The sequence below is a fragment of the Antechinus flavipes genome, chromosome 1 (genome assembly GCF_016432865.1).
Source record: "Antechinus flavipes isolate AdamAnt ecotype Samford, QLD, Australia chromosome 1, AdamAnt_v2, whole genome shotgun sequence".
Lineage (NCBI taxonomy): Eukaryota > Metazoa > Chordata > Mammalia > Dasyuromorphia > Dasyuridae > Antechinus > Antechinus flavipes.
The window spans coordinates 522,945,255-523,876,920 of NC_067398.1; the positions used below are offsets into that span (position 1 = coordinate 522,945,255).

The window sequence follows — 931,666 nt, forward strand, 5'->3', positions numbered from 1 at the left end:
TGCAGGGAATAGAAAATCATAGTAATCTGCACTCAAACCCAGGCATAGGCACTTACTAGGTAGATGATCCTGGGCAAGTCACTTAACCATGTTTGCCTCAGTTTCCTCATCTGTAAAATAAGCTGGAGAAAAATTTAGTAAGACTTTCCAGTATCTTTGTCAAGAAAACCCCAAATGAGGCTGCAAAGAATCAGGCACAACTAAACAACAACAAGAACAAATGCTAATAATAATAGCACCAACCTCCCAGAGTTGTTCTGAGGATCAAATGAGATACTATTATTTAAAATGCTTGACATAGAAGCTGACATATAATAGAAACTTTTAAAAAGGCTATTTTTATTAATCAAAATTGGAATAACACAATCTCTAAGGACAACTGTCATTCCACAACTCCATAATTCCAAAGCAAGGTATAAGGCTGCTGTTTCAAAATAGTTATTTCTATATAATCCTGTGAATATTATCTTCAACATAGAAGCTAATTCCATTTCTTTCAATGCAAAAACCCTAAGCCAGCCACAGTCAAGTTCAAGAACTCCTTTCATGTGGTCTAAGTAGTTTAATAGTAAGGCACTTATAACTGGATTACCATCAAACCATTAATAGCACCCTGAGTCTCAAGATTTATGCAAATAGCTTCAACAATTTTTAGACATGTTCTCAGAGATAATTTTTTTGGTGAATTGATCCTATCCTAACAACCAAAACTATCTCAAATAATAATATTTTCAAATTCTTCATTTCCTCATATTTTCTGAATCAATTCTTAACTTTATTTTAATTCAATAGGCAATTGCATAACTCTAGATTATATTTCAGAAGACCTTAGTTGTTAGTGTTCAGGATTTTTTTTGTTTGTTTGTTTAGCATCCTTTATTTATTGGTATTAAGACTGTTCAATGTAAAGAGAAAAAAATTGGCCAAAGTTCCACAGTGCCAATGATGACTCATGAATGATATTATGATTCCTGAGTTATATGGTTAGAAATGTCATATTTTCATTTAAATGGTAAAATGATTACTAAGGAGAGGGAAAAGGGAAGGAAAATTAGACAATAAAATTCAAAAATATATTTGTGATTAACCAATACCTCAAAATGAAAAAAAAAAAAAATTCAAGCAGTATAACCTTGATTTCAACTCATATTTTTAGCAAAGTTACAGGATACAAAACCCACATAAGTCATCAGCATTCTTACAAAATCCAACAGTTAGAGTTACAAAGAGAAATTCCATTTAAAGTAAGTACCGATAGTATAAAATATTTAGGAATCTATTTGCCAAGGGAAAATCAGAAACTATATGAACAAAACTACAAAACACTTTCCACACAAATAAAATCAGATCTAGCCAATTGGAAAAATATTAAATGCTCTTGGATAGGACGAGCAAATATAATAAAGATGACAATACTACCTAAACTAATCTATTTGTTTAGCACTATACCAATCAGACTCCCAAAAAACTATTTTAATGACCTAGAAAAAATAACAACAAAATTCATATGGAAAAGCAAAAGGTCAAGAATTTCAAGGGGATTAATGAAAAAAAAAATCAAGTAAAGGTGGCCTAGCTGTACCAGATCTTAAATTAAATTATGAAGCAGAGGTTACCAAAACCATTTGGTATTGGCTAAGAAATAGACTAGTTGATCAGTGGAATAGGTTAGGTTCAAAGGACAAAACAGCTAGTAACTTTAATTATCTAGTGTTTGACAAACCTGAAGACCCCAGCTTTTGGGATAAGAACTCACTGTTTGACAAAAATTGCTGGGAAAATTGGAAACCAGTATGGCAGAAACTAGGTATTGATCCACATTTAACATCATACACCAAGATAAGGTTAAAATGGGTTCATGACCTAGGAATAAAGAATGAGATTATAAATAAATTAGAAGAACATAGGATACTTTACTCTCAGACCTGTGGAAGAGGAAGGAATTTATGATCAAAGAAGAACTATAGATCATTATTGACTACAAAATAGAAAATTTTGATTATATCAAATTGAAAAGTTTTTGTACAAACAAAACAAATGCAGACAAGATTAGAAGGGAAACAATAAACTGGGAAAACTTTTTTACAATCAAAGGTTCTGATAAAGGCCTCATTTCCAAAATATATAGAGAATTGACTCTAATCTATAAGAAATCAAACCATTCTCCAATAGATAAATGGTGAAAGGATATGAACAGACAATTCTCAGATGAATAAATTGAAACTATTTATAGACATATGAAAATATGCTCCAAATCATTATTAATCAGAGAAATGCAAATTAAGACAACTCTGAGATACCACTACATACCTGTCAGATTGGCTAGAATGATAGGAAAAGATAATGCTGAGTGTTGGAGGGGATGTGGGAAAACTGGGACACTGATGCATTGTTGGTGGAGTTGTGAACAAATCCAACCATTCTGGAGAGCAATCTGGAATTATGCCCAAAAAGTTATCAAATTGTGCATACCCTTTGATCCAGCAGTGTTTCTATTGGGCTTATATCCCAAAGAAATACTAAAGAAGGGAAAGGGACCTGTATGTGCCAAAATGTTTGTGGCAGCCCTGTTTGTAGTGGCTAGAAGCTGGAAAATGAATGGATGCCTATCAATTGGAGAATGGCTGGGTAAATTGTGGTATATGAATGTTATGGAATATTATTGTTCTATAAGAAATGACCAGCAGGATGAATACAGAGAGGACTGGGGAGACTTACATGAACTGATGCTAAGTGAAATGAGAAGAATCAGGAGATCATTATACACCTCAACAACGATACTGTATGATGATGTATTCTGTTGGAAGTGGATTTCTTTGACAAAGAGAAGATCTAACTCAGTTTTATTTGATCGAAGATGGACAGAAGAAGATACACTCAAAGAAAGAATGCTTGTAAATGATTGTAAATTGTTGGCATTTTTGTTTTTCTTCCCAGGTTATTTTTACCTTCTGAATCCAATTCTCCCTGTGCAACAAGAGAACTGTTCGGTTCTGCACACATATATTGTGTCTAAGATACACTGCAAAATATTTAACTTGTATAGGACTGCTTGCCATCTGGGGGAGGGGGTGAAGGGGGGGAGGGGAAAAGTCGGAATAGAAGTGAGTGCAAGGGATAATGTAAAAAAATTACCCAGGCATGGTCTCTGTCAATAAAAAAGTTATAAAAAAATAAAAATGAAAATGAAAAGCTCTGAAGGTTTTAAAGGGAAGGAATCTGAGATATGGAAAGGTTAACTAATTTTCCTAAGGTCACGTAGCTAATAAATTTTGGATCACCAATTTGAAACAACAACAACAACAACAACAGCAACAACAACAACAAAAAAAAAAAACACATGGAAGATAGACACAGGATTGGGCACTGGAGACAGAATCCATCTAGGAAGGCACTATTCAGAACTTCCTAATTCTGGGACTTATTCTCCAGTTTTAAGATTCCATGTCATATAGCCACACTACTAATCCAAGAATAATGAAAAATGCGAATATAAAAAGGTAAAATAAAACTAATAAAGGAGTGTGTTATAGTTTGGAAATGGGTCTAAATGTGCTATCTGTAAACAAATATTTATTCTATAGTAGTAGTTTAAACATGAAGAATCATAATCATTATATTCTAGAATACTCTATGATAAAAATAAATTTTAATTTTCACTCAACATAATTGAGGACTTACCTCGATATTTTTAGCTAAATTATTTTCACACAAAGTGTGATCATAAGCTCAAAAATATGATGTACAAATATTTGTAAGGCTATATTGTAGGATATTCAATGGGTAAGTGCCAAACTATTTGTATTGTCAATATTATGAAAATTTACTCCTATAAAGTATTTCTATTTAGCCTAAATAGATTTTTAAAAATCTCTATAAAAATTAAATATTGCTCATTTTAAAAACAATAAAAAAGAAAAAAAATTTCAAATGAAATAAGTGTCATCAAGTATGAAACAATTACATTCAATCAAAGAAATAATGTAGTACTCAGCATATGCTATTCACTTTATTAAACATTTTATACTCATTATAATTTGATCTCACAACAATCCTGCCCTGGGATTATTACTTTTCTCTTTACATATCAGGAAAGTGGGGGAAACAGATGTAAGAAAACTTTTCTAAAATTATACCACTACTAATTTTTTTTTAACTGGAACATAATTCATCTTTCCCTACACTCTTCCTCATTTTTTTTCTTTGAACACTTGTATTTGGGAATCTGCTTTCAGACAAGAAGAGTTAACAGGGAGAAATAGAAAGTCTCTGAACTGGGGAAGTCACAGGGGATTTCTGGTTTTCAGGGAGCCCTAAAAAGTTGCTGTAAGATGCAAGTCATTTACCTACTTTTTTCATTCTTTCTTCACTACAGAGTTACTTTTAAACTAGCTGCTGTGTATCATTGTCCTAGAACAACGAGGCTATTAATATTGCCAATTATTTTGTAAAGTTTTTAAGATTTTTTTTAGTATTTTATTTTTCCCCAGTTAAATGTAAAAACATTTTTAATAATCATTTTTTGAAACTTTGGGTTCCAAATTCTCTCCCTTCCTCCCTCTCCATACCCTCTTATCCAGAAGGCAATCAATTCAATCTGTTATAAATGTGGAGTCATACAAAAATTCTCCATAAATTATATTATGGAAGAAAACAAGGACAAAAAACTCTTAAGAAAAATAAAAATTTAAAAAGTATGTTTCAATCTGTATTCAGATACTATCAGTTTGTTTTTTTTTTTTTCTCTGTGAACACAGAACACTTTTTCATCATAAGTCTTTCCAATTTGTTTTGGATGAATGAATTGCTGAGAACAGCTAAATCATTCTTAGCTGATCAACAGACAATGTTGCTCTTACTTTGTACACACTATTTCATTTTGCATCGACAGATGAAAATCTTTTCAAGGTTTTTTTGAGAGTATTCTACTCGTAATTTGTTATAGCAGAAATAATATTCCATCAAAATTACATACCACAACTTGTTCAACAATTCCCTAATTTATTGGTATCCCCTCAATTTCCAATTATTTACCACAAAAAAAAGCTGCTATAAATATTTTTATACTATAGGCCCTTTTCTTTTTGTTTTTGTTTTTATCTCTTTGAGATATAGATCTAACAGCCCTTTGGCCATAGTTCCAAATTGCTTTGCTGAATAGTTGAGTCAGTTCCCACCTCTGCCAAAATTAATGTCTTATTTTTACACATCCCCTTCCCTATTTGTCATTTACCTTTTCTGTCCTATTTGCCAACATAATAGATATCAATTAATACATTAGAATTGTTTGAGTTTGTAAGTCTCCAATTAATAGTGTTACAGAATTTTTGGTATGACAAAATATCTTTAATATACTTTTTGAAAACTTCATTTTTTTTCATTTATTAATTGGAGCATGACTTATTTTTAGATATAGAGATATAGATGTAGATATAGATATATAAACAGAAGTATAGTTATGAGTTCAATGTGAAGAAATGATATCTAGAAAATAAAATTTTCATCTATTTATATGTTTGAGAAATGAAGTCTTTAACAGATAAATTTTCTTCAAAATTTTTCACAATTATAGTTGTTAACTTTATTTCCCTCCAACCTATTCTTCCTATATATTCTTTTCTCTCTCTGCTTTCATCTTTCCCTTCTCAATAATGTTTTGCTTCTGTCTAGCTCTTCCCCCAATCTTCCCTCTTTCCAATTACAACCTCCTCTCTTATTCCCTTCACTTTAACATTTGAGTAAGATAGATTTCTATACCCAATTAAGTGTGTATACTATTTATTTTCGAATCAGTTCTGATGAGTTCATTAACCTCTCCTTACTTTCTCTTTCTTGCCTCTTTTACATGTGAAAATTTATTCCATTGTACTTTTCCCTTTCCTTTTGTCCAAGTACATCCCTCTCTCACCCCTTAATTTTATTTTCTAGATATCATTTCTTCACATTGAACTCACAACTATACTTCTGTTTATATATCTATATCTACATCTATATCTATATGTGTGTATGTGTATACTCTGTCTTAATAATTAGGAAGTTCTCATTAATTTCAAGCATCATCTTCCCATGTAGTTATATAAACAATGTAATCTTATTGGGCTTTATGATTTTCCTTTTTATACTTCTTGGGAGTCTTGTATTTGAAAATGAAATTTTCTATTCAACTCTGGTCTTTTTATCAAGAACACCTGAAACGCCTTTGTTTTATTGAAAATCCACTTTCCCCCTGGAGGATTATACTCAGTTTTGCTAGGCAGATGATTCTTAGTTGTAAGCCTGATTTCTTTTCCCTTCAGATTATCCCAGTCCCTCTGACCCTTAAAATAGGAATTAATAAAACTTGTGTTATCTTGAATATGGCTTCACGATACTTGATTTTTTTCTTTCTGACTTCTTGCAATATTTTCTCCTAGACCTAAAAGATCTGGAATTTAGCTATAATATTTCTGGATTTTTTTTTCCTTTTGGGACTGCTTTCAAGAGGTGATTAATGGATTCTTTGTGTTTATATATTACCCTCTGTTTCTAGAATATTAGAAAATGTTTCCTTGATAATTTCTTGAAAGATGATCTCTAGGCTCTTTTTTTTTTTTTTTTTTTTTTTTGATCATGCCTTTCAGATAATCCAGAAAGTTTTAAATTATCGTTCCTGGATCTATTTTCCTAGTTAGTTATATTTTCAATGAGATTTCACATTGTCTTTTTTTTTTTTCATTCTTTAGCTTTGTTTTATTTTTTCTTTATTTCTCATAAAGTCATTAACTTTTGTTTCTTCAATTCTAATTTTTCAGGAATTATTTCTTCAGTAAGCTAATGTACGTCCTTTTCTATTGGGCCAATTCTACTTGTTAAAAAGGTTTTTTTTTTTTTCCTTTGGTGAATTTTGGTCCCTCTTTTTCTGTTTGACCAATCCTGCATTTTAATTTTCTTTATTTTTTTTTGTGCTTCCTTTACCATTTTAAGTTGTTATTATCTCTTGTATTTTTGTATAATATACTTTATTATACTGTTGAGAAAATTGTCATCATTTTCCTGGATCAACCTCATTTTTCTTCCCACTGTTTCCTTCTCAGGCTTGTTTTTCTTGGCAACACTATTGTTGTTGGATAAATTATTCTCCCAATTCAGTTCATTTTATGCTTCATCAAATTGTACAGGTGTTCCCAGATTTCTCTGAAACTATGCCCCTTGTCATTTTTGTTAATATAGCATTATTTCTTCAGTCATTTCCCAATTAGTGCCATCACTTTAGTTTATAATTATTTTCTTCCACAGAAAAGCTGCTCTCTCTCTCTGTCTCTGTCTCTCTCTCTCTGGCTATGTGTATTTATGTGTGTGTGTGTGTGTATGTTTGTGTGTGTGTATGTGTGTATCTGTGTTTCTGTCTCTCTATCTTTCTCTTTCTTTCTCTCTCTCTGTCTATATATATATATTTTTTCTTTGATCTTTTTGATTTATAAGTTCAGCAGTTGAATTATTGTGTTTAATAATTTTGTGGCATGGTTTCAAATATTTTTACAATGAATGACTTCCAGGGGTGGAGCCAAGATGGCAGAGAAGGCACACATGACTCTCTAAGCGCCTCTCATTCCCCTCATAACCAACTATTTAATTCAGCCTCAAAAATAGTTCTTCACTGCTTAAATTCATGAAGATTAGAAGCACTACAACTTACCAGCTGAAGTCAATCTGGAAGATCACCAGGAAAGGTTTGTCCTGAGGGGCTAGGAACAGACTAGCACAGGCAGCAAGAGACTAGCATCCTGAGCAGACCAGGGATGGGGATGACCTCTGTGGCTAGAGAAGTTATAGAGACGACTCTGCTATAGGCTAACTGCTCTGCCTTGACTACAAAGCAGTAAACTGGCAGAGAAATTAAAGCCTAAAACAGAGGGTACTCTAAAAAATGCCAGAACCTAATGATATCTGGCTGTAATCACTCAAACCCGGAAGTGACTCAGGCAGACTTTAACACAGCCCTGCAGCCACATCCTGTAGTTCAGGGTTCTTGCAGGGGCAGTTACAAATCTGTACAGCAGGGGGCACAGCCTGGGCAGCCGCTAATCGACACAGTGGGTGGGCTTGGCCTGGGGCAATAGAACTTCCTCAGCAGACTGTGTTTCCCGAGCAGACACTTGGGGTCCCTGCAAATCCATTCACTGCTCAACTGCTAATACCCACAGCCTCAGGGCAGGCTTTGGCTTGGGGTAGTGAAACTCTCACTGCTCAGCATCTAGCCCCAGGGCAGTTATTATCTCACACAGCAGGGATTCTTTATAGGGCACTTTCCCAGCCAGGCCCTGCAGGCCTGAGTTACTCTCCAGTGGGGAACTCTTTCCCAGAGCACTCCAGTACCTCATTGTTTTTTGTAGCTGGCTGGCAGCACAGCTACCCATCCATACACCTTTCACTGCTCTGCAGAGGAAGCTGGTAACCTCCTGGCTCTGAAAGCAGATCCTATAGGCTTTAACAAAATGAGTTAAAAAATCAAAAGAACGATTGAGAGTTTCTATACAGAAAGAGAACAGCTTTTCAACCCTCAAGAAACTAATAGCAGGCAGTCTTCAGGCAACTGTTGGACCCCAATACAAAAGGTTCTCCTAGAAGAGACTATTAAAAATCTTAAAAGAGAGCTAGAAGAGAAATGGGGAAAGGAAAGAGAAGCTATGCAAGAGAGTACAGAAAAGGCATATAACTCACTAAAAGAAAAATTTGATAAAGTGGAAAAAGAACTGAAATGTTAGTTGGAAACGGTAAAAAAAAAAACTCCCAAGAAGTGCAGGGAAACAGAATTTGTGAATTGGAAAAAGAAAATAACTCAGTGAAAAAAAAAAATTAGTGAAATGGAAAAAAAAATTCCATAGAGCAAAACAACTCAATTGGACATATACAAAAAGGAGTAAAAAAAGCTAATGAAGAAAATAACTCACTAAAAATCAGAACTGAACAAATAGAAATGACTGATTCATTGAGACATCAAGAATCAGTCAAGCAAAACCAAAAAAAAATGAAAGATTGGAAAAAAAATGTCAAAATTTACTTGGAAAAACAACAGACCTGGAAAATAGATCTAGGAGAGATAACCTGAGGATCATTTCACTACCTGAAAATTATGATGAAAAAAAAAAAAAGCCTAGATACTATTTTACAGGAAATCATCAAAGAGAAATGCCCAGAAGTAATAGAACCAAAAGGTAAAATAGGCATTGAAAGAAGTCATTGAACACCTTCTGAAAAAGATCCTAAAATAAAGACTCTGAGGAATATTGTGGCAAAATTTCAGAATTTTCAGACTAAAGAAAAAATTTTACAAGCAGCCAGGAAAAAACAATTCAAATACTAAGATGCCACAATAAGGATCACACAAGATCTGGCTGCCTCAACATTAAAGGATCAATGGACCTGGAATCAAATATTCCAAAAGGCAAAAGAGCTTGAGATGCAGCCAAGAATAAACTACCCAGCTAAGCTGAATATTTTTTTTCCCATGGAAGAAGATGGACATTTAATGAAACAGAGGAATTCCATTTGTTTCTAAGGAAAAAAATCAGACTTAAACAAAAAAAAAAAAAAAATTGATCTCCTACAATAGGACTCAAGAGAAGTAGAAAAAGGTAAAAGGAACTCCTGGGAACTGTATTTCTATTGTGGATATACATAAAAACCACATATATAATTTGATTTTACAGATATAACGTTTTAAAAAGGGAAGTAGAAATGGAAAGGGTGTTGGAATCTTTACAAACTGTTAACTAATTAGAGTTGATCTGATCTTACAAGAAGATGTTTTGGGCCAGAACCTGAAACAAGGTACTAAGTAGAACTAATTAGTACAATGCTTGTGTTTACACCTTTACTCATCAGAGTTCACAAGTATGCCGGATTCACAAAGTAAACTTTGTAACTTTGTGAATTCACACCTCCCTTAAAGCTCTTAGGGCCAGAGAGCACTATGGGAGAAAACCCATAATCCCATTCTCTCAGAAAAGTCTTATATAAGGCCAGTGAAGAGAGATCTATTCCAGAATATTTTCCACTTGTCTGGCTGGTGGCGGAAGAGAGTTCAGCTGGATTGGATAGGAGCACTCTGGTGCAGACACAGAGCACTTTGGGAGATTGAGAGCCAGAAGCCCTCTCTCGGAGGCAAGGCAGATTCAACTTGGAGCTGGATTGAAGGCTGAAGAAAGCAGAGGCAGAAGCAAAGGACAAAACTGCAAGAGCTCTTGGAACCAAAAAGAGAGATAGACCTCTAAGCTAACCGGGTTATATTGGAGATAATAAAAGATCTGAACTTTTATCACCTGGCTGCATTTGGGGTAATTATTGATCTGAACTGATACTAAGGCTGCCTCCAAGAAAACCTCCCCCGAGAAACCTTCCTTGAGAAACCTGCACCCTCTCCCCCAAAGAGAACTATTCTACTTATATTTAAAAAAAGAAAAAGAACACAACAAAAGGGGATAGTGTCATAAAAAGGGAAAGAGGAGATAAAAAGAGGGAAACAGCATGAGACGATGAGGCAAAGGAAACCTATCATATCTGAGGGAACTTAGAGAGGGGAAGGAACATTGTGTGAATCCTACTCTCATCAGAGTTGGCTCAAAGAGGAAATAATTGACATAATTGTTTTACAGAGAATGTTCTCTCACTTCATTAAAAAGTGGGAAAGGAAAAGGGGAAAGGAAAAAGAGTAATAAGGGAAGGGTTCAAGAAAGGGGAAGGGATTCAAAGGGAGTAGAGAGGGGTCCTAAAGAGGGAGAGCTGTGTGGCGCAAGTGGGATCAATAATAGGAATCAATAGAGAAGAAGGGAAGGAGAAGAAGAAAAAGAAAAGTATAATCTGGGGATATTAGGATGGCAGGAAATACAGAATTAGTAATTTTACCTGTAAATGTGAATGGGATGAACTCTCCCATAAAGTGGAGGAGATTAGAAGACTGGATCAAAAGTCAGAACCCTACAATATGTTGTTTACAGGAAACACATTTAAAACAGGGAGATACATAAAGAGTAAAGGTAAAAGGCTAGAGCAGAATCTATTATGCTTCAGGTGAAGTCAAAAAAGCAGGGGTAGCCATCCTTATCTCAGATCAAGCAAAAGCAAAAATTGATCTAATTAAAAGAGATAAGGAAGGAAACTATATCTTGCTAAAGGATACTATAGACAATGAAGCAATATCAGTATTAAACATATATGCACCAAGTGGTATAGCATCTAACTTCCTAAAGGAGAAGTTAAGAGAATTGCAAGAAGAAATAGACAGCAAAACAATAATAGTGGGAGATCTCAATCTTGCACTCTCAGATTTAGATAAATCAAATCACAAAACAAATAAGAAAGAAATTAAAGAGGTAAATAGAATATTAGAAAAATTAGGTATGATTGATTTCTGGAGAAAACTGAATGGTGAAAGAAAGGAGTATACTTTCTTCTCAGCAGTTCATGGAACCTACACAAAAATTGACTATATATTAGGACATAAAGACCTCAAAATTAAATGCAGGAAGGCAAAAATAGTAAATGCTTTCTTTTCAGATCACAATGCAATAAAAACTACATTCAACAAAAAGTTAGGTGTAAATAGACCAAAAAGTAATTGGAAACTAAATAATCTCATTTTAAAGAATGATTGGGTGAAACAGCAAATTATAGACACAATTAATAATTTCACTCAAGATAATGACAATGGTGAAACATCATACCAAAATTTATGGGATGCAGCCAAAGAGGTAATAAGGGGAAATTTTATATCCTTAGAGGCTTACTTGAATAAAATAGAGAAAGAGAAGACCAATGAATTGGGCCAGCAACGTAAAAGGTTAGAAAAAGACCAAATTAAAAACCCCCAATGAATTACTAATCTTGAAATTCTAAAATTAAAAGAGAAATTAACAATATAGAAAGTAAAAAAAAAAAAACTATTGAATTAATAAATAAAACTAAGAGTTGGTTTTGTGAAAAATCCAATAAAATTGATAAACCTTTGGTAAATCTGATTAGAAAAAGGAGAGAGGGAAATCAAATTAGTAGTTTTAAAAGTGAAAAGGGAGAACTTTCCATCAATGAAGAGAAAATTTAAGAAATAATAAGGGGTTACTTTGCCCACCTTTATGCCAATAAATTTGCTAACCTAAGTGATATGGATGACTACCTCCAAAAATATAGGCTTCTCAGGTTAACAGAGGAGGAAGTAAATTGGTTAAATAGTCCCATTTCAGAAAAAGAAATAGAACAAGCTATTAATCAACTCCCTAAAAAAAAAAAAAATCCCCGGGACCAGATGGATTTACATGTCAATTCTACCAAACATTCAAAGAACAATTAGCCCTAATGCTTTATAAACTATTAGAAAAAAATAGGGAATGAAGGAGTCCTACCAAATTCCTTTTATGACACAGATATGGTACTGGTACCTAAACCAGGTAGGATGAAAACAGAGAATGAAAATTATAGACCAATCTCCCTAATGAATATTGATGCTAAAATCTTAAATAAGATGTTAGTAAAAAGACTACAGAAAATCATCCCCAGGATAATACACCACGATCAAGTAGAATTTATACCAGGAATGCAGGGCTGGTTCAATATTAGGAAAACTATCAGTATAATTGGCCATATTAATAATCAAATTAATAAAAACCATATGATCATCTCAATAGATGAAGAAAAAGCATTTGATAAAATCCTACATCCATTCCTCTTAAAAACTCTTGAGAATATAGGAATAAATGGACTTTTCCTTAAAATAATCAGTATCATCTATTTAAAACCATCAGTAAGCATCATATATAACGGGGACAAACTGCAACCATTCCCAATAAGATCAGGAGTGAAACAAGGTTACCCACTATCACTGTTACTATTTAATATTGTATTAGAAATGCTAGCTTTGGCAATAAGAGTTGAGAAAAAGATTAAAGGAATAAGAATAGGAAATGAGGAAACCAAATTATCACTCTGTCAGATTGGTGGAATGACAGGGAAAGATAATGTGGAATGTTGGAGGGGATGTGGGAGAACAGGGACACTGATCCTTTGTTGGTGGAATTGTGAAAACATCCAGCCATTCTGGAGAGCAATTTGGAACTATGCTCAAAAAGTAATTAAACTGTGCATATCCTTTGATCCAGCAGTGTTTCTACTGGACTTATACCCCAAAGAGATACTAAAGAAGGGAAAGGGACCTGTATGTGCACAATGTTTGTGGCACCTGTGTTTGTAGTGGCTAGAAGCTGGAAAATGAATGGATGCCTTTCAACTGGAGAATGGTTGAGTAAATTATGCTATGTGAATGTTATGGAATATTATTGTTCTATAAGGAATGATCAGCAGGATCAATACAGAGAGGCCTGTTGAGACTTACATGAACTGATGCTAAGTGAAATGAGCAGAATCAGGAGATCATTATATACCTCAACAATAATACTGTTTGAGGATGTATTCTGATGGAGTGGATCTCTTTGATAAAGAGAGCTAATTCAGTTTCAATTGATCAAGAATGGACAGAAACAGCTACACCCAAAGAAAGAACACTGGGGAATGAATATAAACTGCTTGCATCTTTGTTTTTCTTCCCTGGTTATTTATACCTCCTGAATCCAATTCTTCCTGTGCAACAATAGAACTGTTTGGTTCTGCACACATATATTGTAACTAGGATATTTTGTAACTTATTTAACATGTAAAGGACTGCTTGCCATCTGGGGGAGGAAGTGGAGGGAGGGAGGGCAAAAATCGGAACAGAAGTGATTGCAAGGGATAATGCTGTAAAAAATTACCCTGGCGTGGGTTAAAAAAAAAAAACAAAACAAAACAAAACAAAAACAAAACAAAACAAAAAACAAACAAACAAACATACAAAAATGTTTTTACAATGACTGAACTAATCCATAACTGTTCCTGTTTCTCCACAGACCTTCCAACATTTGTCCTTTTTTTCATTGTTAATCAACTTTGCTACTTGGTAGGAAGCAACAGTATTCCTGTTCTCTTACAGTGTCAGATAATTTTTTATTATGGTGCAACTTAGCATATTCCCTTGGCTGGAATTATTTTGCTGACTAAATCCCATTTTCAGTGTCTAAAGAAGTCTGTTATTTTCTCTATGTGACTCCTAGGTGAAGAAATTGGTAAATGAGATTTTTTCTTATAAATTTTCTAATCTAGTCTTGGACACGCATTTTGTAGATATTTGAAGTAGCTGTGAGAGAGAACTCAGCTATTTTACTTTCTACTTATTGAACTTCTGTCTCTGCCCAGCTGTCTGATTTCCTATGAAATCAGTGGAGCATATAAGGTTTTGCTACAGAATATGTTGGTAAATGGGAAAGTTTTTATTTATCTCCAACACCAACTATAACCACAGTATGTTCTTGTTTATATTCTTACCTGTCAAACGGTAGAACACCATTTTTCTTTTCATCACATTTTTTCTCTCAACCAATGAAGTTAAATACAGTCATAATTTACTGCTCTCTTAAGGGAAACAGGACTAACCTTTTGGAGATAAGTTTCAGAGCCCACAAATATTTAGCAACATTAAAATCGACTGGTTTTATGTACCATAATTTAATGTCTATAATATAGTCATTATATACAAAAATTCACAGTTGTTGAGAAGCTGTGTGTTATATAATAAACAGTTACTGAAACTTTACTTCAGTAATTTCTAAGACAAGCATCCTGCATATAGGCATAAATAATCACAAAGGAATATTGGGCAAAATTGTGAACTATTATATTTTTTTAAAAGCCCTGGAAATGAAATTAAAGACCTGAATTTCAATTCCAGCTTTACTATCAATTAGCTATTTGACCTTTGGTAAGTTATTTTATACCTCACATATTTGGTAAGTCATTTTATACCTCACATTTGTGTTTTTATAAAAATAAGAGTATTAGACAAAATGATTTCTAATGATATATCTATCTCCTAACTTCTCTCTTCCTGCAACAATGACCTTTAGGTCCTCTTTTATTCATTCATTATTGTTTTTTTCTTTTCAGTATTCCATTTTGTGCCTTATCCTAGCATTCTATTTTGTGACACTAACCTCGGCAAGTCCTCTATGAACATTTATGTTCATTTGGGCATATTGAAACATATAAACAGTCATTACTTTTTGGGAGACTGATAATATCATAACTTTTGAACTTGAGATTTATGAATGTGCAGTAGGCTAAATCAATCAGGGGTTCATATTAAGTCCATCACCAAAATAGTGAACCTCCACGATCAGAGAGGTTGCATAGCAAGGTTCAATATATTCCAGATCAGAAGGAGTTTGGGAAAACCCATAAGTGACAACTATTACATTGGTGACATTAAACATTTATATAATTAACATATTGTTTTAACTCTATGTGGAAATTCAATCATAAAGCTCTATATTTTCTTATTTTATAATGAAATGCTTCTGTAATTCTGATGAGAATCCAAAGAAGCACCTTATTAAGTCATCAAGAAGAATCCAATATTATTCGGATACATGTACAATTGTTTGCTAATCCATACTGGTTAAGAAAAGCTTCTATTAAATGAAACTTACTATGAATTTAATAATTCTCTTTCATAAACAATAGGCTTCTGGGAACTATTTACAAGCAAGCAATTTCAAGAGAAGAAACAAATATTCTTCATTCCCCAAAGTGTCAGTGATTTGACTTTTTTCTTTTAAAACTAGCCAGTCATATTAAAGCAGGGATTTAGATGAATTGCAACCAATTGCTAGAAGGACCAAAGTGAAGGACTCACATTTCAATATATGGTCATATAGTATAAAAAAGTAATCTTCATACATCATTTAAAAAAAATTGTTCACTATGATTTGATTATCTAATATTTTTCACCTGATAGAGTGGGTATTAGGTATTGCTTTGAAGAGCTATTTTGAATAATCTGACTGAATCATAAGGTTTAATGTACTTATGCTGCCTTGGACATAGTATCCATTTAAATAATTATATATTAAAATGAAGATAATAAACACATTCATTAGAAATTACCCTAATGGGCTATTATAGTGATTAGGTGTTCAAGGTTCAGGAGGAGAAATATCTCATATTCTTTATGTTTACATTGTTGAGTGTTCATAATAATGCCATTAAAATTCAGCCAAACAAATAGCAAGGCAATACATTTTTCAATGTATTTAAAAATCTTTGAAGGAATGAAATACTTTGGAAGACATACTCTTCTGGACAAATTATTATGTTGATAAAATTAAATTTCAAACATACCTCCTATTGTAATGAAATAGACATTTGAATTACTGACCTATCAATATATCCACTAATACTCATTATTCAGGAACCTAACATTTGGCATGTATAGTGAAAGGGAAATAAGTACCATTATTTTCTTCACAATATTATGACTTCTTAAGAGTCTATTAAAATAATATTTAGAATCCTTTTTTAGATCTTTACTATGTGTTAAGTCCAAAAAAGTTGTGTCTATATTCTGCATTAGTTTTTTCAGTGAGTGCTTGGAAAAGCACGTTGAAGCATTTGAATAGTGAAGGATAATAAATAAAAATCTACTTTTCTCCTCTTCAAAATTTTTTCTAGCTTTTGATCTTTCATAATTGTAGAGATAATGTGCTAAAATGGAATACTAATTCCAATCAAAATGTGTTTATACATAAGTGAATATGTTTGTGATCTAATTTTTTGAGATATTCCTTGATATTCATGGTAAAAGATAATATACCTCTTTATCTTATAAAATCATTTTCAGTCTAATTTCAGAGATTTTTGCCAAAGGATTTAATCAATATTCTGAAAGCATTCCTTTAAATCAAAAATCCATGGATAAATATTAGAAGGTCCATGAAATCTAACTTTTAAAGTTTTAATGTAACACTGACTATCCTGGCCTCACTGTCCGAAAGACACGTTACATTTCTTCACTCCTTCAGAGTTCTTATGGTACCCTTAAAGGGAATGGAAGATTGTTAAGGTTCTTTGTCAATGTACCAGTTCCCAACAGTAATATTCCTTCAACTGTACTTTCATTTATCCACTAACAGTCAAGTCAAATTAGCTTGTACAAATATATACACATGTACAAATACAACATATATATAATGATATAAGTACAAATGCATATAAATGAATACATATAAACACACACACGTATGAGCATAATCCATAACAAGTAGGAAGTGTAATTCCTAGCCCCTTACAATTTCATTCTTTGATAGTGGGAAGGGGATGAGGTACATACGTCAGCTAAATTCCCATATATCATAGTCCTAGTTTCAAGTCCAAAAATTCACCTTTGACTTAAGGCCAAGCATCCTGACTTCTCAGAGAAAACTTTCCAGGTGGACTTAACTCCTGGAATGCTGGCTGCAAGATTGCTTTGGCATAAACATTTCATCTTAATGGGAAGCTTGTACCTAAGAATACACAGAACTCAAGTAGAAATACTCCAATCCATGGGGCCTAAAATGAAAAAATCAATGTAACCCTCACTGTGGATGATCTATATATGATCTTTCTCCTCCTCTCAAGGAAGAGAGAGAGAGAGAGACTGTCTTAGTCTGTACATTTCAAAAACAAAGTATATTCCAAGCGCATGAAACAAGAAGGCTGATTTCAGCCATGAAGTAGGAGAACTCAGTACATCTCCCTGAAGCAAGGTGTTTCCAATTTAGAGGATATGGACATATTCCAAATCCCTTTTGGTTTGATAGCTATATTAAATACAATTTGTTCCTTTTATGATTCCATATATTTTGATTTTCACATTTAAAATTTGTTTTTGTGCTGTTGATTTTTTTCAACATTTTTCCCTATGTGAATGTCACTCAGATTGTACTCCATGTATTCCCCACTTTTGTCATATGAGTGTTTCAATGCCTTTCATAAACACTTATTTCCTTAAGGTCATTCCCTTATCTCACTTCTTGAACTTGGGTCATTGTTGTAAATGTGCTAAAGCTACTTTTTGCCTCATGTATGTATATATGTTATTATATAAACTAATCCTTCTTGAGGCTAATATTTAGAATGAAAATTGGAGTAAGAATGAAAATAATATTGGTATGTCTATTGTGCCTTATATTAAAAAGCCTATATCTGCATAGACCCATTTTTGAAAAATGTGTTTTGAAGCAATTGAATAATTCAAATATCAGTTCCTTCAGTATAAAAAAAAAAAAGATTCATTCAAACTTCTTGTTTGGATGATTAAAATTCTTGGCCTAGTAGTGGATATATGGGTCCATTTAAAAACAATGACTTTATATACACATATGTAAACACATACAATTATATTAGAAAACAAACTATAGACCATTTTGATGAAGAAACACCAAGAAACTTTTTCAGAGATGACAGTCATTGGACAACAAAGATGTCTTTATAAAACAGTGGAAGTAATATGAAACTGAAAATAATTTTGTTTAAGAAAAACTAAGCATCAAATAAAAGTGAACATTTTCAATGCTTGTGTTTTTAGCCTTTAAGACTGAACAGAATGGTTACGGACAATTTTAGTTAGTAAAAATCTTCTGATGAAATATTGGTCTCAGAATTCATTTTAAGCTTGTATCAAAGTTTATTTTTTTTTTGTTTTATTGATATTGTTATTATTCTTGTGGTTTTCTAGTTCACAATCCTCTCTGATTTAGTGGAAATTTTCTTCTACTTTATCATCACATATTTCTATCCTTAAATAATATGACACTATATTTAGTAATTTTTTTTGGTAATTTTTGTGATTTTGTGGTTTTTGTGATTTTGTTATTTGACATTACTTCAAGCATCAAAGACTGAAAAAATCTCTGCATCTCCATATTTAGTATTGATGTATGTTTTCATATTGTAGAAAAATATGAAGTTTAATAACTTTTGAATAGCTGTGAGTCAATGTCTACTCTGATTTGGAATGACCCTTGGGTTAAAAAAATAAGGAGAAACTTTCATTTCAATTTATTTTAGTATGTTGATCTTTTTCATTATTACTCAATTCTTTTGATTTGCAAATACACAGCATTAACATGCTGTCAATGACTATTAACATAAATAACAACTGATTTACCGATGCGTTATATTGTCTTCTAGAGTTTTATATTTTATCCAGTCATTGAAGTCCCATATTCTTTTTCCAAAACTACTTACTTTTGTAGCAGCAATTAGGAATAGGGCTAGAAATATAACCAATTTTGGTTTAAAAAGAAGTAAGTCTTTTTTTTCCCTCTTTGTTACCTAAATAATTATATAATTATTTAGTTAGTTCTTTGCTTTCTAAAATCAAAAGTGATAAAAACAAATCTGCTTAGAATCTTTTCTGATAATTATCCAATAGCAACAATAAATTTTAAAGAGAGTTTCATAGTTTTATTTTAAAGCACCAAAGTGATAGATATCAATGATTTTGTGTTTAGCAAGCTAAGTATGAAACTACTCCATGATTTGTAGTTTATTACATGACTTTTTTTATACTATTAAAACAAATACAATTTTTTATTAAAAAAATAAAAAGCAAGAAAGAAAAGAAAAAGGTTATAATACAGTGAATTTAAAAATGAGTTCAATTCTCCCCCCAGGTTGATTATATAAATTTTAAAAGACCTATTCTTATAATTATTATCTCAAAATAATTTACTAAGGGGATATACAAATTCTTTTTATGTCTTTATCAATCTCATGTTACCTCTGAAGATAAAAATTTGTGACATTCAATTCACTTCTGAATTTTATTTTCTCATTTCTTCTTTAAAAATGTTTCTTTGAGCAAATCACCACTTCCCAGTTCACTTTCTCCTGAAAGATCAACCTTATACATCAAAACCAATTTTAATTCTGTTTGATTCCATTCCACAAACACCTACTTCCCAGATTATAATGAATCATTTCTCTCTCCCCTAACTATTTCTAATATATTCTTTACAACACTTCCAACACTCACTAAAGAGTACTTTGTGTTATCATTGATTTTTACATGTACCAAACATCTGTTATCTGTCCAGTTAAGCTATAAGCTCTTTGAGGACAGAAACTCTGCTACTTCCAGCTCATAATATATCTTCCATAATAGTTAAATGTTCAGTAAATGTTTGGCTGCTACTATTGTGCGTCATCATAGAATTTTGAGCTAGTTAATATCCAAAACAAAAACAAAGCCAAACAATAACAATAATAAAAATTAAAGTAATGTAAGCATTGATGATTTGATTTCTAGGCATCATCTTTCTACTACTGAAAAGAGCAAATTACCCCATCTATTAATTAACTGAACACCTTTCTGAGTTACTGTCACTGAAACAACAATCAGTTGTACTATGGAGGCATATATTCTAATAAGAAGCTTAAGAAGGTGGATCTTTAGAAGAGATAAAGTATGTTATAGACATACTTTGTCTTAACTGCTTCCCTACCTAGCCCAATTCACATTATGTATTACCATCTTGGTAGGAATTACCAGAATTCTGCAGTCCACTTCTTTAGATTTCAAACACAAAGGCCCCCTATATGTTGAGACAGTACAATATAGTAAGAGAATTATAAAATGGCTGGATATAGGGAGGATAGATAGATAATAGATAGATAGATTATTAGATAGTCATTTAGTGTTATTTTACAGTCTCTGACTAAGAGTTCTTTAGGAGAATTGGGAGAAAAACATTCTTTACAGAAAGAAGAGAAACCTTTCTGAAGTTTGAGCTGTCATTTACTTCCAGTAACTCTAACTAAATTGAAAGGGTAACAATTGATGAGCATTGTTTCCTAAAGCATTATTTTACTTTTAGTACCTTTATATGATTTTCAGTTTGATATTTTCTTGCTTATAGAAAAAAAAAAGAAAGTAACTATTTCATCCAAAAATTTCCTTTTTATGTAGATGCAAATAAAACTTTTTTAGAAAGAAAAAAAAAAAAAACCTAACTTTTATGTTGCCATTTTAAGAGGAAGAAGTTCAAGGTTTCCCCTCCTCCTCCATTAGATATAACAAGCTCTTAGAAAAGTGTTATATATACTCTTTGTAAGCTTATTTTCTAATTCCAGATAAGATTTTAAAACCTGAGGTCCTTGTAATCGTAGTTAACAGGACAATAAATAAAATTCAATCGTTACTTCTTCAAAGTCTTGATATTCCGTATGGGATCGTTTGCCATTTTGGATCATTCTCTTAAGGAACATTATAATTAGACACATGCGCATGATTTCTTTCTTTGTGTGGATCGTGAAAAATTCCTTGGTGTTTTTTTTTTTTTTTTGGGGGGGGGTTGTTTTATGTTATTGTTTTCTTTTTTGGTGCTTCTTGTTTTGGGGGTTTATTTCTTTTGTTTATGGTTTTTAATATGTTTGCATTTGGTTTGCGGTAAAAATCAAATCTGAATGGAACAATTGTTGTTTAAATAAATTATCTCTTGTGTTCGCCTCTTTTGGTAGAAATATTGATCTTATCTTTTCCCTGGCTCTAAATATACGAATTGTGATTAAAATCCTCTGGAAGAGTTACAGTGTCTCTTACGAAGCCCGAGGCAGAGAAAGCAGTAGAAACAAGAGGGTGATGATTGGCAGACAGAGATTTATACTTAGCGAAAATTGTGGGGCGAGGAGCAAGATAAGAGTTAGGAGTCGGGTGATGTTAGTAGTAGGAGGCAGTGTCTTCGGAGCATCTTCAAGCCAGAAAGCAGAAGAATAAGAAGACAGCAAGAAAGAGAAGGCTAGGAAGAGAGCTTGTTCTTCCCCACCCTCCCCTTTCTTTGCTCCCCTCACAGGGGAGTCGGGATGGTGCGGTCCAGCCAGCTGTGGAGCTGCTGAGTGATGCTGAGAGCCCGTGGGTGCCCGGGGCGGCGACAGCAGAGGGGGGAGCAAACAGCTGGCGGAAGAGCAGGCAGAAGCGCTCTCCCTCTTGGCAGCGGCGGTGGCGGCAGCAGCGGCGGCGGCGGCGGTGGTAGTGGCGATTAATTGGAGACGTGGAGTAGGTGAAGAAGGGAAGAAGGGGAGGAAGGCTTTCCCTCCACTCTATCTCCCCCATTCTTTCACTGCCTTGGTCAAAGCTGGGGTACAGAAACCCAGACGCTTGGCTGTCGCCACCGCCTCCTCTTTCAGCTGCTGCTGGCTGAACTGCTGGGGCTACTGGACTAAGGAGTAGCAACAGCACTGGTGGCAGCGGCAGCAGCGCCCTGCGGGAAGGGAGAGATCAGTGGAGCCACTGGCTGCATTGACTACACACACTCAGCAGGAGCAGGACAGCAGCAGCGTGTTGGCTGCTGTTCCTTTGCTGCCTGGATGCTAGAGCTTCCCAATCAGCCTGCCACGGGCACCCTAAAGGAGGGGGAAGAGGAAGAAGAAGGATCTGGACATTGGGAATAGGAAGAGGAAGAAGAAAAGCGACAAAGCGCTGACCATGGCCTCCAACTTTAATGATATCGTCAAGCAGGGCTATGTGAAAATCCGCAGCAGGAAGCTTGGGGTGAGTTATTTTCCTTCATCCTCTCTTTTCTACCTGCTTTTCTCTTTGCCATCTGCCGTTTGATACGTGTGCGATTGCAGGCGAGGTTTGACCAACGCGGGCGAAGAAATTGGAGGAGCTGAGAGACTAAGAGGGGGCGAAGTGGCCAGGGGAGGGGGAAAGCAGTTGCCAAGAGTCGTCTCAGGCTGTCCGCTTGTTGCTTGGCTGGGGTGGAAGCTTAGTGATAGTCTCTACTCTGCAGAAGGGAAGCTCATCAGATCGGGGTGTGGGTGGCAAGCTAGAGCAGGAACCTGCTGTCGTTACTTCCTCTTCTTAGAGAAGAGGGACTTTGCTAGTTTGGACCGCCCAGTCTGGAATTAGATGTAGAGGGAGAAGGTATGCTTAGAGCTTGCTATAGCATGTTCAGTGCCATTAATATATATGATCTATATGCAATAGATGGATATCTATAAAACATGCAGATGTTTTATGTATTTAGCATCAGCGTCTTGTCTTCTTTTCAGATGAATCCTAAAATGTCTTTTTAGTACACTTCCTTTCTTAGCCCCACTGAGCATTTCAAGTGGAAATGCAATCTACGTGTGTAAACACGGATGCAACATATATACAATTTATGAACATACGCATATGGCTCATATACACACGTATGCATACATGTGTGTATGTTTAGGGAGACATGGCAGCAACAACAAACTTTGTTCTGAAATTCCCTTGGTTCTTTTTGAGGGTAGATGTCCTTTGACCTAGAGAAGCACTAAAAATGTCGATCATTTTGAACTAATAAAGTGATCATATGGAAAGATGGAGGGAAAGCAATAAAGGTACCTATCTGAGGTGGGGGGTAGCAAAGTGGATGGAGTTAAGTGGAAGACATAAGCTAAGGCTAAAATCAAGAGAGGGAAAGAAAATGCAGTACATGGAAAGAAATGATGAAGGTGGAAACATATCTAATAACAGAGGGAATATATAGAAAAAATAACACAAGGATGAGAACAATGAGGCAAAGAGGAGAAAAACTAGGCTCGGGGAGACAAGGAGCAATGCCAATAGAGACAGCAACAGAAGCAGACTGGAGTCGGCAGGGAAAAACAACACCAAGTGTTGAGAAGGGAGAACAGTTTCAAGATTTCAGCAGTTGGTCTGTGCCTAGTAGTTTTGAAACTTCCTACTACTGAATGAATATCTCCATAATGTTAGTCCAAAATGAATGAAAGTGTTTATTTCTTTGCTACATGAATAAACGGGCTACAGGGAGTGGGGAGTGGTGGTGGATTATTCTGATAATTTTATTATACAAAAAAAAATATATATATATATATATATAGTTGCCATGGAAGGAAAACATATTAAGATGGTCCACTGTTTCTAGTTATTTTAGAAAGACTGAAAATTAAACAACACCAAGTATTGATTTTCCCCCACACCCTCACCCACTCTATCAGGAACAGTTTCTGTGAATGTGGCAGGAAAACAGGTGTATAGAGATAGGAGGAAGGAAATGCCTGGCGTAGCTTTTAGCGTTCCCGCTGCTACATTTGCCAACCACGGGTTAGGAGCAGTGACTATGCCCCCTTCTGATGTTGATGGTACTGACAACGTTCTGAAGGACATGAGGGGCTGAGCCTTGAACTCCTGAAATATACAGAGAGCTATGTAGGAGAACGATTGAGAAAAGTATTTTTAATGACTTTAGAAATGCAAAGGAAGGAATTAGGTGCTCTTGCTTGAGACAAAAGTGAGAGGAGAAAAAAGTAGAAGAGAAGGTTGGGGGAAGAAGAAGAAGCAGGGAAAGGGTGGGGGGCCGCTGGAAAAAAGAAAGGGGGAAGAGAGATCTTTTACTGTAGTTTCTCCTGCCCTCCTCCATCATTTAGGGTCTTTTCTAGAGTCAAAGAATGTGCCCTATTCTTCTCCTGACAGATAAGGAAAAAAAAATCTGAAAAGCTACTTTCAAACAAGACCTTCTGGAGCTTATCTGCTTTAGATGTAGAGCTAATATTTATCATTTGCAAAAGATGTCAGCCTAGTAAAAAAACACAGGCATCTAAAGAAAGGAAAATCATCATCATAAATTGACCTTTGAAGCCCTTTGTTATTTTGACAAGTATGTTCATACTTTCTCCCTTTGGAATCCCAATTATATCTGTCTTTGTAGATGGCAAATGCTAATGGGTGATTTAAGATCCCAAAGGAAACCCCCATTTTTTGTTGTGTTGCTGGGTCAGGGTGCCTGATAATAAGTGTACGGAATATTGTCTGAAGAATTGATTTCTAGCATGAAATGAATCTGTGATATCTCTGAAAGGAAAGGGGACATTGAACCCCTGAACCACTGTCAAAGCATTGTTCCCCAAGCAATTTCCCCAAACTGCTTCCCAGGTATTCAAATAGAAAGATGAGTGCTTTCATATAAATATATATATATATATACTTCCCTGAATAATAAGGTCAAAACAAAAAAATCAATAGTTGCTGGGTTTCAGGTTACAGTATCACTAGTATTCTGTTGATTTTAATTTTAAATATAAATTTTAATTATATATTACATATTACATGTGTATATTGTTACATTTATACATATATATGTATATACATATATATTGCTATGGAGATTAAATTGTAAAGTATCTATTCTCCACTTATTCTGCATTTAGCAAAATTTTTCAAAGGATAATATCTAAAACTGTTATTAAAGCAATGAGAGTTTATATAGGTATATGATATACATACATGTATATATATATATGCATATACATGTGTGTATGTATATACATGAGTATATCTACATATATGTATGTCTGTATATGTGTGCATGTGTGTATATATAATTTAGGTGACATCATTTTTCTTTTTCTGTCTTGGGATTCTACTCTAAGAAATATAAACTTGGACAATTGAGAGTTTAGCCTGCAAAAAAGAATTTGTCTTGTTTCTTTTTAAAAAAAACATATCTGCATAAATCTACCTTGATTACTTCGAAGGAAAAGAATCATTTATGAATTATCTTTGGATAAATTTTCTACTACTTATAAAATGTAGTTGGAAAAGTTCAACCAATAGAATTTCAGGGAGATTATACTATAACTTTAAAATATAAAACAAATGTCAGGAGGTAAATCTGGGAGCAAATATATAAATCTTTTTCATAAATATGCATATATAAATAGTATAGACTTCTTTGAGAATCTACTTATAAAATGCATTACATAATATAAATGTTTAATATGTATAACACATACCTATTCCTCTCTCTACGTACTAAAATTTATTTTTTCACAAATGTTCATTTCAATTAAAAAGATAAATGTTAATAATTTTCCTTTGGCCTTAAGTTTAAATGTTATATTGCAAATGATATAGACATTTTTAAATGAACTATTCAAGTGTGTTGTAGTGATTTATGTGACTGAATTGTATTAGAGGTGTTTATGATGTCCAAATAAGAATTTTAAAAATCTCCAAGAAAATAGCTTGTAACTCTTGATCCTTAAAACAAATTGCACCATACATAATTCTCAGAAGACAATATAGTTTTTTTACAGTGATCCTAAAGTATTTCTTCTCATAAATTGTGTGTTCTTTTTCAATTAAAAAAAAAAGTGCACTTCTAGAAAATAAGTTTTTCTGTGCCCTTCACAGCAGGTCAAGACTGTCAAAGTCCAGGTGGTTTAATGCATGTTTTAATGTTGTACCAAGGTGATAAAACTTCTCCTGTGCTCTAGGCATCAATCCAGTCCATTACAGAAATTCTTTCATTGCCTTTCTCTTTCTTTCTCTCTTTTATGGATGAAAAAACACTGACTAAGAATCAAACTAAAGATACTCTGATATTCTGCAACTTGTAGAATGGCTATCCCTTAGCTAACTCCAGCTGATGGAAGGACTAAGAAAAATGTCTAACATTGCATGAAATGTACAGGTCAGATGTACCTTAAGTCCTTGAGATAAGATCTTATTTTTATGACCTTGACCTTCATGAGGGTGTGGGTGGGAAACAACAAAGAAAAGCATTGTATTTTGTTTCATGAATAAATTCCCTTACATTTATAAAAACTGATTTTTAAGGTTTTTTTGTTTGTTTGTTTGTTTGTTTGTTTGTTTTTGGTGACATCATTTAATGAATTTATAGTTAAGGAACAATGATGTGAATATGTTAAAGATGTCATTTCCATTTTTTAAAAGCCATAGCCTCATTACATATGTAATAGACCAATACTGTAAAGAAGATGTGTCCTATTTATTTTAGCATTTAAAAGCTTTCTTATATTCTAATTCTACCATGGATCCTGAGTTTTTAGATGAGGATATTATAATTCATAAATCATCATAATTTCTATTCTTCTAGTTTTTTTCCACATGAAAAAGAACACAATTTAAAGAAACACTGACTGCTAGCATTATGAACTTTCTAGCTTTTTACTTGCTTGAATTTACTTATGTATAATCAAAATATATGAGAAGAGAAAGGGTTTTTTTTAAGTTCTTATTTTTGAGTACTGAATAGTAAGGTTAATATGTTATGGATATTTCTCAAAACTTTTGCTGATGACATCATTCATTCATTTCTTGTCTTTATGATATACGTATCCATTATTAACAATTCAGTGACTTGCAGATTCAGATGCTTTGTACAGGGTCCAATTTTTTTGTTGTTGTTGTTAAAGTTTTTTCCTGATCTTTGGATTCTGGAGTGACTTTATAATAATCAGTATTATTAAGCATTGTAGCCAATTAAAAAGTATACTTAATTAGGAAATTCATTTTAAATTTAAAAAGATTTTAAGTTCATTGAAGGAAAGTTCTGTCCTTTATTTTATCACTATTTTCAAAATGCCTACCAAAGGCTTTGCACATACTTAATAAATGTCTTTTTTATTTGAATTTTTGGATAAAATACAAGTTCTTGTTTTAAGAGAGCTTCCATTTTAATTTATAAATATATGGAACGTCAAAATGTCCACAAATATATGAAAATCATTCTTTTATCTTTTTTTATCTGTTTCATGGAAAGCAGTGAGACATAGTGGAAAGAATGTTGGGTATAAAATTATATGTGGAATCAGAGTTGCTTGGTTCATATCTTGATTTTATTATGTACTAAATGTATGAGCTGCAGCAAATAATTTTAGCTTTTTCTGGATGGCAGTTTGTCATTTTTAAAATGAGAGGGTTGATCTCAAGGATTTCTATGGCCTCATAAAATTTTAAATTTGTACTTAAATTATGACAATCCATTCAATAAAAATTAAATAAGTCTTTGAAATAGCTGAGTATTACTGTGTGCATTCTAAATCATTTCAATTTTATATACACACACAAACATATACACATACAAACATATATATGATATAGAAAGACTCCTGAATCCATGAAGGATTTTTTATAAATTTTAACTACAAATTCCATGTGTTTATTAAGTTAACTCTATCAGTATATTCAGAATAATTAGCTATTTATAGCAATGTTTTTAGAATATGGATTATTATTTTAGTGTTGTAGAAGTTAAGCATTTGTTTAACTTTTCATATATTCACTCAATGAACTGTGGTGAAGGTTGTTTTTAAAAAAAAATACTAGATTTCAACATTTTATTTATCATTAGGTACCTGTTATGAATTTGAATCCAGAATGTATCTCCTCAACTATATAATTAAATAGAAATGAAATGGAAGTAATGAATGTTTTATGTTTTTTTGAATTGCAGAAAAGGAAAAATACCAGAAGTATTTGCTACATATTGTATAGATGATGTCCTGTAAATCTGTTTTATTTTCTGTTTTAATACATGTATGTTAATACTATAGTAAATAAATGGGTATATGTAAATGCACACATGTATGTATATGTCTATTAAATAATTATCTATGCCAAGTAGTGGCATAGATAATCTAGCTATTTTGTTTCTGATTCTGATTTATATTTTCATTTGAAGGTGGTATGTGCAATAATTTTGGAATTCAAAAATCTTACCATAAAGTAATAAGCCTACTCAGTGACATTTTGACTGGAAAAACTAGAAAGCCTTTGAGATTTTCAAACCTCCTCCATCTTTCTTACTTTATTAAAAGCATCAGCTCAGAATGTCTTATTCATTACTTTTTTTTTTCTCTTCTGTTCCAAAGCTTCCCTGGGTTACATTGATGATTTGTTTCAAAAAATAAAAACTAAAACCAAAAAAAAAAAAAAAAAAAACAAAAAGATTCTGAGTGATAGGAGCTTAGGGCATAATGAAAAAATAACAACATATTGAAGTGTATCATAATTGACTTCTATCACAAACTATTCTGAAATTATGTTAAACATGACAAGGGGAAGCCTTGTTACAAATGCAGATAATCCCAACAGAATGGTAGTTTCAAAAGACTCCAGATGGTGGGGGTGAGGAGTGAGAAGAAAGGGAGTATATATAATAGACACATACGATCCTTATAAAATCTAAAGATGGAATACAAAGATTATATTTTCATTTTACATGATAGGAAGGAAATTGATAACAATTTCAAATCTCATTCAACTTTAATCCATTCTTCACACAACTACAAAAATTATTTTGCTTAAGCACAGGTCTGGTCAAATGAATCAATTTAACTGGTTCCTTCTTAATTATATGATAAAATATAAAATTCTGTTTTTGGCTCATAAAATTCTTCAGGCTATCCCCAGCTCATCTTTTCAGTTTTCTTCTATGTTATTCTCCCTTACATATTCTATAGTTTAAGCAAAATAGTCTTCTTGCCCTTTCACATTTGGCTCTCCTTATGCCACTCAATGTTTTTGTATTAATTGTTCTGCAACATTTACAATTCATTCCTCCTCTTCCATAATAGTATCCCTTCTTTCATACTGACCTCAAGGTCTACTTTTTTAATGAAATTTTTCACCCTTGACTATTAGTATCCATCTTTTCCAGACTGCTTTGTATTGATTTTTCTTTATTTTGCATATTTGCATGTAAATATTGCATATAACTGTATTATATCCCCTAGTAGAATATAAACTTCCTAAGGACAGGCACAATTTCATTATTGCTCTTGTATCTCCAGTTAACAGAACCATGTCTGTCACCTAACAGGTACTTAATAAATGATTGATGATTGATTAATGGGTTTATCCAATTATTTGGTGAAATGAAAATAGGTCTCAATCTTTTCATCCCACTATCACTTTGGCTCTTCTAAACAAAAACACATATTCCATATGACCTGATTTAATTTGTATCAATTCAGGTATTTTTTTAGCAGTCAGCATGTGCCTATGCTCTATATGTACAAGTAGTCCAGAGAAGTAACATATTAACAGAACTCTATTAGAGGAAGATTTTAGAAAATAACAGAACTAGGCAAAAGAAGTGGGTTTGATTCCTGCCTCACACAGTTATGAACTGACCATAAAGTCTGGTAACTTCTGAAAGCCTTTCCTTCCTCACTCCTAAAATAGCAGAAATAATACTTGAACAAGTTAACTCCTTAGCTACAGTATCATGAGGAATGTGTTTTATAAACACTTAATTAAAGGACTATAAATATACATATGTATACAACATATGTATGCATTATGTATACATATATCTAGTATATGTTTCTAAATAGACACACACAGGAAAACACTATTTTGTCATTCTGTTAATGTAGGAATCTTCCATCCCCTCCAAATCCATTGTTAGGATTCAATATTAAAAGAAACTAATTTCTCACGTTCTCTTTGTTGGCACAAGTGTTGGCTCCTCTAAAAATAAAAGAAAGGAATAAGAGTAATCTCTTAGTCTTTCCCCTTGTAATGTAGTCATATAATGGTACTTTTGAAATGTATTGTTTTCAAAATGATGTCAGTCGTCTCTGTATAGAATTTATGTTCAATTGTTGAAGAAGCTTGATTAAAAAAAAAAAACAAACAAACAAACAACCTGTATAACTGACACTTGTTAACCTGTTAACTTAATCTTAAATGATTAATAATAAAACTATGAAGAAGCTAAAGTCTAGCATATGACATCCTCTCCCTTGAGTGACTGAAGTTTATTCCAAGTACTTATTGATGGGATAATCAAAATAAAATGTTTGTAAAATTTGTTGTATCTAAACCATGTCAATTTTCTCAAGTCTAATATTATGGCCATAAAGGAAATATTTAATTCTTGCTTGTACATCTGAACCATATGGCTTGCTTTTGAAATAAATTTGATTGTAATAGAATGGACTGCTCATATCAGAATAGCTGCTTGAATGCTTTGGAATAAAACTATGGAATCTTTGTTCTCTTTGAATCATTCATGTTTGTGTCAAATTAAAATTCTAATGACATGGAGTTTTATGCCATACTGTGCACACATGATCAAATTCAGAAGATAATGGTTGTCCTTCTTTCTTTTCTTTTATTACACTTAGCTGACTGGAGTACTTGTGTTTAAAAAAAAATTCTCAGAATAAGTTTTAATATTTCTTATATGAAAAAAAATAAAATTAAGAGTGAAATTGAAGTAATTCTTTGGTTAGGTAAGACATTTTAATTCATTTCAAATGAAGTCTCATATTTATCTCATACTTTTCTCATTTATTAAACTACCTTTGGCAAATTTGACTGAAGAATATTATAACTGTCATTTAAAACAGGTTTGATTAAGGAATAATAAGTACTTATTAACATAAAAACAGTAACTTTTTTCATCATAAAAATGATTTTTAAAATATGGTAATAAAATGACCTTTCCAATAGTTGCAAGTGTTCTTGCAAGGTACACTTGGTACTTTTTCATATTGTTTTTAGTACTAGTTGTTTGAAAATGCCATTATTTCCCCCCCTCCCTCCTGCCGTTCTAACAAAAATGAAGGAGGACAAACAAACATAGTTTTGTTTATACATAGTATAGTTTAGTTCAGTTTGACACCCAGAAAAAATTGTGTTGCTGGGAATATTGAAAATAATTTTAATGTCTGGGCTTCTTTTCTACATATTTGTGCTATGTGCATAATTCATAAATCTAATATATATATATATATACATACACATACACACAAACAATTTCAATACAACTTTAAGTTATACAACTTTAATCCACAGAGATTATGATGACTTAAGTAAAGCACATAATTGTCATGAGAAAATTTAGCATCTGATGGCCTTTTCTAATTTAAAGCTATGATCCTATGAGCTTATGAATTAGTGTTGCTGACTCACCCTGCATCCTTCAGATACTGTCATATTGTTCTTGGCATTTTATGAAATAGGATTATAAATTCATTTTCTGATTGTAGTGGTAGTGGTTGTGTGTGTATGAGAGAGAGAGAGAGAGAGAGAGAGAGAGAGAGAGAGAGAGAGAGGAGAAGGAGGAGGAGGAAGAGGAAGAGGAGGAAGAAGAGGAGGAGGAAAAAGGGGAGGAGAAAGAAGAAGAGGAGAAGGAGGAGGACGAGGAGGAGGAGGAGGAGAGAAAGAGACAGAGACAGAGACAGAGAGACAGAGAGATAAAGGCAGAGACAGAGCTAGATTCAAAGACAGAGTTAGACAGGCAAAAAAAGAAACAAATACAGAGACATGGACAGAGAGATACACAGAGAAAAACAGTGAACAGTCAAAGACACAGTCAACATTGCATGATATTTTAGGATACATTTTAACACTGTGAGAATATTTTGATTAGACTTTAAGGAAAAAAAAATCTGGTAATTGATTTGCAATTTTCCTGAAGCAAAGGGCAAATATTTAGATCCTCATGGCTTCCTTATATGAAATTGCTGCCATTTAAATTATTATGTTTGTCATTGTGGCTGAAAGGTTTCTATAATGGTTTGATCAGTCAATAAATACTCTTACTTCAAAATGATAATTTGAGATTATCAGACTATGAAAAGTGAATTTGAAGTATTTCTTTGAACTTTATTCATTATAATATAAAAATGAGACCATTGAATCATTTTTCATAAATGAGCACATTATATAAAATCTTCCATTGAGAGACCAAATAATGAGTGAGTAGGAAGAGTAGTAGTCATGGATTCAGAATACCTATGAATTCTAGCTATGACACCTAATAGTTATCATGGGTAAATTGCATCAATTTTGTGAATCATAATTTCCTCATTTGTAACATAGGAATCATAATTCTTTCTATGTCTACTTCACAGTCATTCTAAGAAAGGTACTTTGTAGAGATTAAAGGCACTACAGAAATGTGAGCTATTACAGCCATACATGAATAGGTATGTTTTGGTTGTATCCTGAAACTGGTTGGGTGAATAAGTAAATGGATTTGGGGGAAAATGTGGTTCCTTTATATGTTGAGGCTTTAGGGATTTGTCATACTTAACCCTTATTGAAAATTTTGGGCTTCTTAGACTTTTGCAAATCACTCCTCCTATTATTTATATCTGCTTTCTGCATCACAAATAATTTTGCAATGAGAATGCTACACCATCTTCAGAGCAAAACTGAAAGAGTGCTTACCTGTCTTCTTCTTCTTCTTCTTAAGTATTCATAGTAAAATTGGCAATTTCATTTAAACAATCATCCTGCTAAAGCCAGTGTTTTATTGCAAGGTTGTATAAATCAAATAGACTTTTTTTTTTTGAAAAGGGCTTTCTGATCAAATTGCCTGACATATCTGTTATAAATCAGAAGACAATTGCTTGTTCATATTAATAAAGATAAGGAGAAACAAAACCTCATAATATTCAAATAAAACTTTTCTCTGACACAAATTATATATTCTATTTTGTTGCAAATGTCCATTAAATCGAGAGGAAATGAATTTAAATTCATTTTCCCTATCTATTACAAAAACTAATTTTCATGATGGTAGACTTAAAATTCCTTAAAAATGTTGTTTCATATTCTATGACTAGCAACTATCCCAGATCATAGAGGATCAGACTCAAAAAGATCTTAGATGCTTATCAGTCAAACTTTTAACAGATACAGGGATTCCATCTATAGCATCAACAGTTAAGCAGCCTCTGCTTGAGAGTATTTCTGGAAAAGTGTACTATACTTCCTTATCTAGTATTGAGTTCTATTTTTAGATAGACCTAATTATTTAATTTCCCCCTCTCTTTTTATTGAGCTGAAATCTGCATTTCTTACTCATTAATCTTATACTAGCCTTTACCTCAGATCAAGAAAAAAAAAAAAACTTCCCTTTATCATGAAAATCAAATGAATCTTATCATCTATCATGATTTCATCTTTCATGTAATTTATCAATATAGAATATAACCCAAAGGTATTTTTCATATTAATCATGCTATGAATCCTTACTATTGCATTTATTAAAATTATTTTAACTTTTTTGTTTTCTCCAATGCAGTGACACTATATTTTTCTTCAATAAGTCTATTTAGATTATTTAAAACTTCCTTTCATGTCATCACCGTGTAATTAGAGTTTTGAGTTAGCAGATATCAAACAACACAAAAAATCATTTTCCTGATCATTTGTAAGAGTTAATTTTAGCAAATCATATTTTTAGAATTATAGCATATTTTCTATATACTATAATGTGAAGGTGAAGATATGCTTAAAAGTTTATATCAGCCTCTTGTTTCATGAAGAAAAGCAGCACATAGTATTCCATTATAACAAAATCACTGAGAGTAGTGGTATGTGCTTCAGATTCAGATCATGGCTCTAATATTTGCTGCATAATCTTAGAAATGACCTCTCCAAATCTGTTTCTTTTTTTCATAAAATATGAATAATAACACTTGCACTTTCTTTCTCATGGAGTTATTGTGAAGATCAGAAGAAATAATTTAGGTTAGAGTAGTTTTTGTAATAACAAAATTCTTCATAATTATTGCTATATGTCTCAAGAGAAATTATCAAATGTTTAACCAAAAAAATCTTAAGAAAAGACTTTTTGGGATTCTACTGCATTTTGGCAAATTCTTTGATGATTTTAATAACCAGAAAATCCCCCATAATTTAAGAAAAAGAGTTCTTTTCATATATGTCATTTGTGGAAAGTACACTTTGTGTAGTTGGGTAATAAGTAATTGAACTTTTTTTTTTTCTCTGAAGTATAATAATCTATGTATCTTCACTGTTTTATGTTTCATTTTACCCTTCAAAATGGAAACATATCATGGATTTCTATGCAAATATTTACATTTATCTTTGAGATAAAAAGTATTTTTTATTTTGTTTTGTTTTGCTGAGGCAATTGGAATCACACGGCTAGGTAGTGTTAAGTGTCTGAAATCAAATTTGAACTCAAGTCCTCCTGACGTTAGGGCTGGTGCTATATCCACTGTATCACCTAGCTGCCCCTAAAAAGTATTTTTTTATAAATATATGCACACATTTTCTTTAGGGTTCTAATTTTCATTTGGTTTTTCTCTATATCAAAGAAAATTTCTGAATATTTGTTGCACTAAAAATTTCAATAAACATTTATATGTGTATTTTTCCCAAAGATCACACATGATATTCATAAACAATGATTTGTTATACCCATTAGCAATATAGCATTTTTCCTCAGATGAAGAAATGTCACATTAAGATAAAACAGTATTTGATACATAATTTGAAATTCCATTTCTTTCAGTGTTTAGAAAACAACATATATTGTATATAAATTTATATTTTCCCTCAGTACTAATGGTAAAATCAGGCTTGAAGAAATTCTAGCCTCGGCTTTAGTCACCTGACTTAGAGTAATGTTTGTTACATATATTTCAAGGAGAAAAATAGTAATTTCTACACATATGAACTTGTCTGGGGCAAAAAAATGCCTACTTGAGTTAATTTATCAGAAAATGAGGCTGCCTTTACATAATGTTTTCAAAATTCTTAAACAGGATTTAGTAATATTGGAGGGTAAGATGCAGAAAGTATTCATGAGATTGTCTCCTCTCCTCTTTTTTCTTTTCTTTTTTTTTTTTTTTTTTGGTGACTGTATTCCATTCTGGAATATTAGTGTAATCTCTGAAAGTTCCCCAAAATGATAAGTACTTTTATCTAAATGAAAAAGGGAAAGTGACAAAATGACAAAAATGAGAAACTGCTTCTTTAAACTACTAGTTTTCAAATCTATGGATTAGCTTGAAATTATACTCTGTGGAACTGTGACCAATGAGACCTACTGGAGATATAAAATAAATATTAAATATTTATTTTATTTATATGTTTTATTATTTTATTTATTTTAAATACAATATTTAAATCTTAGACCCGTTTAAATAGTGAGTATGTTATATTCAATGGCATATTTTCTCATTTCAAAGGATTCCTTAGGTTATGCTGTGTTATAAAATTTGTCTTTACAATGAAAAAAAAACAATTTTGAGACGTTAGATTACAAAGCTCAGTAGTCCAGGCTTTTCAAAGGAGTGGATAAATGGTGGTATGTGTCATGACTCTTTATGTCTAATCAACTAATCCTATATTAAATAAACCTCATTTAATATTCACTAACTACAGTGCTTGGGATTTCTATTAGATGCTATGAAAATGAATTGAATTTAGGGAATATAGAGGTAAGATAAAAGAATTATGGTTGATCAAGAATACAGAAAAGTAGAAATCAGAAAGATAGAAGTAAGAGAAACCAGTCGCCAAATGGCATCGCAAATATTAATACTGACATGTGGAATCCTACTAAGATGTAATTTTTTCTGTATAGACTTTCAAGACCACACTGTCCTGAAGTGATCTCTCCTGTCTCCAACATCCTATAATATTTATATGTGTCACTCATTATTTGTACATTGTAATCACATTATTTCTTTTTAAAGATTTGCATTTTTCCATTTGGGCCTTCAAGTAGATTGCATGCTCCTCAAGGAAAAGGGCATATCTTAGTAGGGCTAAAATAATTAGTTTTATCCTTAAAACAATAGAAGTCTTATAAATAAATGTGTGTTTCTCTATTTCATATTTCAGAAGTTTATATTTCTTTTTGAGATTTATTTTTCAGTCCATAGGAAATGGATATATACATATTTTCATGGTTTCTCTTCATTCAAATTTGTCTGAAGAATGATCAGAATGCTGCCTGGTGAGAACTCAGAAATTAGATTCTAAATCAGCAGAATAGATAGAATCATTATGACTTTTGCTAAAAATACTTTGAAATTATGCTGTGATAGGGATCTTTAAATTCCTAACCCTGGCCAAGAAAAAGCTACCTCTTAAATTGACTCATTTTGGTAATGTTAAGCTTCATCATAACTCTATGCCAAGTATCATCACTCTGAGTGGTACATGCCATACAGATCACAAACTTTTTATTAATTTGAGGACAGACTATATAAATTTGATATTTTTTCTGTGTTTCCAAGCTAATTTTGTCTACGAAATGTGGCTTATTTGCACTAGCCCGCATGAGAATTTTATAATTAGGTAATTCTTTTTGAACCATCCATTGATTCCAAAGGCAAACTGCAATGAACAAACTTCTCTAGTTTAGACCTCAATCTCTAAATGAACTGTCATTGGCTAAATTTTACAGAATTTCCAATACTCATTTCCAGATTAATTGCAACCTCATTTTAATGAAATGTCTTCTTGCAACTTCAGACAAAAACGTATCATTTGTTTCAGCTTCCTTCTTAAAAGAATTTTACACACACACACACACCACACACACACACACACATATGTGGATAGACAATATGTGTTTTTTTGGCAGTTTCTCTTTAAAAGATAATGAAACTATCATCAGTAAAAAGTAAAGTTTCCAAGAAAGGAGTATTAGGACTTTTCACTTACGTATTTACAGTGACAGGTCTATTTATATTTTTAAATAAAAGATAAAAAAGCATAACTTTAAGAAGATTATTTAGAAATGATTACAACAGAGAATCAAAAGTTCCAATGAGCAGTTCTTCCTTCAGAAGGCTAAATTTTGAGGCAGAAACAAAATTGTCTTTTTTTTTTTTCATCTCTAAGGCTTTGTTATAAAATAGCACACTAGTGATGGGAAGAACAGAGTGGTCTCTAGCTTTTGGCTGGAATCTGTCATAGCATAGGTAATAGAGCAGTCAGACCTGCATGACCTCTGGAAGTTAAAGTCATATTCATCAAATTCATGAGCTCCTTTGTTCAACAATTCTGAAGTGTTGCACCATTTTGACTTTTACATATGCAGCACAGATATCAGATTCATCAGGGACTTTTTGAAGTTTTCCAAAAACAGCATAATTCTAAGGAATTTCTTTGGCAAGAAATCAGCAAAAATATAGGGAATGCACCTAACATAATATCTTAAATCCAATTGTACTAGAATTACATTTTCAGTTCCACAAAATGCAGTTTAGAACTTCAAATAGTTAATGATTACTTAAAAATTTTTTGAGTAAGCCTTAAAATGTCAAATACTGAGACAAAAAATGTAGTCCTTTAGTGAGTAGGGGGATATTTAAACATTAAAGGTTTTTCCGTATTGTATGAATTTTTAAAAAAATTTAAATGTCTTTAGAATTTTATTATAATTATGTATATGAGTATAATTACATATAATTGATGAATGAATGGTATGTTACTGATTTTTAAAATATTATCTTCCTTTTTTTAATCATCAAACTTTCATTTTTTTCTCCCTCCCAAATCTTCCAGTCTACCCCCAAAAAATAGAGGAAAAAAAGAAAGGAAGGAAGGATAAAAGAAAGGAAAGAAGGAAGGATACAAGGAAATAAGGAAAGAAGAAAGGAAGGAAGGAAGAGGGAGGGAAGCAGGAGACAAAGGAAGAAAGGAAGGAAAGAGGAGGCACAAAGGAGGAGAAAAGGGAAGAAAGAGGCAAGAGCAGGAAAGAAGAAATGAAGGAAAGCGAATAGAACTAGAGAATTATGGGGCACGGAAGGAAGGAAAGTAGAAATGCTTGAATCACATAAGCACAAAGTAAATTTTCAAATCAAATTGCATTTCTTATTCTTCATATTAATCCATTATCATTCTTTTGTGAGCTGGCCATTATTCTTTTATTAATTGCCTGAAACAATAACTGATCATTCATTTAACTAGTGTTATTAAGTATTTCAAAGGTGCTATTTTTCTAACATAGAAACTATAGTATATATTATTATATCATGTACTATACTATTTTATATCAAAATATATATACTCTTTTTCTGTTTCTGCTCATTTTGCTTTGAACCAATTTATATATTTTCTATGTCTCATTGAAACCATTTTATTATCCATTTTTATAGCTTATTAGTTTTCCATCATATTAATATACTATTATTTGTTCAACCATTCTGCTGCTAATGAGCACTACTTTTGTTTCCAGGTTTTTCCTATTACAAAAAGTACTATACACATTTTGTAAGTACAGAATGTCCCAAAACACTTAGTTCTCTTGTAATAGCTAATTAATTATTGACTCTTTACTGAGGCTTTCCATTTTAATTTCCATTTAATATGCATATTTGTATAATGTCTAGGCTAGCTCTCCAAGGACTTAGGGCTCAGCAGAGTCCTTGGTCTTTAGGTGGAGAAGTGAAGGAGGCAAGAGAGTACCAGGTATCTAATAAACCTGATGCTAAAGTATTTGCATAAGAACCCTTACCTGTTAGTTGATCAAAGATAACTGTTATATTAACTCCAAATTGCCTATTTCATTGGGCTTGTAGCCTACAGAGTTCACTATATTCAGAAAACCACAACAAGTTTTGTCTAGATTCTAAACATGTCCTTGCTATAGATTTCCAATCATTAGGGGCTAAAATTTAAAAGCCAAATTCTCTAATAACATGTTAATAGAAGATGATGTAGGCCCATAAAGAATGCAAGACTTTTTCAGATCTTTGATAATTTCCAGATTAAAAGGAGTGTATCTTCTTTTTTCTGGACCAGAAGAGTTAAACTCTTCAATCATAGGATATGTTTCTATTCTCAAATTCTCTATCCTTCCCTTCCTCTTTAGCTTTAATTAGTGCCCTTTGTAATTGTGTCATAGGGGGTGGACAAAGCTGCTACATGGATGGTGCTGTTGGTGTCACTGCCCCTCCCATTCCTCCTCCTCCCTCTACCCAAAAAGGTGAAATTGAGAAAGGAGGGTCAGGAGATGGGGAATGCCTTAAGGGCATATGCTCTGGTTTAACTGAACTGTGAAAGTGAGAAGCACCACACTCTTTAAGCTTATTGGTTGGTATGGTAGTTAAGATCCAACTCTCCATGCCTTTCAGCTGCTTTGTCAGTATCATTCCCCTCCTCCTCTTTCTCCTCACAGTTCCTTGTCTGGTTGTTCTCCTTTAAACTTTTCCTTTTTTTTTTTTTTAGAACTTGTAGTATTCTTTAAAGCCAAATGTATTATATTGTACATAAGGAACTGAATCAGGACCCATAGCTTCATATATTCAATTAGTTGCTCTCCCACTAGTTCCCACATATCTAGTACTAATTTTTCTTCAATAGAGCCTTCTTCTCAATATCCATAACCCCTTTAATCCTATTAGTTTTTTTCAGCTTGTGAGGCAGGAATTGGCATCGCACTACTAGTCAAAATCTCCGCCACTCATGGTAATGACTACGTCCCAAATCTTAACTTGCTACAATGCTAAAAATCCTCACATCAACTTTCATGCTCATCCTGCTAACATGATACTCCAAAAAGTCCTGAGTATGAGTCAACACCACTACACACAGTTTTCTAATTAGCATCTGAAGCCTAACCCTTCTTTATCACAACTCTGACCTAGGCTACAACTATAGCCAAGGAGACATGCATTGTAATATATTTAAGAGCCCAGTGACCCTCTCTGACTTACCAACAAACCTTGCTTCTATATTAACCTAACTGCATTCTACATACTTCCCTTCAGGTGGAGGAGGCTGTGATTTTTTTGTTTGTTTGTTTGTTTGTTTAGTATTTGCCTCATTTCAGCTAAAAAACAAAAGTGACTAGTTTAGCACTTACCAAAGTTTCCTGCTTATCTATTTTTATGCCCACCCTATTTCTGGGTCACAGGGACTTTTCCATTGAGCTTATGATCGTGTCAGTCAAACCACTCTGTGTCCTGCTTTGCAAAGTCTTGCATTTCTAAGGCCCCACTTTTGGCCACCAAAATACAATATGTGGGCTAGCTCTCTGGAGGACCTTAGGATCAGTCCGAGTCCATGGTCTTTAGGTGGAGAAGTGAAGGAGGCAGTAAAACTACCACATGGTTGGTCAAAGATGGAGTTGGGAATCTGAAGTCTGGAGCCTGAAGTCTTCTCTGTGTATGTGGCTGAGAGCTGTGGCTGAGAGAGCCTTCTGTGTCTGAGACTCCCTTAAATACCTCAGTATAATTACATCACTAAGCAGATTGAGCACATGCAAATATTACATCACCATAAGCATCATGCTGTCCTTGCTTCAAGTATATCTTTTCAAAGTTCCAGCCCTCTACATATTTGTATCATTATTTTTAACTTTCAATTGGAATCTATGAATTGGAAGTAAGAAAAAGGATGCCTTCCCTAGTTATCTTGAATGATGACCATTCATCATATAAAATACTGTTTAAGAAAATATATATATTTTTTTAATTCAGAAATTTTTTTATGATTATTGTCATCAACAATTTTTGGTTTACATACAAGAGCATTCATTAGTATTATATTAAAAGAATCTGTGTAACCTATTTGTTAGGGCAGGCATATGTAGAATAAATTATAATATATACTCCTTTAAGTAGCATTACTTTTAAGTATGTTTTGATATTTTCTACACATTTTCCATTTTCTCTTGCCATGAACCTGACTACTCCAACCCCTTCTCCATGATACTACTGTTTGTTTTTCTCCCATCTTTTATAACATTCTTTTAGTTGTGGGAACATTTATCAGTTATTATATTTACAGAAAGAATAGATGCCTTAAAATGTATTCTTCTGAAAACTCCTCTTAATTAAAAAAAAAAAATGTAATGATGTATTTTCCCAGAAATACATGCTCAGTGAAAATTTGAATTCTGATGAATTTCCTTTCCTTAAAGATCTTCAAATACAGGTTAAAGGACAATTTTCCTGGCATTTTATAGTTGGCTTCCATTTTGTGAGCTTAAGTTGAACCAGATGAGATGGACTAGATGGTTGAGATCCCTTCCCACTATCAAATACAGGATTCTTTGAAGGCTTCAAGTACTTGGTGTGAGAACATTTTTTAATGGCTTGGTGTTATTTCAGCTTTTATCTCTTGTCTATTATATTATCTTCAATATCTTGGAAACAAACTCTTCACACCTTTCTAAATCATCTCATTCCACTAAGTCTGTAACACTAATTTCATTTGTAACATATCAGTTTATTAGAATAATGGTATTGCTTGAAAGCACATTTCTTTTTCTATAACTGCTGTACTATAAAAAAAAAATGATTAGGCTTTTCAACAACTACAGTGAAGGACAGGACTTCTCTAAAGTGTTGAAGGGCTCATTTAGCAACAAAAATGCATGTTGTTTTATCCTCATTGCCACTACTATGCAATGGTTATGCCAAAGAAGTGTTTAATCCAACTAAGCCATTGGTAGAATAGAGTTTAACAGAAATAGGCCTTGAGAATAAGACTCTAAGGTACTGTTGTTAATTTAAATGTGTAATGAAAAGAAGCACAAGAAGATAGACACCCTATTATCAGCAGCCAGTGGAAACTTAAACCAAAAAAAAATTATATCACATTAATACTCACAACAAAATGGCAAATAGAAGCTGAAGCTAGTTTCACAAACTATGTGGAATCAATCTGTATGAATTTGAAATCCATAAAAATTGTGTTAATTAGATAATTTTAAATGAATATTATTTTAATTATTTTAAGAGGGATTCATGATAGAAATATTTTTGAATGGCAAGATACTGATTCTATTTTTTCACTTGGAAGGCTTTAGACTTTCTGTATCTCATTATTAAATAGCACTAAGATGTCTCCAATTTTAGGAGAGCTAGTCCTTACATTTAAGGGATGTTTAACTATTTTACAATTTTAAAAGGTAATTGTTATTGTTTGGTTCATTATTTGTTTTAGCAAATCCTTAGCATAGAACTGAATGCATAAATAGTTCTCTGTAATATTAGATATGTGTAATGACCGTGTATTTAAAATCAGCCGGAGTCAGGAATTGAGGTTAAGGGGAAAATCTTCAATCTTTATTGAAGTGAAGAGGTGAAAAAAGATTGTGATAGCAATATGTGCAAGAAGGATTGTGATAGCAATATGGGCAGCTGCGACAGGAAGCCAGCCAGCAGAGAGAGACCTAAGCTGAAGGGCCATCGCAATGGGAATGCAAGCAGTTGTGTCAAGACGCCAGCCAGCAGTCTCTCCTTCCCCTTCCTTTTCTACTCCCCTGCCTCCACCCACCAAAATCGTCATTTCCTATACAACACATGAGGACTTGCACAAAGAGTGGGCAGGGGCCATTCTTTCTCCAAGCTTACATATTAATAGAGTATGGTCCAATTACTATTTAGCCTCATGTGCTTGGGACCTCAATGCATCAACTCAAACCTCAGCCCATTACAGATATGGGCCTCCTTAGCTTGATTGCTTTGCAGTACATATTAAAGAGGAGACCTGAATTCTAAACCTCATTCCACTATTTACTAGGGTATGGACTTTAAAAATTATTCAGATTCTCTAGGCTTTTATTTTCTCGTGCATAAAATAATGGTGATTATTATTGCTGTTGTTAACATGCATATGACAGTTTTCATTTTCTAAAAGACTTTACATATATATTGTCATTTGATGAGGCTGGTTGGTCTGATGATTTATAAAGACCCTTCAAGTCCTAACAGCTCTAGTTAGGATGTGTGAATGAATGATGGGAATGATACAGTGTAATGAAAGCTGGATTTGGAGTCAGAGCACCTAATTTCAAATCCTCATTCTGCCTCTTGTTTTTTTCTTTGGAAAAATCACATCATTTACTCATATCTGAAAATTGAAGGACTTATAGAAAGTGTTTTCTGAGTCAGTGCCTAACACATAGCAAGAACTCAATGTCTAATTCTGCATGTGTAACTATTAGCAATTTCTGACTTGGGGAGGAAGGGGAGGTAGGTGCTAAAAGACTTATTGGGAACTTGATATCTAAGCTGAGCCTTAAAAAAATAGGTAGCCTTTAAATAAGCAGGAATAAAGAGGTAAGACATTCCAGACCAAAACCCTAAAATAAAATTTTTAAAAATGGGAATTTTTATATGGGAAAGAATAGTAGATACATGCAAAAAGAATAGAGGTGAAAGGTTGAAAAGCTAGTCACAAATAAAGAGAAACAGTAGAAAAGAATTATATTGTTGAGGAACTTGAAAGTCATTTCAAGGAGCAGATACTTGATAAAGTAGTCAATGAGTGATTAATATGATTTTCAACTATTCATTCAACAGATGTCAAACACCATCTAGACAACAATGTATTTGGTATTTGGGGGTATCTATTAAGGATATTCTCTCTTAGCAGTGGGAGAAGGTAGGCTACAAAATAAACAGCACTTCAGTAACACTTTACACAACTTAACTTCCAATTTGTTATGTATTATTTTTCCTCGGTGTACTCTATATTCAAGACAAACTGGCACACTTATCTTTCTCTGCACCTACTACTTCAAGTCTCAATTGAATGCCTCTGTACAGGCTGTCTCTATAACATTTCTTCCTCACCTGCTGCTCTTGTAATTCTTAGCTCTTTTAGAGCTCAGGTCAGGTTTCTTTAAGAAGCCTCTCCTGATATTTCTAGTTATTAATTCTCATTCTCTCTTCCTCATAGTATCTCCTATATTCTTATATATTTACATCTAGTATCCACTGTCCCAATTCACAATAAGCTATTTAAGGGAAGATGTTGTTTTGTTGCCACCTTTTTCTTTGTATTATTAGTGTTTAACATGGTTCTCTGTTTAATGAATATCTGTAATAATACATAAAAAATATATTCTTCTACATCTACATGTATAAAAAGTGTCTTGGTCCTATAGGGCTGGCAAGTCCGGTAGTTTCTCAAATAGGGATAGGCAAGGAATTAACATATTTTTAAGGATTATTATTTTAGCAGCATTATACAGAGTAAATGGAAGTTGGAGAGTATAGCAGTTGTAAAATCAATTTTAAAGTTTGTTTTAAAACTCAATATATAGCGAAAATACTTTGACTAGGGTGATAGTACTATTACTGAAAGGAGAATTTCTTTCAGAGTTCACTACGTAAGACTTCTGATACCCTTTTCAGATTATAAAAATAAATATACTGAATACTAGAACATTTGTGTGTAAAACCTTTCCAGTGGCATAAGACAGAGTAGAGCAGTACTGAGCAGAGGAGTTCTAACAGGTCATAATAGTGAAGGAAAAAAAAAATAGAAAAGCCCTCTTTATAAAAATTCCCTTTTAGAGATTTCTGAAAAGTGACCAAAAAAATCAAACTCATCATACAACTTTCTTGATATATCTTTACTAATAAAGATTAAAAGCATCCATCTACCATTATGAGCCTCTCATTTCATGATTGTAAGGACCAATGGACAAAATACTAGATTTGTGGTTAGAGAGCCTATGTTAAAAACCAAAATTTACCACTGCTGCCAAATCATTTGGCAAGCTGATCTCTCTATGCCTCTCTTCTCTTATCTGAAAAATGAGGGAGAATATTATATGCTTATTAATATAATTTCAAAATATAAATCCTTTAAAGTTTACAAATTGGAATATATCACTGTTTTAAGAACTAGAAGACCAGGGTTCAAATATTAGACCTGCACTTAATCTCTGTTGCCAGGTGAGGCATCTGTCCTTCCAAGTCCTGAGTGGTTAGACTAGATGAAATATGAAATTGAGGCCAACTCTACTTCTTATGAATGCTTTCCAATAATCGTTTCCTTAGCTCTAGAGGGCTATTATTCAAGGTTATTGGTAGTTTTGTTTTGTTTTGTTTTTTATTGTACACTCAGGCACCAAGATGTGAAATAGAAAATGAAATCTGTGAAATCCAGGTTGAGCTAAATCCATTACCACCTCCAAAATTGCTTACCTTCCATTGCTATTCTTAAACGTAAGGGATAATAGAAAATGCTTAATACCCTCTTGGGCATTGACCCTTACTGAAATTTAAGAAGTTAGATTAGTATATTTCTTATTCAAAAAAACTACAGGAGAAATAATTGGTTGAAATACCTTAGAATCTGATCTCTTGTTGTAGAAAAGTTTTCATTGATTTTTTTTTTCCTTTCTTTATTACAGCAGTCTTGCTGGAAGATGCAAGTGCCATTCATTTGTGGTTGCCTACAATTTAAATAGAAAATCACAAACTGAATTATATTCTGAAAACAGTATCAACATTTTCCTCTTAATTTCAAGTTTATATGGAAATTCCCCTTTTTAATTCTTGGAAATAGATTTTATCAAAAGTAAAGGAATTTCTGCAATATTAAATACTAAAGTAATTTATCATTATCCCTGATACAAAAAATGACTTAAATTAGTTTTACATAATTTGTTACAAATGCATGTCACACTTCTAATACATATACAAATATTAAAACCATTTTTTACATTTCTGTTTTCACTAGAAACAGTGAATTTAAGTATTACTGTTTAAATATAGTTCCAGGAACATTATTTGCTCAAGAAAAGTGATGTCTTACCTTTGAAATACCAATATGATTGTAAAGTCTGGACTAGTTCCCTGGAGGCCTAAGGATCAACCAGAGTCAGGATAAACAAGTCCTTGGTCTTCATGGGAAGAAGTGAAGGAGATGGACAAAACTGCCAGGAGTTTTGCCAAGGATCCCTCCTTGATTCTAGAGTTCAGAATCTCCACACTTTTCTCCTCCTCTTCCTTCAGCCAAGTGAAGTTTTCTTGCCTCTCTCACTTACTCCCTTATCCTTACCTACAATTCTCTTAACCCCAAACATTGAGCCGGCATTAACTGAGAGAAAAGAAATTCCAAACATATGCTAATAGAGTTATTGTCCAACAGGTAATTAGCCTTAAGTGCTCAGTTATCTGATTCAAGCACACCTTTTAAGAATTTCAGCCCTTTACATATGATAATGGGCAACTGTATCTAATTTATATTAGACAAGAGAGAAAATTAATTATCACATTGTCAAAAGATGAATCATGAAATAGTGACTTGCCTTTGCTATAGCTCTTGGTACATAAGTATTTTAATTGGCTTGTACAAACTAGTCTTAACTGCTCATTTTTTGCAGAACTCTAACATTTACAGATAAGCTTTATTGTAAACTGAAACTCAAGTAGTTAGTATCATTTATCTTGGATTTATGATGATATGTGGCAGCCATCTCTGTTATATACAAACTGATAGTGGTTTAAAATATGCATTTTTTAAAATGTCTTAGATTAATGGATTAAACCCACACATACATATACACACATATCTGTTCAACTATAATGAGTTATACAATTACTTCTGAAATCTAATAATTGGATGCTTCACCTTTTTTCCCCAAGGTGCTTAATGATCTTAGCCTCTGGAGATACAAATGCAATCATTCACTTATTAGCTATACACATTGTGTTGAAAGCTTTAGGAATCACTTAAGCATAAAAGAAAAAAAAAGTATTATTTTATTCAAAAGTCTTAGATTTTATACATCAAACACACATTCTAACATTTAATTAGAGATTATTCATTAAACCTTTATCTTCATTTCAAGTATTCAGAACATGAAAGAATCCAAAGCTATATGAAGTTGGGTATTTTTAAATCATTCAGTCCTTAAGGGAAACAAGTCTTTCTATTTTTTTTCTCACTTGGAATTTTGGTTTCATGATATGGTATCAAAATAGAATCACTTAAATTAAAGCTAAATTTACCAAAAATAAAAATACATTCAATTATTAAAGCACTGATTTAGTGTCAAAAGAGCTGGATTTGAATGTTGGCCCTGTTACTGCCTTCTTTTTCTGATCTGGGCCTTAGTTTCCTCATAAATATTCATAATCATATCTTTAAAAATCCTTCAAATTCTGAAATAATCATTCTTCTTGACTATTAAAATTTTACTAAAACATTACTGAATTCTACGTGAATTTAAAAGTGGATTTGCGTTCCGGCCAAGATGGCGGAGAGGAAATACACTTCTGTGTAATCTCCGTGTTTTTCTCTCACTATTCATTTCATTTCATGCCTCTGAATTAATGCTCGACTGAAAAAAAACCATACAATTACTTACCAAGAGAAACCATCCTCGAGACTCGTCAAGAAAGGTCTGTTTTTGCGCGAGGGCGGGGACGGTATTTGGAAGCAGTCTGCGGGCAGCAGCGGCAACCAAAGCACAGATAGCAGCTCAGAACCGGGTGGAGCGGAGAGGTGGTAGGACGCGATCGCAGCCGTCTCTGCGGTGAGAGCTTTGCTATAGGAGCAAGTCAGCAGCCCAGCAGAGAAGCTAAAAACACCGGGGGTGAAGAATACAATCCCGGACAGCTGGAGTTTCTCGGGTCCTGGCCACCCCTCCCCCACAGTGTCTTAACCCGCTCGGATCTCAGAGCGCTCGGATCTCAGTGCGCAGGCGCCATAGCACAGTAGGACCTGTGCCTCACAAATACCCTGCCCCTCCCCCAAAGAAAGCAGCCTCCATTCAAGGGGTTTTTTTTTCCTTCTGTTTCTTTGATAGTTTGTCTTTGATAAATAGACAGAATGAGCAAGAAACTGAAAAAGAATTTAACCCTGGACAGCTTTTATACAGATAAAGAGCAGACTCCAAACCCTGAGGAGACTAAAAACAAACAGTCCCCAGGTGAATCCCCGAAGGAAGAGACCTTATGTCCCTCAGCACAGATGAATCTCATGGAGGAAATTAAAAAGGCTCTCACAAGGGAGCTAGAAGAAAAATGGGAAAAGGAGAGGGAGGCTCTGAAAAAGGAGAGGGAGGCTTGGCAAAAGAGCCTGGAGAAGTCAGTTAAAGAGAGAGTGGATAAAGAAACCAAATCCTTGAAAAATAGGATTAGTGAACTGGAAACAGAAAACAGCTCTCTAAAAAACAAAATTGGCGAAATGGAAAAAAATTCCACAGAACAAAAGAACTCAATTGGACAATTAGAAAAAGATCTTAAAAAAGTGAGTGAAGAAAATACCTCACTGAAAATCAGGGTCGAACAATTGGAATTGAATGACTCGAGGAGACAAGAAGAATCAGTCAAGCAAATCCAAAAAAATCAAACAATGGAAAAGGATGTGAAATACCTTCTGGGGAAGACAACAGACCTGGAAAACAGATCCAGGAGAGACAACCTGAGAATCATCGGACTTCCAGAAAAGTATGATGAAAAAAAAAGCCTGAACACTATCTTCCAGGAAATTATCAAAGAGAACTGCCCAGAAGTCATAGAAACAGAAGGTAAAATAGACATTGAAAGAATTCATCGATCCCCTACTGAAAGGGATCCTAAAATCAAAACACCAAGGAATATAGTGGCCAAATGCCAGAACCCTCAGGCAAAGGAAAAAATACTGCAAGCGGCTAGAAAAACCCAATTCAAGTATCAAGGAGCCACAATAAGGATCACCCAGGATCTGGCAGCATCCACATTAAAGGATCGAAGGGCCTGGAATATGATATTCCGAAAGGCTAAGGAACTTGGTATGCAACCAAAAATAACTTACCCAGCGAGATTGAGCATCTTTTTCCAGGGAAGAAGATGGACATTCAACGAAATAAGCGAATTTCATCTATTTCTGATGAAAAAGCCAGAACTTAACAAAAAATTGATCTACAAGCACAGAACTCAAGAGAAATCTAAAAAGGTAAAGATTAATCTTGGGAACTATATTTCGGCTGTAAAGATGTATAAAGAATACATGTATACCTTGTTCTAGAAACTAGTTGTGGAAAGGACATTGTACTAGAAAAAAGGGAAAGTGGGGGTACTACATTTCATGAAGAGGCAAAGAAAACCTAGTAAATCTGAGAGAAAGAATGGAGAGGAATGAAAATAGTGAGTATTTTACTGCTTTCAGAATTGGCAGTAAGAGAAGAATTTTAGACATATTCATTCTATGGTGAAACTTCTCCCACCTCATTGAAAAGTGAGAAGGGAGAAGTGAAAAAGGAAGGAATAAGCTAAGTGGAAGGGAATACGGTAACTGGGAGGGAAAGGGGTAAGTTGGGGGGGGGAACTCTAAGGGGGGGGAGGGATACTGAAAAAGGGAGGGCTGTGAGAAGCAAGGGGAGCTCACAAGCTTAATACTGGGAAGGGGGGTAAGGGAGGGGGTAAGGGAGTAAGAAGGGAGAAAAGCATAAACCGGGGTTAACAAGATGGCAAGTAATACAGAATTGGTCATTTTAACCATAAATGTGAACGGGGTAAACTCCTCTATAAAGAGGAAGCGGTTAGCAGAATGGATTAAAAGCCAGAATCCTACAATATGTTGTATACAGGAAACACACCTGAAGCGGGGTGATACATGCAGGTTAAAGGTAAAAGGTTGGAGCAAAATCTACTATGCTTCAGGTGAAGCCAAAAAAGCAGGGGTAGCCATCCTGATCTCAGATCAAGCTAAAGCAAAAATTGATCTAATCAAAAGAGATAAGGAAGGGCACTATATCTTGCTAAAGGGTAGAATGAATAATGAAGAAGTATCTATATTAAATATATATGCACCAAGTAGTGTAGCATCTAAATTCCTAAAAGAGAAATTAAGAGAGCTGCAAGAAGAAATAGACAGTAAAACTTTAATAGTGGGAGATCTCAACCTTGCACTCTCAGAATTAGATAAATCAAACCACAAAATAAATAAGAAAGAAGTCAAAGAGATAAATAGAATACTAGAAAAATTAGATATGATAGATCTCTGGAGAAAATGTAATGGGGACAGAAAGGAGTACACCTTCTTTTCAGCAGTTCATGGAACTTATACAAAAATTGATCATATATTAGGACATAAAAACCTCAAACTCAAATGCAGTAAGGCAGAAATAGTGAATGCATCCTTTTCAGACCATGATGCATTGAAAATTACATTCAATAAAAAGCCACAGGAAAGTAGACCAAAAAATAATTGGAAACTAAATAATCTCATACTAAAGAATGATTGGGTGAAACAGCAAATTATAGACATAATTAATAACTTCATCCAAGAAAATGATAATAATGAGACATCATACCAAAATGTATGGGATGCAGCCAAAGCGGTAATAAGGGGAAATCTCATATCTCTAGAGGCCTATTTGTATAAAATAGAGAAAGAGAAGGTCAATGAATTGGGCTTGCAACTAAAAATGCTAGAAAAGGAACAAATTAAAAACCCCCAATCAAACACTAAACTTGAAATTCAAAAAATAAAAGGAGAGATCAATAAAATTGAAAGTAAAAAAACTATTGAATTGATTAATAAAACTAAGAGTTGGTTCTATGAAAAAACCAACAAAATAGACAAACCCTTAGTAAATCTGATTAAAAAAAGGAAAGAGGAAAATCAAATTGTTAGTCTTAAAAATGAAAAGGGAGAACTCACCACTAACGAAGAGGAAATTAGAGCAATAATTAGGAGTTACTTTGCCCAACTTTACGCCAATAAATTCGACAACTTAAATGAAATAGAAGAATACCTCCAAAAATATAGCTTACCTAAACTAACAGAGGAAGAAGTAAATATCCTAAACACTCCTATCTCAGAAAAAGAAATAGAACAAACTATCAATCAACTCCCTAAGAAAAAAACCCCAGGACCAGATGGATTTACATCTGAATTCTATCAAACATTTAAAGATCAATTAACTCCAATGCTAAATAAACTATTTGAAGAAGTAGGGATTGAAGGAGTCCTACCAAACTCCTTTTATGACACAGATATGGTACTGATACCTAAACCAGGTAGGCTGAAAACAGAGAAAGAAAATTATAGACCAATCTCCCTAATGAATATTGATGCTAAAATCTTAAATAAAATATTAGCAAAAAGATTACAGAAAATCATCCCCAGGATAATACACTATGACCAAGTAGGATTTATACCAGGAATGCAGGGCTGGTTCAATATTAGGAAAACGATTAACATAATTGACTATATCAACAACCAACCAAACAAAAACCATATGATCATTTCAATAGATGCAGAAAAAGCATTTGATAAAATCCAACAGCCATTCCTAATAAAAACACTTGAGAGCATAGGAATAAAAGGACTTTTCCTTAAAATAGTTAGGAGCATATATTTTAAACCTTCAGTAAGCATCATATGCAATGGGGAAAAACTGGAACCTTTCCCGTAAGATCTGGAGTGAAGCAAGGTTGCCCACTATCACCATTATTATTCAATATTGTATTAGAAACACTGGCCTCTGCAATAAGAGTCGAGAAAGAGATTAAAGGAATTAGAGTAGGCAACGAGGAAACCAAACTATCACTCTTTGCAGATGATATGATGGTATACCTAGAAAACCCCAGAGATTCTACTAAAAAGCTATTAGAAATAATTCATAATTTTAGCAAAGTAGCAGGATACAAAATAAATCCCCATAAATCCTCAGCATTCTTATACACCACCAACAAAATCCAAGAGCAAGAGATACAAAGAGAAATTCCATTCAAAATAACTGTTGATAGCATAAAATATTTGGGAATCTACCTACCAAAGGAAAGTCAGGAATTATATGAGCAAAATTACAAAAAAGTTTTCACACAAATAAAGTCAGACTTAAATAATTGGAAAAATATTAAGTGCTCTTGGATAGGCCGAGCAAATATAATAAAGATGACAATACTCCCTAAACTAATCTATTTATTTAGTGCTATACCAATCAGACTTCCAAGAAAATATTTTAATGATTTAGAAAAAATAACAACAAAATTCATATGGAACAATAAAAAGTCGAGAATCTCAAGGGAATTAATGAAAAAAAAATCAAATGAAGGTGGTCTAGCTGTACCTGATCTAAAATTATATTATAAAGCAGCAGTCACCAAAACCATCTGGTATTGGCTTAGAAATAGATTAGTTGATCAGTGGAAAAGGTTAGGTTCACAAGACAGAATAGTCAACTATAGCAATCTAGTGTTTGACAAACCCAAAGATTCTAAATTTTGGGATAAGATTTCATTATTTGATAAAAACTGCTGGGATAACTGGAAATTAGTATGGCAGAAATTAGGCAAGGACCCACACTTAACACCACATACCAAGATAAGATCAAAATGGGTCCATGACCTAGGCATAAAGAACGAGACTATAAATAAATTAGAGGAACATAGGATAGTTTATCTCTCAGACTTGTGGAGGAGAAAGAAATTTGTGACCAAAGATGAACTAGAGACCATTACCAATCACAAAATAGAAAATTTTGATTATATCAAATTAAAAAGCCTTTGTACAAACAGAACGAATGCAAACAAGATTAGTAGGGAAGTAACTAACTGGGAAAACATCTTTACAATTAAAGGTTCTGATAAAGGCCTCATTTCCAAAATATATAGAGAACTGACTCAAATTTATAAAAAATCAAGCCATTCTCCAATTGATAAATGGTCAAAGGATATGAACAGACAATTTTCAGATGAAGAAATTGAAACTATTACCACTCACATGAAAGAGTGTTCCAAATCACTATTGATCAGAGAAATGCAAATTAAGACAACTCTGAGATATCACTACACTCCTGTCAGATTGGCTAAGATGACAGGAAAAAACAATGATGAATGTTGGAGGGGATGTGGGAAAACGGGGACATTGATGCATTGTTGGTGGAGTTGTGAACGAATCCAGCCATTCTGGAGAGCGATCTGGAATTATGCCCAAAAAGTTATCAAACTGTGCATACCCTTTGATCCAACAGTGTTTCTATTGGGCTTATACCCCAAAGAGATACTAAAAAAGGGAAGGGGACCTGTATGTGCCAAAATGTTTGTAGCAGCCCTGTTTGTAGTGGCTAGAAACTGGAAAATGAATGGATGCCCATCAATTGGAGAATGGCTGGGTAAATTGTGGTATATGAATGTTATGGAATATTATTGCTCTGTAAGGAATGACCAGCAGGATGAATACAGAGAGGCTTGGAGAGACCTACATGGACTGATGCTAAGTGAGATGAGCAGAACAAGGAGATCATTATACACTTCGACAACGATATTGTATGAAGATGTATTCTGATGGAAGTGGATTTCTCTGACAAAGAGACTTAACTGAGTTTCATTGGAGAAATGATGGACAGAAACAGCTACACCCAAAGAAGGAATACTGGGAAATGAATGTGAACTATTTGCATTTTTGATTTTCTTCCCGAGTTATTTTTACCTTCTGAATCCAATTCTCCCTGTGCAACAAGAGAACTGTTTGGTTCTGCAAATATGTATTGTATCTAGGATATACTGCAACATGTTTAGCATATATAGGACTGCTTGCCATCCTGGGGGGGGGGGAGGAGGGAGGGAGGGGGAAAAAACGAAACATAAGTGATTGCAAGGGATAATGTCGTGTAGAAATTATCCTGGCATGGATTCTGTCAATGCGAAGTTATTATTAAATAAAATAAAATTTATTATAAAAAAAAAAAAAAAAAAAAAAAAAAAAGTGGATTTGCAATTTTAAAAAGACCCAAGATGTTTTAGCCATCTCATAGCATTATTTTTTACTTAAGAATTTCAGAAGATTAATTATTTCATTATTTTGGTTTCCCTCTCCAGATTGCAACTGCTCCAAAGATTTGCAAAGCTCAGAAGATAGAAAATCTTCATAGGTTGCTATGGCCAAATCAATTTACAACTTTATTCAGCAGTCTTCTGATAGATGACTTTTCTTAGACATAGCCTGTATCATAACGTGTATGCTGGCCATGATATCACTGTTTTGCTTTTGTTTTCATTTTGATAAGATCAGGCAGAGCTTATGTTCCCCTGGAGTAGTCACTAAAGATCTATCTATGCTGAGATATTAGATTAGGACTTCTGAGGAGTATTTAATACTTAATAAAATTTGGCAACAGTATTCTTGTGTAGATATTCATGTCAGTGCTAAATGGTTTAATTTTCATCTCTGTGAGTAAGGACTACAAAGAGAATGAATGCATATAATAATAATCCTTCCTTAAAGTCTATTTAGCACTTATTTACTTTTCTTGATGTTTCTAGGAAGTATAACATAACAATAGTTATTTTTCAAAAAATAAATTTTTAGTGTCAATGATTATTTTCCCACTTAAGAGTATCTAATTTAAAAATAGTATTTAATTTTTTCCAATTATATGTAAAGACATGTTTTCAACATTCATTTTTATAAATTTTGAAGTTCCAATTTTTTCTCCTTCATTCATTCATGTACCCCCCCAAAAAAACTTTAAGCAATCTGATGTAGATTATATAAGCATAATTATGCTTAACACATTTCCATGTTAATCATCTTAGAAGAGAAGATTCATGACAAAAGGGAAAAAGCAAAAGAAAGAAAAAAACAAAAAAAGTGAAAATGGTAGGTATGCTTTGATCTGCACTCAGACTCTCTAGAGTTCTATTTCTGGATTTGGATGGCATTTTCAGTCATAAGCCTTGAAAGTCTCTTGCATCATACATGAGATCATGCAATAAATACTTGGTAGACAATGAATCAAGAAAAAAAAATGATTTGGTTAATTTGTTCTAAGACATTTATTGGCCTGCTTTATAGATGACAATTCTAGGAGCAAAACTACTTTCCATGAGAGATTGAGTGTAATATTCAATTCAGTCAATACTAAAGTTTTCTGAAAATGAATTGCAGTGTGTGAGAACACTCCTAAGCTTTTTATTTTTGTGACTATTTTTTTTGTAAATAGTATTTTTCCAATTATTTGCAAAAGCAATTTTCAGCATTCATTTTTAGTAAGACTTTGGATTCAATTTTTTTTCTCCCTTCATCCTTTTCTTCCCCTACTAAGACAAAAAGAAATTTGATAGAAGTTATGCATCTGCAGTCATATTAGACACATTTTTACATTAGTCATGCGGTAAAAAAAGAAACACAACAAAAGGTAGAAACAATAATAAAAGCAAAACAACAAAAACATGGAAATACTATATTTTGATTTACATCAGTCTACATAGCTCTTTTTTTTGGATATGCATACCATTTTCCATCATGAATCTTGTGGGATTGTCTTGGGTTATTGAATTTCTGAGAAGAACCACATCTTGGTTGACCATTAAGCAATGTTGCTGTTACTGTGTACATTGTTTGTTGTTGTTGTTGTGTTGTTGTTCCACTCACTTCACTCAGTATCAGTATATGTAAGTCTTTCCAGGTATTTTTCCTGAAATTTGCCTGTTTCTAAATTTTTATAGCACAATATTATTCCATTACGTTCATATACTACAACTAATTTTGCCATTCTCGAATTGATGGCATCCTTCATTTTCTAATTCTTTGCCATCACAAAAAGTATATTATAAATATTTTCTAGACGTAGGTTCTTTTCTCTTTTTTATGATCTCTTTGTGATACAGATTTAGTATCAATATTGTTGAATCAAAGTGTATGGCACCATTTTGTGTTCCTTTGGGTATGGTTCAAAATGGCTCTCCAGAATTGTTATATCCATTCACAACTCCACCAACAATGTATTAGTGTTTTCGTTTTTCCACATCTCCAACATTTATCATTTTCTTTTTATGTCATATTAGCCATTCTGAAAAGTGTGGAGCAGTACCTCAGAGCTGTTTTGATTTCTCTATACTAGTAATTTAGAGCAGTTTTTTTTTTTTCATAAGATTGTAGATATCATTTAAAAACTTCATCTAAAACTACCTATTCAAGTAATTTGATCCTTTCTCAATTGGGGAATGACATATTCTTTTAAATTTTACTTAGTTCTATATATATTTGAGAAATAAGGCCATTATCAGAGATAATTGTTGAAAAAACCTTTCTTACCTTTCTGCTTCCCTTTTCATCTTGATTGCATTGGTTTTGTTTCTGAGAACTTTTTTTTTTAATTTCCATATACTTAACATTAACCATTTTGCATTTTATAATATGCTCCATCTATTTTTTGGTGAAAAATTCTCCCCTTCTTCATAAATCTGACAAGTAAACTATTCCTTATTCTCCTAATTTGCTTAGGGTGTCACTTGTTATGTCTAAATCATTTTAAGTTTATGTTGTTATATGGTGTGATACTTGGGTGTATGTCTGGTTTCTGCCATAATATATTTCAAATTTTCCAGCAATTTTTGTGACGTAGTAAGTTCTTATCCTATAAGCTGGAGTTTTTTCTTTCTTTTTTTCTTTTTTTTCTTTTTTAAATTTATTTTTATTTTCATTTTTTTGAAGCTGGAATCTTTGGAGTTTATCAATAATATCAATCTGTGCATTAATATGGTCATTTACTACTGTCTTGTGTATTTAAATTATTCCACTTATTTACCACTCTATTTCTTAACAAGTATCAAATAGTTTTGATGATTGCCACTTTATAATATAGCTTTAGATATGGTATATCTAGGATATTTTCCATTGCATTTTTTAACTGTTTTCCTTTATATATTTTACCTTTTGTTCTTCCAGATAAATATTGCTATTACTGTTTCTAGCTCTAAAAATAATGTTTTGTAGCTTGGTATAAACCCATTTAGGTGGAATTGCCATTTTTCTTATATTAGCTCAGCCTACCCACAAACAATTGCAAATTTTTCAATTATTTAGATATGACTTTATTTATGTAAAAACTGTGTTATTATTGTTTTTATATAGTTCCTGAGTTTTTCTTGGCAGGTAGGCTACCAATTTTTTTATATTGTCTAGTTATTTTAAATAGAAATTTTATCTCTTGGTACTGAACTTTGTTGGTAATATCTAGATAATTTATTTGGGTTTATTTTATATCCTGTAACTTTGCTAAACTTGTTTATTATTTCAAGTAGTTTTTAATTGATTCTAGGTTTCTCTAAGTATACCATCATATCATCTGCAAAGAGTAAAAGCTTTATTTACTCATTGAAGATTATAATTCACCCAATTCCTTTTTTTCTTTTCTTATTGCTAAAGTTAACATTTTTAATAATATATTGAATAATAGTAATGCAAATGGTCATCCTTGCTTTATCCCTGATCTATTTGGGAAAGTTTCTATCTTATTGCCATTATAAAATGTTTGCTGATGGTTTTAGATAGATGCTACTTATCATTTTAAGGAAAGCTCCCTTCATCCATATGCTCTCTAATGATTTTTAAAAATAGAAATGGGTGCTATATTTTGTCCAAAGCTTTTTCTGAATCTGGTGAGATAATCATATGATTTATCTTCATTTTGTTATTGATATGGCTAATTATGCTGATAGTTTTCCTAATTTTCAACCAAACTTGCATTCCTGGTATAAATCTCACCTATTTATAATGAATTATTCTCATGATAAATTGTTCTAATCACTTTGCATTTTATCTAAAATTTTTGAGTCAATATTCATTAGGGAAATTGGTCTACAATTTTCTTTTCCTGTTTTGGCTCTTCCTGGTTTAGGTATCAGAATCAGGTGTCATAAAAGGAGTTTGGTAGGATTCCTGTGTATAGTGTGTGTGTGTGTGTGTGTGTGTGTGTGTGTGTGTGTGTGTGTGTCAAATTTATTGTCATACAGTTGGGAAAAATGTCTACTAATTATTATTTTAATTTGCTCTTCACTGGTGGTGAATTTACCCTTTTTCTTTTTTGATAATGGCAATTTGGTTTTCTTCTTTCTTTTTTTAAAAATTTAAATTAATCAAAAGTTTATCTCTTTTATTATAGGTTTAAAAAAACAGCTCCTAGTTTTATTATCAATTCAATATTTTTCTTACTTTCAATTTTTTTAATCTGTTCCTATTTTCAATTTTATTTATCTGTTTTTGGATATCCAGAATTTCTAATTTGGCACTTTATTAGAGATTATTGTTTTATTTTCATTTTCTACCTTTTGAGTGGCTGCCCAATTCATTATACTGCTCTCCCTCTATTTTGTTCATGTAAGTATCGAGAGAAAATTTCCCCCAGAAATATTTTGCCTACATCCCTTAAATTTTGGTATGTTGTCTCACTATTCTTGTTTTCTTTGATGAAATTATTGGTTGTTTCTATGATTTGTCATTTTATTTTCTCATTCTTTATGATTAATTATTCAATTTCCAATTCATTGTAATCTATCTTTCTATGGATTTTTATTGAATGTAATTTTTCTTGAATCATCATTTGAAAAGGGTACATTTAAACTTTTTGTCTTTCTGGTATGGATTGTGAGGTTTTTAATGTCCTAATAATTTAGGTTAATTTTTCTTTGTGTCATTTATCACTGAGAAAAAAATTATATTTCTTTCTGTCACCATTCAACTTTCTCCAGAGGTGTATAATGTAAATTTTCTAAAATTCTATTCAACTTCTTTCTTTTTTTTTTAAGGTTATAATTTTGAGAGGGGGAGATTGAGGTTCCACTAGTATAATCTCATTGGCTATTGCTTCCTATAACTCACTTGACTTCTAGGAATTTGGATGCTATACTACTTGGTGCTTATACATTTAGTATTGATATTACTTCTTTATCTATGGTACTATGATGTAGTTTCTTTCCTTGTCTCTTTTAATTAGATCCATTTTTGCTTTTGCTTTGAATCAGGATTGCTACTACTGCTTTTCTTTTCTTTTCTTTTCTTTTTTTTTTTTACTTCAACTGAAGCATAATATATTCTGCTTTAGCAGAATATATTTTGTTTATTTCATGTATAGCTCTGTTTCTATTATGATTCTTTTAAAGAACATTTAGTAGAATTCTGGTTTTTAATCCATTCTGCTATCTGATTCCATTTCCATTGACATTCCTTGTTATGATTATTAATTGTGAATTCCCTTTAGAAGTTTCGTCGCTGACTTTCTATACCAGGGTCTTAAGTACTGCTAAATTGCTCAATGCACTTGGGGTGACCTGATCTAATCATACTTATAGTGCTGGTAGTTATTTTCCTTCTATGTTGGGGCTGGTAGTCTCATAGCTGAAGTAGGACTGAGCATCCTTATTTGCTGATCTGTTCTGTGACTTAGTTCCTCCCATTGGGTAGCTGAATACTTTCTGAGCTAGGCCTGGACTCCCCAGTAACTGAAGTAAGACCTTTCCTGAAGCCCTTCTAAATAAATCTAAACAGTAAAATTGTTTCACTTCGGATTTTTATAGGTTCTGTTCCTCCAAAATCTATTTGGAAGTTTGATTTAATGTTGTTTCTGAGCGGGTTTGTGGTGTTCTCTTCTTTTCTAAAAATATAATGGTTCTCTGGGAGCAGACTTCTTGGGGGCTTCTGGAGGCAGCCTTGGTTTCAGTTCAGATCAATAATCACCTCAGTGCAGCCAGGAGTTAAAGTCTAGGCCTTTATTGTCTCTTCCAAAATAACCAGGTTAGTTTTCTTAGAGGCCTATCTCCCTCCTTAGTTCCAAGAGCTCTTGCAGCCTGTCCTTTGTCTCTTCCAGCTTCAGCTTCAGTCTCCAGCTCCCTCTGAATCTCCAGTTCTACTGAATTCTGGCTGTCAATCTCTTCAACTCCTGCCTGAGCTCAGCTCATCTTTTTATATGCTTTTTTAGAGGTGTGAACTCAAAGGTTGACTCCTCCTCCAAGAGTGGGATTGTGGGTTCCTGACTTGTAAATCTCCCAAACTTGCAAACTCTAATGTGAGAGCTAATGTGTGAACTCTGAAAGGTGTAAACTTAAGTACGTAAGCATTGTTTCTATCAATTCCAGTGAGTTAACATTTTGTAAGGATTCTAACAGGAGGTTATGGAGAGTTCAGACAACTTACTGGCTTTTCTACAAAATCTGGGTCTACAAAATCTTTAGCTAATGACATAGATATTGCTGGCATAACTATCAAATTGACCATTAGAGTAGATAAAAAAGCTGTGTTGAAAACTTTAAAATCTCCAAAAATCTAGATGCTCTCAACAAATATAGGGTGAAATAGTTTTGTAAATTTGGAATTACTAAAAATAGCATTAAAATAGTTTTAGCTTTAAAAGAAGTTATTATTAAGCATTGTTATTATTATTAAGCATCTAAGAGAGAAGTGAACTGTGCAAAATACTTTTAAAAGTAGACACAGGTCTAATTATTGTGCTATAGGAAACTACAGTGGACACTAAAATGTCAAATGTTCACAGAATATTGCACTAATGTCTTACTTATGCCATACATACTACATACTACATTTATTGGCTAAGCCAATAAAATTTAAATCCTGGTAGATTCAGGACTGGAAAAGTCTTTTGGTATGGACCTGGTGATTAATTATGGACAACTATCAGTTGATGATTTTTTGGGAATGAAGACCAGCTTGTAAAAGATAAGAATTATGTGTATTTGTAGTGAAAGAAATACTATTCATGAAAGTGAAAAGTGCAATTTAATTATGGTTTGTTAGGCAGTGACATTACATAAGAAAACAATGTACATTAAGCTTGAAATTTAAATTATTTCTTTTTATGATTCTGACCACATTAATAGCCACTACCATTTAATGCAATTGTAGATAAATTTTTGACATACATAAATACAAAAAGTTTGCACTGCTTGTATACCAAAATTGATTTGATTAAGATTAAAATCTGCATCACTGGTGATTCCCAATGACGTCTACTCTACTTGAGGAAATTGGAGAACAAATGAATCTTTCTAGAAAGTCTACAAAGAACATTAAATTTCCAAAGAATCTATTGACATTGAGGCTAAAGATTGCCTAGTGAAGTCAATGCTATAACAATATATTTTATGGAGAAACTTGTCTTGGTATACTATACTATTACAACCAATTCTGCGAATATTTATTAGATTATGATTTCTGTAGATAATATCACAACAGGCTCTGAGATATAAAAATGCACAAAAACAATCCTTGTCCTCAAGAAACTAGTGGGGAGATGCAAAATGTAACTATATATACATCAAAACAATGAATATTCAAAATTATTTCTTTGGTATTATTGTTTTTTTTTAATTAATATGTTAACTACCATATAAAATACCATTTTAAGTAATAAGATAAAACATCAAAAAAGATTTTATACACTTCTTTTATGAAACTTATGAATTCTGTATCTCATTTTTAATGTTGTTTCAATTGTTTTTGCTTCCTTCTGGCTTTCTTTTTTTTTCCTTAAAACTAATACTGCAATTACTTCTTTCTTTATTTTCTACAGAAAAAAAAATAAACTAAAGAAGTTCTATTATGAGATGCTCCATCCTAATAGTATACCTTTTTAAAAAAAATTAATAGCTTTTTATTTACAAGTTATATGCATGGGTAATTTTACAGCATTGACAATTGCCAAATCTCTTGTTCCAATTTTTCCCTTCCTTCCCTCCACCCCCTCCCCTAGATGGCAGGATAACAATACATGTTAAATAGGTTAAAGTATAAATTAAATACAAAATAAGTATACATTTCCAAACTGTTATTTTGCTGTACAAAAAGAATCGGATTCTGAAATATTGTACAATTAGCCTGTGAAGGAAATAAAAAATGCAGGCAGGCAAAAATGTAGGGATTGGGAATTCTATGTAATGGTTCTTAGTCATCTCCCAGAGTTCTTTCGCTGGGTGTAGCTGGTCCAGTTCATTACTGCTCCATTGGAACTGAGTTGCTTCATCTCATGCTGAAGATCTCCAGGTCCATCAGAATTGATCATCATATAGAATTGTTGTTAAAGTATATAATGATCTCCTGGTCTTTCTCATTTCACTCAGCATCAGTTCATGTAAGTCACTCCAGGCCTTTCTGAAATCATCCTGTTGGTCATTTCTTACCAAACAATAATATTCCATAATATTCATATACCACAATTTATTCAGCCATTCTCCAATTGATGGGCATCTACTCATTTTCCAGTTTCTGGCCACTACAAAGAGGGCTGCCACAAACATTCTTGCACATACAGGTCCCTTTCCCTTCTTTAAGATCTCTTTGGGATATAAGCCCAGTAGTAACCCTGCTGGATCAAAGTGTATGCACAGTTTGATAACCTTTTGAGCATAGTTCCAAATTAGTATAACCTTTTTTGAAGAAGAAAAAAAGATAAACTTTTGTAACAAATATATCTATTTTTATGTACAAATTTATGTATGCAAAATATCATCATATTGCCCATATGGGAAAATATGTTCCTCATTCATCACCTTGAAATAATCATCTATGTTTCTGCACTTGGTTAGCCTTATTTATTAGTCATCCTCTGCAATAAATTTATCATTATATTTAGCAGATTTCTTAGGATTTCAAAATATAATGTAATCTCAATAAGGAAATGGTTTTGGCATTTGGAAAGCCCTCATACTGGAAGTGATAGCTAATATATGTCAAAGTTTTCTACTCAAGTACTTACATTTTAGGAGAAATGATAAGAAAATAACAATAAAGGAATCTTTTCTAGAGAGAGATTAAAAGTAATAATTTTTCACTTAAATAGTTCTTGCCAATTCTGAACAAGATAGTTCTAGAGCAAAATACAGAGGGAATGAATTGGACACCATTAAAGATGGTTGCACACTTGAGTAAAGATATCGATAAACCTGAGTCTATGTATTACTGGACACAGAAGAATATTCCATTGCTAATTCCAACTGACAAATGGCTCTCACAGGGAAATGATCTTCCACTCATATCATAAAAGAACTCAAGAGTTGGTGATGGACATTGTAGAGGATTGACAATTCATCAATACTTAGAACATCTTTATCAAATGCCACATAGATGATGCTATAAAGAATGGAGCCAATTATATTACCTCTTTCAACTTGGCCCAAGAATGCAATGCCTCAGACTCAGAGGCACCTTCAGATAATGCTCTGTTACAGAAAAAAGATTCAAATGGATTGCAGACCAGTCAAGCTCTATGCTGATGATTCTCTCTTTTTTTTCCCTTCCGCTTGTGGCAAAGATAATTGCCGAAAACATAACTTCACTCTTCAAAATGAGTATCTAGTTCAAACAGGGATCTGGAAGTTGGAAGTCCTAGATTTTGACACTTCCTCTTTATTGCTTCAAAGTTAAACTTAGATAATTGGTTTGAATTTTTGAATAAAAAAAGAGTCATAAAACAATGTAATATCATGAGAGGGAATTGGTTTAACTTAACCTCACTTGAGATCTTCAAACAAAGAATAGATAACTATTTTTGGTGTCAAGGTAATTCTAGTTCAAATATAGTTTGAACTGGATGGTCTCTGAATGTTCTTTTGTTCTTAGATTCTGAAAGCCTATCATTTGAGGTGGGTGTGATGAGGTCTAGATTTGAGGTACCCAAATGAAATTAGGGCAGGTCTGGGGTACAGAGAGTCAAACAGCACTCCCCTGCAACCCCCTTGTATTCAGCCCAAAGATACTGCGGTAAATGAAGTTTAGTAGCGGCACGAGTCAGGCATTTATCACCCAAAATCTAGATTGATAAAAGAAAGAGGTTTATTATTGGGTTTTGGAAGCAAGATTATATAGTTAAGGAAATAGGCAAAGGTTGAGATAAGGAGAGCACCAGAAAGAGGGTCCAATGGACAGAAAGTCCTTACATGGCTAGCATGCTTGGGACCTCTGCAAAGAGGGGGTCCCAGCATGTCCCTTTTATAATGGGAGATTTAGCTAGAGGGGCCTGTGGGTGTAGCCTCAAAGTTGGTTCAGCTCCCTGATGGGGGTTGGGACAGGTCCGGATATTCTATTGGAATACAAAGGGACCAGGATTTGTGAGTCAAAGGGTAATTACAATAACTAGGTGGGGTTGGGAGTCACAAAGAAAGGAATCTTTCCCGCATCAGATGTATACTAAAACAATGTCTGATTATAATCAATATTTGGAAGATAGAGTAACGCAATTTTTTTTTTAATTGGTGGCTATCCTTCAAGGAATAAGCCTCTTCTCAATATATATATATTTTTTTTAATCTAGGCTAGTCTTCAGTGTAGGCATACCCTAGCAGTAAATATATTCAAATAATACAAAGTCACACAGAATACATGTATACATGCCAAAAATGAATGTGTGTGTGTGTGTGTGTGTGTGTGTGTGTGTGTGTGTGTGATTCTCCCTTACTTTTTTCTCAGGATGTGAATAACATGCTCCACCCTAGATCCCCTGGATATATTGTTTGTCATTGTTTAGATGAAAGTTCTCAAATCTTGCTGTTTTCCTTTAAAACACTGTTACTGAATAAATTCTTCACTAGTTCCTCCTCATTTTGTCTTATACCAGTTCCCACTTCTCTGAATTCTTTAAAATGATTTCTTTTGTCATTTTTTACTGCATGAGACCATACCATTACATCCATATACAGTGTTTCCCAGATAATAAGACACTGTGTTATTATATATATTTTTTGGGACAGAAAAACACCAGAGGGCTTATTTTCAGGGGAGGGCTTATTTTAATGAACATTAACAGCAATTTTAATAAACAGGTAAATGTGAACAAAAAAAAAGTACCTTTATTCAATAATGATCATGTCATCTTCTTCAACAACATCATCATAAGTGTCCAAACCCTGAATTCCGTCCTGGATGTCTTGCGCCTCTATTTCCTTCAGAAGAAGTGGACCCAATCTGTCATGTCCAGCAATATAGCTCTCTTTAAATGAACATGTCTTGTCCAGGTAACCTGCTCATAGTGCCTTGGCGACACAGCTGTCAGTAATTTTATCCCATGACTTCTTCACCCAAGTCACGACTTCTTGCAGACAGGGCTTCACAAAGTTTCCATGCTGATTTCTTTCTATTCTGTTTTCAATGTAGTCATTGACTTCCATGCACAAATGGTCTTTGAATGGCTTGTTTATTGCAATATCAAGGGTGTGGAAATAGGCAGTCATTCCTGTAGGAATCATTACTTGATCTATTCTTCTCTCTGCAAGGAAGTTCTTCATGTCTTTAGCGCGGTGAGTGCTGGCTGAATCCCAGATTATCAGACCTCTTTGGTTACCTCACATAACAAGTGGCAGCATTAAATCAACCCACTTTCTTATAATGGCTTGTGTACACCAGGCTTTTTCAGTTTCAAAAACATAAATGCCTGATACACGTTCAATCTTATCTTTCTTGCCCTTACTGATGATTAGAGGTGTGGCTTTCTTTCCATCCAAACAAATTGCCAAAACACAGGTGACCTGTGCACTTTCATAGCCAGTGGTGGGAATGTAGATTGACTTTGCACCCCTGTGATGAATTGTTGTTTGAGATCCTTGTCCCATAAACACTGCAATTTCATCCATAGCAATCATATTGCAGGTTTGGTACTTGGAAATGTCGATCCTATCAATAAAGGACTTGAATGCAAGTGCACGTTTAATAACTTCAGCATCTTCCAGCTTAAACACTGTTGTTGATCTTCTTAGGGACAGTTCATAGCGTTGAAGGAAACTGTCCAACCAGTGTTGTGATGCTTTGAATCCTTCTGAGACCATTTCAAACTCTGGTGCCATTGAAAGGGCAAATGCTTAAATATCAGCCCTGCACACAACCAAAGCCTTTGCTCTCCAGTCAGCAATCCATTCACCAATGAGGATCTCCAAGTCAGGATATAAGGGTTGCCGACCTGATCCAGACCTGCGCTTTTTCCCTTTTCCCTCATCCACCTGTTGATTGAGGTTATTATAATCTGCTCTCCATTTTCTGACCATTCGAAGAGCCAAAAGTTTTTCTTTACAGAAAACTGCAAGATTCTTGCCATGTGACTCCTCTACAATTGCTTTCTTGTACTCAACAGTATAGCTCTTATTTTTTGTACTCATGTCTGGGGGTCAAAACAGACAGAATAATGAAATTATGACCATCAGTCTTTCTTTTCACAGTCTTTTCATGCCCCTCAATAATGTTTTAACCCCATCATGCTCCCTGAGTGCTCCTTCTATCCTCCATGATGTCCCCTGAGTTCTTCTTTTATCCTCCATCATGCCTCTTCACTCCCACTTACATACTGTGTTTTTATGTTGTCCTGCCTCAGCTCTCCTCCGCGGCACTGCTCTCAATGGCACCAGCAAGCAAATCACTGGGGAAGAACAGGATGACACGTTCACTGCTGCAGCTCTGATTGGATGCAGCTCAGAGTGGGCATGTGTTTCACCCAGGAAAGGGGGGGGGGGCGGTGCATACAGAGGGTACTGTAATGTAGCGTGTAGCGCAAGGGATCACCTTCACTACAGTAGCAATCTCAATAGGGCTTATTTTCGGGGGGAGGGCTTATTTTAGAGGAATCTTACACAGTAAAGGGAGGGCTTTATTTTCAGGATAGGTCTTATTATTGGGGAAACACGGTATCACATTTTGTTCTGTTATTGCACAATTGATTGATATCCCCATTCCTTCCCATTTTCTTTTTCTTTTAGCAGCCTATTAGAATGAGGAAGTTTTCGTTTTTCTTTCTTTTTAACTTCATTAGAATGAGGAAGTTTGTTTCATTCATATATATTATTCTCCTTTCAATAGTCACCTCTTGATTCCTGCTGGTTTTCCTATTAAATTTAAGACAATGTTACTCTAAACTTTTGTGTGTGTGTGTGTGTGCGTGTGTGTGTGTTTGTATTTTCAACCTTCTGTTTCTTCTGATGCATATTCCTCCCACTGCTTTTTTTCTGTTTTTAAATCTATCTTCTCATTCATCCTAATTATGGCAAAAACTAAGTTCTATACTATTTTTCTCTTTTCTATATAAATGTATGCCTTTAACACTTCCTTTTGTTTTCCCCTCTGAAAAGCTTCATAATAATTGATCCATCTCCAAATCTTTTGTTGTTTTCAATTTCTTCAATACGCTATAAAGTTATTAATGTTTTAAAAAAAATTGTTTTTCCCCCATTCTACAATAATAGTGTTATGAGTTCAAATGTTGGAGTTCTTGTTCTTCTCAAAACACAGCCGGTTTAGCTTAGGGCCCTCCGAATATCTCCAAATCCAAAGGTTCTGTCCGTTAGCCTCTGCATCTGCTTTCTTCTGCCTCCAACCAGCACAGAGATGGAATGAATCTCTTGTTTCCTTCTCTTGGGGCTCGGCTAGCTTTCTCGTGAGTCTTTCAGACTAGCTTGGTCTCAGTGGGGGGTGTGCAGGAACCCAGCCACCTACCACAGTGGTGTGAGATGAAGATGAATCTGGTTGTCCACTGAACTCTCACTTGCAGCTTTATCCTCTGAAAGCTCTTCGTCTGCCACCAGCCAGCCAAGTGGAAAAAATGTATTCTGGAATGGCTGTCTCGCCTTATATGTGAATCTTCTGAGAGAATGGGATTATGGGTTTTCTCCCATAGTGCTCTCTAGCCCAAAGAGCTTTAAGAGAGGTGTGAACTCCCTTGAAGTTAGAAAGTTTACTTTGTGAAGCTGGCATACTTGTGAACTCCAATGAGTAATGGTGTGAACACAAGCCTTGTATTAATTAGTTCTACTTAGTACCTTGTTTCAGGTTCTGGCCAAAATCTTCTTGTAAGATTAGATCAACTCTAATTAGTTAGCAGTTAGTAAGGATTCCAACATCTCCCCCTTTCTTTTGTTAGATGAAAACACCAAAGGAAATAGGAAATCTAATCAGATTAGTGGGTTTCTGAAGGGGTACACATAAATCCATCAATATGTGCCAGAACTTTGTAACAGATATACATGGTATACATAAATCCATCAATATGGGAGGCATTATACACAATTTACATAAGCACATAGCAATATAACACAGGCTAGTAGTAATGTAACAACATGAATCAACCTGAAAATTTACACATGTCCATAAGTCCTAGAAATAGTCCATAAGGAATCCATTGTCCATTAGTTCATGTGCCAGGAATTCAATAGTTCCTGTAAGCCCTGAAGTACTGCAAAAGTCTCATCAACAATTTTTCATCTTAAGGAATCCAATGATTCTCGCTGGTTTTTCAAGAACTAAAACAGTTTCATCTTGTGTTAGGAAATCCAATGATTCCTGAAGATTTTAAAAGTCTTTTTAACAGTCTCCTTGTCAGCTATGCTCTTTCAATGGTGAGCACAATCAGCAACAGAACCACCCGATATTTCTTGGGTCTTCTCCTTTGTTTCAAGGGTCTGCTCCATCTCTCTGCGATGGACAAGGCGAATGCGGCTCGTCGGCACCCATCTGATTCCTACTCCACATGTAGAGAAGCAAGCAAATCCTCTCCCCCAAGCAGTTAGCCTATCTGGTCCCTTCCATTCACCACTTTCTGGATCTCTCCACGTCACCTGGCGATTATCTAAAGATAGTGGAGCTGCTCGCACTGGACACTGCTCTTCTGGTGGGTTATAAAACCTGTCTGCTGGAGCCAGTGTATCTTTATCAAAGATTAAAAAATTAATGGTATAGAGAACTAAATTTAGAAGTTCTCTAGGGTTACCCGTGGCTCCCCCTTTCTTTTGTTTTTGGAGGAATGTCTTAATGTCTCTGTTTCTTCTTTCTACTATTGCTTGACCTTGAGGATTAAAGGGTATGCCAGTAGTGTGTAAAATCTTATACTGTGCACAAAAGTGTTCAAAATGTTTGGAGGTATATGCCGGTCCATTATCTGTTTTTATTTCTTGTGGCACACCCATAATTGCGAATGCTTGAATGAGGAACTCAGTGACCACTCGGGCTGTCTCTTTTGCTGCTGGTATGGCAAAAGTGAATCCTGAAAAGGTGTCTACCACAACATGGATAAAAGACAGATGACCAAAAGATTTATAATGGGTCACATCCATTTGCCAGATTTCATTGGGTCTCAAACCACGAGGGTTCTTCCCTGGAGGCAGTGTAGGAGCGTGGAAGGGAAGGCAAGCTGTACAGCTTTTCACTATGCTCCTAGCTTCTTCTTTTGTAATCCCAAACTGCAAACGCAAAGCTCGAGCAGCCTGATGGTATTTAGAATGGGATTCCTGGGCCTCCTGAAATAAAGGCGTACTGGCCAACATAGTTAAAAGGCTATCTGCCTTTGAATTTCCATCAAAAATAGGACCTGGAAGTCCACTATGTGAGTGGACATGCAGGATATAAATCTTTCCTGGATGCTTTCTCACTTGCTCTTGAAGTTCCTTAAAGAGCTGATATATATTAGAAGCTGCAAATTTTATTTGGGCTGTGGCAATTCTTTGTACCACACCTACTGAATAGGCTGAATCAGATATTATATTTATGTCGCCTGGGTAATAAGTGAGAGCTAGCATGATCGCATATAATTCGTTCTGCTGAGTGGACTGAAAAGGAGTTCTGACTACTCTTTTTACGGTTAGATCATGAGAGTATACAGCACAAATATTTTTTTTGGCTGCGTCTGTAAAATGGTTGGTCCTTCAAGAGGAACCTTAGAAACCTTCTCCTCAAAAATCCATTGCCAATTATGCAGTAGTCTGGTTATCTTTAATGGAGATCCATGTGCAAAATTTGGAGCCATGGCTAATAAAATTTGCCACTCTGGGATGGTTTCACAGCATACATTAATTTGTGCATTTGTATAAAAGGTGTATATCTTGTCAGGTCTTGTCCCAGATAATTGTAACTGCTCGCTTAATGGCCTTTAATAGAATTCTAGCCACAAGAAGTGGGTAAGGCGTAAGGCTTTGTTCTGGTTGTGCTGGGAGGTTCACCCACTCTATCACACTGTCTCCTTGATGAAGGACTGCTGTGGGTGCTTCTTTCGTAGCAAAAACTGATATTTCCAAGGGTTTTTGAGTTACTCTTTCAACTACATTGGATAAAGCCAGTTCAACTTCTCTCAAGGCCTCTTGAGCTTCTTTTGTAAGCCGGCGTGGTGATTTTAAAGCAGTGTCTCCCCTTAAAATGTCATATAGGGGTTGCAATTGATTGGTAGTTAAACCTAATACTGGACGCATCCATTGGATATCTCTATTAATTTTTGGAAATCATTTAAGGTGTTCAACCTCTCTGTTAATTAGTCCCTTTTGCAATCTACTCATAGGAGCAGCTGGATGCTGGGGGGGAGGTGCTGGATGCTGGGGGGGAGGTGCTGGATGTTGGGGGGGAGGTGCTGGTGCTGTCACTGCCCCTTCCACTACCCCTTCTCCCTCCATCCCGGAGGGTGGAGTTGATGGAGGAGAGTCAATTACCTGCACCTCAGGTGGGGCTGAAGCTTCCTCAGATTCACCCCGCCCTTGAGCCTCACTTAAGTCTCCCTGCCCTGTGGGGATATGGCCATTAATCAGTTCTTTGTATTCCTCCTTTATCTCAGGCTTCCCCCTTTGGCTATTCCTAGAGTTTTTTCCTTTTCTCCTAGAACTAGTACGGTATTTTAAGGCCAACTGTATGGTATTGTATAAAAAGAATACTTCAATGGAAACTGAACAAGGACCATTTTCATTGTTATATGCAGAGATCTGTTGACCAACCAATGCCCAGTTTTTTAGAGAGATTTGCTCTTCCTCTAAGAACCAAGGGGAGGTGCGTTTTAATGTAGCCAGAAGTCTAGCTGCCTGTCCCCAAGTTACAAGTAGCCCTTGATCTTCTATCAGCTTAAGCAGGCTTTCTATAGCACCATTCCTGGCTGGGGCTGGGGTTTGTGGGGTTAGGGTGGGGAATGGAGAATCTTTACCTAGGATCTGTCCCATTTCAGCCAAAAAAGGTTGTACTCACTCAGTTCCTGGTCACTGGAGACTTCTTCAGTGAAAGTAGGGTCCTTGGGCCCCACGTTGGGCGCCAAATGTTATGAGTTCAAATGTTATGAGTTCAAATGTTGGAGTTCTTGTTCTTCTCAAAACACAGCCAGTTTAGCTTAGGACCCTCCGAATATCTCCAAATCCAAAGGTTCTGTCCTTCAGCCTCTGCCTCTGCTTTCTTCAGCCACAGTGGTGTGAGATGAAGATGAATCTGGTTGTCCACTGAACTCTCACTCATAGCTTTATCCTCTGAAACTCTTCGTCTGCCACCAGCCAGCCAAGTGGAAAAAATGTATTCTTGAATAGCTCTCTCTCCTTATATGCAAATCTTCTGAGAGAATGGGATTATGGGTTTTCTCCCATAGTGCTCTTTGGCCCAATGAGCTTTAAGGGAGGTGTGAATTCCCTTGAAGTTAGAAAGTTTACTTTGTGAAGCTGGCATACTTGTGAACTCCAATGAATAAAGGTGTGAACACAAGCCTTGTATTAATTAGTTCTACTTAGTACCTTGTTTCAGGTTCTGGCCAAAATCTTCTTGTAAGATTAGATCAAGTCTAATTAGTTAGCAGTTAGTAAGGATTCCAACACATTAGCTCTGGCCTACCCATGAGCAATTGATGCTTTTTCCATTTTTTTTAAGATTTGACTTTTTATATATGAGAAGAATTTTATAATTATATTCATATAGTTCTTAGATTTGTCTTGGAAGGTAGACCCCCAACTATTTTATTTTATCTACAGTAATTTAAAATGGAATTTATCTTTCTATCTCTTGCTGAGGGGCTTTGTCAATAATATATCAAAATGTTGAGGATTTGTGTGTTTATTTTATATTCTGCAACTTTGCTAAAGCTATGAATTATTTCCAATAGGTTTGCGGATGATTTTCTAGGATTTTCTAAGCATATCATTATATCATCTGCAAAGAGTAATAGCTTTGTTTTCTCATTGCCTTTTCTAATTCCTTTTATTTCTTTTTCTTTTCTTATTGTTAAAGCCAATGTTTCTAGTACAGTGTTAAATAATAGTGATGACAATGAGCATCCTTGTCTTACCCCTGATCTCATTGGGAATGCATTTAGCTTCTCTCCATTACATATAACTCTTGCTGTACATTTTAGATAGATTTTGCTTATTATTATAAGGAAAGCTCCCTTTATCCCTATGTTCTCTAAGTGTTTTAATAGGAATGGGTGCTCCATTTTGTCAAACTTTTTTTCCTGCATCCATTGAAATGGTTATATGATTTCTGTTGTTTTTGAGATTGATATGGTCCATTATGATAATAGTTGCCCTGATTTTGAATCAGCCCTGAATTCCTGGTATAAATCCCACTTGGTCATATTGTATTGTCCTGCTGATAAATTGCTGTAATCTCTTTGCTAATACTTATATTATGTACTTACTTATTTTTTATAATTTATATTTATAAATTATATTTATATATATAATTATATATTATATTAAATATTTTATATTTATAATTAAATATTATATAAAATATTTATAAAAAATAAGTAATACTTATAAATACTTAAATAATGTATTTAAAAATTTTACATCAATATTCATTAGGGAGATTGGCTTGTAATTTTCTTTCTCTGAGTTGGATCTTCCCGGTTTATGTATCAGTACTATATTTGTGTCGAAGAAGAAATTTGGGTCATAATACTCCTTCTTTACCGATTTTTCCAAATACTTTACATATATTGGAATTAATTGTTCTTAAAATGTTTGGTTGAATTCACTTGTGATCTACTGGCACTGGAGATTTGTTCTTAGGGAGCTCATTAATGGTTTAAATTTGTCTTCTATAATGGTTTATTTCTGCTTCTGTTAAGCTGAACAAATTTTATTTTTGTAAATATTCATCCTTAGACTTGTTATCCGAGTTGTTGTGATACAGTTGGGGGAAAATATCTTGTAATTATTGATTTAATTTCTTTTTCATTGGTGGTACGTTCACCTTTTTTCATTTTTCATGCTGGTGCTGAGGGTTTTTTTTTTTTCTTTTTCTAATCAAATTAATCAAAAGTTTATCTGTTTTGTTGTTTTTATTCAAAAAACAAATTCTTAGTTTTATTTATTTGTTTAATAGTTTTAGTTTCAATTTTGTTAATCTTATTTGACTTTCAGAATTTTTAATTTGGTATTTAATTGGGGGGGTTAATTTGTTCATTTTCTAGCATTTTTAGTGGCATGCTTAATTGATTGATCTCTTCTTTCTCTATTTTATTCATGTAGCTATTTAGAGATGTAAAATTTCTTCTAAGAATTGCTTTGGTTGCATTCCATAGGTTTTGGTATGTTATCTCATTACTGTCATTCTTATAAATGAATTTATGGATTGTTTCTGTGATTTGTTGTTTGACCCACTCTTTTTTTTAAATAGACTATTTAATTTCCAATTAGTTTTTACTATATCTTTTTTGAATATAATTTTCATTGCATTGTAGTCTGAAAAGGAAGAATTTACCATGTCTTCTTTTGTGCACTGGATTTTGAGTTTTTATATCCTTATACATGGTCAATTTTTGTGAAGGTTTCATGTACTATTGGGGAAAAAAAGTGTATTACTTTCTTTTCCTATTCAATTTTTTCCCAAAGGTCTACTGTATCTAAGTTTTCTAGGATCCTATTAACCTCCTTAGTTTGTTTCTTGTTTAATTTGGTGTTAGATTTATTTGATTCTGAGAGGAGAAGTTTGTAGTCCCCTACTAATACAATTTTACTACATATTTCTTCCTATTACTGGCTTAAAATCTTCTCTAGGAATTTGCTTGCTCTATTACTTGATGCATATAAATTTAGTATTGTTACTATTTCATTGTTTAAGGTATCTTTGATGAAGATATACTTTCCTTCCTTATCTATTTTTAATAAGATATCTTTTTACTTTTGCTTTATCTGAGATTAGAATTGCTACTTCTGCTTTTTTTTTTTTTTAACTTCAGCTGAAGGATAATAAATCATGTTCCAGCCTTTTACCTTTACTCTGTATGTGTCTCTTTGGATGAAAAATTTTTCATGCAACTGACATATTATAGGATCATGTTTTTTAATGAGAGAACTTATCTCATTCATATTCATTGCTATGATTACCAGTTCTGTATTTCCTTCTCTCCTATTTTCTCCTCTATATATACTTTTTTTTCTCTTTCCAACCTGTCCTTAGGGGTATGTTGTTTGTTTTTTGTTTTTTTGTTTTTTATCTACCCCACCCACTTCCTTAGCTGTTATCACCTCTCCCCTTTCTCTTAGTATGGTTTTTAACCCATTCCACCCATTAGCTTATCTTCTATTATCCCTTACCCCCTTCTGTTATCTTTTCCAATACTGTTTCTGTCTTTACTTCTATCCTGCCCCTCACTTTTCTTTTCTCTTTTTGCTTCTACTTTATAGGGTTGGATAAATTTCTGTACCCAACTGAATGATTAAGTCATTGCCTCTTAGAAATAAAACTGATGAGATCAAGCTTCAAACAATCCTCATTCCTCCCCCCCTTTCCCTTCAATTGCTATAGCTCTTTTGGGTTTCTCCATGGGAACTAATTGTTCCATTATACCTCTCTTTCCTCTTTTTTCCAGTACAAACCTTTTACCATGCCTTAATCTATTCTTTGATGTCATTACACCAAAGTCCATTCAAATGCCCCCCTCTGTCTGCCCCAGTGACAGATACAGTTCTCAAGAATTGCAGATATTGTTTTCCCATCTAGGGATGTAAACAATTTAGTCTTTAAATAACATATATTTCCCTCTCTTTACCTTTCTATGCTTCTCTTGAATACTATGCTTATAGATTAAATTTTTTGTTCAATTATTTTTTCAATAGAAATGATTGAAAATCTTTTACTTCATTGAAACTTCATTGCCTTCTCTGAGAGAATATGCTGAGTCTCACTGGATAGTTGCTTGACGGTTGTATTTCGAGGTCCGTTGTCTTTTGGAATATGGTATTCTAGGCTTTTATTATTGTAGACGCTGTCAGATTCTGAGCAATCTTGACTTGCTCCTTGATATTTGCATTGTTTTTGTCTGGCAGATTGCAGAATTTTTTCTTTTGAGTTTGTAGTTTTGGAATTTTTCAATAATATTTTTTGGGATTTTCCTTGTGGGATTTGTTTCTGAAGACAATCAATGGATTCTTTCAATGAATATTAGCCTCTCTGTTTCTAGACTATCAGGACAATTTTCTTTAATAATCTCCTGAAGAATGCTATCCAGGCTCTTTTTGTGATCATGGCCTGCAGGTAGGCCAATAACTTTTAAATTGTCTCTTTTTAATTGGCTATTTGTCCAATGAGTTATTTCACATTTTATTCCATTTTTTCCATTATTTGATTCTTGTTGTCTCAGAGAGTCATTAGCTTCCATTTGCCCTGTTCTAGTTTTTAATGTGTGATTTTTCTTTAATTAATTTTTGTATCTCTTTTTCCATTTTGTTAATTCTACTTTTGAAGGTATTGTTTCTTCAGACAATTCTTTTCCTTCTGTTTCCAAAATTTTGATTCTCTCATGCTTACCATTTCCTTTCTTATTTTTTTTTCCTTCTACCTCTCATATTTGCCTTTTAAAGTATTTTATGAGTATTTCCAAGAAGCCTCTTTGGGCCTGAGACCACCTTGAGATTTTGATTGAGTTTGTGTTTCGGTCTGCCCTGTCACTATAGTAGCTTTCTATGGTCAAGTTTCTTTTCTATTTCTTACTCTTTTTATTTCCTTTTCTTTTGGCATTTCCTCTTTATTACTTTTATGATTGAGCTCTGTTTTTGGGATAAATGGAGCACTGTCCTCAGCTTCCTGTGCAGCTCTGAGTGTTGGATTTGAGCCCAGAGGTTCTTTGTGTTTGCAGGGGGTAACTTGGGCTGCTCTTTTCAGGAAACAATATAGTTTCCCAGAATTTGCCTTCTGAGCTGACTGGAAACTGCCCCACTGATTTGCTCCTCTATTTAGCCAGAATTGAAGCTCGCTCTTGTTGTTTTGTTGTGGTTGACCATCTTACTGTCTTTCCCAATGTCTATCTGAGCTGGCCAGAACTCCCTTTTCACTCCAGTAAGAAGGATCTTTCCTGACATTTTTTCAGTCTTTTTGGGGCTGGAGAATGGTTTCTTTCTATCAGACTCTGTTCAGAGGTTGGTTTCATGTAGTTTTTGAGGGAAACTGGGAGAGCTTGAGCAGCTTCCTGGTTTTACTCTGTCATCTTGGCTCCATTCTTGGAAAGCATTTAATATCTTGATGCCTGTTTCCTCACATGAAAATGAGAGTGTCTAGATGATCTTAAGGTCTCTTGTAATTCTAAAATATTCCTTTATATTATCTTCTGGATATATTTTTTCCTTTTCTACCTTTTTGTTTTTTACATCTCCCTCATGCCTCAAATACTTTTCTTCAATTACTATAGCAACTTAAATTTTACTCAGCATTTAAAGCCCCCTTTAATTTCAATTTTCTCCATGAAACTTACCTTGATCACTTTATCTAGAAGTAACTTTCCCTCTTCTGAATTTGTACAGTGAATTTTCTTCTCTATGTCTCTCATCAGACATTTATTATACAGATTAAACAAAAATTTGGGGCGGAGCCAAGATGGCAGAGAAGGCACACATGATTTTCTGAACCTCTCTCATGCCCTCACTAACATTTATTAAATTCAGCCTCAAAAATAGCACTTGACTGGTAAAATTCATCAATATTAGAAGTGCAACAACTTACCGGTTCAAGATAATCTGGAAGATCACCAGAAAAGGTTTGTCCTGAGCAGAGGGAGTAGACCAGCACAAGCAGGGATAGAACCAGAGACTAGCATTCAGAGTGAATAATGCATTTACAGAGAAGACTCTACCATAGGTGACTGTTATGAGTTCAAATGTTGGAGTTCTTGTTCTTCTCAAGGCAAAGCCGGTTTAGAGGCTTGGAGCCCTTCGGATGTCTCCAAATCCAAAGGTTCTGTCCTTCAGCCTCTGCCTCTGCTTTCTTCTGCCTCCAACCAAGACAGAGATGGAAGGTCTCTCTTATCTCCTTCTGGGGAGCCCAGCCACCAACTTGCCGCGGAGAGAGGGCTTCTGGCGTAGCTCCACTGAAATCCGTCAAAGTGTTCTCTGCACCAGAGTCACTCCTCGCGAGTCCAGCGCGATCAACCAGCCAAGAGGAAAAAATGTATTCTGCCATAGATCCCTCATTGCTGGCCTTTTATCTGTCTCTTCTGAGAGAATGGGATTATGGGTTTTCTCCCATAGTGCTCTCTGGCCCAATGAGCTTTAAGGGAGGTGTGGACTCCCTTGAAGTTAGAAAGTGTACTTTGTGAAGCTAGCATACTTGTGGACTCCAATGAGTAAAGGTGTGAACACAAGCCTTGTCTTAATTAGTTCTACTTAGTACCTTGTTTCAGGTTCTGGCCAAAACATCTTCTTGTAAGATTAGATCAACTCTAATTAGTTAGCAGTTAGTAAGGATTCCAACAGGTGACTGCTCTGCTTTGGTTGCAAAGCAGTAGACTAGCAGAGAAATTAAAGCCAAATGTAGAGGGTACTCTAAAAAACACCAGAATTTTACAGGATCTGTCTGTACCCACCCAAAACTGGAAGTGAGTGAACCAACACAGGCCACACACAGCAGCTGCATTCTGTGGCATGGGCTTTCCCTTAGGGCAGTCACAAATCTTTGGGGGGAGAAGGGGCAGTTCGGGGTAGAACTTGTACAGTGGGGTGCTTGGCCTGGAGCAATAGAACTTCCAGTGCTCCCTAGAGCAGAGACTTCTGGTGCCAAGCGGGGCAGGGCAACTGCTTTTGGCTTTTGGCTAGAGTAGTGACACTTTATCTGCTCAGCCTCTAGTCCCAGGGCAGTTGCTAATCCACACAGCAGGACTCTTAGTACAGTACTTCTGTAACTTGCTCATGATTCTCAGGCCTGAGTCACTTTTGATGTGAAGCTTTTCCCAAAACAGCCCATTGGCAGGATAGTCACTGTCCATATACCTATCCCTGCTCTGCAGAGGAAGCTGGTGACCTCCTTGACCTGAAGGCAGACCCTAAAGGCTTTAAAAAAATGAGTAAAAAATTCAAAGGGACTATCAATAGCTTCTATACAGAAAGAGAGCAAGTTTTCAACCCCAAGGAGACTAATAGCAGACAGTCTTCAGACAAAACCACAAAAGGGGATGTAACCTGGTCTCCATTACACAAGGCTCTACTAGAAGAAACTATTAAAAAATCTTAAAAGAGAGCTAGAAGAAAAATGGGGAAAGGAAAGAGAAGCTATGCAAGAGAGTAACAACTTCCTGAAATGTGAATTGGAAAAGGTAAAGAACTCCCAGGAAAGCAGGATTTGTGCATTGGCAAAGATTAAAAAAAAAAAAAAAAAAAAAAAAAACTCCCAAGAAAGTAGGATTTGTGAATTGGAAAAAGAAAATAAGTCAGTAAATATATATATATATATACATATATATATATATATATATATATATATATATATATATATATATATATATATATATATATATATATATATATATATGTATATATATATATATATATATAGTGAAATGGAAAATAATTCCATAGAGCAAAACAACTCATTTTAAAACTCAATTGGAAATATACAAAAAGAAGTTTAAAAAAGCTAATGAACAAAATAATTCATTAAAAATCAGAACTGAACAAATAGAAATGAATGCTTCATTGAGATATCAAGAATCAGTCAAGCAAACACCCCCCCAAAAAAAAAATGAAAAAAAAAAAAAAAAAAACTAGAAAAAATGTCAAATATCTACTTGGAAAAACAACAGACCTGGAAAATAGGTCTAGGAGAGATAATCTGAGGATTATTAGATTTCCTGAAAATTATGATGAAAAAAAGAGCCTAGATACTATTTTATGGGATATCGTCAAAGGGAACTGCCCAGATGTAATAGAATCAGAAGGTAAAATAGTCATTGAAAGAATTCATCAAACACCTTCTGAAAAAGACCCTGAAAGAAAAATTCCAAGGAATATTGTGGCTAAATTTCAGAACTGTCAGACTAAGGAAAAAAATATTACAAGCAGCCAGAAAAATACAGTTCAAATATTGAGGGGCCACAATAAAGATCACTCAAGATCTAGCTGTTTCCACATTAAAAGATCAAAGGGCCTGCAATCTGATATTCTGAAAGGCAAAAGAATTTGGAATGCAGCCAAGAATAAACTGTCTAGCTAAGCTGAGCATTTTCTTCCATGGAAGAAAATGGACATTTGATGAAACAGATGAATTCCATTTGTTTCTAAAGAAAAAACCAGAACAAAAAATTTGATCTCCAACCATAGGACTCAAGAGAAGTAGAAAAAGGTAAAAACAAACAAACAAAACAAAACAAAACAAAACAAAATAAAAACTCTTGAGAACAAAGGGTTTTGCAATTAGCAATGCTAAAAAATTACCCATGCATATATATTGTAAATAAAAAGCTATTAAAAAATAAGGAAAAAAATAATAATAGTTGTCTCTTTTCCTTTGTCTGCTTCCTGAAGGCAACCATAGCATCCATCAAAATGACTATTCATAAAAAGCATTCCATTAACATCTCTTAAGAACTGCTTTTTAATTTAAAAAAAAATCATTTTAACATTTTCGTGTAATTTGGAGTTTTCAGTTTTCTTCTTCTTTAATCAGTCCCCCAATCCATTAAGAAGGCAAACAATATATCAATTATACATGCAAAGTCATGCAACACATATTTCCATGCATTTCCCCCTTTTGTCTATATTTTACAATGTTTAACTGCTTCTTTTAATCATGTACTTGCTTTACCACAAAATATTGGCATTGATGAATGTATTTGTGTGTGTGTGTGTGTGTGTGTGTGTGTGTGTGAAAGAGAGAGATAGAGAGAGAGACAGAGAAACAGAGAGACAGAAAGAGAAAGAGAAAGAGACAGAGAGACAGAGAGAAAGGAGAGAATTTGTTTTAATCACGTATCACTTTATTTCAGCTACTGGATTATTTTTCTTATATCATGTTTTCCCTGCCATTTCCTACAAAATCCTCTTGGTGTATAACTGTTAGGAATATTTACACATTCTTGTCTCAGCACTCTGGCTTTTTAAGAATATTTTGATTAAATTATTGCTTCTTTCAGTACTTTTAGTATTAGCAATTGAAAATGCCATGGGTATTTAAAGTTACATTTATTCAGCAAATTTGATACATGATAGAAAGCCCCTGCTCTTGCAAGTTTTTCACTCTTTATTTTGATTAAAAAGCTTCAGTGAATTACCATGGCTTGGTTCTTATATTTTATAGAGCATTTTATTTTGGGTATTAACTGATTAATCCCTCTGCTTGAAGATTATGAAACCTTCACATTTGTGCAGAATTCAACAAATCCAGATTAAAAGCTTTTAAGCATTGGGAATACTAACTCTCTTGGGGGGTTAAGCAATTATTTTAACTCCTTGCCAAAGAAACTCAAGTCATTAAGAACTGTCCTGCCTTTTAAATTCTTTGAACCAGGAGGGATGACTGGCAGTATGGCTTGTTTCTCATTTCCTTCACCAGTAGTTTCCGTTAGCCTATTAAATTCGAAATTATTTCTCAATATTGCTATGGGCATGTACATTTACAACTCTCCTTTTTCTTTCTCAATTCCCCTTGGACTCAACCCTATTTACACATACCCATATATATATTCCTACATGACTGATTCATGAAAGTTAACAGAACATAGAAAATCAAAATTGGATAACAGGAAACATTCTTCTTGCTTTCAATTGCCTGTCTGGTTTTTAGAAATATTAGTTCTTGATCTCAAAATTGATGAATGGAGCTAGTATTTTAAGAATGTAAATCTTGATGGAGTCCTCCAAGTATATGTCAACTATATTTGCTACAAGCAATTAGTCTTCCTAAGATTTGATGTTTTGGTTGTTTATTTTCATCTTAATTTTCTTAATGTTATTTGTATTTAAAGACCAATGTATCTTTCTTTCAATATGTAAAATGCTTAACCAAGCATACACATGCAATAAATGTTAAAGAATAATAATTACTATTTGTGATAAAAAATGATATTTCCTATGAGAATTTATTAACATTGTACAGTTTGGGCAGCGAATAATGAAGCATCTTACATTCTTTATAGCATTTGAAAAATATTAAAAAATGTAAAAGTTGAAGTGCAGATTATGATCTGAACTTTAGACATCATATGGTTATCAATTTCATAAAAATGCATTTTAATGGTGGTCTTTTGTTTAATAAAAGAAATCAAGAAGTTAACGTATTCTAAGCAGACTTGGAAATTTTACCAATAAAAAGTTCTGGTCTGTTATTACATAAAACAGAAATCATATCACAAAGCATCTTATTATACCACATCTTCTATTTTATTAATTATTTATTTTGAACTGCCTCTGTAGATTGGGGTTCAAAAATAATTTTTATCACTATATTTTAGCTTCCCTTCATTTCTTCTAGTGTCATTTCAAATTTTACCTTGTTCAGAAGGTCTGTTCTCATCACTCAGTTTGTAACTGTCTTCTCCTAATTCAAAGGCTACCTTCCATCTGGTATGCACATATTCTATTCATAGCTAAACTTTAAATATTTCATTTCCCATTAGAATATGAGCTTCTAAAGAACAGAGGCTGTTTTGTTTTTATTTTTTTAGTATTCCTGGCACTTACCACACTATTTGCTATATAGCAAACACTTAATAAATGGTATTTGATCAATTAATTGATTGATTGATAGTTAGTGTTAATTTTTGTTATACAAATGGAAATACTAATTGTGAAAGTTAGACATTATCTGAGACATATAATTACTGAATCATAAAGCCTCTCAATTGGTAGAAAACTGTGTCCATTTAACAAATCAATCCATCACTGAATAAGATGCCTTTTGGCATGATTATACCTGACATTGTGTCATCCACCCTTTCCTCTATTTGATGGGAACCCCACTATCTCCTGAGGTAACTCACTCCTTTTTGAGGTGTTGCTAATTGAAAATTTCTCCTTTAAAAAAAGACTATTTTTAAACTGTCATTACTACTTCTGTCCTCTAAATCCAAGAGGGGGAAAAGATTTATTCTTCTTCTATGTGATGATTTTCCAAATACTTGAAACTTTAACTTCCTTAAGGCATGTCACTCAAAACTATCTCAGCTTTTGCTTGCTTTTTTATTAAATGGAAATCTTAATTATATTCCCTATATCATTGAGACTTTAAATACTAAAATACAATATTGAAAATTAAAATGGGGCAGATAGGTGGTACAGTGGATAGAGCACCAGCCCTGAAGTCAGGAGGATCTGAGTTCAAATCTAGCCTCAGACACTTAATACTTCTTAGGTGTGACCATGGGCAAACCACTTGACCCCATTTGCCTCAATAACAAAAAAAGAAAGAAAAAAATAATAAAATGGTTTAGTGTACTACAATTATAATTTATAAAATAAGATGACATGATTATTTGTTGCTGTTTTTAATTCAAGGTATATTAGACATTATGTTTCCTATTATGGAACAAAAATATAGTTTGCAAAAAATGTTAAATAATATGAAAATTTAAATAAATTGAGCCTTAATTTGAAGTTAAAGCAGAAGAAATTACTCTCCCTCCATAATATTTTGGTAATAAGATGCGTAACAGTACCATGAAGCCCTCCTGTCCTTCATCTAATCTTGTATGTTATAATTTCAAGTGTAATCCCTATTCTAGCTACAGGCTTGTAGATATGTTCCAGTTTTCTAATGTTCCTCCTAAAATATGTCCTGAACACTAATCATTCTATTTTTTTTCTCAGTTTTATTATTTGAATAAGGTTTTTTTCTTAATGTATAAAGTTCTTAGACAAGTCCTTCTTATGTACTTTAGGAGTTTGTATTCAATTTTTTGTCAATTTTGAAATTATTCTCTTTTTTACCATTGTGATGACCCTGTATTTATTATCAGCCAGAGTCAGGAATTCAAGTTAAGGGGAAAATCTTCAATCTTTATTCTTAGTACAGGTGAAGAAGGATTGTGATAGCAATATGGGCAGTGAAAAAGGATTGCGATAGCAATATGGGCAGCTGTGACAGGAAGCCAGCTAGCAGAGGGGGATTGGAGATGACGGTTGGTCATGATAGAAATGCGAATAGCTGTGACTTAAAATGCCAGCCAGCAGTCTCTCTTTCTGCTTCCCTTTCCACTCCCCTGACTCCACCCACCAAAATCATCATTTCCTATACAACACATCAGGACGTGCACAAAGAGTGGGCGGGGGCCATTCTTTCTCCAAGCTTATATATTAATAGAGTATGGTCCGATTACTATTTAGCCTCACGTGCTTGGGACCTCAGTGCATCGACTCGAGCCTCAGTCCATTACAGACCATCCTTTCAAAATTTTTGTATATATTTTTTAACATTTTCTCCCAGTTATATTCAAAAAACAACAACAATATTGTTTTTAAATTTTTTGAGTTCTAGTTTCTCTCCTTTTTCACCTCCCCCAAATAAGAAATTACATGTGAAGCTAATAAAAACATTTTTATAAAAATCAAGTTGTGAAAGGAAACATCATCCACCCTAATGAAAATAAAAACCCTCAATAAAACTCAGGTTTTAAAAAAGAGGGAGAATGCTTCAATCAGTATTCAGATCTAGATATGGATAAGGGTTTTCATTATAAATCTTTCAGAGTAGTCTTGGATGATTGTACTAAGAATATCAAAGTCATTTACAATTGGTCTTCCTGTTTTATACAGTACATTTCATTTTGCCTGAGTTCATTGAGGACTTTCCAGGCTTGTTTGTTGTTGTTGTTTTTCTGAGAACATCCTGATCATTCCCATACAACAATAACATTCCATCACAAACATATACCACAATTTATTGAGCCATTCCCCAATTGATGATTTCCATTTCTTTTTGCCCTGAGAAGAGAACTGTTGTGATCTTTTTATATATGCATCCTTTCTAATTTTAAAACAGCCTTTTTAAATTGTCTTTAGTAAATTTGTTTGAAAGTTTGCTCAAGAAAATATTTTGAACTATCTGTAGTTTGTCTTTGGTAATTCTAACCTCTAATCTGTGCTTATCCTTTTCCCCCTAACTTTATTGGCATATCTTCTCTTTCCTCCATAAGAAGCTAATGGTTTTATTAGCTTTTCCCTACAACTTTCCTATCACCATGTGGTCTTAAGAAAGTATTTGAAACTCTTCTTTGCATCAAAACTTTAATAATAGTTTTTCTTATTACTATTTCAAGATGCATTCACTTTTTAAAAATCAAAATTTTAAGGTTATGATTCTAGCTACAATAACAAGCAAAATGGGGAGATGGTTGTTATTTGAAATTTTGTTTTTGAGGAAGGGATCATTTCCATCTCTTTGAATTTATACTAAGTAAACTATTTCATGTATATATTAAGTTTTGTTCCTTTGTTTAACAAGCACATTTTTTTTTTTTGAAAAGCTGAAATCAAACAACACAAGAAAACAATTCGAAGTTATTCATGTTTTTGTTTCTGTGCATTTGTATTATTACATGGATTATGTCCTTGGATTCCTCTAGGAAAGACTTTATACATAATTAATATGGATTATTAATCAGCATAGATAGTAAGTAAATATATAATCATCTGAAGAAAGTTATTACCTGATATATCATATAATTACAAAGGGAACATAGCACAGAATCTGAAATAGGTTCTAAGTTCAAAGCTGACCTCAGCTTTTGATAACTGTTTTTATTGCAAAGCATTTGGTGTTAAGTGACTTGCTCAGGGCCATATAGCTAGTGAATGTTCAATATCTGAGGCCAAATTTGAACTCAGCTCTTTCTGACTTTAGGGCCACTTAGCTGCCCACAGACACTATTTCTGTGACCACTGAAAATTCATTTAGCCTCTGCTTGCCCCACTTTCCTCATTGGGAAAATTAGCTAATCATAGCACCTACCTCTAAGGGCTGTTTTGACAATTAAATGAGATAACAATTTTAAAACATTTAGCATAGTGCCTAAAAAAATACTAAGTACTATTTAAATGTCAGTTGTCATCATCACCATCATTCTTTATTACATTATCATGGCTAATAATCAAAATCCTGACTTCTGCATTTTTTTCTCTTCTAAATTTTACCTGACAAGCATAACAAAGAAAAAAAAAAACATTTTGTAGAGGATAGAAAAAGAAAGATTAACACAGATAAAAAAAAATTCAGTAATGTAATTCAAAAAAGGTATGTTAGTTTGGGATGTATATTACTTGTAGAATGAATAACAATAGAGATTTTTTATTGTGTTTTACAATATGATATGGTTTGATTTTAAAAGTATATACCATTGTTTCCAATGCAATAAAATTTTCCATTTTTCTATTTTAATTTTTTTATTATAGCTTTTTATTTATAAGATATATGCATAGGTAATTTTTCAGCATTGACAATTGCAAAACCTTTTATTCCAATTTTTTCCCTCTTTCCCCTCACTCCCTCTCCCAAATGGCAGGTTGACCAATACATGTTAAATATGTTAAAGTATAAGTTAAATACAATATATGTATATATGTTCATACAGTTATTTTGCTGTACAAAAAGAATTGGACTTTGAAATAGTATACAATTAACCTGTGAAGGAAATCAAAAATGCAGGTGGACTAAAATAGAGGGATTGGGAATTCTATGTAGTGGTTCATAGTCATCTCTGAGAGTTCTTTTGCTGGGTATAGCTGGTTCAATTCATTACTGCTCTATTGGAACTGATTTGGTTCATCTCATTGTTGAAGAGGACCACGTCCATCAGAATGGATCATCATATAGTATTGTTGTTGAAGTATATAATGATCTCCTTGTCCTGCTTTACTTAGCATCAGTTCATGTAAGTCTCACCAGGCCTTTCTGAGATCATCCTGCTGGTCATTTCTTACTGAACAATAATATTCCATAACATTCATATACCACAGTTTATTCAGCCATTCTCCAATTAATGGGCATCCACTCAGTTTCCAGTTTCTGGCCACTACAAAGAGACCTGCCACAGATTTGTGACTGCCCCCGTGAAAGCCCCTTGCTGCAGAATGCCACTGCATAGCTGTGTTATGGTCTGCCTGAGTCACTTCTGGTCCTAGGTGGGCACAGCCAGCTCCTGTTAGGCTCTGGGGTCCTTCAGAGTACCCTCTACCCTAGGCTCTAATTTCTCTGTTGGTATATTACTCCACAACCAAAGCAGAGCAGTCAGCCTATGGCAGAGTCCTCTGTAAACCTTCCAACCCCAGAGACTGCCCTCTCCCCCGACCCTAGGCACTCCTTGTTCACTCCAAGTGCTAGCCTTTGGTTTTATCCTTGCCTGCACTGGTCTGTTCCCATTGTTCAGGACAAACCTTTCCTGGGAATCTTCCAGATTATCTTCGGTTGGTAAGTTGTTGCACGTCCAATCTTGATGAATTTTACCAGTAAAGTGCTACTTTTGAGGCTGCAGAAAGGCGCATGTGCCTTCTCCGCCATCTTGGCTCCAGAGATATATTTTTCTAATCTACTCATCTAGCAACCCACTTTAAAAAAAAAAAAAAAAGATTGCTGACATTATTTGATGAATTCTTGCTGGTTCTTTATTTCTTTTCCTACTCAAAATATTCAACCTCTAAAAATATATTCTAGATTATTTCCAAAAATCAAAGTCAAGCTCATTGACCTGTGATTGATGAAAACTTATGACGTACACCTTTTTTTTTCAATTTATTGATGAAAAACAGGAATAAATGACTGATTACACAGCTAGTGGTAGAGCTGGGATTGGAAGTCAATTCTATAACTTCAAATGTTTTTTTCTCTTTTGCATCAAACTCATCTGAACCTCAAGTTTTCACTTGTTTTTCTCTTCAGGACTTGAACTTGCCCCAATTAAGCAAGGGAGTTTAATTTGAGTCAAAAAGGCTCTCTTATTATCCCAAGAATTTGGTTATGATCTCTGCTTCTGCTTGCCTTGATTTCTTGTCTCTTCTACTTAATTCATAAGTGCAGAACTTATCCTTCCCTATCTTCTACAATTCTGATTTATCTGACTGCCTAGTCCCTTTGTGTTTTACATTCTGACTAAGATTTTTCTTATTCCCGTTGTATATGTGGATCCTGACTGAACCAATGCTATCTGCTACTTTCTTCTGGCCTTGCTGACTCTAAACACCTGTCTACCACTCTGCTATTTACTTCACTAGTTTTGATCACCCACTCTGAAGTTGCAGAAATTTGTTGTATATAACCTAGGCTAAAAATATATATATTTTAATATGTGCAGACTTAAAAATTGAATCAATGGTTCATCTTGAAAACACAGAGGTCATATATTCTTAACTAATCAAAATATTTGACAGAATTTCATTAATAATGTATCAGTAAAGTTAAATCTGAAAAGTGCCTGAACCATTTTGCAAGTTGAGCCAAATATTATTATAGCAATCTTCTTTCATTTATTGGATATCTCATAATCTTTGAAAAGTATCCAAGGGCAATTGAGGCTATTTGCCTCATTTATTGTGTAGCAAAGTTACTTGACATGTAAATCAAAGTGATGAATATATTTTGCTTTTAAATTTATCTTTGATTTTTGCATACATCCACTGTTATTTGTTAAAAAGCTTAAAGCATTTTGGACAGTCTACAATATCAGCACATATAAAACCATATCTTGGTATAGTCTGTATTCCACATTTTGAGTCAGTACAGAAATTTAATGCCAAAATCACCTTTTCATTGGTGAAGAAAACAATTGAAGAATCTGACTTCTAATTGTTAACTTGAATTAGTAATTTTCTTCTCTGTAACATGGCTATGATAAGTCATATCGAGATTTATTTAAATATTGTGAATTTATTGTTTCCAATAAAATTTGAACTTTCTAATGTAAAAATAAAGAGTTTTACCATTGGGAAAATTTTACATGATTATGAAAAATTAACAAAAAACATTCAATACCTCTTAAAAGTATATTCCATGAATTTTTAGAGAAAGAATTACGTATTTTATACACTACATATATTATATGAATATATCTTATACTATATAAAGTATATATTTTATGGAATGTATATATTGCTTTCTACAAAATATACATTGAAAAAATACATAATATATTTATGTGAACATATATATATGTACACGTGTATCCACAGATTTCTAAAATAAAAAGTAACTTCAGAAGTAATTTATTGTATCTTTCTCATTTTATAGATGAAAAACCTGAGTTTCAAAGTGATTTAGTAACTTCCAAAAGCCAAGTTAAAAATGCCAACTCAGGTTATTTGGCTCTTTCTAACTGATCATGCTAAAAGGAATAGTGGAAGAGTAATATGCTGAGAGATAGGAAGGCTTCGGTACTGATCAACAATATCATATTTATTACATTTGTGATTGATCAGGGGAAGTAGACATTACTAGCTAAGATTAAGAAATTAAGGAAGGAAAGAAACAAGCATTTGTTGAATTAACTACTATATGGTAGACACTTTGCTATGCACTTTAAAATTTTATCTCATTATATTCATGCAACAAGCCTGGGAAATAGGTACTAAGGAAACTGAATGAAATAAGCAGAGGTTAGATTATGTTCCTAAGGTCATAGTTATTTAAGTGTCTGGGGTTGAATTTGAATTCTGGTCTTAAAACTTTAAGCTCCTTGTTATGTACCTCATTTAGGTGCATCACTAAAATTTTCATTACCTATCAGTGAACTCACAGATCTTAATTTATGCATGTAAGGCATTGAGATAAAACAGCAATTTCCTCATAATCTGGTCATGGTTATTTGGGGGCAAGTAATAGGGATGAAAGGGAAAGGAACCAAAAAAAAAAATGTAGGTTATCAGAAGATCAAAACATTCCAAACAATTGGCTAATTCAGGTATTTGCCATTGTCATGGTCATCCTTTGAGAGTTTCTTTGAGGAGAGTACTGAGGCTGCATGTTTTATGAAATGGAAATGCACGGAACATTATCTTAAACTATCTACATACATTTGTGTAAACAAGATATAATCTATTGAAAATATCATAAGCAAAATTCTTCCTTTTCTTTATTTTTTTCTTTTTCTTTTTTTTTAATTGAAACTTTTTATTGACAGAGCATATGCCTGGGTAATTTTTTTAACAACATTATCCCTTGCATTCACTTCTGTTCTGACTTTTCCCTTCCCTCCCTCCACCCCCTCACTTAGATGGCAAGCAGTCTTATACATGTTAAATATGTTATAGTATATCCTAGATACAATATACGTGTGTGCAGAACTGAACAGTTCTCTTGTTGCACAGGAAGAATTGGCTTCAGAAGGTAACAATAACCTGGGAAGAAAAATGAGAATGTAAATAGTTTATACTCATTTCCCATTGTTCTTTCTTTGGATGTAGCTGCTTCTGTCCATCATTGATCAACTGGAATTGAATTAGATCTTTTATATGTTGAAGAAATCCACTTCCATCAGAATATGTCTTCATACAGTGTTGTTGTTGAAGTATATAATGATCTCCTGGTTCTGCTCATTTCACTTAGCACTTTTTTTTTATATTTTCATCATTAAGGGCTTTGATTTTATGAATATAAGAAGACATAATGATGAATCAGCTATGTCAATCCACAAAGGCTAAAGTGGGTAAATCAAATGACTCCTAATAGTGAGCAGTTCCCTTTTTTTAACTATACATAAACCAGAGACTGAACCCAAACTTACTGCTAACCCTAGCCCTAATGGTTTTTGCTTGAATTATTAAAATAAAAATAAAAGTGAAAAGTGAAAAATCTAGTTAGCCAATTCAAATTGGAAATAAAGTGATTTATTTTCTAACACAGTTGAATTGGAACTAAACATTAAGGATATCTCCTGACCAAATATGAAGCCAATAGATGTATTATGTACTTTGAATTATTTTTAAAGATAGCCAAATCCTGGAACAATAAGTTATCCTAATTTTTTTTTCTGATGCTGAGATAACATTAATTAAATTTCTGTTTCAGCAAGCTAAACTACATAGATGTCAGTGATCAAAAAGAGTTATTAGAATTAATTTAAAAATAGAATTATTTGTCCTCAGTTTTATCATTTAGTAAATTTTTATAATTGGTATAGTAGATATAAAAAGAGGGCACATCCTCACTTTGAAGTGAGGAAGACCTTAATTCAAGTTGTTTTTCTGACACAATGTGACTGTGAGATGATGTCTATATTATATAAACTCTCAGTATCCTGATTTGTAAATGAGATTGTAGATTTGTAATTACATTAATAAATTTAAAAGAAGTAGAATTAAACTAGAAGTCAGAAGATTTGCATTCTGTTAATGTTTTCATTGATGATCACACCATTTCTATGACATGTTTTCTTATAATAAATATAGGTATAATTTTAAATGACAGATGGATTTCCTAAGCTAAGAGATCTTCATCTAGAAGAAATCACAAGTCCAGATCAAATATTGTATTTGATAAAACCTCATAGGAAGCTTATTAAGAAAAAATTGTGTAATATGTTCAACAAATTTGAAAGACTTTTTTAAAAGGTGTAGTAAAGAACAAGATGTTGGAAAAACAAAAGGTCAAGAATTTCAAGGGAATTAATGAAAAAAAAAATCAAATGAAGGTGGCCTAGCTGTACCAGATCTAAAATTATATTATAAAGCAGCAGTTACTAAAACCATCTGGCACTGGCTAAGAAATAGACTAGTTGATCAAGGAATAGGTTAGATTCAAAGGACAAAACAGCCAATAACTTTAATAATTTAGTGTTTGACAAACCCAAAGACACCAGTTTCTGGGATAAGAATGCATTATTTGACAAAAATTGCTGGGAAAATTGGAAATCAGTATGGCAGAAACTAGGCATTGACCCACACTTAACACCATACACCAAGATAAGGTCAAAATGGGTTCATGACCTAGGCATAAAGAATGAGATTATAAATAAATTGGAAGAGCATAGGATAGTTTACCTCGCAGACCTGTGGAAGAGGGAGGAATTTATGACCAAAGAAGAACTAGAGATCACTATTGACCACAAAATAGAAAATTTATATCAAATTGAAAAGTTTTTGTACAAACAAAACAAATGCAGACAAGATTAGAAGGGAAACAATAAACTGGGAAAACATTTTTACAATCAAAGGTTCTGATAAAGGCCTCATTTCCAAAATATATAGAGAATTGACTCTAATCTATAAGAAATCAATCCATTCTCCAATTGATAAATGGTCAAAGGATATGAACAGACAATTCTCAGATGAAGAAATTGAAACTATTTATAGACATATGAAAATATGCTCCAAATCATTATTAATCAGAGAAATGCAAATTAAGACAACTCTGAGATACCACTACACACCTGTCAGATTGGCTAGAATGATAGGGAAAGATAATGTGGAATGTTGGAGGGGATGTGGGAAAACAGGGACACTGATACATTGTTGGTGGAATTGTGAACACATCCAGCCATTCTGGAGAGCAATTTGGAACTATGCTCAAAAAGTTATCAAACTGTGCATACCCTTTGACCCAGCAGTGTTTCTACTGGGCATATATCCCAAAGAGACACTAAAGAAAGGAAAGGGACCTGTATGTGCCAAAATGTTTGTGGCAGCCCTGTTTGTAGTGCCTAGAAGCTGGAAAATGAAAGGATGCCCATCAATTGGAGAATGGTTGAGTAAACTATGGTATATGACTGTTATGGAATATTATTGTTCTGTAAGGAATGACCAGCAGGATGAATACAGAGAGGACTGGTGAGACTTACATGAACTGATGCTGAGTGAAACGAACAGAACCTCAACAACGATACTGTTTGAGGATGTATTCTGATGGAAGTGGATCTCTTCAATAAAGAGAGCTTTAATTGATCAAAGATGGACAGAAGCAGCTACACCCAAAGAAAGAACACTGGGAAATGAATATAAACTGCTTGCATTTTTGTTTTTCTTCCCGGGTTATTTATACCTTCTGAATTCAATTCTCCCTGTGCAACAAGAAAACTGTTTGGTTCTGTACACATATATTGTATCTAGGATATACTGTAACCTATTCAACATGTAAAGGACTGCTTGCCATCTGGGGGAGGGAGTGGAGGGAAGGAGGGGAAAAATCGGAACAGAAGTGAATGCAAGGGATAATGCTGTAAAAAATTACTCTGGCATGGGTTCTATCAATAAAAAGTTATAAAAAAAATAATAAATAAATTAATTAATTTTTAAAAAGAACAAGATGTTATTGATATCCTGCTTCATGGCGAAAGTAAGAGAAACAAAAGAATACTGATTTCACTAAATGTTCATAGTCTAAAGGAATATAAAGTAAACCTATTCATTAGAATTAGATCTTGTGGGAAGTTCCCAGTTAAATTGGTCATGAATGTCTGGTGATTGTTTCTTAATTTTCTCACATTAAAGAAGTAAGAAGTAACAAACTTTAAAATTAAAAGGATTTTTCTCTTCATAATCTATTCTTGCCCAAACAACTCAAGAACATAGAAAATAATTGTGTATTTCTCAAATAATTTGTTTTTTTTGAAGTCAGAATTTTTATTGCACTTGAATTGCTGAACATTATGTAGGATTATATTGTATGCTGAGTGCTTATTTAGATTCCCACAATGCTATTAGAAACCATGCTCCCACAAAATATTTATGATTTTTTTTTAGTAATGTGCTGGATTGAGATATATACCGATTTTAAGTTGGAAAAAGAACTTATGAGATTAAAAAAAAGCTAAAAAAACTAGTAATTTAGTTTTAAATTAGATATATGACAGTACCTGAAATTGAGAATAAAAGTTAGTTATACCAATCTTGTTTTTCATTCATGAAATTTGATTTAACTAAATTATGGGGAAGGGTGTTAATCTTGCTTTTCTGATATAAATATCAAGATAACATAACCCATATGTCAATGCTGTCTATTACTTGAGCATTTGCAACATAGCTTCTGAGAGCTTCATTTGGAGGAAAAGATGATGTTATTCATTCTTTTTGGAGGAAATACAATAAAGATCAAATTTTATGTTCATGAAAACTTTGCTCTAATCATTTTTTTTTAAATGACAACAGTATGATTTTTAAAGGGCATTCCTTTAGAAAATAGAAGCATTTGACTTGTTTACAGATTGCTAAAGTTACGTTAATACACATTTAAAAATCAGACATCTTCGACCAATTTGTAAACTTCTTTTCTTTTTCTCATCTTCTGAATAATTCTTCACTAGGATCAGAAAAACTAATATGAATGTCTGAAGACTCTAATTTCCTTGTCAAAAAGACTATGCCCCAATGCTAGTGACTGCGTTTTCTATTATTTTAATTGTTTAATTGCTAATGCAAGCTAATATAAATGACATAGTATTGAACTCAAAGTCAGAAGATTTGGATTCTTTGAATGCCCTCACACTATTTAGCTAATATTAACTAATCACCTTACTACTTTGTGAGTTGGATTTCTTCTGCTAAACACAGGCATATCTTTTTATAATGACATATTCAATTTCTGAAATCTGTAAAATATGTTGAATTCCTTTTAAATGGTTGAGAAAGTACTAACATAATATTGTTATACTATTTTCTGCCTTATTTCTAGAGCAGAGAATACTGAACAATTTTCTGCCACTAATGTAGAGATAAATATTATCCACTTAGATCTTCCCTGTTTCAGATTTTTCAGAGACTTGCTATAGAACAATTCTGGAGACCACGGCACAGGCAAGTAGTAATTATTATTGGTGAAATACAGGAAGCTATGTGGTCTGCCAAGCATGATAATCACTATCCTGTAAAAAATGTCCAAAAATCATTTAGATCATTAGATACTCCTTTGCACAATCCATATTGATCAGCTTAAATTAGGCTCAAACAACATTGCTGTGTGTTTAATTTATATGTAAATAGTTACTACCCATTTCATTTCTGCATTTTTTCTTATACTGTAGGTATAACTGTCAGAAAGACAATAATCTCTTTATTGTTGAGGGATATATGAGTTTATTCACTATAGGTTAATTCTGTCACAAAGTTTATTGTCTGGGAACATCATTGTCTTTGGGGAATAATAAAGCTAAGCTTTTATTTCTTTTAAGAAAAGAATCAATAATGATGCCTGCCTCACCTAAAGATTTCAAATGAGCATGCTTTTGATTCAAGACTCTTTTTGATTGTGATTCTCAGCTCATATATCTTCAGTGAGTTCATATTTTCATATTTTGGGGAAAAGGTGCTATGGAGCCAATGCTCTAAATTTCTCTCTTCCTCTGAGGAACACTCCCATGAAATGGGAGTCACTTGTACCTTGGACAGTCTGGTGTATAATGCTCCATTTTCTTCTGTGAATTTTCAAGGTGATTTATTTATTCAGTCTTATTAAAAAGAATGAGAAGAAATTTTTAAAAATTTCAAGTTTCTAAAAATATAACTTTATGTGATATTTCACTCCTCTTCCACAAATAATTCCATTTTCATAGAAACAATTTAATGACTATGAATAATTCCATAAATACCACTGAAACCATTAATCAAATACTGAAATTATACTACTTCAAATAAAGTTTCTGTTTATTTTCTTGTACTTTTCAATAACAAAATGAGGGAAGCTATAACTTTGTGCTGAGCTACATTTAATCTCTAAGAAAAAAGCACTTTTGGATTCTGACTCTGACTTATTTTCAAATTAATCTAAATAAATCAAGAACTTGATATTTAGAGCTTTTGTATATTTTTTATTTAAATCTGCACTTTTTGCAGGTTAATGTACTCTTGCAATCCACCCAACAGAAATGGAAATAACAACTCCTAGTTATTTAGCACTTTGAGGCCTATAAAGTGATTTTTAACAACTCGGATAAAGTACAAATAGTGATGGTACTGTTTTCTGGAAGAGAAAAATGAGATTCAGAAGATAACACAAGTATTATTGGATTCACTACATAGATGAAAAATTTTGAGTGCTATGCCCAAAGTCAAAGTCCATAGTATTCCAAATAAGAGCTTCCAGTGCACAATATCACTGTCATTCTCCAACTACACATTGCTTCACCAAATTCAGAAGCTTTTAAATTTTCTATTCAGTATTGTAAATGTTGTTAGAGGGAAGGTTTGTCCTCCCAGTTCCCCAGTGGTGATGAACATTGGACTCCATATAGCAAAACTGCATCTTTTTAGCACTAATTAGACTATAATGTAGTATAAGTCCAGTGGACCAACTCTACCATAATAAAGTAACATCTATGTGTTACTGATCAGCATGTAGATTGTAAATAAATGTTTAATGATATTTGAAACTGCCAAATAGTGCTAAATCTATCTCCACAGTATCCTTTAGATCTCTATCCATTTTCCACTTAAAAATCTACCACCAAGTTAAGACTATCATTACTTCTTCCTTTGCAAATTATAATGGCCTTCTAAATTGTTCTCTGACTTCTGTTTCTTTCCTTTCCAATTCATCTAGCATAAAGTCTGCTGCTTAATTAATATTCCCCTATATACAAATCTGGTATTGTGGAGACATGTTTGCTAAACAACAACAACAACAAAAAATTCCTATGGGTTTACTTTGACTATAAAATAAATTTCAAAATCCTTGGTCTGCCGTCTGGACCTTGTTGAGTTTCATTCCACTCTGACTTTCCAGCCTTGATACATTCTATTCATTTCAAAATATTCTATATCTAGTCAAACTGGACTATGGGTTGCTTTCTTCATCTTGATGAGGTCAGGTTATCTTCCAGGTCCAGAATATACACTGTATAAATCATTGTCTTTGTCTTACTTTAACACTCTTACCCAGCAAAAAAGCATTTATTGCCCCTTCTTTTTTTTTTCTCAATAGAATGTTATTTTTCTAAATACATATAAAGATAGTTATCAGGATTCATCTTTGTAAGACCTTATGGTCCAAATTTTTATCCTTATCTCCTCAAGACATCTAGCAATATAATATGAGGTAAATATGTGCAATCTTATAAAACATATTTTTTTTATTTGTCATGTTGAACAAAAAAAAAATTAAAGCAAAAGGGAAAAAAACTAAAAGAAAGAAAAAAACAAACAAAAAAGTAAAAATACATGCTTTGAACCGCATTCATTCTCCTTAGTTCTCTTTCTGGATGCTGATGGCATTGTCCATCTCAAGTTTATTGGAATTTTTTTTTTTGTTTTTTGTACTGAGTTTATTTATTTTCAATACAAACTGCTCTATGAATCATGTTGGGAGAGAAAATCAGAGGAAAAAAAAAACATGAGAGGGAAGTGAACATAGCATGGGTTGATTTACAATTAATCTCTTTAATTATTTTTCTGAATACAGATACCATTTTCTGTTCAAAGTCTTTTGGAATTGTTTCAGATCAATGAACTACTGAGAAGAACCAAGTCTTTAATAGTTGATCGTTGCAGATTCTTGCTGTTATTATGTACACTGTATTCCTGATTCCACTTGTTTCACTCAGTATCAGGTCATGTAAATCTTTCCAGGTCTTTCTATAATCAGCTTGTTTATCATGTTATAAAGAATAATAATATGCCATTTACCTTCATGTACTACAATTTGTTCAGTGATTCCACAACTGATGGGCATCCACTCCTTTGCCAGTTCTTTGCTACCACAAAAAGATCTGCTACAAAAATTTTTGAACATGTAGGTCTTTTTCCATCCTTTATGATTTCCTTGGGATACATACCCAGTAATGGTACCACAGAGTCAAAGGATATGCACAGTTTTATAAGCCTTTGGACATAGTTCCTGATTGCTCTCCAGAATGGATGGATCATTTTACAACTCCAACAACAATGGATTAATGTTCCAGTATTCCTGCATCCCCTCCAACATTTGTCATTATCTTTTTCCTGTTTTCTTATACCATCTGAGAGGTATGAAGTAGTACTTCAGAGTTGTTTTAATTTGCATTTCTCTAATCAATTGTATCATATTATCATTTAATATTCGTATCTTATCATATAATTATAATTTCATCATTTGAAAATTATCTGTTAATACCCTTTCACCATTTATCAATTGGGGAAAAACTTGTATTCTTATAAATTTGATACCATGTTTTATATATTTTAGAAATACCTTTATGAAAAATATTGGCTGTAAAGATTTTCCCCAAGAGTTGTACTTCCCTTTTAATCTTGTTTCTGTTAGGGCTTTTGTTACAAAAGCTTTTAAATTTTAATGTAATCAGAGTTGTATATTTTCCCTTTCATAATGTTCTCTAGTTCTTCTTTCATCATAAATCCCTTACTTCTCCAAAGATCTGATAGGCATTTTATCCCTTGTTCTCCTAATTTCTTAATGGAATTCTCCTTCATGCCCAAATCTCCTACCCATTTTGATATTATGTTTTGTGGGATATGAGATGTAGCTCTATGCCAATGTTCTGGCATATTTTTTGTCAGTTTTCTCTTTTTTTAATTAATATTTTATTTTATTTTATAATAACTTTATATTGACAGAATCTATGCCAGGGTAATTTTTTTTTTTTACAGCATTATCCCTTGCACTCACTTCTGTTCCAATTTTTCCCCTCCCTCCCTCCACCCTCTCCCCTAGATGGCAGTTTTCTCACCAATTTTTGTCAAATACTGAGTTCATATTCCTAAAACTGGAGTTTGGGATTTTATCTAATCTTAGATTGGTATAGGCCTTGTTTATTGGATCATGTATATTTAATCCATTCCTCTAATCAAAAACCACGACTCTTTTTCTTAGGCAATACCAAAAGGTTTGATCACTGCTGCTTTAAAATATAGTTTTATATTTAGTCCTGATAAGCTACCATACTTTGTATTTTTTTTCATTAATTCCCTTGAAATTTTTGACTTTTTGTTCTTCCAGATAAATTTTGTTATTATTTCTGGTTCTCTAAAATAATGTTTTGGCAGTTTGATTAGTATGGAACTGAACAAGTAGATAAATTTAGGAAAAATTGTCATTTTTATTATATTAGCTCAGCCTAGACATGAACAATTGATACTTTTCCAATTGTTTAGATTTGTTTTTATTTGTTTGAGAAGTGTTTTGTAAATGTGTTCATATATTTCTTGGGTTTCTCTTGGCAGGTATACCCTCAACTACTTTATTTTGTAATTTTAAATGGAAACTCTTTTTCTATCTCTTGCTAATGGGGATTGTTGGTAATATATGGAAATACTGATGATTATTGTGGAATTATTTTATGTACTTTGCTAAAACTGTGAATGGTTTCCAGTATATTTTTGGATGATTTTCTAGGATTCTCTAGGTAAATCATCTTATCATCTGCAAAGAGTAATAGTTTTGTTATCTCATAATCTATTCTAATTCTTTTAATTTTCTTTTCTTTTCTTATTGCTAAAACCAACATTTCTAGTACAATGTTATATAATAATGGTAATAATGGCCATCCTTTTTTCATGTCTGATCTTATTGGGAATGCGTCCAGCTTCTCTCCATTACAAATAATGCTTACTGTTGGTTTTAGATAGACACTCATTATTTTAAGAAAAGCTTGTTTTATGCCTATGTTCTCTAGTGTTTTTAAAAGGAATGGGTGCTCTCTTTTGTCAAAACTTTTTTTCTGCATCTATTGAGATTGTCATATGGTTTCTGTTGATTTTGATTGACATGGTCGATTATGGTAATAGTTTTCCTGATATTGAATCAGCCCTGCATTCCTGGTGTAAATCCTACTTGATGATGATGTGTTATCCTGCTGATAAATTGCTGTAATCTTTTTGCTAATATTTTATTTAAAAGTTTTGCATCAATATTCATTTGGGAGATTGGTCTGTAATTTTCTTTCTCTATTTTTAGGCCCTCCCTGGTTTAGGTATTAGTATAATATTTGTGTCCGAGAACAAATTTGGCAGTACTCCTTCTTTACCTATTTTTGTAAATAGATTACATAGTATTGGAATTAATTGTACTTTAAATGTTTGGAAGAATTCCCTTGTGAATCCATCTGACCCTGGAGATTTTTTCTTAGGGAGTTTATTAATGATTTGTTCAATTTCTTTTTTTTTTTTTAATGAGCATATTTAAGTATTTTATCTCCTCTTTTGTTAACCTAGCCATTTAGATTTTTGTAAATATACATAAATTTCAGTTAGATTGCCAGACTTATTATCACAGACTTGGGCAAAATAGCTGCTAATTGTTACTTTAATTTCTTTTTCACTGATGATGAGTTCATTTTTGATGCTATTTTTTTCCCTTTTTAGATCAAATTAACCATAAGTTTATCTATTATGTTAGTTTTTCATAAAAATTTACTTTTAATTTTGTCTCTTCGATAATTTTCTTAGTGTCTATTTTATTAATCTCTTCTTCTAGTTTCAAAATTTCTAATTTGATATTAAATTGGGGTTTAAAAATTTGTTCTTTTTCTAGTTTTTTTTTTAGTTGCATATTTAATTCATTGATCTCTTTCTTTATTTTATTTATGTAGCTATTTAGAGATTTAAAATATCCCTAAGAAATTGTTTTGGCTGCACCCCATAGTTTTCTGTATGTTGTCTCTTTACTGTCATTTCCTTGAATGAAATTATGTTTCTGTGATTTGTTGTCAAACCACTCATGCTTTAGGATCAAAATATTTAATTTCCAGTTGCTTCTTAGTCTACCTTTCCCTAGCCCTTTATTGAATATAATCTTATTGTGTTGTGTCCTGAAAAGGAAGCATTTACTATTTATGCCTTTTTGCATTTGATTGCAAATTTTTAATGTCCTCATACATGGTCAATTTTTGTGAAGGTGCAATATACAAGCAAGAAAGGGGTGTATTCCTTTCTGTCGCTATTCAATTTTCTCCAGAGAGCTATCATACCCAGGTTTTCTAGAATCCTGTTAACCTTCCAAATTTCTTTCTTTCTTGTTTATTTTATGATTAGATTTGTCTGATTTTGAGAGGGGAAGTTTGAGGTTCCCCACTAATATAGTTTTGTTGTCTATTTCTTCCTGTAACCAACTTAAAATGTTCTCTAGAAATTTGCTTGCTTTAGCTCATGGTATATATATTTACTGTAGTTACTATTTCTTTGTTTTCTGTACCCTTTATTATGATGTACTTTCCCTCCTTGTATCTTTTACTAAACTCTCTTTTTACTTTTGCTTGAGATCAGAATTGCTCCCCCTGCTTTTTTTTTTTTTTTTACTTCACGTGAAGTAAACAAATTTTGTTCCAGCTTTTACCTTTATTCTGTATGTGTCTATGCCAAATGTGCTTCTTGTAAACAACATATTGTAGAATTCTTCTTTTTCTAATGTACTCTTCTATTTGCTTCTGTTTTAAGGGAGAGCTAATCTTAGTCATATCGACAGTTATGATTACCAGTTCTGTTTTTCCCTCCCTCCTATTTTCTCCCCATATATACTTTTGTCCCCTCTTTCCACCTTGTCCTTAGTGGTTTATTATTTTTTTTTAACCAACCCCATCCACTACTTTATGTCTTATCACCCCTCCCCTTTCTCTCAGTAGTGTTTTTTTAATCCACTCCATACACTCTCATTTCTTCTATCACTCCTTCCCCTCTTTTCTTATCTTTTTCCCTAGTGTTTCTGCCCTCCTTTTTATCTTTTCCCTCCATTTTCTTTTTCTCTTTCTCTTTCTACTTCTTTAGAGGGTTAGATAAATTTCTATACCCTAAATGAATTATTAAATTACTCCTTCTTAAAACCAAAACTGATGAGATGAAGCTTCAGACAATATTCATTCCCCTTCCCTTATTTCCCTGGATTGTATTAGATCTTCTGGGCCTCTCCATGTGAACTGATTGTCCCATTTTACCACCACTTTTCTCATTTTCTAGCAGAGACCTTTTTTCACACCTTAATGTCTTTTTCTTTGGTTTCATCACCTCAGAGATCATTTACAACCATAACTTCAGTCCCTATGATGCCCACCTGTCTGTCTCAGTGACAGATATTCTCAAGTGTTAACAGATATGGTTTTCCTATCTAGGGATGTAAACAGTTTAACCTTAAAATATACTTCCCCCCTATTTACCTTTCTATGCTTCTTTTGAATCTTGTGTTTGTGGATTAAATTTTCTGTTTAGTTCTGTTTTTTTTTTTTCAATAGAAATGATTGAAAGTCTCTTACTTCATTGAAGCTACATTGCCTCCCCTGAAAGATGATGGTGAGTCTTCCTAGGTAGTTAATTCATGGTTTCAACCACAGGTCCTTTGCCTTCTGGAATATGGTATTCCATGCCCTCTGATCCTTTGTTGTAGAAGTTGCCAGATCCTATATAATCTTGACTGTTGCTTCTTTATATATGAATTGTTTTGTCTGGCAAGTTGCAATATATTTTCCTTGAGGTTACAGTTTTGGAGTTTTGCCATAATGTTTCATGGCATTTTCTTTTTGGGATCTCTTTCTAGAAGTAAACAATACATTCTTTCAATGAGTATTTCCTCTAGAATAATGGGGCAGGTTTTTCTTAAGGACTGTTGTAGAATGCTACCCATGCTTTTTTTTTTTTGGTAGGCCAATAATTTTTTAGTTGTCTCTTCTGGATCAATTTTCCTGGTTAACTATTTTGCCAATAAGATATTTCACATTTTCTTCCAAGTTTTTATTCTTTTTATTCTGTTGGACTGATTCTTGCTGTCTCACAAAGTAATTAGGTTCCATTTGTCCTGTTCTAGTTTTTAATATATCATTTTCTTCCCTTATCTTCTGTATCTTTTTACATTTGGTTTATTTTATTGTCTAAGTAATTATTGGCTAGACAATTTTTCCTTTCTTTTCCATACTTTTGAATTTTTCATGCATACCACTCATTTCTTTTCTCATTTTTCTTTTATTTCTCTTACTTACCTTTTGAAGGCAAATGCCTTCTATGTGCAGTTGAATAAGCTCTTTGTATTTGAAAGTAATTTATCTCCCTCTTTGAGATTCTGTCTATAGACATTTTGTCCTCCTCTGAGTTTGTGTTTTGGTCTGCTCTGTCACTATGATAGCTTTCTATGGTCAAGGTTCTTTTCTGTTTCTTGCTCATTGTCTTTCCTTTTCTTTTAGTGTTTCTTTTTTTTTTTTTTAACTTTTAATATGGTGCTCTGCTACTGGGGTAAAGATAGTGTTGTCCCAAACTTTCTATGCAGCTCTGATCCTTGACCTTGAGCACAAAGGTCCCTTGTGTTTGTAGGGGGTTGCTTAGCTTCTCTTTTCCAGGAAATAGCCTGGTTTATTAGAGTTTTTCTTCTGAGTTAGTACTAGAGGCTGTCCCATTCATTTGCTTTTCTATTGAGCGAGGATGAGGTTCTTAGGTGCTGATTTGCTATGATTAAGACCTTCTACAGGCTTTCCCAGAGTCTATCTGCCTATGCTAAATACCCTTTTCACACCAATGAGACTGAGCTTGCTTGATGTTTTTTTTTTTTTTTCAGTCCATCTTAAGCTGAAGAGTGATTTCATTCCATCAGACTCTGTTCAAAGTCTGGTTTCATGTGATGTTTTGAAGGAAACTGAAAGATCTCAAGCAGTTGCTTGAATTTACTCTGCGGTCTTCTATTGGAACTGTCTTGAATCAGCATGTTGTTGAGAAAGCCAAGTCCATTGCAGTTTATCATCACATAATCTTGTTGTTACTGTGTACAATGTTCTCTTGGTTCTGCTCACTTCATTCAGCACCAGCCCACTTAAACCCTTCTAGGATTTTCTGAAATCGTCCCACTCACCAATTCTTATAGAATAATAATATTTTGTTACATTAAAATAGCATAATTTATTCAGCCATTTCCCAGCTGATGGACATTCAATCAATTTCTAGTTCTTTGACACTAAAAACAAACCTGCTATGAACATTTTTGTACACATGGGTCCTTTTCCCTTTTTTATGATCTCTTTGGCATATTGACCTAGCAGTGACAGTGCTGAATTAAATGGTATATACAGTTTTATATTTCTCTAGGCAAAGTTCCAGATTGCTCTTAAAAATAGTTGAGTCATTTCAAAACTCCATCAACAATTCAATAGAATCCCAGTTTTTTCAAATCCCCTCCAATATTTATTATTATCTTTTCTTATTATCTTAGCCAATCTGATAGGCATGCGATGGTTTTCAGAATTTCCTTGATTTGAATTTCTCTAGTCAATAGTGATTTAAAGCATTTTTTCATATCTCTATAAATGTCTTTAATTGCTTCATATGAAAATTGTCTGTTCATAACTTTTGACCATTTATCAATTGGGAAATGGCATATATAAAGTTGAATGTGTTCTCTATATATTTTAGAAATGAGGCTTTTAGTATTAACACTGATTGTAAATCTCCCTTTACTTCTATATAGAATTTTGTGTAAACCATATCTTTTGTCTTTTCACATTGTACCTTGTGTCATAATTATTTATGTAGGTAATTATACCACTACTCCTCATTTAGTTCTTCTATACACAAAGATACAAATATGCCTAATTAAATTATTAATTCCTTACAGACACTTTTTTTTGTTTTCCCCCAATACTATCATGCAGAGAAGTATAATGAGGTAGATACCATAAGTGCTTAATCAATGTTTATTGATCTATTTTGAATTTAGTAATCACAGATTCAGTGGAGAGAATATCGAATTAGAATGTAGAATTAATGTTAACATATTTTGCTCTTAAGGAAAAAATTGTTTGAATTTTAAAATGGCTTAAAATAGCCTATTAAAGAGTTCAGACTTTGGAAATAGTTAAAAATCATCTAAGCTGCAATTAAAACACTAGAATGTTGATGAGAGACTTTTTAATATGTTGTAATCAATAGAAGAATTTCTGTACAAATTTGTTATTTGTACAAATATTGTTATTTGGGGGAATCTGGATGCAAATCCTCATTCTTCTATATGAAGTTTTGTTACCCTAGGCAAGTCACTTAACTTCTCCATACCTCCAGGAAATTCTTTAAATCTACAAATTAGTCTGAGAAAGAAAAACAAAGATGTGGTGGGCTACATATTGAGAAAAAGAAAAAAACTTCTAACATTTAGCTGCTCAAAAAGGAAACAAGTTGCTCTGAAAAATACTGGGTTCCTTTTATGAGTCTTTAAAAAAAGACTGAGTGATCATTTGTGTATGCTATAATGGGAATTCCTATCATTCAATCAACAAGCATTTATTAAGTACCAGCTATGTGTCAGGCATTGTTAGACACTGGGGTTCAAATATAAAAAATTAGAAAAAATACATGTTTATACACACACACACACACACACACACACATTTATAGCTATGTGAGCACATACATATACATATATGCAGGTAGATGGTGCAGGTGATAGAGAATTGAGTCCAGAGTCAGGAAGAAATGAATTCAAATCCATCTGGTCAAGTCATTTAAGCTCTATCTAATTCAGTTTGTTCTACTGTAAAATAGGGATAATAACAACACTTATCTTGAAGAGTTGTTTTGAAGATCAAATGTGATAATATACGTTAAACATTTAGTACTGTGCCTGGCACTATATTAAATGCTTATTTCCTTCTCTTCTAATACATATAAAATAAAAAAATATAAATATATGCTTAATGAATTACAAAGTAGTTTGGTAAGAAGTACACAAATAGTTCAAGGGAGGGAGTGGATAATTAAAATGTCATGCTATAGTCAATCCCTAAACTGGATTTTAAAGGAAGAGCAGGAAGGAAAGAGGTGAATGCATTCCAAGCATGGAAGACCACCAGAATAAAATCATGGAAGAAGAAGATTAATTGTTTTGTATTAGGAACATAATGAAGGCCAGTTGGTTGAATCACATGTTGAAAGGAAGGAAGTCATATCCAAAGAGTCTGGAAAGATAATTTGGGGAGCAAGTTATGTAGAACTTTAAAAACAATGTGGATTTTTATTCTAGAGGTTATAAGAAGCCTCCAAATCTGATAGAGAAATTTCATGATCTATTAGAGCTTGAAGGAGATTATTTGGCAGAGGATAGACTAGCCAGGGAGGACAATTAGAAATATGTTGCAATAATCTGTGCAAGAAGTATGAGACTCTAGACTAAGATGGTAGTTTTATGAGGAAAGAAAAAGGATATGCAAGAGATGTTGTGGATGTAAAAATGTCAACTTATGACAAATGAATGAATATACAGGCTGTGGGAGAGTGTTACATCCAGGATAATCCTATGGTTAGGTTACGTTGAGGGCTAGAAGGATGTTGTTGCCTTTGGAAGGTATAAGGAAAGTTTGGAATGGAAAAATCTGGGGAGAAAGCTAAGGAGTGAAGTTTTCAATACATTGAGTTTGAATAAGAAATACAATTTGAAATATAGATAATGACACCTTTATATTTATATATATATATATATATATATATATGTATGTATTATAGATCTATAGATATAAATAATAGATAAGTTTAGAGGAAAAAAACTGAGATATATATGTATATATCTCATCTTTTTTCATATATATATATAATTAGAGCTAAGACTTAAGAGATCATATTTGTAACTGGAGAGAACAGCTTTAATTGAATTATGAGATCTGAGGGCAGTTTGCAAAGAAATAAAGAGGAAGCAAGACAACTTTTTCAAGGAGTTTGAATTGCATTGCTTTGGATATATGAAAATGATTTTTTAGAAACCTCTCTTGACAGGCAATATGGTTAAGTTAGAAGGATTACTGGTTTTGAACAAAGAGAAGCTAGTTCAACTCTAGCTTTTGTAATTTGTTTCCTATATGCTCTCAAATAAGTGTCTTTACTTTAATGGACTTCAGTTTCTCTTCTAACTCTTACATTAAGGGACCTTGAAGCATAAATAATGACAAGTGGAGAAATGCAACTGATCTGAGAGATCTCTATTGCTTTTTTCCTCTTTCACCTTCATTTTTTAAAAATTTCTTTATACTATGAAATGAAAATTAACATATAACAAAGGCAGTTTTTTAAAAGAGATATAAAATAATAACTAAAAATGTGAATATTCTTTGGTAGTTACTGAGAGAAATCTACAAATTAGTCTGAGAAAGAAAAACAAAGATGTGGTGGGCTACGTATTGAGAAAAAGAAAAAAACTTCTAACATTTAGCTGCTCAAAAAGGTAATAAGTTGCTCTGAAAAATACTGGGTTCCTTTTATGAGTCTTTAAAAAAAGATTGAATGATCATTTGTGTATGCTATAATGGGAATTCCTTTCATTCAATCAACAAGCATACAATTGAAGTAGGATAAATGGAATTGATGGGAGAAAGGAAGTTGAGGATTTCAGAATAGGTAAGATAGATAGAGTGGAAGTACATCATGATCATTAAAAAAAAAAAAAAGCTAACCAATATTCTTTGAACCCAAGAGGTAGTTTAAGTGAGTCTTAGAGATCTTCAAGAAAATTTTTCTATCTATTCTAATTTATATCTTAGGAGTATTTTTTAGAAAATACAATATAGTATATTTTAAAGCATTTGTGTTTCACAAAGTTTGATGGTATTGTTGCTGTTATTTGTAACTGAGAAATTATTGAAATGGTGTTCTTTTGAAGCTATTATAAACAATAATTTCAAAATTGTCTCAATCATTATGTTGTCTGATTACACTGAATTTTAGAGTATATTCACACTTTAAGCACCTTATATTAAAGAATATCTGGGACATTTTTCTACTTGACCATATGTGATTCTGTGCTTTTAAGTAAAAATTTAAAAATATGTATTTTACAATTTTCACTTTTTTCATTAAATTACATTTGAATTTAAAATTGCTAATGTACAGAACATCTAGTATTAAAATCACTGTAATAATTGCAAACTGTATACTTGAATCTAGAACCAAATGATCATTATAAAAATGTGCAATTTTATGTAGTAGAGTAATAAAGAATAAAAATCAATTGATCTGACATCATGCAAGGACAGAACTAATACAAATATATAGGTGCAAAGTATTGCCTCAAAAATGATTAAAATAGGAGTTCCGGCCAAGATGGCGGAGAGGAGGCACACTGCTGTGTAACCTCCACGTTTTTCTCTCACTATCCATTTCATTTCATGCCTCTGAATTAATGCTCGACTGAAAAAAAAAAACATACAATTACTTACCAAGAGAAACCATCCTTGAGACTCGTCAAGAAAGGTCTGTTTTTGCACGAGGGCGGGGACGGTTATTAGATCAGAAGCAGTCTGCAGGTAGCAGCTGCAGCGAGAGCACAGAAAGCAGCTCAGAGCCGAGCAGAGCGGAGAGGGGGTGGGGCGTGATTGCAGCAGTCTCTGAGGGGAGAGCTTTGCTACAGGATTAGATACTTTGCTCCTGCAGCAAGTCAGCAGCCCAGCAGAGAAGCTAAAAAAACCAAGGGTGAAGAATACAACCCCAAACAGCTGGAGTCTCTTGGGACCTGGCCACCCCTCCCCCACAGTGTCTCAGCATGCTCTCGGATCTCAGAGCCCAGACGCAGCACAGCCATCGCTGTCCTGTTAGGGCCTCACTACTGCCCCCCGCAGTCTGTAGAAAAAGATCAGTAACACCACCCAGCCCCTCCCCTAATGAAAGCAGCCTCCATTCAAGGGTTTTTTTCTTCTGTTTCTTTGATAGTTTGTCTTTGATTATTAGACAGAATGAGCAAGAAACTGAAAAAGACTTTAACCCTTGACAGCTTCCATACAGATAAAGAGCAGACTCCAAATCCTGAGGAAACTAAAAACAAACAGTCCCCAGGTGAATCCCCAAAGGAGGAGATCATCTGTTCCTCAGCACAGATGAATCTCATGGAGGAAATTAAAAAGGCTCTCACAAGGGAGCTAGAAGAAAAATGGGAAAAGGAGAAGGAGGCTTTGCAAAAGGAGAGGGAGACTTGGCAAAAGCAGAGTGAGGCTTTGCAAAAGGAGAGGGAGACTTGGCAAAAGGAGAGGGAGACTTGGCAAAAGGAAAGGGAGGCTTGGCAAAAGAGCCTGGAGAAGTCATCCCACTCAGTTAAAGAGAGAGTGGATAAAGAAATCAAATCCTTGAAAAATAGGATTGGTGAACTGGAAACAGAAAATAGCTCTCTAAAAAACAAAATTGGCGAAATGGAAAAAAATTCCACAGAACAAAAGAACTCAATTGGACAATTAGAAAAAGATCTTTAAAAAGTGAGTGAAGAAAATACTTCACTGAAAATCAGGGTCGAACAAATGGAATTGAATGACTCGAGGAGACAAGAAGAATCAGTCAAGCAAATCCAAAAAAAAAAAAAATCAAACAATGGAAAAGAATGTGAAATACCTTCTGGGGAAGACAACAGACCTGGAAAACAGATCCAGGAGAGACAATCTGAGAATCATCGGACTCCCAGAAAAGAATGATGAAAAAAAGAGCCTGGACACTATTTTCCAGGAAATTATCAAAGAGAACTGCCCAGAAGTCATAGAAACAGAGGGTAAAATAGACATTGAAAGAATTCATCGATCCCCTATTGAAAGGGATCCTAAAATCAAAACACCAAGGAATATAGTGGCCAAATGCCAGAATCCTCAGGCGAAGGAAAAAATACTGCAAGTGGCTAGAAAAACCCAATTCAAATATCAAGGAGCCACAATAAGGATCACCCAGGATCTGGCAGCATCCACATTAAAGGATCGAAGGGCCTGGAATATGATATTCCAAAAGGCTAAGGAACTTGGTATGCAACGAAAATAACTTACCCAGTGAGAATGAGCATCTTTTTCCAGGGAAGAAGATGGACATTCAACGAAGTAAGCGAATTTCACCTATTTTTGATGAAAAAGCCAGAACATAACAAAAAATTTGATCTACAAGTACAGAACTCAAGAGAAATCTAAAAAGGTAAAGATTAATCTTGGGAACTATATTTCGGCTATAAAGATGTATAAAGAATACATGTATACCTTGTTCTAGAAACTAGATGTGGAAAGGACATTGTACCAGAAAAAGGGGAAAGTGGGGGTACTACATTTCATGAAGAGGCAAAGAAAACCTAGTATATCTGAGAGAAAGAATGGAGAGGGATGAATATAGTGAGTATTTTACTGCTTTCAAAATTGGCATTAAGAGAAAAATTTTAGACATATTCAATATATGGTGAAACTTCTCCCACCTCATTGAAAAGTGAGAAAGGAAAAGTGAAAAGGGAAGGAATAAGCTAAGTGGAAGGGAATACGGTAACTGGGAGGGAAAGGGGTAAGTTAGGGGGAGGAATTCTAAGGAGGGGGGAATACTAAAAAGGGAGGGCTGTGAGAAGCAAGTGGTGCTCACAAGCTTAATACTGGGAAGGGGGGTAAGGGAGTAAGAAGGGAGAAAAGCATAAACCGGGGTTAACAAGATGGCAAGTAATACAGAATTGGTCATTTTAACCATAAATGTGAAAGGGGTAAACTCCTCTATAAAGAGGAAGCGGTTAGCAGAATGGATTAAAAGCCAGAATCCTACAATATGTTGTTTACAGGAAACACAACTGAAGTGGGGTGATACATGCAGGTTAAAGGTAAAAGGTTGGAGCAAAATCTACTATGCTTCAGGTGAAGTCAAAAAAGCAGGGGTAGCCATCCTGATCTCAGATCAAGCTAAAGCAATAATTGATCTAATCAAAAGAGATAATGCTAGAAAAGGAACAAATTAAAAACCCCCAGTCAAACACTAAACTTGAAATTCTAAAAATAAAAGGAGAGATCAATAAAATTGAAAGTAAAAAAACTATTGAATTAATTAATAAAACTAAGAGTTGGTTCTATGAAAAAACCAACAAAATAGACAAACCCTTAGTAAGTCTGATTAAAAAAAGGAAAGAGGAAAATCAAATTGTTAGTCTTAAAAATGAAAAGGGAGACCTCACCACTAACGAAGAGGAAATTAGAGCAATAATTAGGAGTTACTTTGCCCAACTTTACGCCAATAAATTCGACAACTTAAATGAAATAGAAGAATACCTCCAAAAATATAACTTGCCTAAACTAACAGAGGAAGAAGTAAACATCCTAAACACTCCTATCTCAGAAAAAGAAATAGAACAAACTATCAATCAACTCCCTAAGAAAAAATCCCCAGGACCAGATGGATTTACATCTGAATTCTATCAAACATTTAAAGATCAATTAACTCCAATGCTAAATAAACTATTTGAAAAAGTAGGGATTGAAGGAGTCCTACCAAACTCCTTTTATGACACAGATATGGTACTGATACCTAAACCAGGTAGGCTGAAAACAGAGAAAGAAAATTATAGACCAATCTCCCTAATGAATATTGATGCTAAAATCTTAAATAAAATATTAGCAAAAAGATTACAGAAAATCATCCCCAGGATAATACACTATGACCAAGTAGGATTTATACCAGGAATGCAGGGCTGGTTCAATATTAGGAAAACTATTAACATAATTGACTATATCAACAACCAACCAAACAAAAACCATATGATCATCTCAATAGATGCAGAAAAAGCATTTGATAAAATCCAGCAGCCATTCCTAATAAAAACACTTGAGAGCATAGGAATAAAAGGACTTTTCCTTAAAATAGTCAGGAGCATATATTTAAAACTTTCAGTAAGCATCATATGCCATGGGGAAAAACTGGAACCTTTCCCAGTAAGATCTGGAGTGAAGCAAGGTTGCCCACTATCACCATTATTATTCAATATTGTATTAGAAACAATAGCCTCTGCAATAAGAGTCGAGAAAGAGATTAAAGGAATTAGAGTAGGCAATGAGGAAACCAAACTATCACTCTTTGCAGATGATATGATGGTATACCTAGAAAACCCCAGAGATTCTACTAAAAAGCTATTAGAAATAATTCATAATTTTAGCAAAGTAGCAGGATACAAAATAAACCCCCATAAATCTTCAGCATTATTATACACTACCAACAAAATCCAAGAGCAAGAGATACAAAGAGAAATTCCATTCAAAATAACTGTTGATAGCATAAAATATTTGGGAATCTACCTACCAAAGGAAAGTCAGGAATTATTTGAGCAAAATTACAAAAAAAGTTTTCACACAAATAAAGTCAGACTTAAATAATTGGAAAAATATTAAGTGCTCTTGGATCGGCCGAGCAAACATAATAAAGATGACAATACTCCCTAAACTAATCTATTTATTTAGTGCTATACCAATCAGACTTCCAAGAAAATATTTTAATGATTTAGAAAAAATAACAACAAAATTCATATGGAACAATAAAAAGTTGAGAATCTCAAGGGAATTAATGAAAAAAAAAATCAAATGAATGTGGTCTAGCTGTACCTGATCTAAAATTATATTATAAAGCAGCAGTCACCAAAACCATTTTGATATTGGCTAAGAAATAGATTAGTTGATCAGTGGAAAAGGTTAGGTTCACAAGACAGAATAGTCAACTATAGCAATCTAGTGTTTGACAAACCCAAAGATTCTAAATTTGGGGATAAGATTTCATTATTTGATAAAAACTGCTGGGATAACTGGAAATTAGTATGGCAGAAATTAGGCATGGACCCACACTTAACACCACATTCCAAGATAAGATCAAAATGGGTCCATGATCTAGGCATAAAGAATGAGATTATAAATAAATTAGAGGAACATAGGATAGTTTATCTCTCAGACTTGTGGAGGAGAAAGAAATTTGTGACCAAAGATGAACTAGAGACCATTACCGATCACAAAATAGAAAATTTTGATTATATCAAATTAAAAAGCCTTTGTACAAACAGAATAAATGCAAACAAGATTAGTAGGGAAGCAACAAACTGGGAAAACATCTTTATAATTAAAGGTTCTGATAAAGGCCTCATTTCCAAAATATATAGAGAACTGACTCAAATTTATAAAAAATCAAGCCATTCTCCAATTGATAAATGGTCAAAGGATATGAACAGACAATTTTCAGATGAAGAAATTGAAACTATTACCACTCACATGAAAGAGTATTCCAAATCACTATTGATCAGAGAAATGCAAATTAAGACAACTCTGAGATATCACTACACACCTGTCAGATTGGCTAAGATGACAGGAAAAAATAATGATGAATGTTGGAGGGGATGTGGGAAAACGGGGACACTGATGCATTGTTGGTGGAGTTGTGAACGAATCCAGCCATTCTGGAGAGCAATCTGGAATTATGCCCAAAAAGTTATCAAACTGTGCATACCCTTTGATCCAGCAGTGTTTCTATTGGGCTTATACCCCAAAGAGATACTAAAAAAGGGAAAGGGACCTGTATGTGCCAAAATGTTTGTAGCAGCCCTATTTGTAGTGGCTAGAAACTGGAAAATGAATGGATGCCCATCTATTGGAGAATGGCTGGGTAAATTGTGGTATATGAATGTTATGGAATATTATTGCTCTGTAAGGAATGACCAGCAGGATGAATACAGAGAGGCTTGGAGAGACCTACATGGACTGATGCTAAGTGAGATAAGCAGAACCAGGAGATCATTATACACTTCGACAACGATATTGTATGAGGATGTATTCTGATGGAAGTGTATTTCTATGACAAAGAGACTTAACTGAGTTTCAATGGATAAATGATGGACAGAAACAGCTACACCCAAAGAAGGAACACTGGGAAATGAATGTGAACTATTTGCATTTTTGATTTTCTTCCTGAGTTATTTTTACCTTCTGAATCCAATTCTCCCTGTGCAGCGGGAGAACTGTTTGGTTCTGCAAATATGTATTGTATCTAGGATATACTGCTACATATTTAACATATATGGGACTGCTTGCTATCTTGGGGGGGGGGAGGAGGGAGGGAGGGGAAAAAACGAAACATAAGCGAGTGCAAGGGATAATGTAGTAAAAAAATTATCCTGGCATGGATTCTGTCAATACAAAGTTATTATTAAATAAAATAAAATTTAAATTTAAAAAAAATGATTAAAATATATGAAAAAAACATTCAAAAGAATAATGTCAAACTATTAATAACTATAATAAGGAGTAGTCTAATTTATTAACTATAAGAAAAATTCAAATAAAACCAATTTTATAGCTAGTTGTGAGGACAAAGAAAGATGTCTGAAGACACAGTAAGCAAAGTGAAAAGGACATTTATAAATTCCTGAACAATGTCTTTAGTCTGCATTTCTGCTCAAGGTGACTGGTCAAGGCTAGATATGTTGTTTCTCTAAGGTGCAGGTATCTATAAATTCAACTAGAGATCCCTTGTAAAAGATCACTAATATATCAAGCAGCTGTGAGCCTCATAAATCCTTTCAGTTGGCTGCTTATTGTATGAACTATTATGCTGTTTCCTTTTAAAGAAGGGGAAAACCAACTTATCTAACAGTTTAGGGTCGTCATTATAGAACTCATGTTCACAAAATCCATTATCATGTTATGACTATAAAGACTCCAAGAAGAATAGCAAAATGTATGCAAATTATATGTAAAAGTATACAAGTGATACAAAATGAACTAAACAGAATTAAATACTTGTGCTATATGTTGTAATGACCGCGTATTTAAAATCAGCTGGAGTCAGGAATTCAGGTTAAGGGAAAAATCTTCAATATTTATTGAAGTGAAGAGATGAATAAGGATTGCAATAGCAAATTAGGCAAGAAAGATTACCATAGCAATATGGGCAGTTGCGACAGGAAGCCAGCTAACAGAGAGAAATCTGAGCTGAGCAAACCGTGGCAATGGCAATGCAAAAAGTCTCTCTTTCCCCTTCCTTTTCCACTACCCTGCCTCCACCCACCAAAATCGTCATTTCCTATACAACACATCAGGACTTGCACAAAGAGTGGGCAGGGGCCATTCTTTCTCCAAGCCTATATATTAATAGAGTATGGTCCAATTACAATTTAGTCTCATGTGCTTGGGACCTCAGTGCATCAACTCAAGCCTCAGCCCATTACATCTCTCGCTTTCTTTTGTTTTAGAACACAGGTGATCATGCCATCCCTGACTCCTCAGGGAGGTCAGAGCCCCCAAGGGGAGGTGATCACACCCTCCCTGACTTCTCAGGAAAGGAGGTGAAAGCACAAAAAGGAGATGATCACACCCTCCCCTGACATCTCAGGAAGGGAGATGAAAAGCACCAAAGGAAAGTGGGGGTTGCTAGCAAGTTTCTGGGTTGAAGGGTCTTATGATGCACAAACCCATCAGCATGGGAAATATTACACAAGCACATAGCAACAACGCAAAGGCTATTAGTGATGACTCTCCCCACAGTCAGTGCAGGCTTGATGTGGTGTAACAAACATGAATTATACACCCAAGTAACAGTATAACAATATAAATCAAAATTGTGTTGTAAAAGATTGCCAGAAGGCCTAGAAGGAGAGTATGTAAATAGCAGTCAACATATACACCTTCTTCAGCAGCCAAGAGATAGTCCAAAACCAATCTATTGTCCATTGCTTCACATATCAGGGAATCCAATGATTCCCCCAAGTTTTTGAAGTCCTGAAAACGTCTTTTTATGTGTTAGGGAATCCAATGATTGCAGCAGATTTTGAAGTCCTGTAACAGTCTTATCATTTCTCAGAAAATTCAATGATTCCTAAGGGCTTTCAAGTCTTATGTCTCAAAGAATCCGATGATTCCTGAGGGATTTAAAGTCCTACAACAATCTAATGTCTCAGAGAATCCAATGATTTCTGAGGGTTTTGAAGTCCAATGATTTTCTGTGTCCATGAGTCAAACGCCATAACTGCCACACTCTTTCAATGGTGAGCACAATCAGCAACAGAACCACCCGATGTTTCTTGGGTCTTCTCCTTCGTTTCAAGGGTCTGCTCCGTCTCTCTGTGATGGACAAGGTGAATATGGCTCATTGGAACCCATCTGATTCCTTCTCCACCTGTAGAGATACAAGCAAACCCTCTCCCCCAAGCAGTTAGCCTATCTGCTCCCTTCCATTCACCACTTTCTGGGTCTCTCCACATCACCTGGCGATTATCTAAAGATAGTGGAGCTGCTCGCACTGGACACTGCCCTTCCGGTGGGTTATAAAACCTGTCTGCTGGAGCCAGTGTATCTTTATCAAAGATTAAAAAATTAATGGTATAGAGAACTAAATTTAGAAGTTCTCTAGGGTTACCCGTGGCTCCCCCTTTCTTTTGTTTTTGGAGGAATGTCTTAATGTCTGTTTCTCCTCTTTACTATTGCCTGTCCTTGAGGATTAAAGGGTATACCAGTGGTGTGTAAAATCTTATACTGTGCACAAAAGTGTGCAAAATGTTTGGAGGTGTATGCAGGACCATTGTCTGTTTTTATTGCTTGTGGCACACCCATAATGGCAAATGCTTGCATGAGGAATTCAGTGACCATTCGGGCTGTCTCTTTTGCTGCTGGTATGGCAAAAGTGAATCCTGAAAAGGTGTCTACCACAACATGGATAAAAGACAGACGACCGAAAGATTTATAATGGGCCACATCCATTTGCCAGATTTCATTGGGTCTCAAACCACGAGGGTTCTTCCCTGGAGGCAGTGTAGGAGCATGGAAAGGAAGGCAAGCTGTACAACTTTTTACTATGCTCCTAGCTTCCTCTTTTGTAATCCCAAATTGTAAACCCAAAGCTCAAGCAGCCTGATTGTATTTAGAATGGGATTCCTGGGCTTCCTGAAATAAAGGCGTACTGGCTAACATAGTTAAAAGGCTATCTGCCTTTGAATTCCCATCAAAAATAGGGCCTGGGAGTCCACTATGTGAGTGGACATGCAAGATATAAATCTTACCTGGATGTTTTCTCACTTGCTCCTGAAGTTCCTTAAAGAACTGAATTATTATTAGTATTAGTATTAGAAGCTGTAAATTTTATTTGGGCTATGCCAATTCTTTGTACCACACCTACTGAATAGGCTGAATTAGATATTATATTTATGTCTCCTGGGTAATAAGTGAGAGCTAACATGATTGCATATAATTCGTTCTACTGAGTGGACTGAAAGGGGGTTCTGACTACTCTCTTTATCATTAAGTCATGAGAGTACACAGCACAAATATTGTGTTTGGACGCATCTGTAAAGATAGTTGGTCCTTTAAGAGGAACTTTATAAACTTTTTCTTCAAGAATCCATCACCAATTATGTAAAAGTCTGGTTATCTTTAATGGAGACCCATGTGTAAAATTTGGAGCCATGGCTAATAAAATTTGCCACTCTGGGATGGTCTCACAACACACATTAATTTGTGTATTGGTGTAAAAGGTGTATATCTTATCAGGTCTTGCCCTAGATAACTGTACTGCTGGCTTAATGGCCTTTAACAAAATTCTAGCCACAAGCACTGGGTAAGGAGTAAGGCTTTGTTCTGGTTGTGCCGGGAGGTTCACCCACTCTATCACACTGTCTCCTTGATGAAGGACTGCTGTGGGTGCCTCTTGTGTGGCAAAAAACTGATTATTTCAAAGGGTTTTTGAGTGACTCTTTCAACCACATTAGATAAAGCCAGTTCAACTTCTCTCAAAGCCTCTTGAGCATCTTTTGTAAGCTGGCATGGTGAATTTAAAGCACTGTCTCCCCTTAAAATATCATATAATGGTTGTAACTGATAGGTAGTCAAGCCTAACACTGGTCGCATCCATTGGATATCTCCTATCAATTTCTGAAAATCATTTAAGGTGTTTAGCTGCTCTGTTCTTAAGGACAGTTTTTGTACTGTAAGCACCTTAGGGTATACTTCATATCCTAAACATTGAAAAGGAGCATGTCTTTGAATTTTCTCTTCAGCTACGTATAATTTGTAGTATCTTAGTGTTTCTATGGTCTTTTGTAGACATGCTTCTAACATTTGTTCCTCAGGTGCACATCCCAATATATCATCCATATAATGTAATAGTATAACTTTTGGAAATGCTTTTCTTATTGGAGCAAGAGCAGCAGCAACATACATTTGACACATAGTGGGGCTGTTTTTCATTCCCTGTGGCAAAACTGTCCATTCATATCTTTTATAAGGCTCAGCTAAGTTAACGCTGGGCACTGAAAAGGCAAATCTTTTCATATCCTCCTTATTCAGAGGGGTAGAATAGAAACAATCCTTAATATCTATGACCCAAAGAGGCCACTCTCTAGGTAATTGAGTAGGAGATGGAAGTCCAGGCTGAAGAGTTCCCATAGTTTCCATCTGTTCATTCACTTTTCTTAAATCAGTGAGCATCCTCCATTTTCCCGATTTCTTTTTTACAACAAACACTGGGGAATTCCAAGGACTTAGAGAAGGTTGTAAGTGCCCTTGTTCAAGCTGCTCCTGTATATCTAATAAGGCCTGAATTTTATCACTACCTAAGGGCCACTGTTCTATCCACACTGGTGTATCAGTTTTCCATTGGATAGGAACAGGTGAAAGTGTTGGCAGGCCTTCAACAGCAGCCCTGCTTATAAAACCGAAGTACTCATTTTTAACCCTAATTGTTGTAAAACGTCTCTTCTCCACAGATTGATGGGGAGTTTTTCAACTATAAAAGGAGTAAAAACTCCTGTTTTGCCTTCAAAAGTCCATCTCATAGGGGCAGCACTAACTTCAGCTGCTATTGATCCTCCTACTCCAGACATATAGGCGTCTGCTTTAATCTTTGTCCAGTGACTGGGCCAATTGGCACCTCTAATAACTGTACGATCTGCACCTGTGTCTACCAATCCTTCCAATGGTAGGCCATTTATATAGATCATGAGCATCGGTCGGTCAGCTGTTACAGCTGCTGTCCAGTATACTCCTGGATTTTGTGGTCTGGAGTCAGAACCTGGGTGACTATCACCAGGTTGCTTATTAGGATTCTGTATAAGTAAACCTGATGCTACTACTTCTCCTGGGTGATAAGTCACACATTGTCTACCTGTATTAGTGACTGGGATATTATCTACACATTTCCCAGTTTCCCACATCAGTGTGTGGATGGACACTGTTTTGTACGTACAAAAAGGAGGTGAAATGGTCAAGCCTACTGTACCTGGTGGTAAGGGATCTATAGGCTGGAGAGGAGCAGATTTCACCTCTCCAGGGGGTATCTCAGTTGTCCCAGCTGCATACAGCTCTATTCTCCCCAATTGTAATTCCCTTCTACCATCAGGTTGCTTCCTGGCTGGTTGACTGTGTAATCCCCTTCTCCCATCATATGGCTTTCTGGCTGATTGGTCATGTCTGGGTACTGGACTTCTAGGCACTCTCTGGGTGCACCATTGGCTGCCATCATGCCCCAAGTGTTTTTTGCCTTGGGCCCTGGGGTTGGGTCCCTCATCCCGTTTCCCTGAATCTGTCTACATTCTGAGGCCCAATGGAAGCCTCTGTTGCATTTTGGACATGGGGTATTGGGTCTTGTTCTCCCACCTTGTTTTCCCATTCTATCTCTATACCAACATTGAGCTTTCAGATGCCCTACTTTTCCACACTGAAAGCATCTACGAGTCTCTCTGGAAGTCTCTTGCCAAGAGGGACTCTGTCTTCCCATGTTTGGATTTTGGGAAGTCTGCATCATAGCCTGGCTATAAAAGGCATCTGTGCCCACTGTGGCACAGCATCTTATGATCTCCTCTAAAGGAGCATCCTTGCGCAGTCCTAGTATAATTCTTCTGCAAACCTCATTAGCATTTTCCTTAGCAAGTTGCCTTATCAAAATGTCTGTTATTGGATTTTCTCCATTTGTTCTTGTGATAGCTGTCTGCAAAGTCCCACAAAGTCACCAAAGGGTTCATTTGGCCCTTGTGTTATTTTTGTGAAGGCCCCACCCTTGTCATCTTTATTGTGGTGAGCAGCCCACGCTTTGATAGCATTAGCAGCAATTTGCTCATATGCTACTATAGAATAATTGATCTGTACTGCGACATCTGCATAAGGACCTACACCTGTTAATAGGTCATAGGTGATTGCAGCATGAACTCCACTTTGACTATTTTGTTGGGCTTGTATCCTACAGAGCTCACTATATTCAGCAAGCCACAAGTAGTTTTGTCCAGATTCTAGGCATATCTTTGCTATAGATTTCCAGTCATTAGGGGTCAAGATTTCAAAAGCCAAATTTTGTAATAGCATCTTAACATAAGCTGATGTAGCCCCATAAAGAGTGCAAGCTTTTTTCAGGTCTTTGAGGATATCTATATCAAAAGGAGAGTATCTTCTACTTTCTTGACCTGAAGAATTAAACTGTTGAATAATGGGAAAAATATGGTGTTGAAATTCCAATACCTTTTTCCCTTCTTCTTTGGCCTTAATTAGTACCTTTTGCAATCTACTCAAAGGAGCAGCTGGATGCTGGGGGGGAGGTGCTGGTGCTGTCACTGCCCCACCCCCTTCTCCCTCCATCCCGGAGGGTGGAGTTGATGGAGGAGAATCAATTACCTGCTCCTCAGGTGGGGCTGAAGCTGCCTCAGATTCACCCCACCCTTGAGCCTCACTTAAGTCTCCATGCCCTGTGGAGATATGGCCATTAATCTGTTCTTTGTCTTCCTCCTTTATCTCAGGCTTCCCCATTTGGCTATTCCTAGAGTTTTTTTTCCTTTTCTCCTAGAACTTATAAGGTATCTTAAGGCCAACTGTATTATATTGTATAAATTGAATGCCTCGATGGAAATTGAATGAGGACCATTTTCATTGTTATATGCGGAGAGCTGTTGACCAACCAATGCCCAGTTATCTAGAGAGATTTGCTCTTCCTCTAAGAACCAAGAGGAGGTGCATTTTAATGTACTCAGAAGTGTAGCTGCCTGTTCCCGAGGTATAAGTAGCCCTTGATCTCCTATCAGCTTAAGCAGGCTTTCTATAGCACCACTCCTGGGTGGGGCTGGGGGTGGGGGAGTTGGGGTGGGGGATGGAAAATCTTTACCTAGGAACTGTCCCATTTCAGCCAAAAAGTTACTAGTTTAGTCTTTAAGAAAATAAGTTCCCTGTTTGTCTTATACTCACCTAAGTTCCTGGTCACTGGAAACTTCTTCAGTGAAAGTAGGGTCCTTGGTTCCCATGCTTGGGTGCCAAATGTAATGACCACGTATTTAAAATCAGCTGGAGTCAGGAATTCAGGTTAAGGGAAAAATCTTCAATATTTATTGAAGTGAAGAGATGAATAAGGATTGCGATAGCAAATATAGGCAAGAAAAATTGCGATAGCAATATGAGCAGTTGCGACAGGAAGCCAGCTAACAGAGAGAGATCTGAGCTGAGCAAACAGTGGCAATGGCAATGCAAAAAGTCTCTCTTTCCCCTTCCTTTTCCACTCCCCTGCCTCCACCCACCAAAATCATCATTTCCTATACAACACATCAGGACTTGCACAAAGAGTGGCCGGGGGCCATTCTTTCTCCAAGCTTATATATTAATAGAGTATGGTCCAATTACTATTTAGCCTCATGTGCTTGGGACCTCAGTGCATCAACTCAAGCCTCAGCCCATTACAATATGTTATATAGCAAATATGCCATGTAGCACTTTAGCCCAGTGACTATGTTTGATAGAACAACAAGAGAGATTAAATTCTAATAGGGGAAGATAATATATATGGGTAATTGATAATGAATAATGGTTGTTGGAAAAGAGTGTTCTTGACTGAGTATCCACAGGGAATTTCCTTAAGGGAGTTAATTGACATGCTTTCTAGAAACAAGTAGTATTGATTTGATTATAGTTTTCAGAGATGTAAAGAGAAGAGGACAGAAAAGTATGTTTGTTTTGGTAGGAAAATGGTTTAACTGCTGCATTATAAGAGTGGGGAAAGTTGTATAAAGTGCACCATGTAAATATTAACCAATAAAATAACATGGTCTAGAAAATGATGTGGTACCTGCAGCAGCAGTCTCAAAGTGACACAGTAAGAAAATGATAGGAACATATAAAAGAAAGAGTGTTAAAGAAATATTATTGTGGCAGATGTGCTATGGATGGATTAAAGAGAGACAAGAAATAGAGAGACCACTTGCAGATTATTGTAATAGTCCTGGTGAAAGCAAAAGAAAAACTATAAGTTTATAATTATAAGGGTCATGGGAATAGAGAGAAAGACAGATGCATAAATGTGGAAATATTTGAATGATGGAAGGGAAATACTGCAATAGCCCAGAAACCAATGATATAAAAGTGTATGAGTTTTTAATTTTTTTTTTGCTTGGATGAGAGAAATGATAATGATTTTGAGAGAGAATGAGGACTTTTTATCTTTTCTGACTTGAAAATATACCCTATTTTTAAAATGGGTTCAGTGAATCTTTCAATTAATATTTACAATCTCCAACTAGGAAGCTAAGTGTGAAGTCTGGGTTAGCATCCGGATGCCTTAGAATCAGCCAGAGTCAAGATAAGCAAAAGTCCTTGGTCTTTATTCTTGGTCTTTAGTGGGAGAAGTGAAGGGAATGGACACAAACTCTCCACAACCTCTCTTCTCTCTGTCCACCGCCAAAGTGACTCTGACTTGTTTTACTCCACCCCCTAATCCCTCCCACAATTATCTGTATACACCAAAAGATCGAGCCAGCACAGAATAATGAGAAAGGCCATTTCCCAAGCATATGCTAATATTGTCCAATAGGTAATTAGCCCTAAGTGCTCAGTTGTCTGATTCCAGTGCACTTATTCAGAATTTCAGTTCTTTACAGTTAAGTAGAAAAATGGATCGAGTACAGGGCCTGGAGTCAAAAAGACCTGAGTTCAAATACTGTCTCAGACACTTATTAATTTTGTGAACCTGGGCAGTCACTTAATTCTGTTTGCCTCAGTTTCCTCAATTTTTAAAACGAGTTGAGGAAGTTAATGGCAAACCATTTCAGTATTTCTGTCAAGAAAAAGATGGTGAAATGATGAAGAATAAGACATAACTAAAACTGCATCATAAAACAGTAAAGTACCTATTATATGTCAGGCAGTGCATTAAGTCTTGAGGATACAAAAAAGAGTCCAAAGTGTACATCATCAACAAGTTCACAATGTAATAGGGGAGATAACAAACATATATAGATTTCAATATATTGATATGCACTCACACACAAAAGTATAAAAAAAAAAGACAGAAATACACAAACCTGCTATATACAGGAAAAATCAGAATTACTTAAAAGATGGAAGACACTAGAATTAAGAAACATTGGAAAAGGCTTCCTGTAAAAATTGGTATTGCAGGTCATGTTCAAAGAAGTGATTAAAGATTCAGGGAACTAGAGTAGTCAAAGGACAAGAGGACATAGCAAAAATTTTGTTCCTAAGTCAATTCAGATGGAAGTTATGAGAACTTTATGCATGCTAGCTTAATTCATTTTTGCCAAGATATAACAGAGGGCAAGACAGAAAGAAAGCAGATGAATAGAGCATGGAAGGTGAAATCAGAAAGAAATCTTTCTGAATTCAAATCAGGCATCACATACTTACTAGATATGCAACAGTGATTAAGTAACTTAATCCTCTTTGCCTCAGTTCCTCCTTAGTAAAATGTGCTGGAGAAGGAAAGATAAGAAACAACTAGCAGAATGGTTTCATAAAACCTGGAAGACACATGAATTCATGCAAAATTAAGTGAGCAGAACCAGAAAAACATTGTATACAGTAGCAGCAATATTGTGAGGAAGATCCATTATAAAAGATTTAGCTATTCTTCAAGACCAAAACAATTCCAGAGGATCCATCATGAAAAATACTATCCATTTCCAGAGAGAGAGAGAGAACTGATGAATTTGAACTCTGAATAAAAATTGAAGCATACTTTTTATTTTTTTTATTTTTTTTTTATAATATAGCTAATACCAAAATGTTTATATTCAATATCAAACTTTTTTGCATTCTCAAAGAAATGAAAGGAATGAGAAGGGAAAAAAAATTGAAACTCAAAAAAAAAAAAATTAAATGAATATTGAAATAATTTAAATATAATTGAGAAATCTTTAATGATATATTTTTTTTTTCAACAAAAGATTAAAGGAGATCAACTTATTCAGAAAAAAATGGAAAATTAAAATTCCTGAATTATCAGGTGTTGGAAGGAAAAAGAAGATATGACATTGTTTTTGATCCTCATAACTTCTGAAAGGTCTCCATAATTGTATTCTCCCATCCTATGCAACATTTATCACTTTCCTTTTGTCATATTAGTTGATCTGATAGGTGATATCTCAGAGTTATTTTAATTTTCATTTGTCTAATCAAAAGTGATAAAGATTATTTCTTCATGTGTTTATACATAACTTTGATTTCTTTATCCAAAAACAGCACATTCCTGTAATTTGATCATTTGTCAATTGAAAAATGACTTATATTCTTACAAATTTGGCTCAGTTCTCTATACATTTGAGAAATGAAGCCTTTATCAGAGACACTTGTTTTAAAGATTTTTTCCCATTCTTCTGCTTCCCTTGTAAATTGTTACATTGGTTTTGTTTGTACAAAAGGTTTTTCATTTAATATAAACAAATTTAATTTTTTTTTTATTTCTTAAAGCTTGTAACTCACTTCCCCTTTAATAATTTGGATGTTAGGGTAGTTAGGTGGCACAGTGGACAGAGCACTGTCATGAAGTTAGAAGGATCTGAGTTCAAATGTGGTTTCATACACTTGTTGTTTCTTAGAGAACAATAATATCGCATAACATTTATATACCACAATTTATTCAGCCATTCTCCAATTGATGGGCATTCATTCTATTTCCAGTTTCTAGCCATTACAAAAAGGGCTGCCACAAACATTTTTGTACATAAAGGTTCTTTTCCCTTCTTTAATATTTCTGATATTAATATTTAATTTATTAATTTATTTTTTAATATATAAATATTTATATTTGGGATATAAGGCCAGGAATAATACTGCTGGATCAAAGGGTAAGCACAGTTTGACAACTTTTTGAGTATAGTTCCAAATTGCTCTCCAGAATGGTTGGATCTGTTCACAACACCACCAACAATGCATCAGTGTCCCAGTTTCCCACATCCCCTCCAACATTCATCATTATATTTTCCTGTCATCTTAGCCAATATGAAAGGTGTGTAGTGGTATCTCAAAGTTGTCTTAATTTGCATTTCTCTGATTAATAATGATTTGGAACACCTTTTCATGTGAGTAGAAATAGTTTCAATTTCATCATCTGAAAATTGTCTGTTCATATCCTTTGACCATTAATCAATTGGAGAATGGCTTGATTTCTTATAAATTTGAGTCAATTTTCTATATATATTTTGTAAATAAGGCCTTTATCAGAACCTTAAAATGTAAAGATGTTTTCCCAGTTTATTGTTTCCTTTTTAATCTTATCTGCATGAGTTTTGTTTGTATAAAAGCTTTTTAATTTGATATAATCAAAATTTTCTACTTTATGATCAATAATAATCTTTACTTCTTCTTTGGTCACAAATTCCTTCCTCTTCCACAGGTCTGAGAGGTAAACTATCCTATGTTATTCCAATTTATTTATAATCTAATTCTTTATGCCTAAATTATGAACCCATTTTTATCTTATCAAATTGTGTTAAGTGTGGGTCAATGCCTAGTTTCTGCCCTACTAATTTCCAAATTTCCCAGCAGTTTTTGTCAAATAGTGCATTCTTATCCCAAAAGTTGGAGTTTTTGGGTTTGTCAAACACTAAATTGCTGTGCTTATTGACTGTTTTGTCCTGTGAACTAACCTATTCTGCTGATCAACTAGTCTATTTTTAGCCAATACCAAATGGTTTTGGTTTTAGATCTGGTACAGTTAGGCCACCTTCATTTGATTTTTTTTTTCATTAGTTCTCTTGAAAGTCTTGACCTTTGATTCTTCCAGATGAATTTTGTTGTTATTTTTTTTTCTAGGGCATTAAAATAGTTTGTTAGGAGTCTGATTGGTATAGCACTCAATAGATAGATTAGTTTAGGTAGTATTGTCATTTTTATGCTTAACCTACTCAAGAGCACTTAATATTTTCCCAAATGTTTACATCTGATTTTATTTTTGTATATAGTTTTATAGTTTTGCTCATATAGTTCCTGACTTTCCCTTGGAAATAGATTCCCAAATATTTTATATCATTGACAATTATTTTAAAAGGAATTTTTCTTTGTATCTCTTGCTGTTGGATTTTGTTAGTGATGTATAAAAATATTGATAATTTATGTGGATTTATTTTGTATCCTGCACCTTTGCTAATGTTGTAGAATATTTCTAATAGTTTTTAGTAGAATCTCTGGGGTTTTCTAAGTATACCATCATATCATCTGCAAAGAGTATAATTTGATTTCCTCATTACCTACTCTAATTTCTTTAATCTCTTTTTTCATCTCTTATTGCTGAAGCTAGAATTTCTAAAACAATATTAAATAGTAATAGCAATAATGGGCAACCTTGTTTTACTCCTGATTTTATTGGGAATGGTTAGTTTATCACCATTACATATGTTGCTTATTAATGGTTTTAAATAGATACTACTGATTATTTTAAGAAAAAGTCCATTTATTCCTATACTCTCTAGTGTTTTTAATAGGAATGGATGTTGGATTTTAGCAAACGTTTTTTCTGCATCTATTGAGATGATCACATGGCTTATTGATATAGTCAATTATGTTATTAGTTTTTCTAATATTGAACCCTGCATCCCTGGTCTTGATCATGTAATCAAATTTACTTGATTATCCTGGAGATGATTTTCTGTAATCTTTTTGCTTATAATTTATTTAACATTTTTGCATCAGTGTTCAATAGGGAGATGGGTATATAATTTTCTTTTTCTGATTTCATCCTACCTGGTTCAGGTCTGTGTCATAAAAGGAATTTGGTAGGATTCCATCATTCCCTATTTTTTCATATAGTTTATACAGCATTGGAGTTAATTGTTCTTTAAATGTTTGGTAGAATCTACTTGTAAATCCATGTGGTCCTGGGGATTTTTTTCTTAGGGAGTTGATTAATAGCTTGTTCTATTTCTTTTTCTAAAATGGGATTATTTAAGCAATTTATTCCCTTCTCTGTTAATCTGGACAACATATATTTTTGAAAGTAGTCATCCATTTCCTTTAAGTTATCAAATTTAGTGGCATAAAGTTGGGCAAAGTAACCCCTAATTATTGCTCTAATTTTCTCTTCATTAGGGGAATGTTCTCCCTTTTCATTTTTAAGACTAACAATTTGATCAATTTGATTTTCCTCTTCCCTTTTTCTAATCAAATTTGCCAAAGGGTTATCTATTTTGTTGTTTTTTTTTTCATAGAACCAACTCTTAGGTTTATTTGTTAATTCACTAGTCCTTTTTTTTAACTTTTAACTTTATTAATCTCTCATTTTATTTTTAGAATTTCAAGTTTTGTTTGATTGGGGATTTTTAATTTGCTCTTTTTCTAGCTTTTTTAGTTGCAAGCCTAATTCATTGATTTTTCTCTTTCTCTATTTTATGCAAATAGGCCTCTAGAGAAATACATTTCCCCTTATTACTGCTTGGGCTGCATCTCACACGTTTTGGTATATTGTCTCATTATTGTCATTCTCTTGGATGAAATTATTAATTGTGTCTAGGATTTGCTGTTTCACCCATTCATTCGTTAGGATGACATTATTTAGTATCCAGTTGGTTTTTAGTCTATTTTTCCTTGGCTTTTTATTGATGTAATTTTTATTGTGTCATGATCTGAAAAGAGTGCATTTACTATTTCTGCCTTTCTGCATTTGAATTTGATGTCTTTATGTACTAATATATGGTCAGTTTTTATATAGGTTCCATGAACTGCCGAGAAGAAAGTGTACTCTTTTCTGTCTCCATTTAGTTTTCTTCAAAGTTCTGTCATACCTAACTTTTCTAGTGTTCTATTTACCTCTTTAATTTCTTTCTTATTTGTTTTGTGGTTTGATTACTTAGTTCTGAGAGTGCAAGGTTGAGATCTCCCACTATTATAGTTTTGCTGTCTATTTCTTCTTGCAGCTCTCAATTTCTTTAGGAATTTAGATGCTATACTATTTAGTGCATATATGTTTAGTATTGATATTGGTTCATTATCTGTGCTTCCCTTTATCTCTTTTAATTAGATCAATTTTTGCTTTTGCTTGATCTGATATTAGGATGGCTACCTCTGCTTTTTTGACTTCACCTGAAGCATAGTAGATTCTGCTCCAGCCTTTTATCTTTACTCTGTATGTATTGCCCTGCTTCAAGTGCATTTTTTGTAAACAACATATTGTAGGCTTCTGGATTTTAATCCAGTCTGCTATCTGTCCCTGCTTTATGGAAGAGTTTACCCCATTCACATTTATGGTTAAAATTACTAATTCTGTATTTCCTGACATCTTGTTACCCCCAGATTATGCTTTTCTCTTTTCTTTTTTTCCTTACTCCCCTCCCCAGTGTTAAATTTGTGAGCACCACTTGCCTCACTCATCCATCCCTATTTATGATCCTTCCCTCCCCCTTAGAGTCTCTCCCCTTTTTTTCAAACCTTTCCCTTTCAATTTCTGTATTCCTTTCTATTTATCCTATCCCTTCCCTTTTCACTTTTCCCCTCCCACTTTTCAATGAGGTGAGAGAAGTTTCTCTGAAACCGAATATGTCCATTATTTTCTCTTTGAGCCAATTCTGATGAGAGTAAGATTTACAATATGATCATCCCCCTCCCTTTTTTCTCTCAGATATAATAGGTTTCCTTTGCCTCTTTATGAAATGTAGTACCTCCACTTTTTCCTTTGTCCCATACAATTTCCTTTCCACTTCTAGATCCTTTGTTATATTACAATAGCACACCAAATTATACATATATTCTTTATGTATGCCCATAACAGAAATACAGTTCAAAGAGTTCTTTTTACCTTTTTATGCTTCTCTTGAGCCCTATATTTGGAGGCTCTGGTTTTTTCATCAGAAATAAATGGAATTCACCTATTTCATCCAATGTCCATCTTCTTCTTGAAAGAAAACTCTGTTTGGCTGGATAAGTTATTCTCGGTTGCATACCAAGTTCCTTTGCCTTTCAGAATATCACTTTTCTGGTCCTTCAATCCTTTAATGTGGAAACTGCTAAATCCTGAGTGATCCTTCTTGTGGCTCTTTGGTTTGATTTTTTTTTTTCTGGCTGCTTGTAGTATTTTTATGTTAGTCTGATAGTTCTGTAAATTAGTCACAATATTTCTTGGAGTTTTACTTTTGGGATTTCTTTCTGTAGGTGATCAGTGAATTCTTTCAATGTCTATTTTACCATCTGTTTCTATGACTTCTGGGCAGTTCTCTTTGATAATTTCCTGAAAAATAGTGTCTAGCCTCTTTTTTTTTTCATCATGATATTTAGGAAGCCCAGTAATACTTAGATTATGTCCCCTAGATCTATTTTCCAAGTCTATTGTTTTTCCAAGTAGATATTTAACATTTTTTCCTATTTTTTTGGTTTTGCTTGACTGGTTCTTGAAGTCTCATAAATCATTCATTTCCATTTGTTCAGTTCTGATTTTTAATGAGTTATTTTTCTCATTTACTTTTTTTTAACTTCTTTTTGTATTTGTCCAATTGAATTTTTGAATGAGTTGTTTTGTTCTATGGAATTTTTTCCATTTCACAATTTCTGTTTTTTAAGGAGTTATTTTCTTTTTCTGTTTCACATATTCTGTTTTTCTTGGAGTGATTTCTTTTTCCAGTTTTTTAAATCTATCTTTTAAACTCTCTTGAAAGGCTTTCATTTCCTTTCCCCATTTTTCTTTTAGCTATCTTTTAAGATCCTTTATAAGTTCTTCTAGGAGAGCCTTGTGGGATGAGGACCAGTTTATTTTACCTTTTGGAGCTTCATCTGGAAAGAATCTGCCTATAGTCTCCTCAGGATTTGAAATCTGTTCTTCTCTTTTGCCATAAAATCTGTCAATTGTTAGAGTCCTCTTCTTTTTTTTTAAATGATTTTTTAAATTTAAAGTAAGGTCTGCCTTTAAGGCAGGAGAGGTTTTCCAAGCTGTGCTGGTTCACTGCTGATTCACTCCTAGTGCTGGCTCTACCACGTGTGTCATCAATAATGCCCTTGGTCTCTGTGCTGTCTGCCCTGGTGTTTGTGATCAGGGTCTGCTCAGCCACCCTGAGACTACACTGCTCCAGGGTTCTGAGCTGTCTGTATTAGCATTTGTGGTCAGCTTTTTGTGCTTCACTGCCTCTCTCCCATTTCTGATTGAAACAGATCTTTTCTGGTCTGTTTCCTCCCATAAATTCTCGGCCCGGGACTCTGAGGTTTCTGTGGTGGCTTTTGTACTGGTTGCCTTGGCTGCCTCCCTCCCATTTCCAATTGAAACATCTTTTTTGGTGATCTTTGAAATTATCTTCTGCTGATAATTTGTTGTACTCCCGATATTTGTGGGTTCTGCTAGTCCAGAGCTAATTCAGAGGCTGGATTTCATAATTATTGTGAGGGTCATAAAGAATGTCAGAGAGAAATATGTGTCATCTTTGCCATCTTGGCTCCACCCCACTTTGTTTTTGAATATAAATTTTTTAAACTTTAGTTCGGATATTCTCCTTAGGAGAATTCTTCTGGTTCTAGGACATCAGGATATTTTGCCTTTTGGGCATCTCCTTAATTTACTACAAAGAAAAACAATGCTTTAAACATTTTTATAAATTTTAATCTCTTTCTTTTTTTCTTTGATTCCTTTATGGTATAGGTCTAATATTGTCATTACAAAGGAAGTGTACAGCTTAGTAACTTTGTATGCTCTAAACATTTTTATAAATTTTAATCTCTTTCTTTTTTTCTTTGATTCCTTTATGGTATAGGTCTAATATTGTCATTACAAAGGAAGTGTACAGCTTAGTAACTTTGAGTTATAGTGCCAAATTGCTTTCCAAAACTAATTATACTAATTTGCATCTCTGCTAGTGCATTAGAGTAATTGTTTCCCTTTTATAACCTCTAGTATTTTTCTTTTTTCCTTTTTGTCATCTTTGCCAGTTTTATAGGTATGAAATGAAAATCAAATCTGCCATAATTTATATTTCCTTTCATATTAGTGATATGGAGGAATTTTTCATATTGTTGTAGATAGTTTGCTAATGAGTTAATTTCAAAGACCTTTCCTTGGAATCTGAGGTTTTCTATAATCTCTTCCTAGCCCACCTTTATAGCCTTGTTTCATAATAATCCTTTTCAGCAGTTTATTCTAAAGCCAAACCAGTCTTTGGTCTACCTTTGCATATGCTTCTTGGAATATCTTTTTTCATGGCTTATCATCTTTTTTCATTGTTTGTATTAATTAATTTATTTTTAATATACTTTGTTTTATGAAACATGTTGGGACAGAAAAATCAGACCAAAAGAGAAAAACCATAGGAAAGATTTTTAAAAACAGGTGGAAAAAAGAAGTTAAATAGCATGTGTTGATTTGTAATCAGTCTTTTTAGTTCCTTTTTCTGGATGCAATGACATTTTCTATCTAAAATCTATTGAGATTGCTTTGGGTTGCTGAATCACTGAGCAAAACCAAGTCATTTATAGTTGATCATGACAAATTCTTGCTTTTGTGTATAATGTATTTCTGGTTTCTGCTTGTTTTGCTCAGTGACAATTCAGGTAAATCTTTTCAAACCTTTCTAAAATCAGCTTGTTCATCATTTTTTTACAGATCAATAATATTTCATTATCTTCATATATTATCTTCTTCTACTTCTTCAGCCATTCCCAAATTAATGGTCATTTACTCATTTTCCAGTTCTTTGTTACCACAGAAAGAGCTACCACAAATATTTTTGGACATGTGGGTCCTTTTCCCATATTTATGATTTCTTTGGGATACAGACCCAATAATGGCACTGCTGGGTTAAAGAATATGAACAGTTTTATAGTGCTTTGGGCATAGTTCCAGATTGCTCTCCAGAATGGTTGGATCATTTCACAACTCCACAAACAAATCATCAGTTTCCCAGTTTTCCCATATCCCTTCTAATATTTGTCGTTATCTTTTTCTGTCATTTCAGCCAATCTAGAGGTGTGAGATGGTAACTCAGAGTTGTTTTAATTTGCATTTCTCTAATCAATAGTAATTTAGAGCATTTTTTCATATGACTATAGATGGTTTTAATTTCATCACCTGAAAATTGTTTGTTCATATCCATTAATTATTTACCAATTGGGAAATGACTTGTATTCTTGTAAATTTTATAGAGTTCTTTATATATTTTAAAAATGAGACCTTTATCAGAAACATTGGCAAAACCTTTTTAATTTAATATAATCAAAGTTGTACATTTTGCCTTTCATAATGTTCTCTAGTTTTTCTTTTGTCTATTTTTAAGAACCAAAAGCCAATATTTCCCACAAAACTCACCCTAATTCCTTTGGAGGTAAACATATGTTCCTCTTGGTATGAACATAGTACTTTCTTTTGAACCAGATTAATGAAACCATATTTTGTCATTTTGTTTATTTCTATAGATGTCATATTCTTTTTCTATTATATACAACCCACAAGGAAAAGAATCATGTGTTAACTTTGTAATTAAGTTGGGATTAAATATAATGCTCTAAAGACAAACAGGGATTGTTGAATTGGGTTGAATGCTATAGGTCCTGATGTGGATCACAAGGTTCTATGCTCTTTTTACTTCTTCCCCCTCTGTGTTTATTACAAGAAGAATTTAGCCTCTAAAACTAGCACCTGCACTTGTGCTTACAATGTCAGTCACACCATGCATGCTAGAAGGGCTTACTTATTCAGGGGAAATATGTAAGTCTTGAGGTCAAAATATATGGTTCTCATTGGGACACCTATCATCATTCATAATATAAATAGTGATTTGAGAATGCCCAGCATATTTTAACTCCTTTGGTTAGAATTTGAAAATGCTAGCTAGTTTGAGTTACATAAAACCCAGTAGGTAGGTACCTTTCTTCATGGTACACCACAATCTCAAGTAATCATATGCCCAATGACAATTCAAATAAAATCATTTATAAAAAGAGAATCAGGTTAACAAAATATTCCTACCAATAGTAGATAGAAAATGTAACATAGTTTTGCTTGCTTCATCTCTGCTTCCAGAAAGCAGAAATGAAAAACAAAAAATAAATAAATAAAGAGAAAAGAAAAAGGAGCTTAATACAATTAACATATTTTCTGGGTATGACAATATATTCAGTGTTCCATAATAATTATGTCCACAAGGGAAAAAAATGAATGTTCTTATCTCTTCTTCAGGACCAAGCTTGATTATAATTACATATAGATGGTTTTGCTTTCTTATTTTCCAGGAGATATTGTGTGTTTTGATTTTCTAATTCTAATTTCTCATTTCACTTTGCATTAATTCATTTGAAATATTCCATGATTCTTTAAATTAATATTCATATCAGTAATACTCTGAGTCAATCAATTAGCATTTCTCAATTGCTTCCTAATTTTTAGGCAATGGGGGAAAGGCAAATTCCAGTCTCTACTTTCAAGGGAATAGTCTAAGTGGACAAACACATGCAAAAAAGATCTAAACAAGATAAAATAGAGATAATCAAGAGAGTAAATATATTAGCATAAAAGATAATCAAGAAAGACTTCTCATGGTATATGAGAATTTAGCTAGGATTTGAAAAAGCTGAAATCAAAATATGAAGATAAGGAAAGAGAATTTCAAGCATAAGGAATGGCTATTGAAAATATTTTGAGTTTGGATATGAAGAATTGTGTGCACAGAAAAGCAAAGAGACCAATGCCTATAGAGTATTTGGTAGTGGAGAGGGACAAGAGAATAAGGTTTCAGAAGACTGAGAAAATTAGGGAAAAGAGCAAGTTGTGAAAATTTTTCCATGTTAACAGAGGATTTATATGTGATCATGGAGGTGATGGGGAGCCACTAGAGTATATTAAAAGGGAAAGGAAAGGCTAAGATTTTTGTTACCTGAATTATCTTGGAAAAGTCTTTGAATGCTTTCAAAAATGTTTTGCCTTCTGCAAAAATTGGTATCCACATTGTACAGATGACAAGTTAGGTCACAGGCACATGTATCAGGGATAAATTCTGCAGAAGAAAAATGTTCCCCAAACTCAAGAGTAAGCATTACTTAAATAGTAGAATATCGTGCAAATAATTGACTTAGGAGTTAGAGAGTCTGAAACTGGCTCTATGTAAACTCTGATTAGTTATTTAACTTCTCTTTTTGTCACTTTTTTCTTTAGAACAATAAAAGAGCTGGATGACATGGTAACCCAAAGGAAGGGAAAATTTACAGATAATGAAAGTGTATGGAAAGGATATCAATGACTATTCAAATATAAGTCAACTTTATAAAATCATTTCCTTCACCTTCATCTTTATGTAAATTAATTATTTTAATGATTAATTATATATTAAAGATATCCATGATTGAAATATGAGAAGTAAATATTTAGACTTTCACAAATCTTTATTAAAACAGACATTTTTATGGTCCCATTGTTTATTAAAAGTTGAATAAAATGCATGGTTTCACTAATCTTACTATTTGCTTATAAAAAGAACATGAGTAGGTATGTGAGTAGATATAGCAAAATGATGGATTAATAGATTTTCATCAATAAGAAGACTCATGCATATTTTAAGAACATATTTGATTTCTTGATAGATGCAACCATATAGATTAGTTTTCTTAATGAATTACAAAATGAGGAATAAAACAGAAAGACAAATGGAAGTAATTGAAACTCTTCAAGGCTCCTGTTTATTTATAATATGGATTACATATATCAAACTTCCAATAATTGACATGCTCCTAAGTGATACATGATGGAAAACTATATTAGGGTTCCTCTTCCTCAACAATAGAATGAGTGATTTGAACTGGATAATTTACAAATTCCCTTTCATTTTTGAATCTATAATCCTAAATTTGAATTGATATCCAAAAAAAGAGGGGTTAGGATCTTTCTAGAGAAAATTTGGGATCTACTTTTTGTTAGCATTATTGGAGGTGCTTCACACAGTTTACTTTTAAAAAGTATATTTCACTTGAATAATGAAGATAGAGAAAATCAATCAATCAGTACATTTATTAATTACCCATTATGCTTCAAGGACTGTGCATGGTACTAGAGAGAGAAAATGAAATAGTTTTGGTTTAAGGAGTCTATGGAAGAAGGAAATTTGTTGTTTGCCATTTTAATCATGTCCAACTCTTCATGACCCCATTTAGAGCTTTTTTGAGAAAAATGCTGCAATGTTTTTAATTTCTTTCTCTATTTCATTTTATAGATTAGAAAAAAATGAGACAATAATGGGTTTAGTGAATTGCTTAGGGTCTCACAGTTAATAAAGGTTTCAAACCTTTGAAGATTTGAATTCAGGTCTTCTTGACTTCAGGCCTGACACTCTATTCACTGTACCATCTAGTTGCCCAGAGAAAGATTATATAACATACACATACATAAATACATACACCTATGCATATATATATCTAAACAAATATATGTGTGTGTTTGTATGTATGCATCCATATATAAACATATAAAGACTTATATATGTTTACAAACACATATTCATATACATGTACATATATAATAATACAAACTAAACAAAAACAAGGGGAGTAGAAGTTGAAGGCAAACAGAAAAGGCATGTAAGCTGAACTTTGACAGAAAGTAAGTATTTTTAGAAGTTGTATTTAAGAAGGGAGTACATGGCAGTATGGCAGGATAGCCTGTGAAAAAAGCCAAAGAGTAATATAATGATAAGGGAGAGAAGGCGAAGAAGAAGCTTGTGGGATCTGGAGAAAGGTTTTTGAAAAGCACAGGGATTCTCGACCAAAATGATCCATTTCATTTGTCTTTTCTTCTTTATTTTTCCTCCCCTCCCCAATTTTGGTCTTTACCTTCCATTTGTAGTGGTTCACAGGTACCATGCCAGAAGATCAGCATGGAAGAGGTGCATGCCCTCTAGTAAACTTATATTTCTTAACTTAGGAGCACTACTTGGAATTGGATTTGTAAACAAACTGTAATGTTCTTGTCAAAAACAATTCTTTCCATTATTAATGTATGAGTAAAAATTCTATTTCATTGTCATTACTTAAAGACAGCATCCAGGTTTTGTTCAAAAGTTTATAATTCCATAATATTAACCTTATAGGAAAACCTCATATATTTATTCTTGAATAGAACTAATGCTATTCAAAGTTCTTGCTCTTTAAACATTATTTCAGAAGTTTGAAATCTAATATTTTAAAGTGAAATATTCTTTAAAAATGAAAAGGGTTGAGTGCAATATTAGAATTAGTAGAAATGTAGGAGAAAATATTCATTTAACCCAATAGATTTACATGAAATGAATTGAGTCAATGTGATTTGTGTCAATGGCATTTTTACTAGAGCTCCTAGTCTGAATTTAAACTTGTTTATTCAGCGGTGATTTCCTTCTCAGATGCAATTTCTACAATGCAATCACTTAAACTCAAAAAACCAAAAAAAAACAGAAAAATAAGAACATTAATCTAGAAAAGGCATATAATTTTTTAAAATTAAGTATCTTAATTATGTTACTGAATGGAGCATTGTAATATTTTCCAAAATTCATAATTAAAATAAAATTGCAGAACACAAGATGGTGTCTGTGTGTACATTTCCTTATGTATTCATGGTATACTTAATGGATTTAAGAGATGTCCTATCTCTATAATTCAAGGATTCATAAACTTCTGGTGTGGGCTTCACTTCTAACAATGCAGATTAAGACCCTTCTATAATTTAGTATATAGTCATCAATAGTTGCTGTTGGTTGAAAAATTTGTCATCTATGGTCAGCTTAGTGATGATCCAGTGTAACATACTGCCTGTCCACCTTGGAATGAAAATGTTAGAAAGATTAATAATGTAATTTGCATATACTTGAACTGGAATTCAAAATGAGGTTTTCATTTTATAGTAAATCTTCGAGATAAATAATTTATGATAACTCTATTAAAGTACAAATGGAACTTACAGAAGAATGAAAAAATCTAATTTCTTCACAATAGTAACCATAGCTATCTAACAAATATTTAATAATCAATGCACTCATTCCACTGTTATAATTTAAATGAAATTTAACTATCACTATGATTGCTTTCTATGAGTTAAAAATTAAGCAATTTAAACCTATTCATAAAATAAAGTACTCAATTAACAGATCCTATGAGAGCAAATTTCCTTTCTGTAAGAGAGTAAAAGGAGTTTCATTCTCTCCTGTGCTGAGTTGATGATGGTATTAGCTAAGATGGAAGGGGGCAAATAGAGAAAGCCTTTAAACAATGTAGCTACTAGAAGGAAAACAGAAAACTAGGGGAAGAGACATTTTATATCAAGTTTCTCTGAGAAAGGCCTCACTTATCAAATATATAGAGAAGTGAGTCATATTTATAAGAATGTGTCATTCCAGAATTGATAAATGGTCAAATGATAAGAATAATTATTTTTCATTTTCTATTGTGGTTGTCATTCATTTATGTCTGATTCTTTGTAAACAAACTATACATGAAGTTTTATTGGCAAAGACATTTAGATAGCTAGCCACCCTCTTCTCTAGTGAATTAAAGTAAACAGAGGTTAAATGACTTGTGCAATGTCACATAGCTAATAAATGTCAAAGGACAGATTTGAATTTGATTCTTCCTACATCTAGGCCGCATAGTGTTTTATCCATTGAACACACACACACACACACACACACACACACACACACACACACAAAAACAAACAAAAAGAAAAGAAAAAAAGCTAGCTGTAATAATATGAAAATGCTCTAAATTACTATTGATTAAAGAAATGAAAATGAAAAGCACTCTGAGAGTACTTCTTCACATGCCAAATTTCTATCATGAAAGAAAAGGAAAATGACTAATGTTGGAGAGAATGTGAAAAGTTGGTAAAGTTGTGAACTGACAACCATAGTGGAGAACAAGTTAGAATTATTCCCAAAGGGCCTTAAGACTGTACAAACCCCTGAATCCAGCAATACCACGACTAAGTCTATATCTCAAAGAGATAAAAGGGAGGATGATGGAAGGAAGATCCATGTATTTGAAAATATTTATAACAATCTTTTTGTTGTAGCAAAGAATTGAATATTGAGGAGGTGACTATCAACTAACTATTGGCTGAATTAATTTTGATATATGATTATGATGCAATGCTATTGTACTATAATGAGCAGGATGCTATCAGAGAAACCTGAAAAGAATTATATGAATAATTATGAATAAAAGTTAAGTAGGCAGAACTAGGAGAATATTGTGCAGAGTAACATTAATATTGTGTGATGATCAACTGTGAAGGATGTATGATGTTATCCATCTCCAGAAAAAGAACTGAAACAGTCAGAATGCTGATCCAATAATAGTTTTTAACTTTATTTTTCTTGTCTTTTTTATTTGAATTTTTTCATAATGTTTTGTTTGCACAAAAATATTCTACATCAAATTATTTGCTCTCTTATGAATTTTAAAATTAAAAAAATAAGGAAAATATACATCTTTAAATAAAAAAGTTTGTTTTGTTTAAATCAATAAACTATATTAAATGTACTCCTTTTGTTAATAAGGCCATTTTTATGTTATGACTTATTTTCGAACAACTCTATCATTTTGATAGTTTTACAATAATTATGCATAGAGACATATATGCTAACAGAATTACGAGTATTATTTCAATTCTCCATTATCTAAACTAAGTGTTCCAACAATCTCAGATTATATCCACCTGTTGCTATAAATGGAGATAAAGACTTGAAAATGCAAGTATTCTTTCCAATCATAGGTATAAACAAAATATTCCTCATTTGTTCATTTATATAAGACATTAGTACAATGTAAACCAATTGCTATAATAAATGCAAAGTGGTAGACAATTCACACCTGAAAAATATAATTGTGGAAGGGTTAAATAATTTCCTTCCTTTTGTCAAACAATCCATCAATACTATTCATGCATTTACCAGGAGCTAGGCACTGAGTGCCATACAAAGAAAGGTGAAAGATAATCCCTGTGCCTCAAAGACTTTACAATCAAATTAAGGAAACAGTATATAAAAAATATATACAAAAGAGTGAGAGTGAACTGAGGAATTATTTAAATATATGTTATTTATTTTGTTAAATATTTCCCAATTAAATGTAAAACAGTTTAACATTTTTAAATTGTGGTTTTCAAGTTTTTCCCTCTCTCCTTCCCTTACCCACTTCTTGTAATTTTTTTTGTATTATTTATATTGCAAATGAAAATAGACAAAACAAAGTTTAAAATGCAACAACTGAACATTTAACATAATTATAATTATATTTGTCACTTACTAATTGCCAAAATATTTTTGAATGTGAACTAAATATCAGAGTTCCTCCTCCATGTGTCCACGGTTCTAGTGAAATAGCCTTTAATTGTTTACTGGACATTATGGCACTTTTACAATCAAAAATTTTATCTTAACAGCAATTTGAAACAAAATTTTTGTACAACACTTTGGTGTTTTATTGATAGAATTAACAAAAAACCATGATCCCAGTCATAAAAAGGTATTGAATTTATTACATTGTAATTTCTTTAGTAATTTATTAAAGTATTATAAATACAAATATGAAATGATGAGCTCTTAGTTAATCTGAATAAAAACAGAAGTTTTTTTTAGTAGAAATGTTAATAAAAACTTATAGATACATGGATCAGACCAGCTGAAAAAACAATAATTTACTTAAAACATCTGTAACAATTTTTGAACAAGCTCTTAAAAATTATTTCCCTTTGGATAAATGTCATCCCATCCATACCAATGGCATAGTTTTTGCTTTCATTCAAGTCATGCTATGTAAATATTTAACAGTGATGTCTAAATCACTGACAGAAATTACTCCACTCTTATTTGAGCCTTTGACATTTATTTCCCATATGAAACATATTCATATTGTTTAATATTTTAGATATGCTATGGATTAAGAGCTTAAATCTAGATAGAAACCACTTAATTAATAAGCAAAACTGCCTTTAGCATTTGTACACATATCTTCCAATAAAAAAATTTACTGAATTTATTTTCTTACAAATATTCAAACATGGAGTTGATAAATACTGCTACAAGAATATATTTGGATAAATCAAATATCTTCTCTCAGATGTATGAATTTTGTATGTATGTAGTAATGCTAAATTATTCTTATCCTAGTTTCTTTCTTGATTTACTAATATGAACTGGAATATTATTGATTTTTTAATTTCTAGATTCTTCATTATGAAATCTTGCAGCCTAACCCTAATTTCTTTGCTACTTAGAAAGCTATATAGCAAATTGAATATATTTAATCATTTGAGATATTATATGTAATCTTTTCTAAATCAGCCAATGTCTTTCCTAAAAGAGAAGTAAATTTCATTTTTTCCCCTTCTCAATGAAGAACAAAAGGAAATAGTAAAATGTAACTGGTCATCAGGTAATAGAGAAAATTAGGAATAGTTCCTGACTTTATATCAAACAGCATGTTCAGTAACATACAAAGATGTTTTTATTCATTTTATTAAAGCTTTTTATTTTACAAACATAGGAATAAATAATTTTCAACATTCACCCTTGCAAAACCTTGTGTTCTAAATTCTTCCCCTCCCTTTCCCTCACCCCCTCTCCTAGATAGCATACAATGGAATATGTGTTAAACAGGTACAGTTCCAAAATTGCGTTGCAAAAGAAAAATCAGAACAAAAAGGACAAAAATGAGAAAATAAAATAAAATGCAAGCAGACAATAACAAAAAGTGAAAATTCTATGTTGTGATCCCCACTCAGTCCCCATAGTTCTCTCTCTGGGTGCAGATGGCTCTCTCTATCACAAGTTCATTGGAACCGGCCTGAATCACCTCACTGTTAAAAAGAAACACATACATCAGAATAGATCATTGTATGATCTGGCTGTTTCTATGTATAATGTTCTTTTTCTAGGCGCTTCCCTTAGAATCAGTTCATGTAGGTCTTTCCAGACCTCTCTGAAATCATCCTGCTGATCATTTTTTATAGAACAATAATATTCCATAATATCCATATACTATAACTTATTCACCATCTTCCAACTGAAGGGCATTCACACAGTTTCCAGCTTTTTGACATTACAGAAAAACTGCTACAACATTTTTGTATATGTGGACCCTTTCTCTTTTTTTATGATCTCTTTGGGATACAGATCTGGTAGAGACCCTGCTAGGATCAAAGGGTATGCACAGTTTGATAAGATTGGGCATAGTTCCAGATTGCTCCCCAGAATGATTGGATCAGTTCACAACTTCACTGACAATGTATTAGAGTCCCAGTTTTTCTACATCTCCTCCAACATTCATCATGATCTCTTCCTGTCATGTTAGCCAAACTGAGGTGTGTAGAGGTAACATTACACCTCAGAGTTGTCTTGATTTGCATTTCTCTGATCAGTAGTGATTCAGAGCATTTTTTCATATGACTATAAATAGTTTTAATTTCTTCATCTGAAAATTGTCTGTTCATATTTTTGAGCATTTATTAATTGAAGAATGGCTTGAATTCTAACAAATTTGAGTTGATTCTCTATATGTTTTAGGAATGAGGCCTTTATTAGAACACTTAGATGTAATTTTTTCACCTTTATATCTTCCCTTCTAATCTTGTCTGCATTGGTTTTTGTCTGTACAAAAATTCTTAATTATTCTCAATATAATCAAAATTATCCATTTTGCATTCCATAAGGTACTCTAGTTCTTCTTTGGGCACAGATTCCTTCTGCTCCACAGATCTGAGAGGTAGATTATCCTTTGTTATTCTAATTTGTTTATAGTATCACTCTTTATGTCTACATAATTAATCCATTTTGACCTTATCTTGGTATATGGTGTTAGGTGTGGATGAATGCCTAATTTCTGCCATATTAATTTCGAGTTTTCCCAGCAATGTTTGCCAAATACTTGTTACCCCAGAAACTGGGATCTTTGGGTTTATCAAACACTAAATTATGATAGTCATTGACATGAACATAACCTATTCCACTCTTTGACTATTCTATTTCTTGTCCAGTACCAAATGGTTTTGATGACCACTGCTTTATAATATAGTTTTAGGTCTAGTGTACCTAGGTCATCTTCATTGCATTTTTTTCATTAATTCTCTTGAACTACTTGAATGTTTTGTTTTTCCAGAAAAACTTTGTTATTATTAAGTAGATTCATTTATGTAAAAATATGTTTTTTTTTTTATTATATTTACTCAGCCTATCCATGAGCACTTGATATTTTCCCAGTTGGTAAGATGACTTTATTTAACACAATTAACTTTAAAGGAAAAAAATGTAATGTTTTTATCATGTTATAATTTAAATAGTGTAAACAATCAGAAATAAGTATGCAAATTATCATGTGCCTGAGATTTAACATTGACCTTATAAAAATCAGTAGTTGTATCCAAAAGCAATTCAATAACCTCTTCCTCTTTCTTTTTTGTTGGTTTATTATTTTTTACAGTGTTTTGTAACTTTAATTCATCTGATGTAGAGAGTTTTCTAAGTTATCAGTTTTCTAAAAAAAAATGAGATGTAAGAATTAGGAGAAATAGCATCAGCAAGTGTTTGGCAGTACATTGCAAATGCAAATTGGTGAAAATGCTATTTGAATTTTCTGCAAACATGATCTTTAATTTGATAATACAACAGCTATTTTACATTTAAAAAGGCTATTAGAGAGGTCGAGATATTTCCTCAACTTCCTAAGGGTCTCACTGGGTGAAAATTAAATCCATTTCCATTCAATGAACATCAAATATATATTATATGCTTGAGTATTGATTGCTATTTCCTAGAAACATTTAATGAATACAAAGCATTCTATTTTAGAAGGATGTCATCAACTGCCTTTTGGTCATGGTTTGCCTCCAATATATGCCATCCAAATTTATATTTTCGGTGCATTCTCTCTTGAAAACAATGTCCATTGGATATATCCTAAAAGAAATCTCATAGGCACCTCAAGCTTCACATATCCCAAAATTAAATTCATTATCTTCCCTCCTCCTGCCCAAAAGACTTCCTTCTCCAAATGCACTTATTTTTGCATGTACATGACCATTTTACCAATAACCCAAGCTTTTAGTTTTCAAATAATCTTTAACTTCTTTTTTTTCCTAAAATTCCATAGTAAATCAATTTCTGTCCTATTAATTCTACCTCTACTATGCTTCTCATTTATGCCCTCTTCTTTTTATTCACATGGACATCACATTTCTGAACATTCTTATCTCTCACCAGGTGACATTGATATTAGAATTCTCAGTTTCCTTTAAAACTGAATTCAGGTGCTAACTTCTCCATCCGGTTTGTCACTTTTACTTTGTCCCTATAAATATTATTGTTCTCTTTCTTTACCCTCAAATTACCTTGTTTTTGTTATCTGCAGATATATTATGTCTTCCTCTTTCCCTTTCCCTCTGATAAAATGTAAACTCTTTGAAGATGGTGACTGTTTTTTCTCTCTGCATCACCAATACCTAAAATAACGCCTTGCATATAGTAGGTATTTAATGAATATATTTTGACAAATTGAAACCTGGATCTAAGCTAGGCAACAATATGCAGTCATCCCCCCCGTGTTACAAATTAGTGGCAATATAACTTTGAGTCAGAGCATCATGATCTCTGAAAAATCAAAACTGCCCATGATTGAGGCTACCACAGAGACACTTATTGACTACTAGTAACATATAGCATATTACTAACAATGACGTACTTTAAGAAATGTCACAAAATGATATTATCCAGGAAGTTTATGTTGGATGTTGTAAGTAAGGATACATGGTTGAGGTAAGCATTTGTACCAATGTATTTTTAAAAACTTAAAGCTTTTCTACCTTATGGATGGACCTTCAATTGAGGATCTATTAAAGGACATACAAAAGAAATTCTTGAAATAGAATGCTATCATTTGAATGGTTGGTGAAAGTAGAATATTGATTAGATCATGCATCAATTACTATTGTCCCATTTTCAGGTCACTTTCTTAGGCATTGATAAAAAATATAATTTCTGCCTTCATAAATACTTACAATCTACTATAAAGGGAAATATATATATATACATACACATGTATATACATATATATATACACACTTTATTATATATCATGTTATGCTCTGCTATATGAATAGCACATATAAAGTGAAAGATGAAAAAAAGGTGTAACCAAATCAAATTTTCTATTATAGTCATTTTGAGCCATTTAATTATTGTATAAGTATCTGTTACAATTTTATTATCATTCACTTCTCACTGAAGAAAACAGGAAAGGTTCTTGAAGAGAACAGAGCCCCATTTAGGTTTTGAAAGAAGGAAAACATTTCAATAGATGAAGACACAATAGGAGTGCATTCCAAGAATGAAGATTTGTATGTGAAAATAGCACAGAACACAGAGGGAGTTAAAAGATGTGATGGAAAAAATGTGAAATGTGATTGGAATAAATCTAGAAGATTTCCTTGAACTTTATCTTTGAATCATATTCCTCCATGGATTTCCCCCCAGAATTATGAGAATATGGCTTATTTCCCCTCCCTCACAAAACGTATCCCATGATAACATAAAAATACAATTTGTTTCTAAATTTCCACAGATGTGGATACAAATGTCATCATCTTCATGTTAGCAACATTAATAAGGGAAACAGAACAAACTATTCCTCAGAAAATATGAAACACAAGGAGCCCATAAATAATCAAGACAATTTTCCTTCCCTCTGCAGTGAGCCTAACCTTATCCTAGGCTTTTAGTACAACACTTAGTTTGAAGATCTCTGTGAAATGGAACTTAACTTGTGGCAATAGAGAAATTATATCTCAATATCCAAGGAGCATCACATCCATCCCGGGCATTATATACTCCTCTAGAATTATAGTCCTACCTTAAGGTGCAGTTTTAATCCCTTTCATCCATTTTTTTAAACTTTTATTTACAAGACAGTCAATGCTATTTTCCTTAGAACTGCACCATTCTTAAATTACTTGTGCTAGAAGAGGAGAAGACCTGGATTTGCTATTTCATCTTCTTGCTGTCCCCTTTGCTGCTCTTCCATCTGTAACTACATTTGTGCTTGACTTAATTGTAAAATAGAAGCATTACACTAGATGCCTGTGAAGATTTCTCTAGGCTACAAATCTAGGAAGATTTTTTTTTTTAATGGGAAAATGAAAACAGCAATCCATTAAATATATTTTCCTGCTTTGCAATGATAACTACTAGTGTGTTTAATAAGACTTGGGATGCATGATGCCAGGCTTCTAGATAGAAATAGGAAAAGAAAAAGCAGGGTGGTAATTGTGTAATTGCAATACAGTTATCACTGTGTAAAATAACTGACTGCCCACTTCTGTTCTCACCAAATGTTTAAAGAATAGAAAAAGCAAAGTGTCCACATACCATACTTGAACTTTATGTTTAAGGTGTAGATATTAAAAATAGGTCACTTACACACTATTTTTGACAGTTGAATATTTTATTTTCAAGTTTCTCTAGATTCGTGAGACTTGGTTTAGACCTATGGCATAAAGGCATGAAGAAAATAAATGAGTGGAAGTTACTTGATGCCACTTCACACTTATATGAGCTACTGTCAACATCAGGGGAAAGATAACTAGCCAATTAATTATCCTTCTATTTATAGTTCAATAGTTAAATTCAACTGGTGATTATGTCTCAATCAGAGATATTTTGTTGTTGCTTTGAATTAATTGTATTTGGAGCATAAAAGATGTGATCTTCAACTTTTATTTATTAATAATGGAAATTACCTAGAATCAATTACACTTCAACATAACCTAAAAATAATGCTGAATTTACCAGTATTCTAATGATATTTTACCTTGCTCCCCAAATGGCAGCTTTAAATTTCTATCCTATCGAGGTGAATATGCATGTTAATATAACAATGTGCATCACATTTCTTTGGGTAATACAGTTATAGCATCATGAAAATATATTTTCAGTACTGTCTTATATAAAGCATATATTTAATTTTATTTAACATTTTATTGACTGAATATTGTGAACACCCACCCAGTTTAAAATGAAATTCTTCTTTCCTCAGCACTCTACAAAATATCTTAATAGATATTTACTTCATTCTATTTGTAATGACACATTAAATCCTGAGTTCCCTAAACAGCAGTGTCTGGAAATGCTCATCACTCAGCATTTTTAAGCACCCACTATGGACAGAGTACTCAACTGTATCCTGTAAAAAGAGTGATTTCGAATCACTCTCTGGTGACCTTTACCGAGCTGTGTAGAAGAAATGGTAGTAAATGAAACCAAAGGAAATTACTTTGAACTTCATTTAGAAAGAAACATCAAATCTCATGAAATTACAAAACAAGCGATTCAAAATCTTGCCTGATTTTGTCATTTGTCAATAATGTCTAATTTTGTTTTAATTGATTACGTATGTATGTATACATTTTTCACCATGTAATAAGTGGTTTTAATTTATTTCTGCTTGGCGCACGCGCACGCACACACACACACACACATATGTATGTATATGCATCTGTATTTGGTCTGGAACACAGTAGGCACTTGATAAATGTTTATTTAAGGCATATTTCAAACAAAAAATATTCAAACTGATCACTATCTCTTGTTAAGGACAGAAAGAAAGAAAAGGAGCAATATCTAAGGAGACTAGAATTCCTCTGACTGGATGACTTCAATAAATATATGGTTACAATTCTAACCTACCCTAATTATGGTTGCAATCTGGATCTGACTATCATTATCTTATTCCTGCAACTGTTCCACTAACCCCACCCAAATCTTTTCCCCACTCCTATACTTAATTTAACATCAAACTTTTACTTGGTAGTTTGTATGGAGGAAAAATAAAAGTGTTAGAAAAATCCAGAGGTTTTTCTCCTGCAGTGACTTCTTTAATTCTGATGAGGATATTTAAAAATTATTTCAAGTTGATACTTTGGGAATGAGAATAAATTTTGACATATAATTTAAGATCTTTGACTTCTAAATTTAGGAATGGATAAATAATCTGGTCTAGGCTAAACTGGTCAAGGTCACTCTTGAGAAACAACTCCTATTCTAAACCAATAGAATGGGAAAGAAATAGGTTGAGGAAAGTGAAAGAGAAACAAAGCAAGTGATTTTTAACCTCCTTAGTATCTTCCTGAAGTTCAAACATAGTGCAACAAGTATACAATATTGATTATTAATTGATTGAATTTTACTTTATGTCAAAGTACTCCATCTGGTCTTTTTGATTCCAATACTACCAGTACAGCATTCTTCTAATGTTATAGACACACATATAAGTATATGTATATACATATATACCTACATACACACACACATATGTATATGTACACACAGAGGTATAATTCATTTGCCTAGAAACATATGATGGCTGCTTAAATCAACAAAACCATACTTCTCAGTATGCCTTCCAAACCCATAATTTTATTTATTAATTTCTTAAATGCTTCTTCAAACTTAACTAAAAAGTTCTTAACTTTGTGACTTTTCAAATAACATAACATAAATTGGTTCTATTATTCCACCTTGCCAAAATGTCAGGCCATGTAGCACTATTTTAAAAGCAGCATGTGTATTTCAATACTATTTTACTTTATTCAGAATGAATGAAAATGTGAAATCTTATCAATTTAAATGATAACATAGTTCATGCTAAAATGAGATTTTAGGACACTTTCTGACTTAAAATATATTCAACATATCCTATAATAAAAATTATAAATAGTTCATTGAATGACTACCATAAAAAAGGGACATCTCAATATTCAAATATTATTTATTGTAGTTTACTCTTAATATTCACTTTTTCTTCTTATATTTATTCATTATAATGTCACTTTCAAGGATAATTTAGTGTAAAGTGAAAACTTACAAATTTTTAAAATATTCTCTATTTCCCCGAATATTTCCATTTCTTTACTGCTCTTTAGAAAAAAAAAATATTAGAAAAGATCTTTGTGTGAAACATTGGTTTCTTATTAATGAAAATGGAATGACAAAGAAATTATTTTAACATCTTGATAAATTAAATTTTCCAAATTCTTTATGGGGTATTGTTGGTTTTTACTGTAGATAGATCAATTGTCAATCTTGAAAAATTTGCTTACAAAGCAATGCTATTTAAAAAAAAAATGTTTTCTGATGTATTTTCTTCTGCCAGACAAATAAGACACTTCTCAAATATAGAAAAATCATTTTTTTTCTCCTAAGATCTTGATGGGTATTCATGTTGTACTAACCAATAGACTATTACTAAAATATCTACTTCCCTTCTTCCTGTCTATATCATTCTCACATACAAAGGTACTGAACTGGAGCTTTACAAATCTCAAAAGTCTTTATCTTTGTAAAATAATAGAATTAAAGAATTTTTGTGTGTGTGTTTTAGGATTGGAAGGAATTTTAGAGATTATCTACCTAAAGTCCTTCATTTTACAGATGAGAAAACTGTAAACTGAAGATAGCACAGGTAATAAATATAGGAAGAGGATTACAACTGAGTTTTCTGGCACCCACTTTATAGGAGAAACCCTGTAAAATGATAGCTAGTAGCTTTGTTATAAGACTTCCTAAATACCCTAGGTTTTATTTAATTCTCTGTCTATTGGTTTACATGTAATGGATTCTATGCCCATTTTATTACTCTCAAAGCTGCTTTTATATTCCATGAACATAATATGGCATAATGTTTCTACTGGGCTTATAACCCAAAGAGATCTCAAATGAGGTAAAGTGACCCACGTGTGCAAAAATGTTTATGGCAGTCCTTTTTGTAGCGGCAAGAAACTGGAAAGTGAATGGATGTCCATCAATTGGAGAATGGCTGAATAAATTATGGTATATGAATGTTATGGAATATTATTGTTCTGTAAGAAACAATCAGCAGGATGATTTCAGAGAGACCTGGAGAAACTTATATGAACTGATGCTAAGAGAAATGAGCAGAATCAGGAGATCATTATACACGGCAATAACAAGACTATATAGTGATCAATTCTGATGGAAGTGGTTTTCTTCAACAATGAGATAATTCAAACCAATTCCAACTATTCAGTAATGAAGAGATCCATCTGCACCCAGAAAAAGGACTGTGGGAACTAACTATGGACTACAACATAGCATTCTCACATTTTCTATTCTTTGCTTGCATTTTTTTCCTCAGTTTTTTTTTTTCCTTCTTGATCCGATTTTTCTTGTGCAGCAAGATAACACTATAAATATGTCTACATATATTGGATTTAATATATATTCTAACTTATTTAACATGTATCTACCTGCCATCTAGAGGAAAGAGTGGAGAAAAGGAAAAGATAATTTGGAGCAAAAGGCTTTGCAAAGGTCAGTACTGAAAAATTATCCATGCATATGATTTGTAAATAAAAATCTTTAACAAAAAAACATAACATGGCATGGAAATTATGTGTTTTATCCTGGGCTATTAAGATTTGTTATGAAGTAAAATGTTCACAGTTAGCCCAAGGAATTAATTATTTCTGATACAATTGTCTGAATCTATACCATTTATATCTTTTCACCTATTGTACTTTTTGTCTTGTTAGCAATGTTATTGCCTTAGTTAAATTTCTTTTTTTAAAAAGCCTATCATCTAGTTCTTTAATATTTCTGATATCTTTCCATAACCCACTTCATTCCAAATTTCTATTGTCATTTTGTGGCCTCAAATCTATTTACAATATACACATATAAATTTTGAAATTCATTGCTCTGTTTTTATGACATCAAACAACCATCATCAACATTTCTATATGTTACTGACAAAGCCCAGCAAGAAGAGATAGAAATAGAATTCTATTTAAAATAACTGTAGACAAAATAAAATATTTGAGGATCTACTTTCCAAGACAAACCAGAAAACTATATGAACACAATTACAAAACACTTTTCAAACAAATAAAGTCAGATTTGAACAACTGGAAAAATATCAATTGCTCAAGGTTAGGCCAAACTAATATAATAAAAATGACAATTCTGACTAAATTAATCTATTGTTAAGAGTCATACCAATCAAACTGCCAAAAAGTCATTTTATAGAACTAGAAAAAAATAACAAAACTCATTTGGAAAAACAAAGGTCAAGAATATCAAGGGAACTGATGAAAAAAAAAAAAATATATATATATACACACACACAAAGGATGTTGGTTAGCAGAACCAAACCTAAAATTATTTTAAAAAGCAGCAGTCATCAAAACCATTTGGTACTGGCTAAGGAATAGAGTGGCAAATCAATGGAATTAGATGCACATAACACAATGTATTGTTTGTGTGCAATTGTGTTTTTTCAAGGCCTACAGTAATCTAGTATTTGATAAGCCCCCAAACTCAAAGTTTTGGAATAAACTCACTATTTGACAAAAATTGGAAAACTGGAAAATAATGTGTCACAAAGACAGCATAGACCTATATCTCACCCCCTCCCCCCATACCAAAATAAAGTCAAAATGAGTGCCTAATTTGGGCATAAAGGATAATATCATAAACAAATTAGGAAAACAAGACAATTTTTCTATCAGATCTTTTGATAAGGGAGGAATTTATGATCAAAGAACAATTAGACAACATAAAATATTATGAAAGACAAAATGGACAACTTTGATGACATTGAATTAAAAAACTTTTGCACAAAGAAAACCAACAATCTAGATTAAAAGGGAAATACAAACTGGAGGAAAATTCTTATTGTTGGCATTTCTGATAAAAGTCTCATTTCTAAAATATATAAAGAATTGTGCCTAATTTATAAGATTGCAAGTCATTCCCCAATTGATAAATGGTCAAAGCATATGAACAGACAATTTTCAGATGATGAAAATTAAAGCCATCTAAGTCATATGATAAGATCCTCTATGTCACTGTTAATTATAGAAATACAAATTAAACAGTTCTGTGCTATTACCTCACTTGTCTCAGATTGTCTCACCTGTTTCAGATATACCATCAGGGGATGTGGGAAAACTTGGACACTTACGACATTATTGTTGGAGTTCTGAAAAGATCCAATCATTCTTGAGAGCAATTTGGAACTATGCTGAAAGGGCTATAAATGTGCATACACTTTGGCTCAGCAGTGCCATTACTGTGTCTGTATCCCAAGGAAACCATAAAGAAAGGAAAAGGATGCAACCACATGTGCAAAAAAAAAAAAAAAATAGCAATTCTTTTTTAGTAGCAAAGAATTGGAAAATGAATTGATGTCATCAATTTGGGAATGGCTGAACAAGTTGTGGTGTATGAAGATAATGGAATAATATGGCTCTATAAAAATTGATGAACAAGCTGATTTTAGAAAGGCTTGGAAAGATTTACCTGAACTGATATTAAGCGAAACAAGCAGAACCAGGAATACATTGTACACAATAACAGCAAGAATATGCAATGATTAACTATGGAAGACTTGTTTCTTCTCAGTGCTTCAGTAATCCAAAGTAATCCTAATAGATTTTGGACAGAAAATACCATCTGCATCCAGGAAACAACAAAACAATGGAGACTGAATGTAAATCAATACATGCTGTGTTTACTTCTTTTTTTCTGTTTTTTCTTTCTCTCTCCAATGATTTTTTCCCCTTTTGCTCTATTTTTTCTTAAAATGGAAGTAGGGGAGGAATCAATAATTCACAAAGAGAATTTTTAGGACAGAAGATAATTTCCATATGTGAAGTCTAGGTGCAGTTTGAGATATCTGGGTAAAGTGGTTTCCATGACATGTTAGCTGTCCAGAGTCAAGTGCAGACTGGGAAAGAATGAACAAAATTACTTGTGAATATGTGATAGTAGGGAAAAAATGTATAAATTTAATGACTCCATTTCTGAGATGGGAATGAAAGAGATCAGTTTCCATACTTTCTCACCACCATTTTCTCAGAATATTCCCCAGTGAAACGGTTAAAAACTTACTGCCATCTAGTGGAATTAGAGATTACTGCTCACACCAATAATTAAAGTATGTCTCTTTTTTTCAAAATATGGAAAAATATGTTTTTGGGGTCTTAGGTTAGCAAGTGTATAGCAGAAATCCGATATTCTTATTGCCAAAACAATGATAGTGGAATAATTTAAATATTTTTTGTTCATAATTCCATGTTCTTTTAATTATCCCTCAATGATCCTCCCTTTCTATATAATAACTGTCATTTATAAAGTATTTTAAGATTTGTAAAGGATTTTACATATATTATGTCATTTGATGTCTATGTCAACCTGGTATTGACATTACTACAGTTATACACATCCATTTTACAAATCAGAAAATGATAATATGAGAAAATATTTTTAAAATTCTCTCATTCTAGGGACTGGATTTTCAGCCTGCTGAATTTGGCTAGTGCTCTGTGATATGATTTGCTCCTCATATATCCTATTTTAAAATTTAGAGGGAAATAAAACATTTTGATAAATTCAAATTTACTTTCCCCATGATAGAAAGGCATGAGGGAAGATTAAAGATAGATAGATAGATAGATAGATGTAGTGTTCTAGTTGGTTTTCTGGAGGTCTCTGTGGCAGCCTTCTTTTCAGTGGAGTAATCACCACAAGAATAGCCAGGTGTTAAAGTTCAAATTCTTTATTTTCTCCTTCAAAGTCTTGTCTCCTTGCCTGGGGCTTCGGCTAGCTTTCTGGAGGTCCTTCAGACCAGCCTGGGTCTCAGTAGAGAAATGCAGGAGGCTGGCTACCATGGTAGTGTGAATGGAGTGAATGTCTCTTCTTGGCTCCAAGAGCTTTAGCTCTCGCCTTCAGTCCCCTGTCTTCTCCAAGTCTTTCTACAAGCCTCTCAGTCCCCCAGGAGAGCCACCAGGAATCTAACCAAAGATGGAATGAATCCCTCTTTTTGGCTCTGAGAGCTTGAGCTCCTGCCTCCAGTCCTCTGTCTTCTCTGAGTCTGATCCTGGCTGAGTTTGTCACAGCTTATATGCTCTATTCTAAATATATTAACATCGGTCTGAATCTTGTGGGGCATGTACTAAATACATGTACTGAACTAGAGAACCATTAAACACCATGCTAAAATAGATAACCATTGCATTATCAATTCCACTTAGTTAGCATCTTGTAACAATTCTTGTTATAAGTACAGAGTTCTGGCCCATAACAGATAGATACATACATAGACAGACAGAAAGACAGATACATAACAAAACCAGAGACAGGCTACATGAGTTGTGGGTAGCCATAATGTAGAATGTTTGTTTTAGCAGAAAAATAATATGATTAAAAATTGCAAAGGAAGAGAAAGTTTAAAAAGCCATAATTTGAATTCAGTTCAATTCAATGTACATTTATATAAATCTCTAAAGTACACAAGTCATTATACTAGATCTTGTAGATAAAAGACAAAACAAAGTTCTTGTCATTAAAAACTTATATTAAATCTATACAAAAGGAAGCCTTAACAAGTAGATAACATTAACAAATTATTATATTAGATGCTTAAAAGTTAAATTATCTGAAAGGAAATGAATTCCTCACTTCTGAAGATATCCAAATACACCTGGAATAATTATTTCTCAGGGATATTGGATAAAAATGCTTCTTCAAGTATAGGTAGGATCAGATCACTTCAATTTACTTTCACACCTGATATTCCATGATTCTGAATTCTAACAGGAAGACGTTGTTTTGAAATGCAAAACTATTTCCAAGGAGATTTAACTGCTTGTAAACACAATTTGCATTGTTAGTTTGCTTCTTTTAGTAATGTTACTAATATATTTTTTTCATGAGGCAATTAGGGTTATGTTACTTACTCAGGATCACACAGTTATAAAGTGTTAAGTGTCTGAGACCAAATTTGAATTCAGGTTGTCCTGACAACAGGGCTCTTGCTCTATCCACTGTGCCACCTAGCTGCCCTTAATATTTCTTTATTACAAGACAATATTTAGCTCATTGAATACTTGTTCATTGAAATTTCTCCATTGAGAAATAGGTCAGATTTGATGTATCTGACCCCAGGTGACAAAATTAGGATGGTTAGAATTTGCACATACATAGAATGAGTTGCAAGAATGAATTACATATTTGTGAATGGCTAGCTTATTACATGGATATATCTAATTTGGAAATTCATAAGCAGTTAAATATGATGATAATTTGGATTATTAAATGCTTTTTAGAAATATTGTGCTATCTTGAAGTAAGCATTTGTTGCAGTTCATTTTCTTAGTTCAAAAAAAGTAAAATAATATATTCTTTAGAGGAAAAGAGGACAATTTCCCCACCAGGTGACTTAAGTTGCTATCAGTTTTTTTTTCTTTTTTTTTTGCTTCATTACTTTTTTCCTTCTTTATTTCCTTCCTAATATTGTTCTCTTCTTCCTTTCTTCCTTTTTTTTATTTGCTTCTTTGTTTCTTTGTTTCTTTCTTCCTTCCTTCCTCCTTTCCTTCCATTACATTAATATACTTTAATAAAAATCAATTTAACTACTTGTACTTCAAATAAATATATCTCATGATTTCTCCTGAAATGTACCTGAAAACATAATTTTTACCATCTCTACTGATTGCAGTTCTATTCATTTTAACAGCCTTACTCAAAGGGAAATTTCTTCTATTTAGTGTACTCTGATTCTTTCAGGTAGGGATTTTAAAATCTACATTCAGTTCAGTTAACTCATGTTCCTATCCTAATCTCATTTGAATTATAGATATCTGTGTGTCTATCCCATTACCCCTAATAAAATATAAGCTCCTAAATATAAGGGACACTTGACTATTCACTTTTTCAGAGCCTTAATGGAGGCAGCTAGATGATTCAATTAATAGAACATTGGGCTTGGAATCAGGAAACCTGAGTTCAAATCTGGCCTCAAACATCAAGCTGTGTGATCCTGAGGAATTCACTTAACCTGTTCTCCTTAAATCACTGGAGAAAAAAAATAGAAAATTATTCCAATATCTTTGGCAAGAAAATCCCATGGACAGCACTGATCACATGAAGGGTCATTGTGGTGTTCTTCTTCTTTAATAATAATGGTTCTCTGTGGGAACAGGTTTCTTGGGGAGGTTTTCTGGAAACAGCCTTAGTTTTAGTTAAAAGTAATAATCACTCCAAATGCAGCAAGGTGTTAAAAGTTCAGATCTTTTATTGCTTCCTTCAAAATAGTTCGGTTAGTTTTCTTGAAGGCCTATCTCTCTGCTTGGTTCCAAGAGCTCCCTCCAAATGTCTCCAAATCCAAAGGTTTATCCTTCAGCCTCCAGCCAGCACAAAGGTGGAAAATGGAATGAATCTTTTGTCTCCTTGCCTAGGGCTGGGCAGCTTTCTGGAGAGCCTTTCAAACCAGCCTTGGTCTCAGTCGGGGAAATGCAGGAGCCCAGCCACCATAGTGGTGTGAGATGAAATGTATGAATCTGGCTGTACCTCCGAGAGTGGGCTTCTGAACTGATGGAAGCTCCCCTCTCAATCTTTTCAACTGAACTCTGCTGACTGAGCTCAGTTGTTTTTATGCTGTCTCAAAGGTTGACTCCTCTTCCAAGAGTGGGATTGTGGGATCCGAGAGTGGGATTATGGATTTCTTCCCAGAGTTCTCTCTGGCCCTAAGAGCTTCTTGCTTATATGAGCTCTCTAAAGGTGTGAACACAAGCATTGTTTCTATCAGTTCCACTTAGTACCTTGTTTCATCTGTCCCATAACATCTCCTTGTAAGATCAGATCAATCATACTGAACCATGCTAAATTAGATAATTATTGTCTCTATTAGCTCTAATGAGTAAACACTTTGTAAGGATTCCAACAGGTCCTGAAGAGTTAAATATAACTGAATAATACCAATAATAGCCTGAATGCCTAATGCATTTTTTAAAATATGATAGGCATAAGTAACTACTCTTTTCTCAAATTGAGATAACTTTCAGTCTCATCTTTACCCTTTTCTCATTATATATTTAAGCCTGTATTATACTTGCTTTCCTTAAAAGGAGAAACTTGTTTGTTTTTTTTTTTTTTTTCCATTTTATGATCTCTTGCACACAACAGGGAGTTAACTAATGATGAAATGAATGCAGTGAAAAATAATTAGTCAATAAGCATTTGTTAAATATCTACAATGTTTTAGGCATTGTGTTAAGCACTAGACATACTCAAAAAAGGGAAGTAAAAGGGCTTTTGCTTTGAAATTTGGGGCATTTTGTTAGGTGGTTGTAATGGTAAGGAAAGCAAAAGATAGGGAGAAACTTGAAATTTTTTATCTTCTTTCCTTGCTTTATTCCAGGTTTAATCTATTGACATTTGTTTTAAGTATGATTTTTGAAAACAGTCTGGTAAATATTGTATTTGGCTAATTTAATAGTATTTCTCTTAAAGATATTTGACAAACTCTGTACCTTGCATTTCATTGGGTACTTTTGAGTCAGCTCCTTCTTAACAAATCTCAGTTTTATCCAACTTAATCCAGAGAACATTCTTCACAAGAAAAGAAACTGAAATAAGATAATTATTGAGTAGTTCTTCCTTCTTGCAGGTGTTACCATCAACTCATCAACTCCAAGATAATTACTATCTCTTCTTCTGATCTTTCATATGTCACAAAAATCAAGAAAAAAATTGTTTTAAAATTAAGCTGTCACCACCTCTTAAGGTGTTAAAGGACTCGTGAAACTATTTTTAAAGATTCTTGCCTCACTTGATCATTAAACTCACTCATTTTAAAAGGTCATATATATTTTTAAATATAATGTGTGTATGTGTGTAGGTGGTACAGTGGATAGCATGCTGGGCCTAGAGGGGAAAAAAAAAAAGGATTCTTGAGTTAAAATCTGACCTCAAACATTTACTAGCTGTGTGACCCTGGGCAAGTCACTAAACCTTGTTTGCTACAGTTGCCTCATTTGTAAAATGAGCTAGAGAAAAAAAATGGCAAATCAATCTAGCATCTCTGTTAAGAAACATCCAAAATGAGGTCATAAGAGCAAACATGACTGATAAAAAATGACTAAAGAACAACTATATATACGTTTATGTGTATGTTTATGTATTCAGTAGGTTAATTGTACCTCTATATTTACTTTTTAGAGACTTACTTCTTTTCTTTCTCATTTTATTTGTGACATTGGTATTACTTTCTTAATAACATCCTGTGTTTCTTGGATGAGAATAGTCTTATTATAAGAATATTAGTGATAGTGATGATAATGATGAGGATTATAGTGATAATAATAACAAAAAGAAAGTGAATTGAAGGTCATCTAGTCCAATATTCTCATTTTGCAAATGAGAAGACCAAGCTAAAAATATATTAAATGACTTTCTATGCTGTCAGAGTAAATGGCAGAACCAGCATTTGAATTCCTGTGTTATAATGTCAAATCTTGTGCTATTTCCACTAGATAACTTTGTCTTGACTATTTCTATCTAAATTCCACTGAAAATGTGAAAAAAATAAAATTGATAATGATGATATTTATTCTTTAAAACTTAAAACATACTACTTATATTATATCAAAAGACACATTTGTCACTTCTTTCAGAGAGCTGGTGATGGAAAGATATAAAATGAGAAATGCATTATCCAAAATGGATAATGTGTCCATTTCTTTCTTTCTTTTTTTTTTTTTTTGAAAATTTAATTTTATTTAATAATAACTTTGTATTGACAGAATCCATGCCAGGATAATTTTTACACAGCATTATCCCTTGCAATCACCTATGTTTCGTTTTTTCCCCTCCCTCCCTCCCCCCCCCAAGATGGCAAGCAGTCCTATATATGTTAAATATGTTGCAGTATATCCTAGACACAATACATATTTGCAGAACTGAACAGTTCTCCCGCTGCACAGGGAGAATTGGATTCAGAAGGTAAAAATAACTCAGGAAGAAAATCAAAAATCAAATAGTTCACATTCATTTCCCAGTGTTCCTTCTTTGGGTGTAGCTGTTTCTGTCCATCATTTATCCAATGAAACTCAGTTAAGTCTCTTTGTCATAAAAATCCACTTCCATCAGAATACATCCTCATACAATATCGTTGTCGAAGTGTATAATGATCTCCTGGTTCTGCTCATCTCACTTAGCATCAGTCCATGTAGGTCTCTCCAAGCCTCTCTGTATTCATCCTGCTGGTCATTCCTTACAGAGCAATAATATTCCATAATATTCATATACCACAATTTACCCAGCCATTCTCCTATCAATGGGCATCCATTCATTTTCCAGTTTCTAGCCACTACAAACAGGGCTGCTACAAACATTTTGGCACATACAGGTCCCTTTCCCTTTTTTAGTATCTCTTTGGGGTATAAGCCCAATAGAAACACTGCTGGATCAAAGGGTATGCACAGTTTGATAACTTTTTGGGCATAATTCCAGATTGCTCTCCAGAATGGCTGGATTCGTTCACAACTCCACCAACAATGCATCAGTGTCCCAGTTTTCCCACATCCCCTCCAACATTCATCATTATTTTTTCCTGTCATCTTAGCCAATCTGACAGGTGTGTAGTGATATCTCAGAGTTGTCTTAATTTGCATTTCTCTGATCAATAGTGATTTGGAACACTCTTTCATGTGAGTGGTAATAGTTTCAATTTCTTCATCTGAAAATTGTCTGTTCATATCCTTTGACCATTTATCAATTGGAGAATGGCTTGATTTCTTATAAATTTGAGTCAGTTCTCTATATATTTTGGAAATGAGGCCTTTATCAGAACCTTTAATTATAAAGATGTTTTCCCAGTTTGTTGCTTCCCTACTAATCTTGTTTGCATTTATTCTGTTTGTACAAAGGCTTTTTAATTTGATATAATCAAAATTTTCTATTTTGTGATCGGTAATGGTCTCTAGTTCATCTTTGGTCACAAATTTCTTTCTCCTCCACAAGTCTGAGAGATAAACTATCCTATGTTCCTCTAATTTATTTATAATCTTATTCTTTATGCCTAGGTCATGGACCCATTTTGATCTTATCTTGGTATGTGGTGTTAAGTGTGGGTCCTTGCCCAATTTCTGCAATACTAATTTCCAGTTATCCCAGCAGTTTTTATCAAATAATGAAATCTTATCCCAAAATTTAGAATCTTTGGGTTTGTCAAACACTAGATTGCTATAGTTGACTATTCTGTCTTGTGAACCTAACCTTTTCCACTGATCAACTAATCTATTTCTAAGCCAATACCAAATGGTTTTGGTGACTGCTGCTTTATAATATAATTTTAGATCAGGTACAGCTAGGCCACCTTCATTTGATTTTTTTTTCATTAATTCCCTTGAGATTCTCGACTTTTTATTGTTCCATATGAATTTTGTTGTTATTTTTTCTAAATCATTAAAATATTTTCTTGGAAGTCTGATTGGTATAGCACTAAATAAATAGATTAGTTTAGGGAGTATTGTCATCTTTATTATATTCGCTCGGCCTATCCAAGAGCACTTAATATTTTTCCAATTATTTAAGTCTGGCTTTATTTGTGTGAAAACTTTTTTGTAATTCTGCTCATATAATGTTATGGAATATTATTGCTCTGTAAGGAATGACCAGCAGGATGAATACAGAGAGGCTTGGAGAGACCTACATGGACTGATGCTATGTGAGATGAGCAGAACCAGGAGATCATTATACACTTCGACAACGATATTGTATGAGGATGTATTCTGATGGAAGTGGATTTCTCTGACAAAGAGACTTAACTGAGTTTCATTGGAGAAATGATGGACAGAAACAGCTACACCCAAAGAAGGAATACTGGGAAATGAATGTGAAATATTTGCATTTTTGATTTTCTTCCCGAGTTATTTTTACCTTCTGAATCCAATTCTCCCTGTGCAACAAGAGAACTGTTTGGTTCTGCAAATATGTATTGTATCTAGGATATACTGCAACATGTTTAGCATATATAGGACTGCTTGCCATCCTGGGGGGGGGGAGGAGGGAGGGAGGGGGAAAAAACGAAACATAAGTGATTGCAAGGATAATGTCGTGTAGAAATTATCCTGGCATGGATTCTGTCAATGCGAAGTTATTATTAAATAAAATAAAATTTATTATAAAAAAAAAAAAAATTCTGCTCATATAATTCCTGACTTTCCTTTGGTAGGTAGATTCCAAAATATTTTATGCTATCAACAGTTATTCTGAATGGAATTTCTCTTTGTATCTCTTGCTCTTGGATTTTGTTGGTGGTGTATAAGAATGCTGAGGATTTATGGGGATTTATTTTGTATCCTGCTACTTTGCTAAAATTATGAATTATTTCCAATAGCTTTTTAGTAGAATCTCTGGGGTTTTCTAGGTATACCATCATATCATCTGCAAAGAGTGATAGTTTGGTTTCCTCATTGCCTACTCTAATTCCTTTAATCTCTTTCTCGACTCTTATTGCAGAGGCTATTGTTTCTAATACAATATTGAATAATAATGGTGATAGAGGGCAGCCTTGTTTCACTCCAGATCTTACTGGGAAAGGTTCTAGTTTTTCCCTATTGCATATGATGCTTACTGAAGGTTTAAAATATATGCCCCTAACTATTTTAAGGAAAAGTCCTTTTATTCCTATGCTCTCAAGTGTTTTTATTAGGAATGGATGTTGGATTTTATCAAATGCTTTTTCTGCATCTATTGAGATGATCATATGGTTTTTGTTTGGTTGGTTGTTGATATAGTCAATTATGTTAATAGTTTTCCTAATATTGAACCAGCCCTGCATTCCTGGTATAAATCCTACTTGGTCATAGTGTATTATCCTGGGGATGATTTTCTGTAATCTTTTTGCTAATATTTTATTTAAGATTTTAGCATCAATATTCATTAGGGAGATTGGTCTATAATTTTCTTTCTCTGTTTTCAGCCTACCTGGTTTAGGTATCAGTACCATATCTGTGTCATAAAAGGAGTTTGGTAGGACTCCTTCAATCCCTACTTTTTCAAATAGTTTATTTAGCATTGGAGTTAATTGATCTTTAAATGTTTGATAGAATTCAGATGTAAATCCATCTGGTCCTGGGGTTTTTTTCTTAGGGAGTTGATTAATAGTTTGTTTTATTTCTTTTTCTGAGATAGGAGTGTTTAGGATATTTACTTCTTCCTCTGTTAGTTTAGGCAAGTTATATTTTTGGAGGTATTCTTCTATTTCATTTAAGTTGTCGAATTTATTGGCATAAAGTTGGGCAAAGTAACTCCTAATTATTGCTCTAATTTCCTCTTCGTTAGTGGTGAGTTCTCCCTTTTCATTTTTAAGACTAACAATTTGATTTTCCTCTTTCCTTTTTTTAATCAGATTTACTAAGGGTTTGTCTATTTTGTTGGTTTTTTCATAGAACCAACTCTTAGTTTTATTAATTAATTCAATAGTTTTTTTACTTTCAATTTTATTGATCTCTCCTTTTATTTTTTGAATTTCAAGTTTAGTGTTTGATTGGGAGTTTTTAATTTGTTCCTTTTCTAGCATTTTTAGTTGCAAGCCCAATTCATTGACCTTCTCTTTCTCTATTTTATACAAATAGGCCTCTAGAGATATGAGATTTCCCCTTATTACCGCTTTGGCTGCATCCCATACACTTTGGTATGATGTCTCATTATTATCGTTTTCTTGGATGAAGTTATTAATTATGTCTATAATTTGCTGTTTCACCCAATCATTCTTTAGTATGAGATTATTTAGTTTCCAATTATTTTTTGGTCTACTTTCCTGTGGCTTTTTATTGAATGTAATTTTCAATGCATCATGGTCTGAAAAGGATGCATTCACTATTTCTGCCTTACTGCATTTGAGTTTGAGGTTTTTATGTCCTAATATATGGTCAATTTTTGTATAAGTTCCATGAACTGCTGAAAAGAAGGTGTACTCCTTTCTGTCCCCATTACATTTTCTCCAGAGATCTATCATATCTAATTTTTCTAGTATTCTATTTATCTCTTTGACTTCTTTCTTATTTATTTTGTGGTTTGATTTATCTAATTCTGAGAGTGCAAGGTTGAGATCTCCCACTATTATAGTTTTACTGTCTATTTCTTCTTGCAGCTCTCTTAATTTCTCTTTTAAGAATTTAGATGCTACACTACTTGGTGCATATATGTTTAATATAGATACTTCTTCTTTATTCATTCTACCCTTTAGCAAGATATAGTGCTTTAGCTTGATCTGAGATCAGGATGGCTACCCCTGCTTTTTTGGCTTCACCTGAAGCATAGTAGGTTTTGCTCCAACCTTTTACCTTTAACCTGCATGTATCACCCCGCTTCAGGTGTGTTTCCTGTATACAACATATTGTAGGATTCTGGCTTTTAATCCATTCTGCTAACCGCCTCCTCTTTATAGAGGAGTTTACCCCGTTCACATTTATGGTTAAAATGACCAATTCTGTATTACTTGCCATCTTGTTAACCCCAGTTTATGCTTTTCTCCCTTCTTACTCCCTTACCACCCTTCCCAGTATTAAGCTTGTGAGCACCCCCTTGCTTCTCACAGCCCTCCCTTTTTTAGTATCCCTCTCCCCTCCTTAGAGTTCCCCCCCAACTTGCCCCTTTCCCTCCCAGTTACCGTATTCCCTTCCACTTAGCTTATTCCTTCCTTTTTCACTTTTCCCTTCTCACTTTTCAATGAGGTGGGAGAAGTTTCACCATAGATTGAATATGTCTAAAATTCTTCTCTTAATGCCAATTCTGAAAGCAGTAAAATACTCACTATATTCATCCCTCTCCATTCTTTCTCTCAGATATACTAGGTTTTCTTTGCCTCTTCATGAAATGTAGTACCCCCACTTTCCCTTTTTTCTGGTACAATGTCCTTTCCACATCTAGTTTCTAGAACAAAGATGTATTCTTTATACATCTTTATAGCCGAAATATAGTTCCCAAGATTAATCTTTACCTTTTTAGATTTCTCTTGAGTTCTGTGCTTGTAGATCAAATTTTTTGTTAAGTTCTGGCTTTTTCATCAGAAATAGATGAAATTCGCTTACTTCGTTGAATGTCCATCTTCTTCCCTGGAAAAAGATGCTCATTCTAGCTGGGTAAGTTATTTTTGGTTGCATACCAAGTTCCTTAGCCTTTTGGAATATCATATTCCAGGACCTTCGATCCTTTAATGTGGATGCTGCCAGATCCTGGGTGATCCTTATTGTGGCTCCTTGATACTTGAATTGGGTTTTTCTAGCCGCTTGCAGTATTTGTTCCTTTGCCTGAGGGTTCTGGCATTTGGCCACTATATTCCTTGGTGTTTTGATTTTAGGATCCCTTTCAGTAGGGGATCGATGAATTCTTTCAATGTCTATTTTACCTTCTGTTTCTATGACTTCTGGGCAGTTCTCTTTGATAATTTCCTGGAAAATAGTGTCCAGGCTCTTTTTTTCATCATACTTTTCTGGAAGTCCGATGATTCTCAGGTTGTCTCTCCTGGATCTGTTTTCCAGGTCTGTTGTCTTCCCCAGAAGGTATTTCACATTCTTTTCCATTGTTTGATTTTTTGGGATTTGCTTGACTGATTCTTCTTGTCTCCTCGAGTCATTCAATTCCAATTGTTTGACCCTGATTTTCAGTGAGGTATTTTCTTCACTCACTTTTTTAAGATCTTTTTCTAATTGTCCAATTGAGTTCTTTTGTTCTGTGGAATTTTTTTCCATTTCGCCAATTTTGTTTTCCAGTTCACCAATCCTATTTTTCAAGGATTTGATTTCTTTATCCACTCTCTCTTTAACTGACTTCTCCAGGCTCTTTTGCCAAGCCTCCCTCTCCTTTTGCAGAGCCTCCCTCTCCTTTTGCCAAGCCTCCCTCTCCTTTTCCCATTTTTCTTCTAGCTCCCTTGTGAGAGCCTTTTTAATTTCCTCCATGAGATTCATCTGTGCTGAGGAACATATGATCTCCTCCTTTGGGGATTCACCTGGGGACTGTTTGTTTTTAGTCTCCTCAGGATTTGGAGTCTGCTCTTTATCTGTATAAAAGCTGTCCAGGGTTAAATTCTTTTTCAGTTTCTTGCTCATTCTGTCTAATTATCAAAGACAAACTATCAAAGAAACAGAAGGAAAAAAACCCCTTGAATGGAGGCTGCTTTCTTTGGGGGAGGGGCAGGGTATTCGTGAGGCACGGGTCCTACTGTGCTATGGCGCCTGCGCGCTGAGATCCGAGCGCTCTGCGATCTGAGCGGGCTGAGACACTGTGGGGAGGGGTGGCCAGGTCCCGAGAGACTCCAGCTGTTTGGGGCTGTATTCTTCACCCCTGGTGTTTTTAGCTTCTCTGCTGGGCTGCTGACTCGCTGCCGGAGCAAAGTATCTAATCCTGTAGCAAAGCTCTCCCCGCAGAGACGGCTGCGATCACGCCCCACCCCCTCTCTGCTCTACTCGGTTCTGAGCTGCTATCTGTGCTCTCGCTGCAGCTGCTACCCGCAGACTGCTTCCGATTTAAATACCGTCCTTGCCCTCGCGCCAAAACAGACCTTTCTTGACGAGTCTCAAGGATGGTTTCTCTTGGTAAGTAATTGTATGTTTTTTTTCAGTCGAGCATTAATTCAGAGGCATGAAATGAAATGAATAGTGAGAGAAAAACACGGAGGTTACACAGCAGTGTATTTCCTCTCTGCCATCTTGGTCGGAAGTCCCCTGTGTCCATTTATTTCAATTAACTTTGCATATTTATTAAAATCAAGATACCTTATTTGTGTGAAGCATTGTGATAACTTAGTTGATAGTAATATATATGGCAGGAAACAATCTTTACTTAACAAACCAAAACAAAACAAAACAACAACAACAAGAGCAGATGAATCATTTTAGCTACTTATTAAATTATATTTTATCTTTAAAAATATATAACAGAAGCTTATATTTCATTGCAAAATCTTCTTATATATTGTATATTGGTATTTTGGCACCTACATGAACACACACACACACACACAAAGTATAGTGAATAAACCTGAAAAAGCTACATTAAGGCTAGCCACCAATACTGGCACACCTACACACAGACTTTATCTTCCTTTTGGTTACCTATGCATTTTATTTTGTAGCTATTATAGTGCTAGTGACATTTCTCAACTTGATTACTATTTGAAAAACAAAATTTCAGAGAAAGTTTAGACAAATTTATATTTATATAAATATATAGGTATAAGAATGGTTAATTGTTGCCCCATGTTCTAGAAGAGGATCTAAAATAACAAGTTATTGTGTCCAACTATAGCTAATCAGACCATTGTGAGCTTGGAATACTCTGCCACAGGTCAGACACAAATAGTCCCGAGTTAAACACAGATAGATTATATAAACATTTGGAATGATTTCTCTAACTTTGCACATATTGTGTTTATCATGAGCTAATTCAATTCTGTTTTATTCATAGAGCACAGCATCTTCTCTGATGAGAGCATAACATGCTGGATGGCCCAGTACCTCACATGACATACAACATTTCTAAAATTTCTTAAGGGAGATCTTGAGGGTGTACTTGTATTGCTTTTTCTGACCAGCAGGTATGAGAATACTTTCTAACTGTGGAGAGGCAAGTAGCAATTATAGGATAGCCATCTGAACTTTGAGGGAGATAGTTTTACCTCCAAAATACTAACCACTAGAGATACACCCAATTATTACAAAATGTCAGCATTACATTTTTCTACCTTCCAGTGTCCAATGGAACAATCCTCTTGCCTCTTTCTTTTTCTGCCTCTCTTTCCTTTTTACAGTATCTTAAAATCAATCTCTGTAGGCTTTTCAAATTGTGTCAGCCCTAACATGGATTTAGTTTGTTTGCATTTAACCAAGGCCTGCTCCTTTTCTCAAATTTATTTTATATTATTTGTATTATTTTAATAAATTCTTATTATTTACACATAAAAATATGAAGTAGTAGAGTGAAAATATGTTAGTTTTGCACTCTCATCAATGAGGAGACTAAATTGATATAGATAAGGTGGCAAGTGTTCTATTTAATATCTTTTAGTTGTCTTTCTAGTTTTATTTATAAACTCTGCTTTAGTCATGTCATTTTCTGATTCACAACTTTTTGCTATTTTGTGATCTTAATGCAATATTCTTTTGATGTCATTTGCAATTTTAAATGAGATTATCCTCTGAACCTGTGTTACAGTCCTTAGTGACCATAGCTCACTGCTTGACAAGAAGAATATTTTTTGAGCTTTTTAAAATTCTCCATTTTAGTGACATTTTTATTAGTTAAGTTTTATTTAAAGATTATAATATGAATCAATATTTTTACAATGTTAACACTCTCCCCCCAGGTCCCTAATTTTTACAGATTTTCCCTTTGATCTCAGGTCCTCCTGACTTCAAGGCTGGTGCTCTATCCACTGCACTACCTCGGTGCCCTATTTATGCCATTTTTAAGTACAAACAGCTCATTTAGTTTTGCTAGAGCTCTTCCAATTATAAAAAAGCATAAAATAATGAAGTTATAGAATGATATAATTACCTCTTTTTTAGAAGAAAAATTCACAAGAAGGGAAGAATTAAAATATATATGTGTTTACATATATACATATACATAAATTCATTCACATATATTGCATAATACATAAAATGATCTTAGTAAAGTTGCTTAACCTATGAAATTATAAGTTACAGTTCTATGCATATTTTATATCTGTAAATATGAAAATCACATATACATTTAAAATTTTAGCTATTAGTAAAAACATAGATTTCTCTATGGAATTCTATAAATAAGGCCAGAAGAAGCAAGTTTGAACCCTAAATCTTCAAAACTGGTTTATTTTATTCTGTCCTCAGTCTTTTGAAGACAGAAGTAAATTAGTTTCAATAATACATGTATGTTATCCTACTGGCAATTTACTTTATCCCTGTCATTTGAGGCCTATTATATGCAGAATACCATAAGATAAAGAAGGTGTGGAGTCCTTCCTTTTCTGGTGAAAAATGATAATGCTCCCTGAAGAATGAAATGTAAGTTTCTCAGTCATTTAATTTTCTGATTACTTATTTTGAACATAGAGTATACTGATGCTATAGGTCATTTTCACACACAAAAGCCATTCATATTATGTGTATAGGGTGGAAGTAATTTTGTCTAGTAGGCAAGAGAGTTTAAATATTTTATTCATTACTCTTGAAAAATCCTTTTTATAAAAATCAAATAGAAAAATAATGAATATATTTCAAAATGGTGGTAGTTGTGGTAGAATGAGAGAGGGTAGATACTGATTAATTTCATACTTTTTTCTGGACTTTTGTTTTATGGACCCTGATATTTTGCTTGCTTTCCAATAAAAAAAAAAATCAGGCAGGGAAAAAAAGGCTGTTTGAATACTAAGATTAATTGAGGGTAAGGCTAATTGAAGATTTATTATATTGCAAATTAAAGTAGACTTTAGTTTATATTATTCCCATTAATTTATGTTAGGGTATAAAGTTATATTTTCCAGCTTTTAATCCCCTAGACAATTTTAAAAGGAAGAAACAAAAGAAAATATTTTAAAAGCATCAAACTTTAGGAACTATAATAGTGACTTTTCTTTATCAACTTGGCTTTCTTTCCAGCTCTGCTACTAACTATCTTTGCACTGTGATTATTCCTCACTAGGTCTTGGTATTGTCAACTATATAACAGGAGTTTGGATTTGATGATCTCAGAAGTACTTTTCAGCTTTATGAATCAATAAACTGTTTATCTGTATAACCTACTTTAAGCATCTATCATAGTATATCAAATATTTGCTAAGATATGCAGGCTAAAATAAATAGTATCATACAATATCGAACTATATCATTAGAAGGAGCCTCTAAAGTCACCCAATTCGATGCTTACATATGCAAAAAAAAAAAAATCCCATCTATATCATCCCTGACAACTGTCTTTCCAAATACAGTCCATTCTGAGATACCACACTCAGGAAGTTTTACTTCATCAAATCATGAGTAATATTTTCCAGTTTACATTTTTGCAAATGGGGAAAGGGTATTTTGAATGTTTTATAGATGAGTCTCAGTGAGGTTAAATAATATGCCTATGTTTATATTACTTGACAATATCAAATGAAGGATCTGAACTATGATATTCCTGATTCCCAAGATCAGCAATCAACCCACTATATCATACTGCTTCTTATATTGAGAATTAGAAAGAGAGGACATAGTAGAAATAGGGATTTGATAGTTTCTAATGCAAACTTCAATTCAACTAGCATTTATTAAATACCTACTGTTTTTATGGTTCTATACTAGACAATGAGAAATATAGAGCTACTGCTAAATGGCACAGTGAATAGAGGATGAGACCTCATCAGGAACATCTGATTTCAAATTTGTCCTCAAACATTTACTAGCTTTTCAGCTTTCAGCAGATGACTTAAGATCTTTTTCAGTTTTCTCATCTGTAAAATAAAAATAACAATAGCACCTATTTCACAGAGTTGTTGTGATGAACAAGTGAGATAATGTTTGCAAAGTGCCTATCAGAGTGCCTAGCACATAGTTGTATAAATTTTAGTTATCATCATCATCCATATATATCCTGTTATCAAAAAGCTAATAATCCAATGTCTGGAGATGAAGAATGTATAACCAAATCTAATAGTAAGTAAGTCAAATGCATTCAGTAAGGCAAAAAAAAAATGTGAGGATCAGATATTTGACCAGTTTCATACCTTATTCTTCCCTCCATAGAAGGTTCATAAATATTCTCTTCAGGCCAAATGAATATCAAAATATCAGATTTCAAAAACATCAGTACCTTGTTTTCCATTTAGAACTTTAAAACTTATTAGCTCTATATATTCCTTCATTATTTAAGTTTTGCCTTTAAGTTAAGCATCCCTTCTCTCCCAACACATATCCCATACCAAACTATTTCCCATCATGCCAACTGCTAAGTCCTAAGCTTTTATTATAATTGCTTTGGATGCAACACTATGCCTATACCTTTGGCCAAAACGTCATCACCATTCTAATTAACCAGATTCTTCAATCTCACCCTCCTACATTTGGAAGGCCATCTCTATTCACAACTTACTTCCTTATAGCCTTGAAATTTTTAATCAATATTCTGATTTCATAAATTTAATTAATCTTGACTTTTGCTTAAATTATAGCACATCCTTTACTACTTTTCCACTGTAAACCTTTGTTTTCCTTTTCTCTCATTTACTTCATTTCTCTTTTTGTTTACCAATTGCCTATTATTCTTCTACCCCTGTCCTAATTTTGTTCTCTTTGAAATCCACAAATATCTTAATATTGTATACTAATAGAACCATGATGTCATTGGTACGAGTAGACATTTAATCACATACACACACATACACACACACACACACACACACACACGCGCGCGCGTGCGCGCAATATTTATATCTATATATCAGTTCATTCACAACCTCTTATCTAGCATAGCTTTTATTTTAATCCATTTGTTTACATAAATACTCAGTAATAAATGATTCAAACAATGGGCTGGATTCTTTCCTTTAGATAATTTAAAAGATTAGAGTAAACCTATTATTTTATTGAAAAAGGGACCAGTCAACTAACAGGAGTGGAGCCAAGATACTGGAGATGAAACACATTTCTCTCTGACCTTCTCTAAAACCCTGAAACTAATTAGCAAATCTAGCATCTGAATTAGCTCTGGACCAGCAGAACCCATAGATATTGAGAATGCAACAAATTACCAGCAGAAGATAATTTAGAAGATCACCAGAAAATGTCTGTTTCAACTGGAAATGGGAGGAAGGAAGCCAGCACAAGTAGCTGAGCACAAAAGCCAGCACAGACAGCATGGAGTCCCGGCATAGATTTCAAAGGGGCAGTGCAGACTCCATGTGGTGAAGAATCTATGTGGAGGAATCTATACTAGCACTGTTGGCTACTCTGCCCTGGCTATCAGCCAATAGATAAGCAGAGAAGTTAGAAAACATCCAACAACAAAAAAAGTAAATTGTGAACCCCAAAACACCAGAGTCTTACAGGATCTGGCCAAGCCCACTCAGCACTGGGAGTAAGAATTAATCCAGTGCATTCATGGCCACTGCTTGTAGAGGAAGCTTGCAAAACCTCCCCTGCCCTAAAAGCAGACCTTAACTTTAAAAAAAAATGAGTAAAAAAGTCAAGAGAACTCTGACAATAGACAACTTCTATGGTGAAAGAGAACAACAAATATCAAACCCTAATGAGACTAAAGGTAAATTGTCTCCAGACGAAGCCCAAAAAAGTGATATAATCTGGTATCAATGACACAAGGCTTTCCTAGAATAAATTTAAAAGGATCTTAAAGAGAGCTAGAAGAAAAACGAGGAAAATAAATGAAAACTTTGCAAGAGGGTTTGGAAAAGAGATGTAACTCATTAAAAAGATAGATTTGATAAAACTGAAAAAGAACACAACTCCCAGAAAACCAGAATGTGTGAAACAGAAAAAGAAAATAACTCCTTAAAAAACAAAATTTGTGAAATGGAAAAAAATTCCATAGAACAAAACAACTCATTTAAAAATTCAATTGGATAATTACAAAAAGAAGTAAAAAAACTAAAAGAAAATAAATGGAAATGAATGACTCAATGAGACAACAAGAATCAGTCAAGCAAAACCAAGAAGACAAAAAAAAAAAAAAAAGAAAGAAAAGAAAAGAAAAGAAAAAATAGAAAAAATGTAAAATACCTAATTGGAAAAACAACTTACATGGAAAATAGATCTAGGAGAGACAATATAAGGATTATTGAACTCCCTGAAATCCATGATGAAAAAAAAAAAAAAGAGCCTATACACTATTTTTCAGAAATCATCAAAGAGAACTGCCTGAATGTCATAGAATCAGAAAGTAAAATGACCATTGAAAAAATTCATCAAACACCTCCTGAAAGAGACCCCAAAATAAAGCCCCAAGGAATATAGTGGCTAAATTTTAGAACTATTGGATCAATGAAAAAAATATTACAACCACCCAGAAAGAAATAATTCGAATACCAAGGATCCAAAATAAGGATTATTCAGAACCTACCAGCTTACACTTTAAAGGATCAAAGGGCCTGGAATCTGATATTAGAAAGGCAAAGGAACTTAGAATGCAGCCAAGAATAAATTACCCTGTTAAACTGAACATTTTCTTTCAGGGAATAAGATGTACATTCAATGAAACTGGTGAGTTCCATTTATTTTTGATAAAAAGACCAAAGCTAAACAAAAAATTTGATCTCCAAATATAGAACTCAAGAAAAGCATAAAAACATAAAAAGAAAAAAAAACTCTTGAGAAGTATTTCTGTATGGGTATATATAGAAAATGCATATGTAATCTGATTTTACTGTTATAATATAAAAAAGAAACTAGAGGTGGAAAGGGGATTGTAACAGAAAAAAGCAAAAGGGAACTCTCATGTAACAAAACTCCCTCTGCCAAAGCAGATTAGATAAGTTTGATGTAAAGATTTAGAGTTGCTTATTACACTTAGGGTTAGCAACATACTTAGGGTCACATAGCCAGTTTGTGTCAACATTTGACTCATTTCTTCCTGACACTTAGGCCAACATTGTATGCTATTCCATGCTTCTCCTTAGTTATTTTAATAATATCCTTAGGTTCTGTGTTTCTAAATAGTTGTATTCATATTCTGCTTGTGTCACCCCTCCCTCCCCACCTACTATATAAACTTCAAGAAGACAGGGACTTTGTCCTATAAATTCCTTGTACCTTCTCCAATAGTTAGCAAAGTATTCTTCAAATATTAGGAATTTGATAGACTTCCGGTTAAGATGGCGGAGAGGAGGCTCACAGTTGCATAAGCTCCGCGCTTTCTCTCACTATCCACTTCATTACAAGCCTCTGAATCAATGCTTGACTGAAAAAAAACCCACAAATAGTTACCAAGAGAAGCCATCCTTGAGATCCGCCAAGAAAGGTCTGTCTTTACTGGAGGGCTGGGGCGGTTTTAGATCGGGCGCAGGCGGCGGGCAGCAGCAGTGAGAGCACGGGAGCAGACTGGAGAGGGGGTGGGGAGTGATCGTAGCCGTCTCTGCGGGTAGAGCTTCGCTACAGGTTTGGATACTTTCCTCCGGCAGCAAGTCAACTGCCCAGCAGAGAAGCTAAAAACACCGGGGCTGAAGAATACAACCCCAAACAGCTGGAGTCTCTCAGGACCTGGCCGCCCCCCCCTTCCCCCCCCTCAGTGACTCAGCACGCTCTGGGATCTCAGAGCGCAGGCGCAGCACAGTCCTGCTAGTGCCTCACTGCTGCCCCCTGCAGTCTGTAGAGGAAGCTCGATAACACACCCAGCCCCCCCCCCCAAAGAAAGACTCCAGTTTTTTCTGTTTTTCTTTGGTAGTTTGTCTCTGATTAATAGACAGAATGAGCAAGAAGCTGAAGAGGACTTTAACCCTTGACAGCTTCTACACAGATAGAGAGCAGACTCTAAATCCTGAGGAGACTAAAAACAGGCAGTCCCCAGGTGATTCCCCAAAGGAGGAGATTGTCTGTTCCTCAGCACAGATGAACCTCATAGAAGTGATTAAAAAGGCTCTCACAAGGGAGCTAGAAGAAAAATGGGGAAAGCAGAGTGAGGCTTGGGAAAAGGAGAGGGAGGCTTGACAAAAGAGCCTGGAGAAGTCAGTTAAAGAGAGAGTGGATAAAGAAGTAAAATCCTTGAAAAATAGGATTAGTGAACTGGAAACAGAAAACAGCTCTCTAAAAAACAAAATTGGCGAAATGGAAAAAAATTCCACAGAACAAAAGAACTCAATGGGACAATTAGAAAAAGATTTTAAAAAAGTGAGTGAAGAGAATACTTCACTGAAAATCAGAATTGAACAAGTGGAATTGAATGACTCGAGGAGACAAGAAGAATCAGTCAAGCAAATCCAAAAAAATCAAACAATGGAGAAAAATGTGAAATACCTTCTGGGGAAGACAACAGACCTGGAAAACAGATCCAGGAGAGACAATCTGAGAATCATTGGACTCCCAGAAAAACATGATGAAAAAAAGAGCCTGGACACTGTCTTCCAGGAAATTATCAAAGAGAACTGCCCAGAAGTCATAGGAACAGAGGAAAAAATAAACATTGAAAGGATTCATCGATCACCCACTGAAAGGGATCCTAAAATCAAAACACCAAGGAATATAGTGGCCAAATGCCAGAACCCTCAGATGAAAGAAAAAATATTGCAAGCAGCTAGAAAAACCCAATTCAAGTATCAAGGAGCCACAATAAGGATCACCCAGGATCTGGCAGCATCCACATTAAAAGATCGAAGGGCCTGGAATATGATATTCCGAAAGGCTAAGGAACTTGGTATGCAACCAAAAATAACTTACCCAGCGAGAATGAGCATCTTTTTCCAGGGAAGAAGATGGACATTCAACGAAGTAAGCGAATTTCATCTATTTCTGATGAAAAAACCAGAACTTAACAAAAAGTTTGATCTACAAATATAGAACTCAAGAGAAATCTAAAAAGGTAAAGATTAATCTTGGGAACTATATTTTGACTATATAGATGTATAAAGAATACATGTATACCTTGTTCTAGAAATTGATGTGGAAAGGACATTGTACCAGAAAAAGGGTAAAGTGGGGGTAGTACATCTCATGAAGAGGCATAGGAAACCTATTATATCTGAGAGAAAGAATGGAGGGGGATGAATATAGTGGGTATCTTACTGCCTTCAGAATTGGCTTTAAGTGAAAAATCTTAAGACATATTCAATCTATGGTGAAACTTCTCCCATCTCATTGAAAAGTGAGAAGGGAAAAGTGGAAAGGGAAGGAATAAGCTAAGTGGAAGGGAATACGGGAACTGGGAGGGAAAGGGGTAAGATAGGGGGAGGAACTCTAAGGCGAGGGGAGGGACACTAAAAAGGGAGGGCTGTGAGAAGCAAGGGGTGCTCACAAGCTTAATACTTGGAAGGGGGGGAAAGGGGAAAGAAGGGAAGAAAGCATAAACTGGGGTTAACAAGATGGCAAGTAATACAGAATTGGTCATTCTAACCATAAACGTGAATGGGGTAAACTCCCCCATAAAGAGGAAGCGGTTAGCAGAATGGATTAAAAGCCAGAATCCTACAATATGTTGTTTACAGGAAACACACCTGAAGCGGGGAGATACATGCAGGTTAAAGGTAAAAGGTTGGAGCAAAATCTATTATGCTTCAGGTGAAGTCAAAAAAGCAGGGGTAGCCATCCTGATCTCAGATCAAGCTAAAGCAAAAATTGACCTAATTAAAAGAGATAAGGAAGGACACTATATCTTGCTAAAGGGTAGCATGGATAATGAAGCACTATCTATATTAAACATATATGCACCAAGTGGGGTAGCATCTAAATTCTTAAAAGAGAAACTAAGAGAGCTGCAAGAAGAAATAGACAGTAAAACTATAATAGTGGGAGATCTTAACCTTGCACTCTCAGAATTAGATAAATCAAACCACAAAATAAATAAGAAAGAAGTCAAAGAGGTAAATAGAATACTAGAAAAGTTAGATATGATAGATCTCTGGAGAAAATGTAATGGAGACAGAAAGGAATACACTTTCTTTTCAGCATTTCATGGAACCTATACAAAAATTGACCATATATTAGGACATAAAAACCTCAAACTCAAATGTAGTAAGGCAGAAATAGTAAATGCATCCTTTTCAGACCACGATGCAATGAAAATTACATTCAACAAAAAAGCAGGGGGAAGTAGACCAAAAAATAATTGGAAACTAAATAATCTCATACTAAAGAATGATTGGGTGAAACAGCAAATCATAGACATAATTAATAACTTCACCCAAGAAAACGATAATAATGAGACATCATACCAAAATGTATGGGATGCAGCCAAAGCGGTAATAAGGGGAAATTTCATATCTCTAGAGGCCTATTTGTATAAAATAGAGAAAGAGAAGGTCAATGAATTGGGTTTGCAATTAAAAATGCTAGAAAAGGAACAAATTAAAAACCCCCAGTCAAACATTAAACTTGAAATTCTAAAAGTAAAAGGTGAGATCAATAAAATTGAAAGTAAAAAAACTATTGAATTGATTAATAAAACTAAGAGTTGGTTCTATGAAAAAACCAACAAAATAGACAAACCCTTAGTAAATCTGATTAAAAAAAGGAAAGAGGAAAATCAAATTGTTAGTCTTAAAAATGAAAAGGGAGAACTCACCACTAACGAAGAGGAAATTAGAGCAATAATTAGGAGTTACTTTGCCCAACTTTATGCCAATAAATTCGACAACTTATATGAAATAGAAAAATACCTCCAAAAATACAGCTTGCCCAAACTAACAGAGGAAGAAGTAAATATCCTAAACAGTCCCATCTCAGAAAAAGAAATAGAACAAACTATCAATCAACTCCCTAAGAAAAAATCCCCAGGACCAGATGGATTTACATGTGAATTCTACCAAACATTTAAAGAACAATTAACTCCAATGTTATATAAACTATTTGAAAAAATAGGGATTGAAGGAGTCCTACCAAACTCCTTTTATGACACAGATATGGTACTGATACCTAAACCAGGTAGGCTGAAAACAGAGAAAGAAAATTATAGACCAATCTCCCTAATGAATATTGATGCTAAAATCTTAAATAAAATATTAGCAAAAAGATTACAGAAAATTGTCACCAGGATAATACACTATGACCAAGTAGGATTTATACCAGGAATGCAGGGCTGGTTCAATATTAGGAAAACTATTAGCATAATTGACTATGTCAATAACCAAACAAACAAAAACCACATGATCATCTCAATAGATGCAGAAAAAGCATTTGATAAAATCCAACATCCATTCCTAATAAAAACACTTGAGAGCATAGGAATAAATGGACTTTTCCTTAAAATAGTCAGGAGCATATATTTAAAACCATCAGTAAGCATCATATGCAATGGGGAAAAACTGGAACCTTTCCCAGTAAGATCTGGAGTGAAGCAAGGCTGCCCACTATCACCATTATTATTTAATATCGTATTAGAAACACTAGCCTCGGCAATAAGAGTCGAGAAAGATATAAAAGGAATTAGAGTAGGCAATGAGGAAACCAAACTATCACTCTTTGCAGATGATATGATGGTATACCTAGAGAACCCCAGAGATTCTACCAAAAAGCTATTGGAAATAATTCATAATTTTAGCAAAGTAGCTGGCTACAAAATAAATCCCCATAAATCCTCAGCATTTTTATACATCACCAACAAAACCCAACAGCAAGAGATACAAAGAGAAATTCCATTCAGAATAACTGTTGATACCATAAAATATTTGGGAATCTATCTACCAAAGGAAAGTCAGGAATTATATGAGCAAAATTATAAAAAAGTCTCCACACAAATAAAGTCAGACTTAAATAATTGGAAAAATATTAAGTGCTCCTGGATCGGCCGAGCGAACATAATAAAGATGACAATACTCCCTAAACTAATCTATTTATTTAGTGCTATACCAATCAGACTTCCAAGAAAATATTTTATTGATCTAGAAAAAATAACAACAAAATTCATATGGAACAATAAAAAGTCGAGAATCTCAAGGGAATTAATGAAAAAAAAATCAAATGAAGGTGGCCTAGCTGTACCTGATCTAAAATTATATTATAAAGCAGCAGTCACCAAAACCATTTGGTATTGGCTAAGAAATAGATTAGTGGATCAGTGGAAAAGGCTAGGCTCACAAGACAGAATAGTCAATTATAGCAATCTAGTGTTTGACAAACCCAAAGCCCCTAACTTCTGGGAAAAGAATTCATTATTTGATAAAAACTGCTGGGATAATTGGAAATTAGTATGGCAGAAATTAGGCATGGACCCACACTTAACACCATATACCAAGATAAGATCAAAATGGGTCTATGACCTAGGCATAAAGAACGAGACTATAAAAAAATTAGAGGAACATAGAATAGTTTATCTCTCAGACTTGTGGAGGAGAAAGAAATTTGTGACCAAAGATGAACTAGAGACCATTACTAATCACAGAATAGAAAATTTCGATTACATCAAATTAAAAAGCTTTTGTACAAATAAAACTAATGCAAACAAGATTAGAAGGGAAGCAACAAACTGGGAAAACATTTTCACAGTTAAAGGTTCTGATAAAGGCCTCATTTCCAAAATATATAGAGAACTGACTCAAATTTATAAGAAATCAAGCCATTCTCCAATTGATAAATGGTCAAAGGATATGAACAGACAATTTTCAGAGGATGAGATTGAAACTATTACCACTCATATGAAAGAGTGTTCCAAATCATTATTGATCAGAGAAATGCAAATTAAGACAACTCTGAGATACCACTACACACCTGTCAGATTGGCTAAGATGACAGGAAAAAATAATGATGAATGTTGGAGGGGATGCGGGAAAACTGGGACACTAATGCATTGTTGGTGGAGTTGTGAACGAATCCAACCATTCTGGAGAGCAATCTGGAATTATGCCCAAAAAATTATCAAATTGTGCATACCCTTTGATCCAGCAGTGTTTCTATTGGGCTTATATCCCAAAGAAATACTAAAGAAGGGAAAGGGACCTGTATGTGCCAAAATGTTTGTAGCAGCCCTGTTTGTAGTGGCTAGAAACTGGAAAATGAATGGATGCCCATCAATTGGAGAATGGCTGGGTAAATTGTGGTATATGAATGTTATGGAATATTATTGTTCTGTAAGAAATGACCAGCAGGATGAATACAGAGAGGACTGGCGAGACTTACATGAACTGATGCTAAGTGAAATGAGCAGAACCAGGAGATCATTATACACTTCGACAACGATATTGTATGAGGACATATTTTGATGGAAGTGGATTTCTTTGACAAAGAGACCTGAGTTTCAATTGATAAATGACGGACAAAAGCAGCTACACCCAAAGAAAGAACACTGGGAAACGAATGTAAACTATCTGCATTTTTGTTTTTCTTCCCGGATTATTTATACCTTCTGAATCCAATTCTCCCTGTGCAACAAGAGAACTGTTCGGTTCTGCAAACATATATTGTATCTAGGATATACTGCAACATATCCAACATATAAAGGACTGCTTGCCATCTAGGGGAGGGGGTGGAGGGAGGGAGGGGGAAAAAAATCGGAACAGAAACGAGTGTCAATATAATGTAATTATTAAATAAAAAATTAAAAAAAAAAAAAAAAAAAAGGAATTTGATAAATGTCCACAGGAAAAAAAAGGGGGCTGGGGAGGAATGGAAGCAAAATGAGGGAAATCAATCTCAGGAAAAGGAAAAGAAAACCTATTACAATTGAAATAAAGAAGGGAGAATGACAAATAGTGTGTGAATCTTACTCTCATCAGATTCGACTCAAAAAAAGAATATTAGGTATATTGAATTGAGAGGCAGGGAAAATAATGTTGTTGTTGTTGTTGTTTTTTTATATTAAATCATAATTACAATTTGAGGAAAACTACATAGAACACTGATAAGCTGGGGTTTTTAATAATTTTAACACTCTGTATAAGGTCATTTTAATTTGGATAAACATAAATAATTAGCAAAAGTCAGATTAAAGATAATAATTACAAATAATTTCAATTTGCAAATGAATCAAATAGAATCACACAAACTATATATGTATATATATATGTATATATATATATGTATATATATATATATAAAATGCAAGTTTGTATACAGATGTATATATTAATTGAAATATTTGTGCATTAATAGGTATTAGTAATGATAAAATTATGATGAAATTAACATGCACACAGTTTTCAGGCAGGAAATTTGCAAAAAAATTAATAGAAGCTATTATTGAAATAACTTAGTCCATCTTTTGAGCACAGTTTGAATAAATCTTATAGCACATAAACTGAAAAAAAAAAACAACAAAACAGCTTCAATTACCATTGCTTAGCTCATTCCTCTATTTGATATATAAATTTAAAAAATCATTAATATAATGTTAAGTATTCAGTATTGTAATTTTACAGTTGTAATTGTCTTACTAGAATAATTAATGTAGGTAACTCCCATTTGAGGAAATGTATATTGGTGCTTTCTCTGCAAATTATAATGCTACACTTTCTTTTAAGGAGAGTGAGATTTTAAATGGCTGGCCAAGGATTACACAAATAGTATATGTCCAAGGCAAGATTTGAATACAGGTCTTTCTGCTTTGAAGGCCACTCTATATTTATTATTTCACACTGCTCTCATATTTCATATATATATATATATATATATATATATATATAATATATATATATATACATATATATGTATATATATATATATAAATATATTTTATATATAAACATATATATAATTTATATATTTTAATATAATAAAGAGAAGACATGAAAAAAATAATGAATGTTTTCAGTTATGTGTGTATATCATCATTAACTTTCTAATAATGAATACCTTCCATTGTAGTTCATTTTTACATCCATCCAAACAGAAGATGGTCTTAAAAAAAAAATGTTGGGGGCAGCTCAGTGGCACAGTGGATAGAAGCACCAGCCCTGAAGACAGGATGATATGAGTTCAAATCTGGTCTCAGACATTTAACATTTCCTAGCTGTGTGACTCTGGGCAAGTCACTTAATCCTAATTGCCTCAGGAAAAAAAAAAAAAAAAAAGGTAAATTTATCAAAAGCATAGTTAAAAAAAAAGAAAACTTCACAGATATACCATTTATATTTCAGTACTCCTGGGATGGAAAGAATAAATTTGAAATCCTGTGGAAAATATAAGAATAGAGGTGTTCTATTTTATGAATAAAAAAATCATCCTATGTTTAAAATCATATTATGAGAGAAAGAGAAAGAATATTATTTGAAAAGTCAAGGAGCTATAATTAATTTTTCAAAATTATAACTTTAAAGCTCCCTATATGTACAGATACATAATAGAAAATGACAGCACTAATAGATTTCTATGTTAATGAACAGACTAGGTGATCATTCCATGTCTAATTTGGGTGTTTGTGTAGTAATTAAAGTGGCTAAGATTCTCACTTATTCAAAGTTTCCAGATGAAGGGATATGTCAGAGGCCATTTTTAAAATGTGTTAATTCAGAAGTAAATATATATTCAAATAATTTTTCTGTCTTAGATGGCATTTTCCTAGTAACTTCCAATGCATATAAAATCTTCAGTCTAGTAAAGTACTGCTTGAGGCTATTAACGCAATTGATTAGGTGACAGATACAGATATAAAATGCAGATTAGCAGTCTTTTAGTTCAAGTTAAAATTGCAGAAAAAAAGAGGAATTCATAAGTAATTGAACATTTGACAGAAAGAAAGTTGACATTGCTTTCAAACAGCTAAGATATGTCTGATGGAAGTGGATCTCTTTGATAAAGAGAGCTAATTCAGTTTCAATTGATCAAAGATGGGCAGAAGCAGCTACACCCAAAGAAAGAACACTGGGAAATGAATATAAACTGCTTGCATTTTTGTTTTTCTTCCTAGATTATTTATACCTTCTGAATTCAATTCTCCCTGTGCAACAAGAAAACTGTTTGGTTCTGCACATGTATATTGTATCCAGGATATACTGTAACCTATTCAATATGTAAAGGATTGCTTGCTATCTGGGGGAAGGGGTGGAGGGAGGAAGGGGAAAAATTGGAACAGAAGTGAATGCAAGGGATAATGTTGTAAAAAATTACCCTGGCATGAGTTCTATCAATAAAAAGTTAATTTAAAAAAAAAAAAACAGCAAAGATACAAAAAAGATTGTGTAGAATTTCTTATTTTCAACTTTAACTTATGAAACTTATTTGGTCAACACTTCATTGGGGTATCTGGAGCAAGAAGTTTCAGGCACCTACCGAGTCTAAGATGCTTACATTCCCTATGTCTGTGATATTTTTTAATGACCTTAGGGGATCAGGAAATCCCAAAAGGGAAAATGGGGCTAATCAGATCCTAGGAACAGCTTTGTCTCCCTTTAATGAAATTTAATTATTGTTGGAGGAGGAAATAGAAAGGATCTTGGGACTCCTACTTGTTGGAGTAGAATTCAATCCTATTACAACTGGTTTCTTTGGAACTGTAATCAAGAAGTAATAAAAAGAAGCTGAGTATATTAAAAGTATTTAAGAATTACTGATTTATTTTTATTTTCTAATTCCAACTGCTGTTAAGTCCTGAAATTGGTCCTTGGCTGCTATTATAATTTCAAACTTTAGTTGAGACTAACTACAATTTCTAACTTATGGGAGCAAATTATTCACTCATGTCTAATGAATATAAAGTAAGGTGAAGAGGTGGCTATCACTAACCAATGGCATAGTCAGTTTTTAATGGACTAGCATAGAAATTTCACATAGGATACAAGAAATATGAGTACATAATTTCTAAAAGAAAATTGTTTTTTTTTTTTTTCAAAATTTTCCATTTGGCTACTATACTAAATATTGTGAAGAGCAAGTTAGCACCCTGGATACTTTAGAATCAGCACCCTGGATACTTTAAAATCAGCTGGACTCAGGATAAGCAAAAGCCATTGGTCTTTATTCTTTGTCGAAATCAGAGGAATGGACTTAGAGGACACATCTCTCTTCTTTCTCTCTGGGCCAGGAGTCACCTGGTTTGTCTTACTCCACCCTCTAATCCCTCTTCCAAATCTCTCTATACACCAACAGATCGATCCAGCACAGAGTGGTGGGGAGGACTATTTTCCAAGCAAATGCTAATAGAGTATTGTCCAATTGGTAATTAGCCTTAAGTGCTGGGACCTCAGGGCATCAACTCAATTTCAGCCCATTACAAAATATCACTTTAAATTTGTCTATAAATAGTATCATCTTCACATATCTACTAAAATGTTATTTTAAAGATTCAGAAGCAACCCCAAACTCCAGCTTTTGGAATAAGAATTCAACATTTGATGGGAAAATTGGAAAATGAAATGTTAGAAAATCAGTATAGACTGATATCTCACACCCCATACCAAAATAAAGTCAAAATGGGTACATAATTTGGGCATAAAGCATGATACCATAAACAAATTAGGACAGCAAGGGATGATTTATCTGTTATATCTATGGAGAAGGGAGGAATTTATGACCAAAGAAGAACTAGAGAACATTATAAAATGCAAAATGGACAACTTTGGTCATATTAAATTAAAAAGGTTTTGCACAACCAAAACCAATAGCAACAAGATTAAAAGGGAAGTACAAAGCTGGGGAAAAAATCTTTATAGCCAGTGTTAATGATATAGGTCTCATTTTTTTTAATATATCTAATTCTTTGTGGGGGGTTTTTGGCTGAGGCAATTGGGGTAAAGTGACTTGCCCAGGGTCACACAGCTAAGAAGTATCTGAGATCACATTTGAACTCAGGTCCTCCTGACTTCAGGGCTGGTGCTCTCTCTACTGCGACACCTGGCTGCCCTCTCATTTCAAAAATATATAAAGAACTGTGTCAAATTTATAAGAATGTAAATCCTTCCCCAATTGATAAATAGTTAAAGGATATGAACAATTTTCAGATGATGAAATTAAAACTATTTAGAGTCATATGAAAAAATGTTCTAAATCACTCTTGATTAGAGAAATGCAAATTACAACAACTCTGAGGTATCACTTCACATCTCTCAGATTGACTAAGATGACAGGAAAAGATAATGATAAATGCTGGAAGGGCTGTGGAAAAACTGGGACACTAATGCATTGTTGGTAGAGTTCTGAAATGATCCAAACATAGTGGAAAACAATTTGGAACTATGGCCAAAGGGCTATCAAACTGTGCATACTATTTGATCCAGCAGTGCCAGTACTGGGTCTGTATGCCACCAAAAAAAAAAAAAAAAAATCACAAAGGAGGGGAAATGATCCACATGTGTAAAAAGGTTTGTAAGAGTTCTTTTTATGGTAGCAAAGAACTAGAACTAGGAAAAGAATAAATACCCATCAATCAGGGAATGGCTAAATAAGTTGTGATATATAAAGGTAATGGAATATTATTTTTCTATAAAAATTTTTGAACAAGCTGATTTTATAAAGGCTAGAAAAATTTACTTGAACTGATACTGAGTGAAACAAGCAGAACCAGGAATACATTATAAACAGTAAAAGCAAGAATGTGTGATGATCACCTATGAGAGATTTGGTTGTTCTCAGTGGTTCAGTGATCGAAAGTAATCCTAATAGACTTTGGACAGAAAATGCCATCTGCATCCAGAAAAGGAACGATGGAGATTGAATGTCAGTCAACACATGCAACGTTCACTTTTTTTTTCTGTTTTTTTTTCTTTTTACTCTGATTTTCTCTCCCAACATGATTCATAAAGCCATGTGTATTAAAAGCAAATACATTAAAAATGTTGTATTATTATAAAAAATAAGGATTCAAAACTTTTTTTGAAATATTTTAAATTTTAAATTCTGGCTTTGAATCAGTTAGAGCTTTATTCCACAAGTGGTTTTCAAATTTGGTTTGATATTTCCTCTATTTTCTATATGTATTTCAATTTTATGGAATCCTAAAGTAGTAAAAGATGAGCTATCTATAAGTATTGTCTACCTTTGAGAGGTTTTTAATTTATTCTGTGTCTTCACTGGCAGTCTGGTGAAGTCAGTGAAACTCTCTAAGAATAATGATGTTAAATGCATGAAATAAAATATATAGAATTATGCAATAAAACAATTATACAGAAATATAGTAATCAAATAATATCATAAGTTCATGAATATCAGATTCAAAATCTCTGCTCTATATCTATTAATCACAAGTGGGCAGTCATAGTCACAGCATAAAAACTTAGGAATCTGTGATTTGATAGTTTAAACTATCAATTTTTCCAACTAATTTGGCAACTTTTTTGGAAAATTAAACTTCGTATTTTATTGTTTAGCTGTAATCACTATTTTTCCTATCCTCTTTGGTTCATATTAGTAATATTTTCAAAAAGAATTAGATTCCTTATAAATATTATAATACATATGATAAATATATAATATATAAATATAAAATATACTCCTTATAAACCATTTTCTGTATCTTCATGAGGAATGAGGTTCAGTAAACTTTTCCCCGTTTTTTTAAGTTTACTTATTTTAAATTTACATTGTTTTATGAATCATGTTAGGAGAAAAAAATCAGAGCAAAAGGGAAAATTGATGAAAGAGAAAAAAATAAAAAAAGATAGAAAAAAGAAGTGAACATAGTATGTATTGATTTAATCTCCTTTGATCTTTTTCTGGATGCAGATGGCATTTTCTGTCTAAAATCTATTGCTACTGCTTCAAATCACGGAACCACTTAGAAGAACCAAGTATTTTATAGTTGATCACACATTCTTGCTGTTACTGTGTACACTGTATTCCTGGTTCTGTTTGTTTTGCTCAGCAACAGTTCATGTAAATATCTCCAGGTCTTTCTATAATCAGCTTGTTCATCATTTTTTATAGAACAATAACATTCTTACTTCCAGCCATCCCTTATTGATGGGCATCTACCCATTTTTCAATTAATTGCTACTACAAAAAGAGCTGCTGCAAATATTTTTGTACATGCAGGTCTTTTCTCTCCTTTATGATTTCCTTGAGATTGCCTTCTAAACATCTCAGTATTTGATAAAATTCCCTTGTGAATCCATCTGGCCATGGAGATTTTTTTAGAGAGTTCATTAATGACTTAGGCAATTGCTTTTTCTACAATGGGACCTTTTAAGTAATTTCCTCTTCTGTTAATCTGTGCAGTTTATGTTTTTATAAATATTTATCCATTTCAGTTAGATTGTTAGAAAATGCCATAGAGTTGGGCAAAACAGCTCCTAATGATTTCTTTAATTTCTTTTTCATTGCTTGTGAGTTCACGCCTGTCATTTTTGATGATGATTTGTTTTTCTTTTCTGTTTCTGATCAAATTTACCAAAAGTTTATCTTTTTGTAAGTTTTCCCCATAAAACCAACTATTTGTTGTGTTTATTAGTTCAATAGTTTTCATAGTCTCTATTTTATTGATCTCTTTGAGTTTCAAAATTTCTAATTTGGTATTTAATTGAGGGTTTTTAATTTGTCTTTTTTCTAGCTTTTTAGTTGCATTCCTGTTTCATTGATCTCCTCTTTCTCTATTTTATTTATGTAGCTATTTAGAAATATAAAATTTCCCTTAATGAGTACTTTGGGTGCATCCCTTAACTTTTTGTATGTTGTCTCATTATTGTCATTGCCTTGGATGAAATTATAGATTGTTTCTGGAATTTGTTGTTTGACCAACTCATTCTTTACAATTAAATTATTAATTTCCAATTGGTTTTTAGTATATATTTCCCTGGTCCTTCATTGAACATAATTTTTGTTGCATTGTGATTTGAAAAGGAAGCATTTACTATTTCTACTTTTTTATATTTGATTGTGAGGTTTTTATGTCCTAATACATGGTCCATTTTTGCATAGCTGCCATGTACTGGAAAGGAAAAAGGTGTATCACTTTCTGTCCCTATTCAGTTTTCTCCAGAGGTCTATCATATCTTGGCTTTCTAGGATTCTATTAATCTCCCTATTCATTTATTTTGTGGTTAGATTTTTGTCTGATTCTGAGAGGGGAAGGCTGAGATTCCCCACTAGAATAATTTTACTGTCTATCTCTTCCTCTAATTGGCTTAAAATCTTCTCTAGGAATTTGCCTGCTCAGTTAGTATTGTTACTACCTTGTTTATTTACTGTACTCTTTATCAAGTGTACTTTCCCTCCTTATTTCTTTTAATAAGATCTAGTTTTACTTTTGCTGAGATCAGAATTGCTACCCTTGCTTTTTTAAATTTCAGCTGAAGCATAATAAATTCTGTTCCAGACATTTGCCTTTATTCTGTATGTCTCTCTGTGTCAAATGTGTTTTTTTTCATAAACAACATATGGTAGGATTCTGTTTTTTAATCCACTCTGCTATTTGTTTTAGGAGAGTTCCTCCCATTCACATTAACAATTATGATTACCAGCTCTGTATTTTCCTCCATACTATTTTCTCTCCTGTATATACTTTTGTTCTTTCTACCCTAGCCTTATTCTTGTGCTTTTTTACCCACCCCACCTAATACTTTATCTCCTATCACCCTTATCCCCTTCTCTTAATAGTATTTTTTTAATACACTTCACCTACTACCTTTAAATAAAATATATTTTCCCTGTTTACCTTCCTATGCTTCTTTTGAGCCCTGTATTTGTAGATTAAATTTTCTGTTTAGATCTTTTTTTTTTCCAATAGAAATGACTTTAAGTTTCTTACTTCATTGAAATTCCATCTCCTCCCCTGAAAGATGATGTTCACTCTTACCACAATGTAGTTAATTCTTGGTTGTAACCCCAGGTCCTTTGCTTTCCAGAATATGATCTTTTGTTGTAGAACCTGCCAGATCCTGAGGAATCATGATTGTTGCTCCTTGATATTCGAATTGCTTTTGTCTGTTTGCATGCAGTATTTTTTCCTTGAAATTATACTTCAGGAGTTTTGCAAGATTGTTCCTTGAAATTTGCCTTGTGGGATCTCTTTCCAGAGAAGAACAATAGATTTTTTCAGTGAGTATTTTTCCTTCTGTTTCTGGAATATTGAGGCAGTTTTGCTGTCCAGGATCTTTTTTTGGTCACAGCCTTCAGATAGGCCAATAATTTAAAATTTTTCTCTTCTGAATCTATTTTCCTCCCTCTCTGTCCAACCCCTGGCATCCTCCTGGTGGACTGTGATGGAATGAAAAAGGTTTCTGTAAGCACTTAAACAATGTTTCAGGTACAAATCTGGAGACAGAAAGAGAAAATTAAGACAGTCTCCAATTACCAAAAGCTCGTGTACTAATTAAGGGAGGAAGCATACTATACTCAACAATTTTTTGTCAAGTCAACCAGGCTCTAATCCTTGGAATCGTAACTCTTCACTATCTCTAGGTCTCTGCAGATTCTGTCCAGTCATGCCAGTCCTTAACATGGTCAGTGAGACAAACAAAGCTGCAATTATTTATAGTTATATTAAATTAAAAATAGAGGGAAGTCCCGAACTCTCCCCTAAATCTCTCTAAATACTTTTAAATAATGATTCAAAACAGATTTTAGAGTATTAGAACAATTTTCCAGTGGAAGAAGGCTTGGAAGTTCAGCAGGAAGGATCTGTTGCATGAGGATGAATTTGGAGAACAATCATGATGCAGGCTGTGCCAGAATATCCAAACCCTCAACAAACCAGAAGAAGGTCCTGGGGCCTCTGAATATGTCACAGTACGGTGATTTCCACATCTCTCAATCCACAAATGCCAAAGATAACTTGAAAGATTGGCAGGAAAGGTTTGTTGCATTAGGGTGTGAGGGATTGCTCAACAAAGCAGTAGAAAGGTCTGAAAACTCTGAGCAAATGCATTTGGACAACCCAGCACTTAAGACTAATTACTTATTAGGCAATACTCTATTAGCATATGCTTGGAAAATGGCCCGCCCCACTATTCAGTGCTGGCTTAATCTGTTGGTATAGACAGAGAATTGTAAGAGGGGATTAGAAGGTAGAGTAAGACAAGGAAGAGTTACTTTTTGGCGGTAGGGAGAGAGAAAGAAGGTATGAAGATTCCTGTGTCTATTCCCCTGAATGCTACCCCAAAAGACCAAGAATAAAGATCAAGGACTTTTGCTTATCCGGACTCTGGCTGATTCTAAGGTATCCAAGGTGCTGACTCGGATGTCACAAAGCCAGAACAGGCTTTGGGGAGCCTTGAATCAACAGCAGTGGCAAGAGCAACATCAGCTTCAAAAGATTTCAGTCCATAGGTGGTAGAATCATCTACCTGCTCAGAGAAAGATTATAGGGATTTCTTTTCTGGGATTGAGTCAGGACCTTCTTGTTTGCTCATACTGTGCTGGTTCACAGTAAGGGTTCCTAGAAGGAGCTCTAAAAAAAGCCACACAAAGCTCCTGAAACTTGCAACACTGAACTCTCCACCATGGAAATAAAGACCTACACCAACAAAATAGGCTGGGGAAATAAGCAATCAATAGAAAAAGTTTCTGAACATAAAAAGTGAGTATAGTGACAAGGACAATCAAAATTTATACTTATAGGAACATAACAAAATCAATGTTCCTACATCCAAAGCCTCCAAGAAAAATAAGAATTGGTCTCAGGCCATGGAAGAGCTCAAAAGGAATTTGAATATCAAGTGAAAAAGGGAAGGGAAATGAGAGTGATACAAAAGGAAATACTTCTCAGTGCAGCAGAGGAAGGAAGAGAATTTGAAATTCAAAATTTTAAAAAGAAATGTAAAAAAAAATGGTTTTATCTATAACTGAGAAATATAAAATTATTAGAAGAAAAAGGAAAATAAGTTCAAAATAATGAACCTTTGCAATACTAATCCATTCTCTGCCACCACCCTTCAAAATTCTCAGGGCTCTTTTAACCCATATGCTTTCATTTTTGATCTTTCAGTTCCTTTTCCTAAGAGAAAAATAATCCTACTCTTTCTATCAGCACCCCTACAGAGAAAGCACTATAAACATTAATATTCTTGTCTCTCTGTGTCTTTGCTCATTTGAATTGCCCTCTCATTTCATATTTTCAGAATATTTCCTTACTTTTGGGTTGAGCTGAAAAGTCACTCCCCTCCATGAGATTTGCCTTATTACCTCGTTCTCCCTTCTCAAAATCTCATAAGGTACATTGCCTACATCTGTCTCTTTCTCCTATCAGCCCTTCCTTGTATTGTATTTATTGGTGTACCTGCTGGAACTTTTCCCTCCATAATCTTCTGAAGAGTATATAAATAATTTTATTTTCATTTTATATTCAAATGCCTAAAATTTTATATAAATAGCAGATGATTAATAAATGCTTCTTGAGCTGCTATTCCTTTCTTGTAGCAACACAGAATCAGTTATTTATTAAAACATTTATTTATGTTTTACCAATATAAACAATATGAATATGAAAAGTGTTGTTGTAGGTGCTGGATACAAACAAAAGTGACAAAATATATGTATTACTTTGCAAACAATGGGTGCCAAAATCAACAACAACTTTTAACAGTCTAGTTATGTTAACAGTTTCCTAGACAGGATGCAATAATTCTTTTTAATTTATCTTCTCACAAATGGGAATGGTGATGGGTTGCTTCTTTCTCCTGAGATAGTAAATCCCATTATTAATACATTATATTAAATGACTCACATTTACATTTTGGATTTGTATATATATTTTCCAGACAGGGCTTACTATCACTTTTGTGAAATACAAATAGTTCTAATATAGAACATGTTCCTCTTAGTGACCCTATTGTGCAAATATTTAACAATAATCATTCCTTCTCTGCTATTCCCCAGATCCTCTTTTCCCACAAAGGACTATCTTAATTTTAATCTTCTTCCCCTATTTTTTTCTTCTAGATACTCAATCATGCAAGAAATACAACCCATTTACAATTTAACAACTATCTTTGCAAAAGTGGATTGTAAATATTCATAAATTTTATCTAAAACATAATTAGAATAAGTAAAACTCCATTTTGGCCCCTCCCCCATGGCCTACAGGACCTAAAGACACACATGGACAGAGATAGGAATTTTTTACTCCATCTACAGATAATATAGTAGTTATTTAAGCAAAAGTGCCGCCAAAGAATTGTATTCTAGATGAAAATGCTATTCAGTAATTGTTCTGCTATGGAGATAGTGAAGGTGCTATTATTTGCTCGATAGCAAAATAAATGGAAAATGTCTTCATTACTTCTAGTCTTCATCATGGAAATAGCAGTGGCAGCAGCATTTTCTAGCTAGTAATGCTCTAAGTGATTGAACTGCCTTGTCTAGATAGTGGTTTTATTAAATCAATGTTGTAGCACATAGGTCTAATGGAAGATGGAGCCATAAGGCTGATTAGATGTAAATTTCATCCAACTATTACTCTCCTAGGAGATTAATATTCTAGTTTGTGTTGGAAGAACTTATTATTATTTTAGACTCATTTTGGCTAAAATTTGGAAACTAAAATAAATAAATCCCAATATCGGTATTAAACACAGGGAGCAATAAAATGAGAATTTATTTCACTGAAGTGAAGATGCCAGATATTGCCTATTAAATTCTTCATTACTTATATTTTTCTTGTTGGTATTGATGGAAAGCCACAAAATTGCTTTTACTTAATATCAACCATTAAATAATAAAAACATCTTCAATCACTTGACAGGACAGTCTGCTGCTAGTGTCATTGATTTTGCATTAGTAAATGTGTATGATTCTTCTTATCTGAAGTCCTATGCTAATTGATTTTAAACTTTCCATGCAGAATATTTTTGAAACTGTGAATAAAACCAAACCAATGCATCTTTCTGACCACTACCACAGAAAACTTCAGAAATGAATCTATAACTTTGAAAATTGACTTTATTAACTAATTGACTTAATGCTTTTAAAAAAAATCTTCAAAGATACTTTAATCAGTGAGATCCTTTTCTCAACTAACATAGACTAGTGCTACTCTACTATTAATTGATGATCTTTAATATTTTCAATGGAGAAAAATTGCACAATCCTGAATATAATCTAATTAGATACATGCATTAATGAAGCTTGGCTTATCATTGAAAAGCAGACATATATTCTGTTCCCTGACAACTATTTCATTTAACATTTATATATGCAGCAAATGTTATTTCTGAGTGTGTCTACTATATATTAGGCACTGAAGAAACTTGAGGAATATAAAGACAAAAAATAAAACATTCCCTACCCTCAAAGGGATTACATTTTATCCAGGTCCTGTCTTACAGAATTATTAGGAAGAAAAAGCAAAAGAAATTACAGTTGTCTTAATAATAAACAAGCAAATTTAATATTCTAGATTAGCCTGTATTATAAGGGAAATAAACAAGTTAGCATTAAATTTAGTCAAACAGCTAGTTATTTTGAAAACAAAAGATTTGAAAAAAGGTGAGAGCATTGTTAAAATGCAAATGGGTAATTTTGATTATTTTAATTTATTTTTTGGTATAAATAAAACATTTTTAGCCAAGAGTAGAAGAAATGCAATAAATTAGAAGAATATAAAATAAGTTAGGTGATTTGGATAAATTAAAGAAAGAATTGGACTTGTGAAGAAATATGTTATCCATCTTCAGAGAAAGAGATGACAAGTGTAAATAAATTTAGATTGATCTTACAATTGTGGGTATGAATGTATATGTGTATACATGTCTATATTTATAGACAGCTATATATATGTATGTATGTATATGTACATATATCCACAGATATGTGTGTATTGTGTTTGTGCATATATCCCTTCTTAATTGTAGCCTGGGGGAGGAGGGAGGGCAAAAAATAAACAAAAATTGTATATCAGGGAACAAAAGAAAACTTATAAGGCAACAGAGAAAATTTTGAAAATTATGTATAGTATTCATTATATAGATTTTCTTGAAATGTAGAATCATTCTTTTATATTGAATCTTCTCAAGCTCTACTGTGTACATGGAAATGATTAATAAATGAATAAGTTTTCTTATTTTGTATTTAAGTTTAAAATAGTTTTTAAAAGTTTAAATATTATTTGGGCACATCTTAGAATCTCTAATAGTAAGATAAAAAAGGAAGGGGGAGGGAAAGAAGAAGAAAAGAAGAGAGGAAAGGAGGGAGAAAGGAAGGAAGGGAGGGAGGGAGGAAAGAAGGAAGGAAAGAAGAAAGGAAGGAAAGAAGTAAGGAAGGATAGAGGGAAGGAAGGAAAGTAAAAGAAGGCATTAAAAGCAATTAATACCCATTTGTTCAAATTCAACTGCTTGTTTTCAAAATATAAATTATGAGAATTAATTCTATTCTTAAGTAAAAAACAGAACTACACAAATGCCCATTTGACAAGGAAAAAAAAATCAGACAAGGAGGCCAGTTTCAAAAGGTACAAGTTGAACTTATGTAACTTTAAAATAAAAACAAATATTACTTAAGAGATGGTGACCAGCAGCTCTCTGTGTACAGTTATCTCTTCTATATCATAACTTTCTCCATTATAATTTCAATATAAATGAGATTTTTTGGGGGGAATCACACAGAAGCCGTAAATGACCTATGAAGGCCCATAGATTACACAGAGCCTATAACCAAATATATAATCCATATTTTACAATAAGGTATTATAAAAACCCCATAAAAGAAAAAAGAAAAAAAAATCAGTCTCAGTCTGTGGAACAAAGGAAGGGCCAAAAAACTTTACACATTTTCTAGATTATAGGGAAAGTGAACCTCTTATCCTCAAAATGTGGAAAAGAGAACTATAATCTATTTTTTCCTATTCTGCTATGCATATAAAAATCCTCATTTTATTTGGTTTACATTCAGAATGAAAATAAATTTAGAAAGATATACACCAAAAGATTAAACAAGGGACATGGAGAATCAAAGTTGGTAATACAAACCAGATCATTTTTACAGTTTTTCCTATAAAAGAGAAAACCTAAAGTCAAGGAGATTTTTCATTAAGAGTCAAATAATCCTTTGCTTGTTATTCAATTGTTTTTTAGTCCTTTCTGATACTTCATGACCCCATTCGGGATTTTCTTGGCAAAGATGCTAGAATGGGTCAACATTTCCTTCTTTGGCTCACTTTACAGAGAAAAAAATTGTCAAACAGGATTAAGTGACTTGTTAAAGATCACATAATCTGTGTTTAAGACTATATTTGAACTAAGGAAGACTCATCCTCCTGACTCCAGATCTGGCACTCTATTTAGGTGACCAATGATCACCTTTTACATTTATGATACAGAATCTACTTGAAATAATATCCATTCCTAGAAAAACTACTGCTTTGGATTCATCTCTAAGTACCCATCCACAGGGCTGAGGGTTTGGATGTATTTGTATCCTGTATGAGTTCACCTGTAACTCTATATTAGTTTGAACATAATCTTCATCAGATTCCCTTTTCTCTTCCCATTTCTTCTTCCTATCAAGTTTCAAGGTACAAAAATAATGAATAACATATTGTAGTAGGATTCTTACCTTCCCAAAGTTTACCTCAAGAATAAAAGCCAAATCAATAGCAGAAACAAAATCAGACTTTTATTCAAGAACAGTGTCTTTGTTCTGACAAAAGTATACAGGGTATCTATTGTTAGTAAGGCCTGGGGTATGTTTTAGAGGTGGAATTGCATAAGACTATTATATTTGATTTCAATTGCCCCACAAAAGTCCAATTATCTGCTAAGCTATGAGATCTACTATCCTGTATTTGTTCTTCATGCTGTCCCTACAGTGCCTCTTGACTGGGTCTTTTCTTGAATGGTGATTTTTCTTGAATGTTTATGTTTTATTAACATCAGTAATATAAACTTAGCTTTTATAAAACATTTTCATATTTTATAGTTTTTCCCTCACAATATCACTGTGAAGTAATCATTTCTTTCCTGTTTAACAAATGAAGGAATTAAAATTCAGAGAAATAAAGGTATTATCAAATAGTAAGTAGGAGACAGAATTCAAATTCTATCTTGATTTTAAGTCCAGAATTCTTTTCACTCTACCATGTTGCTTTTTAGTTTTACTTCAGGTACTGTAGATATTGATACTAAAAGACTAAGATTCTCTCTCTTCATCTGGCTAGTAATAATAGCTCTTTTCCATAAAATGCTTTTTTTCTAATAATCTAGAATCTTCCCTCAGTCTAGGTATAAGTACATTCATAATAAACTCAAAAGATTAAATAAAAAATAACACTGAAAAATTTAAATGAAAAATAAGATGTATGTAGAATATCCATACAATTGTTCTTATTTAAACTTTATACGACCACACACATCAAAAAATACTGAGATAGATATACAAATAGGCACTTTGTTATTAGATCAGTATCACTTTAGTCATTTTTACAATACAGTAAATAGTAGAGACAGGTGAGAGTGAAGCTTGCAGAATTATTTTTGCTATTATATTTGTGGCATATGTTAATGGCCTGCATACTAATCTGAGCAATATATTTAAAATGAGTATCAAAAGTAATTCAACAGTAACTTGTCATAGCTTAAATAAATTGTGTTGTGATGAGGTACTTGGCAGCTATATTAAACTATTGAGAATATCATTAGCACTAGAGGAAGAATTTATTTCAAAATTAAGTATTTAGAGACACAATTTAGTGCAATTATTGTAAGAAATCATTTGAACAGCAAAGTATGGTGATAAACTGGCTATAATCCTCCTCTATCACTGAATCTTATAGATTTCTTGAAAGTAGGAATTTTAAGATTCAATAGATTTAAGCCAATGAGGTAGCTTTACTACATTTGGCATTAATGTGGTAGGAGCAATTGGAATATCCATCAATTGAGAAATGACTGAATAAATTGTGATATATGGAAGTAATATTCCTAAAAAAATCATGGACAAGCTGATTTTAGAAATGCGAGGAAAGGTTTACATGAACTAATGCTGAGTGAAGCAAACTGAAACCGGGAAAATGTACAAATAAACTGTGATGTTTATCACAATAAACTGTGATGATCAAGTATGATAGACTGACCTCTTCTCAGCAAATCAATTATCCAAGATAATTCTAACAAACTTGAGATGGAAAATACCATTCTCTGTAGAAAGACAACTTTGAAGACAGAATTCAGATTGAAGTATATTATTCTCACCTCTTTTCCCCTTCATTTTTCTTTCTCATGGTTTTTCAATATGATTCATATGAAAATATGTAAAAAAGTAAATATACATGTAAAACCAAAAAAATAGAAAATAATTTTAAAAAGAAAATAAATATGATGGAACAGGATGGAGAGAAAGATATCACATTGACTAAGGAGGGGCACACCAGCTTAGATCAGAAATGGGGCAGGTCAAAGTGGCTTGGTCCATGCTCTTGTTCCATAGTCCCTTGCATGTATAATCTTGACAAGTGAGGGAGATTCAGTCCTTTAAAAATGAGATGCTGCAGGGAATAGGTTTTTGAGGTTTATCAGTTGTGTTCAAAGGACTACTTCTTAGAATTTATCTAGTTTAGGTCCTTGATTTTACAGAAGAGAGAACTAACTTCTAGAAAAGTTGTTATGGTAAAAGTATATGAACAGAAAATTTTCACATGATGAAATTAAAATATGAAAAAAAATTATCTAAATCATTATTGATTAGAAAAATGTAAATTAATTCATCTCTGAGGTACACCTCTCAGATTGACTAAGATGACAGGAAAAGATAATGATGAATGTTGGAAGAGATGTGGGAAAACTGGGATATTAATACATTGTTGGTGGAGTTCAGAAATGATCCAACTATTATGGAGAGCAATTTGGAACTATACCCAAAGGACTATAAAACTCTACATACCCTTTAACCCAGCAATGCCATTACTGAATCTGTACCCTAATGAACTCATAAAGAAGAGAATAGGACCCACATATACAAAAATGTTTGTAGCAGCTCTTTTTGTGATAGCAAAGAATTGAAAAATAAGTAGAGCCCATCAGCTGGGATATGGCTGAACAAGTTGTGGTCTATGAAGATAATGGAATATTATTGTTGTATAAAGAATGATGAATAAGCTCATTTTATAAAGGCCTAAAAAAATTTACATGAACTGATGCTGAGTGAAACAAGTAGAAACAGGAATACATTATACACAATAACAACAAGAATGTGCAATGATCAACTGTGAAAGACTTGGTTCTTCTCAGTTGTTCAGTGATTCAAATCAATCCCAATCACTTTGGACAGAAAATGCCTTCTGCATCCAGAAAAAGAACTATGTAGGCTAAATGTAAATCAACACAGGCTGTGTTCATGTCTTTTTACTGATTTTTAAATAATTCTCACATAGTTTTTTCCCTTTTGTTCTGATTTTTTCTTTGCCAATATGATTCATAAAGCAATTTGTATTAAAAAAATAAAAGTTATTACTTGTTCATTAGTGGCAGATTCAGTACTGGAACACCAATTGATTCTCAGACCAGTGTCCTTTAAATTATATAATATTATTTCTAAGGATCTCAGCCCAGTAATTATGGTATCTAGTAAGGTAGAAGAAAATCTTTCAGACTTAACTGAAGAAAACCCTACTTATAGAATTATATTAGTTCATTTTTATTCCTAATGAAATGTGATTGTGCAGGTACTTATCTTGATATTTTGGATTCACAATATTATCAATTTAGGTGATCCTTTTATTGATACAGATCAAAACTCCTCCATATCTTCTCCAGCCTACATAATAATTTTTCATAAATCATGAATAGTGAATTCACCCAACTATTGGAGGCTTTTGTTTATTTCTTCTAACATCTCAGAAGTTCCATGGTGTCATTCAGGTTGTGAATTTGATATCTCTCATTATCTTATCATGACAATATCTCCTGATTTTTATGGAGGCAAAATGTTCTCAACATTATATTTTACATAACCTCTAACATATCCTTTGTAACATGCTGCAGATTCTCCAATTGAGATATGGTCAAAAGAGATAATTAGGAAATTTACAAAGAAAACAATTAAGTTATCTATAGTGATATTTAAAATAAAATCTCAAAGCACTAATTAGATAACTTCAAATTAAAGCAAATTTCAGGTTCCATCTCACAACAAAGAGATTAGCAATGATTATGAAAAAAAATGAAAGAAAATAATAAATTTAGAGGGGTTTCCAGGAAAATGGAATCACTATTGAATTGAATTAATGCAACTATGGATTTGTGAATTAATCCCATCATTCTGAAAAGCAATTTGGAACTGTCTTTCAAAAGTCATTAAAATGTGCATACTCTTTAACCCAATCATACCACTATTAGTTCTATATCCTCAAATAGATTAATAAGTACAAAGGAAAATAATCACACATTTTGAGATGTGGGAAGTGTAGACTTTTTTCTTGATAATATATATCTTAATATTAAAAAAATGTTTTTCTTTTGCCCCCAATTTAGGGGAAGTGGGAATGTGAGAAAAAAAAAATATTTGAAAAAACATTAAAATTCAATTTAAAAAATAAGGTATTTTGAAGACATTTTAAAAACATGGCTCTATCTACCTTGTCTCTTTTTTTCTTTATAATTTTGATTCTTCTGAATTTATGGTCATCATTGATTCATTGATATATAGTTCCACTATGATATTACTGATATTAAAGTGATGGACTTCTGTATCACTGATCAGTCATTTGGTGAGTCAGCACATAATTATTTATTAAATCTTTTAAATTATCAAGAATTCATTTTTCCCTCTCACATACCTCAATACACATATTGAGGGAAGAGGAAGAGAAACAGAGACAGAAACAGAAATAGAGGAGAAAGATAAAAGAGAAAAAAGGCAAGAAAGAAAGAGTATATAACATAAACATGATAATATTGATCATATTGAAATATGTATTCCTTAGAGGAGAAAAGTATGAGATTGGTACAAGCACACTTTCCTACCTAGATTCTAAACACCAATTTTTACTTACTATTTTTTTTAAAAGAGAATTTAAATTCCATTTTATCCTGTAATTCCATGCAGAAATGTTACTTCCAGCAAACCAGAGCTAATGATAGCATTTCACTAGATCAAAATAATTTAGGGATTGTACTTTATCATTTAGTGAAATATTCACCCATATTATATCTAGGATAATATTTTGGACAGTTATATGCAGTATTAAAGTTAGTATGCAAATAGATAAGATGGAAAACCTATGGAAATCTATCTAGTTCTTAGTAGTAAATAGTTCTTATCAGTAAATAAATATTAGTAAATAAACACTGATGTCAAGGTTATCTGCAAATTATTTTAGGTTGCTTAATATTTAAAATATACTGATATATTTTATTATCAAGTTAAAATGAATAAAATACAATTGACTTTTTACTGTATAATTACTTATAATTAATGACTAGCTCTACATAGCTCAATAATTTTGAATCTAAGCATAATTAAATATAAGCATAATAAAAATAAAGTTAATAATTAAATTTCAAAGAATAGTTTTGAAAATTCAGCTTTTTATATTTTAAATAAAAAATCATTCAAATACTTTAACAATTTTTATAATGTAATGAGTAGTTGCAGTGAGCAATGACATCACACAATAAAAATTCAGAATTCAATATTTACAACATATCAGGCAAGAAGGTATTTCTTGGCCCTACTCTGATTTCTACCTCATATGAACAAAAAAATCACTATGCTTTAAAAAGAGTTCTAAATATATATGCACATTATGTCACAATAAATTTATATGTATTACCTTTTTACCCACCACTATGTGACCATGCTTTAAATTCAGAAACAATTTGCAAGAATTTTGCAAAAAATAAGAAAAATGGGCACTAAGGAAAGACAACTAATTCATTCCATTAGCATCTGCTGTTTCAAATGAATGTTTCATATGAACTCCTTGACTTACATGTCCATATTGTCTCATATGGTTATCTAAAATATTATTGCTTAATATTTGAGTACTTAAAATACATATTTAAAAATTTTTCCATTTCCACCAGGAACTTATTTCTAAAGACTCATATTAAATGCTTCTTAGTTATTGGATGACTCATCACAGAATAATCATTTATTACAAATTGATTTGTTTTATAAAATGAACATCATCATCCCTTTCAAAGATTTTAAATTAATATATAGAAAGACAATATAGTTCCTAAAATGATGTCTATGTTGACAAAGGTAAGATTTGAGTAATTTATCTGAGCATCAGGATGGATTGCCTCTTAAATATTATTCTGAGGAATAACCTAGCTAATTATTATAAGATTTGAACCAGACTGACTAAAAAAAAAAAATTACAGAGGACTTATGTACTGTATTTGTGGAGAGAATACCCAAGCCAATGAAATCTCACTTCAGTGAAATATTCAACAATAATCTTTTTTTCCACAGGGCTTGAAATCCCTTCTAGGTAAGCATATACCTCATTTGTTACCAGAGCAATGAGAACTTTAGGATAATATGTATATGAATTTTTTGCTTTCCTTTATGTGCTTCTCTATCTCTCTGCCACTTTCATTCCACAAAGAATGGTATAGACTTTGGCTTCTGTGCCAAATACTTGAATAATTAGAATCTCTAATCTATAGCTAACAAGTTAGTCTGGTCAATATTTTGTGTGAATGATGCCATAGCACAGCCAAATTTTATTATTTGTAAAATAGTACTTAAGGTGAAGATAATGTTAGGCTTTCATTTGTTAAATATTGGCTACCTTTTATGTCATTTGAAACAAAGGAAATGAGACACAAAATTCAATTATCAAAAAATATTATTTTTTTTCCATTCCATTTTTTCCATTAGCACATTCCATTGTGCTAATCACAATGAATTTCTTAAGCTGGTATTCCCTAATTCCTGCTTATAACAATCCACAAAAGTAAGGAATGAAACATTTTGTGTAAATGTGTAAGCAGAGAGAAACAGACCATATGTTTGTAAAGAGACAAACTTTCTGCTTCAGAGAAGGAATATAAAACATTGTAGGTTTTTTTCCTAATTCTGAAGTAAATCTGATTCTTCAAAACAGTAACCTGTGAGTTTCAATGGTCCTTGCAAGTAATTGAATAACCTCTTCCCCCCCCCTCTGCTATTGTTCTGTCAGCCATTTGCGTGTCCTCTTTTATTTCTGGAATATTTGAAAATGTCAGTTGAATAATAGGAAGGGTCAAACCAGTAAAAAAATATATATTTTTAATACTTTCAATTAAAAGGAAGTGTGAAATGGTGAATGGAAAGAATGATTTGAAGCCAAGGAGACTTGAACTTTAACCCTGGGCAAGTTACTTAACTGCTCAGAAATCTAAGCAACTCAACATTATAAACTGAAGAAGAGGTAACTAACTGCATTAATAAAGGGAGTTTTCTCACTGAGGGATTCTTTTTCCCAGTAAAAGTTTAGATTCAGACCCTGTCCCTGTCCCTGTCATTTAGCTAAAGCTTAAGAAAAAAATAGGTTGGACAAATAAATTAATTGAACTATGAATTAATTCTCAAGTTAAGAAAGACATCAAATCTAAAGCAAAAAAAAAAAAAACTGTCAGAAGGAAGTTAGTGCTATACTCTAGATTTTTTTCAGGTTGGACTAAGTATGCTATCTAAACCTGCAAGTGTTTTAGATTTATTAACTCTAAAATGTAGACTCATGTTTGTATTCTTTGGGTGTTTGAAGTGTTATTGTCTTACATGGTTTTAGCAAGTTCTGGAATAACAAAATATTAGTATAAGGATACTTGGAGGTTAGGAAATAGAAAAGTAAGTCAGAAGTCCCATAAAATGAAGGGTGGTCAGGGAAAATGATAGAAAACAGTGCATTGGATCCTCCAAGTATAATTTGTCATCCTCTTGCTTTGAGGTATCTTCTCCCAAATCACTAAAGTCTAGTGGGTTTTTATCTGACTAACAGATTGATTCCTTAGGAATAGGGAGTCAGGAATCTGGACAAACATGGACATAGTGTTGATTCATACTAGAGGATGGAGGTAGGATTTCTGGAAAATTGAAGACTAGCTAATATTCAAACTTCATTCAGTGGGAAAAGGTACTTTGGATGATTCTGCTAGTCCTGTTTTTATTGGTTTCTCTTTCTGATTTTTAGAGACTGCTAAATAATTAATAGGAAAAAGAGAGAAAAGAAGGAAAAGTTCAATTGTAGCTGTCTTTCATGTATCTTTGCAACCCTGTGATATTTTAATTCTCTGAATTATCAATAGTTTCCTCATCATGGACTTTCTTTTTATTGAATCAGACTATTAACCATCATAATTTCTCTTGGGTTAGCGGGAGTCAAAGATGGAACATTTGCTAGTCTTAGATAGTTTATAAGAAGGGTTAAAATTAGTTGCTTTCCCTAGCCCACTTATCCCTGAATGCTACTAATCTGTCTTGGCAATGACAGGAGTCACCTTTAGAGGTTATTGGTGTGAAATGATATAATGTTGACATTTAAAATGAAATGCACAATGAAAGTGTTCAAGAAGAAAGTTAAAGGAAAGCCTTATAGATTCCAATGTACCTTCTGTCCTCAAAATCTGTATTTTCTGTGGTCCTTTCTGAATTACAATGGATAAACATGTTTTAATCCTTTATACTAATAAGCAGCAAGATACACTTTACCTCAGTTTATTATTTTATTCTCACAGAACGTGGGCTTTTATGCTTGGGCATGGTAAAAGTCATCACAGTCTGTGGTTCTGTTTTATATTACCTGGAATGTTTCAGGTTTTTGACAGATGACTAATGGACATTAAATATTTTCTAAATATTTTGCATCAGCAATTTACTTTGCCCACTAGTTCAAATAAAGAAAGCCAGACAATCTTTCTGTTAGCAGTAATTCTTCATACATTTTTGGGTTACTGAACTTCCATAAACATATGAATTTTTTATACATATTATAAGAGTCTTCAAAGCTCAGAATTTTTTGATTCAGGCAATAGTTTTGATAAATTGCATGTAGAAATTCCTTTATTCTTCTTTGAAAGAAAATATTTGAAATAAAATTTTATTTATATTAAGCCGAGAAAACATGATGCAGTAGATAGAGTGCTAGACTTTGAGTCAGGAAGGCTTATTTTCCTGAATTCAAATTTGACCTCAGATACTGTGTGATTCTGAGCAAGTCAGATAATTTTTTTACCTCAGTTTACTCATTCTGTAAAATGAGCTGGGGAAGGAAATGGCAAACAATTCTAGTATCTTTACTAAGAAAACTACAAATGGTTCACATGAGAGACATGACTGAAAAACAACTCATCACCAACAACAGAACCAAACAAGAATGTTTAGGTCAAAAGAAACTATTTTTTTCATCAAAAAAGGGAATTAATTCAAATAAATAAGTAGAATCTTTAAGAATGTTATCTTTAAACACTCTTAATAGTGATTCATAAATCACAGTCCAATTGAAAAAGTAGGTGAGTGAGATTAAAGTTCCTAAGAAAGAGATACATCCATATATATATGATATATAATTTCTCATTATATATATATATATATATATATATATAGAGAGAGAGAGAGAGAGAGAGAGAGAGAGAGAGAAATTCAGAAGTAAAAGTGGAGTTTGTAACATGAAGAGGACATACCTGTTACAAGAAGGAACAAAGAAGGAGAGTTACCTATCTCGTTGAATTTTTTCTCCTAAATTTTTTTCAAATTTTCAGATAATAGAAGTCTGTGCAGTGATTTAACAAAGTGGGCAGGAAACAAGATTTTTTACTCATGGAATAATAAATGTCTGAGGCCAAATTTAAACTTTGGTCTTATTGACTTCAGTCTTAGAGCTCTGTCCACCTAGATGCTTCTAGGATATGAGGAAAGTCTATTCTCAGGATCTGTCCTCAAAGACCTCATGTTCATGTAAGAGCATGCTAATTTCTAACTTGCTTCACCAGAAAGTAAATGTCCACAATGAATAGAGAAGGGGAAAAACAATCCTCAATAACACCAGTTTTTCAACTTACTCAGAAAAGGAAACAAAGTCAAAAGATATGAAGAATTTGAGTACTATAAACATAAGATAATCTAGGCAAGAACATTGAGCTTTCTGCGTTCTTCTTCTACTAGTTGAAATTAATTGTTCAAGAGATAAGAGCATTGGAGAAATTTCTCCATTCTTCTACTTCTTCCCATCCCCATTAGCATGAAGTCTACTATTATGTGCTCTAATCTAGAAATCCAAGGAGGAAAGAAGGGGCTTTTTGTTTGTTTTGGTCTGAGTTTTGGTTTCTTGTTGTTTTAGCCTGACTGGCTTATTTTTAATAGATAATGAGAAAAGTCTTTTGATTAAGTTTGTTATTCCTTAATTTCACTATCCAGGGCAGACAGCAATTGTTATGGTTGAACTAGAGAAGATCCCTTGGCAAGGTGCCAGTGAGCCTTCCTATTTCCTTCCATATACCTTTAGACGAAGATACATGTACTATAATTTAATAGTTGACATTTATGTCATCCAATAAAGTCCCTTTGCACTTTCTTCTTAGTTAAACATTTGTTGTTCCAGCACAACAAATTGGGATGCATTGAAGAAGCTAATATTTTTATTTTAAAGGAAAAGAGATCTTGAGCAGGGGAGTTTTGTGAGCATAGTAAACATAAAAGTACAGGCTTCTGAAATATTAACAAGCCATGTGCTATGGCAGGCCATGAGATATTAATTTGGCAGGCCAATAGTATGATGAATATAATGAAGTAAGGACAATAATGTGGAGCTTTTGAAATAGTATAGGTAAAAAGTGACAAGGGCCAGATTCATATAATGTGCATCAAGAAGAGATATGAAGATAAATCAAGAATACCTGGCAATTTATTAGGTGGATGACAGTACAAAGTAGGAAATGAATGAAAGTTGTAATCTTCAGTGACTGAAATAATAATCACAATCTCAAAAGAAACATGGAAATTAAATTAAAGGATAGATTTTGGCAGAAATATGATTTCTGCTTTGGTCTTCTTGAGTTTGAGATAGTATTTACTTTTTGATGTGAAGCTAGAGGCCATGAGAGAGAAGAGTTTTGGATATATTATAGATCTTGGGGCATTTTTCTCCAGATGATAATCAAACCCCTGATAAATAATGAGATCATGAAAAGAAATGGTATAGGATGAGAAAAAAAAAAAAGCTGAAGTCAGAGCACAAAGTTACTCCCATATATTGGATCTGAGCATGAATGATGAGCCTACAAAGGAGACTAAAAGGATGACTCAGACAGGTGGGACTACCAATAGATAACATGTTCTTGAAATCCAATTAAGGAAAAGGGAGTTGATAACTTCCTATTGAAACTCAATAACATTGAAAAATGAGCATGATGGGGATTGGGGGAAAAGTCACTAGATTTAGCAAGAAATCCTCAATGACCTTATGTAAACTGTTTCAATTGAGTGTTAGGGTTGAAAGCTACATTGCAAGTACCAAAAAAAAAAAAAAAAATTACCTAAACAATACTTTTCAGAGACAGCTATACTGGTAATTCAAGGAAATATTGCTCAGTCAGCACTATTAAATTATTGCATTCCTATTTTACTATAAAAATTAAGGTGACATTAGAAATAAAATAATCAACACAAAATGCATGCATTTCATTTTAAAAAACCATCAGGTGAACAACTAAAAGCTTGATATTGATTTAGAAATTGATCTGAAGCTTTTGCCATTTTATACAGATACATTCCATGTTTTTTCTTCTTTCACAGTCAGCACTTGGAAAGTAGAGAGGACTTTTCTAAAATTTGAGTATTGGCACAAAAGAGTAATACAATTACAAAGCTCTAACTCTTTATTCTTTAAATTTTGAGTTTCATATCATTAAATCTACATCTTCTCATGCATTTATTTTGAGTTGGCAAAACCTTCTAATAAATTTACATCTCTTGTCCCTTTGCTTACCAATTAGATCAATTTTTCAGGAAGCTGGGTTAAGGAATGCATATAACATGAAGAATTTGTACATTGCATTAATATGGAGATATAGCATCCTGAGATTAAAGAGACATATTTTCCCATTGTATTAACTTTTGTAATTGTCTTCTATAGTTCCTTGACAAAAAAAAAAAAAAAAAAAAAACATTTTATTGAATATGATACTTCTTTCATGTAATCTTTTTAGCTAGCTAGCATCTATTTTTAATAAAAGTGATATTGAGACTAGGTCAGAATTGAAGCATCTCACTCATAAAGTTGTGACTTTTTTAAAATTTGGGTATATTAGGTTTAAAAATATTTTAATAGTGACAAAGGCATACCGTTAAGTAAAAGGAACTTTTTCAAGGTGATAAGCAATTTCCTTTGAAATGTTTGCTTCAAGGGAATAATTATAACATTCATCACACTATTAATGTTTTGTAACTGCATATCTTGAACAGCTTAGGACAGCTAAATGGTACAGTGTATAAAGTGCCAGGCTGAAGTCAGGAAGGCTCATCTTTCTGAGTTCAAATCTGACCTCATACAATTAGTGATTCAGTTTCTCTGGGCAGTCATTTAACTTGTTTGTCTCAGTTCCTAATTTGTAAAATGAGCTTAAAAAAAAAAGGAAATGACAAACCACTTGGAAATCTTTGCTAAGAAAACCCTAAAGGGAGTCAAAGAAAGTCAAACACAACTGAAAAAGAATTTAACTTCTCTCCTATTATGAGATTATAAACTCAAGGTTGTTCCTTTTTTTTTTTTTTTTTTAGTGTTTTATCTCATTTTTACAACACATTGAGAGTTCATTTGTTTCTCTACTTACCAAGCTTATGATTTTATTGGCTATGGGAGTACTTCATAGAAAATTTCCTATATGAGTAAAGATCACCATCTCTTCTGCAATTTATAATCTTAGAGAGTTGTCTGGGACACTGACTTGAAGCCATTACTCCCACTTCATATATAGTTCATAAAGTACTATATCAAGTGGTCTGGGGAATATTTTATATAACTCATTGTAGAGGAAAGATGTTATGTGAAATAACTCACTAAAAAACAAAGAGATGTTACATAATTAAATATTTACTGCTTAGATAACTAGAGGGTTACAATTAAGTTAATTGTGTTATATTTAATATATATGTTCATGTATACATATATGCTTATTAAAGCATAAAACATGCACATCTATATCTAGATGGATAGATATACAGCTAGGTATGTGTGAATGTGTATCTCTATACATAAATAGGTGTGTGTAAGTATATGTGAGTGTGTTTAAAAAAAAAAAAACCTGAAGAATCAATTCCTATGAATCCCTTTTTTTCTTGACACTGTTATCACCAGCTACAAATTCCCACCACTTCATTCCTAGATTACAGAAATAGCCTTCTGGTTGGTCTGCTTGCCTTAAATCTCTTATCCCAGACCATTCTCCACTCAGATATCAAACTGATCCTGCTAAATTGTAGGTCTGACTATGGTACTGTTTTCATAGGTTAAAAAAAAAGTTCACTAGCTCTTTATTATCTCTAGGCACAAGCATTTTTCTTCCTGAGGCTTTTGGAATTAAGTGACTTCCCCAGGGTCACACAGCTAGGAAGTATTAGGTGTCTAAGGTCAGATTTGAACTCAAATCCTCCTGACTTCAGGACTGGGGCTCTATCCACTGCACAACCTAGCTGCCCAGGCACAGGCCCCTTTCAAAACTTAGAAGTTTTACTTGTACCTTTCTAGTTTTCTTAAACATCCCTTTTTGGAATGTTTATGTACTCTGTGTTTGGTAATCCAGTGACTTTTTAAACTCTCTGATGTTCCTTACATGCAACATTCCATCTTCCAATTCAGGAGGTTTTCACTGGCTGTCTCCCATGATCTAATTTCTCTTGCTCCTCATCTCTACCTCCAGACTCCTTGGCTTGCTTCCTATCAAATAAAATCACACTTTTTTTTAAAAAAGGCTCTTCCAATTTAACCAATGCTAAGGTTTTCCCTTTAAGATTGCCTTCAATTTATCATTTATCTTCCTTCTTATTACATAGTTGTTTGCACCTTGTCTTCCTATTAAATTGTAAGCTGCTTGAAAACAGAGACTGAAATTTGACATTTTCTGTGTCTTTAGCTCTTAGCTCAGTGTTTGGCACAAGGTACATTCTAACTTATTATTGCCCTAGGTACACTTAAAGATTTTTTAAAAATTATTTATATGCAATATTTGTAATATTGATTTCACACTAACTGAATATCTGACTTGACTTTAAGAATCAGGACTGTTGGTTGTGAAAATATTTTAGATTTTTTTGGAATCATCATGTTATAATAAAGGATTTTAATTGGAGTCAGAAGACTAAACTTGGACATTTACTAGTTATGTGACCCTTTGCAAGTAATTTAATATAATTAAGAAGGAAAACCCTGTTTTCCTCTATTGCCTCATCTGTAAAATGAGCTAGACAAAATAACAAACCATTCCAATACTTTTGCCAAGAAAACCTTAAATGGGGTCATGTGGTTTTAAATACAACAGCAAAAGATGGAATAACAAGAGAAGACTGCAGCACTGCTGATTTTTAGTTGTTAAATCAATTATTTATCTAGTGTCAGTTTCCTCATCTCTAAAGTGCCGATGGTAAGAACTTCTCTGCCTATGCTTGTTATTAGTACATAGTGTGAAAATATATTTAATTTCCTTTGGGTTAAGGTAGTAGTACAAGAAGGAATACAGAAATTTCTTTGTAATTCAGATTATTGGATTATACAAACAGTATGGGACTTAAAAAAAAAACAACTTCATTTTTCTAGAACTTAGTTTTTTTCTTTTCATCTGTAAAATGGGAGAACTACAATTCATTATTTTTAAGGTTCTTCTGAACTTTAATAACCTGGACTTCTATGCTTGCCAGTGTTTTTGTACATCATTCACTTTTCTAACTTCATTTGCCTCTTTAAGGTTTTTCTCACAAATCCCATCTTCTGCAAAAATAAACAAACAAAACAAAACTTTTCCCATTCCTATTCTCCTTACTCAAGTGCCTTGCCTCTGAGATCACTTTCCAACAATTAGAAAAGATAGTCAAGATACCCTTACAGCATAGTGTATATGAAGTTGAATGATGTTTAGGCAGTCTGGAAATATATGCTGGGGTGAGATTGTGAAGGACTTTAAATAACAACAACAGCAACAAAAAAACAGAAGTTTTTATTTTAGCCTAGAAACAAAAGAGAAACATAGATTTTCTTAAGCAAGAAGAAGATATAGTCAGATGCAGTTTTATGAATATAAATTTTTGTGTTGTAAATCAATATTGATTATAGAAGTGCAAATTAAGACAACTGTGAGGTACCAGTTTATACCTCTCAGATTGGCTAACATAACAAGAAAAGATAATGATCAATGTTGGATGTAGAAAAACTAGGATACTGATGCATTGTGAGTGGAGTTGTGAAATGATCCAACCATTCTGGTGAACAATTTGGAACTATGCCCAAATGGCTATATAAGGTTATAAAACTGTCAGTACTCATTTATTCAGTCCAAAGAGATCATAAAAGGGGGGGAGGGAGAGGTTCACATGTGCAAAAATGTTTGTAGCAGCCCTTTTTATAGTGTCAAGAAATTGGAACTTGAATTCCCCATAGTTGGGGAATGGCTGAATAAGTTATAATATATGAAGGTAATTGATTATTATTGTTCTCTAAGAAATGATGAGCAGGATGATTTTAGAAAGACTTGGAAAAACTTGCATGAACTGATGATGAGTAAAGTGAGCAGAGCCAAGAGAGCATTGTACACAGTAACTGTAAGATTATGTGATGATAAACTGTGGTAAACTTGCCTCTTCAACAATAAAGTGATTCAAGATAGTTCCAATAGACTTGTGATGGAAAGTGCCATCTACATCCAGAGAGAGAACTATGGAGACTGAATGTAGATCAAAGCACAGGATTTTCACCATTGTTTGATCAAAGCAAATAAATAACTTTTTTTTCTCTTTTTGGTGTATTTTTACCATTTTTATCCGATTTTTTGTTTACTTAACATGACAAATATGGAAATATGTTTAGAAGAATTGCATATGTTTAACTTTTATAGGATCGTCTGCTGTCTTGAGGAAGGGGAAAATTCATAACACAAGGTTTTGCAAAGGTGAATGTTGAAAACTATCGTTGCATGTATTTTGAAAAATAAAATACTATTAAAATATGAATTTTGCAGTGATGTTCAGATTAAATTAAAAAGAACAGAGATTTGAAGCTAGAGAACAATGAAAATAATTTATGTGATACTTAAACCAGGATGCTGACTAAATAAGTTAAAAGAAGAGCATAGGTCTAAGAGATGTTACTAACTTAAAATCAACAAGCTCAGGAGAGAGTATAGGGTTGGATTTATAGATCAAGTCAGTTGCATGGGGATGATCAAGGAACATATTTTTATAGATAGAGAAGAAAAGAAGTTCCAGGACATAAAACCCAAAATGAATGAGAATGCCAGTAACAACAGTTGACATCTGTGGAAAGTTGTTCCCCATGTACATGAAAGCTTGCTTTCATCTAGTACTTCTTGCTACCTGCCTACATAACAATGATCAGAACTAGACCTTTCTTATGCTGTTTGACATAAGGTTTCATATTGTTCTCAGTTGCATATGGATTCCACCTTCAAACTATTTCAAGTCCATTGAAAATCAGAACAAGGAAGAAAATGACTTTGACTTAAACAGACATTCATATCCTACAAAAATGAAATGATTAAACAAATTTAGTAAATCTTTTTTGATGATGTTCAATTGTTTCCAGCTCTTCATATTTCCATATTCCATTTGGAGTTTTCTTGGCAAAGATACTGAAGTGCTTTGACATTTCCTTCTCTGATTCATTTTACAGATGAAAAAACTGAGTCACACAGCATTAAGCAATTTGCTCAGTGTAACACAGCCGGCTACTAAGTGCCTAAGGCTGGTTTTTAATTCATGAAGATGAGTTTTCCTGATTCCATGTCCTGCACTTTCTCCAATGTTCAACCCAGCAGTCCTAGTGAATCCTTAATTTAAATAAGCAGCTTTTATCCAAAAGATTCCCTAAAGTAAAGAGCTCCCAATGCATGGTAAAGATAACCATTATTCTGTTGCTTATTTGTATTTTTCAACAAAGTCTAAAGGGAACACACACACATACATACACACACACACACACACACACTGCCTCCACCACAATAACCCCACTTGCTGTAGCATTAGAGACACAGATTTTATTGCCAAAATTATATTTAGTAATCTTAGGTCACATAAGGCTTATTCATGTTTTCACTCCTTCAATTCCTGTTTGCTGAACTTCCACACCAAATGTGAAGGATTTGACATTCTTCTACAATATCTTAGGAACTCTTAATTAATTGTGACATACCAGGCTTACATTAACTATATAAGCATTGTTACAACACAAAAGAAGCTATTATATCAAAACCATCCTGCAAAGTTGATATGTACCTATTACAGCCCCTATTCGCCTTCAAAAAAGAAAACAAAATCTAATCATTCTGGTTTTGACAGGTGCAAACACAAGAATGTGATCTTTATTTTTGACAGAAATACCTAAGAAAAATATTACAGGAACAACATTTTTTTGAGGGATAAAATGTTGAAAACCAAGTGAAAGGTACTTTCACAGCTGTTCATGTTTTTATTTTTATTATTTTTTTATATCCCAGATGTCTCTATGACTTATTGTTCACAAGGTTAATTTGTTTCCTTTTCAGAATGATTAGAAAAGATTCATAACAAACTGATTTCTCTGAACATTGCACAATATTAAGTTAGGCAGTTTTCTAAGTTATATTAATGTCTCTTAAGATGTTAGGTTACTGAAGGTGTCATGTTCTTTCCTATAGGAATAAAACAGGTGAATGACAGTGCAAAGTATTATATATGCTAGCAGATAGGATCATTGAATTTTGTTTTGTTTCAATTTTTTGCTTAATTTTATATATACATATATGTGTGTGTGTATTTGTGTGTGTGTGTGTGTGTGTGTGTATGTGTATAAGTTCATTGGAGTGAGACAGTGGGAAATGTCAGTTATAAGCAACAACAAAAAATAACCAAAAACAAATTTGAGATGAAGACCATTAGGACATTATTTTAGTCATCTCTTATTTTTCTTTCCCTTAGCACCTCATTGATATTCTCTGTAATATATAATTGATGACCAAGCCGTCTTTCTTTGTGAGGTCTTTTGCATCTGTCCTTGCCATTCCAACTCTACTTTTCCCCACAAAATTTTGGCACTGTGCCATCAGAGGAGGCTTATAACCATAACTCTCCCTGTCAAAATCTTCTAATCCAATCTGAGTACTGTTGCAGATTTTCTTAAAATATCCTTTTCATTATGTCTCTCTAATATTAAGAAACTTTCAAAGACTTTTCAGAGTTTAGAATTATAGAAATATTGTCATATTTGAACTTTCCTCTCCAACTAGAAATCTCTATTCTTTGTTCTGCTAATGTTTTCTTTGCCTATATGTTTCTTCTTATCTAGAGTTTATTCTCTATCAGGGATTTACCTATATGAATCCTCTTCATATTTCAACACAGATATAACTAGGAATTCTTGCGACTATGACAATTAACGTTGCAAGAATGAAGCTAGAGAAAAGTAAATATTTCAAGGCTATTTTGTATTCCCATTGCTATTGACCCTCAGTGTGTTAGATGATGTGGATACATCAGACAACTCACATATAAATGGTCCTCCCCTTTGGGATGCGATTTTTCTAGTGCAATAATGAGGAAAAGTGGACCCCAATCAAAAGGCCTGATGTAAAAAGAAAATTTGATTCTATTAACTAATGAAAGTATATTCTTTCTGCCCTTCCCATCCTAAATCTGAGATTTAGGAAAACCAAATTTCTCCATAAAGCATAATTCCTCACCACCTAGTATTTAAACAACTTTGCACTTCCTATAAGAAAGCATTCTACCTACCTACCCCCATTTACTGCCTCCACTAAATCCCATTGGTTCTGTGTTATAAAACCTATATTGCCTTGTGCTATTTATGGCTCTAAAACACATGTTCCAACTCTATAAAACTTTCACTGAATACATTAGCCTCTTCTCATATTGAATTCAATATAATGTCCATTGTATTACAGTATTACAGCAATGTAATTTACCTATAATAGGTATTATTTTTTGTTAATTACAACTGAATTGTTGACACATTTGTATATTATCTTTCCTCCTTCATCTACATAACTCAAGGTTCTCCTACTAGACTCTCTCTGCTTCCTAAAGGCAGTGACTTCTTGATTTTTGCCACATTGTTTATCATAATAGCTTGTATACCCTTATGTAAGCCACAAAGTTTCTAAATAGGGTAAATGAAGAGCAGCGGTGGTGTAGTGGATAGAACATTTGCCATGGAATCAGAAAAACCTAAGGCCAAAACTGGTCTCAGAAGCTTACTAGCTGTGTCATCATGGCCATGTCACTTAATCCAAGTGCCTCAAAAGTATATATGTATGTATGTGTATGTGTGTGTGTGTGTATGCATATGTATGTGTATATGTGTGTATGTACATGTATATTTTTTTATAAACAAACAAATGGGATGAATGATTAACTTTTATCAAAGCATTAGTTGCCAAGGAGAATTAATGTATGCTTAGAAAATATTTCATTTAATCTCAGGGCCCACATATTAGATACTCACTGGCTGATTGGAAACATTTTCTTTTCAATGAATTTGTATAAAAATGCTCAGAGACAAAAACATCCGATTTTATTAAGATTACAGTCTTATATCTCTAATATTCTACTATATAGACTAATTCATAATGAACATTATATATCTCCTCAAATTGTCAACTTTGGAGCTGTGTTGCTTTTCATTACAGAAAGTACAACAATTCCATAGATTTGATGAATCTGTGGCCACACCAATGTGGAAATTTCCTCAGCATTAAACAGTAGAAAGAGTGCTGACTGTGGACACAGAGAACCTGGTTCAAATCCTTTCTATGCTACTACCTGTGGGACATTTGGCTAATCACCTAAGCTCCTTGTGTTCAATTCTCTGTTTTGTAACATGGAATTGAACCAGATAGTCTCTGATATCCTTTGCAGGTCTCCATTTATTATTCCACATAACTTCTGATCCCTATAAATACACTAGGAAGTTTCCTCTAGATGCCTTGATATTGTGAAGGTAAATAAGTTGGCATAAAGGATATTCACTGGTTATCTCTCATTCTCACTACATGACTGACCCATCTCCTTTTTAACTTTGCACTCAGTAGATGCTTAACAAATGCTTATTAAAATAACTTGGATTGAATATTTATAAAGTTAACTCAGCTATATAACTGAATATCAAAGTCAGACACTTTAGAATGCTCATTGCTATAATATAGAATAAAAATGTAAATTGATTTCATTGATTTTATTTTGTGAACATTTTCATGTCTGGCCTAGAGTATGAGAAAATTTAAACAAGCTAAAATGTAACCCTTTCATTTGAAACTCTCAGTGTCTTTTGAAGGGAAAAAAATAATCAATTATTACATTATTTCTTACAATGTAGCTACATGCATAAGTATTGCTACAACATGGTGTAAAACTCTCCCTGAGTCAGGTTGATTCATTATATTATACAAGAAGTCAATGTTAGAACCATCAAGGGAACTCAAGGAGCTGTTCTTTCTTTCTCTCATTCTAAAAAGCAAATTTTATAGGGAATTACAAAACTAATGACCTTTCTAACTTTTATCTCCCACTATTTCCTTACAAAATCTTTCTGCTTCATCCAGATGGATATCACAAGACTTGCAATTAATATCTTACTCTAATTTATATTATAGTTTTGTATATGCCTCTTACACAAATATATTTTATTATAAACTCATTGAGGGAAGGGATTATTTAATAAATGTTTGTTGAATCTCATTTACACTTTCCATTCTTCTCTTTGCTCTTACTAATTCCTCCAGTCTCCTCCTCATATCTGCTCATTGAAATTCTATCCATCCTTCTAAACTCGCTTCAATATTTCATATTGCCCCTGTAGAAATGATTTCTTACTACTCATATCTCCAACATTCACTCAGATACACTTATCATATACAGCATTCAGGAGAGTGATGTTAAATGTTTAATGACAGACTCTTTAAAAAAAAAAAAAAAGGAACAATAAACTGTTAAGATTAGACTACATTTTCAATGATTTCTTAAGATAGACCTGATTCGTACTCTTTGCCTGTTTTCAAAAAGTAAATGCTAGCAATGAATATTGAGCAGTTGACTTGAGTTTCCAACTGATTTCAATACACCTTTGTTAAGCATCTTTGTTATTCATAACCCTCTGAGTATATCTCACTTCCCAGACTAAATATTCTGAAGGGCTAGGTCTGGTTATGACTTGTGCATCTTGATATACTAAACAACTTTTGTTTTTGACATCTAATTATTTAGCAAGCTATATTTGACAAATGAATGATATTTAATAGCAAAACCACTTTCTTCTCTTCTTTTGAATTTTTTTGCCATATGATAGGGAGTAGAAATATTCATATACAACTGAGACAGTTTTAAAGGGAAGATGTTGTGGTGCAATGTAGACATTGTGTTTATTCTTAGAGATCTCCAACTATCTGGATATAAAATATGTTGAATCATATCAGCTGGTGCAATAAAAAAGAATAGATTTTATCACAGCTATAAGCAGTTTAATAGTTTCCTTTATTTGTTGGTGATAGAATAAGACTTACTCCCCTCTTATTCCTTAGAATAAGACTTGTACTCCCCTACAATACTTTCTAGTAGGAGAATATGTGTGTAAGTGTGTGTGTGTGTGTGTGTGTATAAAACATACATATGTTTGATATACTTACAAATGCATGTTGCATATACATGTGCACACATTGTATATCATGTGTGTAATACATTTACATATGTGTATTTATTTCCTAAAGGTTGAATGTTTGGTAAATAAAAATGCTGTCAAAACTAAAAGCTATCAAAAAGACTTTTTTTAAAAAATCAGGCTATCTAGTGTCTACATAGAAAGATAATGAATTATCTTTTTTTTTAAACTCCTATCCACAGGAAGACAGTCAGGGATATAAGTGAGTTGTGTGTGTAGCTCTGGTTCCTGGGAATTTGTCTGTAGTCAAGGAATTTCCCCAAACTAGAGGGTCAGTTCTGAGTGTTGAGTTCAAGAGGGAAGGTCCACCATGGAAACCCTTCCACTTTCTTTTATCATCCTGAAGAGCTTAAAAAATAGATTTTTCACATGATCAGTCAAGAGTACTGTCATAGAAAATCTAGCCAATGAATATTGTAATGGCTACACTTTTAATGTTATTAATTTTTTCCCCAGTAAATTTATTTATTTTTACTACACATTGTTTTAAGAATCATGTTTGGTGAGAAAAATCAGAGCAATAAGGGAAATCCATGGGAGAGAAAAAAAAAAAAAAAAAAAACAGAAAAAAGAAGTGAACATAGCATGGGTTGATTTATATTCGGTCTCCTTAATTCTGTTTCTAGATGCAAATGGCACTTTCTGTCCAAAGTCTGTTGGGATTACTTTGAATCACTGAACCAAGAGAACCAAGTCTTTCATAGTTGATCATCATACATTCTTGCTATTATTGCATACAATATACTCCTAATTCTGCTTATTTCACTCAGCATCTGTTTGTATAAATCTTTCCAGGCCTTTGGAAAATCAGCTTGTTCATCATTTTTTAAGACAACAATAATATTCAATTATCTCTATCAGCCACTTCCAAGTTGATGGGCATGTACTCATTTTCCAATTCTTTGCTACCACAGAAAGAGCTGTTACAAACATTTTTTGCATATGTGGGTCCTTTTCCCTTCCTTATTATTTCCTTGGAATACAGACCCAATAATACATTGCTGGGTCAAAGACTATATACACAGTTTTATAGCCCTTTGGACATAGCAAAACATTGCTCTCCAGAGTAGTTGAATCATTTCACAATTCAACCAACAATACATAAGTGTATCAGTTTTCTCATATTCACTCCTTCATTTATTATTATCTTTTCCTGTTATATTAGCGAATATGAGAAATGTAAGGTGGTACCTCAGAGTTGTTTTAATTTGCATTTCTGTAATCAATAGTGATTTAGAGCATTTTTTATGATTAGAGATTGCTTTAATTTCATCATCTGAAAATTGTCTATTCATGTACTGTGACCATTTCTCAATTGGGAAATGACTTGTAATCGTATACATTTGATAGAATTCTTTGTGTATTTTAGAAATGAGACCTTTAACAGAAATATTGGCTATAGAGATTCTTCCCAACTTTATATCTCCCATTTTAATCCTGTTTCTGTTGGTTTTCCTTGCACAAAACTTTTTAATTTACTGTAATCGAAGTTGTCTATTTTGCCTTTCAGAATGTTCTCTAGTTCTTTGATCATAAATTCCTCCCTTCACCAAAGATCTGATTGGTAAATTATCCCTTACTCTCCTAATTTGTTCATAGTATCATCCTTTATGGCCAAATCATGTACCCATTATGGCCTTATTTTAGTATGGGCTATGAGATGTAGATCTATGCCAAGTTTCTGACATATTATTTTTTTTACTTTTCCAGAAATATCTGTGAAATGGGAGTACTTATTCCAGAAGGTGGAGTTTTGGAGTCTATTAAATACTATAAATTACTATAGGCCTTTATTATTATGTTGTGTATATCTAATCTATTCGACTGATCTACCACTCTATTTCTTAGCCAATAACAAATGATTTTGATGACTGCTGCTTTATAATATAGTTTTAGGTTTGGTACTTCCGAGGCACCATCCTTTGTATTTTTTTTTCATTAATTCCCTTGGTATTCTTTATCTTTTATTCTTCCAGATGAATTTTGTTATTATTTTTTCTAGTTCTATAAAATCATTTTTGGCTGTTTGATTGGTGTGGCACTGAAAAAGTAGATCAATTTAGATAGAATTGTCATTTTTTATTATATTACTTGGCCTACCCAAGAACAATTGATATTTTCTAGTTGCTTAGATCTAACTTTATTTATGTGAGAAATATTTTGTAATTCTTTTCATATAATTTTTGGGTTTGTCTTGACAGATAATCCCATAAGTATTTCATTCTGTCTACAGGAATTTTAAATAGAAATTCTCTTTATATCTTTTCTGATGGATTTTGTAAGTAAAATATAAAAATACTGATAATTTCTATGTGTTTATATTGTATCTATCAACTTTGCTAAAACTGTGAATTGTTTCCAGTAGGTTTGTGGATAATTTTCTACTATTCTTAAAGTATGACATCATATTATCTGCAAAGAGTGATAGTTTTTATTTCATCATTACCTATTCTAATGCCTTTAATTTATTTTTCTTTTCTTATTGCTAAAGCCAACATTTCTAAAACAATGTTGAACAATAGTATTAATAATGGGCATCCTTTTTTCAGCTCTAATCTTACTGGGAATGTGTCCAGCTTTTCTCCATTAAAAATAATGCTTGCTTTTTGTCGTAGATAGAAACTTCTTATAATTTTGAGGAAAGCTCCCTTTATCTCTATGTTCTCTAGTGCTTTTAATGGGAATGAGTGCTGTATTTTTTGAAAAGTCTTTTCTGCTTCTATTGAGATTATCATATGATTCCTGTCGGTTTTCTTATTGATATGGTTGGTTATTGCAATACTTTTCCTCATAATTTACCAGGCCTGCATTCTTAGTATAAATCCTACTTGGTCATAGTGTATTATTCTGTTGAAAAGTTGCTGTAGGGCCAAGATGGCAGAGAAGAGGCACACAGCTGTGTAGCTCCACGTTTTCTTTCACTATCCATTTCATTCCAAGCCTCTGAATTAATGCTTGACTGAAAAAAAAAAAAAAACAACAAATAGTTACCAAGAGAAGCCATCCTTGAGATTCGCCAAGAAAGGTCTGTTTTTACTGGAAGGCTGGGATGGTTTTAGATCGGGCTCAGGTGGCGGGCAGCAGCAGTGAGAGCACAGGAGCAGAGCGGAGAGGGGGTGGGGAGGTGATCGCAGCCGTCTCTGCGGGGAGAGCTTCGCTACAGGACTGCATACTTTGCCCTGGCAGCAAGTCAGCAGCCCAGCAGAGAAGCTAAAAACACCGGGGGTGAAGAATACAACCCCAAACAGCTAGAGTCTCTCGGGACCAGGCCAGGCCACCCCACCCCCCCCACAGTGACTCAGCACGCTCTAGGATCTCAGAGCGCAGGCGCAGCACAGTAGGGCTAGTGCCTCACTGCTGCCCCTCGCAACACCACCCAGCCCCTCCCCCAAAGAAAGAATCCAGTTTTTTTTCTTTTTTTCTTTGCTAGTTTGTTTTTGATTATTAGACAGAATGAGCAAGAAACTGAAGAGGATTTTAACCCTTGACAGCTTCTATACAGATAGAGAGCAGACTCTAAATCCTGAGGAGACTAAAAACAGACAGTCTCCAGGTGAATCCCCAAAGGAGGAGATCATCTGTTCCTCAGCACAGATGAATCTCATGGAGGAAATTAAAAAGGCTCTCACAAGAGAGCTAGAAGAAAAATGGGAAAAGGAGAGGGAGGCTTGGCAAAAGGAGAGGGAGGCTTGGCAAAAGAGCCTGGAGAAGTCATCTCACTCAGTTAAAGAGAGACTGGATAAAGAAATCAAATCTTTGAAAAATAGGATTGGTGAACTGGAAACAGAAAATAGCTCTCTAAAAAACAAAATTCGCGAAATGGAAAAAAAATTCCACAGAACCAAAGAACTCAATGGGACAATTAGAAAAAGATTTGAAAAAAATGAGTGAAGAAAATACTTCACTGAAAATCAGAATTGAACAATTGGAATTGAATGACTCGAGGAGACAAGAAGAATCAGTCAAGGAAATCCAAAAAAATCAAACAATGGAAAAGAATGTGAAATACCTTCTGGGGAAGACAACAGACCTGGAAAACAGATCCAGGAGAGACAATCTGAGAATCATTGGACTCCCAGAAAAGCATGATGAAAAAAAGAGCCTGGACACTATTTTCCAGGAAATTAATAAAGAAAACTGCCCAGAAGTCATAGGAACAGAGGAAAAGATAAACATTGAAAGAATTCATCGATCACCCACTGAAAGGGATCCTAAAATCAAAACACCAAGGAATATAGTGGCCAAATGCCAGAACCCTCAGATGAAGGAAAAAATATTGCAAGTGGCTAGAAAACCCAATTCAAGTATCAAGGAGCCACAATAAGGATCACCCAGGATCTGGCAGCATCCACATTAAAAGATCGAAGGGCCTGGAATATGATATTCCGAAAGGCTAAGGAACTTGGTATGCAACCAAAAATAACTTACCCAGCTAGAATGAGCATCTTTTTCCAGGGAAGAAGATGGACATTCAATGAAGTAAGCGAATTTCACCTATTTTTGATGAAAAAGCCAGAACATAACAAAAAGTTTGATCTACAAATATAGAACTCAAAGAAATCTAAAAAGGTAAAGATTAATCTTGGGAACTATATTTCAGCTATATAGATGTATAAAGAATACATGTATACCTTGTTCTAGAAATTGATGTGGAAAGGACATTGTACCAGAAAAAGGGTAAAGTGGGGGTAGTACATCTCATGAAGAGGCATAGGAAACCTATTATATCTGAGAGAAAGAATGGAGGGGGATGAATATAGTGGGTATCTTACTGCCTTCAGAATTGGCTTTAAGTGAAAAATCTTAGACATATTCAATCTATGGTGAAACTTCTCCCACCTCATTGAAAAGTGAGAAGGGAAAAGTGAAAAGGGAAGGAATAAGCTAAGCGGAAGGGAATACGGAAACTGGGAGGGAAAGGGGTAAGACAGGGGGAGGAACTCTAAAGTGGGGGAAGGGATACTAAAAAGGGAGGGCTGTGAGAAGCAAGTGGTGCTCACAAGCTTAATACTGGGAAGGGGGATAAAGGGGAAAGAAGGGAGAAAAGCATAAACCGGGGTTAACAAGATGGCAAGTAATACAGAATTGGTCATTCTAACCATAAATTTGAACAGGGTAAACTCCCCCATAAAGAGGAAGCAGTTACAGAATGGATTAAAAGCCAGAATCCTACAATATGTTGTTTACAGGAAACACACCTGAAGCGGGGAGATACATGCAGGTTAAAGGTAAAAGGTTGGAGCAAAATCTACTATGCTTCAGGTGAAGTCAAAAAAGCAGGGGTAGCCATCCTGATCTCAGATCAAGCTAAAGCAAAAATTGATCTAATTAAAAGAGATAAGGAAGGGCACTATATCTTACTAAAGGGTACCATGGATAATGAAGCACTATCTATATTAAACATATATGCACCAAGTGGTGTAGCATCTAATTTCTTAAAAGAGAAATTAAGAGAGCTGCAAGAAGAAATAGACAGTAAAACTATAATAGTGGGAGATCTTAACCTTGTACTCTCAGAATTAGATAAATCAAACCACAAAATAAATAAGAAAGAAGTCAAAGAGGTAAATAGAATACTAGAAAAGTTAGATATGATAGATCTCTGGAGAAAATGTAATGGAGACAGAAAGGAATACACTTTCTTTTCAGCAGTTCATGGAACCTATACAAAAATTGACCATATATTAGGACATAAAAACCTCAAACTCAAATGCAGTAAGGCAGAAATAGTAAATGCATCCTTTTCAGACCACGATGCAATGAAAATTACATTCAACAAAAAAGCAGGGGGAAGTAGACCAAAAAATAATTGGAAACTAAATAATCTCATACTAAAGAATGATTGGGTGAAACAGCAAATCATAGACATAATTAATAACTTCACCCAAGAAAACGATAATAATGAGACATCATACCAAAATGTATGAGATGCAGCCAAAGCGGTAATAAGGGGAAATTTCATATTTCTAGAGGCCTTTTTGTATAAAATAGAGAAAGAGAAGGTCAATGAATTGGGCTTGCAACTAAAAATGCTAGAAAAGGAACAAATTAAAAACCCCCAGTCAAACACTAAACTTGAAATTCTAAAAATAAAAGGAGAGATCAATAAAATTGAAAGTAAAAAAAACTATTGAATTAATTAATAAAACTAAGAGTTGGTTCTATGAAAAAACCAACAAAATAGACAAACCCTTAGTAAATCTGATTTAAAAAAGGAAAGAGGAAAATCAAATTGTTAGTCTTAAAAATGAAAAGGGAGAACTCGCCACTAATGAAGAGGAAATTAGAGCAATAATTAGGAGCTACTTTGCTCAACTTTATGCCAATAAATTCGACAACTTAAATGAAATAGAAAAATACCTCCAAAAATATAGCTTGCCCAAACTAACAGAGGAAGAAGTAAATATCCTAAACAGTCCCATCTCAGAAAAAGAAATAGAACAAACTATCAATCAACTCCCTAAGAAAAAATCCCCAGGACCAGATGGATTTACATGTGAATTCTACCAAACATTTAAAGAACAATTAACTCCAATGCTAAATAAATTATTTAAAAAAATAGGGATTGAAGGAGTCCTACCAAACTCCTTTTATGACACAGACATGGTACTGATACCTAAACCAGGTAGGCTGAAAACAGAGAAAGAAAATTATAGACCAATCTCCCTAATGAATATTGATGCTAAAATCTTAAATAAAATATTAGCAAAAAGATTACAGAAAATCATCCCCAGGATAATACACTATGACCAAGTAGGATTTATACCAGGAATGCAGGGCTGGTTCAATATTAGGAAAACTATTAGCATAATTGACTATATCAATAACCAAACAAACAAAAACCATATGATCATCTCAATAGATGCAGAAAAAGCATTTGATAAAATCCAACATCCATTCCTAATAAAAACACTTGAGAGCATAGGAATAAATGGACTTTTCCTTAAAATAGTCAGGAGCATATATTTAAAACCATCAGTAAGCATCATATGCAACAGGGAAAAACTGGAACCTTTCCCAGTAAGATCTGGAGTGAAGCAAGGTTGCCCACTATCACCATTATTATTTAATATCGTATTAGAAACACTAGCCTCGGCAATAAGAGTTGAGAAAGATATTAAAGGAATTAGAGTAGGCAATGAAGAAACCAAACTATCACTCTTTGCAGATGATATGATGGTATACCTAGAGAACCCCAGAGATTCTACTAAAAAGCTATTAGAAATAATTCATAATTTTAGCAAAGTAGCTGGCTACAAAATAAATCCCCATAAATCCTCAGCATTTTTATACATCACCAACAAAACCCAACAGCAAGAGATACAAAGAGAAATTCCATTCAGAATAACTGTTGATACCATAAAATATTTGGGAATCTATCTACCAAAGGAAAGTCAGGAATTATATGAGCAAAATTATAAAAAAGTCTCCATACAAATAAAGTCAGACTTAAATAATTGGAAAAATATTAAGTGCTCTTGGATCGGCCGAGCGAACATAATAAAGATGACAATACTCCCTAAACTAATCTATTTATTTAGTGCTATACCAATCAGACTTCCAAGAAAAAATTTTAATGATCTAGAAAAAATAACAGCAAAATTCATATGGAACAATAAAAAGTCGAGAATCTCAAGGGAATTAATGAAAAAAAAATCAAATGGAGGTGGCCTAGCTGTACCTGATCTAAAATTATATTATAAAGCAGCAGTCACCAAAACCATTTGGTATTGGCTAAGAAATAGATTAGTAGATCAGTGGAAAAGGTTAGGTTCACAAGACAGAATAGTCAACTATAGCAATCTATTGTTTGACAAACCCAAAGACCCTAACTTCTGGGATAAGAATTCATTATTTGATAAAAAACTGCTGGGATAATTGGAAATTAGTATGGCAGAAATTAGGCATGGACCCGCAATTAACACCATATACCAAGATAAGATCAAAATCGGTCCATGACCTAGGCATAAAGAACGAGATTATAAATAAATTAGAGGAACACAGGATAGTTTATCTCTCAGACTTGTGGAGGAGAAAGAAATTTGTGACCAAAGATGAACTAGAGACCATTACTGAGCACAAAATAGAAAATTTTGATTACATCAAATTAAAAAGCCTTTGTACAAATAAAACTAATGCAAACAAGATTAGAAGGGAAGCAACAAACTGGGAAAACATCTTCACAGTTAAAGGTTCTGATAAAGGCCTCATTTCCAAAATATATAGAGAACTGACTCAAATTTATAAGAAATCAAGCCATTCTCCAATTGATAAATGGTCAAAGGATATGAACAGACAATTTTCAGAGGATGAAATTGAAACTATTACCACTCATATGAAAGAGTGTTCCAAATCATTATTGATCAGAGAAATGCGAATTAAGGCAACTCTGAGATACCACTACACACCTGTCAGATTGGCTAAGATGACAGGAAAAAATAATGATAAATGTTGGAGGGGATGCGGGAAAACTGGGACACTGATGCATTGTTGGTGGAGTTGTGAACGAATCCAACCATTCTGGAGAGCAATCTGGAATTATGCCCAAAAAGTTATCAAATTGTGCATACCCTTTGATCCAGCAGTGTTTCTATTGGGCTTATATCCCAAAGAAATACTAAAGAAGGGAAAGGGACCTGTATGTGCCAAAATGTTTGTAGCAGCCCTGTTTTTAGTGGCTAGAAACTGGAAAATGAATGGATGCCCATCAATTGGAGAATGGCTGGGTAAATTGTGGTATATGAATGTTATGGAATATTATTGTTCTGTAAGAAATGACCAGCAGGATGAATACAGAGAGGACTGGCGAGACTTACATGAACTGATGCTAAGTGAAATGAGCAGAACCAGGAGATCATTATACACTTCGACAACGATATTGTATGAGGACATAGTTTGATGGAAGTGGATTGCTTTGACAAAAAGACCTAACTGAGTTTCAATTGATAAATGATGGACAGAAGCAGCTACACCCAAAGAAAGAACACTGGGAAACGAATGTGAACTATCTGCATTTTTGTTTTTCTTCCCGGGTTATTTTTACCTTCTGAATCCAATTCTCCCTGTGCAACAAGAGAACTGTTCAGTTCTGCAAACATATATTGTTTCTAGGATATACTGCAACATATCTAACATATATAAAACTGCTTGCCATCTAGGTGAGGGGGTGGAGGGAGGGAGGGGAAAATCGGAACAGAAACGAGTGCAAGGGATAATGTTGTAAAAAAAAATTACCCTGGCATGGATTCTGTCAATACAAAGTAATTATTAAATAAAAATTTTTAAAAAAAGTTGCTGTAATGCCTTTGCTAATATTTAACTTAAACTTTTTGCATCAATATTTACTAGAAAGATCAGTCTGTAATTTTCTCCCTCTGTTTTGGCTCTTCCTGATTTAGGTATCACTACCATATTTGTATCATATAAGGTATTTGGCAGTTCTCTTTCTTTATCTATTTTTTGAAATAGTTTATATAACAGTGGAATTAATTGTTTGACAGAATTCACCTGTAAATCCATATGGTCCTGGAGATTTTTTCTTAGCATTTTTTAAATGGTTTATTCTATTTCTTTTTTTTCCTAAAATGGTACTATTTAACTAATTTAGTTGCTCCTCTGTTAATTCTGCAGAATATGGTATTCCAAAATTTATAATTTTGTAAATATTCATCCATTTCTGTTAGATTGTCTGACATGCCACCATACAGTTGGGCAAAATAGCTCTTAATTATTGGTTCTTTTTTTTTTTTTCATTGATGGTAAGTTCACCCTATTCATTTTTGATACTGGTGATTTGGTTTATTCTTTCCTTTTTCTAATCAAATGAACCTAAGGTTTACCCATTTTGTTGGTATTTCCATAAAACCTACTCTTAGTTTTATTTATTAGTTCATTGATTTTCTTAGTTTCAGTTTCATTAATTTCTTCTTTGAGTTTCAGAATTTCTAATTTGATATTTAATTGAAGTTTTTAATTTTTTTTTGTTTTTTCTAGCTTTTTTAGTTGCATGCTCAATTTAATGATCTCCTCTTTCTCTATTTTATTCATGTAGCTATTTAGAGATATAAAATTTCCCCTAAGAACTACTTTAGCTGCATCTTAGAAGGTTTGGTATGTTGTCTCATTATTGTCATTCTCTTGGATAAAACTATGGATTGTTTCTGTGATTTGTTTTTTGATCCACTTATTCTTTAGAATTAGATTACTTAATTTCCAGTTGATTTTATTCATCTTTCCCTGGATTTTTATTGAATATAATTTTTGTTGCATTGTGGTCTGAAAAGAAAGCATTTACTATTTCTACATTTCTGCAATTGATTGTGAGATTTTTAATGCTCTGCGGTCAATTCTTGCATAGCTGCCAAGTACTGCTGAGAAAAAGGTGTATATTCTTTTCTGTGCCCATTCAATTTTCTCCAAAGGTCTAACATATCTAGGTTTTCTAGGGTTCCATTAACCTCCCTAGTTTCTATCTTGTTTATTTTGTGGCCAGATTTGTCTGATTCTGAGAGGGAAAGTTTGAGGTCCCCCATTAGAGTAGTTTTCTTGCCTATTTCTTCCTATAACTGGCTTGAAATATTCTCTAGTAATATGGATGTTTTACCATTTGGTGCATATACATTTAGTATCATTACTACTTCATTATTTATGGTACCCTTTAACAATTTGTACTTTCCTTCCTTTTCTATTTAAATAATATTTGTTTTTACTTTTGTTTTATCTGAGGTTATAATTTCTATCCCTGCTTTTTTTTTTTTACTTTAGCTGTTTCTTGTAAACAGAATATTGTAAGATTATGTTTTTAATCCACTGTTATTTCCTTCCATTTTGTGAGAGTTCATCCCATTCACATTCACAATTGTGATTACCAGCTCTATGTTTCCCTCCATCGTATTTTCTCTCTTTTTTATACTTTTTCTCTCTTTGCACCCTTGTCCTTATTTGTGTTTTTTTTTTACCTGCCCCACACACTACCTTAAATCCTTATCTCTACCCTCCCCCCTTCTCTTAGTAGTGTTTTTTTTAACCCACTCTACCCATTACCTTATCTTCTATCATTTCTTTCCACTGTCGATTAAAATTTTCCCTAATGTTTCTGCTCTCCCTTCTAATCTAGCCCTCCATTTTCTTTCCTCTTTTTCTTCCTCCTTCTTTATAGGCTTAGATATATTTCTATACCTAAATGAATCATTGAATTATTCCCTCTTAAGGCCCAAACTGATGAGATTAGGCTTGAGACAATGCACAATTCTGTCCCTTCTTCCCACCATTGTAATAGATCTTTTGTACCTCTTCATATGATTTAATTATCCCATTATATCTTTCCTTTCCTCTTTTCCTAGAACAGATCTTTAGCCACTCTTTAATGTGTTTTTCTTTGATGTCATAGCTTCAGAGTTCTTTCACAAGCACACTCGATGTAATTTTCCCTTCTGTCTGCCCCATTGACAGATATAGTTCTCAAGAGTTATAGATATCATTTTGCCATCTAGGGATGTGAACAGTTTAACCTTTAAACTCTCTGCTTCTCTTGAGTCCTGCATTTGTAGATTAAATTTTCAGTTTAGTTCTGTTTTTTTTTTTTAATAGAAATGATTGAAAGTTTCTTACATCATTACAGCCCCATCACCATCCCTGAAAAAAATGATGCTGAGTCTCTCTGGGTAGTTAATTCTTGGTTGTAATCCCAGATGCTTTGACTTGCAGAATATGGTATTCCAGGCTCTCTGATCCTTTGTTTTAGAAGCTGCCAGATTCTCAGTAATCCTAACTGTTGCTCCTTGATATTGGAATTGTTTTTATCTGGCAGCTTGCAATATTTATTCTTGAGATTGTAGTTTGGGAGTTTTGCAACAATATTTCCTTGTGGGATCTCTTTCTGAAGGTGATCAATGGATTCTTTCAATGTATTCATTTCTCCTCTGTTTCTAGAATATTGGAGCAGTTTTCCTTAATTATCTGTTGAAGAATGTTATTCAGGCTCTTTTTTTTGATCATGCCTTCAAGTAGGCCAATAATTTTTAAGTTGTCTCTGCTGGATCTATTTTTCAGGTTACCAGTGAGATATTTTACATTTTCTTCCATTTTTTCATTCTTTGTTTGTCTGACTGAGTCTTGTTGTCTCACAGTCATTTGCTTCTGTTTGTCCTTTTCTAGTTTTTAATGTGTGACTTTTTTCAGTTAACTTTTACATATCTTTTTTCATTTGGTTAATTGTACTTTTTAAGGAGTTGCTTTCTGCAGATAATTTTTTCCCTTTCTTTTCAAAGCTATTGACCTTCTCATGCATACCTCTCATTTCCTATCTTATTTTTTTCTACCTCTCTCATTTCCTTTTCATACTACTCTTTGAAATTTCTTCTCTGGAGATTTTGTCCTTGTCTGAGTAGGTGTTTCAGTCTGCCCTCTCACCATAATAGCTTTCTATGGTCAAGGTTCTTTTCTGTTTCTTGCTCATTTTCTTTCCTTTTCTTTTATTTTTTCTTACTTTTTTTTTATTTCTCTGGTTGAGTTCTATTCCTGGGGTAAAGGGAGCAATGACCCAAGCTTCCTGTGCAACTCTGAACCTTGACTTTGAACACAGGTACCCTTTGTGTTTGCAGGAAGGCATTTTGCCTGCTCTTAACCAGGAAACAATTTAGTTTCCCAGAGTTTGCCCTCTGAGCTAGGACTGGAAGCTGTTCCACTAATTTGCTCCTCTACTGAGCCAGGACTAAAGGACTTAGTTGATGATTTGCCGTGATTAAGACCCTTTCACCAGCTTACCCAGAATAGATCTGAGCTGGGCTGTAAACCCTTTTCACATCAGTGAGACTGATCTTTCTTGAAGTTTTTTTCACTCTATATTGAACCGGAGGTTTATTCTGTGGTTTCATTCCATCAGACTCTGTGTAGAGGCTGGATTTCATGTGGCTTTTGAGGGAAACTGAAGCTCAAGGAAGCTGAGGTGTACTTTACTCCTTGCTTTACTCCTCCATCTTGCCTCCACCTCCAGAAATCCTGATGCTATCAACTTTAATGCCACCATACTTCTTTTCTATGAACTTGTAAGAATACCCAATATAGCAGCAAAAAAGATAAGCAAGAGGGCCAAGTAAGAATTCATTGTATCAGAATGGTGAGCCTATGGGGAATCTGGTTATCTATATTATCATTTTATGTATCTAACTCCTTTTTCCACATTGTTTGTGCCCCTGGGAAAAATTGTGTTACTGTATTCTTCTGAGGCTGCTTAAGTTATTAGGTACAGAATATATGAAAAGTTTAGGTAATGATCATTTCTGGTCACAAAGTCAATTAGATGTCTAATCCCTGATATTGCAGCATTTTCTGAAACCTCCTTTCTTCTTTCAGGCACAACTCATAAGAACCAAAGGAACACTAAAAACATCTTTGTTTGTTTCACTTTTCTTCCTTTCTAGACATTATTTATCTGTGGCTCTAAAAATAATTTTAATTTCCCCTTATGCATCAAAAAGAGAAAAAAACTTTTGTCACATGATTTTCCCTTCTTTTTTGAGACAACTGAGAAGGAAGGGAGGAGAAAATAAGGTTTCTGATGACAGTGTTATTGGCCAACCCAATATGTAAAGACATAAATACTGTGCAGTTTTCAGCTCTTCTTAGCAGTACATTTTGTCTAGGGACAAAATTAGCGTGCAGGTACCAGAGCATCTTATTAAGGGAATATTAACAGATGAACCTTATGGTTAGCTACTACTTTAATTATTTGTTTCTGTTTATCTACTTTTTAAAGATTAAAATATGTCTTTGTCCTCAAAATTGTTTCTAGAGATTCAGAATGGTTTGGGGGGATTGGGACGCTTAGAAGATCATTATCATATGTGCCTCTAAACTTTAGTCAGTTAATTAATTAATAATTTTTTCAGTATCTACTATATCTTGTGCTAAATACTGGTGATACAAAGAACAAGTACGTGCTCTCAAAGAGTCATATTCATACCTCAATACTCTCATCATACTTATAAAGGTGAAATAATATTTGATACTCATTAGGAGCAGCCCATAAAGGGGAAGCTCGCTACTTGAAAGTTGATATGAAGGAAGTTTGTGGGGGAAAATAATTTCAATAACCTCTTTTTCTTGAGATTTGGGCAAACTGATTGATGTTATACATGGATATGAGTTTGGGTCCTCTCCTAGTACCATCTGGTTAAGTCATTTACTTTTGGACCCTTCCTGTGGCTGCTTTCCTTGGTTATAGTAAAAAATAATCATCACAGTAAGGGACTCCAAAATCAAGACCCTAGGTAATTGAGCTAATTTACCTGTGCAAAAAGAAATTAATTCTCTTATATTACACTATACTCTCTCCAGATCATCTTCTTTATAAATTCTAATATTAGCTGCAGAGCAAGTAGTATCCACTGCCTTTGCTTTACTAGGTCTATTTCCTGAAGTTTGAGAACTGGATCTCTCAACTAGGTGTTATGGGGTGCAGAAAATGAAGACAAAGAAGAGAAAAGGGGAGAGGGGAGGAAGATGAACAAAATCCTACTAAATCATTGGGCCTAGGAACATTACTGGTTCGGAAACTTGTCAAATCCTCTTTCTACTTTCTATATATCAGTCTATATATTATTATATTATATTATTGTTATCTATATGTTAATATATCTTTTATGAAAGTACACCTCAGCTTCTTTGAGCTAGTGACTTTTCTCCAAAAGAGGAGTATACTTTTAAAAAACAATCGTCCCCTAAAATAAATAACCAAAGTCGTCAGGCTCCAGAAAACAATGCTTGCTAAGTTATAGTTTCTTGTTTATGGTGCTTATAATATTGGTAAACAACCTCAGTAAACACAATTGACAATTTTCATACAAATTCTGCAACAAATTAAACTGAGGACAAAATCAATTTATATGCCACTCCATAGAGCGAGATACATCCAAATATCTGATTTTGTTACTATACTAGACACAATCTTAACCCTTCTATAACTTAGTACTTAACTTTCAGAGATGACTAAGGTTCAGAGAATTTAAGTGACTAATGTATCTGTAAATGGAAAGCATATAAACTTTAAAAGAACCACCTCAAATTGTCCTGATCTACTTCTACTCATTAGCAACAATGTTTGAATTATGATAGCTGTAATGTCTGGGCTAGCTTTCTGGAGGTCCTTTGGATGGGCATTGGTCTCAGCAGGAAAGACACCACAAGAATGGTCAGGAATAGAGTTTAGAGTCTTTATTCTGGCCCAGTCTTAATCTTAGTGGAGGAGTGCAGGAGGCAGGAGAGCCACCAAAAGGAGGGTCAAAAATAGAATGTCACATTTCCAGTCCTTCTCAGCCCTTAAATATCCTATTATAATTACATCATTACATTGTATTGATTATGTGTGAACTAGAGAACCAATCACCATCCTAAGGATTAAGTAAATGTATACTAGAGAACCATCATCTCATCAATTCCACTGAGTTAACACCTTGTTGTAAGCATCCTTGTTCTTCTCACTTCTGGCCCTCTACAATAGCATTCATGGATATGTCATAGGGAAAGAGGATTAATGTAGCCAAGATTTTTCTGTATCTAATGTAGATGGGAAATGGTATGGTTGGTTCAAAGTTCAATAAGATACAAGTTAAGGGTTTTTGTGGGACTTATAGAAAGAATATGTTATTTTGCTATGTTAACTATAGTTAGAAGTAAAGTACTTTACCTTCAGTCATAAAAGAATCATATGAAAGTCTAGGGCTTTCCCCGGGAAAAGAAAAAAAAAAAGAAGAAGAAAACTATACATTTCTTAATAGATCAAACAAAACTCTACTATGTACAGACTATGTGCTTCAAAAACTTTGTTTCATGAAAGAATGATTACATTTAATTTAAATGTATATTATGTTGCTCTATATGACTTTAAATATGAAGGACAAGAATTATTGGTTAATATTAATAAATAGTGGCTTTAAAAGCTTATATGCATGAAAACACTATTGTTATGTACAAAGAATATTAATAAATTTGTGTAAAAGAATATTATATTTTCATTGGCTTATCAACAATCAGATTAATACTACATGGCAAATAACTACAATTCAAACATAATGCCTCTCATAAATAACAATAACTCTATTTGTCAGTGTTAAACAATAATGTTGCAGAAAATATCACAGCAGATGATGAAAAGAGAGTACACAGAATACATGTATATGGAGATAGATATATAGGAAAAGAATTTATATGTGTTTGTGTGTATACATATACATAGACATATATAATATTAAGAAGACCAAAAATAAGTCATGAAGGAAAAGAATCAATTAAAAATTATTTTAACTCATGTAATGTTAGCTAATATATAAACTATGATAAATATCATGACCATTCTGATTCACAAGGACTGATGACTAAACATAATGTTAATTACAAGGAAAAGATGGATTTAGTGTGTTAAGTGAGTCATTATGTGTGTGTGTGTGTGTGTGTGTGTGTGTGTATACAGGTATTGGGGAAATGTATTTTGCTTGACTATGCATATTTGTTACAAAAATCTACTTTTTAAAAAAACTCCCCCCCCCCAAATAGGTCAAGTAGTAAAAGAAAGAGAAAATTAATTGCTATTAGTTAAAAAAAGAGAGAGAAGTGAGCGAAGGATATGCATATGTGGAAGGTTTTATTCACTTTCAGATGAGACCACTGTATTATTAATTTTACTTAACTGTTTCACTTTGTTACAAGACCTCTCACAAAGTAGAAGAAGCCTGTAATTGTTTGCAATGTAAGAGTAAAATATCAATAAAGGTAAAGGTATTTTGGGGGTTTTTTTAGGTTGACTAATTAGACTAAATTGCAAGAAAATAGGCAATTTGTGCTGAAAACCATTATGATTTTTATTAAAGTGATCTGTCTTTTTATGAAAATAATTTTTACCTTATCTACTTTCACATCTCCCTGATTTCTTTAATCTTATGATTTGGATATCATTTTCTTAATTTATTGTTATCAAAATATTAGGAGACATCCCATTTTTCCAGAATTAAGACCAAGCAAGCAGGCTGTGACCTGAGCATGTAATAACAACAATCCTTTGCACTCACATACTGAATGAAATCACCATCTGGCAAAATATTGCTTTGATCAGTACCAGTTGTTCTCTGAAGAAGTTATGATTTTCATATTAATTAATAATGATGTAGATTTGTTGGAGCTTTCCTATTCCCCAGGGAACTAGGAATCAGAAGTATCTAATGTGCTGAAGCAGAAATTAATTTATCATATCTCCTCAAAATCTGAACAACTGCATGTTCACTACTGCTAAGTGAACTGAACCAGGTACTGCGCTCCTGTTCCTGCCACACTAACTGTGGCTCAATATCCTGCTAAATGATTGCAAAGCTCAATGACCTTAACTACTTGAGACAATCACAAAGTTAAACAATTCTAATAACTTAAACTGTTTTTACATGATTGAAAAATGCTTGTATTATCCTCATGATTGCTAACTGTGGAAATGGTTTATTTAAGACCTAAGAATGACTGTATTATAGTCCTGCTTTTTTGTGGTTTTCATGCTAAAAAAAGAGTCCCATTTTTGCCATAAGATATAAACCTTTCTTCCTAGGAGGACTTCTTTTTGAAATCCTGTACTCCTCACTTAGAAATTAAACTTCTATTTAATTCCTCACTCTCCTGTCTCTGGCCTGCTTTGTGTAGTTCTAGCCACACAACTTAGCCACCTAAGTTCTAGCCACTTAGAAACCAGTTCTGGTATGATTGACATTATAGTTACTTGAGTTCTCCACTTAGAAAACAGTTCATTTCATGTCAGCAAGAATAATCAATCCAGTTCTAAATGTTCCAGGGAGTTCAGAGTAAAATGATAATAACTGACATTTTTATCACACTTTGAAATTTGACTAAGTCCTTGACTTATATTAGTCATTTGAGCATCACAACAATTCTGTGAAAAAGTATGCTGGATGTGTTTTCCCTATCTTAAGATCTCAAAAGTGAGTAAAGTAACATAGGGCCAGCAATCCCTGACAACAATTACTCCTCAGAAATGCTTCTTTAAGTATTAACTAGTCTCTTAGCCTGAAGAGACACATAAAGAATAATGAAATAACAAAAGATTCAGAGAAATGAGTTACTTTATATGAACTGAAGAATACCGCATTTCTATAAACAAAATGTATCACTAGACATCAATTATTTTGTCTCACTCAACTGATGTTTCCATTAAAATCAAACATCTAGTACATACCAATTATTGTGCTAGGAACTGGGGATTAAAAGATAGAAACAAAGTAGTTCTTCACCTTAACAAACACATTCTACTGGGGGCAGGAATAGAAAACAATATCTGTGTAGAAAATGTATCCAGAGTACTTTCAGTAGGATGAGCACAGAAAAAGAATTGTTTATTAATAATAAAAGAATCAAGAATAATCAGTATAAGAAAGAAAAAACCATCCAATGATCATAAAATATAAATATATGTTAAGCATTAAGATTAAGAAGTTTATTCTGATTGTATTAAAACACCAAGGCAATTGGATTATGTTCTACTTTATGCATAAATGGGAAGTTTTTCATCTAAGATTTAGATCTTTATGTCAATTCTACTGACAGAATAGAGGAAAGATAAGGGAAGCTTCAGCTTATAGAAATGTTTCATTTCATAACAAGCTACCATCCTTATCATTGACTATAATGTATAATTGTTGGAATCCTTACTAACTGCTAAGTAATTAGAGTTGATCTAATCTTACAAGAAGATGTTTTGGGCAGAACCTGAAACAAGGTACTAAGTAGAACTACCCATAATCCCTCTCTCTGGAAGGAGCATAAATAGGCCAATGGGCCAGTCGGAGAGTGCTAGAGAGAGTGAAGATGCTACAAGTCGAGATTTCTCCGGAATGAGATGAAGACTGGAGCTGGCTGGAGGCTGAAGAAAGAAGAGGCAGAGGCTGAAGGACCAGACCTTTGCATTTAAAGACATTCGGAGGGAGCTCTTGGAACCAAGCAGAGAGATAGGTCTCTAAGTTAACCGGGCTATATTGGAGAAAATAAAGATCTGAACTTTTATCACCTGGCTGCGTTTTAAGAAGAAAAAGCTCACAACATTTTGGAGAAGGTCAGTATGCAGAGAGTTCAGAACAAATTTATTATCCCATAACAGTGTATGAGCAAATTTCTAAGGCTGCAATAAAAGCTTGGAATTCTCTCCCTGGACAGAAAGATGGACATAATGTTTTCACAAAAATAGAGCAAGGTCCCAACGAACCTTTTGCAGATTTTGTGGGACGTTTACAAACAGCTGTAATAAGAACCATTGGAGACAATGCAGCAACAGAAATAATGACTAGACATTTGGCTAAGGAAAATGCCAATGAGATTTGCAAGAGAATTATATGGGGGCTAGACAAAAATGCTTCTTTAGAGGAAATCATAAGACGCTGTGCCACAGTGGGCACAAATGCTTCAGGATTACAGTTGGGAAGAATACAGGCCTTTTAAGACAACAAGACAATATCCAATGCAAACAGCTCCAATGTAATTACCAGATGATGAGGAGAAATCCCAAAAGTGGTAAACAGAAGAGAATTAGATAGGTTAACTGCTTGGGGAAGAGGATCTGCTTATATTTCCACAGGTGGAAAAGGAATCAGATGGCTAACAATGAGACTGTCAAAAGAACTTTAAAATCTTCAGCTTTCAGTTCCTGAAAAACCATCAAGAATCACTGGATTCCCTGAGATGAAAAATTGTTGATGAGACTTTTTGCAGTACTTCAGAGCTTACAGGAATTATTAGATTCCTGGCGCATGACTTATGGACATTTGTAAATTTTCAGGTCGATTTATGTTGTTACATTACTACTAGCCTGTGTTATATTACTATGTGCTTATGTATTTTAAGCAATTGCAAGAATCATTGGATTTCTTGAGATGAAAGATTGTTGATGAGACTTTTGCAGTAGTTAAATTTTCATGTTGATTCATGTTATTTGTTACATTACCACTAGCCTGTGTTATATTGCTATGTGCTCATGTAAATTATGTATAATGCCTCCCATATTGATGGATTTATGTATACCATGTATATCTGTTACAAAGTTCTGGCCCATATTGATGGATTTATGTGTACCCCCTCAGAAACCCCCTATGTTTTAAAACAAAAGAAAGGGGGAGATGTTGGAATCCTTACTAACTGCTAAGTAATTAGAGTTGATCTAATCTTACAAGAAGATGTTTTGGGCAAAACCTGAAACAAGGTACTAAGTAGAACTACCCATAATCCCTCTCTCTGGAAGGAGCATAAATAGGCCAATGGGCCAGTCGGAGAGTGCTAGAGAGAGTGAAGATGCTACAAGTCGAGATTTCTCCGGAATGAGATGAAGACTGGAGCTGGCTGGAGGCTGAAGAAAGAAGAGGCAGAGGCTGAAGGACCAGACCTTTGGATTTAAAGACATTCGGAGGGAGCTCTTGGAACCAAGCAGAGAGATAGGTCTCTAAGTTAACCGGGCTATATTGGAGAAAATAAAGATCTGAACTTTTATCACCTGGCTGCGTTTTAAGAAGAAAAAGCTCACAACATATAATAAAATAACATATCCACTTTTGAGTTGTCAGTTTCAGTTCCTTTATTTATAAAATAGCAATCTTCTGATTCACAACAGGTACCACACTTATGATAAGCCATCTCCACATTTCATCATTAAGAAATTCATCAATGGAAACAGCAGGAAGTAAGAAACACTCTCTTTGGGGCATTCAGATTAAAGGATACTATAGACTCATTCAAGGATTTTAGGCTTTTTTTTAAGATTAAAAAAATGATGAATTTCTCAGTTTGGGGATGAAAGAGAAAGAAGTAGCAAGGAAAAAGTTCTCATTTAATCCTTTGCCATTAGGTATAATTTCATAAAGGAGAACACAAATTAGATCAGTCACATATTCCTTTTTCTGTGGCATTGTGCAGTCATAAGTGCATTTGTGTTCCCTGATCTTAGATGAATACTTCTCAATTGTACAAGAAGTAGAGCATATTTTGATTGATTTGATTTAGCTTTAATACAAGCACAATAAATGTCTTGATTTTGATACTTAAAGTAAATGGATTTGTATAATGAACTTTCTAACTAACTTTGTGGAGTGACTGGCCAATTTTTGCAATTTGCTATTTAGATTGTAGGTGGAGAAAAAGGGGAAGTCCCTGGAAATGCCCCAGTGCCCCAGAACAATGCTAATTATGCTCATGGGTATGTTCCAGATTATGTCAGGTCTTGCATACCCAAGGAGATATTCAACTCTTGGCTTTGGCTTTGTGACTGTTGATTTTCTTTGTACAACAATAACAGTAACATGCCAATTTGGGGCATGTTGTGATATGGGAGCCATGTGGAGGCTGCTGGAGATCTAACTCAGATCTGTAGAATGGATCTCTTCATGTGAGAGGATGATGATGATACAAGAAGACTGAGAAGCAGTTGTTATTCTCTGATCTCTCCACTTACAGGCAGTTGCAATTTCTGACCTCTCTACTCTGTTCTCTTGCTTCCAATTTATTTCAATCCCAATCCACATGGAACATCTGTGCTACTAAAAGCTGCTTTGCAATGCCTTAAAGTGTCATGATTCACAGCTGTGGAGGCTCTTGGAGAATTGATCTACCCCCTTCACTTAGGCCTGGTCTTTAATATGGGCATATGGAGAAAAAAAAATAGTTCATAATAATAGTTCACCAACAGGCAGTTGGTGATGTAAGACTGAAGTTATGGGAGAGTCTGGGGCCAGATATGTATATTTTCAAGTAATCTGAATGGAAATGATAATTCAAGCAATGGGAGATGATAAGGTTACTTAGAAAGAACATAGAGCAAATAAGAAAAGAGGGCTCAAGACAGATCCATGGAGGAAAGCCATGGTTAGAAAGCATGATATAACATCCAGCTATTCTAGAGAGCAATTTGGAACTATGCTCAAAAAATTATCAAACTGTGCATACCTTTTTGACACAGCAGTGTTACTACTGGGCTTATATCTCAAAAAAATCTTAAAGAAGGGAAAGGGACCTGTATGTGCAAGAATGTTTGTGGCAGCCTTCTTTGTAGTGGCTAGAAACTGGAAACTGAGTAGATGCCCATCAATTGGAGAACGGCTGAATAAATTGTGGTATATGAATAATATGGAATATTATTGCTCGGTAAGAAATGACCAACAGGATGATTTCAGAAAGGCCTGGAGAGACTTACATGAAATGATGCTAAGCGACATGAACAGGACCAGGAAATCAATATATACTTCAACAACAATACTATATTATGATCAATTCTGATGGACCTGCCCATTTCAGCAATGAGATAAACCAAATCTGTTCTAATGGAGCAGCAATGAACTGAAGCAGCTACACCCAGCAAAATAACTCTGGGAGATGACTAAGGACCATTACATCAAATTCCCAATCCCTATATTTTGCCCGCCTGCATTTTTGATTTCCTTCAAAGGCTAACTGTACAATATTTCGGAGTCTGATTCTTTTTGTACATCAAAATAATGGTTTGGACATGTATACCTATTTTGTATTTCATTTATACTCTAATATATTTAACATGTATAGGTCATCCTGCCATCTAGGGGAGGGGGTGGGGGGAAAGAGGGAAAAAATTAGAACAAAAGTTTTGCAATTGTCAATGCTGTAAAAATTACCCATGCATATAACTTGTAAATAAAAAGCTATTAAAATAAAAAAAAAAAGCATGATATAAATAAACTATTACCAAAAGAGACTGAGTGGTCAGAATATAAAAAGAGAACCAAGAAAAACAACTATAATAAAAATCCAAAGAGAAATGATATCAAAGAGAAAAGTGCAATTAATAGAGTATAATGCATTGTTTTAGGAAAACTGAATTATGAGAAAAAGACTATTAAATGGGGAAATTGGGGGCAATAATTTTACCAAATGAGGAGGTCAGTTCTATTTTAATTGTACCATACTAAACTACCCATGAATTGGTTGTTTTTAGTCTTATATACAGAGGAAGAAGGGGCAGGAAGATGTGTGTCTCACCCTTAAATAGGTCAGGTCTTCTGAGAGGAATCTGACTTTTCAACAGTAGTTTCATTTTCTTTAGTGATACTGGATATAAAATGCTAAAATTGGAGTCAGAAAGACCTAGTTTGAAATACTACTGAAGATACCTACTAATTGTATGACCCTGGGTAATTCATATAATTTATTTGTTCCTTTATTTCCCTATCAAAGAAGGTGGTGCTCAAAAAAAAAAAAAAACATATAAAGGTTGATGCTTATGAAGTTGGGTTTTTTCCCCAAAGAAATCTCTACTATTGCCAATGAAATCGAGCAGCTTGGCTTAGGAATTTGATATCCTAGGAATCTTAGAGATTATTTACTGTAACCCCCTCTTTCTGCAAGTGTAGAAACAAAATTAGAAAGGCTAAATGGTTTGCACAAGGTGGTAAATGGATGGGCTAGGATTTGAACTTTGAATTTGAGTCCATTTGTTGTTGTTGTTTTTAAATTATTATTATTCATCCTTACTAGTTTACTGTAACTTTGTGCTTCTATGCATTTCTTTAAAAAAATTATTTTCAACCATTGATAATTTATACAAAAAGCAAACTCTACTGAAAGATAGGTAGAAATAAATGATAAAAATAATTGAGTGTTACATACTGCTTTTTGTATGCAAATTGCTGGGTCAGCTAGGTGGCACAGTGAATAGAATACCAACCCTGTAATTCAAATCATGTTCCAGATATTTATTAACTGTGTCACCCTGGCCAATTAACATTCCCCTGATTGCTTCCAAATAACAAAGTTTTCAAATTGCTATTATACAATGCCTCTCACCTGTGAGACATGTGGAAGGAACACCAAAAGTCATGAAAACCATGAAATCAGAAAATATCAGAAAAAGAGGAAGTTCAATAATTTCAAATGCTTCAAAGAGTTTACAAAAGATAAGAATAGAGCAAAAGATATTTGGTAATTCATAGGTTATTTCCTCCTTTGAAGAGAGACACAAAATTGGTAATTAAATAACGAAAAAGATGAAAAAGGAATGAGGAGAGGAAGTTGAGGCAATATGTGTTGTTATTGTTGAGTCTTTTCAATCAGGTCCAACTTTTTGTGTCCCTATTTTGGGTTTTCTTGGCAAAGATACTGGAATATTTTGCCATTCCCTTCTCTGACTCCTTTTTAGATGAGGAACTAAGGCAAACCGGATTAGGTGATTTACCCAGAGTCATACAGCAAGTATTAGAGACTGGATCTGAAACAAGTAAGATGTCTTCCTGATTCCAAGGCCACTGCTCTATACACTGTACCCCCTAGCTGCCCATGGAAGCAAGAAGCATAGACTACTAGTCTTAGAATTTTTGGTTGATAAAAGATAGATAGGTATATTATGATAGATTTAGAGTATGGTAAGTGCTATAGAGAGCTTTTTTTTTTTATTTTAATGAATGGGGCAGAGTTGCATGTGTTTATAGAGAATGGAGAAGGGAACAATAGATAGTAAAAAAGGTTTCAAATAAGTGAATGAAAGAGAGAGAAAGATGGCCTACTGATAGAAGCAATTCTCTACCTGGTATAAGAAATGGGGAAGAAATGGTGGGATAAATGGTACATTAGAAAGCTTTAACATCAACAAAAATTAAAAAAGCCACTTCTTCACCAGATCCTGGAATAAAAAAGTGGAGTATGATATGAAAGTATTACGAGATATAAGGGGAAAAGAGAAAACTCATGACACATGAACTCAGAAAAATAAGATTTGAAGTCTATAAACATGAGCCTGAGGAAGTGAGTAGGATGGGGACATTGAGGGGAAAAGAGAATTTCCAGAAAAGCTACTATGAAAGAGAAAGAATTAGAGGAAAGTAAAAATGGGCACCAGTATGATAATCACCAATTATTTGAGATTAGAGAACACATATTTGATTAGCATTGTGGGTGGTTTTCTCCAGCTTCTACTCAGCACCAGATGAGTAAAGACAGAAGACTCCAATGGTGGGAGTCAGCCAGGGTTGTGATTTTGCAAGATGTGAAGTAGTAGGATAGGGCAGCAACAAAGCTTTCTTCTTCTTAGAGTCTAACAATGCTTCTACTTTATTTATTAATATATTATACATTCTACCATTTAGACACATACATTGCCATTTATGATCCCTGTGAATATCTCTTAACGAATTATAGGGGCCAAAATTATAGAAGAATTTCATCTGACTTATCATCGCCATAAGAAAGGATAATGACACAATGGTCTTTTAAATAATTATTGCTCACAAAACCCTGAAGGATCTTTCAGCCAAGAAATTCATTTGTCCTTATTACCCACTAAGAGTATCTATTGTTTCTGTTATAAAGCAATCAAGCAGCAAGCAGCAAGCCTTATAACAGGAAGATGCTAAGTTTTTTTTTTCCCAGAAAAACAAAAATAGAGACAAAACAAAATAAGGAAAGTCATGTTACAAACAGCCATCTTTATCTTTTAAATACATTAAAATTTTAATAGTAATCTTTGAATGTTCCATTAATTCCTAATCATCATAACTCATATGTACATAGAACTTTTAAGGTTGCTAAGCACTTTTTCTGTCTTCTCTGATGTGTATTGAAATAAGGTTTTGAGAGAAAGGATTCTTTCTCACTAATAGTCAATTATTAAAATTGGCTATTAAAAAACCTAGCTCTTTTTCTTTGTTCCATTTCCTTGTCCAATCTCTCTAAGACTGGGTTGATTGAAAATAGGATTAACATTCTCCTCATTCTGAGTAATGCTACTCTATCCAGTTAGATCAGATTTCTAATCTAAAGTGAAACTCCCTTCTGCTTAGGCTTGGATCAAGAATAAATTCTTTGAATATGTGGACTAAAGCTGGTGGTAATGCAAGAAGTAAATGACTTCAGATTCCACCTCTCACTATAATATTCATTCTCTCATTAATTAACACAATTGAAATTGTGTTAACTAATCAGGGCTGATTGCCATCCTTGGAAATACTCTTCCCAATGGACACATAAAGCATGAGTCCACCATTATGATTTTCTTTGGTCTAAAGGAGAGATGGCCAAATTACCATTCTTTTATTAAAATTAAAATTAAAAAAATATTATGGTTAAATTACCAGAGAGTATGTCTCTTAAATCTTTTTAAATGACAATTTCAAACTATTCTTTTGTTTTTGGATTATTCTTAATTTATCACGTGCATACCAATGATCTTAGACAGGAATAGCAACTAACCGGATTTAAGATTTCATTCGTATAGAAAACTCCTATATAGGAAAAATCTTTCCACAAATTGCCAACTTCAAGTCTTAGAGAGTTGCCAAGTGAGGTCCTGACCTGCCAACAGTCCTACAGTAAATACAAGTCAGAGGTTGTTTTGAATCTGTATTATTCTGTATATTTATTATGCACATTACCTTTAATTGACTTTTTGAATAAAAGTAATTACTGAAAAGTTATTTTATGAAACTTAAAAGTTAACTACCATCTTTCTGTAACAAGATTTCATTCAATTTCCCCCTCTCTTCAATGGAAATAATATCCAATATCTCATTTTTTAATGCAAGCTGAGTGAAAGGGATGTGGTCTATTGGCATTTTATTAGATATTAGTTTTTCTTTCTGCCACAGAATATGACAAGGCAGCAGAGCAATTCTTACATTTTATGGAGGATAGCAAGGACACAGTAGAAATGGACAGAAAAAAGAGGAAAGTGGTTGAAAAACTAGCTCTGAGAGAATAATGGAGTCACCTTTGTTAATGAAAATTATTATACATAAAATCTATTAAGCAAACCAGCATTATACAATTCAGTAACTAAGAATTAATTTGAAGCAATTTTCACATAATATGAAAGGCCAAGGGTTCAGTTTGCAGGTATTTAATCATTCTGTCAGAAGGAGCAGGAAATGGTAGCTCACTGGATCTAGTTTTTAAGTGATTTTTTAAAAAAATTAAATGGAAGAGAATACTCATTTAAATTATATTTATCCCTTATTGCTTTTACAAATTGGAAAACTACAATGTGATTGTCTTTCAGAGTGACTTACTGTCCAGTTTGTCCTCCAAACAAAAGCAAATGAAATAAAATTACTTCTCCTAAGTCATTATTAGGAGAAAATAATGCATTCTTCAACAAATATTTTCACTTCTGGAATCCTGATGCTATTTTAATCCCATTTATTCAGAAGAGACTTTCCAGTTTCTTTATAAACTTTAAACCCATATATAGTAAGCTTAAAGTAAATAATTTGTCAGACAAACAAAAATAGCCCAACCCATTTGAAAGGGAAATAACATCTAACTTGTAACATGAGAACTTTTGAATGAATAATGTCTATTTGAGCCTATTTGTTGGCTTTTAGGCATGGGTAATTTTTATTTTCATTTTTATGGCACAAGGAAATGCCCTTTTTTATGTGCAGATGGTGTCCCCATGCAGAATCACAGCAGCCGAATGTCACACTGCACTGGCTTTGGAAATTGCTCAGAACTCTGCCAGCCTAGTGTGAGAAAACAGTTCTCTTCTTCAAAGAGGTAATTGTGAGTTTGTAGAGATGGTATCCCACAAATAGGCCAGAGATATATGTGGCAAATAGAAATCAGGGATTTTTAACTTTTTTGCATGTTAAAGGATATAATAAGTATATATCATATATCATGTGGACATGAAATAATTTTTTTATTGAAATATAATGGTCATGCTATGAGGGAGAATTCCCATATGGACTCAAGTATAGATGGAGTATGCTTAAATGATGAAATGATATTGAACTTGATAAATGCAAAAGAATAAACATTATAGGGGGGAAATCAGAAAGATGCTGGAGCAATGAAAAGTTTGTAAACTGAATGGGAGAAGAGGAGAACAACATGATGGTGGACCCAAGATGGTAGATACAGAAATATTAAGGTAGTGGATGGAACCTACTAAAATATCTTAAAAGAGGGTGGGGGAGACAAAGAAGATATTGGAAATGTAGCATGTAAGGGAGAAGTTATTAACTAAAAAGAAAGGGAATAGAGACAAGATTATATTTTATATGATTAGAAATACTAACATGAAGAAAAGGCCATTGCAATTGTGCAATATTAAACTGAAGGCAGATTTTTCGATGTGGTTCCTAATTGGGAGGGGGGGAGGAACTTTACTCCTCCAGACACCAGAAAATGAAATAAACAGGTTTAATCCAGGAATGAATAAAAATTAATGAATACAATAATACAATATGGCACTAGGGGAGATTTGTTTGAGTTTTTGTAACATGTACAGTGAATAGTTTCTTTAGAGGCAACATTGAGACTTAAATTTGAAGTCAAGTGCCTGAACACATGAATCTGATTATATTCCTAAATAGTACAGATCCCAAAATTCATTTTACATACAATATTAATGTGAGTTGACCTGGAGAATGTGAAAATGACCCAATCCATTGAAAGAGAAATATCATCAAACTTATAGTACTTAATTGAAGAAGCCAGTGAGAGAGAATTGACAGGCTGGAACTTAGGGGCCAGCTTTTGATAGAGAATATCTGTCATGTTCTTTGGACAATGTCAGTATAATGTCATTAAGAAAACCCTAATAGTATTCTTCATTTGTTTTATCATACACACACACAAACACACACACACACACACACACACACACACATCACCTCAGAAGCATAACTTTAATTCAATAACTTTACCTTATCTTCATTTACATTTGAACATCAGTATTTGGGACAGAATTATGTATTATTATTTTTGCCTTAAATACCAAAGTTGTACCTAACTTTTTTCCTCTGTGAACCATACATTTCCCAGTGCTTCAAGGATTTGTGCCTTTGTCAATGTTGTCATTCTCTCTACTTTCACAGACAAAAATGGACCTTCAGCTGACCACCTTCTCTTTAAAAGTTAGGGTGACTGCACTGTTTATTATCCTGAGGCTAATCTGATAAACACCTTCTCCAAGTTTAGCTAGCCTGATTCAAAGCTGACAAATGCATAGACAATCCTGACACCTAAGCTATTAGGTATTGACACTATTTTTTTTCTACACTGGTAAAACTTTCTACAACCCACGTTTTGATTTATTCCCTGATGAGGTATCAGATTCAAACATTTCATACAATTTTGGAAATAGACTGCTTTAAAATAGAGACTATAACTCAAACTATATCTCTTTGAAAATAAAGTAGATATTAAATATTAAAAATGATAAAAAATTATGATAAAATTGACATTTGAAACATTGCTTTCACCCCATGGTCTTATCACTATTTGTTCTACAATTTATATGTTCAGATGCACACACATATGTTATTACACATGTGTATGAGTACTCATGTATTTATGCATATGTGTGTATATACATATATTTATATGTGTATTAATCTCATAGTTGATTCTACCACATTTCTATTGTCAGGAAAGTCATAATCAGATCAAGAATAAAATTTGAAATAAAAGAGACAAAAGGTGATAAGGAGATATGCTTCGGGAGAAAAAACAAAAACAAAATAAAATAAAACATAAAACATTTTGTCAATTCTCCTCTCCCTCTGATAGACTGTTCCCCCATCCCCACACTAAACAGCAATCAAGAAACAGATGGTATTTTCCTACCATCCTTCTCTCTCCCAATTTACTGTAGTTCTAGCCTACGCCATCTAATTCTGTCATCACTATCACAGACCTGGAAGACAATTAAGTGCTAGGATAAATGTAAACTTTTTTCTCTCTCTTTCCTCCCACAGTATTCTCATATTGTAACCTCTTTCTTTTTTTCCCTGACAGCTTGGGTTTGGATTAGAAACTAGCATTTATTAATGCTATGTGCTCACATTGATGATATAATATTCACAATGAGAAATAAGTATCAAATTATAACACTTAGAGGAAATTAACATCTTTAGTAGGATGAAAATAGTATAAATTTATATAATATTAATGCAGAATATATTTCATATACAACAATGGCTAAAACAAGAGAAAGTAACTGACAAAAAAATGTTCTGGTGATGTTCACAGATCAATCTGACTTTTCAATTTCTTAACCAAACACATTATTTCTTAACTTTGATCCCCTCATATTTGCTTGTATTTCTAACACTGAATTATCAATTGATGATTTTTTCCCTTAAAAATGCTGGCTGACCTCACTTTCCAAATATGAAACTTATGATGTGTGAAAATCTAAATTCTTGCTAAAACCTCATATTATATATTATATTGATGATAATTAAAGTCCTGGAATCAAAGCTCCATATATTAGGTAAGGAAATCAAAGAGTTAACTTTTCTAATTGAAGAGGTCCACAGTGTAACATAGAGGAAATCTACAGAATGAAGCTAAATCCCTCCAGAACCTGGACAATACTTCATGTCTAAATCTCACTTTAGCCAAATCATCCCAGAAAGAATTAGGTTGAAGCTAGATGCTGATTTACTTGATAACAACAGAAAAGAGTATTCAAAGCACTTTATGCAAGAACACAAATCATAAAGATCTAATTTAACACCAAGTAAATTATGGAGTTATATATAATTATATTGATTGTGCAAATACACTGGGCATGTAAAAATTTTATGTAGCTATAGTATATAAGAAATCTGCAGAAACAGAAAGAAAAGTTTACTTCTTTTCATGAAAATCTTTGTTTTAATGACCATCAACACTTAAAGTAATGAATTTCTTACACTAACATATAAATAAGAAAAGACAAATATACCTCAACTTTTGATAAATTGAATAAATAGAGCCTTCAGGAAAACTTTTCTTCCCTAATCCCCTGTCTCTAAATAACAATATCTTAGAAAAGTAAAAAAGAAGTTTTTGACCAACTTTCTCTGCCATTGTGAAAGTATATCCTAAGTGGAGGGTGGGTGGAATTTTTTGCATAAATTCAGTATTGGTTTGAAGGAAAAAAGAGGCCAATTTTGCTTGGCAGCAATCACAGTAACAGTATTGCCAATTTTGTCAATGTAGAAATCACTACTTCCTCTTCAGAATGCTGCCAGAACTCACAATAATGAAGGACTAGTTGGAATGATTTTCCCCAATTGTGGTCAGAATAAGGAAGGAAAAAAATGGCATGAAGTAGGAAAAAAGTAGGGCAATGCTTTGTCTTCTTTAAGAATATAGAAAAATACACTAGGGTAGTTAAATTATTCTCTTTTGAATATATCCTCATAGATTTCAAAAGATTTTTGTTTTCATTTAAGTGTCTTTCCCTTCCACTAAAAAGATAAAAATTGTTTTATGCCTTGGGTTTGCAAATTGGAGATGTCAAAAACTAAAATAAGAGAATGATCATCTCATGGAGCAACTTTGCATATTTAATCTGTTGACACCTAGCTAAAATGACCTTCATATAGGCTACAAAAAACATATCAATAGCCACACACTTCTAGTCTTTTCAGATTGGGATGGCCATGGATAGCTTTAAATAGTCACAGAAAACCCAGTCACTTCCTTGCCTTGTTGAAACACTAGAATAGTACTTTATATGAGACACTTTTGAACACTAAATATAAATTTATGTTTATAAACCAAGTTTGAAACTTGTTCTAAACACAAGTTGTCAGCAAATAACTGATAACCTAAAGAGAGAGGAATTGAGCAGGGTAAAGCTTGAATCTAATGAATGATGACTAAATTCCATTTTTAAAATAAAATGCTCACTTCTATAGAATGATAAACAATATTATTAATAACTATAAAGCACTCCCTTAGTCTTTTCTTTTTGCATACTCTTGAAAAATGTATTCATTCATGTATACAATCTTCACTGATTGAATGGCTATAACATTCAAGGCACTGTGTTAAGTCCTGAAGGAAACAAAAAGCTGATAGTCCCTGACTTCAAGAACTTTTTAGTCTAATTGAGGAAATAAAGTGTGAGTATATATTTAAAAGGAAATAGCTAAAATGTAAAATCGTGTCACAAAGTTTAAGAGAGAACTATGGTAGGAAGATGAATAAAGTGAAAGATGCTGGTAATTAAACAAACTAATATGAGCAACATCAATAGAGGTGAACCAAAAATAAGGAGACAATATTCTTATGGTATGGCCAGAAAACACCTAGAATGATGTTTTCACTTGTTTTTGCCATATTTTAAGAATGAAATGATAAACGGAGGAATGTTTGGTGAGCAGGCCAGAAACCACACCATACAAAGGAGAGTTGAATAAAATGGACCTGATACAAATAAGTCAACATCTGATTTCTTCTTCTTGGCCTCAAGGAATAAAATTAGGAATGTTAGAAGTTGCAGAAATGCAACTTCTGATTTCAAATTAGGATATTGAGAAACTAGCAATCAATGAAAACTGATTAAAAGTAGAATAATCTGTTTCAGAGAGCACTGAGCTCCCTATCTCTGGATAATTACCAGCCAAAAATGCTATTGACAGTCTTACTTTGGAGATATATTGGCCTAATTGATCTCAGAGTTTCCTTTCAACTTCAACATTTGTGGTTCTGTGAAACTATTTCATTACATTCACTTGACATAATTTGTCCAGCCATTCCATAATTGATAAACATCCTATTAATTTTCAATTCTCTGCCAATACAAAGAGTTCTGCCTTAAATATTTTTGTATATGGAAATCCATTATCAATTTTTTATATTCTCTTAAGGATGCAGATATAGTAGAGGTATTGCTGGGTCAAAGAGTATGCACAGTTTTATAGTCCTTTGGGCATAGTTATAAATTTTTCTCCAGAATGGTTAGAGCAGTTCACAACTCCACTAAAAATGCATTAATCTTCCATTTTTCCTACATCCTCTCCAACATTTGTCATTTTCTGTGCCTATTATATTGACCATCTGATAGCTGTGAGGTTGTACTACATAGTTATTTTAATTTACATTTCTGTAATAAATAGTGATTTTTAACATTTTTTCATATGACTATAGATGGCTTTAATTTTTTCATCTGAATAATGCCTGTTCATATAATTTGACTATTTATATTTTGTATGCTTTAACCACTTGGATTTTGAGAAATAGTTTCAAAAGACTTTCTTCCCCATATCCTGAAAAGGTATTGATAATGTAAGCCTAATCATCCCCATTTTTAAAAAAAGGATAATGAGCCTTAGAGAAATTATGTGACTGAACCATGACCACAAGGTTAGCAAATTGAGAAACTGCAATTTAAACTCAAATCTTCTAAGTCAGTGAAAAGAAAATTTTAAGCCTCACTGTTTGGCAAGCATTGTACTAAACCTGGAAATAGAAAGAAAGATTTTTTTAAAAACTCTCTAACCTCAAGGCACTTACATTCTAATAGGGAAAATAATAAATAATTAATTACTTGCAAGACACATGCAATGAAAATGAAAAGAATTCTCAGAAGGGAAAGCATTACTAGCTAGGAAAGAGAGAGTAGCTGGATTTTAAACTCTATGGAGGTAAAGAAATATAAGTAGATTTACTATTCATTGTTGAAAGGTAAGAATATTAATGGTAAATGCATATTTATTTATAAGAATACAAAAAATATAAGAATATTAGTCATTCTCCAATTGATAAATGGTCAAAGGATAAGAACAGACAATTTTCAGATGATGACCTTAAAACAACCTAAAGTCATATAGAAAAATGCTCCAAATCACTATTAATTAGATAAATGTAATTCAAAACAACTCTGAGGTAATACTTTATGCCTCATTCCTGGGAAACTGTTGTATAATTGGTAGAGTTATGAAATGATCTGGAGAGCATTTTGCAACTATGCCCAATACGCTATAAAACTATGTATATCCATTACTGGGTCAATTTCCCAAAGAAATCATAAGGAAGGGACAAGGATCCACATTGCAAAAATGTTTGTAGCAGCTCTTTTCGTAGAGGCAAAGAACTGGGGGAAAATTAGATAACCATCAATTGGGGAATTGCTGAATAATTTATGGTATATGAAAGTAATGGAATATTATTGTTCTACAAAAAATGATGAACAAGCTGATTTTAGAAAGTCCTAGAAAGATTTACATCAACTGATACTAAGGGAAACAAGTAGCAATAATAATAATAGCAATATTGTGCATTGATCAACTATGAAAGACTTAGTTCTTTTCAAGGGTTCGGTGATCCAAGGCAATCCCCACAAAAAAACTTTATGATAGAAAACACCATCTACATCCAGAAAGAGAACTATGGAAATTGAATGTAAATCAGCTCATGCTATGTTCACTCTTTTATTTCTCTTGTAGTTTTTCCCTTTTGTTCTGATTTTTTTTTCTCTCTCAATATGATTCATGAATAAAAGTTAATCTATGTGTATAATAGGAAAAAATAAAACAAAAAATTTAAATATTAAACCCAAATTATAGTAGCAAATATTAATTTAATAGATAAAATCTACAGATTCCACTAAAATGAAAAATTATCAGAGGTTAAGTTTTTATGTTCTGTGGAAATTTCTAGCAATTGATGTTTTAGATGACAGTTCTATTGTTAAGCACATGTCTTATAAAAGTGTCACCATTTGAAACTTCAATCTCATATTGAACACCACAAGATGAACTTTATAATATAACTGGATAGCTTATCCTTAATCGACCCTAACTCCATTCTTGTTTTCATAGAATTCAGTCAAGCTGACTAGCCTTTATATAATGAGAGATGAAACTGCTTCTGAATGTTAGAAATATTTTTCTATTTTTTTCATCAATTCAACAAATATTTATTAAACTCCTACTATGTACAAGGATGACTGAGGGCAATGCAATATATTTCTTTCAATTCCCAACCATTTGCATGCTGGGAAAGCACTAAATGTTGAATTGGTGACTACTAATTATGGCAAAGATGACACTGGCCTTAAACAAAAACAAAACAAAACAAAAACAAAAACAAACAAAAAAATAATCAACATACTTTCTTTTAAAAACCAACATTGATCTAAAAGGTGAAAATATTTATTTTTCCATTTGTAAATATGACAAAATTAAAGGATAACAAACTCTTTTGAATGAGTTTGCTTCTATATAATAGTTTAATGTTTAATTACCAATCAATAATATATCATTTCAGTTAGATGGTGCAGTGGATAGAGTGCAGGGCTTGGAGTCAAAGAGACTCATTTTACTGAATTCAAATCTGGCATACTAACTGTGTGATCTGGGTCCAGTCACTTAAATTTTTTTGCCTCGCTTTTTTTTTTCCTTTGTAAAATAAGCTGGAGAAAACAATAGCAAACTACTCCAGTATTTTTGTCAAGAAAGTCTCGAATGAGGTTATTAAAAGTCACACATGACTGAAAAATGACTGAACAATATTTAATTACAGATTCCTTTAATAGTGTCTTTCTGTATTGTTTTAGTATGATATGGAAGTTATCTTCCCTTTGAGATTACTTTCCCTTTACATTTTATATATTTTAAAAAATATGTGGTTATTTGCATATTGTTTCCTCCATTAGAATGTAAAATCCTTGAGAATAGAGATCATATTTTCCCCCTTTCTTTTTATTCCCAACACTTAATATGATATCTGGATCATAGGAACCAATCATTTTTCAGTTGTGTCTGACTCTTATTAACCTTATTTGGGGTTTTATTTGCAAAGATGCTGGGATGATTTACCATTTCCTTCTCCAATTCATTGTACAGATGAGGAATTGAGGCAAACAAGGTTAAGTGAATAACAGGATAAAACAGCTACTGAGTATCTGATTTAAACTCAGGAAGATGAGTTTTCCTGACTCCTGGCATAGCACTCTTATTAATTGTATAATCTACTTACCTCTTACTTACATTATAATAAAAATTTAAACATTACTTATTAATTGACTTATTGACTAATTTTGGGCTCTCAGAGACCATGATTAAAAGGTCTCATAATATTCATGATTAAAAGAATGAGGCTTTTGCAATCCCATCCCATCCTCCAGTATTTAAAAAAAAAGTTTGATTATTTTGTTTGAGGGAGGATTAGCTAAGAAATCCAAAGAGATTTATTATCAGTAAAGTTAATCAACTATTAATATATGAAAGTCATTTACAATGACCAAGAGTCATATAAGAAGTGTTAAATAAATACTTCTTGATTGATTAGTGCATGTTTATTTGTATTAGTGGGGGAAATTATTAAAGAAATTATGGATTTTTTAAATAAATACAACTTCTGCTTAAAGTACAAATACAAAAATAAATGTATTAGAAAATGCAGTTCATGAGAAAATGTTAAGTAAAAAGTGCTTATTTATCCTAAAGCTAAGAACAACTTAAGGATTTTTCCCCCTGAGGCAATTGAGGTTAAGTGACTTGCTAGGGTCACACAGCTAGGAAGGGTTGTATCTGAGACCAGATTTGAACTCAAGTCCTCCTGACTTCAGGACTGTATCCACTGTGCCATCTAGAAGTCCTTAATAATGACTTTTAATGGATTTGTCATTGAAAAATTGGCAGCATATGTCCATTTAAAAAATGAGCACACACAAAAAAAAAATAAGCTGGTGTTTTTTTTTACCAATTTGCATTTTAAATAATTAAGAGAGTTATCAAGTAGAGGAGGTAGTGATTATAGAAAATTTATGGAATTCCTTTGCATGTAAAATTTAAGAAGCTTGTAGAAAGTTATCTCCCCTTATGTCTTATATGAGATTTTGTTTTAGAAAAATTAAATACTGGTAAAAAAGAATTTTGTCATCAGAATTTGGAATGTGCTTCATGTGAATATCATTTTCTATAAGGAGCAGTTTTGTTTTTGTTTTTCACAAATTCAGTGTAAATACCTTTCAGCTTGGCTAAAATGACAGGAAAAGATAATGAAAAATGTTGAAGGGGATGTGAAAAAACATGAGCACATTGTTGGTGGAGTTGTGAAATGATCCAACCATTCTGGAGAGCAATTTGGAACTATGCCCAAAGAGCTATCAAACTGTATATATCCTTTGATCCCAGCAGTGTTTCTACTAGGCTTATATCCCAAAGAGATCATAAAGGAGGGAAAGCTACCCACGTGTGCAAAATGTTTGTGGCAGCTTTTTGTAATGGCAAGAAACTGGAAACTGAGTGGATGCCTATGAGTTAGAGAATGGTTGAATTAGTTATGGTATATGAATGTTATAAGATATTATTATTCTATAATGGCTGATCAGCAGAATAATTTAAGAGCGGCCTGGAGAGACTTATATGAACTGATGCTAAATGAAGTGAGCAGAACTAGGAGATCATTATAAATGGCAACAAGATTATATGATGATCAATTCTGATGGACTTGGCTCTTTTCAACAATTCAGGCCAGTTCCAATGGTCTTGTTATAAACCCCAACTATACCCAAAGAGAGCACTGTGGGAACTGATTGTAGTTCACAACATAGTATTTTCACTGATTTTGTTGTTGTTTGCTTGTATTTTGTTTTGTTTTTTCTCGTTTTTTTCCCTTTTTGATCTGATTTTTCTTGTGCAGCATGATAATTGTAAAAATATGTATAGAAGAATTGTAAGTGTTTAACATATATTGGATTACTTGCCATCAAGGGGAGGGGATTAGGGGAAGGGAAGAAAAAATTCAGAACACAAGATTTTGTAAGAATGAGTACTGAAAATTATCCATGCATATGGTTTGAGAATAAAAAAGCTTTAATAAAGATGATTTACAAACATCAAAACTAAATCAAATTCCAATTAAAATTCTAGATATTGGTAGTAAACACAGTTGTTTGGAGCTGGAATAATTACATTGCTATCATAATGATATACTATACTTATCAGGAAACCCAAATGCAGATCCTGAATGCAGTAGTATTTCCAGTAGTATTTAATTTTTCCTTATACTTGCAAAGATAGTTTTTTTTTTTAACATTTTAACATTCACCACTGCAAAATCTTGTGTTCCACATTTTTCTCTTTATCTCCCTCCCAAAGACAGCAAGCAATCCAATATAGCTTAATACATGGAATTCTTCTAAACATTTATTTCCATATTCATCATGCTATATGAAAAAAATCAAATCAAAAAGGGAAAAAAAAACAAGCAAACATAACAACAACAACATAAAGGTGAAAATATTATGCTTTGATTCACATTTTGTCTCCAAAATTCTCTCTTTAACTGCAGATGGCACTTTCCATCCCAAGTCTATCAGGATTGCTTTAAATCACCTCATTATTGAAAAGAGTCCATTAAAATCATCACATAAACTTATTACTGTGTACAAGGTTCTCTTGGCTCTGCTCATTTAGCTCAATATCAGTTTATGTAAGTCTTTCCAGATCTTTCTGAAGTCATCCTGCTTATCATTTCTTATAGAACAATAATATTCCATTACATTCATGAATATTATAATTTATTCAGCCATTCCCCAACTGAGAGTCATCCACTCAACTTCCAGTTCCTTGACATTACAAAAAGAGCAATTACATACATTTTTGCACATGTGGGTCATTTTCATTTGTTTATGATCTTTTTGAGATACATATCCAGTAGAGACATTGCTAGATCAAAGAATGTTTATAGTTTATAGCTTTTGAAGCATAGTTCCAAATTACTCTCCTGAATGGTTGAATTATTTCATAGTTTCATCAATAATGCATTAGTGTCCCAATTTTCCCACATTCCATTTAATATTTATCATTATCTTTTCCTATCATCTTAGCCAATCTGAGCAGTATGAAATGGTACCTCAAAGTAGTCTTAACTTGCATTTCTCTAATCAACATTGGGAAATAATAGGAGGCAATGAAATACAAATCCTCTAAAAATGTTGCCATAAGGAATCCAACTCCACAAGAGCTTTGTAACCAACATTTCCATATTCTGGTGCTTTTAAGCATAATCCTCTTATTCAGAATGCCATACTTTATGATATGCAATTCCTTATGAATATGACATTATGAAAGGTAGGAATATGACTATTCAGAGTAAATAGAAGCTAAAATCTTTGTAGTTGTGATCTAGTAAGCAAAATGAAATACTAAGCATAAGATGTGTCACCATAAGCATTTAATACATATTAATAGATTTAAATAATAATGTTTTTGTTTTAAATGAAAACAAATAAACCACAGCTCTTATTTTATTATAAAGAAGAGAAATTATATTAAAATGAGTGTCTATGTGGCACATTTGCCAAATAATTTATGCTCAAAAAGAGAAAGAGTTATAATTTACATGATGCTGATTTATCTATAACACTGTGTCAAAATGAAAAGAAAGAAATACTGATACAAATTTAGATTGTTTCTAATATATTGAATTCTTGAACTTCAAAGACTATGTGAAAAACTGCAAAGTAAGAATGATTCACTAATACCAAATAAAAACAATCTTAATTTTTTAAAAAATTAGTTATATAATTAATAGTGCTTACCAGATCATTTAAGTGGCTATAAATTTGTGAGAGGTGATTAAAATATATTAGGAATTAGGTTAATATGTATCCTCTATGAAAGAAAATTAGGTCAGTAAAGAAATGGAGTGAGACAATATTTTGATTGCCAGTACAGACCACAAACCTTCTTTGGCTTCTTATCCTGTTTGATTCTGGACCGTGTTTTTCCCCATAAATAATGAGAATCATTCCAACATTTGATGCCTTTCCTTAATTTTTTAATATTTTGTGGATAATAGAATAGCAATTTTTCTCTCTCATCTTTATTACATAAATAATATAGCTCCCTAGTGACAGTGTCATTTTGTGCCACATTTTGAATATGTTATCAACAGCAATATTCTACTGTTTGCTTGCACCCACAATGGAATTCTTTATTATCTCTGGTCACTTGCAGTTCTGATTCTTTTAAGATCACAAATTCCTGAGTCATAGCTATACTTTATCCAAAATAAACTAGATTTATTAGGGAAAATTGAAATATGAATATGTATATGTATATAATATGAATTGCAGAATATTTTTAAAAAGCATAATTATACTTGAAAAGTTTAAAGAATCATTATTATACTTTAAAGTATATACAGGAATTTAAAGTAGGCAAAGAAAGGCATATAAATATTGATCAAAATGTAATGACCTTTTAGAATCAAATTTTTCGATAATCTAATTAGTATTTCATTTCTAATAGACACTCTCTATCTTTAGAGAATTCCCATCATACATTAAATCTCATAGCCAAATTGTCTACTTAGTATCCCCTAAACACATATTGTCATCGCCTGTCTCTTTCTGCAAATTATCGTTGCACTTTATTTCCTAGAATCCTTAAATTCCTTCAAGCCTTAAAGAATATGGCATGTCCATAGATTCTATTTATCCTAATTGCAAGGGCTAACTCCTTGATAACAAGTATCATTTACTAGATAAATGTATTATTGCATGTTTTATTCTTGTTTTTGTTTATCTAACCCTCATTAAGAATATTGCACATAGAAAACATTTAATAAATGTTTTGTTGAACTGAATGAATTTAAACAAGCATAAAAAGTATTTGTCAAAGAATATTTCTAAAGTGATCTGGCAGTTCAATATATAATCTTGCCTAATTAATTTGTATTATATTTGAAATTTGGTTAAGTAAATAAATTCCAAATCTTGAAAGTCTACATTAAAGAGGTTTTCTTTTTTTTTTTTGTAATCTTGATTAGGGTATATATATATATATATATATATATATATACATATATGCTATACCAAGTATTTACATAGTGTGAAAATTGTGGTCTGGAATTTTTTAAATGAAAATTTCTAGTAACTTATTAATATTATGAATTCCTCATTCTCATTAATGAAACTTAACTGTTATGAAAATATTTTAAGAATTTTTTTGCCTTTTTTCTTAGGTAGATTTTAACTGAAAGAACTTTTTTTCTAAGAATAATGAAATGAAAATGATTCAGAATACCTTTCTGGGCCATGAATTTGATGGGTTCACCTGGCAAAAAAATTCCATCAGTGACACTTCAGTGGCTGTTCTTCTCAGTCACAAATTCTGTAAAAGATAGGAGATGTTTTTCACCACTCCTCCCCAAGAGAGATGGCTGCTTCTTCAGCCAGGTTACAGAAAATTAACTTTCTCAGGTTGCCTGACCATTAATGACAGTGCAAATCATTACAACTGTCAGCTGGACCAGGTTTTTCCCAATATTGTTAAAGGAGAAAACACACTTAAGAAAACCTATCATGGGAGAAAAATTCTCTGAGTCAGCAACTAAAGTAAAGAGTTAAATTCTTTAAGAATAGGCAATTTTATAAACGACAAGTGATCTGCAAGTTTGTGGGAGTAACTTCTGTTTAAGGTGGCAGATGATTTCTTAAAATATGCCCATGAAGAGAAGCTTGTCAAAATGAAGTGAGTCTTGACAAGGATTTGTCTCCTTCTATGAACCTGTATTAATACTACTTACCATGGTGTCAAGCCGTCAAGGAAATTGAATCCTAAATAGAATGTAAAATAAAAAGAGAGGGGAGGGAAATCCTAGTGCAAAGGAAGGGTGGGATTCTGGCTCCATCAAAAATAGCAGCTATCATTATTCCACTTCTTGACATGAAGGTGACCTTCGATTCTCAAAGGTTATGTCACCATAGCACAAGCCCTGGCAGAACTTGTCAAGCTGGAAAAGACTCAAGGATAGGTCCATGGTCAGGATATACATTATTAATCTCAGGACTTTTTTGGAGAGGGTTCTAGGAAAATTGTTTACAGGATGCTGAGTTTTTCCATGCTAGCAATTTTCAGAAACCACTTTAAAATTAACTTATTTTAACCAACATTTCTTAAGCAACTACTATCTATGTAAAACAGATGTGGTAGATAGTCAATTTAGAGGGAGAAAGATGGATTCAAGTCCTGCTTCTGAAATATACTTGTGTGAACAATATAAACAAGTAAACAATTCATCTAACCTCTCTGTGCTCCTTGGTGATCAGCAAGTTGCACAACGGTGTCAATCAGCATTAGTGAAAGGAATTTTTTTAATAAATATTATAGGGATGGGTAATACACATATATACATATATATTTTATACATATGTATATGTATATATACACATATTTTTATATGTTTGTGTGTGTATATATATATATGTATATTATACCTAGTACCACAAGGACCAAAATGTAGTGAGTCATTTCTTTAAGGAGACTGCAATTTATTTGAATCATTTTGAGAGTATAATTTGTCAGATAAAGTCATATGAAATTTTGAAGATACTGACTACTGTGGAATATAAAGTTCTCTAGGAATCAAAGGTGAAAAACTAATGTAATTATAAGCATAATGGAATACAGAAATAGAAAATAGGATGTAGAAAGACAAGGTGTGATTTGTAGGGATAGAAGTTATATCCAGGTTTTAGATAACTGCCTCTTAAGAAACAGCTGTTAAATTTTCACAGAGTACATCAGAAATCGGTAAAAGCTACAAATATAACTTAAGTTATTATTTCATTGATTGTTTAAATTTTTAAAAAATGATGTAAACAATGTGAATAATATAGAGGAAACAAAATTTTGTCCTATGTACTTTTTTCCCTAGAGAGTTATTATTAAACATTTTTATCTACATAGCTATACTGATAAAATCATAAATACTTGAAATAAGGTCCTAATTTTATCATAATTTTTAACAGCATCACTTTAAATTATTATTACTCACTTAGCTTGATGAATTCTATGCCATCCTTAAATTTAAAAATAATAGCAAATTAATTTTATATTTCTTATCATGTTACTATAATATAATTATCTTTGTTTTGATTTATTGGGACACTTGCTCCTTCAGACAATACTTTGTTTTATACTGTTTTATGATATTATATGATTTTTATGATATTTTTATGAATTTTATGATATTCATTATGTAATATTATGCATTACACTAATCTAGTTTTTAATTTTTTTCTCTATTTAAGCACCCTAAGGTCAAGGATCATATATTATCTAAATGTTGTCTTTTTCTTAACATGTATTACAATGGATAATTTATATTTGTTGAATTAGCAAGTAAATGAATATCCTCCAGTGAAAATACTCTCAATACTTTTTTTTTACTACTTTTCATAGTACCTGAAAATGTACAAGCATTTTGGTAATCTTGAGGCTTATTGGCCTCTATATACAAAAGTATCTATTGGAATTCATTTTTTTTAGGATTTTATTATTCTTAGAAGGGGGTATTATAAAAATAGCCTATGTTTATAAGTGAAATTAAGGTTCCTAAGTGTTTTACAAATATTCTCTCATTTTAGCCTTACGAAATAGAAAGTTGGAATTATAAGTATTTAACAATCAACCAATAATACTTGACGAAGGATCTACCAGTTAAGGACCACATACCAAACACTGTGTTAAAACTGAGGCAGTGAGGTGCTAACTTTTGTCCAGAGTCTCACAACCAACTGCATGGGTAAGCTATTGAACAAACAAACAACAAAAAATACACACACACACACACACACACACACACACACATATGTGTATATATAATATATAGTTAAATTAAATAAACACCAGTGGGTTATAGGAACTACCACAGTACTAAACATGATGTTTCAATTGGTTTATTTCAATGGGCACAATGATAGAAACTCCTGGTTGGCTTCTTTGGCAGAAAGCTTATGTACTTCTCTCTATGTTCTCATTGGTCTTCAAATGAGTTTAAAGAAGGAGAAAAATTTAGTTAGTCTTTCCCACATTGGTGAGATTTGCAACATTTGATATTCATATTTTCAAAGCTGTATTTGTTTGTCTTTTGCTTTTTAGGAGTAAAGATAGCTTTTTACTTTAGATAATAATATTTGGACTTGAAATACTGTAGATTCCTCTGTCAAAGAAAAGGATATTGTTCATTTTAAAGAATTTGATTCATTAGATTCAATAGTGATTGTAGTTGGTATGTATCCTCATTAAAATGCTATCCCTGTTCTATTCATCCCATAGTAAAATGCTTAACTTTTTCTTTACTTTAACATCAAATAATATCCTTCATGTCCTTTGCCTGCAAAATAATAAATGGACCAAAAATGCATATGCACCTACATATAATGATTATTTATAAGAAATAATTATTTTTATAATTTTTATATTGTTGTACATATTCATAGACATTTGAAGTCTTGGAAAATGATACAAGAATAAGATTTTTGTTTCCCTTGTTTTATTATTTCTCAACTTTTCTAATTTCTCCAGTCCCAAAAAAAAAAAAAAAAGGGAAAAGTAAACAAAGCAATATTATGTTTCCAAGATGTTTAGTCTCTATGTAGCCTGGAGGACAACCAAACTGGCAAGGGATCTAGAAACCATGTTATCTGAAAAATGGCCAAAAGAAAGGAGGATTTCTTTTCTTGTTATATGGAAGGATTTTTTTTCTTATTTAATATACTTTATTTTCTCTAATTACATATTAAAAACAATTTATAACATTAAAAAAGTATTGAATTCCAAATTCTATTCCTTCCCCTTGCTTTGTCCTCTTCCTTTCCTGATATGGTAAGCAATCACATGGAAATAGGAATATTTAGGCTAAAGAAAATAAAACAATAGAAAAATGATAGCCACCTTTAAATATTTAAAGGGAGCAGGCAAGTTTCTGCTGCTCCAGAATACAGAACTAATATCAATGTTGTAATGATAGAAAGGGAGATTTAAGATTAAAATAAGGATGAACTTTCTGGCAAATTGTGTTATCCTCTAAATGCTATTTGAGAAATTAGTGAACTCTCCATCATCTGAAACATTCAAGCAGAGCCAAATAGGTATCTGTCTGAATTGTTTTAGAGAAGTATTGAATTCAATAGAAGATTTAATTATCTAACTTTTAAGGTCTAGTCTACAGTGAAAATTCTATGAATCTACCAAATGCAATATGCAAGACATCATTTTTTAGTTTATTCCTTAAGTAGTTACTAGAATAATCTTTACCAAGTTTTTAAAATTCTGACATTTCAGAAAACAACATTAACTACTAAAAAATTTCTGCATAATATATGTTATCACTTGCAATTGCAAACTTGTCTTTCTATATATAGGGTTTTTCATCTTTTTTGGTCTAGTCCTATCTGAAGATATCCAAAATTAATTAAATAATATGTATTGAAAGAAGTTATTTTGATAAATATAAAAACTAAGCATGTAGTCCATTACAGTGATATTTTTCATAGCTATGGTTGGCTTTATTAATCATTCCCAAATTGTATTGGGTAGTGGTATTTCCTTGATAGTCAACATAGAATCCTGAATAAGGAAATATCTAGCAACTAAAGCAATGTGACCAGAGATATGAATTCTACATTCTAATAAGTTTCCTTATTATCAAAATACATCCTTCATTAGAATAATTATAATAATATTTGTCCTGACAACAGCCCTATGAGATATTGTTATTATCTCAATTTTATAAATGAGGAAACAGACTGATGTTAACTAACTTGGCAAGGATCACAGACCTAGTGTCTGAGGCAGTTTTTGTAATCATGACTTACCAACTCCAAGTCTAACACTTTTACCCATCTAGCCATACATTATCATTTATTGATTCATTCAACAAATATTTTCAGGGTACTTACTATTCTAGGCCTTTTGGATATGAGGTTGTTACAAAGCACAAATGATGAAAATATTGAACATCCATGACAATTTTCATATTAAAGAGTCATAAAATGTCTTTATAAAAATTTCCTTAGGCTAAACATGATGACACTAAAAGGAATCAGGTCAAGTTAATGCATTTAAATGAATTTGGATGTTTAAATATAACATTCAAAGATATAGTTGGCAACTTTGCCTAAAATGCATATTTTTCTCTTTGGGAATTCCTGAATAAATAAAGAATAAATTAGGTAGGGAACATTCATCAAAGAAATATCTAAGCATATACTCTTGAGAGTAACTTGGATAGTTTGAAATTTATGTTAATTCCCTCAAATCATTGAAACTTAGAACATTACTGAAAAAGTCACCCATATTTATTGAATATCCACCCTGTGTAAAACATCATTATTGTTGCTATGAAAAATAAAATGAAAGTTTCCCCTTACGGATTCCAGGAGTTAACATAATAGTTGGGGATATAAGACAAAACAAACACACAAAGATTATGACAGTACAAAAAAATGTGTAGTGATTGTAAATATGATGGACAAGTGGTCAGAAAAAAACTGACAGAGTGAGATTTAATTATGGGCTTGATGAAAAGGCAAGGTAGGAAGAGGAAAGAAAGAGATTTTGTATTCCATCTAAGAAGAATAGTATGCCAAAAGGTAAAATGGATAGTTAAAGAAAAGACAGTAAATAATAATGATGTAACTGGAATGGAACATTTGTGGGAAAATATGCTTATGGTTAAAATAGAAAATATATATTGGAATCAGCTCAAAGACTATTAATAAATCAAGCATTTATAAAGTGCTATGAAGTTCCATAAAAGTAAATAAATGCATAATGAAAAAGTCTTTGCTTTCAGGATCAACTATTCTAATGATAGAGACAGAATGTGCACATACAAATATATATAGCATATATACAAAAAGAATTCAAGGTGGTTTCAGATACTAGTAGCTGGAGAATTAAAAAGATGTTCAAAGAAATGGTTGAGGTGCTTGAGGTGCTTGAAGTGAATAGATGTATTGTAAAGGAATCCAGGAATTCTAAGAGAACAATCCAAGCAATCCCAGATTGGAGGAGGAGGAAAACCTTTAGAAGCACACACACACACACACACACACACACACACACACACAAATGAAATGAAATATCATCTGTGAAATTCAAGTATTACGCCAGTGTAATACCGTTCTCACAATCTGCGTGCACACAATTGTGTGTGCACAATCACAATTTTTAGAGTTATCTTTGATCCTTCTATTAACCTGCACATCCAATCAGTTCCCCACATTCAAGCCCTCCTCTCCACTTCTCTAGCAACCATGTTAATGTAGAAATATCTCTAGAACAAAGGTATCAAACATGTAACACAGGCTTCAAATAACACTCTCAAGTGCTGCCTGAGCCAGATTAAAATGCAGCTGAGAAATATTTAACAAAACACAATGCAATAAAAACATACATGTGCTTAATATGGAATTTTCCAGGTCAATATGCAGCCCTTCTATATGGTTTAATGTCCTCATTCCTACTTGAGTTTGATATCACTGCTAGACCATTGTAAAATTTGTAACTTTCTAAATGTTTTTCCAGCTTTTGTTTTCTTTTCTTTCCCTCCAATTCATGATATTTTTTCTAATGCACTACTATTACCATATCATTCTTCTGTTTAAACATCTTGTGTATCCCATTGTCTAAAAATGCAATATAAACTACTAATCCTGGAATTTGAAGATCTATACATTATAATTTCAGCAATCCTAGCCAACTGTTGGTGTAGTAATTAGAGTGCTGGATTTGGAGTCAGGAAGATCTCAGTTCAAATTCAGGCTCAGACTAGCTGGGTAAGTTGATTAAGTCACCTAAACTTCTCTTGTCCAGTTTTCTCAGATGCAAACTAGGAACAATAATAGCACCTGTCTCCCAGAGTTGTCATGAAAATAAATTGAGGCAGTATTATTAAGTGATTTGCTAATGTTAAAGTACTATATAATTTCTAATGATCCTCTTCTTCCTACCCTCATTCTATATTCCAGCCAAAGAGAAAAATTCTCTATCTTCCATTATCATTTTGCCCATTCCTGCCTCTATATTATGTTATCCCCATTCTTTGAAAAACTTTCCTTTTCTCTTGTCTCCATTTTTTGGAATCCTTTCCTTTGTTCAAGGCTGAACTTAGATAGTACTTCTGGCATTAAACTAGTAAAAGTAGTTGTTTAGTCTTTTCTTCCTCTTTGGGATCTCATGGACTATATTGTGTATGGGGTTTTCTTTAACAAAGAAAATGGACTAGTTTGTCATTTCCTTATCCAGTGAATTGAGGGAAACAGAGGTTAAATGACTTGACTAGAGTCAGAGCTAGTAAATGTCTAAGATAAAATTTGAATTCAGTTCTTCCTGACTCCAGGCTCAGCACTCCATCCCCTGAAGTCACCTAGCTGCCCCCAAATTATCTCTGTCATTATTTTTTTCAAATTAGTTTGTATGGATCTTTCTGAATTTAACTTATTCTTTTCCTTAATTAATAATTAATGGAGAAGATTAGCCTTTCTGTCCACTATACTGAGTTCCAAGAGAGAACCATTTTATCTGTCTTTTAATCTTTAGCCAGTGTCAGTCAACTAGCATTTATTAAATGGTTACTGTGTGCAGGGCACTGTGCTAGGCTCTGAGGATACAAAAGGTATTTTGTACATAGAAAATAGTTAATTGATACTGTTTTGAATTAAAGTGAATTTATTCTGTAGTTAGGTTGAGTCACTTCCTTTAAGGTTGAAGTCTAGAAGGCAAAGACATTCCATGGACTTGAATAAGGAAAGATCTGAATTCAGGATGAGGCTATGGCACATACATAGATAGATAAAATCTTTAAAAGCTTACTAGATACAAGGCACTGCACTAAGTATTGGGGATATAAAAAAAAAGAGAGACAGGGAAATCAAAGCAAACTGAACATTCTCTGCTTTCAAGGAGCTTACAGTCTTAACAGGGAAGTCAAAATATAAAAAGGTGATAATAAAATAAAGATGTGGTGACCCTAGGAAAATCTCAATCAAGTTTTCACATCTCATGTGAACAAGAATCATGTTAGCTTTACACTTACCAAGAAGGATCCTTGAGAAGATGTAAAGAAATATTGTATGTAAAGCAGTTTAAAAAACTAATAGTATATATAAATTATTTCAGAAGTGGATCTAAGATACTGCCTGAGCACACAGATAAGGAAACTGAAGACCCAAGAAGCTAAAGGCCACATAGAACAATGTATCAGAGTCCCTACTAAAATCCAAATTTTCTAACCTTCCCAGCCAATGAGCTTCTTACTCCACTGTTTGACAGCATACAACAAGCTTCTAAACATCTACAGGAGGGAGTTGTTTCTTCTCTCTGAGTCTCTTTGTCTCTTTCTCTATGTGTGTCTCTGTCTCTTACTCTCTGGTTTTCTGCCTTTGTCTGTTTCTGTTTGTTTTTGTCTCTCAGTCTCTCTCTCTCACTCCCACATTAAATATAGTGGCAAATAAGTGCAGCAAAACCAATTAGAAAGAATATGAGATATTAGGGGTTTAAGACATCATTGACATGGGAAGAAAAACCAATTTGTAATTGGGAAAGACTTTGGGGAGCTTAACTAAGGTCAGGGCTAAGTATCCTATTAATGCTTAAAGGCCTTTAATCTTTGTCTATATCTAAATGGGACAGGTATTCTATATTTGGCCGCTCTAGTTCTAGTAGATGAGTAATAATATAATTGTGCTGATTGATTGTGTCATTCAACTCACCTGTGAATTTCAAGAAAGTTTATGGATTTAATTCTAGCTAAAGAAAGGAATTTTTAAAAAAGGATATCTAACTGTTCTTGCACAATTAAGTAAGCTTTTTTCTATGTAATTTTTTTTCATGACACCAAGCATTATTACTGTGTTTTTCATCTATCACTGTAACTTCAAATAAATTTGATAATAGGATAAAGAACTGGAGGCTGACTCCCTCAAAACAGTAATAGAAAAATCTTTACGGATTGTTCCTTGATAGACTTCCTTTCTTGATTCATTAATGTGATGTGATCAAAGGAACAAGTCTAACATAGCAACTTGTTACAACTATTTCAACTTCCCTGTTACTATAAATCATTGAACTCTAAGCTTGTAAAGAACCTCAAGAACTCATTTGATCATTCCCTTGTGTAAAATAGTGAAAAGAGCACTGAATTGTGATTCAGAAGTCCAGGATTTAAGATTTGCTATTTGCAATTTTTATAATCTTAAGAAAATAACATTTCTTGGGCTCAATTTCTTCATCTATAGAAAGAGGGAGTGGGAATTAGATGATTCTAATGTTCTCTCTTTTTCATCTTGTGATTTTATACATACTAAACATTTCCTATTTAACATTTTCTTTAAAAACCTCCCTAGAATCAGACTTGTTTCATTTTTTCAATTTTTTTCTTAATGTCTAAGTCAGTGCTGGGCATGTAGTAAAAAATTAATAACTTTTTTGATTGATTGACATTAATAGCATAAAATCCTTAAGATCAGAAAAACTCCAAATAGCTAATCAAAATTCTATCAATTTGGGAACCACTTATAATACCTTCTCTTTTGAGGAAGAATGCATGTTAAAAAGAAGAAAAAAGATTCTCTTATATAAAAATAATCTTATTTCTTAGAACCCTTAATTCCTTCAAGGCTCAGCTCAAGTGTCACATGAGATTCTTCATGATCTCTCCCCTCCATTGTTACTGCCCCTTCTTTAGAAAACTTTCTTTTTTATATTTTACATTTTCTTATTTCAAGTAAATGTTATTTCATTACAGTAGACTGAAAGTTCTTGGTAGGCAGAAACTATTTCTCTTGTTATTGTTATTCATTTTGTTTTGATTTTATTTTAGATTCCTGCTATTCAATACAGTGTTTGAAATGCAGTTAAGTGTTTAATTAGTGGTCATTGAATTAAACAATTAAATGTGAGGTAATGAAAATTGACTGTGGAAGAATAAGCTAGGACTGAAGTATGAATTCTATCTCTTTGTAGTCCTCAAGTTTCTCTCCTTTATATCAGTTGCTAGTTATTTTTCTAAAGATCACTTTTGATGATGTTATCCCTTTCCTAAAAGAGCTTAGCAACTTTTCTTTACTATTCAGAATTGGACATAAACTGCTCTATTTAGCTTTTAAGGCTCTTTATAACCTTACCCTTCCTATTGTTTCTGCCTTCTAATACCTTGCTTTTTTCTATACCAATCTGTGATCCAATCTATTTGCACTTTCTCAAGCTCAACACTCTCCTTTCTCAGTATCTTTGCACTAGCTTCTCCCATGACTGGAATGCTCTGTTCCTCATCTCTGCCTCTTAGTTTCCCTAGCTCCATTCAAGATTCAAATATTATACCACCTTTTACAGGAGAGCTATGTACTGCTCCCTAACTTCCTAGTTTCATCCCACCTCCCCTATGCTAATTTCAAATGACTGTTGTCTACTCTGTATATATTATGTATATTAATTATTTATAGATATACTCTTTGAGGGCAAGAATGGGATTGTTATTTTCCTTTCTGTGTAGTTCCAGGGCTTAGAGAGTATTTAATACATAGTAAGCATTTAATGAAAGCTTATCGATTGAAGTCTAGGCTACCCCGAGATTCTGAGCATTTGAGGACATCTGGAAGCCCTACTGAGCAGGCTACGAATAAGTTGTGGGAAAGTGAATGAAAGCAAAATGAGGTGGGTAAACTGTCCTGACTTGAAGCTGTTAGGATTGTTGCCAATCACTGAAAAGCAGGAAAACTTTCTTCTTGAAAACATGAAATTTAGAAAGCAATGGGCTCCATTGCTAAAGAACCAAATGGCCTCTTCCTTTTTCTATGACCTCCAGAGTCAAAGGACATGTGAAAGACATGATTCTTGCTTTACATCATCACCTGCAAAGTCATGAATCCAAAAAGCATTTGTTTGTGTCTCTACTTCAGTGAATTAAAACAGAAGAGATCTCCCCCTCTCATTCTCCCAATGTCCTTTCCTACACTTGACAAATTCACATCCTTCTCCTTTATAAGCTAAATAAACCCAGTTTCTTTATCCGTTCCTCTCAGGAGTAATTTCCCAGGCCCTCAGTCAGTCATTTTTGTTGCTTTTCTCTGGAACTCCTCCAATTTGCCCGTATAATGCTCTAGTGGTGAGGTTTAAAACTGAACATAGTACTCTAATAAAACACTCACTGGTGCTGAGGAGAAGGATGATCACTTCACAGCTCCTGTTTGCTTTAAACTTCCCAGCACTTAGTTGCTTTTGCAGACACAGACATTTTTTGCTGACTCATGCTCAATTTGAGTTGACTTTGACTACACAAAGCCTATACTGTCCCAGCCTGACTTTTATGCAGTTTGTTTCTTTTAACAAAATAAGTTGAATCACAGCCTGCCAAGTGTCACCATCTGCCATTAAAGACATTCTTCACTGCAGACTCTTATGATATAAATATGAGATTTGATATATTTAAAGGGGAGAGGAAATAGAGGGAAATGATACCAATGAGGGTTATTATATTTCATTCTACTTCTTTTTTTCTGCCTTCTTTCCCCATTCTCTCTAGTTTATCTCTACTCCAACATTTCCTGAACAGCTAAGGGGGTTTGTTGATGGATATCTTGTACACTGGATAGAGGGCTGGATTTGGAGTCAAGAAGTGTTAGTTTTCAGTCCCATTCCTGATATTTAGTTTTCAGTCCCATTCCTGATACTTAGTTTTCAGTCCCATTCCTGATACTTACATTCTGGGTAACCTCAAACATTGTCACTTTATCTTGCCAAATCAGTTTTCTGCATCTAAAATATGGAGGTAATAATACTCATAAATCTTCCTCATTGGATTGTTGTGAGACACAAATAGGAAATTATACACAAAGGGCTATATACATGTCAGTTGTTATCATTCATTATAGTTATGGTCTTCTCATCTCAGCACCAGTGAGTGTTTTATCAAAGTATTATATTCAGTTTTAGGCTTCATCACTAGACTTATTAGAAACAATAGGATAGGGGGAGAGGGGGCTGATTTGATTAGAATGAAGAATACTCAGGAAACATTCCTAGGAAGTTGACTAAAGCTGTTTGTTGATTTAGTAGCCTAATAAACATAACCAAGGTAACAAGCTCACTAAGCTTTAGAAGACTGATTGGAACCCATCTTTCTGACTTGAAGTAGAACTTTCTACCCCATGTTGCCTTTCTATAACTAGATAGTATTTCTCCTTTATGTTATATACTTTGTTCATATATATTTAGGAAAGACAACAATCAGAGCAATGGCTATTTGAAATGAGATCTAAAAGAGCCAAGAAGGCAGAGAGAATATTGGAAATGCCTGAGCTCTCCCTAGGTTGCCTCAGAAGAATCTCAGAAACCCAGAATCAAGCCTCTGAACAGATTTTGTAGCAATAGAACCTACAAAGAGATGGAGTGAGACAATTTTCTAGCTTAAATTATCTCGGAAAGACTTCAGGAAAGGTCTGTCTCATCTGGGGAAACAGGGAGTGCAGCCTAGCACAGGTGGTATCTGGACAAGCCAGTGGAAGGCTCTAAGCCACAGCACAGATCAGCAATCAAGACCCTCATCCTAACTCAACTGAACAGTAGTATTGCAAGTCAGTGGTGGAACCTTTAACCCTAGCATAGAAGGAAAATTGCCAGGCTCAGAAACCAGGTAACAACAGTGTAACTAGGTCAGGCTAGCCCCCTCTCCCAGCTCAGTGAGAAAGTCACAAACCACTTAAAGATGCAGTGCTCAAGCCCTCCCTTGACTCTTTAACTTTAAAAGATAGTAAATAGGCAAAAACAATTTTTTTGAGCAAGAAACAAAAAGGACCATGACCATAGAAAGCTACTGTGGTGACAGGGAAGAAAAAAATAGCAACTCAGAAAAGAGCAAAATGCCTACATGTGAAACCTCAAAGGGGAATATGAATTTATCACAAGCCCAAAAGGCCCTTTTGGAAGAACATAAAAATTATTTTGGAAGTCTAATAGGACAAAAAGATGAAAAAACAAAAAAAGAAATGATAGGTATGCAGGAGAGTATCAACAAATTGAAAAAAGAATCACAAAAATTGACTTAAGAAAATAATGCCTTAAAAATACAAGTGGTATCTAAAACTATATGATAAAGTAGTCGTTACCAAATTTGGTTTTGGCTAAGAAATAGACTAGTTGATCAATGGAATAGGTTAGGTTCAAAGGACAAAACAGCCAATAACTTTAATAATCTAGTGTTTGACAAACCCAAAGACTCCAGTTTTGGGATAAGAACTCATTATTTGACAAAAATTGCTGGGAAAATTGAAAATTAGTATGGCAGAAATTAGGCATTGACCCACACTTAATACCATACAACAAGATAAGGTCAAAATGGGTTCATGACCTACACATAAATAATGAGATTATAAATAAATTGGAAGAGCATAGGCTAGTTTACCTCTCAGACATGTGGAAGAGAAAGGAATTTATGACCAAAGAAGAACTAGAGATCATTATTGATCACAAAATAGAAAATTTTGATTATATCAAATTGAAAAGTTTTTGTACAAACAAAACTAATTCAGACAAGATTAGAAGGGAAGCAATAAACTGGGAAAACATTTTTACAGTCAAAGGTTCTGATAAAGGCCTCATTTCCAAAATATATAGAGAACTGACTCTAATTTATAAGAAATCAAGCCATTCTCCAATTAATAAATGGTCAAATGATATGAACAGACAATTCTCAGATGAAGAAATTGAAACTATTTCTAGACATATGAAAAGATGTTCCAAGTCATTATTTATCAGAGAAATGCAAATTAAGACAACTCTGATATACCACTACACACCTGTCAGAGGGGATATGGGAAAATAGGGACACTAATACATTGTTGCTGGAACTGTGAATACATCCAGCCATTCTGGAGAGAAATTTGGAACTATGCTCAAAAAGTTATCAAACTGTGCATACCCTTTGATCCAGCAGTGCTACTACTGGGCTTATACCCCAAAGAGATACTAAAGAAGGGAAAGGGACCTGTATGTGCCAAAATGTTTGTGTCTGCCCTATTTGTAGTGGCTAGAAACTGAAAAATGAATGGATGCCCATCAATTGGAGAATGGTTGGGTCAATTGTGGCATATGAATGTTATGGAATATTATTGTTCTTTAAGAAATGACCAGAGAGGCTTGGAGAGACTTATATGAATTGATGCTGAGTGAAATGAGCAAAACCAGGAGATCATTATATACTTCAACAATGATACTATATGAGGATATATTCTGATGGAAGTGGATTTCTTCAACAAAGAGATCTCAGTTTCAATTGATCAATGATGGACAGAAACAGCTACACCCATAGAAAGAACACTGGGAAATGAATGTACTGTTTGCATTTTTGTTTTATGTTTACCTTCTGAAACCAATTCTTCTTGTGCAACAAAAGAATTGTTCAGTTCTTCACACATATATTGTATCTAGGATATACTGTGACATATTTAACATGTATAGGACTGCTTGCCATCTGGGAGAGGGGGTGGAGGGAAGAAGGGGAAAAGTTGGAACAGAAGTGAGTGCAAGGGATAATGTTGTAAAAAAAAAATTACCCAGGCATGGGTTCTGTCAATAAAAAGTTATAATTATGAAAAAAAATACAACTGGTGTGGCAGCTAGTTGGTGTAGTGGATACAGCACCAGCCCTGAAGTCAGGAGGACCTGATTTCAAATCTGCTCAGACACTTAACACTTCCTGGCTATGTGGTCTTGGGCAAGTCACTTAACCCCAATTGCCTCAGGGGAAAAAAAAATATATATATATATAACTGTACAAATATGAAAAATTCTGAAAAAAACACAGAACTGAAGAAAACTGAAGAACTCTTTTAAAAACAGAATTAGTCAGTGGATAGAGCACCAGCCCTGAAGTCAGGCGGACCTGAGTTCAAATCTGGTCTCAGACATTTAACACTTGCTTTTTAATCCTGGGCAAGTCACTTAACCCCAATTGCCTTAACAAAAAAAAAAAAAAATAGAATTAGTCACATTGAAGAGGGAATGCAAAAGCTAACTGAAGAAAACAATTATTTAAAATTTTAAATTAGGGAAATAGAAGTGGATAACTATGAAATATCAAGAAACAGTCAAACAAAATAAAAAGAATTAAAAAAAAATAGAAGAAAATGTAAGCTGTTCATTGGAAAAAAAATAAGCAACCTGAAAAATAGATACAGGAATGACAATTTAAGAATTATTGGACTACATGGAAGTCACAATAAAAAAAAAAAAAACTTTTTTAAAAGAGCCTGGATAGCATCTTTCAAAAATCATCAAGGAAAACTTCCCTGATAGCCTAGAATGAGAGAATAAAATGGTCATTGAAAAAATTCATCAATCACCACCTTAAAGGGATGATGAAAATGAAGACTCTGAGGGATATTGTAGCCAAATTCCAAAATAATCAGGACAAGGAGAAAATACTGTAAGCAACCAGAAAGAAACAATTCAAATCTGAAGAAGCCACAGTCAGAATTCTATACTTTAGTTAAATTGTAGGATATAAAGTAAAGCCCCATAAATCATCAGTATTTTTATAGTTTACCAACAAAACCTAGTAGCAAGAGATAGAAAGAGAAATGTCATTTAAAATAACTGTAAACAAAACACATAGGAGTCTACCTGCCAAGACAAACCCAGGAACTATATGAACACAATTATAAAACATTTTCACACAAAGTCAGACTCGAATAACTGGAAAAATATAAATTATTAATGCATATATTGAGCTAATAAAATACAAATTACAATGCTATCTAAATTAATTTACTTGTTTAGTGCCATACCAATCAAACTATCAAAAATGTTTTTAGAGCTAGAAAAACTAATATTAAAATTCATCTGGAAGAACAAAAGGTTAAGAAGATAAAGGAAAGAAATAAAAATGCAAAGGAAAGTGGCCCGGTCATGCCAACTAAAATTATATTGTAGTTTATATTATTATATATTAAAACGACAATCATCAAAACTCATTGGAATTTGATAACAAATAGTGTAATGGATCAATGAAATAGATAAAGTACACAAGACACACTAGTCAATGATTATAGTAATTTACTATTTGATAAATCCAAAGCTTCTGAGATAAGAGTTCACTACTGGACACCAACTGTTGGGAAAACTGGAAAATCTTATGGCAGAAACTAGGCATGAAACAGCATCTCACAATATATAGCAAGATAAAGTCAAAACAGGTCCAATGATTTAGACATAAAACATAAATTAGGAGAGGAAACAATAGTTTATCTGTCAGGTTTCTGAAAAAGGGAAGAATTTATTACCAATTAGGAGACAAAAGGAAATTATGAAATACAAAATAGCTAATTTTGATTACATTAAATTAAAAAGGGTTTTGCACAAACAAAGCCAATGCAACTAACATTATAAGGAAAGCAGAAAGATGGGAATTTTTTTTTTTTTTTTTTTTTTACTTTCAGTGTTTCTGATACAGGCTTTATTTTTCAAATATATAGAGAACTGAGTCAAATTAATAACAATACAAGTCATTCTCCAATTCATAAATGGTCAGAGGATATCAACAGGTAATTTTCAGATGAATTAAAACTATATAGTCATATGAAAAATGTTTTAAATCACTATTGATTAAAAAATGCTCTTTGGTTCCATTTCACACCTATCAAATTGACTAATATGATAGAAAAGGAAAATGATGAATATTGGAGAGGATGTGAGAAAATTAGAAAATAATACATCATTAGGGAAATTGTGAATTCATTTAACCATTCTAGAGAACATTTTGGAACTAAGCCAAAAGGCAATCAAATTATCATATTACTTTGATCCATCAATTAGTATCTCAAAGAGAACCTTTAAAAGGGGAAAGAAGCTACTTGTAAGGCAGCTGGTTTTGGGGTGGCAAAGAATTGGAAATTAAGGGGATAATCTTCAATTTGGAATTGGCTGAAAAAATCATGTGAATGTAATGAAATACTGTTTTTATAAAAAATGATGGAAATTTCAGAAAAATCTGAAAGACCCACATAAAAGGATGATGAATGAAGTGAGCAAAACCAAGAAAACATTCTATACAATAAAAGCAACATTGTGGGTTATTCAACTTTGATAGACTTCTAAGCAATATAACAATTTAAGATAATTTTAAGAGTCTCATGACAGAAAATGTAATCCACATCCAAAGAAAAAACTGTGGAGACTGAATGCAGACTATTTTCACTTTGTTTTTTCTTATGGTATTTTTTCCATTTTATTCTAATTCTTCTTTCACAACATGATGAGGTGGAAATATGTTTATTATAATTGCACATTTGTAACCTATATTATATTACTTGCCATCTTGGGCAAGGGATGAGGAGAAAGGGAAAGAGGAAAAAAAGGAAATCAAAAATCTTATAAAAGTAAATGTTGAAAACTATCTTTACTTGTAATTGAAAAAGATGAAACATTAATAGGGGCTTGGAAAGAAAGGAAACCTAATTTTCTCTTATCACATTCTGAGGCTTATTATTTGTGACTTTGGTTAAATTACATAACTTTACTGGCTGACTTATACTGTTCATCTATAAAATTAGAGATATAACTAGATGGTTTCTGAATTTGTCCTACATTTACAAATTTGTGGATTGTATAGCACATTTAATTCATTAGTTTTCTTATTTGTTTAACTCTGATTCATAAGACTTAAAATGGAAGGAAACTTTGGAGACTCTCTGGCCTGACTCTTCATTTTAGAGACTAGGAAAGAGGTTCAGAAAATTAACTAAATTAAGCAACATATCCAAAGTCACACAAGGGGGAAATTTGAGAGCTGGAATTAAAACTCACACCTTCTGACTTTCAATCTGATGTTCTTTCAAAAATAACATATTATATATATCTGACCCACAGAGATATGTCAAAATCAGATTATAATTTTTTCAAGTTCATTCTTAGTTTAACTAATAAAAATATGTTTTCATCAGTTATTATGTAAATAGTTGACAAGATGAATAGATAACAAATTTTAAAATATGTTGATCTATTTAGTGGGCTGTGCAGTACTCATAGATTTTCAAAATTAGATTGCCTTTCAAATAAACATTGCCATGATTATTTTAATTTCCTTTAAAAATTGATTTTCATTTGAAAGGTTATGTGTTATAGTACATAGAAATCAGATCCCAGAGCCAAGTTTAAGTCTTGTCTCTAACACATATTGGTATGTGAACTTGATTGAGTATTTATTATTTTTCATCAAAACAGAGCTGAGAATTTGACATTTGTGTAAATCCAATTAAAAGATTTATTTTGTTTTGTTTTTATTTTGTGGAAAATGTTACATGTATCTTTTTCTTTTAGGTTTTTGTGGAATAGTTTTATGAAGCAATAAAGAAAATATAAATTTTTCTGCAGTGAAAATGGTAGTTATTTGTTAACTGAAAGTTTATTTATTTTGTTGTTTATTTCTATTCTATGATAAACTCATTTTACTTATAAGAGTTCTTGTCATCAGCATTTGTGGAAATAGGTAGAATTTTTGAAAGAACTACTTTCCTGTTCCTTACCAATGAACTTTATTACATTGATATTCAATTTCTTTCATTCTGTTATCTCAAATTATGTAACAAAGATAAAGGTCTTTGCAAACAAAACACTACACTGTTATCAATTATTATCAATTATAATGTGTATTTTAGAATTGGGAAATGTTTTATCTTAATATAGAGTAGTCATACCTGTGAATGGATTGTCATTATATGAGGATGATGAAGGAATAACAGTAAATTTCCAGGTACCATTTTAAATGAAATGGAAACAAAGATAAAATTGATAGTCTAAACAAATTTTCTAAATATTGAGCTGGAAAAGCTTTTAAACATTGATGACCTAAAGGTGACTACTGCATATAAAATTATGTCTTTAAAAATGAATTCTCTTAACCCCTTTATTTTGAACAGAGAAACAGATGGGGGGAGGGGGGAGGGAGGAAGACAGGGAATACCAATAACCTGCTTCCACCTACAATATACCTTTTTTCATGTATTTTTCAATAGAATGTGAACATTTTGGAGGCAGAAACTATTTTTGACTTTGTGCTCTTAGGACTCAGCACAGTACCAGACACAGAAAACATAAAGCTTACTTGAGAGGATTCTGGGAAAATAGCAGATTACATCAGAAAAAGGTTAAGCTATCTTAATTTCCCCACAAGAAAAATAAAATTGGGCCTTATGGTGAACATAGACTAGTTCAATACAAATAAGACTTTGGGCTCAACAGGAATCCTCCTAAGACTAGCCAAGAAGATAACCAAAGAAAAACTCCAGGACAGAGTGTGAACTTTAAATACCTCCAGGCTACCTCTGCAAAACAGCAAACTAGAAGCCCTGGGATTAGCTAGATTTCTAGCATCAGCCAGAACTACAGGGACTTTCACCTCTTGGACAACTAAGAGTCAGAGGTTTGAGTTCAGGAAGACTAAGGGAACCTCTCCTCATAAAGAAAATACTAGGCCCAGCTGGGCAAGAAGGAATCAGAACATGCCTGGTAAGTGTAAAAGCAGTGGGACAGGAATACTGATGACTGAGGCTCCCTTGCAGGAGGGTGAAGCTTTTGGTTTGAAGTTCTAGAAAGAGAGAAGAATTGATGTGAAGCTAGAGGCACCTACTCCTTCCAACCCAGAATTAGAGGTGTTTGCACTATTAAGTTCTCATTTAAAAAAAAAAATGAATAGACAAAGAAGAAAGAGTCCAACTATAGAAAATTACTATAGGATATATGTGTGTATAAAGAATGAAAAAATAAAAGAATATAAAATATAAGAAAATAACAGGTCTGGAGAATAGATTAAGAACAAAAAAAAAAAAAAGAAAAAAAAAAACTTAAGCAAAATTGGACTACCTGAAAGCTATGACCAAAAAAAAAAAAAAGAAAAAAAAAAAGAACCTTTACAATAAAAACAAGAAATAGACAAAGAAAATTGTCTAAAGTAATAGAGCATAGGGGGAAAATAGAAATAGAAAAATCCATCAAACACCACCTCAAAGAGATTGTATAAGGAAAATACATAAGAACATTATTTAGTTTTTTTTTTTTCCTTTCCTTTTATTTTTGAATACTTCTCTTGAGTTTCATATTTGGAGATCAAATTTTCTGTTCAACTCTGGTCTTTTCAGTAGGAATAAATTAAATTTAACTGTTTTGTTGAATATCCATCTTTTCCCCTGAAAAATAATGCTTAATTTTGCCAGATAGTTGATTTTTGCCTGCAATCCAAATTTCTTTGCCTTTCAAAATATCGGATACCCTTAGAGCCTTTAAAATGGAAGCTGATAGGTGATGGGTAATGTTGATTATAGGTCCTCAATATTTGAATTGTTTCTTGCTGTCTGCTTACAATATTTTCTCCTTGATATGATAATTCTGAAATTTAGCTACAATACTCCTTGGAATTTTCATATTGGGGTCTCTTTCAGGAGGTGATTGGGAATATTTTCAATGTTTGTTTTACCTTCTGGTTCTAGAATATTGGGGCAGTTTTCTTTGATGATTTCTTGAAAGATAATGTCCAAGTTCTTTTTTTTTATTATTATGGTTTTCAGTAAGTCCAGTAATTATTAGCTTGTCTCTCTTGGATCTATTTTCGAGGTTAATGGTTTTTCCAATGAAGTATTTTACATTTTCTTATAGTTTTTTATTTTTTGGTTTTGTTTTACTGATTCTTGATGTCTTATTGAGTCATTAACTTCCATTGTTCAATTCTCATTTTTATTGAATTATTTTCTTTAGTTAGCTTTTTTATCTTTTTTTGCATTTGGCCAACTGAATTTTTAAATAAATTGTTTTGTTCATTGGATGTTTTCTCCATTTCACAAATTCTGTTTTTCAACAAGTTGGTTTCTTTTTCAAATCTATTTTTAAGGAGTTTTATGTTTTTTTTTTCATTTCACTAAATCTACTTTGTAAAAAGTTTTCTTTTCCTTTTCCAAACTCTCCTGCAAAGTTTTCGTTTCCTTTCCCCTTCTAACTTTCTTTTAAGATCTTTTTATTGAATTTTTCCAAGAGAACCTTGTGAGATGGGGACCAATTCATATAATCTTTTTGGGCTTCATATGCAGAAAATTTGCCTTTAGTATCTTCAGAGTTTGAAATCTGTTCTTTTCTGTCTCCATAGCAACTATCTATGTGAGAGTTTTTTGCTTTTTTGCTCATTTTTAAAAATATTTGATCTGCTCCAAGGTAAAGGGGATATTGCCCAAGCTTTCTCTAAGGCAAAAATGGCTTTATGCTGCCTTGAGCCAATACTGCTAACTTCTTCAAGTTCTAAGGTTATGATTAGTATTCATCATCAATTAAATGGACAATATGTTTGTTTTTGGTTCAATTCATTGATGACTGTCAGGAACTGAAAGAATATCTGAGGAACTTGATACAAAAGCAACATAATATATTTAATAAACCATAGAGAATATTGTGACAATTTCAATTAGACTACATTCTGAAAGTTTTTTTTTTTATTTAACATGTAAGTTATGTGTTCTTTTTTGTCTGTTTGGTTTTTTTGTTTGTTTGTTTCTTTATTTTTTGTTTTTTTTAATAACTTTTTATTGATAGAACACATGCCAGGGTAATTTTTTACAGCATTATCCCTTGCATTCGCTTCTGTTTCAATTTTTCCCCTCCCTCCCTCTACCCCCTCCCCCAGATGGCAAGCAGTCCTTTACATGTTGAATAGGTTACAGTATATCCTAGATACAATATATGTGTGCAGAACCGAACAGTTTTCTTGTTGCACAGGGAGAATAGAATTCAGAAGGTAGAAATAACCCGGGAAGAAAAACAAAAACGCAAGCAGTTTATATTCATTTCCAGGTGTTCTTTCTTTGGGTGTAGCTGCTTCTGTCCATCTTTGATCAATTAAAGCTCTCTTTATCGAAGAGATCCACTTCCATCAGAATACATCTTCAAACAGTATCGTTATTGAGATATATAATGATCTCCTGGTTCTGATCATTTCACTTAGCATCAGTTCATGTAAGTCTTGCCAGTCCTCTCTGTATTCATCCTGCTGGTCATTCCTTACAGAACAATAATATTCCATAACGTTCATATACAACAATTTACTCAACCATTCTCCAATTGATGGGCATCCTTTCATTTTCCAGCTTCTAGCCACTACAAACAGGGCTGCCACAAATATTTTGGCACATACAGGTCCCTTTCCTTTCTTTAGTATCTCTTTGGGGTATAAGCCCAGTAGAAACCCTGCTGGATCAAAGGGTATGCACATTTTGATAACTTTTTGAGCATAGTTCCAAATTGCTCTCCAGAATGGCTTGATGTGTTCACAATTCCACCAACAATGTATCAGTATCCCTGTTTTCCCACATCCCCTCCAACATTCCACATTATCTTTCCCTGTCATTCTAGCCAATCTGACAGGTGTGTAGTGGTATCTCAGAGTTGTCTTAATTTGCATTTCTCTGATTAATAATGATTTGGAGCATATTTTCATATGTCTATAAATAGTTTCAATTTCTTCATCTGAGAATTGTCTGTTCATATCCTTTCATCATTTATCAATTGGAGAATGGTTTGATTTCTTATAGATTAGAGTCAATTTTCTATATATTTTGGAAATGAGGCCTTTATCAGAACCTTTGATTGTAAAAAAGTTTTCCCAGTTTATTGTTTCCCTTCTAATCTTGTCTGCATTTGTTTTGTTTGTACAAAAACTTTTCAGTTTGATATAATCAAAATTTTCTATGTTGTGGTCAATAGTGATCTCTAGTTCTTCTTTGGTCATAAATTCTTCCCTCTTCCACAGGTCTGCGAGGTAAACTATCCTATGCTCTTCCAATTTATTTATAATCTCATTCTTTATGCCTAGGTCATGAACCCATTTTGACCTTATCTTGGTGTACGGTGTTAAGTGTGGGTCAATGCCTAGTTTCTGCCCTACTGATTTCCAATTTTCCCAGCAATTTTTGTCAAATAATGCATTCTTATCCCAGAAACTGGTGTCTTTGGGTTTGTCAAACACTATATTATTAAAGTTATTGGCTGTTTTGCTCTTTGAACCTAGCCTATTCCATTGATCAACTAATCTATTTCTTAGCCAATACCAGATGGTTTTAGTAACTGCTACTTTATAATATCATTTTAGATCTGATACAGCTAAGCCACCTTCATTTGATTTATTTTTTTCATTAATTCCCTTGAAATTCTTGACCTTTTGTTTTTCCATATGAACTGGGTTGTTATTTTTTCTAGTTCATCAAAGTAGTTTTTTGGGAGTCTGATTGGTATAGCACTAAATAAATAGATTAATTTAGGGAGTATTGTCATCTTTATTATATTTGCTTGCCCAATCCAAGAGCATTTAATATTTTTCCAGTTGGTTAGATCAGACTTAATTTGTGTAGAAAGTGTTTTGTAGTTTTGCTCATACAGTTCCTGATTTTCCCTTGGCAGATAGAATCCTAAATATTTTATACAATCAGTAGTTACTTTAAATGGAATTTCTTTTTGTAACTCTAACTGTTGGGTTTTATTAGTGGTATATATTAAATAATAACGGTGATAGTGGGCAACCTTGTTTTACTCCTGATCTTATTGGGAATGGTTACAGTTTGTCCCCATTACATATGATGCTTACTGCTGGTTTTAAATAGATGCTACTGATTATTTTAAGGAAAAGTCCATTTATTCCTATACTCTCAAGAGTTTTTAATAGGAATGGATGTTGGATTTTATCAAATGCTTTTTCTGCACCTATTGAGATGATCATATGGTTTTTGTTAATTTGACTATTAATATGGCCAATTATATTGATAGTTTTTCTAATATTGAACCAGCCCTGCATTCCTGGTATAAATCCTACTTGATCATGGTGTATTATCCTGGGGATGATTTTCTGTAGTCTTTTTGCTAATATCTTATTTAAGATTTTAGCATCAATATTCATTAGAGAGATTGGTCTATAATTTTCTTTCTCTGTTTTCAACCTACCTGGTTTAGGTATCAGTACCATGTCTGTGTCATAAAAGGAATTTGGTAGGACTCCTTCATTCCCTATTTTTTCAAATAGTTTATAAAGCATTAGGGCTAATTGTTCTTTGAATGTTTGGTAGAATTCACATGTAAATCCATCTGGTCCTGGGGATTTTTTTTAAGGGACTTGATTAATAGCTTATTCTATTTCTTTTTCTGAAATGGGACTATTTAAGCAATTTACTTCCTCCTCTGATAATCTGGGAAGCCTATATTTTTGGAGGTAGTCATCCATTTCGCTTAGGTTATCAAATTTATTGGCATAAAGTTGGGCAAAATAACCCCTTATTATTTCTTTAATTTCCTCTTCATCAATGGTAAGTTCTCCTTTTTCATTTTTAAGACTGCCAATTTGATTTCCCTCTCTTCTTTTTCTAATCAGATTTACCAAAGGTTTATCAATTTTGTTGGCTTTTTCATAAAACCAACTCTTATTTTTATTTATTAGTTCAATAGATTTTTTTTACTTTCTATATTATTAATTTCTCCTTTTAATTTTAGAATTTCAAGTTTAGTAATTGATTGGGGGTTTTTAATTTGGTCTTTTTCTAACGTTTTAAGTTCCAGGCCCAATTCATTGACCTTCTCTTTTTCTATTTTATTCAAGTAAGCCTCTAAGGATATAAAATTTCCCCTTATTACTGCTTTGGCTGCATCCCATAAATTTTGATATGATGTCTCATTGTTGTCATTATCTTGAGTGAAATTATTAATTGTGTCTCTAATTTGCTGTTTCACCCAATCATTCTTTAAGATGAGATTATTTAGTTTCCAATTACTTTTTGGTCTAATTACACCTAACTTTTTGTTGAATGTAGTTTTTATTGCATTGTGATCTGAAAAGAAAGCATTTACTATTTCTGCCTTCCTGCATTTAATTTTGAGGTCTTTATGTCCTAATATATGGTCAATTTTTGTGTAGGTTCCATGAACTGCTGAGAAGAAAGTATACTCCTTTCTGTCACCATTCAGTTTTCTCCAGAGATCTATCATACCTAATTTTTCTAATATTTTATTTACCTCTTTAATTTCTTTCTTATTTGTTTTGTGATTTGATTTATCTAAATCTGAGAGTGCAAGATTGAGATCTCCCACTATTATAGTTTTGCTGTCTATTTCTTCTCGCAACTCTCTTAACTTCTCTTTAAGGAAGTTACATGTTATACCACTTGATGCATATATGTTTAATACTGATGTTGCTTTGTTGTCTATAGTACCCTTAAGCAAGATATAGTTTCCTTCCTTATCTCTTTTAATTAGATCAATCTTTGCTTTTGCTTGATCTGAGATAAGGATGGCTACCCCTGCTTTTTTTACTTCACCTGAAGCATAATAGATTCTGCTCCAGCCTTTTATCTTTACTCTGTATGTTTTAAATGTGTTTCCTGTAAACAACAGATTATAGGGTTCTGACTTTTGATGCAGTCTGCTCTCTACCTCCTCTTTATGGGAGAGTTCATCCCATTCACATTTGCGGTTAAAATATCCAATTCTGTATTTCCTGCCATCCTAATATCCCCAGATTATACATTTTTTTTTTCTTGCCCTCCTTCCCTTCTTCCCTAGTATTAAACTTATTGGTCCCACTAACGTAGTGCAACTCTCCCTCTTTAGTATCCCTCCCTCCTCCCTTTGAATCCCTTCCCCTTTCTTGTACCCTTCCCTTATTACTCTTTTTCCTTCTCCCTTTTCCTCTCCCACTTTTTAATGAAGTTAGAGAGGAATCTCTGTAAAACAAATATGTCAATTGTTTCCTCTTTGACCCAACTCTGATGAGAGTAGTGTTCACACAATGTTCCTCCCCCTCTCTAAGTTCCCTCATATATGATAGGTTTCCTTTGACTCATTGTCACATGTAATTTCCCTCTTTTTATCTCCCTTCTTCCCTTTTTCTGACACTATTCTCTTTCCCTTTCTACTTCCCTTTTTTATGTTATATCAGTAAAATCAAATTATACATATGGTTTTTATGTATATTCACAACAGAAATACAGTTCTCAAGAGTTACTTTTACCTTTTTCTACTTCTCTTGATTCCTGTTGTTGAAGATCAATTTTTTTTGTTTAAGTCTGGTTTTTTTCCTTAGAAACAGATGGAATTCCTCTATTTCATTAAATGTCCATCTTCTTCCTTGGAAAAAAAAATACTTAGCTTAGCTGGGTAGTTTATTCTTGGCTGGATTCCAAGTTCTTTTGCCTTTCGGAATATCTGATTCCAGGCCCTTCGATCATTTAATGTTGAGACAGCCAGATCTTGTGTGACCCTTATTGTGGCATCTCGGTATTTGAACTGTTTTTTCCTGGCTGCTTGTAAATTTTTTTCTTTAGTCTGAAAATTCTGAAGTTTGGCCACAATATTCCTTGTCTTTATTTTAGGGTCTTTTTCAGAAGGTGTTCAATGAATTCTTTCAACGCCTATTTTCCCTTCTGGTTCTATTACTTCTGGGCAGTTCTCTTTGATGATTTCCTGTAAAATAGTATCTAGGCTCTTTTTTTCATCATAATTTTCTGGCAGCCCGATGATCCTTAGATTATCTCTCCTAGATCTATTTTCCAGGTCTGTTGTTTTTCCAAGTAAATATTTGACATTTTTTTCCAATCTTTCATTTTTTTTGGTTTTGCTTGACTGATTCTTGATGTCTCAATGAGTCAGTCATTTCTATTTGTTCAGTTCTGATTTTTAGTGAGTTATTTTCTTCATTAGCTTTTTTTTACTTCTTTTTGTATATGTCCAATTGAGTTGTTTTGCTCTATGGAATTTTTTTCCATTTCACTAATTTTTTTTTTTTTTTTTTTTTTTTTTAGTGAGTCATTTTTTTTTTCCAATTCGCAAATTCTGTTTCCCTGCACTTCTTGGGTGTTTTTTACCTTTTCCAATTCACATTTCAGGAAGTTGTTTTCTTTTTCCACTTTATCAAATTTTTCTTTTAGTGAGTTATGTGCCTTTTCTGTACTCTCTTGCATAGCTTCTCTTTCCTTTCCCCATTTCTCTTCTAGCTCTCTTTTAAGGTTTTTAATAGTCTCTTCTAGGAGAGCCTTTTGTACTGGAGACCAACAATCGTCTGGAGACTGTCTGCTATTAGTCTCTTCAGGGTTGAAAAGCTGTTCTCTTTCTGTGTAGAAACTATCAATTGTTCTTTTGATTTTTTTACTCATTTTGTTAAAGCCTGTAAGGTCTGCCTTTGGAGCCAGGAGGTTACCAGCTTCCTCTGCAGAGCAGTGAAAGGTATATGGCTACAAAAAGCAGCGAGGTACTGGAGTGCTCTGGGAAAAAGTTCCCCACCTGACAGTAACTCAGGCCTGCAGGGTCGGGGTGGGAAAGTGCCCTGCAAAGAACCCAGGCTGTGTGAGATAACGACTGCCCTGGGGCTAGACACTTAGCAGTGAGAGTTTCACTGCCCCAAGCCAAACCCTGCCCTGGGGCTGTGGGTATTAGCAGCTGAGCAGTAAATGGATTTGCAAGGACTGGAAGTGTCTGCCCTGGAAGGGCAGTCAGCTGGGGAGGTTCTATTGCCCCAGGCTGAGCACCCCACTCTGCAGTTTAGAGGCTGCCCAGGCTGTGCCCCCCTGCCATGCAGATTAGTAACTGCCCCTGCAAAAGCCCCAACTGCTGGATGTGGCCACAGGGCTGCGGTAAAGTCTGCCTGAGTCACTTCCGGGTTTGAGGGGTTACAGCCAGATCTCGTTAGGTTCTGGCATTTTTTAGAGTACCCTCTGTTTTAGGCTTTAATTTCTCTGCCAGTTTACTGCTTTGTAATCAAGGCAGAGCTATTAGCCTATAGCAGAGTCATCTCTATAACTTCTCTAGCCACAGACATCACTCCCGCCCCTGGTCTGCTCAGGATGCTAGCCTCTCACTGCCTGTGCTAGTCTGTTCCTGGCCCCTCAGGACAAACCTTTCCTGGAGAGCTTCTGGATGGACTTCGGCTGGTAAAAGGTAGTGCTTCTAATCTTCATGAATTTAAGCAGTGAAGAGTTATTTTTAAGGCTGGATTAAATAGTTGGTTATGAGGATAATGAGGGGAACTTAGAGAGTCATGTGTGCCTGCTCTGCCATCTTGGCTCCAAGTTATGTGTTCTTTAAGAAGAGGGGAATTTTTCTTTCCTTTTTAACCAAAATTAAATTTTAAAATTTATTTATTATTAGAAATATTTTTGAAAATTAGATCTATAAACTCTGACAGTTCATTCTACTTTTTCTTTGAAACTTGCATATGCATTTTCAGATAGCATTCAGGTATTATATATGACTTGTCATGTAGCCACATATTCTTGTGTTAGATTTCTAAACTCTTGCCTTTATTACTGCTGTGAGCAGTAATTGACATACTTCAAACATAAAGAAAACATTTGATGAAAAATGTTTATGCATATCAAAACTCAAAAAACAAATCATTTATTTCATTTACACAGCTGAAAACTTAGTAGAATATTCCATCATAGATTGCTTGTGATTGACACATAATTCATACCATACCCTTTTAGAGAAAAACTATCTCCTAAGAGTCACATTAGTTTTTAATTCTGTTGTCAAAAATCCTCATCTGATCCTTACTTGAAGGATTAACTGTGGATATGGAAGTAAGTAAAATTTTACTAACTTAAAAATCAACTGGCCAAAAGTAATGATTTAATATGCAGAGATACAGGCAGAGAGGGGCTAAAGAACTTGCCATAGTGATCTATATTGTTTTGAAGTACAATCCAAAACCATGTCTTTTATCTCCAAAACTAGTATCATTTTCATGTCCATTGGGCATCCTGCCGATTGGGACTAGAAAGTCTGGGCCTATATAGAAATTCTTGTGTAATGTCCAAGCTAGCTTTCTGGAGGGCCTTGGGACCAGCCTTGGTCTCAGAAGAATAATCACCAAAAGAAGAGTCAGGAATAAAGTCCAAAGTCTTTATTGTCCCCTTCACAGTCTGAGTTTGTCATAGTTTCACCCAGTCTTCTCTGCCAGTCTGCTGGTCTGCCAGTCTGATTTTAGTGCAGGAAGCAGGAGAGCCACCAGGACAATGATTAAAGATAGAATGTTTATTTTACCGTCCTTTTTAGTCCTTATATACCTTATTGTAATTACATCATTACAGCATACTGATTATGTGTGAACTTAGAGAATTACATCACCATGCTAAGTACTAAGTATATATGTGTACTAGAAAATAATCATTTCATCAATTCCCTGAGTTAACATCTTGTTTCAAGTGTACTTGTTTCAAGTATACTTCTCCGGAGTTCCAACTCTCTACCTTCTTGAATATTTTTTCCTTTAATAGCTAAAGTTTCTCCTTAATCTTTGGCATATATAGGCCTGAAATTGCTAGTAAGTCTAAAAGATGGTTATGTATTAGGATTCTTACAAGGTACTAAGTCAGTGGAATTGATGAGATAATGATTCTCTAATTTACATGTACTTAGTACTTCCTATAATTCCCTTTAAGAGAGCTTATATAAGGAGGAGCTCTCAAGGCCAAAGAAGACAAGCCCACTAAAGGACAAGCCCACTAGAGGACAAGCCCACTAGAGGACAAGCCCACTAAAAACTCTGGGCCTCAGCCAGGATTCAGTCAAAGAGATTCACAAGCTAGAGAAGGCAGCTTAAGCTCTTGGAACCACGGCCTGTATTAAAGCTAACGGGGCCCCAGGAAAAGAGACAAGACTTTGAAGGAGAAAATAAAGGATGTGGACTTTAACTTCTGGCTGCATTTGAGGTGATTATTGAACAGAACTGAAACTAAGGCTGCCTCCAGAAGCCCCCGAGGAAACCTGCTCACAGAAAATATTATATTTTAGAAAATATTACAATTATGGTTATAAAGTTCAGCTATATAATTTCCCTTATAGTAAATTCACAAATAAAATGTATGTGCATATTAGCAAAGTAAATACACTACCATGTCTATATGTGTGCTAATTTGACATGATTCACTCTGGAATTTCTTTCTCCAATGGCTGATGTACATTTACTGACATATATTTCTCATGTCCTTTATCATCCCTTATCATGTTGGGATAATGTGCCTTTGTCAACTAGTATTCGTTGAAAACAATACAAAGACAAGAGAATCAACAGTTCTTTGAATTTATGCAAGGAAAATTATGGAAATCTCCACTTACATTTTTAACTACATGGAACAAAAAATGTTCCTTATACACCATATTTTCTTATAGACTTTTACTCATTGTTTCTATTGGCTACCAAGTGTAAGCAACATTGCTCTTGATCTTCAGGGATACACCAGCTTATATGAATTTTTTACCTCCAATAAATTATTTGATGTTTTCATCCTTAAGAACTCTAGGAGTTGAAAACATAAAAATAATCTCTACCTTCAAGAATCTTACACTTTAACTGGGGAAGACAACATGCAAATAATATGACCCATATGTGATATATAGAGAAATTTGAAAAATGGTTCATCAAGAGATTTTATCTTTATTATTCTATATTAAAAAGGTAAATGTGAGAAAAAAAATTGAGTGGAAGAAGGATATAGAGACTTACAATCTGATATTTTTCACCCTGGCTTAGATCAGCTCCCCCAACCTTTTCCAAATGGTCAATATGAAGAAGGGACCCCAAAACTCTAAAACTCCTCAAAGAAGAAAATCTTAAACTCTGCCTTAGTGAGGGACCCTGCCTGAGGGAAACAAGACAAACAGTTCCATTCTGTTATCTAGGTGGGTTTAGTTCAGTCCTGAGCAAAAGAATTCAAAACCTATTAAATTAAAGAAACTCATTCAATTATATTCAAATTCCAGCTCAACCTGAAACCCAGGTAGCTTGTAGATGAGCCAACCTGGGATTCCACCCACTAGTCTCCATCAGCTTGTAGCCAAAGCTCCTATTATAAAAGAACCAATCTAAAATCCTCTCTTTGCAGAGATTCTAAACATGCCATGCTATGCCATGCTATGCCAAGGAAGCTTCTGCCCACTGGAGTAATATCATTTTCCAGTGTTATCCTCTCTTTATCCTCACCTATATCCCTAAGGAGACCTTCTGCCTCTCTGTCAGGATTTCTAATCTTACTTCTCATTCCTTATAATAAACCTCTTTTGTCAATCTAAGTTTTGGGGTTTGTAAATTCCTTTACAGAGAATCTCTGTGCTGCCAGAAGGAGGTTCCCCAAAACTCCCTACCCTTGTGCCAAATCCCAAGGGGTGTAGGGGAGCCAAAGCTCTCCATTTGGTTTCCTGAACCCCAAACCTGACACTAGACCTTATCATTTAACTCCCTGACCACCAGAAACTCTAATCTCATTTTGGTTCCCCAAATCTAGATAGACCTTATCATTTGGTTCCCTATAAAAGGGAACCCCAAAGCTTAAACCTTATCATATTTTTGGTTCCCATACTGGGAGACCCCAAAACTAGACTTCACCTCATCAAAGACAAAACAATGTTGGATTGATAACATACACATAACATACACATACACTCTGCAGAATTCCTTGGGGGAAAAAAAGCTATTTAATGAATAACTACCTGAACTTTCAGCAGAAATCCTTAGAACAATTTGTCCTAGAATCATTTTACAATGAAATTTTCTTTAAAAAAATTAAGCTAACTTTAAATAGCAATATACATATGGATTTGTATGCATCAATAGATTCACTTGTTTTGTTGTTATTAAAAGGCAATGATATCTGTAAAAGTTCTGACTTATAGTAGAGGGTTGAGGAGATCTGGGGTAGAGAAGAAAATCAGATAGATATATGAAGAACTGATGCCAGGGAGAGGAAATTATATATTGAGACCTGTGCCCCAGGCACCATCTTTCTTTTTTTTTTTTTGTCTGTTTGTTTTGTTTTTAATTTTCAAAGAAAGAAGAGAAGAGAAATGTAGGTGTCTGGCCAGATATTCAGGAGAAAAAAAAAAAAAGAAGGGGAAAATGTCTTATAGTTGACTCTCTCAAGTAAAATAGAGAAAATGACTACTTAATTTGCCTTATATGCCCCACAATGTTCAGGTCTATTAAAATTAGGTATTTGTGAAGCAATTCCATTCAGAATCAATTCAGCAATTATATTGTGCATTTATGCAACTATCATGTGAAAAATGAAACACTTTCTGCCCTGAAGTTTACATTCATAGGGTGAAGAATATGCATACAAAATGATGTGATGTTCTTTTATATTATAATGTATTTATTAAGGAATCCTTATTTCCATGTAACCAAAATTGATCTGGTTTTCCTTAATGTACTTTTGTATAAGGAATTATTCAATGCTATATTAGCTTGCAAACTTTTCAAATTTAACTCCTTAATATATACTTTAATAACATACTATGATCATTTTATATTATCTATTTCTAAATGTAAAAAATACTTTTAAAATATTCAAAGAAAAAAGATAGTTCATGTACATAAGTAGGCAGATATAAAATTATACATAGGTAAGCATGTACAAGGTTCTTTGAACAAAATCCACATGAACTGCTGGGGAAATCAGAAAAAGATTTGATGAAGAATACTATAGCTGAGCTGAACATGTTAAAGAAAAGATAGGAGAAGTTGAGTTTAGGATAAAGTCTAGTCAAGCTTTTATGTAGATTGTAATAAGTGTGTAGATTTATATTGGTGTCAGATAGTGACGAATTTTGAATGTCAGGATAAATCGTTTATATTTTCTTCTGTGGGGTCCTCAAACTATGGCCTGTGGGGCAGATACAGCAGCTGAGGACGATTATCCCCCTCACCCAGGGCTATGAAGTTTGTTTATTTAAAGACCCACAAAACAAAATTTTTGTTTTTACTATAGTCCAGCCCTCCACCAGTCTAAGGGACAGTGAACTGGCCTCTATTTAAAAAGTTTGAGGATCCCATAATGAACTAATAGAGATTTCTAAGCAAGAATATCATATGGTGAAACCTGAAATACTTTGTGGTCAAACCTCAGAGATTAGTAAGATTATTTTGCTACCTATAGTGAACTTAAATTTAAAAGAATAGAGAATGGAAGTAAGGAGATTAGCTTTACAAGAGAGTCCAGATAAGAAGTCATAAGTATTTAAAACTAAGGTAATAAGTATGTGAATGGAAAAAAGGGAATAGATATGACATTATCTAGGGATAAAAATGACCTAACTTACCATGTTTGGAATTTGAAGAATTTGGAAAAATGAGAATTTGGGGAAAAAAATTAATGAATGAATGTGGAAGAATGACCTTTTTAGAGTCTGAAGCATTGTCCCAATTGGTCAATTTTTCAATAAGCATTTATTAAAAAACTTACATGGTGCCTAGCATTGAACCAAGTGCTGAGGACACAATATAAAATAAAAGCACTGTACCTATTCTCAGATAGCTCCCATTCGAATGGGGATAACAACATTCAAACTATGAGGATGAAAGATCACAAGCATACACATTCATATATACATACATTCACCTGTTTTTGTGTGCATAGGTAAATATGATATATTCTTATAGGGATAGCATTAGCATTGTGGGACAAGTCAGAAAAGATTGCTTGCAGAACATAAGATTTTAGCTGTGTTGAAAGAAACTAGGGAATCCAAGAAGTAGTGGTAAGAAGAGAGAATATTCTAGGGATGGAGGAAAACTAGGGAAGAGAAAATTTTTCCTGTTTAAAGAAATCGCAAAACAAACAAACAAACAAACAGTATTTTTGGATCATAGCATACAAAGAGAGGAAGAATACATGTAATAAGTGTGAATAAAAGTGTAAAGGGATATAAATATGAAATAAAGGATTTCATATTTAGTCCTAGAGATTACAGGGAACCACTGCTATTAATTAAGAAAATTAAGAAAGGAAGTGACAAGGCCATTCCAGCACTCTCTTATATTCAATGATCACCCAACTCTGTCTGATGGCTAAAAGAAAAGAAAACAGGCAGAAGCTATTTGGAGAATGACACAACAAACTTCAGCTTCAGTATGAGTCTCTTCCAGCTCCTCCTTTAATTGAAAGACATCTTTGTGACATTGGGAGGGTCAGAAGAGTTGGAGTTTTTCATCATTATTCTAGCATTGTCCCCGGAACAGCATAGCATTACACAGGATGCTTTGGAAAAGAAGATATCAAATCCCTTCATATATATATATATATATATATATATATATATATATATATATATATATATATATATATATATATATGCTAGATTCTAAATTGAACTTATTAAATAATAGCTAAATTGAACTTATTAAGTACCAGTATCATGAGGCAAATATAGAACCCATAAGATCTGCAGTGGTCAGTAATTTGATTAATAAGATTTTATATGAGTGACTACAAAAACACAATTTTATCTAAGATTAACAGAGTGAGTAATGATATCCTGAATTGTTGGAAACTCCTTTTATCAGTGCATTGGAAGAAGACATAAATGACATGTTGTTCTCATGTGAGTTATAAAACAGTAGAGGATATTTGGTATGTATATAATGTCATAATTATTATCCAGACAAACAAACCCATTAGAATGATGGGACAAATATAATAAGACATAATGTAATAAGGATAAATGTAGAAAGTCTTCCATTTCTGTTTTGTTTTTAATAATATAACTATGTAAATAAAAGATTTAGCAGAAAGGTGAGAACAGTTAGATGATGTAATTAAGATCCAGTGGAATGTCAGCCATATGAATAGAGGAAATTTATAGCTCTGATGAACTCTTATCTTGCTTCTGACCAAACAAGCATATGTTTTTCAGATCTGGCACTGTATTTTTGATAACTTCAGTATGTTCAGAGGACAATGATTAATACTGCAGAGACACTCAAAACTATGATGTGGGAGAATAGGTTGAACAAAATGAAGGTGTTTTTCTGAAGTGCTTCTGTGAAAGTCACTTAACTTCTCTGTTTCAGACAACTAAATCTTTATTATTATAAATTAGAGAAGGGTTGGAATTAAATTAGGTAAAGGAATTATTCCCACCAAGACTTCCCATAACTACAAAAGTATGCATTTGCAAGGCTGTTATTTGGAAGCACAGGTTAACCTTGTTCTGGTTGGCCCCAAATATAATTAGGAAAAATTGTTGCTACTTGCAGAGAGGCAGATTTTAGTTAAACATAAGGAAAAATCTCTTACAATTCAAAATGCCCCAAAGTGGCATTGGCTTCTTTATGATATAATACAAAATGTCATAATTAGCAGATCCTTGTTTTGTCCAAGTGGCAAATTTGCTGTATGCCTTGCTTTTTTTTTACTTCTAGATTCCTATCTTCAAGTAAGGAGAGTACTTTTATATATTTGCTGTTCAAGAGTATATGTCAGAAGATAGGAAATAATCAAGATAAACACTAAATTCAAAAGTTGTTATAAGGAAGTTCTGAATCTTACTTATGAATTTCATTTATTCCCAGTGAAAATAGAACATTTCACTGAGAGTTGTCTACCAGTAAAATGGTTGAGAATAAATGTTATATTTATATTTTGATAGATTAAAATGTACAGGTACTTTAATATAGCTAAGTTGACAATAGCCAACATATTGAAAAAATAATTTAAGCTTTTATGAATTCATAAAAGGTAATTTATAAATGAAATAACCTTTCTTAAAAAGTTTTTTTTTTAATGAAGAACATGTCAAAGAATGACAAAAGTTTGCTGCTTTAAAGAAAAATGCATTCTTTATCAAAGGTAGTTTTCTTTTATTGGAATTTCTTCACAATGGATTAATTGAACCATACAAATCAGGTTTCTAATGCTAATAAGCTGTTTAAGCAAAAAACCTAATGGAATTCATTCATTTCCTTGCAGATTTTCAGACGCTGCTGGTTAGTTTTTAAGAAAGCATCCAGCAAAGGACCCAGAAGGCTTGAAAAATTTCCAGATGAAAAGGCAGCTTATTTCAGAAACTTTCATAAGGTAAGTCATAGTTTTCTGAGGCCATGGAGAATAACTGAACCCTTGACAGCAACTAGTGGAGAAATTTCTTTTGATAGATGAAATCTGCAGAGGCAAAAATGCCATCACCAGAATAAAATGTCCCTATTCTGATAAAATATAAAACTTATTTTCCCCCTTTATTTTAATCATCTGGTCTGAATGCCAGTGGAAAATGAAAGATCTACTTTTATTGCTACTTCATAAAATGAGATGATTCATCAGCCAACCACATAATTTGTAAAGGTGTTGAGTTTTTAACATTTAACATTTCAGGTTAATGTGAATTTATCATTTGGTTTTAACTGCAAGCTGTTTTTGAGTTCTACAACATTTTTAGCAACATTCTTGATATGATGAGGATTCCATCTTCCTACTGCCATCATTTTTCCAGCATCAATTTTTATGAATATTTTCTCAGTAACATCATAGACTGTCTCTGGTTACAGAAAACTCTCCCTGGTCATTGATCAGGAATATAGTTCTCTGGTCTGGATACCATCACCCTCTTGTTTTTGTCATCTGTTGACAAGAGAGCCATATTGTTTATTATATATATATATATATATATATATTATATATATATATATATATATATATATATATATATATATATATAATAACTTTTTATTGATAGAACTCATGCCAGGGTAATTTTTTACAGCATTATCCCTTGCATTCACTTCTGTTCTGATTTTTCCCCTTCCTCCCTCCACCCTCTCCCCCAGATGAGAAGCAATCCTTTACATGTTGAATAGGTTACAGTATATCCTGGATACAATATATGTGTGCAGAACCGAACAGTTTTCTTGTTGCACAGGGAGAATTGAATTCAGAAGGTAGAAATAACCCGGGAAGAAAAACAAAAATGCAAGCAGTTTATATTCATCTCCCAGTGTTCTTTCTTTGGGTGTAGCTGCTTCTGTCCATCTTTGATCAATTGAAACTGAATTAGCTCTCTTTATCGAAGAGATCCACTTCCATCAGAATACATCCTCATACAGTATCGTTGTTGAGATATATAATGATCTCCTGGTTCTGCTCATTTCACTTAGTATCAGTTCATGTAAGTCTCGCCAGTCCTCTCTGTATTCATCCTGCTGGTCATTCCTTACAGAACAATAATATTCCATAACGTTCATATACCACAATTTACTCAACCATTCTCCAATTGATGGGCATCCATTCATTTTCCAGCTTCTAGCCACTACAAACAGGGCTGCCACAAACATTTTGGCACATACAGGTCCCTTTCCCTTCTTTAGTATCTCTTTGGGGTATAAGCCCAGTAGAGACACTGCTAGATCAAAGGGTTTGCACAGTTTGATAACTTTTTGAGCATAATTCCAAATTGGAGAGCCATATTGTTTAACACAAGAGTGTGATGTCTTTTGACTTCAAATATTCATGGCATATATCAAGATATTAGCGTTCATTGCTCTCTCTTACTCACCAATTAAAAGCCTGTGTAGTCAAATGCCAACGTGTATGGAGAGTTAGGGATGGAGTCAGTAGATTGTGAGATTAGTTGTCACTTCAGACACTTACTAGTTGTATGATCTGGGGCAAGTCCCTTAACCATGTAAATTGTTAAGCTGTAAATGTGTAATTTACTGTAAAATGAATTGGAGAAGGGGATGGCAAATACTGCACTATCTTTGCAAAGAAAACTACACATGTGTTCACAAAATGTTGGACACAATTGAAGTTACTAATAAAAATGGAAATAACCTAAGGATAGTTTGCTGCTTAGTGGTACTTTAAATGATTGTTATAAGGTAGTCTCCCTCTTTCTTCTCCTATTGTTTCTCTCTTGAATTCTCTTGAGTTCCTTTCTTCTCTTCCTCTTTATTTATTTTTATTTATTATTGTTCACAAGCAAAGCTTACCTTTGGGAATGATACTCAAAGCTAAAGAAATGTTTTATCCTTGGTCAGAGACTGATGGACTAGAAATCATTAGCAGTATTCTGGCTGTTAATCAACAGGCAAAACTTATCACTTGGTTATTCTGTAAATAATCAATAATTCTGATTGATCAGAGGTGAATGAATACTGAATTTATACAAGTAAGTTATGAATAAGCAATGCTCCCAGCAAAAATACACATGGATTTTGTTTTATTTTGTTTTTCTGTTTTCTTCCTGCATGCTATCAAAGGGTAATAAGAGATTTAGAACCAATGGAGGAAATGTTAACAGCATAGTTTCTTAATGGAAAGTAATGACACAGGCTTTATTGATTTGTAAGCAAAATTGCCCAAAGCACCTTAAAAATTGGAATCATTACACAAAATCCCTAAAATATTACTTTTATCATGATAGGGTTATGAAGATTCATGTTTTAGGATTGCAAGTTACTATTAATAACCGGTAGTAGACTAATTCAGTTTGCAAGTGATTTAGGAAACCCTAAGGAATTTTAACTTACCACTGCTGTGATCAATTGGGAAGGAAAACACTAATGTTATATCAGCCCTTCCATGTTAAATAGTGGAGCATGAATCCTTGTGGAGAGCAAACATTAGGGGTTAATTTTATGAAAATAGTAACCTGGGATCTTTTGCTCTTTTAAAACTTTTTCTTTTCTTTTATACTTAAAAGTGGCATGTTCTGGTATATAAAGATAAATCCAGCTTCAAAATCTCATTCCTTACACATAAAGGTTATGTGACTCCATTTAGTTACTTAACATCTCAGTGCCCCAGGCAACTTTTAAAGGTTATAAACTTTAGAGCCCATAACATCAGTGTGAGTAAAAGAGATTTTTTGCATCAATAGCTCCCTACCTCAATGATCATGGTTCAAGTAACAACGATAACTCTATGTGCACAACAGATAGCTATAGAATTAGACACATAAATACATATATACAAAAATATACTAGGATATATATTCAATCTTTTTTGTTTGTTTGTTTGGATTTTTCATTATATCTGTATATCCTTATCCATAATAATGACATCAATATTAACCATAAATTGCATAGTAAAATGATTTAAATAATATACAGTAAATAGTACTTTAAAGGGGTATTTGACTTGGTTTTTAAAAGGCTATTAATATAATGGAAATTTTAACATGAGGAATACAGTTTCTTCAAATGATCTTTATAAATCATGTTCTCTGGATCTTTCACCATTCAGACTTTTATGTGCTGGATATTATACTCAAAGGCAGTAGAATTTTTCCCATTTGTTTTATTGTTTGGATTGAAAACCACTGAGGAACAAGGGCATTTGTTATTAATTAGCTTGAAACAGTCACAACTCCATTAGGCCTAAAATTTCTCATCTATAAAATGAGATTATATGATTCCATAATCTTTGAGGTGCCTTATAACTCTAGTACTTTTAATATTTGGTCATTTCATAATACTTCCTTATGGAAAACAATGTATTATTAAGTGAGTCTGTCATGAGTTGTTATAGCAAACTTGATATGAGTTGGAACTTTTTTTTCTATTTTAGTGTGTAATATGAATTGTTATTAATTATGATAGTGAGACAATGGTTGTATAGAAACTAAAGGATTAGATCTGGAATCAAGAAGACAATGGTTTGAACTGTATCTCACACACTTAGTAGAGCCAAATGACTTAACATTTCTGTGTCTCAGCTTCTCCAAATGTTGTCTTTAAGGTCAATTCCATCTCTTAATCTATGTTCCTGTGATTTTATGTTATCTCAAACTTGGATCATTTAGAGAGCTTTTCAGTGAGGCTATCCCACTTCATACACATTCTGTTCTATCTGAATTGTCTTTCCATGCTGGAAAAGCATTCTATCCTCATCTTTCCTCATAATTTCTATTGTTCTTTCAAATCAGTTCAGTTGATATCTCTTACATGGCACTTGTTATTTACTAGCTTAAACAAGTCACTTAACTCCTCTAGGCTTATATTTCTCACCTATAAAATAAGATTCTATGATTCCATGATCTCTGAGAAGTTTCTCCCACCCTGCAAGTATTTATTAGCATTTTCCCACTAGTAATTATTAACACCCTATCCTTCTTAAAATGGCTTTTTATATACTTTGTATTTACTTAACTGTGTACATTCCATGTGGCTTTAATAAAATGTAAGCTTCTTTATTGCAGGATTTTTTTTTCTTTTTTCCCTAAGTACCCAGTGCACATTTAGTATCTACTGTGAAGTAGGTAATGTTCTAGGAACTAGTTATATAAGGCTGGCCTTCTAGTTCTGAGTTGGTAATTCCATGATTCCTCTTGGTCCAGTGATACATTATTAATATCTAAGGTTTTCCAGAGTCTATATTCCAAATTTCAGGAGGTTAGCAGGATTTTAAAAATTATATACTCTCTTATATTTTTAAGTTTGGCACTTAATTATTTATTAGTATTTCAAAGTTATTATTAAAGATGAGATTTTACTTTTAAAAAGTTGTTTGGTAAATTGTGTGATATATTCTTGAGGTAAATTTTTCTAAAAGTAGTAAATTGATCTCCCTCCCAATTGAAGTATATCATTATAAAGGAGCAATGCATAAGCTTGTGATATGCATGATCAATCTATCATTTATCAAAGTAATGTGTTGGTAGGAAGAAATCATAAAAAGGATGTATGTCTGAAAAAGAAGATAGACCATAAAAAAGTAGAAGTGAAGAAGTGAACAGTCTTTATGCTCAACTGGCATTCAAACAATGTAAAGAGGAAGGGAGGAAGACCCTCAGCCAATTAAGAAGGCATGCATGAAGGCTGCAATCTATGTTTCTGGTAGGAATGACTATATCTATGTTATCATAGATCTATTACAAAATAAGAATAATCAATATTTTTTTCCTATTCTGGATAAATTACAACCCTGTTTCCAAGAAAAATTCTATTCATGAAGCCTTCTAAGACATGCTTTACCCACAGACAGAAGACTTGGACATCCAACACTAAGTAAAGAACTTCTCTAATAATTGTGTTGGAAAATAATGGCAAATCTTTCTATAGCACTCCTACTTAATGTTGCTAGATATTAACTTGAGAGAACTAGGGAAAAAAATATTCCTTTCCCAAGAAAACTGATATGTTTTCTATGTCCTTATTCTAGCATTATAATACAGCTCCAATTTCCTGATTTGTAGGATTTGGCAAAAAATTCTAAATTTCAAAATAACATGCAATTCAATTCAATAAATATTTACTAAATGCAAGATGTTAAGAATATAAAGACAAAAATGAAGCCATTTCTGCTCGCAAGCAGATTTCATTCTATTAATGACTGGAGGAGAATATATGTCCTTATAAGTACATTTAAAATGTGAATAAAATAAATAAAAATTCATCACAGGAGTAGGCACCAACAAGAAAAATCAGGATGTAGCATTAGAATTTAATCTCTGTATGAGAAGCAAGTAGGCCTTTTTGACTGCAATACAGAGTAGGTAAAGGGAACAATGAACAAATAATTTTAGAAAGAGTGGTAGAGTTTTAGATTGTACAGGGCTTTAAGTGCCAAACAGAATCACTTGTATTTTATTCTAAATACAATAATAAATGATTGACACTTCTTAATCATAGGACTGATTTCATCAATTATCTGATTTAAGAATCCCAATATTGATGCTATGAATTTTAAGAGGAAAAGACTAAGGTAGGAAGACTACTGCAATAATCCTGGTGGAAAAGGATGAACTAAGAAATGAACTGGGGTAGTGGTTCTGTGAGTAGAAAGAAAGGCTTAGAGAGAAGAGATTTTCTGGAAGTAAAATACTTCCACTACTTTAATTAGAAATGAGGGGTGAGTGAGAATAAAGAATCATGGATCATTCCAAAGTTTCAACGATAGGGATTGAGAAAAAATGATTGTGTTCTTCTGAGAAATATGGCTATCAATAGGAAAATAATCTTTGACAAAAATGGTAGAATTAGGAAGAGAATTGGATATTTGAGAATTGAAGAAAATAACAAATTTTGGTTTTGACATAATGAGAATTAAGCTATCCATAGAACATACAGATAGAGATGTCTAGATACAAATTGGAATTTCCTATTTGAGACAAAAGTTTAAGAAAAAGAGAGACTATAAATGAAGACTTTGGAGTCAACTTCAAGGAGATGAACTCATGGGAGTCGATAACATTTTCCAAAGATAGTATTTAAAGGAAAGAATTATAATAGCAAAAATGAAAGAGTTCTCACTTTCATGTTTTAGATTAAGTCTATTTTATTTGGTGTTCTCTAGGACTCAGCGCCATTTTAAAGGATTTTTGATCCATCTATTTTAACAAAGATTTAAGGCAGCTCACAAAACTCAACACAAAATCAAAAAATTAATTCAACATAAAAAGAATACATTGTGCCTGAGAACAGAATTTAGTTTTGAAGTTCCTGATAACTAAAGCAAAAAGAGAGAAAGAGAAACACATTGGTCATTATATTTTTTCATTGTCTTATGAAAAGAAGCATATAAGTTCATTTAGAAGCACTATTTATTTCCTGCCACTAAATTAAAGAAGAAGTACATAAATAGAATATCAATTTTAAGGACTTAGAAACATAATGAATGATTATTTAAATTATATCAGCTCTGATACTTATTAATTTTGTAGTTTTGATTAAGGCTCTACACCTCTTGGAACCTCAAGTTCCTCAGAAGTAAAATCTGAATAACAAAACGTAAATTTCTTCATTCCAACATAAAATACTTCTTATAATGAAAGTATTTACCTACATGGAACAATGTATAAAGAAAGGGGTCTGACATCTGGAGTCAAGAACATGACCTTAGTTGCTTACTAGTTTTGAATCTTAAGTAATGTCCTCTTTTTGTTCCAGTTACAGATGGTTTAGGAAATTGTAAAGTGAGGATAATATTAAGTATATCCCTCCCAGACTTGTTTTTAGAGATTAAATGGGATAATATTTGTTGATGGGCATTGGTTTTTGTTTATTTGTTTTTTGCTGAGGCATTTGGGGTTAAGTGACTTGTCCAGGGTCACACAGACAGGAAATATTAAGTATGTGAGGCCAGATTTGAACTCAGGTCCTCTTGACTTCAGGTCTGGTACTCTATACACTGCACCATCTAGCTGGACCACAGGAGGAAAATTATAAAGTACTTAGCATAGTTCCTCTCAATATAGTATTGCTTTATAAATATTAGCTATTGTTATCATTACTACTACTATTACTACTACTTAGAAAACTTCCAAAATTAATAAATTGATAAATTAAAGAATTAGGGACCTACTATATACCAGACCTTGTGATAAGCCCTTAGGTTACTTACAAAGATAAAAGCAAAATAATAACTACTTAAAAGAGCTTACATTATGATAAAGACAGACAAGGCATATAGACAATGGTGGGCAGGAAAATGAATTTTTGTCTGTAGAATCTATATAATGGTGAGTGGAGCCATAAGACAAGCCATTGTCACTCTCATTCCAGAAACAATGGTTGTATTGATTTAATTATTAATCTTGCAGGTAAAATACATGAGCCTCAGGTTGACTAGATGTTCAGTGGCAAGATATTCCTGGATGTCTGGGGAGATGAACATGAAGCATGGTCTGAGGCCAGTCAAATGTAGGTCATTAGATAAGTTTGTGCTCACTCACTGGATAATAAAATTCATCCCTAGGGTAAAAGGTCTGGAAATGCACAGAGTAGATGGATGTGTATTGACAATGTTTTGAAAAAGACAGTCATTTTGGCCAAGTATGTTTCTTCTTATTTTAAAAAATTACTTCCAGAAAGGGAAAAAAATGTGAATTAAGTTAATTTTTCTTTTTTTTAGATTTTTAACATTTATTTTTAAACTTTAATTTCTTTTCAATTATTGCTACTATGCCCTTGAGCCTAATGACACAGAATACAGTGGCAATAAATAAAGGGTATAAATAAACTGAATAAAATATGTCCAGTCTGAATTAGGGTTCTATGTGGAATGAACTATGGAAAGCAAATGTTTCTTTATCAACTCTAACATTCTGTCATGCTATATAAGGAACATAAATATTACAAACCTTATGGGTATTAATGGGCTCATTTAAACATTTGATATGTTTACTACAGGAGAGATCTTGTTGCATAAATCAATTTTTTTAATATGAAATAGCTATAAAAACTGTAATTTTTACTTCTTGGTAGAAAGAAATTTGAAATTCAAATCACTAGCTGCTGAAGGAAGTTATTAAAAATGCATTAGGGTTGAAAATGTAGCTGTATATAATTGTCATAACAGATATTCAAAACAAATTTATCCTGAATGAAAACTGAACTGGAGAATTTACATAAATTCAGCTAATAAATTTCCCTTAATTTTCCTAACAGATGAAAAAGAAACAGTGTAAAGAAATTTCAGTAAAACAAATACTAATGCTGTCAATAGTGGGGAAACTCAATAAAATCTTTTGAAGAAAGGAGGATAGAAGGATAAGATTGCAATTTGAATATTTAGGAATGAAAGTAAGACAACCTACAGAAGAAAGAAACAATGACATATGAACATTGCTGTTTGTTTCTCATTAATCTGAACCCACAATCAATCAAAAGAATGGTTACATTGGTCCTGCTTTCATTTGATGTGGAAATGCTGATCTTTGAATCAAAAATATGCCAACCCATGAGTGTTCAATTAGCAAACTGTTGCAATGGAAATAATAGTCTCTTTTTAATTGGAACTCTAGATTCTTATCCTACATTTCCCATTTCCTCCCTTCTGAACTAAGGAAAGAAACATCCTCTTTTGGCCTCAGTTCTCTTTTCAAAATTTTGGGACTTAAATAAAGGGCTTAGCCTTGATAGCTTTTAAGGTCCCTTTCAATTCTAAATCTGTGATATTATTGATTCTTTTCTGGTAATGACTAACAATCTAAATATAGTATTTCAGTGATCAGGGGAAATAAATTGCTAAGTTCAGCAGCAACACACAGATGTTAGTTCTTCATCACATCAGACATGATTGTCATTTTAGAACTGCTTAAAGAATGTTAATATGCCCCCCCCAAAAAAAATCTGCTAGCAGTTTCCACCATTAATTCCATCCCCTAGGATTAAAGCATTTTATCCAAAAGGATCCTAGAAAAAAAAGAAATAATTATACTACTTGGAATATTAACTTACATGGTCATGGCCTTACCCATTAATACTTCAAGTATTATATCATATAATTATCTTGTATTTCTTCTTAATTCAAATGATGTATAATTTCATTACAGTGAGTGTCTCCTCCACTAATGTATTTCTCATACTCTTTATATCTTAGTAGTTTCATTGTCTGGTAAGGCTATTTGGAGATAAATATGTTTATCAAATATTTAGTAACATTTAAGAAAAATATTAAAAAAGACAATAAATACATATGATTAATTCTTCCCAGGATCATAAACAAAATTGCTTTGTTCTTCAATTTTTCCATCTTTGAAATGGCATTTAACTTATTTTCTAAAAACCTGCAATTCCTTCAGTTAACTTTCTTTTAGATATGGTTTCAAGTCTTTTTAATGTTTTGTTTGTTCTCTGAATATGTTCTTGTTATTCAAAATCCTTTCTATAATATGACATTCAGATCCAATACAATATTCCAGGTATAATCAAGGTATAATATACTATGGTAATTATGTCTCTCATTTTGTAAAAAAAAAAAAAAAAGTATTAGACTAGAGTAATATTTTATTATTTTATTTGAATCAAATTAACTGTAAATAAAAGTATTTTTCATATGATAATTTCTTTTTAGTATACTGACTGTATTTATTTACTTTTTGAACTCAATTGCAGGAATTGGGTCCTATTTTACCCAGCTGGCATCATTTTTAAAAGAAATGTGTTATCCTACAGAATATTTCTTATGTCTCTCCTATATTTACATCATCCAAAAATCAGATAAGCCTAACACTGATTCTTTCTTCCTATTTATAATAAAATGGTGCACTGAATAAAACTTTTGGGAAGAGGAAGCATATGTACTGAGTTTTGGAGGAAGATTTAAAAACATCTGAAAGGCATAGGTAAATAGGACTTCTACAGATCAAGAGCAGCTTTTATACAAATAGGGAGATACAATGTCAGTTGCTGTAGAACTGGAATGTCATGTGTGAAATAGAGGAATATGAAATAAGACCAGAAAAATAGATTGAAACTATATCAAGAAGGGCTTTAATTGTCTGGCAAAGGAATTTGTATTTTATCCCAGAGAAGTTAGGGAGAAAGGAAAGGTTTTTAAGCAAGAAAAGGTTTTTAATCAAGTTAGGCTTTTTGGGTAACAATTCTTTTTTTTTTCTTCCCTGAGGCAATTGGGGTTAAGTGACTTGACCAGGGTCACACAGCTAGGAAATGGTAAGTGTCAAAGATCAAATTTGAACTCAGGTCCTCCTGACTTCAGGGCTGGTGTTCTACTATACCACCTACCTGCCTCAGGGTCCCAATTCTTTAATCCAAATATAGTGATTATTTCTCTGAGTTCTGTGTCATCCTCTAAATTGATTGTGTCACCATCTCCAATGTTATCTTGATATATCATTCAGCCAACATTCTTGTGGTGATGTGGTGAAAGGGATTGTCTTGAAACCACAGTCTATGATCAAATTATCTCTGCTTTTGTTCCAAAATTGGGCACATCAATCTATTCCTTGACATTCAAAAGCTATATTCTATAACTTTCCAGACTTAAATATTCCTCTGTATCTCCCCATTAGAATGTAACATCCTGGGGGAGAGAGAGTATGTTTATTTTTTCATTTTGTTTTATTTTCTTACTTTCAGTACTTAGCACAGTGGTTGGCACATAGTAAACTTATTATAATTGTGTTTGGTTTTTTCATTCCAATTGTAGTATGACTTTGGCTGCCCCTCTAAGACATTTTTTTCTTCTTTATCTCTTTATGTCTTTCTTTTAAACTTAAATATAAAATAAGAAAAGAAAAAAAATTTGCCACATACACAGAACATAAGAGATGATTTAAACTATAAAGTAATAAATTTCCATTTCAAGAATACCTATTTATAAATACCATACTTGTGTTCAGAGGTATCTTTTCTTTGCTTCCTTATAGTTTTCTTTTGTTCTTTGCCATGCAGTTATTGCTTTATTCTTTTTTCCCCTTCTTCTCTCTCTCCCCCCCAAAAAGGCTACATTAAGCTTTATACACATACACACACATACATATACATATATAGAGACATACATATAATACATTTATATTTACATAGACACGAATAATCATACACATATATACACGTATACATTTATATGCATCTCCGGGAAAACTGGGACACTGATGCATTGTTGGTGGAACTGTGAACGAATCCAACCATTCTGGAGAGCAATCTGGAATCATGCCCAAAAAGTTATCAAATTGTGCATACCCTTTGAACCAGCAGTGTTTCTATTGGGCTTATATCCCAAAGAAATACTAAAGAAGGGAAAGGGACCTGTATGTGCCAAAATGTTTGTGGCAGCCCTGTTTGTAGTGGCTAGAAACTGGAAATTGAATGGATGCCCATCAATTGGAGAATGGCTGGGTAAATTGTGATATATGAATGTTATGGAATATTATTGTTCTGTAAGAAATGACCAGCAGGTTGAATACAGAGAGGCTTGGAGAGACTCACATGAACTGATGCTAAGTGCAATGAGCAGAACCCGGAGATCACTTTACACTTCGACAACGATATTGTATGAGGATGTATTCTGACGGAAGTGGATTTCTTTGACAAAGACTCAGTTTTAATTGATAAATGATGGACAGAAGCAGCTACACCCAAAGAAAGAACACTGGGAAACGAATGTGAACTATTTGCATTTTTGTTTTTCTTTCCGAGTTATTTTTACCCTCTGAATCCAATTCTCCCTGTGCAACAAGAGAACTGCTCGGTTCTGCAAACATATATTGTATCTAGGATATACTGCAATATATCTAACATATATAGGACTGCTTGCCATCTAGGGGAGGGGGTAGAGGGAGGGAGGGGAAAAATCGGAACAGAAGCGAGTGCAAGGGATAATGTTGTAAAAAAAATTACCCTGGCATGGATTCTGTCAATATAAAGTTATTATAAAATAAAATAAAATATTTATATTAAAAAAAATTTATATGCATCTTAGTGAAATCAATACTATGTTTGTTTGTGCTCTGTTTCTCTCAAGGTATATAACATCTTCTTTCATAAATCCAAGCAAGTCTTTACATTTTGTTTTCTAGATCTACCTACTCATTATTTCCTTCATCAGCAATATTCCAACCTTATACTGTATATTTATTTTATATAATCTAAAACAATATTGATTAATATTCCCTGTTTTTCTCTTTTGATTGAATCCATTATAAATTCTACTCCTGATTTTTATTTTATATTTGTGTGTATCTCTTATTCCCTGTTTCTCCTGATTCCTCTGCTTTATTTCTATCCAATACCTTGCCTGCCTATTACTTAACCTATACCCCCTCCCACTTCCCGGATCCCCCCTTAAATTCCCTTTGCACTCTTGTTTCTATCTGCATTTAAAAGACTTTTATAGCCTTCCACATATATAAATTATTCCCTTTTTATTCCATTCCTATTCATCTATTCACCTATACATCTATTCATCTATACACCTATTCCTGATAACATATACACATCCCTGTACCTTTTATTCCATTCCCTCACCCTCTTATTTATAAATTTCGAATACTTCTATTCCCAGCCAAATGTTTTTGGCATTCTTTCTTTAATCCAGATCTGATATGTAGAGTTGCCTCTAAAACTCACTCTTTTATCCTCTCCCCACTCCCTATCCCATTACCCTTTATTTCTTTTTGAATTTAGATCTTTTATACCTTTCTAATAATATATGTGTTGTTCCTTCTTACCCAATGAGAGCAGGATTCTAGAACTACCAGACCTCCTGCCCCATGTAATTCTTCTGTGTCAGATCTTCCTCTCACACTTATTTGTATAAGATAATTACTCTTTTTACCTTTTCTTTCATGGTTCTGTCTTTTGAATCACATCACACTGGCGTCTTTTACAATCTTTTTCAAACTACTCAGTTACTAATGAAACCTTAGACATACTGTTTAAATATTCAAATAAAAAACTAAAGAGTTTACCCTAATTGAGTCCCTTGTAATTAATATTTGACATTTATTTGATATTTCTCTTTTGATATTGCATGTCAAATTTTCTATTATGTTCAGGTTTTTTTTTTTTTTTGGCAACAAAAACCTAAGTCATTGAATATTCTTTTTTTTTTCATTCAGGCTTATGCTTAACTTTGTTGGGTATGTTATTTTCAGTCATAACTCCATGTCTTTTGCTCTCCAACATACAGTGTTCTAAGATCTGCAGTATTTTCATTTGTCATTGTTAGGTCTTGTATGATTCTAATTTGGGGTCTGTCATATTTGAATTGCTTTTTTTCTTGTTGCTCATAATATTTTCTCCTTGACTAATTTTTTTAGAATTTGGCTATGATATTCCTGGAGGTTTTCCTTATGCTTCAGGTGGTGATTTATTTTTTTTTTATTTCCCCTCTTGTTCTTATCCTTCAGGATAATTTTCTTTAACTACTTCTTATATTAGTATATCAAGATTCTACTTTTGGTCAGTGATGAAGGTATGCAATGAGGAGGTTAGGCAGGAATGAGTGAGGTTCCTTCTTTCTAAGAGGCTAGTTCTGAACAAAAGAATTCACTAAACCCAGAGGCTATGATAAAAAAAAAAAGGCTTTATTATTAAAGAAACACCAAGAGGAATTCTTTTGGAGGGCATATCATTCTCAAGGGAGAAGTGAAATGCAAAGAATCATTTGTTGAAGACCCATTTTATGTATGAGTCTAAGGGAAGTTTGATAATTCTCAACTGAATGTGAAATCTTGCCTGGGGTTGTAACTTTGCTGCAAGAAAGCTTATCTTACTCTGAGAGGATGTGAGACCATTTGGGTTTGTAGATCAAAGGGGACATGATTTTTTGTTGATTTTACATAATTTTACAGGGCTCACTCAGGTCATACAGAGTTCACTCTCATCAACAGCTTTTAGATAATCTGATTATTTTTATGTTTTCTTTTCAGATCAACTCTTTTTCTTATGAGATGTTTTCCTGAGTCCTCCTCTTCAATTTTCATTCTTGATATTTTTTTTTATTTTTTCTTGTTCTTTTATAACTTTACTGGTTTCCCCTTGCCCAATTTTAGTTTTCAAGAAGCTATTTTCTTCCTTAATATTCTGAATCTACTTTTTCAATTGGTTGACTTTCTTTCATATTGTTCTTGTTTTTTTTTTCCTCAAAAGTTTTTTTTTCTTAATTTTCCCCCAATTTCTCTAATTTGATTTCAAAGGTTTTTTGTTTGTTTGTTTTATGGTTTTTTAAGTTTTTTCTACGATTTTGTATTTAAATGATGATTTGAAGTTACTCTTTGGAGTAGAAGAGCTTTGTTGTTGTTGTTGTTGCTATTTTACTTCAGTATCCTTTTCTGAAGACAAACCATGGTCTTCTCTATGCTGCATAGGTCCTCAAAACTGATTTGAGAGCATGAGTTGAAGAAAATGAGTGTTTGTTTTGCTGAAATGTTTTTGGGAAAGCCACTTAACTTCTGTGATTCAGGCAACTAAATCTTTATGATTATAAATTAGAGAAGATTTGGGATTTGAATAGGTAAAGGGAGTGTTCCCACCAGGAGTTCGCATAGCTATAAAACAATTCACTAAAAATTATTAGGAAAAGGATTAGCCTTGTTCTTGTTGTTCCTAGAGATAATAAGGAAAAATCAGTGGCAATTGCAGAGCAGATCTTATTTCAATATATGGGATTATCTGAAACATTATTTTCTATTCATCCATTCCTTCAGCTCCTAGTGTGTGGAAAAGTGGTTCTTTCAAACTCAGTGACAATAAACAATGAAAAATTAAGTGGCATGCCATTAGATAGAAACAACTTCCCACCCTTCTGCTCACTGCTCCTTACTACTTATTGACAAGAGTGAAAGATCCCATATTAATTTTCTCTCTGTGCTTTGTGAAGTTATAAAAACAAAAATTAATTAATAATTCACATTGTGTAGCTGAGTATCCAAGCCAAATGGAAGTCTAAGCTCTAGCCAAATATGCTACAGTATAAAATCTATTTATCTTCTAGTCTAGTCATTCTTATTTTGTCTATCTCTTTGTCTCTATCTCTATCTCTCTCTGTCTTTCCTAAATTATTGACAATACAACCAAAAGCCAACAATGTAATGGTCCTACACATTTGTCATAATATGCAATTAAAAATAAACAAACACAAAAAACTCAACCAGATGTATAAACTTTAAGTGATTGAGGACAGTCTTTTAGGAACTAGCAAAATCATTAATAGGAAAAAGACAAAAGGAAAAGAGAACAACTGCCAAAATCACTGTCTGAGTCCAGTTTTAGAAGGCATTTCAGTGATATAACATACATTTTGATCTAACTCCTGTTTAATTCACTGACACAAGTCTAATACTATAATGGATAATTAATTGTTAACATTTTCTCCTTCTCCTTGGTTTCTCTCCTCCAGAAGAGCTGCTCATCCCTCCTTTTATCTCAGTAATTATGTTCTTACACTCATCTTCATGCGTTTACCTTAGTGTGTGCTATCCACTCTAGGAGATTCCATTCTACCACTTTTAATATAATATAATATAATAATAAACTCTATAGTTTATTAATCAAAGTTAAACTCCATCATCAAAGCAACTTCCTGACAATCTGAACAGAATACTATTTGTAAATAAAAAATGTAGATAAAAAATGTTGAATAAACAAGTTAAAGATCAGACTCGCCTGTCATTTTATCAATCTTTCTTCCTTAATATCACTAGTCTTTGAGTATACTTTTCAACTATATCCACAAAATCTCCTAATGTTATGCCACAATTTCCTTTAATTGTTCTACCTCAGTTTCCCTGAATTATTCTGCCTCAATCTTGCTGATGGAAACCCTCCTTCATGACCATTAGAACTGATATAATTAGGACTGGGAACCCTGACCATTAATATTCCATAGAGCCATAAAATACAAATGGTTTATTTCTTCTTTTTTTTAAAATATTTTCATTGTTTTATTTCACACATATAAACACTCAAGACTGAAAAAGAAACCAAATGAATATATATCCACAAAATTGCCAAAATAGAATCTTAGAAATATAATAAGCTTTTTTTTTTAATTTTATTTTATTTAATAATAACTTTGTATTGACAGAATCCATGCCAGGATAATTTTTTTACAACATTATCCCTTGCACTCGCTTATGTTTCGTTTTTTCCCCTTCCTCCCTCCACCCCCCCCAAGATGGCAAGCAGTCCTATATATGTTAAATATGTTGCAGTATATCCTAGATACAATACATATTTGCAGAACCAAACAGTTCTCCCGCTGCACAGGGAGAATTGGATTCAGAAGATAAAAATAACTCGGGAATAAAATCAAAAATGCAAATAGTTCACATTCATTTCCCAGTGTTCCTTCTTTGGGTGTAGCTGTTTCTGTCCATCATTTATCCATTGAAACTCAGTTAAGTCTCTTTGTCATAGAAATCCACTTCCATCAGAATACCTCTTCATACGATATTGTTGTCGAAGTGTATAATGATCTCCTGGTTCTGCTCATCTCACTTAGCATCAGTCCATGTAGGTCTCTCCAAGCCTCTCTGTATTCATCCTGCTGGTCATTCCTTACAGAGCAATAATATTCCATAACATTCATATACCACAATTTACCCAGCCATTCTCCAATTGATGGGCATCCCAAATGGTTTATTTCAAAAGAGAGGGCATATCTTCTATCTCAGACATCCTAACTCCTGATCCTTCCAACTTATCAGGATCTATGATCCCTCCTTACTCCCAATCTGTCAGAACCAAATTTTTGGTTTGATTCTGGAAGTTCCTGTTTACCAGTGCTCTACTCACCCTCTATCTCTTTGTTTCCCTTTTTGCTAAAGCCCTATAAGAATCCCTGGACCCCTTAGCTCGCTGATAGATACTTTGAGACATTAGTCCCATTCAGTTGATTAATCCAATTAATAAGATATTAAAAACTCTCTAATCTCTATTTTGCCTCATTTTTTCCCAGCATTACACTATTAAATATCTACATCTAAACATGTTATACACAGTATAAAATGCTATACACAGAATGAAGCCTAGCTGAAATTCAAATACAAGACCTTCCTTTCAACTAATAATCATCTAAAAAATGAAGTGAGATATGTCTCATTGTTATTAATGCTCTCAGTATTATTTTAAAAAGACTTATTATTTACTTTACAATATTAAGAAACATAAACATTTTAAAAGTAAAGTAGGAAAGGAAGATTTTTTTTTTCTTGCTGAAGCAATCAGGGTTAAGTGACTTGCCCATAGTCACATAGCTAGGAAGTGTTAAGTGTCTGAGACCAGATTTCAAATCAGGTCCTTTTGATTTCAGGACTAGTGTTCTATCCACTGTGCCACTTAGCTGACCCTAGGAGAGCTATTTAAAAAGCAATTTATTTTATGTATTCTAAAAATTGACATAAGACTTATCCTTGCATCAGCTTTCTCTGCAATCAGTCTACTGAACCATCAGAACCAAGATTAAAAACTTATACCAAAGAAAAATAATGAGAAAAAATATTATGCACAAATAAAAGATCTAAATAAATTATTGAAAATTATTTATGGTAGCATGGTGCCTGACATATAGTAGACATTTAATAAATTCATATTGACTGATTGACAGATGTGATATTATGATGTGATAGGCTACCAATTACTCCACTTTCCCTGTTCTGTACCAATACTTGTACCATTCCTTATTATGCATATCTGTATGCACTATTAATGATTCTTAAAAGACAGTCCTCTGAGAATCTGAAAGTGACTCAAAATGAGAAAATTCTTCTGAAGGACAGGCAACAAAGAGATGTTATAGAATACAAATTCATTGTCTAGACTGTCAGTCCCCAAATCCATCTTAACTGCTTGTCTGTGTTGAAGTTTAATAGTTTGAGCAGAGGTTATATTTTGCCTCAATGCCTCCAATCCCTACTAGCTTTAAAATGCTTGAGATCTAATGTATTGTCATTATAATTTTTAATTGATTCTATTGAATTTTTGATGGGAAAAAATCAGGACACCCACACCAAAAACAAACAAAAAAACAAAAAACAAATAAACAAGATCTTCAAGGTCCAGATCCAGAATTTTCTCCTTTTATTCCTTTACCGTTTCTATCATTATATTCAGTCCTGGGGTTCTTTGAAAATTCCCATGGACTCAAACCTCAGAATTAATAGTTCCATATATAAGAAGATTCTAATTGACTTGACCATTATTTTGAATTCCATTAATATACCTGGTCTGTCTTTTGAAATTTGTTCATTTCAGACTCCTCAATGTCCTATAATTTTAAAACATATTGTGTAGCTTGTTAATGTTTCTAGACCCACTCTTTCATAGTTCACAGGTATGCTGACAGCTGCTATTTATAATCAAATGGTTCCACTTTTTTTCCCCTTGCTATACCACTACATCCTTATACCAGGATATTCAGCATATTCAGGTGTTCAATGTTTGGAGATTTTGCCCTTTAAAAATCAAACACCATTTCTTGAGAGATCTCAAACCCATAAACAGTGAGAGATCTATAAAGAACTATCATTGATATGATTGTTTGCTGTTGTACTAAGGCATCATCATCATCTTAAAATTCTCCAAAAATCTTAATGCTTAAGGATAGTGCCTGAAACTAATTAGAAGTAGAGAATTTTGTAGATTTTTTAAAGAATTTGACATAAAAGTTCCCCCTTTATTTAAGGTCAAAGGAAATGTATCAGGAAGTAGGGACATCACCCAATACTACAATAAGTTTGGTTTATAAAAGGAATATTCTCCTCATTAGTTAACAGTGTCAAAAACTGACAAATATTTTCATAAGAAAACTGAAAAGCATATAAGAAAAAAAACACAATAAGGAAAAACTAGAAAGAATTATAGGGATTGGTAGATTGTAAAAATAGAAGCAGTTACAAGTACACTTTAAAAGACAATAAAGAAAGTAATAAGCTGATATACTAACAGAGGGAATATAGTGAATTATTTGTCTCTGTTTCCTAGTATTCTTTTTATATTCATAGCTACAATTACTTCAAACGTGTTCATATGGTCAACAAAATTCAATTCAACAAATATTCATGAAGAGTTATACCAAGATTTAAGACAATTCCAATAAACTAGTGGTAAAGTGTCATACACATCCAGAGAGAGAATTATGGACACTATGAAAGCATAGTATTTTCAACTTTTTGTTGTTGCTGTTTGCTCATTTTTTCCCCTTTGATCTGATTTTGGGTAGATGTGTGTGGCATGACAAATATGGAAATATGTTTAGAACAATTGCACTTTGTTTAACCTGTATTTTGCTGTCTTGGGGAGAGGAGGTTGGGAGCAGCAAATGAGAAAATTTTGGGAAAAAAAAAGTTTTGCAAATGTGAGTATTGAAATCTATCTTTCCTTGGATTTGAAAAAAAAAAAAAAACAACCACTATTTAAGAAAAAAATGTGTATCAAGCAAGGCATTGGTTAGTCTAGAGACTAACTAGATTCTAGAGACTCTGGAATCAATCCAATCACACAAACTGATCTTCTAATTTAAAACCTACTTATAGGCATATGTTCCTGCATAATCATTCCTCAAATAGCTAACTCTGGCTTTGCTTCTGTAGGGAAGCCAAGAAAACTTTGTTGATAGTATATATCAATAATAAATGTAGTAATTATAATTGGAAAGTGACACAATTCCCTCTGCTTTCTTTATTTAGTTTTTGTTTTTGCTCTTAAGTATATAAGAATTAGAGTTTTAAAAGATTATGTCAGTATGGCTTCCTTCAGTCTCCACACAGTTCTTAGGGATTTCCTTTTTTTATCTTTTTGGCAGAGGGGATGGGGATGTCTCAGAATAGGTTCTGGAGACAAAGGCTCACAAAGGTTAAATGAGAATTACAAGAAATTTTGTAACCCCAAATTAGATAGCTACTTGAGAGCAAGGACTCAATATCCACACCAGACATAGGATAATTCAAAGGACAAATTTGGCATGAGGTCATTATTGCCTTTTTTTTTTTTTGGCCTATCTTAGGTTCATGTAGTAGCTCATAACCTCAGTCATATACTCAATGCCTTATGCAATAAGGAAAATCAGAGTTCTGTACTCAGAGGAAGGCTTTCCAGCTACCACAGCTTGGTAGAAAAGAGCAAAATATCTGGCAGATTCCCTAAGGAAAGGAAGTTTCCTGAAAAATATCAGATGACAATAGAAAGTAGTTTAACAGCTATGAGACCAACAGAAATACCCAGCAAGGATATTAAGGTGAAATATTGAAACATAGGACATGATTTGATCTCTAGTTACTTGCTTTACTAGGTAATGAATTGCCAAAATATATTTATTAATTATTTACTTATTTATTATTGTCATTTATTAATGGAAAATAAAAATCCTACAGAAAGGATGGATTATAAGAATAATCAAGGGAGGATTAGTCAGTGAGATTTATTGAATCAATTTGGAAGAGAATGAGAAATAGATATTGATAAAATGAAATGAAAAATGAAATGAAATGAAAAATATTTTAACTAAAGGCATGACATAAAGATGTGGAAGTAGAATGATACAATTGTTGTAAGAAGCTCTATTATTCTTCAACAGGAAAATAAAATGATGAGGATGATAGTTATATATAAAATTACATTGGAGTAGGAAATGAAAATATAAACAAAAAGATAAATCTAAGTATTTCAGAAGAATTAGATGTCTTGATAATTGATTGGAGATAGGGATGGGATTATAAAAGATAATCTAAGATGGGATCTTTTATATAATGGCATGAAGTGAAGAGATGGATTATTGTGCATAGAGTTTATAATTTTTGGCTATCAGGTATTACTTTGGAAACCCATTATAAAACCAGGATACTTTTGGTTAGTCATACCTCATCATTAGTTTTGTCTATCTCTAAAGTGTGTCATTTAACAATGGATAGAGTAGCAATTCAATTTAATACAACAAACATTTATTAAATACCTACTATAAGCAAAGTACTGTACTAACGATTCCAAGAAAGTGTAGCTACATCCCAAGAAACATAAACTTTTTGGCAGATAGGTTAAATCAGATTCAGAATAATCAAGAAATCTCAAACTAAGGGGGTTTCTACCTTGAGCATGTAAAGTCTTCCCCAAGAAGAATGGGTAGATGAGAACAATTTGTTCCACTGGCCAAGAAGGTGGCTAAAGCAGGCACTATGGAACACTTGGTGCTTATTTAAACATCTTAGAAGTCAAGGTCATCCACTGCATCCTGAGCCATCAACAGTTATCCAAGCTGTGTTTTAGTCCTGGACTTTAATGATTATGGCAGAGAGGGTGAGATTCATGACTTTGCACAATTCTGATTTACTTAAATCCAATTTATGTGTGAATAAAAAATATCACCTTATACCATTTTATCATTATTAGCTGCTTCCGAGTCCTACAAGAGAATTAAGCAAGTATCACATCCAAATAGCAGATCTGAGTGAAATGTCTGGCAAAGGAAGGACCCCTTACTAATCAATGCTGTATACATTTTTTTTCTGGAATTGCCTGGGGGTGAGGAGATAACCTGGAACCTGGCATAAGTTTTGTAATCAAAACTAATCTAGTCAAAAAACGTTAAGGATCATGCCTAAGTGAAGGAGCAAGGAGCCTCCACAGCTGTGGATCATAACATCTGAAGAAGTTGCAAAGCAGCTTTTGCAATTGCAAAGAGCAATCAGAGAACAAGTAACTGCCTCTCAATCTCTTTGTATCATCATCATCATCTCACATGAAGAAATCCATTCTACTGGTCTGAGTTAGACCTCCAGCAGCCATTGGCAGGTGGCTCCCATATCACAAAAAAACAAAAAAACAAAAACAAACAAACAAACAAACAAAAAAAAAAACACTTATACCTATCAAAGGGAGTTAAGAACAGGCTCAAAACAAGATGATTGTGACTTGCAGAAAAGGAGCATGGCATTCTAATTAGTGCACATATTCCCAACATGATCAACCTTGAAGGTCAAAAAAATCTATGAAGACCTAGAGAATCTCATCATCAATATGCCAAAGGAGGACAAAGTTATAATTCTGGGTCACTTTAATGACACAGTAGACAAAGAACACTCAACATATCAGGGATACTGAGAGAAATGGAGTCAAAACCAGCGACAGTAAGGATCACTTACTATTGAAGACTTGTGTGTCTCATCACCTGATCAAAACACAGTCTTTCACTTACCTAAATACAAAAAGAGTCATGGAGCACATTCCCAGCCAACATGGCATCTAGTAGTCTATGTCATTATAAGAAAGAGATACAGCTTGTGAAAGTGACAATAATGAAATATGTAATTAGCAAGATATCTCTGGAGTCAAAATCAAGCAGAACCACTAATGGAAAATAGAAAGCATCAAATACCAAAGCATACATCTTTTTATAAAACAACTTTTTATTTAGAAGTTATATGCATGGGTAATTTTATAGCATTGACAATTGCCAAACTTTCTGTTCCAATTTTTCCCCTCCTTTCCCCTACCCCCTCCCCAAGATGGCAGATTGACCAATACATGTTAAATATGTTAAAGTATAAATTAAATAAAAATAAGTATACATGTCCAAATAGTTACTTTGCTGTACAAAAAGAATCAGACTCTGAAATAGTGTATAATTAGCCTGTGAAGGAAATCAAAAATGCAGGTGGACAAAAATAGAGGGATTGGGAATTCTATGTAGTGGTTCTTAAGTCATCTCCTGGAGTTCTTTTGCTGGGTGTAGCTGGTTCAATTCATTACTGCTCTACTGGAATTGATTTGGTTCATCTCATTGTTGAAGAAGGCCACGTCCATCAGAATTGATCAACATATAGTATTGTTGTTGGAGTATATAATGATCTCCTGGTCCTGCTCATTTCACTCAGCATCAGCTCATGTAAGTCTCTCCAGGCATTTCTGAAATCATCCTGCTAGTCATTTCTTACAGAACAATAATATTCCATAATATTCATATACCACAATTTACCCAACCATTCTCCAATTGATGAGCATCCTTTCATTTTCCAGTTTCTAGCCACTACAAACAGGGCTGACACAAACATTTTGGCACATACAGGTCCCTTTCCCTTCTTTAGTATCTCTTTGGGGTATAAGCCCAGTAGTAGCACTGCTGGATCAAAGGGTATGCACAATTTGATAACTTTTTGGGTATAATTCCAAATTGCTCTCCAGAATGGCTGAATGTATTCCACCAACAATGTATCAGTGTCCCTATTTCCCACATCCCCTCCAACATTCAGCATTATCTTTCCCTATCATTCTAGCCAATTTGACAGGTGTGCCTACATCTTTTTTTTTTTTTAATGTAGGCAACATGAGTTTGCATCTATGGTGCAATGTAAGGAGCTCCAAGCCTGAAATAAGGAAAATTCATTTTCATGAGTTTAAATCTTATTTCAGACATTTACTAGCTCTGTGACTGTATGCAAAGCACTTAATCATGTTTAAACCAGTTTCCTTATCTATAAAATGAACTGCAGAAGGAAATGTCAAACCACTCCAATAGCTTAACCAAGAAAACCTCAAACCAAGTCAAAAGAGTAAGATGAATTTTTTTGAATGAAGAACAACAATCACTCTCTTTCTGATGTCCAGAAGGCCCTTTTCATTGCAACTTGTCCCCCAATTATTTCCTATGAGATTCTAGGCCTCTTTTTCCCTTCATTTTTTTTTTTAATTTTGTCTAATTCAGAAAATATCTTATTGGTTGTTAGGTTGATATAACATTAAATTTCTAAGTTAATTTGGCTAATATTCTCATTTTAAATTATATTATCTCTACCTAGACACGAGTATTGGATATCCTTCCCAATATTTAAGCCCTTTTGAAAAATTTCTTTGAAAGTTATTTTTTAATTTGATTTATATGGGTTTTTAAGTGCATCTTAATAAATTGAATCTTACATATTTTAACTGCTTTATACATATTTAGAATGATACTTTATACTTTTTTTCTTCTAGATTTTTTTATTACTAAAAATTCTGTCAAATCTTGTGGTTAATTGTTATTATATCCTACTATTTTGTCTCAATTATTTTCTTTGCTTATTCTTTGAAGTATTTTATGTAAATCATTATGTAATAAGCAAATAGGAATAATTTTCTATCTTCTTTGCCTGCCATTATTATTACTATAACTAACATTTCTATAATTATGTCACATAACAATAGAGAAAGGAAGCACCCTTTTTTATTCATAGATGGATAGATAGATATAGATATAGATTACTTTAGGATATTTCAAATTTAACTTTTGTATTTATTATTCCCTCCATTTCCCACCACTGCCATACAGAGATTCACATGGAGTAGGTACTTAAATATTTTTTGATTGGTTGTTGATTGAAATCTTATGACTACCAAATAAAATTCAAACTCTTGAACAAGATAGTCAAGTGTCTTTATTATTTGGCAAGATTCTCCTAGCCCATCTTTCTAATTTTATATCAAACTATAGATATAGATATAGATATAAATGTATATATCTATATCTATATCTATATATATATATATATACAGTGCTACAAAAACAATATACCAGCAATAACTTTGCCCACACAGAGACATACTTACTGCAATGCCCAACTTCCTCTAAGCTGCCTCTATGCTGTGATGCCTCCGTTTCCCACACTTTCTCTCCTGCTCTTTGTGCTTCCACTTCTGACCTTCACTGCTGCAGTGAATTCCCTTTGCAGCAGCCGTGACATGCACAGCATGCACTGTACATCCCCCGCACCTGTTTGTTGTGGTGGCTGCCATTACTGTACAAGGCCGCGGGCCATCAGTTCTCCATCTTCTGCATCTCTCTCCCTTTCCCACACCACACACCCAGGCCTGGGAACTCACCTCACCTCGGTATCAGTTCACACTCTGTCTCCCCCACCTCAGCCCAGTGCCGGAAGTGTGTGATGCTAACGTGAGTTTAGGTCGAAGGTCACTTCCGGTCTGATTTTGCCATAACCCAGCAGGCCACATAAACATCCTCAGCGGGCCATAGTTTGAGGAGCCCTGATTTTTAAAACCTAATTGTATGACACCTATTTCATGAAGCCACCCCTTAATTCACTATACTTTAAAATGTTAATATATTTTCTCTCCAGTCAATGGCTACAACATTTGATATTTTCTAGGTTTGTGTGTGTTTGTGTTTTTGCTTTTAATTTTCTTTGCATCCCCAGTGCTAAACATATGTTCTGCAAAATCTGTGATTAATGAATACTTGTTCACTTGTTGATTCAAGAAGAGATAATGTATCTGAAGATATATCCCTCTACATAGTTGTATATGTATTTGAAGGAAGTATATCTAAAGCTCAGTTATTTTTAGAGTTCCAGTGTTTTAATAGTAAAGTGGAAAAGCCCTTTTATAGAGTGCGACCTATTTCCTTGGGAACCCAGGAGATCCAAAGCGTAATTATATAGACTTGGTGTAACACATCCTCTGTCTTCTTCACTCCTGTCTTCACATTTACTTAACACTTTAAGATTTACAAATCACTGTCTTCATAACATCTCTGTAAGGCTTGGACTAAAACTTCCATTTCCCAAATACCTTTTTCCAAGAGTAACTGCCTAAAGATACCTTTCTCTAAGTACAATTTTATTCAAATATCTTTTCTTCTTCAATTCTTGCTAAAAATATTTGGGGAAAATAACCTTTATTTCATCATTTTGTGTTCATTGTATTATTATATGTCACCTGAAAGCTCTTCTATGTTGTTTATGGTTATGCTAGTTATTCCTTAGCTTTGCATCTATATTCATCTTACTACATACTGGGACATTGTCTTCCATTTCTTCTCTTCTTTTCTATATTACCTTCTACTCTCTCTTCTTCAGATGTGTCTATTTTCATTTTATTTCTAATAATTTCACCTCTTTATTATGAAACAAAGGAACATGTCAAATAAAATTAGCATCTAATTCCAATACTTACCTTCACTCTATTGTAATAAAGGACACTAGCTGCAAGAAATAAAACTCCACATAGTTAACATAAAATCTTTTCATGTGAAATCTGTCTAGCTACAAGAAAATCTTAAAAAAATGTTTTACAGCCCTCACACTGAACAGAAATTTAGCATTATGAACATGAGAATAATTCCATACCTGCTAATTTTACTTTGATTATATTTCCTTTATTTTTTTACAATGGAGCTTTATAGAAATATTAACAATACACCAAACTCTTTTCTTGGATATATTTAACAATTTTGATTTATTGAGCTGTTATTAAGTAGATTTGTATAGCAATATCCCAGATAGCAGTTTTGTAATTGACCCAGCTGTCTTTTTTTCTTATATTTTTCTTCTTAAGCGCAGTGGGGTATATCATTGCCCATGTTAGATTTATATATATTGTAAGAAAGAATTATTGAGATAAGTACATGGTTTTCCATTTTGCTTACTCTCTCTCTCCCTGGCTGAGCTGCATATAAAATAGTTTTCTGTTTTAAAACATAAAAAAAAATAATGATTTTTAACTGGGCTCCCTTCCATCTCTGAAGGTACACATCTTCTTTTGTAGATGAATTCTCTGATTCCTGGAATAATTTCTTGTTCTTTTTTTTTTCCAGATGCAAATTCCATTAGCTTTAGAGCAGCATTTCTCATAAAATACTATACAAAGAGCACTAAACTTGATTTGTTGTAGTACTGGGTTAAAGAAGTGACCCATTTATTATTTAGTTCCATGATTTTAATCCTTAAGAGTTTTAATATCTTTATGTGTAATTGTGATTCAATTTTCTTCAGAAGAAGACTTTCCCTAATTAATTTTAACATTTGAAAGTGTAAAAGTCTCTCAATTAGATAGTTATTATCAAAGCCAAAGCATAGAAAATATAATAAGCAAAATGATTTGAGATTCTAAAATATTGGACATGGCTGAGACAGGTTAGAACTGTAGAATAGAAAAGTAGATACATGTATAAGGCCAGGTAATAGATCTAGAATTAGGAGATCAAAGTTTGAATTCAAGTTTTAATGTTTACTATTGGTATGATTTTTGGTGATTCACTTAACCTCTCAACCTCAGTTACCTTGATTTCTTGGTTTCCTAATCCAAGATGATAATATTTGTAATAGGGGTACTTTGATTGCACAGTGGATAGAGAACTGGCCCTGGAGTCAGGAATACCTGAGCTCAAATTCAGTCTCAGACACTAATTATGTGACTTTGGGCAAGTCACTTAACACCAATTGCCTTATTAATAATAATAATAATATTTGGATTATCTTTCTCTTATGATTCATGAGAAAAAATTTCTGTAAAGTTTAATTTTTATATATATATATATGTATATATATATATATATATATATATATATATATATATATATATGTAAAACCTTGTTATTTCTTTTAAAAAAGCAGACTAGAAAAAAATAAAAGCAGAAAAGGAAAACAAAACAAAACCACACAGAACATTGTCAGGTACCCAGCAGAACATCAGAGAAAGGATTTAAAATGTATAACAATAAATTACCAGTTCAAGACAAATTATATAATAGTGAGAGAAATTATATTCATGAGTGTCTACTTTTTTTGCTTTCTTGTAGATTCCTCTTTTATCCTCTCCTGCACTTTTTAAACTTTATTTTTCCCCTTACATCCCTCACATCCTCTAAGAATGCTATAGTTGAGTAGAGACAGATTTATATGTGCATATACATATACATATACAGACATGCTCACACATGCCCACATATTTACATATCCATTCACATTCACCCATATATACATGTATTTATATACACATAGAGCAATAGACACATATCTACATATACTCAAACACATACACGTGTATATACACACACATATTTAACCTATATGTAAAAAGCCATCTAAAACAATAATAATGTGACTAATATGTAATATAGATTTCTCTCTTGATTGAATCTTTAAATTTGACTATCTAATATCAATAATTACTATCGATACTTCTTTTTTTTATAATAAATTTTGTTCCTAATCCTTGAAGTGTTTGTGAATCTCTCTTCTTTCCTATAGCTATTAACCCTTCTGCTTTAATTCTGCTCCCCCACCTTTTGCTTCCCCTTTTCCTCATGTTTCCTTCCTTATTTCTTTATAGACTTTGTAGGACGCTATATCTTTTGTGATATATAAGTAATATTGTCTATTTAACCCATTTCCTATCTGAGTAGATTTTCAGTGCTTCCAGCCCTCCTTCCCTCTCTAATGCCTCTTGTCTATTGTTCCTCTGCAGCTCATTTGTATAATTGTATAATTTGTATAATTATTATTTTTGCCTTTTCCTAGGCAGCTTTTCTTTTTACAGTCAGAGGATACTTTGCCTTAGTCTTTCTTTTGAGCTACCCAATTGCATGTAGTGTTAAACATATGGCATACATTTCCACATAAAAACCACAATTTGTCCATTTTAAGTTCCTCAAAACTGATTTTTGATGTTGGCTCTTATATATTAAATTTTCTATTTAATCCAGGTGTGATTGAAAAAAAGTCCTGAAAATGAATATAGATTCATTGAATGTCCATTTCTTTCATTCTGTATTTTAGATAAATTTTGCTGGATGTGATAGTTTTGGTCACAGGCCTAGTTCCTTTGATTTCCAGTATGTTTGATTCCAGAAGTGTGATATTTTACTGTGGCTGCTAATAAGTCCAGTATAATTCTAATTGTAGCCCCAGCATATTTGAAATATATTTTTCTTATTTGTTGCAAAATTTTTCTCTTTGGTCTGGGGTTTTTGAAATTTGACAATAATATTCCTATTTGTTTTTCACATTTGGTGATGGTGATTGGTGGATATTTTTCTATTTCTATTCTCTCTCCTGTTCTATCACACCAGGACAATTTTCTCAGATTATTTCTTGTATTATTGTGGTAAGATTCTTTTTTTAATCATAGCTTTCAGATAGTCCAGTTTTTCTTATATTTTCTCTTCTTGATTTATTCTCCAGATCTGTTGTTTTTCTTGTAAGATGTTTTACATTTTAATCTATTTTGTTCATTCTTTATATGTTTTGTTCTTTTTTGATCTCTTATGGCTTCACTGGTTTCCCCATGCCCAATTCTGTTTTTTTTAAAGGGCGTTTTCATCTTTAAGACTCTATATCTCCTAGTTGGTTAACTTTTTTTCATAATCTGCTTGTGTTTCTTGGATTTTTTTTTTTAGTTTTTCCTCAATATCTCTCTCTTTTTTAAGTTCATCTATAAATTCTCTCTGGACAGGGAACCATTTAACAATAGTCTTTGGGGTAGAAGAAGCTTTTTTTTTTTTTAACTTCAGTGTCCTACTCTGAAGATGAACCTCAGTCTTCCCTATATAAGTTTCTATGGTTGGGTTCTTTCTTCTTTGCCAATTCCTTTTTTTAATGAAAAGTATTAGTATAAACTCCTCTAATTCTGGTGTGAGAAAATGGTGCCTCTAGCTTCACTTCAGCTCTCTCCAAACCAAAATCTTCACCCTCCTGCAAGTGCTAGTTCCATTTCTTCTACACTCATTGGATGTCTTAGTTTCTTCTGACTTAAGGTCTCATACCCATAATACAATTTGTCCCTGTGTTCCTAATTAGCAAAATTCCCTCAGTCTTCCCAGACTCAAACCCCCATGATATTTGCAGTTCGGAAAGTGGAAGTTTTTATGGTTCCTGCTGAGGTTCCAGACAAACTCAGGGTTCCTCACTTAGTGTGTCTGTGGAACTAGTCTGGAAGTGTTTGCATTTCAAACTCATTAATTCCAGGTCTAGGTCTTTCTTCAGATCTTCTAGGGTTGCACCAAGGGGACCCTTGTTCTGCTCCAAGTCTTTTTGATTTTTCCCTGAGGTCTATGTTAGCCCTGAGGTGCAAATTTGTTTTGTTTGTGGCAGAAATCTGGAGAGCTTGAAATTTACTGACCTAATCCACCATCTTCCCAGATTCTGCCTCCATTATTTCTCAACAGTTTAAAATGGAAAAATGAAGGCATTTTTTTCTTTGTTGTTGTTGTTAGCAAAGAGTAGAAAAATCCAAAGAAGCCAAATATTTTAACTACAAGTTGCCATAGCTGGCAAAAGTGTTTCTCTTTTATAATAAAAAAATTTTTACAATAAAATTATTTTTACAATAAAATTTTATTAAAATATTGGTTTTTATATTGCCACATTTCCTCTGCATCTTATTGAGGCATAATATTTTAATTTACAAAATGAACAACTGCAAAATCACAGGATGATTGTTAGCCCACAAAGTATACATTTGCAATGCAATGCTAACCTGTAAATAGTTAAGAGTTTGGAACACAAACATATAGAAGATTACAGTGTGTAAATTGTAGCAATAAAGAACAAATTCAATAAAATTTCTATCTTCCTCTTTTACTGGAAAATCAATTTTCCTCACCTAATCAAGTGGAGCTTTATCAAATCTGTTCCTAAAAGTTTTATGTTCTATTACTCTCAAAGAAAAACTTGAACTTCTTCTTAAAAAATAATGGAGAGAGATCAGTAAAATGTCAAGATTAATTAGAATAGACCGAAGAAGCAAAGCACAACTTATATTCTAGTTCATTTGAATCACAATCTAAAAAGAAGTAATTTGGAAGTTAATTGCCTTTTACCTATAATGAGATAATTAAGTTGACAAAATGAGATACAGTATTTAAATAAGCAGGTAGCTCATCTAAATGGTCATAGCAATGAATAGAACAAATGGGAAAGATGTACCATCAACTACTAAAAGTTGTTATAAATATGTTTTACAATATTTTTGCATTGATGAAATAGTATAAATGTTATTTTGTTCTAATGATATAGTACTAAATTATATATTAATATCTAGCTTAATTTCCACAATTAAGAGTAGAGAAGTGTGAAATAATATTTTATTTAATTTCAAAGTTCTTTAGTAAACTTTATACTTCTTAATTCATTTCCTTCCTCCAAACTTTCCTAAATATACAAATGAGGATTTGGAGAGTTGGGGAATGAGAGGGGAGTAATTAACTAAATAAAATAATTTAAAATAACCTCTTCCATTTTTTTGTTGTTTTGTTCTGTTTTATAGTCCATCAAAGACTTGCTGCTAACTAGTAACAGAGATAAAAGGAGCCATATGATTGACAAAACATAGATGTTACTCAGAAGAAAAATATGACTCTGAAGTCTTGCCTTCCATTTACAAATCCTTAGGCTGTATAGCTCAGCAATGATATTAATTCATTTTTACCCCTTTCTCCCATTCTAGTTGTAAGAAAAGCATGCCTCTGACTGGATCCTTCATGTAACTAACCAGAAACTTCTAAGACATTTCCTAGCATTGCACATTTAGGCAGCATATATAAGGGAATCATTCTTTGGATTCTAGATTTGGATCCTAGATTCCCCAAGGGTTCAGATGATGATGGGAATTCACAACCTCTCTAATCTATATAATCAGGTTCAAAAAAACCCTTATAATAATATTATTTCTCTTGGTCAGACTGAAGTCTTACTGGTCTGAAGAAATGAAATTGAAAGGTATGATTAATCATGATATATCACAAGCAAGAAAATCTTTCAACGTCTTCCTGAGCCAGTTTGTACAATCATGAAATCTAGAGGCTCCAAAATATAATCCCAGGACTTTTGCATGTATTTGAAACCATTTCAGGAGACCTGTAATATCTAAATAATTTTCATAATAATAAGATATTTTAATTTTAATATGGTGAGACTAAATTGATATAAAAAGAAATTATTTGAGGGGCCTCAATTTTTTTAGAATATGAAGGAATCCCAAGACAGAATATTAAAGAATTACTGTTCTAGAGTAGCATGGACCTGGCAGATTAAAAGTGCCAAGGACAATAATTACACACTTCTGACTCAATGCCGTTTACCCTGATGACATTTAGAAAGGGCACAAATATAATATTTTCAATTTCTCTCTTCTTTATACTTTTATTTTTCACTGAAGATGTATTTTTATTTGTTTTTATGTTGTGTACTTATGTATTATTTAGTTAATATTGCAATTATTTGCAAGTTTAAATAAATGTCTAGTATAGAGAAAAGCAAAATTACACTATACCTTTCCCTGGTCATAGCCATTTTAAATGTCTTTCGTTATTAAGAAGATACTCTGCTACTAATTTTAAGACTTTGATAGATTTAGTGACTCATAACTAATTTTTTATCCAAACTTGATCAACCAAATGACAGTTACTATGTTAAAATAATTTTCATCATTTTATGCTAAAATTATATATTTAAATTTATTTATTTAAATAAATGATTCTGAAGGGACCTTACATGTTTAGCAATCTCTGAGTCTGTGATTTCACTAACCTATCATCAGACATTGGCAATAACTATTTCAGAGTTAGTATTTTGAAGCAAAACATGTATTAAAAAAAAAAAAAAGGTTCCTTGTGTCTGTAAGCCCAATTTTCTGCTGCTACAAAGAATAATTCAAAAGTGTAAGAGTCCAAATGGATCATGGGAGATGGGGGATAGGGGAAGGGGAATCCTCAAGATTCTGGATATCTATTTCATCTAAAGCACTTTATAATTTAATGGAACCGGAACCATTATAACTTTCAGAATAATCTTTCTTAATATGCTCATGAGCATATGTTGGAATCCTTACTAACTGCTAAGTAAGCAGGTAATTGACTCTCCTTCATCAACTCCACCCTCCTGGATGGAGGGAGGAGGGGTAGTGGGGGGGGCAGTGACAGCAACAGCACCTCCCCCCCAGCATCTAGCACCTCCCCCTCAGCATCCAGCACCTCCCCCCCAGTATCCAGCACCTCCCCCCCAGCATCCAGCACCTCCTCCTATGAGTAGATTGCAAAAGGGACTAATTAAGGCCAGAGAAGAAGGGAAAAATGTATCAGAATTTCAACACCACATTTTTCCTGTAATTCAACAGTTTAATTCTTCAGGTCAAGAAAGTAGAAGATACTCACCTTTTGATATAGAAATCCTCAAAGACCTGAAAAAAGCTTGCACTCTTTATGGGGCTACATCAGCTTATGTTAAGATGCTATTACAAAATTTGTCTTTTGAAATCTTGACCCCTAATGACTGGAAATCGATAGCAAAAATATGCCTAGAACCTGGACAGAACTACTTGTGGCTTTCTGAATATAGTGAACTCTGTAGGATACAAGCCCAACAAAATATTCAAAGTGGAGTTCATACTGCAATCACCTGTGACCTACTAACAGGTACAGGTCCTTATGCAGATGTCACAGCACAAATTAGTTATTCTGTAGCAGCATATCAGCAAATTGCTGATAATGCTATCAAAGCGTGGGCTTCTCTTCACAATAAAGACGACAAAGGGGGGGCCTTCACAAAAATAACACAAGAGCCAAATGAACCCTTCGCTGACTTTGTGGACGCTTGCAGACAGCTATCATAAGAACAAATGGAGAAAATGCAATAACAGACATCTTGATAAGGCAACTTGCTAAGGAAAATACTAATGAGGTTTGCAGAAGAATTATACTAGGACTGCGCAAGGATGCTCCTTTAGAGGAACTCATAAGACGCTGTGCCACAGTGGGCACAGGTGCCTTTTATAGCCAGGCTATGATGCAGACTTCCCAAAATCCAAACATGAGAAGACAGAATCCCTCTTGGCAAGGGACTTCCAGAGAGACTCGTAGATGCTTTCAGTGTGGAAAAGTAGGACATCTGAAAGCTCAATGTTGGTATAGAGATAGAATGGGAAGACAAGGTGGGAGAACAAGACCCCAAACCCCATGTCCAAAATGCAACAGAGGCTTCCATTGGGCCTCAGAATGCAGACAGATTCAGGGAAACGGGATGAGGGGCCCAGCCCCAGGGCCCAAGGCAAAAAACACTTGGGGCATGATGGCAGCCAATGGTGCACCCAGAGAGTGCCTAGAAGTCCAGTACCCAGACATGACCAATCAGCCAGAAAGCCATATGATGGGAGAAGGGGATTACACAGTCAACCAGCCAGGAAGCAACCTGATGGCAGAAGGGAATTACAATTGGGGAGAATAGAGCTGTATGCAGCTGGGACAACTGAGATACGCCCTGGAGAGGTGAAATCTGTTCCTCTCCAGCCTATGGATCCCTTACCTCCAGGCACAGTAGGCTTGACCATTTCACCTCCTTGTATATACAAAACAGTGTCTATCCACACACTGATGTGGGAAACTGGGGAATGTGTAGATAATATCCCAGTCACTAATACAGGTAGACAATGTGTGACTTATCACCCAGGAGACGTAGTAGCATCAGGTTTACTCATACAGAATCCTAATAAGCAGCCTCGTGATAGTCACCCAGGTTCTGACTCCAGACCACAAAAACCAGAAATATATTGGACAGCAGCAGTAACGGCTGACCGACCTATGCTCACTATCTATATAAATGGCCTACCATTGGAAGGATTGGTAGACACAGGTGCGGATCGTACAGTTATTAGAGGTGCCAGTTGGCCCAGTCACTGGCCAAAGATTAAAGCAGATACCTATATGTCTGGAGTAGGAGGATCAATAGCAACTAAAGTTAGTGCTGCCCCTATGAGATGGACTTTTGAAGGCAAAACAGGAGTTTTTACTCCTTTTATAGTTGAAAAAATCCCCATCAATCTGTGGGGAAGAGACGTTTTACAACAATTGGGGTTAAAAATGAGTACTTCGGTTTTTTAATCAGGGCTGCTGTTGAAGGCCTGCCAACACTTTCACCTATTCCTATCCAATGGAAAACTGATACACCAGTGTGGATAGAACAGTGGCCCTTAAGTAGCAATAAAATTCAGGCCTTATTAGATATAGTACAGGAGCAGCTTGAACAAGGGCATTTACAACCTTCTCTAAGTCCTTGGAATTCACCAGTGTTCATTGTAAAAAAGAAATCGGGAAAATGGAGGATGCTCACTGATTTAAGAAAAGTGAACGAACAGATGGAAACTATGGGAACTCTTCAGCCTGGACTTCCATCTCCGACTCAGCTTCCTAGAGAATGACCTCTTTGGGTTATAGACATCAAGGATTGTTTCTATTCCACTCCTCTGGATAAGGAGGATATGAAGAGATTTGCCTTTTCGGTGCCCAGTGTCAATTTAGCTGAGCCTTATAAAAGATATGAATGGACGGTTTTGCCACAGGGTATGAAGAACAGCCCCACTATGTGTCAAATGTATGTTGCTGCTGCTCTTGCTCCAATAAGAAAAGCATTTCCAAAAGTTATGCTATTACATTATATGGATGATATATTGGGTTGTGCACCTGAGGAACAAATTCTAGAAGCATGTCTACAAAAAACCATAGAAACACTAAGATACTACAAACTTCATATTGCTACAGAAAAAATTCAAAGGCATGCTCCTTTTCAATATTTAGGATATGAAATATATCCTAAGGCACTTACACTACAAAAACTGTCTTTAAGAACAGAGAGGTTGAACACCTTAAATGATTTCCAAAAATTAATAGGAGATATCCAATGGATGCCTCCAGTATTAGGTTTAACTACCAATCAATTGCAACCCCTATATGACATTTTAAGGGGAGACACTGCTTTAAATTCACCACGCCGGCTTACAAAAGAAGCTCAAGAGACCTTGAGAGAAGTTGAACTGGCTTTATCCAATGTAGTTGAGAGAGTAACTCAAAAACCCTTGGAAATATCAGTTTTTGCTACGAAAGAAGCACCCACAGCAGTCCTTCATCAAGGAGACAGTGTGATAGAGTGGGTGAACCTCCCAGCACAACCAGAACAAAGCCTTACGCCTTACCCAGTGCTTGTGGCTAGAATTCTATTAAAGGCCATTAAGCGAGCAGTACAATTATCTGGGACAAGACCTGACAAGATATATACCTTCTATACAAATGCACAAATTAATGTATGCTGTGAAACCATCCCAGAGTGGCAGATTTTATTGGCCATGGCTCCAAATTTTGCACATGGATCTCCATTAAAGATAACCAGACTACTGCATAATTGGCAATGGATTTTTGAAGAGAAGGTTTCTAAGGTTCCTCTTGAAGGACCAACCATCTTTACAGATGCAGCCAAACAAAATATTTGTGCTGTATACTCTCATGATCTAACCGTAAAAAGAGTAGTCAGAACACCTTTTCAGTCCACTCAGCAGAACGAATTATATGCGATCATGCTAGCTCTCACTTATTACCCAGGCGACATAAATATAATATCTGATTCAGCCTATTCAGTAGGCGTGGTACAAAGAATTGCCACAGCCCAAATAAAATTTGCAGCTTCTAATATATATCAGCTCTTTAAGGAACTTCAAGAGCAAGTGAGAAAGCATCCAGGAAAGATTTATATCCTGCATGTCCATTCACATAGTGGACTTCCAGGTCCTATTTTTGATGGAAATTCAAAGGCAGATAGCCTTTTAACTATGTTGGCCAGTACGCCTTTATTTCAGGAGGCCCAGGAATCCCATTCTAAATACCATCAGGCTGCTCGAGCTTTGCGTTTACAGTTTGGGATTACAAGAAAAGAAGCTAGGAGCATAGTGAAAAGCTGTACAGCTTGCCTTCCCTTCCACGCTCCTACACTGCCTCCAGGGAGGAACCCTTGTGGTTTGAGACCCAATGAAATCTGGCAAATGGATGTGACTCATTATAAATCTTTTGGTCGTCTGTCTTTTATCCATGTTGTAGTAGACACCTTTTCAGGATTCACTTTTGCCATACCAGCAGCAAAAGAGACAGCCCGAGTGGTCACTGAATTCCTCATTCAAGCATTCGCAATTATGGGTGTGCCACAAGAAATAAAAACAGATAATGGACCGGCATATACCTCCAAACATTTTGAACACTTTTGTGCACAGTATAAGATTTTACACACTACTGGCATACCCTTCAATCCTCAAGGTCAAGCAATAGTAGAAAGAAGAAACAGAGACATTAAGACACTCCTCCAAAAACAAAAGAAAGGGGGAGCCACGGGTAACCCTAGAGAACTTCTAAATTTAGTTCTCTATACCATTAATTTTTTAATCTTTGATAAAGATGCACTGGCTCCAGCAGACAGGTTTTATAACCCACCAGAAGAGCAGTGTCCAGTGCGAGCAGCTCCACTATCTTTAGATAATCGCCAGGTGATGTGGAGAGACCCAGAAAGTGGTGAATGGAAGGGACCAGATAGGCTAACTGCTTGGGGGAGAGGATTTGCTTGCATCTCTACAGGTGGAGAAGGAATCAGATGGGTGCCTACGAGCCGCATTCGCCTTGTCCATCGCAGAAAGATGGAGCAGACCCTTGAAACAAAGGAGAAGACCCAAGAAATATCGGGTGGTTCTGTTGCTGATTGTGCTCACAAGAATTATTAGATTCCTGGCACATGAACTAATGGACAATGGAATCCTATTGGACTGTTTCTAGGACTTATGGACATGTGTAAATTTTCAGATTGATTCTTGTTATTTGTTACATTACTACTAGCCTGTGTTATATTGCTATGTGCTCATGTAAATTATGTATAATGCCTCCCATATTGATGGATTTATGTATACCATGTATATCTGTTACAAAGTTCTGGCCCATATTGATGGATTTATGTGTACCCCCTCAGAAACCCCCTATGTTTTAAAACAAAAGAAAGGGGGAGATGTTGGAATCCTTACTAACTGCTAAGTAATTAGAGTTGATCTAATCTTACAAGAAGTTGTTTTGGCCAGAACCTGAAACAAGGTACTAAGTAGAACTAATCAAGACAAGGCTTGTGTTCCCACCTTTACTCAAAGTCCACACCTTAAAGCTCTTTGGGCCAGAGAGCACTATGGGAGAAAACCCATAATCCCATTCTCTCAGAAGGTTCACATATAAGGCGAGACAGCCATTCCAGAACACATTTTTTCCTCTTGGCTGGCTGATCGCGCTAGACTCGAGAGAAACGACTCTGCTGCAGAGAACACTTTTGGGATTTCAGTGGAGCTACGCCAGAAGCCCTCTCTCCGCGGCAAGTTGGTGCTGGGCTCCCCAGAAGGAGATAAGAGAGATCTTCCATCTCTGTTGGAGGCAGAAGAAAGCAGAGGCAGAGGCTGAAGGACAAAACCTTTGGATTTGGAGACATCCGAAGGGCTCTAAGCCTCTAAACTGGCTGTGCCCTGAGAAGAACAAACTCCAACATTTGAACTCTAACAAGCATAGTAGAAGTTACTCTGTGGAACAGAATTGTATACTTTTTCTCAGTATGTCACTTTGCTGATATCTCTTTAATTTAATTTCTTTATGCTCTAGAGTTTGACTGCAGCACACTGTTGATCAACAACAATAAAAAAAAAAAACCTTACATTGTTCAGGAAACTACTGTAACAACATTGGTTTCAAGAGGTTGACTGCATGCTAAAATGCAAACCCTTTGTTAAAATTTATATAATCTGTCATCATGCCTGAGGCAGTAAAACTCAAATGCCTCAGATGCTCTGTATTTTGCTGGACAATTCCTTAGTTTTTATTCATTTATTTATATGTTTATTTTTGTCTATTCTTATATTTTTGTTTCTGTAAATATGTATAAAGCGGGTACATGAAAAAGACCAAGAACACTTGTTGCAATATCACTGATTTGGAAAATGTATTCTAAAGAAAGGTCCCAAATTAGAATTATAAATATTTGCAATGTGTAATAATCAAATTAATTGATTTATTACATGAAATAAAAATAACAGACAGCAATATCCTTTATACATTTTTATAGAATCATTTCCATGGGGAGGAATAAGGCCAAATAAATCTTTCAAATAAATCTAAATTGGAAGGTATTTATGTGAGGATTTCTTCTCTTGAATATAAAAAAAATTAGAAGTATCTATGAATGTCATTCCTTTCTCAAAGCTTTTCTTGTACTATTGCTTAGGGAATATTTAAAATAAATAGTTTGACATCCAATAATTAGATTGTTTTGTAATGTTATAATTCAGTAATAAATCTTCATTTTCCTCATTTGTTTCTAGGTAATTACAAACACATATCATTATATTTTCAAAATGTTTTGTTGTCCTTGAACATCTTCATATATATCCAGGACAGCCATTCTCACATATTGTAGCATAAGAATTAACTTTTTATTTTTTTTTATGGAGCTTTTGGGAGACATTGGGAGCTATCTTTGCAATTCAGTGAAATTTTGAAAATTTAAAGTTTGTTAATTTTTTTTCCTAACTTCAATCCAATCCATCTATATTTCATTATATCTGGGAGTGGTTTTTAAGAAAAGACAAGTTTCTTGGGAATTTTTTTTGAGTCATTTCTAAGCTACACACAAATATTGCTTCCTAAATAGATCCCACTCTAGGCTACACAAGTATATGGTGCTTTAGATGAATTGAAGAGGGCTAATTTGCAATCAGAGAGGTCAGACATAAGTAAGGCTAAAAATAATTGAGAGGAAGCTGATATTTCAGATTCAAACAGGATTGTAGACAGGAGTTTTGTGCTAACAGGATCCCCAAAATTATTTAGGATTTAGATGAGTGGCATAAAATTGTAAGTTAATGGTGAGTATCTTGCAGCTGGAATTTAGTCATCCCAAATGGGACACTGTTTTCCAACTGGCCTGACTCCTGGTAGAAATTTAGCTATGAATTGTTTAGAAATTAAAAAAAGAGAAGCCAGGTGTAAATGTCTAAGGAATGAGCTTGTTCTTATTATTCAAAAGGCAAGATTCTGGAAGACTTAAGAGTCTCAAAGACAGAGAAACAGCCAATAACTTCTTCAAATTGCAATTAATAACCAGAAAAACTGACTTCACTGATGTCAAGAATTGTCAGTAATAAATCTTTCTTGTTCAATTATACCTACATGCACAGATATCAGTAATTTAACTTTCAAAAATGGACAATAAGGTAGAATGTAACCTGAGTTAATAATATGTATGATAGTAGAATAAACAAAGAATTTGAAGTCAGAGGACCTGTGTTCTATGTTTAAATACTTTAATGCCATAGCATTCATCATTCCATAGAGAACTCTTTAATCAGTAGTTGTTTTAATTTTCTCATGCCTTCCCACTTCCTGCCAAGTAAAAACTATCTTCAATAGCTGTTGAAGTCAGAGACTATTTGGGGGGGTGGGGGTAGAGAGCTTTGTAGATTCAGAGCTTAATGGAATGGTTCTCATATAATAGATGCTTAATGGAAAACATATGTTTATTTAAAAACTGTTGAAATTACACATTTTAGATTTGGAAGGCATTTTAGTTCTTCAGGGGAACTTCTTCATTTCCCATGAGAGGAAAATGAGATGTAGGATGATTAACTTCAGAGATTCATCAAACCACAAAATTTTAGAACTGAAAGGAAACTTAGTGGGCTTCTAATCTATCCTATACCCAAGAAATAAAAAGTTCCCACTACCATATTGATATGGCAATCAGTTTTTTCCTTGAAGAGTAAAGCGAAACTCACTACCTCCCGAGGCAATCCATTTACATTTTAGATAGCTAAGATTGTCATTTTTGTTTCATAACATCAAACCCAAATTTATATATTTGTATCTTCTATCTGTGGTTTCTGATACTGCACTCTGATACTGAAAAGAACAAGTCAAACCTTTTTTGACTTCTAATGAAATATTTAGATAGCTTCCATATCTCCTCTGAATCTTTTCTTTCTCAGGCTAATGATTTTTAATTCATTCTACTGATCCTTTATTTGACATCAGCTTTAGGCTCTAAACTTTTATGGTTTCTCTCTTTTAGATAGTCTGCATATCATAAATATCCCTTGTCACATCTGATGACCAGAACTGATCAGATATTACATGAGATTTGGCCAGGATGGACACAAAGAAACAAACCATTTCCAGAATCTATACTTATTTTAATTGAAGAATGTGATCAAATGAGCTATTGTAATTGGCATAGTATAACAGTGGCTTAAAATGAATTTATGATTCATTAAACATCCTAGATGTTTCATTTGTATTTTTTTCTCCAAGTAAGCTGCGGTCCATCTAAGCTTTTCCTGAACATGCTTAATTTTTTTTTATTTAATAATTACTTTATATTGAAAAAATCCATGCCAGGGTAATTTTTTTACAACATTATCCCTTGCACTCGTTTCTGTTTTGATTTTTCCCCTCCCTTCCTCCACCCCTCCCCTAGATGGCAAGCAGTTTTATATATGTTAGATATGTTGCAGTATATCCTAGATACACTATATGTTTGCAGAACCGAACAGTTCTCTTGTTGCACAGGGAGAATTGGATTCAGAAGGTATAAATAACCCGGGAAGAAAAACAAAAATGCAGATAGTTCACATTCGTTTCCCAGTGTTCTTTCTTTGGGTGTAGCTGCTTCTGTCCATCATTTATCAGTTGAAACTCAGTTAGGTCTCTTTGTCAAAGAAATCCACTTCCATCAAAATATGTCCTCATACAATATCGTTGTTGAAGTGTATAATGTTCTCCTGGTTCTGCTCATTTCACTTAGCATCAGTTCATGTAAGTCTCGCCAGTCCTCTCTGTATTCATACTGCTGGTCATTTCTTACAGAACAATAATATTCCATAACATTCATATACCACAATTTACCCAGCCATTCTCCAATTGATGGGCATCCATTCATTTTCCAGTTTTTAGCCGCTACAAACAGGGCTGCTACAAACATTTTGGCACATACAGGTCCCTTTCCCTTCTTTAGTATTTCTTTGGGATATAAGCCCAATAGAAACACTGCTGGATCAAAGGGTATGCACAATTTGATAACTTTTTGGGCATAATTCCAGATTGCTCTCCAGAATGGTTGGATTCGTTCACAACTCCACCAACAATGCATCAGTGTCCCAGTTTTCCCGCATCCCCTCCAACATTCATCATTATTTTTTCCTGTCATCTTAGCCAATCTGACAGGTGTGTAGTGGTATCTCAGAGTTGTTTTAATTTGCATTTCTCTGATCAATAATGATTTGGAATACTCTTTCATATCAGTGGTAATAGTTTCAATTTCATCCTCTGAAAATTGTCTGTTCATATTCTTTGACCATTTATCAATTGGAGAATGGCTTGATTTCTTATAAATTTGAGTCAGTTCTCTATATATTTTGGAAATGAGGCCTTTATCAGAACCTTTAACTGTGAAAATGTTTTCCCAGTTTGTTGCTTCCCTTCTAATCTTGTTTGCATTAGTTTTGTTTGTACAAAGGCTTTTTAATTTGATGTAATCAAAATTTTCTATTTTGTGATCAGTAATGGTCTCTAGTTCATCTTTGGTCACAAATTTCTTTCTCCTCCACAAGTCTGAGAGATAAACTATTCTATGTTCCTCTAATTTATTTATAATCTCGTTCTTTATGCCTAGGTCATGGACCCATTTTGATCTTATCTTGGTATATGGTGTTAAGTGTGGGTCCATGCCTAATTTCTGCCATACTAATTTCCAATTATCCCAGCAGTTTTTATCAAATAATGAATTCTTATCCCAGAAGTTAGGGTCTTTGGGTTTGTCAAACACTAGATTACTATAGTTGACTATTCTGTCTTTCCACTGATCCACTAATCTATTTCTTAGCCAATACCAAATGGTTTTGGTGACTGCTGCTTTATAATATAATTTTAGATCAGGTACAGCTAGGCCACCTTCATTTGATTTTTTTTTCATTAATTCCCTTGAGATTCTCGACTTTTTATTGTTCCATATGAATTTTGTTGTTATTTTTTCTAGATCATTAAAATATTTTCTTGGAAGTCTGATTGATATAGCACTAAATAAATAGATTAGTTTAGGGAGTATTGTCATCTTTATGATGTTCGCTCAGCCAATCCAAGAGCACTTAATATTTTTCCAATTATTTAAGTTTTACTTTATTTGTGTGGAGACTTTTTTATAATTTTGCTCATATAATTCCTGACTTTCCTTTGGTAGATAGATTCCCAAATATTTTATGGTATCAACAGTTATTCTGAATGGAATTTCTCTTTGTATCTCTTGCTGTTGGGTTTTGTTGGTGATGTATAAAAATGCTGAGGATTTATGGGGATTTATTTTGTAGCCAGCTACTTTGCTAAAATTATGAATTATTTCTAATAGCTTTTTAGTAGAATCTCTGGGGTTCTCTAGGTATACCATCATATCATCTGCAAAGAGTGATAGTTTGGTTTCCTCATTGCCTACTCTAATTCCTTTAATATCTTTCTCGACTCTTATTGCCGAGGCTAGTGTTTCTAATACAATATTAAATAATAATGGTGATAGTGGGCAACCTTGCTTCACTCCAGATCTTACTGGGAAAGGTTCCAGTTTTTCCCCGTTGCATATGATGCTTACTGGTGGTTTTAAATATATGCTCCTGACTATTTTAAGGAAAAGTCAATTTATTCCTATGCTCTCAAGTGTTTTTATTAGGAATGGATGTTGGATTTTATCAAATGCTTTTTCTGCATCTATTGAAATGATCATATGGTTTTTGTTTGGTTATTGATATAGTCAATTATGCTAATAGTTTTCCTAATATTGAACCAGCCCTGCATTCCTGGTATAAATCCTACTTCGTGTATTATCCTGGGGATGATTTTCTGTAATATTTTTGCTAATATTTTTGCTAATATTTTATTTAAGATTTTAGCATCAATATTCATTAGGGAGATTGGTCTATAATTTTCTTTCTCTGTTTTCAGCCTACCTGGTTTAGGTATCAGTACCATGTCTGTGTCATAAAAGGAGTTTGGTAGGACTCCTTCAATCCCTATTTTTTAAAATAGTTTATTTAGCATTGGAGTTAATTGTTCTTTAAATGTTTGGTAGAATTCACATGTAAATCCATCTGGTCCTGGGGATTTTTTCTTAGGGAGTTGATTGAAAGTTTGTTCTATTTCTTTTTCTGAGATGGGACTGTTTAGGATATTTACTTCTTCCTCTGTTAGTTTGGGCAAGCTATATTTTTGGAGGTATTTTTCTATTTCATTTAAGTTGTCGAATTTATTGGCATAAAGTTGGGCAAAGTAACTCCTAATTATTGCTCTAATTTCCTCTTCGTTAGTGGCGAGTTCTCCCTTTTCATTTTTAAGACTAACAATTTGATTTTCCTCTTTCCTTTTTTTAATCAGATTTAATAAGGGTTTGTCTGTTTTGTTGGTTTTTTCATAGAACCAACTCTTAGTTTTATTAATTAATTCAATAGTTTTTTTACTTTCAATTTTATTGGTCTCTCCTTTTATTTTTAGAAATTCAAGTTTAGTGTTTCACTGGGGGTTTTTAATTTGTTCCTTTTCTAGCATTTTTAGTTGCAAGCCCAATTCATTGACCTTCTCTTTCTCTATTTTATACAAATAGGCCTCTAGAGATATGAAATTTCCCCTTATTACCGCTTTGGCTGCATCCCATATATTTTGGTATGATGTCTCATTATTAATGTTTTCTTGGATGAAGTTATTAATTATGTCTATGATTTGCTGTTTCACCCAAACATTCTTTAATATGAGATTATTTAGTTTCCAATTATTTTTTGGTCTACTTCCCCCTGGCTTTTTGTTGAATGTAATTTTCATTGCATCGTGGTCTGAAAAGGATGCATTTACTATTTCTGCCTTACTGCATTTGAGTTTGAGGTTTTTATGTCCTAATATATACTCAATTTTTGTATAGGTTCCATGAACTGCTGGAAAGAAAGTGTATTCCTTTCTGTCTCCATTACATTTTCTCCAGAGATCTATCATATCTAACTTTTCTAGTATTCTATTTACCTCTTTGACTTCTTTCTTATTTATTTTGTGGTTTGATTTATCTACTTCTGACAGTACAAGGTTAAGATCTCCCACTATTATAGTTTTACTGTCTATTTCTTCTTGCAGCTCTCTTAGTTTCTCTTTTAAGAATTTAGATGCTACACCACTTGGTGCATATATGTTTAATATAGATAGTGCTTCATTATCCATGCTACCCTTTAGTAAGATATAGTGCCCTTCCTTATCTCTTTTAATTAGATCAATTTTTGCTTTAGCTTGATCTGAGATCAGGATGGCTACCCCTGCTTTTTTGACTTCACCTGAAGCATAGTAGATTTTGCTCCAACCTTTTACCTTTAACCTGCATGTATCTCCCTGCTTCAGATGTGTTTCCTGTAAACAACATATTGTAGGATTCTGGCTTTTAATCCATTCTGCTAACTGCTTCCGCTTTATGGGGGAATTTACCCCGTTCACATTTATGGTTAGAATAACCAATTCTGTATTACTTGCCATCTTGTTAACCCCGGTTTATGCTTTTCTCCCTTCTTTCCCCCTTACCCCCCTTCCCAGTATTAAGCGTGTGAGCACCACTTGCTTCTCACAGCCCTCCCTTTTTAGTATCCCTCCCCCCACTTTAGATTCCTCCCCCTATCTTACCCCTTTCCCTCCCAGTTTCCGTATTCCCTTCCACTTAGCTTATTCCTTCCCTTTTCACTTTTCCCTTTTCACTTTTCAATGAGGTGGGAGAAGTTTCACCATAGATTGAATATGTCTAAAATTTTTCTCTTAAAGCCAACTCTGAAGACAGTAAGATACCCACTATATTCATCCCCCTCCATTCTTTCTCTCAGATATAATAGGTTTCCTATGCCTCTTCATGAGATGTACTACCCCCACTTTACCCTTTTTCTGGTACAATGTCCTTTCCACATCAGTTTCTAGAACAAGGTATACATGTATTCTTTATACATCTTTATAGCCGAAATATAGTTCCCAAGATTAATCTTTACCTTTTTAGATTTCTCTTGAGTTCTATATTTGTAGATCAAATTTTTTGTTAAGTTCTGGCTTTTTCATCAAAAATAGGTGAAATTTGCTTACTTCGTTGAATGTCCATCTTCTTCCCTGGAAAAAGATGCTCATTCTAGCTGGGTAAGTTATTTTTGGTTGCATACCAAGTTTCTTAGCCTTTCGGAATATCATATTCCAGGCCCTTCAATCCTTTCATGTGGATGCTGCCAGATCCTGGGTGATCCTTATTGTGGCTCCTTGATACTTGAATTGGGTTTTTCTAGCCGCTTGCAATATTTTTTCCTTCGTCTGAGGGTTCTGGCATTTGGCCACTATATTCCTTGGTGTTTTGATTTTAGGATCCCTTTCAGTGGGTGATCGATGAATTCTTTTGATGTCTATTTTATCCTCTATTCCTATGACTTCTGGGCAGTTATCTTTGATAATTTCCTGGAAAATAGTATCCAGGCTCTTTTTTTCATCATGCTTTTCTGGGAGTCCAATGATTCTCAGATTGTCTCTCTTAGATCTGTTTTCCAGGTCTGTTGTCTTCCCCAGAAGGTATTTCACATTCTTTTCCATTGTTTGATTTTTTTGGATTTGCTTGACTGATTCTTCTTGTCTCCTCGAGTCATTCAATTCCAATTGTTCAATTCTGATTTTCAGTGAAGTATTTTCTTCACTCACTCTTTGAAAATTTTTTTCTAATTTTCCCATTGAGTTCTTCTATGGAATTTTTTTCCATTTCGCCAATTTTGTTTTTTAGAGAGCTATTTTCTGTTTCCAGTTCACCAATCCCATTTTTCAAGGATTTTATTTCTTTATCCAGTCTCTCTTTAACTGAGTGGGATGACTTCTCCAGGCTCTTTTGCCAAGCCTCCCTCTCCTTTTGCCAAGCCTCCCTCTGCTTTTCCCATTTTTCTTCTAGCTCCCTTGTGAGAGCCTTTTTAATTACTTCTATGAGATTCATCTGTGCTGAGGAACAGATGATCTCCTCCTTTGGGGATTCACCTGGAGACAGTCTGTTTTTAGTCTCCTCAGGATTTAGAGTCTGCTCTCTATCTGTATAGAAGCTGTAAAGGGTTAAAATCCTCTTCAGTTTCTTGCTCATTCTGTCTAATAATCAAAGACAAACTAGCAAAGAAAAACAGATAAAACTGGAGTCTTTCTTTGGGAGAGGGGCTGGGTGGTGTTACCAAGCTTCCTCTACAGACTGCGGGGGGCAGTAGCGAGGCACTAGCCCGACTGTGCTGCGCCTGCGCTCTGTGATCCCAGAGCTTGCTGAGACACTGTGAGGCAGGGGTGGCCTGGTCCCGAGAGACTCCAGCTGTTTGGGGTTGTATTCTTCACCCCCGATGTTTTTAGCTTCTCTGCTGGGCTGCTGACTTGCTGCCAGGGCAAAAGTATCCAATCCTGTAGTGAAGCTCTCCCCGCAGAGACGGCTGTGATCACTCCCCACCCCCTCTCCAGTCTGCTCCCGTGCTCTCACTGCCGCTGCCTGCTGCCTGCGCCCGATCTAAAACCATCCCAGCCCTCCAGTAAAAACAGACCTTTCTTGGTGAATCTCAAGGATGGCTTCTCTTGGTAACTATTTGTGGATTTTTTTTTTCAGTCAAGCATTAATTCAGAGGCTTGTAATGAAATGGATAGTGAGAGAAAACGCGGAGCTACACAGCTATGTGCCTCCTCTCCATCATCTTAACCGGAAGTCCCCTCTATTCGAACATGCTTAATTTCTTGAGCCAAAGTAGAAGTCTTTAATATTTATTAAGAGTCAATTTCATTTTACTACACGGAGGCCAGTGATCTACAAATCTTTTTCATCATGTATCCCGGTCAATATAAAAATAAGATTTGAGCTAATATTTCAAATATGTCTATTTATATATTTGTGTCTTCATTTATTTATAAATCACAATGTATTACTATACTAAAATTGCTATCTACATTATAAAGCATCTTTAAAAATATAATTTAAAATAATTTTTTTCATTTTACTTATTAGTATAAATAGTTTTTGTTTTCACTAAATGATATTATTAATTTTGACATCACTATGAAATATCACTATTTTGATGAAAGCATTGTGAATGTATATATTTTATTAATTTGAGGAATCGGTGCTTAAAATATTCCCAAATCTATTACTTATATGATATATGATCTTGGGCCTAGCAAAAGGAAAGTTTCCCCAAGGAATTGTGTATTATGTAATTGGTAGACAGACATAGATGAAAATAGATGTCCATAGATCAATAGATAGACAATATAAATTTGTTTATCTCATTTGGTAGATTGTATCTCTCCATATATCTAGGTAGCTAGGTGGAGTCAAGGAGACCTATCTTTGTGAAGTTCAAATCTGTTCTCAGATACTTAGTAGCTATGTGATTCTGTTTGCCTGAGTTTTTTCATGTAAGTGAGCTGGGAAAAAAAAAAATTGGAAAACCACTTTATCTTTGCAAAAAAAAAAAAAAAAAGGCAGCCATAAAGTCATATGTGTGACTGAAAAACGACAGCACAAAAGACATTTTTTATCATCTTTCTAGCATATATAGATTTTTTTAAAACAGATATTGTAAAAACAAGAAATAGATTTTCTCACTTCTTCCAAGATTGATCAAGATCTTTGCTATCACTCATAATTTTATCAAATTTCCTGCCACTGAAAAATTGAGTGAAACTTGTCCATGATTCCATAATCAGTGTGTACCAGAGTTAGCTCTTGAACTCAGATCTTCCTGAATTTGATATGGTCTACTATTTGTGTGAGAATTTGTGTATTCTACATGTATGAATCTATACATAAGTACACAAATCTATACATATATACTATGTGTTTTGTCATTTTGATGTATCACAATTTGTATTATTACTGTATCTACATTGAATCAAATAAATATTGGCATAAAGCAGGAGTTTCACCTTGCAGAAGCTAGCACAAAGTCAATAAGTAACCGGCAAAAGACCTATGTGGAAAAATTAGGCATATTGTTTTAAACTACTATGGTCTTCAAACCACTTTTCTAAAATTGCAACAGTAAGGCAAGTATCAAATGTAATTAAGATTGAGAAAGCAAAGACCCCTATATCAGTATCAGGCCAAACAAGAACAATTCCAATTTTCTCTTTTAAAATAGAAAGAATAAAAGATAGGGTGTACTTTAATATTGGTACTAAAAGCGCAAGAAGTGAACTTTCTTTTGAATCAATGAAAAATAGTTGAACTCAAGAATTTCTGGGTTTAGGTCAAAATTCATTTTTTCCCTTGATTCATTTACTAAGAATGCATGGATCTGGGTACAATAAATGCTAGTTTCTACTAGTTAACCTCATTTTTCTTAATACCTGATAAATCAGTAAAACATGTATTCAAAGACTTTCTTTACATGTAATTCTGAAAAAAAAATAAAGCCAGCTTTTCTTGGCTCATACCGCAGACATGAAACATTCATTCTGAATTATGTAATAAATAGTTATGAAAAATCAGGGTGCTGTTTATTTTATATTATGTATAGAATATCAAACTGAAGCTATTTAGGAAATTGGAAGTCAAAAATAAATCTGAAATCTAACAATCTCAAAGGAAATCTACCATCTAATCATAATTTAGGAAATGGATGTTCACAGTATGGTGAAAAGGATGGTTCATAGAGACAATTAAAGCAGAATAACATTATGCTTATCTACAGCTGAAAATTAATCTTATTTCTCTTTCTAAAGATTTATCTTCTTTTGTTACACTTTGTAGGAAAATGAACAAATGTAATTATATCATTGGTTAAATTAGACTTCTTATGGGGAAGCTAACTGGTGCAGTGGATAGAACACTGGCCTTAGAGTTGAGAGACAAAATACAACTTCAAGAATTCAACAGTTACTTATTATTTCAGACCTTCCTATTTCTGTCAAAAGAACCACCAATCTTCTTTTCTTTCAAGTTTTTGACATTGTATTATCCTTGATTCTTAACTTTTTTCTCAAATCAATATATCAGAATAGTTGTCAAATCTTGGTATTTCTATCTCTACAATAGCTATCACATCATGTGTATTTTCTTCTCCCCATTCATACAGAAACCATACTACTTCTGGCATTCATCAATTTTTGTATTACAATACCTTCTATTTAGTTTCCCTGTCTTAAGACTTATCACTCCATTTCACCCTCCACATGATTGATGAGCACAGATCTATGTTATTCTCCTGTTCAAAACTTTTATTGATTATCTATTGTCTACAGAATGAAAAATAAAACTCTTCTATTTAACTTTTAAAGCCCTTCATGATATAGGTACAATCTATCTTTCCAATCTCATCTAACATATGCTACTATTTTATCCATATTCTACAAATGATACAGCCAAATTAGCCTTCTTTCCATTCATTACCTATAGCACTCTATCTCCTACCTCCATGGTTATACATCAGGTTTTCTCCATATCTAAAATGCATTCCCTTTCTTCTTCTATTTCATGAAATCCTTCTTATCTTTCAAGATACTATTCACATACTATATACACAAACTCACACACACATGCATATATATGTGTTTATGGATATGTGTGTGTGTATATAAAATATATATATGCATGACTTCCCATTAGAATATACGCTCCTGAAGAGCAAAGATTTGTTTTATTCTTGACATTTATATTCCTAGCACCTAACCCAGTACCTGCTACATAGTTGGTGCTTAGTAAATGCCTATTAAGTGGTTGTTTTTGATTTTATTCATTTTAAATCTGATCAAAAATGCCATTTAAAATTACTAAACACAGAATAGGCCAAAAAGTAGGCATTTATCCTATACACAATAAAACAATCACTAAATATAGAATATGCTAAAAAAATTATTGTAGTTTTAATCTCTTTATACCTTAAAACTACACTAAAACTTTTGGCACAAGCTACACATATCTGTGAAGTCTCTGATATGCTTTACCATTCAGTCATTTACATTTTACACTATACTCTGTACTAGTCCAAGGCAATAAAAAGGGAAATGGAGGAAATTGAGACCATAGTCAATATGTTTCAATGATTCAATAGAATTAATAGGACTCATAGGAATTTATCCCTTTATTAGTTATTAATTTAAACAATGACTTAAATACCTGCTATTTTAGAAAACATGATGCATCTGTCTGTTCATCTTTGGAGAAAGAGTCATCTTATAGTTATTGGTGGCCAAAAATTATTAAATATTTAATATTTAATCCTCAAGTGATAATAGATATTGTTATAGCTTATATCATTGATCTAAGGTATGCTGAGAAAGAACTTCATATATTTTATGGTCTTGCCTTCTTACTATTTGAAGATTTTTTTAATCTGATCTCTTTTTTCTTATTCAACATCTCAGAAACAAATATTTCTCATGATAATAATGACTCTGAATGATACTTAAATACTCATATTTATAATAAATTATTGTTTATTGAGGTATGTCTGACTTGTTTTTTTGACTGACAATCACTATTAATAACTTTGGTGATAGAAAAGAACTGATGTGAATTGATATAATTATCGGTTCATCTCTGATAATGATTTATAGGGTGAGCATGTCCAAATATTTTAAACTCTTTGTACCCTTTTTCTATACCTCTAAAATACACATGATGGAATAGCTATTGTAGAGATAGAAATACTAAGATTTGATAACTATGCTGATATATTGATTGAGGAAGAGTTAAGAATTAAGGATAATGCAAAGTCAAAAACTTGTAAGAAAGAAAGATTGATGATTCTTTTGACAGAAATAGGAAGGTCTGGAAATCTATAAAAGAGATATGGTAGTAGTATAAATGTGTGTGTATGTCTATAAAATGCTCTATAAAAGGGATAACAGTGTAAATGTATGATGTGTATAAGAATTTTTTAGTTTCTCTTGAAGCAAAGTGTTATACAAATCTAAAATGATATTTTGTATGAAACATTATATGATCACAAGTTTTAGGATTGGAAGGACTTTAGAAATCATCTAGGCAAATTATTTTATTCATAGGTAAAATACTTTACCTAAAATAACACAAGTAGTAAATTGAACAGAAGGTTTTTTAATTTGAGTCTTGAATCTAGTGCTATTTTGCTATTTTGCAAAATCTAGGTATGTTTAGTTTCTGAAAGAATATATCTGACAAATATCCCTATATGTTAGAAGGATTGTCAAGGTCAATAGGATATAAAGAGAGCAAATAAAGAGGAAAATGATCTACTTGTACAAAAATATCTGTGGCCACTCTTTTGATCATATCTCCAAACAGGAAACTCACATAAAGGAAAATAGATACACATATTTTGGCATATGAATATAATATGATAGTACTGCATTATAAGAAAAGATAAAATGGGCAATATCAGAGGAGGGTAGAAAGTTATTGATGTAGAATGAAATGAGAAGTAGCAAAAAAAATTATATCTGATAATACTATTAAAAAGAATGTTTTAAGACTTTTATATTCTAAGCAATATAATGATGTCATGAGACTAGAAAATTAAAGACGAAACATGCCATTTACCCTGCTTTCAAGAAAGTGATAGACATAAAATGCAAATGAGACATACATTTTCTGTCATGTTCAATATAGAGATTTGTTTTGCTGGACTATGCATATTTGTTGTGAGGGTTCCATATTTTTGTTGTTGTCCAACAGATGACAGTAGGAAAGGAAAAACAATAAGTGTTCATAAAATAAACATCTATATATATACATATATGCATACTTTTTAATAAAAGGGTGAAGAAGGAAATCAAGAATAAAACTATAATTCCAGGGAACAAAACAAAACATTTACATAACCGATGTTGTATGTTACAATTATGTATATTTTTACTTCCTTGAGGAAAGACCTCCTTAGAGAGCTTCATAAACTGGAAGTAGATTCATTCATAAATTGTAGAGATTTTGCCCATTAAAATGTTGAATCAAGAGTTTCAAAGCTAGTGTTAGGGATGTTTTAAAGAAGTTGTATATAATAGATTGGGGTTGAAAGAGAACACTTATTAAATCTCTTCCAACTCTCATATTCTGTGTTTTTAAATGGCATTGTGGAATCCTTAGAGTTTGGTCAGACACTGCATCCTGGGCCATTTCCAATTGTCTCTGACTTTTGTCTTGCTATTTAACTTTCCTGACTGGAAGAGAGAATAAAGTTGACAACTTTGTGGAAGTCTGCTTCAATTAAATCTAATGAACTGGCAAGTTAAAATATCACTTCCTTGATTTCATTGGTTTCTTTGAAAACAAATGATGAACAACAACAACTTTCAATAAGCCTTTTATTTGGGATTATTTTCCAGTTTAAAAAAAAAGGGGGGGAGGACGAGTCCTGACAATACATTCTCATTTTCTTATCCCTTGCTCCTTGTGACCTAAGATGAGCATATATTTTTTTGAAAAAAATTAAGAAAGAAAAAGGAGACAGCCATATCTCTATACAGTTTATTTACTAACATGGAAAATAATTCCATTAAGTTTGTTGTCAAATTCAATTAACCAAAGAACAAAGGAGGTTACAATTGAAATATACCCTCTCTTTCTTAAATAACTTTTTGTCAACTACATGAATAGCCTACAAAACATAATTCCAAATTGTTAAAGAAATATGTCCAATTGTTGTCACACTTACCTAGGTAGTGTTTTAATATTCATTTGTAAATTAGAATGCATTTTTCATCTTTGAGCAAATTGTATCTGAGAATATTAAAAATGATTCTCATTGACACAGTGCTTTTTCATTGACAAAGTGGTTTTCTTACATTGTAATTCAAATCTTATCTCTATTTTACAAGAAACTGATTTTTGAAGAATAAAGTCATTTATCCAGAGTCATGAACTTAGCAAGTAAATGTTGCATCCTAGGACCCTAGCAAGATATTTTATTTTTAATTATTTATTTATTTTTGGCATGCATTTTTAAATTGAATTCCAGAATCTCCATTTTTTCCCTACCCCTCACCCATCTATTTAAGAGGCAAACAATATTATACATTTGGAACCATGCAAAACATTTCCAAATATTGAAAAAGAAGAAAAAAATGAAAAAAAAATAAATTGCACTCAGAGTTCATCAGTTCTCTCTCTGGAGGTGTTGAACAGTTTTCACCATAGGTCTTTGAAACTGCTTCGACCATGGCCTTAAACAGAGAAGTGAAATCTTATATGGATGATCATCATTAATATTGCTATTGATGTATATAATGTCTTCCTGGTTCTTTTGACCTCTTAAAGTATACATTTATGAGGAAAATGGGCTTCTAACTATCCTTATCTTTCCCTTAAAGATTTAATAAAAATGCATGCAGACAATAGTCAGCCCAATACAGCATTCTATTAGAGATAGGAAACCCATTGCAATGGAGAATATAATACAATCTATTGTCTGATATTGATCATATATATAGGGAGCAATGTTCAAAATAATGGAATTATTGTCACCTTGAAATTTTAAAAACAATCTCTAGTATTAATTCCTCAAAAAATATTTTTCATTTTTACTGTTTTTTTATCACCTTTTTTTCTCAATATAACCTTTTCTCTTTCTTCACTATTCCCCTTTCCAGAGTGCTGCCCTTTATAACAAAAAAATGAAAAGGAAGAGAAAAAATGCAACATTGCTAATGAATATCTCAACTATGTGTTGTATTATATGCATTAAAAAAAAAAACTTTAAAAAATATTAGCCTGAAAATTTCCTGCTGGAGGAAGGGGGAGCAATGGTGGAACCAGCCACCTGTCCATGCTTATGCTTTTTTCACTTTTGAGCCAAGCCTTTTTATCAGTTAGTCTACTCAATCAAGCTGTCTCATTCCCAATTACAAACCTAGATTGACAGAGACATTGTATGACTCTTCTTTATGTTAAGTTCTTTTTGGGGCGCAATATTACAATATCTATTGCCACAATAAAAATAAAACATTGCTTCAAAGTTATTCTCAAATTATTACTGTTCTTTATTTTTCACATCATCGAATCTGTTTAATTAATTCTTCTAATTTAAAGGAACATTTGCTAAATACTGGTTTTCTCTGACTCTGTAATTACTTACCATGTCCATAGTCTATTCATCCCTCAGTTTTACTCTCTTCAAATTCCCACTTTTAGTGCTGCCCATTCTTAGAAACTTTTGGTAATGCTGCCAAATTGTCTTTTTTTTAATCTTCCATCTTGACTATATAAGATATTCTTTAGGACTTTATAATTTTTTCTGACTAGATTACAATATAAAACAAGAATTCTTACCTTTCATTTCAAAGTAATTCATTAGTATATCTTGGACTATTTTTATTCTTTTTCTCGGTTTCCAATAAAAAGTGATAAAATCAAACACCTGTCTAGGCCTGAAGAAAGTACTTCTGTTGGAAGATTCTGATACAGGGAAGCCTGTTCAGACACCATCAAATGCTCTTTGGTCCCAGGGGTGCTGACCAAACAGAACAGAGCTAAACTAAAGATAGCCCTGAACTAGTACAGTCTAAAATACGATGAGAAAATTAAGCAGCTATTCGAACAACTATTGTCAAGACATTTCTGCTCATAAGATAGAAGGCTCCTTTGAGTTTTATTGTCATTAAGAATACAACTTGATTCACTTCCTGAAGTTATTCTTCATACTTTCTAAATACTCTCTCAGAATATTTATAATGTCTCTTTTCTTTAATCCTGTTCATATTATTGACTTTTCCTAGGTGTTTAGCCCCTTATTCTTCTGGTTGACAACATTATCTGGATAATTTGTCCTAGCATGACTGGTCATATGATGCAACAATAAACACTGGCCTTTGCCTTTTCTACTAAGATTTCCTCACTATTTCTTCATCATAGTCCACTTATTGAGTCAATACTTTCTCAACATCCCACATCTCACATTCTGATTGAAAGACCTTCCTTATCCAAGTTTTCTAATGTTTCTCCCTCTTTTATCTCTACCTCTTAAATTCTACAACTTCTTAAGTTTCTTCCATGACTAATTAGATCATTTTAATTCTCCTTGCTATATATATATATACCTACCTACCTTACTTTCTGCTCCATTAGGTGAACTTATCAATATCCTTATCTAAATATAACTTATTGACAGAAAGAGAAAGAGAGAGATATAAAGAGAAAGAAAGAAATAGAGAGAAAAAACAGAGAGAGAAAGAAAGAGAGAGAGAGAGAGACAGAGAGAGAGAGAGAGACAGAGAGAGAGAGAGAGATCTCACTTAAAACTTACTCTAGGGAAATTTTCAAATGTCTCCAGGGAAGTAAGCTGGGTATAGGGACATTACTAAAGTTTCAGCTCTTCTACATATTGATTTCTTCAAAGTCTTTCTTTACTTCAATAAACTGAAAAGATTCTAGAACCACATTCCTTCTTTCTAAAAGCTGGAATTCAGAAGACCAGTATCTCTCTTCTCCCAAGCTTTTAATGATCACATTTCCCTGTAGATCATTCAATAATTAATCTCCACCACTGAGGAGAGTGACATGGAAATGGAATTTGAGCCACAGATCATCTAATCAATAATTGGAAAAGGATAGATTATATGATTATTAAATGTCTTAATGTCACAAAATTAAGAAGGATAAGTTATGATGTTGGATGTAAGATTCTCTACCCCAAAATATCTCAACTGGCTATCATAAACTGAATCTTTAAAATGAAATTTAATGCTAGAGTATCAACTTAAAACTATTAAAAATAATCCACAACTTTAGCAAAGTTTCAAGATACAAAATAAGTTCACATAAATCATCAGCCTTCTTATATATCACTAACAAAATCCACAAGAGATATAAAGAGAAATTCCATTTAAAATAACTGTCAATAGTATGAAATATTTGGGAATCTATCTGCCAAGGGAAAGCCAGGAACTATATGAACAAAACACTTTCCACACAAATAAAATCAGATCTAAGCAATTGGAAAAATATAAAGTGCTCTTGGATAGGTTTAGCAAATATAATAAAGATGACAACACTCCCAAAACTAATCTTTTTATTTAATGCTATACCAATCAAACTCCCAAGAAACTATTTTACTGACCTAGAAAAAAATAACAACAAAATTCATCTGGAAGAACAAAAGATCAAGAATTTCAAAGGAATTAATGAAGAGAAAAGCAAATGAAGGTGGACTAGCTATACCAGATCTAAAACTATGTTATAAAGCAGTAGTCATCAAAACCATTTGGTACTGGCTAAGAAATAGAGAAGTTGATCAATGGAATATATTAGGTTTACAGAACAAAATATTCAAAGACTATAGCAATCTAGTATTTGACAAACCTAAAGGCCCCAACTTTTGGGATAAGAATTCACTATTTGACAAAAACTGCTGGAAAAATTGGAAACTAGTATGGCAGAAAGTAGATATAGACCCACACCTAACAGCATATATCAAGATAAGGTTGAAAATGGGTTCATGATCTAGACATAAAGAATGATATTATAAAGAGATTAGAAGAACATAGGCTGGTTTATCTCTCAAATCTGTAGAGGAGGAAGGAATTTGTAACCAAAGAAGAACTGGAGATCATTATTGATCACAAAATAGATAATTTTGATCATATCAAGTTTAAAAGTTTTTGTACAAATAAAACTAATGCAGACAAGATAAGAAGGGAAGCAATAAACTGGGGAAATATTTTTTTTACATCCAAAGGATCTGATAAAGGCCTCATTTCCAAAATGTATAGCAAATTTACTCTAATCTATAAGAAATCAAGTCATTCTCCAATTGATAAATAGTCAAAGGATATGAACAGAAAATTTTCAGATGAAGAAATGGAAACTATTTCTAACCATATGAAAAGATGCTCCAAATTACTATTGATCAAAGAAATGCAAATTAAGGCAACTCTGAGATACCTCTACACACCAGTCAGATTGGGTAAGATGACAGGAAATGATAAAAATGAATGTTGGAAGGGATGTGGGAAAACTGGCCCACTGATAAATTGTGGGTGGAATTGTGAATGCATCCAGCCATTCTGGAGAGCAATTTGAAACTATGCTCAAAAAATACTCAAACTGTGCATAATCTTTGATCCAGCAGTGTTACTACTGGGCTTATATCCCAAAGAGATCATAAACAAGGGAAAGGGACCTGTATGTGCAAGAATGTTTGTGGCAGCCCTGTTTGTAGTGGCTAGAAACTGGAAACTGAGTAGATACCCATCAATTGGAGAATGGCTGAATAAATTGTGGTATATGAATGTTATGGAATATTATTGTTCTGTAAAAAACAACCAGCAGGATAATTTCAGAGAGGCTTGGAGAGACTTACATGAACTGATGCTAAGTGAAGTGAGCAGAATTAGGAGATCATTATACATAGCAACAACAAGGCTATAATCAATCAATGATGGACATGTTTCTCATCAACAATATGATTCTAACCAGTTCTACTTTTTCAGTGATGAAGATAGCCATCTACATCCAGAGAGAGGCCTGTGGGAACTGAGTGTGGACTACAACATAGCATTTTCACTCTTTCCATTGTTGTTTGCTTAAATTCTGTTTTCTTTCTCAGCTTTGTTTTTCCTTCCTTCTTGATCCTAACATATATTGGATTACTTGCTATCTAGGGGACAGGGTATGGAGAAGGAAGGGAGAAAATTTCTTCTATACATATTTCCACAAATTTCATGCTGCACAAGAAAAATCAGATCAAAAAGGAAAAAAAAAAAACGAGAAAAAAAATCAAAATACAAGCAAACAACAACAAAAAGAGTGACCCACACTCAATCCTAAAATTTAAAGGTGGTCCAGAACGTTAATGGACTATCATGAAATAGTGAGTTAGTATTTAACATTGAAAATCTTAAAACAGATGATGATTGTTTTTGTATGTTATAGTGGGAATTCTTGCCTATTGCTGTAGAACAACTCTAAAATCCTTTAAAAGTGTACAGTTCTTCTCTGTTATAATATTACTCAAAAATTGTTCAATAAATGCTAATGAGAATGATAATGTTTTTGCTGTTAACTGTTGAGGTTTTCTTATAGATGTGTTAGCAAGATTTATTGGGAAAGTAAGATACATATGATTGACAGTTATTCAGTGTTTTTTTCCTTAATTAATCTATATTGCTTAGTAGAAATTTTTCAATTTAGTACAATAATTATCCTAATAATATTAAATTATACACTGCAAGAGAGCAGGAACTATTCATCTAAGGTTAATATCTACCTTTAGGATCAAAGATAGCACTCTATACTTAGTAGGAGTTTAAAGAATGTGTATTGTATTTAACTGAAATTTATAGAACTTCCTAGGTAGTTTTCAATCATTTCAAAATTATGTCAGATGAATAAAATATCTAATTTTTAAAATAAATATTTTGTTACAAGAACATAACCTTAGCCTCATATCAATATCAAAATGGGTTTGCAATTTAGATATAAAGGGTAAGACCATAAGTTCATTAGGAGAACAAAGAATAGTTTAACTGTCAGATCTAGAGAGAGGGGAAGAATTTATGACCCAACAATTGATATCTAGCATTATGAAATGCAAGACAAATAAATTTTATTACAATAAATTAAAAAGTCAATGTGACCAAAATTAGAAGGGAAGGAGAAAACTGGGAAACAATTTTTACTGTCAGTTTTTAAATGTGTATTGTATTTAACTGAAATTTTTAAAGCTATAGAGAAATTAAAAAATACAAGTCATTCTCCAATTGATAAATTGTCAAAAAGGTGAACAGTTTTCAGATGAAGATATTAAAGCCATCCATGAAAAAAAAATATGAAAAATGCTCTAAGTCACTGTTGATTAGCAAAATGCAAATAAAAACAACTCTGAGTTACCACTTCACAGCTAACAGATTAACAGAAAAAAATTGGTAAATGTTGAAGAGGATGTGGTAAACTTGAAAGACTTAATGTAGTTGTGATCTGATCCAACCATTATGAAGTAACTTTTAACTATGTCCCCCAAACTATAAAACTGTGTATACTCCTTTGCTACAGCATTACCACTACTAGATCTGTTTCCCAAAGAAATCATAAAAAGGGGAAAAGGATCCACATGTACAAAAATATTTATAGCAGTTCTCTTTGTGGAAAAATTTGGAAATTGAGGGCATGTTCATGAATTTGGAATGGCTGAGCAAACTGCTTTATGTGAATGTAATGGAACAAGCAGCATCATATGAACTGATGCTGAGTGAAGTGATTTGAACCAAGAGAACATTGTACATAGTATTGTCAACATAGTGCAGATGATCAACTCTCATAGATTTTGCTCTTCTCAGCAATATAATGATCTAAGAGAATCCCAAAAACTCATTAGAAAATTCTATGCACATCCTGAGAAAGAGTTATGAAATCTGAATGTAGATCAAAGTGCATTCTTTTCTCTTTTTTGCTGTTTTTTCTTTCTCATGGTTTTTCTCTTTTGTCCTGATTAACATGACTAATGTGGGAATCTATTTAATATGATTATATATGTATAACATCATATTGATTGCCATTTTGGGAAGGGGAAAGGAGGGAGGGAGAAAAAATGGATATCAAAATATTATAAAAATAAATGTTGAAAACTAATGAATAAATTTTTATAAAGCTATATATTCTTAGGATATTTTAAGTAAAATCAATCTATCATCTTTTATTATGTTAACAAAAGCAAAAACAAATCATACTCTTGCATTGAAGTACTAGTTAATATCATCTGGTTTTCTTTTAACTACTAAATACACTGCTTCAGAAAAGGAAAATATATATATATATATGAGTATATTCGCTAAATATATATCTAAGGGAAAAATAAAACTTAATAAGTAGTTAAATAATAAGAATCTCCCTTATTGAATATTCATAAGACAACATGAGGGAAAGGATGAAAATCAAACATTTCCTATTTGTCTCTCACATAGGACCAAAAAAGAAAAAAAAATTAGAAACTGTAGTATACAAATAAAAAAAATCATAACTATAGTAACAAGCAGCTTTGAGTTTCCTGGTAATAAAAACTTGCTGCAGTTAAAGTTAATAAACAATGACATATTAACTGAAAAGTTTGTAAAATCTCTCTAGAAATGTTTGTTTCATTTTTTTTTCCTTTTTTTCTTTAATCAGAAAAGTGTTTGATATTCTTTGTATAAAGCTGCAAGGAGCCAAGAGAGTCAGTTATATTAAGCTCAAATTTTATTCAAAAATCTTGAAAAATAATAAATCTGATGGCCAAAGGCAGGACAACATTGGGAAAATCTAAGGGTTCAAAATAACAACAACAAAAAAAAAAACAATAAAAATACAAACACCCTTTAGAAATGATTTTTAAAATGAAAATAGAATATTTTGGTAAAAGATTATTCATTAAAAATTTATACAATCTCTTTGGTTTAATTTTTTTCTTTCAAGGTAACTGAACTGCACAACATCAAAAACATAACCAGACTGCCTCGAGAGACCAAGAAGCATGCAGTGGCAATTATCTTTCATGATGAGACGTCAAAGACATTTGCCTGTGAGTCAGGTAAGCAATTGCTAGCATTGTTCCAACATGAGGAAATTGAGCTGTTTCCAAAACAATGGCTCTAATGGATTGAGATACTGTAGGAATTGGTTACCTTATCTTAGTGAAAATGTGTTCTAGATCTTTTATTTTATCTTTAGGAAGAAGCTGGAAATATTGATTTTATAGACGCTTTGGAAGCTTGATTATTATTTGCCTACGTTGTGTTATTCCCATATGGTTTGAGAACTTTGTAGATCCTCTGTCCTCACTCTTAAAATTAAGTAAACACTGCTGGCAAAATGTGAATCAGTCACATTTGGGATGTATAGTCATGTTCTTGCCAAGTAATGCTAAACTATTTGTAGGATGATAATAACACTGTCACTGCAGAAGAGCAACAAAGCACAGTCTGAGTCTCAAGATGATAGAAAACTGAACTTTAAGCAATTTATTATGTGCACAGCTGTTACAATCCAAAAATAAATAAACTTTCAAATGGATTTTAATGATGTGGTTCATAAAGCCCTATTATATTATTAAGATATAAGGTTAAGCTTGCTGTATTTGTCATTTTGAATCCCTGTGCTATATAGTATAATCCTTTCACGTGGTGTCTAATTGTACCTTGATGAGAAATAGCATGAAGTCATTGAAAAAGGGTAGGGCTCAAAGCTATCATTATCAAAGGGTATCATTATATTTTTTATACCTAGTACTACAACTCTGGTGTCATTCTCAACTTCTCACTGCTCCTCACCCCATGGATGCAATCCACTGTCAAATCTTTTCATTTTTACCTTCTAATGTCACCCTTAGATGTCCTCTTCTTTCTATTCATATAAGCACAACTCTAACTCAGCCCTTCATCCTTACCTGGTCCACTATAATTGGCTTTTAACTTGTATTTCTGACTCACATATCTCTCCCCACTCCAACCTATTAATTTGCCAAAGTGATTTTTCTAAAGCATAGGTCTGACTTTGTCACCTTCTTGCTCCAAAAAATTAAAGTGCTTCCTGTTAACCTCCAGGATCAAATATTGTGTGTTTTTTTAATCAGTTATTGAGTATTTAAAACTTTTCAGACTCTTACCCATTCCTACCTCTTCAGTCTTCTTACATTTTATTTCTCTCTACACATTTTATAATACAATTACACTGGACTGCTTGCAGTTACATGACTCCTTTTTTCATCTCTCTTTTCCTGTCTCTGTCTCTGTCTCTGTGTGTGTGTGTGTGTGTGTGTGTCTGAGTGACTCTCTCCCTCCTTCCTTTTCTCCTTCCTTCCTTCCTTCCTCCTCCTTTCCCATCCCTGTTCTCTCTCTCTCTCTCTCTCTCTCTCTCTCTCTCTCTCTCTCTCACACACACACACACACATACAAGTATATTTTCATGTGCTTTTAATATATATCTTTATAAAAGTGAGTATGACAACGATATTGGTAGAATTACCAATTACCAACGATATTGGCAAGAGGAGAGGATCATGCAGATTGTTTCTTTTTTAATTTAATTTAATTTTTTTTGGAAGAAAAAAAGATTTTTTTTCTGGTTATACAAGTATATTCTTTAAAAAAATACATTTCCCTTTGAATCAGTTGGAAGAGAAATAATCAGAACAAAAGGGAAAGACCACAAGAGGAAAAAACAAACAAACAAACAAACAAGAAATAGGAAAAAAAAAAAAAGTAAACACAGCCTATGCTGATTTTCATTCAGTCTCCATATTTCTTTTTCTGGATGCAGTTGGCACTATCCATCTAGAGTTTATTGAAATTGCCTTTTGATTACTGAACCTGTGAGAAGAACCAGGTCTTTCATGGTTGATCATTGCACAATCTTGCTGCTACTATGTACAATGTATTCCTGTTTCTGCTTGTTTTGCTCAGTATCAGGTGATGTAAATCTTTCTAGGCCTTTCTAAAATCAGCATGTTCATCACTTTTATAAAATAAATATTCCGTTACTTTCATATACCATAACTTATTCAGCCATTTCCAAATTGATGGGCATCTAATTTTCCAATTCCTTACCATCACACAAAGAGCTGCCAGAAACAATTTTGCATATGTGAATCATTTTCTCTCCTTTTTGATTTCCTTGGGGTATAGATCCAGTAGTGACAGTGCTGGATCAAAAGGTATGCACATCATTTCACAATTCCACCAATCCCCTCCAATCCCCACCAATCCCCACCAATTTCCCACATCCCCTCCAATTTTTAGCATTATTTTCTTGTTGTCATAGTCAATATGAGAGATGTGAGGTGGTACCTCAGAGTTGTTTTAATTTACATTTCTCTAATCAATAGTGATTTGTAGAATTTTTTTTCATATGAATAGAGATAGTTTTAATTTCCTCATCTGAAAATTATCTGTTCATATCCTTTGACCATTTATCATTTGGAGAATGACATATTCTTATAAATTTAACAAATTTCTTTATGTATTTTTAAAATGAGGCCTTCATCAAAAACACTGGCTATAATTTTTTTCCAGCTTTGTACTTTCCTTCTAATCTTGTTTGTGTTGTTTTGTTTGTACAAAACCTTTTTTAATTTAATGTAATTAGCATTGTCCATTTTGCACTTTATAATTGTTTCTAGTTCTGCTTTTGTCTTAATCCCTGCCTTTTCCATATATCTCAAAGTTAAACTTTCCCTTGCTCTCCTAATTTGCTTATGTAATCATCCTTTATACCCAAATTATGGAGCCATTTTGATCTTATTTTTAGTATAGTGTGTGAGATGTAGGTCTATGCCGAATTTCTAACATACTGTTTTCCAGTGTTCTCAGAAATATTTGTGAAATAGTAAGTTCTTATTCCAAAAGCTAAAGTTTTTGAGCTTATCAAATATTAGATTAATGTAGTCATTGATTATTGTGTTATGGGTATCTAACCTATTCTACTGATTCACTACTCTTTTTCTTAGCCAGTAACATATGTTTTTGATAACTGCCACTTTATAATAGAGTATTAGGTCTGGTACTGCTAGTCCATTGTCCTTCGACTCTTTCCCATTAATTCCCTTGATATTCTTGAGCTTTTGTTCTTCCAGATAAATATTACTACTTCTTCTAGCTCTATAAAATATTTTTTGGCATTTTAATTGTTATAGCACTGAACAAGTAGAACAATTTAGATAGAATTATCATTTTTATTATATTAGCTCAACCTACCCATAAGCATTTGATATTTTTTCAGTTGCTTAGATCTGATTTTATTTGTGTGAAAAGTATTTTGTAATTTTATTCATGTAGTACCTGGGTTTGTCTTAGCAAGTAGACACTCTCAGCAGATTATTTCTTGGGCTTCTTTCCACAGAGTCCTAGGCTGCTCATGCCCAATCTCTGCCTTATTCAGAGAGGAGAGAGGAGGAAGCCTATTCATTTAGTGTGTACCTGTGTTATCCTTTAGTATTTATCACATGTCTCTCAAACTGGGAAAAGACAGCCTAACTCCTCCCCCAGATTCCATCCATGAACAATTGTGGCCCTTTCTTGGGAGGAGCAAAGAAGAGGAAAGAAAATAGTGTTGATGCATCTGCTAGAAGGCAGTGAAATCTTGAGTTCTCAGTAGGACTCTCAAGACCTCGCTTTTGTGTACCACCTTGGAAAGAAGGGAGTGATAATTTTTCAAGCAGCTTTGTTTCATCTTTTTTTAATCAAATTTTTGAAATTTAATTTACTGAAAATCAGATTTGTGTTTGATAGTGAGTTATTTTCAGAAAAAAGATGACATAACATTTGTTTTTCATATTTTTAAAATTTCTTTCATACTTAATTATTTGTTAAAACATTTTTTTTCCTTTACTTCTTTTACCTGTCTGACTACTCCTTAGTTTTCTTTGATGATTTTACATCTATTTCACAATATTAACTATAGATGGTGTCCCTTCCAGGCTCTGTCCAGGCCTCTTCTTTCTATACCAAAAGACTATTCATTAATTTTTTCTTTTAAATCCTCTTCTCTTCTCAACTTCCATATTATTATTAAAGGTAACATCATCTTTATAGTCACAGTGGAGCACAGTTCAGATGCTCCTCTCCCATATTCTCTTCACATAGCCAATCTTCTTCCAAATCTTGTCATTTCAACTTTCACAACTTCTCTCCTATGTCTACTTCTTTCCACTCACAACTCATACCTGGGCTGTTTTAATAGCCTTTTGGTTGACTTTCCTGCCTGAGATTTCACCAGCTTCCAAAGTGAGCTTCATAAAGTCCAGGTATGATCATGTCACCTCTTTACTCAATAAATTCCAGTGGCTCCTTACTACCTTTACTATCAGATATAAAATACTGTATTTTTTTAAAGTTCTTCTCAACCTAATTCCTTTCTACTACTACAATTTTCTGACACTTCAACTTCTTTACATGTACCATAATTCAACAACATTGACTTTTTTGCAATTTCTCACTCAAAACACTCAAACCTTACAACTCAAATCCTACTCTCTTCCCTGTGAAATGATTTTACATTCATAGTGAATTTATGTCATAAATACATATTTTTCCATGTTGTCACTACCATTATAATGTGAACCCCTTGAGGACAGAAACTATCTTTTGCCCTTTTTTAATACCAGTATCAATAAATGCTTGCTGAATATCTGGTTTTAAAAATGTTGATGGTTTTTATTAACAATTAAATCCACTTAATATGAAAATCATTATAATTTTTTTTCAATCTAATGAATGCCCTATTTGTGAATTGCTATATGGAGTATTATTGGATAGTATTTAAACAAAGGTGTTTTTCTGATTTTTTTTCTTTTACCATGATTTATTATCACATTCATTTACTTTTGATTTGGAAATTAACCAGACTCCAGAATTAAATAAAGCATTTGGATTTGCAAGCTTTTATATTTAAAATTTGATCTTGGGAGTAATTCCTAAAAAACTTGTGGCATTATGTAGTGTTATAAAAACACAACTTACTTGATATGATGTCACTACAAAACCTGATTGTCTTAATTTGTTTTACCATCTTGTCATTTCCACATATACTGAAAGGGGGCCTTCTCCTTGTTCACTATTCTAAGAAATCTACATTCCAAACCATATAGGGACTTCCAGTTATCACAAATGTTAATAGGCACTAAAGACACTTATGGGATAATAGTTATCCTCAGAAATTAAAAGAAAGCCATTTCTTTCTTTTCTATACAGATATCTGAAAGATCTTGGGAATTAGATGTATGGATTGCCTAGACACTAAACTTGGCTTCAATACCTGTGCTTCACTAAGCTAAGCATGTAGCTCCAGAGTTTTAAACCTCTAGAATGAGAGGTTTAAATCAGTATGCAGAAATAACCACTTACATAAATATGCAATTCAGCAATTCTTGCAATTAGTTAGAAGAAATCAATTCACTTCAATATGTATTAGCTTAGGCAGGTACTATACATAAACACTGAACTAGCCACAAAAAAAAGGGGGGCATAAAAATACTGGAGACAAAAAGACAAAAATGAAATAGTTCTGGCTATCAAGGAGTTTCAGTGATGTGACATTTATTTTATATATATATATATATATATATATATATATATATATATATAGAGAGAGAGAGAGAGAGAGAGAGAGAGAGCTAAGTAAAAGAGGTATAATTTAAAGAGGGATCCTGACAGGATCAGGGAAGGGAAGATTTCCTCTGACCTCAGTCTTAAAGGAAGATAGGATTCTGATGTTAAGAATTATGCTTGTACCAGTGGCTTTTTAAACTTTTTTGGGGGGCATTATATTATTTTTTTGCAAAAATATATATTTTTGGCATAAAATAAAATCAATATTTTGCACAGGAATCAATTATATTTAAATGCCTTTATCAAAATAGTGGTGGGTTTTTTAAAAGTTCATGGAGCTCAAATTAAGAATTTTTTACCACTAGACCAACAAAGATTAGATCATACGTACTCACTTTCAGTATACACACACACACACACACACACACACACACACACACACACACATATATATATATATATGTATATACATATATATATGCATAAAGGTATGATTGCTTGAACCAAATATATTCTTAAGGATTCAGTGAGTCTTTTGGGGAGTGAGGGGTAGGTAATTGGGATTAAATGACTTGCCCAACACACAGCTAGCATGTGCTAAGTGTCTGAGGCTGAATTTGAACTCAGGTCCTCCTGACTCCAGGGCCAGTGCTCTGTCCATTGCACCATCTAGCTGCCCCAACTCTTTTTTTTTCCCCTAACAAGTAACCTCATTTGACTATTATAAATAAGCAAACTACAATCTTAATATACTGATCTTTTTTTTTTGTATGATTTAAAGAATTTTACCCAAGAGTATTCCAAAATTCCCTTGCTAGATTGAGTTTCCCTTTGAATTCATGCAGATATTTTATTTTTCCTTGAAAGACTTTAAGTTTGAAAGACTCTTTAAAATGCCTGGAGTATTCCCTTCTAAACAATCCTGCTTTTTGTCACTCATTTGCCTTTAGAGGCAGCTATAGCTTAGTAAATAAAAAACAGCTGTTTTGATAGAGTGGAGAGATAACTGGTTTTAACATCAGGAACACCTTAGTCTCATCTTGCGTCTGAAAGATATTTGTTATGTGACCCTGGCTAAGTCACAACTGTACAATGCTCTAGACAACTCCCTATGACTCTGAGTTGCAGGGAAGATGACAACTTATATTGGCAGATGGAGTGTCATAACCTACACACTCTTTACTAAATGCAATTAGAGCCTAGATATCTCCAGAAGGAAATTTCCTGTTCCTTTTGTTTAAGCCATCAGCACAACTGTAAAGACTGACAACATAGAAACTCTACATTTAGAACCTGATGCTTTGAACAACACACACAAAAAAAAAAAATACCTTATCCCACAGACAAGTAGCCCTGTATATTATTAACAAATATTTATACAGAACCTTAGAGATTACTGAATCCAAGAATCTTTTTTTTTTTTTTTTACAGGTGAGGAAATAGGCCTAGAGAGGTTGAATGATTTAAGGAAGGAGAGATTAAGCGCATATAAAGTGCCTACTATGTGCTATTCACTGTGCTGTGTTTCTTTTACAAATATTATCTTAATTAATCCTCCCAGCAACCTGGAGAATTAGGTGTTATTATTATTCCTATTTTACATTAAAGAAACTGAGGCTAAGTGACTAAGTTAAATGACTCGGGCTCACTCAGGTAGTAAATGTCTGGAGGATAGATATTAAACTCATCTTTTTGACTTTCAAGATGGCAGAATGGATAGAGGGCCAGACTAGGTCAAAAACACTCATCTTCCTGATTTCAAATCTGGCATCAGACATTAACTGTGTGATTCTGGATAAGTCACTTAACCCTGTTTGCCTCAATTTCCTCCTCTATAAATAAACTGGAGAAGGAAATGGCAAACCACTCAGTATCTTTGCCAAGAAACCCCACATGGGGTTACAAAAAGTCAGACACAACTAAAACAACTAAACAATAATTTCCTAACTCCAATTCCCATGTTCTCCCCACTGTGCTACCAGCTGCCTCTCAGGGTAATCCAACTAGTTATAAGATTCCAAGTTAGTTCTTCCTGATTCCACATACAACTCTCATCTATCTACTACTACTAATCAAATGTATCCTTCTGGCCTATGGCAACCCTTCTAAATATGCCAGATTTAAAAATCGCTGGGAAATATTTAACAAAATAAGTAAGAATGCAATAAAAACATATATAAATATATATACAAACACACACACATATATAATCACATTTTAAAACTAAGTCAATATTACCCGATTTCTATTTGAGTTTGATACCATGGCACTATGCCTCTGCTTTAAAAAAAAAAAAAGGCTTTTAAGCCTCATCTATACAATATATTAAATGTGAAATGTTGAGTTTAAAATTTAGTTATTTTAGTTATTTTAAAATTAAACCAAAAAGCTTACATATTTCTGATATTTGACTTCACATTGCTCATGGGGTGGGGGGAGTGGGAAGGAAGGAAGAATTCTTTAATATGTGTATAATTAAGGCACCAAAATTAGTATAGCCATTAAAAAAAATCAGCTTGTACTGTATTCACCTCATCTACAAAAGCTCCCCTGAGAACAAAGGATTCTTGCTGACAAAGACCATTTCATCTCAGCTGTGAATTTCAGACTCTTAACAGTAACCTGCTATTAGAAAACAGTCCTCTATGTAGCACACCAGGAGGAGCAGGCTCCCTGGCATGATGAAGAATAACAATGATTTTTTAGAAAATTTTAATGGCAAATTACAGATGTGATTTTTGAAGTATGAAATATCCTACCAGCAAAAACAAGCTGAAATTTCAACAGTAGAGATTGAGATTATTGGTTTGGAGATCATGAGAATGCTGCTGTGTTTAGATGGATAGAATAGATTCAGAGAAAGGAGGAATTCTATTCACAAAGCCTGTTTAAATGTATGTTTATGCAGAATCAATCATTTTCTATTCTAATTAGTTTCTGTGTCATTCATCACCATCATCTTTTTTTTTATCTGAAAAATTTAATTGAAGATAACAATTCATTGCGCTAGATATAGAATAGCTTCACATATTTCATTAAAATTACAGACTCTGCAACTAAGTCATCGACATCCAACTTGACCCACCTTGCCATCTGACTTCCTCCTAACCTCAGCCCTAATGCCATAGATTTTTGTTAACATATTTTGCATCTGTGGATGAAATTTTGTTTTAGAAGGGAAAATAAGTTATCAAATGCCTATATCTTTTGTGCTGCTAGAATAAGTTATTAAGGGAAAACTAAAAGATTTGAAGGTCTAGAAAGGTATAAAATCCTTACTTCCCTTGGTAGTACAACAGATTATCTCATAAAATTCCTTCTAGTCCCTTCTATGATCTCCATTATAAGAAAAATAAACCATCATTCTCTCTTTCAACATGAAATTAGAAAAAGTGGGTTCTAGCTAGGGCTCCACCACTTTTTTGTCTTGTGACCTTATACAAGTATTTTAACTTCATGGAAGCTATTCATCTATAAAATGGAAAAATAAAATAGTTTTACTTCCTACATCACAGGATTATGATGAGGAAAGCCAGGCCTAGCATTTTATCCATTATTCACCTAGCACAGTTTCAAGATGTAGTCTGAAATGAAATTAGATTTATGTTAACAAATTTCTTTTCCTAATGGTTTGAAGTTTCTCAGCATTATCCACACATACAAAAAAAAAAAAAAAAAAAAAAAAAAGAAAAGAAATGTAGTTAAAGGATGACCTACCTCTTCTTTCCAGAGCTCATTAAACATCAAATATTATTAGAGCTTTTAGCATGATTAAACTCAAATACTAAATAATAAAGATATGTAGATAAGCATTTCTTCAAGCATTAAGAGATGACAGGTCATGGTTTTTATAAACTAAAAGTATGATTATAATTGGTACTTTCAGGCCTTTGTTTCAATTTCAGACTATTTAGTAGATTGTTTTTACATTGAATTAGCGTTAAATAATAGACCATCAGAAAGTTCTATGTTAACTTTTAAATAATAATTATTTTAAATGATCAAACATATGTTCTATGCCAAAAGGGTTACGATATCATGCATATCCTGTGACACCAGGCAGGAATCCCAAAATAATATTTTCTTTAAAGATCCTATATGTAGAAATATTTTTAGAGCACCTCTTTTCTCAAGATAAAAAATTGGAAATTGAGGGAGCACCTATCAATTGAGGAATGGCTGAATAAATAATGACATGGAATTGTGAAGGAATATTATTGTTCTATAAGAAATCAAAAGAAATTTGATAGAATACTATCAAAAAAGCCTGGGGAGTCCTCAATAAATATAATTGATTTATTATCATTGCTCTCTGTTATTCTTGCTATCACCATTAGGTTTGTCATATCCATCATCATCATCATCATCATCATCATCATCATCATCATCACTATTATTATCATCATCTTCATCCACATAATCATATTCTCAACATTTTTATTGTATTCAGATAGAAATAGTTCTGATACAAGTTGAATCCTGCTGTCATTCTTTTCTATTCAACATTCCATAAATATCTAGTAGATACAATAAATGTTGAATAAAAGGATTAGGATATAAACTCATTCTCTTTAGACTCACTGAAACCATTCTTGGTTTTAGTCCAGAAACAGAGAGAACAGCAGGGATGATATGTTCCTCATCCTGTTTCCACATGATTTTAATCTCTTCTTCTAACTATATTTTGACATCTTTTCATTCTTCATAGCTTACATATTCTGAATATCCAGTATTGAAACATATATTAAACTGTTTTAATGCATTTTTATCAGTAGCTGTATTATTGTTGTTATAATTATTTGGTGTATTTGTTGATCAGTTTGACTTTGTATGAGATCAATGATTGCTAGCCCTACTTTTTTTTTTTAATAAATCCAATTCCTGATTTTTGTTGTAGTGCTTATGTATCTCTCTTTTCATCTGTCTCTGCTAACTCTTTTACTTAAATTCTGTTTCTTAACTTGCTTTGTGATTACTTAAGCTCTACCCATCCATGGATCCCTCCCTTATTTTCTCCTTCTCCATCCTTCTTTTCCCTCTTTATCCCATTCCATTAATCTGTGTATCTTATCCCATTCCTGTTAATCTAAACATCCTTCTGAAGCCTATCTTATCCTATGCCATCCTTCCTTGATCTCACACCTTATCTCACTACCATTATTCTGTAGGCTCTTCTGTACCCCACCTTATCCTTTATCCCTTGCCCATTAATGTACACTGTAAGTTGTCTTAAATATATATTTCTATATCCCACCTTACCTATTCCTTCTTCCTTTATTTCTTTATTGTTTTAAATGGATACTATATTCTTCATGGTATATGTATAGTATTCACTATTTAACCCATTTGCAATAGGAATAGTTTTTCAGCACTGCAAGCCCTTTTCCCCCTCTCTAATGCCTCTGTATCTATTCTTCCTCTGTACCTCATTTTTATAACATAACTAGTATTTTAACCTTTTACTAGACAGTTTTGTTTTTTATTTAAAATTAGATCATAATCAACTATGACCCAATCTTTATTTTCAGCTACCCAATTATTAATGTCAATCTTAAACATGTGGTATACATTTCCATGCAAATAACATAATTTGTCCATGTTGAATCCCTTGAAGTTAATCTTTGATGTTCATTCTTATATATATTATATATATATTTTTTTCTTCTTCTTATATATTAAATTTTCTGTTAAGTTTGAGATAAAGTCCTGAAAATCCTGAGAAAAAAGTCCTCTGCAAAAAGCTTGTTGAATTTCTATTTTTTCATACAATATTAACTGACATTTCCAATATTATTAGCAGCATTTTTATGTAGGCTTTTGTTTTTTATTTATATTTTTATTCTGAATTTGAACTAAAAAATTAACTTTTCATATACAAAGAACAGATAAAGAAAACATCATAGATGTGTCTCTTTATAACCCTTGCTTTGCTTTGCTCTTTTTTTTTAATAGCTTTTTATTTGCAAGTTATATGCATGGGTAATTATACAGCATTGACAATTGCCAAATCTTTTGTTCCAATTTTTCCCTTCCTTCCCCCTAACTTCTCCCCTAGATGGTAGGATGATCAATACATTTTAAATATGTTAAAGTATAAATTAAATACAAAATAAGTATACATGTTCAAACCGTTATTTTGCTGTACAAAAAGAATAGGACTCTGAAATATTGTACAATTAACCTGTGAAGGAAATCAAAAATGCAGGCAGGGAAAAATATAGTAACTCTTGCTTTTCTAAAAATTACTTTGTTAATTCAATACAATACTTTCAAAATTATCCTATGGCACTGCATCCTTCTGAACTTATTTTGGTTGTTGTCTGTATATTTATAATAATTCCAATAGCCTTCTTAATTTTGGTATACTGTTGTCAAATTGATTTCTCTGAGACTTATCCCAATTAAAAATGTGAAGAAGTGAACCCTTCTAACAAATAAGCATAATTAGGCAAAACAAATCCACCCAACTGACATGTCCAAAATTATGTCTATTTACATGGTTGTTTACATCTTGTCTACTCATTAGATTGTGAACTTTTTGAAAAAGAGCTTCTCTTGCTTTTCTATGTTTTCCCAGGACATGGCACAAAGTCTTATACATAGGAGGTAGTTATTGAATGTTTAATGACAGACTGGTAATTATCAAGTGATGATTTTTTTCTGCTACAACTAGCTACTGAGGGACAGAGTGCATGGGTTTTATGTCAACATGGACTCTGCAGACTGATGAAATCGTTAACTCACCCATTATTGAACTAGCATAAGAAAATTATAATCCTTGTCTAATGCTTTAAACTTTGCAAAATACTTCATATGCATTATCTCTTTTGATATTCAGGACAATCCTGTGAGGTACAGTCTATTGCTTTAATTATCCCCATTTTAGAGAGGAGAAAACTGAAACTCGGGTTAAATCACTTGACTATGTTCTAAAATCTAACATTGGAAATGATATTTAAACACGGGGCTTTCTTTACTGCACACTCTTCTGTACTTTCTACTACTACTACTTATAATATCTTTATCCCATATAATGATTTTGAAAATACCAATTGTATTTTTGCTTATAAAAGACACAAATCACATAAATATGTTATTCTCTGGAAAATATGCTTACAGAAACTAATGCATTTCTTAAAAAAAAACAAAAAAAAAAAAACAAAGCCTTTTAAGACTTGTGAAAAGGAATACCAAATCTATCCATACTGATATGTATTATGTTTGTATAATCACATAAAAACAAAAAAATTGCAACAAAAATTGACCTCATTGGAAAATAGTTTTTCATAGTAATGTTTTTCTTTATATGAGATAATTTGCACTCCAAAATATTTTTAACTATTACAATAGACTAAGGAGATTGATTATTGAAATGACCATATATCAGTCTTATAACACTTTATAATATGGAATTATCAATATATTTAATAACAAAACTAAAAGCCACCTGATTCTGTCCTAAACTTATTAGATCAGCTAAAATCTCCCTTCAGGCAAAGAGTTTTGGATCCCAGTGACATATCCAGTAAGGCAACATATTTTGGTGGGGGGAGTCTTTCTTTTAAACAGGGAGATTTTTATTCCTTTTGTGATAATGTTCAATTTAGCCTCAATGCTTGAAAAATAAAGGAACAGATGGTTTGGAGGAAAGTAGCTCACAATTAGAGTTAAAATCTCTGCTTACCTTCATTTAAAAAATATGTGACTACTTCAGCTATTTTTATGACTGTCTACACCTGTAAAATGAAGTGAAGGAATGAGACAATTATACAAATAAGTTTTTTTTTTTCAAGTAAACTATTTGAGCCTTGACTATTTACATACTTTAGGTAATCATCTGAAGATTTGAGGTAACTATTCCAGGTAACAGTAAAAAATTAATTTTAGATCAGTCAAAAATCTTAAGGATTCAATTTAATCTTAGAGTTAGAGCTGGAAATAACTTCAGAGTGTAGCTTAATAATATCATTTTATAGATAACAAAACTCAAGTCCTGATAATTAAAGAAACTTTATAAAAGATATAGAAGTTGTAAGTGGAAAAACAAAGATTTGAATCCAAGTCCTTTGAATCTAAATCCATTTCTTTTCTCAGCTATCAGGATAGTACCCGATTCATCTTTTTAAGTGTATACATGTAGAATATTTAAACATTTGTATTTTTGCTTTGGTAAAGGAGAAAATTTTGATATTTAAACCTCACACAAAATAATTCTCTTTAAAGCTATAAGTATAGGCATATTAATAATAAAGCAACATAATTTATTATAGGATATATTGTTATATTTTGTAATATGTGATATTAATAATATATATGTAATAACAAACATTTATATATTTTGCTTTGCAAACTGACTCACAAATGTTACCTCATACTGGCGAGACTTACATGAACTGATGCTGAGTGAAATGAGCAGAACCAGGAGATCATTATATACCTCAACAACGATACTGTTTGAGGATGTATTCTGATGGAAGTGGACCTCTTCAATAAAGAGAGCCTTAATTGATCAAAGATGGATAGAAGCAGCTACACCCAGAGAAAGAACTCTGGGAAATGAATATAAACTGCTTGCATTTTTGTTTTTCTTCCCGGGTTATTTATACCTTCTGAATTCAATTCTCCCTGTGCAACAAGAAAACTGTTCGGTTCTGCACACATATATTGTATCTAGGATATATTGCAACCCATTCAACATGTAAAGGACTCTTGCCATCTGGGGGAAGGGGTGGAGGGAGAGAGGGGAAAAATTGGAACAGAAGTGAATGCAAGGGATAATGCTGTAAAAATTACCCTGGTATGCGTGCTATCAATAAAAAGTTATTAAAAAAACAAACAAACAAACAAATGTTACCTCATTTTATCTGAAAATTCTGAAAACCTGTGAGTTCATTGAATATCCATTTTTTTCATTCAATACTATGCTTAATTTTGCCATTTATATTTTCAGCAGTAATCTTAGATCTTTTGATTGTAGATATATAGTATTCCAGGACCTGTGATCTTTTTGTAGCTACTGATATGTCCTGTGTGATTATTATAGTAGCTCCAGCTTATTTAAATTGCTGCTGCTGCTGCTTGTAGAATGTTCTTTTGTCCTGGTGATTTTGAAATGTAGCAATTATTATATGCCTTACTTAATCTCTCTGAGGTAGTAATTCATAGATTTTTTTCCTATTTCTACTTCCCCTCTAGTTCTTTCACTTCAGGACAATTTATTTTTTTTATATTATTGTGTCAAGTTTCTTTTTTTTTTTAATCATAGCCTTCAAGAAGTCCAATTATTCTTATGTTTTCTCTTCTTAATCCTTTCTTCAGATCTGTTGATTTTCTTTTGTTTCATACTTTCTTCTATTTTTTCATTCTTTCTATTTTATTATGTCTTGGTCTCTTTATAACTTCACTGGCTTCCCCTTAGCCAAATTCTAATTTTCAGAATCAATTTTTTCTTCAAGTCCCTGAATCTTCTTTTCTAATTAGTTGGTTTACTTTTCATAATTTTCTTTTTTTCTTGGATTGTTCTTACTATTTTTTAGTTTTTCCTCAATCTCTTTCATTTGATTTTTAAAGTCTTTTTTGAATTCTTTTAGGGATGTTAGTCATTTAACATTACTTTTTGGAATAGAGGAGGCAATTTTTTACTTTATTATCCTCCTTTGGAGATGAACCCCATTTTCCCTATTCCCATTGTAAGTGTCTACAATTGGGTTTTTTCTTTGTTGCATATTTGTTGTTGTTTTGTTGTTGTTGTTATTTAATGAGCACTAATGTAATAATCTCTGGTGCTATGATGGGAGGAATGGTGTCTTTGGCTTCACATTAGTTCTCCTTTCTGGCCTGAAATTCCAAGCCAAGAACTTTACCCTCTTGTACACATCCACTGCTTCTGCACTCACCAGGTATGCTGGTTCCTTCTTGCGTAGGGCCACATCTCAGCAGCACAACTAGGCCTTGCATTCCTTATTAGGAGAGATTCTTTCCATCATCCTTAACCAGAACCAGGACTTTCCACAATGCCCCAGAAGTGAAAATTCCTATGGTCTGGACTGAAGCTACTTCCAAACTCAGGAAATCCCAGGGCTCCTCACTTCTTATTTCAGCAGAGTTAGTGTGGAGGTGGCTACACTTGACAATATTTCATTCTCTATATTAAGTTCTTTCTTCTTGTCCTCCCTGGTTGTTCTGAGAGGACCCTTGTTTTACTGTAAATCTTATTGTTTTGTTTTGTTTTTTAACAGGTCTATATTAGCCCTGAGACACAATTTTATTTTGTTTGTTGGAGAAATCTGGAGTACTTGGAATTTTCTGACCTATTCCACCATCTTCATGCAGTCCTCCCCTGTTTTGGAATTTTTTTTTAATTTTGGGCTCTGTTTCCATGGTAAAGGAAGGTGGGGAAAGGTCTGTCTCAAGATTCAGGCTTGTTTGCATAGCTAATTTCAAAGAAAGTTTTGGGAAGTTGTATATTTTCAATGCTACCGGGGTGGTATGATCTGGGAAGAGTATAATCATTGCTCTCCTCATTTTCACTCTGACCCTTAACTAGGAAGAGCCTTTAATCTCTGGGAATTGCAATAGATACTGCTTTTCAGAGTCCCTGATCTCTTGAGACTGAAAGTGATACAACTTCTTGGGTCTTCCATTCCCTCTCATCTGAAAGGGTTCCTTTGTACCCATGCATTATCACCCCATAATGGGTATAGACAAAGGAGCTGCCAAATAGCAATTAGTTCTATATCCAGTGCTAATATAGGGCTATTCTGTCTCTTTATGACCAGTTGCCAGGTCCCCTTACCTTATTACAAAACAATTGGGGAGCCCTTGAGCATGCTGCTGCTTCTCTCATCATAACTTAGTCCCAATACTAGTATTTCATTCACATTTCTATCCCCATATTACATATCTCTTGTTGTGATCTCCTTAGTTTTCTGGGACTAGAAGAATGGTTTATTCCAACTTTCATTGGTTCTACCACTACAGAATTTAATGCGAATATTATTTTAAAGTTGGAAAAGAATTTTTGGTGGTCTCAGCTAAGCACTTTTTTCACTCTGCCATCTTGGCTCCAACCCTGAAAGGCCATCCCTTGTATTCTTATGGGGGAAAAAATTGCAACTATCAATCTCACGGAAAGTGATATATGATAACTACTGGCAGCAATGTAGGAAGATGGATTTTTAAAGATACTTATTTGCTTAATGGCTTCTGGAATCAAAAAAATATAAATTTTATATATGTAATTACATATCCATAAATATGCATATATATGTATGTATGTATGTCCAATTCCTCATAGAATTAAAACATGACAAAGGTACATCTGTGCAGAAAAAAAAAATAAACATTGAATTATTTGAAGCAAAGTTGCCCTGGATTCAATCAAATTTAGCTTAGTCACCTAGCATTTATTAAACACCTACTATGTGACAGGCATTGTGCTAAGCACTGAACATGCAAAGAAAAATAAAAGATAATAAATGCTCTAAAGAAATTCACATAGAGCATCCTGAAATTAGGAGAACCTGAGTTCAAATCTGGTCTCAGACATTTAACACATCAACACATCCTAACTGTGTGGCCCTTGGCAAGTCACTTAACCCCAAATGCCTAAGCAAAAAAAAAAAAAAAAAAAAAAAAAAAAGAATTTCACAGTCTAATTGGGGAGAGGAAATATAAATAAAAAGTATACAGGGAACCAGTTATACACTAGATAAATTGAAAATAATCAACAACAGAAGTTAAGGAATGGAAAAGAATATAGAAAACAAAAATTTAATGGAAGCTTGATAAAAGCCACATACATCCAGCAGACAGAAATGAAGAAGGAAAAAAATTCCATGTATGAAGATGATCCAGTGAAAATGGCTCGAATTAGCATAAAGAATGTCTTGGTCAAGGAACAGCAAGAAGACTAGTATTATTAAGATAAAATATATATGGAGAAGGTAAAAGAGGTATGAAGACTGGAAATTTTGGGGAAGTGATAAAAGTGGGAAAAGCTGTAAGAGACAAATAGGTGATAAAGAGGCAATGGATTGAGTAGACAGAATGACATGCTTAGTCCTGCACTTTATGAGGATCATTTTGACAATTAATTGAAGGAGAGACTGGGACAGAGAGAGACTTATCACAAGCAGACCAATCATTTACTAGCTTTGTAATCCTGGGTATGTCAACCTCTCTGAGGTTCAAGTTCTTCTGAAAGAAAACATTTACTACATACAGGTCATAATGCCAGTGATACAGACAAAAACAATACAATCCCTTCTCCCAAAGATTGTACAGTACATTAGGAGGAATACAGCACATCTCCTAATAAGAAAATACAAGGCAATTTGAAACAGGTAAAAGAACAATTTTGTTCAACATGGAATTTTGAAAAAAAGTTGGGTTTTTTTGCTTTGTTTTGTTTTGTCTTTAATAGAAGGACTAGATTGGGGAAGGAAAGAGAATTCATTCTAAAACTGGAGGTTAGCTTTTGAAAATGCCTGAGGAAAGAACAGCTTTCAAGGAGCAGCTAGTAATACAGTTTGAGTAGAAAACATTGTGTGTGAAGGGAGGTATACGAGTATGAAATCGTACTGAACCAGAAGTCAGATTATAGAGGTTTTGAAATGACCTACTAAAGAGATTGCATTTTATCCTGAGGCACAAGAGAATGGATGGAATGTTTTGTTTTGTTTTGTTTTTTAATTAAAGTTTTTTTAAAATTTTTATTTAATACTTACTTTATATTGACAGAATCCATGCCAGGGTAATTTTTTTACAACATTATCCCTTACACTCGTTTCTGTTCCGATTTTTCCCCTTCCTCCCTCCACCCCCTCCCCTAGATGGCAAGCAGTTTTATATATGTTAGATATGTTGCAGTATATCCTAGATACAATATATGTTTGCAGAACTGAACAGTTCTCTTGTTGCACAGGGAGAATTGGATTCAGAAGGTAAAAATAACCCGGGAAGAAAAACAAAAATGCAGATAGTTCACATTCGTTTCCCAGTGTTCTTTCTTTGGGTGTAGCTGCTTCTGTCCATCATTTATCAATTGAAACTCAGTTAGGTCTCTTTGTCAAAGAAATCCACTTCCATCAAAATATGTCCTCATACAATATCGTTGTCGAAGTGTATAATGATCTCCTGGTTCTGCTCATTTCACTTAGCATCAGTTCATGTAAGTCTTGCCAGTCCTCTCTATATTCATCCTGCTGGTCATTTCTTACAGAACAATAATATTCCATAACATTCATATACCACAATTTACCCAACCATTCTCCAATTGATAGGCATCCATTCGATTTCCAGTTTCTAGCCACTACAAACAGGGCTGCTACAAACATTTTGGCACATACAGGTCCCTTTCCTTTCTTTAGTATTTCTTTGGGATATAAGCCCAATAGAAACACTGCTGGATCAAAGGGTATGCACAATTTGATAACTTTTTGGGCATAATTCCAGATTGCTCTCCAGAATGGTTGGATTCGTTCACAACTCCACCAACAATGCATTAGTGTCCCAGTTTTTCCACATCCCCTCCAACATTCATCATTATTTTTTCCTGTCATCTTAGCCAATCTGACAGGTATGTAGTGGTATCTCAGAGTTGTCTTAATTTGCATTTCTCTGATCAATAATGATTTGGAACACTCTTTCATATGAGTGGTAAATAGTTTCAATTTCATCCTCTGAAAATTATCTGTTCATATCCTTTGACCATTTATCAATTGGAGAATGGCTTGATTTCTTATAAATTTGAGTCAGTTCTCTATATATTTTGGAAATGAGGCTAATTAAAGCTTTTTATTTACAAAACATATGCATAGGTAATTTTTCAACATTGACCCTTGCAAAACCTTCTGTTCCAAATTTTTCCCTCCTTTCCCCCACCCCATCCCCTAGATGGCAAGTAGTCCACTGCATGTTAAATATATTAAAATATATGTTAAATCCAATATATGTATGTTATGGGCCAGAACTCTGAACTTGAAACAAAGGATTCTTACAAGGTACTATGTCAGTGGAATCGATAGAGACAATAGTTATCTAATTTAAATGGTTCAGTATGATTGACTTAATCCTACAAGGAGATGTTATGGGCCAGAACTTGAAACAAGGTACTAAGTGGAATTGAGGAGACAATGGTTAAATCTAGTTTAGCATTGATTTAACCCTACAACAAATAATGGCTTCCTAGTGATATAATGATTGGTGTGTAGTCAGTGCAGAGCACATAAGCTAGAAGCTCTTAGGGCCAAAAAAGAGACAAGTGCACTACAAGCTCTCAGAAGCTGAGACAGATTCATTTCATCATCCACCTTTGTGATGGCTGGAGGCTGAAGCACAAACCTTTGGATTAGGAGATATTCAGAGGAAGCTAGAGGCAGAAGTTGGCAGAGGCAAAGGACTGGCAACAAGAGTTCAAGCTCTTGGAAGCAAGGAGAGAGATAGGCCTCTAAGAAAGCTAACCGGGCCCCAGGAAAGGAGACAAGACTTTGAAGGAGACAATAAAAGATTTGGACTTTAATACCTGGCTATACTTGTGGTGATTACTGAACTGAAGCAAAAACTGCCTCCAGAGACCCCAAGAAAATCTCAATGGAGAACATTAAATTTTAGAGAGAACATTACGTGTGTATACATATTTATACAGTTATCTTGCTGCACAAGAAAAATTGGATCAAGAAGGGAAAAAACAAACAAAAAACCTGAGAAAGAAAACAAAACACAAGCAAACAATAGAAAGAGCAAAAATGCTATGTTGTCATTCACACTCAGTTCCCACAGTCCTCTCTCTGAGTGTATTTGGCTGTCTTCATCAATGAACAATTGGAACTGGTTTGTATCATCTCATTGTTGAAGAGAGCCATGTCCATCAGAATTGATCATCATGTAGTCTTGTTATTGCCATGTATAATAGTCTTCTGTTCTGCTCAATTCACTTAGCATCAGTTCATGTAAGTCTCTCCAGGTCTCTCTGAAATCATCCTGCTGATCATTTCTTATGGAATAATAATATTCCATAACATTCATATGTCATAATTTATTCAGTCATTCTCCAAATTATGGGCATCCTGGATGGAAAGTTTTTGAATAAAGTGCATCTTTGTATCTTATAACTATTTATTTGGAATCTGTGTGGAGGTGTATTGGAGATGAGAAACACTGAATGCAAGAAGGTCAATTGGGAAACAACAATCCAAGTAAGAAAATTGAAAGCCAAAACTATGATGATGTTCATGTGAGTGGAGAGGATTATGGTCTTTGGGACAGTGATATCCATAGTCCTACATCACAGGATTATTTGTATGATCAAATGAGATAACATAAGTGCATTATAAATTTTAATGTACTAAATAAATGTCAGCTAATATTAGCTTTTTTCCTCTTATTTTTGATGTAATATCAGATAAAAATAGGCATGCAATAAATCACTCTTCTCTTTGTTTTTATTTTTGTTTGATGTTCAGTGAACTATTAAGTATTTGAAATTATTAATTTTTAATCAATTGAAAACAATTGAGTAAAGGCTAATATTCTATAGACTAATAGCATCATATTTTGAAAGGTTTTATTCCATATACTTTGAAAATTGTGAATATTCAGGATGGTGATATCTATCAAAAGTATTCTTAAATTGTTGTGGGTCAATGTAATAAGTCTAACCAATTGTTGGAAACAAGAGTCATCTGTGTTAATGATCTGATTCTAGCAGTTTGGTTATAGTTGTTACTAACTATACAACTATAACTTACCATGGTATTTCATTCATTTTCACAATTAGTGTCATATGAAGTTTTCATAGACATTAATATACTCACTTTCACATGTTTAAACAAAGGAGAGACTAAAATTGTTTGTAGTAAAGATGATTAAATCTAGGTTTGACCTTAGAGAAATTAAAAATAATCCATTATTTCAAATGACACTAGTGTAGCACTTTGTCAACTAGCATATAGTATCAATCAATTGGCTTTTCTTAAGTGCCTACTATATGCTTTGCATTCTGCTAGCACTTTCATGAATAATCCATTTGATTCAGAAATAAAAGAAAGAAATTATGCTCTCTGATTGTTCAGTGCAGGCAGCAACTTGAAAAAAGCTGGAACTACTTCCATTTCTAGCTGACTCAGTCACGATGGGGTAGAAGTGCTGATTTATAGCCATCTGTTTCTTAGCTAGCCTTCTAAAAGATTGGGAGGGGAATCATTAAAAGAGAATATAGTAGCCTTGTGGGCTCCAAAATGTGTTTGAATTTAGAACTTAATTCTTTAGAGAAACTAAAATGTTGTGCAGTAGTGACAACATAATGAGATTTTGTAATTTTATGTTCTTTAAAAGTTCATGTTGAATTAAAAAAAATCAAATCAAATTATGCTAATTCTTAAACAATTTAAATTAATTTAGGCAAATGTAGTGAGACTCAAATAAAGAAGAAATTGGAGAGGGAGGTGCATTGGAAGGTGGTTACTATTCACTATTAAAAATGGTGATACATTTTTGTTTAGCATATTTTTTAAATTTCAAAAATGAATATCAAGGCGTTGCCTTAAATTTCAGAGTTAAGGAGGTCAGTTCAAAAAGGATAAGTGATTTTGAAGAAAGACAATCTGCTTATAAAATCAAAATATATTGTCATGAGGAAGAAAAAGGGAAGGGCTTTCAGAATGATGGGGCTACACAGGAGCTCGTATAGGAACTTTTTGGAAAGAAGGATTCATGTATGAAAACAACTATTCAGTTTCTCTTGTTTCTGTTTATTTTGTTAAAGAAGATTAGCTTCAGACTGGGAGGGAGAGAACTAACATAGTTAACAAAATTAAAACTCAAAATAGGACAATACCTGGATATTCTTAATGAATTAAAATTACTTGTCCCAAACCAACTTTATCACAGAGCACTGAAAGAATCTGAGAATGGAACTGAAAAGCTATTCTTGACAATCATTGAGGAAATGTGAAGAACAGGAGAAATGTCATAGTACTAAAGAAAGGTAAGAGTCCAATAGTGGGGAGTGTGTGAAGGGAAGAGAAGGGAAAGGAAGAAGAGTGGATACTTCAAATTGTAGGCTAGTGAAATTGAAAATGACACTTTATAAATTTCTTTGAATAATTATTAATAGAGAAAACTTGTGCACACTTAGGAAAGGTCATGAGTGAAAATCAATATGAGTTTATTAAAGAAAAGTCATGAACATCTAACTTCATTTCCATTTTTCATAATTACCATATTCAAGGAATGCCAAAGATGTAATTTAACTCATCTTCTACAAGACAACTTCCAAACACAAACAAAGAAAGAGAAGTAAATTGGATTGTATTAGAGTTAGGATTGGATGTAGAACTAGCTGAGTGATTGAATGCAGAGTTATTATCATTGTCAGCTGGAAGGTAATTGATTGTTATATATCAAAAGACTCAGTGTTTGGCCCTCTGCTTAGATAGTTACTGTTGCTTATTTTGATAAAGATATAGATGTCTTCATGTTTATCTAATTTCATATGGTATGAACTTGTCTGATACATTCGATTACAGAATCAGTGTTCAAAACAGAAAAAAAGTATGTTCTTTAGAAAACAGTTATTATGAGAGGAAACCTAGGAGTTTTAATGGACTAAACTATATTAATAGTATAATTGAAAAGTGAAAGAATTAACGTTAGAGATGCATAGTGTGGAAGATTTTGGACATATTATCAGTAGGCTATTCCATATTCATATCACATCTGAAATAGTCCATATACTTCTGAGAATGCAAAGTGAGACCTGTAAATCTTTATAATTTAAAAATAAAACAATATCAACAAAATTTTAAAAAGGAAAAGTCCTTTGTATTGTATATCACATAGATAAGTTGGAGTGTGCCAAAGCAAGGATGACTGTAATAATGAGGATACTCAAAACTGTTATGAGATCATTGCTTAAAAGAACTAGAGAAGATCAGATTCTAATAACACCATAATATTCTTCAAATATGTGGAGTGTTTTGTGTCCATGAAAGATTATATAAAAATGTGAGTGCCTCTGTAGAAAGTAGGATTCTTATTAGGATCATAGGAATAAAGAAATCTCATTTATTTTCTGCTCTATCTTCCTTTTTCACCTCCAGGTTAGAAAATGGTTTAATAATTTACTTGAAATATCTATGGAATAAAAGTTCTAAAATTTCCATAAGTAACCTCATCTAATATTACTTACTAATTTATACGCTTCTCTGATGAAATTATTTCCTCCAGAAGTTTAGCAATTGAAAAATAAATGATAAGCTCTATATATGTTTCTAACAGCATAGTCACAAAATGTTCTTGTTATATAATCTTCTAAGTGAATTAATGAATTTATTTTTATATAGGTATTTGCTTTCTTTTAGATAAATATAGAAAATGCTAAACTCGTTATCATTATAAAATTTACAAATTCAATTCAGCAAACATCTAATACACTATACTCAAATCATGAGAGAACATAGTATATAGTCAGGGATAAAAACAAGTAGCCATCCCTGAGGCAGTAATGATAAGTACAAACAGATTAAATGTGATTAGGAAATATTTGACAAAATAAATAAAAATACAGTAAAAAACATAGTAATATTATATTTTAAAATTAAGTCAATATATAGCTCTTAGGAATTCTTAAACATGAATTAGTGATCTTTTATTTCTATCTAAGTTTGACAACACTGATATGGTGGTTAGAGAGCCTATGATATAGAAACATCAGTTTAAGTCTCACTTGTGACATAGATGTTATGTGATAGTGGGAAAGCCATTTAATTTCTAGTGCTCCAGGCATAATTATAAGATTATAATTTGTGCAGATTTTAATTGGCAGAAGTTTCTTTAAAAGTAGTTCCTTTCACCAAGGAAAGATAACTCCAGACTAATAAATATGATGCACAAGACATAATAATCAGAAGTAAAACATTCATATTGGTGTTAATTTAATATGGAATACAGCATGTAGATCTCTCTGATCTACATTTTCTTTTTTTTTAATAGCTTTTTGTTTACAAGTTATATATATGGGTAATTTTACAGCATTGACAATTGCCAAACCTTTTGTTCCAATTTTTCCCCTCCTTCCCTCCACCCTCTCCCCTAGATGGCAGGATGACCAGTAGATGTTAAATACATTAAAGTATAAATTAGCTGATCTACATTTTCAATGGGAGTAGAAGAAATGAAAAAAAAAGGTTTTGATAATCATATTTTTGTACCAATTTTTAACTTAACTTTTGGATATTATATATCATCTTTCTTCAAGCAATCAGTTAGTTATCATGGTACTGTAAGAACTGAAACAAACACACATTGACATTCTTAGTATAAATGGCCATAAAACATAAAGAGATGAATAAAAGAGTTGGCAAAGTTGTCATCATGTGACCCAAAGCAACAAGAAACAGTTTTCATGATTAAGTAATTTTTCCTGTCATTTTTCATAATCAGTGTATGAAAAATCATTGGACTCTATCTGCCTATATCCATTGAAAAATAAAATCCTATGAAGAAGTTGATAAAGGCTTTCAAATTAAATCAATCAGTGAAATCAATGTAAAAATGATCACAAAATTGGCAAAAATCCCAAATAGATATTGTAGTTTAGAATCAAGAAATGAAATAGGCCAAAAGCATATAAACATTTCAGTACACATACCTGTATTTTCTGAACATTCATCAAAAAAAGAATGAAAAGATATGGAAAATACAAAATAATAGCATAAAACTTGATGTAAATTAGATATTACTAACATAAATATAAAAACAGATGCTATTTATATCCACATTAGAAAAAAATGAATGAAGCAAAATAAAAGAAAGGGATTCTTTATTGAGGTTTTCCAGATGACATCATGCTAATTGCATTGAACCCTAAAATTAAAAAGCCATTCCAAGGAAAGCCACAGAAATGCAATGGAGACATATGATATTTTCTACTGCACACACACACACACAAAGAACATTTCTCTATTTCAAGAATATGTGATATATCCAACTTGGACTAGGCCAAAACAATGCAGAGCTTTTGGAAAGTGATTGTATTATATTGTGCTTTAATTCCATGACACCTTTAGGAATTACTAAACTGAGAGTTAGTTCTTCTGCCAAAGTAACCCACACTACTAAATCCACTGTTCCCTCTGCTACTGACAGCTGTCTCTGATATTATGTCTTCTTGTTTAATTTTAACAAACTTGTCTGAGTTAACACATGAGTCTACCTTTCTTCTCATATAAATTATAATTCATGAGCTTTTAAAAGTTTCCTTTTCTTTTATTTGATTATAGCTTTATTTTGTTTATTTCTACATGAACATCTGTTCTTAATATTTTTCAATTAATAAAGTCTGATTTCTGGATAAATGGGTGGTCATTACACATTGGCACTTATCCTAGGGCAAATGAAATGTGTTTTATTTCTTTTTTATCTATCTTCTACTAGACCTCATCATGCTAGTCTTCCAACTTCTGAGTAAGTGTTACGTGAATGAATGAAAAAACATTTTTATTAAACACCTACTATTTATCAAGCATCAATTTAAGAAATGGGGTTATAAATTAAAAAAAAAAAAGAATCTTACCCCCTGTTCTCAAGCAATTTACATTCCACTGGGACTAAAAGAAACAAAATGTACTTAAAGATTTCAGTTGCAGAGCATATGGAAATGCTTCTAAATATGAGAGTAACAGTGATGCACCTGAGAAAGGTCCAGAAACTTTGCTGTACATAATATAATAAGATAAGAAAACAGTGCCTGGGTTCCAGAGCCCATAGGGTAAGGGCAGATGAGAAGATCCTGATGACTTTAGGATACAGTGATAAGATAGATGACAAAGGCACCCTTGATTAAAGGTCTTATAGTCCCTTTGCACAAAATATATTTTTCTTTCCTTCAGACTTTGGTAATTTTGGTGGATCCATTATTTCCATGTGGGTACTCATTTTAAAACCTGTTTGGAAATGCTTATCCCTAAATTTATAGGAAGATGATGAATATTTTGTCTTGAGCAAGTCCAAAAGATAATCTCCAGAAGTGGAGAACAGCTTCTGAAAGTCTTAGGAGGTAAGCCCCTGGAGTAGGGAATGATTCACTCTTTATATTTGTATTCTCACCATCTAGTACCATGATGGGTACAAAGAAGGTGCTTAATAATAATAGTTTGGTTCCTCTATTCTAATTATATTTAATTTATTCTATATATAATTTTATCTATGTACACATGATCTACAAAACAAAATATAACTATCCTGAGAATTGGAGTTGTTTTTCTTTTACTTTTGAATTCTCAGAAACTAGTACAAAGCTTATCACATGTAAGGTCCTTATAGGCTAATTGATTATAGATTTTTTATTTGACTTAGCTAAGAAAATACCTATATATACATAGATGTATACATATTGTAGATGTTTAATATTTTTTTTCATTCATTCACAAAACATTCAGAAGGTGGAAGACTGGCATGAGGGGGTCTGTTAGAAGACATATATTAAAAAAAAACATATTTCATTTGCCCTAGGATAAGTGACAATGTTCAATGACATCCCACTTATCCAGAAATCAGTCTATTGAAAAGTATTAAGAACATATGTCCATCAAGAAACAAACAAAATAAAGCTATAAATAATCAAATAAGAGGATTTTTTTTTAAAGCTCATGGATTATAATTGATAGGAGAAGAAAGGTAGACTCATGTCATAACTCACACAAATTTGTGTAAAATGAAACAAGAGGACATAATATCTGTGACACATGACAGCTGTCAGCAAATGAGAGAACAGTAGACTTGGTTTGGTTTGCTTTGGAAAAGGAACTATCTCTCACCTAAAGGTATCATGAAATTAAAACACAGTGTAATACAATCACTTTCTGAAAGTTCATTCTTTTGGCCAAAGTAGACTTCCAGCTGTTATTTGAATTTGACAGTCCAGGAATTTCCAAAACCTGTTCAACCCATCAGATACTTCCCTTCTAATCTTTGGGATCTCAGAATTCTAGATTTCCTTCCACACATCACTTCTAGTCTGTCAAGAAAGCAGAATCTTATCTAGAATTTACTATAGTATTTTCCATATAGTAGAAATTCAATAAAATATTTGTTGTTGAGCGTGTATTTAGAAAGACAAAAAATCCAATTTGCAAACTTCTTGGAATTTTATAAAATTCTCATTTTTATTAATATTTTGTTAATATTTGTTAATAATTTTATGGTCAGGCATTTACAAGAACAAAAAAACTTATTTTGTTTGCTTTTTTTCCTTTGGCAGAAAATAAAAGAAGGCAAATGTATCAGAAGGGTATTTCCTGTAGAAGTTCCATCATTTTCATTTTTCTTTAACTTAGTATGTTTCTTCAAAACAAAATCCTTTCGATTGACTGTAAATGAGTGAGAGTTTTCCTCTGGTTTTTCTTCAGAACTTTCTCTAGTCCATGACAACAGAACATGAAGGATTTAGGACCAAAGATATTTTAACATTTGTTCCTTTGGACTTCAGCTGTGGATTGCTAAAATATATCATATTGACATCTTCTTGACTTATTTGCTTTGATTACTGTAATTTCTTCTTCAAAATATACTGAAAAGCTATTATTCTTTTCCAGCTACTGTCAAAAAGCATTTTTCTTAAACATATCACTAAAGAGGCCATGAAAATAGAAATACAGTTTTGTGTTTAAGTTCCCAGTTGCCTTTTGCTTCAAGCAATATTTCTCTATTTTTAAATGTATTACATCTAAAAACATAGTTCTAGCTTGCAAAGTTCTGCTGAATTTGTCTGAAAAGATTGAGGCAGAAATCAGTGGAAAATTAGATTTATTTGTAGGTCACTATGGCATTCAAAAATAAGGAGCTTACAGGTATTAAATGGAAATTACAGAAGACAAAAAGAAAATTCAGATTTAGCGATCTGAACAACTGATAGGCACAAGAACTATTTTTTTCAGAAGATACAAACAAATGCAAAAACTATTAAAAATCAAATCAGTAACCTCAAGCCTACTCAGTCTTGGGAATTTTAGGATGATAAGAATTTATAGGAGTGTGACAAAGAGAAGAGAAAATAATTTCTGCTAACCTGTCCCATCGCTCTTTTCTTTCCCCTAGTCAGAGGCTAGACTATGATTTCATTAGGTTAAGAAAGTCCCTTTATAATTCAGAGACAGACAGATAGAGAGAAAAACATAATTGAGGGCATAGAAATTAAGTGGGTTGCCAAGGTCATATAGTTACCAGTAGGCATCAGAAGAAATGCTTGAGGCTAAATCCTTTTCAGGACTAAACTCACTATGAAGCTACTCTCTCTCTCCTCATGGTGCCTTCCCTCTAATGGTGTCTTTCTCCTGACTCTGGCTAACTGTGGTCAATCTAATTACATGCTCTTCCAACTCTATTTCAAATTTTACCATTTCTGGTGTCTACTGTTTCCCTTCACTTTGTCTGTAACCTCTTCCTCTAAATAAATTCACTTTTTAACAGAGAGAGAAAGAGACAGAAGACAGAGAGAGACAGACAAGAGAGACAGAGACAGAGTTGGTTGAAATCATTTCTTCCTAACACAGCTAGTTCCCTACTGGGTACAATACAGTTGCCTCCTTCTTTGTTGTACTATTCATTGTCCTCTTCTTCCTCCAGAATTAATTATGTTACCTGTGCAGAAATTGGAGTGTTATTACAGATAAAATGATTAGTCACTATCATTGAGACAATATTAATCTACAAAAATTTGTCTTATCAGATATTAAATTCACCATCTCTAATCTATATGAGATGAAAAGATTTTGAAATGTAGAGAACTATAAGAAGAAATAAAAATTATTTCAAAAAATTTAATGAGGTACACTCCTACTTTTCTGTCTCCAACCAATGTTGGTCATTAATGATTTTGATAAGCCTACAAATAATAAGGTTATATTCTAACACTTTTATTCAGTTTCACAAGCAGTAATTTAACCCACTTCTGCATCAGTGGACAGAACTTAGAATAAGAAATTAATTATAATAATAATAATAGTAATTTCAGGAAACTACAGTTTCCTAGGACCATATCTATCTGAATTACACAATAAAATATGAGAAACAGAAAATAATATTAATATTTACAGAGGACTTTAATGATTACAAAAATATGTCACTTGAGACTCAAAAGAAAAACAACCTATGATGTTGGTAGGTTAGGCGTTTTTATCTTCAGTTTATAGATGAGAAAATAGATTATCTAAGAGGTTAAATGACTCGCCATGATTGTGTACCACTCTCTTCTGACCCCAGGTTCAGTGACTTAATTATGCTGTCTATCTCTGATGCATATAAAAGGATCTATGAATGAAACCATTTTTTCCCCACCTTTCCTGTTGAATGACATTCCCTTTACATTTGAAGAAATAATTATGGCTATGTAGAAAGAAGATTCTGTGTGGTATATAAAAGATTTATAAGGATCCAAAGATCCTTGATTCTCCAGCTATTCCATGATTGCAGACCTTCCATATCTTAGAAGAAATGTTCTTAATTTGGAATCCACAGATACCCAGGGGTTCTGAGGATAAATTTCACCAGGAACATAAACTAGGAGAGGGAAACATACATCTTAATTTTCATTAACTTCTAAATGAAATGAAGGAAATAAATATTATTGTAAAAAAAAGATCTATAGGTTTCACCAGAGTATCAAATAGGTATATGACAAACAGAAAAAAGGTTAAGAACCCCTATCTTGGAAGAATATCAATATGAGTTACAAAGAACCAATCTGTCTTTTCCTCTGGTGGCCAGCCAGTCTCTTTGTGATGAACTCATCTGAATTTAACTGGGCAGGTCCTTAGTTAATGATTACATCTATTGTTTAATTTGTATTCATAAGCATTCTGCTCTGGGTAAGATCTGCCAGAAATCCAACCCTTGACATAGCCTTTGAGAATTCAGCTTACCTTCACACTAGGAGGAAGCATCAGAGTCAGATTATAGTGAAGGCTAAATTTAGAAAGGGTGGTCATTGTGTCTGACCACCTGTGGAGCAACATTTCTAATTATATAACTAAGGATCACTCTTTAAAAAAAAAAGTATTATCTTGCCTCATTTTTGATCTGCCTTAAACTTCCCATATCATTTTGTTATTTATTTGAAACTACCTATTTGTCATTATTTGACTGGGAGGTGTATTTCTACTTTTAATGTTTTGTTTTTTGTCAAAAGTAACTGATTATTACCTGAGGAATTAAGCTTTCATACACCTCAATTTCCACATGTTTAAAATGACAGAACTCAAAAGATTATCAACCTGTGCGTACTTTTTGATCCAACAGTGTCTCTCTTGGGCATGTATCCCAAAGACATCATAAAAAAGAGAAAATTATCCACATATGTAAAAATGTTTGTAGCAATTTTTTTTATAGTGGCAAGAAATTTGAAACTGAACGGATGCCCATCAGTTGGAGAATGGCTGAATAAATTATAGTATATGAATGTTATGGATTATTGTTATTCTATAAGAAATGATCAGAAGAATAAATTCAGAAAAGCCTGGAGAGACTTATGAATTTATGATAAGTGAAATGAGTGGAGATAAGTGAACATTGTACACAGCAATAACAAGATTGTGAGAAAATCAATTCTGATGGACATGGCTTTTTTTCAGCTGCAAGGTGATTCAGGCCAATTCTAATAATCTTGTGATGGAGAGAGCCATCTGCATCCAGAAAAAGTACTGTGGTAATTGAGATGAATCACAACATAGTATTTTCACTTTTTTGTTTATGTTTTCTTTTTTTGCTTTTTGATTTCTTTCTCATTTTTTTTCCTTTTTGATCTAATTTTTCTTGTGCAGCATGATAATTATGGAAATAGGTATAGAAGAATTGCACATGTTTAACAAATATTGCATTACTTGCCATCTAAGGGGGGAGGCATGGGAAAGAGAGGGAAAACATTTGGAACACAAGGTTTTGCAAGGGTGAATATTGAAAGGGTGCATATGTTTTGAAAATCAAAAACTTTAATAAAAAAATAAAAAGAGTGGACTAGGCTAGATATTTTCATTATTTCTCTATCTATAATCTTATGACCCCATGACATTAGAATTGAAGCTAAGTATCTAACATTTTCAGGTAACTTAAAATTCTGATCTCTTTCTCATGAAATCATGGGCCCAAACCAAAAAAAAAATTCTCTTTTGTAAAATATCAGAAAATACAACAAATTGCCATAATCAACAAATTTATACAATATTCTGCCTTTCATCTAATTAAATCAAATATTATGGTTTCACCTACTAGATGCCATGACTAGGCAGTCTACTGGGCATATGGAAATAAATGCATTTTTTTCCATTCTCACCAAGAAATTTTTAGTTTCCTCATACTCTAGTTAAATGCTCTACATGCTACACTATATAAAAGGTCATAAAGCAGTGCAGCAGTGAGCTGATGATGCTGTAAACTGTTTATTGGTGTCATGACCACATTAGAACTCTTTTAGGGCTATAAGTCTGAGTAGTTTTATTACATTGTCATGAAAAAAGGCCTAAGAAAAGAATATTTTGTGAGCAGTGAGTAAACTTTAAAAAAAAAATTTCTAGAAAATAAAACCTAAAACTTGACCATACCCTCATCCAATATAACTAAGCAAGGAACTGACACTGATTTGACTTTAACTAAAACTTTTCCTTTCAATTTTAAATTTTATGGCATTTTCTGAAATTTGTTCTATGATAGGGACTATTGTATTAATGTTCTACCTTTGGTTCAGCATATTTGACATTGATATTATATATTTCCTCTGCTTCCAACAGAATTATTAAAAATGGCACTGTAGGTGTAGCATCTGAATCTCTATGATGATAATATAGACAGGGCTGAGGAAAATGTTTTCAGATCCATACCCTTCATAAATCTCCCATAAAACTTCCTGAGGCTATAATGTTCATTCTTCACATTATTATGAATAGTGTTCCTTTATAAAGAAGGTAACTAGTAATTTAGGATTACTTTTGGCAAAAAAAAAATTGAGAAGTATTATATCTAAGCAAGGATTGAGAGGCAGGACAGAAGGAATAGTGGTTTCATAACCATGGCAAATGCCTAATATTAATATTTTTCTTACATTGTTATTGTAATATTCTCCTGGATGCCACAGATAACAATCCCTCTACTTGTTTCCTCAATTTATAGTATACTACTAAACCTTCCAGAGTAATGGGTTGGATTCCTAGAGCATTACTCAAAAATACATTGCACATTCTGGCCAGTGTCATGTGATTAGCAGAATTACCCAAACTAAGAACTTAAAAGAAATGTTTGTCATAACTATGGTATCTAAAACTGAATCCATGAGATAAAACAGAAACGTGATACAAGTGGACCAAAAAAACCCTCATGGAATAACATGGGTAACTTAAATATACAAAACTCTTACTAACCTTTCTCACCTTCAATCCATTTCCTCAGCCTGGGCATAATAAATGCAAAAAAATTTCCAGGTCTATGTCTCAGAGTCCAGTTCACTCCCATTGGAAATATCTCAATCTTAACCACTTTTCCCAAATGTCTAAAGAATTAAAAAAAAATTTGATTCTGCACAAATAAAGGAAAGTGAGTTCCACTATAGGATAAGGGGAGGTTGAAAGATATTTCAGCACAGAAATAGTTTGGTGGCAGGGTCTTTCTCAAGCCAAAAATAATTTAAAATTTTGAAAATAAAAATTTGAAAGAGTCAGCTTTTTTTTTACACAAAATTTATTCAGATTAGGGGTGCCTATCAAATCCACAGCCCTCAGATCAAGAAGGCTGAAAATCTCCAACCTTCCAGATCTAGACAGAAGAGTTGCAAAGCAATGGAAAGGCGACAAAGAATAAAGTCATTGACAAGTTAGTAGGAATATAAGAAAAAATGAAAAGCAAAAATTCTGAGAAAGGATACATGAGTCTAACTCTCAGATAGACGCAACTTACCTTGAAATTCACAGAGCCAGAAGAAGGAAAAAAGTACTAATCCAAAAACGGTAACACATAGAATAATTACTATATTACAGAAAATGAACTCACAATAAAAATTCATAATAAAAAATAATTTTTCAGGTTCTCTAGATATCATGAAAAAGAGTAAGAAATTTCAGAATGGTTGAAAGAAGAAATTACCCTTTAAAAATAAGATATTAGGGTAGAAATTAACTTTAAAATCTGAGCTCATAAAGTGGAATTAAGGAACGCTAATAGTAGAGTGGAAAACACACAGTACATGATGAAGGATTACTCCAACATTGTAGAGTCTGTGAAGAAGACATTAATAGATTTGAAACTTAGAAATACACAAATAGAAGAAAATATAGGATGAAACAACCATAAAAATAGACTTGAAGGAATGAATGAATTTCCTAAAAGCCAAAACAATTGAACTTGATAATAGGAAACTCCCGATAATTTTAAGAATTCTGGATATTCCAACAAAATATATTTTTCTTAAAATATTTATACTAAAAGAAATGATACAAGAGAACTGCTAAGAATATGTGATTATTGCTCTTATCAAAAAAACTAAGCTGTTGCCATCATGGAAGTACCAAGTATTTCTGAAGCATACAATAAAGAAAATTAACCTATAACAAGATAGTATATCATTAATTTCTCTCTCTAGTTTTTGAGCCAGGGAAGACACACTGAAATATTACATTGGAAAATGCAAATAATGTGAACATGTACTTTCCAAGCAACAAGGATTTATCTGAAAGATATGTATTTGGAATCTGAGGGTCAAACTTTGAACACTGGCTTTTCTGTTTACAAGTTGTTTGACTCTCATGATGTGATTTAACCTCACTATGTTTCAATGTCTTCTTCTAGACAGTGAGTTATGGGAAGATAGTTGGGATGGGGAAAGTTGATTAGATTATCTCTAAATTACCTCTAAAACTATGGTCCTATGACTATCATTCTGCAAACAACCAATATGGAAATGTGATTTTTATCTAACTTAGGTGTTCATCAGGAACTAGTTAAAAGATTTTCTTCTCCTTAAATAGCTACCAGTTTCCCATTATTTTAACAGAAGTGTCTAATATAGCCAAGCAATTACTTACAATATATTTCATCCATTTCTGGTCTTTCCAAAGATTTCCTGTAATTATAGCACAAATAGCTAGCAAAATGATATATACATACATATATACATAATAGAGAGAGAAATATATATATAGTTTAGCAGCCAGAATGTACATGGCATTAAATAAAAGGAGGAATTTATTTTATTACCTAGTCAATGGATAATGAAATTGTTTTGAAAAATGGAGTGATATGACTTGTATATTAGGAAGATTTTGTGGGCAGGTCCAAGAATTAGGAAGATATGAATTTAAGACCTGATCTTTTAGAAGTCATTTAATCTCTCAATGCAAATAGACAACACTCTAATATTATAAATTGCAGAGATATCATTAATGTGCAATGATAGAGGACATTTACTCATTTACTTTTTACTACAATGAAATCCCTAGTTCACATCCGTTTCCCCAAAAAAATGTGTATAATGGTTCCAACAATGAATCAAAATAAGTAAAAACTAGAGGTACAAAAACTTTACAGGTAAAAAGAGGCAAGAGGTAATTACAATAATCTAGATAATTATAATTAATTGTAGCATACATCTGAATTAAGGTAGGCATAATGGGGAAAAAAGAAGAAGATGAATTAAAGAACTGTTTCAAAGGCAGAATCTGCAACATTTCATAACCAATTGGATATGTGTATATGAGGGAAGGAAGACAAGTGTGTAAGATATTAAGTTGGTAGAAAGCAAAGTGAGGTAGTGTCATTTGCAAAGACAAAGTCAGGGAGCAGGACAAGTTTAGCTGAGAAAAAATAATTCAGTTTTTAATACATTGAGTTTAGGGAGCTTAGGAAAAACAAACAAAAATAGTTTAAAATATAATTATTGACCTTTCAGAATAAGTTAAATGGCCACAAATATACTAAAACAATACATTTTATTAAGACAGTTGTTAATTAATAAGCAAAAATAACATGTACCTTTAACAAAATTATTTATAGAATTACCCACTTTTTGCCTACATGTGTACTCTGCTTCATTTTTCCTGTTCTATAAGGCCCCCCTTTATTTTCTTTGTAAACTAAATTGCTCCTCAAATTTCTAACAAAAGTAATCTTATGAGTGAAAATATTTTCTTAAAATCAGCTGTAATGTACTTTGCTAGATTTCACACATAATTAAATAACCCACAGATTTTTCCTTAAAAAGAATAAATTTTGAAATACAGAAGACTAGCAATCTACACATTACTTTGGGGAAAAATTTTGGTTTTAAAATCATATACCAAAGAATCATTTAACGTCTTTAAATATGAATTGTCATTCTAATTAAAAAAAAAAAACTTAACCATCTTCTCATGCATCAGCTTTGTATAAAAAAGAAGGAATTAGAATATCCTTTGTCTTTGTATCAAAGGAATATCTGAACTATTCCTATTTATAAGGGCTATCTCAGTTGATCTCCACAACTCTGGTGCTATTGATGAGGTTAATGGCAGTCAGAGGGTTGTTATAAAATCCCTTTTGATCAGCACAGGTTCTTCATGAAGGAATTGACGAACCTGAAGTATTAATTGGCAAAAATGGAAATTTATTGTTGGACAGGAAGCCAGTTTTCCTAAGAGACTGACTTCTTTAGTGGCAAAATCTTATTAGGGAAATGAAGGCTGGTACTGAGAAGAGAATGCCTTCTCAGCAGGCAGAGTCCTGCTTTGTACATTCTACAAAGAAATGAGTGCAAGGAAACCTGTTATATGAGTAGCTCTCTGGGTGGGAGGCGGGAGGGGAAGGCTCTGGGCAGTCTGAGGCTGATCAGACCAGGATTTCTCAATTGAATGAGGATTTAGAATTTCCTGAATAAGGATATTACTTTTCCAAAAGATCAATGGTTTGCCCTTGAATAGTGTTGCTTCTCTGATCCTGGGAAGATGGGCCCTCTCTCTAGACTCCTTGGAGCCTGGGAGATCCTGATCTCTCAGATCAAAAGGGGGCATAATTTCAGAGTGATGACTTTAAAGGGAACACAGTTTCAGAGTATGAATTTTACAGATTCAAAGGGAACACAGTTTCTCTCCTCCTTTACTATAACAGATGAGGAAACTGAGGCAAAGAAGTTACATGACTTATCCAGAGTTGTACAACTAGGATGTATCTGAGGCTGGATTTGAACTGAGGGCTTCCTAACTACAATTCCAGTGCTTTCTATCCATTGTGCCACATAGCTGCCTCTGAAAAGAAAGAGAGTCTTAGCTATGAGATCTTGGTAACCAGAAAAAAGAACTCTTAGGAAATTTCCCCTAGCAATTCTGGCAAAGATATCAATCCTAAAAAGATATCAGAAAAAATAAACAAAAACCAAAAGCCAAATAATGAATGTCTCAATTATTCTTTTATAAATATGTGTGTGTGTTTGTGTGTTTGTGTGGAGAGATAATGCTGTCATTAAACACCTCCCCACCTTACTCCCTTACTCTGTGTCACTACCAGCTTCTGATATAGATATTCTTTTTCAGTAAAGATAATAACTCTTTTGTAAAAAGTTCATTCCTTTTTCCATATTTTTATTTCTCTTAGGGAAGAGGGATGCAAGTTTCTTTCTTCTAATACTTCTTTTTCTTGGAGCCTATTCTTTCCTTCTATCTTCCCCTGATGATTCCGGAATGATTAAGATGATGATTAAGATTAATGATAACAGATTGATGATAGCATAAAGTATAATGCAACCAGGAAAGCCTAATGAAGTCAACAAAAAACCTGACCTTTTCCAAATATAAAATTTGTTTCTCAAACTAGTGCTGCTTAGGTGGTCTCATTAATTCATCCCAGTTACTGGATCTAATTCATTCCAATCAAGAAATTAACAAGCACTTATTAAACACCTTCTGTGTGATAAGCACCATACTAAGTACTAGGAATGCAATACCAAGAATGAAATAATCCCTGCCATTGAGGAATTTACTTTCCATGGAATGTAATTATTCAAACAGACTTTGTAAGAAATATAACAGAGTATTCCCTACCAAAAGCACACCAGTTTGCAGTTTAAATAATACAAAAAATGACTATGGATTCCTTCCTGATCATATTGACTATTTATTAGATAGACTACATATAGTACGGGGCTAATTAATTTAGAAAGTTTACTCTAAGGTACTGTTCAAAATGCTGAAATAAAGTTTTAATCCAACTACTCTTAACAAAGTATTGTGTTCTCTGTACTATATTGTATTCAGGGTATTGTAAGCTCTGGCCAGTGTGGCCCTCTTCTCAATGAATGCCTCAAAACCCTTTCTTTGGGTACAAGATGCTTCAAGACATGTTGCTCAGAAATTAGGAATCTGGAACCTGAAAGTTTGGACACAACCATATCTACTAAATTAACCTCACAATACAAAGTAATATTGTAAAGTGATCAACTATCAATCACTTGGCTATTCTCAATAATAGAATGATCCAGAACAACACTGAAGGATTTATGATGAAAAAAGTTATCCATATCCAGAGAAAGAACTGATAGTGTCTGAATAAAAACTGAAACATATTCTTTTTTTTAAAGGAGACTTTGGAATAGTGATGCTTGTAGGAGAGTGTCTGGAGCCCTTATGCTAGGAAACAACCCCTTTGGAGATACAGTCTGGCAACTGCTCCTGTGGATGCTTTGGCAATAACTACTGAAGCCCCAGAAAATAAAGATCCTATCCTCAATTGCTTGCAACTTTCAAATTTCTTGACATCAGAAACTGATATAATTTTGTCAGTGGAAGTGTCATTAAAGAAGAAGACCTCTTTGTTTTTCTGTTACACCCTTGTATGGAACTTTTCCATAAAATTTGAAGTAGCAACTTTTAATAATTAGAATGTCTTGTCTTTTTGTCTCTCTAATGCTTAGTCCAAGATTTTACATAAACAATAAATTCTGTTTTCATTGATTCATTAAGCTCCAAACCTATGTATTTTTATCTTGTCCAATACCTACCTATCCTTTGTAAATTAGTAGAATGAGATATTGTCAAACTTTTACCAAAATCTAGATAAGCTATGTCTATAGCATTTCTCTGATTTAAGAATGTAATGTTTCTGTGTGAAGATCAAGTTAGGACCCTGGATGCCTTAGAATCAGCCAGAATCAGGATAAGCAAAAAGTTCTTGGTCTTTATTCTTGATCTTTAGGGATGGAAGTGAAGGGAATGGACACAAGCTCTCCACTACCTCACTTCTCCTCATCCATGTCCACCACAAAAGTGACCCTGGCTTGTTTTACTCTACCCCCTAATCCCTCCTACAATTCACCAAAAGATTGAGCCAGCACAGAATAGTGGGAACAGCCATTTTCCAAGCATATGTTAATACAGTATTGTCCAATAAGTAATTAGCCTTAAGTGTTTGGTTGTCTGATTCCAGTGTACCTACTCAGAGTTTCAGCCCTTTACATTTCTATTTTTAAAAGAAGAAAATTAAATTTAAAACTTTCTCTTTTTTCTCTAGAGGCAGAGCCACGGTACTGTGAAGAGTACGTTGGGTATGGAATTAGGAAGACCTAAATTTAAACGCAAACTCAGATACTTGCATAATCCTGGAAATGTCACTTGAGCTAATCATTATTTAGTTCCAGTTTTTCATCATCCACTCAAGTGGCTAATGTTTACAGCTGAAGTCTGGGGGTTATTTGAGAGAAATAAGTCACAGTGACTTGAATAGACACTTGAAAAATACTTATTAATTGACTTATTTGCTTGAATTATATTTTTAATTGATTGGTCCACCGGGGTTTTAGAGACACAGCAAGCAACAACTCTGTTCCTATTTGTTCAGTGTACAGAAGTTCATGTGGAAGCTTGTTGAAATTTGGCACAAGATCTTAGAAAATCATTGCACTTAATTTTTTTCTGTCATATTAGATGGTCATGTGTTATAGTAGTTACTGACACATTTCACATCCCACATGCTGTTCTGTTCTCAATTCAAATAAAGACTAGAATGAGAAATATTTTACCCCTGCCCCTTCCTTCTTGCATCTGTCACTCTTTTTATGAGATTAATTTGGGAGATAAATATATTTTAATTAGCTCTATTAGAAACTTTGGTTTCTTATGCCAAGTTCTGAAAATTAGAATTATATTTACCTAGACTTTTTCTTAAGACATATCTCTGTATTCTTTCTTCACCTACTAAAGTGACAGTGTTCTGATTGTGACAAAGGAACAACAGAAATTATAGTTGGAGATATCTTCAACATCAGGAGAATTCTTAACTATAAAATACAAAGACAAAATGTGTTACATTGGTAACACAACTTTTACACAGCACTTTCACATTCATAATTTCTTTATATCTTTACAACAATGCTATAAAGTAGATAGATTAAGTATTATCTGTTTTACAGATTAGGAAATTGAGGTTTTGAAAAGGTAAGTAATTTGCTGACATTTTATCTGTGGCAAAGAAAAGTTTTAATTGTTATGGTAAAACAGATTACTCAAAGTGACTTTCAGATATAGTAAAAGTCAAAAATACCCCATGCATAATATAGGTATTTTGGAACAGAATTAAATTTGTCAGCTCCTTCCTAATTAATCCAGTGTTTTGCATCCTTGCACAATGGTGGTCTCTATAGCAACTCTGCTTTGACTGCTACAAGTATGAAATTTGCTATCATCTACTTCACAAAGTTGTGGCAAAGATCATCTGAGATAATTTATTTAAAGTACTTTGCAAATCTTAAAGCATTTTTAGCTTTTATTATTTGATAAGAAACTAATTCTGAAATAAAATAACTAACTAGTATTCTCTTGCTGTAGTTCCTCAAACATGCTCTACAATGCATCTTATTTAGCAAATGTCATGTCACCAATTATGAATCATACATTTCTTTGAGTCATGGTCTGAATACTAGAAAGGATCTTAGTAGTATCACATAAAATGAAATGCTTTTGGCAGGTGGTGATTTCTTTTTTTCTGGAATCCTTCATATAGAAGCTGGTTGGCTACTTTTCAGGAATGGTAAAGATGATTTGATATTCTATAAATCTACTTCAAATACCTTATTTTACACTTTCAGATACTCAAGTCCTGAACATGATTTGCTCACAGTCCCAAACTATGGCAGAAAAAGACCTTGAACTCTTGCTTTGAGGAGAGATTTTAATGAATTTCTTCCTTATCTTTACTTGTCTCAAAAATGGATTTAAGCATAGTTTTCTGTCAGAGATTTTTCCTGATCCTTAAATTGCTGTTAGTGTATGTCATTACCCTCATCATCTGCATCTAATGTGTATATATTTAATTCTAGCAAGACTCTGGACTCAAACTCAATCTTATAGAGCAAGATTATCTATATGTTCCTTTAATAGTTCTAAGGCCTTGCTCGAGTGATCAGAATAATCTTTCATAGATGCTGTAGCTGTGTAAGTCCCTCTTCTAGAATGTTCATCCTACTATTAGCTAGCTTGTGAGTAACTTCCTGAACTGTTGTTTGTATCAGTGTTTGTATGTGTGTTTTCCTTTGGTATGGGGTAGGAAGATATATTGAAAAATATTATTGATATAACAACAAAAAGTGCCAGTTTATTTCAAACATGAAAAATTAGAAGTACATACTCCTAAAAGCTACAAAAACTGGTCTTTGAAATATCATTCAATGATGGATGAGTGGTTATCTACTAAGTAAGACGGGGGATTACCAAAGAGTTAGTGTGAGTTGTTGAGTAATTTTCTTTCAGGAAGCATTATATGTGCTATTGAATCAGGATTATACTTTTCAGTTAAAAGGATTTAAATGGTTTAATTAGATGATTCAGTATATCTAGAGTAATAGTAGTTGTATTTGAAATGATGCATACTTACCCTTACCAATGTTCTTGCTTTAAGAAGTGTTACCAGTCCTATATATGACATTCAGTGTCATACTACTTCTACAAGAGATCCTCCATTAATGACTAGTTCTCTAATTTTTGCTTTAAAGAAGAACATCATTTGTCCATCAAGGATCTAGTAAAATGGGATTAACATAGCAAAATGATGGTGAATTTTGTTGTTCCTGAATTTCCTAGGAAATTTCAACACTTCAAGACAGCCCAAACTTTGACACTAATTTATAGATGGAATTTGGTATATTGACAGATGATGTATGACTGGCTAGGCTTACTGGACCTTCAATGAATAACATGGTAATTTACTGAATCTAAACTGGACACCAGCTCTATTTTTCATTTTCTGTCACTATTCAGTCTCAATTGCATCTGGCCACATTTGTCATGGGCAGTACAGGTGCTGTAAATAGATTAACCACTTTATGCCATTTTGTCAGGCTTTATCCATCTCTGAACAATGGAATACTAAGTCTAACTACATGTTAATCCCTAGATATCTTCATGAATTCATTTTAACTTCATAAAGTATATATGGGCACAGATCTTCATAAGATTGCCATAAAGAATGTGCACATATGGAGTTATTACTATAGAGTAGAAAATAAATACATTTCTATTAAATTTTTCCTACTCATTAGACTACATCACAGTTTGAAATATACAGATCAATGTAGTCATAAAGTAAAAGAGAAATAGATGCCACTTCACTTCATTCCTGAATTGTACATTTTCCATATGTATCTTTCTTGGATTTTCAACTCTAAAATTCCTTCTCTTTGAAAAATTGCATTCTGATTATAATCTGTTTGATTTGATTACTTTAAACATTGATTCATTGTGTCTATTAGACCAAGTCTGTATTTTAAAAATTGTCTGATTTCTTAAAATGTCTGATTTTTAAAATTATACTGAGATATCTGAGATATTTAACTTTTTTAAAACCTTTTCCTCCTTTAGACTGTTTTTAAGAGGTAGGTAAGGTAGTAAAATCACTTTGATAGACAAAAGATAACATATTAAAAATAAAAATTCAATATTTTCCTTCAATAACACATCTATTAAATAAAATTATTGTTTTCAACTTTGAATATACTTGTGCTTGGAGTTCAGAAAAATCTCTGCATTTCTTTGAAAAATAATAAAATTTGCTTATGAGTTCCTTGAGATCATGCAGTAAACACTTGGTTGTCCCTTAGTCAAGGAAAAAATTATTCAGTTAATTTATCCTAAGACATGTATTGGCTTACTTAATAGATGGTAATTCTGGAATAAAACCACTTTCAGTGAGAGATTGAATATAATATTCAATATAAGCAATACCTGAGTTTTCTTGGCATGAGCTGTAGCACTTGAGAATAATTTCATTCTTCTCTGATTTTGTTAAGTGAAATGATTTTCTCATGTCTATTTAAAATTTTCTTTTTGTAAATAGCATTTTATTTTTTTCTAATAACATATATAGTTTTCAGCATTAATTTTTATAAGATTTTGGTTCAATATTTTTCTTTCTCTATCCCTTCTCTTCTTCCCCTAACCAACAAGCAATCTTATATAGATTATAGATTATACATGTGCAGTCATGTTCAACATATGCACATGTAGTAAAAGAAGAAACAGATTAAAAGTTTAAAAACACGAGAAAAACAAAACAAAATAAAAAAGTAAAAACTATGCTTTAATCTGCATTCAGACTCCATACTTCTCTCTATGAATATAAATAGCATTTTCCACCATAAGCCTTGAGATAATCTTAGATCATTGTATTGCTGAGAATAACTAAGTCTATCGAAGTTGATCATTCACACAATGTTGCTGTTACTGTGTACAATTTTCTCTTGGTTCTGTTCATTTCACTAAGTGGGAATTCATGTAAATCTTTCCAAGTTTTTTTCCTGAAATCCACGAGCACATCATTTCTTATATCACAATAGTATTCCATTACATTCATACACTACAACTTGTTTAGCCATTCCCCGATAAATGGACATTCCATTTTCAACTATTTTCCACCACAAAAAAAGAGCTGATATAAAGATTTTTGTAGATATATGTCCTTTTCCCTTTTTTGATGATCTCTTTGGGATACAGACCTTGTAATGATATTGTTGGATCAAAAGGTATGCACAGTTTGATTGTCCTTTGTGCATAGTTTCAAATTGTCCTCCAGAATGTCTGGATAAGTTTAGAACTCCATTAACAATGCAAACAGTGCCCTAGTTTTTCCACATCTTCTCCAAATTTTATCATTTATTTCTGTCATATTAACCAATCTGATAGGTGTGGAGTGGTACCTCAAAGTTATTTTCATTTGCATTTCTCTAAATAAAGAATGATTTAGAGTATTTTTCCCCTTTGATTATAGCTTCTTCATCTGAAAACTTTCTATTCATATCCTTTGACCATTTCTCAATTACAGAAAGTCAGGCTGTTCAGAGAATTTTTTTTTCTGATTTTGTTCTGTATGATTTTCAATTAAAATATCCACTTATTAATTATTAGCTATATGCAAAAAAAAAACTGTGTAGAGTGATTTTTTAATCCCTACAAATATTTTACTCATTCTAAGTTGTTTCAAAATGATGTTTAACCACAAATGTTTCATTGTGCTTTATGATAAATAAGGGATGTCTAGATATATATCTGTCAGAAGTCTTTCACTAAGTGTGTATTTTTCCCCAGATTATTTATTTTTGTGTTCTATGAATGTGTTGATTTGTTTACTTGTAGATAAGTATTGCATGTTATATTGCTGTGTAGATGAGGTAAAGACAGTGTCTTATAATTATTTCTAGTTCTTTCCATTCCCTGACACAGATTTTTGTATGTCGTGGGGACTGTATAAATATTAATACCAAGGCAGTCTCCAAATCAGTATAAGCTGAGTAGAGAAACAAAAATGCTTGAGGACAAAGAAGATATCAAAAAATGTTTTTTTTCTCCGGATGCATTAAATTTAGTATCATATCTCTATAAATTTAAAATAATTTTGTTTTGATTGTTTAATGGAGTTAAAAGACTATTCTGAATTGAAAAAACATGTTGATTAAATAAGATTTGTTTTCAAGCTGGAAAAAAAGGAAGGATCAGATAAATTCATATATTCATGGAAAAAAATCCAAGTTTCAACAGACCCATTCACATCACTTCCTATTAAAATTCTCCTTTTTTGTCATTAATTTTAAAAGAGAAAAATTAATTTGAAAGATCCTAATCAAATTATATAATTTCATTTTGTCTTAGTAATAGCTATTGGTTTGTTTCTGCTTTTTAAAGGGTAGAGAGAGAGATGGAGAGGTGAGGGGAGTTTAAATTACTATAAACTATTATTCTTTGCAATTTTGAAAAGATGTCATTAGGAAAATATATCCTAGGAAAAGATGATGGACTTCCATATGAAGGGGGAAAAGGTACTCTATCAAGAATTCATGCTAATGAAAGAATATTAAAAATTCCATTATAGTCTCTTTCAAGGCTTGTAACTCCATGAAAAATTATCCTTCAGGAGTATTTTTTTTTTGGTAATTAGTCTAACTTGACACTGGGTATTTTTAGAAAGCTTCAGAAAAAAAAAGCATTCAACTGCTTTCAAGACTGACATGAATCTTGTTACTTTTATTTTAGTCATTAAAATATTCAAAAAGATCAGCCTGTAATTTTCTGATGAATTTGTTTGGATGAAGGAATATTGTTTATTTTTTAGTTATTGAGAAATGGCTCAAAATAAAGAAAGAACATTAAAACTGTTTTAAAGCTTATAATCCTATGGTAAGGTCAGAAAATTTACATCTTATAAGTCAAGGAGAAATACCAGAAAATAAGCATTTTGGGTATAAATATGTAAGTATATAAAAATGGTACACTTCATGCTTATGCAGAAACTATCAAATCAAAAATTATAGCTTAAAATGATAAATATTAAATATATCATATGAAATTTCATATTATAAACTTTTGTGTGTAGTATGCTGAACTTCATGTAAATAACAAATATATGAACCTGTTTATCAGGAAGCAATGGTAAAGTTTATCTTCTGTGGAAGTTGTAGTAATCAAAAAATGAATTATCAGTATTCTTATTTAGAAGAATAATTTTTTTTGTTTTGTTTTGCTTTGTTGTTGTTTTAAGGATACATTATTTGTGTTGACAAAATACTTGTTAACTCTGGATACATTGATATGAGATCTTTAAGATTAATATTTGAAGACTCTAAATATTCCTGTCACATGTATTTTTTTCCTTTTTTTAATTGTTTGTTTGTCTATTTTAACACACATTGCTTTATGAATCATGTTGGGAGAGAAAAATCAGAGCAAAAGGGAAAAACCATGGGAAAGGCAAGAAAATAATAATAAAAAACAGGAAAAAAGAAGTGAACATAAAACATATTGATTTACACTCAGTCTTCTGAGTTCCTTTTCTGGATGTAGATGGCATTTTCTGTCTAATGTCTATCAGGATTGCTTTGGATCACTGAACCACTGAAAAAAGCCAAGCCTTTCATAGTTGATCATCACACATTCTTGCTATTATATGTACAATGTATTCTGCTTGTTTCACTCAGCATCAGTTCATTCACAGGTATCTTTTCAAAAAGGATTATTATGTTGGTCTTCAGAAGTCACTACAAGCAATATCACATAGCAGGGAAGAAGAAGAAAATTTCCTAACTCCAACCAAACCACCAGCTAGCTAGGTAGTACAGTAGATAAAGAATACTGGACCTAGAGTCAAGAAGACCTGAGTTCAAATTTGGCCTAAGTGACTTACAAACTGTGTAACTTTGGATAATTAACTATAACTTCTATTTGCTTCAATTTTCTCAAGGAATAATAATAGCATGGGCCTCATATGATTATGGTGAGGATCATTTCTGGCTGATAGTTCCTGACTCTATATAAATTCTAGTTATCATTAACTAATTATGTGTGTTTTCTTGGGATAACAACCTCTCACAGTGAATTTCTTCATCTATAAATGTTTAAGTCTAGATTTAGATCTTTAGGAGAGTTATGACTCTAATATTTATTCTACTCTTTTGAAGAAGTAGGAATGTGTTAGAAAAAGTAGAGGTGCTAGGCTGGAACCAAGATGGCAGAGGGTAGTCAGGTTTTTGCTCTTCCTGGCTTCCCTCAGATCAACACCGATCAAGCCTCTGAATGGGTTTTGAATGTGGTAATCCCACAAATATTTGGAATGTCAAACATTTCAGCAGATGATAATTTGGAAAAACTTCAGCAAAGGTTTGTTTCATTTGGGCAAAAGGGTAGTTGACCCAGTGCAGGCATAGCATAGGGACATTCAAGCTGGAGAGACCAGGCAGGTATCGGGGGAATCTACTGGGAGGCTCTTAGCCAAACTACAGCAACATTGACTATTCTATTGTGGTTCAGAAACCAGTGGATCAGCAGATGCTACTACAGAAGAGAAACAGTGAGCTCCTATACCCCAGCATAACAAGTAGAACTTGGTCATGGCCACACAAGACTGGAAGGCATCTATCCCAGGCATCATGAAGTCACTATTGCTGTAGAAGAAGCTTGAAACAATATCCCCTTGCTCTAAGAGCAGGCCTTAACCATTAAAAATGAATAAAAAAGCAAAAAGAGCTCTGACCATAGATAGCTATTATGGAGACAAGAACGAACACACCTCAAACCCTGAAGGCACTAAAGGCAAAGAATGATTGAGTTGTCTCTAACTGAAAAGTCTCTCTTGGAAGAATTCAAAAGGATCTTAAAAGACAGTTAGAAGAAAAATGGGGCAAAGAAATAAGAGCTTTGGAAAAGAAAACAGAGTAGCTATCTGAAGAAAATCACTACTTTAAAAATAGATTTGGTGAAATGGAAAAAGACAACAACTTGTTGCAAAACACAATTGACAAAATGGAAAAAGAGAACAAATCCATTAAAAATCGACTTGGTGAAATGGAAACAAAATCCAATGAACAAAATAACTCAATTAAAAGTTCAATTGGTGAAAAGCAAAATGAACAAGTTTGATTACATTTACTTTAAAAAGTGTTTGCATAAAAAATAAATAGAAACAAGATTAAAAGGGAAGTACAAACCTGGAAAAAAATCTTTACAGCCTGTTTTTTCTAATAAAGGTCTCTTTCTAAAATATATAAATAACTGTGTCAAACTTATAATACAAGTCTTTGGTCAAAGAATATAAACAGGTAATTTTCAGATGAAAATATTAAAATCATCTCTAGCCATATAAAAATGCTCTAAATCACTATTGATCAGAAAAATGCAAATTAAGGCAACTTTGAGGTACAACTCTCAAATTGGCTAAAATGACAAGAAAAGACAATGATAAATGTGGGAGGTGATGTGGAAAAACTGGGACACTATACAGTGTTGGTGGAGTTGTGAACTGATCCAACTATTCTGGAGAGTATTATGGAACTATGTCCAAAGGGTTATCAAACAATGTGTACCCATTTATCCAGTGGTCTATGTACTGGGCCTATATCCCAAGGAGATCATCAAAAAGGGCAAAGTATCCACATGTGCAAAAATGTTTGTAGCAGCCCTTTTTGTAGTGGCAAGGAACTGGAAACTGAGTGGATGCCCATCAGTTGGAGAATGGCTGAATGAGTTATGGTATATGAATGTTAAAGATTATTGTTGTTCTATAAGAAATGATCAGAAGAATAAGTTCAGAAAGGCCTGGAGAGACTTACATGAATTGATGATAAATAAAATGAGTAGAAACACAACCACAATAAGATTATGAGAAGATTAATTCTGATGGTCATGGCTCTTCAACTGCGAGGTGATTCAGGCCAGTTCCAATAATCTTGTGATGGAGAGTCATTTGCTTCCATAAAAAGTACTATGGGGACTGAATGTAGATCACAACATAGCATTTTCACTTTTTCACTTTTTTGTTGCTTTTTTTTTTTTTTTTTTTTTTTTGCTTTTTGCTTTTTCTCATTTTTTTCTTTTTTGATCTAATTTTTCTTGTTCAGCATGATACTTGTGGAAATATGTATAAAAGAATTACCCATGTTTAACACATATTGGATTATTTGCTATCTAGAATAAGGGTTTGGGGGAAGGGAAGGAGAAAAAAATTAGAACATAAGGTTTTGCAAGAGTAAATGTTGACAAATATATTTGCATGTATTTTGAAAATAAAAAGTTATTTTTTAAAAAAAAAAAGATATAAGCAGCTCCCAGTGATCTCTTAACAGTACAGACTGCCACCTTTCTTAGAATTTAATTTTAGAGAACTGTTTGGGGACGTGGTGATATTCGACGACTTTCCTAGGTTCACTGTTTGCTATGAAATAGGGATAGTATTTTTTAAAAGATCTTCCTGATTAAAGATTACTCTGTCTTTATGCAATACTATCCATTACTGTCCTATAGTTTTATGCTTTGTTCCTATTTTTTAAATTTAAATTAAATATAACATAAAAAAGATAGAAAAAAGAAACAAAAAATAAAACAAAACAAAAAATTGTCATGTGTGCCCAGCAGAACATCAAAGAGGATTCAAAATATGCAACAATAAATTTCTATTTCAAGAAAGTTAAAAAAAAAAAAAGAGTGGTGTTACTGACAATATAATTTTTTTTAGTATTCTCTAATCACAGCAGGTTCCTTTTGAAATATTTTTATATAGCTTGGTTTCTGATATTTTAAAGCTCATTTGAGGAATGTATTTATTTCATTTCTGTTTCAAGAGAATAATCAAAATAGGAAAAGGTCTTGAGTTCATGCCTTGGGATAACAATTTAAAGGCATTACAGAGTTTTAGTTTAGAGAAGACTTGAAAGTAGAAGGAATTATAACAACTATTTTAAAAGCTCTTTTACTATTAGTTGAAATATGGATTTGGTTCTAGTAGTCAAAACTAAGAGAAATGGTGGAAGTTGTGAGGAGGAAAAATTAGATTGGATGTAAGTAAGAAAAAATTTACAATTGGAGATATATCAAAGTTGAATGTGTTGTTTAAATATACAGGGTATTTACCCTATTTGAAGGTCTTCAGGCAAAGCCAAGCTTTACCTTTCCACTTTGAGCTTCTGACATTCTAGGATTGTGAAATAAAGAGGAAGTTGTACTTTCTCAAAGGCTCTGGCAGAATCTACAACTATAGAAAAGAACAAGGACACTATATAAACTAAATCAAGCATCACTATATTCTTACATGAATATGACATCACCCCAAGCTTTCTTTCCTTTGTTATTATAACTACATTTCTGCTTCTTACTATATTTGCTGTGTACCAATCCAAGAGACTAATAACTTATTTTCTAAGAAAATAAAAACAACCCCCCCACACACACATAATTAACATCAGAGGTCTTGTACAGCACAGAAAGAAAAGTGCATTATATATCTCTGCATCATGAATAGGATGATTAATATTATCTCTCACTCCATCTGATCCTTCTCTGCCCTGAGAAACATGTTACCATAGCAGGGGTAAGTAGAGATACAAAAGCTTCCCTATCCCAAACTTATTGTAACAATTATCGCTAGATTCATGCTCTATCTCCATTTTCCCTTCAAATCAGGTTATAGTTGATGTTGTTTCCTCTCCAGGGATCAGAGAGTGATTGGCCATAAATGGAGACTTGGACTTGTCTCCTTGTCCATCCCAACACCTGCCAGAAATGACTACAGCCATCCCTTCACACTTCCCAGGCTATTAGACAGTAGTAAAGGAAGGAGGCAATAGAATGCAGCCTTCTGGCTACCTTGTGGGAAAGAAGTAAACACTGGATTAAACATCTGAAGACATGATTTTATTCTCTCTACCTTGAATTGATTTATCCAAGAATCAATAAATCAATATTTATTACATGCCTACTGTGTGCCAGACATTTCAATGATGTACTCAAAGGTCCAAAAAATGATTTCTGCCCTCAAAGAACTAAAAAGAGTATAATGAGGAAGACAACATACAAACTATATATTCAGGATAAGCAGAAAAAATTAAGAGAGGAAAGATACTAAAACTTACAGGGACTAGGAAAAGCTTCCTGTAGAAGATGAGACTTTAGTTGTCACTTAAAGGAGGCTGAGGAAGCCAGAAGGACAAAATGAAAAAGGAAAGTATTCTAGGAACGGAAGACTGTCAGAAAAAATCCCCAAAAGTGTATTTTGTTTGTGGACTATCCAAGAGACTAGTATCACTATATCAAAGAGTATGTGTTAGAGAGCGAAGTATAAGAAGACTGGAGATATAGAAAGAGAAGCCACAAGAGTTTATTGGGTAAGGAGGTGAAATCATTGAAGCTGAATTTTAGGAAAATCACTTTTGTGACTGAATGGGAGATAGATTGAAGTAAGAAGAGACATGAGGCAGACAGACCCATCAGAAGGTTTTTACAGTTATCCAGATGTAAGGTGGTGAAAAGCTGTACTAGAATATCATAAGAGAAAAGGGTGGATATTTAAAAGAGCTTGCAAAGGTGAAATCCACAGGCCTTGAAAACAGATTTGATATGGGGAGATGGAAAAATAATGAGAAGTCCAAGATGATATGTAGTTGCCTAAGGAACCAAAAAGATACTGTTCTCTACAGCAAGAGGGAAGATAAATTAAGACAAGTACTTTCACCTTTCTGTGTTGTAGCCTCCTAATTTCTGTGGGACAAGAAAAGAAAAAACTAAATGATAATCTACCACTTTGAGAAAGATGGGGAATATAAAATGCTATTATTATTATTTTGGTTTGGTGGGCAGAACCCACCAAGTTCTGGTGGTTAAGTAGTGGTGAGGAGAACCAAGGAGAAAGCTACCATAGCATGGATATTCCATTACATTAAGGAAACTCCGTACTTAATAATAAACCAGAAATTTTGCATTAGAGTATACTTTATTGTGAAAACAATGTAAAGGATTTCCTTAATAGCTTCCATTTGTGTAATGCTTTAACAGTTGCAAATTTTAAGGTTACATATATTATCTCCTAAGATTCTCAAAACAACACCAAGGCAAGTGCTTTTATTCTCCCCATCTTACAAGATGAGGCTAAGAGATAGAGTGATATGCTCATTAGCATATCTAGCAAATATAGGAACCTGAATTCAAGCTCAGGTATTATTTTTATTATTTATTATTTTTAATTAATTTTTCTGATTATACATGTTTATTAACTTTTTAAATAATTTTTTCTTTATGAATCATGATGGGGGAGAAAAATCAAAACAAAAGTAAAAATCACAGCAGAAGGCAAGAAACAGAAAAAAAAAACATAGCATATGTTGATTTAAATTCTATCTCCATAGATCTCTTTCTGGATGCAGATGGCATTTTCTGTCCAAAGTTTATTTGGGTTGCCTTGCATCACTGATCCACTGAGAAGAACAAAGCCTTTCATACTTGATCATTACATAATTTTGCCGATAGTGTGTACAATGTATTCCTGGTTCTGCTTGTTTCTCTCAGCATCATTTTTTATAGAACAATGATATTCCATTATCTTCACATATCACAACTTATTCAGCTATTCCCTAATTAATAGGCATCTACTAATTTTCCAATTCTTTGCTATCACAAAAAGAGCTGCTAAAAACATTTTTGCACATGTGGTTTCCCTCCTTTATGATTTCCTTGAGATACAGATCCAATAAAGGCACTATTGGATCAAAGATTTTATAGCCCTTTAGGCATAGTTCTAGATTGTTCTCCAGAATGCTTAGATCATTTCACAGTTCCACCAACAATGCATTAGTGTCCCAGTTTTCCCACATCCCCTCCAACATTTATCATTATCTTTGCCTATCATTTTAGCCAATCTGAGACATGTGAGGGTATGTCTCAGAATTTTTTTTACTTTGCATTTCTCTAATTAATAGTGATTTAGAGTATTTTTTCATATGACTAGAGATGAAAATATTTTTGATCATTTATCAATTGGGGAATTTCGACTTGTATCCTTGTAAACATTTTTTTTAATGTTGGGATTTTATTGGGATTGTAATTTAATTAGGATTAAGTGACTTGCCCAGGCAACACAGCTAGGAAGTATTATGTGTTTGAGACTAAATTCGAACTCAGGTCCTCCTGACTCCAGGGCTGGTGCTCTATCCACTGTGCTACCTAACTGCCCCAATTCTTATAAATTTGCAACAATTCTTTATATATTTTAGAAATGAGGCCTTTATCAGAAACACTAGTTGTAAAAAAAAAATTCCTAGCTTTGTACTTCCCTTTTTGTCTTGTTTCTGTTGATTTTTGTTTGTGCAAAATTATTTTAATTTAATGTAATCAAAATTGTCCATTTTGCATTTCATAATGTTCTCTAGTTCTTCTTTGGTTATCAATTCCTCCCTTCTCCAAAGATCTTTATGCCCAAATCATGTACCCAATTTGGTATGTACCTTATTTTGGTTTGGGATGTGAGATGTAGGTCATTGCCTTATTTCTAATATGTTATTTTCCAGTTTTCCAGAAATGTTTGTGAGTGAGTTCTTACTCCAGAAGCTAGAATTTGGGAGTTTATCTACTCCTATGTTTTTATTATTATTGTTACATTAGTTTATACTATGTTTTTATGGTCTTTGATTACTATGTCATGTGTATCTAACCTATTTTATTGATCTGCCACTCAATTTCTTAGCCAGTACCAAATGGTTTTGATGAATGGTGCTTTATAATACAGTTTTAGATATGATATGGCTAGACCATTGTCCTTTGTATTTTTTTCTTTAATTGCCTTGTTATTCTTGAACTTTTGTTCTTCCAAATGAATTTTGTTATTTCTTTAACTCTTTAAAATATTTTTTGTCAGTTTGATTGGCATGGAATTGAACAAGTAGCCCAATTAAGATTGAATTGTCATTTTTATTATATTAGCTTGGCCTACCCATGAGCAATTTATATTTTTTCAATTGTTTAGATCTCACTTTACTTGTGTGAGAAGTCTTTTGTGACTTTGTTCATATGTGGTTCCTGAGTTTGTTCTGGCAGTTAGATCCCCAAATGCCTTATTTTATCTATAGTAATTTTAAATGGAATTTCTCTTTCTATCTCTTGCTGCTGAACTTTGTCAGTAACATATAGAAATGCTGATGATTTGAGTGGGTTTATTTTATATCCTTCAACTTTACTAAAGCTGTTAATTGTTTCAAGTAGATTTTTGGATGAGTCTCTAGAATCCTCTAAGTATATTATTCTATCTGTAAAGAGTGATAATTTTATCTCCTTGCCTATTCTGATTCCTTTAATTTCTTTTTGTTTTAATTACTCAAGCCAACATTTCTAGTACAATGTAGAAAAATAGTTGTGTCAGGCTTTCTTAACAAGGTTCCAAACTTAAAGATACAAACATTAGATAACCTGTCATTTATTGAAACAAATGTCATAAGAAAAAAAAAAGTATTGGATTTAGAGAAGATGGGTTTAAATCTAGATACAATCTGATGATCTTGATTTAATGTATTATCATTAATTTATTGGGGCCTCAACTTTCTTTATCCCTAAGCTGAGCAGGCTGCCTTAAATGATTTTGAAGACCCCATTTAGCTTGCCCTCTTCTGTTTCTATACAGAAAGATATAGGACATCATTGGCAGAGGAAAGTGAAAAAGATGAATGAATTTTTCCTAACAACTGACACTTTACCCATCTTTTTTATGTTTTTCTCATCTTTTTATTCTAATTGTTATAATTGGAAACATTATTTCCCACAAAATTTACCTTTGCACTGTTATTCTTAAATAACTTCCCTAAAAAGGGAATAGCATTCAATAATTATGTCAAAATTACTACAAAATAATACTAATGTGGTTATGAATGTGGTTTAAAAATTGAATATAATCACTGAATAAACTAATTCTGGAAATTACTCTTTAAGGCTACTTCTTAATTAAATAAATAAGATCACATAATGACATTTTTTCTGATGCTGTATAAATAGCATACCACCTCTGATCCAGAGTGAAATTCATGTGTGTTATCAATTTATTATGTAATAAATCCATTAGATATATCTGCTTTTGAAGATGTCATTAATAGGGATCATTACTGTGATTTTGACTAAAATCACTGAGAATCCCATCAACATTTATGCACTGATTATATTTGTGGAAAATTACTTCACAAAATGATAACTGCTGAATATTATTTTCTGATCCATCTTTGTGATGTCTCTCGCCTACATATTTTATAACAGTTGGGAGGTTGATCCTCACTGCAAATTAATGACAATACAGAAGGTGCCAACTTATTTTAATTTATAAATCATGCAAAGGAGTAAAATAGGTATATTAGGCCCTTAACCAGTTTGAAAGGGGAAAATTATTTTACCATTGTATAAAAGCAGATGATACCACAGAGAAAGGGAGTGTATTAAAAACTATGGTGATTGTTTAATAGAGATTTAGGATAGGGCTTAACAGAAAGGAATCTGTAGTAGCATCAAGTAGGAATAGTTGTCAGCTTCATCAGTACCTAGCATGGCCAAAAAGTGAACCATTCCAAATTTTTAATGGGTTGGCCATGGAATATAGGATCTAGTCCAATAAATGTCTTAGTTTTCTACAATGTAGAGAAGGTTTTCAATGAAAATGATGTGTAAATTTTATAGCAATCCACTAATCTTCTATCTCCAATGTATTCCTCCAAACCAAAGCTGTTCATAAGTATGAATGAAGATCATACTGATATTAGGACCTGCTGAATCAATTCACACTTGCTATGGAGAGACTGTATAATATTCTTAAAAATCTATTTGCTATATTTTGTTTGATTCTGAATATTTAAGACAAGATGGCTAAAAGCATTAAGAAGGAAAGTTAAAAGTATTGGTTCCTTTAAGAAATCCTAGAAGAAATCCAATTTAGAGTTAGAAGATTAGTTATAAAATGCAAGCTAAACAATCCCCGGTAGTGTGAAAGATGGCACCCTGAAAACAGGAGCCAGAGTATTTCTTGTCAGATTGTACCTTGTGGTGATATGACTATATTAAAGATAGTCACTACCACAATATTTTCTTCTGGTCTTTGAGCTCTCCATTTGATAGGTTCAAATGGAAACAGAAGAGCTTTAATGCAACTATTATATGAGGGCAAAGAAGTGATTGGGAAAATAAAGGCAACCATGGTAGTTTCTGAAGAATTACAATTGTCTCTAAAAAATTAAAAAGAATATTATCCAGATGGCAATAGAGAAGACACATGGTAGACATAAGCAGGGAATAACATAAGAAGCATAGAAGAAAAATATACTATCAAGAAAATGTATATAGGAAGAAAGGGGTAGCTGGGTAGTCCAATGGATAGAATGCCAGGCTGGAGAAAATTCATCTTCCTCAGTTCAAATCTAGCCTGACCCTGTAACACTATAATCCTGGGCAAGTCGGTTAATCCTGTTTACTTCACTTTTCTCATATGTAAAATAAGATGGAGAAGGAAATATAAAGGGGCAGGGTAGAGAAATATAAATAGTCTATGGAGACATGGGATGGTCCAAGTTTGAAGTGAACATCATTTGTGTGATTACTTCCTCAAATGGAGGTTCCAGAAAGGAATAAAGCAAATAGAGGGAGACGCTGTAGAGGACATAGAGGTGGAGAGTTTATGTTATAGTTATAGTTACAGAAGGAGAGAAAGACAAAACATAAGAAAAAGAGTGTTTGATGAAACATAAGTCTAAACAGAAGCATTAAAAGACTCCACAAAACTTTAGAACTGTGTATATGCTGGAATTTTTTATTATTATTATTATAGCTTTTTATTGATAGAACATATGCATGGGTAATTTTTCAACACTGACCCTTGTAAACCTTTCTGTTCCAGCTTTTCTCTTCCTTCTCTCCATCCCCTCCCCTAGATGGCAGGCAGTCTCATACATGTTCAACATATTATAGTGTATCTTAAATACAAAATATGTATACATATTTATAGAGTTCTCTTGTCGCACAAGAAAAATAGGATTTAGAAAGGTAAAAAATAAACTGGGAAGAAAAACAAAAATGTAAGCAGTCCACACTCATTTCCCAGTGTTCTTTCACTGGGTGTAGCTGGTTCTATTCATTACAGATCAATTGGAACTGAATTGGATCCTCTCATTGCAGAAGATAGCCACTTCCATCAGAATTGATTCTCATATAGTATTGTTATTGAAGTGGATAATGATCTCCTGGTTCTGTTCATTTCACTTAGCATCAATTCATGTAAGTCTCTCCAAGCCTCTCTGTATTCATCCTGCTGGTCATTTCTTACAGAACAATAATATTCTATAACATTTATATACCATAATTTACTCAATCTCCAATTTATGGGCATCCATTCAGTTTTCAGTTTCTGGCCACTACAAAGAGAACTGCCACAAACATTTTTGCACATACAGGTCCCTTTCCCTTCTTTAATATCTCTTTGGGATAAAAGCCCAATAGTAACACTGCTGCATCAAAAGGTATGCACAGTTTGTTAACTTTTTGAGCATAGTTCTAAATTTCTGCTGGAATTTTAAAAAAATTATCCAAATAATCACATGATTGATATATTTATTTCTTCAATTTTACACTGATTTATTGTTTTAAGATTTAACTTCCCAAGAAATTGGCCATCACTGGCAATTATCAGTTGGGTTTTGTTTATTAATAGCTTGGGATGATGTAAAAGGAAATACAAACTCCTACAAAGTTTTTAGTATGATAAGCATAAAGGGATTATTTTAGCCATAAATTTTATTGGTTCTTTTGCTACTGAGAGAAGTTTGGAAGTTACAAAATAAAAAGAAGAAAAAGAAAAAGGAATTGGCTCTAAACAAAAATTTACTCTCATGCTTGGGAATATACCTTTTGAACATATAGAAATTGTTGGATTTAAACTATCTCTGCAATAATAATCCCTAATGTCATTTCATCATAAACATCACACTGAAAATCACACTGCCTTAACCATAAATGTAGATAATTTAGGAAGTGGTATAATTTTATTCTAAGTAAAATACCTGTTTTGCTTTAAGTTCATCATCAGTATAATTGCAAGAGATTGCAATATATTTTGGGAAGAAGATGTAATAATTTGTTTCATCTGTACCTTTTAAGAAATCATTTTTGTTTAATTCTATTCTCTCTTGCATGCAATGATTTAACATATATATATATGTATATGACAGTATTGAAGAGTATGTAACACAAAGATACTTTTTTCATACAATTTGCCCTTTAGTAACTTGGGAATGTAGAGTCATTATATAATACCAAGTAGTTTGCTCATTTAAACATGTAGGCAGAAATGGAAGATAGAGCTGCTGTGCCCAGTGAGCTGTACAAGGACAACCTTTACCTGTGACATTTGCTGGCACTGAATAGACTTGCATCTGAAATGCATACCCTTTATAGTCAGTAATATGTAGATTTTGCCTATAATGCAAATGACTAATCCAAGTGGACAAAAAGACTGTCACACTTCATGGTTAGGCTGTTTACAGGAGAGGCTAATTAAAATGAATCAATGTAGAGCTATATCCTAAAATAATAGCATATTGAAAAGAAGAAAATTCGGACTTCAGTCAATATACATGCCCAAGCAATCTGAGACAACAAAAGAAGTAAATTACAAAAGATTTTTATATAGGCTTTTTACCAATCTAAAAATAAATCATACACAAAAGTTGCAGAATCTGAGGAACTTTTACACAATACTTTTTGCAGCATGTAGAATAACAGGAATTTGCATATGATGCTATTTCCAGCAAACAAAATGGTGGGTATTTTAATATACTACCCATATCATGAAAAATAATGAAAACTTTTATATCACCTGCAGAATAAAAGAAGTATGTATGTACTATCCTTCCAAAATTGTATTTAGTTCCTCCTAAATGTTTTCCAGTATATTTCTGTAAGGATAAGATTACTATTAAAATTTTTCCTGGAAATTTCATAATTCTCTCTTTGGATACACACACACACACACACACACACACAGACATAATGTGAATGGAACTTTTAGGTTTACACACACACATATAAATGTGTGTGTGTGTGTGTGTGTGTGTGTGTGTAATATGTATATTAGGAGAAAAGCACTCATTATTCTATTTTTATTAGAAACACTCTTGATCATTAAGTGGATATTTTCATTTGTTAAGGATATTAACAATTCACAACATTTTAGTGGACCAATTTAGATCAATATAGACCTAAATTATAAGATACACAATTCTCTGTGGAACATTGTCCCTTAAAAATATGCCTTTCCTTAACTCCCTAGTGCAGTTCAGTTGCTGAGAAAACTCATTTATGAAGCACTGTATTTAAACAATAGTTTTCTTATTCTTTTTCCTTGGGATTAGCTATTTAGTACAAGAATTCATCTGTTTGTGAGAAATATTTTCCTTCAGAAATTCTTTGTCAGAGTGGTCTATCTTTCATCATTGTCCATAAATTGTCCAGTATGAGCCACTTGAATACAGAAACATAATCTTTGAATCAGCATCTCGGTGTCTTTAGCTGAGTTGTCAGTTTTTAACAATAGTTGGAATGGCACTGAATTTTCTCACTTTGTTTCCAGGGATGGTTTGCAGATTTCTTTGATTACTTTCAGATCCGGTTTGCTGATGGAGATTCTCTAGGCAATGTTATATTTAGTCTACAAGTGATAAGGATTAATATAATATAGTAAAGCCTGGCAAACCTTAATTGCATTGGCTATTTGGTAATTAGATCATAGAGGAAAAGCTAGTGCAAGTCATATTGAATTTGCTTAATGAACAGCAGTGATATAGGAAGAACATTAGATTAGGAAATCTGTAACTCATCTGAAAGTTTAGAGGGTTTTTATTATTTCATTAATCACACCTGAGGGCAGGGTAGATTGGTTTTTGTTATAGTTTGTTATATATTCAGTTAAAATTAAACAATAATTAATAAACACATTTTTCATAGCTAGATAACACATCATTCATAGCCAGATAAAATGTGTTACTAAAGAGAACAACAACAAAAATACTTTCTCACACACATTCATACACACACATGTGTACATACATACACATATTTAAGTATATTTGAATACATATCTTGATGTAATAATCAATAACAAAGATTAGAAAAATTATCACATTATAGGATTTTATAAAAAATTCAGAAAGACAGTAAAAAATGTCAAGGTGTCATATATTAACTTCTAATGCAAAATGAATAATATTCTAAATTCTAAGTGCAATGCATACTCTTCTAGGTATAACTCTATATAATATTATTAGTAATCCATATAATTATCTTAGAATTTACAAGACTCTCATTAGTCACATACATTTTTATAGTTTCTTCCTGTACAGAATTAATAAGATTTTATTGCCTGGTGAGACAATCTTAATCACAGCAAATCCACAATTAAAACCCTCAGTCCTAGCTCAGTAGAGAAGCAAATCAGTGGGACATCTTCCAGTTCCAGCTCAGAAGGCAAACTCTGGGAAAACAGTTTACTGAAAGGAGTGGGCAAAGTTATCCTCTACAAACACAAGGAGCTCATGTGCTCAAAGCCAAGGCTCAGAGCTGCACAGGAAACTTGGAGACAGTGCCTCCTATATCCCAAGAGCAGAGGTCAACCATAAAAAACAAAAGAGGAAATACCAAAAGAAATGGGAAAAAAGCAAGAAACAGAAAAGAACTTTGACCATCGAAAGTTACTAGGCTGACAGGACAGACCAAAGCACAAACTCAAACATGGCCAAAATGTCCCCAAAGGAAATCTCAAAGAGTTATATGAATGGGTCTAAAGCCTAAAGAGACTTTTGGAAGAACTGATAAAAGACTTTAAAAGGCAAATAAGAGAGGTAAAAGAAAAAATGAGAAAGAAAATGATATTTATACACACACACACACACACACACATATATATATATATATGAATTAACAGCTTGGAAAAGGAAGGAAAAAAACTGTCTGAAGAAAACAACTCCTTAAAAAAGTAGAATTAACCAATTGTAAAAACAGACACAAAGCTAACTGAAGAAAACCACACATTAAAACTAGAACAGTGCAAATGGATGCAATAACTCTGTGAGACAACAAGAATCAATGAAACAAAAGAAAGAAAAAAATTGAAGAAAAATGTGAAATATCTCATTGGAAAAATAGCCGACATGGAAAATAGATCCACAAGAGAGAATTTAAAAATGATTTGTCTACTGGAAGACCATAAAAAAAAGAACCTGGGTAGTATTCTTCAAGAGATTATTAAGGGGGTCTTCCGGTTAAGATGGCGGAGAAGAGGCTCACAGCTGCATAAGCTCCACGCTTTCTCTCACTATCCATTTCATTACACAAGCCTCTGAATCAATGCTTGACTGAAAAAAACCCACAAATAGTTACCAAGAGAAGCCATCCTTGAGATCCGCCAAGAAAGGTCTGTCTTTACTGGAGGGCTGGGGCGGTTTTAGATCGGGCGCAGGCGGCGGGCAGCGGCAGTGAGGGCACAGGAGCAGACTGGAGAGGGGGTGGAGAGTGATCGTAGCCGTCTCTGCGGGGAGAGCTTCGCTACAGGTTTGGATACTTTCCTCCGGCAGCAAGTCAACAGCCCAGCAGAGAAGCTAAAAACACCGGGGCTGAAGAATACAACCCCAAACAGCTGGAGTCTCTCAGGACCTGGCCGCCCCCCCCTTCCCCCCCCTCAGTGACTCAGCACGCTTTGGGATCTCAGAGCGCAGGCGCAGCACAGTCCTGCTAGTGCCTCACTGCTGCCCCCTGCAGTCTGTAGAGGAAGCTCGATAACACACCCAGCCCCCCCCCCCAAAGAAAGACTCCAGTTTTTTCTGTTTTTCTTTGGTAGTTTGTCTCTGATTAATAGACAGAATGAGCAAGAAGCTGAAGAGGACTTTAACCCTTGACAGCTTCTATACAGATAGAGAGCAGACTCTAAATCCTGAGGAGACTAAAAACAGGCAGTCCCCAGGTGAATCCCCAGAGGAGATCGTCTGTTCCTCAGCACAGATGAACCTCATAGAAGTGATTAAAAAGGCTCTCACAAGGGAGCTAGAAGAAAAATGGGGAAAGCAGAGTGAGGCTTGGGAAAAGGAGGGGGAGGCTTGGCAAAAGAGCCTGGAGAAAGTTAAAGAGAGAGTGGATAAAGAAGTAAAATCCTTGAAAAATAGGATTAGTGAACTGGAAACAGAAAACAGCTCTCTAAAAAACAAAATTGGCGAAATGGAAAAAAATTCCACAGAACAAAAGAACTCAATTGGACAATTAGAAAAAGATTTTTAAAAAGTGAGTGAAGAGAATACTTCACTGAAAATCAGAATTGAACAAGTGGAATTGAATGACTTGAGGAGACAAGAAGAATCAGTCAAGCAAATCCAAAAAAATCAAACAATGGAGAAAAATGTGAAATACCTTCTGGGGAAGACAACAGACCTGGAAAACAGATCCAGGAGAGACAATCTGAGAATCATTGGACTCCCAGAAAAAACATGATGAAAAAAAGAGCCTGGACACTGTCTTCCAGGAAATTATCAAAGAGAACTGCCCAGAAGTCATAGGAACAGAGGAAAAAATAAACATTGAAAGGATTCATCGATCACCCACTGAAAGGGATCCTAAAATTAAAACACCAAGGAATATAGTGGCCAAATGCCAGAACCCTCAGATGAAAGAAAAAATATTGCAAGCGGCTAGAAAAACCCAATTCAAGTATCAAGGAGCCACAATAAGGATCACCCAGGATCTGGCAGCATCCACATTAAAAGATCGAAGGGCGTGGAACATGATATTCCGAAAGGCTAAGGAACTTGGTATGCAATCAAAAATAACTTACCCAGCCAGAATGAGCATCTTTTTCCAGGGAAGAAGATGGACATTCAACGAAGTAAGCGAATTTCATCTATTTCTGATGAAAAAACCAGAACTTAACAAAAAGTTTGATCTACAAATATAGAACTCAAGAGAAATCTAAAAAGGTAAAGATTAATCTTGGGAACTATATTTTGACTATATAGATGTATAAAGAATACATGTATACCTTGTTCTAGAAATTGATGTGGAAAGGACATTGTACCAGAAAAAGGGTAAAGTGGGGGTAGTACATCTCATGAAGAGGCATAGGAAACCTATTATATCTGAGAGAAAGAATGGAGGGGGATGAATATAGTGAGTATGTTACTGCCTTCAGAATTGGCTCCAAGAGAAAAAATTTAGACATATTCAATTTATGGTGAAACTTATCCCACCTCATTGAAAAGTGAGAAGGGAAAAGTGAAAGAGGAAGGAATAAGCTAAGCGGAGGAAATACGGGAACTGGGAGGGAAAGGGGTAAGATAGGGGGAGGAACTCTAAGGCAGGGGGAGGGACACTAAAAAGGGAGGGCTGTGAGAAGCAAGGGGTGCTCACAAGCTTAGTACTTGGAAGGGGGGAAAGGGGAAAGAAGGGAGGAAAGCATAAACCGGGGTTAACAAGATGGCAAGTAATACAGAATTGGTCATTCTAACCATAAACGTGAACGGGGTAAACTCCCCCATAAAGAGGAAGCGGTTAGCAGAATGGATTAAAAGCCAGAATCCTACAATATGTTGTTTACAGGAAACACACCTGAAGCGGGGAGATACATGCAGGTTAAAGGTAAAAGGTTGGAGCAAAATCTACTATGCTTCAGGTGAAGTCAAAAAAGCAGGGGTAGCCATCCTGATCTCAGATCAAGCTAAAGCAAAAATTGACCTAATTAAAAGAGATAAGGAAGGACACTATATCTTGCTAAAGGGTAGCATGGATAATGAAGCACTATCTATATTAAACATATATGCACCAAGTGGGGTAGCATCTAAATTCTTAAAAGAGAAACTAAGAGAGCTGCAAGAAGAAATAGACAGTAAAACTATAATAGTGGGAGATCTTAACCTTGCACTCTCAGAATTAGATAAATCAAACCACAAAATAAATAAGAAAGAAGTCAAAGAGGTAAATAGAATACTAGAAAAGTTAGATATGATAGATCTCTGGAGAAAATGTAATGGAGACAGAAAGGAATACACTTTCTTTTCAGCAGTTCATGGAACCTATACAAAAATTGACCATATATTAGGACATAAAAACCTCAAACTCAAATGTAGTAAGGCAGAAATAGTAAATGCATCCTTTTCAGACCACGATGCAATGAAAATTACATTCAACAAAAAAGCAGGGGGAAGTAGACCAAAAAATAATTGGAAACTAAATAATCTCATACTAAAGAATGATTGGGTGAAACAGCAAATCATAGACATAATTAATAACTTCACCCAAGAAAACGATAATAATGAGACATCATACCAAAATGTATGGGATGCAGCCAAAGCGGTAATAAGGGGAAATTTCATATCTCTAGAGGCCTATTTGTATAAAATAGAGAAAGAGAAGGTCAATGAATTGGGTTTGCAATTAAAAATGCTAGAAAAGGAACAAATTAAAAACCCCCAGTCAAACACTAAACTTGAAATTCTAAAAGTAAAAGGTGAGATCAATAAAATTGAAAGTAAAAAAACTATTGAATTGATTAATAAAACTAAGAGTTGGTTCTATGAAAAAACCAACAAAATAGACAAACCCTTAGTAAATCTGATTAAAAAAAGGAAAGAGGAAAATCAAATTGTTAGTCTTAAAAATGAAAAGGGAGAACTCACCACTAACGAAGAGGAAATTAGAGCAATAATTAGGAGTTACTTTGCCCGACTTTATGCCAATAAATTCGACAACTTAAATGAAATAGAAAAATACCTCCAAAAATACAGCTTGCCCAAACTAACAGAGGAAGAAGTAAATATCCTAAACAGTCCCATCTCAGAAAAAGAAATAGAACAAACTATCAATCAACTCCCTAAGAAAAAATCCCCAGGACCAGATGGATTTACATGTGAATTCTACCAAACATTTAAAGAACAATTAACTCCAATGTTATATAAACTATTTGAAAAAATAGGGATTGAAGGAGTCCTACCAAACTCCTTTTATGACACAGACATGGTACTGATACCTAAACCAGGTAGGCTGAAAACAGAGAAAGAAAATTATAGACCAATCTCCCTAATGAATATTGATGCTAAAATCTTAAATAAAATATTAGCAAAAAGATTACAGAAAATTGTCACCAGGATAATACACTATGACCAAGTAGGATTTATACCAGGAATGCAGGGCTGGTTCAATATTAGGAAAACTATTAGCATAATTGACTATATCAATAACCAAACAAACAAAAACCACATGATCATCTCAATAGATGCAGAAAAAGCATTTGATAAAATCCAACATCCATTCCTAATAAAAACACTTGAGAGCATAGGAATAAATGGACTTCTCCTTAAAATAGTCAGGAGCATATATTTAAAACCATCAGTAAGCATCATATGCAATGGGGAAAAACTGGAACCTTTCCCAGTAAGATCTGGAGTGAAGCAAGGTTGCCCACTATCACCATTATTATTTAATATCGTATTAGAAACACTAGCCTCGGCAATAAGAGTCGAGAAAGATATAAAAGGAATTAGAGTAGGCAATGAGGAAACCAAACTATCACTCTTTGCAGATGATATGATGGTATACCTAGAGAACCCCAGAGATTCTACCAAAAAGCTATTGGAAATAATTCATAATTTTAGCAAAGTAGCTGGCTACAAAATAAATCCCCATAAATCCTCAGCATTTTTATACATCACCAACAAAACCCAACAGCAAGAGATACAAAGAGAAATTCCATTTAGAATAACTGTTGATACCATAAAATATTTGGGAATCTATCTACCAAAGGAAAGTCAGGAATTATATGAGCAAAATTATAAAAAAGTCTCCACACAAATAAAGTCAGACTTAAATAATTGGAAAAATATTAAGTGCTCTTGGATCGGCCGAGCAAACATAATAAAGATGACAATACTCCCTAAACTAATCTATTTATTTAGTGCTATACCAATCAGACTTCCAAGAAAATATTTTATTGATCTAGAAAAAATAACAACAAAATTCATATGGAACAATAAAAAGTCGAGAATCTCAAGGGAATTAATGAAAAAAAAAATCAAATGAAGGTGGCCTAGCTGTACCTGATCTAAAATTATATTATAAAGCAGCAGTCACCAAAACCATTTGGTATTGGCTAAGAAATAGATTAGTGGATCAGTGGAAAAGGCTAGGCTCACAAGACAGAATAGTCAATTATAGCAATCTAGTGTTTGACAAACCCAAAGCCCCTAACTTCTGGGAAAAGAATTCATTATTTGATAAAAACTGCTGGGATAATTGGAAATTAGTATGGCAGAAATTAGGCATGGACCCACACTTAACACCATATACCAAGATAAGATCAAAATGGGTCTATGACCTAGGCATAAAGAACGAGACTATAAATAAATTAGAGGAACATAGAATAGTTTATCTCTCAGACTTGTGGAGGAGAAAGAAATTTGTGACCAAAGATGAACTAGAGACCATTACTGATCACAGAATAGAAAATTTCGATTACATCAAATTAAAAAGCCTTTGTACAAATAAAACTAATGCAAACAAGATTAGAAGGGAAGCAACAAACTGGGAAAACATTTTCACAGTTAAAGGTTCTGATAAAGGCCTCATTTCCAAAATATATAGAGAACTGACTCAAATTTATAAGAAATCAAGCCATTCTCCAATTGATAAATGGTCAAAGGATATGAACAGACAATTTTCAGAGGATGAGATTGAAACTATTACCACTCATATGAAAGAGTGTTCCAAATCATTATTGATCAGAGAAATGCAAATTAAGACAACTCTGAGATACCACTACACACCTGTCAGATTGGCTAAGATGACAGGAAAAAATAATGATGAATGTTGGAGGGGATGTGGGAAAACTGGGACACTAATACATTGTTGGTGGAGTTGTGAACGAATCCAACCATTCTGGAGAGCAATCTGGAATTATGCCCAAAAAATTATCAAATTGTGCATACCCTTTGATCCAGCAGTGTTTCTATTGGGCTTATATCCCAAAGAAATACTAAAGAAGGGAAAGGGACCTATATGTGCCAAAATGTTTGTAGCAGCCCTGTTTGTAGTGGCTAGAAACTGGAAAATGAATGGATGCCCATCAATTGGAGAATGGCTGGGTAAATTGTGGTATATGAATGTTATGGAATATTATTGTTCTGTAAGAAATGACCAGCAGGATGAATACAGAGAGGACTGGCGAGACTTACATGAACTGATGCTAAGTGAAATGAGCAGAACCAGGAGATCATTATACACTTCGACAACGATATTGTATGAGGACATATTTTGATGGAAGTGGATTTCTTTGACAAAGAGACTTGAGTTTCAATTGATAAATGACGGACAAAAGCAGCTACACCCAAAGAAAGAACACTGGGAAACGAATGTAAACTATCTGCATTTTTGTTTTTCTTCCCGGATTATTTATACCTTCTGAATCCAATTCTCCCTATGCAACAAGAGAACTGTTCGGTTCTGCAAACATATATTGTATCTAGGATATACTTCAACATATCCAACATATAAAGGACTGCTTGCCATCTAGGGGAGGGGGTGGAGGGAGGGAGGGGGAAAAAATCGGAACAGAAACGAGTGTCAATATAATGTAATTATTAAATAAAAAATTTAAAAAAAAAAAAAAAGAAAGAAAACACACACACAAAAAAAAAAAAAACACTGACTTGATCTAACCATAAAAAAAAAAAAGAGAGATTATTAAGGAAAACTGTCCCAATATTCTAGAAACAGAGGGGCAAATACTCTTTAAAAGACTACATTGATCAACTACAGAAAGGAGATCCTACAAGGAAAACCTCAGGGAACATTGTTGCAAAACTCCAGAACTAAAATCTCAAGGAAAAAATAGTGAAAGCTGTCAAACAAAAACAATCATCAAAAACAAATATCAAGGAGCAACTTTCAGGATAACCCAGGAACTGGCAGCTTCTACAATAAAGGATTGTGGGGCCTGGAAAACCAGATTCTGGAATCTCTCAGGGAAGACAATGGGGCTTCAGTGAAGTAAGAAACTTTCAATCATTTCTATTGGGAAAAAAAACTGAACTAAATAGTACATTTAATCTACAAACACAGGACTCATGAGAAGCATAGAAAGGTAAATGTATGGAGGGGGGAATATATATTATTTAAAGGTTAAACTGTTTATATTTCTAGATGGGAAAATAATTATCTGTAACTCTTGAGAACTGTATCTGTCACTACAGCAGACAGAGGGGCACATCACATTGACTGAGGGTGTGATTGTGAATGTATTCTGATGACAACAAAGAAAAAGACATTAAGGTGTGAAAAATGGTCTGTACTTGAAAAAGAAAAAAGAGAAGGCATAATGGGACAATTAGGTTACATGAAGAGGTACAAAAGAACTATTACAATTGAGGGAAAGAAGGGAGGTGGAAAAGCATTGTTTGAAGCTTGATCTCATCAGTTTGGGTTCTAACCCAATTTAGGGAATTGGGAATAATTTAATTATTCAGTTGGGTATAGAAATTTATCTAACCCTATAAACACATAGCAGAAAAAAAAGGAAAGAAAAGGGAGGGGCAGATTAGGGAGGGTAGAAACACCAGAAAAAAGATAAGATAAGAGGATAAAAGATAATAGAAGTTGAGGTAATAGATGGAAAAAAAAAATATATATATATATATATATATATACACACACACACACACACACACTCCTAAGGACAGGGTGAAAAGAGAGAATAAAAGAATGTATAGACTCTAGACTCTCCTGCATATACAGGGAAGAAAATAGGATGGAGGAAAATACAGAACTAGTAATCATAACTGTGAATGTGAATGGGATGAACTCTCCCATAAAAAGGAAGCAAATAGCAGAGTGGATTAAAAAAAAAAAAGAATCCTATAATATGTTGTTTATAAGAAACACATTTGACACAGAGAAATACATACAGAGTAAAGTAAAAGACTGGAACAGAATTGATTATGCATCAACTGATATAAAAAGAAAAACATAGTGTTAGAAATTCTGATCTCAGATAACACAAAAGTAAAAATTGATCTTATTAAAAGAGATAAAGAGGGAAAGTACATCTTGATAAAGAGTATCATAAAAAAATGAAGTAATAATCATAGTAAATGTATATGCACCAAGAGGTAAAGGAACCAAATTCCTAGACAAGATTTTAAGCCAATTACATGAAGAAATAGAAAGCAATACTATATTAGTGGGGGACTTCAACCTTCCCTTCTCAGGATGAGACAAAGCTAACCACAAAACAAACTACAAAGAAACTAGGAAGATTAATAGAATCTTAGAAAAACCTACATATGATAGATTTATGGAGAAAATTAAATAGAGACAGAATGGATTACATCTTTTTCTTGGCAATACATGACACCTTCATAAAATTAGAACATGTATTATGGCACAAAAGTCTCGCAATCAAATGCAGAAAGAGAAATACTAAATGCTTTTCAGCATTTCAGACCAAAAAGGGGCAGGAAAAGATAGACTAAAAACCAATTGGAATTTAAATAATTTAATTCTAAAAAAAAATGAGTGAATCAATAAACAAATCACAGAAACAATCTATAATTTCATCCAAGAGAATGATAACAATGAGATAACATACCAAAACCTATGAGATGCAGTCAAAGCATTTTATATCTCTAAATAGCTACATGAATAAAATAGAGAAAGAAAAGATCAATGAATTGGGCATGCAACTAAAAAAGCTAGAAAAAAAAAACTAATTAAACCCTCTCTCAATTAAACACCAAATTAAAACTTCTGAAACTCAAAGGAGAGATTGATAAATTTGAAACTATTGAACTAATAAATAAAATGAAGAGTTGGCTTTATGAAAAAAAAAAAAACAACAACAACAAAATAGATAAACCTTTGGTCAATTTGTTTAGAAAAAAAGAAAGAAAAAAACCAAATTACCAGCATCAAAAATGAAGAGTATGAACTTACCACCAATGACAAAGAAATCAAAGTAATAATTAGGAACTGTTTTGCCCAACTGTGTGGCAGCAGTCTGGCAATCTATTCAAAATGAATGAATATGTAAATATATATATAAAATGAAATATAAGTTACTCAGATTACAGAAAAGGAAAAAAATACTAAAATAGTCCCATTTTAGAAAAAGAAATTGAACAAGTCATTAATGAACTCCATAAGAAAAAATCTCCAGGAACAGATGGATTCACAAGTGAATCCTACCAAACATTTAAAGAACAATTTATTCCATTACTATGGAAACTATTTGGAAAAAAAAAAAGGTAAAGAAGAAGTACTGCCAAATTCCTTCTATAACACAAATATGGTATTGATACCTAAACTTAGAAGAGAAAGAAAGTTACATACCAATCTCCTTAATGAATATTGATGCAAAAAATGTAAACAAAGTATTAGCAAAGAGATAAAAGCAATTTATTAATAAAATTATACATTATGACCAAGTAGGATTTATACCAAGAATGCAGAGCTGGTTCAATATCAGGAAAATTATTATCATACTTGACCATATCAATAACAAAACCAATAGCAATCATATGATAATCTCAATAGATGCAGAAAAAAAAAAAAACTTTTGACAAAATATAGCACTCATTTCTATTAAAAATAGTAAAAAGCACAGGAATAAAGGAGTTTTTCCTTAAAGTAAGGATGGTGGCTTTAGCAGTATCAAACCTAAAATTATACTATAATTACATTATAAAGCAGCAGTCATCAAAAACATCTAGTACTGGCTAAGAAATAGCGCATGGATTGGTGGAATAGATTGGATACACACACAATACAATAATCAATGCCTATAGTAATCTAATATTTGATAAAACCTCAAACTCCAGCTTCTGGGATAAAAACTCACTATTCACAAAAATTGCTGGGAAAACTAGAAAAGAATATGCCAGAAATTTAGCATAGATGTACATCTCCCCTTCCATACCAAAACATGGTCAAAATGGGTACATAAATGATTTAGACATAAAAGATGATACTATAAGCAAATTAAGACAGCAAAAGATAGTTTACCTATCAGATCTTTGGAGAAGTGAGTAATTTATAAACAAAGAAGAACTAGAGAACATTATGAAATACAAAATAGACAACTTTGATTACATTAAATTAAAAAGTTTTACACAAACAAAACCAATAGAAATAAGATTAAAAGTACAAAGCTGGGGGAAAATCTTTATAGTCATTGTTTCTGAAAAAGGTCTCATTTGTTACATAGCTAAAGAAATGTGCCAAATTTATGTTTTATTATAGCTTTTTATTTACAAAATATATGCATAGGTAATTTTTCAACACTGACAGTTGCAAACCCTTTTGTTCCAACTTCTTCCCTCGTTCCCCCCACCCCTTCCCCCAGATGACAGGTTGACCAATACATGTTAAACATGTTAAAATATAAATTAAATACAATATATGTATGCATGTCCAAACAGTTATTTTGCTGTACAAAAAGAATCAGACTTTGAAATAGTGTACTATTAGCCTGTGAAGGAAATCAAAAATGCAGGTGGACAAAAATAGAGGGATTGGGAATTCTATGTAATGGTTATTAAGTCATCTCCCAGAGTTCTTTTGCTGGGTTGTAGCTGGTTCAGTTCATTACTGCTCTAGTGGAACTGATTTGGTCCATCTCATTGTTGAAGAGGGCCACATCCATCAGAATTGATCATCATATAGTATTGTTGTTGAAGTATATAACGATCTTCTGGTCCTGCTCATTTCATTCAGCATCAGTTCATGTGAGTCTCTCCAAGCCTTTCTGAAATCATCCTGCTGGTCATTTCTTACAGAACAATAATATTCCATAATATTTATATACTACAATTTATTCAGCCATTCTCCAATTGATGGGCATGCATTTAGTTTCCAGTTCAGGAATACATTGTTAATAATAATATCAAGAATATATGATGATCAACTATGAATTCTTCTCAGCAATCCCGATAGACTTTGGACAGAAAATGTCATCTGCATCCAGGAAATAAAAAAGGGAACTGAATGTAAATCAAAACCTGTTATATTCACTTATGTTTTCTGTTGTTCTTTTTTTTTTTATCTCTCCCATGGTGTTTCCCTTTTATTCTGATTTTCCCCCAACATGATTCACAATGTGTATTAAAAATAAATAAATTTACTAGGAAAAAGACACATAAGTTATCTAATATTCTTTTTTTTTCTTACTGTTATGATAGAGTTATTACATGGGGACCTTCCCTTTTGGTAAGTTTCTAAATTGTCCATTACTGGCTATATTACCTCAATTTAAGGGGATTTATACAATTTAGACAAAAATGTATTTAAAATATGGCCATAGCTTATTTTTATAATGATTAATCACAACTACATCAATTCATTTCATCCAACCAATATCATTACTAAAGTGGGCTCACAGTACAGAATCAATTTCCTTCTCTAAAATGAACTCTAAAAATGAGCCATTTTTCACAATCTGCCTCGTAAGCCAGAAGGCATATGGCAACCAGTTCAAGTGTTTTTTCTCTTGGGAGTTCCAAAAACAAACTTTTTTGTTATGGTAGATCATAATTTACACAGCAGGTCTTTAATAGAATAATGATGAATCAGACAAAATATTACAGACGTGAAAATATTGAGAGACACATAGAGAGACAGAGAGACAGACAGACACAGAAACAGACATAAATATAGAGAGACAGAGTCAGAGAGACAGTGTGTCAGCAACATACTGGAATTCCCATCTCTCTCCATTTCAACTATTTTAGTTATATTTAGCTATTATAGCCAGTGAACATGTTGGTGTAACATCTTCAGATCCTACATTGCCCATTTTCCCATTTATAAAACCTTATTTCCAGTTTCTTCACTTTTTACTTCCTGAGGCACCATTCAGGGAGTGGTTTTTAGACAGTGTGAGTTTTTTACCTGATAAAAAGTAACTCTGAATACATTCAAGAAATTCTCTCACTACTCTTTTAGTATCTTAGAATCCTGCCAACTCTGGCAATTTGTTAGATGAAAATGAACCTATTTGGAGATAAATCTTAAAACAATAAAGAGGTTATTGAAAAGAGGAAGAAAAGAATTTACAGAATGTATTCATACACATAGGTAATCCATCTGAGACTACAAAGGAGAGACAGTTACAACAGATTTTTTATAGTCAAGACTACTCAATTGTCTCTTACCATTCTAAAAATAAAAATTACAGACAAGAAATCTTGCAGAATTAGAGGAACTGCTACATTTGCAGCATAACAGGGACTTACATGAAATGCCACCTGTAGCATACAAAATAGCTATACAAAATAAGAACTTATACATAACATAAAGAACAACAGAAGCTTGAACACAATACCCTCCCAAAAAATGTACTTAATCTTCCCAAAAAAAGTTTTCCAGTGTGTTTCCCAAAGAACAGAATAACTACTTATTCTTTATCAGGACTCACACTAATGTAACTATCATTGGAGACAATGCTGTTTTTTGTTTTCGTTTTCTTTTGTTGTTTGTTTGTTTTTTGCTGAGGCAGTTGGGGTTAAGTGAATTGCCCAGGGACACACAGTTAGGAAGTAGTAAGCATCTGAGGTCAAATTTGAACTCAAGTCCTCCTGATTGCAAGGCTGGTGCTCTATCCACTGAATCACCTAACTGCCCAATGATGTATTTTCTAAGAGAACAAAACACTTCAGTGAATTAACACATTATCATCTTGCTAAAAGCTGTTATCATAGAATCAGAATATCTGACTTTGGAAGATCTAATACTTACCTTTGTTACTACAGCAAACTATTTAATTTTTAAGTTTTATTTTCCATATATTTAAAGTGGGATGATAATTCTTATACAGCAAGACCTCAGATTTTGAAATCATTTCTATTACTTAATATATAAATGAGTTATCATTATTATATTTATTATCTATATTCAATTTGATGAATGGATGCAAAAAACAAAAAAAAAAAACAAACAAAAAAAAAAAAACCCTGCAACTATTATTTTCCTAATTTTATTTAAGAGGAAATTTTGGTTCAGAGAATTTAAGGATTTTTCCATTGGTCACAGAGCTAGTAAATATAGAGGAAAACCACAAATTCATCCTAAAGCTTCTGTTTGCTTATGTAGTGCTCTATTCTGTGTAATCAAGCCTGGATTAGGCATGTGTAACTACTATGATTCATGGTTACTTCCTAGACATGGTTGCCCTGCACACATTAGGCAATTCTGGAGACCTACTGAGTCCCTGAGTGAGAACTTCACATTTATGTTTCAGTCTCATATGCCGAAGATTCTCCATAACCACTGGGAACTATTCTGGGTCACAACTCAATTGGTCTGTGGCCAGTGGCACAAACCCTGGAAGATTTTTCAGCCTATGGAGGTTGGTAACTTGTTTTCATATTCTAGTATAGTTTCCAACAAGATAAAATTAAATGGTACATGTTCCAATTTGCTTGGCCTTCATTTGTTTGTTTGGCCACATTTTGCTGCTGCTTCTGCTTAATGGAGCAAAGCTTATTGTAGAAATGAAACCATTATTTTTCACTTGGTAATTTTGGAGATATGTAGATAAAGGAAGAATAGGGCGACTTTGCAACTATATTTTTCCTGGCAGAAGAACAATGTTTTGCAATGATTGCAATGATGATTTTAGTGCATTTATATAGTATAGGATAGAAAATAAAACTTACATTACTCTATTTTTTCACAAATTGAAAAATGAATATACTATAATTGGAGAAAAATACTCTATTAGACCTTTAGTTATTTTAAGTGAGAAAATGTAAAACGAATTAAAGATCTCTACACAACTCTAGTCATTTTTCACTCTTATGCATTATGTTCCTGTGAATGATAGTTTAATGTAGCAGAAAGTGCACTGCAATAGGAGATAGGAAAGCTGAATTCTGGTATTAACTCCATACTTAGTAGCTATATGACTTCGAAAAAGATACAATCTCTCTGGGCCTAAACTATTTCCTCAGTAAAATGAATTAATGCCCAGAGGCAAAGTGCTTGGACCCTTTGAGGGCCCTTGCCAGTGATAATCAAGAATGCATCTTATGCATTAAATTATATAACTTTTCTGCCTTTTCATTGCTTAATTAAAGGCAAAAACCCTATAATAAAAATAAGTAGCAATATAAGCTATATATAAGCAATATAAGCAACATAAGCAAAGGAAAGTCAGAGATATCAGGAAGAGGCAACAGATGTTTCACCATAAACTATAGCAATTGTAGTTTGTTTTTCACTGAAAGCAATCTGATGAAACATAACCTACTCATAAAAAACACCTCAATCAGAAAACTATAATAAAAATTCTAAGAAAATGGAAAATAATATTGTGCAAAACTATTTAAACTATGTATCATGATTTGCTTCATCAGGGACTTTGTTGTTTAGCTTGTTTTCTTGATTTACAAGGTGATTGATTGGAGATCTCTTAACAAGATATTTCACCCCTTTCTTTACCTATTTTGACAGTATCTATGGAAACCTAATTTTTCGTATAGCTCACAAATATTTATTATTATTTGGTTTTTATTATTATGGAAATTCTAATCATTGGGAATTACATTTGGAAAGTGTTGCTCATTCCTTTGTAATATATTATCTGTCCTTCTGAATTCCTCATTGACACAATAGAAATTTAAGTATGTGGACTTGCATTATTCTGCATTCTTGTGTTATTCTGCACCCTAAATCTATGATCTCTCTGTAAAGTGGTGAGTATTAGGTTTTGTCATCAATTCTCTGGAAAATGGGTGGACATTTTATTCATAATAATTTTCCCTTTTTTTAATTTTTAAGCTTTTTATTTTCAAATATTTGCATAGATAGTTTTCAGCATTCAACATTACAAAACTTTGTCTTCCAAATGTTTTTTCTCTTTTTTTCCCCACCACCTCCCTTAGATAGCAAGTATCAATATATGTTAAACATATACAATTCCTCTGTACATGTTTCCACAATTATCATGATGCATGAGAAAAATCAGATCAAAAAGAGAAAAAATGAGAAAGAAAACAAAATGCAAACAAACAAAAAAAGTAAAAATACTATATGGTGATCCACACTCAGTCCCCACAGGCCTCTCTATGGGTGTAGATGGCTCTCTCCCACAGAAATCCCACATTTGGAACTGATCTGAATCATCTTGCTGTTGAAAAGAGTCATGTCCATCAGAATTGATTATCATATAATTTTCTTGTTGCTGTGTAAAATGATCTCCTGATTCTGCTCATTTCACACAGCATCAGTTCATGTATGTTTCTCCAGGCCTCTCTGAAATCATTCTGCTGATCATTTCTTATAGAAGAATAATATTCCAGAGAGACTTGGAGAGACTTATGTGAACTGATGCTGTATGAAATGAACAGAATCAGGAGATTATTATATACTTCAACAACGATACTGTATAAGGATCAATTCTGATGGAAGTGGAAATGTTCGAAAAAGAGAAGATCTAACTCAGTTCCATTTGTTCAATGATGGACACAAGCAACTACACCCAGAGAAGGAAGACTGGGAAATGAGTATAAACTGTAGTTTTGTTTTACTTCCCAGGTTATTTTTACCTTCTGAATCCAATTCTCCCTGTGCAATAAGAGAACTGTTTGGTTCTGCACACATATATTTTATTCAGGATATACTGTAACATATTCAATAAGTATAAGACTGATTGCCATCTAGGGGAGGGGTTGGAGGGAGGGAAGGGAAAAGTTGGAACAGAAGTGAGTGCAAGGGATAATGTTGTAAAAAATTCCCTAGGCATATGTTCTGTCAATAAAAAGTTATTTTAAAAAGAAGAATACTCCATAACATTCATACATCCTAACTTATTCAGCTGTTCTACAGCTGATGGGCATCCACACAGTTTCCAGTTTCTTGACACTACAAAAAGAGCTGCCACAAACATGTGGGTCCTTTTCCCTTTTTTATGATCTCTTTGGGATATAGGCCCAGTAGAGACATTGCTGGATCAAAGGGTATGCACAGTTTGATAGCCCGTTGGGCATAGTTTCATATTGTTCTCCAGAAAGGTTGGATCAGTTCACAACTCCATCAACAATGTATTAGTATCCAAATTTTCCCACATTCCCTCCAAATTTTTCTCATTGTCTTTTCCTGTCATCTTAGCCAATCTGAAAGATGTGTAGTGGTACTTCAGAATTGTACTAATTTGCATTTCTATGATTAATAGTAATTTAAAGCATTTTTTCATATTACTAGAATGGTTTTAATTTATTAGTCTGGAAAGTATCTGTTTATATCCTTTGACCATTTATCAATTGAAGAATGGCTTGTATTCTTATGAATTTGAATCACTTCTTTATATATTTTAGAAATAAGGCCTTTATCAAAACACTTGAATATAAAAATTTCCCCCAGTTTTCTGTTACCCTTCTAATTTTGATTTGGTTGTACAAAAACTTTTAAAATTAATATAAACAAAATTATCCATTTTTGTATTCCATAATGTACTCTAATTCTTCTTTGACCACAAATTGCTTCCTTCTTCACAGATCTGAGAGGTAGACTATCTAATTATTTATAATATCACTCTTTATGTCTAAATCATAAAGCTATTTCAACCTTATTTTGGTATAAGGTGTTAGGTGTGGCTCAATTCCTAGTTTCTGCTATACTCATTTTCATTTTCAATTTTCCCAGAAATTTTTGTCAAATAGTGAGTATCCAGAAGCTAGGTTATTTAGGTTTATCAAACAATAGATTACCAAAGTTATTGAATTTTGTGTCTTATGAACCTAACCTATTCCATTGATCAACTACTCTTATTTCTTAGCCTGCATCACATATTTTGGTGACCATTGCTTTATAATATAGCTTTAGGTCTGGTACAGATAGGCCATTTTCATTTGTATTTTTTTCATTAATTCCCTTGAAATTCTTGGGGCAACTAGATGCACAGTGGATAGAGCACTGATCCTTAAGTGAGGAATACTGCATTCAGTGTCAGCCTCAGGCACTTAACCCTTACTAGCTGTGTGACCCTGAGCATATCACTTAAGCCCGATTGCCTTGCAAAAAAAAATAAAAATAAAAATATGTAAATACTTTAAAAAAAAAAAAAAGAAAAGAAATTTTTGACCTTTTGTTCTCTTAGATGAACTTTGTTATTTGTTTTAGCTCTGTAAAATAATTTCTTGGGATTTTGATTGGTATGGCCCTGAATAAATAGATTAATTTAGGTAGAGTTGTCATTTTTATTATATTAGCATCTACTCATGAGCACTTGATATTCTTCCAATTAATTAGATCTCAATTTATGTGTGTGGAAAGTGCTTTATAATTATATTCACATAGTTCCTAACTTTATCTTGACAGGCAGACTCCCAAATATTTTATATTATCTATATTTGTATTATATTATCTATTTTAAATGGAATTTGTCTTTGTATTTCTTGCTGCTGGGTTTTGTTGGTAATATATAGAAATGCTGATGATTATGTGAATTTATTTTGAGTCCTGCTACTTTGATAAAGTTGTGTATAGTTTTTAGTAGTTTTTTAATTGATTCCCTAGGATTCTGTAAATATACCATTATATCATCTGCAAAGAGTGATAATTTGGTTTCCTCATTACCTACTCTAATTCCTTTATTTTTTTTTTCTTAGTGCTAATGCTAACATTTCTGGTACAATATTGAATAGTAATGGTGATAGTGAAAAACTTTATTTCAATCATGATCTTATTGGGAATGCTTTTAGTTTATTCCCATTACATATGATGCTTCCTGATGGTTTTAAATGGGTTCTACTGATCATTTTGAGGAAAACTTTTATTTATTCCTAAGCTCTTTAGTATTTTTAATAGGAATGGGTGTTAGATTTTGTCGTGTTTTTTCTACATCTATTGAAATAATCATATGATTTGTTAGATTGGTTATTGATATAGTCAATTATGCTAGTAGTTTTCTGAATATTTAATCAGCCCTGCATTCCTAATATAAATGCTACAGAGTCATTGAGTATTATACTAGTGATAACTTGCTGTAATTTTATTTTGCTAATATTTTATTTAAGATTTTTGCACCAATATTCATTAGGGAAATTGCTCTATAATTTTCTTTCTCTATTTTGAACCCACCTGGTTTAGGTATCAATATCATATATGTGTCATAAGAGGAATTTGGACTCCTTTCCTAATTTTTAAAAATAGTTTATATAATATTGGAATTAATTGTTCTTTAAATGTTTGGTAGAATTCATATGTAAATCATCTGGCCCTGGAAACTTTTCTGAGGGAGTTAGTAATAGTTTCCTCATTTTTTATTTCTAAAATGGGATTGTTTAAGTAATTTACTTCCTCTGTAGTTAATCTGGGCAATTCATATTTTCATCCATTTCATTTAGATAATCAGGTTTAATAGCATACAGTTGAGCAAAATAGTACTTAATTATTGTTCTAATTTGCTCTTCATTAGTTCAAAGTTCATCCTTTTCATTTTTGATACTAGCAATTTGATTTTCTTCCCTTTTTCTAATCAAATTAACTAAAGTTTTATCTATTTTCTTACATTTTTTCATGAAACCAGCTCAGTTTTATTAGCTCAAGGGGTTTCTTACTTTCAATTTTGCTAATTTATCCTTCTATTTTCAAAATTTCTAATATAGTATTTAATTGGGGGTTAATTTGTTATTTGACTTTTTTAGTTTCATGCCCAATTTCTTAATTTTCTTTTGTTCTTATTTTATGCGAGTAAGCATCTTGAGAATATAAAATTTCCCCTAAGACCTGCTTTGGCTACATCCCATAAATTTTGGTATGATATCTCATTATTGCTATTCTCTTGGATGAAATTATCTATTGTGTCTATGATTTGATTTTTTTCACCTACTCATTCTTTAGGATTAGATTATTTAGTTTCCAATAAATTTTTTATCTATTTTTCCCTAGCCCTTTATTATATGTAATTTTTATTGCATCATGATATGTAAAAGATACATTTACTATTTCTGCCTTTTTGCATTTGATTTTGAGGTTTTATGCTCTAATATAGGGTCAAATTTCCATGTTCCATGTATCAGCAAGAAAAAAAAGTATATTCCTTTCTGTCTCCATTCAATTTTCTTGAAAGGTCTATCATGCTTAACTTTTCTAAAATTCTACTTACTTCCCAAACTTTGTTCTGATTTATTTTGTGGCTTGATTTATCTAGTTCTGATAGAGCAAGACTGAAATCCCCACTAGTATAGTTTTGCTATCTTTTTCTTCTTGTAGCTCTCTTAAACTTTTCCTCTAGGAATTTGGTTGCTATACGACTGGTGAATATATGTTTAATATTGACATTACTTCTTTATTTACAGTACCCTTTAGCAAAATGTAATTTCTTTCTATATATCTTAAAATTAGTTCTATATTTGCTTTTGCTTGATTTGAGATCAAGAACAGTATCCCTGCTTTTTTTAAAAAAATTTCAGCTAAAGTATAATAGATTCTGCTCCAGCCTTTTACCTTTAGTCTGTCTGCATCTCTCTGTTGTAAATGTATTTCTTATAAACAAGAGGATGTAGGATTCTGACTTTTATTCCATTCTGCTATCTACTTCCACTTTATGGGAGAGTTCCTCCCATTCACATTCACAGTTAAAATTACTAACTCTGTATTTCCTGCCATCTTATTTTCTCCAAATTATACTTTTCTCTTTCCTTTCTTTCTTCCCTCTGTGGTCCTCTAAATCACTCTTTGAGCTTTCATCTGGAGATGTTTTTCCTTTAATGTCCTCAGGATTTGAGTTCTATTCTTCCCTGTCTTCATAAAAGTTATGTATGATCAGAGTTCCTGCCAATTGGCCACAGTTCTTGCTTTTTTGCTCATTTTTAAAAATTGAAATCTTCTCTTAGGATAAATGGGAGTTTATCCCAAGCTTTCAATAGCAGCTTCATGCTGCCTTGGGGCCAGTACTACTGCCTTCCTTTCTGTGCTAGGTGGGCATTGCCAAATTCCAAGTTGTGCTAGGGACCCAACTGAGATAGACTTTTACTGAAGTTCTTCCAAAATATCTTCTGATGGAAATATTTTGCTCTTATGAGAAACTCGAGCCTTCAGCAGAAAGGATGAAGAAAATATAGAATAAATTTATATATAGAATTATATATAGAATATATATATACATATATATATGTATATATATATGTGTGTATATATATATATATATATATATATATATATATATATATATATATATATATATATATTCTATCTCTGGAGTATCCCACTAAGTCTTTTACTTGGTTGATCACCCAGATAAGTGTAGAAAATTGGGTGACCCACATGATTGCAAAAACAAATACATTCTTATTATGGTGTATGTTTTTTAATCCACCACCCTACTCTTCTTGTGCATGAATATGCACATAATTTTTTCTGTGTCCATGTATATTTGCTTGTATTTCTTTCTTTTCAGTTTGTATATGGTCTCTGTATCATTTATTACATATCAACATTTGCTGATGTTCCACCTCAGCAAATTTTGCAAATGATATATTATCAAGATCAGCAGACACATGTTTAGTTATTATTCTGGCCACAGATCCTGCATAATAACTTTCTTGCATTGGAGTGAAGGAACAGAAGGAGAAAAAAAAAAGCTTAATCTTTGTGCTCAGAGCTTCCTTAGGTTTGCTGACTTTATAAAATGAATATTTCTAACTTTAATGTGAAGCTTTCATAAATATATGGTGCCTCAGGCTATTTTCCAATTTATCATGGCCTTGGACTGGCCTTATATTACTTTTTCCTCTAATGGGATAGCAGTGGGTCAGAGGGATTAGGAGGGACAAAAAATGGGAGATGCAAGAAATATGACTATCTTTGCCCTTTAAAATTAAAATAAATAATGTAACTGACAATTCAAAAGCATGTGGAAAAGAAGTGTATTTTATTTATTTGAATTTTCCATCATTATGGAAATGAGAAGTCTAAGATCAGTATAATTTTGTAGAAAGAATACTTTTCATGGAATCAGAAATCCGGATTCAATTCAACAAGTATTTATTGTATATCCAGTTCATATAAAATGTGTATGCTCTATCTGGGCTTACTCTTTCAAGGAATAACTAGCTACCTCTCTTCTCAGAGGGATTGAAGTGTCTACTCTCAGGCAATTGGCTTAACTTATTAACATTTTTATTTCCTTTATTGTTTGCTAACAGTGCCTGGAGCAAATTGACTCCCTTTATGATAGTCAGCACCTAGTCAACTCTCTTAGTTGCCTCTCCCTTCTAATTGAAGGACTAAAGAATGGAACAGTGAACTCTTCACAAAGCCTTCCTTTATAGTGGACTCAGAATTTTCAAACCTTTCCAGGTGACTCTCCATTTTCTACGATCATCTCAGCTTGTTTTTTTGCCAGGTTCCACCTGGATGCCTCTTTGTTTTTTAACTTCCTTATGTTTGCTGCTTTTCCCCATTATAATGTATATTCCTTGAGGGAAAGATCTTTCTTTCTACTTATGTCCCCATCCCTTAGCACACTGTTTGGCACATAATAAATACTCATAATAAGTACTTAATACATATTTACTGAATTGAAATTGAACTAAATCAAATAGTGCCTTAGTTTCATTTAATCATTATTGAATGGTTCATAGTCAATCAGCTTTGACAAATGGATATTTACTGCTAAGTTATTTCAAGAACAAAAGTAAAACAGATGTGGGCATATTCTCTCTTACCACTGTCTTGGTTGAAGGGAGAGAAGGAAGAGGCTCAGACTTTCTAAATAGTATTGGTCCCACTCAGTTCACATTTAAAACTGTCATCAATATCAGATAAATGACCCAAAGATCATTTGCTCTCCTTATCTTTCACAATTAACAAGTTTGGAACTTTTGAATTAATCTTCACCTAAAATAAATTTATGAAAGAAATGATGAGGCATAGGATCACGGCCCATTTTTACAGGGCTGGCTTGAGAGGGCAAAGATCTATGACCTCATACCATTGTGTTTCTTTCTTTCTTTTTAAAGTTTTTTTATTGAATTCTTAGTATTTTATTTTTCCCCATTATATGTAAAAACAATTTTAACATTAATTTTAAAAATTTTGAATTCCAAATTCTCTCTCTCATAGTACTAAATTATTCTAAAGAATGGTTGAATCAGTTCACAACACCATAGTGCATTAATATCTCATGTTTTTCTCATGTCCTTCAACATTCCCTTCTCCTTTTCTGTCCTATTAACCAATCTAATGGGTATGAGTTAGTACCTCAGAATTGCTTCAATTTGCATTCCTTCAATCTATAGTGAATTAGAACATTTTTTTATGTGACTATAGATAGACATATTCGTTTATCTCAAAACTGTTGATATCTCTTAACCATTCATCAATTGGAAAATAGCTTCTATTTTTATAAAATTGACTCCTTTATATATTTGAGAAATGAGACCTTTATCAGAGAAACTTACTTTAAATTTTTTCCACAATAATGACTGATAAACATATTTCCCTACATCTTATTTTTCCTTCATTTATTCTATTCTCTCTCTCTCCATCCTGTCCCTCCTCAAAACTGTTTTGCATCTGACTATCACCTTTCCCAATCTGTTTTCCCTTCTATGTCCCTCCCCTCCCGTTACCTTTTCCCTTCCTACTTTCCTGTAGGGTAAATGAGCCTTTGAGCTAATTCTGATGAGAGTAAGATTTACTCACTTCTTCCCCTAACTTCCCCATTTTCCTTTCCACTTTAAATATTTTCTCTTGCCTTTTTTTAAGTGAGATAATTTATTCCTTCTACCCTCCCTTTCCCCTTTTCCTAGTACATTCTTTTTCCCATTAATTTTATTAAAGAACACCCCTTTATTTTCAACTTACATCTATTTCCTTTGTCTATATGTACTTTTAACTGCCCTAATAATAAGAAAGATTTTATGTGGTAGAAGTATGATTTTCCCATGTAGTAAATAGTTTAACCTCATTAAATGTCTTATGATTTCTCTTTCCTATTTACCTTTTCATGCTTCTCTTGAGTCTTATATTTGAAAGTCAAATTTTCTATTGAAATTTGTGTTTAAAGTCCTCTTTTTCATTGAATATCAATTTTCTCCTTTAAGGATTATACTAAGGTTTGCTGGGTAGATGATTCTTGTTTATAACTTTAACTCCTTTGCCCTCCAGCATATCAATTTCCACAAGTGCCAGCCCTTTAATGTAGAAGTTACTAAAACTTTCATTATTTTGACTGGGTTTTCAAAAAAACTTGAATTGTTTATCTGTAGCTACATGCAATATTTTCTTGGAGGCTTTGGACATAGTAGCTTTGACTTTGTTATTTTCTTGTGAATATGTTTTGATCTTCCTTGTCACAATAGTAACTTTCTATATTCAGAATTTTTTCTATTGTTTACTGATATTCCCAGCCAACTACCTGATGTTTTACTGTTTGTTTAAGTGGGGCTCTGATTCCAAGGTAGAGGATGTTCTGTCCCAAGTTCCAAAGTTTTGTCCACTTGTTTTTAGATATATTTCTAGGGACCTGGAAGATTTTGGCTCTTTCAAGCAGGAATGATCTAAAGACAGGTGCATTTACTACTCTTCTGATCTGTGCTGTGGTTTGTGGATGACCACAATTACACTTTTCTTTCTTTTTTTTTAATAGCTTTTTTTATTTACAAGTTATATGTATGGGTAATTTTACAGCATTGACAATTGCCAAACCTTTTGTTCCAATTTTTCCCCTCCTTCCCCCCACCCCCTCCCCTAGATGGCAGGATGACCAGTAGATGTTAAATATATTAAAGTATAAATTAGATACACAATAAGTATACATGACCAAAGCGTTATTTTGCTGTACAAAAAGAATCAGACTTTGAAATAGTATACAATTAGCCTGTGAAGGAAATCCAAAATGCAGGCAGGTGAAAATATAGGGATTGAGAATTCAATAGTAATGGTTCTTAGTCATCTCCCAGAGTTCTTTTGCTGGGCATAGCTGGTTCAGTTCATTACTGCTTCATTGGAACTGATTTGGTTCATCTCATTGCTGAGGATGGCCAGATCCATCTTTATTGATCATCATATAGTATTGTTGTTGAAGTATATAAGGATCTCCTGGCCTTGTTCGTTTCACTCAGCATCAGTTTGTGTAAGTCTCTCCAGGCATTTCTGAAATCATCCTGTTGATCATTTCTTACTGAAAAATAATATTCCATAATATTTATATACCACAATTTATTCAGCCATTCTCCAATTGATGGCTATCCACTCAGTTTCCAGTTTCTGGCCACTACAAAGAGGGCTGCCACAAACATTCTTGCCATACAGGTCCCTTTCCCTTCCTTAAGACCTCTTTGGGATATAAACCCAGTAGAAACACCGCTGGATCAAAGTAGTAACACTGCTGGAACAAAGGATCAAACGCAGTTTGATAACTTTTTGAGCATAGTTCCGAATTGCTCTCCAGAATGGTTGAATGTATTCACAATTCCACCAACAATGTATCAGTGTCCCAGTTTTACCACATCCCATCCAACATTCCGCATTATCTTTCCCTGTCATTCTAGCCAGTCTGACAGGTGTGTAGTGGTATCTCAGAGTTGTCTTAATTTGCATTTCTCTGATTAATAATGACTTGGAGCATCTTTTCATATGGCTAGAAATAGTTTCAATTTCTTCATCTGAGAGTTGTCTATTCATATCCTTTTGACCATTTATCAATTGGAGAATGGTTTGATTTCTTATAAATTAGAGTCAATTCTCTATATGTTTTGGAAATGAGTCCTTTATCAGAAACTTTGACTGTAAAAATATTTTCCCAGTTTATTGCTTCCCTCTAATCTTGTCTGCATTAGTTTTGTTTGTACAAAAACGTTTCAGTTTGATATAATCAAAATTTTCTATTTTGTAATCAGCAATGATCTCTCCTTCTTTGGTCATAAATTCCTTCCTCTTTCACAGGTCAATTACACTTTTCTTACCTGAAACTATAATTAATGTCCCTACTCCATCATGACTGTAAACTCTAATGTGCACCCAGGAGATCTGAGTATGGACAAAGCAACAGAGTACTGACCATTGTTCTAACAAAGAGACTCCCTGCTCCTAAAGCAGATGCTCCTGCTGCTGATGATGATTCAGTGATTCCCAAAATCTGTTCCTGGTGGTTGTGTTCCAGTCTGGCCCAAGTGACCTTTCCTGCTGATCTTCTAAGTTGTCCTTGGCTGGAAAATTATCTTACCTTGTCCTCTTGTGGGTTTTATGTCTCCAGGAATTGTTTTATGACATTATTTAAAGGTGTTTGGGAGGCTTTTGGGGGAGATTTCAGGTGAATCACTTCCTTTTCTTTGCCATTTTGGCTCTACTTCCACAACATTGTCTTTCACTGAGCATCATTGGAGAAGAATGTAGTCCAAAAAGAGAGATCCATCAGGAGAAAAAGTTCTAAGTATGGCCCAAACCAGATTAAGATATAATTGGGAAATGTTTAACAAAATTAATAAAAATACAATAAAATATAAATAATACTAAAATAAACAAATGAGTGAATGAATGAATAAATAAATAATGATTTTCTCAGTGATGTGTGTATACAGGGATTCATACCAATGATTTAGTGGCCCCATTGCTATTTGAGTTTAATACTATCAATCCAGTTACTCTTGAAGGCACTTTTACTTCTTATCTGATATCCAATCAAAGAGCCTTCTCCAAAATACATACAAAAGACATTAAAACAAGCTACTAAATTTCTCTGCATGTGCTAAAGTCTTAGTAAGGTACTTCCATTATACTTCATCATGACTCTCTTAGAATCAGGATGCCCAGCTTCCTGTATGGGAGGAGACACTGTCAGAGGCAATCTGAACATGTGCCAATCCTTATTACATGTTCTAAGAAGACAAAAAGAAGCATCCCTTTTTCTAAAAGAGTTTGTAGTCTACCTAGCTCCAAGTAAAGCATTGTTCATTATAAATGGGCAAATTCTCTAACATTTCTGAACCTTTGTTTGCCTCCTGTATAAAATGGAACCAATAAAACTTGTACTATCTTAGAAAATTATTGTAAAATGTAGAGTATTTTATAAATATGTTTTTACCACATAAGAAAATATTGGAAAAGTTCCTGTTTTAAAACCAATTCCAAAAATGGAGTTAAAACTAAGGTAGTTTTATATAATAAATCAAGAAAACTATTTACAATTATATTATTGGAGAATGGAAGAGTTCCAGATTTAAAACTGATTCTTTCTCCTTTCTTCTGTAAATTAACACAAAAAACAAATTGCTTAGGTGGCAATGATTTGAAAGTTGAGCTGCAATAAAAGGCACAATCCCTTTTTAATTATCTACAGTAATAGAGGTGAGCAGAGATTGGGAAAATCCAAGAAGGATAATCCTCACATAATTTGTATTTAGTTAGTTAGATATACTTTTACATTTCTGAACATTTCTAGTATTCTTGGAATCACTTCAAGCAAAATATAGCACAGTGAGATCTGATTAAAGAACAACAAAAGATATGTTAGGCTTTGGGGTGTTTTTGGTTTTTGTTCTTCTATTTTGATCCCTGCTCAATCCCATTCTACAATCCCTTTCTTGATGGAAACGGCTTTCAGCAAATAGCATTAAGACCAGACAGAGCTACCCTGCATTTATCTTCTCTGAAGCAGAAATAGGATAAGTGTTTAGTTTTCTGAAGTCTAAGCAAGAATAAATATAAGATGTGCTAAGTGGAAGAGATTACCATAAATATTATAGCATATTAAAAAACAAAAAACCTAAACAGACAAATCCCTATCCACTTTAGGCACCCTATGAAGAACCTTATCTTAATAGTGTGTGTAATTAAACAGAGTTCCACATGTGATAATTTTCAATGAACTTGAGAGTAAGGTTCCCCCACCCATGGACTGGTCCTTCCATCCCAGTAATTAAAAATTAGCTACAGAAAATACATATTCTATTAATTAAAATATATGAATTGTGTGACATGAAAATACCCTATAAAGGATAACATCATGCATTAAAGTTTGAGAGAATTAGATCAAGCATTTTGTTTTCCATTCAAAGATATTTTTGATTGAATTCAATAAAAAGGTTTTTTAACATTAAAAAAAACTTTAGTTGTATTTTAGTTTTACAAATAGGATATGTTCTGAATATATAATACCTTTCTACTCTATGTTCAAAAACCCACATTTGGGATCATTTAACTTTCCTGATTATTATCCTAAAGTATAAATACACTAAAAGTTTCTAATGCCACATTTATTCTTATTATCCATATCCCTTTTTTCTCCTGTATCTTCTACATATATAATCTCTCCTCTCTAACTATCAGCATTTAATCAATAGTAAACTATCACTTGGTATGCTGAGGTCAATTCTAACCAATTTGGTAAACTGTTAATTTTTTAATATAAGCATTTACATCAGAAGTTAATTATAAATCAGAGTTTAATTTATTGTTTTGTTGATTTAAATAAAACTTAATCATTCAAATTAAATTAAAAATATGTGGGCATACATGTTTTTCCCCAAAAAAAGCCTGTTATAAAATATTTATCAGCATACCCCTGACAAAAAAGGTTCTAACAGATTATACAGAAGTGTTGAGACTCAGAGAAGACAAAGAATTTTCTATAGTCACAAAACAATTGAAACTCAGGTTAAGGTCTTCTTACTACTTAATCACATCTTTTTCCATTCTCCATATCATCCAGCTCTTTGTAACCCCATTTGGATTTTTCTTGGCAAAGTTACTGGAATGTTTTATCATTTTCTTCTCCAGATCATTTTACAGATGAGGAAACTGAAGCAGTCAAGTGACTTGCCCAGGGTCACATAGCTAATTAAGTAATCAGAGGCCAGCTTTGAACTCAGGTTTTTCTGACTTCTGGCCAGAGGTCTATCCACTGTACCCCAAAATGGTCCATCACACAGCTAGTGAATGTCTAAAAACAGACTTGAAATCAGCTCTCTTTGACTCCAGATCCAAAGTTTTACTCACTGAGCCCAGTATCTTTGGTTCTGATAAAGTGTTTTTATTATTAATAATTTATTTTCAATACCTGAAGCCAAGACCTTAAATTCAATACTTTCAAAACAAAACACATCATCTATCCTTTCTATCTCAAATCTTCTTTTCACTAAATTTCTTTATTTTTGCTAATAACACTTCCTACTCATCCAAGTTCAGACTTATGGAATAATACCATTTATATTAATTCAGTTAATAATTCCTATTATTTTACTTTCTGTGATTTCTCTCACAAATTTCCATTTGCTGCTGCAATCACCCTAGTTTACCTCTTTTTTAGTTAAATTATAAAGCTATTACATAGTTTTCTTACTCATGTCCCTTCCCCCATTCTATAATCTATGCCTCATCTCATTGCTTAAGTAAACTTCTTAATTCAATTAGGTCACTCATTTAGTTAGGGAAAAAAAAATCAATGGCTTTTCATTTCTTGTTGTATAAAATATAAATTCCCGACATTGGCTATCAAGGCCCTGAACAATTTGTTTCTAAACAATCCATTTGACTTTCAAACGATATCCCTTTATATTTTCCTTCTTCTAAATTGTCTAACTCCCAGTACTTCTAGGTTACTTTGTCTTGTCATTTTCTTGTCTTGTCATTTCCTCTCTCTCTCTTGCTAATGCCATTTCCCCATGACTAAAGTGGACTCTTGGTATCCTCTTGTGTTTTTTAAAGTTTCTTCCTTCTTTAAAACCCAATTAAGATGCAATCTCTTACATGCCTTTCCTGCCATGCCCTTACTTCCGACCAGATGAAATTCATCACTTATACTTCAAATTCCTGTTGCTTTCTTCCTTGATTCTCTTTTATACAGTTCATTTATTATACCATGTGTAGTAGTAATTTGTATGCCTGTCCTCTTTTTAGTTTGACTGTGATTCAGAAAACATATTTTTCACCCCAATGTCATATGCAGTATATAATAAGAGATTAACAAATTTTCTTTTAATTGGATGCAGTAATTCCAGTCCTGAGGAGCAGGAAGAAATGAGTTCAAATCCAAACTCAGACATTTACTAGCTATATGATCTTGATAAGTAATTTAACCCTGCTTGTCTTACTTTATCTATAAAATGAGCAGGATAAGGAAATGGTAAACTATTCCAATATCTTTGCTAAGAAAATCCCAAATGCGGTCATTAACAAGTCAGACACAACAAAAATGGCTGAATAACAGCTAGATGTATAATACTAAAATTTCCTTGTTCTACAGCAGGATAAACAGTGTCATAGTAAAATTCTACATATGTCTTGTTTTTTTTTTCATTAAAAACATCATTTGTATTATGACTTTATTAAGATTAAATTTACCAAATCCCTTATTTTGTAACTTCAGTATATAAATTTAAAGAATTTAATTTCAAAACAAAAATCTCATAACTTTTCAGTTACTTCAAGTTCATCAGAACTTGTTTAGTTATGTGCATCTACTTTTTCTTAAAGACCAACAAACATTTGTTAAGTACTTACCATATATCAGACATTTCAAAAAGTCATTTTTATAACAAATTTCTCTCATATTTTTCTATCTAGATTTAATTATCAAATTCTGCTACATGAATGTATTTTGATTTATTTTATTTTCTTCAGTTTGGGAATGATTAGATTGATCTTAAGTTATTCTCTTTCTTGCATTTGCAAAATAAGGATTATATTAAATTCTTGGAATAGAGTTTTTTTGTTTATTTTATAATACACGAAGAACATATTTTGAATAATTGAACTTAAGTATATATTTTAAAATTTATTGAATAAATAAATTATTGCTTTCAAAAGATTCTTTGTTGTTATAATTAAATCAACAATGATTGTATACCCTTTTTACCCACAATCCCATGTTCACTGATGTGTTACTTTACAAATATGTCAAAGTCCTGGGGATGAAATAGAATCTCAAATTTCTATTGAATCTCTTAGGATTATTGTTGTTTAACCTTTTTTAAGGTTAAAAGTAGCTTATTATTTCCTAATTTTAAAAAATTATGCTTTAATTATTTTTTCAATTGTGTTTTAAAAGTTACCTTTGTAAACTTTAAACAATTCCTTTTATGTCAAGATGTCAAATCATAATGAGTTTGTTATTTATTAAAACGTGTTTGCTATAGTGATATTTACCTAATAATTTCTTCTCTTTTAACATAAAAATTATTTCATTTGTAAATTGTAATAATTGTCCATCTCATTTTCTTTTGTTTGTTTGTTTGTTTGTTTTTACTTTTCCCCTAGTAGTCAGCTGAAATTCATTGAAATATATCATGTAAAATAAATGTCTACATAAATTCTATGCTAAATTATTATCCAATTTATAAGTAATTTGATACTAATGATGCATAAGAAGTCTTGCAAAAAAAAGTCCATATTAACCATGCTGAAAAACATTAAAAACAAAAAACCTAAATAATGGAGGAAATTATGAAAGTATGTTTCAATTTACTTTCAAAGTCCATCAATTCTCTTTCTGGAGGTAGATAGCATTTTGTTTTAATCACAGATCCTTTGGAATCATCTTGGATCATTATCTTGATCAAAGTAGCTGTTTTTCACAATTGATCATCCTTATATTATTACAGTTACCATGTACAATATTCCCTGATTCTTTCTTCACTTTACATTTAGTCTATATCTGTTTTCCCAGATTTTTCTAAAACTGCCTTCCTCATCATTTCTTATAGAATATATTCCTTTTAAAACAATAGTATCATACAACTCCTATAACATAACTTATTAAGCCATTCCCCAACAACTCTGTGTGTGTGTTTAGTTTAATTCCTTGTATATTTGAGAAATGAGGTTTTTAATCAGAGAAACTTGCTGTAAAAATTTACCTCAATTTCTTATTTTTCTTCTAATTTTGTCAACATTGATATTGTTTGTACAGAAGGTTTTTTCTCTTTTTAAAAAAATCATATAAATAAATGTATCTATTTTGTTTTTCATAATTTTCTCTACCTCTTGTTTGATCAAAAACTCTTTTCTTATACACAGATCTGACAGCTACAATTTTCTGTGATACTTTATTTGTGAAAGTGATGGGACGACTTACAATGGTCTTGTTTTTTGTTTTTGTTTGTTTTGTTTCATTTTTTTAAATGTTAAGTATCAAGCTAGCTTTTTATATTCTATTTCATACCAAGAGATTTCTTAATTCTTTACTTTCTGCCATCACAGTAGTATAATGTGTATTCCAAAATTGTTAATATTTTCCTTGTGTATCTCTTTGTTTCATGTTACTTTTTATTGTAAACAACATAATTGTTGAATTCTAATCTAATCCATTCTGCTAACCATTTCAGTTTTATGACTGAATTCATCCCATTCAATATTGTAGTTATTATTGTTATCATAATTATAGTTATTATATTGAATCCATTTCCCTCCATTCTATTTTCTTCTGTTCCTACTTCTCTCTTTTTTTTACCCTATTCAAAATCAAAAATCTGTTTTGTATCTGACCATTATTTTTTTTAAATCCATCCTCTCTTTTATCACATCCTCCATTTGCCCCCTTCTTTACCTAATTCCTTTTGGATTGGATAGATTTCCATACCCAACATGCTGAAACTTTTTGAACCAGTTCAGATGAGAGAAGGTTCAAGCATTGCCTGTTTTCCCATTTTTCCTTTCACTGTAAAAATCCATCTTTGAATGCTGATTTTACATGAGATAATTTTCTTCTGAAAGTTCTACTGAACTTGAAAAACTTTATTTTCTCCATTAATTTCACTTAGATTTTCATATGCATTGTGTTATATGCCAATTTCAAATAATGACATTTTATCTCATCATTTTAAGTGTTAATAGAAATTTCAATAATATACCATATAAAAATGGTGAAGGTAGGCATTCATCTTTGGCATTTGATAGAAATGTTTCTAATATTTTCCACTATAAATTTTTGCCCTTGTTTTTCCCTTCTACTTATGTTTTCTTTTTTCTCTTGTTATTTCCCTTACCATAATCATTTCAGTAACCTTTCATTATTCCTTAGATTTTTCTTTTATTCACCTAATTCTTTTAATAATTATATGTCTATTTTGTTCTCTACAAGAAAGAATGGCATATTTTCTTCTCTAAAACTCGTAGGCTCCTATGAGAAATGGTCTATAATTAGAAATATGTGTCTGTAATGGAAAGAAATCCATAGTAAGTTTAATAAGAACACTATCATACTTAAACATAACAAGAAGATAATGAATAATTGAGCATTCAAAGAACAAGATAGAAGTTGAGTGGACTGTGAGAGACATAAGACATCGAATATAGACAAAAAGAAAAGAAAATGTCATGGATATAAACAAAATTATATTCCTCTCTGAGATACTTCATTATAGAAAAGTATGGAAAGGGTAAAGATGAGTCACAGGAAAAACAAGATAAATAACCAAAGGATCAAAGCAAGTAGTCCCTGATAAAAGTATTAAATATGTATGGCCTGTCTAAACAGGACCTAAGGAAGAATTTAGATTTCTATATTTTTGATGACTGAATAGTAAAAGCAATAATTTTTAGTGGCATGTTAGAATGAAACTAAGAAAAGTCCTATTTTAGCTATATTTTAAATGAATTTTCTTTAATCAATGTGAATTTGGCAAAATGAAACATGAATAAAAACTAAAACATTAAGACAGAGAAGGTCCATAATATATTTATATTCTCAATGTCATGAAAAATGCGGAGAAAGTAAACAAAGACTTGTTAATTAAATCTTGATGTCCAGAGATTGGGCAATAGCAATCAAAACTGAAATAAAAAACTCTAGAACAAATATAAGACAATTTTTTTTTTCTGAAGGACAGAGTCGAGATTCAAGTCTTGATTCTGGTATAAGCTTGAATATTTGATCATAGTCAAATCATTTAACTTCTCAGTGACTCCAGGTTAACTTCCAAGAATGTAATAAACTATAGAAGATTTGACAAATCACATCAATGTAAGTTGTCCTTACTCTGAAAATTTTCCCCCACAGATGAAATAAAAAGTTTTAAATACCACCACCACCACCCCCCCCCCCAAAAAAAAAAAAAAACTGCCCATACTTGGCCAGGGTTAATTCAAGATTAAAAAAAAAAAGTGCATGTATTTTTTTTTCTTTCTACACTTTATTATTTCAAACCAGGAGAGCATTTGATAAAAAAAAAAAAAAGCAAGAAAGTATATCCAATGCTGTTGACTCTGGACTGGTTTTCAAGGGGCTGAGGATAAAAGATAAAGATGGGAGCCTTTATGGCAGTGGCCTTTCCTATCCCGACAGTTAAGTAGCTACAATTAATAGAGTTGATGTGAGAGCTGTCAAAGGAGGTAGAATCTGGTATGGTAGGAGTGGGAAATGAGGAAAAGCCCCTGGCAGTTGACTCAAGACTTAGCCCTTTGGAACCTTTGCTAGAATGGAAAATTTTGGGGTGTGGGGATGTTTGGAATGGAGAAGAAAGGAAAGAGGATAGAGATGAGACTTCAGGTGGCTAAAAAGGCAGCTGTCTCAAAAGCAGTGGGTAGAGAACACAGGCAAAGCCCCCAATGCCCAGGACCAGAACAAGCACAAGATAGACACATGTAAACAGACAGATAGCCAAAGCATGGGTTCCCCTGGAGAAGGTGCTTCAGCAAAAATCAGGAAGATTCAGCCATTTAATACACAACAATTTTAAGTAGTTTTCTCTAAAAAAGGTTTCTAAAGTTTTATTTTATATTTAAACACACACACACACACACACACACACACACACACACACACATACATGGTCCAAGGAGCTTTAGGACTTCTAGGCTCAAGAATGTTGTCATTATGTGCCTGACCAACACAGAATGGATTTGTGCTTTATCCTGGAAGGGCTCCAAGATGCCCTGAGTGGGCTGAACCGGCCTGGGAGGGAATGGGGACAGCTTTTAAATGGTCTCCTGAGAATGCAGGGTCCAGGGAGCTTTAAACATACACACACACACACACACACACACACACACACACACACACGCATATGTAAATATATACATGTATCTAGAGAGTGCAGTGGATAGAGTATCTTGCTCTGAAAGCCTGAAGGATCATCTTCTTGAGTTCAGATTTGGCCTATACTGTTCATAGATGTATGAACCTAGAAAAGTAATTTAACCCTATTTGCTTCAATTTCCTCATCTGGAAAATTAGCTAGAAAGAGATCACTCCTTTTCTATCACTGCAGTGATAGAAAATCACTCCAGTATCTTTGTTAAGAAAATCTCAAATGGGATCATAAAGAATTAGAAACAACTGAAATAACTGGATAACAGAATATATTTGTGTACATATGTACATATATTTGTTTATAAATAAAAAATATGTAATTCACATGTATGTATTTAAATTTTTAAATGCATTCTTAAATAACAAATACCTTCAAGTACCTTACATTCTTTTTTTTTTTTAATTTTTTATTTAATAATTACTTTATATTGACACTCGTTTCTGTTCCGATTTTTTTTTCCCCCTCCCTCCCTCCACCCCCTCCCCTAGATGGCAAGCAGTCCTTTATATGTTGGGTATGTTGCAGTATATCCTAGATACAATATATGTTTGCAGAACCGAACAGTTCTCTTGTTGCTTAGGGAGAATTGGATTCAGAAGGTATAAATAACCCGGGAAGAAAAACAAAAATGCAGATAGTTTACATTCGTTTCCCAGTGTTCTTTCTTTGGGTGTAGCTGCTTTTGTCCATCATTTATCAATTGAAACTCAGGTCTCTTTGTCAAAGAAATCCACTTCCATCAAAATATGTCCTCATACAATATCGTTGTCGAAGTGAATAATGATCTCCTGGTTCTGCTCATTTCACTTAGCATCAGTTCATGTAAGTCTCGCCAGTCCTCTCTGTATTCATCCTGCTGGTCATTTCTTACAGAACAATAATATTCCATAACATTCATATACCACAATTTACCCAGCCATTCTCCAATTGATGGGCATCCATTCATTTTCCAGTTTCTAGCCACTACAAACAGGGCTGCTACAAACATTTTGGCACATACAGGTCCCTTTCCCTTCTTTAGTATTTCTTTGGGATATAAGCCCAATAGAAACACTGCTGGATCAAAGGGTATGCACAGTTTGATAACTTTTTGGGCATAATTCCAGATTGCTCTCCAGAATGGTTGGATTCGTTCACAACTCTACCAACAATGCATTAGTGTCCCAGTTTTCTCGCATCCCCTCCAACATTCATCATTATTTTTTCCCGTCATCTTAGCCAATCTGACAGGTGTGTAGTGGTATCTCAGAGTTGTCTTAATTTGCATTTCTCTGATCAATAATGATTTGGAACACTCTTTCATATGAGTGGTAATAGTTTCAATCTCATCCTCTGAAAATTGTCTGTTCATATCCTTTGACCATTTATCAATTGGAGAATGGCTTGATTTCTTATAAATTTGAGTCAGTTCTCTATATATTTTGGAAATGAGGCCTTTATCAGAACCTTTAACTGTGAAAATGTTTTCCCAGTTTGTTGCTTCCCTTCTAATCTTGTTTGCATTAGTTTTATTTGTACAAAGGCTTTTTAATTTGATGTAATCGAAATTTTCTATTCTGTGATCAGTAATGGTCTCTAGTTCATCTTTGGTCACAAATTTCTTTCTCCTCCACAAGTCTGAGAGATAAACTATTCTATGTTCCCTCTAATTTATTTATAATCTCGTTCTTTATGCCTAGGTCATAGACCCATTTTGATCTTATCTTGGTATATGGTGTTAAGTGTGGGTCCATGCCTAATTTCTGCCATACTAATTTCCAATTATCCCAGCAGTTTTTATCAAATAATGAATTCTTTTCCCAGAAGTTAGGGGCTTTGGGTTTGTCAAACACTAGATTGCTATAATTGACTATTCTGTCTTGTGAGCCTAGCCTTTTCCACTGATCCACTAATCTATTTCTTAGCCAATACCAAATGGTTTTGGTGACTGCTGCTTTATAATATAATTTTAGATCAGGTACAGCTAGGCCACCTTCATTTGATTTTTTTTTCATTAATTCCCTTGAGATTCTCGACTTTTTATTGTTCCATATGAATTTTGTTGTTATTTTTTCTAGATCAATAAAATATTTTCTTGGAAGTCTGATTGGTATAGCACTAAATAAATAGATTAGTTTAGGGAGTATTGTCATCTTTATTATGTTCTCTCGGCCGATCCAAGAGCACTTAATATTTTTCCAATTATTTAAGTCTGACTTTATTTGTGTGGAGACTTTTTTATAATTTTGCTCATATAGTTCCTGACTTTCCTTTGGTAGATAGATTCCCAAATATTTTATGGTATCAACAGTTATTCTGAATGGAATTTCTCTTTGTATCTCTTGCTGTTGGGTTTTGTTGGTGATGTATAAAAATGCTGAGGATTTATGGGGATTTATTTTGTAGCCAGCTACTTTGCTAAAATTATGAATTATTTCCAATAGCTTTTTGGTAGAATCTCTGGGGTTCTCTAGGTATACCATCATATCATCTGCAAAGAGTGATAGTTTGGTTTCCTCATTGCCTACTCTAATTCCTTTAATATCTTTCTCGACTCTTATTGCCGAGGCTAGTGTTTCTAATACGATATTAAATAATAATGGTGATAGTGGGCAACCTTGCTTCACTCCAGATCTTACTGGGAAAGGTTCCAGTTTTTCCCCATTGCATATGATGCTTACTGATGGTTTTAAATATATGCTCCTGACTATTTTAAGGAAAAGTCCATTTATTCCTATGCTCTCAAGTGTTTTTATTAGGAATGGATGTTGGATTTTATCAAATGCTTTTTCTGCATCTATTGAGATGATCATGTGGTTTTTGTTTGTTTGGTTATTGATATAGTCAATTATGCTAATAGTTTTCCTAATATTGAACCAGCCCTGCATTCCTGGTATAAATCCTACTTGGTCATAGTGTATTATCCTGGTGACAATTTTCTGTAATCTTTTTGCTAATATTTTATTTAAGATTTTAGCATCAATATTCATTAGGGAGATTGGTCTATAATTTTCTTTCTCTGTTTTCAGCCTACCTGGTTTAGGTATCAGTACCATGTCTGTGTCATAAAAGGAGTTTGGTAGGACTCCTTCAATCCCTATTTTTTCAAATAGTTTATATAACATTGGAGTTAATTGTTCTTTAAATGTTTGGTAGAATTCACATGTAAATCCATCTGGTCCTGGGGATTTTTTCTTAGGGAGTTGATTGATAGTTTGTTCTATTTCTTTTTCTGAGATGGGACTGTTTAGGATATTTACTTCTTCCTCTGTTAGTTTGGGCAAGCTGTATTTTTGGAGGTATTTTTCTATTTCATTTAAGTTGTCGAATTTATTGGCATAAAGTTGGGCAAAGTAACTCCTAATTATTGCTCTAATTTCCTCTTCGTTAGTGGTGAGTTCTCCCTTTTCATTTTTAAGACTAACAATTTGATTTTCCTCTTTCCTTTTTTTAATCAGATTTACTAAGGGTTTGTCTATTTTGTTGGTTTTTTCATAGAACCAACTCTTAGTTTTATTAATCAATTCAATAGTTTTTTTACTTTCAATTTTATTGATCTCACCTTTTATTTTTAGAATTTCAAGTTTAGTGTTTGACTGGGGGTTTTTAATTTGTTCCTTTTCTAGCATTTTTAATTGCAAACCCAATTCATTGACCTTCTCTTTCTCTATTTTATACAAATAGGCCTCTAGAGATATGAAATTTCCCCTTATTACCGCTTTGGCTGCATCCCATACATTTTGGTATGATGTCTCATTATTATCGTTTTCTTGGGTGAAGTTATTAATTATGTCTATGATTTGCTGTTTCACCCAATCATTCTTTAGTATGAGATTATTTAGTTTCCAATTATTTTTTGGTCTACTTCCCCCTGCTTTTTTGTTGAATGTAATTTTCATTGCATCGTGGTCTGAAAAGGATGCATTTACTATTTCTGCCTTACTACATTTGAGTTTGAGGTTTTTATGTCCTAATATATGGTCAATTTTTGTATAGGTTCCATGAACTGCTGAAAAGAAAGTGTATTCCTTTCTGTCTCCATTACATTTTCTCCAGAGATCTATCATATCTAACTTTTCTAGTATTCTATTTACCTCTTTGACTTCTTTCTTATTTATTTTGTGGTTTGATTTATCTAATTCTGAGAGTGCAAGGTTAAGATCTCCCACTATTATAGTTTTACTGTCTATTTCTTCTTGCAGCTCTCTTAGTTTCTCTTTTAAGAATTTAGATGCTACCCCACTTGGTGCATATATGTTTAATATAGATAGTGCTTCATTATCCATGCTACCCTTTAGCAAGATATAGTGTCCTTCCTTATCTCTTTTAATTAGATCAATTTTTGCTTTAGCTTGATCTGAGATCAGGATGGCTACCCCTGCTTTTTTGACTTCACCTGAAGCATAGTAGATTTTGCTCCAACCTTTTACCTTTAACCTGCATGTATCTCCCCGCTTCAGGTGTGTTTCCTGTAAACAACATATTGTAGGATTCTGGCTTTTAATCCATTCTGCTAACCGCTTCCTCTTTATGGGGAGTTTACCCCGTTCACGTTTATGGTTAGAATGACCAATTCTGTATTACTTGCCATCTTGTTAACCCCGGTTTATGCTTTCCTCCCTTCTTTCCCTTTCCCCCCCTTCCCAGCACCACTTGCTTCTCACTGCCCTCCCTTTTTAGTATCCCTCCCCCCGCCTTAGAGTTCCTCCCCCTATCTTACCCCTTTCCCTCCCAGTTCCCGTATTCCCTTCCCCTTAGCTTATTCCTTCCCTTTTCACTTTTCCCTTCTCACTTTTCAGTGAGATGGGAGAAGTTTCACCATAGATTGAATATGTCTTAAGATTTTTCACTTAAAGCCAATTCTGAAGGTAGTAAGATACCCACTATATTCATCCCCCTCCATTCTTTCTCTCAGATATAATAGGTTTCCTATGCCTCTTCATGAGATGTACTACCCCCACTTTACCCTTTTTCTGGTACAATGTCCTTTCCACATCAATTTCTAGAACAAGGTATACATGTATTCTTTATACATCTATATAGTCAAAATATAGTTCCCAAGATTAATCTTTACCTTTTTAGATTTCTCTTGAGTTCTATATTTGTAGATCAAACTTTTTGTTAAGTTCTGGTTTTTTCATCAGAAATAGATGAAATTCGCTTACTTCGTTGAATGTCCATCTTCTTCCCTGGAAAAAGATGCTCATTCTCGCTGGGTAAGTTATTTTTGGTTGCATACCAAGTTCCTTAGCCTTTCGGAATATCATGTTCCAGGCCCTTCGATCTTTTAATGTGGATGCTGCCAGATCCTGGGTGATCCTTATTGTGGCTCCTTGATACTTGAATTGGGTTTTTCTAGCCGCTTGCAATATTTTTTCCTTCATCTGAGGGTTCTGGCATTTGGCCACTATATTCCTTGGTGTTTTGATTTTAGGATCCCTTTCAGTGGGTGATCGATGAATCCTTTCAATGTTTATTTTTTCCTCTGTTCCTATGACTTCTGGGCAGTTCTCTTTGATAATTTCCTGGAAAATGGTGTCCAGGCTCTTTTTTTCATCATGTTTTTCTGGGAGTCCAATGATTCTCAGATTGTCTCTCCTGGATCTGTTTTCCAGGTCTGTTGTCTTCCCCAGAAGGTATTTCACATTTTTCTCCATTGTTTGATTTTTTTGGATTTGCTTGACTGATTCTTCTTGTCTCCTCGAGTCATTCAATTCCACTTGTTCAATTCTGATTTTCAGTGAAGTATTCTCTTCACTCACTTTTTTAAAATCTTTTTCTAATTGTCCAATTGAGTTCTTTTGTTCTGTGGAATTTTTTTCCATTTCGCCAATTTTGTTTTTTAGAGAGCTGTTTTCTGTTTCCAGTTCACTAATCCTATTTTTCAAGGATTTTACTTCTTTGTCCACTCTCTCTTTAACTTTCTCCAGGCTCTTTTGCCAAGCCTCCCTCTCCTTTTCCCAAGCTTCTCTCTCCTTTTGCCAAGCCTCACTCTGCTTTCCCCATTTTTCTTCTAGCTCCCTTGTGAGAGCCTTTTTAATCACTTCTATGAGGTTCATCTGTGCTGACGAACAGATGTTCTCCTCCTTTGGGGATTCACCTGGGGACTGTTTGTTTTTAGTCTCCTCAGGATTTAGATTCCGCTCTCTGTCTGTATAGAAGCTGTCAAGGGTTAAAGTCCTCTTCAGCTTCTTGCTCATTCTGTCTATTAATCAGAGACAAACTACCAAAGAAAAACAGAAAAAACTGGAGTCTTTCTTTTGGGGGGGGGGGGGGGGGCTGGGTGTGTTATCGAGCTTCCTCTACAGACTGCAGGGGGCAACAGTGAGGCACTAGCAGGACTGTGCTGCGCCTGCGCTCTGAGATCCCAAAGCGTGCTGAGTCACTGTGGGGGGGGAAAGGGGGGGCGGCCAGGTCCTGAGAGACTCCAGCTGTTTGGGGTTGTATTCTTCAGCCCCGGTGTTTTTAGCTTCTCTGCTGGGCTGTTGACTTGCTGCTGGAGCAAAGTATTCAAACCTGTAGCGAAGCTCTTCCCGCAGAGACGGCTGCAATCACTCCCCACCCCCTCTCCAGTCTGCTCCCGTGCTCTCACTGCCGCTGTCCTCAGCCTGCGCCCGATCTAAAACTGCCCCAGCCCTCCAGTAAAGACAGACCTTTCTTGGCGGATCTCAAGGATGGCTTCTCTTGGTAACTATATGTGGGTTTTTTTCAGTCAAGCATTGATTCAGAGGCTTGTAATGAAATGGATAGTGAGAGAGAGCGTGGAGCTTATGCAGCTGTGAGCCTCCTCTCCGCCATCTTCAAGTACCTTACAATCTAATGAGAGAAACTACAAGATACATTCAAAGTCAATAGAAGGAGCCATTAGAATGGAAGTCATTAGCAGCTGGTAGGGGAAAGCAACAAAAAAGGAATGACAGGAGTGATTATGTGACTGGAGGTGATTGTTTTCTACTTTGCCAAGCATTAAAACCAAAGACATCATCACTATTTATAACCCTTAATATATTTCAACCACAAAGTAGATTTATAAAGTACCTTTATCTGGGTTTCAGTTTAACCATGAGATAATTCCTTTATACATACCTAAAGCCTTTGAGAAAAATATCATTGATAAGATAGTACTTGGGCTGTCTTAATGAAAGGTCATGACAAGTATGAAAAGGGTTTCTCTTGAGCTCCCAAGAAAGAAAATATTCCATTTGATTGATACAGTCTCTTAAGCCAGTTATCAACATACCTAAAATATGAGTTATCTGAACCATTTTTTTTCAGTCCTTCTGTATCCCTTCCTGCCATAAACAGAAAAATCAGTATCAACCAAAGCTTCAGTAAGGGATACCAGCTTTCTGTAGGTTCTGTATCTCTTCTTAACAAATGCCATGCACTGCATTTTCCCACTTAAAAAAAATTACAAAAATTGGTCTGGTTCCCAAATTACAGGAAAACATTGGAAGAAGAAGAAAAGGGAGTTTTGAACAAATTGCAGAAGTAGAAGGAGGTCAACTCAAACATAAAATATAAATTTATTTCAATTGTGTTTTTGATTAGATTGAGTTCTGTAGCCTATTTGTAAATCTATCATTTTCTATTAGAAAATGTGTTTTAAGATTTCAATGACTAATTTTATAATGACATCAATGACTTTTGCCATGCATCAGATTAATTGTAATAAATACTTATTCAACATGACTCAACAAACACAAGCATTTGCTTCTCTGTCTCCTTTCTCCTTACACACACATTTGTGCATATAGACACACACACACACACACACACACACACACACACACATATATATATATATATATATATATATATACATACATACATACATACATGTGTGTCTATGTATACACACTCCATTCAAAACCTTACAAAGAGCACCTAGTGGAAAAATTTAAGACTGTTTTATTTTAGTAAACATATTAAGTAAATGACATTTTAATGTTTCTGTGTATATATGTATGTATATATATATATATATGTATATGTATGTGTATATATATGTATGTATAGATAGATATAGATATAGATCATTTAAATATTCATGTTCCTTAATTTTTCTTTCTATTAAAACATTCTTTTGGTCTCCATGAAGAGTTAGAATAGCTTTTAAAACTATATATTGGTCAGAAGACAGTTATATATTTCATTTTATCATATTCTATTTATGTTCAACCTCTGCTGTAGAGTTTGTCTCTGTAGGCCTAACAGTCTACAGTAGGAGAAACAGATGGCTCCCTTAGGGCAGCAATGAGACATGTGGAATTGGATGGTTATTACAGGAGTGACCATGTGGCTGGAAATGATTGTTTTCTACTTTGCCAAGAAAGAAAACTCAAACAGACATTATCACTATCGCAGGCTCCCAGGGTATTTGAATCACAAGCTCATATTTACAGAGTCATGTATATCTCAGACTTAGGTTGATGGTGAGATTTCTCCTTTACACATATCTAAGTCTTTTGAGAAAAGTACCATTGAAGTTCAGAATCATACAAAACTCTTGTGTATGCCTCTTCTAGGCATAGGAAAGGTATAGTGGTAGATATAATTCATGAGCTCAAAAAATCTACATCTCGATTTAAAAGAAAGTGTATTTTAACAAAGCCTTTTTAAATAGAGTATCCTTTGTTGTACCATATATCTTAATTTTTAGTTCAGAAAACAGGCTCACTGGATTTGCAGATTTCTACAAGTAGATCCCCCCACCACCTTCATTCTAAAAGTAGTTCATGTCTTTGACAAAAATGAAAAATCAATGACAACTATGTCTTGCCTGCTTATTGGTCAACACATTTCTAATAGCAAAGCAGCATGTCTACTTGCAGAAAGAAAAGATCACACAAGTTTGATGTGGGTTAATTATTTAGAAAGTCTGTGATTTCTCAATTCAAAAAAAAAAAACTTTTCAGAGAAGTTTCACATGGATTTTAAAAGGCAAAAGCAAAGGTTGAAATTATTTCCTTTGGAGAGCACAATAGTGCAAATCTAGAATTGCAACAAGAAGAAAAGACAAAATTTTATCTATGTCTATACAGAGAGGGCAATTGAATCTCTTGTATTTTCTGCATAGTAAATCCTTGGCTAAACTCCTCCATTTGAAGGCCTAAGCTCACGAAGTGTCCTGTGGGTGACTAAATTTTTTCTTATCTGCCACCTGATTGATTCAAATCAGTGAAAAGTTCTTAAAATGTTAATGCACATATAAAGATAAATAAACTTAGTCAATAATAATAAATTTAATTAATAAGTAACTACTATGTGCCAGGCATTCTACCAACCTCTTGGGATAGACATATGAAAGAAAAAGTAGCCCCTGCCCTCAAGGATATTGTAATCACTACAATGAAAAGCTGAAAAGTGATTGGGGGGAAAGGTGGGATAACTAGCAGAAGGTCTCTGAGGAGGTGAGAGAAGGGGATAGTAAAGAAATCAAAAGCAGTACAGCCAGGTGGAAAATGAAGGGTCAGAGACTAACGATGCAGAGGCCTAGGTAAAGAATATTGGACTAGAATTATAAAGAATTGGTAATAAATAGGAAAAAATGATACAGCGTAAGAAATGAGAATGGGAGAACTCAATGAGAAACATTCATGAGTCATGGGAGTATGACTCAAAATAAAGAAAAAAGAAAGGAGAACATAGCAAAGTAGCACAGACCAGAATAGCAGGCAGCTTGGAACAATGGAAAGACAAATATATAAGACATTTGTTAAATATTTGTTATGTGCCACTCACTTTGTCATGCACTGGAAATGCAAATACAACCAAAAATAAATGATCTTATCCACAGATCTTGCATTCAAGTAGGGGAATATAATATATCAAAGGAAGAAGGGGAAGGCAAGAAGAAGTAGTCTTAGGAGTCAGCGGCTGAGCCAACTTTGAAGTGACTATGGCTGTTGTTGGTTTTTACTATTATTATTATTGTTATTATTTTGGTCTGGAAGAGGAGGTAGATATTGCCAATGTGAGGTCACTGGGACAGAGGTGGAAAACTAGTCTAGGATTAAGTCAAATTTATTTACTGAAGTTGGATGCATTTTGTTGCAAACATTTATTAAACACTATTTTGTGCCAAGCATAACACTAAGCTTTGAGCACCCAAAGGAAGAAAAAACATGATGTCTGCCTTCTAGGAGCTCACTTTCTACCAAGACTGAAAACATGTAAATAACTGTGAATGTACAAGATACATACAGAATAAATTGGATTTACACTCTGTCCAATTTTTTTAACTTAAATACAAAAAAAGAAAAAAAAATGTCTATATGCACTGCAGAACATGAGAGGATTCAATGAGAATAAGACTTCAAAGCACTACTCATACTGTTCCCTAATAGTTTCTTTTATATCTATTTTTTCTTTTTTTTTTGTTTCATTTGCATGAGTTGCTTCTTTTTATCTCTTGCAACTCACATATAAACTCACATATATGCATGCACATACATATATATATGTATATATATATATATATATATATATATATATATATATATATATATATACAGACATAAATCATCCCATCAGACTCAGCTCAGTCCAAGTTATTCTTTCAAACTACTAAAGAAAAATGACACCCATAAAAGAACTGATTATATTTTCATATATTAGAAGTTTAAGAAAACTTTAAAATTTCATAGACTGCAGATTTGATCCATTATACAAAGCACCTTGTAATTTAAAATTTTCCAAGTAATGAACTTTGTTCCTCTTTCTTTCTTCAAACAAATGTAAAAACCAGTCTCCATATCTGGTTTTATAATTCAAAGAGAAACAAGGAAAGCCCTTACAAGGTATATTTCAGAACTCTAAAGTAATAAGGTTTCAATAATCATAGCCACTGAAGATCTGAAAAAATAAGTAATATTTGAGTTCCTGGAGGAAATTTGGCAATTAACAAGTGTTCTTTTTACATCTTTGTAAATATATATGTACATTCGTACATACACACATACATATTTATAAATCCTAAGTGTTTTAGTATATTAAGCATAGGTATAATATTTTTTATCATTCTATTTGTTAGAGTAGTCATGTCTTTCATAGTTGATCATCATTACAATACTCCAGTTACTCTGTTTGTAAAATATCCTACTCTATTATATCATAATATTATATATTATATTATATGTGATATATAATACATTGTATATTACATATCATAAAATACTCTACTGTTTGTAAAATATCATGGTTCTGTTCACTTTACATCAGTTTATGTAAGTAAATCTGGTGAAATAAAAAGAATTTTTTTGTACAGAAAAAAAAAAGTTTTTGATGTCCCAATCAGAACTGATTAGACTTCCCCTGTTACTGATAAATTCTTTAAAACCATCTGTGATGATTTCTTGATTTCTCAGAAACATAGGTAATTTACAATTTTTACATTTAACAACAAAGAGTAGTCTGAATAATTCCCAGTATGGAAACTTGCTCCCCATATCAACTATCTCATTTATAATATGTATAATCTTTTTTTAAAAAAATAAATCCATTATTCATTTATTTTAAACATTCTTTTTAAAAAGAAAAAAAAATTCTGAATTTTCTCCATCACTCCCATCATTGACCCAGCCATTGAGAAAACAAGCAATATAATAGTTTAAGTGAATCATGTAAAAATACTTATATATCAAACTGTTTTTTAAAAAGTTAAAATATATATACACTAAATATGCACTTAGAGTTCATCACTTCTCTTTCTGAAGGTGGACAATATTTTTTTCACCAGGTCTTTCATAATTGTCTTGGATCATTATGTTCATCAGAGTAGTCACATCTTTCATAGTTGATTGTAATGGGCTGAAGCTCTTGAGTCGTTGCACTAAGGTCCCAAGCACTTGAGGCTAAATAGCAATTGGACAATACTCTATTAATATATGCTTGGAGAAAGAATGGCCTCGCCCACTCTCTGTGCAAGTTTGATGTGTTGGATAGGAGATCACATAAAGGATTTGGTGGGTTGAGTGTGAAAAGCAGAGCGCTGCTGACCAGAGTCGTGTTGCGATTGCTCTCATTTCATATCGCCATTCCCCTTCTCCTCTGCAAAGAATCAAGCATTTTCCCTTATTCTGACTCCAGCTGATTTTAATATACTCTGGGTGCTAAACACGGTCATCTCAGTTGATTATCATTACAGTATTCCTGTTATTCAATAAAATATCTTCTAGTTCTGTTGACTTAACTTTACATCAGTTTATATAAATCTTCCTAAGTTTTCTTCTGAAATCATACTGTTTTGTCATTCCTTATATTATAATAACATAACATCAAAATGATATAATACAACCTGTTCAGCCATTTCCCTATTGACAGGCATCCTTTCAATCTTCAGTACATTTCCACCTCAAAAAGATCTGCTACAAACATTTTATATAAATAGGTCTTTTTCCTTCTTCTTTGATTTCTTTGGAATACAGATTTTTTTAAAAAGTGGTATTGGTAGGGAAAGGAGTGCACACATTGTTACAATCTTTGAGCATAGTTCCACATTGTTCTCCAGAATGGTCAGTCCAATTCACAACTCCAGCAATAGTGCATGAATGTCTCCCCTACCCCCTCCCACCCCGTATTTGTCATTTTTCTTTTCTAGTGTAATAAGTGGTACATCAGAGTTGTTTTAATCAGTCATATACTTAATTAATAGTGATCTAGAGCATTTTCCCCATGTAACCATAATTTTGCTCTTTTCTTATGAAAACTTCTTGCTCATAACTTTTGAACTTTTATCAATTGGACAATAGCTCGTTTCTTTATAAATTGTATTAATTTCCTTATATATTTGGAAAAAACAAGGCCTTTATCAAGGAAACTTACTCTGAATTTTCCCGTTTGCTCTTTTCCTTCTATTTTTTTTTTCCTGCATGGTATGATTTCAGCAAACCTTTCTAATTTACTACAATCAAAATTTATGTTTTAATTTTTTGTGAATTTATATTTTTCTTGTCTTGTCATAATTTTTCTCTTATCCACAATAGGAAAAAATATTCCATGCTCTCCTAACTTGCTTATATTAGTCACCCTCTGTGCCCATTTTGACCTTGTCTTGCTATATAGTGTGAAAAGTTAATCTATATCTGCTTTCTGCCAAATAGCTTTCCACTTTTCCCAGTAATTGTTGTCAAATGAGTTCTTGCCCCCAAAACTTGAATCTATGCATTTAGAAAACAATACATACTATGATCATTTACTATTGTGTACTCCGTGCTTGATCAGTTCCACAGATCTACCCTACTTCTTACTGTTACCAGATAGCATTATTACCATTTTATAATATAGTGTGAAATTTAGTGCTTTTAGATTACCTTCCTTCACATTTTTTCATTGATTCCCTTTATATTCTTGATCTTTTATTCTTCCAGATGATTTTTTATTTTTTTCCAGCTCTGCAAAATAACTCTTTGATAGGTTGATTAGTGTGAAGCTAAATAAGTAAATTCATTTATGTAGAATTTTCATTTTTCTTATTTTGACTTAGATTATCCATGATTAATTAATATTTTTAAAATTATTTAAATACATCTTTTTTGTTGGAAAAGTGTTTTGTAATTGTGTTCTATAGTTCCCAGGTTTCCCTTGGCAGGAAGACTTGAAAGTATTTTATAGTATTGTCTATTTTACAATATTGGCTACAGGCATTTTAAATGACATCCCTCTTTTTCTATTTCTTCCTATTGGACTTTGTTGGTAATGTATAGAAATGTAGAATGCTGGTGATTTGTATAGGTTCATATTATATCCTTCAACTTTACTAAAGTTGTAAATAGTTTCAATTAGTTTACTAGTTGATTCTCTAGCATTCTCTAAGTATACCATCATATCATGTACAAAAAATTATAGCACTCTTTTTTCACTAATTTATTCTTTCAATTTCATTTTTTTCTTTTATTGCAGTAATTAGCATTCCTTTTTATTTTAATAACTTTCTATTTTTCAGACATGTACAAAGATAGTTTTCAACATTCTTCTTTGTAAAACCTATGTTCCAAATTTTTCTCCCTCTCTCTTCCCACCCCTCCCATATACATCAAATAATCTAACATAGGATAAAGATGTGCAATTCTTCTAAATATATTTCCATATCCATTATTATTATAAGTATCATTTCTAATACATATTGAATAATAGTGGTGACAAAGTGTGTTTCTTACATACAAAATAGAGCCAGATTCTGGTTACTATTCTATTCTAATACCTGCTTCTATTTTATTAAGTTCATTCCATTTGCATTAACAATTATGATTACTTGTTATGAGTTCAAATGTTGGAGTTCCTGTTCTTCTCAAGGCAAAGCCAGTTTAGAGGCTTGGAGCCCTTCGGATGTCTCCAAATCCAAAGGCTCTGTCCTTCAGCCTCTGCCTCTGCTTTCTTCTGCCTCCAACCAAGACAGAGATGGAAGGTCTCTCTTATCTCCTTCTGGGGAGCCCAGCCACCAACTTGCCGCGGAGAGAGGGCTTCTGGTGTAGCTCCACTGAAATCCGTCAAAGTGTTCTCTGCACCAGAGTCGTTCCTCTCGAGTCCAGCGCGATCAACCAGCCAAGAGGAAAAAATGTATTCTGCCATAGATCCCTCATCGCTGGCCTTTTATCTGCCTCTTCTGAGAGAATGGGATTATGGGTTTTCTCCCATAGTGCTCTCTGGCCCAATGAGCTTTAAGGGAGGTGTGGACTCCCTTGAAGTTAGAAAGTCTACTTTGTGAAGCTAGCATACTTGTGGACTCCAATGAGTAAAGGTGGGAACACAAGCCTTGTCTTGATTAGTTCTACTTAGTACCTTGTTTCAGGTTCTGGCCAAAACATCTTCTTGTAAGATTAGATCAACTCTAATTAGTTAGCAGTTAGTAAGGATTCCAACAATTACTAACTCTATATTTCCCTCTATCACATTCTTTCTGTTTATCCTTCTTTCTTTTTTTCACACTGATTGTCTTCAAACATCTGTTATACTTTTGACCACTGATTACCTTAATTTGCCCTTCCTTTTTCTTTTATTTTCTTTTTATTACGTATTGTTTTCTTTTTCTGGTTATGAATGCACATTTTATAATACAAATTTATTTAAAAATCATGATGGGAAAGGAAATCAGAACAAAAGGGAAAAAACAGGAAAAAAACAGACGAAAAAAAAAATGAATATGGCATATGTTGATTTACAGTCATCCATTAGTCCTCTCTCTGGATGCAAATGGCATTTTCTATCCAAAATTTATTGGGATTGCCTTGGGTCACTAAACCACTGAGAAGAACCAAGTCTTCCATTGTTGATTATCATACCATCTTGTTGTTATTGTATACACTGTATTCCTGATTTTACTTGTTTCACTCAGCATCACTTCATGTAAATCTTTCCAAGTCTTTCTAAAATCAATTTGGTCATCATTTTTAATAGAATAAAAATATTCTATTCTAGAAAAAAATAAAAATATATGGTATTTTCATATACCATAATTTATTCAGTCATTCACTCAATTGATGGGCATCTGCTCATTTTCCAATTCTTTGTCACCACAAAAACTGCTACAAACATTTTTGTACATGTGGATCCTATTCTTTCCTTTATGATTTCCTTGGAATTCAGACCAGTAGTAGCACTGGATCAAAGGGTATGCACAGTTTTATAGCCCTTTGGGAATAGTTCCAAATTGCTCTCCAGAATGGTTGGATCTCTCCCTTTTTCTTATCCTTTTATTTTCCTTCTTCCTTGTTGAGTAAGGTAGATTCCTATGGCCAAATCATTGTGTGTTTGTGTGTGTGTGTGTGTGTGTGTGTGTGTGTGTGTGTGTGTTTCTCCCTCTGGTGAGATAGAGATTCAAGTTTTACCTCCCATTTCCTTCTAACCTTCTATCATAAAGGATCTTCCATACATACTTCTTTTGAGGGAGATAATTTTGACCATTTTTCTTTTGTCTTCCCACATCTCCCAATGTATCATTCTTTCTTAACCCTTCTTATAGTTTTTGAGATCATCCCAACATAATCAACTCATATTCATACTCTATGTATGTAAACTACTTCTAACTGCCTTAATAATAATAAAATTCTTAGTAGTTATATGTATAATCTTCTCACATGCTAATATAAGTAGTTTATTCATATTGAGTCCCATATGATTTCTTTTTTCATGTTTACCTGTTTATGCTGCTCTTGAGTTTTTATTTGAATAACAAATTTTCTATCTCTGGTCTTTTCATCAGAAATGTTTGAAAGTCATCTATTTTTATTAAATATTAATTTTCCCCCTGAAGTATTTTACTTAATTTTGTTTAATAGGTCACTCTTGGTTGTATTATTAGTCCCATTGCCTTCCAAAATTTCAGTTTCTAAACTCTCAACTCCTTTAATATGATTGCTTTTAAATTTGTGTCATCTTGATTCTATGGCTCTACAGTGTCTGAATAGTTTCTTTCTGGCTATTTGCAATATATTTTTTCCTTGACCTGGAAGTTCTGGGATTTGCTTATAAAAATATCTGGATTTTTCCTATTTTTTAATTAATTTCAGGAGGTGATCAGATTTACTTTCAATTTCTATTCTACTCTCTACTTTCTATTCTACCCTAAGATATGGTAGTTTTATAATTACCTGAAATATGATGTGAAGGATCTCTTTGATCATGACTTTCAGGTAGTCTAATAATTTAAAAAAAATCTCTCAAATTATTTTTCAGATCAGTTGTTTCATTTTTTTGATATTATTTAGAATTTTGAACTCCTTTTTCTATTTGGTCAATTGTCTTCTTAAAGAGTTTTTTTCTTCAGTGAATCTATGTGTCTCCTGTAATTTGGTCTACTCTGTTTCTTAAGGTAATTTTTTCTTTTTGGTATTTTTGTGTCTCTTTTACCATGATGTTAATTTTCTTTTCATAATTTTTTTTGTATCACTCACATTTTTTCCTCATTTTTTCTTCTACTACTCTTATGTTTTACTTTAGTTCTTCCAGGAATTCTTGTTGGTGTCTTGTGTCCAATTTTGATTTTCCTTGAGGCTTTGCTAAGCCTGTTTGTTTTGTTATCTTCTTCTGAGTTTGTGTTTTGACCTTCCCTATCACTATATAACTTTTTATAGTCACATTTGTTGCTATTTACTTATTTTTTCAGCCTATATCTTGACTTTTAATTTTATGTTAATGTTAGTCTCTGTTCCTGGAGTAGAATATAGGGGCACTGTCCCAGGCTTCAGTTTTTTTTTGTTTTGTTTTTTTGTTTTCCATGCTTCTTGTTCTAGGAGTTTATAAGTTTTCAGTGCTTATGGGGGGCGGGGGGGGGGAGAGGAGGGGTGATCTAGAAAGAGGTATGATTACTATTCTCCTATTCTATGCTCTTGTCTTTCCCCAGAAAAGGACCCTGTTTCTCTATACCTGCATGTTCTAACACTTCTATCCTCTTGGGAACTGAAGATAGGGAAAGCAACAAGGTCCCTCATCCAGTACCTGCTCAGGGTTCCCTGTAATCTCTTTATGACCAGTTTGCCAATTTTCATATCAAGGCTGAGAAATACTGAATCTGCTCCTGCTACTGTCTCTAATGAGCCCTCTACCCACTGCTTATGCTGTTACCATATGACACTTCTGGCATGAGCTTTTTTTCACTTTGAAAATGAGGAACCTTAGGCTTAGTAACAAGTCTAAAGTCATAGAGCTAATCACTGGAAGAGTTAGGATTTTTTTTTAAATATCTTGGGTTTTTTAAAATACACCAGAAGAATAAAGAAAGATCTGATTCACTATTTCTTTGATCTATTCCTGTATCTTTTAGATGATCATAATCAATTCTATAGCAAAGGAAAATATGAGTGAGCCAAATGCCATTACATCATAATTGTCCTCATCAAGCGTTTGTTTTTCTATAGGAATTCAATGCTTGTTCAGAAAATGTTTCATCACATTCATGCCCAGGAAAATTGTGTGACATAAGTATATATTAACAGAGAGAACCTTCAAATTAAATTAATTTAATATTAAATAATATTAAATTAATAAACTGAGCTATTGGATCATTCATTGCTATTTTGTAAATGTATACTTAAGTAGCATTATTATATAACTATTTCAGTTCTATTCATTTTTGTAAAGAATTTATCTCCCCAAATCAGATCTGTCTAAAATTTCTCAGGTGGAAAACACTAAGCATCATTATATCACTGAGACAATTATTTTGAAATGATCTCAATGATAACTTAGAAAATGGGTAATTGGCTAGTGATTCTCTTTGATTTTTTTTGATTAGTTGGCTTGCTGTAAATAGATACAGAAATCAGCATTCATCCACAGATATTATAATAGCAATAACAACAATAAAAGCATTTATAAATCTGTTCAAGATTTGCCAATCATTTTATGTATATTATCTTATTTTATCCTTATAATAATCTAGTGAGGTGGGAGTTATTACTTTTGTTATTTTATAGATCAGGAAACTGAGGCTTAGAAAGGTCAAATGACTTCTGGAATCATTTAGCTATCAAGTGTCTCAGATAGGATTTGAAATCAGATCTTCTTGAGTGTAACTCCAATGTCTTATTTTTTGTATCACTAGTGATTGTTTCTTGATACCTTTGTACAAGGCTTTTTATCATGGTCATTATTTATTATTTGCAGAACTGGAGGCTGAGGAATGGTGCAAACACCTTTGCATGGAGTGTCTAGGAACCAGACTGAATGACATAAGCCTTGGAGAACCTGATCTACTGGCTGCAGGAGTGCAGAGGGAGCAAAATGGTATGTGTCACTTTTCTAATGTCATTATACTAAGCCATTATGTTAGAATCTTGGACCTGAAAGAGACTGAACATTCATCTAGTGAGTTATGGCATTAGGAGAAGGCAATGATCAACTATGATAGACTTAGCTCTTCTCAGAAATATATTGATAAAAAACAATTTCAAAAAAGTTGTGATGGAAAATGCCATCCACATTAAGAAAAATAACTATGGAGTCTGAATTCAGATCAAAACATGCTATTTTCATCTTTTTTTTTTCTTTCTTATGGTTTTTCTCTATTGTTCTTATTCTTCTTTTACAACACAACTCTTATGGAAATATGTTTAACATGATTGAATATATGTATATAACCTATATCAGATTGCTTGCTGTCTTGGGGCGGAGGAGGAGGGAAGGAAGAAAGGGAAAAAAATTGGAATTCAACATTTTATGAAAATGAATATTAAAACTATATTTACATGTAATTGAAATATATAATATTGAGTGCAAAAAATTTTTAAATTGTATATAATTATATATACATATAAAAGGATATAATTTTATTATTTTAAATACATCAAATGTACTTATTGCACTAATATAAATTTTATATTATTACATAAAATAACATTTTATGTTATTACAAAATTGATTTTGTTTAATGAACTTAAAATATTATTTAGAGAAGGACTCCATGGGATCTACCAGACTGAGAAAGGGTCAATTATATAAAAACATTTAGAACCTCTGATTTAATCCAGCCATCTTATTTTGCTGAAAACTTGGACGAGAAAGACGAAGTAGCTTATTTAAAAGATAAGTGTAGCAAACCAACATTCCATCCCAAGTTCTTTGACTCCAAACCTAATCATGACTTGTCCTTAAGCTCATCTTGTGTTTAAATCAATTACAAATTTTCATCATTTACATGAGTTGCCCAAAGTCCCATGTTTAACTAGCTACAACCCAAGAATAAAACCCAGGTCTCCTTACTCAGCCCAGTGTTCTTATAAGATTGACCCCCCCCCCCCAAATGGAATCATTAGAAACAACATAATTTATTGAAATACCACAGTTAATTTCTGCCTCTGTTATTTATCACCTTGTGACTTTGGACTTCATTTCTGTGTCCATTTCTATAACCTTTCTTTTAACTGAACCTGTGATTTAATTTGTGTAAGGATTTTAATTGAGAAAATTCTTTCTCCACACCTTCCTATGGTACTGACAGGTAAAGAATCACATAAGTAATGTGTCAGAAGTAGAAACTTAACCTAGGTATTTTTTTTCCTCAACAGTATTTTATTTTTCCAAATACACATAAAGATAGTTTCCAACATTCATTTTTATAAGATTTTTGTGTCCAGATTTTTCTTCCTTCTCCCTTATCTTTATCTTCCCCAAGACAGAAAGCAATATGATAAAGGTTAAATATACACAATTATTTTAAACATATTTCCATCTTGGCCATGTTATACAAGAAAAATTACACCAAAATGGGAAAAAATAGAAAGAAAAAGGAAGCAAGAAAACAAAAAAATAAAAATACTATACTTCAAGCCACATTCAGTAACCAGAGTTCTCTCTCTGGATACAAATTATATTTTCCATACCAAGTCTATTTTATTATCTTAAATTACTGCTTTGCTGAGAAGAGCCATGTCAAACACAGTGTATCAACACATAATCTTCCTGTTACTTAGTACAAATATTTTCTTGGTTCTGTTCACTTCACTCAGCATCAGTTCATCTAAGTTTTTCTAAACTTTTCTGAACTTAGCCCACTCATCATTTCTTATACAACAGTAATATTTTATTACTTTCATATACCATGAGTTATTCAATCATTCTCTACTGAGGAGTATCCACTTAATTTTCAGTGCCTTGCCTTTACAAAAAAGAGCTGCTACAAACATTTTTGTACAAGAGGACTCTTTTCCCTTTTTTATGATTTCTTGGGACACAGTAGTGTCACTGTGGGATCAAAGGGATGCACAGTTTGATAACCCTTTTGGATCTCCAGAATGGTTGGATCATTTCACAACTCCATCAAAAATGTCCCACTTTTCCCACATCCCCTTCAACATTTATCATTATCTTATCCTGTCAACTTAGTTAATCTTAGAAGTATGAAGTGGTACCTTAGAGTTGTTTTAATTTGCATTTCTCTAATCAATAGTGATTTAGAGCATTTTTTAATATGGCTAGAAATGGTTTTAGTTTCTTCATTTGAAAATTGTCTGGTCATATTCTTTGACCAATTATAAATTGATAAATAACTTGTTTTCTTATAAATTTAAGCCAGTTCTCCCTATATATAGAAATGAGACCTTTATAAGAAATACTTGCTATAAAAATTTTCCCCAGCTTTTTGCTTCTCTTCTAAACTTGTTTGCATTGATTTTGTTTGTTCAAAACCTTTTTAAAATAATGTAATTAATATTATGATCCTAGGTATTTTGACTCAATCAGTTGTCTGCCTCTCATGCTATGATTCCTCTCTTATAAAATGGGGGAATTGGATTACATGCCCTATATAATCCCTTCCAGATTCAAATTCTTTGATTCAGGTTTATTCAGATGATTGATATAATTGTATTTTTTTCATTTTTTCATTTCATTTCAACACTCAACTAAAGTTTGTATCACACAGCAAGTGTTCAATCCAATCCTGATATTTATTTTTAAAAATACCTATATTTATCATAAATCATTTCTCTAGAGTTTAATGGGATCATAGAGTTATAGTCTCATTCTTTCATTTTAGTGATGAGGAAACTAATTTCCAGGCAGATTCAGTGATTTGTTCAAAGTCCTACAGGTATAACAAAAGCAAGATTTGAGCCTGGCCTCTTTAAGTGCAGAGCCTAAACTCTTTTCACTGAACTGTGAGTATGGCATTGTCAACTTTGAGATATACCAACAAAAAAATTATAAAAATACCTGCCTTCAAAGGAGTTTATGACATTCAACTAGAAAAATATACTATCAGAAAAGAATAATATATACATGTTAATTTGTGTATAGTAAGAGCATTAACAATTAAGAGAGCTATTAATGGTTTCCCAAGAGAGATGGAAGTTGGACTTGCCATTGAAAAAAAGTTGATGATTCCAAAAAGCAGTGGTTAGAATGGAGTTCATTGTGGTCATGGAAGTAAGATTGATGACCACAGATATCAGAGATGAAGTGATGAGTGAGGGGAAATATAAAGTACAGGCTTTATCACTATAGTCTGATAAAAATCAGAATACAATATTTAAATAACTGTGATTAAAAGGAACCCCTGATGTTCAGAAGACCTTACACAATAGCAATTTGGAACTATATCCAAAGGGCTATGAAAGTGAGTGTACCCTTTGATCCAGCAGCAGTGTCTCTACTGGGCTTGTATCTCAAAAAGATCAAGAAAAAGGAAAAGGACCTACACGTGCAAAAATATTTGTAGCAGACCTTTTTTGTAATGGCAAGAAACTGGAAACTGAGTGGCTGCCCAGCAGTTGGAGAATAGCTGAATTAGTTATGGTATAAAAATATTATGGAATATTATTGTTCTATTAGAGATGACCAGCAGGATGATTTCAGAAAGGCCTGGAGAGACTTACATGAACTGATGCTAAGTGAAGTGAGTATAACCAGGAGAACATAGTACAAAGCAATAGAAAGATTATATGATGATTAACCCTAATGGATATTGGCTCTTTTTAACAAGGAGGCGATTCAGCCTAGTTCCAAGTGATTTGTGATAGAAAGAGCCATCTGCACCCAGAGTGAGGACTGTAAGGACTGAGTGTGGATCACCACATAGTATTTTTACTTTTTTGGTTTTGGTTGCTTGTATTTTGTTTTCTTTCTCATTTGTCCCCTCTTTGACCTGATTTTCCTTGGGCAGCATGATAATTGTGAAAATATATATAGAAGAGCTGCACATGTTTAACATATATTGGATTACTTGCCATTTAAGGGATGAGGTGGGGGAAGAGAAGGAAAAAACTTGGAACACAAGGTTTTACAAGGATGAATATTAAAAATTATCTATGCATAAGTTTTGAAAATAAAAAGCTTTAATAAAAAAAAAGAAAACCCTCCACAATTACAAGTCAGGAACACAATGAATCAAGGCAATATCAGTCAATGACAAGTCAGTAAGTAGAAAAGGGCCAGAGGAAGCAGGTAGGATTAGATGGAGAAGCCAGAAAACCACTAAGGTTCAAGTCCCAGAACCTCTGTAGTTCTTCTGTATATTATCTTACTTTATGATCTCATCAGCTTTTATGGATTCAATTATCATCTCTATGCAGATGATTCTCAGATCTATTCTAACCTCTCTTCTGAGCTACAGTCTCATATCACCAATTGTCTCTTGGAAGTTTTGAATTCTGCATAATACCACAGGCATCTCAAGTTCAGCATTTAAAAAACAGAACTCATTATCTTCTACTTTGCACTCACCTAAACCCTTCCTTTCCCCCCAAATTCCCTATTACTATTGAAAGCACCATCATTATCTTGCTCATCCAATCCCAGAACTTCAGGGTCATTCTCAACTTCTTCCTCCTGCTCCTTCCACATATCCAAGTTTTCTTGTTTCTTCTTTTATAATATCTCTCAATAGTCTGTCAACTCAAATAGACTCCTCCTTGTGGCAGACTTTCATTTCCTCAGACAAAAATTTTGGCAATGGGTCCTAGCTAGCCTTTACAATTGGTCCCTCTATCTTTAATTTCTCTCCACTTTGGTCCTTCAATTTATTTGACATCATTATCTTCCTGTAGTACAGATCTAACCATGTCATCCCATATTCAAAAAACTTCATTGTCTATTATCTCCAGGATCAACTATTAAATCTTCTACTTGATTAAAAGCCTTCATATCCTAATTTCTTCCTAATAGTCTTAAACTTTATTTCCCCTCACAAGCTTTGTAATTCAGTGACTGACTTTCTTACTATTTTTTACATGTGATACTTCATCTCCTAACTCTATGTCTTTTCATTAACTATTCCCTATTCCTGGAAAGCATTCCCTTATCATCTATGCCTCCTAATTTTCCTTGTTTCCTTCAATGCTTAGCTCAAAACCTACTTATTACAAAAGATGTATTCTTATACCCCCTTAATGTCAGTCTTTCTGGGATTACTTCTAAATAATTTACATATAATATATACATAGAAATATATAAGTGCATATATATGAACAAATCTCAAAATATATTTATATATTATATTTTCTTATATTTTATCACATATTCTACATAACATATAGAAATATTTGTATATATTATAAAAACTTAAAATATATTTGTAATAAATATATACATATATTTACATTTATGTATATACGTATATGTATCTATTTAGTTTTTAAATTGTCTCCCTCATTAAAATGTGAGCTCCTGAAGGGAAAGAGCCATGTTTTGACTTAGTGTCCCCAGCATTTATGATAGTACAGTGTGAAAACAAATGCTTAATAAATTCTTGTACATTGATTGATTGATAATAGACAAAGACTCCTGGCTAGTGGGTTCAATTGGCCATACTAAAGGGTATAATCAAAGTATCCCCTATAAGACTGTCCAAATATCTTTAGACTGAAAACTCTCTATATACTTTCTACTTTTATTAAATTCAATATAATCAATACAGTGGCAAGGTAATAACCACCCAGAACTGATTTTTCAATACTTTAAAATTTTTTAGTTAGCTTTTGTGTGCTAGTTATTTTAAGAAAAATCTGGCTTTTAAAATAAAATGAAATAAGAAACTATATAGAAATAATAAACCTAATGCTATCTTTGTTCCTCTTTAATGTACAATGATCTAATACACACCTCCCTTAATAATTAAGCCACTGGCGAATTGGTATTTTGTGCCATTATTGTCACAGACTAACTTTGATTCAGATTTGAGAATGTGGAAAACTATATTTGGGCATAATTTTCTCTCAGCTTCAAAGAAGAGTGAAATTCTGTTATGCTGAGAAATGTTCATATTATTTAAAATTTCTTTTCTGGTGATTGAAAATGGCAGGTTTTATGCATGATATAGATTTTCACATCACTTAAGAAATGGATCTTAACATATCATCTAAGACTCCATTCCAGGGGACTTTTAAAATCATGTGGTGTTTACATGGTAAACAAATCTTTTGATATGTTGATCACTTACAAAATCATGGTATTTTTGTCTTTATTTATTTTAAACATGTACATAACCAGTAAACATGAGAATTATTAATAAAATGCCTCTATCCATAAGAATTATTAATAAAACAACTTCCTCTCTTATTCTAATTTTGCTCAATTTCCCTTTAATCACTTATATCACAAATCATTATTATAGAAAAATAGACATATGGAATCTATATTGTAAGCTATACTTGAAGAATAAGTTTAAGTTCCTTGTTCTGTACCTGTTCTTTTCTCTTTTACTTTTAAACTCTCTGCCAATACTTTCTGCCTTTCTGCTATACCTACACTTGTGTGTCTTACTTTTCAAATTCTTAGTTTGAAATATAATACTTGAATCCTGATTAATACAATATTAAGTTGTTATTAATTACATATTATTATACTATTTAATACCATCTACTATGTGCCAGGCACTGTGCTTTACAAATATTATCTCATTTGATATTCACAACAATCTTAAAAGAAACATATTGTTATTATTCCCATTTTACATTTTAGGAAGCTGTGATAAACAAATTTTAAATATGGTGAAATTCACACAGCTAGTAAATTTGAGGTCTGATTTGAATGCATTTTTCCTGACTCTAAGCCCAGCACTCTTTTACCACATCATCTAGCTGCCTACCTATCCATTCTATTTTTCCTAAAAATACTTCTTTCCAAAAAATATTTTCTCAAAAAACTTCTCACAGCAGGAAAAAAAAAAAATGTTATCAGTATTGATCTTGAAAGGTCCTCAAAAGCAAGTTAGTCCCGCACCTTCATGAAGAATCTGAAGCCTAAGTAGGCTGAGTGATGAGTATAAAGCCAAAAAATAGTAATCATAAGAAATAAAATTTAAACCCAAAACTTCTGACTCTTGAACTATTGTTATTTTTTCATTCTAATTATATTAGTGTCACTGGAAGAATATTTCTTTTGTAGTAATGAACTTTGGTGATAGTGAATAGATCCAGATCACTAAAAATGCAGTACAATTTACTATCACAGTTTTTATGTGGAGAGGACTCTGAATTTTTGAGGTGATACCAGGAGAACATACAGTCTGACAGCTCCTCTCAAGAAAGAAAAGTGAATCAAGTTCAGGAAGTCCCATTACCAGAGGACTGGTATTAGGACACTATGTAATGAGGGACAGGGGGAAGGAATAGCAGGGAGAAGAAGAGAGTTCTTAATGACCAACTCCTGATAAGAATTGATAGGGAAGAAAGATGAAATCTTTTAAATATGTGTAAAATAAATTATCCAAAAGCATAATAATAATCACTTTCACCATCATTCACAATCTACCTTTCCTATAGTAGCACAGACAAAAATTGGTGTATGCTTTTGATATGAATAAGCCCTGATTTTTATGCTATTTTATAAAAAAGATTAAATATATGTAAAATGCATCCACTGCCCTTATAGACTCCAGCAGTATATGAACACAATCATAATTTTAACAGTTTCATAACTGTTCACATTCTAACTCCAAAATTGCTTCCTCTCATCTAAATTTCTGGGAGCAGCTTTAGGTATAGAAGACACATTGCCACATTTCTTCAAGTGTTTTTTTTTTTTTCCTGTGCTGGGTTTTTAAAAAGAAAGATAAAATTTGCAGATAAGCATCTGTCAAACACTGTGTGAAGGAAATATAAAGAAAGCTAAAAATGTAAGTTTGTGGGTGGAAAAATAGTACAGCTGTCTTCGTGTGGCTCTTTGAAAGGTGTGCTATTTGTTCGAATTGTATAGGCTTGGATTTGCAGGGAGTTTCTCCATGGTGAGAAAATAGCTTGTTACTTTTTTTTTTTTTACTTTCATGGTATGAACACCAAAATGACCAGGATAAAAAAAGAAACTTTGATGAAGAATTTCTTGAGAAGAGAATAAAAAAGATTTAGTTATTAGAACTGCAAAGCTGGGCACCATATACTATAAAATTTGTTTTCCTGTATTGTCTTCTTATTAGAATTGTCTCCAAATGATGCAGTTTTTTTTTTACTTGCTTTGTCAACAAGGTGTGTGCTTTGAAGGAAACACAGATAAAGGATAATTAATGAATAATGCTCCTATTTATCCTGTAAGTATGAAAAGTAGAGAAAGCATGTCTTGATGATAGCATCTTCCTTCTAGGATCTCTGTAATCTGATTCTTATTTTCTCTCACACTATTCCTTAGCTAATAGTCTCAAGTCTATGGAGTTTTCTCTTACAATGTCTATCACAGGTCCTTAGGATGTAGGACTAGAAAGGACTATGCACATTATCAATTCCAATTTTTTTTTATCATTTTACAGATGAATGATAAGAGATCCAAAAAGGTTAATTATCTTGTACAAATTTTCTAGGTTTGAATCCAATGGTGTTTCTAATACACTGCACCAACTTACATCTGCCTTTTCATTTATATTTCCATCACTCTAGATGAGGCTTTAACCTGTATATGCCTAGAGTAATGTAATGAAACATAGCTGTTATGTGAGGCAATAGAATTAGAAAATGTGGATTCCAGCTCTGGTATGTTACTAACTAGATATGTAACAATATACAAATAATTTAACTCTTCTGAGTCTCACATTCCTCTTTTGTATTTTCATTGCATCATACATTTAGGGTTGGAAGCATCTTAGAGATGATCTAATCCAATGCCTTCTTGAGATAAAAGAAATTTAAAGTGTTTCAATAGAAATTTAGAGCCAAAAATTTAATCCAGACCTAACTGTAAATAAACTCTTTCCATTCTACTATTTGCATCTCAAAATGATCCTTTCTCTCTCTAAAATATCTATGGTTCTATCATATTTAGCATGCCATGAAAATTGTGCTTTTTCACATCTATCTTACTACTTCATTCATTTCTAATAGTTCCCCCCCTCAGTCTTTCCACTTAATATATTTTAATTATATTTAATACATATTTAATTAAGAATGGGAATAATATATATTTAATTAAGAATGGGAATGCATTTTTTCATCAACTTTGATTCTAAGAACCTTTATCTTTTTTCAAATAGCATCTCAGAATTATTTTTTTAATATTTATATACACAGTATCTTACGGTGTTTCATTAAAACATAAATATTTGTTACATTGAACTGAATTTGATCACTTTTACCATCTGCAAATGTTGGCTAACCTTTATTTCCTACTATAAAATTCAAATTTTATAAACTACAAGCATTCAAGGTATTTCTTGTCGTGTGTCTTTCCTTCTCAAAGAGGACCGTGACATACATTAGGAAGGTGATGTCATGATTTGAAGTGAATTGGATTTAAATGAGTCAGGGCTGTGCAAAGTGAATTGGATTTAAATGAGGCAGGACAGCCTCAACCTCTCAACCAGAGTCATTTGGTTCCAATGGCAAGATAATGACAAGCATGAATTTCATTGCATACTCATTTATTTGTTGCTGGTAATATTTTATAAGTCCCAGAACCCTTTGCTTTTATAAGCATCAAAAGTAGTGCAAATGGAATTACAATTCAAGAGTAAGTTTCATTTTCTTACTTTCTGGGATATTAGCTTGAATGAAAGCTACCCAAAGTTATTTCCCCTATCTTTCAGATTCCAGTACTATTAATTATTTTTGTGCTTCACTTTACATCATCATTCAGTTCCCATATCTAGAGTCTATTGTAACTTAATTAAATTATGGAATGCCAAAAGCAAGATTCTATCCTACCCTAGTGGAATAAAAGATATATAGTCTTGTCCTGAATAGCTAAGGAGAATGATGAGGGGTACCTAAGAATGGGGAATAAGGACAGAGTAGCAATGTACATCAAGAAGACTTTATCATATCCAGCTTAATTTAGGAATAACTGATTAAAAGTAATGCAAACACTGGAATGAAATTATAGAAAGATATAATCTTATGGAAAATAAGTTATCTGCATACATATATATATATATGTGTGTGTGTGTGTGTGTGTGTGTGTGTGTGTGTATGTGTGTGTGTATGCATGTGTGTATGTATATAGTAAATGGAGTTTACAAACTTCAGTTGTGTAAGTAGAGCACAGGATATAATCCAATTCCCTTCCTTGAGGGATAATATAGTTTTCTTGGTTGTTTTCTTGATAGTAACGTCATATCAGGGCTTAATTTTCAATTGTTCAGAAATGCCTTGAAGTTTCTTTAACTTCTTCCTGACTAAATAATTGCTTTTTGAACTGTTTTTCAACCATATCTAAAGTAGTATTTACAGCCCTTTAAAGCAGACAACACTTTGTAATTAAAAAAAAAAAAAAAAAACTAAAGCTCATAAAATAGATTTTAAGACCTTCTACATGCAAACTGAAAATTTGCTTGGAATAATTTTTCTTTTGAATTAGTTAATAAATTCACAACCAACTTCTTAAAAGGCATTTCCTTTTGAATTAGTTAATAAATTTACAACCAACTTCTTAAAAGGCATTTCATATTGTTGAATTACATGATTTATTCTGTCAAAAATATAATTCTCCAAAATTTATCATTCTTTTTTATTATACAATTTCCCTCTTTTGGCCTTTTAATTTCTCTTAGGAAAAATGTACATATATATGTTGCATTGGTTCAATAAATTGCATCATTGCAGCTTGTGGTCATGTTTATTAGGTACACAAAGAACATCCTTCACCCAAGAAAGAAGACTATTTCTGAATCTTGACCAGAGTATTCATCATGAGAGTCAATATAGTGGTTTATCCTTTGGTATTTTACTGTTTTGTCAGGCAAAAAACTCCTACAACTTTCTTTTACATACTGTGATATTAGTTAAGAATAAAAAAAATATGGAAATTGTTTTCAAAGGTGAAAGATAACAGCAGACTTCTGTTGAGATAGAGCTATTGACTTTATTCCTTTCTGTAATCATCTTTATCTAATGTTGTTAGTGACTTTCATGTTGATTTAGTAACCCACAAGGTTTAAAGAGAATGATAAGTAAACAGATACAAAAATAAATATGTGTATATACATATATTTTCTGGCTTTAGACTTTAGTCAGAAGTCATAAGTGCAATTATTTATTCAAAAATTACTTATAACTTAAAACTATTGATATTCTATGAGCTCAAAATAGTCCAAATGTCATTAATTTTTTTTTAAAAAATAAAATTTCATTGATATCTTTTTTATACACCTCCATTTTTAATACATTCCTCCCCTTCCCATTTCTAGAGAGCCCCTTTTAACCATGAAGAATTTTTTAAAGGGAAAAAAGTTAAGCAATACAAATAAATATATGAAAAAATATGAAACATATATAATATTTCATGACCATAGTCCCCTCAATCATCTTACCACCTCCTATGAAGAAGGATTTTCTCATATCTTTCCCCCTAGGAAACATTTTAAATTTAAACCATTCCAATGTGGATTCATTATCTTTCATTTCTCTTGTACTGTTTCTGTCAAAGGTATCACCTTGTTTCTAGTCTCCCAGGTTCATGATATAGATCTTATTCTAATTTGTCATTCTCCTTCACCCCACAGATCCAATCATCTGGCAGATCCTGCTGTCTCTATTTTCTCAACTTCTCTCATATCTCATGCCTTTTCTCCACTCACAAAGTTACCACTTTAGGTCTTTACCTCCCTCCTCAATTATTCCAACAGTTTAATAATTCTCTTACCTCAAAGATCTATGTATTCTAATCTAACATTCTGCTGTCAAAAACATTTTTCTTAAGTGCATAAACTGTAGTGGCTTCCTATTGCTTCTATGCTCTGAAGTTACTCTCTCAAATTCCATTCACACAAGCATACCAGGAACCCAGGATCAGTCTGGCTCTTCTATAGATTCTTAGGAAAATTTTAAGAGGCTAAGCATGTATGTGATGCTTACAATCCCCTACAGGTATTTTCCCACATAATTATTAGGTGATAGCAATTAATCAACAACATTTAATTAAATATCATTAAATTCTCAAGGTCCTTTAATCTAAAATATGGGTGGTTAATCTTTTCATGTTTGTCACTGTTGTGTAGTCTATCGAATTCTCAGAATAATATCTTTAATTCAAAAAATATATATATAGCATTACAAAAATATTATAAAAATATTGAGAAAAAAACCCTTTCAGGGAATCCTATATAAAAGACACTGGCTAAGATTTATTTCAACAAACAAAAAATACTTGTTAAATGTTTACCCCTAAGTTAGGCAGTATGAATAAAAAAGACCAAAAAATTAGTCATTATTTTTAGAAGTCTATGGTTTTCATGAAAAAATGGAAGATACACAATTCAAAAAAGTAATACAAAATATTTTCAAGAGAAATAGAGTGCTAAATACAAGAAAGGGGTGAGAATTAGGAAAAACATTTCATAAGAGCACCTAAACAATATCTTTAAGATTGTTTCTGAGAAGGATGTAAGGAGGGAATTCATTATAAATATGGTAAAGAGAGCTGAGATCTCTCCAGTCAAGTTTAAAAAATGGTTATTGGAATGTTAGGCCAGTTTGGCTATTCCAGATAAAGAATATTAAGATAAAATAATCCTGGAAAAATGGGAGTCAAATTATGGAGATCTTCAAATGTTAAATTAAAGAGTTTATATTTTATCTACAGGCAAAATAGGAGCCTGTTTGGGAAAATTCTTTAGATGTGGGTTTGAATAAATGAGTGACACTAATTATGTAGAAATTATATTTGAGAGGAGAGAGGTTGGAAGCAAGGAGACTAATTTGGAAACTACTGGAATAATCCAAATGATAGCTATAAAATAGTGCAGTAACAGGTGTAAGTATGGCAAAAATGAGGGCACAGAAGAGAGAGGTGAAGGATGTGAGATTTAAAGAGGTAGAATTAGCAAAGCATGGCAACTTATTCATTATGGAAGATAAAGGACAGAGGAAAGTAAAAAATGAACAAGCCTGTGAACCTGGATGATTAAAAGAATGTAGTGTTCCTGGTGATGAGAAGATAATAAGGCAGCTTTTTATTGAACTGATAACAATGATTGAAAGGCTTATTGATTTCCTGGGAAGTCTATTTGAAATATAACAGAGAAGCCCCTAAGAAATTGTCACAATGGATGACTACAACATACTTCTGGTGATTCATGTGGATACAAATAATATTGGCAGGATGAACCTCAAAAGCATTTCTAATAATTACTATGTCTAGGTTCAGGAACTGAAGATATCAGTATCCTAATTATTGCTTTCATCACAGTTGCTCACTGAAAGCAAAAGCTGCAGAAGAGAAAATCTAAATCAGAAAGTGCAGAAGATAATGTTTGAAAAAGTATTTGAATTTCTGGACAGCTTAAAATTAAGCCATTATTAAGAATGACAAATAAGCTTTTGGTCAGGGATTGAATGTTTACAAATCTAATCAAAAGTCTCTTAAACTGGGGAAAAAAAAAAAAACAATGCAATGATAGAAGGGAGAAAGTTATTCATGTGTATCATTATCTTTCTCCTTATCTCTGTTGATTTCAAATTTAGCCTGTCTGTATAGCTTGTATGTAGACAGTTGTTTGAATGAGGCCTCCCCCAATTCTACTATGCTTCTTGAATATAAGAATTATCCATTACTGTTCTTTGTATCCCCAGCACTTAACCTAGGACTTGGCACATAGTAGAAATTTGATAAAGGTTTGTACCAACAGGAACCTTGTTTATTGATTGCTTGGATATATACGCACAGATATGCTCATAGTATTTTCATATATATATATATATATATATATATATATATATATATGTATATATATATATATATATACATATATATACACGCATACATATACTTTTGCATGTAATATATATATGCATACAGATGCATATGCATAAATACATATAGGTATAGTATTATTATTACTTGAATACATATATTTATACACTTATTTAGTGTGTGATCATTTGTGCATATGAGCATATATTTTACATCATGGTTATATATACACATTGAATAAATATGTGCATAAAGGAAAGAAATATAAAGATATATACACAAAGATAATAAGAATAGCTTTAATATAGGGAGAATAGCATGTAAAACTATCAATTATACACCAGAGCCGAATTCCAAGAAAGGATATAGCAATAAAACCAATAGTCTCCAATAACTACACACAGATGCCCCAAATTGAGGCAATAGGTAAAACAAACCAGAAGGACTCAAACAATGAGACTAATTTGATTTCTTTTTTTTATATCTTTTTATTTAGAAGATATATGCATGGGTAATTTTTCAGCATTGACAATTGCAAAACCTTTTGTTCCAATTTTTTCCTCTCCTTCCCTGCACCCCTTCCCCCAGATGGCAGGTTGACCAATACAAGTAAAATATATTAGAGTATAAGCTAAATACAATATATGTATACATGTCCATACAGTTATTTTGCTGCATGAAAAGAATCAGACTTTGAAATAGTGTACAATTAGTCTGTGGAGGAAATCAAAAATGAAGACAGACAAAAATAGAGGAATTGGGAATTCTACGTAGTGGTTCATAGTCATCTCCCAGAGTTTTTTTTGTTTTTTTTTTTTTGTTTTGTTTTGTTTTGTTTTGTTTTTGTTTTTTTTGTTTTGTTTTGTTTTGTTTTGTTTTTTTTTTGCTGGGTATAGCTGGTTCAATTCATTACTGCTTTATTAGAACTGATTTGGTTCATCTCATTTTTGAAGAGGGCCAAGTCCATCAGAATTGATCATCATATAATATTGTTGTTGACGTATATAATGATCTGCTGGTCCTGCTCATTTCACTCAGCATCAGTTCATGTAAGTCTCTCCAGACCTTTCTGAAATCATCCTATTGGTCATTTGTTACAGAATAATAATATTCCATAATATTCATACATCACAATTTATTCACCCATTCTCCAGTTGATGGGCATCTACTCAGTTTCTAGTTTCTAGCCACAACAAAGAGGGCTGCCACAAACATTCTTGCACATAAAGGTTCCTTTCCCTTCTTTAAGATCTCTTTGGAATATAAGATCTCCCACTATTATAGTTTTGCTGTCTATTTCTTCTTCCAACTCTATTAACTTCTCCTTTAGGAAGTTAGATGCTATACCACTTGATGCATATATGTTTAGTATTGATATTGCTTCATTGTCTATGCTACCCTTTAGCAAGATATAGTTTCCTTTATTATTTCTTTTAATTAGATCAATTTTTGCTTTTGCTTGATCTGAGATAAGGATGGCTACCCCTGCTTTTTTTACTTCACCTGAAGCATAATAGACTCTGCTCCAGCCTTTTACCTTTACTCCGTATGTATCTCCCTGCTTTAAATGTGTTTCCTGTAAATGACATGTTGTAGGGTTCTGACTTTTGATCCAGTCTGCTATTCAGCTCTGCTTTATGGGAGAGTTCATCTCATTCACATTTATGGTTAAAATTACTAATTCTGTATTTCTTGTCATCTTATTATCCCTGGATTATGCTTTTCTTTTTCTTGCCCCTCCTTACCCCCTTTCCCTGCAATAAACTTATGGGCACCACTTGCATCATGCAGCTGTCCCTCTTTAGGAGCCCTACTTCCCCTCTTTGAATCTGTTCCACTTTCTTGTACCCTTCCCTTATTATGCTTTTGTTTTTCCCTTTTCCTCTTCCACTTTTTAATGGAGTGAGAGAAGTTCCTCTGTAAAACAAATATGCCTATTATTTTCTCTTTGAGCCAACTGTGATGAGAGTAAGATTCACACAATGTTCCTCCCCCTCTCTAACTTCCCTCAGAAATGATAGGTTTCCTTTGCCTCTTTGTGGGATGTAGTTACCCTCTTTTTATCTCCCCTTTTCCCTTTTTTCTAACAATATCCCCTTTCCATTTCTACGTCTCTTTTTTTAATGTTGTATCAGTAAAATCAAATTATACATGTACTTTTTATGTATATCCACAACAGAAATACAGTTCTCAAGAGTTCTTTTCATCTTTTTCTGCTTCTCTTGAGTCCTATGACTGGAGATCATTTTTTTGTTGTTGTTGTTTAAATCTGGTTTTTTCCTTAGAAACAAATGGAATTCATCTGTTTTATTAAATGCCCATCTTCTTCCATGGAAGAAAAGGCTAAGCTTAGCTGGGTAGTTTGTTCTTGGCTGCATTTCCAAGTTCTTTTGCCTTTTGGAATATCAAATTCCAGGCCCTTTGATCCTTTAATGTAGAAGCAGCCAGATCTTGAGTGATCCTTATTGTGGCACCTTGGTATTTAAATTATTTTTTTTCCTAGCTGCTTGTAATTTTTTTTTCCTTAGTTTGATAGTTCTGAAATTTTGTCACAATATTCCTTGGAGTTTTGATTTTAGGGTCTTTTTTCAGAAAGATGTTTGATGAATTCTTTCAATGCCTATTTTACCTTCTGATTCTATTCCATCTGGGCAGTTCTCCTTGATGATTTCCTGTAAAATAGTATCTATATTCTCTTTTTTCATCATAATTTTCAGGAAGTCTAATGATCCTCAGATTATCTCTCCTAGATCTATTTTCCAAGTAGGTTGTTTTTCCAAGGAGATATTTAACATTTTTTTCTAGTTTTTCATTTTTTTTTTTTTGGTTGTTTTTGCTTGAATGATTCTTGATGTCTCAATGAATCATTCATTTCTATTTGTTCAGTTCTGATTTTTACTGAGTTATTTCTTTTTCCAATTCACAAACCCTACTTTCTTGGAAGTTCTTTATCTTTTCCAATTCACAAATCCTACTTTCTTAGGAGTTCTTTATCTTTTCCAATTCACAAATCCTGCTTTCTTGGGAGTTCTTTACCTTTTCCAATTCACAAATTCTGTTTCTCTGTACTTCCTGGGAGTTCTTTACCTTTTCTAATTCACATTTCAGGAAGTTATTGCTTTCTTGCATAGCTTCTCTTTCCTTTCCCCATTTTTCTTCTAGTTCCCTTTTAAGATTTTTTTTAGAGTTTCTTCTAGGAGAGCCTTTTGTATTGGGGAGCAGGTTACATCCCCCTTTGGGGTATTGTCTGGAGACTGTTTGCTATTAGTCTCCTCAGGGTTGAAAACAACTAATTTGATTTCAAAGATAATAGGTATACTTGATAGAATAAAACTTGTAATATAATGGAAGGAAGGAAGGAAGGAAAGAATGAAGCAAGGAAGGAAAGAAGGAAAGAAGGAACAAAGGAAGGAAGGAAGAAAAGAAGGAAGGAAAGAAGGAAGGAAGAAAGGGAAGGAGGGAAGGAACAGAGAGGAAAACAAGAAAATAGATGAGTATTTATTAAATGTGTAGTTTGTTATATTCATTGTACTAAGAACTTTGCAAATGTTTCTTATTTGTATTCTTACAATAATCCCAGGAGATAGATGCTATTATTATCCCCATTTTATACTTGAGAAAACTGAAGCAGTCAGAAGTGAAGTAACTTGCCCAGGATCATACTACTAGAAAGTATCTGAGGCCACATTTGAATTTAATATTTCTTGATTTTAGGCCTAGGGATCCAATCTCTCCAAAACTAGCTTCCTCTAGCTATTTAGACTGACGTTTAGAAATATCAATACTGCCAAGAACAAGAAAATTGTTAAATAATTTTTTCTTTGTCATTGTTTGAGGAACACAAGAATATCATTCTCTTGTGCTTTTAATGGTTATTTTAAAATAGTCTTTTATCTTCCCAAATTTTCTTCTGACATAGTCTTTTCTTTCCTCATTTCTCTTCTTACTTCTCTTGAGATTTAGAATTTTACCACTTTATAGTTGTTCTTATCTAGATTGATTTCTATCATTAGCTTCTCAAATACTTTATGCATTCCTTATAAAATGATAATAAATATTAATCACAGGTCATTCCCCATGTACTGTCAGAATATTATCTAGATATTATCACATATTCAAATTCTTATATCATGATATTCTTGAGATAACAAGATGTAATTGAAAGAATTCTAAATTTGGAAGCAGTATATTCTGGACCCAATTTTTGCCTTAAGCAATTAATTACTAGCCCCATGACAATGGGCAAGTTTCTGAAACTCAATGAACCTCGGGTACTTCAGATAAGAATGGAGATAGTGATATGAGTAGCTCTGATAAATGAAATTATGCATAAAAATGAAATAATATGAGATATTACATGCTAGCTAAATATCAGCAATTACTATTCCAACTTTTCCAAAGTTCTGAGGTGACAAGTTTTTTAAAAGTGACTTTAATTTTTTTAAATTTTAGCCACAGGGTATTTTTACAACTAAAATCGATATCTTTTCATTATATTAATGTTCTTCCACTCAAGAAATTAGTTTTTAATGTGACTTCTATAATTTCAAGTCCAATGTCAGTGGAATCAGTTCCTTTTTAAACTTAAGCTTGATGTTTTCTGCTTATCTTTAATTTTCTAGGTCATGTAGGTAAAGAGCTCAGTTTCACTGTTTTGTTCTAAAACTAATTGTACTTTGATATTTCACTTTGTTCTCTCTCGTTATTTCATTTTACTAATTTTACTTTTTATTCATAGCTTATTATTTAACTGTCTTGCTTCTTGTGATTTTTAGAATCAAAAAGATTTAAATATGTACTTTAAATCTGAGCTTTAGATGTAGTTTTAGAAAGATAATTTTTAATTCCTATTTTATAAGGGCCAATAAAGTCATTAACCATAACACATTGATCTTTCTATGATTTTCCATGGTTGAGTTTTTGCTAAGATTTAACAACACATCATACCACACATGACAAGGTATTTAAAAATGACAAAAGTATAGAAAATGGCTAAATCTTCTTAGAATCCCACAGAGTCTAGTCAGCCTTTTGCTTTCATTTCCCTATGCTTAATTTCCTAGGATACATTAGTCCATTAGTCCATTTTATTAAATTAATCTAAAGTAATTTGCAATTAGCTATTGGAAAATGACAGATTTTTGAATGTTCTTTTTTTTTTTTTTGGTTGAGGCAGTTGGGGTTAAGTGACTTGTCCAGGGTCACACAGCTAAGACATGTTCAGTGTCTGCGGTCAAATTTAAACTCAAGTCCTTCTGATTTCAGAGCTGGTGATCTATATACTATGCCACCTAGCTGTCCCCAGATTTTTGAATATTAAAAAAAATTCATATGTAAATATTGTTCCCTCACTTGAAGCAAATGAGATTGAAAATATGAAAATGTACAATAATAAGAACTTGGCTATTCATAGGTCAACCTGAGGATGAATGAAACCTGGAGGAAATATCAAGGGAGAAGCTGAAATTTGTTTTACTTCACAATTTTGTTTAGGGTTTGCTTCAGGAAGTGATATCTGTTCCCTTTATATTTGTATCAAAATGTGGATCATTTTGACATGTATAGCCTAATTTGATATTTAGATCTGAATTTTGATTGTCTTCAAAAACACTCTTCCTCACCACTTCCCACCAAAAAAACCTCCAAAAAACTGTCACAATGTTTTGCCATGATAGGGTTTCTTTTTCTAGTTCCTTAAGTTAAATTTATTTAAATGAATATGCAAAATTTTTGGTAGCACATTGAAGCTCTGATTCCTTTGTTCCTTATTCCTTTGTTGATTTTATTGAAGTATGATAGAGTAATAGTGTATTGAATATGGGATTTTCACTTGGGAAGACAAATTCAAATTCTGCCTCAGATTCTTATCATCTACATGACCCTGGAACTCATGTAACCTCTTTGTCCCTCCTTATCTTCAGCTAAAAAAGGAGGAGTTTAGACATGTTTGTAAGTCCCCTTCTAGTTCTATATTGATATGCCTATGAATTTATCAGGATGAAATCACATATTCTGGTCTAGTCCATATAGGTATCTCAAAGCAATAGACCAAAGCTATCACTTGGACCTCTTCTATAACTAATTGAAATTTGCTCCCCTCCCCTTAAAAGAGGAGGTTTTCTTGCCTGGATTTCCTTCCTGGTTAATAACAATTTTTGAAATATAAATTACTCATTTCTTTTGTTTAAATTTATAATGCATTTTGATCTTTGTATCAGAAATAAAAGGACTATAGGCTAGCTAGACATACATAAATCTTTGCATTGAGATAAAGAGCCAAATTTCTCTTAAATATAAGGAATTTGCCTAAGTAGGAATTCAGAAATATTGTATGTTAATAATATTTCATCTGATATAAACCACAGAAAATAGAGAAAGGTACCATGTGGAACTGAGAGACATTATATATACCCTAGACTTAAAAAAAAAGCAAATTTAAGATGTGGCTGATTAAATCAAGTGAAATCTATTGCATTTAATTGTCCTGTCACTTAATCCCATATCCTTAGGACATTGTCCTGTTCTAGTTCATTGTCCTATCTGTATTTATTTTTCTACTTCTATTTATTATTTCTTTATTATTCATTATTTTATCTAATAATTGTCATATAATTTTAAGAATCAGCATTTTACACTAATATTGCATTTTCAAGGTTTATGAAAATCTTTCCTTTTCCTTGGTGCTTAGGAAGTAGGTTATATTCATACATTATCTTGATGTGAGAGAAAAGAAAGCTTAGGCTCAGAAAGTTTTAAGTAATTTATTAATAAGCCTATAGCTAGCAGATAGATATCAGAAGGAAGACTTGAATCAGGTTTTCTGACTCTAACTAAAGTAGATCTTATTCCAATATAATATTCTAGTTCTTTATTTGGAAAAAAAATAAGTAAATAACTGAAAGCAGCCTATTGCCATGATACCTGAATTTTGACTTGAAAGTCCTCTGTTTTTATCTTCATAAAACTATGTATACTATCAGTCAAATCCTCTGTAAACAAAGAGAATCCACTTGGGATTTTGGTCTTAAAATGTCACTCAAATGACAAGTTCTTATTAAAATATTAATAAGAAATAACACCAAGAGAAGAAAATGAGTGGCCATGAGATAAACTATGAAGGCATCAGTGGGAGAAAAAAAAATATGAAGTGAATCAAGGAAGACTTAAGATGATTATAAAATAGAAGAGGACGAAATGTTATTATAGTGTATATTTCCTTCCTTTTACATTTTGCTGTTTGTTGTGAAAATCCATTCAACTTAAAAAAAATCTCCTATACATTTGTCTCTTTTAAAGGCATTAAGTTTTTATAGTACTTTTTTTTCTGGCACAATCTCAGTTTTCATTGATTTGTAAAAAAACAAGTTTGGTGAATTTTCTTTAGGCATGTTGAAATATACTTTTCACTACATTGCTTATAGTAACTGTTTTCTTTTAATTTTGCATCCCATATGCATTCTACATGAAATGTTTTAAAATATATTTTGTTGAAGTTTTTCTTCTTTATAGTAAAGTAATTTCTGATAGTCCCTTCTCAACTGAACTCTCCCTAGTAACAAAGAAATGTTGTAAAGAGTTTCAAATTGATGAGCTCTTAAATCTTCTCTAGACCTAAAGAGATTATCTCATTCTAAGTAATCTAACTCTAGTGAATCAAACAAATACATTCAATATTGTAGTTACATCTGATGATATAAAAAAATCACTTCTTTCATGGGAGAAATGTCTTAACTATCGATGAAAAGCAGATTAATTTTCCTTAAAAAGTTATTGAAATTGGGGCAGCTAGGTGGCGTAGTGGATAGATAGCCCTGAAGTCAGGAGGACCTGAGTTCAAATTTGATCTCAGACACTTAACACTTCCTAGCTATGTGTCCCTGAGCAAGTCACTTAACCCCAATTGCCTCAGCAAAAAAAAAAAAAAAAAAAAAAATTATTGAAATCATCCTTGAAATTTGATCAATTCTGAGAACTAGAGGCTATTGACATGCGGGTCATGGAAATACAAAATAACCACAAGGAGCTCTCTAATAGGTGAATGGCAAACCACAAGAGGCAACTCAGATAGGGCAGCTTCACTAATCTGAATCTACTTGGGGTATCCTCTATGCCTATGCTTGTTGAGAACCCTTCTCCCACTGTGGATAAGTAATTTTAATTTCATAAAATGTTAAATGATTTACTATTTTCTCATTTATTCAAATATCAAATATAATCTCTAAGGGAACTAAAATGAAATAAGGCCTATTCTAGAACACTTTCTTTGTAGAGGAGCAAAGTTTATTTAATATTTTGTTCTCCAGGATGTTCATTGTTTTACAGTTTACCTAATATCTTTAATTATATTTTTCATATCACTTCACACATACATTGTACAACCAATAATTTTAATATACATATATATTCACTTTCTTACTGAATCTCATGAAATCAGAGTAATTTATTATCAAAGCAGACTTTTTTTCTGCCAGAGAAATAATGCTTAGCCTATATAATTTGTATATATAACCTAAGAACATATTTGAGTCTTGGAAATATAAAATAGAACCAGAAATAACTATTAGAAACTTTAAAAATGTTTAATCTGGGGAAATTTTACTATAAAAGTTGAAACTTGGGGTAGAATAAAAAGCACTAGATCTGGGTTCAAGTCTAGATTTTCTCTTTCTACATAACATAGACCTTAAACAAGGATTTTAATTTCTCTAGATCAGAGTAGTTTATCATTAAAGATACCTCCTAGCTTTAAAGTTTTATGACTCAATTTTTATGCTGCACTGTATTCTCTTAAAAAGAAAATGAACTCTTCCTTTAGCTTTCAAATTATAGAATTACTTTCTTAAGTTTATGTAGATTATTTCATAGCCAAACCATTTCAAATGTGCCTCCTTTTATGAGACTGATGTTTTCTGTTGTAATTTTTCTTGTTTTAATACCTTTATTAAATTTTATTCATTTAAAACTTCTTTTATTATATTACTTGTTTTTATATCACCTTCATCTTTCAATATATTCCATTTTATAAAAACAACATGATTAGGATTGATATTAAACATGATAAGGATTGATATAGCCTTAAAAGCTTCAAAATAATTGTTGCCTAGAAGTCAAGACAAATAGGCAGAGTAAAAGCAAGGACTCACCTGAACTGACTCCCAAGCCCCTCCAAATACATGTAAATAATTACTCTAGGCAAAAAATAGAGTGGCAGAACCCACAAAAATTTTTTTTTTCCAGCCCAAGACAACTTAGAATTAGGCAGGAAAGGTATGTTGCACCAGAGTGATAATAGAGTGCAGGCCATTGCAAGAAGTATCACATTTGACCAGACCCCAACAAACCAGAAACAGGCCTTGGGAGCCACTACTTCCAAGTGACAATACCTTCTTTTATAGCTCTTAGCCCAGAGGCAAGAAGGAGAGCAAACAATTACTCAAAAGGAAATGATGGGGACTCTTTGCTAGCACCAAGACAGAATTCTGTTGCTTTGCCCATACTCAGATCTCAGTCATAGCCTTTGATGGCAGTCTCATGGTAAGGATTAGCACATCAGAGCTTGCAGCCACAGTGGAGTAGGAACTCTCCTCACCGTTTCTAGAAAGAAAATAGTGTTTTAGTCACTCACAAATCAGAGAATAGGTTAGGAGAGTACTGAATGCACTTCTCTTTAAATCATACATCATCAGAAAAAAAATTGAAATCCTACAGTTCCCTGGAAGTACCTCTGAAACCATGTGCACAAAACTAGGGACTATGCATCTTCCACCCCAGAAACAGAGTCCTATATTAACAAAGAGTTAAAAGTCAAGTGATAGCCTGGGAAAATTAGCAGACAACAGAAAAAAAATTCTAACCATAGAAAGTGACTATGGTGACAAAGATCAAAACATACACTTAGAAAAAGATAACAAAGTCAAAGATCCTATATCCAAAGCCTCCAAGAAAAATAAGAATTGATCTCAGACCATGGAAGGATTTAAAAGAAATTTTGAAAACCAAGCAAAAGAGATAAATGAAAATTTGAGAAGAGAATAAAGAGGTGCAAAAAGAAATACCAAAAAGCTAATGAAGAGGAAAATGCCTGAAAACTATGATACCAAACAAAAGGCGTTAACATTTGCTTTGCTGCTGCACTGTAAGAGTCATGGAACTTAACCATCTGACTTGCAATTGAATACATATTCTCTTCCCCATTGTGAACTGCTTGAGAGTAAGAACTCTTACTTTTTTATTTGTATCCTCAATATTTTGTATATAGGAAACACTTATTAAATGCTTTCTTTTTTCATTCATCCATTAATCCACTTTAAAAAGTGCAATGATTCTGGATAAGAGATCTACTCCAATTGACTAGGAGAATGAATTACATGTAACAAAGTTAGTTTAAGAAGGCTATCCCACAAATTGAGGTAAATATAAATACCTGCTGAAACATATGAGAATATATTTCTGGTCCACAGTTTAAAAGATAGATCTGGCAAAGACCCTGAGAAGGATGGAACTGATTTTGAGTTGTATTTTAAAAAGAGTTGTACTTATCCATGATTTAATCAAAACATTCTAAACCTGAAAAGGAAGATATGTGGAGAAAATTGTCTGAGTAAATTCATCAAAGTGAGTAATGTAAAGGATATCTATAATTTTAAAAAAGTAGCAAAAGCAACCAAAAATTCAGATGAGAGATAAGCAAGGAAGTACCCAACAATAAAACCCATGTTGCCAGATGACCTTATGCAAAGGTACAAAATAATTGTAATTAATAAGACATACTTGAGATCCTGACCAAAAGATAAATTTAATCAGTTACCCCATAAATAGTTTATTAAATGCCTAACATATGCTGGACACCATGCTAAGGAGAATACAAAGAAAAAAATATGGTCCTGACCTTGAGAAGTCCACTATTTAAAGCTACAGATGACAAGCAAACATCTATATTCAAGACAGTTATATACAGGATAAATAGTAAATAATCAGCAAAAAGAAGGAACTAGGATTAAGAGATATTGGGAAAGGCTGTAAAATGTGGCATGGAGGACAACCAGGAAAAAATGTCTGAAGTCTCAGAAAATCTTGTGCAAGGTGTTACTAGATCAGCATCTACATGGGAGAAGTTTAAATATATGGAACAACTAGGTGGTAAAATTATTTGAAAGCTAAACAAAAAGATTATTTTTTATAATTTAATAGCATAAATGAAAAAAAAAAACTACTACAGTTTATTGAGTGGGTTTGAAAGGAGTGGGAAGGAAGGGGAATGATATAACCAGATCTGGGCTTTAGAAAATTTGCTTTGGCAACTGAGTTGACAAGAGGAAAAAAAGTCATGTGGAAGATAGACCAGATAGCAAGTCACGGTAATAATCCAGATATGAAGAGACAAGGCTTTTACTAGGATAGTGGCCATATCAGAGTATCATTAGGACTTGGTACCAAAAATTACAATAGTCATAGTTGATTTTAGCTATCAGAATAGCTAATGGAATTTTCTCTTTAATCAAAGTAAAGTAGACATGCATACATGTATATTATTTGTGTGTAAAGATATGTGTATGTGTATGCATATATGTACATTTGTGCAATATAAATTCCTTGAATTACTGATAACATCTTTCAAAGGTAGAAACACCACGTAATGAGAATTCTGCTCCACATCTGATTATCATCAAGGAGTAACTGATTACTACAGTGGAAATTATGAATACCTGGCCAATGGGAGGAGGAAACTACTTCTCCATTTTTAGAATTTATAATAGAGGAGAAGAAAACTTGGTATTGGCATGAGTTCATGATTTTAAGAAGTAGATTTCAAAGAGTTCAGAGAAAGAATAGGTCTGAGGTAAAATTATATAGATAACATAGCTCCAAGGGGATGGTAAATTCACAAGAATTAAATTCTGAAAATAGAAGCAGCTCGGAGTAATAGGAAAAATATGTTTTGGCTGTAAAAAGTCCATCAGAATATATAGGGAACTCACTAACCAATTTAGATATTTTAAAGATATTTATAGGAGATAAAGGATAAATGAATGAAAAAGCATGTCATAGTTCTGCATAGACCTGCTAAGGATAAAAAAAAAAAAAGAGGTTTTTAAGATTTATTTGAGGAGGAGAGAAGGATCAGGAAAAGCTAGCATTTCTGTTGAGGGAGTGTAGGAGTATGACATAATGATAACAGAGGAAAAGAGGGAAGCTAGATATTCTCTTTGGGTTTTCACTGACAGGGGGAATGATCCGTGGCCTCAACAAAATTAAAATGGTTAATGGAAATTTGATATCTGTGACAAATATTTTTTTAAAATCCAGAAAGATGTTGAGTTAGAATATTGGGCAGAAACTTGTAAGATGAAATTTAATAAGAATGTGTGTCAATTTACAACTAGATTTAAAAAATTAATAATTTTCCAAGTGTAAAATAAAGGAGGCATTTATGATCAACTACATTCCCTTAAAAAACTTCTATATGTGAATCAAAAGTGTGATATGGCAACTTTAAAGATCAGTGTGACACAGTGCATTAGTAGCAGAATTATATTCAGATCGAGAGAGATGATAACCACATAATACTGATTAGACCATAGGTATAATATCATGTCCACTATTGTACCCCACATTTAAGGAAAAACATTTATAAGCTGGATAGTACTGCCAAAGTGCAAACAGGATAATGAAGGGCTTCCTTTTTATGTCATGTGAAGATCCGGTGAAGGAACTGGACATGTTTAGCATGGAGTTAAAAAAAAGAAAAGAAAAGAAATGTGAAAGGAAGCATAAGTTAGCTGAATTTAAACATCTGTGGAATTATCAAACCATTAGTGAATAATTTGTTCTATTTGGCCCTAGAGGCAAACTGAGAAGCAATGGGTAGAAGTTATTTTTTTAAAATAACTCTTTATTGATAGAATGCATGCCACGGTAATTTTTTACAACATTATCCCTTGCACTCACTTTTGTTCCGATTTTTCCCCTCTCTCCCTCCACCCCCTTCCCCAGATGGCAGGCAATCCTTTACCTGTTAAATAGGTTACAGTATATCCTAGATACAATATATGTGTGCAGAACCGAACAGTTCTCTTGTTGCACAGGGAGAATTGGATTCAGAAGGTATAAATAACCTGGGAAGAAAAACAAAAATGCAAGCAGTTTGTATTCATTTCCCAGTGTTCTTTCTTTGGGTGTAGCTGCTTCTGTCCATCATTTATCAATTGAAACTGAATTAGCTCTATTTATTGAAGAGATCCACTTCCATCAGAACACATCCTCATAAAAGTATTGTTGCTGAAGTGTATAATGATCTCCTGGTTCTGCTCATTTCACTTAGCATCAGTTCATGTAAGTCTCTCCAAGTCTCTCTGTATTCATCCTGCTGGTCATTTCTTACAGAACAATAGTATTCCATAACGTTCATATACCACAATTTACTCAACCATTCTCCAATTGATGGGCATATACATTCATTTTCCAGCTTCTAGTCACTACAAACAGGGCTGCCACAAACATTTTGACACATACAGGGCCCTTTCCCTTCTTTAGTATCTCTTTGGGGTATAAGCCCAGTAGAAACACTGCTGGATCAAAGGGTATGCACAGTTTGATAACTTTTTGAGCATAGTTCCAAATTGCTCTCCAGAATGGCTGGATGTGTTCACAATTCCACCAACAATGCATCAGTGTCCCTGTTTTCCCACATCCCCTCCAACATTCCGCATTATCTTTCCCTGTCACTCTAGCCAATCTGACAGGTGTGTAGTGGTATCTCAGAGTTGTCTTAATTTGCATTTCTCTGATTAATAATGATTTGGAGCAAATTTTCATATGTCTATAAATAGTTTTAATTTCTTCATCTGAGAATTGACTGTTCATATCCTTTGACCATTTATCAATTGGAGAATGGCTTGATTTCTTATAAATTAGAGTCAATTCTCTATATATTTTGGAAATGAAGCCTTTATCAGAACCTTTGACTGTAAAAATGTTTTCCCAGTTTATTGTTTCCCTTCTAATCTTGTCTGCATTAGTTTTGTTTGTGGGTGGAAGTTACAAGGAAAGAAATTATAGTTTTATGTCAGGGAAAGAACAATCATAACAAAATCTTCCTATTAGAACGATCCAAAAATTAGAAGGGCTAGTTCAGGAAGCACAGGTTGGTTTCTGGCAAAGGCTGGAAGACCACTTGTTAAATATGTTTTAGAGGGGATTTCTTATTCATGTATATATTGGAATAGATGTCCTCTAAGTTTGTTTTAACTTAAGAAATTTTATAATTCAGTGAAGTACTAAGGCTTTTTTGTTCTTTAGCACAGATTCTCTAATGAAAATATTTAGATTTTGAAATTGATAAAGTGTATTTGGAACTTTTGGTTGCTTGTTTTTCACTGATATCACTGATATTACTGTCATACTGTTTACAATTGGGGATCCAAAGTATTTAAAGTTATTAGCATCTCTGGATATTAATAAAGCAATACTATTGCTATATTGTATATAGTTCATAGTATATTGCTATATAGTATGTGGTATACTAAAATAATACTATTACACTATAAAAGTAATATTGCTATATCATAACAATAATAGAGATATTATTATCTCTAGATATTTTTGAATCATCTGTTATAAGTAGTATGATTAATAGTTAAAAACCTACAAATCCTCAAATGGAAGTTGAGGAAAAGAAGAAAATTTGTGTTTCATATTTTACATATTTTCTTGACTCAGTTTTTTGGAGTCCCAGTATCTATGATATGAAGCTAATTCTTTTGACTTTGTCTCTGATTTCATTGGTTTTTAGATGCTGAGATAGGCAAGGAACATTTCATATTGAATGTCTTTATTACTTCTTTCTGAAATCTGCTAGATAGAGAATATGAATTTTTTTTTAGGATTTTTTGAAATGGATCATTCAATCAGCCTCTTTTTTATTTCATGTTTTAGAAGAAATTGATCTAAATGTGAAATGCCATTTTACAATCAATGGATTCTATATATGTATTATGAAACAAAATGTTTAATAAAATCCAGTTTGTTTGATTTTCATTTGTTAAAAAAAATACAAGATTAAGACATAAAAATATAGCTTTACAATTTCTGGACTGTGTGCACATCCATATATTAAATTTGATATTTCAATATTATTTGTCATTTGTTAGTCTTTATTATTAAAAATCCTTATTTTTAAAAAATCTATATTATACCATTTGGTCAGAAATAATACTGGCAAACATTAATCCTTTTTGAAAAGAACACTAAAATCCTTATTAGCAATAATTGTAAGACATTATTCTAAGAGGCATACAGATATAGCTGGAAGAGAAATGATTTGTATAGGTATTATTCCTATACAAATCATTTCTCTTCCAGCTATATCTGTATGCCTCTTAGAATAATGTCTTACAATTCTGACCTTAAAACATTACTTGCAGTTAAAAATAGCCTCAAATAATGATATCTAGTGGTAATTCTAAGCCTTTTTTTTTAAGTTGTGATAGCTTATCATTTAATTTTGTAAATTCCATTGGTTCCCTTTGCCATATTTAAGAAAGTACTTTATGACCTATATTTCCTTCTTAAATGAAATTGAATTAAAATTCATTGAATTTTGTTAAGGTAATTTGTGCACATCTCTAGAGATATTCTAGAATATTACAAAACTGGTTGGCATTCACTTCTTTAAAATGAGTTCTCTCAGACTTCCATGCATGGAAAATCCTGGAAAGCAGCAATTTGTTTTTTTTTTTCCTTTCTGGTTACTTAATGAAAATTTTCCCTAGATGAAAAATACAGAAAACAGTAAGTGGATTCAAATGCTTCGAAATTGTGCATATAGAATAAAAGGTTTTCATATTTTTCCATGTGACTGTAAATCACTTCTGACATCTTGTGAAATATCTTGTAGTACAAAGGTACATTTCATCTTAAGTTTATAATATAGTCTGTTTAAAATTTTATTTGAATAATCATATAAATCATCTAAAATAAAAGAAATGTAGGGATATATATATATATATATATATATACATATATATTTTAGAACATGCTTAAGAAGAGGCATGGACATAGTCTATTAAGAACTGGGTTCAGATTCAGGTACACATTCTAGTTGTATGACTATGAACAGGTCACTCAGTAACCTAACAGTGTCCCCAGAAAACTATCTAAGACTAGATAAGGTAAGTGAGTTGCCAATCTGAATTGGACAAAAAGTTTTCATAGTGGGGATTTTCTACAAGAAATCATATGCATATAAACATTTATATATGTATACATACGAATATAGACATTTATTTAAATTTAACAAATGTTTAATTTTTTCAGTCAGTCCAACTCCTCATGACCCTCTTTGAGGGTTTTCTTGGCAAAGATAACACATAAAGTTTCATTGTTTTCCTTTTTCTTCTCCATTGCCTCACCTATAAAATAAGAAAAATGAGGGAAACTGGGCTGAGTGAATTGCCCAAGGTCACACAACTACTGAATGTCTAAAGCCAGAGTTGAACAGAAAGGTGAGATTTCATGACTTCAAGTGCAGCACTTTATCCACTGCACTATCTGGTGCCTTCATCAAACAAAGCATGTTTTTAAAAACTTTTACATAAAAGTCTCTATGCTAAACCTTGGAAAAACTAAACCATTAAAAGAGGAATCATTTGCTGAGCTCTTTAAGTTTATCATCTTACATAAGTTACAAGAGTAGAGTTATGAGGATGGTATGTTACCAAAAATTATCATCTAAAATAATACAAATTATAGATACCTATGAAAGATAGAAATACTTTTTTAAAAAGTACAATAATAAAAATCAATGTCATCAAAAGAGGTATATTAAGGGTAGATGTGAAATATTTATGAACATCATGATTTGTACAGGTGAAGCAATGAAATTTAAATTGTTAACTACTATTTTAATTTTACCTCCATTATCTTATTTTTCTCTTCCTTCCAGAACGATTCAATGTGTATCTTATGCCTACACCAAATCTAGACATTTATGGGGAATGCACAATGCAGATTACACATGAAAACATCTATCTCTGGGACATTCACAATGCCAAGGTCAAGCTGGTGATGTGGCCCCTTAGTTCACTGAGGAGATATGGTCGTGATTCAACTTGGTTCACATTTGAGTCAGGAAGGTAAGATCCAATTGTCAATATTAAATAAAAAGAAAAATGGATAGATGGACCCCTTAAGAAAAAGGTGATACTAATGGCCAGGATGAACAATATCATAGTTAAGACAAAAGAGAAATGAGGCTATGATATGCCCAGTAATTTTCTTTTGCTTTGTTTTGTTTGTCCTTTTGATGAAAAATGTAACGATCACAAATTTTTATTGGTTGTGTAGCAATGGCTAGGATATCCAGCAGAATAATTTTATCAATCATTCTGGTGTCTAACTTTGTCCATGATGATTTTAATATTTTTTCCAAACTAGAGGCTCCTAATAATGCAGCATTTCAGTTCCATTATACAATTCTGTTGCTGCATTGAAGATATGTCCTTGTGTTAATATGTGTTCTTCATGAAAAGGTAATTTTAGGAACAATTTTGCACAAAATAGCTTAGAGTATTGCTTTTTTAGACATTTGAGGTAATTTAATAGTGTTCATTTATCCAAATTACTTGGCTATTACACTTGCTGATATGTAAATACTTTTGAATGACAAGAGATGTTGGCAATGTACTTACCTCTAAAACAAGCAGTCCTAGTATTATTGATTACTGGGTCCATTGTCATCCATGTCAATGTGGCATCATGGCTCAATCATTTTCACAAATCTGTGCTTGCTTCATGAGTAATAAATATCCTTATATGTTATTTCATACATGAAGTATGCACATCTAATCTTAATTATATTTGAAATGTTATTGTAACCTATCAATTATAATAACCTTTTTACTTTTATCTATTGAGATATATATTGTGAAGCATTCTATAGCATAGAAGATATGATTTAACCTATATTTGAATCCATAATAAAATAAAGTGCTTCCAATGGGATTTTATTGTGTTTGACACAGATAATTAACATTCATAATTCATAGAATTCATACTTAGATGGAACATTATTAAGTATCTAATACAATTCTATCATTTTACATTTGAGGAAACTGAGACTGAAAAGTTAAAAGACTTATTCATAGTGACATAGTAAATATCAGAGGTAGGATTTGAAATGAGATCTTCCAGACTTCTAATTCAAAATTCTGTTGTCTGTAATAGAGCAATCTGTTGGCTACACATAGCCCACAACACTTTCTGGTATTGCCTAAACCAGATCAAAATGTAGTTCTGATCTGATTTTAATGTGTTGATGAATTAATAAAAAAAAAAGAAATGTTTTTCAAGTCAATTTGCAGGCCATGGGAATATTTATGATTATAGTAGCCTTTATTTCTATTAAAGTTCTATAACATTACTAATATTGTCATTGTTACCTCCTAATACAAGGGGAAAACCTCCTTATTGGAAGCTCCATTAGAAAGAAGTATATGTGTTTTTAAATCCTTATATTAAGTCAAAATTTATCTCTTTTCAATTTTCACCAAATGTTTCTTGTCCTATTTTTTATGTCACAGAAAATATATCTAATTCTTCTTCCATGTGGCAGCCATAAAACAAATAAAAATCTTGTCTATTCTGCCTTCTCTTTTTCTAGATTAAACATACCCTTCTCTCAATTAAATCACACATGGAATTTTAAGAGCCTTGTTCATCCTTATAATCTCACTTTAAACACTCTTATTTCTCAATGCCCTTTCAAAGTATATCAATCAGAAAAGAACATAACATTCCAGATGTGAAATGACTAGGGTAGAGGTCCTATCATGTGGCTCACACTATAGCAATTTACAGAGCTAAAAGTAAAGTCCCAATTTTCTGATTTTAACCCTAGTGTTTTTGCTATGGTGTTTTATTGATCTTGCACTGAGCACTGAAATTATAATCTAAAAGACTGGATTTAAACTCTGATATTTTATTCATTCACTTACGCATTCACTCACTAGTCATTTATTAAGCATTGTACATGCATAATCTATTTGATAGGTACAATGGAAAAAACAAAAATACTTATGATCACTGTATTCATTGAATTTATGTCCTAGGACAGTAACATGTTACAAAAGTGAATTTGTGTCTCAAATAGTATACAATTATTGTGAAATGAATTAGAATATGACAACAGCATTTCAAAGATAGAAATTGCTCTGTGCATTTTTTTAAAAAGAATAATTAGTTCAGATTAGAAGTATCTGAAAATATTGTAGAAAAAATAGTATCTTAGTGATATCAATAATTGTACGACCTTAGACCTCCTCTATTCTCCATCTATACCCTGTGGATAATAATGCTTGTGCTGCCTACTTTATTAGAGAATTTCTGAGGATAAGTTACACTTGAAATACTTATGAAATTTTTAAAGGGCTATAAAAATTATTTCATTTACCATATATTCTTCTCCACCAAACTGCTTTGCATTCATTCTCTGATTTTCTTATCATGTATGTTTGTGTTTTATGTATACATATATACATAATACATATATGTATATATACATGTATGTGTGCAAATATGTGTATAGGTATAGATTTATATTCCCAATTATTTGTGCATATAATGCTAATTATTATTCTAGTTTTGAAGGTAAGAAAACAGAAATATAGAATTTAGTTGCCTGCTAAGTCACACTGGCTAGATAGCTGAAAAAAAATTAGAAATTCAGTTCCTACTATTCAGAGAGTGACAAAATACACTGTGTGCCTTTTAAGTGTGTGGTGACTGACTGAAGGGATAAGTAATAGTAGTGACCTCAGAGAGTGAACAATCTGCTGCTTTATCATCTAGGAATAGTTGTCATAAATGAAAATTGATTGAAAATTGAATTGATTCTTTGAAAATATTTACTATTTAAAAATGTTTATAGCTATGAAAGAAAACTATTATGACATGGTAAGTAGAGGACAGATTCAGGGAGAACTGACCCTAGCTCTCACATTGATTATTCTTGAATCAGGGCAATGAGCCTTTCTATTTTATAAACAAGTCTTGAAGATTGTAATATATTAAGAGAAGTTGCTGAACTGCATCAGAAAGTTCTCATACTGGAAGTTCCTGTCCTGATGAAATCATAGGTGTGAATATCAAAATAATTATTAAAATTGGACATTAAATTGTAAATAAATTTATCCAAACTCAGTGATCTGAATCTTCCTTCAGTATTATTTTTATATGAATATATGCATAAATAAATGGGAAATTAAAGAATTATTTTCTTTATCCTTCACATACATCACAAAGGAAACTATATTTCTCAGAATGTAAAGAATTATAATAATTTCACTCAAAACTTTTTGAAAGACCTTTCAAAACAAGAGTTCTTAACCATGCTACCATTGGAATCTTTAGATTTTTTTTGAAATCCCCCTCACTTTTATTTCTATAATCAATAGTAATAAAAATCCTGCTGGCATTTGATTTTTGTATATTTTTAATGTTTGATTTAGGAAAAAAAAAAGACAGAGAGGAAAATAAATTATTTTCCAAATACATGACTATAACATTTTAAAATATGCAAATTCATACAAAAGAACAAAAGCAATAGAATTTAGGAGGAAAGTTGATACAATTATATCTATCTATTAATCAGTGTCTTCAAAACAGGTTAAATGAATGCCTATCAGATATAATATGGCAGAGATTTTTTAGGGGTATGGTTTAGACTAAATAGTTGCTGAGATCTCTTCTACTATGAAATTTTATTCAGAAACAATGTTTTTAAGATATAGGCAGTGATTTCTGACAAGCATTATCTTGCGCACTGAGTTTGAAAGGGAAAAACATATTACTAGAAAATGAGAAGAAAGTCATCTTTCTGCTACTTATTTAGAGACAGATTCTCATCAACAGAACTTTGGCTAGGTTGAAAATGCATTCAATCTTGGCAAAATAAATTTTCAATATTATTTTTAAATTATCCCTTTGTCAAGCAGAAAAAGAAATGAGAGTCTTCTTAGAAAGAAACAGTGTGGGATGGAAATCATGATTCATTGATATATTCATGCAGAATTTTGCTGTAGACACCCAACAGAAAAATACCAATGCTAATATTATTCTATATTGTAATTCAATATTTAAAAATAATAACAAAAAATCTAAAAGTTGGAATTCAAATTATTATTTTTCTTCAAATTTTTATTGTCGATTATTTTTATTAAATTTTAAATATTAATTCTTCTTCGTAAGCAGTGAATAAAAGATTTAAAGTATGGAGGCCTGGATTCAAATTCTTCTCAAATTGAAGAGGTTTGTAATTATAAATAAACCTGTCTAAATTTTAGCTTCATGATTTATAAAATCAGTATTTTAATAACGATTATATTTACCTGATATGGTTATGCTTAAGTGACTTACAAACTTTAAATTTCTATATGCATTTCATTTATTTTTAATAATATTAAGGTTTGAAATCTAAATGTGTAGAGATAAATTCCAAGAAATAGATGGCAAAGAATTTTGGAAAGCAAGCCCCTAATCCAGATGATATGTACTGTGTGGTTGTTTAGTTGCTTCTCAGTTGTGCCCTACTCTTCATGACCCCTTTTGAAGTTTTCTTGGGAAAGATACTAGAGTAGTTTGCTATTTTCTTCTCAAGGTAATTTTATAGATAAGGAAACTGAAGCAAATAGAGTTAAATGACTTGTACAATGTCACATAGTAAGAAAAATGCCATATTTAAACTCATAAAAACAAGCTTTCTGACTCCAGATCCTCAGCACTCTCTATTGCAACACTTAGCTACCCACATATTTTCATACAATTCTGATTTCTTCTGCTAGATAAACTTATTTTGAAATCTTTACCTTCCACATAGCTCAGACATTATAAATATAAATATTTCCTATGACATCTATTAAGAATATTTTTAAATGTCCAGTAATCGATATTATGGTTGAAGGGTTATGTGCAGGCATCTGTGATAATGCTAAATTTAGTTCTAGTACATGTTTTTAAATTATACAAAAAAGCTTCATATTTTCCTTTTCCTTATATAATTCAGTAATTCTATCCTGCTTCTTCTCTAACATTTTTTCACGAATGTAAGAAATAGCTGGGTAGTAATGAAATGCATTCTTTTGAAAATCATTATAATGTTTAGCCAATTATGTATTATAAAATATATATTCATCTCTATGAAGGTGATGAACAATTATATGCAATATCATCGTGTAAACTAATGGAGGGTAAAATCAGAGTAATGAAAACATGACAAGATATTCCACTAAAAGAAAGCTTCCAAGAACATTTAAAGATGAACATGAAAAGAGTCCTACAAATGGAAGAAAAAAATTGAAGGATTTGCATATTTTATTACAATAATTTAATTTATCAAAGATAGTGAACTATCTCAATTTTATCCTAACATCACATTCCCTGAGCTGAATGTAGAAGAAGTAGAAATAAGACTTAAAAAAAAAAAGTAAAATAGAACAAGCACCAAGAATAGATCAATTATATATAGAAAAGACTCAAAGTATAAATTATATAGTTTTGAAAATAAAGAAAAGATATAAAAGATAATATAAAAACTCAGATATTATTGATTTTTTTCATTATAGATTCTTTTTTTTTAAAATCTGTCTTAGAAATCACTAACAAGTACTGACCTATGTCACAATTCTGCCATCTATATAATATCATTTTGACAGTTATTTATACATAATTTGTGGGTATCCTTGATGAAGATTTTAGTGAATAATAAGCAGACTTCCACAATTGACATTCAGCAATGGATAACATTTTTACCATGTCACATCTATCTGAAAGATAGAAAGAATATAATATCTCAATGAATTATTTGTTGCTTTTAAAAAAGCTTATATGATTCTAAATACCATCTTTAACATTCTTTTACAATTATATATTAATTATTACCTATTAAATTACATATTAAAATCTTTTAAGATTCCTTGGAAGATATTACAACACACACACCCCCCCAAAAAAAATGTGTTCAATGACCTTTTATTGACACTTAAGGCAGGCATATAAAGAGATGTGTACACTGCATTCACTACTGACTCTACATCAAGGAAGAATTTCCTGAGGAAGATAATATTCTTCATATATTCCTGTTTATAGATCATAATGTGTTGAATGTGTCACATTCCAGGATATTGCAGAAACTTCTGGAAGTGATCTATAATTACTCAAAGGAAATCTCCTTTATTCACCCACACAGGAAAAATCAAATGAATCAAGAATTTCCAAATTTTTAAGTACAGATGAATGGACACCCTGTAGGACTTGTCCAACAGTGTATTTGGAGGGTACAATACAGATGGACAAAAAGTTGGACCTTATTTGAAAAGTAAGAGGAGAACAGGTTGGATTGCTTTGGTAAAATGCAAAGCATTTTATTAACTCCCCAAACTTTTGATAATAGCAAAGACCCATCTTTTCCCAGTGGAGTAGTATCAATGGAGTCTGAAAAACTACCTCATAGGGGTCAAAGAAAAGGCAGGTGCTGAATATGAAAAGACTACAGATATAATTAAGGACAAGCCTCAATTTAAAAAAAAAATCATTGACAGATTTTATTAAAACACTGTAGGAAAGGAGATTGTGCAAAAGTATTTTTGAATATTATATAATTAAGAGCCTATGTTGTCTTCTATACTTTTTGTTCTTGCTGCTTAAGTATCCTTACCTCCACTTTGTATTAAAACATTTAGTCAGAAAAAAGACAAAACTTTAGATTTCAAAATGATCCTTTCCCCTGTTTTTTTTTTCTGTGCAAAAGCTGTTTATTTTTATATAATTAGATTATATAATTGATCTTTTGTAATCTCATTTAATTTCATCTTATTTCATAGCCTACACCCTTTCCTTATGATACTGATTCATTTATCATTATATATTTATATGTGTGTGTATATCTGTGGGTGTGGGTGAGTGTGGGTATGTGTATGGGGGACAGACAGAAAGATAGACAAATAAAAAGACAAAGAAACCAAGAGATAAAGAGAGAGGTTAAAAATGGAGGCACTAGGCAGAGCATGGGATTGGAAAGAAATATGTCTAAATAAGAAAGTGAAATGAAAGTGAAAGGCCATTACTGATAATATGATATAAGCACATGTATGTATACACATACATACATACATACATATAAGAACTGAAGTTACAAGAATATGCTTAGTATTTCTCCATTTCTGGATTTACTTATTAAATTTATATGAATTAGCAGATGATCAAATCAAAATCAAAGTGGATGCCTTAAAATTCCTATTATTTACCAATAAGCTATTATATCTAGTTTACCTATTATTTAGTCTAGATCCATGATTTCCTATTTACCTTTCTTACAGATATATATATATATGATTATGACAAACATGCTGAAGTTACACAGAATTATTATTAATTTCTCTGCAATTCAGTTAGCATTTCCTTTAATTATTTAGGTATGTTGCCATTTAATAAGCATTATATTTAAAACCAATATTAATGATACATTTACTTATAATGTAGCATATTCATTTTTGTTAACAGTAACTTTAGAGTTTTCTTATTAAAAATCATGATTTCTATTTTCTTTCCTTTTTTTTAACTGAGCTGTAATAAATTTTAACTGACATCATGTTAACTCTTTATGATATATATATGTGTATACACACACACACACACACACACACACACACATATATGGAACAAGTTGTTAGTTTTTGTTTTCTAATGTTTCTATCATACTCTTCTTTGTTATGAGCCAGAACTCTGAACTTGAAACAAAGGATTCTTATAAGGTAAGTCACTGGAATTGATAGAGCCTATGGTTATTTAGTATGGTGCTTAACAGTTCTCTAGTTCAGTACAAGTATTTAGTACTTACTATAGTTCTACAAGATTCACACCTATGATAAGAAAGCATATAAGCTCAGTCAAACTCAGACAGAATCAGAAGTGGAAGACACAGACCACGGTGGTGGTTCTCCTGCCTCCACTACAGAAACCAAGACATATTCAGGAGGACCTCAAAAAGCTGGCAGAGGCAGAGAATACAAAGGACTGGCAGCAGGAGCTTAAGTTCTCAGAACCAAGGAGAGAGATAGGCCTTTAAGAAAACTAGCCAAGCCCCAAGTAAAAGAGACAAGACTTAGAAAGAGACAATGAAGAATTTGGCTGCAATTGTGGTGATTACTAAACTGAAATAAAGGCTGCTCCCAGGGTTGATTTATGTGGATTTATTTTGTATTCTGCAACTTTGCTAAAGCTGTGGATTATTTCAAATAGCTTTTTAGTAGAATCTTAAGTATATCATGATATCATCTGCAAAGAGTGGTAATTTGGTTTCCTCATTTCCTACTCTAATTCCTTTAATCTCTTTTTCATCTCTTATTGCCAAAGCTAACATTTTAAACACAATATTGAATAGTAATGGTGATAATGGGCAACCTTGTTTCACTCCTGATTTTATTGGGAATGGTTCCAGTTTATCACCATTACATATGATATTTACTGATAGTAAAGATAGATGCTACTATCTACTATAGATGCTATTTTAAGGAAAAGTCTGTTTATTGCTATACTCTCTAGTATTTTAAATAGGAATGGATGTTGGATTTTATCAAATGCTTTTTCTGCAATTGTTGATCTGTGTTTCTTCTATGCTGTTGTATTGAGGCATAAGTTAATAATAATAATAATAATAATAAAGATGAGATATAAAATTATAATGATAACTGATTTTTAAGGTTTATAAAGCATTTTAGATATATTTTTTTCATTAGCTTGAATTTTATATTACTTTGGTTTGTAGATGTCTTACTATAATTAAGTTTGCATTATAAAAAATTTTAGTCCCTCTATAACATTTATTTCCATCTTTTACCTTTTTAATTCTATTTCTTTCATTATATTTTATTGTCTGCTCCTTTAATAAAATGTTTCAACTTCTATTTCAAATCAATGTTTTCAATTTTTTTGTTTAAAATCAGTATTTTCTCATTATTACTTCTTTTATTTTTGTTATTAATATTTATAATCATGTTAAAAATTGATGATATTTTAAAAATCTTTTTTAATCATTGTTTTTTTTTTCTTACAGAATTTTTCCATTCTTCATTCTAACATTCTTTTCTCACAGAGTTGGTTTTTTTTTGTTTGTTTTTTTTGTTTGTTTGTTTGTTTTTTTACTGTATTAGGTAGTTCTTTATTGCTTAGTTCATTTATCAATCTACTTTAACTTATTGGGCTTTTGCTTAATTTTTTCTTATATTTCTCTCCTAGTTTTCTTCCTCTCTGGAATAGAACTTATAAGAAGTTTTTCCCCCTTCTTTCCTCTCTCACATTTTAATGTTTTTTCTTTGTTTGTTTGTTTGTTTTTTAGTATATTCTTTGCTTTTTTTCAAGGTGATGATTAGGAGCTTTATTTTGATGTGATCTCTCTCTCAGCCCTCTAACAAGACTCTATAAGCCACATTTACATTACACTCTAAGATTACAAAACACTTTCCCCCAAACTAAACCATTGCAATGGTATTGCAATTACCATTATCCCTAGCAAGTTGTACATAACAAATTTATAGCTTTGTGTACAATCAAATTTTTTTTTGGTTGATTTGTTTTGTTTTGTTTTGTTTGTTTATACTATGTTATGGAGATGCTTGCTTTACTCTATAAATTTTTGCTAAAAAGCACTATACATCTTATGCATAAAGGGTCATGCAAATATAGTTAAATCTCTCTTTCCTAATGGATTTTATGGACAAGATGCACTATAATAAAGACTCAAATATTAGGGGAAAAACTATAAAGGACAATATGATTTCATCAGAACATCATAAAAATGTTATATACTATTAGAAGAGAAAGGAAGAAGGAAATTAAGGAAAGATGGATAGAAGAAAAGAAGAAAATGGACATATAATTTAGATGGAGTTGGGGGAAAAGGTAGGTATTCTAGACATAGGAAATGTCATGAGAAAATATATAGCATAAGCACTGATTATATATGAAGAAGAGTAAATATTCGATCTCCCTCACCACAGAGCACATCAGAAATCTTTAAAAATTAAGTTAAAGTGGTAAAGAGACAATTTTCAAAAGTCTTGATAGCTTGAAAACTCTAAAGTTCATTTAAGTTTTTTTCCATTAGGAAATAGTCATTAAAAATGTTCGATTAGAGGAATGATATAATCAGATAATGAACCTTAGTATATCAACAATGAGAAGAATGGATTAGGAAAAGTAATCAGAGGCAGCTAGGTGGCTCAGTGGATAGAGCACCAGCTCTGAAATCAGGAGGACCTGAGTTCAAATTTAATCTCAGACACTTAACACTTTCAATTTTGTGTGGGGAAAAAAAAAGAAAAAGTAAACAATTAGAGATGCAGAGATCAGATTAAACTGTTGAATTACAAATACCTAAAACTTTATTGCAAAATAAAGTCAAAGATACTCCACAGGGGAATGAATGAATAGTATTGACATCCATAGAAATAGGGGAGTTAACAGAAAGAGTTAATGTGCAACTAATTGCAGATTTCTAAAGGTAACAGGAGCCCTCCTTTCTAACCTAACATCTTCAACAAGGATCATCAGATCTTCTCATAAAGGCCTTCCAAGAGGAGAACCTCCTACCTCTTCTGGTAGTACAACTCCTTTGGATTATTCAAATTATTAGATAATTTAACCTGCTGTCAAGTCTAAATATAGCTCTAAAAAATCTACATTTTTACTCCTAACTTTGGCCACTAAGACCAATCAAAATAAATCTAATACCTCTGACACCTTCCAGTCTTTCAAATATTAAAAAATACTTTCAAATACTTTTAAAAAAACATGGATTTCCCTATATTTAATAACAATTTAATAGCTTAAGAATAGCAAGTTGTACATAACAGTTTTATAGTTTCATATACAATCAAAAAAATTTTTGGTTGATTTGTTTTGTTTTGGTTTTTTATACTATGTTATGGAAATGCTTGTTTTACTCTATAATTTTTTTTAAGTAAACATACTGGGTAATTTTTGCTTGCAGGGAAGGGTATCTATCTCCTCTTGAGGAGGCTCATTTGACTTTTGGAAATCTCTAACAGTGAGGAAGTTTCTCCTGACATTAAACCTAAATTGGCTTCTTTTCAGCTTCCTCTAATTACTCCTGGTTCTACCTTCAAGAGTAAATCCATCTTACACATGGTAGTCTTTCAAATATAGGAAGATAGTTTTTTTTTATGCACCAGGACTGTGCTGGAACTAGCTCTAGTCATGGAAAACTAATTTTAAAATTTTCAGTGGGAGTATTTACGTAGGAAATCAGCAAACACTATAAATAAAGGCTTGATGTATTGTTTTTATTGCTATCTATACATAATAGAATGATGTAGAAAATGCTAATCATACAGATTAAATTTAAAAATGGGTCTTTTTTTTTCCTGGAGCATTGATTATTGAACATTTGTTAACACAATCCTGTATGCATCTCATGAATCTTTTCTTCTTTTGGCTAAACATACACAGTTCAAGTTCCTTCAACTGATTCTTATATGACATCGATTCAAGACTATTCACATCTTGGCTGCCCTCCTCTAGATACTCTTTAGTGTATTGATGTCCTTTTTTTTTTTTTAATAACTTTTTATTGATAGAACTCATGCCAGGGTAATTTTTGACAACATTATCCCTTGCATTCACTTCTGTTCCAATTTTTCCCCTCCCTCCCTCCACCCCTTCCCCCAGATGGCAAGCAATCCTTTGCATGTGTAGGTTACAGTATATCCTGGATACAATATACGTGTGCAGAACCGAACAGTTTTCTTGTTGCACAGAGAGAATTGAATTCAGAAGGTATAAATAATCCAGGAAGAAAAACAAGAATGCAAGCAGTTTATATTCATCTCCCAGTGTTCTTTCTTTGGGTGTAGCTGCTTCTGCCCAGTATTGATGTCCTTCTTAAATAGCAGTGCCCAAATCTAAGCACAATGCTCCTGATGATAATTATCAGGAAAAGTAGAATAGAATTATCACTAACACTTCCACTCCCATTCCTAGAAGCATGACTATCTTAATGCTGCCTGATTATATTTTTTAGGCTGCTTCTTCTGACTGCTCATTCATATTGAGCTTGCTATTCCCTAAAATCCCCAAAATTTTCCCCCTAACAACTTCTAACAATGGTTCGTTAATTTTATACATGTGAAATTGATTTTTGCACCCAAATGCAATACTTTACATTTCTCTCTCCTGAAGGAAGACATTGGATAGGATGTAGGAAAAACAGGAAAGTACATATTTGCAGGCAACAAAAAAAAGTTACTATAACAAACTGAAACATCTAATAACACACACACACACACACACACACACACACACATTTACACACTCACATCCTAGTAGAGCAACAAAGGAAAAGGGAATAATTTCTGATGAAAGGGATATTTATGATTTTTGATTAAAAGATGCTCACACTCTCTTATAACAGAAAAATATAATGCAAAAAATGCTAATTACCATCTTATATTTATCTCCTAGAAGGAAAAAAAAATAAAATGTGATCTAAAGATATAACTTCAGGGAAAGTAGCAAACTATTATGATTTTGGTGACACTATATATATTTTTTTAAGCTTGGAATACTTTGTATAATGAGCTTTGTTAGAAAGCAGATCATATTTTTTTGCTCCAATGATTTCATTGTTGATTTTATCCCTCAAAAATCATAAAAAGGAAAGAATGTATCTGCACAAAAAAGTCACAATTGTTCTACTTATAATGATTCTTAAAAAAAAGTGTCAAATAATTTGAAATTTATTGAATAAATTAAAATGCAGTTAATTTTGTATATAGTAATGTTATTCATATAATATGGTGCCATAAAAATGATAGTTATGAAACATACAAAAAATCTGTAAAAAACATATGGAGGGGAAGAGGATCAAATAAACAGAACCCGAGACACCCATATAAGCATGCATACATATACAAAACAAAAGAAAAAGAGTGAGGGAAAACAGTCTAATATCAGAACTTTACATAAGCCTCAAAAAGGACACAAAACTAAGATACCTCATTTGCTGCGTTTTTATTCTGTTTTGGTAAAGCCTAGAGAATTTGGATAATATTTGCTACATTGTCATTGTTTTATGTTTTATATGCTTTAATATTTTATTTTTATATTTAAAATTTGTAACTTTTTTCTTATATGGTCTTCACAACTAAATGAAATATTCCTGAATTTTCTGATGAGGTAGCAATAAAGATCCAAATGCTGTTCTATATAAGAGTAGTGAGTAATAGATGATGATGCTTGCTCAGAATTGCATTCCAACAGGGCAGAACTGGCAAAAAACTGAAGGTGTTTTTGAGTAATGGTGATTGAATCATTGAAGTAATCATATAGGGTCAAGGAAGTAAGTGGAACCAAGTAAACCAGAAACATAGGCCAGATTAGAGGGATTAGCAGTCATTATAAAACAATGGATAAATGAATGGATGGATGAATAAGTGAATGGGTGTATGGATGGATATATATAGTTATGATCAAAGGATTTGAGATTTGGAAGGTAGCAGAAAGTGTAATATGTATCTATGTTGGTATTCAGCTTGTGGCAGTTGAGAAGACTGAGAATTTATGAGACATGTATGTTAGAAAAGTAAAAAATACATATATATATATATATATATATATTATATATATATATATATAACACTGAAGTTTCTGAAGCTGATTGTTGGGGACAGTTAAAATTGGGAAAAGAAAAAGAGTTATTTGAAGTCACTTAATTCATAACAATTACAAATTTTGAAAAAGTAAATATTGAAGGATGATAGCAAAGGAATAATTTGAAAGCAGCAGCAATGGAGTGAAGGATACTTGCTCCTCCTCAGCCTCTATGGTGCATCACAGAGTAGCGGGTTCTTAAAGTAATAGATACTTTGAAATGGTCTTCTAGGAATATCATACTGTTAAAGAAAGACCAAGTTTCTGTTCTACCAGGAAATAGAAGAAAAGTTCAAGGATGAAGGAATGTTTGTTTAGGCTAAAGCAGGGGAACCAATAGTAGACATGGAGAAAAAAAAAAAAGATAGGCATAGCATATAAAGAGTAGAGTTATCCTGGGATCAAATATAATTCTTCATAGGAGTGAGATTCAGAGTAGGTAGCACATATGAGGTGGTAATGCTATTTATGATAATCTTGAGAAATAACTTAGGGATGACACAATTACCTTTTTTAATTAGCACCCAGTGGATTTAAATGCTTCACTAATTTACAATGACTTCGCTTGACCTATTCTTAGACAATGAAGTTTTTTGTACAGAAAAAAAATACAAAATTATACATTACAGATGGTAAATAGAGAATATTTTCTGGAAAAATATGGATTACCATCATCATTGTTGGAATCCTTACTAACTGCTAACTAATTAGAGTTGATCTAATCTTACAAGAAGATTTTGGCCAGAACCTGAAACAAGGTACTAAGTAGAACTAATTAATACAAGGCTTGTGTTCACACCTTTACTCATTGGAGTTCACAGGTATGTCAGCTTCACAAAGTAAACTTTCTAACTTCAAGGGAGTTCACACCTCCCTTAAAGCTCTTTGGGCCAGAGAGTACTATGGGAGAAAACCCATAATCCCATTCTCTCAGAAGATTCGCATATAAGGAGAGAGAGCTATTCGAGAATACATTTTTTCCACTTGGCTGGCTGGTGGCAGACGAAGAGCTTTCAGAGGATAAAGCTACGAGTGAGAGTTCATTGGACAACCAGATTCATCTTCATCTCACACCACTGTGGTAGGTGGCTGGGCTTCTGCACGCCCCCCACTGAGACCAAGCTGGTCTGAAAGACTCACCAGAAAGCTAGCCGAGCCCCAAGAGAAGGGAACAAGAGATTCATTCCATCTCTGTGCTGGTTGGAGGCAGAAGAAAGCAGAGGCAGAGGCTAACGGACAGAATCTTTGGATTTGGAGATATTCGGAGGGCCCTAAGCTAACTGGCTGTGTTTTTGAGAAGAACAAGAACTCCAACATTTGAACTCATAACAATCATTAATAGTAAATGTTTTGGAAAATCAAATATGTGTGAAGTGCTTGCTTCTAGTACTAGATGATACCAGGGTATAGAAAGTTTTAACTATATTTCATTGGGGTAAATGAATCTTGAAATATAAATTCAGTTACAATGGATATAGCTGTACTTTACCTAGAAATGGTTTCAAGCCAACAAATTGCATTTTCTATTTCATTATAATGGTCTTAACTTCGTACTTCAGTGAGAGAGCAACCAATTTCTTCTTGATTAAATGCAACCTTATTTTTTTTTTACAAAAAGTTGAACAAGACATTCAAGTTTGTAAATAAGCCCCAGTAATAGGATTCATGATTATTTACCTCTACCAATTTTTCCTGGGAAAAACAAAACCATGCTTTAAAAAAAAAAAAAAAGAAAAAAACTGCTGATATTGCATTCTCACTTCTTAGAACCTCATAAATATTGCAAGTATAATCAAGATGAATTCAAATGTACATGAAAAAAGTCATATGATTTCAAATGCTCTGTTGTAAAGCTATAAGCTAAGTCAATGCTTTCCAGTATTTATTCATATATTCAATGCATGGTTTTGGTACTTAAATAAATTTGTATAGCTTACTAAAATTGTCTTTCCTATAATCTCATGGTTTCAAAAGTCTGGATAAACTGTTACTAGAATATGGATAAGATTACTGATAAAATACTGAAAACTTAAAAGACCTACAAATCATTTATGCAAATATGACACTATAATTAACAATGTATAAATTCTATGTCTAAACAAATCTAGCTATGACTATGGGATTTACTGTGTACATGTGCTCAAAAGATTTAAATATGTCAAATCAACCCTTTCATTGCAAGGGATTTGGCATGGCAGGATATAGTATATGGCTTTTGCAGACCTGATTATTTAGTTTCTCCCTTTTTCCAGACTCCTGAAAAACTTGCTTTGCATTTATTTATTTATTTGTTTGTTTGTTTGTTCATTTATATTTTTGCATTTGCTTATATGTGCATATATGTTGCTTTCTTACCAGTAAACCTAAAGCTTGTGTGTGTGTGTGTGTATGTGTGTGTGTGTGCTTAAGGGATGAGACTATTCTTATTTTTCTCTTTATACTTTAACTATAACTTTATATTCTGTGATGACCATGTATTTTAAAATCAGCCGGAGTCAGGAATTCAGGTTAAGGGAAAATCTTCTATCTTTATTCTCTATGGAGGGGAAGGGGGATTAGCAATGTGAGCAGCCACAGTCTCTTTCCACCTCTCTCCCTGCCCCTCTGCCTCCACCCACCAAAATCATCCCTATGTCATTTCCTATAGGACACATCAGGACTTGCACAAAGAGTGGGCGGGGCCATTCTTTCTCCAACCATATATTAACTATTTAGCCTCACGTGCTTGGGACCTCAGTTCATCAACTCGAGCCTCAGCCCATTACAGTATTCTAACTATAATTTTATACTCTTTATACTCTAAGACTCAACACAATGAATAACCTATTGCTGTTAAATCATTTCGGTTATGACCAATTCTTTGTAACTCGAATTGGGGTTTTCTTAGCATAATGAACTGGAATGGCTTCCTTTTCCAGGTCATTTTATAGATAAGCAAGTGAAGCAAACAGCTTTAAGTAACTGGATCAAGGTCACAGAGCTAGTAAGTACCTGAGACCAGATTCGAACTCAGGTCTTCTTGGATCCAAGTCTAGCACTTATCCTTTTCTCTATGTAATCCACACAGGAAATTCTTGAGGAATTCCTCCTAGATTAAACTGAATTGAGTAAATAAAAGGAAAATAAAATTTTTTAATGTTTTGCCCTGAATCCAAAATTAAAGTATTGGCACCACTCTCCTAAAGTCTCCACATCCATTCTTTCATTCAAAAGATATTTATTTGCTGTGATTTTTATTGTTCTAGGAGAAAGGAAATGAAAAATAAACAAGGCTACTTCCCCTAAGCTTTCAATTTAACATTTCAATCAGTATCAGAAACCTAGCAGTATTTTGACTTTAACAGACCTGATTTTCAAAAAGTTCCCACTTACTTAAAATGAAAATGCTTTTGGATGGTAATTAGGGAAGAAAAAACATGAGATTATAGAATAAAATAGGCTATTAGTCAACTTTAGTATGAAGGCACACTAAAAATTGAACTTTCTTGAATGGGGTGGGGGGGAATCAAGCTATCAACTTCTATACCATCTTCAAGGTACTTATAACAATGTAGGCACATATCCCAAGATAAAAACATAATTAATAAATGATTATACTGGAAATATATACCCTACTTTATTTTATTATCAATTGGAAAGGGTAAAAGAAATGTAGTCTTTTAGTTTTGGTTTGGTTTGTTTTTTCCTATCTTGTAGGGAATAAAGCATTTTAAAATTTAACAATCAGAGTTACATAGAAAAGAAAATACAAAACTACTGCTTTCTCATTTGTTTAGGACTTTTTATGTGAAATAGTGTGGTATTTATTATAAAAATTTAATGTTAATATAATGTGTTTTAATTGTTTACCAAATGAATGACAACTGAAAATAGCAATCTGTGATTTAAATATTTGTTTTTTTAACTTTTTTATGCCTCACAAAAGTAGCAGAGTTAGTCTATTTCATGCTACTCCATAGAACAGATAGAACATGAACAGCATGATTTCTTGATTTTCTCCCCTCCTCCTCTCCACCCTCCTGCTATCCTCATAGGCCCATAGCAGCATTTAATGGCTTACTGCTCAATTTCCCTTTGTTCTCTTAAGAACTCTGTCCTAATCAAAGTGCAGAACTCTGCCTATGTGACACCATTATACCTCTGACACAAAGAGGAGGCTAGCACAAGCTCTTGGTGATTCTATGCCTCATTCCATATTACTCTTTTCTAAGCATTCTGGTTTTGTTTGAGGATCTCAAAAGAAAAAATATAGGAATTGAGTAATAAAGAGCCTCAACTATTGTATATATTATGAAAGAGGAAAGGTGGGGATTACAAGTCAAGATAAGATGTGAACAGAATAAAGAATATAAGATGAGCTTAAGGTGAGAAATAATAGACTCATAGTTTTAATAAGAATTCTGAAAAGGATTTATTCATAGAAGAGTTCCAATCAAGGGGTCTGAAGAGGAAACAGTGAAGAGGAAAGATGTGCATTTATTGACAAGAAATAAAATTTAATTGAATGGTTATATTCTGAGTAGACTAGAAGTTCAAGGGAGCATATCTTTTTGAAGTGTTGAAGAGTGAATTGTATGTTTTCCTGTAAGCCAGATATTAATGCAGCTATCAGAAACAAAATAAATAGCTGAAGAAGCCAACAGTCTTAATACAGATGGTATTTCTTATAGTCTTAAAATACAGCACCATGCATGTAGAATTAGAAAAGATTTTAAGAGGTTGTTTAGCAAAACTTTTCTCTCTAATCCTCTTATTAGATTACTTCAGAATTTAAAATGCAGAGAAGGTGCCAATCTGCATTAGTTGGAAGTTCAGTATGCAAATGAAATCACTGCTTCAGTCCTTGTACTATGATTTCTCTTCTTATTAATATAGTTGGATAAATTTATGCTTTAATATTATTTCAAGCATTAATGAATAGAAATGTAAGAAGTGTCAGATATTTCTGTTTTAAAACAATCTCATCAAACAAGCAATCTACCATTCATCAACAATCACAACTAAAAAATGGTAAAATTTATATACTGGTTTAAGATTTTCAAAGTGCTTTATTTTATTCTTATAACAACCCTGGGAGGCAACTTCTAACATTATCATCATTTTACAGATAAGGAAACTGAAACAGAGATTTGCCTTATCTAATATCTATCAGCTTACAAGTGTCTGAGACTAAATTTGAAATCAGTTCTTCTGACTCCACCACTCTATATTCTGTACCATCTACTTTCCTTTTTATTACTTCATCTAGAAAACTATGAAGTAGGTAAAGTAGTATGCCATACATGCATTCAAGAGTTCCAAAACAAACTGCTATATGAATATGAGGGGAAAGCTCATTACTTTCCAAGGAAATTGAGGAAGATATCTTGGCACTTAAATTGGACATTGGAAAATGACCTATAGCTATAGAGGCAGCTAGTTGGTGTAATGGATAGAGTACCACCCTGAAGTCAGGAGGACCTAAGTTCAAATCTGGCTTCAGACATTTAATACTTCCTAGCTGTATGATCCTGGGCAAGTCACTTAACCCCAATTGTCTAAAAAAAAAAAGAAAGAAAGAAAGAAAGAAAGAAAGAAAGAAAGAAAAATGACCTGAAATTCAGTAGGAAAAGAGAAGGAGCTAGTTGAAATCATAACAGAGTATGAACATAGGTATGTCAATGGTAATATATTGAATAGGAAAGAGCATAAGATTGGTAGTTATATGAATTAAGACTAGAAAGTTATATGTAGTCATAACATCTCCACATGAAATGCATTAAAGATCTATGATGCTACCTACGGAAGGAATTACCAGAGCAAGAACTTTTTCTTGCCATGGCACTATTACCTGGCTGTGACTTAGGAAATAAGTTCAAATACTAGAAAGTTGTCTGAGATATTGAGTTTAATGAAATGTTCACCTCAAGGAGCAATGAAGTGAGAGAAGACAGGTTTTTAATCTTCTTGACTCCAATAAAAACATCCTCTTCTATTATTAATTGCCATAGCAACTAATGGATAAATTGATAGATGAAAGATTGATATGATATATGGGCTATATATATTTAATATCAAAGTATTAACTATAGAGACAATGTACTTAAAAGTGGGTGTGTATATAGTTTCTATATTTTTAATGTAATACTAGTTTAGAAAGTGTAGAGATTTAGAATGGATAAGGGTATAAGGGAATATAGGAAGAAATTTTAGGCTACAGGAAAACATGAGAGAATTGAAATTTTATTTTTTATAAGAAATCTTATGTGTTTTTTAAAGCATAAAATAGAAAACCTACAATGATTTCCAAAACCTCAATACAATCCCTATAGACCAATTAGTGGAAAACAATTCACAAAGCAGTTTGCAAATTCACAAAAAATGTTGTTGAACTTTAAAACAAATAGATGAGAACAGATAGCAGAGCCTGTGTTCCTTGGTAAGGACTGTTACTCAGGACATTATATTAATGCCTAATGTTATAGAGAGCTAGTCAAAGAGAAAGCAAATTTTAAAATGTCCTCAATATTTTGATTAAAAACAGTGTACAACAGAGCCACAGTATTTAGACAATGCACATAAGTACAAAGCACTTGAATAAAGAAAGGGATTGGTATCTTTGCTCCATATTAGTAGATATGATTCAATTAACAAGCATTTTTTAAGCACCTGTTCTGTGTCAGACATTGTGTTAGCTACTGGTAAAATAAAGATAAAACTAAAATGTCCCTGCCCTCTAATAGTTTGCATTTTATCTGAGCAAATATAAAAAACATATAAGTAAATACAAATTAATATTTTGTATTACTCTGGAGGAGAATCAGGAAAAACAGTAAATAGGAATAGAAGTCAGTATAAAGATTAATTTATATAAGACCTGTACAAGAACCCAAATCTAATAGAGAACAGATTCTAATACAAGGTATATGCTGAACTGTAAGATCTATTAAATTAAAGATTTCTGGGAGGATGACAGAGTAGATCAGAAAATTCTAAGCTCTCCAGATGCCCCCCAAAAGCCAAATAAAATTAGCCTCATGGAAAACAGACTGGTGAAAATCAAATAAGACTCAGGTCAGAAGAAGGATTCTCCTGGGGCTACCCAAAGTAAAACACCAGAACAGAGGTTTAACTGGTATGAAGTAGAAGTATAAACATCTCCAATATAGCTCACAGAAGCTGCAAGCAGGGAACTCTGGAGCTAATTAAATTTTGAAGTAGCCTCAACCAAAAGCACAGAAAACTCCAACTATCAGACAGCATGGAGAATGGAGCAACTGAGTCTAGGAACACTGTGAGAACCTTGGCTTATAAGAAATGCCAGGCCCCAGTGTGCTGCCACGACTGACCCTGGACAAGAAGGAACCTGCACACTTGGTGAATTCAGCCGTGGAGAAAAGAAGCTGGTGGCTGCTGGCACTAATAAGAGGATGGATTTCTTGGTTTGAGGCTAAGTGCCAGAGGGGCAAATTAAAATTAAACCAAAAACATCAACCTTCCCCCAATCCCTCACACTCTAGGATTATAGGATCTTACACTAATAAATTCTCATTTACAAAATATACATATATAAAGAATGAAAAATAGAAGAGAATGTGAAACATCTTATAAGAAAAGCAAAGGATCTGGAGAATAGACCAAGAAGAGAAAATATAAGAATAATTGGACTTCCTGAAAGCTTTGATCAAAAAAAACAAACAAATAAAAAATCTTAACACAATAATCCAATAAATAATTTTTTAAATTGTCTTGAAGTAAAGAATAAGATGGGAAAGTAGAAATAGAAAAAATGCACCAATTATCACTCAACAATGTCCTACAAGGAAAATGCACAGGAAAATTATTGCTAAATTCCAAACCCCCAGATCAAAGAGAAAATTTTACAAGAAACAAACAAAAAACAACAATAACAAAACAATTCAAATATGCTGGAAGTACAATTAGAATGTACAGTATTTATCAGCAGTTACAATTAAAAGGCCACAGATCCTAAACAATCAAAAGAAGTAGTCCTGTGGCCAAAAATATTATATCCAGAAAAATTAAGTATAATATTGAATAGAAAAAAAAGTGGACATTCAACAAATGTCAGAGTTTCTGAATTATTTCTCAACTAAACTTGAATTCGATAGAAAATTTAACATATAAGAATCAACCTCAAAGTCTAATTTCAGGGGATTCTAAAGACATATTTTATTTGTAGAAATGAAAAATGTATTGTCATTAGTAACTGGATAGTCCAAAAAAAAAAAAAAAAAAAGACCGGGGTAGAGATAAGTGTGATGTGAACCTAAAAAGCAAATCCATGTTGAAAAAGGTAAAAACAGTGATTATGCTGTATGAATAAAGCACAAGAACAAGAATTGACACAATAGAATCAGATGGGGAAGGAGAGCTAGTTCTGAAATTCTATTCCCATTGGGAATGGGTTAAAGAAGGAACAATACATATATGTATATTTTTTCAGAAGGGAATAATCCCCTCCAAAATCTACAAAGAAATAAGAAAGAGAGATAAGAGGACAAGATGGGTTATAGAAGCTTATGTATATTAATGGGAGTTAATGTATATTAATGTGTATATAATGGGAATAAAGTATATATATATTAATGGGATGGGATGAAGATATAAGGAAAGATTGGGCAGGGAGAAGATAAAGAAGGGATCCACTGGGTTAATGTCAGAGAGGTTAAGTAATTGCAAGGCAAGTTAATAGTAGAAGGAAAGTAGAGGAGTTAGCCAGGATAAGAAATGAGATATACACAAACACAATAGCAATGATTAAGAGTAGAAGTTATTAGGGGAAAAAAAAGTAGAGCAACTAGGGGCAACTAGGTGGTGCAGTGGGTAGAACACCAGCCCTGAAGTCAGGAGGACTTTGTAGAGGGCTGAAACTCTGAATCAGACAAGAGAGCACTTAAGGCTACCTATTTGATATGAGACAATGGCTCTATTAGCATATATTTAGATGATGGCTCTCCTCACAATTGGTGTTTGCTGAATGTTTGATAAAAGATAATCATAGGCAAGGATTGGAGGGGGAGGGAAAGAAGGGAGAGGCACTTGGTGGCAGGACGAGGAGGAGAGAGGCTGGAGACTTTGGGCTCCAGAATCCAAGATATGTCTTTAGTAAGCCTCTTGGCAGCTTGCCTGCCTCCTTCACTTCTCCTCATAAACCAAGGACTTTGATTTATCCTGACTCCAGCTGATCCTGAGGCCCTCCAGGGAGCTAACCAGTACTCTACAGACCTGAGTTCAAATCTGGTCTCAGACACTTAACACTTCCTAGCTATGTGACTCTGGGAAAGTCACTTAATCCCAACTGCCTCAGCAAAAAAAAAAAAAAAAAAAAAAAAAAAAAAAAAAAAAAGATTCAATTAAGAGAAAAATTGACATGTCAATGATATTAATGTTTTAGATACATATCTATGTATGTATAAATGCACATATATATAGGGGTGTGGGTGGGTATGAGTGTGGGTGTAGGTACACACGTATGTGTATGTATGTGTGCATATAAATATATTGTGTTGTGTTATATATATAGATACCTATATATGTGTTTATATACATGTATGTGTGTGTGTGTGTGTGTGTGTGTTTTTGCTTAAATTTAGCCTGCTTGGAGGAGCTAAGAGAGACGAAAAGAAAAAAAAAAAAAAAGTAAAAGTGCACAGTAGAGAACAAAAGAATAAACTTACAAAAAAGGAAAAAAAAGATGGAAAATCAAGGAAATATTGTCTTCTATTATTATATTTGCTTTCTTAAAATGGAAATTTATATTTATATTTTGAATCCTCCCTGATGTTCTGTTGGGTGCATGACAATATTGTTTTATTTTGTTCTTTTTTTTTTCTTTTTCTGTCTTTTTTTTCTATTTTTAATTTTATTTTGTATTTGTAATATTTATTTTGTGTTTTTTTAAAGAATCTATTAATTCTCCCTACCATAAAACTTAAAACTTAAATTATCAATGAGTGTAGAGAACCACAGATAGTGAGGGAACTCTGTGTAAGGTATAAGACCCTTCAGCCCAGAGGGAACCTGCAGACAATGTCTGGTTTGACCCCCATCACCCTCTGGGACATCTCACCCTTCTTGAGAAGTCAAGGGGAGCATGACCACCTGTGTTCTAATTAAAGCAAGTGATACTTACTGTAAAGAAGCATTTATATATCTATAGCAGGGTGCTTATAGTTAGCACTTGGGCAGTGTGCTGTGGTAATGTGGTGATGTATTGGTTCTATAGTGGGCACATGCTCAGTTTGCTGTAGTGATGTAATTGTACTAAGGTATTTAGGGGCTGAGAAGACTTGAAATAAATGGACTTCATCTTTGACCAGCCTCGTGGGGTTCCCTGCTTCATCACTCCTCCACAAACACCAAGGACTCAGACTGATCCCAAGATCCTCCAGAAAGCTAGTCTGGACAGTATATTTTGGCACCCCAATTTGGTGGCCCTAGAAAACACACTACAAATGAAAATCTAATTATTAGCATTAAACAGCCATTGCAATCTGTTCACTCTAATATAAAACAAATAGTATAAATCTAAAATTGTATCATGAGGTAATTTCATATAGAATAGGGAAATTTGCAATATTCGAATTGAGAACATTAGGTTCTTCAACATCAAACTCTTGTTATATGTCCTTAAGAAAGTGGGATAATGGCTCTGAATCTCAGATCTCATCTGCAAAATGGAGATAATAATTCTTGACTTACCTTCAAAGCTGCTATGAGTCTCAAATAGACAAATATAAGAAAATCTTTTTTTTTTTAATTAATTAATTAATTAATTTTTTTATAATAACTTTTTATTGACAGAACCCATGCCAGGATAATTTATTACAACATTATCCCTTACACTCGGTTCTGTTCTGATTTTTCCCCTCCCTCCCTCCACCCCCTCCCCTAGATGGCAAGCAGTCCTATATATGTTAAATATGTTGCAGTATATGCTAGATACAATATATGTTTGCAGAACCGAACAGTTCTCTTGTTGAACAGGGAGAATTGGATTCAGAAGGTAAAAATAACCCAGAAAGAAAAACAAAAATGCAAATAGTTTACATTCATTTCCCAGTGTTCTTTCTTTGGGTGTAGCTGCTTCTGTCCATCATTTATCAATTGAAACTGAGTTAGGTCTCTTTGTCAAAGAAATCCACTTCCATCAGAATACATCCTCATAAAATATCGTTGTTGAAGTGTATAATGAGCTCCTGGTTCTGCTCATTTCACTTAGCATCAGTTCATGTAAGTCTCTCCAAGTCTCTCTGTATTCATCCTGCTGGTCATTTCTTACAGAACAATAATATTCCATAACATTCATATACCACAATTTACCCAGCCATTCTCCAATTGATGGGCATCCATTCCTTTTCCAGCTTCTAGTCACTACAAACAGGGCTGCCACAAACATTTTGGCACACACAAATGTTCCCTTCTTTAGTATTTCTTTGGGATATAAACCCAGAAGTAACACTGCTGGATCAAAGGGTATGCACAGTTTGATAACTTTTTGGGCATAATTCCAGATTGCTCTCCAGAATGGTTAGATTCGTTCACAACTCCACCAACAATGCATCAGTGTCCCAGTTTTCCCACATCCCCTCCAACATTCATCATTATTTTTTCCTGTCATCTTAGCCAATCTGACAGGTGTGTAGTGGTATCTCAGAGTTGTCTTAATTTGCATTTCTCTGATCAATAGTGATTTGGAACACTCTTTCATATGAATGGTAATTGTTTCAATTTCATCATCTGAAAATTGTCTGTTCATATCCTTTGACCACTTATCAATTGGAGAAAGACTTCATTTCTTATAAATTTGAGTCAATTCTCTATATATTTTGGAAATGAGGCCTTTATCAGAACCTTTAACTGTGAAGATCTTTTCCCAGTTTGTTGCTTCCCTTCTAATCTTGTTTGCATTAGTTTTGTTTGTACAAATGCTTTTTAATTTGATGTAATCAAAATTTTACATTTTGTGATCAGTAACGGGCTCTAATTCATCTTTGATCACAAATTTCTTCCTCCTCCACAACAAGTCTGAGAGATAAACTATCCTATGTTCCTCATGATCTCGTTCTTTATGCCTAGATCATGGACCCATTTTGATCTTATCTTGGTATACGGTGTTAAGTGTGGGTCCATGCCTAATTTCTGCCATACTAATTTCCAGTTATCCCACGAGTTTTTATCAAAAAAGGAATTCTTATCCCAAAAATTAGGATCTTTGAGTTTGTCAAATACTAGATTGTTATAGTTGACTATTCTGTCTTGTGAACCTAACCTATTCCACTGATCGACTAATCTATTTCTTAGCCAATACCAAATGGTTTTGGTGACTGCTGCTTAGAATATAGTTTTAGAATCAGGTACAGCTAGGCCACCTTCATTTGATTTTTTTTTTCATTAATTCCCTTGAGATTCTCAACATTTTATTGTTCCATATGAATTTTGTTGTTATTTTTTTCTAGATCATTAAAATATTTTCTTGGAAGTCTGATTGGTATAGCACTAAATAAATAGATTAGTTTAGGGAATGTTGTCATCTTTATTATATTTGCTCGGCCTATCCAAGACCAGTTAATATTTTTCCAATTATTTAAGTTTGACTTTATTTGTGTGGAAAGTTTTTTTGTGATTTTGCTCATATAATTCCTGACTTTCCTTTGGTAGATAGATTCCCAAATATTTTATGCAGTCAACAGTTATTTTGAATGGAATTTCTCTTTGTATCTCTTGCTGTTGGATTTTGTTGGTGATGTATAAAAATGCTGAGGATTTATGGGGATTTGTTTTGTATCCTGCTACTTTGCTAAAGTTATGGATTATTTCTAATAGCTTTTTAGTAGAATCTCTGGGGTTCCCTAGGTATACCATCATATCATCTGCAAAGAGTGATAGTTTGGTTTCCTCATTGCCTACCCTAATTCCTTTGATCTCTTTCTTGACTCTTATTGCAGAGGCTAGTGTTTCTAAGACAATATTGAATAATAATGGTGATAGTGGGCAACCTTACTTCACTCCAGATCTTACTGGGAAAGGTTCCAGTTTTTTCCCATTGCATATTATGCTTACTGACAGTTTTAAATATATGCTCCTGACTATTTTAAGGAAAAGTCCATTTATTTCTATGCCCTCAAGTGTTTTTTATTAGGAATAGATGTAGGATTTTATCAAATGCTTTTTCTGCATTTATTGAGATGATCATATGGGTTTTGTTTGGTTGGTTATTGATATAGTTGATTATGCTAATATTTTTCCTAATATTGAACCAGCCCTGCATTACCGATATAAATCCTACTTGTTCATAGTGTATTATCCTGAGGATGATTTTCTGTAATCTTTTTGCTAATATTTTATTTAAGATTTTAGCATCAATATTCATTAGGGAGATTGGTCTATAATTTTCTTTCTCTGTTTTCAACCTACCTGGTTTAGATATCAGTACCATGTCTGTGTCGTAAAAGGAGTTTGGTAGGACTCCTTCAATCCCTATTTTTTTCAAATAGTTTATTTAGCATTGGAGTTAATTGTTCTTTAAATGTTTGGTAGAATTCACATGTAAATCTATCTGGTCCTGGGGAGTTTTTCTTAGGGAGTTGGTTAATAGCTTCTTCTATTTCTTTTTCTGAGATGGGACAGTTTAGGATATTTGCTTCTTCCTGTTAGTTTGGGCAAACTATATTTTTGGAGGTATTCTTCTATTTCATTTAAGTTGTTGAATTCATTGGCATAAAGTTGGGCAAAGTAACTTCTAATTATTGCTCTAATTTCCTCTTTGTTAGTGGCAAGTTCTCCCTTTTCATTTTTAAGACTAACAATTTGATTTTCCTCTTTCCTTTTTTTAATCAAATTTACTAAGGGTTTGTCTATTTTGTTGGTTTTTCTTAGTTTTATTAATTAATTCAGTAGTTTTTTTTTTTTACTTTCAATTTTATTGATCTCTCCTTTTATTTTTTGAATTTCAAGTTTAGTGTTTGACTGGGGGTTTTTAATTTGTTCCTTCTCTAGCATTTTTAGTTGCAAACCCAATTCATTGACCTTCTCTTTCTCTATTTTATGTAAATAGGCCTCTAGAAATATGAAATTCCCCCTTATTGCTGGTTTGGTTGCATCCTACACATTTTGGTATGACGTCTCATTATTATCGTTTTCTGTTATTAATTATGTCTATGATTTGCTGTTTCACCCAATCATTCTTTAGTATGAGATTATTTAGTTTCCAATTATTTTTTGGTCTACTTTCCCCTGGTTTTTTGTTGAATGTAATTTTCATTGCATCGTGGTCTGAAAAGGATGCATTTACTATTTCTGCCTTACTACATTTGAGTTTGAGGTTTTTATGTCCTAATATATGGTCAATTTTTGTATAGGTTCCATGAACTGCTGAAAAGAAAGTGTACTCCTTTCCGTCTCCATTACATTTTCTCCAGAAATCTATCATATCTAATTTTTCTAGTATTCTATTTACCTCTTTGACTTATTTCTTATTTATTTTGTGGTTTGATTTATCTAATTCTGAGAGTGCAAAGGTTGAGATCTCCCACTATTATAGTTTTGCTGTCTATTTCTTCTTGCAGCTCTCTTAATTTCTCTTTTAAGAATTTACATGCTACACCACTTGGTGCATATATTTTTAATATTGATATTGCTTCATTATCTATGCTACCCTTTAGCAAGATATAGCGCCCTTCCTTATCTCTTTTAATTAGATCAATTTTTGCTTTAGGATGGCTACCCCTGCTTTTTTGACTTCACCTGAAGCATAGTAGATTTTGCTCCAACCTTTTACCTTTAACCTGCATGTATCTCCCCGCTTCAGGTGTGTTTCCTGTAAACAACATATTGTAGGATTCTGGCTTTTAATCCATTCTGCTAACCGCTTCCTCTTTATGGGGGAGTTTACCCCATTCACGTTTATGGTTAGAATGACCAATTCTGTATTACTTGCCATCTTGTTAACCCCGGTTTATGCTTTTCTCCCTTTTGTCCCCCTTCCCCCCTTCCCAGTATTAAGCTTGTGAGCACCACTTGCTTCTCACACACCTCCCTTTTTAGTATCCCTCCCCTCACCTTAGAGTTCCTCCCCCTATCTTACCCCTTTCCCTCACAGTTTCCATATTCCCTTCCACTTAGATTATTCCTTCCCTTTTCACTTTTCCCTTCTCACTTTTCAATGAGATGGGAGAAATTTCACCATAAATTAAATATGTCTAAAATTTTTCTCTTAAAGCCTATTCTGAAGGCAGTACAATACCCACTATATTCATTCCCCTCCATTCTTTCTCTTAGATATAATAATAGGTTTCCTTTGCCTCTTCATGAGATATAGTAACCCCACTTTACCCTTTTTCTGGTACAATGTCCTTTCCACATCTAGTTTCTAGAACAAGGTATACAAGTATTCTTTATACATCTTTATAGCATAAATATAGTTCCAAAGATTTCTTTTTACCTTTTTAGATTTCTCTTGAGTTCTATATTTGTAGATCCAACTTTTTGTTAAGTTCTGGTTTTTTCATCAAAATTAGGTGAAATTTGCTTATTTCATTGAATGTCCATCTTCTTCCCTGGAAAAAGATGCTCATTCTGGCTGGGTAAGTTATTTTTGATTGCATACCAAGTTCCTTAGCCTTGCGGAATATCATATTCCAGGCCCTTCGATCTTTTAATGTGGATGCTGCTAGATCTTGGGTGATCCTTATTGTGGCTCCTCTATATTTAAATTGCGTTTTTCTAGCCACTTGCAGTATTTTTTCCTTCATTTGAGGATTCTGGCATTTGGCCATTATATTTCTTGGAGTTTTGATTTTAGGATCCCTTTCAGTAGGTGATCGATGAATTCTTTCAATGTCTATTTTACCCTCTGTTTCTATGACTTCTGGGCAGTTCTCTTTGATAATTTCCTGGAAAATAGTGTCCAGGCTCTTTTTTTTCATCATACTTTTCTAGCAATCCAATAATTCTCAGATTGTCTCTCCTGGATCTATTTTCCAGGTTTGTTGTTTTCCCAAGAAGGTATTTCACATTCTTTTCCATTGTTTGATTTTTTTGGTTTTGCTTGACTGATTCTTCTTGTCTCCTCGAATCATTCAATTCCATTTGTTCAATTCTGATTTTCAATGAAGTATTTTCTTCACTCACTTTTTAAATATCTTTTTATAATTGTCCAATTGAGTTCTTTTGTTCTATGGAATTTTTTTCCATTTCACCAATTTTGTTTTTTAGAGAGCTGTTTTCTGTTTCCAGTTCACTAATCCTATTTTTCAAGGATTTGATTTCTTTATCCACTCTGTCTTTAATTGAGTGGGATGACTTCTCCAGACTCTCCTGCCAAGCCTCCCTCTCCTTTTCCCATTTTTCTTCTAGCTCTCTTGTGAGAGCCTTTTTAATTTCTTCTATGAGATTCATCTGTGCTGAGGAACAGATGATCTCCTCCTTTGGGGATTCACCTGGAGACAGTCTGTTTTTAGTCTCTCAGGGTTTAGAGTCTGCTCTCTATCCATATAGAAGCTGTCAAGGGTTAAGGTCCTTTTCAATTTTTTGCTCATTTTGTCAGAGAAGAATCAAAGACAAACTAGCAAAGAAAAAAACCTAAATGGAGTCTGCTTTTTTGGGGGGTGGGGCCGGGTGGTGTTATCGAGCTTCCTCTACAGACTGCGAGGGCAGCAGCGAGGCACTAGCAGGACTGTGCTGCGCCTGCGCTCTGAGACTCCGAAAGCATGCTGAGACACTGTGGGGGAGGGGTGGCCAGTTCCCGAGAGACTCCAGCTGTTTGGGGTTATATTCTTCACCTTCAGGTGATTTTAGCTTCTCTGCTGGGCTACTGACTTGCTGCTGGAACAAAGTATCCAATCCTGTAGCAAAGATCCCCCCGCAGAGACGGCAGAGATCACACCCCACGCCCCTGTGATCTGCTCGGCTGTAAGCTGCCTGCTGTGCTCCCACTGCTGCTGCCTGCCCTCAGCCTATGCCCCATCTAAAACCTTCCCCCTCCTCTAGCAAAAACAGACCTTTCCTGGCAAATTTCAAGGATGTCTTCTCTTGCTAACTATTTGTTGGTTTTTTTACAGTCAAGCATTAATTCAAAGGCTTGTAATGAAATGGATTCTGAGAGAAAATGCGGAGCTTACACATCTGTGTGCCTCCTCTCTGCCATCTTGGCCAGAAGTCCCCATAAAAAAATCTTTTGAATACTCTGGTGTATTGTGCAAATGCAAAGTTTTAATAAATAGATCATTCATCTAATGAGTATTGTGCAAAAATTGAGAATGTAGTTACATACAAACACTCAAATTTTTAGTAATTTTTTTTTTATTTCAAAGTTAAATACAAAATAAGAAAAGAAAACATGACCATGTACACAAAAGATCATGAGAAGACTCAAAATAAAATGGTAAACTTCTATTTCAAAAAAACCTATGTAATAAATAGTGCTCATTGTTTTAAAAGGTGCCCAGCTTTTCTTTACTTCCTTGTTGGTTGTCTTCTGTTCTCTGGAGTGCACTTTTTACTTTTTTTATCCCTCCTCCCCCTACCACCCAAAAGAAGGCTGCATGTGTGTGTGTCTGTGTGTCTGTGTGTCTCTCTCTCTGTGTATAGATATCTATAAACATACACATAAATTAGGCATGTAGTTATGTAAAATTGTTTTTTTCAAAATTATTTTGAATTTACCTGCCCCATGAACAATAAATATTACTTTAATTATTTAGATCTGAGTTTATTTGTATAAAAAGTGTTTTCTGTTTATGTTCATATAGTTAGTGTCTTTTTTGGCAGGTATATGCTCAAGTATTTTATGCTGTTTAGGTATTTTAAATGGCCTAAAACAATATTGATTGATATTGCTGACATATATTGCAGTTTCTCTGTTTTTCACTTTTGATTAAATCTATTTTAACTTTAAATTTGAAAGAATGATTATTGTTGCTGCTTTTTTTACATACTTAATTCTACCCCTGCCCTTTGTGTGTGTCTCATTTTTATAATGTTTCCTTAAAGCAATATATTGTTGAATTCAAATTTTTAATTTGCTCTTCATTTCCATTTTATGGGTAAATTCACCCTATTCACATTCTAAGCTAAAATTACTCATATCTTTTATTCCTTCTATTTTTTTCACTATCTTTCTTGTGCTATTTAACCTATTCTTCCTCATTCCTCTGTTTTACTTCTACCTGCTACCTTGCTCTCCCATTCCTTGATTTACCTATCTCTCTGAGAGTTCTTTCCCTACCCTGTTTCCCCATTCTATTCCCTTTCCAGTTGCCCTTTTAATTTTTTTCTAAATTTAGATGACCTTTATATCTTTCTGTTTGGATATATGTTGTTCTCTTTTTAACTCTTTCCCAATGAGAGTAAAGTTCAAGCTCTTCCTCCCTTCCTCCCACTAGCTTCTTCTCTTTCAATTTTTTTCTTTTATGCCTGACTTATATGAGATAATTTTTTTTTATCTTTTTAACTCTCTTTAAAGTTTATCTTTAGAATCACCTGAACACACTCAGTTCAGCCCATGCCTTTCTTTCAAACCACTTAAATAATGTTAATCATAAGTGTATCAATAATATTTTCACAAATATGATTTGGTCATATTAAGTCTCTTATAAGTGGTTCTTAATGTTGATCTTATATTTCTCCCAGATGTAATATGTTGAATTTTTTCTTATGTTCCAAAGTTTTGTCACACACACACACACCCCCAAACAAAACTGAAAGTCTTTGAATTCACTAAATAGCCATTTTTTTACTTAATTTTGCAGGTTCTAACCCCTGCTCTTTTGATCTAGAAATATAGACTATCAAGACCTATGATCACCAATGTAGTACCAACTAGATCTTGTGTAATCCTTATTATGGCTCCATGATATTTACATTGTTTCTTTTTTCCTTGCTGTTTCCAATATTTTCCCTTTAACCTGGAATCTCTGAAAATTGGCTATGATATTCTTCTGATATCTCTTTCAGATGGTGATTGATGGATTTTTTTTTCTATTTCTACTTCACCTTTTTGCCCTACAACTTTAGGACAGGTCTCCTTGATAATGTCTTCTAGTATTTTATTACATTATTTTTTATCATAATTTTCAGGTAGTGCGACTATTCTTATATTATTTTTTCTTGATATGTTCTCCAAATTGATTATTTTTCTGATGAAATATTTACTTTCTCTTCTATTTTTTTCATTCTTTTAATTTTGTTTTATTATTTCTTGGTGCCATAGAATGTTATTAGCTTCACCTTGCCCAATTCTAGTTTTCAAAGAATTTTTTTCTTTAAGTTTTTGATTTTCTAATTACAGTTAATTGACTTTCTATTCAAATTTTTCTTGATTTTTTTGGATGGTTCTTATTTGTTTTCTAATTTTTCTTTGATCTCTCTTATTTGATTCTTAAGCCCTTTTTAAATTTTTCCAAAAATTTTTGTTGTGCTTTGAGATCATTTGATGTTTTTCATTAAAAGAATAGTATTTGTCTAAACCGCTCTTACCTTTTTTCTGAATATGAATTGAAATCTCTACCTCTGTAGTAACTATATAGAATCATATTGCATCCCTTTCAAAGTACAAATAATCCTTCTGCCCTCTAGTTTCTTTTACCTCTCAATTTTCTCTATCGATTCATCACATTTTCAGTTATACCTCATATTTTTGTCTCCATTTTATCCTGCTAATTGATAGTTATCTCAGTCAAAATAGGTGTCATGAAGTTGTTCATGTTTGTATTTTAAGCACAACACATTAAACTTTTGTTTTTAATTTATTTTTTTATAATGAGTGGTAAGATCAATACTTTATTAATGTAGGAAACTTCCAGTAGAAAAAATCCACATGCCAATAAAGGTCAGATTTTTTTTTTTCTCTAACTTTCCCAGGGTCATTTTTGAGAATGCGCAATGATAAGAACTGACTCTATTTCAGAAGAGAATGAGAGGAAAAGAAATGGAGATACCAATTATAATCAGTTTTTTTTAAAGAGTTTAGCCATTAAATGGAAGAGAAATGTAGCCTAGGAATTAAAGGTGGTAGCTAGATCAGATAAATGTTTTTAAAGGATGAGGAAGACATGGATAGGTTTATAGGCAATAGGGAAATGACTATTAGTAGACGGGAAAGATTGAAGTTTAAAAAAGAGTGGGATAGTAGAGGGGCGATCTGTTAGAATGGACAAATGGAATGGACCATTTGTACATGTAGAGTATTTGCCTTGCTTCTGAAAATGTACCTTTTCAGTTGATATAGTACAGTTTTTTTTTTTTCTTGCATGTTCTTATTGGTCATTTTGGAATATAATAAGCCCCACAATATATTAAAAAAAAAAAACTTAAAGTTCCATTTTTATCTCACAGCAAGTCATCATCATTTGTGAAGTATATTCTTGTGAAGAATTCCTAGTAATTGATGAGACAAATTTCCCATAGAGTTCATAAACTACTCACTATGCAATCTCCAGAGAGGATTGGCTGATAACTCTCTGTTTTGGAATAATTTTGAAAAATTACAGAACCTGTAGGATACATGTATATTTTTTCAAAGTGACAGTTTTGAATGCTTGCATCTGTTTATATTATTTTTTGGCTATGCAAGTTATGACATACTTGTTAAAAACAAAAACAAAAAGACAAAAACAAAACAAAACAAAAACTTCCTTGTCATTTTATAACTACATTTTGTAAAACTATAAAATAAATAGCCAAATATTAGGCTTTTTTGTTCTTGCTCTTTCCTGTAATAGTGATAGTAACCCTAATCTTAGGCAGACACTTCTCCCTCCAAATTTACTAAAATCTGTTCAGAGACATTTCTTCCTTTTCCTTGATAAACACTCAGGGTTGGGCCCTATTACAGAATTCAGAAAATAACAGTTAGAAGGATCTGAGACTTGGAGCATCATTCCCCATACCTTGGGATTACAACTTGATTACACTAATAGCTGCTAAAAAAAGATAAATAAAACAAACAAAAAAGTAAAAACAAATAAGCAAAGGAGAAAAAATCCAACTATATAGCAATTAAGATTCTCAATCACTACTGGCTCAGTAGAGTAAGAGATCAATGGGGACAGCCTCTAGTCCCAAATCAGAATGCAGACTCTGGCAAACTAGGCTGTTTTCTTGAAAAGATCAGGCAAAGCTACCCCCTGCGATCACAAGGGGCCTTTGTGCTCAGATACAAGGCTCAGAGATACACAGGAAACTTGGGACACTGTCCCTCTTTACTGTGGAGCAGAACTCAACCATAAAAATTAAAAAAAAAAAAAAAAAAAAGAGGAAATACCAAAAGAAAAGCAAAGAAAATGAGCAAGAAATAGAAAAGAATATTGACCACAGAAACTACTATGGTGACAGGGAAGACCAAAACACCAACTCACACAAGAACAAAATGGAAGAGGAAATCTCTAAAGTGATATGACATGGTCTAAAGCCCAAAGAGGGTTTTTGGAAGTACTAATAAAAGACTTTAAAAGGCAAATAACAGAGGTGAAGAAAAAATGAGAAAAGAAATGAGAAGTATGCAAGAGAGAGTCAACAGCTTGGAAAAGGAAATGACTGGAAAAAACAACTCCTTAAAAAATACAATTGGCCAAAGCCAAAAAAAAAAAAAAAAAAAAAAAAATCCACTGAAGAACATAAGCACCTTTAAAAGTAGTATTAACCAAATGGAACAAAAGATACAAAAGCTAACTGAACAATGAAGAATAATCAAACATTAAAAACTAGAATCAAACATTAAAAACTAGAAACTCATGACTCTCTGAGACAGCAAGAATCAGTCATACAAACAAAAAAAGAACAAAAAAATGGAAGAAAATGTGAAATACCTCATGGAAAAACAGTCAACCTGGAAAAGGGATCCAGAAAAGATAATGTAAAAAGTATTGGCTTATCTGAAGGCTGTGGCCAAAAAAAAGATCCTAGATAGCATTCTTCAAGATACATTAAAGAAAACTTCCTCAATATTCTAGAAACAGAGGGGGAAATACTCATTGAAAGAATCCATCAATCACCTTCAGAAAGAGAACCCAGAAGGAAAACCTCAAGGAATAGTGATCTGAAACTCAGAACTACAATATCAAGAAAAAAATCCTGCAAGCTGCCAGAAAAACAAAAACAAAAACAAAAAACCAAACAAACAAACAAACAAAAAAATTCAAATATCAAGAAGCAACACTCAGAATTGTCCAGGATTTGACATGTTCTACAATAAAGAATTAGACAGCATGGAATACCATATTCTGGAAGGCAAAGGGCCTGGGATTATAATCAAGAATTAACTATCCAGCAAGACTCTGCATCATCTTATGGTGGAGATAATTGATCAGAAAATTTAATCTACAAATGCAGGACTTAAGAGAAGCATAGAAGGATAAACAGGATAAATTTACATCTCTAGGAGAGAAAACATTAACTATAACTTTGAGAACTGTATCTGTCACTGAAGAAGACAGAAGGGGACATCACATGGATGGAGAGTGTGGTGGTAAATTGACTCTGATATGATGATATCAAAGAAAAGTGATGGGAAAAGGTCTGTACTGGAAAAAGAGGAAAAAGGAAGTATAGTGAGACAAATTGGATCACATGAAGAGGCACAAAAGAACTATTATAATCCAGGGGAGGAGGACTGGGGGGAAAAGGTAAGAGAAGGGGGAGGGGTAATAGAAGATAAGTAGTGGGTAGGGTGGATAAAAAAAAAAAACACTACTAAGGACAGGGTGAAAAGAAAGGACAAAAAAAAATAGAGAGAGAGAAGATGGGATGGAGAAAAGTACAGAGCTGGTTATAACTGTGAATGGGAATGAGATGAACTCTCCCATAAAAAGAAAGCAAATAGCAGATTGGATTAAAAAACAGACTCCTTCAATATGTTGTTTACAAGAAACACATTTGACACAGATACATATAGAGGGAAGGTAAGAGGTTCGAACATAATTTATTATGCTTCATCTGAATTAAAAAAAAAAAAGGCAGGGGTACCAATTCTAATCTCAGATAAAGCAAAAATAAAAATAGATGTTATTAAAAGAGATAAAAAAGAAGGTACATCTTGATAAAATTACTGTAAACAATGAATATTAATGATGCCAAAGGTGTATGCCCCAAGTGGTAGAGCAGCCCAGATTCCTAGAGAATATTTGAAGCCAGTTACAGGAAGAAATAGATAACAAAACTATATTAGTGGACTATATTTCTCCTCAACCGGAGAAAATTGAATAGGGACAGAAAGGAATACAACTTTTTTCTTGGCAGTACGTGGCAGCTACAAAAAACTGACCATGTATTAGGGCATAAAAACCTCACAATCAAATGCAGACAGGCAGAAATAGTAAATGCTTCCTTTTCAGACCATAATTTAATACAAATTATATTGAACAAAGGGGAAGGGAAATATAGACTAAAAACTAATTGGAAATTAGATAATCTAATTCTAAAAAATTAGTGAGTCAAAAAACTAATCACAGAAACAATCTACAATTTCATTCATGAGAATGACAATAATGAGATAATATATCAAAACCTATAGGATGCTGCCAAAGCAGTTCTTAGGGAAATTTTATATCTTTAAATAGCTATGTGAATAAAATAGAGAATGAGGAGCATGCAACTAAAAAAATTAGAAAAGGAACAAATTAAAAACCCCAATTAAATACCAAATTAGAAATTCTGAAACTCAAAGAAGAGATTAATAAAATTGAAAGTTTTCTTAAAACTATTGAACTAATAAATAAAACTAAAAGTTAAGTTTATGAGAAAAAAAAAACAACCAAAATAGATAAACCTTTGGTTACTTTATTTAGAAAAAGAAAAGAAAAAAAATCAAATCAACAGGATCAAAAATGAAAAGGGTGAATTCACCATCAATGACAAAGAAATTAAAGCAATAATCAGGAGATATTTTACCCAACTGTATGGCAGCAAATCCAACAATCTAACCAAAATAGGTGAATATTTACAAAAATATAAACTGCCCAGATTAACATGAGAAAATAAATTAAATAGTCCCATTTAAAAAAAAAAAAAGAAATTGAACAAGCCATTGATGAAATGCCTAATAAAAAATCCCCAGGGCCAGATGGATTCACAAGTTAATTCTCTCAAACATTTAAAAAACAATTAATTTCAGTACTATTTAATTTTTGGAAAAATAGTTAATGAAGGAGTCCTGCCCAAATTCTTCTTTGACACAAATATGGTAATGATACTAAACCAGGAAGAACCAAAACAGAAAAAGAAAAATTATAAACTCATATCCTTAATGAATATTGATGCAAAAATTTTAAATATATTATTAGCAAAGAGATTGTGTCCATTTATCAACAGGATAATACACTATGACCAAATGGAATGTAGAAATTCTGGAATGGTTCGATTTGGGTTCAATATCACTATTATCCTAATCAACCAAATGAATAACAAAAAAAAAAAAAACAGATATTGTATGATAATTTCAATAGATACAGAAAAAGCTTTTAATAAAATGGTTTTCCTTTTAAAAACACTAGAAATCATAGGGACAAAGGGAACTTTCTATAAAATAATAAACAGTGTCTATCTAAAAGCAACAGCAAACATTATTTGTAATGAAGTTGGACACATTCCCAATAAGATCAGGAATAAAACAAGGATACCCATTATCCCCACTATTAATCAACATGGTACAATAAATGTTAGTTTTAACAATTAAAAAAAAAGTAATTAAAGGAATTAGAATAGGCATGGAGGAAATAAAACCATCATTCTTTGCAGATTATATGATGATATATTTAGAGAATCCTGGAAAATCATTCAAAAACCTGCTTGAAGTGATTCATAGATTTAGTAAAGCTGCAGGATATAAAATAAACTCACACAAATCAATAGACAAAATGAAATATTTGGTGGTCTATCTGCCAAGACAAACCCAAAAACTATATGAACACAATTACAAAACACTTCTCACACAAATAAAGTGAGATCTAAACAATTGGGAAAATATCAATTGTTCATTGATAGGTTGAACTGATATACCAAAAATGACAATTCTGCTTAAATTGGCCTACTTGTTCAGTCCCATACCAATTATACTGCCAAAAAATATTTTATAGAACTAGAAAAAATAATAAAATTCATGTGGAAGAATAAGTATCAAGAATATCAAGAGAATTAATGAAAAAAAATTACAAAGAATGGTGGCTTAGCAGTACCAAACCTAAACTAAAATTATAGTATAAAGTAGTTGTCATCAAAACAAGGTTAAGAAATAGAGTGGTGGATCTGTGGATTAGATTCAATAATCCACAATAATCAAGACCTTTAATAATCTAATATTTGATAAATCCCCAAAGTCCAACTTCTGGAATAAGAACTCACTATTTGACAAAAATTGCTGGAAAAACTGGAAAAAATAACTAGAAAACTTGGCATAGACTTACACCTCATGCCAAAATAAGGTCAAAATAGGTGCATGATTTGGGCATAAATGATGATACCATAAACAATGCAAATTAAAACACCTCTGAGGTACCACTTCATATCTCTCAGACTGATAAAGATGTAGAGGATGTCAGATAGTGGGATAACTCTGGGAAAGGTATACTTGAAACAAGTATACTTACATCAGGGTGCTTATAGTTAAGCACTTACTCAGGGTGATCGATGAGATAATGGCACTCTAGTTCACATGTGTGTGTGTGTGTGATGTAATGGCATCACTCTAGTTGGCATATACTTAGTGTGATATGATGATGTAATGGTTCTACAGTTGGCACATGCTCAGTGTGCTATAGTGATATAATCGTATCAAGGTAATTAAGGGCTGACAGGACTTGAAATAGATGAGCTCCATCTTTGACCATCCTTGTGGTGGCTCTCCTGCTTTTATCACTCTTCCACCTAAGACCAAGGGTCATCCAGAGATCCTCCAAAAAGCTAGTCTGGGCACTACACAAAGATAACAGGAACAGATAATAATAAATGTTGAAGGAGAAGTGGGAAAACTGGAGAACTAATGAATTGTTGGTAGAGTTGTGAAGCAATTCACTATTTTTAATTTTTTTTTCTCTCTTCCATGGTTTTTTCCTTTTGTTCTGATTTTTTTCTCCCAACATTATTCATAAAGCAATGTGTATTGAAAATTAATTTAAAAATTTAAAAAATAAAAAAAAAAAAGATAATAAACACTGACTCAAGAAGCTAGGCTTTTTTCTAGTATCCTTTCTGAGTTCTCAGAGTGTTTTAATTTCACCTTTCATTCACTTATCATGTTCTGTTATATTGTAAATGTCTATTTACATGTACATTGAGTTTTATATATATATACATCAATGCATATATATAATATATAAAAGATTAAATTATATATACTATTCTTAGCATCTCCTGAAAAGAGCACATCTGGCAGATGTTTAATAAATATTTTGAATCTACTAAAATTAGGTGAGAAGGCAATAAAACCTAGCTGCTTTAAATGATTCAATTGTCAGGGCTCTGACAAATAATATCCTTAATGTGAAAGAATATACAGAAGTATAGATAGAAGTATAGAAGAAAGTGTATAAAGTATAAAGTGAAAAAATATATAGAATATGAAGTATAGATAAAAGTATAGAAGAAAGTGTATAAAGTATAAAGTGAAAAAATATATAGAATATGCAGACTTGGTACTAATAATCCTTTAGCACTAGTGAAAAATGAAAGAAGTTTCTTTCTTGAAGATAGGAAGATGTTCAACATGTCCAAATGTCCAAAAGAGGAAAGGAAGATTTTAGAAACTGCTATCCTATGAACTTTCCTTTCTATCCCAAACAAGATTATAGAGAAACTTAATTAGGTCTAATCAACTTTTACTAGACATCTACTGTGTGCAGACCACTAGGAAGATAATGTAGAAGGCTTTTTTTTTTAATTTTCTATTGAGATAAAGTAAAACAAATAATTGGAAATTAAAAGATATATGTATGTATGTATATATATATGTATGTATATATATATATTTTTTTTTTGTCAGATATCAAAAGGTCTTTTATGTGAAAGAATTAGACTGCTTTGTTCCTAAGAACTGAACTGGGAGCAATACGTCGATATAGACATGATTCAAAGAAAACTTTCTTAATTGTTAGATGAAATCCAAAATATAATGTATTTTATGGGACAGCTAGATGTTACAGTAGATAGAGTACTGGTTTGGGAGTCAAGAAAAGCTGAATTCAAATCCAGTCACAAATACTTATTAGCTATATTATCCTGGGCAAGTCACTCAACACCAATTGCCTCAAAAGAAAAAACAGCAAAAAGAATGGGTTGCTCTAGGAGTCAGGAAACATTATGATGTAAAACAATTGGATCATAAATTTAGTGATTATCACTAATTTATTTTATTTTTTTAATAAATGAAGAAAGAAAATAATCCATCCAAAGTCAAACAGATGGGACTTCTGATTTGCATGTCACAATATGGTGGAGTAAACATTTTCTCTGATCTGCATTACCTCTCATACATATCTAAAACAGAAATTATGAACAAAATATAAGGCAACTTCAACTGCTTCCATGGTCTAGGGGTTATCAGATCCATATGAAAGCTTAAAAAATAAAAGAAAAAAAAGGCTAAATTAGAACTCCCCCTCTCCCATCTTCCATTACACTAATGAGACTGCACTAGCAGACCCAAGGATATCACACAGGCTTACATAAAAATTCTCTTCTGCAGCCTGGTCCTCCTTTTCTTTTTCTAGTGCCATGGAGACCCTAGCACCAGGCAGCAGAGGTTTACTAAGGTTTAGAATTTGTGTTTGACCATAGCAATACAGTAACAAAATACAGAAGTACCACTGCTGCAAATTGATTAACCATCTGATGATGCCAGGGAAAATAGGCTGTGAACTTTTAATGCTGGGGAAAACAGGGAGTGAAACCATCAAAAGTTGCCAGGACAGGACACTATAAATATGGAAAATTCTATAATTCTTATTAATCCTAAAGGAATGAGCATAGCAAACAGCTGGAGCTACTTCTGACCACCCAAAAATCAATTGAGGCAAAGATGGATAAATATCGAACACTTTCCTGTGGGATGAAGCTGGAAAGTTTGAGATTCAGCCCCTCAAAGAAACCATAATCAGAGAATAAGGAGTCACAAAGTGATGATAAGGAACATAAGGTGAGGTATGGGGAGGGGGGAGAGACTGAAAGTACCAAAGATTCCATAAAGAAAAAGAAATCTCAAATACTTTGAATATGAACAGAAAGAATCAATAAGGAAAACAGCAACAAAAGAAGGAAATATGATCTCCAAAGTCATACAAATAGTAAGAATTAAAGCCTAGTCTTTAGACAAAAGCTGGATGACTGTTATGTTATGTCACAGAGACAAAATGCTACACTTGAAGTTAGAATTTAGTCCTTTCGCTGACATTTAGCTAGTCACTTAAGTGCTCTTGGCATCAGTTAATGCATTTGTAAAGGCAATAATATCTGTGTTACCTGCCTTATATAGTTATTTAGTCTTAAAAGAGGTAATGGATATAAAAGTCTTTTCAAACTTTAGAGCATTTTAGAAATGTCACCTCATTTTTGTTCTTATTTAAAGTTTGGACTTGATTTCTAATGTCCCTTCCAAATACAAGATTCTGTTACTATATAATTAAAATGCATATGTATGTAATGTCAAACACAGTTTCACAGATTTACAGAATTTGAGATTTGGAAGAGGCTTTAGCAACCATCTATAGGAACTCATACACAAAAGGAATCTCTATTATAATATTATTTATTTTGTTATTTGTTATTTGTTATTTATAACATTATTATTATTTGGTTGCCATACAGCCTCTGCTTGAAGAGTTCTTAAGGAAGTGGAGCTTACAATTTTTAGAAGCATTTCATACTGTTTTTGTATAGCTCTAATTATTAAGCATGGGATTTGTTGCCGTTGTTGTTATTGTTTTATAGTAGAGTTGTTTGGTTTGGTTTGGTTTTTTCCCCTTAAGATCAAGTCAAAATTGACCTCTCTATAGTATAAATTACTTCTAGTTCTGTCTGTTGGGGTCAAATAGAGCAGGTGGTATTCTTTCTCTATATTACAATCTTTCAAATACTTGAAGCCAGTCATCATGTTTCCCCTGAGTCTTCTCTTCTTTATGTTCAATCTTCTGTAACTATTATGGACTCTCTGTCTTATACCATTTATTGAAATGATACAAATATGCAAGAATGAAATTGTTTTCCTTTACAAGTAGATACAATTGCCTAATCCAATAATAAGTTTTCTATTTGGTGAAATACTATAGACTCATTTCTTCAATGGCAATTAATGATGATTGATTATTGAATGATTCTTTGGAAGTTGTTACAAGAACATATTGAGTTGGAAATTGAAAATTCATATTTTATTAATCGGTAACATCAGACTTTTTCTTTAAATGAGAAACAACAGAGTTTTGATTTTGGTTTTGTTTTCTTTTGATTTATTTTAAATCCATCTCTTAATGACTCCTAGATTGGTACTTATCTTTGAAGACTAGATCAATATAGCAAAGTATATTTTTTCTATACCAACCTAAAGATCTGTTAAGAATATACACATGCAAAAGGACATTTTCCCCTTTTCTCCTCCAGTTCTTTTATTCTGAAGAAAAGCTATAATTAAATTCATTTTTATGTAACATTCTTTCTACCCAGAATCCATTTGTATGGCTAACAAAACATTAAGTTCAGGGGTTACTGAACCACAAAGATTGCTGACTTTTGATTAAATGCTTAGCTTCATTTCTTTGAATTTTTTTTCTCCTTTTACTTGACCCAAGGTTGATGTATTAATTCTCTCAATGGAAGATGCACAGATGCTAGGGTTATGGAAAGCACAAAGTTCAGTGTTTGCTGTAGGCACTGCATCTGACAGCTATCTTTTGTTTGCCTGGCTTTCTTCTTCAGGCTAGTTCTCCAGTTAGAGTAGAATGTTACAGTCAATTAACCCTTCAAGTGAGGGTAAAAAAAGCTCCCAAATTCACTTTCTATATATGTAGTACTTGAAAGGTAGGGTTTTTTTTAGACATCTCAAATGAATATCATTTAAACAAAGAGGTTACTGCCTGCACACAGAGACCCAGAACATCAAGATTTGATTTCCTTTCAGTTTTACATTTGAATAAAAAAATTTCAGTTTAAGAGAAGAATTATTTTCAAATTTTCACCTAAGTAGACCAATATTATATATGGATTTAACTGATTAGAGTGCTATCAATCCCAGCATAGTCTGAAGTAGAAAGAGAAAAAAAGAAAAAGAAAGAAAGAAAGGAAGGAAGGAAGGAAGGAAGGAAGGAAGGAAGGAAGGAAGGAAGGAAGGAAGGAAGGAAGAAAGAAAGAAAGAAAGAAAGAAAGAAAGAAAGAAAGAAAGAAAGAAAGAAAGAAGGAAGAAAGAAAGAAAGAAAAGAGAAAAAGAAAGAAAGAGAGAGGAAGGAAAGAAGGAAGAGAAAAAAAGAAGTGAGGGAAGGAAGGAGGAAAGGAAGGAAGGAGAGAAGGAAGGAACAGAGAGAGGGAAAGTGAGGGATAAAGGAAGAGAGAGACAGAGAAGGAGGGAGGGAGGAAGGGAAGGAAGAACAGAGAGAGGGAAAGTGAGGGATAAAGGAAGAGAGGGACAGAGAGAAGAAGGGAAGAAGGGAAGGAGAGAGGGAGGGAGGGAGGAAGGAAGGAAGGAAGGAAGGAAGGAAAGATGAAAGGAAGGAAAGAAAGAAAGAGAGGGAAGAATGGAAAGATGGAAGGAAGGAGACAAAGAAAGAAAAAAAAAAGAGAAAGAAAGAAAGAGAGAAAAGAAAAGAAAAACTAACTTGTATCCTTCCTGCATAAGCACTTTCAGGAGCTAGTACCCAACCATCAAAAATTATCATTACTTCATACATTTTTAACTTGTTTATCTATGTATATGTTGCTTTCAGCAAGATTTAACCTCCTTAAGGGCGTGAAGTGTTCTGTTTTTATTTCTGAATTACAATGTCCACAGTGCTTTCATGTAGCAGGTACTTAATTTTTTTTTTAATTTAATGTAATTGAACAAGTGGATGATTGCCTTCACATTTATAATAATAACCTCCTCAAGTTTTACTTAGTAACAGAATTCTAATAGAATTTGATACTTGGATAAGTAATAAAATTACTTAGGTCAGCTAGGCAGCACATAAGACTCCTAGAGTCAAGAAGACCTGAATTTAAATCCAGTCTCATACACTTATATAGAGCTGTGTGAAACTGAGCAGTTCGGAAATGAGAAACCATTTTCTTTGCCAAGAAAATTCCAGGTAAGTTCACAGAGTCAGGTACAACTGAAATAATTGAATGACAACAAATTAAATTACTTAAAATATTTTAACTTTTAGTACAATATTTATTACTAGTAGATCATAATGCCTTTTGAGAGATTACTTCTGTGAAGTACATGAGCTGTTTATGAAACAGGAAGGAAAAATGAATAATAGGACATTGCCATGTTTCTGTAACAAGATTTTTTTTTTTTTTTGCTTTCTATCCTGAACAGTTCATTTCTATTTGACATCTCTTCAGAATATCTAAACTGTTATTTCACTTGCATGCTTTAGTGTCCATGTGTTACTATGCTGCAATTGTATATTAGGCCTGACAAAGAATAATTCCATTTATTCTGTTTTTGACTTCAAGAAAATTCAGGTATAAAAATCAATAACACAGAGATTGTTTCAAGTGAGAAGAATTCGACAAAAAGTTCCCATTATTTGGGGGCTTTTTCACAATATATTGGACCAAAGCAAATATTTTAAAAATCAGCTGGCACTGCAGTTGATTTATGTTTGTGTCATCCTCTTATTATTCTGGCCACCCTTGAAAGTCTGATTTGACTAGTCATTATAAGGTATTATTGTGGAGAACAAATACTTCTAAAAGAAATTTGTCAACTTTTTTTTTTTTATTCATGTTTGTTTAAAAAACAATACAGGAAAAGGAATGTTTTCAAGTCAGTGATGAAAGTCATTCTTTTTTAGAGTTCAGAGTTGAAATTTTGAAAAACCAAACAATAGAAAGCTAAACAGTTTTATAAATGATACATTCATAAAACAAGTGAAGTATAGAAGGCTGACATGCTATTAATTTTTTATCTACATACAACTAGCAGAGAATTGCAACCTAATTTACTCAAAAGAGTTTTTGTTTTCTTTTGTTTTTTAGTATGTGCAATTATTTCATAGTGAATGTGCACTAGAATCCTTCCTTATCTCTCAGAATTCTCCAGAAACCCTAATGCATAGATGACAAAATTTAAAGTTTATCTCAGTTGATTAAGTCACATGAAAGTAAAGAAGATTGTTTTAAACAAACGTGCTGAAGTAGCATATCGGTTTCACACTGAAAGGTAAGCCTTACTATATGTTCCACCACAGGTTCATCTAGAAATGAGATTTCCTCTTGTACTTCTAGTCCAGTAATCTAAAATAAATTCTGCCAACCAAAAGTCAAAAATAAAATATCAGCAGGAACAGTGTTTTAATGGCCCTTTATTACTTAAAAAAAACTATTTACTATCTTATGGAATGTTAAAGATAAAAAAAAATAATATATTAATATTACATTGAATGTTATGTGCTCAGATTTAAATTTTTATAGTTGTTTAGAGGGTTATAGGAGTTATTTTGTTTGATTGAGTTTTTTGCAGGAGTTTTGGGACAAATGGAGAAGGAATTGGAAAATAGCGGCATAAAAGGGGATTCCAGCAATAACATAACACTAATCTTATGCAGGCATATTATCATTTTTCTGTTCCCTATGTTATTGGGGATTTTCATTTGTACTTGTACAATATTTTTATCTGGTTCAAGCATCACTTTTGATTTAAGGTCTTGATTATGCCTTTCTATTGCTTTTACAAGTCCTCATTTTAATGCATAATAAGAATGCTCTCATTATAAATCTATCAATAAACAGCACTTATTTTATGCCATAAATTGTGCTAAATACGGTTATGTTATATACATATATATATGTAAAGGTAAATATATGAGATTATACACACACACACAAGCTAAACCTTATATAGACAGATATGATAATACATGCTTACTATAAAATGTGATAATACATGCTTACTATAAAATGTGTATTTCAAATTGTTTTCCCACCAATTCATCCATACTGTCATCAAGTGACATGGCTAGAAATGGAGAAGCAGGTGCAGGGGACTTCCTCATATATACACCCACAGCCAGAGTGCTTAAAAGTATTTCTCTCCAGGAGAAGGCCAGTTAGAGGTATATTCCACTGCCTCAGTTGTTTGAATTGCATTGAAGAATCTGTTGAGAAGCAAAGAGTTTCTGACAGCTTGAGGTGTCCCTAACTTCTCACTGAGGGAGCAGTTCTCTTTATTCTCTGGCCCAGTAGATTGTCCTTAGAATTTCTTGCAGATTAATATGATTAATTTAATTAATATGATTAATTTGGGTGGTTTTTAGAAGCACATCTTTATTAGGAAATAGCAAAACAAAAGTGATAGGTCCCATTTATTTCACATCATATGGTTATAAAGTTTGGCATATTATTTAAGCTTGAAACATTTAAAAATATTTAATTTGCTTTATTGTAATAGAAAAAAGGTACTGGCAATCACGGAATAAACAAAGTTCAGCATGAGTTAATGGAAAGATGACTAAAGGCTTTAGTTTCATTCAGAATCTGACTCTTAGTTTTTGTGACCCTGAAAAAAAAATCACAATCTCTTTGAGCTTCAAAATCCTCATCTGGAAAATCAGGAATAATAATAATCACACAACACCAAAGGGTTCAATCGAGAATGGTAAAAACACTATTTAAACTTGAGACAAGATGAGACCATAACCTTTCCAACATGTGGTTATTGTAACTGATATACATACATTATAGAATTTTACAACTTTTACAATTTTAGAACAAGTTAAGAAGAAAATGGACATGAAATTGTACCATAGTTTTTTTTTTCTTTTTTGTTTTTTATAGATTGATTCTCTTATAAAAAATAATTTTGAAAATCTATTTAATTAAGAAAAAGCAGTAAAAAGTAAGACTCCCGACTTTTATGTGGATTTATGTATGCATGTGTTTCTACACATATGTTTGTATCATAAATGTATACATTTCCTGCTTTTCTATCCATTTCTTTTCATTATTATTTGTCTGTGAGCACATCAGTGTTTAGCTCTTCATTTAAAAAAAAAGTGAAAATTTGGACATGAGCACTGCAGATTTTTAGTGTTTTAAAATAGAAATTAGAAATAAAGCTCTGCTTCTAATGCCACACATTAATTTCATGAAAGACATATGGTCTGACAGCATTTCAAATTTAAGGAGCATCAGTTCCCATTTTCCCACTCTCCCCCCACATTCTGTGGGACAGAGCTGTCAGTCAAGTACCATGTTAACTACAGTTTTGATGAGAAGGGTGTAACATATCTTTTTTACTCATGGTTTTGCAGATGAATGAATGCTTCCATCACTACAGTTTTTGAAGGGGGGATAGATACTCTCTCTTTCATAAACCAGCCAGTTAATTGACTTATGCTCCATTGCTTTTTAGGAGGAATGTTTTTGGCCTGTATTTGGCCTGAAACTGCATTGTAGTTTCTCCACAGTGACTTGTCACTTTCTTTCTGATTCCCAATCTCAGACTCCTTCCTGTGTTCTCCCCAGACCCCCAGTCCATAAGGGCACAGTGATTTCTTATTCTGTTTAATGAAAAAATTCCGCAAAGCATAAATTAAAATTAGATACTGGATTTCTTAGCCCATAGCTGTCAAATAAGATTATAAATGAATCCTCATTTTTTTCCTCCCAACAATGAGAATATTGTTCATCATTCCTGCTCTTAAATATCTCTGGATTTATAGAAATTAACTCATAATAATCATTCAATCATTTTGCAAATTAAAGTCCATATAAATAAATGAGAAGCAGAATTCCATAATGGGCAGGGTCCTTGCATTGACATAACAATAACCTAGGTTTGGGTCTTAACTCTGACAAATTCTAGCTGTGTGACCATGAATAAGTCACTTACTTATCAATGTCCAAGGCAATTCTCTACAACTTTGTTACTGAGATGTAAAAAAGTCAAATCATTGGTTGTGGTCACACAGCCTAGTAAACAATGGAGACAGGATAACAGTTAGTACTCTATAGTCATCACTACAAACTATGTTTGCAAAATGGAAGAAGATTCCAAAATTGCTTTGGCCACATCTTTGTAGTCTAATTTGTAGCTTAATTCAGCCTTTCCCACCTCTATTCTTTTTAACATTTGCTTTGCTGGACTACACAATTTAAGATGCTCACACAAAGGAATTCTGTCTAGGTGTAATAGGGAAAAATTCTCTCTGCTTCTCTGGAGTGTTCTGGTCATGACAATGCAAGTGCTCTCATACCCTTCACATTTGAAGTCATAATTATCCCCCATATTTTCAAGGAAACTAATGATCAACTTTTTCCTGGGTTGTAATTTCTCTACAATGTAAGATTTGGGGCACATGATAAATAATTCATAAATAATGTGCATATGTGTGTATGTATTATTAAATGAGCTTCCTGAGATTTTGTAACTTGAACACCAACCTTTTTTGCATTGTATTTGTTCACAAAATACAACTGAAAGATATATATATATTTAAATAGTTCCTTTGGTTGGGGAGAAAAGGAGGAAGGCTAACTTCTGGAAACTATATTAAGTATACATGATGTGATATATATTCATGTAGATGCACTACATAGATACTTATCAACAACGTAGTTGTGAGAGTACATATCCAGTCACTTCAGTATGCCTTTTCAAGTAATTCAATTCTTAAAGAAATATTTTAAAGAGGAGAAAACTCCATTTATTATATGATCATTATTCATAATCTCTTTAGCAGCTTCTTTGGAATTAGAACCTACTATTTACTGTAAGAAAGTAAAAGAAAAAAAATTCCATAAGCAATATGAGATGCCCTTATCAATTCTTCAAGATACTGCTGTGTTAATGTTACTTTCTTTTCATTCAAAGATCCCAGGAAAATCCATAGGATTTTCAACAAGTGTTAATTAAATTCTTACTTTATACTGGACGTTGGTAAGGTAACATTTGAACTAAATCCTTGAAAGAAACTAATTATTCTATGTGACAAACATAAGGAAGAAACAAATTGCAGGTACAGGGGATAGCCTATGCAAAGGCACAGACACTTGCCATGAAATCAGGTATGTGAGCATCAGTCAATCAATGCAAAAAATATTTTTAATTCCCTACCATATTTGAAGTACTGTGCTAATCACTGGGAATGCAAAATGAATCAAAAGATAGTGCAAGTAGTCCAATTTGAAAGGAAGACAATAAGAGAATATGAACAGGAAAAAACAAAAAAAGTACAATCAGCCAGGGAAGGTAAGCCTGAAACAAATTATTAAGGATTTTAAATACAAAATAGAGAAATTTGTATATTTACTGTAGAATTTCTTGAGACAGAAATTAACATGGCCATAACCATGTTTTTGAGAATACATATTTGACAGCAATGTGGAAGGTAAATGGAAAAGGCCTGGGGCTAGACCTAATAATAAACCTAGGAAACATTTATGTAGAAATGATAATTAGGGGGCAGCTAGGTGGCGCAGTGAATAGAGCACCAGCCCTGAAGTCAGGAGGACCCGAGTTCAAATATGGTCTTAGACACATAACACTTCCTAGCTGTGTGATTTGGGGCAAGTCACTTAAACCCAATTGCCTCAGCAAAAAAGAAAATTGAAAATATAATTAGATCTACATAAACTAATGAGCTCTCTTAAAGAGACAGTATATTGAGAGAAAAGAACCCAGATTAGAAACTTTTAGAACTCCTACAGTTAGTTGGATCTTGATCCAGCAAAATAGTTCAACAATTATCAGCCAAGAAGGCTATGAGGCAACCATTATAAAGTCAAAAGTCCAAAGAAATATCATTGTCTAGGAGGACAAAAGTAATCAGCAGTGTCAAATGCAACAGAAAAATCAAGGATGTGGATTGAGAAGATGCCTTTACATCCAGAAATTGTGAGATTATTAAAATTTTAGAAAAAGCAGTTTCAGTGGAGTGATGATATTGGAAGTCAAACTACAAAGAGCTGAAAACTGAATGAGAGGTAATAAAGAAGAGATAACGGATGCAGAAAAGGTTTTGTTGTTGTTGTTGCTTTTCAGGAGGGAGGACATTGTTTTGTGTTATCCTTAGAGTTTAGCTGATAAAAAGAGGAGAACTTGTGTGCATGTTTATAAGTAACAGGAGAGGCATCAATAATTAAGGAGAGATTACAAATTTAAAATGAAGTGAGGAGGATATTATTTGTAGGACAAAGTTCTAGAAGAAATTGAGATTAAGATTGAGGGCCCAAGCAGAAACACTGATTTACTGAGAAAATTCATCTGCTTATTAGAGACCTGAAGAAAGAAAAAGACTGAGATTATATCAAGGAACTTTAAATAATAATAATAATAATAAATTTGGGGAAAGGGAGAATCTTAGAATAAATATCCTCTATTTTCCTAGTAAGATATGAGGCAAGGTCTTTTGAGAGGGAAGAAGTAATAGGAGAAAATTAAGGAGAAGAGTAAACTTTGCAATATAATAATAAGAAATTAAGAAAGAATAAAAAAAGTTTGCTTTGCCACAGCAATGGCCCAATTGAATTAGATAATATAAATGTTTAGTGAATATAATCTCAGAATATTGAGACCTTTTTTGGTATCATTCAATAAGAAATGTTTAAAAGCAAATAGTAAGGGTAAATTAGAGTTGAAGATTAAAAAGGCATAAGTACTAATGTAATAAGAAATCCTAGTTTAGAGGACTATCACATTGAATGGATCAATAATAGGGGCAGGATTGGAAAAAGAGGAAAAATATAACTAGAACAAAAGGAATGACCTGAGATAAAACTAAGAGAGTTGAGGAAGTAGATGTTCTGCTAAAAATGAATAGGATTAAGAAAAACAAGGCACAGGAAGAGATGGAAGGATATAAAGTTATAGTCAGACATAGAATATATAGTATGATTTTTTTTAAAAGAACAAAGGCAAGAGTAGCAGAGTACTGTCATATAATTGGAAAAATAGCATTATCAAAGAGTTAAAAAGAAAAGAAATAAATTGTGTTTCTTTGGCAGTTGTTATGAGGCAGCAATTTCATCAAAAGAAAAAGGAAGGAAGTATATTTTATACTATCTCTATCACCTGGTGGGAAATTATTTGCCTCCTAACATTTTAACAGGCTCACCTGTCATTGCCATAACCATTGTTGCTGGATGGGGATTTTTTTGACATGAGTTGTGATTTCCATCACTCAAAATGGCTCAAGTGTAGTAACTCCTGTCATATCTCACTTCCAGCTTTGTTTATATCTTTGTTCCCACTCCTCAAAGGGATCAAAAATTACTAAAATATGTAAAATGGAAATGATTCTTTTATTTGACCAAAAGCCATTATGATGATTATATGTGAATTCAGTATATCCTTGCCAAAGACAAAATAAAATGTTTGTAATTTAAATTTTAAAAAACAAACATAAGGAATAAAAGATAGTCACTACATTCTTTCTCATTGTAGAAAAATGGATAAAACAGACAAGCCTAAGAGGAAAATGTACCCTGTATGTAAGAAGACTCTGCCATATCTCATTCATTCTTGACTTACAATAGCATTCAATCTCACCAACAAGATGTGTTAGCAGGAAAAAATTGAATTTCTTTAATTGAATTAGCCTAGAGTTCTATTGATTCTTCCTTTGTACCCTTGGTTACTTGTTTTGAATAACAAAGCACTGATTCCTGTTTTCTTCCCAAGGAATCCTACCATCAAAATCTTTTCAACTTGACCTTAACTGTCAGTATACTTCCAGCCCATTTGTCAAAGTTTTAACATTATCTCTTGTCTTAGTTCTTGACTGGTGTCATGTCATTGAGTGAGTTACTTTTTTAAGGAAGATCATACTGGAGACCCCTTGCTAGCTCATAAAAATTTGGGAAACAAAACTATAAATATTGAATACAATTGATTCTCATAACAGTAGTCTTGAACTGCTTTTTTAGAAACTTTACTATTACTGTGTGGGGTGGGTGCTAGATCCTCATTCCCAAATTAACTAATCAGAGACATCTTCAGATACAAAGAGAAAACATTTATTTAGTCCCAAGCAGGAAGCTTGCCAGGATTTAAATAGCAGAAAACCCAAGTCTTTTCAATGGATACACTAAAAGGAAGTAACCTTTGAGCAATGGTCATTAAAATTGTCTTCTTCCTGTAACTTCCTGTCAATGGCTTAGGGTCTGACTATTAGAGAGCTAGGCCCAGAGATCATGTGACTTCCTGAAATCTTGGCCCAAGACCTGATCTTCAGGCTCTGGGAATAGGGACCATATGACTTAGGCCTAGACTCAGACTTGAGAAAATTTCATCCAATCAGTTCATTCATTATTATGTTCAATTAGTGTACTAATTCACTGTGCTAAGCATGAGGGGATGACACAAACAAAATAGTCTCAAGTTATTCAAGTAACAGCATCATAGATTTAGAGCTGAAAATTATCTCAGAGGTCAGATAATTCAATACAATCATTTTACAGATGAAGAGACTAAAGTTCAGTGAAGTTAAAAGATTTACTCAAGACTAAATAAGCATTCGGTAAGAGAGCTGGGATTTGAATTGAACATCTCTGATTTAAGAACTACTCTTTTTTCTACTTATAGTGTCTTGGATGAATGAATATATGAGTAAATGAATGAAAGCATGCAAAAAGAACTGTACTAAACCCTTGGGATATAAATAGGATTATAAAGATAGTTCTTGTTCTCAAGGCCTCACATTCCAAGGTGGGGGATCAGAGGAGCAGGATAAAGAAACAAACTATAGGACAGATTACAAGGTAAGATGAAAAATTTCCATGGTCCCTAAGATACAGTGGCAAGACATATGTAAAAGCTTCTTTAATATCATTTCTACTGATAAAGTCACATGTTTCTGATGTTCAATTATTTGACAATGTCAAAGACTTTGGTGGCAAGAACTTTTCTGATTCTTCAGTAATTGTTATAGTAAGTGGAGTAGTATTTTCCCAGGATATATTTCCACAGGATGTCCAGACTGAGAATACTGTCTGGAAACAATGTAACTCCCAAGACTCCTGGGTTCAGAGTCCTGGGCAGCCTTCATCTGTGTTAAGGTGATAGTCAAGATGGTAGTGGACCTATACACAGATAAATAAATATAAAATATATACAAACAAAATAATATCTTCAGATGTAAAGAAAGAACTAACTGGGGTAATCAAAAAAGACTTTCTCTAGGATGAACTTTGACAGGAGTTCGGGATTACAAGAAGCAGAGGTAAAGAGGGAGAAAAAAGTTAACACATTGACAACTACCTGCCCATGGTCACAGAAGTAAGAAATGAAATGTCATGCAAAGGAAATTACATTAATGGAATGAATAAGATCCCAGCAAAAGACCATGTCACTGCTAGCAACCTCATATCTAGGTGGATCATAGGAAGGAGCACTGATAGAAGGCTTTTGTTAAATTTAAATGGAATTTAAATGGACCTTTGTTGCAGTGCTCCGCCCCCTCCCCTCTCCCCAGTTGAATTCCCACAGCTACTCTCTGAGGCAAGTAGTGAGGAGCATTGAGAAGATTTTCTTGCAATTCCTTGTAAAATTCCTTGCACTGACAAAATTATCATAATCTCACAGTAACTATATCCAATTAGCAGGCCAAGTCATGATGTCAACTCCAATTTTATTTTTCTCATATAAACTACTTGTAATCTACTTCTTCACCAATTCCTTTTGGTGCATAAAAATGCAAAAGGGCAGTAAATATACAATAATACTGTAAATGTAGACAATAGCAAAGAACTTTGTGTTTTATCTTAGAGAGTCACAGAAATGTCTTGATCAGGAATGATAGTGAAAAGGTACAGGGGAGGGGCATCATCAGACCTATGCTTTAAGAATACCAATTTACCAGTTGTGTGGAAGATAAATTCTAGAAAAGAGAAACTGGGGGCAGGGAAACAAATAAGGAATCTATTCAAATCATCTGAGCTTTCTCTACCATTTTTTATTTCAAATTTAAGATAAATATTTTCTTATTTAAATTGTCATGACTCTTAATGTGTTTTTATTACATAGGTTTAGGTAATTTGTTAGCTCCTAAACAAAGGAAAAGCAATAGGCTGAGATTTAGTACACAATTCATAGAATCATAAAATTTTCAAGTTATAAGGTACTGTCAAGGTTGTTTAGAACAAGCCCATGCCCAGTGGGTGAATCACCTCTTCAGAAAGCTTTTTGGAAAATTACATATATTTGTATCTCAGCAAAACAGAGATAATAACACTTCCGTACTTCTCTCTGGGTTGTTTTTTGTAATAACCTATACAATAAATTTGCGGAACTTCATAGATTAAAATTGTACAGCAATAAAAATGGAAAATATTAGAGCCTGAAGCATTAGAAATAGCAATAGAGAAACAGCATGAGGCACTGAGCATTAAGGAGGTGTATGGCATAATGGAAAAGACATTGGACTTAACCCTAAGTTCAGATCCTGCTTCTAACATTTACCACTAATATAATGTGTGCAAATCACTGAGCCTCATTTTTTCAATTTAAAACAGAGTTAATCATTTTTGCCATTTAGGGAGGGTTATTGTGAATAAACTATAATGCACTATGTAGATAGGCTATCATCAAACTGGAACATGAGTCCTTCTCCTACTTTCTAGTCTTCTTATACTTTACTCCTTGACACATACTCTTCAATTCAGTGACACTGGTTTTCTGAACATTCCACAGAGAAAACACCCCATTTCTCTACTCACAACATTTTCTTTAGCTTCCCCCATGCCTACAATGTTCTCCCTCCTCAGTTACCACCCTCCCTGGCTTCCTTTAAGTTCCAACTGTGTGGCACAGATGGGGTGCAAGACCCCCTTCCCAATTAACTAATCAGAGACATCATCAGGTACAAAGAGAAAGCATTTATTTAATCCCTACAGGGAGAGGCCCAAACACACCTATGAGCTTATCACAACTCTCACCATGTGCACTTGGAATCTGGCCAACTTTCAGCTTGTCCAGGGTTTAAACGCAAAAGACTAGAGCCTTCTCATTAGATAGATTAAAAGCACATAAACATCCTTGGCCAGTGGTCACCAATGCTGGCTGTCTCCCACAGGTCATGTCACTTCCTGTATCTCCAGTATCAAACTTCATTCCTCCAAAAATCAAATGACCTCCCCAAGGTCCCAGTTCTCAAAACAGGGATCATGTGACAATACTGAGAAATACTTCATCCAATCAGTCCCGTTCAGTCCCCCCTCTTTTTCATCAGTTTGAAGATTTCTCATCCAAAATATACATTCCACCTCAAGCAGTACAGACCCAGACTTATTTGGGACAAAGGGATGAAGGTCTCATCTTCTTGTGGTGCTTCAGGCTGACAAGGGATGTGGAGGCTGGCCCTACCCAGTGGGGACTGGACTGAAAAGGGGAGATGAGTGAGTTGTAGGCAGTGATAGCAGTGTCTGATGCTGAATGTCAGAATCAGATCTGGTGATTTCAGATTGACCAAGTAGTTGGAATTTATGTCTCAGAGTCTGGAAGAAGAAATTCTCACAAGTATATTCAAATGCAAGGACTAAATATGAATAAAAGAGAAAGAACAAACAAAGATAGAGTTAATATAGAGGTTACTAGGGACAGTAACCAGGAAACCCACCCAGAAGAAGGCTGGGGTGGGGGGGGTGAGGGGAGGAGGGAGAAATGAGGCTATCAAAAATGCCTCTCTAACAGCTTTCCTAGGATAGACCAAAGAATGTTTTTTTCCCAAATGCTTGCTTTTGTTTCCTTAAAGGAGTAGGTGCAATAGATAGAACATGTGCCCTTCAGTGAGTATGATCTTTCCCCAAAAAATGCTAGAGCCTTACAAGGCAAGGTTTTTATCCAATTAGTACAGGTGTTAATAAAACAAAGCAGTTTGAGGTCCCTACAAGGGGCACATGTGCAGGCCCTTTTCTGAATTTACTTGCCTGGGAGCTTTGAGGGAATGCAGAAGTCAGGGAATTAAAGTTGCCATGGTCAGGGGCAAACAATCAACAGCATGGGCAGCTGATCTGTAAGCCTGCTTCCCTTCACCTGGAGTAAATTCCTTTTCATTTAAGAAACAACAGAAATCTCTCTAGATCCATGGATAGTTGGCAGTTATCATTTTCTCTGCATATTTAATGGAGAATTGTTTGGGTGTCAAAAATTATTTTTCCATATAGCCTCCCATAGTCATGCAAAACATGAAAAATGCATTTGAAGTCAGTATAGATCTTTGAATAAATAAGTCAGAGGCCTAAGATTGGAGTTCCAGAGACCCCAAGGATCTAGCACCTGCCTTCCATCAACATATAGTATAAAAGACTCTAGACAGATTAATTTAATTGTTAGGGACCTAAAAAAAAAAATTGTGAAATGATCAATTGCCAAACTCCCTAACTGTGATTCCCAATGGACTTTCCTAAAGCTCCAACTTTGGCCAGAGTTGGAGCCTACAGGAGAGTCAAGACCTTGCTCTTTTTTTTTCTAACCAATTCCAGCTCACAGAACAAACATGACAAAGACATTCTGCACAAAGACACAAGCAGACAAAAATAACATGGAAGAGACTATCCCTTTGCCACTTTCCCACATACAACAGAAATACCCAAGTGCATTTTTTTTTTCTTTTTGCTCTGAAGATTTGAGTTGGACTGACTCCTCTCAGAGAATCCAGTCTCACCCACTGGTCTCTAGCAAGTGCACAGTGACCCTTCCAGGATGGCTTGGCAGACCACGGTCAGAAGGAGTTGTCCACCTTTATAGCCAGCCATAGAAGACCCCTATTACTGTTTACAGAACTTGTTAATCTGGCCCTCACTCCTTACTTAATCTTGATCACCAAGGCTTGATATCTCAGGACCACAAAGATAGTTCAAGAGCACATTAACAGATAGTACCTCTAGGATTACACATGCATAAATTACCTGGCTTTATCTCACCTGGGCTTCATCTTCAAAGACTTGTGTGCCTTCTGTTTGTATCTGAGTGTCTCTCCAGGTCCATTCTTCACAGAAAGGGAGGCTGAGAGTCTGATTTCAGTTGGAGAACCCAACCTGGCGTCTACCTTGAATCAGGGGTCCACCAACCATCTCTCTGGGAAGCCACATCCCAGAGGAGCCCCCATAATCTGTGGGGGACAGGTCGAGTGCAAGATCCCCTTTCCAATTAACTAATCAAAGACATCATCAGATACAAAAAGAAAGCATTTATTTAATCCCTACAGGGAGAGGCCCAGACACACTTGGGAGCCATTCCAACTCTCACCATGTGTGCCTAGAACTTGAGTAGCTTCCAGCTTGTCCAGGGTTAAAAGGAAAAGATTCAAGCCTTCTCATTGGATAGACTAAAAGGATGTAACCATCCTTGACCAATGGTCACCAATGTAGGCTGTCTTCTACAGGTCATGTCGCTTCCTGAAACTTCCTGTATCTCCAGCTTCAAAGTTCATTCATCCAGAGATCAAATGACCTCCCCAAGGTCCCAGTTCTGGAAACAGAGATCATGTGACAATGCTGAGAAATACTCCATCTAATCAGTCCCATTCACAACTAAAATCTGATCTCATGCATGAAACCTCTCTCCATCTTACTTAATTCCAGTGCTTTCCCTATTTTAATTATCTTCTATATAACTTGTTTTGTAAATATTGGTTTGAATATTGTCATTCTATTAGATTATAAACTCCATAATATTAGGGACAGTTTTTTTTGCTTTTGTCTTTGTACCTATAGAGCTCTGCAGAGTACTTGGCACATAGTAGGCACTTAATAAATGTTTGTTAAATGAATGAATGACACTGTTTATCTTGGTAGGGTACTCTAATTCTTTTTTTCTGGTTCTCAAAATGCTAGCATAACCTTACTACCTTAACAATCCTAATAATAAAATTAGTATGTTTTTGTCTTATAGTCTGCTGTTCCAGTAGTTAATTTATATATCATTACTGCTTATAAAGATCCTTCTTTACTACCTTTCTAGAAATAATTTACATTACAAAGCATAAAGCCTTATCTTTTATCATGGTTTATTTTCCTAAGATTTTGGAAGTCATTGCATCTTTTATTAAATCTAAAAATAAATTTTTGTTTATATAATAATTACATAATTGTATAGAGCTATTTTAATGAACAAAAAGGAAAGACTCACCCCAAGAAGACAATGCTATGTTTATTCTCTATTTTCTCTTTTTATTTAGTATAGTCTTTTTTTCTCTGTTGTCTCCAATAATTTGAGAATAAAGTTTTACTAGTACTTTCCCCCTCTCCCTCCTTAGTATAATTATAAAATAGCATTATGTGGTGTCTTTTTTTTAACATAATAAGAAATGAAGAAGGATCTGTACATTTTTAAGTAAATTATTTTGGCTGAAAGTAAATAGAAATATTGATTGTTTCATCTTTTAAAATTTCTGATGTTAATTTATGTGAAAGCCTAAGTTTGAAGGTAGTGATTAAGCATTCAACTTCAGAATTGACAGGATTCAACTAGAAAAGAAATAAAAACAATTTTCCTCTCTTATTTCAGTGATAATATATATATATACAGGAGAAAAAGAGAGGGAATTATTTCACTAAGTGGAATATATTTGGAGGAAAAAAAAATACTGATTAAAAGGTCAGTTTCACTAATATCATTGTTGATGTCTTTCCACTACTTTAATCATGTCCTCTAAGAAATATAATACAATTTAAATTCTGTATACTATTGTCCAGCAATGAGCATACATTTGTTAAGAAGCTCTCCAACCTGGTGTTCCAAAGGTAGGACATATGTGAAAAGTAAATAAAATATGATTTCTACCCTTCTAGAGCTTTCAATTTAATAGGCAGAGCAGACACCAACACAATTAGTTCTAATGTTGAATATTATTATGATTAATCTTGATTATAAAGCTAAATATATTAGAAATATGAAATAAGTTTTTTCTGTAAGATCTGGAGGAAAGGTAGTTTTCAAGGGAAATGTTCTCTTAAATTCTCTTACCTTCATCTCATATAGAGTTGTTATAGAACATCCCTGCAGATATTGGCTTTGAAGATGAAAATCACTTCAGAAAGTTTGGTTAGTCTTTTGGTATCATAGGATTTAAAACTTCAAGTGCACTTCAGGGATTGTACAGAATAAGAAACTGAGGTCAAAGAGGTTGAATGATTTTCCCCAAGGTTGTACAAGCAGAGGTAGGATTTAACCTAGGTCACTTCCGTTTGATGGAATTATCAAGACTTAAATAATTAAAATAAATTCAGCTATCAGTCAAAAACTATGAATGCTTACTTTGTGCCAAGCATTGTACTAAGTTCTGGGAATACAGAGAAACATAGAAATTGTCTTGAACCTCAGAGTATACTCTAATGGAGCAGACAAGAAATAACTAGGCACATAGAACATCTATACATTCTAAGTACCTTTAAAAAGAATCCTGTACTTAAAAGAAACAGAACAAATTCAGTTGTGTGATAAGGTCAGAAGGCAGATTGCAAACAGTTAAGAAATAAGAAAAGTAGAGGTCAGGAGTATAAAAAACTTTTTTTTAAATGTAAGTGTGAATGATAAAGAAAAGATTTAAGATAGCAAGTTGAACGGAAGCCAGAATCTAATTTTAAAAATTATATGGAAGACTTGTGCAAATGTCTAGGTAAAAGGGAAGACCAAGTGAATATTGGAAGGGATAGAATAAAGGTAAATGTAGATGAGGACCTGACCTTGATGAGGAAAAAGACTATCTCACTATCAGAAGCTTGAGTAGAGGAGAGATTATAAAATGTTTTTAAAGGATTCTGAGATGTCTAGAGAATAATTTTAATCCTCTAAGTATAATGTGAAGAAAATAGGTTTTTTTGATGTAATAATAAGTTTGTCACTGATATTATTAGAACAACAAATGAAAGTTTTGAATCAAAAGTGCAAATCATCTTAACTCTGCATTGGGATATAAATATCATCTGCACAAAATGAAGCAGTTGATTGATTTCCTGAAATATATTCCAGCATAATTCTTTTACCATCACTAATAGAAAAATAATGATTAATCAATACATTTACCTCATCTTCTATTTACTAAATTTCAGTGATTTAGGGAATATAGTTCTCATAGTGATGTGAAATTTTCATAATTGCCCAAAGAAGGCTTTCCTTAAATCCAAATCAATACTTAAAATATTTGTTCTTTCAAAGAAGAAATCAACAACAACAATTCAAATCTAAAGTTCAGCATTTGAATGGGCATTCTAATTCTAGAAATTTAGAAACCTAAATGAATACCAAAAGGAAGACAAATGCATCTATGCCTTCTTTGAAATATCTGATATACAAAGAACAAAGGGTTTTTAAGTTTAGCTTCATATTTCTTAATATTGTTTTTAGTTAGTAGAGTTCCCAGGAAACAGGAAGACCTGATTTCAGATCTGGCCTCAGACACTGACGCCTGGACAAATTGGTTTGTTCATCTTGTTCAATAGACGAAAAACGTGGGGCAACTAGATGGTGCAGGGGATAGAGCACCAGATCTATAATTAGGAAAAGCTGAGTTCAAATCCAACCTTAAACAATTAAAACTTCCTAGCTATGTGACCATGGGCAAGTCACATAACCCCAATTTCCTTGCAAAAATAGAATAGATGTAACAAAAGTCCAAGTAGTTTTATTAGGATAAAACTAAGGCAGGGAAAAGAAGTATAAATTCCACAGTAAAAACAAATGCACATAGTCAAAATTTTTTTTTGAAAAATTCCATGTCAATAAATTGACTGTCTTATGAATAAACTTGAGTCTACATTTTGAATTTTATATTAGCTTTTGACACAAAAGTTTAAAATTGTTGAAACAAACTTTGTTAAATGTTCTTGGCACATGAGATACCTAAGTAACACAGTGGGTAGAATTTTGGTCTAAAGTCAAAAAGACCTAAATTCTAATCTAGCCTTATGGTTTTTAATTGTGCGACTATAGGCAAATCACTTAAAACATTATTATGATTTTATTTAGATGTTAAAATTTCTACTTTTATTGATAGAAGTATGGAAATAAGAGTAGAGTTCAAATGCCTACAGAAAACGTAGCCATCATTATTGTAAAAGTAATATAAAGGACAATCAAACTAGCACTTCACTTCTCTAGGAATGGGGCATAAGGACAGAAATATAGCTTTAAAAAAATACTAAATGTAACTATAAGAAATTTACATTGCAAGCTCCAATTTGGGTTGCTTGCACAATTAAATCCAATATCTAAACTTGAAAGGGGTGGTGGTAATACGTAGAAGAATTTCATAAAAGTAAAATGTCAGATCAAGGTTATCAATGGCTCTGCATTCTGATGTCCTCAAAAATAGGCAACCATTTCCTGACACTTCAATACCTATATAAGAGAGGTTCTATACAGTGGAAACCATTACTAAAATACATATTAAATGAATTAGCTATTAAAAATAATAACATTGATGCAATGATAGTTTTATGGTCACATATTTCTTTTGTTTTTGAATTGAGTTTTTCTGCGAAATCAACAAACAAGTCCTGGGGGGAAAGGGGAGGAGACAATTGGTTTAATAAGCTTGCCTCAGCTTAGAAATTTTCTTCCTGAAGACAGTGTGGCCTGATAGCTAAGTAGAACATTGTGGCAAGCACAGCTATGATGGCCAGCCCTGGCTTCTGGAATTGTGGCTTCTGGGATTGTGTAAATAGAGAATCAAAAACTTAAAGAAGAAAATAATTCCTTGAAAACTAGAATTGGGCAAAGGGGAAGTTAATCACATTCTAAGCGATTAAGAAATAATAAAACAAAATCAAAAGAATGGGAAAAGTAGAAGGGAAAATGAAACATTTCATCAAAAAAAGTCAATCCGGAGAACAGATCAAGGAGAAATAATGTAAAAATAGTCAGACTTTTTGAAAATTATGGTTTAGAAAAAAAGAATCTTGATATAATATTACAAGACATTATAAAATAAAATTGTCCTGAAGTTTTAGTAAGAGAAGATAAAGTAGAAATAGAAAAAAAAATTCACTGATCACCATCTGAAAGAGATTCCAGGAGAAAAACTTACAGACAAAACATCCTAGCCAAGTTTCAAAGCTTCCAGGTTAAGGAAAAAATATTGGCAGCAACAACAACATAAACAATAAAATTAAATATCATGGAACTACAATAAGAATTAGACAAGATTTACCAGCTACTATACTGAAATACCATAAGTTTTAGAATAATATATTCTGTAGAGCAAAAGAACTGGGGTTAAGACCAACGGTAACTTAGGTAGCAATCTATTGCTTTAAGAAAACATAAAAATGAAAGATCTGCGCAAAGATAAAAATAAAGGGAGAGAATTTAATTATGATCTCATAATGATATGTAAAAAGAATAATTTTGATTATTTTAAATTAATTTTTTTGTATGAATAAAATTTTTGTAGCCAAGAATTGAAGAAATGAAGAAAATTGAGGAGTGGAGGGGGACTTTCATAGGCAATCTCTCAAATAGACTATTATTGTTTTGAAATATTGTTGTGGTATAGGAAATTATATGCTCATTGACTTAGAAAAACATGAAGAGACTTAAGACTTATGAAGAAAAGATGCATTCAGAGACTAAAAACTTGATAGAAGGAAATTAGTGAGTTTTTTAAGCCACCTTTTCCATTTGGTCAATTCTGCTTTTTAAGGACTTCAATAATTTTTGTGCATCTTTTCCCAAAAAATTTTTTTGATTATGTTTTTTTTAAGTATTCTCTTCAGAAGATTTTTATGCCTTGCTTATTAGTTGGTCTCTGTTTTTTAAGGTGGTGTTTTCTTCAGTATTTTTTGTGCCTCTTTTATCAGATTGGTGACTCTTTTTTCAAGATTTTCTTTCATCACTCATTTTTTTTCTCATTTTTTCTTCTATCTCTCATAAATTGAGTATATTCAGGAATTCGTTCTTGGACTTAAGACCAATTTACACTTTTCTTTCAGATTTTGAGTGTAGTTATTTGACATTGTTATATTCTTCTGATCTTGTGTTTTGATCTTCCCTGTCACTATATTAACTTTCTATGGTTGGGTTCTTTTGCTGTTGTTGTTTGCTTATTTTTCCAGCCAATTTTTTGACTTTTAACTTAAGGTGGCTAATAGACCAGACCATAGACCAGGAGATCAGTGACCATAACTTTTTATATATCATACCACTTTGAAAGAATTATAGATTGCTAAAATTAGCTATAAAATCAGCTGCCCAAAAAAGCTGAAGCTTTGGACAGTGTCCCCTCTACCACAAAAGCAGTCTAGCTTTAACCTCACTCCTTCCTCCCCACCCTGGCCAGCTGCTAGCTTGTTGATACATGGCTTGTGCCTTAGTCCAGCATGCTAGATTGTGTTACACTCTCATCCCAGGAAGACAGATCTTTCCACAAAACTTAAAAGTTGTCTTGAGCTAGAAAAAAAAGTTTCAACTTGTTCTTTTGTTGATTCTGCTGCTTTAGAATTCATTTTGAGGCATTGTTTCAGAATTTTTGGAGAATTTGAGAGCACTCAAGTGAATACCTGAGTATTTCTCTTTCTCTATCATCTTGTCTCTGTCCCTTCTTATATTTCTTTATGTACGTTACTGTAACTGACACCTATAATCTTATGAGTAGGCATTCCTAATCCAATTTAAGAAGAAAAAACAAAAATTAATAAGCAGATATAGCAATAATTTAAGTGACTTGCACAGGGTCACACAGCACATTAGTGGTGGGCTTTAATTCTAATTGATTTTTCTGCTTTATTCCATTGCTTCCCATCTTCCACCTATTTGCTTCTATGCTTGATTTATTTTATTATTGTTATTGAAGTAAATTACAGTTTTAGTATTTCTTGAATTAACAATGTGACGAATTGTGCTATTCACCTCAGTGCCTTTAAAACATGAATAAAATTACTAAGATGTGAGAGAATTAGTAGGGAAAGCTATGATTCTGACCTTCAAGTGAACACATTCAAATAAAATAGTAACTTAATTAATGGAGAAAATTCACAGAATATGGATGGAAATCTATATTCTTAAATAGAACATATAAACCTTGATCTGAAGGGATGATAATCAAAGAATTTTGTAGTATATAGTAATAACTTATAACTTGTAAGTTTTACTCTTAAAAAAAGAAAACTTTCACATTTATTATCTCAATTGATCTGGCAACAACTCTGAGATTTAAGAAGGTCAAACCACAAAATCATTTTATATATAATGAGGAAGAAAATTTAACTTATTTAAAATCAAGCATCCAAGGAGTGGCAGTTTCAAGGCCAAAACTGAAGCAAAATTCAATGACTTTCACAAAATCATATAAGTGACAGAATTAAGATTTGAACCCAATTCCTTTGTCTTCAAGTTTCCTAATTCTGTATCTAGTGATTTTCAATAAAAGATTTAAACTATAAATCATAAAACTATAAATTGCTCCAAGCTGTCTCCCATATTTTTATGTATTTCTTTTCCACAAAATTCCTTGTATGTGTTTAGATTTAAATTCAATCATATCTATTTCATTACTAGTTATAAAAACAGTGCTAAAGTATAAGGAAACAACACAATAATACGAGGCAGCTTTCTTTTGTTGTTTTATTTACGATTTAAAAATATTTATTTTGAGTGCTACATTCACACTGATTCCCAAAAGAAATTCAATGAAGTAGTGAAAGAAATTCAGTTTTCCTTTTCTTGCTGTCAAAGTAAACTGTCATGCTTCAAACAGAGCCCTAGAGAAAGCAATTTAAATCACTCTAGTCCAAAACCAGAGCCAAACATTGTATCTTTTTCCACCAATACTGATCAACTACAAATGTCTTCCTTATGAATACATGGAAAGCTTGCTGTGCATATGGTAATGAATTTTCACTCCTGCATTTCTAGTAACATGATCTACATGCTGCCATACATTAAATATAATGAGGCATGCTATGAGGGAAAAAATAGCATGTCCCCAGGAAAAATAAATAAATAAATAAAAAAGAATGAATTTCCAAAAAGGCAGCATTACTAGCAATGTGTAATCACAACCTTTCACTGGTAGAGAAATAGGTTGATGAATGACCTTTTCATGACATGGAGAAATAGTAAACTGTTTTTCCCCTTTCCTTTTCAATGTTCACTGTGTTCAGCGGGATTGAAAGGCACATTTCCCCAGTGGAAATCTGCCACTTTGCTGAGAGAAGTAATTTTTCAGATGCAAACTCTGACCAAGACAGTTGTTAATTTGGCCAAGCCCACCCCAGGGGATGATCAGACTTGTCTAAAGACATTGTAGGTCATAGTTTAAGAATAGGAAATACAATTTTCAAATTGGAAAAATACTTTAAAAATTTTCTGGACCTGTGAATCTCACTCATAACAGTTTATCTGGAGGCGCTAAGCAACAAACAATATTCAATTTTTAAAAAAATTACTAAATATTTTGACATTTTAAAAGTTCAGGAGATGTAATTTCTGAGTAATTTAATCATTTCATTAATAAAGTTACATGTTATTAACAAGAGACACCAGTGGTGCTTTCAATGCCAAAGACCTTCATGGGACTCCAAACTTATGTTCCCTAGGAAGAGGAGTATTTTTAAGAGTGGCAATGAATGCATGATTGGTTAACAATTGATAAGAGAATGAATATTATAATGAGAGGCTGGTTCTGTTTTAATGAACTTTATGTCATTTTCTTCTAAATTGTCCACCTAAACCTGAGTAGAGCATAATAAGTTTCCCTAATTGGGTGGGGCATGAAAAGATTGTTTTTGAAAATTATTTCAATTTCATTATCAGCAATGACCTTCAGAATTTGAGGTTTGAAAAGAGGATGTTAGAAAAAGTAGAAACTCTGGATCTTCCCAAATCATTGGTTTTTAATAATTTCTCTCAGTATCTATTATGTGTAAAGCACTATAATAGTAGGCCCTAGAGAAAGTATTAAGTTTAGATTAAAAAAAAAACCACTTCTAAATCAGAGACTACAATTTAAGAGAGAAGTGTAAAATGTACACATACATAATACAAATTAGTATTTGATACATTTTATTTTAGAGAAGTGCAAAAATTGCTGTGATTTATGAGAGGGGACTGTTCATTCCCAAGTAGAGAAGAGAAGAAAGGTTCAAAGCAGGTTTCATTTTATATGATGACAATCCATGCTCAATATTTTATCTTTTTTCCATTTTCTATTTTTTTTGTCATTGATAACTTACTTGTTTGAGTAAGTCAAGTTGAATCTGATTTAATCATTGCTTTTAAACAGTGTATTCTTATCTTTATCCTTTTGTTTTTCATATATGATGTTTATTTTGACACTTAACTAGTCTATGGTCTATCACTGACCCTTTGGTTTCTTACCAGCTAATATATACTCAATTTTATTTTTTAAAAATGTTCTAAGACTTCTATACTTAGTGCCATATAATGCTTTATGATTTTCTTCCAAATGTTCATATATATATAGTTCTAAATTGACAAACATTTGTTTTCTTGTTTCTTAAGTCTGAATCATATTTTCCATTGTATTTTTCATTATCCTCTCTTGTGTTCATCTTTGCATTGAAATCATTAAGTATTAAATTTAAAATTGACTTTTTAAAGAGCTTCTCATAAGTGCATAGAATTTATTTTGTCAACTTCCACAACTAATATCGACACGTGTGTTTTTTTGCTTATGTTTACAATTAATATTTCAAGATGAAATTCCATGGTTCCATGAAATGATGATTCTTAGTGTCTTTAAGCACAAGATGACACCAATTTGTTTCTCTCTAAAAATAATCCCATAACCCATCCTTTACAGCTACATCTTTTGTCTTCACTCCCATTTATCTCAAAAATATAAATATTGATTTCTTACCTCTTCCAATATTATTTAAATATATTTGGTCACTGGGGGTAGGGGAAAATCACGTTTAAAATACCAACAATTAAATTGACTTTTATAGATAATCCAAGACTGCTGAGATACACACAGGTCTGCTAAATTTCACTTCTGTTTCCGGTAAAAAGACAACCCTATGATCTGTATGGGTCACCTGTATTCAGGGTTGTGACTGCAGCTCTCAGTGTATCCATACTACTACTTTGTCACTTGCCTGTTATCACAGGACTTTGAGATAAAGAGAAATAGTAAAATAGTATGATTGATGTCTTTTGATTTGTGTGTAAATTTGATTTAAGTGAGGAATAGTTGCATAAAGTCACTCACTCTGTCTTCCAAACTCATCATCATCCAGTGTCAAGACAGAATCAAGAACACTGGTGATAGCTTAAGATGTAGTGAATGACCTTAGTATCTTTGATGTCTAATCAAGCTGTAAGTACTTCACAGCTCCCATTTCAGCTACTTTTAATGGCCATTGAAACAAATTGTTCTCATCTGTCCATTTCACCTGCAGAAGTCTTCACATATTTGGGACAGATCCCTCATCCCCCAACTCATCAATGGGTTTGAGACCTCTCTGTTACCCTCAACTTTAGTTAACCAGAATTGGTCACTGTGCATGCTATAGCTTCTTGGAGCTATAGGTGAGAGTTAGTTGGATCAGGTCAACTCCAAAGGTGGAAAGCAGTCCTGAAAAAGGACATGACATCCCTTATACCAGAGATACTAATCTTCCCTGTACATATTCTATACCCTAAAAGTTCAAATAAATGGACCAAATAAAGGAATGAATAATTCAAAGCTATTCTTTATTATATTATATTCTCCAAATGACAAGATCTTCAAGGGAAACTATTGAAATAATAATACTTTATGATGAGGAAGTTTTTATTCTTATTTTTATATAGAAAGATATTTTATATTCTTTTAACTTCAGATTATGAGAACTTTAGACAAACTTTAAAAAGAGAAAGGTAAAAAATTCACTAATCTCTAAGACTAACCTCAGAAGTGAAAAAAGGAGAGAAGAAGTGCTATCGTAAAGAACAGTGGCTTTTTTATGGAGGTGATGAGGGTTGTGTGTGGGACTGAAATTGAAATTCTATGTCCCCTGCAGTAGTAGATTCTGGTTACCATTTTAGAATGGAAAAGCTACTATAGGAGTTCATTCAAATTGTACAAATAAAAGCTTTTTATTAAAGAAATTTTTTAAAAGACAGTTGTATACTATTTTAAGATAATTTTTGTTGTACTATATTCTTGAATTACCTATTTTGATAATGGGAAAAGATTTCATAGACTAGAAATTATAATGCATCAGTGATCTTTTATTCAAAAAAGATAAAAATTCTGATATGTCTGAATTTCAGAATCTTCCTGATTACTAGTTTTATCTAGTCATTTATTATCATATAAGTTGATGACTTTCATTTAATCACATATTATTTGGTAATATGTTTAATAAGAAAAGCATGATCTACATATTAATCCTTAAACACTATAGGAATGGATCTGTAAATATGTAATTCATATATTCATAAACATATTTGTATTTTTTTATGTATAATATATAAAAACACATGATACATTCCATTCAAAACTTTACTTTAAATATCTTTCTTGAGAATGCTAAAGGATCAACATTCATACTAGTAATTGTAATTTTATTTGCAGTACTATTGAATTCCATTTAATTAAAAAATAAATGTAATTAATTCTATTTATAAATAGTAAGAAAATTATAAACATTTTTACAGTTCACTCTCTAAAATAAAAGCCCATTCTTTTTAATTCTAACATTCCATTTGTATTCCTGTATGGCAGCAACTTATAACTCAAAAATCACGGTGGCTATAAGCATGTTGCAGCATATAACCAATGGGTAAATCTGAAGAAAATTTTTGAAGCAAATTGTATTATCATGTAAATAAGTGATAGAAAGCAAAGATAAGTTGAGCAGATAGCAAGGACCAAGAATGGCAAGTGGACAACTAGTTATTTCCCCTGGTACCTTCCTAATGTCAGGAGAAAATGAGCAAGATTTCTAGCCTATTGAACACAGATGCTCTTCAGTATACTTATTGGAGGACATGAACCAGAGTTGCATAATATTAACAAGCACAGATGGGTTTCAGTCTTCCTCATTTGATGAAATTTCCAAATCAGTGAGATCATAGATCCACTTGAGCACTTGAGTACAATGTTTTTTAGGTCTTAGCAGCAAAAGTCTCATTGCTAGTTATCCCTTCAAAATGATGAAGGGAAATCAAATTCTTGTTTTCCAATTCAATGACATTTAATAATATGTCTATTAAATTTAATAAAAATTCCTCAACCATGAGTTTAAAGTCAAACAATCTAGGAGAAATATGTCATTTTCAAGTGGTGACCAACAAGTTTTGTTATTAACTTTTAGAGATGTATATTCATAACTTTAAACATTCTGAGTGTGTGTGTGTGTGTGTGTGTGTGTGTGTGTGTGTGTGATGTGTGGAGAATGCCCCCAAAGATTCTATGATTAAAATCCAGATATATTACTTATGTTTCTACTCTTAGGCAAGTCATTGCTCTGAGCTTCATTTCTGGCTTGGTGAGTCAGTAGTCAGTAGTACTCAATACCTAATGTAATCTTAGTATCTTTTTTTGTGGATGCAATTGGGATTAAGTGACTTTTCCAGGGTCACACAGTTAGAAAGTGTTAAGTGTCTGAGACCAGATTTGAAATCAGGTCCTCCTGACTTCAGGGCTGGTGCTCTATCCACTGTGCCACCTAGCTGCCCGATCTTTCAATCTTAAGTATGTATTAATAGAAGTATCATGTCCCAAATGAAAGAATTGATAGCTGGATTCTGTTCTGCCTAAATCATCATATCACAACCATAGTAGTATGACCTATTTGGGAAACTATATTTTTAGGAAGAATATTGACAAACTGAGACATATCCAGATGGTGGCTTATAGAATGCTGAGAGGATTGGAGACCACAGTCTCCATATAGTGGGAATAGGGCTTGATATGACAGTTTTCCAAATATTTGAAAGATTGAAATGTGAAAGGAATCAAACATCTATGATTCCTTCAATTGGTCTTTTTATTATTCAGTTTAGCATCCTCCTGTGAATATACTTCAGTTTTTCCATGCCCTTCTACTATCATGCAGTTTCATAATTCCTTTTTCTCCAACAAGAATATTATATATATATGTGTGTGTATATATATAAAAGGCAGCAGAGTATGCTGGAGCCAGCTCAAACTAGTTAATTAAAGCCAAATGGAAAATTTTTAGTGTGAGCATTTATTCTTAGGAAGCCCCAAAATGCTACAAATCAGATTGATTTGTTGTTCTGTTGATTGCCCATACAAGAAAGTGTTGGAGAAAAATATTAATAATTCAGATGAAAATGAAAACTATATCGTGTCCTTTTTATTGGAGTGCTACCTAAGCATTTATCAATGTATTCCTAGAGAAGTCCTTAGTATTTCTCTGATCTATTAGCTTATTATGGCTGTCAAAAAAAATTTAACATTTTTTGATGATTCCTTTTTACTAAACCTATTCCTGCTCTTGGTGAAGATATCTCCCTTTTAGAAGTGCTCATAAACAATCCTACACAAACAACTTACAGAATAGCTAACATTTGAACCCAGGTGTTCTGACACAGATTTCAGAACATAGGTAAAATTTTCCTCATAAATGGAGGAAATGGAATGGATTGCATTAGAGAACAAGTGAATTCAAAGTTAGGTTTTCAAATAGAAATCAAATAAGCATTGATTAGGCCTATTGTAGCCAAGTTCTATAAATTTAGAATCTTTTGCACTAGATGACTTCCAAAATCCTTAATATAGATCCAAGTAATATTTTTGTTCTACTTTCCTCACAACATTGTTGTGAGGATTAACTTATATAAATCATGCAAAGTGCTTTATAAACTAGAAAGTGTTTTATTAAAGTGAACTATTATCATAAAGATATATTTCAACAATGGAGTTAATTGATTTAAGGATATTCTCTATTTGCCAAAGAAAAGCTCCTAGCATTAGGACTTCTTTCCTTTCAAAGGTACTAAAAATTAAGATGCCATTATTGCTAAGTGACAATAAAGATTAAACCATAAATAGGACAGATTGTGTTCATTGCTTTTAACTGTTATGAAGAAAAGCTGTGCTGTTAAGAATTTCATTATTTTCTATAATTAAACATTAAATTTTTAATATTCTACAAAAGTGCCATTGTGTCTTTAGGCTAGATCCTTTGCTTTATTCTCCTATTTGACATTTAAATTGGTATATCTGAGGGTTATCTATCTAGTTCTTTAAAAAATAGGAATATACTCCGTATGAAATTAGTGATGAAAGAAATTACCTAAGATCATTGCATCCATCTTTAGGATGATTTCACCTATACATATGTACACATGTACATATATTTATTTTTTAACCACGGATGAAGATTATAAAAGTATATTTTAGGTTATGCTATCTATATCTAATAACTCTATCAAGACTCCCTATGCTTTATGATTTTCATATCAATAAGAATTTCATCTTCATAATTCCACACTACAAAAAAATAATAATTTGAATAAGCATGTGGAAGTGACAAAGTTTTGTATATATTTTGCTATTATACTTTGATGGTTAAATGCTAGCAATACATCAACTTGTACATATTCCAAACCTACACTATCTGATTTTCTCTAGTTATTGTACCTAATCTGCTATAACTCCTCCATAGAAGAGCTACATAAATTAATATATTGAAGACATTCTTCATAGTCTTTAAACATACAGTATTCAGTTATCTTTTCTTCCTGATTTGTAACCACCTTACTTACTTTTCCTATTATGAATGTTCTAGATGATACCTTTTATGTTATTCCTGTCCCATAAATTGTCATTAGAAAAGTTGCAGACTACTTGTACATGTCATGTGTTTCTCTTTTACTTTTTGGATTGTCAATAATTGTGACTCTTTGAAGATTCTAGTTTTTCATTATTAGAAGCCATATGGTAGTAGAATGATGTTTTCAGAGATTATTTTGCTTATTCATAAGCTTTTTTTCAGATAATAATTTGGAATCACCAAAGTCCTTCATAATTTCCCAAATGTAGTCCAATTCACTGCCCATTTTTATCCATTTTATCCATTTAACCTTCCCTATTATCTTTTGACAATGCCAAGCAAAACAAAGTGTACTATATGTTTATATAATGTTTGTATATGTATATGTAAATAGACCTCAATGTGTGGTTAATATATTCATATCATAGCCTGGACAATAATTTTTTTTAATTCTTTATTCTTTGGGCTAGATGATGTACTTAAAATTGATTTCCTGATAATAACTCCCTTGACTGATGACTTGAGGAAAAGGAGTCTGTTTTTTTTTTTTTTCCAGAAATTAAGGCCTCAGCTAATCATGATAGTATCTAAGTATCTATGATACCATAGTTGCCAAGGCATTTCCTTTGATGTTTATCAGTGTACCCTTAATAAAGTAATATTTTCCAAGCTATGTTCAGAGTAGAGCTTTATCCTACATTGGGTTTTCATTTCTTAGTTTGTACCAATAGAAGCAAAGTATTCTAAATGAATCAGATAATAGTCCTTCTGTACTTTTTCCTGGTCAGGTCCTATCTGTAGTGTTAAGTTCAGTTCTGGGAGCCGTATTTAAGGAGAGGTATGGAAAAACTGAAGTACTTCAAGAATATTGTCAACAAAATACTGAAGAGTCTGGAAACCATGCCACAAAAGAATCATTGGAAGTTAACTAGCCTAGGAAAGAGGATTATAGTAGTAATCTTCAAAGAAAACATTTAATTTAGAGAAGAGGTCTGTAATAGAAATCTTCAGATATATCTAAAGTTATTATATTGGAGAGGGATTAAAAGTGTTGGCTTTGGCACACCAACTAGTATCAATGTGTGCACAAAAGCTATGGGTCAAAAAATATGAGTTTAATAAAATGAAGAATTTATTAACAAACTGAGTTGTATAAAACTCAAATAGCTTCCTCAAGAAGCACTGAGTTCTATAACTCTGGAAAGCTAAACAATAGAAGGTCAATGATAAACTTGCCAGGAATATTATGGAAAGCTTTCCTATTTCAGACATAAATTAGACTAGTTTAAATCCTTCCAACTCTCAAATTCTCTGATTAAATATTAGTAAGATATAGAAAGAAACATCCAATTATCATCTCCCTACTCACTGAGAAGTTATAAATTGTGATCTGCCACTAACACCTTTCAATTGGTTATTAGTTTTTTGTCCCCTGTCACCATCCTTTCCATATGCAATTGTCCTCATCATTGATGTGACCAAAGAAAACAACTATAAGTTATTTCCAATCTTTCCTTCTCAATAACTGAAAGTATGATGCAGTAATCTTTGCCTGGAGCATTATAAACTTGTAATAATAAAGTTTTCCCACATGTTATCTTTAGCCTTATTAGCTGGATGCAAATATTTTTAAAAGTTCATGTGGCTATATAAAGTAGGAAGTGGTTATATTATTATATTGCAGAGAAGAATGTTTCATTTTTTTCTCAAATTTTTATTTCTCCTCATTTCCCAAATAATTATATGAATCTTGCTTTTGCATCTGATGTTATCTGTTAAAGAAAAAAAACATTTTGGGATGCGGGAAAACTGGGACACTAATGCATTGTTGGTGGAGTTGTGAACGAATCCAACCATTCTGGAGAGCAATCTGGAATTATGCCCAAAAAATTATCAAAATGTGCATATCCTTTGATCCAGCAGTGTTTCTATTGGGCTTATATCCCAAAGAAATACTAAAGAAGGGAAAGGGACCTGTATGTGCCAAAATGTTTGTAGCAGCCCTGTTTGTAGTGGCTAGAAACTGGAAAATGAATGGATGCCCATCAATTGGAGAATGGCTGGGTAAATTGTGGTATATGAATGTTATGGAATATTATTGTTCTGTAAGAAATGACCAGCAGGATGAATACAGAGAGGCTTGGAGAGACCTTCATGAACTGATGCTAAGTGAAATGAGCAGAACCAGGAGATCATTATACACTTCGACAACGATATTGTATGAGGACATATTTTGATGGAAGTGGATTTCTTTGACAAAGAGACCTGAGTTTCAATTGATAAATGACGGACAAAAGCAGCTACACCCAAAGAAAGAACACTGGAAACGAATGTGAACTATCTGCATTTTTGTTTTTCTTCCCGATTATTTATACCTTCTGAATCCAATTCTCCTACGCAACAAGAGAACTGTTCGGTTCTGCAAACATATATTGTATCTAGGATATACTGCAACATATCCAACATATAAAGGACTGCCTGCCATCTAGGGGAGGGGGTGGAGGGAGGGAGGGGAAAAAAATCGGAACAGAAATGAGTGTCAATATAATGTAATTATTAAATAAAAAAAAAAAATCAAAAAAAAAAAAAAAAAAAACATTTTTAACTACAAACACAATTGTTTTTCTGTTGTTTTTCTGTTCAACTTTTTTATTAATTTCCTTTTTTCCATTCTCCCATGAATATATCCTTTCTTGAAGACAGGGAGCAAAGAATACAATTAAAAGAAAAAATCCAAGCTTTTCTTTTCTTGTAGAAAAGTAAAACTTAACTGGTTTTTTTTTTGTAATTAAAAAAGACATTTTAGGAAGACTTTTCTACTTGAAAGATTCATTTAAAAGGGTATGATCTGTCCATAGATAATTGCTTTTTCATTATTGAGTATAAAATAAGAATTTTTTGCCTTGATTATATTTCCTAAATAACAGATAATCAAGTGGGTGGAGGGTTGTTTTTTTTTGCCTTGATAAAACAATGAACAAAACTCAAAACCCAAATTCAATTATTGCCACCTCTTATTTTGTCATTGTAGTGGTTATCTTCTTGTCCCCTTCTGAATCAACAGCAACAAGAAAAATCTTGTTTTATTTTACTTTGAAAAAACTCTTCATTTTTCCCTAGACTTTCCATTTCACGCTGTTTGAATTTTATTAAGATCTCTTTCCACAAAAGCTAAGTGCAGGCTATATGGTGCCCTACGGGATCCCAATTGCTGATTCTATAATGTCTAAAACCTCTTGAGACATTTCATTTCTTCTGGAAATTCCTTTGAGATTCGTAGGGAAACAAGCAGCATCTTTTCAGCTGCATGCAGAAAAAATTGAGCCAAAAGGAACTTTTCTGCAAATCTTTTATACAGTCTCATCAGAAAACTTAAAAAAAAATCAACCCAGTTAATCATTTTGATGATTTTAAGTTATGTTTTTGTTTTTTTTTTCTTGGAAATAAGTCTATGTATTGTGGTCTTTTCCTGAAGGGTAGCAATCTTTACATTATTGACTTTTATTCAGTGAACATTTCATTTATTAAGTAGCTATTATGTGCAGAGAACTGCTCTATATTATGGGGGAGATAAAAGAATAATTGAAAAATGTTTTTGTAGAACTTATAGTCATGTTTTTAATGTTGAATACCTTCTAAGTTATATTCTGGGTGTTTTCCCATTGCTCAAAATTCTTACCTATAATTTTCTATCTATTCATTATTACCTGTTCCAAAGGAGAAAGTTATTATTTATATTATCCTCATTCTTTGTTCTTACAAAACATTTTTTTTAAATTATTTATTTATTTAAAACTTAGATGCAAAGTAAGGAAAAAACAATATAGAAAAATAAAGACAATTTATACCAGAAATGCAGGGTTGGTTCACTATCAGGAAAACTATTACCATAATTGAGAACTGGACAAAATAGAGAACTAGAAAAAATAACAAAATTCATCTGGAAAAACAAAAGGTCAAGAATATCAAGGGAATTAATGAAAAAAAAAATACAAAGAATGGTGGCTTACCAATATCAAATCTAAAACTATATTTTAAAGCAGCTGTCATCAAAACCATTTGGTACTAGCTAATAAATAAGAGTGGTGGATCAATGAAATACTTAGATACACATGACATAACAATCAAGGCCTATAGCAATGTAATATTTGATAAACACCCAAACTTCAAGTTCTGGAATAAGAGTTCACTATTTGACAAAAATTATTTGGCAAACTGGAAAATAATATACTAGAAACTCGGCATAGACTTACATCTCATTTCCTATTCTAAAATAAGGTCAAAATGGATATATGCTTTGGATAACCAACAAATTAGGAGAACAAGTGATAATTTAGCTATTAGATCATTGGAGAAGGGAGGAAGTAGAGAACATTATGAAAACCAAAATGGACAACTCTGATTATATTAAATAAAAAGGTTTTTCACAAACAAAACCACAGAAATAGGATTAAAGGGGAAGTACAAAGCTGGGGGAAAATCTTTATAGCCAATATTTCTGATAAAGGTCACTTTTCTAAAGTATATAAAGAATTGTGTCAAATTTATAAGAATGCAATTCATTCCCATATTGATGAATGATCAAAGGATATGAACAGAGAATTTTCAGATGATGAAATTAAAGCCATTTATAATTGTATGAAAAATGCTCTAAGTTATTATTGATTAAAGAAATGCAAATTAAGACAATTCTAAGATGCCACTTCATGCCTCTCAGATTGTCTAAGATGACAAGAAAAGATGATAAATTTTCAAGGGGTTGTGGGAAAACAGGGACTAATGCATTGTTGGAATTGTGAAATGATGTAATCACTCCGAAGAGCAATCTAGAACTCTGCCCAAATTCAGCAGTGTCATAACTGGGTCTGAATCCCAAGGAAATTATAAAGGAGGGAAAAGTACCCACAAGTGCAAAAATGTCTGTAGCAGTTCTTTTTGTACTAGCAAAGAATTGGGAAAAAAAAGTGAATGTGCATCAATTGGGGAATGGCTGGACAAGTTATGGTACATGAAGATACTGGAATATTATTGTTCTATAAAAAGCTGACTATAGAAAGGCCTGGAAAGATTGACATCAACTGATGCTGAGCAAAACAAGCAGAACCAGAAATACATTGTATACATGTACACAATAACAGCAAAAATATGTGATGATCAACTATAAAAGGCTTGGTTTTTCTCAATAATTCAGTGATCCAAAGCAATCCCAATAGATTTTTGGACTAAAAATGCCATCTACATCCAGAAAAAGAACTAAGGAGACAAAATGTAAATCAACACATGCTATAGTCACTTCCTTTTTTCTCTCTCTCCCATGGTTTTCCCCCTTTTCTCTGATTTTTCTCTCCTATAATGATTTATAAAACAATTCAAATTAAAAAATAAGTAAACTTACTACAATAAAAGAAAGAAAAATAAAGACAAAAAAAAAAAAAGGAAGGAAGAAAAAACATTGTCTTGTGCCCAGCAGAACATAAGGGAGAATTCAAAATATGTAAAATAAATTTCCATTTCAGGGAAGCTTATATAATAATAGAATACATTGTATTGTTACCTGTCCATCTTTTCTTTGTTTCTTGTAGGTTTTCTTTTGTTTTCTGATGTGCAGTTTTTAGTTTATTCTTTTTTCCCCCTTTCCTCTCCTCTCACAACTCCAAACAAACTACAGTTAAAAATGGATCTATTTGTGTGTGTGTGTGTGTGTGTGTGTGTGTACACATAAATACACATACAGACATACATTATACACATTCACATATATGTATATGTAGACATACATATATATATGCATAGCATACATTTAAAACAATATTAATATAGCTGACTTGTAATGTAAAATTCTTTCTTGATTGAATCTTTTTTGTCTGACTCTTTCAGAGAACAATTATTGTTACCCCTACTTTTTTCTAATAAATTCTACTTTTAATCATTGTTACTGTGTTTGTGTATATCTCTTCTACTATAAACTTCCATTGATATTACTTAATATCTCTGTCCTTGAATCCTTTCCTTATATTCTTCCTGCTCAATCTTCCCCAACCTTTTTATTCCATCCCCATTTATCTACAAACTTTATTCCACTCCCATTAATTTGCATAATCTTCCATAACCCATCTTTGTAAAGTACAGGCTAGCTCCCTGGAGGGCCTCAGGGTCAGCCAGAGTCAGATAAATCAGAGTCTTTAGGGGGAGAAGTGAAGGAGGCAGGCAAGCTGCCACATAGATTGCCAAAGATATATCCTGGATTCTGGAGTCCAGAGTCTAGCCTCTCCTCCTTGTCCTGTCACCAAGTGACTCACTTCTCTTCCTCTACCCTCCAATCCTTACTTAAGATTATCTTACTATCAAACATTCACCAAGCACCAATGGTGAGGAGAGCCATCATCCAAATATACGCTAATAGAGTAAACATTGAATAGGTAACCTTAAATGCTCTCTTTTCTGATTCAGAGTTTCAGCCCTCTACACATCCTATCCTTTTCCCTCTCTTATTTCTTTGTAGATTTTAGAGAGTGTTACACCTTCTGGATATGTATGTATGTATGTATGTATGTATGTATATGTTCCCTCTGTAACCCATTCCCAATGTGAGTAGGAGTTCAGAACTACTACCTTGCCTTCTTCTGATTCCTGTGTCATTTTTTACTTTTGTACTTAATTCATACAATATAATTGCTATTTTTATCTTTTCCTACATGATTTTGCTTTTAAGAGTCACATCACATTTAACTCTATCCCAATCTTTTTTTTAATATCAGTCTTTGACATATGGGTTACATTTCCATATATAAAATACAAACAATTTGTCTTTAGAATTCCTTGAAATTAGTCTTTCATAGTTTCTCTTACATGTTAAATTTTCTATTGAGTTCAGATTTATTTCAGACAAAATCTAGAATATTTGAAATTGAGAATAATTTTACTGGTTTCCCCTTGCTTAATTCTACTTTTCTTTATTTTTTTTATTTATAAAACATATGCATGGTTAATTTTTCAACATTGACTCTTGCAAAACCTTCTGTTCCAAATTTTCCCCTCCTTCCTCCCACCCCTTTCTCCTAGATGGCAAGTAGTCTAATACATGTTAAATATATTAAAATATATGTTAAATCCAATATATGTATACATATTTATACAGTTATCTTGCAGCACAAGTAAAATCAGATCTGGAAAGAAAGAAGAAAACCTGAGAAGGAAAACAAAAATGCAAGCAAACAATAACAGAAAGAGTGAAAATGCTATGTTGTGGTCCACACTCATTTCCCAGAGTTCTCTCTCTGGGTGTAGATGAATCTCTTCATTACTGGACAATTGGAATTGGTTGGAATTATCTCATTGCTGAAGGGAGCCATATCTATCAGAATTGTATAGTCTTGTTGTTGTGTACAGTGATCTGGTTCTGCTCATTTCACTTAGCATCAATTCATGTAAATCTCTCCAGGCTTCTCTGAAATCCTCCTGTTGGTCATTTCTTACAAAACAATAATATTCTATAACATTCATATATCACAATTTATTCAGCCATTCTCCAATTGATGGGCACCCATTCAGTTTCCAGTTTCTAACACTACAAAAAGGGCTGCAATGAACATTTTTGCAAATGTGGGTCCCTTTCCCTCCTTTAAGATCTCTTTGGGATATAAGCTCAGTAGTAACCCTGCTGTATCAAAGGATATGCACAGTTTGATAACTTTTTGAGCATAGTTCCAAATTGCTCTTCAGAATGGCTGGATCTGTTCACAATTCCACCAACAATTTATCAGTGTCCCAGTTTTCCCACATCACCTCTAACATCCATCATTATCTTTTCCTGTCATCCTAGCCAATCTGACAGATGTGTAGTGATATCTCAGAGTTGTCTTAATTTGCATTTCTCTGATCAATAGTGATTTGGAACACTTTTTCGTATGACGAGAAATAGTTTCAATTTCTTCATCTGAAAATTGTCTGTCCTTATCCTTTGACCATTTATCAATTGGAGAATGACTTGATTTCTTCTAAATCTGAGTCAATTTTCTCTCTCTCTCTCTCTCTCTCTCTCTCTCTCTTTTGGAAATGAAACCTTTATGTCTAGATCATGAGCCCATTTTGACCTTATCTTTGTGTACAGTGTTAAGTGTGGGTCAATGCCTAGTTTCTGCCATACTAGTTTCCAATTTTCCCAGCAGTTTTTTGTCAAATAGTGAATTCATTCCCAAAACCTGGGGTGTTTGGGCTTATCAAACACTAAATTGCTATAATTATTGACTGTTTTTTCCTGTGAACTTAACTTATTCCCCTGATAAACAAGTCAATTTCTTAGCCAATACCAGATTGTTTTGATGACCACTGCTTTATAATATAGTTTTAAATCTGGTACAGTTAGGCCACCTTCTTTTGATTTTTTTTTCCATTGGTTCTGTTGAAATTCTTGATTTTTTGTTCTTCCAGATGAATTCTGTTATTTTTTTCTAGGTCAGTAAAATAGTTTCTTGAGAATTTAATTGGTATAGCACTAAATCAATAAATTAGTTTAGGTAGTATTGTCATCTTTATTATATTCGCTTGACCGATTCAAGAGTACTTGATATTTTTCCAATTCTTTAGATCTGACTTTATTTGTGTGGAAAGTGTTTTATAGTTTTGCTCATATAGTTCCTGACTTTCCCTTGGCAGATAGAGTTCCAAATATTTTATACTATCGACAGTTATTTTAAATGGAATTTCTCTTTGTATCTTTTGATGTTGGATTTTGTTAGTGATGTATAAAAATTCTGATGATTTATGTGAATTTATTTTGTATCCTGCAACTTTGCTAAATTTGTGGATTATTTCTAATAGCTTTTTAGTAGAATCTCTGTAGTTCTCTAAATATACCATCATATCATTTGCAAAGAGTGATAATTTGGTTTCCTCATTACCTACTCTAATTCCCTTAATCTCTTTTTCTTCTCTTACCACTAAAATTAGCATTCCTAATACAATATTAAATACTAATGGCAATAGTGGGCAACCTTGCTTCACTCCTGATGTTATTGAGAATGGTTCCAATTTATCCCCATTACATCTTAATTCTAATTTTCAAAGTTATTTTCTTTTTTAAGACCTTAATGACTTGCCAAAGTTATACAACTTTGTATGTAGTAGATGGCTGAGACAGGATTTGAACTCAACATTCCTGACTTTAAGTTCAATATTTTATCTACTGAATCACTTAGTTTAACAATACTAATGAAATCATAGATCTTTGAAGTGTATAATTATTAATTAAAAGCTACATCAGTTTCTTTTTTTATTTGTTTTTTCCCCAGATGTCATACATTTATTATATGAATAAAATATTTCAATTGAGACATTACTATCTCAGAGTTAGGCTTTCTTTGAATATTGGACATATTTAAAGAAAATAAGTAATGACATTTATTACTCAGTTCATTATATATATATGTGTGTGTGTGTGTATTGATGGGATGGGGAGAGTTGTATGTGTGTGAGTATGTTTGTGAATGGAAGTATGTGGGGGTGTGGGTCGGGTTGTGATTGTGGGTGTGGGTGAGTATACTGTAATGTCTTTTGTCAATATAAATATTCTTAAGAATATGTCCTTGATTACAATTAATGCTCATTAAGCATCTCATTCCTTTAATTTTGTTCTCTTTTAGAATACTTGATTTTTTGTTAATACTTATTTGCTGATCGTGGCATTGGTGGTTGACTGTTTTGATTTTGTTTTGGTGTGATTTTTCCATATCTTATTTCAAGGAATTAATTAAAATCTCTAAAAGTTTCAAAGAAACTTAGTATTTTAACAAAAATATTCTGTTCATGTCTTCCCCTTGATTCATTTTCACAGGATGTGTGATACAGGAGAAGGACTATTCACTTTTCAAACAAGAGAAGGGGAAATGATCTATCAAAAGGTACACTCTGCAACCTTGGCAATAGCAGAACAACATGAAAGACTAATGCTAGAGATGGAACAAAAGGCCCGGGTAAGTTCCCCTTTCTGTACCTTAAATATTTAGAACACTATATGTGAAATGTGAGCAAATCTGTGCTTTTAGAATATTCTCCTTTCAAGATTAGAGTAATTAATGTGCCAAAGGGTACAAAACTATTCCTGTATAAGATGTTCAGTAATTACAGATGTTATTAGAAATAGTAATCTAGTCAACTATATTTCACTTGTTCAGTATTTCTAAACAGGGTATTTTTATTTACATATATAAATATTCATTCTTTGCTACCTGAAATAGAATACATCCAATGGAATATATAGAGGTAGAAGAAGAAAGGCCATACTACTTGTGCTTTAACTAGACAATATTAACTAGAAATATGAAGTTTCTATTGTATGTAATACAATATTATTGTACAGCTAGGTGATACAGTGGATAGAGTTCTGGGTGTGAAATCAATTCAAATTTGACTTTAAACACCTGCTGTGTTACCCTAAGCAAGTCACTTAACCTTATTGATTTCAGTTTGATTTCTTCAGTTCAGCATTAGCTGGAGAATGAAATGACAAATATCCTAATATCTTTGTGATGAAAACTCTAAAAGGGAGTCCTAAATAATTGGACATGACTAAAAATAACTAAATAACAATAATACCCTTACCCTTTTCTGGTTGCTCTTTGTGTTCAGGCTATTCTATTTTCTCAGTTCTGTGGCCACTATTGGAGATTTTGGAGGTTGTTTTATTTTCTTGTTAGGGGGAAATGTGTACATAAACATATATACACACATATTTACACATGCATGCATATATAATAGCAGAATAATACAATATTTACCATATAAGGAAATTGTTTCCTTTATAGACTTAGAAAGATACTTTCTTTGCAACTCTGAATTTTGTAACAAACGATAACAAGACATAAGAATCATTACAGCTAATAAGTTACCATTATGAATATCATTGTAAGAAAATTGTTCATAAACTTTCAATAATTTTGAAGAAAGGACAAAGGAATAACTTGTAGTTATAGGAGCAATGATAGTATCTCTCTTATTTAGAGCTCAAATATAAATAGTAATTGAAATTAAAGACTATAATGGCAATATAAGTTGACTTGTGCTTTGCTAAATAAGGAAAGGCTACAAAAGAAGAAAGAACAGAAGAGAGGGAGGAGGAGAGGAAGGGAGAAAGCAAAGTAGGAAGGAAGGAAAGATTGGAAGTAGGGAGAGATGAAGAAAAGGAAGGAATGAAGGAAGGGAGAGAGGGAGGGAGGGAGGAAAGGAAAAAAGGAGAAGGAGAAAAGGAGGAAGAAAGGGTGAGGAGAGAGCAAGGGAGGGAGGATGGGCAGGAGAGAGGAAGAGAGGGAGATGATTTCTAGTCTAATTTGTTATGAGTAAATTAAGTCCTAGTTATGTTGCTCTGATAAGAATGATTCTCAATTATATGATATTTTGAAAAAATATGGAAAGTATTTTTAAATTCAAAAATAAGGAAAGGAATCTCATCAGTGGTCTCCTGGTCCTCTATTCATTTTAATGTTTTAAATCTACCACCTAAAGACATTCATTCAAATGTTTATGATTCAAGTAAAAGCCAGCATGTTGGTGAAAATTGGAATCTTTGAATTCAAAGGACTAGTGTTATTGCAGAGATTGTGAAGATAATTTTTATCATTCATGAAGGAAACTCTTAATACTTCCAATAAACTACTTCATTCATTAAGATGCTAATAAAAGCTTATTTTTCTTTTTCCTATATGATTATTAGAAGAGATGTCTCATGAAAGAAAGAGCAGTTTTATCAGACGTATAGAAGTGATTCTCATTTAGGTATAGGTTTAACAAAATGATCATTAAGGTCCTATCCAATTTGAAATTCTGTGATTCTTTAGTTATGATTTATGAAAAGTTATTGGGTTATTTTTTAAATTAATCAAAATATGAGTTCCTAGGTAAAAACACTATTTGTATTACATTAGAAATTAATTCACACATTTGCATAATGACAAGTTCAACTTGGATTCATTTGAATTTTCTTGAAAAGTTGTTTTTGTACCCAGCTTAATAAATACATTCTTCTATCATCTCCATAAGTTTCTTCAGCATTTTTTTTCCTTTTTATGTGAGTTATAACTCTTCATACAAGTAAAATCCTTAAGTTTCAGAACATCTTTAGAACGATAACTTCTCTCCCTTCATTTTTCTCTCTCTACATAGCATATTATACCTTTAACAGCAGATACTCTGCCCTAATGAATGCAAATTTTGATCCCTGAAATCTCAGAAGAAATCTTGGGGTTTGCAATCCTAGATTTCTTTCTTAAGGACCATACCTTAAATACTAATCATCCCGGCTCCAAGTGATTAGCCAATTATAGGTCCCAGGCCAAGATCCACTTGGTCAGTTTGGGGCTTGATTGGCTAAGAGTAAATGTAAATAACACTGGTTTCTGTTTTGCCAGAAAACCTATGAGTTTTTTCCTACCAGATTGATTTTTTAAAAATTATTTTTGATTAGGTTAAAAAGGCCCTTCTCTGTTTCACTTCTTATCTAATTTTAGTCAGTGAATGGGTGTTGCCTCAGTCAAACTGAGACCTATTAAATATCATAGCTTTAATGGGCCAAGGTCTCGTAGTGAATCCAGGACCATTTCCAGGCATCCTAATCTTACCATTGGACCCAGATGGTTCTGGAGAAGAAAGGGAGACTGCTAACTTTTGCACCTGTCTCACTTAAATCCAATTACTTACAGGTCATGGCATCATCTCTTAATGCCATGGTCCCCTTCAAGAACCCATAACTTCCACAACAAACTCATTAATTATGCTCTAATGATACAAGCTCCTTAAGTTATCTGGTTAAATATAATTTAATTATTCAGTATAATTTAATCTCTATTTACTATAAATTCCATTTTGTCAGTGATGTTTACTCATTCCTAAATTTGTGACAATTATAAAAACAGAATTCAAATTCCCAAGCTATGATTTAATGACTCTTTCTGGAATTGTCATTGATCTAGTGATCTGAAATTCTCCAAGCCAATTTATTTTCTATAAAGAAAAATTAATGTTATTTTTGACAGAATCAAAGAGGATCAGAGAGAGAGAGAGAGAGAGAGAGAGAGAGAGAGAGAGAGAGAGAGGTGTCCTTTTAATATTGTATTATTGCATGAACTATTTTTAAAAATCTGTGTAAAATGTCAAACTGTTTAAATTGGAGGATATGTTATAACAATACTATTCACATTAATAAAATGATTTAAAGTTTACAATGTAGAATTCTGCTTATAGTAAAACTATCCTTTTTATTTATTATTTACTATTTATCTATTTAACTATTTACAGTTATTATTTACTGTTTATCACTGACAAATAGTAAAATACAATAACAGTAGTAATATTTTGCAGAAGAAGAAAACAAAGAACAAAATGCTCTTTCCCATGATCACATAGCAAGTAATTATCAGAGTTATTATTCAGGTCCAGGTCTTCTCATTCTATGCCAAGCACCATTTATCTCTCTAAGTGAAATTCATTAGCATCATAGGGAAATAGCAGATTTGATATAAAGAGAAATGATGGGAAGCAAAAAATGGCATTAAATGAAAAGTGCTGAAAAGAAGGCAATCACATGGACTTTGCTTTCTTTGAATTAGATAATAATCACTGTTTAAAAGTTAAAGACAGTGTTAAGGATTTTACACTTTAGAATCTTTTTCATATACATCTACAAGAACAGTTTCTTAATTTGTTGCATAATAATCAAGGAGAAATAGTGTACTGTAATGGAAAGAGAAATTCCTTGAAACAGGAAAATCTGTGTTCAGATTGTGCCTTTTAGCTTTGTGTCCATGGATGATCAATTCTCAACACATAGATAACTTTCCTAAAACCATTATTACTCAGACTTACCAAGTGCATTGTTACAGGGAATTTCTACCTCAAATGTTTAACTCATTAAATCATGTTTTGACTGAAAACGGATATATAAAGCATCTGCCATAATGTTCAACTCTATGAAAGATAACTGTTGAAAAAATATGTATAAAGTGATATTCAAAAGATGTCAGTCAAATTAATGATGTTATTATTAGGGTCTTTAATTATTAGAGGGTTTTTATCATATCTCATTACTAGGTCCAATCGTCATGAAAGCTGATTAAATCTCAGTAGCATTTTATCTGGGTAGCATTTTATCTACCCAAGATATCAGGGGATAAAGCTACCTTTTTGTACCAGATCTACGAAGTACATGTGTCTGTGTCTATGTCAGTGTGTGACACACAAATATACATACGTGTACATGTGTGCACATATGTCTACACATATACATATATTATATACATATATATGTGTATATATACAAATAATTGTTCTCTTCTCTCATTAGAATATAAGCTCTTTGAAAGCAAAGATTATTCTATCATTTTTTTCTGCAACACCAGAGCTTAAGCATACTTCTTGACACATGGAAAGTGCTTAATAAGTGCTTCTTGACAGACTTAGTATGTCCATAAAATAATCAAAGAATATTTTCCATGTCAGTGTACAAGAGACTTAGAGAAACAAATGAATATAGACCGGAAATAAAAGACCTAAGAAGACTTGGATTCTGGGTGACGTAGGTGTTGGTAAACCTTGCCCTTCTATATACTCTCCTCTAGAATCCATATTCTCAGTTGTAGTGTTAGAGAAGCAGAGAAAAATCCTCATAGCTCAGGAGGTAAAAATTGTTGAGAGGGGAACCACATGGCCAAATAATAAGAGTTCCTGAACGCCAAGTTCCTGGTAGAACCCATGGTGATAGTCAGGGGCTATGTAATTGTATGAACTCCTGAACTACCTTCTAAAGAAGTGTCAGAGTTGAAAAACCTCAATTTTCAGGAGGGTTTATAGAAAATAAAAAGACCGAGAGAGATTCTGAACCCCAACTTTATGGAAGAATAGTGACATTCCTGAACTTTAAAATCTGGGATAAGGAGAAAATGATGAAATATCCTTTCTCAAAAGTGGCAGCAACTAAAAGCCCCCAGGACTAAATTTATGTCATGTATACTGAGAACTTGGAGGTTCTGGGCCATGATTTATATAAGGCAGAATGTTGTGGCAGTTGTAGTTCTGGATTTTGAGTCTGGAAGACCTGGATTCAAATCCTGTTTTTGACACTTCCAGTAGTAAAAATATGGGGCTGGGAGGGGAAGGGGGAGTGGATGAGGGATTATCTTTTTGAGTTTCATTTCCTCTTCTATAAATTGGGCAAAACAATATTTGTGGTACCTGCCCAATAAAATTGTTATGAAGAACAATATAAAATATTATGCAAACATCTAATCTAAAAATAATAATCAGTTTTTTAATAGCCTTTTATTTTCAAAATACTTGCAAAGATAGTTTTCAACACTCACTCCCATAAAACCCCATGTTCCAAATTGTTCTCCCTCCCTTCCTTCACCTTCTTCCCCAGACAGCAAGTAAACCAATATATGTTAAGCATATTCAATTCTTCTACACATATTTCCCCACCTACTATGCTGTAGGAGAAAAATCTGATCAAAAAGGGAAAAATATGAGGAAAAAAAAGCAATCAAACAACAACAAAAATGGTGAAAAAATTATGTTGTGATCTACATTCAGTCCTGACGGTCCTCTTTCTGAATGCAGATGGCTCTCTCCCTCACTAGTCTACTGGAATAACCTCGTTGTTGAAAAGAGCCACATCCATCATCATCACATAATGTTGTTGTTGCTGTGTAAAATGATCTCTTGGTTTTACTAACTTTACTTAGCATCAATTCATGTAATTCTCTCCAGGTCTCTCTGAAATCATCCTGCTGATCATTTCTTATAGAACAATAATATTCCATATTTTATTCATATCATAGTTCATTTTATTCAAACCATAATTTATTCAGCCATTCTCCAACTGATGGGCATCCACTACTGCTGGATGGATCAAATGGTATGCACAATTTGATAACCCTTTGGGTATAGTTCCAAATTGTTCTCCAGAATGATTGAGTCAGTTCACAACTCCATTAACAAAGTATTAGTGTCCCACTCTTCCCACATCCCCTCCAACATTTGTCATTATCAGAATAATTATATATTCTTGTCATCTTAATCAATCTGAGATATGTGGAGTGGTACCTCAGAGTTCTCTTAATTTGCAATTCTTTGATCAATAGTGATTCCTTTTTTCATATGACTAGGAATGGTTTTAATTTCTTTATCTGAGTCTGTTCATATCTTTTGACAATTTATTGATTGGAGAATGGCTTGATTTCTTATAAAATTTGAATCATTTCTCTGTATATGTTGGAAATTAGGCCTTTGTCAGAACCCTAGAATGTAAAGATTTTTTCCAGTTTTCTGCTTCTCTTCTAGTCTTGTCTGCATTGGTTTTGTTTGAATAAAACCTTTTTAATTTAATATAATCAAAATTATCCTTTTTGTATTTCATACTGTACTCTAGTTCTTCTTTGGTCACAAATTAATTCCTTCTCCACAGATATGAGGTCCTTTGTCCTTTGCTTATAGTGTCACTTTTTATGTTTAAATCATGAACCCATTTTGTTTCCTCATTATGTATTCTAATTCATTTAACTTATTTTTCTTCTCTTACTGCTAAAGTTAATGTTTCTAATACAATATTGAATAATAATGGTGAAAATAGGCAACTTGTTTCACCCCTGATCTTACTGGGAATGCTTCTAATTTATCTCCATTACACATGATGCTAGCTGATGACTTTAGATAGATGCTACTGATCATCATAGTCACTATTAGGAGATAAAGAAGACAAAATCTGTGTCCTGGGGAAATTTTAAACCAAGAAATCTATATTCCATTATTGTTCTATAAGAAATGACTAGCAGAATGAATACAGAGAGGCTTGGAAAGACTTACATGAACTGATGCTAAGTGAAACGAGGAGAACCAGGAGATCATCATACATTGCAACAACAAGACCATATGAGGATATATGCTGATGGAAGTAGATATTTTTGACAATGAGAATATGCACTTCAGTTCCAATTGATCAATGATGGACAGAATCAGCTACACCCAGGGAAAGAACACTAGGAATTGAATGTGGACTACTTGCATTTTTATTTTTCTTCCCAGGTTATTTTTGCCTTCTGAATCTGATTTTTCTTGTGCAACAAGAGAACTGTATGGATCTGTACACATATATTGTATATAGACATACTTTAACATGTTTAACATGTATGAGATTACCTGCCATTTAGGGGAGGGGTGGAGGGAAGGAAGGGAAAAGTTGGAATAGAAGTGTTTGCAAGGAACAATGTTGAAAAATTACCCATGAATATGTTCTGTCAATAAAAAGCTATAATAATAAAGAAAAAAAAAAAAAAAAGCTAGCTCGGGCCCCAAGCAAAAAAACTAGACAGTGAAGGAGATGATAAAGGATTTGGACTTTAAAAAAAAAAGAAATCTATATTCCTCAGAAATATCTTTCTTCAGTGTCCAACTATTTAGTTGATTAAGTAGTAATGAAAACGTTTATAGTATTGTTTTTAATAAACATGTATGATAGTATCTATGTAAGAAATTGATATCTGAGGAAAAACCACAAAGTATTTTGTACCAGAATGAAAGTGTTTCACATTGAATTTAATTCCATTTATAGCATTATAGTACTGAGACTGGAAAAGAACTTAGAGTCAATTTAATTCAACTGCCTCATTACACAACTGAAAGAAACTAAGAAAGGAAAAATAGACTTTTCCAAGATCACAGAGGTAGAAGAATCAGGATCTGACCTTGAGTCTTTTGATTCCTATTCTAATGTCATTTCCATTATCCTCTGCCAATCAACTACTATGTGAAAGCCAAGACTATGCAAATTTTGAGAGATACAAAGATGGAAAATAGCTTAATCCTTACTCTTTAAGGATTTTACAATTAAGTAAAAGAGATTATACTTGTACAGGAATAACTTTGTACTGGACTTTACTCTGAATAAGTGAATAAATGCAAAGGAAAGATCAGAGTAATGAAAAAAGTTGGAGAGGGATGATTTCATCTGAAAAAAAAAATCACCTTCCAGAGCTTGAAGATCATCTAGGCTAATGTTCTCAATTTTTTTTTTCCAGTGTAGAAAACCAAGATGCAAAAACCTAAGTAATTTGCTGGACATCACACTGGTAGTAGGTAATGGAACATATTTTTAAAATCAGGTCTTTTTGTAACCCATTCCCTATACTATCATGCATGAAAAAACTTCTTGACATGTGACCAGATATCTGAGTTATGGTACAAGTGGAAGTAGGGAAGGTACCCATTCCTGGAATATGTATACAGTCAGAGAGATTGAAGAAGAGGAAAAAAAAAAAAAGAATGAAAAAGGATACTTATTCCAGCTTGATTGGAACATTGAATATTTTATTGAGAACTCTATGAAATGAGACTGGAAAATAGGCTAAAGGTTTTGAGAATCTTTAATATGAGATGAAAGAACCTGGTTAAGTATTATATAGGAAATGGAGTATCAAGGGATTTTCTTGTTGTTGTTGTTAAGTCTGGGAGGTGATTAATTAGATGATTTGGGAACTGAAGTTATTAGCGACAGGGAAGATCATTTAGGAAGAGTCTAGGCAAAAAGTCATGAGGATATGAACTAGAAAGAAAATGACAGAAATGAGTAGGAAGCACTATTTATATTAAAGAAAAGATAGAAACTAATTGGAATGAAGAGAGTGGAATAGCCAGGAAAAATATCAAAGCTTTACCTTTGTACCCTGTGTGTCAAGATAGCTCCCACAAGTTAGCATCCCAATGCAGGAATTCTCTCTGCTTTGACTAACTTATGCACTCCAACTTGCTTTTACACTATCAGGTCTAAAGTTCTCAGATATAGAGCACAACAATAATGGTAGAATTTGAATTTGCTTAACATCCTAAGGGTAATCCTTTTGGGGATTGGAATACATTTTTATTATTAAATACTCATGAACCCCCACTTTTATAATTCTAACATATTTAAACTCAATCACCTGGGTAATATTAACTCTTAAACATAAAATATTTATTTAATAACAAAGCATAAGAAGTATATTTCTTATTCAATTATTCAATAAAATATAATTATTCAATACAATTATTCAAAAGATAGGAAATGTAGTAATAAGCAAATATATCACAACATATTACTTGTAAATCTAGATCACACTCTCCTACTAGTTTATATGGTATTCATGAGTAAAGCAGACAAAGATAAATAAATGAGGGAGAAAAGTTCATGTCTGTGAGGCAACTCATAACTCCTATCTGCAAATGTTGCTGTCTTTTGTCCCTTCAAGAATAATTTGTACAATAAATGGTCAATTCTCTAAAAGTTGCTCCTCTTTCTAGTCTTCACCCACTTTCTGCTAAGAAAATCCTCTCGTCTTCTACTCGAACTGTTGAAATCATCAATAAAAGGGTACAGAGAAAAATACATTTTAAGAATAATAAATTTCCCTAAGCTAGAAAACTGCAAAACTAGTCCTGTTGGCTTTCTAAATAACACACAAAAAATCAGACAGCTCTTCAATTGACTATATTTTGTGTTGTCCAATTAACATCTGAATCTTTCCACTAAACAAATCTCAGGTTGTCTCTCTAAGAAATATAAACAAGCCCAGCCAAATCTTCCCTCTATAGAAAAATTGTGCCTTGCAATGAGCGGTTAGCGCATGTTCTTAGGAAAGCCTCTCCAAAGCAACTCTTTGCTCTATTTTTTCCTCTCTAACAAGAAGATAGCAGCAGAAAGCAACCAGGCACTTCTATGAGAAAGTTACTTCTTTCAAATTGTAAATGGAGCTGAAGGATGATAGCTTAAACTTCAGCAGAGTGCACCTCTACTCCAGTCTCTGCTTTTTCTTCAATGTACTTCTCTTCCAATCAGCAGGTTTTTAAGTAAAGAAGCCACTTTTATGTGACTGCTAGCATCTTTTCACTCAGCTTCTGCTCTCTTCTTAATTGGTGCTGATACCCTCTTAACTCCCTACCGTCTGGGTTCTTCACAGCTTCTAATGGCACAAATTAGAACCTACTAGTGGTCAATGACTCATCTTTCCCTTATGAAATAAAATGCACAAATCCAACTCTCTGTCATTTATGAAACCAATAATCCTTATTTAATGTCCTCCACTGTTTCCAAAGAGTTATTTGATTAACTACACTGTGAGTTTTAACCTCACAACCTTTAAAAAGTCACATGCAAATGAGCTGAGGGACCACAATATCCTCAAGTATCAGTCATTTCTCTGCCCTTAAAGAGAACTTTTCAGTTTTCTATTCAGTCTTTATAAACTGTGTTTCTGCTTAGTGGAAAAACTATGGATTTTTAACAGTTTTTTTAGTACAACATTTCTTTTTCTATGCTTTTCAACAACGAAATTGCTTACTCCTTGGAGATGGAAAAATTGTTTGTAGTGTCAGCAAAACTTGGAAAGTTAGGAAAAACCATATTAGGTCCAAGAATTATTTCAGTTTGAAATTTCAATTGAATCTCCAAGAAAGGACATTTAATAAAGTCAGAAAATCAGATTTAGACTATATCATTGAAAATGAATTAATTAGACTAGTTCTTCTTGACTTTGGAATTAGTATGAAAAGATAGAAGTTCCAAAGAGAAAAATTTAGGCTCAGTATGAAAACAAATTAAAAAAACATCTTTCTATATTTTAGCTATTAAAAAAGCAGATTAAACTTCTTAGGGATATGTGAGTTTCTCTCTATTACAGGTTTTGTGGAAAAAGTCAAAGATTACTTGATTTGCATGTTGTAGACATTCAGAAGTTCAAGTGGTATTAAATAATCTCTGTAGTTCCTGATAGTCTATGCTTGGACCAATTTGTTGCATGCCCCTTTTCAATCTGTAAAAGCAAGTATAACAACTTTTGCAGGGGAAAATATGACTTATGCAACATTCAAATCAACAAAATATTCAGAGGCTGATTATCATGGGTATTATTTTAATTAATAAAATCTTTAAAAACTAATCTCTTCAGAGCTTTATTCCTCATTGTAGAGGTTGTTCTTATCCTCATTATTATTGTCATTCAGTCATTTTCAATCATAAATTGAGGCAAACATGGTTAAGTGACTTGCTCAGGGTCACACAGGTACTAAGTATTTGAGGTCAGATTTGAACTCAGGAACTTCCTGACTTCAGAACTGGTGATCTATCTACTGAATCACCTAGCTGCCTCTCTCCCAGCCTGAATATCTTCAGATGGAAGATGGGAACAATAATTGTATCTGATTCACTGGGTTGTGGTTAAGGATCAAATAAGAATATATATTTTTCACATGTATACATACACACACATAAGTATGTAAAGCACTTTTCAAACCTTAAAGTGCTATTTTAAATGTTAGCTGTTATCTCAGAAATATAGAGAGCACAGTGCAAGCAGAAAAAAATAATAAAGGTGAAAATCTGAACTGAAAAACCAGTGACAGCCCCATGGAACATACAGTGAAAACTTTTCTTCTCTTATCTTCAGAGAGGCAGGAGACTACTAGGAAAAAAAAAATGCTATGTGGTGTGTGTGTGTGTGTGTGTGTGTGTGTGTGTGTAAATACACACACATACATGTATTATCAGAGTGGTCAGTTTATTTGGTATTTTTGTTTACTATTTTTCTTTGTTATGAATGAGGAGGGGAGTATTCAATTGGAAGCTGGGCAGTCAATTTCCAGAAATGACCATAACATAGAAACAAAAAACATCATCAATAAAACTTTCATTTTTAAAATATATGAATGAGGGTAGGAATAGCTTGGAAGTTGTCTTCTGATACTATCCAAAAAAATAATAATTATAATAAAGTGAATAAAATATAAGTGTCATTGATACTTCTGAATGAATGTTATAAGACTTTAAATAATTTAAGTTGTAGAATTAGATAAATAGCCAATAATAATATATATTGCAATTTATATTTGCAACTTTAAAAAGCAACATTTGGCTTGTTTCTATTCAGGGAAAATCACTGTGCTTCAAGTGGTGAATAAATTGTCTGTACAAGCCTTAAGGACAAACATCATCTGCATCTCTAAAATACCAGCTGGGTGGCAACCCTGTTTCTAACAGCCTGGAAAATACCATGGGACTTGCCAGTTTTACTGCTGTCAAGAGTTGTCAGTCCAATATCTTTCCAATCCCCAAAGATCTGTTAAGAAAGGGGAAAGGCCCCTACAGAGTGTGGAAAATAGAACTTTCTTTACCCAACATCCTATCTTTTGTGATTATTCTCATTTTTTATAATATCTCATAGCCATTTTAAGTTCCAGAGCACTTTGTATTCAAATTTCTCATTTTCATTTTAGTGTTACCTCAAATTTCAGAAGATCCCGGTATTCGAAATAAAGATTGGCAAATATGATATGCAAAAGATATATATTGCTTGCACACATTTAGAAGGGAAGAAAGATGTTATGTGCCAACAGCACAAACCTTCAGATTGAGAATAAATTTAATTCCATAGACAGAATGCAACATGTTTCTCAGTGGCGAACTTGTCGGATTGTCTCACTACCAGATTTCCAGATTTTACAGTTAGAAGGAAGGGGCTTGAGAGATTAAATCAAACTCCTTTTTTTTTTTTTAACAGATAACCACCTCTCTCTAACAGCCCCCCCTTTAGAACCCTTCCCCCTCTTTTACATCTTTTTCTTAATACTTCTGTTTTCCCTTCTATTAGTCTTTCCCTTTATTTTCCCCTTTTCCCTCCCACTTCCCTATAAAGTGAGATAAATTTCTCTGTGAATACATCTGATATTATCTTTTTGAGCCAATCTGATAATAAGATTCACACAATGCTCATACCCTTTCCTTCTTTCTCTCAATTATAATAGCTCTTTTTTGCCTTTTTGTGAGATGTAATTTCCCTTATTTTACCTTTTTTCCTCTCTTTTTTCAGTACAATCCCCTTTTCACCTGTAGTTTCTTTTACATATTATCACAATAAAATCAAATTATATCCTCACTCTCTAAGTATATTCATAACAGAAATAGAGTTCTCAAGACTTCTTTTCTTTTTACCTTTTTATGTTTCTGTTAAATTCTGTGTTTAGAGAGCAATTTTTTTTGTTCAGTTCTGGTCTTTTAATTAGAAATAAGTGAAATTCACCTATAACATTGAATGTTCATTTTCTTCTCTGAAAGATAATGCTCATTTTAGGTGTATAGCTTATTATTCGCTGTAATCCAAGTTCTTTTGCCTTTCAGAATATCAGATTCCTTTAAGGTAGAAGCTGCTAGGTCCTGGGTATTCCTCATTATGGTTCCTTGGTATTTAAATTGTTTCTTTCTGGCTGTTTGCAATATCTTTTCCTTCAATAATTCTGAAATTTAGCCATGATATTCCTTGGGAATTTACTTTTGGGTCTCTTTCAGGAGATAATCTGTGAATTCTTTCAACGGCTATTTTACCTTCTGATTGTAAGATATCAGGGCAGCCTTTATGATTTCCTGTAAGATAATGTCTAGGTTCTTTTTTTTTTTTATCATGGCTTTCAAGAGATCTAATAATCCTTAGATAGTCTCTCCTAAATCTATTTTCCAGATCAGTTGTTTTTCTTAGGAGGTATTTCATATTTTCTTCTTTTTTTTCATTTTTTGTTTTTGTTTAACTGATTCTTGAAGTCTTATTGAGTCATTCACTTCCATTTGTTCAATTCTAATTTTAAGATGCTTAAATGAAAACAGATTTTCTTAGGCTTTATCAAATTTTGTCATATTTCAAAGATTGTACATATTTTTTTCAATATGGTTTATGCTCATCAAAGAGAGAGAGAGTCTCTCAGAATATTATATTCTAAGTTTTCTATTTCTTTACAATTATGGCTACTAAATCTTGTGTGGTACTGACTATGAGTTCTTGGCTCCTTGGAACTTGAATTCTTTATTTTTGATGCTTTATGTGGAAATTGTGGTTTTAGTTATAATATTCCTAGGAATTTTATCTTGGTGTTCCTTTCAAATGGTGACCTGTAAATTTATATTTCCAATTTGTCTTCTGAATGTAATAGATGTAAGCAGGTTTTCTTTTCTTTTTTTTTTAAGATAACAAAATTTCTCTTATTTTTTGAGTCATTAGACTTTGTTTTAATATTTCAGTTGTCTCATAGAGTCATTGAATTCTAATTGGTGCATTCTTATTTTCAAGGATTTTGTTGTTCAAACAAAGTTTTGTATTGTTTGTGCCAAAATTAATTCTTTTCAATTCTTCTTATATAACTCATTTCCTTTTTAATTTTTTTTTTACTCTAGAATTCAAATTTAAGTTATAAAAACATTTCAAGCACTTTGAAAAAAAACTGTTGCTTTAACTCTTTCAGGAATTCTTGTTGAAGTTGTGCCCAAACTGTTTTTCTTTGAGACTTTGTTTGTAGATATATTAGAATTATTCTTCTCTTCAGACTTTGTATATAATTATCTCTGTTATCATTATAACTCTTTATGGTGGGATTCTTTTTTTTTTTTACATGTTTGCTTTTTTCTTAGCCTACTCCTAACTTTGGACTTGGTACTTTGTACTTTTGGAGGGAATTTCCACAGGTCCTAATACTACTGTCTTGAACATATTGAATATTGTGTTATTCTAGGTTCTAACAAGTAGTTAAAAGTGGTTTTGACTGGTAACTTGCAAGTTTTCGTGAATCCCAAAGTAATCTAATCAAAGAAAAAAGCTGATAATTATCTCTCTGGTTTGAGTTTTGCAAATTCCTGACAAAGTTTTTGGTCTGAGCAATGAGTAGGACTGCCATGCCTAGTATTAGCTTCCTTCCTCAGTCTTCCTTGGACCTATAACCTACAATTTAGCAGTACCCATTTCTGCATTCTATACGCATTTAAGTTCCTCGTGTTAGATCTGGGATCTCTTCTTGATCTAGCTTTTCTCTGAATTGCAGTGCCCTCATTGATTCACTTCTTTTTAAACCCCATCTCTAATGCCCATAGATCTCTAGTCCCTATGTTGATAGTTTTGTACTATTAATTGGAAGTTTTGGTCTCTTCCTAGGTCAGAGAGAAAGAGAGAGAGAGAGAGAGAGAGAGAGAGAGAGAGAGAGAGAGAGCGTGCTATATTGATTTTTTTTTCTAAAAATTGTTTCTCTGTTTCTCTTTCATGGACATCACAACATATATGTTGGAAGTGATATTCATGAAAGAGAAACAGAGAAACAAGTGTTAGAAAATTCATAGATAATTTATGACCCTATTGTAACAGGTAATAATGTTAGCTTAAGCAAGGGTCTGTGCCTTTCTGCCAACTATCATGAAAAATAAAATTAGGAAATCTAGAACTACTGATGGGAAATATAATTCACATTTTTATATAATTCCTTTGTTGATGCATAGTGATTATAATGAAACAACAGAAGATCAATTCAAATTGATGATGGGAAGCTAAACTATAATGCTATTTGTTTGCTAATAGTAGTATGTAATTTTAAATATTAACAAAAAAGTCCAGTATATATTTATGCATTAATATAGGATATACATATAAGTATATGTGTCTAAATATAATTGTATGAATAAATATGTATATATACATACTTATACGCACATATTTTTGCTCCATGCTACCTGTCCTCAGATACACATAGACATAGTAAAGTCTATTATAGAAGTAGGAGGAAAAAATATTGTCTAGTTAAGATAATGGTTTTGCTACATAATGCAATAATGAAAATTTCATCTGTATTGCTTACTTCCCACAAAAACTTGCATTGAATATGCTAGATGTCATTTCCAAAACGTTTCTTACATATTGCTTAAATCTTGTCTACTTGAGTACATTTCATATTACAAGGAGAAATACCATCCCAATATTAAAGAAATGGGAATTTCCATGGTAACAGATGCAATTTTATTTCTTTTGTTTGTATTGCTGGAGTTGAACAATACAAAGGAAACTCTAAAAGGATTGTTTTATTAAATGGTAACAATATATTTGAAAATTATGCAGCACTCAAATACAACCTATACATTGTTGAATAACATAAATCAACAATTGAAAAAAAACCTGCTTCCTTCTTGTAAGGACAGATAATGAAACAGAAACAAAAATATAGGTTAATAGCATGCTAAGCGACATTACAGTGATTTAAAACAATTAGATTTGAAATTTTATGGGAAGAGAATTAGGGGATACATTTTGTATGTTACTATAGGCTTAATTGTCCAGTTATGAGATTTAAGCAGCCTTACACACATTTTATTGTGCTTTTAGAAAAACAATTTACTACCATCCATCGGAATGATGTATCATTTTTGTTATATCTGCAGGCCACTTTCTGCAAGGATAATAAAAACCATAAAATCATTCTTATAAGTAACAAGGGCTAGGGCTCAAGCTTTACCTTATGCAAACATTTGGCATTTGTTGTGCAAGTTATAATGAGTCTTTAGCAGTATCTGCCTTCAATGTACAGAATTTTCAAATGTTTTTTATATAGATTCTTGTAAGGCTAATTAAGTCAGAAATTCAGACATGTTGTTATATACACAGAGTAGCCCTTTAAATGTCTCTCTTTAATCTGAAAATTACATAAATAGATTGAATAACATTATTCAACATGATTTATACATTTCAAATAAGACCAAAATGAATGACTGCTCAAAGTGTTAATGCAAACATTTATTCTAGAATCAGCATTCTCTGATCTCTTTGTGAAGCAGAACTTATTTATGCTAGTTTGGCAGCAATTTTGATTTATATGTGGTTTAAAAGATATATTTTTAAACCACTTCTATTTTGTTTAAAGTGTAATGAAAACATAACTTCAACTTCTAAGTTTAGATGACTTTTAGCAGCTTCCATTATGCAAGTTTGCAAACCAAAGAGTGTATGCAAGACTGATATAAACTTAGCACATTCAGCAAGGTGTCTGTCTCTTAATTTCTTTCGATTTATCTTGAGTCAAGTCCAAGATTAAGTGGGAGATTTCTCCTATCTAAGATTAAGTCAAACCTGTGAGAAATCAATTGTCTATAAAGATTCAAGCAACAAAATGGCCAGTTTAACCAGGACAAACATTGTTATGCTTGATTGTGTGCCAGTCTCCGGGGTCTCTGTTTTCTTACATTTTCCAAGATGTGTGTGGGCTTTTCTAATCATCATTAAAGCCCAATACCCTATTCATAGAATGAAAATTTATATATCATTATCATCCTAACTTACTCTACACAGTACCACATACAATGTTTTTTTTTTATTTTGTTTTATTTTTGATGTTCATTTTTCTCTTCCCCATTCATAATTTAAGGACTGCTTTGCCCCAGTTTCCAAGGCACTACGGAGAATCATTGTTAAGAAAGTAATATATAAGTTTATCTCTCAAACTTGTGGAGGAGAAAGAAATTTGTGACAAAAGATGAACTAGAGACCATTACTGATCACAGAATAGAAAATTTCAATTACATCAAATTAAAAAGCCTCTGTACAAATAAAACTAATGCAAACAAGATTAGAAGGGAAGCAACAAACTGGGAAAACATTTTCACAGTTAAAGGCTCTGATAAAGGCCTCATTTCCAAAATATATAGAGAACTGACTCAAATTTATAAGAAATCAAGCCATTCTCCAATTGATAAATGGTCAAAGGATATGAACAGACAATTTTCAGAGGATGAGATTGAAACTATTACCACTCATATGAAAGAGTGTTCCAAATCATTATTGATCAGAGAAATGCAAATTAAGACAACTCTGAGATACCACTACACACCTGTCAGATTGGCTAAGATGACAGGAAAAAATAATGATGAATGTTGGAGGGGATGCGGGAAAACTGGGACACTAATGCATTGTTGGTGGAGTTGTGAACGAATCCAACCATTCTGGAGAGCAATCTGGAATTATGCCCAAAAAATTATCAAATTGTGCATACCCTTTGATCCAGCAGTGTTTCTATTGGGCTTATATCCCAAAGAAATACTAAAGAAGGGAAAGGGACCTGTATGTGCCAAAATGTTTGTAGCAGCCCTGTTTGTAGTGGCTAGAAACTGGAAAATGAATGGATGCCCATCAATTGGAGAATGGCTGGGTAAATTGTGGTATATGAATGTTATGGAATATTATTGTTCTGTAAGAAATGACCAGCAGGATGAATACAGAGAGGACTGGCGAGACTTACATGAACTGATGCTAAGTGAAATGAGCAGAACCAGGAGATCATTATACACTTCGACAACGATGTTGTATGAGGACATATTTTGATGGAAGTGGATTTCTTTGACAAAGAGACCTGAGTTTCAATTGATAAATGACGGACAAAAGCAGCTACACCCAAAGAAAGAACACTGGGAAACGAATGTAAATTATCTGCATTTTTGTTTTTCTTCCCGGGTTATTTATACCTTCTGAATCCAATTCTCCCTAAGCAACAAGAGAACTGTTCGGTTCTGCAAACATATATTGTATCTAGGATATACTGCAACATATCCAACATATAAAGGACTGCTTGCCATCTAGGGGAGGGGGTGGAGGGAGGGAGGGGGAAAAAAAAATCGGAACAGAAACGAGTGTCAATATAAAGTAATTATTAAATAAAAAATTTAAAAAAAAAAAGAAAGAAAGTAATATATATTAGAACTATATACTGGAAAAAATGATAGCCTTAGAACCGGAAGATAGTGGTTCTATGGTTGTTTCTACACTAAATAGTATGTGTGTATATATTGCACATATGCATGAATACTGTGTATGTATGTACCATAAAAATAATTCTGTATCTATATGACATAAATATAGATATTTCTAAGCGCATATTTTTGTGATACATTAATCATAAAAATTTATTTGCTTTGAAAAGCTTCAGAAGAAGCCAAACTATTTTAAATTATTTCCTCTTTAGAGAACTGAGTCCAAGATGTTACTTGAAAAAAGTATTAACTTTAATAAGGCAATTATTTTACAAAGTCATAAAATCTTTTAAAAACTCCTAGAATCATGAGATTTTGAGCTGGAAAGATTCAAAGAAATTCCTTAATTCAACACCTTACATTTTGTAGAAAAGGAAACTTAAATCTAGAGAGGAAGAAGTATATTAATACAGCCCAACCTTGAAAAAGTTGGAATAGCTAGGACATTATCTGAAAAACGTATAAAATATCAAGTATGATAAAGCAGTCCCCAAAGCTAAATCAATCTTTGATTAAATTAAAAGAGACCTGGTATACAGAAATATGGAGATGATGTTCTCAGACTCTACAATATCTGGAATGTGATTTACAATTCAGTTTCAGTTCAGTTACCATTTTAAGGAAGTGCATCAATAACATAAAAAAATATCCAAGAAAAGTTGATGAGGCTAATGAAGGGCTTTGAAATAATGTCATTATAAGGATTAATTGAAGAATCCTGGATGTCTTGGATTAGAGAAGACAAGACTGAGGGCGTCATTAGTTCAGTCTTCATTAGTAATTTCTGTGGTTTAAATTTTATTTGGAATTTTATACATAATTACTGTTTTGGTTATCACAAATATGTATACTTAAGAAATGATGATGGTAGCAAAACTAATAATTTATTACTCTGTGCCTTGTGTTTAATAATTGATTTTCCAGGGGACAAACTTGATTGCAAGAGCATCTTAGAATTCAACAAATATAATTCCCTCAGGCTACACTCAGGGACTCTGTGTTTATAACTTTAAAAAGTATTGTAACTATTACAAGCTCATCACCATTTAATAAACAGGAAATTGATTATTCACATCATGTTTGGTATGATCAGATCTCATTGAGTTTAAGATTCTGACAGCCTTCTACGAGTGAAAAATATTGAAGTAATTAATTTACTGCATAAAGAAAAAAATGCTCATCAAAGACCTGCTTGTCCAGGAGGGAGTGATGTTTTAACACTACATTTATGGTGTATTCAGAGAGATAGATAATGAAAAAAAATTAACAGTTAAGCCCTGGTCATTAAACCAGTCTCCCACTGATTATTCATGACTGCTCTATTATTTATTCACAGTAATGTCCATTGGAATTAATGTTCAACCACCCTAGCATTACAAAGCAGAGTTTGTTCCCATAATTGATAGAATTCTAAATCCATTTAAATAAGAGATTTCCTCTCAATAGATCTGTGCACTGAGTATAACAGCACAGGAAATCAGTAATGTTCAAAATAGGTCATGACAGTGGGAGGAAAAGCTTTTATTTTCAATTTATTGTGTCTACTTTCATTTTCATCCATGACATTTAGTCATATACCTTGTTTATAGGAGATCTTGTTAACTACTTTACTCTTTGCTCAATCTCTTACCTTTGGAAGAAGTTAGGATAGGATCTAAAATAGATAATGATTAGAGCACTTTATTTTATATATAAAAGAACTGAGGACTAAGAAGGTTAAGCAATTAATTCAAGATCATAAATTGGAATTTGAATCTAGGTCCTCTTACTCCAAATCTAGAACTTTTATCACCACAGTCTAATGCTTCCATTTTTTCTTTCTTCTTTCCTTTCTTCCCTTCTTTCTTTCTTCCTTTTTTTTCCATTTACCTGAATTAACAAAAAATCAGTGATGTGGTTGATAGAGTATTCTCCTACCAATGATATGAGTACCATTTTACAAGTGACTAAATTGCTTTCAAAAGTTTTTGTGTCTGGCAAATTCATCATCTTATATAGCCAGCCAAGTCATGAGAGTTTCAAAATTTAGCTAAGTTGGTTCATAATTCACAATTCTGTATGATACTATACCATAACAGTGAAAGATTCTTCTAATCTAAGGAATGGTTAGAGAGGAATAAAACACGTCTTGGCGTCTGCATTGGTTTTGCTCTGCAGAGAACTCCTACAGTAATTCTTTCTACTTTTAACTCTCTTACATAAGTAGATTTATTTATATTAATTTTATCACCACAATTCAATACTTACCTTTTTTTCTTTCTTTCTTTAAGTATTTTGCCTGAGAATGTCTTCTATCCTTTTTACTTGGTAGGGCCCTGGTATGCTTGCAGGTGTGTCAAATTTAATTTACCCTTTTCATCTACTGCAATAGTTCTGAAATCTCTTTCTAGCTTGTTTAGTTGTAAGCTCAATTGATCTTATTTTATTCAAGTAAGCATCTAGAGATATAAATTTTCCCCTTATTATCACTTTGGCTGCATCCCACAAATTTTGGTATCTTGTATCATTATTGTCATTCTCTTGGATGAAATTATCAATATGTCTATGATTTGCTGTTTCACCCATTCATTCTTTAGGATGGATTATTTAGTTTCCAATTATTTTTGGTCTATTTTCTCCTGGCCTTTTATTGAATTAAATATTATTGCATTGTGATTTTTTAAAATGCATTATTTCTGCCTTTGATTTTGAGGGTTTTGTGGTCAATTTTTGTATAGATTCTATAAACTGCCGAGAAGAAAGTGTACTCCTTTCTATTTCCATTCAATTTTCTCCAAAGATCTATCATACCTAGTTTTTCTAATGCTCTAATTATCTTTTTAACTTCTTTTTTATTTAATTTGTGATTTGATTTATCTAGTTCTGAGAGAGCAAGGTTGAGATCTCTCAGTATTATAGTTGTGCTACCTATAGCTTCTTGCAACTCCCTTAACTTTTCCTTTAGGAATTTAGGTGCTATACCACTTGGTGCATGTATGTTTAATATTGATATTGCCTTATTATCTATGGTACCCTTTAGCAAGATATAGTTTCCTTCTTTATCTCTTTTAATTAGATCAATTTTTGCTTTTGCTTGATCTGAGATCAGGATGGCTACCCCTGCTTTTTTTTTTACTTCACCTGAAGCAAAATAGATTTTGCTCCAGCCTGAGTTCTGAGATCTCATCACTCATTCTTGGAAAATTGTAAAAAGGTCACTTAGAATGAATTCTTCAGTAGTTGTTTAGAACACATCTTCACCTGAATTATGGAGATAGTGACCTTACATATCTCAGAACATTAGTTCGGTTAAGTTTTCTTTTTTAAAATATTTTATTTTTCCAAATAAATATAAAACAATGTTGTTTCATTCATTTTTAAAATTTTGAGTTCCAGATTCTCTCTTTTTCCATTGAGAAGTTATGAAAACATTTCTTTAAAAGTCAGATGATTTAAGTTTTACAAAAAAATATTTAATGAGAGTTTATTGTTCACTTCATCAGTCTCTGTTAAAAAAACACAAAAACAAAAACAAAAACAAAAAAAGCAGGAGGAGACTCTGGGAGAAAGAATACCTCCTGTCCAGAGTGTTTCAATTAAATAAAAAAACAAAGTACTTGATCTGTGAGGCTCCTAATAACGATGTCAATGGTACATTTTCTCTCCCATAATGAAGCTCCCTGTAGGGTGTATGTAAAAAGTAGAAAGGGCCATAACCTGTTTATTTGACTCATCCTATAGTTGTAAAGCTCATGCCAGCAGGAAGATAGTAACTTTCTAAGAAGGTATTCGTACCAAAAGAGGAGCCTGCTTAGAATGGATACATAATTCTTGGACTACACCTTATAATAGATAGTTCTTACAGGGTTTCTTGAGATGTTAACTTAAACAATTAAATTCAATAAGCACATTTGTCTGTTACAAGATATTAATTAATTCAATAACTACATTATTGGGGGATTATAATCGATAGATTGCTCAAATATTGTTGTTATTTAAGTTTTGAAAATTTTCATCATAACTGCCATAATATAGATAAGTTAAATAATACCATATCCACATTATACAAAAATACTCAGATACTCAGAAAAGACAGCCAACTGGCACATGAGACAAAAATGTTAAGCCTAAAGTCAAGAAGACTCATCTTCCTGGTTTAAAGTAACCTGAGACACTTACTAGCTATGCCACCCTGGGCAAGTCACTTAATCCTGTTTGCCTCAGTTCCTCATTTGTAAAATGAACTGGTAAAGTACATGGTTAGACACTCTAGTATCTTTGCCAAGAAACCCTAATTGGAGTCACAAAGAGTTGGAAATGACTAAACAACAACAATTCACAGAAATGTAATGTTTGTTCATTTCTGGTTCTTGAATCTAGGTTTTCAAACTCAGAGTTTAGTGTTTGGGGCATTACACATAGATGCATGTTGCTATACTGGGTACCTGTTATGATTCTTACAAGGTCCTAAGACAGTGGAATTGATAGAGACAATAATTATCTAATTTAGCATGGTTCAGTATAATTGATATGATCCTACAAGGAGATGATATGGGCCAGAACTTGAAACAAGGTCCTAAGCAGAACTGAGGAGACAATGGTTAAATCTAATTTAGCACTGATTTAATCCTACAACAAATAATTGTTTCCTAGCGATGTGATGTTTGGAATATACTCAGTCACAGCATATAAGCAAGAAGCTCTCAGAACCATGGAGAGAGATAGGCTTCTAAGAAAGCTAACCCGGCTATTTTGAAAGAGACAATAAAAGATCTGGACTTTAATCTCTGGCTGAAGTTGAGGTGATTATAACATGGAACTAAAACTAAGGCTGCCTCCAGAAGCCCCCCAAGAAACCTGCTCCCAGAAAACAATATATATTTAGAGAAGAACTTTACAGGTACCTTTATAAAACATATAAGATTTTTTAGTGTTTTCCTCTTTTTAATTTTTTTTAAGTTGAACTTCAATTTGATATATTGTGACCAGCATGCATGAAGGTAAAAAGTTGATCTTTACATGGTGAGATGTCATGCAAACTCATTTCCACAGCCTTCTGGATAAAATTCAAATAGAGAAATGTAATGTCTTTCCATCAGGCATCTCTTATATAAACATTATACTGATTTTACATTTCCTTCAGGGCCTACACAGTATCTGTTATACACAATAAGTATTTTTTGATGTAGCCAGATTTGAATAAGCTACAGAATTTACAATTACAGGTATTTTACTCCTTTAAAATTTTCTACCTATAGATTATGGAAATATTTTTTTCCTTTTCATTGTAAAATATTATCTGAAGAAAATAATCTACATCATACTTACCAAATAATGACATTCAACTTCTATGCTCATAGTACTGATGGATCAAAATTCCAAAATAGTTTAACAAACTAGTATATCCTTATTCAGAAACTGAGAAAAAAGAGGCTAAATGTTCAATCAAAGCCTTGCTGTTCTTTACCAAATAAAGAATAAGATCATCTTTTCTATTGTTTTATCCAGTTGCTAAATTACCTATCTTCTTTTCTACTTATATTAAAATTAATATATATGTAATTTATCTCATTTTCCACTTAAATAAGCCCTGTTGATGCCAAAGCTGAGTAAATTTTCATATTAGAAGAATTTGCAAACTTGATCTTGATTAATTCATTATTCATTTTCATCTTCAATCTATTCATATATTTCATCTAATATTTGGATATTGAATTGGAAAATTGTTACAACTGACTGAATACTTCTATAACCAAATAAATTAATCAGTTTCTCTAATATCATATTCATAGCACAGTTTTTTGATAATACCATTTTAGTGCATAGAAACATGAACATTTTAGTTCATAGAAATGGTAAATTATAAAGTGAGGTACTAGCAGTATGAAACAATAATTCTAAAAGCAGGCTTCATTAACTAAATTATGATGTAGCATTATATAATATAGCATCATATAGAAAGTTAATAAATTTATGTCTGGAAAAGATCTTCTCACTTTATAGAGGATGAAAACAGATGCAAATAGGTTAAATGATTTGTGTAGCTTAAATGATGTGGCAGAACCAAGATTTGAATCCAGGCTCTTTGACTTATGATAATTCAACTCTACCATGTTACTATCCATTATTGCAGTCTTAAAATATTTAGGTCATCATTTAAGAGATGAATTAGTTTCAAAGTTAAAGGTTCAAATTAAGACAAGGATAAATAAATGGACATTATAAATAGAAAGATTTTTGGCTCAATCTGACTTGTCTGTACAAAATAGAATAAGCTGACTCATTAATAGTGAATACCCATTAGTAAAAGAAAACAGGACTTGGTTGATAACTAATAAGATACATGACAAAAAGGATCAATACTTCATATAATAGACTTAGAAGATCATTTCTGAGTTTCCTTGAAACTTAGCAAATCTATTATCCCCACTCATTTATAATATTTAAATACTGCAGAAAATAATAAATTCAAAAAGGTTTTATGTGATCTGAATACTTTGAAATATTTATTAAATTTCCAAAGGATAGAATAGTAAAAAAGGAACAGAAGAAAAATTTGAGGAGGCAAGAGGGTAGAATGGTAAAACAGGAATTGAAGAAAAATTTTAGGAGGCAAGAGGATCCATAAATATAAGATAAGTAAAAAAGATTGCAATTACTTTAGCATTTTGCCCAGAATTAATGAAATCTTATCATGTGTGTCTGTATCTGTAGATTTCTCTTATCATTACAAAACATGAGATAAAGTACAGTCATGATCTTTTTTCTTAAAATAACTCAATATAAGGCTCATTTTCAAATAAAAATTAAAAGGATAGAGGGAGGCTTTCAGACTATTTTTAAGTCAAAATTTCTAATGCTGTTTCTTAAGTATAAAATGATATAATAGATCCCACATGCTAATTATAAAAGTTGTGTTTCTTTTCTTTATCCTTTCTTTCCAAATCCCTCCATATATCTTCCTCCTCTTCTTTTTTTCTTCCTTTTCAGTCTAAGTGACTATACTAGTCTTTGGGAGTAAAGAAAAAAATATGTTATGTTCAGCTTCTTTATTGAAGCCCTTAAAATCACAGTTCAGTTTTTTTTTTTTTCTCTTTTCTTTGGAGTTTCTTTTATAATCATTCTGAAACTAGAAATAACTTACAGGGAGACAGATACTTGGCTCAGCCCCAAAAGAGCTTTAGGTCCCTACTATATAATGGTACAAATCAAAGCATGCATATCAAAAGATCTGGCATTCAGATGACATATCTCGCATTCAATCAAGTTGATAGCTATGAGACATGTTGACATTGCCCTAGAAAAGAAAAAATTTTTCTTTGTTGTTTGTCACTTGATGCTTTATCTTGATGCCACCAAGGTTTTCCACATTTTCCCTCCTGGAAATAAATAAATAGATCCATTATTTACTCTCCAGGTAAACTACCATTTTCAAAGAGTTAAAAGGAGTTCAATTAAAACTATCATTTCCAAAAACAATATTGTTCACAGATGATATGTAATCTCTATTATGAAACATTAAGTTATACCAAAAAAGAACGATCACATATCATGAAAAAAGTTATAGATTTAGAATTCCCTGCCACTAACTATAGTTGTGACTTTGGGCAAACCATTTAACATCTCTGAACCTGTCTCCTCAAACTCCACCCCACACCATTTGGCTGATATGTCTCTTTGGGTTCTAACTCTGTAGTTATACGACTTCTACTTTACTCCTTCTTTAGTTGATTTGTCCATTAGAGTAATAAATTAGATGTACCTTTTTCCTTCCCAACTTTCTGAATGTTGAGAAGAATTGAGTCAGTATTTATGTCCTGATGTAGAGATTATACGTTGAAATAGGGTCTCATAATTTCAATTCAATGCTATAAACATTTATTAATTGCCTACAATGTTCCAGGAACAGTGCTAAGTGCTGGCCTTGAGTCAAGAAGACTGGAGTGTAGAAGCAGCTGATTATTAAGGCAGGCAAACCATAAGCATACATAAAATGGCCTAAAGAAATGAATAGTTACTTATGTCTTAGTACTATGTTATAACAAAATTGAAACTAGATTTCAAATTTTAAGTCACAGCAAGCATTTTATTCTGTATTTTATCAATAGTCCTCTCTGCTTATAGTCATACAACATAATGCCAATCAATTCAAGGTAATTAGAAAAAAGGAACTTTATCCCTAAGCTTAAATTAGTTAATAAATAAGATATAATATTGAGGAGTTATTAAAAAATTTTTAAAAATTGAAAGTCATTGAGAATCATCGCATTATATAAATTTCAGAAATGATAATAATGAAATAAATGATAAAAATAGCATCAACATTTCAAAGGATTTTGAAAAGGAAATGGGAAAATCCTAGAATTCTCCAAAGTTCCTTCTGAGTTTAACAGCATCCATCCGATTAACAAACTAGTTATACAAAGCCAAAGAAATTCCAATAAAAAGATTTTGTAATCATCATAAAATTACATTAAGATTTGATTAAAATTATAAAAAAAACTAGACTTGCACCTAGTAATACATATGGCAGATATTGTTATGGTAAGAAACATAAGAGGAAAAGTAGAGTTACCAAGGAATATATCTCAGGACAGGTGAAAAATGTATCATGATTGAAGAGATATGAGAGAGCACTTAAAGAATATGTTGTGGAGACACATTGGAAGATTATATCATTATATAGTTGGAACATGCAGTATAAATCAGAATAACATGTTGCCCAATTAAAGGAAACAAAAAAAGGAAAGCAGGAATCAAAAACACATCAGTAATTTTAGATTCCTTTAATTAGCAATTAAAAGGTTAAAAAATTGATATGCAGAAAGGCAAAAGAAAATAAAGGAAAAAAATGAAGGATTGCAAGAAGTCAATTCAACAAAAATGTGATTTGGAGCAAATGAGGAAAGAAAATGCACAGTTAATATAATGAAGGATGTTGAAATATAAATCAAATTGCATCAAGCAAAGAGTAAAGCCCAAGTGTCTCCAAAACTGAAAAGTGATAGGACCAGCTAAGAATATTAAAAATGTTCCTCAATGAAATATAAATTATTAGCAAATCTAGCTTCTTCTTAGGTACAATACAGATCCCAATTTTCTTAATATAAGGAATTCCAAAAGATGAAAACATCAATGACCCTTTCCAATAAAGTAAAACTTTGGGTTTATGAAGTTTATTGAAAGGATTCTCTGCTTTATATGATTAAAAATTCTACAAGTCTAGAAAAATCAATAGATTCACTTAAAAGCAAAAAAAAAAAAAAAATTACCAAAAAAGCCCAGAAATCTAAGGAACAATTTATTTATGTAATAATTATTGAATAAGGTGTTTGAAAATGCTGTAACATGTAAACAGTCTTTGTTGATTTCTTCAAAGTGTTTAATGCAGTTCCTCCAGCATAGCATACAGTATACTAAAAATCTATAAAATGGACCCAAGCCCAAGAATATTTGATAACATGGAAAACTCATACAAAGTTTTAGAAAGATTAATACTTCCTTACCAAAAAGGAAGAAGAGAATTGATAGCTAGCTATTTAGAGAACAAATGATAAGCCAAAAACTTATGAAACTTTTTTGAAAAAATGAACTTTATTTCAACAATCAATACTAAAGAATAATAATTGAGTCAAGCCATTGCCTTTGTTCAGTTTAACTGAAGATCATGTAAACATTTAGAATCCTTATTCCAAGTCCCATTTCCACTACAGCATTAGATTCCCAGAAGTGGGTTAGCTATATACTTTAGGTTCTAGGATTAACCTTGATTCCAGAAAAGATTTTCTAATACAATTGATCTAAACATCAACCCCAATGTGGTTTCTCTTCAGGATTTTCAAGTGAGAATCAATTTAGATAGCCAGATTCAAGGGATTTAATTTTTTCATTGTAGTGAAAACTTTAAATTTATTTATTTATTTAATGTTTTTCCTCAGTTATATTTAAGACAATTTTTTAAATTTGTTTTTAAAATTTTTGAGTTCTAGATTCTCTCCCTTATCCCCACCCACAATTAAGACACCACATTTGAAGATACGCAAAACATTTCCATAAAAGTGAAGTTGTGACTGAAAACATAGATCTCCCACCTTAATGTAAATAAAACCTTCAAGAAAAATTAAGTTAAAAAGAAAAAAAAAGAGATAGAAAAAGAGAATGTATCAGCCTGTTTTCTGATACAATCAGTTCCTTTTCTAGTTATGGATAAGATTTTTCAACATTTAAGTCCTTCAGAGCAGTTGTGGATGATTGTACTACTGAGAATATCAAAGTCATTTCCATCTGGTCATCCCAGATTATTGCTATTATTTTGTATGCTGTATATTTCACCTTATTCATGGAGGAATTTCCAGGTCCCCCCCCCAAAGCATCCTGCTCATCATTTCCCAGAGAATAATAATTCATCACAAACACATAGTACAATTTATTGAGCCATTCCCATATTGTTAGTCATCCCCTCAATTTCTATTTTTGTTTGAGAAGAGAGCTGCTAATATTTTTTTTACATATAGGCCATTTTCATTTTGTGATTGTTTTGTTTAGTTTTCAAACCTCTTTTTGGTATTTATGCCTAGTAGTGGTGTTTTTATGTCAAAGTATATGCCTGAATTTACAGGGCACATTTCATATTTTTTGATCATTTATTAATTGGGACATGGATTTTAGTTTTCTTTTAAATTTGACTCAGTTCCTCTATTTGAGAAATGAGACCTTATCAGAGAAACTTACTTTGAAAAAAATATTTTTTTACAATTACTATTGCTAATTGTATAGCCCCCATTTATTCTCTCTCTTTTCACCCCATTCTTCCTCAAAAGTCTATTGCTACTGACTACTCATTCCCCTAATATGAGATCTCTTTTATCACCCTTCTCCCTTCCTATATTCCATTCCCCTCTTATTTTCCTGCAGGGTAAAACAGATTTCTATAGCCCTATTGACTATGCATGTTATTTCCTATTTGAGCCCACTCTGATGACAGTAAGGTTCACTCACTTCCCACCTCCACCTTCCCAACTTCCTACCCTCCTTTCCTACTTTTGTCCTCCATTGTAAAGGCTTTTTCTTGCACCATACCACTTATCTCTTCCCTTTCTTTAAATACATTCCTCTCTAACCCCTTAATTTCATCTTTAAAAAAAAAAAATAGTATCCTCATAGTCATCTTATACACATGCCCTCTGTCTATAAATACTCTTTTTAACTGTCATAATAATGAGAACTACTTACAAGTATCATCCTTCCATGTAGGAATGTAAAAAGATAAATCTTATTAAGTCCTTTATATGATATCACTTTCCTGATTATCACTTTATTCTTCTCCAGAGTCCTGTATATGAAAATCATTTTTTTTTTTTTTGCCTTTAGCTCATCTTTTCATCATGACTGCTTGAAAATCTTCAGTTTCATTTAATGACCACCTTTTCCTCTGAAGGATTATATTCAGTTTTGCTGAGTAGATTATTTTGCTTGAATTCTAGTTCAATTGCTCTCCAGAATATCATATTCCAAGCCCTCCAATACTTCAGAAGCTACTAGATCTTGTGTTATCTGACTGTGGCTCCACTATAATTGAATTGTTTCTTTCTGGATGCTTGCAATATTTTCTCCTTGATCTGGGAGTTACAGAATTTGACTATAATATTCCTGGGAGTTTTCATTTTGGGATTTCAGGAGATGATCAGTGGAGTCTTTCAATTTCATTTTTAACCCCTATTTTTAGAAAATCAACAGTTTTCCTTGATAATTTTCTTATAAGATGATGTCTGGGCTTTTTTTTTTTTTTTGATCATGACTTTCAGGTAGAACAATAATTTTAAAATTGTCTCTCCTGGATCTATTGTGCAGATTAGTTGCTTTTCCAATGAGATATTTCACATTTTTTTATTTTCTTTTTTTTTCATTGTGTTTTGTTGTATCTTGATCTTATAAAGTCACTAGCTTCCATTTACTCAATTCTCTTTTTTAAGCAATTATTTACCTCAGAGAGCCTTTGTACCTCCTTTTCAAGTGGCCAATTTTGCTTTTAAGGCATTCTTCTTATTAGCTTTTTGAACCTTTCTCAATTTTTTCCCCTATTTTTTCCTTTATTTCTCTTCCTTGATTTTCAAAGTCCCTTTTGAGCTCTTCCATAGTCTGAGCCCAATTGTTATGTTTCTTGGAGGCATTGAATTTGTAGAAGCTTTGACTTTGTTATCATCTTCTGAATATGTGTTTCGATCCTCCTTGTCACCATAATAACTTTCAATGGTCAGAATTTTTTTTGTTGTCTCCTCATTTTCCTAGCCTATTACTTGACTTTTATCTCTGTTAAAATAAGACTCTGTTTCCAGAGTGTAGAGTGCACTATCCCAAACTTCAGGAGTTTCGTACAGCTATTTGCAGAGATCCTTCTAGGAATCAGACCACAAGTACTTTTCTGCCATGGAGTTGTTAGGTGCATCCCCACCCCATTGTAGTTATAAAATCCAATGTGCTGGCAGGGGCTGGGCCTCTGCTTCCCAGGCCTGCGCTGAGACCACACACCAGACTCCCATCTTGTTGCCACAGACCCTCTCTGTGGACCTTCAGAGTCCTCCCTGGTGTTCCCAGCCTAAGAAATCCAGAGGCCTCCAACACTGCTACTGATTTAGAGGTCTGGCTTCTAGGCCTGGGTTGGGGCTGAGGCTGTGCTGAAATTGCACTCTGTGATCCCACTCTGGTTCTACAGACTTTTTCTGTTGACTTTCCAAGTTTTATTTGGTGTCTCTGGGATGAGAAGTCTGGAAGCCAGCAATACTGCCGCTGATTCAGAGGCTGGGCTTGGGCCAGGGCTGGGGCTGGGTCCAGCTGGCATATGCTGTACCTGGACTGTACAGTGGACTTAAATCCTGCTATCACAGACCTTTTTCTGTTGCGTTTCTAAGTTTCCTTTGGCTGGGAAATGTTTAATTCCATCTTTTGGGGGGTTCTGATACTCTAAAGTTTGTTTAGATTCATTATTTAAAGGAATTTGGAGTGATGTGGGAGGCAGGTTGGGTGACTTCCTGTCTTTACTCTGCCCCCGTGGCTCTCCCTCTCAAGAAGATTTTTTTTAAAAGGGATATTTACTAATATGATACACTAAACATGTTAACTATAAAGCATCCTGATTATGTCTATGATATATTCTCTCCCCAGTATATATGAATCACAGGACAAAGTGGGCTTAGACTTAGAAAGCACATATGGTAAATGAATAACTCACAGAGCCTCATTTCTAGAATGCCTTTTCTTTATTTATGAGGTGTTCAAGATGATTCTTTTAATCACAATGAATTTGCATCCAGTCTGTACTTGGTTCCTGACGATTCAACCATTGTTAATAGTCAATCTGGAAGTGTCATTTGTCATACTAATGGGAAGGTGGCAATTCCAACATCCTCTGGAGCTTTGGATATCGTAAAATGTTTATTTCTTATCAAAGGATAAAGGAGGGAGAAGAGCCCTGGCCAAAACTGAAACCTCTACTTCCCATTGACATACCAGAAAGCCATATACTCTGATTTCTGGAAAAATTTCCTATTCCAATTATTCCATCATGTTCATATAGAACCCAATGAAATCCTTTACCAGATTACGATATAGCTCTTGTTTAGTGTCATGTCATGCCATCAACTGATTCTCAAAGACTTTACTCAATGTTATGGTCCTTAATGATCAAATGATGGTAATATAATTTCAGCTAGTTATGGTTTGCAAGCTAAACTGGGATAAGGTACTTTTGACCTTTAAATCACCAAAACTGATTTAAATTCTAAAAGAAGTCTATGAAATTACTAGGGTAAAACAACAGATTCAGAAGTCTTTCATAATCTACATCTACATAAATCTAGCCAACCATATGTCAACTAGGAAGCATCAGACAAATATGTGTGTATATGTGGAAAAAGGGGAGTTTTTGATGACAACTCAAGACTAGAATATTGTCAACAAAAATTACAAGGGGGTTATCTTGAAGGTTGCTAGGTTCAGCTATAGAAACTGGGCCATAAATTGATAAGCGCTGCAAAATTTAATGCCTACAGAATACCTAACAAGATATTGTCTAATAGCTTTACTTGTTGCTATTTATAAAATGATAGTTCCTTTCTTACACATATCTCAAGGTATCCTGGAGAATTCATCTGATGAACTTGCACTGAAACTAGACCATTATCATAGACTGAATTATCATATAGAATCATTAAAATTGATCCATGACAACTTAAGAATAACTTCTAATAGATGAAACCATATGAAATACTCCATCTTCAAATTACACATAATGAAAAGCTTTCACAATATAGGAACTTAAGAAAGGAAAACAGGATCATATAGGGACATCTCTGCTATTCTTTCTGATTTTGAATTTATATCAAGGATAGTCAGTGGCAAAGTGAAAAGAATCCTGAGATTGGAGTCAGAAAGATGAGTTCAAATCCAGCTTCAGATACTCAGTAGTTATGTGATCCTGGCCAAGTCACTTACCCTGTTTGCCTGAATTTTCTCAATTGTGAAATAGGAATAATAAAATGATATACTTTGCAGGATTATTTTGATAACCAACTGAGATAATATTTGTAAAAATATTATAAAAATAACAGCACAATGCTTGATATACATACTGTTTATTCCTTTTCCCTCCCTCTTATACAAAGGATTATTTCAGTGAGCTGTCAGAAAAAGCCCGTTTTCATTCTCTTCCCATTAAATTATAAAAAGTAGTTAATATATAATTTTAATTAATCATAGATTATTAAAAATAGAGAATAATAAGATAGTGACCATTTTAATCTGTACCTCATTGAAAAAGATAAGGAGGTAATTTTAGTAGAGGTATATATAGTCCAATCCAATAAGCATTTATTAAGCACTTGTATGCCTGTTACATCATGCTAAGTGCTGGAAATACAATTAATAAAAAGAAAGACAGTCCTTCCTCCCTCACAAAGCTTACAGTATAATGGGAAAAAGACAACATACACAAGGAAGCATGAAACAGGGAGGATAGAATGTAAAACATGGGATAGTTGACATGGAAGCACGTTGTTCTATGAAGCTGAAGCCAGGTATATTAGAATGGAGCGAGCTCAAAAAGCCATTTACTGTCCTCCATAAAAAAAGCTTTGGGAAAAGTTTGGTACTCCACCTTCCAGCCTTCCAGTCTAAGAGGACAGGAGGCTAAGGAAGGTGATGTCACTCAGTCAATCATATGTTCACTTGATCATATCTCTAGAGATAGAAGAGAAGGTAGAAGTCATTTGATTCTACTTCTTTATTTTACAATAAATAAACAGGGATCAAGGAAGCTTAAGTGATTTGTCTGAGGTCACATTTGTAAAAACTGTAAAAGTAGGATTTTCATTAATATTCTATAACTCCAAATTATTTATTCTTTCCCTCTCCCATGCTGTCTTCTAAATTTTCATGAATGTACCATTTTTTGGTTTGTGAAACATAATACAAATATTATATTAAATATAACCATTAAAACGAAAATTTAAAAACATTAATTCAATAACTAACAATTATAACATATAATATCATGAAGTGAAATTAGTGAAAATAGAAAAATAGTGAAATTATTATCCTCATTTTACAACTGAGGAAACGAAGTCTAAAAGAAGTAAACGCACAGGGTCATATAGTTGTTGACTGCTATAGATAGTTCTCAAACTTAAATCCTATGCTTCTAAAGCAAATGTTTCCCCAAATTCTTGTTCCAAAGATTATCTAAGATAGCCTATAATGAAGGTGTTTTTCCTATTTCTCTGAATTTGTTTGGAAGTGGGGAAAAAAAGAAATATAAAAGATGAAGGAATAAAAGGCAAAGATTTTAAAGCGACCAAGAGGCTGACAGAGTTGAAAAATTGAGGAACAAAGGAGGAGGGTTTGAATAGTTTTGCAGGGAAAGTAGTAAAAAGCTTTTAAAATAAAAATTAAAAATTAAGTACAAATGGTCTCCAGTTAGTTAGCTATCCAACAACAACAAAAGAAGAACCCTTGTGTTGTTGGCTTTCTTTTGGAGAGGGTAAGAGGAAACATGTAAGTGAACTTGGGGAAGAAATATTTCTCTTTAAAAAACTGGCGCAATGAAATGAAGAAGGAATAAAGTAAAAGAGAATTGTAGCAGAATGAATGCAAAAGTTTCTAGTATTATGTTATAGGAAAAATCAACTTAACTACTGATTATACATTATATAGAAAAAAAGATTCTGCTTATTTTGAAAGAGGGAATAGAATAATATATAGGCAGGATCATGATTAGTATGGTAATAAAAATAGCACTTATTAGTACTTATAAGTGGCATTGCTGGCATTAATTAAAAATCTATTTTTTTTTTTAATATTTTAAGCCTGCACCTTCTATGTCACAAGGGATTGTAAAATTGGGAATTTCATAGTTTCTCTATCTGTTATAATTAGACATGGATTTATTTCTTCCTGAGTATAATTTCCAGACCATTTTTAAAAATATGAATGAAATATTAGAAATGTTTATTTGGAATTTTGAGAAAATGTGTAAAATGACATTTCAACTTTTTTAGAAGCCACCAATTTCATCCTCGTTCTTCATTATCTTTTGTTTGTCCTTTCATTAAAATAATTTTTTAAGAAATTATTGAGGCAGAGCCTGCCTTCAATTTGAAGACAGAAAATAAGGTTTGATTTTAGCAAATCAGAATCAGAAATTTTGATTTCAGCAAAATCAAACCCCTTTAATTCTCTTTTCTCAAATGCTTTCTCCTCTATAAACTATCATTATTTTTAATCTTTAAAATGCTAATATGCATAAGTATGTTTTTCGTATTTTTTTCCTGAGATCAGATCTTGATAATTAGGGCACTGATCCCTGGAAGAAAGAAAAAGCAATTCTCACCACCACATGAGAAAAAATGTCTGAAAATTGTAATAATAATCAATATTTATAAAGTGACTTCAATGTGCCATGTACATATGTCTCATTTAATCCCTACAACAACTCTAAAAGTTAGATGTTATTATCTCCATTTGTTTTTTATAGATGGGGAAACTGTAAAGTAAAAAAAAAAAAAAAATTTAAAGACTTTTCAATGATCACAAAGCTAAGTAAGCATATGCCATATTTAAACTCAGGTCTTAATTCCCAACCCAGCATTCAATCTACTAAACCATCATCAATCAGTATTTAATATGCAGTCTCATATTTAGATGATACACCAATAAAGCTTAAGACACAGAATATCAAGGTAAGCACACTATAAGTTATAATGTATTTAAGGTTTAAAGGAAGGATAGATTTCAGACAAAAGATTCTCTTATAGTCTATCTTACCTTCACCATATAACAGAGATGTTATTGACCAAACTACAGGTTCTGGCATTAAAAATGAAAATTATTCAAGATGATTAGTTAACTTTTTAGGATCTAGAATTTAGAACTTCAAGGGGACCTTAATAATTCTACAGTTAAAGAAACTGAGGTCAGAAAACTTGAATGATTTGCCCAAGATTATAGAGGAAGAAAGAAGATCTAGGTCTAAAACCCATCTTGCTTCATTATGCTGAAACTCTCAAGAATTAAATACTTAAGTAAATTAAAGTTAATACACAAGTTTGAAAAATTATAAAACACTTTATTACAATATACACACACACACATTTTATATATATATAAACACATATACTTTTGCTTTGGAAAGGCAGTTGATGGCAGGCACAGTCTAGAGTTCTGGACTTGGAGTTAGAAAGACCTGAATTCAAATCCAACCTTCAATTTTTACTTGCTATGTGACACTTTACCTCTATTTGCCTCAGTTTTCTAATCTGTAAAATGGCCATAATCATAGTATCTACCTCACAGGAGGATTGTGAAGAAAAATTAGATAATCTTTGAAAAAGATGCTTTCACAGTGTTTGGCACATAGTAGGTAGAATATAAATGCTTATTCTTTTCCCTTGACAATAGAAAATGTGTTTGCCAATAACAAACCCAGCTTTGTCATTGTTTTGTCTCAGGACAACTGTGGCTTCAGGTTCTAAAGGTCAGTTGGCTGTCACTGCTAATGAGTAACAGGATGTCAGGATGAGGGTACCTCTTCTATTTAAAACATCTCCAAGGCCTGTCAGAGCAACAGGGTCACAGACACAGAGGTAGTCTGACAGGTCTTTGGGATAATAGAAATTCACATTCTATTTGAGTTGACATTTTAAACTATATCTCCTTTAAAAATTCTACTTTGTATTTTGTCAATTTTAAGTATTTTTTTGCTATACCATATTCTAGATGTAAAAGTGTGAAATATATATAAGTATAATGCTATTCTATATGAGGAGTGATAGTTTTCAGTGTAAATGTTTTTTTTTTTCTTTTGGTTAATGATTTGGCAGAGAGAAAATCAAAGTTTGGATAGAAAAGACATAAAATCTTATTCTGTCCCTTATGGAAATAATTGCAGCATAAAATATAATTTCTTCTAATACTGTGTTTTCATCATACAAATTAATGATATTATATGTTGCAGTTATTTCATAAGTAGGAGCAATATAATAATAGCCAAAGGATATGACATAAAATTTTTAAATTTGTGAGTTGAAAACATATTATTTGGAGCACACCAAATAATAGCTAAAGTTCAAATAAATAAATTTTGGCTTAAAAATTTTCAGAGAGGAGAGGTGAATATTTTAGCTATATAATTATATTTTGGTTATTTAGAATTAAGTGAATACATAATTTTGATGTTTGCAAGCATATAGATTTTGATAAAAATTAAAATCCAGAAAGAAGGGACTATGCTCATTATTGCTTCTATTGCAATAAATATGGATACAAAGGATGGATATGGAATTAAAGGACCTGGATTCAATAAAACCTTTCTAAAATTCATCATAAAGAAATGAATTTAGCTAGAATCATTGTTTTCATATACATATAAAATCCCTTTCTTTAGAAGGGACATGATAAATATACAATATAATTATAAATAGAACATTTCTCTGCTAATTATAGGTGAGAAATAATCAGATGAGAAATGAAAATACTTATATATGTGTTATATATACACATATAATCATATGTGTAACTGCATTTTCGAATATACAAGTATATTCACTTGTAAGTGTCTTGAGATACTTATTTTCACTAAAATTGTTTTTTCCAATACCTAACACAATATCTATTATTAAGTGGGAGCTTAATAAATATTTGCTGGCTACTTAATTGATTGCTATTTAATTAGAACTTTGGGCAAGTCATTTCATTTCTGGGGACTTCATTTTCCTCTTCTATAAAATGAAAGAAATGAGTAGAAGACTCCTAAATTTTCTTCCAGCTCTATATCTATGATCCTAACATCTGTTCTGAAAAAAAAAATATTTACTTTGTTTCAAGTATGTCCATTAAATGGGACTGATTGGACGAAGTTTTCTCAGTTTGAGACTACGTCACATGATCCCTATTCCCAGAGTGGGAAGATCAGGTCTTAAACCCTGGGTTACAGGAAATCCCATGGTCTCTTAAAGTCAGAACCTCGGGAAGTTAGATGACCTGTGAGAAGTAGACAACATTGGTGACTTTTGGTCAAGCATAGTTACATCATTTTAGTCTATCCAATGAAAAGACTTGGTCTTTTGCTTTTTAAGTCCTGATAAGCTGGAAGCTAGTTCCAGAGCACACGGTGGGAGCTGAGATGGTTCCCAGGTGTATGTCTGGGCCTCTCCCTACAGGGACTAAATAAATGCTTTCTCTTTGTACCTGAAGATGTCTCTTATTAGTTAATTTGGGAAAGAGGGTCTTGCACCTATCCCACACAACACTGATTTTTGTCTGTTCTTATAAGTTAAAATTATATTATAATAATATGTATACTGAACAATTATGATTACTATCTTTAAAGCAATAGACACTAGACTTAAAATTTTGTTGATTTATGGAAGTTCCAAGTTTGATAATTTCTTCTGTAAGTATGTGGTGGGACTTCTCTACAACTTTTAATCTTAGAAAACTGGCTAATATAGTGAGAGGTTAAGGGTCACATAGCAAGTATACATCAGAGATAAAATTAATATTTGTGTTTTGAATATATAAATATATAATTATAAATGTAAATGTAATGAAATGCATTACCTTGGGAGAGTGATAATAGATTTCTCTCAATGGGTGATATAGTAGAGAGGATACTAGGCCTATAGTCAAAAAAATTCATCTTCTTGAATTCAAATCTGGCTTCAGATATTCACTATCTGTGTGGCACTGGGCAAGTCATTAAATCCTGTTTTATCTTAATTACCTCACCTGTAAAATAAGTTGGAGAAGGAAATGGCAAACCACTGTAGTATCTTTGCCAAGAAAATTCCAAATGTGATCATAAAGAGGTGGACATGACTGAAATGACTGAATAGCAACAACTGCTTTGAGGGATAGATAGTAGCTTTCTCCTCAATAGAGTATTTCAAACAAAGACTGAATGATCATTTGTCAAATATATTAGAAAAAGATTTCTTGTTTAAGAATTTAGATTAGAGGCCCCTTTTATCTCTGAGTTCCTGTGATTCTAAAAGATTTGAAAAAGGGGAATTTATGTGGGAGAATCAATGAAAGTTAAAGGGAGATGATGAGGATGATGAGGTTAGTGGCAGTGCAGAGAATTGTGGAAATCCCCTTTTGGTCGGAGAATCAGGTTCTTCATGAAAGAATTTACAAACCCGAAGAGTTTTAAGTGGCAAAAATGAAAGTTTATTGTTGGATGAGAAGTCAGTTTGCTGAGAGACTGACTTCTTTAGTGGCAAAGTCCTATTAGGCAAATGGAGGCTGGCACTGAGAAAAGAATGTCTTCTCAGGGCTCAGGACCTTGGCAACTATACCAAGAGACAAGGCATAGTCCTGCTTCAGACATTCTGCAAAGAAGTGAGCAAACAGAAACCTATTATATGAACAGATCTTGGAAGGGGGGAGAGGGAAGAGGGGCAGTATGAATTGATAAAACCAAGATCTCCCAAGCGAACTTGCTTTGAAGGCTTTTTCAGCCTGAATTTGAATAGAGATCAGCTTGCCTTAGAAATGACCCAGTTTGGATGACATCACTTAAAGTAGAAGAGAAAATGCTAGGAGCAAAAAGTTCTCATCCTTAGTAAAAGTGTTAAGTAGCCTAGAGTCTGAATGACAGGTCTTCCCCTCCCTCCCCCATTTTCAGGAAAACTAATTTCTCCTTGTTGGGTGGAGTCAGGGGATAGGGTGGCAAGATTAAGGGTGTGACACACCCAGAGAGACAGGTCAGATAGGAGACCTTGATGTCAAAGCATTAGTTTCCCCGATTTTATAGCTCCTCATCCTTCTCTAGACATTTCTAAAGATGGAAAGATGACAAAATGCTCCTGAATAAGGGAGCCTTTTTGTCAGAGAATGCAAATATTTGCATACCAAGTGCCCCTGAGAGAATACTGATCTAGCCTGGAGCTCCGACTATTCAAATCTTCCTGGGTTTTTGAGTGTCCAGCCATAGAATAAAATAAGAAAAGGCTTCTCCCTGTTGAATAGAGTAAGAGTGGCAGATTTAAGAGTGTGGAACTGAAGAGAAAGAAAGATTTCAATAAGCAAAGATGTGGCTGGAGTCTAGTCCAAAAATGGGAAACAGGTTATAAAAGATTCCAGAGGTTAGAGAGATGCTACAGAAATGATAAGCTGAAATAAGGGGAGAATCAGGCTTGATTCTATCAGAAATGTCATGCCAGGAAATATATGAATAAGACTGAAGTGTTTAGTAAATTGTGGGGCATAAGACTAAAAAGATTGAATGGTGCGGTTAAGATGGCGGAGAGGAGGCTCACAGTTGCATAAGCTCCACGCTTTCTCTCACTATCCACTTCATTACAAGCCTCTGAATCAATGCTTGACTGAAAAAAAACCCACAAATAGATACAAAGAGAAGCCATCCTTGAGATCCGCCAAGAAAGGTCTGTCTTTACTGGAGGGCTGGGGCGGTTTTAGATCGGGCGCAGGCGGCGGGCAGCAGCAGTGAGAGCACGGGAGCAGAGCTGAGAGGGGGTGGGGAGTGATCGTAGCCGTTTCTGCGGGGAGAGCTTCGCTACAGGTTTGGATACTTTCCTCCGGCAGCAAGTCAACAGCCCAGCAGAGAAGCTAAAAACACCAGGGCTGAAGAATACAACCCCAAACAGCTGGAGTCTCTCAGGACCTGGCCGCCCCCCCCCTTCCCCCCCCCCAGTGACTCAGCACGCTCTGGGATCTCAGAGCGCAGGCGCAGCACAGTCCTGCTAGTGCCTCACTGCTGCCCCCTGCAGTCTGTAGAGGAAGCTCGATAACACACCCAGCCCCCCCCCCCAAAGAAAGACTCCAGTTTTTTCTGTTTTTCTTTGGTAGTTTGTCTCTGATTAATAGACAGAATGAGCAAGAAGCTGAAGAGGACTTTAACCCTTGACAGCTTCTACACAGATAGAGAGCAGACTCTAAATCCTGAGGAGACTAAAAACAGGCAGTCCCCAGGTGATTCCCCAAAGGAGGAGATTGTCTGTTCCTCAGCACAGATGAACCTCATAGAAGTGATTAAAAAGGCTCTCACAAGGGAGCTAGAAGAAAAATGGGGAAAGCAGAGTGAGGCTTGGCAAAAGGAGAGGGAGGCTTGGCAAAAGAGCCTGGAGAAAGTTAAAGAGAGAGTGGATAAAGAAGTAAAATCCTTGAAAAATAGGATTAGTGAACTGGAAACAGAAAACAGCTCTCTAAAAAACAAAATTGGCGAAATGGAAAAAAATTCCACAGAACAAAAGAACTCAATGGACAATTAGAGAAAGATTTTAAAAAAGTGAGTGAAGAGAATACTTCACTGAAAATCAGAATTGAACAAGTGGAATTGAATGACTCGAGGAGACAAGAAGAATCAGTCAAGCAAATCAAAAAAATCAAACAATGGAGAAAAATGTGAAATACCTTCTGGGGAAGACAACAGACCTGGAAAACAGATCCAGGAGAGACAATCTGAGAATCATTGGACTCCCAGAAAAACATGATGAAAAAAAGAGCCTGGACACTGTCTTCCAGGAAATTATCAAAGAGAACTGCCCAGAAGTCATAGGAACAGAGGAAAAAATAAACATTGAAAGGATTCATCGATCACCCACTGAAAGGGATCCTAAAATCAAAACACCAAGGAATATAGTGGCCAAATGCCAGAACCCTCAGATGAAAGAAAAAATATTGCAAGCGGCTAGAAAAACCAATTCAAGTATCAAGGAGCCACAATAAGGATCACCCAGGATCTGGCAGCATCCACATTAAAAGATCGAAGGCCTGGAATATGATATTCCGAAAGGCTAAGGAACTTGGTATGCAACCAAAAATAACTTACCCAGCGAGAATGAGCATCTTTTCCAGGGAAGAAGATGGTCATTCAACGAAGTAAGCGAATTTCATCTATTTCTGATGAAAAAACCAGAACTTAACAAAAAGTTTGATCTACAAATATAGAACTCAAGAGAAATCTAAAAAGGTAAAGATTAATCTTGGGAACTATATTTTGACTATATAGATGTATAAAGAATACATGTATACCTTGTTCTAGAAATTGATGTGGAAAGGACATTGTACCAGAAAAAGGGTAAAGTGGGGGTAGTACATCTCATGAAGAGGCATAGGAAACCTATTATATCTGAGAGAAAGAATGGAGGGGGATGAATATAGTGGGTATCTTACTGCCTTCAGAATTGGCTTTAAGTGAAAAATCTTAAGACATATTCAATCTATGGTGAAACTTCTCCCATCTCATTGAAAAGTGAGAAGGGAAAAGTGGAAAGGGAAGGAATAAGCTAAGCGGAAGGGAATACGGGAACTGGGAGGGAAAGGGGTAAGATAGGGGGAGGAACTCTAAGGCGGGGGGAGGGACACTAAAAAGGGAGGGCTGTGAGAAGCAAGGGGTGCTCACAAGCTTAATACTTGGAAGGGGGGGAAAGGGGAAAGAAGGGAGGAAAGCATAAACCGGGTTAACAAGATGGCAAGTAATACAGAATTGGTCATTCTAACCATAAACGTGAATGGGGTAAACTCCCCCATAAAGAGGAAGCGGTTAGCAGAATGGATTAAAAGCCAGAATCCTACAATATGTTGTTTACAGGAAACACACCTGAAGCGGGGAGATACATGCAGGTTAAAGGTAAAAGGTTGGAGCAAAATCTACTATGCTTCAGGTGAAGTCAAAAAAGCAGGGGTAGCCATCCTGATCTCAGATCAAGCTAAAGCAAAAATTGACCTAATTAAAAGAGATAAGGAAGGACACTATATCTTGCTAAAGGGTAGCATGGATAATGAAGCACTATCTATATTAAACATATATGCACCAAGTGGGGTAGCATCTAAATTCTTAAAAGAGAAACTAAGAGAGCTGCAAGAAGAAATAGACAGTAAAACTATAATAGTGGGAGATCTTAACCTTGCACTCTCAGAATTAGATAAATCAAACCACAAAATAAATAAGAAAGAAGTCAAAGAGGTAAATAGAATACTAGAAAAGTTAGATATGATAGATCTCTGGAGAAAATGTAATGGAGACAGAAAGGAATACACTTTCTTTTCAGCAGTTCATGGAACCTATACAAAAATTGACCATATATTAGGACATAAAAACCTCAAACTCAAATGTAGTAAGGCAGAAATAGTAAATGCATCCTTTTCAGACCACGATGCAATGAAAATTACATTCAACAAAAAAGCAGGGGGAAGTAGACCAAAAAATAATTGGAAACTAAATAATCTCATACTAAAGAATGATTGGGTGAAACAGCAAATCATAGACATAATTAATAACTTCACCCAAGAAAACGATAATAATGAGACATCATACCAAAATGTATGGGATGCAGCCAAAGCGGTAATAAGGGGAAATTTCATATCTCTAGAGGCCTATTTGTATAAAATAGAGAAAGAGAAGGTCAATGAATTGGGTTTGCAATTAAAAATGCTAGAAAAGGAACAAATTAAAAACCCCCAGTCAAACACTAAACTTGAAATTCTAAAAGTAAAAGGTGAGATCAATAAAATTGAAAGTAAAAAAACTATTGAATTGATTAATAAAACTAAGAGTTGGTTCTATGAAAAAACCAACAAAATAGACAAACCCTTAGTAAATCTGATTAAAAAAAGGAAAGAGGAAAATCAAATTGTTAGTCTTAAAAATGAAAAGGGAGAACTCACCACTAACGAAGAGGAAATTAGAGCAATAATTAGGAGTTACTTTGCCCAACTTTATGCCAATAAATTCGACAACTTAAATGAAATAGAAAAATACCTCCAAAAATACAGCTTGCCCAAACTAACAGAGGAAGAAGTAAATATCCTAAACAGTCCCATCTCAGAAAAAGAAATAGAACAAACTATCAATCAACTCCCTAAGAAAAAATCCCCAGGACCAGATGGATTTACATGTGAATTCTACCAAACATTTAAAGAACAATTAACTCCAATGTTATATAAACTATTTGAAAAAATAGGGATTGAAGGAGTCCTACCAAACTCCTTTTATGACACAGATATGGTACTGATACCTAAACCAGGTAGGCTGAAAACAGAGAAAGAAAATTATAGACCAATCTCCCTAATGAATATTGATGCTAAAATCTTAAATAAAATATTAGCAAAAAGATTACAGAAAATTGTCACCAGGATAATACACTATGACCAAGTAGGATTTATACCAGGAATGCAGGGCTGGTTCAATATTAGGAAAACTATTAGCATAATTGACTATATCAATAACCAAACAAACAAAAACCACATGATCATCTCAATAGATGCAGAAAAAGCATTTGATAAAATCCAACATCCATTCCTAATAAAAACACTTGAGAGCATAGGAATAAATGGACTTTTCCTTAAAATAGTCAGGAGCATATATTTAAAACCATCAGTAAGCATCATATGCAATGGGGAAAAACTGGAACCTTTCCCAGTAAGATCTGGAGTGAAGCAAGGTTGCCCACTATCACCATTATTATTTAATATCGTATTAGAAACACTAGCCTCGGCAATAAGAGTCGAGAAAGATATAAAAGGAATTAGAGTAGGCAATGAGGAAACCAAACTATCACTCTTTGCAGATGATATGATGGTATACCTAGAGAACCCCAGAGATTCTACCAAAAAGCTATTGGAAATAATTCATAATTTTAGCAAAGTAGCTGGCTACAAAATAAATCCCCATAAATCCTCAGCATTTTTATACATCACCAACAAAACCCAACAGCAAGAGATACAAAGAGAAATTCCATTCAGAATAACTGTTGATACCATAAAATATTTGGGAATCTATCTACCAAAGGAAAGTCAGGAATTATATGAGCAAAATTATAAAAAAGTCTCCACACAAATAAAGTCAGACTTAAATAATTGGAAAAATATTAAGTGCTCCTGGATCGGCCGAGCGAACATAATAAAGATGACAATACTCCCTAAACTAATCTATTTATTTAGTGCTATACCAATCAGACTTCCAAGAAAATATTTTATTGAGCTAGAAAAAATAACAACAAAATTCATATGGAACAATAAAAAGTCGAGAATCTCAAGGGAATTAATGAAAAAAAAATCAAATGAAGGTGGCCTAGCTGTACCTGATCTAAAATTATATTATAAAGCAGCAGTCACCAAAACCATTTGGTATTGGCTAAGAAATAGATTAGTGGATCAGTGGAAAAGGCTAGGCTCACAAGACAGAATAGTCAATTATAGCAATCTAGTGTTTGACAAACCCAAAGCCCCTAACTTCTGGGAAAAGAATTCATTATTTGATAAAAACTGCTGGGATAATTGGAAATTAGTATGGCAGAAATTAGGCATGGACCCACACTTAACACCATATACCAAGATAAGATCAAAATGGGTCTATGACCTAGGCATAAAGAACGAGACTATAAATAAATTAGAGGAACATAGAATAGTTTATCTCTCAGACTTGTGGAGGAGAAAGAAATTTGTGACCAAAGATGAACTAGAGACCATTACTGATCACAGAATAGAAAATTTCGATTACATCAAATTAAAAAGCTTTTGTACAAATAAAACTAATGCAAACAAGATTAGAAGGGAAGCAACAAACTGGGAAAACATTTTCACAGTTAAAGCTCTGATAAAGGCCTCATTTCCAAATATAATAGAGAACTGACTCAAATTTATAAGAAATCAAGCCATTCTCCAATTGATAAATGGTCAAAGGATATGAACAGACAATTTTCAGAGGATGAGATTGAAACTATTATCACTCATATGAAAGAGTGTTCCAAATCATTATTGATCAGAGAATGCAAATTAAGACAACTCTGAGATACCACTACACACCTGTCAGATTGGCTAAGATGACAGGAAAAAATAATGATGAATGTTGGAGGGGATGCAGGAAAACTGGGACACTAATGCATTGTTGGTGGAGTTGTGAACGAATCCAACCATTCTGGAGAGCAATCTGGAATTATGCCCAAAAAATTATCAAATTGTGCATACCCTTTGATCCAGCAGTGTTTCTATTGGGCTTATATCCCAAAGAAATACTAAAGAAGGGAAAGGGACCTGTATGTGCCAAAATGTTTGTAGCAGCCCTGTTTGTAGTGGCTAGAAACTGGAAAATGAATGGATGCCCATCAATTGGAGAATGGCTGGGTAAATTGTGGTATATGAATGTTATGGAATATTATTGTTCTGTAAGAAATGACCAGCAGGATGAATACAGAGAGGACTGGCGAGACTTACATGAACTGATGCTAAGTGAAATGAGCAGAACCAGGAGATCATTATACACTTCGACAACGATATGGTATGAGGACATATTTTGATGGAAGTGGATTTCTTTGACAAAGAGACCTGAGTTTCAATTGATAAATGACGGACAAAAGCAGCTACACCCAAAGAAAGAACACTGGGAAACGAATGTAAACTATCTGCATTTTTGTTTTTCTTCCCGGATTATTTATACCTTCTGAATCCAATTCTCCCTACGCAACAAGAGAACTGTTCGGTTCTGCAAACATATATTGTATCTAGGATATACTGCAACATATCCAACATATAAAGGACTGCTTGCCATCTAGGGGAGGGGGTGGAGGGAGGGAGGGGGAAAAAAATCGGAACAGAAACGAGTGTCAATATAATGTAATTATTAAATTAAAAAAAAAAATTATACTACAAAAAAAAAAAAAAAAAAGATTGAATGGTACTTGGCAAATAATAGGAACCTGTAATAAGATTTAGAGTAGAAGAGCAGATAACTGTACTTCTGCTCTGCTTTCTTTATATGTAAACTTTTGTTGTGGGGTGAGGATACCATAACAGCAGTGTCACAGGTTTTGTGAAAGAATTCACAGCCCCAGTCTTCAAGCAAGGTTTTTGACAAAATGGGTTTATTTTACTAAGAAACTCTTTCCCTCAGTGGGCTGATTCCTGATTAGGAAGATAGTGAAGTTTGGGATGCAAAATCTTGTTTTCTTATTTAGCCTTCTATGGTTTGGGATCAGGGGCTAATTTCCAGATTAATAAGGATGGTGATTGTTTCCCAGACCAAAGTGATTCTCAGATCAATTGGAGGTGGCAGTTTCCTATGAGAAGCAGATAGTTTTCCTAGAGGCTAAAGATTCAGGTGGGTGGGGATGCTCCCAAAGGCTCAGAGGGGTTGAGATCCCCAGGTCCACCCCCACAAAGATCAGGGGGTACAGAGTCCTATTACATCACTTTGGTAAGTCAGAAATCAATCAAGTCTCAACTTCATTTGTAAATTAATGGGTTAGACTAACATTAATTAGATTAATATGAATAATAATAATTTCTAATAATTCTTCCATTTCTAAATCCTACAAAAGAGTCATGCATATTTTTTAAAAATCAAACTTGCAATCTCTTTATTATAGGATATTCCTGTTTCCTATGTCTTAATACAAATTTAGTCCTCTTTACTAAATCACTTTTGCCTCAGGAGCCTTGCATTATAGTAGGTATTTAGTAAATAAAGAAATAGATAAGAAAAACATTATTAAGCCCTTGTTATGTCCCAAGTATCTGATAATAAAAATGTACAAAGTAAGAGTCTATACCCTCAAGGTAGTAATGTTTTGATCTGGAAAGTCACAAAAATTCTAGGTGAAGTCATAGGAGAACTGATTGATAATCTCTCCAGGATTAGTAAAGTTGGTTTGATTTCTGTTTTCAGAAGTAGAGGGACAAGAGAGAGGGGCAAGAAAAGGAAGAGAAGGAAATGCAACATCATGGGTGTGGAGCTATTTGGAAATGGTGAATTTACCCAAATTACCTGGGCAGAATGTGCTTATTTATATAAATAAATTACTTAATTATATTGAATTGAGTCAATAGCAGATTCAAGTATCTCAAGTATCAGAAGAAAGGCATAATGTTTAAAAATTCAAAAATATTTTCTGATTCTCTTTCAGCTATTTATTTGGAAGGAAAAAAAATCTTGATAAATCATGAAGGTGATATAAGACAGTTTGAAAACATTTGCTAGGTCATGTGAATGGATGGATGTTTTCTTGATGTTCCTGCTTTGTCTTTCAGCTTCAAACCAGTCTGACTGAACCAATGACGTTATCCAAATCCATCTCCCTCCCTCGAAGTGCATATTGGCACCATATTACCCGGCAGAACAGTGTTGGAGAAATCTACAGTTTACAAGGCAAGTAACTTTAACAACAAGGTAGCACCTCCATCAGCTGCTTTCATGTGGGCAAAATTCATGAAAATTGCTTTTTCATTTACATTGTTGTTTTCCCTGTATTTCAGTTTATCAGCTGTCACCTTCCCCAGTAGGAACCCTGAGTGTTTCAGTGGCTTTTTTAAGCTATCATTTCATAAACTAAGAGTAAAAATTGCCCTGAAAATCATTGTGTAGGCTGAACAATCAATTTGGTACAGGAATTTAATAAAACACTATATAATGCAAATTATCAGTAGCTAAAATGTAGCTAACAATGAGGTTTATCTACTTCATGCCAGGTTCCATAAAGGTTTTCTTTCTTGGCATCTCTTCTCTTTAATAGGATTGAATATTTACTCAGGAGGCTGACTTCAGGCCTTGTAATAAAATTTACATAAAACTCACTGCATAAGTTTCCACCCTCTGAAATAGAAGCCATTCAGGGTGAATGTTTGCTTCAGTGTAGTCCCTGGAGAGGAGTGGTTAATTAACTAACATGGGAATAACTAATTAGGTGAATAAAATGAATAGATAGAAAGTAATTAACCAATGGTAGCAAATTCTGAATACTTTCTGAGGGAAGGAGATTGCTTTCTTTTTATCCCCAATTTTGTTCTAAAATGAGAAGAGGAAACCTAGCATCAGGAAACCTGGATTCTAATTCTGATTGTGTCACTAGATCATTATATGACCTTGGGTAAATTATAAAACTTCTTTGAAGTTTAATTCCTTCATTTCTAAATCAAAAGGCTGGAATACATATTTTCTAAGCTATCTTTCAGCTGTATTTTCTATTAAAAGTATTAATAATGCCTTTCATTCAAACAAAATCAATAATAAAGAAGTTATTTATGCTGATTAAGGCTGAACAAGCCAGGAGACTGATGAAAATGAATTCCAAAATGGATCTAATCCAATTTAACAAATATTTAAAAGAAAGGAAGGAACAAGGGAAGAAAGGAAGGTTGAAAGAAAAGGAAGGATGGAAGGAATAAGGAAAAAAAAGAAATGGAAAAAAGGAAGGAAGGAAGGAGGGAGGGAGGGAAAGAGGGAAAAAGAAAGAAGAGAGATGAAGGAAAGGAGGGAGAGAAGATATAAATAAAGGAAGCTAAACCAATATATATTCTGAAATTTTAATTTTATATGAATAAGCAATCTTTTATACAACATTCAGATAAGATTATTTCAGGAAAGGCAGATGAGTTGGGAAAGGATAGACATAATGTAGATAAAATTACTCATGAGAAATCTTATGAGAATTTCAGACCTTGGCTAAGCTTAGCACTGGTCAAATATTTTAATGAGATTTAAGGATGTGGTTCCATTATTTCAAAATCAGAATCACTATGTCTCAGAATTAGAAAGGAACTCAGAGATCATTCAATCCAACACATTTGTACAGGATGCCTTCTATCATATGCCATGCAAGAGATTATTTTGTTTTGCTTAATGATCTCCAGTGAGCAGAGTCTCATTCCATTTTTGGAAATATCTAATTGTTTGGAAGTTTTACAGTACTTCAAATCTAATTTTTCTTCTTTAAATTTTCCAGCCATTATTTCTAGTTTTGTCTTCTGAAACAAAACAGGAAAAGCTTACTGCTTCTTTGATCGATGATAACTCTTCCAATACTCTGACAGTTATCATGTTCACTTGAAGCCCTTTTAGTTAGTCTTGCATTCATGACAATTATTACAATTTACTTCAAGTCCAATGGCCAAAGGTCTGGGAATGTAAAGGCAAAACCAAAACAGTCCTTACTTTCTACTTACATTCTACTACTATATATAAAAAGATAAGTATCTATATGATCACTAAAAGAAAAAATAAAGAACACTAAAAATTAGGCAAATTGGAAAAGGAGGTGAGAATTATGATGATCCTTGCGAGAAAGTAGTGATTTTAAAAGATGGAAATGAAAATAATGCTGCTAATATCTTCATTCTTGAAATACTTTGCATTTACTTATCTGACATATGTTCTTTTCTATCAATAGAAAATAAGCTGTCTCAGGACAGACATGGTTTCATTTTCTCCTCCATATTCTCAGCACTTATCCCACTGTCTTGCACAGTATAGGCTTCTAATAAATTTACATTGAATGAATGAATGAATATTTTCCAGGCAAAAAAGCATAAATAGAATACTGAGCTGAAGGAAGAGGAAGAAGGTAAATTTGTTAGGAATTCTGTGTGCATCAAAGGATATTGTGACTCAGCATTCTTAGAATGACAGAATGGATATAAATAAGTAGTTCATATTGGAAATAACATTCACCAAATGTCTAACCCAATCCTGTCAGAGATTTGGAAGTAAATCATATAATGTATGTATTTCCTTCTTAATTATTATACAATTTTTATCTTTTGATTCTAGCCATTTTCCAAAGCACATTATATTCTTTTTTGAAAATAGATGAATTGTTCAACTCTTTTTCAAGTCATGTCCATCTCTTTTAAAGTATACTAACTAAATCATCCTTTCTAAATATAGTTGAATCTGCCTGATAGAGACATATCCATAAATTATAAACAATCATCCATCTTTCAGAAGTAAATTTTTTATTATTAAAATTCATTTCCCTTTCTATGTGATATTTATTTTAGTTTCTCACCAATAGGGCAGATGGGTCATAGAAGTAAAGGGACAAGTCTTTTGAATAAGCTTTGGATATTGGCTGAAAAATTAAATTTTTATTCTGTTTTCTAAATTGCTATCTCTCTTCTACAAGGAGCTTTTTGTCTCCTAAAATGACAGGTGGTTTTTAAGGTCCTTACAATATGGTGTTATTCTACTTTGTCCAGTCTAATCTCACTTGACTTCCTACCATATACTACATGTGCCAGCAAAATTTGACTACAGATTATTTCTTGTATTTATCCTGTGCTTTTCTGCTTGTCTCTTACCATAATAAGTAAAAAAAAAAAAAAAAAAAAAAAATGTATATATGCATGACCATTAAAGGGGAAATAAAGAACACTAGTGCAATTAAGAAAAAAAGGTGGCATTTAAGAGACAAAATTTTAATTTTAAGAGATAGAAGAGATGCAAATGTTGCTACTATCTTCCTTCTTGAATACTTATAATGTTCCTCCTTTCTTATCTACATTTGTTGATGTCTTTGCCTGACCTGCAAAGCCCTGCTAAAATATCATTTTCTCCTTGAAGCTTTATCTTATAACCTAATGGGGGAAAAGGGTCATTTTTTCTACAGACTTTGAATAATATTTTATAGTAAATTCATATATTTCTCATGTTCTATTTTATACAAATTGTTGTGTATGTTGCATCCTGACTACTGGATTATAAAATCCAGGAAAGCATTTTTTAATTACTGTATATCTTTTAGTGGCTTCTCAGGTACTCTGCATACATTAAATGCTTACAGGTATGTTTAATTTGAATATGAATCTCCCAAAAGTATAACTTTATTCCAATGGAAGCTTTCATTTTAATGGAAACTCCTCCGGAATAAGTAGTATTCCAATGCTCATCTTATTCACTTATTCTTTTCTTCTTTTTTTTCTCTCCCACCTCTTCCTTCTTCTTTCCTTCCTTCTTTCCTTTCACATTTATCAAGCACCAATTTTGCTGATGCACTGAGCTAATGGGAATACAAAGATGAATGGTTAAGATATAGATTCTGCCCCCTTAAGGTTTCCTAGGTTAAATGAATTTCAAGATCAGAGTAGAATAGTTTGGCAGACGGGAAAGTGAAAGTCTATTCCAAGCACAAGGGGTGGTATGAAAAAAAGACATAAGGGCAGAACCAAGAGCAAATTAGTTGGATTTAAAACCAAGAAGTAGACAGTGCTGTGGGGGATGAACAGGGGATGATTTGGTTTAGGAAAACATAAAAGCCGATGTGAATCTTTTGAATTTAATGATGGAGAACTCAGGGACAGCTTGCAAGAGCAAGGTGAGGGGGTCAACAGCAAGCGATAAAGATGAGCTTTGGAAGTGCTTAATGCTTTTCTATGGCAGCTGGCCATCATAGACTTTTTTTTTTTTTTTTTTTTTTTTTTTTTGCTGTTGTTGAAGAAGGACAGTACTCAGGAGGAAGCATTTGTAACCTGGCATTGGCTGGGGTGGAGGGAAGTGGTAATGAAACAGTTAGTTACTTGCACTTAGAAGAAGACTGAGTGGATCCTATGTCTTTGAAAGCAGTTGCTATCATTAGCCTCCCCCAAAATATGTGCTTCTCAGCCCGCAGGAATACTAGGCTATTTGTTCTTCATGCCAGATTCCACACCAAGCTGGTGTGTGAAACTATCTTTATCCCCATCCAAAGAATAAAGAATCTTAGTTTTGTAAGAATAAAGATTTTAATTATGTGAGGAAATGTTTTAATTTTTTAAAGTATATATGTTATATATCTGTGTATATGTACACAATGTTTATCATCTATACATTAATAACAATAACTAATGTTTATACACTGCCAACTATTTGCAAGCACTACAGAACTATTATATTATTTGATCTTCATTAAAAAACCTGAAAAAGAGGTGCTATTATTATATACATTTTACAGATAAGGAAACTGAGGCAGAGTTTAAATTCCTTGCCCAGGGTCACATACCTACAAGTATCTGAGAATGTATTTAAACTCAACTCTTCCTGATTCCAGGCCTAACACTCTATCCACTATGCCACTTATCTATTATCTATCTTCTATCTACACTTGTTTCATGTATCTATTTCTCTACTTCTATATATGCAATATAGTCATAGATATATGTTAAATAAATGAATCAATTAGATGGTAGTGGAATAATATCCCTTTAAAGATTAAAGAGCATATAAGTATGTGGAGGGAGAAAGAGAGAGAAAGAGAGAGAGACAGAGACAGAAACAGAGACAGAGACAGAGACAGAGGGAGGGAGAGATAGTAGTGTCACAGTGTGTATAATACCTGGAACATGGTAGATATTTACAAATACTTATTGGTTCATTGATGAATTGCATATACAAATTCACATAAATATTCATGGGTGTAATTTTTTAGAAAATAAAGTACTTTCCTATTGAGTTGAATGAATTAATCAATTTTCCAAAAATAATGTTTTAGTGATATCAGAAGACAATCTTACCAAGAGGTGGGAGAGAAAAAAAAAAGAATAAAAGAATGAGTGCATATATATGTTGACATATGCATATATATCTCTGCATGTATCTGTATGTATATGCATGTATCTATCTATACATACATATATAATATTTGTTGTCGTTTTTCACTTCTTTCAATTGTGTCTGACTCTTTATGATCCCATTTGGGATTTTCCTGGCAAGGAAAGTGGAGTGATTTACTATTTCCTTCTCTAGCTCATTTTACAGATGAGAAAACTGAGGTAAACAAGGTTAAATGACTTCAGGGTAAAATAGCTAATGTCTGAGACCAGATATGAACTCGAGAAGATAGCTAGACCTAGAACTCTATCCAATGACCACCTAGCTATTCACATATATTTAATAGACATTTATATTTATATGCCATGTTGTTTCATATGAGCTACAAGAAAATGCTGAATTTGGGAAGAAAAACTGAGTTCCACTCTTGCTTCAAATCTTACATGTGTGATCTGAGTCATATTCTCTCTCAATCTCAGTTTCTTCATTTCCAAAATGGGAATAATAATATCTACAACAAATTGTCATAAGGATCAAATAAGATGGGTAAAGTGGTCTGCAATCTAAAAAATTTAAATGAAAATGAACTAGTATAATTCTTATTAGAAAAACCCAGTTAGTCTTAAAATTATGCAGACCTGGGTTCTAGTCTCAGACACATTGCCAGCTCTGTGGTTATGGACAGCATATCTGGAATGTTTCACTGAAGATCTTTAAAGTGGAGGCTGCCTGCCCACTTGTCAAATATATTGTATTGGGGATTTTTTTTAAGAACATGAGTTGTGCCATATATGATCACTGGCATCACTCCCAGTTCTGAAATTCCATGATCTTTGTGATCTTGTGGAAGTAGGTTAAAGATACAGATTTCATTCCTCTTATATGTTAGGAGCTTATATACAGAAATTTTTAAATGGGGGGGGGTGAAAAGTATGAAGATGAAATGGACAGACACGAGATAGACAGCTCAGACCAGATTATTTAATTTAAAGCATCCTTTAATAGCTGGCGGGCCAGCAGGACCTCCACTAGACAGGCTAGAAGAGACCAGCCCCAAACCTTTAGCGAGATACACTTTTAAGTTCATTTACCACATCCGGGTACAGCCTTGTGGTTACAGATTTCGGAAATCACTGACAGTTTCTCGTTTACAGTGGGGATATGTCTGGATGGGAATGAACACATAATGGAACTTGTCAACATGTTTTGCAATATTGTCTAGGGTCTCATGAACTGGGGGATGGGGCCCAGTCTGAACATAACACTTCCCTTAACTTAGTTTGAGCAACGTCTGCCTATAAGCCTGAGGCCCCTTGACCAAGGGATGAGGGGGCCAGTCTTTTGTCCATTTCACTGCCCCCTTTTTATGGTCAGACCTGTGACTCATCGGAGGCTACAGAGGAATAGATCATCCAGAGGGTAAATAACTTGACGGCCTATATAAGGTTCTGGACATAGGTGACAAGATACTTAATAACACAGGGGCTATGAGGAGAAGAAGTAGGAACAGAAGGACAGGACCCGCAATCCCCGAGAAGAGAGTGGAGAGCCAAAGGTACCAGCTATGGAGGGATTGGTACCAAGGCACTGAAGCCTTGAGACCATCCTCATGGGTCATCTAACCACTTTCTTAGGGAAGGTAGAGATGCCCTAATTACACCTGAGCGATTTGCATAGAAACAACAAGCCTCCCCGAGGGCCATACACAAACCTCCCTGCTTCATAACAACAGGTCTAACCCTCCACGGTTCTGCAGCAAACTTCTGCTAGGGAATCCACTGACTTTTCTAAATGGGTGATGAGACTCTCTAGACTAGAGTCTGCATCAACCTGAGAACTAAGAAGGCAAATGTAAGGCTGGAGAAACTGAGGCAAGATAGAGATCAGAGAGCTCCCAACATTCTATTAATTGGAGAGTTTGATTGACTGGACAGGACTCTATTAGACCAAGGCAGGGGCAGGGTCAGAATATTGAGAGCGGGAACAGCAATCTGGTTCTGACAGCATGGTAGAAGACACTGGACTGATAGGAGCCAGGAAGTCTGAACTTTCCCTTATTTTGAGTCTCACATTAACAATTTATAACCTTAGAGCAAGTGGCCCTCATTCTTAATGAACCAGAGGGAGGTTTTGCAACTAAGGGATTGAGGCAGAACAGTTAAGAAAACAGAGGTAGAACAATTTAGGGAAACTGAGGCAGAACCAATTAGGGAAACTGAGTCCTATGTGAAGCAAATAAACCAAAATAAAACTAGAAAAGAAAAAAAATGCAAGGACAAGTCTCTCCCTGATAACCCCAGAGTTAACAGCAGAACAAAGGCTCCCTGTTGCAAGCATATCAGGTCCTCTGCAGTAGGAGCACCATCTCAGCCAGAGAATCCAGTTTGAGATGAACAGTTCACTGTGAATTAGGTGGTCTGCAGTCATTTGTGCATTTAACTCAGTCTCTATTTACAGAGCAGCAGGGCTTAAGGGCTCAAGGTCCATTCAGAGGGGCAGCCTTCTCCATGAGAGAAGGGTGAGGCTTGGAGTAGCTCCACCTGTCTCTGCCCAGAGGAACAGACAGGGCTGCAGAAAGATCAGATTGCAGAACAGATTATGCACAGTTAGACCACCAAGGCAGGCAAACCCCAAACTTTTAGATGCCAGATATCAAACTACGAGGTCCTTTGAGATTGCTGAAGTACTAATTATTGAACTGGGATTATAGGACTGGGAAAAAAAAAAAAAAAAAAAAACAGATCAGAGAGACTGCCAGTCCCAAGACAGGTGTCTAATTTCTGGTTGTTTCTAAAAAAAAAAAATAATAATAATCCCAACAACTCTATCCCCCAAGGCAATTCTGACAGAATAAGGGATTCCTATTCTTTCAGGTATTTTTAGAAAAATATACCAGTTTCCCCAATGTTCTATCTCATCCTCCCTTTTTTTTTTCATGGAAAGGAATTATCAAATGAACATTCCACATATAAATCCCAAGAGTGAATCAAAATCCCTATATATAACAGTGTAGTACAGTAGCATTTCCTAAAAATCCCTCAAACATAACAGCAACAGTTACATAGTTTTAACAAATCTCATCCCAAATCTTAAACACACAGTAATAGATGACCCAGTCAAGGTTTAACAGTCAATCATCAACCATTCCCACAGTCCCCCATATCAGTCCATCAGGTGTGAGGGGACAAAGCTTCTCAGTTAAAACTGCATCCAGGTAAATATGGTCAGTGGCTCTCATTCCATGCAGAGGGTGGGTGTGCCATGCTGACGATCAAAGCTGATCAAGGTCCCAGAAGCAAGTAAATATCCATGATTTGACACAATTCCCACAAATAAAAGTTAGAACAGTCTGAGATAAAAAGGCTGGTCCACAAGACTGCTGCAAAATGTGAAGAACCAGCAGCTTCTGATGTGAAGAAATGACTGCTTTACAGGACAGGCACCAGCTGTAGTCTCAAGTCTTAATAGTAGTTAGGTCTCACAGACCACTGTTAATTGTCCTCTTACCATTTAGAAACCTTAAAAAAAAATGCAAATACCCAATAACAGACAGATGACCAGGCCAAATACTTATTTGCCAAGCATTTAGGATACAATGATTACTTATAATCAGACTGAAAACAGTAAGGTATGACATAATTGAATTGCATTAACAATCCTATTGACCATTGCTCTGACCATAGAAATCAATTATGGAAGGAAAAATTGCAAGAACTTAACTATAGCATAACATAAGCAGTCAAAACTCAACCTTCAGCACATACAAGATAAAATAACTTTAACCCAGTTTTATTCCAATAATTGTCCCACTAACTGTCAGAGAGTGGAGCTTTAAAACTCCCATAAAGCATTAACTAATTAACTATAAGCCCAAGAAATTTTATCTCCAATAAAAGGTTCCATTAATCAAATATCTGGTAAATTCTAAACAAATATTTACCATAACTACAGTGATAACAGTAAGAAATTTGTCTCAATAAGTTCACAACTTGAACAATTATCCAAGTAGATGTTTCATAAGTGCACATTATATATACAAATCAGTTTGTTTTTAAAATACCCAATACATGGAAAAATATCTTAAATTGCATACTGTCCATAATAGAAATATTCTCAAAAGGACAAAGAAAAAAACTATTATTTTCAGAGGCCCTTTGAATAACCTCAGGATGACCCAATACAATCAGTTAAAACTTATACAGAATGTCCAAATACCAAATAAGAGAATCTAAAAGATTTTTTAAACTTTTAGAAATGATGCTACCAAAGTATGGTTCCATTTATGACCATCCTCCTCAAACAAGAAAACCATTATGTATCAAGAAACAAATATTCAGTCAATTAACCTAAAAGTAAGCCTGTCCCTTTAAATCAGTTTGCTGCACTGGCAGTAACTTGATTAAAATAAAAATAGCTGGAACAAACCTAGGGGGGTGAGGGGAGGAGAGGATTCCAAGTGGCCACCCTTCCCCCACTCCTGCACTCCTGGACAAAAAATTTCCTCAGGTTCGCCACTCAATTTCTTACATGGGAATCCTTTTTAAGATTTAGCCCATCAGTTTATTTATTTTCTCCCAATATCAAGTTTCTTCACAAATCCATCAGGTCCCAACTTTCTCCTTCTCTTATGCTACCTACTTAAACAGTCTCCAACAATTTTAACTAGCTAAAGTAGCAGAAAGGGGAGGAGGGGAGGGGCGGAGAAATGGGGAAAGATGGGGGGGGGGGGAGGGTGACTCAAATCTTTATCTTTGAAGACAAAAGATCCTCTTCCAGTTTCTCTCTCCCCCACCTCTTCTTTCTGCTGCCAAAAACTTTTCTCTTACTTGCTAAAATCATGCAAACCTTTAATTGTTACTACAAACCAATCCTTCAAAAATCACCTGCATTCTTCTTTCCAGTTCTCTTCAAAACTTTTAAGATTCACAATATAGTGAATGGCTAGATAACTCCATAAAACATAACTTACAATGTTAACATTTAAGCTGAATCAAACCAAACTTCTTCTTTCAGAAGTTCTTTTTTTTTTTCTTGCCTGAGTGTTTGTCTGACCACAATTAGTATCTCTCTTATCTATCCAGGCAGAGTTGGAATTGTATTGCTCTTTAACCTTCTCTTTAACTAAATCAGGCTGCCTTTTTTTTTTTCTTTAGTAATAAAAGTATCGATATGCAAAGGCAATAGCAAAATTATATTTCCCATAATTTCAGAATCATCCTAATACTCCTAATCAAATTTTTTTTTTTCTGAGTTTCAATCAGATAAGCCCTCTACTCTAGCAGGCTCTGAAAACTGCTTTAAGGGAAAAAAATTTCCTGTCAGTTTAAAATGGCCATGTTCCATTTACTACAAATTAGTACAATAGATTAAAAAGGTTAAAATCACAAGCAAATTTTCAAGTAACCAATTCCCAGATTTCTTAATCATGGTTCTTAAAACTTAACAGAGCTCTTAAATTAACAAAACAGACAGACAAATCACACAGAACACATACAACTAGATGAATGCCCCCAAAAGGCACTCAGAATCAGATCAGACCAGATGTGTTCAGATTTAGACATCCATGACCATCACACAGCGTCCTGTGGAGGTTGGCAAGGGGGCTTAGCGCTGCGTCCAGCTTACCCCACTTGCTACAGGTACAGTATTCACCAGACCAGACAGGTGGTTGCAGGATAGTTAGGCAGCTGCAGGGGACCCTCAAAAAAAAAAAAAAAAAAAAAAACAGAACTGGCTTTTAGGATGCTCTGTGCCAATTTTGAACCAAATTCAAAAATTTGGGTCTCACTCTCCTGATCCGCAGAAAGAGATTTCTGGAAACTGGGGCTGAAGAACATCTCTTGGTGGCTACCCCCTAGGATCCATAACCTTGTTCACCTTTCAGGGAGAGGGACTGGCCGTCAGACTGAGCCAAAGGCTTATCTCAGTGGGGACCTCCAAATGAAATGGAAAAGACATGAGATAAGACTGCTCAGACCAGATTATTTAATTTAAAGCATCCTTTAATAGCTGGCCCACCAGGACTGACCTCCACTACACAGGCTAGAAGAGACCAGCCCCGAACCTTTAGCGAGATACACTTTTAAGCACGTTTACCACATCCAGGTACAGCCTTGCGGTTACAAATTTCAGAAATCACTGACACATTTTCTCATTTACAATGGGGATATGTCTGGATGGGAGTGAGTACATAATGGAACCTGTCGACATGTTTTGCAATATTGTCTAGGGTCTCATGAACTGGGGGATGGGCCCAATCTGAACATAACACTTCGCTTAGTTTGAGCAACGTCTTCCTATAAGCCTGAGGCCCCTTGATCCAGGGATGAGGGAGCCAGTTTTTTGTCCATTTCAAAATAAAATCTAGAGGCTTTTAAAGATGTGTATGGTAATTCCACAGAGCCATACATTAATCTAATTTAGGACCTCAGAACTCTTTCAGTTACGAAATATTTAGAAATGACTTTCTTTTTCCCATTTAGACATCAGACTATCTTATGATTTAGTTTGTTTTGAATATAGTTATTACTAAATTTATTTTTTCTGGTAGTACTTTCTCTTGCTTAGATGGAGATGAAGTGAGATTTACCAAGCTAATTAAGTTGTCCTGAGACAGGGCAGAAACTCATCATCATAGTTTGTCTTTGACAAGCTGTTTATTTAATCATTTTTCACTAAAAATATAAGAATAAATACTTGAGAGGGTTTTAAAAAGAAGTCATCTAGTTCCTATCATGGATTAGTAGAGTCTAAACACATTTTAATATGAATAGAAGTCTATTGTTTGTAACAATGGATTTAAATTTTATAATCTTGATTGACTTTTCTCTGAAAAACTTCCTCATTTTTACAACCTCCTTTAAAATTCTTATAGTTAATAAACATTTATTAAGCATCTTCTACATGCAAGGTACTATGCAAAGAATTGGAGATACAAAGGCAAAAAAACAGTCCCGACTCTCAAAGAGCTCACAATTTAAAGAACAATACAGTAAAATTCAATATTTATTCAATTTTTGAAAAATTAAAAATGTTTTTTCTATTGATGAAAATGTGTATGGTTGAGAATATTGGAATTAATTCACCACAGAAATGTCTAGTGTTCCTTATCGTTGAGATATTTATTTAGATTAGTAAAATGAGCATTCTAAAACTGCCAAAAGGACAAACACATATCCATCATTAACCTACCATGTGATTAACTAAAATGAAGTGTGCCTTTGGTGTTAAATATGTAAGGTCAGTTGTATTTGGTCATGTCCACCTTTTTGGACCCCACTTTAGGTTTTCTTGGTAAAGATACTGAAATTGTCTATCATTTCCTCCTCCAGAAAATTTTATAGATAAGGAAATGGAGACAAAAAGGATTAAATGACTTTCCCAGGATCACATAGCTATATTTGAACTCAAGTCTTCCTCACTCTAGCCCTTGATCTGTATTCACTGTGCCACCAAATGCCTCATTTGTCTAAAAGACAAGTCAGAAAGTTTCTGAGAGCACTGAAGATAAATGACTTGCACTGAATGGAAGTCACTGTCTGCAAATACAGAATTCTATTCACTATAAAATGGAATCTTTTAGGGCTTTGATTATTTAGTTCACCTTTCATTTACTTTTCCCTTCGCTCTAATTCTCTTTCACCTTTTCTGTTAATCAGAGGAGTTGGATGAGAGAGAAAGAAAGGAAGAGAAGAGAAATTAGAGAAAATTTAAATTTTTCATTGAGGAGTTGTCTTTCCTCCCTGATCCCTTAAAGTACTTTTGTTCTTTAAAGGAGATGTGCTTTTTATCAATATATTTTAATTATACCTCTTGCTTTTTATATCAGTGTCAGATCTCAGCTTATTCCATGAATTGCCTATCCACCATCTCTTATATGAGAAAGAATTCCAAATAGTTTTCTAGACTAGTTGAAACAGAGAACATAGTCATGTCTATCTTCCCTTGTTGTTTCTTTTAGAAATGAATAAAGAGGTTCCAATGTAAATTATAACATTTTGACTAATAACATGATATTTACACTATAAAGTTTTTTTTTCTTCCAAAAATAAATGACCTACTAGGTGTTAAAATATTTATTTTTGATTTATGTAATAAAACAAGCATTTCTCTTTTTTTAAATAATATTTTATTTTTCCAAATACATGCAAAGATAGTTTTCAACATTCACCTTTGCAAAACCTTGCGCTCCAAATTTTTCTCCCTCTTTCCTCCCCAAGATAGAAAGCAATTCAATATAGTGAAAAGACATTTCCATAACATAGTATAATAAAAGAAATGATTGCAAATGAAACTGCAAATCTATTATGTATAATTTGCTATTCCTTTTAAATATATAATAAAGTTATCCTGTAAATTTCTTTTTGTGACCTTTTCAATAGTTTTCTTGTCTTTGTTCATGATGAAGGCAAGAACAGTTTTCAATTTCATTCTATCTTACTGTTTTTCTCAATGAATGAGATGTGAGCATGAAGAAGAGACACTAGTGAGAATGTGGTGACTGCCTTCAGTTCTCTGAAGGCCAATCAGGTAGAAGAAGGATTAGCTTATTGTGTTTGACTTTAAAGGGGAAAGTAAGAACAATATGGAAATTAGAGGGAGGATTTTATGACAAATTCAACTCTCAGGAAAGAGAATAGACTGCTTCGTGAAGCAGTCAAATGTCTGTCTCTGAAGAGGTTTGAAATCTTGTCAGGAATCCTGTAGTAAGGATATGGCTGAGGTCTATATTCCATGACCTCCAAAATCTCCTTCATTTATAATGCTTTGATTCCAAGTATGCTGCTATTGCTGAGGTAGTTTGCAATGACCTCTTTCAGAAAATCCCCCTTTGTGGTTTTTAAGCTTTGCACAAATTAATGTATGCAAAATTGAAGAATCACAGGCCCCTCATCATTTTGTCATTTCCATTGTTTTCACTTCACTTACTATGATTAAGAGCACAATTCATGCTTCCATCTAATCTTGGTGACCGAGCTATGCACATGATGAAAAATGTTACACTAGTTAAATAAATGTGCCTGCCTCATTTTGTTCACTAAGTGTATGCCAACAGCTGGAGACAGTAATACCCCAAACTCTCCTACCCAGCTACAGTCTCTGCTGAATCATAATCAAGTCTTACACAAAATATGTCTCTGAAAACCCAGGAAACAGATCTCTTATAATGTGCTTTAAATGAGGCACTCCAGATGGGAGACCAGCTAAGTAATATATGGAAAATCCACATTATTCAAAGGCAAGTCTAACATAACATGTGAGCCCTTTTTAAAATATATATATAACAACTTTGCTCCCTTTATGGAACAATTTGACAAATGCCGTGTATGTAAATTAGGTTGTCACTTAAAGTCATGTTGGTTGCAGAGACTTTTCATTATTATTTTCCAAGCTTTCAAATAGATCTTTGCAGAGTTTTCAAAAAAGTGGTCTGCCCGATTTTATAGCTCCCCACCTCAGTCACTGGGCATGTTTAATTTCCTTAGGGTTTCAAAATCTATTTCCCAGGAGCACAAACCCATTTCTTTCATATTTCATAAAATGAATATGTTTACCCCATTTGTTTTGGCAGTGACACTTTCACGCGCCCCTGTCACTATTAAGTGATGCTTGTTTGTATAATTTCCAATAAAAAAAAAAAAAACTATTAATTGCCTCCTATCCGAAGAAATATTTTTCCTTAAGCAAACTATTTCAATTATTTTCTGTTTTAAATATATTCTTTTACTTTAAGCCTGGATGATTCCTGGAAATTTATCCCTTTAATCCTTTATTTTGTGAATTGCATTAACACTTTAATGGAACCATTATCATATCAAAAGAGCCACTCCTTTTACCATGCTACCCATTCATACCTTCTCATTTTGTGTAATTCTTGTTCACATTTTCCCAATAATAAAGAAGCATTTATAAGTGCTTACTGTGTAGTACTAACCACCAAAAACAAGAAAAGTTAAAAAAAAAAAAAAAAAAAAAAAAAAGAATAGTCCCTATTTTCAAGGAGTTCACAGTCTACAGAAAAGACAAGAACTGGTTGCCACACCTGGAGTCAGAAAGATATATTCCCAAATTCAAATCTGACTTCAGACACTTAGTAGTGTCTGAACTGGAGTAAGTCCCCTACCCCTGTTTGCCTTAATTCTTCATCTGTAAAATGAGCTGGAGAAGGAAATGGCAAAAACATTCCAGTACCTTTGTCAAGAAAACACTGAGTAGGCCACAAAGAGTCAGACACAACTGAACAAAAACAATTATCTTTATATAAAGGATAAATTAGAATTAATCAGAAGTGGAAAGATAATAGTATTAAGGGAAAACAAGGTTTCTTATAAAGATGACATTTTAGCTGTGACTTGAAGGAAGTCACAGGAATAAGGGAATGCATGGATACATACTCAAAGTGTTTGGTGTCCTGCAGCTCATCTGTAATTTATAATCCAATAGTTGTGTGGTCTACTGAGAGATTAAATAATTAGCTTGTGATCATGTAATTATATGGCAGAGATAGAATGTAAACTCTACTTCCTACCTCAAAATGCACTTTCCAACTCAAAGGCTTGATCTCTATCCACTATACCTTGATACTTTTCAAAACCAAAGATATTTTGTGAAATCAGTTTAAGCTCTCAAGAGATTCCCTTTTCCTCCAAAAGCAGCACTTTAGAAAGATTTGTATGATTTTTTTTGTCTTATTTTAGGAATTTCTGTGCAGAAGCTAATAGCTTGTGGTAAATAATAATAATAATAATGTAATTTAAGCCATTTAGCTCAAAGCCAGAATTTGAATTGCACTGAACAGAATCATGGAAATGCAGTTGGGATCTTTTATGGAAAAACATAGATATGAGATACAACCAACCAGGATATTACAAACAGCTTATATTATGAAATGTAATTTGCTAGATGACAAAGTTCCTGAAAGAATCATTCATAATAAATGCAATAAGATAAGATGAAATCCATGTAAATGTTATACTAAGTGCACATTCCCTCCTCTATCGCCATGCCAACTCTAGGCCACTAGGAAAGAAATAACACAATTTTCTCCTTTGGTACTTCAGCAAATGAGCAGTAGGCCTATGTAGTAATCATTTGCACCAGTAAAAATTAGATATTTTTAAAAAGCCATAAATGCCACCAAAATATCTTGCAGCAAGCAGCCACACTAGCAACAAAGGGATTTTATAAGATTAAAATTATTTCCCTATACTCTCATATTTTTCTTGTTGCAGAAATTAAAGTTTTATTAATTCCCTCTTTTCTGTTTCAACATACCTTCCTCAGTGTCCTATCTCTTTGCAAAAATTAGACTTTGCCTTCATCAATTTATTAGCATAGAAAAGAACCAACTAGTAAGAAATTCCAATAATACTATGATGACCATTTTGTTAAATTCTCATTATTTGTTCTAATGTTACTGACAAGATGTCACAGGAGAAAGAAAGCATCCTAAGGTATTTCCCTTTGTCATGTAAAATGATAATGAGACCATATGATAAATGCCAAATATAACAAAGGGATTTGAGCCTGATGGGGCAGGTTTTGTGTACATATATATATTTATCTGATGGCATGTTATAATTGAATATTCAGCAGATCATCTGTGGCTTTTTCTTTATCAGCTTGAGTTTGAGATGAATAATAGCTATGAGCATATAATTTTTACAAGGTCCTTTAAACCTTGCCTTATGCTTCTCTGACATGTGAATAAGTATTTGACACATTTTTCATGTTTGCATGAAAAATAACCTGACTCTAAAAGGAGCATAGTATTAAAGCATTATCCTCTGGCAAAGAAAAATAAGTTATTCTAGCTAGAAACATGTAAATTCAAAGCAAAGCACCTTAGCCCTAGCCTTTTAACAAGTTTATCATTCCACTCTCAAAGATCTACAAAACTAAGTCCTTTGAAGCTTTGGTAAGAAGCTGGAAGGCTAACTTTTCATAGTGATGAGCAAGACTCTTTATAGGTGCAGTCCTTTAGCAAGTAACCCAGTCTAAACTCCTATCGAAGCATGTCTACTACAATTTCACCTGGAATATAATTGGATCAAAACTAGAGGCAGAAGTAAAACATGATTAAATTATTGATAAGATTTTAAGTGGGAAAAAGGAAGGGAAAAATCACATTAAATATTTTAGAAACTTTCTATGATGGGGAAAATTACTTATGTTTGTTATCCAAATGTCTTTCAATGGATAAAGAACACAAATAACAACAGAAAAAGTTATTTATGGAATTTTGGCATAGATGTACTATAAATATGGGTAACTAAGTGCCACAAGAATGCAAAGTCAGAAAAACTCATTCTCATTAGTGCAAATCTAGCTTCAGACACTAGCTGTGTGATTCTGGGCAAGTAACAATTCTCTTTGCCTCAATTTTCTCGTCTGTAAAATGAGCTGGAGATACCACTTCAGTATCTTTGCCAAGAAAACCTCAAATGGGGTCACAAAGAGTTATAAACTACTTTAAGAACACAACTGTTACAAATGTATATAAAGTGATTTCGGGATCTTTTAATTTGACCAATGAGAGCTTCATAGACTTTTGTGTTCATTAAACAACAGATGGTCATTTTTATGAAGGGCTGTAGTGTAAGTTTATATTATCGTAGTTCTCACTAACACTAAGCTCTCAAGAGGGCTGTTTCGGGACGGGGGTGGAGGGAGAAGGAATAAGGGAGGGAGAACTTTTGAATTCTAATATGTTCCTTTTTTTTCCCCCTTTATTTTGTTATTGACCAAGAAAGCATACACTTAAAAGATAGATTCCAGATATGTATTTTTGTGGTAGTTTGGGTTTTTAGTATGGTTTAGTTTTTTGGCTTTTTGCATTTAATTGAAGGTGAGGAATTTCATCCATTTTAGGCAGAGCTATAAAGAGGAGAGAATATTCTACCTAAAAGAACCGAATATAAGAGGAAAGCTATTGTTTGGAAACTGCATCTTTTTTATTTTTCCAAGTAGATCTTTTCCTTGGCATGAAATTATGTCATTGGCAATATTTATGGTGAGAATTTCTCTCTGGCCACTTGGTTTATATGAATGTGGTATTATTTCTTTGCTTTTATTGAAAAATGTTCATTCTCAGTGTGAGTTGGAGGACTTGTCCATAACCACAAAAAAATCTGATCTCTTGTACATGTTCAAGAAATCTTCAAATATTTGGCTATATTTTAAAATAGACATATATACATCCATGTACATAAATTCATATATGCACAATAATCATATCATTAATTAATCATGATTGGTGAGGTAGAAATAAGCTTAAATTAAAATGTTCTCATAAGCCACAATCACTTTTTATATAATTCTAATATAAAAAAAATCAATATTATCTTCACATACTTGGGATAGACATCATGTATATATGTATATTACATATATATGTATATAAGGGTGATGGGGAAAAGATTATTTGACTTAATTCATAAAATAAAATTGTTTGGTTGTTGGTCTCCAAATTTTTGAGATTTCCATTGTGTTGAAAGGTAAGAATGATATTTTCATCAAAATGAATATCTTAAGATGAAATTTATTGGAATGATCATTTGCTTTACTTTTGACATTGTTTTACTAAAGCCATAAACATATATTTTTCTGACAATTTCATTAAAAATCCAGAGATTTTGCAAGATTTTGAGTATAATACCCATATTTTTCAGTAGCAGTAGATTATTAAGGAGAAATATCCAGAAAAAAAGATTAGATTGGCAATTCTATGCTCTCTAATATTTTTTAAAATATTTTAATTGCTTCAAAATTATTAGAACGCTACAGATAAAAGATTTGTAAAATAGAAGAACATAAAAGGAATCTAAATCATGAAATACAAAAGTAGCCTTTTCTATTGATGTTTAAAGAAATTAAAATGGTATTTATGTGAAAATTGAATGTCATATACATTTCTGGAATATCACATAGTTCCTTGGATGAACTGTCAGGAATGTAGCTCCAGGTATAATCAAGAGAGAAAAAAATCTGGCACTTAATATAATAAATTAAAGTTTGTGAGGTACTTTACATATACTATCTCATTTAATTCTAAAAACAACCCTTTGAGGTAAGTACAATTATTATCCATGCTTTATCATGAAACCAGGAAATTAGTGCTGAGTGAGATTGAGCAACTACTCCAGGGTTACATAGATAATTAAATATCTCAGACAGAATTGGAACTCAGGTCTTCCTGACTGATTCCAAAACTGTCCATTATATCATCTAGCTGCCTAATATCAGAAAATTATCTATAGTTTCTAAGATATTTCATTAATTCAAGAACCTGAGATTTTCCCTAGGAAGATACTCCTCCACTGACACAGATAATATAGGGTCAAAGGATAATAGAACTAAAATTAGAAGGCTTCTTAAAGGAAAAAAAAATTAGTCCAACCCTCTCATTTTACTTTTCCAGATAAGGAAAAGTAGAACTGGAAGGCTTAAGTGACAATCTGGTCTCAGCTATGACCCTGAGTAAATCTTTTAAATTCTATCATTTGCCTCATTTTCTTGATCTGTAAAATGGGGGTTATATTAGCAATTATCCCCCATACTATTGTAGGGATAACATGAAATATTTGCAAAGTACTTTGCAGTCCCTAAAGCATAATATAAATTCTAGCTACTATTATCATTAGTTGTTAAATGACTTGCTCAAAGTAACACAAGAAATTGCAAGATTCAATAATCCTTTTCCTATAATAATTCTCTCTAAATTTCCTTTTAAGATTTTCATTTCCCACCCAGCTGCATGTCTCTGGATTTTTTCACAAAACCCAAGGAATTTGTTCATCCTTTTAGATCACATTAGCCAAAACATTTATGTCATTACCCTTTGCCCCTGGGATCCCTCCTTTCCTCTTGACTGGAAAGCAGGGACCTCGCTCTCCAGAGACTCTATTTAAGGATGTAGCCTAAGTAAGTCATTTCTTCATTTTCCACCTGGATGCTTTTCTCTGATCTTCTCCACAATACATCAGTTCTGGGTATTTTTTTACTCCCCTTCTTTCACTTTGCTTATTCTCCTTTCTTCATGCTTTCTTTTGCATGCTGCAAAATTATCTGTTGCAATGAGATTACAAGATCCTTGCAGGCAGACTGCCTTTAGTACTAGTGTGCTATAAATAGTGTATTATCTAAAAGATGGGAGAGTACCCCTTGTATTTCTCTTTTTGCCTAGTCCATGGCTGTACTACTACTTCAGCCAAGAATACATGCTCTATTCCCCATGATATTCTTCTAGGAGTCTGACAAATCTCCTTGGTAGTTTCTGAAGTAAAGAAGCTCATTCACTTGATAGATGATCAGCAAAATGGATGAAGAAGAGCACCCCAGACCTGAGGTCCCCATAAGAGATTGTTTATCTGACCAACCCAGAAACCAGCCACTAGTAGTCCCCACTCTAGCCTGTTAGCTCTTATAAGAGAAAGGATTATCTCACCCTGCACCATATTTTCCATGTTCTCTCAAAGGTCTTTTTAAAGTATATCTACTTAATTTTGTGGAAACTTGTTCTTGTTCCTCTACTTATTATACTTTTCAGTGTTACTTCTTTTTAGACATCACAAACCATATGCCTATAGATATTCTAAATTCATCATGTCCAAACCTGAACTCATCTTTCTCCCAAATTCTCCCCTTTCTAACTTCTCCATTATGGTCAAATGTATTTCCATCATCCAAGTCAATGAGATTCAAAAACCTGTGTCTTACTGGACATCTAATTCTCACCTCCATATCCAATCAGTGGTCAAATTCTATTACTTCTACCTTCATAAAAATTTTCACTAGCATCCCCTTCTATCTTCTGATACTGTCATCAGTCTGATGTAAACCCTCATCATGTCACACCTGGAATACTACAGTTGCCAGCTGGTTGTTCTGACTGGCTCAAGGCTCTCACTACTAAAATTCATCCTCCATCCAGCTGTCAAATTGATCTTCTTAAAATTCAGATATAAGCATACCACTTTCCTATTCAATATATTCCAGCAACTTTCTGTTAACCCAAAGATCAAATATTAAATTCTCTATTATAAAGCTCTTTGTAACCTGGTTTCTTTCTACTTTTTCCTGACTTTTTCAGTCTATTCATACTTTTTTGTATCTTATTTTCTTCTAAGTATTCTGAGGTCCAGTAACACTGACTTCTGTTGTTCTTCACATAGCACTCCATTTCCTGACTGAGAATTTCCACAGACTTGGAACACTCTCACTATTCTCTCCCTTCAAGTTTAAAGTCCCACTTATACGAGAGGTCTAAATCCCAATCATATGGATCCATAACTAGATCAATTTTAGTACAAAAGCTGTTCCAGAAAATCATGGATATGAATACTGATAAGTTTTATTTTCTAAAGTCAGAATTCAATAATTCTGAAATCTGAGACCCTGATTAAACCTTGAAGGGTTTTGCTTCACATACAAGCATTAGTTCTATTTATATGAATACTATTATTAATACTTTTTTCTTTTTAAATACATGACAATTGAAACAACAAATAATGTTTTTCTCAATTGCAAAGTCATTCTCCTTAATTATTTCTTCAATAATTTGAATAACATTAAATGTAAAGGAATAATAACAAGATAGTGGTTTGCCCCAGAGCTCCATTTAAACAGCATTGAATAAGATACAGCAATAACAAGAACAATAACACCTCTATTTGTTTGTCATTTTATTATTTTAAAAATATTTGACATAATGTTAATTCATCTGAACCTCAAAAAAGAATATAAAGTAAGAAAAGCAGGCCTTACTGCCCCCATTTTACAGATAAGGAAGTTGACAAAAGATTACTTGATCAAGGTCATATGACTAATGTAAAAGCTGGAACTTGAATTGAGTTTTTCACACTGCATACTCCATGCTCTTTCCCTGAACGATGAAACTGCCACAATGTCAAAGGAACATATTCCATTCTGCTAAATAAAAATGAAATGTGGTGTTACATTTCTATTTTATTATACCAGTAAAATGTTGATAAATTTCTACAAGCTCACCTAAAATTAAATGAAAAATCTATCCATCATCTTCTTATATTGGGTTTCATTTTATGCCCTTCAAAATATGCATGCAGTGCCAATGTAATTGGATTGAAGCAATTCATAATTTCTTCTTGAACACACACACATACACTCAAATGTGCCAACATGGCTTTCCCCACACCACATATGCCTGTGTTTCTGTAACAAGATAAATGATGCTTGCATTTATATATTTTTATGTACCACATAAGGGATGTCTAATGGGAGATTCATCAGATTTATGGTTTCTTCATCACAGACCAATAACATCAAACCAGGGCTGCAGGTGGAGTGTACCCTTCTGTTTCAACTTATCACTACAAATCTCTGAGTAGGAGAATATCTGTGTGCCGAATATGAAATCCAGAACCTGTTTATATGAATACTAACGGATGAACTTTAAATTGAAGAGCATAATCTCATCTTGCACACTATATAATTAGAGTTCACTCAATGTCCATTTGATGGGATGGAGAATGACAAGCTTTGGCTGCTTGTTCCTCCCATTACTGCTGTCATATGGTATGGCAATGACTCAGCAAAGATTCTAATTTCCCAGGGCTTTTATTTGTGAAATGATAATTCTATCTCAGTAATATTTTGATCTCTTTGCTATATTAAGGGAAATGATGACCTGCACAGTTCTAGGAATTTAAAATACATTTTATTCTATCCTATTGAGTATCTCATTCACCAAATTTAGGATTTAATTCTATGAAATAGCTTGACAATTACATATTATAGTTTAATGGAAGCACTTTTAAATAAATAAAAAGGGAAAATTTAGGTTTGTAGGCCTTTTTTTTGATCATCCAATTTATCTTCTTTCCTGTTCCCCATCTTCAAGCTCTCTTTCAGGATTGTCTAAAAGGGGTCCTTTCCCTGTGTATATATTACATAGATAGATAGATAGATAGATAAAAATACAGTGGTAAAGTCTATACTACTAAGAAAAATAAAAGGCCTCCCCATGAGTTATTGTGTCTGTTATTTCATAGCATTTTGACATATAATGTCTTATTTTCCTCTCATTATACAGACTGTTCTGTAACCTCTTTTCACTGGGCAGATTTTCCATTTATAGGGTCAATTCTTGTCACTCTCTTTTGTTATATCACCTTCCAGCTTCTTGATTGTACCCTAAAGCTCTAAAGACCCTGTAGAGGGCCATGTTCCCTCTCTTCATATTTTCTCTTGGACAGCTCATTAGTTCTGATGGGTTCATTTTATTTTTATGCAAATGATTACAAAACCTAAATAATCATACTTAAACTCTCTCCTGAATTCTTATTTCAAATTGACAATTGCCTGTTGCCTGTTTCCTTAATATTCCAAGGTCACATTAAAGTTAGAATATCCAATGTTTACTTTATCACTTAATCTAGCCTTCCTTTATATTATTTCCTTAGTTCTATTGGGCATAACACTATGCTACCATTGACCCAGCTTTGCAACATTGTCTTTTTGCTGTCCATTGTACCCTAAAGTCAATTAGTTCCCAATTCCAATGATTGTGCTTACTCATCCCTTTCATATCCATTTTCATCTTTCACCTCTGGGTCAGGCCCTTATTTCCTCTTATCTGGCTTTAAAAATATTATTTTTGTTCCCAAGTTTGTTCTTTAAACAATTCTCCACACTGTTGCCAAAATAATCTAAGTTATAGGTTAGACTATGTCACTCTTTGCTAAGGAAAAAAAAAAAAAAAACCTTTGATAATTCTTTGCCTCCAGGAGAAAATATAGAATTTTTAACCTAACATTTAAGGCCCCTATTAACCTGATTACCTTTATATATACTATATTCCACACAAATAGGGCTACTGACTGCTGCTATCTATACTTAAAGCTCTGCTTCCTCTAGAGTCAGTTCTTGACACCTGATTCTGAAGACTGTGGAGGAGAAAATAAGGCTGATGACTTTGCACAATTCTGCCTCACTTAAATCCAATTTGCTTGCAAATGAAACCCTCCTGATGTCATTTGTCCTCTTTGAGGATGAAGTATGAACAATACTCAGTATTCCATCTCTAAAGTCTACCTATTAAATCTAGGATAAACTATAATCTCCTTTGTTTAGCTTTTAAATCCCTTCACAGGCTGGACCCATTTTATCTTTAGAACCATATTGTATATTAATCTCTTCATTCTCTACAATGTGGCCAAAATGACCTCTTTCCTCATTCTCTCATTTTATATTTATTTATTATGTTTTTTAATTAACAAGCATTATTTTTTGCCCCCTATATCCCTCAAATTGAAAAAGAAAACATTTGTGACAAATACTATAGTTAAATTAAACAAATCATTTCTTTGGCAATTTTTAAAAAAGTCTTAGTCTGAATTGAGTCCCTCACCCCACTGTTATAAAACACTCCAACTGCTATCTTTGTATTTTTGTACCTTTGTACCTTCATACTTGCAATGTACTCCTGTCTCACACCTGCCTCTTAGTATCCCTCATTGCCTTCAAATACTTCTCAAGTGACAACTTCTATGTGAAGTTCTTGCTGATACCCTAAATCCTAATACCCTCCCTCATAAAAATTTACTTTGTACTTATTTTATAAAGTCATTTGTATATTCTTAGTTATACACGTTTCCCCAGACAGAATAAGCTCCTTGAGAGCAGCAACTTTTTTATTTTGCTCTTTATAATCACAGAACTCAGCAGAGTAAATGACATGTAGATACTAAATTTTTGTTAAATAACAATTTTTCAGTTCTCACCTTTACAACCTGTCTTCCCCCCCACCCTCCAATGTGGAATGTACATATCTTTATATTTCAGTATTCTTTTTTTCCTTCAAAACTCAACTCAGGGAATAACTCTTTCTCTTTGAAGACTTCTTTGATTTCTCCAGTTGTCAATGCTCTCTTTTTCCCCAACTTGCCTTATGCTATATTTATGTCTGCATATATCATCATATACATCCAAAAGAAGGTAAATTTCTGAAAGAAATGGGGAAAAAATGTTTTTTCATCTTTGTATCTCAGAGTCTCCATATAATAATAGGGGCTTAAAAATGTTATTGCAATGTATTCTTGTCTAGAATAGCTTTTTAATATTATATCAATCATTCATTAAAACTATTACATTTTGGGGGCAGCTAGGTGGCACAGTGGATAGAGCACCAGCCCTGAAGCCAGGATGACCTGAGTTCAAATTTGTTCTCAGACTTCTCAGACTTAAGTTTTTTGCTGAGGCAGTTGAGATTAAATGACTTGCCCAGGGTCACACAGCTAGGAAGTATTAAGTTTCTGAGGTCAGATTTGAACTCAAGTCTTCCTGACTTCAAGGGCTGATGCTCTATCTCCTTCACCATCTAGAGGCCCCCTGATCTTGTATTTTTAACTAAAAGAGTGTTATGGGCACAAATTTACTTCTGATAATAGTTTTCTCTAAAGTTTTACTGATATGTTTATACTTATTATATACATATTATATGCTATCTTTATATATACTATAGGTTATTTTATATTTTCTCATTTATGATAGACATTGTTATAAAAATAGATGGTGAATGATAAAATGCATTAAATCCAAAAATCCAAATAACCTGTAGTATTTTCCCTTTGATTATGTGGAATATCTGAAGGATTTATTAATCTCCAAGGTCAATATGATTCAGTAAAACCACTTGTTGGCCAAAAATCTAATGATATTCAGCAAAGCAAAGCTATATAGAGTAAGGGAAATGATTGTCATGATTTATTTCAAATAAATAGACTACTGTGAGTAACTCTGGTTTAATACTTTAGGAAAGATTTTGACAAGTTAGAGTGTCTTCAGTGGAGGACAATTAGGAAGGAGACAAGACTAAGGATTGTGCCACATGACACTTGAAGACAGGACCTAGGAATTAAAAAATTAAAAACCATTTGGGTAGGGGTATAATATGTGTTTTCAAATATTTGAAGAGTCATCAAGTGGAGAGGTGATTAGATTCATTGTACCTGAGATCATAGATTACTACTATGAAAAAATGAGTAGAAGTGGCAGACAGCTGCAAACAATTAAACTTGATATTGGGAACAATTGTCTACGACTTAGAACTGTTCAAAAGTCAACAGACTGCTTTAGGAGGGATCAAATTTTGCATCATCAAAGTTCTGTAGAAGTTGAATGATTCTTTTGAAGAGGGTAGAGTAAAAAATATTTTTGTCGAAAGTACAAGTAACTTCTGAGGTGTCTTCTATTTCTGAGCTTCTATGAATCCGTAATATAAAGTATTGTGTATAAAGTACTGTACATATGTGGTTTTTTCCCCCTCTTCGATTCCTTAACTATTAAATTTATCATATTATCTTAAGAATTAGACTTATTTTTTAGCATTTTTCCAATGAATCTCTGTAGCAAATTCTACAGAAAATATTGATAATTGAAAGAGAATATGGCTTAAATTACAAAAGTCACTTTTTATGTTTGAAATTCACATTTGATTTTGTTATTGAATACTGTGTAAAATTACCAGCTAAACTTTAGGCCAACATTAGAACTAATTTCCATTCCCTGAATACATACTGATTTGATGGTCTAGCTTAATAGGGACAACTGTAAATCCCATGTCCTTGGCAGTTAATTAAGAACTGACTGTTAGAAATACACTGGAGAGAGCACAAGTTTATTTTGTAAAGAATTACTCTTTCCTAAACCTGTCATCCTTTAGAACTCTGCAAAACTCCTGCTACTTCCTCCCATTGCTTAAACTATTCCTGTACAATACATTAAAGCATTACAACAATCATAATAAAATATCTTTGAAAGTCTTAAAAGGCCGAGGCTTATTAATTATCTGCCTTCCCTGATTCCTCTCCAAATACCTCTGATTCTGTATTCCATTAAGCAAGTATTAGGTGCTAGGGATGCAATTACAAAGAATTAAATAATTCACTCTTACAAGGAGTGTACATTCTAATGAGAGAGGTGAGTGCACATGTGTGTGTGAGTGTGTGTGTGTATATAAATACAGTAAATATAAAGTGAATAAAAGTAAATATGTTCAAAAAAAGATAAATCAGAGACAAAGTAGGTATAAAAGACTTTACAAACCTTAGAATAATTTATAAATGTCAGCTACTACTTTTCAATGCAATGTAATTTTGGAGGGAGGACACTAAAAGTTGCCCTGAAACTTCCCTGAAACTTAGGGATCATGAAAACCTTCATACAGAAGATGGTTCTTGAGTTGTATCTTGAAGGAACAAAAGGATTCTGAGACTGGGTTAAGAAGAGAGTTCCTTCTTAGTGGAATGATTAGTGTGAATCATAGAGATGGGAAATGGGGTGTTATATTTTATGGAACAGAAGAAAAACCAGTTTGGTTGGATCCCACAGTGTAGAAGGGTGAATAATGTCCAATAAGGCAAGAAAGATAAATATGCGGCAGGTTTTGTAGGAATTTAAAATGGTAAATCACTCCAGTATCTTTGCTAAGAAAACCCCAAATGGGGTCATGAAGAAATAGACATGATTGAAATGAAAAAACATCAAAAAACTCACCTGAGAATTTTTTATTCCATCCTAGGGATAATTGAAGCTGAATAGAGAAGATCTGATCTTAAGAAAAATTTTGTCAGGAGTCTGTAGGATGAACTAGAAAGGTGAAAGACTTTTGGCCTAAAGACCATTCAGAAAATGATCACAATAACTTAGTTGAAACATAATAAGGGCTTGAAAAGTGATAGCTGTGTAGGTGGATAGACAGGGTCTGGTGTGAGCAATCATGTTTAAGGTATCTAGGATAATGTCAAAGGTTCAAATCTAGGAGATTGTCATGGTGATGCCTTCAACATAAATAGAGAAGTTTGAAATATGAGAGGGTTTGGTAAGAATGATAATGCAATCAGTTGGGATTATAGTGAATGTCTCTGAGATCCATCACTAAGTTATACACACACACGCACATACACACACATATAAATGCATATATATATGTATATGAGTGTGTGTGTATGTATAGGTATGTATGTATATCTCCCTCCATCCATACTGGCTTCCTATTGCCTACAAACCTGTCCTGAAAAAACTCACTTGATCCTTTCATTTTTGCTAATTGTCCTAGTTTTTTTCTGCACTTGCATTTAAACTCCTCAAAAAGGCCATCTACACTAAATCCCTTCACTTTTTCTCCTCTCACTCTCTTCTTACCATTATACCAAATCCACCTCTTTTTTTTTTTTCATGAGATACTTGAGATTAAGTGACTTGCCCAGGGTCACACAGCAAAGAAGTGTTAAATGTTTGAGGCCAGATTTGAACTCAGATTGTCCTGACTTCAGGGCTGATGCTTTATCTACTGCACTATCTGTCCAAAACTACTCTCTACAAAATTATTAATAATTTCTTAGTTGAAAAACCCAATGGCCTTTTTTTCAGTCCTCTTTCTACTTGACCTCTCTACAGTCTCTGCAACTTATTTACTCAATTCTCCTTGATAGTCTTTTCTAAATTTTCAAGATACTACTCTGCCTTGATTTTCTTCCTACCTTTATTACTGCTCCTTACTCTATTTCATTTGTGGGATCCTCATCCAGATCCTCATTCAGATCACATGGATCTGACTACCACCCAGGAGCAAATACAAAATTTTTTTTGGCATTCAAAGTCTTTCATGACTTGGTCTCCTTTTCCAGTCTTTCTATATCTTACTCTCTACTACATACTCTTTGATCCAGTGGAGCTGGTCTCTTGGCTGTTCCACAAACATTATACTCCATGTCTTGATTCTAGGACTTTTCTCTGGCTATACTCAATGCATGGAATACTTTCCTTCCTAGGATCCAACCACTGACCTTCCTGGCTTTTTTAAAGTACCAATTAAAATCCCACAGTCTACGAGAATCCTCATCTCACTGCTCTTAATTTTAGTGTTTTCTTTCTTTTAATTACTTCACATTTATCCTATGTGTAGCTTGCCTTGTTTATATTCATTTGCATGTTGTCTTTTCTATTAGATTGTAATTCCTTCAAGCCAAGGACTGTCCTTTGTCTCTTTTTGTATTAGCAGGGCTTAACACATTGTCTGGCACATAATAGAAGCTTAATAAATGCTTAGATACATATACATGTAGATACAAATCGATATAATCATATAGAGAGATAGATATACATACACATAAATAAATATTTGTGTTTATATATGTGTGTGTGTGTGTGTGTGTGTACATGTAAATGTATACATATCTGTATGTAGAGGAACAGCTAAACTCAATGGATAGAGTTCCAGACCTGGAGTCAGGAAGTTCTAGCTTCAGATCTGGCCTCAGACACTTATTAGTTATGTGACCCAGGACAAGTCACTTAATTCCTATTTGCCTCATCTCCTCATGTGTAAAATATAGACAGTCTAGAGAAGGAAATGTCAAACCCTCCAGTATCTTTGCCAAGAAAACCCCATGGACAATATCTATGGAGTCACATAGAGTCGGACATACTAAACAACAGAATAACAATGAAACATATGTGCATTGAGTTGAATTAAACCTACAGGAGATGATGAAGTTAACAAGATCAAAAGCATAAAAGGATAAAAGAAAAAGTCTAAAAGAGAACCTTGGGAAATATCCACATTGTGATACAGATGATAAGCAAGCAAAGATATTGATAACTAGCAATTAGAGAAGCAAGAGGAGAATGCAGAGAGACTACTCCCGTGAAAAAACTCAGAGGCACAAGTATCCAGGAGGAAAATGTAATAAGCAGTGTCAAATGCAGAAAATAGATTTGGAAAGATATGGATTAAAGAAAGATCATCAGATTTAACAATTAAAAAAATCTAAAATATATTTTGAATTTTTCCAAATAGATTGGGACAATTTCATATGTGAATATCATACTTTGGACAATAAGAATCTCAAAATCATACAGATCATATGTGACCTAAATGCTATCATTTGAACCAATGCACAAAACTAGAAAGACAATTTCTTTATTGTGTTTAGTTTATTGCTTATTTTTTCCCTACTGATTATTCAGGGTGAGTGATTATATATGGAAGAATACTGGAATTGTGTTCTAATACTGGAGTTCATCTAAAGTTGGTAGAAATTGAGTATATAAGAAACCAAAGTGATTATAAACAGGATGTCAGGACTTAACTAAACAATAAAGCAAAGAAACTATGCAACTTAGATGATACTAAGAGATAATTATCTGATTTGAATTTCAGATGAATTGATGTAAGAAGAGACTTGAAATAGACAAAGCTACTAACTAGCAAAAGATATGAGTGAGTGTTCGAATTGTCTGGAACCTAAGAATTCTACTAGATAGATCATATTCTCTTGGAGGATCAAATGAATGTGTTTTAATAAGCTAACAATTTTCTTCAATAAGCAATATGATTTGGGAAATTAATAAACTGCTTTAAATTAAATTTTAAAAAATTTAAACATTCTTTAAACTGTGTTTAAAGAATCAGATCTATAAGAACAGGATGATATAGTGATTGGGTAGGAATACGCTTCAGGTTTTTTATTTTTAAATAGAATACAAAAATTTTAGTGGATTAGAAGTATAATATGAATAATTATTCTCTAAAAGGAAAAACATAAACAAATTTAAAAACTGCATTAATATATGCATAGTGTCTAGAACAAGGGAGTGACAGACTCATTTACTCTGGTTAATACCACATCAGGAATACTTCATTTAGTTCTATGTGTCATCTTTTAGCAAGAATATTTAAAATTAAAACATGTCCAAACAACATTCATATGGTCCCTACTATGTGTTGGGGACTGTGCTAATTTATAAATATTCTTATATTTGATCTTAGCAACAAACCTGTGCTGTTACCTATAGTTGATATTGTTATTCTCATTTTACACTTGGAGGAAACTGAGACAAGCCAAGATTAGGTGATTTACAGAAGGTCACTCAGGTCTGATGCCAAATTTGACCATAAATCTTCCTGCCTTCATGTCCACTGTATTCCACTGCACTATCTAACTGGTGAAGAAATTGAAGATAATGCCTAAGAATCAGCTGAAAGTTGTGATGTTTATCCAGAAAAAAAGAAGTCTGGGATAGGATATAATAGCTGATTTCAAATTTCTGAAGAGCTCTCTTTGGGGAGAAATTAAGTTTGTTCTTTTCTTCCAAAGAATAGATCTAGGAGAACTGGAAGAAAATTGGAGAGAGGAAAATTTAGGCTCAATAAAAGTAATAACTACTTAACAACTATAGTTTTTCAAAATGGAATAGAGTTTCTTAGAGAATGGTGGAATCTTCATCATTGAAGGGCTTCAAAGGGAAAGTTAAATGATAGAATCTTTAAGAAGGAATTCCTCATTAGGTATGGGTTGTACTGAATGAGCTCTGAAGTCCTTTACAAATGTGTTTCTGAAATTACATGATTCTGTCCCACTCTAAGCAAAATTGATCTCTAAATGTTCCATTTATGGTATCAATTTCTGCCAGTGAATATCTTGTACGATGATCAGTCTGAACATCCATATTAATATATTTTGGCTCTACTTAAAAACAGATGGTTCTGGGTTTGTTGCTAGAGATAAGTTACTACTGATAAAGGATACTCAGGGGAAGATACTATTTCTGAGAATATAGTTCAAACAAGAGCCCTAGGCCTTCATATGGTAGTGGTTATGATAATGTCACAGGCATTTAAGAAATCATTTCTAGAACTTTCTGGGAAATGGAAGATAAATTAGATTTATACTGCTTTGATCCCAGAGCACAGAACCATAGTCAAAGCCATCAGTTCCTCTTAGAGGGGAAGATTTAGGCCTGATACAAGTAAGAACTTCCTAACAATAAAGCCATCCAAAATTGATTGATTGAATAATCTTAAGATCTAATGAATTCTCCCTGACCAAAGGAATTTAAGTACAGATTAAATAGCTACTTGCCAGTAATGTTGTGAAACAGATTTTTGGTCAGGTATGGGTTGGAAGAGATGGCCAATGAGACCTTTTCTTATTCTGTGATTCTCTGATCTCAAATTAATATTGGTGATTTTTGAAAAATCATGTATAACTATAGAGTTACTGTAAGACTATATATGGACACGTTCCATTTCATTTTCCAAGTAAGTGCTTTTTTTTTCATTGTCCAAAGTTAATCTTTTGTTCTGAAAGGCTATGCCAGGAAAACATAAGCTCTGCCACATCATTCTTACTAACATGGAAAGCCTTTAAGAAAATAATTAACTATGCCTTTTATCTAAGGAGCAGCTCAGTTAATTTCAAAGAAACTCTTCACTGGATTAGCTGTAGGTTGATGAAATTGTTAGCCACAGCATCTCCTAAAGACCTATTAAATCATATGAATTGTGATGTGTTCTTATGGAGTGAATACATATTCAAACAACTTCACAAGTCATTGAAGTATTATTGAGGCATTAGAATGGGAAATGAGAGCTATGTCATAGGCATAGTTATGTGTCTCATTTTCAACAAAGCATTAAACAAAGCCACTCATGTGATTTGCCAGAAGGCAAACTTTATAGGCTGATATAGTTGAGTAGATTATAAATTGGTTGAATTATCAGATCCAAAAGATAATCTTCAGTGAGTCAACTTAGAAATGCCTTTAATAGAGTATATTAGAGATTTTTCTTTGCACCTGCATTTTTGTCAATTAATTGGATTAAGGTATAGATAATAACTTGTCAGATTTGAGATGTCACAAAGCTACAAGAAACAGCTGAGATGTTGGATGAAAGTCAGCATACAAAAAGTTCTCTGGGGATAATGATGGGTTTACTATAATAAAATGAAGTCTAATATAAATAAATATAACATCTTACAAATCTATTAAATTGCCCAAGTACATTGGGAATTATTTTTCTGCCACAGATTGGGCTACATGACTCTTGATACAGATTCAATATTGAAATTCTGTCAATCTATTAATTGACTTCATAAATAAATAAATGATAGAAGAAATACGATTAAATAACAGCCTGGGGTATAAGACTCTTAGTGCACTGAAAATTCACTATATATCAACAATGTACTTCAGCAAACCCCCAAATAAACCTTATTTTGCAACAAAAGACACATAGCATTTAAAATGAAGAACATGCTGCTATGCCAGTCATATAACATCTGGAGTATTATATTCAGTTTGGGATACAAAATTTTATAAAGCACTTGAATAGTTCAAATATTTTCAGAAGAGGATAGCCAGAAAGGTAAAATTGTAGAAAATAAGCTGAAAATTGATGAAAGGAAAGAAATAGTTAGCCAAAGGAAAGAGGACTGAGAAAGGACAAGTTATCTGTCTCTGTGTAGTTGAAGAGCTGTCACATAAAAAATATTAGACTTGTTCTACTTGATTTCCAGAAGGCAAACAGGGAACAATGGAGGGAAAATATAAGCATTCCAATTTGGGCTTGAACTCTCTTATAATGAGAGGTGTCCAGAAATCCAAAACCCTTAAAAATTAGTGGATTTTTCTCATTAAAAGCCATCTAGCAAAGGCTAGATGATCATTTGGATATATAACAGAAGTGATTTTTATTCCATGATGGGTTAAATTAAGTGCTCTCAAATGTCTCTTCCACTGTGACATTCTATTATCCTATGACAACCAAATTATTATATTTGCCATAACTATATGAAAATGTGATACTTATTCTATACATAGTGTTGATTTTGAATATAACACACAAAGTTATATTCAAATGTTAGTTGAGCTATAATATTGCCAAAGGAATTCTTTCTCTACTGTATTACCTCTGTTGAGTATGTGGTGCAGTGAAAAAACATATTAGAGTTTGCAAATACTGACTTTGCCACTTACTACCTGTGTGACTTTGGGAGAGTGACTTAATATTTGGATCTAATTTTTCTCAACTGTAGATGAAATGATTGTATTAGAGATCTCTACTACTCTCTAAAGTCTGAAATTATGATCCAATGATTCTTCTTGATATTTTAATCTTATAAACGTTGAGATCTGATGAAAATTTGATGCTTAATAACCTGTGATTAAATTGGTACAAGAACTGACTCACTGCACTGAAAGGTTATGTAATTCTCCCAGGAACACATGGGTCTTTGTAGTAGAGATAGAACTTGAACTCAGGTGTTCCTCACTTTAAGGCTAGCTCACTAAACTTCCATTTGCCTTACTATTACCTATCATTAGCAATCTGCTACTTTTGATATCTGGAACTTTTAGTAATAGGAATGTGATCTCACTGTTTGTTCTGAGAAGCTATGAGAAGCTTTGTATCTACAATTAAGATGACTGCAATCTTCTTTCCTGATCTAGATATTCATATTGAAAACAAATTATAAAAAGCTTGTCACTCTTAAGTTGTTACCCCCCTACAATATTGTTAGAAAGGATGTTGCTTTAAGTAAATTAATTCAGCAGGGGAGTAATCTGATTTTCATGAATAGGATTTGTTAGAAAAATCAAACTGATGAAGACTTAAGTTAGAGTTTGATGATAGAGATATTAAGAAATCCACTTTCCAAATGGTCTAGAAAGGCATTGATGACAAAATAATGATACTAATCTTTAGAAATCACTATTGCATGCTTCTTCTTGGTGTTAGGGTTTATCTGTCGTATCAGTAAAAGATATTGCATCTAAGGAATTGAGAATTGATGATCTAAAAAGTCAAATTAAATTACTCAAAGAGTAAACAAGTCCTGTTAAAGAAAAAGTAAAGTAGAAAAGACAAAAGTGAGTTCCTTAACAATGGAAATTTTTGAAATAAGAAACATTTTCTTAAGTTTTAAAAAATAGTATATATTTGAAAGTTGATGAGACAGCATAATATGGAGGTTAAAGCAATGGATTTGAAGTTGGAAAGCCTAACATAGTATCCTGGGGAAATTATTAACCTTTCAAAGCCTTGAGGGAATTTGTTTCTAGCTTTTTTTTTTTTTTAAATGGAGGAAAGAATACTTGCATTGTCTATCATAACAATCAAAAGACATAGGGGATAAATAACTTTTCAAAGCTCTAACACCTAGGTTTACTTTTTTTTATTATTTTTATTTTATTTTCCCCAGTTATATGTAAAAACAACATTTTTAAAAATACATGTACATTCTCTTTTTAAAAAAAAAACACATTTCCTTATGAATCACCATAGAAGAGGAAAGTCAAAACAAAGGGAGAAAACCATGAGGTGAAAAAAAAGAGAAGAAAAAAGGGAAAAAAGTGAACATAGAATGTGTTGATTTACATTAAGTCTCCATACTTCTCTCTCTGGATGCAGATGGCATTTTCCATCCAAAATTTATTAGGATTGCCTTGGATCACTGAGATGAAACAAGTCTGTCATAGTTGATCATTGCACAAACTTACTGTTACTGTGTACAATGTTTTCCTGGCTCTGTTTGTTTTTCACTCTGCATCAGTTCATGTAAATCTTTCCAGGACTTTCTGAAGTCCTGTTCATCATTTTAAAATAGAACACAATATCTTATTACTTCCATAAACAATATTTTATTTAACCATTCTCCAATTGATGGTCATCTACTCATTTTCCTATTCTTTGCCACACAAAAAAAGCTGCAACAAATATTTTTGCAAGTGGGCCTTTTTTTCTCTTTTATGATTTTCTTGGGATACAGACTGGGTTTATCTTTTTGGGGAGTATAATGGAAATTTTTGCCAGTCTGGGGAAGCCTTTGGACTCCTCAGAGTGATTTAACAATCTATAAAAAATAACATTTTGGACTCTCTTTCAGAGTGACTTAACAATCTATAAAAAATAAACATGCAGTGGATAAAAAGCTGTGGCTAAAGTCTAAAAGACCTGAGGTTAAATACAACCTCAGCCATTTACGAGCTATATGTCCCTGGATAAGTCACTAAACTTTTATTCATCAGTTTCCTCAGCTACTTACCTCCAAGATTGTTGTGAGAATAGATTTGTAAGATATTTGTAAGAAAGTGCTTGGCATCATGCCTGGTACATAGTACATGCTATATTGATGTGATTTATTATCATTTTTATTAATTACATTGAAATGCAGTTTTCAGATCCTAGGTTAGGAACCACTGCTTCATGGTTAGCACTTTAAAAGCTGTTCAAATTTTTGTTATCATCCAGAACATGCTTAAATTCATAGACTATCAGAACTAGAAGAAAATGATATACCATACCCTTTTTCCTCACCACATTATTAAACAACCTAAAGAGATTAACATTAAATAGGTTGCTTATTTTTTCCCATTTACATATATATATATATATATATATATTGCAATTCATTTTTTAAAAAATAAACTATAGAAGATTCATGAATTGAATGGCAATACCTAGGGAGAAATTCTACTAAATCATACTGTTTCTGTCCTTATGTTCTAAGAGATATAAAGAAGTTTTTAAAAATCATACTGTAATAGTAGAAAAGATTACTAGAGTAATTTGGAAAAGCTGGTCCAAGAAAGCATCCAAATATAATTCTTTTGCATTTCATTAAATTAAGATGTCAGGACAAGAGACTTTAGAATTGTTTTTTTTTTCTTTGTTTCACTCCAGGAATCAATTTCATATTGAAAGTGGGTATGCAATGGGAATAAGTAACAGATATGCCTTTAAAAATAATTTTAAGGTACTAAAGTAATGTCCAAACTTCATGCTAGAACACTCCTGAGTTTGATTTACTAAGCAATTAAATAGTCTTACAGTTTACTAGACAAGGAGTCTCACAAAGCAACCCTAGTGCACATTAATACTCCAGAGATACAAATTTATATGTGCTTATGAATAGTGTTCATATCTGTGTCCATAATTTCTTTTCAGAAATTTAGATTATTAAAAAATAAATTTTGCTGACCTTAAAATCCATGTTGTGACTCTTGGATTGTTTTGTTTGTTTGTTAAGTTACCCTGAACTGATAATTTATGAAATTGTGAAATGGGGCAGGCACACCCAGGTCTTTGGGTATTCACGAGGAATTCCCAAAATAGGAAATAGGGCTGTAATCACATTCTAACATAGATAGAATGGGAACAAAAGGCACATAAACGCATATACAAGCAACAAAATTGATACAAAGGAAGAGGGACTGAGAATAGGAGATAGAACGGTAAAGAAAAACAGGAAGAATGAGGGGGGAAATGGAGAGAGGGAGAGACACAGATAATTATTTACAAAACCATAGATAGGAGCACTGAGCAACATAAACTTGATGGAGCTATGTGTTTGGATGGGGGTAGGAGTCTGAAATCTCATTTTTATAGAGTTTTTTGGAGGGAAATGGACTACCTCTTATCTGTGCTACCTTGGGGTTAGTTCATTAACATAACCAACTCATTTCAAAGTTGTCAGTAAAGCTTTAAAGTTAACATTTCTATGTCATGTCAAAATTATCAGCATCATTTGGTGTTCTGCAGATGTTTGGAAGTTGTCTGAAATTTACATACCAAAGTTCCAAGAACTCCAACAACAGTCCCTAGATGGCTTCTGCTGATGTAGCATATATTACTAGGATATGAATTTTAATTAACATATGATACATTTTGTGAATTATGTTTCTTTGCTCTTTGGGATGGTTGTATGTGATTTCCAGATTTCTACTTTGCAATTTTATTTCCTTCTATTTCCCCCTTATACTGGCTTCTTACTTACCACACTGATTAAATGAAGGTGGGGTGAATGGCAAAGCAAGGAAGACCAAGACAACATACATTTAACACAACCCTAAAGCTGCATCATCATATCATGAGAATCATGGTTCTCAATAGCCATTAGAAATATGAAATGTTTAAAAGTCTTTAGGATGAGTGAAACATAACATCAGATTATTGTAATGGGTTTAAGCTCGAGTTGATACACTGAGGTCCCAAGCACGTGAGGCTAAATAGTAATTGGACATACTCTATTAATATATATACTTGGAGAAAGAATGACCCTCGCCCACTGTTTGGGCAAGTCCTGATGTTTTGTATAGGAAATGATGATTTTGGTGGGTGGAGGCAGAGGGGCGGAGAGAGGAGTGGAAAGAGAGGCTGGCTGGCTTCTTGTTGCAGCTGCTCACATTGGATTATATTTAACCATTATTTCTTGGGAAAAAATAATGAGGATACTTTATGGGACCAAAGAAAGAGGGATATCAGGATAATAGTTTGCCATTTATTCTGGCTACCACCTTCTAAAATTGATTTTTATCATCTGGATGTCTGTTTCTTTTATAAGCCAGCTTCTATTAGCTTTTTCAAATATTATTAGGTATACTACCATATTTTAAATTTCTGGTGATTTTGTGTACTTAATAACCAATGTATGATACTTCCTATTGTAACCCATATCATATGTCCCAGTCACATTTCCCTAGATACATTCTACACTATTGTTTTGTTCTTTACTTCAGTTCCTTCTGGCGTCACAATCCTACTTCATATACACCCCCCTGGATTCAAAATTCAGTTGTGACAGGAGAGGGTTGAGAGGATGGATAATGACATCCTTGTCCTTTAGCTAAAAAGTGCCTGATCCCAGGTTAATGCTTTAGCTTCTCCTTGAGGACTATTTGCTTGACCTCATTCTCATTCTGATTACATTATGTTTTTTTTTTTTTTAATTGACCTGGTGGAGGGAGAAATATGAAGCTAAGATTAAGGAAAAAAGGCAACTACTTGCCTGATCTCTTCCCAAAACTCTTCTGAAGTTCTATAAATAATGTCATAATATAATTCCTGCAGCAGCAGAACACACAAAAAGATATAATAAAATAATTTTCTAGCTTGAGACAACTTAGAAAGTCAGCAAGAAAGGTTTTTCACACCTGGTTAATAGTTGAGCAGAGAAAAAAAGGTACAAAAAGTCACTGAAGAAAATAATTCCATACAAATTAGAATTGAGCAATGACTTTATAAGAAATCAAAAAACAATAAAAGAAAAAAAAAAGAATGAAGAAAGTGAAAGACATTTGAAATATCTCATTGGAAAAACAACTGACCTGCAGAATAGATGTAGGGCAGATAATTTTTAAATGACTGGACTACCTGAAAGCTATGAAAAAAAGCTTAAACATCATCTTTCAAGAAATTATCAAAGAAAACTACACCAATCTTCTAGGACCAGAGGAAAAAATAGAAATTGAACCATTAATCATCCCCTGAAAGAGATCCCAAAATGAAAACTCCCAGAAATATTATAGACAAATTTCAGAATTCTCAGGTCAAAGAAAAAATATTGCCAGAAAGAAACAATTGAAATATCATGGACTCATAGTAAGAATAACACAAGATTTGGAGGGCACAAATTTTGATATTTCAGAGAACAAAGGAGATAGGTTTACAACCACAAATCATCTACCCAACAAAACTATGCAAAATTCTTCGAGGGGAAATGAACATTTAAAGAAATAGAAGACTTTTAAGCACAAAACTGATAAAGGTTTAAATTCCTACATAGGAAAATGATACTTGTAAGTCTTAAGAACTTTCTTTTTATTAGGGCAAGTAGAAAGAGTATACATAGACACAAAGAACAGGTGTGGGTTGATTATGAAGGAATGATATCTAAAAAAAAAAAAAAACTTAAGAGGTAAGAAAGGGAAAGGAAAAGGGAAAAGGAGGATTAGAGTGAAGTAAATTATCTATAAAAAAGGAAGAAAGAAAAACTTTTACAATGGAGAAGAGGGGGAGATAAGAGGTAGTAAATGAAAGTTACTCAAAGAGGGAATAACATACATACTGATGTAGGTATAGAAATGGATCTTACTTTACAAGAAAGCTGGAGGGGAAAAGGGATAAAAGAAGTTGGAAGTGATAGAAGGGAGGGGAGATTGGAGGACATGGCAGTCAGAAGCAAAACATTTTTCAGGAGGGACATGAAATAAGAGAAAGAATAGAATGAAGGAAAATAAAGTAAGCAAAAATAACTGAAAAAAATTGAAGCAAATTTCTCTGATAAATGCCTCATTTCTCAAACATATAGAGAATTTTAAAATTTATATGTAAAAATTACCATTTCTCAATTGATAAATGATCAAAAGATGTGAACAATTTTTAGATAAAGTAATTAAAGCTATCTTTAATCATAATTTTAAAATGTCCTAATTATAACTTCTTTTTTGAGGACAAAGAATTGGAAATTGAGGTGATGCCCTTCACTGGAGAACAACTGAACAAATTGTAATACGTGGTTATAATGGAATATTATTGTGCTCTAAGATCATGAACATCATAATCAAAATTGCTCTCAGAAAAACCTGGAAAAACTTCTATGAATTCATGCAAAGTGAAATGTACAAAGTAGCAACAATATTGTAAAATAATCACTTCTGAATGACTTGACTATTCTCAGAAATACAATGATCCATGATGAAAAAACAATGAAAGACAATGAAAAATTCTGTCCATACTCAGAGGAAAAAGCTGATGCCATCTGATTACACATTGAACCATGATGTTTTTTGCTGTATATTTTAAGAGAGGTAGTTTTTTGGCTCTATGTTTTCTTTCACAACATGACCAATATGGAAATGTTTTATGTAACTATATGTGTGTAACATATCGAATTGCTTGCCTTCTCAATGAAGAGGGGTGAAAAGAGGAAAATTTGAACTCAAAGTTTTAAAAACAAATGTTAAAAATTTTTCTACATGAAACTGAGGAAAAATAAAATATTAAATTGCAAATTGACATCAGAGAAAAAGATTGAAATATATTATAAAAAACTTCAACAGTTAATTGTTCTTACTCTGAGAATGTGCTTGATAATTTTAGCAACAAATGTTATTAGTATGGCAATACCTCAAACAAGTAAAACTGTTAGTTTTTTTTGCACATCAAAGGATCATATAATAGTCTAGAAAGTATTTAAGAAACATTTTCTAATCTTTATTCTGAGAGTAATGGTGATAATGATGATGGTGATGATGAGTGAACCATTTCTCAATTCAGTTCATTCTAACTGTTAACTTTTCCAGTGATCCAATATCCTTCTACTGAAACCACTAATTTGGTCTTTGAGGTGCTGAATGTCTATTCTTTAAAAACAGAGACCTAGAATGGGAGGAGGGGAAAAGTATTGAGACAATCAGTATCAAGAAGAGAGCATAGCCTTTATTAGATTTGGCCAACCATTTGTTCCTGTGTGGGCTGTTATTATTGTTATTTTAGTACATCTCCATGCGTAGAGACCTAGAGAGTTTCACATATGTATCTTTGCTTAATTTTTGTTTTGTTTTAATTTTTCTCTTTAGTCTATTCTTTCCAAATGTGAGAGTTGCATTTAGGACCAATCTACATCAACCCTAAAATTCTAATTCAATGACCATGACAATATGTTTTTGTAATAAAATTGTATATTACCTCAGATACTTAATCCAAAAGAAAAGAGGCTTTCAGTATTACATTCATCTAAATTTATTCCAAACATTCACACAGAAAACACTTATTTTAATAAGCTAGAGATAATAAGTCAATTTATTAGTACTTCCAAATTAATATGAAAGGCACCAATCAAATAATGAGAATAGTCTACACAGCAGAGAATATGTAGATATATATGACATATATACATTCATATATATAAATATATACTTACACATGTATATCATGTGCGTATATACACACACACATACACACACACACATATATATTGCAAATATTCTTAAAAGCAGATAATATCAACAGTAATTTATAAACTAGCTAAATTTTCTCAGATTATAATCACTGATAGGATTATAGCAAAATGAATAAACATTCTTCATCCTTTAAGGGGAAAATAGTTTCTAGCATCCTATCTTTTATGTTACCTTGAGTTGATTTCTCAGATGAAAGTTGCAGAACTTTTGGTCTGTCCTGTAGAATAGTGTTTCACTTTTCAAAAATGCGAGAAATTCAACCTAAAATTATTTTAACATTTGATCTCTGATATCCATTAAATAAGGTCACAGATTTTAGTTAGCTTAACTGCCCAAACACAGTTGAGAGTCTTCACATTCGAAAATTGTGCTGAAGTGAAGAATCTGTTGCTGCTGCTTCATGCATGTGCCTGAAAGACTCTATCTGAAATACAAGGCTATATTACTTTAAAGGTATATATATTCTTTGGAATACTTAAGGAACTGTAGATCTGGGTGTTTTAAAATAATATTTAAGTGAAGACCCATCTCTAAATATTTGTAATACTTAGCTTATCCCTCATGGTAAAAATTTAAGCTCTCTTAGGTTGAAATAATCAAAAGGTACTTACCCTGGGTTTATGTTTTTTCATATGAGAGCAAGTATATTAGGCATTACTTTTAAGTTAGGAAAAGAGATACAAGTTAGCATCAAAGAGAAAATAAATGAGATGAATAATTCAGCAAGGGCTCTTCATCACTTTACTCCCAGAAACCTGTTGGGTTCTAAGATACACTCAATAGTCTGAATCCTGATTCTATTGCTAATAGACCTATTCTGGATTTCCCAGATTATGTTCAGACCAAGAAATATCTCTTCTTTTTTCCTAAGCCTTGTCAAATTGAGACCCATATTTTTTTATAGGACACAAACAGGAAAAAAGCTCTATTTTGTTTCTCAGGACAGTGACCATCTTTCATTCTCCAATCTATGTAGCCATATAGCACTTGTTTTCAGAATAGCCTTACTACTGTTATCATTCATTCAACAACTATTTATTGAGTTCTCTCTCTGAGTAAGACATAGCACTAGGAGCTACAAGTAATATTAATAAATGTAAGATATCTAGTAAAGAAGTTTGAAATAAATGTAAAATGAAAAAAGACAGTAAAATAGAAATATACACATGGTACAAAATATTATCAGAATTCACACAGGAGAATAGTTGTATTTCATGAGTCTGTGCCTCCTGGTTGAAATTTTTCAATTTATCTATTTAATATGTATTATGGTTCATTTTTCTGGATCTATTGATATAGCTCAGGGCCTAGAGTCTGGAAGACTCAAATTCAAGTAGACTCAGACCTTTATTTGCTGTGTGACCCTGGACAAATCCCTTACTTCCTGATTGTCAAAGTTTTCGTACCTTAAAATGGAGATAATAATTGTACATAGCTTCAGGATTATTTTAAGAATAAAATGAGACAGAGATGGAGATGAAGATAGAGATAGAGATAAAGAGATAGAATAAGGATACAGAGAGAGAAAAATATACCCTGAAGTTCAAGTGATCCTGTTCCTCCAAGGAACTTGATCATAAAATAAATTTCACTGTTATGAACAGAGAGAACATTATCAATTTTTAAAGAATATTGGAATATCTCCTTCCCTGGAGATCATCAAAAAGAAGATAGTTTCTCATTTGAGTTGACATTAAGTACCATCTGAAAGCAAGAGAAAAGAATTATATGATCCCCTGAGAACCTTTTCAACCTTATGGTATCATGATATCCCCTTCAAGGACAAATTTGTAGAAGTAATGTGAAAAACTAGTCTACTTCCTTTTCAGAAAAGCATAGAAAACAAAGTAGTTTGTACCAGAGACAGTGTAAAGAAACTCTTGGCTTTTTTCACTACTCTGAACCCCCATTTCTTCATTTATAAAATTGGCACTAGCTACCTCATAGGACTAATATGAAGAAACATCTTGTTTATAAATTTTATTAATATTAATAGTGACCATTAACAGTAAATCAGTGACATAAAATCAATTCCTGACTTTTTGTAATTTCTCATGCCTTGACACCAAGAACTTAAATTATAGCTATATAATTTAATATAATATAACCAATAGCTATAAATTATAGAGATAAATAATTACTAGAAGGAATTATATGTTAAATGAATATCAAATAAGATAATGTTGTTATTAAATGTTTTAAAATATTTTCAGATCATGGGGATAGCAAAAAAAAAATAGGTTTAGTTATTTATCAGAAATTTTGCTCTCTAGTTCCTTTCAAAAAACAGAAAGGTTTGTTTTATTCCTCAGCTGGGAATATCATGAATTATGAATATTAGATGGTTTTGTGACTCAGCTCCCTTATTTAAAAATAAATAACCTTTCATAAGCAGTCATGTTAATGACTAAGAAAATTTCTCTCCCAGGTAGCTAGGAAATTGTTCATCTGGCAGTGGCCTGTATATAAATAACATTAATTTATTTTATGCTTTAATTCTCTTTCACATATTAATTGTCCTGAATCTGGGAAATTACCATTATATTCTGGAGTTTTAAAAAAATTCCATTAGAAGCCAAAATTAAAATGCTTATATTTTACCACATAAATGTTCAGCATTTCAGTGAGTGAAATGTCAATTTCCGTATTCCTATTTAAGTTATTGACAACTATAAGTTGTAGCTATGGTGGTATTATAAAGAAATGTCATAAACATTTCTTAGGAAGACTCATGTTCATTTTCATATATAAAGCCAAAATGATTTAATTTAAAACCTAAACTGAACCATTTTGAGAATGACCTGTCTTCTAGGTATTGTTCTCCTAACTGATATCTATTAAGAAAGGTATGAATGTGTTCTAGAAAGTATGTATATTTGTTGCCATTAAGTTAACAAAAATATGCAGAAGAAACTTGTAATTAATGATCCTTCTTATCTTACCTCCAAGGTAACTTCCCTCCAAGCCATGAGCAAAGTTCTGGCTCAGATATTGTTTTCTGTGGTTGTTTTTTCATTCTAAATTGAGCTAGCTCCATAACTGAACACTTATCAAGATTCTACCATGATTATTAATTCTGTATAAAAATTCTCTATGTAACCTTGGCTAGTAATTGAACATTTGTTAGAACAAAAACACTTTTAAACAGAAAAAAAAAAAACCAAATAATTGAAAAGGGATTTTGGTGGCAACTTAGAAGGAAAACTAACTAAACATTGAAAAGCTAACATCAATTACATGCATGCATACTTTGGCGTGAATTTTCATTTTTTTCTTGTTAATTCCAGCTTCCTCCTTGATTAAACTTCATTATAAAAAGAATAGTATGGGATTTTTATTTCTCTTTAGGAATATGTCAATCACTGAAAAATGCTAAAATTTTTATACTCTTTAGTACCATAAAATCATAGCCCATCAGAGCAATTTTAGACTTGTCCATCATAAAATAAAATATATAAAGTTCTTCTTCACACTTTAAATTTCTAATAAAAATATCACATGTCTAAGGAAGAAGGAGCATTGTCAATTTAATACAAGGCCTATGAATTCACTAAACCAAATACTTTGGAATTAAATTGTCTGGTATAAATCAGAAACTTGGAGAATCACTCCTTTTCTTTCTGTTTTTTTCCTCTAATGAGTACCCCATATATGTTAGACATTTTACTAAGTGCCTTTTTTTCTCAACCATATCAGTGGACTAAAGGCCACTTTATTTGCAGACCAAATTGTTATGTTGTTTGCTAAGTTTGTCTGTTTGCTTTTACCCTTTGAATGTATCTTTATGGTATGTCAGATTCAGAAGAATTTCTATTACAATTTAGTTCTCCTTAGATCATTCATTTCTCTATATAGCAACTATGTATTAATTTCCTCCTACATCTATTGTTGTAGGTGCTCAGGGAGTTTCCATGATTACTAAGATAAAGTTCCTGCACTCAAGACACTTACAATTCAGGATAAGTGATAATAACATAGTCAAAAAACATGTTATAACTGTATGATAACCATGCAATCGTTATATAGAAACATGTGATTTTCTGGGATTCAGTCCATAGTATAAGAAAATGCATTGGAGTAGAAGTGGAGAAGTAGGATTAAGTTGCTAGTTCTGTCACTTACTTCCTGTGTAATCTTCAGAAAGTCATTTTGCAGAATCACAGAATTTTAAAATCAGAAGGATATCTAATATGTATCTAATCCATACCTTTAAAAGAAGGAATTCTTTTACAACTCTTGCCCAATAGGTGGTGATACATTCTTTATTTGAAGTTCTCCAATGAGAGTTACATTCATTGTTTGAAACACTACCATCTTCAGGTAGCCCACTATATTTTGGGACTAAGGAGAAGAAGGGGGAGCAAAACAAGAACAAGGAGGAGGAAGAGGTGAGACTGGACAGGAGAATTTATATAACACATTAAGGTTTACAGAGCATCTTACAAATATCTCATTTCATCCCCATAACAACTCTGGTAAGTGTTATTATCTCCATTTTACATTTAAGGAAATTGAGGCAGATAGAACATTCTTGTCTTTCTATATTATATTGGCTTTCTCAGGAAATACCTGAGGCTACATTTGAACTCAGGCCTTCGTGACTGATGGTCCAGCATTTTATTCACTATGCTATCTAGTTATACAAGCTTAAATTTGACTATTTGCCTCCATCTCTACCTGGGGCCAAGCAAAACAAATTAATTCCTCTTTCATTGATAATACTTCAAATAATTAAAGATATCTATCATGTCCCTTCCTAAGTTTTATGTTCTTTAAGCCTGAACATTAGCTCCTTTAAATATTCTCATAGAGATCTCTATTACTCTGAATCACTGTTTCCTAATATGTATAGTGATGAGTTTGAGTTAGATTATCTGCAAGTGCCTAGCACATTTTAATAGGCATTTAACAAAAGCTTGCAGAATGAAGTTCCCTTCCAATTCTAAATCTTCCTGATTCCATTTAGAAAGTTATTAGTTTTCTATGATTCAACACTGCTTATTAAGACAAACCACATCTCTTTGAATTAGAGTAATACAATCTGGCTTTGAATAATAGGTCACCATGATCTCAGAAAAATTTTAAAAATAGCAGAACAGTGGACTCATGTATGTTTAGTGTGAGCAGCGTATAGTGAGTAGGTTACTAATGGGGAGGAGGAGAATTTATGAGTTATTATCAAGAAGTTACATGACCAGAAGAAGAAATATAGCAAGAAAGAAAGTGAATAAGATGGACAAGGTAAGTGGAATATTTGGTGACATTGAAGTAATAAAAGAATAAAAGGAAGCCTCTATTGAAGGCTCTGAAGTTTATGACAATTGACATTTAGATAGTTATTTATATTTTGAAAAATGTTTGCATTGATTATTGCTTTTTTGAGCCTTAAAGCAGTGTTATTACCCTCATTTTACAAATGAGAAACTCTGAGTGTTTAAGTGATTTGTCCATAGTCACACATTGAGTATCAGAGATGATATTTGAACTCATATATATCTTATATATAAAATTTATGAAAAAATATGGGCAAAAACTCCAAATAATGAGAAAACATAGATAAACATAATCAGTACTAGTGGAAGGAGTAGCCATAATTATGGAAACATAGAACTTGCAAAGATGTTGTTATTGTTCAATTATTTCATTTATGTCTGACCCTTCATTACCTTAGATGGGATTTTATTGGCAAAAATACCAGAGTGATGTGCCATTTCCTTCCCCATTGCAAGGAATATAAGAACCAAAATAACTAACAAAAACTAGAATAGAAAAAAAATAATATAAATTACTGTGAAACATCCAAGGATTCTTTGAATCTGACACATACCTAGACATCATAATTATATGACCTATATTTAATATAATAATATGTGCCTTACAGTCTCTCACCTGTCTAGGAACATCCCCAATCCATATTTTGAAATCCCAGCATAATATAAAGCTCCCAAATCACTCCAAGAATTCAGACTTTATATGGGTCAGGTTTAAGAAATACCATGTTAGCATGGAAAAATTAGTGTCCCAAGATAAGGTCAGCAATTTCATGCGCTTCTCTGTACTTAAAGAAGTGAACAAGTCCCCTGAATCAAACATATCTCCCTTAAATCACTTTTGGAGAATTGGCATACAACTGTCCAATATTTTGGAGTAAATGGAAAGGGGAAGAAGATCAGCAGTAAATACTAACCTGGTCCTAACAAAGTTCATTACAGCTCCATTAAGAACCTCCAAGTTCCTCTATAGTTCAGGGCCACATAGCTAGCAAGATTCTGGGGATTTTCCATTCAAATTGGAAATGCCCTGGTTGTAAGGATCATTCTTGAGAAAAATGAATATTCCTCAATTTAGCACCCTGATAATATCTTCTGTTATGGGGAATAATAGAACTTTGAAATTATTTCTCTATGATCATAGGAAGAGGAATTTAGACAATACCTGGAATGGACAAACAGGTTCTTAAAGTTGGTGGTGGGAGGAAAGTGGCAGAGGAAAGGAATGAGGGATAATGGGAAGAACACTGGCTTAAAAGTCAGAAAATCTAGGGTATATCCCACCTGTAACATTATTTATATCACCACCTTCAAGAAGTCACTTAATGTCCCTGGGCCACAGTTTTCCCCATCTAAACAAAGGAGGATGGGGAATGAGTGTGGACTAGTTCCCTTCAAGTTCTATCTAGAGCTAGATCCTTATCCTATGATGTATATTAAATCTTAATGATCTCTCAGAAGCTATTCATAAATAGAGTCAAATGTTTTCCACAAAAGTATCCAATATTATAGAGCAAATAGCAATTAAGAAGTAGGTGGATATTGGAACATCAGAATAATTTTGAGCATATGATCCATCAAAATAATATGTTTAACAGGCAACTTAATATGGCTATCTAAGGAGTCCTAACTGATCATTTGAAACGTTGGCAAAAGTGACTGGCACAGAGAAAGGATACAGCTCTGTAATTAGAAAGTGTAAATTATAACCATAATGGCCCTATAGGCACCCATGTCAGTAAGAAAAATACCACTCACTAATGAAAGCAGCATTCTTGATTGGAGAATGCACATATTGTTTGTTTCTTTGCTATATCTCATTCCAAACTTTAAGTGACATAAAGAATGAGTTTGCCTATTTTGTTTTCCTTTTCTCATTTTGTTGAGTAATGGAAACATTTTTGCTCTAAAGAACGAAAATAGGAAACAGACATGCCTTAGCATAGTGTTCTGAATTTAAACTACAGTCACAATTCTATGTAAAATGTTTTCCTGAAAGTAATTTATTACTAAGGAGACCTTCAGATTAACCAATAATTGTGAATGAAAAGTGTCTAAAGAAAGTAGGAAGGGAAACAGGAAATGGCCTAGGCACATAATGAGAATGAGAGGCAACAAGTAGGACACTCTAATACATTTAGTATTGACATATTAAAATTATTAGAGGAAAGCCATTGATTTGGATGAACTCTTTAAGGATGCATGCTGAGATAGTACATAGAGTTGAAATTTGAACAAGTGGAATGAATTATACCATACTAATGAAATCACAGAGCCACTAAAGTACCACATGACCCAGTGTCATACATTCTAGACCTAAAATGGATCTAAGAGGTTACCTGTGTTGACTCTTACGATGAGGAAATCTGAAGTCCAGACAAGTAAATTAAATGACTTTTTTCCAATAACATGGAAATAACAATAATACAAAATTCAAGATTTGAACTCAGGAACTCTGATTCCCAATTTGAAATTTAATTATACTCTCTCATTTGATTCCTCCAACAACTCTTTGAGGTATGTGCCATTATTATCTCCACTTTATATATAAGAAATCTGGCATAAAGAGTTTAAGTGATTTACCCAGGTTCACATAGCTTAAACATGTATGAGACAGAATTCAAAGTCAGGTCTTTCAAATTCTAATTCATCAAAGTAACTACTAAATTATATAGATATCAATTTTATGGGGAGAACATTGTCTTAACAGTCACAACCAGATGTGGATCACTTCTTTACTCTGAGCTCCAAAATTAATAACTATCATAATGATACTAGTAATCATCGTCATAGTCATAGTAACTACTTTTAGTATTATAGCAATTCAAAATTCACAAAAAGGATTTTTTTCATATAAAAATAATATACCTATTTACTTGGATTCCTTAAATACACAATTTAAGGGAAAAATGTCTTTGACTTTTTTTTGGTTTGTCACAGTAAAATATCAACTATAGTATTTTAAATAGAATCACAGAATAGCAAAATTATTTGTGGGCTGAAATGGGACTTTAAAAGATTATCCAGTCCACCAACATCATTTTACAAGTAAGAAATTTAAAATGATTTTCAAGGTTACTAAAGTTAGTAATTTGAAGAAAGTTGGTTTTACTCAACATTTTTTATATTGAGTAGGATTTTAGTTGTTACACCAAGAAAAGTAGTCAAATTAATAAAAATTTATTAAGTCTTGCTATTTGTCAAACATTTTGCATTTAATTCTCTGTAGTCTTTGAGGTCAGGGACTATCTTCTGGTTTGTATTTGCATCCCCAGTGCTTTCACAGTATCTGGCAAGTAATAAGCACTATTTTACTATGGAAATTTCACTAAGAACTTACTAGTGAAAAAGAGAATCACAGGAATGAAGGAAGATGTAAGAATCTCAGGCAAATTGTTAGAGTCCAGAGAAAGTAGTTGCTTTGGTAAATAATATTAATGTGCATAGTTAAATATTCAGTTATTTCACTGAGGCCTCTTTCTCCCATAAAGGGATAAAGCAATATGTTATTATAAAGTCTGTGAAATCTTAATTTTAAATTGAGAAATTATTAATTTTGGGACTTAAATTTGGTTTTATTATAGTATGCTGCTAAATACTGACTAGTTGGAGTCAAAATGGAGCTCCTTAAAGATTTTCTCAAAATCTCTTTATATTATATGGATAAAAATGTACTAGCAGTTGAAACTTAATTACCTAACTATTATAGTAAAATCACATAATTTCAGCTGGCCAGATTTCAACTGCTTTCTTAAGAAAATGTTTTCTGAACAAAGGCTGACCATTTTTAGTTTGAAAAATAGCTAGTCTCTCCCACTATTGGACAGTGAAGACAACAAAAGCATATAACATGGCAAAACTTCTATATTAACTTCATAGATCATCAGCCTCATTCTCTATTGTTACTTGTGGCTGTATTTGCAAAGCAGAAGAAATCAGAACTTTTTGCAACTTACTGTTGATTCCCTTGTGCTTGTGGTTGTGCTAAGGTACTGCAATCATTGTACTCAGACTATCCATAAGTATATGTGATAATGTCCTTGTTTAAAATTACTTATGATCTGAAAAGTACACAACAAATATATCTAAATGGTGCCAACCATCAAAGCTGTTTTTTAGTTTGTAAAAAATGACTAGAAGACAATGAATACTTTATTCTCTATATTTACTTTATTATTTCTCTATAGATTATACGCTAAGTGTTAGAATCCTTCAGTTAGAACTAACAATTGGTGTCTCTAAAAATATCCGTTTTCACAATTAACACTCAGTCCCTTAGACCTTGTGGTTATATCCACTGAGGTTCAGGAATCCATCCATTTTGTTACTTAAAAATAAATGAGCTTTTAGGCAATAATCATAATGAGAGAAAATATAGACATAAATTAGATTTGATTTATAGCTCAAATCAGTGGCCTCCCTTCCATGGTCAAGTAAATTTGGTCATTAGGATAATTTGATAGAAAAAAATTCTGTATTCAACTTTCATAGTCAGTTACTTGGAAATCAAAATAATATCATATACCAGTTATATGACAAGATTACCCAGTAGATATACTTGGTAATTACCCAGGACCTTTACGATTAACACATACATGACTCTGAGCGAATCACTTAACCCCAATTGCCTCAGGAAAAAAAAAAAAAGATTAACACATACAAATGCATTTGGACCTCTAGGAAGAAAAGAAAAAGAGAAAGGAAACCAAAGTGACTTAGAAATCCTTTTTTTTTTTTTTTTTTTTTTTTTTTTTTTAATATTTTTCTCCTATCTGCTAAAGCCAAAGTAGACATCCTATTCTGATACAATCCAAAGCAACAGAGGTACTTCAAAGGCCAAAGGATAATGCTAAGAGACAGCATCACAAGGTAGACTATTTTAAGTAAAAGCCAAAGAAAGGCCAATATGGACAAGATCAGAAAGCCAGGTGGAATTCCAAAATGTTGAAGGTATTCCTCTTGATTTATAAGAAAAAATAATATAGGTTTATGTTTATATATGGACTACATTTTAGACTTATAGATACAAATAATTTATGCAAGTCATTATTTTTCCTTAAAGTTATTAACTGAAATATTCACTGGAAAATATAGAATACTTTTTCTCAATAAATTTATATTTAAGTACTGGGGGGAACACCAGTGCCATTGAGAAGTGGCAATTATTAAGAAATGTAAGGTCTTCTTTAGGGAAAGTTCATTGTTCCTTATCTAGAAGATTCTTTGCATATTTGACTTTTGATCTTTTTATTGATCATGATGAAGCAAACTTGAGGCCTTTTGTTAAAGGAATATGGAAGTCATGTTGGAAATCATGCTAGATTAGGAGTCAGGGCTCACTTCCCTGCTTTGATATAAATTAATTACTTAGCCACTTTATATCTCAGTTTCCTCCTCTGTAAAAATATACATTTTTAATTTCATAAAACATTATTAGAAAAGTACTTTGCAAGCCTTATTTGTTATAATAAATGCTATTTTACATGAACTTTTGTCTGGTACTGGCTTGTTTCTGATTCATCCTTTAAAACACTGTTTATACATTAGATGTATATATTGCCACCACCATATATTGTAGTGAATGACTACAATCTCTTTGACCATTATTATTTTATAAAGTTATAAACTATCTAATGATCCTCAAAAGTGTATTCAGATAAAGTTAAGAAGGTGGATTTTACAGTTTTCAAAGATGAAAGAATTCCATCCTTCAGGTTTAGTGTCAGAGAAAATACATATTCAAGATATACCATAAAATATTTTAATTGATAATAAGAGAGTATGAGCATTCTAATTCCTTATCTGACTACCACCTCTCCAAAAGAAAGATGCAGTTAGGGGTAGAAAATAGATGGCTAGCCTCAAAATTATAAACCCTACTTCTGACATGTATTAAATTTGTGATCTTAGGCAATTGATTAATCCTTTTAATAACAGCAATTTTCTAAGTTACTAAAGAATCACCTGTTAACACTGATTAAGTGTTTACACAGGGGATTCTCTATGCCAATAAAATCAAAAGTCCAGTCAAACAAATAGCATAATTTGAAAGAAAAATATTATAAATTTGAGTACAAAAAATTCAAGACAAGTAGAGGCCTTATTGATTTCTAAGGATTCAATTATCTTCTCTATACAGATGATTAGCAGATTTATATCTCCTATTCCAGTCTCTATATTGAGTTATAGTCCGCCAACATAGACTGTCAAATAATTCAAGCTAGATGGCTTTTTAGAAATCTCAAGCTCATCATGCTCAAAATAAACGTCTTTATCTTTTTTTTTTCCCCAAAATCTGCCCCTCTTCTGAATGTCCCTCTTTCTATTAAGGACTTGATTATTATTCTAGTAATACAGTGGTAGATCTCTAAACCATAGCACCCAACCTTAGTGTCATTCTCAACTCTTTACTCTCACATTCACATATCCAGTGAGCTGTCAAGGTTTGTCAACTTTTTCTCCACAGCATTGTTTGTATATAAATCACTTTCTTTTTTCCTAATATGGCTATCATTCTTATTCAGGTCATCATTACCTCTCATCTGGACTATTAAAATAACCTCCAAAGTGGTTTCCCCAGTTACAAGTTTGTTTCTGATTCATAGAGACAAGGATTTTTAGAAAATCGGGATTTTTTTAAAGCACAGATATAAATATGTCACTCCTTTGCCTCAATAAATTCCAGTGGCTCAAAATTATTATTTAACATTAAAGGATTATAGATCTAAAATTGGAAGGGACCTAAAATATTATCTAGTTCAATATTCTCCTTTTAAAGATTAGTAAAATGAATTAGAGGGATGGTAAATAATTTGCTCAGGGCCATATGGAATATGATGGAATCTGATGAGTTTGTCTTCTGTTTGACATTGATATTTCTTTACAAGATGATTTCATGATCCCTTTCCAGACTTATTGGACATTATATCCTTCTAGATACTCTACAGTTAGCCTGGCATTGTTGGTATTTCACACAGATGGCTCTTCCTCTTCTATCTCTCTGATTTGCGCTGGCTATCTCCATGCCTGGAATTTACTCCTTCTTTTCTACCTCTTGCAATCTCTTCTTTTCTTTAAGATTCAATTCCATCACTCCCTTCTGGATGAGAGCTTTCCTTGTCCTCCTTCTAGACTACTTGTGCCTATAGTCCTAAAGTTATCTTCTGTCTACTCTGTATGTGTTTTTTAATATATCCTGCTACATGAGTATATTGCAGGAGAAAGCTCCATAACACAATGCATGGAGTACTAGATAAACTGAGTGTGTGAATCCTGCTTCTGATACTTCCTAGCTGTGTGGACCCAGTCACCTAAGTTCTTAAAGTCAGTTTCCTTACAGGGTCGTTCTGAAAAGTAAATAAGATAATATCTGTAAAGTACTCTACAAATCTTAATATATTACATGTATATGGGCCATTACTACTACCACTACTACCATTACTATATTATAATTATTGTTATTATGTGGTCTGCTTCATTATTATGCAAACATTTTGATGAAAGAAGGACTACTTTTTTCACTTTTGTTTCTACATCTCTAATACTTGGCACATAGTTTAGAAGAATTGGTACTTAATAAATGCTTGATAATTGATTAGAGAGATAGAAACATGAGTACTTACAAAGTATAAAAAGATTTAGACATGTTCTCTATTCTCAACAAAAGCAAGATTGAGGGAAAATGCAAAACACAGTAAGAAATGGATAATACCATGGCTTAAAAAGGCAGTTTCTTAATTAAGTACTATTGATATCTGTGAAACTGGGAAGTAAGAAAACTCCATGGAGCCTTCATAGACTTAAATGTAAAGAGCATTTATGCAAGTGCTACCTCTGGAAAAGTTCCAAAGAGATTCATATCTCAGTAGGGGTGATAAAGACAGGGAGGTATCAGTAACAGGGCCATGGCCCTGTTGTTTCATAGAGTATGGCTTTGTTGAATACTTTGTTAGGTCATTAAATGGAGTTAGATTAAATAAGTAATAGAATTTCCAAAATCTGTTGACCTGATTGCATTGTTAAAAATACTCAGATTTTGTCCAGGAAGGAAAAAAATAAAAAGGGGACAGGAGGTGGATCTGATATCTTCTGTCTCCTTCACTCATTAATTACCCAGAAGTCTCTAGCTTCCTAGAATTCTTAATGAAAACTCCACATCTCTAAGTAATTTTCAATTTTACAATTTTCACCAAGTTGTAGTACAAATGTTTAGATGATATGAAAGTTCAGAAAAAACACTGACAGCTTCAATAATTTTTAGAAAGCACTAAGTAAGCAAAGATTTCAGAAGATGACCTGTTTATATAAGTTTAAGATTGAGTAATGAAGACTCATGAATTCTAATCTTAGCTATGATGTTGACTCATTATATGATTTTACACTAGCAAAATTCAGCACTTTGTCTAAAGTTGGGACTAATAATGTTATTTAAAATATGCTGTTATAAATATGAATTCATTGATTTGATTAAAATACTTAGCTGATAACTGCAGAATATCATTATTATTTTAAGTTACAGATGTTATAATGGACGTTACATCATTGATTTTAAGATATTTTATTTAATTGTGCTCAAAAGCCCTAAAAGCTTTGAAATTTTATCAAAACTAAAATAGAAATTTATTAATGGACCATAAATACCCAGAGGAAATGGATGTCAGTAAATTAAAAATATTTCTTCTTACTGCTGATCTTTAATGGAAAGTTTTAATATCATGCATCTATCTAATAAATTCCTATCCCTCAAACACATTGAATTAATATTAATTTATCCAAGATATTTTTTTCTTATCATTTATTGAGAGAAAAGAAAGAAGACAAATCTATTGGTGGCTTTATTTCTCAAATTTCTACTATACCCTACCATATTGACATTGTGATAAGCTAATTCTAAAATCCATTATTACATCTTCCTAATGAGATGTGCTTCCTCAGCTGAGGCAGAATGTAGAAACAATAGTAATAGTATTTCTTAGTTAATCATTTAGTTCTCAGATTAAGCTTTAAATCTGATCATAATCCATGCTTTATTATTATGCATATATCTTTGTCTACTCTGAATGTAGTTTTACTAGCTTCTACCTTAATTCTCTTAATTAAACTTTGATTTTTTTTTTTAGTAATACAGTGGTAGATCTCTAAACCATAGCACCCAACCTTAGTGTCATTCTCAACTCTTTACTCTCACATTCACATATCCAGTGAGCTGTCAAGGTTTGTCAACTTTTTCTCCACAGCATTGTTTGTATATAAATCACTTTCTTTTTTCCTAATATGGCTATCATTCTTATTCAGGTCATCATTACCTCTCATCTGGACTATTAAAATAACCTCCAAAGTGGTTTCCCCAGTTACAAGTTTGTTTCTGATTCATAGAGACAAGGATTTTTAGAAAATCGGGATTTTTTTAAAGCACAGATATAAATATGTCACTCCTTTGCCTCAATAAATTCCAGTGGCTCAAAATTATTATTTAACATTAAAGGATTATAGATCTAAAATTGGAAGGGACCTAAAATATTATCTAGTTCAATATTCTCCTTTTAAAGATTAGTAAAATGAATTAGAGGGATGGTAAATAATTTGCTCAGGGCCATATGGAATATGATGGAATCTGATGAGTTTGTCTTCTGTTTGACATTGATATTTCTTTACAAGATGATTTCATGATCCCTTTCCAGACTTATTGGACATTATATCCTTCTAGATACTCTACAGTTAGCCTGGCATTGTTGGTATTTCACACAGATGGCTCTTCCTCTTCTATCTCTCTGATTTGCGCTGGCTATCTCCATGCCTGGAATTTACTCCTTCTTTTCTACCTCTTGCAATCTCTTCTTTTCTTTAAGATTCAATTCCATCACTCCCTTCTGGATGAGAGCTTTCCTTGTCCTCCTTCTAGACTACTTGTGCCTATAGTCCTAAAGTTATCTTCTGTCTACTCTGTATGTGTTTTTTAATATATCCTGCTACATGAGTATATTGCAGGAGAAAGCTCCATAACACAATGCATGGAGTACTAGATAAACTGAGTGTGTGAATCCTGCTTCTGATACTTCCTAGCTGTGTGGACCCAGTCACCTAAGTTCTTAAAGTCAGTTTCCTTACAGGGTCGTTCTGAAAAGTAAATAAGATAATATCTGTAAAGTACTCTACAAATCTTAATATATTACATGTATATGGGCCATTACTACTACCACTACTACCATTACTATATTATAATTATTGTTATTATGTGGTCTGCTTCATTATTATGCAAACATTTTGATGAAAGAAGGACTACTTTTTTCACTTTTGTTTCTACATCTCTAATACTTGGCACATAGTTTAGAAGAACTGGTACTTAATAAATGCTTGATAATTGATTAGAGAGATAGAAACATGAGTACTTACAAAGTATAAAAAGATTTAGACATGTTCTCTATTCTCAACAAAAGCAAGATTGAGGGAAAATGCAAAACACAGTAAGAAATGGATAATACCATGGCTTAAAAAGGCAGTTTCTTAATTAAGTACTACCCCTCCAACATTCATCATTATTTTTTCCTGTCATCTTAGCCAATCTGACAGGTGTGTAGTGGTATCTCAGAGTTGTCTTAATTTGCATTTCTCTGATCAATAATGATTTGGAACACTCTTTCATATGAGTGGTAATAGTTTCAATCTCATCCTCTGAAAATTTTTTTATTTATTTATGATATATTTATGATATCTGTGAAACTGGGAAGTAAGAAAACTCCATGGAGCCTTCATAGACTTAAATGTAAAGAGCATTTATGCAAGTGCTACCTCTGGAAAAGTTCCAAAGAGATTCATATCTCAGTAGGGGCGATAAAGACAGGGAGGTATCAGTAACAGGGCCATGGCCCTGTTGTTTCATAGAGTATGGCTTTGTTGAATACTTTGTTAGGTCATTAAATGGAGTTAGATTAAATAAGTAATAGAATTTCCAAAATCTGTTGACCTGATTGCATTGTTAAAAATACTCAGATTTTGTCCAGGAAGGAAAAAAATAAAAAGGGGACAGGAGGTGGATCTGATATCTTCTGTCTCCTTCACTCATTAATTACCCAGAAGTCTCTAGCTTCCTAGAATTCTTAATGAAAACTCCACATCTCTAAGTAATTTTCAATTTTACAATTTTCACCAAGTTATAGTACAAATGTTTAGATGATATGAAAGTTCAGAAAAAACACTGACAGCTTCAATAATTTTTAGAAAGCACTAAGTAAGCAAAGATTTCAGAAGATGACCTGTTTATATAAGTTTAAGATTGAGTAATGAAGACTCATGAATTCTAATCTTAGCTATGATGTTGACTCATTATATGATTTTACACTAGCAAAATTCAGCACTTTGTCTAAAGTTGGGACTAATAATGTTATTTAAAATATGCTGTTATAAATATGAATTCATTGATTTGATTAAAATACTTAGCTGATAACTGCAGAATATCATTATTATTTTAAGTTACAGATGTTATTATGGACGTTACATCATTGATTTTAAGATATTTTATTTAATTGTGCTCAAAAGCCCTAAAAGCTTTGAAATTTTATCAAAACTAAAATAGAAATTTATTAATGGACCATAAATACCCAGAGGAAATGGATGTCAGTAAATTAAAAATATTTCTTTTTACTGCTGATCTTTAATGGAAAGTTTTAATATCATGCATCTATCTAATAAATTCCTATCCCTCAAACACATTGAATTAATATTAATTTATCCAAGATATTTTTTCTTATCATTTATTGAGAGAAAAGAAAGAAGACAAATCTATTGGTGGCTTTATTTCTCAAATTTCTACTATACCCTACCATATTGACATTGTGATAAGCTAATTCTAAAATCCATTATTACATCTTCCTAATGAGATGTGCTTCCTCAGCTGAGGCAGAATGTAGAAACAATAGTAATAGTATTTCTTAGTTAATCATTTAGTTCTCAGATTAAGCTTTAAATCTGATCATAATCCATGCTTTATTATTATGCATATATCTTTGTCTACTCTGAATGTAGTTTTACTAGCTTCTACCTTAATTCTCTTAATTAAACTTTGATTTTTTTTTTTAAATGATGGTTGTAGAAATCTTGAGATACCTTAGAACAGCTCATGAAGACTGATGCAAACACCAAGACAGTAATAGGAATAAGTGTAAATTGAACTATAGAGATGAGCAGAATAAGTCTGTGCATAGTCAAGCTTCTAATGCTCTTCTTTATCAACTTCAACCTTTTATCCATTGTGAGGCAGCTTTGTGACACAGTGGGTAGAGTGCTAGCCCTGGAGTTAGGAAGACCTGAGTTGAAAGTCTGTCTTATACACTTACTAGCTGTATGATCTTAGCCAAGTCACTTTATCTTAACTAAGTTTCCTCACCTGTAAAATGGGAATAATAATAACATCTACCTCACATCATAAAGCACTTAACACAATGCCTGGCACATATATATGTTCTATATAAATATTAGTTATTATCATTATTACTGCTAAATCTACTCTTCAAGGCCATACAGAAAAATTATGATTTTTTATCCATGATACAACTTTAAAAGAGCTACCATATCTTCCCTAACTCTCCTTTTCTTCAGGCTTAATATTTATAGTTTCTTCAACTTGCCCTTTGGTGACATTATCTCAAGGGCTCTTCCCAATATCATTTTTTCTTGAATGCAGGGACTTGTTTTTTTGCCTTTCTTTGTATCCTTAGCACTTAGAACAGTTCCTGGCCCATAGTAGAACCTTAATAAATTCTCATTGACTTAACTTGACTTCTTTATGCCTCTCTATATATGCTCTAGGAGTTAGCTAAGTGGCTCAGTAGATAGATCACTGGTCCTGGAATCAGGGAAATTTGAGTTCAAATCTAAACTCAGAAACCCTGAAAGTCATTTAACTTCTGTTTGCCTTTATCTGTTGGAAAAGGAAACGTCAAACACTCCAGGATATTTGCCAGGATAACCCTATGGGCTATTTTTTCTATAGGGTCATGAAGATTCAGACATGACTGAATAAAAATACATTCTCTAATTTATCAATAGCTTTCCAGTTATGCTACGTGGAGCCACTTAATAGTGGCTGCTGCAGATCCAACCCACACCTGCAGAATGGATCTCCTAGTGTGAGAGGATGATACAATGAGACTGAGAGGCAGTTACTGTTCTCTAAGAGGCCATTGCGTTGTCTGACCTCTCTCCTCTTCCCTCTGCCTCCAATTTATCTCATTCACAGTCCGCAACACCTGTGTCAGCAAAAGCTGTCTTGCAACTCTTTCAGTTGTTATGATTCACAGCTGTGGAGGCTCTTGGAGAATTGACCTGTCCCTTAAAACTTTCCTAAATTGTGGTATCCAGACCTGAGCTGAACTTTCCAGATGTAGTCTGGTTAGGTAGAGTAAGTGAATTATCACACCGTTCTTCTGGTTTGCTGTACCTCTTGATGCAGCCTAAGTTCACTAAGTTAACTGGCTTATCGTATGTATCTCACTTTTAACTTTTATTGAGCTTGAAGTCCATATAAACTAGACTGGCATAGTTGAGAGTGCAGTGGAAAAGAGACCAGAGTTCAAATACAACCTTAGACATTTACTAGTTACATGATCTTGGGCAATTCACTTAACCGTGTTTCTCTCCTTTCCTCACCTGTAAAATGAACTGGAGAAGGAAATGGCATACCACCTCAGAATGTTTGCCAAGAAAATCCCAAATGGAGTCACAGACAATCAGACATGACTGAAATAACTAAACAAAATCTGAAATGAAAATACTATCTCAGTTTCCTCAACTGTAAAATGGAAATTATAACAGAATTTCCTTTGTAGGGTTATTGTAAGATTCAAATAAGATAATATTTTTTAAACATTTGTCATACTACCTGGCACATAATAGGTGCTTTTCAAATGGTTATTCCCTTCCTCTTTTTTTCTCTCAAACTGTTATCTTTCTCAAAAGATCTGCTTTCTAGTCAAGGAAAACTTCTTCTATTCAATACTGGTACAGTTGATTCAATTAATTAAAATTTAGAAATTTATATTTATGCATATTAAATTTTATTTTAATATAGTTGGTCAATTATTACAATTGTTGAGAACTTTTTTCAAAACTGACTTATATAATGTGTTTAACTTATCTTCCCAGTTTTCTGTTCTCTATAAATTTGACATGCAAATATTCTATCAGCTAAATCTTTTATTAACAGATACACATATACATGCACACACACTCACACACACACACACACACACACACACACATACACACACACACACACACACACACACACACACACACACACACACAATGCAGTACCAAGAACAGATCTTGGGAGCCAGGGTAGGAAATAAGAGGAAAGTATTATATTACTATAGGAGAGTCCTTCTCCTAAATTTACATCGGATTCTTTATAACTATTTGTTGGGTCCAATCATTCATTTCAACAGTTCCAAATTGACATAATTATATTTTTATCTTACCCACAAAGAAAGGATAAAAAACTAAGTCAAATGCTATGTGAAAATGTAAATATGTTATGTTTATATGATTCATATAAATATATGACTCCTCTAGCAGTAAGGTAAAGTCTAGCAGGTCATGACAAAAATGAAGAAATGAGATTAGCCATCCTGTTCTTGATAAAGCCATGTCAGATTTAATGGTCATGACTTTCCTATTCAAATGTTCATAAACTATCCTATTTATAGTGATTTCTAGAATTTTTTCTGTAATAGAATCTAAGCTCATAAATCTATGGTTTATAAGACCACGCTTTTTTGTTTTTGAAAATTGAGACCTTTGCTTGTATACAATCCTGTAACTGGACTCTTGTTCTCTTCAATCTTTCTTCATTGACAATGGCTAGAAATTAATTTGTCTTTCTCCACTACAAATCTATGCTTGTCTTTAGAATCATAGAGGATTAAGGATCCTAGATAAGAGAATCATAAATTTAGAGCTGAGAGAGATCTTAAATATATACTAGTCTATTTCTTTCATTTTGTAGACAAAGAAAATGAGCTTACATAGGTGATATGCTCACAGTACCATGGATAAGTCTGTGTTGGAATTTACGCTTTGAAGACCAGGTTGCTACTTATGTAATTATTAGCAAAACATTCAATCTCTCACTTCCTCAGTTTCTTCATTTGTAAATTAGGAATGTTAATACTGGTACTGTCTACTTCCCAGAGTTCTTCTAAGAAAAGCACTTTGCAAATGATAAAGTGCAACAACATAAATATGAGTTGTTTATTATGAATTGTCTATTATCATCTAATCATTTATTTTCAATTCCTACTTACTGTTATTCTATCTTTCAAAAATCAAAGATTATTTGTCATGGCAAAGAAAAAACAGATGCAAAACAACATTTAAGTAATTCAGTCTTCTTTCTTATGTCATTTCTATATATCTTAAATACCTAGATAGCTCCTTCTTTTATACTTTCCACCAACATAAATTTAAAAATAAATCTTCTTTGTACATCACATCCATTAGCCAACTTTAGCTCATTTTGTGTTTTAGTACTATTGACATTACCTTTACTGGGCCATGCTAATCTTTTGTATTCATCCTCATTTACCTGTCCTTGCATCCTTCTGTGTGTGTATATGCATAAAGAGTTGAATTGGTTGGTGTGATCTCTGTGTAAATATATTGACATTACCACTGCATTGTTGTTTTTCTATGTTAGATTTATGAGTATTGTGAATCCCTCTTCCAATTTCTTCTCTCCAAGTGTTAGCAGACTCTGACAATATCACTTCTGATTTCTTTTTTTATTTTATTTGTTTCAATCAGCAAAAATCTGCATCCTTACCCTCCCAGCCCAATTTCCCTCCCCATTCCACTTCCTCCCCTGGCCATTTGAGAACAAAGAAAAACAAAACTATATTATAAACATATATAATCTAACAAAACAAATTTCCATATTAACTATTTTGGAAATACACACACACACACACACAATTATACTTCTGAGTCACTTCTCTAGAATAACATGTTCTAATCATCATCTCTCTGGAATTGTGGCTAGTTATTATGGCAGTCAGAATTTTTAATTCTTTCAAATCATTTTATTTTTATAGTATTGTTATAATTGTATAAATTATTCTTTTGGTTCTATTCAATTTACTATGAAACAGTTCACACAAGTCTTCCCAGGTTTCTTCAAAATAATTCTTTATTATTTATTAAAACATAATAATATTCTATCACATTTACATTCCATTACTTGTTCAACTATTTCCCAATGTATGAACACCCCCTCAGGTTCTCATTCTTTGGTACAAAGAATAATGAATATTTTAGTGCATCATTAGAATTTACTTTGCTTAGGACTAATCTGTTCCTTATTCTACTCTCCCTCAAATCTCTCTTTGGCCTCCCCCTCCCTGCCTATTTCCATGTTAAGTGAAATGCATTTCAGTACTCAACAAATTTTTTTTTACATAAGTGTATATTTTTTGACATCTAGAATACTGTATTCCAGATTCTTTGCTTTTTTATAGTGGTGACAGCTAAATAATGTGTGATTCTGACTATGGCTCCTTAGTACTTTAATTATTTCTTTTGCCTCTTTGCAATATTTATTTTTTGCCCCAGAAGCTCTACATCTTCATTTTTGTTGTTTTCAAAAAACTAGAAGATTCTATACATTTTTATTTAAAAAATTTTAAAACGTTGTTCTCTCTTTTATTAGGCATGGCCTTCTAGTCCAAACATTCGTAATATTTTTTCTTCCGTCTGCTTTCCAAGACAATTATTTGTTATGAGATACATTACAAGTATTGTTTTTCCTGTATTTGGATTTTATTCTAAAATCTCTTATAGAATCATTAACTTTTACTTGGTCATTCTTATTTTAATTTTGTAGCTTGGGCAAGGTTCTGTATATCTTGTGCTGGTTACTAATTCCCTCCCCCTCAATTTTTCTTCTATAATTCTCATTTGTTTTCTTTTTTTTTTTTCCTCAAGCACTTTTGTTTCAATTTTAAAAATGAGTTCTTGATTCATCTCTTCCAGGAATTCTAGTTGAATTTCTGCTCAAACTATGGTTTGAGAAGTTGGGGGACAGGGAGTTTGTTGTATTGCTTCCTAGTATTCTATCTTGGCTCTACTCTAATCACCCCAAATACTTTTCAATATGTTTCCATTATCTTGTTCCTATACTTCCTGAAATAAATAAATATATATATGTGTGTATATATATATATATATATATCTTCAATATTGAATGCCATCCCAATCATCCCTTTTATCTTTTCTGTCCCTTTTTAATAAGATAAAACTTTTTAGAGCCACATTTTGGCTATGATCCCATTCAAATATGGTCCAGGGAAACCATCAAGTCAACTATTATAACTGATTTTTATATAGTGCTTTAAAGTTTGTAGGTATGTGGAAAAATAAAAAGCATTTACCAATAAATAATTACAATATTTGGGAAAATGTTTTTACATGTAAGTGGGGGGAAAGTAAAATAATAAACAAAAAAAATGTTGTAGCACTTTACATGCATTATTTTATCTGAACACCACAAAAAAAAAAAATCATTTGAGCCTTAGAAAGGATGAGTAAACAACTCATGGACACAGGTTCAAGCTGACATTTCCCTAATTCCAAGTACAGTATATTCACTATATTATGTTGTCTCTTAAGTACTTCTTTGCATTAAAAATCAATTTCTAAGTCATGTTATGACCAATATTTTGTAAAATTGAATATAGACATTTGAAATTATGGCAGTGTTTCTGTTTGGATATTGTCACTTCTGTTCTATTAAATGTCTTCCTGTGTTATACATACTCTATATGGTAGCTAGCTTGGCAGAATTCTGAGAGCAATATTCTCCTTTCCTTTTAAGTTTAAAATCATGCCAGACTAAACTAATTTCTTTTCCCGACAAGGTTAGTAGACTGGTAAATCAGGGAAGTGCCATTGATATGATATCTGGAATTCATTAACATACTTGACATAGTCTTCTATGATATCCTTTTAAGTAAGTTGAGGGGATGTAAAGTAGATAACTCAGAATTTTAAATAGGTATATTCAGATCTAAACAACTAGATTTGAAAAACAGTTGAATTGTGAATCCCTGTCAATTTGTAGAGACATCTCTGAGAAAGTACAACAAGATTGATTCTTGACATCAATTTATTTAACTTTTTTTCTGTTTTCTAATCAATGACTTGTCGGAAAGCAAAGATGTGTTTATCCTGAAGCTGACAAAAGTTGGGCTAATATTCTGGATAACAAAATGAAAATCCACAAAAATCTTAATAATATGTAATTATGACAAGTATTATTAGAATCAAAAAGCCTGGACAAATATTCTTGGACGTATACTAGCTGTTTGTTATTGAACAAGTTTGTTTACCTCTCTGTTCCTCAGTTTTTCTCATCTGCAAAATGAGTGGGTTCAACTAGATCTCAATAATCCTTTCCAGCTTTAACTTTATGTAGTGAATTCTTTAAGATCAAATTTAATAGAGATCAGTCTAAAGTCATTCACTTAATATACACACACACACATATATATATAATTCATATTTTTCATATTATATAGGTTATCTATAAAAGCACAAGATAGTAGGAAATTGTCTAGAGAATAATTAGTTCAGACAAATAAAATAGACCTCAGAATTCTAATGAATTGAAGGTTTAATATGAGGCAGTGTGATGCCACACACAAAGGGGAAGAAAATTAATTTGCTTTTAGGCTGAATTAATCACAATAGTAATTGTAATTCAGACTGAGGGAACTAACAGTCTTGTGTTCTGCCACAGTCAGACCTCACTTGGGCATGGTGTTTGCTTTTGGTGCCCCATTTTAGGAAGAACATTAACAAGCTGGTCACTTTTGCTGAAAACTAAAAGGATGTTGAAGGGTTTTGAAACTATGCTCTATGAGAATCAGTTGAAGAAACAAAATCTGTTGAGCTTGTAGAAGAGAAGAATTGAGGAGGGACATAATTTGGTAATATTGTTCAAGTATTTGAAGGGCTATATTGTGAAAGAGAAATTAGGATTTCAACTCTGAAATTCTATGTTTCTATTCTAAGTTAAAATATGATTTGAAACTGAATTATGATTTCCTTAAAAATTATCTGTACACAGTCTCCAGAGGAAATAGAGTAAAGAGTTAAGGCCTATAGAGAGATGTCCCAGAGAGGCAAATTTTAGTATACATAGAAAAAATTTCTAATTGTTAGAGCTGTCTCTGAATGGAATGAGCTGCCTGCCTTGTTAGGTAAATGAGTTCCGCATTCTTACCACAGGCCTTCAAATAGAGGTTATATGGTCACTCATTGATGATATTGTACCAAGGAATTCATGCTTTAATTATTGGTTGAACTAAACCTAACATTTATTCTACCTCTGAGAATCTGTCTATTTTGAGCTAAATTTTTGCATGCAACTGAATTATGATATACTGAAATATTTTTCTATACTCAGTCTTCATTAAAAACAGAGATAAAGGATGCAAAAAAGAGAAATTTGGAACAATGTTAATGAGAGTTAAGGAAGTTAATTCATGGATGCTTGTAATCATTCCATCATCCAAAATGATTAGCAATGGAAGCAGAAAGATGACTACCCACTGAGGAGGTCAGAGTGGGGAAATTGTTTTTCTTATAAAGGTCCATTTTGTAAGCAAGATATATGTAATGTCCATTATACCCAAAATAAGAGATAGTAGCAAGGTAAGGGATTGAATCTGCATTAACTATTTCCTAGCAAGCCTGGGAGACAGAAAAAAAAAAAAAATCATGCTTTTGTCCTGTTTTATTTCTCCCCAAAGAAATAAAGTTGTGGAAAGCAGCACTTGACCATGCTGGAAAAAGGTACTAGGTACTGAACCGTAAACCATAATCATCCTGTTTCTCAGGGCCTAGGGCCTATTCTAGAAGAATGAGCTTTCTGCCTGAGTGTTTCATTCAGAGAAGAGAGAAATGAAATGTCACACCAATTATCTGAGCAGTGGACAGTGCAGGGAAAGCTGGCTGTAGCCAGAGTCCCAATTACTGGATTAGGCATAGACGGCTGCTGCCACTGCCATTCTGCTCTTTGCTATCATGTTTCTCTGTTCCAGTGACTTCAGTCACATAGTGGTGAGCCTGGTAACAGGAGAGATGAAAAGCCTTTCAAAGCAAGATCCTGGCAGCTGACAAGGGGAGCAGACTTCTTAGAGACATATTTTTGAATTTACATGCCGAAACTCTTCCTGATCCCAAATCTTTTTCCTTCTGACAGAATAAGTAATTGCCCCAAGACTTTACGTCTCTGATGCCATTAACAGATTGCTCCCTATTGCTTCTCCCACCGACATTAGTTTTGGGCAAATCTACTTGAATAAAGAACATTTGAGACTGGCATAAGAGACAGGAATTTCTCAAATAATCGCCCTTCTACTTATCAACCTCTCCATGAGGCATAATCATGTGTTATCTCTAACACTGGAGTCTGTAAGGCTCAAAAATGTGCCTAATACTGGTACAGACAATAAATGTAATCTCATATAGGAAAAAGATATGTTTATCTTAGTAAAAGGTTGCTTATCATATTGTTCCTAAGTTATTGCTAGTGTGAAAATCAAAATTAATACCAATCTGCTGAAGTTCCATATAAATACTAGAGTTGAGTACCATGGGAAGGGTTAATAGTCATCATTTACTATGTTGTGAAAAAAGTTCTTAAAATCATGCCATTGAATTCTTTCATTCTATCCAAGCTGAGACAACAGAAACTAACAATAGGAAACTTCTCAGGAGTAAAGACTTCATTTTTTTTTTAATTTGATGAGCCAAGGGCATTTAAGCTCTTTGATAGGGTTTAATCTTTCCTGCAGATGGAGGCTTCAGCTTTGACTACAAGGCAGATTGGAAAAGTCAGAAGTGGGAAGAAGAGAGGATTCCTGTAAAGATAATCTATTATGACCACGTAGCCTCTATGTGAAGGCCTGTGGTAAGGATGGGGAATGCATTTACCTCACAAGGCAGTTCATTCTATATAACTCAGTTAAAGAAGGGGCATTGTTTTGAATCACTTGGCTCAGGAAGCTTGCTTGAGATTCCTCTTTTAGATAGGACATCTGTCCATTTAGTAATTCTCATTTTTTCCATCAAGACTTATTCTTAACTTATAATTTAATATTTACCATGACACCTGGAAGAGAAGTACAAGAAGCCAGTAGATGAATTTTGCCTACAGGGTATAATATGTCACAAATTGGGACAGAATAATCTAATTATTCTAATTCTTTATAATTCATTAGCATTCTCTGTTACACTCCAAATACTTGTGGGTTCTGTCACTCCAAAACCAGATCAGAGGCTTGATTTGGTTTTGATTTGAGGGATATTAGGGAGAGTTAAGATAAAGACATGTCTTCTCTAGCCATCTTAGCTCTGCCCCCCCAAAATTATATATCTTGAGGCCTCTTATTGTCATAGAAATAGTATGTCCTGAGACCTCCCCAATACAGCTATAAAGTATCCACTTGTTTCTTTTGTGATTTTACTTCTTTTTTTGAGCTTGAGAAAATTCCTTACTCTCTCTGGATCTCAATTTCCTCACATGTAAAATGAGGAGATTGGATTGAATTATCTCTGAGATTCTATCCTTCTCTAAGATAGGAGATGAATGAGGGAAGTTCTCAAAAGACAGATTTCTGTAGTCCCACATTCCTGTGTCAAAAAACTAATACTTGAACACTTTCTCAGTGTTTTTACTGCTCAAAGTAGATTTGTACACATTTCCCGTAAAGTAACATATAAATATATATTATATTTTGTACTTTGATTTATTGTACTTTGTAGATATTGTTTTTTTTAACAAATTGAAGGTTTGTGCAACCTTTATTGTTGTCTTATTTTTTTTAATTAGTTTAGCCACCCCAACCTTCAATAACCACCACCACGATCAATCAGCAACAATCAACTTCAGAGCAAAACCCTCCACCAGCAAAAAAGATTATAGTTCACAGAGGGCTCAGATAACTGTTGGCATTTTTTGACAATAAAATATTTTAAATTAAGGTACATAGATTTTTTAGACATAATACTATTGCATAATTAATAGACCATGGTATAGTTTAAACATAACTTTTATATGTACTGGCAAATCAAAAACTTAATCTGGCTCACTCTATTGTCACTTAATACAATGATCTAGAATTGAACCCATTATATCTCTTATGTGTTCGTGTGTACAGAGACAAAGACAGAGACAACTTTCTGTGTCTGTCTGTCTATCTGCCTATCTCTCTCTCTGAAGATGGCTTTTCAAAGTCATAAGGCAATAAGCCTTTAAGTTTCTGACCTAGATAAGAGCAGCAAAATGACTGTAAAGATAGACTTAGAGTCTGAGGACCAGGACATATATTCTTAGACACTTGTAATCAGATCCTCAATTTCTTCATCTATGAAGTAATAATAATAATAATAATTACACTAACCTACTTACAGGCTGCTTGTGAGGAAAGTGCTTTGCAAACCTAATTCCCATATATATCTGAATTATTATATTTTATCTGTGTTTCTGTTTCTGCATTTGAAAGAAGATAAATTTAACCTTATTTTTAACAAGTTACTTTCTAGTAGAGTAGGAATTCATGAACTTATTTTTTTTAATCTTAATAATTTCAACATATTTAGGTTTTGTTTTGTTTTGTTGTGTTTTTGTAATCCTTATGTCTTTAAAAACATCCTTAGAGAGGCTCAATAGTATTCAACAAACTGCCACAGGGGTACACAAAAAAGGTCAAGAAACCATGCAGTAGACAATCAAGGACAACCACGGACTTTCTTTCTTAGATCTTAGAGATCATCTGGTTAAAGCTTCTTTTTTTTTTTTTAATTTTGGGGATCCCAAAAGAATTGTAAGTCATAGACTAATGATTCAAACACTCTTTTTTTTTTTTCAAACATACTTTCATAAGAAAAAAATTACAGTATTCTCATGACATTTAGAAAGGAAATTTCAACTTCTTATATTTCTGACTTTTAGGTAATAAAGTGATGATAGATAATGTTGATATGTGAATGGTTAATATTAAGTTTTGATTGTTAGTATTCAATAAAGCTACTGATCTCTTGAACCATATGCCATGAAGTCTTTCTAGCTAGAAAGAAAATAAGTAAAATTAATGTTTCCACTCCTTTTCTAATTTTGCTTGTTCAAATGAGTATATTTTTTTCATAAGACTATGGTAGGGAAGAGAAACCAAGATCCTGTACAGATTTTCTACTATTCCCCTCCCAGGTTCATGAGTAAACTCATAGAATGAATTAGGGAATATCTAGCCTTATTTTCTTAATAGAGAACATGATTACTTTTAGATTGTATTTAGAGATGTCTTTAGAAATGTTATTCTATTACTGTTTTTAAGGTAAACAACACTCCTAAAACTGTCTTTTTGAGGGAAAGAAAAAAAAAACTATAAAATATGAGAGCCATGCAGTAGACAATCAAGGACAATCACTGTTTTTATGCCCTTTCCACAAAGAAAAGAATGTCATAGTCCTTTCATTATGTCTGAATGTTTCTAATAGTTTCCTGCCATGCACATATAACCAAGAAATGCCCCTAGCAAGAAGTTATATAAAGGAATCTATATTAACAAGTTTCTGGCCATGGGATATAGATAATAATGGTTTTATCAGGCAGAATCAATGTCCTGACTAATCAGGACACTTCAGTCATTTCTGGAAGCTCTGGAATAATCAATCTAATGTGTTATTCTTTTAGCAGCATGAGTCATCTATCTTTAGTCATTAATGGCAAACCCATTTTATTACAGTTATCTCACATTTCCACAGTTCCAGATGCACTCAGCCGAGAAGCCCTCTAAACTTACCAATGCAACTCGGTTCTCCAAGTCATTTGGCTTTAAAAGAAAAGAAAATAGAAATAATTATAATTGCTATCTTTTGAAGTTGGGGAATCATTTCCCAGGGAATGCTCTTTTAAGGAAGCAAATTGAAAGCAGCAGGAAAGAACTAAGCTTATCTTTAGGGAATTACATTACTACATATAGTATTTTTTTTTCTTCTCTTTGGTTTCCTTCAGGATCTATAAAAACAGAGAAAGATATTCATTCCTTTTCTGTTGTCATAAACCAGTAACTGTGACCTCCAAAAGTATTGGTCCATGGCATTGCCATAATTTCAAAGTACTTCAATATCTTTTTCATTCGACATTTACCAAATAGTTTATGCTTAAATTGCCTAAATATGTTCTACATCATAATTAGTTTCTGTTCATCCCCTCTTTTTTCCAGATTACTTATACTCGAGAAGTTAACTCATTTCTAATATTTGTTTTGCTTCTGTTTAGGGCCACCAATCAGAGTTCATTTAGTTTGAGGTAATTACCTATTATCTTTCAGGCAAGGTACTAAGCACTCTTGTTCAGCATGCTTTGGCAAATGTACCTTGTTTATGCACACATCTGATAAGCTTTATTTAACACAAACATCTTTGTTACTTTATTTTGTTACAATAGATTGGTAATTGTAAAATTGGTCTCTAGTATTCTCTCTTGTCCAGTTCTCCATTTTGCTACTATTGCAATTTCTTTTCTTGGGAAACAATTTCTGAAAAGATTCTCAGGATTTTCTTAGTGGGTCACATGGCAAGTATTAAACTTCAACTATCAGAATCAAATGCTTTGGTTGAATGGATTGGTCAGGGATTTCAGTTTCAAAATTATTTCATTAATATTTTTATGTTATGTACAATATGTGAAACAAGTGTTTTTCTACATCCAAAGGGCACAGCAATATAATTTCAAATGTATTGGTGCATGTATAGTAAATCCTCTACAGACTGTTATTTTACCTTGAAAAGTAGACCTGGTTTGTGGTGGTCTAGGAATGGCTTTATTGAAGAGGTAATTTTTGAAATGAGATTTGAAAAATAAGCAAACAAGAATTCAACTGAAAAAACATGTGAAAAAACCATTTTAACAATGGGGAAATGGAATGAGTAAAAGCACAGAGACCAAAAAATAATAATAATAATAATTAATGAACATTTATAAAAGTACATACTAACTAGGAGCTACCTTTCACACTCTAGCTTACCTCAATTCCATACACATCCTTGATCCTATGATTTTCTACTTAATTGTTTCACCATATTTTACCATCAAACTCTTTGCCACCTCTAACTACACCATTACTGAATTTTAATTCATATTTCTACACAGTTAATTTCTCTGTTCTTACTCTAAAGCCAATTAACTAGAGAAAATCATGAAATCTAGCTAGGTATGCCCACTGAAAATTAATGAAACATGCTTAACTGAGCCTTTTTTGCAAAACCTTTTCTCCAAAATTTGTCTTCTTCCTTCTTCCCACTGCATTTACATCAATTATCTATATTTACAAATGATGAGCTCCTACTTTTAACTAGATGATTGAAACTATATGAACTCTCCTTTTCCATTCTTCAAGCATTAGCATCATCACCCTATTTCTTTCTTTCCTTCAACCACAGAAGAAAAGTAATGCCTATTGCTCACTAAGGCTAATTCCTTTATGTTCTTTATCCCATTCCCTCTCACTTTTTCATTCTTGCTCCAGCAGGAGCTCTTGCTTCTTTCACTTAATTGTCTCTAATCTCTCTCTCTCTAATCAGTGTGTCTGTTCTTATCTGCCTTTAAATATTCAATTTTGACCCAAGCCAGAAAAAGCTTTTTTCTTGATCCTTGTATCCCAGCAGCCTGTCTTCCTTTTTTCCTTTACTGCTAAACTTCTTGAAAATGTTATTTATATTTAATGTCTTTACTCTTTTTCTGTTCAGTCTCCTTAACTCCTGTCATCCACCACTCTACTGAAACACTCCTTCCAAGGTCTCCCACAAGTCCCTAATCACTAAAAACAATTGACCCTTTTTAATTCTTAGACCTCCTTGTAACTTGTAATTCGATTGACTAATGTCCAACTCCACCCCTTTCCCCAGTAATATTATTTCCTTTTGCAGCTCTGGAGATAGGACATTTTCTTAGTTTTCTCCCATGGATGTACTGGTAAATTTTTAACAATCAGCTCTCTGAAAAATAAATGTACCCAAAAAAAGTTTTATGTTTAATCTTCATTATTAACATTTCCCCCAACAGTTTCTTAAGTCTCAACAATCAACGAAGCAATACATAAAGTCTGTTTCTGCATTGTTTTCCAATTTTTTAGATGTTTATGTTCACACTGAAAATTTAACAATCAACTCCTGAAAGTCAATTTGAATTGTCTTCTAAATAACCCTGTATTTCTTCTTATCTTTTCAATCTCTCCTTTGTCTCCTTCCTTAACTCTTAGTCCTATTTATGACCCTTTAATGTAAGTTATATGTATATACATACATATACATATACATATATCTCTTTTATATTCTTCTCTAGATACACTTTTTCCCTTGACAATTTTGTTTCAGATCTTTAATTATCATCTTTACCTAGATGATTTAAATCTATATTTCTAAAGCTGACCTCTATTTTCAATTGCATACCTCCATTTTCAAATATTAATATATAGTCTAGATCCATTTGAATATCTAATCATCATCTCAAACTCAACATATTTAAAATCAATTTTGTCATATTCCTCTTCCCCAAACTAGTTCCTCCTGTTAACTTTACTATTTTCACTTATGGCAACAAAATCATCTACTTTCACATTTTCATAACTTTTGGATTAGCTTTGACTCTTTCCTCTCCTGACCTTTCAAAACGAGTAAATTACTAGATTCTGGCTATTCATCATTACAACCTCTCTTACATCCATATGCCATCTCTTCTGTTCTCATTTATATAACCTTACTATGGGCTCTCATTACCACTAATTGCTTATATTAATAGATTATCATAATAGTCTTGAGGCATCCAGTGGCTAAGGAGATAAACCACTAGGCCTGGATTCAGGAAGATTTGAGTTCAGATATATTTCTTAGGGGTGTGATCCTGGGAAAGTATGTTAACCTCTGATTGCCTGATAAAATAGATCCACTGAAAAAGGAAATGGTAACTCACTCCAGTATCTTTGCCAAGAAAACCCCAAATGGGTTCATGAATGGTTGGACATGACTGAAATGGCTCAATATGACAACAACAATAAATAGTCTTTTTTTCTAATTCCTACTACCCCCATTCTTTCTTATCTCTATCCCTCATATTCCTAGCAGGAAAAAGTCTTATTACACAGATGTTATTTACACATGCACACTTTTTTCCTTTTCAGTATTATATAGAATGAGGATAGAAACTGACTCATTTTTGTTTTGGTTTGGTTTAGTTTGGTTTGGTTTTTGGTCTTTTTTTTTTTTTTTATCCTTAGTGCATAGCTCAGTATCTGGCAAATAGTATTTAATAAATGTTTCTTTAATTGAATTTAATGGAACATGTCATGTCACTCAGTATTCTTTAGGTATTTTCTATTACAACTTGAGTAATATTCAAACCTCCTCTGACTGGCATTTAAGACCTTTTGAAATCTTATTTGCAAATAGAACATGCATACAGATAAATATATGCAAAATTATTTTAGGAGAATGAGATGATCCAAGTAGATTAAATTTCTGGGAAAACAACCTGATAGACAAATATATAAAACAACTAAAAATTGTGGTCTAGAGTATAGGAGAGTAATTGGAGCTAGAGATTAAAAACCCACAAATTAACCATGTAGTAATAATTTTTGCATTTCTGAATGTGGGATGTGGGAAAACTGGGGCACTAATACATTGTGGGTGGACTTGTGAACTGATCCAACCATTCTGGAAATCAATTTGGAACTATGCCCAATGGACTATCAAACTGTATATACCCTTTGATCCAGCAGTATCTCTTCTGGGTCTGTATCCCAAAGATATCATTAGAAAGGGAAAGAGGGGCAGCTAGAAGGCACAGTAGATATAGCACCAGCCCTGAAGTCAAGAGGACCTGAGTTCAAATTCAGCCTCAAACACTTAATACTTCCTACCTGTGTGACTGTGGGCAAAATATTTAGCCCCAATTGCCTTAGCAAAAAAAAAAAAAAAAAAAGGAAAAGAATCGACATGTGCAAAACTATTTGTAGCAATCCTTTTTGTAGTGGCAAGGAACTAGAAACTGAGTAGCTGCCCATAGTTGTGGAATGGCTGAATGTTATGGTATAGGAATTTAATAAAATATTATTGATCTATAAGAAACAGCAGGTTAATTTCACAAAGGCCTAGAAAGACTTACATGAACTGATACTAAGTGAAGTGAGTAGAACCAAGAGCACATTGTATACAGCAACAACAAGATTATGTGATGGTTAACTCTGATGGACATGGTCTTTTCAACACTGAGAAGATTTGGGCCAATTCCAATAGACTTTTGATGGAGAGATCCATCTGCATCCAGAGAGAGAACTATAGAGACTGAATATGGATTATAACATAATATTCTCAGCTTTAGTGTTGTTGTTATTTGTTTGCTTGTTTTTTTTTCCTTTTTGTTCTTCCTTGTGCAAAATGATAAAAATGGACATAGGTTTAAAATAATTACACATCTTTACCTATATTGGATTACTTGCTATGTAGATGAAGGTATGGAGGGAAGAAAGAGAGAAAAATTTGGAACACAAAGTTTTGTAAGGGTGAATGTTGAAATTCATCTTTACATGTATTTTGAAAAATAAAAAGCTATTATTATTTTTTAAAATAAATGTACTTAAGATTAAAAAGAAGAGTCTTGTAAAATTACTATGCTGAATATTTTTAAAAGGGCCTAGCAAAGGAGATTTTTTAGAAAATAAACTATCCATGACTACATTTTCATGAAGCTATAGGAATGAATACTAAGTAGGATGGGCTGCCAGCAACGTTAATTACTGTAGAATTTAAGGACAATAATAGCTAAGAAAAAGCCATTGGATGTGGCAATTTAAATGTAATTGAAGACCATCAAGAAAGACTTTTCAGGTCTGGGGAAGGCATTTTGTAAGAAATTTCAAGTATGTGGTAAGAAAGTCTAGAAAAGGAATAAAGACTATATAATTGTTGATTTTTTTTTCCTAGAAATTTGACAGTACAAATGAGAACACAGATTACACAGATGGGATGAGATCTCAAGAAACTATGGATTTTTAAAAAATGATTCTTTTTTCTTCAATAGATAAACCTAAGGATGTTTGTAGGTGGAAACAAAAGAAAAAAAGCCAATGAAAGAGGATAAAGGGAAAGTGAGAAAATGATTGATCAAGCAAGGTCCTATATGAATAGAAAATTATAGCATCAAGACAAAGATCTGAGAAGAAGAGAGGAGAGAAATAAAGGAGAGGGAAGAAGAAGAGAAGAGAGGGGGATAAAGGAGAGAGAGAGAAAGAGAGAGAAGAGAGAGAAAGGGAAGGATCAACAAGTATTTATTAAATGTTTTTATATGATAATAACTATACTAGGTGCTGGTAATACAAAACACAAAAACAAGAAATTACCACTGTCCCCCTGAAGAGTTTTTAGTCTATCTGGAGAGACAATTTGTAAATATATGTATATTATATATATACATATATTATAAATACGTAAATATAAGATAAAATGAGGAGAAAGATGATGTATAAGCTGACCTTTGAAGGAAAAGAGAATATTAGCTATGGATCCATAGAAAAAGGAAGTTGAGAAATCTTAACATTTATATTCTCAATAAAATAGAGTAAATTTTTTAGAGTGAGGAAAAATGTAATACTGTTAAATATTAGGAAAATGGGAAAAAAAAGCTTAGAATAGCTTCATTAGTGAACTGGATATGGAGTTAATAAGAGATGCATATCAATAGCCCTAGATCTGAAAGTTTTATCTCAAATTTTTAAAAGAACTTTTTTTTTGAAAGTAAGATGGAAAATATTAGCCAAAACAGAATTTCCTTTTTCTTTAGAATCAGTATTGTAAATAATATTAGAAAGAACTTTTTTAAATTTTTTTTTTAATTTGTCAATAGATTTTGACTTTTTTTTTTAATTTGTCAGCAGATAACCCAAAGGGAGATTCTATACAGAGAAATAAATTAACTGAAAAATCTATTATTATGCCAGAATTTTAATATCTATAATGCATGCTAGAGGGGGAAAACACAAAAGCCTATTCAGGCACAATAATTAAGAACCAGTTTGCTTGGTCAAACTGAAAAATCAAAGATAAATAGTCTCACATTAGCAATGTACTTCTGCATCCTTTCTAAAAGGTATTCTGGTACAACTACATTCTTAATTTCTCTAATTCACAAAACAGTACTACCCACACTTGGCATCTTTGATTTATGTACCTGGTGTTAGTTTCCCAATTATCTCGAGAGAAAAGAAGAGAAATGGAAAAAAAAATGTTTTTCAAAGTGTTGAGGAAATTTTCTCATGAATAAAACATAGCAGCCACCTGCAGTATTTGGGAATTTTCATCAAAAGAGGAAGAACCATTATAAAAAAAGCTATCAAGAAGGAAAATAACAATATTCACTACACAACAGAAATCTGCTGTCTGGTAATCTAGGGACAGGAAGTGCCAACAGTAGGATTTATTGAGTATTCAAGTGAGAAAAGAAAAGATGTGATTCATACTGTAGATAAAATATTGCACAGAAAATCTTGAAAATTTGTATCATTTAGCATTTGTGATAGTGCATATTTAAATAAGACTTCTACATGAAAATAGGCACTAAAAGACCCCACAGAATTTCATCATACCTACGTCATCTCTAGTAATCTATTTTTGACTGGAATGCAAGACTCAGGGTGTAGGGGAAAAAAAGGAGTAAGATGTTCCACTGCTAAATGTCACCAGTGATTAAATATGAAAAGTAGAATTTTATTCTTGCTTGCTGACCTTTTGTCAAAAGGTGTGTAATGAATATGATACCAACATGATGATTTGCATATGAACTGGGAACATTGTGGTTTACAACATTCTCAGCTCTGAGATCTGTGTGACAGTATATAATAGACATTCAAATTGTTTGATTATTAAGAAAAAGGTTTATGACTATTATATATTGCTGTGAAGTCAGAATCATGTGGATATTATTGATACTGGTTATGTCTACATAAGCAAACTAAAGAATCTAAGTAATAATTCAAAAAAAATAATTTGATTAGGATTATCTTCAGAGTTCATACAGTTAATTGAGGCAAAATTCATTGATTTGTTTTTTCAAAAATTTATCTATATATTCTTACATCATATTGTATTTATTTTCTCTGGACTTGTGTGTGTGTGTGTGTGTGTGTGTGTGTGTGTGTGTGTGTGTGTTTGAAGATGTATACAGATGAATATAAGTGCTTTAGCTTTAAAACCTTTTTTTCAAATACATTGATGGTTCTGAAATCACAGGAATATAAATTTTTTTTTCACACATCTGATCCTATTTTATAATTGATATAAGTGCCAAAGTGTGTAAAAAAGTAGAAATATATCAGAATTTTGAGTGATATTTTCAATTCTAGTCTTAATAGTAAGCTTTTTCCATTTCATGTACTCATAGATTATTAGAACTGAAAATAAATTTAACTATCAAATAATTGAATCATCTCAGTTTACAGATGAAGAACTTGAAGCCTAGAAAAATTGAATGATTCAATGAATATCATAAAGGTAACAAATAGTAAAACTTAGACCTGAACCATGGCCTTCATTATCCTTCTGCCTCCATTGTTCTCTTGTACTATATGACAGCATCTCTTTTTAAATAAAGCATAAATGGGTTAGTTCTCTTATTAAAACTTTGAAAAATAATACATATAGATAACTCAAACATGTATTTCTTCTCCATAGATCATGCAGAAAAAACATTTCCATTTCTGAAATTTTTATTTTCTTGTAAAGTTTATCTCCTACTTAAAATTGGGTTAGTTCAGTGATAAATGCATTAAGGTCTTGGAGAGCTATTCTTATTTCCTACTAGTCATTCCTTTTTTCTTACCTATTCTTTCCTAAATTTCATGTAAAACATTCATCTTCACCAAAAAATAGTACAAGAGCTGAACTTTGATGTAGCAAATTAAGATAAAGACATTTCTTAAAAGAAAATATGTGGGGCTTTTCCTTCCTGAATGATTAGCTGTATGACATAATGGCCATATTAACACACAAAAATTGATTAAAGCAATTACTTGCATATTTTGAGTAAAGCCCACTTTTGAGACAATTTCTCTAATATCTCAAGCAGAAATTGACCTGGTTGTTGACTTCTGAGTATAAAAGAAGACTATGCAGTCATGCTTCTATAAACACTACAACTCATCCCTTTGTGAATGCTATGCAAGAAAGTAATAATTAAGACTCTTAGTCTTCATTTCTTAGAGGTTCAGAGATTCATGGAACTGGAAAGGAGTTTAATGTGTCTTCTAGTCTAACTCATTTTACATAAGGAAATTATAGAGTAGAAGAGTTTAATAACTATTCAGAGTCACAGAATAATAAATGTCAGAATCAGCTGAGACTATAACTTAGACAAAGAAGAGGGTCAAAAATAGTTTGAAGAATCACGCAATTGACAACCGAAATCATGGAAATTCAGGCCATCACCAAAGAAGATAGTATGGAGGGGGAGAAAGAAAAGTGCAGAATCTTGAGAAGTATTTAATTTGGGGGACAGGAGGTGAAAAAAAAAAGAATGAGTAAGTTAGAAAAAAAAATAAAGAGAGCAATATTATTGATACCAATAGAAGAATGAACAAGTGAAAAGGAGGGAAACAAAGCCAGGAATGAGAAGGTGAAGAAAGATACCATTTTGCTAGCTTCATTTAAAAAAATCTGATTCTCCTATACATAGAAGCATATTATAAATACTTCATGAAGGAACAATTAATTTCTCAAAAAGTTTTTATAAAGGACATGCTAAGTTCTAGGGAAAGTTGTAGGTGGTAGGCAAAGAGAAATAATTAGCAGTCCTTTCCCTCAAAAGTCCTTTCCCTGTCTATCAAGGTAATGTCATATATACATATAAATGCATATAATACATATATATATATATAATTTAATATATATATTTAGGAGGTAGTTGTGAAAATAGAAAATTATGTATATATATATTCATAACATATACACGTATGTGTGTATACATACATATATATGTATACTATATGCGTATAACATATATTTATATAGAGAGCTTTTTATAAAATAAGTACCATTTACTTTGAGTAAGGAGGAAGAGAATAGTTCTGAAAATCAAGAAAGACCATGTAGAAGGTGATATTTGACATGAGTAAATAAAGAATTCTAAGTTACAGAATGAGACGGGTCCTCATTTCACACATAGGGGACAGCTATTCCAAAGGAGAGAGAGAGAAAGAGAGAATTTATGCTTTTATCTTTTAGGCTCTATGCAATGAATAGGAGGAAGTGACAACTACAAACAAAAAAAGCCCCTATGTGCCCATGAGGAACTTATGTTGTAATGAGGGAATAAAACATATAAATTAAATAAATAAATAAAATATTTATCTCAAAAATATATAAATAAGAGAAAACCCAAAAGAAAAGGAAAAGGGAAAGATCATGAAATTGCTCTGAAAGGTGGAATCTAGAGAGAATAAGGAGTAGAATCAGGAATCAAGTAAGCACTACTTGGATGCCTGACAAAGACAGTTAAGAGATATTGTTATGCATGATAAGAACAGTTTAACTAGGCCATTGAGTGCAGAAAAGGGGACTATATAAAAAAGCTAGAAAGTTGAATTAGAGGAAAGTTGTCAAGGACTTTAAAAGCTAAATTATGAAGTTTTATTTAATGCTAGAGAAATAGGGAACCTCTGGTACTTATTAAGAATAGTGCTATAGTCAGATCTGTGCTTAAGAAACATAATTCTGGTAACTATAGTAAATGAATGTGGAGAGAGGTAAGATTTGAGGCAAAAATACTAATTAAGAGGCTACTGAAATAATCTAGTAAGAGGTAATGAGGGGCTAATGATGGAGTTTTAGTAATGAAAAGATGAGGGATATAAGAAATATACTAGAGGTAGAAATGACAGTATGACAATTATTCTGAGAGGTGGAGGAGTGAAAAGTTCAGGATAATACTGAGAGTTAAAAATTTAGGAAACTGAAAGAATAATATTCCTTTCGATAAAAGTTGAAAAAAATAAATTCCAAGTAGAGAGTAATGAGTTCAATTGAGTTTTAAGTATTCTGGGATGTCTACAATGAAATGTTCAATAGGAAGTTGATAATGAAGGGTGATGAGAAGATAGATGTAAAAGTAGAGATCTAGATGCTATCTTTATAGAGATAAAAATTATACTAAAAGAAGAAATTATATTTTAAAAAAAGAACTAGCTAACAGAGAAAACAGGGCTTTCTCTAATGGTGTTGACATGAGGATGTGTATTCATTTCTTTGCTGAGCATGTATATTTCTTCCTGAGAAAAGAGTTTGCTACTTAAAGTTACTTAATCCCCATACTTTCTTTGGTTTATAGTCTTCTGTTAGATTATATAGCTCTAAGACTCCATTGTTCCCCCAGGATCACCATCTCCAGAGAATCATTGCTTTTCTCTCAGACCTTGCCTTCCTTTCTACTCTTAACAGTGGCAAAGGCTGACCACTTTCATTAATAAGCCACCCTTTACACTAGCACAATATTAGGTAATGGAATTGAAGTCGGATAGTCCCCTGTGCTACTTCTCTCTATAGTTATGACTCTAGTCAGATATATTTGCTTGGATACCATTTCTACCTTCCCTTTCATTGTCTGTCTTAGGTTTATTTTATGATTGCTCCTCATCTTCAAGGTCAAAATTAATGCTTGGGAGGAGAGGAAAAGGGAAATTGAGATGAAAGAACAAAGATGATAAATAACAAATCAAGATTCCTGTTCTTCAAACCCTTACTTAGTAGTTTGTAAGGTTTTCAGAATTCTAGATGTTATCATTTCTGCCTTTGAAAAGAAAGATCCCAAATCTGAGCCCTGGACAAGGCCAATGAATTATTAAATTTCTACTTGCTACAAGAAAATTTGACATTTCCAAAGTGGCCGCTTTAGCAAAACTATACCACTCAAATCATCTCCAGAAAATCTTTCTGAATTCAAAGTCAAATAAATTTAATTCATTAAATGTTTAAATTATATTTATTATGGTTAGAATGTTTTACTAAATAAGTGAAAACTAATTATATAGCAAAGCTACATTTTTGTAGTCTGTATGTAGTTTTTATAATAGATTGGGCCCTTTAATAGGACCAATGTGTACATTACCTTTATTTTCGTTTTATAGGTTTGAGTATAATTTCACTATTGTAAAACCTCATGGAAGTTTATATTCCATCTTTACTTCTCTAACATATTGTTAGCTTGCTATAGCTATGATTTATTTAATTCCAGATTCATAATCAGGAATGCAACTCCTAAATTAGGAAATTGTTCCTGTGGGAAAATATAATTCTCGTTATGATCATCTGCTTTAGAATCTCAGTTTCTAAAAACACACTGAAGTGAAATTCAGGAACTGTTTTCCCTTACATTGAAAGATAAGTTTTTAAATTATCTGTATCTGTTTGTGCATACATGTATGTAAGAATATGCAACTCATACATTTTGTTTCCCAATATTAAAAGGAAATAAATGTTCTACTTTTAAATAGAAATTTCCCCCCATAACTTACATCTTGTTTGAAAATCATAAGAATGTTTAATAATGCTCTATAGTGATGTACTGAGGAAGATGAAATCTAATTATATTTCTGCCTCTATAAAGACACTCTTTGATAACCCATATAAATTATTATGAAGCATGAGGTCTACCCTATTCAAAACAATACCATGATCTTTCCTTTCTGTGCCTGGTTGGACTTCAGCAGTTCTGGCTACAAAGTATTTAAATCAATGAACTATATTTAAATAGAATTAAAACTTCCTTCATTTCTCCTGAAGCATTTTATCAGTTTCTATTTAGCAGATAATGAATCCTTTAGTACCTCCCAAAAAATTGTGTGCATTTTTCTATGTACCAGCAATGGGAATGTCAATTCTTAAATCCCTGTGATATATGCATAGGTAGTTTTGTGTCTCCTGCTTCTGAAATGGTCTGCTCTTTCTCTCTTTATTGGGTTATTTCCTCTCTTTCTTTCTGAAAGAGAGCCATTTCCTTTGTAGCCATTCCATAGAAGCTGTCCAAGTTTCTTTTTTATCCAATCCCCAAAGAAAAGATTAAAAAGCAGAAATAAAACTAGCTTTATAACTGTTCATGAACTTTGGTTTGTCTTCTGATTAATTTACTCTCTCCAACAGAATGTTTTACTTCTCAACTGTTGTACTCTTCCATTAGATTATGTGTTTATCTTTATGATCACTGCAAGTCCTAAGTGACTCATGTCAATCAATCATAATAATCTTTAGGTAAGCAAGCAGGAACCAAACCTTTCCATCCCTCTTTATTTTGTCAGGAGGAGGATACTTCATTAAGCCTGCACTAAAGCATTGGCCTTGTTTCTACAGTACAGGGATTCAATTTATACTCCAGTAGTTATTTATTTTGACCCTTTTTTCCACTAGTTCAGAATTTGTTTTTAATTCTTATCAATCTTATTGATATTTTGTTGGTTGCCTTCATTTACTATAATGTCAAGCTTAGTGACAGTCATATCACTTTTATATTTATCAGAATCAGCAACACTTCTCAATCTGTGTTTCAGCATAATGACTTGTTTCTCTAATGGCTCAATCCCTTACAAAGATTATAAACTCAGAGTGGATCTTAAAACAGCTAACCTTTGATCAGAATAGGGCATTTTGAGAGATAGTCAATGTTGAAAATTCCTCTTTGTTCTTTTATCCTCTTGCTTTCCTCTATCACTATCTTCTTTCCCAAATGTAAATAAAAATTCTGCCATGTATTAATAATTTACTAAGGAAGGTTTTTTTTTCAAAATTCCTATATTATCAGTTATAAGTGATGATTATTATTACAATAAAACCCTCATACAGTATGTTATTAAAGTAAAACTTATTAGCTAGTATCCTGAAAGGGTTCCAGTTATTATGAAATTCCCTGATAAGAGGAATTTTCCTTCTATTTTGAAGAAAGGTTAACAAACCTTAATTATTCAAATGAAATTATTTTGGTTAGATACGAATTTATGGACCTCCAGCATAACTATTTCAAGTGATTTTGTCTTTCAAAAGTTTCATGATGTGTTATTACCGAAAAGTTATAAGGAAAGAATCATCACTGGATTCAATTTAAGTTGGAATTATGCACTGTCTTTTATCATTTGGCCCTTTAAGCTATTACTTTTTGTGATTAAATTACTATTTAAAAGAACAAGTTATAAACCATGTGTTTTACTGCTTCTCTTTATGCAATCATTTACTTATATACTCAAATAGAAACTGGAAAACATTTTTATTTTCTACTTAATTTTGTTTGCTCCCCAACTGGCAAATATTGATTAGAGATTTCTCATGTCACTCTTTAAATTGAAGGAAATTACTTTCCATTTTGATCTTTGTGATCACTATTTATATCAATAATTCTAACATAGTTTAAGGAATCAGGTTTATCCATTTATTTGTATCATTAGTTTCATTTAGATGCATAGAAATTTTGGTTCTTTTATTTGCTTTGTCATGGGAATTACATATATAAATACAATTTTTCAGAAATATTTCAATACAAATTTTGGGATTTATATTTTGTTAAATCTTGATCCATAAGACTTTGATACTTTATATTGCTAAAATACTGAATAGAAAGGTGTGTCTTGCAGTACCAAATAAAATGCAACTAATAGGAACATCTATTTGGGTACATAGGAAAACATGATTTTTCCAAAAAAATCTCACATACTTTTCAAATATTCAGGAATAAACATTTATTATCTAACTTTTACAACTAAACAAAAGTAAGGTTTGTGTAAAGCAAATACTTTTGAGACTTTGTGCATTTATTTGTGTGACCAAGTATGATGACAGGACTCCTACTTCTCAATTTTGAAATGCCCATTTTTATCAACCTTTAGGATAAATATTATCAGTGATAACATATATAGGTAATAAGATCTTCATAAAGGGAAAATTATTGTATAATCTCATTATGCTAAATCAAAAGCAAATTCAGTAATTTACATGCAAATGAGATTTTCTGATAATAGGTATTTCTAAATTGTTAATCTTAGTGAATCAAATCAAGATATTCAATTAAAAAACAGAATTAATATTGGATTCAGCTAGTTTGCTTCATCTGAGGTGTGTTTAAAGATGTATTTGAACATTTCATCTCTGTTGAACATGGTTTAAATGTATCTAATCATTAGAACCTTTATCAGAAAGCTTGTGACTAGATTGGATAGTACTTCTACAGTGCCTTGTTAATAATCCCAATTGGCGAGCAAAGCAAGAAAGAAATTTTGTATGAAAAGCTGAATAGGTACTCAGTCATTGTTTAATATTGCCTCATTTTTGTGTGTCCATGTAGCTAGCATTGCCCATATTCATTCTAATGCCCAATTTTAAATTGTAAATAATAAGGTATTTCTCTGATCAAGTGAAAGAGAGATTGAGAGACAAAAACGGAAAGAAAGAGAGACAGGGAGAGGAAAGAGAGGAGAGAGATTGATAGAGATCGAGAGAAAGGGCAGGGAGAGAGAGAGACAAAGAAACAAAGATATAGAGACAGAGACAGAGACAGAGAGAGACATCAAAAGATAGAAGGTTTGAGACTCCCTAAAGTGGATCAATATCACACAACAGTGATTCAAATTTTCTGAGATTCAGTAGTTACCCTATTGTTAAAAGATTCACTCCCCCAACTTCAGCCAGTAGGTTATAAGATCCAATAATGTGCATTTTAGTTATGAAAAATCAGACACTGTGATACTATTAGCTCGTAAACATATTTACTTAATAATAATTCAAAAGCAAGAATAATTATATCAGTTACTTAGTGTAAAATAAAATGTAAAAATAATCAATAAATCACAGTCTACATTTAAACCTGTCACACTTTCCCATATCCGGTACCCATATATAGATACCTATCAAGGGGGACATTTATTTTTTTTAAAAATGTACTTAGGATAACTCACAACTATGGTCCTTTTAAGGAATAATTTTCTTCTCCCCATGTAACCGCTTCTCCACTGGTTCTTGCCTCTATGTGGTCCTCTTGTACTCTTGAATTGATGAAGCAATGACAAGCTCTTTTGACACAATCACCCTTAAAAGGTCACAGAGAAAGTGCTATGTTATTATAGTGGCAAGTGGTTCACTTAAGTCAGAAAACTTTAAAGTTCCTTAGATTGGCACTTTGTATAAGTTAGACAAACCTAACCAGCTCTTCACTCAATAAGTCTGTCCAAATATAGCTACTACAAATAGAGCTCAAAGCAAAACTCTTTACATTGTCTCTAGACAACACCAACAAATTCAGCAAGCTCTTCATTCAGCAGGATACTGTGTTGTCTGATCAGCTCACAGTCTAACATTATGATAAATCAACTGTAAAACCTATCTTTACTGTTCTGTTTTTCCTCAAATCATAGGGAGGGGAGGGGAATAAGAAGATATGTTTAATTAGTTTCACTTCTATCAAACTATAGATAGTTCTTAATGGCAATTGCTAAAAATGCAGCAGAGTTCAATTCTCTAATCAGCAGGTTCCAAGCTTTTTCTTCAATAAATCTGTGAAGCAGGTCTTTTCCAATAAGCAGTTTCCAAATACAGCAGCTAAAGACTTGGCTACCATTGATATCTTAAATCCTTTCCTGCTACCTGCTTAACTCCTCTAAATATCTTCCTAATTTTTCCTTTTATCTTAGCATCTTCAGTAAATGCTTTTAATGGCTCTAATCAGAGTTTTCTGATGGTCAGTGACTGGTCTTTCCATTATGAGGTTAAACATCAATTTAAAACTTTCTGTCAATTAAACAGTTTAATCTTCCTATAGTCTCCAAACAATTAATTGATTTACTATCTTTCATTTAACTCTCTCAAGTTCTAAAAATAGTTAAAGGCAAATAAGCTGCTTGACTAGAATTCCCTATAAATTCATTCATTTCTCTGTTTTTCTGTCAATTGATCTTAAAAGCAGTTCTCTCTTCTGTCATCCTCACAATCTATGTCTCTTTCAATATTTTAATGGAAAACTATGTTTATTCAGACATGAATTTTGTTTTTCATACTAAAAAGGTAATTTCCCTGGCTTTTTCAACAACCAAACCTTCATATGAAAGAAGTATTTAATACCTTGATATATCTTATGCTTTCCCACATATATACTTTGTTTATCTCATTCCTTCTGCCTTTCCCTTATCTTCACCTAGTGAAATCTTATCTATCCTTTAAAACTGAACTCAGATTCAAAAAGTCTTCTCTCTGTTCTTCATGCCTTTACCTCACTCCTACAGTGATAATCCTCCTTAGATCACACATATCAGGTTGATTTGCATTTCAGTGATGAACTTATGTAATTGAGTATCTGTAACTGTGTGTATGTATTATCCTTCTACAAATCTGTTACCTCCCTAAAGTAAAAAACCATATATTATCTAAATTTTATATCTCCTATACACATACATGTGTGTATGATTTTATACATGTGTAATTATGCATATATACATATCACCATTTTGTGTAATAAGTCAGCACTGAATAATTGTATAATTGAATTGTTCAGGTATCTGTATTTTAGCATTTAAGGAAATAATTAATCTTATTTATTAGGAGATAATGAATTAATATTCTAATTAGAAACAATAAGCTAATATGTAGTTTTTGTGAGTTGCCTTAGAATACCATGTTCGTTGCATATTTCCTCTTGTTCCCATTTTTTCCCCAGAGGAATACTTAAATTGATTTAAAGTCACTTAACCCTGTTTGCCTCAGTTTCCTCATCTATAAAATTGAAGTGAAGGAAATGGCAAACTATTTCAATATCTTTTCCAAGAAAACTCTAAATAGAATTAAGAAGAGTTGAACACAGATGAAAAGACTGAACAACAAAAGTCCTTAGAAAAGCAATTTATAGTCTGTTTCTAAACTTATATCCATAGCTTTTTCACCTTGGTTAAACCTGCTAGATAGAGCCTGTGTTTCATTAGTATAATCTTCTTGAAGTGGAAGCATCTCTATTCCATAATAAGACATCTAAATAAGATTTTAGTGGAGGCATAAACATATTTTTATAATACAGATTATAATGTTATAAATGCACAGGAAACATCTGAGAGAAGAATGAAAAATTTGGGAAGATCAGGGAGGAAATATATATCATATTGGTAAGAATGAGCCTCATGATCAGGAAGTCCTGTGGTCGTCATACACAAATTTGTTATGTGATCCTAGTAATTCTCTAAGACAATAAATTATAGAGAAGTAAATGATATGTAAAGGCAGATGGAATTTTCTTCTTGGAAATTCCCTATACAAAAGAATTCATAGGTCCAGTTCCATTACATATTATATAAATATATGTGTGTATAATATATGTATTGTGTGTGTGTTTGTATTGTCTTTTCCAAAATAATTTCATTTCCATTGAGGCAGAATTTATTTCATTTCAGTCTTTGTCTCCATCCCTTCATTTCTTTCCTGGCTGTACTTGTGAACCTTTGGACTTTTCACCAATCACCTTCTCACTCTGAATGTTTTCTCAGTCAGTGTATATATAGAATTTAGCATGACATATAATAACTTTAAAAATGCTTGTTTACTTGTATCCTGAATACATAGCATTATCTGGCACATAGAAGGCACCTAATATATGTTTGTTGATTCTCTTCTTTCTATCAAGTTCCTATATTAGTCAAAAGATTCCTCATTGCCTACTCCATTTATGTGCATACTTGTTAATCAGTTCAATAAAAACTCAATATTATTTTATACTTATGAGCTGGCCCAAAATGATTGAAGGGAAAATGACAAATTTTGAAGGGGATAAAGAAAAATTGGGACACCAATTCATTGTTGGTAGAGTTGTGAACTGATCCAACCATTTTGCAGAGCAATCTGGAATTACACCCAAAGAGTTATTAAACTGCCTATACTCCTTGATCCATGAATATCAATATTAGATCTATTTCCAAAGAGAACTAGGGGAAAAGGGAAAGAACCTATGTTTATAGTAGCCTTCTTTGTGGTAACAAAGAGCTGAAAATTTCAGGGATGTTCATCAATTGGGAAACTGAACAAATTGTAGTATAAGATTATAATGGAATATTACTTTGCTATAAGAAATTATGAACTCGATCTTAGAAAAACATGGATAGACTTGCATGAAATATTAGAGAGAAATGAGCAGAAGCAAGAGAACACTGTAGCTAGTTAATAGCAGTATTGTTTTAAGAATACCTTTTGGTAAATAAATCATGCTATTATAAATGCCCAAATTAAATACAAGGGCCCTATGAAGGAAAACACTATTGGCATCCAGAGAAATAATTCAAGTTTTACATAATAGATTTTAACTTCCATGTGCAATTATCTATTTTTAAAATTACTATAGTATAAAAATGCTTCTTTTATTTCATAAATTAGGATACACATACAGATAATATAAAATGAAACCAGAGTATACACAAAGTTGGGATAAAGTCCTATAGCAGATCAGAGGATTGAAAGATAATTTCAGATTGGGAATAAGGGATCAGAAATGGATTAATGGAGGATACATATATTATATTTTGACATGGAGGGGTGTAGGATTTCAATGGTTGGAGATAGGTTAGAGGGGGAAACATATATAGGCAATGATGTGAACAAAAGCAGGAAAGCATGAGACACACTAAATTTCTAAATGTGGGCAACCAAGGCTTCGTTTTTGCTGAAGAGTAGAGAGCATGAAACAAGTAATATGACATAAGTGTAGAGAGAGATAGGGACACCAAATTGTGAAAGCCCTGTACTATTGGCTGCCGTGTGTGTGTGTGTATGTGTGTGTGTGTGTGTGTGTGTGTGTGTGTGTGTGTGTGTGTGTATGGACTTGGCCATATTTCAACAATATGGTGTTTCAAGGCAATTCCAATAGACTTGTGTTGGAAATGTGCTACTCACATCTAGAGAGAAGTATGAAGACTAAATGTGGACCCAAGCATAGAATTTTCATCTTTGTTGTTTGTTTGCTTATTTTCTTTTTCTTTCTTGTGACATTTTCCCCTTTTGATCTGATTTTTCTTTTGCAACATGATGAATATGAAAATATGTTTAGAAGAATTGTGCATTTAATCTGTATGGAATTGCTTGCTGTCTTGGGCAAGGGGAAAGGGGAAAAAAATTTGAGCACAAAATTTTGCACAGGTAAGTGCTGAAAACTATCTTTGCATGTATTTGGAAAAATAAAATATTATTTTTTTAAGTTTGGACAAGAGACATGGCATTCGAAATAGACAAAAAGGCTGATTGCAAGACATATAAATAGAAACAGTAAGAACAGTTATCTAACATTGACAAAAACACACTTTTTAATTTGTAAAGAAAACACAAAAAATCAAACCTATAAGATATTTGGACATATCAGCTGAAATGATCACATAAACAAGTTAGCTAGGGTAAAAATATTAAGTTTCTTTTAGAATAAAAAATTTGTGAAGGGCACACTTAAAATAGAATCATATTTTTCATACTTTTAGGATTTGTGGTGCAACTGTGGGTTTTCCCTCATATATAAATAACTAATACAAACTCTATTTAGAAAAAATAAAATTAACTGATATCATGCCATGTACTCATACAAAACAACAAAAATATAATAACAAACAGCTATCAGATATTTAATTGTGTGACTCTGGGCAAATCACTTAATTGCTGTTTGTTTCAGTTTCTTCATCTATAAAATGAGCATAATAATAGCACCTACTTTCTTTTTTTTAAAATTTTATTTTCTTTAATAATAACTTTATATTGACAGAATCCATGCCAGGGTAATTTTTTTTTACATTATCCCCTGCACTCTTTTCTGTTCTGATTTTTCCCCTCCTTCCTTCCACCTCCTCCCCTAGATGGCAAGCAGTCCTATATATGTTAGATATGTTGCAGTATATCCTAGATACAATATATGTTTGCAGAACCAAACAGTTCTCTTGTTGCACAGGGAGAATTGGATTCAGAAGGTAAAAATAACCCGGGAAGAAAAACAAAAATGCAAATAGTTCATATTCGTTTCCCAGTGTTCTTTCTTTGGGTGTAGCTGCTTCTGTCCATCATTTATCCATTGAAACTCAGGTCTCTTTGTCAAAGAAATCCACTTCCATCAGAATACATCCTCATACAATATCGTTATCGAAGTGAATAATGATCTCCTGGTTCTGCTCATTTCACTCAGCATCAGTTCATGTAAGTCTCTCCAAGCCTCTCTGTATTCATCCTGCTGGTCATTTCTTACAGAACAATAATATTCCATAACATTCATATACCACAATTTACCCAGCCATTCTCCAATTGATGGGCATCCATTCAATTTCCAGTTTCTAGCCACTACAAACAGAGCTAGCACCTACTTTCTAGGATTGTTGTGAGGATAAAATGAGATAATAATTGCAAAGCTCATAACACAGTACCTCATACAGAGTAAGTACTGTATAAATGTTAGCTAGTTTTAAAATGAGATATACATTTATAGATATAGACATATAAGTCTATTGAAGTTGCCTTGAATCACCTTGTTGAAAAGAGGCAAATCCATCATAGTTGAGCATCATATAAGATAGGAATTCACTTTACATGTATTCATTTCATCCTCACAATGATTATGTAACCACATTGACCTAATAAATATAACTATTATTATACTCATTTTCCAAATGAGGTTCAGGGAAAGAACGTGATTTCCCATAGTCATAGTTAGCAAGTACCAAAGACAAGAATTGAACCCAGTTCATTTCTGATTCTCAATGTGTGTTGTAGTTCAAATGTTGGAGCTCTTGTTCTTCTCAAAACACAGCCGGTTTAGCTAATAGCCCTCCAAATATCTCCAAATCCAAAGGTTCTGTCCTTTAGCCTCTGCCTCTGCTTTCTTCAGCCTCTAACCAGCACAGAGATGGAATGAATCTCTTGTCTCCTTCACTTGGGGCTCAGCTAGCTTTCTGGTGAGTCTTTCAGACCAGCTTGGTCTCAGTGGGGGAAGTGCAGGAGCCCAGCCACCAACTACAGTGGTGTGAGATGAAGATGAATCTGGTTGTCCACTGAACTCTCCACTCGTAGCTTTATCCTCTGAAAACTCTTCTTCTGCTACCAGTCAGCCAAATGGAAAATATTCTCCCTGTCTCGGAGAGAGGGCTTCTGGTGTAATTCTGCTGAAATTTCCCAAAGTGCTCTGTGTCTGCACCAGAGTGCTCCTCTCCAATCCAGCTGAACTCTCTTCTGCGACCAGCCAGCCAAGTCGAATATATTCTGAAATAGATTTCTCTTCACTGGCCTTATATAAGACTCTTCTGAGAGAATGGGATTATGGGTTTTCTCCCACAGTGTTCTCTGGCCCTAAGAGCTTTAAGGGAGGTGTGAATTCACAAAATTACAAAGTTTACTTTGTGAATCTGGCATACTTGTGAACTCCGATGAGTAAAGGTGTAAACACAAGCATTGTACTAATTAGTTCTACTTAGTACCTTGTTTCAGGTTCTAGCCCAAAACATCTTCTTGTAAGATCAGATCAACTCTAATTAGTTAGCAGTTTGTAAAGATTCCAACAAATGTTTTTTTCCTTTAGTTTCTGCCTTTCAGAGTTAAAGAAGAGAAGAGTTCAGAAATTCAAAGAGATAAGAAAAATTAAATCAATTTGATTTTTATTAATAATAGTGTTCAAGCCTTTCCCTCAAATAGAAATGAACTTCCATCTCAGATTCTATTGAAAACCTCATTTTATAACTGTCCTCTAGTGCACATATCATTTTTCAGGAAATGAGCTCAGGAATAGCTTCAGGAATGAGACACAATGATTTCTAGAAGATATGGAAGCTCCAGGATAGTTTGCAATATTTCTGTTGTTAGCTAGCTGTTAGGGGCATGTTGGGAATTCAAAGAAATTGATTCATCCTAATTTAAACATCCAAGATTATAGAATTTATACTGAGAAGAGCTCAGATAATTAGAAAAAAAAACAGATATTGATATGAGAGACTCTGTTCAGTAATACTAGAGTACAGAAATTTGGTCCTGATTAATGGAAAGGTTTAAATGCCCTAGGCATAAGCAGTCTCATAAAAGTCATAATATTCCCTTAAAAGGAATAAGCAGTTGACAATAAAAGCTCGGTGGAGGAAGAAGCCCAAGAACAAAAGACTTTTGGCATTCAATGGAGTAGCTCAGTGGTGGATAAAAGAAAGGGTAATCTGACAATCTACAAAAGAGACCTGGGAAGTGGATAAAACCTTTCAAGAATAATTACATCTGCTGCCCATAAAAAATATTAGATAGACTTCAGGGTTCAGGAAAAGACAGAAAAGACAAGAGGGATCTAGTCAATGCAGCTGTTTTAATGGAGACAGGTAATAGCTGATGTGTAGGGGATCCAGGTAAAAAGTGTTGGGCCGGGCAGATCCTGACCTGAAAGATTTCTTACCCACCGACCTATTATTACTTTTTTTAGTCAGCTGGATTATTTTACTATTAAACTACTACCATTGTCAGGAAGGCCTTCTCTTCAAGAGGAGTTTGTGACTTTTGTGGTACCATTTGTGATTAAGGCTATTTCAGCTTCTTCCTGAAGTCCATAGCCAAGACTTGCTGGCCCAGGTTTAAATCTCCCCTTACTAACAAACTTGCTCCCTGTCAATAGCAAATCCTCCAAGTACCTAGGGCCACAAACATGTAAACCATAGCAAAACATTAACATGCCTGAAGAGAAAATTAGCAGTGATAGAACTGAAGAGCTTACCTCTGTATTCCTTGGGATTTGTTTAGCTATATGGCCTTATGAATACTATTTTGTTCTATATCTCTCTGAATTTATATTTCAACAAACTTGCTGGTACTACTCTGTAAGTTCTTTGAGGGTAAGTATAGACATAAATAAATTTTGTTTTTCCTCTTATACCTAGAACAGTGATCTATATACAGCAAGAGCATAACAGAAATCAATCAACTTGTTGGAAAATAAAATATGTAAGAGACTGGTCAGAGTAGAGTTGATTGTAATTCACAGACATGTTCACTTATATAACACAGTCACTAAAGAAGTATAGCTTCATCCTTCCCCATGATCAATGAATAGTGTTATAAGTAAAAATAGTTTTGGTGGGATTGGTTTGTTTGTTTATATAGTGTCCCTAGATACAACCATTCTAAACAGTGAAGACTTCTAATTTTGTAAAGTAAAAATACATTGTGGACAACTTTGTATGTGTTTATAATAGATCAACATGATATTTGAAATAATGAATTATTATGAAAACCCAATAGCAATAGCTGAAATTATATTTCTGTGCTCTTTCTGTCTCCAATAATTGGAAAAATACATAGGGTCCTAATTTCAAGTATCTGACCTATGCAGATAGTTGGTATAGTGGATAGGGAGCTGAGCTAGAGTCAGAAAGAGCAAAATTCTAATCTAGCCATAGACACTTGCCAAATATATGACTCTGGACAAGTCATTTAATCTCAATTTCTTCAGCTATAAAATGAGAATTATACATACATCAGAGGATTGTTGTGAATTTGTACTTAGGACAATGTCTACATAGTAGGTACTATAGAAATGTTTATTTGCACCCCCATAATTTATCTTAATAAAGACCCAGGTTCAGATACAGCCTCTTAAATTTCACTTATCTTCTTAGAGTATCAGTTTTCATTTGAAAAGTGGAAATAAGATTTTTATACCTCCTAGAATGGTTGTGAAAATAAATGATTATTTATTTTAAAGCCTTTTTTTTTTTTTTTACAATTTTAAAATACTACAATCAATCAACAAGCATTAAGATTCTATCGTATTAAGTGCTAGGAATCTAAAAAGAGGCAAAAGATATTTCCACCTTCAAGGAACTTATAATATAATAAATATCAGTCATTATTATTTCCATGAAAAATATTCAACAAGCTTATCCATTTATGTTTCCTAATTTTCACTTCAAACTGGTTATTCTGAATATAATGTCCTCAAACAAAACATCATGAATAAATAAAAGAAGAAAAGATAAAAAAGCAAACAATTGATACAAGTGAAAATTTAGTTAACTAATGGAGGGCAGATCTATCATCTAGAGATGTTGATTAATGGTATGAGCATATAGTTCCATGAAGTTTTTATCCTCTCAACATTTAGTATTTGTACACTCTGAAAAACAAGTTCTGGCCTTTAACTTAAATTAATACCTCTAATTCCATAACCTTTCAACCCACCAGACATAAACTTCTTGTTCTTGAAAGAAATATGGTGACTGAATTAAAAGTTAGGAGAAATTGGTTTAAATTCATTTTTGTTATTTACTTGGAGTGTGACCTTGGAAAATTTGCTTCAACACTTCTGTAAAAGGAATTGAACTAGACAACTTCTAAGGGTCCTTTTAGCTCAAAAATTCTATCATTTTATGATTTCTGCCAACAACCCAACTTGAGGGTACTTTGTTTTGTGTAATCCATTCAACCTCCAGGTAAGTGAAGTCATATATAAAGCCAGATGTGACCACAATCATGTAACACCCATTAAGTGGTTATGAATGTGATTTCTGCATAACTTTAGAACTATTATAGTTATAGAATTTTAGTTGGGAGTTTTCACATTTAATTTATCTATAAGGATTGTTCCCACATGTTTCATCTAAGGAATCGAGGAACAGATGTTTTGCTTTCAGGGCAGATCCCATTAGTAGCATGGAAAAAGAGTTTTTCAGATAAGAGTTGGGTTCTTGGTTGGAGTCATTGCTCTATATATAATTCCTTCTCATTAGTATGGAAGATAAAAGTATTAAATAACTTTTCTCTTAAAGCAGGAGGGTGGGTATCCCATTTATAGTATGATCATTCCTTTTTCAGGCTTGGCTTGCCTTTTTTTTTCCTCAAGGACTTATGTCATTTATGTCTAGGGTTATATGAATAGCTAAGCAGGTAAATAGAGACATAGACATAGATATACGTATGTATATGTGTACCTTGTGTTGTGTATATATATATATATATATAATACATACATATGTGTGTGTGTGTATAATATACATATACAGAGAGAGAGAGAAAGAGAGAGAGAGAGAGAGAGAGAGACAGAAAGAGAGAGAGAGAGACATACATACTTTATGCATGTGTATTTAAAGATTTTTTTTTCTTCTTTTCTATGGAAAGATGTGATTGCCCAGGGATATTATATCAGTCTGTCCTTACTTGTCTGTGACAATTCTAAATGGAATTTATGTTTGCTTTTTACTCCTCCTTATGCCTTAGCCACTAAAGCTGTGCTGTGTCACTCTCATCCCTCTCTAATAATCAATATCTCTCCCAAATTTCTACTCTTTACCTTCATTAATCATATCAAAAAAAAATTACTGGCTACTTTATTTTCTTTTATGTAGAGAAGAAAAGTTCATTAATAATGCCAATATTGCTAATCAATTGGGGAACAAGTCATTTATAAGGAAAATATGTTTGCAATAGAATGTGCATATATACATAAATGTGGGAGACAGCCAGACAGTACAGTGCATAGAGCCCTGGAACTGCAGTCAGGAGGACTAGAGTTCAAATCAAACGTCAGACATTTAACACTTAATAACTCTGTAGCTCTGGGTAAGTCACTTAACCCCAATGGCTTTGCAAAAACAAACAACAATAAATATATGGAAATATAATAAATGTATAAAGACAAAATTATATAAATATGCATTTACATATTTACTGTGTATATGTGAATGTATATATTGTTTATATGTATATGTATCAATACAGGATTTTTAAAAATCCATTCTTGTCTCAACAAAATAGCTCTTTTTTCCCCCACTCATTTCTTTTGCTAAAGACAGATCATCAAACTGTTTAAATAGTTTTGTGATGGTACTCTGATATATGTGCATCTGTACAGAGAGATTAAGCAATAACAACAACCAAACCAAAAAAAACCAATCTGGTTAATGCCATATTTTTCAAGCCCACAACATTTTTTACTCTTTGAGCAAACAAAATATTAGCAATTCTGTGCTACCAAACACATGTTGACTGCTCTCCAGTAACTTGTTACAAAAACATTAATGAATTAATATATAAAATCACAAGGACCTTATGGAGTTTTATTTAAGTTCTTTCTTTTGTCTCATCTATTGCTACAGCATTGATAACTGAATTCCTGGGCTATGATTGGATAAAAAAGTTTTGCTGAATTATTATTAGATTTTAAAACACAATTGGTATGTCTTTCTAAGACTGATTTTGTAATTGAATAACAGAATATATAGTTTCATGTGCAGAGACTAATTTTTCATGGTATTGTATTCTTCTAAGCAACTCCTGTGAACATGGATTTCCTTTTGTCACTAATAGAAATTTCATACATAAATTATCTCAATAGAGTACTTGTTTCTGTTCTATTTGAAGAGAGCAAGAAGAAATTTAAGACCTTCAATCAAATGTTCTCTATTGTTTTTCACATTCTCAAGTGACTGGTGGTGGGCTTACTTCAAATATAGGCTAATATATCAGGATTATCAGAACTCTAATAATAATGATTTGTTAATAGTTTTCTCTATTATCCATACACACACACATATGCATATATATATATATATATATATATATACATATATATATATATATATATATATATATATATAAACTATTGGGTTTTAATGTATTACTTTCCATTCGAAGTTCATCCAAACATTTGTTACTGTTGTTCAGTCATTTTCAGTTGTGTTTCTCAGTCCATAGTTAATAATAAAAATAACACAAGTATATCTTCCTTGTCTATTAATTCAGCTTACCAGTTTGATGGAAAAACTTACAAGAAGAACAAACAGGTCCTCATATAAGCAATTTTATGTAGAATTTTAACCAATGTGGTATTGTAAGCTAATCACCAATGTAACTTCTGTTTTCTATTTTTAAAAATGTCCTTTGGGATCATAGAAATAGTCACTAAGAATAATTTCAGACAGCAGTGATTCTTAGGAACAGTTTTCTGCATCTAGAATTAAAATATATTTTCTTCAATTTCACAAAAGCGTTAACATTATTAAAGCTTCCTTCCAAAATCAGCAAATTTCTTTCCTATTCTCCTAACATTTTTCTGTGGAAATAAAACAAGACTATTACCTTTCTTTTTCTGTTATATTTCTTAGTGATATGACTGAAGAAAAAATAGAGATCAAAATTCCTCTGAAACAATTTCATCAAGCCAACTTCATCAAGTAAAATTTATGAGTCATAATAATTCAGTTGAGTGATGTGACAGAAAGTACTTTACCAGATATAAATCTAGATTAAGTATTTACTATACAGGAATACTGTGAAAAATAGTTAGTTTTAAATGTTAAACAATATATAAAAGTGAGTTGTTTGTTTTTAATTTAACATCAAAGATTTCATCTTTATAAATCCAGAAAGGTAACACATATTCTGGTTAATTTTAAGCTAAGAAACTTATGCAAATCATTGCTTATATATACATCCCATTGTATTTACTTTTACTCTTTTTGTCAGTCTTAGAATTGATTTAGTTCAAGTAAAAGTCATATAATGAAATATCATGGTAGCAAAATAACAATAAACATTTCCTTGATAAATATGAAATCACCTTGCCATGAATGTACATACTTTTAGAGAAAAGAGTAATATGCATTCAATCATACATGGGTGATGTAAACATTGGAAATTCATGTAGTTGGGGTGCTGATTTGGAAGTAAGCACTCAGAAAATGGCAATTCATCCCTTCCAATAATATATAATAATTGAAGTTTTGATAGATTGAAGTCTGTCTATGACTTAGCACTGTCAGAGATAGAATTTGAACCCAATTTTTCCTGGGTCCAAAGTCAGCAGTTAATCTACTATCAACACGCTTTCATTAAGCCACACTAATTTATCATAAATAGTAGAAATAAGTTTACTAATATGTTTTGAGTACTTAGATTCATTAAGTTCTAGAATCCCTAGTTGTTTTTTTTAAATACAGAGAAGGAAAGAGAAACATAGATGGCTAAAATATATAAATTTTATGTTATATATATACATATAACCATATAAATAATTATGCAAACCTATTTACAGATAAATATAACATATATGTTGTTTCTTTTCACTTCAGTCTTCACTGTAGTCTATGTATTAAGTTATTCATCTCTTGGATCCACACCAACAACTGCTGTATAAGAAATTCCATTTGGTTTCTGCTATATAAATTGGCTATTAAATTGCTGTGACCTCATTAAAGTGTAGAGTTCACACTTCTTTCAAATTCAGAAAAAAAGTTTCTATGATTTACTAAAGCTATTTAGCAAGATCTTATCAAATAATGAGCAACCTAAATATCTAACTAAAACTTGAGTGATTTCTTATCTCACTGAAATCATTACACATAGCATATGGAATCTATTATTATCATACACAACATTTATCTTTTTTTTCCCTCTTATGATTCAGCCTGAGTGTACAAATGAAGGAAACTGTTGGATTTTACATAGCTGGTTGAATCAATGTGTCCTATAATTTTGTATATAGTCTTCAGATAATTTCTAAAGTAATTTTCTTAATGCATGCAAATTTAATTATGTCAGTCTTTCTTTGAAATCATCAATGGCTCCCCATTGCCCATGGGGTAAATACAAATTCAGCCTGAGACTTAAGATCGTTCATGATTTGACTACAGCTTATTTTTGTAGACATATTTCAAAATGTTCCTCTCAACATATCTTGTCCAAAATAAATTACTAGCTGTTCTATAATATCATCTTGCCCCATTCTTCTGTATCAATCCCCATTTCTATCTGTTAAAATCTGTCTCTTCCTTCAAGCTCCTGCTTATACTTTATCTCCTAGCAACTTCCTCCAAGTTTCCCTGGTAAAAGGTGAATGTAAAACATTCTTATAGTCTTTTTTAGACTTCTTTGCCTTTTTCACAATGTACTTTTGCATGATCCTTTCTTGTGTGCCTGACTTATCCTTTACCTAATGGATTGTAAAATCTTATAGGGTAAGAACCATTGTACTTTTGTCATTGTTTTAATCTTTATATCACTAGATCCCAACATTGCTCTTTGAATGTCACAAGAAGGAAACGATAACCCAATAAAACTGATTTAATGAACTATAATCTTTGCTCTAACTCATCTGGTATTTGCTGTTTATACAAGGAAAATAATTTCCTATCATGAAGTTCAAAATGATGTCCCATAGGCAAACTCAATATGAATCTCTTTTACTCTAATTCATTCCCCCACACAGTTGCCAAACTGATTTTTTTTTTTTTTTTTTTTTTTTTTTTTTTTTTTTGCTTTTTTGCTGAGGCAATTGGGGTTAAGTGACTTAGCCAGGAATTGTTAAATGTCTGAGACAGATCTGAACTCAGATCCTCCTGACTTCAGGACTGGTGCTCTATCCACTGAGGCACCTAACTGCCCCCAAACTGATTTTTCTAAAACTCATATCTGATAATGTCACGATTCTACTCAATAAAATCCAGTGGTTTCTATTATATTTAGGAAGAAATATAAACTCTTCTGTTTGGCACTTAACACTTTTAACAATCTGACAACTTCCTACCTTTCCACTTTTTTATACATTATTCATTTCTATACATTCTATATTCTCTGTATTGCCCTACTTGCTACACTCAGACATAATGTTATATCTCCATCTCTAGGACTTTTTAAGGGTTATTCCCCATGTCTAGAAAGTTCACTTTCCCCTCATCTCTAAATCTTAAAATCCCTTCAAGATTCAACTCAAACACTTCTGAAGACAATCCTCTCCTCATCTACACTCCTATTTCCTTCACTATCTATCCTACCCAGCAGGTGTTAAAACTGCCTCTTACACACGCACACACACACACACACACACACACACACACACACATGCAGACACACACATACACACACGCATGTGGGTGCAAATAAATTCCAGTGACTTTACATTGCCTATAGGATGAAATATAAATTATTGTCTGACATTTAAATCTCTTCCCAATCAGAAGAAGAAAACAAAGCTATATGTAATTATATGGAAAAAATGCTCTAAATCACTATTAATTTTTGATGTTCAGTAATATCTACCTCTTTATGGCTCCTTTTTTTAAATAACTTTTTAATTGATAGAACTCATGCCAGGGTAATTTTTTACAGCATTATCCCTTGCATTCACTTCTGTTCCGATTTTCCCCCTCCCTCCCTCCCTCCACTCCCTCTCCCAGATGGCAAGCAGTCCTTTACATGTTGAATAGGTTACAGTATATCCTAGATACAATATACGTGTGCAGAACTGAACAGTTTTCTTGTTGCACAGGGAGAATTGAATTCAGAAGGTATAAATAATCCGGGAAGAAAAACAAAATGCAAGCAGTTTATACTCATCTCCCAGTGTTCTTTCTTTGGGTGTAGCTGCTTCTGCCCATTTTTGATCAATTGAAACTGAATTAGCTCTCTTTATCGAAGAGATCCACTTCCATCAGAATACCTCCTCAAACAGTATCATTGTTGAGGTATATAATGATCTCCTGGTTCTGCTTATTTCACTTAGCATCAGTTCATGTAAGTCTCGCCAGTCCTCTCTGTATTCATCCTGCTGGTCATTCCTTACAGAACAATAATATTTCATAACGTTCATATACCACGATTTACTCAACCATTCTCCAATTGATGGGCATCCATTCATTTTCTAGCTTCTAGCCACTACACACAGGGCTGCCACAAACATTTTGGCACATACAGGTCCTTTTCCCTTCTTTAGTATCTCTTTGGGGTATAAGCCCAGTAGAAACACTGCTGAATCAAAGGGTATGCACAGTTTGATAACTTTTTGAGCATAGTTCCAAATCGCTCTCCAGAATGGCTGGATGTGTTCACAATTCCACCAACAATGTATCAATGTCCTTGTTTTCCCACATCCCTTCCAACATTCCACATTATCTTTCCCTGTTACTCTAGCCAATCTGACAGGTATGTAGTGGTATCTCAGAGTTGTCTTAATTTGCATTTCTCTGATTAATAATGATTTGGAGCATATTTTCATATGTCTATAAATAGTTTCAATTTCTTCATCTGAGAATTGTCTGTTCATATCCTTTGACTATTTATCAATTGGAGAATGGTTTGATTTCTTATAAATTAGAGGCAATTCTCTATATATTTTGGAAATGAGGCCTTTATCAGAACATTTGATTGTAAAAATGTTTTCCCAGTTTATTGTTTCCCTTCTAATCTTGTCTGCATTTGTTTTGTTTGTACAAAAACTTTTCAATTGGATATAATCAAAATTTTCTATTTTGTGGTCAATAGTGATCTCTAGTTCTTCTTTGGTCATGAATTCCTTCTTCTTCCACAGGTCTGAGAAGTAAACTCTCCTATGCTCTTCCAATTTATTTATAACCTCATTCTTTATACCTAGGTCATGAACCCATTTTGACCTTATCTTGGTGTACGGTGTTAAGTGTGGGTCGATGCCTAGTTTCTGTTTATGGCTCCTTTCAAGATTTTCTTGGCAAAGATACTTGAGTGGTTTGCCATTTCCTTCTCCAGATCATTTACAGATAAGGAAATTGAAGAAAATAGGATTAACTGATTTGTCTAGGGTCACACAGCTAGTAAATGTCTTAAAGCAAATTTGAAGTAGAATGTTCCTGATTCCATGCCCTGTTCTTTATCCACTATACCATCCGCTATTATTAGATTAGAGAAAGGCAAATTTAAAAAATTCTGAGGTACACTACCTCAAACCTATCACATTAGCTAATATGATAGTAAAGGAAAATGACAAATGTTGGAAGGGATGTGGGAAAAATGCATTATTGATAGAGTTGTGAATTGATGTGACCATTCTCAAGAGCAAATTGGAACTATGCCTAAAGAGCTATAAAACTGCACATATCCTTTAACTCTACAATAACATTACTATATCTGTACCTGAAAGGGATCAAAGGAAAAGGATCTATGTGTATAAACATATTTATAGCAGCTCTTTTTGTAGTGACAAAGAATTAGAAATTGATGGAATACCCATCTTTTGGGAATGAGTGAACAAATTATGGTATATAATTGTGATGGAATACTATTATGTATTAAAAATGACACAAAGGATGCTTTCAGAAAAACCTGGAAAGAGTAATATGAACTGATGCAAAATGAAATGAGCAGAACAAGAAGACTATTGTGTGAGCAAGTTACTTAATATCCATGGGCTTCTATTTCCTCACATATAAAAAGAGGCCTTTGTGAACCTTTCTAAAGCCATAGTAATGATGATTATTATCATTATTGTTTGAATCTTACTTGAAGGTAGTCCAACATACTTGAAAAAAAGAAATAGGAGGAAGGGAGAAGAGACTTTTTCCATTGTGAGTTACTAGAGTTTTCAATTCTTTTAACTGGATAATCAGAGTCTATTACAAATATCCTATAATAGTATGCTTTTAGAAATAAATATGACCTAATTACCATTCTTAAATGATAATTTTTATAAAAGTAGTGTTCAAGCACAAATCTATGAAGACATAATGAAGTAAATTCTTATTTTGTTTTCAGCCTAATTAGGATTTAGGGAAAAAGTCAAATTTGTGGCTATTTCTCCAGTTTTCATTAAAACATCCTATAAATCACGTAAATTTAATATGCTTTCATTAAAGTGTCATTGCTTTCAGCTGTAATAAAAAACTGAATATAAAATAGATTTAGTAACTAATTCCCAAATTGTCAAAGATAATGCCTCAGAAAATCCAATACCTTTATCTTTCATATCTCTTATATCCTATGAGCTTAAAATTCAGTACTTAAGTTTATTTAGGAAAAAAAGATACTTTAAGTTCTTCATGAAAACATGATCTGATTAAGCAATCTCAATTTCCTTCTTTGAATTATATTTCAGGATTCTATGATTTATGTGTACCTGTTAAGAAAAAAGTTTGTACTTAGAAACTTTTGTGGATCTCTAATTAATTGATCCAGTTTGTTAACCTGGAAATGATTCAGATATTGAAATATTCATTGAGTGAATGAATGAATGGATTCATGATCCATTATTAGAAAAAACTTATAGAATAAGGCATGAAGAAAACAGTTCTTCACAATTTTTAAAATAATTGAAAAGTAAATTAAAATGAGAGAGATTAAATTATATGACTCCTTTACAATAATATGATGAATTCCTATTTTCACAACTAAGATTCCCTCACACCTATATTCTATCCCTCTTTTGGTAATGTAATATGGAAGGGGTACACCAAAACAAATAGTAATGGAAATTATTATCTTTTCTCTTGTATAAGGAAAGAAAATGCCATAAGATCATTAAGTATAATACATTATTATTCTTTTCAGGTCATTTTTTCTCACTGCTAATGTTCTTTTGAAAATGTCATCATAAAACATGAGCAAGACTGAGTTATTTGTCATAGTATCAAGTTGACTTTTTTGTGAACTTTATTTTCTAAAATCTTTTGTATCATAACATAGAAGAGAAAGATGTTTTAAATAAGTATAACTAGGAATCATTTACAAGTTTCCAAATGATAACACAATATGTATTTGTCTTCAGAGACACCAAAATTTTAATTTCATATTTTTATTTTTCTTTACTGATGAAAATAAATGCTAAACTAATAATCAGACCTCAACCAGTTAAAATGACAGACAGAATAAAACAAAAAACAAAGATAATCATGTGGGCTGTTCTGCTTCTAACTATTGCCAAAGAAAATGATCACAAATAAGGTAGAAAGATGTTTTTGTTTCAGAATTTATCGGAGTATTATTCCCCATTTGTCTAAATAAAATCAATCTCAGAAGTTAGAAGAAAAATTCTAATCTAAAATGCATATAAATAGTAAGTGGATAAACAACCAGAAGACCATTTCTTTCCATTGAACTTTACATAATTCAGACATCAACTAGTTCATTTTACAAATGAAGAGCTATTAAATGGCATACCTAAGGTCACATAGAAAAAAAACTGTGGAGCAAGGAGTCAAAAGTAGTTCTTCTGACTCCAAATCTAAAGCTTCCCCCTCTTAAATCATATTGTTCTTTCAAGTTACAAATATCATTTGTAAAACCTATTCTCATTTAAGTAAATAGACAAAAAGCATATCTAACATAATGTCCATGTTTTAATATAGTGTTATGATACAGAATACTAAAATTTATTACTGTATCTCAAATGACTGTATGATAATTATTAAATATAGCCTCTGCTTTATGAATTGATAAACATTTGTGTAGATTTAACTAGTAAGCAAAAGTCTTAATTCTTTCACAATTACGGATAAGCAGCCCCTAATAGAATGAAAATTACCAAAATCTAAAAATCTATCCAGCATAGACAGGATTTGGTCCTTTGTGATTTTGTTATTGTGTTTAAGGAAGCTTAGAAAATGCAACCAGTTTAAAGATGTTTACTTTGATGGCTAATTGAACTGCTATTGGCTAAAAGTTTCTGGTACAACCTTGCTTGATATACACATTAGCACATTACATTTGGCAAGTTCTATATTTACTTTTCAGATATGTATTTAAGTTATCTTAAGTTTAGAAAACTGGAAGTTTCATTCTTGTTAACTACTAGAATCTTGAGGAGTCTTACAAGTCTTAAATTCACAGGAAATAAATAAAAGATACCAAATAGGATCAGAGATAAATAGATAGAAAAGACTTCAGGAGGCATCTATTACAAATTTCTTTCCCTTTTCGCCTTTCCCATTTTAAAAATGAAGAAAAGGAAGCCCAGAAGGGTTAAATAAATAAATTCAGAAAGACTATGCTTAGTTTAATAAAGTAATTTATTACATATTGCCCACTACAAAATGTATTTTTATGATAATGCTTGAAATAAAAGAATCATCATCATTTAAATGCCTTCAATGTTCAAGACATTGTGCTAAGTGCCAGGAATACAAAGAAAGTCCCCTCCCCCACCAAAAAAATCCTTGCTCTCAGAGATCAAAATTGAATCAAAAAGTCTTCTTGAAACATTTTTTTAGGAAAAATTTAGTCTCTACATTAAGAAATAAATCTTATGCTTTATATGAAATAATTTTTCCCCTTCCAAAATAAATATTTATTGTGATATAGATAAATCTACCATTTGTCTTTGGCAAATGTTCCTGTGACATTGCTAATTCTATGGAAAGTATTATTCTCTCATACTTGTCACACTCAATAATCCCTAAATTTGCTACCAGGACTTAACATTTTTCTTCTTTCTAATAATGCATCTAAAATTAGAGGCAAGCCCATTAGTAAATCAAATTTTTGTTACTGATATAATTCTTTAATTTAGTCCATGTCTATTATTTTGGAATTATAATCATACTCTCCATTAAACTTGTGAACTATTTCCTATATATTTTACAGTTTTTCTTCTCTCCAAACATTAAGGAACTTTCCTGTATTCTCTGTATTCTCTAAAAATTTCAACTTCTACTACTATATTTTACTATCATAAATGGTTTAGTAACTCCACAATTGGAAAAAAATTCAAATGAATTTTCAATGTTAACTAAATTTTATAAAAATATAATGGATCTTAACATGTAGTTATACAATAAGAAAAAATCAAATTCAGTCCACAGGAATTAATAAGAGATATTCGAAAGGGTAACAATACTTTTTATTGTAAGGACTAAAATACTTTGGCTTAATATATGGCCTAGATTATCCTGTGTAAGGAATCCTAATGAGTTGAAAATTCTTAATGAATGTCTGCTATGTCTGACATGTAATTTTTTGCTGAGAACATGAAATTGCTTGCAATTATCTGATGGAATGCCAGGAAGCATAGAAAGGGAAGGCCATCCTCTCTATACATTGATTAATAAGTTTCCTTTATTTCTGACTTGTGCTTACCTTGGAAACCTGTCCAGTTCCCAGAGAACATGCAGTCATCCTAAAGGAATGAATAAATATTCTCCTTGGTGGATCCCTTGAAATGAAGCACCTTGCACCTGTAAGGCTATTTCATATCAAGAGTCATATATCAGATGAGAATACTTAGCCTTCTTTGCCTTTTTTGTTCTTAGCTTATAAAAAATCTCTTAGTGGAAAAGGTACTTTGAGAATCTCACCCTGGAAGGGCCTCCTTGTCTGGGACCTTTTCCCATTTCAAGACTCTGGATGCTTGTAACTAGGGATTATTTCAGCCAAAAATCCAGGCATTGGTGCTTCCTTGGAGTGGTGCTAATATATGCTGTATGTTGTTTGTTTGTTATATTGTCTTTATTGTTATGGTTACCACTATGTTTGCTAATTGTGTATTATTTTTATGCTATAAGTTTTCTCTGTCTTGTTTAAATCAAGGTTCTGACCAGTAATAAACTTAGACCCACCCTCTTTAAATCTGTGCTTATTGAATGCAAATTCCAAATCTAAATTAACCTTATATCCTGCAATAAAATTAATACTAAATGAATGTAATTCTATTCTCTAAATTTTTAGTGCTATGTTCTTCAAGGATCTTGGGGGAGGCTATGGAAGGAAAGTACATTGCAGGAGTCCTAAACAGTCTGACCAAGAGCACAGTCTGATGATTGTCCTCTTGATTAATCCTCTGCAGACTCTCAACATACTTTGAATATGGAAAATACACAACTATAGCTCACTATCTGGCTGGAGCTGCTGTGGAAAGTTGCTAGTCCTCATCTCATCAGCCATCTGAAAGACTCCACAGCTTAAGAGATCTAGGCTCATCCCTTATCCACAGTCCCTACCTTTCTACATAACTACAAATCTTAAGCCACACCTAAGGAGTAAATTCTGATCCTTTAAAGTGATAAACTTGCAGAATATTTCCTGATCCACAGTTTTTTATCTAATTTCTCATATATGGGATGAATCCATAATTTTGGACTAGAAAAAATGATATACTGTGGTTTCTTTATAGATTTTCGACCAATACTCTGGTGTTCTTTCCTCATTGCTTTTGACATAGTTGTAGAAAAGAGCTGGCTATCCTTCTTCCTCTTATCTCTTTACATCTTAACTGCACAATGCCTTGCATGTATCATGTATTTAATAAGTGCATGCTGAATCGAACTGAAATGGAAAGCAGAATGCATCCATGTAACTAACATAGGTTGTGAGGTATACATAGGTGACCACATAGAACCTTAATAGGACTAACTTAAGATACAATTTGTGACAGAGAACCTGTCAAGTGTCATCAATATTAATGAATGCTAACCAATTTTACTGAATAATTTAGTAAATAACATTTGTAAATATATATTCATTATGGCAATGAATAATACAGTCAGAATGAATCTAGAATTTTCTCCATTGATTTGGAAGTTCTAAGAGAACCAGATGGTGTTTTCATTTCTTCTTTCAGTTAAAAGAGATGACTCTGGAAGAGAAAGAAGTCTTTGGGGAATGAACATCTGTCTATATAAATAATGTCAAAGATTAGGATTTGTCTTTCTGAACCATCAATTATGGTAACAGAATGATATATTTCTAGTAAATGAATCATACATATAAGGAGACAATGGAAAAATCTGCTTTATAGAAGATTCAGATATTAGATCCAAAGGATTTTAAATAAAATTTGAGGAGAGGGAAAGTACCTAAATAATATGGTAAAACAGTTCTATGAATAGCTGTAGGTATAATATTTATAAATGAAATAGAAAGTCATGACTGACTAGAATATGGCAATAAAATTATGTTTCCACAAGAAAAAGATTTAATAACAACTATCAGATTTCCAAGAAAGGATATGTTTATTTATAAATCTACTAACTGACAACAAAAGCAAAATTGAGAATAGTTAGCTTTTATAAATAGTTGTACAATCATCAGTCCAAAAAGTGTTGATTAATGAATTAACATTTGACTAGAATGAAGAAGAGTGAGAAGTTACATCCTTGAAACTGTTCAAGCCACTCCCTAAATATTTAGGAGAAGAATAGTGTTATTACCAGAAATAGTAAAGACAAAAGAAAGAACTTATTTGGTAGAGTGGATATTTCATCTTACTAACTTTAATAAGTCTTTATGAATACTCTCTACATGTTTATGGCTTTTCCTGAAATGGAATTTAGTTATCAATGACATTAGTTACATGCTAAATGAAGTGAATGTCACACCTTTTCTTGGAAAAAAGAATAAAGGGGTTTTTATATAAATACATAATTTCATGGTTTTTTGATTCATGGTTTTTTGTAGTTGTCTCTTCAGTAATAGAATGTTTGCCATCATTATGTTGATCTACTCCTAATACACTAATTCAATCCCTTGAAATTTCTTTCAAATTTGCATAGCCTCCTTAATGATATGTAAATTTCCTGCCAGATTAAATCAAAACTAGTAGATTATAAAGCAACATTGTGCTGGTTACATGTCTATAAAACCATGTTTTTGTCTTTGTCTGGATTTGACCTCCAATTGTTGTTGGTTTTTTTCATTCATCCTTCCTCTTTCTCACATACTTATTGTCCTTCAAATGTTCTCTATGTAGGGAATGATTTTATTATTTTAAAAATTGGAGAAATATAAAAAAGGGATCAGAATTGCTAAAGGTTGGTTTTTCATTTTTATTTTCTTTTTAATGGGTGAGAGGTAAAGAAAAATAGTAACTAGGAGAAAGAAATGGTTTAATATTTTTCTTTAACAGGAGAAACTACACAGAGTCAAGTAAAGAATTATGAAACTCTAGGTCAAAGATATATGTTAACACTGAAGGGAATGAGAGAGATAAGAAGGCAAGATAAAGAAGGAAAGAAAGGTAACACTAACAGAGATATTGACGCTTTTAAAGCTGCAGATTGACTACAGCTTTTATAGACCATCAATCCTATAAAAATTAATAAATCACTAGCAGAAGCCATTTAGTATAGGAGATTTCTAACAAAAAAAACCTAAATTTAAGCCATTTTTCTTTCACTGTAAAAAACAGCCAGGTGGTTCAGTGGATAAAGTTCTGTAAGCCTGGAGTCAGGAATACTTAAGTTCAAACAGACCTTATACATAACACTCAATAGTATATGACTGTGTTGTGACCTTGAGGAGGGCACTTAGCCATTTTTGCCTCGGTTTCCTCACATTTAAAATGAGTTGGAAAAGGAAATGGGAAACAATTTCAGTATCTTAGCCAAAACAAACAAACAAACAAACAAACCAAATGGGATCACAAAGAATGGAACATTAATTGAAACAACTAAATAGTAATACCCACTAGTATCAAGCTGTGTGACTTGAATGAATCATTTGACTTCACTTGAGATAGGAGTTTTCTTATCTATAAAGTGAAGAAATGATCTCTAAAAATGATCTCTTAAGTTCTCTTATGTCTCTAACAATTTATGAAACATAGCAGTGACATGGAAATTCTGGATTTGGAATCCAAATAGCAGGGTTCAAATACTGGCTTTGTTATCTATTCTTTTAATACCTATATATATATATATATATATATATATATATATATATATATAATCATGGCTATGGAATTTGGAGTTGAGGAAATAAATAATAAGTTAGTTTGATTGTGGGAAGGGGGCAATATGATATGTCTGAAGAGATAGGTTAGAAATAGATGGGAAGGGACTTTAAATGACACTTAGAGGCGTTCATAGTTTACTATAGATTCAAAAGGGAAGCAAATGCAATTTTTAATAAGGAAGTGGCAAGATAGACCATACCTTTTAAAGATTATTTTTGTAGCTGTGTACAGAATGAATTGAAGAATATAGATTTAGAGACAGAAAGCATTGTAGAGGCTATCTAATAAAGTGTGATTGGAAGCAAAGAGAAAAATTAGGAGTCTTTTAAAATGGTCTAACAGGATGACCTAGAAAAAATAACAACAAAGTTCATATGGAAAAACAAAAGGTCAAGAATTTCAAGGGAATTAATAAAAAACAAAATCAAATGAAGGTGGCCTAGCTGTACCAGATCTAAAATTATATTGTAAAGCAGCAATTACTAAAACTATCTGGTATTGGCTAAGAAATAGACTAGTTGATCAATGGAATAGGTTAGGTTCAAAGGACAAAACAGACAATAATTTTAATAATCTAGTGTTTTACAAACCCAAAGACCCCAGTTTTGGGGATAAGAATGCAGTATTTGATAAAAATTGCTGGGAAAATTGGAAATTAGTATGGCAGAAACTAGGCATTGTCCCACACTTAACAGCGTACACCAAGATAAGGTCAAAATGGGTTCGTGACCTAGGCATTAAGTGACCAAGAAGTTAAGCTAAGTAAGTATCTGAGGTACAATTTAAGCTTGTCTTCCTGTCTCCTGAGTGAATATACTGACCCACTTGAGAACAATATACCACCACCTCAGTTTCCTCACCTGTAAAACTGACCTGATAAAACTGTCTACCTTTTAGAGTTGCTGTGAAGAAAGTCTTTTATAAGCCTCAAAATACTGTATGAATGTGATCTGCATTATTACTATTATTATTTGCATGACAGACTGTGCAGTAGGGTGAAGAGATCTGTTCATTCCATTTCTTTAATTCTAGGTGTGAATCACTGAACAATGCAGGGTGACATAATGCATATGTCTCCCAAGAAATTGCTTAGATTTCTTTTTATTTTTTCTCATTAGCTTCATTATTCTCATTAGATTATCCTTTTTAGATTAAACTCTGAAAAGGGCATGTTCTTGTTTTTTATCTTTATCTCTCTAATGCCTTGAATACTGTAACAACTTAATAAATGTTTATGGCCTTTAATTGTATTACCATCACCAAAAAAGAACTTATTAAGCCCCTACATCATTTTGTATAGCAAAGAATGAACAATGTGAATTGTGACTTATCTGTTCAGAAAAGGTAAAAGTAAATAAGAAATCTTTATAAATACATTAAATCTGTAGAAGATCTATTTCAAGTATTGGTTCCGCAGCATGCATATCTGTATAAAGTAAGCAAACCTCAGCTTCAAATGAGCTTCCTTTTCTCTTCTGCAAAATGGTGTTCATAATATACTTACTGTAAATTCCTGTGTTGCTCTGAAGATCAAAACTGTTAATGTCCCAAAAGTCCTCATTGATTGCAAAATGTAAACTCGTCTCATGCTTATTCCATTTCACTTTTTCATGGTGTATGTTTTCAGGTGGCCTTAAACCATAGGCAGTAGTAGTTTGAGCCATTTGAAACATAAGCTATAGGGTACAAGACCCAAATGTGATACTGGAGTGATTGAGATAAAAGGTAACAAATAGTTTTATTTGAGTGAATTGAAGATGTAGCACTGGGGAATAGGAAAAGTTATTTGTGGTAGTTGAAATAAATTTCTATTCAGCTCCTTTGGATTACTATAACTCTTTTCTCTGAACTCCTATTTTCAATAAAGTATAAGTGTATTTTCCTTTTGTACCATCCACTCAAGTAGACACATCATTTATAGCCTTATTTCCTTTGATAAAATGGATCTCATCTCTCTCTCTCAAAACTAAGTTTAAAAAAAAATTCCTTTTTATATTTATTTATTTTACCTTTTGAAATCTACAATCTTAATTTCCTGGAGCTTCAATGACTTGTTCATAATCACATAGCTACAATATGCCAGAAACAAGACATGAGCATAGGTGTTCTGTGTAGTGTGGAGGCAGTTGGATGGTGGAATAGTGAGAAAAATGACACAGATCCAGGAATACCAGAGTTCAAATCCATCCTTAGATATTTACTAATACGAGTCACTTAATCTGCCTGCTTCAGTTTCCTTATGTGTAAAATAACTATAATTATCACATATATTTCCCAGGGGCTGTTGTGAGAATATAGTTAGATAATATTTGCAGATTGTGTAAGCACTATATGTCTGCCAACTATTCTGTACTAAAAGACTGAGTGATTCAGTCCTCTTTCTACTATTTTACTATCACTACTCTCTACTGAACTCCATAAGACAAAAGTTTTGTACCTATTTGAAAAACTACTTATATTTTAAATGTCTGTTTTAGCTTTCTGAGAATGAAGACTTAGAAGTGGACCTTGATTTACTTTCAACTAGTTCTAAAATAAAATAACTCAGAAGTGTAGCGGATTTCCTAGGGTGTGGAATTTTAAATGAGGATAGCATTAAACTACTGGTAATGCTTCTGATCCTTTAAATGAATTAACACTTATTCTCCAAGGATTTCAAACATGAATATATGTGATGGTAAGTATCATTATCTCCATTTAGACACAGTGACTCTTCATGTCAAGGCAGGAGCAGGGAACAGATTTTTCCATTTGCTGTAAATATATCAGCGTGCATTTCCAAGAGTACTATATTTAGAATAGGAGTGCACCACCTAGAATCAGTGTTTGAAAAATTAGTATTCTCTGATGAAATGTAAGTTTAAAATGTCCACAATCCCTGAAATTCAATAACAATTGCACCTGGTGATTAAATTCTTGCTATTGTTAGTTCTGTTTCTTTCTCCCTTTTTAAATTATAGATTAGTATGATTTCTATAATTTTCTTCTTTGATATTTTAACATCTAGGGATTATAGTTTTCATTTATATGTTGACTAAAGATCTTGACAATTCTTCTTACTTAATGCTTATGTATTAGTATTTGTTTATTTACAAATATTTATAATCTATCAAATAGAATATAGATTCTTACGATTTTTATATATGCAAAACAATAACGAACCTAAAAATCATTCTGATTTTCACCTGCCAAATAGAAGAGAGAATGGGACTATATTGGACTGAGATGCTTCAAGTTGTGTTGATTCACTATGCTATAAGAAAACTTATAGGGAATTATTAAGGTCATGAAATTTAGAACTGGAAGAATTAGAAGATATAGAGTTGGTAGATACCTAGAGGAAGGGAAAAAGGGAAAAAAAGAAAAGAAGGGAAAGAGAAATGAATGAATGAACATTTTTGAAACTTTTGTACCAGTTGATCTTCAAAAGAACCCTGGAAGATACATGCTATTGTTATCTACATTTTCAGTTGAGGAAACTGAAATAAGGGATCTGCCCAGAGTCTTATACCTAGCATATCAGGCAGAATTTGAACTGAAGTCTTGCTAATTCCATATCCAGTATTCTATCCACTACACCACTTGGGTTCTTCTAGAAGTCATTGAATTCAAACCCTTTATTTTATATGAGGAAAACAGACTCATATAGATTAATTGCTCAGTACAGGTCATATAGGCAGTTTTCTCAGAACTTGGATTTGAGCTCAAGTTTTGATCTCAAATTTAATGCATTTTCCAGTATACCACCATCCCTAGGTCATCTACTATGGTGTGCAAATTACTTTGGAAAGTAATAATTTTATATGGCTTTTCTTTGTTTATTTTGGCTACTTCCTATGGCATTTTCTGCTTATTGCCATCTCAATCTGTTTAATTTCCTATTTCAGTGTCACCTCTGACTCCCAGTACTTGGGGCAACAACTATAACAATCACCATTTTTATTCAGTCTGTTGCCAAGAGAATTTGGTAAATCTAGTGAAGAAAAAGAAATGTGGTGCCAACAAGAGTGCCAGGGATTATATATCACTGAGCACCTAGATTTTGTTTTTATTTAACCAAATAATTTTTTAATCAATCTTTCCCTTCTACTACAGCTCCTCCTATTGAGTATTATTTTTAAATTCTTCAATACAAATCTACTTGGGATAGGAAAAAAAAAAAGTTCACATATTAGCCATGTTCTAAAATGTATACCTTTCTGAATTAGCAATTCATTTCCTCTCTGTTAGGAGGTAAAATCATGTTTCTCCCTGATTCCTCTGAATTTTCATAGAGATAGTCCTAGTTTCTTCTAAAAATGTCCATTTCAGGATTTCTTAGGACATAGTAATATTTAATTATCGTCATTTATCATGCTTAATTTAGTGATTCCCCTAAAAGAAGACACTGTCTTGAGTTGCATAATGACTTGATTGAATTATTTCTTTCTTTTATTGATGAAATCATGTTAAAAATTTAATTTTCCCATCAGAATTGCTTTAATGGTATTCCATAAGTATTAGCATATTGTCTCATTAGATCTTTTTCTGTAATCAAATTGTATTTTATTTCTAGAGCTTGTTTTTATAGCATTTTAGAACGCTATATATTTTTATTTTTAAGATCATTTGAATTGAATAATAATGTATCACATTATGATTAATAAATTATCAATTCTGTGTTCCTGATTTTCTTTCTTTTTTTGGAGAGTTCTTTATACTCCAATACATGATCCATTTTTATTACAAAGATGCCATGTGCAACTGAGAAATATGTGTGTATATGTGTATATGTTAACTTATGTATGTATGTATAAGTAAATACATATACATTTTATGATATTCCCATCCAATATTTACAAAATATATATCATCTCTAATTTTTTCTGAAGTTCTATTCAGATCTTTAACTTTTTTCTTTTTTGTTAGATTTGTTTGTCTGAAAGGAAAATATTAAGGTACCAATTATTTTAGTTCAATTGCCTATTCTTCCCTTTATATAATTTTTTCCTTAAATATTTAAATTTTATGTTATTAAATACAAATATTAAATATCAATATGAATTCATTATCTATGATATGTTTTAGTGTAATATATATTTCTTGATGATCTTTTTATCTTTTCTCTATTTACTATAGTCTTCTCTAAAATCATGATTCTATCCCTACTTTATTTAACTGAGCAAAAGCAAAATATATATTGATCTAAAATTGATCATTTTAACTCTATGTGAATCTTTGTGTTTTAAGTGTTTTCTTGTAAAAAGCCATGGTCAGATTCTGCCTTATAATCCATTTCACTCTTCCTTTTTTATGGCTGAATTCATCTTATTCATCCACATTAACAATTATGATTTTTAAGTGTGTATTTCTTTCAATCTTATCTTCTTTGAACTTTTTTTCTCTTTTTTCTCTTCCAATTCTCCTCTTTACCAATAAAAAGATTATAATAGAAGAAAATGGATGTGGACACGTTTTTATTTTGTAAGAACATGGTCAGAACATCTTGCTTTGACCAAGGGAAAGTAATTTGAAAATGTTTCTTCACTTTTATTTAGTTCTATGTCAGTCATATGCTGAATTTTGTGCTATACACAAATATTTTATTGTTCTCTTTTTATTTTGTGGCTTAAGGGAATGAATATTAATCTAAGGAAATATTACTTTAGTTATTAAAAAGCTCATTTGTATAACTGATAGAGGTATTACAACAGCTGTTATAGTGAAATCGAGTTTTTCAAAGATCATTCAAACTTACCATTAAACATGATCAGTTAAAGATGATCAAATTCAAAGGAAAGTAAAAGTCGAAAATGAAAAACAAAAATGAAAAAATGAACTAACAAACTGTTTTTACAAAAAATTGTCAAAGAAAATTGAAAAGTTATTATTATAAGTTATTACTTCTATACTGTGTAGCATACTTTTATATATGAAACTGGAAGAAAAAAAGCAAAAAAAAAAAACTGTTTTAAAGAACAATTAATTATTGCTGTAAAAAAAAATTATTGCTGTAAAAAAAAATTATTGCTGAAACCTTGTTTCAGGCAAAATTATATATAGAGTATGAAAGATTAAGGAGAAAGGCAATTATAATAATGGAATTCTTTTTCCTTTTAAGAATATACTGAAAGTATTGTCAGAAGTCCAGGGGATCTAAGTTATTTAAGTTATAAAATATCATCCCAGAAATTAAGTTTTTTTTTTTACTTTCAGTGAACCTAGAAAGCCATATTTAATTTGTTCCATTGAACAATGTAATTATTATTAACTTATTGAAAAATTACACTGGGTGGCAAATCTTCTGTGATTATTTTAAGTTCCTTTCTTATTTTATTGAACGTTAAATTTACTTAAGAAGTCTTAACAACTTTATTCCTCTAATATGATACCAAGCTAGAGCCAGCTTGAACTAGTTTATGAGAATCAGCTGTTAAATTTTCCTTGTGAACATTTACCCTTTAGAAATTGGCAGTGCTACAAATCAGAGCTTGATTTTTTGCTTTGTTGTTTACTTAAGACTTAAGATAAGTGATTAGAAAAATATTATAATGCAGATTAAGTAAAATCTGCATTAAATAATACAGATTAAGAAGATTAAAACTAGGTTGCTTACACATTTTTCCCAGAGATGTAGTTTTTAAACAGTTAGCTGCAGATTACTGACTAATATCTTTGATTTCTGCCATTAATTTCAAGTTTCAATCACTGAAAGGATTTAGAACAGTAGAATTTAAGAGGCAGAAAGGACTTTTATAGTTACTGAATCCAACTTGTACACAAAAGGAATATGTACCATGAGTCACCAGTTGATATACTTGACAACTAAGCTGATTTCATTTTAACAACCCAGGTGATATTCATTACAATAATGTAACGTCATTCAGTATTTTCATGGATTGATTTTTTTTTTCTGGATATATCTTCAATACACTCATTATAGAAGTCAAATAGAACATAAATGAAAACAAGGATGTTCTTTGTAAGGTAAAATGCAACTAATTAATTTTTCATCTCTCTTTAACTAAATAATATTTAATAATTTCCCTAGATGTGACAGGCTTGCGAAGGGAAAAAAAAAGCAAATAGCCTGAAATTTTCATTTTAGGTATCATTACTCCAATTCAAGATGACATTTTCTCCCATGGGAGCTGCAGGTTAATCAGTTTGTATTGTAGTGGTTGTTCTTTGTGGGAAATGCACTGATCTTCAGCTGAAGTTACTTATTGTGCTCTTCTTTACCTTATCCTTCTAGGTCACCGTTTTGGTTCAACAAAGATGTCGAGGGCACAAACGTTCCCTAGCTACACATCAGAGCAGAACGAAGAGCACCAGCAGCCCCTGTCGCTGTCTAGCAGCTATGGATTTAGCTACAGCTCCAGCCTCATCCAATGACACACAGAGAACTACTGTTGACCAGAGAGACAGTCTAGTCTGAAACCTGCCCATAGGGTCAGGGAACCACTTGTACCCTCTGCATCCATGGAAGACCAATTGCAGTGAAAACTGAGCTGTGTCAGTTCTAGTCCTGGTCACAGTTGAAGGTTAAAAACTGGAGCTCTGCTTCCTAGAGTCAGAGGCTAAGTCTTTTATTTATTGAATTTCTTCGGGGATCTATATTTAAAGAAATTGATTTTGAATTGTAAGAAAAGTCATTTAAATAAAAAAAAAACCCTTTTGGTCTGAAGGCAGTAAAAGCCACCACATGGTTGGATAGTGTCTGGACTGGGTTGTGACCTCTCAGTTACACTTAGTTTCAGGCATTTTTCCACCTGTTTTCTTGGCTGAGATTTCTGACCTACAATCCCAATGACAGAACCATAGTTAAAAGTGGTGAATCACTGGAGTCATTTCTGTGTTAGAGGTTTTGATAGGAATATAATCAGTGACCACCACAAACAATATCAAAATTGTCCATATTAATACATCTCATGGCTATTAAGAGAACAAGAAATTTAAAACATCATGTTAACCAGGGCCCTATAACTCTATTCTGTGTGTATATGCGTGTGAGTGTGTGTATGTAGAAATATAGAGGCGGATATAAAGCTATCCATCTATATATAACAAATATATATAAAATGTGTGCTGAGGGTGACAGGATATGCTCACTTAAATTGTTGAAAATGTAATTTGGTGCATTCAAATTAAGATTGTTATGTCAATATCTATTTTTAAATTAGTGCTGTAAAAAGGCTTCTCATTAGCAAAAGTATTTATGTAATCAAGTTTGAACTTATGACGAATGTAAATGCAAAAGTGAGAAAAGGGAATATGTTTGAACAAAATGAAATAATCCAGCTGTCCCACAATCTACATTATCACACACTTTCTGGTTAGTGTTACCCTGGTTTCTCATCCCTGCCCTTCTTGGCTCTCTAAAGTATATAAGAATATTTAACTTCTTGATAATCTACCTGTTTAATCTTCAGTGACAACGCAATTCAAAATGAATTTTTAAGGAAAAATTCATCTAAAAATACATTAGCAAAACCATTTTAGAATCAATAAAAGAACAAAATGAAAATGATTTTTGTCAATATCAAGATATTTAAATTTTCATAAAGACCATGTGCATAAATAAAGAGAATATATTACTTGAGTTCTACTTATATGATCAGATTTTAAGTTATGTTTTAGGCCCTAGAACTTATTATGAATAAAGAGGAGATTGTATTAAGGACCAACTTTTCCCCCAATATCTTGTCTGATTAATATAGTCCAGTGAGAAGAAGGAACTAACCATTATGTTGGAGTAGATTGATAATTTAAGTTTAAAAAATACATTTCCATCAATTTTATGGTGCTTTCAAGCTAAAATGGAAAGTTACCTGAATTAACTGGATAATTATGACTGTGATATATAACAAAGATATAAAAAGAACTACAACAGGTATTTTTAATCCATGTAACATTGGAATGTAAATTTAAATTAATAATTAAGGATCATTTTGATTAGAAAGTAGTTTGCTAGTTGATGGTAAAGTCTTTTACTTCTATCCTAAATATCCTTTTTCATTAACCTGATTGCTGGCAAACAAGACACCTTCAGTGAACAAATACCACATGAAAAGGGCCTGAGTTTGTCTAAATGGGCACCACCCTTTACAATAAACTGTTGATCATCTGTCTCTCATAAAAGTATGAAAGTCTAGTATGGCAGTCCTACTTCCACTGAAGAAACTAATTATTCTCAGCCTTGATGGGAAGATGGGGAGCAGCGGGAAATTCCTTCTCCCTAACCCTGCTGTAGACTTTGCTAAAACAGCAGAGAGGAAATGACTGGTACCAAAAGAAAGAACCTATCCTGAAATCCCGCTTTTCAGGGTTGAAATTGCTTTGCATTACTTTGGCTTATGGCATTTGCCAAGCCTATGCTATAGCAGAACAACTTCCAGCTGAGACCATTTTCGCACAGCTCCTGGTGGAGCCTCATCCAGAGGGACAGAGAGTGTCTCTCCATTGGCTCGCTCAGTTGAGCTGTTGCCTAGAGACCACAAGGTTCCACATGGGACTAATGGGGGAAGGTCCTCAGGGGGTCTAATTCATGTCTCAGCTTTATAAATACGCAGGGTGCACAGACAGTAGCTGGGAGGGTTCAGCTAATCAGCTGTCTGCTCTTAGGTTGGATTATGGGGACCTATAATACCTGCAGTGAAGTTGTTTAGGAAACAATATTTGGATCTGATCCTTAGTTATCAGTGAATAAATTAATAAGATCAGGTCTAATTGGACCAGTTCATTCTGAAAAGAAGTAAAGGAGAGAGACAGAGAGGCAGATAGATTGATTTCCTTACTCAGTTTTTAACTGAAACTTATCAAAATAAGAAGTAATGTTATCAAATCTCTTCTGTTCTGTTTTTGCACACTTATTTTGGCATACCTTTGCGTATACACACTTGGTGCAACTGTAGCTGAAATAAAACTGCAAAGTGAACAGATAGGAGAATTTATTTTAACATAATATTCTATTCACTAAGTAATGTGTGTTGTAATAAAAATGACAAGCAGATAAGTTTCTTAATCACATAGGACTTCATAAAATGAATTCAACTTGGGTCAGCTAAAATAAACCAGTCGAGGTTTTGCTGAAGATGTCCCTGCCATTTACAGACCATTTTCCCTCCCTTTGAAGACTGAATTATTCCCCCAATTTGCATATAAAATTGTCAAAGGTAGGAAGGGTGAGAATGGACCAAAGATACCTTCAGGTTCTTTATTCAAATGGATGGAGGAAATATTGTGAATGGGTATCGGTAAATTAAAATAGCCATAGTTTCACTTCAAAGTTAATGAAAAGAAGGGAAGGCTGAATGAATCTATTACAGAAAATGTCAGATTTTCTGAGACTCAAATACATGTGGTTTTTCAAAGATTTTTTTTTCTTTTCAGATTTTTTTTCTCCTGCTAATGCTATAATATGTATAGAATTAATAGCATGTGTAGATGCTATATTTAAAATAAAGGAAATACAAAATAGCATTGATCAAATACCCATTATCTTGATGGGATAAAAAAAGAAAGTACAATTTTATCATTTATTATTTATTTAGACACTCAGAAAAAAATTTGTAGTGCAAGTTTCAGTTATTTTTGATTCAGTTTTGGCCACAGACACAATTTCTTTTTACTGTATTAAAATCTATAACTACTTATATAGTAAGATGTTGGTAGAGTATGTGTAGAATAAAGTGGCATTTAGTAAACTGAGCATCAACTCTTCAGTGGAAACTAGATGATCTTTGCAACATGCCATTCAAATGATTTTTTTTTAATTTCATTGTATCATTTTTAATTGTAAAGGTCTACACTTGGTATCCCATATAGAAAAAGAGTAGCCTGATGAAGAAATAAATTTGTTGCTTTCTTTCTAAGCCAGTTTACTGTGCATAGTATCTTTATGGTATATATTAAAGATATTTTCAAATAAGCTGGATTTTGTGCCATTGCCTTTACCCAACATTTCAAAAATCTTTTAAAAATGATTTCTTTACCACAAAAATATTCTGACAATCTCTTTAAATGAGCATAATGAAAAATAAGCTAAAAAGAGTGATCAAGTAACAAACTACAAATCTGGTTTTGAAGGTTAAAAGAAAGAGGAAATACTGGGGCTTGAATGGGATTGAGATTTAGTGTTTGTGTGTGTGTGTGTGTGTGTGTGTGTGTGTGTGTGTGTATACACACACACACACACACACACACACACACACACACACATATATATATACACATATAAATATATATGTGTAATTTTTAGGTACCGAAAAATACCCAAAATGAAAGCAGTATATATTTAAACAACTTTATCAAGATGGCCATGCCAAATGTTTTTCTGGATAAATAAATTTTTAAAAAGCATAGTACTAGCTCTCCATTGTCTTGGGAAAATGCAAAGGAGGGTTGTTTGTATTAGACCAAGCAAAGATTTGTTGTTCTTTCAATTTCTAGCAATGACTTAACAGGAAGAATTTGTAACAAAATGGTCTTGCAGCAGATAATTAGGAGAAAGAGAATTCAGACCTGTATATGTTATTCATCATTCTGCAGATGTAATGTCATTTGAGGGTTATTTGGGGGGCTAAATTTCTGAACAGAAGCATCAGCAGATTCATTTACACATTCTCTGCAGATATAAATAAGAAGTTATAGGCAAGGTTAAATTTCTATTCCCCTCTTTTCATGGAGCTTCCCAAGCCTCTTTCAAAATTCTATTTTTGGCATTTTTATCATCTTGCCTGAATCTTTTCTACAATTGTTATTATTGATAGATACTCTAAGTATTATAGTGCTTGTGAAAGTGAAGTGGTAGTTTTTTTTTTACATATGTATTTTCCAGTTTGTCATAGAATTTTAGAGATAAAAGGGTTCCAACCTCTTTATTGTATAGATGGGTAAAGTGAAACCTGAAGTGATTAACTGATTTTCTCTAGGTCATATAATTAGTAGTGGCAGAGCTGGGACTAGAATAGATCACCTAGTTCTCAATGCAATATTCTTTCCTTCATTTCGATTGTAATTACATAGCTTCATGTCTTACTTTTTAGGCTTCTATATACTCTTTTTATCCAAGAAGGGAAGAGCATAACCAAATGAATTTTTTCACTCTTTTTCCTATTCCAGCCTTCCTTAAGCTCATCTCTGAACATTTTAATAGAGCGTATTTATTATGATTCTCACTCAAAAATGAATTGCTATCCCCATAGTTTTCTGACATTTTCCCCTAGAGCCAGCTAAAAATTTTGCAGGCACTATTAGTTTTTATAGTATGCTATAGGTGGTTGCTGAGTTCTGTGTTTGAAGTTAGAATTTATTGACCCTAAATGATAATTAATTTAGAGAATTTTAAATTGCTATGCTCTGTATTCCTAGAAATTCATCATGTTATAATTGTGATTACTATTACTATTTAACTATTTCTGCAACACTTTATGTTGTAAATGTTTTGCAATCAGTTACACACCCTTCCTAGGTAAATAAATGATAGTTGTTAATGTTACATAAGTGTAAAATGTGAAAGAGTTTGAATTACAAAGGAAAATAAGATCATTTTTATTTTACTTGAAATTTTCTACTTTTCTGTATCATCAGTTTTATTTTTCTCATGTGCTACAAAAGCTTTTTAAAATATAATTTAAATGCAATTATGTTTGTATATTGCTGGTAAACATGATATTTTAAAGAAAATTTAAGTCTAGATTTTGCTTTTATGACTTCCTGTTTCTTTCCTTTTTGGGGCCCTTGACCTCTCATCAGAATTTAAGGGAGAAATGAGACTAGTTTGAAAGAGAAGAATTTCTCTTTTCTTCTATATGTCTATTTGATGGATAAATTTTCATTTTATATCCTTCTCTGGGCTTGTTTTCATATAAGAGTTGTCAAGAAATTGGCTAAGTTTTTAAGTATGTTTTCTTTTTTTGGCCTATAAATTTCATTTGTAATGAAAAAAACATTTTATGTAATTTTAATAGTTATTATATTCAAGTTCTCATCAAACAGTTCATTGTTTCGAGACATGCAATTCAGTGAGACTTGAAAATAGACCAAATTCATTCCATTTCTTGACAGACTTACATGAATAATATGAGAAACTGTATTCTTTCCAATGCCAGCTGATCTGGACAAATGAAGGCAGAGTATAAATACAATCTAGCTGTTATATTAGTGTGTCACCATTTGGGGGTTTTATTGCTTCCATGATTCAACTAAATTTCCCATAAGTATATTCCCTATTTTAAGAAAGTCTGATATAAAGTACTCATGTAAGATCCCTTAAATTAAAAGACTATCTAGTGTGTTTATGTATTACTTGTTGATCTTTAAAATAAAGATTAGGAGGAATAGAAATATATAGGTAGAATATGAGAATTTTCTTGCCAATTCAAACTTAGTTTGGAAAAAATTATATTTCTGAAATACATATTACAAGTTAATGGGAAAGTAAATTTTTATTTACAAAATTTTGTTTAATACATCCTTTTATGTGTAAATCATAGTAAATATTGTACATGCTTTTAATAATTAAAAATGAAAACATAGCCATATGGTTCAACAAGAAGTTTCAAAACTCAATAAAGGGAATTACATAATCTTCTGGTTATAGCAGTTCTCAACTTAAAGTATTTAACATATATCACTTTGCCAGTAATACCTGGACCTTTAGCTATTGTTCTCTTACAGTAAACTGCACAAACTTATTGACCTGATCAATTTATTCAAGTTTTATCACTCTATAACTCTCTCCTAGAGGGTCTCCCTGTTTACCATACACAGCTTTTCCTAGGGTATCACTTGATTTTGACTCCAGATCCGTCCCACTCTTGAATTATTTCTTTGTAACTCTTTAGCCCTTCACCTCATTCAACTCTCCAGGGAATTTTAAATACAAATTAAATTAGAAGTTATGTACTTGGTTGCCATGTTTACTTATTTAATTGTTTCATAAATGTTTTAGAAAATCCTGTATTGAGTAGTACATAGGTATGCCTTTTATAATTAATTAGACAATTGATTCGATATGTTATTCGAGCTCATTTCTTTAATTGAAATATTTGAAATAGAATAGAAAAGATTCATAATCCCCAAAACAAAAAATGAATATATCTGGCAAGGAAAAAAGTCACAGTGGGGAGATGGAAATAAAATTAGCACATTAATTTTTTTTTATTTTGTTTTGGTTGTGAATTTTTCTCCTAGCCATAAAAAAGATGGCATGTTTAGTTGAAATAAACTAGTTTCTCTTGAATTTGCAGTTTCCACATCTAGCTCTATTCTAAACAAATCTAATAGCATAGGTCCAATGTTTGTTATCTGTTGTTCTAGGAACATTTCAAAAGTTTGAAAAACACAAAAAGAAAAAATACATAAATGTAAAATTTGAATGATGATTTTATGCTTTTAAAAATACAAGCATGGGGAAGATGGACAGAAGAATCTATTTATTCATGACTTTGCATGATTAATACTTTGGATAATGGAATTAATGTTCTTTAATGTATAATTACTTAATGCAATTACCAATGTATAGTAATGCGACTTTGGTTTGCTTTACTTTATGTTATTATGTGAGGAAGTTTCTGTAACTACATAATTAAATAGAATTCTGACAATCATAACTGATAACCTTTAAAATGTCACCCATTACCTCACTTGCTAGCTTGCTATTTTCAAATAAAGGTGAAAATTTGCCCTTTATTAAAGATAAGGTTACAATGAATCTATTATGTATTTCCAGTATTTTCTGTAGCCCCATTTTATCTTGGATCCTTATTATTAGAATGAAGCATATGAATTATAGAGCCTTATATTTTAAAAAGACCATACAGATCATATACTCTAATGCCTTCCAGAAACATGAACCAGCATCCCTGACAAAGTCACCCAGAATTTGTTTGAAGACCTCTTGTGAAAAGAAATTCCTAATTTTGAAAGTACTTTATTGCCTCTTTGAATGATCCTAATTGTTAATAAGTTGTTTCTTATTTTATTATGACTATTATAAATCAGCTGAAATCTGTTACCTTGAAAATTCCACACTCTAAGATCAAGAGTAATAAGTCTGATCTGTATTTCATATAATAATGTTTTGAACATTTGAAGATGGTCATCACTATCTTTTCTTCAGGAAAACATCTCCAATTCTATTAACCAATACATATATGAAATGGAGCCTTCATTTTCAGGTTCCTTCCTCTGCACCCTTTCTAGCTTGTGATTTTTGCACTTATAAATTAAAAAGCACTCAGATATGGTGAGCACAGAGCAGTGTGCAATGGAAACATTACTTCTTTTATTCAGAAAATAATAGCTCTGTTACCAATCCCTGAGATTGCATTAAGCTGTATTACTCTCATGTTACACTGAAAATAAATTTTGAACTTACATCTTGCCAAAAAAAAAAATCCTAGTTATATATCATATCAACTGCCATCTTGACATCAAATGCTTATGCAATTGATTGGGATAGAGCAGAAGCAGGGACTGGATGCAGGATTTTGCATTTGTCCCTGTTACTTTTCTTCCTGCTGCATTTAGCCCATAATTCTAAACTTCAAGGTGGTTTAAAGAAAATCCTGAATTCTGTTTCAAGAAAATAGTTGTCCATCCTCATTTCCTAACACCTACAAATTTTATAAGTATTCTATCACTGCCTTCACTAAAGTGACTGAAAAACCTGCCCCATAGAAAGTGGCTAAGAACAGAGCATTGAAACAAAGCACTAGAAACATCTAGTGGCATTTTATAATTTTAGAGCAAGAAAGAATTGGAGAATTCATTTAATTTAATAATTCTCAATACCACTTCACAGACTGATGCCAACAAATTATTACCATTATGCAAAGCTTTAAAGTCTTTATTTTATTAAAAAATTAATATTAAAACTGACTTTTTCCCCCATTTCCTTAATCCCAATTTTTCTATCCCTTGCTCCCTCTTTATCCCGAGCTTGTGATACCAAACTCATGAACAAAACTCAGGAACTACTAAGTGAAGGCTATGAAGAGCAAAGAAATCCAAAGTGAAGAATTTCATTCCTCTCCTTGTTTTGAAATTTTGGATTGTTGACTTCGTTGAACTGTCCTCATTCTTATAGGTGAAGAAGTCAAGACCTAGACAGAGTAGGTGACTTGCTCAATTGGAATCATATAGATGGTAGTAAATGGCAAAGCCAGAATTATACTGCAAGTATTATGATGTCTATCCTTCTGATAACCAAAGAATATTTCCAAAATGTAATTCTAAGACAGTTAAAACTTAGCATCAAGACCAGCTGCAGAGAGACCCAACTTAATAGTGACCCTATCCAGCCTTCAACATATATGTACATTCCACCCATATATCAATTCTTCGGAATTAAGTGGTTAATTTTTAGTTTTGTTAATAGGTTGATAGTTTGAAAATTTTGTTGTTTTTTTTTTCTCCTCCTTTGAGAATGTCTTTGTCATGGACCTTTAAAAGATCAAGCATCTATTGATGACAAATGAGAAATCAAAGGATTTGGTACTGAATTTTAAACTTGGAAAAGAGCTATTAATAAAGAAATATAGGGCAACAGTAAAGAACCATAGTGCCATAGATAGAGAAATCCAAAGATATAAATTTATGTGTAGACAATGGGGAAAAAAAGGTTAAAATGTCATTTTATACAACTACATAGTAGTATATTGAATGAATTTGGTTCTGTTGAATATTCCTATTCTTTCCCAATGCTAATCAAAAAGTATCCACCAAAGATCAAGCTGAGGATTTAGTTTTCTGCTTCCATAAATATTTGGTAGAAAAGACTTTAAGGGATTAATTTTCTTTCTATCTACTTATGATAGATAGCTATACACTAATTATTATTAATATTAATATGTGATATACTGAAGACACTGTCTTTTTGTTGCATGCAAAGTCTATGTTAACCTTCATGAAAATGTGGAGCACATATTAGATGCTTAATAAATAACAATCACATGACTCACCCAAAGAATAATTATCATACTTTTTGTAGTATAATATAGCATAAAAATTATGAAGTGGTTAAAAGAACCTCTGATCCATCTAATGAGTTACATTATAGGGCAGTCGCTAAAAATGTACTCATTAAAGTATTACTTCAGGGATATCTATGTTATATAACAATAAAAATGATCAAGGAGCAAGCAAAAATTTTTTTAAACATTTAGAAATAAAAGCTACTCATTGCTAAATCTTAAAGAAATCAGGCAACCAAATTAAGGAAAATGGATCGATAGATATAAAATCTAATCAAAGATATTTCATTCAGCAATATCAATTGCTCCTATATTGACCTGGTATATGAGAGGTACCAGCCTGGACTGCTGACCTAGAATGCATGCCTTCTATTGTACCATATCTTTCTTTTTTTCTTTTTTTGTTTCATTTTTGTGGGTGTCTATGCTTGTGAGAACTTTGTCTACTCATTGTTGACAAACATTGGATTTTTCTTAATAGAAGGAAATGAGCATCACTAGAAGAAGTGTGGAAATTAAAGGCTATAAAAAGAATTGTTTTGCTGGATTAATAGAGTTTCATGAGCATTTTATACTACTCTTTTTAAAGGTTTTAAGTTATTTTTGCCATTATTTATAAAATGACAATTGAGATAATAACTATTGCTATTTAACTCTTTGGGTTTAAAAATATAAAAATATAAAATAGATTTTTGAGCACTTATGATGGTTTGGTCCTAATTTTTTAATCACTAAAAATGTTGAGCAAAAATAATGGGAATCTATAATACAACCAAAAAACTTGTTTCAGCTAATCTGATCCCATGAAGAACAGCTTTTAAAAATCTGCTGTACACTATTGTCTCAATGACACTTGAATGGAGATGAAACAGAATTATATCTCAGCTTTCCATGAAAAGGTAAATTTAGATGGCTTTTCTAAGTAATCTCCTCTCCTCACTCCTTTCTCTGAATAGTTTCTAAACCTAAAACAAAACAACTAAGATTTAAAAAGGTGGCGTGTTATATAGTAATAACTGTTCAAAATAAATAAAAAGAAAAAGAAATTCCACACATTTTAAGTCATAGAAAAGGCTGATTTTCATTATACTATGACTGTTTGGTTACTGTTCCTTGAACATTTTGTTTCCTGAATAAATTTCTTTCCTATTCTAATAATGCAATAGAATTTTAAAGCCTACATTTTTATTCTATATGGCAAACTCATAATGCATACTCATAATTTGGTGCTTTAAAAACACATGAAAATATGAAATCATATTTCAAATATTAGATGGACATAAAGTAAGAGTATGATCATGATGTCAATAAAATATCCAGGGCACTAACCAGAAACAAATTATAAACCAATGATTTCCTAATCTACTCAAATCAGCCACAGTCTTCTCACCCTCAGCAGACACATCTAAAAGTTTTCAAGGAATATATTTGGGTGAAATCCCTTCCCTTTTTCATCCTTTCCCTCCCCTGCCCCCAAATTGAGGGAAGACAAAAAAAATACTACATGGGATCTATAGATCATAGGACCACTGGGAGTTTCAATTAGGAAATATCAGATTGAATTGCTTTTATTATCATATAGGAATTATTTTAAAATTGAATCACAAAGTTTTTGGTAAGAGAAAAGGTAAAGAGAAAATTTGTGATATGCACAATTTTGATGGATATAGTATGACATCCAATAACTCAGGTAAAATCAGTATTACTAACAGTACATTGTATGTCTTTTTCATGAATATAATGCATCTTCTTTCTTCACATGACAATGTTGGTACTCACTAATTCTTCCATAGATTGGAATGGGTAAGATTGCAGACCTCTTGGACTATGTATAGATATTGAGAAATATCCAGGCCCCAAAGAGATGTTTTCTAATGATATTAGATATTGTAAGTAATAAGATTCTTTAATGCTATGTTCACACTTCTCTTTGGGATGGACTTAAAGGTGAGAGGAAATGTTGGTTTTGTTTTGACATTTCTTTAATATAGCTGAAATGCATAGCATTTCTTTGCAGTGAGTGATTTCTCCAATAGCCCAGGTCACCAATATATTGATATATTTTACAAAAGATGATGACAGTTATTTTACATCTTCTTGAGACTAAGTGAAATCATGCTATTGGTTGATTTTTTAAATTATCTGCTTATAGTTAAATCTTTTAAAAACTAGGTGGAGCTAATAAATATTTTAGGCAGATATTGTTTTCCTGTTCCTTTAGGAATGTTCAATATTGCTACAGCTTTTCCTCAAATGGAAAAACGAAAGTATGCAGATGGAGCAAAAATTATTTGGTTTATTATCCAGGTTTTAAGGCATCATAATATAAAGAAATGTGTGATCATTCATCTCCAGCCATTCACTTGGTTCTTTCATACAAATTAAGTGAAGGCTTCATGCACTCATAGAAATATTCCAAAATAAGTACTTGTGCAAAGGGCCAACAGAATGTGTAGACATTTCCATCCCCTTCTCAGGTCTGCCTTCTGTTTTTCTTCCCTTTTCCTCTTTTGTGTGTTCTATAGGATTCTTCAGAAAATATATATATATATATATTTTGTAAACACTCAATCTTGCTGTTTCTGCTTTGGTTCCTCTTACCCATGTAACCTTGTTCCCAATTACCTTTTGTGCAACTAACCTTATAATAAATTTAAATATACACTACCAACAAGACACTCATCTGTGTTTATTGTTTTGTTTTTTTCTTTTAGGATAATTCAACAACAACAACAACAACAACAACAACAAAGCACTAAATAAATATGGTACTTCAAATGGAAATCAGACACCCACAAAAATTAATTTTGAAAAACACAGAAGAATATGAGAAAGCCCTTAAGCTTTGCATTTCTAGACCTTGATGTTTATTTCATATTTCTTTTATTATGCTTAATCATGCTGTGGCTCCTACCTTAAGTTTCCAGAAATTAATGAAGTATTTAGATGATGGAATCTCTACTGTGAAACTCTCTTCCCTCAGTGAATTCTCTCAGAAGCTCTGGGAAGCTTAAAAGAGAGTCTTCACTTGAACTATAGTGAAACCTGAAATGATGCATTTCACTTCTAGTTACCTGTACAGATTGATCTTCTTTTACATCTTAGAAAATTCTTCTACAAGTCAATGAAAACTTACACTTTGCATGAGGGTCAGGATTATGGACAGTTGCAGATCATAGAGTCAGAGACAGTCTCTGTTAAATTCTGACATTGTTCTAAGTTAGGAAGTCAGAACACTTAATCAGAGCAGAAGCATGCAGGAAGTGACTATGCAGGCAAACCAGAAAGCCCCAAACTCAGCATACAGAAGAATCTAGGAGGACATACACCTAAGGGTAAGTCAATGAAAGTAAATATACTGGACACAGAAGATCCATGGTTGTTAAAGCTGACAAAGAAAGAAATAGGGTGCATATGGCAAGATCTTGAAAAAATGAAATAACTATCAGTCTTACCCAAGAAGCTTTTAGATTCATCTAGGTGGGATAAGAACTAATCCCTAAATCTAATTTACTTAGTCTGATTTGTAGAAGCAGGATGTGTTAGAATGCCTATATTCAGGAAGGCAATATGCTAATTCAGGAGTCTTAACATTCTCTTTAAGCAGTATTTTTTTTCAATACATGATTTAATAATGCAATGTTCTCCTTTGATCCCATAAGAGTTTGTAAAGGAGATAGTCAATCTACTTCATTATTGCTGCCATTTAAAAGCATATGTTAAAATACAATTCACAGTTGTCATATTTTCTTAGCCATTCTCTATGGGAAATAAAGGTTAAAACTACATAAATATACCTCCTCAACAGGTATTTAGTAAACTTCCAGTCTGAAAGAATGACATTTGGATGCTGCTTTAGATAGAACTCAGACAATGAAAGTAGTCTATTATTCATATATTCTGATCTTTTTAGTCCAAACGTGATTTCATAGGCTTCAAAGGCTCCTGTTTCATGATATCCTTCTCAACATAAATCAACATCTGCTCTGCAATTTATAGTTTTAAAGAGTTGCCTGGGGTTCATTCAGCTCATTTTAAAGAGTAAATGTCAGAACACTACAAGCCTACTAAGCAATGGTTATGATAGGTGAAGATACTAATGGGAGAGAAAAAATAGTTTAGTTGTGTTGATTACATGTTAGCTATGGCCAAATCACTATTTGGTCAGTTCTCTGAATCTGAATTTTATGATCTGTTGGATCAGAATAGTATCAACTGTTGAGGCTACTTTATGAGATCATTGTGAGAATAAAATAAGGTAGCAGTGTGGAAAATCTTTGATATGTAGAAAGCAAAGTGATTTGGAATGGACAGATTTCTGCATCTAGAATTAGAAGATCTGAATTGAAATCTTGCTTTAGATACTTATGAGATATGTAATTCTTGACTGGTCCCTAATTCCCTATGGGCCTCAGTTTCCTCATATATAAAATGAGTTAGCCTTAATGACCTCAAATATTCCTCACAGTTCTAAATCTGTGCACTATGAACAATTACTCCATGAAAAGAATGCCTAACAAGGTTAAATGTTTTGCAATAGGATTGAAACAAGAAAGTTTTTTTTTTTTTTAGCATCCAAATTATTTTTAAATTAAATGTGTTTATTTAACATTTAAGGAGAAAATAGAAAAGGAAGAAAAAAAAAACATTGCCTTGTGCACAGAAAATAATAGAGGATTCAAACTGTGAAACAATAAATTTTAATTTCAAGAAAGTCTATATAATAAATACTATACATTGTGTTCAGTTAGCCATCTTTGTTTTTTTTTTTTCCTTGTAGATTTTCTTTTATTCTTTGCTATGCAATTTTATTTTATTCTTTTTTTCCCCTTTCCTCCTTCTCTCCTCCCCTAGAAGGCTACAGTTAAGGTCAGATATATTTATATATGTATGTATGTGTGTACATATACACACATACATACATATATGTGTATATACATATATATACACACACATATACATTCATATACTTCTATGTAAGTTTGTACTACACCTGTCTTCTGTTTCTCCGAAGGTTGAAAAAATCATCCTTCATAAATCTGAGTATTTCCATATTTTTCTAAATCCACCAACTTATCATTTCCTCTACCACAGCAATATTTCAGCCTTATGCTATTTAGTTATTCAAATAGTCTAAAACAAAATTAATAGAATAGCTATAATGCAGTTTCCCTATTACTCTTTTAATTAAATCTATTTTAGCTTTAACTTTGAGATTACTGATTACTAGCCCTGCTTTTTAAAAAATAAATAAGTAAATTCAAGTCCTGATCATTATTATTATAATTTGTTCTACTTCTACTGACTTCCTTCCCCTGCTGTTACTTAACCTACTCTACCTCCCAAGGATCTCTCTCTTAATCTCTCTACCCACTTTTTCCTTCTCCCTTTCTCCCATTCCCATTAATCTGCACCTTCTTCTCTATCCCCCAATTATTGTATCCCTTCCCCCCCTTATTTCTTTATAAATTTGGAGGACTTTTATATTCATATATATATATGAATATATATATAATATATATGAATATATATTATATATATATGTAATATATAATATATATAATATATATATATGAATATATATTATATATATATATATAATTTTAGCTCTTTAAAAAGTCATTCCTGCTGAAAGGAGGATTCCAAAACTACCAGGTCTTCTCCTTCATTTAATCTATCTGTGCCAGTTCTTCTTCTTGCATCTCATTTATATAACATACGCTTTTTATCTTTTCCTACATAGTTTTCCTTTCTAAAATCATGTCACACTCAGCTTTACCTCAATCTTTCTTTCAAACTATCCAATTACTAGTGACAACCTCAGACATATGTTTCACATTTCTATGTATAAAACATTAATAGTTTATCCTACAAAATCCTGATTCCTTGATTATCTGTTTTCTTTTCTGTTCGAGATTATGTTTAATTTTCCAAGTATGATTTTTTCAGGCACATGCCTATTTCTTTTTCTCTTTGATATATAGTATTCTAAGATCTGTGGTCTTTTAATGTAGACACTGCTAAGTCTTGTGTAGTTCTAATTGTGGTTCCACCATATTTGACTTGTTTTTGTTTTTGTTGTTGCTCATCATATTTTCTCTTTGATCTAGGAATTGGGGAATTTGACAATGGCCTTCCTGTAGGATTTCCTCATAAGATCTAATAAGATCAGTGGATCCTTTTCTATTTTTATTTTCCCCTCTTGTTCTAAAACTTTAGTTCAATTTTCTTTAATCATTTCCTTTATTTTTGTATCAGAATTCTTTTTATAATTAAAGCTTTCAGTACTCCAGTGATTCTTATGTTTTCTTTTTCTTTTTGATCAGTTGTTTTTCTTACGACATGCCTCACATTCTCTTATTTTTTTCATTCTTTATATTTTATTTGAATATTTCTTGGTCTCTTACAACTTTGCTGGCTTCCCCCTTGCCAAGTTCTAATTTTGTTTTATTATAGCTTTTTATTGACAGAACACATGCATGGGTAATTTTTCAACATTGACCCTTGCAAACACTTCTGTTTCAACTTTTTCCTTCCCTCCCTTCATCCCCTCCCCTAGATGGCAGAGAGTCTTATACATGTTAAACATGTTAAAGTATATCTTAAATACAATATATGTGTACATATTTATACAGTTCTCTTGTTGCACAAGAAAAATCGGATTTAGAAAGATAAAAATAACCTGGGAAGAAAAACAAAAATGCAAGTAGTCCATACTCATTTCCCAGTGTTCTTTCATTGGGTATAGCTGGTTCTATTCATCACTGATCAATTGGAACTGATTTGGATCCTCTCATTGCTAAAGAGAGCCACTTCCATCAGAAATGATCCTCCTATAATATTGTTGTTGAAGTGTATAATGATCTCCTGGTCCCTCTCATTTCATTTAGCATCAGTTCATGTAAGTCTCGCCAGGCCTTTATGAAATCATCTTACTGGTCATTTCTTACAGAGCAATAATATTCCATAACATTTGTATACCATAATTTACTCAGCCATTTTCCAACTGATGGGCATCCACTCAATTTACAGTTTCTAGCCACTACAAAAAGGACTACCACAAACATTTTTGCATATGTGGGTCCCTTTTCCTTCTTTAATATCTCTTGCTCTGGATCAAAAAGTATGTACAGTTTCATAACTTTTTGAGCATAGCTCCAAATTGCTCTCCAGAGTGGTTGGATCCATTCACAACTTGACCAGCAATGCATCAGTGTCCCAGTTTTCCCGCATCCCCTCAGCATTCATCATTATCTTTTCCTGTCATCTTAGCCAATCTGACAAGTATGTAGTAGTATCTCAGAGTTTTCTTAATTTGCATTTCTCTGATCAATAATGATTTGGAACACATTTTAATATGAATAGAAATAGTTTCAATTTCTTCATCTGAAAATTGTCTGTTCATATCCTTTGGCCATTTATCAATTTGAGGATGGCTTGATTTCTTATAAATTAGAGTCAATTCTCTATATGTTTTGGAAATGAGGCCTGTATCAGAACCTTTACCCAGTTCTAATTTTTCAAGGAGTAAGTTTTTTTCCTTAAAATTCTGGATCTTCTTTTCTAGTTGGTTGATTTTTTTACACATAATCTTGTTTTTCTTAGATTATTTAATTTTTTTAAGTTTTCCTTAATCTCTCTCATTTGATTTTTAAAATCTTTTTTTGAGTTCTTCTATGAATTCTTGTTAGGCAAGTAAACATTTAATGTTGTTCTTTGGAGGGGCACTATTTTTTGTTTGTTTAATTTTGTTTTGTTGCTTCCCTATCCTCTTCTGAAGATGAACCCCAGCCTTTTCTATTCCCATAGTAATGTTTTATGTTTGGTTTCTTTTTCCTTTTACATGATCGTTTTTGGTAGCATATTGTTAATTTAATCACTTCTAGGTCTGGGGTATAGAGGTTAATGTCAATGATCTCAGAGCCTCCCTCATTTCTCCCATCTGGCCTGGAATCTAAACCAAGAACTCCACCCTCCTGTAAGTGTCCTTATTCAGCAATGTCCTGTCCCATTGATCCTTCTTGTCCAGGACCAATCTGAGGCATAGTGGCCCTAGAATTCTTTATCAGCAGATTTTCCCTCAATCTTCTTCACTCAGACACAGGATTCCCCATGCTGTCCTGTAGGTGAAAATTCCTGTGGCTGGGGCTGAGTTTATCTCCCAACCCAAGTAGCTCCAGGGCTCACTAATAGTTTGCTGTTGTTCCAGAAAAACCACTGTTCTAACCCAACTTTTATTTGTTTTTGACTACTCTGCTTTTGCTCTTAGGTACTATTTTTTCTTGTTCCTTGGAGAAATCTGGAGAGATTGAAATTTTCTAAACTACTCCTCAATCTTCCCAAAATCCTCTCAACAAGAACATTTTAAAAGGGGATGGCTGAGGGATATTTGTCACTGCAAGAATGTAGCTTTAAAGTTCCAGTAAAGCAAAATAAATCAACTCATGAAATACAAATTTGAATATAAATCTGACCCAACAACATAGATACATAGTTGAAAATGTTCTATAAACTTTTGAATTAAGATGTGAAATTTTTTTAGGTGTTTTCTCCAGTGTCAATAGTGATCATTTTTTTTTTTTTTGGTGTTTTGTAATATTCAATTTTAATGGAATCCTTCTGGGTCATGTGAGCAACAAGGTGGCAGAGTAGACTTTTATTTTCTGATCAGAGAACTAAGAAATACAGGCAGTGAGAAAGGTCATCAGGTGCTAAGTGAAATGAGCAGAACCAGGAGATCATTATATACCTCAACAACGATACTGTATGAGGATGTATTCTGATGGAAGTGGGTCTCTTCGATAAAGAGATCTAATTCAGTTTCAATTGATCAAGGATGGATAGAAGTAGCTTCACCCAAAAAAAGAACACTGGGAAATGAATATAAACTGCTTGCATTTTTTTTTCTTCCCGGGTTATTTATACTTTCTGAATCCAACTCTTCCTGTGCAACAAGAGAACTGTTCAGTTCTGCACACATATATTGTATCTAGGATATACTGTAACCTATTTAACATATATAGGACTGCTTGCCATCTGGGGGAGAGGATGGAGAGAGGAAGGGGACAAATCGGAACAGAAGTGAGTGCAAGGGATAATGTTGTAAAAAATTACCCTGGCATGGGTTCTGTCAATAAAAAGTTATTTAAAAATAAAAAAAATTTAAAAAAAAGAAGGGTCATCAGGGAGCCACGCAACACTCTGCTAACCCTGAGGGAAAGAACAGAGTATCCAGCTGGGGATAGTTCAGACCACTCCAAAGCTATTTACGCCATAAACTTAGGCTGGAAATCTATGAATTGCTCAGTATAGGAGGCTTTGAGATTCAGCCTCCTAGTAAACCATAATCAGAAGAGAGAAAATCAAAAGTGGTTAATAAGGAAAATAAGAGAGGGAGAAAACCTTAAGAATACTATAAGGCCTCAGTTTCCCTGAATTATAATACCTCAGTTCATTTGAATTATTATACTCTGAGTGGAATTGTTGTGGCCACCCCCATTCTTTACCCCATTGGGACTGAGATAATTAGGGCTCGAATCTCTAGCTACTCTCACATTCCAAAAAGTCATAAATCTACCCAATTGCTTATCTTAAATTCCTGGGTATTGCTCACTATCTCTTGCCTCTATCTCTTTCTCAATTACCTTCTCAACCCCCAACCTGTCAGAACTAAAATTATGATAGTTCGTCCACTCACCCAGTGTTCTGCTCCCCTTTGCCTTTGTTTCCTGATCTAGAGCCCTATAAAAAAGTCTCTGGAATTAATTGCTAATAGCTGGATTCTGTGAGATAAGAGTCCCATTCAGCCCTTTAGGGGTGGAACATCTTTTGTACATGAATCCTGTTCGATTGCTAACCCAAATTCTCCACTAATAAAATATTAAAAATCTAATCTCTGTCTTGCCTCAGTTTCTCCAGCATTATAGTACTGAAGATTCCAGGAAAAAGAAATCTCTAAGACATTGAACATAAACAGATAAATTAACAAGAAAAAAACAGTAACAACAGAAGGAAATATGGAATAAATATTGCAAAATAAAGGGAAATGATTTACTACTTGATGAGACAGAAGATCCTATGGATTTTGAGGAAAACAGAACCACAACCCACTATTCCTGAGTGGTTTGAAAGAGAAATGAGGATTATCAGAGAGGATTATGTCTCACATGGTAAAAATAATGACCAGAATAGAAAAAACTTGAATCTGCAATCTCAAGATTAATGAAAAAGAGCCAATAATTATGCAGACTTCCTTTAAAACAGAACATTTCTTATCTGGGCTGAACATGCTTTCAATCTGTAGTCAGGGCTCAGAGCATTTAGTGAAAAGTCAAATTCCTTTATTAAAAATGAACATCGTGCATTGTACTCAGATGGACATAGTATAAGGACTTAATGGTTTTTCCATTTGAGCTTGGGTGCTTCTGTTTCTATCAACATTTTCCCTGACAAAATCATTTTACACAACTTTTCTTCTCTTTGAGAAGGAGCATAGCACAATAGAGAGTAGGCTTCAGTGCTAATCACCTGAATCCAAGTTCTACCTCTAACAGGAATTTTGATGACAAATTCATTCAATGGGAATTGACTCATGATGGAGTAATACATTGTAGACTATTGCATTGGGATAAGAAGTCAAAGTAGAGTAATATCAAATGGACCAAAAAACTGATTATGGTATGCCAAGTTTGCAGAAGTTAGTCTCTAAATCTATAAAATAAGAACATTTTCAAAGACAAATAAGATTCTTCACTTAAAAACCTTTCTATATCCCTAAAGTGTTATGGGAGCAATTTTGTCTTTCTTCTTAATGTCTTAAAATAAAATTGTTTAAGAAAAAATGTAGTTATAATATTAACTAGTTTTGAAGATTTAGAAATCTGCACAGGAAAGCAAAGAATTAGCAGCCAATTCTAGGATACTATCCATTAATCTATAAGTTTTTGTTTTTTTGTTTTTTAAGTACACTATCTCTAGAACAGATTAAAATCAGGTATTGTATTTTACAGATAAGGATACTAAAGTCCGGAAAAGTAATTTCCAACTGAGCTGAAATTGTGGTTTCATGAGGGGGGAAAAATCAGGGTTCTCTTATTTTATGCAGAAACTTGGTTATGAAAGTCAAGACAATATTTATGTCTAATAATCACCGGACTTACATTTCTTAACCCTTCTGTCATGGAAAAATTATTTAACACATAAGCATAATGTCTCAACCTGTACTTAGTATGAATCTACATATTACAAAAACCTTGCTGAACTTGCAAATTAAAAGCATAAAATGTAGCTCAAAAGCAGACATTTGGAAGATTAAAATTTCATCAATTTGGAACTTACTGCTCCATATATACCAAAATGTTTATAACAGCAATTTTTGTGGTAGCAAAGAACTAGAAACAAACTAGATGTTCATTGATTAGGTAATTTGAAAACAAATTGTGTTACATAAATGTAAATTACCTTCAGAAGTGTGCTGGAGCCAACTCATATAGCTCAGAGGGCCTATTATTAAAATTTCAGCCCAAGCATTTATACTTAGGAAATTGGCAAATACTACAAATAAGGGATTGTTTTATTGTTTTGTTGATTGAGCTTAAGAAAGTGATAGAGAAAATGTTAATAATGCAGATTAAATTTAAAGGTGTGTGGAATGTTTTGTGTACATTTTTTAAGAGAACTAGTTATTAAATACTTACCAGTACATCTCCAAATGTAATGGAATATTACTGTGCAATTTTAATGAACATGATGAATACAAAGAAGAGTAGAAATTCTTTTAGTAACATACAATATAACTTAAACAGAACCATGAGAACCGAATTTATGTGTGTGCTTCTACATACAAATGTAAATATATATGTGTGTGTGTGTCTGTGTCTATACACACATATTTGTATATATATGTGTATCATTGCAAAAGGAAAGAATAACCACAACACAGATGAAGTTTAATGCTATGAAATTAGAAAAAATAAATTTGATGCCAAAGAAGAAGTATGAAAAGACACCCTTTCCATCTTCTAGTCCTATGAAGAAGTGGGTGATAGACAGATCTCAGAACAATGCATATAACACCACTTTTTTTTCAATTTATTGATTATTTGTGCTCATTTTTACTTTCTCTTCCTTCTCTTTAAAAAAAAATAAAAGGGATAGATCTAAATGTGAAGGAAGGGGAAAGATACAGGTAGAAATCTAGGGAATGTATAAATACAAAAAATCAATAAAATCCATTGAAATGCAGGAATCTACAAATTCAGAAAACTATAATTCAGATGTGATATTTACCGAATAAAATCCTATAAAAATGAGAGTACCTATATATTGTACTACTCAAATTCAATTTAGTAAGCACTTATTATGTACAGAGACTTGAAAGATTCTGAGAATATAAAACAGGTACAATGAAATTGGTACATTGTACCAATATGAAAAAATAAAAGTGGTAGAAAAAGAACCCACACAAAGAGTTACAAAATAAATGTCATTTCTGATTTTATTAGTTTACTTGCTTTGTGATCTTTTACATGTCATTAAAACCCTCCTGAGCTTGTTTCTTCCCCTTTAAAATGGAAATAATGATTCCTGCTTTACCTACCTCTTGAGGTCATTGGGAAGATTACATAAAATAATATATGTAAGAAAATTTTGAAAAGCATGAAGACCCATATATTTCTAAGGGATTATCTTTATGATATACTGTTATGTGCTATAGATCATTAAATTTTTAGACTGCAAATGTTTTATTCATTTCATGTTTTTATTACTTGTCATTATATTATAATCCATAATATGTACAGAGCTTAAAGATTTATAAATTTATAAATTTTATAAAATTATAAATCATAATAACCAGAAATTTAACCTTTTAATGTACTCAAAAGAATTATTCACTACCTTCTAATGCCATACCTCTATCAGTCATTTCCCTCTCCCTCCCATGCATGCACACCTGTACACATATCCGCATATATTTATAAGATCCTGGATTTTTTTTTTACTTTTACTTATGTTTAATTTGGATTCCTAATAGAGAACATTAATTAATTGTGTGCATTTTCTCTTCTGATTCTCATTTCTTCCTATATCAGTTACTGATAGTTGTGTTAGTTTGCTCTGATTTACTTATTTCATCATTTCTTATGGCACAGTAATATTCTGGTATATACATATGATACAATTGCCAATAAGAAAAGATTACCTTAGTTTTTAAATTTTGGTTACAATGAAAATAAATATAAATGTGTATAGATCCTTTTACTTTTTTTTGTTAATGTATAAACTTTTCAATGGAAAGACTGAATAAAACTGTTTTAACATTTTGGCATCTTTCCAGATATAATTCTAAATTGTCTTCAGAATGGTTGGACCAATTCACAGTTGCACCAATAGTACACTGGCACTGATTCCTTTATCATTTTCCTCTTTATCATCTTCACCAGTATTATGAGTATGATGTGGAGCCTCAAAATTTCTTCAATTTACATTTCTCTAAATATCAACAATTTAAGCACTCTTTTATGTAATTATCAATAGTTTGGGTTTTTTCTTTGGAATATTGTGTGTTCATATCTTTTGATCATTTATCTATTGGGGGATAATATTTAGTCTTATTAATTTGAATCGTATGCTTATATAATTTGGAAATAAGACCTTTGTTAGAGAAACTTATTAAAGCTAATTTTTTTATTCTAGTTTTCACTACATTAGATTTGCTTATGTAAAAAAAAAACTTTTTAATTTTACTTAATCAAAATTGTCTGTTTTATCTTGTGTGATATCTCTCATTTGGTTAGTCATAAGCTCTTTTAATATACATAGATAAGAATAGCAATTTGTCCTTGCTCTTCTCATTTGTTTACTGTGTAATGTTTTATATATAAGGCATGTTTCCATGTAAAGTTTATCTTGTTGTACAATGTGAATTGCTGGTCTAAATTTTATACCTTTCAATCTACTATTCATTTCCCCGCAGTTTTTGCAAAATAAAGAATTTTGTGAAAAAATGAAACAAAGGTTTAGGGGTTATCAAAACTTATGCTATTGTTTGTTTTCTCCTCTATGTTATATAACTAATTCATAACAGTGATCTTTTTTTAAAAAAATAATACCACATCATTTTAATAATTATTGCTTTATAATACGTTTTGACATTTACTATTGAGAGATTCCCCTTCCTTCCTATGGTACTTTGATAAACTTTTCCCTCTATTCCTCTTTCTCTCTCCACAGATAAATAAATTTACACAGAAAAATACATATACACACTCATACATACATATACATATGCATGTATAGATACAGATAAAGACATACAGATATGTTGGTCTTTAGGGAGTTTGGTACAGTACTAAATAAATAAATTATCAATTTATATAGCATAATCACTACTATATTGGTATGCTCACCCATGAACAATGATTATTTCTCCAATTATTTGGGACTGTCTTTATTTCTGCAAGGAATGTTTTATAATGAATTCACATAGTCCCTGGGGGAATCTTGTTATATATACATTTAAGTGTCTATCAAGTTTCTATAGTTATTTTAATAAAATTTCTCTTTCAAACTCTTCTGCTATCTTATGTTAGCTATATATTGGAATGGTAATGATTTATGTAAATTTATTTTATATTCTAAAATTTTTCTATTTATTATTTCAATTAATTTTAGTTGACTACATCATCTTGTCATCAGCAAAAGTCTTATCTCTTTTTTTTGTTCTATGTTTATTTCTCCAATTGTTATTATTTCCCTTTTGCTATAGATAGAATTTTAGCATTATGTTAAATAGTTATGGTGATAATGGTAATCCATTCTTTTCTTCTGATCTTGTTGGAATGGCATCTAACTTCTCTCCCTAACAACATTTGTTCTTGAAATTAAATAAATACTATTTATTGTGTAAATGAAAAACCCATGACTTTTTCATTAATGTTATTAGAATTAATTTATTATTGTATTAGAATTAATAGTAATAAGTGCTAGATTTTGGTATCAACATAATCATATTTTTATTCTTTAGTAAATTTATTGTCTACCTTATGTTGAAGCAATTCTTAATTCCTGGAATGAATCCATCTTGGTCATACTGTATAATCTTTCTAATAAATTGTTATAGTCAACTTTATTATATTTTAAATTGTCACATCAAGATTCATTAGGGTTATTGGTTGATAGTTTTCTTTTTTCCTTTGTGATGCCCTAATTTAGATATCAAAACTATATCACAGAAAAAGATTAGAGTGCTGCCTCAGTTTCTTATTCATAAAAATACTGGTTACAGTCTTGTAAATTTTGTTAATTAACTTTTTATGGAAACCACTTTACAAATCTAATAAAATATGATCTAAAAATATTTACAAGTGCCATGGCATAATAAAGATTTGGCTCCAGAAATAGGTATAGATAAGTTCAAGTTTCATTTTAATAATTACTATGTCACCACTGGACCTGACTTTTCAGTGCTCTCTAATCAACTCCCTGAGAATATAAGTTGCAGGACTAATAGAATCTGCATTAATTTCTTCATCCAGTAGATTCCTCTACGTGTGGAAATGACTTGTTTAATTCTTATTAAATTGTAAGCATGCTGAAGACAAGGACTTTCTTCTTATTTGTATCTCCAGTGTACATAATAAGCACTTAAGAAATATTTATTGACTGTTGATCATGCCTATTCTATAATGATAATCTTGGGATCTACTCAACAGAGGATATATGTATCCCTTGACATATGTAGAGACATGATAAGAGATTTCAAGGTAGAAAAATCATAGAATTCATTAACAATCTTATTTTAGAAATGAGGAAATTGAAACCCAGAGACCTTGCCCAAAGTCATACATTAGATATTGCACACCTCATATATGACTTTGGACAAGGTCTCTGGGTTTCAATTAAATTAAACTTTGATTCACAAATCTATAGTTTTTCCCATCGTACTACAGTGTTTTCCTTAATTTGTATAAAATGAACACTGATTACATGCCACTTCACTTTCTGAGTAAGAAGTAAACAATAATTTTCCTAGCCTAAAGAACAATTTTTATGCTTTACTTATAAAATAATTTAAAGCCAAAAATATTTTAAATTGAAATGTTTATAGCAAGAAATTACAATACTTGTGTCCTATAAGCAACCTGAGAGATTGTATTTTTCTCTATTTTGCCAAATGGCCTGCCCTAAGCTTAAAATACCTGTAGAATTTAACTCTATCTTTGAGTGAAATGAATTGTATCTTTCAGAAATTAAGAATAAATATGTTAAGTGTTTTACAACTTGTTTACAACAAGTGTTATACAACTAAGTATAGTAGCTAGATGGCACAGTAGATAGAGTGTTGGGCCTGGAAACAAGAAAGCTTTTTCTGAGTTCAAATCTGACCTTAAACAATTATCAGTCATGTGACCCTGGGCAAGTCACTTATCCCTGTTTGCCTTAGTTCCTCCCATATAAAATGAGCTGGAGAAGAAAGGCAAACTACTTCAGTATCTTTACCAAGAAAACCCCAAATGTTGCCATAAAAAGTTGGACATAAGTACAATACTCAAGTCAAATATGACATTTGTGTTGTTTTTCTTTTTTTTTCCCACATACTTCTCATTTTATTCTAACCAATAGATCTGGAATAGATTTAGGGTTAGAAACCAGAAGAGGCAGTCATTTTGCTCTGGGTAAAGAGTAAAAAAGTTTGTATTTGGTGACTTCCTTACCTACATATCTAATCACCAATATAATGTCTTATTCTTATTTTAGTTGATAGTAAATGTCTTACTAATGTATTAGATAATAATTGATATTTGGATATTAAATGGGAACAAAGAAAATCCCCCCAAAAAGAAATTATAATGGTGAAATGAAAAGAAAAAGTTAATATTTGAGATGGAGAACAGGAGTTACAGAAAGAGAAAGGAAGGAAAGACTACTTCAGATACTCTCCACTTTTTTCAATAATCGATTCATTCCACTTTCAGCAATACAAGGCTCCAAGTCTTTGGAGTGACTCTAACTAAACAGTTACAATGGCTTTTGAAAAGGAGAGGGATAGTCAATGGGAGGTCACTCTGACTCTCTACCCCCACTTATTTTATAATCGCTCAGATAATTCTGAATATTCTCAATCAAATGATAATATTTATGTAATCTTCTTTGTATAAGACAAAGTAAATTCAATCCAGTATAGATCTGTAAATACAAAGGAAGAAAACTCTAAGGACAATTTGCATTTGAGTTCATATGTTTGCTTGGCTCAAATTGAATAGTTGCTATCTTGCAGTTGGTTTTTGAGAGAAGACAGGACAATTGACATAAATATCCTCTTCTTGGTTGTCTTGAGAATGGTCAGGAGCCTCACTTCTGGTGTAGTTTTTAGATGACTAGAAAAAGAAGGGGGAAAGAATTTCAGAAAAGTAAGTGCTTCCATTAATGGTATTTACAAGAAATGCAGATGATACATGAGTCTGGCAGCCTTTACCCACTGTCAGCATAAGGTGCCAAACTCCATAACAACTGACTCTATGAGGCATTTTCATTAAGAATACCCACAATGAAATTTTATATGAAAATACATTCCTCGTATGAAAGTTTAAGCATGAAGTGAAATGCAGCAAGATGTCTGAGGGGTTGGTGATCTCTAACATCCCTTCCACTTTTAAAATCTATGATCCCATTACTTGGAAAGGATAGAGTGAATTAGAAAACAGAAAGAAGTCTTTCAGCATAGTAGAATAAAGGAAAGACCCATAAATGGAAAAATGGTCTTTAATTCTTGTATAAACACTAAAATAGTAGCTTGGTATAGTGGCTAGAGTAGATCAAGAAGACTGGAGTTCAAATCTCACCTGTGATATGCACTGTGTGACCCTGGGTAACCTCTCTATGCACCAAGGAATTGAAATCTTTCCCCTCAGTATTTAAGTTTTAGTTTGGATATTAATATAATGTGCTTTCTGTAGCCCCAAATTGGGGTACCAAAATATACTATGCTTTCTATAGCCCCAACTCTGAGGTACCAAAATATACCCTCAAGACTATCTCTTTGGAGGATCTTGGGACCAGCCTTGAGTCCTTGGTCTTAGTGGAGGACTGAAGGAGGCAGGAGACCCACAAGGATGGTCAAAGATGGAGTCCATTTATTTCAAGTCCTCTCAATCCCTAAATTCCTTAGTAGAATTACATCACTATAGTACATTGAGCATGTGCCAACTGTCGAACCATTACATCACCACATCACACTGTCCAAGTGCTAACTATATTAGCATTACATCACCACAACACATTGCTATAGATATGTTACTGCCTCTTACTGTAAGTATCCCTTGCTTTAAGTAGAACACAGATGTCACATCCTCCCTGACTTCTCAGGAAGGGTGAGAGGCACCAAGGGGATGGGGAGCCAAACCAGACATTGTCAGCAGGTTCCCTCTGGGTTGAAGGGTCTTATACCTTATCCAGAGCTCCCCCACTATCTGTGATCCTCTACATATTACTATGGCTCTTGTCATATTTTTCCCATGTCTAATTGTTCATGTAGCATTTAAATTTTTTCTGCATCCCTTCCTTTAAAAACTCAAATAGTGGCTCTAACTTTCTCTATTCAAATTATTTAAATAAAAAAAACTGTTTTCTTTCATTTTGGATGTTTTACAAACAATATATGAAAGTTAAGAAAGTTAGATATAGTCCAGAAACACATCAGCACTTCTAATACTCATCTCAGGACAGCAAATGACAAAATTACTTCGACTAAATTTTGTTTTAATTTACCAAGCAAGCAAAATGATGGGTTATATGTGATGAGTTTAGTTTCTGATGGTGTTTCAGGTCATTTTTCATTTAGGTTGAAATTTAACAAGATAACTACTGGGCTTATACCCCAAAGAGATACTAAAGAAGGGAAAGGGACCTGTATGTGCCAAAATGTTTGTGGCAGCCCTGTTTGTAGTGGCTAGAAACTGGAAATTGAATGGATGCCCATCAATTGGAGAATGGCTGGGTAAATTGTGGTATATGAATGTTATGGAATATTATTGCTCTGTAAGAAATGACCAGCAGGATGAATACAGAGAGGCTTGGAGAGACTTACATGAACTGATGCTAAGTGAAACAAGCAGAACCAGGAAATCATTATACACTTTGACAACGATATTGTATGAGGATGTATTCTGATGGAAGTGGATTTCTTTGACAAAGAGACCTGAGTTTCAATGGCTAAATGATGGACAGAAGCAGCTACACCCAAAGAAAGAACACTGGGAAACGAATGTGAACTATCTGCATTTTTGTTTTTCTTCCCGGGTTATTTTTACCTTCTGAATCCAATTTTCCCTGTGCAACAAGAGAACTGTTTGGTTCTGCAAACATATATTGTATCTAGAATATACTGCAACATATCTAACATATATAGGACTGCTTGCCATCTAGGGGAGGGGGTGGAGGGAGGGAGGGGAAAAATCGGAACAGAAGCAAGTGCAAGGGATAATGTAAAAAAATTACCCCGGCATGGATTCTGTCAATATAAAGTTATAAAATTAAATTAAATTTAAAAAAAAGAAATTTAACAAGATAGTTTAAATTGTTTCAAGTTATCCGTGTTGTCAATCTAATAATTCAAGTGATAACAATACTTTTTTTCTCAATTGTGAAACATTTGTGGACTGATTTATTAGAATAATTAAGTCAAATCTTCATGTCACTTTCTATTTATTATAAATAGCATATAAAGCAAGAAGAGGAAACGTGGAAAGAGGACTGGCCTTGGATTAGAGACATCTTAAATTGAGTCCTGTCTCTGTCACTTTATAGCCATGTAATTCTAAGCAAGTCACATTAACCTGTTGAGCCTCATTTTCCTCATTTATAAAATGAAGATTAAGTTATTTGCATTTTAATATAGCACACAGGGCTATGAAGAAAGTTTATATGTGTATATGTGTGTGCAAGAGAAAATGATACATAAATATGTTACTATGGCCTATTTTTTTAGGTAAATGAAAAAAATTACTTTCTAAAGCAGTTTAGAAAGGATTTTTTGAGTTCAAGTAAATGAACAAGTTTTATTGCATTCTTCAGTTTTTAGTTTGGGGTGTTTTTTGTAGAATTCCATTATAGGTTACCTGATTGGGCACTGCCAAAGACAAAGAAAGAGAATTCACAAGTCAGAGAGTAGGTGGTGATGGGGTAGACATAGCAGCTAGCATTAAATAACTCATTAATTTTGAATAACACTTAACATTTCCCTAGTGTCTCAAAGAAGCCAAATTGTATTCCTGCTGAAAATCTTTAAATCATTTTGGTTCTATTTTTTTCTGATGACCTCTCTGATCTGCTTTCAAAGGTCAAGAAATGTCCCTGAAACAAATTATCACTGTGCAGATGTATAATCAAACTTCGCTGTCTTCCAGAGATAAATCCAACTGATGTGCCACCCAACCTCCACTCTATAGCAAAAGTATTTCAAAAGCTTTATATATGTTAAAGGAACAGAGAGCAATGAGCTGTTGCTATCTTTAAAAAGAGAAATTTCTTGTCATCTCCTATCCTATTGCAGACTGTTTATCACTTATTTAAATTGCTTTTAGACACAAGGCAGACAGACAAATAGATAGATAGATAATAAAGATAGAGATAGAGATGGTATAATTACATAAAGATATAGAGAGAGACAAAGAATGAATTTGAATGCTAGGTCAGATGTCATTCATGGACCAGTACTAATATTATCCCACAGGAACACTTTAACATGCATTATTTTTCCAAATTGGACCAGTTTGCCTCTCTATTGTTCCTAGGAACTAATGATTTTGATGTCAAGCTTAACATGAATTGGTTGATTGGCTTTTAATCCTACTGGAGCTCAGAACTCCTTACCTCAAATAAATCACCATCCTTCTCCTCCTCCCAGGAAGAGAGACTACAGATATCAATCAACATACATATCTTTAAAAAAGAAAAATTTTTCTCAAGTGCTGCAAATCTAATGTAATTAGGGGTTAGTCTCTACCCTTAGTCTCCAGTAAAATTCTATTCAATTAGGAATAATAGAAAGGAATTATTTAAATACTGAGAAAACTGGAAAAGAACCTAACTTCTTAAAGTTATAATTTACACCCAGGAGAATTTATCACTCTGAAAGGGTGTAGTCCAATAATATATCAAATAACTTTTATATAAGCCTTTCACTACAAACTTGTGACTTAAGATATGAGAATATTAATACCCTTATTTATAAATGAAGGATATGTGATTCTCCTGTATACACACACACACACTCCTATGAACATATGAGGATGAGCTCTACACTATTGTAAAAGGTATCCATGTTATTCCCATATATTATTGTCTCATGCTACAGGTAGTAATGCTGGGAGAATTGTTTAATAAATGTTTCAATTCAATAAATATTTATTGACCTTGAAGTAAAAAAAAACACAATAATGGATTAGCAAAGAAAAGAGAAAACAATAATGGGGAAAGGAAAAAAATAGTAAGTGCTTCAACAGCATAAGTAATTATTTGGGGTATATAGGGGAGCAGCCTATAGAAATCCAGCACTGACATCAGGAAGAACTGAATTCAAGTACTATATACATGCACACAGCTGGTAACTAGCAGAGAAGAGACTTGCAAACCAAATTTTCTAACTGTACATCTAGAGTTCTTTCTGTGTGACACACTGTCTCTGTACTTTTCTTATGCATGCTTACAGAACATTTTTTATTTTTAGTGAAAATGTATTATTAATATCAAACAGCAATTATTTCTTTGTTAATATTAATGTGACAAAATAGGTCATAAAAGATTATCAGTTAGGAAACCAATTTTAAAATATCAACAAAAAATCAAGTATTTGGGTATTTGAAGCTAGATGAAGATTAGCTGAAGTCAGTTGGGGTCATTAGCAATTCATTTAGGAATAAAATTAACATTTGTAACTGTAAAAAGTGTTTTTCATATGAACTCAATAATACATGGACACAAGAAAAAATTCCTATAAGAATGATGTCCAAAATAAATGCATCCTTGAGAAATCTTACCTGAATCTGAGTATCCCACAGTGCCTTGGAAACTCTCTTCCTCCTGGAAATCCACATTCAACAAAGTTGTTAGCACAAGTCCTAGTATATGATCTAGTCTTAAAACTACTTACTCTCTTCTTTTGTTCTCCTGATCATTCAGTCTTGATATTTCATAATTCTTCTGGTGTATCTTACTGTATTACAAATAGGGATAGATTCTGTATCTCTGATCTGATATAGAAATCTCTAAAATAATGAAATAGAATCTACATCTACTAATGTAAGCAACATTTCTGAAACTTGTAGTCATTGACAGCTGCCTAGAACATTGAGAAATTGAGTGACGTGCCCCTTGCTATCTGGATTTAAACCTAAATCTTTTGGTTCTAAGGCCAATTCCATGTCCAGTATCCAAGTTGCCTTCTGAATACAGGAGTATTTATGTGACTAATTTATAGTAAGCCTTTATGAGGAACTTTCAATTGCTATCACTAATTAACCTAGCCTTGCTACCTTCCTGCAGCTCATACCTGCCATTAATAGCATCTACCAACTTCCTATAGCTAGTCACAAGTCCTTCTCCTATGAACATATGAGAATCTCTACACTATTGTAAAAGGTGTTCATGTTATTCCCATATATTATAAGTATCTCATGCTATAGGAGATACATACATACAAGGAGAATTGATTAATAAATGTTCAACAAATATTTATTGACCTTGAAAGAGAAAAACACAATAGTGGATTAGTAAAGAAACGAGAAAACAATAAAATAGCAAGTGGCCTCAACAGCATAAGTAACTATTTGGGGTATATATTGGCTTATTACATAGAAAGAAGGAGCAGCATGTAGAAAACCAGCACTGAAGTCATGAAGAATTGAATTCATGTCCCATATTTAATACATATTAGTTGTGTGACTCAAAGCAAGTAAGTTACTCTCTGTTCTCTAAGAATATAATCTAAAAAAAGATACTGCCCTGTATTAATATGTGCTCACCAGGGAGTTCTTTTCATTATGTAATTATTATATCTGTATTATAGAAAAATAGTGACTACTTATTTTTCATCCCAACAGAGAAGAATAAAACAGAAAATGCATATGCAGAATTTATTTTAGATGTGAGAAGGGGCAAAATTGCCAAAAGAGAGCATTTCCTTTCTTAGAAATGTCAAAAATCTGTTTGAGGAATGAATGGCTTATAGGAGGAAAACTGATATAATACTTAAAAGAGCCCTGGATGAAAAAGTCAGGAATATCATGTTCAAAACACAGCTCTAACACAAGAAGTTTGATCTCAGAATACTCTAAAACTCAATTTCCTTATCTATAAAATGGGGATAAAAACTCACAAGCTTGTTAACTTCCTATATAAATGTCATGTGTTGCTATTAAAATAGAAGAGCAATTAGAAGGGGATATTAGAAAAGACAAGTCACTTAACTCCAATTGCTTTGCAAAAAAGAAAAAAAAAAGGCAAATTACTAAACTTCCCTGGGGCTCCCCTCCTTCCTTATCTGAATAATTTTAACATTTACATGTAGAACATCATGTGACCAGCTGACCCTTAAGTCTAGAAAAGAAAACTAGGTCTTTTCCTCTATAATATCTCAAAAGTTTAACTAAAATGATTCCTCCTTCTACCACTAATTAATGCCCATTTTCTATTCTCTCCTTTCCTCTTCCTCAATCACTTTGACTCAAGAAATGTAACTTCAAGAAATGTCCTGAACAGCACTGAGTCCAGGACAGGCAGAAGAAAGCAAAAAGGCATAGTTTCCATCAGTAATTTACCTAGGACACAAAAGATCAAGTAAGTCTGGGCAGACTGCCAAATCTTGACTCTAATTATTAAACTTGCTAATTGAGATTTCTTTTTCACTATTAGCACCCACTGCTGTTCTCCTTCATTTCCCCATCCCCCATATCTAACAGAATATGTAGGAACAGTGAAAAAAAAAGAAAGATAACATCTGAGGAACTTTAACAAACTATTAATATATGAGATAGTTATTCTAACACCTGACTTGGTACAGACAAGGCTTTTGATTAGCAAATATACTCACCTGCAATAATAACAGATGATGATGATAAATATCACAATAATTAAGACTGAAGCTGCCCCTCCAGCTATGAAAAAAACAATCTGATGGTCTGTTTTTGCTGGAAAAAGAACAATGCAGGGGATTTAGGAAAAAAAAAAAACTATGCACAAACCAATTTATGCAAAATAGCTAATACTCTTGTAACACTTTAAGATTTGTAAGGTGTTTTACACATGTTATCTCATTTGATCCTCACAACAGCACTGTGAGGTAGGTAGTATTATTATCTTCATTTTAAGGTTGAGGAAACTGAGGCAGAAATATCAAATATTTACTCAGGATCACTGCTAGTAAAGATGAGCAAGATCTAAATTCAGATTTTCCATTTCCTTCTCTAATAGATTAAGGCAAACAAAGATTAAGTGATTTGCCCGGGCTACTACAGCTAATGAGTGTTTTAGGTGAAATTTTAACTCATTTCTTTCTGACTCTAAGCCCACTGTTGTATGTATACACTGTCACTCAATTGCCCTCAAACACACAAGCCTAGGTGTACAAACTGCCTTCAGTGGCAAACAAATGAACAAAACAATATAGTGAGTAAAATCATATTGAAGTTGATAAGAAATTTTGTGTCCTTCACACTGCTTCCAAATGTGGTCATATCTGACTCTTTATGATCCCATATAGGGTTTTCTTGATCAAGATACTAGAGTGGTTTTCCATTTCCTTCTCTAGTAGACTAAAACAGAGATTAAGTGATTTACCCAAGGTGATATAACTAATGTGTGATTGAAGTCAAATCTGAATTCAACTCTTCCTGATTCAGGCCCAGAATTCTATTCACTGAACCACTTAGCAGCTGCCTCTAGATAGATATAGTTTGCTTGTTATTAATTGTCAATTATTTTAATATTGTTACATTTAGATAGCTGAATTTGTGTTAAGAAAACCTGGGTTCAAATACCCATTCTTATTAAAATCACTAAAAAGCATAAGAATAAATAGAGTTTTCTTAAAATGATAAGTAACATCTATATAAAACCATTAGCAAGCATTATATGTAATAAGGATAAATTAGATACATTCCCAATTAGACCAGTAGTTGAAAAAGTTGCCCATTATCACCACTACTATTCAATATTGTACTAGAAATGTTAGCTTTAATAATAAGACAAGAAAAAAATTTTGAAGGAATTAGAATAGGTAACAAGGAAACAAAATGATCACTCTTTACAGATGATATGATGGTATACTTAGAGAATCTTAGAGAATCAACTAAAAAACTCCTAGAAACAATTAATAATTTTAACAAAATTTCAGGATATAAAATAAACCCATATACATCATTGGCATTTCTATATGTTACCAACAAAGTCCAAGAGCAAGAGATAGAAAGAGAACTCATTTAGAATAACTGTAGACAATATAAAATATTGGGAATCTACATGCTAAGACAAAGCCAGGACAATTTATACTTCACACAAATACACTTCACACAATTACAAAAAACATTTCACACAAATAACATTAAATCTAAACAATTGGAAGAACATCACATGTTCATAGGTAGGCTGAGGTAATATAATAAAAATTGCAATTCAACCTAAATTAATCTACTTATTCAGAGTCATACCAATCAAACTTCCAAGACATTACTTTATAAAATTAGAAAAAATAACAAAATTCATCTGAAAGAAAAAAGGTCAAGAATTTTAAGGAAATTTTGAAAAAATGCAAAGGAAAGTAGCCTATTTGTACCAGACCTAATAGAGTAGAAAATCAATGGAATAGGTTAGATTCTCAAGACACAATAGTTGATGACTATAGTAATCTAGTGTTTCATAAACCCAAAGACTCCAGCTCCTGAAATAAAAACTTACTATTTGACAAAAATTGCTGGGAAAATTAGAAAATAATACGGCAAAATTTAGGCATTGACCAATATTTAACACTTTATACATAGATAAGGTCAAAGTGGGTTTATAATTTAGACATAAAGGGTGATACTATTAGCAAATTAGGAGATATTCTACTTCTCATATCTGTGGAACATTATTAAACATTATTAAAGCAAAGTGGATAATTTTGATTACATTAGAAAGGTTTTGTACAAACAACACCAATGCAGCCAAGGTTAGAAGGAAAGCAAAAAGCTGGAGGGAAATTTTTGCATCCAGTTCTTCTGATAAAAATCCCATTTTTAAAATATATAGAGAATTGACTCAAATTTATAAGAATACAAGCCATTCTCCAATTAATAGATGGTCAAAGAAAGAACAATTTTCAGACAATGAAATTAAAGCTATTTCTAGTCATATGAAAAAAATACTCTAAATCACTATTGATTAGAGGAATATACATTAAGACAATTTTGTGGTCCCAATCTCTCAGATTGGCTAAGATGATAGGAAAAGTAATGGTAAATATTGGAGAGGATATGGGAAAACTAGAACATTAAAACATTGTTGGTGGAGTTGTGAAATGAACCAACCAACCAAATTGATAGCAATTTGGAACTATGCCAAAACACTATCAAACTGTGCATATCCTTTGATCCAGCAATGTCTCTACTGGATTTGTATCCTAAAGAGATTTTAAAAGAGGGAAAAGGGTCCAATGTATAAAAATATTTATAACAGCCCTTTTTGTAGTGGCAAGGGACTAGAAATTGAGTGGATGCCCATCAACTGGAGAATGGCTGAATAAGTTATGGTATATAAAAGTAATTGAATATTATTGTTCTATAAGAAAAACGATAAGTAGGCTGATTTCAGAAAAACCTGGAAAGACTTACATGAACTGATGCTAAGTGAAATGAGAGAACATTGTACACAACAACAAAAAGATTATGTGATGATCAACTCTGATGGACGTGGCTCTTTTCAATAATGAGGTGATTCAAGGCAATTCTAATCTACTTATGATGGAAAGAACCATCCACATCCAGAGAAAGAACTACGGGGTCTGAAGATGTATCAAATTATATTATTTTCACCCTTTTTTGTCATTATTTGTTTGCTTGGTTTTTGTCATGTTTTTCTTCTTTCCCCTTTTGATCTGATTTTTCATGTGCAACATGAATATGGTAATGTGTTGAGAAGAATTGCACATGTTTAACCTATATTGATTGGTTGCTGTTTGTGGGAGGGGTCAGGAGAAAGTAGAGAGAAAAATTTGGAATGTAAGGTTTTGCAAAGGTTAATGTTGAAAATTATCTTTGCATCTATTTGGAAAAATAAAAATCTAAAAAAAGAAAAAATATGTATAAAAAATAAAAGTATGAGGATTGCTTTTCAAAAAGAGAAAACCTGGCTTCAATTTCCATATCCCACTATGTGATCCTGGGCAAATCATTTAATCTCTATATAATTTATATAATTCCTTGAGATTTATCTGTTAAGTCAAAGGTAGATTGTACTCTCTCTTAGATGAAGTTTCCACAGTAGAAGGTCCCATCCCATATAAAATATTCTCTTGAGTGTTCATGTATCTCTATTATGCTGGTTTCGGCAATTAGATTTAGAAGTGGAAGAGGCCTTAATGAGCATCTAGTATAACCTCCTTATTATACAACTAAAGAAATTTAGTTCTCACATGATTAAGTAATTTTTTCAAGATCATAGAAATAGTAAGTAGCAAAACTAGGATTCAAATTTGGGTCTTTCAAATAAAGAGTTTGTTTGTTTCTTTGTTTCTCTCCTTTTATCAAATAAGAAACAAACAAATCATAGAGATAGTAAGTAGCAAAACTAGAATTCAATATTGGGTTTTTCAAATAAAGAATTAGGGTTTTTTCCCCTCCTTTCACCAAATTAGAAAGACAAATCCCAAAAACATTGTGCCATTTTCTTCAAACAATTATACTTTTTTTTTTTTTTTTGGTAAAAGTCACTGTCAAAATAACACAAAGGTGAATAATAATACAATAATAGCTAATATTTATAAAATATTCACTATATTCCATGTACTATACTAATCACTTTACAATTATCTTATTTGATCCTTATAACAACACTGGGAAGTAGGTTTTACAATTTTTTCCATTTTACAGATGAGGAAACTGAGACAAAAAGAAGTTAAAGATTTGCCCAAAATCGCATAGTTGGTCTAAGTGTCTGAGATCATTTTTAAACTCAGATCTTTTTGATCCCAGACCCACTGTTGTAGTCATTACAATCACTTCACTGCTAGATGAAAATTAAATCTTTTTGTGTTTTGTTATATGTAAGCAAAACTTTGCTTTACATACAGAGCCATGTAATTTGAACAGAGTTTTCTTTTCTTTGCTTAATCTCATCATGAAAAGGATTCAGGACAAGGAGTCAGAAAACCTGAGCTTCAGCTTTACGGCTAACTACTTGGCCTTAGTGGAGTCCTGTTATTCATTGTGTTTCAGTTTCTCCATCTGTTAAAGAAATTTGACAAATTTTCCTTCCTACTGTTTAGATCATTTTACCTTTGGGCAAGCAATTTTGCAAAATCTTAAAGTAAACTCCTGTCAGGCAGCAAGTGTGCCCCAAGTGGAAGCTTGGAAAGAGTAATAATCCTCAAACAAATTTCCTTCTAGAAAGTTGTGCTATTATATTAATGGTTACATGTATTCCTAATGGCTTCCAGATTTTATTTTTATCACCTACTTTTTGGCACTTGAAAAAAATCCTAATTTCTTCTGATTCTCTTCATTTCAGCATATTGGGAATTCATTGCTTTGCATTCTTAATCAACTAAACTGAAGATTTTTTCTTTTTCTTTTCTTTTTTTTTGTTTGTTTTTGCAGAGGCAGTTGGGGTTAAATGTCTTGCCCAGGGTTACACAGCAAAGCAGTATTAAGTATCTGAGGCCAGATTTGAACTCAGGTTCTCCTGAATTCAGGACTGTATCCACTGCACAACTAGCGGCTACTTTCTTTTTATTTTTCATGAAAATAAAACTAATGTTTTGAATTTTCTTTTTGTTTTATAAATAATGTTGCACTTAGAAATTGGGTAAACAAGAACAGACCCTTTGTTTTTTGTTTTTTTTTTTAATTTGTTCTATCTCTAATAAGCAAAAACAGGATATATATATATATATAAAATCATTGTGTTGTGAGAGGTTTTCACTATGGGATAGAAGTATCGACAAGGAACAAATAAACAAAAGTTAATGTTTCAAAATAAGGACAAGCTCCTCAAAAGTGATTTTAATGTCACCTCTTGCCACTTCCAAATGGGATATATCCTTTCCTATTCTCAGGCCATCATAACAATGTAACATTTCATGCTAGAACTTCCCCAAATAAAGAAACCCCCTAAATCTTATCCTAAATGCCGTGGACGCCAAAAGATGAAGTTGCAGCCTGATAAGCAGAAGAATTTGATAATTGGGGAGGGGAGAAGAAGGATTCATGCAAGCTATTTTCTTTGACCTTATTTTCAAAGTAACTTTTTTTAAAAGATGTGTTGACAGATTTTCATTCATTTGAAAGGTATAAATTGAGTAGTTACTTTGTGGTAAGCATTGTTCTAGAAACTCTGGAGTATATGTTGTTGTTTGGTCATTTTTCAACCATTTCTAGCTCTATGTGACCCCACTGAAGGCATTCTTGCCAAAGCTTCTGGAGGGGTTTGCCATTCAATCCCCCAGATCATTTTACAGATGAAAAACTGAAGCAAACAAGGTTTAGTGTCTTGTCCAGGGGCACACAGCTAGTAAGAGGTGAAGTCAAATTTGAATTTTGGAAAATGTCTTCCTGACTCCAGACCTGCTGCTATTTACCACACTCACCTAACTGCCCCTCTGGAGTGTTCAAAAAAGATTAATAGCTAATCTCACCCTTAGGTAATTTACAAACTTGTTAAGGAGATATGGTAAGTATTATAGGAAGATATATATATGTATGTGTGTGTGTGTATACATACATACATACATATATTCCATTTCTGTGCTTTTCCCAGGCTATTCTCCTAAGTCTAGAACATATTCTCCCCTAACCTCTGCCTCTGAAAATTTCTTCTTTCTTTTAAAGATTATTTCAAATACTGGAGCCTCCATGAGACCTTTACTACTTCCCCAAACTGCTACATTTCCCCTCAGAAAACTATCTTTGTATGTATTTTGCATATATTTTGCATATATGTGTATATTGTCTCCAAGAAAAGGGGTGAAACAAGAAATATGTCGCTACTGCTGTTGCATTCCCAATACCTAGGATAATGACTGATTCATAAGAAGAGATTAACAAATTATTTATAATTACTTGACTCACAGACTACCAGATGTTGCTGAGGATGAGCCAAATGTGCAATTATAAGAAATTTGATAAGATTATCTAAACCAAGTTCATACATTGCTTGGGACTCAATGACTTCAAAATAAAAGGGAGAATGGCAAACCTATATTATAATATGTAATTCAGAATCAAGACAAAAAAGAAGCCAATAACTATTAGAATAATCATAAGCTTTGCATCTGTACATGAAGATCATTTTTTTCATGAATATAATTAGAAAGCTCTGAACATGGTAAGGACTGAGATACATGATACAGACAAAAACAAAAGGAAAGAAAGAAAAGAAATCAAGTATCTTATCTAAAAAAAAAAAGACAACTTGTTATAGATATAGCAGTCATTTTAAGAGTGACTTGCCCAGTCTGTGTGATGTTGTATTATCATCAATTGGGTAGAGCTAAGGTTAAAATCAATACCAAATTAGAAGAAAAAATAAAGAATAGGAGAAAAGACTATGCAAGATCACAGATCACAGCAGCTCCAATCCGATCAATGTTTAAATGTACTATTAACTCTGAAAAATGGGAAATGGAAAAAAATAGACTATTATCATTCTTTAGAGAAGTTTAACTGGTTCAAAAATAATTGCCACAATGAGGAGCCCCTCCCCGCCAAAGCAAAGTCTGTAAATATAATCTGTGCAAAAGAAATGGCAATCAAAGCAACCCTCTGTTTATAACATCCACTCATTCGTAAAATATTAAAGGAGGAAGATGACTCACAAAATTAGGAAAAAGAACCAAGAGGGAAATGAGACAAGAGAGAGATAGGAGTGAGAGCCAGTTCTAAGTGAGATCATCTCCATAACATTTACAGATAAAATTAAGAGAATGAAACACACAGTAAATTGTAACATTTTCCAAATTTTTAAGCTAATCTACTTTCATTTGTCACAATAATGGAATACTACATTTGAGCTTTATCTTCATAGCCCCTGAAAGAGGCAGAAATGGCACTTGCTATCAGATGCTGAAGTGGGAATGAATGTTGAGACTACCAAATATACACAACCATAAAAGAAAAACATACAATCTGGAGGAACTATCCCAAACCTTTATTTTCCCATTTCAACTGGCTGATCAGAACTACAGAATATGGATGCCACTCCCCTGATGCCACTTTTTTCCTTAAAGTTATAACATTAAAGGCCCCATCGTGTTCTTCCCAATGATTATTAATTGATATCAATTAACCAGTCAGACACAATTAGCCTCTATACATGAACATTAACTAAAGAAGAATAGTTGATACAGAACCATTTGAATATTTATAACATCATTTGCTGGCCTTACAAAATTATCCACTTAAAGAACTCAAGCACTGGAAAGTTGTTGTCATCAGCAGTTGCCTTGGCAGGACCAGACTAACTGATTTTAAGAGCCTTGTATCACTTGTGTGCTGGACATTTCCTATCTCTGCAGTAGAGGAAAAAGATGGAAAGTAAGTAGAATCAAGCCAATAAGTGTTTAGGGCCAAATTTGAACTCAGATTTTCCTGTCTCCAAGTAAACACAGAGGTATCTGTCATAACGCTTATCAATTAAAGGCTTCAACAAATAGTGCCATACACAGATGTTATTGTACTAATTGCACTGTACCCCAGATTGTAATAAAGCTTCTTCAATGACATTTACAGACAAACTTATGAGCTCTGCTTCTAGCATATGAATCATCCTCTCACTTGACATATCATCCTCATATATATTCTTTTTACCCTTTACCACCTATGGGAGGATTGGGATGTGCAGCTTGGATTAGATAAAATGGCACCTCTTCTCTCCCTACTCCCCCTTTTTAAATCAAAAATTAAAAAAGATAAAAAAGAAAAGAAGTAAAAAAAAGAAAAAGAAATTTACTGTTATTCAAAATGGATCAATCTTAAACATTCATATTAAAAAACAAAGCAGATGAAAAATTCAGATTGACCACGTTGCAACATGGTTAAATAGACAATTTAATGAGTTTATTTATTTTAGATAAGTTCTGCATGTGGACAATTATTAGCTAGACCAATCATGTAATAGGTGAAAAATACTAGACAGTGTTATTTAAAAAACTATACAGTATTATATCAATAATCCTTCCCACTTCCACAGGAACTCATACTTTTAATGGCAATATTTTCCCTGAATGTTACATATTTACAAATCTTATATCACCATGATATCAAAAAACAATAGAAACATTATAACTACAGTGCAACATATTATAAAGAATGATTTATGTATGAGGAGACAATCCTTAGTCAGTCAATAAATCTTTATTAAGTAATTATTACATACTACATATCATATTAAGTGGTGGAGGTATAATGAAAGGCAAAGCACTACTACTCTTGCCATCAAGGAATATATATTCTAAGGAAGAAACAATATGGATAAATGTAAGTATATATAATATATAGAGAGAGAAGATGAAAAATAATCTTAAAAGGCTGTATTGAAACTTGAAGAAAGCCAGACCATTCTATAAAAGGGACAGTCAATCCAAAGGCACAAAGATAGAAGAAATGTTATTTCACAGTGTCGAAAAACTGGTGTAGATATATTGAAGAGTGTATGAATACAGTGAAACAAAAAGGTGATAAAAATAGGAAAGGACCAAATTACAAAGGAAAGGGCTTTAAAAGTCAGAAGTTTTTGATCCTGGAGGTAATAAGAAACTACAGAAATTCATTGAGCAGTTACATAGTCAAACTTGTGCTTAAAATAAATCCATCTTACTAAGCAAAGGACAGACCAGAGGAAGAAGAGAATTGAGGCAGAGAGACCACTTAGATTGCTATTGCAATAATCCAGTCAAGAATTTACAAGGACTATGTGAACAGTGAGAAAAGGATGTATATGAAAGAAGTTGTGAAATTAGAAGCAATAAGATTTGGTAACAGATTGGATTTGTGAGGTAAGTGAGATTAAAGAATCAAGGATGACACTAAGGTTTCAAGCATAGGTGATTGAAAATGGTCATACCTTCAACAGTAATAGGGAATTTTCAGCAGAGGGAAGGATTTGGGGGGAAAGATAATTATTTCTGTTTTGAATAATTGAGTTTCAGATGTGTATAGGACTTCAATTTCAAGATATCCTACAGGCAATTGGTGATATATGACTATAGCTCAGGAGAAAGACAAGGGCTAACTATGTAATTCTGAGAATCATTTGCATAGATACACCATAATTGGAATTGATGAAATCAACAAATAGACAGTATAGAAATACCATAATAGGAATTGATGAGATCAATAAATGAGCTCGTATAGAGAAAAAAAGAGAAGAGCACCCAGGAAATGTATCACTGAAAAAAAAATGGGATGATTATATTGTGAGAATGTGGGGCAAGATACAGGCATACTGATTATTGAACCCAGATAATATGAAATCACATTTTTCTGTGCTTCAGTTTCTTGATCTGTAAATTAAACACACTAATTGCAAATTTCCAAAAACTAATGTGAAAAAATAAGTCATTTTGGTTAAAGTACTTCAATTCTCCAAATAAATGTTCAATATATGAAAGATTATGATGACTTTCTGTATATTCAATATTAAAATATCAAAGTGGAGAGAATTTTCCCCAAACTTTTTCTAAGAAAAACAGATATTCCATCTAAATAAAAGATAAGTTTGTTAGAAAATAAATTCATAGGGTCAATCACTGAAGGAATTAAGTGTATTAATCCTTTAATTTTTTCTAACCCATTCTGATTAATCAAAAAAAGCAAAATTACTTCTCATTTTCTCCTCATTTTGTCTTTGCTACCTTACAAGGGAGTTACAAGGCCTTGGGAACCAGATGCCATCTCTCCAAGCAATTCAATAGACCTAGGGCAGATAGAAATGCAAAAGCAATCAAGTTCACATGGCTGTTCTGGATGTTAATCAATAGTTCATGACATTCCTTTTTCCCAAGTACTTCCAAGAGACTCTGGGTAGAATAAAAACAACACTAAAACCCTACTCTGGAGGGAAGAGAATTATTTCCTAGTTCTAGCAATTGCTTCATGTTGATTAGCCAGGGCACTCTTACTTACATCTCTGAGCTGTCTTGATTCATAGGAGGACAAAAGTGTCTTGAACCATAAAGCCACTATTTTACCTCCCTTCTTAAAATATTGATATGATTGAAAAAATTTGAACTGTCAGTAAAATACATAAATTAATAATTAGCTCCTAGACAATGACTTTACAAATGAAATTTATGCCCATCATAAGCATCTATGGTTGAAGTAGAAACCCTTAAGACAGGCCCTTGATGGAAATGTTCCTAGCACAAGGTGAGCAGCAACAATCACTAAAGTCTATTGTTTCCTAGAGCCATAGAAAATAAGTCAAGTAATTTAGAACTCCAATATCAGTGTAGTTTTTGTTTGAACAAAATTTAGGGATGTTTATCTTCTCACTAGTTCTGAGGGATGGGAAAAAAAGGGAAAGAGGACAATATGCAAAAAAGGGGACCATGGTAGGACTTTATATTACTAGGCTTTTAAACCTTTTTTCACTGACGACTCCTTTTTACCCAAGAAATTTTACGCTACCCTTAGCATATACATATATAAAATAGATATACAAATCAAATATTTCCTGATAATAATCATTTCACAACTCCCACATTCAGTTACATGGTCCAACATAGGATTATAATCTACAATTTAAGAATCTTTAAAATATAATAAATTGTTATATTAAACATTTCACAAAAAGATACAGAAAAAGCAAATATATGAAAATATTGGGATCCACTAATAATAGGAAAAATAAGGCAACTAGAATCTATATTTGATTAAATGCTTCCACTGTTTTTTCTTCTGTGTCCTAGAGATAAACATCTTCAATTAAACTAGTATTAGACATTAACTAGTCTCTGATATTAGGACACTTTGGGGAATTGTTATTACCTGATTCAGCACACCAAGATAAAACATTATCTCAATCAAGGAGCGTCATACTCTATCTCTACCATGCACAAATTATAGATATTGTGTACACATACACAAACACACACACACACACAAATATCAGTGTAAAGAAAAAAATTCTATTTCTATCACCAGTATCTTTTTATTCAGGATTTTGCAGTAAACTAAGCATGAAGTAATAGAGGATTTTCCTTAACCTTGATAAGAGAAGGGTATCACATTAATAAATGAATAAGGTCAATGACAGTTTTTTAGCCTAGTGAAAATATTGGTGACCCTGATGATTTGTTGAACTTATCTGTAAAGATGAAATACATAGCTAGTGGTTCTCATTATGCTAATGTTATTCTGAGATTTGAAAGGTCAACTTCTTTGCACAAATCAATTTCATATCCTTTGTGTTTCAGAAACCTTTCCTTGTTTCTCAGGAAGTAGCTACTAGGGAACAGAAATGATATTTAGGAAAATTATGACAATAGCATCTAAATTTAATCTGTCTCCTAAGTAAACAGCAACCAATGTTCTTGTAAAGAGCTTCAAAACATAATTCTCATCAATAAATTAATCAAGTCTTTTATTGAATGCTTACAATGTGTTAGATATTGTTTTAGATGTTGGGGATACAATGAAATAAATGAAATCATCTTTATTTCTAATAAGCTTATATTCTAATGGGAGAGAAAATAAGGTCATATATGAACAAATATAGAATAAATAATTATAAATATAAGTTAAATACAAGATAGTTTAAGAGGAAGAGCACTAAGCAGTTGAGGGGAAAAACAGAAAATAGCCACCAATCTGAAGGAAAAGAGAAGGAAAAAAATGATGGCACTAGGATTTAAAATCAAGCTTGATAGTTTATTACAGTGTTTTTTCTCTGCCTGGTGAATAGCTAGAAGCTTTTGTGATCTGGCACTTAAAAACTTCAGCCCACATGGAAACTATTTGGACAGTGGCAGGCTAGCACCTGAATTTTTTCTCCAATAATTTTATAAATGTCTGTCTCAGGTATGTATTTATATTTTAAAAAGTAATATAACGTGACTTTTCCCAAAAGTGCTACTTTTGATGAAACCTACAGGGTTTCATCATGGCATAGAAGTGACTTTGGATTCTCAAAGACTATGCCAGCAAAGCATATGGTCAAGCAGGTTACTATGCAAGAATGGCACTGAAATTTACCCTATGAGACTGCTTTCTAAGGATCACTTTAGCTAAGCATAAATAGACTCATTGCCAGTAGACTAGATACTTGGTGATGAAGCCATTAATTATGGCTATGTTTCTATAAAAGAAAAATAGAAAATTAACTTCAGTCTTATATGGATCTTTCTGTTCCTGTAATGATAATGGCAAAAGTGTCATAAAAAAAATTGCCAAAGATGTTAAAATAATGACATAGTTTTTAGTTGGTCTGTAAAATTTAGATTAAACATTGGTACTCTAAATGTAATATTCTTGTCTGATGAACAATGAAACACAATACTAGAGGAATTAAATTGTGTCAATCTTTATGTTTTTCACTTTGAATAAAATCAGAAGGAGAAAGTTGCAGTTAAACAAATAGATGGTCCACAACTTCTCTTTAGAGAGTCAGATCAAGGAATTGGTATTATCATATACCCAAAGGCAACAAGGACATTTGGTCATCTCATATTTCAGTGCTCATGATAAATATTTCACCATGAAAATAATTGCAGTTTGTGCATTATTATCTTCTGCAGATAATTAGGAGATACTTTATAACAACAACTCAGTAAGACCCTCCAAATTAAACCAGCATGTAAATATATGTCAGCCTACTCTCACATTTATAAGTATGGGGGGGGGCAGGGAGAGGGTGTGGAGAAATAGGGAAGGAAAAGGATAACAAACTATAGGTGACTTCAAAATTAAGGTAAAAGAAGTAAAATAACAGAAAATATGGATTAGGAATAAGGATGAGAGAGGTCAAAGATCTGAAAACTACACAGAAGCCTTATATCATACATATTATTAATACTGTCTTTAAAAATAAAATTTGAATGCATTAGACATAACAAAAATCAAATAACATAATCATTAAATTGATTTTTAATTTATCAGACTGAAAATTACTCTGCTGATTTGCATTACTTCCTACAGGGTATTCTCTGCCTCTAAAACTTTAACTTATTGAACTGTTGGATACAGTATTTCCTAACCAATAAGTAACTCTACTGATAAATTCCATATCCCAAAGATTAGAAGGAAAAATATACTTCCCAATGGGTTCCTAAAAATGTTTAGGGATACAATATAAATCAAAGATGAAGGCCTTATAAAATAGCACCCCCTCTTTAGAGGCTACCTCCCCAATATTACACTTGCAATGTTGCAAGTACTCATTACCAATGGGGATGACTGCCCTCACAGTGTCCAAAGTTGTTGTTTTTTCTTTGTTCTTGAAGAAAACCAATGATATTACAAGGACAATGATATCAATGTCTTGAACATGAATTGGATTTAGGAAGAATTCTTCAAAGTCATTAACCTTACTCTTTCCTCTAGGCATTGAAATCTGGGTCCAATCTCATAAAGCTATAGCTCAATAGGCAACACCAGTGCATTATCCTCCAGTAGTGAAATAATCCAAAACAATGGTATTTACAAAGATTGAGCAGTAAAAATAGTATCTACAAAACATTTCGCACATACAAAAAGTCTGTGGTACTCTAAAGTGAAAACACACAGTATCTATGTGCCAAGTGGGCACCAACTTAAAGATTGCTCATGGAGAATAAAACACATGTATAAGTAATACACATGGCTTTGGGCTCTAACGCCTCTAGTTTTATAGGTTTTGATATCCTTTGCCTAGGTATATATGGATACTATCTCCTACCTCCCAGCCAGATCTGCTTCTTTCTATAACTTTACATGTCCATACTAGCTCCTCTCCATTTTCTTTTTTCTGGCTCCTCCCTAGAATGCCTCCCCTGACAAACCATGAAATGTAGAGTTTCTCACTGATGAGGATACTACAGCCAATCAAAGAGGGAAAACTCTCTTCTGTCTCTTGTCTGTTGATTGGAGCTCAAGAATCACATTCCATGAAACAACTTCTTTCTGAAAATATCTCACTCTTGATATGTCTTATAGCATTTTCAGTGGCTACTCCCTGCCTGGAATTTTCTCATTCCTTATCTCTACCTCATGATTTCTCTGGCTTTTTCTAAATTCCTAACTAAACCTCACCTTCTCTGGGATATTCTTCTAGATCTTGCTTAATGCTGATGCCTTACTTTTATTGATTATCTGCAATGTATCCTTTATAAGTATTGTCTACTCACTATTGTTTGCATGTTGTCTCCCCCATTAGATTATGACCTCCTTAAGAGCAGAAGTGAATTTTTTTTTCAATTTATAGAACAAAACAAGCATTTATAGAGAACATAATACAATAAAAAAAAAAAAAAGATTGCTCATGAAACTGAAAATCCACTTTGTACAACTTGCTATTCCTTTTTAAATAGACAACAGTTATCATGTAAATTTCTTTTTTTTCCTTTTTTACTTCCTTCTCCTTGATCCCCACCTCATAGATACTTACCATTGGAATTAAAAATGTGTGTGTGTGTGTGTGTGTGTGTGTGTGTGTGTGTGTGTGTAATTATTCCACACATATTTCTATTTATCAGTTCTTTCTCTTAATATCAATAGTGTCTTTCATCCTATATCCTTAATTATCAATTTGGGTATTTATATTAGTCAAAATTACTTATTTACTAAAAGTCATTATTAAATAATATTACTTGAGGGCATTCTGGAAAGATGTGTGAGTAAATCAGAGTTTCCAGGCTTTCCAGATTTCCTCCACAAATAGACAGAAAATTGCCACAAAATGAAAGCAGAGCCAGCCACAAAAATAAAAGGACAAAAGGACAAAAGTTCTATAACCTGTTTTAAGTATTTTCACATATATATATACATATACATATGTATATATATGAAATGTATATGTATGTAAAAATATACGTGTGTGTATATTCTCTATTATCTAAAATTCTTTCCCTCTGAGCCTTAAATCACATATATTCCTTCAAAAATTAGTTCAGGTGACAAATTCTATAGGAAGACTTTCCCAATCTCCCTAGTTGTTACTGCCCCCCTTTCTGAAAATTACTTTGTATTACAGATTTTAGGAATTTAAGAGAACAAATCTCAGGGTCCAGCTTAATCAGCCCATACTTGAAAGAAATTTCTATTATGCAATCCAATTATTACTTTGTATTTACATATATATATGCATATATATATAATGCAATCCAATTATTACTTTGTATTTACATATATATATATATATATATATATATATATGTATATGTTTTATTCCTTGTCAGAAGCATTAGTCTAATTCCAGTTTTTTCTTAATTTAGGTTCAGTGCTAGGAAGAAATGAGGCACTGAATCATTGATTTTTTTTTAAAAAAAGTGTGGGAGGGAGATACACATTGCTCTAATAACAAAGATATGCAACAAGGATACAGAGGAACTTAACTTCTCTGGAAAATACTCTCTTTGTTTCCATAAAGAAATATATCTGGTCATCAGGGCAAGAGCTGATAAAGGACAGAATGACTCATATGTTTTTCTGAAATACAATCTGATAGAACTAGATTCCACATATCTGGGATTTTTTTATGACTTCAGGCAACCAGAAAGATACATTGAAGAAGTTTAGACTGATTGGGTCTTAGTGAAAGCATTATATTCTTTAATATAAGCCTCCTCATATTGTCAGTAGGGAGAAAGAAGTATCATTGTTGTCAGTAGAGAATAACACTAGTCATATCAAAACCCACCAAAACAATGAAAATTCCTTGAAGACAAGTTGATTCCACTCATTTTTGTCTTTGGACTCCCAGCACTTAACAGTGCTTTGTATATAATGTGTTTTTAAAAATACATTTCAAATTAAATTGAATTGAATTTTTCCATTTTAAGAACTACAATAAGTTGAATAACAGACAAAGGAAATCAAAAGGTAGTTTCTTAAATCATAGCTTTTCATTAAGTGTTGGTTGAGTTAATAATAATGATTATGATAATGATATTTTTCTTCCACTGAATAACAGCTAGAATAGCTAATGTAACTCCAACTTCCCATGATTTTTATAGATACACTCTTTCCTGGACATAATTTCAAGGTCTATATCTGCCACTTGTCCCTAGCAAGTGCAAATTTTATTTGAAACTTTCTTACTCTTCTAATCATAACTATATTTTTATCTCATTTTTTTTTCCTGCAGCTTTCCTATAAGGTGTTAACATCAATTACAGACTTGAGATGAAGTGTCGAATTTCCTGTTTTGACCAGTTGTTAATCATTTTTCTAAAGTAAAGAGGAAACTGTTTATTGCATACTCATCCAAAAAGATCTACAAACAAGATCAATGCATGGTTATCAGAAACAAGGTTTCTCTAGTAGCAATTACAAAGGACAGTTTGCCAGACTATCCCATAGAGCCAAATGATAAATGTGATTTCCTTACTAAAGTGACAGCCAAGATTTCTAAAAGAAGTTATCTCATTATATCTTAAGATTGATCTTGGATTTGGTAGTTTGGAAAATCAGTCTTGAAAACAATCTTGTTGCTGAATTAAATACCAAAGAAGACAATTAAGGGGTGAGATATTTGAGGGACTTGCTTTGTTTGGGCATTGAGGACTGGGATTTATGTATATATATTTCACTTTAAAAATATACCCAGAACAGCTATAACACAAATTACTGTCCCAATTATCCTAAACAACTAGTATTTTAGAATAAAGTAATTTCTATACTATTGTACTCAAAATAGAAGATCAATAAAGATTGAAGATAATTTTTTTTGATTGAAGAATAAGTTCTCTACCCTAAGAGAATGGCAGTCCTGGTCCTATTACTGGACTGAACTGCTACTTTTTGATTATTTCATTGAGTCATGATCATTTCTCACACTCGTCCATAAACTCGCAAAAATCTTTCACAATAGACCTAACTGGTATCTTAAAAGTCTTCTTTTATGTTTTCTGACATGTTATGGGTAATTATGTAGCTACTTTAGCATCCTAGAAATGGCTAACATTAGACACAAATATATGTCTATGTGCAATACATGTGTGTATATATACATATATGTGTGTGCACATGTATATGGGTATATGTATGTACACATATACCCCCACATACATATACCATTTATATATACTTCTATTTATCAGTCCTTTCTCTGGATTCAGATAGACTTTATTTGTCCATTATAGTTAATTTAGATATCTATAACAGAATGACTTAGCCATTAAAAATTATTCTTAAAATAATATTGTTGTTACTGTATATAATATTCTCACAATTTTCAGTTTTTTGCTACCTTGCTCACATAGTAAGAGGGAGTCTGAGGAAAAATTTTAAATAAATTCTTCCTGACTCTAGTCCTAAAGTCCAGTTTTCTATTCACTATACCACAGTCTCTAAAAGTTGTATAAAAATTAATAGTCTATTTTAAAATAATTTTTCTCTTCTACATAAATAAAATTTTTGTCACGCAGATGAAACTATGCCATTTTATTACCATGACTGTGAACAATGAAGCTTTCATTCATGTCAAAAAAAGTGAAGTGACAGATATTGCCTTTCAAATACAACCTAGAGCTTTGGATATGCACCATCCTTAAGTCAGAGTAATGACCCCCTCTTTTGTTGCCACAATTCCTGCCTTTTCTTAGAGAATAAAGAGTCCCCTTTTAGAGAGGCTCAACCTCTGCTTTTATTGATGAAAAGGTTTTGATATTTATTTAGGTAAGTCAGCATTTACCATATCAAAGAATTAAATGAATGGGAGGTTTTTTTTGGACTAAAATATTTTAAATTGCTAATACTCACAAAATATTTGTTTTATGTTTTAGAAGTCCAAAAACAAAATTCTAAAATTTCAAATGATGAGTTTCTTCCCATTAAGGAAACTACATGCAATCTCCTTTATTTACTTCATAATTCACAATTTTCCAGAGATACTCACATGCCTGTTAATATCTCCTAAAGGTGTCTGAAATGAAGAATTCAATGTGTGAAAAAGTGGTATAAATGGACATTTTGTAAATGGATGTAATAGGTAATCCTCTAAAAGACAAGTAATAAGTGAGGAAGTGTATTTTAAATGGGAACAAAATAAGCACATTTGTCTAAATTACATTTCCTTTTTCAAGTCTAGATTTCTACCAAGAGAGAGTGATTCAATTGCTACAATTGATTTTTCAAACTGAAGACTCGGGTAATAAGTAAATTTCAAGAAATAAAAAGTCCCAGAAAGCATCATCTTCTAGCAAGTCTTTCTGGCTTTTTTTCTCATTCAAGTGTTTAAGAATTTGTTTTATCTATACAATACAACACTTGTAAAACACAACATTTTATAGATCATGTAAAGTCACAATAATCTAAATTTAGACTATTTAGACCTGAAAGGCACACTTACCTTATATTTCACACTGAAATATTTTAAAACACAGGCAGTTAAGTGATTTATTATAATTTCACATAGAGAGTAAGAAGCAGAGATGTGAACTCAGGCCCTCTGATTCCAAATTCATAATATTACATCATTCCTTAATGTAACCTTGTCAGAATACTTATTGTGATATATTACCATTGAGATTTTTCACATCCTAAGTACAGAATGGTCATTGTTTTTGATTAAGTATTGTATTTATAATATACGTTGTGTAGCTTAATGATTTGGTATACAGAATAGAGAATAAATAGGGGGAGATAGGAATTGTATTAGAATTGCATCAGATTTAATGGTTAAGGCTAAGGGAGACAGTGGTACCATATATATAATTTATTTATTTAGCACATTAGATCTTATAGCTACAGTGGAGCAGAGATATTCCTAACAACTTCAGGACACAAAAGAATGCTTATGGTCATATGCATTAAAAGATCTCTCTAAAAACAGCTGAATAAAACTTCTGAAGCTTCGGACAATGCACCCTCCATCCTGAAAACAGAGCCTACTTTAACAAAAAGTTAAAAACCAAGTAATAGGCTGGGAAAATGAGCAGACAACATAAAAAGTTTCTGACCATTGAAACTTATTATGTGACAAGAAAGATCAAAACATGCATTCAGAAGATGATAATAAAATCAAAGCTTCTATATCCAAAACTTCCTAGAAAAATAAACATTGGGCTCAGGCCATGGGAGATCTTAAAAGGTATTTCAATAATCAAGTAAGAGAGATAGAGAAAAAACTATGAACAGAATAAAGCAAAACAAAAAACATGAAAAAAATGAAAAAAAAGTGAAATAAATCATTGGAAAAACTACTGACCTAGAAAATAGATACAGGAGAGATAATTTAAAAATTATTGATCTATCTGAAAGTCATGGTCACAAACAAAAAGAGCCTGGACATCATCTTTCAAGAAATTATTGAGGAAAGATGTCCTAATATCCTAGAGCCAAAGGGTAAAGTAGAAATCAAAAGAATCCACCAAACACATCCTGAGATTCTAAAATGAAAACTACCAGAAATGTTATAACCAAATTCCAGAATTCCCAGGTCAAGGAGAAAATATTGTAAGCATCCAGAAAGAAATGATTCAAATATCGTAGAGCCAGTCAGGATCATTCAAGATTTAACAACTTCTACATTAAAGGACCAGAAGGCTTGTAGTAATATAATATTCTGGAGAACAAAAGAATTAGGATTAATTTACTATTCTCCAATTAATGTTTTATAGCAAATTTTAGATTTCTGTTTTTAGATTTAAACTCAGGAAGATGAGTTTTCCTGAATTCGGGTCCAGGGCTTTATCCATTGCATCACTTAGCTGTCCCCAATATTGCTGTTATTTCATTGTTGGAATCCTTACTAACTGCTAAGTAATTAGGGTTGATCTAATCTTACAAGAAGATGTTTTGGCCAGAACCTGAAACAAGGTACTAAGTAGAACTAATCAAGACAAGGCTTGTGTTCACACCATTACTCATTGGAGTTCAATGAGTTCATACCTCCCTTGAAGCCCTTTGGGCCAGAGAGCACTATAGGAGAAAACCCATAATCCCTCTCTCTGGAAGGAGCATAAATAGGCCAATGGGCCAGTCGAGAAGTTCTTGAGAGAGTGAAGACGCTACAAGTCGAGATTTCAGCAGAATGACATGAAGAGTTGGAGCTGGCTGGAGGCTGAAGAAGGCAGAGGCAGAGGCTGAAGGACCAGACCTTTGGATTTGGTGACATTCGGAGAGAGCTCTTGGAACCAAGCAGAGAGATAGGCCTCTAAGCTAACCGGGCTATATTGGGATAATAAAAGATCTGAACTTTTATCACCTGGCTGCTTTTTGAGAAGAAAAAGATCACCAACATTTGGCGCCCTGAACGTGGGGCTAACAGACCCCCTCAGTGGATTTCAGTGGAAAAGCTCCGATCCTGATTCAAGTGGAAAAGCCTCTGATCCTGATCCAGTGGAAAAGACTCTTCAACCCAGAAATTAGAGTGAGTACAACAAAGAAATTTTGTTAAAAGAGTTAAAGTATAATTTCATCTAAGATGGGACAGATATTTAGAAAACAGCCTGTTTCTGTTCAAGGAAAATGTTTAGAGAGCATTGTCAAAATTATGGAAAGCCAAGGTTTAATTATAAGTTTACAGCAAATCACTGAACTTTTACAAACTGTAAAGGACATATGTCCTTGTTTCTCTCTTGATAAGGAATTAGATCTAAATGAATGGAAATTGGTTGGAGAGGATCTTTGTCAATTCTATGATAAAAATGGGCCTAACTCAATAATTAATACATATAATGTAATACAATTGGCTATAAGAAGTTATTTAAGTGATAGAATGATGAAAAGGAAAGTACAGGAGGAAAAATTGCCAACTTTACTAGGTGAAAAGGAGGACGAATCAGATGAGAATGGAGTTAATTACAATTCTGAGTATGATACTTCACAGCAGGAGAATTAGGTGATTCTACATCTCATGACCCTCCCCCGCAATTAACCCTTCATGGGTGGAACAAGGGGGAGGGAGAGAGACAGAAACACAGTCAGCTTCTCCTATAAAGCAGAATTTGACGAGATTAGAAAAAGCATTAATTAAAGCAAAAAATGAAGGAGAAGATATATCTGATTTTATAAATGCATATCCTGTGATTGAAGAGCTCAACTCCTCAGGTCAAAAAGAGAGAAAATACACTGCTTTTAATTTGGAAAAAATTAAAGATTTGAAAAAGGGTTGCACTCTTTATGGGGCTACATCATCTTATGTGAAGATGTTACTGGATAATTTATCTTATGAAATCCTGACCCCGAATGACTGGAAATCCATAACGAAAACTTGTCTAGAACCGGACAAAATTTATTGTGGCTTTCGGAGTTTCATGAATTATGTAGGATTCAAGCCCAACGCAATAGGCAAACAGGAGCTATTGTACAAGTTGCTTTTGACCAACTAGCTGGTGAAGGTCAGTATGCAGAGAGTTCAGAACAGATTTATTATCCCATAACAGTGTATGAGCAAATTTCTAAGGCTGCAATAAAAGCTTGGAATTCTCTCCCTGGACAGAAAGATGGAAATAATGTTTTCACAAAAATAGAGCAAGGTCCCAATGAACCTTTTGCAGATTTTGTGGGACGTTTACAAACAGCTGTAATAAAAACCATTGGAAATAATGCAGCAACAGAAATAATGACTAGACATTTGGCTAAGGAAAATGCCAATGAGATTTGCAAGAGAATTATATGGGGGCTAGACAAAAATGCTCCTTTAGAAGAAATCATTAGACGCTGTGCCACAGTGGGCACAAATGCTTATTATGCCCAGACTATGGTGAACTTGGAAAGACAAGGTCGTCCTTGGCAGAGGAATTCTAGAGAAACTCGTCGATGTTTTAAGTGCGGAAAAGTTGGCCATTTGAGAGCTCATTGTAGATACAGAGATACAATGAGAAGACAGGGTGAGAGAAAACCCAAAACCCCATGTCCAAAATGTAACCGAGGCTTTCACTGGGCCTCTAAATGTATATTGACCCAGAGGAAGGAGAGGCAAAGCCCAGCTCCAAAGTATCAATCAAAAGACAGGTGGGGCATGATAGCAGCTGAGGTTACACCCAGAAAGACTTTAGAAATTCAGAACTCTGATGTCATCAACCAACAGAAAAGCAATCAGGATTACAGTTGGGAAGAATACAGCCTTTTAAGACAACAAGGCAATATCCAATGCAAATGGCTCCAATGTAATTACCAGATGATGAGGAGAAATCCCAAACTTGGTAAATAGAAGGGAATTAGATATGTTAACTGCTTGGGGAAGAGGATCTGCTTATATTTCCACAGATGAAGAAAGAATCAGATGGCTGACAATGAGACTGTCCAAAGGATCTTAAAAATCTTCAGAAATCATTGGATTTCCTAAACACAAGATGAAACTATTTCAGTTCCTGAAAAACCAGCAAGAATCATTGGGTTCCCTGAGATGAAAAATTGTTGATGAGACTTTTTGCAGTACTTCAGAGCTTATAAGAATTATTAGATTCCTGGCACATGAACTAATGGACAATGGATTGCTTATGGACTATTTCTAGGACTTATGGACATGTGTAAATTTTCAGATTGATTCTTGTTATTTGTTACATTACTACTAGCCTGTGTTATATTGCTATGTGCTCATGTAAATTATGTATAATGCCTCCCATATTGATGGATTTATGTATACCATGTATATCTGTTACAAAGTTCTGGCCCATATTGATGGATTTATGTGTACCCCCTCAAAAACCCCCTATGTTTTAAAACAAAAGAAAGGGGGAGATGTTGGAATCCTTACTAACTGCTAAGTAATTAGGGTTGATCTAATCTTACAAGAAGATGTTTTGGCCAGAACCTGAAACAAGGTACTAAATAGAACTAATCAAGACAAGGCTTGTGTTCACACCATTACTCATTGGAGTTCAATGAGTTCATACCTCCCTTGAAGCCCTTTGGGCCAGAGAGCACTATAGGAGAAAACCCATAATCCCTCTCTCTGGAAGGAGCATAAATAGGCCAATGGGCCAGTCGAGAAGTTCTTGAGAGAGTGAAGACGCTACAAGTCGAGATTTCAGCAGAATGACATGAAGAGTTGGAGCTGGCTGGAGGCTGAAGAAGGCAGAGGCAGAGGCTGAAGGACCAGACCTTTGGATTTGGTGACATTCGGAGAGAGCTCTTGGAACCAAGCAGAGAGATAGGCCTCTAAGCTAACCGGGCTATATTGGGATAATAAAAGATCTGAACTTTTATCACCTGGCTGTGTTTTGAGAAGAAAAAGCTCACTACATTTCATGTACTATTCTCTTAGTCTTGTTAACTTTGTATCAGTTTATATAAGACTACCTACATATAGCAAAAGACTACTTCATTACAATTGTATATCACAACTTGTTCAACCACTCCCCATTTGATAGATTACCTCAATATCTAATTCTTTGCTACCACAAAAGAGCAGCTATAAATATTTTTGTAAAAATAGTTTCTTTTCCCTTTTTAAAATTTCTTTGGGATATAAACCTAAAGGTGGTATTGCTGATTCAAAAGGCATACACAGTTTTGTAACCCTGTGTGTATAATATTAAATTGTTCTTCAGAATCATCAAACCAGTTCACAACAATACCAACAATGCATTAGTGTTCCCATTTTTCTACTGAAATGGACAAATGGCCCTCCTTTCCGCCTCAGGCCAGCAGAAGAAAGTTTGCTCAGCTACATTGGGGGATTTCTTTTGCATTTCAAAAGGCTGGCTCAACAATGCCCTTAAGGGTATCTGTTCTGGGTGGGCAGTACTCGAAACCCCATATGTTAAAACATCTGCCCCGTGTGATTCTCCTGTAAAACCCCCATCCTCCTGTTGTAAAATGCAAATCACAGATTAAAATGTAACAAGTCGAACAGAAATGATTATTAGGCTATCTTTAGTTCTGTAAGGTACAGAATTCCATCAGAATTCCGGCCTGAGCTCAGTACCAAATAAATTCTAAAACTTTCCTCATTGCGGCTGTCTTGAATTTTATTGCCTGGGCTATTTCACTACATCCCCTCCAGCATTTGCCATTTTTCTTTTCTGTCATGTTAAAAAAAGAAATTGAACTACCATCAATGAACTCCCCCCAAAATTTTCCAGTACCAGCTGAATTTTATCCAACATTTAAAGAACAATTTCCAATATCATGCAAACTATTTTGGAAAAATAAATTAAAAAGTAGTTCTGATAAATTCCTTCCATTACACAAATATGGTACTGATACCTAAAACAGGAAGAGTCAAAACAGAGAAAGAACATTATAGACGAATCTCTCTAATGAATATTTGATGCAAAAATTTTAAATAAAATATTAGCAAAGAGATTTCAACAACTTATTGGCAAGATAACATAATGTGACCAAGTGCAATTTATGTCAGTCATGCAAAGCTGGCTTAATATAAGGAAAACCATTGGCATAATTGACCATATCAATAACAAAACTAATAGAAATTATGTGATAATCTCAAAAGATGCAGAAAAGGCTTTTCACAAAATATAACCCTCATGGCTATTAAAAACACTTGTTATTAATTGGCAATTATTTTAGTGTTGTTACAGAGGTAGTCTATCATCATAGTGAATATAGATTGCTTGATTTTATGGGTTCAAGCATCCAATTCCATTAAAAACACTAGAGCACATAGGAATAAATGGAGTTTTCCTTAAAATCATAAATATATTTATCTAAAACTATCAGCAAAAATTATTTGTAATGGAAAGAAACTAGAAGCATTCCCAAAAAGATCAGGGATGAAACAAAGATGCCCATTTTTACTACAATCATTCAATATTATACTAAAAATGTTGGCTTTAACTATAGAAAAATAAAAAGGAATTAAAGGAATTAAAACAGACAATGAGGAAATAAAACTATCACTCTTTGCAGATGATATGATGGTATACTTGGCGAATCCTATAAAATCTTCAAAAACACACTTGAAACAATCAACAGTTTTAGCAAAGTTGCATATAGAAAGAAAGAAATTTAACTTAAAATAATTATAGACAAAATAAACTATTTGGGTGTCAAGCCATCCCAAGAACTATATGAACACATTTGTAAATGTGTTTCACATAAATAAAGTAAGATTTAAACAATTGGAAAAACATCAAATGCTCATACATAGGCCGAGCTAATATAATAAAAATGACAATTCTACATAAATTGATTTGCTTGTTCAGTGCCATCAAACTTCAAAAAATATTTTGTAGAGTTAGAAAAATAATAACCAAATTCATGTGGAAGCACTAAAGGGCAAGAATATCAAAGAAATTAACATTAAAAAAAAATACAAAGGATGGTGGCCTAGCAGCACCAGACCTAAAACTATTATAAAGCAGCAGTCATCAAAAACATAGAGTGGTGCATCAGTGGAAAAGGTTACATACACATGATGCAATAATCAATGACTATAGTAATCTAATATTTGATAAACCCTAAAACTCCAGCTTTGTGATAAGACCTTGGAATTAAAAATTAGTACAACAGAAACTTGGCATAGACCTCCATCTTATATCCCATACCCAAATAAGGTCAAAATGGGTATATGATTTAGACATAGAGACAGGATAAGTGAATTAGGAGAGCAAGTGATAGTTGACCTATCAGATCTTTGGAGAAAGGAGGAATTTATGGCCAAAAAAAGAGAGCATTGGAAATATAAAATGGATAACTTTGATTACATTAGATGAAAAAGTGTTTGCACAAACAAAACCAACACAATCAAGATTAGAAGGGAAACATAAAGCTGGAGGGGAAAATTTACATCCAGTATTTTTGATAAAGGCCTCATTTCTAAAATATATAAAAAACTGTGTCAAATTTATAGGAATACAAGTCATTCCATCATTGATAAATGGTCAAAGAATATGAACGGACAATTTTCAGATGAAGAAATTAAAATTATCTATAATTATATTTTAAAATGTTCTAAATCACTATTGACTAGAGAAATGCAAATTAAAACAACTCTTGAGTTATCCCTTCACTTCTCTCAGATTGGCTAAGATGACAGGTAATGATAAATGTTGGAGGGAATATGAGAAAACTGGGACATTAATGCACTGTTAGTGAAGTTATGAAATGATCTAACCATTCTGGAGAGCAATTTGGAACTATGGCCAAAAGGCTAGAAAACTGTACATACCCTTTAACCAGCAGTATTACTACTGGGTCAGCATCCCAAAGAAATCATAAAGTAGGGAAAAGGACTCACATGTGCAAAAATATTTGTAGCAGTTCTTTTTGTGATGACAAATAATTGGAAAATGAATAAATACCCTTTAATTGGGGAATGGCTGAATAAGTTGCTTTGTATGAAACTAATGGAATATTATTGTTTTGTAAAAAATGATGAACAAGCTGATTTTAGAATGGCCTGGAAAATTTTACACAAACTTAGTGCTGAGCAAAATGAGAAGAACCAGAAATACATTCTACACAACAACAGCAAGATTGTGTGATAATCAGTTATGAAAGACTTGGTTCTTTTCAGTATTAAAGTTATCTAAGGCAATCCCAATAACTTTTGAATAGAAAATGCCATCTGCATCCAGAAAGATAAATATGGAATTTGAATGTAAATCAGCACAAACTATGTTCATTTTTTTTTCTGTCTCTTCTATTTTATTTTTCTCTTGTGGTTTTTCCCTTTTGTTCTGATTTTTCTCTTCCAATATGAGTCATAAGGAAATGCATTTAAAAAAAGAGTGAACATATATAAACAAAATAAATAAATTTTAGAATAAAAAAATAAAATTTAAATTAAAAAAGAAAGCTATTTATCACTTGCTCAATTTTTTTTTCTAGGACAGATTATTTAAGGTTATATATTAGGTTACTTATTTTTGTTTCTGTTAAATCTAGGCACTTTATATTTTTGTAAAAATTTTAGTGGCATATAATTGGGAAAAATAATTGCTAATGATTGGTTAAATTTCATCTCATTGATAGTTTATTTGTCCTTTTCATTTTTGGTACTGGTAATTTGGTTTTCTTCTTTCTTTTAATCAATTAACTGATGGTTTGTTATTTTATTGGACTTTTTTTATGAAATCAACTGTTACTATTTTTTATTTAAGTGGGATTTTTAACTTTCAATATTTTCACTTCTCCACTGATTTTAACATTTCTATTTTGATGTTTAAATTTGGTTTTTTTGAGGGTTTTTTAAATTACATTCATTTATATTGTCTTTCTCTCATTTATTGATGAATGTACTTAAAGCTAAATTTTCTCCTAAGTACTTATTTGTTTGCCTTCCATTCCACAAATTTTGATATGCTGTCTCATTGTTGTCATTCTTTTAATAAAATTATTATTTATTTCTATGATCTCTTTTTAATCCATTGTTTCTGTGGGGTGAGATTATTTATTTTCCAATTTTTAAATTTACATTTTCATGTTTTTATTATATTACAGTCTAAAAGGTATATATTTAATGTTTTTATGCCAGAATACATAGCCAATTTTTATTCCTTGTCTTGTACATCTGAGAAAAAGTTATATATCTTTCTGTCCTTTTTCAATTTTTTACAGAGGTTTATCATGTTTAATTTTTTTTTAATATCATTCATCTCTTTAACTTCCTTCTCATTAATTTTATGGTTAACTATATCTCACTCTGAGATAGAAAATAAAATAATGAAGGAATTCAGCTTTCCTATCTCCATTTGTTACTCACTTAACTTTTTCTTTAACAATTTGGATGCTGTCATTTGATTCATATTTTTAATATTATTATTAGTTCACTATCTACGATTTTCTTTTAGCAAAATATAGATTTCCTGCATACCCCTTTTAATTAGGTCTATTTTTGCTTTTTTCTTGGTCTTAGATCTTGATTGGTACCCCTACCTTATTGACTTTAGCTAAAGCAAAATACATTCTGCTCCAGCTTCCTTATTTTAATCCTTTTTTTGTATCTCTTTGTTTCAAGTGTGTTTCTTGCAAACAACATATTGTTGGATTATGGTTTCTAATCCATTCTACTACATGTTTTTCTGCTGTGGGTGAGTTTATTCCATTCACATTCACAATTATAATTACTAACTTTGCTTTTCCTTCCATCTTATTTTCTTCAGTTTATCCTTCTATCTCTCTTTTTATCCTGTCCCTCCTTCTAAAGCCTGGTTTGCTTTTGATACTTTCCTCTTTTTTGTTCTCCTTTTGTCACAAATTTCTCCATTTTCTTATCCTCTTCCTTTTCATTTCCTCTATTAAATAAGATACATTTCCTTCTCCAATTGAATATGTGTGTGTTCTTCCATTTTAAACCAATATAGGTGAGACAAAGTTTAATCATTGCCCCCTACAACCACCTTTCATCTTTTCCTCCATTAAGAATGCACTTCCTTTCTGCTTCTTTTATATGAAATAATTGGTCAATCTTACTTTCATCATCCACTTTCTCCCCATGTATCCATTTTTTCTTATTCCTCTATATTTTAAAAATCATTTGAACATAATAAACTCACTCCCATGCCCTTTGTCTATACGGAATCCTTCAAAATGCCATAATAATGACAAAGTCTTATAAGTATCACTTTCATATAGGAATGTAAACAGTTCAATCTTATCGAGTTCCTTTTTTTCATGTTTACATTTATATGCTTCTCTTGAGTCTTTTATTTGAAATTCAGACATTCTATTCATCTCTGGTCTTTTTTTTTATTATTGGGGATACCTAATTCTTAAATTATCTCTCTTCAATTTATTTTCCAGCTGTTGTTTTTTCAAAAATATATTTCATATTTTCTTCTAATTTTTATTTTTATTGTTTATTGATTTCTCACAGTCTTAGCTTTCATTTGTCTAATTTAATTTTTTAAAGTATTATGTTCTTCAATAAGGAGCCCCTGATGCCATTTGGCTTATTCTGTGGGGTTTTTAAAGTATTTTCTTTAGTATTTTATGTCTCTTTTACCAAATTGTTAATTGTCTTTTCATAATTTTCCTTATTTCTTTAATCCAATTTTCCTGTACCCCTTTTATTTGATTTTGAAAATAATTTTTAGCTCTTCTAGGAATTTTTTTTGGTGTTTCCTCCAAAGGCTTTGAACTTTGAAGCTTCTCTTTTATCCGTTTTCACATTATTGTTTTCTTCTGAATTTGTTTCTTGATTTCTCATCATTATTATTATTACATTTTATGATCATGTTACTTTTTGTTGATCACTCATTTTAAACTGTATTTCTTGACTTTGAAAAACTGTATTTCTTGACTTTGAACTTAATGGTAAAATTGGGTCTGTTCCCACCAGTAGTTTTGTGGAAGGGGCACTATATCAAGCCTCAGATTTTTTTTTGCACTGCTGTTTTTAAGAGCTTGTTTTGGGGACTGGGGAAATTTGCAGTGCTTTCAAGGAGTGTTATTTCAAAGAGGTGTGCTCATTGCTCTCTTGTTCTAAACTCTGGTCTTTACATAGGACTCCTGAGTCCTTAGGATCAAAATAAATACTGCTCCCAAAGGTCCTGTTTCCTTGGTGCCATGATAGTGCTCCTCAGGGTCCCTGCTCCCTCATCACCAAAAGTGCTCCTCTCTACCTTTGAACTGTGACTAGGAAATATAAGCACTGAAGCTGTCAGAGTCTGGTCCTGTGCCTAGTAATAGAATAGGCAAACCCTATAATCTTTTTCTGACCAGTTGTCCAATCATCTATCACTTGAGACTTCATGAAGGTTCTGCTGCTAATGTCACCACCACCAAGAAACACTATTAAGTTACATTTATGTGGGCTTATGCCAGTCTCCACTCTCATGTCACAGATCTCTTCATCTGACTTCCTAAATTGTCTTGAGTCAGAAGATCATCTCATCAATTAAATATATATCATTCAATCCTACAAGAGTACTTTCATTGTTGCCACTATAATGAAATATTTGTAAACATTCTTAAATGTTCCTTCATTATGATAAGCAAGAATAATATACTTGTCTAATATACCTGTACCTGTATCATTTGCCAGCCTAAAACATTTCTTGGTCCGTTGGAAATAGTTGGCAAATTACTTTTATTTTAAAATTTTAAAATACAGTCCCATTAAATAAGGAATATTTTAGACATAAACATCCTTATTTATCCAGAAATCAGCAGAACCAGTACTTAAAAACTGGCCCTCTCTAAAGTTTTTTGCATAAAGAGATATTCTGTCAACCCCCTTTTTGACTTGAGTTACAAATCCAACATTGAGTTTACCCATAACTGTGATTGTCATCAATGGGAATAATTAAAGCATGAGTTAGCCCATGTGATTAAGTGTAAAAATCAGCTATGACTTTGGCAAACTCTCTTCTTGTTACACACAGCTGCTACCACTGCTGCTTATATAGAACCTTAAACATTTCTTCTTCAGTTCTATTTCAGAAAGAAATGTCAGCCTAGGCACTGCCAAGAATATGAAGGAGGCAGCCTGGACCTGGGTTGGCTCTAAAACTCTAAATTCAAGCCAAAGTAAATGAGCTGACGAAAGGCATGTGGAAAATAATAGCATAAAGTGATAGACAACTTCTGTCAGCACCAAGAATAAAGGATTATCTTTGGCACATTTCTCAGTCAGAGAGCACCTTTAGAGTCCAGACTTTAATACTGGATAGACCTTCAGGTTTCCTGACCCTTACTCAAATGTGAAAAAGAATCTAATATAAACTATCCCCATGACTTCCCTTACAGTGAGTATTCTACAATGAGGCTTTGATTTTGCATTTCTTCCAAATTGTGAAGACTATCTAGGTCATAAAAGCTAAAATTTATGATAAATTAATACAGAACAATAATCACAATTGATTGACTTATTCAAAACATACATACATTCAATATAAATAAAACAAAACAAACAGTGGGCAAACAAAGCAAAAATGCTTTGGTGGGATATTCAAGACATAGAAGATACAGTCTCAGCTTTCAAAAATAGATAGTTTAGTTATCAATACAATATTTAATATGTATGAATTATGTATTATCTAATTTATATTCATATCTCCTTCCATCAGATGTAAGTTCATTCAAGGAATGATCTGCTTGTCCTTTTATGTTTATATTTATCATGTAGCACAATGCTTATGTCCAGAATACTTGTAAAAACTTACTGGATTGAATTGGGAGACAAACAAATATTAGAGATCACTCCAGACCATGTATATTAATGATATATCTTAAACTAACAGACAACAGTTTCTTCATTTCAGGAATGAGGAAAATAAAAAAGTGGGATGAGGTGACGAATTTACTGTGGTTTCTATGAGCAGGGACTAAACAAGGTGTGACTTGCTAAAGGATTAGAATAAAGTAACTTCTAATCTGCTTAAATTTGTCTATTAGAACTAAATTTTCTTACTAAATAAAAGCCTTTAATGGAAACCATTTGCTGGAAAATTTTTAAATTCTTAGCAACCCAACATTTCATTTTTATACTTACCATCAGTCACAGTCAGATTCATCACAAAGGTTTCATTTTCTCCTGTGTTGGTGGTTAAGCAACATTGGTAAAATCCTGAGTCAGAAGCAGTGACATTGTGAATGATAATAGAGGTACTGGTCATCTGTTGGCTGCAGCTTGTCAATATTTTTCTTTGGTACTTTAAGCCATAACTTTTCCCATTGTTCAAATTACAGTAAATTAAGTGGTCAATCTGATGTGGCTGAATCTTTTCCCATGTCACATGTTTCAGGGGGCTGGCCTTGTGAGTCTGAAATATGAATTTAACATTTTTTCCAGGTTCTGATACCATATGGCTATTAGATGGAACATGGATTTCAAAACCATCTGAAAAGAAGCAAAAAAGGTGTTTCATATATTTGTTGTTACAACATAATCTTTTGGAGATAAAAATTATTTTAAAAATCTTTTAACAATAATCAATATGGATATTTAGAATGGTCTTCTTAGTTCTGCTCTCTGAGGCAAAGCAAAACAATTCAAATTCCATTAAAAACATTTCCTTATTCATAAGAATATGAAATTTATCTTTTTTCCAGGTTCTATTTCTATATGACTATTGGATAGAGCATGAATCTCAAAATCATCTGAAAAGAAGCAATAAAGTGTTTCATGTATCTAAGTTTTAAAGAAGTAATATGCTTTTAAAAATCTTTAAAAGGTAATGCTATTATTCAAAATGGTCTTCCTACTTCTGTTCTCTGAAGCAAAACAAAACAAATCAAATTCCATTAAAAGAATCCATGAAAAAGAATTGCATTCTAGAAAATGTTACCAAAAACTAGGCATTTAGGACATGGTCAATTCACCATAACTAGATTATAAACTCCATAGGGGCAGAGATGAACCTTATAATTAGGGAAGATTGATCAGGATTTTTTCAGGGTGTAAATATCCATCCTTTGTCCTTCTATTTATCTGTTGGTCCGCGTGACTATCCCTCTTTAGTCTGAGAAAGTCACTGCTTTTGTCTTTGTAGTACCCTGCTCTTGGGACTCACCTGATTGCTGTCTTCCCTTCTTAAGGATCACCTGACCAAATAAATTGTTTCCCAAAAAGCTCACCTAAATTTAATCAGGATTCAATAATTACTAGTTATGTCTTTGGCAGAGACCCTATGGAATAAACAAGTTTCTAGTATTATAATTTAGATACTCTGGTAAAGTTTTTTTTCTACCAGTAATATTTCAAATTCATTTTACAGAAATTGTATTCCATAATTAAAGATATTGTTGAAATACATGTGCATTTCAATGTACTGATTTAAATTTACACTAAGTTGTCAGTAACTGACACCATATCTAAGTATACGTTTTGAAAGGAAGAAGGATGACAGGTACCTAACAAACAGGAAATAAAGAGGGATAATCAAAATAAAGATGCAATTGATCAGGGGAAAAGTTTCAGTAGAGCCTGAGATGCCAAAGACATAGTTTGTCCACTTCACAATTTTATCTAGGGACAGTAAGTCCTTTCTTAGACCAAGAAACTGTTGTGCTCTTTAAGCAGAGGCACCTTGCAGGAAAAAAAAAAGTCTTTGTCTTCTATTTATGAGCTTTCCAGTAATTAGGGATGTCCAAAAATGGAAAGAGCAGCACTCAAAGGTAGCAATTCTCTGTAATTAGAGGTGCTCACTAGATTAGCAATTGTTGGGAACATCACAGAATTAGACAGGATTATGGTTGGAGAAAATGACAATTGAGATAACTTTCATTTGATTAGTAAAACAAAGAGAATTGCAAAAACCCATGAATACAGAGGGAAGGCTGCTTTTCAAATGTGTAAGATAAGTTTGACACCATCAAATATTTTTGTTGATTACCAGTATGAAAGACAACAAAAGGCATTAAAGGATATACCCCTAATAATAAATAGCTTAGAAAATCTATTTCTGCATATCTCTAAAAATAAATGTTTTATATATATATATATATACACATATGTATATATATGTATATGTATATATAAGTAAAAACACACATATACATAATATTTATTTTTAGAGCTGTTATAAGCATTAAAGTAATATTGATAAATGTATACAAAGCTAAGTGACACAATGGATAGAATACTGGGCCTAGAATAAAGAAAAACTGTATCCCAATCTGAAGTCAGGCACTTACTAGTTGTATAACTAGGCAAGTTATGTATGCTATATTTGCCTTAATTTTCTTAATTGTAAAATGTGCCATCTATTTCACAGGGTGATCAAATATCATTATATGATGATCAAATATATGATCAAATAAGATTATATATAAAAAATTTTGCTCAGTGTCCAGCACATAATAGGTGTTTAATAATTGTTCACTTTCTTCTTCATTATATTATTCCCTATAACATTTCCAGAAATCATAGGAAGCAATTTACATTTGTAGAAACTGAAGCCTAGAGATTCTGTGATCTACTATAACAACAGGGCTGGTAGGTACCAGTATGAAGAGTTAAACCCAAACCTTGCCTGATTCCAATTCCTATATTCTTTCCATTCCAGCATGAAATAATCTTTAAATAACCTTGAAATAATCTAAAATTTTACTATTATCTTCTACTTTTGCACACTAAGCCAAATGATTTCAGTACTAGTTCCCCTGGGAATGAGTCTCATTTGTAACTTTCGTCCAAGTGACCTGGTGTTTAAAGTAATTCACTGTCTTTCTTCACTTCAGGCTGAGAAAAATATCTCTACTTCAGGAAGCTGCATTTACCTCTGGCTAAGTCAGTCATATACAGTATCAGTTAAATTAATCTGAAGTATGTAAAGATGGGAGCCATTTTATACCATGAGGCAGAAATAACCCATTTTTTAGGATCTTATTAAAGCCAAAGAATACTAGATGAGTTGCACCAAAACTGCAGTGACTGAAATCCCAGTCTAAGAACTTTACTGCAGACTTTTTGCCAGAAAATTCTATAGAAAAGTCAGAAATTTACTTCAATATCCCAATGTCCCTTAACTGGAAAAAGGAAAGTCTTTTAGGTTATTGATATTACAGATTCACAAAATTAAATCTTTAAGGACTATATTTAAGAGATATTTCAAAACAGAGATCTTAAATTAATACCATATCTATATTAAGGAAAGTCAAATTTCTAATTTCATTTATTCTCTGCTAGAATACAATTTGCTGCCTCAGATGGCCATATTGAAGAGGGGAGAGGATCCTAATCTTATCCAGGATGGCCTTGACTATATGCTGAGGAAGGGAACATTGTATAGCTTTATCTGAGGGAAACCAAAAAGGACTCCAGCTCAAAAACCTCTCTTTCCTCCTGTTATTTCAAATTCTATTATTAGAAATGCAAAAATCTATAGTTTCTGAGTTAAAATGAAAATCATGTGAGAGGTGTAACATAGTAACCCCTTTATAGAATAATAGGTTTACTTGAATTTTGAAGCAGAAATTCTTAACCTTTATTTTATTTTATCTTGCCAATTTTTGGCATTTGCATAGTTCTTTCTCAGAATTATTTTCTTTAATTCATAAAATAAAATATATGTATAATTAACGAACTCTATTTTAAAAATAAAAAACAGGTTTGTGAATCCCAAGTCAAAAAGGAACCTTAGAAGTCATATTGTCAAAAAGCATAAATCTCTTCCTACAATATCCATAATAATTATAAGGCATTATCTAGCATCCAACTAACTCTAGTTTGCAAAGCAACTAACTCAATTTTGTGACAGTTTTAATTGTTAGAAAAAAATTTTTTTTTACTTATGCTAAGTTGGAATCCACATCCCTATAACTTTGCATTTGATATTAATTTTTGCCCTTATGAGTCTAACAAAACTAATTAATACTTATTCCAGGAAATTTTTAGTTTTTTAGTTTCAAAAATTATACTTCCTATTTTCCTACCTCTCTTGTTTCTCTTCTCAAGAATAAAGATTCCCAAATGCTTTAATTGATCATCAATAACATAATTTTAAATCTCCTTATTGGAATAATAACTGGCATTTATATAGCCCTTTATTACTTACAACACTTGAGACAATTAGTAACTCTTTGAATAAAGTACTGGGCCTGGAGTGAGGAAGAACTGAGTTCAAATTCAGCCTCAGACATTTATTGGTCAATTCATCACTGGTAAACAACACTACTAAAATCTGAAAATCAAAACCAGTACAATTCTCTAAACATATTTTAATAGAGCAAAACACCATAAGACTATCACCTCCCTCATTCCAGAAAATATTAAGATCACTCAAGAGACTACCTTTTACAATCACACAAGTGACTAAAAGGTACAGAAGGCACTACAAAATCTTGTTCTGTTTATTGCTTATTGATTTCAATAAAGCATCTGACCTTGTAGGAAGAAAAAAAGAACATAAACTGAAAACATATTTTCCACATATTAAGACCATTCGCGATTCTTTTATGAATGCAAGTAGTGAAAGCATGATTTATTGGTTCTATTATTAGATTCAAATGAAGCATAAAACAGAAAACATATACCTTTCAAAAGTACATTAAACTATCATTTAGAATCTACTTTTACACATGGAAGGCAGATACCCTAAAGATGGCAAGATTGTCCAGTTGAGTTAAGGTGCAGAGCATTGCAGGATCTTATCAGTTAAGACTAAACAATTCAAAAGATAATAGTAGATGACAAGAGCCTAATACTTGCTTATGGCATGCATTTTGATGGCTAGTCCATTGCCATTTGGGAGGAGAAGGTAATGTATATTACTTCAGAGAAGGTCTTATGTACCTAGGATAAGTAAAAACTGTTTCTTTCATAGCATCACACAAAGGGAATTTTTCCTGATATCAATTCCTCGTTTCTAGTTGTCTCCCTAAATTTACAAGCACCAGAGACAGTGACAGAGAGAGAAAGAGAAAGAGAGAGTGTGTTCCTTCTCCATATAGATTATAAACTCTTTGATGGTAAAACTTTTATTTTTGTGTATGCATCTGTATTACAATGCCTGGTATATAGTAGATCCTTATTAAATGCTTATTAAACTGAATTTTTCATTTGAGCTATCTTTGTGCAACTATCTTATTACATAAACTATGAGAATAGCATCACTTGACCTTTTTAAACTATTTATGTAAATACAGGTTTCCTTACCATTTTTTTAAAGCTTTACATAGTTGGAGAGTAATACTCTAGTTCTAGTAGTCCTGAAACTTTCCGCGTGAACTTTTATCCAGCCCATATCACTCCATTTTGTTCACTTGGATCATGAGTTTTTGTCATTTTTTTTAAATGCAGGCATACTACCCAACAATTCAATTTAAAAATATTTATTAAACACCTATTATGTAGAAGTCACTGTGCTAGATGCTAGGAAATCAAGGACAAAAACAAAATTAATGACTATGTTTAATGAGCTTAAGCCTACTGGAAAAAAATCAAAAAATTTAATGACCCTTTAGAAAAAGAAATTGTTAATCTGATGTGGCTCATGAATATTTACTCTTCACTTTTTAAGTTCTGACAAATCATTCATTTCAATGATCTCTTCTATATTTTACCAGAAATTACTATCGTGTTCACTGTCATATGGTTCTGAATATCCACCTTTTTCATGCTTTTTGAAAAATCAGGAAAACATTTGCTTGCCTTTTATAATGTCATCTTTCCCATTTTCTTCCAGAATGCCTGAAGATGCAATAATCTAGCTTTTGTTTCCCATGTATCAGTCCCATATAGCAATGTAGTTTCTCAAAGTGTGCTGATTTGAACTCACTGATAACCACTAAGAACTCATCTTTTCCTTATTCAATGTTCCAGTTTTCTATTAATCATTTTAAATATATATGTGTATATTTTATAATGTTCTCTATCACTGGCTTGGTAATAAATTCTTCCCTTATCCATAGATAAACTATTCCATGCTCTCCTAACTTGCTTGTAGTATCACCTATTAGGTGTAAATCACATATCCATTATTATACATTGTAAGATATTGGTCTACATATAGTTTCTGCCATAGTTTTCCAGTTTTCCCAGCAGTTTTGGGGCAGTAATGTGTCATTGGTCCAAAATCTTGGATCTTTGGATTTATCATATATCAGATTACTATGATCATTTACTTTAATGTAAGCTGTTCCCAATCTATTTCACTGATCCACCACTCTATTTCTTACTAGTACCAGCTGGTTTTGATCATTTACTACTTTATAATACAGTTTGAGATCTGGTAAGGCTAGTCTGCCTTCTTCACTTTTTTTATTGATTCCCTTGACATTCAAAATCTTCTTAATGATACCTGGAGGGATGCAGCCATATTCATTATACTACCTTACACACAGTAGATGCTTGATAAATATTTCTTGATTTATCAATTACAACTGTTAGTAACTAACTGTCATTTGAGAGAAAAATCACATGGAGATGAATAGTGAGTTTTAAACAGTAGAATTTAAGCGGACAATATTAATTTTTCTTTGGTTATGATAGATTTTCCCCCTTTACATATAGAGATGATCAAACCTAGATAGTCCAGACAAAATACATTTAGACATGAAATCTGAGAGTCTTTGTTCCAAGTCTAATTCTCTAATTGACTTCTTAATAAGATTCTCAGTATTCTTGAGTATCTAGGACTTTAATCATAGGCTTTAACAAATGATAGTGGCAGAAACCAATCCATCTCTGCATCAGAGCCCTTTTAGAATAATCTGTCAGGTGACTTTATTACTGTAATAATTTGCTTCAAGAGAGCTCCAAGTTATTTCAAATAGCAAGAAAATAAGCATGATTTCTTATATGCTATGTTACAAAAAATTATTTAGCTTAAGTTTAGCTTAAGTTCTAAAGCAGTTAAAACAAACAATCCAGTCATTATTTTTTAATGCAATTGTAGGTAAAAACAGTAGTTGTAGACTAATACAGAAGTGACAAGTAAACAAGGAGAAAGTCAGATAATACAAGAGAGAACAAGTCTGAAACTTATTTCTGTTCAATATCTTTCACTTGGGGCATGAAAAGAAATCTGTTTTATCTGATGGCAAAGAAGTAGCCATGGATATCAAAGGACAAAATGATAACTTTTCCTAGACCCAAACTTAATTCATTCTTTTAATACAAAGCAAGGGGAAAAAAATCAACAATTGAGTGGAGGATTACAGAATGTTTGCCCTTGGGCTCCTATTTTAGAGGTGTATAAGTAAAAGCAAGTCCTTCAGCAAGCAGAGAAATAGGACTTAGGAGAATTAACTTTAATTTCATTAAGAAAAATGAGTTAAAATAGGAATCTATCAAATTACTTGCCTCCTACCTATATCCTCATTGAGTTCTTCTCCAGCCCAGTCTTACTCTATCTCATTTCCATAAATTGGGCAGGTTTAGAATGTCCTAACCAGAGGACATAGTACAAATTTTGGTTGTTGAAGGTTTGTAGGAAAATAACCAGCCCATCTTAGAATTTTTGATAAAGAAGCTAAAAGCCTTATATAGTATGACATACACTAGACTTTGGAAGAGTATATTTCAAAAGATTCAGAGAAATGATAGGGTTTCAAGGCCTAAAATGCTGGAGCAAAAGTTAGCCTAAAAGAGATGAAATGCTCTCAAAAATTATGTTATGAAGGCACAAATAGAAACAACTCTGACTTCCAATAAACAATGAAGTTTTTTTTCTCCTATCAGCTCTTCTATAGAAAATATACAAGACACTCTGCAAACTTTGCTCAAAAACTTCTATGATGGAGAAGTCATTAATGCCAAAATAGGTACTATTATTTGAGTATTTGAAATATTTTTTCTTAAAACCCTAAAATGTAATAATAATATAAATGTATACATGTAATCTAGATATTTGTTGGAGTTCTGTGACTGAAGGGCAATTGAATTCATGACTTTCTGGATTAAAACTCTATTATTTAGAAGGCTGAAAAAATACAATCACTATATTTGATATGATTCTTATCAACAATTATCTTTCTCATTGCTAAAACTGAAATTAAAGAAAAATAAGTTTATAGAGGTTATACATAGGAGAGCATTAGACATTTTCATATACATACATATACATATGTAATATACATACGATACATATTTAATATAACATGTAATACATATTGCATAGAGAGAGAGACAGATATAGAAAAAGTCACTTGTAGAGACAGAGTACTTGTGATTAGTAAAGCACCTAGTATAAAGTATTTCACTTGATTCTCACAACCAACTTGTAAAAAAGATGCTATTATTACCAATTTTAAAGCTGAGAATTTGAAGTAGAGATTCAATGACTTGACTAAGTATAAAGTTATTAAGTATAAATATCTGAATTTAAATGACATAGGTACCCATTTGTTGGCAGTTTTCAAATACCATAAATTTGTACTGTGAAAAGGAATTCTTTTCATATTCAATCTGATTTAGATAGCCAGGATTTGGATTCCATCTTGGATATTAGCATTTCATTTTTTTCTTTCTCAGGGAAAAATATAAGTAAGAGAGATGAAAACAGAAACTTGTGGTTTATCAAATTAGTGACTTCATTAAATTTTGCAACATTTACATACAAGCTGGTGTGTGTAGATGTGTGTAGATTAAAAACAAAAAGCATTCCTAGGTTACAAAAAAATATGAATACTTCACCACAAGGGCTAGAGCTAAATGATGGATATCCAAATAAATGTATGAAGATATAAAACTTGCCACAAACAGTAACTGCAAGATGAAGATATCAAAGCACCAGAAACAAGAATAGCTTATTAAATAGTTTGAACCCTATGATCAAAATATTGGGAGAATTTGGTTTGGATATATTTTTTAAATGATTGTATTCAGTATACTTATTCTGGACAAAAAGTAAAAAAAAAAAATACCCAAAGGTTTTAGTGTTCGAAATTTATTTAAAAATTACTTGTATTTTTATCCATAAGCTAGAAATAAATAAGGAACAATCTGGTACAATTTTTCTAAGGTTCCTTGTTTTAAGGCATATAAAGCTTTCCTACATAGACACTTGGAATTCTTTAAAATCGAGTTCCTGAAACATCACTATTACCAAATGCTATTGCTCAGATTAAGGGGATAATAGCAATGACCCAACAAGTCGGCAAGACAGTGAGGACTTTAGTAGTTTTATTAGAGAGGACAGCAGAGGAAGAGGAGCACTATGAATGTAGCTCCCTACTACTTTGGTATGTCAGGGGGCACTGTGTATTCCCGAGCGAGTCACTGAACCTTTCTCTAGTTATCAACTTTAAAGTTATCAGCTTTAAAATTGGGTAATAATAACACCCATTTTACAAGATTGTTGTGAGAATCGAATAAAATAGCTCATGTTAGACACTTTACTAACCACAAATGGTCTCTCTGTATTTCTCTCTAAAACTGACTTTCTCTTCATGTGTCTGTCTCTGTATAATATATATTACATATTATGTTAAATATGTATCTTATATATATATGATACATGTATAGGAGTGGGCATATGTATGTATTTGAAAAGGTCTAATGTTACCTATGTGTAACCTATATATTTTATAAACTTATTTTTCTATAATTTCAGTTTTGACAATGAGAAAGATAATTGTATTAATAAGAATCAAGTCAAAAATTATTATTAATATGTAGTGTTCTCTGGTTTGGTTTTCCTGGGGTCTCTGGGAGCAGCCTTTATTTCAGTTCAGTAATCACCACAAGAATAGCCAAGGGTTAAAATCCAAATTCTTTATTATGTCCTTGCCTGGGTCTGGGCAGTTTTCTTAGAAGCCTTCTGGGGAGAAATGAAGAAAGACAGACCTGCCACCTTGGTGATGTGAGATGGAATGAATGAATCTGGCTGAGTTTGTCCCAGATTATATGCTATATTATAATTACATTATCATAGGTATGAATCTTGTAGAATAGGTGACAATCCTGTAGAACTAAGTACTAAGTACATGTACTGAACTAGCGAACAATTAAGCACCATGCTAAACTAGATAACCACTGTCTATCAATTCCACTGACAACACTTTGTAAGAATCCTTGTTTCAGAGTTCTGGCCCATAACAATTATATTCCATCAGCTTTTTTGAATTATGGAATTTTAATCTAGCAAATCAAGAATTCAATTTAATCTTCAGTCAGAGAAAGATCTAGCAAATATCTGGATTATATATATATATATATATATATACATATGTGTTGTTACTGTGCTAGTATGTTTTAATGTTTTAAGAAAAATCAAAATTTATTTCAGCTACCCCAGAATAGTAGGAGTTTTTTTTTTTTTTTTTTTGCATTAATGGTTTTCCCATCAGTAGAAATTTTTGAACAAAGATTGCAGGGTGTCTTGGGTATTTTTCTATGAAGAATTTTCAGGAGGAAAGAACTCTTCATTGCTTATTGGAAATCAGAATTATTTCTGTTTGTGCCTTCAAAATATAATTCTTCAGAGCATTTCATATCTCTTAGGCTAACTCTCACTCTAGTATTTTAGGTGTTGAAACTTCCTATTATTTCTCTGAATCCTTTGAAATATACTCCTCCAAAGTCTATACTGTATGTCATAATATATCAGATTTTCAGGTGTAGGGGGTCTTTTCAACTTGCCCAGAATTTAGTAAATAACTAATAGTCAAATGCTTGTCCAAAGCTGCACAGTTAGTAAGAAAAGATGTCAAAATTTCTAAGATGGGCTGGTCATTTTCTTACAAGTTTTCCATAATTTCAGCTTTGGCAATGAGAAACATGACCATTGGTAAGAATCAAATCAAAAATAATGCTTATCATTTCTATATCCATTTGAACAAAAAAAATCATCAAATCAGGAATTCAACTGCTCAGAGAGAATTCCAGCAAATATCTAAATAATTGAAATCCTCCATCATTATTCTATCATGTCTCTAGACAAGATTCATAATATGTTTTCTAACACCTACTTTATTTTCTCCAGATGTTATCTAGTATACTATCACCACAATATTTATGTTTTTTCTTCCAATGATCATTGGCCAAATGCTCTCCATTGATTTATCACTACTATATTCCTCAATTTCTTCACAAAATTACATTTTTAACCTAACTCCACAACCACTAATAACACTTTTCGAAAACTATATTGTTCAGTACTTTACCTAGAGTTAGCAAAAATGGAGTTCAAATCCAGTTCAAATTACACAATGGCTATATGACCCTGGGCAAAAATCACTTTACTCAGTGTACCTCAACTTTCTCATTTGTAGAATGAGATAGGGTTAATAACAATAGCACTGGATTATAGTAAGGATCAGAAATAATACCTGTAAAGTGTTTTGCAAACCTTAAAGAGTTCTATAAATGCTAGCCTTTTTACCCTTCAAAAACCATGTTATATGCATAAATCTCATCCCACTCAGGCTTAATGATTATCTTTAAAAGTTCACCTTCTTGTTTGGGAAATTTCAGTTTGCCACCCATACTTATTTTCATTGTGTAACTTTGAAGAAGTCACTTAACATCTCATGCCTCTATGAGGGTCTATCAATCAATAAATATTTAATTAAGTAGTATCTACTTATAGGTAATATGGAAGCTATTTAAAAAAAGTTCCTAAAGAAGTCTATAAATTAGTACTGTCATCATGTCATCACTAAGATAAGGAATATTTTTTCTGGGTCTCAGGTTACCTTTACAAATACTAATTATATGTCACAATACTAGGGAAGAAAAGTAATTCACAATGTTCATTTTATATAAAGGGAAACAGAGAACATAAAGATGAATAAGCTTAGCCAATCATGACCACAAAACAAATCAAAGCTTAAATTAAAATTAGAAATTTTAGTTTTACAATCTCAAAAACCCACTTTGATGAATTCTAAAAAAGGCTTAAGAGTTGATAGTCACTTTCAAGTAAGAGTCATTCCCAAAGTATGAAGGAAGTTTTTATATTAAAGGAAAGAAACTTTCCAATCTAAAATTATTTGGAAATAGTAACACTTAAATAAATAGGGGTCATGTTCTCTAGCTAAGAATTTTTCTGGGAAATATTATTTCAAACAATGCAACACATTGATGTTACTTTGGGTTTCACATAGGGTATATGTTTTTGTGTAGTTTTTTGGTATGTGAGTATACGAGTAGTGTCTGTATTATGTGTGTATGGTTTGCTATGTATATTTGGTATGTATATGTATGTGCATATGATATGAGTTTGCATACATGTATGTGTGGGATATGTGCATTAATGGTTAGAAGAAAGAAGGATCAGAGAGAAGAAATAGAAGGAATTCATGTCAAGTATTTTCACAAATATGATCTTATTTGATCTTTATATCTAGCTTTTGAAGTAGACAAGGCAGGTATAATTATTTTATATTGGGATAGCCTGAGAATCAATATGTGAATTCATTGGTAAAAAACTTTTGATAAGTATAGTTCCTGGATTAATGCAGATCTGCAATTTATATATTTAAAGACTTGGTGAAAGGCAAGGCTTAAGTTCATGTCATTCTAATTCAGAGACCAGCTCTCTCTCCACTGCAACACACATGTCTCATCTTGGAATCAGAAGGAACCAATTTACAAATGAAAAAACACATTCTCAGAGCCTAAATTTTTGTAAGCAGTAAACTAAGAAAATTAAAATAATAATGATGGCAATTATAATCATCTCAAAACACTTTGAGATGTTTAAAAATATTTCTTCCTATGTTGTAAACTGAGTACTAAATTTTATTTTTTGAGATTTGTTGGAGTTTTTTGAGAGGCAGTTTGGGGTTAAGTGACTTGCCCAAGGTCTCACAGCTAGTAATTGTTGGTATCTGACACCACATTTGAACTCAGATCCTCCTGATTTCAGGGTCAGTGTTCAAACCACTGCTCTATCTAAGTGCCTCTGAGTACCAAATTTTACAGTAGTAATTGAGTCTCAAAGAGGTTAAGCAAATTGTTTGTGCTTACATAGTGTTGGAACCTCCCCATCTTATTAAAAATCCATTTTTTTTTTCAAATGAGATCTTCTAACTTCAGGTACAATGCTCTTTCCACAAAAATCCTTGCTGCATTGTTGAATGTATACAGAGAAATGTTAAGCACCTTCCCATATCCTCATGTACCACTGCTAAAATATCATCAACCTTCAATACAAATATTAATTTTATTTGAGTCATTCTCCAATGACACATATTTTAATGCACTCTAGGATTCAATTTACAATGATAAAGGAATGTGTCTTGCTGATGAATTTAGTTGAATATACTAATAAAGATAAGATGCCCTAAAAGACAAAAACTTGGGTTTGGAATCAAGTAATCTTTTCTTACTAACTGTGCAACTTTGGCAAGCATTTGACTATTAGTTGTTTACTAAATTCTGGGCAGATTGAAAAGACTCCCTTACACCTGAAATTTTCCATATTGCTGAAATTTTTTAAATAAAAATAAAAAATCTTTTCTATATATTAGGTAGATAAGAAACATAATTTTTCTTACTAGCAATTTTTCTGAGATAAGTTAGCTTTCAATTATATTAATGGAATGACTTAGTAGTAAAATAAAAGGCAAAGATCACTGATGCCCAATAAAATGTTTCATATAAAACATTTATTTCTTAAAAATTAACTTGAGGTCCTTGAATTTGGGGATTATGTGACCATAATGATGATGAATTAGTCATTGTTTCCACTCTATTTTAAACAAGATATTTTAATTATACAATTTCAGAAAAGAACTAAAAGTAGCTGTGTGGAAATTCCGGTGCTGGGAAGGGGAAGGGGAGACACTGGTCTTGATGGTCTTGATAGATTTTTAGAAGTATTCTAGTATCTTTTCTACCAACACTATACAAATTATTCTCAAAAATTGAGAAAGAAAATACTTCCCAATTCTTTTGTGAAACAAATTATTTTTAATAACAAAAATGGTGATGAAAGAAAAGAAATACTATAAAATTATATGATTCTGAATATTGAGTCTTAATTTTTTTTAATCCTGGTTAAAAAACTATAGCAAAAAAAAAAATTCTTTGTGATCAGGTGGGATTTTTACCACATATACATATATAGATAATTCAAGGTAAGGGGGGAAATGAGCAAAATTATATTAATTAAAAGTATTCAAAACAACACAATCACATAAATAGAAATAGGAAAAAAATTTGACAAGGTTCTGTTGTCATTTATGCTAAAAAAAAAACCCCAACAATGCGTATGCATGTAAGTTTATGTATGTGTGTATATAGATATATGCATACATATGTGGGTCTGGGGGTGGGTGTGAGTGTGTAAAAAATATATATATATATGTCTTATGCATATATGTGTGTTTATATATATATATATATATATATGTATCTATAAATATATCTGTGTTTATCTGTAACCTACTTGGGGGAGATGGGAGAAATGAAAGAGGAAAAAAATAAGAAAATAAAAAGTGCATAGCAAAGAACAAAAGAATAACCTACAAAGAAGCAAAGAAAAGATGGAAATTCATGAATATAATTTTTCTATTATTACATATGCTTTATTTAAATGGAAATTTATTGTTATATATTTATAAAATATGAAAAGATACCTTATTCTGCTTCTTTGCAAAGCAAGGAAGAAGGGTATGGAAGTGAAACTTGGTTTATATGTTGGTTACTATTGTTGTAATGTTTTATTTGTCCTTTTCTTTTTGTTTGTTTGTTTCAAGGATGGTTTTATAGATAAAAAATTAGGAGGAAATATGAATGAAAATAAAGATGATCCCAAAACTGAAGGAGTCTTTTAGTTTCACATAAAATGAATGCTGACAAAAGATATGCTATGAAAAAAAATCAGCTACGGTACAATTTTAAAGAAAAGAAATGAAAACCTTTAAAAGACTAGGTTTTCAAGGTTTTGTCATTCTCCCAGGCTGTTTCAACTCATTCTAAACTAGTTCCCTTGATACAGGATAAATTTCATTTTCCCTAGCGCAGCACACAGTCCCTCCAAAGCTTGCAATTTAATTTCCACCCCCATAATTTTAAATATTTTAAGTCATCATTTTACACTCTATTTTCCTTCAGAATTGCTTCCAATAATGGCTTTCTAACTCCATTACCTTGAAATTGCATTTATCACACTTATGTTTTTGCCTTTTAAAAACAAAACAAAACAAAACAAAAAGCCATAAAATTTCTGAATCTAGTCTAATCACAGGATGTTATAAAGCCAGTGGTAGAGATACAAATACCCTGTAATGTGCTTCAATCAATTAGTTAATCATAGTTCCTGCAATTTCCTTTCCAAAGCACATTATTGTAAAATAATAGTCAGAAGAACAAACTATCTTTTTTTTCTTGTTGATAGATTCAGTTGTATTCAACAGGAAAATATCATTTATTCCCAGGTGCAATTTAGACATCTAAATGATTCACATAATTAAATCATTACTAGTTTAAATGGCAGGGGATAAATTATCCTGACATCCTGAATTTTAAAAAACTTTCAAGTCAATATAGGACAAAATACAAAACCCCATACAGCACATCTAGTAAAAGGCTAATTTGTTGAACTGGATGAACAGGTATAAAGTAAGGCAGCAGGATAAAAAAAAAAAATCACTTCTGGTGGAATTTGAAAGTCCTAAATTTGAGTCACATATTTGTGATCTTCACCTAAATCACATACCTTCCCTAGCTCTCTTTTGTCAGATCTGTGAAATGAACATCATTGGATTATTGATCTTAGTCATGGGATTCATCTTATAGAATGAGGAGAGAAGGCAGGGGGAAGGATTCAGAGGGTTTAATCACAGATTCTTTAAAAACCTAATCCCAGACTCAATCAGAAAATTCACAAAATGACAGATTGTTCAAGAGCTAGGATTAAGGGTGAAGACCTTGGAGGTTCCATTTCAGTTTTTTGGCTCTTGCCCTGAAAATTAATAAGCTTCACAATTAATACAAGTCAGACTGGTCAGGAGTAGAGGTGATATAGTATTCAAAAATACACATTCAGGTCTAGACTGAACTATCCTCCCTGGCTATCAGCCATAATGGTAGATATTCCCCAAAGCATATCATGTCAACAAACAAGACATAAAGGGTTTCTTTTCAGGATTATCCACTTTCTTTGTTATTCTTAAGAATACTTAGCTTTTGCTGGAACATGAAAGGAGGAAAAGGTGAAATTTTAAATTTTAAATCATTGCAAATTCATTTGGACATCATTACTACTTTGTGACCCTCTTTATATGCCTAGCATTGTGGCTGAAGTTTTGTTTAGAAGAAAGAACATGAAAATTTTGGTCAACGTGAAAACTGAAAGACTTAAGAACTTTGATCAATATAATATCCACCCAAGATTCCAGGAGAATGTTATTGACAAATATTCCCCCATATCTCTCCAACAAAGAAATGGTAGATTCAAATAAAATGAGACATATCAGATGGGAATAATACAAAAATTTACTTTGCTTGACCACTTATATTTGTTACAAGAATTTTGTGTAAATGTTTCTAACATATTTGTTATAAATATCTTTTTTTTTCTTTTTTGAGGGTAGAGAAAGTGGAGGAGAAAAAATAAATGTTTATTAGTTGGAAAAAAGTGAAATTTTCTTTAAAAATTTTAAAACATGAAAATTAGAAGTTGTCTGGGTATTCCTTGCATCTGAGCTATTTATGCCACCACTGGTCTAAGGTTACATATAATTTTTAAAATATCTAGGGCTATTTTTCCTACCTTTTCCCCAATAGAATTCAAGTTCCTTTTGTATTCTTTTTCTGTTCCTAGCTTAATACAATATCTGGCATAGGTACTTAATAAATGCTTATTAAACTGAATTCAAAGGTGGCTCTCCTGCTGTCCTTGGCTCCACTTAAAAAATAAATGGATAAACTTGGAAAACTATGACTTGCTATTATGAAGCAATTTTATGACAAGTTCTTCTAAGTAAAAATAATTGTATAAGGCACAGGCTTTCAACATTTTTTGGTCATATAATGTAATGATAATAAGATAGTAAAAGGTAGTCTGATGCTACAAGAGGAATGAGGACTGTCTGAGGAATTGGAAAGTCTTGGGTATTTTTGTATTCTTTTTCTTCTTTCTTCTTCTTTTTATTTCTCCGATTAAATGTAAAAACTTTTTTTTATACATGTACATTCATTTTTACGTATATGCCATATGAGAAAAATCAAAGCAAAAGGGAAAAACCATAAGAAAAAAAAAGGTGAAAATAGGTTGATTTACCTCCAATCTCCACAAATCTCTATCTGGATATGGATGGCATTTCCCATCCAAAGTTTGCCTTGGATCATTGAAGCACTGAAAAGAACTGTCTATCATAGTTGATGATCGCACAATCTTGCTGTTGCTGTATACAATGTTTTCTTGGATCTTCTTGCTTCACTCAGCATCAGTTCATGTAAATCTTCCAGGCCTTTCTAAAATCAGTCTGTCCATCACTTTTATAGAAAAATTAAATTCCATTATTTTTATATACCATAACTTATTCAGCCATTTCCTAATTGATGGACATCTACTTAGTTTCCAATTCTTTGCCACTTCAGAAAGAGCTGCTAAAAACATTTTGCACAAATGAGTCCTTTTTCCCTTCTTATGAAAGGCTAGGATTCTAATTTTATTTCTGACCTAATTTAAGCTATTTGACATGTCATTTTATTTCTCTGAACCTCAATTCCCTCATCTGTATAATATATATAATCATATTTGTAGGACATACCTTTAAGGATTATAGTATAGATCAAATAAGATCATGTGTATAAAGGACTTTGAAATGCTTAAATTGCTAAATAAGATAAACAAGCAATTAATATGTGCCAGACATAATGCTAAGAACTTTACAAGTATTATCTTAGGGAATCCTTACAACCACTCTAAGAAATAGATGCTATTATTCCCCCATTTTACTGGAGAAAAAGAAAGGCAAGTTAAGTGACTTATCCAAGATCACACAGGTTACACGTGTCTGAGGATGAGTTTGAAATCAATTAAGAATGGAGTTAAAATATCAGTTCTTTGACTTACATGAACTGATGCTAAGCAAATTGAGTAGAGCCAAGAAAATATTGTACATAACAACAAGATTATGTGATGATAAACTGTGATTGACTTAGCTCTTTTCAACAATGAGGTGATTTAGAACAATTCCAACAGAATTGTAATGGAGAGAGCCTTCTGCTTTCAGAGAGAGGACTATGGGGATTTAATGTAGATCACAACATAGTATTTTCACCTTAAGAAAACAAAAAAGGAAGAAATATCAATTCTCTCTGACTACAGGCCCAACACTCAATCCATTGCAACACCTAACTGCTTTAAAAATAAAGGGAGAAAAAGAATTTAACTAGAGAATTCAGACACATTGGACAATGAGGTTCATTTTCCCCACAAGATTTAAAGGGTCATCATAACATAGATAAGAAGTTGCCCTCTAAACTCGATGATGAGCTGCCTTTCTTTGCATCTCCAAGCCTGGGACACTGGCTATTAAGTGCACAAAATAAATGCTTAATAAAGGTTTGTGGCCTTGGCTTGTTGACTCTGAGAGAAGTGAGGATGAGGAAAGAATCTCTTCTAGAAGTTTTAAGATGAAATAAATTTTGAAGAGAAAAAGGGAATCATCAGCATGTGACATGAATGGCATTTGGAAAAGCTTTCTTTCCTTTTCATTTTGCTGAACAATGCAGTAAATGGTTATTAGGTCTGACAAAAAAAATTGTTTATCATTACTGATTCAGAAGTACTAATAATATGTTATAGAGAGTTCTGCGCACTACCAGACTCTGTTGGAAGTGGTGAACCAGCTCTTTAAAAACTGTGGTAATCTGCCTCCTCATGAGGGTATCTATTACCTCACCTCCATTTCCCATTATATTCCCCTCCCATATCTAATCAAACTCTGAAATGGATCTGGAAGGACTTAGAGCTATATAAGTTAGTGGTTTGCCTGCCGTGGGGAAACTGTACAAAATTAGCTTACTTCTCTCCTTCTGCCTATGTTTGGGAAACAATGGTCTCACAGTCACCCAAGACTTAATTGTAAATATATCTTTCCTTTATATGTCTTCCCCTTTGTGAACTTCTGCTAGAAAAGCCTTCAAGGTTCAGGCATTTTCCCCATGACACATTCTGCCCACAACTTTTATATGATCCTGAAACATATGCAATGCTTCATGTATTCTGTAGTATCAAAGTCATTTATCTTGCCAAAGATACTACTCTCACCACATGCTTTCTTTTTACCTTTCTATGACTCATGTATGAAAGAATGAACCTTTACAGTCACCTTCCTGCTCAAAAGCTTTAATCCCATGCATTGCTTGCCTTCTTAAGAAACAAACTTGATATTCACTGCTTGCTCACATATTTTATGCCAATTACAGAAATGTCAGAACAATAAGGAATCTTAGAGATCACTAAATCTAAACACCTTACTTTAGAAAGGAGACATGTCAAAAATGAGACCAAGAACACTTAAGTGACTAGTCCAAAATCATACAACCATTAAGTGACACCAAAACTAAGGACTTCTTAATCCCAGGTCCTTGGAAAGAGGCTTTTGATGGAAGCTATTATTTTAATGTATATTAAACCCCTAAACACTACATAAACATGAATTAAATATAAATAATTTCCATTATAAATTTATTTTTTTTATTCATAAATTAACTCCTTTGTTCCAAAGCAATTTGAAAAAGCAACTAGACAATGCAGTGAATAGGGTACCAGGTTTGGTTCTCAGAACTCAGTTCTCAGTTCTCAAAACTCAGAAAAATCTGAGTTCAAATTCTATCCCAGACCCATGATGTGACTCACTTTTCTCATTTGAACTTGTTCCTTTAAAGAAATTAGGAAAGTAAATCAGAGCACAGTCTTTAAGAAACTAGAGTCAAATTGACTCTATCAGAATAGGACTTTAGAAGATAATATAATTATAATGTCACAAAATTATGTTAAATATTCTTTCCAATTTATACATATCATAATATTAAGAATCTATTTTCCTTTCCCCAGAAAAAGCTATCAGTATTACTGAATGTGGTTAAATTAGTTTTCCTTCCTTATGATCCTACTACCCTTTAGATTCTTCTAGGTTTATTTGGGCAAAGAACCCAGAAATGAATCTTTCTTTTCTATCACAGGATATCACAGATAACTACTTTCAAGCTGTGAAAATGCTTAATCTTCTTATTGGCACAAAACCCCCAAATACATTAATTACCTACTCATTCAATCTCACTATGACAGAAAATATGGCCTCATGACAAATGACCAATTGTTACCAGTTAAATGAACCAAAAACATACTCATAAGTTGGGGAGGGGAGAACAGAAATGCTCAGAAGTGTTTAGATAATAGCAACTAAAATATGACATATAAGTAAAAAAATACATAAATTTAAGTCACTGAGAATAATTAGAAATACCATCTTTTCCCTTTCAAAACAAAAAATCTGTAGAAGTGTGTTAGAAGCTAAAGAGATTAAAAGTTGGAATTAGAACCTTGGATATTTGTTCATTAACTTAAAAAAAATTATTTATTATCTTATTTTTCCCCAGTTATATGTAAAACCAATTTTGACATTCATTTTGAAAACTATGAGTTCCAAATTCTCTATCCTTACTTCATCAATCTCTCTCATTGAGAAGGCAAGTAATTCAATGTTAGTTATACTTGTGCAGTCACACAAAGCATTTCCATAATAGTCATATTCTAAAAGAAAACATGAAAAAAAAAAAAGCTCAAGAAAAATAAAGTAAAATAAAGTATGCTTCAATCTGTTCTTTCTTTGGAGATGGGTAACATTTTCATTATGATTCCTTCCCAAACATTTTATACATGAAAATATAAGATTAAATATTACATCAAAAACAGCTTTGGAGAGAAAAAAGATATTAGGGGCTTTGACTTGATAATATGACAAGGACTTACAGTTTAAGGAGCCCATTAACATAAATGATAGCATTTTATTCTTGTGCAAATCCTATTAAATATGTTATACAATAATTCTCATCCTCCTTTTATAGATCAAGTCACCAGAGCTGAAGGAATATCATTTTTTTTATGAATTCTTATCCAATTCCAATTTATTAGATGATGTTAAAACAGTTCTCTGACTTACCCATCTGTTCAGAAAAGTGGCAGATATAATTATGAGTTTAAAAAGGCATGTATCTCTTTAAGTTGAAGAAATTTAATCAATCTGAATGGGGAATCAGAATTATTGGTAGAAAGAGAGGACATTGCTTCAACTTGCATTTCAAAAATTAATTAGCTGATGGACCAATGGTATATTTTGCTATCATGGCACAGAAAACACAATCAAACATAAAAAATTTATAATATATGAGGGGCAATATAATAGTGGCTATATCATGCCATATAAAACCACTGGAGGTGAAAATTGAATATGTAAGTAATAAAAATTTAGTTAATAGAGAGATTCTATAGATCCCCTGATGAGAATAGAAAGAATGAGCCTGAGGTTTGGAAAACATAGATCAGTTCAGATAATAGATATATGGTCGTTAAATCAGCTACATGTATATGATCAGGATTTTTCCTCTGGGCTGTGAAGGGGTTTTGACTTCAAGCAGTTTTAGGAATATACAAGGAAAAAAAAATACTTATTTCATCTTGAACTATGCAAAGAATCTAGGGTAAAATGTTCCTATGAACTTTTTTCTAAAAATGATCCACACATCATGACAAGATTTTAAATTCTGACTGGAATAGGAGGCCCAAAACAATTCCCTGAAAATAATTCACAATTTTTCCTTTAGGAGCTACCAAACACATGCACACACCCAAATCTGAATTTTGAAACATGGGAGAGAATAGTTTTAAAAATATTATTCCAGAGAAATCCAGGTATCATGAAAATTATTTTGAGAAAAAACAGGAGCATATCTAAACGAGTACTTGGTTGAAGGAGAAAAGTGATATCGGTATAAGGTTTTACAATTTACAAAGCAAATTCACATTCATCATCTCATTAAATACTCACAAGTGAATACAATAAGGATTATCTTCCCTAGATTAAAGATAAGGAAAGCAGTAGTCTGCCTGCTTCAAGTGTGTCCCAATTCAAGTACAACCTTCATTCAACTATATAAATGATTTTCCTAAAGTGCAGATATGACTGTCAACTCCCAACTTAAACTCCAGTGGCTCCCTTTCACCTCTAGGATCAAATCCACACCCCTTTCTTGCAAGTTCAAGCCCTTCATAAGCTGCCACACCTGCCCTCATCATTGACCTTTCAAATTTTTGTATGCAACTTCCCAATTACTCTCTAATTTAGTGACACTATTCTCCTGACTTTTCCTCACACAAGACACTCCATATTCCAATTCTAGGCATTTTTAGAGACTGTTCCTCACTAATTCTCACTAATTCTCACTAATCTCACCTTCTCATCTTCAACTGGCTTCACTCAATTCCTTCAAATCTCATTTAATATCTTATTTTATGCAAGAAACCTCTCCTGATCCTCCTCTTCTTTCTCTATTTTATTCATGTAACTATTTAGAGATATAAAATTTCCTGTAAGAATCACTTTGGCTGTGGACCATGGGTTTTGGTATATTGTCTCATTATTGTCATTCTCTTGGATAAAATTGTGGATTGTTTCTGTGGTTTGTTTTTTAACACATTGTTTTTTTAGAATTAGATTATTTTATTTCTAATTGGTTTTTAGTCTACTCTTTCCTACTCCTTTGTTGAATGTAATTTTTATTGCTTTGTGTTCTGAAAAGGAAGCATTTTCTATTTCTGCCTTTTGATTATGATGTTTTTATGCCTCAATAAATGCTCATTTTTTGTGTGTGTGTAGGTGCCATGTATTCCTTTCTGTCCATATTAAATTTTCTCCAGAGGTCTATCATATCTAGGTTTTCTAGCATTGTATCAACCTTCCCAGTTTCTTTCTTGTTTATTTTATGGTTAGATTTGTCTGATTCTGAGAGGAAAAGACTGAGGTCCCCCACTAGTATAGTTTTGTTGTCTATTTCTTCATGTAATTGGCTTAAAATCTTCTCTAGGAATTTGTCTATTATACCACTTGGTGCGTATACATTTTGTTAAATAGTTATTACTTCATTATTTAAGGTACCCTTTATCAAGATGTACTTTCCTTCCTTATTTCTTTTAATTAAATCTATTTTTACTCTTGTTTTATCTGAGATCAGAATTGTTACCTTTGCTTTTTTTAATTTCACTTGAAGCATAATAAATCCTGTTCCAGCCTTTTACCTTTTCTCTGTATGTCTCTCTCTCTGTCAAATATGTCCTTAGAAACAACATATTGTAGAATTCTGTTTTTAAATCTACTTTGCTATTCACTTCCATTTTATTGGAGAGTTCATTCCATTCACATTCACAGTTATGATTACCAGCTCTGTATTTCTCTCCATCCTATTTTCTCCCCTGTATACTTTTGTTCTCTCTTTCCACCCTGTCTTTAGTAATTGTTTTTTACCCAACCCATTACTCCTACATCCTTTTCTTAGTAGTACTTTTAACTCACCTCATCCACTAACTTATCTTCTGTCTCCTCTCCCACCTTTTCTTACCTTTTCCCCCCCTAGTATTTCTGCCTTCCCTTCTATCCTGTCCCTCCTTTTTCTTTCTTCTTTCTCCTCTTATTTCTTTATAAGTCTAGATATATTCCTATACCCAACTGACTAAGCCAAAACTGATGAGATCAAGCTTCAGACAATGCTCATCCTTCTCCCTTCTTTTCTTCAGTTGTAATAGGTCTTTTGTGCCTCTTCATGTGATCTAATTTGTCCTATTATATCTCCCCTTTCTTCTTCTAGTACAGACCTTTTTCCACTCCTTAATGTCTTTTTTTTTATATTATCATATCAGAGTCCATCATTTTGTTTCCACCTTCAGAAATCCCCCTGATCCTCCTCAATGCTGATACCTTCTCTCTATTGATTATCTCTAGTTTATTTCCTATGGATCTTGTTTATACATAGCTGTTTGCATGTTTTCTCACACACTGGATTATGAACTTGATAAGGTCAGGTACTGATTTTGCCTTTCTTTGTATTATCAGCATTCAGAATAGTGATTGTTACTTATTAAATAACTGCTTAATAAGAGCTTGCTTATTATATTGACATCTACCAAATTTCCTTAGGAAATAGCAATGATCTCTATCAATACCTATTCTTGTATCAATTTTTCCACTTTTAGCTGTCAATAATTCACAAAAATTATAGTTTTTTCAATAGTTCATTCTATCTTCTCATTTCTATTCTCAAATTTTTGGAGTAACAATTTTAATATTTTCCACAACAAATCATTAGTCTTACTTTATACAGTTATCTGTATTATCTCCCACTGTATATGTGTTTTTTTTTCCTTAATAATATAATAGTTCTCTCTGGGAACAGGTTTCTTGAGGAGGTTTTCTGGAGGCAACCTTGGTTTCAGTTAAAAGTAATAATCACCCAAATGCAGCCAGGTGCTAAAAGTTCAAATCTTTTATTGCTTCCTCCAAAATAGTCCGGTTAGTTTTTCTTAGAGGCTTATCTTTCTGCTTGATTCTCAGAGTTCTTACAGTTGTCCTTTGCCTCTGCTTTCTTCAGGCTCCAGCCAGCACAAAGATGGAAGATGGAATGAATCTCTCTTGCCTCCAAGAGAGGGCTTCTGGCTGAACTCACTTGACACTCCCCTCTCAATCTTTTCAGCTGAACTAACTTGACTGGCTCACTGAAGTTCTATTTATGCTCCATTTCCGAGAGAGGGATTGTGGGATATGAGAGTGGGATTATGGGTTTCCTCCCAGAGTGCTCTCTGGCCCTAAGAGTTTCTTGCTTATATGAGCTCTCTAAAGGTGTGAACAAAAGCATTGTTTCTACTTAGTACCTTGTTTCAAATTCTGGCCCAAACATCTCCTCATAGGATCAGATCAATCATAATGACCCATGCTAAATTAGATAATTATTGTCTCTATCAACTGTAGTGACTTAATACTTTGTAAGGATTCCAACACCCACAATACAAACCCACTTTTTTCTGTTAAAATAAGATTTCATATTTAGTGTTTCTATACAATGGTCATCTTGTCTAGTACTCTCAACTTTCTGCTCAAAGAAATTATTTATAATATATATAGGTTTAGGGTTTTTGTGTAGCATTCAAGTCTTTGTACTCTCTTAATTCTTACTCCTGAACAGTACTTTCCAGCATTTCATTTATTTACTTACTTGTTTGTTTGTTTATTTGCTTCCTATTCTCCATTATATCCACTATCATACTTAGATCATATATATATCCATATAAATCACTAATAGATATACACCTAAATTGATTATATGTGCCACTATGAAAATCACTATATATGGGATTTCATTCATTCAGGCTATTCCTGCCCACATAGATTTTAATCTGTCTGTAGCAATAAATATGTCTTAGGGTGTTGGCTAAAGCACACAAAGGTTAAATGATATGTCCAGAATCATTCGACTAAAATGTTTAAAAGGTGGAATTTGAATCCCCTTCTTCTTGACTCTAAGTTCAATGGGAGTCAAGCAAGTTCTTTTGAGAAATAGCAGAGATGCCAGTGTCAGAAAACGTGGCTAGGAGCAAGTTGTAAGATGAGTAGAATAGTAGGAATTAGTCAGGTTATGAAAGGCTTTAAAAAACAGATTTTAGATTTAATCCTGAAGGTAACAGGGAGTTACGAGTTTATTGAACGGGGGGAGGGAGGAAGAGAAGGTGTTGACTTGGTCAAATCTTCATTTTAGGAATATCACATTGTTAGCTGAGTGGAAAATGGACATAATAGACAGAATAGACAGAAACTTGAGATAGGGAGGCCATACAGCAAACTGTTATAGTCCAGATGTGAGGTGATGTGGTATATTATTGTCAGTCGCAGAAGATAGAATGGGATATATCATGTTGCAAAGGCAGAACCAAATGATCTGCTCTGACATATTGAGTGTAATGTGTTTATTGGACATCCAATTCTATATTCCAATAAGCAATTGGAGCTGTAAGTCTAGAGGTCAGGAGACAGATTAAGGCTAGATGAATAGAAGCAATTCAATTACCACACTGAAGAGGATTTTTAGAACTCTAGAAGCTGCCTCAACCAGCAAACTCTTGATCTCCTTGAAAAATGGAAGATATGGCAGACAAGTAATAATACCTATTAAGGATAAAAATTCATTTATAAAACCTTATGTAGGAGTATGAGAAATTATTATTAATAGTATTGCCCAAGAATCAGTAAGGAGTATTAGAAAAAAAGTAAATTAAAAAAAAAAAAAAACAACTCTATGAATGCCCAATTCAGCCAAATCATCAAGAGTATTTAACGAAAACAAAAGGGATTAAAATGAAATTAAAAAGAATTGTCACAAGATACAACATCTGCTTCCAACCACACTGAGGAATATTACAGGGAATCCTAGAACTATTATTTATAATATATAGGTAAGAAATACTACATTCAATAAAGATGAATGTTAGAGCTAATTAGCAAAATAGCTAAATGTATTTCACTGGGACAATTCACTGACAATTATTCAGGAATCCTGAAGACACTCAGACCAGTGTGTCTGACCAATGTGACTGTCATAAAAATCAAAAGGCTCTAAAGGAGACATGGGACATCACATCTTCATGGGTTTTATGTATATATTTGAAAGGGGTAAGATCATGAATTCATAAACAACTATAACCAAAAGTCTAAAAGGCAACAAGAAAACTTGACAAAACTCGTAGGATTCTTAGCAGAGATCAATAATCTCAGTATCAAAAGAAGACAGTGAATATAATGTATCTAGATTTTCCAAAAGCTTTTTTTTACAAAGCCTAAGGTTAAAGATTAATTTAAACCACAAAAAAAAAAAAAATTAATGATTTCAGTATTAGTAGGAATTGTCCTATAAATGACAGAAGTGACTTAACTACAAAAATGTAGAGATAAACAGAAACTTATTTGAAGGAGAAATGTTAAAGGGAATGAGGGAGATCTGTTGATTTTATCATATCAATCTCACTTAATTTTTTTTGTAAATACTATATCATCTCCCAGCTTACTCATGACAGCACATTTTTAGGGATAGGGAAATGCCAAAAGAGAAGGGAAAATTATAGGCAGATATTTCAAGCTAAATGATTATGCAGGGGGAAAATAGCCCATGAGTTTTAATAAGGGCATGTGGAAGCAAGTTAATTTGAGAAAATAAATCTAGGGGGAAATAATCAAAGTCATATTGTTGAGCTATGTTTTGTTGAGCCATTATAACTCATGAAAAATAATTTAGGAACCATTATTAACTATGTATATCATGAGATTTCATGAAACCTTGGAGGAATTCCTTTCATTTTGGGAGTAGGGACAGGTGCAGTGGTCTTGACAAGTTTATTTGTATGGTAAAGATAATACTATTTTTAATTACATCACCAAAATGATCATTAGTGCCTAAATAGGACTTAAGACTCTATTTATTTTTATTTATTCTAACTGCCAGTTCCATAATGTAGTCCTTCAATATGTTTTACCTGTACTGTTTTGAGGTAGGCTTCTAACTGGTTTCATTCACATTGATTCCAGATTAATTTTACTAAACACTGTTCTGATCATTAAACACAAAAATAAAGAACTTTTGCATCTTTATATTATCTATCAAGTAAAGCTTAAATTCCTTAGTCTAGCATTTAAAAATAATTGGAGGATAAGGAGGGCTAGAGATTATATCTCTAATTTTGTTTTTACTTACTATTAAATTAGCATGGCCAGGTGATATAATTTCCCTATGGAAGATACTGGGGCACCCATTTCTAGAGAGGAAAAACTGATGTTATATGGAAGTTTCTTGGAAATATTTGGAAAATGCATAAACATCCTGTATCTGGTTCTAATCTACTATCTATTTGATTAAAAAAGAGGTTGTTTTTTTTTTTTTTCTTTTTTGACTGGCTACATAAATAGAACCATCCATTGAAACGCTTTAGTCTCTGAGGACCAAATCTCCTGATCTTACTCTTTTCTGCCTATTTATTTTGCAATAAGGAACAATAGTGTAAGGAGAGAGATCTCTGCCTTTCCCCATCTATGGGGAATCTATAACTATCATGAGGCTTTTCTTTGCTCCTTTATTGTTTTTCTTTCTTCTTCTAGGTGAAAGAGCCTGGAGATGACTATGACTTTGAAAGATTTGAGAGAAAAGGAGACTGAGCCTTCAGATGGACCGGGAACAGAGTTTATGCCAGTTTTTTTGGCCAGCCAATATCAATGTCCTGAATAATGGCTTACAGTACTTTGATTATCAATACCTGAGATGACAGAATTGTTATATATAAGCAATGCCACATGTGGACATGAATTTGGTGGGACCAATATTGAATAGATTTTGTGCTAAATCAAAGCATACTCTTTCCCCAGAAATTAAGAATATTACCCACAATATCAGAAGAAATGTTTTTACTTCCATTTTTTTTACCAACTCTTCAAAGTAAAAAGCAAACAAAAAAACCTTTATACAATCAAATTGGTGTTAATTAGTGGAAGTTGGACATGATCAGTAATTAAAAGCACAACAGAAAAGGATACAACTGGAAACCTCAAGAAAAGATATAGCAGTCTTTGCTCTTTGAGAGAGGGGTCAGAGTAATTGATGCAAAAGAATCTTCACAGTCTGGTTTCAATTTACTTTTATAGCCTTATCTCCCTTTACTCTTTTTATACTCTAACCAAATTAAATCATTCACTATTCCTCAAACATATTCCAGACTTTCTTTCATCCTTTCCATTTATCTAGGATTTAATTCAACAACATTTATTAATGTCCTACTTTTGTATAATAATGTAGCATAATATACAGAGAGCAAGCCCCAGAATCTAACTTCTCTATGCACTAATAATTTATTATTACTTATTTATCTTAACCCTTCTTCTGAACTACAAGCTCCTTTGGAACAGAACTTGTATGTTGTTTCATCCTTTCATCCTCCAGAATCTAGTAGACTATTTTATACAGGATTTAAATATATATTTGTTGAATTGTATTCAAGTCTATGTATAAACCATTCTGCAGTAAGACTTAAGTAAGTCACTTAAATATTTTGATCCCAAGGTTGTTTATGAGTAAAGAGGGCTAAAAATCCCTGCATTGTCACCTGGTAGAAATATGAAGTTTAAATGAAAATGCTTTGTAAATTTTGAATTATCATGCAAATATCAGATATTATATTTAATTATTTATTTGTAGTGTTAACATTATATTACCATAGATATCATTCATATCTACAAAACTAAGGTGTGCCCTCAAATGAATTTCATTCTCATTGTTTCAGAAGGCCATAAGATAGTAAAGTATTATGTTATATTTGTTACCTCCTAAAAGAAAAGACGTGCAAAAATGTTTGTAGAAACTTTTTTGTATTGGCAAGGAATTAGATATTGAATAGATGTCCAACTTTGGGGAAATAGTTTAATAAATTATGCTATATGAATGTAATAAAATATTATTGCTTTATAAGAATTAATGAGCAAGCTAATTTCAGAAAAAGCCTAGAAATATTTACATGAAGTGATGCTGAATGAAGCAAGCAGAACCAGGAGAACATTATACACAGCTACAGTAAGATTATGTAATGATCAACTGTTATATACTTAGTTTTTCTCAGCTATGTGATGATCAAAGACAATTCCAATGGATTTGGATGGAAGATGTCAAAAGAGAAAAAAATTAAATATGGATTAAAAACATAGTATTTTCATGCTTCTTTGTTTGCTTTTTCTTTCTCATAGTTTTTTTTTTTCCCCTTTTGGTCTGATTTTTATTGTACAACATAACAGATATGGAACTATGTTTAAAAGTATTGTGCATGTTTCACCTATATAAGATTGTTTAATTTCTTGGGGAGAGGGAAGTAAGGGAGGGAAGAAGAAAAAATTTTGAAATACAAAATGTTACAAAAATGAAGGTTGAAAACTATCTTTATATCTTTTTCTGTTGTGCTTTTAATCACTGATCATGTACAACTTCTACTAATTAATACCAATTAGATTATATAAAGTTTTTTTGTTTGCTTTTTACTTTGAAGAGTTGGTAAAAAACAGAAGTAAAAATATTTCTTCTGAATATTGTGGAGGATATTCTTAATTTCTGGGGAAAGAGTATGCTCTAACTTAGCACAATATCTATAGTAAAAATGGTTTACACATATAAAATAATATACTATTGAGAAAATAAATAAATAATGAAAATGTAAAAGGAATTCTATACATCTAACAAGATTTGTAGCTTGATCAAAATTCTCTAAATTTTTCTTATAATACCTAATTATAATAATAATAGCTAACATTTATATAAACATTCATATAACATTTATATAAAAAGTTGGCAAAGCATTTTACATATATTATCTCATCTGATTCTCACAAGTTTTATGATGTTCCCCATTTTACAGATGAGGAAACTGGCTGAAAAAAAATTATAAAAATTATTAATGGCTCATTAAGGTCACATAGCTAATATCTAAAGCCAGATTTAAATTCAGATCTTCCTGGTTCCAATATCAGTTTTTTAACCTATTATCCACCTAGCTGCTTCATAGAAGAGATATATGGAGAGAAAAAGAAAGGACAAAAATAAAGATTTAGGGATAATCACATTCAAGGGGAAATGTGTTACCTAAATGAAAGACTTGGAAGGACTAGAACTCAAAAGGCTTCTGAATGATGCTATATTTCTAATGATAGAAATAAAAGAAATCTGAATATGTTCACTCAAATAATAAGTAAAATCAGAGTAATTCATGAAAGTGCTAGGTATAGGTTCTTATTAGGTCATAAAAATAAGTATACAATGCAAATATAAACATAGAGGCCCATATATAACTATCTGTCTCTCTCAGCTGTCCTGAGGTCTGGTAGTTTTCTAAGAAACACAATCGTGATTAAGAACTTTTGTGCTTTCTTATTGAGAATTATTAATTTTTTTTAAGGACTCTTTTCTTAAATGGTATTCTTTAGTTCTATAGCATTTGCACACAAGATTTTAGTTTTCTCAGAGATACTAACTGACAAAGCAAAATTAGTAAGTATAATAATGCATGAAGTCCTTTAGAGTGCTGAGTGGAATGGGTGGTGGAGAATGTTTACAAAACCTATGTCCCAAAGAAATTTTCTATATTGCACTTCTTTGCTAGGATCATGGATCTGCCTCCTTAGGCTAATTACAAAATTAAAAACAATATTTAAAAGTAAGTTAGCTAAACAACTAAAGTCATGGAAATATTTTATAATTGAGATTTATTAGATTTTGAATCATCTCCCAGTGGAAGTGCCAGGAGCCCCATTTCTTAAGTTATTTAATTAAAATTCTCCTGGAACAAGTTAAAGAGAAGATTCTCTAGGGAACAATCTTGTACTGATTCCTGGAGAATTGAACCAATATTCTTAAATTCTCAGTATGTTCAATATTCTGCTTGAAGCTTTCAAAAAATAATCTGTTGCTTATTTTCCCAAAGAAAAGTTGAAGCCTGTCTAAAAACAAAGCAAAACAAAGAAAAAAAATTACAATGTTGTACAAATCAAGGATTTCTATTTAAGATAGAAGGGACCTACATATATTTAATATTACAACATTAATTGAATTAGCAATGATTTATTAAATATCCAATATACATTCTGCCATACATGAGAAACAAAATTTTTAACAACATTCTGCATATGAGAATATAAGAATGATACAATAGTATTTTCATAGCTTTTTAAGTTTGCAAAGAACATAACAAATATTCTATTTGATCCTTCTAAGAATTCTGGAAGATAGGTACTATTTTACTTACTTTATAGATGGGGGAGGGGGAGAAGACAGAGATTACGTGACTTGTCTAGAGTCACACAACTCATCAAAATCTGAAGCAGAAGTTCTTAAATATAAGACACTGTAATAAATGAAAAAGAGAGTATAAATCCATGACAATAAGAAATCTGAAAGAAAAAGCACTTCACTACTGAAACAAATCCAGAAGAATTCCAGTATCTCATAAGCACATTCACACCTGGCCCGAGTTCAATGCACACTTGTGTCTTTCAGAACTTTAAGTCTTCTCCTGAAGTCCCTAATAGGATATCTCCATTCCTTGTTATATTCTTCCCTTTTTTATCCTTCATAAAAATAAACGTTTATATGATGGAAAACAAAACAAACAAAAAAGATAATTTTCCCCATAGCACACAAATCTCTCACAAAATCTCTGAATTAAGGGTATAGTCCAGTGATCCTCAAAGTAGGGGCCAGGGCCTCTGGGGATCTGTAACCTTAAAGGAAAAGTTGATGATCAACCAACTGGATGGTCAGAATATGGGTCAGTTACTACATTCCCACAATGGGCAATAAGTAGGGCTTGATTCTGATGTGAACATACCTATCCTTACCCCTTTAATATTGCCTCCCTTCTACTCCATTCTATTTTCTCCTGTGGAAAGTTCCAACCTCATTCCTTCTGTCCAGGGATTGACCACTGAGTATAGTTATAATGTAATAGCTACCCACAGAAAACCGCATAGCAACTATGCAGATACTATTGGGAAAATTGGACTGAGAATCACACAAGCAATGTGTGTCAGAGATTAGACTTGATCTTCCTGGTTCTTAGGCCACCTATTTATCTACTCTACTGCCTCATACAGTATTATATGTGTGTGTGTGTGTATATATATATATATATATATATATATATATATATATATATATATACACACACACTTTATAAATAAGTGAATACATAGTCACTTCATTTATATTCAGTATATACATATTGGGAGTAATGTTATTAAAATCTTTTTGGTGATTTGGTAAATAATCAAAAAGTTTGAAGATTATTGTTCTAGATTAATCCAATAGAATATAAGTACCTTGAGGGCAGGGGCACTTCATTTTTGATTTTTGAATTCCCAGTTTAATGCTTACTGACTTGAACCCATACCTAAAAGATATCTCCTCTATAACATCTCTAACACTGGTTATGTAGTCTTTGTCTAAAGGCATACAATGAAGGGGAGCCCCTACCTTTCTAAACAGCTTGTTCCACTCTTTCGGAGAGAAAGTATAGTATACAACTCATTCTGTTCTGCATCTGCTTTTCTGCCTAGTTCTAACTTTACAAAATAAGATGCACTCCTTATTCCCATGCCAGTTGTCCCTTTATGTCTTTCTCTCCTACCTTTGTCATTTTTCTTTTATATGTTGTTACTACCAGTTAGATTGTAAACTCCTTGAGGACTGAAGATGCTTTTTATATTAATTATATCCTCAACATTTAGCAAGAGCCTTGTACATAGTAGGCACTTAAATGTTTATTAAATTGAACTGGTATAGAAGAAAAAGAACTAGTCTGAGTCTGGTTTCTGTTACTGTATATTTGAATAACAACTCTTTCCTATTCTAGAAGTGGTACTGGATGATCTTTGAAGTATCTTATAACTGTGAGTTTCTTTGATTTTAAAATGTTATGAGTCAAGTCTACTTACTGCTTCCAACCACAAAAAGTTCTCTAGTCGGAGGAAATACCCATTTACTCAGAATGTCTCTCATTCTGCCATCCCAAACTCCTCCAAGCCCCAACCAAGATACTATGCCAATTTTGAAGAGGAAATGCTACAGTTCTTGTGGTTGCTTGAAGTAACATAAGTTTTACTGAAAGTCAGAAATAATACCCACTGAGGCCAGTTCTCTCTCCTAGAGTCAAAGATTCTATAAAAGTAGTTGAAGAGGTGTGAAAAACAAGGCTGATGACAATCAAAGGGATCTTAACTTTAAGGTCTAGTTAGTCTCATCTATTACCCTTGTAACTTTTATATTGTGTCATGGGGAAAGTCCATAGAAGAAAAATTATTCTCCATACTAGGTTTTAATTATGCTTCACTTTTGGTTCTCTCCTTTTTGTCAGAACACTCTTCAGTCTCTTACCAAAGAAGTCTCCTTGGGGCCATGCTCTCTACAGTTTCTCAATCAACTCCCTCTCATGATGATTCACCTGTCATCAGATTCCAGAAGTCCAATAATAATCAACAAGCAAATGTCTCTCATATCTATACATGCGGTCCTAATTTGTCTCTTGATCTCCAGTGTTGTATCACCAACCATTCGACATTTTGAACTGAATACCCTGTTGGTATTTGAGAAAGCAACAGGCAGTCTGCAGTTCCAGCTAGAACAGGCTGTGAGCAGTCCCTCTGCTCTCTTGTTCCAGACCCCATCATAAGTTCCCATTAAATGTTGGATGCTTCCTCCAGGATGGATGATACATATAGATGGTAACTTATCATATCTCCAGTTAGACTCTCAGGCCTACTACTCTCTCCCCAAAATCAATGATCAGGAACATGGCTGCTCACATTGCTTAAATAACCAAAGATTACACAGTAACATGATAGACCGCTAGACTTTACCATCTGTTCTATATCTAATTTCTCTAGAACACAAGGTATTGCCAGTTGAATTGTTACCAGTTTTTGTCCATATTCCCTGCAGGTGAATTCTCCTATGTATACTGTCTTCCTTTACAGAATATAAACTTCTTAAGAGTAAGGATTGGCTTACTTTTTAATTTATGTCCTCTTTGCTTAACACATTGTAGCTATTTAATAATTTTTTGTTTTCCATATTTAAGATGTCTAAAACAAATTCAAATATCTTTTGATCAAAACCATCTTTCTTCCTAAAGACACCGTTATCCTTCTAGTCACCCATGTTAAGTAATCTTGGAAGTATCTTTGCCTTTTCTTTTTTCCCGATTCTCTATTGTCAATTAATTGCTAAATCTTGTCAATTTTACCTTCACAATGTGCCTTTCTCTATATTATCAGGGCCACCACCTGAGTTCAGATCCTGCTCACCTTCGATCATTTATTTACTTAATCTATCCCTCTACTTATACTTTACTTGTCTATTTGCAGCAATCTCATAATTTTCCTCATCAATGTTTCTTGCCCTTCTTTAATTCATTTATCATACAATTACCAAAGTGATATTCTTAAACATGGGTCTGATCACATCACTTCACTGCTCAAAAACTTTCAAGTGCTCCCAATGACTGATGAAACATAAACTCTGGCATTCAATAACTTTCACAACCTGGTTCCAGCTAATCTATCTTTTTGTTCCTTTCACAAACTGTGTATTCCAATCAAATTGTCCTATTTGAATTGTACATGATCTTCCATTTCTCATCTTGGAGTAGTTTTTTTCTAATTCTATAGCTCTTAAACCCCACTATTGTGCTTCTTCCACATAATTATCTGTTAATACCAATCACTTAACCAGAATTAATTACCTGTAAGAAATGGGTCTTTAGTATGGTGGTAAAATTGATACAAAACATTCCCACCCGTATCCCCAAAGTCTAGGATACAGTATCTCAACAAAGTACAGAGTCTAGGAGAAAGAATGTTCAAATTTAGCACACAAAATTAAGGGGTAACACAGCTCCTGGAGATCTTTTTGCTAGAGTCCTCAGGATATTCCTTTTAGTTTCTGCTGGGCTTTTGAATCTGCATTTCATCTTCTGCAATCAGTTCCCATTAAAGACATTGCTGTCAGCAGCAGCTGTCCTAGAAGTGACTGGTCATTGCTAGGAATCTGATAAGAAATCAGAATCTCCTGAGCCTCTGAAGTACATAGATCTTCCTTTGGTCAAATTGAGAGGTGGGAGGGCAGTGGGGGAAATAGGTAGAGCTAACTTATTTCTTCTTTTTCAAGGGTTGCTTAGAGGCTTCTCTAACACTAAACTGCTAAATATTAAATCTTTGATTGCATACAAACATTCTGGTTTTATATATGATCTCCATAGAATGAAGAAGCTAGTTAGCATAGTAGATAGAGTGCCAGGTCTGGAGTATGGAAGACTTGAGTTCAAATATAGCCTCTGAGACTTATTAGCTATTAGACCCTGGAAAAGTCATTTAAACCAATTTGCCTATTTGCTCACCTGTAATCAGTTTATATTCTTTCTTTTATCACCCTTCCTTTATTCCCATATCCCATTCCCCTCCTATTTTCCCGCAAGATAAGATAGATTTCTATGTTATTCCCTTAAGAGGGAATTAAAGGCATAGCTGAAATCATTTGTAAATATAAAACAATTATCTGAAGTAAGATATATTTTTTACTCTGAGTAGTTGAAATAACATATTAAGCAATTTACTGTAAATAGGACATTTGTATTTGGATTTTCCTTTAGATAATTGATAAAAAGGAATATGTTAGGGTAAGAAGGGTTCTCTACATTGAAAAAAGAAATAATAATGATAATAATAATAAAAAATTATAATTTATAAAATGTTTTATTTACATAATCTCATTTGATTCTCAGAACAACCTTGTAAGATAAGTAAGCAACATATCAAATGAATTTTATGGCTGTAGAACCTAAGGGTCTAAGACGTCACATCATTCAGTCACATAGCTAAGAAGTAACAGAGCTAATGCTCAAACCCAAGTCTTTTGTCTCCAAAATTCAATGTTGTTTCTACTTAAGTTGTGTATATGTTTGTAATCTACTAGAAATAGGAGCTGTACTTGGAATTTTTTTGACTTAGGGAAATCTCAAATGATGAAATTTTCTTAAACAATTTCAGTCATCATGTTCTTTGTAGAGCTGTCTAGAACCCTGAAAGGGGCAGCTGTGTGGTACAGCAGATAGAATGCCAAGCCTGAAGTCAAGAAGACTCCTTTTTCTGAGTTTAAAATCTGGCCTCAGACATGTACTAGCTGTGTGACTCTGAGGAAGTTATTTATCATGGTTTCCTCATCTGTAAAACGAGCTGAAGAAGAAAATGGTGAACAACTCCGGTATCTTTGCCAACAAGTCCCAAATGGGCTTATGAAGAGTTGGACATAACTAAAAACAACTGAATAATTGATCCTTGAAAGGCTTAATGACTTGCCCAGAAAGTATGCAGCAGACATATGATTTGAATCCAGGTTTTCCTGTCTTGAAGGTCAGTTCTCTATGCCATTTATCTCCCTGTCTTTCAATATTCTTATGCATAATTAAAATTATCTTATTTCTTTTAAGATTTCCATTTTTTTCTTTTTGATTTTCAGTTATAGAGCTGTACTATCAGAGATAGCGAAAATTTCTGTAAAACACCTATATTTTTTGTGCATGGCAAATGGAAAGTTAGGGATTTACTTTCTTATAATAGCCTTAGGGGAAAAAGAAAAAAGAAAATAAAATAGTCTTGGGAGAGTTTAGGGTGAGGAAAGCTTTTCTTGTAAATATTCATTTTACTTTAGGGAGGAGCATTAGCAATAACCTTACCTTCTACAAGACCAAAAATTCCTTTACCATCTATCTTCTGTGTTTACTACATAGCTTCATTCATTAAAGAGTAAGATTTCCAACCCCTTAAAAGATTTTGGTTTCATCAATAAAGTATTCTGAAAATGTTCCTTATAGGTGCTTTTGAAGATTTTATTTCCTCTTAAAACTAAAAACTGCTGAAATGCAGCATTTTTACAGAACACTTTTATATATATATATATGAAAAAGTAAAGGACTTGTTATTGATCTAGTTGGAATTGACCATAAGAGATGTTTTATGGCTTTATTTCTTTATATGTTAGGTTTGAAGGTGTTTTTTTTTTCTTATTAGTTTAAATCAAATGAAAGCAATACCAGAAAAAATAAAATAAAATAAACTCAAATGTGATAGACTAAACTGGAAGAATCTACACAGGAAAAGGAAACCAAGCTAAAGCAGAGAGAATAAAAAAACAAATTTTTCACCTTAAGCTTTTTTAACACAAAGGTATTTCCTTTGACAGACAGCAGCATGAAAGAAGACATTACCAAGTTCCAACTTAGTATCTATCACAAATATGAAGCAGGTAGGGGTGTTTTTATTAATTCTGCTATTGGATCAAAGATGGGGAAAAGAAAGCAACACATTATAATAGAAAAAAGAGAAAGACAAATGCTTAAAAAGAAATTAAAGCTAAAATGTCATTCTTTCTTAAAAGATTTCTTTCTAATTAAAAAAGTCAAATAAAAAATTAATGAATATAGGCTGTTTTTAGTAATGTGATTTTTAACATCAGATGCTGGAATCAAAGCAAGATATTAAGCAAAATATATATATATATATATATATATATATATATGTAAAAGGAACTAAGAATTCACATTTATGTTGTACTTTAATGTTTACAAAGTACTTTGCTTATAATGCTGGGGGACAAGTATTCAAGTATTAGTGTTCCCACAGAGATTAAGTTCCTTGCTCAGGTTCTCATAGCTATCAAGTGTTGCAAGTAGAATTCCTGAACCCAAAGTCAGATATTTTTTAATTAAATTGTTTAGAACCATGATCATATAACTTTATACAACTAATACTGTGCACAGTATTTCACACTAGAAAGTTTCCATAGATGTCTTTAATAAATTCATGCATTTATTCATCAAGCAAATCAAAAATGTCTTTATATATCCAAATCAAATGATTGTTTTGTTGTTATTATTGCTGTTAAAACAGCAATTACAAGAAATTGAACAAGCCATAACTTAACTCCTTAAGAAAAAAATGCTTAAGACCAGATGAAATTACAAAAGAATTCTACCAACCATTTAAAAAGACAATTTCAATATTATACAAATTATTTGAAAAAATAGCTAAATAAGGAGTTTATCAAATTTCTTCTATGACAAAAATTGATAGTAAAACTAAGGAAAGAAAAACAGAGAAAGACCTATTTTCCTAATGAATATTAATGCAAAAAATTTAAATTAAATGCTAACAAGAAGATTCCAACAACATATCACAAAAATCGTACACTGCATCTAGGTGAGATTTATGCCAAGAGTGCAGGACTGGTTCAACATTAAGAAAATTGTAAACATAGTTGATCATATTCATAACAAAAACAATAAAAATTATATCATTAAATCAATAGACAGAAACCCACAATCCCACTCTCTCAGAGGAGGAGTCAACCTTTGGGTTCACACCTTTAAAAGATCATATATAAGGAGCTCCTGGAGTCAGAAGTAATAGACTTGAAGAGATTAGAAGTGAGAAGTCAGCTGAGGAGATTGACAAACTAGAGACTGCAGTCTGGCAGAATTGGGGATTTGGAAGAGGAGAGGCTGAGGCTGGCAGAAGCAGAGGCAAAGGACTAGCAACAAGAGCTCTCGGAACCAAGGAAAGCTAACTAAGCTATTTTGGAAGAGACAATAAAGAACTACTTTAACAGCTGCCTGCATTTGAGGTGATTATTGATTTGAACTGAAACTAAGGCTGCCTCCAGAAGCCCCCCAAGAAACGAGAATGCTCATATTTTGAAAAAAGAAGAACACTACAAGTGAAGTTATGTGATTATATAATAAACCCACATAAATCATCAGTATTCTATATGTCAACATCAAAACTATCAATAAGTAAGAAAATAGTAATTTAAAATAATTTCAAGAAAATATAAAATACTTGGTAGTCTACCTGCAAAGGACACAGGACTATGTAAAAAGAAAGTACACAACACTTTTCACTCAAGTAAAGACAGATACAAACAACTGAAGAAATAACGGTTACTCGTGAATAGGCTGAGCCAATATTAAAAAAAATGATAATTCTGCCTAAATTAATTTACTTTTTAATGCCATACCAATCAAACTACCAAAGAATTACTTTATAGACCTGGAAAAAATAATGAAATTCATCTAAAAGAATAAAAGATCAAGAATATCAAGGAAATAAATGAAAAAAATGTGAAGAAAGGTAGTCTGGCAGTATCCGATTTCAAATTATTTTGCAAATGGTAATCTTAAAAATCATCTGGTACTGGATATGAAATAAAATGGTGGATCAATGGAATAGATTAGTACATTTATATACTAGAAAATTATAATAGTACTTTAATGTTCAATAAACTTAAAGATCCAAGCTTTTGGGGGAATGATTTAATATTTGATAAAAATTGCTAGGAAAACCAGAAAGCAGTTTGTTTGATAGAAACTAGGGATAGACCAATAGTTCATACTATATACCAAGATAAGGTCAAAATGGGTATATGTGTTAGACATAACGGGTGATATCCAAGCAAATTAAGGAAGCATGGAAACTTATTTATCAGATTTATGAATAAGGGAAGAATTTATAACCAACCAAAAGATAAAGAGATCCATAGGAAGTATAATGGACATTTTGATTATATTAAGTTAAAAGGTTTCACATACATATGCACAATTGAAATTAGAAGAAAAGCAAGAAATTGGGAAATTATTTTTATATTAAGATTCTTTCATAAAGGCTTCAATTCTTAGATATATGCAAAACTGTGAAATTTATAAAAATAAGTCAGTGTCTAATTTATAAAAATCACAAGTAATTTTAGAAGAATCAAATGTATTTATAATAATGTGAAAAAATATTCTAAACACTATTGGTTAGAAACAGAAATTAAAACAATTCTGACATATCACCTAATACCTATCACATTGGAAAATATGATTGAAAAAGAAAATGACAGATGTTGGAGGGGGTGTAGAAATAATGATAGATGCCAAGAAATTACTTTATAAAGATAGAAAAATTAATAACAAAATTCATGTGGAAGAATAAAAGAATTTCAAGGGAATTAATGAAAAAAATGCAAAGGAAGACCTATCAATAACAGATCTAAAACTGTATTATAAAGTAGCAATCATCAAAACCATTTGCTATTAGCTAAGAAATAGAGTAAGAAATCAGTGGAACAGGTTAGGTTCACAAGATACAGTAATCAATGACTATAGTAAATCTAGTGTTTGATAAATCAAAGACTCCAACTTCTGGAATAAAAATACACAATTTGACAAAAATTGCTGGGAAAACTAGAAAATAATATGGTACAAACTAAGCATTGACCAATACCTAAGACCTTATACCAAGATAAGGTCAAAATGGGTTCCTGATTTAGATATAAAGGGTGATACTAAAAACAAATTAGGAGAACAAGGAATAGTCTACCTTTCAGATCTGTGAAGAAGGAAGGAATTTAAGGCCAAAGAAAATGTAGAGAACACTATAAAATACAAAATGGATACTTATGATTACATTAAATTAAAAAGAGTTTGCCCCCCAAAAATTGCAGCCAATATTAGAAGGGAAGCAGAAAGCTAGGTGAAAATTTTTACAGCCATTGTTTTTGATAAAAGCATCATTACTAAAATATAGAGAGAATTAATGCAAATTTGTAAGAATACAAACCACCAATTGAGTATTGATCAAAGGATATAAACAATTTTTAGATGAAGAAATTAAAGTCAATCCCAGTCATATGAAAAATGCTCTAAAGCACTGTTTATTAAAGCAATGAAAATTAAGACAATTTTGAGGTACCACTTCACAACTCTCAGATTGGCTAAGACTACAGGAAAAGATATTGATAAATGTTGGAAGGGATGTGGGAAAACTGGGACACTAAAGCACTTTTGGTAAAAGTGTTAACTTATTCAAACATTCTGGAGAACAATTTGGAACTCTGCCCAAAGGGTTATAAAATTCTACATACTCTTTGATCCAGCAATGTCTCTACTACTTCTGTATCTCAAAGAGATCATAAAAGAGGGGAAAAGACCCATATGTGTAAAAATGTTTGTATCAGCCCTTTTTGAAGTGTCAAGACACTGGAAATTGAGTGGATGCCCATCAGTTAGAGAATGGTTGAATAAGTTATGGTATATGAATGTAATGGAATGCTCCATAAGAAATTATGAGCACTCTGATTTCAGAAAAGCCTGGAAAGATTTACATAAACTGATGTTAAGTAATGTGAACAGAACTTTGTACATAGCAACAAGAAGATTATGTGATGATCAACTGTAGTGGACTTTAATCTTTTCAAAAATGCAGTGATTCAAAGCAATTCCAAAACACTTGTGATGGAAAGAGCCACCTACATCCACAGAAAGAATTATGGAGACTGAACATATATCAAAACAGAATATTTTCACCTTTTTTGTTGTTCTTTGCTTGTTTTTTTTTTCTTTTTAATCTGATTTTGGACAAATATGGATATATATTTAGAAGAATTGCATATCTTTAACCTATATTGAATTGTCTAGGGAAGAGGGGAAAGAGGCAGGGAGAGAGAAAAATTTAGAACACAAGGTTTTACAAAGGTGAATGTTGGAAAGTATTTCTGCATGTATTTGGAAAAATAAAATGCTATTAATAGTTTTTTTAATTGAGAGATTAATGCACTATTGGTGGATTTATGAATTTGTCCAACTGTTATAGAGAGCAATTTGGAACTATGCCTAAAGATCTATAAAATATACTCTTTGACCCAGCCATATTAGTTTTTATCTAATAGGTCTGTATCCCAAAAGATCAAAGAAAAAAGAAAAAAAACCTATATATACAAAAAATATTTATAAGAATTCTTTTATGGTAGCACAGAACAGAAATTGAGGGAATGATTGAATTGAGTTGAGTATATGACAGTAATGGAATATTATTGTGCTACAAGAAATAAAGACCAGGATCACTTCAGAAAAACCTGAGAATTATGATCAACTGTGATATATTTAGCTACTATGGTCAATACAATGACCCAATATAATTCCAAAGTATTTATGTTGAAAAATGCTATTCAGTATGAACAATTTTCAGGTGAAGAAATTAAAGCTGTCCATAAGCATATGAAAAAATGCTCTAAATCACTATTGATTAGAGAAATGAAAATTAAAACAACTTTGAGGTAACACCTCACACCTCTCAGATTGGCTAAGATGACAAGAAAAGATAATGAGAAATGTTAGAAGAGGTGTGGGAAAATTGGGAAAATAACACATTGTCGATGGAGTTAACTACTCTGGAGAGCAATTTGGAACTATATTCAAAGGGTATAATACTGTGTATATCCTTTGTCCCAACAGTGCCACTACTGTTGGAAATCATAAAAGAGGGAAAAGAACCCACATGAAAAAATTTTTTATAGCAGCTCTTTTTGTGTTGACAAAGAATTGAAAAATGAGTAGATGCCCATCAATTGGGGAACTCATATACCATAATTTAGCTTATGGTATATGAAAATAATGGAATATTATTGTTCTATAGAAAATTATGAACAAAATTATTTTAGAAAAGTTTGGAATGATTTACGTGAACTGATGCTGAACAAAACAAGCAGCAACATTGTACATAGCAACAAGATTGTGGAATGATCAACTAAGACAGACTTGGTTTTTCTCAGTGATTCAGTAATCCAAGGCAATCCCAATGATCTTTAGATGAAAAAACCAATCACATTTAGAGAGAGAAATATGGAGACTGAATATAAATTAATACATGCTATGTTCAATTATTTTTTCCTTTTTCCTATTTTTTTTCTTCTTTTGTGGTTTTTCCCTTTTGTTCTGATTTTTCTCTCCCACCATGATCCATAAGGAAATAGGCAAAAATATGAAAAAAAAAAGTCCATATAACTGGGAAAATAAATAAATAAAAACAGAAAAATGAAATAAAGTAAAACTCAATTTACTCTCTTTTTCTGCTTTAAATCCATCAAGCAATGCCTATTTAATGATTTTTCTCTTCACAAACTCCTGATGATCAAGCAGATAAATTTTGTAGCTACTTGAAAGATGAGAAACTTCTATGAAATAGTTGTACTCTTTGATCTCCTAAGTTCAAACTTTGAGGGCACATTTTCAAGAAAAGTCAAATATGGACTGCTATATATTATAGATATATGGCAGCAAGGTGATGCAGTAGATAGAGTGCTGAACCTGGAATCAGAAGGATCTGAGTTCATATATGACTTTAATCACTTGCTAGTTGTATGACCCTGGGAAAATCTCTTAATCCATTTGCCTCAGTTCCTCATTTTAAAATGAGCTGAGAAGTAAATGGTAACCACAGTTTCTTTTCTAAGAAAACCCTAAATGGGTTACAAAGAATCAGGCACAACTGAAACAACTGAACAATAAATTATAGACTTCCCCAAAAGTAATGTGAAAAATTTAACAGAAAGGACAATCAGATGTTCTGATCCTCTGCTGGGTTTGTAAAAACATCAGATGGGATATATATCTTTCATAGAGAAAAAAGAAAAACTTGTTAGAAAAATTCATTGGAAAAGATTCATTGTGATTCTTGCACAATTTGCTTTTTTTATATTCATATTGTTAGAATTTTAAATACCTTCCATTTAAAAAAAAGTTGAACTCCCAAAGAATAACTACTCAAACACTGGTTTTCCTTTAGCAAAGTGAAAATCATTTGTCTCAACCAGATCTATACTCCCGCGCACACTTCTATCAAATATCATAATATTGAAGACATATTCCTTAAAACACTTAGTTTAGTTGAATAATCAATGGAGACCCTATACACTGAATTTTATAAAAAACATCGGAGATGAAATTATGAAAGCCTTCATTTGGACACTATCATTTGTCATTTTTTTCTGATTCAAATTTATAAAAGATAATTTTTCAATAGAAGATTCTTATACTAAGAAAATTATAAGATCTAAAAAAAAGGAAAGAAAATAATAAAGGCAGGGATTATAAAATATGATCACAATCCAGGCAAGACCATTTCTAGCATCTATACCACAATCTTTTTTTTTTCTCTTCATATATCCTCTTCCCCCCCATATCATAAAATATGCTACTCTTCCTTCCTTTGAAAAATTAGGCTTTCTATTCATATGTTCCACCTATCATCTTCAGATTCCACTAGGAATTTGTTGCTTCAGTTGCTCCCTCTTACTTATCAGCCTTCTCTCTCTAAAATATTCCCTTCTCTTACGATTCTCAATATGTATAGTTTTCTTTCTTTTAAAAGAAACTTTTCTGCTTTCTTTGAAATAATACCTTTTTTAGGGACCTGTATGTGCAAGAATGTTTGTGGCAGCTCTCTTTGTAGTGGCCAGAAAGTGGAAACTGAGTAGATGCCCATCAATTGGAGAATGTCTGAATAAATTGTGGTATATGAATCTTATGGAATTTTATTGTTTGGTAAGAAATGACCAAAAGGATGATTTGAGAAAGGCCTGGAGAGACTTACATGAACTCATGCTGAGTGAAATGAGCAGGACCAGAAGATCATTATATACTTCAATAACAATACTATATGATGATCAATTCTGATGGACCTGGCCATCTTAAGCGATGAGATGAACCAAATCAGTTCCAAAGGAACAGTAAGGAACTGAACCAGATACCCCAGAGAAAGAACTCTGGGAGATGACTAAGAACCATTACATTGAATTCCCAATCCCTATATTTTTACCTGCCTGCATATTTTTTTTTATTTCCTTCACAAGCTAATTGTACAATATTTCAGAGTCTGATTCTTTTTGTACAGCAAAATAATGGTTTGGACATGTAAACTTATTTTGTATTAATGTATACTTTAATATATTTAACATGTACTGGTCATCCTACCATCTAGGGGAGGGGATGGAGGGGGAAGGAGGGGAAAAATGGAACAAAAGGTTTGGCAATTTACAATGCTGTAAAATTACACATGCATATAACTTGTAAATAAAAAAAAGCTATAAAAAAAGAAAGAAAGAAAGAAAGAAAGAAAGAAAGAAAGAAAGAAAGAAAGAAAAAAGAAGAAAGAAAGAAAGAAAGAAAGAAAGAAAGAAAGAAAGAAAGAAAGAAAGAAAGAAAGAAAGAATGCCTTTTTTTCTACTTCCTTTAAAACCAAACTTCTTACTTTTGGTTTATCCTCATAGTATGCATTTCCTCATAGCATAGTCTGTTCATTCTTTCTGCTTCTGCCCCCAATATTTTGTTCAACATGGTTTCCTAAAGATTACCAATCACTTCACAGTGTTCAAATTCAATTCCTGGTTTCAATCCTAATCCTATTTGATATGTCTGCATTGTTAACTTAATACAGCCTTGAAATTCCTTCCTTGGCTCTTTGTCATTTCTTTCTCTATGTTCTACTTCAGATAATGAAAGAATCTTAAAACTAGAAAGAAAGCCATAGATCATCTAGGTTATGATTTTTAAAAACACAAATCCTCTCTACGATACATAGACTTAGAGGAAGGCCTCCAATTAAGGGAAACGATACTTAGCAATAGATACTTTCCATTTCATAAATGATAGTATTAGCACATTTTCCTTATTTTGAACCAAAATCTATTTCTCTGTAACATCTACACAATGGTACTAGCTCTGCTCCTGGAATCCAGAACAATAAGCCTAAGATTTCTAATGCATGACATAGCAAGTCATTGTCTCGATAGGTCTTCTCCAGGCAAATGTGTTTTAAGTTACTTCAACCAGTCATAACAGAACATGTTCCTTATGTTGATGACATCAAAGATCATTTTCAAATATCTGAGTAAAATCAGAAGTCTCACTATTCACTCATGTTCCATTTGCAGTACACTAAAATTTCCTGATCTTTTGTCACATGAACTGAAATTTCATTGTTTCTCTATGATGTTGTATTTGTTCAAGATATTATACATATCTATTCATTTTCATCATATATCTGTTATTAACATAGCTATTGTTATTCTTAGGTAATTTTTCAATCATGTCTGACACTTCATGACCTCATTTGGAGTTTTCTGGATAAGCTACTGGAGCAGTTTTCCGTTTCCTTCACCAGCTCATTTTGCAGATGAACTGAAGCAAATAGGGTTAAGTGATACCCAGAGTCACACAGCTAGAAAGTGTCTGAGTCCATTTTTAACTCAGGAAAATGAGTCTTTCTGATTCCAGTCTCAACACTCTATCCACTTATGCTACCTACCTGACCTTCATCATATTAGGTTTGGCTAATCATTTCAGCTTATTGGACTCCTTTTGGAATCTGATCCTGTCACCTAACAAATTAACTATTTTTCCTACATTTAGATCATCCAAATTTAATGATCACATAATTAATTGTCTTTATCTAAGTCAGTGATATCTAAGTCACTGAACGGAACAAAGCAAAGGGCAAAACTCAATTAAATTCATTGGGTTCTATTCATTCTCCAAGAGCTAAATGTGAGCATTTCTAAAGTATTGCTACTTTGTTGCTTTTCGGTTTATATATACAATCTCTCTCAGAGTTTTATACTTTCCCAAAGCTGCTACTGTTACTTATACAGGTGACTTTCAGATCTACATCTCTATTTCCAGATGTCTCTCCCAACTTGCTCTCACTTTTCCTGGTTGGGTTTATCTAGCAAAATGTTGTACCCATATTTGAAAATCATCATGGCTCAAATCAAACTAATTATCCTACTTATTATTTCTGTTATGACCAGTTTTCTAGTCACTCAAATTTTAAAGTTTGTTCATTTTTCAAACTTTTTCTCTCTCTGATTCTCCCAAATCAGTCAGTTATCAAACTTCTCTTTGTATGTCTTGAATTCCCTTTCCCTTAAATTTCTGATGTCACATCCTAAGTTTTATCTATAAGCTTTCTTTACTGGAATACTATAATAACCTCCTAACTGTCTTTTCAACGATGATGAAAATAACATTAGTAATGTTAATAATACTTAAGGAAACATGGTAACAGTAGAAAGGGTACTGAACTTGCAATAATGGAATCTAAATTTGAATCCAGGTTCTATTATGTATAACTTGAGAAGAACTAGTTGAGTCACTTCAGTCAATCTATAAATAAGCATTTAAGTGTTTACTATATGCTAGGCATTGTGTGGGATGCTGGGGATTTAAAAAGAGGCAAAACAGTGGATAGAGCATCAGCCCTGAAGTCAGGAGGACCTGAGTTCAAATCTGGCCTCACACACTTAACACTGTGTGACCCTTGGCAAGTCACTTAAACCCAATTGCCTCAACAAAAAAAAAAGGGGGGGGGGGGACAAAAGACAAGTCCCTTCCCCAGAGGAATTTTTAATTTCTACCTCTAAGGACTTCAGTTTTCTTATCTATAAAATGAGGGGGCTGTATTAAGTGACCTCTGAAATGCCTTTCAGCTGTAGAACTATGATACTAATTATATTTGAATGGTGATTTATTTTTAACAAAGTGTTTTCCTCTAAACCCTGCAAAGGATGAAATATAAATGTAATTATTTTCATTTTATAAAAGGCAAATAAAGCTCAGAGCGTTTATGGAACTTATCCACAGTCTCATAGTGATCAATCTAAGATATGAAGCCAGATCTTCTAACTTTCAATTATGCTACATTGCTGTAATATTGCTTCACTTGAGTTTATGCAACACACCATCACCTGGATAATCCTTCTAAAAAACACTTTTCTTCTATAAAAATGCTGAACAAGTTGATTTTAGAAAGGCCTGGAAGATTTACATGAACCGATGCTGAGCAAAACAAGTAGAATCAGGAATACATTGTGCACAATAACAGCAAGATTGTCCAATGATCAACTATAACAGACTTGGTTCAGTGATCCAAGGCAATCCCAATAAACTTTTCATAGAAAACACTATCTTCATCCAGAAAGAAAACTATGAAAATTGAATGTAAATCAACACATTCTATGTTAACTTATTTTTTCTGTTTTTTTCTCTCCCTTTTGTTCTAATTTTACTCTCCCAACATGATTCATAAAGAAATGTATATTTAAAAAATAATATACATGTATAACCAGAAAAAAACAATATAAAAATTAAATAAGAAAATAAAAAACACCTTTCATCATGTCACTCACCTATTCAATACCTATCAGAAAAAGCCAAAATTCATTAGTTTGGCATTTGAGTCTTTTAACAAGTTGCTCTAACCCTCCTTTTAACCTCTACTTCTCTATAAGAATCCTTTACTTCAATCAAACTGGTGTATTCACTATTCCTAAATACAAGTAGTCCTTTTCTCTTTGCATTTGCTCTTTTAATTTCCCCTATTTTAAACACCCTTTTCCATTCCTATCTTCTCTTAACAAAATCTATTCTTTCAAGTTCAATTTGAAGTAGTCTTTCATAAAGCCTCTTCTTATCATCTCAGTCTTAAGAGAGTTCTGTACTTATTTGTGTCTCTCCTGGCAAGTCATAATCTCCTATAGCAAGCAATCATTGAATTGCACTCTTCTCTATATCCCCTATAACATGTATAAAATTTTTCAAGATACTAGGAGCTCAGTATATTGGTGGATTAAAGAAAGACTGGATGGTTCAGTTAATTCAACATGCATCCTTTGTATATACAGGTCAGCTAAACTGATATTTTTTTGTTCATCTGAGGCTTTAATAACTGTTTCTTGATTGGTTTCTTACAAAGAATTTTTAAATACTAAAGATCTTTTTTAAACATAAGCTATCAAAACAAAATGGAAAAGTTAACAGAATAGTCAAATCACTTTGCTTTCTTCACGTAGAATAACATCTAGTTGAAATATATATATTTTGAACATCACCATAAAATCACAGAACTTTAGAATGGACCTTAGAAAATGGTAGCAATTCTCTACAATAAAACCTACAAATTTAATAGTCTGAGTATGAATACTGAAAAGGAACTGAAAGGATGGTAAAAGATTTAGTTTACTTGATTTTTTTAAAGTGGAGGAAATAGAGGAAGAAAAAAAGGAAAAGTGAAAATGATTGAATCTCATCTATATTTCACAAATATTTGGGGGCCAGTGACTTCAGCATAACTGTATTTGATGTCTTTATGCCACCACAACTAGACAAATATACACAACTTTCTTGGAATATTCCTATTATTTATATGTCTTTTCAAAGGAACTCAAGCTGACTTATTTCAAGAAAGTATTGTTAACATAAACCTCCTAATCTACCTGAAAGAGAGGATCTCCTTCTTTCTAATAATAATCATTCAGGAAAGGGAGAAGAGAGATTATATCCCAAAGTTCTCACTCCAATCTATCCCCATTAGGACCCAAATGAAAATGTTAGCTTATTAGGTTAAATTTTTTTAGCTCCTCCCAAGAACAAATTTCAGAAAAATTTTACCAGGACTTGGACTAAATTATAATATTTAGAGTTATAGCTCCATATGGGGAATTTCCTCCCCAGGAGGAAATTTCTCCCTTTTCCCAGACCTATTATTTAAATCTTCTCATGGGCCACAGACACACAATTTTTCATACTGTCCTGTCCCATATATTATGTGATATGAATAAAAAATAATTCCCTGGTCTTCATTATAGAATAGTTATTTGTGAAGCAGAATTCATTATTTGTGAAGACTGATCATATTCCATAAACTTCTTTTTTTTTGGCAGTGTGATTACTTAGACTTTGGCATCATTACCAAAAATACAGCTAGAATTTTGAAAATCAAGGACCAATATATTTTCTCTAATCTGGCCTTCCAAAACATAGAAGACAGACAGAAAGAGACAGAAATAGCAACAGAAACAAAGACAGAAAGAGAAAGGGGGAGGGGGAAATGCAAATGTAACATTGTCACAAATTAAAAAACACCCTTCCATACTAACTACAAAGCCAATTCCCTTACTTCTGCCACCCAGCAATAATACAGCAGCAGAAAGAATATTTAATCTGGAATTAGAAATCCTCAGTTCAAATCCTGCCGGGGCTATATAATATCTATGTCTTTGGGCTAGTCCCTTAAATTCCCTAGACTTCAGTTTCTTCATCCGCAAAATAGGAGAATTTGGATGAGTTAGCTTTTAAGTTCCCTTTCACTTCTATACTCTCTGTTCCTATTAAAGAAAATAGGAAAGCATGGTTATAGTTTGTTACTCACAAAGGTTCAATAATCCTACCTTAAGGTTGCCACTTCAATTTAGTTATTTGCAAATCCATCTCCTTTTCTCTATTCCCAGCAGCCTACCTGCCTGGGATGAGGCCAAACAAAATTGGCTGACTTCTAGCAAGATGCAGAAAATTTCACTTGAGACAAAAGCTACAATGACCTGACACTCAGAGAAGGAAGGTGAAACTCAGCTTTGTTGTCAGCCAATTGTGGACATCTGGTGGGCAACATATTGATATTTCTTATGCCTGCCAAAGCTATCTTCCATTATCATGGATAATTAAGAGCCAACTGTACTCTATAAGCTTACAAATAGTACTTCACAGATGAGTGAAAACAGAAGCCAACAAGGACTAAAGTGGTAAAATGGATTCTTTACTGAATGAATAGTTGAGCAAAGAGATCTTGACAACTGACACCAAGTGAATGCCATTTGAAGAAAAGGGGAACTGAGGAGTGTTGTGCTTAGGTACAAGTGAATAACAACAGGACTTGGAGTCCTTTCCTAATTCCCCACCTTTTGATGTTTTCTATTGGCAATGTCAGTGACAGTTTCAAGCTGTTACTCCCTTAAAAATAGGGCAATGGGAAATAGACAGAAATCATGTGGACAGGGCTGGCTTGGATAAACTAGTGTAGTTTAACTCAGAAGAATCTTCTTTCACTAAAGAAAAATCACTTTTACTGTTCTGTCTCTTTTGATTTTAAAATTATGTCATTGGAAGTACTTTCCTTTGGATTAACATTTAAATTTTCCTGGAAGAAGTAAAGCAAAGCCATGATCAACTATTAAATTAATTCATACTTATAATAGTAATAATAACTAATATTTATATAGAACTTTAAGATTTGCAAGTGAATTTAATATATTATCTCATGTGATCCTCATATCACCACTATGATCATAGGTACAATTATCTTTACTTTGCAGAGGATGAAACTGGGATACATGATTAATAACTCTAAGAGGACCCAAATGATCTTCTATTCTTAACCCAATGGTTCATTCAGTGCTTTGTGTACTGGAAATACTTAATAAATGCTTTATTTATTAGTTCAAATCCTTATCTTCCAGTCCCCAAGACCAGAGACCTATTAAATTCATTTCCAAAATGATAGCAAGTTGAGAGTGACTGACTCCCTAATGAATGGTACCTTGAGGACGTTGGAGAAAGATCCCAGGGTCAAAGTGAAAGCATCGATTGAGGTTATGTTGGATGCAATAAGAGAGTTCTGGTCATCTGTTAGTAATATGAATGTATTAGGTGCCTATGGAGATGAGGTTTAAAGAACAGAGACAATAATATTGAAAGCAAAGGTAAAAAACAAACAACCTACTTCCCAATTTTATTTAAGATATGTTTTGCCAATAGAAAACCTTAGAACAATATATAACTTTTGCACCTACATTTACCTCACATTCAAACAAGTAAAATAATATTTCCAATACATATTCATCATATTATAAGAACAATCAAATTGATTTGAATTGTTATTCCCACTAAAAATTCTGATCCTGGATTACAAATCCTGGATACTGATTACTATGACTACTTAGTATTTTTACTTACATCTAAAAGTTTCTAATGACAAGGGGAATGACAGTCAGTGTCAAGGAAGTTTGCTCTTACCTGATTGGACAACCTTTATCACCTTTTTCCAAGGTCCATGAGGGAAAAGGTGGAGTGTGCAGAGATAAAGGCCAAGGTCAGCTTTTGAAGCATTGTGGAAGAAAAGGGAAACATCATTTGCAGTCACACTAGAGTTCAAAAAGCGAATCCTACTGATATAGTCTGCCCTAATGAGCCCACCATGGTTAGGACTGAAAATGGCCATGGAATCTTTCCCTGTTACTGTCATCTTGAACCATTCAGCCTGGCTTGTAAAGCCCGATCCTGGATACATACACTCGAAAATCATGTTCTTGGCAAGCTTTACAGTTGCATCCACAAATTCCTCTTCAGACATAACTGAAATGTATAACATAACAGTAATTCAATTAAATTTTTTTTTAAAAATCCCATACAAATACTACATAAAATCTCATATAAATACTACAGCTTTCTAAGATCTAGCAGAATAATCAATGAGTTATTCAAATAAATATTCTAACAATCATTTTATAAACCTAAAGACAATTTTGCTGATGTTTTCAAGATAGCTTCTAAGTTCTTTCAACACCTGAAAAATATAAACATTTATGTGATTTTTGAATCATTCTAAATTCTGATTCTTTGTTATAAGTTTGGAAAAATACACATTAAAAAAAGAAAAAAATGGAAAAGGTTTTCCTACCTTTGTGTGCCTGAAGAATAACAAAAAGGAAAGGAAGACACTGCATCTCTGGAAGCACTTGTAAGCTTACATGGAGTTCAATTCAGTTTCCTGCTTCTAAGATACTATCAGTATTGGGTAGTTTTTTTTTTTCCTTCTAAAGAGAGCATGGTTAAAACAGCTTCACTTTCTTTTTCTTCTCCCTTTTTTTAAAAATAACAAAAATTCAAGGAAGGCAGCTACCTTTTTAGTTATCTCATTTGTAGTTAGCTTATACTACTTGGACAGATGAGTTTCTGATTCTTTCTGGTTATTAAGAAAGATCATATACTTATTTTCTTACTTTTGCTTCAGTAAAATGATTCAGGGCACTAGCCACACACCCCTCATTTATGTAAAATGGTCCTATTACTATAGATTCTTCTTTTTGAGTCTGCCTGGCAGAAACTGTAGTTGATGATTTAAGAACAACAACTATGTCCTACTTTTGTGTCTAGTATTCAACCTCCTTCTTGCTCTCTTGAGAGGAAGTATGATCCGGTGGAAAGAGTGGTGGCCAAGGAGTCAGAAAGACAGTTTAGATCTTGCTTCTGATATAAATAGGGCATCATGTCCTTAAATCCAGATGCTCTCAAAAGCATTTTTTTTTCTCTTTTATACCTCCGAACCCTCCCAAGATATCTTGGGGTTTATTGGTTAGATTTCTTTCTTAAGGACCGGGCCTTAAAACAAAACCAATCTGATTCTCATTGGCTACCAAAAGGTCGTAAATCAAGCCCCATTTGGCCATTGTTTGGATCCTGAATGACTCAGATTAAATGAAAACAGCAATCATTTCTGCTAGAGCCAGAAATTGTGAGAGTCTTCTCCTCCCAGATTTATTTGTTTGTTTGTCTGTTTAGTTATTTATTTGTCTGTTTGTTCATTTATTTATTTATTTATATGTCTGGATCTTTTCTTAATCACTGAATGGGTACAGCTTCAGTCAAACTGAGACTTGTTGAAGACCTTAGCTTAAAAAGGTCAAGGTCTCCCATTTTATTCAGAGCTATCTCCAATCTTCTTGACCTATATCTTGCCATTGGACCCAGAAGTCTCTGGAGGGGAAAGTGAAGGAAGTGAAGTTGCACAGTCCTCCCTCACTTAAATCCAATTCACTTGCATATTGTGACATCACCTCCCTGAGATTTTGGTCCTCTTCCAGAACAAAGGACAAATAACAACATATTAAATTGCATAACAATGGCCAAGTCATTTAATCATTTGTGGCCCTTAGGCAACTTTGTAACTTTGTAAGTTAGACTCCTCTACCTCAAAAAAAAAAAAAAAAAAAGATTGCCTTTTACAATATATTTAAATATTTATAAAGGGCAAAAATAAAAAGTTCACAAGTGTAAATTAGCTTAGTAGGTTGATTTTATATATATATAAACTTCATATATATATTATATATATATACTCCTTTGAGCAAATATATATATATATATAGGTATAGTGAATAGGACATTGGCCATGGATTAAGGAAAACCTGGCTTCAAAATCTACCTTAGGCACTTCCTTACTAGTTGTATAATTATAAGCAAGTTACTTAAACTTCCCTGTGTCTCAGTTTCTTCATCAGCAAGATATGGAATTGGACTTCATGGCCTCTATAATTCTTTCTAGGCTATACCTATGATTCTATGATCCCTGAATCAAGGAGAAGAAAGATAGGATTATTAGCACAATGCCCAAAACCTAATAACCACTTGATAAATGTTAGTTGACTTTCTGACTGATCATGAAAAAAATTGTAGACAAACTTTATCATGTCTGGTCCTGCTCTTTATCTTGTTTCACCCAAAAATTTTACCATATTAATTTGGGAAATGGCATAAAAATAAGGACTCTTCCAAATTATTTCCAAATTAATTCCAAATGGAATTAATAAGATAATGGTACAAAATAAGATATTGTAATAATAACAACTCTACCACTTTATATTTCTATAGCATAGTATTCTTTTCAAAAATAATTTCCTGTTATGTCATTCAATATTCACAATGACCCTATGAAGATTGGCCATTATGAGTATGGAAGAAAAAGTATTATTATTCCCATTATACAGACAAGGAAAACAATGATAAAAAGAGATGCTTGTGAAACAGCAAAAATCATGACACACATTATTCCAAAAGTATACAGTATTGAAATAATTGCCTGGCTCTTTTGTAACCCTTCCCACCAGCCTCCTCTCTTGTTGGCAGAATAATTAAAGAAAGAAGAATATGAGAAGAAAAAAAAGATTCATATTACTTATTGATACTCAGATTTATAATGCAAATAAAAATGTTTATTGCACATCTGTTGTGCTTGTTTCTAACTCAATATGAGAAGCAAACTCATAAAGTAAGAAACATTTCCATCAGTAACAATTAATTGATCTTTTCTTCACTGTATCTTCTTGGAATGAATTTGACTTCTGATTTATTCTTCTTAGAAGATGCAAAAGAAGTTTTTCAACATAAATTATCTACTCTGAATTCTTATAGCAATGTTATTCTCTCTGGATCATACAACTCAGCAATCAATTATGTTCTATATTGCTCAGTGTTAGCACTCCCATAAGTTTATAAGTTCTTTGAAGGTAGATTTTATGTTTTATGCTTCCTCTGTACACATCTCAAAACACAGTACAGAAAGCTGTTCAAATATGTACTTATGATCAGTTGATTAAAATCATTTTGAATAAAACATTCAGATCAATGAGTTTAATATAAAGAGAAAAAGGAAATAATAATGAAGAGCTGAGAAATAGTGTAAGTTCATGAGAAGATTGCACAGAGGTGATTACACTAAAAAACTCTTATTTAAAAAAAAAAAAAAAAAGAGCAGGGGAACATCTAGGTGATGTAGTGGATAGAGCACCAGCTCTGAAGTCAGGAAGACCTGAGTTCAAATATGGTCTCAGACACTTAATATTTCCTAGCTGTGTGTCCCTAAGCAAGACACTTAACCCCAATTGCCTCAAGAAAAAAAAGCAGGCAAAGAAAAAGACCCCAAAAAGTTACCATGAGAATAGGGAAGATTGGGCTTTATCTTCAGAGGAAGATACTGAAGTTAAAAAAAAAAAAAAAAAAAAAAAAAAACCTCTCCTACCCCAAAGAGTAATGTTAAATGATAACCTGCCCAAAAAAGAATTCAGGGAAGAATTCAAAAAAAGACTTTACAATTCAAATGAGAGAGACTGAGGGAAACTTACTTTCCCATTTACTTATACAAAAAATAAATAAGAGTAATTGAAGTAAAACAAGATTTGTCAAAAGAATCTTATGGAAGAAAATGATTCTTTGAAAACTAGAATTGGATAAGGGGAAGACAGTAAGGATATGAGACCAAGAAATAAGAAAACAAAATATAAAGAATGAAAAAAACAATAGAAAAGAATGTGAGACATCTCATAAGAAAAACAACAAATTTGGAGAACAGGTCAAGAAGAAGAAAAACATAATAACTGGACTTACTAAAAAGCTATGATCAAAAAAAAAAAAACAAAAAAACCCTTGATGTGATAATAGAAGAAATAATTAAAGATAATTGTCCTGAAGTATTAGGACAAGAAGGGAAAGTAGAAATAGAAAAAAAAAATCCATAGATCACCATCTGAAAGAGATCTTACAAGGAAAACCTACAGAAACACCACTGCCAAATTCTAAAAGCCCCAGATCAAGGAGAAAATTTTATAAGCAACAAGAAAAAAAATAATTCAAATATTGCAGATCCACAATTAGGATCATGCAAGATCTAACAGAGGCTATGTTAAAAGAACACAGATCTTGGAACACTATATATCAAAGAGCAAAGGGAGTGGAGTTGTGGCCAAAAATATTGTAGCCAGCAAAGTTAAACATAATCTGAATGAAAAATAAAATGGGCATTTAAGATATTGCCAAATTTTCAGGATTTTGTTGCAAAAAAAAAAAAAGACCTGAAATTAATAGAAAATTTGACATGTAAGTTTCAAGAGAAATATAAGGAAAATATCAAAGACTAATTACAAAAGACTCAACAAGAATAAATTCTTTATGTTTTATACATAGAAATGTAAATGAAATGGAGAGTTCAGATAAGAACTATCTTCTTTTCCTTTGTTAATTGTTAAAACTTTTTCTTTGCTAGAAACCCTACATGGATTTAGCCTGCTGTTAGCAACATTATAAAATGTTTGTCTCTTGATTTGAAAAATATCTAAACCTACTAATTCTACTGAGACACCTTGCAATACTGGCCCATAACCCCATAACATAGGGTATAAAACTTCCTCTTCCCAATTTGCTGGCAAAATCTCATCAACAGAACCTTAAAAAGAATTTAAAGTATCATAATAGACGATGATATCACCTCTTCTCAATGCAATTCTCCTCTACTTTGAGTACTCCTGGAAATAAATTCTCAAGGCTCTTAAACAGAGTAAGGAATATAAAGGAAACTGGAAATAAAACAATACTTCTTAGAAATAGAAAACACATTTAAAAAATTAAAATAGAAAAATAGATGGAGGGGGGCAGAAAATGTTATTTAATACTTACCTGAACTGAGAAAGATAGAGAAGGCAGGGGAGAGAGAAAGGGGGAAAGAAGGAGGTGGAGAGGGACATGGGAAGGAGTGAGGGAAGAAGGGAAGAAAGAAGGAGGGAGGTGTGGGGGGAAAGAGAGAGAGAAAGAGAGAGAGAGAGAGAGAGAGAGGAAAATAAAACCAAAGAATGTGGAATTGGGCAGAGTAGCAGGAGTGGAAGTTACAGGGAAACTACTAGAGATTAAATGTTGATCTATACACAAGCCTTCTGACTCCAAATGCTGTGCTCCTTTTATAGTGAAAGGGATTTCCTTTCATGTGTCCCAAAGCCATTCAAAGGTTGTTTGGATGTTTGACATTAGTGCTACTATAAATTTAATGATTTTCTTTTCCCTTCTATAACTTGGATGTTAAATGAGACTTGCTATTTCAACTCTTTTTAGGAGTAACAAGGTATCATGAATATTTCCACAAATTTCATGACTTACTCCTTCATTTCACATCAGCCATACATAGGGATGGACTCATTCCAGATCTCTCTCTCTTACCTAACACAAGTTTTCCAGTTTTTTTTTCCTTTTTGTCTTTGTTTTCTTTCTTTCTATCTAATAGTATTTTTTTTCTCAATTACATGTAAAGATAATTTTCAACATTCATTTTTGTAAGATTTTGAGTTACAAATTTTTCTTCTCCCTTTCCCTCTCCTTTTCCCAAGACAGCAAGCAATCTGATATAGATTATACATACAATTATGTTAAACTTATTTCCACAGTATTCATCTTGTAAAAGAATTAGGAAAAAAGGGGAAAATCTATGAGAAAGAAAAAATAACAAATTTTTAAAAGATGAAAATAATACATTTTGAAACACATTCAGTCTATCTAGTTCTTTCTCTAGATGTGAATGGAATTTTCCACCACAAGTCTATTGGACTACAGGTCACTGTATAGCTAAGAAAAAAAATAAGTCTGTCATTGTTAATCATCACACAATGTTGCTGTTACAGTGTACAATGTTCTCCTGGTTCTATTCACTTCACTCAGCATCAGTTCATATAAAGTCCAGGCTTTTCTCAAATCTGCCTGCTCATCATTTCTTATAGAACAATTGTATTCCACTGCATTCATATGTCACAACTTATTCACCAATATTCCCTAGTTGATGGGTATCCTCTCAATTTCCAACTCTTTGCCACCACACAAAAAAAGAGCTGTTATAAATATTTTTGTACATGTGGGTACTTTTCCTTTTTTTATGATCTCTTTTGGATACAGATCTAATAGAGATGCTGCTGGATCAAAGGTTATGCAAGTCTTTAGCCCTTTGGGCATAGTTCTAAATTGCTCTCCAGAATTGAAATATCATTTCATAACTCTACTAACAATGTAGGGTCCCAGTTTTTCCACATCCTGTCCAACATTTATCATTATCCTGTTATTTTATACAATCTGATAGTTGTTTTAATTTGCATTTTTCTAATCAGTAGTGATTTATAGCACTTTTCATATAACTAAAAATGGTTTTAATTTATTTGAAATCTTCCCATTAGTATCCTTTGACCATTTATCAATTATGGAATGATTTGTTTTCTTATAAATTTAACTTGGTTGTCTATATATTTTAGAAATCAAAACACTGGCTATAAAATTGCTTTCATCTTTTTGCTTTCCTTCTAATCTTTGTTACACTGATTTTGTTTGTGCAAAATCTTTTAAATTTAATGCAATCAAAATTATCCATTTTGCATTTCATAATGTGCCCCATTTTTGTTTAGTCATAAATTCTTCCTTTCTCCAAAATCTAAGAATTAACTGTTTGTTATTATAACTATTATATTATAATTATAATTATTATAATGCTATTAAATGTAGCATTACATCACCACAGCATACTGAGCAAGTGCTAACTATAAGCACCCTGCTATAAAAATTATAAATGCTTCTCATTAGTATCCCTTGTTTCAAGTAGAACACAGTGGTCACGCCCCCCCTTGACTTCTCAGGAAGGATGAGAGTCCCCAGGGGAGATGGGGAGCCAAACCAGACATTGTCAGCAGGTCGTCTCTGGGTTGAAGGGTCTTATACTTTACTCAGAGTTTCCCCATTATCTTCAGCCCTCTACACTTAATATTGTTGATTTTTTGTTCTTCTAGAAGATTTTTTTTTAATTTTTCTAGCTCTAAAAATAATTCTTGGTAGTTTTATCACTATGGCACTAAGTAGTTTAATTTAGGTTGAATTGTTGTTTTTATTATAATAGCTCAGCCTTCTCATGAACAATTGATATTTTTCCAGTTGTTTCTATCTAAATTTATTTTGTGAATTGTGTTTTGTAATAACATTCACATAATTCCTGGGTTTATCTTAGAATGTATACTCCCAAATATTTTATATTGTCTATAGCTAAGCTTATGAAATTATAAAAAATTATTTTAAAACTTGTTTAAGACCCATATGGGGTCTCATAACTGAATGAATGTTTGAGTTGTATATTCATTATATATATATATCCAGTGTAACAAATGTAATGAGTAGAAAAAATTTAAGAAGCCTTTTATTTTAAGTTATTTTAATTTCTCACTGAATTCCACTTTCTAATTAGGAACTATGATATTTAGCTACTTGAACATAATCTTCTATCATTTTAAACATCCTTAACCTATCACTCCCAATAAGCCCTCTAATTTCTCTACCCTGAAGTACTTCCTCAGCCCATTAATTGTACTCTAACTTCTCTCTTCAATCTCAACCTAATGATTAGTTACTTCAAATCTAGACTGTCCTCAGCTCTTGAATGTCTTGTCATCATTCATCTCTTGCCTAATACCAGCTCTGGATTACTCCCATCATTTAGCTACTTCACTCATACTCATAACTTACTTAATGAAGCTAGAAGTTACAAGACTGACTGAATACATTACAAAGACATGCTATTCAAGTTCAACTAAGCTTCACTTAGACCAACAGTCCTATTATTTTTTCCTAATTGATTCTCTATTTTATTCCTTAAAGAATAACTTCTTTACTTAATTTACCCCACTGTTATACAGCAGAGGATCATGTGTCTTACTCTCCTCAGAAAATTAAAGTCATTTTACATGAGCTCTCCCTTTTTACATTCTCTACATTTCCAAATTCCTTTATATAATCTACTATCTTCTCATTACCCAAGTCTGAAAAATCAAAGATCATTCTTTTTACCACAATCAAACCCTCTACATGTTTGCTTGATTCTGTCCCCTACTACCTTGTTCATTTCCCCCTCTCAAGTCATCTATGTCATTTAATTGGATTCATCTCAACTGCCTTTAAGACATATACAAGTTTATTATATCTTTAAAAAGCTTTCATATTGTTAGATAAGACCTAGTGGTCTTGAGACTTCTATGACAATCTCATTTTATAGGAAGCTGTGGTTCATAAAATCTATACAGGGAAGTCATTGCTATAAAATCAGTCCATAGAAAAGTACTGATGGTAATATTTTAAGATTAATACAGCTGTATGTCCAAAAATCATAACTTGCCAACTACCAGTTTGTCTTTTATTCACCCTGTGTGAACCTGTATACCTCAAAAATTCATTATGTTTCTTAAACCTTAACACATAAATCATTCAACTTAAGGTAGTAACCAAGATCAGGGTTTAAGTATCCCAATTTCAGAAGGTACTTTGGAGCATATGTCCCTTCTCTGGGAATTCATCTTTCCTCTCCAGAAGGACATCTTTCCTCCTTGGGAGCATACTACTCCTGTGGGAAAATGCTCTCACTTATATTACCAATGATGTCTCAATTGCCAATTCTTATCTTTTCTCAGTCTTCATCCTTCCTGGTCTATTTTCTGCATTTAACATTGCAGACTGCCTTCTCCTTAATATACCCTTCTCTGGGTTTTCTTTATACCACTCTCTTCTACCTATTTTAGTACTCCTTATTCTCCTGACTCATAATCCATATTATGGCCACTATCTGCTAATGTTATCCCAAGATTCTGTTCTAGGCCATCTTTTCTTCTCCACCTACACTCCCTCTCCTCTACCTTTTTTTTTTCTTACTTACTTTGAAATGCTGAGTTTCTTTTTTTTACTTCTTTTTATACATGTATACTTTACTGTCCCATCCCTGCTCCCAGTAGAATATAAGGTCCTCCAGGGCAAGGACTTTCCAATCATACCATCCTAGTCTTGCACTTAGTAAACACTAACGAATGTTAAATAATACATTTGGATTCCTATTCTATTCCAATTAGTATTAATCAATTTGATAGAATCATATCAATGTTTGATATATAAGGCCTCAAAGTTGTGAACCTCAGATTCTAAGATCATTTGCTTGATTGCAGGAAACTCACTAGAGGCCATTTATGCTTGTTTTTCCTTGTCATGGTGACCAGCATGGCAGAAGTGACTCAACTACATGAAAAATTCCCCAGTATAGTTTTGTTCCTCTGGACCAATTTCTTGTCCAAAGAGGAGCAGATGACCATCTTATGACCACCTGGGTCACCAACTGAATTTATCCATCTTGTATGGAGATATTCTTTACTATACCCAACTCATGACCTTACTGAAATAGCATTTTGCTTATTTTAGCTTATGTATCATATATCAATCAATGGAATTAGTCTGTATATAGTATAGCTATTCTTAAATATCTGAATATCTTGTCCTATAAAAATAGGGCCTCAGAAGGAGGAGACATCTTAGATTATGAAGAAGATTTGAGGTCCATTTCATTAGAGACCCCATGGACCCCATAATAAAGTGCCATTAATTCAAAGTTCTGCCTCAGTCTCTTTTATTTTAGATGGGATAATTCTAATCCTCACATAAATCCTTGTTAAATTGGAAATTATGCAAATAAAACCTATATAGAAGAATCACAGAAACAGTTAGCTATCCATCCTATCACTTTTAGGTAAAATTTAAATTACTATAATGAGTTACAATCCCTACTATTAAACTTTTCTCAAGGATACTCTATCATGTATTTTTGACAATGCTTCAAAATTTTTATTTTTTACTTGCATGAATTCTCAAAACAGAAAATCTCAAAATACATGCCATTTCAGAAATACCTAAAGCTCTCTTTCTCTGAAAAACCGTCATCAAAGGTTCAACCAATACTTAGTCACTGATATCTTGTGACTTGAGAACCAGGTACTCAGGGAAACTTTCCCTCCCTCACACCCATATATAGATTGGTTCCAGTAGGTCAGATACATCGATATATATTTCTGTGAAGAAATCCAAACAATGTAGCTTTATTCTCCTAATATATTCTCTGATCTTATTCTAGCCACAAATAAACCAACTCCTGAAAAGGCACAAAAGTGAGAAAAACTAATTAAATTAAGTGGTATATCACATCCTACAAAAAGAATGATTGCTACAATGCTGATCTTCAGAATTTTGCCCAAAGCTTCAATGCTAAATCATGCAGTCATAACTTCATCATAAGCCCTGGTGATGTTTCTGACACATTGATTCAATAGTAGTGCTCTTTCTTTTTACAATCTACATAGAATTTTGTTCATCTCTATTCCTTATTCCATTTTACCTTGTATCGAAGTGATTTGTATCATTTTCTCTTAATACAGACTAGAAGATCCTTAAAGGTTGGTATTTTATCCATATTTGCACATCTCTTGCCCCTTGGTGACTAGTACATTGCTTTGCACATTGGAGATACTCAACAAATATTTGTTGAATAAATACAAAAGTTCTAAATATTGCTTGAAATTTCATCTTCTGGTTTGGCATGAGGTAAAGTTCACAGTTCAGATAAAAATCATATCACCAAAAGCTTGGGAAAAGATTTCCTTTCAGTCATCCATGTGGAGCTAGAGTTTATTTCCTATGATTTTTCTTTACTTCAGTAAATAATGGAAAGTTAATATTTAAACCTAGAATAGAGCAAAACTGACATCCAGAAGTCAGGATCTGTATTTGTTTATTTGTACACATTATTTACATAGATATGTATGTTGATAAAGCTGAATCATTTTACAACTCTTGAAAAAGCCAATATGCTTCTAAAATTTTATTTAAAATCCATTATTGGTTGTTAGATATCTGTGACTGAAAAAAAAAGATATCCTGATCATGTTATTTGAATGTGAAAAAACAGATGATAATTCCTAGTGTTATATTGTACCACTGGAGTAGTCAACAAATTAAAGAAAGGTTTCTCACATGGATCTTCTATACAAGAAAAAAATGAAAAAATATGAATGAATTGCAATTTACTCTAAGAAAAGACCCACATTTGTGGGAATATAGTTCTCTAAAAATAAGAAAATTTTGGAAATTTATGGATGCATTATTAAATGTTATAATTTCATATATGTTGTAATAGTTGATGCATAGAAAAAATCAATTTTCAAATTCTTTAATGCATATAAACATTTTGATTTCTTATTTAATATGGTATTATACTTGTACCTCCAATATAACATATATAACCTTTAATAGTTTAATTCATGCTTCCTTACCCCAATTCAAAATTTAAAATTCAAGAAATGATAACATTTTTATATAAAGAAATATGTGCTTGTAAGAGGGACATATCTGAGAATTCTTGAGCTCAGCTCAGATATAAGGAAGATGTTTCCACTGACATAAGTCCTTGGACTCTCTCCCAAATTACATAGCAAATAATAATAACCAAAGTTCAGAACAGAAGCATACATTGTGACTGACAGTACTAGGAAAGTACAAGAACCAGTCAAAATAATGATATAAAATGTTAAGATAATATGCTATTCTTGCATTATTGCTTTTCCCATGTGAAAGAGCAAGTTTTCTCTGTGATATAAGAACCTTACTTACTTAAATAAACTAGTCAATTCTAATGTTGCACTTTGACTCACCTAGTCCAAACTTTTTCTTTATTTTACTAGTTTTTCCTCACTGCCTCATCTTGTATCCCATGTCAGTTGCTGGCAGTTGCTTTGAAACTCAAGTGGAAGAAATATTCTAAAACTATACAAATATTTAAAGAATATCATTTATTTTTAATTCTTTTTAAAATAAAGATAAAATTCTTCAGCTAAAGGAGTATTCAAAAGCTTTGAATATGATGTATCACTGAGGCAATCCTAGATTTTTAAGATCTTGCCAGAGTGCCAAAAGCCATGACAGTTTCTACCAACTTAGAAATACTTTATATAGGTAAGCTGACAAATTACTATTTGTTATTTTATAATTTATCTTTCCATTACCAAGTATTTATTATTCCTTCTCTCCCCCTATGAAATATAGTTTAAATTCACCACTGAAAAGAGGTAGAATATGTTCCATCTGTGTTTTTTTGAAATTGTGGTTTTTATTGCATTGATCAGAATTAAGTCTTTTCCACTTATCTCCATAATGTTATTTTAATGCTTTAATGTTATCATTGTATGGGATATATAAGTTAGTCAGAGAGGACTAAAACTTCTGACTTGAGAGCTTGCAGAGCCCTTTTCAGAGATGCTCATTCAATTTTGGTATCCACATGTTCCTGGACTCTCACCTATAGCTCCAAGAAGCTGTCTATAAAGCTAAACAAGGTTAAGGGTAACCAACAGGCCTCAAAACTATGAATGAATTGAAGCAATATCTACACTAAGTGTGTGAAGACTTCCCCCAGAAGAATGGACAGATAAGAACAATTTGTTCCAACAACCAACAACAATTTGTTCAGGTGGCTGAAGGCAGAAGTATAAAATACTTAGAGCTTGTTCAGAAATCAAGGATGCCAAGGTCATTTACTACTTCTCGGGCCATCTCCAGTTATGTTGACTTTGATATTGCCACTGAATTTCAATAACCCTGAGAGAGTGAAGCTGACAAACTTTGCACAATTCTCTCTCATTTAAAGTTACTCACAAGTCAATACATCATCCATTAACCAGTATTGTGCTTTTTTTGCTATGTAATTTATTATTGTACTCTTTTACTATCTCAATATTCTACCTATTTTGAAATTATATGGCGATGGGTGACATATGTTTGCTTTGTGGAGAATAGTAAATACTAAATATTTAATACTAATAGTAAAATAGCAAATACTAAATATTTAAAACTAAAATTAAATAGTAATTACTATTTAATTTATTAAGGAAAGATACATTCATTCCTATAATTTGTAGAGTTATTAATAAAAATATGTATTAGATTTTGTTTTAAAAGCATTTCAGCATTTAATGATATAACTATGTTTTATTATTTATATTTTTGCAAAGTTTACTATATATACAATTTTCCTTATGTTGAATTCATGTGCAGAATCACAAAGTAATGAAAAGTCTGTAAAGTCTGAGTAATATCAACCACTTGTACTATAGACTTTCAAGGTTTAAGTGGGGAAAAGATGCTAATTTTTTATGCTAACACAAAATATCAACATACTATACCTCAAAAAAAATTACCTACTTCTTCACTTTGTAAGAAAATAACTATATACTACTTAGAAGCAGTGTGGCATAGAGGATAAAGTACTGAACCTGAAATCAAGAAGGTCTTGGTTCAAGTTTCAGCTCTTATATTCACTGTTGGTGTGATTTTGGATAAGTTATCTCATTCATCAATAAAAATAAGCACATTTTAAGTACCCACCTCACAGAATTTTTTTTTAAAGAGCACGTACTATAGATTGTTAAAGGATAGTTGCTGAACCCGTGATTTAACTGATATTAAGAACTCTCAGGTGAGAAAACTTTCTCTTCCAAAGTCAGCACCTTTTCTGCAACTTAAAATCTTGCAAAACTGCTTAGTGTTGACCAGTCATGATATACAGAAGTAGGATGTGAATCCAGCTTGTTCTATCTTTAGGGTCTCTCTCAAAGAGTTTTTTTGAGCATTTAAAAGGCTGGTATAGGGAAGAGAGATTAGATTTGCTCTGTTTGGCTCCAGAGAATCAAAATGGAAGTAAAAGGTAAAAGTTAAAAAGGAAAAATACATCTCTGCATCTGAGAAGTGTTCAAGCTGAAGCTGGATGACCAATTGTTAGATATGTTATAATCAGGATTGCTTTCACATATACATTATAGTAAATAATAGCTGAGATCCTTCTCAGCTCTTAAATTCTATAATTTTATGAATAAGGTACTCAGTAAATCTATTATAAGTTTGGAAAAGTGTAATGTTCTAGTGCCAAAATGTAGTATTCCTAGTGGTTTTCTGGAGGTCTTGGAGCAGCTTTCGTTTTAGTTCAGTAATCACCACAAGAATAGCCAAGTGTTAAAGTCCAAAAGTCTTTATTGTCTCCTTCACCTGGTGCTCAGCTAGCTTCCCGGCCTTCAGAGGGGGCTTGGTTTCAGTGGAAAAGGAGGACAGGCCAGCCACCACAAGGCTGATGAAGATGGAAATAAATCTCTCTCTCCTTGGCTCCAAGAGCCTGAGCTCCTTCCTCCAGTCCTCTTGTCTTCTTTAGCTCTTAGTCCCTGCTTATATGCTCCACACTGAGTATAAACCAATCATTATATCACTAGGAAACCATTATTTGTTGTAAGATTAAATCAATCATACTGAACTTAGAGAACTATTAATCACTATGCTAAACTAGATAACCATTGTATCATCAATTCCACTGAATTAGCACCTTGTAAGAATCCTGGTTTCAAGTTCAGAGTTCTGGCTCATAATGAAAAAGCAATTATGTTGATTGGGTATTCTCTCCACTAGTAGAAGGTGTGTAACCCCTCCTTTCTGAAGCATGTAATTCTTATTCATGTTCTTTCCTAATTCCCCCATAATGGTTCTACCCAATATGCTGGAGGCTTTTCCTGGTACCTTAGCCTGGCTCAGATATCAACAATAACTTAAAATTATAGCTATGTAACACTTGAAAGTTTACAAAATCTTTCCTTAAGAATTTAGTGATGTCCATTTTATAGTTGAGGAAACTTAAAAATATTACTTTCCCATATTCACATAGCTAATTAGGTTCTAAACCAGGAACTGAACTTAGATTTTCTGACTAAAAATTCTCAGTTTTTTCTACTGTACTAAAGTGTCTACCATCTTGTCTGTCTAGACTTTGTCATTTAGAAAAGTAGTATCTTCCAATTACTATGTCATATTCACAAGTCATTTGATATAATTTAAAAATCAAGTACAAAGTAAATGTAGGGAAGAATCACAGAATGCAATGTAAAAATTTTCTTCATCTCGCCTTTCCATTAGGCTTATTTTGAAGCTCTCCAAGAAAGATTGGCAATAGCTAAGCGAAGTCAATACTAGGCCAGAGGAAAGCTAGTCTAATTAAAAACTAAACAAAATCCAGACTTATTTCTTTAAGACCAATGTGCTTCCTTGCTATACTCTGAATTACAACTTCCACCAGGGAAATTACCTGTTTTGTATCATTTGCCATCTTTGTGAGTAGGATAACTTGCCCAATACAACAGGGCAAAGATATCATAATTTATTTTTCTTGCCTTATCTAATGTCTAAGCCAACCAAATCAATAATGCCTTAGAAAGGATTGAATTAATCTAGCACACATCCTTCACTCACTAGCACAACAAACTCATATAGATATTAGATGCACATTAACCTTTGAGGAAGAAATATAGTATTACTGTGCATTAAAAGGAAAAGTGGAGAAAGAGGGAGAAATTTAGCAACAAATTGAATAGCAGCTTGAGAGACATTTTTCTTCAAAAAGAAAAGAGCTAAGGAAACAAAATCTATAACCTTGTCAAAAAATAAATGAAAACCATGAATATGGGCACCCAATGCACAGAGTTGCCTTTTTAAAAATTAATCGTATAAACTCTAAAAATAAATACACTTTAAAATACATTTATTATTCTTTGAAAGAAACAATAGAATAGCTAAACTAATTACTTGATCACATTACCTCTCTTTTAATTTATTCTTTTTCTATGCCACTTTTACTTTCCATTACTTTTTCAAAGTTACTTTGAAAGCTTCTCCTAAGCAGGTGTAAAATGATTTGTGCAATGTCCTCTATATTTTGGCCATCTAAAAATACATCCAAATGATTCTTTATACCATTTCTATATACCAATAAATCATAGCTACTGTTAATAAATGACAATCCCTCAAAAAGCCGTAAAAAGACCTGGATTAAAAATCTCATCATCAATTTAATGCATTTATTGTCTTAAAAAAAAGGTTTGTAGGGGAAAGAAAATCCTACAAGGAAGAAGGGAGGGAAAGAAAGTTCTTCAGCTTCTCAAAAGGGAGAGAAAAGAGAGGAGATAATATAGTTTCTAGGAATTTTGGGGGTGGGTATTTAGGATTAAGACACAGGATATCTGTAGAAACAATAGTGTTAATTGTTGGGCCACAATTAGCATAAACAATAGAAGCATGCTTTGTGGCATCTCATTTTTAGACGCTGCATTAAGTGCACAATCATCTGCAAATACAAAAACCGTGTACCAAGTCTCCCTCCACTTTAGTCTTTCCATGTAACCTTTTCTGGTTGAAGAATTTACCAGTGTAGTAGCTGACTTTGAGGCTGTGATCATCCTTGTTGAAGGTATTTGATAATATGGCTGAAAACATCATATTAAAATCCCATCCAACTAGAGAACTGTACAAAAATTTTAATCAAAGGTGAATTCTGACCTATTGTGTTCTTCTCTGGCAGGTTTGGAGGACAGGTTTAGGTAAAAGCTTCTGTGGGTCATGACTTCATACAGGGTTTCATAACTGAGTGTAGGGAGTTGCAAAAAAGTTGGCAACAGTAAAAGGTACCAAATATTCCATCATGATTTAATTCTTTATGTAAAAATAAAGAAGCACATTCATGTTATTGGCTTCTTCTACTCCCAAAAGTAGCATTAAATGACTACCTGCCCAGAAAGAATTTATAAAACAACTCAAAAAAGATTTCCCAAGTAAAAGAAATTGAAGAAAAACTAAAAAAAAAAAAAAATTAAGAACCATTCAAAACAAAAACAAAACAAGAAGATTATCAAAAAAGTTAACCAACTAGAAAAAGAGAAACAGACTCTTAAAGAAGAAAATTCTTTAAAAATTAGAATTGAGCAAAGGGAAGCCAGTGAAGCTCTAAGAGACCAAGAAATAACAAAGCAAAATATAAAGAATGAACAGTATGGATATGGAGAAGCGATCAAGAAGAGAAAATATAAGAATAATTGGACTACCTGAAAGTTGTGACCAAAAACAGAACATTGACACAACAATGCAAGAAATATATTTTTTAAATTGTTCTGGAGTAATATAACATGAGAAGAGAGTAGAAAAATCACTATCTCAAAGAGATCCTATGTAGAAAATACATAGTAACATATATTCCCAAATCAAAAGTAAAATTTTGCAAGAAACAAGTAACAATAACACCACCAAAAACAATATGCTGGAGCCACAGTGAAAAATGTACAGGATTTATCTGCAACTATGATAAAAGATTACAGGTTCTGGAATAATATACATTTGCACTCAAAAGAATTAGATCTGTAGCCAAAAATATCATATTTAGCAAAATTAACTTCAATATTGAATGAAAAATGGATATTTATTCAATGAATTTGCAGATTTTCAGGACTTTGTTTCAACCAAACCCAAACTTAACAGAAAATTTAACATATAAGAGCCAACATTAAAGATTAATTTCAAGGGACTTAACATGAACAAATTGTTGTGGTTCTTTTGCATGGAAATATATATCACATGTTTTAAGATTGACATCCATAACTGGGTAGTTCAAAAGAAAGATTGGGATAAAATTGAGTATGATATGACTTTAAAAAATAAAACTGTGTAGGAAAAGGTAAAAATGCAATATACAAGTGAGGAATAGAAGAAGAAGAGACACAGGCATTAGAGGCAGGAAAGAAGGGCTGGTAGTTCTGAAAACCTACTCAGATAGGTTAAATAAATATATTTATGTGTGTGTGTGTGTCTGTGTATGTGTGTATGTGTATATATAGAGTTCACGGTAGTTGGGACAAGGTGTGTAGATTAATGTGAAAGGGATAAAGGAGGGAAAGATGACATAAGATAAGGTGGGATACAGAAGGGCATTTAAATTAATGGTGTGGGATAAGTTGTATAGATTACTGGGAAGGAATAAAGAGGGAAAAAAGGGGTCAGGGGACAAGATAAGAAAGGGATTCATGCATGGGGAGAGGTTAAGTAATAGTAAGGCAAGTTAAGAAGCAAACTTAAAGAAGAAGAGTTAAGCAGGGAGAGGAAATAAGAGATATACACCAATACTACAAGAATCAGGACTAGAATTTATTAGATACAAAAAAAAAAAAAATTAGTCCCAGTAATCGCTGACCTCAGACAAATTCAAACTTAAAGGTTCAATCAAGAGAGAAATTTGCTGTCTATAAGGAAACAATGAAAAGATAGACAGTCATGAATATAATTTCTCCTTGCATTATATATGTTTTCATTAAAGAAAAATTTATTTTTACATATCGTGAATCCTCCCTGGTGTTCTGTTGGCCACATGACAATGCTATGTTTTGTTTTTTCTTTTTTCTTTTCTTTTTCTGTATTTCTTTTTTTATTTTGTTTTCTCTTATTTTGTATTTGGTTTTAAATAAATATTTCAAAAACTTATATGTATACCAAAGAATTGTTTTAAAATAAATGTCTTTATAATTTATTATCAGCAAATGTTAGATTTATATACCTATTTATATTTATATACCCAAGGTCACATAAAAATTTCTCAGAAAAAAAAAAGGGCCACAAGTAGAAAATGTTTAAGAAGTAATGGTCTAGAATGCCTGAGACTGGGGGTGTTTTGGGAGACAGTTATCAGATATATATCCCCAGATCTTCATTAAAATAAGCCTACTTCTCATTATAATATTCATTCTTATCATTAATTGTTCACCAATCATAATTGATTATCCTCAGGGACTCCCACTTTTGTAAGAGTCTATAAACATTGAGTGGGTTCTATAAGGAGTCTTTTTTATTTGAAAGGGTCACTGACACTTTTTATTAATTACCTGCTGGCATAGTTAACAAAATTATTAATCACTCAGAAACTATGCCTCTTAAATTTTTATATGTCTTATGTTTATATGTCACATACTTTGTATATCTCTTGTTTGTACATAGTTGTTAGTAGGTTATCTCTCCCACTGGACTGTTTCTTATCTTTCTTTGTTTCCCCAGAACTTAGAAAAATGCTTGTTGACTTGACTTACTTAATAACATAGAAGATTGATAGATATTTTAAGACTATAAGATAAAAACAGGTCAAAAATAGTAATGTTGGAATAATTTTCCATCAACTGCTCTATTCAGCTTTGACTCCAACGAACAATATACCCTCTTCTCTTCTCCTGATCCTCACAGATAAGCAGATCATTCAAAATCTCATCATCAAGAAAAGTGATCCAAGTTTTAATACTCTAAACATTCTCAATTTTCCCTTAGTTGCTCCTCCATTCTATTTGGGGTACAAGGCAGAATACTAAATTTCTCCTAAACTAGCTTTTGTGGAGGGCTCACAATCTTTCTGCTGACTCCATTTTGCATCACCTGAACTGCTTGGCTTCTACTCAATATGCATCAAGTTCCACTTGGGAGAACACAGGCCAAAGTACCTACTTATGAGTTTCCTTTTGTATGTCGTCTTCCTCCATTAGATCGTAAACTTCTTGATTGCCTCTTTTTCTTATTTATATCACCAATGCTTAGCACAATATCTGGCACACAAACAGATGCTTAATAAATGTTTATTAAATTGAATTGAACTCACCCAACAATAAATCAACAACAACAACAACAAAAATTAGTGTTAAACAAATGACTGAGCCCTGAAGATTTAGTCAGGAAAATGCAAAGATTTATGATGGGCATTTTTTCTTTAGTTAATTTTACTGATGAAGAAACAGAGGCAAACAGGGTTAAGTAACTTGCCCAGGGTCACAGAGCTAATAAGTGTCTGAGACCAGATTTGAACTCAGGAAAATAAGTCTTCCTGACTTCAGGTCTGGCACTCTCTATCCACCATGATACCTCGTTGCCCTTTTAGGTACTTCCAGATAGCAAATCCATATATGATAAATATAGACCTCAAAATGTCCTAGAGAATTCAATTTAAAATATAGAATCAGATCATTGTAACAGTCTTAACTGTTCCCAATATCTCCTGAATATAATATTGATCCAAAAAAAAACCTTAAGAATTAAGTTTTTAATCAATGTTACCCAAACAAATGCTGATAATCTTCAAATTATGTGGAACAAAAAGCTTTTGAAATATTGTGTCCCAGTAGAGAAGATCAAAATTACATCAGAAAAGAAGGTGCATATCATCGTTGTTATCCTATGTTGCTATTGGAATTGTATCAAGGATGCTTTCAGGGAACCTACAGATTAGGATACATCCTAATATTTTCATTCAACTATATAAAACAGTTATTTTAGTCACCTCTGCAACCATTCATAAAACACACATAAAACATAACAGACTAGTAGCAGGACAGTAACAGTTCTAAAACTTTCTTGATGTTTCAAGAAAAATGAAAAAACTAAAATAATAATACCTCTATTCAACTATGAGCTTTATGATGACAGTGTTCAAATTTTATCTAATATTGCACTTTTCCCAGAATCCAGTATAGTGCTCTGATCGCAATGGATATTTAAAAATTTGTTGAAGTATGATTTCAGGTTTTAATCAATCAATAAGCATTAGGAAGCATTTACCATGTGCCGTGAACTTTTAATCTAGATAAAAAACCAAAAATGAAATAATCTTCCCTGTTAAGAAGCTTATCTTTTATTGGGAGAAAAGCATGGGGATGTATAAGTAAACACAAAGTATCTGAAAATAAATACAAAGAAATTTGGGTTTGGAGAGACATTAATACTGTACTTTGAAGGGAACTAGAATTCTATAAATCTGAAGTGAAGAAGTAATACATTTTAGGTTTGAGAGGAAAACTAGGCAAAGGCACAAAGATAGTAGATGAAATGTATACAAAGAACAATATGTAAATAAATTTGGTTAAAATGCAATCTATGAAGGAAAGCAATGTGTAATAAACATTTAAAAAAGTAGAATAGAATCAGTTTATGAAGAACTTTAAATACCAACTAAATTTTTTATATTTTCTCCTTTATGTGTTAAGGAACTAGGAAAGCATTTTGTATAGGGAAGTTATAAAGTCAGATTGTGCTTCAGGAATATCATTGTGTGTAGGATGTATTGGAGTAGAGAGAAAAAAATGTCAGGGAGACTGATAAGATGGCTGTTTCAAAATAATCTAGGCAAGAGATGATGAGGGTCATTCACTCCACATCACTTACACATGGAGCAATCATATACTTGATCTTATCAACATCCACATGTGCTCTACTTCCATATTCATTCTGAATTTTTTTTTATCTGCTCATAGTTTTTTCTGTCTTTCTTTCTGCCTGACTTCTCCCAAATTTTATGCTCATTTTTATCTATAGGACCCCTATATGTCCCCAGAGGAGAGAGTAAGTTGGGTGATTTTCCTCCTTCATCTAAATCCAATTCAGTTGAAAATCATGACATCACCTTCCACATTCGAGAATGAAGAACAAGAAAGGAGTCCCAGGGCATCAGCTCTGCTCAAAATGTATTCTCCTCCCTTCTGAATATTGACCCTTTGCTAAACAATTTAACTCTACACTAGCATTTATTCTTGAATCTCGGCATCTATTGACCTATTGCAATCACTTTTTGCCAAACCATGGCACTTCTACTACTGACATCAAACTATATATGTGCTACTGAATAAAATTGGAAGAAATCACCAAATTATGCTGACTTGATATAGCAAATCATGTCATGGTTAGTCTATCCTCACCATTGCAAGGAAATTTTATCATTCCTGATTTATTCCCGTCCTCACACACCACAGCAAGTGTCCTAAACTTTTTTTTTTTTCCCCATGTCATTCTTTCCCTAACTTTCTCTGTTAAGGACTTTACCTAATTGTTGTTGTTGAATTGTTTCAGTTTTTTTCTGACTCTCTTTAACCCAATTTGGGGTTTTCTTGGTAAAGATAATCGAGTGGTTTGACATTTCCTTCTCTAGTTCATTTTAAAGATGAGGTAACTGAAACAAACAGGGTTAAGTAATGTGCCCAGGGTCACATATCTAGTAAATATCTGAGGCCATATTTTAAATCAGATACTCTTGATTTCAGAACCAGTGTCACCTTACTGCTTCTTTATACTTTGTATACACTTTATACTTAACCAAAAATGCAAATAATAAATAATTCATTTATCAAGGGCTCTTTCTTTTCTCTCCCTTCTTATCTCATATCCTTCTATAATCATTCTCCTCTATCTTCTCATTTTCCAGTTCTTTGCCACCACAAAAAGAGGTGTTACAAACATTTTGCACATGTGGGTCCTTTTTTCCTCCTTTATGATTTCCTTGGGATACAAACCCTGTAGTAGCACTGCTGGGTCAAAAGATATGCACAGTTTGATAGTCCTTTTGGCATAGTTCCACATTGCTCTCCAGAATGGTTGGATCAGTTCACAACTCCACCAACAATGTATTAGTGTCTCAGTTTTCCTAAATCCCCTCCAATATTCATCATTATGTTTTCTGTCATCTTAGCCAATCTGAGAGGTATATATAGTTGTACCTCAGAGTTATCTTAATTTGCATTTCTCTGATCAATAGTTATTTAGAACATTTTTATATCACTAGAATTGGTTTTAATTTTTTTTTCCTGTGGCAATTGGAGTTAATGGCTTGCCCTGGATCACACAGCTAGGTTTTAATTTCTTCATCTGAAAATTGTCTGAGCATATCTTTGACCATTTATCAATTGCAGAATGGCTTGTATAAAATATGGTTTCTAATATAATCCAACAACACTCCTCTTCACATTATTTCTTAATTGCTAAATCTAATAGCATTATCTTAGCTATGTCCTTCTTGAACTCCATCTATCTTCTGCATTTGACATTATGAATCACATTCTTTTATTTGTATGAAATCTCATTTTTAGTGTCTTTTTCTGGATTTTCATCCATATTGAAATCATGGATGTTTCTCAAGGCTCTGTTCCATGCCTGATTCTCTTTTCTCTAAATAGTTTCATTTCCATTGATTCAACTATTATCTCTATACAGATGACTTTCAGATTCAAGTCTCATGTGTCTCCTAAGCTACAGTACCTATTAGACATCAAAAATTAGATGTTCTGCATTTCAAACTCAACATGTCCAAAGGAGAATTTATTTCTTTTTATTCCAAATCCTTCCCAAATCAAAAATTCCTTATTATTATTGAGGCCACCACCATATTTTTCATACCCTTGTCAACTTTTCTCCTTAACTCCATTATATCTAATCAGTTTTCTAATCTTGTAATTCTCTTGCATGTGTTCCCTTCTCTCCCATTTACATTATCATCACTCTACTTAAGTCCTTATCACTTCTCATGTAGTCTATTTCAATAGCTTTCTAAATGATCTCCCTGCTCCAAGTCTTTCCCTTGACACATATGACATATGACATCATATGTGACCCATGAGTGATATATATGACATAATGATGTTAAGCTGAGCCCATGTAGAGAGTGAATGAATGAATTCAGGTAATCCAAAGCCACTGTTGCACTACATGTAATTACCAATAGCAGAGCAACCACAAGTAGGGAAAGGAGAAAAAAATTTAAAAGACCACACTGAGGCACAATTACAGAAAATACAAGAGTAACTGTTGACTAGCTGGAAACCAACAAAGAACAGACAAACCTAGAATACAAGTCAGAACAAAATTCTTTTCAATTATAAGCCTTGGGTTATCTTTGATAATTGAATATTGATATCTGATATTATATCTACCTCATAGGATTGCTATTTATAAACCTTAAAACATCACAAATTCTGTGATATACAAATACAGATAACCACTTATATAAGTGAATACATGTACATATAGATATAAATTCCATATTCCTTTATTCTTAATAAGGGCCAATGACAATGACAACTCTTTGGCTCTTTGGGCATGGAGCTAAGGTGGAAAAGAATGTAAAACACTTTGGAGAAGTAAATGCCATTTGCCATTTCTCAGAACAACAATTATTTGCACTCCTACTCCTTGAACTTTGAGATCAACTTCTATAATTGAAAAGAAAAAACTTTGTTCTGATGTCTTATATTCTAGGCTTGTCTGTTCATTGTTATTTTCCTTACTAACCAACAGTTATTTTGTATTTTCTGTGACTATGTCTCAGTATGGTCTCTTAAAATTTCTTCTCCTTTTCCTACCTGTGGTTGCCTTATTATTGGCAACTATCTGTAATACAACAGTGATTTGTGTTCCTTATCTTTATCCATTAACCCTCAATATGGACTTTAAAAGACTGGTATGGGCAAGATTTCAGATCAGCTATCTATTCATGATACCCATGGGCCTTCTGTTATATTACATGATTCAATAACCCATCTATATGTAGTTTGTTTATATATAAACCAAATAACTAAGATTAAAATACTTACTTTAAAATTCTTAGTCTATTTATCACAGGCTAATAGCTATGAGTATACCCTCCATCCATATCCTGTAACTCAGGGTAGCCATCCCCATTCAGTAACATCAGCATGGCACACATACCACCCTCCACTTAATTATGAGACCTCACTGTGAAGTTTCAAAATTTTAAGGCTTCAGGAAAATAAAAATTCTTCTTTACCCTGTTTTGACCCTACCTGTTTTAGCAATATAATTATGGATTGGTGTCTTGTAACTTGCTAGTTATTTGTAATTTGTAATCAAGGTTTAAAAAGTATCACTTCATCATGTTAGGCACCTTCCAGAACATGTCTTAGAAGAAGTATGAGGCAATGAGTTTTATTGACAGCATTGAAGAAAAATTAGCTTTTCCCTAAAGGTAACTAGAGGAAGCAGATTATTTGGGTCTTCTCTGGTGGGCAGAACAGTATGCTGATGCAGTTCTCTCTTTGTATCTCAGGGGACCTGGGGGCCTCACCTCAAGCTATATCCTTAACAGAACCTGGCACAGGCATTTATTTGTAACCTAAATTCAGACTTTTTGCAAAAAAGTTTCTAACTTTTTTAAGGTAATTTTTAACATGTATTCTTAATGTGTAGAAAACAGTTTTGGTGTTTGTATTAAACTAAAATTTTTCTTGAAATCATTCCTTCTCCCCATCCCCTATTTGCAGATATAGTAGAATATGAGTGTGCAACATTAGAGATAATCACAGACTTGTCTGGAAAATACATTCTTATTCTTCCTTACACGTCTAAAGATACCCTTATACCATCATCTCTGGGGAAGGGGAAGGAATAGATGTATGTAATGAAATGAAAGTAATATATAAATAAAAAATCTCAATAAAAGATATTAAGTCCATATATTTCCAAGATGTCATTAAATTTCTCTCACCTCTCTGTCAAGCAAAGTCATCTCTGGCCACTCCATGGGATTTAGCCCATGATATTAATCTATTTATTATAGATCCCAAGAATTATTGTCTTGAAAAGCTAATAATTCACATTCAAAAATCCTTTCTCCAAGTAACATTCATAGTATCAGCAAAAAGGTTTGAAAATACAAATTTTCCATAAGCTCAAAGTTTCAGCCTTGGTAACAATTAAAAACAATAGAGCAGCCAGGAAATTCCTAGTATCCTATGTTGGAATTAAACCTTAAAATTTCATCAGTCTGGAAAAATTATCCTGTCACCTACCTCATTGCACTCAGAATTGATTTTATGTACCCTGATGATAGTAGACCAGGGTATTTTTCTAAAGAGATCATGGAAATAACTCTTATAACCGGACAATTTCAGGATTAGGGTTAAGAAATAGCAGAATTTTGTTTCAATTTTTTTCCTATTACAAAAAAAATTCACTTTTTGTTGTTTTTATATATGTTATAACCTGACTATGGAATCATTCAGTCATCATTCAAAAAGTTAATATCTGAAAGATGCTAAGATGGGAAGTAAAAAAGTCTAGTCAGAAAAATTGTGCAATTCCAGTTTCAAGTTCTGTGATTGGGAATGCAATGCAAGGTTAAATTTTATGCATTTGACTTTTGGCAGTTTTTTAGAGGAAAACTATCTCATGTAGTTTCTTTTTCTCTTAAATCTTCCCCAATATTTAAACCACATTTCACTTACCTTTCCTTGTTCTATAATTTATGTAGATCAATTTCTCTGGAGACCTTTTCAATTTCTCCTTTTTGTATTGTTTCTCTTTTTCATTCTAAGCACCAGTATACTTTCTTGCTTTTAATTTCCTCTCTGAGGGGCCATTCCACCCACTTCATGCCCTAAATAAAAAGCTGAGATGTCCTTAAAGTTCAGAGTTGCATCCTGGGTATAATTTCCCTTACAGCACAACTATGTAATTACATTTTTTTTTCTTTATAAAGACTGATCAGACTTCAGTCTGGCATGAGAAATCTGAAAACATTTTCTTGCAATTCTCAAAATAGTTTTGGGGGGTTTTTGTTTGTTTTATTTTTTGGTGGAAGGCAGGTGAAGTCTAAAACCATGATGTCATCAATATGAGAAAACAGATAAAGAAACTTTCACAACTGGTGCAGATTTTCAATTTTAAGAAAGTTGCTTGAAATGCTGAAAATTTAATTGACTTGTCTATGATCATACATCTGGTATTTATTAGACAGGATTTGTGCATGTCTTCCTGATTCCAAGGCTGATCTTCTAACTACTATGTCAAGATTTCCTTGATATTTTCTTGATATTCTCATCAATTCTCTACTGAGTATTGGAGTGCATCATTTTATATGCCTCATTCTGAAAGGTTGCACCACTATTTTCCCAATACGCTCAAAACATTGTAGTCACCATTGACTTTTTCATTTCCTATACCTAGTCAGTTATCAAACCCTTCTCCTTCACACTGTATCTTGCACACTCTCTGTTCCCACTGTCTTTTCCCTAATCCCAGTCTCCATTACCTCACCTGCATCAGTGGGACAACTTCCTACCAGGCTCCTTAATGCTGCTCTTGCTAGTATAATCTTCAAGAAAAATTTCTTTCGTTATGTAATACTTCTGGTGAGGTGAATTTGGATATCCTCCGAAGTCCACCTTTAAAGATGAATAAGTGCAGGGAGATGTGAATCTTGTTTGGCTAAGAGATTTCCAAAAAGAAAGTGAAGAGAAAAAAGACAAGGAAAAAAAGTCAAAGCATTGACCTTGAATAATGAACAAAACAAGAATATGAGAAAGTCAATACATCAACAAGTCTAATAATTTTCAGCATGTGAACCCCAAAGACTAAGAGTCAGTTGGGTGAGATGGTTCTTACATTTCACCCCAGGTGAGAGTGAGATCAACTCTGGTGTTTTCAATCACTTAAAAAAACCTAAACAATGATTTCCCCAATTATTTTTTTTACTTACAATTACCTTTACCTTGCTTTGATAAATGTTTGCTTACTATCTGTGACTGTCATTTTGTATAATCAATATTTGGTAGAAAAATTAAAGTAGCTAAGATCAAACTATTACCATGCAACTCTGTGAGACCACTCTCTTCCCTAGAAGCCTAGGAAATTATTTTATGTTGAACTTTCTCAAAATTAATATAATTGCATAGGTTACAATAGATTTAATATTCAATATATGTAAAATAGATTTATTTTTAACCCATATGTCCCTCCTAAAGACAGATGAGTGAATAAATAAGTGGTCATCCATCCATAGCTCTCCTAATCCTCATAAGGAAGAATTCTACACTTCCTGTGGTATATGGTGAAACAGTTCAATTCTAACTATGAATCCCAGTTAGACTAGGCCAGTCAGGTGACTTCAGTGAAAGTCCTAAAAATATGTAAATAATTTTCTATTCCCTGCTTTATCAAGCTGAAATGGCCTGCTCAGATTTCAATAGTTTCCATAATTGGGCCTCATCCTATCTTTAATTCATTTTTCACCATTACAAACATAATCTCTGTCTTGGTCCGTTTGATCCCTTCATGATGCTGTGATCATTCCCATAATGATGACTTTATTCATACTCTTCCAATGGCCAATCACTTCCTTTTTTCCCTTCATGTAAACAAATTTTATTCTTCCTTTAAAAATACAAATGAGTCTTTAATTCTCCATGAAACCATCCCTAGCAATCTAAAGCTTCATTAATATTTTTATTTCCTGAATTGCATTTGTATCTTCAGTGTCTGGCACATAAGAATTACTTAATAAGTGTTTGCTAATTATTGGCTGATTGAATTACCATGATATTTAAAATTTATACTACATGGTTTAATATTAAATTCTTAATTAACTTTTTTATTAGTATCACTTTGTGTGGCTTGTTTGTATCACCAATTACATTGTAAACTCCTTAATGTTCAGTATTATAACTTATGTTTCCATTTTATTTACAGTATATAACACAATTCTGGTCATATAATAGGGCCTAGATGAATAAATAGATAGAAAGATAACCCATATGTCCCTCCTGAAGACAGAAGAGTGAATAAAAAAATGTTCATCCAGGTGTGGCTCTCCTAATCCTCACAAGGAAGAATTCTACACTTCCTGTAGTGTAGGGTGGAACAGTTCAATTCTAACTATCCTTTTCCTTCACCATTAGAGGGTCCCTTTGCCTTAGACTTAGAAATGTTGACCAGACTGATTCAGCTCTGAGAGATCCTATTCTCTATTGAGAGGGATCTAGGTTCTTTTGTTTTCATAATCACAGGATTATTAAACCCACATCTTAAAATCCTGGGAACAAAGCTTAAATTTAGGTATCATGTATTAAGACATGACAGGTATTTATATTATATACATAGTATACAAAAAAGGAATAATAAATATAAAACAAGTACAAATTTGGCAAGAAAAAAAAATTTTAAATATTGAGTACAATCTGCTCAGAGACTGACAGGCTTACCAACAGTATGATTTCAGAGAAGCCTGGAGACTTACATGAACTGGAGCTAAGTGAAATGAGTATTATACATGGCAATAGAAAGACTATACAATGTTCAATTCTAATGGACGTGGCTCTCTTCAACAATGAGATGATTCAAACCAGTTCCGATTGTTCAGTGATGAAGAGAGCCATCCATATACACCCAGAGAGAGGACTGAGGGAACTGAGTGTGGAATATAACATAGCATTTTCATACTTTATGTTGATGTTTGCTTCATTTTGTTTTCCTTCTCAGATTTTTTTTTCTAGATCCAATTTTTCTTGTGTGGCAAGATAAATATATATATATATATATATATACACACACATATATTGGATTTAACATATATTCCACATTTTAACATGTATTGGATAACTGATATCTAGGGGAGGGGATGGGGGAAAGGAGGGAAAAATTTGGAACAGAAAGTTTTGCAAGGGTCAATGTTGAAAAATTACCCATGCATATGTTTTGCAAATCAAAAGTTTTAATAAAAAATTTTAAAAAAATAGATTGACGGGCTTCCTAAGAATATAAAAATGTTTGCAGGACTATTACTACTATTTTATATTTCTCGTTGGTTGTGTACTATCCAAACAATTCCTGGGATTCCTCTTGTCAATAAATGCCCTCTTAAAAAGCACTGAAATTGTTGCCAGGAGTTCCTTCCTCCCCTGCCAATATTCAGCTTGAATTCTATTGGCCCCCAAATCTGCAGATCTCCCAAATTCACAGATCTCCCAAATTCACTAGTTCATCTCTAAACCTGAAAAGTTTATCTTAGGATTGGTATTACTCTTCTAAGACCTGGGAGAAGACCCAGCTCAAAGAACTAGCTCAAAGTCTAAGTCAGGCTTCTATAGATAGGACATAAGTTTTAAATTACATGTTCATAGCTGTATAAAGGCCTGACAAACAAGCAATCCCTTTACCCAAATATCTTATGATGAAGTTTGAAACAGTCTTGACAATTATCAGATGAAAAGGAAAAAGAACTGATAATGATATTATTCCCTTTTAAAATTCTAGTGAGTCCTTGGCTCTTCTAGCTTAAAAGCAATAAAATGATTCTTCATAATGCCAAAATGCAAGCCTTTCAGCCTTGAGTCACACACGACCAGAAGCAGGATTCAAAGCTCACATGGTCAAATGCAATTCTGCACATGCTTGATGGATATCCCACAAATGCTTTTTTTCCCCCTCTTACACAACTGAAGCCAGTTTTGATTCTGTTGCTTTCATTCTATATCATTTATTCCTTCTGTACTTCTTATTTATTATTTTATAGCATTATAACAATATGTCATAGTGCATACAGCCATCTCTGGAAATGGAAAGACATAGTTTCAGATTCCACTACTGACAAATAATGATTATTTGATTATAAACAAATCTTTTCATCTCCCACTGATACACGAGACTAAAACTATAAATTACAGAACAGGTGATTAATAGAGGTGGTGAAAATTTGAAGTTCTCTATACTAAAACAATCACAGATTTAGTTTTAAATATATTTATATTCATTAAATTTATATATTATAAAGTATTTAAACATTCTCCAGCTCTCTTCTTCTTCTTCCTCTACCTTTCTCCCTCCTTCCTTCTCTCTTTCTCTTAATCTCTTTCTCCCCCTCTCTCTTTCTCTCTCTTTCTCCACCTCTTTCCTTCTCTTTCTTTTTCTTACCTCACAGAGATTTTCAATTTAACAATAATTTGCATGCATGGCAAGCCAAATGAACTAGGCAAAGAATTTCTGTAAAATAGATGTTGGTCAACATTGTCTCACAATCAAGAAAAGGAATACTACAACTGGTGACCTTTGTTTATTTGCCTTTAAACAAAATTTTCTAAACACTGATTGACAATAAATCCCTGATCATTTTACTTTATAACTATTTACCACATTAATGGGGATCTTACTTGATGTAAGCAGATTTTGATGGAACTATATTTGCAAATCAGGCAACACAAAAGCAAGCAAAATATTATAATCAACACAGGAAATGATTTCAGTAGTGGTTGGACAGATAACATCTCCCTATCAAGATAATTTAGTGTTATAAACCAGTTACACAAAATAACACATCCCCAACTAGAAGAAACCACATATTTATGAAAGGGAAGTGGTTTTTAAAAGTTAAATTAAAGCAAAACCAAAAAAAAAAGTTAAAATTTCAAAGCATACTTATTTATTTTTTTTTTTTTTTGGCATTACCTTTTTTTTTTTTTCCCTTTAAATTATTTATTTATTTATTTATAAAGTATACACATGGGTAACTTTTCTAACATTGACTCTTGTGAAACCTTTTGTTCCAAATTTTCCCCACCTTTCCCTCACCCCTTCTTCTAACTGGCAGGTAGTCCAAAACATGTTACATATGTTTAAATATGTTAAATCCAATATATGTTTATATATTTATACAGTTATCTTGCTGCACAAGAAAAATCAGATAAAGAAGGAAGAAAAACTGAGAAAGAAAACAAAATGCAAGGAAATAGCAACAGAAAGAGTGAGAAGCTATGTTGTGTTCCACACTCTGTTCCCACAGTTCTCTCTCTCAGTGTAGATGGGTCTCTTCATCACTGCACAAGTGGAACTTGTTTGAATCATCTCATTGTTGAAGAGAGCCACATCCATCAGAATTGATCATCATCATATAGCATTGTTGTTGCCATGAATAATGATCTCCTGGTTCTGCTCATTTCACTTAGCTTCAGTACATGTAAGTCTCTCCAAGCCTCTCTGAAACCATTTTGTTGGTCGTTTCTTATAGAACAATAACATTCCATAGTATTTGTATACCATAATTTATTAAGCCATTCTCCAATTGATGGGCATTGACTCAGTTTTCAGTTTCTTGCCACTACAAAAAGGGCTGTCACAAACATTTTTGCACATTTGAGTCCCCTCCTTTAAGATCTCTTTGGGATATAATCCCAGTAGAAATATTGCTGGGGGGGGGGGGGGGGGGGGGGGGGGGAGGCGGAGCCAAGATGGCGAAGCAGGCACACACGACTCTCTAAGCTCCTCTCATTCCCTTCATAACCAACTATTTAATTCAGCCTCAAAAATAACTCTTCACTGCTTAAATTCATGAAGATTAGAAGCACTACAATTTACCAGCCGAAGTCAATTTGGAAGATCGCCAGGAAAGGTTTGTCCTGAGGGGCCAGGAACAGACTAGCACAGGCAGCGAGAGGCTAGCATCCTGAGCAGACCAGGGGCAGGGGTGATCTCTGTGGCTAGAGAAGTTATAGAGACGACTGTGCTATAGGCTAACTGCTCTGCCTTAACTACAAAGCAGTAAAACTGGCAGAGAAATTCAAGCCTAAAACAGAGGGTCCTCTAAAAAACGTCAGAACCTAAAGAGATCTGGCTGTAACCCCTCAAACCCGGAAGTGACTCAGGCAGACTTTACTGCAGCCCTGCGGCCACATCCGGCAGTTTGGGGCTTTTGCGGGGGCAGTTACTAATCTGCACGGAATGGGGGCACAGCCTGGGCAGCCTCTGATCGGCAGAGTGGGGAGCTCAGCCTGGAGCAGTAGAACCTCCCCAGCTGACTGCGCTTCCGGGGCAGACACTTCTGGTCCCTGCAAATCCATTCACTGCTCAGCTGCTAATACCCATAGCCCCAAGGCAGGCTTTGCTTGGGAAGTGAAACTTTTACTGCTCAGCATCTAGCCGCAGAGCAGTCGTTATCTCACATAGCCAGGGTTCTTTAAAGGGCACTTTCCCAGCTGGGCCCTGCAGGCCTGAGTTAATTTTGGGTAGGGAACTCTTTCCCAGAGCACTCCAGTACCTAGCTGCTTTTTGTAGCCGGTTGGCAGGACAGCTACCGGTCCAGATACCTTTCACTGCTCTGCAGAGGAAGCTGGTAACCTCCTGGCTCTGAAAGCAGACCTTACAGGCTTTAACAAAATGAGTAAAAAAAATCAAAAGAACGATTGATAGTTTCTATACAGAAAAAGAACAGCTTTTCAACCCCGAAGAGACTAATAGCAGACAGTCTCCAGACAATTGTTGCTCTCCAATACAAAAGGCTCTCCTAGAAGAGACTATTAAAAACCTTAAAAGAGAGCTAGAAGAGAAATGGGGAAAGGAAAGAGAAGCTATGCAAGAGAGTACAGAAAAGGCACATAACTCACTAAAAAAAAAAAATTTGATAAAGTGGAAAAAGAAAACAACTTCCTGAAATGTGAATTGGAAAAGGTAAAAAACTCCCAAGAGGTGCAGGGAAACAGAATTTGTGAATTGGAAAAAGAAAATAACTCACTAAAAAAAAAAAAAAAAAAAAAAAAAAAAAAAAAAAAATTAGTGAAATGGAAAAAAATTCCATAGAGCGAAACAACTCAATTGGACATATACAAAAAGAAGTAAAAAAAAAAAAGCTAATGAAGAAAATAACTCACTAAAAATCAGAACTGAACAAATAGAAATGACTGATTCATTGAGACATCAAGAATCAGTAAAGCAAAACCAAAAAAATGAAAGATTGGAAAAAAAATGTCAAATATTTACTTGGAAAAACAACAGACCTGGAAAATAGATCTAGGAGAGATAACCTGAGGATCATCGGACTACCAGAAAATTATGATGAAAAAAAGAGCCTAGATACTATTTTACAGGAAATCATCAAAGAGAACTGCCCAGAAGTAATAGAACCAGAAGGGAAAATAGGAGTTGAAAGAATTCATCGAACACCTTCTGAAAAAGATCCTAAAATAAAGACTCTGAGGAATATTGTGGCCAAACTTCAGAATTTTCAGACTAAAGAAAAAATTTTACAAGCAGCCAGGAAAAAACAGTTCAAATACTAAGATGCCACAATAAGGGTCATGCAAGATCTGGCTGCCTCAACATTAAAGGATCGAAGGGCCTGGAATCCGATATTCCGAAAGGCAAAAGAACTTGGAATACAGCCAAGAATAAACTATCCAGCTAAGCTGAGTATTTTTTTCCACGGAAGAAGATGGACATTTAATAAAATAGAGGAATTCCATCTGTTTCTAAGGAAAAAACCAGACTTAAACAAAAAATTTGATCTCCAACAACAGGAATCAAGAGAAGTAGAAAAAGGTAAAAGGAACTCTTAAGAACTGTATTTCTGTTGTGGATATACATAAAAACCATATGTATAATTTGATTTTACCAACGTAACATAAAAAAGAGAAGTAGAAATGGAAAGGGGATAGTGTCAGAAAAAGAGAAGAGGGAGATAAAAAGAGAGAAACTACATACATCAATGAGGCAAAGGAAACCCATCATATATGAGGGAACTTAGAGAGGGGGAGGAACATTGTGTGAATCCTACTCTCATCAGAGTTGGCTCAAAGAGGAATCAATTTATATTTTGTTTTACAGAGATTCTTGTCTCACTTCATTAAAAAGTGGGAGAGGAAAAGGGAGAAGGAAAAAGAGTAATAAGGGAAGGGTACAAGAAAGGGGAAGGGATTCAAAGGGAGGAGGGAAGGATACTGAAGAGGGAGAGCTGCATGATGTTAGTGGGACCAATAAGTTTAATATTAGGGAATAAGGGAAGGAGGGCAAGAAAAAGAAAAGTATAATCTGGGGATATTAGGATGGCAGGAAATACAGAATTGGTTATTTTAACCATAAATGTGAATGGGATGAATTCTCCCATAAAGAGGAAGCAGATAGCAGATTGGATCAAAAGTCAAAACCCTATAATCTGTTGTTTACAGGAAACACATTTAAAACAGGGAGATACATACAGAGTAAAGGTAAAAGGCTGGAGCAAAATCTATTATGCTTCAGGCGAAGTCAAAAAAGCAGGGGTAGCCATCCTTTTCTCAGATCAAGCAAAAGCAAAGATTGATCTAATTAAAAGAGATAAGGAAGGAAACTATATCTTGCTTAAGGGTACTATAGACAATGAAGCAATATCAGTATTAAACATATATGCACCAACTGGTTTAGCATCTAACTTCCTTAAAGAGAAGTTAAGAGAGTTGTGAGAAGAAATAGACAGCAAAACTATAATAGTGGGAGATCTCAATCTTGCACTCTCAGATTTAGATAAATCAAATCACAAAACAAATAAGAAAGAAATTAAAGAGATAAATAGAATATTAGAAAAAATAGGTATGATAGATCTCTGGAGAAAACTGAATGGTGACAGAAAGGAGTATACTTTCTTCTCAGCAGTTCATGGAACCTACACAAAAATTGACCATATATTAGGACATAAAGACCTCAAAATTAAATGCAGGAAGGCAGAAATAGCAAATGCTTTCTTTTCAGATCACAATGCAATAAAAACTACATTCAACAAAAAGTTAGGTGTAAATAGACCAAAAAGTAATTGGAAACTAAATAATCTCATCTTAAAGAATGATTGGGTGAAACAGCAAATTATAGACACAATTAACAATTTCACTCAAGATAATGACAACAATGAGACATCATATCAAAATTTATGGGATGCAGCCAAAGCAGTAATAAGGGGAAATTTTATATCCTTAGAGGCTTACTTGAATAAAATAGAAAAAGAGAAGATCAATGAATTGGGCCTGGAACTTAAAAAGTTAGAAAAAGACCAAATTAAAAACCCCCAATCAACTACCAAACTTGAAATTCTAAAATTAAAAGGAGAAATTAATAATATAGAAAGTAAAAAACCTATTGAACTAATAAATAAAACTAAGAGTTGGTTTTATGAAAAAACCAATAAAATTGATAAACCTTTGGTAAATCTGATAAGAAAAAGGAGAGAGGGAAATCAAATTAGCAGTCTTAAAAATGAAAAAGGAGAACTTTCCACTGATGAAGAGGAAATTAAAGAAATAACAAGGGGTTACTTTGCCCAACTTTATGCCAATAAATTTGATAACCTAAGCGAAATGGATGGCTGTTGGAATCCTTACTAACTGCTAAATAATTAGAGTTGATCTAATCTTACAAGAAGATGTTTTGGGCAGAACCTGAAACAAGGTACTAAGTAGAACTACCCATAATCCCTCTCTCTGGAAGGAGCATAAATAGGCCAATGGGCCAGTTGGAGAGTTCTAGAGAGGAAGACGCTACAAGTCGAGATTTCACCGGAATGACATGAAGACTAGAGCTGGCTGGAGGCTGAAGAAAGCAGAGGCAGAGGCTGAAGGACCAGACCTTTGGATTTAAAGACATTTGGAGAGAGCTCTTGGAACAAAGCAGAGAGGTAGGCCTCTAAGCTAACCGGGCTATATTGGAAATAATAAAAGATCTGAACTTTGATCACCTGGCTGCGTTTTTGAGAAGAAAAAGCTCACCACATTTGAACTCCAACAGGAAAGGTCTGTGACATCAGAGTGAGAATCCAGCCAGAGAGATAGGCCTCTAAGCTAACCGGGCTATATTGGAAATAATAAAAGATCTGAACTTTGATCACCTGGCTGCGTTTTTGAGAAGAAAAAGCTCACCACATTTGAACTCCAACATTTTGGCGCCCAACGTGGGGCTCGAACCCACGACCCTAAGATTAGATCAACTCTAATTACTTAGCAGTTAGTAAGGATTCCAACATCTCCCCCTTTCTTTTGTTTTAAAACATAGGGGGTTTCTGAGGGGGGTACACATAAATCCATCAATATGGGCCAGAACTTTGTAACAGATATACATGGTATACATAAATCCATCAATATGGGAGGCATTATACATAATTTACAAAAGCACATAGCAATATAACACAGGCTAGTAGTAATGTAACAACATAAATCAACCTGAAGATTTACACATGTCCATAAGTCCTAGAAATAGTCCATAAGCAATCCATTGTCCATGACCTAGGCATAAAGAATGAGATTATATATAAATTGGAAGAGCATAGGATAGTTTACCTCTCAGACTTGTGGAAGAAGAAGGAATTTATGACCAAAGAAGAGCTAGAGATCACTATTGACCACAAAATAGAAAATTTTGATTATATCCAATTGAAAAGTTTTTGTACAAACAAAACAAATGCAGACAAGATTAGAAGGGAAACAATAAACTGGGAAAACATTTTTACAATCAAAGGTTCTGATAAAGGCCTCATTTCCAAAATATATAGAGAATTGACTCTAATTTATAAGAAATCAAGCCATTCTCCAATTGATAAATGGTGAAAGGATATGAATGAACAGACAATTCTCAGACGAAGAAATTGAAACTATTTATAGACATATGAAAATATGCTCCAAATCATTATTAATCAGAGAAATGCAAATTAAGACAACTCTGAGATACTACTACACACCTGTCAGATTGGCTAGAGTGACAGGGAAAGATAATGTGGAATGTTGGAGGGGATGTGGGAAAACAGGGACACTGATACATTGTTGGTGGAATTGTGAACACATCCAGTTATTCTGGAGAACAATTTGGAACTATGCTCAAAAAATTATCAAACTGTGCATACCCTTTGATCCAGCAGTGTTTCTACTAGGCTTATACCCCAAAAAGATACTAAAGAAGGGAAAGGGACCTGTATGTGCCAAAATGTTTGTGGCAGCCCTGTTTGTAGTGGCTTGAAGCTGGAAAATGAATGGATGCCCATCAATTGGAAAATGGTTGCGTAAACTGTGGTATATGAACGTTATGAAATATTATTGTTCTGTAAGGAATGACCAGCGGGATGAATACAGAGAGGACTGGCGAGACTTACATGAACTGATGCTAAGTGAAATCAGCAGAACCAGGAGATCATTATATACTTCAACAATAATACTATTTAAGGATGTATTCTGATGGAAGTGGATCTCTTTGATAAAGAGAGCTAATTCAGTTTCAATTGATCAAAGATGGACAGAAGCAGCTACAGCCAAAGAAAGAACATTGTGAAATGAATATAAACTGCTTGCATTTTTGTTTTTCTTCCTGGGTTATTTATACCTTCTGAATTCAGTTCTCCCTGTGCAACAAGAAAACTGTTCGGTTCTGCACACATATATTGTATCTAGGATATACTGTAACCTATTCAACATGTAAAGGACTGCTTGCCATCTGGGGGAGGGGGTGGAGAAAGGGAGGGGAAAAATCGGAACAGAAATGAGTGCAAGGGATAATGCTGTAAAAAATTACCCTGGCATGTGTTCTATCAATAAAAAGTTATTAAAAAAAGAAAAGAAAAGAAATATTGCTGGATCAAAGGGTTTGATAACTTTCTGAGCATAGTTCCAAACTGCTCTCCACAGTGGTTGGATCCATTCACAGTTCCACCAACAATGTATCAGTGTCCAAGTTTTCCCACATCCCCTACAACATTTGTCATTATCTCTTCCTGTCATCTTAGTTAATCTGATAGGTATCTCAGAGTTGTTTTAATTTTCATTTCTCTCACTACAAATAGTTTCAATTTCTTCATCTGAAAATTATCTGTTCATATCCTTTAACCATTTATCAACTGGAGAATATAGTCATTGACTATTTTGTTCTGTGAACCTAGCCTGTTCCATTGATCAACTTTGTTAGCCAGTACCAAATTGTTTTGATTACCAGTCCTTAATAATAGAGTTTTAGATCTGGTACAGCTAAACCACTTTCATTTCCTTTTCTCTTCATTAATTCCTTTGAAATTTTTGACCTTTTATTCTTCTAGATGAATTTTGTTGGTTTTTGTTTTTTTTTTTTAGGTCAGTAAAATAGTTTCTTGAGAGTTTGATTGGTATATCACTAAATCAATAGATTACTTTAGCGAGTATTGTCATCTTTATTATATTAGCTTGACCTATCCAAGAGCACTTGATATTTTTCCAATTGCTTAGATCTGACTTTATTTGTGTGGGAAGTGTTTTGCAGTTTTACTCATATAGTTCCTGACTTCCCCTTGGCAGATGGATTCCCAAATATTTTATATTATTGACTGTTGTGATCTAGTTCAGATGTTAGGAGTTCAAATGTTGGAGTTCTCTCTGGGTGCCTTCCCTGGAATCAGGATTTTGCAGTCCCTGTTCGGGCGCCAAAATGTGGTGAGCTTTTTCTTCTCAAAACGCAGCCAGGTGATAAAAGTTCAGATCTTTTATTATCTCCAATATAGCCCGGTTAGCTTAGAGGCCTATCTCTCTGATTGGTTCCAAGAGCTCTCTCCGAATGTCGCCAAATCCAAAGGTCTGGTCCTCCAGCCTCTGCCTCTGCTTTCTTCAGCCTCCAGCCAGCTCCAACTCTTCATGTCATTCCAGTGAAATCTCGACTTGTAGCTTCTTCACTCTGAAGAAAGCTTCTTCTGTCACCAGCCAGCCAAGTGGAAAATATTCTGCCTTGTCTCGGAGAGAGGGCTTCTGGCGTAACTCCACTGAAATCTGACCGAGAGCTTCTGTCTGTTTCTTTTATCCAAGAGGGAGGAATTGTGGGATATGAGAGAGAGGGATTATGGGTTTTCTCCCATAGTGCTCTCTGGCCCAAAGAGCTTCAAGGGAGGTATGAACTCATTGAACTCCAATGAGTAAAGGTGTGAACACAAGCCTTGTGTTAATTCATTCTACTTAGTATCTTGTTTCAGGTTCTGCCCAAAACATCTTCTTGTAAGATTAGATCAACTCTAACTAGTTAGCAGTTAGTAAGGATTCCAACAATTGACAGTTATTATAAATGGAATTTCTCTTTGTGTCTCTTGCTGTTGGATTTTGTTAGTGATATATAAAAATGCTGATGGTTTATGTGGATTTATTTTGTATCCTGAAACTTTGCTCAAGTTGTGGATTTTAAATAGAATCTCTGGGGTTCTCTAAGTATATCATCATATCATCGGCAAAGAGTGATAATTTGATGTGCTCATTACCTACTCTAAGTTCTTTAATTTCTTTTTCATTCCATTTACAAAGCTAGCATTTCCAATAAAATATTGAATAGTAATGGCGATAGTGGGTAACCTTGTTCCACTCCTGATCTTATTGGGAATGGTTCCAATTTAACCCCATTACATATGATGTTTACTGATGGTTTTCAATAGATGCTCCTGACTATTTTAAGGAAAAGTCCATTTATTCCTATACTCTCAAATATTTTTATTAGGAATGAATGTTGGATTATATCAAATGCCTATTCTGCATCTATTGAGATAATCATATGGTTTTTGTTAATTTGATTATTGATATAGTCAATTATGCTAATAGTTTTCCTAATATTGAACTAGCTCTGCATTCCTGGTATAAATCCTATTTGGTTGTGGTGTATTATCTGGGGATGATTTTCTGTAGTCTCTTTGCTAATATTTTATTTAAGATTCTTGCATCAATATTCATTAAGAAGATTGATCCATCATTTTCTTTCTCTGTTTTTGTCTTACATGGTTTAGGTATCAATACCATGTCTGTGTCATAAAAGGAATTTGATAGGACTCCTTCATTCCCTATTTTTTTTTCAAATATTCTATATAATATTGGAGTTAATTGTTCTTTAAATGTTTGGTAGAATTCACATGTAAATCCATCTGGTCCTGGGGATTCTTTTTTAGGGAGTTGATTAATAGCTTGCTCTATTTTTTTTTCTAAAATGGGACTATTTAAGTAATTTATTTCCTCTTCTGTTAATCTGGGGAATCTATATTTTTGTAGGTATTACTCCATTTCATTTAGATTGTCAATTTTAGGCATAAAGTTGGGCAAAGTAATTCCTAATAATTGCTCAAATTTCCTCTTCATTGGTGGGTAGTTCTTCCTTTTCATATTTGAGACTAACAATTTGATTTTCCTCTTTCCTTTTTCTAATCAAATTGACTAAAGGTTTATCTATTTTGTTGGTTTTTTCATAAAACCAACTCTTAGTTTTATTTATTTATTCAATAGGTTTTTTTTGGTTCAATTTTGTTGATCTCTCCTTTTGTTTTTAGAATTTCAAGTTTGGTATTTGATTGGGGATTTCTAATTTGTTCTTTTTCTAACTTTTTAAATTGCAAGCCCAATTTATGGATCTTCTCTTTCTCTATTTTATGTAAGTAAGCATCTAGAGATATAAAATTTCCCCTTATTACCACTTTGGCTGCATCTCACCCATTTTGGTATGTTGTCTGGTTATTGTTATTCTCTTGGATGAAGTTATTGATTGTGTCTATGATTTGCTGTTTCTCACCCATTCATTCTTTAGGATTAGATTATTTAGTTTCCAATTACTTTTAGTATATTTTCCCCTGGCCTTTTATTGAATGGCATTTGTATTGCATCTTGATCTAAAAAAAAAAAAAAGGATTTACTATTTCTGCCTTTCTGCATTTGATTTTGAGGTCTTTATGTCCTAATATATGGTCAATTTTTGCATAGGTTCTGAGAAGAAAATGAATCATTTCTGTCTCCATTCAATTTTCTTCAAAGATCTATCATATCTAGCTTTTCTAGTATGCTATCTACCTCTTTTACTGCTTTGTTATTTATTTTGTGGCTTGATTTTCTAGTTCTGAGAGTGCAAGGTTGAGATCTCCCACTATTATAGTTTTGCTATCTATTCCTTCTTGCAACTCTCTTAATTTCTCCTTGAGGAATTTAGATGCTACACAATTTGATGCATATATGTTTACAAGCATATAGGATTCTGCTGAGAGGAAGTCCCAAGGCCAACTCGACACTTAATGCACAATAAGTTTTCTGCCATGGTGCAGAAATGCCCTTGTGGGAATGAGTGTAAGCCAAGGATTACAGGCAGTGGCTACATGAACTGGTATGCCTGAACAGGACCTCTCTCCTCTGAGCAAGCTGCTGAATTAATGGATTGGCTCTCCTCATATTGGTAGATACCATGCATATGCAGTGCCTAATACATGAACAATAGTTCATGCATTGATCAGGCTTGCAAAAATGTATATCAACAAGGCTGTATAGCATAATAATCCGGAGCTCTTTTCACACCCTATGAGTCTCCCACCTCATTCATTTTGCCTCTGAAAACAAAGGGCTCATAAGCCATGAGCTCTTAAAAGTCGGGCACAACATATGTTTAATATTAATATTGCTTCATTATCTATGGTACCCTTTAGCAAGATAGTTTCCTTCCTTATCTCTTTTAATTAGATCAATTTTTGCTTTTGCTTGATCTGAGATCAGGATGGCTACCCCTGCCTTTTTTTTTTTTTAACTTCACATGAAGCATAATAGATTCCCTTCCAGTCTTTTACCTTTACTCTGCATGTATTGCTCTGTTTTAAATGTGTTTCTTATAAACAACATATTGTAGGATTCTGGCTTTTAACCCAGTCTATTATCTGCTTACCCCATTCACATTTACAGTTAAAACTACTAGTTCTGTATTTCCTGCCATCTTATTAACCCCAAATTATACATTTCTCTTTCCTTCTCCCCTTTCCCTCCTCCCCAGTATTTTACTTATGAGCACTTCTTACCTCAAGCAGTCCTCCCCCTTGAGAGATCCTCCCCCTTTATTATATTTTTTCCCTTACTATTTCTGTTTTCTCTTCTATTTAGCCTACCCCTTCCCTTTTTGTCTTTCCCCTTCCACTTTTCTATAAGGTGAGAGAAGTTTCTTGGTGAAACCAAGTATATATAGTATTCTTTTTTTGAGCCAAATCTGATGATAGTAAGATTCACATAATATTCGTAAGCTTTCCCTCAATATGATAGGTTTTCTTTGTTGCTTTTTGAGATATAATTTCCCTCATTTTACCTACACTTTCCCCTTTTTTTTTTCTGTTACAATCCCCTTTACACCTCTAGTTCCTTTTTCATATTATAGAAGTAAAATCAGATTATACATCTGTTCTTTGTGTATACCTATAACAGAAATAGTTCTCAAGAGGCTTTTTTTTTCTTTTTACCTTTTTATGCATCTCTTGAGTTCTTTATTTAGAGGTCAAATTTTTTGTTTAGCTCTGGTCTTTTCATCAAAAATAAATGGAATTCACCAGTTTCATGGAATGTCCACCTTCTATCCTGAAATAAAATGCTCAGTTTAGCAGGGTAATCTTGACTGCATTCCAAATTCCTTCGCCTTTTGGAATATCAGATTCCAGGCCCTTCAGTCCTTTAAAGTAGAAGCTGCTAGATCCTGAGTAAAACTTCTTGTGAATCCTATATATTTGAATTGTTTCTTTCTGATTATTTGTAATATTTTTTCCTTGGTCTGATAGTTCTGAAATTTAGCCACAATATTAATTAGAGTTTTAATTTTGGGGTCTCTTTCAGGGGGTGTTCAGTGAATTATTTCAATGGTCATTTTACCTTCTGATTCTATGCCATCCAGGTGGTTCTCTTTGATGATTTCTGAAAAATAGTGTATAGGCTCTTTTATTCATCATGGATTTCAGGGAGTCCAATAATCTTTAGATTGTCTTTCCTAAATCTATTTTCTAGGTCAGTTGTTTTCCCAATTAGGTATTTATCATTTTCTTCTTTTTTTTTCTTTTTTTTCTTTTGGTTTTGCTTGATTGATTTTTTTTTCTCACTGAGTCATTCATTTCCATTTGTTCAGTTCTGAATTTTAGTGAATTATTTTCTTCATTTACTTTTTTTACTTCTTTTTGTAATTGTTCAATTAAAATTTTGAATGAGTTGTTTTGTTCTATGGAATTTTTTTCCTTTCCACAAATTCTGCTTTTTTTTAAGTAGTTATTTTCTTTTTCTGTTTAACAGATTCTGTTTTTCTGGGAGTTGCTTTCTTTTTCCATTTTATCAAACCTATATTTTAATGAGTTTTATGTCTTTTCCAAACCCTCTTACAAGGTTTTCATTTCTTTTTGCCATTTTTCTTCTAGCTCTCTTTTAAGATCCTTTTAAATTTTTCTAGGAGAGCCTTGTGTGATGGGGACCAGGTTATATCACTTTTTGAGGCTTCATCTAGAGACAATCTATCTTTAGTCTCCTCAGGATTTGAAATATGTTCTTCACTTTCACCATAGTAGCTGTCTATCATCAGAGTCCTCTTTACTTTTTTACTCATTAGAAAAAAAAAGTTCAAGTCTGCTTTTAGGACAGGGGAGGTTTTCACTAAGTCAATACTGAATCATTCCCAGTGCTGGGTGGGTGTGGCCAGGTCCTGTGAGATTCTGGCATTTTGGGGCTCACTATTAACCTTTGTGTTTGAGTTGAATGTTTTGATGATTTGGCTTACAGCCAGGGCAGGGTAGCCAACACGACTGTAGATTTCTCCCTGTAGATTCTCCACCACATGGAGTCCACACTGCCTGGGAAGTCCGCACTGCCCTGGAAATCTGTGTTGTCTGAGCTGGCTTTTGTACTTAGTGATTTGTGCTTGGCTGCCTCCCTCACATTTCCAATTGAAACAGACCTTTTCTGGTGATCTTCGAAATTATCTTCTTCTGGTAATTGGTTGCACTCCCAATATCTGTGGGTTCTCTCACTGCAGAGCTAATTCAGATTTGCTTAATTAATTTGCTTAATTAATTTGAGGATTATAGGAGAAGGTCAGAGAGAAATATGTGTCATCTCCACCATCTTAGCTCCACCCCTGGAAGTCCTTTTGGCATTACCTTATGCAATATCAAAAGTGAAAACACAGTCCTATATTTCTATCTATCTAATTATCTATCTATCCATTATACATGTATACACTTTTTCAAATATAACCTCCTATTGAACTTAGTTGACAATTTCTTTATATAAAATAAGCCAAAATGGCATACTGACTCTTACTATACCATTCTTGTTGGAAGTTGAAGTTCTCATCAGAAATTAATTTACTTTTAGAAGACAAGGGTAATATTCTCTTAGGGGGGAAAAAAGGTGTGTAATAAGGGATAGTCTGGTAGGAAAGCCCTAGTACATTTTGGGGATGCTATTTATTACCAGGTAATTTACATGTGAAATTTTAAATGAATAAATGTAAAGAACTATGTGGCTGCTATGTAATGGATACATAGTAGGTACTTTGTAACTATTCATGGATTTGTCTTGACTTGTAAATTGAGTCTTGCTGATGGTTTCTAATTTGCTAATTTCTTATTCATCTGAATCTTTTTTTTAAACATCTACCTATCCAAATTTATTGTTTGCTAATACAATAGCATATAAACTTTGTATTCTGGACAGATTATTTTCACTGAAGCACAGATAACTTTGTTCAATTCCTTCACATGACAACCTCTGAAAAGGCACAACATTTAAGCTGCGATTTAATTGCTGAGGAGTACAATTTACAAATGAAGAGTTGCACAAGTTATTGTGATTAATAAATCAGAAAACCTTAGTTTCAATGCAAACTTTGCCCCTTCCAACAAGCATGACTTGTATAAATCATTTCATTTCTTCAGGCTTTGGTATTCTCATTAGAAATAACAAGGAGGATTCCTTAAGTCAGAGGATTCTTAAGTCTCTTGTAGTTCTAAACATTAGAATCATTTCAAAAAAGAAAGGTAAATGATGGGTGAGAGTAGTTAATCCAGCACAAGATACTTTTTTTGTTGTCTTTAGCTTTCTTCACCAGACATAAATTTTAATAACCTCTAAGACTCCTTATAGGAATATGATTCACTTTTTCATTCATCTTCTACTACTTGCCCTTCCTTCCATCTTCTTTTCACATTTTGTTAGAATCCGATTTCACAAATCCACCAATAGGATATTAGTGCTCCTCACTTTTCATAATCCCTCCAATATTGACTGTTCCCATATTTTTCATGGATTGACATAAAAATTCATTTATTTTATTTAATTAATATCTATGTTTAATTTATATATTGTGTATATAATATTTATAATTTGTTGCAAGTCTGTATGCAATCATTGGTGTTTTACAATTTTTAAACAAAAATCTTATATTTCCTTTGATCACTTATTTATTGAGGAATGGTTCTTAGTGTTATATAGCTGTGTCAGTTCCCTATATATTTTGAATATCAGATTTTTATTGGTAATATGTGATTCAAAATTTTTTTATGCTGTTTCTCTTCTATTTCTCTCTTCATTGATATTATCAATGCAAAAGTTCTTAAATTTCTTTTAAAATGATATAATTTGTCTTTTTAACTCCTTTATTTTTTTCTTGTATTATAGGTCCTTCTTCAATTTAGCCTTCCTTTTGAAAGGTGCCCAATCTTGTTCTCTTCTAATTTTTTAAGGGTAAGACTTAACTTTGATTAGGTATTATATTATCTTATTTTATTTTGGTGTATCATGTAAGATATTAATCTAATTCTAATTGCCAAAGTGCTTTCCAGTCCTCCCAGTAGTTTTTTCCCCTGAAAATTTATATTCTTGGCTTTTTAAATATTGAATTACTGTTTTGCTTGCTCTTATTACATGCTCATTTAATTTGTGCTATCTATTGCTTTATAACAATTGTATTTATAACTTTGTTTTTGCAAGTGCTATAGACAAATATAATGAAAGGATATTAAAGAAGAGAAATCACTATCTCCCTCTTCTGCTACTTACTAAGGGTGGTCATGTGACCTTTCTATCTGACTTGAATTGAAACCTTCCATTTGTGTTGTCTCCTTTAGATTATGAGATCCTAAAGAATTTACTTTTCTCTTTGTGTCCTACCACCCTTAGCCCATTCTTTGCACATAGTAAATGCTTAAAATATGTTTTATTCATTAATTAATATAGTTTGAAGACTGGTAATTGTTTCTCTTTTTGTCTTTAGAAGTTTATCCTTAATGACTTTTTGTCCTTCAAATGAGTTGACTTTTTCAGTCCTTGTTTTTTTTTGTTTTTGTTTTTTTGTTTTTTTAAACTAGGTTTCCTCTAAACTCTATGAAAACTGACTATTTCCCAAACTCAGTATTCTATAATTGTAAGAGACTTGCTGAATATTGCTTGAATATTTCCTTTAAGGTTCAGTTTCCTTCAATAATCATCTCATGTGTCATCATCTATCATTCACTTTGTCTGTGTCCCTTAGCTGTTAGTGCTTTTTCCCTTCGTAAATTACCATATACCCTCCCAATTAAATGTAAATTTTTTGAGTACAAGAATAGTTTTGTTTTTTGTCCCTGTCTCTCTGTACCTTGTCAACTATAATAAAAGGGATATTATGATAAGTGTAAAAAGAGCTGAAAGCCAGCTCTAAAATCTGCTGTCTGAAAAAACTGAAAACAAAGACTGTTCCCATAGATTGGAAAATGTCTAACTAAATTGGTATATTTAAATATAATGAAATATTGTACCATAAGGGATGATAAGTAAGAATAATTTAGAGAAATGTGGGAAAGTGCGTATAGGCTTATACATAGAGAACAAAACCAGGAGAGCAAATATACACCACAACAATAATTTAAATGAACCCAACACTCAAAAATAGGAGGATTAGGGGCAGATGCCATGGGTGGCCAGTTTGGTTCTTGATTAATTACAATGTAATATGATAAATTTCTTTCCTTTCTGTTGAGAGATGATGAATTATAGTTGCATTCTGATATATTCAGTTGTGGTTGCTATATTGATCGGTTTTGCTTAATTTGATTTAATATGTTATGGAGGAAGGTAATACATAGTAATGGGCTATTGTAAAGTAATAGTTGTAAAAATAAAACACACCAGCAATTAATATCATTATCATTATTACACAACCTTAAAAAAAAAAAGAAAATCTATTCATTGAGCACCACATGGTTAATTATAACTCTTTATTCTATTTTTTGTTAGATTGAAATTTGTCAACTGAAGTTTCTGATTAAATTAAGAAGTATTCCTCATATAAAAAGTTCCTTTTAAAATGAAGCAATAAGAAATCATCAGATAGTCTATTGGGGGAGTGATACTAAGCCTTGAGGCCTAGAATTGCACATGGCTATGCCAAGAGTCTGAGAATTCTGAGATTTGGCAGTCAAGCTCTTCAGCAAGACTCAGTATGATTCTGTTACAGATTTTTCTCAACAATAGTCAACATTTTTAAATGTTAGTTCCCTGACCTTTTGAAAACCCACCTTAGTAGAGTGTGCTGCTCACAGAATTTTAAAGATTTTTCTCAAAAGAGCCATACAGTCTCAATTTCCCAAAAGATTATTTTTATATGAAAGACCTAAAAAGTTGAGAGTCAGAAGGGAAAAACAGTTTGTTTCCCTCTTTTATGGAAATATGTGTGTTTATCTGTGATTTGGGGACTCCAAGAATTTATATTTTTAGAAATATATATATATATATACATATATATATATTCAGTTCTGCTTTGCATACATATATAATACTATCAAATATGATCCTATTTTAATAATAACACTAGTACCCTATCTTTGTATGCCAATTTGGTATACAGTCAGTATTCCAGTTGGTAAAGTACTCTCACTTTCATTATCTCATTTGAGCCTTATCACAACCTTATGAAGTAGACAAGGAAGGTATTGCCAAATCGATTTTTACCAAGTCTTTCTTAGTAACGGAGTATAAATTGGGAAAGTACAGACTCTTCAGATATCTTATTAGGATATTCTTGTTTTGGATCATAAACTGAGTAAATTTAATACAGGAAGGGGGTAGATTATAAAATGTCAAGATGTTTCTTTTAATTGCTTTCTGATCCTATCCATGAGAAATAAATTACAAGGAAAAATTTTTATGTGTGGGGTTCCAAGTTTTATGTTAGGTGAAAGATTGATGATTTTCTTAAACAGAAAAATAGATGACTTAAATAGATGGAAATATATTTTCTTTTGAAATGAAAACTGTGATGATTTTATATACTCTAGCTGTTTCACCTTGCCATTTGTATTTGAATCATATTAGTATATTTGTAGTAATAAAAACAAAATGGTAAAGTAAGCTTTAAATGCAGTTTTAATGCCACCATTTTGAAGTGTCAGACCTAGAAGGACCTATGAGTCTCAATGCCCAAGACCTCCTTATCCTGGGACAGCCTACTACCACTTGATCTGCTCAATATAGAACACTCACAATGCAATATATAAGGCTATCCTTCTCCCTTTGGTGAATTCTTTATGGAGCCTATATTTTATGGTAGACTACCTTCATTTTCTTCCTGCCCCTGTTCCTGACTCCCTCTTGATTTCAAAACTATATGTCTGTACTGGTTACCTTCACAGGTTTTGTGTATTGCCTTCTCCTATTTGAATGTAAGCTATTTGAGAGCAGAGACAATATGGTATTCCTTTATGCTCATATTTATATCTGCATCATTAAGCATGGTGTCTGATATATAATAAACATTTAATAGATGCCTATTCATTTTCTTCCTTCCTTCTACTCTCTTTCCTTCTTTCCTTCCTTTTCCTAGAAACTCTTCTCCCTAGATTTTTAAAACACTTCTCTTTTCTGATTGTCCTCCTCCATTTCTGATTGCTTATTCTCAACTTCAATTCCTGGATCTTTATCCAGATGGGTTAGGATAATGAAGGACTATACCCTGGGCTCTCTTTTTCTTCATTTATACTATTTCACTTGAAGATCTCATCTTCTATGGATTCAGTTATCATAGCTATATTTAGGGCTCTCAAATCTAATTATTCAACTAGCCTCTCCTAATTTTCAGTCTCACATCTCCAAACGATTATGAAACATCTTAATTAATCTAGATGTCCAGTAGACAGTTTTAAACTGAACATGTCCAAAATGAAACTGATTGTCTTTCTTCTCCATTCTCTCTCCCCTAATAAACTTCTCTATTACTATTGAGGGCACTTTCAGGCTTGCACTTTGAGTATTATCCACAACTATTCACAATCTCTCACCTCCATAACCAAATTGTTGCCAAAGACTGTTGAATTCACTTTTGTAATAGATCTCTTAAATACCTTCTTTCCTCTGCTACTGCTACCACCTAGTGTAGATCCTCAGCTCCTCATGATTGAATTAGCTCCTCATGACTAAATTATTGTAGTAGCAATAGGCTGTTGGTTGGCCCACCTGTCACAACTTTCTCTCCAATCTACTCCACCTTACACTCAAGTATCAAATGTTTTTCTTACGATCTGACCATGTTAATTTTCCTATTCTATAAATGTCAGTGGCTTCTTATCTCCAGGATCAAACAAAATCCTCTATTTATTCAAAACTTTCATAATCTGCTGTACACACACACACACACACACACACACACACATACACACACACACACACACACACACACACACACACACCCCTGTCTAGTCTTTTGCATCTTATAATTCTCTATGTATTCTTTGATTCATTGGTCATCTTATTATTCCTTAAACAAGACATTTCACCTCAAACATTTTCACCGGATATCTTCCATATATAGAATGTTCTCCTTCCTTATCTCCATCTTCTGGCTTCCTTCAGGTTCTAGATTTTAATCTGGGGATTACTTAAGCCTCAAATTTTTCTCAACCCATCTTAATTCTAGTGCCTTTTATCCTTTAATTATTTCCTATTTATTCCACATATAGCTTCTTTGTATATAATTATTTACAGGTTGTCTCCCCCATTAGACTGTGAATTTCTTAAGGGCAGAAACCTTCTTACATTGTCTGGTACATAATGCTTTTATACATTCATATTCCCTAGCTGACTCCCTCCATCTCTCCCTCTCTTCCTTCTTTCCTTCCTTCCTTCCTTCCTTTTTTCCTTCTTTCCTTCCTTCCTTTCTTCCAAAGCTGAGTTAACAATAACTGTCTTGTCTAGTATTGCCTTATCTCTCTTTTTTTTAAATTCTCTAATTTAGTTTTATTCTTCATTCAATCATTTAATCAATATTTATCAGCCACATTTGTAGCTGGTTTTTGGGTGAAAGTACAAATCTAAGTCATGGACCCTAAATTTAAAGAGCTCACCATCTTTTGGGGAAGATAAAGCACTTACCCCAGCTTGTTGAACTTAGAAAAGTCTTTTAATTACTTTTAGTCTAGTTTCTTTTTCTGTAAAAGGGGAATAATATCACCCTTGTTTTATGGATTTTGTCAGTATTAAGTGAAAAAATATATGTAAAGCATTTTGCAAATCTTAAAGTTATATACACTCATAATTATTTTTCTTATTTTAAGCAAAAGGACCACAAATTGTAATCCCTGATCTGCTATTTATTTGAAGTATGATTTTAGTGCCTTTCAATACCCAGAGAAGTCACAGATTTAATATTTGGCTTGAATGCATCTTGGGCTATCATTATTCTAATTATGCAGCTTCTGGATCATATGATCAGCAAGATGGAGGATTGCATATTTTTTTCTTGATGCCCATAACCTCTCAGACCTCTTCTAAAATAGAAATTGTGCACACGATACAAAGCAATTTCAGCTGTCTTGTTGGTATGAGAAACTAAGAAATTTAATGAGATAATAACCCAATGAAATAACAACAGATAAGGTTAATCCCTAATCATTAACACATTCACTTATCTCCCCTCCCCAACTAGTCATAATACATTCTGGGAGAGTTGCACTGGCAGAATTTTAGATTTGTAATAAAACTCAATTTTTCCCCCTTTTCTTAAATCAAAAGCCAGAAAGCTGTTCTGACTTACACAGCAATGTTGCAGCATTGTGCTACGGGAAGTCAGCATGTGATCCTGAAGGAAATCCGACTTGCATCTAGCTGGGACCAGTTCTGTTCTGCAGAAGAAACTTAGGGAAAAGAACAAAGCTGGTAAAATGTGAATTACACAAGTTGGGAGGAATTTGAGATAGCTTTGAGGCTGGGGAAACTGCCATCAGAGGGAAAGTAGTCAGAAAATGAATGAAAAAGGAACATAATGTGTAATGGGCTGAGGCTTGAGTTGATGCACTGAGGTCCCAAGCACATGAGGCTAAATAGTAATTGGACCATACTCTATTAATATATATGCTTGGAGAAAGAATGGCCCTGCCCACTCTTTGTGCAAGTCCTGATGTGTTGTATAGGAAATGACAATTTTGATGGGTGGAGGCAGGGGAGTAGAAAGGGAAGGGGAAAGAAAGACTGCTGGCTGGTTTCTTGACACAGGTGCTTGCATTGCTATCTCAACTACTCTTCACCTCCGATCCCCTTTTCACCTGCAATCCCCCTTCACCTCTGCTAGCTGGCTTCCTGTCGCAGCTGCCCATATTGCTTTCGCAATCCTTCTTCACCTTTACTGAGAATAAAGATTGAAGATTTTTCCCTTAACCTGAATTCCTGACTCCAGCTGATTTTAAATACCCGGTCATCACAATAATGGGGAAGGCCAAAATCATTGAAGATCTCAGAAGTAAGCACACTTAATCAAAAGGTCTTGAGCATGAACAATTAAACCAAAAAGAAAATTACTAAAAACAGAAAAGAATATGGCCTCCAGATCACCTTTAAAGGTCCAGACATCTAGGAATAAATGTTTCAAAAAACTGGAAAATGTACTAATATTTGATGAGCAGAGGACCTCTGGATTCTCAAGATTGCATAAAACAACAGCAGAGTGTTCCCAGATGATTTAAGAAAAAAGTAATAATTGTGCAAGCAGAATTTATTACCTGCATAACAGAAATAATTGGCAGATTTAAAAAATAAACATTATTATATCAGATCTCATTAAAGAAACAAAAAAAAAATGACTGGAAATGCAAATCTATAGAAATGAAAGAAGATGGAAGAAAGGAAGTAAAAAAGTAATAATATTAGAAGGAAATACCATCTTAACACCAGTGGAATATTGATGTTGAAGAAAAGATGTCTAGAAACTAAGCTTCTCAAAGAACAAGTAAAAAAACAAACAAAAAACCTTAATTCCACAATGTAAGAAATAATACAAGAAAATAATTTAGAACTTGTGAAAACAGAAAATACTAACAACAATCAATGCTGTGTATTAAGACATAAAAGTGTTAAATGTAACTATTATAATAAGGAGTAAGATATTTGCTTCAAGTGAAAAAAAGGCCCTAAAACATAAACAAAAGGAATTTTGAATAATATATGACTATTCTGAACTAATTGGAAAAGGAGGAAATGAAATAAAATATAAAAAGGAAATTAAGATGAAATCTGAGGTGACAACTCTAGCAATTCTTCTCCTAACCGTTAATGAAAAAAAAAAAAAAAAAAGATAAATTTTCAATTAAAAAGAGAAGGGCATCTGAAGCATTCCTACAAAGAAAACCAGACTCGAACTTTTTTTTTTTTTGTAATTATCCATATAAAAGAAATATAAGAAAGGTAAACCACTGAAAACCATGGAAGGAACAGGTTATAGAATAAAGTACTCCAGAGGGAAAAAAAAAAAAAAAAAAAAGAGGAGGATAAAGTGTTGTGCCCAGTTCTCTTTAATTGACCTGACTCAGTTTCCCTGCACTAGTTTCCCTAATTGTCCTGACTGAGTTCCCTGAATTGTTTTATCTCAGTTTCCTTAACTGTTCTGTCTCAATCCCCTTAGTTGTAAAATTCCTCTCTGGTCCATTAAGACTGAGGACCATTTGCTCTAAGGTTATAAATTGTCAATGTGAGACTCAAGATAAGAGAGAGATTAGACTTCCTGACTCCTAACTCCTTTTGCCTTCAAGAATTTATGTCACTACCCCTCTAAAATATTCCAAAAGATAAGACTATCCCAGATACCTCATTGACATCTTTACTTCTGGTTATTCAGACATCCTGACTCTGGCTTTTAGTAAGAATTTATAGCCTCCTCCCCATCCTGACAGAACCAAATAGGTCTGTGAAGAAGTTTCCCACTTCTTTTCCCTGCTTTGTTTGAAAAGGTATATAAGGATTTGGGAGACAAGAGTCCTGTCCAGTCAATTATGCTTTCCAATTAATAAAATATAAAAAACTCCTTAATCTCTATCCTGTCTCAGTTTCTCTGGTATTACAAAAGAAAGTAGATACTTTTAAAGTTAACACCATTTCCACCTTCTTTCCTGAAACAAAACAAAACAAAAAGAGAGACAGAGAGAAAGAGATGCACACACTCACACTCACACACACATACACACACAGAAAGAGAGGAAGTGAGAAGGGAGGAAGAGAGGGAGAGAGAGAGAAAGGGAGGGAGAGAAAGAGAAACCTTTAAGAGATTTCTTTTTTAAAAGAGACAAGGGCCAAAAATAGAAGTTCCCGCTATTTGGGATTTCTATTTGACTTCCACTTTCACTAAGGGACCTAAAACATCATGAACTAAATTTTATAGAACATCACTTACAGGTAAATCAAGATTTTTGTTTGTTTGTTTGTTTTCAACAAAATTGTATAATGATAAGGCACATAAAAGGGAGAGGGAAGAAGAAGATAGAGGGTAATATAAAGTACCATAATTAAGCCAAAGGTTAACTAAGAAAAAGAAATAACTCTTGTAGACTCTCAAAAATAAGAGTCTAAATTCCAACAGACTTGTGGTAGAAAAGTGCCACTTGAATCCAGAGAGAACTATTGAAACTGAATGTGGATCAAAGCACAGTATTTTCATCTTTTTGTGATTGTTGTTTGTTTGTTTGGGTTCTTTTTTCTTTCTTGTGTTTTTTTCCCCCTTTTGACCTGATTTTTCATGCGCAGGATGACAAATATGTTTAGAAGAATTGCACGTGTTTAACTTATATTGAATTGCTTGCTCTCTTAGGGAGGGAGGAAGGCAGAAGAGAAAGAGAAAAATTTGGAACACAAGATTCCAGACATAGAAATATTTAGGAGATAGATCTCATAATAGGTACCTTAAAAACTTTAATTCCATCAAGAATACAGAAAGTGAAGGAAAAAACTAAATATAAGGAATATGAATCAAAGAGTAAAAGTTTAGGCTAAATATAAAGGAAGAGAAATAATAAAGAAAACAAGGGAAAGAAAACCTTTCTAGAAAAAGGGACAAAAAAATGAAAATTTAAAAACTACTGAACAAAATAAATTTAAAGAGAGACAGGAAGGGGGATTTTATTTGCTCTCTTACCTGGGAAAAGAAAGGAAAAGAGAAAAAACATTTGTTAAGTAAAACTTCAAAACTAGGAAAAGAGAAAACAAATAAAAGAATGTCTTAAGGGCAAATGGAACAATTCTAGTGAAAAAAGATATGCCTTCAAGTGGGTAAAACTAAAATAACTAAGGAGAAAAATGATTGCTTTTAAAGACCGCTTTTTTAAGAGGAGGAGATCCATATTTGAAAGAAAACCAATATAGAATAAGTGAAATAAAATGTAAACTTAACTCTCACAATTTTAAAAGTGAATGGATTAAAAAATCCATTCTAATTGTGCCTTAATTAAGAATCATCAAATGATATAGGAAGATTAGCAATTAAGAATACATGATCACAGATGGAAATGGCTCTCCATGCCTACTTCTTATTCACAGAGGCATGTCCTTGATCCTGATGGCTACAGCTTATATGGAAACAAAGGTCTTACAAAGCAGAAAGGTTCTTCTTCTTCCTTCCCCTCCTCCTTTGCAATTTACTTTTGTAGCTCCTCAGTGTTTAAAAACTGCATTAAGCCTGAGATCACTTAGAAAACTGTCCAAAAAGGAATCACATGAGCAACTGTTGATCAGATTTGGTCACAGAAGCAACTGTGTAACTGTTATGCCCCGAACAAAATTATTATAGTTCCCCACCCTTTTTCCTTGCCATAAGGACTGAGAGAATTGAGTTAGAAAAAACCTTGATGCTCTGGCCACTTTCCATTCCATTATATCATAAAACCCAAGTGCATTATCTCAATTCTTGCTGGGATAATTCCACCTGCATTTGAGTATTGCTCCTCCCCTTGTTGTCTCCTGCCCTCAATCTTCTTATCTCAACTCTAATCCCTTGACATTGTGATCCTTTCCTGGAATTAAGGCTTGTCTGCTCACCCAGTGTCCTCACCACCACCACCCCCCATCTTCCTCTATTTCCCCTATAAGCTCTTTGCAAACCCTAGTTAGCTATAAAGGTTCCTGGCTTCAGCCAGGGGGGCCAGAATGATTTTTGGACATAAGTCCCATCCTGGTCAGCTAGCCTAAACTATCCACAATTAAAAGTTTAAAAACTGATCTCTGTCTTGCCTAAATTTCTCTGGCATTACATAACAAGCATCTTTCCAGTTTTGCAATGTTCTAAGATGTTATATTTCTTTCTTATTGTTTTTGTAAACTTCTTTTCTGTGATAGTGTGAAAATTGGACCATTGCTTAATCCTAGCTGATAGCAATGATTCCATGTCTAGCCATTGATTGACTCACCTATGTACTAGGAAATTCCTATGTATCCAATATCAATTTAACCAACTTTATTTAGCAATGGAATGCAAAGCACACCTGATTTTAGCAAATTTCATCCAATCCAAGTGTACAAGGTTAGCAAACTTTTCCAATCACAATGCTTTTGTCATTGATTAGGAGTCATCTGCTGATTGAACTTTTAAGTTCTCCTCCCACTTAGTCCTGGTGATATGTGCCAGGCAACAAAAATCAAATATAAAGGCTGAGTCCCAAAGATTAGAGATCTTAATTAGCAAACAGATCTTAATGTATGCCAGAGTCATGTACGGGAATATAGGACTTAGGAACCACATGTCTATGAGGAATAAACTGCCCAACCCAAGATCATTGAGAACTTCCATTCCATATAGATATCTCTGAAATCACAGTCTCCTCAGATATAATTACATTTTTATTCTATTGTCTTTATAATGCTTTCTCTGTACAGTCAGTGTTTGAGAAATTTTTCATAACATATATATATCTTCTTCTATTCTAGTTTCCCATAACATGTTGTCTTTGCTCTTTAACATATAAGCTCTTTGATGGCAGACATTGCATCACTTGCTAGTATTTGTAGTCTCCTGAATATAATAAGCACTTAACAAGTGTTTTATTATTCACTCGTTCATTCCTTATTCTAGTCAGTCAATTCTTCATGCAATTCTAATTGTTTTTATTCCTTTATTTCCTCTTGCTTCTGAAAAACTTAAATCCAAAATCCAATCCTCCAAATCAAATACTACCTTCCTTTAAAACTGAGTTCAAAAGTCACTTTTCATGAATTCTTTTTTTTTCTTTTTTTTTTTTTTTTTTTTTTTTTTTTTTTTTTTTTTGCTGAGGCAATGTTTAGTGATTTGCCCAGGATCACACAACCAAGAAAGTGTTAAGTGTCTGAGACTCAGGTCCTCCTGACTCCAGGGCTGATGTTCTACCCACTATGCCACCTAGCTGCCCCTCCACAAATTCTTTTTAACTACATACCTTACTAATCTTTACCTCTGTGTATTTTTCTAGTACTAAAATATTACTTCACATTATCTTCCTTTGCTTAGAATTGTTTTCTTTTTGTTTCCAAACTTAGCTAGTCTTTCTTCCCAATTCAATTTGCAAATGCCAGCGGGAAGAAACCAAATCTCCTTCTTTATTGGTTATTTTCCATGAATCCAATTAGTATTGGGAAAACAATAGTCATTTAATAGATACCTATTGGCCAATTACACAAAGCTCATAGTTGACAAGATCCTAGCCAATCATTCTAGATTAATCACTACAAAACATTGAAAAATTATGTTTTTAGCATAACTGGAGGCTATAAAAAAATAAAATAAAGATAGCTCGTAGATAGAGAATAATTGCTGGGAATGTAATCGAGATCTCTCCTCTATATTTATTCCAATCAGTATCTCTATTCTGAATTTATCAAATGCAATTGAATTATAGACTTAACTCCTAAGCAAATTTGAGTGATCCATAAAGTTCACCAGGTTCCTAAGGCTACCTTATAATTATGAAGGAGATGATATAGCTTCCATTGTTCATGATGAAAGGCAGAACTCTCACTGCTAAATCTTTTATGAAGTTTTGCTGAGGGGTAAAATAAACAGCAGTACAATAAACAGAGACTGAAAAGACAACTGGATTTGGAATTAGAGGACTAGAGTTTAACTCTTGGTCCTGTTTTTATTATCTATTTGATACTAAAGGAGTTACTCATAACTCTCTAGGCTCAGTTTCCTCAAATGAGGAAGTTTGGAGCTAATTAATACTTAAAGACCCTTCTAGGTCTGAGTCTGAATTTGTGATCCAATAAATCTAAGACTAAGACCTACATAAACCAGAGGACTGAAATTATACAATACAGTACTATCCACAACAATCTGGTAAGTATTTATTAATATTTATTCACTTTGTGAACTTATTTTTTGTCATAAGAATTGGATAGGGGTTTAGATTTCACAGACTTTTGAAAATTAAAAAAATACAAAGAAATAAAATTTCAATTAGAAAAAATAAATTGAAACCCAAGAAATGGAGGTTACGATGCAGAACAAGAAAATAAAAGAACGCAATCAGGAATGAAAATGAAAGAAAGATATAATTTGAGGTAGAGAAACACTTGAGGAGGGAAGGGTACAGATATTATGACTTGACCAGAGAAGACTTAAACTCACTTGAGGAAATTAGCAGCCAGTAGGGAATCAGAAGGATTGAACTATTTCCAAAAAAGGTGACAGCCAAGAAAGGAGTAACAATGCTATATGGGGTCAATATTCACATTCACAGGTTTGTGGGGGGAGGAAGAAAGTAGGGGGTGTAATGCTGGAGAAACTGAGGCAAGAGAGAGATTAGAGAGTTTTTAATATTTTATTAATGGGAGAGTAAGATTGACTGGACAGGACTTTCGTCTCAAATTATCCAGTCAGATAGAGATAAAGATATACTGGGACCAAGGAATTCATGTTGGTCCCAGGGCTGGAGGAGTCCAGCATACAACTGCCAGCCGCCATACTCCAGCAAATGAATGGAGAATCTCTAACCTTTATATGCCTTTTGGAGACAAAGAAGAGGGAAAGAGTGGGAAAGAGCGGGAAAGCCCAGCTGAAAAAAAAAAACAAAAACCCAGAGACAGGATGTCTGAATACCCAGAGATAAAGATGTCAGTGAAATATCTTGGAATATTTTAGAGGGATGTTCTCAAGGACAGAAGATAATCAGGAGGTCTACTCTCTTGTTTATCTTTCTTGGGCTAACAATTTATAACCTTAGACTAATAGGTCCTCAACCTTCATGGACCAGAGGGAGATTTACAGCTTAGGGGAGTAATTAGGGAGACTGAGACAAGGGAAACTTGTACAAGGAAACTGAGTCAGGACAGTTAAAGAGAACTGTGGCATAACAGGGGCACAGTTTATGTACTGATGATAGTTGAGACTTCTGGTATTCAGCCTGTGGGGCATCAAGGGAGAAACTTGTCTTTCAGGTATAAATAAGGATAAGTATTGATTCCAAGCATTCCCATTCAATAGGAGACCCATACTTTTAATTTCACTCCTTCCAAATCTAGTGGAGTTATTTTACACATATATGACACTATACTAAGTTCCTGAGATACAAAGCATCCTACATGGAGCTAAATATTTACCTGGGCCATGTTCTGGCCACTTGCTTAGGAACATGTGATTAGAGGCTTCTGACTGATTACTTGGTTCCTGGGAGAGGGAAGGGGGATGACAGTTGAAGAGTTGTAATAATCAGTAAATATCCACTGGTTACACATTTTAAAATATTTTTTATTAAAGCTTTTAATTTTCAAAATATATACATGGATAGTTTTTGACATTGGCCCCTCCAAAACCCCGTGTTCTAATTTTTTCCCTCCCTTTTTCCCACTCCTTTCCCAGTCAACAAGTGATCAAATATATGTTAAATGTGTGTGATTCCTTTATACATAGTTCCACAAATAACATGCTCCACAGAAAAAAAAATCACATCAAAAAGGAGAAGAAAATGATAAAAAAAAAAATGTAAGCAAAAAACAATAAAGAGTGAAAATACTATGTTGTGATCTACACTTAGTTACCACATTCCTCTCTCTGGGCGCAGATAACTTTCTTCATAAGACCATTGGAACTGATCTGAATCATTTCATTTTTGGAAAGAGCCATGTCCATGAGAATCGATCATTGTATAATCTTGCTATTGCCATGTACAATGATCTTCTGGTTCTGCTCATTTCACTTAGCATCAGTTCATGTGGGTCTTTCCAGGTCTCTCTGAAATCATCCTGCTGAGCATTTCTTATAGAACAATAATATTCTATAACATTCATGTACCATAACTTATTCAGCCACTCTTCAATGGATAGACTTAGTTTCCAGTTTCTTGCCATTACAAAAAAGGATTGCCACAAATATTTTTGCACATATACATGTTCTTTAATAAACAATTAGAGCATATTTCTCATTTGGAAGAGCCTAAGGAAATGACCATTTTTAAGGAAAAGTTACATACAATCCAACCCCATCTCCTACCTTCACCTTTCTCACCCCCCAAAGTATTTTCAGCTGAGTATTCAGAGTATTCGAGGAGCTGTAATTATTGTGATAAAATGGACAAAAGTAGGCACAGTAGGTGAGAACAGGCAAAAAACTGTCAAAGAATTTTGAAGCACAATTTTAAATGGTGAAAATATTGCTGAGAAATCAACAAATGCATGAAGTGGCATATTAGGAGGCAACAAAAGTTGGGGTGCACCTCTCTGAGCTGAGAAACTGGAAAGTTCTTGAGTTTAAAATACTCAGTCACAAATAAGAATCAGATATTGGTGAATATTCTACTTATGTGTGTATATAGAGCATAGTATTAATTGTATGATAATTTTATAGCCACTCTTACAAATCTAGACAGTGATTACCTGCAATATTATCATTCTAGCACAAACAAGAGCAAAGATCTTTAAATCCGTCTCAGGAGATTGTTAATATGATCATGTTGAAATATCTTGATGTGTCAAGTGCTATTTTTCTAGAATAATTTTCTTAAATTCTAGAAATGATAAATTACAATTCTTTAGTTATAGTCCCTAAAATCCTCTCTGCCCCACAAAAAGCTTTAGATCCCTAGATTTAAATGTTTTAATTTATCTTGTTAGGAGAGGGGCAGAAAAAATCTCACCCTCTTATCTATATCAGAATGTAATTAGCACTGACAATAAACAGGAGAGTGAATCTGGGCTCTTAGGATCCAATCTTAGGTTCTCGCCTGGGATGTTCCTTTTTGGGGGCTATCAGCTTTTTAAAAATAGAAGAGCATATTCTGCAAATTACACAGGCTGCACCTCCAGCAGTGTGGAAATAACAGAAGCCTCTTTTTATCACCCATGCTGTGTGAAAGCTGAGACTCAACAGATAACCTATGAAACTTCTTTCCTTCCTCTTAGCTCTTGCTCAGGAGCTCTTTGGCAGAGGGAGGCATGCATCCCAAGAATATCAGGTTTCGGCAGAAATAAATAGGAAGTGCTCTTCTCCCAGGTCAGGTAGAGTGGGAGGGAGAGGTAAGAGCTGAAAGGTAACTCTTTATTAGACTGGTTTAATGAGAGATAGTGGAAATGCTGATTCTACTAAAACCATTGCAAATAAATAGCAGACTATGGGGAATTGAGTCTTAATTGTATCACTTTAAATATTTCATGTCCATTTCTCATTATGGTTGAAAATAAGAAGCAGGGCATGTTTGTTTGCTGCCCAGTAAATAAAAATTTTAATCCAGACAAGAAACCAGTATGCATTGTTCAGAGTCTTACAGAAGACTGATGGGATCAGCACTTATTTTGCAGAACTCTCATTTGTTACATATTAGAGATTTGAATGTGGTTAGGAATGGAGGAGGTCGGTGATCATCCTAGCAATTTCCTCTGTATTGTGAAATTTTGTTATTGGAGATCCAGTGTGTAGTAACTTCCTATCAATTACTTAATCAAAAAGTATTTATTAAGTCCTATCATGTATACTAGGAACTGGGCATACAAAGCCATGCTTCCTTAAAGAAGGATAGATGTATACACGTAATACTAATATATAAAACTAATAGAAAGTAGTTTTGAAGGGAGAATCTGAAGACATTGGGAAGACCAGAAAAGGCCCCATGTAAAATTTGATATTTTAACTGAGCTTTGAAGGAAACTAGGAATTCTATGAAATAGAAGTGATGAGAGAAGATTATTTCAAACATGAGGATGTCCTCTGCAAATATTATCAAATATTATTATGAGGGACTTCAAGTAGTCCAGTTTGGTTAGACCCTTCAATTGGGAGCAACTTCAGGACAAGTATTTTTACTTTTGATTCTCCAAGACTTAGGACAATGCCTGGCATAGTGTAGGCACTTTAGTGTGAGTTGACTGATGAACATGTAAATGGATTTAGCATATATAATGAGCCTTGAAAGGTAGCTTGGAGTCATATTATTTTGTTTGTTTTCTTAACTAGATCTGTGACTTAATGACTGTAAGAAGCTGCAAGTGAGGAAACTCTCTCTACCAGTGTCAATCAGCATCTCATCTGTATTTCATCTATTAGCTAGTTGCATTACTTTGAAATTTCTCTGGTTGATTTCTCCACTATGATCCAGGAAGTTCATCATTAGGATAATTTCTCCATCCTGAAAGATCTCTTCAGTCTTGATACTCTTATCTCATCATTACTTTCTGCATCTTTGGGTCCATGAAATCCAAACATCCATTTCAGGAAAGACCTCACATTACTAAAACAGCAGTAGAAAAGGTACTTATTTGTGGATACCAAGCCATCAAGGGCTTGTAGGAATATGGTACCCTCCAAATAGTTAGCCCAATAAGGTAGTTATCCAACTGTCTCCCAGATATTAATTGAGGACAGTGGCTAAGGAATAAGTCAAGTTTGTCTTAAGTGAAAACCTTACAATGAAGAATGACATAGGATTTCATCACTTGGAAATGGGAATCAATTTTTTAAAATGAGTTTGGAATTGACCCTAGCAGTACCAATCTCTTAACTATCCTACAAAGTTGTAATCATCAAAAATTTTGATACTGGATACAAAATAGAGTAATCAGTAGAACATATTTAAGAACATAATATAAAGAAAAGAGCACAATAACCCATTGTTTGATAAATCCAAAGATGCTGTCTCTTTGAGTCAAGAAGTCAGTGTTTGATAAAAATTGCTGAAAATTGCTAAGTATCATGGCAGAAACTGAGTATAGACCAATATCTCACACCATATTCCAAGATTAGCTCAAAATGGACACATGATTTATACATAATAGTTGATATAAATAAATTAAGAAAACAGGTAAGAATTTGCCTGTCAGATCTATTGATAGGAGAAGAGTTCATGACCAGACAAGAGACAGAGAGATTTACAGGAAATAAAAATGGATAATTTTGATTATGTGACATTTAAAAGGTTTTACACAAAAAAAACCAATGCAGCTAAAAGAAGAGCAAAAATCTTTGCAGCAAATGCCTCTAAAAAAATTCTCGTTTCTTAAACATATAAAGAACTTAGCCTAATTTATAAAAATAAGTGCCATTCCCAAATGTTAAGTAATTAAACAATATGAACAATTCATTTTAAGACAATATGGAAACTATCAATAATCATATAAAAAATACTTAATATCCTTAATAGAGGAATACAAATGAAAACAACTGATGTACCACTTCACAATCTAAATGACAGAAAAGAAAAATGACAAATGCTAGAGGGTATGTGGACAGGGGAATATTAACACACTGTTGGTGAAGCAGTGAATTAGTCCAACAATTCTAAAAAGCAATTTGGAATTACTCTTAAAAAGTTATGGAACTGCATTCTCTTTGACTATATACTGCCACTAGGTCTATGTCCCAAAGTGATAAAAGAAAAAAAAGAAAAGAAAGGATTCTGTAATGGGCTGAGGCTTGAGTTGATGCACTGAGGTCCCAAGCACATGAGGCTAAATAGTAATTGGACCATACTCTATTAATATATAAGCTTGGAGAAAGAATGGCCCCCGCCCACTCTTTGTGTAAGTCCTGATGTGTTGTATAGGAAATGACGATTTTGGTGGGTGGAGGCAGGGGAGTGGAAAAGGAAGGGGAAGGAGAGACTTTTGGCATTGCTATTGTGACGGTTTGCTCAGCTCAGATCGCTCTCTGTTAGCTGGCTTCCTGTCGCAGCTGCCCATATTGCCATTGCAATCTTTCTTGCCCATATTGTTATCGCAATCTTTATTCACCTCTTCACTCCAATAAATATTGAAGATTTTTCCCTTAACCTGAATTCCTGACTCCAGCTGATTTTAAATATGTGGTCACTACATTTGGCGCCCAACGTGGGGCTGTTTTTCATTCCCTGTGGCAAAACTGTCCATTCATATCTTTTATAAGGCTCAGCTAAGTTAACGCTGGGCACTGAAAAGGCAAATCTTTTCATATCCTCCTTATCCAGAGGGATAGAATAGAAACAATCCTTAATGTCGATGACCCAAAGAGGCCATTCTCTAGCAATTGAGTAGGAGATGGAAGTCCAGGCTGAAGAGTTCCCATAGTTTCCATCTGTTCATTCACTTTTCTTAAATCAGTGAGCATCCTCCATTTTCCCGATTTCTTTTTTACAGCGAATACTGGGGAATTCCAAGGACTTAGAGAAGGTTGTAAATGCCCTTGTTCAAGCTGCTCCTGTACTATATCTAATAAGGCCTGAATTTTATCGCTACTTAAGGGCCACTGTTCTATCCACACTGGTGTATCAGTTTTCCATTGGATAGGAACAGGTGAAAGTATTGGCAGGCCTTCAACAGCAGCCCTGCTTAAAAAACCGAAGTACTCATTTTTAACCCTAATTGTTGTAAAATGTCTCTTCCCCACAGATTGATGGGGAGTTTTTCAACTATAAAAGGAGTAAAAACTCCTGTTTTGCCTTCAAAAGTCCATCTCATAGGGGCAGCACTAACTTCAGCTGCTATTGTTCCTCCTACTCCAGACATATAGGTGTCTGCTTTAATCTTTGGCCAGTGACTGGGCCAATTGGCACCTCTAATAACTGTACGATCCGCACCTGTGTCTACCAATCCTTCCAATGGTAGGCCATTTATATAGATCGTGAGCATAGGTCGGTCAGCTGTTACAGCTACTGTCCAGTATATTCCTGGATTTTGTGGTCTGGAGTCAGAATCTGGGTGACTATCACCAGGTTGCTTATTAGGATTCTGTATGAGTAACCTGATGCTACTACTTCTCCTGGGTGATGAGTCACACATTGTCTACCTGTATTAGTGACTGGGATATTATCTACACATTCCCCAGTTTCCTACATCAGTGTGTGGATGGACACTGTTTAGTATGTACAAAAAGGAGGTGAAATGGTCAAGCCTACTGTGCCTGGAGGTAAGGGATCCATAGACTGGAGAGGAACAGATTTTACCTTTTCAGGGGGTATCTCAGTTGTCCCAGCTGCATACAGCTCTATTCTCCCCAATTGTAATTCCCTTCTGCCATCAGGTTGCTTCCTGGCTGATTAACTGTGTAATCCCCTTCTCCCATCATATGGCTTTCTGGCTGATTGGTCATGTCTGGGTACTGGACTTCTAGGCACTCTCTGGGTGCACCATTGGCTGTCATCATGTCCCAAGTGTTTTTTGCCTTGGGCCCTGGGGCTGGGCCCCTCATCCCGTTTCCCTGAATCTGTCTGCATTCTGAGGCCCAATGGAAGCCTCTGTTGCATTTTGGACATGGGGTATTGCGTCTTGTTCTCCCACCTTGTTTTCCCATTCTATCTCTATACCAACATTGAGCTTTCAGATGCCCTACTTTTCCACACTGAAAGCATCTACGAGTCTCTCTGGAAGTCTCTTGCCAAGAGGGACTCTGTCTTCCCATGTTTGGATTTTGGGAAGTCTGCACCATAGCCTGGGTATAAAAGGCATCTGTGCCCACTGTGGCACAGCGTCTTATGATCTCCTCTAAAGGAGCATCCTTGCGCAATCCTAGTATAATTCTTCTGCAAACCTCATTAGCATTTTCCTTAGCAAGTTGCCTTATCAAAATGTCTGTTATTGGATTTTCTCCATTTGTTCTTGTGATAGCTGTCTGCAAACGTCCCACAAAGTCAGCAAAGGGTTCATTTGGCCCTTGTGTTATTTTTGTGAAGGCCCCGCCCCTTGTCGTCTTTATTGTGGAGGGAAGCTCATGCTTTTGTAGCATTAGCAGCAATTTGCTCATATGCTGCTACAGAATAATTAATTTGTGCTGCGACATTTGCATAAGGACCGACACCTGTAAGTAGGTCATAGGTGATTGCAGCATGAACTCCACTTTGACTATTTTGTTGGGCTTGTATCCTACAGAGCTCACTATATTCAGAAAGCCACAAGTAGTTTTGTCCAGGTTCTAGGCATATCTTTGCTATAGATTTCCAGTCATTAAGGGTCAAGACTTCAAAAGCCAAATTCTGTAATAACATTTTAACATAAGCTGATGTAGCCCCATAAAGAGTGCAAGCTTTTTTCAGGTCTTTGAGGATTTCTGTATCGAAAGGAGAGTATCTTCTACTTTCTTGACCTGAAGAATTAAACTGTTGAATAACTGGAAAAATGTGGTGTTGAAATTCCAATACATTTCTCCCTTCTGCTTTGGCCTTAATTAGTCCCTTTTGCAATCTACTCAAATGAGCAGCTGGATGCTGGGGGGGAGGTGCTGGATGCTGGGGGGGAGGTGCTGGATACTGGGGGGGAGGTGCTGGTGCTGTCACTGCCCCCCCCCCACTACCCCTCCTTCCTCCATCCCAGAGGGTGGAGTTGGTGGAGGAGAGTCAATTACCTGCTCCTCAGGTGGGGCTGAAGCTGCCCCAGATGCACCCTGCCCTTGAGCCTCACTTAAGTCTCTATGCCCTGTGGGAATATGGCCATTAACCTGTTCTTTGTCTTCCTCCTTTATCTCAGGCTTCCGCATTTGGCTATTCCTAGAGTTTTTTCCTTTTCTCCTAGAACTTTTGCGGTATTTTAAGGCCAACTGTATCGTATTGTATAAATAGAATGCCTCGAAGGGAACTGACTGAGCACCGTTTTCAATGTTATATTCGGAGAGCTGTTGACCAACCAATGCCCAGTTATCTAGAGAGATTTGCTCTTCCTTTAAGAACCAAGAGGAGGTGCATTTTAATATACCCAGTTTAGCTGCCTGTTCCCAAGTTACAAGTAGCCCTTGATCTTCTATCAGGTCACACAGGCTTTCTATAGCACCACCCCTGGGTGGGGCAGGGGTTGGGGGGGTTGGGGGAGGGATGGAGAATCTTTATCTAGGATCTGTCCCATTTCAGCCAAAAAGTTACTGCTTTAGTCTTTAAGAAAATAAGTTATTTGTTTGTCTTATACTCACCTAAATTCCTGGTCACTGGAGACTTCTTCAGTGAAAGTAGGGTCCTTGGTTCCCACGCTTGGGTGCCAAATGTAGTTACCGCGTATTTAAAATCAGCCGGAGTCAGGAATTCAGGTTAAGGAAAAATCTTGAATATTTATTGAAGTGAAGAAGTGAATAAAGATTGCGATAGCAATATGGGCAAGAAAGGTTGCTATAGCAATATGGGCAGCTGCAACAGGAAGCCAGCTAACAGAGGGGGATCTGAGCTGAGCAAACCATAGCAATAGCAATGCCAAAAGTCTCTCCTTCCCCTTCCTTTTCCACTCCCCTGCCTCCACCCACCAAAATCGTCATTTCCTATACAACACATCAGGACTTGCACAAAGAGTGGGCGGGGGCCATCTTTCTCCAAGCTTATATATTAATAGAGTATGGTCCAATTACTATTTAGCCTCATGTGCTTGGGACCTCAGTGTATCAACTCAAGCCTCAGCCCATTACAGGATTCCTATATACAAAATATTTGTAGTAGCTCTTTTTTTGTGGTGACAAAGAAATGAACACTATGGGGATTCCCATAAAATAATGAACAAATTATAATATATGAATATGATGGGATACTATTATGCAAAAGAAATGAGGAGGAGGAGGATTATAGAAAAATGTCTGGAGATTTATTTGCATTGATGCAAAATGAAATGAACAGAATTAGGAGAATGATACACAGTAACAGCATTATTGTAAAGACAGTCAACAGTAAAAGACTTAATAACTCTGATCAGCCTAATTACCCCATAAAGTTCCAAAGGAATCATGATGAAAAATGCTGTCTCCAGATAAAGATCTAATGAATACAGAATAGATTGAAGCATATTTTCTTTCTTTTCTTTTTCTTGGAACATGACTGTTATGGGCCAGAACTCTATTTGAAACAAGGATTCTTACAAGGTGCTAACTCAGTGGAATTGATATCTAATTTAGCATGGCTATTAATAGTTCTCTAGTTCAGTACATGTATTTAGTACTTAGTTCTACAAGATTGATACTTATTCTACAAGATTCATATCTATGATATGTATTATAGAGTATATAAACTGGGACAAACTCAGCCAGATTCATTCATTCCATCTCACACCACCATGGTGGCAGGTCTGTCCTCCTTCATTTCTCCACTGAGAACAAGACCCGTCTGAGCCAGAGACAGACTCAGAAGGACTCAGAGACAGACTCAGAGAAGACAGAAGGCTGGAGGCTGGAGCACAAGCTCTTGGACTGAGACAGATTTCAAGATAGAGACCGTTGTGGCGGTCTGCCTGTCTCCCCCATAGAAACCAAGACACATTCCAGAGGACCTCCAGAAAGTTGGCCCAGCCCCCAGGCAAGGAAACTAGATTGTGAAGGAGATAATAAAGAATTTGGACTTTAATCTCTGGCTATTCTCAAAGTAATTACTTTGCTGAAATGAAGACTGGTCCATAGAGCTCCAGAAAACTAACCAGAACTCTACACGTGGCTAATATTTTTTTTTTTGGTATGATCGTGTTTGTAACATATTTCTTTCCTTCCCAATGCACGAAGGGGAAATGGAGTAAGAGGGTGGGTAAGAGAGAATCAGGAACTGAAAAGAAATTAAAATGGAAAGGAATTGGGGGGAGAGAAAGGAATTTTTTCCTCCAAACAATTCTATATTAAATCTTTATGAGCTTATATTTGTCCTTATGATTACTATGATTTTTTCTATAATATTTTTGTTGTAATTAATATTCTTATCATACTTCCTTTCATTTGTATACTAGATAGCTTTGAGGTAGACCTAATCCTGTTATTTTCTTCTTTTAGGCTTCATTAGGCTCTCTAAGTCACCTAGGATCAGCAAGATTTTTGATCGTCAAAGGGTAGATGGAATCAGCTAAGTACTGTCATAGGGAGATTTTGGGAAGACTTTAAATCCAGATTTATTATCTATTTTTCCCCAGCACACATCTTCTGGGCTCCTTCAACTTCATAGCAACCAAATTTTTTTGGTTATTGTTTTCCTCACTATTCTCTGGAAATGGTCAGGTTGATTGGGCCTAGCCCATTGAGGGGTGGGGAAGAGTCCTGTCAAGATATACCATGTAGAAATACCATGTAGAAAAGCTTGACTTCTCTCAAATACTTGTCACCTCTATAACAACCTTTCATCCTAAGGGAGGTGACATCATTCAGTCTGTTTCGAGGTGAGGCTCTCCTAAGAGAGCAGCACTCCAAAAGCTGATGCCAAAAATTGCCACTTGTCATGAGGGACAGCACTCATCCTGAGCCAATGCAATTTAGAACAAGGGGTACAATTACGTATGGAAGTGGTCAGATGATCTGCTGTTTTTTTCAAGAATTACCTTTGTAGTGACTTTTTATTTCTTTATTGACTGCCATCTTTTTTGTTTTTTCAATTGAACTGTTGGGTACATTTATCGTTGATCTGAAGGGCAGAGCATGGAAAAGTTGTGCCAGAGATTGCTCTTATAGTCCATCACCTTCCCTGGATATACTCTCCAAAATTTTTCAGAGACCATTATCACTGATTCATTAATAATTCTCTTTGCTCCTTATACATGACACTTTTTATCTCCCATAATGATGCCTTTGCATAGTTCCTGGAATGCACTCCCCATCACACCTTAGAATTCCTAGTTTTCTTCTAAGCTTATCTCAAACATCACTTCTTAAATTAAAAACTTTCTTAATTCCCTAATTTCTAGTATCCCTAATTGCTACTCAGAGATCCTGCTCTCTTCTAAATCTACGTTTGCCAAAGTACATTGTATTTTTTATGTGTATAATATTATGTATAAATGTGTTTGTATGTATTGCCTCTCCTGTTAGAAAACACCTTTTTAAAACTAAAGATTATTGTATTTTTGTGTTTATATTTCTTATACTTAAGAGTTCCTGGAATATATGAGGTATTTAATAAATGTGATTCATAGATTCAATCTCTTAGTACTCTAGAATGTAGTTTCATGTCCTGGAATGTGATTCTGTTGATTTGAATTTGAGAGCACTTAGGGGTATGAGAGATTTCAATTCACTTTTAATTATTTTCATTCTTTCCTCACCAATCTGAAGTTTGCCCTCCTTTGGCAAATAAATCTTGAATTCAAAAAGATCACTCCTCTTTTCTTTCCAGTATTAATTTAGATTCGATGTAAATTTCTAAAATGGCTTCTACTTTGTTATAAATTCTGTACTCTTCAACTATTTGCAAACTAGATTGTGTCTTCACTAAAATAGTTAAACTCTCTTTAAAAGCAACACTAATAAACTCATGACTTTAGATTTAAACTAGACCCTCACTGTTGTTTAATGCAAGTGCTTCACATAATGCCTGGCATACAGAAGGCAGTGAACCAATGCTAAATGACTTGTTTGGCAATAGTTTTATTAATCTCTTATCATTATTCATCTCTATCAACAAGATACAGTTATCTTATTGCATTTGCCAAGATGAATATTCCAAAGAATCAGAATTTTCAGGCCTCCAATCTCACAACTCAGCAAATAATCTTACTTCTGATTTAGAAGATGGCGGTCAACCAACATAAGTTCTTTCAACTCTTGTCCTCAAGAATGAGCTATTTTCCTATATTTCCACATTTTTACTTTCTTCTGTCTGGTATTAGAGAAACAAGCCATTAACCTTCTTACTTCATTCCCCCATTTGTGTCATTGGCCCTATTCCTTGCATATACTCAGTGATAATGCTCTCCTTGTTTTGGCATCTTCAAATCTCTTCCTCTCCACCCTTATCATCCCTATCACATATAAATAGGAACAGGTATAATGTTCTATAATACCCTTCCCATATTCTTATGCACTCTCTTTAGCTAATTCCTTTTCTCCTTCATTTCACTACCAAACTTCTAAAAAGAGGGAATAGTTTTTACACACACACACACACACACACACACACACACACACACACACACACACAAAACCTCTGTGCTCATAAGTCCTGTGCTCTTTAACTCCCTAACACTAGATTCCATTCCTATATACTAAAACTGCTTGGATTATTTGTGGAATATTGCATTGGACAGCTCCAGACAAATTACCTTATCCTCACAAACTAGTTAGCTACTTCTCTATCAGAGGCATTTTCATTCTAGAAATCATTCACTCTAGGATGAAACCTCAGTCCACTACTCCTTTCAATTATTGTTGTTATAATTCTAATTCAGATCCTCATCACCATCCTTACAGATTATTCATTAGCTAGATCAAACTACCAGAAACACTTTCTATGATTTTCTATTTCCAAGTCTTTTTCAACAGATTTTGCTGTACCTTTAACACCCTGAGCTCACACCATGAGCTTTTCC

The 931,666-nt window shown here is 33.0% G+C and overlaps 2 protein-coding genes across 3 annotated transcripts; one reads left to right on the top strand and one right to left on the bottom strand.

The window, feature by feature from the left end:
• Positions 1-21,196: 21,196 nt before the first annotated feature.
• DOK6 (docking protein 6) lies at positions 21,197-746,406 on the top strand. The gene is made up of 8 exons (XM_051970535.1): positions 21,197-22,432; positions 289,068-289,175; positions 350,272-350,386; positions 463,294-463,413; positions 494,177-494,366; positions 576,596-576,734; positions 624,890-625,007; positions 742,732-746,406. Exons 1-8 carry the CDS (start codon positions 22,367-22,369, stop codon positions 742,869-742,871), a joined length of 996 nt encoding a protein of 331 aa, XP_051826495.1. The 5' UTR covers positions 21,197-22,366; the 3' UTR covers positions 742,872-746,406.
• CD226 (CD226 molecule) lies at positions 710,777-861,689 on the bottom strand. Of its 2 annotated transcripts, none has more exons than XM_051970533.1 (6): positions 861,040-861,689; positions 860,376-860,714; positions 808,187-808,534; positions 776,544-776,640; positions 774,493-774,535; positions 710,777-711,161 (listed from the first exon to the last, which is right to left on the bottom strand). In XM_051970533.1, exons 1-6 carry the CDS (start codon positions 861,083-861,085, stop codon positions 711,033-711,035), a joined length of 1,002 nt encoding a protein of 333 aa, XP_051826493.1. In that variant the 5' UTR covers positions 861,086-861,689; the 3' UTR covers positions 710,777-711,032. The 2 variants fall into 2 exon arrangements, with proteins under 2 accessions (XP_051826493.1, XP_051826494.1); XM_051970534.1 differs by lacking the exon at positions 710,777-711,161 and adding an exon at positions 768,359-769,833.
• Positions 861,690-931,666: the final 69,977 nt, after the last annotated feature.

Bases quoted from the DNA above. Each gene is read 5' to 3' on its own strand.
- CD226 (XM_051970533.1), bottom strand. From the start codon at position 861,085: ATGCAGTGTCTTCCTTTCCTTTTTGTTATTCTTCAGGCACACAAAG. The intron at 808,535-860,375 runs GTAAGAGCAAAC...GCTTCTTTTCAG, and splicing joins GATAAAGGTTGTCCAATCAG to ATGGTTTTGAAATCCATGTT. The intron at 711,162-774,492 runs GTAAGATTTCTC...TGACCTTTTAAG, and splicing joins TGTGGGATACTCAGATTCAG to GGTGATTGTGTCAAAAGAGC.
- DOK6 (XM_051970535.1), top strand. From the start codon at position 22,367: ATGGCCTCCAACTTTAATGATATCGTCAAGCAGGGCTATGTGAAAATC. The intron at 22,433-289,067 runs GTGAGTTATTTT...ATTTCCTTGCAG, and splicing joins TCCGCAGCAGGAAGCTTGGG to ATTTTCAGACGCTGCTGGTT. The intron at 463,414-494,176 runs GTATGTGTCACT...TCTTCCTTCCAG, and splicing joins AGTGCAGAGGGAGCAAAATG to AACGATTCAATGTGTATCTT.